Source organism: Canis lupus, chromosome 21 (genome assembly GCF_003254725.2).
Source record: "Canis lupus dingo isolate Sandy chromosome 21, ASM325472v2, whole genome shotgun sequence".
NCBI lineage: Eukaryota > Metazoa > Chordata > Mammalia > Carnivora > Canidae > Canis > Canis lupus.
The window spans coordinates 7,726,555-8,824,998 of NC_064263.1; the positions used below are offsets into that span (position 1 = coordinate 7,726,555).

Genomic DNA, 1,098,444 nt, shown 5'->3' on the forward strand with positions numbered 1-1,098,444 from the left:
AATTTCCCTTCCTGACATTTCATAGAAATGAAATCTTACAACATGTGGTCCTTTGTGTCTTCTTTTGCTTAGCATAACATTTCTGAGTTTCATCCATGTTGTCACATGGATCAGTACTTCATTCTATAATATGGATGTGCCACATTTGTGTATCTTTTCATCAGTTGAATGACATTTGGCTTGTTTTCACTTTCTGGCTTTTAGAAATAATGCTGCTGTGGACACTCACATATAACTTTTTGTGGATGCATGTTTTCATTTCTTGAGCTGAAATGTTCTTTATTTATCCTGGGTGCATGTACTTTGTTAGATATATGATTTGCAGATATTTTTTCCCATTCTGTGGGTTGTTTTTTTGCTTTCTTGATGTTATTATTTATATAACAAAAGTTTTTTTTTAATTTTGACTTAGTCCTGAGGATTGTTTAGTTCATCTTGTGTATAGTGTAATGTTTATATCAGTTGTGTAAGATGAGTGTTGTTATAATCATTTTATATGAAAAATAACTGTGACTGAGTCTAAATGAATTCCCCAAGACCAAACCAATATGCATGGAAACTGGGATTTATTTTTTTTATTATTTTTTTAAAAAGATTTATTTATTTATTTATGATAACATAGAGAGAGAGAGGCAGAGACACAGGAGGAGGGAGAAGCAGGCTCTATGCCGGGAGCCCGACGCGGGACTCGATCCTGGAATTCCAGGATCACACCCTGGGCCAAAGGCAGGCGCTAAACCGCTGAGCCGCTGAGCCACCCAGGGATCCCTGGAAACTGGGATTTAGATATAAACTTCAGACCAAGTCCAGACACAAATTTTACTTTATCACAAAGTCCATCTAGCATTTATACGATATGAAATCTCAGTGACATTTTAAGTTGGAATTTTATTTAAGGATATACTCATTTAATGAAATACTGTTTCATTAGCTATTTAGATCTGGGGAAAAAAAATCTTCTGGGGCTGGAGTTCATTAAAAAGACATGTATTATGAGATGAAAATACATATCAGAAAGCCAACTAGACTCTCTAGAGCAGGTTTAATGAGTCTCATAAACCACATTCCATTACATTTTATCTCTTAATTAAATGCTACATTAGCTATTAAAATACAGCATTTCTGCTGTATAGCTAGCAATATCACTAATATCAAAAGATAGTAAATAGATATCTTAAGCCAGCTACATCATGGCATCAAGTAGCTGATGTTTTCTGTGGGTGAAGAAAACTGAAATGGAGCATGAATGAATAATCGTTACCAGAAGGAAAAAGAAAAATAAGTGGGGAAGAAAAAAGTAATCATTCACTTTTGAAGGCAAATGATCTAAACAATACTTGTTTATGAAACTGTTGATCTGAAATGAAAGTCAAATGATCTGGCCATTTGGGAATACATTTTGTTGGAAAGTTTCAAAGTTCAGTACAAAGTATAGGAAATTGTTAGTGTGTGACTTCTGGGGAAGATGGCAGAGTAGGAGGATCCTAGGTTCACTTCGTCCTGTGGATATAGCTAGATAAAACTCAGAACAGTGTAAATAATCCAAGAAATGACCCAAAGGCTAGCAGAATAAACTCCACAACTAAATGTAGAGAAGAGGACACAATGAAGAAGGTAGGGAAGGCAGAGACACAGTTAGGAGCTATAGGGACTCATGGGACTATCCAAAGGAGGGAGGACCACCATCGCCATGGAGAGGGGAGAGAAATAAACCCCACACTGGGGAGCCTGCACAGGAAAGATCAATCTCCATAACATTTGGCTTTGAAAATCAAATTTTGTGAGTTCTTACAACCAGTGGGACTTAAAACCTAGAATTCTTAAAAATCAGTACCTTGGCTCTGGGAGGCCTGCTGAGCCGGGGAAAACTGAGTCCCTACCCTTAAAGAGACACAAAAAACAGCCCACAGAGATACAGCATCAAAGCAGCAGTTTGAAAGGTGTTTGGGGCATACCAGGAGAAAAGTTGTTTACTGATCTTGGAGCATGTCCTGGAGGGATAGAAATCACTGGGGAGCTCCTCCAGAAACAAAGGAACTGGCAGGAACTCTCCCTCCCACACCCCCCAGCATAAACATACAGCCACTCATAGGACTCAGAACATAATTTGCTAGAATTACCACCCTGCCCCCCACACTTTCACTGATCCACACCTCTGGGTACCTTGCCTCAGTCCCAGTGTTCAGGACCCCCTTATGCAGAGGAAGAACAGTGTTCAAAGCTTCTGAGCACCACTGCCCTGATGCCCCAACCCAATGCTTCAAAAAAATTTCTTCCCCCTTTTCTTTTTCTCCTTTTGGGATTCCTATATGACAAATATTATTACATTTGATAGTGTTGCTGAGTTCTTAAAGTATGTTCTCATTTTGCATAATTTTTTTCTCTCACCTGCTCAGTTGAGTTACTTTCCTTACTCTGTCCTCCAAGTCACTGATTTGGCTAGTCCACTATTTGTTCCATTTAGTGATTTTTTAAATTTCATTTATTGTTTTTTGTCTCTGATTGGTTCTTTTCTATCACATTCTTAAGGGTCCTACTGATGTCCTCTACACTTTTCTTAAGTTCAGAGAGTTTCTTCATGATTGTTATTTTAAATTCTCTATTGGCTATATTACTTATTTCCATTTCCCTTAGGTCTCTTGCTATGATTTGGTCCTATTCTTCCATTTGGGACATATTCCTCTGTCTCCTCATTTTGCCTAATTCTCTGTGTCTGTTTCTGTGTGTTAGGAAAGACAATTATGTCTCCTACACTTGAAAGCAATGGCCTTATTGAAGAAGTCTTGTCATGCTGTGCCATGCAGTGTTCTCTGTTCACCAGAATCTGGCACTTCAGAGGTGTCTCCTATGTTTGATGCATGTGCCCTACCATTGTAGTTGAGCTACTTTTTCTTTCAGTCCAGTAATTTGCAATGGCTCTATTTGCCTGTTGTGAGCCACATTGGGTCCCTACGGTGTTAGTGGGCCAGTTTGGGTCTACCTTGGGCTTGAGTTGAGTCAGACCAGGCATTTGCCAGAGACACAGTAATCCTACACCATAGGGCACTTAACCTGTGTTATCCCCCGAGAAGCTTTCATTATTGAGAAGGGCCTATAGTCAGACCAGTTCTCTTCTTCCAGCCTTCCTGATGGGGCTTCCATCTGACTGGTGTGTGTAAGGTTATTTTTTTCCTTTCTTCAAGACAGGAGTCAATTTAGAGAGGGGATGGCCACTATAGGGGATGCTGGCACACTGCCAGGCCTGTGGTACCACCATCTATGTACTCTGGCTAAGAGAGTATTGGAGAGGGTGGGCCTCCTGAAATATAGTAGAAATAATAGCAGTAAACTTCCCAAATCGGGGCGGGGGGGGGGGGGGGGAGAGAAAACAGAAATCCAGATCCAGGAGGCGTAAAGATTCTCCAACAAAATCAACCAAGGAGGGCCACACTAAGACATATAGTATTAAAGATGGCAAAAAAGTAGTTACAGAGAATTTTAAAAGAAAGCAGTCACATACAAGGGAAACTCCATAAGACTATAAGTGGATTTTTCATCAGAAACTTTGCAGGCTAGAAGGGAGTATCATGATAAATTCAAAGTGCTAAGAGGAAAAAAATCTTCAGCCAAGAATACTCTATCCAGCAAGGCTATCATTCAGAATAGAAGGAGAGTTAAATAGCTTCCCAAGCAAACAAAAGTTAAAAGAATTAGTGATCACTAAATCATCCCTACAAAAAAATGTTAAAGCAGTCTTTGAGTGGAAAGGAAAGACCATAAGCAAGAGTAGGGAAAGTGGGAAGCACAAAAGCAGTAAAAATAAGTATATCTGTAAAAATCAGTGAAGGAATTCACAAAATAAAAGGATGTAAAGTACACCATATACCTAAAACATAGGGAGGAGAGGAGTAAAGAATGGGTTCAAATTTAAGTGACCATCAACTTTAGATACACTGCTATATACAGAAGATATTATATCCAGACTGAATGGAAACCACAAAGCAAAAACCAGTAATAGACATGCAAAGAATAATGAGAAGAGATCCAAATATATCACTAAATAAAGCCAGCTACTCATGATAGAAGAGAGCAATAGAAGAAAGGAATGGAGAATAACTACAAAAACAATCATAAAACAAGTAACAAAATGTCAATAAATGCCTCTCATCTTAATTACTTTGAATATAAATGGCCTAAATGCTCCACTCAAAAGACTCATCTATATGCTGCCTATAAGAGATGAGACCCATCTCAGACCTAAAGATGCTTGCAGATTGAAAGTGAGGAAATGGAGAAACATTTATCACACACAAAGGATCTGAAAAGAAAGCCCGGGGATCCCTGGGTGGCGCAGCGGTTTGGCGCCTGCCTTTGGCCCAGGGCATGATCCTGGAGACCCGGGATCGAGTCCCGCATTGGGCTCCCGGTACATGGAGCCTGCTTCTCCCTCTGCCTGTGTCTCTGACTCTCTCTCGTCTCTCTCTGTGTGACTATCATAAATAAATAAATTAAAAAAAAAAAAAAAAAAAGAAAGCCGGGAGAGCAATGCTTATCTCAGACAAGATAATTTTTAAAACAAAGACTGTAAGAAGAGGCAAAGAAGAACACTATGTAATAATTCAAGGAACAATCCAACAAGAAGATATAAGAATGCAAATATTTATATACCCAACATCAGAGCACCCAAATACTTAAAGTAGTTGATAACAAATATAAAGGATGCAATCAATAACAATACAATAACAATAGGGGACATGAACACTCCATTTATATCAATGGATAGGCCATCCAAACCAAAAATCAACAAGGAAACCGTGCCTTTGAATATTGGTATGACATATTGGACCAGATGGATTTAACAGACATATTCAGAGTATTCCATCCTAAAAAATCAGAAACACATCTTTGTAATGTGCTCCTGGAACATTCTCCTAAATAGATAACATTTTAGGCCATAAAACTAGTCTCAACAAACTCAAAAATATCAAAGTCATACCACGCATCTTTTCTGACCACATGACTAGAAATCAACCACAAGAAAAAAATCTGTAAGGAGCACAAATACTTGGAGGTTAAATAACATACTACTAAACAATGAATGAATTAACCAAGAAATCAAAAGGAAAATTTAAAAGACACATGGAGACAAATGAAAATTAAAACACAACGATTCAAAATCTTTGGGATGCAGCAAATGCTGTTCTAAGAGCAAAGTTTATAACCATACAGGCCTACCACAAGAAGCAAGAAAAATCTTAAATAACCAACCTAAATTTCTACCTAAAGGTGCTAGAAAAAGAAGAATAAAAAAGCCCAAACCCAGCAGAAGGAAGGAAATAATAAATATCAGAACAGAAATAAATAATATAGAAAATTAAAAAACCAATAGAACAGATCAATGAAACTAGGAGCTGGTTCTTTGAGAAGATCAACATTGGTAAAACTTTAGCCAGACACATTTAAAAAAGAGAGAGAGGGCTCAAATAAATAAAATAAGAAATGAAAGAGGAATAATAACTGACACCATAGAGAGACAAAGGATTATGAGAGTATTATGAAAAATTATATGCTAACAAATTGGAAAACGTAGAAGAAATGAATAAATTCCTAGAAACATATAACCTAAAATTAAATCAGAAAGAAACAGAAAATTTGGGATCCCTGGGTGGCGCAGCGGTTTGGCGCCTGCCTTTGGCCCAGGGCGCGATCCTGGAGACCCGGGATCGAATCCCACATCGGGCTCCCGGTGCATGGAGCCTGCTTCTCCCTCTGCCTGTGTCTCTGCCTCTCTCTCTCTCTGTGACTATCATAAATAAATAAAAAATTAAAAAAAAAAAAAAAAGAAAGAAACAGAAAATTTGAACAGATCAATTACCAGCAATGAAATTGAATCAGTAATCAAAAAACTCCCAACAAGCTAAAGTTCAGGAACAGATGGCTTCATAGATTAATCCTACCAAATATTCAAGAAGAGCTAGTACCTATTCTTCTCAAACTGTTCCAAAACAGAAGAGGCAGAAAATCTTCCAAATTCATTCTATGAAGCCTGCATTACCCTGCTACTGAAACCAGAAAAAGACACTAAAAGAATAAAAGAAAGAGAGAGAACTACAGGTCAATATCTTTGATGAACTCTGATGCAAAGCTCTTCAACAAAATGCTAGCAAACTGAATCCAGCAATCTATTTTTAAAAATCATACACCATAATCAAGTAGATTTAGTCCCTGGATGCAGGAGTGGTTCAATTTTCATAAATCAATCAATGTGATACATCACATCAACAAGATAATATTGAAATCTGTATAATTATCTCAATAGATGCAGAAAAAAGCATTTAACAAAATATAACATCCATTTATGATTTAAAAAAAAATCCACAAGTGGGTTTAGAGGGAACATATTTCAATGTAATAAAGGTCATTTGTGAAAAACCCACAGTTAGCATCATACTCAATGATAAAAAACAGAGCTTTCCCCCCACTAATATCAGAAATAAGACAAGGATGTCTGCTCTCACCACTTTTATTCAACATAATACTGAAAGTCCTAGCTATAGCAATAGAACAAGAAAAATAAAGCCATCCAAATTGGTAAGGAAGAAAAAAAATGAAAGTAAAACATTCACTATTTGCAGATGACATAATATTATACAGAGAAAATTCTAAAGACATCACCAAAATCTACTAGAACTGATCAATGAAATAGGTAAGATCAAAGGATACAAGATCAATGTATAGAAATCTGTTGCATTTCTTTTTTATTATTTTTTTAAAAAAGATTTTATTTATTTATTCATGAGACACACACACACACACACACACAGAGAGAGAGAGAGAGAGGCAGAGACACAGGCAGAGGGAGAAGCAGGCTCCATGCAGGGAGCCTGATGTGGGACTGGATCCTGGGTCTCCAGGATCACGCCCTGGGCTGAAGGCGGCCGGGCTGCCCTCTGTTGCATTTCTATACATTGATAATGAAGCAACAGAAAAAGAAATTTAAAAAGCAATCCCATTTGTAATTGCACCCAAAATAATAAAATACCTAGAAATAAGTTTAACCAAGTAGGTGAAAGATCTATACTCTGCAAACTATAAGACACTGATGGAAGAAATTAAAGACAACACAAACAATGAAGAGATAATCTGTGCTCATGAATTGGAAGAACAAATATTGTTAAAATGTCTTTACTATCTAAAGCAATCTACGGATTTAAAGCAATCTCTATTAAATACCAAAGCATTTTTCATAGAAATGGGACAAACAATCCTAAAATTTGTGTGGTACTACAAAAGACTCCAAATAGCCCAAATAATCTTGAAAGAGAAAAATAAAGCTGGAGGTATCCAGATTTCAAGTAATACTATAAATCTGTAGTAGACAAAACAATATGGTTCTGGCACAAAAATAGACACATAGATCAATGTAATAGGGTAGAAAGCCCAGAAACAAACCCATGCTTCTATGGTCAATCATAGAATTCTTTGACAAAAGAAGCAAGAATATGCAATGGGAAAAAGATAGTCTCTTTAACAAATGGTATTGGGAACACTGGGAACATGCAAAAGAATGAAACTGAACCCCTTTCTTATACCATACACAAAAATAAACTCAAAATGGATTAAAGACCTAAATGTGAGTCCTGAAACCACAAAAATCCTAGAAGAGAGCACAGGCAGTAATTTCTCTGACATCAGCCATAGCAACATTTTCCTAGATATATCTCCTGAGCCAAGGGAAACAAAAGCAAACATAAGATATTGAGACTACATTAAAATAAAGTGCTTCAGCACAGCAAAGGAAACAGTCAACAAAACTAAAAGACAACCTACCGAATGGAAGAAAGTATTTACAAATGACATATCTGATAAATATATAAAGAACTTATACACTTAACATCAAAAAAGCATAATCCAATTAAAAAATGGGCAGAAGACATGAACAGAAATTTCTCCAAAGAAGACATACAGATGGCCATTAACACATAAAAAGAAACTCAACATCACTCATCATCAGAGAATTGCAAATTAAAACTACAATGAGTTATCACTTCACACTATTGAGAATGACTAAATTAAAAAAAAAAAACACACAAGAAACAGCAGATGTGTTCAAAGATATGGAGAAAAAGGAACTGTCTCACTGTTGGTGAGAATGCAAAGTGGTGCAGCCATTGTGGAAAACAGTATGGAAGGTTCTTCAAAAATTACATCTAGAACTATGCTATGATCCAGCAATCACACCACTGGATACTTACCCAAAAATACAAAAACACGGATTCAAAGAGATATGTGAACCCCGATGTTTATAGAAGCATTGTTTACAATAGCCAAACTATGGAAGCAGCCCAAGTGTCCATCGATTGATGAATAAAGAAGAGGTGGTATACTATGGAATATTATTGAGCTCTAAGAATGAAATCTTGCTGTTTGTAACAACATGGATGGAAGGTATTATGCTAAGTGAATTAAGTCAGTCAGAAAAAGACAAATACCATCTGATTCCAGTCATATGTGGAATTTAAGAAACACAACAAAGAAGCAAAATACCCAAACAAATCAACAAAGGGGAAAAATAGAGAGGTAAACTAAGAAATAGACTCTTAACTATAGGGAACAAGCCAGTGGTTACCAGGGGGTAGGTAGGGGGATGGGTGAAGTATGTGATGGGGATTAATGAATGCACTGGGTGATGTATGGAAGTGCTGAATCACTTTAGTGTACTCCTGAAGCATAAGAGTATTTGTTAACTATATTGGAATTAAAATAAACATAATATAATTTTTAAAAGATTTTATTTCTTTATTTGAAAGAGAGAGAATGTGCAAGAGAGCACAAGCAGGGGGAAGGGCAGAAGGAGAGGGAGAAGCAGGCTACCTGCTGACCAGGGAGCCCAAGGTGGGGCTCCATCTCTGGACCTGAGCCAAAGGCAGACACTTAATGACTGAACCACCCAGGTGCCCCCATAATAAATTTTTTTCAAAAGTTCAGTGCAAAGTACTGAGAAAAAATAAAAGAGAGACAGAGGAGTTCATAAGTGATAACTTTTCTTTGTTAGAGAAAATTCAACCACTAAACCCTTGTTTCCTGAATTAGAGGTGGACTGTAACTCAGCCTTCTTATGACTCATCCAAGAGATTAACTAGAATGAGAAATTGGCAAGGATGGAAGAAATGCACCAGGCAGGGTGTATTGACATTACAAATGTCTTAGCAAGGACGCTAAAGGAGAACTCTGCTTTGGGATTACTGTTTTAGTTCCGGCTATTTTAACCAAATACCAAAAACTGGGTGGCTTAAACAATAAGCATTTCTTTCTCACTGTTCTGAAAGCTGCAGTCCCCAAAAAAGATAACAGCAGGTTCAGTTCCTGATCAGGGCTCTTTTCCTGGTTTGCAGAACAGATGTCCTCTTGCTGTGTCTTCACCTCTTTTCTTTTCAGGACACAAATTCGATTCACCTACAGGACCTAATTGCCTCCCAAAGGCCTCATCTCCAAATTCTATCGCTCAAGGGATTAGGGCTTTAATTTATAAATCTGGAGGAGAGGCTAACATTCAGTTTACAGCACTTACTAGTACATGAATTGCATAATATAAGGACAGAGGACAAATTGATGTCTGCTGTCCCAGGACTGTGAGGAGCAACCTTGGGGTCGAGGGGGCTAGTAAAGATAAGGGCGGTTCCAAAAGGACTTTCATATGCTAAAGAAGACTTCTAGGATCCTGGAGGCTTTGCTATTGTCAAGCTAAAGTTGTTTTCCCTCCCTCTAGTAAAGCAATTAGCATTGACAGTTGGGGGCCACAGGTTATAAAGACATTTAATTTCATCTACATTTCCTTCTGCCTTTCTTTCCCATATCCAAATTACTAAAGAGGAATCTAGTGAGTTTCATGCAAGTATCCCAGAGCAGAGATGGACAAAAGATGTTTTGTTGTTGCTGTTTTAGTAGCAAACATCCAGATTTCCTAATAAACTCAGTCTCTCCCAGAATTACCACCCTGTATGTGGAATAAATGCTTAGGTCTTCACCTCTAGGACCTCAGAATATGACCTTATTTGGAAATAGGGCCATTAGGGAGCTAATCAAATTGAAATGAGATTATTAGGGTGGGTACTAATTCTATATGACTGTCTTTATAAAAAGGTCATCAGCAAGCAAGGAATGTCGAGGCAAGGAGAGTAGAATGTACCAGATTTCCCACCAAGTCCTCCGAAGAACCAGTCAATGCCTTAATTGCAGATTTCTTGGTCCAGAACTGTGAGACAAGGGATACCAGATATGTCACACACAGTTTGTGGCATTTTGCTATGGCAACCTTGGGAAACTAATACACAAACCAAGAAGAAACTATTGATTGATGCCTGAAAGTTCAAGGTCCAGAGAACACTGGATAAGCAGATTCAGAAGAAAAATTAGACACTGTATATTCCCAGAGAAGGAAGACAATCAACTTCAGTGGAGTCCCTGCCACCTACCAGGCACTTGGGTAAGTATGGCTTGACATGTTAGCTCATCTAATTCTCATTGCAGTACTAAAACATTGGTTTTGATCCATGTATGGGTGAAGAAATTAAAGTTCAGAGAGAACATCTGACCTTGTCCAAGGTCATACTAAGTTTTTTTAATTCCAAAAAATTATAATAGCTAATATTGAGCACTTCCTATGTCCAGGAGCTGCTATAAAGGCTTCACACGTATTAACTCATTCAATCTTCACAACAATCCTGTTGTGTAGCACCCATGAACATGAATTATTTCTCATTTTAGTCATTTTTAAGGTTTTTATTTTTATTTTATTTTTTTTAAGATTTTATTTATTTATTCATAATAGACATAGAGAGAGAGAGAAAGGCAGAGACACAGGCAGAGAGAGAAGCAGGCTCCTTGCTGGGAACCTACGTGGGACTCGATCCCGGGACTCTAGGATCACGCCCTGGGCCAAAGGCAGGCGCTAAACCACTGAACCACCCAGGGATCCCGCATTTTTAAGGTTTTTAAAAAACAATTATCTTCAAGGACTTGCCTCCATAGTTATCTTATAATTCTTTCTTGGATTAATTTATCTAAATGATACCTATGCTACTGTTACATTTTCCAGTTGGTTATTACAGGTAGAAATGAATTGTTGTAAATTATATAATACTGTGGTTAGAGTGTATGCTCTAAATCTATACTATCTGCAGTTCACCCCTTGCTCTGTGACCTTGGGCAAGATATTTAAATAAATAAATAAATAAATAAATAAATAAAATCTTTTTTCTTTTTTTTTAAGATTCTACTCATCCATTCATGAAAGACACACAAACACACACACACACACACACACAGAGGGAGAGACACAGGCAGAGGGAGAAGCAGGCTCCATGCAGGGAGCCTGACGTGGGACTCGATCCCCGGTCTCCAGGATCATGCCCTGGGCTGAAAGCAGGTGCTAAACTGCTGAACCACACATAAAATCAATCTTAAAAAAAAAGGAGGGGGGAATAAGCAAAATTTTGTGCTGCTTTAGATTTTTGCAGATTGCCGTAGCATATCTGCTTTGAACCAGTACAGACCAGAGATGACAAAATGGCTGTTCTCTAAAACACCAGATTTGACTTCTTTATGGTGTTAAAGAACACTGAGTTCAGCTTTAGGCAGGAAATGGAAGGGAGACACAGATAGAGAAATAAAGAGACATAAAAATGAAAGCCTAATAAATTCAATTTGAGTTCAGTAGCATCTAAAGTGATTGATAATATATACAACTTAATGACTTCTTACAACTATTAAAAGTGTTCCACAATCTGCATCTAGCAGTGTAGTGTTCTACATCTAGTCAAACATAGATAAGGGCAGGCTTTTTAATAAAACCATTTCAAGTTTTGCATTGACCAGGAGAAGAGCAGGAGGGCCAAATGTCCCATTGACGGAGGGAATGGTGTAGACAGTTCAGTCTTACTTGGAATCAGCAAATGAGATCTGGATTTCCAGCATTGATGCAGCTGCTTGTCAGCACTTGGTAAGACCACTAGAGCATGTGTAGAATCTGCATGAGCTAAGTACTTTCAGGAATATTTTCCTTTGTAGTTTTCCTTTATTTAAAGCTGATTCCTTTCATAAAGGAATACTGCTGAGACTGCACATTGTCCTTCCTCAAAAGGAGGCCTTATTTTACTCTTACACTTTATGGACCTGTTATAAGGATTAAATGAGGTAACTGTTTGCAAAGTTCTTAGCACAGTGGCTGGCAATGAAAAAAACAATAAATCTCATAATCATTCTATTTCTCTGGAAACCGAACCAAAACTTTTTTTTTTTTTAATTTTTATTTATGATAGTCACACAGAGAGAGAGAGAGGCAGAGACACAGGCAGAGGGAGAAGCAGGCTCCATGCACCGGGAGCCCGACGTGGGATTCGATCCCGGGTCTCCAGGATCGCGCCCTGGGCCAAAGGCAGGCGCCAAACCGCTGCGCCACCCAGGGATCCCGAACCAAAACTTTCTATGAGAAGGAACTCAAAGATGATTCTGTATTTGCAGCCAGTACCTTGTAGCTTCTTGGAGAAATGTGTCCTATTTCCCTGCCTTTCTAACTATGAGCTTTAAACCTTTTTTTTTTTTTTTTAAGACATTTATTTGGCTATGTCAAGGCCCTTAGGGATTTTCAAAGCTTGAATTTTCATACCTTATTTTCAAATATAAAACAGGGAATAATAAAAAAAAAAACATAGGAGACGGAAAGATATTTGAAACAGTATTTGACAGTTTGATCATCAAAAACAGCAATGTATTTGATTCATTCCTGACTTGGGAAAATAAATGCCATTTATTGATGTTAGTATAGACTTGTTCTCTAGAAAAATCACATAAAAATCTCAGAGCTCAACTCTGCAGGGAGCCACCCCACCATCTCAGTTCATCATTTCTGGAGAAGTTTGCAGTGCTGTCTCCTGAATGACAAATGTGAAAGAACAGATGGCATAAAAAGGAAGTTTCACAGAGTCATAAGAATAGTTCCTATTATTTTGAAACAGCCCTTCAAAAAGGACTGCAGCTACCTCAAATTATTATGTAATTGTAACCAAACTCTCTATGAAAAAAATGCGGTTATACTCCAACCAATTTTTTCATAGGATTTTAAAATAGCTCATACTAGAGGAATTTCAAAAAGAACAATAAAATGAGAATAGGAAAAATTTAATTGATATAGGAAAAAAAATTATTACCTATTCTTAGGCAACAGCATCGTTAATGTTATTAGTATAAAATTTTGTTCTAAATTTCCTGGAAGCAAGGGCAAAAAGGGAGCTTCATTTCAGGAAAAAAAAAAAAAAAAGATCCTTTGCAAGGCTGTTAGAACCAAAGAATGGAAGAATGAACAGAAGCCGCTGCTGATTGCACGGTTCTCTGGGCTGGACCTTCTCACCTGCTCACTCCTGGAAGGTCAAACCCAATCCCTGGGCACCCACTCACAACCAACCCCATACAACATGGCCAAAGACTAAAATAAAAAGGTGCATATAGCTGCTCAATGCAGTGTTCACCAACCAATTTGTTTTGTCTATTTAGTTGACAGGGTTTTTTTTGTTTATTTGGGGGGCTTAAGTGAATTGACCAACTCATTGATATGATCAGAACCATATAGTAATTTTGGCTGATACATCCGGTTGCATGTAACAGGGTCACAGCTTAACCAGCTAGTCTTATCCCCTCTCCATTAAAAAAAAAAGAAAAAGTTTTCACATGAAAAAGAACTTGGGGAGTGTGAGTTTGGCAGCCTCATGACAATGGAAATCAGCTCTTTCTACCTTTCCATTCCACCATCCTTCATATGTGGCTTGTTTCCTCATCTTTGAAAGATGGACACTTCACCCCTAGGTATGTGTCAATGTTCCAGGCAGGAAAAAGTGGAGAGAACAGAGTTAGGATAAAAGGCAAAAGATGCATTAATTTTGTAACAAGCTTTTCAAGAACCTTACATTCACCTGTGTCTCATCAGCCAGAACTTAGTCACATGCCCACTCCTAGAGGCAAGGAAGCCTGGAGAAATATTTCTGACTGGGCATCCTGACATCCCAAACAAAATGGAGTGTTTGTTGATAAGGAAGAAAAGAAAGGATATTGGGTGCATAATTAACGACAATTGTTACTTAAAGCCATACAGCTTTGACCTCAATACAAAAAGAAAAAAGAAAAAGGCACATCCATTTCCTTACTCTGAACACTTTCACTGAATTTCAGAAGGGTAGGATTTGTGTGTGTGTGCAGGAGATTTCTGAATCATACTATTTTAAATTTTAAAAGATTTTATTTATTTATTTGAGAGAAAGAAGGAGAGAGCATGAGCAGGGGGAGGGGTACAGAGAGAGGGAGAAGCAGACTCCCCACTGAGCAGGGAGCCTGACAGGAGGCTTGATCCTAAGACACTGGCATCATGACCTGAGCTGAAGGCAGATGCTTAATTGACTAAGCCACCTAGGAACTCCTAAATCTTTCATATTATTTTTAATAGGCTTTTTTTCTCCCTTAAGCACAGTTTTAGATTTATGGAAAAATTGAGATGAGAGCACAGAGTTTTTATATACTCCCTTATCCAATTTCCCCTTATGGCACACTTGTTACAATTAATGAAATAATGTTGATACTGTGTTACTAACTAAAGCGCATAGTTTATTCATATTTCTTTACTTTTACTTAATGTCTTTTCTGTTCTAGGATCCCACCCAGGACATTTAGGTGTCATGTCCCCTTAGGTTCCTCTTGGCTGTGAGTTTGTCAGACTTTGTTTTTGATTGACCTTCACAGTTTGGGGGAGTACTGCTACTCAAGTACTTCTTAGAATGCCCTGTGGGAATTTGCCTGGTATTTTCCTCATGGTTAAATTGTTACTCATTCTTGGAAGAAAAATGATAGAGGAAAATTGCCATTTTCATCACATAATATCAAGGGTGCATACTATCAACATGATTTATCACTGTTGATATTGACCTTGACAATGACTGAGGTAGTTTGTCAGGTTTTCCACGATGTTACTCTTTTTTTTTTTTTCCTCCCTTTTCTGATGGGGCTCGGTGCAACCCACACTTAAGGAGGGAGTTATGCCATCTTGAGGGTGGAGTATCTACATACATTATTTGAAATTCTTATGCAATTCTTATTTCTTTAATCATTTATTTATATCATTATGGATTAATGGATATTTATGCTGTACTTTGGATTTATAATCCAATATCACTTTATTATGTTGCCCAAACTCATTGAGAATTCTTTTGGTTGGCCCCTACGTCCCTTTGACACATCCCAACAACATAGTTGTTTGTTGCTTTGTTTGTCTATTTTGAGTACTTTCCTATTTTCTGATACTATAAAATGTTACAAGCTCATCTTATTTCCTGCTCGGAGTCTAGAGTCAGGCATTTCTCCAAGAAGGAAGGCAAGACTTTTAAGATAATTTCTCCCACTTTACAGCTGAGGTAATTGAGGCAGATTAGGTAGCTCACTGAAGTCTCCAGAGCTAACTGGTAATAGTATTAGTAAAAGAACCCCAGGCATTTTCTTCTAGACCGTGATTTTTATCTTTTTGTTTAAAAAATCTTATGAATCTCCATAGAAATTTCAAGTAAGCATAGATTTCTACAGACCTTTGTCTTTATCGTAGAACAAAACCCCAGATATATCCCTGAGAATTGTTAAGTTAACATTGAAACCTAGTGAATGGCACACTCTAAAAGAAAAGAAGAAATATTGTGGGAATATTGAAGACATGGGGGGAAATCCTTGCCTAATCCAGCGAGAAGTTGTCCTTTTTCAGTCCCTGCCCAAACAGGGTCTCTGTGGGCATCTGAGTAGTTCTGCCGTCCCTGATGGGAATGCAATCTCCACCGGCCTGCAGGGATCCTGAGACTCAAGTCAGAGGGGCTGGGGTCACCCTTCAGGAAGCTGACTCTCCATGTCAGCCTCGGGTCCTCCTATACTGGATTCTTAATCCTACAGGGAGCTTATGGAAACCCTTGAGTAGCTAACAAAAAAAAAAGTCTCAAGATAATTTAGGATGTTTGGGGCATAAATTTAGCATTTTGAATCAAGTTGGGGATTATTACAACAACAGTGTGAGACTGAAGCCCTCAGACATTTTGGAGGCACAGCACAGTGCCTGGAAAAGATATTAAAACTGCCACACTGGGGATATAAGCGTGAAGTGTGCTCTTTCCATGACGAAAACCCATTAATGTTCACATAGTATCACTTAGGGGAGAAAGCTTTTGTTAATCAAAATGGACTGGTGGGATTTATCATCCTAGACTCTTCTCCATTGATTTCTTTACTTAAAGAAATTCCCTAGTGTGCTGATCCAAAGTTCCCTCAAGGAACTCCCACTCTCCTATTTCAATTTAATTTCCTACCAGTAGTTTATTGCTGTACTAAATGTACCTTTTTTTTAAAAAAAGTTCATTTCATACAGATTTGGTTGCCCTCCTCAGTGTGCCGTTGGCCTGTTGCCTGCATCTTCAGAGACCCCACATGAAAAGTAGGATCAAATTACATGATAAATCACATCCATCATTGCTTGTACCAGGGTCTCTATTTTGCTTCCCTCCATAATTTCATCATACACAAAAAATCAGATATGTTAACATTCTTGACAAATGTTACAATTCCAGGAGGCGTATTCAAAGCTCGGAATATATGTAATAATTATCTGAGTCGTGTAGAATAAATATGCTCCGTTATGCCTTTTCCTCTGGGGGCATTCTGCGATGAACTTTGTTAAGTACTGGGGAGCATCTGTATTGATCAGAGTCCAGTCAAGACATAGAAACCATACCAGTTACATCTTATAGAATTTTATATAAAAGATGGTTAGCTAGGCATCAAGAATTGTTAACTAGGTAACGAAAAAGCCTGAAAGAGAACAATAAGGTATCACAGAGGTAGCATATACAGGAAGCAACCACCATCTTGGCTGGGGGATCAAAGGGAAGAGGTTGGAATTGATTATTAAAATTCAGAAGCTTGAGGAAGAGCTTCTGCAAAACTGTAACTTTGATCTCTGAGGGGAGGGCATCACTCTGCTGACCCTGGCATATCTGAACTTAGCACTTCTGAGAAGCGGGCACCGACTGACTGGTGCTAGAATCTGAGGTGGTATAATAAGCTGGCTCTGAGAGTGTTAGAAGAGCTGCTGCTTCTTTTTTTTTTTTTTTTTTTTTTTTAAAGATTTTATTTATTTATTCATGAGAGACACAGAGAGAGAGAGGCAGAGACACAGGCAGAGGGAGAAGCAGGCTCCATGCACTGGGAACCCGACGTGGGATTTGATCCCGGGTCTCCAGGATCACGCCCTGGGCCAAAGGCAGGCGCTAAACCGCTGCGCCACCCAGGGATCCCAGAAGAGCTGCTGCTTCTGGAAAAAACTGCCACTGCCAGGGACAAGAAGACATGTGGCCAGGAGATCCTGGCAGGAAGGGAAACCAGGCTGTGTAGAGTAGCAGTTACAAGTAATTGCCCTAAAGTCAGAATGATGGCTTGTGCATCCCCGCTCTGCCACTACTTAGCTCTGTGCAAGCTAGCATCAATGTTCCCATACATAAAAGGGGGCTAGCATATTAATAAATGTATAAAGTAATACATTATTTTATTTATTTTTAAAGATTTTGTTTTAAGGAACTTCTACACACAACATGGGGCTCAAACTCACAACCCTGAGATCAAGAGTCACACACACACTCTAGACTGAACCAGCCAAGCAACCCAATGTATGAGAGTTTAAATCAATGCTTCTCAATCCAGGGTGATTTTGTTTCCCAAGGAACACTCAGCAATGCCTGGAAATATTTTTGATTGTCATGACTTGGAAACGGTGCTCTGGCCTCTAGCAAATAGAGGCCAAGGATGCTGCTGGATATCCTACAATGCACAGGACAACAAAGAGTTATGTGACCTAAATAGTGAACAGTACTGAGGTTAGGACATCTTATTCTGATAAAAACAAAAAAACAGATATGTTCTAAGAACATGTGAAGAAACAGTAATTCAGAGGAGGAATGCTCAGTAAAGACTAGAGTAGTCTGAACACACTGTAGAGGAGGCCCTGGAAGGATAAAGACATTTGGCTCAATTAGTAGAGGAAGGAGGGCATTCCAAGCAGAGGAAGGACACAAGAGAATGTTTAATAGTGAGACTTTGTCTTATTTCAAAAAAAAATTTTTTTAAAGTAATCTCTACATCCAATGGAGGGCTCAAACTCACAATCCCGAGATCAAGAGCTGCATGCTCCACCGACTGAGCCAGCCAGGTGCCCCAAGACCTTGTCTCTTCTCTACCTTTATTACTAAGCTGTACATCCAAACCCTCACAGAGATGGTGTAAATCAGTGACTCAGAAAGAGAATGCCAAGTATGAGTCTCCATTCAGGTTGCTTTTCTACCAGAAATCTGGCACAACCACCTGTCACATTTAGGAGGAAGAAGATATCCTGGCAGGATATATCCCAGACTTATCTGTCATGTCAATCAGCATTTCACACAACCAACACTGTAGTCAGAAAAAGCTCAGATGATGATGCTGATGAGCTACACAGCAAATGCAACTACCTTTTCAGAGTGCTACCTTCTAGATCAATTTCTCTTCCAGACACTTCCTCAGTGGCCCTAACAGGAAGCCAGTCATTCTACCTAAACCATAGCTTGGCAAATTGGCTGGACTTTGGACTCCATACTTGAACTCATGCAAATATGCAGTCAGTATTTAAAAATTGTAGTCTTTTGTTTATTTTTGCTTTTGTTGCCTTTGCTTTTGGTGTCATGTCAAAAAAACGCATTGCCAAGACCAATGTCAAAGAGTTTATTCCCTATGTTTTCTTCTAGGAATTCTGTGTTTCAGGTCTTATTATGTTCAAGTCTTTAATCCACTTTGAGTTGATTTTATCTGCACCCCCATGTTCAGTGCAGCATTATTCACAATCGCCAAGATATGGTGTCCATCACTGAACAAATGGATAAAGATGATGCAACACACACACACACACACACACACACACACACACACACACACAATGGAATATTATCCGGCCATGAGAAGTCAATCCTGCCATTTGCAATAGCATGGATAGAATTTAAGGACATTATGCTAACTGAAACAGGTCAGACAGAGAAAGACAAATACCATGATATCAATTATATGAGGAATCTAAAAAAAGCTGAATTCAAAGAAATAGAGATTAGAATGGTGGTTACCAAAGGCTGGGGAGTGACGGAGAATAGGGAGAGTTTTGTCAAAGGCTTCCTGCTCTATAATGAATAAGTTCTGGTGATCTGACGTATAGAGTGGGGTCATTGTAGTTTATAATCCTGTATCATATACTTGAAAGTTCCTATAAGAGAAGATAGGCAATGTTAATATGTTGTCAGGCAGGTTTTTATAGAAGTCTATGTGAACACTTGCTTTGAAATTTGAACTGAAAAAAAAAAAAAAAGAAATTTGAACTGATGGGGTAATTTTCTGTACTACTCTCCTTTCCAGAAAAGCAATATTTGTAATATAAATCACTTTTTACCAGGCAATATCGATATTACCTAATGGGCTCAAGTGAAAAATAATGAACAGTTTCTTAGTTTCTTGTTATTCTGAGATTGAACATGTCCTTCTGGACAAAAGCATGCATGATGCTTATTAAAACTTTGTTTTCTTTTTCCTTTCACAAATACACCCATGTCATTTTCAAGGTCTCTGTGTTCTCCTGTGACCATTTAACTTTTTGTTGTCTTTCCATATATGCCTGTCTTCATATCAAAAAGGGAAGACTGGCCATTAGGGCCCAGATACCACTCCCATTGTCAGATTTATTCACTTCATGGAAAGGGAGAGGCCACAAATTTACCTCCTTCCAACATTTTCTTTCTGGGTACATAATTGTGATGTTTTTATAAAAAAAAATGGCAGAACTCCTTTGTATTTAATAGAGTACATGCTCTTCCCTAATCAGCAAAGAGAACCATTGAGTGGGTGACAATGTACCATACCATTTGCGCTCAGTTACCTCATTACTCTGTTTTAATTAGCCCTCTAATTACTTTCAGCTGTTGCTAATGAGCTTCAACTGTGGAAAGAAGCACACACACCTCCCCACCACCACCCCACCTCCCTAAGCATACTGAAAACTACAATTGCTAACCTCTTCAGGTCAAGGGAGAGGGTGTATTAGCAGGTTTATTAGCAGTAAAATTCATGGTGACTTTTCTCTTGTGGACACAGTTAATCATGTGGAACTTTTTTTTTTAAAGATTTTATTTATTCATTTATGAGAGACACAGAGAGAGAGACACACAGGCAGAGGGAGAAGTAGGCTCCATGCAGGGAGCATCACGTTGGACTCAATCCCAGGTCTCCAGGATCACGCCCTGGGCTGAAGGCGGCGCTAAACCGCTGAGCCACCTGGGCTGCCCTCATGTGGAACTTTTATCAAACTGATCACTCCACTCCCGAGTTTTAGCTTGGGTTTTCCATGAGTTTTCTCTATTTGTGGAATGGGAGGTCTCAGTCTCTAGCCTAAATGCAGGCTTAGTTTAATTTCATTCAGTTCACAAAGATCTGGAGAAGTTTCAGCTGAAAGATTAATTTTCCTCCCTGCTGAGCACCTCCAGGTCACACACTCAGAATGACTGTGTAGATTCTTTACAGACTTGGTAAAGCATAAAAGGAGCCATGAATAGTGTTTTCTGGAGTCAAAGTACCCCCTTTCCTTCCAATCTTTGGTTATTCACTTGGCATTTACTATCTGCTTTATCACATCACATAAAAATTTCTTGGTGTTTTATGGTTTATAGAATCCAAATCCAAACCCCTGGAATCTAGTATTACAGGCCCTACCAGGGTGGTTCCATTCCTCATCTTCCCTCAATTCCTACCAATGATGTAGGAATGAGTTAGGCAGGGAAAGATAAGGGAAAGGCCCCACAGTCAGGCTGCTACCCATCCTAAGAAAACAGAGATAAGACAGTAAAAACAGAAAAAATAAACCGGGCTCCCTAGCTCCAAAATTTAGGGAGTATCCCCCTTTAATGGCTACTACTAAGTAATCACAGAAACATGTCATTAAGGTGTTATCAATAGTCCCTGCTCAAACCGAGATGGCACAAGAATCTCAAGGCCATGGGCTCCATGACTAGGCTCACAGAAATCCCAGATGTAGAGAAATATTATGGAGGAGATATTAACCAGAGAAGGGAACACCTTGTTTGGGCTCATGATATTTACAAAAACATCTTGTTATTAGGATAGTTACAAGTCTGCCAAGTGTGTTCTAAATATCCACCCTGATAGTGACAAATTCACCAAGTTCCCTGGTCAGTTTCCTATAAAAGACCCTGCACTCCCTCAGTGCCCACCCTGCAGGACCCCCTCTTAATTCTGTGAGCTTTCTCTGTTTGTCTGCTTAATACACTTATATCACTTTGCTCACTTGTCTGTGACATTCGTTCTTTGACTCCGTGAGACAAGAACCAAGCTCTCCCCGTATCACTAACAGACACACACACACACACACACACACACTCCAAACATGAATACTATTGCTTCTTTTGGATCTTTGCTCCTGCTCGGGCTACTGCCTAGAGTTCCCCTTGCATTGCTGTATATGTGGATCTTTATCATCCTTCAGGGACACCTGCCACAAGGAAGCTGTAATGTGCCAGTAAATATTTCACAACCAGTTCCCCAGGAACACACACACACACACACACACACACAAGCAAGTAGGCAGGCAACCTGAATTGTGGCATTTACTTATTTCCATAGAGTAAATATTCCCACTATGGCCAGCTTCATTCTGTCAGTGTGATGTCATCGAAGAAGAGTTGGAAGAGAGGAGTAGAAGCACACAGTTCTAAATTATTCCTATCATCAGATACAATCAAGCAATCTCAAGAGTGTAGATAATGGTAAAAGAAAGTGAAATAATTAAGAAATGATAAGTCAAGTGTTTATTACCTTTATTTTCAGTATAGTGTAGCTGTAATTTTCTTTAACTTAATTTTTAATAAAGGCTGTATTTAACAACTGTAAAGTAAACAGTTGTCTCTTGTGGGCTGTTTTAAGCCCATACAGCACATCCCTGCATGGACACTACCATTACTTCCCTAGCCCACAGAAATCTCCCTCTCTCTGCACCTACCAGCTATAGAAATATTTTGACAATTCATTCAAGCAAACCTGTGTTGAGTACCTACTATGCATCAGGCATTCAAGTTCAGGGATTCAGGCAAGAAAGCGCCTAAGAAAATAACACAGTTTCAGGTATAATCAGTTCCACCAAGAGGATAGTGACTGGAGCTGAGTGGTACCATTTACAAGAAAGAGAGAGCCTAAAAGATAAGAAATCAGGAGGTGGGGCAGAGGAGCAGGGACTCAGGTTTAGATAAGTTGGGTTCAGATGCCCTGTCAGATATCCAATGAAGAGAGGCAATGAGACCATTTATAGAGTCTGTAATATTTAGAAGTCAGGTATTATAGGATGAATCATCTACTGCCCCCAGAAGTTTTATGTTGAAGTTTCCACCTCTAGCACCCAGAATGTGACTGTTTTTGGAGCTAGGGTCTTGAAAGACATGATTCCTTTAAAATGAGGTCATAAAATGAGTCATGAGAAAGTAAATTTCTCTTGTTTAAATCCCTGGGTCTGTGGTACTTTGTCATGGCAGCAAACTCATACACCAGGCAAAGACATTAGCCAGATTCCACCTGCCATGAACTTTTCACATATGTATATCTTCATTCCTCGCTCAACTCAAAGGTCTTTGAATGCAGAAACCATGTCCTCCCAGCATCTGTCACACAGTGGTGGATTCCCATGGTTGCCCTTGCAGGGCTTTCATTGGACCCAGTGGCAGCCAGAGGAGGCCCAGGACCCTTTATGTAAAGCCCAAAAGGAGCCAGAGCACCTTATCTTTGTTTTATACAAAGCAGAATCCGGTATTCACATCATCCCTGGGCAGTGAGCTGGTACTGTGGGAGCACCAGAGTACCTTTCATCTGCATTGCATTCCACACTCACCACCCTTTCCTCCAGTGAACAGGCTTGGCAGGCCCAAGAAGGATGATCACTACCATTCTGCAGCACAGCAAGCAAGCCCAGAGAGGGGCAGAGACCCTCTGAAGGCCAGGTTCTGAGCAGGGCCAGCGATTGAACTTGGGTTTCCTTGTCCCCTTGTCTGTTCAGGCTCCTAGGGAGTTCTTGGTACAAAGGCCAATTGCTCAAGGGAGCCATGGGACCCAAGAAAGTATCGAATTAAAAGTATCTTCAGGAGTGCAGGGCAAAGACTTCCCCAGAGAATGTACAGCACTTGAACCCAGAAAGAAAGAAAAAAAAAATCTTGGTACCAGAGTCAGGAGTAAACAAGCTTGTGTTATGCATTATTCAGAAAAGACATTCCTTATCATGACCCAGGGTGTCATTTTACTTTACATGGCTGGGAATTTATCATTTTAATAATAGCCTCTGGGATTCCAGAGGCAAGAACACTTTCCTCATTTGTAAATACAGCAACATTTCCTTTCTTCTAAAAAGGACCGAACTACAGACTTCGGGTACCAACAAGGAAATTCATATAATTTGCTCATACAGTCTTTTTCTCCAAGGACAAGCCTAGAAGATGTATTCTGACTTCCTTGTGACCTGCCACCACTCCTGGCACTCTGAGGGCTAGAGGCAGACTGACCTGTAGTGTGGGTTTTTTGGCACAAATTCCTTTTTCATCTTTCTCTTCCCACAGAATTGAATTCCTGCTCGGCTGGTGAACCTGCCGGTGCCCATGTGTGGTTCGGAGCAAGCCCTCCGAGCCTCTGTATTCCATTCTGCAGGGAGGACAGCCCGGCCTCCTAGAAGCCACAGTTGGAAGCGGCACACAAAACATTTGAAGAAAGGACTGAATGGCGCATTTGCTTTTCTTGTTTAGTTTTTACTTTCCTTTGTTTTTTAAAGCCACCGGAAGTTTGGTTTTATTTACTTGTGGTCAAAAACTTCCTAAAAACAAACAATTTGTAAACATTTTCTCTCTTCCCATCTATTACATGCTTCTGTGACATGCCATTTCTTTTTTTTCCGATTTTTTTATTGTTGCAAAATACACATAATATAAAATTTACCCTTAACCATTTTAAGTGGACAGTTCAGAGATATCACGTACATTCATATCGCCCGCTACCATCACCACCATCTACTACATATATGTATTTGTATACATCTTTGCATATATTTTTTTAAAGATTTTTAAAGAATTTTTATTCATTCATGAAAGACACAGAGAGAGAGGCAGAGACTCAGGCAGAGGGAGAAGCAGGCTCCCTGCGGGGAGCCCGATGTGGAGCTTGACCCCAGGATCCCAGAATCATGCCCTGAGCCAAAGGCAGATGCTCAACCACTGAGCCACCCAGGTGTCCCTACATCTCTAACTTTTTTTTAAGTAGCAAATGAGTCAATCAACAAGTCACATGGCTGCAGTCCACATGATGATTCACTTACTTCACAGGCAGAAGAGGAGGTGAAGGAGAAGGCTGTACTGTCACAGGGGAGCTGTCAGATAAGGGGAAGATGGGTCATTTCTCTGGGAGGCCTCTGGAAGTTCTTGGAGGAAGAGAGCATGAGTATGGGCAGGTCAGAAGTTGCGTTTGATTAAGAAGGGAATGCAGTTTGAGATACTAGAGAGGAACACCTTCAGAAGAAAATGTTGCTGTGGCCTGAGAGGAGGTAGCTAGAGAACAGAAGTGAAAGTCATAGAATGGAGGAAGTCATGTAGCAAGCCGAAAAGACAAAAATGCTGTCCTGCCTGTTTCAGGGGGGCTCATGGAGCTGTCCTACCCGGGCAGAGGAGTCCCTCCAGGGGGTCCAGACTCAAGGCTCTGTCAAAGTGCTAGTTCCATCCATTGGCTTATGGCTTGTCATCAGCAAACCATGCTCAGGTTGCTGATCCGGCTGAGTGGTGCTCAGCCGTCCTTGTGGCAGAGGTCTGGCGTGAGGCTTCAGGAAGATGCATGAATCTGAGCACTCTTGCTACAAGGGCTCAAGGCTGTAAAGAAGTCATGTTCACATGTAGTCAAAACACGTGCTCCACCATATCGTGATTCCTGTGACAGTATCAAGTGCACTCGAGGTGATTGGCTTAGTGTCTGTGAGGCCTCTGGCCAAATTTATCTCAGCCCTTGAGTAATACTTGGAACAATTTTAGGGTGAGGAAACAGGTCGAATACAAAGAGTATGTTGCTAGACACCTCCTGATTCACCCATAGAACACAGTCCTGTATATGCACAACTATAGCCTGAACAAGGCTCATGTGTTTTGAAATGCAATCTCTGATCTCAAAATTTAGGCCATGATAAAGGGTATGAAGGATTTATACAGAGTGGGAAGAAAGAGGCTAAGAGGAAACCTGACCTAGTCTGAGGAATCAGGGCTCTTTCTCAAAGGAAATGACACTTCAGCTGATATCTGAAGGATGATTAGGTGCTGAGTAGTAAAAGGGAGGGTGGAAAATATTCCAAAAAAAGGCCAAAGCACACACAAAGGTCCTGAGGTGAAAGAGAGAATAAAAATAAATTTGGGGCACTTAAAATGGCTAGTCTGGCTGGAATCTAATGATGCATATCTAAAGTGAATAATCTAGAAAGGCAGAGAGCTCTCAGAGCCCACTAGGGCATCTTCAGCTGTAAGTAACAACAGACCCTCAATCACTTTAGCAGAAGTCTTCAGGTAGAACAGAGGGTGTGACACAAACTTTAAGGTCGTAACAGGCCCAGAGACCTTTCATCCACATCATCCATATCAGCTTTCTTTCAGGACTGGTTCTCACCAAGTTTGCTACTGACAGCTCTGAGCTGTACTTACTCCTAGAAACAGTATCCAGAGGCAGAAATGAACTTCCCTTCTGGAGTCTCCTTCTTAGGAACAAGAAATCTTTCCCAGAAGCAGTTCTCCAACACACGCTCACATGCACGCAGGCATGCACGTACCCATGCACAGAGCAAATCTCTCCTTGCAAATGCTGAAACCTAATGGGGTCACATGATCACCCCTACACCAGACCCTGCCAAGGGAATGGGAATTGCCATATTTTACAGAATCACGATTTACCTTGGAGCTAGGAATGGGATCCCCTTCCCAGAAGTCAGGTCGAGAACTGGTAGACACAAGCAAAATTGAGGTTCTGCTAGCAAGAAATGAAGGTAAAATAAAGGAAAAATACCAGAAAGCCATTGGCAATATTTGCCATAGCTTTTAGGCCACAACAAAAACATGATTTTTAAGACAGAAGCTGTTTGTGTAAACAATCTCCAATCTCCTTCTCTTGGGGAAATACCCCAACCAGATGGCCCTAGGGCTCCAGTTTGTTTTAAAAACAAATGAGTTTGTTCTGGCTTAGGAGAATTGTATTTCTGGAAAATTATGGCAAAATGAAGGCAATCTTTAAAATGTTTCTACATTTGCAAAAATTTCCTTGAGTAGGCACCAACCCTACTATGTAGAATTTTTTTTTTTTTTTAGAGATTTTATTTATTCATGAGAGACACAGAGAGAGGCAGAGACAGGCAGAGGGAGAAGCAGGCTCCCTGTGGGGAACCTGAAGCAGGACTCTCACAGGACTCTGGGATCATGACCTGAGCCAAAGGCAGATGCTCAACCACTGAGCCCCCCAGGTGCCCCTACTATGTAGATTTTTATTGCTGTTTTAAAAAACTATTTTGTATAAGAGGTACAAATACTACAGTAAAATGCACTAATTTTAAGCATATAGCTTATTAAATTATTTCACATGTCAATGCCCATGTAACTACCATCTAGATCAAGATATAAACATTTTCAACACTATAAAATTCCATTGTCTGTCTCCTAGTTAATGCCCCGATTCTTGTAAGCAGTATCATTCTGACTGCTATAAGCTTTTTATTAATTTCATCTGTTTTTGAACTTCATATAAGTGGAATCCTATTGTATGCTCTTTTTTGTTTGGCTTGTTTCATTCAACATAGTGTTTGTGGGATTCATCCAACTTGCATGCAGTATCTCTGGTTTTTTCCTCACTATGCAGTATTCCATACAATAAATATACACAATTATCCTTTTTTCCTGATAATAGATGTTTGTATTATTTCCAGTTTGGGGAAAAAAACGAATGTCCTGGTTGCTCTACATCTTCATCAACAATGGAAACTCTCAGGTTTTTTGTTTTTGGTGTTTTATTTTTTTGATGTTATGTTTTGTTTCGTTTTAGTTTTAGTTATTGTGATAGATGTGTAGTTCTATCTTGTTGTGATTTTAATTTGCATTTCTCTGACAAGTCATGAAGCTGAGTTTCTTCTTTTCATGTTTATTAGCCATTTGGATACCCCTTCTATGAAGAGCTTAAGTCTTTGCCCATTTTTTATATTGAGGTGTTTGTCTTTTCCTTATTGATTTGTAGAAGTTCTTTATGTATTCGGGATATATAAATCTTTGGTTGGCTATCATTATTACAAAAACCTTCTCCCAGTAAATGGCTTGCCTGTTGCAGGACCATGAGGTGTGACTGTCAAGAAAGAATTCTTGAGATGTTTTATCATGCAACCTTGTAAGTTAATTTAAGTACATTGGGGACAGGACCTGTGGGCAGAAAGAACTGCAATTTTGCTGCATGAAGCTGGTAACTATATACTTAATGCTTAAGGCAGGTGGAAGAGGGGCATGCAAGTAGTATTCGATCATAACTGTCTGAATTTCTACTCATAAAATTACTTTCTCAGGATCTTTCCGATGCTTATCATTCAGCTTGATATTAGCTATGGATGAGATATACAGGCAACCATGAGACCCTTTAAGAATGTAGCAATCAGCACACATTTGATCTTTCTGGAAACTATGCAGGCTATAGGTCAGCCTTCTGGACTAAAGGTGAATGCTTTTTGGCTTCTATCCCTTGTCATGTCTTTTCACTTTAATAGTGTTTGAAGAAACAGAAGTTCTTCATTTTAATGAAGTGCCATGAATAAATATTTTCTTCTATGGTTAGGATTCATATGTATTATTTAAGAAAATTTTGTCTACTCCAAGATCATGAAATTGTTTTCTTCTAAAATTTTTATTGTTTTACCTTTAGAGTTTAAGACTATGGTCCATATGAAATTAATTTGGGGCAACAGTAAAAAGAATAGATCAAAGATTCAGAAACTTTTGTTTAAAGGACTACACTTTAACACATACTGAATTGCTGTAGGATCTTTGTTATAAAGTGACTATGTAAGAATAGTTTTGTTTTTGAACTGTCTCTTCTATTCTGTAGGTCTATTTGTCTATCCTCTCACCAATACATACCATGTTAACTATTATAACTTTATAATGAGCTTTGGAAGCTGGTAGGGAAGTCCTTTAGGTTTCTTTGTTCTTTTATTTTTCCAAAGCATTCTTGGCAATTCTGATCTCTGCATTTCCATAAATAGTTTATTTTCATTTCTTTTAAGTAGGCTCCATGGTCAAAGTGGGGCTTAAACTTACAACCCCAAGATCAAGAGTTGCACACTCTACCAATTAAGCCTAGGCACCACTCCATAAATACTTTGGAATCAACTTTTAAATTTTCTATAAAATAGCTGCTGAGATTTTGATGAGGTTGTGTTAAATCTAATAGATCAATTTGAAGATAATAACATCTTAACAATATTGAATCCTCTTACTGCTGATACTTTGGCACCATGGAAATATCCTGTTCCCCAACCAAAGTTCACCTACTGATTTTAGGAACCATTGCTGATGCTTGCCTGTATCAATTATCATAATGGAGGCTGGAAACTACTGTCTCTCCATTTTTTTTCTATTTTTTTTTAGAGAGGGAGAGAGAGAATCTTAAGCAGACTCTATGCCCTGCACAGAGCTCAAGATGAGGCTCAATCTTACAGCCCTGAGATCATGACATGAGCTGAAATCAAGAGTCAGTTGGTTAATCGACTGAGTCAGTCAGATACCTCAATTCCATTATTTCTTCTATATTCATTAACTTTATATCTGTAAATAAGATATAAAGTTAATGAATATCTTATCCCTCCCCCTTTTTTGAGGGAATCTCTCCACTGATTTAGAAATGGAATTTTCTCTCAGTATTGGTCAATAGTTTTCAGTTCAGTGGTATTGCATATCTTTCATTAGATTTGGTGATTTTCAATGCTATTGTAAATGCTATTTTCATTTTCCAGCCCTTCATTGCTGGTAAATAGAAAAACAATTAATTTTTCCTATGTTCAATGACTATGCTAAAAATTGCTCTTTAATTCTGATAACTTGTCTAATTGTATATTTACTTTGGATTTTTATAAAGAATTATTTCATCTGTGATAATGAAAGCTTTACTTTTTTCTTCATGATCTCTACACTATGTATTTCCCTTGCCTTATAGCACTGGCTGGGAGCCCCAGATCAATGCTGAATAGACAAACTGTCTTTTTCTCATTCTCATTGTGAAGGTGCACCTGTGACTCCTGAGTGATGGGAATATTTCAGAGAAACAGATGGTTTTCTAAAAAGAGGACAGGAATTGAAAACTGTAGCAAGGCAAGAGAGAATTCATGTTGGTTCAGGATGAATACAACTTCATGGAACCTCAGGGGTGACTGGGGCAAAGATGGGAAAGAAACTTTTGAGGCTTATTTTGAAAGGCTATATCTCTTTTGAAAGGTATGTTATTTTTAAGCCTCATAAGAGGACAGTTAGAAAGTATGGCTGTGGGTGTGGGATTGAGGAACGCTAAAAGACTGTGTTCAGTAAAGAAATTGATCAAAAGGGGAGGGACTTCTACAGGATGCAAGGATGAACTTTGTAAAAAAGGTTAAAAACCTCAAACAAACAATACATCACCAAAAGAAGGTGACAGAAAGATATAGAGAATTCCCATGGAGGGTCATACCGTCAGGCCATGCATTTTTCTCAGGATGTTTTGTGCACACACACACACACACACGCACACATTACAAATAGTGTTGATGCCTTTTAAATCCATTACCACTCAACAAATGAACCAAATTACTTTTGGAGATAGTGCATACATATGTACATCGAGGAAAGCATTTGTGACAAAGAACGAACTCCAGAAAGATCTGATCCTTCCCTCTTGAACTATATGTAACTGACAATGATAAAGGTTTATCACAATGAGGATCTGTTCTTCCTGTCTTATAAAATCAGGAAGGAAAATTTTATTTTTTTTCAAGATTTTATTTATTTGAGAGACAGAGAGAGAGAGAGAGAGAGAGCATGAGCAAGGTGAGGGGCAAAGGGAGGGAGTTGGGCAGGGAGCCCAATGTGGAGCTTGATCCAGGGACTCTAGGATCATGACCTGAGCTGAAGGCAGATGCTTAACCAACTGAGGCACCAGGCTCCCCAGGAAGGAAGATTTTTAATGGAGGAGGTTCTGTGGGCCTAATCAATAACTCCATCTCTTAATTAAATATGAGCCTGACCTATTGGCCAAAGAAACAGCTGCCACCCTTAAGGGACCTTTACTGAGCTGTCACTTAATTAAAGTGACCATCTATGCCCAGGTCTGTTGAGAGTGACACGAATGCCAATTTTTTCTATTTTTAATCTAGTAAGACCCTTGAAGTATTGAAATTCAATACAACTGTGAAAACTTTAAGACTACTCCTTTAAAAAGCAAAGCAAAACAAGTGAAATTAATTTTAATAACATGTTTCATTTAACCAGTATATTGAAAATATTATCATTTTAACATGTAATCAATGTATTTTATACTCTTATCTCATATAAGTCTTCAAAATCCAGTATTCTACATTTACATAAAGCACGTCTCAATTCAGAGTAGCCTCATCTCAATTTTTTAATAGCTACATGTGGTGAGTATTAGATAGTATAGTTTTAGGCTTAATTGGATATAAACATTTTTTGCCAGAATACTTCATAGATGGTGCTGTATTCTTTATATTTTATACTTCATATTGCATGACTGGGATGTCAGGGGCATCCCATGATTAGTGATGCAAACTTTATTGATTAATGGGCAATCATCATAATACTTCATTACAAAGATGTGTTTTCATGTTTACATTAGTAAGAAATCTGTGGGTTGATACTTCAGCACCATGCAAATATCCTGTTCCCTAACCAAATTTCACCTACTAATTTTCACAACTGGGTGATGCTAGCTAGTCTCTTTCAGTTATTATAATGGAGGCTGGAAACTGATTCTAATTTCATTGTTCCTTTTATATTCACTAACTTTATATCTATAAAGGAGTTTTATCCCTCCCCTCCTTTTATGAGAGTCCTTAGGGTTTATGGATTGTTTTTATCCTCTGTATTATGATTAGTTTTTTACATTAAAAGTACTCCAAATTTTGGCTCTTGCCAGCTCCTTTCTGTAAAGCAACTGGTAAATTTTTTTTTCACTTCTTTAGACACTTGCCTATATAATAGCTTCCCAAAAGAGTTCATAATCTGTGTTCAAGTAAAATACCAATTACATCTCAGAAGAGGAATATCTCACGATCTGTAACATGTGGCTACATCACAATTGTTCTTAAAAATGTTTATTTCTTATACTAACATTGGCAGGGATTATCTTTTACCCAGAAAGTAAAAATATATTCCATCCTCCTCTATCTAGATAGCAGGATGGTTATTTATTTATAAATAAAACAAGTGGTTTTGGTGCAAGAACAGACTATGACTGCCCATCTTCAACCCTCTACAGACATAGCTCTCCAGACAGGAGTTCCATCAACCCTTGTAATAAAGGAGATTATAATCTGTCAGTCATAAACTTGTGGCATTTTGTTTGTGTTTCCATACAGGTGATTTTTCACCCTCTTCTCAAGCTCATACATTCCTTCATGTTAATACTAAGAAACGTATTTCCTTCTGTTTTTAAAAAAGAAAATCGATCGGAGAAGGACAAACATTATATGGTCTCATTCATTCGGGGAATATAAAATATAGTGAAATGGATTAAAGGGGAAAGGAGAGAAAATGAGTGGGAAAAATCAGAGAGGGGGACAGAACATGAGAGACAACTAACTCTGGGAAACGAACAAGGGGTAGTGGAAGGGGAGTGGGTGGGGGGATGGGGTGACTGGGTGATGGGCACTGAGGGGGGCACTTGACAGGATGAGCACTGGATGTTATACTATATGTTGGCAAATCAAACTCCAATAAAAAATATACAAAAAATTAAAATTTAAAAAAAGAAAAAAAGAAAATTGGGCTGAATAATGATTCTCTCTTTCTTTTGATAAAATGTGAGGCTTTTCTTATATTAGCCACTGTCCTCATTCCACATCAGAATCATTTTTAATTTCCCAGATTCTCACCAGATGAGCATCTTTGGGAAGGTGCACATCCTTCCACGCCTCTGTGTTTCCTCAGGATAAACAATAGAATTAGTTGGATGATGAAGTGGTGATGGAGATGTCCGCACCTTGGGCAGGTGCCTGCCTGTGTCAGGTTGCATGGCAAAGAAATCCAGTTCAGTAATAATGTGCACAACGCACTCCCAGAACCTTCCTCTGACCTCCCAGCTTACTTTGCTCACATTGCTTACATTGCTATATCTAATTCAGCGGGAGCAGGGGGGGTTCTCTACAGCATCAGTTCACACTGTACAACATTTCTGCACGTGCAGTCTCAGTGTGGTGCTTCTACCATGGAAAGCTGGGCAGGAGGTACACTGGCCCTTGGGAAGGGTAAGTCTAAGCATTTTCTCTTTTTGACCACACTGTGGTCATTTCATCTCAAATGAAATAGAAGCATATTCTTCACTTGTTCCATCTGATGGCAGTTCAGATACAACTTCTTGTTATATTTCACTAACAACTGGTCAGAATTCTCAGAACCAGAGAAATTACAGAACATGCGAACATATAAGGAATCTAATTTATTATATTTTTAATCAGCACCCATCTTTGTTGAAAATGCAGATTTGGTTTGGAAGATAAAAGTATTTCCTCCTTCAGCATATCCTGGGCAATCCCCAAGATCCTGGGAACTGGACCATTTGTGGTTTTGCTTTGTTTGGGGATGCCCTGTGAGTAACATCAGTAGGTTCAGATCCTGTGGCATGCCATCAGACATGGCTGAGGCTGCACAGCACCAAGTGTGTGGCCATAGATTGCTACAGGATTACCTTCCGTGCAGCTTCCTGGAATGAGCACTTCCTTGAGACACTCAGAAGCAGCCAACTGGGTATAGACACCTGCTTTCAGTGGGACTTTGTTAAGTAATCCATCTGTCGAGGAGACTCCATTGCATCCACTTCACTCAGAAGCCTCTGCTGAGACAACTAGGCAGCGTCGTGGAAGCTTCCAGAAGGAAACGCACATGGATGAAGTCCATCTCTCTGGCTCATGTAGGTATCTGTAATTCATCTTGGGCAGACGAAAAAGAGAACTACATATCTTAAGATTATACTGACTGTAGATTTTCTTGCCCTGATCAGAATACGGTCAGAGTAAGTTTAAGGATTGTGACAATAGCTAGTGTGATATATTTGATTAGGCCTTTTTTGACCTTCACTGTTGTCCTTACCAACCTGCTCACAGAGTCCCTTAATTGAATATTAAGGGAAGGCCTCCATAGATCAGATGAGTGGGAAAGAGGTTACTCCTTGTATAAAGACTGCCAGCTCCAAACAAGTTTCTAAGAAACTTCTGATAACATCATAACCCTCCGTTCCACTAGTTTTATCTCTCCCTCACACACACAGAGTTTTTCCCAGAATTAAAGAGACTAGCTATTGTATCACTGCTATCAAAGGACTTAGTGGTCACAAAGACAAGCTTTAAAGTCATTAATGATCACACACATGGGGCCACTTTGCAGTTTCTTTCCCCCTTTTTTCCTGACCCCTCAGTCTCCAGCACAAATGATGGCCTGCTGCTGCATGGCAAACTCGAGGGTTCATTTTCCCTTTTTGTGGTAATTAAACCTGGCCTCCATTCACCTGTCAAACTTAACTTTGCTGCTCTTCCCAGGGCTCCATGTGTCCCATGATTTTGAGCATTGTCACGTCTTGGAGCTATAATACTTGGGGCCTGCAGAAATCAGCAAGCAGTATGGTGCCCAAGGGGCAATTCACTAGAGTGCTCCTGAATAATTACCTGGAGACGGGTCCTCCTCTAAGATGCCACTCATGCCAGAGATGCCTGCTCTGGAATCCATGCTGCAGGACAGCAGGCCCTGGAGGTGTTTGCTGTAGTCCATGTGGGGGGTTTGACATCCTTCTAACGCTTCTGAATTTTCAATAGGACATACCCTGAGGAGGTGAAAACTGATAGTGACAAGCTCCCAGATAACTCACTCAAGTGATGCTGGAAGGACGGGACCATAGTTCAGATTTCCCCTCCAGCAGCAATCTTAATATGCCGGGAGCTTCGAAGCAAATAATCTCTAAAGCAACAGTCCTCAATAGACTGTATTTACTGTATCATCTCACCCCAGCTGGGACACTAGTGCCTCCTGCTTATGGCAGGGGTGGTGAATATGATCATCACAAAACTGTGGAAATGACTTTAAGATGCCAAACTTCACAAATTTGGAGAGCTTTATCTGTCCCTTCAAGCACTGCATTTACTCCGACAGTATCTGACAGTAGCACTGCGTGCCTTCTATGGCTCTATAGAGAGAGAGGAGTAGAGCACAAATATTAGCTTTCCATCCCTCCTGAGGAGCAGGGCAGAAAAACATGTCCATGAGAGTGAGTATAATTTGGCCTTTTCCAGATCCAGCTATGTTTTTCAGTATCTGCGAGCTGATCATAATCAATCCTTGTGTATGTTCCATCTTCTTCCTATAAGTAACATAAACGTACGCTGTCTGAATGGGCATCATCTCACCAGGCTTTGAACTGTGGGGTCAGCAGGTAGCATTCCTTCAACCCCCTGACCTCACACCCCAAAGAGGAACGCATGGGGTCCAGAAGTCATGCTGCTCCAGAAGGCCCGTGTTGAAGGGGGCCCCACCAGAGAATGTAATTGACCACAGTTCTGGTGACAGTCATCCCACAGGTTCCTCCAGCAACAGCACTGTGCTCATCCCTGAAGCCGGTGAGGCAACCGAGCATGCAAGAGAATTTCCATTATATTCCCAGGCCACTCTGGCTTCCGTGATCGCAGCTCCCACTGTAGCAGGGGGAGCGTGGAAATGTCCTAGTGGAGCTCTGGAAACCTCAGAGCTCGATCATCATGGAATGATGCTTCCATGCAGAGTGGCCATCCATGGGTCTCAGAGTCAGTGTGTATGTATTAACGGTTAAAACTGCTCTGCTGCACACACAGAGGCCAGGTAGAACAGAGAAAGAGAGATGACAAAGTGCCTCTCAAGAGGGTCATACTCAATGCATATGTATTTTAAAAGATACGTGCGAATTGTCAGAGTCGTCTCTACGGTACAGAATACCAGCCGTGTTCCGAAGCTCTGTGTTCTTACAGTGGTGCCATAACTTTGTCTATGGATCAAACAATTTATTCTCTTCATTCCATTGCAAAAACTCTGCTTTGTCAGCTGGCATGATCTGCTTGAGCTCTAATATTTCATAGCTACCATGGGCCTATATATTCTTGATTCTGAAACATTTTCTTAGAGTGGGGGAACTTGCCTAAATTCTCAGGAAGCCCAAGGCTCAGAGGCTCTCCCACCACACAGCCATCTGTGGTAATGTACTCACCCTAAGGCTTGAGTTGTGGGTGATAACTTGTCTTGAAAATCAGCAGTGATATATTTGTTTAAAATTGGTCACCAAGTTCTCCTTTTATTTTGAACATGTGTGCTGCCTATTGAATATGAACCATGTAGCCTAGGTTCTTGTGTACGTTATTATCTTGGGGACCCTAAAACAGGTAGATACTTACCCTTCAAAACAACCTTCCATTATTCCATAGCAAAGCCTCACATTCATATTTCTTTGAGAAAACACATCGGAAGCACTGACCACTCAGTGTCTTTTCTTGAAAGCTAGTGTGTATGGTATTGTCTTTCCATGTGCCTTTTGAAAGAGCTGAGGGAGGAAAGGAGGGTAAGCCACTCCTCACACTGTAAGGATGGACAGCTGCTAGAAGACTTATTTATTTATTTAAATTATTTAAATTCATTTATATATTTATTTGTTTGTTTATAGCACAAGTGGGAAGGACCAAAGGAGAGGGAGAAAGGATCTCAAGTAGACTCCATGCTGGGCACAGAGCCCAACATGAGGCTTGACATGGGGCCCAATCTCACTGCCCTGAGATCAGGACCTGAATCAAAACCAAGAGTCAGACACTTAACCAACTGAGCCACCCAGGCACCTCTGGTATTTATTCTCATAAATTACACGCATTGGCCACAGATCTGATGACAAAGTGTTCCCATTCACCATGGTCACATGGTAGCCACATCTAAATGTCCATCCAATAACTCTCCATCTCACTGTTGTGTCACTCTCTGAAAGGACCCCCTCCTCCCCAGGCCTTGTGACACTCCCCTGCTGAGACCCCAGCAACATTTTTTTTTAAAGATTTTATTTATTTATTCATGAGAGAGAGAGAGGCAGAGGGAGAAGCAGGCTCCATGCACCGGGAGCCCGATGTGGGATTCGATCCCGGGCCCCAGCAACATCTTAACTTTTCTCCAGGAGCTGTGTTAAGAGTTACAGCAAAAATATATGTGAGCCTCCAAGTGATGAAAATTCACAAGGTGCTGATCATTTGATGAATCACCTGAGGACAAAGAACAGATCGAAAATTTCTCTGCACCCTTCCCCTCTTGCTCTTTACCACCATCATGATATCTTTACAATCTAAAACCAATGAGGTTGTGTTACTCTGCAGCAAGCAGTCTCACAGCATTCTTGCTTGTGTGAGGACAGCGGCTGTTCAACTTCTCTTGACAGTTGGAGCTGGGTCTAAACGTTCAGTCTCAGTTCTGCCAACAAGTCTGCAAACTCCCAATGGGTTCTGTAAAAGATAGTGTCTGGTTTGGAGAAAGGAATTCGTGATTATAGTCAACACTATGAAAATTTCACATAGGAATTCTCAGTTTCTTGAAGAAAGAAAATCTTGTACACCTCCGCATCATTACTCTTGGCTGCTTTAGACTCCCCACCACAGCACATGCTTGTTCTCAGGTCTCTGCACTTCAGATGCTTTGTCTGCACAGAGCACATCCCCAGAGTATTTCAGGAAGGCTGGCCAACCCTTGGCAGCTGGTGCTCCTATATGTTGCATCAGTCTGAGAAATTATCTGTGTGATTCATAGACTCCCTCTTTGTTCTGAGAACTCAGGGCTCTAGGGAAGCAAAAAATAAAATAAAATAGCCAGCAGCTGTGTCCCAACCAAATCCTGTTGGACATACACTTCCTAAACCCTGTCCATTAACATCATCTGCCATGTTCCTATAATCTGCGTTTCTAACTTCACTTCTATTGTAAGCATCGAAGCACTTTGTTCAAGATGGATGACAGCCATGTTGTGTTAACAGTACAGTGACTGGGTTTTTTTGGTTCTTTGTTTTTTTATTTTACTTTCAGTCATGGTACACCAATATTATAATTTACATACATACATTATATATTATATATCATATATATCAACACACATTATATATACATATTTGTAATATTAGAATTTTGAAATAACACATGTTTGGGTACAATTTCCGACTCTTAGCAGGCTTATCATTTTTATAGTTTTGTGCACCTAGGGGAGGGTTAGGGATGGCATTGGCAACTGTTTCCTCATTTTTATTATAGCTTTGTATACATTATATTTATATATTAACTATCACTATTGTATAGAAGACAGGAATATTTATCAAAAAAACATGTTTTCTTAAAAAAAGTATACATAACTAATTTTAAATATATTTTACTACTGATCTTCAAAAATAAAATATTTTCATGTACCTTGTGTGGTAAGTATAATCAGATGAGGTAAAAAAGTACAACAAACCAACCTCCCACCATACATTATTCAAACATCTAAGAATTGCTCCATTTTCACTCCCAAAATGTTTGCATCAGGTGCATCTGGGTGACTCAGTCGGTTAATCATCCGACTTCTGATTTCAGCTCAGGTCATGATCTCGGAGTTGTGAGATCAAGCCCTGTATCTGTGCTCAGCAGAGTCTACTTGAGATTCTCTCTTTCTGTCTCTCCCAAACCCTCTGCCAATCTCCCCACTCAAGCACTCTCTCTATTTCTCTCTCTAAAAAGAAATATATAGAATCTTTATTTTTTTAAGATACTTTATTTATTCATTCATGAGAGACACAGAGAGAGAGAGGCATAGACACAGACAGGGAGAAGCAGGCTCCCTGCAGGGAGCCCAATGCAGAACTTGATCCCAGACCCCAGGATCAGGCCCTGAGCCAAAGGCAGATGCTCCACTGAACCACCCATGGGTCCCCAATAAATATATAGAATTTTTAAAAAACACCTGCTTCAGATTGCTGGCTGGTGAGGTTCAGGAATCAATCAGGATGATGTAGTAGGATTATGAGGTGGGCATGCAGCCTCTAAAGTGAAGAGAAAAGAACTGGGCTTTTAGTTAGCACTATGAAGGCAAAAATGAAATATAAGTTGAGAAGGCACAGGGACACCTGGGTGGATCAGTCAGTTGGGCATCCAACTCTTGATTTTGGCTCAGGTCATGATCTCAGGGTCGTGAGATCAAGCTCTGTATCAGGCTATGTGCTTAGTGTGGAGTCTGCTTGAGATTCCCTGTCTGTCTCTCCTCCTTCCTGTCCCCCACACACATCCTCAAACAATAAATTAATAATTCTTAAAAAAAATTGAGAAGCACATCTCTCTTTCTAAAAACCAAGTTAGTTACTATATCTTTGTGAGTCTTGGCTAGGTTGTCAGGAAAGGACACTCCTACCATGGCCTGAGGAATAAGGAAGCATCTGAGCAATTTCAAGCCAGCAAATGAGATATCCCCAAATGAGATCGCCATCCCCATTCCCAGGGGTCTGTTTGGCTTCAGTTTTCTTTCTGAAGCCTTGAATCCTATTGGAGTTACACTGTGAGATCTAAAGATATAGCCCACACAAAAAGCTTCTTTCTTAAATACTGCAAGGGAGACCAACATTGCACTATCTGACCATTAATACAACTTAAGATCCGGATAACAAGGTCATTCTCTTAGTAAGTAGTTAATAGGTCATACTTTTGAAACTACTCTATTCATAAGAGTGCCTGGCAAACTTTAAAACCCAATATTTTTTTAATCAAAGGATGCTATGCTCATATGTTGACAGATTACCTCTGCATACTGTTGACAAAACATATTAATAAAAATTACTACTTCTCCCAAAAAATTAGATAAAAACAGTACTTAGGGTAGCAGAAATTGGTCTCTTGGGAGTTATTTTTATACTTCTCACAATAACCTCGTTGATGGAATTGGTGGATTTCTACATCAGGATCTATAGATCCAATGACTTTTATTCCAAAATCATGTCTAAAATTACTGATATGGAATGTTTTCTTGTGTTTTAAGTCTCATTCTCCCTTTTTTGGAACATTTCAATTTTTTAGTGGTATAGGAACGGGGTGGAGGGTACACGTTTGTATTGCCAGCTGTGGCCAGAATCATCAAAGATCAGTGGTGAGAACTTTTGAGTTTGACTTTGCAAAAATTTTATATTTAAAAAAAAAATCCAGCATGTTTTCTATATGGTAATTTATTTAATAATACTTCAATACTAGCAGTATGATATAAATCCATTTGCAGGTTAACCTTGCATGAATCAGAAAAATGTGTTTCCCTAACAGTGTCACTCATCCCAACAGCCCAACAGCAGAACTCCCCCACTACCCTGGCTCCACTTGGAAGAAGAATATTTTCAGAAGTTTGTCTGACTCTCAGCCTGATTCCCCTTTCCCCACTGGGCAGCATAGCTAATTGCTGGTTTATGCATCTCCTAGTGTTTGAAGGCAGCTGTTCTCATTAGTACTCACTTGCTGTGATGGGAGTCAGAGGCTACAGCTTCACCTCTGTGCTCAGGAGCTGGTAACGAAAGGAAGAAGTCACTCCACATTTCCAAAGGAGATATGTACCTTCTAGTACCATTTATAGGGCAGCAAAAAGCATTTTTCAGAATAGATAATGCTCGCAGAATTAAAGACCCAGGACACCACAATAGAACTCTGCACATCAGCTCTGTATCTAGAGAGAATAGAAACGTTCACCTGCTTTGTGGGCCTCCTCATTCACCAATGGCTTTAATTACCTTTATAATAATGATGACTCCAGATCTAGTCTCCCCAGCCAGGAACTCTCACCTGAGCTCCAGACAAGTCCATCTGTTGTCGACCAGCTCCAATGTCTCACACATGTTCATTATTCTGTCCCCAAAACCTGTGGCTTGCTGCTGCCCCCTCCTCTGCATCTTTCCCACCTGGTGTATCATTATATCATCCACCATCTGGAACCCACACTCAATGTGTGTCCATACTACTAAAATGTGAACAGCTTAATTAAATTGAATTTTTCTTTTAATTCATGGGGATGTCTGCTTTCTGTCAAGGGCCCAGGCAGAGTGATGCCATTTTCGTATGTGGCTTCCAAGGCCACTCTGTGCATGGATGCCCATGTACAGTCAACAAGGGCACAGAGAGTAGATTTGGCCTGCAGCTTGCAGTTTGCCAAGCCTCACTTGAGAATGTCAGGTCTATAAGATCAGGAGCCTTCCCTGTCTTATTCACTCTACATCTCCTGTATTTAAACATACTGACTTTTTTGGAGAAGAGAGAATCTTCATATTGTGTTCGAACTGAAATCTGCCAGGGGCACTCTTTATTTCAAGCAGGGTGCAGGGAGGAAAATCTTCACTAGAATCTGATGTTTCCTTGCTAATGGAAGAAACCACTCAGTATATATAAAATAGTGAGTTCATTAATAGTAGGCTTGGTGAGTGCATTTAAGGCTTGTGAGCAAAATCAATTTTTTTCAACAAATATATTCAACAATCTAAGTAAACAAATATTGTTCCTCTAAAATAAATGTTAAACATGTTTTGTAGTTATAACGAATACATGGTTAAGGTTTGTAGTCTTATGAAAGTAAATGAAATTTTTGTAATTAAATAACTAATTATCTTGGAGAACCAACAATTTGCTTTTCAATACCCTGGAGCTATTGGTGAGATGGAGAGATATATTTTAATCAAGAGAGAGATAACTAATACTTATTGGATGTCAGAAGGCATTAAAAAGGGAATATAATATTACAATATGGACAAAGGATTATGTAGGCCAATTTCCCTTCTAATCATAAATATTTCATATAAGTCATGAGCCAAAGAAGAAATCATAACAGAAATTAGAAAATATTTTACACTGAAAATTAACAGAATACAACATACCAAACTTGAGATGCAGCCAAATAGACTGAAAGACTTATCCTTTTCATGTGTATATCAGAAAAGAAGGAAAGCTGAAAAATTAAAGATCTAGGCATTCAATCAGCAAAATAAACCCAAAGAAATTTTAAAGGAGACAGTAAAATTTCTAATAAAACAGAAAGGTTCTTTGTAAAACTAATAGGACTGACGAATTCCTAATAAAATTCATAAAGTTAAAAGAGAGAAGTACAAAAGAAGGAAATCTTGTCATATTGCCAGTTCAGCATGGATGGGCTGTAAGGGTATTATGTGAGTCAGACAAAGACAAATAGCATATGATCTTCACCTGTATGTGAAATCTAAAAACAAACAAACAAACAAACCAAATTCATAGATACAAAGAATAGATTGGTGGTTGCCAGAGGCAGGGGCTGAGGGGTGAGCAAAATGGCTAAAGGAGGGGGGGTGCAAAAAATACAAACTTCCAGTCATAAAATAAATCATGGGGATATAATGTACAACATAGTGACTATAGCTAATAATACCACGTTGTATATCTCAAAGTTGCTAAGGAAGTAGATCTTATTACAAGTTCTCATCACACAAAAATATTTTGTGACTGTGTGTGATATTGGATGCTAACTAGACTTATTGTGGTGATTACTTCACAATATACACAAATATTGAAACTTTACACCTAAACTAATATAATGTTAGGTGTCAATTACATCTCAATTAAAAAGAGAGAGAAGGTACAAATAACTAATAATAGTAATAGAAAAGGACATTACTAAAAAAAAAAGAGAAAAAGACATTACTACAAATGCTGCAGGTATTAAAATATAATAAGATACTATGAATAATTTTAGGACAGTAAATTTGAAATTCTAGATGAAATAGACAAATTCCTAGAGAAATGCAATTTATCAAAACTGACAAGAAGTAAAACATTTGGATTGAGTGAAAACAATTTAACAAATTGAATCAGGTAGCAAAAACTTCCCATACAAAAAACCTCAAGCCTAGATGATTCCAGGTGCAAATTCTATTTAATACTTAAAGAGAGGGGCAGGGTAACAGAAAGAAAGGAGAGGAGGAGGAGGAAGAACAGAAGAAATGAGGAAGGAGAGAGTATAAAGATTGGAAAGAAATAAAATTGTTATTTGAAGATAATGCATATATTTATTGGAAATCTAAATGGAATCTACTGACATTGATAAAAGAATTTAGAAAGGTTGCCAAATTAAAAAAAAGAATCGATATATAAAAGTTAGCTACATTTCTACATGTTTGCAAGAAAATCTTAGAAAATGACATTTTAAAAAATATTAAATTTATAGTATGATCAGGGTGTTTGCAAACAACAGAACTGACTCCAGAGATAGAAGGGGGTTGGTGGTGGGGGTGGGGGTGCTCGTTTTCACACTAAGCTTCTAGGAACAAGAAGCAGATCACCTTACTGTCTCAGTGATGCTGGTTCTGATCTGAAACTCAACCATGTGCAGCCCTCTGATGCTCAGCGATTATGCCACAGCCCCCACCAGCCAGTCATTTCCCACATGAGCCCCTTCCTCAAGTTGTCCACTTCTCAATTAAAATCTCATGTAAGTGAGTCTGGTGGGTGGCCCAGGTCACATGTGCCTGTCCCAGGGGCAAAGGACACTGTGGAGCAAAATTTTCTGGGTTTCCCTACTTCAGAAATATGAAGCATCTTGAAAAAAAAAAAACAAAAACAAATTATGTTCAAAAACTTGCAGAGAAAAGAACAAATCTTACTGAAAGAAATGAGAACAAACCTAAATAAATTGAATAACCATAATGCAAAGACCCCATATTGTCAGATAGTAAGTTTTTCCACAAATTTATCTAGATTTTTGTAATTCCAAAGTCCTAACAAGATTTTTGTGGGGTTCAATAAGATGATGCTAATTTTTATGGAAATTGCTAAGAGCTCCAAATGGTCAAGAATAGTGTAGAGAATTTGGTCTACCAGAAATCCAGGCTAATTTTAAAGGTATAATATTTAAGGAAATGTGGTTTAGTGCAGGAAGAGATAAATAGATCAGTAAAACACAGTAGAGAACTCTTTAAAAAATCTATTAATATGTGGGCAGGGAAACATTGACACTGCAGAAGAGGCCCTGCAGGTTCACGAGTTAAGGTCAGTCTTTACAATAAATGGTGCTGAGACAATAAGATATTGATATGGATAAAAATGGAGTTGCATTCCTACCTTATTCCATACACAAAGTTGATTCCATGGGAAAGACAATATTTTAAAGGATATGGAAGGATTCTTTCAAGAGGTGAAAACAATAATAAAGGAAAAGTTTGATAAATTGGATATTAAATGAAGAACTTCTATTAAAAAAAAAAAGAAAACTATAACAAAAGACAAAAACCCACAAAACAACAACAGCAAAAAAATACACTGTAAAGAGAATACAAAGGCAAGCCACAGAAGGGGAAGAAGATATTTGTCTCACATAAAATCAATAGCATACCAGAATGCAGAACATATGGCAAACTCCTGCAAATCAATGAGAATAGATAAACAACAACCCAATAGAAGACTAGATCAAAATCCTCAATAGGTACTTTGCAAAAGATCCAAATGCACGATAAATGCTTACTTATCCTTCAACATATTAGTCATTAGGGAAATGCAAATTGAGGAGATAACATTGCATATCCTCCTAATTGCCAAAATTAAAATATTTTACATTACCAAATGATGGCCAGGAGAGGGACCATAAATTGGCACCACCACATTGAAAAACAACTGGATACTATTCAGTAAATCTGAAGATGCACATAACCTAAGAACCCACCGCTCCGCTCCTAGCCATATTCTCTAGCAAAATATGTGCATGTGTGCACCGAGATACATGGATGATCATGGCATAAAAGAGGACACGCAGTACGATTCCTTCATAATAGACTCAAAACAGACATAGTAGAATCAAAACAGGCAAAACTAAATAATGTTATTTAGGTTATACACATTGGTCACAAAATGACACAAGTAAAGAAATATTCATTACACAATTTAATATAGTGGTTAACTCTTTGAGTGGAGATGTTTGTGATAGAGAATGGCCAAGAGGACAGCTTCCAGGGTGTTGACAAAGTTTTTTTTCTTGACTAGAGTGGTAGTTACATGGATATTTGCCTTATAATTATAAGCCAGTTATGCATGTATACCTTATGCACTATTTTGTATGTGTTACATTTCACAACTGAAAGAGAAGCGGAGCTTGCAATATTTTCAATTTAAGCAATAAATTATTTTCTCTATAAAATATCATGGTGGGATGCCTGGTGGCTCAGCGTTGAGCATCTCCTTTGGCTCAGGTTGTGTTGTGATCCCAGGGTCCTGGAATCTACTTCTGCATCAGGCTCCCTTTTGGGAAGCCTGCTTCTCCTTCTGCCTATGTCTCTGCCTCTCTCTGTGTCTCTCATGAATAAATAAATAAAGTCTTTTAAAAAATCATGGTAACATAATTTCCTTTAATATATTTTTAAAAGATTTGATTTATTTATTCATGAGAGAGAGGGAGAGAGGCAGAGACACAGGCAGAGGGAGAAGTAGGCTCCACGCAGGCAGGGGGCCTGATGTGGGATCCGATCCCGAGACTCCAGGATCACGCCCTGGGCCAAAGGCAGGCGCTAAACCACTGAGCCACCCAGGGATCCCCATAATTTCCTTTAATATTTTTAAAGACTGATTCAAAGTTTAGGCTTATCATTCAATTCCACATATAGTATGTGCTCAGATTTGTAGAATAAATGCATAGACCATGCATACAATCCTTTTCAGTAAGAAGAATTGATGTCTTTTTTCTTCTAGAAATTTCCCTCCTGATTTTAAGTAGCACCTGAAGCCTCTTTGTGGCCTTGTAATAGTTGTTGAAAGTACTAGAAGTCAGATAAATTAATTTCATTTTTTTTAAGATTTATTTATTCATTCATTCAGAGAGAGCAAAGAGAGAGGCAGAGACACAGGTGGAGGGAGAAGCAGGCTCCACGCAGGGAGCCCGATGTGGGACTCGATCCCGGGTCTCCAGGATCACACCCCAACCTGCAGGCAGCGCTAAACTGCAGCGCCACCGGGGCTGCCCCTAATTTCATTTTCTTATAAAGAAGAAGAAAGTAGATTATGCAAGCATCTGACAGGTATGGATCAGGTCAGTTCCAAGCAAGATTCTGGAAAGAGTTGAAGGTGAGCACTCTTAACAAAACAGGATGAGAACATTTTCTTATGAAACTAAATCTAAACAAAGCTTTTTCTCCTCCTGAGTACCCAGCATGAACTTTTTTCCCCATTGTGATAAGAATTTTGTCATGGGCTGTCTCAAACAGCTTTAGGCTCAACTGTATCAACTACAAAAACCTTTAGAGTCTGCATAATTGGATTTATTTTCTGCCCCTTGTCAGTCTTCCTATTCTGATTTAAAACTCCTCATCCTGTTTTATAGTGCTTATTTGTGCTTTACCATTATACTACAGGTTTTCCCTATAAGACACCTCAAATCCTTAGTAAAACAAGACAAGGAAGAGAGAGGGAGGCAGGGGATATAAATCTGGAAGAGGAAACCTGAAGATAGGCTTCAGCATGCTTTCTTTAAGTAATAACTCATGGTGGACAAATCTAATGTCCTTTAACAAAGGAGTTAGGTTGAACCAACAGATGAGGGTAGGGGGCATAGGTACCTCTATTTGGGCAAGACCTAACATGAAGTGCCCTGATACCTTTCTGCACATCATGGAGAAATCTGTATGAATAGCAAAGCACCAGGGAGGAGCACCAGCACTCAGATTGCCATTAGGCCAAGAAGGTGACCCAGAGGAAGCTTCCAAGGAGCAGGGCTTATGCCCAGTCCCAGGTCCTGGCCCCAGGCTCAGTATCTCCATTAGTGGCTTGAGTAAAGATCTCAAAGGCATCCTCATGAAAGTGGCTAAAGCAATGTGTTATAATCTGGCCAAGGCATGGGCTGAGAGTGAAATCTACTGGCATCAAACTCTACCTCTGCCTACATACTAGCATGTCATCTTGGGCAAGCCACTGATGCGCCTTAGTTTCATAGCCTATAAAATGAAGATGTTAATAATACTTACCTTCAGGCTTGCTATGAAATTAAAGGCAGTCCACAAAGTACCTGGCACGGAGCAGACACTCAATAAATGTTAAATATTTTACTGTGTAATTAGGATCAGAAAAGATTAGGTGCTTCTGATCTTTTATTTTTTTTTAAATTTAATTTATTTATTCATGAGAGACACAGAAAGGGAGGCAGAGACACAGGCAGAGGGAGAAGCAGGCTCCCTCAGGGGAGCCCAATCTGGGACTCAATCCCAGATCCCGGGATCACCACCTGAGCTGAAAGTAGACACTCAACCACTGAGCTACCCAGGTGCCCCAAGATGAATCAGGTCTAACAAAATAACACGAGATGGTTTTATTTTATGATTTTGAATTTGGTCCAAACAACTAAAAAACAAATGACAAAAAATAAATTGCGGAAATCCAGGGAGGACAAGCTATGGCAATAGCTATCTCTACAAACCTGTCTGCACTGGACTGTGCGCATGCCTTTTAGCTAAAGCAGGTCCTATGAGGAAGCTGGGGGCTTTTAGCAAAAACACACTCTCCATATGTCATTGCGTGACCTTGCACCCTCCCAACAACATGAGCCTGCCATTTTTCTGCTCTAGCAGTCACTAGACAATGTGGCAATGTGCCAGTGGCAGAGCCCACAATCCTACACAGTAATTTACAGCCCCGGGGCCAACGAACAGGAATTATAGCATTTTTCCTAAATCCATCTCTTTACTGCATTGAGCCCATCTTAGGAAAATTCTGGCCCTCTTTAAAGAAGTAGAACTTATTCTTGGGGAGGCAAAGAGATATTTTAGATTCTTCTTTTACCCGGAAGATTAACGAAGCCCCCAATGCATAGAGAAAAGAATAAAAATAATCTGTTGAATTTCTTTCTTTATGCCTGCAGAGGCTGGGAAGGACGAGAGTTTCCCACGGTAGCCCCTTTCACCAGGTCTCAGGAGAACTAATCCATTCGTTCAACAGAATTTGGTGAGTAGCCACCGTGTATCAGGCACCACATTTGGAACATCAAAATAATACTCTTTTTGGCCTCGACTGGTCATGGCTCAATTTTGCCAGTGGCCATAGACATTCTTTAAAAAGTTACTGCTCACCTCTGAATTCTGGCTCAATTTCTCCAGCTCCTCTTCCCTTCATCCACTGTGCTATCACATGTTGGTTCACTGAAATTCCTCACCTGCTTGCCTTTTTTTTTTTAAAAAAAGATTTTATTTATTTATTCATGGGAGACAAAGAGAGAGGCAGAGACACAGGCAGAGGGAGAAGCAGGTCCCCGCGAGGAGCCCGATGCTGGACTCGATCTCAGGACCCCGGATCACACCCTGAGCCAAAGGCATCAGATGCTCAACGGCTGAGATACCCAGGTGTCCCCTCCCCACCTGTTTGTTTTTTAACTCCTTACCCACCCTCGTGTGATTGAGGCTGCATATCTGGTGGTTGCCTCTCCACCCGCAGGCTGCTGCACAGGCCACGCGAAGTGGGATCTGCCAGGGCACTTCACGTTAGGTCTTGTCCAAATAGGGGCCCCGCCCTGTGCCACCCAGGAAGGGTTTAGAAGGGGCACCTTGGGGGATGTCACCTTGCAAGGCCCTCCCGTCCCCTGCCCGTCCCACAGCCAGGCTGCCTCCCAGCCCTCCCAGGACCCCAAGTGCAGAGCAGCCGGTGTCTCTGAATTCCCCGGGGGAGGTAATCCATGCAAATGCGCAGTAATTTAACTGGGGGAGCGCTCAGGAGTCGGGGAGCTCCCCCAGCGCCCGCGGAGCCCGCGGTCCCAGTGGGCTCGGCCCGCTCCCGCCCCCGCCCGCAGCTGCGCCCCCCGCGCCCGCCTCCCCGCGGGGCTGCGAGCCGCGCCTCTGCCCCGCGCTCGGAGCCCTTCCCGGCCTCGCGCCCTGGTGCGGCTCCGGCGCCGTTACTCCGCGGCCTGGAGGGGGCCGCCCTGTGTCTACTAGGAGCAGCCGCCGAGGGGGCCCCGGGGCCGGCGGTGCAGCGTCCGCGTCGGCCCGGGCGGGACCCCGGGTCCCGGGATCGAGTCCCGCATGGGCTCCCCGCGGGGACCTGCTTCTCCCTCGGCCTGTGTCTCGGCCTCTCTGTGTCTCCCATGAATAAATAAATAAAATCTTAAGAAAAAAAGAGAGAGAGAGAAACTGCCGAGTGTGGCCAGAACTCCAAACTGAGGGTGAACACGGAAATTGGCCGCGCACCGCGTCCTTCGTGCTTATCATCCTCGAACCCAATTAGCTAAATACTTTGATCTTCATTTCGCGGCTAAGGAAACTATGAGACTCGGAAAATTAAAGAACTTAGCCCAGGCGCGGGCGGGTAAATGAGCAAGTCGAGGTCTCGGCCAGGCCCAGGTGCGTCTGGAGAGCCCGTGTACCTGCTGCACCGGCCGCCTGGGGGAGCCGGGCCGCTGCGGTCGCCTGCTGAGCCCAGGGGCTCCTCCCTCAGTGGGAGCACCCGACCTCACTGCCTCGGGATCATCAAATGCACAAGTGGATGTTCGCATGTGGACAACTCTGAAGCCCTGCAGCCTGAACTACACACGTGAGGTCAGAGAGGTTAGCCCCAGGGAATCTGCATGTGCCTTCGGAGGATGGAAATTGGGCCATAATGCAGAATTGAAAGGCAAGTTTGGGGCGCCCGGGTGGCTCAGTGGGTTAAGCGTCTGCCTCTGGCTCAGGTCATGATCTCAGGGTCCTGGGTCCTGCTCAGCAGGGAGTCTGCTTCTCCCTCTCCCTCTGCTGCACATCCCCCCCCCCCCCCCAGCACTCATGCTCTCTCTCTCTCAAATAAGTAAAAAATAAAAATAAAAAGGCAAGCTCCCCATAGAGTGGGCAAAGTGAGGGACACTGTGAAGGCTTGTACCTTCTTCCCAGCTGGTATGGATGTATCTCGCCATGAAGACTGGAAGTCTGTGACTCAGAGTCCTTCTTGCCTTAGCTTTTGGGATAAGCATTGAAGAAGTAGCTGGTGTGAGTGAGGCCTGAAGATGACCCTTTGGGACAGTGCCTTTTTTTCTTTCTGAGAAAGGGAGACAGAGGGCTCTGTAATCTGGAGAGAGGGCACTAGCAGCAGTGAAGGAGGAGCCTCCTCATGGGAGCCAGGAATCACAGAGGTCCAGGAGAATGGCCACTAGGATGAGGGCCTTCTGGGAGCAGCTATGGGAGGAGCAAAAGTAGGAGGAAACCCAGGAACCCCACTAGGGACTCCCAAAAGAGGACCTTTGAGACATAGCAGTGTCTGGGGCAAGGGCACAGGAGGGACTGAAGGGTCACCTTTGGATTGGACTGTCCAGCTTAACTATGCAGAGGAAATTCTACTTATTTGGGTTGGTTAGGACTCACTTGTATGTTTATTTGTTGGGGCAACTGGACTTTTCTTTTTCTTTTCTTTTTTTTTTTTTTTTAAGATTTTATTTTATTCATGAGAGATAAAGAGAGAGGGGTAGAGACACAGGTAGAGGGAGAAGTAGGCTCCTGCAGGGAGCCTGATGTGGGACTCGATCCAGGGACTCCAGAGTCATACCCTGGGCCGAAGGCAGGCGCTAAACCAGTGAGCCACCCAGGGATCCCTGGACTTTTCTTTTTAACCGTTCCAAGGTTCATGTTAGGTCTACACTTCATGTCCTCAACATGAACTAGGCTAACCTGATTTTTCTCATGAGGATAGGAGCCAGTTTGCATACAAGTGTAGGACACCAAAATGAAACAGCACCTCCATCTTTTCAAAACAATAGTAACCTTTTCTTTTTCCTTTTTTTACCTTATAACAAAGTCAGTGCATATTCATTGAAGAAAATTAGGAAATGCAGACAAGTAAAAAGAAGGAAAAAATATCCACTATTTGGTGACACAGAAATAGCACCCTAGTGGGATTTCTTGTGGAATTATTCTTCCACATGGTTTTCCACATATGTTTTCTAGAAATAAGATCATGCTAATCCTGCTGATTTATTATGTGCTTTTTATTCACTTGGTTAGGTTTTATAAAAATACTGATAATATTCATTTCCAACATCATTTTTGATGGTATAATGGTATTCCATAGTATTGATGTAACTTCATGATTCTTCTACTGGTTGAGTATTTACATAGTGGACAATTTAATGTTATAATTTGGAAGGCATATTTAAAATATATGTATCTAAAAATATAAAAAAATCCTAAAAATATCCATGTAAAAATTGCATTTTGACTACTATGAAAAAGATGATAAAAATTCTTCTAGTTCTTTAAATAAAAGGGGCACCTGAGTGGTGCAGGTGGTTAAGCATCTGACTCGGTTTTGGCTCAGGTCATGATCTTAGGGTCCTGAGATCAAGCCCAACATCTGGCTCCATGCTCAGCATGGAGTCTGCTTTAGACTCTCCACCTCACCTCTCCCTCTCCCTCCTGTGCTCTCTCTATCTCCAAAGTAAACAAATAAATAAATCTTTTTAAAAACTCTTGTGCTCATTCTAGTTATATCACTAGGACAAATACTTGGAAGGTAATTATTGGTTCAAGTTGCATGCACATTTCCTCCCCATTTTTTATTTTAAAAATATTCAAATGTATTAAAAAAACCCAAAGGAATAGAATAGTAAACAACATAACCTTCAACAAAATTTATTTCATTTGCTTTATCTCTTTCCATAAATTTATGGTTAAAAGTATTAAATACTATGTACATCATGACATTTCTCCCAACTACTCCAGCTTGTATCTCCTAAGAACAAAGGCATTAACTCCCTTAACCACAATACCATTATCACATCCAAAAACCTTAACATTGATTCAAAAACGTTATCTAAATTTCCCCAATCTTCCTCCAAGTAAACTTCCTGTTAGCTGTGTCCTCACTTCCAGAATTCAATGAAGAGCTGTATCTTAACCTTGGTAGGTCATGTTCTTTTAATCTCCTTTAATCTAGAATCATCCTTTTGCTTTTTATTTTCTTTCATGATGTATTAGACATCTATTTTTGTATAAGAAAATAAAAAATTGTTGTATAACCATAAAACTTAGTGTCTAAAAAAACTCTAAACATTTATTATGTACTTGCTGTTGGTAGGAATTCGAGAATGGCTTAGTTGTATAGTTTTGATTTGGGGTCTCTCATGAAGTAGTCAATAGTTCACCTGAGAATTCAGTTATCTGAAGGCTTGTTCAAGGCTGGAGTATCACTTCCAAGGTGGCTTACCCACATGGCTGACAAGATGGTTCCAGCTGCTGGCAGGAGAGTTCCTCACCAATAGACCACTCTGTAGGAGTATTTATATATGCTTCTCAGGCCATGATGATTAGCTTCCTCCAGAGCAACTGATATAGGAAGATACAAAGCAGAAGCCACAATATCCTTTATGATTTCACCTCAGAAGCCATACATAGTTAACTCTGCAAAACTCTAGTCAAGGTGGGAGGGGATTACACCAGGGCATGAGTACCAGGAGGCTATGATCATTGTGGAGCCATATTGGAAAGTAGCTACCACACTTGCCATTGACATTTTTGAAAAGGCCAGGCCAGTTGTCTTGTAGGATGCCCAGGTTCTGGGTTCTTCTGATTGTTTTCTACTGACTTGATACAAATAATTTGTATTTCCCATTGAATTATACCAAGAGATGCATACTGTCAGTTTGATCTATTATTGGTCATGCTAAATTTGGCCACTTAGTTCAAGTAGTCTAGTACATATACCAAGTCTTGGAATCACCATTATCACATGTTGAGGCCTGGGATGATTTCTCCAGAGAAAAACTGAAGGTTTTATTGTAGTTTATACTACCAGTCTTTTAGCAACAACAGCTATGTGTGTCTGTGTGTGTACACACATTTGATGTTGATACTGGTAGACATTCTGAACTGAAGAATGCAAACTCAGTAGGAAGGAGGTAAAGGGCATATAGAGGAATGAACTCCTTGAGGACAGAAACTGTCTTATTCTATGAGTTCTGACTGCTTGACACGATGTTGAACAAATAGGCATTTAACAAATATGTGTTGGATAAATGAAAGAACAAACCAGAAAAGGGAAGAAACCCAGAAGAGAGGCACTTTCTAATTTATAAAATGTAGACACCAAAATATTAATTTATACCAGGATAAATGAGTAAGTCCCTGGGAATCTCCTACCCTTCCATTCCCCTCTCCAGGTGGCCTTAAGAGCTTCCAGTCCTGTTGTCCTCAGGTCCTGCCACCATAAGGGCTCTGGGTCCTGACAGTCAAAATCTCCAGTCTCCTTGGTTCCTTAGAAAGCCTGCTACATTCCAAACCATGATGATAAACTGCTTGCATGACAATTTGAGCCTTGCTCATCCGCTTAGTCATTCTAGGAAGGAAGTGAAGTACAGTGTAATGACATTTTGCTGATGGCAAGGGCCATGGTAAATTGAATTGCCTGAGCTAATCTGAGGGCACTTCTGTGTAGCCTCTCACATTCAATTCCATCTTCACTTTGTTTCCTCTGTGCCATATTGATTCATGAGCCCTCCCTCTGACATGCATGAAACTGTAGTAATGTGTCCCCTGGTGAACAAATAATTAAAACAATGGGTCTCATTTTTTAACTGCCTTTTCTAATATAGAAAACGGGCTTGGAAAAGCACTAGGCACCAAGGAGGTAAATGTGCACCCCGCCCCCCAGCAAGTCTGCCTCAGTGAACACCCTGTTATCCAGCTAAGCCAGGACATAGCAGACGGTTAAAAAGAGAAGGAGGGAAGGAGCGGGACTTATTGAGAACCTCCTGTGGTTGGAAACATGCCAAGTACTGTCCCACAGGCAGCCAGGAAGTGTTGGGTGGGATTCTAAAGCTAGGTCTCTCTGCCACCAAGGCTGATGTCCTGAACACCAACACATCACTCCACTATGCCTTTCTTCTTAAGTTGAGGTAATGAGCCTTTCACGCACAACCTTTTTGCACTCATCTCCCACAGCTCCCCCTGCAGTAGATTATTCTTGTAAACAAACCATACACTTTAAAGTTTTGGAAAGGAATAAAATTAAAAAATTAAAAATCAAAATAAAAAAATTTAAAAGGGATGCTTGAGTGACTCAGGCAGTTGAGCATCCAACTTTTGATATTAGCTCAGGTTCCAATCTTAATGTTGTGCGTGCAAGCCCCACGTTGGGTGTGGAGTCCACTTAAAAATAAATAAACATATAAATAAAGTTATGAAAGGGTACATATCAAGATAATGAAATTAGGAGATCAAGGAGATAGCTGTACTCGCACATTCACAGCAGCCTATTCACACCAGCCAAGATATGGAAATAATTTAAATGTTTATTGATGGATTAATAGATAAAGAAAATGTTATACACACACACACACACACACACACACACACACACACAATAGGACATTATTTGGCCTGAAATAAAAGGGAAGTCCTGCCATCCAACATGGATGAACCTAGAGGACACTATGCTAGGTGAAATAAGCCAGACACAGAAAGACAAATACTGCATAATCTCACTTTTATGTGAAACATAAATAGTCAAACTCATAGAAATAGTGAGTAGATGGTGGTTGCCAGTGGTTAAGGGGAGGAGGAAATGGGACATGTTGGCCATAGGGTACATTTTCAGTTATACACAGTGAGTAAGTTCTGGAGACCTAACATCAGAAATGTGACTGTAATTAACAATCCTGTTTTACACACATGAAATTCTGAGAGGGTAGATCTTAATGGTTCTCACCATAGGAAAAGAAAAGAAAATTAGAAAAGAAAAGAAAAGAAAAGAAAAAAGAAAAGAAAAGAAAAGAAAAGAAAAGAAAAGAAAAGAAAAAAGGAAGGAAGAAAGGAGGAAAGAAAGAAGGAAGGAAGGAAGGAAAGAAAGAAAGAAAGAAAGAAAGAAAGAAAGAAAGAAAGAAAGAAAGAAAGAAAGACACCTGCCAGTTTCTCTCCTGAGGCAACACATTTATTAGTTCCTTGTCTCTTTTCAGAGACATTTTATGCATACAGTATTGAATGTTTATATTTAATCTTTATTTTATCATGTCCCTTTTCTTACGCAAATAGTAGTCTTTCATACCTGCTGTTCTGCAGCTTGTACTTGTGCTTTTCCTGAGTAATAGATATTGGAGATCCTTCCAACTCATTCTTTTGAGACTTCTCTTTTTTTTGGCGGGGGGGCACCATTGTGTTGCATTCCTAAAAGAGGAACTGCTAGATTACACATAGGTGTCTTTGTGAACATGAGTGATCTCCCTCGTTGTCCTCAACAGGGCTTGGACCAGCCTCCACCCTAACCAGCAAACCTGAAAGGGCTTGTTTCCAACTCTGTTGGCCACACAGTATCACATATATAATTTTAATCATTGACAATCTGATAGGCATAGAATCAAACTATGCATTCCAGGCTTCAGTGCCTTTTCTTTGCATTTCTGTCTGCTTCACACATCATCTTCCTTCTGACTGGTGACCTTCTATCTATCTAATTTGAGCACTGCCTGAAGGTGGTGTTTCTGGGGGGACATCTACCATTTCCACAAGCTTACAAAATGCTCTCACAGCACCTTGATCTTGCTCTGTTACTGTACTTTACACATTCTCTGTTCAGGTGTCTATGTCCCTGACCATGAATCTCTTCAGGACTGGAATTTTTGACTTACTCACCTTGGTCTCCTCAACCCCACCAGGCCTAATAAGTATGTACTCATTTAATGCATTTTTAAAATATTTTTATTTATTTATTCATAAGAGACACAGAAAGAGAGGCAGAGACACACGCAGAGGGAGAAGCAGGCTCCATGCAGGGAGCACGACGTGGGACTCGATCCTGGGACACTGGGATCACACCCTGAGCCAAAAGCAGACACTCAACCACTGAGCCACCCAGGCATCCCTCATTTAATGAATTTAAAAAATACTTTGGTTGCATATCAGTTGGTAACAAAATTAGCATACTAGATTTTTGCAATCTAAAGGAATGTCTCCTCTCTCACATACTTGCACCCTGGAACCTAAGTCAGTATACTTCTCTGCTTTACCATGGAGCACCCATCCCTTGCAGAGAGCAGGGAGATAATGACTAGGAAAAACTGTGGATTTGCTCATCAGACTGGACTCTGTAGTTCCTGGGGATAGTCTGGCTTTGACTTCTGAAAGCACGAGGGCCACGTTGGAGGAATAGTGAATTCCCTGCTATCATGTGTGCCAGGCTTCAAGGGAGCTCATCTCATCCAGGACTTAACTAGAAAGATGTTAAAGCTTTAATATTTCAGCCATTGAAAACTTGCCCTGATTTTCCATCCAAATTTGTGTTGCTAAAATAAAGGGTTATGTTATTGCCAGACAGAACAAGCCAGATTGCTTTTAAATGAAAGCATGGAGCTTGTTTGTACACTAAATATGAATTTTAGGTTCATGAGAACAACTCTTGACAACTCTGAAAAGGAAATGAATGTAAATGTATTACCAACTCTGCCCATTTTTTCATTTATGCAATGCATCTACCTCTGGCCCACCTCTCAGCTGGATTAAATGAAGAGGAATGATGATATATCACATCAACTTTCCTTAATTTCATTGTTTCTCATCATAAGCCATTTATATGAGAACTGACATTAATTAATTCAGCTTCATCTATCATGTAGTTCAACATTTAATCTAGTCCCACGTATCAGATAAGAATATAGTATTCTGAATTCTGGAGTTCTTACCTTGAGTGAAAAAAGGGGTCATAAATCTAAGACAGCACTGGTGTCTCTTCCTTTTGCTTGCTACTCCATCAATTACAGGTAGATACTTCTCCTGGAAAGTTCAGGAGAGAGAACCAACAAGATTGATGTGCTTAGACCTAACGCAGAGATACGTGACCAGTCTCTCAATGCCTAGTGACTCTCAAACTAAGAAGCCTTCTTTGAGGAATATCTACCAGAGATTCTAGAAATCTTCATTTTGAGTCAGCACTATCTCTAATATTTCTTCAGATTGTGTTGTGGGGTCCTGTTTTTTGATCCCCAGTCTAGACCAACATATTCTGATCATACAGTTTTGGAGAGCTAACTAAGAGGTCTGCAGCACTTTCTCAGTTACCCTGAATTATACCAACAGCTGACTGCCCTTTCCACAGTCTTCTTACCCAGAGTTCAGAACATGTGGCACTATGATATAGATCTGACCCTACCCTACACCCTGGTCAATGGTCACATTTAATGTGAACAGATAGGTCACCACCGTTCTAAAACTGGGGTCTGCTTTTCTCTTTATGGGTCCGTAGCTGTGGCCTTGTCACGGCCTCTGACTCAGGTAGATTGTACTCTGAAGGCTCTCCTTTGCTCTTGCTATCTCCCAAAGCTCCACCCTAGGGCCTGAGGTCAGTTCCCTGCACTCCAGGCTTTTGGCTAAGTCTCTGATCCCTGCTGCCAACCACATTCCAGTTTCCTTTCCTAGTCTGCCACCTGGGATGAGGATACCCTGTATCTCTGAGATTGTGGACACTAGCTGTTAGCCTTGACCTATACCTCTCACCATTTTCCCTGAATACCTGGTTCTAGGTGTTGGGTATACTTCTTCCCAATCTTATTAATGCAACAAACTATGTCTGCCTCACCCTGTCCCTCGTTAGCATCAGTAGCCTCAGAGAGTTCATCTAGACATTGTACCTTAATCTTCTTTTGCTGTGATTAAGCCATCTTTGTTCAGTGATATCATGATAGATAACAAGAGTTCTAGTTAGTGGTATGCTTAAAATTTTTTAATCTTTTTATTGTTTATTCCCCCAAATAAGACATGTTCAAGTTGGAAAGAAAAGACAATAAAAGATTAGATAAAGAAAAACAGGGATCCCTGGGTGGCGCAGCTGTTTGGCGCCTGCCTTTGGCCCAGGGCGCGATCCTGGAGACCCGGGATCGAATCCCACATCGGGCTCCCGGTGCATGGAGCCTGCTTCTCCCTCTGCCTGTGTCTCTGCCTCTCTCTCTCTCTGTAACTATCATAAATAAATAAAAATTAAAAAAAAAAAAAAAAGAAAAACATGGAGGGTCTTTCCCTACAGTCATAGTCCATTCCTTTTCCCAAAGGTAAAAATTAGGTGAACATATCTCCAGACCTTGTGTTATGTATATACAAATGATCAATGGATGAACATACATACATAGAAGTTGTAATATGGGGGGATCCTTAATCTTTTCACTTAACTTATGTAACAATCCATGTTAGTATATAGATCTACCTATGCTTTTGAACACCAGTAAAGTATCCCATAATTTTTTTAAAGATTTTATTTATTTATTCATGAGACACACACAGAATGAGAGAGAGAGAGAGAGAGAGAGAGAGAGAGAGAATGGGGCAGAGACATAGGAAGAGGGAGAAGCAGGCTCCATGCAGGGAGCCTGATGTGGGACTTGATCCTGGGACCACTGGGGAGAGAACCAGTGATCTGCCAAAGGCAGATGCTCAACCACTGAGCCACCCAAGTGTCCCAATATCCTGTAATTTCTATGTACTGCTTTCTATATAACCATGATTCTGTTGTCATACACTTAAACTGAATCCAATTTTTCAGCACTACAAATTAGGAGGTGTTATACATTATTACATCCAAAATATACAGATACTTCTACAGGTTAAATAGTTAGGTATACACATATAAAATTTTGATAAGCACTAAAAATTTATTTTACAAATATTTAATAAAAACTTACATTTCTGGGATGCCTGGGTGGCTCAGTGGTTGAGCATATGCCTTTGGCTCAGATCATGATCCTGGGGTCCTGGGATCGGGTCCCACATCGGGCTTCCCACAGGGAGCCTGCTTCTCCCTCTGCCTATGTCTCTGCCTCTCTCTGTGTGTCTCTCATTAATAAATAAATAAAATCTTTAAAAAAAAAAAACAAAAGTTGCATTTCTATAACAGTGAATAATAGTGTTTATGTCACCAATATTGAATATCTTCGATCTTTAATCTGTTTGCCAATTTAGTGAGTGAAAAATGATATCGATATCACATTGGCATTTAAAAATTTTTTTGGTTGAATATTTTTCAAATGTTTAACAGTCATTTATATTTCTTCCTCTGTTCATTATGTCTATTTGACCTTTTGTTTTTAAATTTTTATGTTATAAGTTTTTTAGAAACCATAATTTAGGTATTATTACTTTTTAAGGTGTTGCAAATATTCTCAGCTAATCTGTTGTTTTCTTTTTAGAATTTTATTCATAACATATTTTGCCACTTTACTTTCTCCAAGATGAAGAGATAGCTATGTAAGTACAATTTACTAAATATACCGTTGTTCCCTTACTGATTTGTAGTAACAGATTTTGTATTCTGAAAATATGTATGTGACTCTGTCTTTAGACTTGTTTCTGGCCCACTGATCTACTTACACATTACTGCAATGAGCTTTATGTGAACCCGAGATTAAACGGTTCAGGCTATATTAAGAGATATTAAGGTTACCCTTAATTTATATTTGTATCATCCTAATGAATACAAGTTTAGTGCTCTGTGAAAATTTTTAAAGGGTTTGAAAGTGGCTTTCCTTAACACTGGTCCTTTGGGATCCATACTAGCTTCAGTAGAGCATAAGGGCAAGAAATTATGTGAATCTAAAATTTGAGGACATCAGGGGTGTCTGGGTGGCTCAGTTGGTTAAGCCTCTGCCTTCGGCTCAGGTCAGGATTCTGGAGTCCTGAGATGAAGCCCTGCATCAGGCTCCCTGCTCAGCGAGGAGTCTGCTTCTCCCACTCCCTCTACTCCTCCCCTCTCTCTGTCACTTACTGTCTCAAACAAATAAATAAAATCTTTAATACTGTTTTTTAAAAGATTTTATTTATTTATTCATGAGAGACAGAAAGAGAGAGGGAGACAGAGACATAGGCAGAAGGAGAAGCAGGCTCCATGCAAAGTCCTACCTGATGTAGGACTTGATCCTGGGACTCCAGGATCACACCCTGAGCCAAAGGCAGACGTAAAATCTTTAAAATAATTAGCAATAAATGCGCCTTGGATAAACCTCATTGGCTACAATACTGCCACTGTGCAAAGCTAATCTTTAAAATAAAATAAAATTTGGGGCACCTGGGTGGCTCAGTGGTTGAACATCTGCCTTTGGCTCAGGTCCTGATCCCAGGGTCCTGGGATCAAGTTCCCCATCAGGCTCCCCACGGGAGCCTGCATCTCTTTCTGTCTATGTCTCTGCCTCTCCCTGTGTGTCTCTCATGAATAAATAAATAAAATCTTAAATAAATAAAATTTAAGAACAACTTAAAAAATTTATTCTCCAGTTTCTCTATAGGTTATTGAAATATCCTCAAGAGTTCCATTCATGCATTCATTCAGTTTATATATATTGCACACTTACTGTATACTATGTATACTGTTTTCAGCACAGAAAAGACAAAACTAGACACAGACCCTGTCCCCAAACAGTTTACAGCCTCGTTAGGGGACACAAATATAAACAAGTGTTGGTTTCAATGGTATGATGAAGGTAAATACAGGATAGAGTGGTGACCCAAAGTGAGGGTGAATGAGCTGAGGGGAGGGGAGTAGATACATATCTAGGTTTGAAAGGGTGAACACGAGCTCACCAGGGGGCAGAAGGCAGGCCAGGTGACCCAGCAGGGCCAGTATGGACACAGGCACAGGCCACTAGAGCACTGAGGTAATGGTGAGGGCTCCCATGGGCTGGAGGAGAGAGGAAGAGTGGGAATGGAGCAGCAGATGATGCTGTTGGAGAGAAAAATCATGAAGGGCTTTTGAACTTCAACAATGTAAAGAGACAAGAACTATTTGCATAGTAAGATGAAAGTACCATTTTTACATTTCGAAAAATGACTTTGGTTGCAGTGTGGAAAATAGAAGAAAGTGAAATTAGAAACATAGCGACATTCAAGAGGTTGTTGCAACATCTGGGCTATTGTGAGATGGATGGATGGATAGATGTAGTGATATATCTATGTGTAAAGTGATATATCTATATATGCAGTGGATCTATACATGTATCTGTAGATAGAATTGTTTACACACCATGTGATGGATTAAATAGCCATGTTGTTTTTCCTTCAAGTCACCTTAATAATGATTCATTATTAAAAAGGCAAAATAAGGGCACCTGGGTGGCTCAGTCAGTTAGGAGTTTGCCTTTGGCTCAGGTCATGATACCAGGGTCCTAGGATAGAGCCCCACATGGGGCTTCTGCTTGGCGGGGAGCCAGATTCTCCCCCTGCTTATGCTCTTTCTGTGCCAAATAAATAAATAAAATCTTTAAAAAATTAAAATAAAAAGGCAAAATAATAATCCATACTTACTCTGATAGCCTTTTAAGAGACTTTTATTTATAATGGGGTAAATAAGCCAACAGAGTATGTACATAAACAGAAAGTTGGGCAATATAAGTTGCTTACAAATAAATTCCTTGAAAGATTTTTTTTTGAGTCATTAAAATAAGGGAGACTTAATCTTGGGCTATGTTTTAAAGTCCATCTAACCTAATCTTCTCCCTGGCTAAAATTTTGAGAAGGGCTATCCATCCTAAAACATGATTTTAGGTTTAGTCAGTTCCAAGCGATGGCTTTAACTGGTGTGGGGTAACTGGTGAGGTAAACAGTCCTCTTCAAGGACTCCTGAAAGGGGCTCGAATCAGTTGGGAGACAGGGGGTGTTCCTCCACGTATAGAGCAGAGGTCTGGAAGGCATGAAGTTTGGAAAGAGTTCCTCTTTATTTATCCCAGGACACAACCCACGTCACTCTGCATTTCCTTATGGACAGAAAAAGAACATATGCATTTCCTATTTTAGAAATTTTCACCTTTGTCTTTATCCAAACTCATATTTTATATTCATTTAATATCAAGTTGATCAGTTAATATTTGGAGAGGGTCAAAAAACGCCTTTGATCTGATTATAACATGTAGAAGATCCTGCTGGAAAATTTTCAGTGATCCACAGGCAGGTATGACCTATCTCAAGACGCTGAAGCTCACAGAAAGAATGAGACTGGAAATTTGAGGTTAAATTGAATGGGAGAGGGTATGTCTGGTTCTTCGTCTTTCCCGATGATGGCTCTGTCATTTGTCATAGAATGTGGTTGTGATGGTGACAGCATGGAGGGGGGGGACTATGACAAATAGAATGAAATGTGGCAAGGGAAGAGAGCTTTGGGCATGTTTGCTTGTGCTGGTTTATCTTGCTCAAGTCTTAGGACATGAATAGTTTGCTGCCCCTATGAGGCCAAGAAGATCTATGAGGGTGGGTTCCCGTCTCAGGCATTCTTGCTGAGTCTGTCCCATGGTGTCTGACTCACTGTACTCACTTTTGACTGTTTTTCTCTCAAGGTTTGTCATCACCTGATGCTCACTTGTCTCCATCATGAAGCAATCCATCAATCTTTATCTGTTTATGCCTAAGCTTAATTAGAAACCAGGTGCCTGTGCAAAATAAAGAATTTGTCTAGGTACTGGTGATGTGCTGTCACTTGTTCTTCCTCAGCAGCACATACAAATCTGGGCTTCACCCACAGAGGAGCCCCACTGTGCACCCAGCACAGTGCCTGGGACACGTTTCTAGTAGGATCTAGGATCAGGGAAAGAAGTAGATCAGTATCTCAAAACATCAAGCCGAAGATACAGAAGATGGAAGAGACAAAGAAGGCTGCTGTAATTACACTAAAGTACATTCCTGGGACATCTAAGTTGACATGGTTTGATGTATGTGTGTGTGCAGGCAAGTGTGCATGTGTGCATGGAAGCAGTACAAGAGCCCAAAAGCTAATTATCAAACATTCTGAAAAGAACTAGAGGGAGCTTATTTTGTAAAGCCAAACACAACTCTAAATTATACCAGAGGTCTTGCTTTTAGAATTTTGGTTTAAGGGGAAAAAAATTAAGATTTTATGCTTCCTTTGACTTGTTCTCCTTAAATGCTTTGGAAGTCTTTAAAAACACTTTTAGAATGAGCTTGTCATGCCCTGGTCATGTGCAAGGCACACTATTGGCATCTCTGTATGAAATATAGAGGGTACCACAGACAGCAATAAAACAAATACATAATACAGCTCTAATATGAGGCAAAGGAAAGTAACACTAAGAGTGTGGGGGTGGAGTGTGGGGGGTGGGTCAGAGCAGAGAGAGGTCTCACAGCTTGAGGGAAATAGGTACGACCATGCATGGTCATGGTCTCTGGGATCATGACCCAGAGACAATTCCTCAAAACAGGAGGAATTATGTATGGTTGTGAACCTCAGGCTGGTGGTTTTGGCTTGATGCTTATCAGCTCTGCAGAAGGTCCCCAGAAAGCCTCTTGGCCCAAGTGAGGTTCATTAGGCTGGCTGCATTAAGCGAGAATTCCTACTGACAGTCTTGGTAATATCTCAGACGGGGGAAGTGAGGGAGAGTATTTGCCAGGTTTGGGGGCCTGGTTTTTAATAGTTTAAAGCAGTCTTTTATGATAGATAACTAATTTAGGTAATAGGTTTGTGCCATAGTAGTCTAGAATTAGCAATTCTTGAGACGTAAACTTGGCTAGTAATAAGCCATTTGGCCAGATGAGCAAAATCTATCATTCTCATAGCAGAGCTATTTGCCTAGATGGACAAACTCCTTGCTTTAAACCAGTTGATCAGAGTAAAAGGATTTCCTGAAGCACACAGTGAAATGAGATCTTGGCAAAAGCCTTATCTTCCTGGGCAAATATTTTCATAGAACTAATGATGAAGCTGTGTAGACGCAGGTAGACTCAGTTCTGTAGTTCACAGGTAAGCCAAGCACAGTTCTCTGATTGGCTCTTGGGATGGGGTGGAAGGTAATGGGACCTAAAGTCTGAAGGTGGGTTGTCCCAAGCCGTGGTGACTCAACTGGCATGTGGCAGAATGAACTTCTTATAACCTATTTGAAATCTGTACATTTTATCACTGTGATGTTCCTAGTTTTGACCATCTACTCTCTATTTTTATTGCTACCCCCAAGTAGCGTTTTCTCTATACTTTTCCTGGAATTAAAGTCTTTCAAATGGCCCCCTGCCCTCTGGGCTTTCTCTTCCATATATCCGACTGGAGCACCCAGATTCATTTTGTCAACATATACCTTGGGCCACATCACCCTCCCTTAACATGGCTCTTGAACTCCAGTAAGTGACCTCTGCTAGGTCTTCAGCTCCTGCACCGTCCTAGGTGGCCACAGGCACCTGTCATGCCTTTGGATCTCACCCTGAGGTCTGAGCACAGGCCTTCAGACATGGGTGCAGCCTCAGAGCTGGAGGACACTGTGGATAGGGCCTGGCCTCCAGCTTAAGAGGAAGGTGTGATTTGCAAAGGCACACTCTACTGAAGTCCATGAATGAGTCTAAAATAGAAATCAATGCATGATGCTTAGGGTTTAGTGCACTTCAGACTTCGCTTTATTTTTATTTTAAGATTTTATTTATTTAAGAGAAAGTGCACACAAGCAGGGCTGGGGGAGGGCTAGAAAGAGAGGGAGAAACAGGCTCCCCACTAAGCAGGGCCAAAAGTAAGACCCTGGACCCTGGGATTATGACCCGAGCCGAAGGCAGACACTTAACTGACTGAGCCACCCAGGCCCCCAGACCCCCCAAATTTTGTTTTCTTTAAAAGTGACTTTCTAAGCCTTGTGCTCAATGTATTTAAAACAACAACCTGGTTTCAAGAAACAGTGTGAAGCACATGAATTTTCTTTTAATCTTGCCTACCTTGGTTTCTTCCTCATTATATATGAAATTCTAGGGAGGCGATAGCTGCTTTGCTGACCAAGAACTTTGTGCCAGCTGCTCGACTACATGCAGTCATTCTGCGCTCCCTGGGACCAGTACGGTGGCTGTTAACCTCTGAGTGTCACAAATAGGGAGCCCGGGAGTCAGAGAATTAGACAAGGAGGCTAAGATCTGCTGGTAAGTGGCAGGTCGGTATTTAATTTCAGGTATGTTTGATCACCATGCCATGCTGCCTTTGGGAAGCTGAATTTGCAAACCCGAACTGCAGAGGATCCACGGCGCCTCCCCCTCACTCCATAGCAACTTGGCTCCTTCCCCAGGGGACCAGGTTGCTCACATTGGCCGGCTCTGGCGCCTTGGAGAGGCCTTCAGTTCACACCTCTTCTCCCACAGCACAGCGATATCACTAGCATTCCGCTAACACAGCTACCGGATACTGTTCCTCTCTCTTCCACCACCACCGCCGCCACCACCACCTTGGGCCACAAAGTGATGAACACCCTCTTGGGGTCAGGCTCAGCTAAGCACTCAACAAACATGACTACACTGAATGTTCACAGCGAGCCTCGAGGGTGTCGCGCTGGTGAGGCATCTAGAGGAGTATCTCAGTTTAAACCACTAATGGAGGGGAAGGGGCAAGACGGCGGAAGAGTAGGGTCCCCAAATCACCTGTCTCCACCAAATTACCTAGAAAACCTTCCAATTATCCTGAAAATCTATGAATTCGGCCTGAGAATTAAAGAGAGACCAGCTGGAATGCTACAGCGAGAAGAGTTTGCGATTCTATCAAGGTAGGAAGACGGGGAAAAAGAAATAAACAAAAGGCCTCCAAGGGGGAGGGGCCCCGCGAGGAGCCGGGCTGAGGCCGGGGCGAGTGTCCCCAGGACAGGAGAGCCCCGTCCCGGAGGAGCAGGAGCTGCACCGACCTTCCCGGGGGAAAGGGGCTCGCGGGGAGGTGGAGCAGGACCCAGGAGGGCGGGGATGCCCTCGGGCTCCCGGGGACACTGACAGGCACCTGCGCCCCGGGAGAGGCGCCCGAGCTCCCTAAGGGCTGCAGCGCGCACGGCGGGACCCGGAGCAGCTCGGGGGGCTCGGGGGCGGGCTCCGCGGAGGGGGCTGCGGGGCGGGAGCAGCTCGGGGGGCTCGGGGGCGGCTCCGCGGAGGGGGCTGCGGGGCGGGAGCAGCTCGGGGGGCTCGGGGGCGGCTCCGCGGAGGGGGCTGCGGGGCGGGAGCAGCTCGGGGGCGGCTCCGCGGAGGGGGCTGCGGGGCGGGAGCTCGGGGGGCTCGGGGGCGGCTCCGCGGAGGGGGCTGCGGGGCGGGAGCAGCTCGGGGGGCTCGGGGGCGGCTCCGCGGAGGGGGCTGCGGGGCGGGAGCAGCTCTGGGGGGCTCGGGGGCGGCTCCGCGGAGGGGGCGGCGGGGCAGGAGTGCGAATCCAACAGCGCAGGCTCCGGAGCACAGGGCTCCGGGACACAGCCCAGGATCCGGCCTCCCCCGGGACAGGCAGAGGCCGGGAGGGCCCAGGACAGCGAGGACGCTCCTGCCCCGAGCTGAGCAGATCAGCGTCCAGGCCCTGCAGACGGAGAGCTCCGGAGCTACTGCGGGGGCTGAATCCAGGTTTCCAGAGCTGCCCCGCCACTAGGGCTGTTGCTCCTGGGGCCTCACGGGGTAAACAACCCCCACTGAGCCCTGCACAGGCAGGGGCAGAGCAGCTCCCCCAACTGCTAACACCTGAAAATCAGCACAGCAGGTCCCTCCCCCAGAACACCAGCTAGACTGACTGACAACTTCCAGGGGAAGCCAAGGGACTTAAAGTACACAGAATCAGAAGATACTCCCCCGTGGTTCTTTTTTTTTTTTTTTTTTTTTTTTTTGGCTTTTTGATTTGTTTCCTTCCCCCACCCCCCTTTTTTCTCCTTTCTTTCTTTTTCTTTTCGTTTATTTCTTCCCTTTTTTTTCTCTTTCTCTTTTCTTTCCTTCTTTCTCTCCTCTCTTTTTCTCCTTTTCCCAATACAACTTGCTTTTGGCCACTCTGCACTGAGCAAAATGACTAGAAGGAAAACCTCACCTCAAAAGAAAGAATCAGAAACAGTCCTCTCTCCCACAGAGTTACAAAATCTGGATTACAATTCAATGTCAGAAAGCCAATTCAGAAGCACTATTATACAGCTACTGGAGGCTCTAGAAAAAAGCATGAAGGACTCAAGAGACTTCATGACTGCAGAATTTAGAGCTAATCAGGCAGAAATTAAAAATCAATTGAATGAGATGCAATCCAAACTAGAAGTCCTAACGACGAGGGTTAACGAGGTGGAAGAACGAGTGAGTGACATACAAGACAAGTTGATAGCAAAGAGGGAAACTGAGGAAAAAAGAGACAAACAATTAAAAGACAATGAACATAGATTAAGGGAAATAAACGACAGCCTGAGGAAGAAAAACCTACGTTTAGTTGGTGTTCCCGAGGGCGCCGAAAGGGACAGAGGGCCAGAATATGTATTTGAACAAATTCTAGCTGAAAACTTTCCTAATCTGGGAAGGGAAACAGGCATTCGGATCCAGGAAATAGAGAGATCCCCCCCTAAAATCATTAAAAACCGTTCAACACCTCAACATTTAATAGTGAAGCTTGCAAATTCCAAAGATAAAGAGAAGATCCTTAAAGCAGCAAGAGACAAGAAATCCCTGACTTTTATGGGGAGGAGTATTAGGGTAACAGCAGACCTCTCCACAGAGACCTGGCAGGCCAGAGAGGGCTGGCAGGATATATTCAGGGTCCTAAATGAGAAGAACATGCAACCAAGAATACTTTATCCAGCAAGGCTCTCATTCAAAATGGAAGGAGAGATAAAGAGCTTCCAAGACAGGCAGCAAGTGAAAGAATATGTGACCTCCAAACCAGCTCTGCAAGAAATTTTAAGGGGGACTCTTAAAATTCCCCTTTAAGAAGAAGTTCAGTGGAACAATCCACAAAAACAAGGACTGAATAGATATCATGATGACACTAAACTCATATCTCTCAATAGTAACTCTGAATGTGAATGGGCTTAATGACCCCATCAAAAGGCGCAGGGTTTCAGACTGGATAAAAAAGCAGGACCCATCTATTTGCTGTCTACAAGAGACTCATTTTAGACAGAAGGACACCTACAGCCTGAAAATAAAAGGTTGGAGAACCATTTACCATTCGAATGGTCCTCAAAAGAAAGCAGGGGTAGCCATCCTTATATCAGATAAACTAAAATTTACCCCAAAGACTGTAGTGAGAGATGAAGAGGGACACTATATCATACTTAAAGGATCTATTCAACAAGAGGACTTAACAATCCTCAATATATATGCCCCAAATGTGGGAGCTGCCAAATATATAAATCAATTATTAACCAAAGTGAAGAAATACTTAGATAATAATACACTTATACTTGGTGGCTTCAATCTAGCTCTTTCTATACTCGATAGGTCTTCTAAGCACAACATCTTCAAAGAAACGAGAGCTTTAAATGATACACTGGACCAGATGGATTTCACAGATATCTACAGAACTTTACATCCAAACTCAACTGAATACACATTCTTCTCAAGTGCACATGGAACTTTCTCCAGAATAGACCACATATTGGGTCACAAATCGGGTCTGAGCGATACCAAAAGATTGGGATCGTCCCCTGTATATTCTCAGACCATAATGCCTTGAAATTAGAACTAAATCACAACAAGAAGTTTGGAAGGACCTCAAACACGTGGAGGTTAAGGACCATCCTGCTCAAAGATGAAAGGGTCAACCAGGAAATTAAGGAAGAATTAAAAAGATTCATGGAAACTAATGAGAATGAAGATACAACCATCCAAAATCTTTGAGATGCAGCAAAAGCAGTCCTAAGAGGGAAATACATCGCAATACAAGCATCCATTCAAAAACTGGAAAGAACTCAAATACAAAAGCTAACCTTACACATAAAGGAGCTAGAGAAAAAACAGCAAATAGATCCTACACCCAAGAGAAGAAGGGAGTTAATAAAGATTCGAGCAGAACTCAACGAAATCGAGACCAGAAGAACTGTGGAACAGATCAACAGAACCAGGAGTTGGTTCTTTGAAAGAATTAATAAGATAGATAAACCATTAGCCAGCCTTATTAAAAAGAAGAGAGAGAAGACTCAAATTAATAAAATCATGAATGAGAAAGGAGAGATCACTACCAACACCAAGGAAATACAAACGATTTTAAAAACATATTATGAACAGCTATATGCCAATAAATTAGGCAATCTAGGAGAAATGGACGCATTCCTGGAAAGCCACAAACTACCAAAACTGGAACAGGAAGAAATAGAAAACCTTAACAGGCCAATAACCAGGGAAGAAATTGAAGCAGTCATCAAAAACCTCCCAAGACACAAGAGTCCAGGGCCAGATGGCTTCCCAGGGGAATTTTATCAAACGTTTAAAGAAGAAACCATACCTATACTCCTAAAGCTGTTTGGAAAGATAGAAAGAGATGGAGTACTTCCAAATTCGTTCTATGAGGCCAGCATCACCTTAATTCCAAAACCAGACAAAGACCCCACCAAAAAGGAGAATTACAGACCAATATCCCTGATGAACATGGATGCAAAAATTCTCAACAAGATACTGGCCAATAGGATCCAACAATACATTAAGAAAATTATTCACCATGACCAAGTAGGATTTATCCCTGGGACACAAGGCTGGTTCAACACCCGTAAAACAATCAATGTGATTCATCATATCAGCAAGAGAAAAACCAAGAACCATATGATCCTCTCATTAGATGCAGAGAAAGCATTTGACAAAATACAGCATCCATTTCTGATCAAAACTCTTCAGAGTGTAGGGATAGAGGGAACATTCCTCGACATCTTAAAAGCCATCTATGAAAAGCCCACAGCAAATATCATTCTCAATGGGGAAGCACTGGGAGCCTTTCCCCTAAGATCAGGAACAAGACAGGGATGTCCACTCTCACCACTGCTGTTCAACATAGTACTGGAAGTCCTAGCCTCCGCAATCAGACAACAAAAAGACATTAAAGGCATTCAAATTGGCAAAGAAGAAGTCAAACTCTCCCTCTTCGCCGATGACATGATACTCTACATAGAAAACCCAAAAGTCTCCACCCCAAGATTGCTAGAACTCATACAGCAATTCGGTAGCGTGGCAGGATACAAAATCAATGCCCAGAAATCAGTGGCATTTCTATACACTAACAATGAGACTGAAGAAAGAGAAATTAAGGAGTCAATCCCATTTACAATTGCACCCAAAAGCATAAGATACCTAGGAATAAACCTCACCAAAGATGTAAAGGATCTATACCCTCAAAACTATAGAACACTTCTGAAAGAAATTGAGGAAGACACAAAGAGATGGAAAAATATTCCATGCTCATGGATTGGCAGAATTAATATTGTGAAAATGTCAATGTTACCCAGGGCAATATACACGTTTAATGCAATCCCTATCAAAATACCATGGACTTTCTTCAGAGAGTTAGAACAAATTATTTTAAGATTTGTGTGGAATCAGAAAAGACCCCGAATAGCCAGGGGAATTTTAAAAAAGAAAACCATATCTGGGGGCATCACAATGCCAGATTTCAGGTTGTACTACAAAGCTGTGGTCATCAAGACAGTGTGGTACTGGCACAAAAACAGACACATAGATCAGTGGAACAGAATAGAGAATCCAGAAGTGGACCCTGAACTTTATGGGCAACTAATATTCGATAAAGGAGGAAAGACTATCCATTGGAAGAAAGACAGTCTCTTCAATAAATGGTGCTGGGAAAATTGGACATCCACATGCAGAAGAATGAAACTAGACCACTCTCTTGCACCATACACAAAGATAAACTCAAAATGGATGAAAGATCTAAATGTGAGACAAGATTCCATCAAAATCCTAGAGAAGAACACAGGCAACACCCTTTTTGAACTCGGCCATAGTAACTTCTTGCAAGATACATCCACGAAGGCAAAAGAAACAAAAGCAAAAATGAACTATTGGGACTTCATCAAGATAAGAAGCTTTTGCACAGCAAAGGATACAGTCAACAAAACTCAAAGACAACCTACAGAATGGGAGAAGATATTTGCAAATGACCTATCAGATAAAGGGCTAGTTTCCAAGATCTATAAAGAACTTCTTAAACTCAACACCAAAGAAACAAACAATCCAATCATGAAATGGGCAAAAGACATGAAGAGAAATCTTCACAAAGGAAGACATAGACATGGCCAACATGCATATGAGAAAATGCTCCGCATCCCTTGCCATCAGGGAAATACAAATCAAAACCACAATGAGATCCCACCTCACACCAGTGAGAATGGGGCAAATTAACAGGGCAGGAAACAACAAATGTTGGAGAGGATGCGGAGAAAAGGGAACCCTCTTACACTGTTGGTGGGAATGTGAACTGGTGCAGCCACTCTGGAAAACTATGTAGAGGTTCCTCAAAGAGTTAATAGACCTGCCCTACGACCCAGCAATTGCACTGTTGGGGATTTACCCCAAAGATACAAATGCAATGAAACGCCGGGACACCTGCACCCTGATGTTTATAGCAGCAATGGCCACGATAGCCAAACTGTGGAAGGAGCCTCGGTGTCCAACGAAAGATGAATGGATAAAGAAGATGTGGTTTATGTATACAATGGAATATTACTCAGCTATTAGAAATGACAAATACCCACCATTTGCTTCAACGTGGATGGAACTGGAGGGTATTATGCTGAGTGAAGTAAGTCCGTCGGAGAAGGACAAACATATGTTCTCATTCATTTGGGGAATATAAATAATAGTGAAAGGGAATATAAGGGAAGGGAGAAGAAATGTGTGGGAAATATCAGAAAGGGAGACAGAACGTAAAGACTGCTAACTCTGGGAAACGAACTAGGGGTGGTAGAAGGGGAGGAGGGCAGGGGGTGGGAGTAATGGGTGACGGGCACTGGGGGTTATTCTGTATGTTAGTAAATTGAACACCAATAAAAAATAAATTAAAAAAATAATACAAAATAAACCACTAATGGGTTGAATTCTTCCATTTTTCTTGCAAGCATTTGACTTCAAGTGCACAGAAGCTAATGGTGCTGCTTCTGGTTCTGACAGATCTTACATCTCAAAGTTTTCTTGATGCTTTCCCTTGTTTCCATGGATTTTCCCTAAACCAAGGCCCACCCTACCTTGGATAGCCTGATCTGGACACAATCATTAGTGGCTCCTTCTTTCATTTCCATAAGTATTTGGTCATTCTACCTAAACTGGCAGCTAAGGAAAAACAGCACATGTTTTGCAAGGCGGTAAGACACTGCAGCCTATAAACCACGCTGCTCGCAGAAAACCCTGCCCTGTGGACACCTTGGCAGCCTGCAAGCACATCATACTTGCTTCCTTCTCCTGGCCCAGGTGGGGCTTTGTTTGTGTGAGTGATGCTGGCTGTGTATGCTGAGTGGCCATCTCCACACCTGGTGGGTCACGCCAGCCCAGGAGGGGGCTGTAATTTTTCCACGCGGGATGAAGAAGAAAATGATGTGATAGCCATCCATACTAAGGAAGACAAATAGCCAAAGAAACATGGGAGTTCTCCCGCCCCACATCAAGATGGATTTCCCTGCCTTCCCTAGAATGCATTCATCAACAGTGGTGTACAGGCTCCATCTGTGGGGTGATGGAGCTACAGAACTTGATTTGGAAATTGTACTTTGGGCAAACATTAAGAAGGTTCTGTATTTTATACTTCCATGTGCAATTAGAAAAATGTGTTACTGTGCTACTGAAGAGCAATTTCTCCCTGATTAAGGGGTTCCAGGGAGGTAAGGGGTCCCTTAGAGATGCTCTGATTGGATAATAAATCAGAGTCAAAAATATTTTGAAGGACAAAAACTGCTTGCTTGGAGGCAATTGTGAATGGATACCAATATCAGCGTGCCTGTCAAGCAAATGCATACATTATGAAATATTTACACGATGGGGCTTACCACGATACAGACTATTTTCAGGAGTCACCTGCTACCTCATAATGGATGCATGGCTCATTGGTCTGGTCTTATACCAGCTCCTGGGGTATCGGGCAGATGTAGTTGTTCTGTTTTATAGATGGTGAAACTGAGACTTAGAGTCCCAAATTCTCCCATGTGAACTCAGGGTCAATCCATGTAGACATTTCAGCAAGTTACTTGAGCTTTTCTTCATCCATAAAATGTCTGTAACAGCATCTACCCTGTGGAAATAAAAAGGTGATGAGGAGTTCCAGCCCTCCCATGAGATCTGCCCTGCAGCAGATACTCGAGCAACTATTCTGTGGTCCCCCCATCCCCTCACGCCCCATCCTCCCCCACTGACCTTCTGTGGTAGAGACCAAAATGATCAGGAGTCTAGCAGGAAAACCTAGAAAATAAGAGTTTTCTCCTGGCTTTGAAGTCCCTCCCCCAGGATGGTGAGCTGCTCAGAGAGCAGGGACCACATGTGACTCTTGTCTGCGCGCCTCCTTCTCCAAACACAGGTAAGGCATCCCAGGAAGGAATGGCTGAGTGCAGTTGACTTGGCATGTGGCAGATCGACGCTGCCATCCCTCTGTCTGGCAGGCCTGTTGTTTGGCTGTGCACACTGGCCACCTGAAATAGGTCACTGGGAGGCCGCTTCATTTAGCCAGGCTCTCTGTTGACCTTGCTTCAGAGTGGGGTCAGCCATCATGTGCAGGTTGGCCTCATCCAAGAGCATTTCAGGGACTTGTTGATCTCTAACCTTGTGCTTTACTACTATAAGAAGTTACAGCGATGCCTTATAGGTACATTTCAGATCAGATTTCAGATTAAAATTTGTCACCATGAGATATCCCAAAGAGAAGAAACAGAGAATCATATTGTTATAGTCTTTTTCATTGCTGCAAATTGGAAAAACAAAGTATTGTTATTACTTAGTCTACCTTCAGAAAACAGAATGCATTTTTGAAAATTTTGTATTTAACCATTTGAACTTATTTGCTAAGGTAATTAGGCCTGGTCAATAGATCTTTTACATTTACTGTCCCTCTGCTGTGTCTATAAATAGGCACATATTTGTCAGGAAACCCTCTAAAATGCAGACCTTCAAATGTGCGTTATTTGTCACAGTAGTCCTCTTAAGACATCACATACTGGTTCCTACAACCCTCTGGTCCCAGCGATGTGTGGAAATTCCTTTTTTGGGATCTACCTTGGAAGTCAGTATATAAATTGCACAAGAAAATCAAGCTCAATTCCAGCCTTAGTTTTTAACTGTCTGCACTTTAGATTTGCTGGGGAGCTTTAAAATCCGAACAGGGGCACCTGGGTGGCTCAGTCGGTTAAAATCCAAACAGGGGCACCTGTCTTTGGCTTAGGTCATGATCTCAGGGTCCTGGGATTGAGCTCCTTCTCCGCTCTCGTGCAGCGGGGAGTCTGCTTCTACCTCTGCCTCTCCTCAACCCCTGCTCATGCTCTCTCTCTCTCTCTCTCTCTCAAATAAACATATAAAATCTTTTTTTTTTAATAAAAGAACAAGTATTTAAAAACAAAACAAAGTCAATGATTATCTCATCATAAAGCAATTAAGTAAGCATGGCTGGGCAGTCACAACTTTTTCTAACTTCTCAGAGGATGCTAATGTGCTGCAATGATTGAAAATTATGCCTCTTTTTTTAACAAACAGTTTTACACCCAGTTTCTCTTTGAATGATTTTTTCTGCATCCAAAACGTAAATCTGTCATCCAAAAGAGAGATGTGTGCCTTTGAAAATGTATACCAAAAAACAAAACAAAATAAAAACAACTGTTATAGTTTCCCAAAGCAATTCCCAAATTGTTTCTTATTATATCTTACTAGAATAAACATGTGCCTTTTTTGGGAACAATTTGGAAAAATACAAAGCTTGTCATTTGTTCATTCATTCTTCTATTAATGAGCATTGGGTTGCTAAGTTTCTGGTAACTGTAAATAAAGCTGCTATAAACATTTGTGTGCAGGTCTTTGTAGGGACATATGTTTTCATTTATTTTGCATGAATACCAAGGTAGAGAATAACTGAATCATAAGACCAATCATAGTAAAAAATAAAAGCTATATATAATAATGTATGTTTACAAGAAATGGTCAAATTGTTCCCAAAATTTAATTTTACACTCCATCCAGCAATGTATGAGAGTTTTAGGAGTTCTACTTCCTTGTTAACATTAGATACTTTCAGGCTTTTTGATTTTAGCCACTCTAAAAAGTATAGAATTTACTGTAATTATGGTTTAAATTTATATTTTCATGATGATACTGAACATTTTTTTGTTTTTATAGGCCATTCATGTGTCTTCTTTTGCAAAATGACCAAATCTTTTGCTCATTTTTTAGGTAAACGTTTTATTTTGAGATAATTGTAGATTCACATGCAGATGTAAGAAATAATACAGACATCCTGTATACCTCTTACCTTGTGTACCCCATGGTAGCATATTATAAAAGTATAGTACAACATCACAGCCAGCTACCAGCATTGCTACAGTCTTCCCATCACATTCAGATTTATCCACCTGTCCGTATATTCATTTATGTATGTGTATTAACTATACATGATTGTATAACACACATGGATTCCTGTATCCACCGTCATAGTCAAGACCCAGAACAATTCCATCATCACAAGGATACCTCATGTTGCTCTTTCATAACCATATCCACCTATCCTTAAACTCTGCAACCACTAATTTGTCTCCATTTATAAAGTTTGTCATTTAAAAAATGTTATAGAAATGGAATTATACAATATATAATCTTTTGGGATGACTTTTTTAACTCAGCATAATTCCCTGGAGATTCATCCAAATTGTTGCTTGTATCAATAGTTTGTTCCTTTTTTTGGTATGTGGTATTCCATAGCATGGATATACGACAGTTCATTTAACCATTTATCCACCAAAAGACATCTGGGTTGTTTACAGTTTTTCACTATTATGAATAAAGCTGAATGAATGATCATTTGTGTGCAGGTTTTTTGCTGGGTCATATGGTAATTGCATGGGTAGTTTATAAGGAACTGTAAACTGTTTTCCAGAGTGATGGTATCATTTTACATCCCCACTAGAACTGAGTTTTGAAAACTCTTCATTCATATATGTTCTGGATACTAGTTCTTTGTCAGATATGCGGTTTACAAATATTTTCTCTCTGTCTATAGTTTGCCTTTTTATCCTCTTAACAGTCTGTTACAGAGCAAAACTTTTTCATTTCAATGAGGTTCAATTAACCTATTTTTTGCTAGATTGTGCTTTTGTTGTTAAGTCTAAGAACTCTTTATTTCTCAAATACTTTCCACATCTCAAATATTTTCTACATCTCAAATATTTTCTATTTTTTTCTAAAAATAGAAACACATTATACATTTAAATCTGTAATTAATCATGATCTCAAGGTCGTGAGATCAAGCCCCACATCAGGCTCTGTGCTAAGTACGGAGTCAGCTTGGGATTCTCTCCTTCTTCCTATGTCCCTTTTGCCCCAACTCACACTCTCTAAATAAATAAATAAATAAATAATAAATAAATAAATAATTACACTGATTAATTTTCAACTGTAAAATTAACTGTATATTTCCAGGGTACCCCCTCCACCACTTTGGCCATGATGCAGAATCCTTTTTGTATAGTTTTGGAATCAATCTACTAATATATGATTCTAGATTTTTGCATCTTTGTTCATGGGTGACATAATTTTTATTTTTGTGTGTGTAATTCTTCTTTCTTTTAGATGACCTTGCAATGTTATAAGGAAGGGTTATGCTGATTTCACAAAATACATTGAAAAGTGTTTGTTCTTCCTCTTTTTTCTGAGTGTGTATAAAGCTAGTTCTAGTTCTTTCTTAAATGTTTGATAAAATTCACAAGTTAAATTTTGTGGGCCAGTGTTATCTTTGTGGGAAGATTTTTTTTTATTACAAATTCAAGTTCTTTAATAGATAGGGAGTGAGAAGGTAGAGGATGAATAGAGTTCCTGCATTATTGCAGCAAAATTGTCTATTTTGTCTATTTAAAATCAGGGCCTGTAGCTTACAGCCATTCCATATGAGCATATACATGGCCCAATGTCCGGGGCCATGTCTCCCTATCCCCTTTCATTCTGTTGCTTCCTAGATCATCACCAAAACCTATGGAAACAAGAAAAGATCCCAGTCAGCAAATTGTCAGAACTGGCAAAATCAGGTAACATCTGTGGGTCCAAACTGAAAAGAGCTTTTATTTCTTCAGTCCAAATTTATTGAGTCTCAGAGTTAAAAGACAGAAATAAGGGGAGCAGTGGGGGATAGCCCATTGCCTCAGAGTCAAGAGTGAAAGGCAAATCCCTACAGTTGGTGTCTGGAGAGAGGAGGCGGAGAGAATAGAAAGCAAACACAGGCCTGACCTGGTAACTCAGGCTCTGTGCAGAGTCAAGAAAATTGGCTGAAGCTCAGGGAGAAGCTTTAGGTCTCTTGTGTTTCCCCCTCAGACTGAGGTCTGAACTGGGAGGCTTCCCTGGTTGGGACTCTTCACACCCAGCAATGGGATCCCAATAGGCAGGAAAGCAGGGCTGGACCACCTACATTCCCAACAGCCTGTAGAGGACCTCCAGGGTTGAAGCAGATCCCAGGCCCTTCCCCAGGTTGCCACACTCAAAATGGTCTCAGTGGAGCCAAAAGCACTTGCCTGTTTAACAAGCTCCCCGGTGACAGCACCCAACCTAACTCCTCAAATGACAAGGGTAGGAAGAGCATCCAGAATAAAGCTAAGGGGTCGGTATTCCAGGCTCTCTGCTCTGAGAAGCAGCCGGCTGGCTGAGGTAACTTTTGTCTCTTCTTGGAACCTCCCAGGCACCCTATGTCCCCTACCCCACTTTGTTCCTGCCACACATGCCAAGGTGTGGGCTGGGGGCAGAAATGGGATGCTGCTGTCAGACAGACTTGAGTTCCGTGAACTCAGGAAATCATTTCGTGTCTTGAGTTTTAGTTTCTTACTATAAATAGAGATAAAGATACATTTTCAAAGAGTTCTGTAAGGATTAAATGAGATAATGTATATCAAGCACTTCCCCCAGTGCCCGGTACAAAGCAAACACCCAATAAATGTCAGCAGGTACTTACTATTCATTAACAGGAGGGCAGGCAACATGCCTTTGTTTCTCCTGCGGGACCCGGCCCACAGAGGAGTCAGTCATGTGCATGGAACAGAAGAAGGAAGCTAAATCTGTTGGTGCTAAATGCAGACCTGAGGCGCCTGCAAATACAAAGCCTGTGGGTGTACCTGCCCTTCGCCCACCTCCACACACCCTTTCCCCACTCGCTTCCCTCTACTTCCTGTCTTTGTGCAGCACCTCTTCTCTCCTTCAAGATTATCTTTTGTGTAGTAAGAATAATAATACAGTTAGCCATCACTGAGTGGCTAGCTGTAGGTCAGGCACTGTCCTCAGCTCTTCACCTGTGTTATCCCACCGAGTCCTCACAGTGGCATGCTCTGCCACTGTGAGGCATGACTGCTCAGTGGCAGTCACTGGCATGCTCTCCACGGTAAGGTGAGTCGACCGAGCAATACGGAGGTCAGGGGCCTGCCGCCAAGTCACACAGCTTGAACGTGGTGGAGAAGCCAGGCAGACTTCGTGCTCCAGATACCTGAGGAGTTTGTGTGTGTGTATGTGTGTATAGGGTGGCTGTGGTGGTGGTGCTGTGTGCAGTGTAAATGTGGTGGTGTGTGTGCGCATGTGTATGCATGTGTCAGGAGAGTCAATGAGGGACAGCACACAACTTGCCCTCTGCACCACGCCAGTGCCCTGTCACCCCTGCAGAGCCACCTAGCTCCCAGCACTACAAATTCCTATTGCCCTCTGGGGAAAACTGAGAAAGCAGCAAGGAGGCTGCAAAGCAGGAAGAGAGAACAGCTCATAAGGAGTCACTGACTTCTTCTGCCCCAAGCCTGTCTTCAATCTATCCCTTCCCGGATGATGTATACACCAAGCCCCGTGCACTGACAGTGTCTGCGAGGGCCGGTGCTGCACTCACTGCAACGTGGCCCCAGTACCTGTAGGCATCCCCTGGTCAGCCTGAACCAACGATGCCAACGGGCTTCCTTTCCACAGGATGAAGTTCCACAAGCTCCCTGCTGACTGTCATATGAACAGAACAGCGTAGCCAAGGGGGCTGCCTCATCTCACCCATGCAGCAGATCCCCTCCTACCATTTCATGAATCTTGTGCCCAGCTGGTGATGCAGACTAGAGACTGTCTACCTTGACAAGGTTCTGGGCATTAACAACAGGCAGAGCTTGGTTCTGAGGCCCAGGCCCGGCTGCCTTTAGAAGCATCCCGAAAGCAATGCCGAGGGTTCCAGAGGGCCGAGGCAATCTTCTTGTATTCCCTGCGGAAGTTCTGGTTCAGAAGCCCATAGACTATGGCATTAAGGCGGCTGTTAAAATAAGCCAGGAAGTAGCTAGTGACAAAGAGTCCCTCTGGGACCTGGGGAGCTATTTCTTCTGGGTTGATGGCCACAGCGAGGCCAATGCAGTTCAGCGGGGCCCAGCAGATAGCGAAGATTACGAACACCACGAACATGGTTAGAAAGCTCCGGATGTTGCTGGGCCTCAGGCGCAGCTTGGGCTCTGACTTGACCTTCTTGCGGGCCTGGAGCACCAGCAGCCAGATGCGCAGGTAACAGAAGGACACGACGGTGATGGGGAGGAGGAAGTGAATGACTACCACTGCCACTGTGTACTGGGCGCTGGCCGTCTGGATGAAGGTGCAGGAGTAGATGCGTGGGTCGTACTCCAGGGACCCCATGAAAAAGTTGGGCAACACGGCTGCCAGGGTAAGGAGCCAGATGAGGCAGATGTAGAGGGAAGTGTGCCAGCGCCGGCAGATCTGGTGGTAGGCCACGCTGCGGCAGATGTAGCAGTAGCGGTTAATGGCAATGGCAGTGATGTTGAAGACAGAGCCAATGACACTCAGGCCCATCACGAAGGCACTGGCCTTGCAGTGCACCTCCCCCAAGGCCCAGCCATCGTGGAAGATGGCCACGAGGGTTAGTGGGTACGGGTACAAGGCCACCATGAGGTCAGCCAATGCCAGACTCACCAAGAACAAATTACCTAGAGCAGATAATAGGGAGCAAAAGTCAGCAAGAGACCCCACAATTTCAAGTCTGTAGACTCTCCCACCCGTTATCCAGTTACCTTTACCCAGCTACTTAAACGTAACTATGGTACTGTTAGCATTGGGGTTGGAGACCTAGGAGCTTTCAGAGACTTGGAGTTCCAGGTGCATCTCAGGCTACTGGCTCTGTGACTCAGGCGCTCCAATGCTCCAAGCCTCACTCTTCTCATTTGTAGAATGGGAATAATGATTCCTACTTTATACCATAGCTGTGAGAATCAAATAATGGTGCAAAGTCCTTGGGGACACAAGCAGGCGTTCATAAGTGATAACTGTTTTCACAATAGGCAGATACTCTGGGCCTTTGAATCATTTAAGCCCCAGCAAAGACTCTAAGGGAGAAGAACCAGAAAATCAGGAAAGTGGATTCACTAGCACCCATCTTTGCCCATAATCTCACCTTCCTGCAAATCTCTCTTGCCAGTCTCCGTTTGTGCCTTCTCCCCCACTGGTCAACAGGCTACTTCTAAGTGTCCTTGATTCAATTTTCTGAATGTGAATTTCATTTTGCAGGTGGATAGAATAAAGGTTTCAGAGTAGGAACCACGTGTTCTGTAATTCCCCTGTCTGTCTAGTCGGGGCCTACACTCACAGCCACGCCGCCATGCCGCCACGTTGCCGTGCCACCATGTTGGCAGACACCTGGCCTGGTGGCATACTGTCCAGTCCTGAGGAGTCTCACAGCCTCCAGTGGCCTCCCTGCTTTGCCTGCACATTCTCCAGCTTTTTGAACTGCCTCCCTCCTCTGAATGGAGTGTTCTCTAGCCAGAGAGAGCCTCTGGAAACCACACCATCCATTGATCAATATGCTTCAGGCATGTTTGGGGCCAGAATTCTAGGGAAGAGACAGGGCTAAATCCAAAAGAACATATTTCTATTTCTAAAGCATTTGGATTCTAAAACAAACACTGACTCATGAATAAAGCACCAAGAATCTGAAGGCATGGCCAAAATCAAGCTCAGAGCACTAGAAGCTCTGTCCCTGATGCTACTCGTTTCATTCACCAAGTGTAACTGAGCTCCTACTACATGCTCCGAGCATCAGGCAGACGGAAAGGCTCCCAGGATGCAGCAATCAGAGAGGCCAGGCGGTGGTCTGGCTTTAAGGGGTTACAGAAGAAGGGAGGCTCAGAGCCACCAGGCTGGGGGGGCCCCCTGAGCCAGATGTTCAGGTGAGGTAGACTCCACAATAACAGTTATAAGCCTACAAGGTAGAGGAAGGGCTGCTCCCAGCCGTCCCCTGTTCCCACACACACTCATTTACCGCATCTCAAAGAAGATTCCACAGGATGCGCTCCGCGTGGGGGTGGGAACACGGAAGATCCACAGGCAGCCTTCCTGAAGGGCCCGTTTCAGCCTCAGAGGCTTGCAGTCGACCTCGCTCAGAACCAAGAGAAAAGAAGTCTGTCAGCGTCCTGGGACTTGTCAGGATCTACCTCCTCCTGCAGCAGAGCTCGGTGGGGGCCCAAGGCGGACTGGCTGGAACAGGAAGGACACCGTTGAACAGTTAGAGTACTAACAAGGTGGTGAGCTTACCTGTCTCGAGAGGCAGGCTGTGAAGCAGTCCTGTCTCAGGTTCAACTGCTAGCTTCCTTCCCGCTCAACGATTTTAGGGATCTATTTACTCGGTGGGGGTAAAGAAGCCCCCCCTCCCATTCTTTCCGCTTGGTACAGCCAGGCAAGAAAGGCACATCTGAGGGCCTGCTCGAGGTGTGGAGGGGGCCTCTTGCTTTTCCATTTACTTCCCAGTTCTATTTGCTACCTCCACTGGTGGCTGTCAGCCTCTGGCCCCACCAGGGCTCAAGGTGGTGACGTATTTCCTCACTTGAAGTTCCAGTTCTCAGCTGGATCAGGAGCTCCTGTCTCTTCCCAGAATTTTCAGTGGCTTTCTGACATTTGGAAGTGGTGCTGGAAGCTGGAATGACCCGGGTAGTCTCAGTTCTGCCACTCTGAAGTTGGGCACGTTTCTGAACTTCTTTCTCCATGACTGTTCTTTGATCAGTTCCCTCCTTTTCTTTGGGGACCCTCTTTCCTTTTCCTTACACGCATTCCACTTGGTTATTTCTGTGAGGAAAATCACTTCTCCCCAACATAGGAAGATGGGTCTCCTTGAGTAAGGGAGAGGCAGGGCTAGGTAGGGGGCCATGGAATCAGGTTAATAAAAAAAAAACTCCCAAAATGTGGAAATGAAAGGAAACCAGAGATAAATCAACCGGACCATCCTGTCCCAGGTGTCAGAGGTGGGGTCTTGTTATAACAGCTACTTGTGACCAACAAAGAATTACCGGACCCTAAAAAGGAAGTAAGCCATTGAAGGTGTCATCACTAGTCCTTCCTCAATGGTGATATCAATAGAGATATTAAAAGGATTTAGTTCCCTGGTTGGCTTTCAATAAAAGACCAACTCTATAAGCCCCCCATGGCAACCTGTCTGGATCCCCCTCACTCCTGAGAGCTTTTTCTGTATCCTCGCTTCATAAATTTCTATTGCTTTACTCACCTTCCTTTGTCTGAGAGATTCATTCTTCAACTCTGAGAGGCAAGAACCAAGCTCCTGCATCATCTACAGGGCCTCTGGGCTCCTGGTTGAGCAGCAAACAGGCTTTTAGCACTTGCAAGCACGTGCAGAGAGAGTCAAGGGCTGCTGGGAGCCGGTGCCAACTCAGCCAGCTGTTTCCCCCGAAAGCCAGTCAAGCTCCGCTGTGTTAATGTGGCTCATCCCCTAATCATGCCCCAGAGGCTGGCAAACAGCTTGTAAATAGTGGGAAGAACACATTCAACTCCGCGTAGAGAGTGATTCAATTACTCTCCCCTATTACTCCGGCTGTTCCTAAAAGGCTGAAATCAACCAGTTCCTGCTGTAGGTTCATCTGCCCAGACATCGTACTGTCTCCCAGATTTCTTGTCACCATTCCAAATTAGGCAAATAAAATTCTTGTTCTGTCCCCCATCTGCAAGAAGCCAGGTCCTATCTGGATGGTAGTCAAGGGAGAACTTGTTCTCTATCCATCTCTCCCCCAGACAGGTGAGAAATCCATCAGGAGGCGCACAACCCTGCTCATCCTCCTATGCACACGCTTCTGATGAATATTCATGTCACAAGTCCTGGCGTGACTTATTTCCATCTGCCTCCACCAGACAGGGTGGATTAGTGGAGACAGCCTTCAACAACAGGCCTTTGTTCACTAATATGGAATTCCCTCTTAACATTCATACACAGAGCACATCTCTCTCTCCACATGCAACCACCAGAATCCCCATCCCTCCCTCCTCACTTCCTCTTTCTTTTTTTCCAGGACATCTATTTCTTAACAAGGATCTGGTAACCCTGGAGGGTATAAGGGGTGTAGGGGGACGGGGACCCAGCAAGCCTTGAGTTATCTAGTCTTCATCCGATAGAATTCCAGAAGGTAAAGCCACCTCCATCCTTGCTCGTCCTCCCTGTGCCCTACCCTGCAGGCCCAGAAAAAGAGTTTATAGAATGTAAATTGTCCTTGGTCACTGAGCTAAAAGCCAGTGTAGAAATAGTCATGGAGTCATTTTCTCTACAAATATTTCTGAGTATCTACTAGGTACTAGCTCTGCCTTTGCCAGAGCCGAGGGAGGCATGGGGGGCACGAGAGACACACTCCCTCCCCTTCCAAAGCTAGAGGTCTCACAGGAGTCAATTAAACCAATAAAAACAAGACTTGCAAAGGTTACAACAAGGAATTCAACAGGTAAGCTATCATTGCTAATAGGTTTAAACTTCCTGTGCCTCAGGCCCTTCTTCCATCCTTTACCTATTCAAACATACAATACACTTCCTGAGTGCCTACCTATCTGGAGGGCACAATGATGGTCAAAGAGATGGCCCCTGCTGCTGAGATTGCAGCCAGGGGAAGTAGACAGAGAAATGGGCCCTCTGGTGTGCCAGAGAGCCAGGGGGTGGGGTGTGGGGGTGTGGGGGTGTGGGGGGGGTGTGGGGGGGTGTGGGGGGGGTGGGGGGGTGGGGGGGTGGGGGGGGGGCTGGGATAAGGGAACAGTGAGGAAGACCTAGGATGGTGTCAGAATGGAGACAGTGGCAGGAGATGGGGCTGGCCAGGCAAGAGAGTTCATCAAGGGGCTATACAAAATCCCAAAGACTCTGCTGGCCAGCAGCCTGCTTCCTTCCTAGAATGGCTGTTTTCCTCCAAAGGGATTTGGATGGGATGAGCCCAGGAAATAACTATTAACCCCCAAATGAAAGTGGAATATTTTCATTAGTTACCTTCTGGGGGAAAGCATTTGAAATCACTGAGCAGATCATTTGTTAAAAACTTGATTGCCTTACAAATAAATACTAAAACAGGGATCCCTGGGATCAGTGGTTTGGCGCCTGCCTTGGGCCCAGGGCGTGATCCTGGGGTCCCGGGTGGAGTCCTCCCCTGCAGGGAGCCTGCTTCTCCCTCTGTCTAGGTCTCTGCCTCTCTCTGTGTCTCTCATGAATAAATAAATAAAATCTTTGAGAAAAAGAAAATCTTAGAGAATGTGGATGAATCATATAAGGGCCAAGCTGAAATATAACTTTGCTTTAACTGAACATGAAAAGGCCTGCTAAGCAAGCTAACTGTGTAAAAAACACGATGGGAGTATTTCAACCACTTAAAAGAAGAGAATGTATTTAAAAGCATAAGCACCTATTTTTCTTAAAACTGAGATGCCTATTACAAATTATCCTTCCATAATCATTAACAGAGATCATTTTGAGACTCTTACAATATCATTTTATTATTTCAATTACACTTTATACTAACAACAAAACCATAATTGGTATAGCACTCTAAAGGTTTATAATGTGCCCTAAATAAATTGACTGAATTTTTTTCTCACAAGTACCCTATAGGGTGAATCCCATGTTTCCATTTCAAGAAACTGACACTCAGCTTACGTGAATTGCCTACGGCCATAACAGAGAAAGAGAAAGAAGAGAGACAGGAGGAAATCAGGGAAAAGAAATGTCAAGGGCAAAGGTGTAGAGTTTCTTAGTCATCCACCAAAGTGAGAAACAACAGGAAAGTGCACCCTTTAACCTGGCAGTTAGGAGGTCAGGAGTGGTATTAGCAAGGGCATGGTTCTGTCCAGCTGGAGGATAAGCTTGTGTACAGAAGGTTCTCTCCCCATCGGCTTTTCCCCATTGGCTTTGACTTCAAGAGAAGGAAAGAAATGGAATGGGACTTGCAAAAGGATATCCCTTTGATGGAGAGGTTGTACAGTCTTTTTTCTTTTTCTTTTCTCTTCCTGTCTTCTCAATGGGAGAGACTTTTATCTGGCATGTAAGAAGCACATAGTAATATTAGCTGTTGTTTATTACTGTTGCTTTTATATTATTTGTTGTGTAGAAAGAATGAGAAAGACTCTGAATGTTGGACTCCAATTCCCCAGGAGATAAGATAGGAGAAGTCACAGTGCTGGGAGGACAATGAAGAAGGCAGGATGTTGCCCTAGGGTGAAACCCCCCCAAGTGCCGAGGACTCTGCTTCTCAACTCCTTAAATTCTACTCTTTCAACAATAAGTATTTTAAATTGTAAGACCTTAGAGTAGCACTGGTATCTTCAGAGTTTTGACATATCATGCTAAATACAGACCCCCAATTTCTGAGTGAAAAAGGCAACCTAATACGAAAGTCTTCATGGCCCTGGGCTACTGAGAACTACGTGGGAGGAATTAAAGAGGATTATGAGCTTTCCTGATTGTTCAGCTAAAGACATAATCATGGGATTTAAAACATGCTCCTCTTTGCTTGGTGAGGAGATAAAGTATTCCAAGTAGAAGCCTGAAGTTGGAGAGCTTGAGCCACATCAGCAACGGAGTCCAAGTTAGCCCTGTTTGGTCTTTAGCTGATAACAAGCGCTCCAAACCCCCACAGGCTGAGCGGGTCAAAAGACACCTGTCACCAGGCGGCGTCTTCCCGAGCGGTAGGATAAAACTTAGATGAAGTGGGTACCATCTTACCCCATCACGCCTGGAGCACAGGGACTGTGGATCTAGTAAGTATTTCCTCCAAGCCTTCCAAGAGCCTTTGTCCAGAGCTGGTCTATTTATTCATCCCTTACACCCCTAGTCAACAAGTTGGGGGAGGAGGTGGACTCTGCGCCAATCTGACCCGAGACGCTGAACACCTGCTGGGCTGAAAACTCTCATCGGGAAGCCTGCAATGCAGTCACTGTTTCCAGGCAAAAGATGCAGAGTGAGCATCCCTGGGTGCCTGAAGAACTGGGCAGACTATGGCCGAGGACCTGCGTGTCCAGCAACCAAATCCTCCACATTTTCTTGGGAAATCCTAATGTCAAGTGTTTCACATCCTTTCTCTTACGGATCACCCAACTGCCCTAGCAGTCGCTTCACACCCACTCACTCACAGCACCTCCCCCATAGCCTCTAACTCAGATGCAGCACAAGAATCCATCATCAGACTCCGGCTCCTGAGCATTGCCTGGGAAATCAGCCCCTGAGCCCACAGGCCGGGAGCACCTGATGCTGTTGGGCTTTCCCCTCTGCTAACGGAGATTAATATTTTTTAATGATTTGTCCATTTATTTTTGAGAGACACAGAGAGAGAGAGAGGCAGAGACACAGGCAGAGGGAGGAGCAGGCTCCATGCAGGGAGCCCGACGTGGGACTCATCCTGGGTCTCCAGGATCATGCCCTGGGCTGAAGGCGGCGCCAAACTGCTAAGCCACCTGGGCTGCCCTAACAGAGATTAATTTGATCGATCTTACAGTAAGGACATGTTTCTCTCAGCTCTCTTCTGTGTGGCCAACTGTCTGGATGTCGAAGGTAATGGCAGGAGGCTCACCTACATGCAGCTCAAAGGTCGCACTCTCAGACCAGACCGGCAAGGGCCAAACTCCCAGAGGAAGCACAGAGGCACAATCCGGGAGAGGCCTGGCATAGCTGGAGACTGCTGGCCACACAGGAGCAAGTGGGGCAGGCCTCTCTGTGCAGAGGATCCAGTCAGCTTTCAAGGAGAAGAGTGAGGTGTACTGCGGGCTTTGGGTGCTGGAAGCAGTTCAGTTCCTCAAGAACCCTGTGGATGGGGGCACTTGGGTGGCTCAGTGGTTGAGTGTCTGCCTTTGGCTCAGGGTGTGATCTGGAGTCCTGGGATCCAGTCCCACAGCAGACTCCCTGCATGGAGGCTGCTTCTCCCTCTGCTGATGTCTCTGCCTTTCTCTGTGTGTCTCTCATGAATAAATAAACAAAATCTTTTGAAGAAGAAGAAGAAGAAGGAGGAGGAGGAGGAGGAGGAGGAGGAAGAAGAAGAGGAGGAGGAGGAGGGGGAGGAGGAAGAAGAAGAGGAAGAGGAGCAGGAAGAAGAAGAAGAAGAAGAAGGAAGAAGAAGAAGGAGAAGAAGAAGGAGGAGGAGAGGAGGAAGAAGAGGAGGAGGAGGAGGAAGACGAAGAAGAAGAAGAAAGAAGAAGAAGAAGAAGAAGAAGAAGAAGAGGAAGAAGAGAGGAGTAAGAAGAGGAGGAGGAGGAGCAAGGAAGAGAAGAAGAAAGAAGAGAGAAGAAGAAGAAGAGAAGGAAAGAGGAGAGTAGGAGGAGAGGAGTAAGGTAAGAGAGAAGAAAAAAGAAGAAGAGAAGAAGAAGAAGAAGAAGACGAAGAGAAGAAGAAGAAGCAAGAGAGAAAAGAAGAAGAGGAGAAGATAGAAGAAGAAGAAGAGAAGAAGAAGAAGAAGAAGACGAAGAAGAAGAAGAAGAAGAAGAAGAAGCCGCCTGCGGATGGCAGAGGCAGTGCTGGCATCTGTAACTGAGGCTGCCCTCCCCGTGATGTAACATTTATTCTGCCCCACTGCTTTCCTGCTTTCTATGATCAATTTGTCGCAACGGATTGGTATTTATTTCTTACTGTGAACTTGGCTCTGTGGACAGAAATGGAATAGAAGTCTCAGCTTTGGACAGATTCGCAGTCCCATAGGGAGAGAGAGAAATGAACAATAGCACAGTGAGGTGGGTGCTGCCCGGGGAGGGTGCGTGGAAGCCCCAGGAGGGAGATGGTCCCCACGCCCTATTTGGTCTTAATGAGCAAGGTCAACAACCACACGGGGGAGTTGGGGAAGGGGTCTGAAGGAGATGTTCACTGGCAGAAAAGAGGCAAGATGAGGCTGTGTATAGGAGTCCAATCCGGACTGTGTGGGTGTGGCAGTTGGTCAAAAGCAGGATAAGAGGAGGGAGACAAGGTTGTCCTGTTAGGCGGGTGAGTTATGGAGAAGGGCTATGTGAGTAGAGCTCTGGAGTCTGATGATGCTCTACAGACAGACAGCAGTCACTGATGGCAGTGACCCCCACCAGTGGGAACACCCATGGGAGGAGGGAGCAGGGACACCTGACTGGACACTATGGACATAGTTCATTCAAGATGTGGTGAGCATGTAAAGGGAGGCAGTGCCAGTAAGGAGGGCAGGAAAGGGGAATATTGGGAGATACTATAAGGCAAAAATCACAGGGACTTGGGGAATGAAGGAAGCAGGAATGATACCCAGGGATCAGGCATCTAAGAGAGGAGGAGAAGGAGATCCAAAAACTGGAGCATCAGGTCAGCCAAAGGAATGAAAGTTTCCAAGGAGGGAGTGAGCCTGAAGATCACACACTGCACAGAGGGACATTTTGGACGCCAGTCTCCAGATCTACCCCCCACTTCACCTCATACTAGCACAGCTCTCTCTCTCTCTCAAATAAATAAATAAAATCTTAAAAAAATATATATAATATCAAGGTACGATTTTTTTTTTAACACTGGAAGCTCTTGTGTATGTGTGTGCCTGTGTGTGTACCTGTGTGTGCATGCGTGTGTGTGTGGGGGGTGTGCGTGTGTGGGCTAAAGGGGAAGGTTCCAAAAAAGCAGGGAGAGGAAGTGATAACCGGAAAACACAGAGATTATTCTTGGCTGAGTCTAGACCAGGGCAAGCATGGTCATGCAGGCACAAGAAATATCTTCAGACCCTATCAAAAGAGCCCTAAATAGGACAGGTCCCCAGGAAGCACACACTAAAGAGTGAAATGCCTGGTCTTACACCTGGTTTTACCTTCCAAGTTGGGTCAATGCCCTGAATCTGTCTCCCACTTTCCCTCCATCCTGCCCTGTCTTTCTCTTGTGCCATCTCTGGAAAAGTCAACCCAACACATGCAGCAAGAGGAGCTGCAGATGGGACAATTAATCTAACCCCTTACTCTGCTGTCAGGATCACCCCTGTTGTGGATGACAAGAGGAACTGCATTTGTAATAGTCAAGTGATGGATGCTGTCGTCCGCTAAGAAAGGTGTATGATCTTAATATGGGCTGTGTGCCTTGGCTGTGGAACCTGTGAGTGTTCTCACTGCCACATTCCTATCTTCTTAATATGATGAACTAAGAAACCAGACTTAATTACAAAAAGGTCTGAGATGAGAGTTTCTTAAAGTCACTCTAAACTCTCAGTAGAGAGACTTGATTCCTAGTGGAATGAGGGTACATTCCAAGTGCTATTCGTTTTTAAGCACCTTTTGAAGTCTCACTCTGCCAAGGTTTAACGGAAGTCAATAGTTAGGATTTTTCATGACCGTTATCAATAAAGCCTGTGGTCAAATAAAAACTGGTTCAATTGCCATGACTGGAGCAGCCACCGATGTGTCAGGGATAATGTCACGTAGCTATGCTGTTAGATTTTGTTACTGGTTCTGGGCTGCAGCAGACTCAACAGGAGGCAGGAAGGATAGGACAGGAGATGTACCAGCGATTCAATGCTCATCACCCACCCGGGCCACGCTCCCCAAACAGCAAGGTTTCTGTGAGCCCCTTAGGAACACAGAAGAGGCCAGCCCTCCTGGGAATGGAGGAGGCGAGCGATGCCTGGGTGCCTCATGTAAAATGAAGCAGCACTCACCCCCTCCTCCATCGCCTCTCCAACAGCAAGCAGCCCAAATTACGGACCAGGGAACCACGGCCCACCCGGTTGGTTAGTCGGAGAGAGGAGTGGCCGGTGTCAGAACCTTGACGCCCGCGTCCTGCCTCCCTTCTGCCTCTCTGTGTAGGAGACACATATTTGAGGCTGCTGCAAAGGAACGATGCAATTAAAAGTATCAAATACAACTTTCCACTAACCGTAGGGCTTTTTCCTAATATATAAGCTTTTTAGTCAAAGGACATAACAATATCTTGAAAGGGGTGTTCCAGATGATACGAACCATCGCCACTGCAATGACTTGAGTTAGAAAGCTTATTTCTGCTTCATATATTGTTTCCCACATTATGAAAGAAGCTCATATATATTTTTTTGTTTGCCCTTTAGATACAAGCACTGGAGTCAGAGAGCCCCACAAAATATATATACCCCTTTACTACGACTGGCCTTTCTGAATGGTGTGGTGCTTTAGAAAAGCACAGTTGAACTACACACCTGGCTTTCTCCTGCTGTCTGTTCTCTATGATTCACTCTAATATTGGCGTTGTCCCTAAGGCTCAAACTAGGAAATTACAAATTGACAAACAGGGTATTTAGCTTCCCTTGGCTGAACCGGTCAGCATGCTCCAGTGACCCCTCAGGGTCAGAGTCCAGAGACTCCCTCCATCTGGTTTTGTTCCCTCACAGACCTGAGGAATGGAAAAGCTTCAGCTTATTTCATTTCAATGAGAGGGGCACGGAGAAGGAAAAATCACTTTTCTGGTTTGCAGCACCGTTTTTACCAAACCATTATTTTAATCTTCATTTAATGCCCTGAACTCCATCTTGAGAAAAGACCACCTTTTCCCAAAGCAATGTAGCTCCACCCAAAGCAGAGCCTGCGGATTTCTGCACCTGTACTCTCTCGGCTGGAAATGGGTCTTCAGGTGACCTGGAGATCAATTCGACACAAAACTCCCTGGAGGGCTTCAGGATCTCAGCACCCACGGGGGGGGGGGGGTGGGGGGGGTTAAAGATCCTGGGATTCCTGTGGCCAGGTAGGGTTCCACGTGCACCGCATAAGCTGGGGCGCCGCGCGGGTGACAGCGGCTTCCAGGCGCCCCCAGGGGGCGGGCGCCGCGCTGCAGAGCGCAGGACTCCCGCGGGCACAGGCGCGACAGGCGCCCCGGGGCGGCGCGGGGAGGCGGGCCAGAGCCGCACGTCGGGAAAGGCGGCAGCTGCCCCTAACTTCTGAGCCCAGGACCAAAGCCGGGGACGAGGTTCGGCAAAGGGAGCGGGGCGGCCGGGAAGGAGAGCGGGGCCGGCGGAGGGTCGGCCGGGCGCGGGCGGGCGCCCCCCCGCGTTCCGGGGCCTGCGGTTCCCGAGCACCGACAGGATGACCAGGAGGTTGCCCACGACGTCGGCCGCCGAGCGGACCACGAGCACCGCGGACAGCGCGGCCGGACGGTCCCGGGGGCCCGCGCCCCGCCCCGCCCCGCCCCCGCCAGCCCCGCCCCCGCCAGCCCCGCGCCCTGCCAGCCCCGCGCCCCGCCCGCCCGCCTCGCGGCTCCTGGACACCGAGCGGTTCCCGGCATCGCGACGGTCCCCGCCGTGCCCTGGGGGCGCCCCGGGGCGGGGGAGGGAGGAGGCGCCGAGAGGAGGCAACCAGGCGGGGGCGGAGCGCGGGGGGCTGCAGGCGCGGGAGGACGTGGGGTGCGGGCGCAGTCGGAGGGCTGCGGCGCTCCTCCCTCTCTCCCTCCCTCCCTCCCTCCTCGGCGGTGGCTGACCCAGGAGAGGCTACGACCCAAGACCGGCCCGTGGCTGGCTCAGCTCAGGCCTCAATTCCCGAGAGCACCTCCCGCACCCGAGATCCCAGAGCCGCTCCTCGCCTCACCCCCAGGAGAGGCTGTGCCCAGGAAGTGGCACCCAGGCGTGCCGACTGGAGAAGGTGCTGCGGTGGGGACCTGCCGACCTGTGCTTAGAAGGGCAAGGTTTGAGGCCCCTACGGGGGCTGTGCAGCTCCAAAGAGAACGTGGCCCCCCGGGGTATGGGAACAGATCCCAGGGCAAAGTAGGGCAGAGGAGAAGAGCAAGTCCTTGCTATTTATTTATCGAGCACTTGTTGATCTTGGGAGACACTGATGTCTCTGCTCTGTCCTCTTTATCCTGAAGACGTCTTTCGTTTTCTTAAGATTATTTATTTATTCATGAGAGACACAGAGAGAGGCAGAGGCAGAGGGAGAAGCAGGCTCCCTGCAGGGGAGCCAGATGTGGGACTCGATCCCAGATCATGATCCGAGCCAAAGGCAGATGCTCAACCACTGAGCCACCCAGGCATCCGTTAAAGATGTCTTTAAGCCAAGACACCTACTGATACATGAACATCTATTCAGATATAACAATCCTCAAATAGATGTGTAGTCAATACTGGTGGTAATTATAATGTGGTTTTGGAGGGCTTTGGAACAAAAAGAAGAGTAAAACGTGACTACTGGAAAGAAAGAACTAAGATGCTTTTTATTTAAACTGTTTGAGCACTTGCTCTGATTAAAGCAAAAGCTAACCTCTTCTGAGGGTGAATCTTATGCCAAGCAGTGTCCTAGCACCTTTCACATCAATAAAAACACTAAAATCGAAATGATTGACAATTTTAAATTTGAGGAAGAGGTGAAGCACCTGGATACATTGCTTTCATGAGAATGCAAAATGGTATAACCGCTTTAAAGAGCTGTTTGATAGTTTCTTACACCATCCTATGACCAGAATGGAGATAAATATGAAACACATGTCCACCAAAAAAAAGACTCATTGCCAGGATGTCTGGAGCAACTTTAATGATAGTAGCCTAAAACAGCCCAAATATCCATGAAGTAGTGGACAAATTGTGTACATTCATACATGGAATACCATTCAGCAATAAAAACTACTGATCTACACAACATGGATTAATCTCAAAAATACTGCATTGAACAAAAGAAGGTGGACACAAAAGAGAACATACTCTAGAGTTCATTTATATGAAGTCAAAAGGTGAGGAAAATTAGCTTATGGTGATTTATGCCTGTAAGGGTAAGGATTGACCAGGACAGAGGGCAAAATAAATTTCTGAGGTGCTATTTGTATGTTATCTTATGTAAATATAATATGTGTATTTTCTGTAAATTACACTCTCCCACTTCCATCCTATCCCAGCCCCCAAGAAGCAAAAACATAAAGGAAGAGTGCAGGGGAAAGGGAGGGGATGATTCAGGAGAAGGATGTGATTATTGGAGAACAAACTCCTTGAGAAATGAGCCCATCCCAAGCCCAAGGAAGGAATATTATTGTTAGCAAGGAGAGGCTACACCCCCAGGACCGAAAGGAAGCAGAAGTCAGGCACAAAGTCCAAAGAGTTTCTCGATTGGTGTGAGAAAATGAGGGAGCTGCCCCTGGCTGCTCTTGGCTCAAGGGGTTTGAGGCTACCTCATTAGCCAAGATTTGAGGGAAAGAATGTGGGAGGTTTGAAGACAGGAGAAGGTATAATATGTCATTTCAGAAAATAAGTACACTAACTAGGAGCCGTGGCAGATGTGTCAGGAGAGCCAATACCCCTGAGCAGCTTCAGATCATGGCTTTAAGTGAAGCCAGGCAGCCTCATGGGGTGGTTGTCAATCAGCAACTTGGATCTGCTCAGGACAGGTACTGGGGGTGGGGGGGGTGTCTTCAGCTGAGATTGGCGATTGTCGGCAAGGAGTAACAGAAGGAAGTGAAAGGCATGATGGGAAGGTCGACGCTAGGATCTACATTAAATGAAGGATGCTGAGAAAACAGGTGGAGGGTAGGGGTGAGCAGGCTGATGGGCTGTGAGACAGAGATGGGATCAAGGGATTGGAGGGGCTGAATTCAAAGAACTGTGGTGGGTGAACTTGAAAAAATAGGTTGTGATATTGAGAGAGTGGCTTGTTTGAAACTTGCCTGAGATTTCTTAGGAGTGCAGATTCTGTTGAAGTGAGGGCTCTCGGTGGGGTGATGTGGCTAGAGGAAGGCGAGGGAAAGTTCATTGGAAATGAGAAGGTCAAGGAACCGAGAAGCCCAAGCGTGGGTATCGTGGTGGTGAGAGAAAAGGGAAAGTGAGTCAGGGGGTGAATCCCAGGGAATGGAGAGAAATGACCAGCCAGTTGGTAAGAAAGGTGCAGGAAAAAGGAGAGACAGGGAGACAGCAGGATAGTGTGAATGTCACGGGCTGTTTTTTGTTTTGTTTTGTTTTGTTTTTAAGATTTTATTTATTTATTTGAGAAAGAGATTAAGAAACAACACAAGCAAAGGGAAGGGGCAGAGGGAGAGGGAGAAGCAGACTCCTCACTGAGCAGGGAGCCTGACTCAGGGCTTGGTCCAAGGATCTTGGGATCATGACCTGAGCCGAAGGCAGACGCTTAACTAACTGAGCCACCCAGGTGCCCCATCACGGGCTTTTTTCAAAGAAGGGATAACCATACTTTCCTTATTCTTACGTAGACACGTGTATCAAACATATAGTGGCACTTCTGTGGCTTTCAGCAGCCCTCATAACAGTAGGTGAGTTGAACACAAGATAAATTTCCCCAGTTCAGCACACCAATAATACACACACATTTGATTAATTGAGTATGAAACAGAGGAAGTGGCCCTGTGCTGCCCTGGGATGTGATCATGCTTATGTCCACAACAGTGTATCTCAGACCTTCGGGCCCTAGGAATTGGGGTGCTCTCTGCCTAAGAAGTCAGCATTATATCCTGGCACAGCAGACCAGACTGTGACTCAAAAGGGCAGGGAAATTGTACTGCAACTTTGGAAGACAGTTTTATGGTTTCTCACAAAACTAAGCACGCTTGATGATGATTGTCATATGATACAGCAATCACACTCCTTAGTATTTACCCAAAGGAGTTGAAAAATTATCTCCATACTAAAACCTACACATGGATGTTTATAGCAGCTTTATTCATAATTGCCCCAAATTGGAAGCAACCAAGATGTCCTTCAGTATATTAATGGGTAAATGAACTGTGGTGCATCTAGACAATGGAATATTATTCTTCACTAAAAAGAAATGATCTATCAAGCCACAAAAACACATGGAAGAACCTTAAGTACATATTCCTAAGTGAAAGAAGTCAACCTAAAAAGGCTACGTGCAATGTGATTCCAACTATATCACATTCAGGAAAAGGTAAAATTATGGAGAGAGTAAAAAGATCAGTGGTTGCTGGGGATTAGGGGAGACGGAGAAAGAGATGACTAGGCAGAGCACAGGGGAGGTTTAGGGCTGTGAAACAACTCTGTATGAGACTATAGTGGTGAACTGGTGTCACTATACATTTGTTCAAACTCCTACAACACCAATAGTGAACCCTGATGTAAACCATGGGCTTTGAGTAATGATGATGTGTCAATGTAACTTCATCAATTGCAACAAACATACCACTCTGGGGGAGTGGATATTGATAATGGGGGAGGTCATGCAGGTGCAGGTGAAGTATGGGAACTCTGTACTATCCCCTCAATTTTGCTGTGAACCTAAAACTGCTCTAAAGAGGGAAGGGGAAGATGCTCCAGGACTCATACAGCCTCAGCCAAAACAGAATCCACGCCACTATCAACAAGACCAACTAAAGCAAACCTAGAGAGGAAAGTCCTGATGGTGAAGAGATTGGAGCTAGGGTACCTACGGTGATGGGGGGGGGGGTGCCCCAATTTAAGAGACAAGTATCATATTGGAGAAACTGAGAAGACATCCCAGAAGGAGTGAACTCAGGGTGGAGAGGCTAGACTGGGCTGGAGAAGTGGGCAGGACCCGGTCCAGATAGGCACCAAAGCCAGGACTTGAGGCCTCTGGACTTGTCCCCGTGCGATGAAGTCTGTGAGGGTTTGTCAGACATCTGCACCCTGCGCTCTTTTGCAGGCTTCCCTTCCAATGCAGAGCCGATGTCTGCCACAGAAAGCAGTTCCCACGCTGACTCTTCAAGTGTAGAAGAGCGGTGATTGCTTCAGTGTTCCAGCCTGATGACCTCTTAACATGAGCGGATTCTTTCCACGATAGACAAAACTAACAGGCAACAGTGGCTGCCAACAGTGAAATAAAATGATATGGGAAGAAAAAAATCACACCCTGGAGAAGGAAGGGGGGAGAGACAAAAGAGGGAGATTCAAGATTCCTAGCTGTTTTCTCAACCGAATCAATCAATATCTGGAACACCTACGGAGAGTTCTTGTGTTACAAAAATGAGCAGGGCTGATGTCCCTACATCTGCCCCCAAGTCCAAATGCAAATCACATACGTTCACAGAAGCTCAGCTTCCCGCATCCAAACAATAGTACCTTTCAATCTGGATAGTACTTGAAACCTTTTCCAAACCACTTTACACAGGCCATCTCATGTCCCCTTACAACATCTCAGCAAGGCCCGGGAGGCAGGTACAATTGGTCCCCTGGAAAAGAGAGGAACAGGCCATCGGAGATAAGTCACTTGCCAAGGTTGGTGGCTGATGAGTGGCCAAATATGGGTCTGTAAACCTGCTGTCTAACAGAATCCATTTCTTCTATTGATGGCTTCTTTTATGATGGCTTTTACTCTCAGTATGAAATATACAAAGAATATAATTGAAATTTTCTGGAGGTCATCAGTTTGCAACCTGTCTTGCCCTTTTACTTATTTTTTGTTTTTAAAGATTTTATTTATTCATGAAAGACATAGAGAGAGAGAGAGGCAGAGACCTGGGCAGAGGGAGAAGCAGGCTCCCTGTGGGGAGCCCGATGCCAGACTCAATCCCAGGACTCTGGGATTACGACCTGAGCCAAAGGCAGACGTTCAACCACTGAGCCACCCAGGTGCCCCTGTCTTGCCCTTTTAATAATACTATAAATGATAATGATAGCAGCCGCAGCTAATAGGGAGTGTTTACAGTGTGCTAAGCACACGAGACATATTGGTTTCTCACTTAACTCTCACCATCTCTATGAGATGGATACTATCACTGTGCACTGTGAAGGGACTCAGAGAGGTTAAGAAATCTGCCTGAGGTTGCCCAGCTAGTGGATCTAGGAGCTAAAATTAGAACCTAGGTTGATTCCAGGACGGGGTACAGTCTCGTTCTGGCATCAGGGAATATTAAAACGTCTGGACTCTTTTCCACCTCAGGAGAAGGATGAGGAAGCTTGATGATGTTGGGCAGTTTGAACCCTGAGAGAAAATGGTTCTGTGGGTTTTGCAAAGATCTTATGTAGATCATTTAGAAGGTATACCACTGCCTCACATTGGGAAGCTGCCCTAATCTTTTTCAGAAGTGAAGAATAGTTTGGAAAGAGGCACATTGTAAAACAAAAGAGTAGAAACAAAACAAAACAAAACAAAAAACCCACCAACCATCTTCTAGGCAGTCTTCCTCCTGTTACCCAGCCCACGCCCATGCCGGAGACCAATAGGGGACCCATGACCTAGCAGGGCTGGACAGGGTCAGAGCCTCAAATTCTCTCCACTGCTAGTTGCATGATCTTTACCTTTCTGACTTTTTCATTCCCTTCAGGGGAAACCTCAGGGTGAGAGTTAGTGCCCTGGTTATTTCAGACTTGCATCTAATCTAACAGTTCAATGTTCAGCAGATTCCCTCAGAATCTGCTGAACGTCAGTGCAGTGCTTTTTTATTACTGTACGCTGTCCAGAATAGATTATTTAGGGCAAGAAACTTCCACACACATATATACACAGTTAAAATGGTTTGATTTTTTTGCTTTATTAGAAGTTTTTTGTTTACGGTTTATAGTTTACCAAAACAATATACTTTCCTAGTAAAGAAAGATCATTATAAACTGCAAATCATAAAGCAGAAAGATTCATGGGTAAGAGCTGAACCAATGTTGTGATGGTTTTAACTTTTTACAAAGGGAAATTTATTTGGGAATCCTAGTGCTTATTTTTAAAACCTGGGGACAGCGGGCCCCAGTGACAGGGAAATCAGACTGAAGACTGTGGAGGCCGAGAAAATTAAGGCCATTCCACCTCAAGTTTAGCATTAGCACAAGTACAGCCACCGTAGGCCCCTGGGAATAAGAGCTGAACTTTAGAAGAAAAACTGCAGAATGTCCTAGGCAGGGAATCCCATATCAGAAAGACAACAGAGCTCAGAGTGCCCTAGGCAGAGAAACCCCTATCAGATCTTAAGAAACTCCCCCACCCTTTCCCCCATATTGAAATGAAAAAAAAAAAAAAATTCCTCCACCCCTTCTGAAAATCCCCTAGACCAGCCCATAAAAAAAACAGCTGTAACCCACTTCGGGGTCCAAGTCCCTGCTCTGCTGTATGGAGTATACTTGGACCCAAGCTCGAGCTTGTAAATAAACCCTCGTGTGTTTGCATCAGTGTCGGCTCCTTGATGGTTTCTCGGATTCGCAATCTTGGGCACAAGAAGACAAGCTATTTGGGAAGTGAGGCTCTGGCCAGAACATTCTGGTCCAGGGGCCAGCATGGACCCCCTCCCCCAGGGCAGAGGGTACTACCAGATGGTCCTGGAGCCTCAGCTGGATGGGAGGTGGAATCAGCCTCCTGGCTCTCCGGAGCACGTTCATTACCAAAGCCTTCCCAGGGCCCTCTGAGATGCCGGTATCAGCTCAGGCCTCTTCCCCAGAGACCCGCTGTTAATCAGCCCAAAGGACCTCAGGCAATAATGTTGCATTTTTGTCTCTAAGGCCAATCAGTAATAAACTCAGCCTAGGACAGAATTTTGTTTGTTTGTTTGTTTATATTTTTTAGAGAAGGAGTAGGGAGAGGCAGAGGGAGAGGGAGAGCAAGAATCTTAAGCAGACAACCCAGCACAGAGCCCATTGTGGGGCTCGATCTTAACTCTGAGATCATGACCTGAGCTGAAATCAGGAGTTTATGGCTTGACCAACAGAGTCACCCAAGTGCCCCCAGGGCAGAATTTTAAACATGAGTGATTCATCTTAGGTTCTCCTTGTAGTTGCTTAACTATAGCTATTTTTTTTTTTTCCTTCTAGCGAGGTTAATTAGCTAGGACCTGGCCTGGCCTGGTCCTCAAACTAATGTCCACAGCCACGCTGAAGCTTCTTTATTGTAGATTTGAGTCTGTTTCTATGCTTGGAGGAGCAGTTCTTAATAATGCTATATGGGAATGTCTGTATCTTTGTCCCCAAAGCCACCCATCCTAGACAAGTTTTGTGAGTCATCAAAGAAGGTGTGGATTGAACATGGAAAGGCAGCTTGTTCATTGGGGCCTGCCATCACCTGTGCTGTCAAGCAGGAGGCGGAACTCCTCCCACCAATCAGTTGACCCCCTCAAATCCATCATTGAAGGCATGGATAGTTAGTTGTGCAAAATGGTCTATCCTCAGAGGAGACTGGACTCTTCATCCAGGCCCCAGAACATCACAGCAGTAGATGAGCACTTGGGTGAAGTTCCAGGGAATTCACTGCCTGCTATTACCATCCAACCCACGCCTGGTGGCCCGTCAGTCCCAGACTCCATTCCTGCACACAGGATCCTTCTGGAATCCAGGACCAAAATGAGGTTGCTTCTCTTATAGGGTCCCCAGACCTCCCATGGGCATTCCTCCTCTTTTTCCTTCTTCATGTTCCTTGGCCAGGCTTCATCTAATAAGAAGCGTTGTTTGTTGACCATATCTGGATAATGTGTTACCACTTACCTCTGCAAATCCTAAAAACAATCCTCTAAGGTAGATAAATTCATTATCGATGCTTTACAGTTGGGGGACAGGCATAGAGACATTACCTAACTTTCCCAAGGCCAGACAGTCAAGAGCTGGGTATTTCTGATTCCTTTTGACTGCGACTGTCTTCCTGGTAATAACACCTCTGAATATACAATGTGGTAGTTAACTCTGAAGCCAGATGACTAGATGTGTGACCCTGGGCAAGCTGCTTAAACTCCCTCATGTGCAAAATAGGGATAATAATGCTTAAATCACAAAGATGTTGTGAGGTATTAAATGGGAAGGAAGATAGTGCTTGACTCATAAGTTAGCACTTTTTTTATTGTTGTGTGTTCAGGGGCTTTCACATCTATATTTCATTTCATCCTCAAATGCAGAGACAGGAATGTTCTCATTTTATGCTGAGGTCCCTGGAAATGAGTTAGGCTGCCCAGGGCTTGACAGCCAGTGGGGAAGCCAGGGGCAAAACCAGATTTCCAGACCCCTCCACTGGACCTCCGCTGTGGGAGGATATAGGTGGCCCACCCTAAGTTCAAAAGCATCTTAGGTTTCAACCTTGTGAGACTGCCACGTGCCAGGCTCACAAGATAACTGACTCAGCAGAACAGGCTGGCTCCTGCATCAAATGTTCAGACCCACAGTCCACACGCATGAAAAAGTATAACTGGTAAAGTTATAAATGCCCTTTGCACATATAAAAATGTTTCTGGAATCCAAACGTTGGAGCAACCACTTCAGACACGTTGTTGTGGGTCTTACCTGGAGTGATCTGAGGCACTGAGAGTGAAAGAGCAAGCCTGTAGCCTCCACCAGACCTAAGGACAAGCTACAGCTCATGAGAACCCAGGTGCCCCTTCTACCCTGAAGAGAAGAGACATTCCAGTATAAAGCCTCTGCTGATCCGCCACCGTGCATCTGCTGGGCCCGGCCACGCAGCACCTGCCTCTGCCCTCAGTGAGCTCTTCTTGCTATAAAAGCCAATCCTCGGACCTAGATTTTCCATGACATTCCTTTATGGTCAAAAATATCATACCCTGTTGTCAGACCTTGGGTTCTTCCTGTTCTCAGTTGGTAACATGCAGTCAGTGCACTGTTGTCACCTTTGGTTGTTACCATTCTTTGTGGCACAGTTCAAGGTGACCCAATCTGGCTGCCTCCTTCTCTTCTCAGAACAAACATGAATATGACTACGGACGCACTGAGGAGCACTCTAGGTTTTGTTTCTGCTTTTGTTTTATGTCTTGTGTGTACGGAGCAGAGGATTGCATATATACTACATGGTGACATATTTTAAGGTCCCTTTAACTTTCTCCCTCTCTTTTCCTAAAGTTGCTTTCCCTTCAGTCACCACCCTGAATCTCTCTCTCTTTCTCTCCAGCCTTTTCTCTGTTTTGCCCCAATCTTTCTCTTCCTTTCCAGACTCTTCTGAGTCCCTCTCCTCAGCAAACACTCAGGGCTTCTTTTCTTGTCTGCTGTCCTCCAACTGGAGGAAGGGAATTCCCCTTCTTAGAAAGCAGTAAGAAAGATGTAGAAACCATATCAATTATTTTTTTTTTCTATCACTCAAATACTGTTTTGTGATGGGAAGGACAGGAAGAGGTTAAACCTATATTAAATACGCATGATATGAGCAGCCCGGGTGGCTCAGTGGTTTAGCACCGTCTTCAGCCCAGGGCCTGATCCTGGAGACTCAGGATTGAGTCCCACGTCAGGATCCTTGCATGGAGCCTGCTTCTCGCTCTGCCTCTCTCTATATATCTCTGCGTCTATCATGAATAAATAAATAAAATCTTTAAAAAATGAATAAATAAATAAAAAATGAATAAATACCCATGATATACCAGAGGTATTCTCATTTCATGGTCCAGTTAATATGTACCATCCATCCAGGTATATGGCAGCTCACCAAGACATAGGGTCCATTTCTTCAGGGAATGAAACCAGTTTTAACTGACCACACAATTATGGTACAGAAGGTACTTGCTAAATACTTGCTAAATATTTTAATTGGATGCCAAAGGTTGGAAGCATGAATAAAAATAAAAATACTGATGTCTGACTTGTCTTGAAAAGCTGGAGATTTGGTATTGCCTGGCCTGACACTAGTGAGCGTTAACTGTGGCTGCCTCTGCTGCCCACTCTGCAGGGCATCACCACCCTCTTCTGTGTTCTGGATACCAAAGTAAGTCCATTGTCATCTACCATCATGCTTCTACTATTTCCTTATGATAAATATAAAAATTAAATATCTCAAACATAGTTAAAAAGAGAATTAAGATGCCATGTGCTCCGTGCACCTACCCACTAGTCCCTGACCTCACCTGCTTGCTGCCTGTAAGTATTTGCCCACTCAAAGTAAGCCCACTTTACTGAGTAATTCTTTTCCAGCTCCCTTAGACACTTGTACCAACAGGGGGCATGTATCCCCCAATTCTCGATGGACTAGAATGAATGCAATAAATCCTACAGGAAGCCTGTTTGTTTATAGTCTTCTCTACTGCTCTTTCCCTTCCCATTCCCTGCTGTGGCCCAGAGGTACTCCCTCCCTGGTCCACAGACAAATCCTGGAGTGCCTTTTGGGGCTTCAGCTAGTCTTAAATCTTCTGAAATATCAATGGCTGTGAAAGTAGAGGAAGTATTTCAAAAACGCCCTAGTAGCACTGTTACCAGTAAACCATGGTAGAGAGTTCCCAATGGCTGGGTTTGTTATAAGCCAAGTCTAAGTTAGAAATGGACAGCCCAGAGTTCTGTGAATCAGCCAATTTAGTCCAGAAATTCATTTACAATTTTTTAAACCACTCGGTTTAGGCTCCCTTTCGCAAAAGAATAGGCCAAATTTTGGCAGTCTTGCCAAGGGCAGGGATTGAGGATGGGCATTAATACAGCAGAAAATGATATTATAAAATACCAATCCCGGGGTCCCCAGGTAGCTCAGTCAGTTAAGCAGCTGCCTTTAGCTTAGGTCATGATCCCAGGGTCCTGGGATTGAGTTCTGTGTCAGACTCCCAGCTCAATGGGGAGTCCGCTTCTCTCTCTCCCTGCTGCTTGTGCTGTTGCCTTCTTTGTCTCTCCCAAATAAATAAATAAATAAATAAATAAATAAATAACATCTTTAAAAAAAATTATCCATTCCAGATTTTCCAGTCCACCTAATCGTGTCTTTTGTCAGCAAAGACAATTTGGTAATTGGATAATCAAATGTGACCCAATTGTTAGGCCTCTGTAAATCTTTTCATATAAATACTTTTAAGGGTTCAGGAGAAAAAAATTATTGTCACGCCATCGGTCCAGGTCTTTTTTTGCTTTAGGAAATATGGTGGCTACCACTATATGGCTCCTTCCTCAGAGGCTGTGGTAAAGGTGTGATGCTAGGTCCAGGTCTTTTTTTGCTTTAGGGAATATGGTGGCTACCACTATATGGCTCCTTCCTCAGAGGCTGTGGTAAAGGTGTGATGCTAGGGCTGAGGAACTAAGGTACTACTCCTCAAGTGTCTTCACATGAGTGTCAACTTCACTTCTCATTACATCTACCTCCCTATATACTCCACTTCACCTTTATTTCATGCTTTTTTTTGGCTCCCTTCTAGTTTCTAATATATGTATATGTTCCCCCTGGTTAGACCAAAACAGCTTGAGGATGGACTACACCTTCTTGTTCCTCTTTTGGCTACCTTAGTGCCTGATTAGAATCAAACACACAGTAAGTGTTTAAATGGCTTCTAGAATGAGTGGAAACTTTTTTTTTCTGTTGAGTAGGAACTCTGAAACACCTTCCATCACTTTCCCCAACTTGTCTCCTCGCGATCCCTCACTGCTCCCTCCTCGACACTGAGAGAAGCTCTGAGTGGGAAGGAGACTTTGGAAGGAAGAAGCCAGAACCAAACCTGCCTCCTGTTTTTCCCACTTCTATTTCTGCTCATTTTATTCTGAGTCTAGAAGACACATAAAAACTATCTGTTCCCCCAAAACTGAGGAGGAAGACTTTTCCAAGGCAGTAGTTGGGGTAGATTTTTTTTTTTAATGAAAAAAATATTATTTTTTTCTTGGCTTATTTATTTATTTGAGAGAACAGGAATGAGCGGGGGGAGGGGCAGAAAAAGAAGCTGACCCCCTCACATCCCCCAGCTGAGCAGGGAGCATGATGTGGGACTCGATCCCAGGACCAGGAGATCATGACCTGAGCCAAAGGCAGACACTTAGCTGACTGAGCCACCCAGGTGCCTGGACGATTTTTTTCTATGAAGAGAGTGGAGCATGAATGAGCATCACTGCATCATTACTGCCCGGCTTGTGAGCTCACACCAGAATGACTGGCTGGAGGCCATGCCCCAGCATGCAGTGCACTGCTGACTATGCAGGGTGAACCCAGCTCTTTTGATGGATGTTTTCAAGTATCCTCACACCATACCTCAAAACAATGCATTGGCATCCTATCCTTAATGCTCAAAAATGAATTTACCATAGCCATCCCTAGACCCGCTGATTCTCTTTTGTCTCCTTCTAAGATCTCTCATATTCATCCAATTCTTTCCATTTGCTCCCACTACCTGATGGGATATAGGATGAGAACTGCAAGAGCCTTTGGGTATCATACCGCTCTCATCATTTTCCACATGGCAGCCTGCCTCCATTGCTTGCTTCCAACCCATTTTCCATACAGCAGCCTGGGCTCTATTTCCTTAACAAATCAGCTGACTCTCCATCTCAAAATGCCCCAGTGGTTCCCCTTCCCACTTAGAATAAAAACTCCAATGACTGCATGATCTGACCTCACATTTCCTACCAATGTTCCCTTCTCTCCGTTCATTGCAGCCTTGCAGGCCTCCTCCCCCAGAGAGTCTTTGCTCTCATGGATCCCTGTCTCTGAATCAGTGGCTACCCCCTTCCTAGGAGAGAAGCACCCCTCCACCTGTGAGCACCACCACACCACCCTGCTTCTTTTTCCTCCTGGCATTTAGTATCAACTGCAATTATCTATTCACTTATTTATTGACTTGTTTATCCGCTTTCTCCATGTGGGCAAGATATAAATAGCACACAGATTTCCAACTACATTGTTTTTTTGGGTAGATCCTCTCTTTTGGTGGAAGGATTCCTAAAAGGTGTAGTTGCATACATAAACTCTCTCCTCTGAATATTAACATCAGCAATCTCAGAGAAGTTCATTTTAGTCAGCACATTAAAGAATTATTGTTCACTTTTCTAGATATAACAATGGTATGATTGTTATGTATCTTAAGTCTTAACCTTTTAGAGATACATATTAAAATACTTAATATGAGGGGTGACTGGGTGGCTTAGTCGGTTAAGCATCTGACTCTTGGTTTCAGCTCAGGTCCCTCTGCTCTTCCCTACCCTGCCCCCACCCCTGTGTTCCCTCTCTCTGCCCTAAAAATAAATAAAATAATTTAAAAAATAAAATACTTAATATGAATGAAAAGATACAATATCTGAAAATTGCTTTAAAAGAATTTAGGGCAGGGCAATGGGGGGGAAATTGTAGAAGTGTTTATGAATAAATACCCACTTGTGGCTGCAAGTGGGTAATTATTAAAGTTGAATAATACATGGGAGTTCAGTATACTAGTCTTTCTACACCTGTACGTGTTTGAAATTTCCCATAATGAAAAGGAAGAAATAAAAAAGGTCTTACAGCATTTTCAGAGATGTGTCCTAGACATAAATTCTCTTTCATGTAGACAGACACACACTGTCTTCATTTCAGATCATGTCAACTCAAGCTCATCCTTGGGTTGGGCTATGGCCACCTCATTTTAGCAGCTGAAAAAGATCCATGACCTCCTCCCCTCACCCCACCCCCCCAAGAATGTTCACACATGAGAACGGGGAACTTGGATATGGTGTTCACGGATATGCTCCAGGCTCCCAGACCAACGCCTGGGGAAAAAAACATGCACTCAATAAACATGTAAACAAATTACCTATTTTGGTTCATGTCATCATCCTTTCTTCCAGGTCACTCAGACTACAACCGTAGGATTATCATTGCTGCTTTCTTCTCCACACTCCCTCTCACATGGGGATCCCTTCTGTCCATCCCCATTGCCAATGCCTTTCATCGCCATTTACCTCTACCCCTGCAACAACCCAGATAGGTCTCTTTATCCCAGCCTCCCCTCTATAGAGCATGTTTTACACACTACCAGAGAGTTCCTTCTAAAGCATTGTTGAAAATGTACTGAAATACTTGGCCTTTTATTAGTAATAAGCTTATTTTATATTTTCACAATGTCTTATAGATGGCAAAGCTCTTTCAGCTCTGTCATTTGATTTGATCCTCATGGCCTCTTGAGGCAGAAATTTTTCTCTTCATTTTACAGATGAAGAAACTGAGACTCAAAGACCAGAAGTTAAACAGCTATTAAGTAACAGCTTGAACAAGAAATCAGTGCTCTACAGAATAAAAGTTAATGGGAAGAAAGCAAACTACAGATTTAATGCAATCCCTGTCAGAATACCCAACAGCATTTCTCACAGAGCTAGAACAATTAATCCTGCAATTTGTATGGAACCACAAAAGACCTTGAATAGCTAAAGCAATCTTGAAAAAGAAGAACAAAACCAGATGCTTCATAATCCCAGATTTCAAGATATGCTACAAAGCTGTAGTAATCAAAACAGTATGGTATTGGCACAAAAATAGATACAGAGATCAATGGTACAGAATAGACAGCCCAGAAATAAACCCATACTTACATGGTCAATTTATCTTCAACAAAAGAGGCAAGAATATGCAATGGGAAAAGACAGTCTCTTCAACAAATAGTGTTGGGAAAACTGGACAGCTACATGAAAGAATGAAACTGGACTACTGTCTCATGCCATGCACAAAAATAAACTCAAAATGGATTAAGGACCTAAAAGTAAAACCTGAAACCATAAAAATCATAGAAGAGGGCACAGGAAGTAATTTCTCTGCTAATTGACTATAGCAACATTTTTCTAGATATGTCTCCTGAGACAAGGGAAACAAAAGTGAAAATAAACTATTGAGACCACTTTAAAAAAAAAAAAAAAAGGATTCTGCACAGAAAAGAAAACAATTAACAACACTAAAAGACAACCTACCAAATGGGAGAAGATATTTACAAATGACATAGGTGATAAAGGTTTAGTATTCAAAATATAAAAAGAACTTATACAACTCAACACTCAAAAAACAAACAATGCAATTAAAAAATGGGCAGAAGACATGAACAGACATTTCTCCAAAGAAGACATCCATATGGCCAATGGACATATGAACAGATGCTCAACATCACTCATCAGCAAGGAAATGCAAATAGAAGCCACGGTGAGATAGCACCTCACATCTGAGAATGGCTAAAATAAAAAAATACAAGAAATAACAGGTGTTGGCAAGGATGCAGAGAAAAAAGATCCCTGGCGCACTGTTTGTGGGGATGCAAACTGTTGCAGCCACTATGGAAAACAGTATGGAGCTTCCTCAAAAAATTAAAAAGAGAACTACCACATGATCCAGTAATTCCACTACTGGGAATTTAGCCAAAGAATATGAAAACACTAATTCAAAAAGATATTATGGATCCATATGTTTACTGCAGAATTATTTACAATAGCCAAGGTATGGAAGCAGCCCAAGTGTTTATCAATTGATCAGTGGATAAAGAAAAAATGATATATATATATAAAACAATGGAATATTATTCATCTATTAAAAGGAATGAGATCTTGCCATTTGCAACAATATGGATGGATCTAGAGAGTATAATGCTAAACAAAGTAAATTGTCAGAGAAGGACAAATACCATGTGATTTTAGTCATGTGTGGAATTTAAGAAACAAAACAAAGGGGGGAAGAAAGAGACACACCAAAACACAGACTCTTAACTGTAGAGGAAACAAACTGATGGTTACCAGAGAGGACGTGGGTAGGAGGATGGGTGGAACAGGTGACAGGGATTAAGAGGACACTTACAGTCCTGAGCACTGAGTAATCTATAGGATTGCTGAATTGTTATGAAGCCATGGGGTTGCAGCACTCTTTGGGTTAGTGACAGTATGATAGAATACCGTCAAAAGATTGTATATTGTCTGTTTGTAAAAATGCATGTTCAAAAGAGAAAAATAATCATCTAGTACTTTTTCTGTCAGTCGAGTACTGCCTGACTGCACTTCTACCTTATGTCACAGCACACTTTCCTAGACTCAGGAACATGGACTGTGCCCAACCACTCCCATGTAAGTCAAGAACATCCTTCCTACTAATTGAAAGCCACAAGACTAGGGACAGAGTCAGATTCATCTATATATACCCTCATTTAGAAACATATCCATATACGGTTCTTTCTAACCTAAATGGGGTGACATTTTCTTTTCTTTTTTCAGAGAGAGAGGGCATGTGAAAGTGGACATGGGAGCAGGAAGGTGCAGAGGAAGAGACTCTTATTTTTTTTTTTATAAAATCTTTTTTTTTAAATTTATTTATTTATTTATGATAGTCACAGAGAGAGAGAGAGAGAGACATAGGCAGAGGGAGAAGCAGGCTCCATGCACCGAGAGACCGATGTGGGACTCTATCCCGGGTCTCCAGGATCGCGCCCTGGGCCAAAGGCAGGCACTAAACCGCTGTGCCACCCAGGGATTCCGAGAGAGACTCTTAAGCAGGCTCCACACCCAGCACAGAACCCATCATGGCTCGATCCCATGACCCTGAGATCATGACCTGAGCTGAAACCAAGAGTCAGATGCTCATGATTGAACCACTCAGCTGCCCCTGGGGTCACATTTTAAACATTAGTCTTCAATTATGATGCAAACACCGTAAAGGCAGGAATTGTGCCTGAATTGCTCACTGCCACATTTCTTGCATTTATACCAGTGTTTGAAATAAAAGTGCTCTGTAAATATTTGCTCTATGAATAAAGTGACTCAGTTAGCTTATTTCTTGCTTATAATGTCTTAGAGATCTTTCCATGCCAGTATATGAATAGATCTATTGGATCCTTTTGAATGGCTATCTAGCATAACCAACACCCTATGGCATTTATATTCTTTCTAATTTTTCATATTTTAAACAGCATCATAATAATCATCTCCATTTATATAAAGTACACACATATGCTTGTAATTCTTATAGAAATAATTCCTAGACTTGGACTTTATGGGGTCAAAGGGCACATACTTTAAAAATCTTGAAATATAGGTACCTGGTCCTCCTAAAAGACTATATCAATTTGTAGTTCCAACACCAGAGTATGAGTGTCTATTTCTTTATTTTTTAAGATTTTATTTATTTATTCATGAAAGACAGAAAGACAGAGAGAGAGAGAGAGAGAGAGAGAGAGGCAGAGACACAGGCAGAGGAGAAACAGGCTCCGTTGCAGCAAGCCTGATATGGGACTTGATCCCGGGACTCCAGGATCATGCCCTGGGCCGGAGGCAGGCACTAAGCTGCTGAGCCACCCAGGGATCCCCGAAAGTGTCTATTTCTCTTTTGCCTTGCTAACCCTAAAAACTATTTATCTGTCTTACTTGGCCAAATGGATCTTAGTCCCCATCCCCCTTTTCAGGAGAAAGGGAAGACAGACAGAGGAAGGTGGGAAAAATACAAAAGAAAGGTGGCACGTAAAGGAAGTGAAAATGTGCCTGGCTGGGTCTTCCAGGGAAAAATGGACAAGAGGCATTTCATTTGTGTTTATAATTTTTATATGGATGGGGCACCTGGGATGCCTGGGTGGCTCGGTGGTTGAGCGTCTGCCTTCAGCTCAGGTCATGACCCTGGGGTCCTGGGATCAAGTACCGCATTGAGCTCCCACAGGAAGACTGCTTCTCCCTCTGCCTATGTCTCTGCCTCTCTCTGTGTCTCTCATGAATAAATAAATAAAAGCTTTAAAAAATAAATTTTATATGGTTAATGCTGAATCTAAAACATTTTTTGGGCCAATGGTGCTTTTCTCTGAAGTATTGTGGTAAGGTTGTCAGAACACAAGGAATTGCTGCCGGAAAAAAAAAAAAAAAGAAGGGAAATTATAATTTAATCTCCATTATATTGCAGGATTATCACCATATATATGAAGAACAAAATATTTGTCAAGGCATTTTTGCCTATGGTGTCATATATAATATTCACAAGAACTCTGTTGGCATGTTTCTCCATTATTATTGATTATCTGAAGTACAGAAAATTCAAGTGATTAACCCAACATCACTCAGTTAAAGGCAAAGACAAGACTTAACCTCCTTCTTCTGGCTCAGCCTGGTTCTCTTTCCTGTGGGGTTTGCATGGTTAGTCAACTGCCCTTGAGTCGAATTCACTGCATTGAAAGCACATCAGACACTTTTCAGTGATTCTGTCCCAACAAGACACCTTCAATATATCACTCAGAGCTGATCATGCTGACATTATGTTATGGCTCTTAAAAGGAGAAAATGGTTACTAAGAAAAGAGCTCCTCTCTGTGTTCTTGACTCAAATTTATCACATCTTAAAGGGCACAGAGCCTTTGGAATGATCATGAAGATTCTTGCATATGTGCAGAATCTGCATTTCCTGAGAGGCCTAAGAGTACAGTCATTAAGAGTAGTGACATCAAAGCCCAGATTTCTACAATAAGTGTGTTCCAGGCAATCTAAAATTTCTCTTAAATCCTTTCAAGTTTCCATCTATTGCCTACGCTTCTGCTTTTCTAGGAATTTGTTACAGTCACACACCATTTTTTAGGTACCCCAATCTGTTAGCTACCCATGGCTACCTAATGATTCAATCGAAGTCTTAAAATAGCAAACATTGATTATGTCACGGTTTCTGTGGGTCAGGAGTCCAGGGTGGTAAGCTGGGTGTCTCTGACTTGGGGTTTCTCACAAGCCAGCAGCAAAGATGCTGGCTGGGGCTGCAGTCATGTCAAGGTTCATGGGGGAAGACCTGCTTCCCAACTTGCTTGTTGACAGAACTTAGTTCTTTAGCTGTGGCCAAAGACAGCAGCTCCCTGCCACATGGTCCACCTGTGGAGCAGCCCACAACCTGGCAGTGTGCTTTCCCTCAAAGCAAGAGTCAGAGAGCAAGAAAGGGTGCCTAAGACAGAAGTTATAGCCTTTTTGGTACCTAATCTTGGAAATGACATCCCATAACTTTTTCCATATTCTTTTTTAATTAATGTATTTGAGAGAGAAAAGAGAGAGCACGAGAGCAGCAGTGAGGAGAGGGGGTGCTGAGGGAGAGGGACAGAATCTCAAGGAGACTGACTTGGGGCTCCATCTCATGACCCTGAGATCATGACCTGAGCAGAAACCAAGAGTTGGATGCCTAATCGCCTGAGCCACCCAGGCACTCCTTTCTCCATATTGTGTTTATTAGAAGTGAGTCACTAGGTGTAGGCCGCAGGCATGGGGAGGGATTACCCAAAGGCACAAATACCAGAAGGTGAACTCCCTGGGGGCTGTCTACCACAAATACCGTCTTACCACACACACCTTCCAGTCTCTCTTTCCTTTCTGTCTCCTGTCCTTCCTCCATCCCCTCCCTACTTCTTTCTACACTCACTGTGAGTCCACCAGGGCTCCCGAGGTACGCTGGGCTGGGCGCTGGGAATACAAAGCCCAAGAACACTGAAATCCCGGGCTAGTGGAGAAGAAAGGTCCAATAAGATAAAGGTTTCCCACAGTTCAGTCACTTACCCTTTGGCCATAATCATGGATTTCCTAAACCTTGTCTTAGTCCAGGTTTTAAGTCTATTTGCTTCTAAAACATGACCTCCGGGATCCCTGGGTGGCGCAGCGGTTTGGCGCCTGCCTTTGGCCCAGGGCGTGATCCTGGAGACCCGGAATCGAATCCCACATCGGGTTCTCCCTGCATGGAGCCTGCTTCTCCCTCTGCCTGTGTCTCTGCCTCTCTCTCTCTGTGACTATCATAAATAAATAAAAATTAAAAAAAAATTAAAACATGACCCCCTCGCAAGCCAGCTCTTACCCCTGGCTGCCCATTAGCAATGCATACTGGAGGCTATTCAGCCTGTTCTTCCCACCGCCCCGCCCCGCAGCTGCTTGTTGAATATCCCCAAGTGGTCCTCAGCTGGGGGGCGGCGGCTTCCCTGGGAGGAGACCACCCCCTCCACCCCCACCCCACCCCCACCCCACCCCACCCCGGGGGCCTTTAACCCTTCCTTAGCAAAAAGGGAGGACGGGCACTGAGGGGGGCACTGGATGGGATGAGCCCTGGGTGTTATACTATACGTTGGCAAATGAACTTCAATTAAAAAAAAAAAAAAGGCAGAGCGACTTTACTTCAGCGAAAAGGTAACTTCTTTCTTAAAAAGAGGTGGAGCATTATTGTGGGTACTTGTGACCCCCAGTGGCAGAGACGGGAAATGCATGCGGCGAGGTGTGGGGGGCGGGCTCTCCCCCAGGCCCCAGAGCCACGGCTCCCTCCAGGTACAGAGCAGCGCCGACGCGGAAAACGCACGACAGACAACGGGACAGACAGACGCCTGAGCATCTCACCCCACAGCCCGGGCAGTTTTGCTCGCACCTAAGCTCTCCGCACCTCCACCAGTGCAAAACGCTCCACGAGATACAAAGGCCCCTGCGGTCTCTGCGTCGTGTCCCTGGGATTCTGGTGCAGGACAAGGGAGGAGCCTCCAACTTCCCAAGGACCCCTGCTGGCTGAGAGGGCTCGTCTAGGTCCCGGGGCCTGCGGGAGGGTCCTAAGCTGCGGTAGCAGAGGCAAAATTGTTTTGAAGTATCGTTTTTTATTACAAACACTTCTGTGAATGCTGCATTCCGGTGTGCTAGTATCAACACGTTTAACGTGATATTCTACCCAAATCTCTGAATCAAATCAACTCTGTAGAAGGATACATGATTTTCACGCAGAGCACCTTAGCCAGTACCCCTGACCCCAGGGGTCCCCCCATGTGAAGGGCAGAGACCACGGTAACCACCATGGGGCGGGACTCGCTGCTCCCAATCCCAGCTCTCCTGTTTCCTGGGTGACCTTGGCGAATGAATTCACTGCTCTGAAACACCTGTCTTATTGGTAAAGCAGTTGTAACCTGGAAGCTCTGGAGAGCCTGAATTTCTGACTTCCGGGAAAGGTAACACCCTCGCCGTGTCTGTCTGTAGAGCGTTTTTGCGAGTTGCCAAGCATTTTTCCTTGTGCTACTTTATTTCCCTGGTGTAAGGGGAAGAGAGCCAGCTTTGGAAGCCGAAACCTCAGCATGCACCCAGCTCTGCCAGAGTGCACTTGGGCAAGCGACTTAACCTTTGAGCTCTGGAAGGCTCATGCAAGAAAGAGATGTGACTATGATGTTGCAGATTATTGGGATACTTAAGTATAATTATGATAAGGTAGGCTGTCCACAATACGTGGTAAGTCTCACTGGTGGTTGGAGGTGGCTGGAGGCCGCTGCGGTGGGTGGGTGAGCACACCGCTTCTGCATTCAGGCTGGCTGAGCTCCTTTTTTTTTCTTTTCAAAAAAAATTTTTTTTAAAGATTTTATTTGTTTATTCATGAGAGACACACACAGAGAGAGGCAGAGACACAGGCAGAGGGAGAAGCAGGCTCCATCCAGGGAGCCTGATGTGGGACTTGATCCCGGGTCTCCAGGATTAGGCCCTGAGTTGAAAGCAGCACTAAACCACTGAGCCACCAGGCTGCCCTCTTTTCAAATTTTTATTTAAATTCTAGTTAGTTAACATATAGTGTAACATTGGTTTCAGGCATATAATTTAGTGATTCATCACTTACATATAACACCCAGGACTCATCATAACAAGTGCCCTCCTTTAAAAAAAAAAAAAAAAAAAGATTTCTTTGACAGAGAGCATGAACAGGCATGTGAGTAGAGGGGAGGGGCAAAGGGAGAGGGAGAGAGAGAGAATCTTAAGCAGGCTCCATGCCCAGCAGAGCCTGACATGGGACTCAGTCTCACAACCCTGAGATCATGACCTGAGCCAAAAATCAAGAGTTGGATGCTTAACCAACTGAGCTATCCAGGAGCCCCATAACAAGTGCCCTCCTTAATACCCATCACCTATTTAGCCCATCCCCTGCCCATCTCCCCTCCAGCAGCTCTCAGTTTGTTCTCCGTAGTTGAATCTCTTATGGTTTGCTTCCCTCTCTCTTTTTTTCTCTTCCCATATGTTCATGTTTTGTTTCCTAAATTCCACATATGAGTTAGATCATATAGTATTTATCTTTCTCTGACTGACTTATTTTGCTCAGTGTAGTACACTCTAGCTCCACCCATGTCTTGCAGAAAGTAAGATCTCATTCTTTTTGATGGCTGAGTAATATTCCATTATATATGTATATATATAAATAATATTCATATATATATATATATCTCACATCTTCATCCTTTCATCTGTGAATGGACATTTGGGCCCTTCCCTTAGTTTGGCAGACTGGCTCAGCCCTTATTATCTAGGTGGTCTTGGGCAAGTTATTTAACATTTCCTCAATTTCCTCAACTGTCAAAGAAAGATGAATATAGAACCCTCTCAGAGGTTATGAAAATAAGATGACTTAATAGAAAATATGCTCACAGTAGTGACTAACTCACAGAAGATTAAGGGTTCCAGTAAGTATCTACGTATAGTTGACTGTCCTCTTCAGTTAGGGAAGTCAGAGAAGGTCCCTTCTATCACTATGACTTCTCTTCCTAAGTGGAAGATTGAGGATTTGAACCCAGATTATGACTCCAGATCTGGTCATCTTTTCACTGTGCTCCAGCAGGGTCTCCTGGGAGTAGGGGCTATGCACTTCATAGCAATTTATCCTCCACTAGAAGCCATGAATCCCTGGGGCCACCCATGGAGGCCAATGCCCACACTCTATTCCCAAATATAAATAGCAGTGATTCTCAAACTAATTTTTTCTATTTCATGAAATAATGCATTGTTGTTTCCCAGAGAGGTTGGAAAAAAGACAAAAACCCTGTGTCTAATGGAGTTTCTCTCTGGAACTAAAAAAATCTCTCAGTTACCTACAGATGCTATAGGGAACCAACATTGTTCTGATACCTGCTTGGATCCAACAGTTATAACATGTAAAAGCAGAAAAAGATCATGCGTTGTTTTCTCCAAATCAATATGGAAATTGAGGTCATGTAGGAATGTAAAGATCATGTTTCACTCTTCACTTTATTTCAGCTTCAGTGGAAGCAGATCACTCACTCACTTTAGAAATACCTTGTACTGGGCATAATTTTTTCTTAAGTGCCTGATATATATCTCAGCTTCCTTTGACTTTTTAATTTTTTTCATTCAACAAATTTTACTGAAGACCAAGAATGTGCCAGGGACTCCTTTAGGTGCTGGGAAATTACAGTAATAAATAAAAAGAGAAAAATCTCTGCCCTCACAAAGCTTACAGTTTAGTAGGAAGGTACATGAAGATTGCTAGGTATGAGCTGGGGTTACATAGGATGATCAGAGTTGCTTCACAGAGAAGGTGACATGGATCTAAGGAGGCAAGCCATGCAATATATGAGAGAAAAGCATTTCAGACAGAAGGAATGTCCAGTGCAAATGCTTTGGTGCAGAGTAAGAGGGTCAACCCAGTTGACCATTGGGTAAGAGTGGTAATGGGGTGGAAGGAACATGTATGCTGAATTGTGCAGGACCCTGTAGTCTACCATAAGGACTTTGACTTTCCCTCTGAGTGAGCTTGGGACTGTTGGGGGGTTTTGAACCAAGGAGAGACATGTTCTAAAAGGATCACTCTGGGGAGCCCGGTTGGCTCGGTTGGTTAAGCATCTGCTTTTGGCTCGGGTCATGATCACAGGGTTCTGGGATTGAGTCTGGCATTAGGCTCCCTGCTCAGGGGGTCGTCTAATTCTCCCTCTGCCCCTTCCGTCCCTCACACTCATGTTTTCTCTCTCTTTCCCTTGCAAAAGTAAATAAAATCTTTAAAAAAAAAAAAAAAAGGATCACTCTGACTACCTTGTGGGGAATAGGGATGATGGTGGGTTGGACCAGGATGATGGAGGTTAAAGAATAAGAAATCAAGGAGTCCAACAGGGAATTATGGAACTTTCCAGGGCTCAGCTAACCCTGGCCTCCTCTCCTTGAGGAGAGAGCCCTGTAGGGAGATGTCACTTAGATGACCCCTATCTCCTCCCTCAGTTCCACTGCCTTTACCCATTGACAGGTCCAACCCAGGCATCTTCTCTGAGCTCCCTCTCCATGTCTACATCCGGTTTCTCACCATCACCTTATAATTTTTTTTAAAGATTTATTTATTCATGATAGACAGAGAGAGAGAGAGAGGCAGAGACACAGGAGGAGGGGTAAGCAGGCCCATGCTGGGAGCCCGACGTGGGACTCGATCCTGGGACTCCAGGATCACGCCCCGGGCTAAAGGCAGACGCGAAACCGCTGAGCCACCCAGGGATCCCCTCACCATCACTTTAAACTTAACATGGCCTGCTGCACTGGACATGCACCACCCTCCCACCCTGTTGCTAAGCTGGACACTTGAAATTCATCTTGGATATTTCCCCTACTTTACTTCCATATTCGCTGAGCCCCAGACCTCAGAGCCATCCACTTCTCTCTACATCTTCTTGAAGCTAACGATGTGTTCCCACCAGCCTCCCAAATGGCTTAGTGCGCCTCTGCCTCTTGCCCCCATCTCTTATTTTCAAATCATAAGCTGCTTAAAATCCTTACATGCCTTTTCATTGCTTCTAGAGAAGTCCTTACAAAACAAAATTCCTCTCATACCCTTAAGTGTCCCATACATCTCCAGTCTCTTGCCATTCCTTCTCCATTTTTCTCTGCCTTCCAGATATATTAACCTTCTTCAGTTCCTTCCCACTTCAGGGCTTTTGCACATCATCTTTCTTTTGCCTAGAAGATGCTTTCATATCCTCTATACCTTCCACATCTTCCAGCTCTCAGGTCATGGAACTTTCCCAGTAAAACCTCCTATAAACCCCAGAAGTGGTCAGAGCTCTCTCCCCATGTGCTTACAACACCTTGGATTTCTCTTGCATGGCATTCTCACAATTGGAATAATTACTTATTTAAGTAGTTGTTTAATGCTTGTTCATATTATGTTCTATACCATGTCTGTCTTCTCACTGTGGTATCTCCAACATCAAGGGCAGTACAGGCAGCAACGAGGGGCTGTACTAAGTGGTACTGTCCATGGACGCAAGCAAGAGGCTCCTGCCTAGCATGTGCTCCTATCCTCTTCCAGTGATGCGTCTTCCCACAGGATAAGGAGTCTACAGGGCCAAAGGAGTTGTTTACCAAGACCACTCCCTCCTTCTAGATGCCCAGAATCCTGGAGTCATCTACCCCAATGGTCCAGGATTCGCTTCCATTACCTACATGCACCTCTTTTCTGAGTCTAGCCTCACAAGGAGGAATGATGCCATCAGGGTGAGCAGCCCTAGGCCTGGGGTGGGTGAAGCTCCATGTGCAGCTGGGACATGTAAACCAGAGCACCCACATGCCTGTGTGCAAGGATGCAGGGGGAAGAATCAAACTGGGGTGGAAAAAGAAGGTGTCAGGTCATGGGTGGGGCCCAGGGCCAGCCATCCTTCCACTGACACATTTGGGCACAGAACCTGGTCCCTCCCCTCTACCCCATTACCACTCTCACCTGATGGTCAACTGCTCACCCTCTCATTCTGCATCAGAGCATTTGCACTGTCTGAAATGCTTTTCTCTCAGATATTGCATGGCTTGCCTCCTTAGATCCATGTTCCCTTTTCCGTGAAGCAATTCTGATCACCCTATGTAACCCAGCTCACACCTAGCACTCTCCATGTACCTTCCTACCAACTAACCTGCCTTTCTAGGTCATCTTGAAAGTGAATTTGTCAAAGTGGGAAAACCCATTTTATGTACGACTTGCGACGTTGATTTATAATTGTTAAATATTTAGACACATGCTATACAGACCTCTATTTGCACTCTAACCCAGAACCTGATAATGAGTATTTATTCAATGAATAAATAAATAGATTGTATTCTTGGATCTATTTACCACATGGAGTGACTGGATGAAAAATATGTGGACAGTTCATGCAAATCTACCCGTTCAATTAGCGAATGCATTTTATTTACTTAAAGTGATGATCTAGCTGTCAAGTAAAGTCTGTCTGTCCATGAAGGGTGAGATATTTTTTTCTCAGGGGAGCTCTGACATGGATGCTTCCTTTCTACAATTCAATTCTGACAAGTAGGAGTAAACAAAATAGCTAACATTTATTGGGCATTTCTGTTCAGGACTTGTTTTAAGCTCTTTATGTGGATTAATTCAAATAATATTCACAATTCGAAGAAATAGGTACTGTTATCATTCTCATTTTACAGATGAGGAAATTGGGACTCAGAAAAGTTAAGTGACTTGCCCAAGGTCACACAGCTAATAAGTAGCAAAGCTAGAGGTGAGTCCTCAGGCAGTCTGTGCTCAGTATGTAGTGATGGTGTGTGCAGAAGCCCATGCCCTCCTGTGCCTCCCCTTTGCTATCAATCCCTGGGGCTCTTGAGTCAGAACCTGGATCTGAGGGTGTCAGGGCCACAGTCCCTCTTACTGAGCTACCTTTGCAATGGGTGAGAAATGATAAGGGATTAAATTTGGAGTTTTGTCAGCAGGACAACTAATCCCCTCACAGGGAAGCATTCTGCCCAATTTCTACATTGATTATCCCCTCTTATAGCTGCACAGGTATCTCCAACATCAAGGGCAGTACAGGCAGCAACGAGGGGCTGTACTAAGTGGTACTGTCCATGGACGCAAGCAAGAGGCTCATGCCTAGCATGTGCTCCTATCCTCTTCCAGTGATGCGTCTTCCCACAGGATAAGGAAGACTAAGACAAAGACCAACTCACTCTAAAAAAAGTTACTGGATTTTCATTTACTAATCATGACATCAAGGAGCCTTGCTGGGAAAATAAATCATAGCTTCTAAAAGGTGAATTTTTCACGTGCTGTAAAGTTAGTTCTATCCGTAAGAATACTGACCCTCTCTAAATGCTCTAGTTCCACCCCGGTAGATTTCTGTTGTTAAACTGGGAAAGCCCAGACCCCAAAGTAAAGGTAGATCCGCTTCCTACACCCAAGCCAGAGGATGGCCGGCAGCAGCTCCAGTGACCCCAGGGACAGGCTTAGTCAGGTCAGGATTGGGGGAGGGAGAGAACTAGCATGGGGGAAAGAGAGGGAAAGAAGGACTGGGCATAGACTCCAGGCTGTGGAGCTCCCAGAATGTTACATCTCCAAGGATATACTTTCAATAGATGCTCATGGTCTCCTCTGCATGGGAGGAAATTGGGGTCATTGCCAAGGTCAGGCTCAGTATCAGAATGATACACAGTCTCCCCAGGGGATATTCAGAAGCCATTAGAGGAATACAGAGTAGTTTCAGGAAGTGTGAGTGTTAATCAACAATTTAGATAAATATGTTTGCATGACAAATGTTTTTATTTCTGTGTTATTCTCTGCAGTATATTTCAAATAGCAAAAAATGAGAAACACCTTTTGAATTCTGTAACTTGCACTCAACTAATGTCAATTCTCTTTTCCTCTTTCACTCTCATCCTAATCTTCCACTTCCAAATTTACAAACCCATATTTCACATGGATGGTATGAAAATAAAGTGAGATAAAACATTTAACCCTTCAACACATTGCCATTTCCTAGTGATGACGATTGGGTGAAATGATGTCATGTAAAAGTTCCTAACACATGGTAAACGTTTAACACATTTGCTAAAACAGAACAAAACAAAACAAAACAAAACAAAACAAAAATGGTTGGAAGCTGACTTACTAAAAAAGACGACACTCTCCTTTCCAGGCTTCCACAGGTGGGTCCCAAATCAAACCAGAGTAGGTAAAAATAAACCAGACTGTAAACTTGGAATATCCCCAATGACTTCAAAGCAGGTAATGAAATCCAGGTTTTGGCATCCATTTTCCTAAAATAAAAACAGCACAGAGTTCTCAGAAGAGTAACTTCCAGTCCATAAAGAAATTGTCAGGGATCCCTGGGTGGCTCAGCGGTTTAGCACCTGCCTTTGGCCCAGGGCGCGATCCTGGAGTCCCAGGATCGAGTCTCACGTCGGGCTCCCGGCATGGAGCCTGCTTCTCCCTCCTCCTGTGTCTCTGCCTCTCTCTCTCTCTCTCTCTCTCTGTCTATCATGAATAAATAAATAAATATTAAAAAAAAAGAAAAAAATTGTCTACATTCTCACATGTCATTCAGAAGTCACATTTGACCTACACCAGCAAGCACTTTGAGTTTCCACACCTAGTGGTTGTTTCCATGACTGAATCTGATCTACTTCTTGGGACAGTCACCTTGCCTTTCCAGATTTGTTCTCAGATTTGTTGAGAAAGGAGGCATAATAAAACTATAATTTATTGAGAATTTAATATATGCTAGATCCATTCTAGGGGTCCTTCCATGAATACATCAAAGGTAATATAAGGGGGTAGATAACAGTATTATTTCAACTTTCTGGTACAAACCAAAGCTTATGAAGTTCTGGTTCAAAGTCATTTAGCTAGGAAGTAGTAGAGTGAAGTTTGACCTAGGCCATCTGACTCTTTCTAACTTGTAACAATTCTACCCCACAACCTTGAAATCACAAGAGCATCTCACCCTTTCTCACCATCATTATAAAGTACTAGCTAAGTCTCCTCATCCCTTCCCTTCATGTTTTTTTAAATATTGCTTTATTTTTCCATATTCATTTAAAATGTCAGGGATCCCTGGGTGGCGCAGCGGTTTGGCGCCTGCCTTTGGCCCAGGGCGCGATTCTGGAGACCCGGGATCGAATCCCACGTCGGGCTCCCGGTGCATGGAGCCTGCTTCTCCCTCTGCCTGTGTCTCTGCCTCTCTCTCTCTCTGTGTGACTATCATAAATAAATAAAAAAAATTAAAAAAAATAAATAAAATGTCCTTTTTCCTCACCATTGCCAATGCATTTTCTCCATCTTTTGTTATGACCTTGAACTTGAGATCATTTTATCAGTTCTGTGTCACAAATTGGTAAAGGTATTAGAGGTTAGAGGGCATAGAGCTATTGAGAAAGTTTCCAAAGTTGACTTGGTGATGTTCATTTCAAGCTTAAGGGGTCTTTTCAAGCTCTTGGCCTATCCATTATATCCAATGTTCTCTCCCAGGCCAAAAAGAAATTCCTCCTCTACTGTAAAGACCAGGGGATAAGGAGACATACTTGCATTGGGCCAGGAAACTGGTATTCCACTGGGACTTCTGTATCTCAGTTGCTTCAACTATGAAATAGGGATATTATAACAGTATCCAGAGACACCTGGGTGGCTCAGTGGTTGAGTATCTGCCTTTGGCTCTGATCACGATCCTGAGGTCCTGGGATTGAGTCCCACACCAGGCTTTCCACAGGGAGCCTGCTTCTCCCTCTATCTATGTCTCTGCATCTTTCTGTGTCTCTCATGAATAAATAAATAAGAGCCTTAAAAAAAAAAAGCACCCAACTCATAGGCTATAGTGAGGAGGAATGAAGCAATACATGGAAAGTACTCAAAACTGTGTCAGAAAGTCAACACATATTCTTAGTGACTCTTGCTATTTTATAGGTAGCTAAGTCTTTGGGGTAGCAACTATAGTGATGATCATTGCAGTTTACAGTTAGGCTCTTGCTTTGTTCAATCATCATCACAATCTGTGGGAATTAATTAAGTCTTTTATCTTCCCAGTCCAGACCCAAGGAGGCTAGGTGATGTGTAGGACTCATAGGTCTGCCCAGCCAGAGCCCACATGAGTCTCAGTGGTCCAACCGGGCACTGTTTTGTGTTTTAATGGGGTGAAAAACTGACAGCCATAGCTTTATAAAACCAAAACAAAACAAAACAAAACAAAACTATTCTCCTGTTGACAGAATCATTAAAGGCTAAAGGGGCCATTTGAATATTCCAGTTATATTCTTACTACATTCTATAGAAGAGATAATAGTCAAGATGGTATTCAGAAATCTGGGGATTCAAGGTTTGGGGCCATCTCTTGTGATTAAGTGCCAAAGATAAATAGAAGTATAATTTGTTTATTTATGAGAAATGTGAGTGGGATGCCTGTGTGGCTTAGTTGGTTAAGTATCTGTCTTCAGCTCAGGTCATGATCCTGGAGTCCTGGGATGGAGCTCCACATCTGGTTCCCTGCTCAGTGGGGAGTCTGTTCTCCCTCTGCCCCTCACCCCACACTCATGCTCTCTCTCACTCAAAATAAATAAATAAAATCTTGAAGAAGAAGAAGAAGAAGAAGAAGAAGAAGAAGAAGAAGAAGAAGAAGAAGAAGAAGAAGGAGAAGAAGAAGAAAAAGAAGAAGAAGGAGGAGGAGGAGGAGGAGAAATATGACCTACATGGGAGCACTCTTCCCTCCTGCTTTTTTTTTATGCTGTAAACCAGTATTTTCCAAAGCATATTCCTCAGCACATGAGTTTCAGAAGTGGTTAATAGTGTGTTTCTAAAAAAGGATTCCAAAAAATATTAAATAAATAAAAAAATAAAAAAGGATTCCCCTATCAAATGTATGTAGTGAACTTCAAGATGAGTTTTCTTTCAATAAAACTGGATTCCTGTAAAAATCTAAGGAGTGGACTGCTCTCCTCACACCACTGACGAGGCTGCTGCTTTACTCACACTAATGAAGACACGATTTTCCCAAGATTACATTTTTATTGGCTTCTCACGCACTTAAAATGTACAGATTATTGCTCAGTTGGGGTTACTTCTCCAGAACATTAACCTCACCAATTACTAGTCAATTTTCTCATCCTTTCTTCTCTTCCAGTTTCACTTTCTGAGGATTAGAAAAATAGATTTTTCGCTATGCGCGAATGGTAGCCTCAACTCTCCTCCCTAACCTTAGCCTTTGCCAAGTCTTCTGACGTCTTCAGGGCTTCACCAAATGTTGTGACCTTGACCTTTCTTACTTCATGACCATCCCTCTTCCTACCCTCATTCTCTGCATGAAGGCTACAAATGTTTATGGGCCTTGTTAAAATGCGACCTCATTCATTTCATTTCATTATTAAACACTGAGGACCTATCATGGGCTGGGCATTGTTACAGGATCTGATTGAAGGGATCAGTTAATGAATGGATTTACTCATCCCTGGGAGTTGGGAAGATCTGTTAAGCAATACATGACTAGGTATGCTTATCTTTTACGGAGAAAAGTGATCTATAAGTCAGGGGACTATTATAGTACTTACATGCTAGTCCCACGAAAAATGATATAAGCAATTTTCACTATAATACAAATCCTGATAATTTGCATTTGTATAGCACATTATTGGCACAACAATGTTGTCTCTTTGAGTAGCTTCATTTAAAGTTGTTTTGCTTTAATTATCTCTCACAGAGCAATCATAAACTGATTGTAAAACAATTTGCAAGTATGTGTGTTATCCATAAATGCTAAATAACAGTTAAATTATCAACACTACACAGTGGAATCTGACATTTCTCAGGATGATATTTTAATTGTTCATCCGATATACTGTCAACCCTGGAGCATTGACATCTGGATTAGGATAGATATGTGTGGGGGACAGGTGGGAGTGAGGAGTATATTTGTCTTAGAAGCATCCCAGAGGAAGGAGAAGCTTGTTTTACTGTAATTTTTTTTTCTGTATCTTACTATCTCTCAATAGACCGAATAAAGTTATTTCAAAAGCAAGCCAAAGTATTCATAAAACATGTGTGTGTGGGGCACCTGGGTGGCTCAGTTGGTTAAGTGTCTGTCTGGCTTTCACTCAGGTTGTGATCTCAGGGTCCTAAGATCTAGCCCCTCATTGGGCTCTGTGCTCAGCAGAGAGTCTGCTTCTGCCTCTCTCTCTGTCCCCACTCTCTTGCTCATGCTCACTCTCTCTCTTTCAAATAAATAAATAATCTTTTTAAAAAATTGCATGTGTTCATGGGCTGTTAGCATGAGTTCAAATATATAGGTGCTTTAAATATTAACAAATGTGTGGACACTGAATAGACATTCTGAGCACTGCATTGATCCTTCACTAATGTACTTTGTGCAAATCACTGTGAATGATATCTTGGAAACAGCATTGAATAAGCCTGTCATGATCCCTGAGCATCTATCAAATAAAGGAAGTTCCTGGTCATATTTACATAATCACCTTTCTCCTCCAGTGCTCTGGGTGTAATGTCAATTTTTTTCCAGTGCAGCAGCTAGGTTCAATACTCTCCGTCTCTACTCACTTTAAGTATAGTTGTTCTTTGGCTCCCTCATGGAGCCAGTGGGTTCACTTCCAACCCCTTACCTGATTCTCATAAGGACTGGTAGAGGAACAGGGCAGGAATCGTTATCAGTCTGGTTCTACAGATGAAGAGCCTGGGATTCAGAGTATCAGAGGCTTATGGAAAGTCACACAGTGACACATGAAAGGCAGGAACTGAACTGAAATTTCTAGAATCAAATTAGCAAAGGGTACTCAAAAATATGGGATATCTACAAACTGATATTCCCTATATCATATGTTTCATGAGGAAAACATTGTTGAATGAATGAATGAATGAATGAATGGGCAATCCTATGCTGACTTCCCTCTACTGACTTCTCAGACACTAGCTATTTTCAAAAAGAAAACCCCTGGGACATTTAATTTATCTGTGTTCTTAGCATCCTCCTCTTACCACCACCTACTACCACCCTCACCTCATCCTACTTCCTTTTCTATCCCATTCAAGCACAGGAAAGGAGCCTCTCCTTTGCCCCAGTACTTCCCCTAAAAGATGTGTCTCTGAGCAGACCCTGGGGCTAGGAGCGGGGCAGCCTTGACAATTTTAGCCACCATCCTGGGCCCTGCCATGCCTGTGAGCTGAAGTTCAAAATCCACTCACTTTTGGATTTATACTCTTATCTGGCCTAGGATCCAAAGTGAATAGAAATCAGGAGCCTTAAGATTAATTGCAGTCCTGGCAGAAAGAGATGTTACCTCTAGAACACTAACTAGAAGAGGAAAGTAATCATGTAAACATTACCAGGGGCTTCCTTTGTTGGATGGATGCTTGCTCAGTAGAGGCACCTGCTTAATGGCGAAGTGAATCGGCCGGGTCTCCTGAGGGCTTGTGTTCCTCCTTCCTGTGGACAGACCTCTGTATTGCAAAAGCCTATGGAGTGTAGGTAGGAGTGCATCACCTTAGCTGGCCTGGGATTTCCTAGAAGGCTGGATCCTCCTTGCACAGTGCCTGGCACACAAATGTTTATAGTCTCAAATGAGATTGAATCACCCTTGCCTGGAGCCTCAGTTTCCACACCTAAGACAAAGATGTTATACTAGAATAATGCCTAGAGGACTTCCAAAGAGGCAGCATGTCCTGGCTAGGGTAAGAATGGTGTTTCTGAAAAGGAACACAGGTTGGTTAAAATTTCATCTCCCCCTGCCCCCACACTCCCACCTACGTACTAGTTTTGTGATTTGGACCAATTTGTTTCACTTCTTTGAACCATCTATAAAAGGAAGGTTAGGCAAAAATACTCATCCATAGGGATCCCTGGGTGGCCCAGCGGTTTGGCACCTGCCTTTGGCCCAGGGCGCGATCCTGGAGACCCGGGATCGAATCCCACATCGGGTTCCCGGTGCATGGAGCCTGCTTCTCCCTCTGCCTGTGTCTCTGCCTTTCTCTCTCTCTCTCTCTGTGACTATCATAAATAAATTTAGGAATCAGGTAAAGCGAACACCTACTGAGTGCCAAACCTATGTGAGCAAGCTTGTAGTCCCTTGCCCTGGAAGCTTCAACACCTGCTGGGGAGGTAGCATGCTAAAATACATATACATTTAAAATCTTTTTTTTTAATTTTTTTTATTTATTTATGATAGTCACACAGAGAGAGAGAGAGAGGCAGAGACACAGGCAGAGGGAGAAGCAGGCTCCATGCACCGGGAGCCGACACGATACTGGAGACCCGGGATCGAATCCCACGTCGGGCTCCTGGTGCATGGAGCCTGCTTCTCCCTCTGCCTGTGTCTCTGCCTCTCTATCTCTCTGTGACCATCATAAAAAAAAAAAAAAAAAAAAAAAAAAAACTCATCCACAGCCCTGGGGTTGAAGGTTCAATAACATAAAGTGCTCAATAAATTTTTATTTAATGAATGATGCTTGGATAGTTCACAGGAAAAGCTTTCCACTTTAGTGGGGCTTGGCCAGAACTTCCCACACTGCCATTCTCCCCTAAAGTTGTCAAGCTCTGGAACCTAAAGGAAAGGACCCTCTTCCTTTGTTTCTGTTCTGGACCTGAGCAAGAATGATCTGGGCAGAAAGATCATGAAATTAGAGTCACTACAACATTAAGTGCTTTGTTTCCTCCAGGGCTTGGATCTCCGCTCCTGGGTGCAGTGGGGCCTGAGCCTGTCCTTATCTTTCCCCTTGGGCTGTTGACTCGGGGAGAGCAATCAAAGTCTATCTCCTATCTCAAGCCTGCCACATAAAAGATGTTTTAAAAATATTCATTGCAAAGAAATAACTCCTTCCTACTTAGGATTTGATTTCCTGTGTCTGCAGATTTGCAAACTAGGTATCTCTTTATTCAGGTGACCAGACCCTGGGAACCAGTTGGCTTTACTTACTAGTTCACACACTTAAAATGGGACTGAATTAAGTACAAACAATTGTGTAGTTGAAAAAATTCCATTTTGTAATGAGGCTACAAGGAGCTTGGTCTGTAGAAGGAATCAGAAAGGAGTCTTCCACATTTCTGCCTCAACCTAACCCCTCATGGAAGACCTCCATAATCTAACCTAACCCTTCCGGGTGTGGCACCCAGAAAAATTTAACAAAAATCCCCTACCCCTGGACAAGCAGAGCAGGACTAACTCCGTTTTGTGCTGCACCCGCCACCTCCTGTGTGACCCCCACATGACCTGCTTATTGCTTAAGGCGCTCCTCACCCTAGTCAAGCTGCTGAGCACATCCTTATGGGAAATCGGGAAATCGGCTCATAACAATGTAACCCCGCCTTGTGCCCGCCAAAACTGCGCGCCGATTCTGACCAGAGTGACAGGCCAGTTCAAATGGTCACTATAGGGAAAAATTGTAAATTCAATTGGCCACCTGCGTGTGGACCCACATGACTGTGCAACTTTCTGTGTGTGTTACAATCTCATTGGCCACGGGCCCTATAAGACTGCTATGTCTCTTAGCCTCGGGGTCCAAGTCCCTGCTCCGCTGTGTGGGTACACTTGGACCCAAGCTCGAGCTTGTAAATAAACCCTCGTGTGTATGCATCGGGGTCGGCTCCTTGGTGGTTTCTCGGATTCGCGATCTTGGGCACAACACCGAGGATGCCTGGGTTTGAGCTTCTGCCTTTAGCTCAGGTCGTGATCCTGGAGTCCTGGGATCGAGTTCCCCATCAGGCTTCCTGTAGGGAACCTGCTCCTTCCTCTGCCTGTGTCTCTGAATCTCTCTGTGTCTCTCATGAATAAATAAATAAAATCTTAAAAAAAAATTAACCCGCCCAGCATGGTGTTCCTCAAAGTCCCCTCTCTTTGTGTTTACGCAGTTGCTTGGCAAGCACATTCTGACCGTATAACTTCATTTATCTCAGTGGTTCCTCGATGCATTCATTGTGCTTGTCAGTCTAAATGATTTTATTTCATCTTGTCTGAAGCCTGCATTATAGTCACTATAGATTCATTTCTAATTCGGAACTGTCCCATTCCAGAAACTCTGATGACTCTGTGTTTATGAATTGTAAATACTATTTCCAATAAACTGATAATGAATTGCCAGGTCCCTTCAAATTTGTAAATAATGAGGATATTTCCCTAGCAACGGCCAATTACACTAGGCAGGAAAAGTCATTCTATCAGGAACACTTACCCTTCAACTTATTTCAATGTCAGAAAACCTCTTAATTCTGATTATTCCTCCAGTTCTGAGTCAGCCAAAGACCACAGAGAGCCTACGTAAATGGCTCAAATGGAAGAAGCGTAACAATAATTCTTAATGAGGAGACAGTCTGGCTCAGAAGCTTGGAAATCCAGAGACTGAGAGGTATCACCCTCTTTCTTCATTAATATATTCAGTGACCTTGGGCAAATCATTTTGTCTATAGAGGAATTCTTCACCTCTTAGTAAGAGAAGTCTGGCCACGTGAGACAAGGAGGAAGACGGGACACTAGTAGGTACCAGCTATTTATCACTTGTGATGGGCCACGCAATGTGCAGGATGATCTCATGTAATCCTCAGGATAAGCAAGAGGTAGTATGTTCCCTACTTTACAGATGAGGGAACTGAGGCTCAGAAAGGCTAGTTCACATAGCTTGTACAAGTAGGGGAAGCAGGATTTAGAAGACACAGGCCCGACTCTGATGTGAAACTACCTTAAATCTTGAATTTGCCTCTGTGCTGCTTCGAAGAGGCTGAAATGAAACGTCATTACGGTTTCATGTGAAAACTGGGAAATTTCACATCCAACACACGGAGTGATCAGTTCAGTTGCACCTGGTGGACAGCCTGCAGGGCTGGGGAGGGCTCTAGATTCCAACCCCCTAAATCTCACGGCACAGTCCTTCAGGAGCTGCCTCAAGGGCTTGAACTTGCCTTTGGGATGAGGGCGAAGATGTTGACCAAGCTGTGTTCTCCATCCTGACGGCAAATGCTCCGCGAGCACTTCTGATCTCCCTCCTTCTCTTAGGATCTGCTTTTCATTTGCATCAAATGCACATCAATTGCTCAGGGTGGCTGGGGCCCCACCACCTCCCTCTAGGACTCCTCTATTAGCCTCCTAAGGGGCCCCCTGCCTCCAGTCTCAGTCTCTGGAGCTGCTCGCCATGTAATGAACGGGTAAGTTTCCCCCTGAGGGCAATAAAGAGTAATCAAGAGATTTAAGCAGGGGGATTACATAATTAGATTTACAGTTTAGGAAAATTAAATGCTGAGGAGTTAATGCATAATGATCTTCCCCCTTCATCTCTAGCTACCATTTCCTTCAATCCATTCCCTGCCCTCTGGGCACATGGAGTATAGGATGTGCTCAGCTGATCCCTCTGCCTGGCAAGTCATCCTCCCCACGACCCCCCACCCCCATGAGGCCCGACCTGCTCACTGTGTAAAACTCGATAAAGTCTCTCTTCTACGAAGCAATTCCCACCTCACCACATGCCTGGGACTCTCCTAAACCAGCCCCACTAATGGCGCTCCTTGACCTGTATCCTTACATTGAAATAACTTCTTGTGGTCTGTGTCCCTTACCAGAGTGTGAACCTCTCAAACTCTCAAAGACGGGAGGTATCATTTATATTTGCATCTATAGCTCCCAGGGCAAAGCCAAGCAGTGGTGACTCCTAGATGTTAGTGGAATGGATAAATGGACCCTATAGCTCTGCCTCTTTGCTTTAGAATGTGAGTGGGTGAGGAAAATATACTGATAGTGGAGAACAAGAAGTTGTTGAATTTTTGGAGAAGGGTTTTTGTCACCTTAGACCTTAGATTCTTCTGCAAAAATGGGTAAAGGGAAGAATTTGATGTTTCCTAAGGACCTCACTTCTCTGACATTCTAGTTTCTTGGTTCTTTCGGGGCAAAGTTAGAAAATGGTGACTTAAAATATGAGAAGTGGGTGGTACTCAGGGAGGGGGGCCTCAGTGGCCTCCAGACTCCCTGTAGGCCTCCTGTCCTCCTGGGCCCAAGCAGGAGTTGGGGAAAGGAATGAGCATCTCCTGCGTGTTACTGAGCTCTGCCAAGGACTTCCCAGGGGAAGGATGAAGACATACTTGGCCTCAGAGAAGGCTCCAGGCAGCCACAGCCAGTCTCAACTCAATCAGTCACTCTCAACTCTCTTTGAGCGATTCTGGACTGCTGACTTGGAGAAGACCCAGAAGGGACTGCCAACTGTCCAGGGGCCTGAGAGCTGTTCAGAAGAGAGGCCATGACTGCTTCCGAATTTGGGGGGTCATCGTCCTCCTGCAGTGTTGGATGCTGTACTCCTCAATAAATGCTACATGAATGAGTGAATGAATGAATGACCATAAGCATTCTGCACCTCAGTCTTGAGGGAGCACGTGCACAGAGTCTGGTACTATGCACACATATTCTCTATCTTCTTTTTTCTCATTTTCAGTCCTTTCCTCCTCCCACTCCACACACCCAGTGAGTCTACTTAGAAAAGCATTAGTGAGGCTCACCCACTCACTCTTCATCCAAACATCCAAACAATCAAGACAGAAGTCTCCCAGATTGGACTGGAGGTTAGGGAATGGCATTTTGTAACCAGTTGGCTCTGGTTTTAGATTTGGTGGGAACCAGAAGGAGGGTCCAGGGCCAGCTTTATAAAAGCCAAGAACAAAAAAGAAAAGCTGGCTGTCTTCATAGCTGCTGTGGGTCTTGTGGGTCCTTGGATCAAGTTTGCTTCTCTTTCTTTTAGGTGAGGCCTTATAACAGACTAGCTGCAAACAAGAGGGTCAGGGTCTCTGGTAATAGAAGTGAGCCAGAGGGAGGGGAGCCAGAGAGTGGAGATTGGCTGACCCTGGTATTCTGAGGAAGGCCCATGCAGGAGGAAGGGTGAGCTAGGATGAGCCTGGAAGTACCCACAGGGCCCTGGGACTAGCCCCGGCGTGTGAACCCAGGCAGGGCAGTGCTTGTCAGTTTAGGCCTGCCATGTCCTGGACTCTGGGCTAGGCACTGAAGGGTGAAAGGGTCCTGGGGGAAGAGGGGGCGGGTGCTGTGGGTCCCGGAGGGGGCTTGCCATGAGCCAGGCCCCAGACTCACCTGCGCACCACTTCTCCTTGCAGATGCCCTGGTTCAAGGGCTGGAAGGCGGAGTGGAAGGAGGGAACCACCACCAGGGTGACTCGGCTGGAAGCTCTGGACGCCATCCTCCCGCCCACTGGCCCAGCCAACAAGCCCTTGAGGCTCCCTGTGCAGGATGTGTACAAGATTGGAGGTGACAGGGGTGGTTGGGGGTGGAGGGGGGACCATTCACCCCGGAATTAGGAAGTTAGGAATGACATCTTGTTCAAGTCCTGACTTGAATCCACAGCTTCTGAGCTAGGCAGCATTTCCAGCTTATGCAATAGGTAGATTTAATCCATTCAGTGCTTTAACCTTTTCTGCAGCTGGCTCTTTGTCCTTGATGTGGAGCCCAGGCACCTCCTGAGAAGTCAGTTCCCAAGGGGAGGTAGAGAGGTCTGTGGGACAACTCTGGACCATCTTCCCTTTGACAGGCATTGACACAGTGCCTGTTGGCCATGTGGAGACGGGTTTCCTGAAGCCCAGGATTGTGGTCACTTTTGCCCCCACAAACCTCACTACAGAGGTCAAGTCTGTGGAGATTCATCAGGAGGCCCTGCGCAGTGACATCGTGGGCTTCAATGTGAAGAATGCGCCCGTAAAGGACATTCGCCATGGATGTGTCATTGGAGACAGCAAGAATGACCCCTGCCCCCCAGCTGTCTAGCACAGGTAAGTGCACAGGAAGCCAGGAACCTTAAGAGCACTGCCTTGGTGGGAATACTTCTTAGGAATTAACCCTGACTTCTAAGGCCCCAAGTTCATGAAGATGTAATTCTAGATCACATGGGCCATGTTTTATACAATTCTGTCCTGCTCTCCTACCAGGTGATTATCCTGGTAGGATAATCATCCTGGGCAGATCCACGCTGGCTATACTCCAGTGCTGGACTGCCATACAGCTCACATCCCCTGCAAATTTGCTGAACTGAGGGAAAAGATTGACCAGCACTCAGGCAAGAAGCTAGAGCACAACTCCAACGCCCTGAAGTCTGGCGATGCAGCCATTGTGCAGATGGTCCCCAACAAAGTCATGTGTCTAGAGACCTTCTCGGAGTACCTACCTCTAGGTGAGCCAAGGATTGCTACTGACTCGCGGGAAGAAAGCCCTATCTCCTGGGTGAGGCACAGGCTAAGGAGCATTTTCTTCTGTACCACTTCCCAGAAACTTTATTCTTCCCTTGTCTAGGCCACTTTGCCATGCAGGCAAACGGTAACAATGAGACAAACAATGGCCATAAGAGTTATTAAGGTGGTGGAGAAGAAGTCGTCTATGGCTGGCAAGGTCACCAAGTCAGCAGTAAAGGCAGACAAGAAGTGAAGAATGCAGTTTCTTCAATCTTCCACTATAAAAATAAAATTCTATGTACTTACAAGATTAATAAAATGAATGTAGCTGCCTCGGTTACTTATTTTTTCCAAAGAGGTAAACAGGGAACCTCTAGGTACGCTAATGAACCATAATTTAAAGCCCTTTGGCTTCCAAGGGTTTACGCCCCAGGTTGTGAATGATTCAGGGTCCTCTAGCTCATTTTCAGTCAGAGCTCTATCCCATTTCCCTCAAAGTTGGTCTCTTCCAGACTGTCCTCCCTGTTAGATGCTGAATTGTTCTGGGATGTGAAAAATATACTCACAATGGCATAGGACAGGATTCTAGTAGGGCCAGTGGGTTAGTCCAACACAACTATATGTGTAGTTCCGGGTGCTAGGTGCGTTATCATCAAGACTCTAAGAGAGAACAGTCAATATCAAGATCTCTCAGCCAAGAGTGAAGTGGGAATTCAGCAGCTTACTTGCAAGCCTGGGCTCAAGCTGTTGCCCAACATGGTAGTCTAGGGCAGATTAATAATACTCCTGGAGAACGAGGAATGAACAAACAACTATTGCCTTTGCTCCTCAACTTTTATGTGAAACAGGATAACAGCTTATGGACCTTCAGCTAAATTCTATGCTCATTCTACATACACTAGGAGGCAGGTCCCCCAAGGTTTGCTGGTGGTGTGTTTTGTCCATTTATCAAGTACTTGGCACTTGCCATGTGCCAGATGCTCTTCTCACCCTATGGACTTAACCTTCTCAAGAGGTAGAGGCAAATATCAAGTGATGAATATTAAGTGAGCCAAGAGAATGGTAGAGGTAGGAAGAAGACCATGAAAAATATAATGCAGTAGAGGCTATCCCACAATCCAGGCAAGGGGGTAACTTGGAACAGGGATGTAATCATGGAGTTGAGTGGTCAGAAGTTGTGAATATTTTGAAGTTCCAAGAATCTTAACTGATGCATTTCTAAAGATCATATATGAGGTATATCAAGAAGTCAAAGCTGATACCTGGGTTTTAGGCCTGGGTTTTACTCCCCTTAAGTAATCAGGGGAGTCCTTGAAACAGGGAACCTGAATCCTTTGCCCATAAGCATCTACTGGGAGTTGCTAGGACAAGTGTATGGACCCTGTCTGCTGAAGGGAAATAATCAACTGCATGACTGAAATCAATTCTCTATTAGAAAAACTATTAGTCATAGAATGTGTCTGGGCCTGGGAGGACTATGGAGTCTTTTTAAAAATTTTAATTCCAGTATAGTTAACATACAGTGTTCTACTTCAGGTGTACAATATTATGATTCAACACTTACGTACATTACTCAGTGGTCACCACGATAAATGTGCCATCAATCTCCTTCACCTATCCCCCTGCCCCACCTTCCCTCTGGGAGCCATTGGTTTGTTCTCTATAGAGTCTGTTTCTTGGTTTGTCTTTCTTCTTGGTTTGTTTTGTTTCTTAAATTCTATATATGGAGTGAAATCATATGGTGTTTACCTTTTCTACTAGACTTACTTCACTTAGCATTAAACTCTAGATACAACCATGTTATTGCTAATGGCAAGATTTCATTCTTTTTTATGGCTGAAAACTCCCACTGTGTATATGTGTGTATGTATATATATCACATCTTCTTTATTTCTTCACCAATTGATGGACATTTGGGCTGCTTTCATAGTTTGGCTGTTGTAAATAATGCTGCAAGAAACAGGAGTGCGTGTATCTTTTTGAATTAGTGTTTTCATATTCTTTGGGTAGAAAACTAGTACTGGAATTACTGGATCATATGGTAATTCTATTAATTTTTTGAGAAATGTCCGTACTGTTTTCCACAGTGATTGCACCGGTTTGCATTCCCATCAATAGTGCATGAAGGTTCCTGCTTCTCCCATCCTCACAAACACTTGATGTTTCTTGTGTTTTTGATTTTAGCCATTCTGATAGGTGTGAGGTGATATCTCATTGTGGTTTTGATTTGCATTTTCCTGAGGATGAGTGATGTTGAGCATCTTTTCATGTGTCTGTTGACCATCTGGTTGTCTTTGAAGAAATATCTGTTCAGGCGTTTTTCCCATTTTTTATTTTTATTTTTTTATTTATTTTTATTTTTGTTTTTTTGTTTTTGCCCATTTTTTAATTGCATTATTTGTTTTTTGGTGTTGAGTTGTATAAGCTCTTTGTATATTTTGGATACTAACCCTTTATCAGACAAGTCATTTGCAGATATCTTCTCCCATTCCATAGGTTGTCTTTTAGTTTTGTTGATTGTTTCCTTTGCTGTGCAGAAGCTTCTTTTTTTCTTTTGCTACAGTCCCAATAGTTTATTTTTGCTTTTGTTTCCCTTGTCGCAGGAGACATACCTAAAAAAAAATTTTGCTATGGTCAAAGTCAGAGAAGTTACTACTTATGTCCTTTCTATGGTTTTAGGTGTCACATTTAGGTTTTTAACCCATTTTGAGTTCATTTTCATGTGTGGTATAAGAAAGTGATTCAGTTTCATTCTTTTGCATGTTGCTGTCCAGTTTTCCAAACACTATTTGTTGAGGAGACTTTTTCCTATTGCATATTCTTGTTTCCGTTGTGGAAGATTAATGAGCATATAAGCATGGGTTTATTTCTGAGTTTTCTATTCTGTTCTGTTGACCTATGTGTCTATTTTTGTGTCAGAACCATACTGTTTTTTGTAGTGTATCTTGAAATCGGGATTGTGATACCTCCTGTGTTGTTCTTTTCCAAGGTTGCTTTGGCTATTCAGAGTCTTTTGTTCCATATAAATTTTAGGATTCTTTGTTCCAGTTCTGTGAAAAATGTTGTTGGTATTTTGATAGGGGTTGCATTAAATCTGTAGACTGCTCTGGGTAGTATGGACATTTCAACTGTATTCATTCTTCTAATCCATGAGCATGGAATACCTTTCCATTTGTATCATTTTCAATTTCTTTAATGTTTTATAGTTTTCAGAGTACAGGTCTTTCACCTCCTTGGTTAAGCTTATTCCAAGGTATTTTATTATTTTTGTTGTAATTATAAATGGAATTCTTGTTGATTTCTCTTTCTGCTGCTTCATTATTAGTGTATAGAAATGCAGTGGGTTTCTATGTACTGCTTTTATATCCTGTGACCTTACTGAATTTATTGATCAGTCCTAGTAGTTTTTTAGTGGAGTCTTGAGGGTTTTCTATATACAGTATCATGTCATCTGCAAACAGTAAACTTTGTACCTCTTCCTGAGGAGTCCTTTCTGAAGCCACATTGGGAATATCACTTCCTGACCTTTCCTGATACTTCGATGTCAAAAATTTAGACTAGGAGTGCAATGGCTTCTTCTCACTGATAAGTAACATTACCGGTCCATGCCTGTCAAGCTGACTTCCTCTCAAGTGCAACCCCAGACCTAGCACAAACCTAGAAATAATAGCAGGATGGCATATCAGAGCTGTCACCACATCAGGCATCAAGAAACTCACCTGTCTGCAAGGCTGAGAAAGCTGTCAAGTTCCAGCTATTGTCAGCACAAATCAGCCTGACTTGGGATCTGGACCAAGCTTTGGAGCATCTCAAGCCTGTCAGTATCATCAAAGGCCACCCTGCCTGACTTGGGGAGGCAGGCATGTTCAGAAGCTGTGGTGGAGATAGAATGCAGATCGCCTGCCTATCATCCCCCACCTGCTCCTGCAACCTTGCAAAATGGTCACTCCTTTTTGTCCTCAGAATTCTATAAATCACAACCATAGCTTTGCTTAAAGTGACCAGGGAACTGGAGTTGTAACTTGCAGTATCTGGGTCCCTAGTAGGTACTCAATAAATATTTGTTGAATAGTGAATGGACGAATGTCTACCCTTCAAAGGGTAAATGCTTCTCGGCTCACCTGTTCAACCAGGAACATGCCTAGGTAATAGTTCATGCATTATATACATCAACTCGACTCATTTCACTGAAAAATCTGTACTAGGGGCACTCGAATGGCTCAGTGGTTGAGAGTCTGCCTTCAGCTCAGGGCATCATCCTGGGGTTCGGGGATCAAGTCCGGCATAGGGCTTCCCACAGGGAGCCTGCTTCTCCCCCTGCCTATGTCTCTTCCTCTCTCTGTGTGTCTCTCATGAATAAATAAAATCTTAAAAAAGTCTTTACTAAAATCCCTTAGGACAAACAACAAACTCTCTAGTGCTCACTGGAGATAAATAAGGTTGAGGCTTGCTGGAGGTTCCTGGTAATAGCCGTCCCACTCCCTACCCACACCACTTCCACCCCTGTGGGGGCTTCAGAGTTCTCTTTCAGACATGAAGTAACCACCTCTAGAATGTAGAATAAAACTATCCTACAGACCATAAATCCATCGGAACACATTGTGAAGCCCTTGGGCCCACTTTTCTGGGAGGTCTTGCTGCATGATGCAGTGTCACCACTCACTTCCGTAGAAATCCTGACTTGCATTGCTGGCAGCAACCTTTCTTTTTTCTTTCTTTCTCCCTTTCTTTCTTTCTCTCTTTCTTTTAAAGATTTTATTTAGGCTCACAGCCCACCCATTCCATAAGTGGTCTGTGAGTACATGAAGGTTGACACAGGGAGCTTACTGGGCCCAGTCACTCAGCACCGTGGGCTGTAGCTGGTAGCCCTGGATCCTGCAGAGTCACTGTGGATATCCTGCTTACCTCACCTACTAAGGCTGGGAGGATAGGGAGTCACTTATTTATTCGTTCATCTTGTCTTTTACCAGATATTCACTGACAACAAACATGGTTGAACTGGATGGAACAGTTAGTCCTGCCTGCCCAGATCTCGTAGTCAAGCAGGAGAAATCTATGATATGGCTAACCTCAGGAGGCTATGGAAAAACATAAGGAAGTAACAACAGAGCTTGGAGAATCCAAAACACTCCTTGGAAATACTAGCCTCCAAAAAAAAACAAAACAAAAAACAAAAAACATGTACAAAGGCCCAGAAAGGACAGGAGCCAGAAAGGCAGTATGGCAGGCATGCAGATTGGGAATGCCAAGATGGGCAGGCCTTGATGTGATGAGGGCAGTGAAGAGCCATAGAGTGCCCATCTGGATGCCTTTCTTCTAAGTGAGAAAAGCAGGCCTTGAGCTAACTCAGAAACTTAAATTGGGCCCTAATGCAAAACAAAAAACAAAAAACAAACAAACAAAAAACCCCACAGTGATTAGACATGACCTGATACTGCCATTCGCTGCTAGGTGGTCAAGGTACTCTGCTACTTTCATTAGTGCTCAGAGGACCTAGTAGTGAGGGCATCGTGTCATTGACATGGAAATAAATGATCAAGACTCTACCAGCCTGAGATGGTCTCTTCTGTGGGTAGAAGCTAAACTGAAATTCTAAAATGGCTGTATTGTCATTTGTCTGAACGCAATCCATTTTTTCTGGTTCTATTAAACCAAGGCCTAGATTCCAGAAACAGAAATCCATGCTGTCATTGCCCATTCATTTAAACAATTGCTATTTTTGCCTTGTAGGAAGATGCACCAGATCATTTTTACAGAGCTGTTTGCATTTGATGATGACAACACAATGCAACTGAGAGAAGTCACCCTGCGGGAAAATCTGTTTTCCTTCTGAAAAGAGAGATCTTGCCATATCAGACAAAACAAGCATGTCCAGCATTCAGAGACAGCAGTAGACTAAGACCCTCCAAGATAAATCTGCCTTCCTCCTGTTTACCTATAGGCCAATTGGGGGTTGGAAATATTTTCAGAGGAAAAACTTCATACCTTACTCACATTCCCATTTCCCATAATTAGCCAAGTCCTAATTATTCCCTGTATTGTCTCTGCCACATTAGCTTTGTGAGACAATGGTGTGTAAGACAATGGTGCATAACTCAAACACAGAGCCAATCTAAATGAGAAACTGGCAGAGGGCTCCCGGGACGATTGCATTATTCATGAAAAGACATCAGAACAATTGGAGGATAGCATTAGATTTTAAATCACAGCAGCAATTACAAGACAATTATCCAAAATGGTGTAATTGCCACAGCTATAGGGTGTGTGGCGGAACCTGCACAGCGTTTGTGCCACTTTCTTTTAATACCATGATGAAAACTGGTGTGTTCACTGTAAGGAAATTGTACAGAAGAAAACATTTGTGTTCTTCCCTCTATGCCACATAAAGCTAGCAACCAGGGCCCATTTCGGGGGGGTGGGGGGAGGGGGGGAAGGAGCCTGAGGCAACATTCTAGTTTTTTAGGATCCCCTGCCTAGCATACTCCAAAATATGCTGCCCTCAGGTACTTGACCTTAACCTTGTGTGAATTTCAATCCAAGCGAGGAAGCTGAATCCCACCTTTTCTAGATGATGGTCCTCAGCCAAAGATACCCCATACAAGGCAATGGGAGGTCACTTGTTCTGCAGGCAGCAAACTGTGGTCTACGTCCTATTCCAATACTTAGTGACAGCATAATTTAGTATTTACTATTATAAAAGGAGTTACTATGTACTGAGTGCATAAGACATGCAATATGCTTTTCATATCTTATTTCACTTAAACTCAGTGGGTCTTGGTTTTCTTTGTACTGTTAAGCATCTTCTTTTTATCAGACTCGGTTGGGTTGTATCAAGGACAAAGCAGCCCTGTCTTCTTGGAGCTTACTTCACGGATACAGTGTATTGTCTACAGGGGCAGCTGAACCAAATGCAATTGGTTTCATAACATTGTTTTCCTCTTCCCTAATCTCTCTTCTTTCCTTTCCCTTCCTTTTTTCTCTCCTTTCCTTCTCTGCTGGTCTTTGCTTTAGAATTCTGAGTCTTTTCAAATCAACTCAATGAACATTTCCTAAGCATCTATTAATTTGGCAATATCCAGCAATACCTAAAATGGGCCTATCTTTTGATATAAATTTTTCACGATTATATCTTAATTGCACAATATCCAGGCAAAAGATTACTAAGATATGTTCAACAATATGCACTGCAGTGTTGTTTGTGACAGTCCCAAACTGCAAAATATCCATCAATAAGGGGACTACTAAGTAAATTAGGGTGCTTCCATACAGCAAAATATTATGCAGCTGCTAAAAGAATGTACTGCTTACAGGAAGATGTCTAGGGTCTCCCAGGAAACGGAAAAGGCGAGTTTTAGAAGAGTGTATTGGCTGGGTCCCATATTTATATAATAAATTCCACACATTTACATTTCATTATAGAAAAAAAGCCTGAAATGATACACATGAAATTATTATATTTGGGATTATTATTATATATTATTATATATCTGGGAAGTATGTAGGGGATAAGAAAGATTTTAGCTTTGTCTTCTGATTTGAAACATATAGATTGCTTTTATCATTCAGATAAAAATATATTTGGCCAAACATTATTTTAGTCAAATAGTATTTTCTTTTTTTTAAAAGATTTTATTTTTAAGTAATCTCTACACCAGTGTTGGGCTCAAACTCACAACCCCAAAATCAAGAGTTGCATGCTCTACCAACCAAATATTATATTTTTAAAAGATTTTATTTATTCATGATAGACACAGAGAGAGAGAGAGAGAGAGAGGCAGAGACACAGGCAGAGAGAGAAGCAGGTTCCATGCAGGGAGCACGATGCAGGACTCAATCCCAGGACTCTAGGATCATGCTCTGGGCCAAAGGCAGGTGCCAAACCTCTAAGCCACTCAGGGATCCCCCAAATATTATTTTCTGAAGGTGTTTTTGGATGAGATTAACATTTAAATGGATAAGATTAACATTGAACTCAAAGTGGACTTTGAGTAAAATTGTCCTCCCTAATATGGGTGGGTCTCATCTAACAAGTTGAAGGCCTTAACAAAGACAGATCTCCCCAGAGCAAGAAGGAATTGTGTCAGCACACTACATTTGGACTTGAACAGAAACTCATCCCTGAGACTCCAGACCCCTGGCCTATCCTACCCCTACCTCATAAGGCTTTGGATCCACTAAACCTCCTGTGAGCTAGTTCCTTAAAATAAATCTCTCTCTCTCTCTCTCTCTCTCTCTCTCTCTATATATATATATATATATATATATATATATATATATCCTGTTGGCTCTGTTTTCTGGATAACCCTAATAGAAGGAGCAAGTGGGTTAGTGGTCTACTGACACTCTCAGCAAAGGGATGGTTCTTCCAGGCAGCTCCTAAAGCCACACAGGTGATTGGTAGGCACAACAAGGGATGACTCGGGGTGTTTTGGAGCTCCATAACTTCCTTCAGCCACCCTAAATAAACCTAAAAACTAAGAGGGTGCTGTGCTTTCTCAGCAAAAGCAGCTTCAAGAGAGTCCTCATAGGACAGAGACTGCCCTCTGAAGAGCAAGGTATGAAGTTCTGGAAAGCACCCAATCCTTGAGACCAGCAGGGAACTGGCCCTGGCTTCCAGGTCTTCCAAGCCTCTCATTCTCTAACACAAGATTTCCCTCCTAGTTAACAGGCCTACCACCCAGACATGTCTGGGGTGAAGCGGTCTTCCTTGATGCCAACCTCAGTAGATAAAGGATTCTCATTGTCTCCCCCATCAGCTCTCCAGGCTTGGAAACAACTCCATCTTCCTTGAACTCACCTACTTCTCTCAAATATTAAAAAAGCATTCAAACTTCAATATGATGACTTGTAAAAGCCTCCAAAATATCTAAATACACAGAGTGAAAGAATAGGGTTGGGATATAAAAATGATGTCAATACTGTGACTACAGCTGTGAAAAATTCTGCAAGTGAGCAACTGTATCATGTAAAGTAATAATGGAAAATAAAATAAATGGAATATAAAAGCAGAAATCACTAGGGTGCTAGAAGTATGGTGATTCTCCTCTTATTTAAAGCTTATTTGGGGGGCAGCCCGGGTGGCTCAGCGGTTTAGCACTGCCTTCAGCCCAGGACGTGATCCTGGAGACCCGGGATCGAGTCCAACGTCAGGCTCTCTGCAGGGAGCCTGCTTCTCACTCTGCCTGTGTCTCTGCCTCTCTCTCTCTCTCTCTCTCTGAGTGTGTGTGTGTCTCATGAATAAATAAATAAAATCTTTAAAAAAAATAAAGGTTATTTGGTATTGCTTTTGTTGCTTGTCAATCAAAAAAAGTCAGTCAAAATGGAAACATGGGCAAGTCCTTTTTTTCTGAGGAGAACAGGGTTGTTTCTCTCTACTGGGCTTCTTATGTCTAGGCCTCCTTGAACTAACACTAGAAGCATGTGGCAACACTGACACTATTTGCACCCCTAGAGGCATCTCATGTAACCACTACCCCAGCTCTGTAGGGTGGGTATTACAGATTAACACCAGTTTTCAAAATCCAAGTGTCAGCAAAGTTAGTTTTTCTTGGAATTAATTTCTCTTTCTTTCTTCTTTCTTTCTTTCTTTCTTTCTTTCTTTCTTTCTTTCTTTCTTTCTTTCTTCTTTCTTTCTTTCTTTCTTTTTCTTTCTTTATTTCTTCTTTCTTTCTTTCTTTCTTTCTTTCTTTCTTTCTTTCTTTCTTTCTTTCTTTCTTTCTTTCTTTCTTTCTTTCTTCTTTCTTTTTCTTTCTCTCTTAAAATAGTTTATTTATTTATTCATGAGAGACACAGAGAGAGAGGCAGAGGCATAGGCAGAGGGAGAAGCAGACTCCTTGTGGGGAGCCTGATGCAGGATTCGAGCCCAGGACCCTGGGATCATGACCTGAGTCAAAGGCAGATGCTCAACCACTGAGCCACCCAGGCGTCCCTCTCCTCGGGTTTCCAAGGGAAGATCTATTCCAACCCTCTCTCCTAGTTTCTGGTGGTTATGACAGGCCCTGTCTTTCCTTGGCCTGAGGGACTTCGCGTCAGTCTGTCTCCCTTGTGTGCGTGTTGTCTGTGTCTCTTTTCCTCTTTTTATAAAGACACAAGTTATATTGGATTAGGAACCAACCTAATCCAGTGTTACTTCATTTTAACTTGCTTATATCTGCAATGACCCTATTTCCAAATAAGGTCACTTTCACAGGCTCCCAAGGCTGGAACTTTTGTTTTTGTTTTTGTTTTTAAGATTTATTTGATCTATTAGAGACAGAGAGAGGTGGGGGTGGGGTGAGCAGGCAGGGAAGGACAGAGGAAGAGAGAGAGAGAGAGAGAGAGAGAGAGAGAGAGAGAGAGAGAGAGAGAGATCCCTGGGTGGCGCAGCGGTTTGGTGCCTGCCTTTGTCCCGGGACGCGATCCTGGAGACCCGGGATCGAGTCCCACGTTGGGCTCCTGGTGCGTGGAGCCTGCTCTCCCTCTGCCTGTGTCTCTGCCTCTCTCTCTCGCTCTCTGTGTGTGTGACTATCATAAATAAAATAAAAATAAAAATAAATTAAAAAAAGAGAGAGAGAGAGAGAGAGAGAGAGAATCTCAAGTAGACTCCCTGCTGAGTGCAGAGCCTGATGCAGGGCTTGATCCCTGGACCCAGGATTATGATCTGAGCCAAAATCAAGAGTCAGATGTTTAACTGGCTGAGCGACCCAGGCAATCCAAGGCTAGGACTTTAACATATCTTTTTAGGAAACATGATTCGACCCACAACAGAGGGAGTCAAATCCAGTCTCTCTGAAACAAAAACTATGCTTTGGGTGAAGCCCTTGGAAATCTTGATAGCACAATTAAAGTAGGGATTTTATAGGTACAAAATGAGGCAATAGATATTTGGGAAATCACTGCAATAGCCTGAAAATGCACACTGTATAATTGATGCATTAATAAAAAGCATCACAAGTACACTTGGAAATATTTAAATAAGCAATGCCTGAAATAATGTGAAAAATGGGTAATTCAAGTGCTGTAGATTGCAGCATATCTCCTGTGAATGCTGGGTTCATCAAAAAATGAATTCGGCTTTTCACTTTTAACTCTATGAGTACTAATTGGAGACTAAAAAGTATTGACAGCCTCTTCCTGTCAAAGAAAGTGAGTGTAATTTGTTGGTAGTTTGACATCATCTCCATTATATATAGGAATAATTTATTCATCCCCTGTGCCCCAGAACATAACATCAAATAATGTCACAGATTCACACACACACACACACAGTCACGCACACACACACAGTACAAAGGGAGCCACATGGACAGCTTAGTGTTCAGATGCAAGATTCAACTGTAATTTGTAAATTTTTCTCTCAAGTATCTTCCAGCTCTGACAATCATTTCCATGATTTAGATTCAATCACAGGATCCTGATTTTGGCTGAAAAATTAAAATTGCAAGAAATAGTTTAATTTGCTGACTATACGAACACTGATCTTCACTTTGCCCAAATTTAAAATCTATGCCACATGATGGGAAAATTAAATTTTCTCATTGTTAAAAATGATCAGAATAATTCAGCAGCATGCCTCCAGGTTACGGTTTCTCTAATTACCTTGTGTCCTGAATTCTTAATTAATTATATTCTGGGATGCGAAAAAGTCCCTTTGTGCTCAGAGCCCAAGCCTTTTCCTGTGCTAGGTGAATTATTTACACGGTAAATCTTATCATGGCCTTTCAGTTTTGTTCTTGAAGTTGTTGCCCTTTTGGTCATTTTAATCTCATTCTTCTCAGAGTCAATTTCCTACCATTTAGAACAAGTATGCCCACCGTTAGCCTTCCCACACACCTAGATCTCATCATCTGTCACTGAATTCCTTTGTGACCCAGTTAAATGCCATTTCTTTCTGGATCACAGAAATGATTCAGCCTTAAAATCTCTGCCTCAAGAGGTAGGACCTGGCATTGATCAGGGACTCGGCTTCATTAGGAGATGCCAGGACGAGAGGGATGATGAACCTCAGTAGCCATAGGTGGCTGCATCAAAGCCCCTCCCTCCTATCTGTGCAAAACACGTTTATTTTAACAAGGTGCTCAATAATGTGCCAGAGAGCATTGTCAGAAAGCGTGACTCCAGAGAACACCTGAGCTTGAACTCAAAGGATTTTTCTATTTTTATTAATAGTTTTAATCATTACTATCTGAACTGTTTCTCTAGTAGCCAGACGAGATGGGATCCCTGAAAATTCCCTTTCTGTACAGTGGAATCCAAATGAAAAGTATGAAAAATAATAATATGTGGCTGCCATTTGACTGCTTATTATTTGTCAGACAGTGTACTGAGCAGTTTGCATGCACCGCATCACTGTTTTCTTGCAACCTACCTATCTTACAGACTATGCAACCGAAGTACAGAGCGATTAAGCAACTCAGTTAAGTTCACACGGCTAGTATGTATCTGAGTCCAAGTCAAAAATCCAGCCGTGCTTCCAGACATTAATGTGAATTGCCTGGAGAACTTGTTAACATGAGGATTCTGACTCAGTGGTCTGGGATTCTGTATACCTACACGCTCTCTGGTGAGATCGCTGCTGCTGGTCTGTGGACCACAATTTGAGGAGCAAGGAGGTAGACCCTAACTACACATTATGTTTCCTTTCAATGGCTCTTCTTTGTTTTCAGCTGAAGAAAGTCCATATTAGAAATTCATGTTTTAAGGATTACTTTGAGTTTTTCTACAGCACAGAGATAAACAATTTCAAGGCTAAAATATGTGGAAGAATGATCATTCAGACATGACCCGTTGTTAGAAGACCCTCAGCATTTAATCTGTATAGAATCTGCTTATGGTTTTCTTGGTAACACCTAACTTTCCTGAACAATCTTGTTTAAATGTAGGACCTCAGAGCTGGACATTTAGTGTCTCATAGAGAATGAGTTTTTGGTGGTTCTACCAGCCAAAGGAAGGAAGGGAGGAAGGAAGGAAAGTACAGACAATTAAAGGAACATGAAAAAAATGTTCTAGAATTTTCTATTTTTAAACTCTTGTTCTTGCTCAGCTTGTTAGGCTGTCTTGGGATTTGTGCCAGTTTGTTCCAAGGTATTATTTATTGTTAGATATTTAGGCTGTTCCAAATCTTATTAAAAACAGTATGAAATAGGCATAATTGGCTAAAAATTAATTAGATTTTAACAAGTAAAGGAATGGACATAAGGGGTGCCTGGTTGGCTTAGTCAGCCGAGCATGTGACTCTTCATCTCAGGATCATGAGTTTAAGCCTGACACTGCATGAAAAATGGAAATTACTAATTGCTATGAGTCTGAAGAAACGGAGGAGGGGCCATTGGGAGAAATTCCAGAGGGATTCTGCAGGGACTGGCAGGTCTGATGCTATCCTCTGAAAGCCCTTCTTACCAGGTTGGCCCTTCCTCCTGTCTGGAATTGGAACTTTGGGAGGGGTTCCCACCACATCGGCATCATTTATGCTGAACCCCTGCATTTCTTCTGGGAGTCTGGAATTTTGGTACATCCCAGGCAGAGGCTTTAGGTGACACTAGTCTCCAATAAAGCCTTGGACGTTGAGTACCTAATGAGCTCCCCTGGTTGTTTCACGGCCATGAGTACAACCATATGCTGAGTCCAGAGTCCTAGGGAGTCATCAAAACTGGGAATTGGTGTTGGGGACCCCTGAGCCGGGCCCATAAAAAGAACTGACTTTTCACAGAGACCTCTTTCCAAGCTAGGAACTGACCCTTTTACTTTAAAGAACCAGTAAACAATAAAGATAGACAGCAAAAGGCTTTTATTTTCTTGTTTCCCCAACAGACCACTGCTATTTCTTAAGTGACATCTCTGGATTACTCTGTCATTTTTGAGGCATGGATAGAGATGTAAAGAAATTTTCTCTCTGTTAAGGGCGGCCACATGAAAGGCACAGACGTGAATGTTTTCCTGGTGCTCAACTCATGACCCTATTACTGTGTTGTGGGGTTGAAAGGCAGGAGACTTGGAACATTTTCAACACCTCTTTCCTCTCTGGAAATCCTTCTCACCGCAGTTACCAAATTCAGCAAAATGAGGGAGGATTATGAGGTCAAGGGGATTTAGCGGGAGACATCATTGATGACATTTTCAATCAAGAATATTCAGTGGAGGGCTGGTATTGTACAGGGAACCAAAGACAATGAAGACATGACTCTGCTTTCAAGTAGCTCATGGTCTGGTCGGGGAGCCAGAGGGATGCTGGAGTTGGCTCATACTGGCTTGCAAGAGTAACTGTTGGTTAGACTTTGTGAGCCTCTTTACGTTATCTTAGTAGGTTGAAATCAGCCACGATAGGAGTATTTATACCGTGAAAGTGGCCAAATGCACTAAATTGGTGCTCTCCTTCTTTTATCCGGTTGCTTAGCATTTACTTGCAGGATGACCTAGTGACCAGAGGATCTCCGTACACCTAGCTCTGCCAGCATAGTAAGGAGAAACTGAATGCCTAGCCAGGGCCTCCTCTGCAGAGTGGCTCCAGAATCCTGATGAGGGCTAGGCAGGCAGTTTTGCTGCAGGCACAGGCAAGGGTCCACTCCAGGGGTAGCCCAGAGGACTGGGGAGCTGAGGGGGCTTTTTGCTGCTGGGGCTCACCCAGGGTTGTTCTGCCAGCAGGCCTGGGCCTCCTTCACCAAGCAAGGCAGAGGGTGCCCCTCTCCTTTCGGAGTCCTTCCTGGTGTCAGGCTAACTTCTTGTAATGCCACTGTCTCTTCAAAATATCAATTTGTTCTCCACCCCAAGTTTTGTGTATATTTTGACTTTCACTCTGTATGGAGAATTTTCTAGAGCTTTTTGGAGGGAAACTCCAAAAAGCTGTGTTCCAAACTTTAGGATTTTTTATTTGTTTGAGTGTTTGTTTTGTTTTTGTTTGGGGAGACCAGTACTGGAGAAGCTGCCTAGAAGGCATGGGGAGGTGTGGAGGAGACATTTCCCCAGAGGTAGGGCGTGAAGGCCCTTATTTTTCCAAGCCTCCAGGACTGTGTTCATTCTCATCAGGCAAATCCCTACAGAGTATGTGCCCAGTAAGAAGCTATGTAGGATTCCAACACATGTGCACCAGAACCAATGGAAGTCTTTCTGGAGGTAAGAAATCTCTGAAGAAACCACCATCCCCCGCAAAAATATGACTGCTTAAGTACCACAGGAGCAATCAACTGAAGGCGAATAAAAGAAAAACACTTAAAAAGGATCAACACAATTGCTAGTTTCATTTCTTTTCTTTTTACTTGAAAACTTATTTTAACCATCAAATTTTGGCAATTATAAACCTGTACACTGTTGGTTTTTTTGTTTTGTTTTGTTTTTTTTGGCTGTCTTTTGTTGGTTTTTCTTTCATTTTTTTTCCTTTTCCTTTTTTCTTTTTCTTTCTTTCTTTCTTTCTTTCTTTCTTTCTTTCTTTTTTTTTTTTTTTTTTTTTTTTAGAAAAGAACACAAGACTGAATACAGCCAACAGCAATATATGCAGAAACAATCCATTTCTGTAAGGGACAAGATTCACTTCAAGTGTTAGCTTTCCCCTTTGCATAAGGTTTGGTGTGTGGTATGTGTGCAAGTTTAGGGGAGTTCGTGTGTGTGTGTGTGTGTGTGTGTGTGTGTGTAAAGAAATGACATACTTCATCCGAATTTGAAATGGCATAAAAATCAGGTACTTGGTAACTGGGAAAAATACACTTGTTTTAAAAAATGTTGATACAAACATTTTCTTGGAAACAGAGAAAGTTAAATGAAAACAGTAGAACCAAAGAAAGGTTACAGTACATTTTGAAATGATTAAAAAACATCATTTTCAAATCAAAAATCCTGTGTGTGTGTGTGTGTGTGTAGTTACCTCGAAAGTTTGCAGACCAACAGCATGAGTGACTTAGAATTATATTCGACTCCCTCCCTCCCAAATTAAAGCATCCTGATAGGCATCAAATACAGTATCTACAAAAGCCTGGAAAATTGAAACCATTATATACAATTTTATAAACATTTTAAACACCAAAACATACATCTTTTACAAACCAGCCTGTTTGTAACAGGTAAATTTACAAGACAATCTCTCTGATACAGTGCTTAAAAAGAACTGCTTCCATTTCCTGAACACATCTGTCACCTCCCGAAATGCAGTAGTACGGGCTTGGAAAGTTGTTAAGTAGTAGCAATTCAGGTATTTGTTTGCCGGAAGGGTGCTACGGTCCATACCAATGGATCCAAACACACTTCAAATGACTGTACGATTCTCTAGTGCATCTTCAACACTGGAAGAGACTAATTATGGCCTTTGTGTAATATCACATACTTGTAATTATTGCTTTTCATTATTACATGAGGAGAGAAAATCTGACTCTTTTCCTACCTCTTAGCCAGCTGGCTATGTATTAACTGATGCCAAACCCACAAATGGTGACTTTAAACTCTAGAATTATGCAACCAGAAGCTTAAAGCCTTTGTGGATTTCCACCAGAATAATGTGCAGTTGAATGTCACAAGACAAAAACCAAGCATAAACACGTAACTGCCTTCTCACAGACCACACAAAATGAGAACTCTGAAGCAGCACCTCTTCACATCTCCATTTCTTACGGTTTGAAACTAAAAACATAAAACATAAAAGCAATGTGTGTTGCACTGGGAGGGCACAAGTGTGAAGAAACCAGACAATTATCTGGGCAGCCCATGCAAAATGAACAATAGATCTTCCTGGATTTGCTCCCAGGGATGTGTTTTCTGGGTCTCACACGATTCTTTGTGGTAATCTCTTTTCTCAATTACCCTGACTTTGATTACATAGACACAGCATTGGTGGGGGCAGTGGGCAGGGTGTAGGGGTGAGTGGGGTGGGAAGTAAGTAGGAGTTGGCCAGTGGTGTATATATTTTACTCACTTCTTTTTCCAGGCTGTGCTAGTGATTCCCGGGGGCAGTTCCAGATAAGTTCTAGGAATGCATCATAAATGCCCTTTCCAGGCCTTCCAACTGATTGTCTGATAGGGTAAACCTCAAATGCATAGACTTGACCTGCTCTTCCTACTAAGTCTTCTACAACGGCATCTCACAAATGGGCAGGACATGAGTAAATGGCAAGCTGGCATGGAATGGAACTCAGCAGCAAAACGCTTGCAGAAGGAAGCAAATGAACACGTACTTTATTCATCTTTTACAACCCCATAGCTTCTGCTTACTACAGGACAAACACCAATGGTCCAGTCCAGCTACTCTCAACCTTACAAGACTGTGTGCAACATAGGTAAAGTGCCTGTAACAGGCTATGGAAAATGGCTCCCAGGAGGTAGCATGCACGATAGAAAAAAGGGCAAGACACTTATTGGCTTACATATTTTCCATGTGGTTCATCATGGCGGAGCGGGGAGGAACAAACACCAGAACTGGCAGTGGTGGGTTGGGGGGGTGCGCCGAAGGCTCGAGGAAAAAAAAAAAAAAAGAAAAAGAAAAACAAAACTGCATCCAGTAGGTAACATTATAATCAAAGTTTTGCTATAATTGATGCCTGGCCTGAGTTCCCTTCTGTAATTATCATTCCATCCTTATTTTAGAAAACATTCATTTGGTAAAAGCAGCATTTTGATAAATGTCCAAAGAAATGTGTGAATTCTGTAACTGCATCTTTCCTGGGGGTGGGGTGGGGTAGGAGGAGCTGCAAGGAAACATGAGATCCTAAGGATTCCAGAGAAATAATCTCCTCGAATTCTCTCTTCTAGCATATTTCAAGGCAGGAATGTGGGAGGTCAGAAGGTTCCAGCAGAAGCAGGCAGATACCATGTCCCAGGAAGTTAGGTGGTGAACAATGTTATAGAGAAAGAATACCGGTTAAATGATGGGTTCTAGTTTAGCTACTTCACTTTCTGCATGAGCTTGGGCAAGTCTCATCCCCTCTCTGGCCATGTTTCCTCTTTTATAAAAAACAGAGATTAGACAAGCAGACAGCTCTTTGGGTCAGCGGTCACCCCACCCAGTTCTATGCTGGCCTGACCACAAGCCGTCCTGTAACCTACAGGGAAAACTAGCTATCCCCCCAAAGTGAAAAGATACCATGTGTTCAAAGGTAATGAAAACATAACACATGCTTGTCCGGTATACATTTAGCTGCAGAGCTACTCTGCAGAAAATCAGGGAGAAGATCTGCTGAAGAAAGAGGTATTTTATCTAGGTCAGAGCAAAAAGAGTGGGCACAATTTTCTTGGGTGACTTCACAACAGCATTAGGATCTATTTATTCCTTCATTACCGTGTCACTCAGGCATTCTCCCTTGAGGAGATGCTGTGTAAGCAGTAGTGACTCATCGGCATTAATCTCGTTCTAATATTTCCTGGGGGCAAATGAATTGTTGGTTTTACTTTGATGGTTTTTATGTCATTGCATTATTAAAAGTGTAGCAGTGATTCTATTCTAGGCCATTAGTTCATCATTTTCTCCGTGACGCTTGCAAATGTGCTTCTTACCTAAGAAAAATACCAAAGACTTTATTCTCAAAAGCAGCCTCAGTGAAATTTCATTTATTTCAAGACCACAGTGCGGGTAATGCTTCCATGAGTAGGTCCAACCAAGAGACAGGGAGAGGAGAAAAGCTGAAAAATCTGTGAAGTGTATCCTCGACTCAGGAAGCTTGGGAATGAAAAGGAATTTTTTTTTTTTTTTTTTTTTTTTTACAATGAACTTCAGAACACTGACTCCTACAAAGAAGTGCCTGAACACAACTGAAGCAACTAAAAATATGTCTGAGTGGATGATACACAGATTCAGGACAGTACAATCAACACACCAATGCCATATGTCACCAGAAACCGTGGACACAGAGATTTGCTCATGAAGCAGATAGTGCAAATATGCATTTATTTACCATGGCCACTGTGCACGCAGCCATAATCTGATTGAAGCAGAAGAGGAAAGTCACTCAACTTAGTAACTTTAAGCTTTGAGTATTGGGGTTATCGTATCTCTGGCGGAATGATTCTCCTGTCAATTTTGGAAATTCAGGGCCAGAGCCCACATGTCAGAAGACAGGAGAACCCCGGGGTGTAATTAAACATTACACATCTTTCAAAGATGAGTTTAGTCCTGGAAAAACTATAACAAAATATTATTATTTTTTTAAAAAGCACAGTTTTGTTTTAAGTCAATATAAATGGCAGTACCTAAATAAAGTTAACTGAACCGGAGTAAAATATGGCATTTGGTGTTTCTCTAACATTGTAGAGATCAGAGAAATTGGAAGGTCTGCCTTGCTGGCAGTATTTTCAACACAGTCCACATCCTAAAACCTTCAGGTTAGCTTTCCTCAAGAGCAGCCTTATTGAGTGCAAGCACATTTATTTGTACATAGGCCCAAACACACAGACTATTATAATCTATACACGAGAACTACTCTACTTTCTTCTTTCTCAAACATAATTGCTTTTATAGTGATGATGCTACCAATTTAAAATAACACTTAGACTTTATCTGCATTATCAAGAATTGTGATTATCCAGCTGAAAACTTTGAAAGTCCATTTCCCTTTTTCCCACTGAATTTGAATTCTGTTTAAACCTCTAAATGAACAGTGTGCCCAAGTATGATTTTTTTACTCCTTTTCCTTCCTGATTCTCAGAACAAAGGCCAATTTCTACAGTCATATTAAAATTGTAGCTATAGCCAGGAATATTTACCGGAAAACACACATAAAAAAAAAAAAAAAAAAAAAACAGATAATCACATTCTTTCTAATGTCTGAACAATGCTAACCTTCCCCCAACCCACAAAAGCAAGCCCAAATATTCTCACATTCCTCTCCACTGATATCCTTCTCAAAGATCATAAAGCCCAGCTATATTATATTGGAGGCTTAACACAAACAAAAATAACTAAGCGTACGAACCATGTTACCCAAACCTAATTTTATAGCTGAAAACTGGACAGCTCATTAAAGAAAAATAGAATTGATTTTAAAGGCTTCAGCCCATTTTTTTGTTGATTTAAAAAAATTTCTCTTTTCTTTTGCCTAAGAGACTAACTTTTCCAACCATCATAACTACTATTTTCATCCCCCTCCCCCCATTGGCTCAAAATGACATGCAACAGTGCCTCTTTGCTCGTTGCCAGTTATGAATACTGCTGGCTCTGCCGCTGTAACCCTTCCGGGTCCCAATACTGCACAAAGCCACACGAGACGGGCTGTGTAACCAAGCAGGTGGAGTGTATTCCTTCGTCGACACTCAGTGCCCGGTCCTGGTCGTAAACGCAGGTACCTACTGCAAGGCTCTCTCTGTCACTTCTAAGAAACAATCGGAGCCTTTCCTTGTCACCCGGCTGGAGTGGAGCTTGCCCATGCGCGACGGCAGGACTTGTGAAGAAGTTCCTGGCGGCACGTCTGGTGTCCTTCGGGCCACCGACGGCGGAGACAGTCGCCAGCGCGGCCAGCCTCCGTCCCGCGGTTCAGCCAGACAGTGCCAAGCACCCCGGCAGGTGCGCCGTCTACACCTGGGTCTGGTGCTGAGTCTCGATGAAGGGAATGTGCAGGCTGGCGAGACTGAGCTCTCCCACGCTCTCGTAGTCACTCATGGCTGCTTCGGAATCGTCAAAGCCGCAGCTGGCCGACACATCCGAGGACGAGGTGCCTCTGGAATTGTGCAAGGACAGAGACACGCCGTCGGCGGGGCCCGCCGTCTCCGCGCCCTGGTTCAGGCTCACGGCAAAAGTACTAAACTCACAGGCGGCGGGCGGGCCCACCAAATCCGTGTCGTTGGGGAACGGGTGGGGGGGCAGGTACTGGCTGGGGTGGAACTGGGGCCGCCTCCTGCAGTCGGGGCTCAGCGTGCCAGCCAGCGACACGGGCTGGGAGGGTGGCAGGGCCTCGTACTGGTCCGGGAAGTCCTCCGGCAGCGGAGGCGGCAGCTGGTCCTGGGGCAGGAACTCCTCCTCGTGGGGCGGCGGGTACTCGCTGTCGATGTCATAGCCGCCCAGGTAGTAGTCGCTCTCCAGCTCCCGCGTGCTGCCCTGCGGCGCAGAGCCTCCCTCCTGGTTCTCGTAGTTGGGCACTTCCTCTATGTCCGACAGGCGGGCCCCGGGCATCCAGTCCGAGGTGTCCCAGTGGTAGGCTGTGGGAGAAGCGCCCCGATGTTAATTTCCTCCAGACTGGGGCTGGGGTGCGCTCGGAAAAGGGGTGGACAGGGACACAGCACCTGACATGCAATTAACATCCAAGAGGCCCTAAGGTGCCAGGGGCATGTGCATGCTCCTTACAGGGCTCTAGCAGGGACCAGCCATGCTCTGGCCCCTGGAGAATGAGGCGATGGCCACTCTGAGAGATAGATGGTGCCTGGCTGCTGCAGAGCCTCACACTCGGCCTTGCCGGGAGGGATGGCCAGCCCAGCCGGGGCATGCTGAGGAAACACAGTCCCAGCACCCCCTCCCCGCTATTTCCTCTTCCTTTCTGTGTGCTGGATGCAGAGCCAGGCTGGCAGCATGCTCCCAGAGAAGGGGCGGGGGTGTGGGCCATACTGTGGTCCACAGAAGGCAGGGCGATGCATTGCAAATGGATGAAGGACACGCACAGTGGGAAGGCTGGGGGAGGGATGCTGGTGGGACTTTCTCTTCCAATGCCAAGCATACAAGACACCTGGAACATGCAAAATTCAGATCAAAGAAACCCAGAAGGATGGAGAGAGAGGGACAGGGTAAGGGTGAGCTCAACAATTCAAAACATGTAAGTAAAATGTGATGCTGGGGTTGTGGCAGTCACCTCGGTTGTAGTTCTGTCCTTGGTCCATGATAGACACTGTTACAAATACAAAGTGAGACGTAAAGCTGATCATCTAAGCCAGGTGAAGAGGGTAACACAGAACATTTTAGATGACCTGAGAAGACATGCTCCTATTTCTTCTTGTTATTTGGAAAATAAAAAACAGATAAATCCCATCTATACCTGGCCCTAATTGTATTAAGTCACCACTAAGAGTTACCTGATGGAAATCAGATTATAGCTTTGAATGATTTCTTACACATTTCCAGCTTATAACAGGTGCTCAGTAGGTACATGTCGACATAAGAGTGAGTTTAGTAGTAATCTGGATTCCAACTGATTGGGTACTCTTCTCTTAGAGGGACTTTTATAAAAACGAGTACCCCATCGATTTAAAAACTTATGAGCTAATTTTTTTTTTTTCTCCAAAGTTTTAAAATGCATCCCAACCCCTAGAGAAACAGCCGGCATCCTCTAGGTGTCCAGCTGATTAAAAGCAACCCCAGATCAAAGTAACAAGGAAGCCATAGTTTCAAAAGGATAACCCCCTACACCAAAGAAATGTTATGGAAGAAAAAAGTAAATACCTTCATTCTCTATAGTGTCAACTACATTGTTGACAAGCTGAATGACAGTCACAATGGACGCTTGTGGCCAGGAAAAGAAGACAGGGGGAAGGGAAGGACAGTTTCTGGTTAGTCACGTATTTCAGATATAAGCCAACTTCTCTTCACAACAACGGCAACACCAAAGGCTCTGCATGCAAACACCCAAAGCCTCCCCAGTCTGTCCATTAAGGAGTGCTCCAATGAACGCTCTTATCTGGGGGGTCCTGGGGGTACTTGGAACAGAAGGGCAACAGCAGCCAATCTGGGGCCAGTCCTCTGAAAGGCACAATCAGCAGGGATTGCTAGATCATAAATTCACACCTCATGGCCCAGTGAAATCAATCTGGGAAGGCAGTGGCTCATCAAGCTCATGCTAATTTCTCATTAATAACTCCCAAAGGCCCTCAGGGGAAGACCTCACATTCCCACAGATAATTATTTGCTGGTCAGCCGTGCTGCTCCAAACCAAATGCCAGAGATGGGACGATCACCTTTGCAGGAGTGATGGCTTCACACTCACATGATGATGCCACTGACCACCTAGAACCACCCAAGGCCCAGCTTCCACCAGTAAAGCACAGACAGGAGTCATCAGCTGGCCTCTGAAATAGAATCTGGGAAGGAGAATTCTGTGCTCTCCATGGGTTGATTTAGCACCTGATAGCAGCAGATTGCGGAGAGGTTATAAAATGAATTTGTTGAAAATTCCTAACACCAACCACTTTGGTCAGGACGAACCCAGAAGGTTAAGCATGAAAGGCCAAATGTGTGAGCCTAAGGACACACAGAGCAGAGCCGGTACGAACAGTCAGCCAGGTATCATTGCCAGAGCTCTGCCTGGAGTGGAAACTTCCATTCTCCCGTGCATCCATATAAAATGCAAAGCAGTGACAGCCTTTGTTCTGTTTGGGGATGGGGGCAGGAGTAAGCATCATGGCAGACAGATGTGGAGGTATGCCCCTGACCAACCCATCCTCCAGAGCTGGTTCCTTAGCTCCGAAAATCCAGTCCAGCATTCAGATCCTCTCCATAAAGATAAGTTCACAAGAGGTAGTGGTAGCAGCTTTGGGGTGTCAATGAGGTCCATGAACCATATGGAATTGCATGCAACATTTTGGGTAAATGTGCGTTTTTCTAAGTTGCTGATCCATAGTCACAGTATTCATAGAGTCTCTGAAGCCCCAAACCCCAGATGATTATAAGGGGACTTCAACAGAATGACGATGCCGCTTCTAGGGGAAGGGGTTTCTATGGGAAGGAAGTCTTACCTCTAAATGAATTTCTAATGATGGGGAGGTTGGGTATACAGGGAAGAGATTACAGCAGTAAAATTAGAAAAAGGAAAGAAATCAGAATTTTCTAGAGAGTATCATTTGGGATGAGGTGGTTCCCTTATGAGAAAAATCAAAGAGGAGGCATTTTTGGAGGTCAGGGAACTTGATCCACCTCTGACACGGATCCCTGGCCTGCCCACAGCTGCAGCTCAGTAGGTGCTGCCACAGCACCCAACGATGGGGCCAGCCCAAATGCTGGTGAACACACTCCCAAGTCCACGATCAGGTCAAGAAACAGAACCGATCACATCACCCTCCTCCCACCCACTGACCGCCAGCACAGGAGGCAGAACCCAAGCAGGGGGACACATGTCCTGAGCGCTTACCATTGTCGTCGCCAGAATCCGACTGGAAGGAGCTCAGGGACTGAACCTCAGAGTTGCTGCCTTTATTACTGCCTGCAAAGCAGGTCACTTCTCCGGAATCATCAACCCCTTTGTCTTTGCGGACAACCGGAGAGAAAGCAGAAATGACACTGGTTACCTTGTGCGTATGTCTAGCCCTCCCGCCCTCAGGGTTCACTTCTCAGAGCTCTTTCATTTGCTTCGAGAAAATAATTTAGCTCCACAATGGAAAATTGATTGTGTCACTGGGGGCAAAGGTCTGTCAATCAAGTGATTTACATTATGGATTCGGAACCCTTAACCCGTGGTAAATGAGCTTCCAAAGAGCTGACAGCCGAAAGTAGCTGTTCCCTCCTCAAAGTGAGGCGACTAAGTGAAGAGTGAAGGCAGGATGAAGTGGCTGGGTTGCTCTTTGCCATTCAGAGTTAATTTAAATCATTTACATGAACCGACGTGGTGTCAACACCAGGTTAAATGAGATTACTTATAAAATAGGGGTATAAATATTTTATAGGCGAGAATGCCATTACATTCATCCCAACTTCCATCTCTGGGGAGAGAGTGGAGTTCTCAGCTTTGCCTTCTAGAGGGCAGCGTCACATCATTTTTGGGAGTGACAATGTTCTGCAAATCTGTGTGGCAGGAGGGCGGTCAGTGGTGTGGACGAGCTTTATCTACCCACTTCTTCCTTTTGGCTATGCAAGGACAGCCTGAGCAACATGCACTTGCGCATGAGCAAATGCATACACAGACACACACACACACTACAGGGATATTCTCTTCTTTGATGATCTAAAGGAAGCAATAAAAACAAGCCATATCTTGATGTTGTCAAGTGAAAAAATGAATCAGTCACTTAGAGATGGTCTGGCCAGCTAACTCTGCCTTGCTTAACAAAGAAGGAAATCCACTCAATAAAAGCACAACAATACTTCGGGGGAAATCAAGCTGTCACATTATGAAGTGAGTGGAGGAAAATGATCACCAGGAAAAGCTTCAAATCATCACATGACGTTATGGGGAGAAGAGACAGTGACTTGTGATTAAGGGCACGGTTGCTGCTGTTGGTGACTGGAAATCACTGCTTCTGCCACAGAGGGTGAGGTCAGTAACAGGCACTGTGGCTGCCCATCTGCTGTCGGATGCTGAAGCCACAGCGGAACGGTGAGTTGGATAAACCACTGATACAAGTGAAGCTGGATGCCGGAGAGGAATTCACCTCCCACTGGCCATACTGCCCCAAATAGGAAAATGTGTCTCAGCAAAGCACAAGGTGAAGGCCCGGCTTAGCCCTGAACGCTGGGAAGGAAACAACAAGTGACCCACTCCGGGTGGATGCAGTGCATCAAACTCCTTTCTTCATTTCATTTATTGTGCCCTCCATCACTAAATTAAAAAAAAAAATAGCCTGATAGCCGGAGGATCGGCAAGGCTTTTATAAAATCGAGCCATGCTGGTCATTTGACAGGGGATGTATTTATGGTGAAAATCCAAGTGCAAGGACTCACCATGTGAAAGTGGCACTAGAAAGACAGAGTCCACGGACAGCATGGTGGGGGCGGCCCCAGAAAAGAACAGAGGCCCTCCTCTGTCATCAGGTGTCCTCTCCCATTCAAACCCCGTCCCTCTTTCTGGCTAACGCCCCCAAGAGTAGTACTGGTAAGAGCACAGGCTGTGGATCCTGATGGGCCAGGTTCTAGTCCTCACCCCTCCTTTTGCTAGCTATGTGGTCTTGAGCCGCTTATTTCACCCATCTGCTCCTCCACTTGGGTGCCCACGTGGACAGCCATGAGGACTGAAGATCCAACATACAGCAGGGGCAGTTTTTTTACATTCTTCTGCTGCTTCCTCCCCAAATCTCTCTGTCCTTAACGTTTGCATTCTGGATTCTGTGCTGACTCACTGAAACACTCTTCAGATGACCAAAAAGCTTGTAGGTGTCAAGCACGGTATTTTTTTTTTTTTTTAAGCCTGTATCCTTCCCAACACTTTCACAGTGCACAACCCTGCTAACCTTATTAATGGTCTTGGCTTCTGCATAGCTGCCCTGTCCTCTTTTCCTGCTCTCTTGGTCTCCCTTTCTGGTCTCTCTCCCTCTGCCCACCTCCCACATGTAGGCATCTCCAAGTTCTTTCGGAGGTCCAGCTTGGCCATCCTTTCTTTGCTCTGCCTCCTTCAGTGAGCTCACCCCCCGCCCCCCGCCCCCAGAGAGTCAACCATTGTGCATGCAGATGATGTTCAAACTTTCCTCTCTAGCTTTACCTGTTTCCTGAAAAACAGAACCTGTCAGGGAATCCTCATGTGCCCTCTACACTCATCAAGCTGCTTCCTGCTTCGGGAAGGCCCTCGTCAATAGTTTCTTGCCAAAATCTTACTTATGCTTGAAGACACAGTAGGAATTTCTCCTTTCTCCACAAAGAGGCCCTTTACCTCCTCTGCTCAGATGCTTGCCAGCTCCATGTGAAAGCAGCCTCCTCTGACCCTCTACCCCAACATGTATCATAGTACTAAAGCCCCAGCCTTTGGGAACTCCTGCTACTAGGGGGATCTCTGCTGCTGAAATATAAAGCAGTATGGCCTGATGAAGTCACAGGTTATAACAGAGCTTGCCTTAGCTTCATCCTGACTGGTTTTAGGCAGGGGAAGCAATCACTGCTGCTCAATTAGATGTTCATGGAAGCTAGCTAACTGGTCTCTGCTCTCTTTGCTATTTGGGCCTTTTTGGTCTGTTCTCCAGGGATCAATCAGAGCCATCCTTTAAAAATGTAAATTCGATCCTGCGGCTCCTCTGCTTAAAAATCTGCATTGGGCGCCTGGGTGGCTCAGTGGTTGAGTGTCTGCCTTTGGCTCAGGTTGTGATCCCGGGGTCCTGGGATTGAGTCTGCATTGGGGTCCCCGCAGCGAACCTGCTTCTCCCTCTGCCTGTGTCTCTGCCTCTCTCTGTGTGTCTCTCATGAATAAATAAATAAAATCTTTAAAACAAACCTGCACTAATGTTGCCATTGAACTGCATTCACTTTCCCTCGTTGTTCACCAGTCTCCAACTACCTTGACCTCCAAGATGTCAGGGCCTTTCTCACCACAGGACCTTTGCACCTGTGGATCTTTCCTTTGGCTAGACTACTGCCGCATGAGGCCTAAAGGAGAGGGAAATACCACTATCTGGACTGGACTTTTCCTGTCTTCAGGTTCACCCTCTTGTTTCTTGGACTCTGCATTCCAGCCGAATAGAATGGCTTGTGTCTTCTGAGAGGCTCCTCCACCTTTCCACAGACCTTTAATCCACGGTCCAACTCAAATGTCCGTTTGCGCGTCTCAAGTCTTCACCCTAAGTCTAGAAACAGCTTCTTCCTCTGACCTTCTGGCATATGCTCTCCGTATATCCCTTATGTCGCTGCACTGTTTCAACTACCACCAGGGAGTGGTGTGCTTCTGTGAGGACACCGCGGGCTTTTAGAGTTGGCAGCTCTGGATCTCCCACCCTCTCTGCTGCCTGTTACTAGCTCTGGGACCTTGGACACCTGATCCATACTCTCTGAGCCTCATTTTCCCCACCTGTAAATGGGGACAAGAACCAGAGCAATTTTCCTGAACATTCAATGCCACAACACGTCACAACAAGTGCGCTGCCTGGTCGGGTTCTCGCTCCGTTCCCCGATGCCCTCCTGCTGCGCCAGCGCCCCCCCCGCCCCCCCCCCCCGGCCTCCCGGGGACCCTAGAGGAACAAGGGACCCCCTGCGGCCCCCTACTCACTGTCGGTTCCCGAGTCCCAGCCGTTCTTCCGGATGGAGTCGCAGTCGGAGCGGCAGGGCGACACGGCGGGCAGGTTGGGGGCCACACTGCACACGACCACGCCGCGCCTGGCCGTGAGGATGCGCGGGGACTCGGGGTGGAAGGTGGTCATCTCCTGGGGCTCGCCGCCCAGCCCGTCCACGATCTTGTCCAGGTTGCTGCGGGAGTCGCCCTGGAAGCAGGGCGTGTAGGCCATGGGGCGCACGGGCACCTGCGGGGGCCCCACCTCCTGGTAGACGTTGCGCGCGTCCCCGGCGGCGCGCAGGCTGCGGAACGGGACGCCGTTGCTCTTGTGCAGCAGGGCGGCCGTGGCGGGGTCCTGCACCAGCGTGATGTTGTTGCGCGAGTAGTTCTTGCGGAAGACCTTCTTGCGGAAGACCACGAAGAGGACCACCAGGACGAGGATGACCAGGAGGACCACGGCGATGCCGATGAGCTCCTCCTTGCCCACGTACGAGTGGCCGGCCTGGATGTTGGGCACCACCACGGGGCGCAGCCCGCAGTACTGGCCCACGTAGCCCGGCGTGCAGTTGCACACGAAGGAGCCGAACACGTTCACGCAGGAGCCCCCGTTCTCGCACTCCTCCCGCTCGCACTCGTTCACGTCCTCCTCACACCTTCGCGACAAAACACAGAGCCCGGCTCAGACTGCGGGTCCCGCGGCGGCCCGGGTCTGGGGCAGGGAGCCCAGGGAGGGCGCGCCAGGTGCGCAGGTGCGCAGGTGCGCCGGGTGCGCGCCTCGGGGGGGCGGGGGGCGCAGGGGCTGAGGGGCTGAGGGGCTCCTCCCAACCAACCCGATGGCTCTCACGTAGCCTGACCCCATCCAGGTGGGAGGAGGGCAAAGACCCGCAGAGGCGAGAGAAGGAGCCTCAAGGGAGCAAACGCGCTGTCGGAGAGGAACTGGTCTCCAGGTCTTCGGGGCCAGATGCATCTCAGAGTTTAAATTTTTACAATTTTAGAAACACCATCCAGTACGTGTCTTTCATGTTCCGTAACACACCCGCCCCACTGCTGGAACTGGCGGGGCCGAGGCCCCCATAAGCACATACATACACCAGTGCTTCTACAGTAAAGCATATGGATACTCACACTAAATGAGAGAAATAAAAACTAGAAATAGTCTCAGAGCCATTTTGGCTGGGTTTGCCACCAAATTGGTTTGCCGCTAACCTACCCTTAACCCTTTTAGTTCTCTGAGCTTTGGGGATTATGGAATTGCAGGGAAACAGCAGTGAACCTATATATACCTTGAATAGGGTTTCCCGAGGTAAGAAATCTTTGGTTCTGACATTTGCCTCCAACAGTTACTGTCATTTTTGGTCTCTCTGGGAACTGTGTGTGTGTGCGTGTGTCTGTGTGCACATGCATGAATGCATGACTGCAGGGTGGTTAACAGAGTAAGTGGGTAGGTGAGCTAGAGATCTAAATATCTTACAACAGATTCTGTGCTTACGATAAAAGTTAATACTAATGCAGATTATCAGGAAAGAATGATCAGAGCATTCTAATGAAAAATAATTAAATCAATTTTATTCTCCTCAAAGCAATCCATGGCTCACGTTGAGTATAATTATAAGGCAGGCATTTAAGTCTTATTCTTTCTTAGTTTAACATTATGTGAGAACATGGACCTTCCTTCTCCTTCACTTGTCTCTACTTCAGCAATTGCTCCGATGTGTTCATTTAAAGGCACGATCACTTATATCTTTGGTAATCCACCTTTTAAAATGTAGTCAAACGTCCCTAATTTGAACAGATTGAGGCCAGGTCATTCGGAAATTAGAATCACAGAGTATTTAAAAATAAATGCAGCTTTATTACTTTAAATTACATCCAACGATTCAAAGTCGGCTAAGTATTTCCTGGTAAAGTCCTCGGGAGATTTGCCTTAATGAATACATAAGACTGATCTGTAATTAGAATATCACTTGCTTGAGATTACATATATATACTTCTCAAATGATCAAGGATGGTTGGAAGTGGCGTTTCACTTAGAGCTTAAAACAGTCCCTTTCCATTTGACTAACACTTTAATTTCCCTCATTTCTTGGGGGGGAAAAGGGTTTGCAAAGGAAGGGTATGCTTGAGTTTCTCGGAATGATCGTAAAACGTTAGGCAGTAGAGTCCAGTTAATGACTTTTAGGGAAATGGGTGGTATGTCTGCCTCAGAATTATGCTGGAAATATTATGGGTCCTAGATGGATTTTATTTAAAAGAATTATTTTTTTAAACTACAGAACACATAGTAATTACATAAAAATCTGCAAATATACAGAAGTATAAAGGAAAAAAATGTAAGTTACCAATAACCCCATTACCCAGAGATAATCCCTGTTAACATTTAATTTGCCTGTCCTACTAGTGGTAAATCTTCTGACCCTATTAGTTGTTTACAGTTTTGCTTTCTTAGCAACAAGAAGCAGCAGATAGAAAGACTGTTGCACAATCTCAACTTACGTGACTCCAGTGAGCCCAGCTTTGCAATTACAGATGAAAGTGTTCCCGATGGGGTCGCAGGAGCCTCCATTCTGGCAGGGGTTTGGGAAGCAAGCTGTGATCTCCGACTCACAGTTTCTCCCGGTGAACTGTGAGAGACAGGTACACTGATAGCCTAGGGAGACAGAGGTCCTCATGAGCCACAGGTGCCACTGGCAATGCTCCGAGTGCAGGGACTCAGCCATCATGTGCCCTCCCGATTCCTGATTCCGAAGAGGATTATCAAGTTGGTTATTTTGAACTTGGGACCCATTTGCCACAAAGATGCCAAGTAATGGTTGGGGTCCCCTGTTAGTCCACAAAAATTCACTGAATTAACCACCTGCCTAAATGGGAGTGAGAATGGTGAGAGACACCCAAGAAATAGACCCCAAGAGCAGTGGTCAAGATGGGAGAAGATGCTTTCCTCAGCACACTGCTACAAAAAGGCAGGAAGTTTCCAGGGAAGAGCAGCATATCCCAGGTGCCATGCTGGTTCCTTTCCCGAACCCTCCCCCATCCTTGTGCCTTTTCTGCTTAGCTGAGAACCACATTTCCCACCTAGAGAGGAAGTGAGGGGAGGACAGGTAAAACTCAAATGAGCCTCAGTTTGACATATGCACAGGTAAATGGAAGAATCCCAGCCTTCACCCAGATCCCGTGTTTGGATCCTAATTTTCACATCTTTGTCAACTTGCTCTACCATGAACCCAGCATGAGGAAATAGGCAGGAGTATCTCTACTGCAGAGAATATTAAATATTGGAGTGGGTAAGATTCCAAAAGGACAATGGCATTATTTATCTCTCAGAGCTGGAAGGGATGAATAATTAGTAAGGATTTTCTTTTGCCCTACTTTAAAAGATTTTTAAATTCCTTTTTAAATTAAAGGTGTAAAGCACATAGTAAAGAGTCAGATAGTTCTCTAAGTCCTATTTTGTACAACATCAGCTCTACATCCCCTTGAACAGCAAAGCTGATCTTTGAACCACATGGATTTGAACTGCCCAGGGTCACTTATGCATGAATTTTTAAAAGTTTGGTACTATAAATATATTTTCTCTTCCTTATGGTTTTCTTAATAACATTTTCTTTTCTCTAGCTTTCTTTAAGAATACAGTATATCATATGTATAACATATACAATATATGTCAGTCGATGGTTTATCTTATTGGTAAGGCTTCTGGTCAAAGGTAGGCTCTATTAAGAGTTAAGTTTTAGAAAAAGTCAAAAGGTATACACAGATTTTCAACTGTGCCATGGGTCGGTGCCCCAACTCCCACTTCAAGGATCAACTGTCCTTATTGTTAATTCAACACCAAACTCCTCTTGACTAGGTTTCTCTGTGTATCGCTGTTTTGCCTGGTGTTCTGTATTTTCATAGCCTGCAGAAATCTTTCCTCTAAGGCTTTCTGATTACCCTGAGTGCCCTCTCGTCCTGCTGTGGAGCTGCTGTCCTGAGATCGCCCTCTCTGCTCTCCTGGGCTGGATCCCGTGTCTTTGGTATCCTCTGTCTTCCTTAACCTCTATTAGGATACACTCTACAGTAGCTTTCAGAGAAAGGGTTTACAGCTCAATGCTGTGAGATCCTGCATAGCTGGAGGTGTCTTTGCTTCACCCTCACCCCCATTCTGTAGGCTGTGTACAGAATTCTCAGCAATTCTTTCGAGGTGGCCCTTGAGAAATTTGAAGTCTTTTGGTTCCTAAAGTTTGTACATGATCTGTTTTTTTTTTTTCTTCTCCAACAATGTGGAGGATCTTCCCAATTTTCTGAGATTTCACCATGATATGCTTTAGTATGGTCTTATTTCAACCAGTACTGGGCTCCCTGGAAATTCTTGTCCTTTAATTTTCGGAAAACTTAATTATTTCATTGATGATTTCTATTCCTTTGTTTTCCTTGTTCTGTCTTTATGGATTTGTTTTCCTTGTTCTGTCTTTATGGAAGTTTTATGATTTAGATCTCCTAGACCTTCCTCTAGTTACTCTTCTTCTATTACATCTACAAGGGTTTTTTTCTGTACTTTCTGAGACATTCTCATCTTCTGAAACTTTGAGATTTTCATTTATGTTGTCATTTTCCAAGGGCTCCTTTTTTGTTCACTAAGGTTACATGTATGAGTGTCTAAATGATAGCAGCCTGCTCATGTTTTGTGGCTACAATATCTTCTCTTATCTCTCTGAGGATATTAATATTTTTATGAAGTTTTCTCCAAGTTGTTTTTTTCTCTGTTTCTTCATTTTGGTCTCTGTAATAGTGATTTTTATGTGTCATTTTGGCTAGGCTGTGATACCCAATTGTTGGACAAACACAGTCCAGATGATGCTGTGAGGAATTCTGCAGCAACGTAGAAATTTTGCCTGAGTTTCCAGCCTGATGGTCTGCTCTGTGATTTCAGACTCAAGACTATAAAATCAACTCTTACATGAATTTTGAGCCTGCTGGCCTGCCCCATATATAGCAGACTTGCTATCCCCACAATTGTATGAGTCAACTCCTTACAACCTGTCTGTCTGTCTGTCTATCATCCATCCATCCATCCATCCATCCATCCATCCATCCATCCTATTGGTTCTGTTTCTCTGGAGAAGCTTAATATATTCCTTATCTTCCAAATTAGAGGATTTCCTACCTTCTATGACAATCCTTCCTTATCAGCTCAGATTGCAGAGTGGAGTGGTAGGAAATTAGAAATCTAATAGGAAGCTCTGAGCACATGAGTGGGGTTTGTCAACTGTGATACTATTTCAGTACCACTGGGTTGGTAAATTTCCCCACTAATGACCCTTATCACCTGCCCAGAGGGAGAGTGATGGCCTGGTTTCTAACATTCAGGGGATCAAGTGGTGGTAGAGGAAGAATGGTTGTGGGTCTCAGCATCCAATGAACACATGAGATTTACTTCTACCCACCTCCCCACTGACTAAATGCAGGGCAGTGCCAGGTGCTCCCTGTCTTCTCACTTCTGCAACTCACCTGCAGGCTCTGCCAGGGTCTGAGAGGGGGAGTGGTTACTTGGCCATGCAGAGAGAAGTGGGAATCTAGGGTTCTGATTGCCTCTAGGACATTTTGACTAATTCTTATTTTAAGCCCTTCTCCCCATCTTTTCCGCTTTTAGAAGTGACTGATGCCTCCAGTTCCTAAGCTTTTCAGGTATTCAGTTTCAGATTTGTTTCTACTGGTCAACGTTTCAGCCTCTCAAAGCTCCACTTCTCTGTTCCTTAACAGCTGTCCATTTGCCTCCCACCTCCAACCTGTGTCAGTGTTGTCTCCTTCTCAATCCCCTCACTCTTATGGCTTATGGCTTATTAAAATGCCTTTACTCATGCAATAGTGAGATTGTGACAGCAAGCTGCTACCATTGCCCTGAAGTGACCAATGAGACTTTCCTCATTTCTAAGAGCTTTTGTAAATGCTGTAAATAACCATTCTCTTGTTTGAAGGGTTCTTGGGCTAGTCTCTGCTCCCCAGTGACTGATGCTGGGACTTCATAGATTGATTTTTTTTAAGTTTGTTTGTTTGTTTGTTTGTTTATTTATTTATTTATTTATTTATTTTAGTAATCTCTGCACCCAACATGGGGCTTGAACTCATGACCTCAGAGATCAAGAGTTGCATGCTCTTTCTAGTGAGCCAGCTAGGTGCTCCCTATAGATTTATTTCTACAGGCATAACATAGTTAAAAATCTATAGATTAAAATAGCGTATATGCTCATTTATGTTTACTCAACCCAAACGATAGAGATCTCTCAAGTCTAGGGGTACATTATGTCTGTGTGGGTGTTTATAGGTTCAGAGCAAGAAATTCACCTTCAGGAAGCAGGTACAGGAGGCAAGAGACATTCACAAAATGAGGGGACTATGTAGTCCCAGCCTCCCTGGCAACAAGAAACACAAAGGGCCAGAGATTGAGGCTCTGAGAGAGACCCAATGCTCTTGAATGCAACATCAATGAAACACCAGGGAACTAACTCTTAAGGAAAGACCATTGTTGATGTAAACTGTGTCCAAGGTGGCCAGCCTGATGTCTGTGGACAGGTTGTAGGAGTCTGAGGTATGCTTGCTTTAAATTATGCTGACTCGCCGTTGTTTTTTTTCCAATTTAGGAAGCTGCTTGCCTTAATGGAATTGAGTGGGATTGATGAAAGCAGTTAGAACTGGGAATAATGCTTCTTTGTGTCACCTAGCTAGTCCTTGGCCAGAATAGCATGCCATTTAGAGGTAGAGTAACTGGTGAGGATGAATTAGATTCCTTTCTTGACTACCTGGGGGGTGGGGGGGTAGGGGGTGGTGGTGGGGGTGGTGGAGGGGTGGCAACAACCATAGGACAGGACTTGAAAACACATCAATGACGAGGTAGGAGGAAAGTCCCCAAAGGGGGAATCTAAGGTAAGGTGGGTCAGAGCAGGTAAAATTCCTCCCTCACCAACTCCTATTTGGCAAGCTTCCGCAATTTCCCAAATAGAGTCATAGCAGAAGTAGTTGGGGGGAGGGGGAGCCATGGAAGGCCTGTCTGGAAATAAGGGACATTGAATTCCTATCATGGAAACTGGATTCTAACTGGATTCTAAGGTCATGGGTTTGATTTCTTTGATTTGATGTCTCGGTGCCTTGGAAAATCAGAATTTGAAATGAGGCAATGTCTCTAATGCACTATTTTACTCCCACACATCTCCTTCTGCATTTTGTCATTTTCATTATCTTTTGTGGGATTTCTAGTGTTACTGGATGCAGCTGCCAGCCTGACTGATTAACCTATTCACTGACTGAGTGCCTAAGCCATAGGCTGGAGCCAGCTCATAGGGTTGTAAGAATGGACTGTTAAACATTTGGGAATTTGGCAGGCCAGTTATTTTTTTTTTTAATTTCATTTATTTTATTTATTTTTTATTTTTTATTTTTTTGGCAGGCCAGTTATTAAACCACCAGGAGCCTGATGTCAGCCACGGTGGGAGTATTTGCATCATAGAAATCAACAAACATTACAAATAGGGGCTTTTATTTTTAGAGGGCTGGTTCCCAGCACACCCCTGGGAATACAGAGACAGAAGTACACCATCTATAAACACACAGGTGGCTACAAAAAATCACCATGATAGTAGGCAGAGGGTGTGGTGGGAACATACAGTGGGGACATTGGATCTAGGCTGGAGCAAACCATGGCTGCCTGAAAAGCTCTGTTCTACATCTGAGAAAACTGGCTCTCCATTTTGAAGATGATGACAATGACAATGACAGCAGCTATACTTTGTATGACATTTATTCTGTGCCAAAAGCAGTTCTAAGCACTTCTCACGTACTATAGCTCATCTCATTCTGAAAATAAGCCTGTGTCAGAGGTACTGTTGTTAGTCCCATTTTCTAGATGAGGAAACTAGGGTTCAGAAAGGCTGATTACTTATTCATGGTTGTGAAGCTACTGTGGGTCTGGCTCCAGAGTCCCTAAACTGTCCAAGATCATCCTGAACTGTATTTCTAACAACTATACTTCATTACACTCTTTCTGGATCCTCTGCTTATCAAAAACAGAAGGAAACTGTCTAGTATCTGCTCTGGTCTCAAACCCATGGGACAAAGGAGACAGAGAACACTTAGAAAAATGATTTCTTTTAGAACTTTAAATTTAGAGTAGTTATATTAACATGATGAGAGGAAAATTTTATTTTAAAGTGGTCATATCTGGGGATCCTTGGGTGGCTCAGTGGTTTAGTGCCTGCCTTCAGCCCAGGGCATGATCTTGGAGTCCCGGGATCTAGTCCCCCATCAGGCTCCCTGCATGGAGCTTGCTTCTCCCTCTGTCTGTGTCTCTGCCTCTCTCTCTCTCTCCCTCTCTCTCTCTCTCTGTGTCTCTCATGAATAAATAAATAAAAATCTTTAAAAAATTAAAAAAAATAAAGTGGTCAGATTTTTCTTTAAATGAAAGAAGAGAGATACCTATTCTTAGCTTCTATGAAAGAGGATTGCGGATCAAGAGTAACCTGTTATTGTGAGGTTTTATTTATGTTCTCATTATCCTGGCCTGGGCCCCATTACTGATAATTTTAGAATATCAATAAGTCTGCCATGGTGATACTAAGGGATCTAATGCTGTAGTGGTTTAAAATCACTCTGAGTCATTTTATGAAGGACCACAATAATCCTATGAAGGAAAAATGAAAAGCCCCATTAACATCTCAACTCCATGGTGGTGTTGGAGAGGTCAGTGGCTCCATCAAGAACTTATAACCGGTAAGTGATTGCATCTGAGCTTGAATCCAGACTTTCAGATCCTCAAACATTTCTACAAGATGGTATTGACATTGAAACTTGTCAGTGAGGGAACTTATCACTTGCTAGGAATGAGGAGGAGCTTGTATGTCGACTCCACCACACTCCAGGGAGCTAAGGAGATGAGAAGATGGACAACATCAGATACCCCTCTGGGAGCCAAATCATCATTAAATACTAAGATACTGGCATCATAAAGTTTTTGCTATTCCCAAGCATTACCATATGTTGGTATAGAACACAAATCAAGGAAAGAAAATTTCAAGAGATATCCAGGCATTACCATCTGACCACAAATAAAAATTTAACACTTTGTAAATGTGAAATAAAAACAAAAAGTAGTGGGAAATCTCCAAGTGTGATGAAAAACTGTAGGTTTTTTTCAGGATGAGGGAAGAAGATTAAATAAGGAAATTATTAGTAAGAACAACAGCTTAGGGGTGCCTGCGTGACTTAGTTGGTTAAGCAGTGGACACTCGGTTTGGGTTCAGGTCACGATTTCGGGGTTGTGAGATTGAGCACCCCATCAGATTGGAATCTGCTTCACATTCTTTTCTTTCTGCCCCTTATGCTTGTGCTCTCTCTCTCTCTCTCTCTAAAATAAATCTTTCAAAAAATTAAAAAAAAAAGAACAAAAGCTTATTATGCACTGGGAAAAATGCGAAGAACGTTCTGTGCATTTTCTCATTTAATTTGTGACAACGACCCTATGTTGTAAGTACAATTATTATAATTATTTTAGAAATAAGGGAACTGAGGTTTAAGTAGGATGGTTTGTCTAAAGTTACATAGTCAGTAAGTGGCAGACACCACTTAAAGCAGTTCCCAGGTTAAAACAAGACAATCATATTCTTAGCATTGAGATACATGTTAAAAAAATAATAATGTTACAGCCTTTCTCCCCTGGAATCATGGCACAGTGAGGAGTGTATTTTTAAGCCTGGCCTCAAAGCTGTGCTCTTGTTTACAATCCTTCTAGTTTTAGCAGATGCAGATGGCTTTGAAATCTGCACCCGGACGAACTTAAAATGCCCCCTCCTTCCCTCGTTCAAAGAATACTGCAAACCTATTAAATGCAAAAATAGAAACGGCTTGGGCAATTACAGAGTGAATTTGGGCTGCGTAGGCAAATAATCAAGATCATTTCTATCTTACTCCTTTGACTTATTAGTCTTTTTTCCAACCTCCTTCATCCAGGTAATGGCCTCAACCCTCGGTCCTGCTCTCCAGTGTAGGTGACATGATTCTGATCAGGTTTGGCTGCCTTGATAAGGAGACATCTGCCTGGTGCACAAAGGTGGAAGTAATGACAAATGTGAGCTGGCATTTGGGATCTGAAGTCAGCATCAACCACTATGCTTGCTGGATTATGGATTTCATTTAGAAACCCCGAGAGCGCACATGATCTGGGGAGGCAGCTGTGAGGTGTCAGTGAGGTCTTGGGTCCTTTTAAGTTCTGGCTGTTACCCACCAGCGGGATGTGATCACAGCCGAGCCGCCTGGCCTCCAGGAACCTCCCTATTTTTATCTGGTAATTGAACCTCACTAATACCCACTTCATAGAGGATAATAAGGCTTTTGGATTCATCAACCACAATGTAGCACACAAACATTAGGTGCTTTATTGTTGTAATTATTATAATTACTATGGGTTCTGAAATCAGCTTCATTTCTGTTGCCCATCAACCAAACAACTGAGAGCCATGGGAGTTTCTTACTCTGATTTCTAGGCTGAATATTGGGAAATCCTGAAAGGTCTAGTCTGTGTGAATCTCAATAAGTATGAGAAAACTGGTGGATGGATTATCACACGTGATGCTAATCACAAGTAGGGTGTACTTGGCTGTAGGTCATGGGCTCTGTCATTACTTCACATCTTTCACCATGCAGGGTGCATAATGACCTTTAAAGGTGAGACCTATAACTTTCCCTAGGATAGCTTACTCACATTTCATATATTGTATATTGGGCTGAGCCTCTAGCATTTTCTTTGAGGATCTGGAAACATGCAATGTGTTAACATTAGGCACACCTTAAATTCTCACTATCCAGCATGTTCTTTTTTTTTTTTTTTCCTATCCAGCATGTTCTTTTGTGTTTGCACAGAACTTGACTGCTTTAGGGTTTTGAGATTGTTGTTGTTTTTTTTTTTCTGTAGCAATATCTATATTATTAATGCTGTTACCATAGGGTTTTTTCCAAAGTACCAAAAATAAGGTACTTCCATATTTAGAAGACAGTCACCCAGAAAAAATAATTTTTTTCCCCATAAGCTGCAAAGCTCAGTCAAATTATATATTCAAAGAAGGGTGGCTGGCTGGCTCAGTCAGTAGAGCATGTGACCCTTGATTTCAAGCTTGTGAGTTTGAGCCCTACATTGGGTGACGAAATTACTTAAAATAGTTTTAAAAAATGATGTCCACAGTATATTCACTGGGGTCTGGCCCCTCCCTTCTCTGTCCCACTTTGCTCAGTGGGCCAGTGGGCTGAGCTCCTACAGGAACCCTGTTCAATTCTTTTAAGCCAGCTGTGAGGGGAGGAGGGACACACAAATGTAATCCGCTGGTCACAGAGACAGCAATGGGACCACAGAATTTACTTAAAGTTTGAAGGCCTGAGCTTATCTAGACCTTTACCATTTAGGGATGCAAAACACTCAGTAAAACATCACCCAAAGTATCTTGGGCAGCTTTGTGGCTGAAAATACTTCTATGCCCAACCATTGGCAACATCCAAGAACTTGTTACATGCAACTTATTAGAGGGAGTAAGTAGACACCATCATTTTTCTCTTAGGCGGGGAGAGCTCAGGGGGACCTCAACTCCTGACTGGGAACAAAGTTCAATCTTTACACTGGAACAGTGATGACAAATATAGGGCATGCACCTGACATTCACTTCCTGAACATCCAATGTCTGCTTAACCTCTCCTGAAAATCGCTGACTCACATCCCTGCAAATACTGAGTTTACTGGGCTTCCCAAATGTCCTGAGATGTGCATAGACCTACCTTGGAGGCTTGTTAAAAACAAAGATGTCTGAATTTCATGCTTGCAGATTCTGAGATTCCAATTTGTAGGTTTGGGTATTTTATTCCCCCTAGCCCCCCAAACTTTCACTGAGAGATTTTTCTTGGTATTAAGTTTAGGAATTTGTGATTACGATTCGGTGATCTAGCAGAAGGTTCCTTTGACATGGGCAGCGAGTGGTGGAGGCAAGTATAGAGATTCTCCTTTTCCCTTAACATTCAAGAGACTCTTCCATAACAAGGTTTCATTTTAATAAGGTCCTCAGGTGATGCAGATGCATACCAGAGATTGAAAACCACCATCTATGATATGTGAAGACAAAAAAAACACTAGTTTCCTTAGGCTTTGTGGCAGTTTAGAGACAGAGAAAGGCATCAGTAAACCACCTAGAGATCTTGTTAAAATACAGACTTGGATTCAGTGGGTTTGGGGTGGGATCTGAGTTGCAACATTTCTAACATTTGCAGTGATGCGGATGCTATTGTTTCCTGGAGTACACTTTAAGTAACAGGAGTTTCAAGAGCTCAGGTTGGAGGGGGTTCCATAAACCCAGATCAAACCCTGGCTTCCTCACTTCATTAGCTGTGTGATGCTGGGCTAGTTACTTAACCTCTCTGGCCTGTTTTTAATCTGTAAAATGGGGGTTGGGGAAGGGAAGACTGGTACTGATCCCAGAATATTATGAGAATTGTCACAGTGCATAAGCAATCACAAGGTAAGCACTTATCACAGTCCTGAGCACATAGCCTTACTCTTAGCATTTACCAAGTTTTCACTTTAAAAGTTAGGCTTCTGGTCTTATGCAAAGCTGACAGAATGACTATTTCTAGCATGGTGACTGCCTGGCTCACTGCATTGCTTTGTCAAATTATAGCTTTGCTTCAGCTAGGTTTTTCCAGTAATGGGCTTGAGCTGAGCAGGATAAGGCATGGGGACTGAGGACCCTGATCCAAATTGTGGGTGCTCAGTGGGCTGCTCCCTACCCACGGGGGCTAGATATCAGGGGTCAGAATGGGACGCGGCTGTTTCTTCTCCACGGTGGTTGCTATTTTCAGATCATGTTTACAAAATATATATAATTTCAAGGCTTTAACAAGAGAGAGCCTTCCCTCTGTGGTTGATTTACAGAGCCATATTTACACTCTCATTACAAGTTAGCATTCTGGGCTCTAACTCGCTTTGGGTTCGCATGGCTTGCTCTCGGGACAGCTAGAGTTATAACACTGGTCAAACCTGCTGACCGTGTCATTCCGAGCTAGCAGACACAGCCTCCTTGCCACTTCATACCAAGGGTCTGACTGAATTTGGAGGTGGTTAGAGCAGAATCCTGCCTCTTTGAAATAAAATACCTCTTGCTGTGGATTGCCTGCTTTAAAAACTCTGAATGCTCTGGAACAATGAGCTAGGAAAGCCGTTTGAGAGTGTCTCTGGGACCGCCAATGACCAATACTCCAGCAGTCCTCAGTGGTCGAGGGGGTGATGACACTAAAAGATGTGTTCTGGAATTTCAGAGCAACACAGAGCACAGTGCTCAAACAGCAGCAATATCTTCGGTCAATTACCTCTTGTCACCAGCATTCTCCTGTGCATCGGGTCGCATGGAAGCACCTCACTCTACTCTCTCTAGCCCTATTTGCCTCTTTGAATACTGCCTGCATCTTTGCCTTTGACCTGGGGAAGCAAGACTCCCTCTCTGTGATTAGACACCCCTGCAGCCAGAGGGCGTTGAATAGAGGCATGAATAGTCTTTCATTAATGACTGAGCCTTATGTTCTTTTTAAACCATTACTTACAACTTGGATGATTTTTTCCCTTTCTTTTAAATAACCTTACAATTAGCTGCATAATTTTACAGATAGGAGTTAAAGGCCAAATTATTGGTTGTTTCTTTTCTTGCTTTTATCCTGATACCCTTACTCTTTGGCACCGATTTTGAGAATTCTCAGAGAGGATACAGGGACCTAGCAAAAATTCCTCTTATGTTAACAGATAATAGTGGCAAGAAATTAGAATCCCTCTCCTACCTTTTTTTTTTTTTTTTTAGGAGCTGAGGTCTGAATCCTGATAGCCAGGAGCAGATAGATACCACCTCACACATCAGAGGAGGAGTTCTGTGCTTCTGATTTCCTAGGGGAGCAACAGAAACCCTCTTCTTAGATTTCTGGGTGGGTTGAGGAGTTTGGCAGCCCTGGGTTCAGTACTGTTGTGCATGAGACCCCCAGAGTGCCCCATCTGGATCATGCCCTGCGAGTTGCTGATGGAAGAACCACTGGGCCTTCTCAACTCAACAGAAACAGTAGGCTGGAGAGAAGAGACATGTATAGATGGAAGTGAGAAAAGATACTTTCTTTGTTCAGGAAAATGTGAGCCTCCAGGAACAAAGGAGACACTTGAACTGCTGGGAGGCTCTATCACCTCAGAAGAAAGAACACCTGTGGTGCATCCTAGTCTCCAAACTCAATCAGAGGGGTACCAGGGGCGCAGGAGACAAAGCAGAGTACCAGAGAGTATGCAATCTGTAGGCTAGGTTGGGCCTTTAGGGAGAAGAAAGCAGTCTTGAGGCCGTGTGAAAAGTATACAGCAGGTGGATCCTTAGTGCTGAAACTTGGTTAAACCAAATGAGATTAAAAAAAAAATAGAGGAAAATTGCTGTGCCGATAGGAGTCACACTCACTTAATGAACATACCTGCACTGAATACTTAGCTCATAGATTTCAGGCAATTAAAAAACATTCAAGTGCACATAGAAGAGCAAGATTCCCTGTCTTTTTCCTTAATACAGTGACGATAATGATGATTATTATTTTAAAGATAACCCATCGTGGAAGCCCATAGCTTTGCCAGCAAAAGCAATGTCCTGCCATCGTTAAAAGTATGTTACAATTTGCGGCTCCGTACCCAGCATTTGACATGGAGTGGTGTTCTATTTCAACCCAATTTAATTATATGCTCCTTTTATATATCGTGGATGGCTCACACTAGCAGAATTGTTTTGCCTGGTGAAAAACTGGCCATGACTTGTCATAATGGGCTGGTTTATAGAACCACTGAAGTATAGTTACTGCCCATCATTCGGGAATTATGGCACCATAACAACCCTTTATTTACATATACTGCTGAGACAGTAAAAACAGCAAATAGATTTCTTAAATCGAGACGGTAGAAATTTCCCCCCAGGGCACTTGGCCCTCATTGTGGCAGTAACATATGCAAGTCTAAATAACTTTGGTGTCTGTATTTCGGCAGTGCATCATTTTGTGGACAGTTTATAACATTCTAATAATAAAATGGACTCTAAATTTGGAGTTGGGCTTCACGAACATTAGATGGTAATGCGCACAGCAGAATCTCTAAGTGATTTGTGGGGAAGGTTTAAATTTGCTAATCACACTACTGCTGAGAGACTCTGCAAAGGGGCTCAAGTATGATCAGTGGTTGGGCTGTCGGAAGGCAGCAGAGCCTTCAACTAGCGGAGTGCCTGACCTAGTTTACATTAGCACAGACATGGCATCTGGGGGAAGTCAGAGACTTTTTTATTTTCAGACTCCCAGGACTTAGGTAATCCTGGCTTTTCCCTCAAACAATAGAAACCTTCTATTCCCTTCCCCCGCTTTTTCTGGCTTCCCCTGTTCTTTCTTTCTTCGTCATGATATATGTTTGGGGAAAGAGTTTACTGGCATAAATCATCATGCCCTCATTGACTGTTTATCTGTCCTGAGATTTCATGTAAATTGCCCTCCCTTTATTCCTGACTTTTGACCCATTTATAGAATTGTCATTATATTTATTTTTAATACATACATTGTAAGAGCATGCTTCAAAGCATCTCTATTATATTTCCATTCCTGGAGTGGTGGATTCAACTCTCCCCTCCCTTTAGCTTCTAGTGAAGTTACATGTCTATGTGACAAAGGATTGCATGGGGATATCATGATTGAGACTGCCACCAATCATTCTGCAGTGGCACAGGTGGCTCAAGAGAGTGGATACTTAAAAGGGGGTCCTATTCCCCCCGAAGGCCTGGAAGGGTGTGGAGTTAAAGGGGATGGGGCGGCCGTGATTGCATCTCTGGACTCCTGAAGTGCCCTGTGCCTGTGGGTTGCTGCAAAAGGATGGGTTAAGGGACACCTGGGTGCCTCAGCAGTTGAGTATCTGCCTTTGGCTCAGGGTGTGATCCTGGGGTCCTGGGATCAAGTCCCACATCAGGCTCCTCAAAGGGAGCCTGCTTCTCCCTCTGCCTATATTTCTGCCTCTCTCTCTGTGTTTCTCATGAGTAAATAAATAAAAATCTTAAAAAAAAAAAAAAGGATAGTTTAAATTGTAATTGTCAAGCTCCCGGGCCCCCCTAAAGGTAGTAGGAAGCTCGGCCAGCACCTGGGGTGAATGAATACTCCTCTCAGGGCAGCACCTGGGCTGATGAGGCCTGTAAAAGATCCAGCCCGTCTGCCTCCCACCCCGCCCCTGACCGGCAGGTGCCCGCGGCCACTCACCCCCGGAGGGCAGGCCGGAGCAGCTGCCCCCGTGCTGGCACGGGCTGCGCTCGCAGGCGTCGGGGTAGAGCACGCAGCCCAGCTTCAGCTCGGTCAGGCCCACCACCTCCGCGAAGCTGCTGCGCTTGTTCTGCAGAGGCAGCTCGTTGTTGTTCAGCACCACCGAGTCCAGGCAGCCCTGGAAGCCGCTCAGCACCTGCGTGACCCGCGTGTCGGTCAGGCTGCGGATGTTGTCGGCCTGCACCAGCGCCCCGAAGTAGATAGTACTTTCGGTGCTCAGGGTCTGGAAGTAGAGGGGCGCCCTGCGCCGCTCCACGTAGCTGTCGTCCAGGGACAGGCTCGTGAAATTGCGGTTGAGCTCCAGGAAGACAGAGTGCCAGCTCCCGTCGTTGACGGCGCGGCCCGAGATGCCCAAGATCCCCGGGCCGTTGCCACAGTCCAGCTGGAACCACAGCTTGCCGTCCACGATCTGTGTGGAGAAGGAGCACCGGAGCCTTTTCAGTATGCATCTGGCAACATATGCCTGGTCACCCTCTTCCCACCCTGTCCACAGGGAGGCCCTAGGATGGACCCATTTGCAAGTCTGGTGTGGTTTGCTCGCTCCCCATGGCAGGGCATGCAAAGGCATGCCTGAGATTTCACAAATCTCGTAATTGGTAACATATGCACAGCTGCCTGAATCCACAATTATACTTAAGAATGTTCCTATTCTCTGGATCTTTGCCCTTTGAAAGTTCACTGCCCTATCTTGTTTAGGGATCTCTTGATTCTCTGCACCCTTCTTAGTTATTATTACCACAGGAATGATTTCTGTGAACTTGATATTTATTCCCAAATATTTATTGAACATCTACTATGTGCTAAGCAGTGTTCTAGGTGCTATGGAGACCACTGTGAGCAAAAAGAGTTATTATCTCTGACCTCATGGGGCTTATGTTTTAGCAGGGGAGATTGCCATAAATCAAAAAATAAACAGAAATACAAATATACCCACAAGTAAGTCCGTGTGAATGTGCTATAGGGGAGAGAAAGAAGCCAGGTAGAAATAAAAGATATCCTACTTCCCAGCTTCATATATATTTAAGATTCTAAATCCCTTCTATATTAAACACTAGCATATTTTTAAAATGGTTCTTTAGGACTGCTGCTCATCACTCAGATTAAGATGATCTCACAAAGCCCTCAGGGCTTGGCCATTTGCTTAGAATGCAGCTATGTATCTTCAATGACATCTGACCCCCCAGAAGGATTTTTTGGTTAACTGTTCACGCCTCATAGATGCTCCCAGCCCCTCTTCTAGGGTCACTACAACAGAGACCTGCCTGCTGCTTTGATTGCAGTGGCGTAGGGAGGGCATCCAAGTCTGTTCCAGGAGGCTACCTAACCCCACGGGGACATTAAACTCAGAAAGTGTGTATTGTTGAGTGATGGTGGCTGGCCAAGAACTGCTGGCTAGGGACTGGTCCCCCATGGAGACCTGGATTCTACTGTTGCTGAGGAGATGTGCTGGCCTGTGGTCCACCCTCATCTGTATTTCTCAGAAATGCAAGGTGGCTTGAGGATCCAGGGAATGATGCTGGACCCTTGTCTTGCCAACAAACGGATCTTGGGCAGGACACGATTAACAGCCAGAGCCTGTGAAACGGAAGGTACTTTTCTGGTCTCTTTGTGTGACCCAGCAAAGGGATCTTGGGGAGGCCAACATTTGAGTCATGCAAGGGCAGCAGGCCTTCCTTTAAGATCTGCTGACATCAGGAGTCCTGTGCCAGAATCTGGGCAGAGAACACAAACTTGTGGAGAGAGGGAAGGGACCACAGATGTTCCAGATCTCTAAGAGCTAACGAGGTATGTCAGACAAATTCATAGAAACAGACAGACTCACTCTTTCCAAAACGTGTTTGATTTCGGACAGCCTGATAAGGATTTTCACGATATCACTCATTCTCATGAATGGGAGCATTTCTCTACCTCTGCCTCCGTATGTTGCACAGACAACTGATTCTTAGGGACTCCCATTTCTGCCTCTGTGGATTCTCTAGCACCTTCTCTTCCTGCATACAAAGTTTATGCCATGAAAGCACGTGTATAAGGAAGGCAGGGGGCTGCGTGAACAAGGCAGAGCCCTGGGGACATACAAATGAAGACTCTAACTCAGGCTTTGTCATGCCACACCCAGGTGACCTGAAGAGAACTGGTTAGCCTCTCTGGGCTTGGGATCCCTGATGCGGTGAGCAGAGATAACTGCTGTGGCTTATTTCACAAGGAGCCTGTGTCCGTTGCAGAATGGCTAGCTACCTCGTACATAGTACATGCATACTCCACTCTGAAATCCAAGTGTATAAATGTAAAACGACTGGAGGCAAATATTTATGTTGTTTTCTGAGAGCTTTCATATGGAATCTATGCTGTTGCCTTGGTCATTTTTTTGGTTCAACCAAATGGACTGAATGGATATCGCAAATCATACCAGTATATTTGCTCAGGAACAACTCCTGGGTAATATCCATATTTTTATTTCAATATAAGCAATAAAATGATCGAATGTGACTTTGGGGAGTTCCTTCCTCTGGCACAGTCCATCTGCTGTTATGCTCCGTGGCTACAGAGTGGTGTCCCCAGACTATCAAGGAAGATCTGGTGGCAAGGGTGCAATTCATCTGAGGTTTTATAAAATGATGTATTCAATTAATATATTACTCGGTCCATTCCCCTCTCCAACCCCACTCTCTACCTCTGGGGATAACAACCAAGTCACTAAAATCATCTGGGAGAACTGATGTAGCTCTAATGTACCCACTGACATCGCTGTTCTGTAACTAAGAAACATAAATTTATACCGGAATGACACTGAGTACAGGTTAAGTTTGCTTTTCTGTTGAGAAAAGTTAACAGCAGCAACCTGCTGAATGAAGAGGAAGCCTGGTGTCTAGACCATCCTTAGCCTTTGGAAAACAAAAGTGATTTGTATCCTCAAAATTCTAGGAGTTTGGAATTCTAAGTCTTGGTTAGATGACACACCACAGTGCTGATGTAAAAGGCAACTTTGCAAAAGTTAATCTTTTCCTATCTTGCATGCATATGATGCTGGGGAGACCAGAGAAGGCTTTGATGTCTGAGTCTGTTCACAATGGAAACTCGTGCTCTGATCATATTTATTTTTTCTCTGTCTCCAGAATAGGGTTGACTCAGTTTGAAAGGATTTCTCTTTTAAGGGGACAAAGCTTTCTCAAGTCAGAGGGCAAGCTATATTAATTGAAATTGTACTGTGCATGAAACTGTAAAAAATTAAAAAAAAAAAAAGTCCATAGCAAAGACCTGAAATGGTATTCTGGGTTGGGGGAGGCAGGTAGGCAATTTGTTCAATGAAATGCATAATTCACAGAGCATGGCTCCGATGTTACAAGATATTTAGGTTTTGTCTGAAATCAGTGATGCACTTTAACCTGGATCTTGAGTGGCTTGGGGCTCAGAAGACAAGATATCAGAGCTACAAGAATTCATCTTGTAGGAAAGTAGGATTTTGAGTGAAAAAGTATAAATGATGGCCCAAAGTCTTACTGCTTCAGATCCTTGGTGCGTGGTGCTAGCAAACGCACTAAAGCCCCAAAACTTGTAAGAGGGTTATTAAATATTCTTTGTAAAGGGAACTTTTTGAAAACCTGTTTTCAAGGCTGCCATCAATAGTTGTCTGGCTCAAAAAATATACCTTAGGGGTGCCTGGGTGGCTAATTTGGTTAAGCACCTGCCTTCAGCTTAGATCATGATCCCACGGTCTTGGGATGGAGCCCCGTGTTGGGCTCCCTGCTCAGCAAGGAGTAGGCTTCTCCCCCTCCCTTTGCCCTACCCCTTGCTCTTGTGCTCTCTCAAATAAATGAAATCATTAAAAAAAATGCCTTAAATGAATACATTATCATCCCAGTTCTCCAAACCTCTTCTTTTGATAAACACTTGTAGTACTCCTGACTGCTTGCTTCCTTCAGAGGGCCAGATCCACTGCTGACTAGTTATGTTGGGGCAAGCCCACAGATTCTCTCTGAACTTGTTTCCTCACAGGCAAAAAAGGGGGAACTCATATCTAGGCACAGGAGAGTGAGAGTAAAAATATATGCATGTATTTTATAAAGTACTTTGTAAACTTTTAGGTATTTTATTATCATCATATTGCAAATATTATAAGTTAACTCACTTCTCAGGGATACTCTTACACAGATCCTTGAATCTCAGGAGAGCTTCCTTGTTACTTTTCTATGTTGGAAAGATCCGGCCACTCCAAGTGGGCTGTTTTAAAAGCTAAATGAGCTTTCCCTGACCATCTTCTTTTTTATTCCTGGGGTTTTAAGTTAGCCATGTCTGAGAATCATCAAAACGAAGCCATGTGTCATCTATAACTTCCCCACAAAATGAAATAATGACATTTCTAGATTAACAAGCTGGGACTTTTTGTGCTTTCGCTAGGATATTGGGCCCAAAAGACCGATACAGGGAAAAAGTCATAAATCTCTCTCAGTGCTATGACGGGTTTCTTTCACAGGTTTGAGAAGAGCCACAGAAGCCATTCCACCATTTTTATTCTTGTGTTGGCTTCCAAAAAATTCAGAGTCATGGTTTGTGTTCAACTGACACAGCAACCCTTGGTCTAGATTTTTTAAGGATGATATTTGCTTTTCCCACTGCCTTGGTTGGGTCTCAACCTTTTATTTTCATCTTAGGGATGCTCTGATCTTATTGCACTTCGGTGTTTATGGTAAGCCTGGAATCTCTTCTGGAAGAAGATGGGGTACCAATGGTCGATAGAGGAATGAGCACCTTCACTGTTGCTAAGAAGCAATGGGGCTCCGTGTTCACAAGTATTTTCATTTCTTGAGGTCCCATGCAATTCTGCAACTGTCTTTGAGGGCTGCCCTTTACCCCTATAGATCATCTCAAGGACTTTTTAGAGAATGTACTCTAACTGGGAAAATATAAACAACCAAGAGGTGCAATTTAAACAAAGCATTTCAGTGTAGTCGTTGATAGTCGTTGAACCTGAGTACAAGGCACATACTGTACCTAAAGCCAATGAAATTAAATCTTGCATGAGGCTGGAAATGTTAAGCAAACAGATTCAAATCCCCTAAGTGGATATTCCTGGCGACTGTAGAAGAATATCTGCAGTAGTTCAGTACAGCTGTGTCCTGCTTTAGGCAAACTCAACATATGAAAAGCAAACTCAGCCCACAGACAGATTGGGGGTGATTATTCACATCACAAAGGGATTAATGGAAGGGTTCCTTCAAACAGCAACCAACCATCGTTTATTAGAACTCCATTTACAGAGATTCAATTTACACAACTTTCAGAAACACGTTTGTTTCGTGAAATACAATATACCTTAGGAGCTAGAGCTGCCTAAAAGCTTTAATTATTCCTCTTTTCCATCCCCAGGGACCTGCACATTTTAGACCTTTGCCAACGAAGTGTCAGATGACAAACTCCATTTTAGGCCCTGGCCATTCAGGTCCAGTGGTTTTGTTCGCTCTCAAATGTAATACTATAGAAGAGATCTGCTAAGTGGTTGCCTCATAAGGAAGTTCTGCAACCAGCAGTCCTGTTGGAGCTTGAAGGAGGAGCGGAAAATGGGTAACATTTACACCAAGTCCCTAGCAGCTACTAATCCTGAAGGGGCCTAGCACTTCCCCAGCAGTTACACAAAACCCCATCTCTCAGGGCGATTTAGGAAAGGATCTGCCAACCCAGGGCTGGTCGCCTCAGGGGCCAGGAGGTTATAAAGACAGGACTTTGGTCTTTGCATTTTTCTTCCTCCACCATGCATCTCTGATTTGAACTCACTGTTTGCTAAAAGTGTGCATCCCTTGCTTCTCTGGTTTTCTTTTAAAAACACTGCTCTCCTTCCCAGAGCTGAAATTATTCTCAGAATTGAATGAGGGCAAGTAGTGGGAGAGTCCCCATGAGAAGTTTAAACTCCAACTCCCCGCTTACTTCCTCTGGCCACCATGGAGCACCTGGCAGTACCAGAAGCAGGTAAGTAAAAGTCTATATGAAAGGGGAAGCCACAGGCATTTAATATCCTACACAATTTTCTCTCTCCAGGATTAAAGCCTGTGTCACCTAATCAACTTGGATGTGACCTATCAAACAATCAAAGGACAAAAGTTATAAAGGCTCACCATGATCCCAATTAAGCCCAGTGATAGAACCCTAGGAAGGAGAAAATTGCCAGCCATTTCCATTTGTATGGGCACTTCCTACTGATCAGACTGCATCTGCCTCTGAACACACTTCCAATGGGCTGGGACAGTAACCTCCTGAGAATAGCGTCAGATTAAATCTCTCTCCTTCTCCCTTCTCCTCCTGGACTGGAAGGCGTCCTTGGGTCGACAGATGCCCAGAATGTGGCTTTTGATGAAATGTAGCAGCAAGATGGAGGGCTGGGGGGAGATCACACAGAGTAGCAGCATGGAGTGAGAGAGACTGGAGTGAGAGAGATTGGAAGGCAGGTCTGGGCCTTGACGCTCATTAGCTGGACAACCTTGCATAACTACCTTAACCTCTCTGAATCTCTGTTCTCTCCTTGATCAGATAGGGATGATCGTTTATAATACATTTATTATAGTAACTTTGTAATTAAAAAATAAATGAGGTGCATAAAGCGGTTAGTGTTGTTGTTGGTTTCATGAAGGCATCCAAAGCCCTGAGCTGCATACAAATGCCAGACTTGCTGTCAAGGAAGTCTGGCTGCTTTGGAGCGTTCCTGAGGCTGGCAAGGATTTAATAATTGGGCTACTAAGGCCACGATAGGACACATGGAACCTCCTATAACTGAGATCTCCAACTTCCTCCCCAAGTAAGAACAGAGGTCACCCACAGAGGTCAGTGGGGATCAGCCCACGTGGGAGAAGAAGACACAGCCAATGTTTTTCAAGGACCACCCTTGCCGTGGAATTGATTAGGAAGTGCATTCTAATGAACCGTTGCATGATTACAGCTCAAAGGAGGGCAGCCCTTGAACCCACTCTAGAGAGACATGTCCCAATATCCAAAGAGCCAATTCTGAAGCCGAATGTATAAAAGGAAATGGGGTGTTGGCATACTTCCCGGGACTGCTGGTGTTCCTCTTTGCCCCCAAGCCAGTTTCTGGTCTTCTGAACTCAAAAGACAAAAAAGATTTCACTCCCCAATCCACGAGCCAAAATATTAACATGAGAACCGACTGCAGGAAAAGATAACCCATTTTAATTACCTTCAGAATTAGGCAGGGATTTGCTCTGGTGTACATTATAATCCCGTTGCTTTGCAGGGTCCGCAGACGCAGAGCTAGCCGAAAGTCTTCTTCTTTGCTATTTTCAGAAAGCCGGTATTTGATGTAACTGTTTCCAGCAAAGCTGAGAGAAGTGTGCCCTGAGAAGACCATTAGGAGAAGACATATATACTATGAACATCCAGAAACAGTCAGGGACACATGAATTCACCCAACAACCACCAAGCGAGTTGATTAAAGACTGTGGGAAGTTAACGAAAGCACTGAGGAAAAGCTGCTTTTGATGATAAACGGGTTCTTGCCACTTCAGGCCACACTTTTCATTCCAAAGTGAAAAGAAATATTAATGCATCAGATACCACAAAATCTCAACGGTCTCCTGCCAATGGGAACTTGGTACATTGTACTTGGTACATTGTATAATCTGAAGTTTCTTAGAGTCTCTATTCCCACTTTAGAATTAGCTCTGTTGAAAGATACGCCCTTCCTGTCCACCACCGGTCACTTACACACTCAAAAACTTTCCACTCCATGAAACAAAAGAAAGATAAAGCCATTTTTAAAGAGTACTCATCTCCCCCCAAGTATCTTAATGCCAAATAGCCAACTTATGTCGTCTGCACTAATGCCGAAAGCAGGACGTTTATGTCTTGTTCCCATGCCGTCATGACTCTACATTATGATCATGAATTTCAAGGCTTGCCTTTCCAGAATCCTCAGTGCTAGCCACATCGCCCAATTCTGAGTTCACCCTCTTTTGTACTGACTCCCAACTTTATGTTCCAACAAGCAAAATGATGCTGAAAAGCTGTCTCACTGGAGGAGGGGTGGGAAGTGTGAAAATATGTTAAATGGAGAAAAATCATGGACAATCAAAAGTTTTCTACATAGAAAAGAGAAGGGAGATGGGCAGAAAGTGACATCTCAAGTTAGGAGACTTGATGGCTTTGTGGTCACCCTCCACACCCACCTGCTGGACACACAGGGTGTGTGTGTGGGGGTAGGGGCAGCATAAGTATCTTTCAAATCTAAGTCCCAGGTGACTTCAAAGGCAAGTATGCCAGTGATCTCTTCACTTCATGGGCAGCTCTGTTCTTGAAATCATCTATGAAAGAGCTGTGGCTTCCATGTTTGACGACAGTGCTTCTCTTGGCAGAGGCTGAATTGCTAAGACCCAATGGTTAACAAAGTGTTTTGCATATAGTAGGCATAATCGTTTTGTATTCCCCCTGTAACTGCTATTATAATCACCACTTAAAAATATTTCTTGGATTCCAAAAAGGGTATCAGTGTACCTGTGTTTTAAATACATTCTCTACCCAAAAGAGAGTTCTACTGGTACCAAAAATGAATACTTCTAGAGTTTAGATGTGATAGGGAATATGTGAATCCAGCAAAGTACTGCAAATGAGAGAAGATCAGAAACAGGATCATTTGGATCGAAATGATGTAAATACGTTTCTTCCTTTTTCTTTTTTTCCCCTTAGGACACAGAGGTCCCTCTCCTTTGGGAACATCTCCAGTGGAGAGTCTGCTTACTTGGTGCTCTAGGCCGGCCTGACTCTATGGATGGTCAACTGGACTGGCCCAGCTGTACCTTCTGTTGAGCTCTGTTTTGTGGCTCTGGGATGTACAGCCCTCTGAGCATCAAAGGCCATGCCATGGATACTCTGACTTCTCTGCCTAACCAACAGCCTTCTATTTTCCAGTTTATACTCTTAACATCCATGGGACACGATTGAAAGCACATGTTGTGGTCTTCCTGTCATACAAGGAGTCCACGGCCATTGCATGTTTCCTCAGCAAAGGCTGAAGCTGTAATAAATCCCAAGAACATTTGAGAATGGATGTTAGCTGTGGTCCATTCTGAAGGTAAATGTTGCATGCAGACAGAAATGTCTCTGAGAAGAGCTAGGGCAATGCAATTTACTCAAGGGCAAGTGCTTCAGGAATATGAATTTAGACCCTCATAGTTCCACCCCACTCTGTACCTGAGCACTCGCCGAGCTTTCCTGGTGGACACTGGCAGAGATACGGTCTCCTGCTGGCTTCATAACCAACACATTGCATGTCCCCTGGACATGGCTTCTCCATGCAAGGATCATTGGACCCTGGGCACAGTCCTCCTGTGACAAAAGGGAACACACATGATCAGTACACAGGGAATCCCTTACATTGTAGGGTGCACTGTAATGGTTCAAGAGCTGGGCTCTGTAGGCTCTTGTGACAAAGAGGCCAACCAGAAGCAGGGACACCTGAATGGTCTTCACCTGGTGTGTGCACCCATCAGATGTCTCTGAGTCTGCCAAAAGCTCACCACCAGACTCAAGTAGGTTGGCTGAGAAGAATAAATAGAGCTCTTCCTCATAGGCTAAAATATACTAAGGTTGTAACTGGGCCAACTTTAACTGAAAAAAGAAAATCACCCTACACAGCCTCTGGTGCAGTGGGGTTCTGCATCCTGGTACCCACCTGAAGGCACTGCTCGAGTTTTCATTTGTCCTACACCCTCTTCTTGCCCTGAAAATCTTTGGGGGGGGTAGACTTCAGAAGATATTAGCTGTTGTTTTCAGAGGGGAAAGAAAAAAGATGCTTCTAAGGAAAAATGTGACTAATTCTAAATTGTGCAGGCACACTTTCCATTGTTTCCTAGTCCCTTCTGCTACCTGCTCTTGTATCGATTAGCTATAAATGTGCCCTACTGCCTATCAAAAACAGTCAAATTACCCTGGGCAAAGATAGGTTTTCTGGCTACCTGTTTGATGTTCACAGCACAGTGAGATGAAAGGTTAATCCCTCAGAAAGAAAATCCTAGAAAACAGATTAACTGATGAAGGCAAAATTCAGGACCTAAGTGAGTCATTTCAGAACTGTGGTGATGGCAAACGCGGGCCCACCAGCAGAAGCGCCCGTTTCAGAAATCTTGGGTAGTTCAAATGTGATTAGGCCACTTTCAATGTGGTGAGAGTCTGAGCAGTAAAAGGACTCTAGAAAAGGAGACACGACTGAAAAATTGCCCATGACTGAGTTAGTAGTGGCCTAAAGGCGCACCAACTCTGCAAACCAAGAACATGCGGACATCAGCAGGTTTTTTCCTGGGATGATCTGACCCATTACCATGCTCCCTTCCATCCTAACTCCTTCCTTATCATTAAGCATATTGTCCCATTACACAGTCATTTCTTTGTCCAGAAGAAAGCAGAAATTTAATGCTACTACATATAAACACTTAAAAACTGTAATCCTTGAGAAGAGCAATATAAGTAGCACCAGCAAACTCAGAATTTGTAAATCCTATTTTCCACCAGTTTAGAGCTCAGCCATAAAAGATACTCTTGGCAACAATCCAGCTTACAAAATCTTAGAAGATGAAGGGATTTTCAACTGAAAATTTGGAATGATCTCTACAAATGGTTCTAAAAGACGTAAGTGCCCCAGAATACATCTTCCTATTTTCGTCCTAAGAAATCTTTACTCCTACCATGTATTTATCAACATTTATGCAACTTAAAACAGCCATGCTGCCACCTTATGATCTGCTTCAAAGGGCTTCTGATAACCAGTTTTTAAATAAGTTTTGGTGTGTGCATTCTACAAAGAATTTTTCAGGGCCAAAGAGGTGATAAACCTGGACATATAAAGATGAAAGCAAACAATACCACCTCTTCCTCCTTCCCTCTAAGAGACAATGAGCAAATACATGAGGACAGTACAATAAGGTAACCACTTTGATAGAGGTACGTGAGCGCAACCAGAGAAGGGACAATTGTGTTTCCCGGGAGAATGTCAGAAGTCCTCACAAAAGAAGGGAGCATTTTAAATTCGGGCTTGAGTAACAAGGGGCTGTGTTTCATGGGAATGAGCCAGTCCTAGTGAGTGGCTCTATTGCTTGCATGTGTTAATGCTCATTCATGAAAAGTTGCCAGCTGACTTTTTCCTGTCTCCATGTGTGGCTTCATTTCAGTTTCAGATGGCCTGCACACTTCCTGTTTGCTCCTAAATGCAGATGCTCAAAAATGCAAATTCAGCCCAACGCTAACCTTGGCCATGTGAAGGTGGCCATGTGCATAAATGAATCACAAAACACATCCCACCAAATGGATGTAACTCTGAATTACCTGGGCATCACCTTCTCATCAGACACAGAAGCAGTAGTTTATATATTTAAGAAATCTGTTTCTTCCCATTCCATGGATATGTCTTTTTCCATGTCCTACTTTAGCCAGCCAAAGGATATCTTTCTTTAAATTTCTGTTTCTTTTTTTTTTTATATTTTATTTATTTATTTATTTTATTTTTGATAGTCACATAAAGAGAGAGAGAGAGGCACAGACATAGGCAGAGGGAGAAGCAGGCTCCATGCACCAGGAGCCCGACGTGGGATTCGATCCCGGGTCTCCAGTATCGTGCCCTGGGCCAAAGTCAGGCGCCAAACCGCTGCGCCACCCAGGGATCCCTAAATTTCTGTTTCCGAGACACAGCGACACACATCACCTTTCTACTCTAGTGCAAGGCTACACTGTTAAGAAACTGTGCATTGTCAAAAGTCCAGTTTAAAGGCCACTATTTCAAAGGGCTGGGAAAGAGGGCTAGATAATTTCAGACCCGTGACAGTAAAGCTATTTTCTCCTGCAGGAATTATGGCAAGATTAAAAAAAAATTGCTATAAGCATATATAATAAAAACTAAACAGTATTTCCGGTTAAAACAGCACTTGAGTACGTCTCCCTTTTATCCACATTCTTAACCTTTTCTCTTACCATCAGCCCTGCGCTAGTAGCTGGCATGTTTTTTACTCTGTCACCATCCCTCTTATCTTGGTTTAAAGCCAAAGCCACTCAGACCAGCAGCTGGGGTTCAAACTCACAGCTTTTTCTCTTTTCATCATGTTATAACCATAGAACCCATATAATTACATCCACTAAATTAATGGATTATGTTAAATTCAGTGCCCATTATGAAAAGTCTAGATGGAGGATATATAAAAAATTACATTAATGCAAGTATTATAATTTGTACATTCTAAAAGTAATAGTAATATGCCTATTGGATATATAATAAGTATATTTCTATTCATTCTAGCATCCATTGACTTTGATAGGTTCTTTTTCTTTCTTTTTATTTTTAATAGGCTTTTTAAGGCAAGGGGGACAGTTCTTGGCAAGTGATCTATCTCTTGATGCATGAAAAATCCTCTGGGGCCCCCCCTCACCAAGTCCCAGCCCGGCACCGCAACAGTGGTAAACATTCAGACTCCAGCTGCTCCTGTCAGCTCACTCTGCTCATGGTTTGGTCTGCTCTCCTGTGGCTCAAAAGAGCAGGAAGGCAGATGAGAGTCTGGAGGTCAGGGTAAAACGTAATGTCCTCCTTGGCTGGGGACAGATGTGAGCATGTGTGTAAAATGCAGTCTATTCAGAATAGGGATAGACTCTGCTACGAAAAACGGTTTCCCCAAATTAAATATTCCCCATGTATGTTACTGTAGTTCTTCCCTCCTTATCAATTAGGATAAGCTATTAGGTCCTTTCGGACATATATATTGTCAGAGGGACTTGACTTTTGGACGCCAACTCTGAACAATGTTGTGTGTCCCTTGACCTCAGATATACCCAGATGTTTGGGTCCCAGGGACACTTTTCTGGGGATAATAACCCTCTTTTCAGGAAAGCCCGAAATCCTCTAGCAACATAAAACCCAGTATGCTTTAAAGGGATGCAGTGGGGTTAACTTGTTTTTAGAAATCATGTTTATATCATCCCCCTTTCATGTAAGTATATACACCTATTATTGTAGGAGTCTTCAGTGCCTTATCATGGTAGTGGTTACGAGACAAGAGTGTCAGGTCCCACTGGCCTCTGGGAGGAAGTTTATCTTATTAACTATCATTAAATAATCCCGGTTTAATTAACTTGTGCTGTGATCAGTGACAGCTTGGTGGGGTGGAGGCTCTAGACCTACATGTCCTGCATCTCCAGGCATCCATCAATTTGGTGCCAGAATTAGCATGAAGGGAGAAGGGTCCCACTTTATCAAACCAACTGACACCATTTGTTGTGGCAGGACAGAAGGATCGGATGTTTTTAGCAAAAAAAAGAAGACAAAGTGGGCAGAGAGAGCTCTGTTCCCCATGCCCAGGTCCCCTCAAGAAGCCAGCACAGTGTGACAGGAAAGGATCTGCACTGCCAAGCAGCAGGCCTGAATCTTGGCTCTGACCAGCTATGCCACTTATTTACTGTGTGGCTCCAAACAGGTCACTTGACCTCTCTGAGTCTCGATATCCTTTTCTGAAAAGCAAGGATAATAATTGTCCAGAAACTTGTGAGGATTAAATGGGCTAATGTATGTGAAAGCAATTTTTAAAGGGAGAAACTTCAAGTAAAAACAAATTATTGCAGGATCTCAAAACTGGAGACACAAGTTTGACTCAACCACGTGGCAGAAACCTGAACTCAAGTGTAACCTTTCTCTTGCTGTCTTTTTTGGGTCAAATTCTTGATTTGCAAATTGATAGATGATATGAAACACTGTGTGCACAGGAGGTATGAGATAAGGCCTAGAGCTTTTTTATTAATAAGCGTCTCAGGCCACTGTAGGGTCAGCCCCTCGGCTACCTTGTCTCAAGCAGAGATATTTTTTTTTCTCTACTGCCTTGCTGCCAGGAGAAAGGTGCATGCAATGTGGCTATTCTCTTAGAGAAGGTTTCCACATTCTGAAGCGCTGCTCAGGTGGAAAAATAGGTCACTTTCTACAAAGCTGACAACATACAATTCACTGGAGCAGAAGCTTCAGAGCTTTGGAACCTGCACAGAAAAGAAAGGTGATCCTCTTGGGGTTTTTGGAGGGTCTCACTGCCATATTTATGGCTCTTGCCTGTCTCCCCCAGAATTCCCATAGCTACCGGGATTAAGTCTATGCCTTGAGCTAATATATCAGTATCTACCTGTGATTATTATCACCAACACTTTGAGCTGATTCAACCTCTTGATGCCTCATTATATTGTAGATCCAGTAACTAATGGTATATATCCTAACCCTAAATTCACACACTTTGCCAAGATGCCATGCCTTAGCAAATGCCACACAAGTCAATAAGCTTTCCTCTTAATTCTTGGCCCACGTAAAGGTTTAAAACATATTCTCCAGAGGTCTCTTGTATCTGAAGTGGTCTCTTCTGGTTCTCCTACAAGCACAGATTCATCTGGAATGGTGTTTGCGTGGCTCAGCTGTATTTTCTGAATGATTTCGCTGAAGGCTAAGCACAGTTTCATTGAAGACCTCCTCTCTGGGGCAATTGTGGGTGGGTGGAATAGATAAGGGAAGATCCACATGCTGAGAAGCTGATGTCACCACCAGGGTAGACCCCTCTAAACTTCTGGGATTTTGGAACTTGTGTGTACTGGAGATGAGGGATCTATAGGGATGTAGCTGTTATGAATGCAAAATGCAAACTCCCCAGTTTGTAGGGGGAAACTGGTTAAGATTCAGACTACACTGAAGGTTATTTGAAGCCACTGGAATGGGGACTATTGGCTTTCTTCTTTGAGAGTTAGCCTTAACGAGCCCCAGGCCGAGTGCACACCCAATCTCAGATTTTTCTCTGCTTTTAAAAAACTTTCAAAGCTAAGTTTTAACTGTCTTACTGCCTCGCAGAAGCCTTCACCATTTTATTTTATTGTGCTTATTAGAAGTGCATTACCATGACTGCCTATCACAGACTCCATTTACCTGTCCCACAGTATTCCTCCCCCGGACTATCCTGACTCCTTACCATTCTTGTCGTTCGTCGAGCACATGATGCTGGCTCATGCTCCATGAGGATGAGGGCCATGGCAGCCTCACTTACTACTATACTTCCAGTCCAGCATCCCACCCAGAGCCTGACTCAAGCAGAGATATTTTTTCAGCAGTCAATCACTGCTGAGGGAATGGGCAAAGGAAAGGGTACCCCATATTCTTGGGCCTTTCTCTTTGCTGCTCTCTCTGCTTATGATGCATCCCCTGCCTGGCAGAGACCCAATAGGACAAGCTTCACTGCTTCCAATGCCTTTCATGGACTCCTCCAATAGGACCGAAGACCCCTCCTTGGTGCTCTTCTGTGCCCTAACTGTATCACCTACAACTGTTTATAGCTTCTATTTGTTTGCAGCCAAGGACCAAAGGAACTCCTGCAGATTGCCTAAGAAAAGAGGATTCAAAGGGTCATAACAGCTGCACTTGAATATCTGGAGGGCAGCTTGTATAGGAGGAATTAGATCAGGTTCTGGGTGGTTCTCATGGATGGAGATGTGTGACATCACAAGGAGGTGGATTTGGGTGCACACAAAGGGAGAAGATTGTCCGGGCCCATCTTGTGAGGTTGGCTGAATTTCTGTGCCAGGGGTGGAGTGAACAGGATAGGATGTCTATCATGGGTGGGCAGTTGGATTGGGAACAGTCAAGTTCCTTTCAAACTTGTGCAGAAGCAGTAGGGCACCGTGCTTGGGACTGGCAGCTGAGAAGCATGGCACAGCCATTTACGTAGCTCTGTGACTTTGAGCAAGTCAACTGATCTTCCTGAGTTTTAGTTTCCTCAACTTTGGAGGAAAGTTAATGATACCCTTCCTTTATGGTGACTATGAGAGCCAAATGCAATTAGCTATGTTTGAAGAACAGAGCAGTCACTGATCATAGCTCAGTAAATGTTACTTTGTTGTCCCTGCTTCTTCCCTCCATGCCTTGGCTCTCATGCTTCTTGGTCTGGAGCACTGCCCTGATTCTAGGCATCCTTTCACATCTAGCTCAGTGGGCATCCCCTTCATAATGTGCTCCAGTGTTGCTTTCACCTCCCCAACATAATCTTGTGACAGCACTGTATCCCATGGGTGGGGGCAGGACTGCTGTTGCTCACACTCTACCTGGCTACTACCATGCTTCACCCATGGCTGATGCTCCTTTCACTTTATTTGGAGCTCTGGCTGTCACTACCATCAGCACTCTGGTCTTAAGACTCTGATGGTCTCCTAAACAGTCCATTCTCCTGGACAACTATCTCCCTTTTTTAAATATATATTTTTTAAGATTTTATTTATTTATTCATGAGAGGGGGTGTGTGGGGCAGAGACACAGGCAGAGGTAAAGCAGGCTCCATGCAGGGAGCCTGATGTGGGACTTGATCCCAGGTCTCTAGGATCAGGCCCTGGGCTGAAGGCGGTGCTAAACCACTGATCCACCCAGGCTGCCCTGTCTCCCTTTTGATAGATATTTCTATCAGACTTTTGAAAAGTCAATGAAATTTTAAAAAATGAGCAATCAGCACGGCCCTGTGGGCTGTTTCTGATGCTCTGTCCTCTTGCTTTCCTTATAGGAATGCAAGGGATCCATCATTCTCTGTGCATTTAAATTGGTGTCAGGCTTTAACTGAAGTGCTGATGTTCATTAAATGTGTAGTTTACCAGGAGTCATCTCATGACATCAGAACTTTGTATCTCTTAAAGTTATGTTCAAACATGATGCTCCATGGTGGCTGGAATTTAATGAGCCTATTTGGCACTAAAATTCAAGTCTGCTTTCATTTTGTCAAAGCAACTCAGCATTTTGGTTCAAGATGCTAATTTTGTTAATTGGGCCCAAAATCTGTGTGTGAGAGAAAGATGAGTTGGAAGTTGGGAGGAGCATATTGAGGCCAGATCTGTATAAATATTGCTACACAGTCCAGAATAGGCAGCTACTTCTATTTATCAACGTAATTATTCCACAGAGTGGTGGAAAGTCCATTTATTGTTATCTGCCAAGCTCCCAGGGTAAACCGAGGAGTAGTCAATACTGGTTGTGCATGTGCGTGCGTGTTTTAAGGGGGGCATTTATTGAATTCATTTACCTCTCCATCCAATAAATGAGAAAATGCCTAAAATGCCTAATGCTTTCCTTAACAGTTTCTCACTGTATTTTCATTAGAGGACACTTTAGAGGAAGTGGGAGCTATTTCTATTTCTAACGAAGAGCTTGCCCCTTGAACCTGCAGGAAATCTTTCTTATCTTATCTTGCTGTGAGATTTCTCCATGTTTGCTTTCCTGACCACCAGCAACACCCAGGGCTACTTGTATAGACTCCTAGGCTCCACTTGAAACCTTTTTTTTTTTAGATTTGAGTGTGGGGCTAGCAATGTGCATTTCTGGTAAGCCCCAAGTGTGCATGCTGGTGTCTGAGAGCCCCTCTGCTGTCCTGGGATGGTGCTGTGAGGCTACTGATCAGTCTGCTGGGGAAAATGAGGTGATCCAAGTATTCTTATAAGCATATAGCACTGGGCTAATGATTCACAGGAGACAGGAAAGACCCCTGTTCTTCAGATGGAGATAAAAGAGGAGCCCAAGAAAAGCCTTTTTTTGAATCTGCATGCCATTCTCTCCAGTTGTACCGTCTTGGGCAGGGCACCGAGTTGCCACATTTATCAAATGGAGATTATTGTACATCACCTGCTGAAGATGGAACTGGGCCAGATGACCTTTCCAAGTGTTTTTACTACTGAAATCCAGTATTTTATTCTACAGCTTAATTACAAGAGTGACTTGAAGGTTAGAAGAGGCTCTGAGATGAGCCTCAACTGACGTACAGCGTTCTTTGAGGAAACGTTCACTTTTCAAACCAATAAGGCCTCTTCATGGGATGCCCGAGGGTTGAATCACAAAAGCTTCCAGCATTCTGGGTTTACTGGGCATAGAAAGGTTTATGGGGACCAGAGAACGGAAGTCCTGGGCAAGGACACCACCTCAAAACTCCCTGCACTTAAAACATTAATGTCTCATGAAAAACCTCCCTCTCTCCATTAAAAATCACCCGTTAAAATTCCTCCTTATTTTTTTTTTAATTTTTATTTATTTATTCTCAAGAGACACAGAGGGAGAGGCAGAGACACAGGCAGAGGAGGAAGCAGGCTCCATGCAGTGAGCCTGATGTGGGACTCAATCCCAGGACTGGGATCATGCCCTGAGCTGAAGGCAGGCGCTCAACCACTGAGCCACCCAGGTGTCCATAAATTCCTTCTTTCTAGAAATTCTGCCTAGTCTCGGCTCCTCTCTCTCTTCTTGATGAGCTCGTACTCACACCTCAAGACCCCGGAGGTAGACAGTCTGTGGTGTAGAAATGTCACAGAGAGCTTCCCTCTGGCCATAGCGGGGATCCTGTCCTTCCTATTCTCTGGCATTTATTATAACATTGTTATTGCAAATACGTACTTGCAAGCTCACCAACCTCACAGTAGCCAGCTCCTAAGGGCAAGGACTGTGTCTTTTCCACCTTGAAACTTTAGTGCCTAGCACACTGCTGCCACCATAGATTTTTGCTGACTGACATGAGTTCTCGGAGCATGAGGATTAATTAGCTGGTTTAGTTTCTCCTGCAGGGTCTACCCTGTCCTGCAGTGAACCTCTTTTGAACCCTGCTGTGAATCACTGCATGAAGGCCCTCGCAGAGCTTTGGTGCATAAATCAGTTTGCCTACAAAGGAAATCTAGGTAGAGCCCGGACAGCTGGCATTCATAAATCCTGCATGTTGGTGGCATCTGCCAGAAATGCATCGCATCTAGCATGCATGCGTTGAGTTACCTTGGAGCTTATTTACATATTCAACAGGTCAGCTATGACAGTATCTATCTGATGGAAGCCTAGAATTCACTGGGGACCACAGGGTGAGTGACTGGCACTTTTCTGGGCTGCGTGGAGGCTGCCAGAATGTCTCTGGGAGGGATCTGTGATCTTATGAGCTCTCCTCTGAGGAGCTTCTTTTCCAAACTGCAACCAAGAACTTTCTATAGGGGGAAAGAGGCCAGAGGCTTGCCAGTCCCCAGTTACCTAAAGGGATGTTTTACAAATGGCCTCTCTTCCGGCTATGGCCCCTTTGTGCCAAGTTCATGCTGGCTAGAAAAACTCTGGGTGTAATTTTCTGAGAAGAGGGCAGTGAATTTATGGCTGCACATGTCAGAGAGGAAAGGAGGCAGAGAGCAATACTTCTCGCTGACCGCTGTGGGCCTGTGACTCTGGGCGGCTATGGCCTCTGACCAGGAAAGGTCAAGGTTTGGGGACTCTGGTTATATCAACAAACTTGAGCCATTCCATCTCCTCTGCTCTGAGGGCTGAATCCATCCCTTGGCTGAGCTCCTAGGTACGTGGCACATTTTTCACAGAAGCAAATCTGAATGCTTTTACCCTTGGCAATAGCTTCCTAACTTGTTGCCCTGCCTCTGGCCCAGCCCTGGCTACTCCATTCCCCTCTGCAGCCGGCACACTCTTTGTGAAAGCCAGAGCTGGTCCCGTCACTTCTTCACTTCACATCAGCCCACGGCTCCTCCTGCCTTCGGACAATTTCTACAATTTTCATCCCGGCTGAAGGCCCTTGTGTGAACCCTGGGCCTGCTCACAGATCTCATGTCATCACGCCCACCCTTCCAGGGACAGAACATCTCTCCCATTCCCCTGGTGTGGGCTTCCTTCCTGCCCTGAACCTTCCTCATACAAGCTGCTCCCTGGCCTGGAATGTTCTTCCTTTGCCTGTTCTCACATGTCTGATTCCTACCTATGCTTTATCCCAACCTGTCAAGTCCTCCTGCAGGATTTCGTACTTCCCCTAGCAATACTTAACGCGTGGGATCCTGCTGGCCTGCTGGTCTGTGCTGCTCAGTAAGCTATCTGCTCCATGGGAGTGGAGACTCAGCCTGTCCTGCTTCTCTCATGGTGACTTAGCGCATGGTAGGTGGCCAGTAAACATCTCCCTGAATGAGTGAATGGATGAATGCCTGTTTATCAAGAATGGCAGCCCAGTCTACTCAGATCGTGGGAAACGTGAGGGAACTCCAAACCACACTCACCGTTACAGGTGCAGCGCACATTCCTGTAGAAACGCGGGCACACGAAGCTTATGCGTGCCGTGCTATAGGTCATGAGTGCATGGGAATCCAGGGACAAGCCTTGCTCACAATGCTGCTCCTGGCAGTCCAGCCCCGAGCAGTTTTTCTCCAGGATGGCTGAGATGCGCATGATGTTCTCCAGATGTCTCCTGGCATTGGACAGCTTCTGGATCAGGTAGGCTGGCTTGTAGAACTCACTGCTGTGCATTTCCACAGCAAACAGCATGTCCAGCTGGTTGGTCCCCGCTACGGGCTGGATGCTAATGATGCGCAGGCTGTCCTGCTTCTGGGTGAGGACGGCGTTCCGCAGAGTGCGCCGGAAGCCATGCATGTGCAGCCCCACGAAGTCCTCGGGGGACACGTTCTCAAAGCGGATGGTGACAGTGTTCTGCAGCATCTCATGCACTAGCTGTTCCACATGCACCACCACATCGATGGGCACCTGGAAGCGTCCATCACTCACTGACACATTCAGGACATACTTGCCGCTGTCTAGACCCCCCAGGGCGATGATCTTCCCATCGTGACTGTTCACTTTGAATAAGCTTTTCTGCTCTGATTTCAAGGAAAATGTGAGCACATCATACATGTCTTGATCTGTGGCATGGATCTTCCCAATGACCCCACCAGGAAAATCGTCCTCCATGGTGACAATGTAAATTTCCAGGGGGATGGCCGTGGGCTTGTGAATACTTTCTTCAATGACCCGCACATGGATGTAGGAGTGAGAAACTTGCTGAGGTTTGCCTGAGTCTTTTGCCTGAAACAGCCAAGAGGGAGAAAGGCAAGGAACTAAGAAAAACCAGAATAATTTTAAAAACAACAAAACTCGGGTGGCCCAGGTGGCTCAGCGGTTTAGTGCCGCCTTCAGCCCAGGGCCTGATCCTGGAGACCCGTGATTGAGTCCCACGTGGGACTCCCTGCGTGGAGCCTGCTTCTCCCTCTGCCTGTGTCTCTGACTCTCCCTCTCTCTCTCTCTCTCATGAGTAAATAAATAAAATCTTAAAAAAAACACAAAAAACAAAAAACAAAACTCAGAGAGAGGACATTTATTCCTTTACTCATGTTTGCTCTTTCTCCATCTCGTCACTGCCCAGGAAAATACCGAAGGCGCGCACTGCAGTAAGAGGAATGATTTATCACCTTAGGGGTGCACATGTATACTCTGTTATGGACAATAAAATGTGTCCACACAATGTAGCCATTGGGGGTGAACAGGGAAGGACAGAGGGTGCTTTGAGATCCAACATGCCTGCAACACACTGGCCTGGTTTTCATTTTGAAACAGAAGCCACGGGGGAACCTCATGCATACAGTGGTATTCTCACCGGGAGGACCAATCTTTGTTCTTTTTGGATTCTTTACCTTTGATTGGGCCAGAGAACTCCTTTCTGTACATTCAAGAAATGACATTGGGTGTGAATTACACAATATTATGGTTTAGAATAAAAAAATGGGATGCAGAAGGGAAAAATAGGTAGCCTGAAAAACACTTTGTCTTCCTTCTATATACAGGAATTGATAGAAGCACCCCTCCGACAGCAGATCTTCACTGAACACCTGTCACGTGAAACATGGTGGTAGTTAGTGCTGTAGAGCTCCAGAGATGGGCAGATTCCCATGGACCGGGTCTGCACAGATGTCAGAGGATGGAGGGATGTGGTGGATGGACCTCGCAGGTCAAGTGTTCCCAAGGAGATATGCCCTTGTAGGTGGGAGAGTTAAAGCAGGGACTTGGGCATCAATCACATGGAGTTTGAATCTTGACTGCCATTCTCTGTGTGTCTAGCCTTGAGGACGTTACTTATCATTTCTGAACTTCAATTTGTGTGCCTTTAAACATGAGGATAATAGCAGAATCTACTTCACAGGGTTCTGGTGTTGTGCGGATGAAAAGACACAGTGGTTGCGAAGTGCCTAGCACAGGCCTGACTCCCGGAAGTACTTAGTGCATCTGAATTAATGTGATTAATCATGTGAACCAGAGCTGCTGAAAGGGAAAAGTCATGCAGGAACAGATAAGTTTAACAAATCAGGCTGAACTTGAAATCAAACTGTGGAAGGCCTCAAAGGACAGCAATGAGCATGGACTTCATAGGCCAGACAATGCCCGCTCATATGTCAGCGAGCAGAGGGGTGACAAAAGGGCATGAAGCCTCTGGATGGGAGGGGCACTGTTCAGTGGGCCTGTGGACTGAGCAGGACTGGAGAACCACATTTGCTCAAGGACCCTGAAATTCAAAATCAGAGCATGTGGGGCTGGAGTTCAGCCTACAGATCCCAAGTTTTCAGGCACTAGGGAGCCACAGAGGCTTTAGTTCAGGGCAGAAGTTGGCCCACCTTTTCTGTAGAGGGCTAGATAAGGAATAGTTTTAGGCTTTGGGGTTATAGGATCTCTATCAATAATCAACTATGTTTCCAGTGTGGGAGTAGCCAGAGCATACATAAATGAATGGATTAGGCTACGTTCCAACAAAATTTTGTGTATAGAAACAGGGTGAGGGCAAGATATGGTCCAGAGGCTACAGTTGGTGGAAGCCTGGTTTAGGGCACTGACAAAACCAAAGTGGAATGAGTAATCTGGGAGGGATACATCAGGGATACATAGGGATACATCAGGAAAGCATGAGGAGTCACCCAAGAGGCTCCTGCAACAGTGACTATATGAGGAGGTACAGAGTAAAGTGAGGCAAGGAAGGAAACGTGACTGATGCACACAGGGACCTTGTGAAGGCAGAAACTTAGCACTTGGTGTAGTTTAACTTTAGGGACATGCTCAGAGCCGAAAGCCATTAATTCGGAAGGTTTCATGGAGCAGAGTAAGCCATAGTTTATTCTAAGAAATAATGAACACAATGAAATGCTATCCAAACATAAATAATAATTATTGCTACCATTAGTAATGACTTAGGGTTGCCCTCTGTGGCATCTGCGAATCAAAAAGTCACTTAGTTTCACGGATGGGACCCAAATCTTGGTACAGGCAAAATTAATTCCTGAGAACTCATTTTCTGCTCTTAGCCACACCCTTTCCATACTTTGGCCTCTTTGTCCTATTTCATTTCACACAGGCCATTGATCTTGAGGAAGCTGACATGCTGGGAGGCCATGGCCATCTGAGTGCTTGGTCCCCTCCTGCCTCTCTGGGACAATTTACCAAGCAAAATTCTGCTTCAGAAGCAGAGGCCACGATATGCCTCAATCACATTAGGACAAAGACTGGGAGCTTTGGTGGGTGGAGTAATGTGGCAACTTCTACTCAGTATAAAGCAGCAAGCCTTGACCAGTTAGTGGTCTTGGAGGGTCAGTTAGAACCCCGGGAGTTTTTAGAATGCAGGTTTCAGCCCAGCTACTGTCTGGTTGGCACAGCCTACAGGATTGTCCCTCTGAACAATGACGCTTCCCTTCCTTCCTGTTCAATTTCACACAAAGAGGCCGCTTTTATTGGTGTGAAATTGAATTTGAGAGTAAAAGGGGGAACATTCCTGCACAGTAATGAATTCTGTTGACTTGCTCAACAAAGAAAACCCATCCAACAGGCACAGGCCAAAGGTGGCCTGATGCAGACAGAGGACGGGCTGTACCTGGACAGACGGGTCATACCTGGACACACAGCACGTACTCTGGAGACTCCGTGTGCTGGAAGACCACGGCTGATCGCAGGATCCCATGTGGGTCCAGCACGAACTCCTCTTCTTCGTTTCCCGACAAAATCGAGAAGGAGAAGGGAGGCCCATTGTGGAATGAGTCCCTGTCTGTCACCACCAGCTGCAAGATGCTGGTGCCTACTGGCTTATTTTCCTGCATAAAAGAGGATATTAAAAAGGAAGATAAAATTACACCTCTCTTCACATTGAAAAAAAAAAAAACCAAACAAACCATCATTACTGGCGAGAAAACAGGGCTTTGAGCAGAAGGGATTCCCTGTGATATTATCTTCTCTTCTGAAAATAGGCGGGTGTCTGCAAGCATCATGCTCTGCATCCTTGGCTGCCTCCCCTCCACTGCCCCTGAGACGCTGAGCTGCAGGTGGGAACATCAGGACCTCCCAGGGTGGCACCAGCTCCATCTTGTCCTTCATTTCCCTGAGATCACCTAAGCAGCTCTGGGGAAACAGGGTGCTCGCCAGCCTTTTGTGAGTAGGTCGGAAGGCCCCTCAAGGCCAAGAAAGCATCAACCTTTTGGGATGGGAAGGCACTTCATCACCCCCATCACAACACGATCATGCTGAGGCCCAACACTGACATGGTGTCACAAGATTGGACTTGCTCGGGGATGGGGTGGGGATTGGGGCATGTCCTGGCAACTTCCCAGCAAGTACACAAAGGCATATGCCGGGTGGGAAATGGGCCTTGACACCTCACCCCTCTGAACACGGTTCTGCCGGGTTTCTCGAGAAAAGAGCAAGGGGGGTAAACTATTCCTCAAACTGAAAATGAAGAGAAAGAAAATCCTTCAAGTCATCAGAATTTTTGGAAACCCTGATGTTATCATTCAAGCATCATGTTACAGAACCTCTCTGCCTTTTCCCCAAAATAGAGACACAAAGGCTCTTTGTCACCCCTTCTTGGGGCGAGGGTTCTCCTTAGTCCGATAACGCCAAATTAAATTCCTCTGTAGCTCAGGCATTGGTTTTCCTGCCCTGCTCTGTTTAGACTTCGGTATCACCACAGCTTGGGCCTGAAGTCAGTTTCATTAGTTCAGGCCTTCTGATGACATCGATTCAGCATTAAATAAGTTTGGGTCATGGAGATGGAGACCATGATACGCTGCAGTGTGGACAGGAGTCACGTACGGGACAGGCACACTCAAGCTTTCAGGGCTGAGTTAGTCTTATGAAAACCATGTGTTGGAATAAGGAGATTATCCTGGTTTGGAAAAAGCAAGGAATGTTCTCTGAAGGAGAAAGAGAAAAGGACCTTTAGGACCTCTCATTTTGTGCCTTCTCTCAAGTGGCCTTTTCTTTGTTTTTAGATTTTTATTTATTTATTCATGATTCAGGGAGAGAGAGAGAGAGAGAGAGAGAGAGAGAGGCAGAGACATAGGCAGAGGGAGAAGCAGGCTCCCTGTGGGAAGCCTGATGCAGGACTGGATCCCAGGACCCTGGGATCACACACTGAGCCAAAGGCAGATGCTCAACTCCCGAGCCACACAGGAGCCCCTCAAGTGGCCTTTTTGTCATCAAGAACTAGCCTCTGTTTCCCTCTGGCATTAGCCACAGCACTGCCTCAGCCCTGCACAGAATTTACTATTTCGCGGTGACAGCATACTCAGCACCACACAAAATAGAAGATTTATTGATTTGTTTGCTCACTTTATAAAGGCCATTTCCTCCACTGGAGAGAGAGGGAGACAGAGAGAGAGAGAGAAAGAAAGAAAGAGAGAGAGAGAGAGAGAGAGAGAGAGAGCCAGCCCCAGGGTTCACTATCTGAGAAGGAAGGGGGAGAGAGGACAGAGCCAGGCCCCAGGGTGACAGGAGCCACGGTCACTGCTCATGGCTGCGATTCTTGTTTCTCCTGTGGTGCATGTGGAAATGGTCTGTCAGACTGATTGATGGGTGTCATAAAACTGAATGTTCAGCAAGCAGAGCCCATTTTGTTTTGGGGTGAGCACACAGAGGCAAGGCGAGCAGCTCCACCCTGGGAGGCAGCCCAGGAGGAGGGCAGGGATCTTCAAGAAAGGGAAATGCGAGAAGGTGCAGGCCCTGGGGGCAGCTTGGGGAAGCCGGAGAGGGGAGGAGAAGGCACGACTGCTGGAAAGAGCATCAGAGAAGAGAGGAAGACCAAACTACCACTGGTGAAGGAATCAGATTTCGCTGACAAAGTGGGAGGCAAGAAGCAGAGGGCTGCTTGCTTTCTGAGTGAGCGCACCCCTCCTCCCTGCTCTCCTCCCAGTCCTCCTCTGGAGGTGGGGAGCCTGCTGCCAGACGTGGCCAGACGCAGTCTTGATGTTATTCCAAAGACGTCCCTCCAGACCTGGCTCACTCTCATCTTACCTTCTGCCCACAGAGCCTGCAGCCTCCGCGGGAGGCGATTCTGAGGCCAAACTGGATCAGGCAAGAACTGGGTCTCTGGACGAGCTGAGGCCCCCTCACAACACATATATCCATCCCCCTTTCCTCTGGCTCCTCCAGGCCCACAGTGGTCCCGGACTGGCTTCCCTGAACCTCCCAGAGTTGGGAAGTGGAGGCAGCTCCACCCCTAGCACCGAGCTCAAAAAGATGAAACATCTTTTGAATGAAAAAATGGATGAGAAGAAGAGTCATGCCCTCCTGAGAGCACAATATCAGTAGTAAAGCTACTCCATCCCGCAGCGTAATTCTAAGTAGCAGGTGGATTTAAAGTCCTAAACAAATTGCTTATGGAAGATTGATTTTAATGAGCAGCAACTCTTTCCTGATGCCCAATCTGTCTTGGAGAGATGAGACAGTCTGCAACAATCTCCCTCCGCTGCTGGGACAGCATGGAGAGGCTGAAAGGCAGCCTGTGGCTGGGGAGAAGACAGGGCACTTTCTGCAGAAGGCTGACCCGAGTTCAAATCCCGAGTGTGCCACCTTGGATGAGCTACTGAACCCCTCAGGCCCTTAGCTCCCTCACTGTGGAGCCGGGGCTGCCTCCCTCTCCCATGTCATTGGGCTGTGATGGGGACAAGCAGTACACGCAAAGTGCCCGACAGTAGAAAGAACCCAGTTGGCAACAGTGCTCACCAATACTTATCAGTCAGTTGCTGGGAAGAGTCAGGCTCTTTTATCAGGTATAAAGGAAAAAAAAGAGACGACATGATGAGTGAAACCAGAGAGAGGAGGAAGGCTGAGTGCATAAGGACTAGTGCCCGGCAGGCAAGATTTGCTCACCTGGATCACAGCAGTATAGTTAGCAGGGGTAAAGACTGGGCTGTTGTCGTTCACGTCTGAAATGTCAATGTTGACGGTGGCAGTCGACGACATCACAGGAATGCCACTGTCGACTGCCTGGACAAGCAGGGAGTATCCGGACACCTGCCAAAGCACAAAGGGCCGACAGTAAAGCACTTCCTCTCCCCTGCTCACACTCTGAGGACCTGCACACTCGGCTCGGCTTTGCGGGAGATCGGCCACCTTCACTCTTGGTTCTCTAGACCAGAGTTTCTCAGCCTTGGCACCCCTGACATGTGGGGCCCGAGGTGATTCTTGCCTGCTGGGGGCTGTCCTGTGCTTTTGTAGGATGTTTAGCTGCATATCTGGTCTCTACTCACTCGAAGCCAATATCACTTTCTGCTCATTCAGGACAACCCAAACTGTCCCCAAATGTCGCCAAGTCCCCTAGAGGGGCAAAACCATCCCTGGTCAGACCTACAGCTCTTGGCCTTCGTTCAAACACAACAGCTGTCACGCTGATCTTATTTATCAGTTCTGATACCTCAGGAGGAATGGGGATATACCACCCAGGGAGGCTTTTCTGCTTTTTAGCACCACTACTACGACATCTTTTCCCATATTTAATTTCACTTTGAAGACATATATTTTTAGTCAAAAAACACAATGCTCAACCTTGGCAGAGGAAGACTTTTCTGGATCATTCTTTCTGACCTAAATACCTTCAGATGATCCTTTTGTATCTGCTCCCCTAGGGCTAACACTGCTGATAAGACCAGGACCACAGGATCCCAATGCTGAAGGTACTTTCTTTTCTTTTCTTTCTTTCTTTCTTTCTTTCTTTCTTTCTTTCTTTCTTTCTTTCTTTCTTTCTTTCTTTCTTTCTTTCTTTCTTTCTTCTTTCTTCTTTCTTCTTTCTTTCTTTCTTTCTTTCTTTCTTTCTTTCTTTCTTTCTTTCTTTCTTCTTTCTCCTTCCTTCCTTCCTTCCTTCCTTCCTTCCTTCCTTCCTTCCTTCCTTCCTTCCTTCCTTCCTTTCTCTCTCTCTCTCTCTCTTTCTTTCTTTCTTTCTTTCTTCTTGATTTTATTTATTTATTTGAGTCCAAAAGAGCATGAACAGGAGGGGAAGGGCAAAGGGAGTGGAAGGAACAGATTCTCTGCTGAGCAGGGAGCCTGATGTGAGGCTTGATCCCGGGACCTTGGGATCACAAACTGAGCCAAAGGCAGACGCTTCACAGACTGAGCCACCCAGGTGTCCCCAGAAGGTACTTTCTTGCCTCCTTGCTCTAGGAAGGACCAAAATTCAAAGCATCCAGAAAGACACATCTTTTGCCTTTTCTTTAAAACACCCATAAGTAAGAAGTTGCCAGTACCTATTGGCAGAAACTTCTTTCTAAGGTTTAGCCCCTAATATGTCATGCTGCATTTCGGCCCATCCTATTTACTCTCATTAGTTGGGATGGAGAATCTTCCTACTTTTACTCAGGGAGCCTATACTGGATTCCAGTGAAGGGATGGTGTGGATAGGAGGGGAGCTGGCCTAAACTAGCTTACCCGTTCCCGGTCTAATTTCTTCTTAACCTTTACAAGTCCTAGGACAGGCTCCACAGCAAATTCGTTGTCCCGATCTCCGTTCACAATGGAAAAACGAATCTGTCCATTGGGCTGGCTATCTGCATCTTCCGCTACTAGCTTCATGGGACACAAGAAAAAAAAAAAAAAACAAAAAGAAACAAAAAAAACACAACAACAACAACACAAAACAAAAACACATGACATAAGAGATAGAGAAAAGATTTATTCTTAGGGCCCCAGGTCTTACAAATGGGCATAACTCTGACAATTGTCTTAGGTGCTATGCTCATGTGCTATGCTCATGATCATGCCTCTGTTGGAAGAGCTCATGGCTTGGCTGAAAGAGGCACCATTACTGGAGCTGCCACTTTCTTTCCATTTTTGTCTGTCTACAGCTTGATGACACTTATTACACATGATTTTCCTCATGTCTTGAGTCAGTGAGGATAGAGCCAAAGCTGATATGGATAGTTTGGTTATTTTTTTTCCCCAATTCTGCAAATAATGGTCTCCACCACTGAGTCAGACATTCTTTAAATCTATGCAGTTCCAGGTTAAGGAAGCCCAAGAAAATTCCTTTTCCCACATGGCAACCTCACTGGCCCACTGTTTACTGCTCCATTTTGGGGATATTGGGATTTCTATGTGTGCAAGTAGTCTAGTCACATCCAGGAAGGAGAGAGGGCCTGGGAAGTTCACCACTGGAGTGTAAAGAATGAACACCCATACCAGGGACTGCAGAAGCCAGAGAGGACAGATGGAAGGGACCTGTCCAGTAGGGGTGGTGATGATGGTTAAGAATGGGATTGATGATTTCCCAAATGTAATTTGTAAGTTTGAGAGAACTTATGTTCTCCTAACACAGGGCTTGTCCTTACTGGTATTAAAAAAACTTCCTTCCAGAAAGAGCTTCTCTAAGAGTGGCCAGTCTTAATCTTGCTCCCATATATAGCTGTCCGGCTCTGTGTGTGTGCATGCGTGCGTGTGTGCATGAGTGGGGTGGGGGGAGGATGGATTTATTTAATCTTAGTCACCCCATAACTTACTATCTAAGGTCAGAAACCAGTGAGAGCTGCCATTAGAAATGTATTTCATGGTCTGTTCTGTTTTCTTAAAAAACAAAAACAGACACTCCCAGGAAGAAAGTAATCATTGGTCACTTATACTTTGATATAAATGAATTTATTAGGCACTCCAATGTAGAAAAGGAGAAGGAGCAGCTGAAATATTGGTGACTGACTGGGGTTCTTGGGGACAAAAAGACCCTGAGAAGAAACAGTGTAATGAGAATTCAAGATAGATTTTGCTCACTTTTTCACTCTATTTATGACTATGAGCCTCGGACATCTGGACCTCCCACTGGTACCTACCAAAATGACAGAGTCTCCGACCAAGGCGTCTTCACTGATGACAGCACTGTAGACATCCTGGCTGAACCTGGGAGGGTTGTCATTCACATCCGTGAGGTTGATGCTGACAGTGGCCACAGCACTGAGAGCCGGCGTGCCCCCATCTTTGGCTTCCACCACCAGGTAAAACTTTTTGCATAATTCATAGTCCAGGCCCTCAGAGACAGAAATACCTCCTTTGAAGAAAAATGGGAAGTTTTTGATTTGATTAGGAAAAAAACTTTGGTCAGCAGTTCCATAATCATGGTAATATTTATAACATCATCTCTATCCAAGAATTTTAAATATTCAAGATTTTGTTTATTTAATGCCCCACGGAAAGCGTCTTAGAGTCTGACTAATGCTGTCAGTTAAAAAACACAGCCATCCATCAGACACAACACTGAAGAAATAAAGTCTTTGACTATTTCTGCAATAGTTTCTGAACATCTCTCAAGCAGCCTGAAACTCTCTGGCATCATTCATGCATACGCCGCTAGGGAGAAGCATCCCTAGTAAGTGTCTCCCTATGATCCCTTAATTGGACCCGGGCAGACAGAGAATAAGCTGAGATGTGTGGATGTGACTGCATGACCCCGCCCCTAGTCAGCAAGTGAATACCTGCAGACTTCACTGAATTCAATTAACGACTAACATGCCTCACCAAGTTATAATGTGCTTATCTCAAACTATTACAGCACGAAGAGGGCAAAGAGTTCAGACATCTCAAGGTACCGTGACCTAATGGAAAGGAAATACCTGGGATTAGTGGCCAAACAGTAAGTGTGAGTTTAGTGTCCACAACTATAGAGCAGAAGTAGTGTCCATGTCACAAAGCGATTTAATTTAAGGAAGTAGAACAAGTGACAGGCCCTGGCTGGGTGCCACCCCTAGGAAGGGCTCTGTGAGTGCTTTTCCTTCCCATTCTATCTCTTTCTGGTGAACTGACCCAATCTTGCACTCTGCAATTGGAAACTGGTCATCGTACTGCCTGTAGAGCAGTTCTCAAAGGAATTAACCTCTCTCCCAACTGGAAAACAATCTTTGGGACCAAGGTCAGGATGTCACATCCATTCACATCTGCAGACAGGCATCTTCCCTAGCTGCTAAAGCTGCCCTTCTACTTAAGGTGAGAAACCAAAGTCATGCCTGTAACAAGAGCTTCTTTCTCTCCATAATTAAGTTTTCTTAGCAATTACCCCTCTTAGCACTTTGTTTTGTATCCCAGTCTCGTTATCCAGTGCCAAAATTAAACAGCACTTAACCGTTTCCCCATGGTATTCATATACAATGGCCGTAACTAGACAGACTAAGTCTAACATGTATTTAAATGAGGGAAACCCCATACATTTTAATTCGAAGTAGTGACCTTAATAAATGGAGTTATTGGGCAGCCCCGGTGGCGCAGCGGTTTAGCGCCGCCTGCAGCTCAGGGTGTGATCCTGGAGTCCTGGGATGGAGTCCCATGTCGGGCTCCCTGCATGGAGCCTGCTTCTCCCTCTGCCTGTGTCTCTGCCTCTCTCTCTCTGTCTTTCATGAATAAATAAACAAAATCTTAAAAAAAATAAATAAACAGAGTTACTGCTGGGAGAATTTGCTAATGCAATTCTTCCATCAATGTTTCCCCCTTCCTAAACCTAAGGGCAGGAACTGTATCCTCTTCCTATTTTCACCATCCCCCACCCCAGCAGAGCAGTGCTCTATAGAGAGAAGAACATGTATTCCAAAATCAGGGAGATCTGGGCTCAAATCCTGGATCCCCCAGTGACTCTCAGTGGACATTGGAGACCTTACTTAACCTCTTCAAAGCTCTGTTTTTCTCATATGGAAAATGAGAAACATAACTAATGATTTAATAGGAAACTGGCATATTCATCATGTTAAAGAAATGTTGCAGATTATGATAGTTTCCTATTCATGTTTACTGAACTATCCAAAGGAGAATGGACCTCCTTTCCCACCTTACTCAATGAGTGCATTTTCCTTTTGTGATAAGGGAATTATGTCCAATGGACAGGAAGTGGAAGAGACTTACCTTTCTTATCTGAAAAATAGGCCTGCTTTGACATGACTATTCATGGGGGATTGGGTGAACAAATGAGACTACTCATGAAAGTGATTCAAAAATATTAATACAAACACTATGAAAAATGAAAAGGTGAATATGTTCACTCTTCAAAGAATGTCCAAACTTGCTTCTTGAATTACTCAAAGTGCCCCCAATAGTTAACTACCTAATGAAAAGAAAGTCCTAGGCTTTTCCTTCTGTTCTCTTGATTCATTTTTTGACCTGTTTTCCCTAAGCGATGCCACACTGGCCCTGAGTTTGCAAAGGGTGTGGTAAGACCTGACAGTGTTCTGACTGGCAGTTAGTGGGCAGGACCCAAATACAGTGCTGGTTCTGGCTGCCTGGGGTACTGAGTTGAGAAGGCCTGCATGTCACCGTGCATGCCACTTATCCTTGTCTGCTTTGGTAGGTGACAAGAGAGTGGCAGCCTGAGTGTGGATGGGGACAAGTGCACACTGATGTCTAAGAGCACTTCCACACCCATAAACACATGATCTAAATAAAACAACACAAAATGAAACAAAGCAAAAACAGAAAAGAGAGGGAAAGAAACAAATTATGCTCAGTATGCAAATATTACTTCCTGTCCCCATCAATGAACCACGTTACTGCTTTCAAGCTTTCCTCTGAGAAATCCAGGACCCCACATGGTGGTCAAGTATTTGCCCAATGAGCCCACAGCTGGGGGCTTAACACTTGGCAGGGGGCATCCACAGAAACAGAGTACCAGAAGGGACCCTTGGGTCTGCATGCAGGTCCTGCCATGAGAAGGTGTGCTTTCACTGGGAGAGGGGTAGGAGAGGAAAAAGAGCCCATTCAGAGGGTGGTTAGATGGTTAAGAGAAATATGAATTCTAAATAGGCTGCCATTTACCCACCTGTCTTTGGGTTGATTCTAAATCTCCCTTGTTCATTCCCAGATCGGATGAGATACGTAATCTCAGCATTTGTGCCGATATCTTTGCTGGTGGCAAAAACAGCAAGCACTTGGGTGCCAGGGGAGGTATCCTCAGGCACTGTCACCAGGTAGTCCCTCCGCTCAAATACAGGGGGGTTGTCATTAATGTCCAAGACAGTGATGGTGACGGTAGCAAGAGAGGACAGAGCCTGACCAGGGCTCTGGTCGGTGGCTTGGACACTGATGTTGTAGGAGGGCTGCTGCTCCCGGTCCAGTGGCTGCTCCAGGATAATGATGCCTGATGAGCTGTCGATGGAGAAGAACCCGTTGGCAGAGTCCGCCAGGGAGTACACCACCTTCCTGTTGATGCCTATGGGAGATGCAGGAACGTTAGCAGAAAGAGTGCAGCTTGATGCTCTGCACTCACTAGAATATTATAGCTCTGCTGACTTAGACAAAGGACAACAATGACAGAAGTCAACAGCTTTGGTCCTACTGAAAGTTTAATAAATATATGGTGGAATTAAGTGGTAAAGAAATGTAAAATATCGGCAACAAATATCATAAATAGTTGTGTATTCTTCATATATTAAGGAACCCCACGCATCTTTAAGAAAAACTCTAAGATGCTGATACATATGTGGGTAAAGATGTGCCACAGAAAGAGAAATACAATTTAATTCATTTCTTCAGTAAATGAGTATCTGCAATCTATCGGGCACTATTCTAGGTGCTAGAGATTTTAGCAACAGACAAGAGTCAAACATTTCTTTTGTTTTGTTTTTTAAAGATTGTATTTATTTATTCATGAGAGACCCAGAGAGAGAGGCAGAGACACAGGCAGAGGGAGAAGCTGGCTCCATGCAGGGAGCCCGATGTGGGACTCAATGCTGGCACTCCAGGATCACGACCTAAGCCGAATGCAGACGCTCAACCACTGAGCTACCCAGGCACCCCAAGGGTCAAACATTTTGTGAGGAATTTCTTACACTCTGTGGGAGTACATAAGAAATTAGCAACAAACAATCAGTCAAATAAATGGCACATTAGAGGGTAAAAAGGAAGAAAACTAAAGCCATAAAGGGGGGAATGGGGAGTGCTGGGGAGAGAGAGTTTGGGAGGTAGAGGGAAGGATGGTAACTTTAAGGTGGTCAGGGAAGGCCCAGACATTTGAAGAAAAACCCAAATGAGGGGAGGGACTGAATAGTGCAGATGTCTGGGGGGAGAACACTGCAGGAAGAGAGACAGGCAAGGACAGGGGTGGAAGTCCCTCGAGTGTATGTGAGAGCATCATCCATCATCAAGAAGGCTGCTGTGACTATGGTTGGGAAGAAGGGAGTAGAAGATGGCTCCGGGTGACAGCAGGTTGGGGAGCAGACTGTGTGGGGTTGTAGTGCTGAGGTGAGAAGCCAGCCAAGGGCCCTGAGACGGGCAGTCATGAGACGGAATTCAGATTTTTTTTTTAAGATTTTATTTATTTATTCATGAGAGATAGAAAGAGAGGCAGAGAGAGAGAGAGAGAGAGAGAGGCAGAGACAGGCAGAGGGAGAGGCAGGCTCCATGCAGGGAGCCGGACATGGGACTCAATCCCACGTCTCCTGGATCACACCCTGGGCTGAAGGCAGCGCTAAACCACTGAGCCACCCAGGCTGCCCGGGACTCAGATTTTTAACAGGATCACCCAGACTAATTGTAAGGGGTGAGAAGAACAGCAAGCGAGGAAGCAGAGACAGCTGGTCGACTCCCGCAGGAATGCAGGCATGTGACAGTGGTGACTTGCACAGGCGGTGGGCCCTGGGTGGTGAGAAGTGGTCGGTTCCGGCCTGTTCTGAACACGGAGGTGGTGAGAAAAGACTGTTTTCTGATGGTGGGGCTGGCAGGAGACGAGGTGTGAGAGAAAGAGAAGATCCCAGGATGATGCAACTTTTGGCCTGAGTGGCTGAAAAGTGGGAGCCGCCATCAGCTGGGATAGAGAGGGCTGCAGGAGGATGAGGATTTAGAGGACACACCCGGAGCCCCATTTTGGACAGATTAAATTCGAGATGGGCATTTTGTGTGTAAGTGGAGATTCAAGTAGGGAGCTGGGCAGGAGGCTGGAGATCCAAAGAGAGGTCCATGCTGGAGCTAGGGATGTGAGGGCTGCCAGCCATCAGGTGCCACACAGAGCCATGAGATGGGTGAGGCCATAAGGGAATGTAAAGAGGAAAAGAGCAATCTGACGGCCATGAGCCTCGAGCACTGCATCAAGGAAGGGAGAAGATCTACTCCGAGGGCGACCTCCCACTCTGTGATTTAAAGAAACGCATTCACTTAGCAAAGTAGCATTTTACCTTAATATACACAAAGCTAAAACCTATCAGCCAGGAAAATATCTACCAACAACCAACAAATTAGTGAACGATGATCAGATTGACTTCAGGTTCTGAAGACTGATTGAATGCCTCATCAGAGGATCTTAGCACTTCAAAATGGTTTATGCACCCCAAATTCAGCAGGTATTAAGATTTTTAAGAGGCAAAATGTAACAACGCTACAGGCTGATATAACATTATTTTGATCCTACATGCGCTCAATGAGTACAGTCATTAATCAAGGGTCTCTAGCTAGGACTGCCATCTGAAAATGCCTTTTGTGAATCATGGACTCCTTCCTAGAATGTAAGCTCTTAGAAGGGAGGGCCTCGCTCTGTGTTGTTTTCTATTATAACATCACACTATGGGGTCAGACATTTGGCAGTAATAAGAGTTAAACACTTTACTCTCTCAATGTGTAATTTCTCTTCAGCCAAAATTCCCAGCAAACCAATAAAATCATCTATCTGCAGGGAGTGACATAAATTGCATTATGTGGCTTTAACCAAAAGGTCAACACTGAGAGCTTGTTCTTGGTTCCATGCCAGAGAGTCCATTTTTTCCAAAGTTTCATCATTTACTTTTATTTCTCTTTCAAAACAACGGCCCTGTGATATATAAACATCAACTTCTGATTTTATTGGTACTGGGATTAAAAACAAGGTTTTCCTATTCCCTTGCTGCCCCTGGAAATAAGAGCAGAGGTTTTGGGGATGCTTTCTGGCTCTTTGTAGTATGGCTCCAAGATTAAATCCTTCCACAATTCCGGGGGGTGAATATGCACAGGATTGCAATAACCCTGCCTGGGTGCCAGAGCTGGTTGTGTGTGCCAGAAGCTGCCTTGGCTGATTAGAGGCTCTCAGGACACCTCTCAGAGTCACAAAAACAGATTTATGGAAACACATCAGCGACTGACATAAATATACCACACAGGTTTTCAAATCCCACACACTGCCTGCGAGTTTGACTTCCACCCCCAGCGTATGGAACACCACCCTTACTAACAATAAGATGGGGCAGGAAATTCATGTAGGGTCTTTCATCTGAGCATCTGCAGACAACAAGACCCCCTTCACTGATGCATAAACCAAGGACTGAGGGATTTGCCTGCTGCCACTAGCATTATTAGGTGAGCATGAGGGACAAAATCCTGTGTTCCCTAGGCCAATCCCCTTACGGATTTCCAGAGATCTGCCCCTGGACATGCTTCTTCTTTAGATCTGGAGATCATTTAGGAAGAAGGGAATTTATGACTCACTGTTCTGCAGCAGTGGTGCTCCGAACGAGCTGAGTGAGGAGAGGTAGGGGTTGGATCTGCACACTGCTGCTCTCTGTGGCAGCAAGGCCTGAAGGGAAGGTGCCTCTGCTGGCTGCCTGTGTTTCCTCCACTGGGACAGACGGCTGAAATCCAATCAAACCTATCACCTACGTTCCCAATCTGCGGCTTTCTTTTCCAGCCCTATTCAGAGGCATCCACTCTGCTCACATCCCCAAGCAGGAGATGCTGTGTTCTCTGAGCTTCCTGCTCAGCGGGCTGGCCCTGTTGTGGAGCACTGCGTTTACAAGGCTGACATTAATCAGCCACACAAAGACCATGGCTCCCCTCTGGGCAGATTCTGTTAATTTAAATTCGGTGACAGGGTTTTTCTGCTTTGCCACAGCAGAAAACCATCCCCTCCCCCCTCCAAGTTGCTGACCCCAACTCCCCCCACTTCCCATACATTCTGCTTCTGACAGTATCTTGGGCATTCACACCAGGAGGAACTGGGAGATTTATTGTTTCCTTCTCCTTTCTGTTACCAATCAGACTGATATGGAAGTGAGACCAGAAAAGGGGGAGGGAAAAAAAAAAACCTCAACAAACCTGCCAAATGGCATCACTTATGATTTGGTAGCTCTCAAGAAAAGAGCAGAATGTATTTTTGGAATGTATTAAAATTCCCCACTTAGACCCACTCGCAATGGATTTCAATAACTTCTAGAAATAAAGTCAGACAGGTAAATGCCAATTTAGAGCCAGTACTTCTGGTGTAGCACTTGGATCTTTGCTGTGTTACCAGGTGATGGGTGCTATCTTTGTTAAATGAATGCAAGTCGTGTCACTAAAATGGTAACTTCCTATCCAAGGGCGTATGATAAATGCCATCCCTCAAATCACCATCCCGTTGCTACGTACCCAGCAGAAAAGATGAACCCGAGTAGAAAACTTGCTTGCTAATTGGTCTAATGCTCTTACTCCATGTCACCATGTGTTATATTAAGGTGTAACAGTAATCCATCATTTTGTGTCTGTGTTTTTAAGTATGTAATTCTCTTCTCCAATTTGAGCCTAATTTAATGAGGACGGAGCTACTTAGCTTCTCAAAACGCTGAAATGACAGGCTACCAAGAGAAGTATGACTTTCACTGGAAGTCAAGTTTCTATAACTGTGGCAAATGGAGCAAGCAGGTCTTCAGAGGATTAAAATCAAGTAAAAAGAGAATGGTTGAAATCCTGATTTGCTCAAGGGAAGTAAGAGGTAGTGGCATTTTTGTGGGATGGAGTTGGAGGGAAGAAAGAGCACATAAAAATTCCCAGTATGGGAATGGTGTAAAACTGTGGGGTGGGGTGGCCAAAGGCACCTATATTCTCTTCCTTGGAAGGTTTCTGAATGGACGTTAGGTTCTCCTAATTCATCCAAATGGAAAGATGGATTTTTGGGGCATGGGGCATTTGAAAGCACAGTGAGTGCTTTGAAGACATGTGGTCCAGTTCTGGAAGACAGGAGACCTTGCCTCTGGCTCATGGTTTGGCCAAACTATACAAGTGTACTTGGACAGGTCACTTAACTTCTTCACTGGGTCACAAGTCTCTTCATTTTTGTTTTTTAAATATTTTATTTATTTATTCATGAGAGACACACAGAGAGAGGCAGAAGGCAGAGGGAGAAGCAGGCTCCTGGCAGGGAGCCTGATGCGGGACTCCATCCTAGGATCCCAGGATCACGACCCAAGCTGAAGGCACACTCTCAGCCACTGAGCCACCCAAGCACCCTTCAAGTCTCTTCATTTTAAAAATGACAGTTCAGGTCAGTTGAGGCCAAGATGATCTTCCAGACTGTGCTCCATTTCCAAATTAAACTGATAGAACTAGTTTCATTTGTATTTCCAAAAGATCATCCCCCACCCTCAAAGCGCTCATTAAGTTGCCAGGCTTTGGCAGACATGGGCTTCATCACCAACCAAGTCCAAATTAAGCCTAATCAAGATGAGCTATTGGAATCTTCTGGATGGGAAGAAAACAGCACAGCAATTCATACCATTCAGTTAAGTGTTCAGAGTTCACGCATACGGCTTATAGCAAGGCTTTATTAACTCAGTGAGAAATAATGCTCACTGCAGGATCATTCCCAAGGATCTAACCCAATGTCAGAAGAACTCAGCTCTATGTTTGAGATTGTTAGAGGTGTTAGAATCAGCACCAAAACCAAATGGTGAGAACAGTCAACGCGGCAAGTACGCTGAGATTTTTGTAAACTGGAAAAAATGTTTTCTGCCCTCCTCCTAACATCAAGCTCTCTAAGCTTCAGGAAACCACAAGAGCTCTTTTATGCGTACTCCGGGGTTTGATGTTGGCAGCTGCTATGACTGTCAGGCCAGGGCATTGTCTATGACATTAACCTTAACACCCTTCAGCAGTTGCACCGGTTCTGGCCTCTAGGTGGCACAGTTAAGATGGAATCTCTACTAAATACCTATCAACTGGCTTTTATAAAGAGATTTGAATTTATATGGAATACATATCTGGAGAATAAATGACCTGAAACAATCTCACCCATCAGACTCTAGGCACCCTCTGAATTTTGGTTTTCATCACTTATTTTTCTTTTTGATCAACTTTATTGCTATACTAAGATGTCATAATTTATGTATAGTCACAGGAACACATTTTAAGTATCCAGCTCATAAATTCTGACACATGTATACCCCCGTGGAACTGTGGCCCTCATTGGCATCTAGAACATTTCAATCATCCCTTACAGTACCTTCGTGTCCCATTTTGGTCCGTCCCCCGATCCCATGCCCCAGGCAATCTAATAACTTGGTTTTGAACCAACTCTTTTTCCTGCTTTCATTAATGCCTATTCATCAGTGCCAGAAATCCCACAAGTATATTTAGTTTTCACAGTCTTTATGACCGAGACTCGGTGACTACAGCATGCTCGTATTTAAGCTATAAGGATTATCCTTTGAAGAAAAATGATAAACAAAGCTTTGGTTCTTGAATACGTCATTGCATTCTTTTGTGACGGCCTTATCCTTAAAAGACAGTAGTTACTTTTGAGAAGTGCAGGATTCTGTCTTTCTCACAGGAGACACTGGACATGACCCTTCCATTCCATCTGGACTTGCCAAGTGCCACCTATTTTACTACTCGAGGCAGTGGGCTAAGGGGAGCCAAAGGAGACCATCTCTAAACCTAGGAGTTTAACAACTTGATGAGGAGGACAATTTAGAGTTTCCTGCGTGTCTTTCCTCAATTTCTGTCTCCCATCTGAATTGGAATGGCGGGCTCTTTTGATTCTGCCTTGGAGACATCACTAGATGTCTTGTGGCCAGGTCTCACCTAGACTGTTGCTGAGAGATTCCTGATGGCAAACTGCCTCACTTGTCATCCCCTGCTGGCCAAACCTAACCAGAGTTCAGCTCCTAAAACTGAGTCTACTTTGCCTCAGCTGCTGAAGATAGTCACTGATTGCTCACTCCCTATAGTCAGAAGTAGAGATGTCTGAGGATGCCTTTCCAATCCTGTGACCTCTGGTCCCAGCCCACCCTTTGAGCGTTATCTCCTACTCCACTGTCATCGTATGCTGTCTACTCTGGCTACTCCTGAAAACTCCATGAGCACTTACTCCTCTAGGGCTCTGCTCATGCTTGGATTTTTACTCAGAATGTTCTCTTCCCCTCCTTCCCTTGTCAAAATCCTACATATTCTCTGTAGGGTCTCCTCTGGACAGCTTCCTTAATTTCCCTAGTTTCTCCTTTCTCTGTGCTTCCTTAACAAAACTTGTACATTATCATTAGTTATGTACTCTCTCCCACTTGATTAATGTGGCTTTTAGACAGAGGGACAGTGTAATGTTATTTCTATAGCTCAGTGCTGAGTCCAGGACCCCACACAGAGTCAGAAAGCAACGAACATTGAATTGCAGGAGAAGCGATCAGCGGACCAGAGCAAGAGTATGAGCTAACACAGTGCATGTAGGTGACATGCACACTGCACATGCCTGTGTTAAAGAACTGAAGAACCCCAAAAGGGTGCGATTCGGAGAAGTTGGAAAGATTTAATATTGAAAATGTACATAAGGGGAGCCTAGGTGGCTCAGTTGGTTAAGTGTCTGACTCTTGATTTCAGTTCAGGACATGACCTCAGGGTCATGAGATCAAGGCCTGAGTTGGGCTTCATGCTCAGTGGAGAGTTGAGTCTACTTGAGATTCTCTCTCTCTCTTTCCCTCTGTCCCTCCTTTGTGCTCATGTGTGCACTCTCTCTCTAAAATAAGTAATAAATAAATAAATAAATAAATAAATAAAATCTTTAAAAATTTACATAAAACAAATACAAATATATAAAAAACTAATGCTAAATGGATAATTGCATTTGTGAATAAAATTGGTAACTACTCAATTTTCCCAGAATGAGGACTGGTTGAATAAGTTATGGTACATTCATATCACAGAATACTATATACATCACCATCACCATGTAAAAGAACACATACATAGCAACATAGAAATATGTTTGTGAGCTAGTGGAAAAATCAGGTTACAAAACAATATCTAGCCTATGAGTCCATTTTTGTAAAGAAAAAAGGTGGAAGAGACTTCATCAAAATAGCAACAATGGTTAGAATTGACTTTTCTTTTGGTCCATCTCTCTAGGGTTTTGTTTGTTTGTTTGTTTTAAGATTTTATTTATTTATTCATGAGAGGCACAGAGAGAGAGGCAGACACATAGGCAGAGGGAGAAGCACGCTCCCTGCAGGGAGTCCAATATGGGACTTAATCCCAGGACCCGGGATCATGACCTGAGCCAAAAGGCAGACGCTCAACCACTGAGCCACCCAGGCGCCTCTAGGTTTTATACAGTGGACACAGATCATGTTTCTAGTAAGTAAAAGAACTATTATAAAAATCATGTAATGGAAAATTTATTACCAATTTTGGAGAGCAGTCAAATTTCTGAGTTACTTTCCAGGCCAGTTTAATTCTCAACATATATGCCATTTGAAGTAATTGCAGAAAAGGATACTTATATGTTGCATAAACATTCTTTTTCTGGATATTTTCACTGCTCATTTTTTTTTTGTGTCCTGAAAGACATTGACTTTACTTAGGGAAAAAATTTTTTGTTAGGTCTCACAAAGTTATTTCAAGTGATACATTGTTTTGAACTATTTTGTATTCTTAAATTAAGCTGTAGAAGAAGATGGCTAGCTTCAAATCTCCTCTCATAGTCTGTGGGAGGCAAGTAAAATCCCATTACATCAAAAGAGCTCAAACTGACCGCTTTTTTTCTATCTTTAAAAGAGGCCTTCAGATGATATAAAATCAAAGAAAGTTGCCATTAGGAGGTCCATAGAATTGCAATTATTTTTCAAGTTACATTTTAAGTAGACTCTCTGATTATTTCTGTTTAAGTGTCTTTTACAAGTTTTCATTGAGTGATGACTAACCCTGGCACATTACCCCAGGCAAAATACCAACTTTGGGGTCAAGAATCTTGGAGATCTTTGAATAGTCAAAAAGGACAAAATGTAGCCCCAGTCATAGAATCAGGGAGATCCCGATAATTCCATTGACTTCCTGGGGACTCACCATTTGGGCTGGCACCAGCTCTGCTGGGTTGCACTGGCAACATGATTGTGAGGTTCTTAGAAAGAGAAAAATGAGGGGCCCCTTGTTTTAAAAAAGGTTGTGAAGTTCAGCATAGCCACAGCAGAGCATTAAAACATCATGAAGCCCTTCTAAGCAAGGGGTCTGTATACCTGCAAAGGCTGTATGTACTCCCATATAGCTGGCTGTGCTGGTGAGTGACACCATTTTCTTGATACCTCAAAGGCTGCAACCCATCTGGGCATAAACCTCCCTACCATTTATGACTTGGCACTTTGCTAAGCCTGGGACAGTCAAGTGTAATTCATCAAAGTGCTCAAAACTTCATCTTTATTGGTGCATAGAACTTCTACACTGGGTGACCAGTGATAACACTAAAAATATTTCCTAAGTGGGTCAATATGTACGACCACTGGATCAATCATTCATCTATCCAATGAATCACTTCCATCCAATAAATCCTCAGGCACTGAGGATGCACAGAAGAATCATAGCCCCTCAAAGTTTCCCATCTCTCAGGAGACAAGCATGGATATAGTTGATTATTGGAGAGTAACAGCCAAGGGACATTTCTCAGGGAAGAAAACAACTCAACTGATTCATGAAGGAAAGATAGGAGTTGTCGAGAGTACAAAGTATAGAAGTGATGAGAAGAAGGGGCATTTTGGGTGAAGTGAACACATGCGAAGTAAAGAATGATGATATTGGGTGCTTGGAGAAGGGCAAAATGGCTCAGAATTGCTAAACGAGAAGTTTAGAATGGCAGGAGCCAAAGCTGTCTATTTTCAGAACCGCTAGCCTATTACCAAAGCTGTTATACACAATTAGAGCTGGAGTAAATGAAAAGCTGGGTGTAGGTTAATGGGTGAATTAGCAGAGAGAAGGAGGGAGACCAGAGGAGTGAGATGAAGAGGCTGTCCCAGTGAGAAGCATTTCATAACATGTGAGAAGTTATTTAAAGAGCTCACCACAGATGATGGACAACATAATTGCATCTGTCAAGGAGGTGTCACAAGGTGAAATGACAGTGAGTAACCTGTGGCAAAGCTGATAGGCACACTCCACTGAGCCTCAACATACCCTGCAGAGATAGGAAGTCAAAGTGGGGTGGTCTGTGGTGTCTGCACAAAATGCCCAGGACTAGGTGGAAATTCCCCAGGACACCAGCACTCCCGTAAACCTGTCCTCATTGCTGCATGCTGGATGGGGACTGACCCACAGAGGAGCTCAACGGCCTGTTAACCAACCCTGTAGCATCCAGGAATGAAGCAGCATGGGAATGGGTGAGCATCCTCATTGGAATGAATCACACCACCACTCACAGTTAGAAATCAGAATTCCCTGCCCATAGATGGCAATTGCCAAAACCCTTCACTAAGATATTTCTTTCTGGAAGGAATTAGCTATTTCATTTGTTTTGACCCTGTACTTGGAAGAAACTGGATTGACTGATTGATTCATTCATTTTTGAGAGAGAATGGGCCTGCGAGTGGGGTGGCAGGAGAAGGAGAGAGAGAGAGAGAGAGAGAGAGAGAGAGAATCTAAAGTAGGCTCCATGCATAGGCTCTTGACTCAGGGCTTGATCTCATGATCCCATGACCCTGAGCTGAAATCAGGAGATGGATGTTTAACCTGACTGAGCCACCCAAGTGATGCTGGAAGAAATAGGATTTTAAAAACCATAATAATGATAACAATTCATATGTGTCAGATGCAAAGTCTTCTAAACCAGAAAAGGTATCACAGTCATTTTGAGGGGAAAAAAATGTATATCGAGTCCTATTCCAGGCTTTCCAAATCAGATTTTGGACGTGGAGCACTTGCTTATTTGTGTTTGTTTGTTTGTTTGTTTGTTTATTTATTTATTTATTTATTTTTGCCTGTTTATTTTTAAAAGCTCCCAAAGGGATTCTCATGGACAGCCAGGGAACTGGTTTGTCTGACTGTTATTTTTTCTCTATTCTTGGATCCTGGAATTTGGGAGGCGGTAGGTCCTAGGGCTCTAATCAACTGAAGGGATCCTAAAATCTTAGGTATAGAGGGTCATCTCATATTCCCAAATTAAGCTCTATGTGATATAAAGCACTCACATTCTCTCCAGTGGGCCTGGAGAAAGTAATTTTCAGTGTCTGAGGCTTCCTCCATGACATAGTCCAGACTCTGTGAGTGAAAGCCTCTGGCAAAAGGAACCTACATACACACCAGACATAATATTAGGGAGTTAACATGGAATATCTAATGTTGTTTTCTCAACAACTTGGCAGTTTAGCATACAGGTAGGGAGCAGGTATTGGGTGGTTGGTGCAGAAGCTGGTGTCCCAGGCCCTCCAAGAGCTCATTGTCTGGTGGGAAAACAAGGAATTCATATCTCCATTTCTCCAGGGAGGAGAATTTCTCCCTGAATTGGGGTTCAAAAGGGAGGAGGAACTTAGTTAAGGTTAGATAGTTAATAGAGGCTGGAACTGGAATGTTTAATCTGTCTCCTCCCAAAGCCACAGTATGATGTTGTTTCCCAAAGTGACAGGCCAATGTGACAAGGATGGGATGGGGTGCCACAGTCCACCATCTAGTCACAGGTGTGACTGCAGAAGGTATCCTGATGCTGGTGGGAGGTCAAGAATTCAGGGTTTAATGGGGCCATGGAGATCTTTGCTCAGGACCTCTTCCATTGACCAGATAGCTTGAAAGGAGCAACCTAATCTTTTTGAAGCTCGTTTTCTCCATCTGTGCTGAGAATATCAACAGCTCTTCTGCCATAGGAAGATTACAGGTGTCTGTTTTGGGATCTCTGGAGAAAGGCTTCAAACATGACATTAAAATTTTTGATATCTACTACAAAGAGTTTCAACCACAAATGCTCCAGAAATGGCTTATGTCTCACTGTCTTTAGAGGGATTATTTAATTTTTATGAACATTTTAATAGTCCCTCAGCTACCTTCAGAGATTTAATACTTTAGAGAATAACAGAGCTTTGGGGAAGAAAAAAAAACACATTAAAATCACTGACCTATGCAGCTTAGAGGTGACAAGCTCTAAGGCATTAGGAAAGACATAGAATAGATGGTCCTTAAGAGCAGACAGGTTGAATCAGAATTGAATCCCTCTTGGAACATCTTCTGGCAAAAATTACTAGAATATAGAAAAGAGCCTTGGACTGAGATGTCAGGATACCCTCCTTTTAGATCCTGCTCTGCCACTAAGAAAGTCATCTTGGATAGGACTCTATCTAGGGGCCTCAGTTTCCTCACCTGGAAAAAAAAGTTTTGGATTGGATTTTGTTTCAGGGCCTTTTCAGAGTGACATTCCAAGATCTTCTAGGGTATGATACACAGAAGTGGGCCTACTGCCCCAGGAGGAATCCAGGAAACCACAAGAATAGCAACAAGGAGCAGCCAATGTGCTAGCCATCACCACTCACCCTGCCATGTCGAAGCAGCCTGTTCCCAAATTGTCTGAACCACTCCTTCTTGAGGGAGGGCCCTGTTTTAATTGCCACTGACCTGCATCAGAGCGCTTTTTCCTCACAGAGTGGAGCCTGTGGGAGGATAATGACTATAGCAAGGGATTCTTAAGGATATGTGGACATAATTCCAAAGGCCACACACTTGCATTAATATGCTAGTTCTCTATTACTCCATGCCAAATTACCCCAGAACTTAGCATGAAGCAGCACATACTTAGTATGTCACAGTTTCTGTGGGGGCAGGAATCCAGGCGTGGCTTAGTTGGCTGGCTATGGCCCATGGTTTCTCATTTCCCTGTTGCGTGGGAATGCAGTTTTATCTGAAGGCTCAAACGGGGGTGGGTGGTCCACTTTCAAGCTCACTCATCTAGTTGCTAATAGAGACTCAGTCCCTTGTCATGTGGGCCTCTCATAGGCCTGCCTCAAATATCATAGCTCTCTTCACCAAGGTGAGTGATCCACAGGAGAGTGACAGAGTGCTGTACACTGAATTGTGTCCCTCTAAAACTCATATGCTGAAGACCTAATCCTGATGTGACTGTATTTGGAGATGGGGCTTATTTTTTAATTTTTTTTCTTTTCAAAGATTTTATTCATTCATTCATGAGAGACACACAGACAGAAAGAGAGGCAGAGACAAGGCAGAGGGAGAAGCAGGCTCCATGCAGGGAGCCCAAAGTGGGACTCAATCTCGGGACTCCAGGATCATGCCCTGGGCTGAAGGCAGGCGCTACACCCCTTACCCACCCAGGGATCTGAGATGGGGCTTTTAGGAGATATTAAGTTAAATGAGGTCATAAGGATGGGGTCCTAATCTAAGATTCATGGTCTATAAGAAGAGGAAAACAGAATATTGTTTCTCTCTCTACTGCACATACCAAGGAAATGCCATGTGAGCATGCAGTGAGATCCTTATAGATTGGTGTGAATGACACTCCCTTGGAGTTTGTCCCATAAAGATGCAGGAAACCACTAACCCAGAGTTCTCAGCATGCATTTCTGTCATGGTTCTAGTACCTAATCCATAACACTTTGCTGAGAACTTATCTCCTCTCTTCACTTTGCTTCCCAAGTCCCTTTTCATGGTTCTCAATAAGGGGCATATGCACAAAGCTAGGATGAGTCAGAAGAGATTAAAAAAAAAAAAAAACAACTGGAGAGATTCATTTAATGTAGTTTGGTCTGAAAGACCTCTGTTTAATAGCTCTCATGGGTTATTTTTATGAACATTACTCTCAGATAAATAATCTGCTCCTTCATAAGGAGCTATCCTCTCAGAGCAAATAATGCTTCAAGATACTGGGCCAGCCATTTATTTCCTCTGCCAAGACTGATACTTCGAAAACCCAAGTTTATTCTAGTATCTGCTCCATGAGAGCACAGCACAGTACAGAAGTCATGATACCAACTCCCTCATTAAATATTCAGAAAATAAACCCCCAACATGGACAGCAAGTTTACATTATCACAGTGAATGGCAGTGCAAAATTAAGAAATATGAGGGCTATGGAAATACAAACATTTGAGTAAAAATTGGAAAGTTCTCCCACAAGATCACTTTTCTCTATTTCCTGTTCTCTAATATGAGGTTAATATGAGGACCTAACTATTAACTTTAGAGTGAAAGGCATCATTCTGGAAGATGCTGAGAAACAATTTCTGTATTTTCTATTAATTCACTCTACCAATTGTACCCGCTCAGTAATGTAATGCCTGCAGAGCCCTCAGTGGGTGAGGCATTTATCCTCCTCATTTCTTGGTGACTTCCTCTCATGTTTCTTCTGGCACTTGGAGCAAACTCCTTGCACATTTTAATTATTATATGTCATGGTGTGGATTTCTTTGGGTTCATCTTGTTGGGGGTTTTCTGTGCCTCCTGGACCTGGATGTCTGTTTCTTTTCCTCAGTTATAGACATTTTCAGCTATTATTGCTTCAAATCAGTTTTCTACCCCTTTCTCTTTCTCTTCTCCTTTTGAGTCTCCTGTAATGCAAATGTTAGTATGCTTGATGTTGTCCCAGAGATTGCTTAAAACTATGCTCATTCTTTTAAAATTCTTTTTTTCTTTCTGTCTGTCCAGCTTGGGTATTTTCCATTACCCTGTCTTGTAGCTCACTGATCCGTTCATCATCCAATCTGCTGTTGATTCCTTCTAGAGTATTTTTCATTTCAGTTATTGTATCCTTCAACTATGATTGGTTCTTTTTTATATTTTCTATTTCTTTGTTAAAGTTCACACTGTCTTCATCCTTTCTGGACTCTTCAGTCCAGTGAGGATTTTTTGGCCACTATTTTGAACTCTTTATCAGGGTAGATTGCTTATCTGTTTCTTTTAATTCTGAATCTTTGTTTTATTTTTTCATTTGGAACATATTCTCTGCCATCTCATTTTGTCTTGTTCTTTGTTTTCTTTTTTTTTAAGATTTTATTTATGTATTTGAGAGAAACAACATGAGCTGAGGGAGGGGGGGAGATCAAGAAAGAGAGAGATGCAGACTCCCTGCTGATCAGGGAGTCCGATGCAGGGTGTGATCCTAGGACCCCAGGACCATGACTTGAGCAGAAGGCAGACACTTAACTGACTCAGGCATCCAGGTGCTCCTCTCTGTGTTTGTTTTTATGTTAGGTGGATCAGCTGTGTCTCCCACGCTTGAAGGAGTGGCCTTATGTAGAAGGCTCCTGCTGGTGCCCAGGACCAAGCACTCTAGGGATGTCCCCCTTGTGGGACTATATGGCTGGGCTGTGACAGCTGTGGGTGCACTGATATGGCTTGGCTAAGAGGTCCAGCCATGGCTTCTGCTACTGTGCTAGTGGGCAGGGCTGACCCCTCCCACCTGTCCCCTTCCCTCCCACCCCATTGGAGTCATGTTGGGTGGGTGTTAGACATGGACATGCCTCCTTCCTTTTAAATCCCAAAGCCACCACTCTAATTTTGGCCCTTATAGTCTTTTTCAATACCCTTCTGGAACTTTCCTCACCCTCATTTTAGAGCCTTTTATCAGATTAGCATTTCCTAAACCCAGAATTGATGAGTTCTTTTCTCAAAAGTGCTCAGTGGCTCTTTTCCACTTATTGGTTTAAGCACATAATCCCTGGCCTGTGTGAGCCACCACAGTCGGGCCCAGACTACTTTTCTCATCTCATTTACTTCTCAATATGCTGGATGACATGATACTCTCCCAATTATTGAGTCGGGTCCACATGTTCTCAGCTTCACAACTTTATCCTCATGGTTCCTGTCTTCCTACCTCTGCTTGTTGAAATCCTGTTTATTCTGGGAGCTCTGCCTTTTGTTAAAGGTATGTGTGTTCCTGACTCATGTTTTTCATTCCTGCAAATGACCTGAGGTCTGTCACTGCACATTCCTGATCTTTGAGAATCTTGTAGTTCCTTCTGTAGTGTCTTCTACCTAGCTACTCACTAAATTTCTTTTTTTTTTTCTCACTAAATTTCTGTTAAATTCAATGGAACATAATTATAACGCATGTTATGAACCCCTCAAGTTTCTCTGAAATTCCTAAAAGAAGTTCCAAACCTTGCAGGAAATTTTCATAGGAAAGGAATAAGTGAGTGGCTTATTAGAAGATTTCCTTGTTTTATGTCCCTGGTCCGTAAGAGGAAAAATATGTCCTCTTGCATCTCAAATATCTGGAAATTGCCCTCTCAATAAATCATGAGCTATAACATATTTTGCAGAGCACGTTTACATTTTATTTTCATATAACTTTGCCTAAAATGGTCACAGACCTTAGCTCTGATCTTCATCATTGCATATTTCCTTTGCTAGCTCAGAAAACCCTCAAAATTAGGAAGCTGGACACAAATCCCACCTATGAGAGGCAGACTAAGTAGTAAGATATTAACCCCAAAGACGTAGTACAACCAAAGGACCCCCAATCTTTCCTCAAAGTACTATATTTTTAAGCATGTTAGGTCAAAAAGTCATGTCATTAGCTTATGGGATTGAGGATGTTTCCATTTTACAGGAAGACTAAGACTTTAGTGCTAAAATCTAGATAGTTGCCATGCTATTTTTTAGAGCTTGTAAAATGGGTGTTGAAATTATCTTGCTCTTCTCTGTTTTTTTAAAAGACTTTACTTATTCATTCATGAGAAACACAGACAGAGAGGCAGAGACACAGGCAGAGGGAGAAGCAGGCTCCCTGTGGGGAGCCCAATGTGGGATTCAATCCTAGGACCCCAGGATCATGACCTGAGCCAAAGGATCAACGACTGAGCCACCCAGGCAGCTCTCCTTTGTTTTGATTTGGTTCCTAACTTAGGCAGTTACTCCAACATTAGTGTGGTTTTATTATGAATAATGAATTTTGCATAAAAGAGAGGTATTTGGCTAAAACCAGTAATATTTTCTCAAATTAGAAAATCAGGATATGAAAGATTAGCAAGTCCTTATATAAGCTTTGACTTCATGAAGTTATGGAATCAGATTTCACAGGAATATACCCATGTCTTTTCTCTGTAATTTATAATGGCTTAGTATATACTGTAGCCAAATAGTGATGAAATATAATTTATAACTTCAGGTAAAGGAATATGCTTAACAAAAGAAGTTTCATGAACCAAATAGCCCTCTCATTTACAAAAATGGAGTCCATGTTCTTTACTAGGATCAAAATCCAATTGAGGTAAATCTCAAGGGAATGAACACTGAGATGGATTTTTTTTTAGTAAAAAAAGCCAATCTCAAAAATACAAACTATATAATTTCTTTTAAATAATGTATATGAAATTACAGATATGGAGATTAGTGGATGTTGGGGGGTAGAGATTGGGAAGGAAGTGCCAGGAGGAGGTTGGTGTGGCTATGATGGGGTGGCAGGAGGGAGCTCTGTGATGGTGGTTACATGAAGTTGAACAAGTGATAAAATTGTATAGAACCACACACACACGCGCGCACAAACACCAAATTGGATACTGTATTTCAGTGACGCAAGATGTCCGCATTGGGAAAAAGTGCTAGGTGAAAGGTATATGTGACTTTCTGCAAAATTTTTTTTGCAACTACCTGTGTATCTATTATTCTTTCAAAATAAAAGTTTTTTTTTTTTTTTTTTTTTTTTAAATAAGCTCTTATCTTGTCCCAAAGGGGCCCAGGTGTCAGGCAGTAACATAAATAAGCGAGGTGGCTGGAAATAGGGTTGGTGAGTGCTAGCTGTTATCAAAAAGGCAGCTGCTACTTCTTCAGCTCCTGCCACTGTGGGAGTGTGTACCTGAAATTGCGGAGTTTTCTGAGGGCTGTTACTGTTTTTATAAAATGTCAGAAATTGAAATTTTGAATAAAAATTTGACCTTTATTGACAGCTAAGTCAAACTTTTTCAAACACTATAAAAGCCAAACTAAAGGGATCCCTGGGTGGCGCAGGGGTTTGGCGCCTGCCTTTGGCCCAGGGCGCGATCCTGGAGACCCGGGATCGAATCCCACATCGGGCTCCCGGTGCATGGAGCCTGCTTCTCCCTCTGCCTGTGTCTCTGCCTCTCTCTCTCTCTCTCTCTCTGTGACTACCATAAATAAACAAACATTAAAAAAAAAAAAAAAAAAAAAAAAAAAAAAAAAAAAAGCCAAACTAAAGATACAAGAGGGCTGGATTCAGTTTAATGATGCATGTGCAAACTTAGCTTCAGGCCAGAGGTTCAATTTGGCCCTGAGATGAACTGCCAACTGAACAACCTGGCAAACTCAGTATGCAGCTCACGTTCCTCTGTGGTCCCTTATGAAAGACCAAGAAATGGTACTCCTGAGAAAATAAGTGTTCTGATCGGGCCACTAATGAAAATGGTGTAGGCCATTTAGGTGTCTCTGACACCCAGGAATTCTGGAGGATGTTGGTTTGATGACAGCTTAAACTGATGTCTCAGCTGTTGGAATCCCCCTGCAAGCTCTGGCCAAGACCATCACGCTCACTTCCTGAGTATGGTGCCCGGTACATGGCTGGATTTCCTAGTTTGCATTTTTATGTGTTCATTTGTTCTTCCTTGCTAGTTTAGTTTTCTTTTTTATAGCTAAGTGAGTTGTATAAAAACTGAAAAGAAACCAGGATCTGATCTTATGCTATAGCTTTTCTGAGGCAGATACAATGGCCTGGGGACTGTACTTTATCTGAGCAGCACTCACAACCTCTGTGTCTTCTTGAAGCTCTGAACATAAACCTTTGGCTAATTAGTGAAAATGAACAGAAGCAGGTGCTGATGAGATCATTATTCTGGTTTTGGTCCTTTAAAGACTTTATCATCCCTGTCCAGCTAAAGGCCAAGTAGTCATTTCTTCTTCCCTAACTCCCAACCTGGACAGCTGACTCAGAAGTGAAAAGGAGGATGAGCTAACTGCATGTTCTTCACCACAAGCCACATCTGTGGGCCAGTAACATCCTGCCCACCCTCCATTGTCCACAACATGTGCACTAATTAGGCCCCTTCTGTTTTTAATCTCTGGTACACAGAACTGACCCCATTCCTTCATGAAGAAAGTGAGTAGAAAAATTTATATTTTAAAGAATTAGGATTTTAATTTAATTTAATTTAAATAAAAATTAATCTTAAATTTTCATCTATGGCTCAATTACACATCCTCAAATGTAAATTATTAAAAGATTTATTCAAATAATTTCTGTCCCCCACCCCCACCACCCTAAAGTCTGCTAATAGGAATCCAGAGAATGTTTTGTAATGCTCCTTTAAAAAAGAGTATTTGTACAAGACAGTGGTGGACAGAGCTCAGGGACATACATGAACCTGGGGGTTTCTAAGGCCTTGTTTCAAAAGAAACGTGAAATATAGTTACGAAGGAAAAAAAAAGTATCTGTAGGAATTCCATAGCTATAAATCAATAAATGAGTCTTTTCCTGCTCACCATTTTTTACCAAGTTTTATATAATATGCAGACTTCTAAAGGGTTGGTTCTCAGTCTGGAAAATTATGCAAATGAGGGAAAAGCAATAATTTAAAGCAGCCACTAATTTCTTGAAGGGGAAATATGCAGAGACCTTGGGCTCTACGTGTGTTTTCAACTAATTATCATGTATTTACTTTTCCATTAGTCCAATAATTTTTCTTTCAACTCAGAATTAAGCAATAAGATACTGAATTATATAAAGGTCTGTTTAGCATAGCAGACACACCCCATCATTCTCCAGTCCTCTGATTTACAGCTCTTAAAATGCACAACCAAGAGGCCGTCTATACGCCCTTTTGTATTTACATTCCATCATGCAGTCACCTCGATAACTTATGCATTCTCAAAAGGACTACCTAGCAATTAACTCCAGTCTTTTCTAACTCACCATCTCATTATGCAAAGTGGATTTGAACACAAAGTTTATTAGCAACTTTTAGTTCAAATTCCTTCTTATTTCCACCACCCTCACTCTGCCTAGTAACATCAGTATGTATGTGGCCAAGACTATGGAAAATGGCAGTTAAAAAAAAATTGACATTGGACTGGCAGCACATTTAGTAATTGTTCTTTGCACTATGGGGCACTACCATAAATCGAGATTGTCGTATTTCAGCTGGAGCATGTGCTGCAATTCTTTATAGAAATGGAAATTAATTCTCCCTGCTACACGACACAGGATTTTAACTATGCTCAGGAGGAATGGACAAGTAAAAAAGCTTTTATTTCTAAAGTTTAAAAAAGAACAAACAAACCCCAAACTCTTTATTAAAAGGGAAAGAAACTCATAGGATAGCTTCTTTAACCCTAGAAAGAGGAAGGAGGACACCTTGTGGAGTTCTCTCACACATGGAAGAGTGGAAGAGCTGACACATGGTTGTTGGTTTAATGTATGTGTTCTCATGGCTAAGGAACCAAGGTGGGCTGGTGAAACGAAAGGATAGGTAGTGTCTGAAGATATGTCAGGTGCAAGAAACATGGGGGCATCTCACCCATGCAATTGACTTACCAACGTCAGGATCCACGGCTTGAACTCTGGTCAACAGAGCCTTGGTGGCTGTGTTCTCATAGACACAGGTATTGTAGTGGTCGGAAGAAAACACAGGGGGATTATCATTCACGTCCTCCAGGATCAAATGGATGTCAGATTGGCAGAACCTGCCACCTCCGTCAGTGGCCCTGGCAATCAGGCTGTACATAGGGACCCTTTCTCGGTCCAAAAGAGCCAAGGTCTTTAACTCACCTGTGAAAATAAATGGTCTGGCTTTTCAAAAACCATCTTTCTTAGAGGAGCAGAGAATCAAGTATATAAAGAATCCCCAACACAGGAAGGGCCAATGACATTTGGCTCAAGTGTCTCATACTTTGAAAACCAGAGCAAATTCAATTTTAATTTCAGCGGGGAAAAGTTTATGGGATTCTGCATGCAATAACAAATGGACTGTGTAGGCTTTCAAATTAATTAATCCCACTATGATACCTTTGGTATCAGAATTTCCTTCTTTTATCACCTTGGAAATCTTCATATCCCTTGAAACCTCTTGAGAACTGCTCTGGAGACAAGCTATGTGTGTCTCTGGATTTCTGCTATATCTTCAGAAAAAGCATGGAGAATGGACAAGAATTCTTAATTCTCTAATGGTCAGTCATGTCAATATTCCACAAACCCAGAAGGGGCAGTCTTTCTGCTCAACATCTTTTCATCCCATCTTTTAGAGGAAAGCAATTAAAACAAGGCTGGCTTTAGCAGAACAAGGTCTGGAAGGATTCCTATTGTGTAGGGGTAAGCCTGACTTGCAGGGCTATGGAAGGGCCTATGGTTGCTGGGGGAGAATTCTGGTGGGGGAACATTTGAGGAGTTTGAATCAGCAGGAATTTAGCAAGGTAAAGAGGTAAGTTATGTCTGTATTTTAACCACCAGAACAGTTATACTGGTGCTGGGTGTCAGCGCCTGTGGAGATTTTGTGGTTGCTGTTCCAGTTTCAGTGGCAATAGGCACAGTGACAGATGTGAATAAATGCAATTTGGTGAAAAGCATGACTCATTAAATATTATCATTCTTAAATAAAATTAGTAGACATTGCTCGGACCAAGCCATCTATACTTCTGAAACATTTCCTTCTACGGCTTCCTTGCTGCAGCCAGTTCTCAAACATGGCTTGGACTATTTCATTCTCCTACTCAGAAACCTCCAGTGGTTTTTCAGTGGGGTGTTTAAGATCCTCCATGATCAGCCTACAGTTCTTTCTCCCACCACATTTCTCACAAATCATTCCATAGCTCTTCTCACCAGTGACAATGCTGTACACAGCACTCCTCAGCTGAGCTGTGCTCTCTGCTCATGCTGCCACCACAGCCTGCAGTGCCCCACTTTGGCTACTAGAATCCTGCCTCAGTTCAAATGTCAGCTCTTCTTTGAAACCATTTCCTCTTCCCCTTTTATTGGAATATTAGCTACTTTTTCCTCTGTGCCCACATATAACTCCCCTAATATCCTTCCTGGGCACTCATTTATTTCTGCCTTTTACTATTATACTATTATTATTATCATCATTAGCTTACTGTTCTGTCTCCTGCCCTGGCTGACAATATCTTGTGGGCATGGCTTGTTTTACTCATCATGCAGCCTACCACAAAAATCCCATAAAGTACTTTTATGTCTACTAGGTACTCAATGAATGTTAGTTTTTGAATAAATAATTGCTAGGCTTATATAGACAAGTAGGATATTTCTATGTGGCTAAGTGCTTCCCAGTAGGACCTAGCTGACACAGGGGAGGGGCAGGGAGGAGCCATCATCAGAGACTCAATAGTTAGTTATTATTCATGAGGACCAAACACAACATTGGAAATATGCAAATTATTCGATCTTTACATTTCATTTAAAAATTCAGTACACAACACCGAAATAATTTACCTCCATAAAAAAATGTCTTTTCCATTAGCTCTGGCCTTCAACAGGGACATCTGCCTTTAGCATACATAACCCTTGACCTTATAGATTTTGCCTGAATATATAAGCTAATCTGAGGGCTTATAATTGTGGAGAAACTAGGCAGGAATATTTAATAAAAACCAGACAAGTGTATTAATAAGCACTGGGAAGGAACACAAAAAGATTTCAAAAGAGAAAAACTCTCCTTACTATGCATTGCTGTCTGGTTTGCAACTTATATTTGTGATGTAACTCTATATTCTTTTATAAAGCAGATGCTTTAACTCACAGATATGAAAAACAGGAGAACCAAATAGACACTTCTAATTACTTGATGCTAATAAATTTAAGTAAAGTCAGGGGAAATTTTGTAAACCAAATACAGTTTGTGTGGTCCAGAGAACCCATCTTCAGACATCATGTACAACTAGTATTTCTTTGAATCCTAAAGAGCAGGGCATATATCAAGGATCTTGTACACTACCTACCCACTAGGTGATGAGACCATGTGAGAGTTTAACTTCTCTCACGGATTAACAATGGCATTTGCCCAAAAAATACATTCCACCTTACCACTTTCTGGATCTAGAAAAAATTCAGCGTTTCCAGATCCATAGAGTGAGTATCGAATATCTCCATTGGATCCAATGTCAGCATCCTTGGCACTGACTTTCAGGATGATTTTATTTGATGGAATGTCTTCGGGAAATAATGCTGTATATGCAACCTGGCAAAGGTAAAGAAAGGTAATTAAGTCCTTAGTATTTGTGAGGCTGATGCCACATTTCTCATTACAAATGATTTCTTTAAAATAGCATCCATGTAAAAAAAAAATAGCATTCATGTATTTTAGCTTTGGCTATTTTTCCCTTCACCACAGAACAGTCTTATGATAGATGATGACACATGGTATGTCTTTTGCCCTGCTTTACCTCCCAGCCAATCTCATTCATTCAACGAATACTGATTGAGTCCCTCTACATGGTAGGTACTACTTTGACGCCAGGAGTATAATGGTGAAGAAAACAGACAAAAGTCCCACCCCTGTGGAACCATGACACATATCACATGTTGACCATGATCCTCTTTTCTCTTAAGCATGACTGACTACTTGAAATATTTCCATTCTTAAAGAGTCACTACTCACATCTGGCATTAGTATGATGGATTAAATTCATTTGCAAGACTTTTTCAAGCTATAGAATACAAATATTGTCTTTTGGTCCACATGGTAAGGAAAAGGTAAATTAACAGTGATTTAATTTCAATAAGGGTGAAAATAAAATTTGATACTTGCACCTTTTACTGGCTATTATGTTTTGTATTGTGATGGACAAGCTACTCTGTGAGGAGCTCAGAGATCTGGGTTCATTACCAATATTGCCACTAAGCAGCTGTGTACACTTAGTAAACTTATGCTTATAAGTGGTCCATTTTTCTTTCATGAAATCAGTGATTTCGACAGAGTAAGTCCTAAGGCCCTGTATGATTCCTTAAACACTATTTAATTTTAAGACTTATGGTTTTGTTTTTGTTTTTTTTGGGGGGTGGGTGGGCAAAATTAGGTACCTGAACTTGCTACCTATGCTTTTTCCTATCCTCTTGCATCCAACTGGAGCTCACTAACTTAAGGAGTTAAGAGAAGAAAGTAGCCTGGCCCTTAGGCGAAAAATGAAATGGGTTTTGATTTAATTTTAGAAAGGCAGAGTAAAAAGCAGCAATACATCCGAGATATATCCGCAAATCTCACCTGATCGCACACTGGGTTATTGTCATTCACATCACTAACAGTCACTTCCACCATGGCCTGTGTGACAAAAAGCCCATCGGTGGCAGTGATATTGAGGAAGTAAATGTCTTGTTCTTCTCTATCTAAAGGTCTCTTCACATAGACCTTCCACTCACTCTGCACCAGGCCCAGGGCAAACCTTCCTCGGGGGTTCCCTCCTGTAGTGAAAAAAGCATTTTTGAAGATGTGCAATGAAAGGCTTTGATCTACACCTCCGGGGAGAAGCCTATGTGGGGTCACCCAGCTGCCCCTCTGACTGTATCATTTACAAAACTGAAAAAAAAATTGACAGTCACTTTCTTCTGATTCTCTTGCAACAAAGCATGATATTTATATGCTTGGCTTCTGAGGAACGTAAAACAGTAACTTTCCGAGAATAAAATGCACTTAGAGAAGCTGGAGATGATCTCTTGTTTAGTGCCCCTGAAGGACAATCAAATTCAAACTGTGAACAATCAATCCTCTTCCCGGGATGATACAATTGTCTTTCCACTTTGTCTCAAGAGAGGATGTAGTACACTATAGCTCTTGTTACCAAGACAATTTCATTAGCTGTTGATTATGCAATCAAGGGAAGGCAGTGAGTTCTATTAAGGAATCTTTTAATGATGGCTTTCTCATACAGCTGTGCTGGTCTTACACGCACTGGGGTTTGGGGGAGAAAAGTTTGCGTGACAGAAGAAGACCCATTAGTATTAAATAGCCCTAACGAGGGGTCATGAGAGGGAGCAGTTCAAAGATAATCACTGCAATTAGATGAAATTTATCAGAGAGAAGCCGGTGATAGCAGAGGAAAAGAAGAAGAGATGAAGTGGAACAGCTTTTTATGATATGAAACCACCGACAATGGTCCCAGCAATATTACTTGCCCATATCAGTACATTCCACCGAGACAAAAGCTATGAGGACAAGGTGGGAAGAGGAGCACAGAAGAAAGCTGCATTGACTTCATCCTGAAGAGGGAAACGATATCACCTCAGACATGGAGGAAGACTGGACAAGACAACTGGCAAGAAGCCCAGAATCTGGTTAGATCCTCATCGTTCCATTGGGCATTCAATAAGTATCTATCACCTGCTCTGGGGAAGGCACTATTCTAGGCAGTAGGGCTGCAGTAGCAGACAAAATTGACAAAAATCCCCACTCCCCCATGGTGGAGCTCACATTCTAGTGGGGAAGACCAACAATGAGCAAATGAATAAGGAAAGCCTACTGCATACTGTTGAAAAGATGGAGTCACCTCAACTTCCTAGAAGGAATCTTTAAAAGAGCATAAGGCAAAGACTCTGGTCCCACCAGAGGGATTGAGGGGGAAGTAGAGGAATTTTATTTTATTCTATTTATTTATTTTAATTTTTAAAAAGATTTTATTTATTTATTCATGACAGAGAAAGGCAGAGACACAGGCAGAGGGAGAAGCAGGTTCCATGAGGGGAGCCCAATGTGGGACCTGGTCCCAGGACTCCAGGATCACGACCTGAGCCAAAGGCAGACACTCAACCACTGAGTCACCCAGGCACCCCAGTAGAGAAATTTTAGTGCCAGTTTACACTTGCAATTCTAAGGCATGGGGGTGGGGCCGGTCCAGGGGTCTTCAAAGTCAGGGACAGTCATGGGATAAATGGACCCTAGTGGGCAGACAGTGAAGAAATGATGAGGGCTGCACATTTCTCTAGGGCAGTGGTCTTAGCTGGGAGTAGCCATGCATCACCCCCCACACTGGGACCTCTGTCAACATTTTGAGATATTTTTGAATGTCACATCACGGGGTGGGGGGGTGGTGGTGGTGGTGGTGCTCCTGGAGTCTCTTGGGTAGAGGCCAGAGATGTTGCCAGTCATCCTACAATGCACAACATGGCCAACAATACAAAGACTCACCCAGTCCCAGATGTCAACAGTGTGGAGGTTGAGAAACCTGCTCTGGTGAGACTCAGGGTCCTCCCTGGGATATCGTTTTCCTCCACCACTGGCTAGGATTCAATTATGCTTTAGTTGAATATTACTTTAGCATGCACAAATTTAACCTCTCCATTAAATGTTCTCAGTGCAGGCCCACCTCTTTTGTTAAATAAAATGATTAATGGTCCTTTGTTAAACTGCGGCAGCACAGCCAAGTTGTGTTACATCAAGAGCAAAAGTTAAATCTAATTAAAATCAGTTGGTGGTTGGCACTGCTAATAGTAACAGTAGCTTTAAGCTACTCTGTTCTCATTACTTTGGTAAAGTTGATGGGATGGTCCCTTTAAATCATCCATTGACAATTCAGAGACAAAGTATAAATAATTAAAGCTGAAAATTCAGCAACTCTTTACAATGGAAAAGTATCCCTCAGAATATATGAAAAGCTTTTTGTCTGAAACTGAATGCAAATAAATGTAAGTGATGTTTTACTCACTTTTCTTCCCTTCCCACTATTGCTCACGTCTTTTCTGCAGAAATATACATTTTAATGAAAAAGAAAGAAGGCATCAGATAAAGCACAAATGCATACAGAGTTTAAACAGAAAACACCATCAAGAAAACAGTTCTGTAAAGAAAAAAGAGAGGAGAGATGTAGAAGAGTGGCACTCCTAAGCACTGACACATATGCTCTCCTGTGGATCTTATTCTGCGGTGATTAATTAACTTTCCCACTAACGTACTTAAGCAGATTCTGTGTCCTGAGGGCATTCTAATTAATTCATTTTTCACTTTGAATAATGTAGTTTTTCTAAAGGGAAGCCACCTGACTACAAGTATTGATGGATTCTTTAAAATCTTTTGGCACTTTGCTTATGTTCCACCTTTGAATGTCACAACATCAAAATACTAGCTTTAAAACCCTTAGTTTTTAGGAAGCCTGCTCCTAAGCCACCAACCTTCCCACTTGTAGTTTAAAGCCAGTCACCCCCAGGAAGCTACCTCTGATCAGTGACACCAACATGAAACCCTCTGCCCCTTAGAGCAATGATGATATCGTTTTGTCCACTCTGGGTGATCTCATTTGTTGTCTATTTTGGCTTTTTCCACTGAACCACTACTTACTATTTGGAAAGATGAAAAGGGATCCAAGAAAACTGGTTCAGAATCACAACTTAAGATTTTTAGCAAAAGGTCAAACCCTGACCTTTAATTTGTTTTTAAGATTTTATTTATTAATTAATTAATTATTATTTATTTATAGACCACGTGGGTGGGGCAGAGAGAAAATCTCAAGCAGACTCATACTGAGCATGGAAGCTGATGTGGGGCTCGATCTCACCACCCTGGGAAAATGATCTGAGCTAAAATCAAGTCGGATGGTTAACTGACTGAGCCACCCAGGCACCCCCCTCCCATGCCCTTTAATTTGTATAGGTGTGTACATGTGCATACATAGGAGGACTTCTCACTACCAGGCAAAACTAGTAAGTGAAGCTTACTGGGATCAGTGATTTGTTTTTCTTACCAATATAAGAAATAGGAATGTAGTTAAAAATATATGCCCCTTCCTGCAAAAAAGCTGTTATATTAATTTCTTTAACTGAGATAGTTGGCTGGCCTCCTTTTTAAATAGTAAAGTGGCTCAAGGACTGGGTACCAATCTTGATAACCTGCCACAGGCAAACGAATGAACTCCAAACTAAGGCTGAGTTAGCAACAACCAACAACGGAAAAACTGTGCCGAGAGATCTTTTACTCAGCCCAGAGAGTTCATTACTCTCAACCCCCATCTCATTTCCCTTCTTCTCTCTGATTCTTACCCCCGGGCACTTCCCACCTTTCTTGAGAAAGCAGAGCACACAGAGTGAAAGCCAAGGTGGCTGACTTACCCGTAATATGGTAGCTCACTTGGCGATTAATGTCAGAAGTGTCTCTGTCCCAGGTGCTGAGGACGGCTACCACCTCGCCAGGAGGATCGCTCTCCTTCACATTCCCTCGGTAAACCTCGTGGGCAAAGACTGGTGCATTGTCATTTATATCCGTCACTTTGACAGATACCAAAGCCGTGGATGAAAGAGAAAAGGCCTCTCCGAGGTCGGAGGCCACCACAGAGAAGGTGAAGGTGGGATCTGTCTCGTGATCCAGGTCCTTTAAGGTACTGATCCAGCCTGTGTTGCTGTCAATATTAAAGGCTTCCATTACCTTTTCAGGCTGAGAATCCGAGTGCAGGGAGTAAGTGACTTGCCCATTGGCTCCCCAGTCCATGTCGATGGCTCTCACCTGTGTGAGTTTGGTGCCAATAGGCATCCCTTCCATTATGATTGTCTCATAGCTGGAAGTTTCAAAGACTGGCTTGTTGTCATTCAGGTCCAGTACCTTGATATCCACATCCACAGTAAACACAATGTCTACCTTGTCCAGGGGTATAGTGGCTGCTACTTTAAAGTGGAATGCTGGGCTGACTTCATGATCAAGGCGTTTGTCGAGCTTAACTGTACCTGTTTCCTGCTCTATAATGAAGACACTCCCTTTGTTATTTTCTGGCCGTTCCCCATTAACTGTGCTGAACCTGACATTTTGACTGGGCAAAATTCTCAGGGTGTCCAGAGTGCTCCCAATCGCTGTATCTTCTGAAACAGTAAAAGAATACTGAGACTGGGTGAATGAAGGCAAGAGTGTTTCAGGGGGCAAGACATGAATATAGACAGGAATGAGGGAGTGCTTTACTGGAATGCCCCCATCTACGGCTTTGACAAAGAAAGATAGCACTGTGTTTTTCAGCTGGTTAAAATTACCCTTAGTGACCATCCAGCCATTGTCAGGATCGATTTCAAGGAGGTCAGCCACTGAGACTGAGGCCTCACTATATAGAGAATAAGTAATCCTTGAATTTACTCCATCATCTGGATCCATGGCTTGAACCTGAGTGACCAAGTGGCCCCTTCCAACGTCTGCCCTGACACTGGCTCTGTATTCCACTGTCATAAACTGTGGAGCATTGTCATTCTCATCCACAACGATCACTCTCACAGTGCAAAAAGTCGTTCTCCCACCACCATCGAGGGCCCTCAAAAAAATACTAATGTCTCCCTCCAGAGGGTTTTCCCGGTCGAGCCTTTCTGTTGTGATGACTTGTCCATTGTTGTCTATGAGGAATCGATCCTTGGCAAAGTCATTGATGATGGCGTAGCTTATCTGCCCATATGCCCCAGGGTCCCCATCCGTGGCTCGAACATGAATTACTTTTGTCCCAGCAGCTGCATTCTCTCTCACCTCAGCTACATAGGTGCTTTGGGAAAAGGCAGGACTGTACAGGTTAGCCCCAAGTACCCTGATATGCACCTGTGCAGTGCTAGTGAACAACCCATCAGAGACTGATACATTGAGACTGTAAAGAGGCTCCATCCGTTGCTTCCGGTGGTTGGACAGGGTGATGATACCACTCTTGCTGTCCATCAAAAAGCTTGTTCGGTCATTCCCAGATAAAATGCTATATTCCAAGCGGTCAAAATCAGAGCTGTCTGCATCAGAGGCTTGAACGCAAGTTACAAAGTGGCCCCGGGGGGCTAATTCGCTCACATATGATTCATAAATGAGCTGATTAAAAATAGGAGGGTTGTCATTTATGTCCGAGATATAGATATGAACCAAGACCTCACTGCTCAGTGATGGGAAGCCATTATCTGTTGCTCTGATTTTCAAAATGCAGTGTTGCACTGATTCGTGGTCCAGCATCCGTGCTGTCAGGATTAAGCCACTTGCGCTGTCTATGTGAAAATAATCTGTGCTGTTATAAGTATCCTGGACAATCTGATAATGTACCAATTTATTATTTTCTGAGTCTGCATCAGTAGAGACAACTTGCAGAACAGGAGTCCCAATGAGAGATGCTTCTGATAATGTTGTATTGTATGTGGGTTGATCGAAAATAGGGGGATTGTCATTTACATCATTAACCAGCAAGTCAACGGTGACTTCAGCCCTGGCACCAGTAAGGGCATCACTGGCTCTTACTGTCAACTTGTAAACAGAGGCAATTTCATAATCCAAAGGACTAACGACTTTTAGGACCCCAGTGTCAAAGTCAATGTTAAACTGTTTATAAAGATCCCCATCTATAATGATATATATGATGCCTTGGCCTTCTGGACTGGTGGCATTGATGCTTAGAATGGGGGTGTCCATTCTTATGTCTTCATTGATGGATGCTGTATAAAAGGGCTTATCAAACACGGGCATTGCTTTGTTGACAATTGTGATGGGAAGTTCTACAGATGTGGATAAAGAGGGTTTTCCACCATCTTTGGCTAGGACGGTGACTCCATACTCAATGTTGGACAAGTCAGAGTTGAATGCTTCTTTTAAAATAACGTTCCCTGAATTAGGATTAATCTCAAAGTGGCCATAGTCATCCTGTAGGACGTAGGTCACTTCTCCATTTGCACCTTTATCTTTGTCAATGGCTGTCACCTGGTAAATCAGAGTGCCAGGCTCAGCATCAACCTGCACAGCAGCATAGTAAGGGAGGCCCACAAAGACTGGAGAATTGTCATTTATGTCTTCAATGTTAACCCTGACCACCACTCTAGCCACACGCAGATGGTCTAGCTCACGGCTAGCTTCCACCACCAGCTCATATAACTCTTGTTCTTCACGGTCAAAGGGGACTCCAGTGGTCTGAATTACCCCTGAGGTAGATTTTATCTTGAACTTATTTCCTGGGTTTAAGATGCTGTATTTTAAAGGCTCATTAAGGCGATTTCCAATGGCATTGACAATAGCGACTTTGGTTATGTTAGTGTTGTTCTCTGAGATTGAGGTCGAGTAAAAGCTTTGTGTAAAATGGAGGCCACTATCCATGGCTTCTTTAACCAGGATGGTGACCATGGACGTACTATAGAACTTTCCATCAGACACCTTAGCTATCAACATGTAGTGATCTTTGGAGAGGTTGTTGTTTTTTATGGTGAGTACTCCACTATTTGAGTCCATTAAAAAATGATCCAAGCTGCCTTCCATCAGGCTATATGTTAGTTCCGGGGGCACCTCGGAGTCAGGATCCGTGGCACTAACTTTCAGAACCTCCACTCCAACATAGGTAGGTAGAAGTAAGACAGTCTCAAACACTGCCTGAGTGAAAACAGGTGGGTTATCATTCACATCTGTTACCTCTATGTTGACTTCAACAGGACTCTCTGCAGTGAGCTGGGGGCTGCCACTGTCTCTCACATGCACATGAAAATGGAAATGGGCAATAGTTTCATGGTCCAAGTTGGCAATTGTTCTGATTGCACCTGTACTGGAGTCCACTGTGAAGAACTTCTTGGCTGTGGACTCCACAATTTGATAGACTAGCAGAGCATTCCGGTTGCTGTCAGCATCAGTGGCTCGAATGACCAGTGGGCTATTATCCAAGCTCCTGACAATGCTATTGACTGGGGCAGCCTCACTGAGGCTGCCCGAATATTGAGAAAAGAGAAAAACTGGGGCATTATCATTTTCATCAACAATCTGAATATTGACTGTGGCATTGGAAGCCATTCCTGCCATGTTAGTGGCCTGAACGATTAGCTGATAAGAGGAAGTACGCTCGTAATCCAAGGCCTTCCGGGTGGTGATGACTCCAGAATATGGATTTACAGTAAAGATCCCATCAATGTTTCCATCTTTGACTTCATAAATGAGGGTAGATTGACTGATGGCAGAGATGAGAATGACTGATGTTCCAATATCAACATTTTCATTTACTTCTGCTTGGTAGTCTTTGTGAGTGAACTTGGGGTGAGAATTATCAGACATGGTAACAGAAATGCGCACAATTGCGGTGGCAGACATTGGTGGGGAACCCTGATCCGTGACTTTTACTGACAGAACAAACTGACCCATTGTTGTCATGTCTGGCTCTTTGGAAACCGTGATGATGCCCAGGACCGGTTCAATCTTAAATGTGTTCCCAGTGTTCCCTACAACAGAGAGATAGATGGGGACAGGAGTTACACGTCCTCTTTTGAAGATTAATTCTTAATCGAAAGGCTACTGTACTGCAGCATGGCAAGCAGAAGGCAATTATTTGTATTTGTTCCATCTCACTCTGAAATAGAATGAAAGACTTCTCTTTTAGGGATATTCAAAAGCAACTGAAGTAAGTTTTTCAGTAAAATTGTGAATTTCAGGTCAGTATCCTCTTAAGCTGCATTCACAACAACACAGAATTGTGTACAATGCCACTGTTAAAATGGTCTTTTTACCTAAACCAGTGTCATATTCTGTGTTCTAGATTATAAAAAAGAAAGGAAGATGGTTGTAGGAGCTATTATACTGCAGCCCTTTGATTTCAGATTATCCCAGATAGACTTTGTTACATTTTACCCTATCAAAACAGACTTCATTCCAAATACTGCTTAGGTGAGGGGGTCTTGTTCTGGCCTGAAGAATTCTTCCCACGTCACTGTTTGCACCGTAAATTGTGAGGACATTTTCTGACCAACTTTGTGTTGTTCACTCCCTCACACCCCAAAAGAGACACATACATACAAAACTAGACATAAAACTAGAATAAAAATTATAAGGCAGTAATTCCAATCTGTAACCATTCCATTCAGAGTTTCCTGGTGAAGTAGTGAATTGCTGACTATCTGAACCAGACTTTAAACCAAAAACCTGACATATCACCCTTTTGAAATCAAGGAACTGGCACTCCACTTTGATGTATCTGGAATGGGAAGGGCTGCGAACAGCAAAAACCCAGGAGTTGAGAGCCTCGCCTCTGAAGCCTCTGAAACATGCAGTGGTGTGAAACCTGAGATTGCTGAGGATAAGCATAAGGGAGGAGTAAAGAATGGGGAACACAAGACTTGAGGAATGTAAAGAATCTGGCTGAAAAGTAGTGGACAGTGTGAAGCAGAGTCCTTCACCTAGTTAAATTAGCTTTTTGCTTCTCTCATCAGGTTTTTTGATACTCCACATGCTTGTGTGTCTAGATTCTTCAAAAACAAAATTAAAAATCTTGGTCATTCAGTTATCTCTGCATTTTTCTTTCTGTTTGAAGTACTGCAGTATGTCAGACACAGAGACGGTTTAAATGTCATTGTTAAGACAAGCTCCTGCACTGACAGGCACTTACATGTGTTTCCTGAAATATGCAGCAAATACAGCTGTATACGTACTTCTTATTACATACTTATTCAATAAACTTTTCTGTGCCTGAGAATATGTTCCTATAAAATCCGCTTATTTTTAAACAATTAACTTATTTTTTTAACTTATTTAAATATTTATTAATTTTTTTTAGAGAGTGAGAGTGTGATCAGGGGGGAGGGGCAGAGGGAGAGGGAGAGAGACTCCTCAAGCAGAGTTCTTGCTGAATGTAGAACTCAATGTGGCGCTTGATCCCAGGACCCTGAAATCATGATCTGAGCTGAAATCAAGAGTTGGCTGCTTAATCAACTGAGCCTCCCAGGTGCCCCAAGAATTAAGATAATAAAGAAGTAAAGAATTTGATTCCAGCCCCCAAATGTGAGTATTTAACAATGTCATCTTTGGTGTCGGCATGGTTTTTTTCCCTTGCCACCTGAACATGAGCCCTTTGTGAGGATTACATGAAGTTCAGTGATCTCATGAGCAAGCTTGCAAATGTTCAATAAATAATGGAATTGAGCTTGAGGCCTACATTTGAGTCACAGACCCTTCAAGGAGGCAGGAATCATTTTACATCAGTATCTCCGAGGAGGAAAATGTAGATTGTAGACATAATGCAACCCCAAATGTTTAATGCAACACAATCATGTTCCTCTGTGTTCCTTGCTGTGGAGTCCTGCTGTGGAGTCTCTGGCCAAGTCCTCCCTTGCTGTAAGCCCAGCACATTCCTTCATGCCCAGCAAGATTATACATGGCAAGGATGAAGGGGAGCCAGCTTCTGGTCTTGAGTAGAACTTCATAACCCTGCTGTCCCACAGCCACTCACCTGCTGTCACACGACTCTGGAGTGCTGTGCTTGTATATGAGGTCAAAGTGGGCTCTCTGCTTCTTTCCTGCTTCAACATACCACCTGCCCATTTTCTTAGAATCCACTTCCTGCTTATTCTCTCCTGCTAAACTTGAATCCTCGGAAACTAATGTCTGCTTGTTTCCTTGTTTCTTCAGCTTCTTGTAGACTTTTGGCAACTGAGCAAAAGCTGTGCTTATCTTATGTATCATTACTTATCTAGCACAAAGCACAGTTCTGGCACAAAGAAGGTGTTCAACAGTATGTATTAAATGATTGAGAGGAGAGATAGATTTAAAAAAAGACTTTTGGTTCTCTATATGCATCTTGGGATCCAATATGCCCCCATCATAACTCAATTCTTAGTCCTCATCTCTTGTGTTTCAGAGCCACTCATGAGGTGCTGTTGCACCAAACAGAAACTTGAACCAAATATAAGACCTGAAGCACTCAAAATCTGTCTCAGTTCTTTGGGCCCAAATAAAATTCAGTAGTTACTTCAGAAGCCAGGCAGGGGATAGGAATTCTATAGTCCACTAGTAAGCAGAGAAAATCTGCGGTTTGTAAGAGAACCTGCATAAAATGTACACTTTATACAACCACCTGTCATTTGCTTCAAAATGTTGCAGCATCTGGGTCTTCCTTCTCTCCTACCAGGATCTGGAAAGGAACTAGCTTGGCCAGGAGCAGTCCTGGTCTAGCAGAAGTCTGTCTGTCCATGAAGGAGCCCCATGACCACTTGTGACTTACTGCACACCCGCTAAAATCCTCAATAGCTTCTTATACATACAATCAAAGATTGTTTTTTGTCATTTCTAATAGCTGGGGGTTATTCTGTATGTTAGTAAATTGAACACCAATAAAAAATAAATTAAAAAAAAAGATTTTTTTTTGAGATACCAAGCATTCCTATAGGTTTCTGGAAATTCAAGTTTTCTATATAAAAGATATTTTAAGAAAATAACTTTTCTCTCTATTTTGAGTCAGTGGTTAAAGGAATGATGAAATCCCTTGTCTACCCATAGCACTGGGCTATAGTGTGTGCCTGTTGAAAGATAAGGAAAGTGGTCTTATCAGCAGGATGGGAAATGGCTCTCGTGTTACCCCTTGGAACCTCCAAATTGGTTTAGAAGTTATCTGCCTTTCTAGGAGAGTGTAAGTAATAGCCTTAATGACAAATGCAAAAAGCAAGTAGACAACATAGACAATGCTTAGAAAATGTTAAATAAAAAAAAACAGAAATAAAACTCCCTACCTACATGATCACAGTCACAGTGATATGAAACAATGTAGGTGCATGGATAAATACTGGGAAAGAAAAATATATATCAGATTAGGAAAAAAAAAACTGTAGAAAGAGTCTAAAGAGTTGTTGGATCAGGTGACACTTTCTGTGACGTTATTTAAATATCTGTGTTTTTAAAAAGAAGTTTCTCTACGTTATTTGTGGAACTGGAAGAACAAGGATTATATAATTAAATACTTAAAATGTCCTGCGGTAAAACAACAGATGCAAAATAGAATTTTAAAAGAAGTACCGGTCAGGCTTTAGATCAGAAGAAAATTCCATAAATATCTAGAAAAGAAACAGGTGAAGTTGCTTGGTGTGCCTGGCTGCTATGAACTAGTGTGTTTCACTTCTTTATCTTACTATGTTTTTGTATAGAGCTTAGATTCGACTCCTATAAAGTGTAGGTGCTTAATACAGGAAATAGTTTTAGATCATTCATTGCAGTGGCTTTTTAAAAAAAGAAGATTGCTGGCTTTTCTTTTACTAATATTTTTTAGTTCAAAACTGTCATTCTAGCATTCATATTTTAATTCAACCACTCACAAAAATGCTCCACATTTAAATCATGGGAAAGAAGCCTTTCCAGAGCTGGCATAAAAGGAGACAGCATTTGGCATTATGCATGACAGATATAATGTTGCAGAACATTTTGGAAATATGTGGCTTGAATATTCAAAAAAAGACAGAATTTGTAAAGGGAAAATATAGCAGATAAGGGCTATTTGTAATTTTGAGGTTCACAGTCCTATCCCTTGCTTGGACATTCATCTTTTCTGCTGAAAATGTTTTCTTCCTGTCCATCTTTCAACCATCAGTGAAGTATGGTCTTGCCTTAGAGATGTCAAAATTGATTTAAAAAATTTCACATTTAACAAAATATGAGCCTGTATATATTCATGTGTCTGGTGAAGTAGGCAGTTCCATATCTACCACCCACTCGGCTACTCTGAATCACCTCCAGTGAAGAGAATTTGTGCTAACTGTGGGATATAGACATTTTTGAAGCCCACAGCTCACCCACTAACAAATAAACAAAGACATGTAGGATTCAATTCATGGACTAGCCTGTGAGCCCTCAAGAGATGAGAGACTTTAATTATTTTATTGGGAGGCCATGGCTTGTTGACCCATCGGTAAAAGCCCCTGAGTTTACCACACATTTCTTCTCTCTCCTCCATTCCAGAAAATTCCAAGAACAGCACAATAAAAGGGAACTCCTTCCTCGTGGTCAGTGATGGAAAACATATTACCAGAATGCCAAGCATGTTGTATAACGTCATCACACAAACAGGGCAGTTGCTTGGCCAAACAATTCTTTTGGAGATGTTCCAGTAGCAGCTATGTGAATTTCACATGGCGATAAACACTACTGAGGGTCAAATGCCATGCATTAGGTTGCAATCTGCACAACAGCTCTCACCTGCTTCTATGGTATATATGAGTTCTGCATTTTCCCCTTTGTCTTTGTCCAGAGCCGTCACTTGCAGAACAGCTGATCCCAGAGCAGCCGATTCAAACACAGATGCTTCATACAGTGGGTTGGTAAAATAAGGACTGTGATCATTAGCATCTTCCACATTCACAATGACTCGGGCCAAGTTTCTTCGATAAGGAAACTCCTGATCTCTGACCTTTAGGCAAAATACAAGATCTTAAGTTGCAAGGAACTCACATGGCTATGTTTGTGGCAAATAGAAAATGAGGTAACTCACACAAAGTGCTTGATGCAGTCCCAGGCATGTGGTAGGTACTCAGTAAACGAGGTTACTATCGAGTGAGGGCACTAATTGTGAACAAATTGAGAGTCAGGGCCATGTCCATTTTATTGCTCAGGATTATGACCAGCCTATGTATGGTATGTGCTCGGTTTGTGTTCGTGGAGCTGCCTGCCTGAGCATCATGAACACAGCACTTTGCTCTGCACCACTGCCCACAGCCACTACCCCCTCATTTGTGTACATAGCTGCTAATGCAGTGGTGGATGGACGCTCTTCTGAAGGGGAAACTAAAACATTTAGTGAAAGAACTGATAAATGCAAAGCAGGCATTGCTTTCTATTCATTCATTCAGTAAACATTTACAGCCATCCTATTATTTGTTGAGTCCATGCTTCACTCTGGAGGTGCAAGTACTGATTCAGATTTGGTCCTTGCCCTCCAGATGCCAACAGGTGAGTATGGGATAGAGAAACAAGCAAATTAGGAGAAGGCCTGGTGGTGAGTGCCAAAACGGGAGTGAGTGGTAAGAAGCAGCTAACCTGGCACTCAGCTTCTTGGAAGAGCTAACAAAAGTAAGTAGAATTGGTAAAAGGGTGGTGTGGGCCGCATGTTGCAGGCAAGGAGAGCCACCAAAGGCAAAGGCCCAGGACTGGGGGAGAGAGCCCTTTTTAAGGGGAAGATGCCAAATCTTAGTTTCTAAAATGCCAGACCCCTTCTTATGACTTCACCAACCAAACTTGCCTGACTGCTTTCAAGTTTCCCCCGGTTTGCACATGCCAGAAGCTTGTAATCAATTCTTTAGCCCTCACCACATGATTTTTGCTATAATTTTATGTAGCGCTAATCAAATGTGTGCTTTGAGTTTGTTCAATTTCGGACTTCATAACTTCAGAGAGATGTGGAGAAATGAGAAAATAGACTGAGGAAAGCCATCAAAGGGAAAGAGCTTTTCAGAAGTAGAACCTAGAAGGAATGAGCAAAATTACTAAAATGGCTTAGCTTGGTGAAAGGCAGCATAAAGGACATGTTTGCTCTAAATAATCAATTACAGAAATGATAAATGATACAAGGTGACCAAACTGAATTTTGAGTCTTTTAAGAATGAACAGAAATGACTTGAATAGTGAGAATGGAGTTAGTCATTGGCATAAGGTTTCTGCCCCTAAATAAAACTCATGCAAAAGCAACACAGTGAATGTGCTTACTTTTCCTGCCTGTAGACTGGCCTGCACACCCAGGGACCAAGCAGAACTCTGTATTTTGGGATTATTGAGACTAGGTCTGTTTCAGTATGGGTGCTTTGTCTCTTTTGTATACTCAGCACCCAGAATGGTGCTTGGTACACAGTAGGTGCTGAAGAAGTATCTTAAATCAATGAGGGTGGATCTGATGGTTTCTAAGGATCCCCCTCCTCTTCCCACCCAGGGGGTCTCAGCTGGAAACTGCCAAGGGTATGGGAGCATGGCACTGGAGCTTGCTCTTTTTTTTTTTTTTTAAGATTTTATTTATTTATCCATGAGAGACACAGAGAGAGGCAGAGACATAGGCAGGAGAGAAGCAGGCTCCCTGTAGGGACCCTGATGCAGGACTCATCCCAGGACCCCAGGGTCACACCCTGAGCCAAAGGCAGACAATCATTGAGCCACCCAGGTGACCTGAACCTTGCTCTTTACCCAGGAGGGTTTTTGAACTAGAGAAGAAGGAAAAATAGCACTTAGTGGAACATCACTTTCAGCTGCAAGGAAACTGGTAGCATCTTACTGTGTTTTAAAGGCAATCAGTACACAAGATTTAGTCTGTGTCTTAAGGAAGTCGGGGGGTTGTTGAGCAGTGGCTGTGCAATTGCTCACAGGGTTCTTGGGTGGTCAAAGTGATGGGTTTTAGGCCATAAACTAATCAAGGGTGTTTCTTATTAATCCCTACTTCCCAATTATGTAAACTAGGAAAACTCCACTTTAAAATTAAAGCAACTTCCACATAATTTGGAGGTCCCACAAACCCAAGTTTGGACTGAACTAGCACTCTCTACAGGCTTCGGTGATCTGTTTTGCATGGCAGTATTTACTACTGGGTCCAGTGCCAGTGCCGTAAGTAATAAATAAGTTCTCTAAATGCTTCCAAGGGTTGAGCACTGCATAGATTGATCACCCTTGCAATTAACTTCTCAAGGAACTTCTTTTCAACTTTTCCACAGAATCTTCTGGATGCGAACCAATATCATCGCTTGGAAGATTTACCAAAACACGACCTGTTCCTCCCCTCCCAAGTCAGCCTGTCAGCAGGCACTGTCTGCAGAATTCACCTACTATTTCAGTTTGGCAAAAATATCGGGTCACTGAGGAACAATAGCAATTTTCCTTGTTGAAATAAAAAAGGCAGAAACAAAGGCGACCCTGCTGTGAGAAGACCAAATTTACTACTACTTACAAAATTTAAGTGCCCTATACTTCTGAAGACCAAGAAATGTGTCTTGAATGGTCACTGACTGTGTTAGGAGAGCAAATTAGCAGTCTGGTCCTACCATGATGTTGAGGATGTGCTTGTCCTGGGCCTCATGGTCCAGCCTCTCTGCAGTGTAGAGCACGCCGGTGCTGGGGTCGATCCGGAATTTCCTCATGCTGACAGAGTCAATGCTACTGTGGACAGTGTAGGTCAGCTTGTGCTTCTCGTCTCTATCTGTGGCTTCTATCTGCAATATCTCTGTATCTGGAAGCACGTCCTCAGAGATTGTGACATCGTAATTCAGCTGAGAGAATTCTGGGCCATTATCATTATTATCCAGCACTTTGATAAATACCTATAGTTAAAAGAAGACAAGAGTGATGACTAATGCCAATTCACTCATTGCTAATAAAGAGGCCCCCTCCCCCTCTCTTCCCTCCGCGTCCTTGGAGCCCAGCTTCTAGGAGCTATCTCAATATGTAGGAAGATCTCAAATGAAAACACTATAATTAGAAGCTGACAATAAACCAGTAGTTCACATTAGCAGGAACATAAACTATGAGCTAATCAATATTCTCACCATTAATTGAACAGCTGAGACAGCCCCCTGGGGGTGATAATTCCACAGGACTATTTGAGGCGCAATGTAAGAGATCACAAGGTGACCTTAGTTTGTTAAGTTTCTATTATCTTAAGTTCCCTTATGAGCTCCTTAAAGTGGATGCAACATGGAAGCAGTGACGGGGTGGGAAGAGTAACAAAGAGGCAGAGGAAGGGGAGGCAGGAACAGAGAGGTGACATCTTCAGAGCAATCAGAGCTCAACTGCAGGGTCCCCACACAGTGGCTCTCCCTCAGATGGGAGATGTCTAGTGAAGAACATGGTACTGGTGATAGCTAAAATATGAGGTTCTCAAGTTGTTTTATAAGGCATTTTCTTATACAAAAATTTGGGCAGATTATAAATAAATAATAGTAACCAAATAACTCAGTCATAGTTTAATGAACCCTCACATATTCAGAACTCAGCTTTGATGGTGATCAATTTATAGCTAATCTTGTTTTATATATGTAGTCATTCACCCCCATCTGCCCACACCTATTTTACTTTGAAGCACATCCCATAATTTCAGTATGTATCTCTAAAAGACAGGGACTCTTACAATAAACACACGCTACCATTATTGCACCCAAACAAAGAAAACAATAATTCCTTAATATTAAATATTCAGGGTGTTCATATTTCTGTAATTTTTTAGCATGCTATGTATTATAAAAAGAAACATATTTTAAAAAATCACGACATGCAAATAAGGTCTAAACATTACATTTTGTTGTTATATCCTTTAATTATTAAAGGATGTTGTTACATCCTTTTAATTCACAGGTTTTCCTTCTGTCTCCTTTTATTTCCTTGCAACTTTTATTTTGTAGCTGGTGGTGGTAAACAAACTGTTACCATTTTCTCTTTAGGTGCCACAGCCAGAATTTTGCTTGTTGCTTCCCCTCGGTTTTGTTCTCTATGTCGTTCTGTTCCCTGTATTTTTTATAAACTGGTAGTTTGAACTAGGAGACTTGATAAGATTCACATTAAATTTCCTTCTTTCTTCCTCTTTTTTTTTTTTTAACCAGAAAAAAAAAATTCTAATGGATGAGACAGTATATTTCCATCTGGATATAGATAATATCTAGTTCTCACTCTTGTTATGTAGTATTAGCAACCACTGATGATCATTACATAGATAACATTTATTCATTAAAAATGTAAAAATGGTAACATTTTAATTCTGATTTATTCCTCATTTGTTAGCTAGAAAAGTCCTAAAAAGAAACTTCTCTCTAATTTTTGGTTACTCTGGAAGACAATTTATTCTTATGACTTTACTAAAGTCATAATAAATACTTAATTCTTTCCTTTTGTTTACCATTTCAAAATAATGAGTTGGTTCTTCAGCTCCTCCTAAAGTGACCAATGGAGTATTTTTTTTTCCAAGCATTAGTATGAGATCATGAATTTCATCACAGCTGATATGTTTCTGTCCATTGTAGTTACTATACCTACTGATGCACAAATGGCCCTTCCTTGGCCAGTGGGAGTCTCTTCAAGTTGGCTTTTGAGATCTTTTGACATAATCCTAGTAGTCTTTGATAGCTTCTTTGCTTTCTAATAATTACTACTGGTGATTTTTTTCCAGGGTCACCTTGTACATTTTCTGACCCAGTCTTGTATTATCTATTTCTCTGTCCAAAAAGCATTGATTTCTTTTTATGTTAGAAATGGTGCTAGGAATGGTCATTGCTATTGGATTTGCTATTGTGTTTAATTTTTTTTCAGTGGAGAGAGTCAGCAAAGGTTTTTTTGTTCTTAGTAATCATTTCTGAGTTCACACTGACACTTCCAATTCAAAATTAGGGCATCATGGTCTTTACTTAATCTCAATCTTTTTATACCTATATCCCATGCTGAAACCCCACGCTGAAATTTCTCATGCTCAATAACATCATCACAATTATTCACTGTTCTATATGAAATACATGCACACAAGTCTCAGAATTACAATATAATATTGGTATTATAATTATATCACAACTCTGATCATCCAAAAGCAATTTAATATTATTTTTAGTTCTTTCAGTCCTCGAGATTTATCCCACTAGGGATATTCAGTCTCATAAGTATATTTAAAGTTTTTTTAAAAGATTTTATTTATTTATTCATGAGAATATACAGAGAGGAGAGAGAGAGAGAGGCAGAGACACAGGCAGAGGGAGAAGCAGGCTCCATGCAGGGAGCTCAACATGGGACTCGATCGCAGGTCTCCAGATCACACCCTGGGCTGAAGGTGGTGCTAAACCACTGAGCCACCTGGGCTGCCCCAGTATATGTAAAGTTACATTAGAGTTTTGTATGTAGATATGTAAGTTCATTTGCTTCTCTTTACTTACAAATTTTATTTAATTAATTTATTTATTTTTATTTTTAAAAGATTTTATTTATTTATTTATTCATGAGAGATACAGAGAGAGGCAGAGACATAGGCAGAGGGAGAAGCAGGCTCCCCGGGACCCTGGGATCACGCCCTGAGCCAAAGATAGATGCTCAAATGCTGAGGCACAAAGGTGTCCCTACTTACAAATTTTAAACTTGTTTTAATATTTAATTTTGTTTTACATTATATATAAAAGTACCATTTTCAAGTTTACAAAAAAAGTATGAGAGAAGGGTGAGAGGGCAGGGGCAGAGGGAGAGAGAATCTCAAGCAGACTCTGCACTGAGTGTGGAGCCTAATACTGGGCTCCATCTCATGACCCTGAGATCATGACCTCAGCCCAAACCAGGAGTTCAGTGCTTAACCAACTGTGCCACCCAGGTGCCACCAGGTAACGATTTTTTAAAGATTAATGTTATATTGTATCCATCTCTTTTTAAAAAATATTTTATTGATTTATTCATTAGAGACACAGAGAGAGAAAGGCAGAGACACAGGCAGAGGGAGAAGCAGGCTCCATGCAGGCAGCCCGATGTGGGACTCGATCCCATCCTGAACTGAAGGCAGATGCTTAGCTGCTGAGCCACCCTGGCATCTCCCACCTCTTTTGTTAATATAAGCATACTGTATACATTTTCCCCTGCCCCCTGATATGCCATGTCACTTAACAGCGTATCAATGATTCTCAGTTGAGGATGAGGGGATAAATATCCTAAGGGGATATTTAGCAATATCTGGAGATACTATTCATTGTCACAGCTGTGAGTTGGGGTATTCTTGGAATCTAATGGGTAGGGGGCAAGGATGCTGTTAAACATTCTACAATGCACAGGATTGTCTCTCAGTACAAAGAACTATCTGACCCAAAATGTCAATAGTGTCACTTGTTGAGAAACTCTGCATTATCATATTCTGAAGACCAATCCACAACAGTATAGAGATACTCTTCCAACGGGTAGATGGATTACAGTTAATTCAACCATTCCTCTCTTGATGTTCATGTAAGATGTTTCTAATTTTCACTCTTAGAAAGAATGTGCAAAGATGAACCTCGTGCTCATCTTTTTATATTTTTGCTACCATATATTTAGGTCCCTAGAATTGTGAGTTCTGGATCAAAGGATAAGTGCTTATATAGTTTTGTTAGTGATTTCCATATTCCTCTTCCCAAAAGTTTTATTAATTTGTATTCCTATAGCAATATATAAGAATGACTGTCTCTCACAGTTTTGCCAACAGAGTATGCACTCAAACTTTTGTATTTTTTGCCAATCTGATAGATAAAAAAATTTCAGTGTACTTGTAATTTGCCTTTCTCTTATTATGAGTAAGGATGAGCATCTTTTCATATGTTTAAGAGTCATTTGCATTTCTTTTTCTGTGAAAATTATTTATATCAGCTCATTCTTTTATGGATTAGATGGCCTTTTCCTTCTTTATTTTTGGAAGCATGGTGATAAAATTGCAAATATGTTTTCAATTTTGTCATTTAACTATTTTGCTATGGTGAGTTTTTTTTTTTTTTTTTGCCATGCAAAAGCTTTTATTTTTATTTTCATGGAATTGAATACATCAATCTTTTTGGTATTGTTTCTGGACCCTAAGTCAGAGTTTAGAACATTTTCTACACTTCCAGGTTATAGGTGAATACATTCACTCAATTTTTTAAAAAATAGCACTTACATGTTTCCTTTTCTTACATTTATATCTCTACTCCATTTAATGTTTCCTATATTATGTGAGGAATGGATCCAGTTTTATTTTTTCCACGTGGCTTTCCATTTATTTTAATACTACTTTTTATAAGACAATATATTCCCCACTGATTCAAGGGGCTACTTTTATTGTATGCTAAGTTTCCATATGCAAATTGTTTATTTCTAGATTTTTCTATTGTATTCCATTGGTTCGTCTTTTCATATGCCAACATAAAAATATTTTTTTTCATAAAAATATTTTAATTACAAAAGCATTACAACATGTCTTAATTAGAAAAGTCAGGCCTTTTCTTTGTTCTTTTTAAGGGTTTTCCAGGCTATGTTTGCTTGTTGTTCTTCAAAATGAACTTTATAATCAACTGCTATAGTACCTGACAAAAAATTGATAGCAATTTAAATTGCATTATGATAAAAGTATAGGTCAACCATAGGAGAACTGATCTTTTGTGATGGAGTCTTCCTATCCAAGGATATAGTTTGTCTTTTTTCATTTGTTTAGATCTACAGTTTCATTTTTCAGGGATTTTTTAGTTTTCCTCAAATAGGTTTTTTTTTTTTTTTTTTTTTTTTAAAGATTTATTTATTTACTTGACAGAGAGAGAGAGCAATGGGAGGGGCAGAGGGAGAGGGAGAAAATCTCCAGCCAACAGTACTTGTAAGTCATGCCTGAATGAAGCTCATCGAATACACATATTTTCTCTGTAAGGCACATCATGTCCTTCTTGCACTTGGGAACATGAGATTGCACGTCAGTACTTCATTTTGGGGTCTTTCAAACAGTGAGATTACCAACAAAGAACACAAAAATGCAAAAAAACCTAGCACTAAATGGATTGCAAAAAGGACACTTGTATATAGCATAAGACAAGAAGGCAGAGTGTCATCTTGTTAAATAGCAGCAGGGAAAATATTTTGCTGCTCTGTGCATGTCCAGAAATGACCACAAGGGTCTGAGAAGATTGATTTTGGGATTACAGATAAATTTCAGAGATCATCAATGTATAGCCAGCATCTAGCCCAGGGCTGGACACTTCGCAGGCACTCAATAAATGTCATAGTTAAGTATTTAGTATTTTGATAGACAAAGTTTAGACAGAGGTAATACCACATATTTGATTCTCTTCAGCCATGATTCAGGTAAAATGATGATTATAAAGAAGGTGATGACCATCATAATATTAATAGTGTAATTTAACAATAACAAAAATGACAACAAGAAAACTCTTAAACATAGTAGTAATAATAGTAGCAGCAACTAAATCAATGATTATGTATTTCTTTATATTTTTATAGTACTTAAAAAAAGTTTTTATTTTTGTGAGTTTTTTTGAATTTGGGGACCATATTAATTATTAAAAGCACCTGAGGGTGCCTGTGTGGCTCAGTCGGTTGTGTCCGACTCTTGATTTTGGCTGGTCGTGGGATTCAGCTCTCTGTCTGGCTCCAAGCTGGGCATGGAACCTGCTTGAGAGTCTCTCTCTGCCCCTCTGCTGCCATGCAAGCACTCTCTTGCACTAAAAAAGAAAAGAAAAGAAAAGAAAGGCACCCAAACTCATATCCAAAATGTGCAAACTCCAGGGAGTGCATGTTGAGGAATTAACATTTGTTTTACCTTTTTCTTTATAAATTTTATAATGCAAATTGCTTTATCTATTTGCATTGGCTAATACTTCTAGCACAATGTTAAATAGTAGTGAAGATGGTGACCTCCTTGTCTTATCACTGACTAATGAGAAAGCTTTTACCAATTCTCCATTACATAATATGCAGGCATTTGGCTGCATTCTAGAAAATTATTTACTTTTAAAAATAAATGTGGTCAGACCATGGCTCTTCTTATAAATAGCTGCACTGTCACTCACTTTGGTTGCACAGGTGCTTTTCAGAGGAAGAGAAAAGGGCAGTGTTATGACCTCTGTGCTAGGAAGACCTGCCCAAAGAGTGAGTCTCACATGGAAATAAGATTTGGCTGGAGTTTATGGTAAAAAAAAAAGGGAGGGCTGAGAAGTGTGCCTGTGAGTTTTAGGTATTGTTTTTCATCTTCATTGTATTTGGAAGGTCGTGCTAGATTCTTTGATTGCCAATTCTTTCCTTTAAAAAGTTCAAGTTAACTTAGTCAAGATGCTAAAATATTTGTGTTCACAGAAGCAGCTATATTAACGGGATAAAAAAAGCCTTTCCAGCCAGCAAGGCTGCCCTGACCTTCGGGAAGTTTCAAAGTTGATGTGCTCCTGAAAAGCTTGCCTCTTTCTGCTTGCTTTGTCTTGAGCCTAATCTACAGTCAGAACAAGTGTTTCTCTGTAAAAGACTTCCTTTTCCTCATTTGCTTTTTTATTTCCCACAGTTGGGGCCATTTGTGAGCTCCTGAACTAACAAACAAAGCAAAGTAACTCTCAAAGATGTTGTGCTCAAAATGGTAATTGAAAGGCCCAAAGAAGTACAATGGAATCAAAGCAGGAGGAAACCTGAATGTAGGAAGTCTCTTCAGAGCTGTATTCAATGCTGCCCACCACAAACACTTTGGGTTTTGCAGGCTCATCTAAGCTAAGTATGGGTAGATGCCAAGCTTGGCTTTACAAAGGCTCATGGAATGAACTGTCCATGGGGCGAGTTATAGAGTAAGGCCTCTGTCTTTTATTAGAACCAATTAAATCCTAAATTACTGAAACTGTGTTCTGCCTCTGTTGGCATTTCGAAACCAATACTTAAAACATTCTACATGATTTCAATAGTAATGCCCCCTGTATTCTCTCCAAGCTTACAAATTTTGTTTTTGAATATATAAGTAGAAAAATCATGTTGGTTTGTTTATTTAACAATTTATAAATCCACATCATATTCATTTCTTAAGCTTTATGGTCTCCAGGGTATCAATGGGAAAAATGAGAATATGAGAAGTTAAGGGGGGGGCGGTGCCCAAAGTTCCAATGGCAAGGCCAGTTTAAATTAGTTCATATAGAGCCTAACTCTACACTCATTCCATTCTACCATTTCCATGTGTACTTAAATTATATACACATTTATTATAAATGCACCTAACATGTATATGAACAGTTATGCATGCAAATATTATATGTCTTGCTATACAGAAATCCTAACTGACACAAGAGATAATTGATATGACCATTCTCATTCTGGGAACCTTAATCATAGGATCATTCTAAATAGAAAGTTCCCTGCTGCCTTTAAAATTGGAATCCATTTTCAAAAGCTGATTTACTTGTAAGTTGTTAGACAAAAATCAATGACATTCAGTGAAGTTTTATTGTCATTATTTTTTTACTAGAAAGTTTCACCTTAGAGTTGGCTTTCTGCCTTATTTGATCTCTATAGAATTGTACTACTTCTAGCCTTTTCCCAACGTAAATGTACAAGGAAGCTTGTGGCTACTTCCTTTTTCACCTACTAAGAGGGAGATGATGCTAAAGAAGACAAAGGAAGTATCTCTTGGGAGTTCCTGCATCCAGGGAATCATGGAGCAGCTTCGGCAAAAGTAATTCATTTAAAAAGTAATTCAATTTAAAGCAGGAGCAAGATGGAGAGAAAGGATAAGAAAAAGTCTAAATCCTCAAGATAAAGTCTGCATTTTGAGGAAGGAGACCAGCAAGGAACTCCCAACGCATTGCTTAGAGACAAAAGAAGAATGGAATCCTCAAGGCTGTGAAGAGCAAGGCTACCCTGAGGAATGCTGGTCCCAGACCTCTCAGCCCCCTTGAAAACACACTCTTTGGCAGAAAACCTCTGCGGCTAATTAACTCAATTAACTGCTTTTGTGGGGCTGAAGAAATTTGGAGTTTATCTGAAAGATTTTTAATCTAAGGTTTGGCTGTGGAGCATACAAATACAAGCTGATTTTCCTATATTTATAAATCAAAGCAAGACTTGAATAAGAAAAGCATATTAAAATCACCAAAGTACATGTCACAAGTCCCTGAATCAAACCAATGTAATTTTTAGATTATTATTTGGGCATGAATATCTCTGCTGTCTTTCATGAATAACTATGAAAGATGCACACACAATATTTTATAGTTATCAGGTTTATTATTCCAATTTAAGTTGAGGATGAGACTAATAATAAAAGCTGCATGTGTCCAGCACATCACACAACTCAAGATATCTCAAAAGATCTTATTTTAGGGGTGCCCGGGTGGCTCATTTGGTTAAGTGTCTGCCTTTGGCTCGGGTCACGATCCCAGGGTCCTGGGATGGAGCCCACCTTGGACTCCCTGGTGAGGAGTCTGCTTCTCCCACTTCTTCTGCCCCTCCCATTGCTTGTGCTCTCTCTCTCTCTCAAATAAATAAATAAAATGTTTTAAAAAGTAAAAAAAAAAAAAAGACCTGATTTTATTCTTATAACCCAAGAAGTATGGAAGGTATTATCCCCATTACATAGAAGAAATTGAGTCTCACAGAGACAGAGCCACCTGCAACTGGTTAAGTGCTGACTTAAACTTGGGTCACCTGATTCAAGGTCAGTGCTCCTTCCCTTAAAGCAAATGCTTCCCCTAATGAATCATATATTTTGTATATACAGATGTGTAAGGGAAACTTTCAGAGATAGCTGATTTTGAGAAGAAAAAAGTGGGTTTGGACCTCTTTACTTGTGTACACCTAGGGTGGTCACCCAACCAATCTGTGTGCTGGTTCCTCACCAGAAAAATGAGTATAATGATAATATTTGATTTAACTATTCACGGTAAGTTGCTGGGAATGAATGAAACTTAAGAAAGAAGCTTGGTTAAGTCTCACTATGCAAATATCAGGCATTATGTATTATTATATCTTTCCATCCATTGATCCTTTGGAAGAGCCATGCTCTAAATTTACTTACACTTGCTACGAAGACACAATAGCTCATATAGGTTTGATAGATACATGGGGAAAGTTGTTAAACCTTTTAATTTCTCATCCTTGGTAAAGTGTGTCCCTGTGGCCCATAAACTCATCAGGCTGAGCAGAGGCAATGAGGGGATGGGGTATTTTGCTCTCTCCTCTGCATGTATGGCTGGCTATGAGACATTCTAACAACCATAGGTGGCACTGTGTCCCCCAGGAAGCAATCTTAAAAAGCGTCCCCCGCTCATAAGTAGTAGAGCCAAGTGAGTTTCTCTTCCTGCCTTAGAATAGGTAACAAAGATTTGTCCTTGCTTTTGAGAGGTGGCACAGTGCAGTGGTTAAGAGAGCAGCCTCTGGAATCCAGATACCTACGTCTGAAACCTGATCTACTCAAGCTACGTAATCTTGTTTTGCCTCAATTTCCTTTTCTGTAAAATGAAGATGACAACAGTTTCCTACTTCTAACATAACAAATTACCACAAACTTGGTTTAAAACAACACCCGTTGTTATCTCCTGTTAACTCCTGTAAGTCAGAAGTTTGGGTACAGTGCGGCTTACTTGAGTTAAGAGTCTCATGAAATCAAAGTCAAGGGGTCCGCGGGGATGTGTTCCTTTCTAGAAGTCAGCTCCAGGCTCATTCAGGTTGTTAACCAAATTTAGTTCCTCGAGTTTGGAGGCTTGAGGTCTCTGTTTCCTTGCAGGCTGACAACTGGAAGCCCTTTCAATACCTAAAGGCTACCTGCATTTCTTGCCACATCACCTCCTCCATACCTGACCTAGCAATGATGTTTCAAATCATCTCACATTTGAAATCTCTGAAATCCCCTTTTGGTGCATCTCTTCCTACTTTAGCTGGAGAAAGTCATCTGCTTAAGTGTTCATTTAGTACATCGGAATCTTTAGAACTTGAAATCCACAGAACCTTTTTATATTCTGTACGCATGCTAGGGAATCTCTGTAAGGAAAAGGATATTTATTTGCCGCCAGATATTGTAGCTCTGAGGCACAAGAATCCTACAAGTTGGGACAACAGAATAAAAATGAAGATGAAGGAAGGGTTTTCATGTATACACAGAGATCCCTGAGGCTCTGATTTATTTGACATTTGTGAAGTAAAATTCAACATGTTGTTTCTGGCTGATTTGAAGCCCTTGTCATAGATGTTTTATGATTCCAAAGGAACAAAGTAGAGAAAAGTTCCCAAAGGAAAACTGAACAGGTGTTTTTGGGCTACAAAACATTTATTTAGTTATATGGCGAAGGGTATCTCTTTGATGGTGGAATCATTAAGTTGCCTAGGGTTATGGGGTGGAGCATGCTTTAGTGATTTCTAAGAGAAATCTAGAATGCTTTCTCTCTCTCTCTCTCTCTCTTTTTTTTTTTTTACCAAAACATCTTTTTGTAAAAATGTTCTTGATACTGAATGCTTTGACTAATTGAGAGAGCCGCTTCTGTCTTTATTGTCAGAGGAGCTGTGGCAAATGTGAGCAGAGGTCTGGATTGACAGAGGCTGGGGGCAGGGTAGTATTCAGGCCCAAACACAGACTTAAGGACGGAGTTTTCCTGGTGGTAGTAATGGTGACACACAAGTTTAGACTTTGGAAATAGTTAATTCTTACTTCTTGAGAAGCACCTGTGGAGACACAGAGTGACTTGGCAGTTTTAGACAAGAAAATCTCCTGCTACCTTTCATTAATCTACTTAGCTTTGGCCTTGCCAAAGGAAAACTCTAACTTCACCCCAATTCTCTAACTCTTCCCATAGGCTCTGGAGAAAAGTCTAAGGTGCATTCATCTGAACTAAAATCAGCCAAAGTAGGACTTGAACAATGTGTCCATTGTCTTATAATATATGCTTCCAAGTTAACTTTTTTTTTAAATGTGTGTACATCAGTCATCTGGTTTTAAAACTGACTCACTGTGACCCTAGGCATCTAGCATAGCTCTTATCACATGGTATGAAACCAAGAAATACTTGTGGAATACATGCTGTGAAATGGCTTCTCATCTGGTCCTAATGAAACTCTAAAAGAAGAGTTTCATGGACTTTTTTTTTTTCAGTTAATATGAATCAGTTGTGTGCTTTGAAGATCCAGCCTACCTGCCATGAAGGCCCTGCTGACTAAAAACTACTATTTGTTCACTCACCCTAAACACATTTATTTTGTATCTTAAAACATTCAGGGCACAATGAATTACCATTTAATCCAACTGTTATAAAATCCTGGAGAAAGGTATGGAAATGAGTATGGTTCCATGCTTTATTTGTATTTTACTCAAATATGTCTTGTGTTTTTAAACGGTGCTAAAATGTTGAGGTTGGCTATACTAAGAAATGGCCAGTTCTAAGAGTAGAATGAGCAATAAAGACTTAGCAATCTTTCAGTGGGTTGCTTTGTATGTCTTTGGGGCTTGCTTTTAGATTGTGTGAGTCCCATTGGATCTCAACCATGGTGTCCTTTCCAGGAGTCTGTATTTTAGTCTTGAATATCCTCTGAAGCAGTACAGACTTAAGTAGGGAGTCTATATAACTTATTGTTCCAACTGGGGCAATGTTAAGAGTGAATGGGATAACTATTAATAGTTACACCAGTGCAACAGGTGTAAATGGGACTCTGTCGGGTAATTAGGGCTGTATAGTTATCCTAGGAAAAGACATGGGTTGAAGGATCAGGACTCATCACATCTGGCTGCTTTGTCTCATGCACATCATGTTCTGGGTTTCAGTGTATTTGAATGAAAAGAAAAAGGTAGAGTAAGTCAAGGTAAGAAGTAAAGTAGAAACAAACGCTAATGTTTCTTTAAAATTTCACCATTTTATGATTATGAACAGCCTCAAAGGAGAAAGTCTTACTGTATTTTTGAAACCGTTTCAAACTAAGAGGCAGCACGTGAAACAATCTTCCTCCTTTTTAAAACTACATAGTTACAAGAGCTTACATCACCTCTCAAATCAACATTTGCTAACTTTAGGGTTGGCAACAATTTCGTCTTTGCTTCCGAAACACTGTGTTAAGTCATCTCAGGGCACATTTGGGCTGAGCAGGACAAAGAACCTTGATTGATTAGTGATGGCTTCTGGGGTCATGAGAACAGGAGAGAGAAGCAGGGAGAATGGAAGGGGGATGGGACATGCGTGTGTGCCAGTCCTCTCCAGTAACTAGCCTATGGCCTCTGGTGCTAAAATAGAAAACTAAAAAACTCTTCTTATATTTAGAGTAAATCTGCCCCCCTATTGATATCTAACACTGTGTTAGTCTCATCTAGAGATTTTTTCCCCCTCCTTGCTCTCAATGCCCTTTCATCAACACTCAAGAGAGTCCAAGCAATGGCCCTCACCCTTGGCTGCTTGTTAGAATCATATAGGATCTCTGTGGATGGGGCTGAGGGTTCAGTGGTTTTGATACCCTGGGGCCCATGATCAGGGGAATTCTACTGTGCAGCCAGGATGAAGGACCATTGGCATAGAGGCTAGTGTTAGAGATGGCAGCCAGGGCACCTAAATCAGTCTTTGTTCTTACTGAAGCCTGTGTGACCTTGGACATATCACTCATCTTACTTTGTTAAATGAATTTAGACTCTTAGGTGCCTCTAACTCTAACTCTCAGACTGACAAATGAAAGGTAAAGAATACACTGGTGCATTGACCCAGACAATATACACGTCCTCTCCTTTGTAAATTCAAGGAAAGTTGACTTTGTTGTCAAAAAGATAAATCTACAGCAACTGATCAAGAAGCAAACACGTATCAGTCTTCCATGCATGAATAGTCACAGCTAAGTGATACAACACCATTGACAGAATTCTTTTTCTAGGTTGTTCTCTTAAATGTTTTTTTTTTCTTTTTTTTAAAGGAGGAATCCATAAACATCATTTACTAGTTCCAATACATTCTTTGATCACTTGAGCCACTGATTAGCAGAATATTGGGCATTCTCACCATTTAGTAATTTGACCTCTTACCTGAGTCACAGCAACATTTGTCCCATCGGTAACTTCCACACTCATGTTATAGATGGATCTCTGTTCTGCATCCAAAGGTTTTGCAATGACAATGGTCCCAACACCTTTCTCTGCGTCAAAAGAGCTGTCAAAATTCCCCCCTGATGGTTTCACAAAAACAACATTCAATTAGCATATCTGAGAAGTTATTACATCTATTGAAGCATATAGCTTTAAAGAGAGCTCTTATATAGAAATATTTTTGACAGGTATCCCTATGGCTCAATTTTGTACATCTTAAATGGGACCTCTTTATTTCCAACTTAATTTATATTTCCAAACACAGCCTCTACAATGCCTTACAAATGTCACAGAAAATAATGTATTGCAAAGAAAATCCTCAGTACTAATGTTAGAGAAGTAAAGTATAAACTGACCCACTAAAATATTTAGAAAGCTAAATATGTCCTCCAATCCCTTATGGTTTTTCTGCTAAGAATTTGTAGACTTTTCTGCTTTTCTAACATAGATTCAATTCTAAGTAAACAAACAGTCCGATTAATAACAAAAATGTGTAGACACTCTTAAATCTATTCTAGGATTGATGGTAAACATTTGGTTGGTAAAGTTCAGATTCCCTCCCATAGATGTCAGAAATAAAAGTATGAATACTAGAAAATCAGAAAAAGCAAAAAAAAAAATTGAGTTTCATATAAAAAATTCTGTATCTGCAGTTGGGATATTTACAGACAAAAACTTTTTTTTTGCCATCTTGACAGTGTGAATTATTTTTTTGCCCAAAAAGGTAGCAAGTTTATGGCAGATTTACAAAATGAAATCAGGAAGAAGGTAGAAGAATACATCAGTTTATGTGACTTCAACTCATAAAGCAATCAGTATGAAAGTTTAGAAAACTTTCCTCCCCCTTCCATCAGACCAAGTATAGCCTACAATCTGTGAATAATGTACTAAGCCAATACGGGGCGTTTTGAAATTACTGTAGCTGTTTCCATCTCTGTGAACTAAAATGTAGTTTATGATCTTTCCTAACATGAATTTTTTTTTAAGAGAGAGAAAAGATAATGGTACAAGTGCTGGACTGATTTTAATTAAGTATCAGTACATGTTCACAAGCTCTATTTGTTTTAGTCTGAAATTCCATGATGTCAATTAATTCTGTTCTTGGATAGTAATTTTATTTAGCTACAGCACATAGGGCAATGCACTTATTTAATTTCATATTTTAGAAAAGACCTTGGCTTCTCTTACATTCAACTTACTTTGCATTTCATTTTGCTGATCAGTGAGCAATACTATTTACAATTTCTACAATATTACAATTACAAATAAGTGAATGACTTAAGGGAAAAGAGAATTTTACCTGAACTAGTAGAATTTGATGTACAGTGACAAAAAATAAATCATATGGTTTACATAAAAACAAACAAACCAAAAACCTGGTCATATATATTTCAAATACTTATTGCTTGCAGCTGTCATATACAGTTCAGATTATTTAATTGCTAGCGAGAACATAATTGCCCTTGACATTTAATTAAAGTTATGGAGATACGGGGGACCACAGAATTACTTGTAGATGATATATTTTTCAGAAATTTCATCTAAAAAGAGACTCATCTTCCAATTAATACCTTTAATTGATTTACTAAGGAGCAGTTAATGTGAAGTCCAAAAAACTCTTTTGAGGAGCAGGAGAAGGAGAAAGGGGAAGAAATCAGGCTTAACAGGGAAGCAAGCCCCATGTCATAGATCTCTTTCAAAGAGAGTGCTTCCTATTGATAACCACATGATATAAAACATAAGGCTGATTCAAGCATCTTGAATCACCAGCCTAATGAGCAAAGAAAAATCATTTGCTATCAACTGGTACATTCTGAAAAGAAATTTTGCCATGGAAAGTCTCTTTTTTTTAAAAGGTATTATTTATTTATTCATGAGAGACACAGAGAGGGAGGCAGAGACACAGGCAGAGGGAGAAGCAGGGTCCCTGCAGGGAGCCCTATGTGGGGCTTGATCCCAGGATCTCAGGATCATGACCTGAGCCAAAGGCAGATGCTCAACCACTGAGCTACCCAGATGCCCCACCATGGAAAGTTTCAAAGGAAGGACATAAAATATGTCAGACCTGTGTGCAAGGGAGGAGTAAAATGCCATTACCTGTGTTGCTTGGGTGGGTATTACTTCATATTTTAAATCACACTTAAAATCATTTTTTAGAATCTTTTCCTAACCAGATTGCTACTTTATTAAATATGAAATCACATTATTTTCGGAGGATGGGGGCAGGGTTAGGATATAGCAAAAGGTCATCTTTCAATGTCAATTATTTCTGAAGGTGGAGATTTGTAGGTCAAGGAAAAATGGAAATTATGCAAATTATGAAACTTTGGTTTGCTCCCATTTAAAGATGAATGAAAATGAAATTTAGAGAACATGCAAGCCAAGATTTCCAGTTTCAGTTCCTGTTTAAATGGGGAAATCCTATGTGGTCTCCCTCACTGCCCGACTTTTTCCTCAGGGCTCTGTGCTGAAATACATAATCATTTCATGGGCTCAATGGCATAAAATTTACATGTTTTACAAACGGCATATAGATTGTGCTTTCTTATTAATCATTTTTCTTTTTTAAAAGATTTTATTTATTTATTTTAGAAAATGCACAAGTGGGGGGAGGGGCAAGGGAGAGAGACAAGCAGGCTCCCCACTGAGCAGGAAGCTGGATCTTGACTTGAGCCAAAGGCAGAAGCTTAACCAACTGGGCCACTGAGGTGCCCTTATTAGTCACTTTTCCTATGAAAAAACATTTTTGGCTACTTTTATGGCTGTAATATTTTATAGCTCTCTCTTTTCCTGCCTCTGTGTGTGTGTGTGTGTGTGTGTATGTGTGTGTGTATCTCCCTCATCCACCATTACTGTTTCCAATACTCTGGACTAGAAACCTCTAAAGGGGTAGGGAGATAGGCAAATGGAAAGCAGATCAAGGGGAGCTTGAGAGACAGAGCCTGTGAAGTGTCTCTCAGTCCATCAATATGGCGAGCAGTCTCTGATAGTCACTTCCAGGGCATGTGCTCCTAGTTAAACCAAGATCATGTGAAACAAGTTTCTCAAAATCTTCCCTCAGTTTTAAAATGAATTTCTGACAAGGGACATGGAATCTAGACCAGCAGTTCACCATCAACCCTCACACAATTTAATAACCTACCACTTAGGCATCCCATTTCATAAACGACTCCATATCTCTCCCCCAGGGCTCATTTCTCAGGCTCCCTTTTAGCCTGAAAGGTGATTTCATTTCATAGGAAACCATGTCCAATTCATCTGGGGTGAGACTATCAAATGGAAGGAGTCCATTTTCACTAGCAGCATTCCATTTAAATAAGATGTGCTTCCTCAGAGCCAGTAACACAACATGCAAAGCCAGAGTGTGCTAGTGCAGCAGCGTTAGGCTAAACAAAAGGTGGGGACAGGGGAGGACACTGCCGAGCCGGTCTGAGTTTCAACAAAGTGGGAAATTAGAAAAGTCACAGCCTGAGCGTTGCTGCAGGGGTGTGCGGCAGAGATGGTTAAAAGCGAGGTTGTGAACAGCCCACATAACAGATAGTTCATGTCGGGGACATTGTTCTGTGACCATTTTTGGTCAAGACGGGTGTGATAGAGTAAACAAAGAGCAGAAGAGGAACGCTGGATTTCTAGTGGATTCTAAAGTTAAACATAACAAGTCAGAACGTCCTAGAAAGCTTCAAATATGGGACAAGAGTGAAAATACTTGAAGCCAGCAGCTACTGCTTGAATAAGCTGGGCAGCAGGGCACTAGATCATGATCTGGTCAACTCTTTCTTTAAAGAAGGGTACAAAGGATCACCATCTCTCCATAATGAGATCCAGTGGTGAGTAGCACACCACTTTCCCTTTAGAGAAGCTTGCAGGCCCCTCCCCTAGCATATGATTCTGTTCCATTCTGTGTGTAATTGTGAAAACACCAATCAAAATCTAGTAGTCACCAAGGGGGATGTGTTGTGTGAGAGGCTTCCAAAACACTAAAGCAGTTGAATCTCAATGAATTAAGGGAGTCGTTCACAAGCTGTTCATTCAAGTTCAGCATGTACATCAAACTTAAGGAAAAATGCTAAACACTGATCATGGTTTGATCATGAATAATTTTCTGTCTTGGAATGAAGCAAGCACAGTATGGGGCTGAAAAGGTTATTTACATGGAAGGCAGGAGATGCTGGGTAGAGGTCAGGAAACAGTGATAGGAAGGAAAATCCCTTCTAGAATCTGGTTTAAAATTCATTTTCTTAAAACAATTGATATTCAAAGTGTTGTTTAGGCCTTTAATTATTCCTTAAAACCTCTTCAGATGTGTTCCTATGGCCTGTATTGTTGCTATGGAGAAAAGGGAGGATTTTTTGGGATCAAATTAGGAACAGAGTACAAAAGAGGAGAAATGAAGAATTTGAGGTCAACGGAATGTCTTTGAGCAAATGCCACTCTAATGGATAAACAGGTGTGTCAGAAATGGTACGCAGACATGGCTTCTCTCAGGAGGGGTAGGTAAGAGTTTTTTGACAAAGAAACATGGCCACTTGATTAGAAAAGACTCAATCTGTAGTCAGAGAACAGGCCTCTGCTACTGCTATCAAAGAGTTTCCCTTGCCCATTTGATCCAACTCTAAGGGATGGCTCCACTTGGGGACAAGGTTCAAGGACAGGTTTAAGTTTATGTGACAGAAGCAGCCCTGAAGCCAAAGTCTGTAGGAACCTATGTCAAACTATGAGCCAAGGTGATCTTTATATACCTGCACCACAGAGAGGTATTTTGGCTAGAGCTGGACCTGTGGGCTAGCTTGTGCCATCAGAGAATTGTTTTCAAGGAAAACAAACAAAGATATTTTAAGTGCTTACTATATACAGGAAAACCATTTTCTTACCCTAAGTAACAGGCAAAAAGCTAGAAAAGTGGGTGGCAGCATCCGCCATCAAACTGTGGGTGACGAGGGATTGTTTGAAGTGTGTAATAATGGTGGTCTTTACAATACAAATATTTGCCATTGGGATAAAGATATGGGGAATGAACTGTGAACCAGATTGCACACATTAAAAAGAATGTAAATCAAGGAGCTGCTGGGTTGAATCACAGTCTCCTGAGAAGTGTGATGTTATGTGATAAAGCCACAAAGGATTATGGGCTATTTTTGTTGTCTTCATTTTCTTTCCCTTTTAACACAGAGAAGGAACATGCTGTGCATTGGGCTGTTTAAACACAGAACAGCTGAACTTTATTATGTTTCCTTTTAATTACAGCTTTCTTCACTGGGTTACAAGGAGCGCTTCTGTTTCTGGAAGCTGAAGAGGGTCTCACTACATAGTATTGTTAACAGTGGTCCCTTTGGAGGAACAGGAAAGTGACTGGCAGATCCGTGGAACGGGGGTCCAGATTCGGGAACAAGATCTTGTTTGCCACAGATTTTGTGAATTATACTGTAGGAGAAAAAGGAATGCAGTTAAATAAGAATCAGGTAGATCTGAAATATGGAAATGAGAAGAATATACTCCCAGGGGAAAAAGCATGCAGAAACACTATTTCTGCTTACTTAATGAGAATTCATTTGTTACGGCATCTGTAAACTGTAAGTGCTAAGTCCAGGATGCTGTATGCTCTGTAACCTGGAATGTCTGGATGGGTGTCTAAAAGCCATAGGTCTGTAAAGGAACCAAATCCTGACTCCCTTGGAAGAGTCACAGAGTATATACCCAAGCAAGACTGAACCTTAAACCTGAGATCTCGTTTTCAGAACCATACCGATGGTATATGCCAGCATTCAACGACAGTATACTGCCAAGTTTCTTAAGCATTGGGAAGTGCTGTTCCCTGCCTTTTCCCTTTGAGTTAGCTTGGCCAAGGAAGATGCTTAGTTACCAAAGGGAAGAGAGAGGAGAGTCTGGATGGCCAAGGATAAATAAGCAAGAAATCCTGAAAGTGAGAAGGAAACATCTGAATATGATAAGGAAAACAATAGGTTTTTAGAGAAGGGGAAAGACTGTCAGCAAACTGAAAAAAAAAATGACTGTTCAATTAGAAAGCATTCTCAAAAGGAGGATTGGATGGAAGGGGGATCATCTTGATCCTGAGAGCAACCCCAGCACCTGGGGAAAAGATTTAACTTCTGCGGTGAAACAGAGTCAGTGTTTCAAGATGTTGTTGGCTGGATTTGGGGATGGAAATAAAATCATGTTCTATTTGGGCATCGGGCCCAGTTAGTTCAATTTGCAGGAGAAGCTCAGCTAGATGTTACCAGATCTATGGTGAAATCTCTGTGATGGAAGCATCTAGACTAGAGGGACAACCCTGTAGGTCTTCATTAAGAGAACCGCTCTGTGCATTGGTGCATTAATACTGAGAGGATTAGGAAGAGTGCAGTGTTTAGAAACACGAAGATGGAAAAACATGAACACTGGTGCTATGTTTTTGATAATGATTCCTGTCTGTGTATTTGGAACAGCCTAAAGGGATTCCGTCCAGGGAGGGTTGTCATCTGTAAACTTCCCCTCTCCTCTTGCACTAATTCTCATTTTGTCAAAGGTGTTATGGTTGCTATGGCTGGGAATACAGTAGAAGGTCATGCTGACTTTGAGTTGGTCTCAAGAGGCATTAGTAGGGTTCATGCTTGGCTGCCTGGAGCATCTCCATTGGTCACCACTGTTTATTCCACTCACCCTGAAGCAATCAACAGAAACAAGGACAGGAAGAAGGAATGAGACTAAGACCTTGACCTTAAGGGTTAAGAATGGAGATTGGATCAACACAAATGAAAATACACAATACCACTAATAATGCTAATGTGAAAACATGCATGTAAGGTTACATGCAGCATTACCAGGCATGCTTATTTACACACAATCACACACACATACACACACATATGCTGAAATGCTGAGGAATTGCAAACTGACTTGGATACCTGGGTCAAATTGCTGGTCAGACTGAGTGTCAGAGAAAGATGTGCTTATAGGATTTTTGAAGTGGGGTACAAATGAGGGATTCCTGGGGCAGGTGGGGAAGGTAGTGGGATGTGCTGCAGGGCAGGAGGTGGCATGCCTGGATCACACAGGGGAGAGAAGCAGTGCTATTGGGTGTAGAGGAGCTTGCAAAGTGGAGTGCCAGGGGAGGGTGGAGATGAATTGGTGGCTGATGAGAGACAGCAAGTTCTCCCACTGCTCAGGAGAGCACATCAAGAGCCCTGCTGCCTGTTGGGTTTTGACTGCACTCTTCTCTGAGCTACTTACTAATTTATTTTTTAAAAGATTTATTTACTTATTTATTTATTTATTACAGAGAGAGAAAGAGAGAGGTAGAAAGAGAGAGAGAGAGAGAGCACGTGCCAGAGATCACAGGGAGTGGGTAGGGGCAGAGGGAGAAGAGAATCCTAAGTAGACTCGTGCTCTGTGCAGAGCCTGATGAGGAGCTTGATCCCACGAGCTAGAGATCACGACCTGAGCTGAAACCAAGAGTTGGATGCTTAACCGACTGAGTTATTCAGGCATCCCAGGGCTTTTTAAAAGAAATCACTATTGCACATGTCCCTGAAGGTCTGGAACCAGGACACACGTGGAAACTAAGACACATTTTCTAGGACTCTGCCTGGGAGCAGCAGTGAAGGAACCACTAGAGGTGACAAACAACTAGGTGATGCACACGTGCCACCCTCTGTTTCACTAAGAAAGGAGAAGCTGCATCAGATAAAAACTTAATGGGCTGAAAATTGAGAAGATACAGACTTGAAGATGTCTTTCATGGATCCAAAGAGGTTCCATTTCAAATGCTTAAGTGGAGACGAAGATGGAGTTGAAAGCTCGGAATGGAGGATGGTCATGTACAGGGATGGTTTGATTAACGCCCACTAAGTGAAACAAAGACATTCTACCGGCATTCCATAAAATGAAATATGCAGAAAACACTCCCATTCTGGGGGAGCTCAGAGGGCCTTCTACTGAGGTTTGATTGGAGGCCACAGGGCATTCTTCTCCTGTGCCTCATTACAACAGATGTGGAATGTTCTAAATGCTTTCTCCAGAACCAGCCATTCCCAGGAAGAGAGGTAGGTTCCTGCCCATCAGTGACTTATGGAAGGAAATGATTCCTGCAGACCAGGTCTCTGGATTCCTGGCCTCCCACAAAGAACCGTGGGAAGTCAGCTCCAGCTCAACCCAGTGTCAGATCCCGGGCTGGCACATTCTCCCCCCTCTCTTTGGAGCTACAAGTCTGTTTTGTTTCCTGGTCCTCGGCGCTTATTTGCCCTGCACCGCCTCTCCCAGCCTGTGTGTGGATTGGGGGAGGGGTCAGGAACGCTGTTTTGCCCTCTCCTTTTGCAGCCTGCCATGCTTGCTTGCTTTCTTTCAAGGAATTTAAAGGTTGGCTCCCAAGGTCTGTCCGGTATGCTTCCATCTGCTTTCTCTATTCTGTTCTTGTAGGAAGCTCTCACTGGCTATATATCTAGGTCCCATTTCCTGCCTTTACTTTTGTGGACAGCAGCCAGGGACCCTCTTGGTGGAGCTTTTTGGTCTATGAATGGCACTTACTGCTGCAAAAGAGAGGTGTGGGGATAAATTTTAATTTATTTTTCAATTGGAAAAGGCCCAGTTACATAACCCAGCCTATAAATGGTAAAAACAAAACAACAAAAGCCCATATACCTCAAAAGCCCCCCCCCCAAATTTTTAAAAAAATTAATCAGAGCAACCCCTCCCCCAAATCCAAACCCCATCAGACCTCAAACAAAAGAATCAGTGGATACGGGTAATGCAATAGTTGTTAAAGGCATGTATGAAATCTGTGGGCTGCACTTCAGCCTGTCACAGGCAGTTATGAAAGATGTAATTTAATTTGCTTAAAAAAAAAAAACCCGTAAAAGGCAGATTGGATAGCTGTATTTTAGCAAATGTGTTTGCGCTAAGGGTACCTTCTGTTGAACAGTTCTGCCCACAAGCTGTCTGTAGAATATAGAACATCTCTCGAGCATGCTTGCCACCTTGAAGCAGGGCAGTCGGGAGCAGAAAAAAAAAAAAAGAACAGAATGCAGAAAAAAGGTGAAGAAAAAGAGAGAAATGAAGGACAGCAAGTCTAGTACCATCAATACATTTAGAAATGAGATTAGCCAAGTGTGACAATAGAATTTAAATGACACACAGAAAGACATTAAGATTGCAGTAAATAACATACTATGGAAAATCCAGCCAGAGAGCACTTTCTGTTCAGCTTTAGCTACAGAGTTGGAACGAAAGCACAGGTCGATTATTCATTTTACTGGCTCTTTTGCATTCCAGCACTATACATCTTTTAATCTTAGCACTAATCGTTTAGTGGGTTGTTTTTTTTTGTTTGTTTTGTTTTTGTTTTTGTTTTTGTTTTTTAGCTAGTTACTCCAGTCAGCGATTACATTGCCCAATACTGCTCTGGAGGACTTGAACTTACCAACTATGTCAAACCACAGAGGGGTGTTAGCTGGCTGCACAGATACCACCCCCACAATCTCGGTGACTCTATCGCTTTCCATGACTGTGAAGTTATAAAACGGCTCGTCAAAAGTCAGCGGTATAGGTGAAGGGGGTGGTTTCTTAATCCATTCAATGTGGAGGCGGGCCGTGGAGGATTTCTGTGGGCGCCCGTTGTCCACTGCCTTTATCTACTCACACATGGAGAGAACATAGAAATAAGTCTTAGAGCTCAGATCCCTTTGGAAATTTGGGTCTGTCACTCACTCGTTGTTGGCCCAAGAATCCATCCTCATCACAGTGTCAGCAAAGGGAAGGGAGAGTGGAAATCTGAGGAGAATGTGCTCAGAAACTGGGGGAGACAACTAAGTCACGTGGAGGTCCCCTATCACAATCACTGGAAGGTGGTCTGAACCACCACAACTTTACAGGTATGGAAAGTGTGAAAACCAAAAGTTGCATTTAGCATTTTTAGAGTTTTATGGGCATGATTGATAGTTACAGAAGTAGGAATAGCTAATTTGATTCCTTATAAATCTCATGGTGATGCTTGACAGGGAATAAAGTATGCTGTGAATCCTTAAGTGAGAATGATGAGAGAATGTGTGTGGTCGTGTTGTGGACCTCCTTCCTTCTGCTTTACTCCAGGGAAAGCCCTGTATTCACTCAGAATCCCAGGAGGGTGATGGGATAGGTGTGGGAAAGATCTTGCTCTAACTCCTTGGAAGCCCTCAGTTATGCCAACTCTGAAGGGGTAAAGAACTCTCTTGGTGAAAGCACGGGCTTCTGGAGACAGTGGGATGGGGAGCAGGGTACTAATGACTCTTCTCTATGGTCTTATAAAAGAAGTGAAGAAAGTGGATCTCCTCATTCAGCTGTGCAGACCGACTGCTATGTTGTCCTGGACTTCAATGATGGTTCAAGTCCAACAAGCAAAAACCACTGACAAAAATTTTAAAAATCAGTATTAAAAAAAGGATTTCAAAATATCACATCTTAAAAAATTAACATTTATAGGTGCATGGCTAATCCTTATAGCCTTTAAAAACAGTGACAACTCATATCGCCCAAATGTTATGTGTTCATGGAGGACCACTTTGCCCCAGCAAATTTCTGAGATGGAAGACCCTGGAAGACACATGCCTTAGGTCAGGTTTTTTAGGTGCACAGCCTGAGGCAGAAATTTCAGTACAAAACATTTTGAGGGTCGGGGGAAGTGTTCTCAGGAGAAATGGACTGAATGAAGCAGGATGAATGGAGAAAGATGGTAAACAAGGGTATGGTCTCAGCTGAAGTTTAACCTCCTCCACCTGACCCCATGGGGAGTTCTGAATCCTCAATGGCACTCCTGGGTTGGAGCCATGGGGCGGGGGGGGGGGGGGGGGCAGCAAGGGGTTGGACTTTTGTGTCATTGGCTATGGGCTGTTGGGCTGGGTGGGGTGGGAGTGTGGAATCTCCTGAGTCAAGAAGTTCAGCCAAGGATGATTCTCCCCAGAAGGAGGCAGCTGTGAGCCCTTAGCCAATACTCACAGCAGTTGAGGTGTAGCTGCACCAGCCTGGTGAAGGGGATCTTGGTGGGGCACCAACAGTATCCACCATAGTCTATCCAGTCCTCAAAGACTCCCATTGTCAAGTCTCACATAACTATAGTAGCATGTATTACATCAGAGCTGCTAATGGTAGAAATAGGGCCAGTTTTTTATTATCTTCTTTTTTTTGCCCACTGTTCTGGATACGTTATTGAGTAGGGAAGAAATCCAAGTCCAGACCATAAGAATGAAAAGACAAATCAAGGGACTCAGACTATCCTTGAAAATAATACAGGACTGCCTGTATACAGCAGAGAAGGCTGCAAACTAAGAGAAGGACAGCAGATGGTGCTAACTCTTGACAGTTGTTGGGACCTAGGAAAGTGCCGCATTACCTGTAAGGATGAGCAATCCCCTTTCTTGCATAGGTGCTACTTTTCTAAAGTGGTGGTGGGGTGGGTGGTGGGAGCAGGCTGGCACTTTAGATGTGGGAATTTAAGTCTCTGTTTGAGATAGTGCTCATGTTTTTGTTTTTGTTTTTTAAAATTTTTCTAACCATGAAAAATGTATTTTTTACTTAAGTTTTCCCACTTTTGCGGCTTAGGCAGAATAATCATAGCTGAGATTTGTGTCTCACAATTTTCACAGCTAAATTCATGTCCTATCCTACTGTCAACAGTTACAAGAGTTGTTTTCTTTGGGAAGTCTTGGGGACACAGTGAGTGATATGTTGAGTGGTGGGTGTAATATATCACTCTGGTAATCTCCTACCCTCAGTTTCCACCTATGCTGAGCACCTTGAAATGATTTAAGGCTGCAGGAAGTGTGGCTGAGTATGTGATGAAGCAGGCTGTGTCCTGGGAACAAAGGAGGTTTGCTGATAGGACACAACCAAGGGAAATGGTATTATTATTTAAAAATGTCACTGAAACAGAAAGTAGCCTTCCACAGCTGTGTGGCTGCACCTGTTAGTCTAAAGATTTATTACTCAAACAAATATACATGAGTAAGAATATAACTCCCCCGACCATGAATGTTATTGAGGTTCAGGAAAATCTTACCGTTAGGATGTCATAACTCCCTGCTGTAAACTGCTTTCTGGAAGAAACCATGCCAGTTTTAGGGTCAATAAAAAACTTTCCATCATCATTTCCATCCACGATACTGTAGGAGATTTCTGCATTGGGGCCTTCATCTCTGTCAAACGCAAAAGCCCTATAAATGGGTTCTCCTCTCTTTTTTCGGTCACGTTCTGGCAGCTTGATCTGGTAAACCTTCTCAGGGAACTGGGGCTTATTGTCATTTTCATCCAAAACCTGAACCACCACCCAAATGGTGGATTGTTTGGGAGAGGAGCCGCCATCCGTCACAGTCACCTAGTTGGAAAGAGAAAGGATTTTCCAATCAGAATGTAGAAAAACTTTCCTTGCCACTCCTCCCTCTGCCTGCCCAACCAAAGGCCTGTTCTGTGCCCTAGGGCATCTCAACTTCTCTTATCCTGTAGTACTTGGTCAGTGCATGACTTTTCATAGTTCATCTGTAAGAGCAGGGAATGCCTTACACCCAGTAATGGAAACCATTGCTGAAAGGGTAGGAAGGAGGCAGAGCTCTCGTCGTGCTGTGGAGTGGAGAACGGGAGAAAAGAGGACTGACTTTACAAAAGTACCAGATTATATAAACTTAGTGGATGTTAAATGTGCCCCTCAGCAGACACACCAAAAAAATCCCCAATATAATCATTATTAAATGTTAACCAATGGGTATATCTTCTAATTCTTGGACAATGATGTCACCATCTAAATTCTTTCAGTATTCATTTTCTTTTCCATTTTTGTGTAAAATTTGTGAGTTTTACACTGCCACTGTACAGGGGCGGGGGGGCTGGACACTTCTTCCTGCGTGTCTGAGGTGCTATTCTTATGAGTGTCTGGGAAAACTGAGGGAGAGGACAGAAATGAAGAAGAAGTCTCTAAAGAATTTGCATGGCAGACACAAAGTCTTTGAGGCTTAGTGTGCATAATCTTCTTGGTCATAGTGATAATAATTACTATCATAGTAATACTTGTACACACAGATGGTGACACAGTTTACAACTCTTCCATCCATTGTATCATTCATTTTCCAAAACACTCTCTTTAGTATTTGGAGGTTTATTTGTTCCCATCTTAGAGTTGAGTAAACAGAGGCTCAGAGGTCCCCTTGTTACTAAGTGCTAAAGCCAGGTATTATTAAGTTTTTGGCAATTTTAATTTTCTGTGTGACCACAAATCTGGAAGAACCTATATTTCATCTTTAAATCATTACCTGGAATAAGACAGCTTATTACTACAAAATATGTGTTTGGAGGCTAGAAGGAACATAAAGACTTACTCGGCATCAATGGGAAAAAAAACAACAGTGAATTACAGCACCTGGTCATCCAGTTTTTCACCTAATAAAGCAACCAGACAGGCATCATGGAAACAAAGGCCAAAAATGTAGGACAACAAATTAAAGGCTTTTTGCAAAATGGAACTGCAATGTAGCTTAGTTTCTCTTAAAAGCTGCCTAGGAGAATGGCTTTAATAGACTTAAGATAAATTTTCATAGGAGTTCTTGCTTTCTTTGAGAAATCAATCAAGTTTCCTTCTAAAGTTATTCTCCCAATTGGTTTGTTACATTTCACAAAAGAAACACGTCGGAACCAGTATGTACCAGGCCTGGATTTTGACTCTTGAGATTTTCCCGGACATGCTGAGCTCTAAAGAGGCACGTTCTGCTGTTGCTGCCGAAGTAAAATGTTATACTCCCAGGTGAGTTGTGTTGACCAAAACACATTGATTTCTTGGCTGCTCCATTTCCCTGCCTCTCTTTTCTCCTTGAACAGCCTCTTTCTGAATCCAGACAACTCTCACTGTCTTCACTGTGAACATCACCTCCTCATCACTTCTCAATAAATGCCCTGTGGTGGGCTCTGAGATGGGGCTCTGGGGCTCCTTCTGGGCCAAGTGGATGCCAAAGAAAGGAGAAACTCTCTTGCCTGAGGTTCACCATTCACTAGAGGATCCTGCTGCTGTCAAAATGCTTTCTTTTGGAGTAGAGCTGGATTTACACACCAGTTCCTCCAGGTGTTCTGCTTACAGGCAGGGAGAGGTGGCAGCTGCACAGCCTCATGCCGTAGCCTCCAGGTGTGCTATGGGGAGCTGGGTCCCCCATGGCCTTACCTTACCCCAAGCACCCAGCCGTCTCTCTTTCTCAGGCCCCACGGGCATCCTCAGGTCCTCAAGCAAAAACTCTGCCATCTAGAGCTTTTGCACATCCCACCCTCTCTCCCTGGAGTGCCTTCCCGATCCCTTCACTTGGGTCTTGCCTACTCACCCTTTAAGTCCAACTGAAATGTCATTTATTCGGGGATGCTGCTCTAACCCCACAGACCGAGTGCCAGCCTCTGCATCATACCCCTCCTGAAGCACATACTTTAAATTACCCTATACTTTTCTTTTGCAGCACTTACTCTTGTGGAGATTAACTAAATATGTGATTCTTCATCTAAGCTGATAAGCTTGGAAGGGCAAAAACAGACTTTGCCTGGTTTGTTCACTGCTCTCTCTCCCGCGTCAAGCCATGCAGATAGAATATGCTCCACAAATGCTTATTTAATGAATTAGACTCTAATTCAGTTCTTACTTAGGCAACCTCCTTAACCAAAGCAGCCTTACCTTATAAAACCTGCATTGACCATTCGATGCCCTTTTTTACAAGAGCCCCACACTGCTTTTCCTGCCTTATGGCCTGTGACTCCTCTGTCTTTTCCGTGGCTTCCAGCACCACCTACAGCTGCTCATTTCCCAATGTGTACTCTTCTGCCCAAGCCTCATTCTCTATACCAAACCAGTACCTTCAACTATTTACCAGAAATCTATTCTCTGGACCTCTCATGACACAGACTGAAATCCTTACCTTCAAAACTCCCCCTTCTCCTATTTTGATTCTCTATGAAAGACATCCCCACCTACTCACACACTGGTCAGTCCCAGAACCCTTGGCATCCACCTAGAGTCTCTGCTCTAACTATCCACATCTGACCAAATCTGGGGACCAGCACGTGCACCTTCTCTGTCACACTGGCCCAGGACAGGCCTCCTCTGCATCTTGTTTGTTGCTATAGCAGCCCCTGGTCTCCCTGCTTCTGGCCTTCATCTGTGTTGTAAAGTGTTCTTTCTTCCTTAAAAATCTGATCATGGCACTGACCTTGTATAACACCCTTCTGGGGATCCTTGAGGACAAGAATCTGGCCAGACTTCTTTATCACTGTGTGTTATCCACCCCTTTCCAGCCTTTCCGCCCCGTTACACTGGGAGCCTGGGAGGTTCTGAGTATGTCACGTTCTTATACCTCCATTCCACCATACAGCTGTTGTCTCCAAGGAAGATCTTCTCTTGAGAATACACCTGACTCATAGAAGCTTCCAGACTCCCTCTAGACTCCTTCTGCAAAGTCATTCCTGCCTCCTGCTGATAGATGAAGGCACCCTCACCATGTTCCCATTCCACTGTGTGCATAACTACAGAACATGAATTATCTGTGTTTTTAAGTGTCTGTGTGGTTGTTAGTCTCCACTCACTCCTTCCAGGACAACCCTGGAGCAGGGATTGTCTCTTACTCATTATTGTGTTCTGGTACCTGGTACAGCCCTAAGTGTCAAATAAATGTTGTTAAATGAAATCAAGAATTAATTTACCCAAAACTGTTCCCTATGATAACAAATGGAGAGAATGTTCAGACCCTGAAAATCTCTGTTTCTTCATCTGTGAGAAATTAAGAGACTGATAACATACAATCCCCAAGTGCTTCTTCCTTTATGAATCTATTCATGGGGGTTGGCAGAGCTAGTACAATTTTAACCCTGCACTACGGGGTTCTTACCCACCTTACATCACAGAGAACACTATCAATCCCACGATTACTCATTTTGATTTTCTAGCCACTTTCAAAACTGCTACAATCTACTGAAGTGATCAATTCATGCATTTGGCCCTTTCAATACACTGTGAGCTACTAAGAAGTGGGGACCTTGACTTTTTGCTTTGCTGGAACCTAGTGTACTCTCAATAAATGCTTGCTGAACTGAACTACGTCATTTCTGACCTCCAAATCTCAATTTCCATTTTTATTTCTCTAGACCCACTCATGTGTCCAGCTATGTTTGTATCTGGAATATCAATCATTAATGATTCTATCAGATTTTTAGACTTCATACTTCATGTTGCCTTAGGCCTCAACCCATCAGCTGGAATTAGTCTCTATGGAAAAGGAGAAGCAGCCCTGGAGATCGAAGCAAAACTGACTGAGATAAATCCCCACTATCTCCTCCTCTGCATCATTTTTCATTAACGATGAATTAGATGTTGTGTAGAAACTATTCCTTCTTGCTGTGCCACAGTGTGACAAGCGAATACCGAGCTATCCTAACCTGGATTTTCTGTTTTCATCAATGATCAATAATCAGTGGTTTGGCAATTAATCAAAGGCCCGAAAGATTAATTTCTTTAGGTGCTTAAGGCCAGCACCAAACAAAAGGAACCACAACTAGAGCAGTGCCACTGAGAGTACAGTATAGCCCATTTCATTTTTCTGTGGTGCCTTTGGGGTCTGTGACTATCAGACAGAACCAGAGGAAATCTACATAACCCAGTGGATTATAAAGATGGAAACAGAAAGAAGAAAATGTTTGTAAGTCTATTCCTGTAAGATGCAAAACATTTTTAAGAAAAAAATGATGGACACTGAGAATTCTGGAGTTATGGCAGCTGGTAGAGGCCGTGCTTCTCACTCACTGCAATTTCCTGATGTATTTACATTTGGGGTCTCTCTCCCTGGAGTAGAATATAAGCATGGAGGCTGCCTGAGTGTGGAGACCTTGTGTCCTATACACAGTGATTATTAAGAATATCTGAAAATATATTAAATATTTCTAAAATGGAGAGTTCAATCTGGCATGCTCCTTAACCATTAACTCATCATAAATGGCAATTTCCAGGCCATTACACTTAGCGTTGTAAACCTCTCTTCAGGGATTACATATCCCCCTTCCTATACTTTATATTTATCCTTGACATTTGTATCATTATCAGACATATATTTAACTCATAATCTTATTTATTGCGTGTCTTCCCATTAGAATATAAGCTCCATAAAGCATTGGTTTTCATCTATTTTGTTCACAGATGTATTCCTGGCACCTACCACTGCAGATGCAGTAAGCATTCAACAAATGTTTGTTAAATAAATGAAATATTCATCCAGTGCCTTGTAGTTACAAAAGTCTTTTCAAGGCAAATTGGGAGATAAACCAACCAACTAACCAACAAAAAAACTGGATTCATACTAAATTCACCCTCCCTTCTCCCCCACCCCCGCCACCCCAAATCTTCTGTGATATTCTGGACCTGCAGTCATCTGGCCTCAGTTTAGATACTTTCAATAAGACACACTCACTGCCTTAGGAAACAGCCCATTTTCTGTTTGAGGGGTTCGATTTTTTCAAAACTCTTTTTAATACTGAACCTGAATCTTCCTGCCTGTCATTAGCCCAGACTGCCTGTCCACTTCCCATAGCCTGGTTTTACTTTTTGTGACTATAGAGAAAAAGTCAAATTCCTCTTGCACATTGTGCCAGTTAACTACTGCTGTGTGACCAAAACTAAGTGGCTTAAATAACCCATAATGCTTTTATTATCTCTCCTGGTTTTAGGGTAGAAGTTCTTATTTGGATCTCTCATACAATTTGCAGTCCCAGGTAGCTGGGTCTGCAGTCACTGGACATGTCTATTGGTTGACAGTTGGGACTGAGCCTTGCAGCATGGTGGCTAGGTTCTAAGAGCAAGCAGACTAAAGGACACAAAGTGGGAAGTGCCAGCTTCTTAAGGCCTGGGCCCAGAAATTGGCACAGCATCACTTGATCCACATTCTGTTGGCCCACAGTCCCAGAGTCCCAGATTTAAGCAGAGGGCTCATGAACCTCACCGCTAGCTGAAAGGAGGGTTAAGTAATTTGGTGGGTCATATTTTAAAACTGCTATACTCATAAAATCCTCCGGCTATTTCAGAATCCTCATTCCAGATTGAAAAACTAATTCATATAATCATCTCTCAGGTCATTCATTAATTACATATAACAGATTGCCATTCATAATACTGGTTGCCTCTTTCATGATGTTTTCTTTTTTTTTTTTTTAATTTTTATTTATTTATGATAGTCACAGAGAGAGAGAGGCAGAGACATAGGCAGAGGGAGAAGCAGGCTCCATGCACCGAGAGCCCGACGTGGGACTCGATCCCGGGTCTCCAGGATCGCGCCCTGGGCCAAAGGCAGGCGCCAAACCACTGCGCCACCCAGGGATCCCTGATGTTTTCTTTTATATATCAGCTTCCTTCTTAAAATACAATGGCTAGGACAAAACAATAAAACAACAGCGTATCAGACTTACTTAGGCCCCTGTGCAAACTACCTCCATCCACTGTTCAAGACAATCTCACTCTATTCAGTCTGTGCTCATGCGCAGTTGGGGTGGTAGCCCTGCCACACAGCTCTGTGAATGAATGAACTAAATCATTTCAGCCTTTTTCCTATGAAAAACAATAAAGTGTGTGGTTTCTTTTTGGGGACTGAAGAGCAGGATTTTATACTTGTTCCCATTACATTTTATCTTATTGGCTACCTATTCTAAGCTAGTGGATTAATCATAACAATGCCAGGTAACAGGTATCACCAGCTTACCCCACATCAATGACTCACTGTGAGAGGCACACCTCTTGCTGCTTCAATTCTTTCCTTTATTTCCTTTAATTGTTCAAACAATCGCATGAGATAGGTACTATTATGACACCACTTTGATAAAGAAATTACATTTAAGAACTTGTCCTAGGTCACAGTGCTCATAAATGGAAGAGCTTGTTGTAATCCTGTCAGGTTGGTTCTAAACCAGGGATGGGCAAACTAACCCATGAGACAAACCTGGCCACTGGCTTTTGTAAAGTTTTATTGGGATGCAGCCATGCCCACACATTAATATATTACCTAGAGCTGCTTTCCTGCTCTAAAGACACAGTCCAATGGTAGAGGCAGAGACTGTATGGGTCACAAAGCCTAAAATACTTACTACTTGGTTCTCTGCATAAAAAATTTGCCGACCTGTGCTGTAAACCTATGTTCTGGTTCCTCGTTTGTTACAATGTTATCACTTACAGCACAACTGCTTTGCTCGGTCCTTTGCGTGGTGATTTACGTTGTCACTATTTTTCACAGGAACCTGGTAGACATTGTCACTTCTATTCTACAGCTAGAGAGAGGCAGTGGGGCTCTTAAGTTAAGCAAGAAATTTTTGCAAGGCCACTCAGCCAGTAAGTGACAAAACACAGGTTCGCACCCAAGTCAATTTGGCGTCACAGCTCATGCTCTTTTCCCCACCCTGCACAGCCTATGTAGAAGCATCTGTTAACCATCTGTTCAAAACTCCCTCCCCAAACGTGGCTCTGGATCATCATCAAGCTTGGAGCGGTGTTTCTAGAATCAAGCTTTTCCCGTCCTTTGAAAATTGGGACCATCTTTGATGATCTCTACTCTTTTGCACCTTTCCTGTTCTCAGTTGCTTAAAAACTGCCACCAGGTCTTGGGTGGCAGCTGTGACTTCTTTCAGCTCTCTATCTTGAGACCCAAACTTCTTTAGCGCAGCTATATCTTCTCCTGCTATTTCCTTACACTTCTATATCATCAGTTCCCGCTCAAAATCTGCTCCCCACTTCTCTCTGATAAGGGAGCTGAGAGGCAGGAGGCAGGAGCTTCAGCTTCCTTGTTATCTCTTGTTTATCAGGTGCTCAGTGATTACTCCGTGCAGGCACTCTTCCAAGTACTTAACAGATACTAACCCATTTGTCCTCACATCAGTCCTGGGGGAGGGAAGACAGGGTGATTATCCCCATACTACAGGTTAGAAACAGGCAAGGAAAGGTGAAGTAAAGTGGGTTCGACCTGGTCCAGAGTCTGTGCCCCCAACCACCACCCTCTGCTGCCTGTCACCTAAGCGCTTGCCCCAACTAGTGGGTGTGACCACATTCTCCTTCCTCTGAACATCATTTGAACGTATCCTTCCACTGGCCTCTGCACATCCCAGCAAGGCATCAACAGTTTACTCTTTACACTGCAGGTGGGACATGGCCTCAGCACTTCTGAGATGGAGAGCTTTTACTACCAATCCATATGCCACTGTCGAGGCTGATCGCACTCTAAATACCACGTATCTTTGCATTCACACATGGCTGCCACATATTTTCTCCCTATCCTGGCAATGCCCCTTCTTCTTCCCAAGAACTCTGTGTCCTTACTCTGAGTCTCCCGATTTCTAGGAGCTATTTTTTGCACCTGATACTCTTCTAAGGCAGAAGACACTCAAAAGAGATATCTTTTTTCTCTCCTCCATCTCATAATCAAAAAGTCTCAGGAACCAGCTAATAGATTTGTGCAAGGAAGAAATTTAAAGATAAAGCCATTTAAACTAAGGCAGAACTTCCAACCACAAGTGACAAGTAAGTTTCAGATATCCTGTGATACTGAACCTCTGAACTCTTGTGTAGATGAGTGTGACCTCATATAGCTGGACCCCCAGGGCTGGTCATCTCTGGTTGGGGTTAGCTTTTCTCTTTAACTAAAAGTACTGTATAAATATTATCATCTTCTGTGTGTACCATAATGGGGCAAAGGTTGTGAAGCCCTGTAATAAATTACTAATAATGTTACCCTTCTCTTGGCTCTGATTACATTCTAAAGCAATATGCCTCAGAAGGTCACTGGATCCAAAGGATACACTCTCTACTTGTCGGATTTTAGATGCTGTGGCTGTTGACAATTCATTCCAGTGAAGATGTCTATCTATTCTCACTCTTTCCTCATGAGCCCAGTTGTGGATAGCGATGCTCTTATCATTTATGTCTTTATTCTTGGTCACCACACAGGTAGGCAAACAGATGAAGGGGACCCACTCTTGAGTATTTTCTTATCCCTATGACATTCTCATATGCCCTGAAGAACTTCAAAGTAAAGAAAAACTCCATTTCTTTACCCTTATACTCAGGAAAGCACAGAGTCACTAGGTATTGAGCTAACTCACAAGTAAGTGGGAATTTAGACATCATTCATGTTCATTCCATCTGCTTTACAGATGATGAAACAGGTCTAGACAGATGAGCTTCTCAGACCAACATCATATTACTGGCAATAATCTTAATCTTTCCAAGACATTGGCTCCAAAGCTCCAAGCTGCCTTTTGAGCTTCAAATGATGCCTAGTGTTCATGACTTCTCAGCTGTGTGATTTCAATACTGCGGAGGTTTTAATTTCAGTATTTTTCAGAATGCTAAACACTTTTAAAAATGAATAAATGTGTTTAGAGTAGATGTTATGTTTACTTTTTATCCTCAAATGTTTCAGAAACATTAAAAACCGAATCCTCTCAAGATAGCAAAGAAGTTGAAAACAATTTTATTTCCTCTTCACAAGTGGAGAAATGGAGAAATGACCTTCTCAAAGTATACTCAGGGGCTGATATTAACATGGGGGCTGGAATTCAGATCTGTCTGCTTGTGGGCTTGGACTGTACCATTGGGAAGACAAGTGCTTCCTGCCATTTCTGGAGAGAAAACTATGTACAAACACTAAATTAAAGGGTAGGTCTCAAAAGAGGAACAAGATAAAACCTTCTGAAACGTAAAAGCACTGAGCTAAAATTAACCTGTACTATCACCCATATTGCCCCCATGGAGGAAAGAAATAAAAAGCAAGCTTTAAACCACCTGCTCTTGGTTTTACTACACGTGATTTCTCTGATTTGACCTATCAGTTGGCATTAAGAAATAACTTGGGGATGGGTAGGTGTTCCAGTCACTTTCCATCATGCCTTGCCCATCCAGTCCTACTGTCTCTTAGGTACAGTCTAGGGACATATTCTCTGGACTGTGGAAGATTCATGTCCCTGCTCTTCCCAGCTTTCAGTAAGGTAGTTCAATGTTTTAGGAAGTATATACTTACTGGGTTGAATACCTTCGTGATATGGTTTGTTTTAGATGGGAAAAGTCTTCATTTGAAATAAGAAAAAGGAGGTAATGGGGAATGAAAGGAAACAAGGGAAGAAGGAAGAGAGAAGGAAACAGGAAAGGAGATAAAAGGAAGTACAGAGTGAGGTAGGTAAGAAAAGAAAGGAAGGACATAGGAAAGACATGCACATAGGTAACGTTTTGGGAAGAGGTGAATCTAGGAGGCATGGGGCAGCCTTCTGAAGAGAATGGGAAGTACTCCCTTCCATATAAGGAAGGCCATTCACAAAGGCATGGAAACAAGAAAATCTATTCACTAAGTGTCAGAATTAGCAATCTTTGGGGAACATATGATATTAATCTAATGAGAGTTCCCTTTAAACTATCTTCCAGAGGGATCCCTGGGTGGCGCAGCGGTTTGTCGCCTGCCTTTGGCCCAGGGCGCGATCCTGGAGACCCGGGATCGAGTCCCACGTCGGGCTCCCGGTGCATGGAGCCTGCTTCTCCCTCTGCCTGTGTCTCTGCCTCTCTCTCTCTCTGTGACTATCATAAATAAATAAATTAAAAAAAAAAAGATTTAAACTATCTTCCAGAAAATTCATTTGTCCTGAAACATTAAAAGCACAAACCAGAGGGGTGCTGTGATCCATGGAACCAAGGAGCCTATGTCTTTGGGCCACTGAATCATGCCTTTTGTTTTTGGGATCTTTGCCCAAAGATGGTACATTACTGGGGAGCCCTAAGATAAAAATATGCTCACGATCCACCCAGGGACCCCTTGTGAGCACTCACGGTCTGTCTTCTGCAGGGTGTGGATTCCCTCAAGCCTGTGAGCCACTGTAGGTGCTAGCCCACATTAGCACATAGTTGGTCCTCAATAAATATCTGCTGGTTGGAGGCATGTGAGAAGCTTGCATCTCAGGACAATGAAGGTACTTTTTCATTCCATGTTTCTACTTAGCAGTTTCTAAGTGGCAGCTTTTGAAGAAGGATCCTTGACCACTTTGGCAGTGGCTGCTAAGATTATAGCTTTGTCCAAATCTCTTCTTTGCACTTCAGGAAATAAAGTATTTCCCAGCCTGACATCTCTTAGAGCTTTTTTCCCTGCAGAGAGGTACACATCAGCTACTAATCTCATCACATTTCCATTTCCTTCCAGGCTCATCTGCTCATCATTTTCTATTCATAAAACTGGCTTGATTCTAATCTTCCCGATCAGCAGGAACTAAACACCTCCTCAAAGTTTCTTTAGAATGATGGTGATTACCACACATGTGCTAGCTCCCCCTTTCAAACAGATGGGTCCAATCTATGTGCTCACATGTGGGCCATTAAGAAAGTTCTGCTACGAACTAAGATATGACATCATATGAGCCCTAGGACTAAATCCCTCTGTACTATTTCATAATTCCCCTGACATCAAGGCCTCAGTCCATATACTATTCCATATTCCCCTCTCTGTGAAATAGAATCCACCAGGTATGAATTACAACATGAGGTGGATATTGGTAGCCTCCCCTCATTTCCCAGCACTGGACCTCACACTTTCTGTCACTTTTATCCCGGCAGACTCTCGTGCCTTTAGCTCCATTGGTAATTCAACATGGGTTTGTATGGCAACTCAGCAGGTCATATAGCACCTTATCTACCTAAAAATATGAATTTGAAATCTTTCAACTGAAAAAAATTAGGCCCAGGGGTATGGATGATAGCACAGACAGACTAAGGTAGACTTCATGAAAAAATTGGTGGCCCAGAGATAGGCTTTTCCTATGCCCATGCAGTGTAGTATAAAAATTTCTGCCAACATTTATAACTAGAAGGGTTTCATATAAAAATTCAAATTCCCAACTTCTCCTGAAGAATAAGAAGGACTGGCCCACCCCTGTCTATTGTGTTCATGATGCCTCAGCCATGTCAGTTGTCATTCATCAACAATATTGTGCAAAAGTTTTTCTTGGAATGGAGAAATACTTCTTGCCATCCATATTCTTATCAAAAATGGTTATAAAAGATAGCTGGAGAAGTTTGCATTTTCAAAGACAAATGGAAGAGAATATATTTCTTTTTGTAAGTGATGTACATTCCTGTAAGCTTCATATGTAAACACTTTGCCTGCTATAGCTCAGTCATTTATGATGCCAGAGTGTGCTCTGCAGTCTTTTGAGCTTGTAACCCTTGGTTCAAGGTCTTGGTAAAAATCTCTCTGTAATAATCAGAGATAAAACTGTGGCTTTTGGCAGAGACTGTTCAGGGCAAGCAGAGTTGCACATATATCATTCCTACTCCGGGTACTATGATTTTATAAGAATCAAAATAAGTTTCAAAAAAATTAAGGTATCTTTAGCCCTACAATCATCAAAACAACAAACGAATTTTCTTGAACAATTCTCTGGTTTTCCTCCCACATCTCATCAGTCATTAACGACACTGTTAGTTGTGAATCAGAAATAGGTGGCCTTCCTCAGGATGGAGGCAGCTCTGTGCCAGGATGTGCAGCTTGGTTACAAAGATTGTGAGCCCGATCCACTGCTCTGTGACCTCCCCAGCCAGGTGTCCCTGAGCAGGGCACAACCTGTATAATTCTAATGGCAGCCCCGAAAAGTCTACCTCTGAAGTGTCAGTTGTAGCTCTCAGTTCTTTCTTCTCTCTTCTTGGGGTCAAGCTCTCATTATCTCCTGCCCCCACTGTTGTACGGATCTTCAACCTGGATCCCTGCCTCTGGTCTTGTCTTATCTCAGTCTATTCTTCACAAGACCAGAGAATCTTCTAATATGAAATTCAGATGATGGCAATCCCCTGCTGAGAGGACTTCAGTGGTTGCCTAAAGTAAATCTTGTGAATTGTGTCATGGAGAACATCAACCCTGCAACATGTCTGCCTTAAAAGAGAGGGTTCAGGATCCCAGAAGTGCTAAATTACAAGACAAAGCCCACACCCTTCAGTATTAACCTGCAAGATTTTTTAGTATTGATAAGCCTGTTCACTGGGCTTCTCTCAGCCTCTAGTTTCTATCCAGTCTATACCCGAAGTCCTAATCACAATCAGGTCACTTAATTCAACACACATATACCAGTGCTGTATAGTGTGCAGGGTTTTAGACATTGGGTATGCGGTGGCAGGCAAGTTGGGCTACCTTCTCTAGGAAAGCTCACTTATTCTTCCAACATGGGACATGTACTTCAATGCCCTTTCACCTTTGATGGGGTTTCTTACTGCATAGAATCTTCTTTACTCCCTTATTCTTATAGTTCTTATAAAATCCTCTAATGCCAGATGCAAATGTCTGTTACTTTATGACAGCTTCTCAGACACCACCACGTTCAGAATCCTTCCTTTTTATGCTTCACTTGTCTTTATTCATATACTAACATCTCACTGATTACATACCTAATTATTATGTCTGTCCTCTTTAACACCCTTGCCTTGAACTAGCTTTAAGCTCCCTGGGGGTGAAGACAATGCCACATCAATCACTATATAGGCAGCACCAGGCACGATGTCCTGATACGCAACAAATGCTAACCTAACATCAGTTTCCTGAGGTTTTCACAAGAGGCATCAGGAATCCAGCTCTGAATTGGTGAAGGGATTATTTATCCTGCTTTGTTTTCGTGCTTCTAACAGCATGTTATTTTAATTTTGAGTCATAGTAAGGATCTTAGATTGCTAATAAATTAGGGTAAATTAGGTAGATATCCTGTTGGTTAGAAACAAACATTATTCATTATCCCATTAACAGAGCTATTAAAAATCCTGTGTACTCTTGTATTAATCACACAACAGGTAAGGTTTGTTCTTTGCACATAATAAAATTAAAATCCCTGGGGAAACATGTCTTAGGATACAGCTACTAAAAGAGAAAGATGGGTCATCTTGGATACTTAAAGTATCTTAATTACTTTCACAAGACAAAAGGGAGTATATGTAAGTTTTAAATAAAGATCAATTCAATAGACTTACATGGATTCAGAAAGGCAAACTTGAGGATGAACATAATGGTCAATATGAAATATTTAGGAAGCATTTATGATGCATCCATATTCAGCACATTTATCAGATATGTATTTATATTCATCCAGTTCTTGCCTTCCAGGAGAATGTAAACACATCCACTCAGTCTCAGATCTAACCTAGATTCCTCCTCAGAATTTATGCTCATTCCTATCAAACCCCCTGAGAACTATTAGTGAGTTCTCTGAGGGCAGGAACTTTCTTTCCATTCTCAGGACCTACAACAGGATGAATGAAAGCAATTGTAGGGAAAAGTAAACTGCCAAAGACACGAAAACTCAGATATGACAAACATTAGCAATGGAATAATTCCATACTGTATCCAGAAAAGGAAATGTATTATCACAAATATAAAATATAGATCCTGCCCATTAGATGAAAAACCTGGAACTGTTAACAATTTAGCAAGGAATTTAAAAAAACAAGGACATGGATGCTCTGGTACCCCTTTTGTTTATAAATTCTTGAATATTTGGATGACTGGTACAAAATAAAAAAGCTGAGTTTCCTTTTTAAGCATTTACATGTTTTGTGTTTTATTTTTTTTCTTAAAACCCTTCTCCTAGAGATAAGGGGAGAAAAAAATGCCAAATTATCTTTTGACCCTGAAATCAAATAGACTCAGAAATCCAATAACTTAAGACAATGAATAATCACCTGAAAGAATAATCAGAAAAAATAAAAGCCTGAAACTTGCACTCTGCTCCCAGTCAACACTCATCTATTTAAATTCCATTTAAAATGATTCTTCACTTTTTACTTTTTCAACATTGGAGGCAGAGGGCTTGGCAAGAACATTCTCATCATCATGCCCCAGAGGCAGCCCTCACCACCAAGCCTAACTAATGTAAAAACAGTGGCTGGTGAACTTTCTGCCCACGTCAAAAGCAAAATAGATTAAATGTGTTAAATCATGGAAGATAAATGAGAGTCACACTGCCCCAGGAGTCAATTAAAAATGTATAACTCAAGTTGTGCATCTGTAAACTCTAGAAATAGTCATTTTGCCCAGGCAAAAATATTGAAAAGTCGTTTGAAATTAAAGACCTTCCATAAGTACTCAGTTTCTCTGCTGGGTGAAAATATAATGCAGCCGTTTTTACAGATGACACTCTAGAATCTTGAATTTTTATTCTCAGAGTGTTATTATGATGACCAAACAGGACTCCCTACTATGTGTTACATTCACATAGGCCAGAGTCATGTCTGTATTTAACAGATATGCCCTCTCTGTTCATTTTATGGATCACGGCCTAACACTGCCAGGACAATTCTTCTCTCCTGTCTCCATCCCTCCCTTCTCTCTCTCTCTTTTCTTCCAAAACTTTCTTCTTAGAAGATCAGGCCCACAAGTACCTATGTGTGAAAGAGATTCCTGGAGGGCAGCACTGGAAAAAAGTGAGTAATGAATAATGAATATCTTTTTGTTAAGACTCTACTTAGTGGGCAGCTGAACTATTTTGACTTTATGGCAAAAGCTCTTGGATAGAAATATTCCCAAACCATGTTTCAGAATGTGTGAGAAGCAGCAGAGATTGCCAAGCTCTTGGCAAGATTTATCACCATAACGCGCACTCACTGAAGGTTGAGTTATTTGCTCCAATCATCCTGAAAAATTTCATTCCAGACTTTAACATGTAACTTTGTGAATGAGAATCTTTCTTTTCCTTCTGGCTTTGTCAAATATTACAATAGTCAACCAATGTAAGAAACAATAATTCACTAAAATATATGGAGAATATCCTAAGAAGCCTTCTCTGACAGTAAAAGGGATCAGCTTAAGCTTCCAGAGTAGATTTTTACCAGAATGAAAAACTCTGCAGAAAGCTTATGATAAAAATGACTTTTGAATAGACTTAAAGGAGGTGAGGATTTCTATTGATCATAAAGAGTTATTGGTTTCCATGCTCCAATGAATAGGCCCATTACCAAAACATATAGGCTCCCAGTCCTCCCCAGAAATCTCTAGAAATGATATAAACAAAAGATCACATGAGGCATCGTTGGCAGCAGCTAAAGGCTACCTGGCAATGACGTATGGCTGTTAAGAGGGAACAGATTCTGATCCTTTGGTTCTGAAATCCAATGGCCAGAGGCCCAGGACACACCACTGCACTCAGGTCAGCCTGAGTGTGGATGACCCATGCCCTCTTATAGCTAGCCCTGGCACACTTTGGATCTTCAGGCCAGCTCAAGTCTAAGTGCTCTTTTTCAGTGCTTTTGAGATTGTGGGTCTGCCATCAGGGTGATTTATTATTGAAAACTATAGGGTGACAGGGACCTCTCATATTCTGGGCCCCTAACCCATTTCAATAATAATATTGAGGCCATCTCATTCATGCCACGCCTTCAGAGCACTTTCATATCTGAGATCTCATTTGATTCTCCCAACAAATTGATGAGGGAAGTTGGTCAAGCAGAATTAATCCCATTTAATAGCTTATGTAAGGTCCAGCAAGGTCAAAAGCTTTTCTTAAAGTCACTCAGCTCGTGGGTGACTTTTGAGACCACAAAAGATGTAGCACTTTGTAAAATCCAGGCTAATGCTACCATGCCCTCAGAGACTCAGAGGGCATGAGTTCAAATTCACAGACACTCCTTGGAAAAATCAGCTAACAGTGAGGGAGTATCATGTCTTCATATAGAAAGTATTATATTGCTTATATCAGAGTACTTTGAATTCACTAGTCTCAATCTGAAATACATATTTTATGTTCAATAATTAATTTTTGGAGACCTGCAACGTGAAAGCACTGTGGGGGAGAGAGAGATGAACATGAGCAAAAACATGGTCTCTGCCCCTGCATGAGCTTGCCACCTAGAAGAGGTAACAGGCATGTTTACAAATAAGGAAGGGATAATGGAAGTGGGAAAAGCTCTGTATGTAGGCTGTGTACAAAAGTTCTCAGTCTAAAAATTCCTAATGGTATCATTGATGCAATGGTGCCTTGTTAAATGCTACCCAAGGGTCCTGGGGGACCCGGTGTTTTAAAGGAACGTCCTTTCCTTTTGGAAAATCAAAGTCCTGGTAAAGGAATTTGTATCATTGATTTCTCTTTTTAAAAGGTGATTATGAAATTCATCCTCAGAAAATGAAATGTTTTAAAATCTATCTGGAGTGATGTACTTATGTTGTTTTGGAGGGCTGCCCAAAGGATTTCTAAAGGTTTTGCTTATCCTTAAGACCCGTATTTCTCACAAAATACCATAGAAGAAAAGAACACATCTTTTTTTTTTTTTAATGGGTTTATAGGACACCAGGTTTATTTGCCACTTATTCTTAGCACCCCTGCCTCCTCCTACATCCCTGGGTCGATGTGAACAAGGGAATGCGTAGTTCTAGTTGTTTTTCTCAGCCTTCCTTAGAACCAAGGTGGATGCCTGCTTCTGGGCGACCTGACTCAGATGACAGCTGGACAGAAGAACGAGGGTCCTCAGCATTGTTCCACAGCTGAGCAATTCCTAACCCTGCCTGGCTCCTGGACTTCAGTTATGTGACTTATGTGAGCAATGCATATTCTGACTTTGAGTTTATTCTACCAAACTTCAGTAACTAATTCCACAAAATTTTAAAAAGCTGACTGAAATATACTGGGAATTCTGACTGCTTATGTTTAGTAATTCTGTGTAAAAATTAAACTCGCCAGGTAAATTCTTACCTAATGGCTAGGTCATCAACTTCTGTTATTCACATGACTATCTCTGCGTCCCTTTATGAATAAACCTTCATACACACATAGTGATGTAGATGTGTACATATCCTTTCTTGGGGGTTTAGGAAGAGGCTTCGGATGAGGTCTTTAACCTGCCTTTGGATTGCTGTAGGTAGAAATCAGGATCAAATTCCTTGCCTCTGACATCACCATGTTATAAAAGAACAAAATGCTCTTTGCTATTCTTTAGACCACCAGTACTGTGGCTACCCAGAGAGAAACCCTGTTTGGTATGAAAGGACCCCAGCTGAATGGAAATCAGAGACTAAAATCACAGGCTGGTATATCGTCTTTGTTACAGAATGCAATCAGTAGACCTCGAGGATTACTTGAAATTCCAATTTCTTCCCCCTCTGCTGACAGTACACTTCATCTTCTGCTTTTCCAAACATTTTGAATCGTGACTGAGAATCCGGTGAGGTATTACTGTTTCATTCTTCTGAAAGTTGCAATTAAATACCCTGTGAGTGGATGTCACTTTGCCATCTTTTTGGAAAGGTATAAGAGGAAAAAAATTAGCCATCAGAGGAAAAGAATTCATAGTTAAGGTTCTTTCTTCTTCCTTAACCACATTTTGTTGTCTCTTTATGGCAACAAAGGTCTGTAATCAGTGCCTGGTTCCAGCTTTCTAAAGACATCAATGAGATGGGCAGGGGTGGGAGGATCATATCTCCATTTTACACGTAGGAAAGGAGGAAAAACTAAAAGACCACCCTAGAAGTGACTGAAATTTCATCTGAGTGACAGATCTTTTAAATAGATGGGGCTCTATAGCTCAAATACTAGGAATCTTTCCTTTTCAAAAGGGTACGGTGTTGCCATATTTATGACTTTCTTCAGAAAGACAAAATTTTCTACAATATCAGTAGATATGAGGCCTGGGCACTTTCTGGAGAGGCCACTTTGTGTTTTGGCAGGACAATGCTAATAACCTCTGGCAGCGATTTGGAGACAAAGGTGAGAGTCTCTGAAAATGGACTGTTCTTTTAGCAGTCTTATGTGAGTCTGGCCAAACACCTAAAGGGTCAATTGGCATTATTTATATTCTATGACTTAACAATTCTGCCTCGAAACTCCATTCTTCTCCTCCCCTTCACTCTTCCACAGTGTAAAGGGGTTCTACTGAATCAATGGGAGTCACTTTCATGGCTATCTCACCGTGGTCTGGTGGCCCCTGGGTGAGGAATTATGGTGTGCTCTGTGGTGAATGCATGTGTGGGCATGGTGAGCACCTTGCCAGGCTGGGGTCATGAACGTCCCTATCTTGTTCATTTTCTGAAGCTGGAGGGCTGGGACCACCTTAGCTCAGGCTCTCTGCTGATGCTTCTCAAACAGTGGCTCCAGATGGAGACATGAAACATGGGAGCCACTACAGACAAGTCAGCGGCCAAAAATGATGAGGCTTCTCCCTGACCTGAAAGAGTAACTCGGTCCCTAGCTAGAGAACTGTGCAGAAGCTTAAGTGGGAATCACTCAGTACCTTCAAAAAGCCATGTCCATGACAGGGTAGAGAAAGGAGGACAATGCTTCTGGGTCATGTAGGCTTGTGCTCCATTGCGAATTTTCCCACTATGTCCAAGCTGCACCAACCTTCAGCAAATTATTTCAATTAAGCCTCAATATTCATAGTTGTTAAATGGGAATAGCAATATCGCCTCCCAGACAGTTTACTAGGATTAATGAAATATTATGTTCATTATTCAGCAAGCAGTTTTTAGAGTACCAACTACCTTCCTGGTAGGTACTGGAGACCCAAAGGAACAAAAGCCTCCATCTCTGCTCCCAGGAGCCTCCCTGCCCCTTGCTAAATGACTACTACCACAGCTTAATCCCACCCCTCCTCACCATATCACATAATTACCATTTCCTTTTGGTGGTGAGAACATTTAAGATTTAGTCTCTCAGCAACTTTCAAGTATATAATACACTGTTTCCAAAGAAGACACCCAAATGGCCAACAGGTGCATGGAAAGGTGTTCATAATCAAGATAATGCAAATCAGAACCAGAATGAGTTATCATCCCACACCTGTTGGAATGGCTACCCTCAAAAAGACAAGAGATAACAAGTGTTGGCAAGGGTATGGAGACAAAGGAATGCTTATACATTGCTGGTGGGAATGCAAATTGATGCAGCCAAGAACTGTGAGTCTAGTAGTTTATTTAAGTGTCTAAAACAGTATCTTGCATGTAACTGATGTTTAATATAAATGTAAGTTCACCTATTTATAAATAATAAATATAGGGGCACCCAGGTGGCTCTGTCAGTTAAGCATCTGACTATGCCTCAGGTCATGATCTCAAGGTCCTGGGATCAAGCCTGGCCTGGGGCTCCCCACTAGATGGGGAGTCCATTTCTCCTCCTTCTGCCCATCCCCTTGCTCTTGCTCACTCTCTCTCTCAAGTAAATAAATGAAATCTTTTTGAAACTTAATGTAAGTTTACTTTTTACTAATTTTCCTTTAAAAACATTCTAAAATTGTTTTAAACTTTTATTAATTATTTTTATAATTTCACTTTAAAATTGTTAACATGTCTATGGAAACAGAGCATTAACTACTATTGTTAATTTCTCTATCTATCTATCTATCATCTATCTATCATCTACCTGCCTCCATCCATATATCCTTCTAATCATTCATTCATGTGTCCACCAGCTTAACACATAACCTCTGGAATGAACAGGGGATTTAGTATTCAGTGGACCTCTGAGGTGGGTGGCTAAGAATTTGAGAGCAAAAGCTGTATATATAATGTTTTTGATGATACTGGCCTCATGGAATGGTCTTAATGCAAATGGCTTTGTCCTTATGAGATAGTGAAATCCTCTTCCAAGAAAGAACCTTGTGTGAACTGCAGTGATTGTTCTCAGAACTGCAATTCAATTTTACAATCATAAAAATGGCTATGATTAGCCCCCTAGTGACCTGAAAGTGTTAATACTACTTCGCAAAGTGTCAAGAAAACAATCTAGAGCACTGTGCTGGAAAAATCAGGCAGGTCTTTCAGCAGTAGGTGGGGTCAGACATGCATGCCTCGAGTCAGACATGACTTGCTCAGACTCCATGGGGATTCCCTAAATTATAGCATTCTAGAATCTTTGCCTGTTTATTCACACATTCCATCAATCACCAAGGTCTTTTAATTCCACCATCAAAATCTATCTCAAAGGTACCTCCACTTCTCTATTCTTCCCTTAGTTCAGATCCCATTCACTCACTTCTAGACCAGGGGAATAGCCTCCTGACTTGTCTCTTTTAATTTGGTCTTGCTCCGGCTGTAATCCATATAGTCCCCACTGCAGGCTCAGGGAGCATTTTGTAAAGCAAATGTGATCGTTCGCTTGCCAACATTTTCAGCATGATTGCCCAGCAAACCTGCACACTATGCCCACTCTTCCTCTGTGTTTTTGTACACATAGCTTATTCCTTCTTTCTGAACCTTATTCTTTTTTTTCTCCTTGCCTACCTGGCAAACATTTTTTATCTCACTTTTGAGTACTTATAATATTTCAAGGAAACAAGTGTGTTGCTTTAAAAAAAATAGTAGCCTTCATTTTTTTTTCCTATAGTAATGTTAAGTTTACAGAAAAGTTGAGAAATGTACAATTTTCACATATTTCCCCCTCCCAGTTTCTCCAATTATTTGTATCTTTTATTAATGTACGGCATTTGTTAAATATGATGCAACAATATTGGTATATTACTATTAACTAAGTCCGTAATTTCCATTAGAGTTCACATTTTGTGTTGTATATTTTATGGTTTGACAAATGAATAATGACGTGTCCACTGTTACAGTATTATATAGATTAGTCTCACTGACCTAAAAATTTCCTATGCTTTACCTACCCATCCCTCTCTTCCTCCCTGTGAGGGAGAAAAGGGTTCTACTGTCTGCAAAGTTTTGCCTTTTCTAGAATGTCATATAGTTGGAATCATACAGTGTATAGCCTCTTCAGATTGGCTCCTTTCACTTAGCAATGTACTTTCAAGTTTCCTCCATCTGTTTTTGTGAATTGATAGCTCATTTCTTTTTATAATATTCCATTGTCTGGATGTACTACAGTTTGTTTATCCATTCACCTATTGAAGGACATATTGATTGCTTCAAAGTTGGGGTGATTATGAATAAAGCTGCTGTACACATCCGTGTGCAGGTTTTTGTGTGGCCATAAATTTTCAATTCATTTGGGTAAATACTAAGAAGTAGGATCCTATGTTTAATTTTGTAAGAAACTTCCAATCTGTCTTCCCAAGTGGCTATACTATATTGCATTCCCACCAGCAACGAATGAGAGTTCCTGTTTCTCCACATCCTCACCAACAAACACTGGTGTCAATGTTCTGGATTTTGGTCATTCTGATAGGTATGTAGGGTGTATCCCATTGTTGTTTACCCTCCTCTTTCCCCTAGCTTCAGTGTTCTACCTTTGTGATGCCCTCAGAACTCTCCTATATCAAGTGTGGATGTTCCTGAACCATAACCTCTAAGACTACTATGGTTTTCAGAACTTTGTATGCAATGCAACGACCATTTCTGGGCTGAATGAATATTTTGTTAATCATAACACTGTCAACCAAGTTAGAAAATAATAAACTTAGATACAGCCTAGATGTTATTTTTGATAGGTAAATCCAGAGTGGACATCACGAATAACTACAACACCTCTGAATCTCAGTTTCAAACATAATTGTCAACTCCTGTGTGATTATCACCTCCTCCTTAGATGACCTCCTGCATACTCTGGCTCAAACAGCCCTGTTACTTATGAGCCTACAACCACTGGTCCTCTGCAAATGCTCCCTACCTGCCCTTCCTTACTCAGCTTGGATTCCCCTCCAACCCATTCAAGGGCTTTGCTCCTGTAATTTCCTCTTTCCCCTGAAGTACCGTTAAGTCCTTCCATACTGGATCATTTACTTGGAAACAAAAATATGCCTTCATGGTAGGCACCTTAAAAAACCCAAAAACAAACAGAAACCCTCCTTAACTCAAATTTTTTTGCTATTTTGCTGTCATTGCCTCATTTGCTCATTCTCCTTCAAAGCAAAACCCCTGAAAGAGTCAGTCTACTTGCTACCTCTACTTCCTAAGTCCCTTGCCCCTCCTCCTGCAATTTACCTGGGCTTTTGCCTCCACAGTTCCATGTTAAGAGATTTTATCAATGTCACCAATGCCCTACACTAGCCACAGTCAGAGGTCCATTCTGTCTTTATCTTTCTTGACTTCTCACCACTTCAGATACCTCCAACCACAGCTATTTTGAAACATTGTCTTCTCTAGGCTTCTAAGGCACCACTGCTTGGGTGTTCTCCTTCTGCTTTCACTACTTCCACCTCTGCAGTCTTATTGAGTTGTTGGACTGCCCAGGGGTGCCTGGGTGGCCCAGTCTGACTTCAGCTCTGGTCATGAACTCAAGGTCCTGAGACTGAGCCCTTGCATTGGGCTCCTTGCTCAGCAGGGAGTCTGCTTGTCCCTCCCCCTGCTCATGCTCTCTCTTTCTCTGTGTCTCTCTCTCAAATGAATAAATAAAATCTTAAAAAAAAAATGTTGGACCGCCCAAAGTTTTTAGCTTTTTCCTCTATTCTATCTATATACTTTGTCTCATGGCTTCAAAACTTATCCATGGAGTAATGACTCCCAGCTTTAGATTTCCAGCCTGGGATCCTTCTACAGAGTGCCAATTCCCAGTGTAAAATCCTTTAATGCCTTCCCATTACATTTGTAGTAAAATACAGAGTTTTTATAAACCATGTCTTATAAGGCCCCTACATAAGCTGCCAGTCCTCTACCATTTCCTCAACTCCACATTTGCTGATATCGTACCCATTTACTTGGTTCTGGCCACTCACAGTGGCTGTCTTCCTTCTCTGTCCCCTGAAACATACCAAGTTCAGTCTTGGTTGGGCTTTTGTACTTATCATTGCTGCAGCTTGTAAATATCCCCTATCTGCCTTCTTCTCATTTAGGTCTTAACTCAGGACCTCCATAGAGGGGCCATTTGCTAAAACAACTCCCCTGGTCACTCCACTACATTGTTGTTGTTATTGTTCTTCTTCTTCTTTTTTTTTAAATTTTATTTACTTATTTGAGACAGAGAGAGAGAGAGAGAGAGAGAGAGAGAGAGAGAGCATGTGCAGGAGGAGAGGCAGAGGGACAAGCAGACTTCCCACTGAGTGGGAAGCCCAACATAGGACTCTATCCCAGAACCCTGAGATCATGACCTGAGCCAAAGCCAAGTGCTTAACTGACTGAGCTACTCAGGGGCTCCTCCATCGTTCTACTTCTTAACGTTCTACTCCTGTTCATCTTATCCTTCTTCAACCCAAGCAACATGAAGACAGGCACTATGAGTCTCTCATCTCTGCTACACCCTCAGTGCCCAAAGAGTCCCTGGCATAGACTAGATGCACAAGCATATATATTCTGTGCCAGCTGACAGCATCTCATTTAACTGTTAAAGCACATTACTTAGCCTTCAGGGCTCAGTTCAAATGATTGATTTTTCTACCTTACTTCCCCAGACAAGGTCAGCCTCTGCTTCCTCTGGTGCTTTTATAGCATTTGGTGCAGACCTCTCTTTGAGCCCTCACATGCCCACTGTGATTTCTTGCTTGACTTGGCCCCATAGGAACTTGCTGCATCCCCAGGGTTTAATCCAGTGTCTAATACATATGAGGCTGTCAAATATGTGAAGGTTCCACTGATACGGCGACACCAAAGGGAACCTCAGAGTGTTTCTCTCTCCCCACCAGAGATTGTCCTTTTTCCAGAAGAGGCATGTCGACTCCCCTGCACAGGGTCCAGTTACTATGAGCTCTCACCACAATTAAACTAGTGACGTTTCCCCATGCATGAAAACATCAAATACTCATGGAGGGTTTGGAGGCTTGAAAATTTCACGCAGCTTCCGAAGGTGTCAATTTATCAGGAGGGGGTTACAGAATATGCTGGCTTATAAAGTAGTAGTGCTTATGAAACAGAAAAGAAAAGGACACTTACAAGTGTTACTCTGTTAATCAAATGCCAGCCTAAAGCAGCTATTGGATGCTGGAAAAACTTTCAAAAACTGACATAAAGAACATGGAGAAGCTTATTTACTCTTAACCATCTATGGTTTGATGAATCCTAATTTGTACCTCCTGCTTCAATTTCTTTCTTTTTTTTTTTTTAAGATTTTAAAAAATGTATTTATTTGAGAGAGACAGAGATGAGGGAGTATGAGCAGAGAGAGGGAGAAGCAGACTCCCTGCTGGTCAGAGAGCCTGATGTGGGGCTCGACTTCGGGACCCTGAGATCATGACCCGAGCCAAAGGCATAGGCCCAACTGACTGAGCCACCCAGGTGCCCCTAGCTTCAATTTCTTGCACATATTTCCCCTACATACATTCAAGGACCAAATGGGAAGTTTCACTTTTTTGGTTCCCTTGCCTCTAAAACGTAATGCATCAAACTCAACTCACTGGCTTGTGTCTCAAACCAAAACATGTGTGCTTAGTTCACCCAGGAGCCACCATGCTCTCGTTCGCCTAAGCTGATAGCAGTTGGTAGATTCTCCATTCTCCCTCTCATTCTGTCAGTTCTCCCTTCCAGGGAAGACTGCTATCCAGCCCTTCATTTGTTTCTGTGGCTCTCCCCTACACCTGATCTATGGTTTGATAAGTAAATAACAATCACCTATTTGGTGTTCAAGCTTCACATCTGGTCTTCACCTAGGATGTCACACACATGCTGCTAAAAAGCTCTATCATTTTGCAGCTAAGAAGCCATCACAACTACCACATTACATTATAGTTTTATCTCTGCTCCTTATTCAAATTGATTTCCTGAACTTTCAAACATGAGCCTGGGGCCAATAACCCCAGAATATGCCAAGTTTCCTTGAGTCTTCTTCCTGAACTTTCCAGAATACAATCATTTATCCATCTACTACTATCAAGCAGTCCACTTCTTCCAGGGACTCCAGGTCATATTCTAGCTCTGTCATTTGCACACAAAGCCTGTTGACATACAGCTTTGTTCCATTCTTCGCTACTCTTACGTTCCCACTGTCCCTGTCCTTTTCTGCACCTTTTGTCTCTCCTTCCTCTAGGCTCCAGTCCACTACCTACCCCTCCACAAATCTTCTGTTTTTTATATCTGGAACACTGCTCAGTTTCTCCCTGGGACTGACTTTCAACCATTTTAAATAATAAATTCAGTGGTTTTCTCCTCTGGGAAGCTGTCCTTCATCACCTTCCACCAGTCAAGCAAATCTGCTCTCTTTAATCCCTTGGATGGAACCTATCAAACTATCCTGGAAGGTTTATTTACTGTCCCTTTTTCCCTAACTAAATCATGAGCTGCTTTATTCCTCTTTGTATTTCTAGACACGTGGTCGACACTCAAAATCTGCTTACCGAATGAGTGAGTGAGTGAATGATGGACAAAAAGATACCTGTTCCAATCCCACCCTCCTTTCAGGAGTGTAGATTGAGTCATTTCACTTCTACAAACTCCTTCTCTGTGATTCAAATTCTATTTCAGTCTTTCAATAAATAGATTCCTATAGCATCCAGACATTCTCCGTGTAATTGAATTATATATTGTCTTTACTCGAATCTTGTTTCCACATTCCTGAAAGACAGGTCTCTTGCACCTTTCTGGCAATGCTGCCAGCACCTATCACAAGAAATAATTAGTAAATTGATGAATGGACTAACTGGGTGAAAAATAGATCCCTGGATGACAAAAATAAAACCAATGGAAAAAGTAAAATTGAATTCAGAAGACAGAATAATTCTGTGGAAGGCGACAGGAAAGTATAGGCAACTAGAATTTATGATCTATAACTTGTATACAAAACTCTGAACAATACAATTAAAGTCAACCATTCAACAACCATTAATTACGTGATTTTTATGTGCTGTCATTATGATAGGTACTGGCATCATGCCCTAATTTAATTTACTGAGGAGACAAAAATGCCACCCTTAAATTATATATATAAAAAAGTAAACCCCTATTCAACTATAGATATAAAAAGAAGATATAGACAAAGGAGCAACCAACTGGACTCTTGGAGGTCTTCATACTGTCTTTAAAGCTTTGTTCCCCTCAGAAGACTGAAACTAAGGGCTCACAGAAATCCTTGAGCCACCTGAGAGAGAGCAAGCCACTTTTGTTATACTAGATTGGAGATGATATGAAAGCCATTTGCTATGTGAAGGTTGCCAAGAAGTACGAGTGAATTTGGATCACTGGAATAATGCGGGACCTCCTGGTCTAAATGCACATATTGTAAAGCCAGCATCTTTGTGCTCTTTACTGACAAAAGAGCTTGGAACATCTGCAAGATTGATGTGAAAGATGGGTACTGCTGACCTATGCTTGAATTTATTAATGTGGGCAGTATTGACATCTGAGCTCCATTAACTCTTCATTATGGGAGGGGGGCTGTTCTTGCATTTGGGGATGTTTAGCAGCACTCCTAGCATCTAACTTCTAGATATCCATCCCCTCCAGGTTTCCCCCACCCTTCAGTATGGTGACAGCCAAAAAATGTCTCCTGACATTATCAAACATCAGGGGGGCAACACTGACTCTGGTTGAGAACCAGTGATCTATGCCATGCTTTGAAAATATTTCTAGGCTTGAGAACAACTGGAAAGCAAACTGTAAACCATCAATTAGTTTTCTCATACACACTTCCATATTCAATAAAAATATTTTTCCTCCCAATGACTTTGACTAGTAGTTTTATTTTTTTAACCTGGCTATTTATAGATAGATATGTCTTTTTCTTTTTAGATAGATAAGTCTTAATCACATTGTATATATGATTTTATCTCTGGTCTTTCATTTATCTTTTCTCCCAATAAATCCTCAATATTCAAAACTTCTCTTTTTTAAAGATTTTATTTATTTATTTTTAGAGAGGGAGAGTGCAAGTGGGGGAAGAGTAGAGTGGGAGGGGGCAGAGTCTCCAGCAGGCTTTGTGCTGAGTGCAGAGCCCTATGCAGGCTTAATCCCAGGACCCCAAGATCATGACTGAGCTGAAATCAAGAGTTGGTCGCCCAACCAAGTGAGCCACCCAGGAACCCCAAGACATCTCTTGATAATATGGATAACTTCTCTTCTAGTATTAGTTATGGTCAAACTTTGGTGTCCTCAAATCTAGACTCTGACAATCCCTAAAAAAGATTACCTGGGAATAAAAACTCTAGAACAGTGTAGTAACATGAACACACTCCCTGGAAAGTATCGGAGACCAAAAGGCTACTTCTTCTTCTTCTTTTTAAAGATTCTATTTATTTATTGATTTGAGAGAGAGAGAGAGAGAGAGAGAGAGAGAGACAGTGGGAGACAGCACAAGCCGGGGGTAGAGGGAGAAGCAGGCTCCTGGCTGAGCAGGGAGCCCCACGCGGGGCTTGATCCTAGTACCCAGAATCATGGCCCAAGCCAAAGGCAAATGCTTTACCAGCTGAGCCACCCAGGCACCCCACAAAGGCTACTTCTAATGAATTTCGATGTTCCTGTATAGTGGCATGGCAATGCTGTGACTAGGCAGCATGTTGTCTCAAAGGCTGAGAACTCTGAGAGACACAATAGATAACAGACAGACAGTGCAAGAATAAACACAGGAAGGACAAGGAAAAGGGCAGTGGGAGCAGCCTAAGTAAGGGTGATGGCGAGTGGCCACAGAATAGCAACAGGAGGCAGAGAGAAGCTAGAAGCTACAAGTGAGGCCAAAGACAGAAACATATAGGAAGTCTAGGATGTCACTTTAAAGACAAAGATCATCTCTTGGGTTGTGAGAAGACCAGAAAGAGCCCTTACACAAGGTGTACACTAGAGATTTTATTTTTTATTTTTATTTTTTAAAAGATTTTATTTATTCATTCATGAGAGAGAAAGAGGCAGAGACACAAGCAGAGGGAGAAGCAGGCTCCATGCAGGAAGCCCGACGTGGGACTCGATCCCAGGACCCCAGGATCACACCCTGGGCTGAAGGTGGTGCCAAACCGCTGAGCCACCTGGGCTGCCCTACACTAGATATTTTAAAGTCAGTCCCTGCTCCTCTGTCAGTGCCCTCTTGGCCCTTGGGGCTGTGCTGGCCTCCTGCCCAACCCACCACCTGTAACACCGGACATGGTGATGACACTTAATTCTAGGCCTCTGGTCTGTTTCACCAGGCAGAGACCGCATTTCCCATTTTCAGAATTTCCAGTTGCAAACCAATTAAAAATGAAGAGTTCTAGCTACCAGGGCTTCCTCTATAATCCACACCAGGCCTTTAAAAAACAACAACAACAACACTTATTACAACTCTAGCTAAATAATTATTTGTGTAACATTTATCTGATGACTATGATTAACATTTTGAGTTGAGCAGAATTTTAGTGAATGTTTTGTTTATTTATTTATTTATTTATTTATTTATTTATTTATTTATTTATGAGACATAGAGAACATGAGTAGGGGGAGGGGCAGAGGCAGGTTCTACACTGAGTAAGGAGCCTGATATAGGGCTCAATCCCAGGACCCTGAGATCATGACCTGAGCTAAGGTCAGACATTTAACCACTGAGCCACCCAGGAGCCCCTAGTGAGTGTTAGTATTATTGAGAGTTTAGAACCAGAGTGATTTAGACTTCCACTGAACAGATTTACTATTAAGATAAATTTGATAGTGTCCTGATATTTTAATCCCATCCTTATTTCTTTTCTACTATATTGGACAGTTTTTACTTTTCATGTTGAATCTGTCTGCCCACTGCTACCAAGTTGACATATTCCATTTATTATATATCCCAGTTGCTACATAATAACAAATGAGCTCATCATTTGAGAGGAAATGGCTTTAGACATTCTAGATTTCTTTAGCTGTTTTTGAATGTCATTTTCTATTATTTCAGAGTTTAACGATTCTTCTATTTTCAACCAGAATGACTTATCAGCTCTAATTTGGTGCTTCTGGCAACTCACTTGTTAAATTTTATCATATCATGTGTCAAGAGGTTATTCTGGGCATCTGAGTATATTCTTTCCACTGTCATTAAAAATATTTCAAATGTTAGGCATTCTGTCATTCTTTACTAATTATTCAAAGGGTAAATCAGCTGAAGATTTGTCTTTCTAACAATAAGTAACCCAAATGTCACCATTTCCTATTGATATAATTGCTCTGGATCTTTCCTCAGCAAATTCATATTTATGATGATTATATTGGGAAACTAGTATCGTCTTCAAATTGTGGTTGCTGACTATAAAATATGTTTCTAAGGAATAAACATACTTATAAGAAAATTAAACCACCTGTAACCCCTAATTTTTAGAAGTTAGATACCCTTAAAATCCTGGATATAGAAAAAAGAACTCTGAACTAGAACTTCCTACAATTTGTCAGAGCCTTTATGACAATTCTTTCCAATGTCAAGTTCTAGAAGCTTTATAGTAAGTTTGGTGAAGTGATTTAAAGCTCTAGATAGCAGAATTATTTTGGTAATTATTAATTTAAAAAATTTTAAAAAGAGAAATTTTTAAAAATTAAAAAAAACAAAAAAACAAACTGTCTACTTGTAGAGGGATAATGAAGAGATGGCAAATTTCTCCAGCATGGCAAGATGTTTGTCGCTATTGCAGTCTTGACTCAAGAGACAAATATGTTGAAAAGGAGTCTATATAAATCTATTACCCTAAAGATTAGAGCACAGAAAAGGAATCACTGTTTTGAAGAAAAAAAGAAAAGCTTTTTATAATCCTATATTAACATGCTACTTAGAAACCTCCCTACTACTTTTATTAGAAAAATAATAACCATATCTGAGGTAACAGATTGTATAAAGAAAATGGCCTTTAAGATACCTTTTACAACACTAGACTTCTATAGTTGTAGAATCAGTTAAAAAATTCTTTTTTTTCCTCCCTTTATCAGATAGCTTCAAAGTAGGCATTTAATTTGACACCATCACACTGGGAGCTATGTTTATAAAAAATGGATGCCTAGTGATAGGAAATCAAATTGAACACTATACTTTAATGGGAAACCTGAGTGGCTCAGTCAGTTAAGTATCTGATCGAGATTTCAGCTCAGGTCATGATCTTGGGGTCCTGGGATTGAGCCCTGCATAGGGCTCTGAGCTCAGTGGGGAGTCTGCTTGTTTCCCTCTCTTTCTGCCCCTCCACCCACTCCAGTGCATGTGCTCTCTCTTTTTCTCTAAAATAAATAAATAAATCTTTAAAAAATTGAAAACTAGACTTTAAGTAATTGGAGGATGGATTTTTCTGAGACTCAAATTTCAATGAAGAATATTTTCAGTTTGACTGTAGAACATTTTTTTTAAAGCTTTTACTTAATTATTCATGAGACACAGACACACACACACACACACAGAGAGAGAGAGAGAGAGAGAGAGGAGAGAGAGAGAGAGAGACAGGCAGAGGGAGAAGCAGGCTCCATGCAGGCAGGGAGCCTGACGTGGGACTCGATCCAAGGTCTCTAAGATCAGGCTAAACCGCTGAGCCACCCAGGCTGCCCGAATGTAGAACATGTTAATGGCTATGGACACAGGTGTTTGGTTCAGATGTAAGCTAATGTCAAATGTCTGTGGAGTTGAGTGGTTTTTCTGGCTAGACCTAGGCACTCTGCTCTCCACCAATAGATTGTCCTCTCTCAGGGACAACAGGCAGTGGGATGATGATCTCATATCTTTAACAAGGTTGTGAGATTGTATTTGACAATTTCCTATTACCCGCTGCAGATTTGCCTTATGATGGGATTTTATTAATTTCTTTTCTGATATTAGTCAATAGTGCTTAGGGTGTTATTTCCCACTCTTGTGTTTCTTCTTGTATTCATGTGAATGCTTTGGAACTACTCTTTAACTTTTTCCATTGCTGGGAGAAAAGTTCTAGCTGGCAAATGATCAGAATTGGAACATAAATCATAATGCAGTCAATCCTCAGTAACCCAAAGTGTACTAACCACAGCATAATTTTAATCACATCTTGAATTCCCCTTGCTCCTCTGGCTTTAGGCTCCTATTTAATGATGTGCAATTTAGGAACACAAAAAACCTTGCTAGATAAATCGGTGGCAAAACTCAAAGGCAAAATGTAAACAATGTTAGCAACAGCTGCTGTTATTTCTGCCACTTCCAGTGGGGTGATTAATCAAAAACTTAATACATATGTAATATTATGACTGTATTTTAACAATACTCAGGGCCAACTGATCTTTATCTTGAGACCACTTTAATTAAAATGGATCATATAAACTGGATAGCACCAAACTAGATTCAGCTAGATTGCTTGTCATAGTGGATTGTAAAAATGGCCCCAAAACTTTGTAGCTCTTTGTATCAAGAGGTGAATCCTATTTCCCAACCTTTTGCACTTGGGCTGGCTTGGTGTTCTACACTGAACGTTTGTGTCCTCCCAAATTCTTATGTTGAAATCTAACCCCCATGATGGTATTAGGAGGTGGGGCCTTTGGGGGGTCTTTAGGGCGGAGAGCTCATAAATGGGATTAGGGCCCTTATAAGAGCCCAGAGAACTAGTTGGCTCTATTGTGAAGGTACAACGAGAAGTTGGCTGTCTGAAACCTGGAAGATGGCTCTCAGCAGACCCCAACCATGCTGGCACCCTGATCTTGAACTTTATAACCAGTCTATGACACTTTGTTATAGCAGTTCAAACTAAGACATTTGGTGACTTGATTTAACCAATATAATGCAGTGGCAGTGACACTGTAAGTTATGATCCTGAGCCTCAAGATGCTTTGTGTTTTCTGTCCTTGCTACATTTAAATCCTGAGCTTAGTATGTGACCAAGCTCAAGGATGAAAGGCTATGTGGAAGAGAACTGAGCACTGAGCATCAAGCCCTCAGAAGCCTGTCAAGTGCTAGACATGCCAGTGAATCCATCCTAGCTCAACCAGCCTTCTCATCAGCTGGCCACTATCTGTGGAAAAAACTCAGTGGAGATCAAATGAAACAGCCCAGACAAGTAGAACAACCCAGGAATGCAAAACATCAGAAGCCAAGTTAACTTAGCCAAGCTAAGTTGGTTATTGTTCTAAGTCACTAAGTTTTGTTATAGGGAAATAGGTAATGGATGCAATTCTGTTTTACATTTTAAACCTTTGGTTCTCCAGGAGGAGCTCCTATCACAGTGACTCTTAATAAACACTTGCCATTGCCATGAGTATCCATTTGTATGTCATAAGACACAGCTGAGGCCAAAAACAAAACAGAACTTTAGGGAAATTCTTTGGGCAGTTGAGGTTTATACCTTTAATGTTGCAATTAATAGTTGTTTCAACTGAAAGTTTATTGGGTTCACTGATGACTTTATAAGTATATGTAAGTTAAAGTATTATTTCAGGGTCACCGGGGTGGTCACTTGTCTTAAGTAGCTGACTCTTGATTTCAGGCTCAGATTATGATCTCAGGGGTCCTCGGATCAAGCTCCATGCTTCAGGATTCTCTCTCTCTCTCTCTCTCTATATATATATATATATATCCCTTCCTTCCCAAAAAAACAAATAAATCTTTTTTAAAAAGCATTATTTCATTCCTTTACTGGGACAGTTTTTTAAAAAATCAGATTTACTGAGATATAATTTATATGCTATTGAGGTCACCTATTTCAAGGATGCAATGGAATGGTTTTTAGTATATTTACAGAGTTGTGTAATCATCAGAATTTAATTTTGAAAATTTTCATCCCCCAAAAGGGACTTAGCTTTTTACTTCATATTTTCCTGTAATTAACAGCTGATAAGATACTTTAATATCCCACTTCATATGTGATGATGTATTTCTTGTATTAGCAAAATAAGCCCATACTGCAACACATACAAGGTCTCGTTACAAGTAATGCCATGGCATTTAGAATCTTGGACTTTCACACAGAAATCCTAAGAGGACAACAAATGCAGAGTTTAAATATTTTCCCTGAAGAACTTATTTAGCAGATTTTGAGCTTGAAACCCTGGTAGAGTTTAATAATAATTCATTTTTATTCGACCCCAAAAAATTTAAGAAGATTTAGATGTCTATCAAGAGATCCTTTAAATTGCTGTTAAAGTGAAGAAGAGTTCAGCTCCAGAAGCTGGGGTGTGGAATCTAGAAATGGGAATGAAGAAAAAGGAGTACAGGAGTAGAATGGGGAAAGTGCTGCAGATTGTAAGAGTGTCTGGGACACTTCTGCTCCCCCCACTGCAGGCTGCAACCCTGCCAAACCACATGTCCTTCTTCACCAAATGTTTCACAGTCCAGCACCTTAAGACATGTTTTTAATGAAAATATATCTCCCAACTATATGGTAAGAAATAACAGGCAAATATATTCATTTTATGGACACTATCTCTATATAGTTCCCTGTGTACCCACTATTTCCTAGAGAAAAGGTTAATTGGAATACATTTTTCACGCATTTTAAATTGTAGGTTAAAACAACTACATTAGGGGCACCTGGGTGGCTCAGTCAGTTAAGCACCTGCCTTTGGCTCAGGTCATGATCCAGGGTTCTAAGATTGAGCCCCACATCATGCTCCCTGCTCAGAGGGGCATCTGCTTCTCCCTTTCTCTCTCTTCTCTTGCCACCCTTGCTTGTGTGTACCTGCGTGCCCCCTCTCTCTCAAATAAATAAATAAAATCTTTATAAACAACAACAACTACATTAGCAGTAAATTCTTGTTTCATATTCAGCGTATCAAGCTGTGAGCAAAAGAAGAGAACCAATCCTAAGGTTTCAAAGGTATTGAAGTGCTCCTAGGTCGATAAAAATGACTCCACCACAGCTTTTAGGGCCTAAGAGTCAGGCACTATGGTCAATAGTAAGAGGATACAGATGAAAATCAACCTCTATTCTACTCAAGAGATAGCCTCTGAAAGATCTCTGGAACATGGATGTACTTTACATTCTAGATGCCTACTTCTATATAAGTTCAGGCCACAAATGACATTAAGCCCCATGGGATTAAAAACTCAAGGGAGAGTAGTGCAGCAAGCAGTTATTGGCCACTTAAAATGTGCTACGGGAGACCTAAGGGTGAATCCCACTTCCATCACGATGGAATGACCTGACAGCATCGCACTCAGCTTTTCCCTAAACAGCTTTCCCTGAAACAGAGGGAGGGCAATGGAAAGTAAAGTCTTCCTTGGATTTTTTTTTCCACTCTGTCTGAAGCATCTGGAGATACATATATTATATATACTATACACATAATGATAGAAAGGTACAGAGACAAGAGCTGGGGGTATGAGCGTGCTAGGGATAATACTATGAGGAAATCTAGGTTAAGGGAAGCTACTGACACTTAGCACAGCAGTGAGTTTTAGAACAGATGGCTAAACTCCTCATGTAATAGAGGTAGTTGCAATGTAAACTCTGATATCCTGCTCCAAGAGTCTTTCCTAGGAAATAGTAAATAACTTGGAGGGCAGTGTTCTGAGAAGCACTTTTACAAAATATTCAGTGACAGGTGGATATGGCTGTGTAATAGGACAACTTCAATAAAAACCAAGAATGTAATGCTGTAAAAATATTTCCATGGGAAGCTGGAGTAACCTGATCCAGGTATATGGTGTTCTGGCAATCTGACTCGATCCAAGGATATAGCTCAAAGCACAGAGAAGAACCAAAGGCTAGCATTTCTTAACCATTCCTTTGGGAGTATCAACTTACCAGAGACACAGAGCAGGATATTCAAATTTAAGATGATTAGAATTACCTGCAGTACAACTGTTCTCTGACAAGACTCTAAGCATCAGGATTGGATACAGAGAAACTAATGTTCACTTAGAGAAGTTCATTCAGACACAAATATTTATTGAGCATCTACTATATATCAAACAGTAATCCAGAGGCTGTAAGATTCAGTAGAGAACAAATACAGACTTGGTTTCAGCCATTATTCAATTTATAATCTGTTGAGGATAGATATAGGAATAATACAAGTAAATTAAAAAGAAAAGATAATTTCAGGTGTGAAGTGTTATGAAGACACTTCCACTAAAGAGGAATAAAGAATGTGATTGCATTTTAAGAGTGATTGCTGACAGCTTTCAGGCCCTACCATACTTTCTTCTCCCTTCTGTTCCACATCCAGGCAGGATGATAAGAAAGCTCAATACTTCTGCCTTTGGTGCTGGCAAGAAGTTCAAATCTTGTTTGCCCGGCTGTGGGGCAGAAGAGGTCACTGCAGCTCCAACCACCCTATAACTCCAAACCAGTCTACTTTTCTACTTTCTCCAGACACTTTTGAACCAGCATATAAGCTTATCCTGCTCTCCCCAGAAAGTGCATTACTGGAGTAACAAACCCTTGGTAATATACCCTCTTGGTGTGTGTGTGGCGTCAAGAGTCGACACTCAAACCGAAGTTTAGATGGAAGGTCCAACTTGCCTCTGAGGAGTGATCACATTGCTAAAACAGGGCACAGTTTCAGGATATACAAACAGCAAGATTCTCTCTCTCTCTCAAATCCATCAATCAATCTTAAAAACAAAACAAAACACAGTAAGAACAGAAGCAAGGTCTCTTGGGGCTGGGCTGGATGCTTGTGGTCACAGAAAGTCACCAAGCCAAGCCTCCACATCTTGATAAAGAGGAAATGCAAAACTCTGTGGTCAGTTTGACAATCCACCAGGGCTCTCTAGCTGAATCCATTTTGGCACTTCCTAGTTTACCCCTTTCATTATAATATGAGTAAAAATATTTTGGTGAATGTCATGACTGGAAATTTTGTCCTGATGGAGGTCTCTCCCCGCCTGCAAGAGGTGAGAGCTGGGGGTCCCAGTGGGCCAAGTCTTGCTCACCTTCTGTCCCTATCACACAGGGCACAGAACCTGTCTATCCTCAGCACTGAAGAAATTACTGTAGAAGTGAACTAAAACCAATTTTAAGTTAAGAACAATGTAATAGCTAAAGCACAGGAGTAGAAGAAAAAGGTCTGTCATAAAACAGCTCGAAAACAAATCTTCCATATATGTTCATACATCATCTCATGCATCATTCACATTTTCCAGGCATTTTGAACACAGCGGCCTCAAACTTCGTTCTCTTGGTAGGTGGGTGACAGAGCCATTCCAGATAATTCTGACATTCTAATAACATAATCAGCCCCCTGATCTGTAGGAGGGTGAGTCATCAAGAGCTCCTGACAGACCTGTGAGATGAGATCAGACGGCTCACCTTTAGAAGTGCAGTGCATACACCCACAATTGTATGGATGTGCATTATCTGAAGTGCTGAACTAGGTTTCCCTGTTGGAAGGCAAATAGGTACATTTGACTATGGATACTGCTGCTCTTCCTAGTCCTCAAAACGCCCTTCTGCTTTTGCAAACTTTGAGCAAAAACACTTATTGACTATCCTAGGACTGTGCTTCGTTATGAAATGAAATATGCAGGGATTTTCGACTTTTTAAAAAAAAAAGATTTTATGTACTTGAGAGAGAGAGAGAGACAGAGAGAGAGAGACAGAGAGAGAGTTCAAGCATGAGTGGGGGGAAGGGTAGAGGAGCAGGACCCCCCCCCCCCTACTGAGCAAGGAGCGCGATGCGATGCAGGGCTCGATCCCAGGATGCCAGGATCATGCCTAAGTTGAAGGTAGATGCTCCACCCACTGAGCCACCCGGGCGCCCCAGGATTTTTGCCTTAAAGAAGAAGGAAACTAATAATAGTTGATATATTGCTATATGCGAGGCATTTTTCTATTCTCTCTACACATGCTTTCTACACAGCACTTACAACAAGCCAATGAGGTGGCTGTTATAATCCTCCACTTTACAGCTGAGGATACAGAAACTATCATAGAATATGAATTTGCTCTAGATCATTCAGCAAATATACAGCAGAATCTTGACTCAGACCCTAGTCAGCTTGAACTTATATCCAGGCTCTTTCCAGCTATAGCAATGGGCTTCTTCCAGTTAAGCAAATGTACCATCAGTTTCTCTTCTCTGTTAAAACATTAGACCACTGCTACAGTTACAAAAGGGAAACTTCCCTCTCTTCCTTCAATGAACCTTTCTCCAGATTCCATCTCTACATGACTGCGACTCAGTTGGGATGATGAGTTCTTCAGAAAAAGTGGCTGTGGTGAGTGAACTGTCTACATCTCAGGATCAAATCCCAAGTACACATGCAGTGAAGAAGAAAATTAAACCACCTGCACCCTAAGTCAAACTCATCTGTGCTCAAAACACTGCAGTTGCCAGAGTGGTCACAACATGCACAGTCAAGAACTTTATGGAAATGCGTAAAGCTAAAATACATGTAAATTTACAATAAAAAAGAAGGAAATCATCTCCTATATTTCTTTTTAGAAAATATTTATGAAAGTCTTGTTTTTGCACAAGGCAAGAGTAGATCAACCCTGAGGTCATATCTGATGGTGAACGAGAAGGGGCTAACTAAACAAGCGAGTAGCAGCTGGCATGATGGCCCTTCACTCCATCTAAAGGGAAGAAACATGATGAAATCAACCACACTTATGGTATCTCTCTAGGTCTGCTACTGAATACCAACTTTTGACAACTGTGGGAAATAACTACCCTTGTTCCTTCCCAAGGAACAAGTCTTCCCAAGTTCTGACCATGTTCCCATGTCTCTTTTATCTTAACTGAACTCCCACCTCTGATTGGGTAGCAATTCCCTTATGCCTGATCTGCCTCCCAACAGGCTGGCCCAATCCGTCTCTTTCTTATTCCAAAGACCCCTTCTACCAGATCAATTATCTTTGTATACAACTTGTATCATGTCATCACTCTGCTCAGAAACCATTCATTGCTCTGTACTTCCTCATGTGTCTCGTCAAAACTACTACACCTCAGTCTCCCCCTCCAATGCTCCAAATCCTACATCCCTTGGTAGGTAGGCTGCTTTTGTGATAGTTGGCCAAGGGTAGCATATCCATCCCTCTCTATGTCTGCAAATGGATCATGCATGTTCTCTTCTTTTACATTGCTCCTCCTCTTATCCAAAGCCTAGGCCAAGTTTCCTGTCTTCTATGAAGTCCTCCCTGAGAAATCCAGCCCTTAACTCTTATAGGACACACATATTGTTCCTCACAATTAGACATGTAACTTATGTACTACCCTACAGTTAATGACTGCTTCATGTATTGTTCTGGTGTGCCCCAAATGCTTTAGAGTAACCTTGAGTGTCATTACCATGTTTTATACCATGTTTTATAAGTTGTAAGCACTCACCTGTGTGTGTGTGTGTGTGTGTGTGTGTGTATGTATGCATGTATCTATAGTTATTTATTTATTGTATTAACCATGGGTTGTTAAACAAATCTCACACTAAATATTTGCACATTCTCACAAATGATGATTTACATAGATTTATAATCAATTTAGATATTCTCAGAGCATTTTATTGCATTTATTGATAAAGTAGATTTCTAAAAAGTAGGCACTAAACCTCAAATGAGATACAAGAAAAAGTTAAGGGTTTTGTCAGGAAATTCCAGAAGTTTTCTACTTTTAAAGAAGCAATAAAATAACCTAGGCCAAGGTTTCTAGAACAATTGGGAATTTCCCTTTATGGATGAATCATTCATTCATTCACTCATTCATTCAACTAAAGAGTTCCAGAATGCCTATGAGATACCAAGTACTTTGTCACGTATCAAGGATATTACTGGTATCAAAACTATCTGTGGACAGTTTCTATTAAGCCTAAAGGAAATGCAGTGTCATAGGAAAAAAATATGTAGAAACTCTCAGATATTCCAAAGCCTGGTAATAGCCAGATTAGGCTGAGGGACAGACATGGTTGTCCTGATAAAATATAAACTCATTCTAGCTCCATTTGACTTTGATTTCAACCTCTACCATGGGCACAACTTGATTGAAGTTGGTCAGAGCTATTTAACTAATTGTCATAGATATATTTTCTCTATTTCTCTCTCTCTCTCTCTCTCTCTTTTTTTTTTTTTTTTTTTTTTTGGTCTGTCAGGAAATTACAATGTGGATGGCTTGGAAGGTAGAGATTGGAAAGGCCAGTACATTGAGCCCCTGAATTTTAGTGTGGGAAGTAAGATTTCTCTGCTTTTTAATGAATTCTTGGACAACCCAATGGCTTTGCTCCAAAACTGTCCTGCTGGAATGGAGGATTATCTCACATGGGTCATTACACTTCCAAGCTTTAAGCCTCAGAATGAGCATTAAATTAAAATTCCCTGCACCTAGTAGGCAGAACATTGTGACACTTAAAAGATGTGAAAGCGCTAAATGAATTCTGAGCAATAATATTATCACCACCGCATATTTATTGAGTTCAACAGGGTGCTAAGTACTGTAGGGACAGATAATACAAGTGGCTGATACAAAAAAGCAACAGCAATACTCTTATAAGAACTCTCCCATTCATCTGCTTGAGGAACAGACAGTGTTACTAGACTTGTTAGAAATAGTCTCCTCTTTTCAAAAGTATCCTCAAGGTTCTCTATGCTTTTGTTTGATTTGAAAGTGGCCGATTTTCTACAGTTACCATTTATGAATGTGGCCAAGTCTCCCAATTTCAAAATTACCATAAGAATGCTGCAGGCATTATACACTGAAGAACTTCATCCCCTTGCAACTGGAAATTACAAGTGGAGTTTTCTGAGAAATCTTAAGTAAATTGGTTGCAAAATATGATATACATACCATTATGTTTTTTATTCATCGGGGGAATATGCAATTTCAAAATTAATAATACTACTCTTTTTAACTAGCCTTCTATTTTTCTGGGGGAAAAATGCACACTTTTGAATGCCAAAAGAATATTTAAATGATTTAGTCTAAAATTAAAGAGTGCAACTACTCAAAGTTGAGGCATGAAGCAAATTTCCCATTTTTAATGACTCTAGACCCAAATAGAGGAAGAGGTGAAGTACAATATATTCAGAATGTATGTGCAAGAACAAGTGTGCATGTGGGTGAGCACAAGGAACAACGTGGCATACACAAAAACTATTTGAATTTCAGAATCCTGACTTACTTCATTTAGATGCCAGCTGATCGGGGTTATAAGAAAAAAATTAAGCACTTTAGAGAAAATGGGTTATAAACTGTCATTGTTGAGTTTTAGTGTTCTGACAACTTTGAAAGTAACTATAACGTAATTTCCCAAGTTGGTAGCTAAAATAATGGAACATCTGGATGTCATTGAAATGTATGACAATCAAGGACAGAACAGAAAAGCAGTGGAACAATGCTTTCCCTTCGCTTCTAATTCTTTGTGGTTTTGAACTCTTGCTTCGAACCTCAATTGGGGCAATCAAGGGCAGCTCCCTTCTCAAAGATTCACCTTTCAATCCTGATCCTAGGAGTCCATCTCTCGTCCTACTTATTGCTTCTGGCAGCTGCACTTTTCACTGACTTGCCTTCTTCATCTGCTGTTGGACCTTATGCCTGAACACCTGTGTGAAGTAAGCAGCCCACAATGTCATGTAAAATGGTCAGAGTGCTGATGGCAACCTCGTATGCTGTGTCTGGCCTTTGGAAATGTAGGCATCTCCAGATAATGTCATTTATTAAGCAACCAGAGTCTAACTCATTCTGTCCTTCTGGGGACAAGTGACCCTATCATGGACAACATAATGAAGCTGAACTATATAGACAAATGAGCAAGATATATTTGTCTTCCCAACTGGCAGTCTCATATACAGTACCTCCCTGTACAGTTTCTGGACTCGCCTTGCCATTTGTCAGATGTCTAATGTTACATATTATGTAGCTGGAAATAGCTAGACATGAACCTTGTATTATAACTAAAGCTCCACCTGGATAAGAACTCACTGCAACTGAGTTAAGATTCACTTCCTGCCTCCTCTGTCTAACCACAACAAAGGAGGGGGGCAGGAATATTAGCCTGGATTAACTGAGAGTCTAATAAGTATCACCTCAGTGTCAGGAGGGAACCAAGAACAGTCACTAAGGACCATGTAATCTATGGTCTCACAACAGAGGCATATTCATTAATTATATATTTATTTGCATTTTTACCCTCAAAATGGGATATTTTGGTGAAGCACATTAGTTTTTCCTGCCCCCTCTTACCAAGTACTACATTTCAAAGTCGTCTGAAAGTGGAGTCTCCCTGAGTCCAGAGATGCCTTACCATTGGCGTGCACATAAGTCTTTCCAGAGTCCCTTTTATTGAACGGCTCCAAGTTTGGAACTGATGTGGTATGCCTAAGGGGCTGCCCTTCTTTCCACCAGGTCTGCAGACATATCTGATGGAAGTCGGCTTTTCAACATGGGATGGCATATGTGCCCTCTCAAAGACCTGTCAAGCCTTAGCTAGTTTGTTTTGGATACTTGCCCTCTTTTTATACCGCACTTTGTCACCAGTGGAGAATGCAGACAGCTATGCCAATTGTGAATTTTGCTTGTGCGCCCACATTTGGCGAATGTTTGCCCAGATCTTTAATTTGGGATCTAAACAGTCCATCATCCAGTAGATGATTTCCAACGTACTATTTAATGCTGAAATGTCATGATTCTGGGGGATTTACTTGGACTTTGGTGAAAAGATGCTTACAATGTTATCATCCTGCTTTCAATAGGAAAATGTTGTAAAGGTAGGATGTTAATCTGTAGTGGAAGAGAAGGAAGTGGTTCATATGTGTGGGTAAAGTGTTCACATGTCTACTATTCTATAATATTTAGGTTTCATGATGAAGCTTCTAATTTTCTAAATGACACGAATTAATACACAGTAGTCTTTTTTCAAGCATTTCAGAGATATTTATGTGAAGATTTTTTTACTTTGTATAATTTTTCCTTCAATAAGTGAATGCTCTGAGGTAGAACAGCACAACTCCAGCCAAAGGAAGGATTTCTGCTCATATTTCTCTGTAGTCTGGTCAAGTGCATGAAATAATCTGCTAAGTGACATTACAGTGTTTTCTTCTTCAGTTGATCTACAGGCAGAGGAAGGTAAGTGAATGCTTTCCTGAAAATGGACACCAAATCAACTTATAGAAATATGAATAGGGAAGCTAGGGGGCTGGGCTGTAGCTACACAGTCTTCCAGAAAAAGTGATGGACTGTCGTTCATTACTTAAGGTCATTAAAAAACAACCACAGACTGCTGTTTAATGTGATCTCATGTGAGCAAAAATGGAAATTGATAATAACACATGGAATACAGAAAAATGCCCACAATAAATTGAAAAGTGCAAAAAGGAGACTACAAAATAATACAGTGCTATACCAATCTTTCTGACAGATTTTATACATGATCATATGATATCCAGGATCATATACATAAGTCCAAAAAGTGCTCTGGAAGTTTGTATTCCAAAATGTAAAAAGGGACCATCATGGCATGAGTAAATTATGAGTGTGGAATTCTTATTTTGCATATCTTTAGGTCTCCCTATCTCTCTCTCTCTTCCTCTTTCTTAGTTTTACAGTGAATATGTATTATACATTACATGTTTCTGGTACATCATAGTTACATATTTGTAATTATTTTATCATGAGAAATAATTATATTTAAAAAATTCTACTATAGGCTCTATTTAATTTCTAAAAGAAGAGTTTTAAATAGACCCAATTTTCTTCCTTTCACTGAGATGTATATACACATGCTTTAAACCATTAGACATTGAGTTCATTCTTCCTTACATACTGATGTCCTTATGAAATGACAGGAACTTTTAAATGAGTTGCTCCTGGAAGCATCATTTCTATAGATGGGTAAATGGTTTTGTGTATGTATCAAAGCACACATCATGGGTCTGTCATGGCCTTGCACAGAGATTTGTAATTCTTCACTCCAAAGTGGGGCAAGCACATCCTGGCACTGCTGATAGAGATGGAACAACATCTCCTGCTGTAAAAACACTAAATAAAAATCCCATCCTATTCTCTAGCTGAAACCAATTGAGCACATCTCTAATTCCTGCATTCCACAAGAGTATCTGCCGTGGTCCTGTCCCTCTGCTGGAAAGATTACAATGTTGCCTTAAATTTAACTGCAGACTTTCTGACTTCACTTCCACCTAATGAGAAGAGATCTATGGCCCTCGAATGGTAAGGATGGGGAATGTAAAGGCGAGACTTTGCCAAACTTACCCTCAAGTGGCAGAGAGGCCATCCCCACACCAAGAAGAGAAAAATTCAGCCATTTATTTGGTAAGCCAAGGGATATCAGAAGTTGCTTTCACAGCATTCAGTTTAAAAATAAGACAAGAACAAAGGAAGCCCCTCTGTATATGGAGAAAGTTAGAAGACTTTCTGCTTTTCTAGCACACAGGGCTTGATAGGTCAGAAGCCCCTTGCTCTGTGTGAACTAGTTGCCTATTTTAGAATGTCTTCATAAAGCCTAAAAGGGATATTAATGAGTGGTCATACATTTTTAAAAATATTGAACTTTTAAAATTTTATTTGAAAGCAATATCCTAGAAATAGGGTTTATCTCAATAACATAACAGCAAAGTATACATTAGCACAGAGCTTAGCCCCACGCCCAATTTTAAGATTTATCAGCATCTTTAAAAGTGCATGCCAGGAATTATAACAGGGTAACTAATGAAAAATCTATGATCTTCCTTCTGAATTATGTATTTATGACTTACAGAGGATGATCGATTTCAGGTAGGTAAATGTGATTTAGGAACTTCTTTTAGGCTCCAAGCACACGGGGGTTGGTGGGGGAGGGGTCTCTGTAGGGACTGGAATGCAGTGGGGTGAAGCCCTTCCCCTTCCTGCATTCCAGATGGCACCCCGGGAGGCCTGCCAACCGCTTGCCTAGGCTTGGGCTTTCTGTGAATTTCTGGGCGGTACAGATCACTGTTACCTGGCAAGCATGGATGATCTAATTTGTGGGTTACCCATAGTCTTCATTTGGAAGTTCAACCCATTCCCAGAGAGGCTATGATGTCCAGGTATTGTTCTAGGTACTCATTGTACAAAGAGCAGTACTCCTCAGCTGCGGCCCTCCAGCCTATGATGGACCTTTACCTGAGGTAGGGCCAGGCAGGGAGGTGTGGAATTTCTGGAGAGCTCATCCTCAGTTTGCTAAGAGTTGAGGATGGCCTGAAGGAGGGGCAGGGCTTGAAATATCTAAGGGCAATGCATTTTGCTTATGGTATCTGTCACTGTGTGTTTTCTGGACTACTCATACCAGTATACTATTTCCTACACTGAAGGTGTTGACATCTGAATAAAACAGAAAAAGAAAAAATCCCAATTTGTGTTTAAATATTAAACTCACTCTGTTAACAGCTAAAGACTATTTAAAATCTGAAAATGGTTATAATTCTGGGGAAAATTTGGGAGTTAGTGACAACACTGCGTGGGCCTAGAGATACCTAACTGGAAAAAATCAGCTACCTGTCCCATGCTCATCTCAAGGATAATTACTTTATCAAGTCCTCGGGTCCTTGGGAATGATACAGCTCTCCCAGATGAGCTTGGATGCCTCAGTGTCCTCTCTGATTCTGACTCAGAAAGCCAAGGGCGACTGCAGATCCTTCAGGAGAGACTCAATGACCTCTTCACAGATGGGCCAGACCCATGGCTGACGGCTCATTCAACCTATCTTAGGAGAATTGAGCCAGTCCAACTTACTTGGTCACAATACATTTATTTATTTTTTTTAAGATCTTATTTATTTATTCATGAGAGACACAGAGAGAGTCAGAGACATAGGCAGTAGGAGAAGCAGGACCCTGAACCCAGGACCCCAGGATCACACCTTGAGCCAAAGGCAGACACTCAACCACTGAGCCACCCACGTGCTCTGGAAGGAAGGAATTAATGCTCTTTTGAAAGCTATGCTGGTACATTTACAGATGCCATCTCTTTACAGAACCATAAGTATATTCAACAACTATGAGACAAATTCAAAATACAATGCATTATATAATGCACTAGGGTTCTGAATTCTGCCATAAGAAGACCGCTTCAGGAATCACAAGGAAAAATGATAAGCTTCTAATCACAATAGCTAACATACATTGAACACTTAACATATGTAATACATATGCAACCCGCATATATGAGCCTGGATAAAGAACGGTGACACAGCTGGTGAGTAGAGGGGTCTGTCTCCAGATCCTATGCTTTAACTATCTCTATCTCTATTTGTGGTACAAAGGACATTGTTTTATAAGAGATGTTTTATTTCTAAGTTGGATTGAGTAACTGTAAGAATACATACAGCACTATAGCCCCAAACATGAAATAACCAAATTTATGGCAGGTTTTCTCAATTTCAAAGGAATTGATGTTATTTGCCCTAACATACCAACCTATTTTCCTTGGTTCTGACATCCAGGACTGCCCTGACTTACCTTCCCTACAGTGACCTGCATCCTGCTGCCGCTCTCAGCATTTCACTGAAACAGTCTTGCCACAAAATAGATGAGGTTGGTAGCCTCTGATCTGCCACACAAGCAAGTCACTTAGAAGGTCTTGAAACAACAGCTCACTTGAACAAAGCTATCTGCAGCAAGCAGGAAGCAAGCCAAAGTAGTTTTTCCTTTTTATTAATAGAGGCACTTGAGTTGGAATCTCATGTTCTGAACCTACTGTTATTATATTTTTATTTTCCCACAGACAGACTTAACGTGCTGAACTGGCTCATACACATCTGGCATTAGGCATGAGTCTGGATGATTTCTGAAGCACCCCAATGAAATCAGACTGGACAGATCATTCTGTGGCTCAGAGAGCGTACTACACAATATAAACTAGGAAAGCAACACAAGGGGAAAAGAGAGAAAAGCAGCTTCAGAAGCCCAAGGCAGAGGGTCAATTTATCATCACTGCACTAGGCGGGGGATGGGGGGAGTCAGCCTAGGCTCCTGGGATGTGTGACTCACAGTGGGGAGTCCTCATGATTTTCAGAGCCTGGCAAGGAATCTGGACCTCTTCTTTGAGAAGGGATAAGCCATGGATGTGACACCAGATCTGTGGGGTGAGACCTTCTCCTCAACCCCTTGCCCCTCCTCCCCCAAGACCCAATCAGCGCTTGCTCAGGAAGGAAGCAGCAGCATAGCACCATGTGCAAGGAACCATTCACAAGTGAAAACAAAAGCAGAGCCTCAGCTCCCTGCAGCCTGTGTGCCCAGCTCAACAAGCTGTGACCTGCCTGGAGCAGTGATCTGCCCGCCAGCACCACCAGCAAACAGACAGCAAAAGCCTGCTCATTTCCATTTCCAGGCAGGGTCACTGGATGGAAGGACCTTTCCAGGTCCAAGGGAACAGGTTTCATTTACTGTTGCTCTACTAATTAGTGTTCAGATTTAAGGAGGAAGAAAACAAACACAATCTTTCACAAACAAATAAATTAGAGGTGGCTATTTATAGAACCAAGAATTCATTCCAGACAACTCTCCCAGCGTATTTAAGTGACTGCAGATTATTAACTGGGAGGCTAACCAGGGACAAGCCAAGCTAGGAAGTAAAAAACTGCCAGGGGCAAACAAAGCAGGCATGACGCCCTCGAGACTCTATGTAATCCAAGGAGCCAAAGCAACACTTCCCTTCTTTGGTTTGGATGGAGACAGGGTGGCGGGAAGGTGGCTCTCAGCTGAGAGCCCAACCAAGTCCTCACATGCTGTCATTTCCAACCTCAATGGAGTCTCTTCCAGACACAGCCCTGGGCTCATTTCTTGTATTTCTACAGGTTCAAAAGGGCACAATGTGAAAAAAAAAATGTGGGACAAAGATGATGAGAAACAAAATGCATTTTACAATATATGTGAGAGGATTACAAATTATGAGGCAGTAAGAAACAAAATCTTCCCTCATATCAAACGTTGTAAAACAGGAGCTCATTGGCTTATCAATTTATTTTTAAAAGTGGAGGTGTCAACTTTAGTATAGGGAGATTTGACATATAAATCTGATTTTGGGTTTTTTTTTTGAAAAAAATAAAGACTTTCTGATGAAACTGGGTCCACCTACTGCCACATTTGCTACTGGCTGAGCCTCTTTGGAAGGGACAGGTGAGAGTGAGACCTGCCATATTTCCCCTTTCCACACCGAATATCCACGCTGTTCCTCTGAGTTACCAGCCCTGAGGCTATCTTGCAATTTCTGTTTTGAGCAACCTATCCCTGAGAATTAATATTTGCTTTGAAAAATTTGTGCGTGTCTGATTCAATATTTACTGATTGGTCAATTGGGAGGATAAAAGTGGTATATATGCAATTCACACTGCTGGAAAGAGCTCACAAAAGATCATTCTCAAGAGCTCACATCAGGGCCCCCTGGTGGCTCAATGGTTGAACATCTGTCTTTGGCTCAGGTCGTGATCCCAGGGTCCTGGGATCAAGTCCTGAGTCGGCTCCCTGCAGGGAATCTGCTTCTCCCTCTGCCTATGTCTCTGTCTCTCTCTCTGTGTTTCTCATGAAGAAAAAAAAATTGAAAAAAAAAAAAAAAAGAGCTCACACCAACCTGGACTGTCCTGCAGGACCTAGAATGGGATTCTTGCTCCTACCTCATATGCACATGTTCCCACACACAAGTACTCATGCATACACACCACTACCGCCACCATTACAATTACCACCACTACCATCATGATCACCTCGATCACCAGCACCACCAATACTCCTTAATAAACTGAAGTTGGAGTGCCAAAAGCCACCCCTGACTGACCTGCTTATGCCCTCTTGGGGCATTATCTGAAACATGAGAATGACACTGATTTAGAAAAATCTAAAGGGAAAGGCTTGTTCCTGAGCCAAGGGACAGGATTTCTGGGAAAGATGGGTTGGAAAATCCTCACTGTAGAGAGTGGAGGCAGCAGGCCCTCGGGAAAGTAGGCACTTGAGGGGGGCGTGGGAAGCAGTTAAAAATCAGTGTCCACCATGAGAGAGCCTTCTGTGAAGACTTTTAACTTGGGGAGACTTCTTACTTGTAGTTATGGAGTGTGGAACATGGAAATAACCATATTTAGGTGGAGGCTTTTTTTCCTGCTCTACTGTATTTGTAGTGCCCCATCTCTCAGTAAATAAAGTTGGATGTGTTTATACAGCCTTGTGAGGTGGCGGTATGAGGAGAAAGGGGCAGGGGTGGGCCAGTGAATGAAGTCTGCCTACTGCAGCAATATGCTTAGGAGGCCATAACAAACGACAACAGGCTGGATGGCTTACACAACGGAAATTTATTTTCTCACAATTCTGGAAACTAGAAATCTGAGGTCAAGGTGTTGACAGGGTTGGTTTCTTATGAGGCCTCTCTCCTTAGCTTGTCTTCTTTCTGTGTCTTCACATGATTTTCCCTCTGAATGGGTCTGCATCCAAATTTCCTTCTCTTACAAGGACACTAGTCCCACTGGCTTAGGGCCCACCCTAATGGCCTCACTTTAAATTAATTACCTCTTTTTTTTTTTTAAGTTGCTATTTATTTATTTATTTATTTATTTATTTATTTATTTATTTATGAGAGACACAGAAAGAGAGGCAGAGACATAGACAGAAGGAGAAGCAGGCTCCCTGTAGGGAGCCCATTGTGGGACTCAATCCCAGGACCCAGGAATCACAACCTGGGCCGAAGGCAGATGCTCAACCACTGAGCCACCCAGGCATCCCTAAATTAATTACCTTTTTAAAGATTCCAACTACAGTCACATCCTGCAGTCCTGGGGTTTAGGACTTTAACATATGACTTTCAACACATGCGATGCAGCCTGTAACACCTGGTCTTTTTTCCTGCTGGTGTTCAAGCTGGTGCACCCAATGAGGACACAGCATCCTCTCAGATGGACTCTGTCCTGGAGCATGGGGCAGTCAGTGCCGAGCGGGGCAAGCCCCTGTCCAGAGGAGTGGGCACTGAAGAGAAGCTGAGGGAGTAGTAAATGGATAACCAATGATGGATTCTAAAAGAAAACTTCCTCTCTTCATACACAAATATGCTGATGCTTGAGGGTGGGCTGATCTGACACCGGGGTACATCTGCTGTGAAACAAGAGTGGGAAAAGATGATTACATTGGCCATATTTCAATGTGCTACTGGATGTGTAGGACCATCCCATCCTATGAGGAGAGGAAGACGGATACTGGACATGACTGTGAAGTGATTGTGTGACCTTGGATCTCTCTTATCTCTTCTAAGTCTCAGTTTCTACATCTGTATAATGCAGGAGAAGCGTCTGGATGATATGAATGAAAAACAGCCCCTTGATAACAAGACAGCAGCTAACTATAATAGCTCACAAATAAACAGCAGGTTAGACTCCAATGACCTCATTCTGAGGGGTGGAGAAAAAAAATGTTCAGTGGACAAAACACACTAGCTCCGGTAACAGAAGCTTGGTGCCTCGCCCAATGCCAGGCCCAGAATCAGCATGCTATAAAGTGTTTAAGACGGGAAGAAAAATAATAGTGAATTTCTATTAACTTTGTCAAAGTTGGTACAACACAGGAAGAAACAGAAGTGAGGACCCACTCTTCATCTAAGGCCAGTGTCTGCTGCAAGTGCTGTTTTGGGGCATGGATCTACCATCTTTTTTGAAGGCCTTTTGGTACTTTCTGCAAAGTTTCTTAAAGGTGTCAGAGAGAAGAACCTAATGAGAAAAACTTCCACTTCTCTTGTAGTTAAATCATCAAACTACAGACTGCTTAATAGGTTGAAATAGGCCTGCAATTCTTCACCACCAGAAATTACCATCATTTCAAGAGCAGAGGCTTACCAAAGGAAGAAACTACTAAAGATGTGCACTCAACTGAAGAAATCAATTTGCATCCTAAGGCAAGAGGAAATGTTACAAAAACTTACCGAAGAACAGTATTTTTTTTTCTTAGAAAATAAGACTATAAAAAGGGATGAGAATTTCAAACAGGAAGAAAAAATTGTCACATGAGGTATACCTTACGGAGGACAATGGATGATATGCTAAAGGGACAGGGAGTAAGTAATTTAAATTCCTGTAGATCCAGTGTATCCCTCTGTAATGTATTTTGTTATTTATACCAACTGCGCTCTAAATTCTCGCCACGTTCTCTAGGATACTTCAAATTACACACACACACACACACACACACACACACACATATTTTCCTATCCTCTGTCTTTATGCTGGTTACTGGGCCTTATCTTTTTTTTTTTTTTTTGATTTGCAAATAAAATAACGCTCTCTGTTCTCTTTGGAAGACTTTTATCAGAACCATCCAGCCCCGAACAGAGAAGCATTTCAAAATCAAAAGGGAGGCAAATAATACTCTTTCAGCACACAATATAAAGATTCACACATAATTAAGCTGGAACTACAGGATTATTTAAGTGGATATATCTTTTGAGAATAACTGAACTGCTATAAGCTATTCAAAATACAAGGGCCAGGACTCAGAAAGAGGGAACTGACAAAGTGTTTGTTGCAGACAAGTGGGGAACGGAGGGGATGGAAAAGAGGGAGGGATAGACAAGGGTTGAGGGGTGTCTATGTGTGCCTGGCCTTCTGCACAGTTCATCAATGAGGCAGGGATCAATGACCCCTGTTTTATGGATAAGGAAAAGGGGGATCACTGTTAACTTGGCAAGGCAGATGGAAAGAGGCAGTGTGTCCCACTGTTTTGGTCTCCATGCCCAAGCATTTCATGGTGTGCTCAACCGCCATCCATCATTTCATCTTGGGGGGAAAAAGGCCTCTTAGAGTAGTCATTCATTCATGGGACACTTATTGAGTGCCCCCTGTTTACCAGGTACTAGAGTAGACACTGAATACAGAGAGAAGTGTGACACAGAGAACCGACGAAGGCTGCCAGCATTCACAGAACACTTGCTGTCTGACAGTGTCCCGAGCACTATTCACCTGTCATCTCATAACTCTTCACACCAAGCCTGTGTCAGGGATTGTTATTCCTCACCTTGCACACGTGGGAAACAGATCTAAGCCTTGTGGGCAACCCCGAAATACAATCTCAGGCCTGCCTGAATGTAACATCCCAGCTTTCCTATGCGGCTTCTAGTCACTGTCTGGGTAAATCAAGCTTCAGGCCCACGAGACATTTAGATCTAGCAGGTGAGAAAACAATCGATATAAGTGATTATAACGTTAGAAAGAATTAGTGCATTTATTCTCTTTTCACAGGAGTCTTACTCTGATAGTGAGGTCATCAAGGCTAAAGTCATAACCGCTAAGCTAAAGCATTAATTTGCTATTTAGTTTATGTGTCTGTTATCAACGTCCTGCGTCTGTTTGCCGGAATTAGGCTTTTACCTCTGCTACGATCGTAAAAAGCTATCAAGGAATGTATATAACTTTGAGGAAGTAGCTAAAAAGCCCATGTTTTTGCATTTTATGGTAACCGAAAAGAGGACCACTCCAATGTTTACACATAACAAACTTCAAATTAGACCAGAGTTAGCACTTAGAATTGACCAAAGAAGAATACATTGTCCTTGTGACTCTTTCCACAGTTTTTTGCTGCTCTTCTTTCTTCAGCAAATCCCTTAGATTCTGATAATGACAACTGTTCTCTTACAGTCAGAGATGGAAGGTGAATGCTTACAGACTGAAAACCCTTATATCCCTTACATGGTCAAGCTAAGTATCTTAATTCACTGTACAGAGTACCAGCAGTATACAATTACAGTGCCTTCTATCATGAGGAGAGCAAACTAGAAACACATCATTAATGGCCTCCTTCCTAGTTTCCAATTCGGAAGTGTACCTGCCAGGTCAGCCTCTAAATGGGTCCTTTCAAGAAGAGTCAATTTTGTTTATTGGGAAGGAGAGATATGAAATAGAGTCAGAAGGTTAATATGAGTTTAAGAGGAGCATAGGGTTATCTTGGCAATTAAAGGCTCTCCAGGAGGTTAATTACCAACACCCCCACTTAAAACTCACACAATGTATCAGCAGTTACAAAAATCTGTGTACATCAGAGCTCTCTCTTCTGTACTCTGAGTGATACTATTTTACTCAGTTTTTGGAGGACTGAGTTAAAGCACTATCCTTCCCATGAGCCATTAAGAAGAAAAGAAATGAATGTCATTAAAACTGTCACAGAGAAATTTTGTAGAAAAGAATAGTGTGACGAAGGACTGTACAATGTAGAAAGTGAGAGCCAGAGAGAAAAAGGGAGATGGAGAGAAAGGGAGATTGAGATAAGCTGGTGCCTGAAAACTCAGCCAAAGGGCGACTAAAAGAGAGTCCAAATCATGGGGATCCTGGGAGATGGGCAGAGCAAGGCTGGGCACTTGAGGGTGAGTCGGTACAGTTCTGCTGACCCTTGGTATTTAAAATCTCCACTCTGGAACCTCAGAAAAGTCAGCATGCTGCCTGTCAGCCAGAATCATATGGGGCTTGTATGAGACCATTCTCTTTGACCCACTGCTTTCACCCTGGTTGAAAGAAGTTTCAGGCCCAAGATGAGATCACTGCTGTCCGAGGTGCTAAGTCAGAAAACCAAAACTTGGATCGCTTTTGTGTTTCTGTAAATGCTCTATGTGACCAGAACTGAAGGCTATCTGGTCAGTCAATCCCCAAATGCCAAAGCCGACTCTGGGCTCTTTACTTACTTCTCTGTCATTTCTCACAAGGCTGGCTACGCAGCCCCAGCCAGGCAAGATAATTTTAAATTTTTCTCCTCTTTGCTCTTTACTCTCCACCCTGTGAAAACTTCCTGCCTTCCACCCCATTTTGCAGCTACTGAGTGGAGACAGTCAGCTTCATGAAGTTTGTTTCTATAACCTTAAGTGTCTTCTCTAGTTATTTATTTATTTTTTAACAACCTTTGTCCAAACCCATCATCATGTCTCACGTGGATGCCTCTAAAAGCCCCCTGGAGTCTCCCCACTTCCTGTGCCCTGCCTCAGCCACTTCTGCTCAGCTGAGTGGCCTACACTGGGAAGCATGTCATGTCACCCTGGCTTAATGGCTTTCCACAGCACTCATGAAAAAATGTGTCACTGTCATTATGGCCCTGTTTGCCTTCTGCAACTTCATTTCCTATCACCTTTACCCACTTCCACCTTTCAACCCTTCATCACCCTGGCCTGAGTAATCACACTAGCCTTGAGCAGAATCTTGACTTCATGTCACCAAATGTCACCTACTCAAAGATGCCTTCCTGACCAGTCTATAGGATGTTGCCTACCACCCCCATTTTTGGGCACTTAAAAGGGAAACTTATTAGAGTAGCCTCAGAGAGCTGGTATCTGAACTTATATCCTTTATTCATTTACTATGTGACCCCTGTCACTTCCTGTTTATACTGTATCTTGAGCACACAGGGCAGAACCTGGGATTCAGGCCCAGTCCAGTGGCTGCTGTCTGGGGCTCCTTTCTGCACGTCAGTTTGGAGCTTCTCTCTCTGGAGTGTGGAGATCAAGTCGAATGTTTAGGAGGCTTAGGTATTATGACACTATACAATTATAATTAAAACCACAGCAGCTACACTTTACTGAGCACTTGCTTAGTGCCAAGTACCAGACTGGATGTCATACACATATTTCTCCCCACAACTCTAAGAGTTTGCTAGCAGCTGTGCTCTACTACTTCCCTAGGCAGATTAATACCAGGTACTGAGAAATGCTGTTCCAGATCCATCTGTGTTACTCTAAAGGATAAAAGTATTCGGTCAGTATTTATACAAGTCTGTAAGGGATGCAAAACTGTTAAGGATTCTTCTGGGAAGCAAATTCAAATGCCTGGAAAACATGCTTCCCTATAGTCATATTCTGCATCGAACCCCCGCCACCTCCCCCTTGAAAACACCACCCTTTCCAGAGACATGGCAGTAAATGATTTCAGGCAGATTCCCCAGCTAATGAGACACCCTCCTTTTTCCCTGCTGGCAGGTAGCAGGTTCAACCATCTGAGAACACCACCTCCCTGGGAGTCCTGGACTCTGTTGCAAAGAAAAGGAGCACATAAATATAATATAAGGTGTTATTATTCTGGCAAATGTACTCTAATTCTGGACCAGATACAAACTGCAGCCCAATAGTATGATTTTGAAAAAAGAATTATAATAATTATTTTTTGGCAGCCTGGAGTCTTTCATCTTTATGAGATGATAGCAATGTTTTAAAAGGGTTATCACAGTGCTGCATGATAATAATAATAATCTTTTATTACATATAATGCTTTAAGAGTTTTAAAAGTACTTTGATATAAAATACAAGGATCGATCTTAATAGCAATCCTTTGAGGTATATGGAGTAGTAATTATTTGCCACATTTCACAGTAGGGGAAACTGAGGCCCAGAGAAATTAAACAGCTTTTATCCATTCAAGCCAATCATGGCAGGGTGACTCCAGGATCTATAGGCACCATTTCCTAGTCCTGTACTTGTTAAATAAATCGTTGTGAACAGGAGAGATTCGAAGTGTGAGTGTGTGTGTGGAGGACCTGTGGATTCCAGTAAGTGATTCTTAGGGACTAACAGGCCATTTTAGAAGAGTGGATGTGTGATAAAACCTTAACAAAGCCCTAACTTCCATTGTCATCTGTTCTGTATCAGACTGTCACACTTAAATCACAGTGCCATACATACTACCCAGACTTCAAGCTTCCCAATAAAGATACTGGTTATGTATAGAAAGAATGTTCCATGAAGCTCTTTCATATCTATTTTTTCATCTCTTGCCTTATGGTGTTTTTTTTTCCTCCAGAAATAACACTCTTACAGTTTATGTTGCTGCTGTTTCTGTCTTAATGAATTATAGGAGTACATTTTATGGTTTCAGAAACAGTCCTCTCAGGCAGTGAATCAACTAGCAGGCTTCTCTTCCTCAACCCTCTCCTCAGAAAAGAAATGAGAAGCAAGGCAACACACGTCTTCACAAATGATGTACTTTGCTCTGATCACAGCACTTTTGCTTTTTCTCTCTTCACATCGGAGGCCCTGGAGGTTCACAGGGCTCTGCTCCTGAACTTTCTTTTCTGATGATTGACAAAGGGGCCTGAAGTCCAGGCAGGGATATTGAAGCACCTTGCTTGTTTTCAGAGGGAGGCAAAGGCGGCTCTGCTACCTCTGGTCGGCACACTGGAGTGTGTTGGGAGGAATGCGCCAGAAGTCTCTACGTTCAGAACCAATCAGCCCCAGAGAGATATCTTCATTTTGGAATCCACTGTTCGAAGACATATAAGTCCCATTTTATGCTGAAGGTGAAAGGAGTTCAGTGAAATCAGCTTTAATGAGTGCCAGTTCCCTCTGCGCACTTACCTCTAGAAAATGTTCTGCCTGCTGTTCTCGATCCAATTTCCTTGAAGTTGTTGTGATCAAACCTGCGTAGAAATGAGAATAGTTGACTTTTGAATATCTGGGCAAGTAGCTTACTGAGCACGGAAGCAAATCCAGTTAAAGGAAGAGCAGAAATGATAGGGAACAGTAACAGTAACTCTCCGATTCCCAGTGACAATCAAGATGGTCTTGAATCATTCTTAAGACCAAATTCACAAAGAAAACCTGAAAAATTTGTTCCAGTTCTGCTTACCTCTGTGAGGTGCTATGATCACTTTGGGGATGTGAAAATTCACTAAAGGACCATTGTTTTCCTGGTAATAAGGACTTTCAATGATTCATTTGCACGTGACTGAAATGCTACAGTGAGAACTCCATTGAGGATTTCAGGTTGTTGGTGCCGATCAGAATCAGGCTATGAAACAGCACTTTCTTATTTAACTTTTTAATGCTGCTATAATTTTTTGTTAGCCTTGACAAAGAAGGTTACTTCTGTAATAGCTACTCGTCTGCATAATTATTTCAAACTTAGTAACTTATATACCGAAGACTTCACATTGTGACTTTATCATTTTGTTTTATGGGTTTACATCTTTACACAAAATAAGTTCCACATGGGAAATATCTCTGTATCTGTCCTTCGAATGGTGTTTTCCATAAATGAATCACCCCTTTGAGTATAAAGACAAAGACAATGAGAAGACACAACCTTCAAGGCTGCTCAGCTTATTATTTTTTTAAGATTTTATTTATTTATTTGAGAGAGAGAGATAGAGAGATAGAGATAGAGATAGAGATAGAGAGAGAGAAAGAAGCAGGCTCCACACAGGGAGCCCAATGTGGGACTTGATCCCGAGACTCCAGGATCATGCCCTGGGCTGAAGGCAGGTGCTAAACTGCTGAGCCGCCCAGGGATCCCCAGCTGCCCAGCTTTTGGACCAGTTTGTCTTTTGTAGGTTTTATTATTATTGTTGCTGTCAAGTGGCAACTAGGAGGTCAAATTTATATTCCATTTCTTGATGCTACACTGTCCCTGAAGACAAGAGACTATGGATTGGGCTGGTTTTGAGACCTGGGCTGTTGGATAGAAAAGGGCAGAGAAAATCACACAAATAGCTCACTCTCGATACTAGTGAGCTTATGTGAAGTATGGAAAAGGCATTTTACCAAGACCTGCTGAGGAACTCATGAGCTCCAGGTTTTGTTTTTAATATATGTGGTGGGTGGGAAGAAGTGGATTTTGGAGAAAGCCAGAAGAGGCCATAGGAGGTTAAATGGCCTTCAAAATAAAATCCTACTGGGGGTAATATGGCTCTTTACTAAATGGCCCCACTCCCATTCACTCTCATCTGTCCACATTCCCCTGGGAGGGAAATCTTTGTTCCCACTGCACAAATGATATTCCTCTCCATGGATTCTTGCTGGGACATGCCCCACACCCCACTGCTTCACATGTAGATGGTTCAAATTTAGATCTGATGTTAGAGAGGTGACCTGTCTTCCAGGGTTAGGTGCTCATTTGGTATGTCCCAACACAACCAGTATTGTTCTTTGCTCTATGCTATAATTCATTGTTCACAAGTTTGTATTTTCCTGCTAGACTGCTAGACAAGTTGACAGAGTTCCTTCATTGGAAGGGATCTGCCTTTTCATTCTGAAGCCCTGTTGCCCACCTGGCCATTGGCCTAAAACAAAGAATAGGAACTTCACTAATGCTCAATTGACAAACGTTGCTGTAGAAGAGATTATATATTCTAGTCATCATTTTTACAGCAGACTTTGAATATGTTTGTTCAGGCACGTATTGTTTGTGTGCCAGGAGAGTATTTTTAGGTGGACCAGGGGTGCATGCTTTTAGTATTACCTGGAAACCACTCACTGAGTTCTTCCATGTGAACGACACATAGCTAAGCACTCTTGGGATACAAAGATGAGCCACTGTCAGAGATTATGGAGAAAAAAATTATAATCAAGAGTTTCAAGTGGGAGAATCAGTAACTTCTCTTCTCTAGCTGCCCATCAGAACTCCCCAGGATCTCAAAAACTCAGATTCTGTGCCCCACTCATCCCTCATTTACTGCATCCAAGTCTCTTGGGATGATGCCTGAATCAGTTCTCCCTAAAATTCTAAGGAAGGCTCTACACAATTTCACTACCCTTAATTGACTCTCACTATGAATTTTTATTGACATTAACTTTTCTGTCCAGCCATAGCCAAGAAGGAAACACTTCCAGCTGCTTTAGCATCTGGATCAGTGTGTACAGAGGGTAGGGGGTGAATGAGGGGGAGATAGAGATGGTGTGAGTGCACTGGTGGCTGAGGTGATAAAGGAGGAATAAAGGGGGCACAGCTCTCTGATTTGTATTGAGTAAGGGTTGTTGTGGTCTCACCAGTGGGCGTCTAACACACAAATCCGATGCTTCATTTTCAGCCATTCTATCCGACAAGGTCACATGTCACGAAGGCACTTTCCCAATGAGAAATAACTGTCTTCTCAGAAAGGGAAAGGGGGCTTTCATGAACCTCACCACCTCTTCAGGGGGGCATCCTCTGTTAGAGGACACGATAGGAATGAGAAACACTTGTTATATGGAGGCTATAAATGGATGAAAGGACTGTCAGCCTTCACTCTGCGGGTTGCCTGCTGCTCTTCAAGGCACAAAAGATCAGGAGTCCCTGCCTTCTGTTTCCCTGAGGACACTTGTGTCATTTCGGGTCCTCCTCACTGGGTCATGCATCCATGGCCCATTGTGATGTGCTGTGCAAAGAGAAGAAGTCAGCTTCCTCTGCTGATCATTCTTAGGGTGATTTTGTTTTGTTTTGTTTTAAGGAAAGTTACTTATTTGCACAATGCTTACATGGAACTGAGAGAGCAGTGTGGCTACCCTGACATCTGCATCATCTGCATACCATCACCAGGATGTGTTTTTCACATATTTATCAGCCAACAGAGAAAGAGACAGCCTTCGTGAAAAGCCTAAAGCATACACAACAGCAAATCTAGAGCTGCGAGAAAGCCAAACAGTTTCTGTTCCTGGAAGAAAGGCAGGAAAACCTCTGTAGGTTTTAGTTCTCTATGTTTCCATTATCTTTATTTTAGATTAAAAAAAAATCTAAGTCAAAAGTGAAAATTGGCAGGAAATCAGATGAGGTAAGGTGGAGGACAGGGAATGCTGTTAGTGGGTACAAGGTTTCTTCTGGGGTGATGAAAATGCTCTAGAATTACAGATTGTAGTGATGGTTGCACATTTCCATACGTATTCTGAAAACCACTGAATTGTATACTTTAAATGGGTGAATGTCATTGCATATAAATTACATGTCAGTAAAGCTGTTTAAAAATCAGGGAGAGATCACAAACTCTGCCTTTTAGAGTGTAACAAGGCCCTCATGTTTGGAGAAGACAGACATTTAAAAATAAATGAATGAATGGATGGATAAGTTAGCATAGGAATCAGGCATGAAGAGGGGTTGGGATGAATAGCATAATCAGGTTTGTCCATGGGGAGTCAGGGACATAAAAATAATGAACGGAATGTTTGCGGGTTAAAGCCACAACTGGTAGTTATTTGTACTAAGAAATAATCCTTGTTATCAAGGACAAGACCAAGAAAGGGGCGAAAGCTCTCTTCTCCTAAAGAGATGCACTTGGATGAGCTCTGGTACTTAGCAGCGCTGTTTTTCAGTTATCCTCACAGTCCAGAGGAATTCATCAAAGCGGTCAATGCTGCATCTTCGTTTTTAACATCTCTGTTGTAGCTGAATGTGCCTGGGCCTTAGAAGAGGGAAGAAGATAAAACAGAGCACTCTCTCTCTCTCCTCAGCTCTTCTGATTCATCACCATGGAAGGCAACCCCATTGTGTAATCTCTGCAGGAGAGAGGCATGTACATCACACATGTAACTGTAGACCCACTGGGCACAGTAAATTGGGGACTGACATGATGAAATTGAATTTCAAAGATAAATCCTAGGCAAGCTTTTGAATGTGGTTTGGAGATATAAACAAACACATCATTTGATATAATTACATATGCAAACCTCCAATTTAGGAGGAGAACTATGCCAGTCCTAAGTGAATGATACTCACTAAAGTGAGGGGGAGACCATGTGGCTGGAACCATGCAATTATTTTAAAAACAACTAGTTTTGACTTTTTGTTGTGGAGACAGAGGACTCTCACAATCTCTCTGAGAAACAGCCCAAGCACAAAAATGTCACTGCCTGTTCCAAAGAGAACTCAGAGTGTTCTAAGTAGTTATGGTCAGAGAAGCCATACTTGTGAGATGACATCGTTCCCCAGCTCTTTCTCCCTGTGGGTGTCCTGGGTCGCAGCTGTGTAATCTAACTGCCATGACATTCACATTTTCTTTAAGTGCTACTTGAAGCAATGCAGGTCTTAGCCGCTTCCATGTAATTTTCCAGGACTGTTGGAAGCTGAGTTTAGTATTAAAAATGCAACTAGAATTATCAGCCCCGTGAGCTACAATTAGTACTTAGGCTGTCTTTCTCATCTTCATTTCCTCTGCTCTTCAGTTCTCCACGCCTACCCCCAGCTATCTGCTAGACCTCTCACTGTCCTTCCATATAGTTCACACATTGCTGCTCGGTGAAGGCTTCTCTGACTTTTCCAGCATGTTTGGTATAATCCATCTGAGGCTGGGATCCCCCTCTAGACCATAGTTTCAAGAAGGCAGAGATTTGGGATAGTTCGTTAGTTGACCTCAGGAATCTAGAATAGTACCTGTCATAGTTGTTAAACATACATACTACCATCACTGCACCCAATAAATGTCTCTGATTGCTAGTGAATTGTTCCTAATATGACACAAGTAAAAGGGTAAAAAGCAGATCTTATTCACCTCCTGTTCTTGACACTCAATGTAGAAGCTAGCACATTATAAGCAAAACTTGTTTGAATGAACCTTCTAGAACTCTCCATGCTGTTTTATACAGAGTGGCCATTATGGTCCCAAACCATGGGAGTTAAAGTTACCTGAATGCTCTCTTTCATTCTTTGAATAATTTCAAGGTTTCCCAATTTTTGGAATTCTCTTTCCTGCTAAAGTTGGAAGTGTTTAGGACAAATAGCGATAGCCTTTTATTTTACTTTTTATTTTTTTAGCTGCTGATTAAAAATTGTAAATCTTTAATGCTACACACAGGGGCTTCGTGTCTATTTCCATGGTCTTCCACATCCTGGTTTCTATCTCATTTGTAGAGAAAGGTAAGCAAATGATCATATTATAGTATCCCACATTGGTTCAGTCCTATGTGCTAGCCACTGTACTAAATAGTTCACATACATGCTCTCATTTAATCTCACAGTTATGAGAAAAAAGAACTATTCTGACTCCATTTATAGGAGCAAATTTAGTTTAATAACTTGTCCAAGGTCACCAACGACTGAATCACCATTCTTCTCAGGGACACTAACTTGGAAGCCTCTTCACTGTCTCCCTAGCAGATGAGTATGTGCAGTGGTGACAAAGCCACCTGCCTGGGAGCCAGGAGGCCTAGGTGCCAGTCTCAGCCCTCTTAGTTATTGGGTATGAGATTCTAGGCAATCACATATTTTCTCTAGGCTCCTGGTTCCTTACCTGGGAATGTCCTAAGTCTCTTTTCAGTATAAGGCATCTATAGTAATACAAAAACATTAAAAGGAGATCATTCTCTGATCTCTTTCTGAATCCACTTTCTTCTTGATGGACCTGAACCCAGCTGATCCGGATGTGAGTGAGTCACCCAGGCAGGAACAAGAGGTTTATATTTACCCGCAAAATCTGTATGTATTTTGTTCTTTTGTTTTTGTTTTTTAAGATTTATTTATTTATTTATTCATAGACACACACACACAGAGAGAGAGAGAGAGAGAGAGAGAGAGAGGCAGAGGGAGAGAGAGGCAGAGACACAGGCAGAGGGAGAAGCAGGCTCCATGCAGGGACCCAATGTGGGACTTGATCCCAGGTCTCCGGGATCACACCCTGGACTGAAGGCGGCACTAAACTGCTGAGCCACCAGGGCTGCCCCTGTATGTATTTTGAATATCATCCCCTTATTGTATATATAATTTGCAAATATCTTCTCTCATTTAGTAGATTGCTTTTTTGTTTTGTTGACGTTTTTCCTTCGCTGCTCAAAATCAACACTTCAGCATAAACGTATCTCGCAAAAGGAGGAAAAATAAAAACATAAAAACACCAGTTAACTATGAGCATGTGTTTTTAGGTGAAAAAAACCCCTCAGTTATTCTCATGTTTATTGTCTCTTCCCTAAGATTCCAACTTCTAGAACTTCTGTTTCCACCTTTCAATTCAAGCCCAGCAGGAAGCCTTGCAATGTTGCCTATGTATTTACATGTGGACATAAGCTGTGCGCTGAATTTGGAGAATGAAAGGGACACACAATAAGTACAAATTTCAGTGAAAATGCAAATTCAAATGCAAAGATTTTTGTAGGAAAAATTAAAGTTGGAGTGAAAACATCTATTAAGTTTGTTTTAAAGAAACAACCAGATGTGTTCTTAGACTAAACGATGTTTCTTTTTTTAAAAAAAGTTTATTTATTTGAGAGAGAGAGAGAGAGAGAGATTGGTGGGGAGAGGTAGAGGGAGAGCAAAAGAGAGCTCTCAAGCAGACTCCAGCTGAGCCCGGAGTCCAATGTGAGGCTCAGTTTCATGACCCTGAGATCATGATTTGAGCTGAAATCAAGAGTTGGGCACTTAAATGGCTGAGCCACCCAGGCTTCCCTAAACAACATTTCCTTAAAAAGAAAAGAACCACCAAAAATAAAAAATACACAAGAGCTAAAGCATCAGTCATAAAAAGGTTAATAAAAAAAGGGTCTGGAAATAGGCTTCCACTGACAAGCTTTTTAAGTAAGAGCTGCTTGATGAGGTGTAAAGATTTGGAGTTGCTTCATTGAGTATACAGTGCTACTGTTAAATTTTCTTAAGAAAATCTGACAGGGAAATCACTGATGGAGCTTTCATTTGCAACTCGAACTTTTCTTTATAAACAGTAACTTCTAAGATGCCAATAGAAGCTTTAAAACTATGTAAGTAAGGATGAGTCCTGAACCAAGTATGAAGACCCTGTGGGTTAAACATGGTTCATAGCTGTTGGTTTTCTGTAACAGATAAGTTTCATTTTCTTTCTTTGCAAGCCAGTGGATGGCATTTCTCAATTCTGCCTGAGCATAGGGGAAATCACAGGCAGGATTCTTCTCCCAGAAACTTCCCCCTTGGATACAGGATGCTGTAGCTGCTACAGGTAGCACAGGGGGGAAAGCCAGCTAGTGCAGGAAGTATCGATGCTGACACACACCCTTGTACCTTCACTTCAGGCCCTGTTGGCAGATGGAGTTGCCCACAGCCCAAAGGGAGAGTTCTGAGGCTCAGGCAAGCCCTGCCCCCTTGCTGTATCACTCATTACAGACAAGATCGATTAGGGCATCTAGGTCAAGGCAACTTGTCATCAAGGTGAAGAATAAGATAGTGGTCAACAAGGGAAGAATAATGAAGAAGATGTATGGTGGAGAATATTCCAAAGGACTCTTCTCTGAACAATTCTCTCCTATACCATGTGTTTGTACCTACACACCCACATATGCATGCACATACATACACACATGCACACATGTACACACACACACGCTTAGAACTAGAGATGCTGTGTAAGAGTCTACTTTTGCCAGAATACCTGGATACTTACGAGTCCCATCTGTTCTTCCCTGAGTTTCCTCATCACCAACTCTCATGGATCTCCCTCCTAATCTCACATAGCCCTCTGCCTTCCGGTTTGGCCTAGATGAAGAAGGATTTATGCACCTGAAGAAGTCTCTAGGGGAGTTAGCTAAACCTTGAATGCCATATTGGATTTCTTCAGAGAAATTAAGCTACAGATGGTGAACCAATATTAAGGATGTTGTATGAAATGATGCCATCTTTAGGTGCCATTAACATACCACTGATGTGTGCGCTCAGATGTGCAATATGGTGCACATCTCCCCCTTTCTCTTTCTGCCAAGATTTTTCTTTGCATAATTCTGAGTATTAGATGATCAAAGTAAGGAAGAAGTAGTGGCTGGAAATCTAAATTACATTATATAGATGGGTCTTAGTGATGACCTAGTCTGGGAAGCATCATGGTGTACTCATTAGCAGTGCACTAACCAGCACTCTGGCTTTGGCATTAGACTGTCTGGCTTTGGCTTTCAGCCCTGCCCCCAGGCAATTGCATGGCATTCAGCGTCGCTAAACATCAGCTTCCTTATTGGTAAAATGAGGCTTATTAAATCAAACAATTGATTTAAAATGCTTAGTTTGATTCCTGGCTCAATATTACATGCTCAAATAATGTTATTCCATTTTGGAGCTCAAGTAATGAGCTCCAAAAATCATGCCTGTTGTATCGTATGTGCTCAAAAGTCTAATTGTGTTTCCTTCCCATCTTAATATTTCTCCTCAAGTGTGTCTAAACATTTAGGCCACAAAAATTGTAAAATGTCTACTACTCTCCCTGTCACCTGACAGACAAGGAAACTGATGCCGACAGTTTAAGTAACTTGTGCAAAGACTTATCAGAAATCCTTCATCCTCTCATTGTTACATTTTATTGAGAAGATACTATATATATTTGCTGTTCAAAGTGTGGCATGGAGTGGCAGCATCGGGATTACCTAAGAGCTACTTGGAAGCACAAAACTGCAAGCTCCTCACAGACCCAGGTATCTGTATGGACACTGAGTTTTGAGAAGCCTGGCTCTAGACCATGGCTGGTTTTCATATTGGCTGTGCTTTGGAATCACGAGAGAAGCATTAACGTCTGCTGTTGCCAGGGTCTCACATCCAGTTCTGAATTACTTGGGATGGGCAGAGGTCAGAACACAGTGATTTCTAAAAAGCTCCAGGTGATTCCAATCTTTAGCCAAGGGTGGGAATCACTATATAGACAGATGTTATTGCTGGGTGATGGGGCTAAGGTAATTGATTTTTTTGGCTTATTCAAATTGTTCTAGTTTTCCCACAGTGAAAAATACTCCATTTTAAAATACAAAAGAATTTAAAGGCCAATGAAATGGGGCCCCTGGTACACAGTCACCTGTGTGTTCTCCATTAAATTCTACAAAGTTCTTTTTACAAAATATTTTACTTATTTATTTGAGAGACAGAGAGAGAGACAGAAGGTGCACATGAGTGGGGGAGGGTGGAGGGAGAAGGAGAAGCAGATTCCCCGCTGAGCAGGGAGCCACATGCAGGACTTGATTCCAGGACCCAGAGATCATGACCTGAGCTGAAGACAGATGCTTAACTGACTGAGCCACCCAGGAGCCCCTGAGTTCTACAAAGTTCTATTCTGAATCCACCCAGCAAAGGACTACACCCCATGGTTGCCAGGTTTATTCTGATTTTTAGATTGGACATATGCCTTGTATCTACCCCTAATATAATGGTTTATCTCAGCTACAGTCTGACTTCTTAGTTCTGGCAACTTTCTTGTACTGCATTATGCCTCTCTTGGCTCCACTGGCACTCAGGTAGCAGAGTTAACACCCACTCTGTGGTGATGCTATCTCTTCACCACAAAAGCATATCTGGACACAGGGCACATTGGTAAGAGACAAGAGGATACAACAATAAGCCTTCATGTTGGTCCCCACCGCATCCAGTGAGGGAGACAGATACATATGCACATAGTAATGATACATGGTATGATCTAATATATACCCTAGACAAGTCCAGGTGCCCCAACGAAGGAAAGATTAATGCTGACTCGTGCAACTGGAAAATTTAAGGGAATAAATTGGATGTTGAATTTGTACTGGGCCCTAGATGGTGAATAAGATTCCAACAAACAGAGAAGATGGAAAAAGTTAAAGTAGCAAATCTGTAGCTGGCATGAGACAGATTAATGAGAAAGATAAACCTGGTTTTAAATCCTGGCTCCCTTATTTCTTAGCTGTGTGACCAAGTACAAGTTATACAACTTCTCTGATCTAAGTTTTGTGGTCTCTGGAATGGGGATAGATCTAACTCCATCACAGGCTCTGGGTAGCAAACAGTACAGATGAAGTGCTTGGCATGTGCCTTGCACTTAGTAGCAGGGCTCTTTAAAAAATAGATGTACCATCTATAAAAAGCATTATCTTTTATTTTTATTAAAAGTCCTAACAGCACGGGGATGCTATTTATAATTACATTCAAGAGGGACACCTTATTGTTTTCAGATGGGTCACCTTCGACAATGTCTGAAAATTTAATAACCAAGTCCGTGAAAGTGGAAGTTTCCTTTTACTTATTCAAATGAACATGAAGTTCTTTAATTCCTACACACTCTAGAGGTGTGAAAACCACCACTGCATTCCCCTTAGAAACGATTTCACTGCAAATAATTTGTTTCTACATCTGTTTTCATGTGACAGATAAAATCAGAAGGTTGGAGAAAGTGCAAATTACTCAGAGGATGTGCAAAGTCTCGAAAACACATTTGTGCTTTGTAGGCATGCCATTCTCTAAGATCATCTTTGCTGTGTGATCTATACAAGGTCTTGAGTAGGAGCAATGTTTTGAAACTCAATTTTTAAAAATCTGGGGAAAAATATCGCTTGTTATGGAGAGCTTTGAATGTTATCAGAAGACTGACAAACCTCCCCCCTTTTTATATCACACGTTTTCCAGTTAATTTCCACATAATTCAATCCCTCCCTTTTGTCCTACATTTATATATACACTGTAAAACCTCATTATTTTTCATTCCACCTATCTGAGAATTTGTAATAGTTCTGGGGCTGGTTGAAGTTTACCTTTGTACTACCTAGGTAAATTAATAGGGTGGAAAGGTCCCAGGGGAATATTTAATGTACTTGAGACAAACCATTTGCAAAGCACTTTAATTTTAACAACCTCCATTTTGATGTTCTAATTGCAAATAGCCTATGTAACTATTCATTAGAGTCCGTCCAACCAGGTCTTTTGTCTGGCAACACTTTAATAGTTGCATTAACCTTATGTGTTTACTTGAAAGCAGTAAACGTGTGTTTCCTGAAATATTCTAGAATCTGCATTTTCAACTGCTGTAAAATCCTCCTCCACAAACGTCTGAATTAATGGAATTTCATGGTCTTTCTTTGGGAAGAAGTACCACCTCTTGCAAGAATGCTGAAATTTGTGCTTAATCATTTATGAATGCAGCAACTTTGTGCAAGTCTCTAAAAATGCGTGTCTCCCTTTCTTCCTTTGAAACACAGCAATGATGTAATGGGGGGAGCAATCACCCTTTCCTCACTGGGAGTAACACAATATTTCCCCCCCTTTATAAATGTAAGTGGAAATAAAGGAGGGGTTAGAATCTTTTAGAACTCCTTGGGAAAAACTGCTGTATCAAATCAGTGAAGAGTTGTATATTCATTACGGTCTTTAATAGAGGACTTTATAAAAAATTGCATTATAGCTTTATTGCTTTGTATGTTGTTTGCATGTTTGTCTCTTTCCATTGACTGTGACTCCCCACGGCAACTACATTTTTATTCATTTAATGTTCATTTAAAAGAATATAGGAATCTAGGCTAATCTTTGTATCTTCCATGCCTAGCAAAGTGCCCGGCATATGGATGGTGGTCAATATTAGTCTATTGGGTGAACAAACTATACTATTGAAAATGTGTATGAAAGCGTATGTGAGTGCATACACACATACTGCCACCCAAAGCAGGTGATGGTCCATATGTATGGCAACGATCACTCAGCATTTATATTATAGCTTATAAAAGCTCCCATGTCTTTTGGAAAAAGCTTCCAAATAAATTCAAATTGGAATTATGTGCTGTGATAATTATTATTTTGGGTTTTTAACACAAAATGTTACAAGTTCATAAAGCCATATTTTTTTGTATCATATGTCAGAGTCTGCAGTCTGTGTGGTTAATTGAGGTTAATGGGGGGAAATGGCAGTTTGCCAATGCTAATGAGTTTTTCTTGACTCCTTCTAATATGTATTTTATTTCTCTTTTGCCTTTACTTTTTTGTTTAACTAAATTATGTTATTTATCCAAGAACTTGTCATGTATAAGTAGGGTTGCTAACTGCCCGTCAGAGAGGGCTCAGCCCATGTTTCACTCCCCAAAGAACATTAAAATTGTGTATGTAGGGGTGAAAAACAGAAAGCAGGAGGTACACAGAACAGCCATCCTCTGACTTCTCTAGGTCCACAAGGCACTCCGCAGTCAATATCAAAATGCAGGACAAGTCAAAGGGCCTTGTAGGATCACACTTCTGGCTAGAATATGTGCTGCTAAAGTGAGCACACACACTTCCAGCTACAATCTGATGAATTGGGATGCCTGAGTGGCTCAGCGGTTGAGCGTCTGCCTTTGGCTCAGGATGTGATCCTGGGATCGGGGATCGAGTCCCACACTGGGCTCCTACTTGGAGCCTTCTTCTCCTCCCTCTGCCTGTGTCTCTGTCTCTGTGTCTCTCATGAATGAATATATAAAATCTTAAAAAAAAAGAATCTAATGAATTCATTCTTCCAAAATGCAACCAGTAATCTAGCAAGGAGTGTGCTAAGAGGGTACATCAGCTGTGTCTTATCAAAAGGGTGACTTAGGTGACAATTTTAGCTTCTTTTTTCAGAAAGAATCATGTAAAGACAAAGGTTGGGGGGAAAAATCACAGAACAGAAAATACTGGCTCTGTGGGATGGGGGTTGGTGTAGCTGGGGGGGAACAGGGACAGCCTTGAAGACCATCACAGGGAAGTCTGGGTGGCTCAGTGGTTGAGCGTCTGCCTTGGCTCAGGTCGTGATCCCAGGTCCTGGGATGGGGTCCCACATCAGGCTCCCTGCAGGGAGCCTGCTTCTCCCTCTGCCTCTGTCTCTGCCTCTCTGTGTCTCTAATGAATAAATAAATAAAATCTTCATGAAAAAAAAAAAAGACCACCACAGAATCTATCTCTAGATCCTGTTTATTCCATATGTATCCAGGGAAGTCAACATAAATACGTATCATTTATTGACAGCTGCATTACCAACTGGCCAGCTCTGTGGGACTCCTAAATTTGTGCCCTTAACTAGCATATTGTAAGTATTGGCTAGGTTTTCCTTTACTGGTTCCCTTAGCAGCGGTGGCAGAAGCTTGTTGAAGTTTTCTTCCTATTTCAGGGATGAGAAAGACACGGCTGACCCTGACTAACTGAAAATTAGGAACTGCAGCTGCTGGTGGGTATGCTGGGCACTTATATTCAGGTTCCTCTGTCTTTCCCTCCTCCTTTTCTTGTCATCCCAAAGTTGACCTCCAAGCCCTTCCACGAAGTCAGCAGAGGGGCCAGAAGCACATTTGCAAATGTTTCTTCTACATTTTTAGCAGTGTAGCATTGCCTCTTTGGGGCTAACAGCTTGTAATGGGCCGATACACAAGAGGGACCCACTTAAAAACCCATTGGTCAAATAAACATGCCACTCGGATCAAAAGAAAATGTCATCTTCTTTGTTGGCATTCTGAGAAATTCAGGATCTTCTGAACAAATGGCTGGGCATACAGAGTCTGAGAGCAGATTTTTAAACCATTCACAGCACTGTGTCAGTTCTTTCTCAGTGAAAATGAGCTCAGTTCTACTGTGGTTGTAATTAGTGGATAATTAGTACTTGTACATTTTGATGCTACATGTCATGGAACTGGTGCCTGGTTTAGCATCCATTCCACAACGTTATTTAATTTTGCTGCAATTTTAATTCTTTTGCATCACATTGGTGCTCTGACACTAGAAAACCTGGGGCTCAAGGTAGAGAGACTAGGTTTGAAATTACATTAATGGGTTTCATTTTTCCCGTGGAAAAAAAATTGTTGAAAGGCTTTGCATTAATGAGCCAGAGCAGTGGACAGGAGAGAGTACAAGATGCATTCCACAGTCTCAACAGCCATTCTGGGCTCTGGGTTTTTAATATGACGTGAAGCACATACAGTCTATTCCCACTGTTGACTTGGCACCGAGGTAAGTGCCTTCAGAGGAAGCTGGGAGTAACGGGGAGCAGGTAGTGAGTCTGTAGCTATAGCCAAGCCATTAAAGACTCAGGTAGAACCATGCAACAGGGTAACATAGAACCCAGAGAGATCTGCTTGGACTCCTCCTGGGAGTACAAGGAGAGCCTCCCAAAGATGGGGTCTCCTGGGCTGGAAAGAGAAGTCTGTCAGGTAGACAAGGAGGAGTAGGGCCTTCCACTGTATTCTGGTGGGACAGGGTACACAAATAGGCAAGAAGGACTACAGTGCTGTCCCAAAGTTACTTCAAGAGGCCTTAGGGGCAACTCTGAATTTTGTATTACTTACATCTTACCCCTAGGGACACAGCACTGCAAGGTGCTCTCTCATTAACATGGCAGTGGTTTTCATTTCTACGCGTCATATGACGGCACTGCAGATGCCAATGGCAAGAGTCTCCTTCCATTCCTGCAAGGCTCACGATACAGACACCAGCACTGCATTATAAGCAAGGACCTGAGCCTAACAAAGAGAAGGGGATGCAAGGAGAATGCCAGTCAGGTACCTCTGAACTAGAGCCTTTCCTCACCACTCCCTTCACTTCCTCTTGGGAACAACACTTTTGTATGGTGAGTACCATCCCAGTTTGCCAGAGTTTGTCCCGTTGTAGCACTGAAATCCTAGTTCTACATGTAACAGAAATCCTCAGTGTTGGGAAAAACAGGAAACTTGGTCACCCTTGTTTTAGACCGCAGCTGAATGCCACGTCTCTGGGACTAACTTATCAAACACATCTTCAAGGGTGGATGCAAGTGAGAACATTTGCTATCTTGCCCTGGCATCCACTTCCACTGGCAGATGGGTAAACCAAGGCACAGAGAGGGGCAGCGCCTTGTAAGATTCCACAGTGCTTAGCTCTGACTAGGTAATGCCCCTGCTCAAAAACACTTAGAACTGCTTTATGATTTCTTTTTGTCTTCTTCATGTAATCACACATTTCTAAACATTCCCCTCTGCTTCTTCCTGATGTAGCTAACAACTGATACCATTTTCTGATTATTCTCTATGTGGCCAAGGGTATGCTGAGCCCTTGACAGGCAACACTTCATTTAATCCTCCTCCAAATTATAAATTTCTGTTACTAGCTTGCTAAATACTATTGTCACTCCCATTTTTTTCGGATGGAAAAGATTGAGTCTTAGCAAGACCAGGAGAATCTGCTAAAGGTTATACAGTTAGTGAGAAAGATTTGAAACTCCATCAAGCTGATTCCAGAATCCTTATTCTTAATCACAAGGATACTAGACTCCTCTTCCTATTCAATTTGATCTTCTATTTCATTTAAAATTACTCCATCATTTAACCAAAATATTTGAAAAAGCACAGGAATGGTTTTCTCATTCTCCACATTTTATTCTATTTCTCATTGATTCTTTCATTCACCAGAAAAGTGTCTTCAGATAAGAGTCTTCACTTGCTTTCAGTTCCCAGTGGGTCTGGGGCTGCATCAAATCTTCCCACTGGAGAACTGCTTCAGAAAAATGCAAATTCATTGTGTGGACAGTGTTTTTGTCTTAAGCCCTTGAGCTATTGTGGGATCAATCCAATTAAATGTCAATGACCCACCATCGACTGAAAGAGATCCTAAAGGAATCCAAGTGCCATGCTTCTCTTAAAAGGTCTGCCAAGACCTTCACCATTTGGATTTACTAGTACTTCTCTGAGCTCTTCTGTTTTTGGTTATATCCTCCTCCAGCTGCCCTCTTGCTAATCTTTCTTTTGAAAATCTTCGTATTTAACAAATTCAATTTAATTCACCAAAGTATTGATATTTATCACCAGGTTCCAGCTACTCCACAATTTTTTCTGTTCCCTGAGCATGTAAAGATTACTTCTGCTTTAGACCTCTGTTCTCAGCCTTCTTTTGGCAGCATCCTTCTCCATGCACTCCACTTCCATATCTGTATGCCCGCTCCCTTCTTTATCATATAAACCTTGGTTCAAATATCCCTTCTTGAGGAGGAATCCACCCTGTTGGCAGGAAATTCCAGGAAGATAGATATCACTTCTACCATTCTTTATCACATAGACCTCGGTTCAGATATTCCCCTCTCTGGTCACCCTACTGAAAGTCTCTCCTTCCTGGTTTTTCTTCTGACCCTCTGTCTGAAATTGTCCTGTTTGCATACCTGTTCTCTTATCTATCATCTATCTCTTTCTGTAGAATGTAAGCCTTACAAATATAGGAGTGTCATATGTACTGCCCTACCCGCAGTACCTAGGAGCGTGCCCAGGACACAGTAGGTCATGTGCCTACTATGGAATGGAAAGAATGACTTTATGCAAAATACTTATAAACATTGTCAAAGTCCTCCTGTCCTTGCATTTAAATATTTAGCTTGCTTTCGGTTCTTTTATATTTTTCACAATGAATGTTTTCAGTATTGCTTTTGACTTGGCGACTAAAAGTCCCTCCATCTGGGAACCAGTCTAGAGGACAGTGGACAGAAGTCAAGGAAGATTCAGGTTTGTTTCTAAGCTTTCCTGCTTCCCATCTAAATGATCTTGAAAAGGTGACTCAAACTTCCTTGCCCATAAATTAGGAATACTCCTATCTGTCTCATAGGACCACTGTGCATATAAAATGATATACACACAAAGGTACCTGCCATGCAACAAGTATCCTCTCATGTCATTTTGAAGTATATTTCACTTTTATAATTTCACCTAATTACCTGTAACTATTAAAAATTAATTTGTTAATTTGAAAACAGAAACCTTGGGGGATCCCTGGGTGGCGCAGCGGTTTGGCGCCTGCCTTTGGCCCAGGGCGCGATCCTGGAGACCCGGGATCGAATGAATCCCACATCGCCCTCCCGGTGCATGGAGCCTGCTTCTCCCACTGCCTATGTCTCTGCCTCTCTCTCTCTTTCTCTCTCTCTCTCTCTCTCTGTGACTATCATAAATAAATAAAAATTAAAAAAAAATTAAAAAAAAAAAGAAAACAGAAACCTTGGAATACATGGAAGTTCAGGAAAGTCTTATAATTCTCTATGCTTTTTCTAAAACCCTGGAGCCTTTAAGGACAGGGGAGGTCAGGAGTTTGCTTGCATGGTAATGAACAGAGGTCAGCACCCTGCTGGCAGGAAATTCCAGGGAGATGGATGTCACTTCTACCATCGGACCAAAGAGGTTAGCATGAAGGTTAAGAGATCTAATCTTATTTCACTGAATTCAAATCTCAGAGTAGATTTCAATCTCTTGCAAATGGGATAATCAGAACAGCTCTTGGCTCCTCAGGGCAAGCATCTCTTGCCTCTGTATCTTTTCTGCTCAGTTGTATTCTTCCACACGTGGACAAATGAGGCTCTTTTTTGGCAAGTCAACTGGCAGAAGTTTCCAGCTATCTCTTTTCTTTTACCCTGTCCCTGTTTTGTGATAAGGCATTTGTGCCATTTGCTATGAAAGATGACATTTGAATGTAGTGGAGAAAGCTCCAGAGTCCAGAGAATGAGGCTCTGTCAGTCTGTCCCCTGAGATACTCTGTGGTCTTATGCAAGCCACACGACTACTCTGTGACTTAATGTCTGCCTCTGCACTAGGGATGGCAATACCTATCCAACCACATCGCCTATCCATTTATCATCGTCCATGGCTGCTCTACCACCATATCTTAGTAGCCTATTGAGTAAAACCCCAGTTTAACCTGATGTTCAGGGACTTCTGTGTCAGGCCTCAGACTTTTTCTAGCCTTACCTCTACTGTGCCCTGTGCCTGGACATACTGCTTTCACAGATACCAGCTGAGAGAATGAATGAAAATGAGGGCATCCAAGTAAGACAATTTTAAAAGAGCTATTTCCAATAAAAAGTAGTATTTTAACAAATATAGGATAATGATTAGAGTCTCTCATATTTCAGGTCTCTGTACAGAGATGTGAATAAAAAGGATGTGTAATGATAAACTCTCTAACTATTCCACAATTAGTCATGATTTGACTGGCATCTGCTTCTCAACCTTACCCATTTCAAAACCCGGTTTAAATTTCATCCCGTTTATTGATTCACTTGACAAAAAAGTATTGAATGCTTTCAGGCTGTGCACCAGGGATCATTACCTTCAGGAATTTTTCATGTGCAACCCTTTGGGTGTAATGCCCGCTGTTTTATGTGCCTGAGCGTGAAATGTCATCATGGCAATCATGTTGACCTCAGCCAGCTCTACATTAAGATGACCAGAATAAAATAGACTGGATTCCAGCCCAAGCTTTGCTATTTGCTTTCTTTCTTTTTTTTTTTTTTTAAAGATTTTATTTATTTATTCATGAGAGACACACAGAGAGAGGCAGAGACACAGGCAGAGGGAGTAGCAGGCTCCATGCAGGGAGCCCGATGTGGGACTCAATCCTGGATACCGGGATCACGCCCTGAGCCAAAGGCAGATGCTTAATGGCTGAGCACCTAGGCGTCCGTGCTGTTTGCTTTCCATGTGACATTAGACAGATTCTCTTTTCTTATCTCTTAGGTGGGGAAGAATACCAACCTTGCATAATCATTAGTAATATAAATTATGACCATGCATACAAAAGCATGTAGCATGAGGGTTGAAGCATCATAGAGGATGAGCCCTTGTGAATACCTCCCTTATCCTGGCCTTGGCTGGACCAAAACCAAAACCAATCCTAGTTGTAGTAGAGTCTTTATCTTGGTGAAATGCATTGTATTACAGCAAAGATAACAGTTATTGTAAGCCAGTACATGTATTTGCTGCTCACTGCTATACTGGCATTCCGTATTTCTTTCTTTCTGGCCCCTGTGGCCTCAATCTCAACCCTCATTGCCCCCTCTCCCTCTTTATTATACCCTGTAAGGAAACTCACAAAACTTTCTTCCTGTCAAGTGGTCTCAGGATGAAAACAGACAAGATCAGAACATCCAGACAGAGCATCCTCTACAGCTTTCTCACCAGTGAAAGTGAGAGGCTGAAGGCATCCTCCTAAAATACTCAATCAACCTAAAGGGAGAGATCATCTGTTTTCCTCCTGCAAAAACTTTAAATAAGGAATAATATGAGAGAAATGAATCTTGCTTTACTCCTCTAGGAATGGTTCTTAGCAGAGAACAATCAAATGAAATTTAAGTTCAATTTGACCCAAGTTCTCGTAACATAAACACACCTCAAATGGAGGGTGATGGGAACCTCATTACTTAGAATTGGACAAATAACCCAAGGCAGTATGATTATAACCTGGCAGCAGCAATGGTTTGTTCAGCAAACTGCCTGAACCTCTACTGGGAACATTTAACACCACTTGTATTTTGAAATCACAGGCTACATCTACAGGCAATAAAGACTGTTATCTCTCCGATTCATTGCAGTTGCACAAACACCCAGTTAATTCAGCTATAACACATCTGCCCAGAGAAATATTTACTTTTGGAGCCTCCCAGGTATGCTTTAAATTTCTCCTAATTGCTACCCATTGAGTTCCAAGTTTAAGTGCTGTTGAGTTGGACTCCAGGTCCTTATTCTGTACTGAGAAGTTCACCACTATACAAACGCAAAGACCACATTCTCGAATGACCTCACTGTGCTTCCTTTCTCTAACTGAACAGATGAGATTCTCTCTGAACCTAAGAAGATGAGTTTTTCTCACTGCTTACTTGGCTTCTTGGTACAGCAAATGGATGATAAGTGTTTCTCAAGGATCACAAAGAGAGTAACATTCATGCTTCCTGCTTGAGAATTATACTTCTTGACTACTCAAGCTGTAGGAAATAAATTCTCAGGTCACCTCTTTACATTGTGAGGGTAACAAGCATTCTTATACTATTAAAATGATAAGAAAACTTGAGTCAGAAGAAGACTAGTTTCAGAGGAGGAAAAAGGAATAAAACCCACCAGATCTCATTCCCAGCGGGAAGTGCTAATTATAAAGACGTCTCAATGAACATAACTTATTTATCCTTTCCTTTCCTAAACCCTTAATTATATATATTTTTTCAGATCCTTTTGTGCATTCAAGAAGCAAGGTAAAGTAACACAATTCAGAACCAAGAGGCAGGGTTGAGGTGCATAGGGGAGAAATTAGAGAGTAGTCACATATTGACTCTAGGCTCATAATGTTTTTGCCTAAGATACACACTTCCCTGTGCACCACAGCACACACCAGTAAATCTCTTCCTTTCTTTCCTCGTTCTAAATCTCAGAAGCTCACAGTTCTTAGGAGCACTGGTGTCAAGTGCTCTCTCCTTTACATCTCCAAGTTCCTCTCCAATTCTCCCATCATAGGCCATATCTTATCTGGACAACAAGAAGTGTTTCTATTGGTAAATGTAGAAGAGTCCAGGAGAAGTCAAGGGGTACCCTTCAGCCCCCTGGTTTCACAGCAATCTTCAGATTTGGGGCTACACCCATCCCAGATTCTTAAGAATTTTTTTTATCACAAGACTGGAGTCCAGATTAGGTTGAAAGATAATATATAGTGATCACATCATAGCTAAGAAAGTAAGGTGACAGTCCCAACACAAAGGACTAACATTACACCTTGTGAACATTTAGGCATCTTCTGGACAAAATACCAATTTAACTGAAACCTTGTAGAGAGGAAAAAACATGTCTCATCCTTCTTTTCATCTGGATACTTAGCAGTTCACGAACTTCCCTAACGCCATATTCTCACACAGAGTGGTTTCTATACTGTTCTTTTCATGCACAAAGTGCCGTAGGCAAATGTCTATCATAGCACTTACCACAGGGATTGTTACTGCTGACATACTTGTATGAACTTGACCATGAGTTCCTAATGACAAGGTGTATGTTCTCACTGTCTAATACAGTCCGGCCCATAGTCAATATGCAGTAAAAGTTTGTAGAATGAATACAAATAGTAGGTATTCATTAGTGTTTGCTTAACTGAACATAATTGAATACTCAACAGTAAAGATACAGATAAAAATGACACTTGGGAAAAGCTTTTCACGTTATGACTTGTTTGCTATTTACATAAAACTAAAGAAATAATCTAAAGCTGTTTACATAAAACTAAAGAAATAATCTAATTTCAGTTCAAGTCCTCTTTTAAATTAGTTTAGAAAATTAGCCTGACCTTCTGATCCTAAGGCCTAAATTAATCTAAAACCAAAGCTAAATCAAAGTAACGAATAGTTTTTAATAATAACCCCAGGCAAAATAAAAATTACTAACTCCTAGAGATAGAAAGGCCTCTAGAGCTCATCTCAGAATCAATATGAATACTTTTTCCTATATCTCTACCAGACAGTCAACCAATCTCTACCTGAATTATTCCCACAGCTTCATGACAAGTCATCTTCACTTCTGAATCTACAAAGGGACCATGCCTTCCTCTTTGTAGTGATTGAACTGCATATCCTTATAATGTTTTCTTCATTGGGCCCTCCAGCAAAACACAAGAAAATTTTCTCCTGTTCTACATACATCTCTTTGAATACTTAATGACAAACACTGGACCTCTCCTTTGTCTTTCAAGAATAATCCTTGTTCCAGTTCCTCACTTTGATTCAAGCCTTTCAGACCATGTTCCATGGTCATCCTATTCTTAACAAGCTCCCCAGTCTGTTTACCTGGTAGATCACAAAAAGGCAAAAATATAGGAAAACTGTGCTGGATGGCATTTCCTGTTTGTCTTTTAGGAATTTTAATTAGTATTGAGACCTGCCCTCATTCTTCTAGGTATGTCAGTCACTGGGGGCTAAACAACAATATGGTTGCCAGAGACTTTCCATCCATCAAAAATCACAGCTATTTAAAACAAAGGGCAATCTTAGCAGTATTTACTTGCTTCAAGGACTCCAATGTTTGGAAACATTGCATGATCCATTTCTGCTACAAAGATGCTTTTGTTAGATTTTTCCATCCAACACTGGGCAGGTTGTATGTAGACCACGTGGATGGGGAGCCTAAAAGGGTCTCTCAAATATAATAATGACACCAGGTCAGGTCAACAACCATGATTAGATGAATGATAAGTCTGGGCATAGGAGGGCACCCCTATATATTTTGTCCTGTTTGCTTTACAGTTAACCTTGCCAAACACCTCATTCATTAACTAATTCATTCCAAGAGTTACTAATAAGCCACTATTGCTATAAGCACTCTACTCAGATACAAAGGAATATAATGAGGAGCAAAACCGATACAATGCCTACCCTCACAGGAAATGAAATCTAGTAGGAAAGACACATATTAACCACATTAGCACACAAATACAGGATTGGAAACTAGTCAGTGCTTTGAAGGAAAACCAGTGAATGCATTAAGATGGATAAAAGAAGACCAAATTCCAGTTGGAGTGTACAGGGAAGGAAGGCCAGTTTGAGTAAGAGCCCTTAGAGGTGACGTCTGGAATATGGGCACAGTTGAGTTAACCTGAGTAGGGAGGAAACATCAGAGCCAGTAACCAGCATGTGGTAACAAGCTGGGGTGAGGTGGGGGTGGGGAGAGTTTGCTGAATCAGTGGAAATTAAAGGCCACTGTGGCTTCAGAAGAGTGAGCCAATGACTAATGGGTTGGGATGAAGCTGGACGGGTAGGCAGGGGCTTTGAATGCTGAGGTTAGGATTTTTTTAATACTTTACTTTTATAGCAATGGAAAGCTACTTAACAGTTTTTGAGAAAGAGAGTGGCGTGATTGATTATCAGCATGGGATCTGGAGGTTTCCTGATCCTTCCTGTCGTCTTATGAGTAAGCTCCGACTAGACACAGAGTGTTTCTGTGTCCAGACACTTTGTCCACCCTCACCTGTCTCGCTTTCCTGCCACAGGTGTGACCCATTTATAAAATGCTTTTTCTCTTTTGAAATTCAAGCCATTTCTTCTGCAGATGTTATCATGGTGTAAATAATCTAGTTCCCACTTTGCTACAGAAACTTCCAGGCGATGGAATTCAGGAAACTTGTGTCATGAAACACTGACTGGCCCCAATTCCCAGGCACTTGGGCACGCTGGCTCAAAAGGATATCTGATATGTCAACACAACTCATCCTCCTGAGCAAGGCAGTTCGGCTCATTAACAAAGCACTTCCTCCCAGAGGTAATTCGAGTATCCTCTAAAAGGATGTGATTTGCCATGTTTCATTAATAAAGAAACATGTAAGGCGTTTGCAGATCCATATCTAGAAAAGATTGCACCGAGTTTTTGTCTAATAGCACAGGGAGAGGCGCTAGTTTTGGTGGTGATCAGCGCCGAATCAAAAGAAATTTGTGAATGGGAAGTCTGCTTTTAAGGAATGGTTGCAGGATGGAATCAGTTATCTTAACCAAAAATGACTGAAACATCCCTATCACAAACATTTTCACTGAAGATAAACTGGAGACTGCCCATGCCTCAAAAGCATATTGATCAAATAGCAGATGCCAGGTCATTAAGAACAAAAGCCACCTCTAGGCAGTGCCAAAAATAATAATTAGAGCATTAATAAGAAGACTGACATGACTTCTATGTTATTTCCTTGTAACCAGAAAACACCACTATGGTGCCCATATGAAAAGAATTACGCCTTTTGCCAGCTGAGAGAACAGATACAGGAGGGTTAAATGGCTCCTCTATAGTCACGTGGCCAGATGGTGGTAAAACCAAGTCTAACTTCTGATCCATTTTCCATCTCTAGCCCAGGCTGCCTTTTTGAACGACAGTGATACCAGCTGCCTTGCAATTCATTTACATGTTCTTATATAATCTACATGCAAGGCTGGCATGATTATTCCCATTTTATGGTCCAGGAACAGAGTTAAATGGTTTGCCCCAAGGCCAGTAGCCAGTAAGTGACAGATCTTGCTTGTGTCCAAAGGACATCCTCTTAACATTGTCATATTGCCACCCAGCCTCTCTATAAGAGGGCTAACCATCTTATCCTCACCCAGAATGGGCAAATGGGTTATGTACTCATGGGGGACATAACAAAGACGGGTTAAGTACTGAGGGACTGGTGATCAATGGATCTAAAGTGTAAATTCTGTGTAAGACAGACTAGGTCTGGGAACAACAGGCACAAGAAGGGATGTGGTCAAAACTTGTCTATTCACGATAAACACTGAGCTGGTCTATATAGTTAAGAAGGGGACTACTGTGTGTTGAGCTCCCTGACACAATGTGCTTGCAGACTACAGGAAACAAATGTTTCATTTAATTTACACAACTGTACCATGTAGACTTTGTGGTCACCCATTCTAGAGGCTCAGCGACTATACAAGATCACAAAGCCAGAATGCTTTCAAGCTGGGATCTGTCTGTCTGAAATCGAACTCAAGCTCTGAAAGATGAAAGAAGGCGTTCGACAATAAGGCAAAGAAAGTATTACTTGAGATGGCAAGAGTCAACTTAGACTCTTTATCCCAGGGCACAGAATAGAATGAAACCATAAAAAAGCTGAAAAAGGATCTAGATTAATCATGGTTGTTGGTACTGTAAAAGGTGTCTTGGAAAGCAAAGGATGTTTTACAGGATGTTTTACAGATTATGTTTTACATAATCTTATAAATCGAAGTCAGTGAAGACAATTATGTTGGCATGTAGATAGCCTTTGGTGCAGATGTCTCATTGCCCTATCTGGTTTCCATCTTCCACATTTCACTCTAGCCAAGGGGACTCCTTCCCAAGCTGGGGAACATTTCAGGCTCCTTGGACACAACCTCCTCTGAAAGTTGACACTAGTGCCAGAGTAGTACTATGGAATGTAAAGTTTAGAAGGTGCTTTGAAGTCATGTGGTCCAACCCTCACATTCTATAGATAAAAGATTTAAAAAATAGGTCTCGTGTAAAGAAACCTACTTACTAATAAGCAATTTACACCACATCAGGTACAGGGCTAGGAGCTCAACACAAATATATTGTAAACCTCCCAATGATCCTTGAGGAAAGGACTTACTTTCCTTGTTGGAAAGCCATGTTCAGGAAAGTCAGATGACTTGATATTGTCACACAGCTTTTGCAGGCAGCAGAGTCCAGATTCAGACCCTCATTGTGTGAGTCCAAAGCCCCTGGTATTTTCCATCCTGACTGCAATCTCTGTTTCGACCCAGGAGGCCCAGACCACTTCCCGAGGCCAGTGTGAATAAGAACCACCTGGGTCACTATAAATATAGAGATTCCCAGGCCTGCACACAAAATCCCTGACATACTCAATCTTCTATGGGCAAGGACCATGTCTTTTTCTTCCTTCTGTCTTCCTGAGTATGTGGAAGGTACTAAGGATGTGCATTTGTAAAAGGCTTTGGTGTAACGGGCTTGAGAGCAATTCATTTAGGTCATGTTCAGCTAACCCCAATCTTAATACAGGTTACAATGAGGAAGTCCCAATTGGCAACTTTCTATAAGAACTCCAAGGGAGTTCTTTTAACTCTGTTGTCCTGCCACCCAGTCATGAAGACAAGCTGTGTTCCCAAACCAGAAGAGACAAAAAGGCAAAATACCAACCTAGCAATCAATGCAGGTCTCATGCTGCCCTGATGATCTTTCCTAATGGGGAGCCCGAGGCAGGCTCACGTCCCACTACCCTTCCCAGAGGCGGGTTCACTTCTATTTGCACAAGGAAAGCACACACATAACTACGCCACTATTGAAAAGGCCTTGGTGGCGAAAGTTGCTCATGATCCACTTTTATATGAGTGTCTGACATTTGGGCAGTAGAAAAAAAGAAATCAGTTCAAGCCAATGACATTTCTATGGGAAAGGCCCCAGCTCCACAAAAGAGCAAGTGAAAGTGGCAGTTAACCCTGTGGTCGCCTTATTGTTCCTTATTCATGACTGGGAACAGTAGGACCTTCTCAAGGAGCGCTCAGAGAAAGAGGGCTGCCACCTGTTGCTAGGGATGACATCACCGCCCTAGCAAGAGCCAACATTCTCTGGGCAGCTTGTGTGTATGTCGTTAATCAGCACTGGCTCCTCTGCAGGGCCCATTCACTAAGGTCTCAACTGTCAGCACTCCCGCTTCAAAATTCCAAAGGGATCTGCCAAAATGCCTGGCCTCCATCCTAAAGGGAGTTGGCCCACATTCAAATTTACCTTGGAGGGGAGGGGTGAGGGTGATGTGCTAATGTCCTCTTGGTTTTCTGTTTCCCTTGTGTTTGTTTACAAGGCTACTGGAGTTAAGTAGAGGGGGGGAAAGGGCAGAAGGGGTTGGAGGGAAGAGCAAGAAAGGCCCACCTCATCCCACGTGTTGGGAATAGGAAAGAGGTCAGATGGAACACTTCCTATTAACACAAGTGCTGCAGCCTGCTTCTCTCCACTACTTCTTCTTATTTTTTTTAAATTTAGATGTTGGAAAATTCCTCTAAGAATTAACTGCAAATAGCATAGCAGATTCAGATTTGCCACTGAGTGGAATCATAGATGTTAGGGTTATAAACAGAATCTTAGACATCACCCCCTCATCTTATAGGTGAGTGAGCTGAAGCCCAGAGATGTGTCTCGGTCCTGGTCCCATGTTGACAATAGCTTGCTGTTCACCATAGCTGGTCTCCTCTTCTTCCTGGGTACGGAGCTGGGCTAGCCATCTCAGCTTCCCTTGTAGCTGAGTATGGTCATGGAATATGTGCACATGGGATGTGTGCCACTTTCAGGCTGACCCTGGTAACCTCTGTGCCCTGGCTTCAGGCTCCTTCCCCTTCTGCAAACTTACTGCAGTCAATGATAAGGCTGGACTACTGCTCAGCTCTCCACCCCCCTCCCCTCCCCACCTCAGTGCTATGTCATGCTGCAATCTCTCACTTTAGCAGAATGGTTTATACCAGCAACCTGCCCCTTAAGGATGTATTTTGAATGGCCTTCAGATTCATCTTTAACTCTGGATTAGAAGTAATATACAGATAAATTAATCCACCAAGCCTTTTCTATTTCTTGCCAAATTAACATGTTTATCCATTACATCATCACTCACAGATGTTTTAGGCAGACCCCTCTCAATCTTGATGTTCTGGTTCACTCTTTTCACTATTTTCATAACTCACCTTTTTTTGGAGCCTCTTTTCAGCAGCTAGTTGCCAACAGGCAATGTTCTAAAACTTGCACCAAATGAGGCAGAGAAGGTTTTTTTTTTTTTTTTAAAGATATTATTTATTTATTCATGAGAGACACAGAGAGAACTAGAAGCAGAGACACAGGCAGAGGGAGAAGCAGGCTGCATGCAGGGAGCCCGACGTGGGACTTGATCCCGGGTCTCCAGGATCACACCCTCAGCTGAAGGTGGTGCTAAACCGCTGAGCTACCAGGGCTGCCCAGAAGATGTTTTAGAATATAGTGCTAAAAGGTCAAAGATAAGCTTGGAGTGCGAGTGATTTTGAAGTGGAAGGAAAGGAAGACCCAATTAGGGCAACCTGCATCCTCCCACCACACAAAATGCAGGCATCCTCATGAGATCGGGGCTATACAAGAGCACTAATGGGAGTTCTCAGGGCAGTGTGGTGGAGAAGAACAGGAGGGAGGGCCATAATGAGTCAGAAAGGAGAATATGTGCACACAGACCATCCCCCCAGAAGTGTGGAGCTCACACCAGGACATGGGGATAACAGAGCTCATGCTTGAGTGATCCTTAGTCTTTTTTCCATTTTTAGGGTTTTAGGGACCAACAACTGAGATGACACCACTCTTGCTACAATTCTGTTCAGGCTAGTTACAGAAACCCTTGAGTTCTCTCAGAGGTTCTTTAAGAAACACATCTAATGCAAACCCTAGCCTTCCCTATTTGGGGTATTTTCTTTCCTCTTTTTATTAATTAAAAAGAGAAACCTTGCTGTCAGTAGAACCCGATGAACATAACTACAGCTGGTACTTGTTAAATTTTCAAAAATCTGTTATTTTTACCGGAGTCATTCTTCTGTACTTGACAGCATCACGTTGTGAGATGCATCTGGTCAACCATTCCTCTCTGGCAATAGCACAACGGCGATGATGTGAGGTCAGGTATGGTGGGGCCATGGCATTCAAACCAAATGCCAACATGCATTCGTGGGAGGTTCAGAGGGAATCTTAATTTATTTCTGAGGCAAACAGAGACTCTTTAAAGCTCTTCTGTGTCACAGTATTAAAATGATTTTGACTGTAGAACATAATTGGATAAAAACGACCTAACAAGCTCTTGGAGGAGTTTGAGCACAAATCAGCATGGCAACTGTCATGGATGACAAATGAGACAAATGCGATTCCTTGCTGGGGATTTTAGGGTAGAAATTTCAGATAAAAAAGACGACCAAATGCAAACTGTTTCTTCTGCATTAAATCTAATACTGCAAACAAGATTCAGAACAAATAACCAATCCACCCCTGTTGGGGGTGAAGGTGGTAGGAGGAAAGATTGGGGAAAGAACACAAACTAAAGGAACAGGAATTAATAAAAATGCCCACTTCAAATGGCAAGCAATTGAGTAAACATTCAAATATTTGAATATTTTATGTAAGAAAGATATTTTCCTAAAGGCTCAAAAGTCCATCTCATGTTTAAAATTCTGGGATGGAAATATATATCAAATTGATTACATAGTTATGTTCTCTTTCATAAGCTACCTCGATCAATTGTCATTCTTTAGAGAAATAGAAATTATCTCTGAAAAACACATGCATGCATGTACATGTTGGTGGGAATAACACATTCATCAAGTGCAGGGAATGTATGAGATTTTTTTTTTAAGATTTTATTTTTTATTTGAGAGAGAGAGAGAGAGAGAGAGAGAGTGCATGAGTGGGAGGGGCACAGAGAGAGGAAGAGAAAATCTCCAGCAGACTTCAGGCTGAGTGAGGAACCTGATTGGGGGCTTGATCCCACCACCTGAGACCACGACCTGAGCCAAAATCAAGAGTCATATGCCCAAATGATGTGCAAGATGTTTTATTCTAATTCATTTTACAGAAAAATTTTAAAAATAAATTTAAAAGAGACTGGAGAGCCTAGTTAAGAAACAGGATGTCAATAACCAATCACATACGAAGATTCTGATTATGGTTGTCCGTGTCCTTCATCCATTTCACATACACTCAGTAGTGTCTCAAGAGGAAACAAAGGGAGGAGTCCAGTGGGTTTTGAAGGATGGTAAAGAGTTTGCCAAGCAGGAAAGGATATGCCCTGCTGAGCATGCATTTTATATAAAAGCCTAAAGATGAGAAAACAAGCATGTGCATATGGAAAACACAAGGCCAGACACGTGTGTGTGTGTGTGTGTGTGTGTGTGCGCTGATGAGGGGTGGGTTGATTAGAGGTATCAGGCTTGACAGGAGAAAAGGTAGAGGAGGGCACATTGGGATGGCTTTTTTTTTTTGTTGTTGTTGATACCCTAAGAAGTGTGATTTTGCCCTTTGGTAATGGAGAGACAAAGGTGATTTTAGAATCTGTAAGACATATGAGCTTATCTCTGTTTTCAAACAATAATTAGCAGCCACACAAAGCCTGGACTGAAGAGTTGAAAAAAAAAGTATAACTGAATTGGCCGATGTGGGCCTGCTTTAAGGCAGTGAGATGGCAATGAGTAAGGGAAAATAAACAGATGCATGAAGTGGGAGTGAGCATCTAACAGATGTAATGACTGGTTTGATGTGGGAAGTGGAAGACAGGACACTTGAGAAGGAGGAGATTTTTTTCTTTTAGTTTGACCAACTGAGTGGGTAGACGTGCTGTTTCTCAAAAAAGACCATTGAGTTTATATTGGTAAAAACTTTTGGATATGATGGATGTAAGATTTTACATGAAAAATCCAGAGGCAGTTAGATATTTTGGTCTCAAGCTCAGGAGAGAAGGCAGGGGTGATGGTGGTATATCTGGGAGTCCGTCAGACTACTCTCTTTGCAAGCTGCAGGTCTGTCACTTGTCTGCACTAACTCCTTTCATCTCATCCACTGCCCATAGAATCTGGTGCAGATTCCTTATCCAGGCCTTCAAAGGCCACTGTGGTCTAGTCTCAACCTCTTTTTCCAGTCTAACACCCCTCAACCTGAATCCTCAAGGCAAGTAAACCTCTCATCACTTCCTGAACACATCCTTAGGTATTGACTGCCACTTCCTCAGCTTAGCATTCCCTCCACTGGTTGAAGTCTGACCCATTAAAGGTTTCATCCCAAATTCCATCTTGGCCTTAAGTGTTCCTCCAAAAGCACCCCTCAATGATAAACAACCTCCTCCTCTGGGTTCCTGGGACATGGAGCTTACACCTCCAATGTCTTGCCACTTCCAGCATGTCCCATTCACCATCTTCATAAGTTACTGTCCTGTGCTGCACTGGGAGTTTATCTGGAGCAGGACCATCCTATAGGACATGCTCAGTAAAGGCAGGCTGAGTGGAAATGGCTATCTCCTTGGGCTTAGAGCATCTAATATCCTTGCTCCCATCCTGGGTACACAGTCTTGTCGTCACCTCGGAAGCTAAAAGCTTCAGGGCTGAACATTTGGGCCTGGTGCAGAACAGAGAACTCAGGGTGATGTGATGAAACATGACAAATGACTTAGTGAACTGACAAAATTGCACAGATTAGACTTTCCTTCTTTTCTGTGTCATCCGGCTTTTCTACTAGTCATGACCCCTCCTGCCAAGCCCAAGGATCAAGACTTTCTGAGGGCAGAGCACATGAAGAGAGGACATGTGTTTTCTTTGGCAACTTAATTGCCATATTTTTGTGTTTCTGTATTCATTACACTTTAAAAAGATTATTGCTACTTGCATGAAAACACAAGCATCTGCCACCATGACTATGGCTAAATTCAGGCTGCAACCCCAGCTGTCAACAGTTGATGATCTTTCCAGAACAACACAGCTCGACCTCTAATTATCAAGGAATTACTCTAGAAAGGAATCAGGTTAAACAGGAGTGGATGTCAAAGTAAAAGCAGCTTCTTTTTTGTGACTTCTCTCACCACCTGGGAGTTAGGGATGCAGAAACAAGTAGGGAGATGCACTCTATCCCCCTGACCGCTTGCCTGTAGTTTCTGCTGTTTGCAAAGCTGATACCACACTTGTCCCTGCTCCTGATAATGGCTTCTGGCGTAAGATGCCCTTCTCACTCCACGTTAGTTGACAAGACTCTAGCAACTTGGATTCAAAACGTCAATGTGAATAGATAGGTCCTTAGATTATGCTCATAAAACATAGCTCCTTCTATATTTATACTGGTCAGGCATGTTAATGTCATTCTAAAAAATTACAGTAGCATCACTAATAACATCAATACAGGGGTAAGAGAAACACAGATCATCCGCCTGGCTACCAAGGGAGCCACTTTTTTGTATAATAATCACCCACATTCACAGATGTGTGAAGCATGCAACTTACATCTGCTTGAAGATCTTTCTGCTGTCAAACAAAATACAAAGATTCTTTGTATATATCCATCTTATAATTCCTTTCTCACAATCTCCCACTGGATTATATGAATAGCCAGGCCTTATTTTAGTAAAAAATTAGATGCTGATTTATTGATCATTTATAAAAACGCCTCTCCCCCCTCTCTCCAGTTCTTTCTAAGACATTCGCTTTTTCAATTTCTAAAGACAAATGAGCTCCCCCCCACACCTGAATTTCTTGATGCTTCCAAACAGATTAGTGGAGATGGGAATATTTATTTGAGTGGACATGTGTCAACATGCTCTAAAAGCAAAAAGAAAAAAGAAAAAAAAAAGACACCAGTGCATCACAGGAGCATTGCCAACCATACACTTTAATGCCCATCCATTATGCATTGGAATCCATGTGTGAAACTGTCTTCATGACTCAAGGGGGTCGTTAGAGGCAGGATGTGGATGTTGGAATTGCATTCATTTCAAAGCTTCACCACATATGGTAGCAGCATTTCCCCTCAGAGCTGTGGGGCAGTTCTGGTCACATTATGGACCAGGACTAAGGTTCAAAGGACCTCACACCCATCTGTACCCCTAATGTAACATTTCATCAGATTTATTCCATGGATATTGCTTCGTACCCTTGACTCAGATGTAATTGTGTACTGAATGTGAACTTGGACAAGCTGTGTCTGAAAAGCTTACCATGTAGGCCTTCCCTGGAGAGCTACCCTCCTTCCCCTTATTCACCTCTGCCTCTTGTCCTAACTACAACCGGCTCCTCTTGGGTTCTCAGGTACTTCCAACACCACTCACTCAACACGCTTCTTCTTCTTTTTTTTTTTTTTTTTGGCTCAATCCCATGACTATTTCTGCTTAATTATCAACTACACACATAATGAAAGGTCCAGATTAAAAAACATATGTGGAGATAGAGAATTAGAATAACATTTTTGAAAAGATTAGCTTTTACCAGGTCTGTTCTTGCTACTCTTATTGCCACTGGACCTAAATGTGAAAGAAGCCCCATTGTGAAGACAGCTGTTGCTGTTTAAGACATAATCTAGAACAAGATGTATTTTATGTGCTTATGATTTTGGGGCAAATTTTAGGTGAAAGCTGTATGATGCAAGCTTTTCCCCCCAGGAGGTCAGTGATAGCTGACTTTATTTACCTTTGTCTCAATGCTGTGGAACACAGAGCAAGAAAGGGCTAAGACCACAGTTTAAGATTACAGTTTAAATCACAGCATGAGAGACCCAAACTTCGCATCCCCTATTCTTCTCTTGCATAACAGTAGCTCACAGTAATTACCATGACTCTCAAAAAATGTCCATGGGACACTTCTCTGTCACACTTAAAACAAGGGTTCATTAGCAAGTGGGATGCAGTCTGGTGCAAGCATGACTATTCTTGGCTGTAGGACCAGCTACCACTTTTGGACATCTTAGTGGACAGACCTCTGCTCTGAACCTCAAAAGGATAAGTTTTGATAATCTCATCACCCATTCCTACTGGCTACTTACACTGCTGCTCCGGCTCCTACCACCTGTAAGATGTCGAAGAAAATGAAATGCTCTGGGTATCTTTATTCATTCAGGGTTCTAATGTTAATTTAGGGGATCATCTCTTTCATGGATTTAAAAACACCTTTATAAACCCTGCCTCCCACCCCCACCCCAGCACCAATATTCATCTATTACAAATTAGCAATTTACTCTTAGGTTGGATGCTAAAACACATTGTAAAAATAAATAAAATAAATAAATAGCAGTAGAAATCCAATGAGTTATTTGGGTTTCTTATTACAGTATGCTATTCCTATGTGGAGCTCCCTACAGTTTCTCAGACAGAACAACAACAACAACAACAAAATCCCAAGAAACAAACAAACCAAAAACATCTTAAGTGGTGCACATCACTGCTACAAAATCTTTGCCTTATTTTCTCTTATATTTTTTCTGTATGCCGCCTGGAAAGTATAACCATATACTCAACGTGTGGCTGAGTGAAATCCCCCCAAAAAGGGCTTTATATCTTGGCAGCTACCTCTGATGTTTTTCCCACTAGTACGTTCCAGTTCCTCAGTTACTATGTAAGAGCAGCATATGTACAGGGCTGGTGTCCACACCCCCAGGAGGTCCAGTGTGAGATTTCTTGGCAGGTACTCCATCATCTCTCCTGCTTGGCTACTCCCTGCAGTGTGTCTTCATCACTGTCAATCAGCAGTCGTCACTCATATTTAGGGAACAAGGCCATCTTCTACCATTAGCTTCACACTTTTTTTCTGTTTTGCTCCTGACTTTACAATAGGGAGTCTGAACAGAGGCATCAAGCAGCCCTCCTGAGGTAGTATTTCTTCAGAATCCAATGTCCCCACTCTAACACTTGACTATTTGTCCTCTCAGAAACTTCCTGAATTTTTCATCAGCAAATTGGGGTAATTATGAGGAAACAATGAGGATAACCATGAGATAATATTTGTGAGCATTCTTAGGAAGAGAAAGCAAAAGCAGAATCCTTATTTGAAGCTCAAGGGTATGACTTTATAACAAAGAGTTGGGAAGGTTTTGCCATCAGCTATGTTGTCCAATGACCACACCCTCATTTGGCAGTAGAAACTCAACGTACAACACAATTGTGTGACAATGACAACTGGATGTATTATTACCTTCCCTGAGAGCTATTTTCCAATAGGGGTGGATAGCAGAAATGGACGGATTTGGGAGTCAGGCCCCACTTGGAGTTAACCTGAGCCCCTATCATGTGATCTTGGGTGAGCTAGTTCACCTTTGTGAATTTCAGTTTTCTCAACTGTTCTAAACAAGGGAGGGGAAAGCTAACCAGCCTTCCCTCCATGAGGGTTATGTAAGAATGCCTAGTTCATTTTAGTTTCTTCTTTCCATCAACTCCATCGTTGGATAGGTGGTATGAGAATCTCATTTCCTCTACCCCAGAACAGGAGTTCCAGTTGTATAGTGAAGGCTTGACAGGGAGAAAGGGAAGATGGCAGCATTGATGATGAACAGAAAGAAGAGAAGGATGATGACAGTAGCCAAGACAATGAAGACAACAGCTACTTTTAGCCCCTTTACCTACAAGGTGCTCACAGCTCATTTAACATAACAAGCTATAGACTCAGCTGAAGGAACAGGTCTAGCCAGCTGTCTCTCCAAAAGAGGGTTTATCTAATTCAGAAAATACAATGGGTCCTTGAGGAGTAACAATCATGTCTACTTTTAGAGAAGAACTTGAGAAAACATGTGGCACTGTGAAATTCTCAGGCCCTGTTTTACTTAGTACCAAGGCAATGCCTCTGGGAAGGCAGCAAGTCAAGACCACAAGATGGGGGAGCTACTGAACTGGATAAATGTGGGGCAAGGCAGTGGTCATTCAATTCAGTTTCCTTCCACTGTGTCTCTCTGATGGATGCCAAACAACATCTTCTGCTCTGCCTTTTGTTCCTGATTACAACCTTGTCTCATCCTGATGTCCATGCTGGAAATGATTATAAATCTAGCCTTCGCTGTCCAATATGCTGGCCACTATCCTCACGTGGCTACTGAGCATGCAAAATGTGGACAGTACAGTTGAGGAGTGGATTATTTATTTATTTATTTTAAAAGATTTTACTTATTTATTTAAAGTATTTATTTATTTATTTATAAAGATTTTATTCATTTATTCATGAAAGAGACACACACACAGAGAGGCAGAGACACAGGTAGAGGGAGAAGCAGGCTCCATGCAGGGAGCCTGACACGGGACTCGATCTGGGGTCTCCAGGATCACGCCCTGGGCCGAAGGCAGGCACTAAACCACTGAGCCACCCGGGCTACCCTAAAGATTTTATTTATTTGAGAGAAAGTGAGTAAGAGAGAACACAAGCAGGGGCAGAGAGAGAGGGAGAAGCCAACTCCCCACTGAGCAGGGAGCCCAACGTGGGGCTCCATCCCAGGACTCCGAGACCATGACCTGCATCAAAGGCTGAGCCACATAACAGAGTGAGGCACCCAGAAGCCCCTAGGGGTGGACTTTTAAATTCCACTCAATTTTAAATAGTTTCAACTTAAATTTAAAAACTTCCACTTAATTCTATTTTGGGTAAAACTTTTAAGTACCTTTGGAACAACTTGGATACATGAATCAGTTTTTCTTGACTATAAATTTTATGAAATCTAAGTAGAGAGCAAGTACTTCTGATGAAAATAGCACTGAAATTGAGATGTGCCGTTAGTGTAAAATGCACATTGAATTTTGAAGATTTAGCATGAAAAATAACATAAAACAACTCACTAGTCTTTATACGTTACTAGTATTTATACGTTACATATCAAAATTATGTTTTAATACATATTAAGTTTAAAAAATAATTATTACTTTATTATTAAATTAATTTTGTCTATTTACTTCTACGTTTTTAATGTAATTACTACAAAATTTTAAATTATATATACAGGGATCCCTGGGTGGCGCAGCGGTTTGGCGCCTGCCTTTGGCCCAGGGCGCAATCCCGGAGACCCGGGATCGAATCCCACATCGGGCTCCCGGTGCATGGAGCCTGCTTCTCCCTCTTCCTGTGTCTCTGCCTCTCTCTCTCTCTGTAACTATCATAAATAAATAAAAATTAAAAAAAATAAATTATATATACAGCTCATATTATATTTCTATTTGATAGCACTCGTCTATACACTCCAGAAATGGATATAAAATTTCAAATGTTGTCTGGCTGCTAAAAATGTGCTGGGAATATCATATTGTTTATGATGGATTTCTCAGGTCTAACAGCATACAAGCTTTGGAGCTAAGAGCTGAATTTGAATCTGCCTTCTACTAATTTAGATATCATCAGCCTATTTTTGCTGTCTGAGGTCTCCCTGAGCCCTGACGTAATATTTAAAAGTATTTGCTTTCCCTTTTATCTTTATACCATCTGAAACTTTGATAAATAGCTCCTCTACTATTTGATTCAATAACAAAATGCTATGAAATTTATCTGGGAAGGCTTCAAAGAAGACATGCGAATTCCACAGCACATTCCAACTTCCCGCTATCATTTTTAACAGTGAAGACGTCTCTTCTCACAGTCACATTAAAAGGGCCTTTCTGTACTATGGATGTTGATTTCACAGCCCTCAATATAAACCTCAAAGTCCAGAGCCTTTCTATGTGCCCACAGTGCATATAATATCAATGCTGCCTACTGAACTTTTACCATCAAGATTATTACTCAAAAACATTAAATGAATAAATTTACCCTGTCATGATTATCTTTATTCTGCAAAATTTATCAGGCATATAACTGGAGGCACTACAGAAGACCTATCTGGGGGGGGATGGCCAAGAAGGATCAGCCCAATTCAATCCTGGGGGTGGTAGTGGGTCTTCTAGGGATGCCACTGGAAAACAGACATGCCTCATACAAAGAGATCTGAAAAAGGCTTAACAATGTGACTTCCCTACAGAAATATAAGCTCTTGTTTCAACCCATCTTCTTTCCTATGGCATGGTCTTCTCTAACTTTATTCTTGGTGGTAGTCATCAAGCTTCCTTTTGTGCCATAGTTATTCTGTACCTTTATCCCTGTCCCACTACACACAGACACACACATACACTGCAATCTGTAAGCCAGGTGTTTAGGAGGAGGGAACATGTGGTAAAATAAGCAGTGAAGGAGGGGGCAGAGAAATAAATGGTAAATGATGGAACTCCAAGGGGCGAGTCTGAGTCAATCTGTTTTAGTTCCTCCATCTATAAAATGGAATCCAGGCTGATAAAGTCTTCCACCCAGGGATGCTGTTATTAATTGGCTAATTAATGACTATAACTCACTCTTAAAAATCCAAAGAATGCCATTAATGCTAAGTATTTCTTACACAGAAACCATTTAAAGTAATTAGCAAAACTATGATTGCTCTGAATTAAAGAAGTAAATTTAAACGTGAGAATCCATTATCAGGATGGCAAAAAAAGCAGAACTAATGGTGGTCTAAGCCATCATAGTGGGAATTTTATGTCAGTATCCGGTGGTTTGGTTGTGTCATTACATCAAAAAGATGGGCTATATGCAATGAGCACATGGCTTGGGTTATAAAGACAAATATGTAGGAAAAAATGCATGCATGCAAGGTGCAAAGAATAAAGTAAAAAAGAAGTCATCTGTATGTTGGAGGCTGATGGACCTAGCTCAGGGCAAGGAATACTTCTGAGCCATCAAGTCACTAGATCAGCAATAGACTGGATTTTAATGGAACAAAGGAAAATCATCAGCAGTTGGTTTTCTGTATATTACAGTTGAGACAAAGGGAAATTTGACACCCAAGCTCCATCTTCATACCACTGAATACTATAATTTTGTTTCTATACCGAAGATGATCTAGCAATCATAGCTCCCAGTAGAAACGTTTGTCAAAGGAAGCAGAGTAAATGGCTTGAATCAAATGTGAGATCAAGCAACTGAATTCCAGGGGCTCATAAAATCAAAATTCAGAGGTTTGTGGGCCTTTGTGGGCAAAGATATCAAGCACATCCCAGTCCCTCCTGAGCCCCCAAGAAATTCATTGATGGGCAGGACAGAATAGACTTAGTTCATCTAGTTTCTTAAGATTCTGTTAAGATGATTCACTCATCCATCTATTGATTCAGTATATATGAAATGATAACTAAGTGCGAGGTGTAATGCTGGGCAAAGTGAGGCTACCGTGCTGAATCTGATCTACTTTCAGGAAGTGTCCAGTCAAGCTTCAGAAAGGAAGTAAAAAAAAAAAAAAAGACATACAAACATAAATACTTTTGCACCCAGGACAATGTTCAATATCTTGTGGGCATTAAAAGAATGCTGAATAGCTGAATGTAAGGCAGAGAGAGGTAAATGCCATGTTCAAGGTAAACACTCTGGGAAGTCAGAGTCCAGAGAAGGCATTTCCCACTTAACATGTCAGGTGAGCCTGAATGAGCTAGAGTGGACAGGTTGAATGATGAGGGAAAAAAAATGCTTAGAGAAACAACAACAGAAATAACAACATTTATCATTGCTTATTTTGCTAAGAGGTTTGTACAACTATTATACTTTATCCTGACAACAACCCCATTTATAGATAAAGAAACAAATGCAGCAGAATTAAGCAATATATGCATGGACACCAGATGATAGAACTAATACTCCTTCATTGATCCCTTCCTTCATTGTTACTGAGTGTCTACAAAGTACTAGAAGTTGTTCTAGGTGGTGGATATAAATAGCTTAATGAAACCAATACTCTTGCTGCCCTTCCTCTGGACTGGAATTCTGAAGGAAATATATGATGAGTTCATTCTTTATCAGTATATCTCCTGAATTCTACAGAGGGTGTAACACCTGGAGTTCCCTATGTAAGTGGATTTCTGCCATCATTGGTAAAAAAGATATCCAAACTAATTTGAAAATATGCCACAGGAAAAGAAAGAAACAATGGCTTAAAATGGAATAATTTAGTAATTTATAAGCAATTTTAAACACAAAATCTCAAAAGGCTTAGAAATATTGCATTATCTCCATGAGATTTATGGAAAGCTTTGAGTAGTTGGTGGGCAATATGTGTGGGAGTTATTTTTCTACAGCCACGAAAGGCCTGCTTTAGAGACAGCACAAATAGTCTATTTCAGTGAAAAATAAAAAAGGAAAGTGGATATATTTAAAATTCACTGAAGACTTAATGCTAATTAGGCCCATACTTTGGCAGCCAAGAAGAGGATATGTAATTCGTTAGGTTTGTTCACAGCAAGAAGGAATAACAAGGAAGTGGACTTTCCAACCACTATATATAGAAACAGTGACCAATGTAATGATTTAAGATCTATTTTGAACCAGACCCCATCGCTTCTTAATATTGCCAGAGGCTGCCAATGGCTTTAGGAGAGGAGTTCTGGGTGTTCTCCAACACATTTATACTTTAGTGCATTTTTGCAAAGCAGAGATCTGATCTGATAGCTTTACTGAGCACTGATATATACAAAGCATCAATGGGTGGGAAGGTGACTGCATACGTGGCTTGGGACTCCTGCCTCATAGGAGCTTACCCATCAGCTTAGAGTGGTATTTAGGAAGTCAGCTACACCCCCACCTGCAATACCACAAGGCAGCAGATGAAGGCCACTGGAATGGCAGACGGGGCCATTGGGACACAGAAGCAGGTTCAATAAATTCTGGCTTGGGGATGAGAATAAGTTTCATGAAGGAGGAACAACTTAATAGGATCCTGAGAGACATACTCACACACCTACACCTTATTACAAATAGAGAAGGAGATTTTAAGTGGTCTTTGAGCCCAAATGTAGAATATAGCACAGGAAACCATGTAGGAGCCAGGGCCAGAAGAGGTCGTAGCACTTAAGGGAGAATTTCCCAACTCTTATATTTAAATGGGAGATTCAAAGCCCTTATACTAATACACATATACATGAGAGAAGAGCTATCACTTCCCAGCAAAGTGCCTTCAGATCCCCACCTGCATTTTTTCTTTTCTGTTTCTGAGGAGCAATGAAAGGGAAACTTTCATATGAAGAAGACAGGCTTTTGGGGAACCAAGAGAGAACAGGAGAAGCATGGTATTTGGAGGTTCTTTATTCCAGGTAAGCTACTCGTTTCTGAGTTTTAATCAAAGCCTTGTTCATAGCTCCGAGGGAATATAATGGGTTTTATTGGAAAAGGTGGGCCAGAGTTTCACATAAGTTTTTTTCTTCAAAGTGCCTTAGTAAATTCTTGAAAGCAAAATCAGCTTGATACCCTTACAAGCAGAGTGGAATTAACTATTTAAAAATTAAGTTAATTTGAATATCTGACCCCCTTAAGTAGATAGGTAAGTGTCTGTGTACGGATTACAGCTTTGATGAGAACCAAGCTCCTTTTGGCCTGGACCTGAGCATCCAGAGGTGGTGCCTGCTGCCCAGAGACAGAGTGGCCTTGGGAGCAGGGCTTTGCCATCAGGCCACACTGGCTTTGCCCTACAGGAACTTTGGAAATGTGGAGCATCAGGGAGGATAGAGAGCCTATGTTTAGTTGGTATGTGAGAGGGGTCACAATGCCACAGGACTGTTACAGTGGACACAGGGAGTCCACATGTTCAACAATGGGGGCTGGCCAGATAAGAGTGAGCTCCCTTACTTTCACAGTGTTTACAGTCCAGATAAGAAGAGAGACCACTAAAATGAATAGATTATGCAAATTATCACTTTCCATTTCTTTAAACCAAAGCATCCCCGGAATGTCTCATATGACATCTGTTCTCTCAGAAATGTAAGACTTCGATAGGAAAAAGCTGACAAGAACAGGTTGGGCATGGCCCAAGGGAGACAAATGCTGACCTGCTAGATGTTCTTTTCCCACACAAAACAGATGAGGTGAACAGACCAGAAGAGAGCCTGGGAGAGTGGGAGGTGTGCAGGGAGCCACCTATTCTCTCTGCAGAGGCATCTGCTCTCATCGTGGACATCATTTCAGAGTATTTAGTGTGCATCTTTTGACTTCAATGGCTGGGGTGGAACTCTGTGGAGTCGGGGGCACGTGGTTTGATTCTGAATGAAAACAACTGTCTCCACTCACATTAAAAGACACCATTCAGGGGTTCCTGGGTAGCTCAGCTGGCTAAACATCTGCCTTCAGCATTGGTCATGATCCCAGGGTCTGCTCAGCAGGGAGTCTGCTTCTATCTCTCCTCACTTGTGTTTTCTCTCATTCTCATTCTCTCTCTCACAAATAAATAAAATAAAATAAAATAAAATAAAATAAAATAAAATAGTAAAATAAAAATAAAAGACACCACTGAGTTTCTAGTCTAAAGCAATACACATCCCTGGATTAGAAGAGCAGTGGGCCTTTTTCACTCCACACTGAGGTGGGGCTCACACACCAGCAAAGCATATTCCACATTTTGCCTGTCTCTGAAGATGGGTGTATTCACCATGCCCGGTAGTTCTCTTGGGAGGAATCATCCTGCAGCACCAAGAACACTGTCCTGATTTACTTCAGCACAGCTGGTTTCCCAATTCTGTGTTACTTGTACATGTGTGCCCCCCTCCACGAGGCTATAAACTATTTCAGCAAGGTCTAGACCTGCTCAGGTTATTTCTCCTCACATTATCTAGCACGATGTACTTTCTTATGAAGATCAATCATAAGATTGATAATAATCAACTATTGGTTATTAAACAAGATGATGGAGCTATAGGAGATAAGTAGGGCTGCCAGCCCAACTTGCTAAGCATCTCCCCTAAGCCAAGGGAGGTCAGTCCAGGTCAGTCCCTTTCCTAAGCTGAAACCAACATCATGAACTGGGTTGGTTTATACTGGAAAGTTCCACAAAAGGAATGCCTATTCCAGAGACAGAGTTGGATTACTGATGAGGTTAAGGTACCTGGTATACCTAACTGACTACGTATCCCTCACTGGATGGTTAGTATTTTCCCCTACTAAGTTAAGTTCTATATATGAATTATTATCAAGTCTCACAATAGCACTTTAGGGTAATTATTTTCATACCACTTCCATGTCATATATGAGGAAGCTCAGAGTTTGAGAGGACAAGTAATGTTTCCTGGGCTCAGTCCTAGGGCTGATGAGCTGATGATGTCTGCTACCAGCTCATGAGAAACAACTGCTCTCATCTTTTCCCAGCTCCATGTTCAGTGATTTCCCTTTGGTAGCCTGAATGTGGCCATGGTGGGAGTATTTACACCATGGAAATCAGCAAGCACTACAAATCAGGGTTTTGAGTGTGTGTGTGTGTGTGTGTGTGTGTGTGAGAGAGAGAGAGAGAGAGAGAGAGAGAGAGAGAGAGAAAGAGAGAGAGAGAGAGAGAGGAGGGAGAGAGAGAGAGCCAGTTCTTACCAGTGCACATACTACCTAGGGCTATCTGATTTTTAAGTCTCTGTGCTAGTGAACCACTATTCCACAAATCGATTAAGTAATAGTACAAGGCCTTAGCAATAGCTCTCCACTGAAACAAGGACAATTGTGTAATGAGTACAAACAGAAGGACAGAGGTATGTGGGGAGCCCAGAAGAAAGAGCACTGATTATTAACTCTTGTCAGGAAGTTTTGGGCACACAGCACACAAACAGGTTATCTAGAAGACCCAAGCCAAAAGAAACTAGGCTCTCCTCTGGGCTGTTCGCAGAGCAGAAGGAATAGTTCATTAGTTTTCACCAGAGGCTAGAACAAATACCTTTCAAAATCATTCAGTGCCCCTTCTCTGTTTCCTAGCAGCCTTCTGATACCTGGGAGGAAGGACACCAGCTTCCTGCTCATTAGAAAGGTATATACTTGATTGTAATGACAGAAAATGACTTTTATCAGCTCCTTGTGCACCTGATCTCTCTTCAATGAACTAATAAAACTGCTCTTCTCCAAAAACAAAGATAATAATCTAGCAGTCTCCTTGGAAGGGCCTGACTTCCTCCTCATTTATGTGCTGCGGAAATGAAGGAAGAAGAAAGAAAGAAGAGGGAAAGCAAAGGAAAGGAGGAACATATATACAATGATACCAAGTGGGCGTTCAACAAATGCTTGCTGAATAAATGCAGTAAGATAATAAAGAACCCGTGATTTTAATTTGATCTCTAATCATCTAATATCTAGATCTCTGACATCAAGATGTATCTAAGACAGACCAACCTGGCTTTATTGGGACATTCCAAGGCCCATTCTCCATTTTTGGATATCCCTTGCATTATACAGCAATCTGGGTAGCCCTCTGAGATGAGCGTCTAGCAAAGCACTCAGCCAAAATGCCAATGCCTACCTTGTGGCTTTGGAGAGGATCTTTCCAAAAGACGGGTAATGGGTGTCCAAACTGGGAAGCTCCTGGCAACATGGCAAGGAGATAATTCTTCAACAACAGGTAAAAGAAAAGGGAAGTAAAGGAAGAAAATAGCCAATTTAAGAAGAGTTCTAGAACTCTGCATTAAACTTAGTAGTAGTTTCTGCCTCAATCAGGCCAGTACTGCAAAGTATGACCGGGGAACATTTGCAGAGAAAGCACAAGCAATTCTTTAAACCATAAACCCTCAGATGAGCATCAAAAGCTGATTTTTATGGCACTCTCTAGAGTCTTGCTTGCTATAAAACACTATCCTAAGGTATCTATAACTGTGGACTTCCATTTTAAGATTCACAACTTCACACAAGTTAATGAAAATCAATAGATCAAGCGATCCTATACTCTTTCTAATTAGTGAGAAATGCTGGTCTTCATCACAATCCAGAGTGAGACCTGTTTCATCATGTGTCCAGGCACTTTTCCACATATTGGATATGAAAGACAAATATCACCATTTATGCCTCACTGGGCAGGTACATGAAGCTGAATTATAAAGACAAATAGAGATGGAGAGACTCAGGACTGCCAAGTAAAAGGATGGGAGACAAAAGGGAGGAGAGCCATCATTCATTTCCAGAGGAAGTCATCCAGTGATGCTCACAGCATTCCTGGCAGATTCCTGTTGCTTCCCGACAGCTTCAGACAGTGGAGTTGCCATAGGTCTCATTTAAATGTGTATCTCCATACCTGCCATGAATCCCTGGCAGAAAGCATAGGATTTACCATTATTTGATGGGTCCTGGTTGTGGGACAACCAGACAGCTCCCCCAGGAAGCAGATCAAGATAAAGAGCGGTGTGTAGGAGGTTCCCTGGGGACCATGGTGGGATCAATAGTCATGGGGCTGTGACAGGAGTGGGATTAGGCAGATGGAGGAACAGAAATGTGACAGGAGCCTCTGCTGATCCAGTGAATGCTCTGGAGCTAAGATGACCCTGCAGAGTTGTTTGTTCTTGAGAGGAGTAAGCCTTTATATACCTTTGGATGGGGACCATCCCTGGGGACGATGAGGTGGCTCTCTTCAGCTAAAACTATTCCCAGGGCTGGAATCAATTTAGAGTCATCAGCTGCCAGCATTCCCAGAAGCAGGAGGAATGCTGTCTCAACCCTGAAGGGGAGGCACAGCGCACCACAGCATCGGCCAGAGGCTGTAGTTAAGAGGGATCAAAGATGTCACCCATGTGCCTTTTCTGGTTTTCAGTGGTGTCACTGGCTAGTTACCCTTCAAGTAGCCATCTTCATGTGTCTTCTTTGCAGAAAGTCACATTTCTCCAAACTAATATATGTCTACTTGATTTATCTGCTGTTTGTGACTCAGAAAGAATTCTCCTACCGCTTTATTACTCCACTTACCAGAATCTAATATGGCAGAACAAACCATCAGAATGAAGATAGAAATGCCTTCTCTGCCTCTAATATCCCCCCTGGTCTCTTGACCACTTTCCTCTTCCTGGGACATGGCCAGGTGAATTCTACTGTAATCTCAGATCAGGCCATTCCACACCTGGGAGGTGAAAGTAATCTCCTGAAATTCAGGTGTACTGGTGAAGTAAAGAGTGGGCATACTCTGTCCCAGGGAGAATGTATAGCATGGGAAATAAGTACATTATCATTTCATTTAGTAATTTCCTGTTCTGTACATTTAACAATAAGAAACCCTGTTCATGCTGGAGTGGTCTATTTCCCCCTCCAAACCTAAGACAAATGTCTATTTCCAGTGTTCCTTGTTTAGAAAGCCAGAAGAATTAGATCCAGAAATAGGATCGGGGAAATATAGCTCAATTGGCTGCTGGATGCTAATAAACCAAAGGGTTGTCTCCCCAACTCTACGATAAGCTTGCCAGAAGTACAAAATGTATTTTGCTGCTCCTGATGTCTCCAGACTCCCTAAGCAGAAGTTGCTCTTCATGCTGGACCCTCAATGTTGATGAACTGAAAAATGTTATAAGAATTTTGACCTCCTCTCTGAATGAGGAAACAATTTAGAAGAAAATATCCATGAAAAATTCAACTCCTTAGAAAAGCATATGTTGTATGAGTTTGAAATACTTTGTCATACTGATGTCAAGGCTTTTTCAATTTCCCAAGTAAGACAGGCTCTTTAGTCTAGCATGCAAGAACTCAGATGACCACAATTCACCCTGTTCATCTTATTTTAAGAAATGACCTCTTTGGAAGTCCATTCCTCAAATCTGCTATTGCTCTTAACATTCTCCTGGGTCCTGAGTTAAATTACATAACTACGTGATTCTTTTTAAATAAGATCTGTTATTTGTTCATAATTATTTACATATATTTTTTTTCTAACTCTAACAATTAGCATAAGCGCTCAGTAAATGTTTGCTGAATTTATTCTGTGGACAGTTTTTGAGGTAGATTAAAGCAAAAACTTCAGACAATGAACTAGCAAACCAGAAGGAGAATTAAAACATTAGGATCAAAGATAAGGAGATGCTGCAAAAATGCTAAATGGATGGTTCGACATAATTGCTTGAGTTTTGATTCTGCATCTAAGCCTCCCAGAAGCCAATAGGAAAAAGAAAATAGAAATTGTCCTAGTTCTTATCAGAAGGAAGAAAGCACAACAGATCTAACAAAGCCTATTCTTAGCATAATTCTGAAAGATAACTTTCAACAAGGGATTCTATAAGGAGAAATGCAATCAGCATTTCACAGGAACTACAATTGGAAATTGTATACACTGCTTCCAACAGTGCCTTTCAAAAAATGGTGATGGTCATGTTCTTTTATCTCTAATTTACTGCAAACCAACAGCTGGCAGATCAACAAATGTCATCAGTGTTGACAATCCTGGTTCTACACCCATATTTAAGTAAAAAATCCTTTTCTGAGATTATCCCCTTCCACTATCTTCAGGTCTTGAAACTTATCCTTTCTTCCACGCTCAGTTCAAAACTCATGCATGACTTCCACAAAACCTTCCCTCAGCATGCAGATTTTCATACCCTGCATCCATGTGATGGTTACATATAAGAGACTTGCCATTCTTGTCTAAATATTGCTTTTCGGTTGTTCCGTGTACTTTTCTCTTCAATTAGATGGTATATTAAGTATACCATCTTTAGTATGGTATATTAAAGATGGCTGTGATTATTTTTGCTACATTCCCCATTGGGAGGAGGAGCTATATTGTCCTCTCACGGAGTCTGAGCTGGCTTTAGTGATGCACTTACATGAAAACATATGGTGAAAATGACATTATGCCTGTTCCAGGCCTGATCTCTTGGACAACTGGCAACTTCTGTCTCGCCCTCTTGGAACTCAGATTGCCATTCCATGGGCAGCCTAAGCCACAGGAAAGGTCAAGTCAATAGTCTCAGTTGACCCCAGGCTTCTACCCATCTCAGTCAAGGACTAGGCATATGGTGAACATGTCCTGGCCTCTCTAGATCAGTTTATCTATCAACTGAACACCTAAGTGAGCTCCATCAACACTCATTCCCAGGTAAGTCCTGCCCAGATTCCTCACCAACAAAATTCTGATATTTAATGAAGTGTTAGTTGTTTTAAGCCACTTCATTTCAGGGGTGGTTTATTATGTAACAATTGATAGCAAATCATAATCATCCTGAGGCTGAAATCATGTATTCTACTTCATTTACTTCAATAAATCACCTTGGAGTCTCTACCATGTACCAGGCACTGTTGCAGGAGCTGGAGGTACAATAAAATGAATAAGAGAAGAATCTCTGCCCTTTTGAAGCTAACATTCCATTCTAGTGAGGAAGAAAATTGCTGAATATGAAAGCAGATAACATTACTTTTGTAAAACCCAAATTACCAGGAAGAGTGCTAACTACAGAAAGTGACTAATCAATGTTGCACTTCTGTGCTCATACAACACAGCAAACTGTGTCATTCTCAATTTTACCTAAAACAAAACAACAACAAAAAACTTAACTGAATCCATGTATGTGGAAGACTAAGTTACTAACAAGACAAGTCAGATAAGCCAGAGAAGTTTATAAACAACACATTTCTGGAACAATGGGTATAATGAAAGGATGTTTACCTGTTTCTCAATAGCAGTGTTTCTTTCCTGTGGAGTTCTAAAACTTTTATTAGGAAAAAGGGGGCAAAGCCCCAGGTTTTCAGAAATGTAGGTTATTCTCTAACCAGGGTAGAACGTATTGCTCCATAAAATGTCAACATCAAAACAATATAGAAAAAATAATTACAGACAGTGTTAGTGTTGTAAGCTGATAAGGACCAGATGGTCTTTTGTATTTATGGTTTTCCTTGTGCATACAAATGCTTTGGGGATCTAATTAGCCTTCTACAAAACTCAAACTGGGTAATTACTATCATTATCCCCTTTTCAAATAAATCTGAAGTCTAAACTGCAATTATGTTTTTTATCTTACATTTGGTATTCACACATTTTAAGAATTGTTCTTTGCCATCTCCTCAGAAAACTTCTTCACATGGACTGAAGTAAATAAAGTGCAGGAGGGTTATAAAAAAACATTAAAAAAAAATGGATCGCTCTGTTTGAGGAAAAGTGCTGACACCCACTGACGCGCTTTCTCAGGGAGAGTCCTGTTTCTGTCACATTTTCACTCCAATCAAGGAGAAAGTCCTTGTTCCCGAGACTTTATATTTGCACTTATGCTTTGCGCAGCAAAAGAGAAGAACTTCTACATGGAGGCATAGCCAGTCACACACATTAGAGAGAGGATTCTCTGCAAGATGCAATGTGGCAGTCATTTCAATTAATTTCCGACTCTGCCCCCAAAGTGCACTATCTGGGCTGGCGACGAGCTACAGAAAAGTAGCAGTGCACATAACAAGGCTGGAATGTCACCTTTATTGGATTTTTGGCCTCGGGACAGTCAAGTCACACGGTGACAACATCTCTGTACTGGAAGGTGAGGAGATGTAATCGTGTGCCAGTGAACTCATAATAGAGAATTCATCAAAATCTATCTCCAGTGAGAGGGCCGCGAGAAGGGGTGTTAGGAAGCAGTTGTTTTTATTTCAGGTGCAAGGCCAAGGATTAGAGGTGATCGAGGGATACGTGTGTCTTCCTTGACAGGACCAAACATGGACAGTGACAGGTGTCAGGAATCACCTCTTCTGCAACAGCTCCCAGTGAGGAGGGTCAAGAGCACTCAGAATGTCTGGCTGATATCTCAAAACGTAGCATCATGATTACTGGTCCAGAGGGCAAAATCCAAAAATAGTTGGCAGAGGGAAGAATCCAGATGATAAACTGAGGGTGAGGTGGGGTGCTTGGCACTGGGAAGGCACTTTACTATAGAGGGATAAATGTCAACGCAGGCTTCAGAGGTGGCCCCCCTGGGCTGCCTGACAGAAGGGTGGCTCTGAGGCTGCCACCTCCACCCTCCAGCCCAGAGACTGCCCTGGGCTCACCTGGCAGGCAGCAGCTCAGGCGCCCAGGCACTGACGAGGATGGCTGCAAGGTCAGCATTTTATCCTCCCTGATAGGATCACCATAACCTCACAGCTCACTGTAAAGAATCTCAGAGGCTTGCATTTATTCTTCTACTCATTCAACAAATATTTCCTAGGTATTGACTCAGTGCTATGCACTGTGTACGGTGATTTATGCAAGCTTGAGTGTCAATAAAACACTGGCCTTACAAACAGCATCATCTGGTTCCCACTGTAAAAGGCATTAGAGATCTGGTCCAGCACTGTGCCAGAGTCAGAGTGTACAGAGCGGTGCTGATGGCCTGGAAGGTGTGTGCACAGCAGTGGTGTGGTCTTGGCCTCTGGGGCTCCTGTGCCAGCCTGGCATGCTCACAACTGTGATCCTGGCTGGGATATTTGTAATGCACAAGACTGTGAGTTCAAGCAACTGCTTATAATAGCACCTTCACATTTGTACAGCAATGTTTACATTGTATCTACACCACCATCATCTCTCCTGTTGGAAGCATGGCAGGTATTGTCATTCTAATTTTACAGATGCACAAGACCAATCAGAGGCATTGAGGAACTTGCCCAAAGCCGTACAGCAAGTAAGAAGCCTAAGCAGGACGCACACACAGGTCTTTGCAGTCTAAACCAGACTTTCCAGACACTGCACTGTCTCATGGGGGCTTTTGCTGACGCCTCTGAACAGAAGGGTACCAAGAACAGAAGTTTGGGTGCCAAGGCAGCTTGCTGCAGGGTTTTTTGGCTGACTTAGGCTGCTTGACATCTCAAATATCCCTCCTGCTCTCAAGGTTGAAGGTCCAGAGCCCAGGAATCTGAGTCAAGGCCGGCCCAACCTATCTGCATTAATTAACCTGCAACCTGATACAGCAGAAAGAACAAAGAATTTCAGCTGGCAAACATAGGTTCCAGTCTCAGCCTGGCCCAGAAAAGCTTCACCAAGTACCTCTTAACTTCTCTGAGACTTGGCTTCCTCACAGGTAATCATACCTGAGGCTATGTAGCAATTGGTAGTAAATCATAAGCAACCTGCCACTGACATCATGTATTCTACTGCACTCACTGATTCCTACACCACCTCACTGGGCCACCATGACATTGGAATCGATAATACACAGGTGCAAAGCCTGGCACAAAGTAAGGGTTAGTTTTGTTCCTCACTCTATCAGACTCTCTGGTGGGTTTTGTTCTCCTCTGTAAAGGAAGAGGAGAGTGTTCCCACCATGAAAATTTCCCTGAAACTCTAGGCATCCAGAGAAAGCCTTGCTGTGGCTCACTGGCAGGGAAAAATCCAGAAGGAAGTGCCAGGCATGACATAGTCTGCTGCCTCCCCAGGAATGAGGTGAGAGAAGCCATGGCCTGGTGCTATCCAGACATGGTCAGCCAATTCTCAAAGAGGCAGTACTGCTTCATTGTGTGCCCCTTGTTTAAAGATGTGGATCAAAGGGGAAAATACTAGCAACTATCTCTGCAATATGATCAGTATTTCTTGCTGATTTAAATATAGTCTCAGTTCTCTGGTTAGAATGAAATCCAAATAACCTTCTAACATCTGCTTAGGAGACTGGGCTTCCTGCCTGCCAGGTGGTTGTGTGGGGCCCAGACAATAATTGAGATGACAGTCGGTTTTGCACCGGAGGTTTAAGTATCAAATTCTATCAGCTCTGTGTCCTGATGTGATGTACCCTGTCAACATGCTGGGCTTTGCTGATAACAACTAAAGGAGCAGGCTGGCCTTGCTCCTGCATGAGGGCATCTTTGAGTCGGGGTCCTCAGGAACCCAAAGGAAATCATGGTGCATGGTGAAGATGGGAAAGAGGATGAGGTCTATGGCCTGGGCAGATCTGGCAGGAACATTTTCTCTACCAGCATCTATGGCTGCCTCAGATCAGTTTCTGAGGTTTCACAAGGGCGGATCACAAAGGAAGACTCACAGGCCCCTGTGTCCTATCTATGCATCTCCTGACTTTCTATAGCTGTTCCAATTTGGGAAGACAGACATGTGGTCCCAGCTAGACCAGTGCCTTTCATAAGAATTCAGTCTTCCTCCAAGGACTCAGAGTGTGTTTTGTGATCTTGTTCAATCCAATGTACTTTAGATCTCAGTATCTTAGTAGTAATCAGTGTGTTGGAACACTTTTTCAGCCAATTTAACAGCTACCATCTTGTTTGTGCTTTAAAGTTGTATTAATACACTTCACTGCCAAAATTAATATAAATGATAGAGTAACCAAATAGTTCTAACTGGTATACAGAATGGTTAGAATGTGAAGGCTGGCTCCCCAAAAGTTATGTACAAATTCTACCTCTCAGAACCTGTCCAGGGGACCTTATTTGGGAAAAGAATCTTTGCAACTATAATCAAGTTGAGGATCTTGAGATGTGATCATCCTGGCTTATCTGGACCCTAAATCCAATGACCAGTGTCCTTATAAGGAAAAAGTAGAGGGAGATGTGAACCACAGAAGGAAAGGTCATCTGAGAATGGAGGCAGAGATCAGAGTGACACAGCCACAAGTCAAGGAAATCTGGCAACCACCAGAAGTTGAAGGAAGCAGGGGAGAATTCTCTGCTAGAGCCTTCAGAGAGAACATGGTCTTACTGCACCTTGATTTTAGACCTCTGGCCTTTAGAAGTGAGTAAATTTCTGGTGCTTTAAGCCATCAGATGTGTGATAATTTGTTATAGCAGTCCTTGAAAACTAATATAGTATGTTTATAACCTGTACATGTTTAATCTACATTTATGTCTCTATTTTCATCTATCTGTCTGTCTAGTATATGCATGTATTACGTGATGAATGTGTTGGTTTATCATATAGGATATCATATAGGATATCACTCTGGCTTGCATGAGGAGTAGAAAATGAGAGGTTGTGCCCCTCTGGCACATTCTACAGCTGTGGCTTACATGGGAGAAAGAACTAATTACATTGGGCCCTTAAAATAGGAACTTAGTAGAAAGAAAATAATATATGGCTATCTTTCATTTGGAAAGAATCCTTAAATACTAAACTAGCTGAGGCTACCTAAAAGAATTTGAACTAGCTATATTAATAAAATATACATTCAAATGCAAAGGTTCAGTATGCTCAATATTTAAAAAGAGATGTGGCATGAAACATAGAGTAATGGTTCATATAATCTATTTTGCAATTCCATGTCCTTATTTTATATCAGAATGAATTTAGAGTAAAACTTTCTTATATATTTCTAATCTATTCTATAAATAAAAATAAAACAGTCATATGGTTATAATTAATAATCACTGAGCATTTACTATGATTCTGGTTTCAGGAGAAACCATTTATGTATATATCTTGTTTACCAGTCCACTCTAGAAAACACACTTGTAAAGTGGTTAAGTGTGAGTAAAACCCACATAGCTCATAAGACAAAGTGGTATTTCTCAACAGCAACAGAATCTACCTGTAAATAAGCACCACTACTGGCTGGCAAAGAACTGAAGAGTATAATATATTCGGACACAGAAGTCCCCCCCCCCCCAACCCTCCACCTCTAAGGCCCTCAAACTCATGCTCCTTTCTGGTAGAGTAGATTCACACAACTCAGACGTTTCTGTTGCAGAGTTGCTTCTATACTCAGGTATATCATCAGGTACCATTTGTTGACATCAAATGGCTTCCAGCAGAGTGGGGAGACCAGGTGGATTAGGGAGGGAGAGGGAGAAAAAAGGGGAGCAGGAGGGGGAAAAAGAGAGAAGTGATATTGATTTAAAATTGTTTTAAATTCCACTTAATTAACATAGAGTTTTATATTTGTCTCAGGTGTACAATATAGTGTTAAACTTTCCCGTACATCACTTGGTGCTCATCAAGCAAGTGTGCTCCTTAGTCCCTATCCCCTATCTGTCCCATTCTCCACCCACCTCCCCTCTGGTCACCATCAGTTTGTTCTCTATAGTTAAGAGTCTGTTTCTTGGCTTGCCTCTCTCTCTCTCTTTTGTCCCTTTTCTTGTTTGTTTTGTTTCTTATATTCTACATATGACTGAAATCATATAGTATTTGTCTTCCTCTGACTTATTTTGCTTAGCATTATACTCTCTAACGCCATCTGTGTCATTGCAAATGGCAAGCTTTAATTCTATTTTATGGCTGAATAATATTCTGTTGTATGTGTGTGCATATGTGTATGTATATATACATATGTGTGTGTATTTTTGAGTGTGTGTGTGTATATACACCAAATATATATATATATATATATATTTGGAAATATATATATATTTGTCCATTCATCAGTTGATAAACACTTGGGCTGCTTCCATATCTTGGCAATTGTAAATAATGCAGCTATAAACATAGGGTTGCATATATTCCTTGGAATACTGTTTATGTCCTCTATGGGTAAAGGGTAGCATGATTGCTGGTTCATAGGGTAGCTCTCTCTTTTTTTTTTTAAGATTTTCTTTATTCATGAGAGACACACAGAGAGAGGCAGAGACACAGGCAGAGGGAGAAGCAGGCTCCATGCAGGGAGCCTGACTTGGGACTCGATCCTGGGTCACCAGGATCACGCCCTGGGCTGAAGGTGGCACTAAACCGCTGAGCCATCCAGGCTGCCCAGGTAGCTCTATTTTTACCTTTTTGAGGAACCTCCATATTGTTTTCCACAGTGTCTGTACAAGTTTTCATCCCCACAAACAGTGCACGAGTGTTCCTTTTTCTCCACATCCTCACCAACTCTTGGTGTTTGTTGTATTTTTAAAGATTTTAGCTATTCTGACAGGTGTAAGGTGATATCTCATTGTAGTTTTGATTTGTATCTCCCTGATGACAGGTGAAGTTGAGCATCTTTTCATGTGTCTTTTGGCCTTCTGTATGTCTTCTTTGGAGAAATATCTGTTCAGGTCTTCTACCCATTTTTAATTGGATTATTTGCTTTTTGGATGTTGAATTTTATAACTGGTTTATATATTTTGGATACTAACCCTCTATTGGATATGTCATCCGCAAATATCTTCTCCCATTTCATAGGCTGCCTTTTAGTTTTGTTGATCATTTGCTTCGATCTACAGAAGCTTTTTATTTTGATGTAGTCCCAAGAGTTTATTTTTGCTTTTATTTTCCTTGCCTCAGGAGATATAACTAGAGAAAAGCTGCCATGGCCAATGTCAAAAAGGTTACTGCCTAAGTTCTCTATGGTTTCAAGTTTCACATTTAGGTTTTTAATTCATTTTTAATTAAACCAAGAAGTGATACTGTTTTTTTCACAACCACACTGCAGAGCTATTTGCTGATAAGTACAGGATGCTGTGGTGCTCTCTGTACTGCAGGAAGAGGCATCCATCATTCTTTGTATTCATGATCCTTAGAGTAGAATTTATTAGATCAGAGCAATTAGGTTCATTTGTTCCCGAACACAAGGACAATGGGGGAAACATTAAAGACAATGTCAGAGAATTTCACTCTAGAGTAGCAGATACTAAATCTGAAGCTGTGATGGCATTGCTGTTATCTCTCCCCCTTACATGCATATGCTGATTCATATATTAGGAAAGGGCGAGAGGGTTGATTCCAAAAGAAAAGGGGACTTGATCAGGAAGGCACTCTGTGCCTCAAGCAATTAGCATAAATATATACTTATCATATTATAAAAACTAATTAATGAGATAATCTGAAGAAATGTAGGCACATTGGGAACAAAATATTGTGCTTGGGAGTACAAGATCTGCACCCTCTCAGCTAGATATGGCTCTAAGAGATTAATAATAAATCAATGAGGGACGCCTGGGTGGCTCAGTGGTTGAGCATCTGCCTTTAGCTCAGGCTGTGATCCTGGAGACCCAGGATCGAGTCCCACGTCGGGCTCCCTGCATGGAGCCTGCTTCTCTCTATGCCTGTGTCTCTGCCTCTCTCTCTCTCTGTGTCTCTCATGAATAAATAAATAAAATCTTTAAAAAAAAATGAATCAATGAGCAAGTATCATAGTTTGAAACATAGTAATGTCACTACCAGATCAATCATCATGGAGTTGCTTTATTATATCAGGTTGAACTTCTGGATGAAGGATTAAGGAGTATTGGAAACCAGGTATGCTGTACATAATTCGTTAAGTTTCACTTATTCTTTCATGAATATAATCCAGAAGGCAAAATTCACAGCAGAATGTCTTCATAACTTCTGAAAACTGTTACTGACACTGACATTTGCTGTGATGCATGCTCACAGGTTTCCAATTCACCTGCAAAGTCAATAGTGGGTCCAGGTGTGTACAAAGAGGTGGAAAAGCCAAACTTCAGAATTCACATTCACTAAGATTTACATACCACAGTGCAGAATATTGCCTTCCCTATTCATAAAATATGAACTCCATGAAGTCCAAACTTAGGACAAAGCAAAGTAAGTTTATTCAGTTCAATTAGAGGTAAAGAGAGAATCACAGAGATGTTATCAAGGCTCACAGTCACAATGGGGCATACTTGAGATCTTAGCACAGGCAAACTGACATGGAAACAAGAGTAAAGAATGATCAAGAACAAAAGTTCTAAGTTAGGATTCTGATTATTTTATCGCATTTAGGTCAAGGTCATGTTCAATAGATCATGAAAAGACACAGGAGTTCAGGGTTATGTATATACTTGCAATATTCATGCATATTTATTGTTCTTAGTATTTAATGTAGCTTAAATAATATGCAAATAGTCACCCTATCACCCAATCACATGAGTACCTCTCAACCTTTCAGAAAAGCATTTTAGTGATATCTGTTGCCAACTGCAGTCATTGAAATATGATGAGATTCATATTTTCACATGACTGTGATCTGTGCCACCAGATGTGCTAAACATAACATGGACTACATGGGTTTCCCAAATCTCAATCCTACCTGCCACCTGAAGGAGGAATGTGCAATATATTAAAGTAAAAAAAGTAAATAATCCAACAACAATGCAGCTTTTTCTTTCCAACATGTAGCTTTTGCTCAGAGTAACATTTATTTCTAGTTGCTTCATATACCTGACATGCTAGTTCATTTACATTAAAAACAAAAGCTCCTTGTACAATAAGGAGATATCATTATCCACACACATAATAGAGTCTGAATTATTTCCACAGTACAGAAAATATTTGGAAGCTCAGCAAGGTAAGATAAACTCCATTATTCACAGTTACCTTGCTCTTGTTTTCTTGGGAGATTTTCATAACCACATGGAGGTGACAAAATGCCTATAGCTCTTATAGCACTTAACAACATATGCTGATACCAGACTGTAAGTTACTTGGCTGCCCAGTGAAAATGAAAATTGTGTTGTTATTTGTCAAGCCCTGCTGAGAGGAAAGCATTGGTGGCTCCAGTGCCAATAATGACAGACATATCATCTAGTTCTTATTCTTTGCAATGATTCATTGCAAAAGTGAGAGAAAGTAACAATCTTTCTAGCAAGATATGAGGCAGGGTAGATGGCCTTTATTTTGTTGTTAGTAAAATGAATGTCTTTACTCTCTTCTCAGATGACAAGACAATAGATTTGGATGGGGCTTTAAGAAGAAAGGATACTCAAGAAATTTGGCATTTTGTCTTAAACCGGTATTCAGTGGAACATTGGTTGTTCAATCATTCATTCAATGCCTCACACCACCTACTCAACAGGCTGTCAGTTCCACCGGAGCAGAGCCTTTCTTTTCCTTTTCATGTATCTTGGTGCCCTATCTCTTTCTCACTTTGGTCCTAACTCTTCCGACATAACACCTGGCACTGAGTAAGGGTCTGCTGTAGTTGAACGAGAGATCCTTTGAATCTTGACGAAAATGGCCAGGCTGGAAAAATTGCTCTGAGAAGAAAATGTGAATGGCTTGGCACATGTTGAGTTTGCTGAGACAGCCAGATGTCCAAGTAGAGAGCCTAGATGGGACTGGCACTGAAGTCCCAGATGATACTGATATTTATAGCCAGATAACTTAATTTTACTCAGGAATGCTTATTAGGTCCTTTGAAGAATGAAAAGGATACAGCTGGATTGTCATCGTGGTTCTTTCTGATAGCAATAGGCTTATGAGCAACCCAGTTTGCACCCTTCACCTAAACAAAAGGAAGAGTTTCGAAGCCTGAAGTCCATCGGGTTCAAGCAGAGTCTTAGTGAATTCCAAATTGTGCTATCAATAGAAAGCCCAAGAGCTGTGTGAATCTTGCTGACTTTATTATTTTTTAATAAGTCATTGATTTCACCTTTATTTTGGATCTTTGTTTCTCAGAAACTAGTAAATGCCCAAGGATGTTTCTGAGAGCTGCTAAGACTCACTGCCCAATACTTAGGATGATCTAATTGTCTAAATTCTACCTGAACCTCTCAAGCCCTAGTTGTCTGTGATGCAATAAGTGCTTTAAGAAGATGTGATGACTGAAAGGAATGGTAATTTCTGAAGAACTCTGACAGGAATATGGATTATGGATAAAGTAATGACAAGCCTCTGATTTATAAAAAGAAGAGTCTCTGGTTATAACTTAGCTTCACCTTCTTCTGCTCAATCATGTATTATGACCAAAGTCAAAGGACGCCTTTGCATCTTTTAAGAACAAAGAGCCCTGTAAGAACCGCTTAACATCTGTCTCTTAGGCTTTGTTACTGAACACCCAATGACCCAATACACTTTTCCTAACGAAATTATAGCCACTTCATACTGAAATATTTATTTTGAGCTGTAAGACGGAACACTTTTCTCCAATGCTTTAATCTTCCTTTAACACAAAAGACTGTAAGTATTTAAGTCACTCCAGTTACATCAAAAGAGAATAATCAGTTTCTGTTCAGTACTAGCTGAGTTAAATAGCAGCTCTGTTTCCAGAAAGATAATAATGTCAAAAACTAGAGTGAAAACAGCAGGCATTCTGGGGAATTTAACTGTTGAACAAATGGCTGGAAGGTGCTTCAAAGTCAATTTAAATAAATTTTTAAAATTACACCCTGACTTTTTTTCTCTATATATAATTAAAACATAATGCTGAAGACTCATCAGACAGTGATTCCTGATATTTTAATAATAAAGTAGAATGCCCTCATCATATGGCTTACTATGAAATCCATGTAAAGCTCCTACAGACTAAACCAATTCCAGTAGAGAAATAATGGCAACATCCAGTAAAAGCCTAGTCCAATGAACTCTTCCATATGATAGGTTCCTCAATAGCAATGACATGAAAATGTCCTGCTGAAGGTTTTGTGCTAAACAGTCTCCTGGAGAAGTGAGTCTGAATGACAGGGAGAAGTCTAAGCATCACGGTAGGCTCACTCATGAGCAAACTTTGTGAGGGTCGAGGCACAGAGCTGTGGTACAAGGACTGCCCAAGAAGTGCTTACATTTGCTTGCTCACGCTGCCATAAAAGGACCACAGACTGGATGGCTTAAACAACAGAAACTTATTTTCTCACAGTTCTGGAGGCTGGAGGTCAAAGTGCTTCCATGGTCATTTTCTGGTGAGGACTCTCATCTTGACTTGCAGATGGCCATCTTCTTGCTGTGTCCTCATAGGGCCTTTCTTTAGTGCAAGCTCTCAGGGGCCTCCTCTTATAAGGGTATTAATCCTAGTACATCAAGGCTCTACCTTATGACCTCACTTAACTGAATTACCTTCTTAGAGGCCCCACCTCCACATTCTGTCACGTTGAAGAGGAGGGCATCAACATGATTTTTGGAAGGGCACAAACATCTAGTCCATAATGCTGCTCATCTCATCCCTGTTCTGTGTGGGGTGCCAGGTCCTCAGAGTGTGCATAACTGGCCCTGGCTGATGAGGGCCTGGGAAAGATCTCACCTGGCTTTCTGAGGTCCTGGAAAGCCCTGCACTCTACTCCCTGGAGATGAGTAGGACACAATTCAAGGATTAGAAAAAGAAACGTATGAGGAAAGATCAAAGGAACATGAATTGTGTAGCTGACAGAAGATGGAGATGACTACTAATTTTCATTACAGGAAGAGACACCTTGCACAAAATTCTGACCAGAAATTCTCTATGGCTATGGGGGACCAGCCAGAGGAAAACAGGAGTAAGCTACAAGACTGGTAGAGATTTAAATGAGATATATTGGTTAGACTCCTTGACAGTATAAGTTTGTTGCCTATCTGTGAGGATTACAAAGTAGGAAAATAGATCATAAAGGGGCACTTGGGTTCTCAGGAGGTAAAAGAAATAGACATGGGAGATATCTGAGTGGCTCAGTGGTTGAGTTGCCTTTGGCTCAGGTCGTGATCCTGGGGTCCTGGGATGGAGTCCCACATCAGCCTCCCTGCAGGGAGCCTGCTTGTCCCTCTGCCTCTCTCTCAGGGTCTCTCATGAATAAATAAATAAAATCTTAAAAAAAAAGAAATAGACAGGAGTCCAAAATGACAAGAAGAAATATTGGTAGGTCAGGAGCAAGACAGAGCCTGTTATGTCAGCTCTTATCTAGGACTCTGTTGTTTTGAAATGCTACCCATTTAAGACTTTACTTTTAAGATCTCTGCATTTCATCTGTCCCAGGCTGGGCAGGGCTTCCATGGTCAAGAAGATGGCTGTTTATAACACTGTATTCTAGCAAGCAGGGGACAGAGGGGCCTCAATTCCTTGGTAGAAGGAATAAAATGTTATGGGTATATCCTGATCATTACATGCTCTTGTACCCATCCTCGTTTCAGTCCGAGCTCTTTGAGAGAAGGAAGTCTGTTTAATGCCTATATTTACAGCACTCAGCACAGGACTCCATATATACAGACAAAGATAAATCTATCTTAATGTCTGGGAGTAAAAATAGTGACCCCTACAGGCAGAGGATGAACCCCACTGAACCCTGACATGTTCCATTTTACTCCATTTTTAACCTTGTGCTTTGAAGGTCTCTTTGGAAAAACACCATTGGAAAGGAGATCAGCAGATCAAACTCATATTTATTTAGTGCTATATTTCCTCTTTTACCCCCAAAGCTAATTAATAAACAGCAGGATGAGCAAAAAGCCTGATAGAACATGGTTTGCTGACAAATGTTTTCTTTAAAACGGGACACTGTTCATTGCCTTTCATCCTCGTGCCTAAATGAAACCTTTTGTTCTCCTCTCCCTATGTCAGTCTCCCGAATTTGAGCACACAGAGAGTGAATGACACCCTGTGGAATCTTTCAGTGTTCTATAGACTACGTTGGCCCTCCACTCAATCATTGACACTTATAGAATTCACAGAGGCATTATTCCAATTTTCAGGATGCTGGAAAATGAAGAATGCATTTTAAAGTCACTCTCTGAAAACATATTTGGCTTATCTTGGCTTGGAAAATATAACCATCACACTGATTATTATTTAGAAATACTCATAAGACAGAAAATGGCTGTCTGAGACCACATGGAGCCATGATTCTCTCATATCCAACATGGGAAAACTCTCTTTCACATTAAAAACTATTGACCCACAAGGGATTAAAAAGCCCTCAATCGAAGTTGTCTTGTGAGTAAAAAGTTCCTTTTGTTTGTGAAGCTACTTACATATAGAGCTGGAGACACTGAGTAAACCCATGAATGTGCCATAAAGTATCAGAGAAAGAAAGAAAATGAGCAGGAACATAAACAACTCATTTATTAAGTATACCCAGTAAATTGTAAAACAAAGGTTTCAGTTCATCACTATCAGTGAGTGAAGGCAGCAGGTGCAAAATAAAAACGCAGAGAAGATGAGCCAGTAAATGTATCATAAAACATGAGACACTTGTTCAGGGGCAGTGAAAGTAACTGTACCTACTTACCAGGCCAGTGCTGCTATGTGCTCTAAGACACGTGTTTCTCCAAAGAAAATCTGGGGGATAAGAGAGGCATTTGCTTTCTGACCTTAGGCCCTGAATAGGAATTAACCTCTGATTCCACATCCACAGTGAAATTTGAAAGAATAAATTCACAGGCCAGAAGGTGAAATCCTGTCAATGCTTCTTTGCCTCCTGCCTCTGAACTTGTAGCACACGGAGCTTCCCTCATGATACTGATCAGGGGTTGTGTTCTATTATAGCAATTTGTGTACAGTTTTGTGTATGTCTTGTTTACCTTCTCAACTTCTCCTCTCCTGTGTGCCCCTGTGTGGAACCTGGCTCCAAGGAGGCCTCAGTTAATGCCTTGCAGAACAGAAGTGACTGCCTCGCTTTCAGGAGCAGTCAAGACGAGTTTAATAATGCTTTTTGAAGCTGATTTTCAGAAGCTGATTATCTAGTTGTTGCCTCAGCTCATCCCCCAGCTACAGCTCCTTCTCCAGTAACTGGCCTGCCTCTTGGCCATTTTGCCTCTCATTAGCGCCTTTCATGAAAGTGTACTGGGAAGGAATAGAATGTGAAATTCAAATGACTGCCGATTTGACAGCAGGAAAAGGTAGATAATATGGAGTGACTCAAGATTTTTATATTATCTGTAGGTTTAAATTATCCATACCATACCTAGTCCTCATTAGCATGGATAGTCAAGGTCTTCCTAGAATGGTTATATTTACTACATGGTAGGTAATGCAGCAAACTATCCTACAAGTTTTCACAGATGTTCCATGTTGATGATCTTTCATAGGGAGTGGCTGAAGCAAAGAAAAATAGTCCAAATAGAATCCTAAAAACAGTAGCAGTAAATATAGACTTTCAAATGTCACCTATCACCCATAGCTATGCTAATCACCACTTATTCTGATTGACATATTTCCTCCCAAGAAACTACAAATGCTTTTATACATAATGCAGCTATTCTGGCCCAGTGAAGGGCCAGAAAATCAGCAGATTTTACTGATGGTGACACAGAGTCACAGGAAATCTGAATGGCTTCCGTAATGTCAAAAAAGAAGATGGAAGCTCCTGGTGCTCCCAAGTCATCAGCTGATTGGATAAGCGCCTACTGCCCCGAGCTCTGCTTTCTGCCTGTGTGTGATGTACTGCAGGAAAATACAATGGCAGGTTTTAATTTTTCAATGATGTTTTATTACAGCAAGTATTCCTATTTTGTGAAAGATCCAATGGGGGATTCAGAGATCCACTGAGGAGACTACCATAGTGACTCTGTGACAGAGAAGACCCAAGCCACACTGGCCATGCCTGTAATTCACAGCTAATCTGAATAGATCAGGAGAGAATATACAAAACTGAGTGACTCACTGTACGGTTGAGAGTGGTGGCAATGAATCCGTACTTTCTGTAAAGTGAACTTTGTCACTTTTAGAGGAAATAGCTGGCTCCTTCAGTGTGAGGGAAAGACTCCAGCTGACCTAGTTTGGTGCTGAAGACCTGAAGGAGGGAAATAAATTTCAAAATTCTCCACTTAATACCAATACCAACCAGGTTGCCGGCAATTTGGTGTTTAAACACTCTAGCCCTCAAGCTCATTGCTTTATATACGTGATCTGTAAGTAAGAATTACCAAAGAAGCTATGTGCTGGAAGGCTCATGCTTTCATTTATCTAACTCTATTGATCACCTGCCAGGCATTCAGCTAGATGCTGAGAATAGAGCATGAAGAAGCCGTATTTTCTAACTTCATGGAGCTAACCATCCAACAGGGAGAGCAAGAACATAAATTCCTGCTAGCAATCTGGGAGAACCTGTTAGAAGACTATCCAAGGCGTAATAGGGGGCTGAAGTCTGGAGGAAACACACACATGCGCGCACACACACACACACACACGGAGAAAAATCGCAAGAATTTGGTAATGTTTAATGTTGAGGGTAAGAAAAATTACATAAAGTGAGTTCAAGTTTTTGGCTTGATTGACAAAGGGATCTTTCCTGGGAGAAAACATGCTGTGGAAGGTTTAGTGAGGAAGATAACGGTTTCGGGTGTGGACAAACTGAATGTAAGGAGCTTACAGGACCTTGGGACATACGTGTCCAGGACACAGAGGGATCTGTGGTTCTGAAAGCTTAGTTAAGAGACAGTTGGTTTGGAAGTACATGTGGGTGTCATCAACACATCTGATACTTAAGCCATAAGAATGGATGCAACTGCTCAGCATCCGTAGGGAAATAAGATTAGAAGGCTGAGCATAATATCCTGGGAAAAACAACAGCAATGACATTTAAGACTAGGATGAGGAATTAGAACCCATGAAGGATACCAAGAAGGAGCTTCCAAAGAGGTGGGAGGGATGATTGGGCACCAAATGGGGAGAGAGTTCCAAAGTGGGAGTGGCCCACCATTGCCCAGTGCTCCAGGGTGGGCCACCATGCCACTGCACTCAGCAGGTGGGAAGGACCATGGTGACCCTGGCCATAATATGAGAGGGATGAAAGCTGAACAGAGGAGGGCTGATGAGTGAATAGGAAGAGAAGGGATAAGAGGCAATGAGAAAAGATTAGTGTTCCAATACCCGAGAGCACAACAGAATTACTCAGGGAGCTTGTTAAAAAATAAACCAGAAAAAAAAAAAAAAAAACCAGATATCTGAGCCACACTTGGAATCTTCTGAATCGAAACCTCCGAAGGGGAACCTAGGAATCCATATTTTATCAGGCTCCTCTGGTGATTCTGATGCGAAGGTTGGTTGGGAATAGACTATGCTTTCAAGACACTAAACAGAATGAGCGAGATGGAGTCTGAGTCTGATATAGGACAGGAGTGAGAAGCAGAGATCAGCACTTGAAACACAGGAGCTTATTTATAGGCTGGTGTTGGGTTAGAGGAAGGAGAGGTCATGCAGCCAGGAGGGAAGAGACCGATGATCCTGGGCATGTTAACTGCTTATCACATAGTAAGAACTCAATAAAATGCTAGTCCTTTCTCCTTTCATTTTCCCTTTAGGAGAATGAAATTTCCAGCACAGTTATGAGTAACTGAATTCTCTCACTGCGACCACATCTGGATTCCTTTCCAGTTACACTGATTAATAAAGAATGACCAGCTTATAGGGAAAGGTCTGTGTGCATGCTACAGATTAATTGGGTTTGCTGTAGAGTGCTGCAGTTTTAGTTGTATCTTATGTAAGGAAAGTTGTACATCCTTTCTCTTGTCACTAGTTAAGTCCTGAATGATTGAGAAGCCAAGCTGAGAGCAGAGTCTAAGTTTGACTAAATTATGAAAAGGAAACCTAATACACTTTTCTTTTCAAAAAGCCTCTGACAGGATCATTTCAAAAGACCTCTGCAGTGTAGTGTGTGTGTACACGCACGTGCGTGCATTCGCCCTTCCTTTAAAAAATTTTTTTTTAAAGGCTCACTCATTTATGATAGACAGAGAGAGGCAGAGACACAGGAGGAGGGAGAAGCAGGCTCCATGCCGGGAGCCTGACGTGGGACTCGATCCCAGGACTCCAGGATCCCGCCCCAGGCCAAAGGCAGGCAGCCAAACCGCTGAGCCACCCAGGGATCCCCTGTATTCACCCTTCTTATTTCAGAAGATCTGGCTGCTAAGTCACCACTTTAAATAATAGCTCCACATATATGACATCATAATAGTCTCCACAGCAACCGTGCATGATATTACAAACCTGTCTGGGATCAAATGGAAAAGATAAGCAAGAACACAAGAGTGGACATCTCCTAAGCAACAAATGCTCTTTTTCCATGGAAACACCGCCTTGTGGAAAAGAGATGGAAACACAGACAATAGACGTAGGTACACAATAGTTCCTAAATATAGCATTTCACTAAGCACTCTGTCAATTGCAATTTAAAGAACATTCAACCTGTGAGAATCATTGCTGGAAGAAAAGCTTCCCCTGGTTTAATGTTTCAAGAGAGGAGGGCAGAGGCATTTTTCTTGAAGTCAGTCATCACATATCATCATGGCTGCTCACAAAAGAGGGCAAATGTGAATGAAGCAAGATATTAGGAAGCTTTTGGGTTTGCTTCACTTTAAGAAACTGCCGAAGAACAGAAGCCAAACTTAATAAGCCAGATAAATTACGAATAGGTAATGAGCATTATAAAAATCCCTTTCTGAAGAGAACTGAGCTTGATTCCTTTGAAATAGTAAGCTCCCTAGTGAGCATATGGTAAAATTTACAATCTCAGAGTTACTTAAACCACAATTTTAGGGACTGTTTGCTAACCATGCCAATGACCCAGGTCACATACGCATCACTCAGAGAAGTCAAAGGCCCCACTGCTGATGGCCCACTACGTGCAGACGCTATGCTGTGCCCTGGCCATCCAACATCTGAACTATCTCAGTCAACGACCAGATGAGGAAGAGCATATGGTCCTGGGGGTCAAATGAAGAAATGGGGGCTGCAAAAAGAACATTCCCCAGGACACAGTAGGTGTAGGCTATGATTCAGACCCATTTCCTGACACCATAGCCCCTCACTCACTCTCTTCACTGGGCTCTGTCACCCTCCTGCACTTACAAAGCTATCCATAGTGCACCTCTTCCTATATTCCTTTCACAATTAATGTCAACTCATCCTTATATTGCCATCACCATATTTATCAATGCCATGCACATTTGGCTCTCAACATTATAATCACTGACTGATGCAGGAAGGGGAGACTGCAGGAGAACCTGTCCAGATAACTCATTTTACCGCTGAGGACACCAAAGGCCAAAGAGGATAAATTCTGTGCACAGAAATGAGACTTGAGTCGCAGGCTGGTCTGGCTCTCAAACCACAGCTTCTCCCCAGCCTGTACCCTCTGTGACCTAATCCTTGTTATTTATTGTAGATAAATTATTTTGCTAAGTGGCATTTCTATTCCTTCTGCCTTCCTCACTCTTCGCCCCTTTCAACTGTAAGTTCCTAGATATTTAAGAGCCATTTTCTATGATAAAAGTTTAAATCCCAGGGAACGGTTTCACAAAGGACTCCCTTCCACCCTGTTAACTGCTATCCAGGAGAGCTTCAGAGGAGGCAGCTGCCTCTTATCACCCCCTCATCCCCCCTTCCCATTCCTTGCTGATCTCAGAGTTGTACTTCTCAGGTCGTATTTTCGTATTTTTCTTCTCTGCAACAGAATCCGAGAAGCCAGTCACTTTGTATTTGCTCATTGAGGGTCACTGAAATCACTGTGTGTCTTCCTTACTAATCTTTATTTTATTTTTTACAAAGATTTTATTTCCTTATTTATTTGTGAGATAGAGAGAGAGAGAGGGAGAGGGAGGGAGAAAGAGAGAAAGCATGATCATGTGATGCGGGGGATGTGGGGAGGAGCAGAGGGAGAAGCAGATTCTATACTGAGCCCAGAGCTAACAGGGGGCTCGATCCCACAACCCTGAGATCATGACCTGAGCCAATATCACAAGTTGGATGCTTAACCTACTGAGCGACCCGGGTGCCCTTCCTTACCAATCTTTATATATAAAGAGGTTTCTCTCATTAATTTGTGAGGAGCACTGATTAATGTGAACATGAGTTCCACGCATATCAAAGAAGACCCCAATGATTCAACAACATTAAATTTTTTCTGAAGGCCTTTACAAAGTAAGACATCAGTGGATTATCTATCACTAATAAATGGGGATTTGTGGGCAGCCCTGGTGGCGCAGTGGTTTAGCGCCGCCTGCAGCTTGGGGTGTGATCCTGGAGACCTGGGATCGAGTCCCACGTCAGGCTTCCTGCATGGAGCCTGCTTCTCCCTCTGCCTGTGTCTCTGCTTCTCTCTCTCTCTCTGAATAAATAAGTAAATAAATCTTAAAAAATAAATAGGGATTTGTAAGCTGATTAAAATTTACAGGGTGCTTAAGTCTATGACTATTTCAACAATGTTGCAGCTTCATTAGTAAAATTTACTCATTTTCTTCTTGAGTATATGTTACTGGCTGAATTAAAAAGTGTAGTTGTATCACATCCTCTTACTAGGATGGAGAGTATTAGTGATGGGATGCCCTCCATACCAGAACAAGTACCATGCATAGTTCATGAGAAGTAAAATAAGCAACCTTAATAGGTGGCAGAGCCAATGGAGCAGAGTAGATCTGCCTTGACAGCCTTGTGACAGCTATCCCATTTCCTCCACACTCTCCCTAACGCTTTGGAGGGCTGGGGAGAAAACCGAAACCTCTTCACAATCATCCCAGGTCCTTGTGAAAACTCACTTCATTTCTCCATCAAGAGAAAATTCCAGAACTCTTCCCCATTTGCAAAGCTGCCATGTATGTGAAATTTCAGTGTCTTCTGGGATGAAATAATCAGCCCAATAAAGGACCGAAGCAAGTATGAAAAACAGAAGTCATTTGGCAAATAAACTCATTAAGAAAAGCCTAAGGTTCCTTTTTTTGAAGAATCAAAAAATTGGGATATGCCATGACAATGTCAAATTCCCTTTTCCTTGATCTAAAAACTTTTTGCTTAGTCAAAAAAAATGACACACATACATTCTTTTTTGGGGACCTCTCCAACATAAAAATTCCCAGCATGTTATTTTTCTAAATTCCCTAATAAACTCAGGGAATTAAGTCAGGCTACCAGATTAAATCCCAACTTTTGCAACTACTATCTCAATTGTCTTTCTTTAAAATGAATTCTAAAAATAAAATAAAATAAAATAAAATAAAATAAAATAAAATAAAATAAAAATAAATAAAAATGAATTCTCAATAATAATAACTTAGGCACATATAATTCCAGTGCCTTTTTTTCAGTTGTGGAGAACTACCTTAGATGAGTTCAATTCAGTCTTTGAGGCTGCTCCAGGGGCTATCATAAAAGGAGTTTTCCAGAGTAATACTTGACTGTTTTCCAAACCTCAGGCATCTTCCAGCTAATCCTCCATTAGGATGTCATTTGTTTGGTTTACTTCAAAGCTGACTACTTTTTTGCATTTTTCTGAAAACAAGGAGTTATCTGTGGAAATAATTTTGTCAGGTAATTTGGCAAGTCACTTACAATGCTCATCAATTTCCGTGCTTTAATTAAACCCAGGCAGTCCTTCTGCCCGATGTGATTCTCCTCTTTGGGTCACAATTCATCTCGGCCGTCAGCAGGACCCAATGTTTCAAAGTGACAGAGGAGAGGAATCACAGGCTTGTGGTTAGCTAAGTATGCTTCTGGATTTGGACAATACTGAGTATCCTGCTTTAAAACAAAACAAAACACCAAAAATAATTGAAGGACATAACTTGGTTTACTGGCTTAGGGGCTGACAATTTACCCACTCTACCTTGTCCCATAGAGCATCAAATGACCATAGCCAATGACAACACTGGGGAAAATAAAGAATCAGTATATTGTCTGAGTATATTTAGCTGCTAAATTTGACAGCAATATCTTTGCTCTCTGGACTATCGGTTTGCATTTTGTTGGGGGCTCCAGCTGACAATATGATTGTGGAGAGCTTCCAGAGGCTGGTTTTGCTGGCCTCAGGTGTCATTCTCAGCAATGACAGCCACTATCCTGAGGAGGGGGGGAGTTGAAAACGTGGATTAATGTCATCCAAGAAGAATGTCTCCAATGCTATGGAATCTGACAGCCCATGTGTAAGCTGGACAGCCTGTGGTTTCTCCACAGCGCCACTCCCTAAGGCATTGTCAGAAGACTAAGCCAATAAAGCTAGATAAACCCAGAAATGAAGATGCTGCATAGGCATAAAGTAAAAGTCACAAAAGCAAGCAGCTTCTGTGACTATGATATTACAGTATATTTAAGCAAAATGAGGTATGGGCAGCTAGCATGAAATCAATTTCATCCTCTTATCCTGGTGGCACCCACCAAATCTCCTCCTGCATTCTCAGGGCATGGCCCCACATCCACTGTTATGGGTTAAATTCTGTCCAGACACACACAAAAAAGTTGGAATTCCAACACCTAGTACTTTAAAATATGATCTTATTTAGAGGTAGGCTCTTTGCAGGGGTTATCTGGTTAAAATGAGGTCATCAGGGAATCCAATAAGACTGATGCTCTTCAAAAAGAGAGAAATTTGGATACAGAGACAGATATACATGGAGGAAAGACCATGTAAAGCAACAAAAAGGGAAGATGGCCAACTATACACCAAGGAGTGAGGCTTTGAACAGAGCCTTCCTCTCAGCCTTGCTGACTCCTTAGTTTTAGATTTCTAGCCTCCAGAACTACCAGACAATAAATTTCTGTTTAAAGCATCCAGTTTGTGGTACTTTTTATAGCAGTCTTAGCAAACTAAAACACCCACCAAGCCAGACATTGACATTTCCTCTCTCAAGCGCTCTCTCTCTTGCATGCACATGCTAACAAGGGGCTAATGATATAAGGAGAAAATTGTTACTTACAACAGAGTACCTGAGAGAGAGAGAGAGGAGAGAGAGAGAGAGAGAGAGAGAGAGAAAGATTTTTCAGACTGCATTCACTTCTCTCTACGTCATTTATCAGACTTCAGTTCAGACCACATCATCTCTTTTTTTTTTTTTTAAGATTTTATTTATTTATTTGAGAGACAGTGAGCAAAAGAACACAAGCCAGGAGAGAGGCAGATGGAGAAGCAGACTCCTGGCCAAGCAGGGAGCCCAATGTGGTGCTTGATCCCAGGACTCTGAGATTATGACCCAAGCCAAATCCTATGCTTAACAAACTGAGTCCCCCAGGAGCCCCCCACATCATCTTTCATGAGGATCACCACCACAGGCCAGCTGCTTGGCTGGCCTCAAATCTCAACATTTTCCAATTCTCCCTGTGGCCAAGGTGGTCTTTCTACAACCAAATCTGATTCTAAACCCTCAATGCATGCCTCCTGGCATCAGGATTGAGAAAGTGTGCTTAGCCTATACTCTGCATGCCACATCTTTCAGGATCTGACTCAGACTACCTCTCCTAGATGTTCAGCTGGTTAACTTTCTCTCCCTCAAATCCATGGTTCCAGCCTTACTGATTTCCTAAACCTGCCAGGCTCATCCATCTTCTTGTATTTGTTTATGTCCCTCTCTACAGGGAACACCCTTCCCCTTGTTCTTTACCTAATAAAATCCTGCCCAACTCCACCCAGGTGTCATCACTTCTAAGGACTTCTTTGAAAGCTTTCTCTGACCTCAGTTGGGCTTACTTCCTACCTGAAACTGTTGCCTAGCACCTGTGCATGGCTCTGTCAAAAGACTTACCACATTGCACGGTAATAGGGTCATGCTTATGAATGATTTAGGAGTAGGGGGCATGTCATGTTCACCTCTGTATCTCTGTTTATGTAGTAAAGTGCTGGGCACATAGTAAAAGCTTCATACATATCTGTTCCATATGGTAGAAAGTTTCAATACTTAAAAGCAGCTGATATGAATTCTGTAACACTCTAAATGTTACAATTCAAAAATAATCACAGTATCTTCCCCCACCACAATTTCATATGCTTTATAAAGCAGTAAAAAGGTGATTTATTATTTTTCCCTCATACAATATTGATATGGCATAGCCCCATTCTCTTACAGTATATATAACAAAAAACCTGAGTTCACATGTTTTCTGCTAATTCATCTGACTTAAGACTAATTAAGACCAATCTGATTTAAGTCAACTCAATGCAAATCTAACCAGCACATATGTACTGTGAGTCCTGCTGTATGTTGTAACACTGAGACATTGGAGGGGAGTGGGAGTGAGGTAGGCAGGTGGTATGGGGAAGATTAAAAATACTAAAATGAACAAGATAAGATCCTCATCTTTAGTAAGCACACAGATCACGGGGAAGGTGTACTTCCTTCTCTGCAATTTTTAATTAGGCTGGTACATGGAACTATGGAGGGCCAGCATGCCAGAAATGAATTGTGTTTGTGTTCTTTTCTAAGTTTTTAAGATGATGTTAGAGGTGAACACTGAGGCTTTCAACAGTGAGTAGTGAAAGATACTCAGACTTCCTGAGATAGCCTTGTTATGGGAGGTGCCTTGAATCCAAACTTGCTGGGAGGCCACTATTGGGGGGTGCTCGGTCAGTATCCCACAGATCACAGAACCATCCAGGAACATGGCCATAATTCTTTTGGAGGAAGCTTGTTCATACAGCAGAGACAGACATGTTTTTGCAGCCAAGTTTCTTACAGGGAGTATTGGGAAAGAACAGCCTAATTTCAGGCAGATATTTAAACTCTTTTTATTAACCTCTGTGGCTTCACTCTGAAACTAGTGGGGCTCAGATGAGAACTCTATGTGAACCCGCACTTGGGAAGCCCTCCCTCGTCTTTTAGCTGATTGTTCACTGCTTCTTCCTAAATCTCATGAAAACAGGTCATGCATAACTTCTGATGTGTGATGCTTCCACTTGAAGGTTGAAATATAAATACACACAGCATGCATGTTTCTTATCACAAAGAAAAAACTCAGATGTTTCTAGGAGTCAAGACTGAGGAAGTAGCAAGATGGATTCACAATAAAATCTCACTCAACAATGATCTCACCTCTGTCTCTCTGCTTGTGTAAACACTTGGTGTATACACTTTACCACCTCCAAAGAACTGCTCAGAAAGGAAGTTTTGGGAATACTGTCTATGACCAATAAACAATATTTAGTTCAAAAGATAACTGTATTAACATGAGACACCAGAGATCCCTGAGTGGCTCAGCGGGTTTAGCACCTGCCTTCTGCCTGGGGCATGATCCTGGAGTCCCAGGATCGGGTCCCACGTCGGGCTACCTGCATGGAGCCTGCTTCTCCCTCTGCCTCTGTCTCTGCCTCCCTTTCTCTCTGTCTCTCATGAATAAATAAATCAAATCTTTTAAAAAAAATATGAGACACCAATATCTCAGGAACTCTGTATACTTATGTTGTACCAAATTTTTTGAGGTGCTGGGAGAAACTAACCAGGGGCTAATTAAGGACATAATTATTACTTACAATGGAATACCTACTCAACAAGCCCCTTAAAGCCACGATTCTAATATCTCAATACATTAGAATTATGTGGGTTGTTAAAATGCAGATTCCTGGGCTACACACAACCCAGAACTACTGAGCCCAAATCTGATTTTTAAACAAGCATCCCAGGGGCTTCTGATACAGGGTCTTTTCAGATCAAGCTGTGAGAAACAACACTGAATATTCATTCAGGTTGACTCTTATTTTATGCTCATACAAATTTAATGACATTCTTATCATATGAACTCAGCAAGTCAAAGAACAGACTTTCAGAGTCACAAGATTCACAGAACAGCATAGATTAGAAGGATACACCTTTACAGTAAACAAAACAAAACAAAACCAAGTAGAGGAACAATCCTAATCATTAATGGTAAAAGAAAGAAAATGATCCCGAGCTAAATGTGCTGTGGAAACTGATGATGTTGTAGTGGCATCTGGAGGATTGAGCAGATCACACAGTGAAGCTTTTGCCAGAAGTCTTCGTGGGACACTTAATTTTCTCCATTTCCCCAAAATAATTTATCTGGTTGAATGAGCTTCAACATCTCAAGGAGGAGGATTTGGGAATGAAATACAAGCCTCAAGGATAAGCAAGAAGTGCTGGTGACTTAATCCACTGGGAAACACTTGTTTTTCAAAGATCTTAACACTAATTTTTCTTTTCTTGTGATATCTTGCATAAGACAAAGAGTTTTTCTGCTCTTTCCATTTCTTTTTGTTTGGATCCAATGCTTCCCCGATGAACCTATAGCATATAGGTTATATGCTATATATACCTATAGCATATAGCATATATATAAATGCATATAGCATTTACATGCATTCTCTGGTTGACTGGGAAGGAGGTGTTCGGATAGGGATAAAAGGCAGAGTTAAATTTTGGAACCAAATCCGGAAGTAGTTTTCAAGATAAAGCCTTGATTTAGGGATCCCTGGGTGGCGCAGCGGTTTGGCACCTGCCTTTGGCCCAGGGCGCGATCCTGGAGACCCGGGATCGAATCCCACGTCGGGCTCCCGGTGCATGGAGCCTGCTTCTCCCTCTGCCTGTGTCTCTGCCTCTCTCTCTCTCTCTCTCTCTGTGACTATCATAAATTAAGAAAAAAAAAAAAAAAGAAAAAAAAAAAAGAAGCTGCACTTTGAAAAATGCCTGGGGCATACAGGAGGGAGATTTATTTACTAACACAGCCTGTGCTGGAGGGGCAGGGACTTCTATGAGACTTGTCCAAGAACAAAGTTGCTGGCAGCACTTTTTCTCTCTCCACTCCTCCAGCTTTGGTACATGGCCTGTGCTGATACTCCTTACTTACCTTGCTGAATCACAGCCCTGCCCTTGTATTCTCCTGTGCACACACCTCCTCCAACCAAGCCTCAATTCCAGGTCTCCTGCCACAGCAAATCAGCTCAATACTGCTAATACCCTGAGACCTCCCTATTCTGTGTGCTTCTGCAGATCCACCTCCTCCATGACACTTTTGTCCAGAGCCCATCCAAAGTGGTACCACAACCCTGGCAGTGTGCAAGCAACCCTGACAGTGGCCAGCACCACTCCAAAGTGATTCTCACCTCACAGAAAGGGAAAGATAACCATGCATACAAGTCAGACTTTGGCCCCAGCAGCAGGCTAGGGCCAGAAAGCTGTCTGATTGTAGGTCCCACACACCCATGAAAGCTTCTCAGGGGATAAAATAGGGAAAGCCCCCTGCATTCAGAATTACTGTCACTGGCAAATACCTAGTCTGACTCCACTCAAGCCTAAGGTAGTCTGAGACTGGCAAAGTAAGAGCACAGGGACAAAACCCTGCCCACAACAGGGAAGAAGAGTCACTACAGATGACTAGATTGAAGGCAAAAGAACTCAGCCACAAAAACAGGGTGCATGCAACACACATAGGCGATATCTCTGAAGTGCCAGGTTCTGGTGAACAGGGGATACTGCACTGCAGGACACCAACGAACCTCTTCTTCGTAAGGATACTACTTTCAAGTACAGGAAACGTAGCAGACTTTCCTAACACACAGAAACACAGGGAGTTAACCCAAATGTGGAGAGAGAGGGATAAATCCCAAATGAAAGAATGGGACAAAATCACAGCAAGAGAGCTCAATGAAATACAGATAAGTAGATGCCTGATAGAGAACTTAATATAGTGGTCATAAAGGTACTCACTGGACTTGAGAAAAGAGTAAGGTATGAGTGAGATCGTTAACAGAGATAAAACACAGATAAAAAAAGAACCAATCAGAGATGAAAACGCAATAAATGAAATTAAAAATGTCGTAGATGGGATTAATGGTAGACAGGAAGAAGCAAAATGGATCAGTGATCTGGAGAAGAGAGTAATGGAAAGCAATCAAGATAACATGAGAGAAAAAAAAATCGAAGAATGAAAATAGACTTAGAGAACTCAGTGACTCCATCACTGATTTTACATTTACGTTTTATATTACATTTACATTATAGGGATCCCAGAAAGAGAAGAGAGAGAAAAGGGAGCAGAAATTTTATTTAAAGAAATAATAGCTGAAAACAACCTGAATCTGAGGAAGGAAACAAAGCCAGATGCAGGAGGTATAAAGAATCCCCAATAAAATCAATCTAAGATCCACACCAAGACAAATAGTAACTAAAATGGGAAAAAGTAGTGATAAAGAGAGAAGTATTTTTTTTTTTAGATTTTATTTATTTATTCATGACAGATACACAGAGACAGAGAGGCAGAGACATAGGCAGAGGGAGAAGCAGGCTCCCAGCAAGGAGCCCCATGTGGGACTCAAACCCAGGACCCCAGGATCATTCCCTGAGCCAAAGGCAGACACTCAACCACTGAGCCATGCCAAAGTTCCAAGAGAGAAATTTTAAAAGCATCAAGAGAAAGTAGTCACATACAAGAAAAAAACTTCATATGACCATCATCTTATTTTTTAGCAGAAACTTTGCAGGCCAGAAGAAAGTGGCATGATATATTCAAAGTGCTGAAATGTTAAAACTGCAACCAAGAATATTCTATCCAGCAAGACTATCATTCAGAATAGAAGGAGAGAAAAAAAAGTTTCTCTGATAATCAAAAGTTAAAGGAGTTCATGATGATAAACCAGGCCTACAAAAAATATTAAAAGGGACTCTAAGTAGAAAGGAAAGACCATAAGTAGGAATAAGAAAAGTAGGAAACACAAAGGCAGTAAAAAAAGAAAAAAAAAAGGCATATCTATAAATATCAATTAAAAGCTTCACAAAATAAAAGGACGTAAAGTATGACACCATACATCTGAGATGTGAGGAGGAAAGGAGTAAAAAATGGGTTCAAACTGAAGTGACAGTCATGTAATATAGACTGCTATATGCTGAAGATGTAATACATAAACCGAATGATAAGCACAAATCAAAAATCAGTAATTGAGGCACCTGGGTGGCTCAGATGGTTAAGTGTCTGCCTTCAGCTCAGGTCATGATCCCAGGGTCCTGGGATCAAGCTCCACATTGGTCTCCCTGCTCAGTGGGGAGGCTGCTTCTCCCTCTTCTTCTGCTGCTCCCCATGCTTGTGCTCTCCCACTCTCTCTTTCTCAAATAAACAAAATCTCTGGAAAAAAATAATTGATATGCAAAAAATTGCAAGAAAGCAATCCAAGTATATCACTAAACAAAACTAACTAATCTTGAGAGAAAAGAACAAGAGAAGAAAGGTCAGAGATGAACTACAAAAACAACCATAAAACAAGTAACATATGGCAATAAATACATACCTATCAACAATTATTTCAAATATAAAGAGATTAAATACTGCAATCAAAAGACACAGGGTGAAAGGATAGATAAAAAACAAAACCCATCTACATGCTGCCTACAAGACACTCATTTCAGACCTAAAGACACATGCAGATTGAAAGTGAAGGAATGGAAAAATATTTATCATGTAAATGAACATGAAAAGAAAGCTAAAGTAGCAATACTTCTATCAGATAAAATAGACTTTAAGACAAAAACCATAACATGACAAAGACAGACACTATATTATCATAAAAGGAAAGATCCAACAAAAAGATATATCAATTGAAGTATTTATGCAAACAACCTGGGAGCACCCAGATACATAAAATAATAACATCACAAAGGAAGTAATTGATAGTAATATAATAATAGTAGGGGACTTTAACACTCCACTTACATCAATGGATAGATAATCCAAACAGACAATCAATAAGGAAACAGTGGCTTTGAATGATACACTGGACCAGATGGATTTAACAGATACATTCAGAATATTCCATCCTAAAACAGCAGAATACAAACACATTCAAATGCACATGGAACATTCTCCAGAAGAGATTACACACTAGGCCACAAATCGTTTCAGCAAATTCAAAGAGGTCAAAGTCATATGATAATAATTTCTGGCCACAGCACTATGACACTAGAAATAAGCCACAGGAAAAAAATCTGGGGAAAACTCCACAAATGCACAGAGGTTAAATAACATGCTACCAAATATTGAATGGATCAATCATGAAATCAAAGAGGAAATCACAAAATACATGGAGACAAATTAAAATGAAAACACAACAGTTCAAAATCTTTGGAATGCAGCAAAAGTTCTAAGAGGGAAGTTTATAGTAGTACAGATATACCTCCAGAAGGAAGAAAAATCTTAAATAAACAACCTAATCTTAAACCCAGAGGAGCTAGGATAAGAACAATAAACAAAACACAAAAGAAGTAGAAGGAAGAACATAATAAAGATTAGAGCAAAAATAAATGATACAAAAACAAAACAAAACAAAACAAAAAAACAAAAAACAAACAACCCTCCCCCCCAATAAAACCAATAAAACAGGAAATGGTTCTTCAAAAAGATCAACAAAATTGAAAAACCTTTACCCAGATTCATAATAGACAAAGAGAGAGACAGAGACAGAAGATTCATATAAAATCAGAAATAAAAGAGGAGAAATAACAACTGGTATCAGAAATACAAAGGATTATAAGAGCATATTAGAAAAAAAATTATATGCCAGAACCCCTGGGTGGTTCAGTGGTTGAGAGTCTGCCTTTGGCTCAGGGCATGATCCCTGGTGTGGGTAGGGAGTCCTGCATTGGGCTTCCTATGGGAAGCCTACTTCTTCCTCTCCCTATGTCTCTGCCTCTCTCTCTCTGTGTCTCTCATGAATAAATAAAACCTTTAAAAATTATATGCCAACAAATTGTGCAATCTAGAAGAAATAGATAAATACCTAGACACATATAAACTTCTAAAATTGAATCAGGAAGAAACAGAAAACTTGAATAGACTGATTACCAGCAATGAAATTGAATCAGTAATTAAAAAGTCCTCTCAACAAAAGTCTAGTTGCCTTCACAGGAGAATTCTATCAAACATAATACTTATTCTTCTGAAACTATTTCAAAAAATTAGAAGAGGAAAAAAAGCTTTCAAATTCATTCTATGAGGCCAGCATTACCCTGATACCAAAACCAAAGACCCCACTATAAAGGAGAATTACAGACAAATATCTCTGGTGAACATAGATCCAAAAATCCTCAACAAAATATTAGCAAACTAGATCTAACTATACATTAAAAAAAATCATTCGCCACTATCCAGGGGAATTCATTCCTGAGATGCAAGGATGGTTCAAAATTTGCAAATCAAGCAACACCATACATCACATCAATGTGAGAAAGAATAAAAACCACACGATCATTTTAATAGATGTAGAAAAAGTATTCAACAAAGTACAACATCCATTCATGACAAAAACCCTTAACAAAGTAGATTTAGAGAGAACATATCTCAACATAATAAACCCATACATGAAAAACTCACATCTACTATCATACTCAATGGGGAAAATCTAAGCGTTTTTCCTTTAAGACCAGGAACAAGACAAGGATGTCCACTTCCACCAGTTTTATTCAACATAGCACTGGAAATCCTAGCCACAGCAATCAGACAACAAAAAGAAATAAAAGGCACTCATATTGGTAAGGAAAAAGCAAAACATTCACTATTTGCAGTTGACATGATACTATATACAGAAAACCCTAATGACTTCACCAAAAAACGATTAGAACTGATAAGTGAATTCCATAAGGATGCAGGATACAAAAATTAACATACAGAAATCCATTGCATCTCTGTATATTAATAATGAAGTAGCTGAAAGAGAAATTAAGAAAACAACTCCATTTACATTGCACTAAAAAGAATACCTAGAAATAAACTTAATCAATGTGGTGAAAGACTTGTACTCTGAGAATGAGAAAACACTGAGGAAAGAAACTGAAGATGACAGAAACAAATGGAAGGATACTCCATGCTCATGCACTGGAAGAACAAATACTGTTAAAATGAGCATACTACCTAAAGCAATCTAAAGATTTAATGCAATCTCTATCAAAATGCCAACAACATATTTTACAAAACTAGAACAAACAATCCTAAAATTTGTATGGTACCACGAAATACTTTGAATAGCCAAAGCAAATCTTGAAAAAGAAAAACAGAACTGGAGGTATCACAATCCCCGATTTCAAGTTATATTACAAAGCTATAGTAATCAAAACAGGTTGGTGCTAACACAAAAATACACACATAGATTAATGGGACAGATTAGAGAGCCTAGACATAAACCCACAATTATATGGTCAATTAATCTTTGACAAAGGAGGCAAGAATATGCAATAGTTTATTCAATGAATGGTGTTGGAAAAATTGAATGGGTATATGCAAAAAAAAAAGAAACTTGACCACTTTCTTACACCATACACAAAGACAAACACAAAATGGACTAAGGTACTAAATGTGGGACTGGAAACCATAAAAATCCTAAAGACAGCACAGGCAGTATTATCTCTGACATTAGCCATAACAACATCTTTCTTTATATGTCTCCTGAGGCAAAGAAAACAAAGGCAGGAATGAACTACTGGCACTATATTAAAATAAAAGGCTGCTGCACAGCAAAAGAAACAGCTAACAAAACTAAAAGACAACTTAGTGTGTAAGAGAAGATATCTGCAAATGACATATCCAATAAGCTTAGTCTCCAAAATACATAAAAAATTATGTAACTCAACACCCAGAAAATAAATAATCCAATTAAAAATGGGTACAATACAAAAACAGACCATTTCCCTAAAGAAGAAATAAAGATAGGCAGCAGACACTATAAAAAGGTTATCAACATCACTTGTCATCAGGGAAATGTATAATAAAACTACAATGAGATATAACCTCACATCTATTTCAATGGCTAAAATCAACAACACAAGAAACAAGTGTTGGTGAGGATACAGAGAAAACAGAACCTTTGTGCACTGATTGTGACAATGCAAACTGGTATAGCCACTGTGGGAAACAGTATGGAGGTTCCTCAAAAAATTAAAAACACAACTACAATATGATTTAGTAATTCCACAACTGCATCTTTAGCCAAAGAACATGAAACGCTAATTCAAAAACCCCTATGTTTATTGTAGCATTATTTACAATACCGAACAAATGGAAGCAGCCCAGGTGTCCATCAATTACATGAATAGATAAAGAAGTGGTATATATATTTTTACAATGGAATATTATTCAGCCATTAAAATGAATGAAATCTTGCCATTTGCAACAACATGAATGGATCTTGAAAATATTATGTGAAATAATCAGAGAAAGACAAATACCATATAATTTCACTCATATGTGGTATTTAGAAAACAAAACAAAAAAAGAACCAAAAACAGAGACAAACGGAACTCTCTACAATTTAGAGACTTTTAACTACAGGGAACAAACTCATGGTTACCAGAGAGGAGGTGGGTGTGGCAATGAATGAAGTTGGTGAAGGGAATTAAGAGTACACTTGATGAGCACTGAGTAATGTATGGAATTCCTGATTCACTATATTGTACCCCTGAGACTCCTATAACATTGTATGTTAATGACAATGGGTTTAAAATGAAAAACAAATAAGGAAATACAATTAACCTCCATATCAGGGGGGAAAAAGTGTCAAGACAATTTAGTGGGAACGTAACAGTCTCTTTAACAAATGGTTCTGGGGCAATTGGATCTCCACATGCAAATGAGTAAAGTTGGATCTCTACGCACACTATCTAAAAAAAACCCAGAAAGACTCAAGTGGAATTTTAGAATAAAATACAGGATTAAACCTTTGTGACCTTGGATGAGGTGAAGCCTCCTTACCTATGATACCAAAAGCACATGTGACAAAACAAAAAAGTTGAATTGGAGATCACAACTTTTGTTCTTCAAAGAACACAATCAAGGAAGTGAAAATATAACCTAGTGGTTAGGAGAAAACATCTGCAAATCATGTATCTGATAAAAAAAAAAAAAGCTTGTATGTGTGTATGTTTTATATTCTCTCTCCTTTTAAAAATATTTTATTTAAATTCAATTTGCCAACATATAGTATAACACCCAATATTCATCCCATCAAATGCCTTCCTTAGTGCCTGACACCCAGTTACCCAATCCTCTCACCCTTCCCCACTTCTGCAACCCTTTGTTCCCCAGAGTTAGGAGTCTCTTATGGTTTGTCTTCCTCTCTAATTTTTCCCTACTTAGTTCCCCTCCTTTCCCTTATACTCCTTTTCACTACTTCTTATATTCCACATATGAGTGAAACCATATGATAATTATCTTTCTCTGACTGTATCCAGAATATTCAAAGAGCTCTTATAATTCAATGATAAAATAACAAACAATGCAACTTAAAATGGCAAAGAATATAAATTGACATATTTCTCAGAAAGAAATACTTATGGTCAATGAGCACACCAAAGATCCTTCACATCATTAGCCATTAGGGAAAGGCAGATGAAAATCATAATGACATACCACTTCAAATTCAGTATGGCTAGAATCAAAATAAACTGATAATGACCAGTGTTGGTGACGATTAGGGGGAAACTGGAACTCTTCTCATACCCTTATTACAGGAATGTAAAATGGCATACCACCTTTGGAACACAGGGTAGCAATTACTCAAAACGTGTGAACACAGAGTAACCAGATGACCTCATCTACTCCTAGGAATATTCCTAAGAGATGTGAGAATACATGTTCACACAAAAAGTTGTACATGGACTACTCATTATAAAAAAAATGAAGAAACAACCCAAATGTCCATCTACTGATGAATGGATAAATACAGTATTCCATACAATGAAGTATTATTCTGCAATAAAAAGAAATTAAGGGCCCTTAAAAACATTTTGCTAACTGAGAAAAGCCAATCATAGAAATCATATATTGCATGGTTCCATTGATATGAAGTGTTCAGAGCAGGTCAAAGGAGAAAGATTTAGAAAGCAGATGTGTGGTTGCTGAAGACTAAGGGAATTTGAAGGAGATGGGGAAGGTTTATTTTGGGGGTGATGAAAATATTTTAAAACTGGTTGTGGTGACAGACGCACAACTCTGTGAGTACACTAAAAGTGATCAAATTGTACAATTTAAAAAACAAACAAGGCACATACTCCATCACTCATTTTATGCCCAAAGTAGCAATTATCAACTTCTCAGTAAAGGTGTCTGACTCTTCAATGAAGAAAGTTCTCAGGCAATCAGCTGCCTCATTTTTCTTGGCCACTTCCCAACTAGAGGCTGAAAGCTGGGTTTGAAGAGTAATCCCAAAGACTAAAGAGAGAGATAATTGGTGCATAATTAAATGTGTGTGTGTGTGTGTGTGTGTGTATGCACATGCACGCTCATTGGGTTTTAAAAAATGAATGCTGAAAAACAGTGATTAAAAGAAAAGTTGCAAGCATTTTTTCCTCATTGCTTTTAAAATCAATCCAAAGTTGGTTTAGAAGTTAACTGCAATATTTGTAAACTCAGTTCAATTTTTTACAGTTCATTTCTTTTGGACTCAATGTTTTCATCCTCAACAAAAGAATTTTGAAATGAACTCTTAGGTTTTCTTAAGCCCTGAACCTGATAGCTGGAAGGATTCCTGAATTCCACAAATTGGGATAACTGAATAGGTCAGAAGTACCACGTGACAATGACCTCGTCTCGTGAGTCCAAAGTCTTTTTTGCCCAAAGAAAGCCAGGAAACATTACTTAAAAACAAACAAAAAAACAAACAACCCTACACAACAAAAACCATTTAAGATGGATGGAGTAGAAAGGATGCACGCACAGACTCAGTTATATACTCCCAAAATGAGCTGCAGGAAATGGTTTTAGGATTGAAGAAGGTGATAGACTATGACTTTCATTTAAAAAAATGACTTTAATGACTCCAGATTTAGGAGACGTATTCAATGTGGTGAGTAAGGAGTCCTCGATGACCCCATCCTACCTCTTAAGCTTTATTACCTAGTCTCTTCCTCCCGACATCAGTATAGTAGATAGACATCCATGCTTAATGGGAATATCGCTATCCCTCACACATCTTCTCAACTTGGTGCCCATGCTCATACTATCACTCTCTCTGTAGAACCCCCTTGACTTCATCTTTACCTGTCAAAACCGCATCCATCAGCCCAGGTCCATTTTCAAAGCCATTACCTATCAGGAAGCATTTCCTGATTTCTCTAAGGACTGCCATCACTCCACCCTGGGAACTTCACTCAGCACTTTCTTTGCACACCTCTTATTTAATTTTGCATTACAGAAAGTATGTACTTAAACTGTCCCTTCACTAGCCAGGAAGTTAGCGAGCAGTTTGGTTCGGAGCAGACTCTCAGATATTTGTGAAATGGGAAAGAAGGCCATCAACTTCTCCCGCATGATCTGTGTCATTTCTCTTCAATGAATCTTTATCAATTCAGCTCCTCACATTAAGGCAGGTCTTCTGACAGAATTGCATCTAAATGCTGACTTTATTCAGATGAGAGAAGGCCCTGATCTCATTTCTTCCTGTTTTTCTTATCCTGCTGTGTCCATATTCCATTATTCCATATTACCCAGCAGCACTCAAAGCCCTGGTAGTCTCCAACTTTTTCCCATTCCTCTAATTGAGCAAAAATTCCATTGGTAAGACTATAAAATCACTTCTTGCCATTGTCATTTTTTTTTTAGGTGTGGACCCAGAGTCAATTTGAAAAATGGGGGCTTTTGTGCGGCTGGAGCAGGGAGATAAGTAACCAGTTGTCATTTTTATGGTTATTCTGGGACAAAGAAAATTAATGTTTATTATAAGATTGAAATGGTTTTGAACAGAAAATGTAATAAGCTAAACAAGGAAAGAAAGATGTGGAGATGCTCTCACTCTGGGTGAACTCTAAATCGACAAAAACAATAACACAGCTAATATTTTTTGAGTGTCCCCAATGGGCCTAGTACTGTGTTAAGTACTTTTGATATATTATCTTTTTAAATCTTTTAACAACGCTATTAAGTAGGCCTTATTGTTTTCCCCCATTTTGGAGATAAGGAAACTGAGCCACAAGAAAGTTAAGAAATATGCTGAAGTTCATGCAATGAGAGCAAATGTGCTCATCAAACTTTTTTACAGTCTTAGCTAATTCCTCAACCCTTCTCTGTTATGAGGTGACAGATATTTGACTTTTGGGGCCCCTTCACAATATTTTCTGAGTAACTTCTGTTGAGACCTTTGGAATGTAGTCCTCTCCCCCTCCAAATTATTCCTGCTCCAGGGGAATATATTAAAAAGCAGAAAGAAGGCAGTCCCTCAATCATCTTGTTTGGATGGTTACTACTTTTTCCTTGAATTAAGAAAAAAAACCTATTAAAGATCAGAAGCAAGAAAAAAAAAAGGAAAGAAAAAAGAAAAAAAAAAGGCCAGTAGAATAGGATATATTGGAGATTCAAAGTCAAAGAAAGGAAGTAAATGTGGTGTAATCCATTCTTAATTCTGGATTCTGAAATACTCTCCTGTCTCAATGTATTCAGACAAGAAGATCTCATGTGAAGAAGGCAGAGAACTGAAGCCCGCAACTATCTTTGCATATAATAAAAAAATAATATGATATACTTATAGAATTATAATAATTTTATCATATGTTATAGAAATAATAAAAATAAAATAACATTTTATTTGCTTATTCCCCCTTAAATATCCATTAGGGGCCTACTGTATGGCAGGCATTGGCAGTGAGCAAAATAAACATAGTCTGTCCCATGCAGAGTTTAGGATGGAGAAAACACTAAAGAAATACCTTTAATTTTGTAATTTCCATTATGGTAAGTGCTCTAAAGAAATCTAGGATGCTTTGAGATGATGAAGAGGGAAATCCTTTTCACCTGAGATGCCAAAGAACACTTCCAAGGGCAAGATACTTCTACTGAGATTTCATGGATAAAAAAGACGAATATCTAAAGGCTGTACTTTAAAAGGAAAAAAAATTTTAAAGACACTAAATAGACTTAAAAAAGAGAAGTTGGACCTAAATCCTGGTCTGCAATACAGAAATGATTGGACTTTAGAATATTTTTAAAGGAGCACAGCTTAGTACTTTTCAAACATATATTACAGCATAAATGTTACGAGAGTATTTTCAGAGATAGCACAAACTTGTTTTAAGGACTAGAGAGAACTCATTATAATTACTTTACAGAATCCCATTAGTATCTAAAACAAAATTTAAAAGGTAACATCCTCTGGAAAAATCTGTGTCTGACAAAAGGCTGTACACAGTCTAGCTGCTCAATAAATACTTCCTGAAAGGGTGCCTGAAACACCCCTTCTTATATGGTTTTTACTACTATCTTAGTGTAATAATTTAGTCAGCAAACTTTCATGCCAGTGTGTTCATAAATGACTGTTCAATCACAATTAAATCACCTCAAATTTTCACTTAACATTGACTTACTAGAGTTTATATTACATGAAGAAAAGAAATTCAAAAGGAATCTGCTTTAAAATTCTTTGTGCACTATTAATATGGAAAAATCAGCCTGGAATTTATTTCTAGAATTATTGACAGTTTCAAACTTAATAAATATTTCTTTGTTTCACTTACTAACACGAAGAGACAACTTTAGTCTGCCAATTTTAAGTAGTTCAATGTCAATTATCCAACGTCTTAACCTATAAACTGATAAAGGAAACAGCTTCCAGGTCTCTTTGTATAGCACAACTGAAAACAGTCTCACTACGAGACGATGTGCTTATATTATAGACACACACTCACACTCTATCTTTCTGGTGTGTCTTTTATTCACAAGATGAATAATATTTTATTTGCAGCCCTGATAATTGTTGGTTTTCACTTGTGCATCTGACGTCTAGTTTTTTTCTTTTTTTTTTTAATCCCCAAGCAAGCTTTGATATATTGTTTTGCCCACCACCTCATTCAGCTTTGACAGTACCTGAGCTATAATGAGCTTTTGGTACACTTGTTTTTCATGAATTCATAAAGCAAACCCAAATTTAGATTCAACCAGGGATTTGTGAAGTGCACATTTAAAACACAGTTTACAAACACATATGCATCACATCAAACATACACACACCCTCACTCACATAAAGCACATACATACAGCTACCTGCAAGTTCCAAACAGGTTTTAACCCCCATTTACACTAATTATTAACTAGACACTCTCCCACTCCCATTTTGTGCCTCTGGAAGTGCTTTCCTATTATCAAGGAATTATTTAAAAGTTTATTTCTGCTCTGGAAGAGGCAGAGAGACACCAGAGAGCAAGAGGTGTACGCAGTGCATTGGAGTTCTGAGTGTGAATGACCCACAGTTAATTATTCAGCAATCATGAATAGATATCAGCGAGAAAGAAAGGACCTCTTTGCTCAGTTGGTGTTCAAGGATACATCATTCAAAATGTATGCAAAACAAAACAGCTGTGTTCATAAACGGTGGCATTCATAAACCCGTAGACACAAAAATAAAAAAAAATCGGGAAGTATCTCCGGGAAAGGTTCCCATTTATCTTAATAGTCTCCCTTTCCTGCTCTGTGCCGTGAAGCCGGGCCGTGGCAACAGTTGGCTTCCCATCTTCCCACCAGGCTCCTGAGAAGGGGAGGTTCGCAGTGTTGCCTGCCTGGCTGGCTCTCCAAAGTTACTTCCACCCTCCCTGGCAGAGATGCTGTTCCCTAGGCATTGACTGCTGCACTAAAACACTGCCGGGCTGGATATGAGGCTTTTTTAATTGCTGAACTCAGGACTGTATTTTCGCAGAGAACATTATCTCACTACCAGGTTCTTTTTAATTCTCTGATTGTTACAGACATAATTACCTAGGAATACTAGCATGCAATCAGCGAGCCCATTCTAAAAGCTATATCCTGTTTCATTATGCTGTTGGAAGAGAGGGGATAGGCTGGAGAAGTTCTGAGGTATGATAAAAGGAGAAGAAACAGGCAGAAAATATGTAACCTGCAAATTCGCATATTTCACACCCAAGTGGAATTTTTCCATTTAGTTTTCTATTAAAAGCTGAGTAATTGCAATATGAAAGCGTGAACACAAGATTGAAAAGTAACAACTAACAGCATATCATTCCGTAAGGAGTAGAAAATGAAAAGTAAATTAACTGAGCGTTGGCAAGTATCAATATCCTGGTAATATAAAACCCATCAGAACCCATGTGTGTAATACTGCCTCACACAACTCACTGGAAATGGAAATAAAATGCATTAACTCAATGTTTGAAGATTTTAAGGTCAGGGAATTGGTATTTGTTCACAGCAAAAAGCCAGTCAAGATGACTCAGCTCTTTCAGATAGATGTAGAAATGTGTTACACTTATCACCCATGCATCATTATCTTGTGGTTCCTGCAGGGATCCCAGCTTTTAATTTCCTGAGCTCATCTTAAAACCTCAACCTCGACATTAGATGTCATGGTATTTCATTTTAGGGTGAAAAAAACAAGTGTTCAAAAATAGACCACACTCTGTTGACTTGACCAACATATCTTTTTTTTTTTAATTTTTATTTATTTATGATAGTCACACACACACACAGAGAGAGAGAGGCAGAGACACAGGCAGAGGGAGAAGCAGGCTCCATGCACCAGGAGCCCGACGTGGGGTTCGATCCCGGTTGACCAACATATCTAAGGAAATCTGGGTGGATATGAGAGATGTTGGTCCAAAGTCTTATCCGGAAATTGGACAGAGCTACAGAAAGTGAATGTATGAAGTCAAAGTATGAAGGGTGACCGAACACATACTCATGTTTAGGCATAGGTATAGAGAAAATTTGCCTCAAAAATGAATCAGCAACAGAGTAAACTGTTGCCTTTTCCACTTTCAAGGTAAATGAGAAACTGGTAATAACTTTTTTTACTAAATAAAGTAACTCACATGCAAAGACAAGATTATGATGATGTGCAGTACATAAACTACGAGGACAATTTTAATCACGTGGTATTCAAAAGGATTCTCAACATCTGAATTGTTGATCTTACAGCTAAATACATGTTTAAAATATAGTTCTGCCTTGTTAATTTGTTTTCAGACTGAACAGCAAAGCAATAATTATCCCTTCATATATACAAGAAATTCCTAAACATTTGTTTCAAAGCCGGTTTGAAAATAGTCGGGGGGAAACAGATAAAGGTCCTGAAGGAGACAAAATATTCTGTTACTAACCAAATGTCATATTAAATTTTCTCTAGAAGTTAATCTTTAAAATTGATGTTAATTGCTGCCATGTTTCTTTGACCAAATGGATAACAAGTAAGTCAGTTGCATGAGCTGGGGCAAATCATTGTCCCTGTCTTCCCGAGTCTCCCCTGGCAGCAGCCACCCTGCCCTGCTCACCAGGGCGGAGCACGAAGAGGTGAGAGAGTGCAAGGGGAAGAATGGGTTTCTGTGGGAAAAGATCTCGAGGCAAATTCCAGCGAGTACTTTCACTGATTACCAGTGAACAATCCCAACATCACAGAAAACTCACTTCTACCAAAAATATGAATGGGGTTCTCGACTGGAAATCTTTCCACCAAGAGATAAATAGAACATTATGACAGACTCTACAGGTGAAAATTAAGGACATCACTGGGATGTGATGGTTAGGAGTCACCTCTTCACTGCTAATGGTGGAGTGGCTTGGAACAGAAAGGATGAAGACACAGGAAGCTGCTAGAGCCGCTCTGTTGTATCAACATGGTGGGGTCATGCTTCCACTTTCCCTGCTTCACTGTCTAGCCGAGAAGGGGTGCCCACAGTGATCCAAATGATAAGAAATCACAGTGAGGTATGGATGGGTGCTCTCATCTCTGCTATTATCATCTTCAGCAAATGTTTGCTCATCGGTGAGCTGGAAAGAAGAGGTCAGAGGGCAGAAGCAGCCCAAAGCAGACCACCTCCCCTGCCTGCCAGAACTCCAAGCAATGCTCAGCTCCTGGAGGCCGGGTCTCTGACCTCAAGAAGTTTTCATTCTCCCGCAAGGACACGTGGGTCGCCCCCTGGTCCCTGGAAGGAGGAGGGATGATCGCACACTCCATGAGCTTGGAAAGCATGATATGGCTCCATCCCAGATGAGAACAGAGTTTTCTGCTTGGTAATTTTTTAAAAAAATAAAACCTCATTAGGCAACTCCTGGGATGGAAGTAGGAGGCACCCACAGCACAGTAACAGAAATTGTACAACTAGTTTGACGGTGAAAACACCATGATGCTTTCTGGTCTTTACAGAAGTCAGTAAACAGGACAGAGGGGAGGTCTGGGAATCAGTCACCAGTTGTTGACAGCCAAAAGAGGGGAGGAAGCAGAAGGCTCATCAGGTGACTAAACTCATTTGGCTTGTAAATGGGGAGAGAACGGGAGTTCTTGGTTAAAGGATGACACTCAGGGCTCACTGAATTTCCAGCCTGCCCCGCTCCAGCAGGCTTCGTTGGCTGGTCACCCATTCCAAAAGCTGACACTTGCAGGCAAGCTAGCGAAGGGGCCCTGGCAAGGAGCATTACACACTGATCACTGAACTAAGGGCCAGGACTGGGGACAGCCTTGGCCGCAGTCCAGGCCCTGTCACTTCACAGAGGTTGACTTTGGTAAGAATTATTCTTCCTAAATTTTTGTTTTTCTCATTTGCCAAAGGAGGACAACAGTAGTTATTTGGTTGCATTACTGTAAGGTTTAATTTTTGTGATGTGCACAGAGTACACAAAGTAACCTCTAAGTCATTTCAACTATCAGTGCACCATTTGTACCATTCAGAGGGGATGTGAATTGAATTCACATTTGAATTTGAATTTCCAAATCATACTCATCACCTCTCCCCTTATTCTTTGTCATGGCACCTTCTTTCCCTCAATATATACACTAATGTGTGTACTGAAGCACGTTTTTCCCAAATGATTACCTGTCTGTGCCTGTTCTGTTTCTTGCCTCTTTGCAGGGCCATGCCCACAACTGGTAAGAGTCAGTGATTGGCAAATACCGTGGGATGACACCCAAGGACCCCAGTCACCACATAGCCTACCCCAGCGGTGACAGAAGCACGGTAATGGGTCCTCCAGAATGGCCTCCTTTGTCGCACATGCTGCTGATTTATAACCCTGGCAGGAAGAGCTAGGATTGCTTTTGTCACTCAGATAAGAGTCAGTAAGTATTTGTCAAGTCCCTCTTGGCTATCAGACGAGGTGACATGTGGGAATTCAAAAGAAGACAAAATTCAGGCTTCTGCCTATTATAAAGTCCATGACTCAGATTCTGAGTGTGGGAGGCAGTTGGAGGGAGAACATACTAACGATGCTGGAGGCACGGGGGAAGGCTTCACAAGTTAGAGCTTTACACGCCAAGCATTTTTTTGGTGCTTTCCATACATATATACTTAAACTCATTTCCCTCTTCATAAACATCTCTTGGGAGGCACTACATTTACAGACGAGGATAATCAAGTTCATTGAAATGTTTAAATAACTTGTTCATGGGCACTCAGTTAGTAATAACAGTCCAGATGTGAACCCAGACCTGCCTAGCTCTGAATCCTCTGCTCCAACCATACCTTGCACCTCAGCCTTTCCTCAGCATGTCTGGAGAATGGGGGTGCCTTACCAGTGAGGGGTGTAGGAATGCAGAGTGAGATGATGTAAGATGGGTATATACATAGGGGCCGATTACCACAGAGCAGCGAATGCCAAAATGTCCCTCTTGGCACAGTGATGTGGTTATGAAGTACAGCCTGGTCTGGGTTGGGGGAAAGACTGTGGGGCTGCAGGCCACCTAGAGAAGATTATAAACTAACCACTTGTGAGAAGGACAATTCTTGTTTCATTGATTTCTTCATGATTCCCACCCCAGTGCAATAGATATAGAAGATATTGAAGTATAATTAAATATAATTAAGTTTAAAAGGTTTTTCTGTACTCCTCAGGCACAAAGTCATAATAAAAATGAAGAAAATAATCCTTAACCAGCAAATTGGTCCATATATATTAACACTACTTTTTTTTTAAAAAAAGATTTTATTTATTTATTCATGAGAGATACAGAGACACAGGCAGAGGGAGAAGTCTTCCCACAGGGAGCCTGATGTGGCACTCGATCTCAAGACCCTGGGATCACGACCTGAGCCAAAGGCAGATGCTTAACCACTGAGCCACCCAGGCGCCCCAACACAGCTTTTTTACACTGTATTTTTTTTGAACATTTTACTGTCTATTCAGCAGTGTTACTCTAGGAGATACACTCTGGTGGGAATATTGAAAACCCAACATTACAGCTGATAAAGGGCCGACTCGCAAGACAAAACAGAACCTCTGAGCATATACAAATACTGAGGGTCCTCAAGGAAATATGTATATGAAATCCATTTTATTATCAATGACAATTGCACTGACCTCCGCCACATAGGAAAATTCTGATGCATATCACGGCGTTTTAAGTTTAATAGTTGGGAGAGTACTTTAGATTGAGCATTAAGGAAGAAATGAAGTATGCATTTTAGTTTGTTTTTAGGAGGCAGAATATGAGAATCTAGTCCATGTGAAAACAGAGACCTTGGAATAGCAAAAAGTCCAGAAGAAAAAATGTATGTTGAAAGTATGAACTATGCCTCTTTTTGGTATGATATGTCCAATGCCAGTCATGCAAGTGCAATCTGATGAACTGCTCAAAGGCGTTCAATTTCACAAACACGTACTGTGTCCAAAGCTTGGTGTTAGTTGTGACAATCCAAAGATAAAGCAAGACCTGGGTGCTTGGAGAGATCAGTGAGACAGTAGCATACCCCAGTGAGGGCTCTGAGGGGAAAAATAAAGAGCTTTCAAACCAAATGTCTAATGATTTAAGTTCAGTCTATACCTCCAATAAGAAACATGCAACTTCTGAAATTCTGACTCCTTGTTGAAATTGAGGCACAGGTTTATCTCAAGGGGCTCTAATAAAAAGCAAAAGCCTTTTACTGAAATGACCAAAGAATTAACCTTGAGAACAGCAGATGAACACAGTTCATTATTCTCCTGTCATTTAGAGTTTGAAGAGTTGAGGGCTCTTGGCCTAATTCATTCATATACAATCTAGTCATTTGGAAGGAGGCAGAGTTACTATGGAAGTGTCCAGTCCTGCAAACGTTTTCCCAGGGCAGCATGTGACAAGCATATCGCTATGGCAGGGGCAGACTGGCGGCAGCAGCAGAACGCTGGAGAGAGCCAGAAATTCTCACTAATGCCTCGGAAGCACAGTGAAGCTTACCTTAACCTCGGGAATTACCGAGACAACACAAGCCACTGCAACATGACTTGTGTACATTTAGTCTGATTAGCAATGTTTGGGTTAATGATTTATCACCCCATCTCACAGTATGCACACTGAAAGTAATGAAGTCTTTGCAATATGAACTTTCCTTAGAGCACAAGGCTATTAAATCTTTGTTGAAAAGCATGTAGAACCTGCCAGGCTGATTACTTTTATTTTTTGGCTGATACCTGGCAGTGCCAACAAAATAAATGAAATTAAAATTCCCCGACACGTGGGTCTACTGCATCTTTTGTTCAAGGGTTCAGAAAGCTGGCTCTATATTCTTCCTTTTTAAAAAATAAACCCAACAATAAACAGCCACCATATTTTTCTACTAAGAAGCCGCTTTGGGGCTGGAATGGATTACAGTAGCTGTTTATCAACGAGAAAAACTGCTTGTGCGCCGTCTCTCCCTCTCTAAAATAAATAAATCTTAAAAAAAAAAAAAAGATAAAACAAAAACAAAAACAAAAAACTAGTGTGGCCGGGTGGCACAATGGGTTAAGCCTCTAACTACTCTTCATTTCGGCCCAGGTTATGATCTCAGGGTCATGAATCAAGCCCTGCATTGGGGTCGTGCTCAGTGCAAAGTCTGATTGAGATCCTCTTGTGGGACCCAGGAAATTTAACAAAAATCCCCTACCCCTGGACAAGCAGAGCAGGACTAACTCCATTTTGTGCGGCTCCCGTATGACCCCCACATGACCTGCTTATTGCTTAAGGCGCTCCCCACCCTAGTCCAGCCCCTGAGCACACCCTTATGGGAAACCCGCTCATAACAATGTAACCCCGCCTTGTGCCCACCAAAACTGCGTGAATTCCGACCAGAGTGATAGGCTAGTTCAAATGGTCACTATAGGGTAAATTGTGATTCAATTGGCCACCTGCGTGTGGACCCACATGACTGTGCAACTTTCTGTGTATGTTACAATCCCATTAGCCACTGGCCCCTATAAAGCTGCTACGCCTCTTAGCCTCGGGGTCCAAGTCCCTGCTCCGCTGTGTCCGGTACACTTGGACCCAAGCTCGAGCTTATAAATAAACCCTCGTGTGTTTGCATCCGGGTCGGCTCCTTGGTGGTTTCTCAGATTTCCAATCTTGGGCACAACACTCTCTTCCTCTCCCTCTGCCCCTCTGTTCATGCTCTCTCTTTCTTAAATAAATAAGTAAATCTTAAAAAAACAAGAGACAAACAGATGGTGGTTGAGCTCAATAGCAAGCCCTTTTCCAGAGCACTGAGTGGCAGCTCATCTGCATCTCTTTGATTTCCCACATGCTTTATCTACATTTGTATTCCTAAATATTATCACAGAAACATGCCATCAGCCCATGAGGCCTGACGGAGGTAGAATGGTGAATAGCACAGACTCAGAAGTCAAGTTGGTTGGGCTCAAATCCTGACACACCTCTCCTTTTCACCTCTTGTCACCTTGAACAAGTTAACTAGCTGACAGTGCCTATCTCATCTCATCTGCAAAACCAGGATAAGAGGGGAGGTGAGCATTAAATACAATAATACACATATGCACGAAGGACTGTGCCTCATACACAGCATGAACTCAGTAAATGTAAGCTATTACTCTTACTGAGGGAGTTGCAAAATCAAGTGTGTTCTAAACACCTGGCTGGAATCCTTTAGAAAAAAACAGTTGGTTTGCGTCTCTCCCCACATAAAACCTTCTGGCTTCTTGCTGCACTTATAATAAAACCCAAACCCCAATGTGCTCTGGCCTTCCTTCTCCTTCCCTCCTCGCCTCCTGTTTCAGCAGCTTTCATTCTGGTCCTTAACGTTGCTAGGTCTGCTCCACCCTCGGGGGCTTTGAATTTCTGTTCCCTCTACTGCAGTTCTGTGTTTCTGTTCTTGCCATGACCTGTTCCTTCTGACCATTCACATTTCAGCTAAAACCTCACTTCTGCTGTGGCCTTTCTCAGCCGCCTTTCCTAAGGTAGCCCATGATGTCCTTACCCAGTCTATCATTCTCTTTCCTTGCTGTCTATCCTATTTGTTTCCAGCACCTACGCCCCTCTGATATGCTCTCATTTTTTTTTTCTGTGTATTTGTCTATTGTCTTTCTATTCTTACATATATGTTCCATGAGGACAGAAACCTTGCTTGGCTTCCCTATTATGTCTTCTGCACCTACAAGACCTGCTTGCTCCGTGATTATTGAAGGCATGAATGAATGAGTGAACACAAGAGTTAATAGACCTCTCTAAGTGGTTCTTTGGGGTCTGCCTTAGATTGCCCTTATTCTACAAAGCCTTCTCCAATGGGTTCACTTAATCTGAACTCCTACTACACTCCCTATAAAAATATAAACATATTTGTCCAATTTCAGCTGTAGAAATAGGTCTTCTCCCTCCAGCTGGCTTTTACTCCCTTGAGAGAGGTAACCTTGACCACCCCAAATGCAGTGTAAGTCAGGAGGAATCAGAAGTTTATGCACTTAAGTTGGAAGAGAGGCTGCCTGGGCCTCACTAAGCGCCTACATTCTCTTATTTTAGGAATGATTCCAGTAACTCGGCAGATTCTGACAAGAAGAGATAGCTAAGAATAAGAGGTAAGGAAGACAGCAATAAAAAGAAAAGTGGGGCACCTGAGTGGCTCAGTTGGTTAAGCATCTAACTCTTAGATCTCGGCTTATGTCTTGATCTCAGGGTCATAAATAAGTTCAAGCCTTGCTTTGGACTCCACACTGGGTGTGGAGCCTACTTGAGAAAAGAAAATAAAACAAAAAAGAAAAGAAAAAAAGAAGAGTAGGCATAAGAACTTAAAGGTACAGGGACACCTGGGTGGTTGCGCATCTGCCTTTGACTCAGGGCATGATCCCAGGGTCCTGGGATCGAGTGCCACATCAGGCTCCCTATGGGGAGCCTGCTTCTCCCTCTGACTGTCTCTGCTTCTCTCTGTCTCTCATGAATAAATTAGTGAAATCTAAAAAAAAAAAAAAAAGAAGTCAAAGGCACAGTCATGTGTAGGGGAACAGCATTTCATGGTGAGTGCCAACACCCTACCCTATTAGCCTAAGGTGTCACGAAAGCTACTTCATTATAGCAAAGTGTGATCCTTGATGTGCTTGTTCATCAGGATTAGTTTTAAAAGGCCCAGGAAAATATCATATATCCTGGAAAAGTTTATAATCAAAGAAAGCTCTTTGAGGAATAAGCAATTAAAGGTATAGATTTCAGTTGTCCAGATATCCTCCCTTTGTGTGGGGCACCTCTTTCCTGGTGAGGCCAAATAAATAAGGCATTCTTATGTTGTATACTTAGCACAGAGCTGGATACATAATGTTTACTGAGAGAACTATTTATTTGGGAAACCAGCGTAGAATGTTACTTAATTTCTGCAATTAATAGTTCATGTTGCTAAGGGACAACAGTTTGGTCTAGTATTTACTACCATAGTGAGGGGGTGATGCTTAGTGATTGGAACTTCTGAACTTTATACTGTTTCTTCCTGGGATGCTGAGATCATTCCCTTGGGCAAGAAATTAACTCCCTGGATAGTAACATCAAGCAGGGAGGTGAGAAAGAGCCCAGGATCTATTCCTATCTCTAGATATGAAGCAGTCCAGAGGAGACATCTTATTCTTAGAAGGGTTTTTTTTTTTTTAAATTAAGATTGATTGATTGATTGATTGATTGATTTATGAGAGACAGAGAGGGAGAAGCAGGCTCCTTGAGGGAAGCCTGATGCAGGACTCGATCCCAGGACCCTGGGCTCACGACCTGAGCCAAGGGCAGACACTCAACCACGGAGCCAGGTGCCCCTTGAAAGCATCTTTTATGGCCAGCACATGCAGGATGGTATGGAGGAAAGAGCAGAGTTAGGAGTTCAAACCAGTGCAAGAGGAATGACATTTGTTGTATACTTTGTGCTAGGGACTGTGCTGAGGACTTTTTGATCCTTACCTCACCTAAAAATAGTTGTTAGGTCTTGTGTATCACCATCATCATCATTACCACACATAGAGGAAAAATGAGGATAGAGCCTAGTCTTGACTAAGGTTACCCAATGGTAAATATAGGAGCCAAGCTCTACTCTGACCGCCTAATTCCAAAGTCCCAGTACACCACAATACCTCATAAGGTCTGGCTTCTATTGGTCCTGCCTCTTTCTAGCTGGATGTCTTATGAATCACATAAACTTCCTGGGCCTCAGTGTTCTTAGCTGGAACGTGGAAATAAGTAGATCCATAGTCTCTCCTTCACAGAGATGTATGAAGCTCAAATGATGCCTTAAATCCCTGTGGAAACTTACACATGGTGCACAAAAGTAAGCTCTATAGATATCATTATGCAGATAATTTTTTAAAAGATTTTATTTATTTATTCATGATAGACACACAGAGAAAGAGAGAGGCAGAGACACAGGCAGAGGGATAAGCAGGCTCCACGCTGGGAGCCCGACGTGGGACTCGATCCCAGGACTCCAGGATCGTGCCCTGGGCCAAAGGCAGGCGCCAAACAGCTGAGCCACCCAGGGATCCCCTGCAGATGATTTTTTAAAAAGACTTATTTATTTATTTTAGGGAGGGTGCAAGCGGGCTGGGGGTGAGGGTGGTGGTGTGTTGGGCAGAGAGAGAGGGGGCTGGATCTCACAACCCTGAGACTGTGACCTGGGCCGAAACCAAGAGTCAGATGCTTAACCAACTGTGCTACCCAGATGTCCCATTATGCAGATGATTTCTGTGTGAACACCTACACAGCACGGAAAAAAACATGTTTTTCTGAAATGAAAGAAAACACATTTTGAAAAAGAAAATGCTATCTAGCTTTTATACCACAAGTTCACATGCTTATTTCCCCCCGATTCTTCAATATGGGTTTTCAAAGTTTTCTCCAATATAAGCTTCTAAGAAAAAGTTTTCCTTCAGAGATTGTTCTTTTATGAAACTCCAAATAAAATACAAAATTTTTATTTATTTATTTATTTATTTTTTAAAAAAGACTTGATTTATTTATTCATGAGAGACACAGAGAGGGAGAGAGAGAGGGGCAGAGACAGAGGGAGAAGCAGGCTCCATGCAGGGAGCCTGACGTGGGATCTTCAGGATCAGGCCTAGGTTGAAGCGCTAAACTGCTGAGCCACCCGGGTTGCCCAAAATACAAAATTTTTAAATGAATGAGCCCATTTTTATTCTCATGGGTTACTGATGCCTTCCCCCCCCCCCCCTTTTGCTCTACTATTTCAAACATTTTCCCAAAGGCCTTCCTCCATTTGATTCCTATCGGTCTGGCATGTTGGACCAAGTTAAAAACTCAAGACTAGTCATGCAACCCTGGGTCATTTAGTTTTGGATCCTGTTATCAATAATATATAATAGGATCTACATCAGATGAAAAGCTACATTTCTTTGAGTAAACATTTTCAGCAATCTCCCGGGAGGCAAGGAATATGCCAAACTCTGTACTCTTCTTTTCCACGCATCTAAGCATAAAAGGAAGATTGCTTGAGAAATAGTCCATGAGCTTCTAAGAACAAATAATCCATCCATGAAGGGGCCTCCAAAACACAAATGGTAGGGCTTGGCTAAAGCCATAAGGACCAGAATTTAAATCGTGGTACCGTCCCTTCAACACTAGTGCAAGTCTAGGATAAAGATTTAAACTCTGAGTCTCGGTTTCTTCAGCTGTAAAATGGAAATAATGATATCCTGTAAGTTTCCTGTTACTTGTAAGTGCTCAATAAAATGTTAACAAGAAAAAAGGGGGTATTTATTCACTTCAAAAAGATCTGATGGATCATCATGTAAAAGGCTATGGGTTAAGTTACAGCTCAAATTAGGTATACAACCCACCCCCCAGAGTCTATCAGAACACTACCCATAAGTGACCCAGTTATATGTGACATCAGACTAGTCTTCAAAAATAGAGCTAATTTATGAAAACCCTCTGGAAACTGTCAGTATATCCAAGAGGATGCAATGAGACAGGTTTGAGAAGAAAAAATGTTGAGGAGGTTGTAGGTGATAAGAGGGACAGAGAGAAGGAAGGAATAAAAAGTGAAGGGAACAAAATCCACACAAATGTCAAGGTTGGTCATTCAAGTGACAAAGGGGAGGAGTGGTGGGGAAAAAAACCTCAAAACATCTTAATAATACAGGGTGGGTGCCTGAGGAGGGAACCACATGGTAACTGTGATCAGGCTGACGATAACTCAGCTGGTCTGACTTGGGGGAAACTGGGCACCAGCAGTTCATGGTATTGTGACAGGCTCGATGAGTCCTGAAGCCCATTGTGGGTTGTTTTGTCAAACCTGTTTGATAATCATGACCACTAAGAAATTGGGAGGAAAGAAAGTTTGTTGTTCTTATAATTGGATACCAAAGAGCATGGTCTCTGACTCCACAGAATAGAGGAAAGAAGGTACATTCATTCTCACTGTACCAAGAGCTCATTCTCTTGTACTGTTCATGAGAAGGTCAACAGCACAATGGTTGTGTCTCTCATCAGAGAGGAAATGGGTGGTGGCCTGGTATGCTGAAGCACGGTATCTGCACACTGGTCAGAAGAGTGCTTGGTCAGAGAGCACTTCACCAAAGCATGGTGCCCACAACCTCCATCAGCCCCATGAGACACCTCCAAGATACTACAATCTGAACAGAATACTGTGTTGGTTTCTAAAACTATGTCTCAGAATTTAAATCGTGGTACTGTCCCTTCAACACTAGTGCAAGTCCCTGGAGTCCCTACTGATCTAACTGGACCCACAAATGCATCCTCTGTCAAAATTCTAGAGCTGCTGCTAGGGTTCCTTAGAAAGTGAGATTTGGAGGTGGAGGTGGGGGTGGGGTTAGAGATGGAGTTAGGTTCTTTAGGTCACTTGAGGGGGAAGGCCTCACAAACCGTGCACTGACCTAACATGGCCAAGCTTGCCCCATGAAGTTTGAAAGAAGAACATACTTGAAAATATAGTATATTTCTTATCAAAAAAGCGGTTGCTCTGTGGGAGCTGTTATTGAGAAGGATGACCTGAGAAACGCCACTCTCATAAGCCTTCTCACACCAACAAGTTCCCCACCAGCCTGACCCCCCAGTTTTTCCTGGGCTGCAAACACAAACACTGCTCAATGCTCTCTCTTTTTCTAGGCTAATCAATAAAATGTGAGTGTCAATTCCCCCTCCAGGCCCCAGGAATGTGGATCTCATGATAGTGGTGTGAGAGTCTAGGGAGTCGGACCAGCGCTGTTACTATATAATATTAGCAGCATTTGAAAATATGCCTGTATGTACATAAGGTGTTCGTCTCTGGGGTGAAGCTTCCTATGAATGAGGTCATATTTATTTATTCTTTCTAATGCCTGCTGCACTACCACTAAGTTCTTAAAATGTCCCCTAATGGGAAAGTATGTCCTGTACCTTGGAATCAGATGTGGGAATAAGCTTGCCTTTATAAAGGACTTAATTATAACTTCGTTATTTCAGTTACAAAGGTCTTGTTCTTTTCTTTCTTAGTTCACAAACCAACAAAAGAGAGACCAAATTCAACAACCATGGAAATCCTGGGCCAGGAAGTACTACTATAATGTTCGGGAAGAAAAGCAATTTGTGTTGTGGACAGAATGCATTTCTCTCCCATTATAACCACAGCCTGTTAAAAGTCTGTCAGGAAATAAATAAAACACTTTTTGTTCAGTTGCCCACATCCCTGTACTTAATTCAACAGATTCCAGCCTTCTCAGAAATGCAATCTAAGGTGAAGCCAAAGAGGACACACAGGCTGGGGAGTGGAAACTTCTCAGAGGAGCCCCACTGGGGATACTGGTTCATTACTTGCTTCACCAGAGACTCTGCCTCCACCACTCTCCTCTGAGCTCATGTGCTGTTAAAATCAGATTCAACCAAGAAGTTCATGTCCCTGTCAAGTACCATCCTTCCTGCCAAAGAGAAGCGTTCATCTTATAAGGGAATGGGGGAGTAAAATTAAAGAGCCCACATGGTTTATGCTAAGTACATGTGGACATTAAGATGATCCTTATTTCTAGCTCCAAAGAAAATAAATATATGAATGGTACTTTAATATGGATGCTTTTTCTAAGGCCATACTCTCTCTCTCTCTCTTTCTCTCTCTCTCTACACACACACACACACACACACACATTTTTTTTTTCTTCCTCTAAGCAATTCCCTTCACACCCGTTTAGAAGCACTACCAAAATAGAAAGCATTCTGAAGCATACTGTGGATTTTGGCAGCGAATATCAAGGGTGGGGGAAGGGGGGCTGGGTTTTACAGTAAAGCAATCTGGGTACTACTGCAAAATGCATAGGCAGTCTTTCAACTCAGAGGCTTTTCCTTATGAATAATCCATAAACACCAGTACACCCTAAGAGCCATCATGAGTTCAGATACTGTTATCTTTTTCACAACCATATTGTCGGTGCCCAGCACGGTGCCTGACCCACACTAAGTATTGAAAAGATGTGTTCAACACAAGCCTGGCACATTGACTGAGTGAAGGATGACTAAGGTGTGAGGGGAATTAGTACACAGGGTGAAAAATGGCCCTGGTTTCATGTTTTGAATGCCTAGGGAATAAGAAAAACTACTAAAGCATTCTCTTATGCAGATGTACAAGTGAAATGATTGGTTTCTAGAAGTTTCCACAGCGCACACCCACCCTCAGCTCCTTGACTCCTGCCTCTACACTCTTTCACTAGGACATATAGCACCGCTTAAAAGTAGGTGAAAGCAGAGGCAGGGAAAGGGACTTCCCCTCCTCTTGTTTTTGTTAAGGGTGTGGGTGAGACATAGAGTAGGGACCATGTGTTTCTGACACCATAACCTGCAAGTGGGAACACACATGACTAAAACTATGCTTTAAAAGAAAACCTGGCTATCATTTTCTGCTCCAGTAGGCTTTTCTGGCCAATCCAGGTAATCAAATCATATGCTATGTGTTCAAGGAGGAGATTAGTAAATACATTCTAAATATAATCTGCTCATAATCTTAGGACTCCTTTATTTTTTTTAAAGATATTATTTATTTATTCATGAGAGACACACACAGAGAGAGGTAGAGACATACATAGGCAGAGAGAGAAGTAGACTCCTCATGGGGATCCCAATGTGGGACTCAATCCCAGGACCCTGAGATCACAATCTGAGCAGAAGGCAACGCTCAACCAATAAGCCACCCAGGTGCCCCTTAGGACTCCTTTCAATGAAGTCTTGAGACCGGGTGTTAGTTCTTGCCATGGAGTCCTAAACCTTATGTTAGTTACCCTTCTAAGATGTGGCAGGTACACAAGGTCCCTGACTGGTGGCAGCTGCCACTAGGGAACTGAGAATCAGTGAACTGACTGTGAAGCACTCTCAGAGCTCCAGACAACCTAGACCCAGGGTCTTTACCCAGTAGGTGCTCCATAAACATTTGCTAAATAGCAAATTAATAAAATTAGACCACCTCACACCCATGAGGATGGCCACTATAAACAAACAAACAAACAAACAAAAACCCAGAAAATAATAACCTTTGACAAGGATGTAAAGAAATAGGACCCCTTGTGTACTGTTGGTGGGAATAGAAAATGGTACAGCTGTTATAGAAAACAGTATGGTAGTTCTCAAAAAAAAAAAAAAAAGAAAAGAAAAGAAAATAGAATTACCATATGATCCACCAGTCCCATTCCTGGGTATATACCTAAAATCACTGAAAGCAGAGTTTTTTTTTTTTTTTTAATTTTATTTATTTATGATAGTCACACAGAGAGAGAGAGAGGCAGAGACACAGGCAGAGGGAGAAGCAGGCTCCATGCACTGGGAGCCTGACGTGGGATTCGATCCCGGGTCTCCAGGATCGCACCCTGGGCCAAAGGCAGGCACCAAACCGCTGCGCCACCCAGGGATCCCTGAAAGCAGAGTTTTGAAGAGATATTTGTATATCCATGTTCATAGCAGCATTATTCCCGAGAACTGAAGGATGAAAGCAGCCCAAGTGTCAATACACACATGAATAGATAAACAAAATGTGGTATGCACATACAATGGAATATTATTCAGCCTTAAAAAGGAAGGAAATTCTGACTACGTTCTGACGCTACAACATGGATAAATTTTGAGTACTCGATGTTATGTTAAATAAGCCTGTCATGAAAAGATGAATGCTGTGTGATTCCATTTAAATGAGGTACCTAGAATAGTCAAATATATAGACAGAATGTAAAATAGTAGTTGCTGAGGACTGTGGGAGAAGGCAATCAAGACCTGCTTCGTGGGTATAAAGGCTCAGTTTTTCAAGATGAACAGAGTTCACTGGTGCCAAATGATGTGAATACACTTAACACTACTGAGCTATACACTTAAAAATGTTTAAGATGGTGACATTTACATTCCTGTATTTTTCCACAACTAAAAAAAAGGAAGTCCATAGAAACAAAAAAGATACCAATAACCCCTACAGACATATAATTCCTTAACATCAAATATCCATCGGTAGCCAAATGTTCAATTGTCCCATAAATGCAACACACGTTTTAAATATTGCCACTATTAAAAATGAGAACGATAAGTTTCCTGATCTGTTGCAGGCGATATTGTTGTCCAGAAAGAATCAGTAGCTAGACAAGTTTTAAAATGATACACGTTCCCTGACCGCAAGTCCATGAAGGATTTGAAGGCAGAGGCTGTGTCTTATTTACTCCGTGTCCCCAAAGCCTAAGAAACAATGCTGGATAAATGACCAGATGGTGCACTCTTCTTCGGTTTAACTACTGTTGAAACAAGACAAGTCCAAAGAAACAGAGAAAATGTTCATTTTCCTTTGCAACAATTCACAAGTCAGAAGCTAGAGGCCTGCTATTCTGACTGCGGCTAAAATGATAAAATTCTATGCCTTTTTAGGAGTAAAAATATTTTAAGCCCCTGTCACGAACTTTGTAAAATAGCTGGTATGCTTATAGTGTGGCAAAAATTGACTTGGTGTTCCTTCCAGTCTCTGCAATAGCGAAGCTGCATTAGGCATTTACAGAAACTTTCTGAGAAGATAACATTATAGGTGAAATAAGGAGATTAAGAGTGATGTCATTAGCTTGCTTACTGTCCTAGCCTCTCTGCTTCTGTCGTGTGATGCAGTTGTTTATGTTAAGCTAATGGATTCTTTGGATGGATAGAAACATATGAATATGTTCCACGGTGTTCTTGAATATTTCTAAAACCACCTCTCCTGGAATGTTCCTCTCTGATAGTGCTCCATTTATGGAAGGCCTGTACTGCAGAAACCAACCCAAAGCAGAAGCCCATTTGTGCAAGCACAAGGGCCTGTGACTAACCATAAATTATTCTGGCACTCATTTCAGACATGAGGGATATTGAACTTCAGCCTAAGAGGATCTGAGGTCACCTCAACAACATTTTCAAAGCCAGCAGGCCATCTCAAGTACTTAAGTGAGTTTTATTGTTTTGTTCCTACTGGCAGGTAAATTTACATTTGGCTTGGTAATAGAATTCTTTCAAAGGGTCCTGAATTTGAATTAGCATTTTGGAGATGCCACCATAAAACAGCATTTTAGCTTCTCCTCTTTTGTACTTGATTTAGAACACAGACAAAGGTCAGCTCAGGTAGGCTTGTGGTTGAATTATTTGTCTAGTAGTGGAAATGGTGTGGTGTCACTTGGATGGGATGGGGGCCCCCAAATGTGGGGCATCAATCAGGTGGAAGCAGTGCAGGTGATCAAAAATTTCACCTGAGGCAGAACAAAGGAGATAGAAATTTATTGAATACACTATAAGGGGACAGGATGAGGGACAGCAAAGCAGAGACTGTCAGCAAGGAGGCTGTTTTTAGGAGGAAGATGAGGAGGTATGGCCATGTATGGAATTTCCCCCTTTTTGGTACCTGTGCCTGGTATTAAGTAGCCCATTGGTCAGTTAGGGCCTCTGGATATTTTGAGGTGGGTTGCCTGATGGGCCTGTGTTCAGCCAGGGGTTCGCTGTGGACCTTCTCCACCTTCCATCGCTCAGGCCTGTTTCCCTAAAACAGGTTCTGTTGATTTATTCCCAATTTCTAGCTCATTCTCCCTTGCAACCAACTTACCACACTTAGGATCTGGGTCAAAATTCTATCTCCTCTGACCATAGAAATGGAGATGGAGAGAAGGACTGTCATTAAAAAGGTTAAGTAAAAGGGGCGCCTGGGTGGCTCAGTCAGTGAAGCATCTGCCTTTGGTTCAGATAATGATCTCAATGTCCTGAGATCCAGTCCCACATTGGGCTTTCTGCTCAGTGGAGAGTCTCTTTCTCCCTTTCCCTCTGCCCCTTCCACTGCTCATTCTCTCCAAATAAATAAATAAATAAATAAATAAATAAATAATAAAATCTAAAAAAATAAAAAAAAAAGATTTAGGAAAAGAACAAAGGGAAAAAGAAAAAATATTAAAATCTCTCTTTTTTTTTTAAATCTCAACCTCAGAATATCATGCCCAGCATATACTGAATGCGAGTAAGCTTGCATTGAATGCTCAATAGGCAAGTGCTTTTGAAACATTTGTACCTGACCAAGCTAGAAAATGAAGGTACAATCCAGAGGACTATTCTATGGATAAATAAACATTTGTTTTCAAGCACTCTTTTCTCTAACCACTTTACATAGTCAGCTGTGTGTAGTGTATCAGAGAAATAGCGATGGCCAGTTAAAATCTGAATTGGATTTTAAGATGAGAAATTGTACTTTTAGGAGCCTGACCACTTTCTTTCATACAACTTGTCAGATACTTAGCCATTTACAATCTGGCCTCTACCTACTTACACAGTTTTTCTCACTGACCCTCAACTGCCACTGAATACACTAGTGCACTGTCCCTCTGCACATTTGCATCTCTGTAGCTCAGCTCTTTGGCCAGGCCAGTCAGAGCCAATCTACTATATGTGCTCCTCTAAGGTTCACAGGTCAAGTTTAAACCTTCCTCCTAAGAAGCTTCTGCCTCTTTCTCACTTTGAATTAGTCTGTCCCTCCTCCATACTCTTAAAGTATATTGTTTATATCCTGATTATATCACTAATGGGTGAGTTCCTTGGACTAAAAGCAAATTCTCTATGTGGCGTCCTTCATGTCTGAAGCACTGGAATCACACATAGCACCTAAATTACAGGAGCCGCTTTAAGAATATATATGGAAATGATATTAACTGGCACCAAAACACTACAATGAAGGAAAAAGTGAGTTCCATAGGGAGAAAAGTTTGCTCCAACTTAAAAATCTCCTGGAATTTAATTTGGAATAAACAGGAGTGTCAAGGCATCCATTTATATTGGTCTGATGTAGCAGGCTAGTATTCCGTGTGTTTGCTGAAGGTACAAGATTGATTTCCTGTATTTAAACATCCTTTTTATGACAAACGGTGCCTGATATAGAAGTAGACAGCAGCCTCACAATATGAATAGCCTCAATTAGGCCTCAGTTATACGTGTCACATCTTTGTTACTGAGATCTGAGGGGAAGGAACACACACGGTTTATGTGACCAAAGAAAGAGAGAGCTGAGAGAGCACCAAAAGTCATCTGAAAAGGCAAGCTTACTTGAGTAAAGCAAATATGATCTATCCACTTTGCTGCAAGTGAGCAGGTTTAGGTTTAAGTAAGCAATACAAATAAATTAGGAGAAAATTGTGCCCAGATGGTACATGTTTGCACATGAGGAGAGGGTCGGGACTTGGTATCTGTAGAGTGGAACGTGCCATAATTCTTCATACCTGAACCAACTCATTTGGTGAAAATATATTGAGTGCCTATAAGCACCAGCTATCTGATGTTTGACAAAACATTCAATAGTCAAGGAGGAGTGCTCTAGGAAATGAATCTGTGGTGGGGACTGCCACTCTCCATGACTAACAGTAACAGAAAATCATGGCCACTTAGCCAGAAACCACATATATTTCTTAATCTCCTTCACAGCTGGGTATGGCTAGTTCAGGCAGGTGGAATGAAAATTTCAGGTCATCTCTAATGAAAAAAAAAAAAAGTCAAGCCATATATCCTGGAGTTCCTGTCTTTCCTTTTTCTGTGAGCTAGAAAATGGACATGCATAAGACTTTACTTCAACCATGAAGATAAAGAATATACCCAAGGATATGGTGGGTCATAAGATTAGAGTTCCTAGTTCATGATTTATTATATGGAATAGAACCATCCCATCTACCTGGACTGTCACCTCATACCTGTTACATTAAAGAGAGACAAATCCTCTGTCTTCCTTATGCCACCTCACTAGGGAGTTTCTTTGTTATGACAGCTTAATTTCTATCCTAACTAATATAATTCCTCATTAACTCCCTATTATAAAGTGCCCGAGAACTATTGGAGGGTGGTTGCATTTAGCCTCTCCATCTAGATTTAGAATGGGAACCCAGTTATGATCATATTTTATGGGAAATGCACCACATACTATTTGCTCTTCTGTAGATCTTTGTCTACCTTCACCCAAACTCATCCAGCTGCTGTCTAAAAAAAGAATAACTGATTTTTTCCCCATCCATCTGATGGGTACCAATGACTTGCTGAATGGTCTGAAATAAGTCTCTTAAACCTTTTCATCTGTGATGGAATATATACCCATTTTCCTCAATGAAGTGCTTTGTTAATTAATGTTGGTAGAGCAGAAAGTGTTCCAAAACAGGACTATTACTGTAAGCCTCCTTTACTCCAACTGCATAAGGAACACTGGAACTAATCACTCAGGAAGTAAAATCAGTAGGAAGTTGTCAGGAGGGTCAGCCTGTAATTAATCAGTGAGGTCACTGCCAATAACAATAGTACATGTGTAACTGGACTTAATGGATGTACCACACTAGCAAGTTACTGGAAAAAGAAAACATTTCCTCTCTGTCCTGGAACAGCATCTTGTTGCAAGAAGCAAATGAAAAATCTGTGAATCTTAATAACAGTTAAGACACTTCTTCTAAAATGACATAAATAAATAGCAACAGAGGCCATCCTTAGAAACATTCTATTCTAAAAATGGACTCAGGGTAAATAGTGAACAAAGGAAACTACTGTGGAAAATATGCATGTTCTCTAAGCCTCAAGTAGAAATCTACTGGAAAAGATAGGAACACAGAGATCCGTGGACCTAGATCGTCATCCTTTTGAGGATGAAGCAAAATGGGAAGCTGACTACCAAAAGTTCTAGAAGTCTTTAGGTGACTCAGAGAAGTAGTAAGGGACTTTACAACAGACTTTGAGTAAGTGGAGGGTTGTTAGTCACTGCTGCTGGCCAACCTTACTCCAATTCCACTGTTGGGGAAAAAAAAATTGTCCCTTATTGAGATGTGGCTTTAGATAGAGCTAGGTAAAAGCTTAAAATGGAAAGGGGATATTTGGCCTCTAGTTTAGGCCTATAAAAGAGCAAAAAGGCAAAGAAGTGGCAAGAAGTGCCAAGAGTTTCTTAAAGGAAGGAGAATTATCCCTCCTATGCCCTCTTCGGGGGTCAGAGCTTGCACTCCCAACTTCTCTGAAGCCTCCTCAGAAATGAGGAGTTCCGTTCTCCAGTACCATGATGTGATCTGGGTCAACAGACTCACCATTCTAAAAACATAATGGAGTAGTCAAAATCAGGTTTAATTTGGTAAGTTAAATATGTTACACTTTAGCATTTTTATTTTTTTAAGATTATTTATTTATTTATTAGAGACACAGAGACAGAGAGAGAGAGAGAGAGAGAGAGACAGGCAGAGGGAGAAGCAGGCTCCATGCAGGGAGTCCAATGCGGGACTCAATCTCGGGTCTCCAGGATCATGCCCTGGGCTAAACGCAGCGCTAAACCTCTAAGCCACCGGGGCTGCCTTACTTTAGCATTTTTAATATTGAAAATAAGATAAATAGCTAACCTGAATGGGAGGTGTTTTATTTAGCTTGTGTGACTACAAATAATTTTGCAACATTTATCAAAAGCCTCAAAAATGTGCATTTTTCTGACCTGCAAGTCTATTTCTGGAAATTTATTCTAAAGAGAAAATACAGATTAATTTACAAAGACGATGATCACAGCATCTTTTTAATAATAGCAAGAAATTAGGGGTTCCTGGGTGGCTCAGTCAGTTAAGTGTCTGACTCTTTATTTCAGCTCAGGTCATAATCTCAGGGTTATGAGATTGAGCTCCGTGTTGGGTTTCATGCACTGGGCATGGAGCCTGCTAATTTTCTTCCTCTCTTTTCCTCTGTCTTCCCTTGCTCTCACTGTCTTCCCCTCTCTAAAAAATAAATAAATAAAAAAATTAATAATAATAAAAATAAATTTAAAAAATAGTAAAAAACTTAAAACCAAACAAAAACAAAAACAAAAAGAACCACCCTGGTTCTTGTATACAACAGAAAAAGTAGTACTTGGGATCTACTATAATAAAATTATATGTATAACTAATTTAGTATAATTAAATATTTCACTCTCTGTGGATCAAGGTCTTGAGAATCCTAAATACAATTTAATGAATTCACTTGAATTTAAGAGGATTGTAAAAGTGAGCCTAATTTAACATCGAATAAAATGATACTTCGAAAATATCCTATTAGTATCCCATCTCTGGAAAACAGCGAAGTAAAGAAAAGAAAACCAAATGTAAGATTCTCACAGCTACTAATCCAGGAAAACATATAATAATAGAAAATCAGTTGTCGCTTAGTGCAGTTTACTTCTGCTGTACCTCTTATATTTGAAATTATTCTAAGACAAGGAAAACACCTTTCCCTTAATTACCTGGAGCCTCTGTTCAAAAAAATTCTCTAGTTACTATCATTCAGAAACACATTTGTATAAAAGTGATTCAGGGAGAGAAGTTGCTGAAATGCAGCCCATTTTTTAAAAGCATGGTATTTCAATGATTCAAAGTATGTTTCCAAAAGAAAGCATATAAAAATGTTGCTATTTTCAGACCCATTATTTTTAATTAACAGAAACTCATCTTAATGTACAATTAGTGGAGTTTAATAATCTCTGATTTGGGGACTTGGTTAAGTTCCAAAATTTTAAATTTACTGACAAAAAGAACTAGAAAGTAGTAACTATTATGCTGGCCATTATTCTTTCTTTCTTTTTTTCATTTAAAAAAAATCATTTCTAATTTATAGAAAAACTACAAGAAGAATATGAATAACTCTCATGTATCCTTCATTTAGAAACCCCATTCAAATTGGACTAGCTGTCCTAATTATTTCCTTTACAGTAAAAGGATCCAATCCAGGATCACATGTGGTACTTTGTGGTCAAGATTCCTTCATCTTCTTCCATCAGGAAGACATTCCTCGGTCCTCTTGACCTTTATAACCTTATCATTTTTGATGATGATGATTTTGATGATGCACGCTGGGCTTATTGCTACAGATATGTTCCTCCTCTCAAGTTTTTTTTACTGGACAGAACTAAGAAATGTCTGGAGAGATATACATACACACATCCTAGCATCTGTATTTATTTCCATTACTAACTATATACCCTGGAAATGTACTGATACCTGTCATTGCAACCCCACATCATCATCAGTCTATACGCCTCTTCTTTTCTTATTTGCAACATCTTCTCCTCTGACAGTAAAAAAGCAAAAACAAAAACAAAAGGAAACAAAAGAAACAACAAAACAGTCTTCCATTATGCACTTACTTATTTGTTCAATAACCTAATACGTCACCAATTTCATCTACCAACTTAACCAGCCACCAATTTTCTCAGCACCTTTCTCTTTCTATCTCTGATCCCCAAGGGTCATCTTGCTCAGGAAGCTTCCTTGAGTGAGCTCAGCCCCATCCGGTCAGCTCACTTCACATGGGCCTACTTGTTTTCAACGTAAATAGAAAGGAGGAAAAGAGGAAAGGAAGGAGGAGGGAGAGAGGGAAGAAGGAAGGGAGGAAGTGAGTGAGTGAAGAAGGAAAGTAGGAGGGAGAGAAGGAAGGAAGGAAGGAAGGAAGGAAGGAAGGAAGGAAGGAAGGAAGGAAGGAAGGAAGAAAGGAAGGAAGGAAGGAAAGAAAAACTGTAGCAGCAGGAATGCTGCATTTAATGGGGGAAGGAAAAGAAAAAAGAAGTTGAAGAGAAAAGAGGCAGCAGAGAATAATGACTAAGAGCTTGAGCTCTGGAATCAACCTTCCTGGGCTTGACTCTTGAATCTGCTACTTTTGAGCTATAAAAATGTGGGCAATTGCCTTTGCCTCTTTGAGCCTCTGTTTTCCCTTATCCTTAAAACACAAATCATGTACCTATTTTACAAGAATAATGTGTTATATATGTAAAGCATTTAGAACAGCATCTGGCACTTTTGTAAGAACGATTGAACACTAAATATTTTATTACTTATCTATAGAAGTTCATAATTTCTCTCCTTAAGGTAGTACTAAGAAAAGATGTCACACTGTGAGACAACCATTTTTAGACACAAATCAGTTCAACCAAGCTTCCTACCCTAAGATGTCCTGGCAAGAGTGCTGCTGATGGGAACCACAGAGAGAGAGTACAAAAGTAAATTTTCAGTCACCAGAATTTGAAACACTGGAAATGAAACTCATTATCCTATCCATCCCTAACTCCTTGTTCTCCAGCCTCTCATCTCTAGAATGTCCACGCCTTAAGAATAGAGTCTGGGTTATCTTGGTTATCAAAGATTTGCAAATATTAATTACTCTCCCAATAACTCCCTGTCAATGACTGCTATTACCGTTTCCATCATTTTCTTTCCTATGGGATGTTAGATAAGGTATTCTTTCAGCAGTTAGCATTGCTAAGATGGAAAAGCTCTACATAAATATGAAGGAGTATCATTTTAAATTATAAATCTCTAGCTCAAAAAATCTAAGTAAATTCCACAGACTGTTCACAACACAGCTCAAGGCAAAATACTGTCTTCCAGCTGAGATAATGACTTAATTTTCCAATCAGTCTTTTTTTTGTCCTCCAATCTACTGAAACTATTTCTCAGCATGTTTAAAAACTGAAGTGGTCCCTAAAAAATATTCTAATTTATAAACAGTTACCACACAAACCTTTGTGAGGCTCATGCTCTGTCAAAGAATCAAAATACCTGTGTTCCCACTCCTTGGTAACATTTCCCTTTTTAAAATTTTTTACCATCATCATCACCAAGCTGGCAGCCTGTTGAAAATCTGGTTCAGCTTCTGTTTCATATTCCTGGACAAAGCTGTTTCATAAAGCAACGGCTCCAGCATGGCCCCAGGATGGAATACTAACTCAGCATATGCTCTTACCTTTTGCTCTACAAAGGGGCTCAGGGGCTGCTACTGAGTGAATGTTTGTGTGCCCCCCAAAATTCACATGTTGAAAGCTACTCCCTCAGTGTGTTGGTGTTTAGTTTGGTTGGTGATTAGTTCATGTGGGCAGTCTCATGAAAGGGATTGGTGACTGAACAGGAAGAGATACTGGAGACACCTTGCCCTTTCTGCCACGTGAGGTCACAGCAAGAAGATGGCTGTCTAAGAGGAAATGGACTCTCATCAGACACTGAATCCACCAGCACCATGATCTTGGAACTCCTATATATTTTTTCCTGCAAACGGTGAGAAATAAATATCTGTTATTTATAAGTCACCCAGTTCATGATATTCCATTACAGCAGCCTGAGCAGACTAAGACAAGTGCATTCAGGTGATAAAATGATGAGGCAAAGAAGCCCCTAAATGTATGGCTTAGCCTTCAGAAGCAGACTTAGCTACACATCAAGTGCAAAAGAGGCTTTCCGTATCATAAAAACCACATCAATAAATCCCACAAATCACAGTTGAACCAATTTTTAAAAATGATCGAAAAATACAAAGATTGGATCTTTGCAGAATCCAAAGATCACCACTATGATCATCAATGTCATGAAAATAATGTAGCTGTGTCCTGAGAGGGAGAGGATGAAGCTGTGGCTAAAAGGCTGCTAAGGTGAATTGCATCACACATGATAAATATAATAGTGATAGCTATTATTTATGGAGACACAAAACTAACCAAGCCATATAATTTCCTTTAATATTCTCAGAACTACAGAAAGGCAGCTGGATTGCATCACAATTTTTTAGACAAGGAAAGGGAGAATCAAAGACTTTATAAAAATTGCCTGAGGCCGCCCAGATAGCACAAGACAGAGCTGGAATTCAAACACTTTTTTTTTAATCTAAGGGTGATCCTAATAAGAATTGCATTTTTTTTTTTTTTTTTTTTTTTTTTTTTTTGCCTGGTACCGGTAAGGACTTTGTCTAACCTCAATGTCTCCACTAAAATATTTCATCTACTGACTCTCTGGTTTTCAATATGTTGTTTGAAACCATATTCTGTAGGCAAGTAGTATCAGGTAAACCCAGTTCCAAAGTTCCTTCCAATGAAGGGAAGAAGGAGGGAGGGAGAAGGGACTCTTCAGATGCTGAACTGCCTGGGATTAAGATTTCCAACAAATGAGGCAGAGTATGGGCTTCAGATATGGCTGGTGACAGTGACAGTGAGGGTGTGGTCAGAGTTTGAACAGTACATGAGGTCCTTCTGGAGCTTTAGAGAATAGGACTGGGTAAACTGGGTAACTTTCCAAACCAAAGATCACTAGAGCTTCTGGCAAAAAGGGGTAAGGAAGGGAGAAAGACTCAGAAGACGACGAAGACGGCCCAAAAGATGTATCATTTACACTATGCATTTTTGCCAAAGATCTTAAAGGCAGGCAATTTGTCAGATGACTGTTGTCTTAGGCTGGTCACATCTGAGCTAATGTATTAGTATCTTAGTTTGAGAAGCTCCAGATAGATCTCTGTTTTCCTCTATGAAATCTGATTTCCTCACACTAGTCTAGAGCACAGCTTTGCACCAAATTTCTGCCTTCAGTCAACAGAAAAGAGGGAAACACAAAGAGAGGAGAAGGCTCTCTTGTAAAGCTCCCTGGACTTTCCCCCTGTTCTTCTTCATTGAAAGAGAAGAGTATCTCTATTCAAGGGGAATATTCCAAGCCCCCTTCATTAATGGGAAAATTCTATGTAATGCTAATTAGATCCACTAAATGCAAAGATATTTTCTTTTAGACAAGGGAGCCAGAATTAAATTTAATTTAATGTAATTGTAGGAGATGGGTGGTTTTTAAAAAAATATTCTGCAAAGTGCTAGTGTGATTTCACTGTAATAACAGTCTAATAAGGAAACCAATATTTACAGGAAATATATTAAGTGAGGCACAAAATTGTTAAAGTTAAAGAGTATTTAAAAGGTGCCTTGTCATATACAATATATTTTATCTCCACTGCTTTCTACAGTACCTACTGTGGCTATGTTTTGGATCTTGGTTTTGCTTTCATGCTCAATGGTCAAGAGGTCCATTTCAATGTTAAAACAATATTTAGAGAAATAAATTTTCCAACTACTGAATAGGCCTGTAATCTTTGCAACAGAAGACATGAAGGTGATTCAGAGCTTATATAATTCATTCCTTTTAAACAATGTGGAATTTAGGTTATCCTGAAGGATGTCATGTCATTCTATGTACCATCGTATTATTTCCTATTTACTAAGCTAAGAATAACACTTAGAGAACATATGTCTTTGTAGCCAACAGATTTCACCTGAAATCGAGCTGTGGGCAAATTACTAAATGTCACTGAGCCTCAATTTCTTCATTTAATAAATAATGGAAGTGGTAAATACTGATCTTTTAGGCATATGTATAAAGAGTTGCTAGATTTAGCAAACTAGAATATAGGATACTCAGTTAAACTTGAATATCAGATAAATAACAGATAATATGTGGGATAATATTACAGATTTTAATATTTGTATCCTATATTTTATCTGGCAACCCTAGTTGTATAGCTTAAGTTAAATAATTCTCATGAAGAAGGTACAATGGCAAATGAGAAGTTCAGTGCATCATCTCCCCGTTGGGAGACTTTATAGACTAGCTGGTGACATGAGAGAGCCATTCCTGAAACAAACATAGGATGGAAGTTAATTCCAAGCCCAAATCATAAATACAATGTGTGAGTGAGAATAAGGAAAAAATCAGATGGCCTGAATTGCCAGACAAAAAAAATCATAGAGAGATCTTGAATGGACTCCTAAAGGAATTGTTAAGAAGCAGTGAGAGTAAGGAGAGTGTTCTAGAGGAGAGACTATCTCAGTGTAAGCAACTGCCCCAGGGGGTAATGAGCCTGCCATCCTCAAGGGTCACAAGAGCAGACCAGTTGAGAGAAGGGGGCTCTTTAACAGGACATGGAGCTTCCCCAGAATGGGTGAGGGCAGATTATACAGGGTTTTGGATGCCAATGTAGGAAGCTGACTTGGTAGGTCTATAGGGCCATAATTCCCCTTCCTATAACGAGGAAGTGCCCCTCCTGGGATCTGGGGAATACTAGATAATGACTTGCATTTGGGCTGAAACAAATGCAGAGAAAGAAGAGCCAAGAACAGTTGCTGAGCAGAACTGAAATGGAGAACAAAGCCAAGAGCTGTCCAGCAACAATAATATGATGCAATCAGCTGTGAGGCCAAGACTAAGCATGTGGAAACAAGTCAGAAACTAGGAACCTCTAAGCAAACACGGGAAGATGGAATGGAGAGAAGAAGGTAATGGCTGGAAAAGTTCCCTGAGCTACTAAATTGTAGCTGTGAGGTTTTGATGGGCTCCCAAAGTTTAGCAGAGGGGCAAGACTGCCAAGGAATCCAAACGTGCTCAGATGAGGTAGCTGGGGCAGGAATTCAGCTATGAATCACCAAGAGAAGCCCAGCTTCCAACAGTAAAAATGAGAATGGCCAGAAGACATCAGTTCAAAGCCGTAAAGAACAGTACTCTGCAGATGGACGAGAAGTAGTCAACAGATAACTAGTGAGTACCCAATATGTGCAAGATAATGCTTCCGGCTTTGCAAAGAAGGCAAAGTAAGACATCAATGCCTTCAAAATGCTCCCGATAAAAAGGAGGAAGAATGAACACAAGATAGAAAACAATAAACAGCCAAATTCTGATAGGGCCAGGAGAGGGCATGAGCCACGGATGCACCCAAGGTGGGAAACTATCTTAACCAAGTTGAAGGTGAGGAGGAAACTGGAGAAAGGTTTTCTGAATTGGATCTTATAGATGGAGTAAAATCTTTAAAGGATTTTAATAGGTGCAGCTGGTGCTGGGAAAAGAGCATTTCAAACAAAGGTGACATCAAAAAGTCACGGTGGTATCAGGGGCTGAAATGGCACCTTGTGCCCAGGATATACTGAGGCATCTGAGTAAGGATGTTCTGGAATTGGCTGGAAAAACAAAACTAGAGGTAAAGAGAGAAGCAGAAACCTTAGTAAGAGAGATGAGTCACTATTCAGCCTGACCTAATCTTTTTCTTACCACAAGCAAGAAGCTTATATATATTTTTCCATGTTAACAAAAATAACAAAAACAAGATTACAACCCAGGCTGCTTTGAATGCCTTAAGCAATTCAAGCAGTTATTGGGCATATAATGCATCCTGAATAACTATGCTTATGTAATAGTCTAGTTTATGCCGAATTATTTGTTTACCCTAACTACCGTTGCATTTAAAGCTTATTAATTATATTGAAATATTCAGAGATCATATAATTACTGCTTTTTATAAACTTACGATGATTTTCAAAGAAGGCATCCAAAACTCTTTGCCATTTGAGGTACAGAGTTGTTACATAAGATGATACCATATAACCAGTCCCCAATATGTTTCCATAACAGGTGCTTATTGTAGGGGGATTACAGGAGGAATTTGCTTTTTTTTTTTTTTTAGGATTTTATTTATTTATTTGAGAGAGAGAGCACATGCATGCATATGCACAAGCAGTGGAGAGGGAGAAGCAGGCCGCCCATATCAAGCAGGGAGCCTCTGTTGGGCTCCAATCCCAGGACCCTGGGACCATGACCTGAGCAGAAGGCAGATGTTTAACCAACTGAGCCACCCAGGCACCCCTGTATGGGGGACTTTTCTGGAGCCATTGCTAAAATAGTCAGAATTCTGTAGCTATGACAAAGAGTAACTATATTATTTTTTTCTTGAAAATGGAACATAGATCTTTACTTAATTAATGCCAAGCAGTATTTGATTTTGGTCCTGAAATACTGCAGCTCTTCCAGTGACAGATTCCACATACTGAAGCACTCTGTCCCCAAATTTAATTATCTTAGGGCATAATCACACTCCATGATAGAATGTACCCTCTTATCCACAGCCTCTAGCAATTTGCTGAGATGGAAAGGTGGCTTGTTATTAAATACATCTCCAGAAAAAAAAGAGATTCCATGAATTCAATCAATAGTACATTGCAGTAGCTTACAGCCTTCAGATGCATCAGGCTCTACCCTGGGCACTAGCTATAATCCTCTGGTCATAATTTAAACCCATTTCTTTTGATTCTGTCCTCCTGTCACCATCCACCTCTCATATTTCTCTCATCCTTCAGCCTTGTCTTCTGTTTTATTCTCTCCTTCCCACCTTTTCCTAAGAATCTTCTGCTTCCTCATTCTGGAGTCATTTTCACTGATCTGTTCCTGACCTTTTCCAAATATTTCATTTGCTGTAGGGTCCTGACACAGCAATTTAATAAGAACAGAGCACTGATCTTTATGTTACACATTTGACTCCCAGATTAGTCTGGATTTTAGCTTGCAACACAATTAAATGGAGCTACAGATACTCATCGGGTTTTTAATAAAGAATTGTCTTAGGGAAGCCAGGGCTCAGAAATGTCCTTATAAGGTAAGAACTGCTTCAGTCACCAAGATAACTATTTTTATTTTCATCAGTTTTTCATGCCTTTCAACTCCTCTGTCAAAGCCACATACTTAATTACCTTTCCAGCATTGGTTTTTATGACATATTAGACGATTATGGTGAAAAATGTTACTTTGCCATGTACTTCTCTTCTAAAGAACATAAAGCTTCTCTCATAAGTGATCTAATGCATCCTTATAACACTCATCTGAGAGATGGAAGGTTTTATCACTCCTTATTTTATAAACAGGTAAAGTGGGGCCTAAGAAGATGACGTGATTAAGGTTTGACAGACTGCTAAAACAGGGGCAAGAACTGGGGAGTGTGTCCCAGGCTCTCTGTTGCCTAATGCAGCTGGCGAATGGCACTGTGTAATAACTCTCTCAAATTTGCAGTCCATTATCAAAATAGGAAATGCCATGTAATGGTTGCAGGCAACATCGCCTGGTGGAAAGCCCACGTGGTGTGTCATCTAAAGACAAGGGGTCACCATTTCTTAGATCTGTGACTTCCATCACTTACATTTTCTGGGTTTTTGATTTGCAAAATAGTCTTGATCACAATCTGTGACCCACAGGGTCCATCAGAGAGTACATATCAACACTTCCCAACTGGGTACAGAAGTTATCACTACGAATGGGCAAACCACCCTCAAACCCTTGAATTTTTAATGCACTGTATAATTATTTAAAGTTACTTAGCACACACAAAATCTGTTAATAAAGAGAACCAGGTAATTCTATGAATGCTATTCGTCATGTTGGTGACATAATCCTGTGAACAACTGCTACTAGTCGGTGTTGGTCAAATTACCATTTTCTTCTTTTTTCTTATCCTTGACATTTAATATGCAAATAGTTATTTGCTGGCAACTATTTTGGTATCTATTTGAGTCAACAGTTTCTTAGCCTGCACATAATTTTTGAATGCAAATCTTAGAGTTTACAAACTAGCTATTTGTCCCGTCACACCATGCCTACTACAAGTGTACCATCAGCATCTGTTGACTTATTTCTAATACATATATTACTTGTGAGTTTAATTTTCAGCATGTGTCTTCTAGGTCAGCTTTCCCACGAGATACAATTGAAGGAAATAAAACAATCCAAAAATCATATCACACAGAGAAAAAAACTATATATCACAAATAGGTCTGTGCTCTCTGTAAATGGCTAGTTATCTCCCAATATTCGGATGCCCTCTGAATTTCTTTGTTGAGCTTGAGGCAGCCTGCCTACGGGAATATTAATTTTTGTGCCACGATCCTAATTATTTTCTAAAGCGCCTTCTCTTTCTTGAGGAAGTCAAAAATTTTATTGTAATGAGTCTACTGCTTTTTTCTCTTTGTGGTGGTTATCAAAAGCAAAATCTAAGTTAGAGAACAAAAGCTTTTACATTTTTTTAGGCTGTTTTCTTTACCATGTGCAGAAAGGTATTCTTCTGTTTTTCTCCCTCTTCCATGTGACAAAGACTCAACTGACTGGAACTTTTGCCTTGAAGTTACTGCCAACTTTCAGAGGAGGTAGTCCTCAAAGTATGTAAACTTAGCGTGCTTTGCTCAAATCTGCAATTGTTAGCATTTGATCGCAGAGGCTAGAATTTGGATGGATTATCCCACTGGCATAAAAATGTTTCACAAACTACTTAACTGAAATAAAAACAGTGAATACATCCTTCTTGAGAACGAACACATGATCTATAACACAGAAATATGACCTCTCCTCTCCGGCTGAAGATTTATAAATTTACTTGTGATACAAACCACCTGTTTGTAAAAATGTCCCGAAGAATTCACCACAAGAGGCTATTTATCGACACAGGCAAGGTCATGATTCGGTTGAGACCAACGAGTAACTGAATCCCAAACAAGCAACTGTAAGGAGTTCCCAGTTACAGAGAAGTGGCTGCAGCTCTGTGAGGAAGCTGCCACCCCTGAGGAAAGCACTGCCTCCTTAGTCACCACCAAAGGACCTCGAGACCTTCCTTTAGAAATGACTCCTGATAATTTGCATGTGCTGCGGGATCTAATGTCAGGTCTAAGCAATTACCTACATTGGCAGAGATGGTACTTAGGATCAGCACACACTTTTAAAATCCCAATTAATAATTCATTTTATGACAGCTAATTATTAGACTCAAGTAATTAGTATGTAAACCTCAAACTAAGTATGACACATTTTAGCACAACCTAAAAGGCAAGATCTCTGTTTCTTTTAAGTATCTTTCTTTTATTCCAAACTGTAACTTTTCTTTTCTAGTCTCAAAAACCTGCTAATGGTCCTGAAGAAAAGCCTTCTTCCTTCTGCTTATTAACACATTTGAATGAAAAAAACAATTAATTCTTTAATTGTCTTTTAATTGCCTTGTTTAATTGCTGAGGAGGAGGAGGAGCTGGGTAGGAGATACTCTCAGGGAAGGAGAGAGGCAAGTAATGTTTATCCATGTTGGTTATAAAACTATACTACTGGGGCACCGGGGTGGCTCAGTGGTTGAACATCTGCCTTCGGGTTCAGGTCGTGATCCTGGGGTCCTGGGTTCGAGTCCCACATCAGGCTTTTTGCAGGGAGTCTGCTTCTCCCTCTGCCTATGTCTGCTTCTCTCTCTGTGTGTCTCACATGAATAAATAAAATCTTTAAAAATAAATAAATAAAACTACTATTTACAAGCAACAAGCAAGGCATTAGCATATGCTCTTAGCACTAGGTTGCAATAACAACTCTGTGGAGTAAAAATTATCAACCCCATTTTACAGATTGTAAACTGAGAACTGACAATGGAAGAGAACTGTTAATACTGCTAAAGAGAAAACCCCTCCACCCACACTCAAAAAAAAAAAATCTTTTGCAAGGTCTTTAGAAGGGCCTTTTGTATTTTATATTGAGATAATTAAGTTGTATGAGAGATGAGACACAAAAATAGTGTTAAATGTAAATTTGATTCATTTTAGGACATCTAATTACAGACTCACACACAATGTATCATTATTATTATTGTTTCTGTCACATCTTCTGCAATCAAATAAATTTATCATGTTGCTTGGGAAGTGAAGAAGAAACTGAAGGTTCTGGTTTGCCAGAAACTGGTTAGAACTTCCCTATATTATCTCGAGTAATCCTTCTATCACCTGTATTAGTCTTACATGTTATCCCTCCAAATTCATGAACTAGCTGAAAGATATTCATATGGAAAACAACAGGAGAATAATTAATAGATGAGAAAAATCAAGGTACAAAGATAGCAATGATAGACCAGTTTTGTTTTTGTTTTTTTTTAGATTTTATTTATTCATGAGACACAGAGAGAGAGAGAGAGGCAGAAACACAGGCAGAGGGAGAAGCAGGCTCCCTGACAGGAGCCCGATGTGGGACTCGATCCCGGGACCCCAGGATCATGCCCCAAGCTGAAGGCAGATGCTCAACTGCTGAGCCAGCTCTGAAGCCACCAGGTCGGAACCCCAGGGCAGGCCAGCCACTCCATTTCCTCCACGGGGACGGGATCTGGAGTTAATGACAGAAACGTTCAAAGCCTGCTGCCTTCTCTTCGAAGTGAAGATGACAAAGAGAGCATCACTTCCCCACAGCGGGCTGCTATAAGTTATAAGACCAAGAATATATATTGAATACTCAGCACAGTGCCTAAAATGAAGCAGCGCTCCACAAACACTAGCCATCGATGCCAAAAATAGTACACAATGCGCAGGACACAAAGAGGTATGTGCCAAAGACCCAGCGCATTTTCTATGAGCTCACTGTGATTTGGCTCAGTCTCAGACCCATTAAAGTAAGAGGGAAAAAAAGATCTGTTTCAAGATTTACAGGTTGTATTAGAAAAAAAACAAGTCAACCGTTGAGGAGAAATATAGCTGCTCCCCGCTCCTGTTAAGTAGACGGGTTAGGAACATTTCCTGCGGTGGGCATGCGAATCTCCTTTTTACTGACAAAGCAACAAAGCCCTGCAAAGTTAAACTCTGGGTTCAGAGGCACACATTAGGGGCTGAGCCTGCAAAGGACCCTTTGAGCCCACTGCCAGTATAAGACACAGTCCAGTGAGAGACTCAGGGCCATGCCATCATGGGAGCAGAAACTTCCGTCATCTCTGGCATGCCCATGAATGCATTTCAAATTCTCTTTGAAGTTTGAGGTAGGAATGCAGAGTCTGGGGTGGGATTTTTATTTCCTGTTCTGCTGTGAATACAGTGTCATCTCTGATATTTCTGTGCAACTTCGGTCATCTGAGATCATAACACTTGGAAGCAGGTGCGTCGAGCTGCTCTGTGACAGCAGGCCTCACCACTGGCGTGCTGTTGTCAACCCACATGGAGACATAAATCAAATTTCTCTTTCCTCCAAAGGCCCTTGGGATATTTCCAGGCACATCGGCCTTGTAAACAAACGTTTGCTCTTTTATTAAAATTGCCTTGAGAGGAATGTGGCAGTTATATGTCGTGGCTGACCGGAGAACTTCCATTGTAGATGATTTCAATTTTCTTTATTAGTTTTTTTAATTGACCGGTGTGTTAGTTTCCTAGGGCTGCTGTGACATAGTACCACAAACTTGGAGGCTTAAGACAACAGAAGTGTATTCTCTCAGGGATCTGAATTCCAATACCAAGGTGTTGGTAGGGTTGGTGTCCTTTGGAGGCTCTGAGGAAGAGCTTGTTCTGAGCCTCTCTCTTCACTTCCAGGGGTTGCTGGCAGCCCTTGGCATTCACTGGTTTGGCACGGCATTAATTTCAATCTCTGCCTCTGTCTTCACATGGCCTTTTTCTCTCTGGATGTTTCTATGTTTTCTCCTTTTCTGTCTCTCTTAAGAATATTCCATGGGACTTAAAGCCCACCCTAAATCCAGGATGATCTCATCTCAAAGTCCTTAATTTAATTATATCTGCAAAGACTCTATTTCCAAATAAAGTCACATTCATAGGTACTAGGATTATGACTTGGACAAATCTTTTTGGGGGCTATGATGCAACCCATTGCCGCCAGTGATGATTGTGGGTGTTGGTGTACACTTCCAACAAACAGAAAGAAGAGGGATGTTTCTAGGAATCCTGAAGAATTAGTCTCCCTGCCAGGATAAGGTGTAAGCTCTCCGGGAAACTTCTATTCACCACAAGTATAGTCACCCCTCGGGGGCCAGGGAGGAAAAGCAAAGTTGGCCACTCCTTCAGGGATCCCTCACAGTACATGTGTTTAAACATCAATGACCCCAGATAGTAATAGAGCAGCTGCTTCCCCCTGGTCTGCTGGTTATGAGAAACAGAGCCATTCTTTTTCGTCTTTGTAACTTTACTACCTGCATATGTCCTGGAACACAGTAATTAACACAGTTAAGCTACGAGGAAGATGGGGGAAAGTTAAAGGAATTGGAAGAGAAGACAGAAGATGAAACAACTTCAACTTGAATGATTCATTTTTGCCACAACCCAAGTTTTGGCATTTCTCATTTTTGACATTAATTCATTTCCAACAATCTGCCTTTTTTTTCACTACATTCTAGGCACTTTTACATGGCATCAGTTTCTTAATTAGGATAGCAAGACACTGCATGCTTATTGGTTAACTCATGAGAAAATCAAATGCTTAACTTATAAGTACTGAGAATTCAATGAATATTAGGGAAGACGAAGGGTTCTGTTGTCATGGTAACAGAATAGGCTGAACACAGACAACTCACTCATTCAGCAATTAGCTATTTCAATTACTAGTTAGCTAGTTAAAAGTACCTCAATGTATATGGTCATTTTAATTCTTTCATTTCTGTGAGATCTTCAGTTTTTAGATCTCTCTTGACATGTCAGCAGTTCTAATGATGCATTGCCACGTGCTATCATTCATTTAACTATATTATTAAGGTTGCAATATTGACAGATTTTTAAAAACCACGGCCAGATATTAATATTCTGCTCCAGTAGCACAGAGAGCCATACTCTTGAAGATATCCCTTGACATTTAGTGCGTGGATGAGAAAATGCTGAACTATCTGTAGTGCTTATTTCATTTTATTTTCATCGTCAGATGCTCAGGGTTATCATTTCATCCTGACTGACTTCAGGCTGAATCTCATTTCAGAATCTATCAGCTTTTGGCCCATAAAAATTACCCATGAAACTTGTTGATAGAACGATACAGTAACTTAAGTAAATAATATCCTTAAAATTGTAGACCTCCAGTATGATCATTCAATTGAAATTTTACACTGAATGGTGTCTTTGGGGGTGTGCTGTTTCACCATAAGCACACTGGGTATAGTAAGCCCCATAAGGCTAGGGGCTGTGTAACCTTCACACCCATCCATATGAAAATCCAGTGCCAGGGACACAAAAGACACTCAGCCAGCACTGGATGAACAAGGGAACTTATGGTCAGGTATGCCTGTTAGGGCTGTAAGAAACAAGCATCAATTTAAGGCTGAGATTTCAGGCTCTTTCCACCCCAAGTATATGATGGGCAATGCGCTGAAGTTCTCAGACATTTTCAGAACATGCAAAAATGTTCCATCTCTGAATATTTTCACACAGTCACCCAAGGAAAAAGCCAGGAGAAAAAGGGAAGAGAGTTGGTTAGAAAAAAGAAAGAAGATAAATGCGGAAGCAAGTTCCCATGTGGAAGGAGCAACAAAAGAAAAGTGAGATTTAGAGAAAGAAAACCAAGAACAAGAAAAGAAGAGCTAAGTACTAAAGGAGAAGAAGACAGAAATGGAAGCGAGATGAATGACAGTGACGGTGTACTCATCTGACACCCCTGGTATAAAAGACACAACAGTGAGTTTGCAACAGTATCAAGCATTTGAATTTCAAACGTGACATTTCACAGAATTTATCTTAAGTCTTGGTGAAAATTGGAAAGAGAAACAAGATGCTACTGAACGGTGGTGATATTCATTCTATGAAAGGGCAACTTTTATGTTCAGGCTCCGCAGGCTGAGCTGAGCTCCATTATAACAGCAAGGCAGCTGCTGATGGTTAGTTAGGTTTTGGGTAAAGATCCTATGGGCAGTGGCTGCCCCTTGTCACTGACTGTGAAAGCCACTGGCTAGCTGTGCCGGCTAGCTGTGCCTCTTCACCCTGATTGCCTGTGTTCCAGAACTGAGCAGCACAGGCTTGGAGGATGATGCCTTATCCTTAAGGAACAGCAGAGGGAATCCTTTGGGAGCTCCCTCCAACTACATCTAGCTTGGTTCATCCAGTTCCCTTTTATATGCTCTAGGTCATTATCTCTTTGCCCTCCTTTCAGTCTTCCCTTCTATGCTCTTTTGATAGAATCTGAAATATCCTAATTTTCTACCTACAGAGTTTCAGAAAGGGCTAAGAAGTTTGCTTTTTTAATCTCAGCACCTAGTACAGCCCTTGGCATAGAATAATTATAAATCAACAACCTTTGTTGAACACTCAGAGAATGAACGAATGAACAAATTAACGAGCTTCCAGGCTTCGACACTGAAATTATAACTTGCTGGTCATTTAGTTTCATTAGCTATTCAACAATGAGAATCTTGAGAAACCCTGAAAAATATGGTTCTGTGTGGTCAAACAGGGACCAAATAGATAGGGACTGTGCCTCTATGAATCAGTGACATTAAAATGCTATGCAGATCTTGCTCTTAGCAAATACTCCTTGAAAGCTAAGGATGCAAAAATAAGTTGTGTATCTATTTAATATACTAAATTACCTGCATATAAGTGTCAAAATCTTTCTTATACATTTTCTGCAAAATAGTCTAATGGGAGAAAGGAATGCTAGTGGTATAGATAAAATAAGATTTAGCCAAGGGTTGATGACTTGAATCTGGATGATGGGTAAACAGGAGTTCAATATACCATTCTTTTTCCTTTTGTATATGTTTGCCAAGTTTCATAATCAAAACTTTATGAAAATGTCCCAAGATAACATCACTAATTGCTATCTAACACCACGCTTAGGTTCTCACTCAGGTAGTCCAACATCAGACATTTATAGAGGGGTAATATATGCTGAAACTGTTCTACGTTCTGGCCCAAGGATGAGCAAGGATGAAGCCTGCCTAGAGGGAGCTTACAATCTAGAGAAGAGATACAATGCATGCATCCATGATTACGATTACATGGCAGAAGCTGAAAAGTGCTGCCAGGGAATACAGAGCTAATGAGTGAATTCAACTTAAATTGAATATTGTTTTAACTCTAGCCAACTATTGCAAATTCACTCTGTCCTTTACTCAGCAGCCAAACCCAGTTTTACTATATGATGGCAAAATACCTGATAAGGACCAACCACAGCACCTATCACCAATGGAAATGACAGATTTCAGATGCCTGGCTGTCAGCAACATTAAAGGAACATTTACAATCAGACAAAAGAGAGTGAGAGAATATCACAGGCTGCTGGGGAGGCCCATGGTGAGATGAAATGCTCAGTCATGGCGCCAGAAAACAGGAGCTGCTGGAAATCACTTTTCCAACCAATTATTGCAATGAACCACTGAGCTGGTAAAGGCTTGTGATTCCCACAGCATACACCAGGCTCCTGATGAATCAGCGAGCATTCTAGCCTTATTAAATATACAAAGTGATCAAATGAAAGGGGAGATTTTAATTGAGCAGGGATGTGTTCACAAATTTCTCAGGAAGACAACAACAAAGTTAACCATTTCTCTTAGGTTAACACAACAAGAACTGTGACAACAAAAGTTACATGAACAGCAGTGTGTTAGCCAGACTCCCCACCAGTATAGCAGGAAAATGGAGGTAATAGTGTTTTGGGGTCTCAAACTCCTATTTCTTTACTCTTCTTCCTGTGCTTGACATTCCCTCCCTCTTTAGTCAAAACAAGTGAGCATATAATGACGTCAATGCTATGTTAGGTATACTTTGACTAAAGGGTAAGTGTACTTGCATTGACTTTGCATTTTAACAGTAGTAGTTACATTTATTGAATGTTCTAAGAGCTTTGCCTTTGATATTACATTCCTCTTAACATATAAAAGTGCTATAAAATAGGTGTGCCTTTTATGTTCATTTTACAGAAAAGGAAACTGAGGCACATAGTTAAGTAACATAAAATAAGTTAAATAACACAAAATCATGGAGTAGTATGAAGCAGAGCTAAGATTATCCCCACTGATGACATCCCCTGCCCCCACTGCCTCCCGTTGCCCCTGACTGTACTGCATCCATTAGAAGCTTCTACTTTATTTGCAGAGGGTTTGCATCTCTGCTCAGTGAGCTTCAGCCATGTGACAACTGGTGGGGTAGACACCCTGGTGCGGGGGGAGACCTTTTAACTCTTGAAAATCAGGCTATATCCAGGATGCCGCCCAAAGCAAAACTACTTTAGTTTTCACGTGAAGAGGGTGGCACCACTAGTTCACAGTTTAGCAAGAGGAAGAGGAAAGAACATCAGAACACAGTGACCTGAGGGTTGACTGGCATCTAGGTGGAGATGCCCCTGAATGTCAGAGCACAGTGTAATTGTTTGGAAGTGTCCGGGATAACTTCATAGAGGAGACAATCTTTTGACAGAGTTTTGAAGGACAACTTGGAAACCAGCAGGTCAACAGGGTGAAAATGACATTCAAGCCAGGTGCAAGTGTAAAAAAATAGCTAACAAAACTAGAAAGCAGGCAGAGGCCAGAGAGCAAAGGTTCCCAGACACCCAAGAAGCACAAATGATATCTTGCTGGCAACGCAAGCTACTCAGATCTTTAAGAACTATGTTATAATCAGTCTGGCCACAACGATATAACCATCCTAAGATTTTGTGACAGCTTTGTGTATGTGGGCCTACTAGGGACACATTTTCTGTGCTTCACATGGCTGGCATTAATCCCAACTAAGCATCGTCACATACATCTTTGGCTCACTCTAAAGCATATGCACAATATAAAAATTGCTGCATAGTCCACTTCCTCAGAATTTGATGATGCTCTTCACTATGACTACTCCTTCTGGCAGGTCACCATCTAATTCATAGATCGGGAGTGGTGGTAATGTTAATTTGCATATTATGTATCAGTAATGTTTCAATTCTTCTTATCTGGGGCACCTGGATGCCTCAGTTGGTTCAGCCTCCAACTCTTGATTTCAGCTCATGTCATATCTCAGGGTCCTGGGATGGAACCCCATGTCAGGCTCCATACTCAGTGTAGTCTGCTTGAAGTTCTCTCTCTCTCTCCCTCCCTCTCCCTTGTCCCCTCCCTATCTCTAAAATAAATAAATAATCTTTAAAATGAAATAAAATAAATTCCTCTAATCTTGTGGGCGGCGTGAAACTAAATGAATTTGGAAATTACAAAATGTGTGTTGCTTGCCCCACTCTGCTGCTTCAGTACTAACTGGTTGATTCGCCTAAGGACAGATACTGTATTTATTTGTTCCTTGCCATATTCCCAGTGCCAATAATAGTGATAAATGGCCAAGTAGACATTTAATAATATTTTGTATTGACTGACTTGGCTGAATTTTAAGCTGTGTTTCAAAGTAGGTTAGATTGAGGGAAAGTCAGGCTCAAGAATTTCTTCAATTTCTCGGTTAAAATGAGTAATTTATCATGATGCCTATCCTTGTTCATATCTCTTGGCTGAAACTTAAAAAATACTGAGACTTCTATTACTGTTAATAACAGAAACAATGTATTTGGTTAATTCTTTAGTTTTTGAAGTTGGCTGACATTTGTTTTCAACCCATCATAAAATACTGGGGTGCCTGCTCAAAAACATTTACTGAGAGGAGGAGTGCATGAGCAAAACTTAGGAGACCACTATGTTAGTAAATCAAAATGATTACTTCCAGTCCTTCCTTCTGTCTCACAGATTTTCTGTTGCTTCTGTATAGCTAGTATTATGTACAGAGGATTATTCTTCAATTCAGAGAATAAAGTAAACTCCCAGAAACCCATCAGAAAATATTTTCTGAGCAATTACTCTGCAGATGACATTGGACTTGGGAGAGAAGGATATGGGTGGAAGACAGAGAGGCAGAACCTAGAAGAAACAAGAGGCGGAAGCCCCATTCTCCACCTCTTTCCATATATAGTTCAGGCATCAAAGCTGTTCATAGGAATTTTCTCATATTCTCAATTCTCATATTCTATATACAGTATAGCACTGGAGTGACTGAGAGAACAGGAAGTAAAATAAGAAATATATATTTATCTCCTATAAATATCTCCTCAGTCATATAAACACATTACATATGAATATAAATACCCAGGAACTAACTCACATATGTAAAAACTTACTGTTAGTTGGTAAAAGGCTGAAGAGTGATAATCAGAATTAAACAGAGCCAGGTAGGGACCAGTTGATACTGCTGGGGGGGTGGGGTGAAAGAATGCAGATAACAAGGCAGAAGGGTAGAAGGTGACAACGACCCTGGATAGGGGATTTAATGACCCAACCTAGTGAATGAATATAGACACTATGAAATCAGCATCCCCAAATACTCTTCACAGGCAAGAGACATTTAAAATTATCAAATGCTTAATGCTAATTGGCAACAAGTGTACTACTCCCTCTGAGAAAACAAAAGGACAAAGTTGTGGGAACTCTGAAAGACAAGATCTTTTATGGGGTTGGACAAAGTCCTATGTGGGCAGAAATATATCCCACTCTAAGATACTTTAAACTGCATGGATTTTGGTGGAAGTTTTATGACTATTAAACAAATAAATAACTGAATTTTCCTTCTGTAAATGCCATACTTTCTTTCAAAGAGTTCTTAGAACATTATTAATACATAAGGCAGATAACATTCTTAATAAAAATAAGGCAGATAAAAGTATCAGGATGGAAACAAACATGAAGTAGAAGGATCTGAAAAACTGTCAATACTGAAGGAGTATAGTTTTAAAAGTGTCAGCCACACTGTATACACAAAGGTACTGTAGTGACAAAAACCTCTGTGGAACCTAGAGAATTTTCCTTACAAGTGCCTCAGATAGGCTATTAAGTAACTGAAAGAGAAATTTTCTTTCCTACTGATATGTGCTGCCTAACTAGTCTTAAATCACCTTTAAGTATTCTGTCAAAAAAGTTGACAATATAAGAAGGTAGTGCATTGATAGGTATTCTTCCTTTTCTGAAAGCTTCTTTCAGAATTTTTAAAGCATGAAAACTTTTTACAGTGAATATTCTTATATTTCTACAAAAGGTTTTGTAAGACCAATCTGTGAGAGCAACAGAATAACAAACACACAAACTATATAAAACAAAGAAGATAAAATATATAATTCATTCACAAATGGACAAATAAACAGCAGCAAAGCCTCAACCAGAGGACACCTGGCACATATAAAGAACAAAAGTGATGTCTGACTGGTAGTAAAGCGACTTTTAGAAAGCTCAATGCCAAAACTGGGTAACAGAAATTTTTGTGATCATGCATAGCTGAGCTGTATTTTAAAACAAATTCCAGTATTCCAGAACCAGGGAATATACCCATCAAAAAATATAGGTTAGAGCAATTAAAGTAAGTAAGAAAACAAAGGAGTAAATTTTTGCAACCTTGGATTTGGCAATGGGTCCTCAGATATGACACCAATAAAGTGGGCAAAGGGCTTGGGTAAACATCTCTAAACAAGATAAACAAATAGGCAAGAAGCACAAGAGAAGATGCTCAATACCATTAGCCATTAAGCAAATGTAAATCAAAACTACAATGAGATGCCACTTAATACCCAGCTGGATGGCTAAAAACAAAAAGTCAGATAATAATAAGTATTGACAAAGGATGTGGAGAAATTGGCATTAACACACACTGCTGGTGGGAATGTGAAATGATGCAGCCATTATGGAAAAGAATAGGACATTCTTCAAAGAGTTCAATATAGAGTAACCATAGGACCTGAGCAATTCTACTGCTAGGTATATTCTTAAGAGAGTGAAAATATATATTCATGCAAAAACATATATAGTAGCATTGTTTGATAGTAGCATTGTTCATAATGGCCAGAACAATACAAATATTCATTCACTGATGAATGGCTACACAAAATATGGTATATGCCTATAATATCCAGCCAAAAAAGAAATGAAATGCTGGTACACATTACATTAATGAACCTTGAAAACATTATGCTCAGTGAAAGAAGTCCATCACAAAAGACCATATATGATATGATCTAACTTATATGAAATTTCCACAATACACAAATACACAGAGAAAGTAGGTCAGTTGTTGCTGAGAGGTGGGGGCACAAAGGGACAGGGGGGCAATAGCTACAACGTACAGGTTTCTTCTTGAAGTGATGTAAATGTTCTAAAACTGATTGCGGTGATAGTTGCATGACTCTGTGAATACACCAAAAACTCTGTACACAACAACAGAACTTCTTGGTTTTGTTAGGAAGATTAAGTAAGATGTATGGAAAGAACTGAGCATAACACCTAGCGTGTAATAGTATTCTCAGAGATTTCTTTAAATCATTGGTAGAAGCCATAAAATTGTGCTGGAAAATGATGCTGGTTCAGTGTTACTATGCACCAAAGACTACACACTGATATGTGTTTTAATACTCTCTGAAATCCTCTTTGACCCACATTAAATGGGGCTTGGAGGTGTGTGAAGGTGAAGGAATAGACACTGGAAGGTTTCCAAAAGTTAGCTCTTTGTCATCGAGGAGAGTAGTTTTCCAACCAGGTGCAAAGCAGCTATTTGGAAAGCCTCCTAAAAAATTCTTCTTTGGGTAATCAAAAATATAAAAACACCATACAGACAATTTTGTCCCTGTATTATTAATTACCTTTTGGGACAGAAATAAAACAAAACAAATTACCCCTGCTGAGTAGCGTGATAACCAGAGACGGCACCAGATGAGCTAAGCCTGTTTCATGCCAGAGACAAATAGGGCTTGCTCAGTGCCAGAGATAAATTGGAAAGGCTCATCTCCTACTAGAAATAACCCTCAAAATACAAAAGCAGGTCTAAGCACTCAGCAGCTTAGACACACACACACACACACACACACACACACACACACAAGCGTGCACGCATGCACATACAAATCCATCATACTGCATTCACACTTTGGCTTCTGAGAGACCATTTGAAATGTAATTTAATGCTGGTTGGTCAAGAGCTTATCTCCAGGAAAAAAAAATTCCCTCTTACCTAAACAAACACTTTCTGGAGTTATTAAAAATGAATTCCTATCAGTGGTTAGTAATTATGCTTCCTGAAAAACACCCTGACAACCAAGTGCCTCTGAAAATACACCCTTCTCTTCCAGAGATCCAAGTCTTATGCCTACCCTGCAAGCCCAGGCCTGTCTTAGAGAATGATAGCACTTTATGGGATGCTTCATATCTTAAAGAATTTCTCACAAGCCAGAGGCTGGCAGAAAATGCTTGATATGATAGCATGAGACATGTACCCTGGCCAAATAAAAGAAGCCATTCCAAATAAGGCCCATAAAATATGTGGTAAAAGCCTTCAGGCCTATGAAACTTCCACATTTTGTCAAAGGCAATCCTGGTGAATCTTCATCCCAAAATAAGTCAACCCTCAGGGAGAGAGGATAAGCTTTTTTTTTTTTTAATTTCCTGCCTTAAATTTAGAACATTTCTAGGTTCTTAACACATCAGAGGCCAAGATTTCAAGACCTCTTAAGGCATCATATGATTCTATTTTCTTCCCTTACAAAACAGGACAGCCTTATCAAAGCACAAGTTTTATCAGCTCCTCCACTGCTCAGGAATTTACAGAGGCTTCCTGCAGTCTGACTGAGGCAGAGAGTTGCAGACTTTCACCACACCGTGGTGGATTCAGGGTAGGTCCGACATCAACACTGGAGTTGATCAAGAATAAACCAATCCTATTGTGGCAAGTATAGGGCTGCAGAAGTAAGAGAGCTGGGGTTAAATGGAGAAAAATCCAGACTGACTTCTGGCTTAAGGGTTGGTTACAGCCCATAAGGCCCAAGCCAGGTAGTGAAGATGCAGACAGTCAAAGTGTGAATCCATGATGCCAACTTCAGTTGCTTTAAGGTCAGTACTCTGGACAGCAACTTGGGAAGGAAGTTAAACAGTTAAATGTAACAAATTTCCTTTTTTAATATTTAAATTCAATTAATTACCATAGAGTGTATTATTAGTTTCAGAGACAGATTTTAGTGATTCATCAGTTGCATATAAACCTAGTGCAAGAAACTTTCTTTGAATCTGTGCTATTTTGCAGGTAAATGACCTGGGCACACCAGGAAGCATAGAGGTAGAGGGGAGTCCTAGGAGGAAGAGGGACCCCACCATACCTCCCATTGCTTCTCATAATGGGTGGTAGTGGGGTGCAGTAAAGGTAGGGGCAAAATAAGGGGGAAGTTAAGGGAACTCACATAAGTGATAAAATATAAAGCCAAAGTACATAGAAAGTCACAATTTAATGAAAGGTGAGTGCTCTGATGGTGCCAAGCACCGGGCATTTGTGAATAATGATCTGTAATGGAGCTTATTAGCAACTATGTGACTTTTTGCTTCTCTTAATGGGGCTTAGAAGTCTAAAAGTAGCAGACAAAACTGTCAGCTTCAGTGAATCAGAGTTATAAATTGATAAATTGAACATAGAAACAGTGTGTTCATGAAATGATGGTACTATTCCTTGTGTTTCAGCACCTTGGAGAGCACCAGGCTCTGTGTCTGACCTCCATACTTTTGTTTTGCTTTTGGAATTAGACGGTGAGAACATGAATTACGCAGTAAATCACCAAAGCTCTTCACAGAGTAAGAAGGCATGTAAAAAGAGAGAGTGGACCCAAGGATTATGAGCATTCAGTTTCAGGGGTAGGACTGATGAGAACACACTAGCTTTGCCAGGTAAGTGAACTATAAAGAGTAGAGAAATGGTTTCGTTTGAAATGATGAACTTTTGATAACTACTCACGAAGATGCTGTAAGCCCTGAGAGTAATGGTGGGGGCAAGGATAGAGAAGATGACTATAAACTAGAGACAGAGTATACAATTGGTAAGAAAACATCTGTGAGACTGAGAGATAACAGCTAAAAAATAAAAAGCAGGAAATTTAGGGCAAAAGACTTGAGTACAAGTTACCTTCAATCCTCCTCCTCCACGTTATGCAGTATAGGAGAATAATCTCTATGTGAGAAGAGAAGTGAAGCCCTCTACAGTGAGCTGAGCTGCCTATAGCTAAACTCACAAAAACGAAAATAATTATAGCTAACATTTGTTTAGTATTGAATTGGTGTTGAATTAATCACTATGGATGCATTACCCCATTTAATCATTACTGTAACCCAGGATGGACAATATTATTATTAGTCTCATTTTTAAACAAGCAGACTGAGGCTTTCAGGGTTTGTGTTTAACTTGCCTGGTCACAAGCCAGTAGTAGCAGAACCAAGTTGTCCACACAAAGTGCAAACTCTTAACCAACAGGTTCTAGAAAAGGATGATAAAATGTAGGGTTTTAGGGGTGAGTGTAGCAATTTATGTGTGTTTGTGTGCTTTTGATTAAAAACATAAAATGTCATAAACTTCTCAAATGAATCTGTGAATATTGCTGACTCTGCCAATGGCTGAGCTGAGTTTCGCTCTGGACCAGTCTTGAGGAGGATGAGAGGCTGCCAGGATTAGTCAACACAGGCCACTGCTCTCCCTTTTTGCTCAGAACACAAGGCACAAAGGGGCAGCGATAAGGGAGCAGTCTCCCTGCTCCACTGGGCTCTGGGTGTTAGCTGAGAATGAACTGACCAGCAGGTGGCCTAGACATGCCTGAGTAAACAAAGCAATATAAGTGTTAAAGAAAAAAACAAATTTGTCCCAGGAGTTAAAGGTACACAAACTGTTATCCCAGACAGCACTTGGCTTAATAAAAAAGGAAAACATCTTCAAACAACCACATCTTCCCATTTCCATTTCAAGCTAATTTTATGGCATGCAGGTCAAGTTATTTCCAATGTAAAGTTGCACAAGAATATTATTCCTTAACTATAACCAAAGGAAACCTATTTTTTTTTTCATTTCACATAGCTACTTAAATTTTTAATGCTGCAGTACAATCCCTATTTCACTATGATAGTAACAATTGCAGAATCTCAAAATCATCTCATCAAGTCATTGTTTCCCAGGTAGAGAAAATGTGTCTGGGTTGGTGGTATCACTGCAAATTTTCAATCTAAAGAAACAACTAGTTCTAGAAATCATGGGAAAAAATAAAATGATTATTATTTTTAATCTCAGAGTTTTGTTATGAGCACAGGATTGAAAACATTCCTCTAGGGGCGCCTGGTGGCTCAGTCGGTTAAGCCTCTGCCTTGGGCTCGGGTCATGAACTCTGGGCCTTGGGATCAAACTCTGTGTCCAGCTCCCTGCTCAGGGGGAGTCTGCTTCTCCCTCTGCCTCTCCCTACCACTTATGCTCTCTCTATTAATAAATAAAATCTTCAGGGCAGCCCTGGTGGCGCAGTGGTTTGGTGCCACCTGCAGCCTGGGGTGTGATCCTGGAGACCCAGGATAGAGTCCCACATCGGTCTCCCTGCATGGAGCCTGCTTCTCCCTCTGCCTGTGTCTCTGCCTCTCTCTCTCTGTGTCTATGAATAAATAAATAAATAAAACCTTTAAAAAAATCTTTAAAAAGAAAAAAAAGAAAACATGCCAAAAAAAAAAAAAAAGAATATTAGGTATTCTCTTTCTAAGATACTAGTGAGTTAGCACAGTCAGGTGAATGAATAAAAAGATGCTCTCAGCTCTATAACCCCCAGTGGCATCATTCTCCAAAATTATGAATCTCTATGCGACAAACATGCCAAATCAGGAAGTTTAGAGATGTTTCACTCTTTCTCCAGTGACAGCTGTGGAAGTACACACAGCAAGCAAAGAGACTGGCAACAACACACCATAACACATAGAGCACATGGTTCCTCTTAAGGAAAGGGGACTTCTTTGCCTTGTAACCAGCACACAAGGGCCATAGGAAATATAAGGTCTGGCACAAAAACAGGGCTTAGGAGGACATCCTCCCGGACTTAGAGATTACACTTAGCGAAGGTGGAACTAGGGTTAGGGGGTAGCTGTTACAAGCACTGATATCATTCACTAAGTCAGGGGTCACTTCTTTCTGCTTGCACTGTACTGCCTCTTCTAACTACGAGTTGGAGATAGATAATGCTGTCAGGTCCTCCATTTCCTTTCTTTCCTGAACCAAATCCTATCACACCTTGCCTCTCACTATGATAAAGAAATCGTGGATTCTAGACTTTATGTCCTCAATGTCTCCATCAGTGTCCCTCGAGGGCTTAGATCTGCTCCTCAGGTGGCAATGAACCCAGCTTTATTCATTGTTTTGCACATAAACTTCTGGTTTTCAAGTGTAATATAAGCCTTCCCACATTCTAAAGCTAAACAGATGCATGGAAATGCCCACATCAGAGCCACATCAGAGTATTCCTGTTGTGAATTTCTTCTTTCTGGACGAATCAATCTCTTCAAATCTTTGAAGTTCTTTGAAGTTAGTACCTGTGTCTCATTCATCTTCCTAATTCACAAAGCTCTTGGCACAAAGTAGGAAGTCCACAAACATAATTATTACTTCAAGAAGAAAAGGTGGAAAACATCTGGCATATGAACAAGACTTTTGCTTATATTAACCTTTGACTTAAGTATATAGACATGATGCTTATAGTTGCAAAAGTACAATAGGAATGTTAATTTTTAGCTATAATACTATTAAAGGCCATAAAGTGGTAATAGTATCCCTTGAAGACTGTTTTCTTCATTTCTTCCTCGTTCTGTCTCCATCTTCTTTTATGCCCCTCCATGTTTCCAATTTCTTTTCTTCCTCAGTAAAGACTTATTAAGACATTGGTGGGGGGGGGAGGGGTGGGCACCTGGGTGACTCAGTCAAGTGTCTGCCTTTGGCTCAGATCATGATTTTGGGGTCCTGGGATCCAGCCCCACATTGGGCTTCCTGCTCCCTCCTCTTCTCCCTCTTACTCTGCCCCTCCCTACTCACTCTCATAAATAAATAAATAAATAAATAAATAAATAAATAAATAAATAAATAAAATCTTAAAAGACATTAAGAGTGTGTTAAGAACCATGTTAGATATTATTAAAAGAAAACAGTAGCCAGTGCAGCAAAATATCGACAAATCCTGAGACTTCAAGATTAAAGGTTTTACATTAAGTTATTAATCTTATAAAACAGCAAACCATGGACTTGAATCCAGAACCCATTAATCTAAAACCTGAGCTTATTTCACCATCTGATTCTGTCTCTCCCTCTCTCTCAACATGAAATGAAGCACATTCCTTATATTAACTGGCAATAGTAAATAAGGGTGCTATCCTTCATTCTCAAAACAGAAAATAGAGGGGGGCCTGGCTGGCTCAGTCAGTACAGTATGTGACTCTTAATCTGAGGGTTGTAAATTCAAGCCCCACGTTGGGTATAGAGATTACTTAAAATCTTTTTAAAAAGCAGAAAATGAAAATATTTTGGTTTGTCTCCATAAGAATCTTAAAGTGAACTAGTATTTACTAATATGATCCATAAACTTGATTTCTTCCTTTTGAGTATGTGCCTGGTTAAAAAAATTATTTAAAATTACTTCTTTTAATTAGTACAAATACATCACATTTTTTATGTTAAAGAAAGAGTGTTCCTTTAAGTGGTTTTGCCGTGATTTTCTAATGTAATTCAATAATTGCTTAGTGCTGAGGAGGCTGAAATTTTCATTTAAATTTTTATATTTAAATTTTTACATCACTAGCTGCAACCTCAGGGTACAGGCAATTTGTAATGTTAGCAATTCTTTAGATGCTGAATATTAAAATCTACTTTTGTATTTCAAGGGTTATTTCTAATTACATGCACAATTGCTGATCCATCTGCCTACTACATAGATGTCTGTAGTTATATATGCTTGAATAATTATTGAAAATTAAATAACATCATAAACAGTCAAATTAATTTCTCTGAGCATACCAAAGGCAGGAAGGCTGCACTTCGACAAAATGATTTGCTCTGAGAAACAAAAACAGGTTCATCTTATGTCACTAAATTTGTCACATTCTATTCTTACTTGAGTTTAAGAAAAAATTCTAAAATTTGAAACAATACCTGAGAAGTATTACTAAACAGCAACAAACTTTAGCTGCATGAGTAATTTAAAATTGTAGTCCAAAAATGCCTCACTGTCAAAACAACAAGCCCATAATGTGTTTCCTACAATAACATGGCCAAATGTAGCAGTTTCACTAAGAAATGGTCTCCTTGAGTGTTCCAACATAATATAAAATCATAAAGGGAAAATGGCTGGCCTGCCTTGTTTCTGCAATATCAGGCAGTCATTATAAATATGGTAAAATATGGGAGGCTGGACTGCAGGGTCTTTGAAAATTGTTTATCTAAATTACAGCAGAGGGATGAAGAAAAGTTTGTACTGAGAACACACACACACACACACACACACACACACACACACACACACCAGAAAGGACAAAACATACCTAGACAAGTTGCAGTAATCAAAAGGTCAGGTGGGAGAAAACCAAAGGAAAAGGTCTCCCTGTTTCAAATATGGATGGCAGGGGGGTAATGAGAGCCCATGTTTTAAAGGGTTGGCTGACAGCACAGTTTTCCTACAGTAGAGTGATTCAGAAAGTCTCAATGAACACAAATTTGAACCTTGTATTTCGACTACAGGGTCTTTCAGAGGGTGACTCCCAGACTGAACCCATACATTTCCTGAAACTGGCCTCCAATTGGTCTATAGAAACCACTGGGGCCCTGCCCCCAACAAATCAGATTAGAGGCGCAGACAGACGATAACAAATGGACAGGAAAACCTGCTTTGTCTGAGGTTTGGCCCTATCTGAGCCACGGAATTTAAGAATCTGGAGGCCAGGCCGTGTTCAAAGATTTGAGGCTAGTGCACTTCCCAGTGAGGGAAGGGGCAGAGGTCAGATCAAAGTGGTAGCTCAGTTAGGGGGAAAAGAGCAGAAAACAACTGCTGGTTCATGGAGCAGGTGACCAGTAATAAAGGAGGATGGGTAAGGACCTCAGCACTACAGAAGCAGCTTAGCCTGAATGTCAGTGAGGGAGGTCAGAGGGGCAAGCAGAGGTTACCAGCACCAAAAGGCACTCTCCAGCTCGGGCCAAAACAACTGTCTCCTGGATCATGTAGGGTCCTGGATACCCCAGTGGCTCACTGTCTTAGACTCACCATCATATCAAGCCATGTTTAAAACCTCATTTCAGGGATACTTCTGTGGCTCAGCGGCTGAGTGTCTGCCTTTGGCTTAGGACCCTGGGATCAAGTCCTGCATCGGGCTCCCTTCAAGAAGCCTGCTTCTCCCTCTGCCTGTGTCTCTGTCTCTTTCTCTGTGTCTCTCATGAATAAATAAAATCTTAAAAAAAAAAAAAACCAACACCTCATTTCAAATGTTTGCTAAAATCCTTTTCCATAGTGGCTTCTTAAGGGTACAACTCTACATCATAGAGACCTAAGACAGAATCTTGCTTCTCCATCTGCTTGGCTATGCAACCTTGGGCAAGTCAGTTGACTTCAGCTCACAATACACATACCACTTAACATTGTTGTGAGAATTAGAACAGATACTCTATGCAAAGTGTTTAGCACAGTGCCCAACACACGGCTCTTCCCCAGACATTTCATGCTCTCTTCCTCTTTATGCTGGGTCCCTCCCAGAACATCTTCTATCACATCTCCATTGGTTTATACACAACTATTCCCCAGCCCGCTGGAATCTGGGTTCATGGCTCCCCAACCCTGCAGTTCCCAGAACGCTGTCTTGTCAGAGTACTCATCACACCGTACTGTTTCTCCCCATCTAACTATGTGATATTCTGGACCTTGAGCTCCATAATGTCAGCAACCACATGTACCTTTTTGCTGGGCTAAGCACCAAATTTGGGAAGTGGCTGGCACATACTAAGTATCTAGTACATCTTCGCTGAATTATAAATGATTGAATGAGTTCAGGCTCTAGATCTTCCATGATCTCTCAGATCATGTTGAGTTCTCCTTTTTTCAATTAACTATTTTCCATGATAATATTTTATTTCTTAATTATACCCAGATTCATGGTATTGTTTATGCCCTGAATGTATATAAGTATACCACATACAAAATATTTTAAATTTTTTATTGCCTCAATGCTACCCCTTCCACACATAGCAGCAGGTCAATGAACCCTCAATGCATTAAATTAGGTTCATGATTTTTGGTGGATCAGTTAAACTTTGTGTATCTCAGTTCCCTTCTCTGTAACATGGGAAGGCTATGTTACATAAGCTCTGAATATCTTTGATTCTATGCCTGAACTAAAAGGAAAAATCAAGTATGTTTTACTACTCAACATGTTGATATACAGCACAGACCTACATGCACAATCTATCTTCTTATCATTTGCAATTAAGGCACCAATAAAATATCAAAAAGCAAGGACTCCCAAATTAAATCCCATACCCAAGGAAAGAACTGCATTTCAATATGGAAGGGCACTCATTTTTCTAAGCATCTATAAAGACCCAAATCTGCTTATGCCAAGGATAGTTTCAGCATGAAAGATATAAAGTAACATACTCACACACACAAAACCTACTTTTTTAAAAAAGAGAAATGTGGCAACCAGGTGAAAGGAACAAGGTAATTTCAAAAATCCTAGCTTTCTCTTGGCAGGGGATTTGGGTAATCGCTTGCCAATTGCTGGTTACTACTGCCAAGGACCAGGACTGCTGTGTTCAAAATTGCTGGCAATGGCCACCTATTGTTTGTGAATTTCTGTCTTAGCAGGGACTCTGCGGAGAGGCTACTCAGGTCAGCGGGGAAGCAGAATTGGCCAATACTCCCAGTGGTCATCACTGCTTAATGCAGAGAAGTCACAAGAGAACAACTTGAGACACCTATGAAAATTTCCCTGAAAAACTTCCTGACTCTTTAGCTAGCATGTATGTGTGTAGAAAGATAGATCTTCTGAAAAATAAATAAAAAAATAATATTAGTAATTATTCACTCTCATCACTGAACATTTACAAAATCACAGCTTGCAGTCTGCTGGCTTCTCTTGCTTGGCGGGCAGTCTATTCATTTAAGCAGGGTGGTAATACACTGCACAATAGCTCACACAACTAGATAAAAGGATCCATTGGGAAATTTTGGTTCGGTGAGCTCAAATATAAACACTTTGGCATCTCTTTTATGGCTTAATTCCCTAGTGTTATCCACTAAATACCATAGAAAATGAAAACAAAAATTGGCTTTTAATTCTTGAAGGTTTTTCCACTTTCTGGTCAAAAGGCAAAACAATCTCAAATCTCTGGAGTATATCTGAACTCTTGAATTTACAAGCTGTATGATTTGGGCACATTTATAAAACTCTCTAAGCTTCAGTGTCCTCATCTATAAAATGCAGCTAATCATAATACCCTTCTCTAGCTTGTTGGCATTAAACGAAATGAAAGCATATGTGTAAAGCGTTCCTATTACTAAAAAATGTTGGCTGTCATTTATCTCTCTGTCCATGGTGTATTGGACAGAAACACAGGCTCTGGAGGCACTGAAATCTGACCTTGAGTCCTGATCCTGATGTTTACTAACTCAGTGATTCTGGCAAGGTAGATTCCTGAGCATCATTTTCTTTAGTGATAAATTGGAAACAATAATACTAATATCACAAACTTTAGTGTGCTATTGTGAGTCTGAAATAACTGCTGTTAACTATGCTTGGCAAAGATTAACCAGAATATAAATTGCCATACCATTATCGTCACCATCATCAATCTGTATTTTCACTAAGTGCCCAAATCATAACATTCTCATATTATCTTCTTCTACCATTACCTGAGATCCACAACACAATCTTTCAACCTGCTGGAGCCACGTAACTGATGAAGAGAGAAGGTACTTCAATGACAGGCTGATGGTGAGTAAAAATAAAATCTTAACCTCTAATATAATAAAATCAAGTGATTTCTCTAAAATTAAAGCAGCAAAAAAACATTTTGAATGGGTTTCTTGGTTTGAAATATTCTTATATACAACTAGATCTCTGCGTGTACCAAAATATGGTTGATTGCATGTCCTAAATCAAAAATGTCCTGATAGGGGAACAATGCTTAAGGATAAGAAAAATGTGAATGAGTCTATGAGGAAGTGGGTATCCAATAATATCTACTACCTTTCCAAGATGAAAAGGCAATGATGACATTTTTAGGCATTTACAACTATTCTGCACATAAAAGAAGTATTCTCTAATGGGGTTTTCAGGAGTATACAGCATGAGAACCAGACAGTTAGCTTTATGATCTTGGCAGGCTAATTAGCCAGACTTTCCTTTTTAAGCAATTGACTTAATATACTACATGAAGAGAATATAAGCTTGATGCCAACACTCACTGGTCATTGCTGCCAATGCCAACTTCCCTCACTTCAGTAATAAATTCTAAATTCCATACACATGTAGCCAGTCTTACACTTTAAGAAAAGCTTTGGTTTAAATCATGCTTAAAATATTTTCCTTTTAGTAAAGAAATCTTTTTTCCTTCTCTTCTCTCCTTCCTTCCTAAGACAAAAACAAAAAGCTGTCTTTGAAAACATCTCTTACTAAGGTAATTCAAAAAAGTTACCTAAGTTTCCAGGGAAATTTAGGAAAGAATCTACACGCCATGTCTTGCGAACAAATTAATTTTAGGAATTATATGTAGCTTTGAAAATAAAGACCCTAAAAGCTAAAGTTATCACCATCAGATTCAGAGAGAAGACATGAACTTTTTCAAGTTTAAACAATATTGTCTTGGTAATTTCCTTTCTCTGTTCTTTTCCTCAGGGAAAAGTGAAAGATAATTCAAGAACTAGCAAGGCAGGCTAAGATTGTCCTTGTATTTAACCAGAAGAGCATTAGAAAACAACTGTAACAGAGAGAGTTCCATAAAATCTATATTCCCCAGGGTGGATGTTCTGTGGGGATGAATCTGTACCCAAATACCGCAACCAGCATTGATCAGAAAAGCCCCTGATGTGACAGAATAAAACAGATTTCATCTCCACTTTCCTGAGCAGCAAATCAAGGCTAAGTCACATGTCACTGATCCACAAGTGTTGGACATGGGATTAGATTCAGATATATCCAATATGTCTAAATAAAAAGCCTGTGATTCGAGCGGAATATGTATTGCCTCTCATAGCATGAGACTAATAAAGTATTTTCTAAGATCTGATCAAGAGCAAATATTCCATAAGTCAAGGACCTGAACACTGCCCTTAGATCTCAGCCACCAGGGCCTCTGCTCCCACAAGGCAGAAGATACCCCTGGCCCTCCTTCTGCTATGCCTCTCCTCACAAAACCTGGAGCCTGAGAAGCCAAGGAGATATGCCCAGTTGGTGTCTGCACATGCCCATCCATACACATTCTAAGGCTGAGATTCGAGACAGACCAAACACTAGTTCTAGACATTCTGGAATTCTCTGCCCAAATGACTACCTGGCCTGTTGCTAAGGCCTGAGTGAGTGTCTTTGCTGGATCCATTCCTTTAGGACAGATCATGCCTGTCCAGTGCTCAAGACTGAGGATTGGTTACGAGGAGCTGTTCACAGAGGGGTGGAGCATGGGGGAGTAGGAGACCAGAGCTTGGACACATGGCCTAGGGTGTGAGGGACACGTGCACATGGGAGTGAGCCGGGGGTGAGAAGAGAAGCTGGGCATGAGTAGGCGGGTAGGCTGGGCCTGCTCTCCCAGCTCCACCTCATGTGGTACTCACAGGACTCAGAGAACTCTAGTTTCAAATCTGGCCTTTCAGATTTGAATATTGATCAAATTGGAGGATGGAACACATTTTATTAACAAATTTTTTTAACTTGACTTATTACTTTTAAATATGTATACTTGTACGTGGCTCCTATTTGTTCTTGATCTCAGACCTGCAAATGCCAATGTCATAGGCATATTTCACTGGGCTGGTGCAAAGGATTGCTGCTTTTAGATTTGCACTAACACCCTATAACAATCACAGGATTTTGCATGAAAACAGTAATTGGCAGCATCTCTTGAAGGAAGAGATCTGGACATTCCAGTGCAGTATTCTGGACTCAGTCATCCTTTGGGATTAAATAGCTGCAGCCTTTTACACAGGGAGGGAATGTCCACTTGGCCACATTCAGTGGTTGAAGGTAAAACTTCCCTGGAACTGTATAGCCAATGTCCTGTTTTCCACACCCGGGCCCATTTCATTCCCTTACATTAGCTATCTGCCCATCTGCCCGTGTAGACTTCTGAGCACTGGACCCCTGATGTGAAGAAACCTTTAGGTATCAGCTGAATCACCTCATCTAACAGGATCATCTGGGGAAATTAATCTAATCGAACTGGTATTCTGAACAAGTCAGTGTCATTTGGCGTGACTGAAGATCTAACCCACGTCCTCACGATTCTCACACTTAAGACAAGAACATGCAGTAATCACTGGAATTGGAAGAGAAATCTCTTTAACTGTCTATCTTTTCAGTTCAAGGCATGCCAGACAAGCAGTTAGTGAAGGGAGTCCTTCCTGATTGTGCTCACAAGAAGAAAATTACCCCCTTAAAAGTCCTTGTTGAAAAATAATGAATCCAGCGGCACATGGGTGGCTCAGTTAGTTAAGAGCCTGCCTTGGGCTGAGGTCATGATCATGGGATCCTGGGATCAAGTCCCTCACGGGCTCCCCAAGGAGTCTGCTTCTCCCTCTCTCCCTCTGCCCCTCCTCCCCTTGTGCTCTCTTCCTCTCTCTCTCTCTCAAATAAAATCTTAAAAAAAAAGAAAGAAAAATAATGAATCCAAACAATGAGAATATCATTAGTACTCTCATGTCAAAACCTTAATCTTTAAAAGAAGGGCAATGCTATTTGTGCTTCACTGTGTACAATCATTTTTTAACCTTAATATTGAAAACTCTATAGTGACTCTAATTTCAGTTAAGATCAAAAAGTACTAGCATATGGTATATGAAAGCAAAATTAATTATGGCCTCAACATCCCTTCTTAGCTCCTTCTCTTCATCATGTATTAATCTTCTGGGTACTGTTGTACATGTTAAAATACAGCAAATGAATTGCTGTTAATATGCTGTTGCCAGGTTAAAGTACTAGAGAATGTGAAGATGTCAGAGAACAAATCCCAGAGAGGAATGAAACACTGTTTTCCTTAGCTTATGATTACCATACAAATAGACTCCTTCTGAATTTAAATTAAAATGACACACACAAAAAAACCTTTACATTCACTTATGCACAGTGACAAAGATGGAAGGGCAGACATTCTGCACACCATAGCTCCGGGGGTACTTTCACCACAGCTACGGTTTCACATGCAAAAACACAATCCAACAACACATTCTTCGCTTTGAAACTTGGAAAGTATCTTGTTGCACAACATTATAGCAGATGACATTTCTTGAATTAAAAGCAAAAATCTGTTATCTTCAACCACAGGGAAAAGTTATTATAAACAACGTATGGAAAAATCTAACAGGCACGTGGAAAGAGGAGTGGGGAAAAAATAACAATTTCTCTAAGTAGAGTTGTGAATGTTTCCAGGATTAAAAGCTTAATTTTGGAAATGTCTGGTCACATCCAACTATCATTTCTAATCTCAAGATGGAAAGGTTATTTTCTAACCAACAACATGTCCTGAGCTTGCTCTGAAATGACTTTGCTATATGGCTATGGAACTCCCATGCCTGAGCAGGGAACAGGCTATCTTTATAGAGAGGCTTGGCAAGCAAATTCCCAGAGCAACCCAAGACAGCACAGAAAAGCATGTGCCTGTGTATTTTGTGTACCTTTGTGTATACCTTGTATTTTCTCTCTCTGACCAACTTGCCAACATCTACACAATTTTTGAGATTGAGTTCCAGTTCATAACTTTACCTACTCCTTGGCCTCTTGGTTTAGAAGGTTAATATACAGCTTGTAGACAGAGTGAGTCAAATTTGGACATCATCGTTATCTCTGAAAACTCTGGCAAATTGATTCTTTCACTAGTTCACCCACCCATTCATGTATTCATTCAATGAATACTGGCTGAATTCCTACCACTAGCTGTCCCTGTTCAAGGCAGAATATACAATGGTCAACAAAAGACAAAAGCTCTGCCTTCATGGAGATTCTATTCTAGTGGGGGAAATAAAAAACGAGAAAAATAAACAGATTACATATATACTTTGTTAGCTAGTGATAAGTGCAAAAGAGTGAAAGAAAGCACCCAAGAACTAGGAATTACAATAGCATATGGGGGCAACCAGGAAAGGCTATGTTAGCTGGTGATACATGAGGAAGGCCCTGAAGGGAGCTAGCGATCCAGTCACGTGGGGATCAAGGGGAAGAGTGTTCCAGGCAGCAAAGCCAGCAGCAGCCATGGCCCAGAATGTGCCCCAATGCTCACATGACATAAGGGGGGTGATGAAGAATGAGATGTGAAGGGGGCAAAGAGGGAGAAGATTGGACCTGTCCCTGTTAAAAGTCTAGCTCTCACAATGTGACTTACTTCCTAAGTTGGGGGAGGCAGGTCAGATGGTGATAGGCACAGTCTGTCCTTGTCATATTTGATTGGAACTTATAACAGATGGATGGTTATTTATTTATTTATTTATTTATTTATTTATTTATTTACTTATTTATTTAAGATTTTATTTATTTATTCATGAGAGACACAGAGTGAGAGGCAGAGACACAGGCAGAGGGAGAAGCAGGCTCCATGCAGGGAGCCCGATGTGGGACTCGATCCCGGGACTCCAGGATCACACCCTGAGACAAAAGCAGATGCTCAACCACTGAGCCACCCAGGCGTCCCTCTATATTTATTTTTGAAAAGAAACCTAGTGTCTCCCCACCAACATCCTCTGAGAAATGTGTACATTTTAATGTTTAACTGGGCACTGTATACCCTGAAACAGAATCATCTGAGATTCTTCTCCCCACAAAAAGGTAACAATTAGCTTCACAAAGAGTACCTCCCCGAGTGCATCACAGGGTTGGCTTATAACTATTCTTGTCCTGACAAAGAACCTAGGATGTTGGAGAAATTAAAGCCATAAAGGGTAAGGAGCCATTTGTTCAGTATGAATCAACAAAAGTGAGATGGAATACCTCAGAAACTATACTGAAAGTCCACATTTAGTGAGTTGTGATGGACAGACCCTGCTTACCTTGAGATATGATGTGTTGTTACTGCTCTTGTATTTCCAGGACTGAGCGCAGTACCTGATATAGAATTTTCCATATGTGTTTGTTGAATTAATTAGTTTGTAATTAATACATAACACAAGGCACAATGTCATCAGCTCATTAAAGGCCAGAGAATGTTGAATTTATTGATGATTAGTTCATGATACAGACTGAATTCATAAGCACACAACACATTACTTAAAAAAATTTTGTTCTCAATATAAGGTTTACAGACATCTGACTCTACTTTTACTACCACCTTTTCCTTTATTTTAACTATCAATACTATGGTTGGCCTTCCTTAAAAATAAAGGATCTAAGGAGGATAGTTTCATAACCTAGATTTGTCCATTGCTTTTTATTCTGAGGTAGAAGATTCTAGTTCCAGAGAATTTTTCTAACAAGTTCCCTAGGTGGACTCTCATCTTGTGAAAGAAGTTATTCTAAGCCTATCACAGATAAAGTATGTGAGAGTTTTAATATTGTGAAGTATCACATAAATTACAATTATGACTGCAATTATTATTCTGACATCTATTAGCAAAGACCAACTCCCATATTTTTCCTGTTTATGAAAGTAGAAGGCGTTTTCCCAATAATTGCCTGCTTTCTCCCCCACATATCAAATCACATTAACATTAAATATAATAGGAGGACAGTGACAAGGTCACTGTGACATTGTTTTAACCATGGCCACATCTTTAACCATTTCTGTTCATGTAAAGTAAGACTTGGCCCAGAATTGATGCTGTAATATCTAAAGTGCTTTCATAACCTAGGATAAACTGATTTAAAAAGTGACTAATGACCCCTTAATTTGCCTTTATGAACACTTAGGAAATTTCTAGTACAGTGTGCATTCTGACAACTTGTAGACTATGTCAATATAAGATCTATATTAATTCCTCAGAGACAAGTAAATCCAGAGATGACATTTTGAAAACAGTTCAAATGTCAAATGGGAGTTTAAACAAAAGCAACTAGTTGAGAAAATTTCAGGCATATTTGGATTTCAGAAAGCTGTAAGCGCTTTTTTGTTACAAAAGGAATTCAGAAATCCCTGTGCAGTATCAATAAGTGACATACATTATCCAAGGCTTGCTCTTTCTTTCTTTCTTCTTTCTTTCTTTCTTTCTTTCTTTCTTTCTTTCTTTCTTTCTTTCTTCTTTCTTTCTCTTCCTTCCTTCCTTCCTTCCTTCCTTCCTTCCTTCCTTCCTTCCTTCCTTCCTTTCTTTCTTTTCTTTCTTTCTCTCTCTCTCTCTCTCTCTCTCTCTCTCTCCTTAGGGCATTCCCATGTGGAAAGCACTCTTTTCGGAATGAATAATAATTGTCTCATTCCCCACTGTACTCTGGTGTCTAACTTGGTACCTGGCACACAGTAAGTGCTCAATAAACCACACTAAATGCTGAATACATAAATGAGTAAATAGATGAGGAGTTGGTAACAACCGTTTTCCTACTTTGAAGGATCGTATTTTCTTTTAATACAAATACCAGCACTATACTATGCTATGCTATACTATACTATACTATACTATACTATACTATACTATGAATGGCCTTAAAAATTAACAAAACATTTATTTAGTTTTGCTTCCTTTTGCTGGAGGTAGCCTGGAAGGCACAAAAGTACCCCAGCAAAAAATAAATAAATAAAAGTCACTGCAGAGCCACCATCACTTTATTTGGTTAAGTCTAAGTAGACACAAAAAATGAAATTGTGCAATTGTAGAGAAAACCCTAGCAACTGTGACCTGTGTCTAAAAGGTTTGTTTTAGGACAAGGGGATGCCCAGTGAGAACACTGCTTTGAAGATACACCAACAATCTGAAGGGACACAAATGACTAGAACCCAAAAGGTTTTCTAATGGTCAATGATAAAACCTTCATAGCTTATACGAATTATGTAACAGGAATCTTATCAAAAGAAAGTTCACTTACTTTCTTATCGTCTATGATTAATTTCAAAGAAGTGGGCTTTTTAAAATAGTTTGTTTAGGGATCCCTGGGTGGCGCAGCGGTTTGGCGCCTGCCTTTGGCCCAGGGCATGATCCTGGAGACCCGGGATCGAATCCCACGTCGGGCTCCCGGTGCATGGAGCCTGCTTCTCCCTCTGCCTGTGTCTCTGCCTCTCTCTCTCTCTGTGACTATCATAAATAAATAAAAAAAAAATTAAAAAAAAAATAAAATAGTTTGTTTATAGCAATTTTCCCTTAAGAGAAATGGGTCAGAGCTGTATGATCGCCCCCCCCCCCCCGCGGGCGCACACACACACACACACACACACACACACACACAGTGTTTATACAGAAACAGCCTCTTCACCAATGCAAGCAGTACAGGAGAAGAGAAAACCAGCATGTGACCCCAGAAATGCCACAAAGCCTGGGGAAGGACGCTATGGCACTTTCCCCCTGTGGGAGGAGCCCTCAAGGTCACCCTTTAGAGCCTACTGGTTCTCAACCTACTTACTATTCTAATACCTTATTTATATGATGTCTCAGCAGATGAGAAGCAGCAAATTAGAAAGCAGAGCCCTGGAAGAGAGAGGCATACTGATAACAGAAGTGAGTGCTGGCAAGCTGAGTGCAAGTAAGGAGACCCAAACAGTACTACATTTGATGGCCCCAGAGAGTAATTAACAGTCCAAATGGAAACCCTAAATCCATGACAGGTGACATAATTTGCAGAGCCCAGTGCAAAATGAAAATGCCAAGCCCCTCATTCAAAAAAGTATTAAGAATTTCCAGACATGACAGCAGAGCATTAAACCAAGCATGTGGCCCTTCTGAGCACAGGTCCTATATGATTGCATAGGTAGCATGGCTGTGAAGCCAGACCAGCTTGTATCATCATGTTCAGCATGAGAGCCTGAGAAAGTGAAAGACACAGATAACAGGCTATGAAAAGCAGCACAGAAATATAGTTCTTTTTTAAAATTGTTGTTTTGGCCCTTAGAATGTTGAATTTCAGTTATCTGGGAAAACCACTTGTGTATAATTCCTCCATCTCAGGAGCTACCAGCTATCATTACAATTCCAACATGCGCCTTCAACGACCAGCTCAGGGTTCCCCCTCAACCCCAGTTTTTCCTTTGTTGAAGTGTTTTTGTCTGATAAACAGCCTGTTTGTTCTTTTGGGTCTGAGCAGTTTCCTATTTCCTCATGTTCCTCCCATGCCTATGCAAAGAATCCAAAATCCATAAAGGCTTATTAAATCAGAGAGAGATGAAAGCACAAAGTCATTCACTAGTCATTATAACCCAACAATGCATTAATGGATATCCACTGAAAACATGTCCACTATTTCTAAACATATGCATGTAAATATAAATCCACTGACTATATTTGATTAAGGTCTGATGGTGAGACTTTGGAGACTCTGACTATCAAAGCCCACTTTACACTGAAAGTCATTTCATTGGGCACTAAAACTACTTAAATACTAAAATTACAGAAATATGTCCAAATCTAGTTTCATAATAAACCATTTTAATAAATATCCCTATTTCCCGTGCATGAACATCATTTCTTCAAGAGGAAAGCATTTCTCACTATGACAGAAAACAATTTAACTAAGTAAAAAATGAACAATTTAGTATGTACATAGCAAAGATGAAGTATGTCTTTATAAAATGGGAGATTTTACAGAGAAGAGAAATTAACTTAAGTGGTAGGAGGTAAAATTGGATTTGTCTTGCTTAACTGCAATGGCACCATATTTAAAAATGGTGCATTGGCAAAGGCTCAGCACTGTCGGCCTGTAATTGTCTGTTTCTAATGTGATGGATTTATTTTACATCTCCTCGCTCATGTTCTCGGATGTTTTCCTTCCTAAAACAACCAATAAATATTATAACCATTTATTATTGCCAGAAAAAAGTCCCATAAAGAACCTTAATATTATTTACTTAATCTCTTCATTTTAAAGCTGTGTGACAATAGCAATAAATAACAGTTGATGGTGAAATGATTCTAGACTATGAGATCTTAAAGGGTAGGGTCCTTGTGTTATCAGTCCCGGACTCCCTCTGCTTAGCAGAGTGCCTGGTATACTATAGGCACTCATAAAACATAAATATGTAATATATATCTGAGACCTCCAACACATTTAATCAGACATACTCTTCATCAGTTTTCAAGAAAACAAATTCTGTTGAAAGGCAAGAATTTTGAGTGCATTTAATATTAACTATAATAGTTAATATTTATTGAACACTTTGTATAGACAAGACTAAGCTAAATACTTTATAAAATACATTAACCCATTTAATTCTCACAACTCATTATCTCCATTTTACTAAAGGGGAACCTGAACCACAAGAAGTTAAAAACGTGTCCATTGCCATATGGTTGGTATGTGAATAAGATGGGGCTCCCCTCCAAGAAGAAATCCATGCTTCTTATGGGTATACTGTGTGAATCTCACAGAGTGAATTCCTGGAGGACAGGTGGCTATCATGCACATCTTGTTCAATAGGCTAAGGATAAGCAGAGTTGTCTAAAAGACTATAATTCACTTTTCACAGAATTGTTGGCCAATTTTCCTGTGGAATCCTATAGATAAAATATAAAACAGTAAATATCTACCTAAGAACTATTAATAAAGAAAGACACGGCTTAATCCAAGCACATGCTGGAGACCACAAATATTTTTGGTCATGACCCACAGAATTTCATAAATGAAAGAGAAAAGGTAGTGGTCAACGTTCAAGCTAATGTAGATGAAAAATCCCAGAAATAACATGATTTATAATGACAAATAACCTTTCACTGATCTCTCCCCTAATTACCAAACCTACAGACCTCTTCCAGTTTTCAACCTTTGTGCATCAACCAGTATTAGAGAACATTTATTCTTTCTGTGCTTCTCCCCTGCTTGGCTTTCTACAGCAATAGTCTCTTATGGCTCCTTCCTTGCATAAAGAGAAACCCGTTTCAAGCTCTGACGGCAGTTATGTGTTATTACTACAAGGTATGTTCGAGCACTTAAAGGCAAAGAGCACAGCTAAGTTTCACTAATACCAGAGCCAGCCATCAGAAAGTCCTTAGGATCAAGCCTATCAGAGCTTGTCTGTCTGTCTGTCTGTCAGCTGTTTCATGCACACAGTCACTGTCTTAGTCCATTCAGGCTGTCATAACAAAATACCATGTTTATGAGGCTGGGTGGCTCATAAACAACAGAAATTTATTTCTCATAGCTCTGGAGTCTGGAAACCCAAGGTTAAGATGCCAGTAGATTTGATGTCTAGTGAAGGCCCACTTCCTTGGTTGAAGACTGCACCTTCTATCTGTGTCCTTAAATGGCAGAAAAGGGGAACAGTCTCCCTGGAGTCTCTTTTACAAGGGTGTTCAGTCTATTGCTGAGGGGTGGCTCCACCCTTATGATGTAATTATTTCCCAAAGCCTCACCTTCAAATAGCATTGCCTTGGTGATTTGATTTTAACATATGAATTTTGGAGAGAGATCAGCATTCCCCTAGAGTCCTCAGTTTTATAGCTCCTCAAGTTCGCCACAGCCAGAGATTACTTCTGAATCCCAGCAACAAATTCTTGGAAGAGAGAATATCGATCCTAGTATCAAGGAAAGAAGGGTTGAGGGTTAACACTCAGAAAAAAAATGCGATAATCTTTTAGGTTGGTCAGATATTTCTAAAGTTATTTACAACAAAGTATCTTCCCTGAGAGGACTCTTCACTTCTCACATTCTCAGGGTCACCAAATCCTGGGTAATTATTTCTACATAGTCTTTCTCATTAGTAATCCTATTCCTTTTCTATAGTGCCATGGTCCTTGATAGACTCCAGGACTTAGTCAGAGGTAGAGATGGTCTCAGGACCTTCCACAGCAAATAAATATCCTTTCTCATACCAACTCCCCATCAGTGCTAGGTTGAAATGGATGCAAAGTGTGGGCATAGTACGGAAGGCTGTTATAATCAATTAGTGATGTCTGTGATGGGGAAAAACAGTGTCAGCACGTGAGTCAGATGTTGATGCTTTTGACTCAGGTTCTGATTCTTTGTTGACAGATGAGGATTCTGAGGCCTACAGAAATAAGGTAAACTTGCTCTAAGAGAAGTTAGTGGCAGTGGTCGGGCAAAAATCTGGATAACACAACTACTACTACTAGTGCTCTTTCCAAGGCATCTTGCTATTTTATTCTTGGGAAGTAGACATATCTAAAATAGAGAGAGGGGCTTCTAGGAGCCTAAGAGAGCCCCAACACAGTCCACTTTTCAGCCACAACCTAGTCACATATATGGAAGTCAGCAGGGCAGAGGGACACAGTCTCACAAGATGAAAACTTAATTGATAGGTAAAGTGTTATATTTATTTGTAGTTTGATATCACCAACTGCCTAAGGCCTTAACCATACAGTGTGGATGCTGATTTAGCTAAAGCATTCTACCCATAAAAACATCGTCATTTAACATTTATTGAGAGTTTACTACATGCTGAGTACTTTTTAAGCTACTTTACACATATTAACTCATTTAATCTTGGTGGCAAGCCAATTCATTAGTTACTATCATTACTCCCATTTTCACAGAACAAGAAACTGAAGCTCAGAGAGGTTATGTAAAGGGCCCAGTATCATGTAGCTAAGGAGTGGTCAAGTTGGGATTCATATGCAAAGACATCTGATTCTAATGTCCAAGCTCTTGAGCATTACTCCACTTGGTTTCTCTCCTTTCCAGTGTTATTGTGAAGCCTAACTATGACTACACGTAGCAAAGTGCTTAAAAAACATTTGTCAGTTTGTTACAACATGACATGACTGCCGAGATGCCTGGGTGGCTCAGTGGTTGAGTGTCTGCTTTTGGCTCAGGTCGTGATCCCAGGGTCCTAGCATCGAATCCCACAGCAGGCTTCCCGGAGGGAGCCTGCTTCTCCCTCTGCCTATGTCTCTGCCTCCTTCTCTGTGTCTCTCATGAATAAATAAATAAAATCTTAAAAAAAAAAAACATGACATGACTGCCATCAATAACTTACTACATGTTGGTTTTGGAATTTTGTTAGAGTTCCATGTGCTTTCCTAGAATAATCTACCTCTGGCTGAATAAAACTTATAGATTTCTGAAACACATATATCTTTTTGTAAGAATGTCAAGAAGCTAGGAACAGAGTCATACAAAGATGACAGAAAATCACAAGACCAGAATATAAAGTGGTAACAAAACTGGACTTTGGCTCTCAAGGTTAATGATGAGACTACATTTCACCTGGTAGTAACTTCTCATGTAGAAACTTTCAGTACTTTGAAGGAACTGTGCTTCCAGAGAATCAGCTTTAAAAGACTAAGAAATGACAAAATTAACAAGACTCATGAGATCCGGATTTATGAGGGACACTGAGTGCCAGTCAAGAGTAACTTCCATGTGGCCCCACAGGCCCCAAGGAGTATGAGAGCACCATCAGAGGATGATCTTCCAGAAGTTCTGAAATACTCAGAGTGATGTAATGTCACACCAGTTTCTCATCAAAACCCCTAGCCCTTTCAGAACTACCAAATAAATAAACTTAAGTAGAACATAAGTACTGCAAAATAAACTAAAAACAAACTATTTAACTAATGCCAGGTTTGACTAGCATAAAAATTGCTAGAAGTTTTAATATTTGGTCTAGTCATCAGAGCACTGAACTAGGAATCTGTGACCCTTACCTCTCCGCACTTCCCTCACCCCTTTATGAGAGCTCAATCTTCTCATCTGTACCCTGAGACTACACCTTATAGTAGTTTCCTAGGGCTGCTGTAACAAAGTACCACAAACTGGATGGCTTTAAACAACAGAAGTTTATTCACCCATAGCTCTGGAAGCCAGAAGTCCAAAATTAGGGTGTAGGCAGGGTCATGCTCCCTCTGAGGACTCTAGGCCTTCTAGGATCCTTCCTTATCTTTTCCTAGTTTCCAGTGGTTGCTGGCAGTCCTTGTCATTACTTGGTTTGTGATGTCATTACTCCTATGTCTCCAACTTCACATGGCTGTCTTCTGTGTTTGTGTCTCTGTGTCTAGATTTTCCTCTCCTAATATGGATGCTAGTTACTGAATTAGAGTCCACCCTAATCCAGTATTACCGAATTTTAACTTGATTGTATCTGCAAAGACCCTCTTTCCAAATAAGATCACATTCATGAGCACAGGGGAATTAGGATTTCAACATCTTTTTAGGGTGGGGAGGACACAATTCAACCTGTAAGACACCTGTTTTGAAGTGTGCACCTAATCATCTGAAAGATTTCCCAGATCCAAAGTTCTAGGCTCATTAAAGTGTTTATTGAATTTGCTCCCATTTTTCAAATTAGATAGCCTTTGTCTTTAGCCCTATGGATCATTAATCAGACAAACCCTAGTTTTGCACCGACCAGCTGGGTGACCCTGGCAAGTTGCCCATGAGTCCAGGGCTCCAGTTTCTTAAGCTAAGGGAGATGATACCAGCATGGCTGGGGGCACAGAGCAGACCTGTGCTTTTGGGGAAGGTTCCTCTTCTCACCTTCCTGTCACATATCTGGGAGAGAAAGGCACACACCCAGGCCGTATCCAGGAGTCTCCCTAACGATGGTGGCGAAGAATGTAGAGAAGCAAGCAGCGGTTTCAATTAAAATTCACTGTTTCTTTCAGAACAGAAGAAAGTAATAAACCAATGCAGTAAATTAGTGCTGTGGAATTAATGCCCAGATAGACGAAATAAAAGAGAAATTTATGACCTTAATCAATCTCTTAAAAAATATATACATATATACAACTCCATCATCTGCTTTATTTACACCCTCCCAAATAATTCTCAGTAATTTTCAGCAGCAGCTTTGCCAGCAGCTGCTGGCTGTGTATCTAGGAGCGCCACCCCTCCTCCATGCCCCTTCCTGGTGGGTTAGCAGGACAGGGAGCGACATGGAAGACTGACCACCAGCCCCACTGAATGACCAACACCTCATCCCTTGGGAGGCACTTCTGAGCCTCTTACACAACTGGTGGGTCCCGAGCCAGGCAGCAGCATCATTCTCTTCCCTCCAGGACTGCCTGCTCAGTCCTCTGTCCCTTTTACCAAACTTCCCCATTCCTGATTGTCATTCAGTTTTATAAAATCCTTTTTCCATGTAACAGTTGTATTAACTCAAAGATCTGAATCTCATAAATGGGTGAAACAGATACCAACTAGTAATCCTGTCCATTGAAACTTGACTTAATTTGGCAGGGGCAGGGGCAGGTCAATGATTTCCTTCATATTATTAATGGGGCATCAGTTTTCACTTCACTAAGTCTTTCCAATCCTATGTTGTATCTAAAGATGGAGATCTGGGACACTAGTCGAAGTCCTCACAAATCTACCAGTCGGGTGGGGCTTGTGAATGAACACTGCATACTTACAACAGATGCCAAAGACCTCAGAGAGCCTTCATCTAGGTACAGGACTACAGAATCCTCAGTGGAAGTCAAAAGGATTTTTTTTCCTTTTCATCTACCTTTATTTCAAGGAAAGAACAATCCCCATATTTATCCATCAGAAGGCTGACATTAAGCAGAAATAGGATTTGGAGCTGTAAAAGTATTTTAAGGGAATAAACCCTGGGAACCTCAAATAATTTCTTCATGCTATCTTCTGAAAAACGCTGTTCAAAACTGACTCTAACGAAAATTCTGTTACAGCCAAATCCTCTCCAAATAATGAGCAGAGAAAAAGATAACTGTATCCACATTTATTATGTTTGAAGATTTGTTATTATTTTGTTCTTTTCCTAATGGATTTGATTTCAAGCATTCAGAGAGCCTTTAAAAAACAAAGAACTCAGAGTCAGAGGGCAGCTCTAGATTTCTTTCCATTTTTATTTCGTTGTATTATTAATGATACATATGCATGCATATATATATATATATGTAGATATAGGTATAGATGTACACACTTTTTTTTAAGGTTAACAAATCCATCACACCTTCAAACCCAGTCATTCATTTTGTACAGGATGCTTTGGTAAGGGCCATATGGAAAAGAATCCTACAAAATATTCCATACTCATTCATCAGTTCTCAACCCCCAGGAGACATTCAACAATGCCAGGAGGTATTTTGACTGTCACAACTATTGTCCTACTCAATAATGCATAGGACAGCCCCCACCTTGAGACTTGTCCAATCCAAAATGTTGACAGCACTGAGGTTGAGAAACTCTGAAATTAGCACTTACGATCTTAACCAGCACACAGACAAAATCAAGCCACAGGAAGAAGAGCCAGAGTCCACCACAGGAAAGAGCATGTTCTCCCTTGTGATGGACAGCCCTGACCAAGCCCTCTGCACCCTCATAATCCCCAACCCCCATCCTTCCAGCCCATAGTTGTGAGTTGATCAAATGGGGAAACCCGCAGCCTCCCAGGGAACATAATGACAGTGTAGGAAAGTTCCCTTTGTCCTTGTTCATTTGGAGCACATTCACAGAGATGCAAAGGTCACTGCTGAATTTAAATAACCCCCCTGTGATAAATCTGCATGAGCCCGATTTGTTCTACTGGACTTGTTGGATTAAATGAACACAATTTAATGTTCTATAGGACAAGGCCTCCTTTCATGGCTGAAAGAAGGAGCGAGGGTGATTTACAGTTTCATACATACTCATTCGCTACATTATCTGCTTTGTGCCTGTACTTATGAATATCAACTCATCATCTAGCGGCCATTTCTACCCATTCAGGAGAATTTAGCTTTCCATTAGGAAGGAATAAGGAATAAGAGACGGTAACAAGAGATTGGCACAGCATTCAAGCTGAAGAAAAAGCACCAATATTTGTACCCTTGCCCCTCACCTTGTGTTTTTTTCTTTTTAATCTCTGGTTTTATACACAAAACAAGGTTTCCTTCTGGTTTCCAGGAAAAGGTAGTTTCCTAAGCAGATTACCAACAAACAGGGCCATGCATAAAGATAAGGATTAGGTTACTTAAGATACTAAATTATTTTTGAGTACCACTATCTTATGAACTAACCCTTTTTTATAATGACATACTAATATCCAGTGTTTGTTTATTCATTAAAGTAGGTCTGACCTCCACTTAGGAAGAAGTTCTGCTTCATTCCATATAATTGGAAACAATACAATTGCATTCAAACATTATATAACGCAGATTTTTATTAACCACAAGTCTTACGAATCAGTGATATTTTCTTCATGGATGATTAAAGAGAGTGGATTTTCATTTCTCTCCACTTCATAAAATACAAAGTATAAGCCAGGTTATGAGAGCTGATTTGGGGGGTGGGTAAAGAGACTACTTGGAATGCATAGTCACACCTCAAAATTCCAGCAATGTGAGGCAAGAGTGAATGGATAAATTATAAGGTGGGCTACCTTGTCCTCAGGTAAATCTCTCAGCACAGTGTTACCTCCCTCTTTTGTTTCGTTTGGGTACTGAAGTCTAGAGCCTTCTAAGTTCTCCAGGAAAGCAACATCAGCTTCCCTTGAGAACTTGTCGGAAATGCTCCACCTCAGGAATCTGTAGCCTAACAAGATAGCCAAGTGATTATTATCATGTTGAAGTGTGGTTTAGACTTTTCCTTCTGTTACCTTTCCTGGTTTTTTACCCACTATGTCTTATACCATACACCAAAAGACATGCTGATAGTATTTGGAGTTGATTAAAAAACAGAGGATGTTCAGTATTTTAATAAGCTATCCCTCCCATTTAAATAGGGAAAAAATGTCTAAATCCAAAGATACCAATGGCTGAGGGTAGAATTTGAGGTACCTCTGCAGCAGACACACTTATGAAGAGGAACTCTTCCTCTCTACCCACGTGGTGGGCAGGGTAGCTAGTCTACCCACACATAAAGCATATTGCGGTCAGGTTTATCCCAAGATGTTCACAGAAAGTCAAAGGGAGTTCAGCTTTCTCACCACTCAAACACAGATGGAGATGCCAGTGACCAAAGCATGGACCAAAAGGAGACATATGTCACACTGCAGGGAGGAATTCAGAAAGCCTTATGCCCTAGATAATCGATCAGCAGAAGATCTGGAAAAAGCAAGGATCACCTTCATAGACAGGGGCTCTCAGTGCAGCGTATGCTAATCCTGGTTGTATGCTGAGCAGAGGCAAAGGAAAACAGAAAGGGATCTTTTTATTTATGTTTTTTTTCCCTCCAAAAGTATTAAGTTGGCCTCCCAAAAGAAAGATATATAACCCAAGGCTTTTAAAAATCCAAATATTGGGACGCCTGGGTGGATCAGCGATTGAGCGCCTGCCTTTGGCCCAGGGTGTGATCCTGGAGTGCCAGGATCGAGTCCCACATCAGGCTCCCTGCATGGAGCCTGATTCTTCCTCTGCCTGTGTCTCTGCCTTTCTCTGTATCTCTCATGAATAAATAAATAAAATCTTAAAAAAATATTTAAAAAAATGAATAAATAAAAATAAAAATCCAAATATCACCAAAGAGAGAGATATATACATATTTGTTACTTCTAATGTCTTACAACACTCCAGACATTTATGAGTCTTTTAAAATTCTCTTTCTAATGGTATAATGCCTCTCAAACTAGCTTAAGTAGCAGCAGATGGGCTTTCAAGGTCAGTTTAACTTGTTTATATTCCCAAGGTAGTTTTCTGGCTCGCTCTCTCGCTCTCTCTCTGCAGATGGACCCATTCTTCCGGGCCCACTTCAGATCTGAGAAGTCCTTGCCCCAGGCCCCCTCTGACATGTTACCCTTTCCACAGAGTTTGACCATTTATTTCTTATAAACTGCCTTACATTCTTTGCTAAAGTACATTGTATGTGTGATGGTCCCATTTTTCCCATGAGAATAAATTCCCTGAATGCAGAAACCATCTCATGCCTCTGTTATATCTGCCATCTTGCAATACCTGAGGTCTAAGACAGCAGTAGACAATAGTGCACAACACACTTTCTAAGCCTGAATGGAAGGTTCCAGTGCTATACAATATGTAATGAGGAAAAACATTGCTGCCTTTCTGCCTTTCAAGTATGCCTTCCTCAAAAGACAGTGGAATTGTGAAGTACCGTATGTGCCACTTACATAAACTTTATTCTAGTGGGGAATATAGGATGATTAATAATAGTAACAACAACAGCTAAAATCTAGTGAGTGAATGCTTGTACTGGGCTAAGTGGTTTCCATACTATAGATAGAACTAAAATAAACATTCTAAAACCCTAGAGGAACTACTCACACCTGTTCCCCAATTGAGACTGGATAACTAGTTAATGGCCACCTTGGATTTTGTTACAAGGGCTAGAAGCAAGCATTTGCATTCCTGTTCACCCAAAGAGGCAAGTGGACACCAGCCTGTTGGGTGTCTCCAGCTCAGAACACTTTGGTAGGGCTCTGGTTACTTATGAGCTGAGGCATACATACACAAAGAAACTGCACTGGATTGAATTCAACTGCTTAGCATGGGTTCTCTGTGCAGGTCAGAAAGGACCTCAGAGTGGTACAGCTTTTGTTTTTACTCTTAAGCCACAAAAATTACTGAGTTTTTAGTAGAAATTACTGTGGTTTTAGGTCTGGTAGGGAAAAAATAGCATTTTGGGTAGAGAATGCTATTCAGTAGAGAAATCTCTCCCCTTTCTTGGGTCTGGGACATCCGTTATCTTCCGCAAGCTGTGGAACATAAGTATTGACATTATTTGACTATGCATTAAAAATCATTAAATCTTATTTATCATGTATCACATTGCCAAGGCAAAACAAAACTATAAATTTCAACTCGACCACAAAGGAAGGAATGAAAGGTCAGTTTACTAGAGTCTACATCCAGTTGAAAAAATCTAAAGCAAAGATCTTTAATAAGTATATTGGTTGGATGCATCTCCCACTTCATTAATAAAGAATGTTACATTAACATAACTATTTCAGACAAATGGTTTTAGAAAGACAGGAAGAAATGCTAAAGCGTGAAGTGTCTCTGTAGAGAGTTTTGAGAGCTGACTACAGACTGTTCATTGGCAGCGTTATACTCAGAGCAACGTGCTTCACAAGAATTACACCAGGCTTGCGGTTCTGTGAATCTTAACAGAAATAAGTATAGTGGTAACATGATTCTTCCAGAGCTTTGTAGTTTACCAACAACTTTCAAACACATTACAACTTTCTGTCTTCATAAATAAACCTCCTATGTAGTAAGCAGTATCATTTTCATTTTACAGATAAGAACCTGAGGTCTAAGGAGAATGAATGATGTGTCCATAAGCAGAGGTAAGGAAGTCAAGATGGGGTACCACCTTTTATTGCATTTTCAATATTTCAGGCACTATGCTAAGCATTTCACATAGGACTCCTATTTTTCTTGCAACAATCCTTGCTCTGTAATAGATATTAGTCACTTTGTTAATTTCATGTACCTTTGGGTCCCAGGAAGGCTTGGGACCCATATCGTACGTTTGTAACTGTTACTAGATTTTGTTTGGAAACTAGTAGGCACAATAATAAATGTTCAGTGAGTGAATAAGTGAACAAACAAAATCTAGTGTTTTCTTATCATGTGCTTGAGAATTACAAAGTAATGCTATGTATTTCTTTTAGACAATTAGAAAAGTTAGTCTAAAATGTCATTCCTGGCACAAATGTTTTTTTAAAATCTATGGCAAGGACAGAGAAATTATAAATCTAATTAAGGCTATTATTATGCATGATAGGCTAAATTGTGATAATACAAGAGTCTCTGAAAATTCATGCCAACTTCTAAAATCTGCATAAAATACAGCTTCAGTTACATGAGTCTCTATGTTCTTCTTTGCATGTAACGTACAGCCTACATTCTTCACATCCAACCCAAATTCTTCCATGTGACTTTATTCTGAAAATCTTTTCAATGGTCAGAAGAGGAAGAGAAGAATTTGAAACTGCCTTTCTGCAGTGTCTTTTAACTTCTCAAAAAGAGGGTGGTGGGCTCACTATGAATGACTCAAGTAGCAATGGAATTAGAAGGAAGGCAGAAGGTGATGGGTGGGGTTCACATTCCACAAGGGCTGTGAAACGTGAAGACATCTGTGCCCTCTACGTTTTTATTGTGACATTTTTCTTGTCTTTATCCTCTCTCTCCTTCAACTTTCTGAAGTATCAGAGTTCATTTCTCTGCCACCATATTCCACAGAGCCCTTGGCTATAGTGAGAAAGTGAATCAGGAGGGGCTTTCGACCCAGCTCAGGTCCTTGAGCAGTTTATCCAACTTAACACAGCTCTGAAAGGTTGAGCTAGTCTCCAAATCCCCAAGTTTTCTCTTTCAAGTTCCAGCAGGCTTCAATATGACCTTGATAGTGGATGGCCACTCTTTGTATAATAATGGAATGCAAGTCAATTCCTGATTCAACACTCTTAAAATGTGAGAGTCCCCCTAACAAGAGGACTAACATACTTATAATTGGAGAAAATCAATTATTTCCTAAAACTTGGCATCCTTTCCAAATTATGTTCATGGGAATCTGACATTTATAAAATACATGGGGTCAGCTGTATGTTTCCTCTTTAACAAACATCGACAAAAGAAATAACTATCAACTCTATTAGGAAACCTGAGTATGTCCACACCAGCAAACATCAACTAGTCTAGCTTTTGACACTGTCAATTCACTTGCCCAGGGTGAAACAGCAATGCCATCTTTTTTGCATTCTTCTAAATTCCAATTAATTCAAACAAACTCTATCTGCCACAATTCTCACTGAGGGTTTGACTCTCTTTTTCAGATTAAACAAGGCAAATCACAAGAAAGCAAGAAAACTCTGAGACCTTCCCAAGTATATGTAATTGTCTCAGAATGCATTCCTCCAAATTTGATACCTGCCCTGCCTGAGCCTTAGCCAACAAATTGTAGGGCCAATTTCTAGAAATTTTTTTAAGCAAAAGACCCAAAAACTTAAAGGTGGTACATTTTATGTAAAAATTGAGACACTGGAAGTTCTTCGAAATATTGACACTACACTCACGGGTACTACAAGAATCATAAAAAATCTGGGGCTTAAATTTAAGGCTTACAGGAGATCATTTACAACAAGCTAGATGAAAGTCAAGCGAAGGAGAAACTCCTAGAAGTAAAGGAGTCACAAAGCCAGCTTATCCGCAGAACCCAGCCTAGGCCAGTTTTTTTCCCTCCCAAGAAAGACAAAGGGGACAGTTGGCCTTCTGAGTGGCTTGGGAACCACTTTTATTATTATGAGGAAAGCAAATCTGAAGCTTTTTGTGAAAGCCTCTAATTTCTATTAGATCACTTCACCTTGGTTCAGCTGAAGTTAAAACACACCAACCAGAATATACCAAGTAGAATGGTCACCTTTTCAGAAACTACCCACAGAAAAAAGAAGAATGTTGTTCTCTACATCATAAAGTAAATCAGGGGAAAGATAAAATGATCTAAATAAACAAGTGTCAGGCTGATGGGTTTAAAAGCTGGGCAACCAATGGAAAAAAGTCATATGAGCATTCCCTTACCTGTTTTGGTATTGATGGCAAAAAAATTCTGGGGATTCCCACTTGTAATCCTGTATGTCAGTTTCTCATTGGAACTGGAGTCAGGATCCTCAGCTTGGATCTGAATGACAGATACATCCTTTGGAGAGTTTTCCATGACAACAGGATAATAAATAGGTTCTGAGGTCAGGGGGGCATTGTCATTCACATCTTCAATTTCAATGTAGACCTCAATAGTAGAATAAAGCGGAACAACGCCCCGATCTGTGGCATACACGGTCAGCCAGTATGAACCCGTTGTCTCTCGATCAAGAATGTCTGCAGTAGAGATGACTCCTAAAAGAAAAGCAGAGAGACCGCTACAGCAAAACATTAAGTAAATTGTCCCCAATTCAGGGGGGCCTCGCTAAATAATCTTGGCATATAAAAAAATCCTTAATGTAGGACTCAAATAAGATGTTTCTTTTTATGTAAGAAAATTATTTTCTGCAAAACCATACTAAGTAGCTGTCCTACCATTTGAGAAATATAATAACATTCACAAAGACTATTTGAATTTGGAGGAAGGGATATCTCAATACATATGCACGTACACACACACACACACATAGACACACACACACAAACAGAGAGAAGACAATAGGGAGCAATGGTAAGAGAGTAGGCCAGAGGTCAAAATACTTCCAGAGATGCATGGGAAGTCAGGGCACTATCAGGTCAGTATCTCCATTTGACCTTGATATTGAGTTCATTGCTTATGCAACCGAAAGCTCTCCCAGGGTAAATTATTTTATTTGTTCATTCACAAAAATGAAAAAGACCTTTCAAATGTTCTTTTGCCAGTTAGGATGGAAAATATTTTGTATGCAAAGATGTAATAAGCTTCCTTCACATCGTTTCCCTGAAAATCCAATGTCACAGTTATTCCAAAAGAATGAGAGAAGCAGCCAGACCGATACACTTTCTGAATGATCTTTACCATGTAACGAACCCTATAGAGGGCTCTAAATAAATTCTGAGTATCTGAGAGATACTCATGGACAATTATTTTAAATTAGGAGCAGAAAAATGTCCAATCTCCTCCCTTCAACTTTCCCGTTTCAGGGTAGAAACAAGTGCCAACCAGGAAATCAGGTGTCTGTCAGAAAAGCCAGAGAGAAAACACAGTGCTCTATCTTCACAGCACTCACCCAAAACACTGGGTTACAGAAACTTGCTACAGGAGCTCTTAAGCACTTTCACTGGGGTGGGAAAACTTGGGCTTAGCTTATAAAATCTCTTATAGTAGTCAGGATACTTGTGGAAAGCATGCAATTTGTGTAAATCTTTATTTTTACTTTTATTTTTTTTAAAGATGTTATTTATTTATTCATGAGAGGCACAGAGAGAGAGAGGCAGAGACATAGGGAGAGGGAGAAGCAGGCTCTATGCAGGGAACCTGTTGCAGGGAACCTGATGCAGGACTCAATCCCAGGACTCCAGGATCATGCTCTGGGCCAAAGGCAGATGCTCAACTGTTGAGCCACCCAGATGTCCCTGTGTAAATTTTTATACCTGAAAAGACAGCCATGGAAAAAATCAAGAAATAGTTTTCCAATTCTGGATTGAATCCTCTAGCCTCTGAATTCCCATCAGACTTTAGACTGTATTAGGCATATAGTTTGGCCTACAGACCCTATATAAGCAAAATGCCAAGTATAGCAATTGGAACAGAGGAGGGTATCTGTCCAGAAATAGGTCAGAATACTCAAAGTTGCCTAAAACTCAGAATGGCTAATCTTCTAAGGGAAGGAACCTAAGTGATGGTGAAGTTCTAACTCCAAAGTTAACCAGCAAAGAACCCTGCATAGGGTTATGCAATGGAACAAAAGATAACTTTTTTTTAAGACTTTATTTTTAAATAATCTCCACACCCAACATGGGACTTGAACTTACATCCTAAGATCAGGAGTCACATGCTTTACCGATTGAACCACCTAGGCACCCTGACAAAAGATAATCTTAAATATTCTCAATGGAATATGTAAAACATATTGGATTTCTTGTAGATTCATGGGTGTTACCTAGAAGTCAAAATAGAGATGCCAATATGGCATCAGAAGAATAGACAGCAAATAACAGGGTAGGAAGAAAACAGGAAGAGCAAAATACAGTGATTATAAACATACTGCTATGTGTCCATTGACTAAATGAGTAACACACATCCTTATAAACTGGACTGAGATAGAGCAGAATGTCAACATGGCACTAAGGTCTGGAGACATTGGAGGGCCAGAGACCTGGCCAAATGTGAGCAAAGGACTCAGGTCTACCACAGACACCATGGCAAGTTTCCTGGAATACTCACAGCAGTAAAAGCCCTAAGCCGCCATGCAGATACAAGTGACACTGAACCCGGGGGAATTAGAGCTCTTCAAGTTAGAGGACAGTCAAGTGCCATGAAACAAAGCAGTTTCTGGAATGGAGACAAAAAGTAGGCTGGTAGGATCTGGGATGCAGTGTATGGGTTACAAAAAATGCTCTAGAGATGCTGAGAAGCACATCTTGCATGAGACCTATCAATTCAACTCACAAGCATCCACTGGCCCCTGTGCTAGACATTGGAGGAATAGTAGTAACAGAGAAGATCTCTATCTTCAAGGGACTCATAGTCTTGCTGAGAAGACAGATCTCTCATGAGAAGATCTGCTCTGAGGGGAAAACTGCATAGCCAACAGCCAGGTTTCATCTGGGTTGGACTGATATACTAGGAAGGGCAAAAAAACCTAGCAGAAGAGGGTGGGAGGCAAGTAGAATAGTATTTACTGAGCATTTATAATGTGCTGTGAGGTTGCAACCTAACTCCTCTATAATATGAGCTTTATAATTCTCTTCTATGGATGAGCCATTAAGTCTCAAATGTGAGTAGGTAACTTTCCAAAAGTCGCATGGCTAATTGTAGAACTGAAGTCAGCCTGCCTCAATGCTCCAATTTCAAACCTAGACAGTATTACTTGGACAAGGTGTTTAAACCAAGCTAGCCTAGTTTTACTACCCATATCTCAGTGTTGTGGTGATCATGTAATTAAATGTATGTTAAGAGCTTAGCAAAATACTTGCAATGTAGTAGATGCTGAGTATGTTATACTGGTGTGAATCTAAGGCAACACCAAAAAGCCTTGTCAAGAGTAATCACACTCTAAAGCAAGGGACAATTTGAAGAGGAGAGAAGTTTTATATGGACTCATGTGTTGGATTTTTTTCTTTTCTCTGGTTGTGTGGCACTCTTGCATATATAGCCTTTGTGACTTGCTCATGACATACCTTTATGTGAAAATATCTGGGCTATTCAGGAAACAGTAAAATAAGTCCACTAAAAAGAGGACATAACACAACAAGCAACAAAATCAAAGAAGCTGGGTCAGCTTTGCTTATGCTTTGCCTGAACACCTACCACGCACGCACTTGTTGCACTCACATGCACTCATAAGCACATGTGCACATGTGCATATTCACATACATACATACACATACGGATTTGAAGAATTGCTTTGTGATCCCTGGAAATCACTTAATTCCTTTTTCTTGCACCTGTCAAACTGGAAGATGGTATATTACAGGCTTTGGACATTAAATGATTCTGAGAAGTCCTTGGATGAAAGGCATCCACTAATGCCAATTAAAATATATGAGTGGAATATTCTACTTTATTTTTAAATAAAGGATCAGACATGTCCCTAGAAATTAGAATTCTTTCTCATTAAAATAAAATGTCTATGGCTATATTTACTCACTATCTAGAAGTGCAAATGAGTATCTTGGAACATAGTGTTCAGATATCAGTCTCATGGTCCAAAACTGTGAGGACAAAATGAAAGAATGTGTTAAAAATTACTTTTAAGATTCATCCAAGGATCCATATTAATCAGATTAATACAACCAATGCCCAAGGACAGCATTTCCTCACATCCTACTATGCTCTCATAGCTAATTATGACCTATATGGTCATAACTAAAAATGTAAACACACATGACCTTTTCTATTAAACAAAAACTCACTTTTGAGGTTGACCAAAGATTTCCAAAACCACGTCGTGAGCCCTTAGTTTTGTGACAACTGTCACACATTACTTTTTAAAACTGAAGGTGTATCTGACAAATGGTAAACTACACATATATAAAATAAACAATGCAGTCGGTTTTGTTACCCATGAAACCACTACCACAATCAGGATAGCAAACATAATCATAATCCCCAAAAGTATTCTCCTTCCCATTTTTAATCCCAATTAAAAATGCTCCCTACTCCAAGGCAACCCAGATTAGCTGTCACAACAGATCAATTTCCATTTTCTAGAATTTTACAGAAATGGAATCATGCAGTATGTACTCTTTTTGAATGGCTTCTTTCACACAGAATATATTATTTTAAGATTCATCTATGTTGAGATATATATCTGTATCTATATCTATATATATCAATGCATCACTTCGTTTAATTTTTGAGTAGTATTCCATTGTATATTTGTTTCAACCATTGACTTGATAGGCATTTCAGTTTTTAGATATTACAAATAAAACTGCTAAGAACCTTCAGATGCAAGTTTTATGCATAAGTACTTTCATTAGTCTTGAGTAATCACCTAGGAGTAGAACGGCTATATTACATGGCAAATATATGAGTTTACCATTTTACATTCCCACTAGCAGTCAATATAGGACATTCCAGTTGCTGTATATCCTCAGTTGTGTCATACCTCGCATGATCAGTTGCCTTAGACATTCTAATGCTATGTAGTGGTAGCCTGTAGTTTTAATTTGCATCCTCCTGATGATGTTGAACATCTTTAAAAGTGCTTACTTTCAATCTGCACTTCTTGTTTGGATAAATGTTCAGACTGTTTATTCATTCTTCTGACTGAGGTTTGTTTTCTTATTACTAAAATTTAAGAGTTCTTTATATATGGCTAAAAGTCCTTTATCAGATATATGATTTGTAAGTTTTTTTTGTCCAGGCTGCACCTAGTCTTTTCATTCTCTTAATTATAGCCTTTGGAAGAACAGAAATTTTTAATTTTAATGATAAATAATTTTTAAATTTTTCTTTTACAGATCATGCTTTTTGTGCATCTAAGAAATCATTGCCAAATCCAAGGTCACAAAGGTTTTCTCCTACATTTTCTTCTACAATTTAAAAGTCTTAGGTCTTCTATTTATATCTATGATCAATTTAGAATTAATGCTTATACATGGTGCAATATGGGTCGAGGTTTTTTCTTTTTTTGTAGGTAGGTATTCATGGTTCCCACTTGTTGAAAAGATGATCTTTTGTCCACTGAACTGCTTTTTCATCTTTGTCAAAAATCAATTGATCATGTATGTATGAGTCTAATTCTGGATTCTTTATTTTGTTCCATCGATCTATTTTGCTATGTTTGCATCAATATCACATTGTCTTATTTAATGTAGCTTCATAGTAAGTCTTGAAATTAGGAAGCATAACTTTCAATTTTGCTCTTGTTTTTCAGACTATTCCAGTCTATTTGTGATCCTATTCCAGATCCTTTGTGCTTCCATATGAAATGGAAATCATCTTAGAGTTCATATAAAATTTAGGAAAATCTATTAGCATTTTAACAGGGATTATGTTAACTCTATAGATCATTTTGGAAAGAACTGACATCTTAACAACTTTGGGTCCATTGATCCACGACAATGGTGTATCTCTCCATTTATTTGTGTCTTCTTTTATTTCTCTAAATAACGTTATTTATAGTTCTAGTATACAGGTCTTGCACATGTTTCATCAAATTTATCCCTAGACATTTCATGTTTTTTATTGCTATTGTAATGATGTTATTATTTTAATTTTAATTTCAATTGTTTGTTGTTCATATATAAAATATGATTGATTTTTTAAATGTTGATTTTATATACTGCAGCCTTGTTAAACTCACTTATTAGTTGTAATGGGTTTTTTATAAATTCCATAGAGTTTTCTACATATATGACCATATCATCTCCAAATAGGAACAGTTTCACAACCCTTGTCATCACAACCAACACCTCCATATTTATCACTATTTAATCATGGTGTGCCTGGTACTATGACAGGTATAATAAATGCATTCTTCATTAACATCTCTAAACCCTTTCATTCATTCAGCAAGTATTTATTAGTACCAAGACTCATGAAGTTGCTATTTTTATCTCCTTATTAGAGATAAGGAAGCAGGTTTAGGTTAAGTAACTTGCCAGTGGTCACTCAGCCAATAAATAGAAAATCCAGTTCTAAAAACTTGGTCTGTCAAACTTGAGACCAGTTGTTAATCAAAATATTATATTGTCTTCTTAATCCATATAGATATCAAATCCACATAGTATTTCATGTCCAAAGATTTTTCCCCTTCTGATAGAGTTATTAACTGAGCAAACAATATTAAGGTAATATTAGACTTTTCTAGTTGACTCCTCCATATTGGTTGTAAAAAAATCATTAAAAAGGTTCTTCTTAGTCTATCCTTATAGAATATTTAAAAAATATTACTTTATTAAAAAATAACAGTATTGATTCTCTGCAAAGAGAGTCTGTTTTGTGTATAAGGATATGCATATTTTTAGTCCATTAGCTAACATAGTTCTGGAGCATTGATCTCCAGAAAGGAGCCTCCTTCCATCTGCCCATTATAGAAAATAGGCCTAGAAGTAGAGTCTCTGTCTGGTTGCTTAATTGCTATACAGTCTCACTGCCTACAACAGTGTCTGGCATATACTAGGCACACAAGAAATATGTGTTCATAAAAGCATTTAGTTCCTAACATCGAATCAGCAGTAAATTAGTTTACCTACTGATGAGATAGGTCAGCCTTACTTGATCAGACCCAAAAGGGACCTCAAAGACCACTAAGTATTACCGACCACTAATGAAAACAGCCTTCCCACAACATCTCTGACCTGAACACCCAGCCTCTGCTTGAAATCTGGTGACAGGGCTCTCACTATTTACTAGGGAGTTTCAGGTAATACGAAGTTCTTCCCACTGAGGCAAAAGTCCCATCTCTTTCTAGTTTTGAATGCTCTTCCTATCTGCACCCCTGCTCACATCCCAGAATAATACAGATCAAGTCTGCAAACCACCTGTGGTAGGTCTTCATAAGATATCAGAAGATGACACCCTCATTCCAGGGTGTTTCCTCTCCAGTCTAAGAATTCTGTCCTCACAATATCACATAGGCTTCTAGTCCTTTCTTCCTCCCCATCTCTGCCTCTGAATCAAGAAGACACGAAGCTCTGTCCATTCACAAATGTGCACTGAGTGGGGGTAGAAATGGGTGATTAATAATAAATCTTATTCAAAAGATAAACTATCCACAGTGAGCTTTTAGCATGTTCCAGGTAGTACAGCTCAGTGGAAAGGACTCAGGTAAAATATCCCAGATGGGGACACATCTTATCCCTCACATTTTCATCTACCATGGAAACGCTTCAAGTATACGCAACTGAGATGCTCAAATTTTATGCTGATATTTATGAAAATGTCATTTAATAAAGTCTTTAAAATGCAGTTGAGGGCACCTGGGTGGCTCAGTCAGTTAAGCATTTGACTCTTGATTTTGGCTCAGGTCATGATCTCAGGGTCCTGAGATCGAACCTGGTGCCAGGCTCTGTACTCAGCAGGGAGTCTGCTTGACTTTTCCCTCTCCTTCTGCTTCTCTCCCCCCATGCACACACTTCCCTCTTTTAAATAAATAAAAACATAAAATCTTTAAACAAATACAGCTGGGATTTTTAAATGATTTTTTGTTTTTGAGATATGTTTATAATTTTTTTTCTTCTCCTCTTTCATCATTATTTGCTGTATAATAAAGGTAGCAGAGGACTGGAATTCTTTGGGCATCTTAATATTTAGTTGTATGGGCAGATGCGCAAACAGTAATTAATTGCTACAGAACCACGTACAGCTTAAACTAGAATTAGACCCGCATGAAGTGCATTTAGCTGTAATTGTTCCTTTTTAGACACAAATATTAGAAAAAAATATGTGTATATTGTTCTCATTGAATAAGTTCTCAATACTTGATATGAAAGGAAAAACTGTGTGTAGTTGTTCATAATCAGGTGACCATTATATGCTGAGTTGCTCATCAGCCGCATCTCCATATGCCACATCCTAGGTCTCAAATGACATCTAACCCCAAAAGAATGACACCCCAACACCTCCAGTAGCTCTACAAACAGCCGTCAACTGGTTCAGGGAATGCTTTGGGGCAGTGAGCTTATCACATGATGAAAATTCCCTCACCAAAGTAAATAATACAGATTCTGAGACAGGTCAAAAAAATAAATAAATAACAACAACAACAACAACAAAACACCACACACACACACACACACACACACACACACAAACAGACAAAACAACTTAAAAAAAAAACACCTCTGAGTGGCTTAGTCAGTTAAGGGAGTGACTGTTGGTTTCAGCTCAGGTCATGATCTTGAGGTCCTGGGATCAAGCCCTGGGATGAGCCCCACATCCAGTTCTGCTCTCAGGGGGTAGTCTGCTTGAGGATTCTTTCTCCCTCTCCCTTTGCCCCTCCCCCAACTTGTGCTCTTTCTCTCTCTCTAAAATAAATAAATAAATCTTAAAAGAAAAACACAACCTTGGGAACCCTGGGTGGCGCAGCGGTTTAGCGCCTGCCTTTGGCCCAGGGCGCGATCCTGGAGACCCGGGATCGAGTCCCACATCAGGCTCCCGGTGCATGGAGCCTGCTTTTCCCTCTGCCTATGTCTCTGCCTCTCTCTCTCTCTCTCTCTCTCTCTCTGTGACTATCATAAATAAATAAAAATTAAAAAAAAAAAAAAAACACAACCTTGATAGCATATTCATTGTAGATGCCCTCAATGAGGTCTATTTGTGCATATATGTTTAATTATGACTTTTAATTAGTCAAAATATTAACTGCCAATTCTCAGTGCATTGGACACTTTTGTTAAGTTTTTATTTTGCAGTAATGATTGATTCACAGGAAGGTTAAAAAAAAATGTACAGGGAGTTCTCAGGCACCCTTCAGCTAACCTCCCCTGTTGTTAGCATCTAAGGGCATTTTTAAATTGCTTATTCCTTCAAGAATCAAACTCTTACTGGAGTTATTTCTGAGAACACATGGAATTCCTTCATGGGATCCATAACCACTTTTATCCAACCCCTGCTTGCTGGCAGCAGGATCACAGAGATACTATTTTTCTTTCTGTTCCTATTCATCCCTGGACTTGTATAAGGCTCTTAATGCCTTAACAGGGATCATTGTTCTGAGCAGAGGGTGGTAATAATTAAGGAAGAATGGGGATTTTATCCTCATAGGCCCAGCCAGGGTCACTCAATGCACTACTGTGGTTATATCTATAATTGCTACCAGTCTAAAATATACATACAACCCCGATGAGCTGAAATGGGATGAGGCAAGATGAACAGAGAAATTGTGAGCGGAGAGAATCTTAACTTAGATGCTTAAAATGCTTAGAATTTTAGTGTGAACATATTACATATACATATATTTTATGTACCCTCTATATCACATACTTGATATATAATATATTTAAACACACACTTTAATGTACTTTTTAAATTGGTGATTTTAAGTGAATCGCCCAGCTAATCAAGTGGCAAAGTCAGGCCTGGAATCTAGAGCACTGAATAGGAGTCACACACTCTTTTCATTACAGAAGTTGCCTGCTGATCTATCCACATGTGTCCATTATCATGAAAAAGAAGGCAATTCCATGCCCCTGTGCTCCTTGCAGTGGGTTGGTATCAGCTCTTTGGTAATAGGAAATTCAATAGTTCCATTCCTTTCCTCAATTTCTAAAAGTTACTGCAATGTATTATTCAGAATCCATTTTTATGTCTTCTCAGAAGATTCTCCGATGTTGGACTGGTTTGAGACCAGGCGAATTGGAGGACCGAGCATTCCTTGAAAGTCCATCATTCCTCTGCCTTTGTGTACATCTGCACATGCATGATGCTTCTTTGTCCTCTGCCTCCACATATAGACCTCTCTGTTCTTCACCTTTTCAAGGAGGTTTCAGATTCAGAGAAAACCCTCTCATTCAGAGGGCTAGGGCTGGGACTCACCCCTTCTGCCTCTTCCTTAGCACCTTTTTTTTTTTTTTTTTTTTTTTGTCCCTTTATCTTAGGGAACATTATAAATGCTGAGTAAGTAAATGAAGGATAGCAGATGTCTGGCAGATGCAGGCAAGTTGGGGATATCTGGCTCTTCATAGACAAGAACTCTGAAAAATACCCACATTACAGAAACAACAACAAACAAAACCTAAGTCAACTAGATTTTCACTACCCTGTAATCAGTGGGCAAAATAAAATGAATTTGTCATTGATTTTAGACTTCTCTAATATATATGCAGAATTGATAGTCAACTGGCTCTGAAATTCAAAGCCTCATCTGCAAATTATCCTATTTAAAAGACAAATTTTCTTAGAACTTACATCTGGTTTGGGGTTGTCCCTTTGCTACCTAGCATGCACATGGTGTCATATTAATATCCTCAAGAGTTGAAGCAAAAACAAAGCTTGATGAAGACATCAGTTGATGTTATCATGCACTTAAATGCGGCACTGCTCCCAGGTATACACTGTGGGCAGTCAGATTCAAAGCCTCAGGCTCCCAGATAAAACCCAAGCAAGGCGCTCCCTCTCTGTGGGCTCTAGTCCTTGGATTCACATGCAGCCTGGACACTTTTGTTCTACTTTGTTCCCTCCTCTTCATGCCGACTCCTATTGATTAGAGATCTTTCATCTTTGCAAGAGGAGAAGAAAAACTCACAACACAGTTGTTGGGAACAATTATGTCCTGAAATACAAGCTGCCTTCACTCCTCATTCTTTCCCAAGACTTGGAAGCTGGAGAGCTAAGATTAAGGCAAAGGGCTTAATTCAAGCTGACAGCTCTCCTGGTCTGTTTGGAATTCAAGAATTCTAAAACTTAGCTGCAAGCTTGAAAGCCTCCCTGGCTATGAAGTTCTGGAGGCTCAGTAAACATACATGTGGTCCTTGATTTTTTTTTTTTTTAGGCAAACACTTTGGGACCAGTTTTTAATAGATTAAAAAATGTATACCTGTTCTCTCTTTACAGTAATTCTAGTCTGGGTAGCAGGCACCAGGCACTAGCAGACTGAAAATAGGAAGCAGAAAGAGGACCAAGCTGTGAGTAACACATCATCTGGCATTCGGTTTTATTTTGTTTTGTTTTTTCCTTTCCTATAATCCAGATTATTCCCAGCCTCAAACCCTTTCTGCGGTCTGTGCTAATTGGCATAACCAACATGCACAGGGCAATGATCTAGAGCCTCACGGCTGACTAGAACAGAAGTTTGAAATCTAAAGCAGTGGCAAAATGCTCTCAGACAACCCAGGAAAGTGAAAAAGAAATTTTGGTAAGTGTCTGAACACATGGAGGTTATTACATTTATGTGAAGGGTGGCAATTAGCCAGGTTCTATTTCTTTAGAAGAAGAAGGAAGCACAAACTTCAGTACAAAGGATTTTGATTAGATACCTAGAACTATTTTCTGATAACAATGGTAGGCAAACAAAGGAATTGGTATCTGAGGGGAAGTGAAATTATTTTTTGTTCCTATGTTTCAGTGATGTATGATAGGTAGGTAGGTAGATGGATAGATGGATCCAGAGGAGCGGGGGAGGCAGGAAGTGAAGCAGGAAAGAAGGGAGGAAGAAGGAAGAAGCAGGAAGAGAGGAAGGAAGGAAGGATCTTTGGCCTAGCAGGAAGTTTGGGAGCATTCACATTTGGTAACTAGGTAAAGCTTTGTTTTAAAAAATGCTTAAGACTTCATTATAGAAGAAATTAGGTAATATAAATGAATTTTTAAAAATTTCCCCTCATTTGCTCATGGCCTAGAGATAATAACTGTTAATATCCTTGGTGCATTGCCTTTGTTCTATATTCTTGTCACCTTAAAGCAGTATATTTTCCTGTCATTGAAAATCCTCACTGACCACTGCTTACTGAACTTCTTTCCACATCAATAGCTGAAGTTCCATGTGATTGCTTTTTAATGACCATGTAGCAGTAATGCCCACTTGCCACTAGGCCACAAACACAAGAAAATCTACATTCCCTATGTGCAAGAATTTCCTCGGTTCCATCATTGTTGCATACCCTAGTATACACTAGATGCTCAAAAAATATTTATTGAAATGCCCTTATGAAGTTAATCCTTTACTCAATGAGACCCCACTGGTTAGGTCATTAATTGGGTCATATTTTGTTTTTCACCATTATAATTCATGCATTGATGAGTAACCTTGTAACTACATCTTTTTTCAACACTTTTTAGGATAAACTCCTAAAAGTAGAGTTGATGGGACAAAGCATATATATCATTTTAAAGCATTTGAATCAACTATCTTCCAGAAAGTTTCTACCAATTATATGCCTACCAGCAGTTTCTGATACACATCTTGTAAAGATTTAATCTTGTATTATTGTTGAGAAGAATAAAAAAATAAAAAAAACACAACACTACAATTTTCCATCTATGGAAATAACAGTAGACCTCATATATAAAACTCTTTAAACAATTCCCCATTGTTGTTTAATCATTTGACTCACGACAAAATGCCATGTTTTTGTGGTAAGACAAAACATTGCTGACAGAGAAGTAGTGCTGAAAATTTTGTTGAAAAGACAGACTGTATAGAAGGCATAACTTTAATTAAATTAAAATTTGTCCACAAAATCAAACTCTTCTGTCTTGAACAGTGCTGTGGGATTTTTCAATGAAATGTCAGACCATAACCCTTAGCTCTTCAAGTAAGAACATTTTCAGGTGAATGTGCTGTCAGATATTGGTCATACTTTAATCTAATATTTAGGCTTATTTACTACTGACTGTAACCCAGCACAGAGTATTTGGGATCTTTGAGAAGACTAGCTATCATGAGTCTTTTTAAAAAAAAAAAAAAAAAGATTTTATTTATTTATTTCAGAGAGAGATAGAGACAAAGTATAAGCAGGGGGGAGGAAGCAGAGGGAGAAACAAACTCCCCGCTGAGCAGGGACCCCAAAAGGGGGCTCCATCCCAGGACCCAGAGATCATGACCTGAGCCGAAAGCAGACCCTTAACTGACTGAACCACCCAGGCACCCCTGTGAGTCTTCATTTAGATTGGAAATTTGAGTTTTGTTTGGAAAAAGCTTTTTACCTTCAAAAAACAGGACTTCAAGAAAGACTCCCTACATCAACATAACTGGAATAAGAGCTTTGGAGTGTGTGTGCACCCCCAGGGACCCACAAAAGTTCATACGTTTACTCTGTAAGTAATGTAGGATGGTACAAAGTCCACTTTTTAAAATGGGACTGATCCACTGGAATGTCTGCTTTTATGCTAAAACTTTGTGAACATTTTCCTTTGGGGAGAACTTCTTTTCCACATCGAAGAGAACACTTTCTTTTTCTTTTGATTTCTCCCACATCAGAATATAAAAACTGAGTAAAGAGGCATCCACTCAGACAGAAATCGCATACCTACTACCCCAGAAGGAGCACCAGCCTTCAGAACCTCCTAATAAAATAATGAAAGCATAAAGCTCACTTATTCTTTTCTCAAGTGAATGCACTCTTGACTTTCACAGCTGATTTGATGTTTACCAAGAAAATATTTTTACTGAGGTTGCACAGATAACTGCACATCTGATCCCAAAATAGCTGAATTTATTCCCTTGGCAAAAACACATTCTAGGTGATAAAAGAGAAACACACACAAAGGAAGATGGATCTGGGTCTAAGTTTAGTATTATTGTTGTTTTTCCTCTTTGGGAGCTACAAACCCATACTTGCATTTATTATGACAAGTTTATAAAAGCTTATCATGGGAAAAGCACCCTACAGAACTTCTGTTCTCTTTCACCCTTTCAGGTTAAATCTCACAAAATTGCTTTTTCCTTTGACTAGTGTTGTCAAAATCACACAGACAATGCCATACTTAGGTAATTAAGTTAGGTTGATTAGGTTATAGAGACTATACATAAGCATTAGAGCACATGAATGAAATCCTTGAAACCACCTTACCTTTCTCCACAATGGAAACAATAAACTCTTTGCTTTCCCATTTAAAACCAAATAAGCGACTACAATAGGGTAAAGAAACCGGGGCCCAGAAGGAGGAAAGTGTATGGTTTTCTCTAATTGAGTTTCTCCCTTTCTCATCTTCTATAGATATCTTGGATTGTCTTCCAATTTTCATTCGCAGTTCATCCTATTAAATGGTTCTAACCTCTGACACACACACACACTACCCTGTATTCATCTTCTATTCGTAATTGAGATGAAATGTGCCCACTCGCTCTGTGGACAGAACCAGAGGCACTGACAAGACACAGACAAATACTAACTCACTCTCTCAGCCCAAGCTTTGACAAGAAAACAAAAGACAAATCCTCATCTAGTTACAGCCCTGAAATTCAGTGCGCGTAGGCACAAGGCTGGCATTTTTGGTAAATTTGGAGCTGTTGACTAGCACCGAGACAGTAAAAGAGGAAGGGAAAAACCATCGTGAGACTGTTTTGTTGCACTTTCATGCTGCAGATAGGAGAGAGCTTTTTTAGAATGTCTCTGTTTAAACGGGCTTAGGAATTCTAAGCTGTGCAAATGGAAATACAGGTAAATGTTAGTTTTAGAACAAATGATTGAGATTTGCGAATAAATTGCGATGTGGTTTCCTCAAGACGGAGATGAAAAATTGGCATGATTTTGGTGAGAACCCTGAGACATGGCCCATAATGTGAAGCAAGTAATAGACATTAGAATCAGAAATGATTATTTTAGGAACTCTAAAAAAAAAAAAAAGGCACTCATAACATGGTATCTGTATTACTGTTGAAATTTAAGATAATGTGAAAATTATAATATATCAGCATACTGTTTTAAAAATGTGTGTGAATGGCTGAATGAAGAATTCTGTTGGTAGGTATAGACAGTATACATACACTATTGATCTTGATCAGTATCCAGTATCTAAAGGAAAGTTGTTTTGCTACCAAAAATGTATGAGACTCGTGTCCAGAAGGTATTACTCAACACAAAGAGTTCTAGCTTAAACTTAGGATAGCTTCTTGGATACTATGATAAACTAGGATCAAAGAGAAAAGAGGGAATGTGTCCAGAAAGGACAGCTCCTGGGTTCTCATGGGATATGGCTATATCCACCCTTCTTCCTTTTATGCATCTACACTTCAGAGTCCAACAGAGATGAAATTCCAGGCACCTATGGAAGGTTGCAAGAGAAAGGAACAACAAAGGAGGGGCAGTATTAAAAGAAAATGGAAAGGGCAGCCCAGGTGGCCCAGCGGTTTGGCACCGCCTTCAGCCCAGGGTGTGATCCTGGGGACCTGGGACTGAGTCCCACGTCGGGCTCCCTGTGGGGAGCCTGCTTCTCCCTCTACCTGTGCCTCTCTCTCTGTGTGTGTCTCATGAATAAATAAATGAAATCTTTAAAAAAAAATTAAAGAAAATGGAGGCATAGCCTAGAGTTTCAAGGGATCATGCCAGACTGTAGGTTGCATGGGGAATTCTTGATTGAAGAATCAGTTCTGACCAGCTGCCTGCTCAAAATCTTAGGCATGCTCTACAGCCACAGAAGTATTTCTGAGGAATGGGTTTCATCATTAGTGATCTTGATGATGGGGGGGGGGTGGTTAAAGCTTATTTCCCCGACTAGACTGTAATATCCCCCAACGCAGAGAGGATCCTGCCTGCCTTACTCAACAGACCCCAGCACCTACAGAACACATGACAGCTTGTACACATAGTACATGAACAATAAATATTTGTTCAATGAGTGCATGGTGTTTCTACCTCCAATGGAGTTTTGATGACTGTGCAGGAAGAGCCCAGCTGAGAATTATTATAATTTGTTATATCCATTAACAGTGTCCAACATGTGGCAAGGAGTTAAAAAACCAAAAAAAAAAAAAAAGTACCTAGTTAGCCCCGGGAGAGTGGAAACAGGAAAAGCTGCTAAAAGCAGAGTTTAATTAAAATAGCAGGAGGCCCAGCTGAGAAAATCTAAGCTTCTCACCAACTGGTACAATATTCACATAACCCATAAGCTGCAGTAGATGTAGATCTGTAACCTCACCCCACTGCAGGAACAGCCCAGGGAAGGTAGTGATATACGCCAGCAGCACACTGGCACTTTCAGCTTTGGCTCCTCAAAAATGCATCTGCTGCACAAACAGGAGCTGGGACCAGAGATATAAACAGATACCCAAAGTCATGAATCAGTGTAATGTCTGCTCAGTCTCCAGCAGAAAGTCTCAGCAAGTCCAAGAACAATTGCAGAAGGAGCACCAGACAGAGTCAGTCTCTGCAGAAAAACCTGGCCTGAAACAATCAAATGGGTGCTCCAGCACCCAGAGTCGGTTCAAACGAGGTAGCAGGTGAACCTGGACATCTCCACTTCACACCCGTGGCCATCTCCATGATGTGTCCACTCCTCTCTCCACCCTCATCTCCTTCCATTTCCTGTCTCACTCACTACCTGAATACTCCAGACACCCCAAAATTGCTCTATGTTGTTCCCTCTGCCTGGAATAACCATGCTTCCCCACCTCTAAGACACAATATGAGCACTTCCTGCTTTATGAAACCATCAACCTCTCAAACAGATGTGGCCACCATTTCACATTCTATTTATATCTACCATTATTATGGCACTTAACATACTATTTTGCAGTTTTCTTTAAATGTTTGACACCTGGGCAGCCCCAGTGGCCCAGCGGTTTAGCGCCGCCTTCGGCCTGCGGGTATGATCCCAGAGACCCGGGATCAAGTCCCACGTCGGGCTCCCTGCATGGAGCCTGCTTCTCTCTCTGCCTGTGTCTCTGCCTCTCTCTCTCTTTCTGTGTCTCATGAATAAATAAATAAAATCTTAAAAAAAAAATAAATGTTTTGACACCTCTGTGTCTTTTACAATTTTTTTTTTAAAAAGTAAACTCTATACCCAACATGGGGCTTGAACTCACAACCCCAAGATCAAGAGTTGCATGCTCTACCAACTGAGCCAGCTAGGTTCTCCTCTGTGTCTTAAAGGGGGTCAATGTCTTATGCATCTTCTGTGCTTTCTGTCACTGACACACATAATATACACATAATCACTCAGTAAATGTGTATTGGATGAAAGAGAAACATTCCTGACCTGCAGACCTTCACAGAAATGTCCTGCCAGGAACAGGTAAATCCTTTTAAGTGAGAGAGAGGGGAAGGTGAAGGGAGAAGGAGTAAGAGAATCCCAAGCAGGATCCATGCTCAGCCCAGAGCCCTATGTGGGGCTCGATCCCACAACCCTAAAGATCACAATCTGAGCCCAAATCAAGAGTTGGACGCTAAGCCATCCGGGTGCCCCCAGGTAAATCTTGTCAGAAAGATGGCAGAGCCCAGCAGGGTAGCTATCCTTGCACTAAAGAAATTAAAGCAAGGAAGAAAAGGCAAAAATATAGTATATTTATTCCTAGCCAGTTAAAGTAATACTTTAAAGACATAGCCAACATATGACTTTAAAATCAGCCATAAAAATGCTTTCTTTTATTGGATAGAGCTAATCAGCCATTTGTATGATTTCCTGCAGAGAACCAATATTAGGCTCCTAAGTAACAGTTGTTCACAACCAATAGACCTCTGGAATACCTTACTTCTGTTTCTATTATCAGAGTCGAGCCTCGAGCAGAGAACAGAAAGGTTTCAAATGCCCCTTAAACAAATAGGCATAGTCACTGGGAAGCATCCAAAAGAGATGGATGGGGGAAAAAAATCACAAAAATAAGTGAGCACTCTTCACTCCATGCCTGGGTCTGAGCACTGACCTCCCAAGAAGTCTGGCTCGTTCATGGAATCTGTGTGGCTCTCTGGCCCTCACACGGTATTTTTCATGGCATAAGTTGGCTTTTGTGTATGATCTGGACCTGACAGCTATGGCTGTTTCAAAATGAAAAACTACAACTATTTAGCTTCCATTACATAATAATTCACAATCTCCGATGGAAATGTTCAAGTCACTTAGGACTCTGATTTGGAACAACGTATCTGTTTTAATTCAGATGACAGCAGTAATTCATTTGGACAACATGATTCATATAATGTGCTTCTCCTTCACCATAACCTCTGCTATTAGGAAATGACACCGTTTCATGGGGCCATCTCAAAAGAGTAAGAAGTAAATCCTTTTACATATATGAGTACTATAATTTATCCAGTGCACAGAATTTTTATTCCTACAGGAAGAGAAAGAACAAGTGTGCATTATTTTTTAAATTATAGTTAGTAGAGATCACCGAGTAAGATGTAAAATCAATTTAATAGGTCTGACCTGTGTATTTTTTTAAATGAAATGCAACAGAATAGGAAAATCGGAATGGGTTGTATGCCATAAGGATAAAAGGTGCTTTGTAAGACCAGTGTGTGAGAAAATGAGAGAGAGAGAGAACAGTGTGATATGATACAAAATGTATTTCTCACTGAGGATCATGGCCAAAAAAGGTGTGAAAGAGCTGATGAACTGAGGAAGCACAGTGAATTCAGGTGAAAAATCTTAATTTCATCTCTGACATTTATTAGTGTTGTGCCCTTGCGCAAGTAACAACTTCTCCATCTGTTTTCCTTACCTATGAAATAGGGATAGCATCTCATAAATTTACTTGAGGTTTAAAGAATATCATGTGTTTAATTCACCTATTATAATGATAATATAGGGAATACTAATTGTTTACTGTTGAAATGCTTTAGCACAGTGCCAGGTACATAACAAGAGCTCACTAAATGTTAGCAATTATTGCTGTTAATGTTATTGTTTTAAAATTGTTACTATTGTTTTATAAGGCAATATGAATATTATAATCAGGAATCTTCCTAAATATAAGAACCAAATACTATTTTCCAAGTCCTAACTAAGACATACAGGCATAACTAAGCAAAGGAGATTGGAACTTGTTTGTGGTTGCCACACATTCTGATTCAAACTTCCTGATATTCAGCTGAGAATTTAATCAGGATTTCACCAGATGATCTTTTTCTTTTTTAAGATTTTATTTATTTACTTACTTACTTACTTACTTATTTGAGAGAGAGAGAGAGAGTGCGCGTGATCAAGAGAGGGAACATGAGCTGGGGAAGGGCAGAGGGAGAGGCAGAAACAGGCTTCCCACTGAGTGGGGAGCCAGATGCTGGGCTGGATTCGGGACCCTGGAGTTATGACCCAAGCTGGAAAGCAGCCTCCTAGTGGCCTAAGCACCAAGCACCCCTCACCAGCTGATCTTAAGCTCACTTCTCAGGCTAAAGCAAAAAAAGGAAGAGTTGGTGTATAAGGTGAGAACAATAATAGCTACTTTTTATTGAGTGCTTATTACACTGTACTTAAGGCACTGTATTAAATCTATTTTAAAGATGAAGAAACAGGTTTGAAGTTTGTGTGACTTTTTCATGATCACATTATTAGTCAGCAATAGAATCAGGCTTTGCTTTTCTGTCCACTTGGCATGTCTTGAGAACCTTAACAGAGTAAGTATATCATGATCATTAAATGTAAGCAACCATCTGTGGCAGGCCTCAACTTTGAGTATTCCTTTGGTCTGGGTTGAAGGCTCAATCCCCCATGAGCTCCCTACCTCCCAAGCCTTTCTGCTCTACCAGTAGGCAGTGGAGACTACTAAGTTCTTTTTCAGAGCCAGCCTGTATATTTGCCAGCCTGCACACTGACTCCCTGAAACAGCACAGATTACGTATTGAGCTTCTTCTAGTCCACATGTCCTAACATAATGAATGGATTTATCTCTTTCCTACCTTTTCCTTTTTGTAGTCAATATTCTTTTTTTATATAAATTTATTTTTTATTGGTGTTCAATTTGTCAACATATAGAATAACACCCAGTGCTCATCCTGTAGTCAATATTCTGAGTTGTCTTTGGACCTCACTTTCATGAGATGGCTCTTACCCAATGCTTTCCATATTGTTCACATTCTCCTAGATGGTACTCAGTCTGAAAATGTCCCTTAATGGATTATCCCTGATGCATGTGGCCTGCTCAGACAGGGTATTGGGAAACCAGTTCATTTAAAATCCATACTTGTCTATCACTGTCCTCAGAGTGCATCAGCCTTCTTGGAAACAAACTACTTCACACTCTGCTTCATCTCTAGGTTTTGTTCACTAAAACATCAAGGTATTTTCTCCAATGCACTGCTGGGCTATCTTTCCATCCTGCATTTCTATAATCACATGATTGTACCTCAATTAAAGTTTTAATGTTATCCCTGTAATACTTCTTGCCTTGCCTTTGGTTCAGCTTCCCAGCCTAGAGAGGTCACTTCAATTCTTAATTCTGCCTTCCATAAAATTAGCTATTATTCTCAGGAGTCTATCCCATGAAAATGTAAAAAGTATGTGGTTACATTAGACTATAATAAGTTGATAGACTATGAGAGACAAATGGAAAAATATATATACATACAAATGCATACATTTTTGCTTCTCGCATTAAATTGTAACTCCTCGAGTTCATGAACACCACATCCTTCTCCTTTTAGTACACTATGTGGGCACAGAGGTCACCATATTCATTTTGACTGAATGATTATTAATTTGCACATGTCAAAATTCACTGCTAGAACTGATGATAAGCCAAGAGGCAGGAGAGGAAATAAAACACCACACATCTGAAGTACAGGTTCAAAGGCAACGGCTGGTACATGTTGCATCCCTGAACCCAATCAATCACGGAGTTGACAGAAAATAGAAATTCACAGTAGAAAAGAGCCCAAAAGAAACACAAAGAACAGAAAAAGAGACCAGAAGAAAATACATATGTGCACATGCATACAAGCACACATGCATGCTCTCACACATACAACTGACTGGTGACATTCTTTCCAGTATTTACCAGAAGGCTTTCACACATGAATCCTACCATTTAATGGCATTATATCCTTGACTTTGTATTACTATTAATAGACAGCCTATTAGCACATTGCTATTTACGGGCTTCCACAAGGCAACATGATTTCCCAGTAGTATATTACCATTAATTGGTAAAAGGCACTCTAGGAATACCAGTCTAAGACAATAGCTCAGCCACAATTAATACAGAATTGCATTTGCTGACCTAGACGACAAAGCAGAGTGTGCCTGGGAAATTCTCTGCAATATTTTATATCCTGAACTAATTAAAGATCACATTCCCCATACAGCCAGAAAGCAAACATGAGAAATACCCCCAGCTGAAGACTTTCTACTTTGATGGTTACTATAATGAGTTCAGTCCCAAAGGTACAAGACAATAGAAAGCAGCTTCTGTCTCAAGGTTGTGGAATGAAGCCCTGGCTCCCCCTCCTTTTGAAGCACTCCCTTTTTGTGCAGTATCAGCCCCATCCAAAGGCCACAGTCCAATTTGTAAAGGGAATATTGGGGGGGAGGGGGGGTGAAACTGATTTCATCTTAGTCTGCTAAATTTCTTTAACAGATTTAATGTTGACAAAGATTAAGAATAGCATATCATCACTGCCAGACCGAATGCTGAATGAATTTCATTTATTAACTTGGGAGAGTCTTCCCTCATCTAAAGCAGACAGCAGACTAAAAATGTTTTTACTATATGATTAAAGTATCTTTACACAGGCAGCCCTAGGCACCCCAAGTTATTGCTCTATTGCCTAGAGGTAAATTAAGGTGATACTTTTCCTTTTCCCCATCTCTAATAGGATTGTACATTCTGCTGCTGGCAAAACCGATTACACTATTACCCATTGCAAAAACCTCATTCCTGAATGCTGATGTGTGTTCTGTCACATTTGGCTTGAAAAAATTACCTCTTACTACTTTGTTCTGTTAAGGGGAAAACTTGGAGGTAGGATATTTTCAGGGAGAGAGAGAGACAGAGACAGAGAAACATAAAGGAAAAATGTACAGTAGGCACTGAATGTGAGCTAACAGATGTCACTATTTTGAAACATTTCATTATATTTTTCCTCCAAATTTTTTTTTTTACCATCAGCCTAATCATGTTGGCCAGCATTTTAGAGAATCAATGCTGTCCTAACAGATACAGGCATTTTTAAAATCTCCAACACAAATATGTTCCTAGGAGAACACAAATACCTTATAGATAATACGATACCTCAAATTAAATTATATAAGAGCTTGATCTAAAGTCAAAATCTTTGGGAATTGATCCTTCAAGGAAAAAATAAAGATGTAATGTGTTGGATGAGTGTTAATTAGCATTTTAATGTCCATAAGACTTTTAAATTCCAGACAACAAATATGTATTGAGCATTTATTACATTATGGGTACTTTCTCAGTCTGGAATATGAAAAGCCCAAAGAGGCTTAAAAGCACTTTGAATTTTACAACACTATTTACCCTATTATGGCATATTAGTTAGTACAGTCCCAATCTAACATCAAACATTTCTATATCTTTTGGCCACCTGACACTCTAATGTGAAGGGAATGGATACTCTGCATTAATACTCCCAAGTCTCAGATGGTTTTATAGGCTCTTCTAGTTCCATGCTATCACTTTTCTGAGAGAAGATATTTCCTATGTATCCTCTTCTAACACAAGTTAGCTACCTTTCTAAATTTCTCAAGATTTAATATTTCAAAGGATGGTCATTTCCAACAAAGCAATCAAGGCTTTGCTAGTAGTGTACAAGATGACTCGAGATGACATGAAGGGGGTGCGAAGGTGGCTTAGTCGGTTAAGTGACCAACTCTTGGTTTCAGCTCAGTTCCTGATCTCAGGGTCACAAGATGGAGCCCCAAGTCAAGTCAGGCTCTATGCTCAGCAGGGAGTCAGCTTGAGATTCTCTCTCCCTCTCTCTCTCCCCCACTCTCTCTCTCTCAAATAAATAAATACGTCTTAAAAAAAGATTATATGGAGAACAACAAAGCCAGGTTCAGGTGCAACGGCTGGGCAGTCCGCTAGACTCACTAATTTTATAAATCCTTTGCTTCCATGAAGCATTTCAAACAAAGCCAGGTGATTAAAAGCAGATTCTCAGCAAAATTAGAAACTGCTCAATCAGGAACCCTCAAAATAGTTCTTGAATAATCAAAACTGCTGATATTAAATCCATGAAAACTAAAAGTATATATACTCTGCTGGATATCATTTAGCAAGATTTCATTCAGTTATAATGTAAAATTAACACCTGAATAGTAAATACAGTTGCACTTTATATAACATGATAAAATATATGGTCCTGAGCTACCACTCCAAAAATGAACTTAAATGATTGAGTCTCCTCACACCATTTGGGGACCTTCCCAATTCCTTTCAGGCCTCTCCACAGCAGAATTTGTAACTCTATCCATGAGACCTCCAAACTAAATTCTGCATCACTAATACAGTGCTCACAGACTCCACAGCAATTTTCCCTGTGAACATATCTATTCAAGGTCACAGTTTAGATAGCAATCACTTCTGTGTGTCAAGAAGACAATGAGTCTTCAACAAATATTTGCTAACTGAATGATACCAAAATAGCACAAAAAGAATAGCATAGGTGACTGCTACTCTATAAACATGGGAAATTTAATGTTATTTTTAAAAGGCTAGAGAGCAAGATCTTTGAGGGCAGAAGCAGGTCCGTCCTTTCCTATTGCATAGCTGTGCTCCCAGGGCTTGGCAGACTGCTCCCCACCCGACAAAGGCTGTGGAATGCACTTACAATTATTAAAAGGGATCTTAAAATCAGATTCTCTTGTCCAAATGTGTGTTTTACCTATAGAATAGTCTTCTTTATAGGCATACCGCTTGTATTCAAAATTACAAGTCATTCAAAGCTGCATCAAACTGCAGAGCAGGAAGGAGAGAAGGAAACTTAAACAACAACAAAAACCTTTATTTCACCTTTTGCTTTTAAGTAAGACCTTTCAAAAATGACCACAAACTAGATTCCTTTATATAGTATCCTTGTCCTATTGATCGATGGTTTCTGACCAATTTAAGCTGTATCACCTCAATAATTACCAGATGATGTCATATCATAAAATCTGGAGACAGACTTAGGTCAAGGTCTGACGCTGTCATTAACCAGCTGTGTGACCTCCAGCCGACGACTAAATTTCTCAGGAGCCTCCTCAATTTCCGGCTTCCTCAATTTTCGTCTTCATAAAATTGAAAGGAGAATGGCACCCACATCACACGGGAGTTCAGAGAAAAATGTATGTGCAAAAGCTATAGCCGCTTTAATTTTTATTTGTGTAAAATTTTCCATGCTATGATAAAAACTTTTTTCCAACCCAAACTCCGCACTAGGCACTCTCCTAGTGGTATTTAAAATGCATGAACATAACATGAACTTGAACCCTCTCTGTAAAAATAACCCTCCCGATACAGATTCATTTATGTAACAAAAATGCTCTCAGACGTCAGTGCCAGGCAGCAGAGAGCCTGTTGCGGTCCCTTTTCTGATGCAGAGGAAAGGCTGACGGGTGGAGGGGTTCTGTGCAGAAACTAAGCTCACCGCTGTGGCAAAATGCAAAGAAATACAGTTCATTATGAAAGAAGCCTAGGGATCTATGGGAACAAGTACAAGAAAGACCCAAATTAGGCTATAGAATTCTAGATGAAGTCTAGGCAAATGCTACTGAATCCTGCCACCACAGTGAGGTTCAGCGCAGAACATGGACAAACCAAGTGAGGCGGCTGAGCACCGGGGGGCCTGTGGTGTGCTAAGTGTTTCAATAGTTGCTGTGAAGGGTATGGAATATGGAGTCAATGTGAATCATTTTAATGATTATCACCATGAATGTCTGGCAGAATCTTGAGCGCTTCCCAGCTCTGGAGCATTGTTGCCTTCAGTGCTCTCTGAAGACTCTCTCCAACAGCCCAGGAGGGTCTCTTCAAATTCAACTCTCAGAATTTAAGAGACTGAATCCCATAAAGTTGTCTGCAAGTCTCATACCTTTGGTCCACACACAGTGTTCCTTCCTTTCTTCCTTCCTTCCAGCCAGGAATTAGCAAGTGTCTACCGTGTACCCACCACTGTCTGAAGCAGCACTCCAGTGTGAGTAAAACAGAGGCCCTGCCCTCGGGGGTGACAGCCGAAGAGAACTCAGAGCTTCTGTTAGAGGAGGCAGTTAGCTAGGTTCTAACAGGATGCCTGGAGGCCCGGCAGTGGGAAGCCCTGGCCAACTGTGAAGAAGTTAGAGGCCTGTCCTGGCAGTGCACCACAACCAAAACACAAGAAACCAGATGGAAGCAGAGAGGCCCAAGATGGCTGACAAAGTGGCCAAAGTTCACATTATTCCTTCACCATACTACATTAGCATACTAAAATCTCCTCCTTAAGGGTGCCATGACAGGAAACCCTTGACCAAATACAGAAACAACAGTCGTTAACCTTACTTCCAAGAAATGCCTGCCTGAAGTGATGAATATCCCACTTCCTTGTTAACACCAGTCAATAAAAGATAGAAACTCAAACCCTAGGGGGTGCATCTCTCCCTTGCATTCATCTGCTTTCACAGCTCAAGAGTGTATTTTCCTTCTAATACTTGCCTACTTGTGCTACTCACCCACCATGTGGTATCTGTCCTTGAATTCTTTCTCCTGAGGAAACCAAGAGCCTCTGGCGACATCTTTGGACTGGGCTGGGTGGAGGCCTCACAGCCCAAAGTCTCCCCAGTCTGCCCAGCAACACCATTACAGGTATATGGCAATGATGTGTGTCATCATGACCATGGAAGTGTGTTCCTCGAGAAAGGGATGCACAAAGTGAGGCACACTGTGAACTCTGACTTGTGTAGGTGTCGCAGAAGCTCTCCCAGAGGAAAAACATGTGATCTGGGTTCATGAAATGAATAAGATCACCAAGTAGGAGAGGGGGCAGCAGGAGAAGAGGTTTTGCAAGAAGCAGTAGAAAGGATGGCATATTTGTAATGGAGAGAACCCATGTTACAAAGTGGGCAGGCAGCGGCACAGGTGAAATGGAGAGGCAGGAAGCAGAATGCAAAGGTCTACAAGGCTACACTGCATCCATGCAACAAAATTTACTAACTATCGTGTGCCAGACACTGAGGATAGATTCATTAGCAAAATCTCGATTCAGCCCAAATATTCTTTAAGCAGAAGGCTACGTATGCTGTATGATCCGCTGGCTTTTGTTAACTATCCACTTGGTAGACAGGGCAGCTGACAGAATGGTTATATGTTGGCAGAGTGACCCTAATCCAAACCTTCACCAATACTCTGCACAATAGATTTAATCAATCTATGATCTCCAAATTTTTCAAAGAAAATTGTCAGTGCTTATATTTTGGATGGATGGACACCAAATAAAATGGATATCTAATGAAGATTTATGGATTACCAAAATAAACACCAAAAAACTTGTAAATGTCTCTTGAACTCTGATTGAAACCAGCTAATTTGGGTTCAAATAGCTAAACTCTCATGACCAAATCACCTCTGGCTCATGTGGCTTACACTACAAAGAACTCTGTTAAATTATTCCATCAAAAAATGGAAAACTGTATACTGTGTGCCGAGTTTCATTACTCTCTCAGAACCTTCTAGTGGGTGTTATATCTCAGAAGTTCTTGGGGTTGGATGGGCATCCTCTCCAATATGAGGCTGAAATCCACTATACCAGTTACAGGGAGATTATTTTCATGATGACTAAGAGAGGCAAGTCTGTGAGTCCGTGATACAGTGGCATCAAGAAAGTGCCACAGGCAGAAACAGCAAACTTCCCTGCTCTGAAAACTTTTCAGATGTCTGAGGAAACAACTTTCAAGACTGATCAATGGTTTGCTTTATGCTTGTCTCCTGCACACAGGTAAACTACAGATAATACATTTCTCAGCTACTTTAGAGAATCAATGGAAATCATAGTGAGAAATATCTTCAATTGTTTTGAGCCGAATCAGCCAATAGTTTGTTGAAGATCTCATTGTGTACAAATTGTCGCAGCTGTCTGATCTCACTGAAACAGGCATTTGGGAGAAGATGCACACTGAGCCAAGACACGGGGATACTAGCCCCAGCTCTGTTACCAATTACGTGTGTGACCCAAGATAACTCCCCTCAAAAAGAGCCTCAGCCACCGCATCCTTTCATGAAGAAGAATGTCCTCTGGCCTGCCTACCTTGCTGGGTTGCTAGGAAAATCAAATGAGATAGGTTTACAAAAGCACTTTGGAAAGTATAATTTGCCAGACAAATACAATAATTTATTATTAAACGGAAGATGCTACCTGTCCTTGAGGAGGTTATGGATCAGTAGAAAAAATACTAGATGACGGATTTTTTTTTTCATTGAAACACAGCACAGATTTCTTTTTAACCTGAGAACTTTAGACATCAAAAATCCATCTCCTGAGCCAGCTTCCATGTTTCCCTGAAATGATGCTCAGTGGTCTCATTATTTAAGCATAATAATTTATGTATTAGGGTTATTACTGTATTAGAATTACCCGGCCCTGTGGTCCATTGCGGAGTAGATTTGGGAATCTGAAATACAGAGTTTTTAAATACAGAAATTGTATTTTCACATGTTCTTTTAAGACTTCCGGAGTCAGGACAGCTTCACATAAATACATTAAGTGTTTCCCAATAATGCTAGAATAGAAAATAGAGGATAGAGGCAAAGAACACAGGCTCTGCAGTAGGAGTGGGTGGCTTTAAATCCCAATTACTAATTATGGGAAACACTGGGCAAGTCACTTACTTTCTTTAATCCCCAATTTCTTCATCTGTATAACATGTATGACATGAAAACCTCTCATCTTACAAGATTATTGAGGAAAAAATTAAATGAGAAAATCTATGGAAAGCAGCCACCATGGTGCTTGGCACACTAATAGTAAGAACAGGGTAGTAGGGGCAGTATACTCAAGACAGTGCAACAGATGCTGTGGGGGACACTGAAGTCACTCAGACATTGTTAATATATGTGATATGTTTATAAGGACAATTCATGGAGTGTCTACTGTGAGCCAAATGCATTATCTCTCAGTAGAAGATACTAACCACGTTGCTACTAAAACAAATTTAGCATCAGAGAATTGAAACAAATTGTAGCTGATCACAGAGCCACTGAGTGCTGGAATGAAGACTGGTCCCCAGGTCTGTGTGGCTCTTATTCCTTTCACTAGGCCAGTGCCCCAGTCTACTGCTGATTCAGGCTCAGCCTCTGAAAACCCCAGACTTCCTGGTATCTTTACTTCCCATGTGGTAAGTTCCCAGCAGCACCAAGACTAGGAAGTCTGAAGGATCTACCCCTAGTCCCATTCCTGCCATTTTTCTTCAGCATGTTTGCGGGGTCTTTTTGCTTCTCTTCCTGTTTCCTTAAGTATATGCATTGGGACGCATCCACTCTATGCTTACATTGTATTAGTTGCCCCAGGTTCGATGAAGATGCATTTTCCATGGCCCCTGTACCCTAAGAAATAAAAATCTTGCTGGGGACACACATAAAACTAACAATGCGTTTTAAGTATTATAATAAAGATGATCGCAAACACTATGATAGAGGAGGGAGCCAAGTTCTCTCGGGTTGTGGCTTGGAAGTGACATGCTTGTGGGTGGAAGGACAATGCAATCAGAATGGAAGTTACCATTTGAGAATTCAAGGAACAGTAAGGAGCTTGGGTGTGTGAAGAAATAAAAGATTGGGAAGAAGCTCACCTAAGAGACCTTAACTCTAGATGGAGTTCCCTCTGGGCCAGGGGATCTCTCAGGGCTTGAGGCAGGAAACTACACACCCTCAGTAAAGTGCCAGGACCGTATCTATAGCGTAGAATAAGGGCAATAGCCAAAGGGCGGGAGCTCTGGGCACAAACAGGAAAATTCTCCTGGGGACCTAGTGCAAGCAGACTCCCACAAGCCAGGGCAGAAGTGACCGAGCCAGAGAAGAAATTCTAGGCATTCAAGCGGGGATTGGAGGGGCCATAACCAGAATTGGTGCATACAGTGTTAAGACATCTCCAACCAAGGTCAAAGCCATCTATGAGAAATGTCTAGAGATGTCTAGAGATCAAAGCAGAAAAATAAATTTCACCTTGGAGAATGACAAGTCATCTGAAATCTACTGAAGGTTAAGGGACGGAAGAATCTCTGAATATTTTGCAAAACTTAAAGAAAACAAAGCCAAACAAAACAAAAACTCTGTAATTCCCCTTATTTTCACCCCTGACTTTTATTTAGTCTCATTTGTTTTTGCCAGCAGTAAAATCCACAGAACATCTTGATGATGACTGCCTCAGGGAGGAGGGAACCAGCATTTGTTCTGTGTCTACTGTGTGCCAAGAATTTTAAATGTTTTATTTCATTTAGTTCTTGCAAATCACTCAGTGACACTCAGAGAAGTTAAATAACTTACCCAAGGTCACAAAGCTCAGTCTTAACCACTGTGGCTGCAGGGTTATTACAGGACCTAGAGGGTGGGACTATGTAGTAATAATACATAATTATTGCATAATGCATAATTATTGCAGGGTGGGTTGGTCTTCACCATGAACTCCAAGGGACAGGAATGCATCTTGTCAACCTTCATGTCCTCCACACCACAGATTCCAAGCTCTGACATTGTCATTACCACTGTCATAACAGCAGTAATAATAAAGCTAGCATTTATTAAGCATATCTACTATCACTGTTTTAGATTCTTTACATCCTATCTCTAAACCTGATTACAACTTGGCTAAGTGCTATGGTGTCCATTTTAGAGGTGTGGAAGTTGGAGCTTAGAGAGGTGAAGGCATGGCCCAGAAGTCACACCACAACAAAAACCTAAGTCGGGATTCAAACCAAAGTCTGCCAGCACATGCCCAGGTGGGCATGTGCACACACAGTTAATGAATACATTGAAAAGAATTGATTTTAACCAAATTGAAGCTGTGATATGCTACAAAGGAGGAAAATCTGTGGTGTGCATAAGTGTGTTCAAAAGCACATAAAGCCAGCAAATTGCAGGGGCTAGAGACCCACAGCCCCCTATTACTACATAAGAACACTCTGAGTACCACTCGCACGCGCTGCCCCATCAAATTTCTCTGGCACTTAGACCACGTGGGAGGCACTATACAGGCGCCATGGATACAAAAACAAGGAAAGAATTGTTCTGCTCAGGTGTTCAAGTGTTCACCTATGTGTGATTCAATTTGTATAGATACCCACCAAGGGGCAACAAGCACAGGCCTGTGAAGACCTGAAATTGGGCTTGATTATCTGTTTGTATCATTACTGGAGAGTAATCTCTACATGATCCTCTTAAGAACTGGTGATGATATTCACAGGCTGTCTGGCAGAAAAGAATTATTCTGGGGAACGAGATAAGTTTGCAATACAACTCTCAATGTGAATTACTCTTGGAAAAAAAGAACTTAGCACACTTCTCTAGTGTTACCCTGCTACTTCTCCCAGAAATGAGACAAAAATGCCAACGAGCAAAAAAATTCCTACACATGAGGCACAACTTCAGGCCTCTCTACTTGTACGAATGCCACCCTCTTTGTTTGGAATGCCTTTTCCTTCCCTTGTCTGCCTGGAGAATTTTTAATTATCATTTAAATCCCAGTTCTGGTGTCACCTCTTCCAGGAAGCCTTCCTCGACTCCAGCTTGAGTATGGTTTTTCAACCTCGGCACTATTGACATCCTGGGCCACATAATTCTTTGTGGTGAAAGGTAAGACAGTTCTACACATTGTAGTGTTGCTGGCATCAGTGCTCTATAGCCACTGGGCTGCCAATAGCACCTGGCCAGTTGGCAAGAATAAAAGATGTCTCCAGATATAGCCAAATGTTGAGGCAGGGACAACCATAACCAGTTGAGAACCACTGAGCTAGTCTATTGTTGGGCTACTTCTGTATCTTGGTTACACTGGCCCAGCCTTAGATCTAAGTAGAGCAATAAATTCTTTTTTAAAACTCTTTAAAAATATTTTTTAAGTAATCTCTATACCCAACATGGGGCTCAAGTTTACAATCCCAAGATCAAAAGTCACAAATGCTCTACCAACTGAGCCAGCCAGGTGCCCCTTGAAAAATAAATTCTTGAAGGAACTTTCTTAGTTCCATCTTTCTCTGCTAATATAAGTGAAGGTTAAAATCTAAAAAGCAGAATTTGTACAGTGAGTGATCCACTCTGGCAAACTGAAGGCCCTGTACCATATTATTTACAACCTTCTTCACAGAAAGGAACAATGCCTAAGGACAAGAGAACAATTAATTATAAAGACCTCTGTTCAAGCTGTATAACCCTGATCTTAAGTTTTCTTATCTAAAATGTGGAGCTACTTTTGGCTTTCTCACAAGGTTTCTGGATTAAGTGAAATATACACATCGCGCTGCCTACCAAGAATCCCTTTCTCCTTCCACCAGCAGGTTAGGAATGGGTTAATGTGTGAGAAAATGCTTGGTTAAATTATAAGTGCTCAACAGCTGTAAAGTGTTACTCTTGGATTTTTAAAAATCAGTAATAAAAATTGAGCTTTCTTTTCTGAATTCAAGCAAATTAAAAAAAAAATCCCTGTGAGGATGATTTGAATTAGAAATAATAATCACAGTATAAAGAACACTTCACAGTTTATAAAGGCCTTTCACACAGGTGATACTTTTCAGTGCTCCCCACTGCTCAGGGCAGTGTTATCTGAAAGGCAAAGAGTCAGCCTATGGGACAGAAGAATCTCCCCATGTTCCCAGAGCTGGAAAGTAGAACTCAAATCCAGTTTGCAATAACAGACCTCTTTCCAATGAACACTGAAGTAATGTTTTAAACACAGAACAAAGAGCCATTCAGCCCAGGCTTTCTGAAATTTGAATTACATTCCTATATGCAAAACTAGGTAGACAGCGGAGACCATTAGAACTGATTATGTCGACGGCTATCATCATTAGTTGCATATAAGCCAGCATTAAGGATTTGAAGACATGAAAAAGAGCTATTTCTTTTGTCAAAAGCAATTATAATTAATTCTCAAAAAATGTATATGTTCAACCCAAATCAGATGAAGGAATAAACCAAGGGGAGAGATGGGCTTTTTCCAGTTTTGCATGCAAAAACTCTTAATTAAACCCAGACATGCAAAAGTAGTTTCAGAAGAAAGGTTAATGAAATGGGGTAGGGAGGGAGAACGTCTCCAGAGAACCTTGCAGACTTTAGTTTTCTGGGCCAGCTCTTTTGTTGCTCTCAGGATAATATAAAAAATCTACAAAATACATTTCTCTTTTTGGAATCAAGAATGGAATACCCTCCAGCACACTGCAAAGAGAGCTGTGGTGTATAATGTATGCTCCAGCACTCTGACCAGCCCTGAGGAAGAGGAGCCAAGCTCTGGACACAGAGTACTCAACCTCAGGCAGACACTAATATAGTTTTTTTTTTTTTAATATAGTTTGGTTTAGAGTGATGGTGTCCTCTTAGCACCTGGTGCATGTTACAACTTTAGAAGGCATTGAAGAAAGAAGGAAAATCTCAAGAAGTGAAGATGCTCATGTGTTTAACCTAAGCATAATTATTCAAGACTAACTCTTCTCTAAGCTCCATGACAAAAGAAAATTATACCTGATGGTACCAAGTTCACTGGAATCCAAGATCAAGGACAAGCCTAACTGTCCATATGATCTCATCACAACCCAGTGGGTGAAGGGTGGGGCTCAAAGATTGGTACAATTAGAGACTGAAATACATTATAAACCACATTCCACCCAAGTGGAAAGAATACATAGTGATCTGGGAATAGGCCTCTTGGAGTGGGGTCCTGACCCTGTTACCATTCATTCATTCATTCATTCATTCATCAAATATACACTATATCTTCTGACTATCCAAGCCGTGCCAAGTATTGCATGAAACCTGGGGACTAAAATGAGAAGCAAGAGTGGTTCCTACTCTCATGGAGCTTATAATCTAGAAGGGGCAATGGCCATTCACATTATCAAATACAAAATTTCAAGTAGTGAAGTAAAGGAATATGGGTCTATAAGAAATCATGACAGTAGAAGCAAAAAGCAGCTACCATCACCATTTACAGAGAGCATACTAAGTGCCTGACATGGTTCTATGCATTTAAATCATTTGATTCTTCCAACTTAATGAAGGAACATACTACCGCACCTTATTTTAATGGAGAAGGTATTAATTTTCCTCATTTGATGAAACAACTATACTCTTAGTGTCACACTTTAGTGCTGAGGAAGTACAGACAGAGGTTAATTTGTCCAAGGGTCCAGAGGTGATAAATGGTGGAGCTAAGGTCCAAACTCAGAAAGATGGAGGTCAGAGCCTATACTTTTAATCTCCAAGTCAACATATTACAAAAACTCCAAATCCAGGCTGAGTCATAGAAGGCTTTTCTGAGGAGGGAGCAAAGATTGAGTATGAGTCCATCAAAAGAGAGAAGAGCACAGTGTTAATTTGCGGGAACAGAGTGGTTCAAGGTGGAGGAGGGAAAGTGATCAAAGGAAAGGAGGTCCCTGAGCTCGGGGGTAGAGTGAGGGGATGCAGGGATACAGGGCTGGGGTAGCTGCAGGAGCAGAACATTTGGGTCTTTATTTTACAGCAATGAAAGGCTTGTAGGTAGCACTAATATGATTTGTGACGTAAGAACTTCTCAGGCTGTGGTGTGGAACCAGAGAGGTTCAGAGGGCATATGAAAACAAGCTAGATATAATGCAATTGTCTAGGATCTAAGCCAGTGATTCTCAGAGTGTGGTCTCTGAACCAGCAGCATGACTGAGCCCAGAGAGGTTCTTATAAATTCAAATTCTTGGGATTTACTGCAAACTTACTGAATCAGAAACTTCGGGGATGTATTAGTTATCTATAAAAAAATACCAGAAACTTAGCAGCTTAATACAGTTAACAAAACTATATTCATTGTTTTGTAGTTCCTATGCCTCAGGAGTCTTGGCACTGCTGGGGGGGGGTCCCCTGCTCAGGGTCTTATAAGGTTGTAGACAAGGTGCTGGACAGGGTGTGTTCTCATCTGGAGGCTCAAGTGGGGGAAAATCTGCCTCCAAGCTCACTGAATTTGTTAGAATTATTTACTTATGACTGTAGAACTGAGGGCCCCAGCTTCTAATTAGCTATTATCTGGGGGCTGCTCTTAGGTCCTTCATGCCATCTGCAGCTCCTACAAACTACCCATAGATCTTTGGCACATGAGTTTGCTCAACATGGCTGCTTTCTTCATCAGGCCAGCAGAGTCTCTGGAGCAAATCCGTTAGCAGGACAGATTACCTGTTATATAATGTATCATAATTGTGGGAGTGACACTCCATGACCTTTGCCATATTCTACTGGTTAGAAGCAAGTAAATCACAGATCCCTTGCACAAAGGGAGAGGATTATATCAAGGTATGAACACAAGGAAGCAAGGATTGTGGGGAACCACCTTCGAGTCAATCCACACAGACCTTGTAGTCTATCTTTTAAGTCTAAGTCTTCCAGACAATTGTATACCCAAGATTAAGAACCACCAGTCCAGACTATGGATTTGAGAGACATTTAGAAGACAAGATCAATAGAACACGGAGCTATAATGGCTATATTACATTATGCAGATTGTCAGTATGGTTATGAACATGGGCTTTGGAGCCACTAAGATCCAGGTTCAAGTCTCTGCCACTTTCTAGATTGTGTGACCTTGGGTAATTATTGAACCTCACACAGCTTCAGCTTCTTTATGTGTATATGGCGCTCCCATGGAAACTACTTCAATGTTAACATGTCTGGATGTGCTATAACAGTAGGCTACTGTTATAAACATCTGTGGGATTCAGTTTATTATGCAAAATGGGATTAGATGGTCTAATATGAATGACTCTTGATTCAAGAATTCAAATATTATAGTTAAAAAAAATCTTGCTTTTGAGAAGGGTGTATTTTTTCTCTGATACCTAGAAAAGTAATGGCAACACTGAGATTATGAGTTGCTTTTTTTGTTGTTTAGTTGTTATGTTTTTAGTGTCCTGTAGTACTGGAAGTGAGCCACCACCAGCCTCCTTTCATTTGCTAGAAAAATATCCTCCATATGGAACTTTCTGAATGGTTGGAATACCCTCCAGGGCCTCAGTAACTATACTTGCCTCCTTTGAAATACAAAATATGAAACAGATTAAACTGAATCATTAGAAATACCCTAAGGGTAGTTTCTAAACAATTATTAAGTGGGGATCCCAATATATGGAAACTTATGTTTTTGGCACTTCTCACACAATATGGTAATTGTGGACTTACTTTTCTCTCTTCCTCACTAGAATAAAAACTCCTCGGAGGCATGGACCCTATCTTACTGTCCTGGGTAAGGGAAGGAGAAGCTTCCTCTGGAAAGAGGCTATACCTCTTTTATTCCCCACTCTTCTCTCTCCTCTGTTCTCTCTTGTCCCCTTCCTCTTCTCCAAACAAGGTTATACTCTCCAACATTTGGGAAGAGCTCTGCACTTAACAGAACACCTGCCAGGAGAAATCAGAAGGGAGCTGGACACTGGGGCAAGATCTTGGTAGAATATACAGCTAAACTAATATCAAACCCTCCTCTGGTTCTCTATGATCTTCAAGGCAAAGGTCAGGGTTCATCTTTGTGTCAAGAAAGTTTATCTAGGAAAATCAAAGGCAAAACAAAGATATAGAGAATAGGGATGAAGATACAACAGAGGAAGACATGATGAAACTTCTGGAGGATACCAAGCTTACAGTTACTGGTTGTAGAGTCCAGGTCATGTTATTTGGGTAGGGCAAAGAGGAAAGCAAAGTATGTGGGATTTTTGTTGTTGTTGTTGCACTTGATTACAGAACTGGGCGCAAAGAAAGTGCATAAGAAATGCTTATAGAATAAATGAATGAATGAAATAAAATTCTTTATTATTTCCCCTGTACTTTGTAATGTGATCTCCCATTACTGACTACTAAGATAGGAGAAGGACATGGCTCCCCAAACTGGCAGACTCATGTGTAAAAAAAAAAGCACAGCAAAATGTCCCTTGGAAACAGGCACTGCCATCTGCCTAGGTTGGAAAGTATAATTTAGTAAAGAAACAGGCAGAACACGTAGTTCAGAGAATGTTAATACACAGTCAATAAAGTAACTAACCAATCCGTAGTAACAGCCCCCCAAAGGACAATTCTGGAGTGTTTTATTCTGAGAGCAAATTAAAGCAAAACAAAGATGAGTCTTCCAAAAAAACAGCAGACTCTCCTCTATTTCACATATGAGTCCTTAGAGAAATTCATGGAAATTATCCATATCATTCCCATATCTCCTACCTACATTGTACAGTACCAACCTAAAAACCCCTTTGTTCAAGTACAGCTACAGTGTATGAAATTGGGGCTAAAAGCTTTACCTTTTCTAGTCCCTGCATGCAGAATATGTTCAAACTTAACTATTCATGAGCAGTATGAATCTAAGAACAGATCCAGGGTTTTGATAAGGTTGCAATTAGCCAGTTATGCAATCAGAAGGCCTTTCATCAATTCATTAATGATTATTTTAAAACAGTACAATTCTTAGGGTACATAAAAATGGTATTTTATTCGTCATAATTGAGAACTATTTCTGTGCCTTTCTGGTTTGCTCCAGCAGCTGACAAGAAGTCCCACAGGGCCCGTGGTTGTTTAGCACATATGAATTTGTGTGCTTATGTGTGTGTGGGGGGATGGCAGGATGGGGACAAATATTTTCATTCACATAATACATGCATGACCATAGAATTAGCTGTTCAGACTGCTAATTTGGTGTTTAGGCTTTTTCATTTCTGCGCAATTTGTTGGATTTGGTGTCCTCATTAAGATGATTAAAATAAGCCAGTCTATCAATATGTGGTCCAATTAGTTCAAATGTCTAACTACAGCTTTAGTTTGGTCCTTTTCTGTCTCTAGGGCAGCATTACTTTGGAGATCTATTTTTCTGGACTTTTCTCAGGACACTTGGGATGCTCCAGTCTCCCGTATGTCTTCCAAAATGAAATCACCCAATGAGCAGATGGGGTAGAGGTAAGGCAAGTCAATTTTGTCAGTCTCCAAATTTATTTAATAACTACTACATGCTATAGTTTTTAGAGAGTAAGTAATGAGCACACATACAAGCCAACACAGGATTCCAAGGAGTTAAAATGCCCTGTTTTCATTACACTATTGACTTCCCATGACACCTGTAAGTTTATTTTTAATTTGAAAAATTGTTTTATTTGAAGTCAATTGAGATTAAAAATGATCTGTTTTTTTCCATAGAGGGGTGCACATATACACTTACTTCTATATTCTTTAACTTGTATATCTGGTTTTTCAAAAATTGCACATGAAATAAACCATTAGGACGTATAAATATATATGTGAACAGTCACTCATTCCCTTTCTATGCACATCCATTGCCAAAGACATTTCTCAAAAATTACTTGTCCAATTAACTTCTTTATGAACAAATAAATTCTGTTCACCTATAGACAAGCTACAGTTACAGTCTAGCAACCCGGGTGTCTGATTTCAGAATATTATTAATGGTGGTTATTAGCTGGAGAAGCAATGTAGAAGTGAACATATAGGATGAAATTTACAGTTATTGCTCTGCAAAGAGATAGCATGAATGACTCAGTCTTCTAATAGAACTTACATCCAATATGCTGTAGGGTTTAGATTAAATGATTTGATTTTTTTTCTGTAGTTCAATAATTTACATAAGATAAAATGGATGCATTTTTATTATCAGCTTCTATCTCCAACATTTTAAATCATTGTTTTTCCTTCTCTAAGGTTGCCTAAGGAAGGCTATACCCCATTGTTCTCAAGCAATTTTCCTTTGCTTCCAGGTCTATTTCTGTGTGAGTTGCATGCAATCCTTGTATTTATGCACCCAGTGTGAACAGGCACCCTTATCAACATCCTTTGAGCAATATATTCCAGAGGTTTCTCTTTTCCTTATACAGGTCACATACTAGTGAAACTTCCAGACATTGGCAAATGCTGCCCAATCTGAGCAATTACTTTGTGATAACAGTTCTAGCATAAGTAAAAAAAGAAAAGAAAGAAAGAAAGAAAGGAAAAAATAAACTAAAACAAAGGAAAGAATAAAACCTGTAAGGGGAAAAATATCACAATGGAAGTTGTGAAGTAACAAGAATTCATTTTATAATTTACGTAGCCTAGGCCTAAGGCCAGTTTGGGGGCTCTATGTCAAGAAGGCATACCTTGGGACAAAAGATAATCTTTTAGAAAATTCATGCAGTTATTCACATTCAAAGAAGTGAAGGAACTCTATGTGGCCCCTGACCACTTATCTGTCTTACAAGGTAATTATTAGGATCATTAGCACTGATTATGACATGTGGCATACCACCCTCCTCTTAGTGCATAGCATTAATCGTGGTCTTAACTGGGCAGATCCGTTGGGAACAGCATCATAGCGACAGACAGTGGAAACCCAAGTTCTATGATTGAGCAGACAAATCAGTTAATAACCATGAGAGTCAGATTCCTTATTCCTTATCCATTTAACAAATAAATAAGCATTTACTGAGTTCCTTCCCTGTGTCAGATACCATGCAAGGGTCTAGGTTCTCCTAGAAGAAAACTTCCTATCAGATTATGAGTTGGTGAGAAAAGAAGCTGTATCTTCCACACATATCACTGCACCTCTACAGGCATGATGTGTTTGACACAGAAAAGGTGTGTAATGGGCTTGAATGGAAGAAAGGAAACAAATATTGTGGAAGAAAATATAAGTAAGCATTAAAGATAAATGAGATAGGATTCATACCCAAACAGACCTCACAGGCTAACAGACAGTGAGACCAAAAAATAAATGTCAGAACACAACTTTGTTTACAAGTAATAAAGGAAAATAAAGGATAGAAGCATTTGTGGCAGGAAGTGGGGAAAGATTAAGAAGGAGCTGGGTTCTGATGCACATACAGAAAATGTCTAGACAAAGGTACTCCTCCCACATGATGCCCAGAAGTCATTAAAATACCATATTTTCTGTACACTGTAGTTCATGTAGCTTGTCTAAGCATCAGCACTGAGTGGCGGTTATTTCTGAGATATGAGTTTTACCAAATGCCATGCTAGCATCTCCCAGTTCACTTACTTGGCCATCCCCATGACCTGGTTATACCAGTGTAATTCAAAGCACCAGAGACTATCTGTGACTCCTTTCGTATTGTACATGCAGTAATTCTTCTTTTCCTTCTCCCCCACCATTTTATGATGACAACTGCTCTTTGTGACTGCTTCAGAGACTATTGGTCAGCTGGATTCTGTTGGCTCACAGCAAAGGAATTATAAATCCAAGAAACCTAGAGGAAACTCTCCTTCTCTCTCTCTCAGACCTAGGAAGGCTGTGCCTTCTACCAGGAATGCAGTCTCAGCAACGGAGCCTGATAAGAAGTTCAGGAAGGAGCCAGCAAAAGAAGAACTGGCTGCTGTGGCCTGTCTCAGGAGGGCAAAAGGAGAGGTCTTAGAGATTTCCATACCTGGCTGCCAGAACCGCAGAGCAGGAAGGAATCTGGAACAGAAGCTCCAGCTGAGAAAAGAGAATGCATTTGGTTGGAGCAAGTTAAATACTTGATACAGACTTTGTAATGGAGACCAGAAGGACAGTGATGGGCTGTAAAATCAGAAAGACCTGTTGTTTTTTTTTTTAAGATTTTATTTATTTATTCATGAAAGACACACATAGAGGCAGAGACATAGGCAGGGGGATAAATAGATTCCCTACAGGAAGCCCTGATGCAGAAGTTGATCCCAGGACCCAGGATCGTGCCCTGAGCCAAAAGCAGACACTCAACCACTGAGCCCCCCAGATGCCCCAAGACCTGGGTTTAAGTCTAGATTCTGTTCTTATTTGCTACATAACTTTGGGGAGCTACTTAATCTCTGTAAGGCTAGGTTTCAGTCAGCTATAAAATGGGGAAACACAGAAGAACCTGCTTAATTGTGTTGTCCTAAGGATTAGAAGGGATTACAGTAGTATGTTTTCAGCAGATTACTTGTCATAGGGTAAGGACCCAAAAGTTGCCAACAGCTCTGCTATTATAATTAAATGTGTAATATCCACTATAAGAATTTTAATGCACAGAAATACACTCATAGGTGGAAAAGATTTGCCCTCTGTAATATGTTGGAAATTATGAAAAATGGAAAACAATCCAAATGTTCACTAACAAAATTAGGGTTTATGGTACTGTTACTGTTTTAAAATGAATGAGATCTATCTATATGCATGGCTGTGGCAGATGTCCAAATGTATAATTAAATAAAAAGACCAAGTTCATGACAGATGTTGGCAAGGATAAGGAGAAAGGGGAACCCTCTCACACTGTTGGTAGGAATGCAAGCTGGTACAGTCACTCTGGAAAACAGTATGGAGGTTCCTCAAAATAGTTGAAAATAGAGCTACCCTATGACTCAGCAATTGCACTACTGGGTATTTGCCCCAAATATACAAATGACGTGATCCGAAGGGGCACCCTGCACCCCAATGTTCATAGCAGCAATGCCCACAATAGTCAAACTATGGAAAGAGCCTAGATAGTCATCGACAGATGAATGGATAAAGAAGATGTGATATGTATATATATATATATACATATATTACTCCACCATCAAAAAAATGAAATCTTGTCATTTTCAACAATGTGGATGAAACTAGAGGCAGTTATGCTAAGCAAAATTAGTCAATCAGAGAAAGTTTATCCTATGCTTTCACTCATAGGCAAATTTAAGAAACAAAACACAGGAGCCTAGGGGAAGGGAGAGAAAAACAAAACATGATGAAATCAGAGAGAGAGATAAACCATAAAGAGACTCTACCATAGGAAACAAACTGAGGGTTGCTGGAGGGGAGGGGCATGGGGTAACTGGATGCTGTGCATTAAGGAGGACACATGATGTAATGAACACCAGGTATTATATGCAACTAACTGATGAACCACTGAACTTTACCTCTGATACCAACTGTACGTTAATTAATTGCTTTTAAATTTAAAAAATGACCAAGTTGAACAATACTCGTAGTATCATCCCATTCCTAAGTAAAATTCATTTTTAAAAATCTGAAAAATATAAGCCTCAAGTAATTAAAAGTTGCTATCTCTGTGGAACAAAAGACAGTAAAGATTATGCTCTGTGTTTGTTAACAAATTATTTGTAATAATAATTTTCACAATTATTTTCACAAGGCAGATTTTGAGACGGCTGCACTTTTTCTTCACAGTTTACTCCCCAACAGTCCAATTCCTACATGGTGTTCCATGGGGCACTAGAATCCAATGTCTGGTGTTTTTGTTTTTGTTTTTGCTTCCTAATATGCAATTTAAGGCCTCATGTGCTCTGAAATCTCACAAAGGAGAGAAATCAAGAAGGTGCAGTAATAGAGAGAGCAACAGCTGCAAGCATGAGACACTTATATTTTAGATGTTTACTCAATTCACTTCATTAGTCAATTTGATCCTTAAGATCCTGAGAAATTATCAGAATTAAGATGACATTACTCTGTAGTTGTCTAGAATAATACCAAGTGAACAAGCCAAAATCTACCTTCAGTTAGAAATGCTCTTCAAAAAATTTTCTAAATAATATAAACTGGATTTATGAACAAATGCCTTAAAATAGGTAAATACTATTCCCTTGAATGTATAAGCTTCCTATAACCTCACAGGTTATACTCTGATTGGTGCTTTTTGTTTTTATTTTTGTTTTTTTATAGCTTTGGGATTTGATTCTATTTTTTAAAAAGATTTTGTTGATTTATTCTTGAGAGACACACAGAGAAAGGCAAAGACACAGGCAGAGGGAGAAGCAGGCTCCCTGCGGGGAGCCCAATGGGGGACTCAATCCCAGAACCCTGGGATTACAACCTGAGCCAAAGGCAGATGCTCAACCACTGAGCCACTCAGGTGCCTATGGGATTTGATTTCTAAAGCAATTAATGCAAAGCTAAAAGCATCACTAGGATCCCAATATTATAATACAAACAGGTAAGTAGTCTACACAAACATAATTTTTCAAACTATATGTAATTTAAATATCATCAGTGCCCAGATATTTTATTTAGATGAGCAAGGAGTGGAAACAGCATGACTCCAGTTTAACTGATTGGAATTATTTAGTACTTTCTTTGCAATGCATTCACAGACATCAATTTAACAAATGCTAAAATGAAGCAAAGATTACATTGACAATCCAGGTCTGCCTTACTGATCATTAGTTCAGCTTCATATACATAAGGTACTCTTATAAACTCCTATGTGTGCAACAGTGTCTTGTCACCAATCTGAGTGAACAAAAGGGACTGGATATAAGAGCAGTTTAGCAGCTTCCCTAAGCTTCACTCAACAACAAATGTGTTCAGGAACTGCTTAAATATCTTCTCTTAGCGCCTCATCCAGAAAGTCATAATTTCACTCCATATGGTTTATTTATTTGTATGTTTTGGTTATGCAGCGTTCAATGGAACTATTTTATTAAAGTCAAAATCAACAACAGGCTGACTCCCCTTGTGTTTATAACTAAGCACTTACATTCACTTATAGTCACAATAAAATGTGCATTGCTTCACTTTACATGACCCTGGAGCCTTTGTGATCTCCCACGAAAATCTGCCTACATCACAGAATGCTACTCAAAGGGAATGCATGTTGGATTAGGTGCCTTTTGCTGGTAACCTTTGTAGAAAGTAGAAAATCTGTTTCAGGTGAACTAAGCAGGGGCACAGACTAGAAATTCAGTAGTTCCTCTTGCCCTTCACCTTGTAGGTTGCCTTCAAACAACAACAACAAAAACAACTCGCCAGTGCAGTTTTGGTAGTTGGAGTCCTTTGATGCAAATGCTTTTCTTAATTCCAAAGCAAACATTCTAGTATTGGTTTGTTTCATACTTCAAGGTATGCAAAGGCATTTGCTGCCAAAATATATCAACTCTTTAAACTTCCTTTAAAATTCATGTTTCTGGCATGGTTTTTCCTATTCACCATATTGGTAAGGGAAGAATTCCTACCTTAGGATCATGAGCATGATTGGTACACAACACTCAATACTGGATGGATGAGATAAATAATATTTCATTAGTCACATAAACTCATCCTCCCAAGAGAGGAGGATAGTGCATGTCACGTAGAGCCAAGTGGGGCTCGCACTTGGGGACACAAGGAACAGCTGTGGATGGCAGGCCTTGTAGTAACAAGAGAGTAGAGTGCCCCATTTCTCACGGCACAATGAGATTGGCTTATTTGAACAATTCTGGGGGCTGACAGGGATAAGCAGGAACTGTGCCTGGTCCCTTTGATAAGGGGAGAATGTTTGACCAGGGGACCTTATCTGCATGAACAGAGTGGGATGGGAACTAAAGTTAGGCCATTCAAGGTGTTCCTGGTTTTACCAAATGTTATGAGTGCAGCACAAAATACTGAGCCTCAGTTGTAGGCCTTACACCTGAAGCCTAAACACATAAATATGCTAAAGGAGAGTGAATGAATGAATGAATGAATGCATTGAAAGTGGGACCATTCTGAAATGTTGGAGTATACTATGACCTTCGCCAAGACACTGAATATCCTAGCTATACTGCAGAAATTTATAAAACCTATAAAATGGGAATTGTAGTATCTTTTCCATTTATCTCAGGAGTTTGAGGGAATAAAATCATTAACATATCTGAGTAACATCCTAATTTTGTCAAAAGACCGGAAAGGCCCTCCACTGACTACCTGTCATCCTTTATACCCATCTCCCTCATATGTCAGACACACTGGCCTTCTTTCAATAGCTGGCTTCGCAGCCTCCATGCGTGAGCAACATAAGTAAGTAAGATACACTCTTCATATACTTCCAAAGCATCCCCAATTTTGCCTACAATTCAAGCTGAAATTGTTTCTTTGATGTCTGTCTCTTAAATGCCTGGCACACAGTATGTGTTCAACAAATGTCTGGGGGGTGGAATATGTGAAAAGAATGTGATAACATTTGCAAAAGCACACTCAGAAGTTAAAAGCACTACACACAATTGGAAAAACATGACTTTTGCCTCCAACTGTGGGGAAAACCCACTATACCCTTTCTCCACCCTGTCTCCCCTCTCTCAGCCTTACAGCTGTGGGGGCTTCAGCCTTGCAGAGGGGGAAGTTCACAGACATCCCCATGAATCCTCAGCTAGTATATGGTAATGCACCAGATTTACAGGCTACCTCCTAGGCAAAGAGGTTAGGTTTAATGGTGTAGGCAATAATAGGTAGTCAGCAGGACCAGCTGAGCCAAAAGACAACAGTCGTAGAACTAGAAGAAGGAGATGAATACCAAGCCGCATGCTGAACTTGAACCTACAGAATTTGGCTGGCACCTGCTTAAATAAGAAATTGTAGTAAGATTTTTTTTTTTTTAAAGAGAATAAAGGACTCCAGTATGTCGAGTCTGGGTAACTGGGAAAAAGATGTTGTCATCTGTAGAAACTTTAGAGTCAAGAGTAAAGTTGGTTCTAGAGAGAGCCCAGGTGATGGTTACCAGCTCAAAATGCTCTCTTTGAATAAGCATCTTGAATACATAAATATCTTGAATAGTATTTTCCAGGACTAAGAAAGAATTTTTAAAATGTTAGCCTGGCCTCACATAGCCAGTGTTTAACCTATAGCTAGTTGCCTTAAATAACTTTTCTACACTACAATTTTTCCCCAAGGACGCATCAGGAAAGTAATGTGCCTTGCTATCTTATTCATAGGTGTATGAGCCCTTCTGGCTTCTGTACTAATGGCTATTACCGGCTAGTATTACTGACTTCTAACGAGCCACATGGTTTCACAGGCCCATGCCACGCTGCCATTCTGACAGACCTCCCAGAGCACGCTCTTGTAAGTTACCCAAGGTCAGGGCCGATTGCGACTCCCATACCCTGAGCTGTCTAACTGACCTCATGTTCTAATACAGACATAGAAAAACTCAGTGAACCTTGAATGGATTCAACTTCCACATTTTCTGGGCATCTGCTCTGGGGTCTGGCGCCAGCTGTGGTAAGTTGAAGAGCTCCAAAGCTAAATAATACATTTTCTGCCTTTAGGAAGCCCTCATCCAAGCCCAAACAGATAATAAAAGAAAGAGGTACCCTAACACACATTAAGTACTAGAGGAGATGTAGATTTAAGGAGTGAGAAAACAGTTGATTCCAGTGAGATAATAAATAAGCTCAGGGAAAGAACATTTAAACTGAAGTAGAACATTTAAAGTTCTATCTTTATCTATCTAAAGACGTATCTAGAAGAGCAAGTGCTTACAAAAGGATGGGTACAAGAATTACTCAGAAAAGAAAGGAGAGGCACACTCTGCTCTGGGGCTTAGGTTGCAGATCTCATTTATGCCTTTTTATTCAATGCCCTGAACTAAAAGTCTGACAGTTTATATTTTTAGAATGTTGCATTTGCCACTACATAAAGCAAGGACAAAAATACACTTCACAACAGAAACCTCCAAATAGTGAAATCTACAATGTCATCTGCTATACGGAACAAATAGTTTCAAGTTACCATAGAAATCCCTACTCTCTTCTGTGGGAAAGTATTTTAAATAAAGCTGTCAGTCTCAATTAAAAATAATAAACGAAAGACCAATTATGGTCCCATTGGATTCACTAATAAAGTTCATCAATGAACTTCCCATCAGGTATTCAGAAACAAAAAGGTAGCATATGGAGGAATTTTCAGTGCAATTAAAGTACACCATTTACATTGTACACTACCACCTTTGGCTGCTGGCAGTCTGAACAAAACTAAACAACCAGTTACACAAAAGGCCTCAAGTGGTGATCAAGGTGGCAGAAGGAATAAACAAGTAAGGAGAAGGTCACAACAAATACACTTGAAATGGCTAATTTCCTACAACCATCCAGAATGAATTTAATTACTTTTTAGCCCCTCCGTACCACTCTTAAACTCAATCCTCCAATGTGAAATACTTAGAACTCAGAATAATGGCACATTTTAGCAATGTGAGTTTTACTTCTCTATACACCAAGCTCTTTTTTTTTCCCCTTAAGATTTATGTATTTGAGGCGGGGGGTAGAGAGAGAGCAAGAGCGAGCATCTGAGCAGGAGGGGCAGAGGGAGAGGGAGAGAGAATCTCAGACAGACTCAGCGCTAAGTGTGGAGCCCGATGTGGGGCTCAATCTCATAACTCTGACATCATGACCTGATCAAGATTCCGATGCTTAACCAACCATGCCACCCAGGTGCCTCACCCCGAGCTCTTTGGTGTCCTAGTTTATAAAGCTTACGGGCTTCATGAAGGCAGGGGTTAGGTTTTCATTCTCACAGAGCTCAGCCCCGACCACACAGCCCACTCAATGTGCTTTGAGAGTCTGTTTGTTTGTTTGTTTATTTATTTATTTATTTATTTATTTATTTATTTTTAAGATTTTATTTATTCATGAGACACACACACACACAGAGAGAGAGAGAGAGAGAGAGAGAGGCAGAGACACAGGCAGAGGGAGAAGCAAGCTCCATGCAGGGAGCCCGATGTGGGACTTGATCCCGAGACTCCAGGATCATGCCTTGGACTGAAGGCGGTGCTAAACCGCTGAGCCACCCAGGGATCCCCGAGTCTGTGTATTTAAATGTCTTCTGTGCCACTCAAAGGGAATCATCTACTCTTCACTTTCTGCAATATTTATGTTACTGCCTTGTTTTGTGCCTTCTGCATGCATATAGGTATGGAGTGTGTGGTATATGCGCTGCTCTGCTGATAAGTTTCATAAAATTTCAAACCCTTATTCTGCCTGCATAGTAATAGATAGTCTCTGGAGCACTCAGGCAGACTTGACTTTTATGTAATTTTTCTTATGACCCGACTGTACTCAGACGGCTTCGATGAATGGTTCTGAAATGGGGTTTACACAAATGAGAGATATCATCAATCTGACAGACATTGCCATATGATCAATTGCTTGCAGCTGAACTGGTCAGGTGACTTCAACAAAAAGATGGTGATCTAGCCAACATAAAAGAGGCTAAAGGCACCCCCTTGCTACCTGTCTTCCCAGGCATACTCTCAGTACTTTGTAGACACCTTTTTACTGCCCAGTTGTCCAGTCCAAGAACCCTCTCTCCTCCCCCACACTTGCATGCCTGTGTATACACATACTCACTAACTTGCTGTTGGCGGCCTGGTGCCTCCATTCGACATGTGAACCTTGAAAGGCAGTAGATTTCTCTCACTTGAATTGTCTCATAAATCACTTAACCTTCCTCCTTTACTCCACATTAACCTTTGGTCTTTAATTTCTTCCTTTTCACTTGATTTTATGACCTGCTCTCTCAATAGAAGCTCTTTATAAAGATTTGTATGGACATGACTCCCTAAAAAGAAATTTCACTTTATATTTGACTATGATGATTCTAGCTCCTAACTTTAGATTTTAAACCACATGTTTCAAATACACTGGCATTAAGTAAACTAATGATAATTAAAACTTTTAAGAATTTGGAGTATTCCCATGTACTTTGTGTTATGCTAAGTACTTTGTTTCCTTGTTTTGCTTCCTCTGGTCAACAAGTGACTGCGGAAAAACTAACAAAGAATGTCAGTTATTTTGAAAAGTTAGAAACGAAAAACTGTAAGGCTTTGTCTCTGTGTGGGCATATAGCCAGCTTTTCACACGTATAAATGCAGGTTCTCTCTGAGCTCTTTCACCACCCCCCTGACTCTGGGCTCCTCACAAAGAAAAGAGTCCAGAGGGGCATCCTAGGGTATGTCTATGTCTATTGTTCATCAGTGACCCAAAGGCAAAAAAATAGACAGCCCACACAAAATAGCCATCAGAGTGCTACTGGTATATGGAGTTCTCTGGCAGGAGATGAACAAAATGGCTTGGGAGAGGTCACTAAAAACATCACGAGGATAAAAAAGATACAGAGAATCTTCGAATCTCCATAGAGACAGGAGTATCCCAGAAACTGGAGGAGAGACACAATCCCCACATTCAAGGACCTTGCCATGAAGATGGTGACATATACCCATACAAAAATAGCCTTTAATCAAGACACACAACGCTCAGACTCAAAACAGCCATCTATTTCTAGTGGGGGATGGGAAGTGGAAAATGATTTAAGACCAGCAAACATCCAGGAAGGGCAATGTTCCTAGTGTAGGTCATATGAATGCCGTGACTGCTTGTACTTTTCTAAGGAGAACCAACAGAATAGAATCACTGAGGAACAATACACGATAAAGACAACAAAGCACCTTTTTAGGCAAGCCCAGCATTTTTCCCATCTTCCAGCTTCTTAACTAAATCTTTTGTCACCAGCCTATGAGCATTCTGATATCTTTTGGCACTACCTAAATTGAAAGAAACACTCTTCTCTTTACATCTTCAGTTGATAACTCTCTGCTTAGAACTCAGGTTTTGGCTTTTTTAAAAATATTTTATTTATTTATTCATGAGAACACACAGAGAGGATTGAGAGAGAGAGGCAGAGGGAGAAGCAGGCTCCATGCAGGGAGCCCGACGTGGGACTCGATTCCGGGTCTCCAGGATCACGACCTGGGCTGAAGGCGGCACTAAACCGCTGAGCCACCCGGGCTGCCCAGGTTTTGGCTTTAATTTTGATTTTTGCCTCAGAAAGCCTTCCTAGGGTCCCTGGTTTACAGCAGTCATCCAGTGTCTCCTCTTCCCACAGAGACACTCATCACACATCCTGACCCCATGTCCAAGGCCTCTGGCCCCAGCCACACCACTCCAAGCATCTGCAGGGCAGGGCTGACACCTATACCCTAATCACCTCCGTGCTTCCAGCACACAGAGCATTTTCGCTCATAAGTTCCAACCAATTAAGGTAGAATCTAAGCCATTCTACTACTTTCAAACCCAGAATCAGTTGGGCTATAGTGGCTCATGGCTTTCATGGGAACAATCTATCCTTCATTATTCTTGTTACTTTACATATACTCTTTTTAGGGAACATGTTTGTATATCTCCTCTATCAGTATCTCCCCCACTAACAAACTTCTGATAAAGAAACATGTCCACTGGCACAACTTCATTAGCTGAGAGATTATAGTAGCCTATTAACTGGCCTAAGAGCCCTCCTGATGCAAGATGATACTGCAGTTGTGTGGAAACAATGAAGACTGACCTCAGGGCTGAGGGTTTTTTTTTTTTTTTTAAGATTTTATTTATTTATTTGAGATTGTGCACAAATGGGAGGAGTGGCAAAGGGAGAGGAAGAAGCAGACCCTCTGCTGAGCAAGGAGCTGGACAAAGGGCTCAACCCCAGAACCCTGAGATCATGATCTGAGCCAAAAGCAGATATTTAACCAATTGAGCCACACCGGTGCCCCTCAGGGCAGGGTTCACAAGAGACCATTGGAGCAGTCCAGGAGTACCTCTTTCAGCCCACAGGAAAAGGCTGTTCCTTTATCTTCTGACAATCCAACATTCTCCAGTTTGACTTACCATCACCTAACAATAAGGTACCTGTGCAATGTTGGGGATCCTCAGCCTCACAAGCATGCTGGCAGAAGTGCCCTTAAGTGTTAGCAGGTGACACAAAATCCTAGAGATGTCTAAGGAGGCTTCTTCTTTATTTTTTTTTTAAGATTTTATTTATTTATTCATGAGAGACACAAGAGAGAGGCAGAGGGAGAAGCAGGCTCCATGCAGCAAGCCTGATGTAGGACTCGATCCCAGGACTTCAGGATCACGCAACGCCCTGGGCCAAAGGCAGGCACTAAACCGCTGAGCCACCCAGGGATCCTCCAAGGCCTCTTCTTTAATAGTCTTTCTATACAAAAGGCCCATGAAGGGCCCACATCACTTTAGATTAGGATAGCAGAAATGGCATATATTCTTTATCTACGTGGACAAAACATTCCGAATTTCTTGCCAGACCCTACGTTCATCTAATATTGCCTCTGGGAGGGGGCTTGCTGACCAAATCCCTCTTAATCTCCTGTATGAGGCATAAAATACATGTTTACTGGGAGTCTGGCTTCAGGAGTTCGTCCTCAACCTCAGACAAAACCAATGAGAGGCACTTGGAGATGCAGTAATAACATGTAAAATATGAGCTGTTCCGCTTGTATCAATGCCTGAGATGAAGGAATCAAAGATGTGCTTATTAAATGTTCGGGTGATGTTCAATTAGGTGGTGTTCCAATAGTACAAACAAATGGAAAAAAGTTCAGAGTTACTGTAATCTACTAAGAAAGGACTCCAGTGGGAAAAAAAGTAGACTGCAAAAGATACACAGAATAAGATGGTGGCTGGCTGTTCCCTGTCTCTTTTTCTGTTCTCTATCTTTCCCATACCGACCCTCCTCCTCTCCACACCCTCCCTCTCATACACACACCACTGAGATTAGTGCTAATTCCAATTAAGTTAACAAACATTTACTGAGTACCTGCTCTATGGTAAGTACTGTGCCAATTAAGTATACAAACATGAAGAACATAGTCTCTGACTCTAAGAAGCTTAGAAGCCTAATTAGGGAGATAGATACACACACTAAGAGTCACAAGTGAGGGACAAAGTGTGCAGATGTTGATGTGCATGGGGACTCGGGAAAACAAAGGCGACACTGAGGATCAGGGACGACTGTCCCCAGGAATTTACAGTGAAGTTCTTATAGGATAAGTGGGGTCTGTCAAATAGTGAGAAGACAGAAGAAAGGGGCACCTGGGTGGCTCAGTGGTTTAGGGTCTACTTTCAGCTCTGGGCATGATCCTGGGATGCTGGGATCAAGTCCCGCATCAGGCTCCCCGCAGGGAGCCTGCTTCTCCCTCTGCCTGTGTCTCTGCCTCTCTTTCTGTATCTCTCATGGATAAATACATAAAAATTATTTTTAAAAAAGACAGAAGAAAATTCCAAACATGCTAAAGACCAAACTGAAGTCACTGAAAAGTGAAAGAGGGAGTGGCCTTCTCAAAACCACAAAATATGGCCTGTAGAGTCAGGGAGCTGGGTAGGCGTGCGGTGGGTGGGTGCGTCGGGGGGGAGCTTAGAGAATGGCAGACCTCCAAAGCCAAATGAAGTTGCTGATCATCATCTAGCCTCATCAGAAAAATATACTGTAGATATTCAGAAACGTGTAGATATACAGAAAAATATACTGTAGATATTCAGAAACATATCTTGAATTATTAGCTTGGCCAGAAACAATCTGGGAGTCTACCGGGGCCAGATAGTTTTTACAGTGAAAAAAATATGTTCTATTTTTTTTCTTTTTTTTCAATATGTTCTATTGCCTTCGGAAATACCCCGACTCTTGCCAGTATCTTCAAATTGCCTGGTGGTTATCATCAGGTAGAACAAACTAGGTCCTGTGAATCCACCAATGAGATCAAACCCATCATGACTGGTAGAAAATATTCCAAATGAAGCTAGGGAGATCAAGTTACCAAACTGCCATCAGCAAAGGGGTGGTCAGTGCAGGGAAGGGTAGGAGGAGTGGATAATCACTTTTTAGCCCTGGTGGAAGGAAAATGGTTCATTTACATTTCAGAGCAATAAAGAAATGGAAAGAAATAAGATAACATGCCCTATGTACTGCTCATTTAGCTTAAGAGCTCCAACTTCGGATATAACTGAAAGTCATATGCAGACGTTCCACCCCATTTCCCTCCATACATCACTACCATGGATTTCTCATCTCAATGCATGCTTACTGATATATTTACTACATTTGAATATCTACAAAAATAACATAATATAATTTCTGTATGTTTTAAATATTATTCAAGTGAAATACATAAAATACAAAAAGCGGGCTCTTTTGAAGCCTTTTTCTCTTAACACGTTTTTTTTGAGATTTGTACTGATAAATGTAGCTTTGGTTTATTCATTTCACAAATATAGAGTATCCAACTACATGAATATACTATACTATGCTTATCCATTCTTGCAGAGATGGACTTGTAAGATGTTTCCAGCTCCTTTGCCATGAGAAGCAACACTAAAAAACTTGCATACACTTCCCAGAAGAGTTCTCTCCAGGATTGATTAGCCTAAGTGCATTCTCTTCTCTCCTTTAGGAGATCTTGGTCCATTGTTCTCCAATGCTGAAATAACAGACAGTCTCCGCAACAGTGCATGAGTTTCTTTACAGCCTCCAAACACTTGAAGGGAGCCAAATTTAATTTCTGCCAACCATAAAGGTGTGAAATAGTTCTTATAGCTTTAATTGTTTCCCCAATTACTACTAAAGGTGAGCATCTTCTCACATTTACTATACATTTTGGTTTACTGTTCTATAAAATTGCTCGTCAAGACGTTTGCCAATTTTTCTATTGGACTGGGTTTTTTTTTTTTTTTGTAGAATTTCTTTTTACAAGTTGATACTGATCCTTTGCTAAAAAAAAAAATAGAAAACAAATTACTGCTATGTACTAAGGCTTTTTTTTAAAGATTTTATTTATTTATTCATGAGAGATAGAGAGAGAGAGAGGCAGAGGGAGAAGCAGGCTCCATGCTTCTCACATCGAGAAGCCCGATGTGGGACTCGATCCCGGGACCCCAGGATCACGCTCTGGACTGAAGGCAGGCGCCAAACTGCTGAGCTACCCAGGGATCCCCTACTAAGGCTTTTAAACTGCTCATACCACCTTGACCAAATAAAACACACCTAATGGATTAAAGCTAAGAAAGGAATAAACATAAGCTAAAAGACTTAGGCCTCAAAGATGTTCATCAAAGATGTTCATCAAAGCATTGTTTATAATAACAAATATGACACGCCGTATACTTAAATAATAGCTCTAAAAAGGAAAAAAATATGAAATCCTCCAACAGAAAAAAGGGACTGCCATACCCGTCAAGTAGACTCCTCTACAGACATTAAAACCAGCATGTATAGAAGACGTTTAATGTATAGAAAAATGTTAAAAATATATTAAGTGAAAAAAAAAGCAGGCTGCAAAATATTCTTAAGGAAAAATATGACAGTAAGTGAAGTTATGCTAGTTTATAGGATTATATTTTCTTCTTTTTATTACTATGTTTTTTTCTAGAATTTCTATAAAGTATATAAAATACTTTTTAAAAAGCTATGCATAGAAACACAATGGAGATTCCTTCAGAATTAGGCTATCAGGATGAAAGTTAATCTAAGAGGTAGAATTTTGGAAAGCATCAGATTGCAAGGGGCATTGAGAGCTACAAGACTGGTGTGCGTGTGTATGCAGGACCCGTGTTCCCAAGGCCAGATATTTCAGCCAAACCCACAGAAAATGATCACTCTTGGATCACTGCTGTCTCACCTAATGGAAAATAATAACCTGAGAAGTTCTGTGGGTTCCATACACAGCAGGGCTGGGTGTTTCCCAAAGGGTTTACAATCTAAGCAAGACAGATGAGACAATTAAGACAAACAGACAAGGAATGGGAAAAGCAATTTGTACCCCAGTCATGGAGTAGGCATATGGTTTGTAGGTCTATGCTGACATTTTAGGACAGTTTAAGGAGAGTCAAGACAGATTTAGGTGGAAAATATAGCCAGCACTGAACTCTGATGGCTAGAAAATGAACATATTTTATGTCGCTGATGGTAGAAGACACCAACTGAGAACAAGACAACTGATTTTAAAATACCCTCATCCCAAAGTCTGATGGTCTAGATCACTGGTATAGTTGCTTTTAGTTTATAAAGTATTTGCTTATCATTATCCATATTTTTCAAAGGATAAAGGTCAAGTGTGGAACAGAAGAGAGAGAATATCCTTCAGAGTCAGACAGAGCTTAGGGAAGTGTGGGCACAATCCTCAGTCCCCTCACCCTCAATTTCCTGCTTATCAACGTGGCAAGACGACACAACCTGAACCCTGCAAGGCTGCCGGACCTTTAGAGATAGTAAAAATAACCACAATGTGTGGCATGTGGGAGGCCCTCAATAAATGGGAAATATTAATCCCGGAAATACAGTTTATTCTGCATCCAGAACTGGAGCATCCTTAGGTAATATGCCCCACATATTTAATTGTTGCAGTGTGTAAAATGAATGAAACTCTAAAAGCTTTGGTTAAAAGCTCACTAACAGGGGCGCCTGAGTGGCTCAGTCAGAGCTTCTGGCTCTTGATTTCAGCTCAGGTCATGATCTCAGGGTTCTGGGATCAGGCCCCAGGTCAGGCTCTGCATTGGGCTCCTCTGTATGAGGATTCTCTCTCTCTGTCTCTGTGTCTCTGTCTCTCTCCCTTCTTCCCCTTCTGCCCCTCACCCCAAATAAAAATAAATAAATCTTTAAAAGAAAGCTTGCTAACAGCACCATTTGTTTTCAAGCTTTACTTTTTCTATTTATAGTGTATTTTTCATCTTAACTAATCACAAAGGAGAGGAATTTAAAAGATACTTTATAAAAAGGAGTCACCCATAGTCAAAGGCAAAACTACTACCTCCTCCTGTTTCTCGTTCATGTAAAATATACAATTAATATTTTAATCTAGCTCCTAAAATAGTATCCAACCATTTCTCCTGTTCTGCCAAGAAGAGACAGATGGTGCATCAGCTTATAAATCAGCCCCCAAAATTCTTGAAGGCAAATAAGTGCTTTATAAATCAGGGTTTTAAAAAGGGCTCATTTTTATAACAGTTATTACTTTGAAGCAATCTTTCCCTAATTATCTTTATAAACATTAAACAGGGCTAATTTATGAGTTCCTGAACAATTTTGGGTTTTTCAATGAAACAATCAAGATCCCACATGTCTCCCTTTTCTCTTTTAATCATCACTAACATATACAATGACCTTGATCAGTCCTCTGGTCCGTTAAGCTCTGACCCTAATAGACAATGAAACCATGCTGAGAAATTACTATTCAGCGTTAAAACCCAGAATATATTTGAAAATGACTTTGGAATGACAAGACACCTTGGTAGTTTGGCTGTGGCCTTACATCCAGGAAAAAGAAATGATCGGGGAGAAAAAAATGATATGTAAAGATTGGCACAAAGCCTCTAATACCCCTCACAACCTCCAAAACGTTTTTGTCTTTGTGCTGACCTTTCAGAAGGAAAGGAGAGGATGATTATGCTATACCTCTATTGAATATACTGAGAGCCAGTGCATTACAGATACTGTAAGAAAGGGTACATGGACAGAACTTTCTAAGATTTCTATCAAGTTTATAAAGCACCAAATTGGACCAACCGTATTCAAACTTGGTGCATTTAAGAAGATATGTACTGTTTTCTACTTAGAAAAATCAAATTTCTTTAACAAGGCACAATGGCATGGAGAGTTACTTTACATAGTGACTTGTCTGTTATTAACAGGGCTACAATCCCTGATATATCTGCAGTTCTAAAATCCCCAAAGCTCTGAAAACTCATTTAACTGCAAAACCTGGTCCAACTAGAAACCATTTAATGATTAAACTCAACCTAGCCCAATGTGAAGCTATTATACTCAGCCCACCAGAGTGCCTCTCCATATGTTTTGCCACTGAAATATTAAAGTATTTGATTACAAGCTACTGCCCTAGACCCTGCTGAGGACATCATGCATATGTTACAGTATATGCTTCCTCCCTATTGCATTTTAAAAATTGTGAAGTACTCTGAATCCTGACCCCAAGGGTTTTGATACAAGACAATGAGCCTGTGTTAACATCTGTATATTCTTTTCTAGGGAAAGAGAACGAACTTAATCTTTTAGTCCTAGGGTTGGAGAAAGTGGGATTTCAGGCAAATGTTCAAAAATGCTGATGTCGTTGCCTCCAGATTAGAGGGCTAGGTGGAAAGGTTGGTTTTACCAACTCATTAAGTGAATGGCTCATTTGGGGCACATGACACACTTATGATGAAATAAATTACGTACCAGCCAAGGGAATAAGGGCATTAAGGATGGGTGAGTGGGTTGTCATGAGTTTGCATCTTTATGTAGAGTAGGGACTGAAGTTAGGATCATGACTCTTCTGAATAAGCCAAGGAAGGGGAGGATTAATGGAAAAAACGAGATAATCATTAAAGTCTCCAGTGTGCATGGGTGTGTCTGTGTATGTTTTCATGAAAGAGAAGCATCATACTATGAGTTAGCCTATACATGTCAAAAGACATTAAGGAAGAAATTAAAGACATGGCACTTTGGCCAGGCCAAGTGGACAGGCACACAGGGATACCGTGAGAGATGCTGGGTGGAGAAGTGATCGATTTGAATCATGGCTTCAGAACTAAGAGATAAGACTCTAAAAACAGATCCAGTAACATTTTCTTCACATTTATATATACCCCTCAGTTTCAGCTTTTTGATTGATTGTTTTCCATTTTCTTTTCTCACCCTCTAGCTTACCTGTATAATTGATAACAGTATAATCATCCTGTACATGCATATAGATAGTATCTACAATTTAACAAATACTTTCATAACATGACTTTTTTTTTAAGATTTTATTTATTCATGAGAGACATAGAGAGAGGCAGAGACACAGGCAGAGGGAGAAGCAGGCTCCATGCAGGGAGCCCGACGTGGGACTCAATCCCAGGTCTCCAGGATCAGGCCCTGGGCTGAAGGCAGCGCTAAACCGCTGAGCCACCCGGGCTGCCCAACATGACTTTTTTTTTTTGAGACAACAGTGTTCTAAGAACAGAACATTGACATATTATTATCCATAAAAAAAGAAATTTAGAGCCAAAAACTTAGTTCAAATCATGGTTTGATGATTCCTCCCTTAGATAAGTTAATTACGCTAGTAAAGCCTCAGTTTTGTCATCTGGAAGATGAAAACAATAATAACTGCTGTACAGATTTGCTAAGAGAATTAAATGAGGTGATACACATGAAAGTGCCTCCCAACACTTGCTGACGGTAAAGCCCTATAACTAGCACTTGTGACCATGGTGATCAGCGATCACATGGTTTACTCTTAGGAATTATCTCCAATACTTTCCTCTCCCACCAAGCCACAATCTATTTCTGAAAACAGTGCTTTATAACATGGCCAGAATCAGTACTAGGATGCCTCAATTCAATTTTCACTTTAAAAATAATTCTGATAATTGCATTGGCTTACTATGAACTTCCTGGCATAAAGTAAACTGTATTCTAGCAAGACACTCCACATTTAAAATGCAATTCCATTAACTTGCAATTAGTAGTTTTCACACGTATCGGAAAAATAAATTGATTTAGCACCTTTCTCCTGTCCACAGTAATACTGAAGATTTTTTTCCCTTGCTGTTATTGTACTCTGGCTGCAAATATTAGTTACCCTAACTGCGTATCACGTAAATCAAATAAATGCCTCCCCCCGATACTCTACCCCCCTTAATCACATCGGCAGCTGCTCCAGTATGTCTCAATGGCCATCCACTGGAACTCATTAAGAAAGCATTATGTATAGAAAATTAAAATGCAAGGTCTATGATCTGCAGACAAAAAGATGACAAAGCTTATCAAATGTATGCTTTGGCCTTCTCATTAGCTCTCAGGGTTTAAATGGCATTGTCCTCTCAAACAGGTCCCAGAGCATTTTTATTTGTTATGAGTAGAACAAAGTCAGACGAGCTTTCTATGCTAGAGATATTTCAACATCCCAAAGAAATAACTTTAAACAGAAATTGGAGCCTGAGATTAAGGCTTAGGGTATTTTTTTTTTCAATTTTTATTTATTTATGATAGTCACACAGAGAGAGAGAGAGAGGCAGAGACAAAGGCAGAGGGAGAAGCAGGCTCCATGCACCGGGAGCCCGACGTGGGATTCGATCCCGGGTCTCCAGGATCGTGCCCTGGGCCAAAGGCAGGCGCTAAACCGCTGCGCCACTCAGGGATCCCGGCTTAGGGTATTCTAAGAGCTGTTCAGAAGCATTCATTTTTTTCTATTAGTCTTTTCAATGTTTTTTCCACAACAATCTGATTCATCCACTTTAGCATTATTGGTCAAGCCATGATCATCAGATGCAGTGGTATTCTTTCTATGAGAAATAGTCCCCACATGGGCCTTTTAAGAGGTTCTACATGTACTTCTCCCGGGGCATCCCTGCCATCCATGATAGCTGTTCTCTGAGCTTCCCCCCTGGGTGAAAGTATTCCTGTTAATGGGAGCAGAATGTAGGCTTGGGGGCAGTCCCAAATCATCCTATATGAGAAAAAACTGGGGTAGTTGAAGATACTGACCTGGGAAATTAAAATCGGTGGGAACAGGACATCTTCCTCAGATATTTCAGGGTGGTAACTTCAACCAAGGATAAGACTCACTCTTCAGGGACCCAGAAGAACCTCTATGCAAGGATCAATAATTATAATACACAATGAGGCAGGCTTTGGCTTACTTTTAGAGAAAGCACTTGTGACAGAGCTGTGTGCCATTTAGATAACCACCACTTGCAGGGAGTGTTCAAGGATTAATTCCTCCACCTCATGGGACTAGGTAATTTTTAACTGCCCTTCCAATTACACCCTTTTAACTATTGGGTGTTATTTTTCATTAAAGCACTAGTCATCCTTTACACTTTTTTTGGAAGATTTTATTTATTATTTATTTCAGAGAGCGAGCATGAGCAGGCAGAGGGAGAAGGACAAGCACACTCCTTGCCAAGCATGGAGCCTGACGCAAGGCTTGATCTCAGGACCCTGAGATCATGACCCAAGCCTAAGGCAGACACTTAACCAACTGAGCCACCCAGGCACCCACTTTATACTTCTAACTGGAAACTGGAAGGTGACTGTTGTCTCCACATACCCAGTATCTAACACAGTGGGTAACATGCTTGTGAAACTAGTGGCCCTGCTTTAGTGAGCACTCCCTATGTGCTAAGTATGTGACATTCACTGTGTCACAACACTCACGTAGTTTCACCAAAACCCTGGTACATATTATCTCTTTTTTTACAAGTTATGAACAAGGGCCACAGTCCAAAGTCACACAGACAGGAAGGGGCTGAGAACTACAATTCCAGCCCCTGTTTTTCTAACTGGAAAGTCCTGGAGTCCTGGAAAGTCCTGGAGCAAACCCCAGTACAGATATAACTACAAATTGCCTATGTAAGAGTAACCTGGGGTGCTTGCAGGAAACACAGATCCTAGACATTACCTAGAAAAGTTGATGGAGTGAGTCTCTGTGGGACCCACACATATTTTAACAAAATCTGAGTCAATTCTGACACTAATAAAAATAACTACTATTTTTAACACATTAATTGCCAGTTACTACCCTAAGTACTTTATTATTATTTTTAAATATTATTTATTTTTTTAAAGATTTATTTATTTATTTATGATAGAGAGAGAGAGAGAGAGAGGCAGAGACACAGGAGGAGGGAGAAGCAGGCTCCACGCCCATGCCGGGAGCCTGACGTGGGACTCGATCCCGGGACTCCAGGGACTCCAGGATCGTGCCCTGGGCCAAAGGCAGGTGCTAAACCGCTGAGCCACCCAGGGATCCCCTACCCTAAGTACTTTACATGAGACGTTTCATTTATCTTTATAGGAACTCTATGAGTAGCTTCTAGTATTATCCCCATTTTAAAGATAAGGAACCTAAGTTTGGAGGGGTTCGGAGTCTTCTGCAAGGTTACATAATGCTGTCAGCTAGCAGAGCTGGAAATTGTGCACAGGCCATTTTGTTCCAAAACCAAGACTCTCTCTTTATTTTTTTTTTTTTTAAGATTTACTTATTTTAGAAAGAGAGCAAGTGATAAGAGGGAGGGTCAGAGGGAGAGGAGAAGAGAAAAATATTGAGCAGACTTCCTGCTGAGTGTGGAGCCTGACCTGAGATGATGACCTGAGCTGATACCAAGAATTAGACACTCAACAGACTGAGCCACCCAGGCACCCCTAGAACCAGAACTCTTAACCACTGTGCTACATTACCTATTTAAGAGACTATATTGAGCAAATAGGACATAAATTTAGTCAGTCTTACACAATTGTTAAGGATCTTTTAAGTGCTGGCACAGTTGTGAAGCTTCCCAAAATACTCATGAAAAATAAACTTCTTACCCTACCATGTTCCTGAAAAGCACACTGAAACACACTCTCTCACCCCACAAACCAGCAAGGATGGGGCCTGTCCATGTAGGCCATAGAATTCGTGGAGCTTGGTGCTCAGCACAGTTCTCAGTCCACAGCAGACACCAACATGTGCTTATAGAGGGAAAAAATAATGGGCATAAAAGGTGCCAAATGGACAAAAGATCTGGCTGCCGGATAGTACTATTTCTTTCTGAGACAAAGAGAACAAGAAGTGCTGGAAGTTCTCTTGGCCAAGGAAAAAGACAAATACTCTTTTAACCTCTCATAATTTGTCACAGTATCAATTCCTAAAGCACAATTCTTTCTTCTTTCAGCTTTACTGAGCTATAACTGCAATGTAGCATTGTGGAAGTTTAAGGAATACAACCTGATGATTTGATAGATGTTATATATTATGAAATGATCACCATGATAAGGTTAGTTAACATGTGCCTACTTTATATATTTACCTGTGTGTGTGTGTGTGGGGGGGGGGTGACAGGTTTTCAGATCTACTCTCTTAGCACCTTTTCAAGTACACAATATAGTATTGCTAACTATAGTCACTGTGCAGTCCCTTAGATCCTCAAAACTTCTTGATTTTTAAAACCAGAAGTTTGTACTCTTTGGCCAACATCTCCCCATTTACCCCACCAGCCCCTGGCAACCACCAACCTCCTCTCTGTCTCTCTGAGTTTGGTTTTTCTTAGATTCCATATATAGATGAGATTGTACAGTATTTGTTTTCCTATGTTTGATTTCACTGAGCAAAATGCCCTTAAGGTCTATCCGCATTATTGCCATTGGCAGTGATTTCCTTCCTTTTTATGGATAAATAATATTCCATTGTGTATATGTATTTTCTGTATATATACATTTTCTCTATCTGTCGGCTCTTTCCAATCAACAGACACTGAGGTGGTTTCCATGTCTTGGCTATAAAACACAATTCCTAATGAAACGCGTTAATAAAGGAGAATCGGTCAGTGCATTAGCATGTTAACACTTGAAAACTAATGAATAATTCAGATTGTGAACTCTCCAGCATGAGCAAAGGCAGGACTGGCACAATGTTCACTAAATATCTTGGGTTTTCTCAATGAAGGAAAAGGAAGGAAGCTCTGCTTTGTGGGGGTTCTATAAGTGGGTTGTCTTCCCTTTGTTATTGTATTCACTTTACTTTCACCTTCCCTGCCGATTCTAAACACAGAAGGATGAGTCTGCCTTAACACTCCAGATAAAATCTCCCTAAAGCTGCGATGAGCTGGCATTTTGTTTATAAGCCAAGGGAAAAAGATTAACTAAGAAAACATATACAGTATAAAAATACTCACTATACAGAGTATGAGATTCTGGTCCTAAGATTCCCAGTGATACAGCAAGGAGCTTTCCTGAGCCCCAAATCCCTTTGAGGGCACAGTGCCTCAGTCCCAAAGGGTAAAGGTATCATCAAGGCTTCCCCTTCTCTTTTTGCCGGCCAGGTTGATTTGTGGCTACCACCATGTCACTAAGGATTAGTTTATGTCACAATATTTATTGAGCCCCATGCCAGGCACAGGAAACAAGTGAAGAGTCAAGATCCATTCCTTGTCCTTGTGGACTTTTCAAACTAGAAGGGGATTTAAATATATAAACAAGCATTCACTGCACCATAAATGATCAGTACTGTGAGAGAGGGAGAGGGGAAGCCACTCAGAGAAGACGCCTTCCACACTCATCACTGCCCTTGTCAGACTTCAGAGTTCAAACTTCAAAGGCTTCCATAACCTGGCCCTGGGCCCTGACTCAGCCCACCTCTTTCACTGCACCCCTGCCCACCAGCCACTCATTTTGCACTAAAACAGCCAACCTTTTCTTTCTTTCTTTTTTTTTTCTTTCCAACTTTGGCTCTTCACCCTCACACCACACGTGTCCTTTGCTTGGAGTTCTCTCTTCCATCTCATCTTATGGATGGCTTTTTTCCATCAGGTGTCAAGGTGATGCCAGCTCATTCATGAGCCGGTTTCTAACCACTCTGAGGAAAGTTCTCCATCACCATGCCCGCCATGCTTTTCACTTCATCATAATGTGCTTGTTTTTCTTTTTAAAGATTTTATTTACTTGAGGAAGAGAGAGAGAGAGAGAGAGAGAACACGTGCGAGAGATAGAGCATGAATATGGGGAAGAGCAGAGGAGGAGGGAGAGAGACAGGAACTCTAGAAGACTCCTTGTGAGTGCAGGGACCAACACGGGGCTCAATCCCACAATGCTGAGATCATGACCTGAGCCAAAACCAAGAATGGGATGCTCAACTGATCAAGCTACCCAGGTGCCCCATAATGTTTTTGTTTTTTAATGGTGTTCTGCATTTTGTCAAAAAAATTATAAATGTGTTTACACTATTTCTTATAAATGTGTTTACTCTGATTTTATAAATATGTTTAATCTGATTTTGCCTATCATTACTTCTAGACCATTAACTCGGTGACTATGAGGAGTATATGTGATTCAGTTTTATCACATAACCAGGCTTTGTGGGGAGCAGAAGAAAGTGTGCTAGGCAGCAGGGACACGTGGATGAAGCTCCTCTCTCTGTCCTCTCGTCTCATAGGCAAATGCAAAGAAAACCTTCCAAGGAGCCAGGAAGGGTGAGGCAAGTAAGGATCTGCCCCAGGTGCAAAACTGAAGAGGAGCCAAAAAACAGAAAAAATCAACAACAAAACAAAAACCATAATCTAGACAGAAATATCATATTGCAATATTTAAACATTTTTTTGCAATCCATGATAAAAGATCAAATTTTAACTAAAAATAGGGTCAGTCTTGCTGGTTTCTCCTTTAGCCACAGGCTCTTATATGGCTAACACACTACGGCCCTTCAAACATTTCCCCGGTTCATACAGCTCAGAACAAAAAGGATCTCCTATTTGGTTTCTGGATGACTTCACAGCGAATCTGCAGGGCCGTGGTGATGGTTTATTAGGAGAGGAGTACCCTTCCCTACTTACAGAGAAACATCTTATATCATAAGGCTCCCTCATAAGGCTCCCTATTATATGTCTGCAACATAACAATACTTTAGCTAGATGACACTTGTAACATTCATCTAATGTGCGTAGAGGTACTGGGTGCATGCATTGTGTGTGTAGGAACAAGAACGTTTCTGCAGGGTAGAAAGGTCACTGCCTTTCAGCATGATCCTAAATTCCATCTATTTGTCTTACCAGCCATGGTGGCTTTAGGCTGGTAGCAAGCTCTGTATCGCTGGGCCACATGCATGTACAAATATACTTTCTAATGCTGTTTTCAGAAAAGTTTTCAATTGCATATGAACGCGCTCTTGCTTGCAAAAATACTACCACTGAAAGAGTGAAATCCAATGCAATGCACACTGTCACAGATAAGGGAGCGGCACTCCCGGTCCATTCATTTGTGGGATTCTGACAGCTGTGTAATTAGTCCAACCCTCTGCCTGCCGGTGGGTTAGAGCCGGACCTGTGTGGAACATGACAATGCAGGGATCACTGCTATGCTTCAGCAGAGATCTGATTTCCCAAATGGCATCTCCCTTTGAAAAACATCACTCATTCACTAGAAAATAAAAACACATCAACAAGCTGCCAGGGACCAGGCGAGAGCTTAATTATCTGCCCTCTCTTTAATATGTGGATTCAATATTTATGCTTCCGTTTCTCCAACCTCTGATAGAGATACAGAATCTATTTCCCAGGACTCATTTTTACAGAGCATTGCTAAAATTAAGCTGTGCCCAAATATCCAAAGCAGGCATCACTGGAGGAAGAAAAGAAGACAGAGAACAGCTGCTTTTTAAAACTGGCTAATAAATAGGACTCTGGCAGCAATAAACCCTGGGCTAAAGACAAAACAAAGAAAAACATATTTTTTCTTTGCCTTGCACCAACCCATAGCTCCTCTTGCTCAATATTACACTTTGAAGGGGCTCCAGGCATGCAGACAAGGCATGCAAAGTTAAAGATCAACCAGCATTTGAAGCAACGGCAAAAACACGTCATGCCCTGCAATAGCTAGATTCCCATTCTTGATCCCGAGGGAAGCATGGGTTTGATGTTTGGCCAGATAGAGGCATGGTGACATCAAACCACTGTTGGCTGTTCCCACGATGAAGTCAGTAAGGCAACAGCTCTTCCCTCCAAGGAGCAGTAAGTGAACGAAGCTACATCTGCTCAAATTTGAACAGGTTTGACCAAAATCATCCATATAGTAGTTTATATTCATTCAATCATCAGATACTTCTGAACACCGCCTCTGCTTCAGGCATAGACTGTGAAGTGAGAGAAAGTTTCAAAGAACGTGAGGAGCTTACTTAATGGAACCTGACAATAGCCCAGAACATAGGCAAGCACAGAGGATTACTACCATAATAGGGATGACCAGAATAGTCTTAGGCTCAGAGACACATTCAGATTTAACCAAGCTGCAAAGCTAGCATGAGGCTGAGTCAGGCATGGAAAGCTGCTCCTCCCTTTCCATCATTCCATGCTTTTCTGCCCCGTGAGCAATACAGGAGCAGCTGTCAGGCCCATTGGAAGGCCCCAGGGCAAGGGGATGCACATAGCCCTCCAGGTGTCTGAAATGGCTCCAGCAGGCTCTCCAAAGTTTGAATATCTATCCTACAGGCTCATAAGCACCCAGCCTTCCTGGGCTGTGCTTTCGCACAATTCTCATACTGCTGAAGGACCACACACACATCAGCAGTCCAGGCTGCAGGGAGGGTCAAAGGATTATAACACAGGACTATCTGCATTTCAAAGTTGTCAGCAGATGCCTTTTGGATATGGGAAAACAGAATAGACCATCTTGACACATTATAAGAGGCAGATGCAAATTTTGTCTAAATTTACATTTTGCAAACCATAATCAAGTGCCGTGTGTTTGAGCCCCGGAAGGCAGGTACAGTGCTGGCTGGTGAATCTTGTTGAACGAAGGCTCCAAGCTAAACCCTGGAATCAAAGCAAGGAATCTCCTGCTCCTGACGGCACTGGGCACAGCTCTGTCTCACAGCCTGCTCAGGCTCAAGACCATGCAAAATGGTGCTGCCTCTTGTCATTTCTCTCAGCAGTCTATCACACACTCTAAAAGCCTACCATGTAAAACATCTTTATAGAAGCCAGTGCAAAGCCATCCATCCTTAAAATGACAGTCACGATGGCCCACAGCACTTTGGAAACCTAGCAGGTGAGGGACTATATATGAAGAAAAAAGGTCACTCCACTATGGCTGGGGAGGAGGATGGCAGAAACAAGGAGTGCATGTAACAGCATTGGGTTTCTCAAAATTTCATGACAAACTACAGGAAACAAGTGGGACCCTCATTCTTAAACAAACATTCTTCCCTGCTGGGTAAATGGCAGAGAAAAATATATGTTTATGGGTCTGGAAATGTAAAGAACGTGTTTCCATGGAAAATGGAGCTATATAAACCTAGGTATACAGGGGTGAAGAGTACAAGTAAATGTCAGAACCTAGGAGTGAGGGGAACGCTGCTTCTAAATATAGATTAATGGGCATTAGAGCATTTATTATTTATCAGTTGGCCCTACATGGTTCTACCTACTGCTTCAAGTCCCCAGGGGAAAAAATACAATAAAATTCCATTAGTTAAAATATTTAAAAACAACTGAGCTAGAATATGACGGTCTCATCATAGTGCTGCTTACTTACTACAGAAGAAAAAAAATGGAAACCACCTAATAATAGGTGCTGTGTTGGAAAAAACTTAGAGCTTTTCTTCTGGCCCTCAGTAGGAGGCTCTGAAGAGGAAGATGGTGCTTTTTATCTCAGCTACTAGCCAGGTGAGAGACAGGTGGACTGTTGGTTTACTTCTGACCCAGTGGTCTAAGACATTTCAGTTGTTCATTTTAATGTATCATTACATTAAATAGTCTTATTCTGGGAGATTAGACTGATTTGGATAAGGCAATTTTAGATGAACTTTTTTTAAGTCAAGAGATCCACTGATATTCACTAATAAGCTTTTCTACCCATTTCTCTGGGCAACCTTGGTGGGCCAGGGTCCTCTTTACAAAGCAGCTCACAGGCAGCTACCAGAAAGCTCTCCAGAGTGCTCACAACTGTGAAGATGGACTATGAACTTCTCAGATCTCGTGTGTCTAAGCCACACCAGATCACACACGCTACCCTCTCATCTGAAACAGTGATATTTCCTCTTGACCTGTTTGTATGTATCATCATAATACCTGCTTCCTACCTCTCCCAGCTCTCAGAGCTGGCCTTCCCTGACCAGTTACAGAGGTTGTTCATAGATCCAAAGGGGAAAGGAGCTCAGGGAAGGAGGCCTCTCTGCTAATGGAGGTTCTTTCTGGTCTTCATTATAGGACCTGCAGGCTCTGTTGTCTTCTATAACATGTTTTATATTCCATCTGCCTCCCATTGCTAGATGTGCTGCTTGGGATTGCCTTGTTCCTGAATCCTTCTCTGCTCAGGAAGCAGATGGCAGTTCTGTTGTGGCCCTACCTCCCAGCAAAACACTCAGAACCATCCTCTTTACTCAGAAGTATATGTCAAACAAAACACTGTAACAAGCTGCATCCATTTAGGTATAAGATAGTGTCATACTGCTGTTTGCCATCACACACACACACAAACACACACACACACACACAAACACACACACATACACACACAGATAAAAGCACCTACATATATGTCCAGCAGTGGAGACTGGCAAATGAATTATTGTGCATCCATACAACAGAGTAGTATTTAGTCATTCAAAAAATTGTTTAGAGGCATTTATTAGTAGACAAAGCATTCACAATTTTTTAAAAAAAGATTTTGTCATTTATTTGACAGAGAGAGAGAAAGCACAAGCAAAGGAAGCAGTAGGTAGAGGAAGAAGAAGAAGCAGGCTCCCCTCCAAGCAGGGAGCCTGATGCAAGGCTCGGTCCCAGGGTCCCAGGATTACGACCTGAGCCAAAGGCAGACGCTTAACTGACTAAGCCACTCGGGTGCCTCAAACATTCACAAATTTAAGTACAATAATAGTTACAAACAATAAGGATAGTATAATTCCATCTTTAGAAAATTTATATATGCATTCACAAAGACAGACATGAAAAGCTATGTACATCAAGATATTAACCACAGTTAGCTCTGAATGGTGTCACTAGGGACTTCATTTTATTCCCACTTTGCTTATCTATATTTTATAATTTATCTACATTGTTCTTTCATTGCTTTTATACTAAGAAAAAATTGAAAGTTTTTTGGTGTTTTTGTTTTCTTTGTCTTTTTAACTGTTATTAGGGGAAGAAATGATAAGGTGTTTGAGGGTGAAAAAGTTGGAAATTACTGGTTTTGACCAGTTATATCATACATGTGGCAGTAGGTCATAGGTTAGTTATTATTTCATGTGCTAATAGGTCTGCTTCCCCAGTGAACCTATAAATTCTAAAAGTAATATGATTATTATAAACAGTAGCTAATTAGTTCTGAATATTTACCATGAGCCAGGTACTATTCAGGTGTTTGATATGCTAGATTTACTTATTCCTCACCATGACCCTATGAAATTGATACTGTTATTTGCACTTTTATAGGTGTAGACACCAAGTGGTCAGGTAACTTGCTCAAAGTTTCTCAGTTAAGGGGAGCCCCAGTCGCCCAGCGGTTTAGCACTGCCTTCAGCCTAGGGTGTGATCTTGGAGACTGGGGATCGAGTCCCATGTCGGGCTCCCTGCATGGAGCCTGCTTCTCCTTCTGCCTGTGTCTCTGCCTCTCTCTCTCTCTCTCTCTCTCTCTCTGTTGTCTGTCATGAATAAATAAATAAAATATTTTTAAAAAGTTTCTCAGTTAAGTAGTAGAGCCAAGTTTCTAGTCTAAGTCCTTCAGAAATCACAATATCACATAGAACTGAAAAGCAAAAATCTCATCTGCAGATTCTCAGGACTCAAGGGTCCAAGCTACACCAGACTACTCATGGAGCTTTCTCTCCCATCTGAAATACCTTCTATATTATTTCTATTTATTTCTGTCACACAAAACTGAATCAGAGCACAATATTCTTCAAGAAGCTTTTCCATATTTGTAAGTGAAAAACAGGCATTGACACCTATTTACTAATACTAAATAATGGTAATAGAAGTTAATAAATAAGTTTGTTGAGTAGTTATCTGGGTAAGAGTTTATATCTTATAATGCTGCTCTATTATTTATTCTATCATGCACGTAAGGACTCTGAGAGGTTAAGTAACTTCAAGACCCCAGAATAAAGAGTAGATGAGATTTAGGTCATGTTAAATCTCACTCAAGAGTTCATGTTTTCTACTGCCATTCAAGCAACAGAATTCCTGCTGAGTAGTGGCCCAGTGACAAGGACCATATTCACCAAATGGTATTCTTTCCTCCCAAAAACATGTCATACAATCAAGCTAGCAGAAGCAGACAATTTTCAATGTTTTCCTTGCCTCCTTGATTTGATTTCCCAGATCACTACCTACAGGAAGCCTGCTTGAGTCTGGAAGACATCAGCCCATGAATTAACAGCATAACTACCGCATGATATCAGCCGACACAGCACAGTAGTGAACAGGTGTCCTGCTAGAACCAGATTAATGAAGTGACTGCAGCAGGAGCTTGTCAGAGCCACAATTTCTGGGAACAGAGAAAGTCATCATGCTGAAATTGCAGGGCTTGGATAAACTGAAGCTATACTCGGAATAATTTTGATTCTCCAGGACTAGTTTCAAAATATCCTCCAATTTTAAAACACAAATGCTATAATCTTCACATTCACAAAAATGAAGAAAACATTTGAACACCATCCTAGTGTCAAGGATATTCAGAGATATTCCCCCAAAGGGCTCATTCTCCTTTAATGGTTAGTCTACAGCCATCCCACCCTGTCTATGCCCAATGTCTGCTGACCCCAAAGGCTGTGGATTCTTGGATGCAGAGGCACATAGGAATTGGTGCTCTGTAAGAGCATGGGCTCTGGCATTAAACAAAGCTGACAACTGTGGAAACTTAGTCAGATTTTCCTAAACTTCCAAAGTCTTATTTTCTCAATCATATATGAGGCAATTCATGGAACGGGAAGGATTAAAATGTGACATATATTAAGTAGGCCTTAGCATATGGAGATGTTGAGATTACTATTATTATCTGTTTCCTACTAAAGACATGCACAATTATATATTTTAAATACACTCTATTTTAAATTTATCTGGCTCTCAAAGATCAGTCCAATGTTCATCTAATAAGTCTCAATCTTGAAAAAAAAAACAACCCATATCCACATACCTTCAAGGTTCCAAAACACAGAAAGTCAACCCAAGGATCTACCCTATATAAAATTAAATTTTATCCTGATAAGGTTAAATTTGGTTTCTGGGTGCCTTCCTGTTGACTTTCATTAAATCATGGAGACTTTCATCAGTTGTGTTCCCTCCGCATTAAGCAAACTTGACACTGGAGCTGAATAAAACAGAAATGTCAAAGAAATCTAAATGTTGTGTGCCTAAATGTCTTACCAAGTAATTCACAGAGGCTGGCCTAATTCCAGATGATGCTGTTGGGATTAAATGAGAACTGATTACATTATACTCCTGGAAGGACGGGCAGACATTTTCCTGTGAATCGTCTTTGCATGGACCTGCATAGTTCAGAGTAGTAGCCACTAGTCACGTATGCTACTGAGTTCTTGAAATGGACCTACTATGAATTGAGGTATGTTTTAAGTTCAAAATATGCCCTGGACTTTGAAAAAATATGTCATGTATCTTACTAATAACTTTTATACTTCAGATATAATGGGTTAATAAAATATATTACCAAAATTATTTTCACCTGGGTTTTTTTTTGTCCTTTTTACTAGAAGATTTAAAATTACATATGTGGTTTACATTATATATATATTGGATAGTGCCAATTTTGACTATGAGGTTTAAATGAGATACAGTCATACCATATCCTTCAATGGGTATTTGGTGGTTTCACATGTTACTTAGACAGTTAATAGGGGGTTACAAAAAATGCAGGGATAGGCAATAAAATAATGTCTTGGCCAAGAGAGTCCCTCAATAAATATTAGCTATTTATACATATAGTTTTGATCATATTGAATATGGTTAGTAAAAACTTAAGTATAAAGAAAGTAAGCTTCTTTAGTTCAGGACTTCTCAGAGCTACTACTCTATGTTTCTGTGGAATCTGATTCTCAAAGATTAGCAGTCATTGTTTCTCAGACTCATTTGTCACATTATTTTCATTTAGTTAGTTATTTGGTTAGTTAATTGAGCCACTCGTAGAACTATTTATTTTCTCCAGAAATTTTGAGAATGGCTCTTAATTTGGAATCTGGAGAGGTACAAAAAAAGGAGTCTTCCATTCAGGACCAGAGAACTTGGAATATGACTAACACAACAAAAAGACCTAAAGAATAGGGCGACCATTGGCCTGGCCTAATCTACACTGTACATAATACATAATGGTACATGATCAATATTTAACTTACAACATTAGGTTTTACTAATGAACATATAAAAAGCAGCATTTGAGCAATAATGTTTCTTACCATAACCTATTCACTGAATCCAGGCCTCAGAATATCTTTTGGATAATTTTTTAATATTCAAATCCTCTCAATGCAGATTCATTCTGGGAGAGAAGAAGAGGAGCTAATTGGCTATGAGGTGAGTGGTAGTGGGTAGGCAGAGATCAATAACAAAAATAGTGATTATCGGTTTAGAGTTGCCATGATTATTTTTACAGACAGTTAATCGTCTTGTCCTTCTTTTAGTCATTTCTGTCAAAGAATTAATATGTCCTTGTTCCATTTAGCTCTAACCTGAATCACAGTATCCAAGGTCATGAGAGCACTGTCCCTATGCATATGTGTTCCCATCACAGACTTCTGCAATCCTTCTGTGCTTTTCAGAAAATCTCTCCTCTGCCATATTCTTTACCAACTACCACTCCTAAGGTACAGATCAACCCCTCCTAAATGGCAAAGGTATTTGAGATGCTCTTCATAATGGCAAAGGACTTCTAGTCATCTCTAACCACTTATTGGTCCTGGATGCCAGGATCTTTCCTTATAGGTGTCTGAGGTCACTGCAAATCCATGTTTTTCCAGTCAGACTGATACTCTTTATCTCTGTGAACAGTCACACACTATCACTTGCATACATTTTGGCATTAGTTCCAACATGAAATAAAGACTAGAATGAATCCAGAAGAAGACCACATCATTACAAGAACTCCTCAGCAGACAGCATTTCTAGATGGAATGTTTCATTAGCTGCGAGTGTAGCTACTGTCTGATTTTTAAACTCCCATTAGTAAAAGCAAACTCCCATACTCAGAGCAGCCAATATGCTAGAAGAACTACATCTTCTTAATGGGTTGTCCTACTCCTCTCTCTCCTGTCCTTACATCTCCCTCTACGCCTCTCTTCCTCTGTCTCCCTTCCCCTGTGGATGTCAGTTTACCTATCCTTGTATACGTAAAGAAAATTTTAGAGAAAGCAGTGCTATAAAGAACCAGAGTTATTTGAAAAAGTGTTTAAAAAGAGATCCACTCAAAAACATCCATTGCACATTTTTAGGCATGTATTTGTGGCTAGGCATGGTCCCAGATTAGGGACAGAAAATGCAAATACACAGCGATCATGGTCTAAAAACTGGTTTTGTTGCAAAAAAAGTTAATGTAGCCCACAACTAAATTTTTTCTTCCCTATAGTTTTTCAGTTCCTGCCTCTATTCATTAATTCGGTGGCCAACTATTCACTTTCCCTCTCTTTCAGATGATGTATGCTACCAAGAAAAATAAAGGGAAAATGCGTTACTAAATTTCAGAGAAACATCTACGTGCATGTAGCAACATCCAAGTACTGCCGTGCTAACATAACTAATGTTCACTTCCCCTCATTCAAAAAGGTTTGCTTCTTCGTCTTTTAATGTCGTTCATAAATTTGGTCTCCAGGGACTGCTGGCTGCTGTTAATTACGCATATCAAGTCCCGCTGTGCCAGAGGAAACTTAATTATTCTAATTTTCAAGGTCACAGACATATCCAAAGGTGCTAGTTTGACAGTCCAAAGAATAACGCTAGCTCAAGGGAATTAGAGACAGGACGTGTTATGGAAGGCTGGTTACAACCTCATCCACGAAGCTGCGCTGAGCATTCACTACCTTCCCAACCTGAATTAAATTGCCTAGGACAAGCTCCCCTGGAGTGACTGGACAATGAACCTGGCCATAAACAGGAAACACTCTTTCCTCACATTCGGGGAGGGCAACTCTCTTTCTCAATGTTCCTCAAAGCTGCAGCTTCTTCCTGATATGCAAGTGCTGACAAAGGCTCTTTCAAAACTACTTAAACCTCCCTGCTTATCCACTGAGGTTTCACTCATGAGAACAGGAAGGAGAAAAAGTAAGAAAGAAAGTGCTTTGTAGAATTTTAAATAATAGCTGTTCTACAATTGCTGCAAAAACTATTTGCAGGGTAAATTTCAGGAGACTGACCAGCAGGGATCATACAGGATTTTCGATATTGCAAGTAAAATGGGCCATACTAAAGGACAAGTTTCTAAACAATGAAAACCTACCTCATTAATAATATTTCGAGAACAGAACCTAAAAAAGGTATATTATCAGTTTATCATAACCACAAAGGCAAAGGATATTTTAAGTTCCTAAAATCATTACCTAAGAGGTAAGAAGTAGAGTTTGGGATTTCATGGCTTCTGGAATATGACTTCTGATTCACAGGAAGAAGACATAATTCCAAATTCCCGTGTCTGACTCTGGGCACAAGACTTACCTCTTTCCTCCTTAGTTTTTAAATCTTGCAGCTGCTAATTATTTCCAGCCGTGTACAATTCCTAAGGCATATATGGGAACCAGTGGCTGTGATACTATGTCTCCTTCAGGATCTCTATGTAGCTCATTCATAATGATCTTCCAGGAAGTCTCCTAGTAGAACTGCATCCATAAATCCCTCCACATACACACCCTCCCAAACACACACACAGCCACAAGGAAGCCAATCTCTGAATAGGAATACAATTTGAGACATGGGTCTCAAGCCTTCAAGAAGCTATGCAAGCTGTCCTTAAAGAAAATGTCATTCAGCTTTCCAATTTCAAAAGTTTAAAGATGCAATTAGAATGTTTAAATAGTAAACATCCTAATAACATTTTGAAGGAGTATGTTTTAAAAACAAGGCTTCAAGGGACACCTGGGTGACTCAGTCAGTTAAGGCATCCAACTATTAATAGGCTCAGGTCATGATCTCAAGGTAGTGAGATTAGGCCCTGAGTCGGGCTCCATGCTGGGCACAAAGCCTGTTTAAGATTCTCTCTCTCCCTTCTCCCACTGCCCCCCATACACATGAGCACCCCACCCCACCCCACTCCGCTCAAAAAAAGCAAAAAAAAAAACAAACCCACAGACAACCAAACAAAAACCCCAAGTCCTCAAGATGCTTAGCAGACCTTCAGCGAGCCTGCTAATGCTGAGTACATCAGGTCAGGCAGGCAGTGTGCAGACAGTTTGTCTCAGTCCCTTAGTGTTGGGGCAGCATTTGCCTCTGGCTATGGAGGTAGTTACAAGTGGGTAAGACAAGCATGGGGAAGGAAGCTGGTCTCCAAATAGTGGTCCGAAAGCAAGTTTTCAGGACACAGACTTTGGTGTACCACCAGGTCAGAGCCAGATTTGGGAGGAAGAAGGCCAGTGCCCAGGATATCTTCACAAGAAGAAAGCAACCCATACTATGAAAGACAAGACCACTAGAACTTTCAACAGAGTTAACAAAAGTACAGAGGTTTTAGCAAACCTAAGGGAGGAAAAAAACCTACCTATCATTCTTGGATCGTTTATGTAAAATCTTGTTTGGGATTCTAGAGGATAAATGACCTTTCACAGCTCTTTCCTCTGTCAAAACTCTAATTTTCCAATTTGGAGAAAAGCTCTCATTCAGCCTATGGTGGAAGACTGTAAAAACTGTATTTAAATTTCAGCTCCATTGCTATGGAGCTGTTGAAGATTTCCGTAAGTTACGGGGTTTCTCTATGCTCTAGTTTCCTCATCTGAACTTTCCTCCACACTGGTTTTCATAAAGACATATTTTTCCATAAACAAACTCCTGGCCTCTCTCCAACACCTGACTCATTCCATTCAGCTCCCGGAGGGGTAATTCATTGGCTTACTACATTTGGGGAGAGTAACTCGGCATGCTCTATTCAGCTCTACATTTCTTCCTTTTGGGACTGAGCTACCCATAGTGAAGCCTATTTTGACTGCCTGACCCAGAGCTCAGATGTGGCTGGGGTCTAGGGAGAGGTGAGGAGGCTCCTACTGATGTAATTGGTGTGTACATCTGTCTGATTCTAGGATTCAACCTTTACAAGCTCATTTGGCTCTGACACCTGCCAACTTAGCATCTCTACAATGAAGATGATGTTTTGGCTTCCATGTTTGCTCTTTTGCTTTATTTCTCAAATTGTTCAGAACTCATGCTGAGGGGAATGATGCTCTTTGTGGATCTCCCTCAGGCACCTTCAACAATCTGCAAAATAGGGGGCGCCTAGGTGGTTCAGTTGGTTAAGTGGCTGCTTTCAGCTAGGTCATGATCCCAGGGTCCTGGAATCGAGTCCTGAACCAGGCTCCCTGCTCAGCGGGGGGCCTGTTTCTCTCTCTGCCTCTGCGTCCCCTGCTTGTGCTCTCTCTCTCTCTCTCTTTCTCTCAAATAAATAAAATATTTTAAAAAATATTCAAAATAGGGACCAGGATGTTGCAATGATAAATGAGGAGGCACATGAAGCGCCTAGCACTAGGTCCCTATCCAATGTAAAACGTCACTAAATGTTGGCTGAATGGAATCTTGTACTCCCTTGCCATTGAACTGGTGACCTGAGTGGGTCCAGCACCAATGTGCCAGCCAGCCACACACATATCCAGGTTCAAGACAGAGGCTGGCACCTGAGCAGCTCCATGCTGCCCCTGGAAACTACCCGGGTAGGAACATCTGTGAGCCTTGTAGTACATTTTGGAGTAACACCATAAAAAACTTAGCAGAATTCAGAGATCAGTGGCTCTAAACTGGGCTTAGTGACAAGTCAAACCCCCGAGACTCCGAATGCAAAAGAGCAGAGAGAAAAGAAGTGTGAAAGCACAGTCCTGTTCTGCCAGCACACTTTCAGCAGGCAACAAGGACAATGAATTAATGAAGGTGGAGGGAGTCCAGACCTAACCAAAACTCCAGCTGTGGTTAGATGAATTTATCACAAAGAACATTTCTTGTTGGAATTGGAATCCTGAGCAAATACCTTTGCTAAAAACTGATTCATGCCCTACTCTTAGAAGTATGGGGACTGTTGAGAATTGTACTCTGCCTGCAAATGTGTTCTTTGCTGTCCAGGCCTAGCCAACTGCAGATTTTGTATCTTAAAAAATAATAAGGATGACAATCAATTCTTAATATATAAAGTAGCTGTGCCCACAATTCTAATTTAATAACAGAACAAGCTCAGGACTTATGCATAATGTCATATATTTATCTGCCCACAGAAAATCGAAAACTTCTTAAATAAAAATACACATAAATCCAGGTGTCATCATGAAAATAAAAGAGAGGGAAGGAAAAGAACCTTGGCAAGAACAAGACTGACCATCTGGCCCTCTAAACGTAGGTAGGTTATGACAGCTAACATTTACTAAATGTTTTTTTCTTTGCCATATATTGTCCTAAGCAGTTTCATAGATTAATTTACTTAATCCTCACAGCAACCCTAGAAGGTAAGTGCTACTTTTATTCACAGTTTACAATTAAAGGAATTGGCCACAGAAAAGCAAAAAAAGATTTGTCCAAGGTCATACAACACAGTGGCTAAACCAGGAGTCGACCCTGGGCCATGTGATCCCCGAATGACTTCATCTGGCTCCCTCCCACAAGCCCTCTCCCAGCTCTAGAATGTACCTTTACAGGGGCACCTGGATGGCTCAGTCAGTTAACCGTCTGCCTTCAGCTCAGGTCATGATCCCAGGGGCCTTGGGTTGAGCCCCAGGTCGAGCCCCACGTCGAGCCCCACATCGGGCTTCCCACTGTCGGGCTCCCAGCTCTACAGGGGAAACTGCTTCTCCCTCTCATCTGCCTGCCATTCCCTCTGCTTGTGCTCTCTGTGTGTCAAAAAAAAAAAAATAAATAAACTCTTTAAAATAAAAGAATGTACCTTTACAGCTTCAAGTTGATGTGAATCTATTCCTGAATCCTGCCTTCCAGTCCCTGGGTGTACAAGATTTTAGCAAGTATCCACTATTTGGCAAAGGTAAAACTACTCTAGAGAGGCCTGAATATCCTCCCCTCCTACTGCTCATGGGATTAGCCTTGGACAAAAGAAGCCATTCTGGTTCTTTTCTTTCTGCTTTTGCTCCAGAAACATCTCTACATCCCGACTAGTGGTCCTGGCTCATGGCAGGAGATGGACGTACTTACATGAAGACACTTGTTCTGGCAACATTCAGAGGGAAGTCTCACCCAGATTCACCAAAACAAGTGCACTTCTGCCACTTTCCAAACAGGACGAGGGAAACTTCTTCCTGTGTCAGACTCTCTTCGTGACTCTCATATATACATGTGTTACCTTGCTTCGTACAATTACTGTATTTTAGAATGCGGTGAATCAAGTTTGCATTACAACACCATTGAGCTGTTTCTGGGCATTTAGTGAGCCAGACTGGCACCACCTTTATTTTGTCATCTAATCTCTACTTCCAAGTAGATATTCTTGTCTTCACTTTAGAGAAAAGAAAATTTGCACAAAAAGAGGTTAAATAGCTTCCCCTATGATAACTCAGGGTGTGAATAGTGGAGGAGCAAGAATATTAGTCCAAAGCAGCATAATTCTGAAACGTGTGCTTGAAACCACTACCTACACATATATGTATGTATATATATGTATCTATCTATCTGTGTATCTATCAAGAATGTGGGATGTGTGTGTATGTGTGTGTGCCAGTTAGAGTATATTTTGGTAACAATTATTAGGTCACATTCAATGTTTCCTGACTACCAAATTTATTTTGCAGTATGCCAAGCTCTGCAGATTGAGAGAATTTTAGACAGGGTAGTCAACTTCAGAAAGCTTGCTATCCAGGTGATTTTAAGAGATAGAAAACATTGACAGTCCTAAGACATAAGATTGTAAACCCAGATAGATCAGTTTAAGGGACCATGCTGCAGATATTTACTTTGATGACTACGTAGAACTACTTGGAACTATGTAAAAAAACTGCATACGAAAAATATATATGCAGGGCACGTGGGTGGCTCAGTCAGTTAAATGTTTGCCTTTGGTTCAGGTTGTGATCCCAGGGTCCTGGGATAGAGTCCTATGTGGGGCTCCCTGCTCCACAGGGAGTCTGCTTCTCCCTCTCCCTCTTCCCAACCCCGTGCTTGCTTGTGCTCTCTCTCTCAAATAAATAAATAAAATCTTTAAAAAAGAAAAATATATATGCTAATCTACAATGATACAAAAACACCAGGAGGCTGAACACCAGAAGATAGGAGGCAAAGAAAAATAGCTTTTGTGTCAGGATGAGATTATGAATACAGCCGATGGACATATGGCTACTTTTATAGTTTTATACATAAGATTATTACAAAAGGGGATCCCTGGGTGGCGCAGCGGTCTAGTGCCTGCCTTTGGCCCAGGGCGCGATCCTGGAGTCCCGGGATCGAGTCCTGCATCGGGCTCCCGGCATGGAGCCTGCTTCTCCCTCTGCCTGTGTCTCTGCCTCTCTCTCTCTCTCTGTGACTATCATGAATAAATAAATAAAATCTTAAAAAAAAGATTATTACAAAAGCCTGCTATATTCAAGGAAATCAGTCTATTATTTTTTTGTAAATGAAAACAAAAGAATTGTGTAAAGGAGCTAGTTAGCCCAAAAATACCTATTTTGTAATTTCTGGCTTTGGTATTTTGATCAGGAAGCTTGTTCTAACCTGATATTTGTTATGGAAACCTAAATATCAAACTTGCTAGAATTAGGGCTGAAAGAGTATAAAAGAAATTTAGAGAAGGGCTCAGGGAGGAGTTGTTGGGCAAGCTCAGCAGAGAAGACCCTGAGCATGGGCTCTGGAGTCCACAAATGCTTCTGCCACTTCCTGACCCAGGGATGCTGGGGCAGTTACCCAACATCTCTGACCCGGCTTCAATTTTCTCATCTGCAAAGTAGGTATAGTAGCACATCACAGGGGGAAGTTTTGAGATTATGAATACAAGCACTCGGTATTATTCCTGACACGTCAGTTATTATTTTAACACTGACTTTGACTTTCTGTATTTTTTTTCTTCTAACCTGATCTTAACTTGTTGGGCTGGGGATCAGTGTTTTCAGGTCAACAAAATGTTGCATGTACATATGACTGCACAGGTGAATTCCCCAAAGAGGATGATTAGGGTATTCATAAGGAGGAATGATTAGCAAACAAATGAATTAGAAGTTCAATTTACACTTCAATTGTGAACCACATAATTTGTTAGCATCAGACCTTTTGCTCTAACAGTAGGTTTCGAAAGGAGAAAATACTGATTAACCTGAGGTCATTACTACAAAACACCAAACCATGAAATTCCACCTCCAGTTGTGAAAATCATTCCCAGTATCCTTAACACTCTCGTCTTGAAAAGTCTAATGACAGAAAAAGACCCAACAAACAATCACAAAAGACCCAAGGAAAAAAAAACAAGTTTTTTTTTTCTATTTTTTTTAAAAATAGAAAAGGAAGTTTGTTTTTTTTTTCTCCAGAAGTATGAATAAACACCTTTTGGTGACACTATAGGCAATTTTCCTTGTTGAAGATAATACGTGCCTACACACACACATCTCCCACACATGGATGCATAGAAAAAAACATGAGGCCATTCTCAATCTGAAATATCATCATAATCACTTATGGATAGATTTAAACATACTCCTGTGCCCTGTCCCAGAGGTCCAAAGACTACATAGGACTCAGAATTTCTGTGAAATTTTAAGTAGATATTCAGAGGATTCCAACTAAGGATCAGCCAGGTTGGATCATTACTGATCCATGTGGGAGGTCTTCCTTTACTCAGTGAATAAGGAGCTTCAGCCACCCAGACAGTGGATAAAAGATTTGTTTTCCCTCCCTAAAAGGAACCAGTTGGGAACTCTTCTGGGAGGATAATGTACATCAGTGGCTCTCAACTTGAATTTTACTAGCATCTCCTGCAAAGTTCTGAAAAACACAGCCATCCAGGCCCCATCCCCAGTAATTCTGACCCCAATGCTCTGGGATGGTGTCCTGAGCATCGATACTGTTGAAAAGACAAAAGTAGTTCTTTTTTTTTCAGATTTTATTTATTTATTCATGAGAGACACACAGAGAGAGGCAGAGACATAGGCAGAGGGAGAAGCAGGCTCCCTGCAGGGAGCCTGGTGCAGGACTCAATCCCAGGACCCCAGGATCATGCCCTGAGCCAAAGGCAGATGCTCAACCACTGAGCCACCCTGGCATCCCAGAAGAAAGTAATTCTAAAATGCAGCCACGTTTGAGAGATACTGACATAATATAGTGTATTAGTTTACTAGAGCTGCTAAAACAAAGTATCACAGATTGGCTTCCACAATACATTTTATTTTCTCCCAGTTCTGGAACCTGGGAAGTCCAAGATCAAGGTGTCAGCACAGTTGGTTTCTCTTCTCTTCTCTTCTCTTCTCTTCTCTTCTCTTCTCTTCTCTTCTCTTCTCTTCTCTTCTCTTCTTTCTTTTCTCTTTTCTTTTTTTTCTTCTCTTTTCTTTTCTTTTTTTCTTTTTTCTTTTCTTTTTTTCTTCTCTTTTCTTTTTTTTCTTTTCTTTTCTTTCTTTCTTTTCTCTTTTCTTTTACAGCTGTTTTGTTTTGAAGTCTTTCTCCTTTATTTGTAGATGGCCATCTTCCCCCATCTTCACAATGTCTTCTCTTTATGTATGTCTGAGTCTAGATTTCCTCTTTTTATAAAGACACTAGTCAGTTCAGTTTGTTCTAGGGACCATCTCAAAGGCCCCTTTTAATCTAACTAACTGCAAAGACCTTATCTCCCAATTAGTTACATTCTGAGATACTAGAGGTTAGGACTTCAACATATGAATGGGGTTGTGTGTGGTGGGGGTAAGCAGAACTCAGCCCATAACAGTCTGTGACTTTTGAAATTATATACTGTGCCATCAATGTGACAGAACCTTTTCCTTCTAAGAGAGAATCCACTGAAAGTGTGCAGTCATTACATTTCAATTATTAGTTTCTGCTCATTTCCAGTCAATATATCTTTGAGAAAAAGGAAAGGGTTTGTTCAATGACAGCTGCCACAGTCAGATATACAGAGCATTCTTCTCTGACCCCTGTAAAACTATGTCATCCATTCTTAAAAATCGGTGAGATTCTAAGAAATAACAAAAAACATATTTTGCATCATTTTTCCAATAATATTCATTAATATCATTGAAGTATTTTTCTTCTTGGACCTTGGAAGACATTTCCCCCCTATATCTGAGATGGACTCTAACGATCACTATGTTTCATTCTTTCTTCTCATGACAAACCTTTTACTTCGTTTATTTCTCAAATTTCAATATAGTACTCATACTGTACAGGACACTGGTTCAATAATTTTTGCAAAGAGATGAACTCCATTGTAAGCTCCATATTTTACACATAGAGCTATGAATGCAGGTAAGGAATCAACTAACTGTTTGGTAAAAAAAATTAAAAAAAAAAACCTGTCAGACTTTGAATCAGAAGTTCAAGTCCTACCTCTGTCACTTTTAAGTTACATGATACATAGGAAATTGTGTCTTTAAGAAAAAGCAATGTGGGGATCTTGGGTGGTTCAGTTTCAGGTTCTTGGTTTCTGCTTAGGTCAGGATCTCAGCAGGTAGTCTGCTTGAGATTTTCTCCCTCTCTCTCTCTCTGCCTTTCCCCCTTGCACACACACACACACACACACACACACACACTCTTCTCTCTCTAATAAAGTAAATAAAAGGTAAAGTATTTTTTTAAAGCTACATTTCCTCATGTATGAAATCAATGACTTTACTGAGGTATGTTAAGTGTTATGAGGAAACATGGAAATTAGATACTAACACATGGTCATTTTGTAAAATAGAATAGACAATTCCCAACTACTTCCTTTTCTCCTTCTGCTCATTCTTCTTACACCACCAACATCAGTATGACACTCTGGGACAAGGGATTAAAAGTCAGGAGCTCACTGGGAGATAGCCATCTGCCCACATACAATGGATTGATTTTTACAAAAGCCCTTCTGGAAATATCTCAAAATGTGATATTTTAGAATGAAAATAAAATACATGCTTCCTGCTAGACTGGCCTTGGTGGCTTGAAATATTAACTGGACTAGTCTCCTGTGTAAGAGACTGCATGGCTATTCATCTTTGGTTTTCAACTTCTGTTCTCAGGCCCAAGTCAAGGGCTTAAATCATAAACTGGCAACAGTTCAAAAGACTCCAGGAGAACCTGAACATTTCTATAAAAACAAAATAAAAAAAAGCATGCTGTGTTAAGTTGTTAGAACAAAACACATATGCCAGGAATTTTCTCAGTAGCTCTACAAACACTTGACCATACAGTGCACGTAGCATGCACTTGGGGACTTTCGGCTACTGACATCCCATCCCTGCTTCCCAACAGCTGTGCCAAATTAGGAAAGCTTATTTTTAGAAACAATAAACTAGAAAGAACCTCTCCTCTGTCAAAAGACTGGTTTGCTCACTTGGTCTGCCTCTCACTTATGAAGGAGATTTCAGAATTATACCTCTAGGTTTGAAAACACAAATCTGTGCAAACATACAAGACATGAAAACATTTCTTAACTAAACCTTTTAAACAGTAATGTTTAAATTACAAGAAAATTACAAGAAAACCAAAACGGACACAAAAGAGGAATCAAATCCTGGCAGGTCAATCAATAGCCAGCCCCTTATTTATCTTTGCACGTCGCTATAGAGTTTTCAAAAGGCATTTTCATTTCATTTCACAATTTCATTTGTGATTAGAAATATTTTTTAAAAATAGAAAAGGAAGTGTTTTTTTTTCTCCATCTTTTAAAAGATGCCAAGGCTCAGTGAGGTTAAGAGCCTCAGTTCAAGTATCTCAGCTAATAGGTAGCATTCAGGAGAAACTGAACCTCAGGACTTTTAAAGATGCAGCTTCGGTATCTTTTTACTATACAAGACACGGACAGTTGCCTGACAAGCTTCATCAGAGAAGAGGGATGCAGCCTGCTCTTTAGTTCCATGTTGTGAAAATATGGCCTCCTCCAGTACCAGAGCAGCAGGCAGATAAAAACATATTCAGGCACATCACATGCAGGCAGATGTACAGAGTGAAGATGCCTGACCACAGAAAGATCTGTTTCTCTTTGCCATCAGCTTTGAAGGAAACTCCATGCATCTCTGCCCGACTGCTGCTTGGTAAAGTACATTATCTCTATTTGCCAAGTAAATTTTAAGTTTCTTCAAGACATCGAGAGTATAGCTGTATTGGTCTAATTTATTTACTATTTTGGCTGGCATTTCATATAGCAATCTGAATATCAGATATGTGAAAATATGTTTCCTAGGTTTTGCATCTAAAAAAAAAAAAAAGCTAATCACTCATTTCAGTATATCAATACCTTACAGAATGTCTGATTAAAGAGGTACATTTATGGACTTTCAAAACATCTCACTTGTAAAGTAACCCCTGGGTTATGAATGTGCCTGTAGAAGGTGGGAAGTTGGAGGTCAAGTAAATTTCTGAGGGCTCTTTCTACAGCTTGGTCAAGTTTTGTATCCATATCCTGGAAATTGATGAGGTCATAGAAAAGCTATTTCCCAAGGAGTTTCCCTGTCTCTACTGTCTGGCTCTAGAATTATTTGGTCATTACTATTTATACTTCGAATCCTGACCCAGGTCCACTTGAGTCTATGTGATGGTCAAGGGACAGAGAGAGATAAACACTGTTTCATGGCAGTTTAGACACAGACATCCCTAATTGGCATGAGATGCCACTTTTAGTTTTAAATTGGTAGGACAGACAGTAGATTCTCCAGCTTCTCATTGGGAGGAATGAAATGAATCAAGCAGTGGAAGACTGATATTAAAGGCCGACACCCACCGTGGAGCCCCAATTGGTCATATTCACCCCTCCTGATGTGGGGGTCAGCAACAATTCAGTCAATGCTAAAATGCTTTAAGAAGTGTTTATCATCTTTCAGACACAATTTACAGCTTTTGATTATTCATTTTTCATTACTATGGAAAGCAAGATTAAATTGTTTCAGAAGCAACTGCTTATATTAATCTTTCAAACACATGCTCCATGTAAAACCCTCTCTCAGGAAAATGGATATAATTCCTGCTGCCAAAACAGCCATACATAAAAGTAAACCAACACTAAATAAAAATAGTTCTAGAGTCCAAAATGTAGTGGAAAAACAGGAGCAGAGAGTGAGAGAAAAGACACAAAGTAGATGGTGGCAGGGTGCATGGGGGTAGGGAGGAATGGTTGCCAGTTCATTTATTAGACCCATCAAATTTATTCTACGAACATTTTAATTTCAAAAGTAATTTAAATTAGCTCTTTATTTAACTGTGAAATTAGATTACTTCTCTGTTTAACATGCGATACATTTAGGAACTTAATAAAAGACAAGTAGTGAAGTAGGAGTCACGCCACATCTTTGAATCCATACAAATTGCATCTTCGCACTGTGAGAGATTGGAAATAAATACCTCACCTGACACAACCAGAGCCTGAGACCCAGAAAGGTGAAGGGACTTTCTGAGGTGCAGAAAGGGTTGTATCACACAGCTAAATAGTGGCAGAGCCAGAACTAGGACCAACTTACAGAGCAAGCCTATTTCCAAGCCTATACCACTCAGGTTAACACATTGTTGGATAGTTTGGGGTTTGAAAGCCCAACTATTACTATACTGTGGTAAAATATTGCTTTCCTTCTGATTTTCTCTCCTTATTAAAAGTCTCCCTCCTACTGACTCCCAAGACACTGATGGCATTCTCCTGTGTCTCTCTGTCCCTAGCTTCATCAGCGCACACCTCCACCACTGACTACTAATGTAATAGAAGCACTCCAACATTCTGGTCTCTTTCTTCTCTACATGCTGAAGGCTGTTATTATGAATACCACACACTGCCTGAGTGTTTTTTATTGTAGTCACAGAAGCATACTCCACCTGTGCAAGGCAAGCTGGATGGGCCAGCACCAGGGCCCCTGAAAGCTGTTCTCAATCAATGATGGTCTGAGAGTTGTGGACATGGGTTCCAGGTTCCTTGGCTCTCAGGTGAGATAAATCTGAGGTCGCAGCAAACTAATTTCCAAAGCTCCCTCCATGGCCCACAGGGGTGTTACTGGCTTCATAACACAATCTCTATTGACTTACTTCTCTTCCTGACCTCATGTCCTTACCCCTTCTTAATGTTTCCCAGGATCACCCTCTAATAAATGATTTGCATTCAAATCCTTGCCTCCAATTTTGCCTCTAGGGGAACCCATGACATGACATTATCTAAGTACCATGCTGCACATCTCCAATTCTGCACTTTGACTGGGGCCATTCTCTCCATCCAGAACTTATCCTTCAGCATATCCACTCTTATCAGTGTTACACACCCTTCAAGGCTCAAGGTCAGGCTCAATGCTACCAATACTCCTAAGACATTCACCCAGGAAGAACTCCACCAAACCTAGAAACGTGTAACTTTCAACAGTACACTACAGCATGTCTCATATGAAAATGTTTACATGTATATTTACTTTGACTACAATCCAGTGACTAAATTATGAGCTCCCGGAGGGCAGACACCCTGTCATCTCTGTTCTCACCTCCAACAGAGCAAATGTGCTTCCATGTGGTAAGCATTCATTAATTGTCTGCTGAACAAAGGTGAACTTTAGAAATGTCCCTAAATAAAACCATGTGTTTATTATTGAAAGATTCTTCCTTATGGAGGTTATTTTCTTATCTTACAAGGAGCTCTGGTTTTAACATTTTTGGAATGAATACGCATAATAAGGTAGAATAGATGAGAAAAAAATGCTAAAATGCTCTCAGTTCTCTTAGTTTTGGATTGGAGGCACTGGAGCCTGCTTGTTACAAAGAATTCTTTAAAAATCACACTTATATCACTGGACAAATCATTTAGACAGAAAATCAATAAGGAAGCACTGGCCTTAAAGAACATGTTAGATGAAATGGACTTAAAAATATTTACAGAATATTCTATCCGAAAGCCACAGAATACAGATTCTTCTCAAGCTCACTTGGAAAATTTCCAGGATGGATCATATATTAGGCAACAAAACAAGTCTTACATTTAAGAGTACTGAAATCATATCAAGCATCTCCTCTGACCAAAATGGTATGAAACTAGAAACAAATTACACCAAGAAAATTGGAAAATTCACAGATAGGTAGGGGTTAAACAATATGCTACTGAACAACCATTGGTTCAAAGAATAAATCAAAAGATAAATTTTAAAAAATACCTTGAGGAAAATAAAAATTGAAATTTATGAGATGCAGCAAAAGCAGTTCTAAGAGGGAGGTACATAGAGATCCATGCCTAGAAACAAGGGAAGTCTTAAATAAACAGCCTAACCTCATACTCCAAGGGGCTAGGAAAGGAAGAAAAAATAAAGCCCAAAGTTAATACAAGGAAGAAAATAACAAAGATTACAGCAGAAATAAATGAAATACAGACAAAAACAAAACAAAACAAAAAAGATTAATGAAACTAAGAGCTGGTTCTTTGGAAAGATAAGATGGACAAAACTCTAGCTAGACTCACCAAGAAAAAAAGAGAGGACTCAAGTAAATAAAATTAAAACTGAAAGAGGAGATGTTATAATTGGTACCACAGAAATACAAAAAAGGATTGTAGGAGACTACTATGAAAAATTATATGCCAACAAATTGGATAATCTAGAAGATATTAATAAATTCCTAGAGACATATAACCTATCAAGACTGAATCATGATGAAACAGAAAATCTGAACAGACCAGTTACTGGTAATGGGATTGAATCAGTAATCCAAAACCTCCCAATAAACGAAAGTCCAGGAACAGACAGCTTCACTGGTAAATTCTACCAAACATTTAAATAATTATTAATACCAACCCTTCTCAAACTCTTCCAAAAAAAGAGAAGATTGGGAAGTCTTCCAAACTCATTTTACAACAGCAGCATTACTCTGATAACAAATTCAAACAAGGATGCTACAAGAAAAGAAAATTACAGGCCAGTATCCCTGATGAACATAGATTTTACAAAATCCTCAAATGAATGCAAATTCCATTCAACAATACATTAAAAGGATCATTCATCAAGATCAACTGAGACTCATTCCAACAATGCAAATATGATTTATATCTGAAAATCATTAAATGCAATACATGATATCAAAAAAATTGAAGGATATAAATCATATTATCATCTCAATAGATGCATAAAAAGCATTTGTCAAAAATCAACACAATTTATAATAAAAACTCTCAACAAAGCAGGTGTACAGGGAATGTATCCCAACATAATAAAGGCCATATATGAGAAGCTTATAGCTAACAACATATTCAATGGTAAAATGTCGAAAGCTGTTCCCCCAAGATCAGGAACAAGAGATGGATACCCACTGTTGCCACTTTTATTAAACTTAGTACTAGAAGTCCTAGCCAGAGCAATTAGGCAAGAAAAAGAAATAAAAAGCACCCAAATTGAAAAGGAAGCAGTAAAGCTGACATTATTTGCAGATGACATGATACTATATATGTAAACCCTAAATTCCAAAACCTGTTGGAACTAATAGACAAATTCAGTAACACTGTATGATACAAAATCAACATACACAAAATTCTGTTGCACTGCTGTACACCAACTAATAGAACTAACAGAAAGAGAAAATCACAAAACAATCTCGCTTATAATTTCATCAAAAAGAATAACATATCTAGGAAATGTAACCAAGGAGGTAGAAAATCTGTATGTTGAAAACTATAAGATAGTAGAGAAATTAATTGAAGACACAAATAAATTCTATATTCACAGAGTATAAGAATTAATATCATTAAAATGTCCATACTGCCCAAAGTAATGAAAGATTCAATGAGATCCTTATCTAAATTCCTTTTTTTTTCCACATACATAAAACAAATAATCTTAAAATTTGTATGGAATCACAAAAGACCCAGAATAGCCAAAGTAATCTTGAGAAAGAAGAATAAAGCTGAAAGCATCATACCTCCTGATTTCAAACTGTATCACAAAGCTGTTGTAATTAAAACAGCATGGTACTGGCCTAAGAATAGGCATATAGATCAATGAAACAGAACAAAGAGCCCAGATCTAAAACCACACATATATGGTTAATAAACTTATGACAAATGAGCCAATAATATACCACAGTGAAAGGAGAGGCTCTTCAGTAAACCGTGTTAGGAAAATTTAGCAGCCACATGCAAAAGAATGAAACTGGCCGATTATTTTATACCACACATGAAAATGAACTCAAACTGGATTAAAAACTTGAATGTGGGCAGCCCAGGTGGCTCAGTGGTTTAGCACCACCTTCAGCCCTGGGCGCGATCCTGGAGACCGGGGATCGAGTCCCACGTCAGGCTCCCTACATGGAGCCTGCTTCTCCCTCTGCCTGTGTCTCTGCCTCTCTCTCTCTTCCTGTGTCTCTCATGAATAAATAAAATCTTAAAAAAAAAAAAAAACACTTGAATATAAGACCTATAAGTACCTTGACATAGGTTTTGGTGATGGATTTTTTTTAATATGACACCAAAACCAAAATCAACAAAAGCTAAACTAAGCAAGTGAGACCACATCAAACTAAAAAGCCTCTGCACAGTGGAAGAAACCATCAACAAAATTAAAAGGCAGCTTAATGAATGGGAGAAAATATTGTCTGATAAGGAGGTAATATCCAAAATATATAAATAACTCATATAACTCAATAGCAAAAGAAGACAATCCCATTTAAAAATGGACAGACCATGTCGGGCTCCCTGCAAGGAGCCTGCTTCTCCCTCTGCCTGTGCCTCTGCCCTTCTCTCTCTGTATCTTTCATGAATAAATAAATAAAAAATCTTAAAAAAAAAAAAAAACAGTTGGGATGCCTGGGTAGCTCAGTGATTTAGTGTCTGCCTTCAGCTCAGGGCATGATCCCGGGATCTGGGATCAAGTCCCACATCGGGCTCCCTCTGAGGAGCCTGCTTCTTCCTCTGCCTATGTCTCTCCCTCTCTCTTTCTGTGTCGCTCATGAATAAATAAATAAATAAATAAATAAATAAATAAATAAATAAATAATAAAAATAAGGATGAGCAGATCTGAATAGACAGTTTTTTCCCAAAGAATACATAGAGATGGATGAACAAGTACATGAAAAGATGCTCCACATTATTAATCATTAGGGAAATGCAAATAAAAACGATATTGAAAGATCACTTCACACCGGTCAGCATGGTGACATTTCTCCACACTGGTGAAGATGTGGAGAAAAGGGAACCCTAGTGCAATATTGGTGGTAATGTAAGAGCAGCTATACAGGGAAACAGTATAGAGGGTCCTCCAAATTTTAAAAATAGAACTACTACATGATCCAGCAATTCGACTGGTGGGTATTTATCTGAAAAAAATGAAAACACTAACTCAAAAAGATATATGCACCCTCATGTTCATCGCAGCCTTATTTCCAATAGCTATGATAGAGAAACAATCTAAGTGTCCATTAATGGATGAATGGGTTAATAAATTGTGACATATCTGTATAATGGAATATTACTCAGTCATAAAAAATGAACTCTTGCCATTAGTGACAACATGGTTGGGCCTGGAGGGCATTATGATAAATGATGTAAGTCAGACAGAGGAAGACAAATATTATATGATATTTCATATATGGAACCTAAAAATAACTAAATAACTAAATAATGAAGATAATAGATATAGAGAGTAGAGTGGTGGTTACCAGAGGCAGGAGGTAGGGAGTGGGAGAAATAAATGAACTCTTTCTGGTTTTGTTTTTTAAGTTGAAATAAATTGACTTATTCTTTTTTAAAAAATAATTACATCATGTATGCAGAATCTGGCATGTTATAGGAATCTCATGAGTATTAGCTACATCCTGAGTTGCCAACTGAGACTCACTTGAGACCTTTGTCTATGTCCCTCCATAACGTGATTTTTCCAACTTGCCAATGGTCCACCCAATTCCCAACTATCATTTGTCTGAGATAATTTTCCAGAGATGTGCAAGAAGAAAAGGGGAGAAGAAAAGCATGCAGGGGGATTTATTCCCAGGGCATCTGGATAGAGATCATATCTCCTCCTACATTCATATCATGCAGACTCCATTTAGATACAAAGGAGTAGTATTTCTGGGGAGAAATGCAGCCTAAACCAAAAGAGTTTTATGTTTTGTTACTTTGAGACTTTTTGTTAATGTTAGTGCAACAAAGGCGTAGGTGAAGGAATCTAGAAATCAGAGAATCTAATTACACAGCATGAAATTGATGTTGAGATTCTTTTAAAAAATTTTTTATTTATTTTGGAAAGAGAGAGGCCAAGTGGGAGGAGGAGCAGGGGGAGAAGGCGAGAAAGAATCTTCAAACAGCTGACCATGGAGCCCAGTGCGGGTGCTGGATCCCCAGACCCCGAGATCACAACCTGAGCTGAAATCAAGAGTTGGCTGCTTAACTGACTGAGCCACTCAGGTGCCCCTGATATGGAGATTCTTGATGCTAAAACCAAAAAAGGCTTCCCACAGTCAGCCACATGCCAACACAAGGACTTCTGCCTCTATCTGTGCTTTCCTCATATACACAACCTTAGCTGATTTGGGTCTCTTGATTTCCTGAAGTTGGTATGACTGTGCACCCACCAGCTTGGTTATGGATCTGGCATTTTAGCCAGTTTCCTCGGTACTACAATCTACTGGCTTATACCAGAAACGTGCATGCAGGTCCTCAATAGTTCCTCAGTCCTGTTACCACAAACTTGGCAGTCCAAATTTATCTCAGGGAAAAGCACCACCTAATCCAGAGTGATAAAATGCCCTAAATGAAAACATTAGGACAACTTGCCCCTGTCAGTTTCTGCACTTCTTTCTACTCCAACTGTGTGATCCTGAGTCAGGATATGATTTTTGCATCACAGCAATAACATCCCAGCTAGTCTCAAGTCCTCACTTTGTACTTTTAAACTAAAACTGTCTTTCAGCTATAAAATTTAAAAATTCAAACAACACGTAAAAGTATGAAGAATGCAACACAATCGCCTATATTTGAGAGATAGAGAATGGCCATGCTTGCAAAAACATGAATATACTTACTGCCACAGAGCTGTACGCTTAAAAATAGTGAAATGATAAATTTAATGTTATGTATATTTTACTATAATAAAAAAAATCACCTAGGACACAACCACCCAAAGATACCCACTGTTTTCATTTGGGTTTAGATCCTTTCTGGATGACTGAATGAAGGCACAGGCCTCTCCATGTAGACATATATTTTTAACATGAGATCACACTAACATTATATTTTATATTTTCCAAATCATTTCAGCACTCTCTTGATGACCTATGTTGATAAATAACACTATTTTAAATGGATAGATACTATTAAATTATATAGATGTATCATTTTTTAACCAAGCCCTTGTTATCAGATATTTAGGTTGTTAGTTTTAAACCACTGTTTCTGCATAATTTTCTAAAATTAGAATTGCCAGGCCAAAGGCAGGCATATTTTTACGTTTTCAACATAGATTGCCAGATTACAATCATAATTCCCCTTTTAAAAAAGAAAACCTCGGGCAGCCCCAGGTGGCTCAGCGGTTTAGCGCCACCTTCAGCCCAGGGTGTGATCCTGGAGACCCAGAATCGAGTCCAACGTCAGGCTCCCTGCATGGAGCCTGCTTCTCCCTCTGCCTGTGTCTCTGCCTGTCTCTCTCTCTGTGTCTCTCATGAATAAATAAATAAAATCTTAAAAATAAATAAATAAAAAAGAAAACCTCCCCCCTCCTGTACATCATCACCTGATTACTCTCCCTTAGCCCTGGTCTAAAAGCCTGTCTGTGTGTCTGTCACATTCTCTCTTATACTCACACCAATTAAAGCCAGCCTGAAACCCCCATCCTTCCCCCAGTCAAGTCCTGAGGCTTAAATTCCACATCCTGGCATTCAGGACCATCCATGATCAGGTTTCAACTACTTTGCCAGTTTACCTCTCCTTTCTTGCATTCAGGCGGCACACAGCAGGGCTAAGCTGGATCACTCCCAATGTTCCCATTAAGACCCGAAATTCCCTGCTTCTGTTTGTGCCCTTCCTTCCTGGAATACTCTCACCCACCACTGACACCTGTCGAAAATGTGTTCCTTTTTCACAGCTGAGCTCAAAGTGGATTTGTTCCTGCCTTTTTCCATGCTCTATCACCGTAACAGCTAACCTTCACCAAAGTGCACTGTCCAGCGGTGAGCGAATCTCACTGAGATAATCCCTCTTCCATCTAGATGAGGAATATGAAGCCTGGAGAGGTAACACAACTTGCCCAAGGTCACACAGTCAATAAGAGGGGGAGCTGGATTTAAATTCAGTCCTTCTGCCTCCAGTTAATCACTAAGCACTTCACAACTAGGCAAGACTTCAACCTGGCTTTAAGTTTTCTCACTGCTCAAATGAGTGAAGGTAGGCATGCCTGGTTGGCTCAGAGGGTTCAGCTTCTACCTTTGGCTCTGGTGTGATCCCCTCAGGGCTCCCTGCTCAGCAGGGAGTCAGCTTCTCCCTTGCCCTCTGCCCACCCTACCCCCTCATATTCTCTCTCTCAAAGAAATAAAATTCTTTAAAAAAATGAGTAAAAGTAGGTCAAATAACCCTGAATGTATTTTTAACTCTAATATACTATGAGATTTTAAGAGTTTCTTCAATATTTCATGCATCTGAGTTCAAGTCCTTTGCGTCCTTCAAAATAAGGATGAGAGTTTATTTGCTGCCCACTTAGAACATTACTTAAACAAATAAGATTTGGTCCTCTAAGTTCACTGGAGACAGAATGAAAAATCACAACATACTGAATAAATGCCATTGCTATTATGACTTCTCAGGGATCAGTCCAGTGACAAAAATGGCAGCATAAATATTAACAAAAAATGCCAAGATAGGACTTTGAAAATAGCATTGGGAAATTAGTGTCATGAAACTACTTTTCATGCAAAAATGGAGTTTCCAAAGGCTTCCATAGCCAGAGCAGAAATATGCCGGCTCTTGACTTTTTTTTTTTTTCATTTGAAGGTTGCTGTGTTCAGGAAGCAAAGCAACACAGAACAGGAACCTGAATATCAAAGTGGATCTGTCAGAAATTGGGAACTCAGAGGCCAAAATGGAACAGATGGGCCTCAAAGCTGGCTCAGGGCAACAAGCCAGAAGCTTCTCTTGATGGGACCTTGCTCCAGGATGTGAGAAGCAAATGTTCATCTTTGCCCATAAGAAGAGTGGTGCCTGATGCCAGCCCAGTCACTCAAGTGACTAGGACCCAGGCTATGGAGAGCCAGGTCCTTGAAGTTAGACTAAGCTGACAGGCCATGTCTGAACTCCAAAAGGTGGGAACTCTCTCCTTCAGGAGGGATGCTTGTCAAAGCTGAGATAACTTGAATATTAAAGAGAGGATAAAGAGCCCCTCAGAACCGTGACTAGTTAGGGTATGTCACAGGTGAGTGAAACATCATCAGGTTGCTTTAATTTATGCATTTATATGTTAGTATTCGGGGAACGACTGGACTGCAAATCTGGGAATACTGGACCGTGAGGTCAAAAATGATGTTTTATTTAACTTCAAATCCCCAGCATGTACCATAGTACTAGACTCAGAGTAGATTATGAAAATACAAATTAAATACAAAGGGAGAGTGGCTCAGTAGGTTAAGCATCTGCCTTCAGCTCCAATCATGATCCCAGGTTCTCTTGATTGGGCCCCACAGCAGGGAATCTGCTTTTCCCTCTCCCTGTACCTGCCATTCCCCCTGCTTATGCTCTCTTTCTCTCTCTCTCTCTCTCTCTCTGTTGAATAAATGAATAAAATCTTTAAAAAAAAATATGAAGGGAGAGAAAGTCCTAAAGAATAAAATCCTTAAGAGCTGAGTTTTCACCTTTGGTTGTTTCTTGTAATTCTTAAAGATTCATATATTTATTTTAGAGGGAGGGGGCAGAAGGAGAGAAAGAATCTCAAGCAGACTCCCCCTGAGCATGGAGCCCGACTCACAACCGTGAGATCGTGACATGAGTCAAAATCAAGGGTTGGATGCTTAACCAACGGAGCCCCCCAGGCGCTCCTGTTTCTTATGATTCTAGTATCACTTAGTATCAGTCACAATACAGACAATGGGGAAGAGCCACCACTGTGGCACTGATTTAGAAATCATTTGGGCCACCCATTAATAAAAACAACAACAGCTTCATTTAATGAATAATACTCAGCAATATGCAAAGTAATGTATAAACTGCCAGAAGCACATTATGTTTATACAATCCCCAAAACAACTCTGAAAAGTAGATGTTACATATCCATGGGATACAGAAGCAAACAGAGTCCCAGGGCATCAAGCAGCTTGTATTACACAGCTAGTGCGTAATGAAGGCTGATTTTAAGTAGAAATCTACCTGGTTCTAGAACCAGTGCTATGAACTAGCATCAACGTCTCCAGAATGGGACAAAGTCCCTAGAATGGCAGAATCAGGAAAGATTCACAATAACTAAACCTACTACAGTAATCAGTTTGCAATGTATAAATATAGAATCATTATGTTGTACACCTAATACTAATATAATGTTATATGTCAGTTATACCTCAAGAAAAAGAAGCAGGAGCTGGAGGAGGAGGTGGATGGGATTCCAAGTCCTTGAATCTTATTCAAGGTTTTTCCACATTGCATCATGATCACGGGTATCTGGAGGGGTCATACAAGCTGCTATAGAAATAGGGCAAACTGAGGGTTCTTCAGACTAGCTGCTGATGAAGATTACATTCACGACTTGTTCACTGCAAAGAGTAGAAAGAACTGCCAAAGATGTGAGCCCTTATTATATTTTGGCTGTCAGCAGAAATGATGTAAACAGACATGTACAGGGGGCACCTGGGTGGCTCAGCCGGTTAAGCATCTGCCTTCAGCTCAGGTTATGATTCCGGGGTCCTGGAATCGAGCCCTCTGGTAGATTCCCTGCTCTGTGGGGAGCCTGCTTCTCCTTCTGCCTTTGCTGCTTTCCCCGCTTGTGCGCTCTCTCTCTCTCTCTCTGTCAAATAAATAAATAAACTCTCTAAAAAAATAAAAACAAAACAAAACCCCACAGACATGTACATAAAATTCTAAGAGAGCTATGGTCCTCTGTGGTCTTCAATGCTAAACATCACATTTGTGATGCACTGCCAGTGAGGACCACAAGCTCCCCCAGCAAGGTAATTCCACTGCCCTGTACCTTACTCTTCTGGACTATAAGATCTCTAAGTGCTGGACTCACCAGCTTCCATTAATCCATCATGATGAGATACTCTAAGACCAACAATGCCTCTCCTCTGAAGTTCAGCCTTCTCAACCCAAGATAATGGCTCCCCTTAAGAAGTAGCTTTTCGGGGGTGCCTGGGTGGCTCAGTGGTAGAGTGTCTGCCTTTGGCTCAGGTCATGATCCTGGGGTCCTGGGATCAAGTCCTGCATCGAGCTTCCCATGGGGAACCTGCTCCTCCCTCTGCTTATGTCTCTGCCTCTCTCTGTCTCATGAAAAAATAAATAAAATCTTAAAAAAAAAAAAAAAAGGTAGCTTTTCACTGCCGCTTGAAAGTAGCTTAGCCTTCCTGAAGGTCTCCAAGGATGCTGAGGGTTGGGCCTTCTCTGGCCAACCTCCTGACCCCAAACAAGCAGGGCCCAGTAGTAACATTATATTCCTCATGTTCGAAAGCAACCAGAAAGAGAGCTTTAAAAAATAATTAAAAAGAAAAAACAAAACAGAAAAGCTTCATTCACAAAGCTGTTTGATGGACCATTATTTCCAACAACAGGAAATACTTAGAAAACAACATGAAAGTCCACCAGGGACCTTGAAGTTCCAACATACAACTTAAGGGTGACATGCCCATGTGACACAGTATTATGCAGACTGTAAACATAGTTATAAAGCACTTATTGTCACTGGAAAGTGTTACTTTATTAGGTCACCCAACAAAAACACAAGGCATGGAAGTGAACCATCAGTGCGATCTTAAAGACACTCACAGAGAAAAGACAGAAAGAGAATACTCAAAAGTGAATGCCTATGCCGCATGATGAGCTATCATTTTCAACTTCTTCTCTATCTTCGCACTTCTTTAAGAGCTTCCCAGTTTTCTATAATTGGCAAGCAGTCCTTCCAAAGCTAGAAAAACAATGCATAACTTAGGGAATTCAGCACTAGGTCAGCAACAATGAAAGGACAGGAGTTTTATTTAGACATTTTTTGGTACAGAAATGTGAGAAATCCTTATTCCTCTTTGAAGATCCTACCAAGGCCAAGGTTCTGCTGAGCATTTACCAGCTTACTCTGTGGCAGTGTAAGATAGGGAAAAGATGCCTAGTGGTTAGTTTCTGCCTCTGCGTCAGAATCAAAGCCTTCACAAACTCCCTAGACACTTTGCAGATCATTCATAGTTTAACCTGGAGTAAGAGAAATGGCAAGGGTACTTACAAAATATTCTTGTGGCAGGCTGCCTGGGTGGCTTAGTAGTTAAGCAGTCGCCTTCAACTTAAGTCATGATCCCAAAGTCGTGGGATCGAGCCTTACTTTGGTCTCTCTGCTCAGCGAGGAATCTGCTTCCCCCTCTCTTCCTCTCCTTCCCCCTCAGCCCCTCCCCCTGCTCATGCTTTCTCTAGCTCCCTCTCTCTCCCTCAAATAAATAAATGAAATCCTTAAAAAATAAGGTATGCTTGTGGCAATTTCTGTAGTATAAACTGTATCCCCAGCAAACAAGCTATTCAGGAACATTTTTCTCCAAACATTTCACAGAATACTTCATGAAATACTCAAAAGCTTTAAATACATTTATATGTAACTCACATCTAGTTTAAAAAGCTATTTAAATTAACAAAGTGATATGTTAAACTTTTTAAAAATTGTTTTAAGAAGCCACAGGCTACAATGTCAACATTGAACAAGCTCACTGCTAATAACTAGGAATGTAGGTAATCAGCACAACAGAAGTCCTGACAAAGTGTCCAGCCCCAGCACAGTCTCTGGATACTATAAAAAAAAAAAAAAAAAAAAAAAAAAAAAAAAAAAAAAAAAAAAAAAAAAAAAAAAAAAAAGCTCTGTACCTGTATTCACCCACCACCTGTCCTCCTTAGGTGTGTGATGGTTAACTTTGTATGACAATTTGGCTAAGCTACAGTGGGTCAGCTGTCTAGTCAAACACCAGTCTAAATGTTGCTGTGAAGGTATTTTTTTATATGTGATAAACATATGTGTGGGGACCTCATTCAATGGTTGAAGGCCTTATACGCAAAATCTGAGGTTTCCCCACGGAGGTGTTTTCTTCAAGCCCGAGACATAGAAACCCTGTCTGAGTTTCTAGCCTGCTGCCCCGCGGTAGAATTTGGATTCAAGACAGCAACATCAACTCTTAACCTGAATCTCTAGCCTGCTGCGGGCATGCTTTATGAATTTCAGACTTGCCAGCCCTGCATTCATGTGAGCCAATTCCTTAAGGCAGATATCTCTTTGAGGCACCTGGGTGGCTCCATCGGTTAGCATCCATCTGATTCTTGGTTTCAACTTAGATCATGATCTCAGGGTTGTAAGACTGCATCCTGCATCAGATGTGCTCTGTGGGAAGTCTGCTTGAGACTCTCTCCTTCTTCCCCTCCCTCCTTGCCTCTAAAAATAAATAGATATTAAAAAATGAGTATTTCTTTATCTCTTGCTCAGTGGGAATGGGATATATATATATATATATATATATATATATATATATATCCCATTAGTTCTGTTTCTCTAGATTTCTCTAGAGAATCCTGTCTAATATAGGAAGAGTGACCATATTTCTTAGTAGCTCGATGCGGTCCTGCTTTACACCTGTTGTTTCATGTAATTAAGAGCCACCTCTTTCCCTCTGAAATGTGTCCTGGTTGGGATGATTAATTACATGATCACTTTACATGCAGAATTAAAGACAGATTTATGGTATTCCAAGGTAATGAGCTCCTTTCACTTACAATGCTGTTTTTCAAACTTCTGGGGAGACACACAATAAGAAATATATTTCATGTTACAAACAAAACTGATCTTAATATGTGCAATGCCACAGGCTGTTTTATATTTTTTAATGTGTCATTTCAAATGCTCTCTGCAACCCACTAATTTCATAGCATGATCCATGAATAATTGAGTTTGAAAAGCACTGACTTAGGGGAGTCCAGAGCTTACTGGCCTGCAGTGTCCATTCCTGTCTCAGGACAGGACACCGTGGGGACAGGGTGGGGGAAGGGAAAGGCATGTGGATCAGAGAGTTCACTCTGTACTCCATGCAATATGATTTCTCTTAAATGTCAATGAGCCAATAGCAAACCTAAAGACATCGTACAGGAGTATGGTTCTAGAGTGTATTCTGCAGCGCATCACCCATTTCCTAGGACTCCTTCACAGAGAGAAGAGGGAGAATGAGCAATACTAGCATCCCACTGGGTTGCGTTGCCTCTAGTTTCACTCTCTGCCAGTCACTTATTTCCCTGGCAGGAGGACCCATAAAATCCAGATCTGATCACTGGCCACCCAGTAAACATCTGCTGACCACCTGCACCAGGCACAGGCAAGGCACAGCTTCCCCTGCTACTGAGTCCCTGCAGTGCTCAGCTGTGAAGAGAATAAACTCCAAATCCCGCATTAGTATTGCAGGCTCCATATAGCCCAGCGACAGGCTCCATCTGGCCCAGCATCAGCCTCCTTTGCAGCCTTCTCCTCTCTCTCACTCATCACCCTAGCATGCCCAATGCTCATCCACGCGCCTGTGCCCTCACTCCCTAACTGCCTGCCTAGTGCCTCTGGCCAGCACTCTCCCCTTCCACCCCCACATGTCCTGCTGAGGTCCTCCGCGTCAAAGCCACACTCAAATCCCATTCCCTTCCCAGGGTCTTCCAGATGCTGTCAGGCACTGGAGGGATCCCAGAGCTTCAGGTTGGGATTTGGTGCAAGCCAAAGGGGCCCAAGTTTGATAACAAGCACTTTTCCATCAAAAGTTGTTCTTCCTGGGAGATGCCTGGGTGGCTCAGGTGGTTGAGTCTCCAACTCTTGATTTCAGCTCAGGTCATGATCTTAGGGCTGTAGGGTCAAGCCCTGCAACCGGCTCCACACTAGGCATGAAACCTGCTTAGGATTCTCTCTCTCCCTCTCCTTCTGCTCTCTCTCTCTCTCTCCAAAAACAAACAAACAAAACAAACAAACAAACAAAGTTGTTCTTACTGAGCAAGTGATGGAAGGCCAGGGTAGCACAAGCAAGAAACAGTGGGCAGGAATAGGACTGGCAGTGGCGAAGAGGGGGAAGAAGATTGCACTGTCGAGTTTGGGAATGAATGGGCTGGTACTCAAACAAGGAGGAACTATCACTGTGAAAAGAGGCTACGAAAGAAAACTAGGTGGCTCTCCTGATGGCACAATCAAATCTGACCGGAGAGCCCAAGGAAAACATGACATAAAGGTTTGTGACAGGTGGGCAAGGAGCACAGACAGCTCAAGGCCCTCCGTGTCTGGTAGATCTGCTTTCAAAACTTTGACCTGTCACACTTGCTAGGGGACTGAGATGAAGGTCAATTCACCCTCTGTACTCAGTATCTTCATATGTTAAACAGAGACGACGAAACAGCAGCCATCAAAAAAGGGAAGCAGGAAGCTGCCTGCCATGATGCTTGTGGGGGCTTGGCTCACTGTGGGCCCTCTGCCTGGGGGCTCAGTGAACATGTTCCTTCTCATCTGTTTCACTCCCCCTCCCCTTACAAATGGAAGCCTCAGCTCCAAAAGAACAAAAACATAAGAGATGGCCAAGAGAAAAAGGAAATACATCTTCAGTGTTTTGAGGTAGACTGTCACTCAATAAAATGCAAAATATATTTTTAACCAAAAGACAGTGTTTCAGAAAGCTTCCTCTTCAAGTCTGTTTAGAGACAAAAATCTCAGATCTCCAAAAGTTGCTGATGCAAATTCCATAAACTCATGTAAGCACACAATTGCTCAATTACCATACACATGGTCACTTGCCAACAAAACAGGAGGAAGCTAAAAAAATAATGCAGATGCCTTACACAGGCTTAGACTGCTCCAGCGACAGACTGGAAGGGGCTCACTAGAGAATTACCCAACAAATTGAAACTTATTAATATAGGACCAGATATTTTTTCTAATTGATTTTGTAGAGCCGAGTGATTGCAAACTGAGTCATATCTTCCTATCTAAAATATAGAAAATAAAATGCGTTTTTTTAAATGGCTGGGCTCTCAGCAATGAAACTATTAAATAGCAAGCCATGAAAATTAATACGATTACATTCAAAATGATATTCAAATTACCACACAGGAAGTGAACTTTGACAAACATAAACCGAAGAATTATTCTTCAAGATATATTCAGATAAAATCAGCTTATCCAAACCGCAAAGAATATTTTGTTTGTTCTTTTGAAAGACACATTTCTATTGAATTATGCAATATCAACAGGCAGGAAAATGATCTGAGACAGGAAAACATCAGTTAATGGAAAATGAGAAAGTTAATAAACGAAGTCAAACTGGGTATTTTATGAGCACTGCTAAAATACAATTCATAGAAGTAAAATACCATCGTTATGACTGAGCATAATAAAACCGATTACTTGTCTTAAAGGCTATGTGTGATAGAAATCATTTAAATCAATTGAGTTACTGTTTCTCAGCAATTTGATAAAAAGAAAAAATAGTGTAATTGGAAATCAAGTGGTCCTTTGGGAACACAGAAACAAGCCAGCTGGGTTTGTAAGTGCACTTTAATGTTTGTGTATTTTTCCCTTGTTTAAAAAAAGGAAAGACAGGAAAGATTTACTGAGTCAAGCTGCCAAAGTCCTGGAATTTGTAGAATTTAAATTATTAGTAAGGATTTAGTTATGATAGTTTTCTCTACCCCCATGCCCCATCAAAGATCAGAAAGACTGATCAGAGCCTATTCTAGCCATGTCTTCTGGAACTGCTGAATCCTCCAGGAACCAGAACTTGGATGCAAAATCCTACTCGATAGGAAACTGGGCGAGAGATAGGAACAGGGGCTCCGTGATATGTCCCTGACCTGACGCTGGGCATAGCTACCCACATGCAATCTTGTCAGCCTTTGCTAACATTGCATCCTTTTTGAGTGGTCACAAAAAGTTCAAACATTTTTGAGAGAGCAGCAAATATAAGGTATGGACTTATCGATAAGACACCTTCTTTTTTCAATGAATATTTATCAGCCAAATTATCCTAATAAATATTGAGCACTAGCAATATTCAAAGGCAGGATTTGGCAAACTCTTTGTCAAAGGCCAAATAATAAGTATTTTAGGTTTTGTGATTCACATTGTTTCTGTGGAAACTACTCCCCTCTGCCCTTCTATGGCAAAAGCTGTGTTGCATTAAAACTTTACATCATCAGGCGGCCAGCCTGCAGATTGGATTTTACCCACGCCTGCACTTACAACCAACTGCAGAAACCAGAGTGGGCTTAATAGCTAAATGAACCTTCCATGTTTCTCCTGCCTCGGACACCCTTAAGGGAATGATCTTTCATGTAAACCAAGTTTCCCTCTTCCTTAAAGACTCTAAGAGGCCAGTATCCCTTGAGCTAACATGGGATTTTGTTTGGTCATTTAGCCAGAGGGATGGCATGAGGTCTTTCAAATAAATTAAAAAGAGTACAACTAAAATGGACTCACTAGCTCCAGATTGTCACTTACCTCATTTAAAACTGATCAGGGGTCCTGGCTTTAGGGACGGGTACACAGTTGGAGACAAACAAGTATACAACAGTAACACCAATCACAAATACAGTTATTGAAAAGGCAAAAAATGAAAATTCACAATGCCTCCATTTGTTTGATAATCCAAACATGAAGATATATACTATCCCAACCCACTGAAGAATTAAAGAAATTCAAGGTCTAAAAGAAATAAAATATAACTCCTCCTATCTCTGCTTTCTATCTTATAATCTTCATGGAGATCTACAGTGTTTCCCAGTACCAGACCCTCTGCTTCAGGCATTCTTATAATGGGATTAACAAAAACTGGGGCCTCATAAATTTCCTGGATCTTTGTAGGTCAATATAAATGTCCATCACCTGCAACCTATTACAAGGTTGGCCTGGAAGTCAGGTCTATTTAGAAATGCGAAAGACCCTTAAACTTTTAAGAATGCTATGCAAGGATGAAAATAACACCTGAGCACACCACCGAGAAATGTAAGAAAATTTAACAGCATTGAAAACGTGAAATTTTCAGGAAAGCTGTTTTATAATTAGAATGCTGACATAAGGAAAATAAAACCCAGAGGTCACAAAAAGGGTTCTGGCTTCCAAAGGAATTTCCATAGAGAGCACTAATAATTTAAGATAGAATATAAATTGGAGTTAGGGGAACAAGAAGCCTACACTCGAGGGCTTTCCTTCATTCAGTGAATCTGCCAGGAGTCTGGCGAGAAAGGCCAGAGTCTCTTCTGAAAACCCCTTTGCTTTGTTGGTAATTTTTAAAAAGTGGATTAATGTTTGGCCCACAGGTCCAGATCTTATAAAAACATTTTTCTCTCCAGGCCCAGGAATGTTCTAAAAACTACAAAAAATAATTAATATATTTATTAAAAAACAGCTTTTTTGAAACCAGAACTTTCATTCAGAAAAAGAATCCAACCAAATTCCCTAAGCAAACTGCATCATGCATCTGTCCTGGCAGACAGGGATGAGCACTCTTGGTTGGAGAGCTCCCCGGGGCAGTAGGGTCAATGAGCACTTCACATGGGTCCTAGAAACCTTCCCGCACAGTGATCACGGCTGTGACTTGCTTGAAGTTGTGTTTTTGCCAAAGGTGCTCAAAGCGTTCTGATGACTTGGCACCTGGGCTCACATGTGGAGAGCCATGGTGAGGACTGCAGCAAGGCACAGAGGCTAAGGGACTCCTGGTGATATTAAGACTAAAAGGTCTGTTTTCTCTTTTTGAGGGAAGGGAAGGTTGTCAGTTCATTGCTGTCTTTGTAATTCTTCCTAAGTATTATTTTTCAAATCAATTTCTCCTCTAGCCTAGTAAAAGCTGGCTCCTTTGGGCTATGAGATGACCATTGCATATAATACATTTGCTAAGTGATGGATATATGAAGTGATACGGAAAAATACCTCGGTTATCCAGTAGGAGGGAATTTTCTGGACACATGAATTATTCTCTTTTATATGTCAAAGTTTATTTAGAAGTGTTCTGATTGGTGCTGAAATCAGATTTGAAGAGAATTGAGATACTATACATACAAACAGCTCATTTTGATCACGAGGCAGGTGATGTGCTTAAGCTAGGACCCCAGTCAGGGACTGTGTGAAACGAGGCCACACTTCCCACTTCAGAATCCCCATGCAATCAGTATTCACCATGCACCTACCTGCCAAACCTGCTATTGTTTCCTCTCTTAAATTAAAAAAAAAAAAAAAAGTTCTTACTTAGGTTTAAGGACAGCTATTTCCTAAAAATCCACTGAGAACATAAATGGAGTTATACGCCATTATCACTAAAATCATTCTATTAATTTACTTGTTTTTTAAATTAATTTTGTTTTTAAATATTCTGTTAGTCGATTCTTCTCATTCAGGAGTAATTTAACGGGCACCGGAGTGGCTCAGTCGGTTAAGCTGCTGACTGGATTTCAGCTCAGGTCATAATCTCAGAGTCCTGGGATCTCCACACTCAGCAGGGAAATCTGCTAAGGATTTTCTTTCTCCCTCTGCCCTGCTTGCCTGTTCTCTCTCTCTCTCTCTCTCTCTCTCTCTCTAAAAAAAAAAAGTAAATACAACTTTTAAAAAAGAGTGATTTAAGTCTCAGTTACGTGATAACCCCATCTATACAACTTCACTCAAGCTATTGGTCTGACAAGCACGTTCTCCCTATGTACCTCTTCCCCTTCTGGTGAATTCCTATACACCTGTCAAATCACTTCAGATATCACTTCCTCTCTAAAGATGTCCCTGGTTAACACATTCCCTCAGGAAAGTTAACCATGACCTCTTATATGTTAATTGTTTACCTTATGCATTTCTGAGGCTACCCTCACTCACCAAACTTTTGTATTTCATTGCACTGATTACTTTATTGTAGGAGTGCCGCTGTTGGTTTATCTGTCTTCCTACTTCATGGAGCATTCTAGGAGCACAGAGTCCATTTCTTCACATTTTAGTATCCCCAGAATCAGCATAGTATCGAAAAGGTATACATTATATAAGTATTTTTAGGATGAATTTGAGAATGTGCAATTCAAAATTGAATTCCTAAAATGAGTTTAATTATCTAGTGAGAAACACAATCTTGTTATCAACTGACAGTGAACTCTTCCCCACAGCTGTGATTTAGAAAAAAATTTTCATAACGTGTTAACATTTTTAAAGGAGAAATTGAATGACAACAAAATTACGATGGATTCTTAAGAATTACCAAAACAGCAGGTCATACAAAAGCAATAATGACTAGAAGGTCATTTCTAAACCTATGGAATCGAACAATTGCCTCGATCTTCTTTTTACCCTCCCCATTCCTTTGTGGCAGCCCCAAGACTGTTCTGCATGGCTGGTATTTTCCAGGGCACACATCCAAGCTGCCTTGGCCAAGTTCCTCAGAACACTGCCTAACCTCCAGCATCTGTCCTGGTATCATCTTCTGCTCCAACTGAAGGTCAGACACATCAATCTTTCTCAGCAGGATGTGGACAGATCTGCACCTGTGAAGGATGTTGGGGGAGCCGCCAAGAGAGAATCTTCTTATTTTCTGGGTGTTTGCCCTCTGAACTGGGACCTAATAGCAAGGTATTTCCCAGGTGAATCCACACCTCACTAAAATCTCATCCATTGGGAAAATTTCTGGGGGAGTTGCTAAAATATGAACTTCTTTCTAGGGACCGGAAAAACTCTTTATGTGAACTGTTTATGTCTCAAGCCAAGGCAGCGCTGTGTAGTAGATAAAGTACTATCAAAGTTTATGGGGCCCTCTGGGTGGCTCAGTCAGTTAAGCACCTGCCTTCAGCTCAGATCATGATCTCAGGGTCCTCGGATGGAACCCACACTGAGCTCCCTGGTCAGTGGGGAGTCTGCTTCTCCCTCACTTTATTTGTGCTCTCAAATAAATAAATAAATAAATAAATAAATAAATAAATAAAATCTTTAAAAAGAAAAAGCTCTAACAAAGTTCAGAAATAATCTGATCCAGGTGGCTTTGATCTTTTTACATATCCTTAAGAAAAGACAGCATATCCACTTTCCCAATTAGAGAAAAATGTATAAGAAACACTAATTTGAATGTCATATAAATTAATTATCATTAATGCTAACATGGAAAGCCTAAAAAATATGGCTTCAAGGAATCCTGTTTGTGTAGAGATGGTCTGCTCTAAATTTTAAAGAACAGCATTGAAAGTGAAGCAAAAACTCAATACTAGAAGATGAGTACATTTACCCATATACCCTCTACCAGAGTGGCAGAGGCTATAAAAGAACGTATTTCAGAGGCCAGTTTGGACCTTGCAAAAGCCAATGGTACCAGGGAAGCCCCCAAAGTTACTACCGGACATCAGATGCTTTGAACCATCTTCTGGCACATGGACTTATGCCTGGTGATAATTTTGTTCATTTGTGACAATGGATGTGTTCTTGTTTTCAACTATGACAGCATCTTCCTAAATCATGGCCATTGATATTTGAAGCATGGAGGTAGAATATGTCTAGTGAGATTTCATTCTCCTGAAACTGTGGCCAACATGAGATAAATAAAATATAATTCTGCTCATTTGGTGGTGCAAGGGGACAGATTAACTAATGTCTTGGGGCATGTGTTCCCACTCCAAGAATTCTGACTCTATACCCATTCTGCTTTGGACATGCCAAGAACACACAACCGCCCAGGAATATAGTATCCAAGGCATATAACAAACCAAGAGGCTGATCAATCTGTGGAATGCCATCGGCACTGATTGCTGAATAAATTAGATCAAATGAGAACGCATTCTAAATTGTGCAACGGCAGAATTATTCTAGGCTTAAAACTCACAAAGAGAACAAGTTAAACAGGCACCACAGTTATTCATGCTGAAATTGGCAGAAGAATCTATTTTTTTTCCCCCAGCACATCAGGAAAAAAAAAAAAAAAGTTTTGTATTTTTCAACTGGGAATGTTCTGAAGCAAAGATGTCACTGAAAAAATATTAAAATACAAGCCAAATTTATCTAAGTAAGTGTATTCTTTGGATATTTTTAAAGCTCAGTTGCGAGAGGATAGTGTGTTTAGTTCTCCTGCTGAGAAAATTGTGCTTTTATTATAAGCAGCTTTGTCAAGCATGTTTCCAAGAAAGAAAATCATCTAAGCCCATGTGTTGTATTTCTCATAGGCCAAGAGGTAGCAGAGAAATATGAAACTGATGTAATGCTTTTAAAAAGCAAAATTAGAAAAGACAACCTAAAGTTAAAATAAGATTCTATGAAAGTAACTGCATTTAATTTTGCAATGGAAAGCCACCAGTACCAGGGCTTGACAAAAGGGAAATCATCTAGAAGGTCTAACTTTCTTATTCTTCTTCTTTTTTTTTAAGACTGTACTTATTATATTTGTTTGAGAAAAGTGTCTGCATGTAGGAAAGGAGCAGGGGAAAGGGAAAGACTCCTCGCTGAGTACAGAGCCTGAAGCCCGACTCAGGGAACCCACGATCCTGAGATCATGACCTGAGCCAAAATCAAGAGTTACACATTTAACTTACTGAGCCACCCAGGTGCCCCTAGAAGGTCCAACTTTCTAATCAACTTCAGGTATCCTGTATTGGCCAAATCCCCAAGCCCAAGGAGTCTCCCCTTAAACATCAAACTCTCACTCGTTCACTAGTTTCTGAGGCAGTCTTGGTTTCCTGAGAGGTCTAAGTTCCCTGCTCATGAATTGAGGGCATGGGGAATGATGATCTCTCCCAGCTTGTTCTTTCCTGAATTTTGTGGTAAGCAAAATAACTCAACACAAAGCCTAAGGATAAGACAAAGAGAAATGATGAAGATAGGCAATGGTATTCCAGCACACAGAACAGGAAGGAATCTTAACAAGTGAGCATCACTAACTGAGCAGTCACTCATCAAAGAAGCATACACACAAGGACATTCTCAGATCTTCTCCCACAAAATGCAAGGCAGGAAGAGAAGGCAGGTGTGGTGTAATCTGTTTCTATAATGACAGGTGAAAGGAAAATGGATGCCAACATCACCAGCACAGACACACAGATCCCACGGTGACAGGGAGACTGGACCAAGAAAAAGGCATCTCCTTCATAAGAGGCCCTAGTGAGTCCAGCCACACCTTCGCCTCCATCTACTAAGAACATTTATTTAGTCTTCAACACATTTAAGACTCTCAGGTCAGAAACTGTCCTCCATTGGCTGTCAACATAAAGGGAAACGATATTCTTGGCAACAAGTCCAATGATCATATAGAAAATTGTCTTAAACTTTCAACTTTGTGATGTTCAGCAAACCCACCCCATACTATTTTTCTTTTTGCTAAACACCTACTATGTTCTTATACAAACGGTAACCATTTTACCATTACAGTCCATACATGAAAGAAAGATATTTCTCTCCCTTCTTGTACAGATGAGGACAGGCCATCATGCTCACTGACTGGCCTGCTGCCCCAACAAATGTGTTTTCAAACACAAAAGGGCTCCTTTGTTGACATTACAAATTGCATACATTCCCACTGGGACAGTTGGACTCTTACTCTGTTAAGAAAACACAGGAAGATGAAACAGATTTTGAATTTTACTAGTCCCTATTATAGCCAAGTATAATAAGAAACAAAGAGAAATGCATTTATGTGGGAATCCTTACTCAGTTACTGAGTCCCCAGACAATGGCTGGTACTTATATGGATCTAAGAATCCCATGTCAACAATCTCCAGTCCTCTATGAGTCCAAGGACAATACGTTCAATACACTACCCTACCCTCTGCTACTTCTCTAGGTAAATTCTCATATGAGAAACGAACATGTAGAGGCTAAGACATCCATTCACTCTGCCTGCAGAGAGGGGCAAAAACTCCACACAGCACCAGCATAGCTTGGGTCTTTATAACTCTGGAAAACACGGGAAATTTGGGGAAAGGCCAGACAAGAGCTATGAAAATGATGAAAGCATGGGAAGGTAAGAGAAAAGGCTGAAGAATAAGGATTAATTAGCTTGAGGAAGAAAAGGCAGTGGGGAACTTAATATTCTTCTTGATATACAGCAAAAGCTATCACATAGAATATGATCACCATGATTCACTATTCCACTGAGAACAAAAAGAGAGGAAACAGCATTATGGAAAGGCATGACGAATCCAGATTCAATATAAGATAAATCTTTCATTCTAAGAATTGGAGGCATTAAAACTTGGAGGCAGCTTACGGGTTGTGGAGACTTCTCTTTCCAGCAGGGCCCACTCATATTCTTTTGGCTCCTCTTGCCCAATCAAATGCCACCTTCGCCAAGAACCCCTTCATTCTTTCGACACTGGATAGAACCAATATTTCTCAAATTTTAGTGAGCCTCAGTGTCACCTGAAGAACTATCAAAATACAGATTCCTGGGTCCCAGCCCAGAAGAGGTTCCCGTGGGGCCCGGGAAATTGCATTTCCAGTAAGCGGTGTGTTTTGCAGACACATCTTCAGAAGCAATGGCCTACACACAATCACTCCCTACTTACTCTTACTTCGTAAAAATGCATCTGTACTTCTCAGGGCGTTTGTCACTGTTCCTATCCATAGAATTTTATGTACTTTCCTACTAGACTTTGTTTGGTCTGATTCAACTTTGATGTCTCTACAGTGCCTAGCACAATGCCAGTAACACACAGAGCTTAAGAAAGACCATATTGTACATGTTCCTTCAAAAGTGGGTCATTACAACTTGCCTGCACGTTTTCATTGCCTTTATCATTTCTCCGTGTATTTCTTTATCCTGTTTCCTTGCCTAGGCGACTCCACAGCTTTAAGACCTGCTGATGTGCTGATGTATCATGTGAAATTGTCACATATACCAACTGTACCTAACATTCGAAACTAAGGCAAAAAAAAAAAAAAATGAGTGCAATGTATGAAAATTTCCTTCCCATAAGGTTGATTTTTCCTCATTAGAGTAGAGTTTTGGCTTATGTCCCCAAGACTATATTCCAAGAAAATGGCAGGAAAAGAGCCATATTTTTTATTTATTGTTTATTTTGCCTGATTCTGGCAGGGAGGCCAGAGAGGTCAATGAGCAAATAAGGACCTGGCATGTCTGAAATCACACTGGGTGAAGCTGAAGTCTGGGCCAGAAACGGATCTGGAAAATTATTCAGTAAAACTCACCCCTCGTTCCCATCAGCTACCATGCTTACTTATTGGCTAAGGACTAAAAGCAAGAAAAAACAGAATAATACACACAATAGCAGAAACAAAGACCCCCTAATGAAAAAGAAAATGGGGGGGGGGTATTTCTTGGGCTCCAGGTTAATTCAAGGCGACTCAACAAAGTTAAATATCAGATTGTATGCCTGGCTCTGGGACATCATCATCCCTCAGATGCCTAAAAGCATGGTAAGAGCTCCACTCTCCCTCCAGACTAGTCCCCGAGGGACACACACACACACACACACACACCATTAAAAAAAAAATCAAGTACAGCAAACTTATAAACGGCTAGATAATTCGATTTGCATGCAGGTGACGAAGCCAGGTCAGTCAGTCAACAGTACAGAGGATTTCTGGAATCCACATCAGTACATGTGACGATTGAAAAAAGAAATCACTGACTACTTTCCACAGAGCATGTACGATCCTAGCCCGAGAGAGATCCTCAAGAAAAAGAAATCTAAAAAGTGGGACCTTTCAGAAATGATCATTCCTCACTTCTTCACCCTTGTGTATTCCATGTGATTTTTTTTCTTTTCCTAGAATCAAACAATGCATGCTCTTTGTTACCTCTTCTTACAACTGAGTAGATAAACCAACGCTCCAGTAAAATTTAGCAGTCAGAAAGATTATGCCCATTCCACTACACCCCATTCAGAAAAATTAAAGATCTGTTATCCCAACCACCAGTTTAAAATGCTGTCTGAGGGCAGCCCCAGTGGTGCAGCGGCTTAGCGCCGCCTGCAGCCCAGGGTGTGATCCTGGAGTCCCACGTCAGGCTCTCTGCATAGTGCCTGCTTCTCCCTCCGCTTGTGTCTCTTTCTCTCTCTCTCTCTCTCTCTCTCTCTCTCTCTGCATCTCAATAAATAAATAAATAAATAAATAAATAAATAAATAAATAAAAATAAAATCCTGTCTGAGGATGGCAAAACACAAAAGAAAATACAAAATACAAGTACACTTCATCTAGAAACTACAACAAGGAGCGCCTCTAAGCTGTAAGCACTACCCAGCAATCACACTGGCTCATAACTGTGAAATATGGTCATTATCTTACGGAACTGATCTAATTTTGTACTCAATGCCCTAAAATAAAGGGTTTCTTTTGAATACCAAATACAAGGACTGGAACCAAAAAAAAAGATAATAATTTGACAGCACTTTAAAGCACAGCTTACTTTCCTCCCTCCTGACATACTAAGTAGCAACAACTGACAACTACTTCATGGGCTGAATGAGTGAAAGAAAATGCATTTGTTGAGCTGAGGAAAAGCCACAGATAAACTGTAGTGGAGGATTGATATTAGCTCATTAGAGGGCTTAATACGCAGGGCATAAACAGCATATTTAACAACAAAAAAAACTACAAAGGTAGTAGAAGGCAGCTGGGATAACACAGGATGAAATGCTTTTCTTCGACACAAAGGAGAAAAAATATGCTTATCTCTTTAAGTGTCAGTGTTCAGACTGTAGTGATGTATGTAATTTATATACATATGTATATATCTGAAAACCTCGTTAATTCAGGTTAATAAAGAAAGCGAATATACTGTAGTGACATTTACTAACATCCATGCAAAAAATCATGAATAAGAATTATATATAACATTTGGTTAGATGAATTTAATTTGAAATACCACAAGAAGAAAGCCCAGAGAAGATGCAGAATCTTTTCTCATGAGACTTATTTGCAGTGCAGGAAATAAAAACAACACTTCTACACATAATGTTTAATTCATTAACAGTTGACAGGATTATTAAAGAAAAATATTTAAAGATGAGCATAATTTTAAAACGGAATTCAGCTGAAAATCATTCCATTTTATTTTCTCATCAAAGAGAGCCCTTCGCCTAATCCCATAATTTGAAAGAATGGAATTAAGGCCACTCTCTCATTTACTTGAATCATTAATGCCTTCCGAAGCAGCACAATTCCATAATTTCCACTGGAGTTAATGTGCTTGCTAATCCTCTCATTTTCTCAACATCTCCACTTAGACAGTCACACATTCCGTATTTGATCCATGCTTCTAAACACTTTTCCTGCTCTCCTAGACTAGGATCCACTAATCACTGAGAGAGACATCATGCCACCTGCAAACCTGGAACCCAGTCTTGGTAGACAAAAGACAAAATCTGAGTGGGTATAACAGGGTAGGGAGAAGGTGGAGGGCTGGCCCTTGGTGAGCAGCTCCTATGAGTCCTGCCCTGGGCAAAGGTCTTCCATGCACTTGTTCAATTCACTGTCATCTCCCAACTCAGGCTGTGATTATTACTCCCATATTTGTAGTTAGAGGACTAAGACTCAGAGAGCCTATTCAACTGGCCAGAGTCAAAATAACTACACAGAAAAGAAGCGGAGTTCAAGCCTGAAGCTGTCCCACTACTTGGGACTGAACTGCGTCTGCAAAATTCTTCTGTTGAAGTCCTAATCGCCAGTGGGACTGTATTTGGAGGTGGAGCCTCTAAGGAGGTAATTACGATTAAATGAGATGATTAGGGTGGGGCTCTGTTCTAATAGTGCTGGTGTCAAAATGAGATGTGAGAGCTCAATCTCTCCCCCCCGCAACCCCCTCTCTGCTCAGAAGAAAGGTAATGTGAGGACTAAGCAACAATCTACAAGCCAGGAAGAGAACTCTCACCAAAAACTCAATCCTGCTGAAACCTTAATCTTGACTTTCCAGCCTTCAGAACTATGAGGGAATGTCTGTTGTTTAAGCCCAATAATCAGTGACACTTCCTTATGGTGGCCCATGCTCACTAAGACAACCGTTTTAAAGCTCTTCGCCACTACCCTGCCTCATGGGTTAAAAAGGTTCATTCCTCCTTGATTTCTGCAGCAACAGCCTCCTTCTGATCCTCCTGGTCTTTCATTGTCTCCTTATTAGCTGCATCCATAGGAATAAAATGTATGATTCTGCAGGAGGCTCATCATAATGTAACAGGAATTAATGTCCTCTTATTATAAAGGACCCTACAAGCCTCTGCTTAACAGTCAGCAACAACTGGAATTAATTCGTGTCAGATGAACATCAAGAAAAATCCATTTATGACCTCGAAGTCATGAAATTTAGCATAATTACACATGCTCTTGTTTGGGTAATTTTTTTCTCCTCATTAAATTAGGTGCCTACATTAGATTTCAATCTGATCAGTCCTGACTTGTTATAGGTCTCTAATCAAGGGCATTTCCTCTCAAATCAACCAAGGATTATGCAGGCAAACTACACCAAACACAGGAATGAAAGCTAAGGTACGAGCCCTGAAAAACTTTAAAGATAACACACTGCTGATCATCTCAGAGAAATCTATTCTTAATATTTATTTATGGTTTAACTCAATAAATATTTATTGAGTACCTACTACGTGCTAGGCAGGGCTCTAGATGCTGTGGAGACATACTAAGTAAGAATGTGTGATGTGTTACTAATCAATCTCCATCTCCTTTTCTTTCTCAAACATATCACCTATCTCTCTTCCTCTCTCGCAATGTCTCCTAAATAATTTTTCTATAAAATAAAATCACGTTTTAAGTCTGAGCAGAGACAGTACCCATGAGACTGGTTACTGGCAGCCAGAATAATTTTCAATTTCCAAAAATTTAGCCTTCCATAACCTCTTTCTCTGCTTGTCTCCATGAGTCAAGCCTTCTAAGATATGAAAAGATACTTAATTTTAAGATTATATTTATTTACTTGAGAGAGAGTGAGTGAGAGTGCATAAGCAGGAGGAGGAGCAGAGGGACAGTCAGACTCTTCATTGAGCAAGGAGCCTGACATGGGGGCTCGATCCATGTTTCTTGGATCATAACCCAAGGGAAAGGCAGATGTTTAACCCATTGAGCCACCCAGGCACCCCTATTAATAGAAACTTTAAATCATATGACCATATGATGAAGACCCAGAGGTCTCTTCCAGCCATGCAAGGTGTTCAGGTAAAAGACATAAGGCTGCAGAAATCTGCTGATGCCTATATGGATGCATCCATGTAATACACATTTGGCTAGCTCAGCCATTTACATTCTGGAGGCCCCTGGAACCCCCACATTGGGGAACTACTCTGCTGTGCTATTTCTGGTTCCTGGAAAGGGACTGACATCAAACTGGTCTTCCAGGCCAGGCTCACACACAGCACATACTTGGAAGGACTCCACATAAGTTATCTTTCTCTTTGGAAACAATTCTGGAAGTCCGAGGCAGTCTGTATAGCTTTCCAGCCAGCAAATTAATCAGGTTCATGAAGCAAGGAAATCAGATTATGTTTGGGGAAATGAAATGCTATGCCCACACTTACTCTATTGTCAGAGGTAGGAGGGTACTTATTTGAGAAAGGGTACAATTAGTTACAAAGGAATTTTTAAGAATCCCTTAGGTGCTAAAAATACAATTAGAAAGGAAGTATATAAACTGCTACTAAAATATACTTCTGTCAGGGACTGGGATAACACAAGGAACCAGGGATAAAATAGTTCCAGTTTTCTAGACTACTAACTCCTAAAATGGTTTATTTCTCAAGGAGCAAGAGAGTCTCCATAGAAATATTAAGACAAGGTCATTCTATAGTTATAGAATGTATGGCTCAAATGGTAAGAGAATCCCTTTAAAATTCTACTGCTGCCAGATCCAGATTACAAACCAAAAATGGAGATTGTAGCAGGGACTAGGAAGGACATAAAAGCAGCTCTACGTAAATCAAGCAACATGTACTCTGAACCAAGGGAACGAACCTTACTTTTTTTTAGCTTTTACAATAACAAGACATATTTCAAATTTCAAGAATATTTCTTGAAATATTCAAAGTTTCGAAATGTTTGTATGTTTAACTTGGAAACTGGGAAAAGTATCAAACAAAAAAAGACCAAACTGTCACTGACCAGAGAGAATTTAAAATCTCTGCAAATCACCTAAGGATAAAACATTTCTAGCCACTCCCATTCCTTACTCTCTCCACCCCTCAAACATATACTTTTCTAAAAGTTCTCCAATTGATGAGTGGATCTTAACGTATAAATGGGAGCCTCATTCTGGTGCCATCCTTAGATACCACTCAAAGGAATATTTGGTGAGCTCATGTTGTATAGCAAGTTCTTGCCAAATAATAAACCTCTTTGGTTGGATAAGGTCTTGAGAGAGGCTGGCCACAATGTATTTCATGTTATAACAGGTACTGTGCCAACAATGTGCCAGGTGCACCCTTTGCTTCTCTTGAGCATCTTGGGAAGGCATCAGGAAAGCACCCACCATAAGGAAGATAGATATACACACACAAGGAAAACAGATGCAACCCCTATGCCTGTCCGTCAAACAGGAAGGCTCTGCTTAGAGAGATATGGCCACAAAGAAAAACACAAAGGAGCAGTAAAAAAAGAGATGTCTTGGAGCAACTGCAAGTCAGCTAGCTTCATGTATCTGCCATATTGGGTTCTGATGGCATGACCCACACACAATGGGGTCAGGCTTTGAATAAACACAGACGGAAGACTTCCAACATCCACCGAGCACTCGGTGAGAAACAGTGCTGAGGGTTTAACAAAGATGGATCATCTACTCTGAGTTATCCAGGGTAGTTTACGTGGGATTACATTCTCTCGGCTCTGTTATTCTTCCTCTTGCCTGACAGAATTAATCACTCCTTCTTCTGGGCCTCCCATACCCAGTCATACATTCCACCAGTGTAGCACCTGTCACAGGGTATTTTATTATAGACACATCTGTCTTTTGAGTTTCAAAGCTCCTTAAAAAGCAGGAACCATGTCCTTTTAATACATGTACTCTGGATGGTAGCACAGGGACTGGCATAGAACAGAAAAGATGATCATTATTTGTTGACTGAAGAAGGGAATGAATAAATTCACAGATGCAAGTTTTAATACCTTTGCTCATTTTTCTTTATAATATAAAATCCTTAACACACCTATTTTCCACAGCTCCTCAATACAAACTTTTCCCTCCATCTGGAGCAGACTGATCAGAACCTGCAAATTCCTACCTCTAGGCTTCAAACAACCCTGTGGCCCTGATCTAGAGCACCCTTATGAATGAGGTTTTCCCCCTGCAAATGGAAACACTGAATTTCAAAGTCTAGTTCAAATCTCATTCCTTATACTCTATCTTCCTAGACTATACCCCCTACTTTCATCTCTAAACTCCTACTGTACTTATGGTCTGTAATATCCACATGACAATCACATGTTGTGATGCTTTGTATTCAGCTTGCTTTTTCTAGAAGTCTTCTCTACGTTCATTCCAAAGGGTGACCCTCCTTTTTATGAAAGAGAGAGTAAGACTGGTTCTGGGAAACACAGTACATCAGGGAGAAACCTAGGAATGCATCAATTTGAAAAGACACTCAGGGTAGAAATTTAGAGATTGGGTAAAACAAAAAGAAGAAACAAAACCTCAAATAAAACATCAATGTAATGAGCCATCTTGCTCAGCTACCACAGTCTTTTCCTATTTTTGCCAGTACTGCTTTCTTTGTTCCCAATCATCACCATTTCTTGTCTTTCTTCAGAGACAGAATAGTGGGAAGAGCTCAGGGTCTGGAGCAAGCCAGCTGAAACCACACTATTACCAATTAATAGCTATATGACTGAGCTAGTTGCCTAACTAATGAGAGTACCAGGAGAAGGCATAATGCTCTTTTCTTCAATCTGCTAATCATTTTTTTTTAATTGACAAATTCCTTAATGTTGAAATATCTGCTAGGAGAAATCCTGCTTGAACATACTGGGCTTTTTTTTTTTTTTTCTGATTATGCTGTTGGATTTAATCATTAATATTTTGTTTAGGATTTTCACATTTATATTAACAAGTGGGAATTGCCGTAGTTTTCTTATCCTGTGCTTGTTTAGTTTCAGTGAAAAAGGATAACCTTATAAAACACATTGTGGGGCACACCTGGGCAGCTCAGTCAGTTAAGCATCCAACTCTTTTAAAAAGATTTTATTTATTTATTCATGAGAAACACAGAGAGAGAAGCAGAGACGTAGGCAGAGGGAGAAGCAGGCTCCCCATGGGGAGTCTGATGTGGAACTAGATCCCAGGACCCCTGGATCATGCTCAACCACTGAGCCACCCAGACATCCCAGCATCAGCTGACATCAGCTCAGGTCATGCTCTCAGGGTCCTGAGATCAAGCCCTGCATCAGACTCTGGTCTCAGCAGGGAGTCTACTTGAGATTTTCTCTCTCCTCCTTTGCCCCTCCCCTCCTTGCAGCATGCACACTTTCACTCTTTCTCTCTCCAAAAAAAGCAAATTGTATACTTTGCTTTACTTCCCTTCCCCTCTCTGTTCATTTCCTGGAAAACTGCATAAAATATGATTCATGTACATCTTGAAAGTCAGGTAAACTTGCATGTAAAACATGGATCTGGTAACTTGTTAATGAAAGAGGCAAGTTTGGACATGGGAAGAGAGTGGAAAAGTTTTGACTTCGATTCTACTTCCTTATGTTCCTCCCACCCTAACTTGCTTCAAGATTTTCTCTCACTGTCTTTGGCTTCCTGTAATTTGAATACGACATGTGTAGGTGTAGGTTTTTGGTATTTTGTTTCTTTGTTTAGTTGATTGGTTGGTTTGGTTCTAATTTGGTATTTAACCTGCTTGTTATCCTCTGAGTTTCCCAGATCTGTGGTTTTGTGTCTGTCATTAATTTTAGAAATCTCTCAACCATTATTACTTCAAATACTTCTGTCCTTTTTTTTTTTTTTTCTCCTTCTGTTAAAAGATATATCTTTTATACTGTCTCACAGTTTTTGGAATTGTCTTTTTCTTTTCCAGTTTCTTTTTCTCTTTACATTCCAGTTTTAGAAGTTGTATTGATTTATTTTTAGTTCAGTGATTCCTCTTTCTTGTCTATGTTGCATCTACCCGAGTCTATCAAAGGTATTCTTTATTTCTGTTACTGCCTTTTTTTTAAGATTTTACTTATTTATTCATGAGAGAGAGAGAGAGAGGCAGAGACACAGGCAGAGGGAGAAGCAGGCTCCATGCAGGGAGCCCGACATGGGACTCAATCCCAGAACTCCAGGATCATGCCAAACCGCTGAACCACCCAGGCTGCCCTGTTACTGCCCTTTTTATAATCATTTCCTTTTGATTCTTCCTTAGAGTTTCTACCTCTCTGCTTATATTATACATATGAGCTTGCATGTTGCCTATTTTTTCATTAGAACCTTTAACATATTGACCATAACTATTTTAAATTCTCTGATCATTGGAGAATCTGAGTCTGGTTCTGATGACTGCTCTGTCTCTTCAAACTCTGTGCGCGCGCGTGTGTGTGGTGTGTGTGCGATTTTATTTTCTTGCCTTTTCATATGCCTTGTAATTTCTTTTTTTTTTAAGATTTTGTTTATTTATTTATGAAAGACACAGAAAGAGAGAGACAGACAGACAGGGGGGCAGAGAGACAGGCAGAGGGAGAAGCAGGCTCCATGCAGGGAGCCTGACGTGGGACTTGATTCCGGGTCTCCAGGATCACGGGCTAAAGGCAGCGCTAAACTGCTGAGCCACCCAGGCTGCCCTGCCTTGTAATTTCTTACTGAAAGCCAGACACATTGTATAGGATCAGAGGTACTGAAGTAAATAGGCACCTTTAGTATGAGAATTTATATTAACTTGGCTGGGAGATGAGCTGCATTTAATGTTTGGTGTGACGACTGGTTCCTAAGGCTTCAAATTCCTATAGTGGGCTTCTTTGTTCCTCCTCTTTTGGCTTTGGGGCTTCCTTTTCTTCTGTTTCTCAGAGACAGTCTGTGTTGTGCAGTTTTTCAGCTGCACTCCAATATTATTATCATTGGAGGCTTGTTAATGTGATGGAACAGTGTGGGGGATGGGTGTTCTCAAATCCTCTATTTTTTTAAGATTTATTTTATTTTTTATTTATTCATGATAGATAGAGAGAGAGAGAGAAGCAGAGACACAGGCAGAGGAAGAAGCAGGCTCCATGCTGGGAGCCCGACATGGGACTTGATCCCGGGACTCCAGGATCATGCCCTGGGCCACAGGCAGGTGCTAAACCACTGAGCCACCCAGGGATCCCCTCAAATCCTCTAATTAAGTCCTAGTCTTAGTGGCCTATGTCTCAGGGTATGACTTTCAGAAATGTTTTTGTTCCTCTCTAGGAGCAGAACTTTATTTCTATCCTGCTCCCCCACCAGTAACACTTTCTGGCTATGATATTCCCAATGTATTTCCTTGAAAGTCTCTCCCCTGTTGACCATAGCTTCTATTTATTGGCTTTCCCCTTAGATAAGAGAGGGAGGCTGGGGGCTGAATTCTATTCCCACAGCTGTGCTAAGGTTTCAGAATTGCCCTCTGGAGAAGTGAAGAACTTCACTTCTTTCTTCACCCTGGAGATGAGGTATTTATTGGGAAGAAAAACCTGAGAAGGTTCCATGACTAAGGACATGAGAGTTTTCTTGGATCCTCTCCCTGAACACCTGGTGGGATTCCAGGCACAACACTTGTGAAAGTGTAGTGACTCATTCAGACCATGACCCTCAAGAGCTTTTCAATCTCCCACTTGTCTGCATTCAGCCTCCAGCAATTTGTCAAAATCACCATTAAAAATTTCTACCCAGTGATGGCATCGGGTACTTTTTGTGCCAGGTAACCAGATCTCAAGAATATAAGTTTATCCTGTTTCTCCAGGGTTTTTTGTTGTTGTAGTGTTGGGAGTAACAACTTTGAACCTCTTTACATGTCAGACCTAGAGCTCTATCAGGTTTTCTATTTCTTCTTGGGTCAATTTTAGTAATCTATATATTTTCAAGAATTTTGCCCATTTCATTTAGATATAAGGAATTCTATGGAGGGGCACCTGCATGGCTGAATCGGTTAAGTGTCCAACTCTTGATTTCAGCTTAGGTCATGATCTCAGGGTTGTGAGATGGAACCCCATGTTGGACTCCATGCATGGAGCCTGCTTAAGATTCTCTCTCTTGGGGATCCCTGGGTGGCTCAGCGGTTTAGCGCCTGCCTTTGGCCCAGGGCGTGATCCTGGAGTCCCAGGATCAAGTCCCGCATTGGGCTCGCAACACAGATCCTGCTTCTCCCTCTGTCTGTGTCTCTGCCTCTCTGTCTCTCTGTGCCTCTCATGAATAAATAAATAAAAAATCTTAAAAAAAAATTCTATCTCCCTCTTCCCTTCCCCTCCCTAAAAATAAGTTTTAAAAATTCTATAGTTTCACTGAACAAATTAAAAGGCATGGCTTCAATTACCTATTTGCTTTTACTATATTTAACTTACCAAGTACCTTTTAATATTTTCTTCTTAATACTCACTACAAGCCTGGAACGCAGGGATTATAACCTCCAATTTTAAAAGAAAACTGAAAACCAGAGAAGACATGGTTCAAAATCAGAACTATTATATTAAACGGTACTTTCAAACTGATATATATAATCAATTAAAGTAATCACTTAAGTAATCAACATTTCTTAATGAGAGAATGGAATAGACATTGAAGCATTATTTAAAGGTTAGTTTTTGTTATGAATTGAATTGTGATCCCTGAAAATGGTATGGGAGCTAGTTGAGGGTATCCCCCACTGAGCACCTCAGAATGTGACTTTATTTGGATTTAATGTCATTACAGAGGTAGTCAGGTTAAATTTAAGTTATTAAGGTGAGCCTTAATCTAATATAACTGTTATCCTTATAAACAAGGGAAATCTGACACAGGGGCAGATAAGCATAGAGGGAAGATGATGAGAAGACATGAGGGAGAAGACTGCCATGAATTGGAATGATGCATCTATAAGTCATAAATCACCAGAAGCTAGGTGGAGGCAAGGAAAGAATCTCTCCTGGAGTCAACAGAGAGAACATGGCCCAGGCCAACCTTGATTTCAAACTTCTGACCTCCAGAACCATGAGACAATAAATTTCTGTTATTTTAAGCCACCCAGTTTTTGGTAGACTGTTACAGCAGCCCCAGGAAATGAATACAGTATTGTTTTGTGAAAGCCTCTGTGGAGTGGGTGTAGGTGTGTATTCTTGAGTCACAATGTAAACTTAATTCCTACTGCGGATGGCTGTCAAGAGCAGTCTGAGAAACATGTTCCATAGCACAGGCAAATCTACTGCCATTTAAATCTATTCTCACGATCTCCTTAAGACAGGAGGCAAGCAAAACAAAATACTGTTGGAAAAGAGAAAAGAGGTGGAGTGTTTGCACGGTGGGGGATGGAAGGTGGTTCCTGAACAAAATGAGCTTTTTCTGGGAAGATGGGTGGAGAGAGCGGCACAATTAGAGTAGCTGGTGATCCTGGTGATCGGGCAATGCACAGTGTGAGACTGACTGGTGTCTCTGGCAAGAGAAAACAAAAATAGCCCTTTTGGGGCAGGTATTTGGGGGAAAAGGTTTTAGCCAATCCACTTGCATATAAGTAAGATGATTTAACCCAGCCCAAGCTTCAAAAGAAACTATGTGAGGCATGTTATTGATATTGGGAACTCCATCCAGACAGGGAGAAAATCAGGGTAATGAAAAAGAAGACCTTGAGGAAGCCCTGTGCTGTTGACAGCAGACTGAAGAAGATTGCTTAATATTCTTACACAATTAAACTAATTCCCTTTAAGCTTCCTTCACATACCATAAACAAGATCTCCCCATCCCTTGAAAAATTAACTTTTAACATCTGCCCAAATCCCAAAAATCCCAGTTAATTTTTTCCTTTAACAGAAGCCAAACCAAAAAGCACTTTGTTAGCAGTTTTAGTCTTGTTCTTGTAATGCGTATCATGACACAAGTTTAGTGGCACAAAATCCTTGTCACATAGGATCATACCATATCATTAAGACAAACTGCATTATTATCAAGTATCATTTATTTGTAAACATGTATAGCCAATAAAGGTGTGGAAGGGACAACAGAAGGAAACCTAATGACTTCTTCTGTTACTAAGAACAGAATATTGAGATGAGGAATGTCAGCATGATTTACTCATGCTGCTGCTTGTCATCTAAGCACAGGACTCCCAGAGTCCCCTAGTTGTTCATTCTGGGCTAGGAGAGGGGGCCAATTCATACCACACCTCGATTCCCAGTACACACTGACAATAAACCACTCCATCTTCTATCCCTACATGTGAATTGGCTCTCCTCTTGACAGGTTGAATGAAAATAAGCGTTTGGATTATTAAATTCTGCCCTTTGGCCTGTATAAAATACCTGTATTTGAGATAGCAAATCAGCAGAGCAAGTAGGGTGACAAGGGTTTAGATAAGTGAACAAACCACTCCAACACTTTACTCAGTAGCTCCAATGTCTCCAGTTCCTCAGAAATAAAGTAGATTTGTGATCATACTCATGTCACAGAGTTTTTGAGAATTAAATGAGATGGTAACGTATAATGCCTGGCTCATGGATGTGCTCTGTTCCCCTCGGATGTATTACATGCAACTCCAATTTAAACTTATCGCTGTATGTGAGGGAATCCAGCATCCCTTTCTTCTATAAACATTGACTGTGTCTCCAATGTGCTGGGGACTGACTACGTGTCAGGGTAGGATGGCTGTTGGGGAAGGGAGACAGGGAATGATACAAAGGTGAAAAAGCTAGCTTCTCTGGGCTGCCCAGGCATGACACCTAAAGGGACTGACACCCAGGGAATTATATACTACAGTACAGTTGGTTAAATATTACAACTGAAGGAGAAAAAAGAAGTAAAGGATGCCTAGGGAAAAAAAAAAAAGGATGCCTAGGACCAGAGCAAGTGACACTGAATCTAGGTCATAAGGATGCAAGTAAAGAGGAAAAAGAAAGCATGAATAAAGGAGCATTTTGTAGGACAGCAAGAAATGTGTTGAAGCAGAAATCCAGGACTGTTAGCAAACAATGGTAAGGCCTGGGTCTACTTGCATATGGTATTGCTTTCTCAACACTAAATGAACACAAAACTGTCCATATATACAAGAGAACTGACAGTCAGACAGGCTGCAATGTTCCAAAAAATTCACTGAGACCCACAGTGTGATAGGCGGGACTTGCTTGCTAATGTCAATGCTACCAATGGTTCAAGAGTATCTTTGAACTCTAAGTATTATTTAAAAAAAAAAAAAGACAAAAAAGAAGTTGGTAAAGGATAAAAAGGGGATGTATCTAAAGAAATTATAGCAAAAAAGTATTTAGTACAATGGACAATATTTTTATTAATAGCATTAAACTAAAAAAAATTGTTATTTATACCACTGTCCACTGGTTTTAGAAAAAAATTTGGGCTTCAGTCATTCATCCAGCAAATATTCAATATCTACCATGTGCCAGGCAGCACCCTCCTAGCCAATGAGTGTGCCAGAAAAACAAAACACAAACATCTGTGCCCTAATAGGAATTGAATTCTAGAAATATATTTATTGTGTTTTAATTTTAAAAACTGAGGAAAAGTAGAAAACTACCAAAAAAATTTGTATGCCTTTCAAAGTTTCCAATAGCCAAATAAATAAAGAGTCCTATAGCCTACATCTGAATAGGTAGGCACAAATACTACATGGCATATATATTAAAGAACAAAACTTTTTTTTTTTCCTATTAATTACAGATTGTCCAAGAACAAAAGGACTGTCAATCGAATCTGGACAAAAAAGTTTTCTGCTATAATTCCTTTAACATGCAGATCATTCAGTAAAAGTTTAAGTTTCTACAATCTGTTGGTGATTTAACCATATTGTCATGCCTCCCAAATGAATCTTACCTGTCAATGCTATTCTTTCATCGAGTGACTTATTGGGTATCTCCTCAGTCCAATACTATGGGGGTTTCTAGGAATGGAAGGGAGGAAAATACATAGCTCACACCCTTAACAAGATTATCACTTTTTTAAGGTGGAAGATGAGATGGAAAATAAAACATACACATCTGAATTCTTGAAATACTGGATAACAAGTCAGTAGCATATAAAATTCATGTGTTAGTGCTGATGGAAAGTGGAATCCCCCCAACTAGAAGTGAAGAAACGCTCTTCTGCCACTTAGGAAAACAACTGCTTCCAAGCAGAGTTCTTCGATGCTATTCTGTTTAATGATGCTTCTGACTACAACAGGCCAGTAGATTAGGCCTTGGAAAAATACTGCACTCTTTGTAATTAATTAACCCATTAATTACACTGTCAATTATTGTGGATCAGAAGTAAATTCAACATTATTTTTAACACTTATTATTTCTGAAATCAAAATGGCAAGTCATCCAATCTCCTCCCCTCAGTGATCAAAGCCAAGCACAAGCTGTGCTTATCCCGACCAAGATGTCGGTCATTGATCTATGATGCCTCACCCCTAAAAGGCTTGGGGATGCGGGTATTACTGGTGATGAGAACATATGGTTTGGGTGGTTTGGCAGGCGAAATCCTGGCAGAAGAGTCTCAAAGCATCAGCAGATGCTGCCATAGCACAGACATCCAAATGGTGGCATAATTGCTGCTGCTGCTTTGATGCCACATGTTTCACTGTGATGACAGCAATGCCTTTTCCCTGAGAGGCCGGTGGCAAAACAGAACCCCTCCCCGATTCGCACAGACCAATACACATGAGCATGAATACACATAAACACACACACACACACACACACAGCATGCCTGCATGTGCAATTAGGTACACATCAAATCAGGTAAGCTCTGCCTTCTAGAAATCTCATCAGTCTCTAATGGTGTAACACTGCTGGAAAGGGAGTAGCAACTGCAGCACTATTTTGTTCTTTACTTATACAGCTCTGATATGTAGGTCCCGCCTAGAAAACAGGAAGTCACCACCATCCTTCCACCAAACTCACAGTCAAAGAAAAGATGGCCTGTTAGCAACTGAGAGATGGGATCAGGGCCCCCTGGTCTCCCTGGTAGCCTTTGGCACTCCTAGGTCCCAAAAGCTCTTTTCACAAATTGCTCCAGATTCATCCTCATCAATCAGACTCATTCTATTGGTCAGCAGATATTTATTGGTCACCCTCTATGGGTTAGAAGAGGAGAAGGCTTCAGGAGTCAGAACCTCAAAGCAGCTTTGAAGTGCTCCAGAGCACACTCCTTCCATATCTAACAAATCCCTTTCATCTTCATTCCATCCTTGGACAATCTGGCCCAATACTGAGCCTGGAAATGTAATACTGAGCAAGACAGATGTGGCCCTGACTCTAGTAAAGGAGTTAGCCAGAGAAGCTGGCCAACACTGTGCAGCGGGCATCATGGTACAGTGAGGCATAGGCTAGTGTATGCATGGCAGGGGGTAGAGAGGGAGCACACAGACTCCCAAAGATAAACGGTAGTTACCCAGCTGACTAGACAGAAACAGAGCCAAGGCAGAGAAAAGAGTGTTAGAGTCAGACAGAAATCTGTTCTGGTTCCTCAAATGCTCTAAGCCTTAGTTTTCTGTTTCTTAAATGGGAAAATAAGAATACTCCATGAGAAAATGTGAGTAAAGAACTTAGGACTTAATACGGATAGTCACCATTGCCATTACTACTGTTATTATTATTGATAACAACAATAATAGCAACATCTGCAGATGCTTAGAAGTAAAAAAAAAATATGGAACATTCTGGAAAATTAACATGGATCAATTTGGCTGGACTATAATGTGTGTGTGTGCGTGTGTGAGAGAGAGACAGAGAGAAGGAAAGGAAGAGCTGGAGAAAGGGGTAGGGGAGAGAAGAGTGGGATTATCTGGTGGTAGAGGTCTGAGTTGCTTCCAACTTGAGTATGACATTGAAAGCCAATGGAATGAACACTGCTGGGCATTCCAAGGAACCATCCCCACTCCACTGGACAGCCATGTGACTTCCGTGTGTTGTGTATTCCTCGTCTAGGCAGAGTGTACTAGCACACCTGTCCTGCCAATCTCAAAGACTGTTGATGTTAAGGGATCCCATTGCTAACCCTGAGGTGCCAAGGAAAACAACTCCAGAAACGACAGGTACAAGTATAAGAAAAGGCAACCCTGTCATGCTAATTTAGATAAATCTCCAAGTTGGAGTGAGTAAAGGAGCTAAAAGCACAAAACTGCCGAGCTGTCTGTTTTGAATGTCAAACATTTCCATAATCTACATTTGTCATTAACTGAATGAGAAGTAGACAAATTAATGAGCTGATAGAACACAGATCTGAACTACATATAAATAATAAGAACTTCCAGGTAAGCATTCACATTGTCCTCCACTGAAACTAAGTTTCTCTGAAGAATCAAGAAGAGAAAATAATACCCTCAGATCTTTCACAGAGCCCAGATCCAGAAACCAAGATGTTCAGAACAAGAGCTATAGGCCTTGGGGCCATAGCTTATGGGTGATGGACACTGATTTCACTTTTCAGTCAAAATAGAAATCAGGGGAAAAAAAAATAGAAATGAGGAGAATGAGAGGCCACACAACCTGGGAATAACTAGAGTATAATAACTTCTGGGGGACAGAAGTGTTGGGAACTTACATTCATTTGCAAGGCTACAGGAACACATGGGACTTTCCACAGTCTATCCCCTTGGAGTAGAGTCTGGAGTCTGACTATGTGTGAGTCAACCATTACCAAGGGAGGTGGAGGGGTTGAGAACTGCTTGGTAGAGTTGGAAAGGCATAAGATTTTTGTCTCACGTAGACAAACCCAGACTTCAAATCTGTTGGGTTCCATCTCTTTCTAGAAATGCAGTCTTAGGCCAATTACTTAGACCCTGGAGTTCTTTCTGAATATTAAGTGAATCATATGTCTGTGTAAAATGCTTAGTAAAGGGTTTCATCAGGCCATTACAAAGATCAAAAAACAACCAAAAGTTAGCTTCAACAGCTCCCTAGTGCATACAAGCTGAAGTCTAAACTCTAACCTCACATTCAAGACTTTCTATGCCAGATTCTGGCCCGAACCTAGAAGCTACAGGATTTAAGTACTTCCACAGCACTAACTATGCTTTTTGATGGCCATGCCTTCAACAGCCTAGCTCTGTTCTACCCCCTCACAAGCTTCCTTCATCCAGTTAGTCTTCCTGGCTCCTACCCATTCTTTTTTTTTTTTTTTTTTTCTACCCATTCTTTAACATACTGCTTTGTTCTCACCTGCTGGCAGAAGCCAACTTAGAATATCCTTCACTTCTCCTTTTGAAGTACAATAAGTCCTCCCCAGGTAAGAACGAGGTCTCCTTTGCAAGGTTTTGACTCTCCTGGGTCTTAAAAAAGGGGACTGTGCCAAATGGGTGGTTCAAATCAAGGCTCAGGAAATCTCAGGACACAGGGAGGAAATACTGATTCTAGTGGATGACCCATAAGCAGAAGCATTCAAGCCATTAGTGAAGAAGGCCTGAGAAGCAGTGGTGAGCCGTCCCCGGGGCTTCCTGATGCACCTGACAAATGGTGCCCATTCCAAAGGTGAAAAAGAGAAGGTTTGAACTTGGCTCCCAGAGAGGGCCTCGGCTGACGCTTGGTACACTCTCTGCTGACTCTGCTTCTTACTTTGAGGGCTAGTCTAGATCCAGCGCCATCACTGCAGGCCCCAGACCCTTTCTCGCTCTTCCCTGCTCAAGCCCTAACTCTCTTTCTCTACAAGCTCAAAGAGCCTCGGCTAGTCTTAGGAGGACTGAGGGGGAAGGAAAGCTCCTAGATCTTCATCCAGCCTCCTTTCAAACTATTTTCATGGCATAAACTCTAGGGCCAGCTTTTCAGAGACCTTCATTTTTTATTCTCAGGAGCCTTTTCTTCTCCCAACAAAACTTAGCTCTTAAGATCAAAAACTTTGCTTTTAAAACTGTCATTTTTGATGTGCACTTCCAAAAGCCTATTTTGGAAGTTAAAAAAAAAATTGCGTTTTTTTCCTTTGCTTTCTTTGCTTTTCTATGGACATACCTCCTGCTTCCTCTGTTCCCTGCCTAGAATGCCCCTAATTTTCCACAAGGCAATGTGAAGACCACCAGCTGGTCAGAAAGACCATATGTTAGACAGAGTAAAAAAGAAAAACTCAAAAGTTTAATATCTCAGGGTGTTACACTGCTGTAATCCCATTGTATTTAAGAGAATAAGCACTGGAAACAAACAGACCTGACATTTACTCTGGCACTTACTAATATGTGATCATTGGCATTTAAATTCTCTGTGCTGATTTCATCATGAGGAAAAGGGAAAAGTAATAGTCACTTCTAACTGCTACTGTGAGGAGTAAATTATTACAAAATGCTTCACCAAGCCTGTCACATCCATAACACCCAATAAATAGTAGTTTTTATTACATACCATGCATTTAACAATTGAACATGTTCTGCCTTGAGGTATATCTAATATCATGAATCTTTATTATTTAAATATATTTTTATTTCACTTCGTTGCATGTAAGCCTGTTCTTCTAAGCTAGACATTAAGTTCATCCACTATTTTCTCATTTGTAAAACAAGAATAGGAATAACGTGCTTTGTGAAGCTGTAAGCATTACTGGGGCTGGTCATGAGTGTTCAGTCCATCTCAGGGCAGGGGACAGTAGCCATTACTGCTCTATCCCTTAGAGCAAAACCCAAGTGCTTAAGAAACACATCTATGAGCGTGGATCCATGCAAAGTAAGTGGCAGGCCTAAGAGATACTGTCAGGACCTCCACCTGGTGATTTGGCCATCTCAGAATGCTTTGGATGACTTCCTGCTACATCTCTGGGTCTGAGGGTCTTTTCTGGAACTAATTGAGGTCATCGTGCTCACACCATAGCAGACTCAGTGTGCCAGGCAATTAACTAACTGTTAGCTGCAGCCCCTAACAAATGACTGAATGAACATGGCACCTCAATACCTCAACTCCCTCGCCCTTTGAACACAATAATTCTGAAATATGTTTTATATCATCTCCCAGACTTCTCTTCAGAATCAGCCCTAGTTATTCACTGTGGTCAATGGCTAATAATGTCCTTTGCTGGCTGCCTCCCTTTCTTGCATTTCTTCTCTCTCCCCACCAGCACTCTTTGCTTCCCTCAAATAACCTCCCTGACTTCAAATTCTGGGAACCCCATGCTAAGACAGTAGGGACTCCTATGTGTATTGGCCCACTGTTCACAGAGCTTCCACAGGATAGTCCCACACCTCTCTCTGAGTATAGTGATGCTACTGAGGGGGGCAGTTTAGTGCAAAGAGCCTAAGAGTTAATGACAGAAGATCTAGATTTGGTCTTGGCTTTTACTTAACTAGTTGCATGATCTTTGTGCTATGGATTGACTGTATCCTCCCAAAATTCATACACTGACACCCTAATCCCCAATGGGATGGCATCTGGAGATGGACTTTGGGAGATAATTAGGTCATGAGGGTGGAGCACCCATGATGGGAATTGGTGGTAGTAGTATGAAACACAGGAGAAAGCTTGCTTCCTCTCTCTCATCTTCCTCCACCCTGCCACACGAGAACACACTGAGAAGACAAACCAGAAAGAGGGCTCTCACCAGAACCTGATCATACTGGCACCTTGATCTCAGATTTCCAACTTTCCGAATGGTGAGAAAATAAATTTATCTTGTGTAAGCCACTGAGCCCACAGTATTTTGTTATGAGAACCCAAACTAAGGCACCTTGAGACAAGTTTTCAACCCTCTGAATCTTAATTTTCTTATCTATAAAAATGGGACTAATGAGAACATCTGTGCCACAGTGCTAATCTGAGAATAAAATGAAAACTTTCAGTGTGTTACTATGCATTTGCTGAGCATTGCAGGGAATAGAAAGTTGAACAGATAAGAATCTTGCCCTTAAGAGGCTCCAGGATAGTGTAGGATAAAAGATTCATAAATAAAAAAAGAAAAAATACAATACAAAGCCAAAGCAGAAAATGCATTTAAAAAAGGCACAGATAAAATATAAAATACAAAGAAAGTCCAGTTCAGGGAAAAGGACATAACCTTCAACAAGTTTGCCATTGGTTCAAACAAGGTAAACAAACATGTAGACTGCCCAAATAGCGTTCCTGTTATAAAGAATTTCTTAGCACTTTCTGGGCAGCTATGCTCTGAACCCCCAAACTATTCTGGATATATTTCTATTACAGGACTTTCTTCATTGCTTTGCATTCATTTGTTTGGAAAACCATGTTCCAAAGGAAATTAATAAGCTTCTTCAGGTCAGGACCACTAGGTCCTATTATTTTACATATATATATATATATATTTTACAGATCCTCCCACCAGGAAACTTATCACAATAGCTGGTACCCAATAATTAGCCCTAAATAAATGCTGCTGAAACATGAACCTAATTCTATATCTTGCCATATCTGAAATATATGACTTCATAACAATTAAGAAATAAAAGCTAGTCCCATATTCATTTTTCTGAATACTGCTTCCCCATCATTTTCTCTTCCAGGAAATATCTTTAACAGAGGCACAGAGCACTATAAAGCAAATGGACAGTAAGTATTACCTTCCACTCCCCTCGGTGACGGTCAGGAGACCAGGAGGCAACTTCCCTGAAGCGTGTATTAATATGACCTGACCAAGTGTTGGGGGGGTAGGCGCAGTACATGATCCAGCAGCTACAAGGTGAGAGCACAGTTCCCTCTAAGAACTGGTATTTCCTTTACTTTCAAAAAAAAAAAAACAGATAAATAATTGTGACACATCCACAAAACCATGCTGAAATCATAAAAATTTCATTACTTTATCAGCTTGGATCCAAAGCATCAAAAACTGTAGCCAGTGCTAATCTATTTCTCTCTGCTTCTAAAAGCTGCCTCAAATAGCCTGGCAAAAAGCCCAAAAATGAAAATTAGTTGTTCAGATTAATTCCCTTCACCAGAAAAGATCTTTGTACTGTATTTAAAACAAGGACAGCATACCATGGTTCTTTATTGACAGGACAATTACTCTAAGAAGACAGAACTTAATGTAAGCTGGTAGCTCCCGAAGCTCCTTAATGAGGAAAAATCAAGAGATAATATATTGATCCAATGAAACTAAGATAATCTGCATGAAGAAATCTGTGTTCTCTCTAGCATCGCATCCACTGTAGTTCCTCCTTTATGCTACTCCTTTTCAGAAGCTTCATCTGAGGGGCACCCAGGCGGCTCAGTCGGATAAATGTCTCCCTTCAGCTCAGGTCATGATCTCAGGGTCCTGGGATCGAGCTCCATGTCAGGCTCCCTCCTCAGCTTGTCCCTCTCCCTCTACCTCCTCCCGTCTGCTCATGCTCTGTTTTCTCTCTCTCTCTCTCTCAAATAAATAAATAAAATCTTTTTTTTTTTTTTTTTAAGAAGTTCCATCTGGTGTGTCAGAGGCTCATCACAAGCCATTTGTACATTATCTTCCCATCTTCACCTTGGCCTTCCTCCTGTATTTTTAATCTAAATAAAAGGTCCATGCATAGCAGGACAAGCAAATGTGAAGAAACATTATTAGTTCCTTCCTAATCACCTTTCCACCACCCCCCGCTACCCCAACATAGACACACCAATTGGTTGTGCCTGTGAATTCTCCTTCCTTATACCTTGGAAATCAATTCCTTCACCCTTGCTCCAGCCCCTTCTGTCTGGATTTCCCACAACTAGTCTTCCTGACTGCAGTCCATGCATATATGGCTTTGGGCTTATTTTCTAAAAGGCAGCTCTGATCATGTCACTCTCTGCTTAAAAATCATTCAATGGCTACCAACACCATTCAGCATTAAAATCGAAGACTCCTACCCTTCCTCACTTTAAAGCTCTAGTTCTGCTGAATACTCATCTTCCCAGCTTGCTCAGTCTCCTTAATCCTTGCAAATGCTCATTGGTTGGTAATGAGCCTCACCTACCATGTGAAGCTAAAACTTAGTTCCTGGTTGGGACTTGGCTTCAACAGAACCTTCTTGGAGAAATGATGCTCTGACACCCCTCCCTTCCCTCCTCCCTCCCCCCACCACACACAGTTTGCATGTGTGCATACACATACACACACCAGCTCCCACACCCCAGGCATTGTTGGCTGACAGCATACATCACACTACATTATAATTCCACTTTGAGTCACAGGTTTCCATAACAAGACTGTATCCTCTCCCACTGTCTTTGGATCTGCTGAATCTGACATGGTTTCTGCCACTCAGTGAGCACTCAGGAAATGCTTGTTGAAAAAGAAAATGAATGAATGAATGAATGAATGAATGAATGAATGAATTTTCCATTCTGTGATGGAATGCACTGGTTCCAGAGTAGGTTCCTGATCTAACACCAAGGCTGTAATGGAAACAGTTTAATCCACCGAACACAAGGAAACCTCCCAAACATGAGACAGCTCTCCCTTCAAATTGGTTACCAAGTGGCTCACAATTTATTTACTGTTTCACGAATCTCCTCCTTTTTCTCTCTCAAGTTCAAACTACCTCAGAGCAGTGACTGCTATTCACTCATTCAACAAATATCTCATGAATACTAGTAATGTGCCAGTCAATAATTATAACTGACACTTTTCCAGTACTTACCGTGCACGCACTGGGTTGACGCAAGCTCCAGGATGTTTTTGGTGTTGAGGTAGGTAATCAGCTATAGACCAGAGACACAAACAACCTCACACCACATGGGAAATATTCCACCTAAGCATTCATTCACTATCGTCTCCAACACTTGTTCAGTGTTCTCTTTGCTCAAAGTCTTTTAGGTGTATCATGGCATTTTCCTGAGAAATAAATCCCTATTTTATCAAAGGAGAAACTGAGATACAGAGACATCAATTAACTTTCCCAAATCCCACAGCAGAGAAGTGGCAGAGCCAAGATTTTGATCCAGGTAGCTGACCCCACAGCCCCCTCCCCCCTTTTTAAAGTTTTTATTTAAATTCCAGTTAGTTACCATAGAGTGTGATACTAGTTTCAGCTGCACAATAGAGTGATTCAACACTTCCATACAACACCCAGTGCAGAGCTCCTTTTGTTAAGCACTAAACAAAACCATCTTCTTGCTCATTGCCTCAAAATAATGAGCATATTTATCTCTGAGCGGTAGCAGTAAGAATGAGTTTTCTTTTCTCACTTTCAAATTTTCCTTTTTTTTATTTATTCATGTTTTCTAGTTTTTCCACATCGAGGCATACGATCTTGAACATAATTTATAACAACGAAAAATTTGGCTGACCGTGCAGTGAAAACAGTTGCTATGTTATAGAGAAAATGTGCAGAGAGATAATAAAATGCTAATGCGAGGAGCTGTGTGAACTCAGCATGAGCTCGCTTCCGGACTCTCCACTGATGGGACACTCAGGGATATGAACCCACTCCCCGTGCTGCCAGCTATCCCAGCTACAGCCACAGCCACCACTGATGCTATCATGATTTAAATGCTTACAAGATCTCTTCATGAATTTAGAAGGAGATGTGACCAAGAATAAATAGGAAGCCCTGGCTGTTGGGGCTGTTTTCTTGGGAGGAATCTACAGCGTGATTTCCAAGTGAAAACATTCAGGTTCGAGCTCTAAGGCAGCACTAGGACCAGGCGCTAGGTGTACCCCACGCTGTGCTGTGCAGCCTGGAACTGGGAGTTCCTCTCTCTCTGCTCTGTCTTCTGGGTGTCTGAGAAATCTGGGTCACTCAATCACATGGCTGACCCACATTTACAGAAACCCAGCCTTCCCATCCTATTAGAGAAACAGCAGCTCCGTGGAAGCAAGCTTTATGAATAACTAAATTTACAGATAAGTCCGTTTTAATTAGCTAGAGAAGAGGACCACCTCCCCCCATTCTTTCTTCCAGACAAAGCCAACGCTGGTTTTTCTACATCAGCACATCTGTAAACAGCTCCCGGTCTCTTCCACTGTGCTGATTAGCCCACTTTAAATTCCTTTTGAATATCATTAATTTGCTTTCCTCACTTAAAAAAAAATCTATACATCAGAAGGGCATTGCTTTTGAAGCCTCAATTTTCGAGGGATGACGGGCAGTGGGCAATGTCCCAGATGCCTGGCACTCCAGCTTCTGCATGTGCTTAAATTTGGCTCTCTTCAGATTTTTACAATGAATCACCACATCAAGGGGTGGCGGCGCCAGGAGGAATAGTTTAAACCAGTTGTGAGTTGAAATTCTTTGCTGCAGTTTCATGGTCAGAATTCTGAGACACCTATATTCCTACTACCCTCTTTCCTTTTTCTAGGAATGAACTCCCTGAGAAATAGGATTTTGTCACTTAAATGTGCTATAGTAATTCCTCCTCTTTTTGGTAGCAACCCTCTACTTGTTTCCTCCCTGATGCATGAGAGATACAGGTAAAGTATCGGGGCCATCCATTTAGCAATAACAGGAGGAGGGAGCATTCAGTTAAGAAGTGAGGGATGGCCAGTTAGAGGCTTTTCAAGATTTTTACAAGGAAATACCCATCTCTATACCCTTCCCAAAAATAAGTGGTGCAAAGGTGTCCATCTCCCACTTCCCATCACATAAAGAGAGAGGCTGGCATTAATGACTCCTCACACTTGTATCTGTACATTTTCCTATGGGGAGGGGAAACCTCTCTGTAAAATGCATGTGCATTTCTTTGTCAGGCTGTCATGACTCCTGGACAGTCTCTTACAATCTGAGTGTTCCAGATGAACTACCCAAAACAAATTTCTGATTCAAATCTGTATCTTTGGATCAACAGGAAAAGTGAGAGCTTGCCCAAATTAATCTTACTTTTCTTCTTTTTAAAAATTTTATTTTCCCTTCTCTTTTTTTCTTTCCTCTTTAAAGATGTGTTTGCTAAACTGGCAGATTGGGGGAATTCTGTAGATCTAGTAGAGCTGGCTGTCAGCAAGGCATTTGACAAAATCTCTCATGAGATCCCAGAGGACAAGACAAGGAAAATGTGGGCTGAATGACAAGCCAGGGAAAGGGGGCTTAAAACTGATTGAATTTCAGTACACACAAGGCAGTGTCAACCTGGAGAGAAGTCTCCAGTGGCTTGCCTCAGGGCTCTGAATTCAGTCTTGTATCTGTCAACATTTTTCCTAATGACTGGGATTAGGTCATGGACATCTCACCAAATTTTTACATGACTCAAAACCAGGAGGGACAACAAACATGCTGGATGACAAAGTTAGGCGCAAGATGACTTCAATAGGCTAAGATGGTAATTCTCATAGTGTGGTTGTTGTGTACATCAACCGTATCTGAATCATCTGATTTAAAGTGAATCTTCTGGTTTAAAATGCAAATGCCAAAAAAAAAAAAAAAAAAAAAAAAAAAAAAAAATAAAATGCAAATGCCTGCCCCCCCCCCCCCCACCCCACCAACACACACCTGCTGACTCATGGCAGACCACTCTAAGAAACACTGAACCAGAACAGTCACTGAAAACAGTAGATCTGGGCCTGTAATTTGGTGTGTCCATTGAACATCCTTCTGGAAACGTACACAAAAAAGGCCATCAAACTATGGCTATCTGGAGAATAGCAAAACCTGAAGAAGGAAAAAAACCTCCAGAAAGTACTTTGTTGCTGTTGTGGCTGTTGTTTTAGAAAGGGAAAGACCAAGGAGTAGCTCTTGAAATAAATTTAAGCTGGAGTTTGACAGGCATCTGAGTGGTGGCAGAAGGACGAAAGCCAAGTGACACTCTGGAGGGACGTGGCAGTTCCTTTCTGGGTTTCCATCGTGAGGCAGCTCATAATGGGCCTCCTTCTAAACAAAAGGTGCCCTTCTAGGAGAAAGCACCTGAGCAGGTAACTACAGGAGCTTTGTCACTTTAATACCAACCAGATTTACCAAGTGAAAATTGAAGAAAATACAGAAAAAAATACAATGTAAATATTGCTTATTCCTGAAAATGATACTCTAGCTAACCCTCCACTGAGTTGCAGTGATTTTTATATTTTCAATAGCAGTTCTGAAATCCACTTGTAAGGGCCAGTTTAAGCCTCATGCAACTTTTAAACTTGAAGACATTAAAAATACATGTGAAACCATGTTTTTTTACTATTAAATAACTGGAACTTGATATTAAAATCTGGAATCAAAGGAAAACCCAGCTCTTGCCCCTTAATACAAGGCGTTTTGGTGAAGTCTCCAGTCTCCTAACATAATTTGCAATTTGATTTAAGCCAAAGAGGTCAATTTTCTCTTTGATATCCTCGCATTTATCTGGCCCTCTGAAGGTAACTAATACTACAATGAAGAAGCAACAAAAACTCATAAAGCATAAAGTCTGCTGAAGGGACACAAACTCCAATGTTTGAGAAAAAGATAGCATCTCATGTTTCCTTCCGTTTTTAATGCTTGGTACTCTCATTTTCCCATAATGAACATTCGATGTTTCAAAAGTATTTCCCTTAATGAAAAAAAAATGGAATGGGATACTTAAAATAGGAGATTAATCCATAAATTTCCCAGACTGTCACTAGGATTCACCAAAAGAAATTTTAAAATGAAAAAAAATATATAGTTCATCAATTAATTATCCCTCAGCTAGCTGCCTATCTGCTTGAGCAAAAATATATGAGTTTACATCTTAAAAGTCAGATCAAAGGTGCTTTAGAAAATTAACATCTTTCTTTTATTACAAAAGGGAAGATAAATCAAAATGCAGTTTTATTCTTGAAACTCACCTCCTGGATTTATGATAACATAAAAGAAATCCCAGTCCCTAAGATCCTACCTTCTCTTTTAACATTGGGGTAATTGAATCATGTTGCATTCCGTTCTTTACTACGGCTATACTCTACGCTTACAAAAAGCAAATACAGAAGACACGAAATAGACCGGTGGTTGCCAGGTGCTGGGGAGAATGGGGAATAGGGAGCTGGGTACTCAAGGGAGGAAGTAGTTGTGTGGTACTACATTCACAGTTTTGAATGTACAACATTGTGAATGTACAACTCTAAAGGTACTAAATGCCACTGAACTTGGCACCTTAAAATGATTAATTTTGTGTTATGTGAATTTCACTTCCACAAAACAAAAAACAAAAATAGGCATATTCCAAGGTTTCCCTAAGTACAACATCCCATCAGCAGCTCATTGACAGCGAAAAGTCAGCTAAGGGCATGAGGGCATGTGGTAGGACTCTGTTATGGCACCCACTCGTGAAAATGTGACCCTATGTCTTTCCCAACTCATAGGCAAATCCTAGCTGCTAAACCAAAGACTGAAGCACTGCCAAGAGGTTCTCCCTTCAAAAGAGAGTTGGCCTAGGGGTGAAAGGATCTGGGTTTGGCCTCGGCATTATGAAGGGAGCTAAATATGCTGTGTATCCTTGTCTCTGAAGTGGGGACAATTATTCCTCACAGGGTGGCTGTGAAGATCACATGGGCAGTCCCTCACATGATGGAGCATACACAACATGATGTCCTTTGGGGTGTTCAAGAAAGAAGAAAGGAAACAACTGTATAAACCACAGCTGGAGGATCAAGCAGACAGCCAAGTCTGACTGGAGGAAGATGACAGGGACATACAGAACCGATTGAGGACCACAAAACACTGAGGGCCACAGAGAAGTGGAATGTTCACATACCAGCTCCAAACTGTTCACTCTAGGCATTAGCAAGATACACCATAAGTAAGAAAGGTTAACCACAAATTGGGATTTTGAAGATGAGATCCTCTATGTGACAGGTGCATATGCACTTTTGTTTTAAAATTTAACATTTCCTATATATGATCCCTGTTATAAAAGTTAACACCACTTATTTTGAGAACAAGACCTCACCTGTAACTAGCCTCCTTAAACACACATATGCATGCGCACACATACACTCAAGAGTCTGATTAAACGATGGAATTCCAACCCAACAATATCATCAAGTGATGGCACTATCCATCTTGTTGTCTCTCACAGTTACTTCCTCTAAATAATCTTGCAGTTAATGACCTAATCAATCCCTTTGAGCTGGCCTTCAACTTCATCTAACCTCACAGCCCCACTCTAGGACATTAATCTTCCAGAACCTGGTTTGAGTCTCCTTGAGTTTCTTCCTTATATGGATAGAACTAAGAAGCTCACATTCTTACACTCCAAAGACTCTTTTCTAGTAATTTTAGCATTTCTGAAATAGTAACAAATAGAAAGTTTGAACCTAAATGAAAAAAATCTTGATTTTTTTTCTTTAGTACTTAGGATATTTTTGATCATATTTGTGAAGATTCTGGCCCTGAATATGAACAGATGTGGACACCAAAGCCAAGAGCTTACCTGCAAATCTTTCTATTATTTATTCATAAGAGTCTCCCAGCTATCAGAAAATAAACAGTCCCAGTCCAAAGTTTCAGGCGTTTTTCTCATCTACAGTCAAGCAAAGTGATTTTGACAAGGCAAAGATAGAATAATCCCCCTTGGTCTGGATTACCACCAAAGAGTCTTAGAATTGCCTGATATATACAGAAGAGATGATTTCCTGCTGGTGGGGACAATTTTCTTGGCCCCATCCAACAGGGTAACTCCATCAAAAGTTGTGTGTGTTACCTGTCAGAAGAAAAATGAAGCCATGGCTCAGCAAATACAGAAATGTTAGATAAATGAATGCATTTGTGTTTACACTTATGAAAGTCTGACGGTAAAGGGCAGGTGCTACTGATCATCAGTAATGCCCATTAAATTCCTTTTGGAGTGAGGAAGCTGAAATAAATATATAAGGAATAGAAACACTGTGCTCTATGCTATATATAAAATAACTCATTTAGTATGAATTAATTGGTTGTGGATCAAGCTTTAAAACTATGGTTTCTCAAGGAGAAAGAGTATTTCTTCATGAACAAGAAGACTGAATGAAAGAGAAGATCAAATATTATTTTTTGCAATTTATTTGAGAGAGAGTGCAAGCAGGGGGAGGGACAGAGGGAGAGGAAAAGGAGAGAGAGAATCCCAGTTGAGTGTGGAACCCAATGCAAGGCTCACAACCCTGAGATCATGACCCTGAGATCATGAGCTGAGCCAAAATCAAGAATCAGATGCTGACTGAGCTACCCAGGCACCCCGAAATGAGACAATTTCTAAAGAAGTCAGAAAATTCTTGTCTACAGAAAGCATATGGATGGGAGGGCAATAGAAAGGTCACAAGACCAAAGACCTAACTTGGAAAAACACTAAAGTACTTTTGCAAAGATAAATCAAAAAGGGCAGTGCATATAAAATAGAAGTTGAAGGACCTGAAGATTAATATATTAACAACATCTCTAAGAGAGGAGTTCTTAAAGAAGAAATTCGAGGTTCTTGGCACATTGAAAATAACATGAACACCTTATATAGAAAACTGTTGCTGGAAATGAACCCAAAGTTCCAAATGGGATCTGGGAAGCAGCACCTGCTGAAGCTGCCTGGTGAGCTGAACTTATCAGTAATAGGCTTATCGGACTTTATTGAAAGATAGAAGTGAAGAAAGTTAATAAAAAAAAAATTATGTTGAGGACTAAGTCCATCAGAAAAGCAGCCTAAGAATTGGCCCAGAGAGCTTTAAACACACTGTAAAAGAACGAGCCAGGTGACAAGAAAGCACTGGAGGGGCGCCTGGGTGGCTCAGTAGGTTAATCTGACTCTTGGTTTTGGCTCAGGTTATTATCTCATGGGTTGTGAGATCGAGCTCTGGCATCAGACTCTGAGCTCAGCAGGGAGTCTGCTTGGGGATTCTCTCCCTCTGTCCCTCTCCCAAGCGTGCATGTGCTCTCCCCCTCTCCCTCTCTCTAAAATAAATAAGTAGGGCAGCCCTGGTGGCTTAACGGTTTAGTGCCGCCTTCAGCCCAGGACCTGATCCTGGAGACCCGGGATCAAGTCCCACATCGGGATCCCTGCATGGAGCCTGCTTCTCCCTCTGCCTGTGTCTCTGCCTCTCTCTCTCTCTCTCTCTCTCTTTCTCTCTCTCATGAATAAATAAATAAAATCTTTTAAAACAATAAAATAAAATAAAATAAAATAAAATAAAATAAAATAAAAAGTAAATCTCTCTTTTTAAAGAAAGCACTGGAAATCTGAAATGACTGCATGTATAAGAAAGTGATAGGCAGCTCCACGAACATTTTGTTGACTCTGTTAGGAAGAAAGAAGCCATAAGCTACTTACTATGGAGTCAATGAGATGAATAGAAAATGATTGAAAACCAAATATATTTTAAAATGTAAGCTATTATCATTATTTTTGCCATTTCCTTAAATGGCTGGGGAAAAAAATAAACCCCAAACTCCAGTATTTGACTAAAGCTCCTCATAGATCATCTGTATCTTAATTTCCTTTGTCTACATATACATTATTCAAAGCTTTGAACCACAGAAGAAAAAAGAAGGTAATGGAACAAATCTCCACATGCTCAGAGGTGAAGCTGATGGCCAGGAAACATATCTCCATCTAACCTGACCTCCAGAAAGGAATGAAACAGAAACAGAGAGTAGCATTTGAATATACACAGCCCAGCTTCTCCTTCTCTTTCTCTTTTCAAAAGTACCTACTCAGCAGTGATCATATGCCAAGCTCTGACCAGGAAAGGCACAGGACACAATGGTGCATATTTATTTAGAGAAATACATCCTGCCTTCAAGGAGCTTACGATCAAGCAGAAGGAATAAGACAAATATGCTGCTAACACTGAACAAAAATAGAGTATTGCCAGGGTGTGACTAGCAAGGCCTATACACCCATATCTCAGGCACACACAGCAATTCTAACAAAACCAGCTGCTCTCATACAGAGAGTTAGAAGCACCAGTTGGAGAGTTTGGTAGCATAAATGTCAACTGGAAAAGTTCTATCATTTGCTCTTTGAGCAGCTGAACAAAATATCAATACAGACAGCATAGTCTGAATATGATTTAAAATAACTGGGCAACAGTTTTTATTTCCCAGGTATATGTGGAGCACAGCTGAATTTTTAAAAATCATCCTGTATAAATAAGCAAGGAAGTTTAACCACCAGGAATAACTCTTGTTCCCGGACAAATATTCCTGAAAGAAAAATTATTCAGACTTGGAAGACAAATTGCTCAAATTGCTAGTCCTAAGAAATCACACATTCATAAACACAAGAGGTAGTATGATATGTAGGAAAGATGAGGTATTTGGTCAAGTCCCTAAACCCCGGGTGCCCCAGTTTTCTTACTTACAAAGTGTGAAGAGGATAGATCACTCACAGGGTGCCTGTGACAGTAAAATAAGATGATGCATGCAACATCTTAAAATTTTTAACCATTATATGTTCTCTTCAGGTTGCTGTTGCACGGTCATAAGCATCTCTTCCTGCATGTGAGCTCTTGCTGGGTTTCATCCATTTTCTCATATTCAGACAGTAGAGAATGCACAGGTTTGAAATTTTGAAGCCTCAATGTTCTGAAGCCTTTAGAGCTGCTTCCAATTGAAAGTCATTTTTAATGTTCACTGAAAGGAATTTACACTGTATTTATGGCCTGGACATAATCATTACCTTCCAATAAAAATGACTCATTAAATAAAAAGCAATTTTCACCCATGAGCTCTTAGGATATATTTGCTTACTTACGGAAATCCAATAGCCCTTGCTCAATAATTTCTGCATTTCTCAGTACAATTATTTGGGGTTCATATGTCTATTCAGGATTCACCAAGTCAGAGTAACTCAGAAACACTAAAAGAAAACAGTAACAGCAAACACCCAAGTGAACAAAACCACACTTGACTATCCAAAATGGGAGATTCTAGGATCCATCTGAGAGAGAGAGAAAACTTCTCATCTTTATTTACCTTCTGGTGAGAAGCCAAAACACAGAAAGGCTAGTGATTCCAACCTCTTTATTAAGAATCCCATGTGCCAACTGGGAATATTTCCCTGCAACAGAGAGAAATCTTGAAAGCAACAGGCCATCTACCCAAACCTGGTTACCAAGCTCTGCATGTAAAGTTAGCATTCGAGGTCCCCCGAATGATGAACTCTTTGCCCAAGAACCAACACCATATTCCTGTTTTTCATATGGGCTGCTTTCCCACTTGTAGCTGTCTGCCTGAAAACAAAACTGCTTGAAACAGTATTATACAAAGCAGACAATTTAATTTTACAAAAGGCTGGAAATTTGACCTCACAGCTGGAGAAACTGCATTGTTTTGAATGAACAAAAGAATGCAGAAGCCTCTCTTTCACACCCACCCCTATCTAAGTGGTCTGGCCAGTCAATCCCAGCAAAGAATTTCCAATATCCCAGAGTTCACATGCGGAAGCCAGCGTACCAGAGGGCATCACTTCATTCAACACACCCCGGCCCAGGAGCCACAGGGAGATGGTTTGTATTTGTTCATGTTTTTAATAGCTCCCTAATATTTTATAATGGCAATGCTACTGTTTCTCATTTTAGTGTCTAATGTTTTAATGTTGGTTTTATTTATCTTCCCCAAAACAACACAATAATTGCAGAGTAGAAAAACCACTTTGGGAAAAGGAGTGTTTGTATATACTAATGATTTAATTTAAAGAGTTCTGTGACTAAAAACTGAGGATGAGGGATTAAAAAAAAAGTGTTTTCATCTTTGCTTCAAATGTTAGGTATGATGTTTTTAGGTCAGTAGAAAACAGAATGTAAAAGATTAAGTTGTAAAACTCCATAAAGGATGATCATCTAAAAACTTCCCATGTATGAAATGCACACAGAGTCAACTATAACATCAGCCATTCTAGTAAAAGGTGATGATGTTTCTTACAGCCAAGCCAGTAACCATACCTCTTGGCAATAAATATGGTTAACGATGACAACCCAAAACATCAAAAACATCTCCTGAATTGTGAAGACAGCTCTGAGCAAAACAGTACTCATGCTTACAAGTCCTGAATCCAAGGCTCCCTGATGAGCTGTAGGGCCATGGAAAAGTCACTCTTCTCAGGAAGTCTCATCTTCCTCATTTGTCAACTCAGAGCAGTGGGCTAACTGTGCTCCAAAGAATCATTAAAGAGTTTTTATTTTTTAAAAAATGTATTTACTTAAGAGAGCAGAAGGGGCAGACAGAGAGGGAAAGAGAATCTCAAGCAGACTTCACACTGAGCATGAAACCCCAACTCAGGACTGATCTCATTATCCTGAGAGGAAACCAAGAGTCAGATGCTTAACTGACTGGACCACCCAGGTGCCTGCCCCAAAGAGTTTTTAAAAATCCAGTTCAAGGCCTCACGCAGCCACTCAGAAGTGCGTGTGCACATGTGTCCACCTGTGGGAGGGATCAGGTGGGGAAGGATCCTCCTCAAGGTGATCTTCATCTTCAACACCTAAGGGAAGCCATGGCTCTCCAAGTTCTATCAGTGAAGACACATGACAGCAAATCATCAGGGAGGCATTCCATTTGGTATCTAAGAGAGATGATAATGTGATTTCCTGGCAGGAGGATTGTTAATTGAAAGATCTGACAACAAACTGATTTATAGACCCATGCAGCATTATATCTTGTCTTCTGTATGGATTCTTCAGAAAGTAAACCTGGCATTTTAGACCTCATTCAATCACATAAGCAGCCCAAGAATCATGGATTGCTTAACTACGTATAACCAGATCTGACTCCCAAACCCACCCCTCCCTGCTTCCTAAAAATCTTTCATATTGTTTCTGGAACTCAAGGTGTTTTTTGAAAACACCACACAAAGTTTTTGAAAATATCTGGAAAGTGAATTTAATTTTCCATGTAGACAAGGTTCACAGTATTCTGCAGAAATGGTGATGGTATGAATGGTACTGGAGACCAACATGAATGAGATTGTTACACAAATTGATGCACAAAATAAACTGGAGAAATCTGAGCAAAAAGTTGACACTGGCCTATTTTGTATCCTCAGGTTGGCTTAGTGGGAGCTCCAGCTTGTGCTGTATCAGCTATAAAGAATATGAATCTTCCTGAGAACTCAAGAAATATGAACCTTAGGTGACATCAGTATAAAAGTGCCAAACCTAGCCTCTTTTAAAGAAAAACTTAAGTGGCTAGTCCCAGGTAAAATCCAGGGGGAAAGTCATCCAAGTACAGTCTATAGTTGTTTACAAAAAATAAGAAGAGGAGAAAAAAAAAAAAAAGAAGAGGAGAATCTTAACTTTTGCTCTTGGATATAACGCAAGGTACTGTATAGAAGGTGTGTAAAATCAGTATGGAAGTTCAACATTGCTTTTCTTGCTCAATGATTTTGAAGAAATTGAGTCTTTCCAGTGTGATATTTCTCTTTCTTTTCTAAACTACATTCCTATGTCCACCTAGGGCATGCCTCTATGTATTGGCTACTACTACATATTGGCTACTACTCAAAGTATTGAGACCTTTCTTTAAATTACATACAACTGAAAATGCCAGGGTTTAGCATGGATCACGAGTGCAGCACTACATAATTCCTTGCAATTTGTCATAATTGGTAAAGAAGCAAATATGTACTGCATGCAAACATTATAGCCTCTTTCTCTTAGTTTAAATAACTCCAAGGTAATGAGACTTCTAAAAGAAAATCCAGTTCAATTATAATTTTAGCAGAAAGTATATTAATTTATTGTAACTCCTTGAAAATACCTGAATGCTTTATCATCCCCATCAGAATGGAAGTCCTCTGAGTAAGGGACCAACCTCCATGTCAGCAGCTAGGACACAGCAGACACTCAATCCAATAGATTTAAAGACAATAAAATCAATGATAATAAAAATACAATTGCTACAAAACCATACTCAGAAAAACAGGACTCCATAAGGAAGATGGGAAATAAGTATAATTAATAAGAGAGGGGGCAGTAAAAAAGTTGTTCCTCTTATGAGGTAGGTGTGCTGGAGTTAAAGGACATCTAGATGGGGTACATCTACAGTAAGCCTTTTGATTAACTGGAAAATACTTTTAAACAGGATACTTCAGCATTTAACAAATCTGCACTTATAATAATTGTCTCTCATATTATATTCTCCCTACAGTTAGTTCATAGTGGTTTTGTTAATTACCTGAGTATGTCTGTGGCAATCAACCAAGTTTGCTCCCCATTTTTATTGCCTTCTCACATTGAAATAACCAGCTTACAAATCTAAAAGTCCTTCAGGACATTATCAAAAGGTCGTCCTCTTAGGATGCCTTCTTTGGAATCCACTATCATCTGTTACACTTTCTTTCTCCCTTACTTGCATTACTTTTCTGCTTAGCACTTAACTCCACCTGACACACATTATACTTATCTTTTTTTTTCTTTTTTTTTTTCTTTTTTTTTTTTTCATTATACTTATCTTGACTATTATCTACTTCCCCGTTCGAATATTACAAAGAAAAGGACTTCTGTCCATTTGGTTCACTGGTCTAATTCAGTGCCTAGAACAATGCTTGGCACAGAGTTGGTGCTCAACTAATATAATAAATATGATATAACATATAACATATCATATAAATTATGTATAACACATATACTACTGTAGTTATTTTATATTATAAATTGTATTATATATGGTGCGTTTGTTATATTGAATACATTTACGTAGTCTACATTATATGTTACATAATATAATGTACAATGCCTATTATAATGATTGTATATTCCAGATATTCCCTTTCAGCTCCTAACAACAGAGGCACATGAGGAAATGGGCTGCACAGAGTGGGGTGGAGTGGCATTTTTCTGGGAGATCCCAGATGTGCAGACCCCAAGAGCAACGTAGGGTCAGGACAAGAGCCAGGCTGCAGAATAAGACAATATGAGTCGAAGCCTTGGCTCTGTTACTTACTAGCTCTGTGCAATTGGGCAAGTTATTTAACCTCTCTAAACTTCAGTTCCAGCAGTCATAAATCTGGGATAATAACACTACCTGCCTCATAAGTTTAATGCGAAGATTGAGTGAGCTCAAGTACGAGAAACACCCTGCAGAGCATCTAGCAGAGAGCAGACCCTCCTTGAGTGCTGAGAGTGGGGATGCTGCTGAGGAGGAGGATAACGAAGGTGATTATTACTCTGTGACAAGGAATCAAGATGGGGAAGTCAGTTCAGCAGACAAAACTCTCAGAAGACCCTCCCCCCTTCCAGCTCCTCTACCTCCCTTTGCATTTCCAGCCCATGAGTTCATGCACACGCATTTGATAAAACAGCACTCAGATGTCACATGCTCACAAGAAAGGAGAGAGACTAAAAAGACATTTTGCCCACATCAATCGAAGAATACAAAGTGCTGGCACTCTTCCCTTGTAGTTCTAAGGGCCAGGGAAACAGGAATCACAATGCCTTGACAAATCAGAGCCTTTGGGAAATGTGTCATTTTGCGTAGCTGAGTTCTCTAAGTGTTTGAGCATCTGCCCAGGTAGGCATTACAATTGCATAGGTTGAGTTTTGCTTCTTTAGCTTTTGTGGTTTGGGTGAAAAATCTTTCCCAGATACTCACCTTCCGTGCCCAAATCCAGTTTGTGCGGTGCCAAGATTTGCTCAGCCCTGCCCATTTCACCAGGCCTCAACCTGTCCCCTACCTTCCCAACAGGAATGCCTGCTACTACAACAGAAAAATGTGGGCTTCCCCCCCAAACCCTGAGCACTGCCAGGTAAAAGAGAACATGCCAACAAAGCACTGGTTTCTTCCAGTTGTCCAGTCACAACAAGCGCAACACAGAAGAGTTGAGGACTTAATGCCCGGGTGGGCAAAGCTGCTCAGTAAGAGGTCAAGAATGGGAAAGGGCCAACGGGGGAACTGCTTATCCTCCCCTCCAGGTCGAGTAGTCTAAGATGTAGCATTTCTAGTGGCCTCCCTGGAGACACAGGGAGCCTGAGAAACACACTGGGTTTTGTCGTGAAGCTGTAACCAATTTAATAATGTATCAATTTATATTTGGTCTCCCTTCCTTCAGGCTTGGCTTCCTTTTCCCTCCACCTTCACCCGAGCTCCCCTGGGATCACACCCTTAATAAAACATTAGCCTGCACTGTAACTTTCGCCCCAGGGTCTGTTTTCTAGGGAGCTGGGCCTCTCCAATGATTGGGGCTCTTCTGTAATGATCAGTTATTATACCGCGTGGTAATGAAGCGATGGGCTCCCTCTGGGTTATAGCCCTTAAGGAGACACTTAGGGCTGTTTATCCAGAGAGTGTCTGAAGTGTAGTGATTAAGAGCTTAGACCCAGTGCTGGCCTGCCTCATTTAAATCCTAGCTCTAGCAGGGCTATAAGATCTTGGTCAGTCATTTAAAATCTAGCTTTTGTTTCCTCATCCAGAAGATGTGGATAGGAAGAGTACCACCTCATGGAATCCTTGTGAAAAGCAAATGAGTTAATACTTATTTAATGTCTGGCATTTAACAAACACACAATGTGGGTTAGCTACCTATTTCTCTCGCTGTCCGATTACAGACAGGGTAACAGGGTTACTTCTCACTGTCGTTATTAAGCCTTTTCTCTACAGCAATATCTCTGCTTTGCAATTTCTAAAATACTGTATGACAGGGATCAGGAAGTATAGCTTATTAGAATTATGTGCAAAGTAAAAGTAAGTAAGGTCTGGGCAAAAAACAAGAGTTCAGAGATGTTAGCGCAAATTCTTTTTAAAGGCTATTTACAAGGCTTCCAACAGCAATTTTTTGCTTACATCCTAATTCTTGAATGTACCCTACCAAATTAGGAAGTTCCCAATTAGCAAGGTATTACTACTATACATTATGCAGCTGTGCTGTATCACTGTGGAATATAGAATCCTAACTTAGCATTAACACCCTGAAGTATGTACACTATCCTACTTAAGAAACACAAGAATTTAGTGACCATAAATGGAATTCTCACCCACTCCAATCGTGATTATTCGCCCTTTGGGGGAACAGTATAGATAGGACTACACCTGCATGTTTTGCAACTATAACAATGTTTTTCTGAAATTGTTATCCAAAACTAAATCACTGTGTTTTCATTTCCAAGCTCGTTCGGTTTAACCATGTGGTGAACATTCCTCTAGAAGTATCCTCAAGGGGTGAGAGAGAAATATATCAACTCTACCCAGGTCTGGGGAGAGATGTGTGATCTGCATGAAGGTGGGCATGGACTTTCCGGAGAAGACTTTAACATTATGTTTCATCTCCATGACCTCAATCAGGATCTCAGGGCCTTATCCTGGCTGATATGATATCCCAAGTATAGAATTCCCTGTCAAAACTAACCTCAAGTCAATGTGGAGTTTTAATAATTTCAGGACTTTATCAGGTTCCAGTCAATGAAATCAGAAACATCCTATCAATGCCAGCAGCCCATGGGGAGGTAAATTGCTGTGAGGTGTGCTACTGATATATACATTAGAATAGCAATAAATTAGATTATCTATATAAATTTTATTATTTTTTCTATATAAATTTTAATATTAATGTGGACATGATGGTTCAACGAAAACCCTCAAGATTTAGGGGAAATCCCCAAGTCATGATTTTAGGGTACAGATAAGGAGTCTAAATAAAAGAACTCTGACAGTTACTAGCACAGCTCTCGAAGGCCCTTTTAATTTGTTTCCGGATCCTGGTGTATCTTATCATTGAATTCTCAAATGGGTGCTATAAAAGAGAGTGGGTCCAAGGAACAGTGCAATTCTCTCACCAGGCAATTGCTCCAAAAAGGCAGTGAGCTCAAGACACTAAACATCTTGACCTTGCAGATTTCCTAGTCATCAAGTGCTGCTTTGGATACAGAACTTCCAAAGCACCTCCTTGAGATACTTGGACACACTAGGGAGCTGAACCCACTCACATGCAGCCTTGATCTTCTATCCTATGGTTCAAAAATACCAGAGTGGGATAAAGATCTTAAACCTGGTGCAAGTGTCACTGGCACCAACCTCAAATCAGGACTAGCCTTTGTGGTCTGGTCCAGCTCAGTCATTCCCTACATTGACCTTGAAGCCCTTCTCTCAGAAAAAAAAAAAAATGTTCATTTACTAGCATTGGTAGGCAGATGCTAATTTAACATGAAGCTATCATACTCAAAGCTTCCAAGCCCCAGGGAGGACCCTAGCAATGTTCACGTGGTTATACATTTTTATACATTTTTTGCAAAAGTAATATATTTCAACCACAATAATTTAAAACTTCTTTCTCTTTCCCCTCCAACTTCTCCTCTATTACATTTTGCATCATCAGATAGGATGGCTGCAGGCATAAGGCAGAATTGAGTTAAGGACATGTTTAGTTTGCATTCAGTAGCATATATTTATGTGGTTCCCCATCAATTCCAGTTATAGACAAATTGTTGTTAGCTGTCCCAGAGCAGAGATGGCTTCCAAAAACACTCCTACTGCCTACTGGACCGAGAGACCCAACATTGTGGCATGGACACGAAAGCCTAGAACTTATGTTAGTATATGAACATATTCCATGAATGGTCACAATAATGATGACAATTATGGCCAGGGGGAGGAGAAACAGAGCTCAAATGTACAGAGCCAGAAGCTACTTTATGGAAAACTTCCCAATTATTAGATATGTACACTTGTAACTGGAAGACTTGGTTTTTGCCTCCAGAGTCAAAATGAATGTTCTCTCCTGAAATGTAGCATACTAATTATAAACATACCATGACTTTTTTCCTTTTGTTGATTAGATTCCTCAAAATGGAAATTACTGGACTCTTTGTCTAAAGAGTACAGACAAGTAGCAGTATTAGCAGAAAATATATCTGTTATAGCTCATATGAAAAAAAAAATTCAAGAGTTTTGTTTTTTTTTTTTTTTCAAATTTGACACCAATGTAGAAAATTTACACAGCATTAACAATAACAAGTCACAACCATGGAGTGACATGCCTAAACTCCCAATAATAAAAAACACATTCTGGGATGCCTGGGTGGCTCAGTGGCTGAGCATCTGCCTTTGGCTCAGGGCATGATCCTAGGGTCCTGGAATCGAGTCCTGCATCGGGCTCCCCACAGGGAGCCTGCTTCTCCCTCTGTGTCTCTGCCTCTCTCTGTGTCTCTCATGAATAAATAAATAACATCTTTAAAACTAAACTAAACTAAACTAAAATAAAATAAAAGTCAATCCACCAGCAGTGAAGGAAAATGAAATAATCTTTCTATACTTTCTATAGAAACAATTACACGGGCAGCCCGGGTGGCCCAGCGGTTTAGCGCCGCCTTCGGCCCGGGGCCAGATCCTGGAGATCGGGGATGGAGTCCCACGTTGGGCTCCCTGAATGGAGCCTGCTTCTCCCTCTGCCTGTGTCTCTGCCTCTCTCCCTCTCTCTGTGTGTCTCATGAATAAATAAAATCTTAAAAAAAAATAAACAATTACAAAATTGTTATCCCCTGAAGAGGCAATCAAACCAAAAATGCAACAGAAAGATGTAGGGGAAACAAAGTATTAGAGAGGTATGTCAGGAATTTAATCAACAAAATATATTATTTTTCTAAATTTTGTGATATTTGTGGTGTTTGCTGACGTTTAAACTGGAGAGTTGCTGTGATTTCTATCCTCGGTTCAAATAAATACAGTAATTTTGTAGTCATAAATTTTTACACTTTTCTTCAAAGCAGACACCCAAAATGATACAAAGTATGTACTTCAAGCCTCACAAAACCTGGATCTGTTTCTGGGCTTAGACATTTCGTGACAATTAAGCCTGGCTTATATATCATCATCAACTCACTTTAATGCTCTGGTTATCTCTCATACTGTCTTGTCTCCAATTGGAATTTGTAAAAATCATCCCACAATGCCAAAGGGTGATGCTGAGGCCACAATAAACATGATGAATGACAAGCACAAGGCACTCACTTACTTTGTGTCACTTATGCATCACACAGTTTGCAATTACATGCTTTTCTGTCTCTACTACTAGCCCTTGACTTAATCATCTGTGCATCCTTTTTAGTGCAAAGTACTCTGCCTAAAGGGAATCAGTGAACTGCAAATGTGGGTATGAGGGGGAAAAGAGGTGGCAAGAAAAAAGGAAGAAGGGAAAAGGAGGGAGAAGACTCAGACTTTTAAGGAAGCAAGTGGAAAAAACATGAAAATTGTTTAATCTGTATTTTATAAATCTTGGGGATAAATCACAAAGGCTTTATGTTTTCACCATAATATCTTTTAGTGTGTGTGTGTGTGTGTGTGTGTGTGTGTGTGAAAGAGAGAGAGAAAGACCTCAATTTTTTAGCTTAATTCCTTCAACTTTTATTCACTTTTTGACTCAAGACATTTCATATTCAATGTTATTTTAGCTCAGTATTACTCTCACCAACATACTGCTTTTTAAAAGCAACTAGAATATTAACTATGTTATGCAAATGAAAATGTGAATTTAATCACAGAGTGGCCCAAGAGGAGCCACTAAATCCTCCAACATCCAAAGAGAAAATTGGAGACTCCTATTATATTCAATAATTCGTATACCAGTGCCCAGAATTTAATATAAATTGAACTGAATCCTACACACAACTCTTTGTAGATTCTGTCTGTCGATAAGACATGCTTTCATAAAAAAAAGACAGGCTTTCATAAAAACCAGCAAGCTAAAAATACAGACTACAGCCCATTTTCATTTTCATTTCATTTTCTTTTCAATGATACATTGTGAATGTTGTGGCATCACATAAATATTTATCAAACTCTATAATTCTTCCAAATGTAATGGTAAATGAAAGTATCCTTCAAAGTGCACACAAAACACCTGCAAAAAAACATTTTTTAGAACACTGAAATGAGATGCAAGCTACCAGAAATCAGAACCAGTAACAGATGAAGTAATCATTTGATAGTCTTTGTAACCTCTGCTTATGAGGCTTCTTAGGTGTTACTCTCTGTTAACCTAAGAAATAAAAACAATTCAGCATCACGTCACACTGGGATCCCTGAAATGAAGAGCCAGGCAAACCCCTGAAAATTTTCCTCATTGATAAAAAAGGAAGACTGATTTCAAAGGAAAGAACCACACAAGTTTTCAGATGGTTGGCTTGCTACACTATTTGTCTTCCTCTTCATGGTGGTCATTATTTTTATCATTTACTAGTCATACAGAGGATAAAAGCAGCTCAAACTTGAGACACAACCCCGACATAATTACAGATTGAGACCAACAATCCTCTATCAAAACCTAAATTGCCTTCAGCCAATAGTTAAGAAAGGGTCAAGAAGAAGGCACCTGCTGAAAAGAATCATAAAAAAAATGCTGTTCATTATTTTCCAGAAGCTTCTAATCCTCTCTCCCACCTGGCTTACATGATAACTGCTAAGTTCATCTGAATGTTGTGCAGTGTTCAGGGCTCCTCTGGGAAACATTATTTTTCCCTTAAAAATTATGATCAAAAGTCTAGAGCTAAGGTTAAAAATCCATAGCCAAGAAAAGTTTCTGCTGTCACTTGATCATAACTTCATTCCTCTGGTCCCAAGTGGAAATTTTAAGGGCAAGCTTGGGCCAAAATTCAATACGCCTCTTTTGACTTAGATAGGTGGAGGTAAAAATATCACCTTGAAAAAAGAACGAGGATGGAGAACGCCTTTTAGTCTGGAATTGTCAGGAATTGCACCAAAGCCACCAAATAACATCCGTCTTACTTCTCAGCTTGTCAAAGAGGAGTTAACATGCAAGTTTGGGGAAAAGAGGCTGGAATGACTGACAGCCAGCCATAAAACAAAATAGGATTTCTGAAATCTCGAAGAAAAGTAAGCTTATGTATTATTATGTTATATAAAGAAATATGCTACTACAGGAATTACCCACCCCTTTAAATACCTGTGCAAGGACTAACAATTTCTGCAATGACAGAAAGCTCATTTTTCTCACAATACCAATTTTCCTATTCCTAGTTTTCATTCACCCCCTCTTGACTATCTGAGGATTAGAGACTACAGGTAAGAGTATTAGACTCAGCACTGGCACTAGTAAACAACTCTTTAGTTGAACTAACTCAATAAAAACTACTCAGTTGTAGAACTTTATTCTTTCCTTGGCCACCAGCTGAAATGTGTCCTTCTCCCTGTAGAAGACCAAGGTACAGCATCACAACATTTGAGAGCTTGAGAGATCCTAGTACCAGACCATCCAGCCAAATCCCTCTTCTTCCCATGTCTGGTGGGAGAGGGTCTTCAGCAAAGCAAAAATTTTCTTCTCATTGTAGACAGGACAAGGGAAGTATAAACTAAGTGGGGACACAGAATCTTTTGGTTTCACTTTCTTTTCTTGCAAAATGAGAGTAGTGGATAATTACTATCTGTCTACTCTTTCTCCGGGCCTCCAGTGAAATGTGCCGACACACAGGGCAGCCCTGCAGAAATTGGAGTTAATAGGATTTGCAGGAAAACATCACCCTCAGAAAGATTTTTAAACTTAAAATCTGTTTTAGAAATATTTACATAAAAAATATTTTATCAGTCAGGGTCCTAACAGAGAACAGATGGCATACTCCCAACTGGGTAATTGAGAAGCACTTAATAAACAGATTATTTACAAAGGTGTGGACAAGAATTAGAGAAAATGATGCAGAATTCCAGGGTTGGCAACAGCAGGGAGCTGTTTCTACCCCTAAGAGAATACGGCCAGACCACAGTAACCAGTATGGAAAGAATCAAAGGGATAAATACCCTGACCTAATTCTCCTCTTCTCTACATTCCCAGTGGCAGAACCAACAGGTGTCAGGGAGCAAAGGAGCTGACAGGCCAAGAACTCAGGACCTGGACACAAAGCAGAGAGAAAGGTGGAAAATAGATCTGGAGAGGTAAATGGGAGACAGCTAGTTCAGATACTGAACACAATTATAAAGTTAAATTTATTTATTTTTGGAATAGTATATACACTAAAAATAATAATTACCTTTACAGTGTTTGGTAAGTGTGAGATGCCTCCTTGGGGTGTCTCTGTGAACCCACATGTACTTTCAGTCTCCTAAGCCTCTACTGATTCCATCAAAACATTTGGAATAGAGAAAGCATTCTATGCTCGTGTATGTTAGAGAAATGCTGGCTGCAGCTTCAGCTTAAAGAAAGATAAATATAAATGGATCCTATGCCAGGCTATATTAAGATGCAGTGATTATTCACTCCTCTCCATTCCTCTATAAGAGAAATACTCTCTGCCCCATTCCAATGTTGAGCTTTGTCCCTATGGCCTGCTTTGGCTAATGGAATGTTCTGAGCAGAGGTTTTAAGAGGCACCACAAACTTCCATCAGCCCTCCTGAGCTCCTGACCTCTACCCTGAGAACAACATCATGCCCCAGACAGTGGGCCCTCCTTCAGCCTGGGTCCTGGAATGGGAAGGCCAGTGGGGCAGGCTATAATTCAATCCACAGATGCTGCTTCAACTGTTACCCAGACCTGGGAGCAGGAAGAAATACTGTCCTTTCCCATAAGCCACTGAGATTTTGTGGTTGTTTGTTATGCAGAAATAATACACATGCTTAACAAAGTTACTATGGCATGCTAGGGTGGCAAAGAGGGGGTCCCAGGAGATTTGGAGTCCACCGCACTCAGTTCCAGTCCCAGCCTGACAACTCCCAGATGCGTGACCCTGAATGAACAAGCCTCGTGAAACCCTACCTTGCTGGATTCCTGTGACAATTAGAAACAGCACCCACAAAGCACCTAGCACAATGCCTGGCACATAATACATACTTGGTAAACGAAAGAGATTTTATAATTAACAGTAATTGACAGCAAAAATATATTCTCAATGATCAATGATGAATGTGCTGAACTAGAAACTGTTTATCCCGATTAAAAGATTTCTTTAGCTTCAGGTAAATAAAATAATGAAATCATTGCTCCAGTTTGCAGCTTACAAAAGAATCTAATAGAAAATCACAGTTTAAAAAAATACAATGTGCTCTTTCTAAACCTTCTGAAACTTCTGAGTAGTCAAGAATATGAATTCCTGTTGTGTCAAAGAATAAGAATGCATTCTTTGTGAAGGAAAAATGATTAAATTGCATCTTCCAGACTAGCAATTTAAATTGTGATCAAATCCACTGTAGCTGGGGGCCTCCCAGTTAATCCATTTACTGTGAACATTATTAAACATTTATTAAATGCTTTTGCATGGTAAAAAAAAATTCAAAGGTATGGTTTTGTTCACTGAGTACCCCTCAAAAAAAAAAAAATCAAGAACATAAAACTACTAAATGGATCAACTACTCCCAGCATATGCAGTTTCACAAAACAGGAGCACCACAATTACTGAAGCACAGAAATAGATTTTTGATCCATTGGGAAGGCATTCAGAAAACTATCACCACTAATGAATAATAGAAGATTTATTTGGATTGTAAAACTTGACTAAAAAAGAAATTTATCTAAAATATGAGCTCAATTTCCTGCCTTTCAAAAGAATAAGGAAAAGGACTTTACAGAAAAGATATAATGTGGTAGACATTCTCTAAGGAACCCAAGGAAATTCAGGCTGGTGTTTCCAAGCCACATATAGAAGGAATGCTTGGAGAGCTTAAATGAAGATCCCCCAGGGGTCCCTACCCCACACCTAGTGACTCAGAGTCTTTAGGGAAAGGGCCCAGGCTGCTGCATTTGTTAACAAACTCTCCAGCTGATTCATGTGCTCTCCTAAGTTTGAGAACCACTAGACAATGCAAGTCATTAAATAACCTTTGGCAGCTGACTTAAATGTTCTTAAAAGACAAAAACCCACACAAGTTTAGCCCATTCTATGCCAAAAGACCAAATGAAGACAACAGAGTCTGGCCTTGAGATTCAGTAACAGCTGCAGGGCTAAATAGCCATTCATTCTGCCAGCAGGTCAAGCCATGATTTTTAGCACTTGGAGGCAAAGAGCTGACGGATGCTTCCACAGTAACACAAACCCAATAGCACCATGGTGATGGCTTCTCCTGTTGGACATACATTTGCCAAAATTCTCCTCAACCCCAGCAACCTCCTGGCACAAGTCCTGGCAATCATTCCTCATCAGTTTCCTGGGCTTGAAAATTAAAATACATAGAAGGTGCGATGGAAGGAACTACAATGGTTAAGGATATTACTATGTGGAAATTCTAAACTTCATAAAAAATTTCAACATCCAATCCTATAACGTATCTATTCCTATAATATAGAAAAACATAGTTTTGCTTTCTAAGAGAAGGTAAAAACGGCATTAAAGGGGGTAAAAAGTTACTACCATAGTTTTAAAAAGCCTCTAGGGAAGTAAATCAGAATGTGTGGTGAATGCAAAGAAAGGGTAACCAAGTTAGGACCACCGAGGAAACGGGCGGGGGTGGGGGGTGGGGCATGGTGCTGGTTCTAGATACATCTATGTCCTCCAGTGGGTGTGTAACCTCACAGAACTCACTTAGCTACGCTAACGTAAAGGAGTTAATGTTTATCAGAAAGAGCATTTTAAGTCACAAAGCAATGTCAAAATGTAAGTAGTGTTATTATCATCCATGGCAAAATTTATTTTGTATGGTCCAGAATCTAACACAGCAAAGTCAGAGCAGTGAGTGGTTTTGTCTTTTTTTTTTTTTTAAACAGAAGTCTAGAATTATAAAGGAAGCTGTATCATCAGATGAAACTATACACACATTTTTTCTGAAATCACACCCAAGATGAGAACAAAATAATACGGTACAAATAAGGAAAATGTAGGCCACTCTCACCAAATTGCTCCTGCTCTTCCCTGCACCAAGCTACACCAACATAAAACTTCCAAAAACAGTAACTCAACGTGGATGATGATGCAGTCATCTAGATAGCAGTGGTTAATGATTCCACCAGACACCTTTCTGTTTGACCCACCTTACCCACATCTGCCTGGGTCCCAAGGATAAACTCCTGTCACTGGAGAGCCACAAACAAGAGATTAGGAGGAAAAAGAAAAGGTGACAAATGGCCAGTGCCATCAGTTATGAACCCAGGGCTGTAAGGACTTTGAAAACTGTTTAACACTTACTGCCTAACAGATTTTAGATTAACACCAGATTCAAGTGTATCTAGGAACATGAGGAAGCCCAAAAGTGTCTTTAGATGGGAGACAAAATAGTACACTGCAGTTACTTAGAGCTGAGTTTGAAATGAGGCTCCAAGTTATCTATCTGCTCTCCTTATCAGTTCATGAGTTGATGATTATTAGTTGTACTTCATGGAGCAATTGGAAGTAGTGGTGTCCACGTTAAGTACTCCATGAGGTCATTAGCAGTATAGCAAAGTGTTAGCACAGAGTAGAAACTCAGTAAGATAATTCCCTTCTCATTTTGTATTTCAAAGATGAAAAGATATTCCAGTTGAATGAAAAATGATATATAATAAAATAGAATATGTGGCTAAATCAGAGTCTCATTTTCCTGACATTTATCTTTTCCTTTATTATGGCTACGGAGACCAATTGTACAATTTACACTGGCCATAATTAGAGTCTCTGCATATAAATAAATATTACAATTTAAATTTGATGGTACATACAGCTTTGTAACTTCTATCCAGTATTCAATACAATTTCTCAAGGACTTTTTCTACCACTATATTACCACTCTCCCACCACCTGTTTTGATTATCATTATCATTACTGGGAACAAAGCACCCTGTGAGTGTTGCAGGAAATGAGTTAATGTATATAAAGGTACCCTGAAAACTGTGAAGACCTAATATTACCATTTACTTGAGAATAGAGAAGACATAGCCTCAGTCTTGAGATGACTACAATTTATAGAAAACACACAGTGCTAATCAAGAAACACACACACGCACACACATGCACATGCCCATTTAAAGATAAATAACAACAATAACAGGAAAGAAAAATATGTGTGTGTACCTGGATCTATGATGAAAACTAAATAAGAAGGTGGGGGACAGTGAAAATATTGGCGCAATTTTGCCCCATATTTTAAAATCTTTCTACGAAACAATCAATTCTTATAAATAAAATCATAAAATCAGGTTTTTATGAGTAAAATCCACAACATGCTCCCTCCAGCCTCTCATGAAAACATTTGTAGAAGCATACTGCCATATATTCATTGAGTATCTACAGTGCAAATCCCTGTCGTTCAAAGGCCAGATGTGCCTGTGAAACATGAAAGGCCAAGCAATTGCTATAAAGCCACTTCAGCAAAGCTTTACTAGAAAGGGAAAGATTGGTGTATAAGACCCATTTGAAAATCCATTTCACACTTCTAATTTAAAGCCAATTCAAATGTAATTTACTTTATCAGGGCCCTTAATTTAGTGAAGGTCAGAAGTGCAATCAACAGAGGTGACAATTATGCTTATCAAAAGATAACCTGGTAATAGTGCTGAACAAGAAAAAGAGAGAACAGGGCTCCCATGGAAAACCGGAGTTAGAACCACTGTATAAACACATCTTCTTACAAACCAATGCAATCTGAGATCAAGCTTTCACTTGAGTCATCTATGCACCAAATGCAAACTCACTCGTCCTTCTATTTCAGTGTGAGAAGGTTCCTTTTCTTCTCCAATGTTACAATTCATGACACTTGAACAACACCTCCGGCACAAACTAGTGAACTTACCACTCTCGTCATCTATGTTGAACCTTCCGAGACCACTGCCATCCCTGATGGAGTACTGGATCTCTCCATCCCTGCCAGAGTCCTCATCTTGGGCAGTCACCTGCAGTACACTTGTTCCGATGCGTGAGTTTTCTTTTACGGATCCAACAACAGCAAAGTCTGGGAAATAGGGAGTATGGAGGTTTTCGTTGACATCTACCACCTCCACCTCCACAAAGGAAACAGATGACAGAGAGACTGGTCGCCCTTTGTCTTTGGCCCGAACCGTGAGGTTATAGAACTGCTGCTTTTCATAGTCCAGCTCTTTGCTCAAGCGAATGGCACCACTTGCTTTATCAATTTCAAATCTCCCATTATAGTCATTGACCAAAGAATAGCGCACTTGACCGCCTAGCCCAAGATCTGGATCATGCGTCTCCAGCCAAGCAATGACCGTGCCAACAGGGAGATCTTCAAGAACCTTCACACTATAGCTACTGGGAATGAAAGCTGGGGAACAATCATTGACATCATCCAAAAAAACCTTAAGGGTAACAACTGAAAACAGCTGCTGGCCACTTTCTGCCTTGTCTCTGGCTTCTATTTTTAAAGAGTAGTTTGCTTTAGATTCCCGGTCCAATTGGTCAGCTACATAAACAATTCCAGTTGAGCTGTTGATAGCAAACTGCTGTGTATCCGTCAAGACTGAGTAAGTCACTTCACCATTAGAACCCAAGTCTTTGTCTCTGGCTTCCACTTGAATAATCTCAGTACCAATACTTGAACTTTCGAGAATGTTAACTGAATAACTGTCTTGGAGAAAAACTGGGCTGTTGTCATTAGCATCCTCCACATTGATGGTCAGCAACCTCCATGAAGATTTTTGTGGATCACCTAAGTCATAGATGGTGATATTAAGGAGATAGAGGTCCGTGTGCTCTCGGTCCATAGGCAGAAGGACTTTAAGCTGCCCCGTCTCCATATCTATATTAAAGCAACTATCCGTATTCCCATCAGATATTGTAAACAGCACCTTACCATTGAAGCCAGTGTCAGCATCATAAGCTTTAATCTTCAGGATGTTAGCACCAACAGGCAGATTCTCCTTCACAGCCACATCAGAAGGAAAAGACTTGTCAAAATGTGGCCCTTGCCTGTTAACTGAATAAAAGTCGAGAAATCCATCTTCCAGGCTCAGTTTCCCATTTGCTTTTGCCTTAATGAGTAGTTTCTCTGCCAGCTTTTGAGCCACACGAGTTTCTCTGCAACTGAAGCTCTTTGAAGACACCTTCCCATGTAGGACTGAAATGTTAACAGACATGGGGTCCGCAAAATTCTCTCCATCCGTTGCTGTAATCCTGAGGGCAAAATTACCATTTTTGATGCCGGAATTCATCAGTGACTTTTTAAGCTGTAAAACACCAGAGTCTGGGTTTAAATAAAAGAAACCAAGTTCGTTTCCAGAGATGATTTTGTACTTTACAAGTTCAAGTTCATCAATATCAATTGCTGAGACAGCTGTGATGTGACCCCCAACTGGAAAGTCATATGAAATAACTCCCTGGCAAGCCACTTTCTCAAAGAGAGGGCTGTTGTCATTGACATTTCCTATTCGAATAGTCACATTCACTTCACTTTCATGGCGGTATGGTGAACCCCAGTCGGAGGCTCTTACAATGAACCTGTAAATTTCTGGGGAGGATTCAAAATCCAATTCTTCAGTTGTGCTAATAACACCTGTAAACTGGTTAATGGCAAATGGCAACAAATTCAGACTGGCAATACTGTAGGTGATGTACCCATTTTCTCCTTTATCCTTATCAGAAGCTGAAACCATGAGAACATTTGTGCCCACCGGGACACTTTCATTCACAAAAACATCATAGAGTGGCTGCTGAAATTCTGGGGTGTGGTCATTCGCATCTTCTATGCCAACGGTGACTTGTGCTTTTAAATCTCCTTCCTTGTTTGTCACTCCCAGTTTATAAACTTCCTTCTTAATTGTATTCAGTGGCTGTGCTGTGACAATCAGACCTGACCTAGGATTAATTTTGAAGTACTGTGCATCCTCACCAGGAGATAATTTGTATTCCACATCTAGCGGTTCAGGACTTAATTTTACTATAGCAACTACGACACCAGGAGGGGAAAATTCACTAATGCTCACATCATACATTTCTTTTTCAAATCTAACTGGGACAGTATCTCTTTGGGGGTTGGCAATGTGGACTATTTTTGCTGCTGAAAATTTCTGAGGTGACCCCTTGTCTTTTGCTTGAAGGGTGAGATTGTAGCCGTAAGGAAAGCTCTCCCAGTCGACCCTCTTTCTCTCTTTAATCTTGTACTCATTCATCCACTTGCCTTCCTTAGCCAGGAAGAACTGATCTAAAGGATCTCCAGCCACAATGGAAATAGACTCAATCTCTCCATTGGCACCCTCATCTAGGTCATCGACTGTCACCACTGCATATGTCGGCTCTTTGTCCAGCGAGAAAGGAACGTGAGTGACCACATGGATAGTTGGGGCATGCTCATTTACACGTTCAATGTGAACATAAAGCTTCGCAGTACTGCTCACTCCATTGTTTCCATAGAGTTTCATCCCCCGGTCCACAGCCAAAATTTCCAGATCGTACCTGTTCTTTTCATCATAATTTAACCGCCCACTTAAAGAGATGACACCACTTGTCGGGTGAACTGAAAAGAGGTCAACTTTGTTTTTAAAGTAATAGTAGAATTCTCCATTGGAGCCGATATCGGCATCTGTTGCTGTCACCTGGGCAACACTAGTCCTTAAAGGTGTGCTTTCTGCTATTGTCACAGAGTAGGTTGTGGGTGAAAACAAAGGTCGCAGATCATTCATATCTAAAACCTGTATGTTCACTTTGGTCCATGCTTCCAGATCCTCTCCTCTGACCGAACCTTTTACTATCAATAAATAATTGTCCTGAATCTCCCGATTTAATATGGCTGAATTGCCACCTTTAGTTCTTATTCTGAGGAAGCAGAAATCTGCAATGATGACTTCCTCCGCTTTGAAGAAGCCTTCCTCATCTCCAGATACAATTCTGTATTTGACATCCCAGGACAGATCTATCAAGGTGATGCCCATTCTACCCTGGCTGTGGACGTAGGTCCTTGCTGCTGAGTTCTCACACACGGTAGCATTGTACACGGGGTGCGTAAAGTGGAAGCCCAGGGGCCTGGTCCCCGGCAGCCCCTGGGACACTGTGGCCAAAAGCTTGAGAAGCAGGAGGATGAGGCAAGAAGGGGGAGGCCGTGTACCCACACAGTATCCCATAGTTATATCCATCGTATCATACCTCCATCCTGGAAGGGAGGGAGAAAGAGAGAGAAAAGATAAATTAACCCACAGGAAAGCGGGAGAAGGTGTAGGAACTCACGGTGATGAAACAGTGCTTTTTAAAAACTTCATTATAAAATCTTCTTACCAAAATATCAATACAAGAAAGAAAAATTACAGACCTCACCAAACTAGATAGCAAGGAGTTCAAAATCATTAGGATTTAACCTCGTTTGGGTCTTTTAAATGACACTTTCAGGGACACCTGAGTGGCTCAGCGGTTGAGTGTCTGCCTTTGGCTCAGGTCCCGATCCCGGGGTCCTGGGATCGAGTCCCACATTGGGCTCCCAGCAGGGAGCCTGCTTCTCCCTCTGCCTGTGTCCCTGCCTCTCTCTGTGTCTCTCATGAACAGATAAATAAATATTCTTAAAAGAATAAAATAAAATAAAATCACACTTGTATACTGCTGGTAGAATAGTTCATTGTTACAAGATTTCTTGCATTCTGAAAGTCAATTTAGAAATATGTACTAGAAGCTTTAAAAAAAATGCTTCTACCTTTCACTTAGAACTACCTTCTAGGCAATTATCCAGTGGAAGCAATTAGACAAGTGTACACATAAGGTACAGTTTAAAAGACAAAAGAATTGAAAAGACACCAGCTGCTTATCAATAGAGAACCAAATAATTTGTGGTGCATTGGTAGAGTGAAATACTATGCAACCATTAAACATAATTATTTTTATAATGTACATGTGGTAAGAAGTAATGCTGAATGGAAAAAAGATCATAAAACAGTATGTGTGGTTATGATTGTATTATTACTTGAACATCTAAAAACACAACTCCAATTTTACACTTTAAATGGATTAACTGTGTTGTGGGATCTGGGGGATTATTTGCATTTTCTAATATTTTCCCATTTAACATTGTTCATCAATGGTTATAGAATTATCTTTAGAACTATGAACTTTTAAAGAAATGCTTATAAGGCATTATCTTTTGTTGTGCTGACTTTAAAACTGATCATGATTTATACAGAATTCAATACCAAGAGAGAGAATAAAGAAAGCATCACGGAACAAAACAGACCATACAGTCCCTAAGGAGCTGCACAATCTAAGGAAGATCCATGATGGACCGTGCTACCCAGAACAAGGGAGGTAAGAAAGATTTTGTGCTAGGAAAATTTAAAGAATTATAAGAGATTTATTTCTTAAAACTAATTTTAAAAATTGCTTCCAATTAGGTTCATCAGTCACTATTAAATTTTCATAGTCACTAAAACTCTATGACTACATAGATGAAGAGATAAAAACACTTCCTATTTTAACTAATAAAGTCTGTTAGATATTTAAAATAGACGGTGGACAAAGCGCTCCTTAACAAGGAATGGCTAAGTTTATTTACACACTGTGAGAGCTCAGATTTTTAAAATCCCCCAATTTAGTAATTCTTTTACCAAGACAGCTGCTGCAGGACATTCACATTCCCCAGAATGTGAGGATAAGAGGGGATGGGAAATGAATCCTTTTGCACTCTCTGACTTAGGCACTGTGTCAGGCATTTCCCCGTTGTTATATGTAATCCGAATTACAACCCCAGGCAACAGGTTCAGTTTTACCCAACTATATGTCAGAAAACTGGAAGTTAGAGAAGTTAACCTAGGTGGTGGCAGCAGTGACCCAACCAATGATTTCCAGCTCGTAAGTAACAGAGCAGGATCCCAAACCCTGGCATGCTTTCCCCCATCAAACCATCACTGTCTCTAAATTATCTATAACCAAGAATTCAGGCCCCCGAGAAGCACATATGACACAATTTAATTCTGTTGAACTTGTCACCATTTATCATTGATGGAAAAGCATAAAACCCACCTAGCATCTCCATGTGGTTATCTTCTTTCAGGTTTTAAACTAGTTCCAATTACTGGCTATCAGCTGAAAAACCTCCTTCAAAAGTTTAGCATCTTAAATATTATCAATTGTTTTTGCCATTTATAAAACACTCTCATACCCACGGTTGGCAAGGCACATGTCAGTAGATGAGAATATCCAACTTCATTTTCCTAGTAGCAGAGTATGAATTAGAACCCAAGCCTCTCCACACCCCACAAGGCTTTCTCATGCCTTTTTTTTTTCCAACTCTGCCTTACAGAAGACTCTAAAGCCAATTTCTGGGCCTGCATTCGCTTGGTTCCAACTGAGAATGAAATATGCCTTTCTGCTGTCATCTGTTGAAGCAACTTAGGGAACCGTGTAACAAGTAGAAAGAGTACAGTTTAATATAGGGATTTCTTAAGCAGAATAGACAGTACAAATGAAAAGAAGAAAGAGGAGATAACTTTTTATAAAAGGAAAGAAGTTAATTTCACATGCTATTGCTTTGGCTGTCTGTCCTTAGGAAGTGGCTCGCACGCTAAGTGTGCGAAGCAATAACTTGGATGTGGTAGGCTCAAATCTCCTGCCCAGGACAAGAAAGAGCCCCATGGGACCAGGGCAGTTAGAGCTGCCTCTTCGAGGAGCACACTTGGCTAACACGCAGGAGTAAGACAACCTCTTGAGGGAGCACAGATATAAACCAGGAGAAGCTTCATTAATACCTCATATAACTCAATAGACTCTTTTATGTCATCATTGGAGAATGCTGCAAAGTAGAGGTATTTTTCGGTTCACTATGAACATAATGGAATGCTCTTATAGGGAATGACCAAAGGCCATGTATAGTCTCTCAAAGTAGAAAACTGGGGTTACTCCCGGCATCTCCAGGGAAATACAGGTTCTACCTCATTTCCCACTGGCTCTTCTATGCCAAAGGCAAAAAGCCTATAAGCATGGTTTTGCTGATACACTGCCCACGGAGTCTGGACTCCGTGGTCTTTGGGGAAGGAAACATCCCTGATGGTAAATTCAGTTCAGATGAACTTTTCTTAGTCCATCTCCCATCCCCATTTTAAAGCCTGACTGCAGAGAGGAGCTGCATCTGTGCATCAATCCATTAATAGCACCCAGTACCACACATACCATGCAGGAGGCACACAGTATATCAAGATACTAATGTAACCTAACCGGAAGTCCAGTGGCCTTTAAATGCTCGGTTTCCAAACCCCAGAAAATACACACATCTCACTCCAGGAAACAGAACCAAGACATTATATGAACTCAAAGAAGCCTTAAAGATCATCTGGTTTGATTTCCTGAGTTTATAGATGAGGACATTGAGACCCATAAAGATAAAGAGACTCACTAATACCAGGTCTCAGGACTCCCAGAGTCAGAGCTGATACCAAATGGAAACGTGTGTCAGCTGAATTAGTTTTTCTCTGAGTTATGTAACAATTTTAGGGCTGTGGTTTATCATCACTTTGCAGGGATCTTTGTCTTCTGACACCTTGTTAATCCCCAAGTGCTACTACCTCTTCTAAGTAGTTAACTGTAAACAAACATTTAAGTGCCCTGGGGGATAGTTACTTCTACAAACCCTTCCAGTGAATCCTTCAAAGCACAGAATGCTGTCATTTTATGAAAAAAACAAAAACAAAAACAGCATTCAATTGAACTATTTGAAAGTCAGTACTTTTCCAGACCAAGTTTTTCTTTCAGCAAGATACACTGCTGCAATTTTTGTAAAAAAAACAAAAAACAAACAAACTTTTTTATTCTTATAAACCATAATCTTATTCTCATAAAACAGAATTTTTTCTTATAAAATAGGATAAGTGGTCCTACATGCAAGAAGAAAGCACCACAAACTACACCAAAATGGAAATAGTATTATTGTGTACAGAAATCTGGACTTAACACCAAAAATCTGAGCAGGACTAAGCTTGTCAGCTTCAGTTATTGAGACCAAAATATGTCATCAGGTTTCAGCATCTTTATTTTGGAAAGAAGAGAAAAGTCCTATCTGGCGCCAATTAATTGAAAAACCTGTAGCTTTCTCCATTGATGTAGAAAATAAATGAGTGCTAAAAGTGAGGAATTCTGTAAAATTCTGCAAAGTAAACACTAGAATAAGATTTTGGCTTCTTTCTTTAGCACGCTAAGACAACTGTTAAGCTGTTTTTAAAAAAAAGTACGCTTTTCCACACTGAAGCCAAACTATTTGTGAAGCCAATATGATAGTTATAGTATTTTAGATGCTCTGTACATTGATTTATTCTATTGCTTCTGGATTATTTTAAACAAACCACTTAGTTCCCAACCTTAGAGCCTATTTTCTACGACTTAGTAACATAATCAATATTTTTTGATATAATCTCCAAAGAAATCATCAAGCCATCATTCTTGGAGACATTTATTTTTCAGAGCAGTTGGATGTGCCTCCCCCATCCTGCCCTGTGAGCTCTGAGAGAGTGGATCTTAGCTTGAGACTCAGAAGAGCATGCAGATTTTTCTTTCCAGGGATGAATAAATATAGGTGACCTCAGGGGCAGCTCACAGCTCTTGCAAAGGCCACCTCTCTGGGAGTGCCTGGACTCAAAAGAGTGCCTCTGTTTGCTTGGGTAACCTGGGGAAGCTGTTTTCTGCCATCACTAAACTGGCCTTCTTAAATCACTGGGATTTCTGAACACTAGAAAAGGCATCTCACAAGAACATTCTATTTTCACTCCATCTCTTCTTATCTTGTATATTTTGAAAGGGTCTTACTGGCAGACAGAGACGGTGCTTGGGAAATGTGCTATAATAGGCTGTGAAACGAAGAACAAAGTCATTCTCTGAAAGGCCTCCCCTTCTCTGGCATCCTTAATGAAGATGACTTGTGTTAGAAGCTGTGCAAGGCAACTGAGTCAGAAACACACACACCAGATGTATGCGCAGTGATTCCAGGACACGTGCTCTGCACCTGACTGCCTGGGTTTGAATCCCAGCTCCACAATTCCTTAGCTGTGTTATACTGGAAAAGTTATTTAACCTCTCTCTGCCTCCGTGTTCTCTCCTCTCAAATGGGAATGATAGTGCCAACCAAGGAAGATTTGATGTAATAAATATTAAGCATTTAAAACAGTAGCACGTCACATGCTAAGTATATGATTGTTAGCTACTAATATCATTTAAAAAGGCAGTTTTTAGTGAAGACAAAATCAGCAAGTCACAAGATAGGGATGTGTTTTACGACCTCCTCTGATACTTCTTTTTCTAATAGAAAAAGGCACATCAAAGGTAAAGGAAAAGATGTCTTATCTTTACTGGAAGCAAATGTTTATTACAGTAGACCCAAAGGTCAGAGAAACCAGACTTGAACCCAGGCTTTGTCGCTTATTGGCTGGGTGACATTGGGATAATACTTAAACCTTTTTAAGTCTCAGCTTAGGGATTAGAAGAGCTCCCACTGTCATGTAACAGGCTTATGAGTGTGTCTGGGACACAGTAAACATTCCATAAATATTAACTGACATTACAGTTATTAAGGCATTCAGAAGAAGGGATACAAGATGGAAAACAAAAGAAAACCGGGCTAAGGATAAAAGGTTAAGAGGTAGACCATCCCTGGGTATTCTAGCCCTAATACAGAAGCCATCCTTTCACAGACCCCAGACGCCCACCTTGGATTGGGATCAGTGTGAGAGAAGGTATGTGCTTAATGGCATGGGTCGAGGGCTGTTGTCACAGCTCTGTAGCCTAGTTCAATGTCTGCATGTATACTTTACAACTCAGGAAACTATAGCTTCATTAGGGAGCTACTCCTCAGACCTGGCATTTAATTCCTGAGGAGTTCTAGCAGGATTTCTCCTTGCTGTGATGAGTCCCAGAACAGCCAGATACTGCTAAGCCCCATCTTCCAGAGCAGCCAATTCTGATACTGCTCAAATTACCATCCTCATGGCACTACTTTATGTTCTGGGTTCTTGCTCCTGAAATCAGTTATAGACTGTCTGTATGACACATTTGGGAATAAAGTTTTACTCTCTGGCTGTCGCTAATGGCTGCCTGAAGAGAAGAAAAAATGTTTACTCTGTAGTTTTCTTAATACAAACCATTGTAGCTAGAGAGTGCAGAGGATAATATACTAGGCATTCAGGTCACAAATAATTCATGCCATGCCATTATTCAGATTATATCATGATATACTGAACCTGGACCATGTAAACTCACTGAGTTTTACAGTGGAAAGGATCATAAAATTGTCTAGTCCAACACCCTAGTTTTAAAGTGGAGGGAGCACATCGGGAAAGGTTAAGTGATTTGGACAGGGTCACACAGCTTGCCGGTAAAAAAGCTAAAATTGGAGCTAAGGTCTCTCCTGTGAATGTGACTCACTGCTACTGCCTCCTTTAAGAATACAGGTCTCTACTTGTTCATCTGTAGAAATTGCACTCACCTTCTTAGATTTAACTAAACCAGTACCTACTCTATGATTCCATCCCAGAGATTCTCGATTCTCATTCAAAGGTGAGCTCCAGTTCTTGTCTGTCTTTCTTTCTTTCTTTCTTTCTTTCTTTCTTTCTTTCTTTCTTTCTTCTTTTTTTCTTTCTTTCGATTTTTAGGATTTTTATTTCTTTGAGAGAGACAGAGAGAATGTGAGCCAGGGAGGAGCCGAGGGAGGAGAGAATCTCAAGCAGACTCTGCACTGACTGCAGAGGCCCATGCGGGGCTCTATCTCAAGACTCTGAGATCATGAACTGAGCCAAAATCGAGTCAGTGGCTCAACCAAATGAGGTACCCAGGCACCCCCAAAGTGAGCTCCAGTTCTAAAGCTGTGATGTTTAAGCTTTATTGAATACCAGAATCATGGTAGGGCTAAGCTCCACCTCAGAGTTTCTAGATCACTAGGTGGAGAATTTATAATTCTAGCAAGTCCCCAGGAGATGCAGGGCCTGGCACAACCATACTCTGAAAACTAGTGCTCTGAACTTGTCTATATTTTATCTGTATGTACCTCTCAGATAGCACATTCTTCCTTGTATTAAAGTTACTTATGTGTGTTTTTAAATTACACACTGGACAATAATCTCCCTTCTTTCTTCTTCTTATAGTTTTTATCTAACAAAGTGCTTGGAAACGGCAAATATTTGGTGAATGTTTATGGAATAAAATTGGTCTGGTCAGCATACACTGTAACTCTACAACATGCTCCAGGGAGAAGATCTAAATGAATCATTAGACTAATCAGGAATGACGATTATAAAACTTACAGACCCTGGGTAAATAGCTAGTCCAGCATTTCCCAAACTGTGTCCTATGACACATCACGTTATGACCTATGAATAGGTGTGCATCTATTTTAGGAAATGCAGGTTGAACAAAGGTGAACAGATTTGTTAATTTAGAACTTCGTGGAGTCTTCTGTATGCACCAAAATAAACGTTCCCCCTCTCTCATCCTTAGTCATCTCTAATAATTTATCCCACTTTGCTGTCTCCTTGTGAAAGCACAGTATCTGTTGTTTATCTACAGTGGCAAAAATAAAGTTCCCTGACACACGGTCAGAATTCAGTGAATACCTGTTGCACACACAAATATACTACACAAACTGTGATTCTAAGCACAGTTCCTAAAATCTATTTTATTATTAATTTACTCCCCATCCCCCATGCCCCCACAACAGGCACCTACAGGAGAAGAAAGGGTATTTTCTAGAATACAATTGGGGAGACATTGACTGAATCCAAGCTAGACACTGTGGCCCAGACAGGTCCAACAGCTGCCTGGAAAGCTTCAGAGGTGGGATGTAATCCCAGGATTCTTCAAATGAGTTCATTATTCTTCCTACACCATATCACTGGGTATGGCTTCCCATTTCAACTAAGCTGGGAGTTATCCTTGAAGAAATGGCTTCAATACTTGTTATATAAACACATCTCCATGTTCCAACTTAAGAATGAGATAACTGGGTGCCTGGGTGGCTCAGTTGGTTAAGCATCTGTCTTCAACTCAGGTCATGATCCCAGGGTCCTGGGATCAAGCTCCACATTGGGCTCTTTGCTCAGCAGAGTGTCTGCTTCTCCCTCTCCCTCTGCCACTCTGCCTGCTTGTGTTCTCTCCGTCTCTCTGTCAAATAAGTAAAATCTTAAAAAAAAATAGTTTGGTTCTTAAAAAAAAAAAAAAAAAAAAGAATGAGACAACTGTTCCATAGTTGGCTACGCTCTTCTCTTTTCTCATTAAAAAGAAAAACAAACAGGGGCGCCTGGCTTAGTCAGTGAAGTGCACAACTCTTGATCTTGGGGTCGTGAGTTCTAGTTGGGTGTACATATAACTTAAAAATAAAATCTTGGGCAGCCTGGGTGGCTCAGCGGTTTGGTGCCACCTTCGGCCCAGGGTCTGATCCTGGAGACCCAGGATCGAGTCCCACGTTGGGCTCCCTGCATGCAGCCTGCTTCTTCTTCTGCCTGTGTCTCTGCCTCTCTCTGTGTGTGTGTCTCTCATGAGTAAAGAAATAAAATCTTTAAAAAATAAGTAAATAAAATCTTTAAAAAAGAACAGAATTTTCAAAGACTATAAATGGCAAAGACTGGCACGAGGGGAAGAACTTTATTAATGCTAAGTAATCATCCACATAGTCTCATAGTTTTTGTTATCTATTTTCACTAAAGTGAGTGGTATAAAGCAGTTTGCCAAATCCAAAGTATCCTTGAGATGCAAAACCTAAAACCAAATTCATATACACTCCTCCCTGGAAAATCCTACTTCTCTGCTTGAGCCCCACGTCTAAGCAGAGCTTTATAAGCAAAAAGAGTATTTCATTGACCAGAATATGATTATCACCCTCTGCCAGTCTACACAAGGACAAAAATCCCAAACCAAAGCCTCCAGTTGGTTCTGCCAACCAGCCAAGCAGACCATTACCCAAACCCAATCTTTTTATTTACTATAATATACGGTTAATTCTCATTTTTTTTCCAGTGGTGCAAATCTTTCTATTGTCTAAAAGTGTCTCTCAGGAGAAAAGTCAATCAGCATGAAGCAAGTGTAATTCAAGGTGGCTCTGAGAAAAATGGAAGATTCAGCCACACAGCGGCAGTGTTATGAATACCCTCCTTTATTTTCTCCCCAGGTGCTAGAAATATTTCCATACAACACTGGTTAATGTCAAGTATCATTTCATCAGTAAATGCTTCAAATTCAGGGGTAATTCAACCAGAGGCTATCAGGAGGAAAGATTATCATGTTGTTCAAGCCTTTTAAAAAATCATTTCTCCCTCTGGAGAAAGAAATTCGTCACAGGGTAAAAGAAAAAAAAATGTATGAAGAGGATATAATTTGCTCCTATGCTTGGCTGTCTAAGAAAATGTTCCAGAAAAATGCATGATTTCAATTTTTCTCTGGTGGGTCTTGCTGACAGAAACCAAAGGGTAAATACATTAGTATTCACTTATACTCAAGATTTCTTTAAAAAAGAAGAATAGCAAGGGGAAAAAAAAAACCCAATATTTTCCAAATAACAGCATTTACTATGGAATAACCGCCTGAGAGAGAAAAGAATCCAGTTTCAAATGGAACAATGTCTTTAAACAGTGTTCATTCCAAGGGTTAGGGAGACAGAATGCAGGTGAGGGAACAAGCTGCCCTCTGCTTGCTATATTCTGATACAATCCACATTCACTACCATGCTAAGTCCCTGCGGTCCGTCCACTTTCCAAAAGTTGACATCCTTTTCACCATCCCAATGGCCATTGTCCTTTAAAAGTGATTTTCCTTCAAGGAAAAGTATATAGTAAAATCAGGAATCAGGAAAGCAGAATGAGGCGGAGCTTCCCTCAGCACATCCTTTTCCTGCCCTGGTGAGTGGTGGTAATGTCAGGGCAAGACGGAAGTCAACACATCTGTGAAAGGGCTGTGGCAGGAGGCGACGGACCCAGAGCCCCAATCTAATAGGGGAAAGGAAGTATCAGGTTTCCCTTTTCCAAAAGATCTGAACTGCCAAAGGAAGATGTGATAAATGACAGAACATTCTCAAGACTGCAGATGACTTTTGGGAGAATATAATTCAATTCCAAATGTCTCCAAGGGTACACACGGGATCAGGTCTTACTCTGGACCAAGTAGCCCACAAGCTCCAGACGGCAGTTCCAGAAACGTAGGTGTGTTTGGCTAAATGTTTCCCCAGAAGGGAAAGCAGCAGCACCAAGCCCTGTATACTGTTCACAGTATAGAACCACAAAATGAATCTAATGAGAAAAGAGATACACGCTCAACACGGTACAACAGGCTAATGCTAATATGTCACCTCACGGAGGCTGGGGAATGGCAGATAAGACTGGGGGACAAAGAATACAAGGAATATGTGTGCAAGAAATAAGGAAACAATATATCAGGAAATTGGTGAGAATTGAAAAAAAAGTATCTCAAGACAGCAATCCTGATAAACTCAAAAAGGAGAAGAGATAACAAAACAGCTTGACATATGAAAGAGGAACACGCTAGGGAGAGAGGTAGAAATTACATTATAGGAAGAGGCAAGTCAGGAATGCCTGGGTGGCACAGTGGTTGAGCGTCTGCCTTCCACTCAGGGCATGATCCTGGGTTCCTGGGATCGAGACCCACACCAGGCTCCCTGCATGGAGCCTGCTTCTCCTTCTGCCTAGTCTCTGCCTCTCTCTGTGTGTCTCTCATGAATAAATAAAGTCTTAAAAAAAAAAAAGGAAGAAGCAAAGAAGATTATTTGGGACTAGGCAACAATAAGCGTTGCCAGGATTTTAAAGAGCTCACATGTGGGTCAGGAAATGCTGTCTGGAAGTTTGCTGACAGTCCAGAAATCTTGTCAGTCACGTCTCCTCACATTGCCATTGCTGACAACTGTGTCTTAGCAAACAAGGCAAAAATGCAAATCTGGCTCCTTCAGCTCTCCCACACTCCCCATTAAGCCTATTTATTATTGACTGATGGGTTTATGCCGACGTGGCCTGTATTAGTACCCCGTGCTAATGAGACCAGGGTCACAGGTTCAATCCCACAGGGGGCTACACACAGGTCTACGCCTGAGAACAGGTCAACAAGAATAGGTGAGCATCAACTACTCTCCATCTCGACTACAAAGTCAAAACTACAGAATCAGGCATCGGTGGAGTCCCGATGTTCACTTAAGAAAACATATCTCTTCAGAGGGGCAAGACATCTGGAGACATTTCTGAGGATACAGAATGAAGGAGTGATCAAAGAACCTCTGAGAACCTGGTTAGCAATTCTCAGCATAACCAATCTGAGCCCTACTACTGGATCCAGGACAGGCTGATTCTCCCAAAGCAGCCATAAATGGATTAAGTGAGAGATCACTCAGTGCATCATAGCTGGCCTGACAAGAGCTGTGCCTTCTAGAGGTGCTGCCACACAGAAAAGGCAAAGGCCGAGGGCAAAGCCTATCTGTGGAGAATACCTGCTAAGCACACACAGACAAGGCTGATCACGTGAGCTCCGCCTAAGAGATACTGAAGTACTTTCTGCGTCTCTGTGAATACTACTACACACTGCAATTTTGAAAGAATTAGGAGCCAGTGTGGTGGGTGTGCCTAATGAGGTGGCTTCCTGAGATACTCCCTCACCCCCCTTCCTGGAATCCTGATACTGTTTTTGAAACTGAAAGCCAGACATGAGAAAGGCAGTCAAATGTACTAGGTTCAAAAAGAAAATGAATATATAAGAACCCAGTGAGATCAGCTCCAGGGCTGATCCAAAAATGGGGGTGGAGTAGATCAAAGTTCATGGCCAATGGGGAAAAGGAAGGTGTCTCCAAGGTCTAGGCACTGGTTGCCTGTGAAGAGATGACAGTAACCCTATAGCATCAACCTCTTGGCCAGCCTTACACATCACTCTTGCACCTCCATAGCATTCTCCTACAACCACCCAGTCACATACTTAAAGCCTGAGCATCTCCTACCCCTCCTGGCTCACTGCAACATCTTCCCTGGCTTTCAGGATTGCAAAGACCAAAACTGTCAACATGCTTGAGAAAGGTCTGACGAATTTGGCCCTGACTTCTTCCCTATCATCTCTAACCACTCAGCTTTCCAGTCACACTGGCCTTTGTTCGGTTCCTGATAGACCACCTCCCGCCTCAGCCTCAGGTGGTTTTTTCATGTTGTTACACCTGAGTTCTGCTCTCTTCCCATTCTTGGTTTCCCATCATGGAAACAATATGCACATGGTCAGTAACCCCAATTTCTATATCCTTATACCCCTATCCTAAGGGAACATTTCTCTGGTGCTCAAGGTGAGCTGTGGCCTCTTGTTAGATGTCCTTACAGCACCCAGGACCTTTCCTTCGTACCCTTTTACCACTAAATTATATTTTAGCAAGACTATTTCATTACTATCTGCTATCCCAATTTGACTGTAAACTATCTGAAGGAAGGAATTATCTCCGATGGTCACCATCATTCCACACCTGCTTGGCACATAGTAAGTGCTCAAGAAGAATTTGCTGCTGGATGCACTATAAATGTCTTATGAAACCCCAAGAAAATGTAGAATTAAAGCAGTGATTCCCAACTGTCCTCAATAGAGGACATATGGCAAGGTCTGCAGATAATTCTGTGTTATCACAATAAGGAGAGGGTGGCTACCGGCATCCAGAGGGTACAAGCTGGTAGGATGCTGGCAAACATCATACAAGGCACAAGACAGCCTCCCAAGCAAAGACTTTTCTAGTCTAAAAGATTGATAGTGATGAGGTGGCACCTAGATTACAGGAATTAGAGCAATTACTTTGAGAAGGGTAGGCCAAGTATATAAAAAGAAATGACTCCCAAGGAGCATGGTTCACAGCAGAGACACGACACAGAATTCCTCTGCTGCCACTGAGATGGTCCCCAGATAAGCCCCAGGGAGATCAGCTGTGGGTATCTGGTGCTAAGAATTGGGCTCCCCTCTGCTAGGGCTGGGAGGGCTCCTGTCCCCACAATATGAATCTGGCTGCATTCTGAGCTCCTGATCCACAATACAGAATGAAGAAACCTTCACCTTTCAGTGGTAGAGCCATGTGACCTGATTTCTCCAAGAAGTATTCACGTGTGGCAAGGCAATCAGTCACCCTGACAGCCAGAATCCCTGCTTGCTCCCAAGGACTAATGTTCTTCACTTTTCCACCACCCTGACTTGGATCTCACTCTTTACGGAAGCATTTATTCTGCCAACAAAATCAAGACCCTGCAAGATTGATCTTTACAGGTCAATAGAGGGCCACCTCTCTAGAGGTTTACATAATTTTCTCTGCTTGGCTACTAAGACCACAGCCTCCCAAGTATTCAAACAGCCTCACCTTTCCATGCATGGCTCTGGGGGAATCATCTGTAACATGGTGTACAAGACAGGCCTATCATACCCTACCATGGATCGAGAGACCAAGCACAACTCCCACAGTTTTGCAAGCTACAAGAACCTAAACAGATATTTAAACGCCTCTTAATATCAACAGCTGCTGGAAAGTAAATGTGATTTTTACTCCAACAAGCCTTAAACCAAATCCTCTCATTCCACGTAAACAGTTTTCTCTAGTCCACCCCTGAGTATATGTAGTTAAGAACCAAGTATACTTTGCCACTAATTATGTATTACAAATAAATAGTTTACACAGCATATGTAAACTGTGAAAGGGGGAAGCAGCCATTCTGAGCATCCACAGCAGATGTTTAGGGACAGCTGTACAGGGAAGCTGACAAGAATGTAGATGAAATTTATTTTAAAGTCCCACAAGGGTGAAAGAAGGTTTGTTTAACCTTTACCAAACCATTCCACCTAAGGGGTTCAGATCTGCATTTTCCTTCAAGAACAGATTTCTATTGCTGTGTTTAACATGCTTCTCCCACATCCTTTTTTTTTAACTAAAGAAAGAGGCCCTAGTGGTTTGACCATTATGAGCAAATGTCATTTCATCATTTCCAATGTCAGCACAGAAGTCTGCTTTTCGGTGTCCACGTGCTATTAGTAAATGCTAACAGACAAAAATAAACATTATTCACAAAGAATGTAGCAACAGAAAAGTCTGTATACCAAGCACTTTGAGTTCTGAGCTTGAAGAATCCACTAGGCTACACTACTGTTTTCAAGAAGTTCTATCTTCCACATCAAAAAGAAAACTCTGGTGGGCATATGGGTGGCTCACTCGGGTAAGCACCTGCCTTCAGGTCAGATCATGATTCCAGGGTCCTGGGATCCAGCCCCAAGTTCACAAGTCAGGCTTTCTGTTCAGGAGGGAGTCTGCTTCTCCCTCTCCCTCTGCCCTTCCCCTTGTTCATGGTGTCTCTCTCCCCTTTGCTTTTGCTTGCTTGCTTGCTTGCTTGCTTAAATAAATAAATAAATAAATAAATAAGAAAGATGCTAGTTCTTGGCCTGATGAGAGTAGCAATACCATCCTTCCATTTCTTCTGTGTTTTTAGGTGAAAGAACAGATGATATGTTAGATTAAATATCCCTAACCAGAATTTTAGGCATTGACCTACCCTTTGCCTCCTATGTAATTTGCAAGGTCAAATATAGTCTTTCAATAAATACTTGTTGAATTGGGAAATAGAAATAATAGGCAATGCAGAATGAGTGCTCACCCCATTGCTGGATCTTGTGCATTGCTATTATCTCAGCTTACTTGAAGGTTAGTGTTTCCAGAGTTAGGGATAATAAGACCAAGGAATTTCAGAAGTAGTTCAGCAGCCTTGCCATGAAGGGTGGAACTATGGTGCTCAGAACTCAGTATGCATCCCACGGGCTTTTAGTAGGGCCAGGATGAGAACACAAGCTCCATATCAAAAGAAACAGTTGAAATACTATTGTATTTTAAAATAAGTTTCTGGAAGTATACAGAGAATGCTTAGGAAGCAGTCAGAAAATGTTATTTAGTAGTTTAAGATTATTTGGCTTTTCAACCAAATAGTTACCAGTTATTTTATTTTATTTTATTTTATTAAAGATTTATTTATTTGAGAGAAAGGGGAAAAAATGTGAGCAGGGGAGGGGCAGTGGGAGAGGAACAGAGAGAATCACAAGCAGATTCCCCACTGAGTGCAGAGCCAGATGCAGGGCTTGATTCCAGGACCCTGAGATCATGATCTGAGCTAAAACCAAGGGTCAGATGCCCAACCAACTGAGCCACCCAGGCACCCCTGGTTATTTGAATTTATAAAAAATGGCCAAAAGAAATCAGCTCTGGTCTAGATCATCATAATCCCTCCACTAAGTAAAGTCAGGCAAATGAATAAATTATTTACATAGTTCTGCCCTTCACAGTTCAGGTACAGATTTTATAGAATATAAATAATTCAACACATATCAGTCCTCTTTTGAAACTTATGTCTATCTCGTTTTGGAGATTTTGGAATGACCTTCTTGCTCTAGCTACTTCTTCCTTCTTCATTGATTCAACTTAATTTCAGTTCTAAATAATTTTTTCTCTACCACATAGTCACAATTCATGTGGCACAGCGTGTCCACTGGATTCTGCACTAGGATCACCTGAAATCTATTAGCCTACAGTTGGAAAACAATGTGAATATACTTAATATACTACTGAACTGTACACTTAAAACTGGATAAAATGGTAAATTCTGCTTTACATGTTATTTATCACATTTTTTTAAAATTAGCCTTCTTCAAAGTCAGGAATTTTGTGTTTTTTTTCACTCCAGATTTATATGCTGGCATACAATGCAGAATATTTGAGATTTTCAGCGAAAGTACAATTTTTTTTGGAAAGGGAGAGGGGTGGTTATCCCAGACTTCATAATTGTGAACAATTACCTTACTCGGGCCCCAGGAAATACAGTAACTCTAATACATCACTTCTGTCCATCACCAATTGATTTCAAAACTCCCCTGCCTGTCAAGCAAACCATAACCATCTACTTAAACCTAAATAAAAACTTCAAGGAGTGAAACCTTCCATTTCAAGTCATTTGGGAATTTTGCATATATTCAGTGTATGAGGGGGGAGGAAGACATTCGGGGACTTTTTGCCCTTTTTTTTTTTTTTTTTTTTTAAACAAAACTAGGATGTAAGATCACCAGAAGATGGATCCAGTACATAGGGTGGGAGGAAATGGGCTAAGGACAACTCTCAGAGATATTCAAAGTAAGCCAATGACAGAGATGGCTTTGTGTCTAATGCTCCCGCTGTGGCATCATCAGAATTTTACTGTAGTAAGTGCTTCTCCTTTCTAATATATGCAGAGTTCATCAAGATCCTGGCACACAGTCCCTTCAGGATAAGAATTTCCACAGGTCTAATCAATGGTGAACATACAGGGCAGTCCCTCCAGCCTGACATCCCCTCACATAAGCCTAATTTAATTGTGACCAATTCTTATCTGAGTCAGCTCTTCACTGACAGAAGAGCCGTTGCTCTGAACAGGTTTCACAAATGCTCGCCTGGGGCGGTTTCAAAGTCTTTCCATAATGGAAGCTGCTATCTTTTCTCCTCAAGGTGGTGTTTTCATATTCTACCAGGGAAAGAATTATAAGCTGGAGATGAATGGCATTATTTGAACATAGGCTGTGCCCTCCTAACTCACAGAAAGAATCATGCCTTTGTCAAACAGCACTTTCTGGAATCCCTCTATGGATGACTGAAATTAAAAAAAAAAAAATGAAGAAAGAAAGAAAATCATTGGCAACAGAGTCATTGGCAAATCAGGGTCTCTTATGTGGGGGTGTAAAATGAATCCTGCTAAAAGTGGGCTGACAAAGTCAATATGGCATCAGTGAGACAGTTCTCACAATCTACCAAATATAATGGCGTTACTTCCTTTAAGTTGTGATTCTCCTGTCAGCAGGATGTCACCCTAGACTAGAAGAAAAAGCAATACATAAATCCTGGAATACTGGTCCACTACTTTGCTTAGAACTCAACTTTCAACCTTATGATCTCTTACCAATTGTCATCTACTTAACTGAGATGAAAATTAAAAAGTTTTTCTCCCTTTTCACTGTTTTTGAGGGAAAAGGCCTTTGGGAAAAGCATTAATGCTTTGTAGCTCAAATGTAAGAAATACACCTAGGGAGCACTCCGACATCCTGTCCTGTCTTCAAAAATGTCTTGCTGCCTCAATGGAGAAAAAAATACCATTACATTCAGACATATATTTATGAGGTAGAAGTGGGGACGGTGATAATCTGAACACAATTAAAGTTGTAAAGAAACTTTCATGGCTTTCATCTTTGATACTTTACGGTGAGAATCTGGAGGATTCGGATTATGTTCTAGGACTTGTGACTTTAAACTCCCCACCAGAGAAGAGGATTTAGAGAGAAAACACAGCCATATAAAGGGGAGGAGGAGAGGTGCAGAGTGACAGTCTAACACTGAGCACTCACTACACCTTCTCCTGGTCACAGGCCAAAGTGCCAGCTGATGCATTACTTGATGGCTTAACTCTTTAAATAGTATTTCAATGATTCAGGTAAGTCGACTGTTACGGTTAATAGAAAGTTAACACTGCTTATGTGATTTAATGAGAATCTAAAACACAGAGAAATCACTATTACAGTAAGTACTTGTGACTTGAAAAAGAATGCAGCTCAAATCACTGGTGCCAAAGTCCAAAAACCCCTGACATGTTTCCATGTTGAATGATTTTCTATCAGCTATCTGACCTCTACAGACCTCCCAGCTATTTATAATTTAAGTATCTGGCCTTCAATTCTGTTTATTTTCAGCTTGGTTTCCAGTTATCATACCATAAAAATATTATTCTTGAGTTTGGGGCATGACCTAGGAACCATTAATTAAAAAACCAACAAAATTCCCATTTTTTAACAATGAAATAGTTTTAAGCCTCACTGTTACTAAGTGCAGTGCAGTGCAGTGCAGTTGCACAACAGTGCAGCAACTCAAGTCACTTCAACAACATTTGTAAAACACCTAGCAGGGACAAACTTCAAGGAAAAAAAGGAACAGAACATGGCACATGCTACAGAGTGAGGATAGAATACGTTAGTGGAATGGGGTGCTAATTGCCATGTGGGTATAGGAAACCAGAGAAACATCATGGAAGAGAAAGTGTTTAATAATATCTTACCGGGTGCCTGGTAAATACCAGGCATTGTGATCATAAATGCCTTACATATATTATTTTATTTAATTCTTACAATAAATTCATGAAGCATCACTCTGTCCATTTTGCAGATGAGGAAACTGAGGCTTCAAGAGTTCGGGGTTCTTGCTCATGTTCTCACTCACTTACGACAGCTGTAATCTTTGCCTGACTTCACTGCCCAGGCTCTCACCCATCACGATATTATATACTCATTTGAGTGGGTCACAGTAGGCAGAAAAAATTCTAATGACTGATTGGAATCTTTTTCGGTCCCAATTCCAGAGGGAAGAAAGAAAGAAAAAACAGAGATGTGGGAAAGTATGAGCCACTGCCTCAGTGACCCAGGTTAGCCAGACTTGGGAGGAAAGCAAGGATACAACGAGGAAAGAAGCACAGAAAGCTTCAAAGGTAGGTCTCTGGACCTTAAATACCAGCCTGAAGACCATGAACTTTAACTCTGAGGTAGTTCTGGAACCTACTCCCTGCTATGTTTTGTTGACCATGGAAACCTTATGATGGATGAGCCACTCCAGAAAAATTACAGCTTTGTAGCTAACGTTTATGGGATATAATTGAAGGAATGGATAGATAAGAAGGAAGGAGGTCTGATAAGGCACAGCAAACTAGGAAAAACCATCTAAAGAAAACATAATGGCCTTTAGTTAATTCCTTCCCCCCTTTAGTATTTTCTATATACATTATTATTTAATGTATTATTTTTCCATTTATCAATTCCCCCTTCTTATATTTCAATACTATCTTTATTCAGCAAATTTTTAAAAAGATTGAGTCTGAAAAACTCAATCTTCTATCTAAAGGACAGAAAACTCCATTTTTTAAAAAAGTACAGTTAAAATTCAGTTTTTCATTCACTTGGTTTTCATTGTACTATGAATTTTACAAAGCCCCAAAAAAAGAAAGTTCGTCTCTCACTACTGGATATCTCAGCCCATGGTCAAGGCAAAGAAATGAGGATGTAGTTTCTAAGGCCACTTTGGCTTAAAAGGCCATCAGCTGCTTCTAAAGCCCTATGACAGAGACTTTAATAAGGAGGGGTTTACTGCTAAAATAACACTCTGCACCTGCCCTGGGAGGGGGAGCAATGTCCACTGCTTTTTTTTTTTTTTTTTTTTTTTTTACCATTTTCTGTATTTCATAGGCCTCTGCCACAAGCTTTTATTTAGTTAAACAAACTATGATATATGACCTGCCTGAAAAGAAAATATTTATTCAGATCAGAGAAGGACTTTTAATATCTTAGAGAGGATTCAGTGGAACTCTCATTTAGAAAAAAAGGGAAGAGAGAAAACATACCTCATGTGCACTGCATTTCATTATTCATTCAACCATAGATAATGCTTAACTGTGCAACAGGAGTGCTAAATAATGTTAAATTACTCATGATCTGCAATATCTAGAGATAGGCTGAAAATTTATCTCAAATAGCACTCCTAAGTATACATTTTATTTGACATGATAAAGTATTTTATTATAGGTTTTATTTTCTTAATATCTATTTACACAACTGTGTATAGAGTTCAGTAACAACATGTGAGAAGCTGTAAATGTAGTTGTAGATGTTTTACACACACACACACACACACACACACACACACACACACTGTATTCCTAGCAGTCCCACTAACAAGAAATCCCTTCCTTTACTACATTACCATAATTTGCAAACTAAAGTCAATGGAAACTCATTAAAATACTTCACATTATTCAATATTTGCTATGTTTATCAGATATTTAAAGTCTTCCTTCCAAAAGTGCTAACGTTTTTAATAATAAAACAATTACACATTTGGAGGCATAACAGCAACATTCAAATGAATATTACTCAAATAAATAACAATGAAGCAATAAAATATTCCATTTATTTGCATATTTTTGTCTATTATCCAATGTCATGTCCTTACACTTTGCCATAAACCCCAGAAAGCAGTGGTGCTAAAGAAACTGGGTTTGGAAAATAACAGTGAGTTGTACCCCTGCTTGCCTTGCAACCCTGGACAATATGTTTCAACTCTCATTTGTTTATTTTTGCTTTTATTGTCTTTGTTTTTAGAGCCTGGCCCAAAACCAATCACCAAGACCAATGTCAAGCTTATTGCCTATGTTTTCTACATCAAACTATAAAGCTTCTGCACAGCAAAGAAAACCATCAACAAAATTAAAAGGCAACCTACAGAATGAAAGAAAATATTTGCAAATCATATACATGATAAGGGGTTAATAACCGAAATATATAAGAATTCCTAAAACTCAATAGAAAAATAATCAGATGAGAAAACATCTAACCTAATAAACATTTTTCCAAAGAAGACATACAGCTGCCCAACAAGCACATAAAAAGATGTTCAACATCACTAATCAACAGGAAAATGCAACTCAAAATCACAATGAAATACCTGTTAGAAGGGCTATCCTCAAAAAGACAAGACATAACAAGTGTTGGCAAGGATGTGAAGGAAAAAGGATCCTTGTGCACTGCTGGTGGTAACAAAAATTGGATGGAAAACAGTAAGGTGGTTCTTCAAAAAATTAAAAATAGAAATACTATCTAATCTGGCAATTCTGAAAATGAAACACTAATTCAAAAAGATATGTTCACTATTTCATTATCATGATGGCCAATATATGGAAACAATCTAAGTGTCCACTGATGAATGAATAGATAAAGAAGATGTGATACATGCACACACTATGGAATACCACTCAGCCATAAAAAAGAATGACATCTTGCCATTTGTGACAACATGCATGGACTCTGAGGGAATTATACTAAGTGAAATGCGTCAGACAGGGAAAGTCAGATACCACATATGTGGAATGTAAAGAATAAAACAAATGAACAGATAAACTGAAATGAAACTCATAGGTACAAAGAACAGAATGGCAGTTGCTAGAGCAGAGGAAGGATGGGGATTGGGCAAAACACTGAAGGAGGATTAAGAGATAGAAACTTTCAATCATAAAATCAGTCACGGGAATATAATATATAGCATGATGACTACAGTAAAAAATACTCTAGTGCATACATTAAAGTTGCCAAGAGAGGAAATCCTAAAAGTTCTCATCACAAGAAAAAAAAAAAAGAATTGTAATCGTATGGTGTCTGATGGAACTAGATTTGTGATCATTTCACAGTATATACAAATTTCAAATCATTATGCTGTACACATGAAACGAATACAATGTTACATGGCAATCATACCTCAATTTAAAAAAAGTTTTTTCTACTCTTTGATCTTGTTCCTCTTCACCTACCTCATGGAGCTATTATAAAATCATGTATCTGAAAACACCCTAAAATTCAATGCATAAACTGTCCCACATTGTACCGATAAGGAAGCCAAGGACAAGAGAAATGTCTTGCCCAGAGTCAAAAGCCAGAGGGCAACAGAGCCAAGATAGCTGGGCTGATTCCCCTACAGGCACACTCACAATTGTCAGGGCATCAATAAAGCACAGAAGGAGAGTGCAGCTCCTATGAATTCACACTAAATTCTGCAATCATACAATCTAGAAATACTTATTTTAACTTCAAAATACATGGAGTCATGAGATTTGTGAAAAATAGCATCTAATTGCACTTTACAGACAGGAAGTATACCATGATCTTTCCATGCTTAGGGCAACTTGAAGGTCTCAAATGTTCGTTAGGAAAATAATTCAGGTCTTCTTTTTCCTTCAGTTCTCTTTCCTCTACACTGTAACTGCTTTGGGGTTTGTCTGTTAGTTCTCTTCTCATGCTGAAAATTTCAACCTTTGCTCCAAAACATTAAAAGTACAAATCTATTTTAATGTGTGACTTTCAAAACATGCCTGATATCTAGCAACTGTGAAAAATATGTTCAAAGGAAGCTAAAGTTTATTAAATACAGGTGAGAACTGCCTATAAAATCACCAAGTTTCTATCTTACCCAGCAGTTGACTACTGCAGAAGCTGTCAAGGTTCTTACTTGCTGATAGGTAAGGATCACAAAGGCTTGAAAAAAAAAAAAAACTAACAACTAGAACAGGAAAGGTTTTTGTTTTTTATGGTTTTTGTTGTTGTTGCTGTTTATTTGTTTTTTGGGTTTTTTTGTGTTTTCATTTTTTTTGACATTCAACAGTAGTCTCCCTTTTGCAACCTGTTCAGAACTCCTTGCATGAAGCTCCCAGGCTGTTACAAAAGAGCAGGATGCTTGTGCAACCATTACCCTCTGTTTACTGTCTCAGACAGAAACAAAGAAAGATAGGTGGTGCCCAGCAACAGAAGCGCAGCTGGAAGAATTCAGTCGGCCCCCAACTTTCAGAGGCTGGAGTTAAAACATGTTAGCAAACAAGCAGTTTTCCACCCTCAGCAACTCCCTGGATCCTCAGGGCTCAGAGGGCTTGAAGTTTTAACTGTCGAGATGGTGTTAGGTACAAATAATTCTTAAGAACATCTGAAAGCAGAAAGTGAAAAGACTAGTACCCATTCAGAAATTGCCTGCAAAGATCCATTTCCCATAGTTCTCCAAGGTCTAGTTTTCAGAAATGCAAGCTCTGGAGCAAATGAGATAGTCACAGGCCTTTGTGGTAGATAGCTGAGAATGCATCAGTCTGGATGAATGCTCTAGTGCCTGTCCCTAAATAACCCTTCATCTCCCCAAATGGGAGATGGAGGGAGACTTTTGACAATCCATCTGGAATTCTAGCATTTTAATTTGAGCTGGTGCCAAAGCAGTACAGAAGCACTCTGAGTTCCAACAGGGATACTGATACCTCAACTCGACTGTCACAGGTAGATTTGGAGCAGAGTTCAGGGATGATCTGTGACCACCGCCAAACCCCTCTTCAGTGTCTTCTATGCACCCAGCAGGATGCTAGCTGGTCAGTGAGGGGTAAACAAAAGTATACAATGGGAGCTTTGCCCTAGAAACCTTAATTCACCACACCCTCCTTTATAGCACAGAAAACACAATTCAAATTTCCCTTCTAACGTTGTTTCCTGAAAATGGATTTATCATGTCAAACGCTTCAGGGGTCAATGAGTCAAGAGAAATATTTTACTGACATGAGAAGAAACTTGACCTGTATCAAAAAGATGTCCAAAAAAGCTTCACAACGCACTTGTATGTTTCATAACTTCTCCCTCTGCACAGGGATTTCCAGCTTCTTCTCCATAGCAACTCTCCGAAGCTGGCATTATTTCTCATTTTAAGGTGGGGAAACTGAGGCTCAGGAGACATTAAATGAGTTGGGGGCAAATCAATGAGCCCATAGGGCTCTGAGCAAGGTTTAGCATCCCAGGTTTTTGCCTCACAATGGCCACACTTATTATAGACACCAAAAACATAAAATAAAATAAATAATCTCCACTATGTTTCAAGACAGAAAAGACAAGCGTTAATTCATGAAGAAGGTTATGTTCTCTCCAACAGACTTTAGTTTATGTCATAATTGGTTTAGTGGAAATTTAATCTTGGGAAATTTCTCTTAAGAAAATTTGTGATGTACCGCACACCTGTATGTGCAGAATCTGTTCCATTCTGACAAAGGCAAGGTGACACTTACGGTTTTCTCCAGCTCACCAGTGACCTCTAGGATGACTATGTCTATCACATCCTCATATCCTTTTCTGTTCCCTTTCATGGATCTAAAGGTATCATCTCAAGGCAAAAGGGACTCAAAATATATAAAAATATCACAAGTGATCAACTACCTTTTGAAGTTCACCATCCAAAGATCTGGTTTCTGTTTTTTTAAGAAAAACTTGCTGAAGCTAATTTCCTGCTGCATGGATTTCTCCCTGACACCATGACTTCTACAAGCAATCCTCTAAGCCATTCATCTATGTATGTTCCCTAAGCCACATGGGCACTCACACTATTTGTACATATTTTCCATGAATTCTGCTGGCTTCCCATTTTGCATCCTCAACAATGCATCTACTTATGGTGGAATTCACTTCCACATGAAAGGAAATATAAATTCTGCGATCCAGCCTAACTTCAGGTCTCTGCTGTGCTCCACTCAACTTTCTCCTTTGTCTTAAAGTGCTTCCTCTATCAAGCATCTTCTGTCATCAGGGCTATTCTTTTGCACTGTTTGAAAAGGAACTGATTCATATGACTGACTTGTTATCTCTTGCTAATCACTAAACCCATGTACAAAAATATGCCTTGATGGATTTAAAATAGGGACAGGAGATAGTGTACAGCTTCATGAGATCTCCATGGGGCAATGGCTTCAGGGGATTCCAGCACTTGGTGGGTGATTTGGATCCCAACTCCACTCTGAATTGTTCTCCAGATCTTGGGCCACTAGGAGTTCACTTTGGTTTCCAGGTGACTTTTGTATCTTATTTTCTTCCCCCAAATAGCCCAGTTTTAGGACTTCAGAGTTAAATTAGAAGTCTCCCTGGAGTCATACATAAATCAGGGATCTAAAAAACAAACAAAAGTTTAAAAAACAAAGACTCTAAAAATGCTAGGAAAAAATACTTTAGGGCATTTCTATCATCTTGGCAGGGAGGAGTCCTCCTTAAAGATGACACAATACTTAGAAGCCATAAAGAAAAAAAGCTAACATATTTGACCACATAAAATTAAAAATTTCTGAGCAACAGAAGATGCTATAAACAAAATTAAGACTAACAACAGACCAGGAAGAACTCTTACTTACCACTAAAAGGAAAACAACTACTTCAGAAAAAAAAAACAAAAAACAAAAAAAAACACCCAACCCTAAAAAAAAGATGTACCAGGAAAACATAAATTTAACTAAGAATCTATTTTTGTTTATAAAATTGGCAAAAATGAAACAGGCTCATATTCCTCAGTGCTGATGAAGGTGAGGGAAACTGGGCACACTCAAACACTGCTGGTAGAAGAATAATTTGAGATGATAGTTTTGGAGGATAATTGCACAGCCCTTATTAAAATTTTAAATGGGACATAGTTTTTGACCCTGAAATTTCATTTCTTTGACTCTCCCAGAAATACTTTCAAAATATTTCCATTTTTTTAAGATTTATTTATTTACTTATTTTTAGAGAGAGAGAGAGAAGAGAGAAGATGAGCAGGAGGGGCAGATGGAGGGAGAGAGAATCTCAAGTGTGTGCTGAGCATGGAACCCAACACAGGGCTTGATCTTACAACCCTGAGATCATGACCTGAGTCAAAAACAAGAGTTTGACACAACCTACTGAGCCACTCAGGTGCCCCTCATTATACTTTTTACATTATTCATAATAGTGACCAAGTGAAGACAGTCTAAAAGTTTTTCAGTAAAGAAGAGGTAGCTGACTTTCAGTGAGTCCATCCAGTGAATATCAGGTACCCATTAAGAAGAATAAAAAAACTTTCCTTTTACCAAAAAGGAAAGATTTTTTTTTAAGATTTTATTTATTTATTCATGAGAGACACAGAGAAAGGCAGAGACATAGGCAGAAGGAGAAGCAGGCTCCCTGCAGGGAGCCCGATGCAGGACTTGATCTCCGAACCGGGATCACGCCCTGAGCCAAAGGCAGACCTTTAACTGCTGAGTCACCAAGGTGTCCCAGGGAAAGATTTTTTTAAAGCAACTAGGATTTGTTATTTAAAATACATACACACAGGGGCACCTCAGTGGCTCAGTGGTTGAGCATCTGCCTTTGGCTCAGGTCCTGATCCCCGGGTCCTGGGATCAAGTCCTGCATTGGGCTCCCCACAGGGAGCCTGCTTCTCCCTCTGCCTACAGTTTCTGCCTCTCTCTCTCTCTCTCTGTGTCTCTCATGAATACGTAAATAAAATTTTTAAAAAATATGTACATACATACATCTTCATGGTAGAAAAAAAAAGATCTGGAAAATTATGTACTCAAAAGTAAGCCAAAAGAGGGGTTTGAATGAGGTAAGAGAGAGATTTTACATTTTATTTTCTATTTTCTGTTCTTTGAAGAATAAAGAATTCTTTGAAAAACTATTTGAAGAATAAAGAATTGTCATTTATTACCTGGTGATTTAAACAATCTTCTAAAGCATGAAAACAGGTGCTGGTTCTGTACCACCCTACTGAACTGTCCTTTGTCATGTTAAGTGCTGTCACCAGGTGGACAACTGCCCAGGTCATGGTGTACGATGTCCTCACTTCTCTCTGCCATACAGTTCAACACTTGTCTTCACTGAATCCACTTTTAAAAGATGGGTAAAGCCAAAAAAGCAGATGGTTACAGATGTTTTACAGCTGCAAAGCTGGGCCTACACATAGTTGAGCTAAGTTACTAAGTCAGTAGTCCTGTTCTAAATTCAGCATGTCTGTGAAATACATGGTGGTCCTGTGGCCAGTACACTTGACTCAACAGGGAAAAAGAAGATGAGGAGTAGGAAGTGAGTTTGTGAACAGGTGGCTCTTACAGAAGCTACAGCCCTAGATGGGAAGACTCGGTGCAAGTTCTTGATTTTTCACTTAGTAGCCAGATGACTGAATAATTTCTGCTCAACTTCTCTGAGTCTCAACAGTTAAAATGAAATACATAAAATCCCAAAGGGGTATAAGGATTATGATAAATGTGATGAAGAATGTGAATGCCTTTGCAGTAGACAAAGCATTACTCTTTTTTTGTGTGTAATTCAAGGATAATTAACATACAGTAATATTAGCCTCAGGTGTACTATATAGTGATTCAACATTTCTATTTACTCAGTGCTTATCAGGATAAATGTACTCTTAATTCCCATCACCTATTTCACCTATTTCACCATCCCCCACCCACCTCTCTTCTGGTAACCACCAATTTGTTCTCTGTAATTGAGTCTTGTTTTTTTTTTTTTTTTTTTTGGGGGGGGGTGTCTCTTTTTTCTTTGTTTTGTTTCTTAAATTCCATATCTTAGTGAAATCAGTTGGTATTTGTCTTTCTTTGGCTGATTTGTATCACTTAGCATAATACTATAGGATGTTACTCTTATCTCTTCCACATATCCCAACTGGAGATCCTTTTCAGAGAGACATGATGCTCTTTAAAAAGGCAAATACCCCTGCTGAAGTTCAGCACCAACTGACAACCTAATGTCCATCACTTTAATCAACTAGCTGAGTTGGGTTTTGTGTCCAGAGTGGAGAAGCTGCTGGGAGGGGGGAGTGGCATTTTGCAGCAGGAGGGCATGCCTGAGTGGGTTAGAGGAGTTCAAAGCACTTAATCTCTGGGCAGAACTGAGAAGAAAGGGAGAGGGAACAATGCACCTAAATCCGAGATGGAGAGACAGAAAGAACAACTAGAGGTCATGGGACACTGAAATCATGAAAAGATTGAAAATCACAGCCTTCCTGGTACCGCCCTGTCCTCCTGTGGGAAAGAAGAAAAGAAAGGTAGAGACGGGGACCCATAGAAGCTCCCACCTCTTCTCTCCCCATTTTTACTATCTGTTAGGGGCCAGCACAATAACCCAAGAATTCCCAGATTATCCTGAAACTGCACGACCCACACTGAAAGCAACACCCCGATTTTAGGAGTCAAAGAGACCAAACAGACCCACTGTGGGGTTTTTTTGGTGAAAACATTCAGATTAGGTTTTAAGGACTAAGACTTCCTCGAAGTCACTGCTAAATAGCTAGTAAAGTAGCTGGCAAAGCTGGTGACTAGGACGCACTGCTCTGGGCTAAGAGCACCACTGTTGTCTCCCTATCCTGAGCACGTGGGAGTTTGTGACAGCTGAGAATCACTCAAGGGCTGTGTGCTGTGCAACGGCAGAGACGTGTCTAACCCACCTTCTGATTATCTTGGGAAAAGCCACTTGTCATTTTCTGACAAAGAATTTTCTTAAATTGCCGAATAATTTCCTTTTACTAGGAAAAAAAAAATATTTTGCAGGCTGCCATACACTATATTGCTTGGTTTCTGACTTTTCTGAAACATTCTTCCCCAAAAGAAGAATCCATCAGGGTCTGACTACTCCAAGAAATTTCACATTGCCCTGGTCTTGCAAACACAATGTGACCTACTTCTGTCCATTCCCTGCTTCCCTCTGCTTGAACTATAAAGAAACTTGAATGCTCTTATTCTATGGTTTTGACTCCTGGCTCTGCAAGTAGAAAAAATACTAACAAAAGGAAATCTTCCATTCAGTCTAGGTGTCTTTTAATAGGAAGCCTACAGAAGTCTTATTTTTTTTCCTTTTTATGCAGAAAATAAAAAGTCAGTAGCAAGCTGCATGATAAGCAAAAGCAACTCCGTATCTTTTCATAAATATTATTGGAAAGCTATCTGCACTGCACAAGGGATATCTAAAATTTTGGTTATGCCTATTTCACCTTGAACAATGACTGAGCAAAGGAAAGTGAACTTCAGGTTTGCTTTTCAAATGCAGTATCAGGATAAGAAAGCATCTACTTTGTACTGGGCTATTCCATGCTGATTCTATGAAAGCTTTGGTCCACAAAAATATTACAGAATTATTCAACTTTGACTCATGAATCCAGGTATTAATTGAGTCAATATAGGTGGCTATTTCTAAGTGAGTTTTGGGAGTAAATAAGCCAATAGGAAATAAAGTCCCAGTTTCTGATGAAGTAAGGGTAGGGGTAGAAGGTGGGGCTGGATAGGGCAGAAATTGAGTATGGAAAAGGGGAGAGAGTAGGGATGGGGATGGGTGGGCTCTCACCTTGATGACTACAGACTATGCAAGGAGAACATACCAGGGCCTGTGCCTGGTCTTGAAAGTTTGGGTCAAGAAAAACAGGCTTCATGCTTATTTGTTTAGATGCCTTTGGTGAGCACCCAGCCATCATCAAACATGGTCCAACATCACATCTATTATATCCGCCACCAACTATAACCATCCTGATACATGTGATGAAGGGAAGAGAAACCATTCTGAGGCCAAGGATGGAGACTGGGGCAGAACAACTCGCTGGTTCCAACATTTACTACTTTGCCCATCATACCAAATAAATAATACAGACATTAAGCATGTTCAATTCACATGAAGGAGGACTGGAAGGATTGGGATCAGCCATTTCCCCTGGCATTTACTTCCTCTAATTTGGAAGGCAGTTTGCATAAAACCTAACCTGGCGTCTACAATATTGTGGTTATTTTTGCCTACACAGTAATCATTATCCTGCTTAAATAATTGATAGACTATGCCCAACCCCAGGGAATGATAATTGTTGTCCTCCTTTGCAGCAAGGATGTGATTTGGTTTAGGCCAATGAAACTAGCAGACATATGGATGAAGGAGGAAAGGGTATGACATTTTCTGTTTTTCAGATATTAAGCAGCAGAAAGCATGGGTCTTCCCTCTGCTTTGCTTTTTCCTGCCTTGAAGGAGGATGTGATATCTGGAATACAGCAGCCACTTTGCAACCACATTGGGGGAAAGTTGAGGAAAATCTACAACAATCCCAGAAACATTAGCCTTAATATTACTACTGAGGTCCTGAACAAAAGCCAGCAACCTTTCATCTCTCTGGACTATTGTTAAATTAGAATGATAAGCAGATGTTGTAGCTGGGTTTTCTGTTACTTGCTGCCTAATGCATTTCTAAACAATACAAACATTTTCTATTTTCTTACAAAATGAGGCATTAGATAAAATATATTTACATATAAATAAAGAGGAAAAGAACTCTAATAGCCAAAGTGAAAAAGAGAAGTCAAGGAATACCAGAGATTTAAGAATGTGAGCGTTCCAATAATTTAAACCTTGTTTATGTGACAAGTGCCAATCTCTTTCTTCTGTTTTCTTTTTTTTTTTTTAATATTTTATTTATTTATTTAGGATAGTCACAGAGAGAGAGAGAGAGAGGCAGAGACACAGGCAGAGGGAGAAGCAGGCTCCATGCACCGGGAGCCTGACGTGGGATTTGATCCTAGGTCTCCAGGATCGCGCCCTGGGCCAAAGGCAGGCGCCAAACCGCTGCGCCACCCAGGGATCCCTTTCTTCTGTTTTCAATCATAGCCAGCAAAGTAAGATAATTTCTTGAGAGCAGAGGCATTAATTAAGAAGTTTAGGGACTCCTGAGTGGCTCAGTGGTTGAGTGTCTGCCTTTGGCTCAGGTCATGACCCGGGGTCTTGGGATCAAGTCCTGCATCGGGCTCCCTACAGGGAGCCTGTTTCTCCCTCTGCATCTCTCTCAGTGTCTCTCATGAATAAATAAAAAAAAAAAAAAATCTTAAAAAAAAAGAAATTTAGTTCATGTTCATATCCAAATCATTTATCACAAAGGCTATCAATAAAAGACCTCTGTTTTCCAGGAAGATAAAAAATACATACATTTTATGTTAATGCAGTTAACTCCAAGAAATAATTATAGTATCATTTATAAAGTACTTACTATGTACCTGACAAGGGTGTTTTAAATCATGCCTCATTCCACTCAAGCTAGCCTTATGGGGTAGGTTTAACTAGTCAGTTTTCTCAGATGGGCAGATGGGGAAACTGAGGCATAGAAGCTAAATTACTTGTCCTACATCACATAGTTAATTATGATGGACCCTGTGTGACCCCTGTGCTCAGTGATCACATAATATTATGTTGCCTATTCAGTAAGTTCTGTTCTGTTTTAAACTATTTTGCCAGGGGACCTGGATGGCTCAGTCAGGTTAAGCAGCTGGCTCTTGATTTTGGCTTAGGTCATGATCTCAGGGTCCTAGGATAGAGCCCCAAGTCTGGCTCTGCGCTCAGTTGGGGGGGGTGTCTGCTGGAGCATTCTCTCTCGCCCTCTCTTTCTACCCTTCCCCCCACTCACTCTCATGCTCTCTCTCCCTCTCTCTCTCCTTCTGAAATAAAAATAAACCTTTAAAAATGTTTAAATAAATAAATAAACTATTTTGCTAACAATGGATATAGCTTAGGAGCCAGACCTTAAGTTACAACAGCTTAGGCATGCACAAGAGAAACATACACAAGCCCAAAATGAAGAAGGACCCTTAATCTTTGTCCCTCAAGTTGCTGCAGACATGCCATAGTCCTGCCTTCCAAAAGCACCATTTTAGCCGCACATGTCAAATGAGAGCTAAGATAAGGAGTTACCTGGCAGAATGAGAAAAATGTCTTCCTTCAATTAAAGCACAAGTAAAAAAGAGAAAGAAAAAAGGAAGAAGAAGAAAAGGAATCCTATCCATTCAGTACACCTAGGGAGTCATTGATAATAGGGCCCAGGCTTCTAACTTAATAGCAGCCATCAACCTGAGAGCCTTCCACCTTTTCTCAGCAAAAATTTCTTTCATGCAGCTTTAGCCACAGGGAGCAGAATATTTTCACTGTTTGTGCTACTAGAAGCCAGAGAAGTGTCTTCAGGTCCCTACAACTGTTTGGAGCTGTCAAGGCTGGCAGACAAATCAAAAAGGATCAAGTCAAGCCTGTCATAACTGCACCTTAATGACTTCACAAGGTGTAGGACTCTCACCTGCCCCAAATGTCAAACAACAATCCCCAGAGAATGTTCAGATTCCAGAGATACCTCCCTAGAGCCTTGACATAATTTATCTAACATGCTTGAAATGGGCTTTAAATGTTATCAGATTAAAGGTCTTGGTTCCTAAAATATCTCTGCGAGAATCATCTTCAAATTCCTGGTGGCAGTCTTCAGGTACAGCCTCCATCTAACCTACTGGAGATCCAGCCTGCAGGACTGTCGGAGATAATTGGTCTTTCCTTCAGAGGATCTTTAGATCCATTATAATCATCACGCCATGGGTTAGAGGCCACCGTTCATGTACTGTTATGGCACTTTGTTATGTGACATTCACGTGGTTTCCTTGGGCCTGACGACAAGGCCTACATTTAGCCTGAGTTGGCACTTCAGCAATTAAGATTTCTAATGACTGTACAAAAATTTTCACAGCCTTTTCACAGCCCTATAATCTCAGAGGTCCAGTCGCTTGAACAAAAATGGTAATCTGGTTTTCGGTATCTTGGATGAAAGGGAGCAGAAACTCAACTGTGGGTTTACTAAAAAGTTTCCCACACAGAACACTCAAAATGAAAAGAAGGTTGTATTTAGATTTAGTCTGATGCTAATGCCTGTGACCAGGGTCACCCCTGGAGCTTATTATCACAATTCCACATACAGCCACAGCCCCATGCCGTGGTGGCTGTCCACACAGAACCCTGAAGTCTGCAGAGAACACACACCGCCCCACAGCCACCTTCTCAAATGTGGCATCAGGTGTTTCAGGTGTTTAAGAAGACGAAGTTAAACCTCTGTGGAGGGCTTGCTCACCTTTTTTTTTTTTTTTTTTTTTTTCAGGAAAATTATCTGCTTTCCAGGACTAGTATTTTTCATATGATATCTGTCTACTTGTATCACTTTAATTATGCCACTGTAACCTCTGCAGCATAATACATTTATGATCTAGAAGCCAGTCCCAAAAACAATAAAAAAATTTTTTTAAATAAGATAATTCCATTCTCTTCTCTCTTTGAAGACACATCTATTTAAAGACAATACTAGCAAATACTCCTTAATAAAAAAATTTCCTATCTCTGGTGATTTGGGTTTCATACATGAAACCTTTAAGTATTATTGCCTAGCAAAGTGAGAGAACAAATCAAAATGTACTACATGCTGCATTCAACCTCTCTGGCAATGTCTATTATAAAAAAGAAAGAAAAAAGGTCTAAGGATAATACAATGAAATAAGTACCACTTTAAAAAATAATAAACAGGGGCACCTAGGTAGCTTAGTGATTGAGAGTCTTCAGCTCAGGTCGTGGTCCCGGGGTCCTGGGGTCGATTTCCACATTCATCTCCCCAGGAGGAGCCTGCTTCTGCCTCTGTATATGTCTCTGCCTCTCTCTGTGTGTCTCTCATGAATAAATAAATAAAATCTTTAAAATAATAATAATAATAATAAATAACACATCAATGTGGGTTCAGAAAACAGGCTTAACCTTTAGTGCTATCCCACAACCCAAATATATAACTCAAAGTCCAGTCCCAAACTGATAAACCTGAAAAGGCTCATTTTTTCTTTCAGCCTTTAGTAGGAGAATGTGTGGGCCAGCATTTTCTAAACTGTTAGTTCCATAAATGTCAACATGTATTTCTTGGATAAGAGGAGTTCTGGCATTAAATAAACTGGGGAGGGATGCATCCCATACTTCAAAAGTGCCTCAGACCTCTGCTGGGAAAGACTAATTCCCGCCTGCCTTGACATAGTCTCCCAAATGTGTTTTAAATAAAAATCCCCAATTCCCACCTCCCTCAATTGTGATTCAATGAATGAGTGGAGGTCCGGATACTGTGATTATGATGCCGGATTTGGAAACCACTGCTAAAACCCATGTTGGAGATTCACAAGGCAGATCAGAGAATGAAAGATTATGGGGGATCCCTGGGTGGCTCAGAGGTTTAGCGCCTGCCTTTGGCCCAGGGCGCGATCCTGGAGTCCCAGGATCGAGTCCCACATCAGGCTCCCAGCATGGAGCCTGCTTCTCCCTCCTCCTGTGTCTCTGCCCCTCTCTCTCTCTATGTCTATCATAAATAAATAAATCTTTAAAAAAAAAAAAAAAGAAAATTAAAGATTATGGAAAGTCACACATTAAAAATCCTGCTTCCTTCCTTTGGCCCGGATGTTTGCCAAACTCACTTGACATGGAAACTCCTCCTCTCCTGCCACTTTGTTCACCTTCCCCATAACTGTCAACATTCTCCCATGGAAGAAAGTTCAGAAAACACTAATATAAGTAAATCCAGTGTTTTCATGACCCTGTATCCTCAAAATCTCATATATAAATATATATATATGTATTTTATATATATATATTTAACTAGAAATGGTGACACTAGCAAACACATTTAGAGTAGAAATTTACTGCAAAAGGACTTTCTGGATATATACTGGGTGGTTCATATTCAGACCTCAGTTTCCTTATCCCCTATCTCATATACCTGCAGTACTATGCCAAAAAAAAAAAAAAAAAAAAAAGACTTTCAGAAGAAAATTTCCACAATACATCCAAATTCTCATTTTATAAGCCCTTAAGGGTAGGGATCATTTCTTATTTATTTTTGTATCAGCAACACTTTGCACAGGGTATGAAATGAATCAATGTTTGTTGCTGCAGCTGTTAAAATGAAGATTCACACTATTACACTTACTGAACACAAGAAGGGATTAAAGCAGTTTACAAAGACTTTTTTAAACAGCATGAGTTAAAGCACAAATGATTCATCATTGCTTAAAATTTCAGTCAGCAAAAAAAAAAAAAATGTTTAAGGTCCACAACTTTGTACTTTTCCCATCATTTCATGTCATCTGTTGAACATGCATTGTTCACCACTTGCCACGTTTGACCCATTCCAAATTATTACCCAATTATACCCTATCAAGGAAGGTGGAAGGAAAACTAACATATACCCCAGGGAAGGTTTTTTTGATAGTCTATCCCTTATTTGTGAAATACGCCGATTACATGGGGGCAAGATCCTGTTTTCCTTGTTCTATACTTTTCCTAGAGGTGTCCAGTAATCATTCAGAGTACATCCTGTTTTAGACAATGTGTATGTGTATTTATAAGCAATTGACCAAAGTTCTCCCACTAGAACAAAGGTCCCAAGAGAGGAAGAGGTTCATTTTGTTGACTGATAATGCAGCAGCTCCAGTTGTAAGAGAGTACTGGCATAGAGCTCTACAAATCACAGGGATCATTTGCAGTAGATGAGTGAATTAAGGAATGGCATGATCCCATGCACTTGCTGGGAATGAGGTTGCATTTACTTCCTTGGACTGTTTTCACCATAGTCCTCTTTTCCTGTCTAATCAAGATTTGAAACCACCAGATCCCCCCAACATTGTCCCCAGACATTGAGCCTTCATTGAGACTTACAAGAGCTTGTATTCATTCAGGAAAGACCTGTGCATTTGGTCACTGGTGTTGAATACCTCTATGAAAAATAATAGTTCTACTCTATGGATCTCTCAACTTCAAGAAAGTACAATGTCTTCGTTCTCTGAGCAAAGGAATTTCTCTCCATAAGCTGAACCTTTTTCTCAAGAAGCTTGTCTATCAGGAGTCTGAGGAGCAAAGGGGAAATAGGTAATTATGGCTAAAATAAACAACTTGAAAAAAAAAGAGGACTCTTCTCTTAGAATTATATACATTCTAAAATACAAATCTCACAGGATTAAAACTCTTTCCATGTCTTCATCTGTTCATATATCCCTTATTTTACAAATACACTATCATTGTTCAAGACAACACTCATAATTTTAGAGCTGCAAAAGTGAGAGAATGCTTGTAAATGACCAAGTGAAAGGAAGAGAAAGAGGGGAGTAGGGAAAGGAAGAATGGAGGCACAAAAGGCCATGTCAGAATTCCCAAGGAAATGCTAACTTTTCTTCTGCAACCTCAGAAAGAAGACTGCTTCCTCTCTTACCAGCAAGTCACTACAGGATGAGACATGAAGGCTGCCATGCTACCCCTCTAGATTTCGGTTTGCCCATTTCTAGAAATCAATGCCTGAAATGGTGACCCCTCTATACTATAGGATGTTATAAGAGTTGGGCTTTGCAAAGTATTTTCAAGGTAAAGGCAAACAATTGTTATTTAAAAACAAACAAAGAAAACAAAACATTCTAATGATGGCGCATAACTTGGAATAACTCTTTCCCTCCAGTCACTTCAGGCCAACTTTCATCACAGGCTGGAGATTTTGTACTAAATAAATGCAAACAGAAAAGTAAGGACTCTTAGAATCAAGGCACCATATTTTAAAGCTCAAAGAGGCTGAGGTCACTTAGGGAAAAGGAACCACTCAAAAGAAGTCCATTAAGAATAGTGATTGCACCTAAAGGTCAGTCTCCTGACTCTGGCCAGAACTCTTTCTTCCAGCACATCCCATACACAGCATATAATTCTAGAAGTATGAAGACAGGAAAAGATTTGAAAAAGTTGTGATTACTAAAAAAGTATAAGACATCACTAGTTGGACTCGAGCATACATTTACTGACAACCACAAAGAAGCCACCGACACTCATAATAGACTTCACTCCAACTCAGAGAAGAGAGCTTGATATTCAGCAATACCAGAGAGCATAACTTTATTTATTGCTCAACAATTAAACAAAGACTCTCTAGTATCAAAATACCCTCATCACCAGCCCAACCTCTTTCTGTGGGGTTATTTTAGCCAGCACACCAGGCAACCTTCCTTTCTGATGCTAATACCTTTCCAACAACCAAATCCTTTGGTTTTTAAGCTTAATAGCCTAAGGTCACTGAGCTGTAGCAGGCTAAATGAAAGAGCCTACATTTAAAAAATTAAATAAATAACCATGATATTCCTTAAAACAAAAGAATACAACCAAAGGAAAGGAAGAGTTTACCTGAATCTGTGTCCCCCATATGGAGGAAGAAGAGGGAAACATTTTGAATTTGTAAGCTCTTAGTTTTCTTAATCCATCTATCCTTCCTTCCATCCACCCTTTCTTCTTTCCTTCTTTTCTTCCTACCCACCTGCCTACCTTCAGGATCATCAATCCTGATGTCTGAGTTCCTCAACTGCTACCTTCTTGGTAACACAGCTCTATCTTCTTTGTGTCCTAGGATTACATGGAATGATGACTGGTTAATTCCTTCTTTATTCAAATTAAACCCTGGGTCTCCCTTTTCTCAGAGTGGCTCCAAAGTGAAAAAAGACTGAAATTGAGAAATCATCGCCTGAGAGCTCCAATAAGGCTATTAAATAGTCTACTCCACTCAGCACACAGCAGCATATCGGTCCCATTTACTAACCCCTAACCAGATCAATGATCAAAAAGTTGACTGAAATAGAATGATTCCAAAGAGTGATGTAATCACTTCCCCCCTCAACACAAAGAGAACAAGGGTACCACGCAATTCTAGATGCAATTTACTTTGTACGCACTTTTTTTTTTTCTGCATAATTTTGTAGAGACATTAGAAAACAGATCAACAATTTGGTTATGTAATTTGCCAACACTAACCAAAGCAGTTAATTGTGAAGTACTCAAGATGTAAACCATCTCCAATTCAACTTGCTAAGCATGGATAGCTGGGGCATATTTTTGGCATGACATTAAGAAGGCCATTGTGAAGAGAAAAACAGACATTTAGAAGAGTTTTGTTTTTAATCAAAGCAACTAATAAATATGTATTTTGTATATGTTTCTTCAAAAACCAACAGTTCTGTTGCTGCCAACAAGCATGTTATCTTATGATGCAGACTGTCTGAGAACTGAAACCTCACTCTTTTTCAGCTAAATGAGGCCTCTGTACTTACTGAGCTCCAAGTGGAGTGTTTACACTTTCTAAGTAATCTCTTCCTTCTATCCACTTCTATATTCCTAAATCTGCTCTGTTCAAAAGAAAGGCAATCTTTCAGCCCAGCATTGTGTATTCACTTTTTACTCAGAAACCCTTTTTCCACCATCATGTATAAACTGGAAACCCCTTAGGAAATCTTTTAATCATTTCATCCTCTTTGCATGGTATATGATAAGGGATTTAAAATAAAGCATTCATTTGAGATCAATATATTATGAAAGATATTATCATAAAGTTCATTTAATACAATTTTAATAATTTTCATTATGTGTGAAGACAAATTTCAGCCTTTTCCATTTAATAAGTAATATATGCTATCTAATTTACTTTAGATTTATAAGAAAAAAGATCTGCCTATAATTTAAATTTCAAAGTAACATTATACATACTACAAAGGTGTAGTAATCCAAACAGTGTGGCACTGGTCAGATAGAGACACAAAGACCAATAGAACAGAATAGAAAACCCAGAAATTAATTAACAACTATATGACCAATTACTCTTCAACAAAGTAAGAAAAAATATCCAGTGGGAAAAAGTGTCTTCAACAAATGGTACCATACACACAAAGAAATTCAAAATGGATTAAAGACCTAAATGTGAGACAGGAAACCATTAAAATCCTAGAAGAGAACACAGGCAGTAATTGCTTTGAAATCAACCTTAGCAAATTTTTTCTAGGAATGTCTCCTGAGGTAAGAGAAACAAAAGTAAAAATAAACTACTGGGACTCCATCAAAACAAAAAGCTTCTGTACAGTGAAAGAAACAACCGACAAAACTAAAAGGCAATCTACTAAATGAGAAGAAATATTTGCAAATGACATATCAAATGAAGGGTTAGTATCCAAAACATAAAGAACTTATACATCTCAATACCCCCCGAAAAACAATTAATCCTCTTAAAATTGTCAGAAGACATGAACAGACATCCCTCAGAAGAAGAAATACAGATGGCCAGCAGATACATAAAAGATGTTCAACATCACTCATCATCAGGGGAATGCAAATCAAAACCACAATAAGATATCACCTCATCTGTCAAAATGGCTAAAATCAACAACACTTAAAAACAACAGGTGTTGGTGAGGATGTGGAGAAAAACGAACCCTAGGGCATTCTTCTTGGGAATGCAAACTGGTGCAGCCTCTCTGGAAAACACTATGGAGGTTCATCAGGAAGTTAAAAATAGAGCTACCCTACAATCTAGGAATTGCACTACTGGGTGTTTATTCAAAGAACACAAAAATACTAATTAAAAAGGATAAATGCACCCTTGTGTTTATTGTACCATTATATACAATACCCAAGATATGGAAGCAGCCCAGGTGTCTATTGACAGATGAATGGACAAAGAAGATGTCTATTAATATTATATATTATATATTTATAATTAATAATAATAATAATAATAAATATTATATATATATAATTCAGCCAAAAAAGAAAAATCTTGCCATTTGCAATGACATGGATGGAGCTAAGAACACAATGTTAAGCTAAATAAGTCAATCAGAGAAAGACAAATAACCATACGACGTTATTCATATGTGGAATTTAAGAAAGAAAATAAATGACAAGGGGAAAAAAGAGAGAGAGACAAACCAAGAAACAGTAAATTGATAGCAAATTGATGGTTACCAGTGGGAGGGAGAATGGGTGAAACACGTGCTGGGGATTAGGAGTGCATTTGTTGTGATGAGCACTGGGTGATATGTGGAATTGTTGAATCACCATATTTATACCCAAAACTAATATAGCAATGTAAAAAAATAATATAAAAAGAAATACAACTAGTACTAAAAATATAGTTGTAAGAAATATTCCTGAAATAAACAAAAAAATGAAACTACATAATAAAAGAGCATACCACATGCTTCATATGAGAATATTGATCTAGAAAAGCCTATTTCAATACCTATTTTGACAAAATTACGGGTCTTTACAGAACAAGAAAAAAATTTCAGGAAGGAGATAGTTAGGCAGGAACAGAAATGAATTATAAACAAAAGAAAATTAGGCTATCATTAGGCTCTTTGACAGCAATGCTTCATTACAGATCAAAATGGAGTATTGTGTTTAAGACAGTCAATGAAAAAAAATGTTGACCAAGGAGTTAATAACTCACAGAAATTACTTTCAAGTATAAAGTTCACAGATAAAGTCCTATGTTAACTCAGGAAATACTGTTACAATGAAATCTTTTTTTTTCTTTTTAAAGATTTTATGTATGTATGTATGTATGTATGTATGTATGTATGTATTTGACAGAGAGTGTGTGCACATGAGAGTCAGCAGGAGAGGAGCAGGGTGAGAGGGACAAGCAGACTCCCGACTGGTGCTCAGTGGAGCCCATCTCTGGGCTGGATCTCACAACCATGACCTGAGCGAAAACCAAGAGTCAGACTCTTTAACCTATTGAGCCACCCAGGCACCCTTACAATGAGATCTTACTCCAAATCTATTATAGAATGAGTTTCAGACAACCAAGATAAATAGAGACAACATTAAGGGCTTGTGTGAGCATAAAACATTGTTACTTATACAGCTAAAATTAAATGAGGTTTAAAAGAGACAGAATAAGATATACAGTATGCAACTACTATATATTCAAACAATGCAGACAAAGGACAAGTATAAAATAGTTTGGGAACATCATAAGCAAAATTTTAAAAAATTAATTATTCTTAGTAAATATTTTGGTGGTAGTAGTATTGTTATTATTGTGTGTAATCTAAGAGAAAGTGATTAATCATAAAAAATAAAATAACATTATATTAGATTTTAGGATCAAGCACATACAAACATATACCTTGAGGTTTAGCTGATTACTCAATTAATTAAGTGATTAATCATATGAACATATAACTTGAGGTTTAGCTACACAATATTGTGTAAAAAATAAGCAAACTAATTTTGTGATCTGATAGGTGAAATATTTGCATCATATGCTTAAAAGATTTTTGGGAGGGTAATTTTCATGGTTTCAATTTCTTTCTCTTTTTTTTTGGTTTCAGGTTTCTATTTGTGCACACATCTTGACAAATAAACTATACAGAGTACAATTTTTATTCTCAGTAAATGAAGACCCAGTAGATGGAATAAATACTGTGTTTCATATTTTTAGCAACTGATATGTGATATAAGAACCCTGATCAATTTAGCTTTAGGATCTATCTGCCCAAGACAATCTTAAGGTTATTAGCAGGACTTTCATTTTCATGCTTCTTGTCAACATATTTGTATTATTTCTTCTCTTCAACCAGAAGTCCACTAAGGGTATAAATGAAACTATGTATGTGAATGAGTATACATGGGCTGCACTAACAAAATCCCATAGGCTGGATGGCTTGAACAACAGAAATTTATTTCTCAGGGTTCTAGAGGATGGGAAGTTCAAGATCAAAGTGCTGGTTGTTTCCCCTCATAGTGAGAACTCTTTTCTGGGCCTGCAGACCGCTACCAGCTTTTCAATGTGTCCTCACATCAGGGGAAAGAGAGCTTTGGAGTCTCTTCCTCTTTTCACAAGGACACCAGCCCTGTCTTTGATAGAGCTCCATCTTTATGAGTTCATTTAACTTCCACCAATCTTTTCGCAGGCCCTATCTCCACAAATAGTCACATTGAGGGTTAGAACCTCAACATATGAATTTGGGAGTACACAGTCCCTAACTACATGTTTAAGAATAAACATGGGTTTGGGGTGCTTGGTAGCTCAGTCAGGGAAGCATCTGACTCTTGATTTTGGCTCAGGCCATGATCTCATGGTGGTGAGATTGAGCCCTGAGAGGGGTTCTGTGCTGGGCATGGAGTCTGCTTGAGATTCTCTCTCTCCCTCTAACTCAGCCCTTCCCCCGCTTCCATCTATTGAAAAAAAAAAAGAATAAACATGGGTTAAGTATAATAATGCTCAAGGCAACAGCCAAGTGAATAAGTTCGAAGCATGATCATACGACCTTCTCTAACTACCTCAATGTGCCCAGGAAGCTTTCAAATGGCTGCATTTTAAAGGAAAAAGTTCTAGTGAAGGAGCTAGAAAGGAAATTCATTTTACAACTTGGAACAAAAGCTCTGGCCATGTGGCTTGACAGATAACACAGCTAGAAGCCAGCAGGGGACCCTAGGACGGCTCCGCCCAAATTCAACTCCAAACTCCTGCTCAATCATGTTCAATTCTCTGGAGGACTTATGCAGTGTTCTAAAGGGCAAAGTGAGGGGTGAAACAAACATTATCCCAGCAGGGAGTGGCACGAGGATACCCAGAACAGCATCAGGTGGTAACTGCTTTGGCCAAAAGTCAGAACCCTGAAGAGAATCAAAAACAAAAACTCAAACTCCAATTCCCAGGCCCACCATAAGCAGACTCTAAGAACAAACAAACTTGACTGTATACACCACCTCTCTATCACTTCTGAAGACTAAAATCTCCTTTCCCTTCTACCAAACCAGACCAACATTCTTCCTTGTTTCATACAATGAGGAGTCAGTGAGTTTTTTGGCAAATGTAAAAATGATCACATTTGGATTCATTTGATAATGTTTTATACCAAAAAAGTATGACACCATCTCCATGGGTTTTTTTTTTTTTTTTTTATTTAAAACAAATTTTTTAAGTGAACTTCACATCATACCTGGGGATTGAAGTCACAACCTAAAGATCAAGAGTCACATGGCCTCCTGACTAGCTAGGCAGGTACCCCACCATAGCCATATTTTAATCTGAACCTTAGAATCTGTTAAAAATTATATATCCAATAACTTTAATTATTAATTAGCCAAGACAACAAAATTCTTATTTCTAGAGTTCAACCAAGTATCTAATCATTCACAGTAGTCTTCAGTTTTGAGAATGTCATAAAACTTTCCCTAAGGTTTTGAGGTTTGAGAAATGATTATTCCAAGGCATTCCTATAGAGGCACTAGAAAAAAAATGCAAAGTAGGACAAAGCATGCTAAGTTGACAACATTCACAGAAAACAATCCTAGGATACACTAACTGTTCTCTGCACCTTGCCACCAAGAATTTTATGATGCCAAAATCCATTACAGCCAGTTCTGCTGTAACAAAACATACTTGTTCCTAAAAACCTCTATGCTATGCAAATCATGCAATAAAAACCATAGGGTTTTTATTTATGCAAAACATGTGGTTAGGGGTAAGGCACCCCAAAAGGATACCAATGATGTTTTTTTAAAAAGCAGGATCTTAATAAAAATGGTAGCAGTTTTATACAGGTTAAATAGTTAAAATATACAATCAAAACTACTATCAGTATGGCACTTTTATCTCATTAAAAACCTAGAGTTTGACTAGAATTGGGTGCAGAAAGGGATGCATCTTGTATGGTATGAGGGTAATCTGATATTAAACACAAAGCTATAACACCAAATGTGCATAGGTGTAGCTCATAATACACAGATAAATTAAGTCTACAGGTGACTGGGATGCATACACATGTGCATTTTAGGTAGTCTTAAGTGCCTTTCAGCTGGCTGCACTTTTCTGCATTCATCTAATGCTTCTCTAGAAAGAAATGGCACATAAGCAAATGCACCATTTGCTTTATGTTTGGTTTCTAATATGTATATTACATACATTAACATATAATAAAAATTCTCATTTTCAAAACAAGTATTACAGCAGAACTGACTCTGAGAGTTGATTAAATGTGTAAAAGAAATAAAGACTAAAATTCAGAGGTCAGAAATCTAGGAATGATTTAAGGATCATCTACTCTAATTCAAGTCTTTATACTGCAGATAATATTAAGATATTAGTATCTTGTTTTAATGTTCTTTTTAAAAAATATACTCTTTTTATTAATGAAGTATAGTTGACAGTGTATTAGTTTCATGTGAATAATACAGTGATTAGACAATTTATACATTACACATTACTCACCATGAGAAGTATAGTTACTTTCTGTCACCATACAATAATATAATATTATTGTTATGTTCCCTATGCTGTATTTTTCATCCCTGTGACTTGCTTATTTTATAAATGGAAGTTTGGATCTCTTAGCCCCCTTCACCTATTTCATCCATCCCTCAATCCTCCCTCCTTCTGGCAACCACCTGTTTGTTCTCTGCATTTATGAGTCTGTTTCTGGGTTTTTTTGTGCATGTTTATTTTGTTTTGTTTTTTATTTTTTATTTATTTTTTGTTTTTTGTTTTTTTGTTTTTGTTTTTGTTTTGTATTGTTTTTTAGATTCCACATAAAAGGGGCACCTGGGTGGCTCAATTGGTTAAGTGTCCAACTCTTGATTTTGGTGCAGGTCATGATCTTGGGTTGGTGGGATCAAGCCCCACATCAGGCTCTGCGTTCAGTGTGGAATCTGCTTGAGATTGTCTCTCTCCCTCTCAATCCTTCTAAAATAAATAAATAAAACCAAAAAAAGGACTCCACATATAAGTAATATCATATGGTATTTGTCTTTAACTATCTGACTTACTTAATTTACTATAATATTTTCTAGGTCTATTCACGTTGTCACAAATGGCAAGATCTCATCTCTTTTTATGGCTGCATAATATTCCATTGTATACAATATTATATTATCTTTATCCATTCATCTATCAACAGACATTTGGGTTGATTCTGTGTCTTGGTTATTGTAAATAATGCTGCAAAAAATACAGGGGTGCTGAACTCTCTTTTTTAAAGGTCTTGTTCCTGAGGCACCTGGGTGGCTTAGTTGGTTAAGTGGCTGCCTTTGGCTCAGGTCATGATTCCGGATCCTGGGATCGAGCCCCACATCAGGCTCCTCTGTTCAGTGAGGAGCCTGCTTCTCCCTCTCCCTCTGCTGTTCCACCTACTGGTGCTCTCTAGCTCTTTCTTTCAAATAAATAAATAGAATCTTTAAAAAAACTAAAAATTTTAAAAAGAAAAAAAAATCTTGCTCCTATAGCTTAGGGACCAATAATTTTTCAAGACTCCATCCAAGGTAGCAGGAGAGAAGCTTTCATAGGAAAAACAAACTCTTAGGATCACAGACCAATTCCAGATCCATGAATACAGTCCCTCATCTGATATGTAATATCAGCCTGGGTGTCTTAAGAGTTGTTTAGGAGGCACATAATAATTGATATCCAAGAAGCACATTCCTACTGGTTCAAGTGGGAAAATAAACCCAACTCAAAAACATACATGTGAGAAGACAATGTTTTCAATTCCTTGAGTTCTTTCCATAATATCATTTTGAGATTCATAAGAGAGTCATGGGACTGGGGTGCAAAGTAATTTCTAAGAATGTTGTGATTAGTAGCACTGCTACAGGACTATTCGTCTGGGTAGTGGAAAATGAGTAGAGGATCCTACTAGCCTTTTTAAGGATGATTAATTTACTTTCAGAGTTTTGAAAACATCTGCAAAAGAAGCCCTTCCTTTCAAAAGAAGCCCTGTTTTTCTCAATATACAAGTAGGAAGCAGAGAAGTCAGAAGTGCCTCTTTCCAATTTCAACTAAAGAGGAAGAGGAAAAGATTTTGTAGTCTTACTCAGTGTGGCCTGTTAGTTCTACTTGGAAAACATTTCAGTAATTAACATTCAGTGACTACTACTACTGAACACCTACCAAGTACCGGGTATGGATACAGAGTTCAGAACAAACTCCCTGGGGGTGGCACCTACAACTTGCATTATTTAAATACTTCACAGGCGAGTACTTTGAACACCCCCTGGTTGACAGTCACTGATTTAACACATGAAAAGGTATCCTATTTTATGAAGGGATTCTAAAATTGACATTTTAGAAAGTTTTTAAAGTTGGAAGAGAAGAAAAACTGCAGATGAAGAAGTATCTGGTGTGTTTTTCTTTGTACTAAGAAGGAGATGTGTAGGATAAAAATGGGAGGGAAAATTTTTTAATTCTCCCTGAGTATATGCTCATCTGAATTATCACCTAGTGATTTTGAAAGGAATGTAAAGCTATCCTACTGCATAAAGAAACAAGAGGGACTTAATGACAGACACTGGATAGAAGGGGATAGGGGTGAGGGATAACTGTGGAAGAAAAACAGACCCTAAAATCTAGGCCCTACTCTACCTCAGTAAGAACCTTTGAGTCAGAGTCAAAGAAATAAAGCTTCTTCCCTTCATAGATACCATCTTTCCTCAAGATCCACTCAATGTCTAATCACTGAAAAAAATCCCCAGCTTGTTTTGTTAATAGCACTAGGTTGTATAAGCAGATGCATCCATATGTCCTTTTGCAAGAAACCTTTCCCACAGCTCTTTGACCCAAATTTTATAAAGTCATAAATAAAATTAGCTGACTTAAATTGGATATCCAAACATACACCTTTCTTTCATTTATGGCTCATGAGACGGATTGATAAACAGAACCGGATAGCAACACACCACATGCCCTAAACAGCAGCCATAAAGGAAAAATACCATTAAAAAAAAGGACCTTCCATCTCCAATAAAATACCTCCTACACTCCTACCAAAGAGTCTTCATAAATTACCACCACTTAAGAAAATAAGGTATAATCATTTTTTTTTCAATAAAGTTCAGCTGGTTTCCAACTGTATAAGCTCCATAGTGATGTACAATCTGTTTTTGAAATTATGCTTCTTAATCAAAGATAAGTTTTTTTCCCAGAGATAACAGGCAATTGATATTGTAGTTTCAATTACTTCAAGTAGGTAAATTTAAAAACATAAACTTAAGGTCTACATACTTTCTGGGGGCGCCTGAGTGGCTCAGTCGGTTGAGTGTTCAACTGCTGATTTCAGCTTAGATCATGATCTCAGGATCCTTGGATCAAGTCCTGCAATAGGCTCTGCCATCAACAGGGAATCTGTTTGAGATTTTCTTTCTCCCTCTCCCTCTGCCCCTCCCTCCCTCTCTAAAATAAAATAATCTTTTTAAAAATTCTATATACTTTTATGTAGTCCTTATTACTAAGATTCCTTTGCCTGTATTTCAGTCAGAATTCTGAACAAATGCAGAAAATTTCCTCTAACCACACATAAAACAAGAGGCATAAATGGTTATTTATATTTACCAATATGTATTTATCCATTCTAGAGTAACAGACTAATAAATGTAAATGTTACTATTCATCTAAATAGTCTCAAACTTTCCTTACTCTGATTACTCAAATGCACAATAATTTTTAATTGGTAAAAATGCAATCTGCTGAGTTAAAATCTTATCTTGCTTGGGATGATTTCAAAACTCTTTCAAAGTTTACAGAAACCAATGAAAATATGGACCACATATATAACACATCTTTTCATTGGTAAATGAAAAGTTTTAAATGAAAAGAAGAAAGCAACATGGAATTAAAAGTTGGGTGTTTTTTTCCCCCTCAACACATGTAAATAGACATCCCATCAATAACCAAAGATTGCCAAAATTATTTTCCCTCATTCAAAAAATCAGAGAGATCTAATAGGATAAGCTACAGAAGTCCAGCAAAAACTCTCATTCCAATCTTCTCTCAAGAGCCAATTAGTTGAAGACCTTAGAAATAAAACAATGTGCCAATTCTTTGCAGCCGCAGATTGCAGAAGCCCTTACCTTTTAGTCAGAATAAGTGACAGATAACCAGCATAGTAAACTCAGCAGGCATGCCTGCAATGCACATTTCTCAGGGGACTCCTCTGCAGCCCCCAAAGAACTGTGCATAAAACCCCAGCCTGCCTTCTCCATCCTTCACTGTCTGAGATGCTCGCTACCACGGTAACAAGAGAGGGCAGAAGGAAGCAGCAATCCTAGTTTCTTAAAAAACCTTTGTCCTAGAAAAAGAGGGGAAAAGAGCAAGGAGTGGAAAGAGGGAAGTAGAGGGGAGAGGAACAGAATAATTACTTTCAGGAAGGTGAAGTGGTGTTTTCCATAAAATAAATGCACAGTAACCAGCTTTTAAAGTTTGAATGGCTCTGTGTGCAAAGATCCTGAAAGAATCTGGCCCCTACTTCTGCCTCTTGAGAGAAGAAAAGTGTGTGTGTGTGTATGTGTGTGAAAGAGAGAGAGACAGAGAGAGACAGAGAGAGAGACAGACAGAGATAGATTGTGGGGGGAAGTGGAACAGGAGAAGGAGAGCCAGAGAGTCAATGCACCAACAGGGAAAGGAAGAGAAGGGAAGGGAAAAGGAGGGGAGGTGGCTGGAGGGATAAGAGGGAGGTGGAGGGGTGTGGGGGAGAGCGCTAGTATGTGACCCACATATGGAATGAGCATTAGAACAATGAGGACAGGACAGCCAAACCAGTGCACTCTGGGGCAGCAGTTTTCAAAACAAGGCTTCACAGCTTTGCAGGAAAGGGGGTGTGGGGAAACATAACACAAAACAAGCTAATTGAAATAAGCAACTGGATACAAAACGAGCTGTCCAAATCACCAGCAACTGGGACATTGTGGGCTCCTGGATTTAATTTTTATGCAGCTTGTGGGTTTTTCCCCCTCCTTCCTAGAAAGCCTCTTGTCCCAGGGGTTTAGAATTCCAGAGGACCCAATTAACACCATACTTGGCTAGCTCCCTGGTATGATCAATATGAAATAAGCTTCCTTTTAGCATCTCCATAAAATAAAACAGCCAGGAAACTGGGTCTGCTGCTTTTTTATTTCCTCTGTAGAGTGACAGCCAAACTGGGGAGGCTAGGGGTGACAGGAGCCACACGTGGATCAGACACGAAGTGAGCACCGAGAAAGCATGATGACTCTGTTGAACATATTTTAAAACCTTAAGTATATAATAGAGTTTTGAAGTCGATGAAATCATCTCTCCTGTATCCTCAGGTCTCTGATGGCCAGCAGGCTGTTTCTCCTGTGAAACAAGAGACTCTAATGATTGCTGGGTTCTTCATAATTTTAATGTTCTGGAATTTAGTTCACTCATACATATTTTAGAGAATCTTGTCTGGTAAACCCGACTTGGTTTCCCCCAATAATTTTCATAGCAAGTCTTTCTTAAAAATGGTCTCTGTAGTTCAGATTTCATTTTATTATCAAACAACTGGGTTTTCCCCCCAAAGTCCAGAAATAAAACAATATTAAAAATGACATTACTAGATTTAATTATTTCATTTAAAAAAAGAAGAGAATCATTATTAAGTGCGGTTTCAACCCCCAGCAGCTCTGTATTTAACAATATCTTCTTTCTAGTCCAACTAATTTAATTTTTTATTTCAAACCATTTCGACATTCTGTCCTTTGCTTACTCTGGAAACAAATTCAACCAACTTGTGAAAGAAAGAGATAGTAGTAAAACTTTCCAAAAATACACACACTGAACAAACTGTGAAAGTCAGGAGACAAGAGGGCAACTTCAAAATGAGTGCCTTGTTTCTTGTGTCGTAACTCCAAACTTCTGATTTCAGAAATGCATGACCAGAAAAATAAAAGGTCCATGATAAATTCACGGCTGAAATAGCCACATTTACAGCTAGTAAAACAAACAAACAAACAAACAAACAGAGAAAAGAAGAAAGAAAGAGAATTCCTCTAATAAAACTACTAAAGATCACATTTCCATAAGAATAAGCTCAATTTGAACTGTTCATAGAAAAAGAGATCGTTAATTCCCATGTGTTACAAAAGGGCTTAAAGAGTTAAATCACAGAATATGAAAACCTGTGTTTAAATAATTTATAGGCAATGACACAGGCTGAGGAGGGAAATAAAATTAATAAGTGATAGGAATGAGGGGCTGTCAACACCAACTCCAGATTTCATGCTCCTTGGCTTGATCCTGTATTTTATTTAACACAGATTTCTGCATATGAATAATTGGACTCTTCTTGTGAGGTCTAGTACTTTAAAATCTAAGACTAAAGAACCTTGGGCTGTTAGGGTATCTGAGAGATATAATACAGGGCCGTGAGCTGGTGGCCTTGCTGGGGGTGGGCAGTTTGCAAGTATGACCCTTGTTTACAGCTGCAACTTGCATGACAGTCTAAGCAGTGTTGCTTCCAATTGTCCCAAAGGGTGATCCTCTGCACAATGATCTTTTTAGATGTAGCAAAATTCAATCTCAGACTGCTTACAAGGATGCTTTCCATTTGCATTTACTTTGGCTTTATTTTATTGTAATTTTGCCTCACCAGGTACTGAGCCAAATCAAACAAGGGGAAACTTTTGAAATACTCTATTCCAGCTTCCGCTTGATGTTGTTTTCTACTCTGCTGTTTTGAAATGGGAGCCAGCAGGTAAATGGGTTGTGTTGTCTCATAAGGGGCTGCCTCAGGCAAAATATTCCCATTAAGTAGGACATTCCAGGTATTGTGGGGTATGAAGGTTATACCATTTGGAAAGCTCTTTTTTTTAAAAAAAAAAAAAAGAGCATAAAATTATGAATTGAAAACTAAATAGAGAGCTTGGAAGAAGACTCTTGAGAATGAAAGGGTCTGAAACAAGCTTCAATAACTTCACAGTGAATATACCTGCTATCAATGCCCTCCTTAATAGCACCTCAAGGGTGGGAAGAGCCAGGTCTTGGGGAAAGCTGGCACTTCCTTCTGCCTACGTAGTGGAGCTGTACCTTTTCTTATTGGTTTCGATAAGAGAAGAGAGTGCTTTGGGAGCTAAAAATGTAGTCTGAATATTCAAAATAATAACATCAAAGGGAAGTCTCCTCAAGGTTTTATTGTCTTAGCAAGGTGACTATGCATGTGCAGAGACAAGATATGAGGGAATTAATGAATCCATTAATTTAGAGAAGCATAAGGTCTCTAAAAGAAAGGAGAGCTTGGGGTTTTTCTAAAAATAATTTCAAGTTTGCAAAAAACAGGTGAAAAACTAGTTCAGGGACACCTGGGTAACTCAGGGGTTAAGCATATGCCTTTGGCTCAGAGCAGGATCCCAGGTCTGGGGATCAAGTCCTGCATAGGCTCCCTGAGAGGAGCCTGCTTCTCTCTCTGCCTGTCTCTAACTCTCTCTGTGTGTCTCTCATGAACAAATAAATAAAATCTTAAAAAAAAAAAAAAAACTAGTTCAAAGAGTTTGCATATACTTTTCACCCAGCTTTTCCAGATGTTGACATCTTATGCAACCATATACCAACTCCAGGAAATTAACATTGATGCTATACTATTAACTAATAAACAGACTATGCAGTTTGTGCCAATTATCACAGGTATGTCCTTTTGCTAGACCAGAATCTAGTTCAAGAACCCATACTGCATTTAGTTGTCACGCCTCCTTAGTCTCCTGTAGTTTGTGACATTTCCTCAATTTTCCTTTGTCTTTCATGACCTTGTTATTGGAGAGTACTAACTAGTTATTTTGTAGAATGGCTCTCAATTTGGGTGTATTGATGTCTTCTCATGATTAATTCAGGATGTGCATTTTCGGGACGGATATCATAGAAGTGATGTTCTCTTTTCTCCTGCATCGTATTCAAGAAGTATATGATATTGATGTGTCCCATTACTGCTGATACTAACTTTGATCATTTGGTTAAAGCGATAGATGCTAGGTTTCTCCAATATACAATTACTATTTTCGCTTTTTAACCTATACATTCCTTGTGGGGACTATTATTAATAAATTTTGGGACCATGCAAATATACTTCCTCTTTTTTTAAGATTATTTATTTATTTATTCATGACAGACAGAGAGAAAGGCAGAGGGAGAAGCAGGTTCCACACAAAGAACCCGATATGGTACTCGATCCCAGGACAACGGGATCACACCCTGAGCCAAAGGCTGACACTCAACTGCTGAGCCACCCAGGTGTCCCAAATATACGGTTTCTTATCATACTTTCACCCACTAATTTTAGTACCTTGATGATTCTTGCCTCTGACAATTACTGCTGTGCTGTTTGCTAAATGCTGATTTTTCTATTTCCATTATTCTTTCTACACTTACTCATTTGCATGGTACTGTAAGAAGGAATTGTCCCTTCTAGAATAGGGACTTTCAAAAGAAAAAAATTCTAAAAATTGAATTGCTCTTAAATCAACACAGTTGCTTTAAGTATAAAATAGCACCTCTCTGGGTTAACAGATTTTTTGATGATGCGAAAATTCTGAACCCTTCTCTTTCAACATTCTGGTGGCATTTCAAGATTCTTCAGGAACTCCACTGCAGTAAAGAAGAGAGCACAATGAATGGCAGGTCAGAGAAAAACCATCAGTTCCTCTTTCCAACTATGGCTTATAATGAGAGAACTTTGAAACAAACGGATAGCTTTTCTTACAAATGTCTATTATGCAAACTTAGCCAATATGTACCATTTATGTCTTTTTTTCTGGTCCAGGATTAAATTCAGCAACCCGCACTGCATTTAGTTGTCATGCCTAGGTTGATCTGACCCATTGAAAGGATCAGTATGATACACCTGCCCTGACAAAAGAACCGATAGGATGGCCATTCCTGACACTGCCTATCTGCTAATCAGCTCTCCCTGCACTTGTGACCTCCATGTCCTTGCTTCATCTGGGCCCTGCCTCACCACACTCTCAGGTCAATGGAAGTCTCAGACCGAGGACATCCTCTTCACTTTCACTCTTCAAATAATATCCTCCCAGTTAGAACAGGATAGACTTCATCTTGCCCCCTATAGTGTGTCCTGATCACAGGCAGGGCCCAGATCCTAGCCATCTTTGCCCCTTCATGTCTACAAACAGCAGGGGCAACTGATCTAACATACTACCTAGAGACTGAAATTTCAGTCATGCAAAGTACACAAGTAAAAATAAACAAACCAGGGACGCCTGGGTGGCTCAGCGGTTGAGCATCTGCCTTCGGCTCAGGGTATGATCCCACGGTCTCAGGATCGAGTCCCACATCGGGCTCCCTGCATGGAGTCTGCTTCTCCCTCTGTCTATGTCTCTGCCTGCCTCTCTGTCTGTGTCTCTCATGAATAAATAAGTAAAATCTTAAAAAAAATTTTTTTAAATAAATTCTACCAAGAGGAAAATCTGAGAGCAAAGAGTAAATATTCACTCTAGAAAGAGATGACAACACCGTCACCAAGATCAGGGCACATTTTCACCAGGTGCACAAGTCCTCGTCAATCCTTTCTCCCTGCATCTGTAAAGCAGAAGGAAAAGCCTTGAGGTTTGGGCCTCTATCACACTCTGCTGGAAAGGGTAAGAAGGGGACTAAGAAGAAAAACATGGGTTCCATCACTTTCCAGAGAAGTCATCATAAGTGACATCCCAACCCAGGAGGAATCCTGATTTATTATGCAGGAAGAAAGCTGGAGCCCAACAAAGAAGCTACCTGGACCCCTTCTGAGCACTGAGTGTACTGAGGCACACTCCTTGAGCAGAAGACCAGAAAACTACCAGGAGAGGATTATAATGAAGGGAAAAAGTCTTAAAGACTTTTTAATCTTAGAGAAAAAGATTAGAGTGGCTGGAAAACCACATCACACAGCTCCCTTACTTCCCAGGTGAATGCTCTACAAACACCCTTTATTTTTTTTTTTTTTTAAATTTTTATTTATTTATGATAGTCACACACAGAGAGAGCGAGAGAGGCAGAGACATAGGCAGAGGGAGAAGCAGGCTCCATACACCGGGAGCCTGACGTGGGATTCGATCCCGGGTCTCCAGGATCGCGCCCTGAGCCAAAGGCAGGCGCTAAACCGCTGCGCCACCCAGGGATCCCTACAAACACCCTTTAAAATCACTAGAACACCAAACAGAGTATACCATCATATCCCATGGGCTTTTGATTGAAATCTTTACTTAACCATACAAATGCTAAAAAGACTATATTTATTATTTATTATTGGAATCTGATACCTTCTAAATTACACTTCAACAGGCCATCAACATTTACTCAAGGTTTGCACACCAGGTTTGAAATTTTCAGCCAAAATGAAATGATTGTGTGAATCCAACCCACTCTTGTTAATATACTATTGTTCCTCTGCCTATCCGACCCAAATATAAATATTTCATAAAGGAAAAAAAAATAGAAAGGTAGTATAGTACCTAAGCTCTATTACCAGAATTTTGAGTTAAACAATAAATTTATTATTTTTAAATTTATTTTGATGGACAGATTTTCAAAGACCATCTAGGCTCTTTCTGCAAGAGCAAAATACCAAGGCAATGCCTACCACTTGGTTCAATGTATAGGACTCAATTCTTCAAATTCTAAAGTGATCAGGACTATATTAGTCCCTTAAAGTTTAAATATCCAGATAGCCCTTATTTTTTAAAAAGATTGATTGATTGATTGATTGATTTGAGAGAGAGGGAAAGAGAATTGGGGGAGGGGCAGAAGGAAAGAATCCTAAAGAACACTCCTTGCTGAGAGCAGAGCCTGATGTAGGGCTCCATCTCAGATCTCAGGACCCATGAGATCATGACCTGACCCAAAACCAAGAGTCAGACACTTAACCGACTGAGCCTCCCAGGCATCTCCAGATGGTACTTATTTTTAGTTACTCACAAGACATAACCACAAGGGCTGATACAAGAGCTTTAGATCTTCATTCTGACAAACAGGTAAAAAAAAATAAAAACTAAAAGCTAAAAATTAAAAAACTAACAGATCAATTCTAATTTAAAAATCTATTTTTACCTCCAAATTTATAAATTCCTCAGTAAACTGACTTCCACTTAAAGGGGTTTCCTCATCTGTGCATTAAGAATCAGCATAAATTTAAAATTATACAGGTGCTCTCAATCCTCCTCATTAGTTCACTTTGACCAAGCATCCATGGACACATCACACTATGGTAGAAGCTAAACTTCTTTTTTTTTTTTTCTTAAAGATTTTTATTTATTTATTCATGAGAGATACAGAGAAAGAGAGAGAAGCAGAGACACAGGCAGAGGCAGAAGCAGGCTCCATGAAGGGAGCATGATGTGGGACTCGATCCCAGGACTCCAGGATCATGCCCTGGGACAAAGGCAGGCACTAAACCGCTGAGCCACCCAGGGATCCCTAAACTTCTTTGATCCAAACCTCAAACACTCTAATGAGGCTAGAATGCACCTCTGTGACTCACACCCTATATAGCTCTACCAACCTATTTTTCCATGAGCACGTACTCTGTTCATTAGGCACTAAAATAGAAGATGACAAAGCCCGAATCTGTGCTTATTCCCATAGTTATTATTAAGTAAATACCATTTTGGTGAATAAAATTAAACTAAACCCACATACATGAAATGACTTCTTTCCCTTCCCTGAAATCTTATTAACATAACACTGCCGGAAAATTAATCAACACTAACAATTGTTAAATGATTAATAAAAACAGTGATTATAATAATAAATCCAACTTGAGACTATTTCTCATTCAAAGTAGGTCTATGAATTCTGTTTGGATTTTCCTGCCAGCCTAAAAAAAAAAATGTTTATAAATGTAGAGACTGTTTGTAAATCCAGTGCCTTCTATGCTACTAGAGAGGTTAGATAATATTCCACAAAGGGGTGATTTCTACCAATTGGTTTTAGCAATTTTTTCTTCTTTTCCCTAAATTAAACTTAATATACACATAAATGGTGCCAAGACTGAAAGGAAAAAAAAAACTTAGGAAATAAAATAACCTTTTCAATAACAAGCTTAACATGAGAAAAGGCTAGGTAGATAATTATAATTTACATCTACACAATAAACTGCTAGAGTTTTTCAGCTGACTAAATGCTACTCTAGTTCATTATGTGGCTATGCTTACATTTTTTATTTTTATTTTTTTTTTATTTTTTATTTTTATTTTTTTTTAATTTTTTTTATTTATTTATGATAGTCACAGAGAGAGAGAGAGAGAGGCAGAGACACAGGCAGAGGGAGAAGCAGGCTCCATGCACCGAGAGCCCGACGTGGGATTCGATCCCGGGTCTCCAGGATCGCGCCCTGGGCCAAAGGCAGGAGCTAAACCGCTGCGCCACCCAGGGATCCCTGTGGCTATGCTTACAGACAAAGGCCATTTCTTTCTTAGAATTTCAGTTTCTGTGACATAAAACCACCAGGAGATTTAAATATTATCCAGCAATATTTTAAAACTTCACAGAAAAATACTTTCATCTTTTGCTAGGCAGTTTGTACCACTTATGCTAATAATGATCACCAGTGAAAAACAAGGCAACCATATTTTCTTATAGTGAGAGGCCTATTGTATGTAAGTATATATGTGTCTGTGTATGTGCGTGTGCATGTCCATCCCCAAAGCAGAGACTAGAGAAGTTCACTCACACATTTTATTAGGATGTGCCAATGGAATTCTAAGAGGTTCCACAGAGTGGGCTGTACACTGAATGCTTCAGTACTTCTTTGTGCTCTATGGAAAGAGGTAAGGCATTTTGTGGATTCTTGTACTTACAGCCTAACCTAAAATACATGTTGCACATGCAACATACTATGAGGCACACATTTATGACATCTGACATTTTAATCATTGTGATACCCTGGTCCCCTATAACTGTAACACATTATAAGCTCACTCTAGCATACATATACAATAATAGTAGCTTAACTATCTGTTGTGAGTCCCAAGGCTGAGGAAACACTGAAGACTGGCGCTGGACTCAGCATCCAGCAAAGCTAGTTCTGCACCCCTTACCCCATTGCCCATCTCTAGTCTACAAAGAAGAGGGTGGTTAAAGTAAGGATGATTGGGGCAGCCCAGGTGGCTCAGCGGTTTAGCCCCTGCCTTCGGCCCAGGGCCTGATCCTGGAGACCCAGGATCGAGTCCCGCGTTGGGCTCCCTGCCATGGAGCCTGCTTCTCCCTCTGCCTGCATCTCTGACTCTCTCTCTCATGAATAAATAAATAAATAAATAAAATATTAAAAAAAAAAGGATGATTGGTTGGCATTCTGTGCCCAATTCTGCTCCCTTCTTATGGGTGAGGAAGCAGATTCTACAGGGGGAGGGAGAGAGTTCTTCACCCAGCCACCTCCAGTCATGTGAGCAGGGCCCTCTGCACTCACTACACTCAAGTGGTTGGAACCCCAGGATTTCCCAGTCACATGCTTACCAACTACAGTATTCTTTCTCCCTGTGCCATCTACCCATACTCTTTCCTTAACAAGCTGTTCTTCTTCCCTAAGGAGCAGTCAGCAGTCCTTGAGGAAATAAGAAACTCTCTTCTCTCTCAAATGTAGTTCATATATCTGAGCTGGCCAGCTAACTTGATGGAGATAAACAGCTGAGAAAGACAAAGGCATTCAAGAAGCCCAACCTTGACTTCAGGCTACCAGCGACCAAAAGCACAGGAGGGGAGGGTTAAGGCCTCCATGATTCAGGAAGAACTCATTTTCTGTGTGGCTCTACTGAGAAAAACTCCACGAAAGGTCACGGGCACAAAGCCGAATGTGGCCAAAGAGAAACATCATCTGGCCACCATTATCTTCAAGGAAGCAGAAGAACTGAAGCCCAGAGAGAGAAGAAAACGCTATAAAAAACTGTGAAGAGCTCATTTTTTAATAATAAAAACATGTGCTTGTCCAGAAACACAAATCAGGTAAAAAAGAAATGGAATGTCTTTCATGTATTACACGAATACATACTAAGCCTTTCTATGGGTCAGTCACTGTTCTGGGTGCAAGTAACCCAGTAGTGGAACACAAACAAGATCCCTGCTCTTAGAGAGCAGACATTTAGTAGCAAAAGAAAAAAGCAAATAAGAGATAGTTTCATATAGCTATGCATGCTATGAAACAACATAGTTGACAAGGTGATAAAGAGAAGTTTGGATAAAGAGAAGGCTCTATTTTATTTTATTTTATTTTATTTTATTTTATTTTATATTTTATTTTATTTTTAAAGATTTATTTATTTATTTGACAGAGCAGAAAAGAGAGAGAGAAAAAGCAAGGGGAGGATGAGAGCAAGAGAGAGAATCTCAAGGAGACTCCACACTGAACAAGCAGCCTGATGAGGAGCTCAATCCCATGACCTTGAGATCATGACCTAAGCTAAAATCAAGAGCTTAACTCACTGAGCCACCCAGGTGCCTTGAGAAGGCTCTATTTTAGGTAAGAGAGTCAGAGTAATTAAATTCAAAGAGTTTGGAAGAAGTAGTCTAGACAGAGGGCACAGCAATTGTCCACCATTTGTCCACAATTGTCCACAGCAATTGTCCACCATTACAGCTGGCCTGCACTCCTGTAAACTCTCATCAAGCTCCTACTCTTTACAAAAGTGAACAAGACAAATCCTCTGCCTTCAAAGTTCCCACATATAGTGGGGAGCACTACTGACCCAGTAACACAGCAAGTGCACACCTAAACTCCCACACAAACACCAATGGGAAGAGTCCATGACAATTTCTAAAAAAATATCTTTGGACTTGGGTGTGGACTTGATTGAAAAGTTGGATTTGCTGCAAGAGAAACAACATTCTGGGCATAGGACATAAAATGTGCAGGGAATATGAAAATGTATGACAAGTGTCTGAACCACATTTGTACTGTGTAGAAATCACCCATAACATTTCAGCACTTAATTGTATGGATTTGTTTCATGTTTTCCTCCACTGTTAGAACGTTCATTCATTGGCCACAGGAAACTTAGTCTCTTTGAATTTGAATCTTGAGCTTCTTGCACAAGGCCTAGCACAAGGAGTCAGTTAATATCGTTGAATGAATGGGATGAGTAGAAAGACAGGTTAATGACAGTCTGTGAAGGTTGGAATGGCCCAGGCTACAGAGTTGGACATCTTTCTGTAGGTATGGGGTCCATTAAAGGCTTTACAATTCACAAGAAACCTTAAGGATGGCAAAAATGAACTTAACCTGCCCCTGAACCCAGAAGCCTTCCCATATAAAGCCTATACTGGTAGAGCTGACAGCTGCTGCTGATGTTGTTTCAATGAAGATGTGGCTTTTTGTTTCCTTCACTGAAGAGACATATATTAATTATAGTGCTTTTTAAGACATGAAACATGGTTTTAAAAGCTTGATAATCACTTCTGCTTAAAGGTTTCCTGCTGTGATTGTCAAATATAAGTCTTCACCCATTCCTTGTTACCCACACCCTGCCATTACCTCGTTTCCACACTGAATCAGTCAATACATATGTATCTATTGTCTTCTTCCTCTGTGCACAGCAAGGAGCATCATGTGAGATCACATATTCTTTATACATCAGGATCATAAAGTAGCCTTTGAAAAGGGCAAAAAAGTTTATGGCATTGTGTCCCTACTATACTTTATTATCTAGTCCAACTCTTTCCCAATTCATCTTAAAAATCTAGCTCAATCCAGGTACCTAGGCTGGCTTCTAAATGAACTCAGATAGTAACTCTGGTTTCCTGACTTCAGGTCATCAGGGGACCACAGTTTGTCCTTCTTGGACATTTCCAAGGATGCCTAACACAAGTATTCAAACACTTCCAAGACTCAATGGATTCTCTCAGATTAATTAACCCATTCTATACCCCACTCTCATTTCTATCTGTGTACCCAAGTACCTCTCCAATCTTTACTCCCTTTTTAGGCTTCAGTCATATGTCAGGGCAATATGTTCATGGAAGCTTGAAAGCCACCTAGAGGGCTGGCCCCCTACAGTGTAGCTCTGTTCACTAGCAGGAACTTTGGCATTGCCACAGAAATAACACAGATGTGGCCACACATCTTCAAGCACACAAGACAGTAAGATTAGATAAGCGTCTTAATATTAACAAAAATGGAGCAGAGACAGTGGAAGCCCAACTGATGAAATAGATTCATTCTTTTAAAAGATCCATCCCACCTACAGAAAAGAATAAATTCAGATCCAAAGTGGACACTCTAAGTTGCCAATCTCACTCACCCTGAGAAACCCAAAGCACTCCATTTTGTTGGAATTGAAAAATTTTAATCATATATGGATTTGGGGTTGTCATGCAATATGAGGTTGTCTGACCTAGAAAAAGAAAGTTAGAAGAGGTAACTTAAACACTCTCTTTAATAGTCTAATGGGTTATCATGAGGAAGATAACAAAAAGTAGTTGTCCAGCTCAAAGTTGTTGAACCAAAAATGAAATCATCAGAAAAAGCATGAGACTTCAACAAATATGGCAAATGTCCCCTACACTATGCTATTTTTAATCCACATTACTTGCTAATGATCTAATATCACCTCATTTTATAAAATACTAGTTTGAAAATCAAAAAGTTAAGTCACATAAAAGAGACATCACTATACACAGAGAAACCAGAAACCCATCAAGAGAGAAGGAAATAATTGCTCTCTAAAGGAAGGGGACCCACGGGAAAGAACTATATATTCTAAGTAAACTAACAAATGAAGAACTTCTTCAGCAGTTCTATAGCTTTCCATTTACTACGCACAGTCATTTACTTAAGCAGAATGCATTTATCTCTCCAAGACAGAAAACCATAATTTAATTAGAGTTAAAATGAAGAATTTAAAGATTCGCTACATTATTAGATCCTTTTGAAAGAGTTAAACGTTTCCATGCTCAGATCTCCTCTTTTCCTGTGCTTCAAGATAAGTGTTGGGAGATTTATGTGCCATGAATTTCCAATTACCCATCTCCACCAGCTGGGCTGTCAATCACCACTTGTCTTATCCTGGATGTCTTCACCACCCCCATTTCCTTGTTGTGCACACAAAAACAAGCTTATTCTTCCAAAAAGAGCTTACCACCAGGCAGGCATATGCTCATTTTTTTATGTCCAGCTTTTGCTGGACAGAATTTCTAACTCAAATTACTGCCATCCCATCGTCCCAACATATTCAAATAAAGCAAGTGTTGCCACAGATTGTGAACAATTTAAGATTTCAAAAGAAAATTTACATCATGCATCTTTCCAGAGTCCACTGAAGCAGAATTGATGAGCTCTCAAGAGCAATCCACCTCCCTCCTTTGACATCTGGAAGCAGGTGGAAGAATTCTAAATGATAACTACACTCAAACACCAGGAGAACACAGAAAACAGTATGTTTGCAAATGCACGCTTATATACCAGTTGTGATATTGGAAGGAAAAAAATAATGGTAGACACTCTCTACTGCTCTTGGCTATGTTTTTTTTTTCTCCCCAGAGAACGGACATTTAAAAAGTAACATATCAAAGACTCCTAAAAAGAATCTAAGAGGTCTCATAGTCAGTATTGACATTAAATATCTAAAGAATAAATGACGATTGTTATTCATTGGTCAGGATTGTAGTGATGAGTCTTGAAGGTACACATTCATTTCTTGTGATTGTGTCCAAAGCATATACCTCTTTAGTTGACAAACACGGAGTACTTACTATGTAAAAGGTTCTATATTAGATGTTAAGGGGGGTAAAAAATAATACAAAGCCTCTCCTGTACAAAGTTTATAGAAATATGTACATAAAGACTTTCAATAAAAGAAAAAACTATCATCAAAATGTCAGCAAAACATTATGAGAATTCAGAGGAGGCAAAATCTTGCATCTGAATGAAGGACAGGAATTCAAGGAGAGCTTCTTGGAGGAGGATTTATCACTGATGAACTACATCCAGTCAACTACTATGCCAATGCTGTGGACCATCTAGCATTTGGTTGCTCCTTATACTTTGCTTCTCTTGTTTCTAGAGAATAGGGTAGAAGCAAGAAAACTAGAATCAATCTCCAATTTTGTTGTCACTTTGAAGTCTAGGTAATTGTGATGCATATAGAGTCTTTAATTACTAAACAAACAAACAAACAAAAAAACTAGGGGTAACAATACTCACAGCTCTGGGTCAAAGAGTGAACTAAATACTTAGCACAGGAAACGCATTCAAATTCAGAAAAGAAGTCAGTCTTTCTTTTCAGGTTCTGAGCCTGGAAAATGCTATGACATTGGGACTGCCACTACTCAGGGCAACATGTGCAACGGAGCCATTCCTTCATGCACCATCCTAACAAACAGGGAGGTCAGTGACAAGATGGAAAACTTCTGAGATCACCTCCATTTCATTCTGAGTTTTGAAATATCCATTAAATATTTCATCCATTTACTTCACTGATTGTTGAAGGTCTATGAAACACATGGGCTATGACATTTGGACCAGACATGCACTCAGCCACTAGCAGGTTCTTGAACTTGCTTTCCACTCCTAGGTCGTAAGATAGATTATAGTCCCCAGCATTCCTAGTGCTGTGGTGATACTCATGGTCCAAGAGCTATGGTTGACCTTCATGCTAGATATTTAACTACCATGATAATCAATGTTTAGTGGACCCTCCCTATGGGTACAAAATGCTATGGGTACAGTCTAATTTAACCATTATATAATCCTTAAACACATGTATTATTCCACCATTTTTAGGGGTAGAAACCAAGCCAGAATAACATTAAGTAAGTTGCTAAGGCCACACACTTGATAAGTATAAAAGTCAGGATTTTAATCAACTTCATTCCAAATCCAAAGCCTATGGTCTTAACCACATGCTCTTAGCCACAACTCTCTACTATTTCCCAAAGACTACATGGGAATTAGAGATGGTATTATGACTTTTTGATTCAAAGGACACTTTCAAATTGTGGGTGTAGAACCAGACAAAAATATCTCAACTATACTTCTGCACTATAAGTTTGTCCCTGACGACTGAACCAGGAGAAAGTACTAACGTGGCCTCCTCCTTCCCTTCCACTCCTTCTTTCCTATCCCCACTATTTGGGTTCTTTAAATTATCTAAAGTGATTCTAATGTGTATCCAAGATAGTAATTACTGGGTTAAAAGAAAAAAAGTCAAGGGTTTGAGGCCCCTTCATTACAGTCAGCATAACACCTGGCTTCCTCTGATGCTTTTGTGGAACTCATTAATATATATCCCTGCTGACAATGGATTGGTCTCTTAAGAGAACAACTTTCCATCTGTAATCGAAACTTTAAACAGTAAGGAGGGAAAAAGAATAGAGGTAAAACTTTTCAGAAAACTGAAATGTATTTCTAACCAAAACTTCAACATAAAATAACTGATCATAATGGGAGGCTTCTTTTTCCAACAGAGAGGAGGTATTTTCTTGACTTCACATCTTGAATTCAGTGAAAGAACTGTTTTTAGATATTCCTCAGCACAGGACAGCAAACATGCAACACTACTGCCCACTGCTGAACTCTCTGCCCCAGCCCACAGTGGCCCCACTAATCCAGCACAACCTCCTGGCCAAGCCTGAATGCAGCCTTAGAAACTCCTAACATAGGTGCTCCTCACAGCCGCGGAACCAAGTTTGTGTATGAATTGAACAGTATTTTCCATCCCTGTGCAAGCCTACACACATCTCCAGGTAAAGAATTTTATAACCCTGCCTCATACCCACTAGTTTCACCTAGTAGAGTTTATGCCAAGTAGTAAATGCTCAGTAAATGTGAGTTGAATGAATAAATGAAACAGCAACATGGGAAATGCATTTTACAGAAAATCTCCAGTTCTCTGAATGTTCTTTTCTCTGCAAACTGAGATTTCAGGTTTGCTTCTAACAAGGTGATCAGAAAGACCTTGAGAGAAGAAATCAGGCCTATGGCCACTGAAAAAAGCAAGCAAAATACACTATGAGAGATCAATAGGGATTGATAGAGATTATGCAAACTCTACTAAATATTTAAACTTAGAAGAAAGAAACAGACAGGAGTACATGTCTGGAATTATCATCATGATCACCACCTGACTCCAGGCTCTGCATTTTATTTGTTTATATTCCATTTTCCCAAAACTGAGGGGTAGGGGATAAGGTAGAGGATTTGTATGACTTAAAAAACTTCATATAATCCAGCAAGATGATATGAAATAGGACAAAATAAGAAAGAAGAGGCAAAATTAAACTAAGTTCTACTTCTTTGTGCTAGAAGAAGACAGCAACATAGAATCAGCCCTTGATTGCTATAACTTCTTCTGCCTGAGATCTAGTCATATCTCAAAGTGTAATTCTCATGCTACTTCCCAATGAATGCTCCACCTAATGTATATTCTTATGGAGGTTCACAATTAATTCCACGATAGTGGATATGGAAATCGCTTATGGATACCATATCATCAAATTTTCTCCTTACAACCCCTTAGCACAACAGCAGTAAGTACCTAATATTTGTTCAACAAGTGTCATGGACTGAATGTTGTATTTCCTCAAATTCATACCCTGGGTGTGGCCATATTTAGAGATGGAGCCTGTAAGGAAGTCATTAACATTAAATGAGATCTACTGATCCAGTAGAATTAGTGCTCTCTTATAAGAAGGGACACTAGAGAACTCACAACTCTTTCTGCTCAGCCCTCTATCCCCTCCATGTATACTCATCAAGGAAAGGCTATGTGAGAACAAAAGGAGAGGTAGCCATCTGCAAGGAAGGAAATGGCTCTCACCAGAAACTGATTTACCTCAAACCTTCATCTTGACTTCTAGCCACCAGACCTGTGAGAAAATTAATTTCTGTTGTCTATCGTATTCTGTTGTGATGGCAAAGCTTAAGACAGCAAGAAATTGATGAAGTTAATAATGTGGTAGAAAACCACTTCATTGGAAATCTGGATCTCCATCCAACTATGTACCTGGAGGTAAGTGTATTATAGCCCAGTACCTCATTTCCTCCTCCTTAACATGGACAAGAGAGAACATCCTTTACTCTAGTGACACTACAAGAATCAGAGACCCTCTGAAGGATTAAACAGCTAAGAATGCAGGGCTGTGTGGCATTATTGCTATAAACACTGCTAGAATCCTTTCCCATGTGTGGTCTCCAGGGGCCATGACCACCTGAATGGCTCCCAATCCTCTTCTTGAGGCCTCTATCTCTACCCTCACAGACATTTTTTTTCCAAGAAGAAATATAAGTGGTTTTAACAAGGTTCCTCATTTTTCCACATTTTATTGAGAAATATTTGACATATCACTTTATAAATGTAAGACACATACCATGAAGATTTGATTTACATTTATTGTGAAACTATAACAAGAGGTTCAAGTAACATCCATCCTCTCACCTATAAAAAATTAAATAAAAAGAAATATAATAAAGAAATACATACAAGAAATAAAAATAAAAGTAAGAAGAAAAAAAAAAAAAGAAAGACATGTTTTCCTGTGATAAGAACTCACAGGATTTACTCTCTTAACAACTTCCCTATATATAGCTTACAGCCGTGTTAACTATAGTCATCATGTTGTTCATTACATCTCTTGCATTTATTTATTATATAAGTAGAATTTTGTACCTTTCAACCACCTCCCTCCAAATCTCCTTCCTCCCACTCCCCACCCCTGGTTAGTAGCCAGTCTGATCTTTTTTTCTAATGAGTTTGGTCTTTTTCTTTTTTAGATTCTACATATAAGTAAGATCATACAGTATTGTCTTTGTATGACTTATTTCACTTAGCATAATGCCTTTGGGGTCTATCTATATTACCACAAAGGGTAGATTTCCTTTTTTATGGCTGAATAGTGTTCCTCTGTGTGTGTGTGTGTGTGTGTGTGTGTGCGAGCATGCATGTGTTTCACTCTGTTGATGGTTTCCTTTGTTGTGCAGAAGTTTATTAGTTTGATGTAGTCCCATGTGCATACTTCTTATTTTGTTGCTTGTGCTTTAGGTGTCATATCCAAAAAAAAAAAAAATTATCAAGACCTATGTCAAGCTTATTCCTTGACATTCTTCTAAAAGTTTCATGGTTTCAGGTATTATATTTAAATCATTAATCCATTTTGAGTTAATTTCTGTGAGTGGTGTAATATACTGTTCCAGTTTCATTCTTTTTCATGTGAATATCCAATATCATAGCAATATTTATTAAAGAGACTGTCTTTTCTCCATGTTTTCTTTGATTTTTCTTGCCTTTCTTGTCAAAATTAGTTGACCTTCTGGGCTCTCCATTCTGTTCCATTGGTCTATCTGTCCTTTTTTATGCCACTATCATACTTTTTTGATGACTAATGCTTTATAATATAGCCTGGAACAGGAAGGGTAATGCCCCCTACTTTGTTTTTCTTTCTCATGATTTCTTTGGCTGTTCAGGGCCTTTTGTGGTTCCATGTAAATTTTAGGAGTGTTCTTCCTTCTTCTGTAAAAACTGCCATTGGAATCTTAATAGGGATTGCACTGAATCTACAGATAGCTTTTGGTAGTACTGACACTATAACAATATCACTTCTTCAAATCCATATACAAAGGATATCCTACATTTATATGAGTTTTCTTGGATTTTTTCATCATTGTCTTATATATTCCAGAATAAATATCTTTCACTTCTTTAGTTTAATTTATTCCTGATTTTTTTTTGATGCTCCTGTAAATAGTATGAAGGTCTGTCTTTTTTTATAAGATTTTATTTATTTACTCATGAGAGACACAGAGAGAGAGACAGAGACATAGACAGAGGGAGAAATAAGCAACCTGCAGGGATCCTGATGCAGGACTCGATCCCAGGACCCTGGAATCAGGACCTGAGCCAAAGGATGGTGGTTGATGCTCAACCACTGAGCCACCCAGGTGCCTCTAAGTTCTTTATTTCTGTTTCAGAAAATTCATTGTTGATGTATAGAGAAACTACTGATTTTTGTTATGTTAATTTTGTACCCTATTCAATTCATTGAATAGATTTAACAGGTTTTTTTGGTTGAGTCTTTTAAGATTTTCTCTATGTAAAGTCATGCCATCTACAAATAAAGACAATTTTACTTCTTCCTTTCCAGTTCTGATACCTTTTACTGCTTTTTCTTATCTAATTGCTCTAGCTAGGACTTCCAGTACTATGCTGAATAGGAATAGTGAGAATGAGTACCCTGTCTTGCTCCTGATCTTAGAGGAAAGCTTTCAACCTTTCAACAGTGAGTATGATGTTAGCTGTAGGTTTGTCATATGTGCCTTTTATTATGTTGAGATATATCCTTTCTATACATAATTTGTTGAGTTTAATCATAAATGGATGTTGACTTTTATCAAATGTTTTTTTTTCAGTATCTATTGGGATAATCATATGATTCATTCTATTAATGTAATGTATCATATTGATTGATTTATGTATGTTGAGCCAACTTTGCATTCCAGAATAAATCTCATTTACCCACAGTGAATGATCCTTTTAATGTGCTGAATTTGGTCTGCCAGTATTTTATTGAGAAATTTGTATCTCTACTCATCAGGAATTTTAGCCTGAATTTTCTTTTATACTAATATCTTTTTCTGATTTTTTTGAGATAGGTTCTTTCTTATTTTATTTTTTTTACATTTTTAAAATTTAAATTCAATTTGCCAACATATAGTATAACACTCAGCACTCATCCCATCAAGTGCCCTTTTTGATTTTATCAGGATACTGCTAGCTTTGGAAAATGAGTTTGGGAGTGCTTCCTTCTCTCTGATTCTTTTTGAAGAGTTTGAGAAGGAGTAATGTTAATTCTTCAAATGTTTGGTAACATTTATCAATGAACCCTTCTGGTCCTGGGCTTTGATTCAATGGGATATTTTAATTACTGACTCATTCTCCTTACTAGTAAATACTAGTAATTTATCTAATCATATTTTTTAGTTCTTTCTGATTTAATCTTGATAGTTGTATGTTTTTAAGAATTTTTCCATTTCTTCTAGGTTGTCTAGTTTGTTGTCATATAGTTGTTCACAGTAGCCTCTTACAATCTTTTGAATTTCTGTAGTATCAGTTGTAATGTCTCATTTTCATTTATAATTTTGCTGATTTGAGCCCCTTTTCCTTTTATTTTGGTTAGCCTAGCTAACAGTTTGTCAAATTTGTTTATTCTTTCAAAGAACCAACTCTTAGTTTGATTAATCTTTTAAACTGTCTTTCTTTTCTGTATGTTATTTGTTTCTGCTCTAATCTACACTATTTTCTTTCTTCTGCTAACTTTGGGCTCAGTTTATTCTTCCTTTTCTAGTTCCTAAGGCATATAGTTAGGTCATTTATTTGGAATTTTTCATTGCTTCTTAACGTAGGCACTTACTACCATGAGCTTTCCCCTGAAAACTACCTTTGCTGCATCCCATAGGTTTTTGTATGTTATATTTACATTTTTGTTTGTCTCAAGAAACACTTTTATTCACTTCTTTGATCCATGGGTTGTTCAGAAGAATATTGTTTAACTTCCATGTGTTGGTGAATTTTCTAGTTTTCTTCTTGTTATTGATTTTTAGTTTTATTCCATTGCAGTCAGGGAAGACACTTGATATGATTTCAATCTTTTAAATTTGCTAAAACTTGTTTTGTGGTCTAACATATGACATCCTAGAAAATATTCTATGTGCACTTGAGAAGAATGTGTATTCTGCTGCTAGATAGAATGTTATGTATATGTATGTTAGGTTCATTTGGTCTATAGTGTTGTTAAAATCCACTGTTTCCTTACTGATTTGTTGTCTGGATTATCTATCCATTGCTGAGAGTGGGGTATTAAAGTTCTAAATTATTATTACTGTTTATTTCTCTTTTTAAAGTTTTTGCTTTTAATATTTAGGTGTTCTGATACTGGGTGCATAAGCATTACAAATGCTATATCTTCTTGATATATTGACCCCTATTATCAGTATATAATAACCTTTGTCTCTTTTTACCATGTTTAGTTTAAAGTCTATTTTGTCTGATATAAGTATAGCTACCCCTGCTTTTCTTTGGTTACCATTTGTTTGAAATGTCTTTTTCCATCCCTTAACTCTCAGTTTATGTGTGTCTTTAAGGCTAAAGTGAGTCTCTTGTAAGCAGGATATTGTTGGAATATAATATGTTTATGTTTAAAGTGATTATTGACAGGTAAGAATTTACTGTTGCCATTGTGTTAATTTTTTTCTGGTTGTTCTATGGATTCATTATTCTTTCTTATCCTGCTATATTTTTGTGTGTTTTGATGTCTTTGGTATCATTATGCTTTGAGTTCTTTATATGCTCTTTTGTGTAATTATTACAAAATTTTCCCTTCTGTGAAAGCTATGGGACTTACATAAAACATCTTGAACTTATTTTAAACTGGTAACTTCAAAAAATAAAAAATAAAAAAATAATAAAATAAACTGGTAACTTCAAGAAAATTCATAAACTTTACACTTTTACTTCTCCTCTTCCTCACATTTTGGGTTGCTGCTGTTAAAATTTACATGTTTTCACTTTGTGTATCTAATAACAGATTATTGTAGTTATGATTATTTTTGCTACATTGTTTTTTTAATTTTTGAACTAGAGTTGTACATAAATTATACACCACTATTGCCATATTGCAGAATCTAACTCTGACTATACATTTAACATTACCATTGAAATTTGCACTACTTTTAAAATATTTTTATGATGTTAGCTAGTGCTCTTTTACTTCCACTAAAAGAATTCCCTTTAGTGTGTCTTCTAAGGCAGATCTAGTGGTAATGAACTTCCTCAGCTTCTGTTTGCTTGGGAGTCTTTATTCCTCCTTCATTTCTGAAGGACAGCTTCACTATGTGTTGAATTCTTATTTGACAGTTACTTTCTTTATTTTCAATGTGTCATCCCATTCTCTCCTGGCCTGAAAAGTTTCTGCTGAGAAATCTAAAAGTAGTTTTATGGAGGTTCCCTTGTATATGACTTCTCTCTTTGTTCTTGCTGTTCTTAAAAATCTTTGTCTTTGACTTTTGATGACTGAATTATAATGTGTCTTGGTGCAGCCCTATTTGGGCTCAATCTATTTGGCATCCTTTGGGCTGCATAGAAATGGATGTCCATTTCTCTCCCCAAACTCAGAAGGTTTTCAACCATTTATTGCTTTACATGAAATTTCTGTCCCTCTTCTTCCTCTTTTTTGGCATTTCCCATAATGCAAACATTGTTTCTTTTCATTGTGTACCATAATTCTAGAGGCTTTTTTTTTTTTTTTTGCTTTTTTGCATTTTTTTTCCTTTTTGTTCTGCTGAGTGTAATGAGTTCCTCTAAGGATTATTCTAATGCCTTATCCTGCAGGTCACCAATTCTTTTTCTACATAGTTGAGTCTACCTTTGAAACTATTGCATTCTTCAGTTCGTTTACTATATTTTTCAGCACTAGGATTTCTGTTTTAGTGTTTCTTTACCTGATGGTTGCTGTTTCCTTGTCAAACTTTTTTGTTTTGTTCATGCATTGTTTTCCTCATTTCATTTGGTTATCTGTGTTTTCTTGTAGTTCATTAAACTTCCTTTAGCGGATTATTTTGAATTATTTGTCTTATCTCCATTTCTTTAGGGTCAGCTATTAGAGCTTTATTAGTTTCCTTTGGTGGAGTCATATTTACCTAATTTTTGTGATCATTGATTCCTCATGTTTATATCTGTGCATATGAGTAATCGGACTCCTCTTTGAGATTTTACAGGTTTGCTTTTTTCACCAGTCAACTTAGTTTGGGTTTCTCAGTGTCTGTTGGTAACGTCCCTAGACAGGTGGAAAATGTTACTAGGGTCTATTTAGGGTGAAGCAACTGTTTAAACTCTAAGGATGGAGTTGGAGGAGTGCACATTTGGCTGAGAACAGCTGGTTGAATGGGCCTTCTGGATTGGTCCCTAACTAAGTGAGGCTGTAGGATGGGCTCTGCAGTAGGATGCATTCTCTGGTCAGGCTTACTAGATGGTCAGAAATGGGTACTATATTCAGTAATAGTTGGGTCTGTGAATTAGCTTCCCTGCCCTGGTAGGCAACATGATGGAACCCAGAGCCACATAGCTCACTGTTTGGAAGCCCCATCAGGCCAGAGTGTGCTGTTAACTCCCAGAATCAGGTGAGGCCACTGATTTTGCTTTGTAGGTAAGGAAAGCCATGAGTTTTGCTCTAGGTTCAAGTGCCACTGTATGCAGAGTTATGAATGGGCAGCTTCCCATGGGCTCTGGTTAGGTTCTCTGCTCAGACAGGCTTAACGCTATCTTCGGCAATGAGTCAGGCTACCAATTAGATTCCCTGCCTGGATGCAGTGGGAGAAGCTGCTCTAAAGCCAGTCAAGGTTATTGTTGTCCTAATTAAAGCCAATCCAGACCCCAAATTCCTTATCTGAACAGGATCACTGGCTTTGCTTTGCAAACTATTGACTCTGCCTGCCCTTCTCTGGGCTTAAGCACTGCCAGGCTGCACAGCTTCCGAGAGTTGTCATCAGCTCTCTTGGTCAGATGGAGCTGGAAGACACTCTCCACAGAGGATAGGGCTACGTCTCAGCCTCTCTGCCTGAGAGGGGAATGGAGGGGCCACTTCAGGCTATTCTCAATTTCCCAAACTGCTTCTCTAGTGGGAAGAGGATGGGATCTATCCACAGTTATGGCTAGAATAACAGGAATGAATCCCCTTGCTTGGGCACAGCACAGGGACACACACCATGCCTGGTATGAGCTTGGCTCTGGGGGTTATCAGTTCTGTCCACCCACCTCTTTGCTGGATCATCACCAGGCCACACAGCCTCCAGTTGTCACCAGCCTTTCTGGTGGAAGAGGAGGCTGGAAGAAGGGGCTGGAAGAAACTCTCCAGAGGGGGTAGAACTGATTCAGCTCCTTGTCTGGGGGCAGACAAATCAGGATGTAGGGCTGCCAAACTTATTCAAGGATCAGGATCAGGAAGATCTGCACTCCACCAAGTTTCTTGGTCAGAGTGAGCCTCCAGCTTGGTTCTGCAAGTGAGCAAAACCACTGGTTGGGATTACTATTTGGGTATTTCAGGTATAAACCCCACTGGCCAAGATCCATGTGCTGATTGTTGTAAGCATTCCCCCACTGCTTGCCCCGCCCTCATCCCATCCTTTCCTTGTCACAATCAGATTCCCAGTAGTTCTTCCTAAAGATTCCCCTGCAATCGCCATGGTACAAGATCAGAGTAGTGGCTCCCACAAAGCAAACCTAGTGCTAGAGGGCAGGGGATGGTTGTCCCCTAGGGTTTTCTTTTACCACAGGAGGAGCCAGAGGTTCAGGGGACATTTCTTGGCATGGTGCTGCACTGGCCTGGTGGAGGGGCAATGTGGTCAATGTGAAGCTGCTTCTCTTACCTCCTAATGAAGTCTGTCTGGGTGGTTGTGGTACAGGGGCTCCTTTAGCTTCACTCCCATGCTCTAGGATTCTCTCAGTGGTATCATGTTCCTGAATAGTTATTCGTTGTTCTTGAGATGGAGAATAAAGTCAGGAACAATGTATTTCATCATTCTGGTGATATCACTCTCTGGCCATTATTTTTTAAGTGCTCAATTAAGAAAACTGATAGCTAATATATTAAGTAAAAGGGTTTATACTGTATATTCAAATTTGATAAGGAAAGAATCATTTATGCAACATTTTTGTCTCCACTTCAAAATGATAACAGTGGTTACCATATTACCAGGGTCAAGTGGTGATGGGGATAATTACGATCTGCTCTATATTCTTTGAATTTTCAACAAATAATTGAATTACTTTTGAATTGAGAGAAAGGAAAAAGAACATAGGGTAAAGGTTGTTAACTTTCCCAGAGAAGAGACTGATGTCATGCCCAATAACTTCCCAGTTGCTCCCTCCCTCCTGTCAGAATAGAGAAGAGAGTGGGCCATGGTGAAAGAGGAAGCCCTCACCCCTCCTCCACAGCCAGCCCTACCTTCCTCTCTGCTTTCCATGCTCATTCTCTCCAGAAAACCAAAAAGGTCCTATGAAATTATCTGTCACAGTTCCCAAATTGCTCTTATTCCATCAGTTCAGGTCACTGGAAGCTGATTTTACCCAGAAGTGTTCAGGATGTCCCAACTCTATTGCTCTGGCCTTCTTAAAATACCTTGATTTCAGATTTCAGAAGGAAATGCACCCCCCCCACACACACACACACATACTGTGCACAAAGCATGCATCTAACCCACTGCCAGGCATATAGAAGGGTCTCAATAGATGTCAGTTCTCTTCCATCCTACTGCCCACTTCCTGCTACTTACATGTCCCTTTTAAATAAAAGTGTCATCTCAGGTACATAGATATTTGCCATATGTAGTATAAAATAAAACCTTATACACACATCCACACAGATATGCACAGACATAAACTGGACTTACTTGATAAACACTGTGGCATTACCATTCTGTGTTTTAAAACTATGCACGCTAATTTTCTAGAGGACAGAAGGCAAGTGTCACACAAATTAAGTATCCTCACAGACAAAAGCAGCTGTCTCACCTCACTTAACATCCCCACGGTCATGTTTAACAGCCCTAGCTTTAAAACTACCACTGGAGGTATGTTTAAATTTCAGGGAAAATACAGTTCTGGACATCTGGATTAATTAAAAATAATCTGTCTCTCCCTAAGGATAATATTGATAAACCCATATAATATAGTCACACACTTATGCTAAAGATACACATTTGGCATATTTTTTAAATTATTCTTCTGTTTATTACTAATCTAGGAATATGTTTAACCAACAAGCTGTGCCTTGATTACAGGCCATTGTTATGCATTAATAAATACACTTGCTTGGATTTCACATCCATGGTTAAATTCTGCCTTGTAGTAAATAAGAGGGATTAAAAATTGGACCAAACTGTCCCATGACAGCATCCACACAGAGTATTACTTATAGAAATTGATCAATTTGTTTCAGGGAATAAACTGCAAATAAAAGCAAACCACGATCCTTCTAACTGTCCTTATATACTCTAGAAAAAAATAATTGCAAATTTCCCATTGTATTCTCTCTCCTAGGCTGAATCTTTTTTTTTTTTTTTTTTTAAGATTTTATTTATTCATTCATGAGAGAGGCAGGGACAGAGGCAGAGAGAGGCCTATGTCCACCTGTAGGGAACCTGACACGGGACTCGATCCAAGGACCCCGGGATCACTCTCTGAGCCAAAGGAAGATGCTCAACCACTGGGCCACCCAGGTGTCCCCCTAGGCTGAATCTTAAAGTGCAAATAGAGTTTACCATGAAGCACTGAAGGAAAATTTGACAGGAGAGTGGGCAGGCCATGCAAAGGTCCAGAGTGAAGAAGAGAACAACATGGTGGAGAACTCTCTTGCCTTCTTCATGGCTGCAGCACACATGGTAAGAGAAGTGCTGCACATTCTCTAAAATCCATTTCAGCTCTGAAATCCTCTGATAATGGTGATCATAATACACTGGGGTTTTCTTTGTGGCTCAGATCTAGGGAAGCAGAAGTAAGTTTTGACCCTCAAAGCAGAATATGCATCCATTTAAACCAAATTTCCTTGTCCAGACAAAATATAGCACCCCCTACATTCCTGTCCAGGAAAGACAGAAACTCTAGGTTCCTTTTTCCATCTGAGTTTCTAACTAGCTAATGTTCCTCCCCTCCCCAGCCTGAAGCACAGGGCTGGGTGCCAAAGCTGAGGGTACAGATTGGATACTGTCCTAACCCTTGAGGAGGGGGTACATACTACCCTCACCCTGCCCCCTCTCCATCCTCCTGGCTGGAACTGATTTCTCCAGTGCAAGCATGAGGCCTCCATAAAAACACAGGTGTACCTACCTGGTAAGAAAGGAAAGATACCCTCAGTGAACATCTGAAGAGTCAATCCCTCCAACAGAGCAGAGTGAAAGTCTGAAGAGTCAATCCCTCCTGACTTTTCCACCTACTAACCTTTGAACTTGATGTATTACATAAGCCTTTAAACTTTAGGGTCTTCATGTCCAAAATGGGGAAAATACCTATCTCCCTTGTGTGTGTGTGTGTGTGTGTGTGTGTGTGTGCACGCAAGAGAAAAAGACAGACAGAGACAGAAAGATAATAAAAAGCATTTCGCCAAGCATAACCCAGAGTAAATAAATGCTCAGTAAATGTTAGATATTTTTGCTCTGGTCCCTTAAAAAGACAGCTAAGAGGCATGCAGCTTCTCATATATCTTTGCAAGCCAAATCTTTCAAATGAGTGCTTATAATGTCACTACAGTAATTATGTGAAAATTCTCTGATTAGTTACACAAGAGACATCACACTGTTGTTCCGAGGTGGCTGGTGTGCGGCTGAAGAAAGCCATATAAACTATGGCTACATCCATCCCTTCTGCTGGTAAGCTTGGAATATCTCTCATTAAATACTAACATCACAGGAAACTGAACTTTTGGGCCACAAAAAGGCAGATTTTGCTGGAAAGCATTCATTCATTTGTTCATGTACTGATGGCTTCTTATAAGTCAAGCACCATTAAGGAGCTAGTGATACAGGATCAGACAAACAACAGATGATAATCTTTGCCCCCAAGGGGTTTCCATTCTAGTAGGGGTAAAATGAAAAGAAATGGAGATAATAACGAAAAATATAGGATAATAAGGAGTATGAAAAGAAGGCAGTAAAAGGTGACTGGCAGCACTGCGGCAGGTGACAATTTTCAATAGACCATTCAGCTAAGTCATCACTGAGAAAGCCACACTTAAATAAATATATGAAGGAGGTAAGGGAGTGAGAATGTGAAGAAGAGCAACCAGGCTGGTGTTGCAAACAGCACTCCAGTGGGAACAGGATGGTTCGCTCAAGAAACAAGGATAAGGGCAGTGTGGTGAGAGTCAACGAGCTGGAGAACAATAGAGTGGGAGAAAAACAAGGGACCAGATTCTGTAGAGTTTTTGTGAAGTTAGGTAGGGAGCCCTTGGTGTACAATCGGACTAATGTTTAGCAATATTAGTGAATGGGGTGTTAAAAAGAGACCACAACACAGAAATGTTAAAGCAAGGAAACCAGTTAATTATATTTGTAATATGTTGTAATTATATATAATTAACTATAATATAATTAGGAATTTGCAACATATTGTAGTATGTCTATGTCATGGAGATTCTGAGCTAGAAGAATAGTGGTGCGACCATCGAGATGAGACAAGGAAGACGGTAGGAGAAGCAAGTGTGTGGGGTAAAGAATGGGAGACTTATCCCAGGCACCTGAAGATTTAGATATCCTATAAAGATTCCATTTAAATGCTGAATAAACCACTGAGTAGGTGAGTCTGGAGCATGAGGGGGAGTCAGGCCGGAGCTCTACATTTAGGATGCAGAGATGGCATTAAAAGCCATGTGATAGGGGCGCCTGGGTGGCTCAGTTGGTTGGGCATCTGCCTCTGGCTCAGGTCACGGATCCCAGGGTCCTGGTATACAGCCCCGCATCGGGCTTCCTCACCCTCTCCCTGTTGATCCCTCTGCTTATGCTCACTCTCTCTCTGTCAAATAAATAGATAAAATCTTAAAAAAAAAAAAAAAAAGGCCATGTGACTAGAAGGGATTACTATGTGAGTGAGTCTTGTTTTAGAAGAGGTTAGAGAACTGATCTTAGGGCACTCCTATGCTCAGTGAGAAGGGGGCCAGGAGACACCAGCCAAGAAGGCTGAGAAGGACCATGGAGAGAGTACTGGAAAGGAAAACTGGCATGTCCTTTAATGAAAAATGTGTCTTACGGAAGAGGGAAGGAATGATCAGTGGTGTCAAATGCTGCTGACAGCTCGAACAAAGAGGGCTGAGCTCTGACCAATGACTGTGGCAACAAGGGTCATTGACGACACAGCCAAGAATAGTTCCAGTGGAGTGATGAGGACAAAACTCTGACTGGCTCAGAGCTAGGAGAATCTGGATGGAAAGAAAGTGAGGGAAATGAGGATAAGCAACTCTTTCAAGGAGTTTTACTGAAAAGAGGAGCATCAAACACTGCATCAAACGAAGCAGTGTCTGCTGGGAGATGTGAAATCAAATAAAGGATGTTTCTTAACGATGAGAGGGATTAAAACACACATGCATGCCATTAGGAAGTAATAGAAAGCAATGAATGATGCAAGAAAGAGACAGTGCAACAGGAGTTTCCGCTCAGAATCGAGAGAGCCAGAAATGGGGCCCCATACCTGAACCTGGAACAGACACAGTAAGAGGCAAGGAAAATGGACTTTACCCATGGAGATAAGCATAGGAGTCGGACCTGCAGGATTAGCCCTTCAGACACTGGAAGTTTCCAGACCACCAGCCAACATGTGTCACTAAAAGCACCAAAGAGATCATTTAGAGAATACAGGTTCCTGGGTGGACCCCAGAAGGGTTACAGATGATTGCACAGCCCTGCACCTCTGCTGGGGCCTGCCCTAACCCTCTGGCCTCTGAGCCCTGCCAGCAGGCCTGAGGCTAACAGCATATTATTGTTCAGGCTCCAGCAGTTCTGAGGTGGGGGTGTCAGCACATTCACAAGGCACAGAAAAGGAGGTAGGAACATAGTACACTAACTACCCTTAGCCAAAGTGCTAACCTGGTGTGGTCCAACAAACCTGGAAAATGAAAAATGCAAATATTCAGTTTATGATACTCATTCCCTAGGAACATTTTTTTCAAGAATTCATAGGCACATGATAGACACTATAGATTTGTTTCAGTTTAAACAAGGTTCTGGTCTTCAAGAGACTTCAAATTTGACAGGTAGAGAAGGGAAGGCAAGCAAGATAGGCAAACATGCCGATTTATAATATGGTAAACAAGCAGAGTGATAAAAATGAATGCATGAAAACACAGAATGCATGAATTCACTCACTTCTTTATGCGCTGCCTTGTTCCAAGAAAGACTTAAGATGAGGAAATGCATATATAAGGCAGCCCATAGAGCTAAAGGACAGGAGATGCAAGAAGCAGACCTGGAAACTGATCAGCTCTAGGCTCGCGTGGGATGCCCCAATTACTCTGAGCCCCTGTGTCCTCATCTCTGAAAGAGGAGACAGAACCAGAGGATCTCAGGGCCTCTACCTCAATACTTCTTTGACTTTGTGATTCACTTTATTTCCCAAAAGGCATTTCTCAGCCTAATGGTGACTTCTGTTTTATAAATGTGTGCCTCCAGGGATACCTGGGTGGCTCATTGGTTGATCATCTGCCTTTGGCTCAGGGCGTGATCCCGAGTCCTGCATTCGAGTCCTGCATCAGGCTCCCCACAGGGAGCCTGCTTCTCCCTCTACCTATGTCTCTGCCTCTCTCTGTGTGTCTCATAAATAAATAAATAAAAATCTTAAAAAAACAACAAAAACAAAGAAACACGCTTCCATGCACATGTCTCTATCATAGACCACTCATTGGCTCTGCAGCATCTCTCCGCCTGCCAAATTGGCTTCACAATCAGGCCACTTTAACAAATGCCCCCAATTCCACTGCCCCCCCGGCGCAGGTGGAACTTCGGAGCCAACGGACTCTTTCCAAGCCAGCACCAAAATGCTCAAGAAGCTGAGAGTGGTGACAGTCAATGGTCACAAAAACCAGCAGCTTAAAAAACTCAATTTAACCAGGCAACTCATGGAGAGCCCGGCTTGCTTCTTAAATAAATATCATGGCTGCCAGTAGGAAGATTAAAAGAAAGATGGCATGAGGGTTGCTTAGCAAGGAGCACAAGTATTTGCTAGGGCAAGGAGATATTTTGGCCAATTTTTTTTTTTAAATGTGAAATAGGAGATCTGGCAGGTTTGGGATTTGCCTAGTATTTCTGCACACAATTCTGCTTCTTGACAGAGGCATTTCTGATTCAAACAGCGAGAGGAAACCCAGGTCCAAAATAAGAACTAACTATGCCTACACTACACCATATTATACTATACACTGAGTAGAAAAAGTACAGTTATAAAGGACCCTCAGTGTTTCTGAACAAGTTTCTCAACCACACTATACATTTACTACCTTAGATATCCCAGCAGGTTTTCACTCTAAACCACCTAAGTATGTAGATTTTTAAATACCACTTAAGTGATCTTCTCCCCAAAGAATTAAATTACCATTTATAGCCTATTTCTCTATTAAAAATTAATGAATTTACTAGCTCCTAGGATGGAGGCCTTCATTTGTTTTATAATGAAAAAAGCTTTGATCTGCAATTCTCCAAGGCTGTGATTGTTTTTATTCTTCAGTTCTTCTCATTAAAAATAAATACCTCCATTCTCTAAGATACACCTGCAAAGCACTTAAAACACCCATTTGAACAATAGGAAACCTATTTTCGTCTCCCCGCAAAAGAATCTAACTGTTTAAAGTGCTTCTGCAGTAGGAAAAGCACTTTTCTTCACCACCCAGGCACCATTCTGGGTGGTGAAGGACCAAAATTGAAGGTTTGCAACTAATCAGTATTTACAGAGCAAGCTCAAAGGGCAACTTTGTAAAGCCGAAGATCTGAGCTGTAATCAGAATTCTTCACATATTGTCTTTTGCTCAAGAGGGAGTAACAAGCCAACTTGAAGTCACAGCCTGATTCATTGAATACTTCAGGCTACACCCCCTAATGCAGTCCAAACCACCAGGAGAGGCTTCTCTAGAACAGATGCCACAAGCCTAAATAGCAAAAGGCAAATGAGCTCTAAGTGCATAACCAAAAAATGGCTTATTTTTTCTCCTGTGCTATTACTATAGTAAAATGCTCATAACCAGATCCTAAGTGTTTTATATATTATGAGGACAAGGGAATAGGAAAGCTTTTCTAAATGAACTAGCTTTCATAGACTGTTGCTAATTCAAGTGTGGTCATTCAGGAAAACAGCTACCCCAAAACAATTTCTATATTTGAATAACATGACCCATTCCACTCCAGTAACTATTTGCTGATTACACAAAGGACGCCATGAGCAAATGGAGTAATAAGTTCCCTCTGTGTGTCTAAGGGAAGGTTTCTCAAACCTATTTCCAGGATCTGGGCACTCACATTCATTACTCACCGCTAGATTATCCAGGCTTCTGCGACATGAGATTTAGAATAATCAAAAACCCTGAGCTGATCCTGTCACTGGCAGTGATTGCCTGCCTAGAAGTCAATAAAACAGACTTGAACCCTGAATTTTCCAATCCACAGACACCGCATACTGAATCTCTGTAATAAATCAGCTGCTGGAATGACAAAGCATCACCAGCAATGTGTATCTCCACTGCCAAAACTGAGGAGAGTTTCCCATTAGGAACCGTCTCTGATCTAAAGCCCTGAGCCAACAGCAAAGGGAAGCAGTCAATCTCTGGGGAGAGAAGGGGAGTCACGCTGTTGTTAAGCAGCAATTTTTGCCAACACTCTCATCTTGGGGAAGAGCATTAGGAGTGGCACTCAAGAGTGCTGCCAAGCTGTTTACCCACTGCCTGCCATCCTGCCCACCATACCCATGATCCTCTGAGGTGGGACAGGGAAGCAGGGTGGAACATTCCAAAACAAAATATACAATCCCCCAAATAAGTTACGCTGCCATTTCCCTCCTCTACTGCCTCAATTAAACACAAATAGAAAAATACGCAAGAGATTAAAAAGATTTTTTTTCTTAATTTTGGCACTGAATTATAAATATGCAAATGACTCCTCTAGGAGACAAAACACTGACATGCACAACAGAACCAGATATGATCCTACTGCCAAGATGACTGCTTTTCCCCAAGCATAAAAGAAATCATTTCAAATTTGGCTAAGCTAGATAATTTCGTTAAAACAGAGGAGACCTAACTGCCCGTCCCCAGATGTCACACAGATGATCAGCCACTTGAGTAGGTACCTCAAATGAGCTACATGGGAGCTGCAAGAAGGCGGTGATCCTCTGGACAGAACATGGTCAGCACTTCTCAATCTGCAATGTGTGTTACTTCTACTCAATATCCTAACTCCTTCACATCCCACCACACATAAAAACTTGGGCAGCATTGTCAATTAATTTCCATTCTAGAATGCCTAACCATTTGGCAAAATAATAATAATAATAATAATAATAATAATAATAATAATAATGTTATTATTATTATAACATGGTGATGTTAACAGATAACAGCCTACCCTTAGTAAAAGGCTGCACATGCATATAAGTGTGTGCGTAATCAGAAAAACAGACTCATGAGTTTTCAAAAGTTGTAATCTTAGCTGTGCACATACAACTCAAGCAGAGCCCACAGAGCTGTCTTAAACACTCTATACTCTTCCATTCCCACCCTATTAAAATTGGAAGACATCAGCCTCTGACTTCACCAGGCAACCTCAACTCTCCTGAACACTCCCTAATTCTTGTCCCAGAGATACCCACTAATTTGATGAGAGTCTACTGCCTTCCTGCTTCTGCTCCCTCCCATTCCCACTGCATAAAGAAACTAGGAAGATAATACCTCTAATGCTATTCTCCTAATATAAAATTCTATCAACCATGGGCTATGAGCATCTAACTCTAATCTAGACGAAATCTCCTGTTTTCTGATGTCCCCGATGTGAGTAATACTATCTTTGGCTATATTTCAGCAGTTCAATTCCACTCAGATGATATTTATAGAGGTTTTTCCATGTGCCAGCACTGCACTCCATCTGGGGAAGCAAAGGAGCATTAGCCAGTTGCAGCCATCTGTGGAGAAGACTGACCTGCATGCATTCTTAGGAAAATAGCTGAGGTGCCATGCTGAAAGCATATGCAAAGAGCTAAGGGGTAGAGTAATGAAGTCCTCCTACCTCTCAGCCTCTGTAAAACTCATCTAAAAAAGTCCAAGCCAGGTTTGTTCAAACACAGCATGGCCCAGGACTAACAACTGGAAACACTACGCAGAATCCTAGGGTAAGATAGGCCCATTCCAAAAGCCTGGCTACCTTCCCATCTTAGCCATACCCAGTCCTGAGCTACAGGAAGGATTTTTTCAGGCTCAAACTCTCATAACATGATATTCGCATCCTTCCCCTTACCTTTGTTACCTGAAAGTCCAAGAGACAGAATCTTAAGAGGTGGTGCAAAGGCCCATGAGCAGCAACATCACTGCCTATTCATTCATTGCCTCCTCTGCACAACTGGTGTCGGACCCCAACCTCCTTTTCCAACATTATTTCCAGTTTTTACTATTGTGCACCCCACGGTCCATCCAAAAGGAATCACTTCTGGAATCACAGAGGCTTTATGTCTTTCCATATCACTGATATACTGCATCCACTGCTGTGATGCCTCCTCGCCTTTTCTATCCTTCAAAGCCAGCTCAAATGCCACATCCTCTACCATCCTCCAGGAGTTATCCTGTACCTAACTTTCCTACTTACGTATTTATCTATCCACCACATTCTATTAAAAACCTATCCCGTGCTGTGCTGTGGTTTGTACTAGGGAGTTAGAATGAATAGAATTTGCTCCAAGCCCTGAGGGCACTCCCAGAGACATGCAAGTATAGAGATGCATTACAATAGGGTGAGAGATCTCATAAAGTCCCAAAAAACCTTTTGTGTCCCAAGACACAAAAGAAAGAATATCAGCTGCTTGGATGGGTCAGTAAAGGCTTCTATGAAGAGGTCTTATCACCCCTTCTAGTCTTTAAATTACTTTAAGGCAAGGTCTGTATCTAGTCCTTGCTCCTCCAGGTGCCCAATAAACAGGCTGAGATAAAGGAATAAAGGTATAGATGAATGAATGACATAATCAAATTCATCCGTGGCTCTCACTTTAGGCAGGCCATTTTAAGAAATACTTCCAGAAAGCACCAGGATTCCAATCTCCATGAGATGGGGTAGAAGTACATCACTTAGCTGTTCCTGAATGGAAGGTTAGACCAGAAGCTTATTCAAGCGAATAGGCCATCATTAACTATAGAAGCTGCAAAAGAAACGGGATTCAACTCTTTTGGGCATTCACTGAACTGCTAGCTAAAAAGTCTGTGAAACCCAAACCATGAAAACTAATGAGTAGAGAATCTAGGAGGTGTTACAGAGCCAGTGTCCTGATAGAACCAGGCTTACCTGTCACAGTACCGAGGATGCTTTAGAAAATGATTTAAGGTTTAATACTTGAGGTGGCAGTTTCATGTCAAAAATTTTGACTGATGAACTTTATAATACTCCAAACTACATGTCAAGTAGAAAACCTGACTGCCTCTCAACTCAGGAGCAAAGCTTGCCACCAATAAGTAAGTCTCAGATTTGATTCTGCTTTAACAGGAATAAAATGGTAGGTGGTACGATCTTTCCTGCGGCAATAACACCATGATGGTTTCCCAGAGACCTGGTGTAGGTTGCAGACAGAGCACTGAACTGGGATTTGCACACAAGTAGGATTCTGAAGACCGTGTTCCAGTACCAGCCTTGTATCTTAATTTTTATGAGTATGGTGAAATCATTCAAACTCTATACCTTAGTTTTCTCATCTATAAAACACAAATAGGCATGTTGACCTGAAAGGCTTATTTTGTAGAAGTTAAGTCAGATTGTAAATTTCAAGTAAACACAATGGGTAAAAGCCAGAGCTGGTTACTGAAATCCCATCTGATGCTGAGATTACCTACATTCATAGCAAAAGTTGATGTTGAACAAGGATTAGTTTATATTTTATAAACTGCCTCATTCGAGTAGGCCAAACAGAATTACTATTCCTGTTCTACAAATGAAGAAACAGAGTAAGAAGCTGAGTTCTACTGGTTCTATCTTCAAAATGCCTCTTTGCAGCACTTTACATGGTAAATTCTCAAGCCTCACAGATATAATACCCATCGCCACCAAGTCCAGCCCCTAATCAATCCACAGTAGGAGAATTTCAGGAGATTCCCAAGAGTTCTCTGCTCTGCTCTCCATACCTCCCCCTGACTCTGGTCTTCCTCACTACCAATTAACTTTCCCAAGACTACAACATTGCCTTGCTCAATATCCACAGGGATGCACATGAGTTTAAGTCAAATTCCACAGTTTTCTTTGCCATCCCATTCTTTACAAGTAAGATAAATGACATCTTTACTGTTTTCAATATTCCTTTCATCAGTTCCTGTTTTTCCCATTCCCGCCATCCATACGTTGACAATTTTATCTATTATTCTCTAGATCTTACCCATGTTTCAAGACTCTATTCATGTTTTACAGCCTCCAAAAAGCCACTATACATACAGCTCCTGGGAAATCAAGTCTTCTATTCCTCACACTCCCCCTAGACACTGTCAAAAGTTTTGTCTTTGCACTTACCAAAGTTCACGCTGCATCCTGTCTGTGACATTTTCTCTTATATGAGACTGAAAAATAATTCTGTGGACGAGAAGCCATGCTTTGTCATCTCGGATTTATCTGAAGTTCTTTTTGTTGTGCTTTACAAACACTAAGCATTTAGTACCTGTTTGTTGAAGCTACAGAACTGAACTTACTTGTCCTTCAACTATTTATCCCACAAATATTTACTGGATACCTTGTATGAGCCAGGGACAGTCAGGCTCTGGAGACACAACACTAACGAAACTAACATTCATCATCTCTATTATCTATTGGAGATTACAATAAAGAAATAAAGTAAGTAAACTATTTAGTATATCTGATGGTGATGAAGATCACTTTATACCCAAAGAAAATAAAATAGAAACCAGATCGGAGACATGTGTAGCTCCAGGGCAAAGACAAGGTTTCAATTTTAGAGCCCTAGTGAGAAAAACTGCTAAGACAGAACTGGTGATACAAGGTAACAATCATTTGCAGAGTACCAGCCATGTACAAAAATATCATTAGGCACTGTTAAATACTGAAATCTAAACAAGATATGCTTCCTATCTTTGAAGATTCTTCAAGTCTCAGAATAGAGAAGGTAGGAGCAACAATGACTAATACACGGCAGGAGACAAAAAGTCCTGCCAAAGAGACTTAAAATCTCCCATCAGACGAGAGACATCAGGAAGGGCTTCAAGGAGCTGATGACATTTGAAACATACCTGAAAGAAGGGGCACAGTTTCTACAGGTCAGAGGGTGGGGAGGAGGATTTGTACAGTAGGATCCTTGAATATAAAGACGCTAGTTTAAATTCTAGGAAAAGAAATAATCCAGACATGCAACATCTTCTCTCAGGTCTCAGGACTCTCCACTATGTGAGTCTCCTGTTCTCACACAGTGGCCCAGTGAGAATTTAGAGTGTCTGTCTGCCTAACTCCAGAAGAGGCTTCATTTCTCATTTCTTGATTCATTTACCTTTGATTGAGCACTTGCCACAGAGCAGTTACTGTGCTGGGCACTGAGAAAAAGTCACTTAGGAGTTATGCCTTTGGAAGATAGGCATCCCAACCAGTAGTTCATGGAAGATTCCCAGGTGGGGGGATCCTTGAATCCATTTGCATATGTTGTTTAACTAGAAATGTTTTCTTGATTGTAAAATACACATAGCCTTGTGGAAACTTGGAAAACATAAAAAACTATAATATGAAGAAAATATAAAATAATCCTACCACCCAAAGAGCTTCTACAATTTTAAGATTATTTCCTTCCAGTACTTTTTTCTTTTTTTTATAAGGAATCTCTACTCCCAAGGTGTGGCTTGAACTCACAATCTCAAGTTAAAGGGTCACAACTGAGCTAGTCAGGCAGCCCTCCTGCCAGTGATATTTTACAATCTCTCTCTTCTCTTCCTTATGAAATATAATAAACACTAAAATGTATGAATGAAAACAGAAAACATATCTACATGTGTTTGTGCTTCATATGCTTTTTATTTAATATTACAGATCTTCTGTTATCAAAAATATATGAAAATATAAACCTAATGTCTATGCAATATTGCATAGTATTTACTAAGCCATTTCTCTACTATTGGATACTTAAGTTACCTCAAATACAGTATTTGTGCTATGACAAATAGTTGCAATGAGCATATCCATACATAAATATTTGTTTGTTTTGTTAAAAGAAACCCTTAGAAGTGGAATCATTAGGTCAAAGAGAACATGCATATTTTAAAGAGGCTTGAGTTTTGAAGAACAAATAGAAGTAAAGTAATAGGAAAAGAGAGGGTACTGCTGGCACAAGGAATAGCATGAATGAAGATTCATGTACATGGGACAGCATGCTTCCAGGAACTTCAAGCAATTTGGTGAGGCTACATCCAAGGGGGCTGTATGTTGGGTTGAAGGCGTGGCTGAAATGAGATGAAGCTCAAGAGATGGACAAGAACCAAATCATAAACATAAATAGTCTCGGGAGCTGAGTTGCAGGGATTTGACTCCATCGTGGAGCTAGTGATGAGAAACTCTGAAATATTTTAAGGAAAAGAGGAACATGATCATATTTGTGATTTAGAGACGCCGCCCTTATACAAGTGACAGATGGGCATACATCGAAGCAGAAAAGATGCCCTTGAGAGCTACTCTAATAATCCAGGAGTGAAGGAAGAATGGTTTGTGACAGTCATGTACAAAAAGAGATATGAACAAGGGATATTAAATTGCTTAAATGTACAAAATATGGTGACTGATTTCAAGGACAGGGAAGTACCCCTGTCAGGGAGAACTATAGTCCATCCTTCCCATTTGAATTGGACTGATGTAAGTTCCACAGGGAATCTATACATCCTTCATATCCAATATGCTCTTCAGGTTCTTCCTCAAAAAGGTCAACACTTACAGTATTCGCACTTACTTCTGACAGATGATATGTCCTTAGTACCATAAAGTTTTGTCTCTAAATGCACCTACATTTGCCCTTTGTGTACCTATGATGGGCATGATGGCCTCAGCAGCGGGCTAGTGGAGAGGTTGAGCCACACACAGGGACAAGTCACACCAAGCACAGGAGGTGGGTGGGCCCTCATGGGTCCTGAGGCAAACCTGTATGCCCTAAGGTCATCTTATGCATGGTATAAAGGGCTTATAATGTCTTCTGTAAAAGATGCAGTAGTATGATTTTAAATGGCATTACTTTTCTTTGGACTCACCTCTGTGCTACTCATGCTAGGATTTCATCTATCTGGTACATGCATTTCCCAGTTCAGACCTATCGTTTTCCTTTCTTCTTCTCCTGGCATTCTTGGGGTTCTTATTTTTTTTTTCTTGGGGTTCTTAGAATCCAACAGTACCCACCACAGAGGACAGAAAGCCAACCATGATGGAAAAACACAGGAATAAACAGAGCACACTTAATCAACAAACACTATATTTATCATACTCGAAATAGACTGTCTCTTGAGATGGGCTGGTCTGCAGAAAATGCCCCTCGCTCTATCTCCTATCTTTTCTAATTTGCACTTGTGGCTGGGGAGACCCAACCTGAATCACTGCATGTTGCAAATTAACTTTGTACAAATAGGATTTAAAACTAAGAGCTGAGTCACACTTTGTTTTTATTCTTCCATCTATTTTCACAGTTGCTTATAATCTGCTTACATAGGGAAAATATGTATTTAAAGATAGGTAGATAAATGTTATGGAGTATATACATATGAGCGTATATGTATATATACACACATCCATGTACTTCATGAAGAACATATAGAGAATATATATATATATATATATATATATATATATATATATAATATTATCCACCCACTACAGCTTCCAGCTTCCATGAATCAGATGATGTATTTCTAGATTTAGCAATCAAAAAAACATGACCCTTAAAATTGAATATGGGAAATCTAAAGAGACCTAACAAATTCTAAATGTGTAGATCATTTAAATATATGCTGACCTTAATATGCAACCTATCAGGGTTATAGTAAAACACAAACATGAAGAATATAGTCAAAACATTTAATGACTGTCCCAACATTTTTTTACAGGGAGCAAATTCCAGTGGAATATCCCAAACAAAGTTGCTCTTTAATTCAGTAGTTGGTCAATTAATCAAAAAAGGTGAATTAAAGTAAAAAATAATGCTTTAAGCATTTAATTTTAACATAAAATACATAAACAATATATATTCACCAATCATCTGGCAAGTGTCAATGCCTATTTCAACTCTTATATCTGGTACACATAGGTCATTCCCTATGATCCCAGTTAGGCATTCTTTATTTTTTTTATTTTTTAAAAAGATTTTATTTATTTATTCATGAGAGACACAGAGAGAAGGCAGAGACATAAGCAGAGGGAGAAGCAGGCTCCTCGCAGGGAGCTCAATGCAGAACTCGATTCCGGAACTCCAGGATCACACCCTGAGCCAAAGGCAGGCGCTCAACCGCTAAGCCACACAGGCATTCCAGGCATTCTTTAATGTAAATTAAACTTACACAGCAACTTCTCGATTTATAATTTTTTCCCTTCTCATACAGTTATCTCACCTGCCTAATTTCACAGAAATATTTTGGAAACTATATTTTTCCCAGCATTTCACTTAGTTTCCCAGAAACAGCTATCTTTACACAGACATATAATACTAATTTACATAATATTTAATTAAAACATTTTTTTAAAGTTTTTTTATTTATTTATGGTAGTCACACAGAGAGAGAGAGAAAGAGAGGCAGAGACATAGGCAGAGGGAGAAGCAGGCTCCATGCACCGGGAGCCCGATGTGGGATTCGATCCTGGGTCTCCAGGATCATGCCCTGGGCCAAAGGCAGGCGCTAAACCGCTGCGCCACCCAGGGATCCCTAATTAAAACATTTAAGTCCAACTGGTATCAGGAAGTTTGAGGACAACTAAAATTTATTCTTATAAGCACCTAACAGCCAGTGGGAGCAGAACTATGTGGACACACCAAACAGTAAGCTAGCTGCAGATATTCAATGGGTCATGAGCATCAGTCTGTTCCATAGTGGGAATGGACTGTCTGTGAACCCAGAAAGGAACTTAGCTGGGTTATAGTTAAGAAAGTTTTGACCACAAATAGAAATTATTTAATAACAAATAGGGCTGTCCTCAGAGACCAATTAGTTAGTAGTTATGGCTACAACGTTATATAATAAAGCAACCAAATCCAATAACATACAATAATAAGCATTTTATTCTCATCTCATGATTACCCAAGTCAGCTTTGATCAAGACAGGTGAGTGAGCACCCCTGGTTCAAGCTGTGGGTCAACTAAGCTTGATTCCTCAATGCAGACTTGGCTGGGTGGATCTGCTCTACACATACCTTTTCATGCACTGAGGCACCAAGAGGAAGTAGCTATTCAAGGGGAAGTTCTGCTCAAGGCAATGGCAAAGTATAAGACACCACATAAGCCCCTTCTTGATACATCATGAACACTAATATCCTACTGGCCAAAGGAAGTCACATGACCATGCCAGTCTTCAAGGACAGGTAGCAGACACCATCAACCCTGAGGTCAAAACAAGTCATACGGCCAAGTCTGAGATCCCAGAGTGAGAAAATACACTTCCGTGGAGATGAGGGAAACAAGTGAATATTTTCAGCAATAATCTGGTCTATCACACAGACCAAAATGAAATGCTGACTTATGGCCCTGAATATGTTAAAATTCTGTTAAAACTGATTTTCAAAGTCACTTTCAGCTCTTTCTATGATGTTACAAGTTTGTGACTACTCTGATAAAAATGTACTGCTAGATTAATTGATGATGTTGATAGAAATAAAAATGAATTATGCTTCAGATATTGTTTTGTTAAACAGTCTGAGTTTAAAGAAAAACATTTTTGTTCAGGACTAGTTGCTCATGCAGATTTGAACACACAGAACTACAATTTAGCAGAAAAAATATTCCATCATATGACTGCAAAGTAGTTTCCTTTTCACACTCATAAACTGATTTACTAAGATATGGGGTTCTTTTTGAAAACACTGCTACTTTGTATGTATCACATATATAACATAATAAATATATGAAAAACTATGCACTCTTAAATTTAGTTCAAATTTTAATCATGAAAATATTCTAAAGATGAGAAACCCAATCCAACTCCTTCATTTTACAAATTAGGAAGGTTACATTAAGAAATTCTTAAAATACTGTGATTAATAAGCATAAATGTACATAAATCTCAATTTTAAAAGTCATTATCATCAAAATGAACATTTAGAGATATTTCTTACTTTATACAGCATGTGTGCTCCTGAAAAGTAAAGTAATCAATTACTAGATAAATATTAAATTGGTAGCACAGACATGTTGTCTTCCAAAGTGAGGAAAAAGCAGTGATTTGGGATACAAGATAAAGGCAGAACTCAAGTTGGACTTTGGAGGAAAAACAGGTTTTGATCAAGTGAAGAAGAATAAGGAAATACATTCTGGAAAAGCTGGTGAAAGGGAGTCATAACTAAATATCATGGAAAGAAACAGCATGGTATGTTTGTCAATCAACTGAACCAGAGATGAACAGGAAGACCTGTAGGCATTTACAAAAAAAAAAAAAAAAAAAAAAAAAAAAGACTGAATACAAAGACTGGAGTCAATTACATCAGCATTTGAAACCCAGACACAGGAGTTTGATTTGATACGGTGAGAAAGTTAAATGTTGAGGGGTGCCTGAGTGAGTGTCTGGCTCTTGGTTTCCACTCAGGTCATAATCTGAGGGTCCTGGGATCAATCCTTGCATCAGGCTCTGCACTTGGCAGAGAGTCTGCTTAAGATTCTCTCTCTCCCTCTGCCCCTCCCCCCACTCATGCTTGCTTGCTCTTTCTAAAATAGATAAATAAATCGTTAAACAAAAAGTTAAATGTTGAAAGTGGCTGAAAAGTAAGAAGTTTCATGGATGGACTGCTAAAAAAGAAAGGAAGAAGGCAAGTCTTGGGGATGGCGATGGCTCTAATGCAATATGAGACAAGGAGAGGAGGGTCTGGTCTAGGATTATAGCACCCTTCATGGACAGATGGAGACATCAAAAGGCTCCTGCTTGCAGGGTGGCACCCAGAAGACTGGAACAGCAAGGACTTAGGAATCATGGCCCATCCTGCAGCACAATTTCCCTCGTCTTTTTGTTGTGTTTATGTGTCTTGCATTAAATACCTGACATATACACTAAGATATGCAAGTAACTATCACATGTGCATGTAAATGGGCCACGTTTTAAAGATGTCGCTTAACAATCCCCATTTACAAAGTCGCTGTTCTTTCATAGGGATCGAAGGGCTTCCAACAGCTGTGAAAAGCTCCTTATATTAAACACTCATAAAAGCAAATAGCACAGAAAGATAAACATATAAGAAAGGCCAGACAAATGTGGGTACTCACAGGGTCATAGGAAAGGTCAAGAATTCAGTGTTCTGTTTTCCTCCGGGTTTAAAGAAATGAGTAAAACTAGGCTGTTACAATGATATTAAAATCAATATACTATATAGTTTTGTCCCTAAAGTGGTAAAGAAAGCACAGAAATCTAATGAAATAACAAAAACCTTTTCACTAAGTGTAAAATATTTTTAAAAATTATATGCCCACTCTTAGCCAAAATATTTTCTAGAAGAACAAGTCCTGTATAGTTTAATTATTTAAGAGTGCTCTATAACAGACATATCATAGTCAAAGAAGATGAGATTTGAAAATAAACCTGAAGCGGTCAAGTAAATTCATGTTTCTAAAGTGCTCAAAAATCTGGGTTTCTAACTTTACACCTAATATCTATAATCTATTTAATTGCAATTACTTGCAATACTATTTAATTTCTTAGAAAACTCTTTGTATCAATAATTCAAAATCAAACATCAGTGACCCTCCAAGTTATTACAAAATTTTAATTGAAGACCAAATCCAAGGTTTTGCATTATTATTATAGTCATAAAAAGAGCTGCTTTGTGAAATAACAGAAAATACATACATTGGTCTCTGATACTGGTCCCTGGCACAGAGCTCCTATAACCCTTCTAATTTCCTAAGTGATCAGAACACTAAGAATATCTTTGATTCTTTGGCCCTGGTTCCTAATGCAGAACTCCTAAATCCCTCATAATTTCCTGGGTGATAGGGTGCCATTTGTTCTAATGAGGCAAATCATGGTAGGTTTCTGGATGGCTTCTGGCTGGTCACCAGAGAAACCAAGCCACGATAAGAAGCTTGAAATTTACCACCCCATGCCCCCATCCTCCAGGAAGGGGAGAAGAATCAGAGACTCAGATAATAATTCATCATGCCTATGTGATGAAGCCTCCATAAAAATCCCCAACGCATTGGGTTTGGAGAACTTCCAGCTTGATGAACACACAGAAGTGCTGGGAAGATGGTGTACCCAGAGAGGGCACGGAAGCTCCACATCCCTTCTCACAACTCTGCCTAGGCATCCCTTCATCTGGATGTTCATCTGTATCCTTTATGTCCTTTATTACATAATTAACCAGTAAACATAAGTACATAGTTCCCTGAGATCTCTGAGTCATCCTAACAAATTACTGAACACAAGAAGGGGGTCATTGGAACCCTGATTTATAGCCAATAGGTCAGAAGTTCAGGTGACACCCTGAGACTTCTAACTGGCATCTAAAGAGTTGACTGTCTTGTGGGACTGAGTCCTTTGACCTATATGAATTGAACTGTAGGACACCCAGCTGGTGTCGGAGAATTACTTGATGTGTGGAAAACCCAAACATCAGGTGTCAGAAGTGAAGGGAGGTAGCCATGTGAGAGTAAAGGAAAACACGGAGAATGTTTTTTTTTTCCAACTTGTGCTTATTTTCCAAAAAAGAAAGACAAATTTTAATTATGCTCAACCATTTCTCTCTCTATAATCATGATCTAGATTATGCATGTGAAGAAAGGATATTAAAAGAAACGTGGAATTTCAAGAATTTTAGTGCCCAAGAAAGATAATAGGAGTACAACTGATTAAAGTAATAATGAAAGTTTTAGAAATACTGAGACTTGATTTTTTAATAAGGAAGCTGAGAAATACCATCATAATTTTCATTAAATTTTTGATAACAGTAGACATTTCATTATGGGCTATAAAAACCAATGTGTCGAGCTGTGCACTAACTTGCAACCCGCTGATAGCAGACCCCTCATAAAGTCAGTTTATTATACCAGAAATGTTCTAATAAACATAATCATATTCTACAAATCAAGCAACTTTGTGTGCTAACTTCCGTCAGCTCAGAAGAATAATAATGCAAACGAGGGAATGAAGGCATTGTTTTTTGCCCTCTTTAAAATAACAGGGTCCGAATGACTCAAAGCTCCATGCAAGAATTTACTTAATCCTCAGAAATCTATTCTGGTTACAGACCTTTATAGTCTTCCCCTAATTTTGTCCTACAGGCCTTTCTGTTCTTCCTCCTCCACCATCTTCTAGACCCTCTGACTTTCTTTTCATTTTACACAGAGGCTCCATAATAACTTCATTTGCTGGCTTTTAAATTATTTTGATAAAGTGTATGATATTATACAGTTATTACAACGAGGACTGCAAGAAACATTAGCCGATCGATATCACCATCTCCTATTAAATGGCGATTCAGTGTGTTGGTAATTTCCTTTCATTGCACTTCAAATCCTAAAATACTCAAGATCTTTTTTTATTATGTCTTCTACAATCCCTACTGGCTCAGAATGTTACAGAATCTGGAAGGTGGGGCGGGGATGAACTGGGAGGGAAATGAAGATCTTAATAGGACTGCTACAAAGATGTCGAAGAAATTTTATTTTTCCCCAAAAGCTGATATGATTTTAAAGGCAGAAGAAACAAGCTCTCTATAAACACACAAAATACAGTAATATAAAATAACAACATAAAATACATGAGGTAGATGTAGGTCATATATAATTTAGGAAAACGTACCACTGGACATCAGATTCATGATTTCACATATACTATTGTTGGGGATGGGATTTATTGAAGTAAAACAGAAGATCAATTAAAAAAAAATATATATATATATATTATATGATAAGGGGTGGTGCAGGGGTACCAAGCAATAGCATGTTAATAGAAGGTGAGGTGTGAAAATCTGATGAACCCGTAGGGGTGGGCTTCCCCCTGGTTTCCCTGTGACAAACACAACACCATTCAAGGTGTGGATCAGATCTCTGTCTGCCAGCCATACAACAGGTTTGCAGATGAATAGTTTATTTGGCTCACCAGATTTTACTTTTACAAAAGGTTTATCTAGTAGGCTTCCTTGGCAATCCTTTCCTTACTTAATAAGGTTGTCCAAGGTCACAGATGACAACAAAAGTAAAAGAGGTCTGGGGATTACCCTTTCACATTTCAGTCATTTGGAGCACATTTTCCCTGGGTTATCCAACCCCACAGGACATGTGCTCCTCAAATAACTTGTCTTCCATGCAGCTCCCCCTCTTCATTCCCTCCCATCCCCTCCCTCTACCCTACATGTGATCTCAGGCATACACCCTTTAAACACCCACTGTATTGGGCTTCTTCCTTTCTTTTGGCCCCAATTAGATTCTGCCTCTTATGCTGGCTATTTTCATATTTATTAATTAAGAGCTCCTTGAACACATGATCCATGTCTCAATCACCTTTCCAATCACTATCACCACCACTACTCAGTAACTCATAAAATGTCACACACAGATTAGGAACTCAGAAAGCAGTTTATTCATGCCATGGGAATGCAAAGTCTATGCTGGAAGTGAATCCTTAACCAGAAAACTGGCACAGACTGACCTGTAGATTGCTATGTCACTTGGTGATCTGCAACCAGGTGGGACTCCCATAGAACCAGGGCACAATGAACAATAGCAACCTCCCTGCCAATTTTCCCTCTGATTCCTTTTTGATGGCTTCACTGCTCCTTTGCATCATCACCTGCACATCTGACACATGCAGGAATTCAGAACATCAATAAAAGAGCCCTCTGATGAAGAAGCCACAGATTTTTCCTTCTGCAACCCCAGAGAAGTAAGGTGGAGGACAGTGATTACTTGGGAGAGCTGATCCAAATTCTCATATGGCCATATAATGAAAAAGATGCAGTCTCATGGTAAATTACTCCCAACCCAAGAGAAGTGGAAGGAATCAGTATACACTTCTTCCAGAAGTTGTCATTCATGGGCTAAAAAATGGGACAAAAGCTTTGTAACATAAAGAAAATCTACTTCCAAAATGGGTGCCTAGAGGAAGACAAAGAAAGCCAAGTTACTTTAGAAAGATTAATGGGACCTGGCAAAATAGTTTATTCAGATGAATGGGGCAAAGCAAATCATTCAGTCCAGCACATCAAAGGGAATTGTTACGTCTCTCTTTAAAGGAAAAATCAAAAGAGCTACAAAAAAAAGAGGCAAATACTGTCAGCTCGTGTTTATTGAGCAGCTACTATGTGCCTAGCACTGTTCTGTGCACTGAGCGTACAGCAGTGAATACAACAGATGGTCTCCTTGCCCCCAAGGACAGGAAGTTGTTGTGATGAAAGAGAGCAGAATATACACATGATCATTTAAAGTATTGAAATGTATGTAAAGAAAATAAATAGGACCATCCTAAGGATAAGAAGAGGAGGCATCAGTAGAGACAAAGGTCATGGGGTAGGACATTTGGAAGGTTTAAGGTACAGAGAGAGGACCAGTGTGTCACAATAAGCAAAGGGAAAGTGGAGGGAGATGAAATCAGAGAAAGAGACAGGGACCAGGTCACAGGAAACCTTGAGGCAATGGAAAGGAGTTTAAAGTTTAGACTGGCATCAACAGGAAGTCCCTGGAAGGCTTTAAGTAAGATAGTGATGTGACCTGATAGGTACTCTGGCTCAGTCCAGGAGAGAGATACAGATAGGCTGAACAAGGGTTGTCACAACAGAGATAGTGAGAAGTGGTTAGGTTTGGGATAAATTTTGGAAGTAAAACAGACGGGACTTGCTAATGAGTAAGATATGGGAAATGAAGAGAAGAGATAAATTAAGGATGACTCCTAGCATTTTAGCCTGACAGACTGGTGGATGGTGGTGCCATTCACGGAGATTGGAAAGACAAGTGAAAGTAGGTTTCAGGATGGTGACAGAGAGAACATTAGTTCTCCTTACACATGTGTGTATATGATACCCCTGAGATATCCAATTGGAGGCCAATTGGGCATATAAACTTAAGAGTAATTAACCTATAAATGGTATGAAAATCAATGGACTAAACAACATCAGTAGGGGTAAGGAAAGAGAATGTAGACAAAGAGAGAGAATCCAAGTTCAAGCCCTGAGATATCCTCAATATTTACAGGCGGGTAGGAGTGTCAATAAAGAACAGAATATGGCCTCCGAATGGCCAGTAAGGTGGGAGGAAAAGTAACTTAAGACCAGAAATCAAAGTGTTTCAAGATGAAGGAAGTGGTCACCTATTCCAAATGCTGCTGAGAAATCTCACCTCTGGCAGCTTAGAATCAACAAGATGTCATCAATCACCTAGAGAGAAAGAGCCTTCATGGAGGAAAAGGTGGTCACAGCCAAAGTAGTAAATGAACACCTTAATCCTCAGATGGCTCCACCATCAATTATTTCTAAAGTATCCAAACCAATAACTTAAAGTATGTACAAAGAAGTGGACTTTGACAGATAGCAAGAAAACTGAAGTCTCTGGTGGTGCTAGAGGATGTAGGATAGAACAGTTCCTAAGGTCTCAGTTCCCTGCAAGGCTGCCAATGGGAGGGGGAAGACAGGGCCAGGAAGTACACTGGAGTCAAGAGAACAGAATTCGTGGGGTTTCTTTTTCTGAAAATCATCTTCTCCATCACTGATATGACGATACTCAACACTAAGTACCCTTTATCTACACATGAATTAGGAAGAAGGTGGGTAAATCTTTCATTACCCAAGAGTGCTGGGTGCTCTCAACAGGCACAGTACTGCTATCCTTCCTTTTGCCATCACTTCTAACAAAAATTCCACTCAATCTAGTTTCCATCATATGACTTCAAGCCACAGGCTCTTACAACATATAACCAAAAATTAATGGAAGAGCAACAAGTTCTGTTTGTTTAAATGACATGACCCCAATTCATGTTTTCATGGGATGTGGATAAAATCAAGAAAACGAAAATACATCAACAGGATAATTTCCACTCTCATCTGAATATTCTGTGAAAAGAACTAGTAGGAGTCTTATCCAGTATACACCTGCCTACAGATCCGAACATAGACCAAAATGATTTGAATTCAGGGCACCTTGGCATGGAAGGGGGTTAAATGGCTAGGCAAAAGAATGTTTCTCATTCATTAAGACCACACAACTCTCTGCTCCTGCAGCCCTTCTGGAATCTGTCAACATTGCGAGTCATATCGTAACGATAAGGAAATGTTTTTAACTTAACTTATGACCTTCAGTCTAATGAATCCTCTAATTCTACCAGTTCAAACTGTTGAATAATTCAACAAACACTGTTCTGACCCAAGGCAATTTAAGATATGGTGGTATTTTTGCTGTGAGATGAAGAGGAAAAAAGAGCTGATTCTGCTTCCCGTTCCAGCTCATCATGTTAAAAACACCTGAATACAACAATCATTTTTAATTTTTCCCATGCAGAGTTGAAGGCTGAAGTGGAAAAAAATAATGGTTTCAAACCACAGTCTCTCTTTACTGTAACCAAAATCTCCCTTAAAAATATCTTCTCTTTCTCCTCCACTCCCCCCCTTCCTTAAAAGGAAGAAAATTGTAAGTTGGAACACTATTCACCAAGGGGTATAGTTTGTGCATGTTTCTAAATGCCAGAAGTTTCTGAAGCCAAGGGTAACTTATATTTTAGTCAATTCTCTATGAATGCCTGGGGAAATATGTAAAACATTAATCAGGGTAACCGCAATTGCATACTTACCATCTGAATGGAAAAGAAATACACACAGAAGAGTGACCAGAGATTAAAATTGAGTTAGTGATGGATCTGAAAGTTCAATTAGCTGCTATGCAAAGAACCAAAGTTTTAAAAAGGGGAGAGAGGATTGTGAAATCATAGTCTCAAGGAAAATCATTTTTACTTTTTAAAAAATCAAGGAAAGGAATTCTACACGAATCTCTTTTAAAATTAGCAGATCTGTTCAAATTATTTCAAGTTAAGTGGTATGATACATTGAAAAGATCAATATTTAGGGAGGAGTAAGATACTTAGGTTCTAGTCCATTCTCTTTATCACTAACTAGACAAATGGCCTTAACTTGCATAGTGGAAAGAGAGCACAAGCATTGGCACCAGACAGCTCTAAATTTAAAACTCATCTATGCCTAGTGCTATGTTTCCCTGACCAAGCTCTTCAACCTCTCTGAATATCAGTTTCCTCACACATGAAATGGGGATAATAGCTATCACTCAGGGCTAGGATTAAATAAGTTAATGATCTGAAAGTGATTAGCACAGAGCTTGTACCAGGATTTCTTTCTCTTCCCTTTCTTTCTCTGAACTGATTACTGTGTGTGTGTGTGTGTGTGTGTGTGTGTGTGTGTGTGTGTGTGTGTTGTTGTTGTTGTTGTTTTTTTTTAATGAGGTATTTAGGGCAGAAAATAAAATTCCCTTTACACTGTAAAAGCCTCTAATGGTAGTAATGTACACTGAAGGAAGAAGCTCAAAATTTCTAATCATCTAAGCGACTGCATAAAGTGCTACCTCATCAAATCGGAAGACCCAGCTTCCCAGATCCTAATAAATTAATGCTTATATATGTCATTCTGCAAAGGGCATATACTCATGCAGTTCCATATGGGATTATTATAGACTCAGATTACTCAAGAATTCCAGGAATAAAAAGGGAATATCTCCAAATAAGTAATGTTAAGCAATGGTTTCTGTTGAGAAGTATCAGAATTAAACATGACTTTTTTTTTTTTTACTTTCTTTTAATATACTTTAGGTAAAACTATGTTTTAGCCACTCAATGAGAAGATATAAAAAACAGACAGCAGGTCAGAGGTCTAACTGGTAGATCTATTTCTTTAGGATTATTTCGTATCACCATCACTGCTTTTTTTCCCAGACGTTCAAACACTTTGGTTGTTCATTCCTAAAAGCAAAGGTTACCAAGATGCCACTCTCAGCCCAAGGACACTCTCCAAACTCTATGCACCTTCTGAGGTCCCCTCCAGCTCTGTGTTCTTATTCTCCTGTTCTCAGTCGTAATGAGTCCACCATTTGTTTTGATACTTTAGGTTAACTCATCAGAACTAATTAACCCATCAGAGTTCTGGTAGGAGATTTCAGCATTTATGTAGAAATTCTTCACAAACATGAAGGAATGTCCCTACAGTAATTTCTTTTTCCTCTTGAGAAGTATAGGTGCATAAAAAAAAAGAATTTGTTTTCTGTCCCATTTCTTCCTTCCTAAATAAAATGTAATATGATAAACTCACAGATGCCAAGTGTATTACTTTTCCAGTAAATGTTTTTGATAAATGAGTTGGTATAAAGAGTTGGCATGGCGGGAATGTAGAGAGCAGTGGTGGGTGCCATGCATGGCAGTATCAGGGAGGCAGCCTTTTGATGCTCTTCCACATTGGAGTAGGGCAGTGGTAAAGTCTAAAGTTCTCCCAGTAGATTTATATCAGCACAGGGCAGCACGCAGACACATGCTAAATGCAACTCTGTAGGTGATGTGCCAGCATTAACAGAGAATTATGAGCATGAATCACAGTCCCTATGAAAATCATCAGGTAAAATCAAGAAGAGATATTCAAGAAGTGTACTCAAATTTTCAAATGGTGTTTCCATAAACTGGCAAAGAACCACTCAACAAATAGAGGATACATTCTATGAAGTACAAATGAAGTGAGTCTTTGAGAACAATTCCTGCTATCCCAGAGGGTGGGCAAAAATGTCTTTTTCAGCCACAACCACCAGACAGAGCTGAAGTTGTTGGAGTGGAAAGAGACATGCATTTATTTCTCCAAGGCAAAAAGTTGTACTATATTCCCTAATATAAAATATACCCACTACAGTTAATAAAGAAATGAAAGCACCCTAGATTGTACTTAATTTTCTGACACAGACAGTGATAAAAGCTGAAAAGTACCTATCAACCAAGGCCACACAGCTCAATATGCCTCCCTAATGACATTTTAACAAGGAGGATTTGTACGTGTCAAACAGGGAATAAATAGCATTTTGGTTCTGAAGACACTTCTTTAGCTCCTGCCCATACTAAAGAGAAAATACAGTTTCAAGGATATTTGGACATAATTCTTCATTGTGAGGCCAGGTTCCCAAACTGGAGAATGAAATAAACAGCATGAATTGTTCAGGGAGCTACTTTGATGAGTTTTGAAAAGAAATGTAGCTTATTTATTACCCCTTTCTCTTAATGAAAAACTAGTCGGTTATTTCTTTAAAAGAGACATTTAGAATCTGAGATAAATCTCCTTCCAAGTTAAAGATTTGGAGGAGAATATTACAAACTGTATCTTATGTTTAATAATAAAAACTAGTTATTGAAACCATAATTTCAGCTGGGACAACTGCTAAAGTGAATCCCAGAAAACCAGAAGAATTGATGGAGAGGAAGGGGAAGGAAGGAGGGAGGGAGGGAACCTCCTGCCCTGCCCCCAACCTTAGCCACTCCCAGGGAAGTGTTCCCCAAAGGTAGTGCTCCCCTGGCCTTCTCTGATAAGTCTCAGTACCAGGTTGTAATGTTTACTCTTCTGTCTTCCCCATGACAGTTGGGCCCTATGAAGGCAGAGTAAAAGGCCCACCCCATTCAGCATTTTATGTGCAATGCCCAATACAGTGCCTGGCTCTCAGTTTACATGGGAGAGGACATGAGAGCACAAGGCAGAGTTGCTTCTTTTTTTAAAAGATTTTATTTATTCATGAGAGACACACAGAGAGAGGCAGAGACACAGGCAGAGGGAGAAGCAGGCTCCCTGTGGGGAGCCCGATGCAGAACTCGATCCCAGTACCTGGGGTCATGACCTGAGCCGAAGGCAGACGCTCAACCATTGAGCCACCCAGGAGCCCCAGAATTGTTTCTTTTTCATCTCTAACAGTTTTGGGTGTTAGCCTGGTGGAGCAGAAAGCAGTAAGTTTTCTATCTTTTAAGTAAATACAGGGTTTCAGCTCCAGGACAACCCACAACTTGCTGAACCATCTCTGACTCTTGAGTGGTTGTCTTTACTCACACACTGTGGGTCCCCAAGTAGGGACCCCAAGACAAAAACCTCCAGGGAGCGGTGGTAATTTCTAGACTCTTGGCTTGGCAATTGTTTTGTTTTGTTTCCCGGGTCTCCCACTTTTTTTTCTTTACTGAATGCCAAAAAAGGTCCCTATAAAATATTCACAGAATTAAGTCCTGACAATCTAAAAGGTGGGCACTGAAATAAATAAATAAATAAATAAATAAATAAATAAATAATAAATAAATAAATAAATAAATAAATAAATAAATAAATAAATGGTGGGCACTGAGTACCACTGACTCTGAATCCCCTTTACTCAAGGAGACACAGGTTTCAAACGCAAGCTGAAATAAACACATTAATCTCTGAATAATAACAGTATGGAAAGATGTCTGATCTCTCTCCATAACTGCCCTTAAGATGCCAGCACGTAGCCTAGTGACAGCCACACTGAGTGCCAGGACCACCACCAGGAGTCGGGAATGAAAGGGAGAGAATTGCATAACTCTGAAGAAGCATGGCTACTGTCTTCCTTAAGTCTTTGCCTTTCTAACACGAAGTCAGAAAAGATAAGTATAAAATGCAAACATAAGCAATATTCAAGCTTCATGTGTTTATATCAAAAAAGGAGAAAATGAAAAAATATTTCCATTGTCATAGCAACCTGGATTCACCCACAGTAAGTGTATGGTATGTGATAGTGGTCATGCTGAATTACTAGTTAAGCTCCTTCTAAATGCACAGTTTGTTCTAAAGGGCAAGGGGCAGAGAGGACTTTAATGCCCTTAAAACAACACAAGATTAGTTTCTACAGTTTAACCATTTCAATACACATTTCACTTATGCTACAGTTAACCATTTTCCTCTTTTATTCATATTCATATTTCCTCTTTATTCATATTAATGCATTAAGCCCCACTATCCTGAAACATGTACAATAAGAAAACAAGGCTTAGAAATAACCACCATATGATCGGCATTTCTACTTCTGGATATTTATACAAAGAAAATAAAACAGTAACTCCAAAAGATATATGCATCCCTGTGTTCACTGCAGCGTAATTTATAATAGCCAAGATAGGAAGTGATTTAAGTGTCTTTCAAGAGATAACTAACTGGATAGGGGCACCTGGGTGGCACAGTCAGGTAAGTGTCCAACTCTTGGTTTCAGCTCAGGTCATGATCTCAGGGTTGTAAGATGGAGCCCCACATTGGGCTTCCCACTCACCATGGAGTCTGATAGAGATTCTCTTCCTCCCTCTCTCTCTGCCCCTCCCACTCAGACTCAACCTCTCTCTCTTTCTCAAATAAGTAATTCTTAAAAAAAGAGACGGAGATGACTAGATAAAGAAGATATGTGTATATATATATATATATATATATATATATATATATATGTATATATATGCAATGGAGTATTACTCAGCCATGAAAAAAAAACAAAATAGATGGACCTTGAGGATAAATAAAATAAGTTAGACAGGGAAATACAGATACCATATTATTTCTTTAAAAAAAAAAAAAACAAAGAAAGAGACAAAACAAAACCAGACTTATAGATACAGAGAACAGCCTGGTGATTGACAGAGAAAGGGATTATTGGGGAGTGGGCAATGTGGGTGAAGGGGATCAAGAGTATAAACTTCTAGCTACAAAATAAGTAAGCCATGGAGATGCAATGCATAGCACAGGGAATATAGACAATAATATTACACTAACTTAGTATGGTGACAGATGGTAACTAAAATTATGGTGATCATTTCACAATATATATAAATATCACATCACTGTGTTGCACACTGGAAACTAATGTAATACTGTAGGTCAATTATATTTCAGTTAAAAAAACAAGGCTCAAAATATAAGTCTCAAGTTGTTCTATATTCAAATAAGAGTAAATATCAACATTATTATAATATCCCTTGGCTTGTCATGAGACAGGCAAAATATCAAGGTAGCCTGGTTTCTATTATTTATCATTTCTATAATTAAATTAGCCAAAGTCAACAAAATGAGACCTAGAATACATAAGGTAGAGAGGCATAATGGTGAAATTTAAATGAGGCTATAGGCTTGGCAGTGATTGGTCAGTAGCTCACATCCAACTCTGTGCCTCTAGCACTTAACACTCTGCTGTTCGGTTTCTCCATCTGTGAAATGGAGGTTCTGATACCTGCCCTGTCACACTTCCTCCTAGCACAATGTCCAGTGCTACACACAATGTCCACAGTGGTTGTTCAGTATATGTCTGCTTTTTTTCATCCTAAAAGCTAGTATCAAATGCAAACCCTGCTCTTAGGGGCCTCAGAAATGTCACTATAAAAGTCAAGATGAAAAAACAAAAACAAAAACAAAACAAAATGGGGGGTGGGGTGAATGGGTGACGGGTACTGAGGGGGGCACTTGACGGGATGAGCACTGGGTGTTATTCTGTATGTTGGTAAATTGAACACCAATAAAAAATAAATTTATTATAAAAAAAGATGAAAAAAAAAGAAAGAAGATTAAAAGCAACAGGATATGATGAATGCCAACAGATGACACACTGGGGAAATGCTGCATGATTTGTTCACTTTCAAGCATTTAGAATTAAAATGAAAATTATAAAAAGCATATATATATATATATATATATATATATATACTTATATTCAAATACCACATTTATCACACAACATTTTAGAATGTGTGGAAGTTTATTTAGCAGATCCAATCTTCACAACTTGTGCAGACATGAGGAAGGAAATTTTCAAGGACAACTAAACAGTTTTTTGCAAACCCTTAAAATCTTTATATGCAGTGAAACAGTTTTTGCCACCACAATACTGATGATATGAAATATTTTTCAAGAAATCAATTTTATATATATATGAAACATTCCAGACTCTTACATGACCCAAAAACCCTGAGGAAGACCAAGTTCAATGAATTGAAAAAGAAAACGATGGGCAGAACCTGGAGAAGCATGGGGCACAGGGAACCTGGTTGAGTTAACACCGGGATGCTCCACCACATGAATGGTCAGGCCCCTCAGCACTGCACTGGTAACACTGGGTACAAGGCCATCAAGGATTCCCAAGTGCATGTGATCAATATTCTATTTATTACAACAAACAATGTGGGCCATAGTAATCAACTACAAAGGAGGGAGAATTAAGAAGGAAGAGTAAGATAAAAGATATCTCTCCAGGGGTACAAGGACCAGAAGACGAATACTTGCATTTCAGTAGCTACTCTGACCACAGCAACTGTCTCCATTTCTCTCTACTTCTATTATTCTGTTCTTTGTGGAGCAGAACTGGCATTCATCCTTCAGAAGCATTTACAATCACCTGCATTTTGGCCAGGTGCTACAGCTTCAGAGACATAGCTTTTGCCACCCCAATGCTTTTTCTGGGGGCGTTTTCTCATTCTGGTCCTATCACAGTCCCATGTGAAATCATCTCATTTTCTCAAGAAGGGTATGTACTAAATTCCCGAATAATTATAAAAAATAAAACTTGTTTCAATTCTTGCACTAAATTATCTAGAATATATCATGCTCTGCCCTTCAAAGGACCTGCAAAAATTCCACTGGATGCGTTAAAAGATTTTTCTGATTTCTTGAGACCCTGGATGGATCATTAAAGGGTCCAATGACCTTCCCTAAGCTCTGACAAGGGCCATGCCAAGAATGCCTTTCAGGTATCTCATAACCATTCAAGGACTGGATTCTCCAAATTCTGAGCTAAGGCTTCATCAGCTGATGGAAAGAACTTGATATGTCAGGCAACTCCTTTGAACCCAAGTAAAAGTGGGTGTATACATGTTCTTCCTTTCCAGTACTAAAAAGATTCATTGAAACTATTTCTTGATACCTATTTTCAGGAAAATATAAGAAAAGGAAAGACAAGGAATTCTGAAGGCTATTAAAACCACCCATGAGCAGTTATTACCAAGTGAAGGCAGCTAAAGAGGTCTTCTATTTTATGATCTGTTCAATAGTAGAATTTCCAATTAAACGTTCCTTCTCAGAAAGGTTCTTATCACTATTCCATCATTTCAGATGCCTCTGGTAAGCAAAAGCTAATCTAATACAGTGGCTTTCGTCCAAGATTCTTTAGGTCACATGGAAGCAAATTAATACTTGAGTCATTCACACTTCTGGAGACTGAGGCATTAAACCTTTTTTTTTTTAATTAAAAAAAAAGTAAAGAAAAAAGTCAATATATATGCAAAAGAAGCAATATAGTAATAAGAAAACCTGGGATTCAGGGGGAAAAGGAATCTGGATATTAATTAGATGGATATTAGATGTAATTGGATATTAATTAGAAGGCACTAATTGAAGAATCTTTAATAAAAGGAATGGCTAAAATGTCTCAGCATCTAGCCAGCAGGAGTAGGTCAAAGAACTAATGGTTTGGAGATTCTATGTACAATTGCACTTAATTTCTGTTGTGGCATTTTTCTGCTTTTAGAAAGAAATATCTTGAGGAATCAGGTATTAATATTCAAGTTACATAGCCACCAAGGGGTTGGAATAACACAAACGTTTGGAAGCTACAAGGCTCTTAGGTTATATGTTGCACTGAACTAAGTCCAATTGGTGGCTATAACTTGGATGTGCTATTCTGAGCTGGGCTAAAGTGTCATGTAGTAAGATTCTAAGATACATTCCAACAAATAAGAAAATAGCCAAAATAAAAGACAAAAAGTGAGAGCAAACAACAGCTTAGAGAACAATTCTAAACCCTTGTAGGAATGAGGTCATTTTTATACCCAAAATATAGAGAGGAATCCAGGTTTTTCTTCATTGAGGCTACAAACATACAGGTCTGTCACACACTCCAAATACCCAGAAGTCTGAGACCCCACGTTGGGGAGAGTTGCTTTAAGGTATCTTTAAACTGGGCATACTCCTCCTTACCTTTCCTATTTAATGATATGAACCCATTAAATGGCTTTCTTGCTTGGATGAATTCCTCCTTACATTCTGAAATTCCTCCCATGAAGAAACTCAAATAATTTTGCCTCTGAAAATACTATCTTTTCAAAAATCCCCTGAGTACAGGGATTTGAGATGATTTATGGAAACAACACTCATCTGAAGTAGTACATTGTCATAGCATTTTTTAATATGAGTAATGATACAGCTCTTTCTCTTTCAGTAACTCTGCCCTATAATAAACTATCACCACACTACCCACAGATAATGATATAACAATTTTTCCCAGCTATTCATACTACTTAATATGGGCAGACAAAAACCGAATAGGATACCTACTACTTAAGTTATTTTGCTGTCTATTTGATGTCCTACATGTTGGCATACTCCGCTTGCAATTCTCAAATCTTCTCTACTCTTCTGTTAGAGGATATTCTAATGTCTACTTTAACTTATCAAAGAACAGACCATCTATTGCATCTACCCCCTTGGGTACCACCTAAGATGGAAACTACGCTGTCTCAACTTCAGTACAGGTAAGGGACCAGGTGATATATTAGCTTTAGCTACTTATTACAGATACATCAAATAGCCTTCTTGGTCTAGATGTTGGTTCCTGAATGAGTTTACAGCCTATTTCCTGGATAACACACCTGGATAAGAGCTTGCTACACTGATACATATACCCACAGGGCCTTGAAGACCCTAAAAGAACTATTGAAAGTGGGAGTTTACAAAGATTTTTTCTTTAATTATCAGCAAAATTCAACTAAAGGAGGTAAGTCTAGCTATTTTTATGCCATCTGTTCCAATTTCATGCCCTACCACTTCTAAAACCAAATGAGAAAGCTGATAAGGATTCCTGCTCTTCTTTTTCCCTGTAGGGCAAAATTTCCAAAGCCCTGAGTCTTTTTTTTTTTTTTTTTTTTTTTGTATATGACTCCTGGAAGATGAACAGGAGTCTGAGTTCAAGCACATAAATGAATATTCTAAACACACACACACACACACACACACACACCAAAGCTGCTAAATCTGGAACATTCTTAACAGGAAACAAAACTGATGAAAGAGGGGTAGCAAGGAAAAAGGCTATAGCCAAAGGCTGCATCTGCCTAAGAAACCGGGTCACACTGACAGGTTTTATAAAATGGGTGCTTAGAATTCTGCATGACAGCTGTACAAAGCTCTTCAGCTTCACTTTCCTGCCTCAAAAATAGCAGAGGCTCAGGGTATAATAGATCCCATCCCCGATAAGTAAAACTGTCTTATCCTTGAAAGACTTGAGGGCAAACTGCATTCCCACCTTAAAAACATCCTGACCACATCTTCTGCTCTCCATTTCTTACATGAAAAATAGCCCAAGGAAGAGGAGATGAAAGCATGCTGAAAACCTTCTTCTTTAAAGACTGGGCAGGCCATTTAGGTCTCCTCCAGCATTTAGGAGAGCTCAGTCCATTAGTTTTCAATGATAGGTCTGTTCCTTTGCAATTTATTTCAATTCAACAAAATTTCAAGTAATTTAGATACTATAAGATTATGTACAAGTTATCATATGTAGAGAAAGATTTCAGTTCTTTCTGAAGTGCTGAGTTTTGAACACCAAATACACCTATACTACCACTCCAAGGTAAACGTCTTTTTGTGTCATCTACTGTATATAAAGGTAAGACTAGGAATATGGCCTACAGTCCTCTTTTTATAGCTTGTAATATTCATTATATTGCCATTAGTTGTGGTCTCTTTAGAAATTTCAACCCATTTTCTATTTATTACCCATTGAACAACTAGCTTTGATTATAAATGTGGCCAGTGTAGGCACCACCCATATTATTGCCATCTTTAAGTGTCAAAGGGGAGAATTTCCTCTTCATTAATTAACATACCCTTCTGTTGTTCATTTAAATTGCATTTTTCCGCTTTAAATGTCAAGAGTCTAAATCTTATGCAGCAGCAGAAAGTTCAGAAGATTTCCATATTGTATTTCCTGTCCTTCTCTTTTCTTACTTTCTGAAAACTACTTGAACAATTCTGTTCTCTACTTCTCTTAAACAAATAATATTTGGAATCGTGAGTCATAAGAATTAAAAGATTCATTTTACAGTTGCAGAAGCATGCTCAGAGGGCTGAAGTTGCTTGCCCAAGATTACACAGCCAAGGGGGAGTCAGGTCCGGTTTTGAAAGGTGGCCACAGTTCTTTTCTGCCCAACATCACTCAACCACCACCACCTCATAAAACACACACACACACTCACACACACACACACACTCACACACACATACACACACATCCCAACTACATTCCTCCTTTCTCACCTAATTCTCCTAATACCCTTATTTTCCTGTCACCCAAACCCTAATCCTCCTCCCCTACACCTCATCAGTGCTTCAACTGTTGGTTTTTTCTCCAAATCTGCTTGGTCTCTGGTCCCATCTCCATCCCACCTGCTCTAGGTCCATGACCCCCATCCTTACCCACCTGCCTCTTCTGTATGTTTCCTTCTGCCCCCATGTCTTTTTAATCCACAGTTCACACTGTACTACCTCCAGATAACTCTACAGTAATCACAGTTCTCATGATGCCAAAATGCTTGCATTTTTTCAATGAAGCTCCACTGCCTAATGAATGAAATCCAAGCTCCCTCTCTGACATCCAGGACTCTTCAAAATCTGGCTCCATTTTTTTCCCCTACTGCCATCCTTCACACAACCAATACTAATGAAATCATGCACAGTCCCCTGCCAGTCACCTCTGTGTTCCCCAGTCCTGGGCCTCTCCTCATGCTGCTGTGCCCAGCTGGAACAGCCCTTCCTGGCACAGCCAAGACTGGAGCTAATTCAAATGATCACTCCTGTGATCCTGCAAGCCAGGGTGAAATCTCCCTTGTCCGAATTTCATAGTATTTTGATCCCTTACAGTTCTTGCCATAGTATACCTGGTGTTTTCATTTCTTCAATACATGACTTACTTCCTCTCCCAATCAAGAAAGCAGTGAGTCAGTGATTGTATCACTGTGGGTCCATCTCAGACTTAACACAACATCAGGCACACAGCAAGCACTCACATAGATTGCTCCAGTGAATGCATTTGGGATCCCAGAGGCTGCCTTCCCCTGTTAGAGCATATATATTCCTGCAGTCAAGCACAGACGTAACACACATCAGCCAGGAATAGAGGCAGAAGAGCAAGAAAACACTTTGTCATCCTAGGGTAATCCAAATAATAAAAAAAAATACATTAAAATAGAAAAGGTTGGGGATCCCTGGGTGGCTCAGGAGTTGAGCGCCTGCCTTCAGCCCAGGGTGTGATCCTGGAGACCCAGGATCAAGTCCCACATCAGGCTCCTGCAGGGAGCCTACTTCTCCCTCTGCCTGTGTCTCTGCCTCTCTCTCCCTCTGTGTCTCTCATGAATAAATAAATAAAATATTAAAAATAAAATAAAATAGAAAAGGTATTGGGCTATATCTTGGGGGGGAGGGGCATGGAGAGGGCTGGCTTTAATGTTCCTGGTTCCACAATTTCCAAGCAAGATGGAGGTAGATCATAGGAGGTGTTCTGGGTGAAAACTGATTATATAATGGGCCCCTTTGACCAGGAAACCATGATATACAAACAGCGAAGCCACTCAACAGATACCTTTAGCCCATGGAAAAATAAAATGCTCAATCATAATTAGGTTATATTGTTCATTAAAATATAGTTCCAGCTGCACCCAAAGCAAGCCTGAAAGGAGCTGAATCTCAGCATTCAGCAATGATTTAGAGGGGGGAAATGGGGCTCTATAATTTGTGAGTTTTCAATCACACATCAATCTGATTTCACTTCCATGTGTCTCTCCTCAGTTGTCTCTATCCCTGCACACACCCATCCTTCAAAGCCTAGACAGGAGGGTAGAAGGTTACAGTCCTAAGGAGAGTTACAGTCCTTAGAAGAGGTTGTAGGTTTCATTTTCTTGTTGTTATTTTTTAAAGGGAATTTTTTTCCTTCCTAAAATTTAAAAAGAGATGGAAAACCCATTAGGTAATTAGGACCAACTCAAGAGACCAATTCAAGACTGTTCCCTACAGTTCACTCTCCAGAAATTTTCCAGTCCACTTCCCTGGGGAAATGTTAAAGTTGCCCCTCCTATAGCTATTTTCAAATGCAGCCTGAAAATGCCTGGTACCACTGCAAAGCTTTAAATGTACACTTTATAACAAGACCTGAGCTGCAATCGCAAGCACTATGAAAACCAGTATCTCTGCTTTTTGCAAGGGGGCAAAACAGTCCTACGCACGTCAGGTTTCTATGCATTTCCGAGTTAGCTTCACCTTAGCTGTTCTCCCCAGCAAGCCTCAACCTGTGGAATAGTTAGTATTGTCAGTCTCAGAAGTTACAACTTTTCAGCTTGGGCACAAGATTTTCATGAATCTCTCTCCATCATCAAAATGGCAAAAGCAAGCTACCAACTTCTAGAATTCTCAATCAGTAAAGTAGACTAGCAAACTTACCAACTTAGGACCTGTAGCTAGTGTTGCAAGGAATCCAAATTGTCCGAAGGCTGACTATATGATTTACAGCTTAATTACAGTCAAGAGTATAGCACTGGGATCATGGCAGATCTGGGTTCCAATCCTGCTTCACAATTTATTGACTTTATAATACCAGACAAATTAAGTGATGTCTCTAAATCTGTTTCTCCACCATAAAACAGGCAAAATAATACCTAGTTCAGAGAATTCTGATGATCGTGGCACAATACATGTAAAAGTGCTTTGCACAGAGCATCCTGGGGTCCACAAGAAATCCACAGTAAATGTTAATGGTAATATATGCACTTAAATTACTATTAGCCTGAATAGAACCACAGTACCTTGCATTTAGAAAAGACCTAATTTACTCATGTCAAATTATGCCCAGGTTGTTGTTTTTTTGCTTGTGTGTGTGTTTTTTTTTTTTTATTTTGCACTGAGTTTTCTTATTCTTCATTCCTTTTTCTTTATCTCCTCATTTGTTTATAATATTAACAACCTTAAATGTAGACATCTTTTATCTTATGACCCCAAATGCTTTATATAAAGCTTCCAAAGAGTGATTTAATATCTTGCTCATTTGTAAATGCCTTGACTATAAATTCCAAAAATTTAAAGGATTCCCTCTGAGCTAAGGGATACCATAAGAATTTTAACGGTATTTGTGAATTAAATGTACACTCTCCCTAGCAAGTGCTCTGCTCCATAAAAGATCTGCTGTGACAGCAAATGGATGCCAAAGCTTTTCAAAGTAGAATGGGAAAAGGTGAAACAAAACTATCAACATTTAGCTGTGTCTTTTAGGCTCAACAACAAAATGTATCCATTATCACGCATCAATATTCAGAAGAGAATGATAGATTACTGTATTTTTTAGATCAGTGTTTGACAACAGTATTTGCATCAGAGCTCAAATACTTTCTATTTTTACTTGATTTTCTCTGCTGTAATGGGGTAGATGTCATCTCTACATTTTAATTACTTGGACAATGCATGTTTCTCTGGTTTTATCCACTCCTGGTATCTTTGTCATGGTAGAGGCCTTGCTTCTAATTGGTGACACTGTGAAATATATACGGCAGCAAAATTTCACCTTTACATAGTCTTAGAGGAAGTTCACTCATACTTTCCCCTCTTTTCACATGTTGAACATCCATTGTGTCTCAGATGCCTAACTCATAGTCATAAAATTCTAAAAGGTAAGTGCTATTATTATCATCTGTTTACAGAGAAGGGCATTAAGGCACAGAAATGTTAAGCAAATTCCCAATCTCCCAGGAGTTGGCGTATTACAAGGCCAGACTCAACCCAGGGCAGCATGTATTTAATTACTGCACTAAATGTCCTCCTTAATATCCAACGTGCCCACAATAGCTCCTCTTGACTGATAAACATGTAAAAACCTGATTGTTTCGGCCAGCCTGCCTTCCTTTTCTTCCTTTCTTCCTTTCTTCTCCTTCCTTCAAAATGTGTTTTAATTAAGCCCCTACTTTATGGAAGGAACTGTGCTAGACAGTAGGAATCCACTAATGAAAAAGACAAACATTGTATCTGCCCACAAGGTGTTTATAAAGCTAATGAGAAATTTTTATTTTAAAAAATCCTAAAATTAAAAATTATCCAAATAATTAAATAAAATTTACCAAAGAACACCCTAAAATTAAAAATGATGTAAGGATTTAGTTAAGTAGAGTCAGGATCATGGCTACAATCCCTTGGAGGACCCTGTGAAAGGAGACAGCGAGGGACCCATCCTGGTCTGGAGGACGAGAAAACAAGAGATCTCCAATGTTGTTGATGGGGCTTTGGCCAGGGTTAACTATAGCCATGGCACCTATAAATGCAAAAGGGGCCATAGCTTTGTGTCTATAACATGTGGATTCTTGAGTCTTGCCCAGTGATATTGTGCAGCCAACTGCTTATTTTTCTAATAATACAAGATAGTTGCCAATAAAGTTTTCAAATGCCAACCTTCCTTCCACCTCTCCCTGGTTCTCTGCATATGCCAAGAAACTGGGTAAGTTCCTACAAAATTTCAATACAGTAACATGTCATAAAATGCTTCCCTTAGCCCCAGAATCTCAAGCAGTTCTCTGCCTTCTAGCCTGGCATCTAATACTGGTTTCGAGTTTGCCTAAGGCTCCTCTTTGCATAATAGCTTAAATTTTTTTACATATGAATTTTTAAATATAGGAATGCCTTATTTTTCTCAAATGCTCAGTGGCAAGGGTTAATATTTCCAGCCATCAGGAACTTAATTGTTTGAAATTTCTCTTTCTGCATTTTGTCCTTAAATATCTTTCTAAAATGCATTGATATAATGTTTTATCTTAGTAGCAATCTGGCAAATAAAATAAAACTCAGACTCTTGGATCCTTCTGTGAGATTTCTCAGGATATCAACATTTCTTTAATCTTGCCTCATTGCCCACAATTGGATGTGAAGACTAGGTCCCTTGGTGTGGACAGTGCAGTATAGCTTTAAGAGATGACAGAGAAGGCAGAGTCACTGGATTTGTATTTTGCCTGTACTTTCCATCTCTTGCTAAGAAGCTTGGTATACCAGGGGCTGTTGGGTGGCTCAGTTGGTTAAGAATTTGACGTCAGCTCAGGTCATGATCTCGAATCCTGGGATTGAGCCCCACATAGAGCTCCCCATTCGGCAGGGAGTTTGCTCATCCCTCTCCCTCTGCCCCTCTCCAGCTCATGCTCTCTCTCTCTCTCTCAAATAAATAAAATATTCAAAAAAAAGAAAAGAAAACAAAACAAAAGAAAAACAAAAGAGGAAGAAGAAGCGTGATATACCAGATAGAAAGGACAAGGTGATAATGTAAGAACTCTTATTAACCCAAAGCCTACAACAGTATAGAGCCCTTCCCTCCGCCCCCCCCCCCCCCCCCCCGCAACTGGAGAAGCTTCGTTTTTATCTTTTTCAAATCTGCAGCTTCCATGGAGGATTTTAATGTCAAGATAGGATGTCATTGCTTTAAAGGTTAAAGAATTACTAATACCTGATTTGAATTAGTTCAAGTATCCAACCCAAATGAATTAAATCTGAGAGTGACCTAGGAATTTGCAATGTGATCTTTTCAGTCCAAATTTCATCAATAGCAGAAGACAGGGAATCTGGGGCACCTGGGTGGCTCTGTAGGTTAAGTGTCTGCCTTTGGCTCAGGTCATGATCTTGGTGTCTTGGGATTGAGCTCCTTATTGGGCTCCTGCTGAGCAAGAAGCTTGCTTCTCCTTCTCTCTCTGCTACTGCTCCTGCTTGTGCACTCTCTCTCTCTCTCTCTCATAAATAAATAAATAAATAAATAAATAAATAAATAAATAAATAAATAAATAAATAAATAAATAAAATCTTAAAAAAAAAAAAAACTAGTAGAAGAAGACTGGGAATCTTTTCTAAATCTCTTCCAACTTGAGATTCTATAATTCAGTGAATCTCCTGTCAGCCTGGACCACTACCTTGGACATCTCCACAGTAAACAAATTCTTCACAAAGGCTGACTTTCTTAAGACTTGCCTCTTAAAAAAGAACTGGGAGGAAAAATATGGGTAAATCATGGTCACAATTTGGTCTAAGAACAGAATTACTTTGCATTAAAAGAAACCTCAGTTACTGTGAAGTAATAGTCTCTATAAATCCCAAGTACTGAATAATTATCCTTAAGCTTTCCAGTTGGTTTCCTTTCAAAAGAGCCAATAAATATGTCCTAGGTGCCCTTGGCAAATGAGTCCCATTCCAAGGAGGAAAAACTCAGAGCAGAAAGCAAGGAAATAAGCAGGAAGTACCAATAAGAATAAAGGAAAATGCTGTCAGCTGTGAAGTTAGTATTTTGCATGACATATTTAAATATACCAAGGAAAAGACAGATCAGCTAACAAGACCACCTGAAAAAAGAGTAAGGGCCAAATCTAAATTGCTTTAGTAGGAGTCAGGGAAACAGATGCTGTCCAGGGGATACATAGGAATACAGCCCTATTCTCCTGTGATGGACCATTTTTGCTCCCTGGGAGTGCATGTATCACCCAGATCCACTCGGCAACAGGGTACAGGGAGAACTAGTTTCAACACTGCAACACGAAACTTGGCCAAACTTGTGATGGTCCTGCCCAGAGCCTCCTCACACTGCCTACAGAGAAGAAAAGAAACACTGCAAGGCTGCTCCCAGGTTCCTGCAAAACACTGCTTGATTCAGGCAAACAGGCACCAGTGGAAGAAAAGGCAATAATTACAGAAGGAGCTGGAGGTACTTAGGCTTGACGGCTGATCTCAGAGTGACTGTCAAGTCCCTGGAAAAAGCAACATGCATTATTGTTTACGCCTCCCTACCTGAAGTTCTATAGGACAGGAGGGCAGAAGGGGGCTGGGGAAGAGATGTCTTGCCAGCGGATTCATGGTGTAGATTTCAGAGAGAATTACTATAGATTGCTCCTGGAGGAAGGTTTGCCAGCATTTACTTGCTTCTTCTTTGCCAAGTAAGTGGCCTAAGTCAAGAGGACCTAGGAATCTGTATATTACAGTTCCCCTGATCCTAAGGCACAGCCAGGTTTGGGAACCACAGCTTAGGAAACAGCTTTCACCTTAGCCCATGACTGTTAGAGACTAAAGTGGGGAGAGTCGAGAAACATCAGCAGGAAGAAAAGGAAATGATACACAGTCCCGATGCAGTGCTTGTGGCCAAGTAAATTCGTTGAGGTGTTCAGGTGGCATGCTTTAGAGGAAGACTGTTCTATCCTTGAGGTCACTTCAAAGAAGAGCCACCCATAAGCACAGGAGTCTTGAAAAATAGTCATAACATGCCATTCTATGCCATGCTGCCATTTGGTTATGTGATTTGAGGGCAACACAGTTGGCTAGTATGATTGAGATGGTCACCACAGCAGCTGAACCTACACAATTTCAGTCTGATTCCATTTCACTTACCCAACACTGACACAGATACACAATTAGTAGGGAGAGCTCTTGGTGCCAAGGGTTGTACAAAAAAAAATGGTCTGTGGCAAAGCTGTTACATTTATTTTCTTTATCTCCCCCCACACACACATACACTCCCACCGGCAAACTTGGTTCTTGTCTCCCTGGGGCCTCTCCAGAAGCTCCACCCAGCCAAGTGGCTTCTAATCCATTTACACATTTGATCAGGCCGTGGGGCCTTAGCGCCTTGATATTTCATAAAGCATAACTGTTGAAATTGGAATAATATATAACCCCAGATAAATGAATCGCATTTTTAAAAGTAACCGGTGAGTTATTGTGTGGAATTATAAATTTTGTTAGAGGAAAATAGGAGACACATACAGTTTTCAAAGTAAACCAATAGTATTTCAACACATCAGTTTGTTCATAAGGTCTTTCTAGGTCACAGATAATTCGAAAGTGGATAAAAGCTAATCAGATCTTGTCTATTAGCTATCCTTCCCAAAAAACATAAGTTTCATGAGGGCAGAACTGTGCGTGTCTTCGTCTCTCACTGTTTCAAAAGGGCAGGCAAACAGTAGGCACTCATTTCTTATTTATTCAATAAATAAATGAAAAAAGAAGTAATTTACAATTACTATATATAATTTGTGGGCCTTAACCCAGCAGATTTATCTTTTTAAAGTTAGATTTCTCCTTCAATTAATACTAAAATAAATATGAATTCCTCAAGCACATTACTGGAGAAGTAAGAGATAAGGAAAATAGAGGTTAGGAAAAATAGCTGGTTGTGGAAAATCTACAATCAGATCATCAGGAGGTAATTTTAGTTCAACAATTTCATCAACTAATTTTCATTGTTTTTAAGAACTAAGCATCTGCTTTTCCGTCTAAATGTAACATTCTAAATGTTCCTAAAGAAATTAAGACAAATCACTGGATGAATTCAATTAGTGAAACATGACACACACCACAGCTGTTAAAGGAAAACTGTAATCTCCAACATACTTGGGGGTTCCGTTCCTTATTGTGGGTGCAGCTGTCAGCAAGTTTTGAGCCTCACTCAAGTTCAGGATGCTCACCTGCACCTGCGTTAGAAGCCGGAGATGAGGAAGCTTACATGAGACTATATCCATGCAGTACTTAGCAAAGTACTGGCTCCCAATGAACACTGATGCTTACTGCTATAAAGAACTTGAAATATATTTCATTTGGGTTTTTTAGATTGTAGTTTAAAGGGAATTTTTCTAGATGTGTGTGTTTACTAAAACTGTCTCAAGAAAACACCACATGTACTGTAGAAATTGAGTGATTCACATAAACATGGCTATCTTTATCACATCACTTTGTTTGATTTGACTTTCTGTAGCAACATTGTGAAAGTTAATGTCACTTTGCTAAACTCGTGCAAAAGACACACTTATGCCTGTAAATTCTGTTTGCAAACTCTGTTGAGAAATGACAGTTACTCCCAGAGCTGTTCCTGTCCTCCTCCTGCCTCATCCTCACAGAGAAACATGTAAGCAATGGCTCTGAATCACCAGAGTGGAAATTGGTTCAGAGACTCTCTCCTCAAGCTTCAATTGTTTTGTTCTTTCAAAGCACTGTCCCTTCAGAATCAGCCACTTCTCACATGTAAGAGTTTAGCAGTCTGGAGTTCTTCAGAAGTCAGCTCTATTAATTACAGACATCCTCAAATGCAGTTTTTCTTTCTTTTTCCCTTTTGATGTATTAAACTGGCTGTCAGAAATTAAATTAATTCAGAAAGAAATGACTGAATATCTCCAAATTAAATCAACTGTTAAAAACTGCCTAGAATATGATTTTTGTTGCTAATACTAGATTTACCAGCCTACAAAGTTGACTTCCCTGTTATTTAAGAGGACAATGGGCATTAATATTGTATAAATGCATAGGCCTTGCCAGAAAAAGGATCATATAACTGGTTTATATTATAATAAAAAATGCTTAGATGTTAAAAATAGAAAACCATCCCTTCAGTGTTCATATACAAAGCCTTCTCTGTAAACAGGAAAAAAAAACAAATGTTTTAGTATTCATCTATAAAACAAGAATTTAAAATGTTATACGACTGGTTTATATTAAAACCAAAAACACTCAGATACTAAAAATAGAGTTTATGTATCAGTCTGTATCCCAAAAAGGTAAGAAATGAACGTATCAGGAACCAGGAATTTAGAATGTCTATAGCAGAGAAAACAATGAACTTTTTCATGAAAATAATGATAACAAAACTTCATTTCCTAAGATTTCCGTGTTCAGAAAATTTTAGGAGCAGAAGAGATCACAGATACCAACTCCCAACTCATCTATCATTCTGCAGGCAATATAAAATGTAACCCTGCAAGACAGATGAGAATCTATTCTATTCTGTATCAGGATTATAGATTTGCAACTGGGTAATAATCTGTTGCAATTTGCAAGGGTGGCAAGTCATTATGTAATGAATATTAAAAGCTCTTCCTGGTTGTAAAGTCTCTCCAGCCCTCTCCAATGACTCCCCTGCAAGGCAAGAGCTTCCATCAAATCGAGGAGAGCTGGCTGCTAATGCCCTAGGTTTTTATAAGGTGTTTGCACTGCTTTTAAATCTGTTTCATCATAATGACACTGTCTTTTGATGCTTCACTCTTCTCGCATATGAAGCTGAAGGAGGGAAGATGAAGTTCTTTGTTACTGTTGATTCGAGTATCCATCTTTTCCAGTACTCTCAGTCTACACAGACAAAAGCCAAAAAACCTCTTAAAAGAAGGTGATTTATGAACTTGTAAACCCAAGAAGTCAATCAATATGTAATGAAGTAAAGAGAAAAAGAAAGAAAAGCAGGCAGGTGTGACGGAACGCTTGGTCGATGGCAATTACTGACATGCCTGGATTGAAAGCATTCAGTTCACTTACTAAGACCTCCAATTCTGATAAACACTGATTGATGAGTGAGAGACACATTTCAGATTGCATGCACCCTCTCTGCGCGTTCACTTCCAAGTCACAGGTGGTGGGTCTGTACTTACAAACACTGGCTGCCTCCTTACAATCTCCCATTCCCCCTTCAGCTCATCATTTTTATCTAAATTACTCCCTACCAGTTCATCCAAGGTGATAATGTTTGTTTCCAAAGTGACACAGCCGTCAAAATGTTTCCATATTTCACAAGCAAAATGCAGGTACTTTTACTTACTTTTAAGCCACAAAGAAGTCTTTCAGAATGCCCACTACAACTTTAAAATACAGCCTTAGATGCTGAAAATGCTGAAGTGTTTAAATCTAGAGGGCCAACTGGTGATGGAGCATAGTATTCGGATTTAAAAAACTGGACTCTGCCCCTCACTCGGTCCCTGATTAGCTATGTTGATCCTGGACAATTCATTCTCCCGCTCTCTGAACCTCAGTTCATCTGTAAAAAAGAGATTAAATCAGATTTACTCTGAAGTTTCCTCCAGCCCTAACACCTGGTGAGTCGTGGATCTTTTCAGGATCATTAATGTAGTTACATTACTGAAATTGATTCTGCCCCTTAGAAACTGTTTATCTACTATAGGTTATTTAAATACCAAACCATATGCCTCACCAAAATGTATGTGGCAACGTCACTGTCATGCAGTAAGGTTTGAGACCTTACATCTGACGGCCAAGCAGTTGTTTCTCTTTTACCAATATCTATTATTTCCCACAATGACAATATAAACAAACAAAGTTGGACCAGGGTTTTTAAAAAATAGTTTAAACTTGTTTTTAATGTTTCAGTTCTCAAAATACTGATGGATGTCACACACTTTTCTGCACACTTAGTCGAAAGGTAAATTTGTATATATTCCAGCAAAACAGATAGGGTATCCAGAACATCTGACAGCTATCCTAATAATCTTTCTCCAACATCCATTACCTTTCACATTTACATCTTTCCTTTGACAATTTCAAACTGGAGGGAAAATATGCAGAGGGCAATGCTATCTGCGTGAGATATGAAATCTAGCGTGAGATGTGTTGATTCAAATACAAAAAATGATATACTCTTCCAATTTATTTTCTCTGATTTTTCAACTGATACATGAGCGTATAAGATATAGATCAAGCCGTTCCTGAAAAAAAAAAAAAAAAGGAAAACTTCAAAGACAAAGACCAATTTAAAACTTTGTCTTCTTTTCTGTAGGTAAAAGAATATGATTGCATATGAAGGAGAGAGGAAAGGAAGGAGGGATTGGAGCAATGGCAAGATAATCCTTTTGAAGCACGAATCATCTATGGTGAAGCCATTTTAACCACTTGTTCTAAACTTTTCTTAAATTTTCATTTGGGGCGGTGCCTGGGTGGCCCAGTGGTTGAGCATTGTCTTCAGCTCAGGTCGTGATCCTGGGGTCCTGAGATTGAGTCCCACATCAGCCTTCCTGCTTCTCCCTCTGCCTCTGTCTCTGTCTCTCTCTGTGTGTCTCTCATGAATAAATAAATAAAATCTTAAAAAATGTTATTCTTATTTCATCTATTAAAGTTCATCATCTATATGAGCTTGAATTTTTTAACGGAAAGGGATCCAGTTTGTTTTTGGAAGAATCTGAAATCAGAAGCATGAATAAAAAAAGACAGGAGAGTCCAAATATTTTATGACAGACAAGCTTCCTCAAAGACGTCAGCCACAATAAAAACTGTAAGTTACCAGCAACACCTCACAACTAGCAATTGGTAGAGAGGAAGACTGACTCTCTCTTGCATAGGAGAAACCGGGAAACGACACCCTTCTGATTTGGAATGGACAGTCACAGAAGTTCAAGTTACCAACAGAGAGGAACCCTATATGTCTGCAATCTTGCTTCTGCCAGGTAGAAAAAAATGAGGAAAGAGAGAGTGAAAAACGTGTGAATTGCAGTCACAGAAAGATGTATGTCACACCTGGCAAGGGCAGAGCAAACAAAAATGAGCAAGCATTAGTGGCCCTGAAAAAATCAAAAAGAGAAGACAAGGTTTCAAGGCTCAGCTAGGTAGCACAGGTTAAGGCAGGTGGAGGATTAGGTCTTTTCTGTTGTGGCAAGAGCTTTCTCCTCTCCTGCCATTATCTCGTGTGACTTCAAGGTCCAAACTCTGCTAACCTATCCCACAGACTCACCTCAATTCCAGACAGCACTGCCTTCAACTCTACTTCAGAGTCTAATTCTACAGCTACAGCCTAGGTCTCTGTCATTCCATGGAATTGTCCCATCTCTGAAATCACTAAGAAATGCCAACATCTCCAATAATTTCCCATCTTCTCCAACACCCTAGTGTCTCTCTCTAAACCTGTCCTTCATCGTCACTGAGACTTCATGTGATACCTAGATCACTCTCGGTTTCATTCTCTCATACACCTGGTTTTTCTTAACAGTCCCATTCATGGGGCATCTTAAATTCTATCACTCTCTGTCCTTTCCGACCCCCAGGACCCATATCTCTGGCCAATCTGCAATTCTGAATCACCCCTCCGTCTGCTGGCTTCCTGCGGTTCCCGGGCTTCTGTGGACCATAGGAGAGTTCTACATACATGCACAGGATGAAATACATCCACTGAGAGATGGGCTTCGACCGCAGCAGGGCCCTCAGTGCTGCCTGGCAAACTTGCTATTTATCTTTGGCACGTCCCGCCTCATTGCCTACCCTAAGCCTTCACTGACTTCCTAAAGATCCTACTTTGTCCACCATCTTTTCACTCTAGCCCAGCTTCCAACTTCCCCAAGGGAATAGAGGCCAGCCTCCGGGATCTCCCTTACTTGCCTTCCTCTGAATGGAGCCATCCTCACACACTCCTGTCTTGGAAAGACTTCCCCTTTTTTTCTTAGGGGACTATGTGTCTGCAGGCCAGGTTTCTGTTTCTACTGGCCCTTTCCTCTCTGCCTAAAAAGATATTTATTTTCCTCTTATCCTCATTAAAATAAAACAAAACAAACCTCCCCAAACCCAACTACCCAAACTTCTCCTTAGGCATCATGTCAGCCCCAACCCCTTCCTTTCCCTCATTGCCAAACTCTTTGCAAGAGTATTCAAAATTTGTTGCCACCACCTCTTCCCTCGCGTAAGCCCACTGCCATCTGGCAGGATTCCCCTCCACTGCTCTGTTCGACAGTCAGCATCACATCCTCATGGCCAAATCCAATGGCCTTTTACAGCAGCCGTCTACTCCTGCATCCAAAATTGCTCCGCCAACAGTGGGCGAGAGTGACTCATGCCTCCATTCTTGAAAATCTAATTCTTGGGCTTTGGGGACACTCTCCTCCTTTGGGTGTTCCACGACTGCTCAGATGGCTCTTTCTCTGGTTCCTTCTCTTCTCAATTCTTAAAGCTGCATGATTATCACCCTAGAGCAGGGGTTGCAAACCATAGCTGGCCTATGGGCCAAATGGGGCCAGTTGCATGTTTTAATAAATAAAATTTTGTTGAAACATACCTGAACCCCATTCATTTACATATCTCCTATGGCTATTTCCAAGCTATCAAGGCAGAGTTGAGTGAGTAATTATAACAGAGATGGTATGCCCTACACAGCCTCAAATACTTGCCATCTGGTCCTTTCCATAAAACATATGCCAGTTCCTCTCTAGACAGTCTACACAGTGACACCCAAAGTGTGGTCCCAGACCAGCAGCATTGACATTACTTGGGAATGTGTTAGAAATGTAGTCCTTGAGCTCCACCTGAAGCCTAACAAATGAGAAAAAAGAGGGAAGCATAGGAATCTAGGTTTTACAAACCTTCCAAATGATTGATGCTCAAATGCGGTTTAAGAACCACTGGTCCAGGGGTGCCTGAGTGGCTCAGTCAGGTAAGTTGGTTTTGGTTCAGGTCATGATCTCATGGGTCTTCAGCTCAAGGCCCGCATTGGGCTCTGTACTCAGCAGGCTGTCTGCTTGAAGATTCTCTCCCTCTGCCCTTCAACCTACTTGCATGCATGCTCTCTCTCTCCTTCTCAAAAAAATAAATAAACCTTTAAAAAAAGAAAAAAGAACCACTGGGCCACATGATGACACTGGACAATCTCCAGGGCTTCAAGTAGCACCCATGCATGTGATGGTGACTCTTGAATTAAGCTCTATTGTGCTCTAAATTAGTATTTTCAACTACTGGATTATTTCCAACCAGAGGCTCCATCCTCCTCATTCAATAAATGCCTTCTCAACACCCTCTATAGGATAAGCTACAATCTATGCAGGAGTCAAGGTTCCAGATAAAAATGTGTCTTATGCAATATTTGGAACATAACTTATACTAAAGAATTGTTTATTGTTTATCTGAAAATCAGATTTCACTGGAGATCTGTATTTTTATTTACTCAACCTAGCAACACTATGCAGGCCATAAAGTGAACATGAAAGAGTTTTTACCCAAAAGTAGCACAGAATTCATTCAGAGAGCCAATGATATAAACACAGTGCAAAACAATATGATAACCTCAAAATCTCACATTTCAAAAATCTCTCTCTCCTCTTCCCATGTCAGTTAACAGCTGCAAGGTCTTTTGGGGCTACACTATTTCAAAAGCCTCTTCTAAATACCCAGAAATGGGGATTCTGACCCTGGAGTGGAGGGAAAAGTTGTAAGGCAGAGAGGAACATTCTAATCAAGTGTGTATATGAGAAACAGATTGCAAAATGAGTCACAATGGAATGATAAGAAAGACATTAAATATACTTAGATGCTCATTTCTCTAAACTTTGATCTTTATCTACTATTATATATAATGAGCAATAAGTAATATAGTTGAAGTTTACTATTTTAAGGTAGGCTAATAAAAATTGGGTCCATTTTTTAAAAAATGATACCCCGTGAAAAGTTCATGGTTTGGAATCTGGATCTAAAATTAAAGTCCTTGGCTTATGGGTCGAGACCACAAACCAAAGCACAGAGGCTCATCTGGTAGCATTTTACCCCATTAACAAGCCAAGGATCCAGGAAGAACTCTTCCACATTGGGTTTGTGAACTCTGATGACAACAGTGAGAGGAAAGCATTCTATTAACCAGCGTCCTTTGTAACAAGAAAGTAGATTTTTAAAACAATGAACTGGGGAGGATGCAAAATGTCTGACCTACCAATTAAAAAAAGAATTCTGACAGTGTTCTAATTAGGGAAAAAAAGACAATTTCTTAAAACATAGAACAAGGCTTTAAAAAAAAAAAAAATCCAAACTGCCAGCAAAGAACATTTCCATCTCACTCTGAGCAAACTCGTTTTTAAAACTTTCTCCAAAAGTTCCAAAAGAAAACTTACTGCTACTCTAGTTCACACGTGCTTGACACAGACCATGGAATCAGCTGTGGTAATAAAAACAATGACAGCAGAGACAATGACATTCAGACTCCCTCTCATTTTTAGCTAATACATACTCTTCCACTTTGTCTCCTCTTCTCATCTTGATCAATACTGGTTGATTTCAATTCAACAAGTCCTACACTCCACATCTGGCTTAGGTGGAAAAAGGAAGATAACAGAGAAGAGGTAGCTGCCAGGCACCAAGATAATCTGCAAAACTAAACATACAACTATCCCGATTTTAAATTCCCAAGGTTGTTTTAGTAAATCCAAATTTGCAACTCGTAAATTACATTTGTTTCTTTACTCAAGTATAACTTGTAGGGCTTCTTTTTTTTTTTCAAGATTTTATTTATTTATTCATGAGAGACACAGAGAGAAAGAGAGGCAGAGACACAGGCAGAGGGAGGAGCAGGCTCCATGCAGGGAGCCCCATATTGGACTCAATCCCCGGTCTCCAGGATCATGCCCTGGGCTGAAGGCAGCGCTAAACCGCTGAGCCACCGTGGCTGCCCCAACTTGTAAGGCTTCTTGAAGTGAGAAGATCTCATCGCAATTTTTTTTTTTTTGATTTTTTTCGCAATTTTGTTTTTAAAAAACACACCACTGAAAAGGACACATCCTGCTTTTCAAAACATGTCTACTAAATAAAATAGCATTACCTTCTACCTGTTCCTTGAATAAATAAGAATTTCCATGATAGGTCAGAAGCATCAAGCTGAGGACCTTGACTCTTCAAGTAGTAAATTACTGAGTAACAAGCCACCCCGAGCTCCTGTGCCAGGATGGCACAGCATCGACCTCGGAAACTCCTGCTTTCACAGAAGTGACCGGAAGACTCAGGTGAGTTCAGAGAGGGCATTGCCATGTGCAAACCAGCAGAACACACCCACTGCAGGAATACCACTTTCTACTCTGTAGTGGTTACCAGTGGGCCTCACCTCATTCCCATACCTTAAATTCCCTGAGGTCAAGAACTGTGTTTATTTATCTCCTAGACTCACAGGATAACAGGGTCTTCGTGAATATTTATGAGCCCGTAAAGAACAGGTTGAGAGGTGGGGAACCACACAGGAAAGGTGGTTCTAAGCCTTCACTTCAAAGTTCCACTTTACTTTACTGGCCCTTCAAAAAATATTGCTCCACTGATCAAAATCATAAGGACTAATGCCTCTCTCAGCACAAATCAAGATAACCTGTCATTATCAGATGTCTGAGCAGTCCTTCACGCCAGTAGGCAGTCAGATAAGGCACTCCTACTCAGGTGCTGGTTTATAAAAAGCCAAAGTAGCATCTTTTAAAAAGATTTTTATTTGATTCAATACCTTAATCCAGAGACATTTTCTTAATCCTTGAAAGGAGTCTAATCTCATTCTAGAATTCTCAGTATTAAAACACAAAGTTGCTCAAATTCCCCCTTCTATCAATGCCATCATTTCAATTCTTAATGTGTGGAATGAATGTTCTTCTCCACAGTTCATAAGACTTTATGCCAAGTGTAAGGTGTGTTTTCTTTTAGCTAGTACTTATTTTAGCCAAAATCACAGAACAAACTCAGTATCTAAACAGCATTGTATCTGCAGATGTGTAAAGAAAATCCACTGTACTGAAATAGTCACTAAAGGAATAATTACTCAGTGAGTTAACTGTTTAAATATGGCCAGTTGCTCAAACTGCAAAAAGCTCATTCGTAACTGCAATTATAAAATAAATGATTATATTTATAACCACATTAAAAAATACCTAGCTGACTAGTGAGTTAAAAAAAAAATCCCTTAACCAAGCAAATAAAACACCAGCAATAATCTGTACTCATTAAAAGTAGTTGGTTCTTACCAAATTGAAATCAGTTTCCTCCACCTTCAGTAACTACTTACTTTTAACACAGCTGTGAAATCAGATGAAATCAAATTTGAATTGCAGACAATTAATTTTAAAATAAGTACTACCTGAACACTTAGCAGCATAGACCCTACATCTTCCATGAAATAGCTGCAAGAATTTGTCACAGATGCAAGTGAATAAAACATCTATCTAAAAATACAGTATTTAGCAATGATAAAAATATTTGAGACAGCAAGGGAAACACATCACAAATGAGCTTTTTCAACACGTCTTGGCATACAAACAAGTGTATCTTGCAAACAGGAGTACCAAGTCTCCTGAGGTCCCAATAATGCCAGTGCTGAGAAGCAGAAGGGAGAAGCAAGGAGGTCCCTAAAATGAAGACATCTACTGAGGCGGAGCTGTTCAGCTCGGCAGCCTCAGAATAGCAGGTTCAAAGCCAAGAAAGAGTTAAACACCTAGGCTAGCTCTGTAATGAATGCTTAGTAAGTTTGGCCAACGAATATCAAGTAGAACCAGGGCTAGAGCAACTGCTAAAGGGATGACCTCCTTGAATCTTATTTGCATAGCAATGAGATGTCACAAAGGCATTAAGTCTGAAACTGCAATGCTGTTTCTAATCCATGCTTTATTTTGTTGTGACATTAAGCAAACTGCTTTTTAAAGTAAAACAGAAATGATTCCAGCAATTCAGGCATGGGGGAGGGCGCAGGGAAGGGGGAACAAGTATAGATTATAAAATAGACTGGAAAGTAGCTATGCAAAGAGCTACTAAGTCATTCTAGGAGCAAAATCAGCTGGGGGAAAAAAAAGCAGTAGAATAATAACTTTCAAGGATATTTCCAAAGTAGCGGCAGGTAAGTAAGTTGCTGGCTTTTGTCAACTAATATGTGTTACTTGGGCCAATAATAATGTTGTCTGCTCACAACAGACAAAACATCAATAAAATGAGGCAAACTCTCCCAAAGTGTATCTGTTACACCCTCAGGCTGTTGCCTATAATGATGCGAAAGCCTTCAGTTACAATTTGGCATTTGTTTTTGTTTTGTCTTATTTTGTTTTCAAAAATTGAGCTTGCAAGTATTATTACCATTAGCGGAGACTAAGGGATTTTTTTTTCCTTAAAAGGAATGTTGAGGAATGCAACTTCTTTTTAATATACGGGATTAAATTACACATACAGCTAAGGCTGCAATGAGAATAGCAAGAAAATGGCATTGAAATCAAGCTTTTGTGTTAAAGCAGCTACAAAATGAAAAGGCATTCAACAGAATCATGAATACTCAAGCTCTACCTATATATTTTTTAAAAGGATACTACTTCTAAGCTTCAAATACCCTAAGTTCATTTCTCTCCCAGAGTCTTACACATCAAATCCAAACCCAGTCACAGTGCAATTAATTGAAAACAAAATAAAATAAAACAAAACAAAACAAAAAAAACTCCTCTATGACGCCTTGAACATGCAACTTACCCAGTTACGGTTGTTTCCCTGCAGTAATTACCAAGGAACATAGAGATTTTTACTATTTCTGTCAAAGGATAGGCAAAATGAAGTTCAGGCTGCCCGTTACTCAAATCTCTAAACCACCTTTCCGAAGGCATAAAAAATAACTCTCTCATTTTGTGATTTTTGACAGAATCTCAAGTTATTCAACAGATCATATGAATCTACTTAGGACAATGAAATTAATATTTCAGTAAGTCTTCTTCCATGAAACAGGAAGCCTTTTAGTAATGACCTTGGACCAGATAATAGGAAAGGCAAGAAAAGGAGGGTCCGAAGCCAGAGGGTAATTGTGATTCAAAGACTCTTTTATGCAAATAAGTCCCCTAATCATGCTAATGCAATTTTCTACATTTTATCTTCCATCTTTTTATTTACATTCAGCTGAGAAGCCAAAATCAGAAAATAGCAGATTTCCGGCTTCTTGATCCAACCTGTCCTGTGCAAGCACAGTCCTGGAATGCTGCGAGACAGTCACTGGGAATATGACACCCCACTCCCAGAAGTAACAGGACAGAACTCAGAACATCCCGGCTATCCTGAAGTTAGTTCCAGCAGATGGTAAACGACTCAGGCAGGGTGCAATAATCCACACTGACTGGGCACCCGTAAACATTTCCATTTCCTTTTGTTACCAGACTAGCCTGGAAGGGAAAAGTCATTTCCAAGAGGGAGCATCCATACCTGTTGCCCTGACTCTCTGGACCCACTCAATTTGCTTCCTGCTGACCTGGGTGCACATTCAAGTTTTAGGAAATGAAACCATATTTGCCCTGTACTGGCAGGGGTCTTCAGGGGGCAATATGGTCTAGAGAAGCTTCCAGCAGGATCATTATGGGGTCACTGTAATTATGAGTAAGGCTAGAGACAGGCCAGGAACTCAGAACTCCACTAAGGAGAGAAAGAGGTATTGGGCCAGCAGAGGTGTGAAGAAGAACACAGGCTGCAAAGTTAGACAAAGCCAAGTTAGAATCCAGACTCTGATACCTCCTAAACCATGTCACCTTGGGCAAGTCGTTTACCAATTCTGTGCCTCAATTTCTTCACCTGTAGAGTAGAGATAATAATACTTGCCTCAGAATTTTGGGTGTACAAATGAGATAATATATGTAAATCTCTTTTTTAAAAGATTTTATTTACTTATTCATGAGAGACACAGTGAGGCAGAAACATAGGCAGAGGGAGAAGCAGGCCCCCTGCAAGGATGTGTACTGGATCCCAAAACCCCAAGATCACGACCCCAGAGCCGAAGGCAGACATTCAACCACTAAGCCATCTAGGCACCCTGTAAGCCTCTCATCAACGTTAGTTGTTATTAACAAAAACAAAAATGCATAAAGAAATTGTAATAAACAAACCCAATTTACTGTTACTAACATTATCAACAGTTTCCTTTTAATAGTCTATCAATTTAATGCCTACTGACCAGCAGGAAGTTTGAGAGTGTTCTGTTTTTCAGGATTCTTTATTCACATTTTCCTTTTTTCAAGTTTCTCCCATAAACTTGATTATCTATATAGTAAAACTGGGAAATAAAACAGTCCGTTGTAGTTAACCTTATGCATAGTATTTGTCATGTTGTCCTCATTATTATCTAAACGATGCAGGCCAGTATGGCTCTGTGCCTGCTTCTCAAATTTGGATTAACAGCAGTTCATCAATAGTCCTCAAGGTGCCTGAATAAACAGGATGAAATCATGGGGAGTTTTAGCACCATCCCCATCTCTAATGGCCCTGACCATGGCAAACGAGTATGCAATCTAAAAAAAAAAAAAAAAAAAAAAAAAAAAACTACACTTGCTATAGAAACAAAACTTCAAAATAGGTGTCCAGTCTTTCTTCCAACCCAATTGCCACCTCTGATTTTCTCTACTTGGAAATTCTAAAGATGTCCCAGAGGAGGGCATCCCAGGGTGGCTCTGCAGTTTAGCACCTGCCTTCGGTCCAGGGCGTGATCCTGGAGTCCCGGGATCAAGTCCCACATTGGAGCCTGCTTCTCCCTCTGCCTGTGTCTCTGCCTCTCTCTCTCTTTCTCTGTGTGTCTCTCATGAATAAATAAAATCTTTAAAAAAAAAAAAAAAAAAAGATGTCCCAGAGGATGTACTTGGAGCAACTTTTAGTTGTGTCAATTTTAATTAAAGATTTTTGGGGAAAAAAATTTAAGTACACTGATAACTAAGTAATTTAAAATATTACTTCACGTTTAAATAAACACATTACCAATAGACTGTGTTACATAAAGCTTTACAAAAAATAGCCCTCAAAGAAATCTGACTGAGACCCATGGCCTGTCTTTGTGGCCCACCACCAAGTTCTGAGAGCATGAGACCATCATCCTCTTTTGGTACAGGGATTTGTGTGGCTACACTTGAGCAGCCCTGGTTGTAGATGAGAGAGTTGTTAACTCCAACTCCATAGCCATAGATTTTGTATACAGTGTGTACAAAATCAAACCAGAGCACAAGGGCTCTCTTGAAAGAAAAGTAGTTTATATGCAATCAAGAGGTTGACTTTGTCACAAACGTTGATGCAAAAAATGTTTCCAGCAACCTCCACACCCTGTCCATTAGCGGATGAATTCCTACATCATCCTTCAGAGGTGACCCAGCCTTCCTACACGGAGCAGGAACTGCCAGCTCGTCCCCACACCACGTCACAGTGTCACCCTCTGCTGGTAGCCGGCACGGCCCATGGATTGAGGGGCTGCCTGCTAGGCATGTGTCCTCTGAGCAGCACTGCTTCTGTGGGGAGGACTCGGAGGCAGCCTGTGGCACCCGGCTCAGGCCCTGCTGGCAGGTGGACCGGGTGTTCTGCAGTGGGTGCGGGTGGGCCCAGGGGCTCTTGAGGATCCCCCACAGCGCCAGGAGAGTACCGCCACCATTAAACAGCTTCTCTTTCCTCCTTTCAAAACAAAACAAAACAAAATCCTAGTCCTGTCAATTAAGGTCCATGACCTTGGTTCAATTCCTAACCGTATCTTTGTTACCGAGGAATTAATAATGCTAACACCCACCTGCTGGAACACAGGGGATGCTGAGACAAAAGTATATATACTAAGAGCCTGATGCAGTAGATGCTCAATAAATCTTAGCCATTTTCTTCTCCTTCTGCCATTCCCCCTTTCCTACTACTGGTTATTTAGGATCTCAGAACATAATAATGCTTGGAACTCCAACAGCCATCACCTGTAACTTCTCTTAAAGATGCTAAATCAGGGGTGCCTGAGTGGAACAATCAATTCAGCATCCGACTCTTGGTTTCAGCTCAGGTCATGATCTCAGGGTTGTGAGATGGAGCCCCAGGACAGGCTTAGTACTCAGTGTGAAGTCTACTTGAGTCTCTCCCTCCCTTTCTCTCTGCCCCTCCCACTCAAGCTCTCATTCTCAAATCTAAAAAAAAAAAAAAAACCACACACACACACAAAACAAAAACTAAAAAAATTAAAAATAATTAAAAATAAAAGATGCTAAGTGAATCTAACATCTCATTCTTTATCCATTCGGCAAATATTCATTAAGCATCTATTTTTTTGACAGGCAGGGTCTATGAGGTAAAGGGCTCAGGAGGCAAGAAAGGGTGTGAGAATACACCATTCCCAGTCATCACTTCACAGATGAAGTGTTTCCCATGACAGCAAATGGCTGAAGAAGCCTTCTCAGTTGGGGGAAGGAGAAGCAATGACAAAACATGCTGGTATCCCAGGTAATTCCAGCATAGTTTAATGTTCTCACCAGCGTTCACTAGGACACCAGGGTCCCAATTCAGTTCCCATCAGGGATATTAATAATAACCAAAAGCTATTCGTGAGGCAAAGGAAAAGAAATGAAAGGCCCCCAGACCCAAACAAAGAAGGATTCCAGCAGCAAAGTGCCACCAAGAAGAAACTGCGGGAACTTGGTCACCAGCGATTCATCTCTGCAGCCTGACCATTTACTCTCTTTCCAGTTCAGTGGTAATAGCGCTCACACCATTTAGACTCAGCACTCAGACTGCTCCAGCCTGCCCGGAAATCTGCATGGAAGCCAAGGATCAAAATGCCTTTTCATCTAAAGAACTGTGAATTAACTCTCTGCCTTTTTAATTACTCTCAATTACTTTCCCACTATTTATAAGGATTTTTTTTTTGCATAACAAAATCCAACTCTAATCAATATATGCAGTATATCCCAGCTGATTAGTATAATTCTTGCTCCACCATGATGCTGGAGTTATGCCAGCCTTACCTAGCACACAATTAAATGTCTGGTAATGCCTGCTGCTACCCAGCAGGCCTCATGAGTTAATAGGGAAAAAACGGGATTCACATTTGCCTTTACCAGCCCTTAAGTGCCCTCTCTCTCTCTCTCATCTGCTTGTAGACACGTACAAAGTGTGCCTAGAGAAATAAGGGCCTGGAATAATCACACAAACCTAAAAGACACAGGGACATAAGAAAAAAAATCTCCAAAGTCTAACTTGTCATCTCATTTCAGTAAATCCTTCCAGAAATAAGGTATCACTCTTCACACTTTCTATTCCAATACTGACCTGTGAGATCACATTCTAAGTACAGAAAAGATTCAGATATCTAGACCCACCTAAAGCCAATATTATGAATTATGTTCAGTGTACCTTCAAGCCAATTTTCAATAAACACAAATCACTTAATAAGAAATTAAGAGCATTACACACTTCTCATGCTCCCATGGATTTGGTGTTAATGAGATTTTGTTTGTTAAGCTCACAGAATGACAAAGTGTCTAAAAGACAGACACTGCCTTTTCCAATTTCCATTCATTCAAGAAATAGTTATTGAGCACTTTTTGTAGTAAGTCATTCCCAATATACACACCTGTTCACACACTGATCTTACCAGCCCGCCCCTCAAATAATGCTTTATTGCAGTGTAATTAAAAAAAAATAACAAAATAAAACTAAGTATTTGGAATTTTACAAGACTTACATTTTAATCTATTCTATTACTATCAGCCAGGTAATTTCATACATTTGTCTATACACACTATGTGTCTGACACTGTAAATCCAATGCTTTACAGCAAGATTCTCTTGCCCACAAAGGTCAGAACTGAGTAAGCAGTACCTGTAGGATTCCCTCCATGTCTCAGTGGCCACTGGAAAGGTGTGTTAATTGTAGGTTAGTATAACAATAGTTCTAGCACACATGTTTACAAATGATTTGGTTTTTAAATGTAAATTAGAAAGACTCCAAAGATCCTTGTAATAACAGCATCCTTATGTACAAAGGTATTTATTCCTTGCTTTTTGGAGTCAGAAATGACTCCGCACTGAAGTGTGCTCCCACCTCCCACTATTTTACCTTTGACTTAATCTTAAGTGAACCTTAATCTTCACACATATGTACCATCAGGTACAAATTCCTTTATCAGAACTTCCTTGAAAACAAAGCAGTGCTACTGAAAGGTACCCAGGTATTTGGATGTGTCTATGATGCCTTTTTGGTGAACTTGCCACACTCCTTGAAAACTTATGGAAAGAGCCACAGCTTTGACAGATCAGCGAATCAAGAACCTGGGTGTCTATGCCTGGAGATCTTTCCTCAGACTAGAAAATGTGGACCTCAAATATACTCTATCCTACCCACACCGGAATCATAATACAGCCCCCATACCTCAGGGATATTTTTCAGTATTTGGTCACAGATGTTCCACTGTGAAGGTCAATGATACACTATTCAAGTTGAACATAAACAAATATGGTCATTCAGTTTTAAATATTAAACACTAGTAAGATCCAACAATAATAAGAGTGGAGGATTAAAGATTAATGGTCTAAAGGAGGAAAGACAGACTAGCAAAGGTGATTTCATTACAAGGCAGATGGTATTAAGCGCCACAAAAGTAATACAAACTGTGGTGGGGATCTGAATGCAGAAATGTGGAAAAGCAATGCAGGAGGTAAGGTCTATCTACAGGAGGTAAGGTGTAAGCAAACCTGCAGGATGGCGTAGGGCTTCAGGTGATTACAGGGGTTGAGCAGGGTGGACACATATGTCAACAAGAACCAAGGAGACAAAAAGTAGGAGGGGGCACTGCAGGACGTAAGAAGCTCCAAGTGACAAGGACACTTCTCTGGACATTCCCAAGACTGGGAATAGGAGCGATCCTTATTTAGTATCCTTACAAAAGAGCTGACATTGTCAGAGCTGTCATTCTGGGTGGGACTGGCTGAGTCCAATGCCCAGAAACTCTTCAGTTTTCCCATTTCCGTAACCCCTCCATAAATGAGGTGGACTCTTGTATCCTAATTCTAGTTCCACTCCCGTCTTGCTCACCGGCTTCCCTTCTGACGCTTCCCCTCAAAGAAATGCTGAAGGAAGAGGTCACACTCCAACTTTCAGACCGTCACGTCACCTATTTGAAATAAAATATATTTCCCATGTGTGTACACTCTTGCCTCTCTCTAAGAAATCTGATATACAAAAATTCAAAGTTAAAAAGCGACAAATTAAGGGAAAACAAAATATTCTTTAGAAGAGAATGAGCCCCCAGGATCTGCTTAAATAGTGATTTTTCCCTAATTGAATGCACTTAAAGTGTGATTTGCTTTGAAAAATGTGATTTACCTTCATGTTTAAAAATGTATCTATTGTATAAGAGCAATCTAGGCTTATTCGCTTTGATTATTATAATAACCAGTGATGAGCCGTATGAAAATGGCAATCTCATAAAATACCTGTATCTCTCTCCCTCTCTTTGAAGAGGAAGTATAATATGTTATTAATCCTACCTATTTAACAGAAATATAGAGGGTATAAATCGAACAGACTGTGTGCACTGCTGAATAAAACTTGGGAATAAAGTGACAAATGTCAATAATGACACATACAAACTCAACACTTCTAAAGTCAAAGAAGATTATTTAATTATTGGATAATTCAGGGAAATCTAGGAAATTGATCTGGCAATATAATATGTTTTCATCTCACATTTCCCAATCAATTGCCTGCATTGCATAACTCCCTCATTGCAGTAGTTGTCTTCTGAATGTAAATGAGGTATGAAGGTCTCATCGTTAATCCAGGCACTTGCAAGCAGATGAGGTCACTTCAACTGAATAAAAGATTGCTTGTGTCATCTCTCTGACTTAGGGCACACATGCCTTCTGTCCTTTTCTGAGCCTACCTGGGTAAACATCATCCGGTTGAAAAAGCTAACTTCTTCTTAAGGGTCAGTCATCACATTTGTTTAATATGCTTTCATGCAGAATCAGTCCAAGGTCATTAGAGAACTCAGTACAGTTTTGCCAACAAGGGCATGGATCTGAAAAACTAACTCAGGCCCTCAGAAAGATTAGCAGTGTGATATCTTAGTTCACCCAGACTCTGAATGATCCGATACGTCTACACGAATGATGGAAAGGTAGATTATTTTAGACGGCTCCCAGGTAAGGAAACATACTTATGAAGATGAGGAATTAAGAAATCTTATAAAACTAGCTGTTTGCATTAATACCTTTACAAGAGACAGCTAAAATTTAAATTGTAAACAGGTAGTGACAAATCCTCAAGGATTTGGTGAGTGATGTTTCTCGCATCTTCACTTGTCAACATTCCCTATTTATTTCTTTACTAACTGTGGCACTTTTGAGCATTTATAATCATAAAATGCAGTTCAAAAAGAAATCTATCCCACAACCAGTATATTTAAAAAGAAAAGATTCTCTCAATCTCTTATATGATTGGAAACTTTTCCATGCCAACAACCTGAGGTAAAAAGGATTTATAGCACTAACCTATGGACCATAAAACTGAAAAGGAAACTGAGAAATTGGGATCCCTGGGTGGCGCAGCGGTTTGGCGCCTGCCTTTGGCCCAGGGCGCGATCCTGGAGACCCGGGATCGAATCCCACATCGGGCTCCCGGTGCATGGAGCCTGCTTCTCCCTCTGCCTGTGTCTCTGCCTCTCTCTCTCACTGTGTGCCTATCATAAATAAAAAAAAAAAAAAAAAAAAAAAAAAATTAAAAAAAAAAAAAAAAAGGAAACTGAGAAATTCAGGTTTCAGATCAATACAATATAGGCCTAATAGTTACGAAGAAGAAATTAACCTCACAAATTAGTTTTAAACTCCTAGAGCAAAAATTCCACTATTATTAGTTTCACATCCCCATCCTTGTTTTTCAGAGGTACAAAGCCCTGCCTAATGTTTTGATGACACTTCATAATGTTAGAAAATATCATGGGCTCACTCCATGGCCATCAATAAGAGCAAAATCATCCTAAGCAGTTGCAAAGTTAAAAAAAAAAAAAAAAAGCACACATCACTGAAGTCAAGAAGCACAAAATGGCAAATGATCAAGTTCCAACAGCTAAAAAGATCCAAGACATTATGAGCTTTTAATGAGTGAAACATGCCATGAGAAAGAGACCTTCTGTCAATAAATCCAGATCCTGGTTCACTAATTAAACCATCTAATACAGTGTCTGAATATGTAGACACCAGACTTCAACATTTCGTAATTATATTCAATTCCAGGCATATTTTTCCATTTAATTGACATTCTGAAATGCCTTTACAGTCCTATCAGATAGGTACCAAATTCTCAAAGGGGATGACTACACACTTCTGAATTCTGATTTATCTGATTGAAATTGTTATTCTGAAACTTTTCTTTGAAATGTGGAAAAGATCCATACCCCACTTCGTCCATCACTCTAGCAATGTTAAGGTCATCTATCTGCATCTGGTCCACTTTGCTGTGTACATTTCTTGCCAGTGGGGCTCTCTGCAGCCAGGCCAATCTCATGAAAGCATAGCTATGAACCGCTGCCTAGCATGGAACCATGACCAGAAAAGTCACACAACATACTGCTCAACCAATCACAGCACCGACTGCCATCATTTAGCCACCACTTAGAGCCAAACACAGAATTTCAAACTACACCCTTAGAAACAGACTTTAGATGTTCAAAATATTTTTTCTGATGATCAATATATTAACCATAGACTTAAAAAATCAACAAAATGTCATTTGTAATAGATGGTCTAGGTTTCAAAAAAGACCAACCTACCCTTCTACCACTCGTTCCAAGATTAAGTCTCATTCTGCTTTAGAAGAACATGTGCGCATGCACACGCATGCATGCAGTGTTTCTCTGATAGAAACAAATGACACTTATACTATCATTAAGCATATTTGTCACTAGGTTTAATCTGCATTACTGGCATGCTTTCAGATGTTTACAAGTGTTAAGTAATATTCAATGATATTTAGAAGCATTAATAATTTGGGGTTTATTTCAAAATGTGAAACGTACTCGCTGCTCCAACCTGCTCACTTTTTAACCTTTCACAGTACTGAAAGGCTATAATTTTTATCAGATTGTTTGAAATTTAATTTAATTGAAGTCCTGAAGTTACAATTAAACTTCCAGTTTCATATCTGTGCCTCATTCAACAGCTGGGCTTATCTCTGACATCACAAAAATGAAAAGAAATAAAGAATAAATGAAATATTTTTTGCACCTGCTCTGCAAAGTATAAATATCAGCAAGTCATGGTGAACATCCAAGGTGGAAGTTTGAGCCTTTCCACGCACATTCTGGAAGCCAGCATTACCATGTATAGTATCTACTTGACTTTTTTTTAATGTTATAATAAAGCAAGCAACAGACACGAATGCTAAATTCCCAAAGGACAGAACACCTCCGAGTTCCCTGTGCCAAAGCTAATTCATAACTAAGCCACAGAGGAACACAGGGAAATAAGAATATGCCAAGTACATCAGCCTGTAGGAATAAAGTTTCTTCTTAGCATGTGGCAGAATGATGTTTGCCAAACTCGGTAGGTTCCTCCAACCTCCAACATTAAAAGGTGCTGTGATTTTTTTTTAATTTTTTATTTATTTATTATGAGAGACACAGAGAGAGAGAGGCAGAGACAGAGGCAGAGGGAGAAGCAGGCTCCATGCAGAGAGCCCGATGTGGGACTCGATCCTGGGTCTCCAGGATCACGGCCTGGGCCAGAAGGCAGACGCTCAACCGCTGAGCCAGCCAGGCGTCCTGGTGCTGTGATTTTTTTTTCTCCTTAGATGTACACATCTTTAGCCTCAACTGGACTATAAGCTCCTTGAGAACATGATTCATTTTTCTATGCAACACATCTCTTGTAACCCCTATACATAGAAAGAGAATTGAGCAAATATTGATGGGTTATATTGAATTCATTTCCTGAATTCAGAAGTACATAAAAACAGACTCCTGGACCACCTATGATTACTATCTGGAGAAGGAACTGAGGCAAAGTCTAGTAAAAGGGAAGATAAACTGACATTAGGTGACAGAAGGTATGTTAACCACTGGCAAACTGAGAACCAAAAAATGCAGGAGGATGAGAGCCCTGAGCCTCAGGGTCACCTCCTTCAGGGCCAGGCTGGCTCAACTCCCTACAGATGCCCAGGGGCTACCTTCACAGCAGAAGAATACAGAGTACAACTCCACCAGATTTTCAGGCAAATTCACTGAGGTCTGGGAGCTTTGGCCAAGACTCAAAACTCCATACCTGATGCACAACCTTTGTAGTGAGTGGTGCTTCTCTGACCTGGCTATCTAACGAAATCTGCTGGGAGGCTTTAAAAGATCCTGGTGCCTGGATCCTTCCCTAGAGAATCTCCTTTAAATGGTCTGGATACAACTTGTGCATCAGTTGTTTTAAAAGCTTCTGGGTGATTCTAAAGTGCGGTCAAGGCTGAGAACTGCTTTCAGATCACTTCTGGGAGCCTTGGGTGGTGTGAGAAGCCTCAAGGAGTTAACAGTGAATAATAACATATAGTGCCATAAACAATCCATTAAATTTTATGAAAACAGCAAAAATGAAGGATTCTTTAAAGGGTCTACTAAAGAGTAATTTAATTACATCGGTAGTTTTTAGATACTGTCAATGGCCAATTAAGAAATCCCAGAATCACTGATATAACCACTAGAAAGCTAGGGTGTGTATATGTCGGGGAGGAAGTGGGAGCATTGGAAGGCACCTGCAGATAGACTCCCAGACACCATTAAAGCACCTAAGAGTCCTCTTTAAAGTTGGAGGTGGAGGAACCACAAAAGAAGAATGAAGAAAAGGGCCTGAATAAATTCTGGTATCTTCCCAAAATACTGAATAACATTTCAAGGGCCTATTTGGCCTGTTCTGTGAATATGTTCTTCCAGAAAAAGAGCCCTGTCCTAAAGAAATGAAAGAATTAATTCCATTGTATCTTGCTCATATAAAGTTTCACTAAGAATTACTAAACAGGATTATATTTACTTTATATTCCTCCTAAAAGTTTACCTCTGTTCCTATTAATCTCTCCCTCGTCCTCGAGGATCCTGTTCGGTGACACTCTTTTGCCAATTAACAAAAATGGCCATGTGCTGATTTCCAGTCTGCACACGTGTAGCTCCCATCTTCCCAACAGAATAGTAAGCACACAGAAGCAAAGGATATACGTTAACTTTTACAAAGGCTCTATCTGAATCCTGCCCACTGCCTTGCAAAGGGAGGTGGGCTGAGTAAATAGCACTGAAAAGAAATTTAAAAGAAACTAATTTTTTTAAAAAAGATTTTATTTATTTATTCATGAAAGACACAGAGAGAGGCAGAGACACAGGCAGAGGGAGAAGCAGGCTCCCTATGGGGAGCCCGATGCAGGACTTGATCCCAGGACCCGGGGATCAGGACCTGAGCCGAAGGCAGACGCTCAACCTCAACCACGGAGCCACCCAGGTTTCCCAAAAAAAGAATTTTTTAAAGAGATAAAAAAAACAAAGAAGAATCAAATAGGAAAAAGAAAAAAGAAAAGTGAAGCTTTTCTTAAATAAAAATAAAGGAAATGACTTTTAATTCCATGTGACTTTATAGAATAAACAAAGGGGTAAAATTTAATACATACAAGGGCAAGAGTTAATTAAACAAATTTCCTTTATTAAACAGAGGCTAAAATCGTCGTCTTGAAAGCCGGAAAGTTCAAGTCAAGCCTCTCAAGGTCCCTTGCACAACTTTTCTGCCCCAGACAAGGCCACACTCTCATAAAACATCATCTAAAGGAGGACAACCCTTCCCATTCTCAAATTTTCATCGCTTCTGCTTAATATGAATATGTCTCAATCCTAGAGGAGGCTAAAATTAAGACTCACCTGGGAGTGCCATTCCAATCCAGAGCTAGGAGAATGGTCATTTGTCACTGTTACGTGTAACTGACAGACTATTTTGGTTGACCAGAAACTGGCTGGAAGCCACTAGACAAGTGTCAAATATGTTCTCAATAAATTCAATCTGTGGCATTAAGCTGAATCTTTTCATTTTTGTTTCTTTAAGGAAAGGTCAGCTGTCCTAAAATTAGTCTTAGAAAGAAATTGGGGGGGGAAAGGAGGCAATGTAAACAAAGAAAGAGAAGAGCTTATTAGAGGAGTAGATACTCCTCAACTGACAGAAAATCAGTGCATTTGAGAAGCCTGTAGAATCCAGTTGGCCAAAATACAGAAAAGATATCTGCTCTCAAGGTGAGTCCCAGGAAGTCACCTAAGCCTCAAGTTATCTATTTTGTGCCTATTAGGCTGCAGGCACAGTGGTCAACCTCAACAGGACAAATTTATAAAACACAGACCCTGGGCAGCCCGGGTGGCTCAGCGGTTTAGCGCCGCCTTCAGTCCAGGGGGTGATCCTGGAGCCTGCTTCTCCCTCTGCCTGTGTCTCTGCCTCTGTGTGTCTCTCATGAATAAATAAATAAAATCTTAAAAAAAAAAAAAAAAAAAACCACAGACCCAACCCCCACAACTGGGTAGAAGGATTCTCAAAATGACATATTCAACAACTACAGACTGAAAACTATTTCAGAAAATTCTATCTGTAAACAAGGCAATATACACACAGGGGTTGCATTTCTGCCTTTAACATCTATGGAAATCAGGGGCTCTCTTCTCTGCAGGAAGGAATTAGGCAGAAGGCATGGCCCTCCTCTAGGTCTGTCAGGTCCCTTTCTTTGAAATTTCCATTCCTCCCTGGTGTTCGTCACAATCAGCAAAGACAAGGGTTCATCAATAGTCCTTCCCCAGCAATCAAAGGCAATCAATCGGAATGGCCCGGCCCACCTGATCCCATCAGATGATCCCCACTCCATGCTCCTCCTGCCCAAGGAAAAAGCCTGAGAATGGAAACCAAACACCCCCCAATATTGTTCCTTCTCGCTCCAGAGGAAAAAGCCCACCCACTAGTTAACTGGACAGATGTGGGGTATCATTGAATGCCACACCCAACTCCACAAAAGGTAAGATAAAACCGCCATGCTCCTATTTGCATTATGAGCTATAAATACAGCATAACCACACAACAGCCACTGGGAGCACTCCTTGGTCCAGCTGGTAATGACTAAATATCCTCTCCTCTCTGGTAATCGCCTACTTCTTTCTATTTGACATAATTCATCAGCCAGATTACAGCAGGTCATTCTGCAACATATGAAGAAAGCAAGGATAACATAACCTGACACATCAAAATGTTCTTCTGCGAGCAGCCTGAAGAGCTGCTTTACAAAAAGCTGTGAGCTGGCAAAATAACCATATAGCATACAGGTCAGTGGGCATCCACTCTGCTTATTGCTACTCATTTCATTTTTGAGTAGCTCAGCACAAGTGTAATTGCTAGTTAACAGATAGACTGGGTCTGACTATTTAAAAAAGAAAAACAAAAAAAAAACTCCCAAAATGACTCTGCCAGGAACCCAAATAAAAATAAGAAAAAAAGAAAAGAAAAACAGGGTGAGGAGCTGATAGCCAGTCAATGGTCATCAAACACTGGCTGTGAAAATCCTGCAGCTACAAGAGGTGGAGCCAGCCCAGCAGCGACTGATTTCTGATCTCTGAGCCAGCAGCCTTTCATGTGGAGTTTTCTGTGTGGTTAAGATATGAAGACATTATAGCTGGATAGTTCTGGGAACTTTCGCATCCCAGTGCACTGTGCATGGATACTGGCCCCAGCGCCATTCATTGCCCAAGTTCCAAAAAGGCAAAAAGGCAACCAAACGGATTCATGATTAAATATCAGCATTCGGCCTAATTCTTAGAGAAAACTTTTCTCCTTGTAAAGTGTTAAAAACCCTCCTCCCACTCCAACCCTCTTAGGGGGAAAAAAAAAAAAGCACATCAAAGCGCTAAAGTTATTATGCATTTTTTTTGTCTTTGTCTCTTGGCGCCCTGGTTTTCTTGGCTGTTCTTTATTCTCTCACTGCTCAACTGCTCCAATTTAGGAATGAGAACTAAAAAGAAGAGGAGGAGGAGGAGGAGGAGGAGGAGGAGGAAGAGGAAGAAGAAGAAGAAGAAGAAAGAAGAAGAAGAAGAAGAAGAAGAAGAAGAAGAAGAAGAAGAAGAAGAAGAAGAAGAAGGAAAGAAAGAAAAAAAAAGAAAGGAAGCAAAGCAGGAGCAGTTGGCTCTGTGCAATTGCCAGGATGCGGAATCTCCATCTCTCTCCCTCCTCCTTTCTCCTCCATCCACTCCCTTCCTCGCTTTCTCAGATTCAAATCTTCACGTCACAACCCAGAACAGCATCCAAGCGTTCAATAAACGCTAAGACAAGTTCAGGGCCTGAAGGCAGAGGCAAAATCCGGGCTCTCCCGGTCGGCAGGACAAGGGGGCACCCGCAGCCCTCGATTCCTGGATGGCGGGCTTCCCAGGGCCACCACCTGGACTTGCCGCCTGCAGCCCAGGCAAAGTCGTCTGCGGTCTTTCTGGCCGGTTCTCCGTCTCCGCGTCTATTTTCACCCGGGGGGGCGCAGTCGGAGAATCTGATCCTAGCAACAAAGCCAGACGCACAAACCCACCGCGAGGAACTGGTCTGCCCGCTCCCCCGCCCCTTCCCTCCCACCGCCCGCGACTCGCCTTTGAAAAGACAAGCGTTGGGGCCAGAAAATTAATACGTCCGAAGCCAGCGGAGAAAAGCGACGGAATACCAAGTGGCCAGGAGTGGTCTGGGTCTCGCTGTCTGTTCCGGGGGTATCTTTTTAGACGAGGCCCCGCGGCGGAGAACCGGGCGGCGGAGCCGGGGAGGGGGCGTCCCACGGCCCGCGCAGACAGCTCGCCCCCGCCCCGCCCCGGCCCGCCCCGCCCCCGCCCCCGTCTGGCCGCGGCCCCGGCGAGTGGGGGGAGGCTCGCGCGGGCCTGTCTGACACTTGTAAATGCAAGTGGGATCCAACTTGGAAAACAAACGCGCCGGAGCCTGGGGGCGGGGAGGAGCGGGAGGAGGGCAGAGCGGGAGAAAAGACTCTTCCATCATTCGCGCGGTCCGCGCTCCCCCGTCCCCCCCCCCGCCCCGCCCGGGCTGCTGCAGGTTCCCCGAACCCGAAGCCGAGTCGGGGGGGCGCGGGGCGGCGGGGGGTCGGGGCGGGCCGAGGCGGGCCGAGGCCGCACCGCCGCCGCCGCCGGCCGCCCACGCTGCGGGCCGCAGGCGCCTCTCCCGGCCCGGAGCGCGTCGCAGCCCCCGAGGCCCCCTCGCCCGGCCGCCGCGGGCTCGCGCTGTCCTCCCAGCCTTCCAGGGACCCCGCCGCTGCCTACGTGGCCCCGTGATCCCGCGGAGCTGCCGCCGCAGGACGCCGCCGCCCGCAGCACGCACACCCGGGGCGCCCCCGGCCCCGTCGCAGGCTACCCGGGGCTCCCTCCGCTCGCCGCCCGACTCCCGCCGCCGCCGCCCCAGCCCCCAGCGCGCCGCCGCCCACCACCGCGGAGCCGGGCAAAGTGCACAATAAAAGTTGCTCCCCGCGAGGCCTGAGCCAGGTCAATGTTTAACCACCTCGGAGAGCGCGCGCGGCGAAAGTCAGCGGGCCGGGGGAGGGAGGACTGGACCACGGCACCGCTAAAAATCCCCGGGCTCGGCGCGTCGCGCACGCCCGAGGGCCGGATGCACTTTAGCTCAGCGACCCCCACTGGCGGGACCCGGCGCGCAGGGCGCGCGGCGCGGCCACGGTCCCCGCTGGCTCCGCTGCCTCCTGGCCCCGGCCCTGCACCCACACTCGTCCTGGCTGGGGGAGGGGGGCACCCGCACCCGCCCGGGAAGGGCCCCCGGCGCGACGCTGGCGCGCCCTCGCGTTCCCGCCTCCCGACCCCGAGAAGGAGGCAGCGCACCCCCGGAGCGGCCAGACCCGCGCTGCTTTCTTTCCCAAGACGAGCAACCTTCACGCGTGCCAGCCCGCGCGCCAAAAATCCTGCACCCTCCCCAGGCGCTGCTAGCCTCTCCCTGGGAAGGCAGCAGGGAAAATCCTCCCTCCCCGCCGCTCTGTTCAAAGCCGTCGCCCCGGTCCGAGAGCCGCTGCCTCTCAGAACATTTCAGCCCGCCCATGACCCCCGCAAGCCGGACTCACGCGTGGAGCTGACCTGCGGACAGTCCCGAAAGCCCTTTCCCTCCCCGGCGAAAGCGGAGTCTGGGTGCCCTGCTCCGCCCTGCGCTGCGCCTCGCCAAGCAACCACCCAACTTGCGCCTCCAGGTCACCCAAGTGCATCCATCGGCATCTGCACATCCCCGTTGCGCCCGACAGGCTCCGGCCACCGGACACACTAGCCGCCTGGATCCCCTCATCCACCTGCCACCGGCGGCCAGGGCTTGGGGGCCCAGGGAGAGGTGCACGGATCCGCCGGCCCCCTCGCGGCCCTCCCCGAATCCTCCGCCTCAAAGTTGGCCAACTCTCCATGCCAACCTGCCGGCTCCTGCCGCAGGACCGAGCCTCTCTTCCCTCCTGGCGGCGGCGGCTCGGAGCCGTGCCGAGGCGGGAACTTTACAAGGTGAAAAGTTTCCCCACGCGCTCCGCCGGCTCTCGCCTCCCGGAGCCCACGTCGCCCCCCATCTGCACCCAGCAGCTGCAGCTGCGCTCCTGAGGCGCGCTTCAGCCGGTGCACCGGGCAGCCAAATAATCACGCTAAAATCCCCACGCACCCTTGCCTTCGCCGGCGATCCACGGCTCCACCGGGCGCTGCCTCCGTGGTCTTCCTCTCCCAGCGCTCCAGCCCAGGACGAGCCGGCCGCCCGGCCACCCGGCCACCCGGCCGCCGCCGCCGCAGTGCCCGCGGCGCGCTCTCCGGGACTGGAGCCGCGGGCAGAGGCGCTCGGCGTCCGGAGGCTCGCAGGCGAAGGAGGGGAGCCGGGAGGAGGAGAGCGGCAGCGGGAGGAGGCGGACGGGGCGCGAGATCCCAAGCCGCAGCCCAGAGCACAGCGCAGCCTGCCGGGAGCAGCGCCGGCTCTCGTGCCTGCTCGGTGCCGCCGCCGCCGCCGCCGCCGCTACTGCTCGCCGCCTCGCTGCTCGCAGCTCCCCATCACAGCTGACGCCGACGCGCGGCCGAGCCCCTCTCCCGCGGCCCCCTCTCGCTCTCCTCTCGCTGTCTCCTCCTCCCAACCCGCGAGTGAAAAGGGCGAGGGGGAGAGGAGCCTCGGCGTCCCGGCCGACTCGCGATCTCGGAGCGCCGCGCGGGGGGAGAGGGGGCGGGCGGGGGTGGGGGGGGAGGCGCGGCGAGCTGGAGGGCGCTCCCGGCGCCGGGCGGGGAAGCTGGACTAATTTTAGAGCTCGAGTCTTCCCCCCGCAGCCTCCCGGGGCTCGAGGATAACACCGCGCGCTCCCTGCCTCGCCTGGAGCGCGGTGCCGGCTCCAGCGGGCGTGCGCACAGCGCTTGCAGTCGGCGGGGCACCGCCGCCCGGCGCAGGGACCCGGCTGGCGTACCTCCCCGAGGACAGGTGGGGAAACTGAGGCACGTCGAGGTTAAGATGGCTTCTCCAAGGTCCCAAGGTTGGTTTGTAGCGTGAAGACTAAATCATCAACCGTTGTGCCTGGATTCCAAATGTGCTTCCCAGACAGGGCTCCTACGTGCTGCTTTGAACAGTTTTGAATCCTGGGGTCATCTGATTCCCAGTGGAGAAGGGGGTAGTAACTAAAAAGGCAACGGGGTGCATTCTCTTCCCTCCTTCTCTGATCCCAAATGGTTTTAACGTTTTTGTCAAAGGGGAGGTGAGGTACTCTGAAGAGAACGAATTATTCTTCTGGGGCTTGAGTTGCAACTCCAACCTGTCAGAAGCCCGTTCCAGTAACTTCTGAGCCCGCACCCCCTCCTAGTACTCGCAGACCACACCCACACGTCCACACACTGAGGCAGCGGAGCCTACCCTGGCCCCTGCGCTCTGTGTATCCTCGCACTTCTGCCTTTCTTCCCCAGAAAGCTGAGAGGCAGCCTTAGCACCCGCCTCCCGCTCCCCACCTACTCCCACACGCACAGCAACGCACATCTGTCCCTTAAAGCAGCACACAAGCAGCCGTGTGGCCTCAGATGCTCTCTCCCAGGCGGTTTCGCCCCCACTCTTTCATTGGCACCTGGCGCGAGGCGCGCTGGGCCTGCAGATCTATTCTCCAGAAGAAATCCTTACTATTTTTGAACCATGAAATTCTTTCTGGGGAGCAAAGGGGAAGTTGTTACTGGAGGGCTTTGTGCTCAGTCATTAGAGCAAGCCCTTTGAAGAGCCAATTGAGTCTGTTTGTCCTTCCAGCTCCCAGCCTGGGGCCTCTGCCCTGATGCCACCACACCAGCCCCCCCCCCCCCCCCCCCCCACACACACACACACAGGTAGAGAGTTCCCCTTGAAAGCCTCCAGCAGCCTCGCTGCCTAGGCTGTTCCATAAAGCACCGGCATGCTCTGGTCACTCTGCCCAGAGAGTTTAATGTGAATACTAAGGAACGCTGACAGCTCCCCATACATCAGCTAATTCCGAGGTAATGGGCATGATGTAACCTCCGGCTTCATTGTCACAGAAAGCCAGAAGATGGGTCTCCAGTGAGGGAAACCACGTCAGGGCTGGCAAGACCTAACCTGCCCTCTAAAATGTTAACATTTGAATAATTTTATTCTGATTTTATTTTTAAATCAGCATCTTCCTAAGGCATTGAAAACTTTAGTATCATGTAAATATGTCTCTGGCATGGCATTTTCCTTTCTACAACGGAATGCAGCTGTGTATCAGAGATTTTAATGAATCAATGTATTTCCCCCCTGAGTGCTTCTGTGGAAGTACTGAGACAAGTTGGCTCCTGAAACCGGGCATTTTGGGTAGAGTCAGCTGGTGGTTGTTTGGCCAGTGGGATGCTCAAGAAAAGAGCACTGGCAATAAGACAGGGCATCTTCCACCTCCTGCCTGGGAAGACTGCCAGGTTGTGTGTAGGTGTGGCCCGCTGCTGGTGATGCTCCTGGATTCCAGCTCCTCAGAATGTTCTCTTATGCCTAGGAGGCACCTTACAGAAAAGTATAGAAATCTGTCTAAATTTCATCCTCCTTATCCCAAGGCAGTACATTTATAATAAAGTAAACAGTCTTTACTCCCAGGGCAGACATAAGCCCTTATAGCCAGTGGGTAAGAGATTTCCTGCAAGGATGACAGAGTGGTTTATCTAGTGGGACATCCCTCTGGTCTTTTAAGACCTCCATAGTACTTACTACTCACTTAATACTGATTGTATTAGAAGACCATTTTCCTTCCTTAAAAAATACCTACTGTGTGCTAGTCCTGAGGTGGGCACAGACTTGATAATACAGTGCTTCATGACAGAGGAGAATCTCTTTATCATATTTATATTTCTATCCCCAGTTCCCTTCACAAGGCCTGAGACACTCAATGAATATTAGTAAAACCTAAATATTACAAGAATGAACAGATAATGAAAGCTTAAGACTCTTCTGCTAGGCCCACTGAATATGATAGATAGGACATTGAAGTCCTTATAGGAAAGGAGCTCAGCAAAGAAAAACAAAGGAGTTCAGCAAAGGAATCTGTGAAAAAATAATGCTACTTTCTATATCACATCTCCCATGTACCATTTCAAATCCTCTGAGCCTACCTGTATATTTTAGACACTGCAAGAGCAATCAGTTCTAAGCTGGATCCAGCCAGCTTCGCACAGATCCATTCTGACAGTGCCTTGCTCTGGGCCTCTTACATCTCTCCTCCCACCCAGAGACTTCTTGGTTGAAATTTCTGTGTACACGAAAACCCAGAAAGAATGAGAGATTAAACACCCCATGGTAAATCTTTGCCCAATGGGAGATAGGGGCCCATGAATAAATTCTCCCCTTTTTATCCTCTGACAAAGGACCCTGAAATGTGTAAGCCAGAGCTCCTTAGGTGGTTTGCTGAAATAAGCAGCCAGCTCATCACCTAAAACAGTGTCCAGCTTGATAATACATCCTCATACTGGTTCTTCATCCTTTGCTTGCTCAATCCCTGGGATCACACTCCCCAGTAAAATATGTTCAGTAAGTCCTTGTATCAGGCAGTCTCTACTTTCTGGAAATCCCAGGCTAAACATCTGCTTGCTGCCAATCCAAAATATTTATATCAAGGAATAGTGAAATGATTTTTCAAAATGCCCTCTAGCAGCACACATACACACACGCAGCACACACACACGCAGCACACACACACACACACACACAGGCTCCTCTTTGTGATCACTTATATCCTGCCCAGATTTGTTCTTATTAATCCCAGTCATTTTGTTTTTGTGTTCATGAAATCAATGATCTGGGAAGTAATTGTCTAGAGTGATATTTGAGGCAGTGCCTACTTTATTGTTAAAATTCCACAAACATTCAATAATGGTTTCCTTTAGGGAAGAGTTTGTTACCATAGTGGGCTATTGGTGATAGTGGTAGAATTTCCTTACCTGGAAGTATTTAAGCAAAGGATAGGTGCTTATTAACTTGGGATAGGACTAGTTCTGTCACGAAGCTCTGGTAATACAATTTTTTGAAAACATAAAGTCAAGTTATATCATAACAGGTTTAAGCGGTCATTAAATGAGCCGGCTCTGGACAGAGGGAGGCTGAGTTAGAATTCTCATTTTCCACCCTTACCCAGTATTATCTGGGATAAGTTACTTTCCCTAAGTCTTGGTTCCTTATATGTAATATAGGGCCTATAATGTTATCTATCTGGTAAGATTATCATAATAAATGAGATCATTCATAAAACCATGTGTCCAAAAGATAGTAAACACCCAACACCTTTCAATTATTATCATTCTTTTAGAGACAAATCATAAAGCAACTTTTTTTTTATATCTTCTCAGCTTAAGGTCAGTGCTAGAAGTCAGAACAAAGTTCAGACTCTGCCACTATCACTTCCATGCTAAAATTTTATGATTCTAACCCCAGGTCTGATATGACATCTTCTTATCCACAAAGTTGCAGGGCAGACTTTTGTTTAAATACAGCAAAATGATGATATTCAGTATCATGCAATCCATTATATGTATTATATATAGTGGGTAGGAACATTTATTTATCCTTTTTTTTTGCTCTTTATTAATAAACCTCCTTAGATTTCCAATTCACCTTTTGCAAAGTGACATTGTATAATTAAGATGCATATACCATATACTTCATATATGACTATGCTTGTAACTTAAATGTTTTCATAGGAAAATGTTTCCTCATTTGACTTGCTCATTCTTCCTCATTATAAAACATGGGAGAATGCAAAAGATACCCTGGATACACTTTATCCCAGTGGCTCTTAATATTTGTGTGGTCATAAACCTCTCTGATGACACTTATGGAACCTCTTATTAAAAATACACATACACACACACACGTATGTTTTTGCATTTGTGTCAGTAGGTTCCAAGTCCCTGTGAGGTCCTCTCCATAGAATCCAGATTAAGGAAAACTTTGTGCATGAAAATATTTAGCCCAGAACTCAGAACTCAGGTTCTGTTTCTTCAAGTTTTTACTTCCTGTGTTAACATTGCTTTTTCAAAATCTGCTATTTAAAGGAAGAAATATATAGAACCTCAGGGGTGAGGGGTATAAATTATACCTGAAATGAATCAGATAATTCCAAATTTGCTCTTAAAAATTCACTCTTAAAGCAAGTATTTGTAGGCAAGGCCATCTTTGTTGGGGACCCAATGTATACAACCTGAAGTTCTCTGAAATTAACTTCCACTTAGACTACAAAACTTATTAAAAGATAAGTAATTAAAAACAACAGTAACTAAATTAAAACAACAATAACTGCAGATTTTTTTATTACTTAGATAAAAATGATCTATTACAACGGAATATTTTATTACTGATGTTTTTTAGAATTGCAGGTGTATAATAGAAAAAGTATATAAAAAAGCAGACTGATTTTTCTTTTTAAATTTTCTTTTTTTTAATTCTCTACAGGTAATGCTTCCAGCCAACCAATTACCTGTACACCATTCAGACTTCTTCTACTGCTCTACCATTGGAATGCACACCACTGATTATACCTGCAGGGGCCTTCTTTGCCCCTTAACTCCCAAGGCTGATCAATCCCAATCCCTCTTATTTTGAAACAACAACCAAATATGCTTGGACAGACCTAACTACTTGATTTTCACCAAATAAAACTATCTTGCCAACTGTACTCATCCTTGGGAAAATTTATTTTTATACCCCAATCTTTGGGGTATAAAAATATGACTCTCCTATCTTTGGCTACACAAAGATTAATAATAAATGTAATTTCAGACACTCATTTTCAATATATATATCTATATATTTTAAAGATTTTACTTATTTACTCATGAGAGACACAGAGAGAGGCAGAGACATAGGCAGAGGGAGAAGCAGGCTCCTTGCAGGGAGCCCTATGTGGGACTTGATCCCAGAACCCTGGGATCACGACCTGAGCTGAAGGCAGATGCTCAACCACTGAGCCACCCAGGTGCCCCTACATCTATATTTTTAACACAATTCTATATTCCTTTTTTTTTTTTTAAAAATATTTTATTCATTTATTTGAGAGTAAGAGAGAGAGCACAAGAGAGAGAATACCAGCAGTGGGGAGAGGCAGAGGGAGAGAGAGAAGCCAACTCCCCACTGATCAGGGAGCACAACACAGGGCTCTATCCTAGGACCCTGGGAACACTAGAACCATAGGCAGACACTGAACTCACTCAGCCACCCAGGGACCCCTAACACAATTCTATATTCTTTAGGCTAATCCTTTTTTCCTTCTTCATTTATTCATATACTCATTCAAAAAATACCTTCAAATAGCTATATAGCTGGCTTTCTGCTAAGTGCTGGGGATACAATGCTTAGCAAAATCTTATAAGATATCTGCCTTCTTGGATCTGTCGACCAGTGGAGAAGTTACTATTTATCAGATGATCATATAAAGAAACATAACAGAAAGAAGGCCTACAAGTGAATGCTTCGCTTGTTTGATGATCACCACCACCTCAGAAAGGAGGACTTTTCATTCTCTCTATATACAGTGTATTTATAAACTATACTAAGCTAAAGTTCAACAGTAACCATGGCCGATATGTAAACAGGATATTTAATGCTATATCAGACACATATTTTGACATAATCTTATAAATGACAAATGCCATCAAATACTAAGGTATTCATAGTTCCAGGATCTCACGTCAACATCTTCACCAAACGTTTTTATCTACCATTTTGACTTCTCATGAAACCTTCTTTCCCTCAAGTATCCTGAGATGAAACTTTAGAGTTTTTATTCAAAAGCATTGCTTTTAAAATTATTTATAAATCTAGGGTACTTAATATCTTCCCCTATATTTCAGTACAATATGTAAGTTATGAATGAAAAATGCTTATGTGGGCTTATCTGGATAGAACACAATTTATAACATATTTCTGTGGGAAAAGCATTCTGTTTGACACAACTGGCTTACAGATTTTTATAACATTACTTATTTGTAAATTAGGACATTGTTTTACCAATCAAAGGGAAAGTTGCTATATAATATAAAAGTGAGGTAATCGTTTATTGTAAGTTCCATCCAATCTTAGAAAAGTAGAACTTAATCTGCCTCGCTTTTTTTTTTAAGATTTATTTATTTATTCATGAGAGACACAGACTGAGAGAGACACAGAGACACAGGCAGAGGGAGAAGCAGCTTCTCGCAGGGAGCCTGATGTGGTACTTGATCCTAGATCCTGGGATCATGACCTGAGCCAAAGGCAGGCGCCCAACTGCTGAGCCACCCCTCACTGTCTTTTAATTTACCTACATGTCACAGCTGTTTATAACTTCAGCATTATTCCCCTAGTATACCTTCAAAAACTCGTCTTGGCACAGAATGGAGAATTTTGTGTACTTGCTAAAAGGAAGAAATACATGGTCTTCTATTTTATTCATTGACTAATGCAGAAAGAAAAGTTAGAAATAAATCTGTTTAAACTAAGGAGTCCCAAAACCAAAGGAAAAAGCCTTTCTGAAAGATTGGTGAACAAATTTTAGCAAATGATTTTTTTTAACCTATCTTAATTGAACTAGCAAAGTATTATTAAAAATAAATGTTGGCATATTGCCCTAAATTAAGGAACACAGAACCCCTCCTTTGCGTTTTGAATTCATGAAAAGGTCTATTTACTCTTATTTTTTTAATACTTTCGCTAAACAAGCTAGTACCTATTCCATTTCACCAGGCCACATGGTAGCCGTGAATGTGAGTGTAGTCTTTCAAAAATGAGCTGCATGGGACTATCTGCATAACAAAAATGCTACTGTGAACCAGCACCTTGCTGCCCAGAGCTGTTGTCAAAGGAGTTGGAAGAACTTCATCTATTTTAATACCTGATAACTTTGTTCACCCGAAAATAACTACTCCTCAAATACAGTTGCTTTTCAGTAACGTGAAAAAGCTACTGATTATGAGGAAGTAGCAGGTTCAAGGAGTTGATAATAGGATTCAGTTTTTTTTTTTTTTTCATTTCAAAATCTGCCAGCCTAAATTCAGACCAGATTTGTGATGATTAAAAGTTCTTTTCCTTTGGCTCCGATTCAGGAGTCAATTTGAAACAAGCTACTTCTTCAGTACATTTTCCACTGAGCAGATTGAGTCACTATATAGTATCTATATAATTGCTGAATCGACAGCAATGCGTTCCTACGCTGAAAACCTACTGTGCGCAGAGGGGTAGATGACCTCTGGTCTCCCTGGAGTTTCTGTGTTCCCAATGGCACCCAGTCTTTACTTCTGTGGTATCACTTCTCATGCTGCCTCATCCTCATCTTCATCTGGTTGTGACTGTCTCTTCAGCAGACTGGGAGCCCCTTTAAGGATAAAGACTGGTCTTTATCTCTGTATCACCAAGATAAGCATCACACAGTGGATGCTCAACAAAACACTTGCTTGTTAAATGAACAAATATATATACTACTAATATTAGTAGTGGTTTGGATTTTCGAGAGATGGGAGAAAATGTAATTGCCATAGGAAGCCTCACATTGCTTTCATCCTCCTGAGAGAGAGAGAGAGTGTGTGAGAGAGAGAGAGAGAAAGAGATGACTAATTCAGTTGTTCCCAAAATGTGGTCCCTTGGACCAGCAGCATTTACATCAAATGGGAACTTGTTAAAAATGCACATTCCAGGATGCCTAGGTGGCTTAGTTGGTTAAGCGTCTGACTTCAGCTCAGGTCATGATCTTATGGTCCTAGGATCAAGCCCTGCATCCTGTATCTGGTTCCGCGCTCAGCAGAATTTATTTGTCCCTCTGCCCCTACCGCCCACCCCCCCCCCCCGCCCCTGGCTCCTTCTCTCTATCAAATAAATACAATCTTTAAAAATCCACATTCCCAGGCTCTATACTAGACCTAGTGAACGAGAAATTCTGGAGGTGGAGCCCAGCAATTTGAATTTTAACAAACTCTATTGGGGAGTCTGATGCTTGCTAATATTTGAGAACCACTAAACTAGATCTTCCTCACTCGTTTTTAATCTTCAAAATGTTAGTTCTAATATAGTTAACACACAGTGTTATATTAGTATAAAAGTATACCTGAAGGTGTACTTTTAAAAAAGATAATATTTTAATTCAGGAGTATAGATTTTCCTTACTCTTAACATATACACATGTCCTCACAGTTCAGAGTAAGCCCTTGAAGAAGGCTGGTTTTGTCCACACCCCCACCCCACCCCGGGTCCTAACTCAACCTTTAAATCGGTGTTCAGGATGTATTCAGTTAGCTCAATTTGGCAAAAACTCCAAATTATCCTCCTTTGCTTCTCACAGGGAGGTATTTGGGCTTGAATTGCCAGGTAATTGCTTCAATTAACCAATTCATTTTGCTTAGGTAAGCACAGCTGGTGGTAAAACCATCCACAGTATCCTAAAAGTGTTCTAGCTTATTCCCCTTTGGTTGAAGCCAACCAGAGACCTGCCAGGGAGGGGAAATTAACCACATGGGGAAGGAAGAGAATGGGTCTCTATATCTACTTTGCCTTCTCACAGGTTTCTTTTCTAAACCCTGGTTCATAGGATCTCATGCCACCGACATCTGGGCATGTAATAGAAGGAAGTGCTTTCCTGTGCAATAAGAATACACTGTGGGTGCATTTGCCCATCGTTAGAATCACACACATAGGAAAAGTGGGCAGCTTCTCCTGCCTGTTGCCTCAGCAGCTTTGATTCTCCTGTCAACATTAAGGACAGTAGTGCAAGGATGTGAACTGGAACTTAAGTCTGTTCACCGTGCGTATACTCTTGCCATTACAGTCACAGAGGCACACAATTTCTCAAAACCTTAGACATGAATTTTGAGGCAAGTGATTACAAGTAATTCTTTTGGTTTTAAGAAGTAATCAGATCAGGGATGCTTGGGTGGCTCAGCGGTTTGGCACTTGCCTTTGGCCCAGGGCGTGATCCTGGAGTCGCGGGATCAAGTCCCATGTCGAGTCCCGTGTCAGGCTCCCTGCATGGAGCCTGCTTCTCCCTCTACCTGTGTCTCTGCCTCTCTCTGTGTCTTTCATGAATAAATAAATAAAATCTTTAAAAAAAAAAAGAAGTAATCAGATTAGGGCACCTCCAAGAATGAAAGAATGCTTAAGGAGTTACATGGAAAGTATTTTCATTTTCTTCAAGTTGTACCTAAAACCAGTCACCTTTTTTTTGGGGGGGGGGGGTTTTAAGCTGTGCTACAGGTATTACTTTCCCTGAGATATTTGAAACCTTGTGCCAATAACTTTTTATTTGCCTTTAAGACAAAATTGACTTGCTTGATAGAACCTTCTATCCTTGTGAGTTGGAAGGCTTAGATGAAGGAATGTCTGCAGAAAATTTCATTTCTTAGTACATATTTCTGAGCTTGTTTGGGAGTGACAGTAATGGCATTACAAGGTATTGGAGCGCTGCTCCCAGAAGCTAGGAGAGAGGCCAGAGCAGTGTGAAAATCTCCTGCAAATCTGGCGAGCATCCTCCAGCTCCTGAAGGTAGTAGCACAGAGTGTTTTTTATTAGTGGTCATAGTCAAGGAAGCCCGCCCAGTCTGGATATTGACAACTAACATTTAGAGGTCACATCATAATTGTGTAGTTTTTCAGTTTTCGTTTTTTGTTTTTAGCAGAGGGCAGAGTGTTTTATTTTAAAATTCTGAGTAAGGGGTACCTGGGTGGCTCAGTAGTTGAGTGTCTGCCTTTGGCTCAGGGTCATGATCCCGGGGTCATGGGATTGAGTCCCTCATCAGGCTTTCCACAGGGAACCTGCTTCTCCCTCTGCCTATATCTCTGCCTCTTTCTGTGTGTCTCTCATAAATGAATAAAATAAAATCTTAAAAAAAAAAAAAACCTCTGAGTAAACATGCATGCTTTAGTCCATTATGGTCCAGGTATTTGGAAGCCATAGAGAATTCAGGAAACATTAAGTGTTAATTACTGTAAATGTGAGTGTTATAGGAGGGGGTCTGTAACAATATTCTAAAATAATATTCAAGAAGAACCAAGATAGAAAAAGACAACTACATTTTTTCATTTCTTAGCCCATTTATTGACTTGTGCAAACAGAAATGCATTCCATAAACCCTTCTGAGTGTCTATTATGTTCCAGAAGCAGAGGGCATAAAGGTTAACAGGACATAGTTCCTGCCACAAAGAGCTTGCATTCTGCTCCAGTTGTATCTAGTCCCCTTCACTGTGCCCAAGAACACAAGTCAGCAGTAATCAAATGCAGTGTAATACTTAACACTTGCTTTCTTTCCAGGGGGCTTTCCCTGTCAGAGTATCTCGAGGTCCCTAATTTGCTTTTATTGTTCAAAGAAAAGGGAATCGTTTTTGTTTTGTTTTGTTTTTAACTGAACAACTAACTGAAAAGCATTTCCAGAGCAGCTATTAGGATCTCAGGTGTGTGTCTCTGTTTCACATGGTGGAGGCCTCAGACTCCTTCCTGAACAATCTTCAGGAGATTGTTCTCGGTGGTATTTCTTTTTTCCCTTGGAGCAACGGGATTCCTCTGGGAATAGAAACAGCTGCTGCTGAGCGACTGCTCAGCACAAATCATTCTCTTGCCCCCAAAGGGTTAGAAATGGCCCTCCTGAGAATGGACTTGGGCGCTTTTAATTTGTTGTGGTGACATATGCCAATGCAGGAAGGAGACATCTCTTCCCTATCGCCCCTCTAAGGCAGCGCAGATTTAGCCAGATTCATTAGCATTTCCCTAACAATTGATTGACTTGGAAGAAACAGTAGTATTTAGTCTGAATGATCCTCCCTTCTTGAGTATAAGAAGAGTATCACTGGTTTTGCATTAACAAAAGTTGATAAATAACCATCTTTTCTAAACATTGCTTTTCATGGTGCCAGTCCCTTACTTGGCCTGGCATTCCATCATGTCTCTGTTGAAGTCATTGAGAAACTGTATCATCAGCAGTAATCTTGCAGCAAAATCTGCCATAGTTCTTGAAAGGAGTCAGCTTGAAATCTTGGCCAGGATCCTTGAACTCTAGTCCAGCCTCAAGGCTGATGTGACTTTGCATTTGTCTCACTTTTGTCTCTGACCCTGCATGCTATCTTCCAACAGTGTCACTCTCTGCACTGCAAGAGGGACACAAAAGGACCCTCTTGAAAGGAAAGGATGAGGAGGCAAAGAAAGAGAAAAGGGATAGGATATTTTACAGTACTGAGTATGAGAGTTAGCCCTTTTTTGTTCTAAATCAATAGCCTCATATATATGTATGTGTATATATATGTATATGTATATGAAATATATGTCATCTAGCCAGTGTAACCTAAAATACTTAGTTGCATTAACCATTCAACTGATAATCTTATATGCCAGATATACTGTTTGTTTTGCTTGCTTCTGGCCATGTTCCTTGCTCTCAGTAGAAAGAGAGTTGAGTCGTAGAGAAATAGGAATATAATAAAGACTGGGAATGATAAGGAACATTATTTAACTGCCTAAAGAGTAGGGCACATAATGAGAAATTTGTAATTTCTGGGAAATGAGAAATTATTGCATGCTGAGATAGTCAGAATGCTTCATTGAAGAGGTACAACTTTTGCTGAATCCTAAAGGGCTGGAGGGGACCCAGAGAGGTGGGCAGGATGAATTGGTAATTTCCAATGACATATATAAAGGCAGTAAGATCGAGGACAGAAATGCATAAGCCCTGTTCCAGGGATAGTGAAAATATTGGGCTAGAGTTTTTCTGTGGTAGATAACATGAAGATCAGATTTTAACAGACCTGGGACAGTAGGCAAGGGAGTCTGAACATTATCTTAAAGCAGCTGAGAAATACCAAGGACTTTTTTTAGTTGAGAAGTGACAGATGAAGATAGTGTTTTGGGTACTTTTGGTGGTGATATATGATCTGCTTTGAAACAGGAAGACAGGGAAATCAGTAAGAGTGGCTGAGAGGGCAGGACTTGGGATCTGATAGATCTGGGTTCCAGTCTCTGCCCACCCCATCCCCCCATTTCCTAGCATGTGCAAGTCACTTAACCTCTCTGAGCTCTAAGGTTGGATAATATTATCTATTTTCTTCATACATCCAGCAAAAACTATTGAGACCTACTCTTCCAGGTACTGTTTTAGGCACTGGGGATATAAGCATGAACATAACAAATTCAGCTCCAGTGCGCCATGGAAGTAAAAGAATCCAAAGGATTAAATGAGGTAATGTATATACAATCCATGGCATATCATAGGTACTCAAAAAATGGTGACTAGAAAGTCCACTGTAGCAATAATTGGTTATGAGATAGAAAAATTCCAACAATGTGCTCTTCCAGAACAATTATTTGCCAGAGAATAAGCACCAGTAAACATTTAAGGCTATGGGTTCCATTCCCACTGGCTTCTTCTCAGGGAAGCACCTGTCCTTTGGTTCCAGTTGGGCTAGACTTCAATAACTTGTACGTTTCCCACCTGCATGGACATACCCTGCTTATTATAGATTCACTCAGTCAGACCCTGGTGATCCAGGAACGGCTCCCCCTTCCCTGTTGCCTGGGCTCTGGAGTCAGCCATAGCTCTTTTCCTTAGCCCAAAGCAAAAAGCTTTTTCTTCCTTCAGCCACTCCCATCACCTCCTGCTTTCCACCTAATGATGAGAACTGGAACTATCTGCTCAACATCTCTTTGCTCAGGCCCACTCTACTCAAGCAAAATGTGTCCTTGAAGGATTTGCTCATGATCTGAGCACCTACAGTTTTTGTCACCAGATGGTTGACCAAGAGAACAAACTATGTTTGGTGTCTTTAATATTCTCTAAAGCAATGCCAAGCAAAGCACTGAAATACATGTTATTTTTATTATACATTAGCAACTCTATAATTTGACGTGGAGTCTGCTGCCAGTTCATTATTCAACAGTATTTACTGACTATCCATTATAGGAAGAACGTTGTGCTAGATGTTAGGGTTGCAAGTCTGGAGCTAGGCTCCATACTCTTCAATGTTATATCTCAGAGGAAATATCGCTAGACTGGGAAGCAGAAAACAAGAGTTCTAGTCTTGGCTCTGACACATGATACTGAACAACACATTTAAATTCAATGTGAAATCAGAACAATGTAAAAACAGTTAATATTCATTGAATTACTATACATTTGGCAATGTACTAGGTGCTTTACATATATTATTTTATTCTCTCAACGAAGTTCACATATCACTATTTTCCTTTTTATGTGAGTGGAGCGAGGCTTGGAATGCCCTCCACCCCACAACCACTGGTAGAAAAACCAAAGTGGAAGCTACATCTTTCTTAATCCAGAGCTCGAAGGCTTACCCTCCATTTCCCAAGTTATTTATTGTAAACAGCTAATTAGTTAATATCTGTTAAAGAACGTTGGAGTTCATAACAAATGTAGAGGGTGCTCTTTTTTTTCCCCCACTGTAAAACCTTTGAAATAAAGGTGAAATAAAGGTGAAATAAAGGGTTGTATCTGATTCAGGTATCACTCATGCTTAGCATGAATGAGTAGGTGATCAAACAGTATTTGCTGGAGAAAACACTTGTATACTTGGGCTTGCTACCTTATTCCTAGCCCTGCTGCCATACCAAATTTATCTCCATGTCCACAGAACTGCCCCAAATGTTGCTATTTACAGAATGGGGATTTGATACTATTTATGCATTGAAATGAAGTGCCCCTAGCTCTAAAATTCTGTTTTAGATTACTTCACAATTTTGAGTACATTCATATTATATATATATATATATATATATATATATATATATATATATATATATAAACAGTCATACCTGGGAATTTCTACCCTTTTAAGCTAAGAATCCATCCTACATATTGTCATGACCGCAGTATGAAGACAGTGCAAAAATGCCAAGGGAGAACCAGGCAAACAGTGCTCATTCAGGGAAAATAAAGAAAGGCATCCCAGAGTGGTTATTTTTAGGAGGATTTCGAAGGAAAGAAATGGCAGGTGGCTGTGAATGCCCTACTAGGATATGATACATCAAAACCTCGCCTCTGGTTTTCTACTCCCCTGCCCTCAGTCTCCTAACATTGCAAAACTAACAATAAAATATTTCTTTTAAACATTTATTGGGGTTTCCTCTATATCTTGTCTTGTGGTTTAAGTAGTCATAAAGTAGCAAACATAGAGTAGACCAGGCCTTATAGCAGACACCTCTTGTGTACCACTTGAGATCTGCCTGTTTCTTTTTCTGCTGACACTCTGCCCCAGCTCCCACGATTTCATGCACACCAAATCTGACCAGGTCTTGCCTCACACAAGTGACCAGACACTCCACCCGATGTCCGTGTGTGTGCAACACTGAAGTGCAGGAGAATTAACACTCTGTGTTGTGAATCTTTGTCCAGTGATGACGGGACCAGCTTGATAATACATTTTGTGTGGTCTCTCCTTTCTTCCCTGCATCTCTCTCCCTGTCCTCCTCCTCATCCCCTGACTCTTGCTTTCTTGAGTTGTGTTTCCAATAAATTAATAGCACACACACCCCCTGCCACAGGCTTTCCTTTCTGGGGGACATAGGTTATGGCAAACACTGAGAATGGAAGGTTAACATCTTAGCAGTCGATATCCTTAAAACGAGGCCTTTATTTTTTGACTCATGGATAACAAATGTGATAACCAGAAATATAAAAGTGAAAAAAGTATCAATTCATTTGTTGGACCAGCTTACAGACATAAAAATCATGTTCCTCAGGAATATTTAATAAAAATGACCTGGGTTAATGCCCACAATATTAAAGATGAATAAAAGTAATGCATCTATTCTCTGTGATCTAATTTTACATAAAATATGTATTTATGTATATGTAAGAATGGCATGAAAAAACCCTGCCAACATGTTAACTATGATTATCCCCAGGTGGTGGTATTATGGATGGTCTTTATTCTTTTTTTATGTCTTTCTGGAATTTTCCCAATTGTCTATGATCATGCTTTACTTTTAAAATTAGAGGAAAAAATTACAGTTATTAGAAGTGAACAAAAAAAAGTGAACATAAAGAGTCATTTATTCCTTCTTTAAAAATTTTTTCTCCATAAAAGCAAATGTGTGTTTCTGCCTGTTAAAGCACGGTGGCATCCAGGTCCTTGTCTTTTTCACAGATCAAGAGTTGGTATGGTTTAAGCTATAATTCAATTGCCAACGGAAGTCCAGAAAGGGCTTCACACTTCAGGTTTGTGGAAGCTGCCATGGCAGTGAGGCTGAGTACACATTTACTAGTGGGAGGATGATATTAGTGACAATAATGATGGGGGCAGAGTACCAAGTAAGTCCTGACAGCATAAAGATGTTGTCAGAGCTCAGAAGTGGACCTGACCCCAAAGCCTAGATTTAATCTCCATTTCTACAAGGCATCCTGGCAGCCCTTAACATCATCCTCAATTGGTGATGATTGCTAAAGAGAAATAAGTACAGAGACAGTTTTGTATCCTTAGCATCATAATTGTTTTACATACAGGGAAAGTAGGTGACTGTCTATGTAGGGCAGTGAGAAGATTATGCCTGTGAGACTGTCTATGTAGGGAGTGAGAAGTCTATTGCAGATGCCTGAAATTCCTCAGTGTGATGGATTAAGTAATATCCACCACCAGGTTAGGTAAAGTCCCTCAGTGTATTCCTGAGAAAATATTATACCATTATTTGTCCTTATCATCTTATATTAAATGTTGGATTTTTACTTCTTTGACAACAAATTAACAGCAGATTGAAAGAACAAGGAGTAAAGAAAGGAGAAAGTTTGGCATCAGACACTTTAGAGAAGCAAGTTATTGCCTACTACTATAAAGGAAGTAGTGTGGATAGCTAATATCTATCCATCTACCTACCTACCTACCTGCTTACCTACCTAGCTACCTATCTAATCTCCATCCATCCATCAAGCATAACTTCAGTTCTATTTGACTGCAAAAGTCATATGGTAAATTGCCCCCAGTTCATCACCTTTTACATATTTTTCCCCCTTGCCATGTGACTTTATAGTTGTTCCCTCTAAGCTTGGAGCTCCAAGCCATAAGTCTTGCTTGGACCAAAGGTACATAAAGAGAAGTAAACCCTTGGTTATTTCCATTTGTTCCATGCCACTGTCATAAGGAGAGCAGATCCCAACAAGCCCATTGATCCAACGAGGATGAGAGATACTTGAAACAGAGCCTCCCCAGGTGAATGCAGACTAGATTAGCTGACCCCCATGTGACCTGCAGATGCATAATCAAGAGTGAGTGATTCCTATTTTAAACCACCAATTCTGGGGTGACCAATCACAGAGCAATAGCTGATATAAAGCTATTTGAGTTTCTACACTCTAAGTTCATTGTAGGATAGCTCAAATAACTTTGAACATCTGTGGACAGGAACTATCCTTTCTCCAGCAAAATGTCCAGCACAGAGTATATGACTGGCAATGTTTATTGAATGAATGATTCTTTGCAATATGTCTCAACCTCCCTTTTCAGCCTTGACTCTATGTTATGGGTTAAATTGGATCTCCCCCTAAAAAAGAGATGTTGAAATCCTAACCCCCTAGTACTTCAGAATGTAAACTTATTTAGATACAGGGTCTTTACAATAGTGATCAAGTTAAAAAAAAATCATTAGGATAGATTGTAACCCAATATGACTGATGTCCTTAATAAAAGGTGGAATTTGGATACAGAGACAGGCATACAAAGAGGGAGATGATGTAAAGATACAAGGAAGAAAATGTCCATGTGACTGGGATGCAGGAACTACACAGTACGGAACACCGGGGTTATCTGCAGCCACTGGAAGTTAGGCTGATGCATGAGACAGCCACCCTTAGAGACTACAGAATGTTGCCCTGGTAACTCCTTGATTCCAGACTTGTAGCCTTCAGCACTGTGAGAGGAGGCATTTCTGTTGTTGTGGGCCACCTGGTTTTTGGTACTTTATCACGACAGTCACAAGAAACCAATATGCTTCACTGCTCTGCTGCCCACTCTCTACTTCAGCCACACCATGCTATGCCACTCCCTGCCAGTTTACTCCTCTCTGCCCTTATCCATACAATTCCTCTGTTGGGGAATTCTCTCCTTTCTCTTCTTCAACTACTTAACTTCTTATTCAACTTTCAGAACTCAATAGAAAGCTCGTCTCCTCTGAAAAGCCTGGTCCAAATACCACAGAGAGTGCATTTCTGGCTCTACTCTGTTCTCGTTTTTCCTTGCTTCACAGCTCTCCTAAGGTATGTGTCACATTGTAGTTAATGACCTGTTTGGATGCCTCCCCTCTTCACACACACACACACACACACACACACACACACACACATATACACACACCAAAACTATAAACTCCTGGGAGACAGGAACTATGTATTATTTCTCTCTCCTTACATTTTCCTTTTCTATTATGGCTCCTGGGTAGTATAGGCCTTTGGTAGATATCTGTTGACAGACCATAGAGGTTTAAAGGATGAGGATTTCCTTTGAGAATTAAAAACCTGAGAGGTGGCCAGAGGGACACTGTTGTTGTGGGGAGAGAGCCGTCCACAGGGCTGGCAAAGTGGACTGCTCAGGAGGATAGAGAGTGGCTACTTAAGCTCCTTCTCAAGGAGAGTCCAACTCTCCCCACAGCAAAAGTGTGAGTTAAAGTGCACTTCTGGTTCTATCTACACACTAGAAGTTCCTAATGGAAAGGAAAAGAACAAAGACAGCTGAAAGCCTCCTTCTCACCACCCCACTCAGAGCCCTCAGATTGGAGAGCGAAGATCTTGTGGGGTCATTGAAGTCAAGAAGACCTGGGTTGGAATTTCCTTCATACCAATTGTGTGACTTCTCTAAGCTTGTGTTTATTTCTTTTAAAGCCTGTGTTTATAAATAATAAAGATGGAGATGAGAAGGTGCTTCCTACTTCATAAGGCAGTTGTGCAGAACATATGTTACACACAACCTGAAAAAGCCTGGTGCATGGTAGGCATTCTTAAATGCCAGCTTTCCTGCTTTAGGCCTACTCAATTCGTAATTCGACCCAGAATGGGAATATTGCCTCTGTTGCAACACAGGCAAGTGATTAGAACATTCTGATCTTCAGAGCACACTGGCTTATTCTGTGATAATCACAGTAAAATATATGAAAGTGATTAAAGACAGAAGAAAATGGTGCAAACCCTACAACTCTGAGGAATTAAAGTCAAGTTCAACCCTTTATATAATTTTATAGATGAAAACCTTATAGAAATCAGGGTGAAAATGACAGTGGACAGACCCTTAACCCAAGCAATGAAAGGGGGTCTCTTTTTGTAATGATGGATGTATAACTCTTGGTTATATTTATCAGGGCTCACAGCTTTTTAACTGTTGGATAAAAATCATAGTATGGTACCTGGATTCAGGAAAGAATATAAATAATATATTTATAAATGCCAACAATTTTGTGGTCTCATTTCATACCTGTCACCTCACATTAGGAAATACATCTTTCTATACGTATTTAAACACAATAACCTTCCTTTCGTCTTTAGAACTATTTCAATTTCCATTATTAAAACATGTTCAGAGGCAAATTCTTGTTCTTAAAAATTGCAGTTCCTGAAAACCCTCTCCAAACTGAGCAAGATTATTTCCATAGTGCCTGGTTCCTCCATGTATGCATTTATTTTTATTTATTTGAGGAGATATTCTGGCAGCCAAACAGATTTGGCAACAGGTTGGCAGGTATGCCAGGGGCTAGACACAGCTGTTGGGTTAGCCTCTACTCAGAACAGCTACTCCAAAAACACCACCTAGATGGCAACTCTTCTCAGGCTCAAAGAGGGAGTAGAGACAAACAGAGCTTTGCCTTACAGTGAATACAAATATATTTAGAATATATTTACCCCTAGAGGATTAAGTTTTACTGTGTGTAAAAAAGAGAATGTGAGGTTTAGTGCCGTTCCTAACCAAGTTCTCCTATTAAATTCTTTAAATTACATATGAGAAAAATAAAATTAAAGAAAAGCAATATAAATAACCAAATTGTAGAGCACATATAATAAACACCTCTAAATCAGAAAGGCTCATAAAAATAATATTTTGAAGCTTTTACTAATAATATTAATAGAAAAACACTTAAAAATTAATATACCCTGTGCTGCCCTTTTTCCCTCTAGGAAGCTGAAAATGCTTCACGGGTGTTCTCAGCCAACCTTTAACATGTGCTATGGGTTTCAGGCAGCACACACTTTCTCTCTCCTGATTTGTGAATGGGTAGACCAGACCACAGAGAGGTTAGGGAAGTCTCCCGATTACTAACCCTGAATCATAGGTTTAGGATTATACTTTTCTGAATTCTTTTACACAGTACATCTCACTTTATGCTAGCCCAGATGATCTGGCTTTAGCCTTCCCACACTGCCTTCTCCCATCCCAGAGCCAGGAGGCTTCCTTTATAAGTCTGGTGTATACGCCTCCCTTCCAATTATGAAGTCACTTGACTCTTCTCCCAAAATCTGCCCTCAGGCAGAAACCAGCTCAGATTAGGGAGGTTTTGTGCAATCTTTTTCCTCCCACAAACTCCTGTCTAACAATCAGACATTCCTTCAAGGTACTAACTCAGATGGAATAAAGCTAGTTGAAAAATGCAAACACCAAACACGAGAGTCAGAGCCAACTACTTTTAAGCCTCAAGACAATCCTGTAAGGTAGGCATTATTTTCTCCTTGAATGGAGTCATGCATGTCTGCATTGATGCATCAATCACTTCTGCAGGAGCTGTGCTCATTATTGGGAATACAAAGATAAAAGAACTTATATCAGGGTAATGTTGTAAATTGTGCAAACACTACCTTCTTTCTCCCCCAGATAGAAAGAAAAACACGTAATGAGAAATTTTAAGACAGATTTGTGCTTTAAAACAAGATAAGTGGCAGGGCATCTGGATGGCTCAGTCAGTTAAGCTCCAACTCTTGGTTTTGACTCAGGTCATGATCTCAGGGTCATGAGATCGAGCCCAATGTCAGGTTCTACAGTCAGTGTGGTCTGCTAGTTTGCTTAGGATTCTTTCCCACTCTCTCTCTCTCCTCCTGTGCTCCTCCTTCCTGCTTAGTCTCTCTCTCTCTAAAATAAATAAATACGATATTTTAAAATAATAAATAAAACAAGGTAAGTCTCTCCAGAGATGAGAAATGACATGTGAAAAGGAAAGCTAAGGAGAACAAAGCTAAGAGGATGCCCTGTTGGCCTCCCAGCCTCCAGGTCAGAAATAGGCAGGGTCAGCCAGGAGTCCAGTTTTTGCAGGACAGCTGGAGTGAAAATGTTTCTCAAAGTGGTGAAGACCTGAGCCAGCCTCACTGCTTGAAATCAGTGGCAGGGGTGCATCTCCCACTGATGAAATAAAATGGAAAAGATTTGTCACCTGTCTGCTAGGCTGGAATTTATATGCAGCTACAGAGCTATGAAAGCTGAAAGACATTGTCCCAGCCTCAAGACTAAGAATGGAGTCAAGCTGGCCACTAGTCCTGCAAGAGATTGAGCAAAAGCAAAATCAAGGTTTTGACAAGGAGAGGTGGGAAGCAGAAGAGAGAAGAGAAGGGAGAAGGAACAAGAAAGGGAATAGAAGGAGAGGGAGAAAGAGAGGGAAAGAATTACAGAAACATCTCTCCTGAGATTAATCTGCAACTCCAGTTCTAAAATACATTTAAAATAAACAGAACAAATAACAAGGATATCTACAAAGTCCACAAATGGAGGAAGGATTTACCACAGAATAAACAGGAGTAATAGAAGAATTTGAATAAAGGTTATATAATAAATATGTTCGTTGTTTTTAAAGGAGCAAATGAAAAAAATATCCCCAATATGAAGAAAAGACCAGGAAGATATTTTTATTTTTTAAAAAAAATTTAAAAAAAATTATTCATACTTGAGAGAGACAGAGAGACAGAGAGAGGCAGAGATACAGGCAGATGGAGAAGCAGGTTCCATGCAGGGAGCCCGACATGGGACTCAATCCCAGGACCCCAGGATCACGCCCTGGGCTGAAGGAAGGCAGGCGCTAAACCACTAACCCACCCAGGTGTCCCCAGGAAGATATTTTTAAAACACAATAGAAATAAAACAAAAATAAGTGGATGTGAAAATAATTTACAGCAAATATCGTACCTTCTAATAAAACAGTAGGGCATTCTTTTAAAAATATGGGATAGAAAAAAAAGATGCCACTATGGAGTGAGTAGCCAGTAAGGGTATACCATCTGTATGCACTTTTGAAATGTGTAAAAATATTTTAGGTATATATACATCTATAGTAAAACTATAAAGAAAAATCAAGAACTTACATACACAAAATTCAGAATACTAGTTTATTTCTTGTGAGAGATGGGAATAACAATGGGAAAGGCTATAACAGAAGGTTTAAAAGGCTTATGTTTTAAAAAGATTGGGACACCTGGGTGGCTCAGTGGTTGAGCATCTGCCTTTGGCTCAGGGCGTGATCCCAGGGTCCTGGGATCAAGTTCTGCATCGGGCTCCCCTCAGGGAGCCTGCTTCTCCCTCTGCCTATGTCTCTGCCACTCTCTCTGTGTCTCTTATGAATAAATAAATGAAATCTTTTTAAAAATAACAATAAAAATAAAGATTTATTTAAGAGAGAGAGAGCACAAGTGGGAGGGGTAGAGGGAGAGGGAGAGAAAATCTCAAGATGACTCCACACTGAGTGCTGAGCCCAATGCAGGGCTCAATCCCATGATCCTGAGATCATGAACCAAGAATCAGATGCTTAACCGACTGTACCACCCAGGTGCCTGTCTTATTTTTTTTTCCAACCAGATTATTTAATACATGAGTACCAATAAATTATACCTGTATACAATGTACACCTTGTAATATTCTTTTGTATGTATGACATTCCTAATAATAAGTGAATAAAAGAAAAGACGAAGGAAGATAGAGGATAGATCACAAAGCTCCAAAATATTCTAATAGAGGGGCACCTGGCTGGGTCAGTTGATACAGCATGTGACCCTTGATCTCAGAGTCATGAGTTCGAGTTTTGTGAGGGTGTAGCAATTGCCTAAAAATAAAATCCTAAAAAATATATATATATATGTCTAATAGAAATTTCAGAAAAAGGGACTGGAGAGAATGGAAGGAAACTGCCTGTGTTCTGTGACCCCAAGTTATCAATTCCTGTGGTGTAATGGAATGGAGCCAGAGAGGAAAGGAGCACCTGGAGCTGTGCCTTACAGGGAGTATTTGGAGACATGATGGGGAGAAATTTTCTGTAACAGAAACATGACAGGAGCCCTCAGATTTGAAGTATACTTTAAGTGATATATACCCAGATGAACTACCATTTAAGAATACAAGCAAAAAAGAGATATGTCCAAATATGAGAAGACTAGACTATGGGTTTATTACTACCAGACTCTCATTGAAAGGACACCCCAGAAAGAAGAAAAATGAAACTAGAGGGAAGAAACGAAAAGGCAGAAACACTGGTCAATACAGACTTTGGTAAAATGTTGGGAAATTAATAAGTTTTAATATTACTGATTTTGTTATTTTTTATATCAAAATGAAGACTCTAGGTAACTACAATAAGAAAAGTGAGCAGTGGCGAGATGAGAGATCTTCAGTAAATAGTTACAACATAAAAATTACTTAGGTCCTCAAGTTCTTTGGGAGACAGAAATACTAAGACATTTTTAGAAGTATTTAGAAATAGATGTTAAAATTTTGAGGGTAGACAATAAAGAATAAAAGGCTAAGGTATAGCTTCCACACCATCCACACCAACAGAGGAACTTTTAAAAGGATGTAGAGGAGCAATGGGTGGCTCAATTAGTAGAGCTTCTGACTCTCGATTTTGACTCAGTGATGATCTTGGAGTCATGGGATCCAGCTCCACATTGGGCTCACGGCTGGGTGCAGAGTCTGCTTGAAATTGTCTCTCTCCCTCTGCCCCATTCCCTGCTCGCACACACACACTTTCTCTCTCTCTAAATAAACAAATAAATAAAATCTTTAAAAAATAATAGAAGGAGGTAGAAAATGTATCACTTCAAACAAAAGGCAGAATAGTTAAACAATAAGAACAACAAAGGAAAAACAGGGTGAATGAAAATTATAAAAACTGGAAGATATAAGAATAATTTCAATTATATCAAGAATCATGGTAAATATAAATGTATAAAGTTCCAACTGTCTACTGCAAATGAGAAATTTAATGTATCAAAAAATAAATTCCTGATCTTCATTGCACCACTCCTACTCCCACCTCAAACCTAGACCTAAAGTATTCTTCAGCTTATTGATGGCAACTCCATCCCTCCAGTGGCTCAGTCCAAACCTTGAAATCGTCTTTGATTCCTTCTTGTATCCCATATCCCATATCCAGCAATCCTTTGGACTCTACCTTAAAAACATTTCAAATATGTGATTACTTTTCATTCTTTCACTGTTACCACCCTGGGACAAGCTACCATCATTTGTTGCCTGGATTATTTCAATAGTCTCCTAATTGGCCTCTTGTTTCCAATTTGGCCATTCTTCCTCTCACACTGAGCTTCAGGCTCTTTCTCTCTTAGTCTTTCTTGCAAAATCAGGCATGGGGATCCTTTAAAATGTAATTCAGATCATGTACTTTCTGAGCTGAAAGCCTTCAATGGTCATTTCCTCACTTTGAGTAAATGCTAAGATTCCTAGAATGGCCTAAATGACCCTACATGGTCTGACTCTAGTGATTTCCTCTGCCTCACTTAATGCTTTCCACCTTCCTATTAGTTTCCTATTGCTGCTCTAACAAATTATCACAAATTTCGTGGCTTCAACAATACACATTATTTTATAGTTCTAGAGGTCTAAGGTCTTCCTTGGCTAAAATTACAGCATAGGCAGGGCCACCTTCCTCTAGAGGGTCTAGAGTCCATCCTTTGCCTTTTCCAGCTTCTAAGGCTGCCCATATATCTTGAATCATGTCCTTCCACATCTCCTTAACTCTCCTGTCTCTCTTTCTCCCTTTTAAGGATGCTTATTTTTATACTGGGCCTAGCCAGCTAATCCAGAATAATCTCCCAATCTCAAAGTAACTTAATCACATCTGCAAAATCACTTTTGCTATGTAAGGTGACATACTTACAGGTTCCTGGGACTAGAATATGGATTAGGAGTCCATGATTCTGCCTCCTACACTCACCATGCTCCCACCATGTGGACTTTTTACTGTTCCTCAGGTGCTCTGGCCATGATCCTACCTCATCACTTCTGGCTGTTCCCTCCACGCAGGATGCTTTCCTGTGAAATATCCTGGGGCTCACTCACTCAACTCCTTTAGTCTTTGTTCAATTGCTCCTTGTCCTCAAGGCCTTCCCTAATGACCCTATTTAAAATTATATCTCCATAGTACTCCAAAATCCCTATTTTCCTGATTTTCTTCCTATAGCATTTGCCATCTTTAAAAATAATAGAATTAATTATAATGTGCTGTCTCCTCCCACTTAAGGCAGGAAGATTTGTCTGCTTTATTCACTGGTGTATCTTTGGCGCCTAGAATGATACCTTGTTCCTGCTGGGTGCTGAGTAATTATTTGTTGAATGAGTGACTAAATGAGTAGATGGATGGACAAATGTATGGAAGGTCATATGGATGGATATATACACATATATACATTATATACATTATGTTATATGACATTATGTAATATACAAACACATGCATAGATGAGGCGGAATAAAGTTTTTAAGATGAGATTGGAAACCCTAATACCTGGGTTCAAATCCCAAATCTATAACTTGCTAAGGGTGTGAGTTTAGCCAAGTTAATTACCTTTTCAATCACTCAGGTCCTTCATGTATAAATTGGGAGTAATAATAATATCCAACTTGTAGTTTTCTTGTGTGGATTAATAAAGGTGACAGTATTTGGCTGTTTATTATTAAAATAGTAATAAGTCTGATTGAAGGGAAGAAAACATGGTCCTTACCCTCCAGGAACCTGTCCAGAGCAGTAGTCCTCTGACGGTGGGAACAGATGTTTATTAATATTTTTTATCTAAAGAAGGACATGCATCAGGCTGTCATAGTTGCTGTGTGGACTCTCCCTGGGCTCAGTTGAGAGTGTGCTGTGGGAAGAGTGGTAGTTCTACAACCTGTAAGGAGGGGTTCTTTCCTTCTTATTTACTGTCCCCTCTATTACTGTGTCCACTGACATAGTGGGTGTCCACTGAGTGGATTTATAACTGTCTAACCCTCACAAAGTGGAGAAATGGCTTAAAAAGATCCATTCAAAGAAAGAATGAAGATAATACTAATAGCAGAAACATAAGTGTATAGCAAGAAATGGCAAGGCAGACATTTCTCTTGTCCAGCCACATTAGGAGGTAAAAACAATGCCAAACTAATCTGATCTGTTGAGAAGCCACATAAAAATATATCAAGATGACAATTTGAAATATTTATTTCCACTCTCTTAATGATGAACTTTGCCCCAAATTCACATTGTGTCCTAAACTATTAGCAAATTGGTAATCTGAAGACATTACAATTATCAAGATATTGAGCACATCATTAAAATTTCTTAGAGTTTTATATTTTCTGTGTGATTTTATAATATACATTATACATCAGAAAAATACTACTGCAACTGATTTTCTAAAGATTTTATTTCAGAGAATGAGATCGAGCACATAGGGGAGAGGGACAAAGGGAGAGGGAGAGAGAATTTCAAGCAAAGTCCCCACTGAGCATGGAGCCTGACCTAGGGCTCAATCTCAAGACCCCAAGATCATGACCTGAGCTGAAATCAAGAGTCAATTTTTACCAACTGAGCCACCCTGGCACTCCTGCAAATAGTTTATAAATACATACATATATATATAAATATATATATATGATTGTATATGTTTTATAAATACATGTGTTTATATATGTATTATATATTGTATATACATATTATACATATATAAATCTTATATATGATATATATATATCTACATATATTTATATTCATACATAGAACACATTCTATCTACATCAAAACATGTCTTACTGATAGGGACACTAGTATCAAATAAATATGTACATCACGCAGGGGAGGAGATGCTTACAGTGCATTCTGATGGGGCACCTGACAGGAGAGCATAGAGACATAGAGAGCTTCTTTGAGGTGGAGATAATCCAGCCTAGAGGAAATCAGGGCTGAAGGCTGAAGGCTGAAGGCTGAAGGGCAGGTAGTTTTTAGTTAAGCACGGAGTGGGTGGCAGGGCATTCCAGACAGAAGGAGCAAAGACAGCAAGGACGTGGCAGACTTAGAGAACTGTAGGTGAAACAGGAGGTTAATGGTGAATCTGAGAGGGTGAATGAGATCCAGATCCACAGTGCAAATACATAGTTGAACAGGGATTTTGAATCAGGCCTTCTGGTATCAAATTTCCAGTATTTCCCTTGGGAAGCAGTAAGATGCACAGGCTAAACAAAGAAAAAAAACAAAACACAGGCTTTGGAATCAGATAGACTGAGGGTTTTTTTTTTTTTTTTTTATGGTGAAAAAAAATTAGATTTAGAGTCGGCTGGACTCAGTTTAAATGATCCCAATTTTGTTGGCAACATCCAAAGCATCATAGTCAGGAGCCAGTCGAACATATGCTTTCTTCTCACCATCAGGCCTGATCAAGGTGTTGACCTTGGCCACATCAATGTCATAGAGCTTCTTCACAGCCTGTTTGATCTGGTGCTTATTGGCCTTGACATCCACAATGAACACAAGTGTGTTGTTGTCTTCTATTTTCTTCATGGCTGACTCAGTAGTTAAGGGGAACCTGATGATGGCATAGTGATCAAGCTTGTTTGTCCTGGGGGCACTCTTTCAAGGACATTTGGGCTGCCTTCGGAGACGCAGGGTCTTGGGTCCTCGGAATGTAGGTGACGTGCGGATCTTCTTTTTTTTTGTGACTGTGCACGCCTTTCGGCACTGCTTTCTTAGCTTTCAAAGCCTTTGCTTTGGCTCGCCTTTGGGAGGGGCAGGGGCTTCCTTCTTCGCCTTCGGTGCCATCTTCGTGAAAGGGCCAGACTGAGGTTTGAATCCAAACAATGTCACTTGCTTTGTGATCTTGACTAAGATGTTTCTCTTTTATAATCATGGATCCCTAGTCTGCAAATGATAATAATAGCTATCAGTTAGGATCACTTGGAGGTTCATCTGAGATGGCATGTTCTACTTAAAGCAGTAGCTGGCCTATGACGAATAGGCCAGCTCAGTTACTGCTTTAAGGTAAGGATTTTCTAGGCAAGAGTAATATAGGGGCAGCATCGGTCTGGAGCTACCACAGGCAGCCTGCAAACTGCACGGCCAGAGAGGGCAGGTTTTGCTTGCACATTTTTCACTGAACCTCGAATGGCAATAGAAGGAAGGCTTCCATACTGTGAAGCCGACTGAGCAAATGGAGGGACAAGGAGGAGACCTTTAATATGAGTTGTGCTGGAATGGAACCAAATGAAGAGGTGAGAGAGGCTCAGAGAAACTCCCTGTGGAAAGTACTTATGAAAGGAGCATTCTGAGCAGGAGAAAAGGAATCACCCTTCCCTTTGGAAGAAACATCTAGTATAAACTGCTGCCACACTCCATAGTCAGAGCTTGCATGGGGCTGGGGACAGGGATAGGCAAGGTTTGCCACTGGTTTGCTCCAACTGCATGTCTTCAGCAATGCTCTGAGGAAGGTAGGGAAGCACAAGTAGGATCTTCAATGAAGCAATGCCTGAAAGAATTTCTATGAGCAAGTGAAGAAAAGGGAACAAAAAGCAGGAGAAGTAGAGCTCTGTGTGTGCATGCATGCATATGTAGGTGTACAGAAGATGATATTTTATTTTTATGTTTTGAATAATTCATTAAAAGAGAATTCACTCATTTTATCTCAGGAAAACCTAATCCAAGAGAATGACATTAAAATAAGAATAGGAGGCAGAGTTCTCAACTTTATGGGATACTCCATGGCGTGTTGTAACTCAGTCACACCAACTGTCACAGTCTCCTTGTGTCACTGTTTTTTAATCCACATGGCTGTTTTGACCATAGCATTGGCAGCTCTAGAGGGCACAGGCTAAAAGACATAGGAAACATGTACCAGCCTGGATTCACTTTGAATCCTTACATGCAACCTTCAGGCTCTCTTTCTTCTATATGTGTATCTGGTGACACAGCAATTAGACTAGCAATTAGACTGTGGCAGCTCTTGTCACAGCTGTGGAGTGGGCACATTTCAAGGCAGTACTTCATCTCTTCTAGGTAGTGAGATGATTAGACTTGGCTTCTCCCCAACTCTGCTCTCACCACAGGAACACCCATCTTCTTTGTTGGGGGAAGAAATCTGCTCCAGCTACTGGACAATTTTCACTTTTGTGGAGAGTACAGATCATCATGTGGTGTGATGGAAAGAGTCCTTTTCATTCTTGATCTTCCAATTACTGGTAATTTGGTTTGGGGCAAGTAACTTCTCTGAATCTGAAATATCTCATCTACAAATGAAGAGATAATATTAATTTCAAAAGATGGTTACAAAGATTGAATAAAATAATTTGGTGCCTTGCATATAACTACCAATGCAACAAATGATAATTTCTTTATTTAATGAAAAGTTACTGAATTCCCCATCAAGGCTTTCTCCACGTGGTAAGAAGAGGACTCTAGATCTGAACTGTCCTCTCTGCTAGTGATCCCATAGACAAGAGGGTAATCTCCTCCCTCAGTATCAATAACAATTTCCAGAGAACACGGATCAGCTCTGTTTTGGCCACATGTACACCCCTGGACCATGACAATGTCCCGAGTGATGGGATACTTTGACATCCTATGTCACTTGACCTCTCCTAAGTGGGCAGGTAGAGAGATAAAAATAGCAATAATGCAGTGGTGCCTATTACTCCAGTATAAATGCCATAAAGTGGTAGAGAGGTGAGAGATTCACAGTGGAAGTTCTGCAATGCCACACACAATTTTTAATGAGAGTCTTGACTTCTCAATCTGTCAGGTTCTTCCCATTCCTTTAGTTCCACAATTATAAAACAACTGGCCATTTGTTCTAAATATACATCAAGTAGAAATAGCATTATATATTTAACATTTATATAACATTTATATAAACATTATATATTTAGCAATTATATAACATCAATGTTTAGTATTAAGAAAAATGAATGAAGAAACATAATAAGGAAAAGTAAATTATTGGTAATAACATTCTCTAGATGACCATTAGACGAGAACCTGAGAAACACTCGACATATCTACTGGGCTTTGAGAAATCTAACTGCATAAAATCCTGGAAAATCTGCTACCTGGATACCACTAGTGGGCTAAATATCAATTTCTAATTTCTATGATATGGAGACTCCTGGAGAAGTCTGGATGAAACAACAAGAAAGAAGTCAGAGAAGAGAAAACAGCTAGGGAATATGGACTGTCATAAAGTTATAAGATATACAGTAAAAATGTAATGTGGGAAGACACCAGGTGGTACAGAGCTGACATCAAATTTTCATAGCCAACATGTGTAACAATAATAAGATAGCAACATCTCTATAGTGTGTATTGTGTATTGTTCTAAGCATTCTATATATCATTTAACCCTTTTAAGAGTCCTGTGAGGTAAGGATGTGATATTGATCTCAGTTTGACACCAATTAGAGGTAACAAAAATAATGAGAGTGTGAAAGGCCACTTATTAAAATAAATAACAGTTTCCCTGGTGAGTTGCAACCTTCCTTTACTTATAGAAATGTCAGTTTGACACTATCTTCATCTAGTACTGCAATTATTTTAAAACACTGTCACCAATTTATTTTATGTAAAAATTGTATGTGAGAAATATAGTGCTATTACACTAGGAGAGATCTTCTGGATTTCTCAGAGCATTAATAGGACTCACAACCCCTGGTGTCACTTCTAGAGATTTTGCTTGTTACTTTTGGCCTTGTAAAATGAACAAATTTGTATCTTTGTTGCTATAGAGTATAATGCATTTGATTTATAAGGTTGCCACGTTAGGAAATAAAGCACTTTCTATAATTAACACTCTCATTAGAATGCATTTCTTACTTTTGAAGTTAATGGCAGAGATAACACTTAGGAGAATTAATAAAGGATTGTCCAGAGACAGATCATAGACATGATCAAAGCATCAGATGTGATAAAGAATGTCAACTGAGCATCAAGGAAACATGATAGGTTTAAGTACTGTTTAGCTTTACCTCTAGTTATTTCTATAATGTACAGTGTTCTTTGCTTCATGTATCATTCTTTTAGGAAACTATGGTGATAAGCTACTGCATTGTTCATTCCTCATAGCAACCTGTTGAGCCAGGTAGCTATTTTACTCCTTGGATTTGAGAAACAGAATCAGTGAGGCCAAAGCATTTAACACATATTAGTTACAGGTTAAAAGGTAGACTTCAAATCTTCTGAATTTGGTATTTTTTAATTCTTTGAGCCAACTGATCATCTTTAAAATCATGTATTTGTTTTGTTTCATATATTTTCAAGATAATTTTTAAAAACCTTTAAAATGAAGGAGAAAAGAATCACCCATAAACCCATTATTCTGTATTTTATTTCCTGATTCTAATCACTCCCTAGTCACTGTCTATATGCATATATATTTTACATAAAGGTAACACAAGTGTACCAGATAGTCTCAGGCTTCAGGAATTACTTTTACTTTTAATACTCAGATTCCAATAGTTGGAGTTTTCATCTGTTGTAGGAAGGGCTGTGTGTTGTTAAGGTCTCCTCAAAAGTTTCCATGTATCCCAAAGAATGCTTAGTGTTTTAAAAATCCCATTCTGCTACAGAAGTGGCCTAGACCCAGTGATGTGCTGGCTTCACAACTGGCTCTCCAAGAAAAAAAAATAGTATATAAATAAATATAAATTTATCATTAACTTTACTGATATAAAAGATGTGTAACACAATTTACCATTATAATAAAATATACATTAGTTTTCACAGTACTTCCATGTAGCAATTGATTCTTACAGAATGATTTCACTGATATTTGCAGAACTTTTGTGCCCATAGAAAGCATGGTTGCAACCTATAAAAAAGTGTGGCTCTGACAAATGCTGGTTGATATTTTGGTTTACATAAAGAAATACAGGGATCCCTGGGTGGCGCAGTGGTTTAGCGCCTGCCTTTGGCCCAGGGCGCAATCCTGGAGACCCTGGATCGAATCCCATGTCGGGCTCCCGGTGCATGGAGCCTGCTTCTCCCTCTGCCTGTGTCTCTGCCTCTCTCTCTCTCTCTCTCTCTGTGTGACTATCATAAATAAATAAAAATTAAAAAAAAAAAAGAAATACAGCAAAAATGAAACAATGAAAACATGTCAGAGCTTTATTCATTCGGTCCTCAGGAGCATTTTGTGCTATTCACAATGTAATAGCTACAGACATGACCCAATTTTAAGTATATCTGGATTTTTAACATTTTCTGTATCACTTTCTTACATCTAGAAAGTCAACAAAATAATAAATCAAGCCCTGTTTTGTAGCACTTGCCCATTTCCATGGCTTGTAAAAGCTATCAACATGACATCATCAAACATAGAGTTCAGAAGACTTATGCAGTAGCATTCTTTTGTACAATATCTCTACCCTCCTGATACCAGAGATGTAAGTAGGGGCATCTGGGTGGGACATTCGGTTAAGCATCTGACACTTGGTTTCTGCTCAGGTCATGATCCCAGTATCCTGGGATCAAGCCCCACATGGGGCTCCATGCTCAGCAGAGTCTGCTTGAGATTTTCTCTCTCTCTCTGTCCCTGACCCTCACGCTCTCTAAAAATAAACAAACCTTAAAGAAAAAGAGAGATAAGTAACTTGAAGAGCAAAAGTGATAGTACAATATAATAAAAGTGGTTTTGTATATTTCTTACCTTCATTTTTAGTAAAATGTATTTAATTGTAAGATTACATAATGGATTTTTAATAATGTCTGCACTTAACAATGATCTCACAAAATCCATGAAAATTTAACAACTGGGTCTTAGAAGCTGTCATGAGCTGCCTTCAGCACACTATTTCCTAGGCCACATTTTTGTTCAGGTTCCAGCATCTTAGAAAGACCCTCCCCTTCACTGCTACTCATAGGGGAAGGGGGGAGGGTAGGCTCAGGAGATTTTTCAAAAAGGAAAGGCAATCCATAGAGATGCACCTCTACATAAAGGCAAACTCATTATTATGCAGAGCAGTTAAGTTCCACATATTTTCCTATTTCAGAGAAGGATTTTTACTCCACTCAATGTTACCAAAAGGGCCACCAAAAAATTTCCTTCCAAACAAAGAAATCATCTTCTCCAAAAACAAACTCTAGGTTCTATCTCTGAAGGTAGACCCTTCTTGTAATTTTCTAAATAGATCTTTCTCTCTTAAAACCAGGATTATTTTTAAAAATATGCAAGTCTACTCTATGTTCTAATGGGCTCAGTCATATTATAAATATCTACAACATAAATACCTACAATATCTACAACATATACATGTTGTAAATATGTTAATCTTACTATAAATGTTATATACAACTGTATTTTACATAATGTTTGCTTTTGTGCTTTTCCAACATAATATATTGTAAACATTTTCCTATTGTGTTTGTAGTTTCCATTTTACTGGCTGCATATAATAGAATATTTCCTATTGATTACAGTATTTTTTAAGTTTATTTACTCGTTTAACAAAAAATTATGGAGAACCTATATGAGGTGTTTTGGTACTGGAAAATGATCAGTGATGCATGATGTTCCCCCTTTATGCAACACACAGTCTAGTTGGGGAGAGAAACATTGCACCAAACACACAAATTGGGATAAAAGCTGAGTGAAAAGGTCAGCATATGATCGGAAGGATTAACAGAGGCAGGACCATATAGGGTCTTTTTTTTTTTTTTTTTTTTTTTTTTTATATTTTATTGGTGTTCAATTTACTAACATACAGAATAACACCCAGTGCCCGTCACCCATTCACTCCCACCCCCCGCCCTCCTCCCCTTCTACCACCCCTAGTTCGTTTCCCAGAGTTAGCAGTCTTTACGTTCTGTCTCCCTTTCTGATATTTCCCACACATTTCTTCTCCCTTCCCTTATATTCCCTTTCACTATTATTTATATTCCCCAAATGAATGAGAACATATAATGTTTGTCCTTCTCCGACTGACTTACTTCACTCAGCATAATACCCTCCAGTTCCATCCACGTTGAAGCAAATGGTGGGTATTTGTCATTTCTAATAGCTGAGTAATATTCCATTGTATACATAAACCACATCTTCTTTATCCATTCATCTTTCGTTGGACACCGAGGCTCCTTCCACAGTTTGGCTATCGTGGCCATTGCTGCTAGAAACATCGGGGTGCAGGTGTCCCGGCGTTTCATTGCATTTGTATCTTTGGGGTAAATCCCCAACAGTGCAATTGCTGGGTCGTAGGGCAGGTCTATTTTTAACTGTTTGAGGAACCTCCACACAGTTTTCCAGAGTGGCTGCACCAGTTCACATTCCCACCAACAGTGTAAGAGGGTTCCCTTTTCTCCGCATCCTCTCCAACATTTGTGGTTTCCTGCCTTGTTAATTTTCCCCATTCTCACTGGTGTGAGGTGGTATCTCATTGTAGTTTTGATTTGTATTTCCCTGATGGCAAGTGATGCAGAGCATTTTCTCATATGCATGTTGGCCATGTCTATGTCTTCCTCTGTGAGATTTCTGTTCATGTCTTTTGCCCATTTCATGATTGGATTGTTTGTTTCTTTGGTGTTGAGTTTAATAAGTTCTTTATAGATCTTGGAAACTAGCCCTTTATCTGATATGTCATTTGCAAATATCTTCTCCCATTCTGTAGGTTGTCTTTGAGTTTTGTTGACTGTATCCTTTGCTGTGCAAAAGCTTCTTATCTTGATGAAGTCCCAATAGTTCATTTTTGCTTTTGTTTCTTTTGCCTTCGTGGATGTATCTTGCAAGAAGTTACTATGGCCGAGTTCAAAAAGGGTGTTGCCTGTGTTCTTCTCTAGGATTTTGATGGAATCTTGTCTCACATTTAGATCTTTCATCCATTTTGAGTTTATCTTTGTGTATGGTGAAAGAGAGTGGTCTAGTTTCATTCTTCTGCATGTGGATGTCCAATTTTCCCAGCACCATTTATTGAAGAGACTGTCTTTCTTCCAATGGATAGTCTTTCCTCCTTTATCGAATATTAGTTGCCCATAAAGTTCAGGGTCCACTTCTGGATTCTCTATTCTGTTCCACTGATCTATGTGTCTGTTTTTGTGCCAGTACCACACTGTCTTGATGACCACAGCTTTGTAGTACAACCTGAAATCTGGCATTGTGATGCCCCCAGATATGGTTTTCTTTTTTAAAATTCCCCTGGCTATTCGGGGTCTTTTCTGATTCCACACAAATCTTAAAATAATTTGTTCTAACTCTCTGAAGAAAGTCCATGGTATTTTGATAGGGATTGCATTAAACGTGTATATTGCCCTGGGTAACATTGACATTTTTACAATATTAATTCTGCCAATCCATGAGCATGGAATATTTTTCCATCTCTTTGTGTCTTCCTCAATTTCTTTCAGAAGTGTTCTATAGTTTTGAGGGTATAGATCCTTTACATCTTTGGTGAGGTTTATTCCTAGGTATCTTATGCTTTTGGGTGCAATTGTAAATGGGATTGACTCCTTAATTTCTCTTTCTTCAGTCTCATTGTTAGTGTATAGAAATGCCACTGACTTCTGGGCATTGATTTTGTATCCTGCCACGCTATCGAATTGCTGTATGAGTTCTAGCAATCTTGGGGTGGAGACTTTTGGGTTTTCTATGTAGAGTATCATGTCATCGGCGAAGAGGGAGAGTTTGACTTCTTCTTTGCCAATTTGAATGCCTTTAATGTCTTTTTGTTGTCTGATTGCTGAGGCTAGGACTTCCAGTACTATGTTGAATAGCAGTGGTGAGAGTGGACATCCCTGTCTTGTTCCTGATCTTAGGGGAAAGGCTCCCAGTGCTTCCCCATTGAGAATGATATTTGCTGTGGGCTTTTCATAGATAGCTTTTAAGATGTCGAGGAATGTTCCCTCTATCCCTACACTCTGAAGAGTTTTGATCAGGAATGGATGCTGTATTTTGTCAAATGCTTTCTCTGCATCCAATGAGAGGATCATATGGTTCTTGGTTTTTCTCTTGCTGATATGATGAATCACATTGATTGTTTTACGGGTGTTGAACCAGCCTTGTGTCCCAGGGATAAATCCTACTTGGTCATGGTGAATAATTTTCTTAATGAACTGTTGGATCCTATTGGCCAGTATCTTGTTGAGAATTTTTGCATCCATGTTCATCAGGGATATTGGTCTGTAATTCTCCTTTTTGGCGGGGTCTTTGTCTGGCTTTGGAATTAAGGTGATGCTGGCTTCATAGAACGAATTTGGAAGTACTCCATCTCTTTCTATCTTTCCAAACAGCTTTAGGAGAATAGGTATGATTTCTTCTTTAAACGTTTGATAAAATTCTCCTGGGAAGCCATCTGGCCCTGGACTCTTGTGTCTTGGGAGGTTTTTGATGACTGCTTCAATTTCCTCCCTGGTTATTGGCCTGTTCAGGTTTTCTATTTCTTCCTGTTCCAGTTTTGGTAGTTTGTGGCTTTCCAGGAATGCGTCCATTTCTTCTAGATTGCCTAATTTATTGGCGTATAGCTGTTCATAATATGTTTTTAAAATCGTTTGTATTTCCTTGGTGTTGGTAGTGATCTCTCCTTTCTCATTCATGATTTTATTAATTTGAGTCTTCTCTCTCTTCTTTTTAATAAGGCTGGCTAATGGTTTATCTATCTTATTAATTCTTTCAAAGAACCAACTCCTGGTTCTGTTGATCTGTTCCACAGTTCTTCTGGTCTCGATTTCGTTGAGTTCTGCTCGAATCTTTATTAACTCCCTTCTTCTCTTGGGTGTAGGATCTATTTGCTGTTTTTTCTCTAGCTCCTTTATGTGTAAGGTTAGCTTTTGTATTTGAGTTCTTTCCAGTTTTTGAATGGATGCTTGTATTGCGATGTATTTCCCCCTTAGGACTGCTTTTGCTGCATCCCAAAGATTTTGAACGGTTGTATCTTCATTCTCATTAGTTTCCATGAATCTTTTTAATTCTTCCTTAATTTCCTGGTTGACCCTTTTATCTTTTAGCAGGATGGTCCTTAACCTCCATGTGTTTGAGGTCCTTCCAAACTTCTTGTTGTGATTTAGTTCTAATTTCAAGGCATTATGGTCCGAGAATATGCAGGGGACAATCCCAATCTTTTGGTATCGGTTCAGACCTGATTTGTGACCCAATATGTGGTCTATTCTGGAGAAAGTTCCATGTGCGCTTGAGAAGAATGTGTATTCAGTTGAGTTTGGATGTAAAGTTCTGTAGATATCTGTGAAATCTATCTGGTCCAGTGTATCATTTAAAGCTCTCGTTTCTTTGGAGATGTTTTGCTTAGAAGACCTATCGAGTATAGAAAGAGCTAGATTGAAGTCACCAAGTATAAGTGTATTATTATCTAAGTATTTCTTCACTTTGGTTAATAATTGATTTATATATTTGGCAGCTCCCACATTCGGAGCATATATATTGAGGATTGTTAAGTCCTCTTGTTGAATAGATCCTTTAAGTATGATATAGTGTCCCTCTTCATCTCTCACTACAGTCTTTGGGGTAAATTTTAGTTTATCTGATATAAGGATGGCTACCCCTGCTTTCTTTTGAGGACCATTCGAATGGTAAATGGTTCTCCAACCTTTTATTTTCAGGCTGTAGGTGTCCTTCTGTCTAAAATGAGTCTCTTGTAGACAGCAAATAGATGGGTCCTGCTTTTTTATCCAGTCTGAAACCCTGCGCCTTTTGATGGGGTCATTAAGCCCGTTCACATTCAGAGTTACTATTGAGAGATATGAGTTTAGTGTCATCATGGTATCTATTCAGTCTTTGTTTTTGTGGACTGTTCCACTGAACTTCTTCTTAAAGGGGAATTTTAAGAGGCCCCCTTAAAATTTCTTGCAGAGCTGGTTTGGAGGTCACATATTCTTTTAGTTGCTGCCTGTCTTGGAAGCTCTTTATCTCTCCTTCCATTTTGAATGAGAGCCTTGCTGGATAAAGTATTCTTGGTTGCATGTTCTTCTCATTTAGGACCTTGAATATATCCTGCCAGCCCTTTCTGGCCTGCCAGGTCTCTGTGGAGAGGTCTGCTGTTACCCTAATACTCCTCCCCATAAAAGTCAGGGATTTCTTGTCTCTTGCTGCTTTAAGGATCTTCTCTTTATCTTTGGAATTTGCAAGCTTCACAATTAAATGTCGAGGTGTTGAACGGTTTTTATTGATTTTAGGGGGGGATCTCTCTATTTCCTGGATCTGAATGCCTGTTTCCCTTCCCAGATTAGGAAAGTTTTCAGCTAGAATTTGTTCAAATACATATTCTGGCCCTCTGTCCCTTTCGGCGCCCTCGGGAACCCCAATTAAACGTAGGTTTTTCTTCCTCAGGCTGTCGTTTATTTCCCTTAATCTATCTTCATGGTCTTTTAATTGTTTGTCTCTTTTTTCCTCAGTTTCCCTCTTTGCTATCAACTTGTCTTCTAGGTCACTCACTCGTTCTTCCACCTCGTTAACCCTCGTCGTTAGGACTTCTAGTTTGGATTGCATCTCATTCAATTGATTTTTAATTTCTGCCTGATTAGCTCTAAATTCTGCAGTCATGAAGTCTCTTGAGTCCTTTATACTTTTTTCTAGAGCCACCAGTAGCTGTATAATAGTGCTTCTGAATTGGCTTTCTGACATTGAATTGTAATCCAGATTTTGTAACTCTGTGGGAGAGAGGACTGTTTCTGATTCTTTCTTTTGAGGTGAGGTTTTCCTTCTAGTCATTTTGCTCAGTGCAGAGTGGCCAAAAGCAAGTTGTATTGGGAAAAAGAGAAAAAGAGAGGAGAGAAAGAAGGAAAGAAAAGAGAAAGAGAAAAAAAAGGGAAGAGAAAAAAAAACGAAAGAAAAAAAAAAAGAAAAAGAGAAAGAAAAAGAAAGGAGAAAAAAAAGGGGGGGTGGGGGAAGGAAACAAATCAAAAAGCAAAACAAAACAAAACAAAACAAAAAAAAAAAGAACCACGGGGGAGTATCTTCTGATTCTGTGTACTTTAAGTCCCTTGGCTTCTCCTGGAAGTTGTCAGTCTAGCTGGTGTTCTGGGGGAGGGGCCTGTTGTGCTGATTTTCAGGTGTTAGCAGTTGGGGGAGCTGCTGTGCCCCTGCCTGGTGCAGGGCTCAGTGGGGGTTGTTTACCCTGTGAGGCCGCAGGAGGAACAGCCTCAGTGGCGGGGCCGCTCTGGAAACCTGGATTCAGCTCCCGCAGTAGCTCCGGAGCTCTCCGTCTGCAGGGCCTGGAGGCTCCGGGGCGGGGCCGCTGATCTGCTCAGCTGGGGCAGGAGCGTCCTCGCTGTCCTGGGCCCTCCCGGCCTCTGCCTGTCCCGGGGGAGGCGGGATCCTGGGCTGTATCCCGGCGCCCTGTGCTCCGGAGCCTGCGCTGTTGGATTCGCGCTCCCGGGCCGCAGCCCCCTCCGCGGAGCCGCCGCCCGAGCCCCTCCGAGCTGCTCCTGGAACCGCGCAGCGCCCTCTGCACGGAGCCTCTTCCTCTGCCCGAGCCCCTCCGAGCTGCTCCTGGAACCGCGCAGGCCCCTCCGCACGGAGCCTCTTCCTCTGCCCGAGCCCCTCCGAGCTGCTCCCGGGGCCGCGCAGCCCCCTCCGCGGAGCCGCCGCCCGAGCCCCTCCAGCTGCTCCGGGTCCCGCCGGGTCCCGCCGTGAGCGCTGCAGCCCTTAGGGAGCTCGGCGCACTCTCCTGGGCGCGCAGTTGCTGTTACTGTCCCAGGGAGCCCGAGGGCATCCCCGCCCTCCTGGGTCCTGCTCCACCTCCCCGCGAGCCCCTTTCCGCCCGGGAAGGTCGGTGCAGCTCCTGCTCCTCCGGGACGGGGCTCTCCTGTCCTGGGGACACTCGCCCCGGCCTCAGCCCGGCTCCTCGCGGGGCCCCTCCCCCTTGGAGGCCTTTGTTCCTTTATTTCTTTTTCCCCGTCTTCCTACCTTGATAGATGCGCGAACTCTTCTCACTGTAGCATTCCAGCTGGTCTCTCTTTAAATCTCAGGCCGAATTCATAGATTTTAAGGATAATTTGAAGGTTTTCTAGGTAGTTTGGTGGAGATAGGTGATTTGGAGACCCTACTCTTCCGCCATCTTGCCCCTCCCCCATATAGGGTCTTGTAGGCAATTTTAAGAAGATTAGATTTTATTCTGAGTGTAATAGGAAGCTTTTGAAGGTTCTAAGTCAGGGTGTATGGAATTCAGTTTTTATTTTTAATAGCTCTGTATGGCTGTTATTTGGAGAATGGACTGGATGGGGCAAGGACAAAAGTGAAAGGATCACTTTGAAGGTTGGGAAGACACTGGTGCTTTGAACCAGGGTGTTTTCTGTGATGACAGAGGTATGTGGAGACATCTGAGATGTCCTTTGGTGTGGAGGTGATTTGATAGAGTGGTCTGAGACATTAGGTGGATGAAACCATTCCTAGTTCAAAAAGGAGAGGAGTTGAGGTGCTCACTGCAGGGACTGGCAGGTACCTGGCCTTGGAGGATCAAGGCTTCAGAGTTTTTTTTTTTTTTTTTAATTTATTTAAATATATTCAGTACTTCAAAGTGTGGTAAAGTGAGATTAATCTCTGCATATTTTCTGATGACTAACATAAAAAGTAAATTTAAAGAAAGCAAATTAAAGAATCAATCTGATAGGCCACAAAATACATGAGAAACGAAAGAGTCTTGGAAACTACTAGAAGGAAGAAAGAAGAAAAATTCAGTTACTGTCAAGTCACAAAGAACCTTTGGAAATACGTTACGAAATTCTTCAAGGACTACCTAGTTATTGGCATAAAATGATTAGAAGCTTATAAGTTTCATGTATGTGATTTTCCCCTCTACTTATTAAAAATGGCTTTTGCTTAAACCATGAAACAGGCTAGGGGTTAAACAGTGTCACAAATGTGGAAAAACCTGGTTACAAGTGATTTAGCTTATATTGAAGTTAGATCTTAGATGATCTGAGTTATGAGGCCTCTGAATAAGTTATGAAGATACTTTGTTTCCTTTCTAAAAATAAAAGTCCTTTTTGCAATGTGACACCTCAAATATGGATAAACTTGATTTAGTTACTGTGTGGTTACTGGTGCTTCTAATCTGATCTGTATACTCTGGGCTCCAGAATCCTGACTGTGATGGTCATTTAGGTCCTACAAATGCAGTCTTCCCTTTACTAAGATCTTGAAATGTTCCTTATGAGGAACTTCAGGAGGGCATCCAATATGTATGCTTAAGTAGACAGATGTCAACAAACTACACATAATAGCAGGGAGGAATATCTTTGGAAAAGTTACGTGGCCTCTCCCAGCCTTGGTTTCCTTATGTGAATTGTAGAGAAAACAATATTTAATATATAGGGTTGCTTGAGGTTTAAAAGAGATCCTGTTTATACAGTGTTTCTCACTGTGCTTGGCATAGACTAAACCTTTAATAACTAGTAACTATTACATACTTTATTTACTAAAGTCAGTGTTGTCATTCTGTTATCTCGAGTCTTCCCCAAGAAGGTTTGTTAAAATACCTATTTTTTGTGCTTTACTACATTTTTATCTTCTTGTTGCTTTATTTCATAGTGTGCTTATCTTGTATTCAGAATTTCTCTCACACAAATTGCTGCCAGGTAATCATTTAACTGAATCTCTACTACAGGTTGCAGGGTGTTACAAAGGACCGTTCCTGCCTCAGTTTTGGCTGAGGCTGCAAATCAGCAGGTGCAAGCAGATCCATTATATTCCTATAATGGAGGGAAGTACCAGGTCACCTGTTCGGGATTCACAAAAGAGTTGTCAAACTCTAGTTATGTAGCTTGGAATTAACACCAACCTTTAGAGGAAAGAAAAGGGAGCAGTTAGAGAATGTACATGGAAAAGTTGTTCAGCACTGAGCCATTTTCTCTTATATCTATCCATACTCATCCCCACTATACCCACACTCACCCCAAGTTGAGTGAAAGTTGCTTCAAGGAAACCTAGAAAGGCCTACAGCTATGATGCTATCATTGGTCACTTGTGTTCACAGCAGAGTGAGGAGAGGAAGCTGTGTTAGTTTGCTCAGTTTGAGCAAAAGGATGAGTGAGGATTGCTTGATGAGCAGATGTGGGCCAGTAAGAGACAAAATCCACAGAGCTGTTTGAAATGACTTTAAGAAGAGTGATGTGTCCTCAAAAGGGAGAGTCTGTACAGCATAGATCACTAAGATGGGAGGATTTTTAAAGAAACAGGTAGATGACACATTATTTCAGTTGTGGTAATTGAAGTAAAAGATCCCAGCAATGACAATGCAAAGAATCCAGGAAAAATTCCTAAACTTCTGCCAAGCCCAAAGAGACTAAGTTTTAGATTTGCAACAAGTCCAGAGGAAACCAAAATATATTGGTAATGTCAGAAAGTAACACCTTTCCTGCTCCTTACCTTTTTTCTCTCCCTTGGCTTTTGACTTGGAAGAGCATGTGTAGCCTAGGGCTGGTAGAAAAGAGGTGGGAAAGTAAGAAGTAGCTCACTTCATTGTTGGAAGAGGTTATTAAGAGGATATATCCACCAGTTGCCTTGGGTTGGCCCAGGCAGCTGGAGGCTCCTCCTCCCTCCCTTGTTCCTGGAATGTATGCTCCATCCATCATTCCACAATTGGAGCCATTCTGAAGGACTTGAGACAGTCATGCACTGTTGAGCTGCCTGGATGTGGTACCTGGCTGAACCTCATTAAGGTCTTTATGTAAACTTTTAAGATTCTGGCTGGCAGGTGTTGAGACCAACTCATCTTGCAGTTGCCCAGGACAAGGCTCCTAAGTAAGTTCTCTTGATTATGAAACCTGTAACCTATCAGTCTGGAGTGGCCTGCCTCTTTTTTTGGTGTCTTCTTGCCCTATATGTACAGAGACTGCTTGGTTTTCAGTTTCAATCCAGAACTCCCTAGGTTGTGAAACAACACCTATCCTCCTGAATGAGGAGAAGTTTTCACTTTGGATGACATTATTATACTGAAATAGACATGTTAATTAGTGAAACAAGACTATTTTTTTAACTGCTAGTACCCAGTGTATGTAATATGTATGCATGTATGTATGTATGTATGTACATATCATTTAAGGAGGAGTGAACAAGTATGGAGACTGCCATCTAATGGCAGGAGAAGAACCAACCCCACAGAATGGGTTATTGAAGGCCGAGCAGGGGCTCCTTCATTGCCTCTGAGTTCAGTCAATCCTACTGGTTACATTTGCACCTGGTACTATGCCAAGTGTTTGAATAATATTTGCTACCATTTTTTTTTTTGAGCAACTACCATATACCAGACACATTAGGTTCCATCTGCTTCCAATACACTTTTCCTGACCTATTCTACTTGTCGTATTCTTTATTACACATTCTATTCTCATCAAAGTAAGATTCCTTTATTTTTTGCTCCCATATATCCCTGGAATTCCCCAATCTAGCACTTTTTAAAAATTTTTGAATGATTCTTTATTTAATTGTCTGTCTTCTCCAATAGACTATGTGTGAGGATAGGTCTTCCTGGTATGGTGACTGACAATAAGGTATTTTCAGAATTATCTAAATTAATTGTCATCATAATCTAAGGCATTATTTTGTAAGTAAGGAATGTGAAGTTCATAGGTAATAATGTGCCCATTTCCAATCAGCTGGTCGGTGGTGAAGTTAGATTGTAAACCTTGGGTTGGAGTTAGTCTCTCTAACTCCAAGGAGTTTGAGAATTTATATGGTCCATTGTCCTCTGACAGAAACAAATTGACGTCTAAACAACTCTTGGCATTGAAAAACCCAAAATTTTAAACAACAAAAAGAAAATGATAATGAAGGGTTCTACCCATGAATTGTACCATGCTACCTAAAACTGTAACATAGAAGCCCAGTAGCATCTTTTTAAAAATTCCAGTGTATTGACAATTAAATGTAAATTCAATTAAGTTGTTGGTCATATTGTTTGTTTACTACCTCTTTATTAAAGAGCTATATGTTTTAATGTTTTGAACATTTTAAGTCAATAAATAGAATATACATTCATTCCTCACCCTAATTAAAAAATCTAACAAAATCCCCTGGGGCTTTTTTCTTTATCAGTGTGGATATCAAAGCGAAACAGCAGAGTGAAAGAAAAGGAAATGCTGCTGCAAGATTTTCTCTTCTAAATTTTCATGATTAAACACTGTAAAGGAAACCCACACTGAAATAGAAAATTGTTTAGACTTAATTCAATAAAGAACTCATTTTCCCAGTGCCATTCATGTTCCAGCTACTGTGCTGGGTGCCAGGAGACAGAAAGGTAAGTAATTTGTGAATTCTGCCCTCAAGAAGTTTATAGTTTGGTAAAGATAACAAAAAATGAAGTGTTGCAGAAAGAGAAAATAAAATGTTCAGAAAGAAAAGGGGACAAAAAAAGGAGAGGAGGAAGTTATAAAAGAAACAGAACAAAACTTCCCAGAGTTGGGGTGCCTGGGTGGCTCAGTTAGGTGACTCTTGATTTCAGCTCAGGTCATGATCTCATAGTCATGAGATCAAGACACATATGGGGTTCAATGCTGCATGTGGAGCCTGCTTACGATTCTCTCTCTCCCTCTGCCCCTCTCCCTGCCACTTTTTGTGCTCTCTGCTTTCTCAAATAAATAAAGTCTTAAAAAAAAAAAAAAAATAGACGGCAGCCTGGGTGGCTGAGCGGTTTAGCGTTGCCTTCAGCCCAGGGCGTGATCCTGGAGACCTGGGATGAGTCCCACGTCGGGCTCCCTGCATGGAGCCTGCTTCTCCCTCTGGCTGTCTCTGCCCCTCTGCCTGTCTCTATGAATAAATAAACAAAATTAAAAAAAAAACTATAAATGACCATTTTTGTAACTGTAACACCTAACACTATGTGCTGAATGACACACGGTAGATGCTTGGTAAATGGAGGTAAGGTAATTAGTTAAGGGAGTCAATGAATTGTGAATGATTAAGAAATTATTAATTTTTTAAAAAATAATCTTATTTATTTGAGAGAGAGAGAAATAGTGAAAGAGGGCACGAATGGGGATGGGTGGGAGAGGGAAAAGTAGGCTCCCTGCTCAGCAGGGGCCCAATCTCAGGACCCTGGGAATCATGACCTGAGCTGAAGGGAGACGCTTAACCAACCAAGCCACCCAGGTGCCCAATTAATAAATTATTTGAGAGCATGCACATGATTGCTTAAGGAGATATGGAAAAGAAAGTCATGGCTTGACATGCAAAATATATCAATATACATATGACAAATCTGTCATAAGATGCAAATATGTCTCGGAGTGTCAAAACTATAGGACAAAGTCATTATTAGGTTTGTGTTCCATGAGGCTTAGTAAATACAGAAGTATGATGAACTACTTGTCTCTGGTCTTTGTACTCACATCATTTCAAATACTAATTGAGAGAGGTTTAAGGTAAAGCGACCATGCTGAGAAGTCCAGATTTAGTATCCGAGACACAAAAATAAAACAAAACAGAACCAAACAGAACTGAATTCTAGGAATAGGCAGTCAATTAGATTTTTTGCTGCCTTCTCATGATCATGGCTACCTGAGGGTTTCCTGGACATAAGACAAGACAAGCAGTATTGTTCTTTGCATTTCTACTTTCCTAGCTATAGGTTTTGCAGTTTGGAGAAAAGAGTACTGAGTTTCATAACTTTAACTAGGTCTTTGTGAAGCTGGAAACACATCTATCTGTTTACTGTCATATTCCCATGTCTATACAGTACATGGCTCAGAGTAGGTGCTTTACTGATACTTTTCTGGGGGGAGGGAGGAAGCAATTCCTAAAGTTCTGACTAAGTCACTTCAAAAGTGATCTCAGTGTTCTCTGAGCAAAGTGATATTGGAAAAAGGCCATTCAACTATAGATAGTGGTACTTGGTTCATATCCCTCCTACCACTTGGGCCCAGATTTGATTTTTTTGCCCCAGAAGAATCTCAGTAGTACAAAATAATAGGGCACTAAACCCTGGCATATTTTGAATTCTATGCATCTGTTAAGAGTTAAATGACTTTTGGGGCTTGGGTGGCTCAGTTGGTTAAGCACTTGCCTTTGGCTCAGGTCATGATCTCAGGGTCCTGGAATCAAGCCCTGCATTGTGCTCCTTGCTCAGCAGGGAGTCTGCTTCTCTCTCTCCCTCTGCTCCCCGCCCCCCCCCCGTTCATGTTGGTTCTCTCTCTCTCTCAAATAAATAAATAAAATTCTAAAAAAAAAAAAAAAAAGGTTAAATGTCTTTGGGTCAACCATGCCAAAGTGTTTACTCCTATTGAATTTATAATTATTTCTTGTCTTTTTCTACCTGGGTGTATTTTAAACCATATCTTCCTCATTTTGTGCTTAAGAATTTTGTGAATCAAAATATTTTATAGTATTCCTATTCTATTTTGGGAGGAGGATCTTTTCCACTAAAAAATTTAGGCATGATTTGCACATAATAAAGTTTGCTATTTTTATGGTACAGTTCTGCAAGTTTTGACAAATTTATGTGACCACTACTACAATCATGATAAAGAAAAGTTTTATTGCTCCAAAATATTCCCCAGAACAGTTTTGTAAACAACCAGTCTCCCACTCCTGGCAACCACTGCTCTGGTTTTCTGTCTCTATGGTTTTGCAAGGATGTCATTTCAATGAAATCATTCAGGTTTTTGACTATGGCTTCTTCCTTTCAGCAGAATGCATTGGGGATTCAGTTATAGTATGTTGCATGTATCAGGTGTTTGTTCCTTGTCATTGCTACTATTCCATCATACAGATATATTACCATCAGGTTTATCTATTCCTCAGTTGAGAGACACTTGTGCTGTTTCTAGAGTTTGGCAATTACAGATAAAACTGCTAAAAATGTTTTTGACTATCTTTTTTTTTTTTTTTTAACCTAAGCTTTTAACTACTTGGAGAAATATCTGGGATTTCTAAATTACTTGGTAAGTGTATATTGATTTTATAAGGAATTACCGAAGTGTTTCCAAAAACTAGCTGTACTATTTTGCCTTACTTCCTGCAATGTATGAGAGTTCCAGGTGCTTTTAAGATTGTATTTATTTATTCATGAGAGACATATAGAGGCAGAGACATAGACAGAGGGAGAAGCAGGTGCCCTGCAGGGAGCCTGATTCAGGTCTCATCCCAGGACCCCTGGATCATGCCTGAGCCAAAGACAGAGGCTCAAACTCTGAGGTACCCAGACGTCCCCAGTTGCTCTCCATCCTGTCAGCACTTGGCACTGTCAGAATTCTTTTTAATTAGATTTGATTTTTAATAGATATATAGTTGTATCTTACTGTGGTTTTACTTTGCTTTTCTCTAGTGACTACTGATATTATGCATCTTTACATATATTTATTTGAAGTCTTTATATCTTCTTTGATGGAATGTCTATTCAAATATCTCCCCCATTTATTATTGAATTTTGAGAGTTCTTTATATAATTTGGATATGTTCTTTGTTTGAAATGTGATTTGCAAACATTTTCTCCTTTTTCTGTGGTTTGTCTTTTCATTCTCCCGATATTGTCTTTTGAAGAATAAATGTTCTTAATTTTGATGAAGTCCAGTTTATCAAATGTTTTCTGTTATGGGTTGTGCTTAGAGTGTTATATGTAAGAAATTAACGTTTAACTTAAGAATGCAAAGATTTTCCTTTGTATTTTTAGAAATTTTGTGATTTTAGGTTTGACATTTAGGCTATGATCTGTTTTGAATTAATTTCTGTAGAGTGAGAAGTATGGATTGAGGTTCATTTAAAAAATAACCCATTTTTTATCCAACTTTTCCCCATTGTTATACAGTTGTCTCAGCACCATTTGTTGAAACGACTTTCCTTTCTCCACTGAATTGCCTTTGCATCTTCATAAAAAACTAATACTATGTGTGTGCTTCTATTTCTGGACTCTTCAGACTGTCTTAACTTCTATAGTATGATATTGTAAATTATAAGAGTATATATTTGGTTATCTAGATGACTAAAATATATTTCTCGTATGTATTTGATTTTCCTCCAGAGTTCTTGGCTCACAGCTCCCCAGATCCTTGGTGTTGAGAAAGATAAAGGTTTCTTTTGCTATGTTAATGAGGTGGCTTTTGGAATGCCCCTAGATCACCTGAGGATGGGGGCTAGTCACCAGAGGAACCAACTATAAGATTTCAAGAGTTAGAATTTCCAGTCCCACTCCACAGACCTTAAGGGCAGAGGGCCTGGTGGTTCAATCAATTGCCAATGGCCAAGTATTTAATCTATTGTGCCTGTGCAATGAAAGTTTCATAAAAGCCCCAAAGGCCTGGGTTTGGAGATCTCCTGGGTTGGTGAACTAGGGAGGTACTGGAGAGAATCACACCGGGAGAGGGCAAGGGAGCCCCTTGCCCCACATCTTGCCCTAAGCATCTCTTCCACCTAACTGTTCTTGAGTTACAGCCCTCTGTAATCAACTAGTGAAAGTAAAACATAAGTGTTCCTCTGATACTTCTAGTAAGTAAATTTTTTTTTTTGAGTTGTGTGAACCCCTCTATTAAGTGAAGCAAACTTGAGGAGGGAGTCTTGGGAATCTCTTATTTATAGGCAGTTGGCCAGAAGTATAGGGAACAACCCAGACTTGGGACTGGTATATGAAGTGCATTTGTCAGGCAGTCTTGAAGGAAAGACCCCTCCACTTGTGAGGTCTGATGCTATCTCTGGGTAGACAGTGTCAGAACTGAGTTCAATGTAGGATGCTCAGCTTCTGTCAGCACACTGCTTGTTACATGTGTGGGGCTCCTGACATCCACACTGGAATTGGTACTGGAACCTAAAGACAGAGTTTGATATGATGTTTGGAAATCAGGTAATGTAAAACTTCCAACAGAGTTGGAAAAATTGTCAAAATTGCTTTGACTATTCTAGTTGCTTTACCTATCTATATAAATTTTAGAATGAGTTTGCCAATTTCTGAAAAAAAAAAAAAAACTTTCTGAGATTTCACCTAGGATTATGTTTGAATCTATAGATCAGTTTGGAGAGAAGTGACATAACAATTTCAAACCTTCCATTCTGCAAACTGGTTTATTTCTCCATTTACTTAGATCTTCTTTGATTTCTTTCTTTCTTTTTTTTTTTAAACGATTTTACTTATTTATTTATGAGAGACACAGAGAGAAAGAGAGGCAGAGACACAGGCAGAGGGAGAAGCAGGCTCCTCACAGGGAGCCTGATGTTGGACTCGATCCCAGGTCTCCAGGATCATGCCTTGGGCCGAAGGCAGGCGCCAAACCGCTGAGCCACCAGGGATCCCCTTTGATCTCTTTCGTCAATGTTTTGTAATCTTCAGCATAGAGATCTTCCACTTACTTTATAAGACTTGTACGTCAATATTTCATTTTTTGGAAGCTGTTGAAAATGATGCTTCAGGGGCACCTGGGGCTCAGGGGTTGAGCATCTTCCTTCAGTTCAGGTCATGATCTCGGGGTCCTGGGAATGAGTCCTGCATTGGGCTCCCCACAGGAGCTGCCTCCTTCTGCCTATGTCTCTGCCTCTCTGTCTCTCATGAATAAATCAATAAAATCTTTAAAAAAATGGTGCTTTAAAAAATTTAAATTTGATTATTCACTGCTAGAATATAGAAATGATTAAATTTTTTATTGACATTGTTTTCTTCAACCTTGCTCACTAATTAATAGCTTTTTAAAAAAATTATTTGAGATTTTCTACATAGACAATCATGTCATTTGCAAGAAGAGATAATTTTATGTCTTCCTTTCCAACACATATGCCTTTTATTTCTTTTTCTTGAATCTCTATTATATTTTCCTCTTTTATTTAGCCTATGGTTCTAGCTTGTCAAGAACTTTAGAATCAAGAAATTGTCACTTTGTTTTTTCACTGTTGATCAAAAAGTTCACCAATTCCTCATCTTAGTTTTTAATTTTAAAGTATGGAACCAGATAGGTTTTGTAAAACACACAGAACAAAACTACTTATTAGGAGAAATTCTGAACATATATAGATGTTGAAAAACAGGTCGATGAACACACTGTATCTATCACAGAGCTTCAAAAGTTTTCAACTCATGGCCAATCTTACCTCATTTGTATCTTCACTAACTCCCTTTTTGTGACCTACCCCTGGGTTATTTCCAGTTATATCCAAATAACATACTATTTTTAGACAGAGATTTGAGAACTCCTCCACTATACTGTAAGTTGTTGAAAGTTGGGAACGGTGTCTTATTCATAATTTTGTGAACACAGCATAGCTCAGCATCTTGCAGATACAATATATGTTCAAAAATTTTTGTTTAACTAAATTTTTATGGGATCTCTCACTTCAGTATAGTTCTAGAAACCCTTTCTTTCTTTGTGTTTTGAAAATCAGTCTACCTTACTTTGAGGGCCCTTTCTATATTTAGTTGTTCATACAATCTTGTATTTGAAACTATTTTATTTAACACACATGACAAAATATAGGAATGCATATGTAAATATTAGAGCATAGTAATGCAGTGTATACTCAACACCAACTTAAGAACCAGAATTTTACTATATCACTGAAGTTGCTGTTTTTCCTTCAAATTCTGTGTTCTTGATCTCTTTTCTGTATGTAATCTCTATTGTGAATTTTATTATTTACATTTTAAATATGTATACATGTAAATATATCCTTTTTCTTTTTAAAGATTTTATTTATTTATCCATGAAAGGCACAAAGAGAGAGGCAGAGAACTAGGCAGAGGGAGAAGCAGGCTCCCTGTGCGGAGCCCAGTGCAAGACTTGATCCCAGGACCCCGGGATCACAATCTGAGCCAACTGAGCCATCCAAGTGCTCCTAAAAACATCCTTAGAAAGGGTTTTGTTTAGTTTTGCTCATTTTTGAGGCTTACAAAAATGCTATCATGTTGTAGTTATATTTTTTACATTATCATTCGTTAATTAATTAGAGCATTCAGTTTATATTTTATGTAATTTTTAGGATGATTTGATTTGAATATACCATCTTTCTATTTGTCCAATCTGTTCTTTGTTCCTTTTTTCCTGCTTTTCCTGACTTCTTTTGGATTAATTGAACATTTTTTGGATTATTTTTCACTTCCACTTGGTTTTTCAGTTAACTCACCTTTATAAAGTTTTTGGGGATTACTCTAGGTTTACAATATATACAATATATCTTTAACTCATAATAGTGTACCTGCACATAATATTATATTAATTCATATGGAGTATATGAACCTTAAAGCAATTTCTTTCCTCTCACTCTGTGCTATTGTTGGTTCTCATATGCTACAAACCATTCAATATATATTGTACATACATCTTGGTTCTCATATGCTACAAACCATTCAATATATATTGTTACTTCTTATGCCTTAGACAGTACATATATTCATTATTTTATATATATTTATATTTATTCTCATTTTTATCATTTCTCATGCTTTAGATTTCTCCATACCATCTTCATTTAAAATTACTGCCATCCAAATCTGTTGGCAATATTTTGTTTTGTTTTTCTGAAAAAGTATTTGTTTTGCCTATCCTTTTTGAAGGATAACTTTGCTGAGTTGAATTGAATTCTGAACTGACAGATTCTTGCTTTTGGCACTTTTATTGCAATGTACTATCTCCTTCTAGGTCACAGTATTTCTGATGAGAAGTCTGCCCTTCTCATTCTATAACTCCAATTACATATATGTTAGACCATTTGATTTTGTACCGTAGCTCTTTGATGCTCTGTTCTGATTCTCTCTCTTTCATCTTTGTCTTTAAGTTTGGTTAATTTTAATTGACCTATCCCGAAGTTCATACGCAGTCTACTGGTATGTTTGTTCAAAGAATTATCTCTGATATCAAGTTTTTATTTATCCAGCTCTTTTTCTCTTGGTATTATTAGTTCCCTTTGCTTGACTTTTGACCCTTGTTGTTTCTTAAAATATTTTGGCTAGACTTACTTCTGCAGTTTGTATTGCTTTGACTAATACAATATAATATCCCACATTTTATTCAGCAGCTCAAATCCCCATCTCTAGCTTTGCCTAAAATGAGCCAGCATCTAACTCAGTATTCACTCCCCAGCCTACTGTGTTTGTTTTTATTTAAACACTTGCATTTGAAATAACTCCATCAATAATTATCCTTTATGTAGACTTAACTTCACTCTAGAAAGTGGTTAAGTAGTTAACCAGTCACAACAGCAAGCCTCATTTCTCTCCTTTCTATCTTCTATTTCCTCATTTCTCTTCCTTACTATCTTCAAGGATAGTAAGAAAGATAAGTAGATCACAACACAGTGATCTACTCTTTGCCCTCAAACTAAATGTGCTTCAGAGAACTTCATAAGGTACAGATTAAGATTTTTCTTTCTGCTTTGGTCTCCTGACAATGACTTTATGAGCCAGAATTAGAGTATGCACAGGAAGGCATTAATACTTGGGCCATAATATGCATAAGAACAAATTTAGTGAGAGATTCAGTGTTTACACTCTTAATATCAATTGTCTGGGAATATATTTTATGATAACAGAAATACAGGTTAAGAATAAGAAGTTATGAGAAGAATTAAATAAAGAAACCCTTATTTTCTCTATGCTCTGAGTTTCATTTTCCCTAGGGAAATATTGATTCAAAGCAGCCATGAAGTGCATAGAATTCTTTTCCCTTGATAGCTATACAATTAGGAGAAAACATGGTCTGTGCTCTCTAGGAGATTAGAATTTAACAAAGATTAGTAGCCCAACCAATACCAATGAATGCATCAATAAACACATGGTAGAAAACACATATAAATAAGTAAAATACCCAGATGAATATAACTTAGTATCAAGAAATGGCTGGATCAGAATAGGCTAGGAAAAGACAGTTCAAGAATGATAGCCTCATCAAAAGGAGAATGGTCATGAATAAACATTTCCTTATTCAGAAGTATGTTTTTACAAGTCTGTATCTTTCCTGATGCACACTTGTCAAAGTATTGTATTAGATGCTACTGATGCCCTACTAAGACACCTTCCACTAAGTCAATGCATCAGGCTTCTAGCTGTTGAGTGTTGTTTGCAAAAGGCTCACAACTTCCCCTCTTTTGGAGAACTGTCTGAACTTCATGATCTCAAAGAGTGATTCCACAAAAAAGTAGCATTAACCTCACTGGGACACTTGCTACAAATGCAAATTCTCAGACTCTAGTCCAGAACTACTGAATTAGACTGAATTAGATACCCTATGTGTGGGGCCCAGAAATAAGTGTTCCATAGAACTCTATGTGATTCTGATTCTGAGTGAAGTTTGGGAACTACTACTGTCCAAGTTGATGGGGACCATCTTGTCTTGGGGGGTTAGGCAGGACCTCGACAGCTCCACGGCTGATGAATGACTGATATAGAGACAAAAGGCCAAACTCCTTGCCTCTGGGGTGGGAAGAAGGGGTAGGCAATTCTGTGGTTATGATTTGTATTCTAGAGAATGAATCATCAAACCATGGCTTTGGGGGCCAAATCTGGCCCACTGAATGCTTCTGTAAATAGAGTTTTATTGGTACAAAGCCAGACTCATCTATTTTATTGTCTGTGGCTGCTCTTGTGCTATAATGGCAAAGCTGAGTAGTTATGAGAGGCTATCTTGCCCTTTACAGAAAATCCTGCCAAGTTTTGTTCTATAGTCTCACCTAACAGTAATATACCAGGCCAACGCTAGGCTTCACTTGATACCATGTCCTTGGTTCTCTCTCTCCCATTCTGCTTCCTTCTGTGCCTTCTAGATTGCATCCAAATCTCTGTCTCAGGCTCTGCTTTTTGATAAGGGGAACTGTCAAGTATATTCAGATGCTTCCTTATTTTTTTTTTACTATTTTTCTCCATTTGTATTGGTTTTAAGGGAGTAGTGATATTTTCCAGACTGATGTGTCAACATTGTTCAACAGGCAGTCCCTCCTAAATGGTCTTTTGGATCAGACATAGAACTCAGAAAAGGATGGCATGTCTTGTCTCTGCAAACCCAACTTTTTTCCTACCACTTCTCTAACAGTGTCAGCAGCTGCCTAGAATTGTCTTTGTTACCCTGATTTAAGGGTGATATGTTATTATTTATTTATATTTATCATTTATAGAGCACCAAAAGCTTCTGTGACACATCTCACCCCATAATATCTGATTTTGCAGATGCCAAGGACCTCTAAAAATACAAGTGAAGTAAGACAAAAATATGTACTCTGACCACCAGTAATGATAAAGTGTGGGCAAGAGTTAGGTGAGGACATTCTTGTAATTCATGAAGCTAAAAATAAGATAGAGAAAATATTTTGTCTGTAGTTTGCTAAACGTCCTACTGAAGGAATTAAGCTTTATGTAAATATTATCCAGTCCTGCAATCTTCTTTCTGAGTTGTTTACCTTCTTAATAATGGAATAGCACCAGAATCTTTCTAATATAGTGATGTCTTCATTGTGCTATACTTGCAGCTGATGCTTAGAAAATATTCATGTTTTATAATGCAGTATGTTTTAAAATATTTTCTTACAGATAAGCCAAAGGAAGTAGGACTAACAGACAAAATGAAAAATATAATTAGTATCCAGAGCTGAAATAGCAGCAGAAGTCATTTTCTGGAAGGATAAAGTGCTGAAATGAGAAGAAAGAGGTATTAATGAAATAAGATCAGGCATGATGAGGTTGTACTTTATTGCCTGAGGATTTGGGGTAAAGAATGAATGGGCTGTTCTTGTCTGTGTGTAGAGATAGTTGATCATTTCATAAAGTCTGAAAGGTGTATCTTAGGACATAGGAAAAAATAGTTTCTCTACATCTTTTCTTTGAAACAGCTATTTTCAGGTCAGAGGACCACTGTAGGATTTTCAAATGAATGTTTTCATGTGGTTCATAGGAAGGTGCTATATGTATGGGATAAGAATGATTTCTTTATCAGAATAGGAATTTTATGAGATGAAGTTTAATTTAGAATGTCATTTATTAATGAATTTCAGTAAACTACTTAACATCCAAGGCACTTTTACCAAAGTTCTTTTCAGCTTTCCATTGATTAAAAATCATTGTTGAATACTATATTTGACTCTTGAACAATGTATGGGTTAGAAGTGCCAACCCCCCTTGCAGTTGAAAATCCATGTATAACTTTTGACTCCCAAAACTTAGCTACTAATAGCTACCATTGACTAAAAGCCTTACCAGTAATATAAACAATTAACATATATTTTGTATATGTCTTATATACAGTATTCTTATAATAAAGTAAACTAGAGAAAAGAAAATATCATAAAGAAAATCATAAGAAAAAAACGCATTTACAGTACCTCATTTACCGGGGGGAAAAAATCCATGCATAAGTGGACTTGCACAATGCAAAGCCATGTTGTTCAAAGGCCAGTTGTAATAAACAGTGAAGCACTCAAGACTTAGAGTTGCATACTTATATACAACCCTTAGATTTTAATATAGAAATTTAAATCTTACAATGATGAGTATAATGGAGTAATAGATAATAAAACATTTCACATTTGTGTACGGTTTTAAAATTCTTTCAAAGTACTTTCATGCTTTAATTTTATTTTACCCTCACAATGGTATTGCAAAGAAGAATAGGTACTTAATTATTAACTTAATAGTCATGCTTAAAAAAAGCTTCATTTAAAAATTAATGTTTAATAAATATACAGCAGAGTCCTAAATAGGAGCATGTACTTTGGACAAACGCAGAAAAGATCTGGGTTCAAATATCAGCTCCACTCTTACTAGCTCTGTAACACTGATTATGTTATTTGACATATCTGAATTTCATCTTTAATATAGATTACGATGGTATTGAATATCACCTAAGGTTATATATGTAAGTACCCGGCAGAGAGTAAATGTTCAGTGTATTGTGGTTCTTTTTCTACTTACCCTCAGCTTTATGCCTCCAAAATTTGAAAAATAATAGAAAGCAACTTCCAGGTTAAACATCATGTACAATGGATAGTTGATGACTAGAACAGAAGAAACGCTATCTGAACCCAGCCCTTCCTCCAAAATAGTGTCATAAACCCAGGGTGAGTTCATTTCTAAGGTATGTCTAAATTTAGCTCTAAAAGGAAACCTCATGAGTTACTTCATGTTCACTACAGACAAATGAAAGCATATACATTTACAGACAGAAAGAAACCTTTTCTTAGAATTAAGTTAAATGGGATGGCTTTCTGTCGTGCCTTTTAAAAGTGATATTTGCAAGCACAGTGGACACTGGCTACAGCTGTACAAAAACAGCAGAAATACTGATGAGAAAGTTTTCATATTGACCCTTTGTAAAGGCTCAGGGTAAAACCTTGTATCAACAATCAGTAAAGGCATTTCTACAGAGAACTGAGATCATTTGGTCTGAGTACATTTCTTCTTGGTGGTTTAGCTGAAAATGCAGCAAGCTTGGAACCTATAGGAGAAGGAGTATGTAGCATGCCCATTAGACTGTCTTTTTCAAATATCAGATGTCTGAGGCCAGCTGTTGGCAGGTGCTGGCTCACAGACAATTCATGATCGAACTACTTAACAACCAGTCACAGTACAGCTATTCCATGATATTGGCTAATATGAAACTCATGCTTTAGACACTAGACATGAGGGAGGCAGAGCTGTCATTACGTTATAAAACATTAGAACTTTACTTATATTTTTGCTAAGTCAGAGGGACAACCCATAGAGGCTTCAGAAGTAGGAGTATTTTTAGGTGGGGATGGTATTTTCCTTACAAAAGAGCTCTGACATTTCTCAAGTGTTTGCAGGAAATCCTGTGGTTGCATTCTTCAAGTCCTGTGCCTTATAATGCATAAGGGCAAGTATCATCTTGTCTGAGGTGAGGTGACTTTCCTGCCTGCAGTTAGCAACATAGGCATTCCTAGAACTTCCATTCTTTGATTCCCTGGATCAGAGTTGTTTACAGTAGTATACACTACATAACCTATGAAACAACCTAATCATGATTCTACTTCAGCATGTTGCTTCTGCCATTTCTTCTGGTTTAATCCATTACAGATTAAATTGTCAATAATCTTGTTTCATGTTACAAAATCCTATTTTGGATGTGTGTTTCCAAAGACTCAGCTGGTTTCTCTGATATCAATAGATGCTTTCAAGGACTTTGGCCCAGTCATGTGGAGTGGACTGGATTGTGGAGAAAAAATTATTTAACATTATTTATGTTGTTCTTACAAATATTTCCATGTATTTTTATGGTTCTTCTTTAAGAGACCATAATTCTAAGATTTGGAGAACAGAATGTGCCTTAGAGTTTCACATGTTTGACTCATCAATGGAGTGATGTCTGTGCAGGTGGTGTTTGCTTGGGAGATTAAACTGATGTTGGTACAATATTTGCTCACTGATTCTTAAGATTACTAACAATGTTGCAGCTTCTCTGTGCTATGCCTTTGACACCCACAGCAAAGGGGGATTATGGCAATAACACATGAGCTTAATTTTCAATCCACTGTTGCACCTGGACTCTTAGTTATGCAGTATTTCTTTATCATTATTTGTCTTTTGTAAGAGAAAATTTCCCAGACATGGAAATATATCATATTCTCCTGGGTCTCATCATAGTATCACAATTTGGCAGTGATAGCCTCCATCTTTATTGTATTTTATATTACAAAAAAAGAAACCCTAACTTCTGAAATGTTCAAAGTGAAAAATGGAGCTCGTCCTCATCTCAACACTATTCCCTTGGGGGTAACCCAAGGAAACACTTTGTGTGCTTAGTCCCAACAATTTAAACGTCCATCACAAACAGAATATGTTCATAAATATATTGGCTCAAAAGGTTACACAAAGATTTTGTGCTGGGAACAATGGCAGCTATTGAGAAAAGTATTTTTAAATGTGCAGGTCTGATTTTTAAGCTGTGACTAAAAGTCAATAAAATAAATAAAATAAAAATGACATTAAAACCCTCCTTTAGAAGAACATGAAGTATGTCTATTCCAACAACTCTCTATTTCAGAACCAACCAGTAAGGAGATTGAGAAGTAATCTTATTCTCTGTTGTTCCAGGATCACTCAATCAGGCACAAGTAGATACAGACTTCCAGGTGTGAAACAGAGACTTTTATGCCTCAAAAGCTTAGAGGAGAGGTCTGTGGTCCCAATGAAGAATACCTTCAGCAATAAGTTTGCATGAATGAAACATCTGCATATTTTTATTTACTCTGTAAACACTGCCGTTGGGACTGATGTTCACTTAATAACACCATCACACAAGTGAGCCAATGCCATCTAGCCCTGTTCTGTGCTTCTACAACACATCTCCATTTTTCTCAGGGGAGGACCACCAGAACCCCTGCAGTACAGAGTTAATGCAGAGGGGTGTGCACGAAAGTCTGAGTTAACCAATGCAAATGCAAGCCTTCTTCTAAATCCTTCAAGATTGAGTGCAGAAGCTGACTTGACCAAGGAGCTTTCCATGATCCCTCAAACCTGGGTTAACTGCTTCTGCTCCATTTCGTTGGTATTCAGTGCACATGGAACATTCTATCATAAGTGAAGGTTCCTTGAATTTCTAAATGGTAAGCCCTTTGATGGTAGGGGTTGGCCTTATTCATAATTGTCTCTCTATGTACTAGTATATTTCCTCACACACAGTAGTTTCCCCATTAGTGTTTATTGAATGAATGAATGAATGAATGAATGAATACATCAAGGCATGGATAAATGTTTACTAAGTTCTCCATCCCCTTAAAGGCTTCTAAGCTCCAGCTTCAAAGTCTTATTAACTGCCACACTAGTTGGTTAACATACTTAAGAAAGCTAGCCTGCTCTTTTCTGAGGCATGGCTCAGTTGTCACCACTTGCATGATTCTTAGAGAGGGGAGCTATTTTTTTTTTTTTTTGAGCTATGCACTGTGTTGAACCAGGGCCTGATAACTCTGACATTCTTCTTAACAAGTACAGTTAGGAGTTTGGGGTGTGCGTGTGTGTGTCTCCTGTTTGAGTAGCCTAAAATTCTATCCCAAGAACTAAATGCCCTCCTAACAGGCAATCCCATCAAGGCAGTGCCGGCTACAAACACACCTGCTAATTGCCTCCAGGGCACTGGCAGGCACCCCTGCATCAGGCGCAGGGCAGAGACAGCCCTGGAATGCTTGAGTTCCACTTCTTCTGGAGTTGGGCAGGTGTCCTGCCCTTGAGACCCCCGGTCTGAGAGTAATGCTCTTGAGGGAATTACAACATTTTCCACAACTGAGCTGTAGTCTGGTTTCTTGTCTTATTTCTTCACACATCTCCACAGCCCTTGAAGGCAGGATTATATCCGGTTCACTGTTGTGTTACAGCTCCTCGTACACTAACAGAGTACAAGAAATAAGGCAGAAATAATTATTTCTGCTCTGTGGGGAAGGTTTCTCAGGTATTCAAGTTGGATGTTATATCAGGAAGAACAGGAAGCCCAGAATGTGTTTTTGGTCCTTTCCCTCCACAACTGAGTGGAGAGAGAAAATTAAAGCAAGTAGTTTCACCATGTATGTATTAGAGAGGTGAGCCCTATGTTCCTGCATTACACAGACCCATCCAGTAGAACCTGAAGTACAGCCAGGCACAGAATTAATAGAACAGGTAATAGAGACCATCCTGAAGTCGTCAATTTCTGGAATTAGTTTTAAGAACCATGCAAAGAGGGGCAGGGGAAGGTATCACATGAGAATTAGTGAAGTAAATGAACAGTGTGGAAAAGAAGAAAGCAAGAACAGGTTGGACGACGTTAGCTTAGTCACTCCTGCCTATGAACTGAAAGAATTTCTGAAGAGAAACTAGAAGCGAACAAGAAAGTTCATTCATTCATTCATTCATTCAACCACTCTCTGCCAGGACACGAATCAGGCTTAGGAGATATAAACAACAAACACACACAGCCCCTGCCTTCACGGAGCCAACTGTCTGGTCTCAGGCCACCAGGGCCTGGTTTTTAGGTATGTCCTGCACCCCGCCGGCGGGCACCCGGCCGTCCTCGCCCTGGCTCGCGCAGCCTCCTGCCCCGAGCGCCCGCGAACCCCCCCGGGAGAGGCCGCCCGCGTGGCCGGGGCCGTGGCCGCGGCGCTTCCCCTCCGCGCGGCCACCCTCGGCCTCCGTGGTAACCCGCCCGCCTCCCCGGGGCGTCGCGCGGCGTCCAGCCTCCCCGCACGGAGGTCAGAGGTCGGAGGTCAGAGGTCGGCGGCCGGCTGGGGCCTGCCCAGTCCCACACGTGGCCTGGGCCACAGAAGAGCCCGCCAGCCCACATCCGTACGTGGCAGGTTACTAAGTAAGGGACGGACTTACCAGGCTGCGGGAGGGAAGCGGCAAGACGAGGGCCCGCTGCACCGGCCCCGAGTCAGGGTTTTCTAGGAGGCCGCATCCGGGTTGAGGCACGCGGCCGCCCGCGGTCTCGGCCGCACAGGACCAGCGCGGGGCTGTGCCCCGGAAAGCGGCTCCGGCTGGGGGACCTGCGAGCGGAACAGCCCTGCGAAGCCGGGGCAGGCGGCCAAGGGCGGCAGCGCGCGGAACCTCGACGCCGGCTCCTGTTTCCGGGCCGGCCGCCGCCGGGCCTCGCCGGAACCCCCGCTCCCGGCGCCCCAACCGGACACGGCAAAGGAGCGCGAGTAACGCTGCGCCTCGCTTCAAGGTAGTCACGTGGACGGAAGCCGAGGCACGGAAGGCTTTGCAGAGGAGGTCCGAGTTCAGACGGGAGTTCTCGAGGGCCACGACGGCCGGAGAGTTCCGGGGAGAGGCCTGGAAGCGTAGACACAGCGCAGCCCCCCTCACACGGCAGGTAACAGCCGTCGTGCTGTGCGGAACGGCGCCCGAGGGCTTCGGTGCCGGGGAACGCAGAGGGCGAGACCGCCGCGGGGATGAGGCGCGAGCGAGCCGGGCCGCCACCGCGTGCGCCGCCGTCCCCGGACCGAAGCCAGGCAGCGCTGGGAGCCTCCAGGACCCGCGGGCGGAAGCGGGTGGAGGGCAGCCGCCAGAGAAGAGCGCGCTCAGCAGTCGGTGAGCGATCCAGAGGGGGGCCGGGGGGGGGGGGTTACACCGGGGAGGAGGTCCTAGGCACGGAATACGGGGCGTCTTCTGGGAAACATTCGGGAGGTCCAGTTGGAATTGGTGATTCATTCCAACGTGGCGAGCGGTGGGAAATGGAGAAACGGGGATGCCTTTAGCCGGTTCACCGGGCAGCTAGCTATCGGCCTGAAAGAAGATGGAAAGTACGGGTTTGTGGTGGTTGAGTTGCTGAGTTTGACGTTCCCGGTGGATACGTGCGTGTAATACTAGTAGGAAGATAAAATGCAGATGTGAATTTGTATTTATCATCAGTGTATACTTTGAAATCATGAGAAGAACCTCATTTTAGATTGTTTAATATGCACATTTAAGTGTTTAAATGTATAGATATCCATATTAAATATGCTATAAAATGACTTTATGTAATGTGAAGGTATTTATGTATTAATATAGCTATAAATTTATATTTAAGCTACTTTGCTGATCGAGCATAGTTTAGAAGGTAGTTGCACTGTATTTTATTTATTATTTTTTTTTAAATTTTTATTTATTTATGATAGTCACACACAGAGAGAGAGAGAGGGGCAGAGACACAGGCAGAGGGAGAAGCAGGCTCCATGCACCGGGAGCCCGACGTGGGATTCGATCCCGGGTCTCCAGGATCGCGCCCTGGGCCAAAGGCAGGCGCCAAACCGCCGCGCCACCCAGGGATCCCTGCACTGTATTTTAAAAAAACAGTGATGCGACATGACCATTAGCACTCATGCCTTACTCCCAGTATGGTCAAGAGTGAATGATTGGGTTTAGTGACTTTGGACCTAATGCTTATTAACTCTTTCTCTAGTATACAAAATCTCAACTTTTCAGGACCAGAAAGTTGTCTGTGAAACTCAAAGCTATCCAACCTTTTAGTTTCTGGGTACAGTGAAGAAATGCATTGTGTTTGAAAATTAGAATTGTAACCATCCCTGAGTGATCGAATGAATCCCTTTTAATTTACCAGATTATTTTGTAGGAACAGTCTCAAAAAAAAAAAAAAAAAAGAATCAATAATCTCAACGGGCATTTTAGTTCTTTGACATAAAAGAGAATTTAACATCCTATTTTAACACTATTAGCCAAGCAGTATGCAAATCAGCAATGTTCTGGTCTGTGCTAACACTTCGTTAACACTTCATTAAGAGAAGTCAGCTCCTGGTACTTGAGGTTGTGCCAGAGATGGAATATTTCTTTTGCCTTAAAACCACAGATATTTCACCAAAACCCCAGAGCTTCTTGGAATATCTATCTATTTATCTAATCTATCATTGTAATTCAAAAAAACTTAGGGCTTCTCCTAACATCCCTAAACCAATGGAGGATTAAATGTCCCCAGAGTTTCCTTTTAAAGATTAACTTCAGATCCAAATTAAACTGGTTCCACTTGAGGATGATTATCTTGATAGGTGACCCTTGAGGTGGTGTGGCTATGAAATAGTCTAGGATGGGGTACGGTTTGTTCCATTCGACCATGTTTTTATTTACTCAGTATTTATTAATCTGACTGTGTTCTTATCACCTTGTAAGGCTTTGTGGCAAGAAGATAGGTTTCAGCCTCTATCCTTGAGGAATTCATTGATTAGTTGGGGAAACGATGTAAATATTTATCTTACAATATAATGTGTTAAATTTCAAAATGGAATTGTGAACAGCATGATATGGGACCTCTGCCCATAGACCTCTGTTGACACAGAAGAGCCAGTATTTGGTTTGAACTCTTAAAGGTGATTAAGAATTTTCCATAGGAAGAAATGCATGTGTGTGTATTTTGGATTAATAGTGGTGGTGTTGGAACAGGGTTTGATAAAACCCAAATGTGTCCCGAATTACAAGAGGGCGTGGTATATTGAAAAGATAAGTGCTGTTGGAGTATAGCATATTTGGCCAGAGAAATAGGCCGTCCTTGGTAATTTTAACAGGAGAGTTGGACCTCAACAAATTTTAACTCCTGGAGTCCCATTGGAAGGCCTTGGGGAATTTCCAATACATGAAGCTATATAATTTACTGAGCAATATCTTAAGCTGTAATGGATCTCTGAGTCTGAAATATCTGGGATCTGGGATCTGAGACTGACTGTTGGAACTCCATAATGAAACCCAAAGGAGGTCCCCAGTTTTTACTTTAGTAACTTGAATTTCCAGGATTAAATGTGTAGATGGATGATCAATTGCTCATGACTTTTAGGCTCATGTTTGTCTCAATCCAGACTTTGTTTTTCCTCTGGTATGGGACTGTGATGCCACCGAGAAAGAACAGGCAGAATGAAAAGATGCTCAACATCACTCACCATCAAGGAAATGCAAATCAAAACTACAGCAAATCAATTCACACCTGTCAGAATGACTAAAATCAAAAACACGAGAAACAAGTGTTAGAGAGAATGTGGAGAAAAAGGAACCCTCATGCACTGTTGATAGAATTGGTTCAGCCACTATGAAAAACCGTATGGAGCTTCCTCAAAAAGTTAAAAATGAACTACCCTGTGATGCAGTAATCACACTACTGAGTGTTTACTCAAAAAATACAAAAACACTACTTCAAAAGGATACATGCACCCCTATGCCTATTGCAGCATCATTTACAATAGCCAACATATGGAAGCAGTCCAATTGTCCATCAACAAATGAATGGATAAAGAAGATGTGATATAATATACAATGGAATATTATGTAGCCATTAAAAAACAATCTTGCCATTACATGGATATAAATGGAGCTAGAGAATAATGCTAAGTAAAGTAAGTCAGCCAGAGAAAGACAAATACCATATGATTTCCCTCACATGTGGAATTTAAGAAACAAAACAAACAAGGGGGGAAAAGGGGGAGAGAGAGATTGAGGGAGACAAGAACCAAAAACTAGATTCTTGACTATAAAGAGCAAACTGATGGTTATCTCATGGAAGTGAGTGGGGGGATGAACATAGTAGATGAAGGAGAATAAGAGTGCACCTTAGTGCTGAGTAATATATGGAATTGTTGAATCACTATATTGTACGTGTGGAATTAATATAACACTATGTTAACTATATTGGGATTAAAATAAACAATAAAAGTAAAAAAAAATAAACACAAGAGAAAAAAAAAGATAAGCTTTGTTTTGGCTATGTCTTGCAGTGATGAGCACTTTTCTCTAGCAAAAGGTAATGTATTAAGCATTTGCACAGTGTATGGCTTATAGACAGTGCTAAATAATTGATAGATAATTAAAATAAAGATGAATAGGATCACAGAAAGTCTACTGTCCCAAATTGAGTTATTTACAATCCTTTCTGTTGTCTCTAGCTGACCTGTTTCATTGTGAACAATGAGGAAAGTTGTATCAGCTCCATGGGTCCCCGTGTTTCTAATCCAGTTACTAGCATTGAAGATCAGGGCTACCGTATGGCCACACTGCTCACTGCCCAACTCCAGGGAACTCTCCAATGGTCACCAACAGGAATGGTTCTTCCTGGAGACTCATCATATGGTAACCCTATAAACTGTTCAGCATGAGGTAGATACTGCTTAAAGCCAATGTAGTTTTGATAAGTCCTTCTGGACTGGGGTTCAGCTGTGCTGTCTGGCTTTTCCTGTCTTAGGGAAAAAACAAAGATGTAGTGTTAGGTCTTCTTTGGTTCCATGCAAATTTTAAGATTGATTGTTCTAGTTCTGTGAAAAATGTTGCTATTTTGAAAAATATTTTTGCATTAAATCTGTATGTTGCTTTGGGTAGTATGGACATTTTAACAATATTTGTTCTTCCAGTCCATGACCATGAATATCTTTCCACTTGTTTGTGTTGTCTCCAGTATCATTCTTTTTTCAATATCTTTCATTAGTGTTTTAGTTTTCAGAGTACATGTCTTTCACTTCTTTGATCAACAAACAATACTAAGTTTGTTCTTAAGTATTTTATTATCTTTGGTGCAATTATAGATGGAATTGTTCACTTAATTTCTCTTCTTGTTGCTTCACTATTATTATAAAAATGTGTGGCATTTTTATATATCAATTCTATATCCTGAAACCTTATTGAATGCATTTATCAGTTCTAGTAGTTTTTTGTTGGGCTCTTTTGAGTTTTTTCTCTATAGTATCATGTCATCTACAAATAGTGAAATTTTTGCTTTTTTTTTTTTAAGATTTATGTATTTATTTGAGATAGAGACAGAGCAGAGGGAAAGGCAGAGGGAGAAGATGAGAGAGAGAAGCACACTCCCCACTGAGCATGGTGCTGAACATGGGGCTTGATTTCACAGCCCTGAGATCATGACCTGAGCTGAAATAAAAAGTTGGACTCTTAGCCAACTGAGCCATCTAGATGCCCTGAAAGTTTTACTTCTTTCTTACTAATTTGGATACCTTTTATTCCTTCCTTTTGTCTGATTGTTGTGGTTAGGACCTTTATTTCTTTTTTTTTTTTTTTTTTTTTTTAAACTTTTTTTTTTATATTTTTTATTTATTTATGACAGTCACACAGAGAGAGAGAGAGGCAGAGACACAGGCAGAGGGAAAAGCAGGCTCCATGCACCAGGAGCCCGACGTGGGATTCGATCCCAGGTCTCCAGGATCGCGCCCTGGGCCAAAGGCAGGCGCTAAACCGCTGCGCCACCCAGGGATCCCACCTTTATTTCTATATTAAATAACAGTGTTGAGAATGGACATCCCTGTGTTGTTTCTGACCTTAACGTCTCTCAGTTTTCAGTACTGAGTATGATGTTAGTTGTTGGATTTTCATTTATGGCCTTTAAAATGTTGAGGCCTACTTTGTTTAGGGCTTTTATCATGAATGGATGTTGTAGGCCAGATACATCTTCTGTATCTACTGATGTGGCTTTTATCCCTTCCTTTAAAAAAAAAAAGTTATTTATTTATTTATTGCATGTGAGCAGTGGGGAGGGACAGAGAAAGAGAAAGAGAGAATCTCAAGCAGACTTCCTACTGAGTATGGAGCCCAAAGTAGGAGTCAATCCCATGACCCTGAGATCATGACCTGAGCTGAAATTAAGAGTCAGATGCTTAACTGACTGAGCCACCTAGGCACCCCTTTTGTTAATGATATATCACATTAATTGACTTCCAGATATTGAACCATACTCGTATCCCAGGATAAATCCCACTTGATCACGGTAAATGATTTTTTAAATGTAGAGTTGGATTTAGTTTACTAATATTGTGTTGAGGATTTTTACATCTATGTTCATCAGAGATACTGGCCTATAGTTCTCTTTTTTTGTAATGTCTTTATCTGGTTTAGATATCAGGGTAATGCTGGCTTCATAGAATGAATTTGGAAGATTTCCTTCATTTTCTATTTTTTGGAATAGTTTGAGAAGAATAGGTATTAACTGTTCTTTAAATGTTTGGTAACATTCACCTGGGAAGCCATCTGGTCCTGGACTTTTGTTGAAGAGTTTTTTGATTACTGATTCAATTTCATTGCTGATAATCTGTTTGATTTTTTTTTCTTCCTGATTCATTTTGAGAGGTTATATGTCTCTAGGAATCTATCCATTTCCTCTAGGTTGCCCAATTTGTTGGCATATCATTTTTCATAATATTCTCTTATAATCCTTAGTATTTCTGTGGTACTGGTTGTTCTCCTTTTTCATTCCTGATTTTGTTCGTATAAGTCTACCTCCCCCCACCCCCTTTCTCTTTCTTTCATTTTTTTTTCCTGAGGAGTCTAGCTAAAGGTTTATTGATTTTGTTGCTCTTTTCAAAGAACCAGCACCTGATTTTATTGATCTGTTCTATTGTTTTATTAGTTTCTCTTTTATTTCTCCTCTAATATTTATTTTTTCCTTCCTCCCACTGCTTTTGTTGTTCTTTTTCTATCTCCTTTTTTTTTTTAAGATTTTATTTATTTATTCATGAGAGACACAGAGAGGCAGAGATATAGGCAGAGGGAGAAGCAGGCTCTCCACAGGGAGCTTGATGTGGGACTTGATCCCAGGACCCGGGATCACGCCCTAAGCTGAAGGCAGAGGTCAATTGCTGAGCCACCCAGGCATCCCATCTTTATCTATTTCCTTTAGATGTAAGATTAGGTTGTTTATTTGAGATTTTTCTTGCTTCTTGAGATAGGCCTATATTGTTATAAACTTTGCTCTTAGAACAGCTTTTGCTGTAACCCAAAGATTTTGGACCATTGTGTTTTCATTTTCACTGGTCTCCATGCATTTTTTTGATTTTGTCTTTTATTTCATGATTGGCCTATTCAGTGTTTAGTAACATGTAATTTAATCTCCATGTATTTGTGTGCCTTCCAGTTTGTTTTCTTGTGGTTGACTTCTAGTTTCATAGCTTTGTGGTCTGAAAAGATGCACAGTATGGCTTCAGTCTTTTTTAATTTGTTGAGACTTGTTTTGTGGCCTAATATGTAGTCTGTTTTGGTGAATATTCCTTGTGCACTTGAAAAGGATGCATATTCTGCTGGTTTAAGATGGAATGTTTAAATACATCTGTTAAATCCATCTAGTCCAATGTGTCATTCAAAGCCACTGTTTCCTTATTGATTGTCTGCATGATTTATTCATTGATGTAAATGGGGTGTTAAAATCCCTACTATTATTGTATGACTATCAATTAATTCCTTTATATTTGTTATTAGCTGCTTTATTTTTTTGGGTGCTCCCAAATTGTTGTCTTCTTGTTGAATTGTACCATTTATGATTACATAATGTCCTTCTTTGTCCCTTGTTGTAGTCTTTGTAATAAGGCCTATTTCGTCTGATATAAGAATTGCTACTCTGGCTTTCTTTTCACTTCCATTTGCATGATAAATGTCTTTCTCTTCACTTTCAGTCTGCATGTGTGTTTAGGTCTGAAATAAGTCTCTTGTAGGCAGCATATAGATAGGTCTTTTTTTTTTTTTTAATCCATTCTGTCACCCTATGTCTTTTTATTGTAGCATTTAGTATATATAAGTCCTTATTGCCATTTCGTTACTTGTTTTATGGTTGTTTTGTATTTCTTCTCTGTTCTCTTCTTCCCTTCTTCTTTTTCTCATGATTAATTTACTTTCTTTAGTGAAATACTTGGATTCCTTACTCTACTTCTTGCATATCTTAATGATTTTTGATTTGTTGTTACCAGTCAGTTTATTTGTAGCATCTGCATATAGCAGTCTACATAAAGTTCATGGTTACTTAGTTTTGAACTTATTCTTTATTCCTGTCCCCTCCACCATTCAGATATTTGCTATCATCTTTTACATCCTTTGACTTTGTGCTTTTCTTGAATAATTTTTACAGATATACTTACTTTTTTCTTTTGTGCTTCCTATTTTTTTTCACTTGATTGTGGTTTTGTTTTCCACTCACAGAGTCCCCCTTAATATTTGTTGTAGGGCTGATTTAGTGGTCATGAAGTCTTTAACTCTTTTTTTTCCTATAAAGCTCTTTAAATCTCCTTCTATTCCAAATGATAGCCTTGCTTGATAGAGTGTTCTTGTCTGCAGATTTTTCTTTTCAGGACTTTAAGGATGCCATGCTACTCCCTTCTAGCTTGCAAGGTTTCTGCTGAAAAATCAGCCAATAGGCTTATGGAGTTTCCTTTGTATGTGACTGCCTTCTTTTCTCTTGCTGCCTTTCAAATTCTTGCTTTATCATATTTTTTTGTCATTTATTTATTTATTTATTTAAATTGAATATACCATAAGGGAGTGTCAGGAGGGACAGCAAACAAGAGACTGCCTTGAAGTAGTGCCATTTTAATTACTCTGTGCTTGGTATGAACCTCCCTGCATTGAATTTGTTGGGGGTTGTCTGTGACTCTTAAATCTGGGTCTCTGTTTCCTGTCCTAGATTTGGGAAGTTTTCAGCTATTATTTCTTCAAATATATTTTCCATTTCTTTTTCTCTTCTCCTCCTGGGACCCATATAATGAAAATGTTACTATGCTTGATGGTGTTGTGGGTTCTCCAAGAAACACTTAGAGCACTTTTTTTTCTCTTACCTCTTCAACTTGATTGGTTTCCATTAACTTTCTCCTCCAGGTTCCTGATATGTTCCTCTGTTTCCTGTAGTCTACATTTATTCCATGTATTGTATTTTTTATTTCATTTTATTGAAATAGAGATATATATATAGAGAGAGAGATAGATATATATCTATAGATATAGATATCTTTATTTCATTATATTGAGATAAAGATATAGATATCTATATTGAGAAAAAGATATATATAGTTAGATATCTATATCTTTATCTCTATCTATCTATCTATCTATCTATCTATCTATCTATCTTTATAAGGATCTCACTGATGTTCTTCACCCTTTTCTGAAGTCCAGGAAATTAAATTCATGGTTGGGCATATTACTTACGTCTGTTTTGCTTAGATCTCCTCCTGTGATTTTGTCCATTTCTTTCATTTGTGAAATGTTTCTCTTCTCCTCATTTTGTCTATGTCTATTTCTTTGTTAAGAAAGTCAGCTACCAAAAAAAAAAAAAAAAAGAAAGAAAGAAAGAAAAGAAAGTCAGCTACATCTTCTGTATTTGAGAGTAGTGGCTTTATGAAGAAGAGGCCCTGCAGTGCCTTGCAGTACAGTGTTCCCTATTCACTAAAACCTGGCACTTCATTAGAGTCTCCTAGGTGTGTTGCTTGTGTCCTGCTGTTGTATTTGAGTCATTTTTTCTTTCAGTCCAGATGTCTTCACTGACTCTCTGCCTGTTGTGGGCTGGGCTTGCTCTGTGGTGTTAGTGAAGCCCAGGTAGGCCAGCTCTGAGGGGTTCTGACCCACAGGAGGGCTTGGAGGCAGGGCAGTGATGTTAGCAAAATTTGCACTGAGCCACTACTCCTAGGTTGGGTTTCTGAGAGATGCTATGGCTTGGGTCACAGAATTTGGCAGCTCCAGTCATGTGTACAGTGGTTGGGCAGGATGTTTGGGAACATGGCAGTAGCAAAATCTGTGCTCATCCCAGGGCCAAGGCCATCAGGCTTGAGGTGGGAGGGTTCTCGGGAGAATGCATGGGTGGGGTGCACTGCCAGCAGGTCAGGTAGCAAGTGTAGTGCTGCCTCCTGCAGGTGGCTCAGTACAGAGTGCTGGGGGAGGAGAATGGTGCTCTCTAATTAGTTCCTTTGTTCTGGGAGAAGTCCTCCAACATGCTCCAAAATCATCATAAACAGATCTCCCTCCCATTTGTTCCAGGTATGCAAACTGTCCCTTTTATGTTGTCTCTCCATGGGCTGCTATCTCTTTAAGGGTGGGGACCCAGCTATCATTTACCATCTTGGCTCACCACATGCTAAGTCAGCTGACTTTTAAAAGTCCAGGCTCCTTGTTCCCCTTGTTAGACAAACTCATGGAATTCAGCCGCTCTGTTTTCAAAGCCAGGTGCTATGGGGATTCATCTTCACTGGGCAATCTCCTTGGTACAAGGGACCATTTTCTTCCTTTCTCTGTGCTTGCAGGTCTCTCCTTCTGTGGGCAGCTCCTGACCTCTGTTTCTATCTTTCCTAATCTCTCAGATGTGGCTTCTTCTCTAGACGTAATTGTGGAGTTTGTTCTGCCAGTCTTTGGATTGCTCTCCAATTTATTTACACGGATATGAGTGATAATCTAGTTGTAAATACGGGTTTCTGGTGAGCTTAATGTCCTCCTATTCCACCACCTTCCCAAGATCCTCTCCGAAGTTTTGTGTTTCAATGAACTATGAACTAAAAGTGGGGAAAATAACCTCGTAGTTCTGCTCTCAATGTTGGGGGCTTCATTAGAAATATACAATTGATAAATTTGCTAGTTTGAAAATTGTCTCCCATATAATACTAACCTACCATCTGTGGCTAGTGGATGTATTTTGGTGATACATTGGCAAGACAGTTGGTTTCACAGCAAGAATGTTCCCTTGTTCTTAGTAAAATAAAGTTTCTGTCACACATGACTTCAGATATCCTAATTTCTAGAATAAAACCCAGCATTTCCAAAGAAGTTTTTGGCAATTGCTTGAAGAAGGTTAAATTAAGCATAAATACAAGGTTAATATTTGTTTCCTTTGATAAAACTGCAAAGAAATTAAAGCTCTAGACTTCTGACACTACCTTTTAGGATATTTGCAGAAAAATCATTATACTAGTGTAGGTAGAAATTTTTTGTGCTTTTATCTACATAGTGTTTTTAGGATATTTATGCGTGATAAAAATATGAGTTTTGATTTCTGCTAAGTAAGAATTTCAGAAGGAGTAGGTTACTTATTTACTCGAAATCTTTGTTTTATTGTTAAAATCAGGATATAATTGATTCATCTCATGTAGGGGTTGAGTAGCAGCTTATACATAGAATGACTATAAGGAGCACTGTGAATATTGTAGTGGCACAGAAATGCTTATTATCAATAATAAGCAGTGAGGTATTCCACTGAAGAAGTTGAAGGCAAGACATTGTCACATTGTTTTCTCAGGATTTTAAAAACTTTGGCTTTCTTGTGCATGTGACATTTTCAATTGTGTTGGAGAGAATAGGAGCTCTAAATGTAGTACTTTGTTGTCTGAGGAATTCTTGATAGAGACAGACTTCATATGAAGTCTAAATTGTGTCACTCACTGTCTGAGTTTTAGCATTAAGATCTTTAGAAGATAATTTGTTTATTCTTAATGTAACCTCAGGCTGAATTCTCTTAGGTTATCATAGAAGAAATGTCACCTGAAAGTGGAAAATATCCCTGAGATTGCTTTAGGCTTGAGCACATTTTTCTTGTCAAAAAATTAAGTCCAGTCTTGAAGGTTACTGGTATTTGCATATATACTCCATTCTTTTGGGTTCGCAGGGACTAAAGGACTAGTGACTAAAAGTGGGAGGAAAGGAGATTATTCTTATGATAAAAAAGGTTGAGAATATATTCCAAGACCAAATATAGTAAAGATCTCTGTGTTTCTGCTTGACATATCCCTGAGTCTCTGCAAAGAAAGATCATAAGCTTTTGGCTATGTGGACAGGATCCCAAAACAGTTGCTTATATTCAATCCTTTCATCATTTCCTCTCCAAATATCCATTTATTTTAAGGAATGGGTACTTTTAAATTATATGTGAGGTTACATAAGAAGTAACTTTTTAAGTAATATATGAAAATATAGAGCTTCCTTGAGTTATGGTGGGGTTATATCCCAATAAGCCCATCATAAGCTGAAAATATCATAAGTTAAACATACATTTAATACACTTAACCTATCGAACAGCACAGCTTCACATAGCTTAACTTAAATGTGCTCAGAGTACTCATATTATTTTGCTTTTGGGCAAAATCATCTAACACAAAGTCTGCTTTATCATAAAGTGTTGACCATCTCACGTAATGTATTGAATAGCATATTGATAGTGGAAAACAGAATGACTGAATGGGTACAGAACAGTTATAAGTATAGTATATTAGTTGTTTACCCTTTTGGTCACAGGAGTGATTGGGAGCTGCAGCTTGCTGCCACTGCCCAGCATTGAGAGAGGATTGTCCCACATAGCGCTGGACTGGGAAAATATCAAAAGTCAAAATTAGGGCTATGGTTTCTACTGAATGTGTATCACTTTGCATCATTGTAAAGTCTAAAAATTTTGAAGTCAAACCATATTGACTTGGAGGCTGTCCATATTGCAAAGGGCAAATTAACAATATTTTATTTATATAGTGTGTTTTTGTGTGCTTTCCATGTGGAAATTAGAAAGGCAACATTCACAGTAAATTCATTTGACTTAACAGTATTCTTTCACTCATGAATAGCAGCCTTGGTATACATTCTGTACTCTTGGTACAGAAGAGTTCATATTTCAGATAATTAGAAAGAATAGGGCGAGAGAACAGAGCCTGGAGAGCCACTGAGAGGATGTGTGACTCAAAGCCCACCCTTTACCTCCAAAACAGAGGGAAAAGGGTTGGTTTGCATTTTGTAATTAAAGTGTGGGCCTTGCTAATGCTCCCATGAGTGCTGGAGTCCAAGACATCTTGATGAAGATCAGAAATCAAGTTACCCTAGAGGAATTTTGTTTTTGTTTTTAAGCAGATGTTTACAGGGCTGCAATCTTTATTAAGTAACAGCACCAGGGAAATGTTACAGACAGGAATGCTTCCTGTCTATCACAGTTTAGAGTGACTTGGCAAAGGATTATTAATGATTTGGAAAATTCCAGAACTAAGTTTGATGTCAGAATGTTAGGAACACTTTATGCTAAGGCCAGAAAGGTGACTTTGTACCTCTGAGGGTAGTCAATTACTCAACCAAACCACAGATGTTTTATTCAAGACACTACCCTAGGCCTTTAGAGGGGCACATAAAAAATTATAACATACAATCTCTGTTCCAAAAGAGCTTGCATTTATTTGCAGAAAAATTCAGAGATGTATGAAAAATTAATGGGATAAGGCAGTATATGTAAAGTGCCCAGTGAAAGTTACAGAAAGTAAAGGTTAAAGGGAAGAATATGTATGAGTTAGGGTTCTTTGATTCAGATCAACAATACTGCTCTCAACAACTTGAACAAATGAGAATTTATTTGAAGACTTTTAGGAACTCATAGACTTGCCAGAAGTCTTGAGAGTCTGGCTTGAAGGCCTTAGGAGACAGGCATGAGGAGCTGTCCAAAAGATCTGTGGTGCCATAGATCCTGGGTCTGGAAGAAATTTTAAGTGTTAGGTCATTCCAAGTTGTGGATTATTTGACAGATTTTTAATATTCTATCATAGATGTAGAGGTGATGTTTATGGTATACTTGGGATAATGCATAAATTTTTCTGCTTGCAATGAACGATAAATGCATGAGGAAAAGGATCAGTTAGCAAAGTAAGTGGGAACCAGATTATGGAGTGCTTTGCTAAAATTATCTTACTGGCAGTGAAGAACACTTTGTAATGTTTAGCAAGAGTATAGCATGGTAATAATAGCAATGTTTTAACTCTGTTCTTTATAGTGGTGAGATTTCAAAGAAAATAGTCACTCCCTTCCTTACTCCTGAGGCTTTTGAATTCAGCATATGGGTGGTCTGTTTCTGAACTGCTTCCTTTCTTTACAGCATTCTGTATCATGCCTTTCCTAGGACAGTGTTTCTCAAAAGAGCAACCAAAGGCTACCTGCATCAGGAATGACTTGGATGAGGGTATGCCTGGGTGGCTCAGCAGTTGAGTGCCTGCCTTCAACCTGGGCATGATCCTGGAGTCCCAGGGTCGAGTCCTGCATCGGGCTCCCTGCATGGAACCTGCCTCTCTCTCTGCCTGTGTTTCTGCCTCTCTCTCTGTGTTTCTTATAAATAAATAAATAAAATCTTAAAAAAAAAATAAATGACGGGAGGGATTCCTCAATGGCTCTGCCAGTTAAGCAGATAAGGTATACACTCTAAGCACTCTTGGTTTGGCTCTGGTCATAATCTCCTGTTCATTCTCTCTCTCTCTCTCTCTCTTTCTTTCTCTCTCTCTCAAGTAAATAAATCCTAAAAGGAAAAAAAAAGAAATGACTGGGGAGATTTGTTAAAATGCATATTCTTTGGGCCCTATTGAATTAGAATATTGGGGGCTGGGGACAAGAACCTGCATTTTCAGCAGGTTACCTGAGTGATTCCTCTGTGGACTGAGGTTCAAGAACCACTGACCTGAGGAGTGTTTAAATGGACAGATAGGCTTGGGAGCAAGGGAAGATCCTTCCTTCCTGCCTTTCCTTCTCCTTCATGTCCTCACTTTTTCCCCAGCTCCCGTTATTCTGTATGTTTTACTCCCCTTCCATCTTCTCCCTCTCTCTTTTAAGAAACACTCCACTCACTGAGCAGTTCACTGTGTGAAGACTAAATGCCTTTCTGAACACTGAAGACTTAAAAACATACCTGAGGAGCTTAAAATATATGTCTGTTCAAAATAGGCATTGGCAAGAAATCAGTTCTATCTCAGGGTGAGCCTTTTATGGAAAAGATGTTTAGAGTTTGCTTTAAGTAAGGCTTTGATTTGCAAGTGTGGTAGGGTTTGAATAAGGAAGATCTAAGGATTTTCAGCTGTTGATAAAGGGACAGCAGCTGGTGAAACCAAATTGTAGGCATCAGGGTTCGAATCTCCTCCATATCAATTCAGAACATCAGTGAGAGTGTAGGGCCAGGCACTGATGCTTGGGTAGATTCTCTCTTCCTTTATCCACTGCTCTTGTTTGAGATAGCATAAAGAGAAACAACATTTATGTAGCATACTTAAAGCTTTGTAAATATCATGTCATTGATTATTTATAGGAATTCAGTTACTAGAACAATATCTAGCACAAGTAGGTTTTGAGTGGATATTATTGATTCACTAAATGAAACATTTAGTAAATGCTGGGCAATGTTCTAGACACTGAGATGCAACACTGAAGAAAAAAAGAAAGAATCTCTCCCTCATGTGACTTATATTCTAGTGTTGCATGTTATTTTATATCAACTTTTTTAGGTAGATAATATATTTCCCACTTTACAGGTGAGAAATTGAAGCTTGGACACATAAATTCGTTAGATGTCAGACAGCTAGGAATCTGTAAGGTTTAGCTGTAGGAAATGGATTCCCATGCCTGTTTGACTTCCAAACTCATATTTTCTATGACATTATTATAGCTTCGGGTAGATTTTTTTTTAAATAAAAAACTATCTTCCTTCCTCTGGATATGTTGGTGATCTTCTGAAATTGAAGTGAATTTCCTAGAGAATAGCCTTTATGCAATAAGATGCTAAAGAGAGCTGAGAAGCCCCCAAACAATGCATTGCCCCAGTTCCTTGCCCACTGTGCAGAAATCAGAAGACTTCAGTTAAGCTCCTGTAAACTGACTCTAGAATGGAAACCTTAGATGCTGTTTGGAAATGTCCTATCACATATCTAACACATACTATGACTTCTGATACTTCAGCCTATTACTTTTGGGGAGGGTGTTGTTCCCCTGCCAAGAAAGCAGTGTGTCAGATGCTCCATGTTGATAGTCTTGCACCTTGGTGAAGTAGTTGAAGGTTACCCACTGTGCCTCTCACCTCTGTATGGCTTCCTGTTTCCTTCCTGTCCTGCTGCTCCTTTTCTCTGTGGGTCCTGTGTGCTGACATTCTCAGGGCCTGCTGACATAGCTGAAAATGATCTAAAAAAAATGACTGTGTAAGAGATGTAATACCTTCCTCTTCCAAGAAGAGGTGATCAACTAAATACCATTTGTTTGGTCCAATTATCCACTTAAACACTACAAATTTGGGTACTATGTACTATCTGTTACTTATTAACTGCCCAGTAGCCTTGGACATCTCACTTTCTCTCTCAGGGATTCCAGTTTCTTCACCTGGTAAAATGATATGTTTATTATCAGGATACAATGAGATCATATGTGGAAAGCACTGTGCACATTCCCCAGCACATAGTACCTCCTCATTACCTGTTCTTTATTATTATTTTTATTTTCACAATACTTAGAGGTTGATGATACCTCCATGTTACAGATAAAATATAATGACTATCATATATTAGGTGCAATCTTTTATTTGATTTTTATAGCAAGCTTGCAGGGAAGTACCATTATCAATTCCCACTTTTACAAAGAGGAACTGGGTTGTATTTGGGGTCACTCAGCTGAATAAGTAGTGGAACTGGGATTCATGCTTATTTCTTTTTTTTTTTTTTTTATTTCTGATAAACTCCTGAGACTTCATTCTTTCCACTATGACAAGCTGCCTGTAAGGAATGATTGCCACTTCAAAATTGCACTCAGCCTTCTTAAAATACTTCTGTTCTTCAAACGAAATACCTCATGTCAGTTCTAAATCTGTAATACTTGGGGAATTAGGGTCTCATCCCATGTAATGCTACAGTGTGCTCTCTGCACTGCTAAAACCTCAGACACAAGGGTTTTCACCCTCGAGGCATCTGCTGGTGGGCGGCTGATTCTTATGCCATCTATGAGGTACTATGAGAACACTCTAGATGAAGGATGCTTGTAAATGCAAGCTAGTGTTTCTTCACATGACATATTTGTTGCTACTACTGAGTATTTTAGTTCATTACACTTCTTCCAAATAATTAGAGAAAATGTGCGCATTATAGAATGTATGTATTTCAACCCCTGAGCTGGCACGTTACAAGCTTTCAGTTACTAACATGTGAATTTTAACTATTGTCCCTGTCAGAAGTAACTGATGGCAGAATGAAAATTGTGGAATATAACTTCAGCATTCAAATGTGAATGGATAGGGCCAAAGGAAATGTTTCTGATTGGAAACTGGACCCTTGCCAGCTCTTGAGTTCTGAGGGAGATCTGAGACCTGAGGAGAAATAGCCAAGTTATAAAATATGATTTCCTTTTGCTTTCACTTTGTTTCTTCAAATGTAACATTCCCATGTAGTCTGTAGCTATGTTTGATCACAACAAAGCTAGGTTAGATATAGCTTCTGAAGCACTCAAAATATTTTGCTAAGTAACCTAGAGAGTTCATTTTCACTTCAGTATGAACACAATCCAGATCACTTAGAAGTAATTACTAAGCTTTTTCTCTTATTCAAGATTTGTTCCAGTTCTTGACAATTTTCACAAATATTTAGCAAAATGAAAAAAAATGAAGGACAATGTAGTATATTTTCCATGAAGCTAAATCCATTTAATTCTAAGTGCTGATCTTCTATTTTGAGATTCAAGCATCACAACTTTTTTGTGTTGCCATGTCCCTTTTATTATGAAATGGTGGTAATAGTGACTGAAGTTTCTACATTTAATGTTTTTGGCAATATCTGAGGTTGCTAGCTCTATTTCTGTTTGCCAATTTTTTATTTGTTTTTAATTTACTGACCTGTGCAGTGTAAGCCTGGAACCACTGGTGTGATAGAAAAAGCATAGGCTTTGAAATTAGAAGCCCCTGAATTTCCTTCCTTGCTAAGTTTACTAGAAGCCAGATGAACTGGGCCATTATTGGTGCTCCTAGAATCTCAACTTCCCGATTTGTAACGTAAAAGAGCAGGGTTGTTGAAAGGATTCAATGTGATAGAATATACAAAATGTCTAGCTCACAATCCTACTTAATAAACAATCATTTTTCCTCATTATTTCTTCTAGAGCACAATTCACAAGGAGAGGAAGAGTGTGACCATTGTTTGAGATGTGGGAGAGAAGCAGATAAGGGAGACAAATGACAAAATAGAGAATGGGGGCAGCCCCGGTGTCTCAGCATTTTAGCGCCGCCTTCAGCCCAGGGCGGGATCCTGGAGACCGGACCCCTGCATGGAGGCTGCTTCTCCCGCTGCCTGTGTCACTGCCTCTCTCTATGTGTGTCTCATGAATAAATAAATAAAATCTTAAAAAAAAAAAATAGAGAATGGTGGTCCTAAAGGCAGGACATGTTTGAGGTAAGCCTTTCTGTTCTTTATAACATTTTCTTATATTGAGGAAGTTCTTGGAGGGCAGTGATTTATCTTGCTGTCTTTGATTCCCCAGCATCTGGCACAGGGCAGGCTCAGAGAGGCTCTGCTACAAGTGGTATGACCTGGGAAGTGGACTCTGATTTGACTATTTGCATGCAGGAAGTTTATTGGGGTGCATTTGTCAGCTTAATGGCTGCAGGGGGAGTGAAGAAAGAAGGGCCAGGCAGAGATCTCTGCCACCACTATGGGAGTTTTGGAGCTGAGATACCCTGCAGTTGTCTTTTTTTTTTTTTTTTTTAATTTTTATTTATTTATGATAGTCACAGAGAGAGAGAGAGAGAGGCAGAGACATAGTCAGAGGGAGAAGCAGGCTCCATGCACCGGGAGCCCGATGTGGGATTCGATCCCGGGTCTCCAGGATCGTGCCCTGGGCCAAAGGCAGGCGCCAAACCGCTGCGCTACCCAGGGATCCCCACCCTGCAGTTGTCTTAAATTGGGGCAAGGTGTTTGGGCTTTTTTACTCCCTGCCTTGATCAATCATACATGAGAGTTGAAATGGGGAAGGGTGCATGACTTGGGAGAGGTCCCTTTCTTCAGCTGAGGGAAATCTCAGGTGGAGTTTTAGCTGCAAGCTCTCAGTTGCTGTTATGGATAAAATTGTGTCCCTCCAGAAATTGTTGATGTCCTAACCCCTGATACTGTGGATGTGACCTTATTATGAAATAGGGTCTTCACAGAGTATCAAAATGATCAAGTTAAGATGTGATTATTAGGGTGGATCCTAATCCAATAAGACTGTGTCCTTATAAAAAGGGGGATATTTTGACACAGACATAGACATGTGTAAAGAGAAGGCAATGTGAAGGCCCAGTGAGATTGCCATCTGCAAACCAATAAATGCCTGGGGCTACCAGAAGCTAGGTGAGAAGCTAGGGCCAGATTTTTCCGTTACAGCCCTCAGGAGGAACTTGTCTGTACACACCTTGGTTTTGAATTTCCAGGCTTCAGAACTTTGAGATCATACATTTCTATTACTTATAAGCTGCCCAGTTTGTGTACTTTGTTACAGCAGTCCTGGGAGACAAATAAATGAGTTGCCAATGCTCTAACAGCAGGACGGTGTGTGCCTGAGTTCTGAAGGGGGGTTGGGGGTGGTGGTGGTGGTGGTGGTGGTTATGGCATAGCACAGTGTTACTAACAGAACTCCATGATGTTTGTGGGGTGAAGGAGCCTTCATGTTTTAGCTTTGACCAATGTAGGGTCATGTTTCTCCCTGAAAGAATTCTACTAACTAGATAATGGACTGGTCTTTCCATCCAATTATATCCTCACACCTCAATACAATGAAATGCCCAGTCCTATAAGGCTAACTGTATCTAGAAACTGACAAAGGGACCTGCACGTGCTTAGAAAACACTCTGAATCTGAGGTGCCCTAGCAACCAGGTATATTTATGGAGTTGGGTCTCAAGGTGGGCTCAAACCGTTCTGGGGCTTATTACCGCTCTTGCATTGTCAGCTTGATGAGCCTGTTTAAGGAAATGAGATTTTAAAATATAACAACAGTCCTGGCTATGGAGAAGGAAGGAGGTATCAAAAAGTGACAATGAATTTTTATATCACAATATGGCTCAGAGTAAATGCTAATTTACTGAGCTGAGCAGTTCCGTCAGGATTAAAGAGAAATGGGCATGAGATTCACATAATTTTAGATTGATGTTTGCTGGTACTCTATGTGTTTCTGTATTACCTTTGGATATTGTCCAGCCTATCAGAGGCTGGGACTCTTTCTTACTCATTTCTGTAGTCTCAGCACCAAGCAGGATGAACAATTCTGGGAACTGAATACGTGTTTAGAGCTGCGGAGTCTATGAAATCGGCCTGTGTAATCCCCTGTCTTCTTCCTGCAAGTTGTGAGTGTTAGCCATATTCTTCTTCCATCAGTAGAACAGTAGGAGCAGAGAAATCCATGATCTCACTCATGCCAACAACCAAACTGTCATCAGAGTTTGCATTGCAAAATCTCTATTTCTGGTCAGAGGCAGGAAGAAAACAATCTGCTTTCTACTGAACTCCAGGTAAGTACTCAGGGCTTGAGGTTGAAAAAATGATTGTTGAATGGATATTGAAAGCATAAGTAAAGCCCTTCAGTCCTTACAAGTCTTTGTGTTTGGATTGTATATGATAAGTTTACGTCCATTATGGAAACCACACAGCTTATTGCAGAAAGGCCCCAGGCTCCATCCTTGCCTGAAAATCAATACTGAAGAATCATGATAAGCATGTAGTAGGTGCTCAGTAAATATCTTTGGCATGAAATTCCATGCTGCAAAACAGAAACAGGTTCCTACAGAGTCTATGAAAGTCTCCAATGAAACTTCTTTCAGGAGAGGACAGCCATCTCTTAGATGGTGCACTTCTCAGCTTGCCTGCCTGCCTGCCTGCCTGCGTCCCTCCCTTCCATCCATCCTTCCTTCCTTCCTTCCTTCCTTCCTTCCTTCCTTCCTTCCTTCCTTCCTCTGCTCTGTCTCTTTTTTGGTGAGCTCCCCACTCACTTCCCTGCTCTTTCACTTCTAATTTCTTCTTAGAAATCCAGAAATTCTTGGAATTTATTTGCAATGGAAGGAGGGGGCAGATGGTAGGGGTGATTGTGAGAGCCCAGTATCCCCTGCTTCAGGTGTGAAGAGTCTGAAGGTACCTCACACCACACAGTTCCCCTGATGTATTAGGCAGAAGCTGCTTCCAGTGGGACCTTGTCAGAGATCCCACCTTTGCTGGCCCTCTTTCTCTCCCCATTTTGTTACTCCCATTACCTTGCTAGTATTCAGGGGACACTGTCTTCATAATAAATTACTCAAACAAGGTGCGCCTGGGTGGCTCAGTTGGTTGAGTGTCTGCCTTTGGCTCAGGTCATGATCTCGGGGTCTTGGGATTGAGTCCTCATCGGGCTCCCTGTTCAGCGAGGCATCTGCTTCTTCCTCTATCTCTGCTTGTCTCCCCTGCTCATGCATAATCTTATAAGTCAATCAGTCAATCAATCCATCCATCCATCCTTAAAAAATAAATTATTCATACATGAATTCTCATCTCAGGGAAACCTAACTTAGGCTTTTCACATTATGAGGGGAGAAAAGCCTACTCTCTTGATTGAGGTCCATCTCTAAAACCTGCTCCATTTCTCTGCTCCCTTTCAAAGCAGAACTTCTCAAAGGAATCATGTAGTGCCTCTCCTTCTTCTCCATTTCTTTCCTCAGACTATTTTTTTTTTCCTCAGACTATTTTAATTAGGCTTCTTTACCAAACACTCCATAGAAACTGTTCTTTTCAGTATCACCAGTGACCTCTATCTGGCCAAATTCAATAGCTACCTCCTGTTCTCATTTTATAGGAATTCTCAGCAGTATATAACTCTTCTGACCCTTCTTATAGAGACACTCTCTTTTCTTGGCTTTCCTGATATCACAGTCCTAATTTTCTTTGTACCTCATAGGTCATTCCTTCCTAACCTTTGAACTTATTCCCTCTTCTCTGTTTGGCCTATTATATGTTGAAATACCTCATGGCTTAGATCTTAGACCACTTCTTTTATCTATTTATGCTTCTCCCTGTATGTGCTAAAAATTTGTGCCTCTCGCCCCAATTTCTCCATTGAATTTTAACTTCTATGCCCAACTGTCTATTAGACATCACCACTAGTATATATTTAATTAATGCATCTCAAACTATAACATCCAAGAGATAACTATCGTTTCTGTATGCCAACAACTTAATGAAAACTCGTGTTTCTTACCTACTCCTCCCAGTCTTGGTAAATATATCACTTTCCACTGTACTGCTTAAACTAGAGACAGAGCAGTTGTCCTCCATTTCTCTGCTCTGCCCTCTGTAGCACATCTAATTGATGAGACAGTCTCACTGACTATGCCCCTACACGATGTTCTTTATCTGAACTTCTCATCATCTCTGTTGCCACTACCAGTCCTAACTATCCTCTTTTATCATCTGGACTACTGAATTGATCAACTATCTGGTCCCTTACTTTCTGTCTACTCTTCTCCCCACCAGCCTAAACCATTCTTCAAACACATGAGATCACACCATTTACTTGCTTATAACTCTTCATGGCTTCTTTTTGCACTGAGGATGAAATCTAAAATCCTTGTTACAATTTACAATCCATGCTTACAGTTCCTATTCTTCCCTTTTCTTAAATTTGTCCATTTTAGACTTCTGTCTTTCCTAGCACATAACAGGCCTTAGAGTTTTGTGCTTGTGGTTTTCCTTCTGCCTACAGTACTTTGGTCCTAGGTCTTCATTTTTGCATGAGATGGATTTTTTTTTTTTTGTAGCTCAACTCAATTCCTATTCTTTTTTAAAATTTCTATTTTTCCAACTTTATTGAGGCAAAATTGACAAACATAATTTTTTGTATTTAAGGTGTACAATATGATGACTTTATATGCATATTCACTGTGGTGATTATCAAGATCAAGACAATACATTCATTATCTCACATGGTTACTCTTTTGCTGTTGTTATGTTTGTTTGTTTTTGTTGTTTATGGTAAGAACACTTAAGATCTATTCCTTTCAGCAGTTTTCAAATATACAACACAGTATTTATTTACTGTAGTCAGCATGTTGTACATTAGGGCCTCAGAATTTATTCTTATAACTGGAAGTTTGTAACTTTTATTTATTTTCTTTTTTAAAAAAGAATTTACTTATTTATTCATGAGAGACACAGAGAGAGAGGCAGAGACACAGGCAGAGAGAGAAGCAGGCTCCATGCAGGCAGCCCGATGTGGAACCCAATCCCAGGACTCCGGGATCACACCCCGAGCCAAAGGCAGACACTCAACCGCCAAGCCACCCAGGCGACCCAGTTTGTAGCTTTTAACCTGCGTTTCCAATTTCTCTATCTCCTGAGCCCCTCACAACTACCTGTCTATTTACTGTCTCTATGAAACTGGCTTTTTTTTTTTTTCCTTTGGTAGATTCCACATATATGCGATACCGTGTAGTATTTATCTTTCTTTGTCTGGCTTATCTCACTTAGCATAATGCCCTCCACTTTTACCCATGTTGTTGCAAGTGTTAGAATTTCCTTTTTTCCTGTGGCTAAATAATATTCCATTTTACCCATTCTTTTATCCATTTTTTTCTTTATCCACTCATCTGTCAAAGGGCACTAAGGTTGTTTCCATATTTTGGCTATTATGACTAATGCTGCAATAAACATGGAAGTGCGGATAATCTCCTTGGGATACTGATTTCATTTCCTTCAGATATATACCCAGGAGTGGGATTGCTAGATTATATGGTTGTTCTATTTTTAATTTTTTAAAGAATCATCATAGGGATCCCTGGGTGGCGCAGCGGTTTGGCGCCTGCCTTTGGCCCAGGGCGCGATCCTGGAGACCCAGGATCGAATCCCACATCCGGCTTCCGGTGCATGGAGCCTGCTTCTCCCTCTGCCTATGTCTCTGCCTCTCTCTCTCTCTCTCTGTGACTATCATAAATAAATAAATAAAAATTAAAAAAAATATTAAAAAAAAAAAAAAAAGAATCATCATATTGTTTTTCCGTAATGACTGTAACAATTTACATTCCCAGCAGCAGTGTGTAAGGGTACCTCATTCCCTACATCCTTGTCAACATTGGCTATTGCTTGTCTTTTTTATGATAGCTATAATGATAGGTGTGAATTAATATCTTATGTGGTTTTGATTTGGATTTCCCTGATAATTAGTGATGTTGAACACCTCTTCATATACCTATTGGCTATCTATATGTCTTCTTTGAGAAAATGTCTGTTTGGGTTCTTTGCCCACTTAAAATGGATTATGTGCAGGGTGCTTGGGTGGTTCAGTCAGTTGAGTGTCTGTCTTCAGCTCAGGTCTTGATCTTGGGGCCCTGGAATGGAACCCCATGCTGAGCGAGATGTCTGCTTCTCTGTCTCCCTCTCTCTTCTCCTTGCCCCACTTGTGCTCGCTCTCTCTCAAATACAAAAATATATATTAAAAAATAAAATGGATTATTTGCTTTTTTCCTATTGAGTTGTATGAGTTCTTTTTTTAAGAGGAAGGGAGAGACAAACAGGGGGAGAAAGAATCTTAAGCAGGCCCCATGCCTGATGGGGGGCTAGACTTGGGGTTTCATCACAACCTGAGATGAAATGAAGAGTCAGATGCTTCACAACTAAGCCACTCAGGTATCTCTGAGTTCTTTTTTTTAATTAAGTTTTTATTTAAATACCACTTAGTTAACAAGCATACAGTATAATATTAGTTTCAGGTATAGAATTCACTGATTGAACACTTCTATATAACACACTCGGTGCTCATCACAACAAGCATTTTTAATTCTCCTAATCCCCATGATTTGTTTAGCTCATCCCACCCCCAGTAACCATCAGTTTGTTCTCTCTAGTTAAGAGTCTATTTCTTGTTTGTCTCTCTTTTTTTCTTCTATGTTCTTTTCTTTTGTTTTTTTAAATTCCACATATGAATGTAATCATATATACTTGTCTTTCTTTGATTGACTTATTTTGCTTAGTATTATACTCTCTAGCTCTATCCATATCATTGCAAATGGCGAAATTTCATTCTTTTATGGATGAATAATATTCCATTATATATATATCACCTCTTTGATGGTAGTATTTTTGATTTGGTAGTATTGACATTTTATCTATATTAACTCTTCCAATCCAAGAATACAAGATAAACTTCTATTTACTTGTGTCTTCAGTTTCTTTCCTCAGTGTCTTACAGTTCTTAGGGTATGAGTCTTTTACCTCTATGGTTAAATTATTCATAAGTATTTTATTATTTTTGATGGTATTGTAAATGTGACTACTTTTCTGAATTTCTCTTTCAGATAGTTCATTGTTAGTCTATAGAAACATAATTGATTTTTGTATGTTAATTTCACATCCTGCAACTTTATTGAATTATTAGTTCTAATGGGTTTTATTTGGGGGTGGAGTCTTTAGGGCTTCCTGTATGGGATCATATCATCTGAAAATAGATAATTTTATTTTTTTCCTTCCAATTTGGATGCCTTTTATTTCTTTTCTTTGTGCAATTTCTGTGTTTAGAACTTCCAGTACTCTGTTGAAGAGAAGTGGCAAGAGTGGGCATCCTTGTCTATTTCTGATCTTAGAGGAAAGATTTTTAACTTCTCACCAGAGAGTATGATGTTAACTATGGGACTGTCGTATATGGTTTCCATTATGGTGAGGAATGTTCCTTCTATAACTAATTTGTTGATAGCTTTTATCATGAAAAAATGTTCAATGTAGTCAAATGCTTTTTTTTTTTTTGGTCAAATGCATCTAAATCATGATCATATGATTTTTATCCTTGATTTTGTTAATGTGGCAAATCACATTTATTGATTTGCATATGTTGAACCACCCTTGAATCCCACTTGATCATGATGTATTATCCTTCTAATATGCTCTTGAAGCTCTTGCATTTGGTTTCTTAGCATTTTGTTGAGGATTTTTACAAATATGTTTATTAGGGATATTGGCTTGTGATTTTCTTTTCTTCTAGTATTCTTGTCTGATTTTGTTATAAAGGTAATGCTGATCTCATAAAAAGAGCATGGAAGTATTCCTTCCTCTTTAATTTTTTGAGAGAGGATTAGTGTTAATTCTCCTTTAAATGTTTGGTAGAATTCATCAGTGAAGGCATCTGGCCCTGGATTTTTATTTGTTGGGAGAGTTTTGATTACTGGTTCAATCTTCTTGCTAGTTATTGATCTGTTCAGATTTTCTATTACTTCATGATTCAATCTTGTTAGATTGTATGTCCCTAGGAAATTATCCACTTCTTTAAATTAGGTAATTTTTTGGCATTAATTTTTTACAGTGGTATCTTATAACCCTTTGTGTTTCTGTGGTATCAGTTGTAATGTCTCCTCTTTTGCTTATAATTTTATTAATTTGATTCATCTTTATTTATTTCTTAGTCTACCTAAAAGTGTATCATATTTGTTTATCTTTAATAAAAACCTGGGTGGCTCAGTTGGTTAAGGATCCAGTTCTTGGTTTCAGCTCAGGTCATGATATCTGGGTTGTGAGATCAAGCCTGGGATTTCTCTCCCTCACCCTGCCCTACCTCTGTCTCTCTCAAATAAATACATCTTTTAAAAAACAAGCAAACTTATTTTCCTTGATCTTTTCTATTGTATTTCTAGTCTTTATTTAATTTGTTTCTCCTCTAATCTTAAATTTTTCCCCTTTTGTTAACTTTGGTCTTAGTTTGTTTTTTCTAGCTCTTTGAGGTGTAAAATTAGATTATCTGAGATTCTTTTTTCTTAATGTAAGCATTTATTACTGTAAATTTTCATTTTAGAACTACTTTTGCTTCACTCCATAAATTTTAGTATGGGGCTTCCATTTTTGTCTGTCTCAAGTTATTTTTGATGTCCCTTATGATTTCTTTTTAGGCCCATTGTTGTTCGGAAGCATGCTGTTTGATTTCCACATTATTTGCAATCTTTCTAGCTTTCTTTCTGTTATTGATTTCTAATGCTGTTATTGATTTCTAATTTCTAATGCTACAGTGCGGTCACAAAGAATGCTTGATGTGAATTCGGTCTTCATAAAATTAAGACTTGTTTTGTGACCTGGAGAATGTTTTGGGTGTGCTTGAGAAGAGTGTGTATTTTGCTACTATTGGTTGGGATGTTCTCTATGTCTGTTAGGTCCACTTGGTTTATGTATTATTCAAGTCTTCTCTTCCCTTGTTGATTTTTCTGTCTGGACACTACCTATTGTTGAAAATGTGGTGTTGAAGTCCCCTACTATTACTGCATTGCTATTTCTGCCTTCAGATCTGTTTAATATCTTAAGGTGCTATGATATTGGATGTGTATATACTTATATTTGTTATATACACTCGATGGATTGACCACATTGTCATTATATAGTAAAATTTGTCTCCTGTTACAGCTTTTGAATTAAAGCCTGTTTTGTCTGATATAACTGTAACTATGCATGCTCTCTTTTGGTTTCTATTTGAACAAAATATATTTTTCCATCTCTTCACTTTCAGCCTATAAATATCCTTAAAGCTTAAGCAAGTCTTTTGTAGGCAGCATATAGTTAGGTCTTTTATTTTTATTTTTTATTTTAACCATTAAACTATTCTATGTCTTTTAATTGGAGATTTTAAATAATTTATATTTAAGGTAGTTACTGGTAGTAAGTACTTACTATCACCATTTTATTAATTGTTTTCTGATTGTTTGTAGTTCCTTTGATCTTTTCTTCCTCTTTAGCTATCTTTTTTTTTTAAAGATTTTATTTATTTATTCATGAGAGACACAGAGAGAGAGAGAGAGACAGAGACAGAGACACTGGCAGAGAGAGAGAGAAGCAGGCTCCATGCAGGGAGTCTGGCATGGGATTCGATCCTGGGACTCCAGAATCACACCCTGAGCCGAAGGCAGGTGCTTAACCACTGAGCCACCCAGGGATCCCCTCTTTAGCTATCTTTATATATTGATGATTTTGTTTTCATTAGTGGTCTGCTTTTATTCTTTTTTCTTTTTTTGTTTGTGTATCTAATATAGACTTCATAGGTATCATAAGGCTTTAGTAGTATATATATACATTTTAAATATTTTATTCATTTGTTCATGATAGACACACACACACACACACACACACACACACACACACAGAGGGGCAAAGACACAGGCAGAGGGAGAAGCAGGATTCATGCAGGGAGCCCAACGTGGGACTGGATCCCGAGTCTCCAGGATCACGCCCTGGGCCAACGGCAGGCGCCAAACCGCTGAGCCACCCAGGGATTCCTTTAGTAGTATATTTTATAGTCATGAGCTATTTTAAGCTGATAACAGCTTAACTTCAAGTACATTCAAAAGTTCTATGCATTTATTTTCCCCACTCCCCACATTTATGTTGCTGGTGTCACAATTTAAGTCTTTTAATATTGTATGTCCATAAACAAAATATAGCAGTTTTAGTTTTTTTAGCCAGTGTCATTTAACTTATATGCTAGAGTTCCAAGTGTTTTTTTACACATCATCATTGCAGTACTCTAGAGTATTTTGAATTTCACTATTTACCTTTACCAGCGAATTTTGTACTTTCATATGTTTTATCTTAATAATTACCATCCTTTCATTTCAGCTTAAAGAAATTTTAGTATTTCTTGTCAAGCAGGTCCAGTAGCAATTAATTTCCTCAACTTTGTCTTGGAAAGTCATTTTTCCTCTTTTGTTTTTAAAGAACAACCTTGCTGGGTAGAGTATTGTAGGTTGGCAGGTTTTTCTTTGAGCATTTTGAGTATATTTTCCTACTCTCTCAGCCTGTAAGATTTCCACTACGTAATCTGCAGATAGCCTTACTGGGGTTCCTTTGTACACAAGAAGTTGTTTTTCCTCTTACTGCTTTCAAAATTGTCTTAGTCTTTGATTTTTTAGTTTAATTATGATGTATCTCAGCGAAGATCTCTTTGGGTTGAATAGTTTTGGGGAATTGCTGAACTTCCTGTATCTAGAAGGCTGTATCTCTCCCCAGTTTATTTAAAGTAAGTTTTCTGTCCTTTTCTCCCTCTTCTCCATCTGGGACTTCCATTATGCAAATATAATTTGTTTTGATAGTGTCCCATAATCCATAAAGGCTTTCTTCACTCTTTTTCTTTCTTATTTCCTTTTCCTCCTCTGACTGGGCAATTTCAAGATATCTTTCTTCAAGTTTGCAGAGATTTTCTTCTGTTTGATTGAGTCTACTGTTGAAGCTCTCTATTGCATTTTTAGTTTCATTTATTAAATTCCTCATGTCCAGAATTTCTGTTTAGTTCTTTTAAATAGTTTTTCTTTATTTTGAAATTTTGGCTTTGTTCATACATTGTTTTCCTGAGTTCATTGAATTGTCTATCTGTATTCTCTTGAATCTCACTGAGCTTCCCACCTGGGAACTGGGGTCTCTGTCTTTGGGGCTTTCTGCAGTGACTCAGGCTCTGGGGGAAAGCTGCAGTACTAGTGTGGACCCTAGAATGCAGTGTAGTGGTGGCTTAGGCCTATAGCAGTGTGCAGAGCAGCAGCAACTTGGCCCTAGTGATATTGGCCAGAGCCTTAACTCAGGACTCAAATGGTGAGGCCCAGAGCAGCAGCAGCACAGGACATTGATGCTGGGCCAAGCATCAACTCAGGTCCCAGGAAAGTGAACACAAAACTGGAATAGCACACCTCAGTGAGAGTGGGTTAATGCCACAACTTAAGACCCAGTGAATTGGGCACAGAGCACCAGCAAAGCAGCATAGTCCTTATGACAGAGGTTCAAAGCAGCAGCCATGGGGTGGGGTACAAGGCAATGGCAGCTTTACCTGGTGATGATGTGTCAAAGCTGTAATTCAGAAAGCATGGTAGGGCACTGAACTGCAGCAGTGCAGCCTGGTGATGCTGTGTCAAAGCCGTGACTTAGGACCCAGGAGGTAGTCATAGAATAGTAGCAGAATGGCCCCAACATTGGCCCATTGAAGCCTTATGTCAGGACTCAGAGGACGGGGCAGAGCAGTGGCAGCTTGGACCTAGTTTTGGCAGGTTAAAGCCTTGACCTAGAATTCAAAAAGTAGGCTGCTGAGCAGTGGCAGTTCTGGTCCTGTAGATAGTGAGGTATTATGGTGTTCTGATTTGGTAAGTGGTTCACTATAGCAACCAGAGTCTCTGAGAGTAGGTTTCACTGTAGCTATAACTCCATCCCTGAGAGGAGGACCCCCGGTGGCTCCATCAGCTAGATCTGCATTGGTGAAAACTGTGGGGCTCCTCAGTAGCAAAGGCTACAAGTTACAAGTGTTCACAGTGGTGATGTGGCTTGTTGTGTTTCTCCTGTTCTCCTTTTCCTTTTGGGGTTAAGTCTTCCAGAGGAAATCCTTCTGGGCACTGGGCTGCTCTGGACTCAGGGCTGGGGTGATACAGATAAAATGTTTTCTATGCTTGTCTGTGCAGCCATCTTTAGTTTTTGAGCTTTGCAGGATTTCTGTTGCTGCTTCATTGTAGTCCAGAGCTTTCTCAAAGCTACTTTTGTCAGTTTGTGGTTTATTTATTGTTGTGTTTTGTTTTGTTTTGTTTTGTTTTTGTAGGGGAGACAAGAATTGGGGCCTCCTAGCCCATCATCTTGCTGATGTTTTTTCAGAACTAGATCTTCTCAGACCTGACCCAAATAGGTGTGGGAAACATTGACCTCAGTAAAATATCTCTAGATTGAGAGACAGCTGAGGGACACATGAGCACTACATCCAAGCAACTTCCATCAACAGTCTAAAGAGTTGAGAGACATTCTAGTCAACTTAGAATGAACTTCTGATTTCATTCTGAAACTCAGAGATTGGTTTCTATTATATGGAGTTCTCTAAACTGTGATCTCTTCAAGTCAGCTTGAGACTAGACTCCATTCTATTGTCAAATGGATCTGTTAATCATTTTTTTTGTTAATCATTTTTTAAAGATTAATTGATTGATTGATTTAAGAGAGAGAGAGAGAAAGAGTGTGAGGGAGGGGCAGAGGGAGAAAGAGTCTCTAGCAGATTCTTTGCTGAGCACAGAGCCTGACCTGAGGCTCGATCTCACAACCCTTAGATCACAACCTGTGCCAAAATGGATCCTCAACTAATTGTACCACTCAGGTACCCCTAAATCTGTTATAATTTCTTGTGAGGTTCTGGAGAGCAGGAACTATACGTCACTTACTTGGACAACTGGCATACCTTTTGGCATCTCTTCATAAGATACTCAACAAATGTTTGCTTAATGATGTAATGGTCAGTGAGGATTGTACCTTACTATTAGCTTTGAAATTTAGGCAACTTTCAAAATCACTCTGAGCCTAGTTTTCTTTATGCCTACCAGATAGGACTTTAGTAAAGAGCAATTAAGAGAGTGAATATGAAAGCCCAAAGCAAATGCATGCTTGATACACAGGAGGCATTACAGGTTTCTTTATTTTTTCTCTTCCTTCGTCCGTCTCTCTTATCAATCCCCCCTTCCTACTATAGATTTACCTATGATGGCAAGCCCAACACTAAGCACAGTCCCTATATTCTTTTTGTCTTTCTTTATTCCTCCCTCAAATTCTCTCTTCTTTCTCAACTTTTTCTCTCTTAGCCTCTTTCTTTATTATGTCTTCTCTCCCTTTTCTATCCTTCCCTTCTATTCAACATTCAGCCCAACCTGTACTTTTCTCTTCTGTCTTTCTTAAAGTTTACCATGAATATCTAGTCTCTCTAGCCTACCAAAAAGTCATTAATGAAGGGTTCTCTTTAGTCACACTAAATACTTGTTCTCAAACTGTCTGCAGAAAAAAGACCCTCTATGGAGCTTGCTTTCTGCTCCCTATTGAGACAAAAGAGCTTCCCAAGCCCATGCAACCCAAGTGCTGAAATATTAATAGGAAAAGACAGCAAGTCAAGGGCATGGCAGTTTGGGTGCGAGATCAGCAGGTCTTCTGGAGTTCTCTTCTGTGTGGAGCCTGCGGGAGAGCTGACATTCAGCCTGCCTCCACACGGAGATGCAGATGGCTGCAAAGCTTATTTCAGTGAGCATACAAGGAAGGGGGTGGGAGAGACTGGCAGAACAGAGCCACAATTCCTATCCATGGCATCAAGATGCCAAGATCTGAGGACAATTAAAAATGGATAACTTGAGGGAAACTCATAGGGAGACAGTTTGAGCCTTATTAAAATGCATTGAAAACTTTTTTTAAAGGAGGAAAAAATATTCTGATTTGTTTTTGAGTTTTAAAAAATAAACATCCCTCAAGATTGGCCTCTTCTAAATAGGGTTGGGAGGGGTATGACTATGTAAAAATAAATCCAGTCGGACCTCCCACAGTATTTTCCTTAAAAAAAAATGCCAATAAATTTGTAATACTGCCAAGTTCCAAAAGAACAGATTGAAATACCCAAGATTAAATATTCAATTTTTTTCCCCATTGAAGTGGCATTTTAATTTCCTTCCCTGGAATACCCTGGTTGGAGGGAGAGAGAGTCACTGTCTTTAGATATTTCTTGTTTTCATTTTCTTTTGAGTGGTGGGTTCTAGTTGAAAGAGGTATAAATACTTATGTAGATTATTTAGAAATCACTTTGGGATTCCCCAGTAGAATCCCCAAATGGGGAGAACGTCCGTATGTGAAGATGACAAAACTATTAGCTAAAGTAATTTATTATTTTCTGATAATGCATTCAGGGCCAGGCAAAGCCCATCTACTCAGTTTAATTGATACTTTATAAATGAGACTTGCATTTATAAAAATATGCTATTCTTTTATTGTTGGACCTTTCTTCACTTTATAAAGTTCACTAGCTCATCTTCATAGTATAGTGCTTAAAAGCTTAAGCTTTAGATCTAGATTTCATTTTGGGTCCTATGCCATCCATCACTTACTGTTGAGTGACTCTGGGAAAATTACTTCATTGCTTTGAGCCTTGGCATATTCATCCATAGGATTGGGATGTTAATACTTGCCCTTTGAGGTCTTTGTGAGAATGACAAGAGACTCAGCTTATAAAGCATTGAGCACAGTGTCTGGCACATATGCGAGGAGTCAGTATTTGTTAACTAGTATCATTTCTGTTGCCTGAAGAGTTTTTATTGCACTGACACAATAACTTCTCATGTTTTCATAGCACTTTGCAAATTTCAAAGTATTTCCACTTACATTATGTCATGCATCCTGTGAAGATACTAGGGTAAAAATAACGTAACCCTATTTAACATATTATATTTAGGCTTCCCAGAGTCATCCAGTTAGAAAGCATTGGGTCAGTATTTGAACCTGAGTGCTTTTTGAGCCCATTGCTACATCTATGAAATATTAAAATACATTTAGAATTTAGTGAGTCCTTATAATATTTCAGGCACTGTTCTAAGTGATTTTACATGAATAAGCTCATTTGATTCTCACAATGTAATGATTTAGGTACTATTAATTTCCTGTTTTACAGATGAGAAAACTGATGTTTGAACATTAACATCTGGTCTCTTAGCATAAAAGCTAGCTTTTAGGTAAAGACACTCAGACTACCTTACATATGCTTGAATTTTCAGCTGTGTAATCTTGGATAAAATCACTGAATATCTCTATATTCTTGTCTGAAATTGGGAATAATTTAAGCCCACTTCCTAGAGTTGTGAGGATAAAATAAAATATTTGAGTGTCCTTTGGAAAAGTAATATTCATGTATTAATTATTATAATATGGTAAAAAGTCATTTATGTGGATATGTGTAGCTGAAATAACCACCAATGATCTGGGTATAATTATTTTTTAGTTTCTAAAATGTTGTGTGGCAATATGTAGACACAGATAAGGGAAAGGAGCTCAGTAGGAGCACGTCAGCCTAATCATCATAATTATAAGAACTATGGTTTCTTCAAGAAATGGACTAAACTAGCAATTTTTCACAGCTCAGATAAGCTGATTTTCTAAACCTGAATTATCTACAGCCAAATCTGTGTTGGTGCTGGTTCTTCCAGCTTATAGTTTCTGAACTGGGGTGGCCAGTGAATTCCAGACAATAACCTTTGGATTAGAAGTTAAATCTAAATTCATGGAAGGCTTTTTAATATTTGTGCAGATAGCCTGTTTGGACTTTGCAACTCCAATTGATTTTGGCTGTTCATTCTTCACCTCGAAGTTTACTTAATATAATTGTTTGAGGAATGGTGACTGAGTCAACATCTGTGTGGACAGACCTAGGAGCCTCTTCACCAGTGTTGCTTACCTTAGTATTAAAAAAAAAATCAATGCTAAATTGAAAGACAAGACAATGAGACACTGTACTGTCTTCTTGAAGCAGGTTTCCAGACTCATAGGATATCATGTCTTCCTAAGTGGAATATCATTGGTAAACCCTGGATATGGGAGCACCCAATAATGACAGTTCTCACTCGTCTCCCTTTGTCTGTATTCCCCTCACAGCCTAGCACAGAGCAGTACAAATGGGAGGGGCTTGAGGATGTGATGCTAACTTCCCATTACCCCAGTGTGAGGGAGTGGAATGGCCAAAGCTCTGCAACCTGGCACCTTGGTGGGACTCCTGACTTTAGCACATATTGACATTGCAGACTTGAGTAAGTTCTTCAAGCTTCCTGACACTGTTTTCTTCATCTGTAAAATTAGTTAATTAGGTTAATATTAGATGCAGTTTTGGATTGAGGATAATGAAGATGATATACATAAAAGTGAATATACTATATAAAATAATATAATCATTACTTTTTCTGTGAGTTCTTAACCATTTACCCTCTTCTCTCACAATATGAAGTTCTAAATCAGAGGCTTTCAGGCAAAGGGTCATGGGAGGTGGGGTGTTTCTTAAACGTGAGGTGCTTTATACTCATTGTTTTGTTTTGTCCTCATATAGTTCTGTGTGATAGATATGCTATTATTGTCACTTTCCAAATAAGAAAATGAGTCCACAGAGAGGTTAAGTCACATGTCTAAAATGCTCCATTTAGTAGGTAAAATATTCAGAATTTGAATCCCGTGTTCTTTATTGAATAAAATACTGGATTTGGAGCCAAGTGACTTTTGTTTAAATAAGTAGGGCAGGGGCACCTGGATGGCTCAGTGTTTGAGCATCTGCCTTTGGCTAGGTCATGATCCCAGTTTGATCTCAGGGGTCCTGGGATCAAGTTCTGTGTAGGGCTCCCTGTAGGGAACCTGCTTCTCTCCCTGCCTATGTCTCTGCCTCTCTTTCTGTGTGTCTCATGAATAAATAAATACAATCTTTAAAAATAAATAAATAAAATAAAATAAAGGGACGCCTGGATGGCTCAGCGGTTGAGCATCTGCCTTTTGCTTAGGGCGTGATCCCAGAGTCCCAAGATTGAGTCCCACGTCGGCCTCCCTGCATGGAGCCTGCTTCTCCCTCTGCCTGTGTCTCTGCCTCTCTCTCTCTGTGTCTCTCATGAATAAATAAATAAAATCTTAAAAAAAAAATCAGTAGGGCTAATAATGTTAACTATGCCTTTATCATATACCAGGTCAGTGCTAAGCAATTTTAGGAACCAACTTGTTACATCTGCAATAACATAATGCTCCTTTTACAGGTGAGTAAACTGTGAGGTTACCTGGCCTGGTTCAGGTCAGCAAGTAAGCAGCAGTCAGGATTTGGCCTGAGGCAACCTAGTTTCAGAATCTCAGTTCTCTTTTCTGTGCGGTATTATTTGGAGCTAGATTCACCTTTGCCACTCTCAAGCATGACACTTCTCTGCTCTGGGCCTCAGCTTGTTAATTGATAAAATGAGGAAGTCGTTTAGATAAACCATAAAATCCCTTCCATAGTCTATGCAATAGAGTGAATCAATGTTGTCATAATAAAAATCACATAAGGGCATGTCCTGCAGGTCAGATCCATCCTCACCACTGAATCATGATGTGGGACTGCTCGGTTAGTAATAAGGACTGTGTGCCTTTTCCTGTTTTTGTGAGCTGTTGACATGGAGCTGAGGTTTATTGGATTCCGGAGAAATATGTTACCTCTACAGTAGGACTTTTCTGTCCTCTGAGGTGATTCCTCATTCTTCTGGTAATTTTCTTCCCAAACTTGAACTTTCTCTCTCTCGAGTCAGAATCAAAATATATGTGGCAAAGGCATGGGTTATGATAAGGTTGTGATAGTCCCCAGGAATGGCCTCATTTTAGCTTAGAACAAATGAAGTTTCCTCAGTTACTTTGGTTTCCTTTTTTCCATTGGAGGACTAGCCCTGCAGAATGCCAGTTGAAAACTTCTAAGCTGAATATCAGGTACAGTCTTTATTCTCTGGTGTTTTGATTTCAGTCTCCTCTCGTAGAAATTCAATTAATGCATTTTCAAAACAGTACAAGGAAAACTCAGCCATGGAATATGTAGGGAATTCCCAGTGAGGGATTTCTGCTTCTCTACGAAGGACCCATTCTCTCTCACTTAATTCTGTTTATAGAACAGACCCTTTGGAGAATATAGTGAAAGCTACACACCATTTTCCTAGCAAAAAGCACATTCCCATACACACAGAATTTCACATAGAGATTCAGGAGTTCACAAGCACCTCAAACTTGTCCATGGTCAATTGTTCCAGCTAGTTACCCTCTTCTCTAGGGCATCGATTTCTTTTTTGGTTCTTTCTTTCAGCCTCTTTTTCCCTCATTCATTTTCTTGACTCTTTTTCTCACCACTGAGTGCAGTAATAGCATCTCAGATGTGGAAGGGACTTCAAAGTCAATGGATTGGCTCCTCACTAGTTTCAAATGACCAACCAGCTCAGATCATACCTCTCCAGTGATAAGGAATTCACCCCATACTGGTGACTACTCATTAAATTTTAAAAATGAATTAATAACTACATAATTCAATTAGAAGCGTTCACATTTTCTTGAGCAGAATTCCACTTGCCTGTGTAGTGGATGCTGTTGGGCCCAGTCTAGATCCCTTTTACCTCACTCCCCACACTCATTTTCCCTAGCTGCTGTGAGGGTTGGCTGGTTACCATTTGTAGCTGTTCTCTCCCTAGAGAAGTACCATTGGCTAAATGTAAGCTGCAATTGGCTGTGTGCTCCCCTGCACACCTACTGCAAACTGTAGACAGATAGACTGGCAAAGATGTTTGAGAGGCTGGGCCACTTGCCTCAGGGTAGGATTGCTTCTGTGGTGCAGTTTGTGTTTCAGAATGTGCTTATGGAATCAGATCCATAAGCTGTGATTACATTCTTGCTTAGCAATTGTCCTATTCCTGTCCCTGCTGTTCCCTTGCTCTTTTCTTAAGAGCACTCCTATTTTTGCTCTTGGGCTCTGCTTCTGGACCTGAGGTAGTTTGTATTGCAAATGGTCCTGGGATGGGATTCTGGAGTTGATTCCCTCACTGGTTGGATGGCAATGAGGACCCCTGTCACTAGTGATAAGTGAGGTCTTGATAGTCTCTGCCATCAGTAGCAGTGCACTTGCTAAGACATTCACCTAAGTTGAACTGGGGTTGGGATAGATGTGGAAAAGTTGTTTTACCTGGTGCATTGTATTGGGCATTTAAGATGTGCAGGGAAAAATTAATCCAAAGACTTTGGAATTAGGTAGCTGTTCTTACCATCATCAGTTTACTCAGAAAATGATAGTCTCAGATGTAGCTATCAATAGTTTAAAGCTAAGTGAGAAGCAGGGAATTTTGTTGGAAGTTTTAAAAAAGAACAGAACCTTATCTCCAATAGCTAGAGGAGAAGCACAGCTGAAGGTCAGGAATAAAACTTACTCAGGAGAGGGAAGAACTTCTTAGAGGCCTGAAATCTCAGCTGAGGCAAGTCTTCTATGCCAAAATCATAGCCCTCATAAGGAATGAGTGACGCTGTGAGACGTAGGATGGGGATCGCTGGTAAGATGCGCTTAAGAACCCAGAATTGCCAGATTCCCTGGAACTCTCTGAGCTGGCAGAAGTAGCTTCTAGAGACAGAGTGCTACCAACCTTGCCCCCTTGCTTGAAGACTGAGAGGTTTCAAAGGAGGCAGGAGCTTTACAAGACAACTTGGGATCTGTCCTATCTCCTCTGGTCCCAGATGCATACTTAAGGTCAAATTGCAGTGGAACTTAACCATCCTACTGAGACAGAACAGGAATGTGTCCAATAATAGCTGCAGAACTGGTATACATGTACTGGCAGGAACTGGAGAGTATCTGTGAGTGAACTGATACTAGATCATGGGGAGTAGAATATAAAACTAGATAAGAGGGAGTATCTGTATTGGGGGCAATCTCTTGTGACATAGGATTTAGTACCTTGGCAAGGACCCGGAGTGCTGGGATGGCTTGCAAAATCTTGGAAATAAACAGTACATGACTATGGCATCCACAGCTTTTCCCTCATGCTATACTATCCAGAAGATTACAGCTTAGAGGAGTAATGAAAATAAGTTCCTGCTGTCACAGCTCAAGTACCAGCTTTGAGAAGACACCATGCAAAGATGGAGTGCTACCAGTATATACCTTAAACCATAAAGCATTATAAGATATTATGTTCCCAGTTGGTAGCATATATGGGCCTGAGAATCAAAGAGTAGAAGTAGAAATAGGTACCATTCATTTTGATTCCTCGTAAGCCACTTATGGAATTTTTGCAAACCTTTTCTGTAAAATTAGGCTCTGTGGGTATAGAGGTCGTAGGTTGCAGAGGGTATTGTTGCTACCAGGAGACATAGTAAGAATACTACTAACCTAAAATTATGGCTGCCATGTGGTCATCTTGGGATCCTCAAGCTAGTTGACCATCAGCCAAAGAAAGGAGTCACTATAGTGGCAGAGGTATTTAACCCTGATTATCATGAAGTGGTAGGATTGCTCATACATAACGAAGGCAAGGAACATATTTCTCCTTGCCTTCCTCATACTTCTAACATAGAGATAATCCACTTAAGCATCTCTTGCACTTTCATGCCCACTTGTATGAACTTCTAACATATTCCTCATACTTCTAACATAGAGATAATCCACTTAAGCATCTCTTGTACTTTCATGCCCACTTGTAATTTCAAATTGACACATAGAGCAACCATTGTCTAATAAGAGCATAGACCTCTAGGGATGAGAATTTGTGGTAATCCATCACACAAGCCACTTAGACTAGAAATATGGCCCAAGGAGAAGGAAATCTAACACATACATTAGAAGTTAGGGATGATGAGTATCAGTTATGCCTAAGCAGCGGTGGCAGTAGCAGGGGATATAGTTCATCCTAATTCACTATCTTCCTATAAGTTCTCCAAGAAATTGAGACATGTGAGAATTCTAGAAGCCATACTCAGAAGGAGTGAAGTTATGTAGGAAACAAATGGATCTAAGTGCTATAAGCAGTAAACTGAAGTGGATGCTGTTGGGGCCTTGCCCAGATGTTTTGAATCAACAAGGGTGCCCATAACCCATCCACTGGGAGTGTTAGCTGGAAATAGATCACAGCTATCCCCTTCTTTGGAGAATTGCTTTAGACTAACATGGAACACTTCACCTTGGAGGCTATCCCTCCTTTTCTCTTTTGGGGCAAAGGTCTGACTGGCATAGTCATACAAAGGCCATCCTACTTGCTACAAGGTGGGGCTAAGTTTGTAGTGCAATTTTTTCTCCAGAACTTCCCTGTGACAATGAAGCTAGTCTCTAGATGAGACCATTTGGCTTTTCTCCCTTCACTCACCTCTTCTCCTGAGAACACTTCCTGAATGAATCACTTGAAAATTTAGGGAACTCTAACACACCCAATAGCTTTCATTCCTTATTTCTTTTGTGTCCATGGTTCTTTGTACAACACAATGGCTGAAAGATAAGGGAAAAGAATAAAGCATGTTATGGTAATGACAAACTAAGTTCTGTCTTTTCAGTTTTACATACTCCAAAACTTAGGCCTCTTGACACCCACTTCAAAGTTAATTTTCTCACTAGTCTCTGAGGACAATCCTGGATTAATTCCAGGATGGTTTAAAGAGGGATAGCTAAGAAACTGCTAGAGTATGTCATCACATTTCATATTTTGAAGGTTTCTTTCTATTAGGCATTGTTCTGCTCTGACCACTTAGAATGGTTACTGTTATCCCAGTCTCATTGCCCATACTTGAGTTCCTGCTTTGCTGTCCTTCCTGGTAGTGAAGTTCTTAAAAGACTTTGCCTCTTCATAGTTAAACTCTACTACGATTTATAGTTTTGGCCCAGAGGGAGGTTTATATGACTTGGAAGGACTGGGGAAAGATTAGAAGGGCTGGGGTTGGATTTCAGAACACACTGATGTTGAGGAGTAAAAGGGAAGCCACTACCTTTGGTCTCAGCTGCCAGCATCGTGGAAGTGGGTGATTATCAGGTGTTTGCCAGAAAGCATTTGGAAATATGCTGTACTGTCCATGCCCCTATGCCTGCACATAGCTGAATACAATGACTTCATTTCTTATGTTTTATAAATCTTGTACAAGTAAAGGAAATCTACTGAGAGGGAGGTCACAGGATATGATAAATGGAAGTGGACACCACAGCCTTTCTCAAGAATGCTGAGTTGGACGCTTAGCTGGATAATCTGTAGGGAGGAATGTGCAAGCTCCAAAACAGAGTTCAAATGATTGACTTTGATAAGGACATGCCAAAATCTGGGACATAGGCATTCATGGACACTTTATTGCTAAGTCTCTCAAAGCAGCTAAAAACAAAAGTCAGAGACAGAGATGCACCTGCTAAGGAGGACATCATCTTGTGTACTTCTATTGCTGATGCTGCATCCCATTTCATCTCATCACACTTGGCTCCAGCAGTATTGCTTCTCTCTGTTGCATTCAGCACTGGCATCGCCTTCACAGAGATCCAGATACAAGGTATTATCAATCACAACAATAATGCTGGGTACTAGGTATAGGCAGGGCTAATGGCAAGTGGCTCCCATATTTCCAGTGGTTTGCACTAAGCCTGTCATTTAGAAAGTGCAACAGTATGGTCTGTTAAACAAATGAAAGACTATTTAATCCAACTACCCACACCTTGTAGAGGCAGCTCATTCCACTGAGGGTTCTAATTAGTCACAGGGATACTCTAAGTAGTGATGTAAGCTTTTGTGGATTGTGACTATGCAGTTAGGGAACATTGAATTGGGAACTCCAAGGAGCCACTTGGACGGCTCTCAGTCTATCTTGCTTGAAAAAATAATGAATTCTAGGTAACTGCGTACATTCCAAACAAATAAATAGCTTGAGCGACTGTCTAGGCTCTAAGGAAGAAAATGTCCTTTGGGAATACTGAAAGGCTAGACTAAGTGCTCTTCATGATACTCCAAAAAGAGTGGAAGCTAAACCTAGAGGATCCTTGGACTATTTCTACATTTAACAGAGGATAAGCAAACAAATCCTTTTCACATATTTGTAGGGTCACAGAATTTCAGAGTCAAAAGGAATCTTGGAGGCTATCTGGCTGAGCTCTTATCTGGTAACTAAATTCCTTTTTTTGTAAGTTTCAAAAAAAAATGTGAATGTCCAGGAGCTATTTGAGTCCCTCCATGGACAGAGAGCTCATTGCCTTCCTACTCATTTTATTTCCTTTTTAAATTTATTTGAATCTAACATCTCCCCTATAGTCACCAGTGTTTCAATTTATTACTCCATGGAGTTTCCAATGCCCTCACCTCTATTTCTCCCCCTTCTTATATCTTAGCTAAAGAAAACCTGTTTTTCAGTCCACATTAATCCTCCCTTGGCAGGGTCCCATGCAATTACAAATGATAAAATCAAAATAGGGTACCAGGGTTATTTGACACCTATGCCTGAGTCCTCAGCATTGCATTATAGTGTTGGACAAACATGCACATATGTGTACTCACACAAATGCAGTTGCATATCTTTGTGTCAAGTCAGTGCTCGTACTTAAATCTTGGTTCCCAGAAACATCCTTCACATGAACCTTACAGAGCAGAAGTAGTTGTTTTTTTTTTTTTTTTTTTTTTTTTTTTAAAGAATACTCAAACCCTGAGGGCTGCTTATGTGGCATTTTACCTTCCTTGTAGACTCTTTAGCTAGACCATGAGCCTTGGTGAGTGTTGAATAAAACTTCCTTATTTTACTGAAAGGGAATGTAAGGACCATAGTTAGCCAAGATTATCTCAGCTACTTAGCTGAAGAGTAAGGCCTTAACCTCAGGTCTCCAAAATCTTGCTTGCATGAGCAGCAGTGCCTAGCTCAGTGAGGGTGAGGGGCAAATCACACATACTGAAAAATTGAAAGACTAATTGTTTTTGAAAGGTGTGTAATTTGGCTTTTAATCTTATTTTGAAACCTAAACTAATATATCACTGTAATTTCTTGTTGTTCTTTTGATTCAGCAACTCGTGTCATTCACAGCTATCTCTGAGAATACAAATCACTGCCAAACAAGAGAGCAGAGGTAGAGGAGTAGATGGAGGGGGGGATCCCTGCTACTAAGTGAAGACAACATGGACCCCAGTCAGAGCATACTTCCTTTGTAACAAAGAGGCCAGATCCCCCAAGATCTCAGGAAGTCAGAAGGTGGCAGTGATAAGGGTCATGCATGTCTGGATGCAAATCCTACTTCTACAACTTTCTAACTATGTGTCCCTGGATGAATTTCATACTCCTGCTGGGCCTTATTTTCCTTAGCAGTCACATGGGATTTTGTAAGGATAATGGGAAGCCTATACATAAAAGTACTTTGGTAACTGGGACATAATAAATTCTCAATAGATATCATACCTTATTATTAACAGCTTATTTTATCCCTTGTTCTTTTTCCATAAAGTAATATATTCAATTCAATATATTCAAGTAAATATTCAATATATTTCTGTAGGATTAATGTATAAAATTAACAAGATCTTGTTTTTACAAGAGAAGAAAGCGATATCTTTCATTCTACCCTGATAATCAGGGGAAGTAGGCTTCTAGGATCAGGAGTAGGGAAGACACATTTATCTAGACCAGAGTTTGGTAAACCATTGCCCACTGACCAAATCCAGCTCACTGCCTGTTTTTGTAAATAAAGTTTTATTGGAACACTGCTACTTTTATTTGTTTCCATATTGTCTAAGGCAGTTTTTGCACTACAGTGAGAGTTCAGTAGTTGCTACAAAGACCATATAGCCATCGAAGCCTAAAGTATTTACTATCTGACCCTTTACAGAAAAAGTTTTCTGGCCCTTGATCTAAACAGATAGAAACCAGTTGAATGCATGACAGAGTTCTCAGAATGCCCACATCTATGGGCTAAGGCGTGTGAAGGACAAAAAAGAAACAGGGCAATTGGGCTCCAGAGTTTAGTGGAGCAATTGTAACTTTAAGTCAGGAGAATTGGGTGATAGTCTCAACCTCACAAAGTCCTTAGCTGAATGACCTTGAGTAATCATTTCGTTCCTCTAGGTCTTCATTATCTGCAAAATGAAGGAGTTGGATTAAGTCAGCTCTATGGACACTTTGTCACTAACATTCTACAATTCTTTGGAACTTGAGGCTAGGGCATTATCTGTTTAGGGTGTAGGAAAGTCTGGGAAGGGATCCTGGATTGATACTGGGATGGACTTGACTTCAGGAAGAATTAAAAAATACTCTTACTTCCCCCAAAAGTGGAAGTGAATGAAACTTTATTAAAACTCTCCAGATTTCTAAGGGGAATAAAGAGGCTGCATTTTATGAAGCTATTTTTGGCTTTTGTCAACTAAAATAACCCCAGGTTTCAGATATAAGAGCCAAGCACTACTAAAAGCATTAGAGAAAATTCTTTTCTACAGAGCACTGCTAACATGAGATTGGGGCAACAGAGCAGTTAGGTTGAAGAGTTTAAAAAGCTTATTAGAAGGTTGCTCAGAAGTAGATTTAAATATTTTTTTAAAAATTATATATATAATATTAAATTTACATATATATTTTATATTTCAATATATCATTACCCAGTATCTAGGCTGATACTTAGTAGTAGTTGAATAAATACCTTCAAATGAATAAATAAAACCCATTGGCACTTCGGCAATATACTACTTACTATTTTATTTAATTAAATTAATTCATTAACTTTTAAAAAGACTTTATTTATTCATTCACAAGAAACACACAGAGAGAGGCAGAGACATAGGCAGAGGGAGGAGAAGCAGGCTCCATGCAGGGAACCCGATGCAGGACTCGATTCTGGGGCTCCAGGATCACGCCCTGAGCCAAAGGCAGACGCTTAATTACTGAGCCACCCAGACATCCCACTACTTACTATTTTAATTCAATAAATATTCTGTGGCTATTATTTGGATCATTGGGTCCTTTTTTTAACTTTACAGAGAGTAATGAGTTACTTTTAGCACTCCTGATGTTATTATTAACGTTCCTGAGATGAAATCTAGAAAGGGAATCCCAGAATCAGAATTTTAGAGCTAACAGGGACTGGATGAAACCCTTTGCTCTCAGTTGTATTCTTTCTTAGGCTCTTATCCAAAGTTGCAGAGCTAGTGTAAGGCAGTGAGGAGTAAAACTTATTCTTTAGATTTCTAATCCAATGTTTTTTCCTAAACAGTACCTCAGCTTATATTTTAGAATTTTATAATGAAATTCTAATATCCCATCCTTGATGGGAAGGATTTTGGTGTTCTAGTTAATAGTAATATGCTTCATTTATTCTTTCATTTACTTCTTCAACAAGTATTTATTAAACACTAATTTATTTATTGCAATGTGCTATGCTCTCCATGCAGGGAATGGAATGAGATATGGCCCCTTTCCTGAACTCACGGGTCTCCTGCAAGAAGATTTCCCTGCACCTTTTCTGCTGTATTGCAGGCTCACCTTCATCACTGTACCTCCCATATTAAATTAGGATGTCCTATTGACAGTCTGTCTCTCCCATTAGTCTGTAAGATGCTTGAGGGCAGAGGCCATGTCTTACTAATCACTGGACATATTCTGTCCCTTCTCACCCAAGATGCATTAACCTGGTCTCATGATATATTTGAAGGAGAAAGTGAATAATATATAGCTTTCTGGTCTAACATATATGTTATGAAATAAATATTTATGTCCCTTCCCAAATTCATATGTTGAAGATCTAACCCCCAATGCCATGGTATTTATTTGGAGAGGGGGCCACTGGGAGTTAGGGTTAGATGAGCTGATGAGGATGAGACCTGATCTGATAGGATTAGTGGTCTTCTAAGGAGAGACACCAGAGAGCTTGCTCTTTCTCTCATATAGCACCAAGGAAAGGCCATGTGAGGACAGTAAGGTGACCTTCTAGAAGTCACAAAGAATGTCTGTACCAGAACCTGACCATATCGGCACCCTGATCTCAGACTTCCAGCTTCTACAACTGTGAAATTTATTTTCTCACAGTTTAAGATAAATAAGCCACCCTACCTTTGCTATTTTGTTTTGCTAGCCTGAACTAACAAAATATTTTTAAACTTATACCTGTATTGAAAATCACAAACTCTTTCACAAAATTACAGCATTCAAAACTTTGTAGTCTGGGATCCCTGGGTGGCGCAGCGGTTTGGTGCCTGCCTTTGGCCCAGGGCGTGATCCTGGAGACCCGGGATCGAATCCCACTTCGGGCTCCCGGTGCATGGAGCCTGCTTCTCCCTCTGCCTATGTCTCTGCCTCTCTCTTTCTCTCTGTGACTATCATAAATAAATAAAAATTTTTTAAAAATTAAAAAAAAAAAACTTTGTAGTCTTTCTGGATTTGTTGTGAACTTTCCTACTGGAGCAAAGCATCTCTAGTTAGTTAAGATTGACAGTTAATAAAATGTCCACTAAGTAGACTCTTCTCCTTGGGTATGAATCATGACTGTATTAGTTTCTTATAGCTGCCATAACAAAGTACCACAAAACAGGTTACTTAAGCTAACAGAAACCTGATCTCTCACAATTCTAGAGGCCAGACGTCTGAAATCAAGGTGTTAATTGGACTATGCTCCCTCTGTTGCTTCTGTGGGATGAACCTTCTTTGCCTCTTCTAGCTTCTAGCGTCTTCAGGGACATAATTCCAATCTCTGTCTCCAGCTTCACATAGTGGTCTTCTCTCTGTGTGTCTCTTTCCTCTGTGCATGTCTGTCTCTGTCTCTTCTCTTGTCATAAGGATTCCAGTTATACTGGATTAGGGCCCCCCCCCCCTTAATGATCTCAGGTTAACTTGATTGTATCTGCAAAGACTCTATTTACAAAGAAGATCACTTTCACAGATATCAGGGGTTAGGAGTTCAACACATATTTTGGGGGGTTCACAATTCAACCTATAACAATGACCTGTTCTAAAATTGTATTTTTTTCTCTTCCTTGCAATAATAGCATCAACTTCTACCATTTGGGACCATGCATTACATGTCAGTCATGGTACAAGACATTTAATGATTTCATTTTATCTTCTCAATAGGATTGAGAGGTAGAAAGTGTTAGCATTGTAAACAGCTGTGAAACTGAGACTCAGGGAGGTTCATACCAGGTCTTATACTAAATGGTGGAGTGGGATTTAACTCAGATTTCACTTATAGGAAAGTTCATGTGCTTAACCACAATGCAAGTATTTCTTTTTTTTTATACTTAGGAGCCTATTAGCTATTCTGGGATTCCCTGTATCTTAAAACTTCAGAAACTCTTTGCCTAATGTCTGCATTAAGCATTGTTCTATCATATATTCAGCTGCAAGGTAACCGGGGCCAGACACATAGGTCTATATATATTGTGGCCTGGTTAGGTTTGCTAAGACTGTTTCACCCCTTCTTTAGTTGACTCATCTGTCAATTTCCCTTTTCTTCTTTCCCTTTGTCCTGGTAGTCCATGTCATCCCTAAAGCCATTTCTAAATGCTAGGTGTGGTCCCAAAGAGAAACTCTTATGATTCTTGTATATGCTCTGTTATACCAATGTTAGCCTGAAGTCAGTTTCTGTATTGAGAGAGTCTGACATTCATACTGCTGTGTTCAGTCACTGAATCTTCAAAGTGACGTCAGACACGAGTTCAGTCAGTTTGTCCTGGATTTGGAACCCCAGCATTCTTCTGGCTTCCTCATCACTTTGCCTCAGCCAGAAGCACATCCATGTACCAGCCCCGCTTAGTTCTGCATGGATTTTCCCAAGGTGCTTGGAAAAGTCATCAAATTATTTGCAATTGTATTTCTACAGTTTTCAGCTGTTTGAGAAATTCCAGATTGATTTTCACCCGAGCAATGCAGCCTCAATCCTAATAAGGTTCAAGCACTGAAAAAGTACAGCGATGAACCATTGATTAAGTTGACACTGCAATATATTTTCCCTGCCCCTGGTAGACTGAACTGGCTGCTTTCACTGCTTACACTTGCATTCGTTAAATGTTCCAGGCTTTTGTCTTTTTGAATCTTCTTATCTAAAAATGAGAGATGGCTCAGTGCTTGGTTGCTCTGTCTGGATATTTGTGAGTACCTCTTTCCAGGGGTGTGAAAATGAAAGCTGAGGAAATTAAGGGAAGTGCACAGGGAATTCACCAATCTAAAAACCTAGTGTCCTGCCCTGCTACTATGCACAATCCCAGTTTTAGAGCTGAAAAAGAGGACTAGTTGGAAAATGAACATGTCCACAGGGAAATAACAGAGCAGGAATGTGTGCTACTGAGTGTCAAGTTTAGAGCACAAATGGCCTTTCCACATAGATAAGTGTCCCTAGACAGTGGCAGATCTGCAGCAAACATAAATCATTAAGATATACAACATCAGATTTTCTTCCCTTCATCCTAATGCACTCTTTCCCAGCTTCTTTGGAATGATGTTCTCCATATTGAACCAGTCTTAAAACTTACTGCTATGTGATCTTTGCAAAGAGCTTAACTTATCTCAGCTTTAATATCCTCATCTCTAAAATGGGTATATTACAGGTACTGCTCTTATACAACATTGTCATGATCAAATAAGCTAAAGGAAAGAGTGAGCCTTGTATACAGTAAGCGTTCAATAAATTAATAATAATGAAGCAAAATTTCCATTTGAGGCAGATAAATGCACTTTGAAAATCAACCTATTTTGGTAAAGATTTTTTTTTTATCATTACACTGGTATTTAAATTGGTTGATTAAAAAAGTGGTGTGGTTCGTTCCTACAATGAGAACAGGTAGGAGAGAGCAGCCTGACAATCAGAGAGATCCCCCAATGAAGTAGACAGCAGGACTCAACAGTGTCACAGCAATGAATCTCTGCATTAGCAGTGGCTGGATGAAAGTAAATGGCTAGAGAGGAGGCATATTGTTCATTAGCTGCATACCCTTGGCTGCTCTGCCTCAGCAAAGGCATCCTCCCTGCTCTTATTTCTTCAGAATGATTTCTAGTTGCATAACAGTTGTTCTAGTATGGCAAACATTAGGTCTTTCAAGTCTAATGTAGATGAATTTTAACCATATGCATAGAGTAAATATATATATATACATGTATACATATATATTATCTTCTATAAATATTTATGGAGAGCATATAAATGATTCACACACAATCCCTCACATCCTAGGAGAAGAATAGAGAGATGCACTGTTTTCTGACCTGACCCTTTCAACCCCATCAGAATGCAAATCATCTAACCCTGGACATGTAATTGCTCAAACAGCACAGGTCCTAGGGAGCTGATTCTTATGTGGGGCATAGTCACATTCTAGACACTTTCATCAGTCTACTCCTTTACCAATAGTCCCCTAGACATTTCCTACCAGCTCTGTGCCTGCCTCCAGATTATTCTGAGAAATCACAGCAGACATGTGTGTGCATTTTAAAACATAGAGGTATTGCTAGGGGAAGCTTGAGTCAGACTCTTGATAAAGGTGTTACCTTAAAAGGTGGGGGCAGAAAGAGGTCTTTCAAGCAGCACTGTCCAAGAGAACTTTCTGTGAGGATGGAAATGTTCTGTATCTGTGCTGTCCATATAGTGGCTACTGTGAGACTATTGGCCACTGAAATGTAGCAAGTGGGAAGGAAATATTGAATCTTTAATTAGATGCTAACTGGTTTAAATGTAAACAGATATTTGTGGCTAGAGGCTTCTGTACTGGAAAGCACACTTTAAACAATAAGCAGCCCAATCTGCTTTTAAGAAGATGAACAGGAAGTGGGTGGAGAAGATTAGATGGATTGGGGTGGGAGGAGCAGGGAAGAAGCTGGCAACAGGTTAAATCTTATTTTCCCTTCTGACTAGAATACTCCATCTCTAAATACTCTAGTTTTGGTAGCATGAGGAAAAATGGAATACTTAAAGATAACATCAATTTCTCAGTCATTTGCTCAGAGTTTTCATGTGCCATTTTATATCTTTATTATGCAAGAAACTAAGGATGAAGAAATAAGATTTAAAAAGCAACATGCTTTTGCCCATAAAGTGTGTATATTTAGAATGTCAGGCACATTGCAGATTACAATTATATAGTGTATGGTACAGGAAGGCTGTGAGGAATAATGAAGGTATTATTACATTTTCTTTGAGAAGTAAACCAATTCTAATTGGTATTAACAATTTAAAATCACAATGATCTTGAAGAAATACAAAAATATGACTCTGGAACTAAAATGCTTTTTAAAAAATAAAATGATAATCAAATACTAATAATCGTTTCTGTTTTCCAACTCTTTGTTCATTCTTCTGACCTGTGTTGTCTTTGTTGCCCTGACTGTCTGGCTAAGGTCAGCTGGAATGAAAAGCCCTTGCTTTATGACACAGACCTGGTCTCAGAAGCCTGGGATGTCTGGGATGAGATAAGTCACCCAGGAGTGCTTTCTTTGGGTAGTCTCTGGACCGTCACCACATTGCTATTATTTATAGACCAAACAAATATATAGGAGTGAATACAGCTATGTATTCAGGCTGCCCTCTTTAAGATAAATCAGAATTCCATGTATTTACAAGTATATTGCCCTTCAATGACTGCTTCCTGGCGACAACAGTCCTACCACTACTGTGAGCCACAGTGATATATCATTTTTCTTTTCTGATGGGTGATTTTTTCCTAAGTCAAAGAGCCTCCCTTATTTTCTCCCTTCCTATCTTATTTTTATCCCCTAGTAGTTATTGAGTGCTTGGTGTTTGCCATGCATGATGTAAAGTGTTAGAGATGTAACACTAAATAAAATTAAGCCTTAATTTCTTCATTTGCAGAGTGGGCAGTATTTTCTATCGGTTAGGATTAAGGCTTTGAGGTTGGTGGACTCATCATTAACTACCTGTGTGATCCCGAGAAAGCTTGTTCATCCCTTTATGCTTTAGTTTTTTCTGCCATAAAATGAAGGTGGGGAAGCATGTTCTTTAAAGGGTCACTCTGATAATTAAGGAGATAATACATGTAAAACACTCAGCACTTTATCATGGTAGGTTCCCAGTAAGTGCTAGTGTATGCTACCGTGGTTATTACTATGATTAATGCCCCAGATTTTTTCTCCTGATATTACATTAATTAGACCAAACTTTGTGAAAGTTTACATGTGTTCCACAGTTTTGTTTCAGTTCACCATATTTTCATACTTCTGTTATAGCACTTTAGAGGTTATGTGTTTGTTACTATTTATATTTCCAATTTTCCAAGTAGTCAACTGTGCTACTCGAAGGCAGGCCCCTTAAATCATTCGTCTTTGTTCAGTGACACAACACTGGCCCGTAAGGTCAGTGCTTAAGAGGTATTTTGAATATTCCTTGCTAGTTTCAATAATATTACAATGAATTAGGAGATACATGTTTATAAACTAATGAAACTTCTCTCTCATTGGATGTGAGATGCGCAGTGGAGACATACAACTATCTCTCATCCTTCCTGTGAGACATGCCCCCATCCAATGCTGCTAGCCTCTGCATAGATAAGTTAGAATAATTTAGAAGTTCAGTACACATGTTCAGTCTCTCCTTCCAAACTCACCAATCAGGTGAGTCACCTTACTTGCCTGGTGTGAAAGAAACTGGGGAGAGAAGCCAGGACTAACATGTTAATGAAGCTACTTTGACACAGAAAGTAATATCAGAATTGGGGAAAACCATTTACTTCCAACAGGAGTGATTGGATTATCCATTTCAGAGATAATAAATCTTGAAGAGTTTGAGAACTTGCCTAAGCTGGAAAATGGCAGGTGTAGAATGTGAACTTAAGACTGAGAATCCAGGTCTGAACTACTGTAGGGAAGGACTGTACTATATCCATCTTTGCATTAGCAACTCCTTCAATCATAGGCCGAATACTCGTCAAAATGTCTGCTCTGTGCCAGGCACTTTTATAACATACAAAATACTCGCAGAACAAGGAACAGTCTCTGGCGTTTTGTCAAGGTGGAGTAGACTCATTCCTCCCAGGTCCTTCTTACGGCTAAAAACCATGGCTATAACATAACAAACAAGGTCAGGAAGACTCTCAAAGTGGAAAGAAGGTAGACTACCTAGGGACATTAGGACTTGAGGAACGGCATTATGGTAAGTTCCCTGGGTTTCCTTTGAGCCTCCAGCATATTCTCAACAGAGTGCTGCAGAAGTTTCCATCTCAGAACTACCAAGAAGCACAGCCAAAAATCTCCAAGCAAGGCCTCTTCCCCTTAGCCAAAGGACCAGAAAAAGGGTAGGCTAATAGTAGGAAATCCTTTTGGCAATAACCACCTTATTCCCATCAAACACCAACAGAGAAACCATTCTATTCCTTCCCCACAGTGTCAGGCTGCTAGAGAGGAGCTGATCTTTCATTTTATCTCTCAGCCCCTTCCCTGTGGAAGCAGATATTGTGCACCAGTTTCCCACTGGCTGATATCAACTGGGTGGAGCAGAGACCTTCTCCCATTTCCTACTTGGCAGAAGCAGGTGGCAGTAGTCAGATGGACTGAGGGAGCAGCTGGACTTCCATCCCCCACCCAACAGAACCAGGCAGGACTCTGGTTCTCTCACCAGATTGGTGTCATTGGATCTTTTGCTAAGCTGAACCCTCACGCCTTATATGGCATCAGTGACACTGAATAGGATGGTGCAAGTTGAGGATAGTAAGGACTTCATTCTCCCGTATTCCCCACCCCATGTCAGTGGGACCCACTGGGGACCTGAGCCTCTACCTTCACTCTGCAGCAACAAAGTATGAGTTGATTCTCTGCTTACCCCTACTTGATGACAATAGGGCCCAAATTTTAACTCCCACTTGGAGACAATAAGTAATTTGACTATTAGTGTATCATTTTTAAAGGAAAGAAGTCAGCAGAGACTAAGGGGGGAGCTGAAAGTCCACTCTACCAGACTGTTATGAGGCATTGTGAGTCAGTGCCCCTCTTTTGCTGGATAGTGTTGGTGGGACCCATTTGGTCCTCATGCCACACTTTAATAGAGGGACTGAGTACCAAAGGAAAAAAAAGATCAAATAGGAACCAGAGTCCTATAATATTCAATATGTCAGAATAAAATAGAAAATCATGTGTCATACCAAGAACCAGGAAAATCACAGCATGAATGAGAAAAGACACTCAACAGATACCAATACCAAGATGAATCAGATGTCAGAATTACCTGAGAAGTATTTTATTTTATTTATTTATTTTTTTAGAGAGAGAGAATGCACATGTGAGTGGGGGTGGCAGAGGGAGAGGGAGAAAGAATCTTAAGCAGGCTCCATGCTCAAGATGGGGCCTGATTGATGTGAGGCCCAGTCTCAGGACCCTTGTATCATGACCTGAGCTGAAATCAGGAGTCAGATGCTTAACTGACTGAGCCACCCAGGTACCCTACCTGACAAGTATTTTAAAGTAGCAATAAAAAATGCTTCAACAAATGAATAAACAAACAGCACAAACAGAGAACAAATTGGTGGTTGCCAGAGGGAAGGGAGATAGGAAGATGGGCAGAAAGGGAGAGGGGAGTGGGAGTTACAGGCTTCTAGTTATGGAATGAATAAGTCATGGAAACGAAAGTATAGCACAAGGAATATAGTAATTGGTCCTATAGTAGTGTGTGGTGGCAGACAGTAGCTACACTTGTGGTGAGCACAATATAACATATAGAGTTGTCGAACCATTATGTTGTATACCTGAAATGAATGTATCATTATGTGCCAACCATACTTCAATTAAGAAAGTCTCAACAATTATCTTGAAGTATATTAAGAAAATAGATCTCAGCAAATATATAAGAAATAGATCTTGTAAAAGAGCCAAATAGAAATTAAAAAGCTGAAAATGCAACAACTGAAATTTTATTTTATTTTTTATTTTATTTTCTTCTTCTTATTTTTTATAACAAATTAAAAAAAAATCACTGGATGGGCTCAGAAAGTCGAATGGAGATGACAGAACAGAATTAGTGAACTTAAAGATAGATGAATAGAATTTACCTAATCTGAAGACAGAAAGTAGACTGAGTGAAAATTAGTAGTCTCAGGGAAACTGTGGTGTAATGACAAAACTGCTAACAGCCATGTCATGGAGTTCCAGCTGAAGAAAGAGTGGTATTAAAGAAGTAGTTAAAGAAATAATGGATGAAAATTCTCCAAGCTTGACAAAAGACAAAAACTTGTAAGTTCAAGGTTAGCAACCCTCAAATAGGATAAACCCAAAGAAAGCTATGCAAAGACACATTATAATTTAACTTCTAAAAATAAAGACAAAAATTGAAATCAGCAGAAAGAAATTCTGCATTCATTATTTAAAAGGGAACACCAATTAGAATGACAGTAGATTACTCCTCTGGAGCCATAAATGCCAAGAACAAAGAAGTGCAACAGTTTCCAAGTACTAAAAGGAAAGAACTGTCAAGTGTGAGTTCTGTATTCAGTGAAAATATCCTCCAGAAAGGAAGGGGAAAGAAAGACATTTTGGAATGAAGGAAAACAATTTGTTGCTAGAAAACCTGTCTTTGAAGAATGGTTACGGGAAGTCTCTTAACAGAAAGAAAATGATAGCAGAAGAAAGGTAGAAGCTTCAGAAAGAAAAAAAAAGAAACACATCAGAATGGGTACAGATAGACAAAAATATATATAATAGACTATCTCCATGAGATTTTCTTAAATACTATTTGATTATTGAAACAAAAATTATAAACATCTGTTCTGGTTCTCAATGTATGCAGAGGAAATACTTAAAACAATTATATTTAACAAGGAGGAAATGCTAAGAGACTTCTATGAAAATAGATTTCTATGTGTCACTTGAAGTGGTAAAATGTGAATACCAGTAGACCAAGAGAAATTACGTATGTGAATTGTAATACCTAAAATAGCCAATAGGAAAACTCAACCAGGTGATATACTCAAAAACACTAAAAATGAAAAAACAAAACAAAACCCAAAGTACTAAAAATGAATCAAGATAGAATCCTAAAAAAAAAGTTTGAATAACCCATAGGACATAGAAAATGGAAACAGGAATGAGGAATGGAAAAAACAAACATAACAAAGTAAAAAATGGTAGACTAAAACTCTGCCATATTAGTAATGAACGTGAATAGTTTAAACTTAATTCAATTAATAGACAAAAATTGCCAGAGTGGATAAAGAAACATGACCCAATAATACACTGCCCGCAGGAAATTCACTTCAAATATAATAACAGGTAAGTTAAAAGAGAAAGATGGAAAAGTTACACCATGCAAACATTGATTAAGAAACGAAAAGCGGGATCAATAGTAATATTGGATAGACTTTAGAGAAAAGAAACAATCTCTGCCCTCAGAGAGCTTAACAATTTACATGTTATTTGAATGTTACATTTCAATTTTAAGTTTAATTTTTTAACAGATTTTATTTATTTGAGAGAGCATGAGCAGGGCTGGGGGTATGGCTCTGGGAGAGGGAGAAACAGACTCCCCACTGAGCAGGGAGCCTGACTCAGGGCTCCATTCCAGGACTCTGGGATCATGACCTGAGCCAAAGGCAAGCACTTAACTGACTGAGCCACCCAGGCATCCCATACGTTTTCCATACTTAGAAGGAAATATAATAACTGCCTCCAAAGACAGATCATGGGGTTACAGAATATAATTAAGCAGTGATTTCCAAGTTAATATCTTTTCAAATATAATCAGCCCACAGTATTTACTTCTAATGCGTATGGAGCATTCTGCTGTGTGCTTTTGGGTGATGCAGCTGCTAGGGAAATTCCAAGTAAAATGCTGTGTAATGGGATTTTGAACAATTTCTGAGGTATAGGGAAGGGAAATTCTGAGTGGCAAACCCTTTCAGGTGATTTATTAAAACATAGATGAACAAGACAGATATGGTCCCTCCTCTCATAGAAATTAGGGTGAGGTTGATTAGGCAGTGATGTACTTTCAGGGTTGGGAAGTAGGATAATTGGTTAGGTCAGATTCAGGGGCATTAGGAAAGGGATTGGTTAGGGATTGCCTACTGCCTTGATTTTGTCTCTTGCTAAATTCATAGTGAAAATAAACTATATTTAATGATGGAATTCTTTTCTAGTAACTGCTCAATCTTGGTAACAGTGATTCTTTAGTGATATGTTAAATATTATCCTATATATTAGTAAAATAAAACTATTTTTTTCCTGTACTGTAGTTACAACTGTGTAAAAAATATTCATGTATAAGGACAAATGGAAATCAGACCTACAAAAATAACTGATCTCCTAGGGTGATGGGGTTGAGGGTGATTTTTGATTCCTTCTAAGTGACCTCTATTAATATAATGTGATTTTTGGAATAAGTAGAAATCAGCAGGAAGTGGGTATGCTGAACTCAGAGGAGGAATAGAAGGCTCCATGTAAATAGTTGAGATATGAAGACAAGAGGGAGAGCAGAGACCCTTTCCTCACAGGAGCGTGGACTCCTGGGTGATGCCTAATGGGGGATGTGGCTCTAATTGGTAGACCTATTTTTTTTTCTTTTAAAGATTTTATTTCTAACTAATCTCTACCCCCAATGTGGAGCTCGAATTTTCAAACTGGAGATCAAGACTTACATGTTTTACTGACTGAGCCAGTAAGGCACACTTGGTAGTGCCTATTGTTGGCTAATGATCACACTTTAGAAGCTGCTTTCTGATGCTGCATGTACATTGGTCTTTTACTCCATTTATCAAAAGAACAGATATAGTATCAAAGATGCTTCATATTTGTATTTTTCCATGCATTTTTATTTCATTATTAATCTTTATGAAAACACTGTGAGGCATGAGAGGAGTTATGTCTACATTTGACAGATAGGTAGACTGAGGCAAAGACTCCACCACTTAGTACCTTTGGATCCTTTGGTAATAAATCTCTGTACCTTAGGTTCCTCATCCATAAAGTAGTAATGATGATACTACTTAAATCATAAAGGAACTTCTGTTATTAAAGAAATTACATATAAATTAGTTTGAACAGAGTCTGGCACATGGTAAGGACTCAACAAATGTTATCAATTATTATTTAATAATAATTATTATTATATAACCAAACTTCCAGTGTTTATAATCCACCAGTGCAGTTGGGATTATAGCCCTGTTTTCCAGCTTTCCTACATCCTATACTTCTTAAAAAAGTATCATGGTGGAAAAGAAAAAATGTGAACTTTGTAGTTGAGGAAAAGTCCTTATTCCAGGGGCACCTGGATGGCTTAGTCAGTTAAGTGTCCAAATCTTGGTTTTGGCTCAGGTCATGATCTTGAGGTTGTGTGATTGAGCCCTGAGTTGGGCTCCAGGCTTGGTGGGGAGTCTACTTAGGATTCTCTCTGTCCCTTTTCCTCTGTCCCTCTCATACCACTCTTTTGCTCTCTCAAAATAAATAAATCAATCTTTAAAAAAATCCTTATTTCAAGCACTGTTTTTCACTCAGCAGTGAGCGATTGGAAAATTCTATAAATCTTAGTTTCCTTGTATTTAAAATGAAGACAGTGATGATAATATGAAAGGCTTCAGTCTTAGCCTAGGTTCTTTAAAATACAGAGTCTGGGTAAAGGATTAGTTGCTGTGTTTTATTTGGGAGCTGTCATCTCAGGGCATTAAGAGTGAAAAAGGAAGAGTAGCAGGTAAGAAAAAGAATTTATGTAACAGGACACAGTACTCTGTCAGGCACAACAGCATGATCTGCAGAGATGCAGCCAGTCCCTTGGCAGGTGCACTAGTTTGGCCTTGCAGAATTTCTCCAGACAAATAACAGTGTGCTTCCAGACTGACCATCAGTGGGAAGAAGGGAGAGGGAATATATCTGCTGGTTCCCTTCTGTATCCTGTCTGCAATTGGTCACAATTTCTCCTACAGGGAATTAACTTTGGCAGCCACTCAGAAAGTCAGATGTCATATGCTGTTGCATGGCAATTTATTGGAGTTTGGAAGTAGAAGTGATGGGAATAGTTAGCAACTACAGGAATGAGGCTCATCACCTTGTGGAAGCAGAACCTCCCAGATCTGCATGCTTGTTCTAGCAGTACCAGGTGACAACAAAGGAACCTGGAGACCAGGGATCTGAGGAGATCCATAAGATGTGCCTATTATATCCTCAGAGGTTAAAACAGAACATAGAGCTTATCTTAGTTTGAGTTGCCACAACAGAATAGCAATAGACTGGGTGGTTCATAAACTAAGCAAGCCTATTTTTCACCATTTTGGAGGCTGAGAAGTCCAAGATCAAGTGTCTGATAGATTTGTTATTTAGTGAGGGTCTGCATCCTAGTTCATAGATGTATATCTTCTTGCTGTGTGCTCACATGGCAGGAGAGTCAAGGGAGCTTTCTGGGGTCTCTAAATAGGCATGAATTTCATTCATGAAGCCTCAATCTTGTGACATACTTTCATCCAACAGTCCCACCTCCTATTGTATCTCCAACATATGAATTGGAGATTGGATTCTAACATATGACTTTGGCGGGGACACATACAGTATATAGCTGTGCTATATTAATATTAGTTATTACATGTGGCCTCCATGTCTTGAATAGTGGTAGCAACAGAGAGAGATGCTGTATGGAACTCTAGAAGGCACTTGTATCATCACATGTATCATCTATTCTGAGACACATCATCATCTACCAATGTGCATCCAGAAACAAGGCCATTCCAGTGTTTATGTGTGCATACTTTATTTCCTTAGCAGGGGCACCTAGTGGTCTGGCATAAAAAGAACAGTAGCTGGTAGCTAGTATTAGCATAAAATTTTTCTAGTATTTTTTTAAATGCTTATAAATTTAGAAGCTTCTATCTCCTATAGTACAGATTATATTTCCTATGATAGCCACACCAACATATATCTTATCCCAGATGATCTACTTATAACTAATATGCCTGACATTAATATGCTTCTGTAAGGATGTTGAGTCTATGTTCCCACCCTCTTAAAACTGGGGGGATCTTTGTAACTGTCTCAGCCAATAGAATGCAACAGAAGTGATGATGCCTGTTTTCCAAGACTGGGTCATAAAAGGCAAAAATATCATCCCCATAGCTCTCTTTGGGACATGCACCTTGAGAGCATAAGCTAACATTAAGAAGTCCAGTTTCCTAGTAGCTACCTGCTGGAAAGCTTATGCAGAGAAACCAGAGAGGGAATGGGAGTGCTAGAGACAGAGACAAGGAGAGAGAGGGAAAGGAAATGAAGAAGGGAGAGAGGGATGGAGAGGAAGAGAGACGCCCAAGTTTCTGTAGCTGTTTCAGCCTCAGCTGTGGGGTTCCTCCAGCCCAGGTACCAGAAATGTGAATGAAGTTTTTGAGAGGACCCCAGCCCCAACAACCATCTGACTGCACCAGATTCCCACCGCATAGAAACCTTGAGTGAAAAGAAATGATTATTGTTTTAAGCTGCTAAGTTTTGGAGTGATTTGTTCTCAGCTAAGAAACTGGAACACCTGTGGAGCCCTCTCCTTAAAAGGCTGTCATGATCGTTCTTTTAAGTGTTGCCTTGTCTTTCATTTTATTTAAAACTTTTAACCCTAATCATTTTGTTAATAAAATATTTATTGAGTGTCTACTCACTGCCCAAATGATCTAGTTGCAAGACATACAGAGTGAGCAGTAACAGTCCCTGCCTTCATGAGGTTTAGAGCTCAGTTGGGAGGAAGGCTATCTGCATACAAAGAAGAACAAGGCCTGGGACTAAGATGCCAGCTAATGTGTGATGCAGAGATGCCATACAGTTTTTTAAAAGTATTCTCCATTTGGAGAAAAGCAAAACGTTTTTGAACTATCATTGGCTGATTTACTTTAAATTAATGAAGCTTAAGATTCAGCGCTCTTCACTTTCAAAGGCCTGGTTGCAATCACCTGGTTGCAATACACCTTGAAGCCAGAGACTATTACTGCTCACTCTGTACCTCTCGCAACCAGATCAGTTTTGAGCAATGAGTAGGCACTCAATAAATATTTTACTTATTAACAAAATGATTAGGGTTAAAAGTTTTAAACAAAATGAAAGACAAGGCAACACTTAAAACAACTGTCTTGACAGCCTTCTAATCAAAGCTGGAGCTCTACAGGTGTTCTAGTTTTTATACTAAATATAGGAGAATTTTGAAAAGTAGGATATTTTAACTAAAATTGCTTATATCCTTTTAGATGCTTTACCAAAATTGTTTCTGTTCCAACTTCCACACCATCTTTCTTCCCCTCTTGTCCAGTGATGTTGGAGAGGCCATGACATTTTTGGTATCTGGTTCAGAGGAGGTTAAGTTGAGGGTATTTTTGGTTTGAATTTAGTGGGTCTTATATATGTGGTTCATTCAATTCAACATATTCAGTTAATTCTCTGTAAAGCTAAGTTATTGTTAGTCACACTGGTGTGGGAACAGTTCTCAGGAATACTCCTGCTGTCACATGCTGATTCAACTGGTGTCATGAAACCAAAGCTCAGAACTATAGGCCATCTCGTGGTAAGAGCACATCCCATATACCCAGTATCCACCTCTGGAAGTACATGGGAAGTGGAAAAGAAGCAAGGATTAATATGCATGGAACCAGGGGCTACTCTGTGGAAAATTCTTCTAAACATGAGCCATTTGAAATTATAAATTAGGGATCCTGTTTTCACTTACACCTGGTCAAGAGAAGGCCTCTCCTACTGGAAAGGTTCTTAATAATGCAGTATATACAATTTTAAACATAAATAACTAAAAGCTGACGAATAGCTCAAGCATTACAAAATCCAGAAAAAAATAGCATGATAGTTTTGTTATTTAAAATCAAATCATTTGTTATTTATCAAATCATCAGGAAATTAAAATCTTTTGCCAGTGTTTTCATATGATTCACTTCTCTTCATTAATTGGATTATCAACCAGCCCAGAAGTCTATTTATTGCTGCTATTCAAAATTCATCTCTTTCTCTTAATAAATTATTGCCTTGGGTATGATCTGAAAAAAATAAATTTTCAGGTTTCTTCTCTGTGTCAAAACAGTTTCTATTGATTTCAGTGCTTATCTTGTTTGCTTTCCTTTTATATTTCATTAACTTTTAATTTGATTTTCTCCATCCTTAATAGGTGAATATAAAAAACAAAGAAAATATGCTTCCATGTTGACCAAACTGTGTATAATTTCTCACTTACTTTAAATTTGTAATGATGGTGATTATTTTTCTCATTGTAAATTGTCACTTTTGTAGCTATTAAAGGAGGGCGTCCAAATGGTGGAAGCTTCAGGCCTCATACACCTCAATTCATTCCTGTCTAGATGTTGGGAAGAGGAGAATGGGCCTGTTAAAGCTTGCCTTCTTTTGGGAATTCTGTCCTAATACCCCATGTCTTAATTAAGCACCCCCTTGATTTCCAGATTGCCCTGTGCTAATCTTGAGAGCTTACCACCTTGAACAAGATGCATAGTTTTTCTTCTAAAGCTAACAAAAACTCTGTGAAGTAGCATGATAATCAGTTATATGTGTTAGCTTGGCTAGGCTTTGGTGCCCAATCGTTTGGGCAGATACTAATCTAGATGTTACTGTGAAGGTATTTTGTAGATAGGCTTTTCATCTACTATCAGTTAATTTTAAGTAAAGGAGATTATCCTCAATAATGTACGTGAAACTCATTCAATCAATTGAATGTTTTAAGAGCAAAAATAGGGTTTCCTGGAGGTGAAGGAATTCTGCCCCAAGAGAGTAACTAGAAATTCTACCTGGTTTTCCAGCCACTGCCTTTGCCTGCAGATTTAGGACTTGTGGGCTCCCACAGTTGTGTGAGCCTAATCATTAAAATAAATCTCTCTCTCTCATTCTCTCAACACACACCCACATCCATGCCCTCCCCACTTCCTTCATCTTCTTATCCTATTGGTTGTGTTTCTCTGGAGTACCCTGACTGGGAAAGGTAGTAATTATCATTATTTTATGGAAACTAAACAAGGTTAGCAAGTAACTGATTTCAGGACACACAGCTCATACGTGGCAAACCAGGTCTGTAGACAGACCGTGCTCTTTCTACTCTGCAGCTCTTTTTTGGAGTTAGGAAATCTTTCTAGTTAAACTCGTTTCATTGAGTTGCATGATATTAGGATTTGGTATCCATCTTCCCTCAGTCTTTTTCCTTGTATGTCAACTGTGGTAACAATGGATCTTGACCTATATACATCATAGGATTGTTTTAAGGTTCGATGGAAAGGCATAGGTGAAAGCAAAACAATCACGCAGATATAATTCATTGTTAAGTAAAAGTTAGCTTCATAACTTTTCCCAAAGAATGGGTCAGGCTTTCTTTTTCCTGAGGTATTAGTTTCTTCCTCTTCCTCTTGCCACCTGTTTCTCTCACCTCATACTCCATATCCTTTTCAGTGGTAATTATCCTAAAACCCTTGTACTCCCATAAACTGTATTTTATTTAATCATCAGAGCACATTTGGTTAGATAAGTATTATACCCACTTCACAGATGAGGAATTGACATGTAGAGTTGCCCAAAGTAATGTGGCCAGATAACAAAAGAGCTGGAACATTCTTTCACTATATCAAAGTGAAAGGAAAAAAAATGCTATAAAAATTTAATCAATTTGAACCCTGAGACCATTGCCATAAAAAATGAATCTCTTACTTTGCAGGAAGAAATGTCTTTAATTCAGGTCCCCTTCCTGCCCTAAAGGGAGCAAATTATAATTTTAGTGATTAAGCTTTTAGAGTCAGTATTTCCATTGGAAGACTCTATGTCTGATTCACCTGCCAGTACAAAACTGAATCTATCAAGCATTTGGTGCCCAGCTGGCTGAAGAAGATTAAACTTGGGAAGTATTTAAATAAATTTTAAATAATTCATAATTTGCCTCCCTCCGAATAGTAAGGCCTGTCTTGTGCAAGTGGAAGTAGTGGTAACATCTTCAATAGAAGGCTGAGTGAGTTATGAAGGGAAGAATGTCTGGAATCTGATTTCCTATATAGATTGTGGCAAACAAGAGGAATTGATATCTTTCCTTTATAAATCTGTAAACCACCCTTACAAACTAATTTAAAATTAAAGTACCCAGGGACTGCAGTTTATATTGAGACTAGAATTTGGTTGTCATATTTTGAGGGGGAATATTGACAAACCAGAGCAGTTTAGGATTGTGAAGAGACTGTTAAGGAGAAACAGTTGATGAGCTGGGGATACTTAGCCTGATGAAGAGATACAGAAAACAAGAAACTACTTTTCATTATTTGAAGGGTCAGTGTTTAGCTCCAGAAGACTGATGGGTAAAGTATAAATGGGAGTAGATAAAAATCCTTGGTAACAAGGAGCACTGTCCAAACCTGGAACCAGATTGGTTTGTGGGTCTGGTCTTCATGGTGCTAAAGGGGGTGACCAGGATGGTGACCAGTAATGCTGATGTCTAAATTCTTACTTTAGTGTATGGGGTGTTGGACTGCACAAAATTTAGAGTTTCTTCTATTACTAATACTCAAGGATAAAATGTTAATAAGAATACTCTTTCCATTAAAAATAAGCGCTGACTTGCATCTGTTCAGATAAAAAATCATACCTTACTCATTTGATTTGTCTTAAGAATTGGTACATATTGAAGGTCTTTTATTCATCTCTACAAATCTTCATTCATTCATTCATTTTAGAGAGAAAGAGACCAAGAATGGGGTGGGGAGGGACAGAGGGAGAGGGAGAGAGAGAGAAAATCTTAAGCAGGCTCCATGCTCAGCCTGGAGCCCAACTCAGGGCTGGATCTCCCAACCCTGAGATCATGACCTGAGCCACAATCAAGAGTTGGCCTCTTAACTGAGTCACCCCAACTGAGGCACCCAACAAATTTTATTTCTAAGTCTCAGATTCTTTATATATGGAATGGGATAAATATGATGCCTACTTCGTGAGGCTATTATGAAGGTTGGTTTCAGAAGATGCACATAAAGTCTGGAGTGCCTAGCATGTAATAATTTCCCAATGACTATTAATCACTATTATTGTTTTTGTTGTTACTGTATGTAAATTCATTCTACCTTATGACCTTGTGAGGTTGATGATGACATCCACATTTTAGAAATAAGGCATCAGAGACCTAGGTCAAATAAATTGCTTGAGTTCCCATTGTTGGAAAGATGTGGCAATGGAAGTCAAATCCATGTCCTGCTCACACCAAAGCAATAACAGTTTCCTTAGTATTCTATGTGGCTGTAGAGCACTCTCTTGCTTTCACAGACATTTACTATGAAAATGTCTTTGTTGTTTCACTTTGATGTTTAATCATTCTGCATTCCACCAGAAGCAAAAGTGTGGCTTTGTTGTTACATACACACACACACATCCCACCCATACATACAGCCTCAGTGACGAGAGTGGAAACTCTAGGCATCATTGTGACTTTATTATTTGAAACATCATTTACTGATGGCTCCAGCAAAGCTTTTGATCATGCCAAGCTGTGTGGCTCAATGAAATCTATGTATAGAATCCTATCTAGCTGCAGAAAGATTGCATCAGAGAAGGCTGAATGATTCAATTGCTGTTATTCTAAAGCCAGCATTCTGGGGAGAGCATTAGCATTCACCAACTTCAAAAGAGTCGCTAGAATGGAAATTGACCCTGTCTTGTAATATAAACAGGTCAGCTGTTTGAGAGTTTTCAAAGACAGTTATGATGTAATAGCCTATATACAGTACTCACAGTCTAATCTGTTTTAAGCTTCTCCTCTGGCATTTCTCTTTCCCAGGGATGAAATAAAAGGAAAAGTGAATACAGATAAAGAAGAGGGCTCATCCTTTTTGCCATTTAAGAAACAGCCTATTGTCCAGCCTCCATAGGGATGTGGCATGGCTGGTAAATTCAATATTTACATCACTGGGGCTGTTTTCTCAGAGACTTTCTTTTCATATGAGATGTTATCATCTTGTGATTTATGATCTGTTTATCTTTGCTGGCAATTTTTCTAAAGTTTTCATTGTTCTTAAATGTACATGACACCAGGCAAATAGCTAATACTGATCAAATCAGCTGTAGGTGCAGTAGACATTTTAAATAAGAACACAATTAAATGCCCTACGACCCAGCAATTGCACTGTTGGGGATTTACCCCAAAGATACAAATGCAATGAAACGCCGGGACACCTGCACCCCGATGTTTCTAGCAGCAATGGCCACGATAGCCAAACTGTGGAAGGAGCCTCGGTGTCCAATGAAAGATGAATGGATAAACAAGATGTGGTTTATGTATACAATGGAATATTACTCAGCTATTAGAAATGACAAATACCCACCATTTGCTTCAACGTGGATGGAACTGGAGGGTATTATGCTGAGTGAAGTAAGTCAGTCGGAGAAGGACAAACATTATATGTTCTCATTCATTTGGGGAATATAAATAATAGTGAAAGGGAAAATAAGGGAAGGGAGAAGAAATGTGTGGGAAATATCAGAAAGGGAGACAGAACATAAAGACTGCTAACTCTGGGAAACGAACTAGGGGTGGTAGAAGGGGAGGAGGGCGGGGGGTGGGAGTGAATGGGTGACGGGCACTGGGTGTTATTCTGTATGTTAGTAAATTGAACACCAATAAAAAAAAAAAAAAAAAAAAAAAAAAAAAAAAGAACACAATTAAATGGAAACCTGAATTCTAGCCAGCAGGATGTTAACAATAATATAGTACACTGGGGTGCCCTGCATTATTGATCCTGTGGTGTCTCTATAAGCAACAACTCACAGTGCATTTGCCACAAAAAGATGTATGTGTTTCAATAGAGCCATCTCCCACTCATTGTCGTGCATTGCAGGGGGACTTGAGACAATCCATTCAAATGTAAAATATGAGTCGGAATGAAATTATGTATATATTTTTATCTAGGTTTTCCTTTCCCTTCAAATTTGTGGATCTCACTGGTTTCTTGACAATCTCTCTACCCCGCCCCCATCCTACAACAATTACGGGTGAGCAGAAAAATTAAAGAGTGAAGAATTAATTTGCACCAAAAAAAAATATAAAATCACAGTTTTTCTCAAAATGACTTTTTCTAAAATTGAAGATGAAAAGCCACCAAGAAATTGCAGTTGGCAAAAATGCAGACTGATGTAATGCATCTCTATTTAAGGAATTAATGTTGAACATATATATATAATATCATGTGTGTTTTACCCCGACCAGTCTTTTCTGGGGCATGTTTGATCTGTAAGACTCAGACCAAATGTCACATATCATTCAGAAACAGGTTAAGAGGTCTGTGATTCATATCATATCAAATCATATCATATCATATCATATCAAAAGGCTGGTGAATTTTTTATATGGCTGGAGACTTTTGAATTCTGCCTTCATAATTGACATGTAGATTTCTAAAGTTTTTTTTTTTCCATAAACACTTATTTCATAATGGATAATGTGCAAACGTTAACATTTTGGGAAAAATCTCTCAATGTATGGGTTTAAAAACAAAAGTTAAATGGAGACATAGTACTTTAGTATATGCATTTTTCTAATATATGATTTATTGTATATATAAGAAGTGGCATTTGTCAGCAAGCATCATCTTCCAAATTAACTGCTCATAAGCCATCCTATAGTCAGTGGGCCTAGAGCATTTTGTGGCCGCTAAGTTTGGTAACCACTCCCCTTTCTTTTAGAATCCCCTCCATTCCTCCAGTCATAACCCTGCCACACACTTAGGTGTGCTATGTCATTCCTGTATTACAATGTCATGTACCCCCTTTCCTCTTACAACTCCGTTCTCTCAAAGATGTGGCAGCATAAAAAAGTAGAAAGAGCTATTGAATGAGAAATACCAAATCCTGAATCCCAGCTCTGTTATTTCCTGTTTGATTTTGTCCAATTTCTTATCTCCTTTGAATTTTGGGTTTCTCATCTGTATATAAGTATTTCACAGACTTGTGAATATTTTTTTTTATTTTTTTCAGACTTGTGAATATTAAATGAAATAATGTGTGTAAAGTACCTAGTACAGTGCCTCATGTGTAGATGTTGGTCTACAAATATTAGTTTGCTTTTTCCCTGCACAGAAAAGATAAAAGAGATGGAAGGGATCACTTAAGGTTTTGCTTTCCCAGGCATGAGTCATTTGCATTTTAAAAGGGAGCCCTTGCTGACCCAAAGAAATAAGATATCGATGCTGGAATTTTAGTGAGTTGAGCAGGCTGGTGTGAGAGTTATTTTTAAATAGAGACTTCCCAGTTCTATTAAATCTTGCAGTGAGGATACCGAGTCCATCCATGTCTCTTTTAACACAGAAATAAGAACATCATCCTAAAATTGCATTAAATAAGGCCTCTTATATGCTCAATGATCCCAATTTTAGGAAATTAAAGATCATTATTATTTGATTAAATTTAATTAAAAAGAACCCACCACCTCAGAGCCCCTGGGCTTCTATGAAGAGAATATGAGTGCAATGATTAAATTAAATCACAACCAATAAAGATTCTCATCAGAAAAGAAAATGGGAGGAATTATCTGATTGAGAACCCCGAGTCAGTTAAATGCTTTGAGTGTTTCATAAGTCATTGAAATTTACTTGTGCCAAAATGGAGAATAGACTACTTAGCAAATGCTACTTATTCCTTCATCCATCCATTCATTCATTCTATACATCAGCCCTCTTGTCTGAGTAGACAGTGTGTTGGACATCTTGTGAGAAATACAAGGATAAATGAGATGCATTTCCTGCCTCCCTACCCCAAACTTGGGGCAAGACATACTCCAAAATGAATATAATCCACAGAATTGAGATGCCAAAAAATATATCCGTTTCAACCTGAAAAGACTTTTTGAAATGTTGGTATTGAATCTAGGCCTCAAAGTTGAGATAATTCAGCAAAAGTCCATCACCCAGTTTTTAGTAGATCCTTACCATATGTCAGGAGCTATCCTAAGTACTGGAGATACAGTTTCAGATGGAATGGGATTGTATTCCAGCTCTGCTGTTTTCTAGTTGTGAGCCATAGTAAAACTTAGTATTTCAAATGTTTAGTTCCTTAACTCAGATCAAGTAAGCTTTGACCTCATCAGTGAATGTTGAATAAAACAATGCACATAATGATAATTATGTGTTCAATAAAAGTTAGCTATTGTTACAACATTCCATTGACCTCCTCTTTCCCATTGTTTTTCTCTAAACTTTCCTATCTCTGGCTGTCAGTTTCAGTCTCATTAAGCAAAAGTTTAATTAATAAAATCCAAGCAAAAACACTGGTAGCTTTTCAGCATCTCTTGAGAAATTCTAAATAAACACTTTGCTTTTGTATTCGAGGTGTTTCATGCTCTGTTTCTAAACCTCTTGCCCTGGGTAATGTCTAAAACTTGAATAAACTAGATCCCAGGATATTGTTAGAATGTGCCCTGGACTCTGTTGCCTTTGTGTCTTTACTCATCACTGAGGGAAGGAGCTTTGCTTTTCTTTTGATTAGTGTTCCTATTTTCTGAAATAGTATTCAAGACCCAACTGAAAAGTCACCTCCTCTGTTAAGCCCTCCCTGATTCTCCTGGCTCATGACCTTTGAATATAGTGTTGATCATGTCAAGACACTACTTAAGAATTTTGCTGGCTTTTCATTCCCTCATAAACCAAGGCTAAACATTTTAGCATGACATGCCCTTACTAATTAAGTCATCTACATGATTTTTCACACGTATTATATATTTTTTTGCCTTAAAAAAAAGATTATTTATTTATTTGTTCATGAGAGACACAAAGAAAGAGGCGAGCCATAGACAGAGGGAGAAGTAGGCTTCTTGCAGGGAACCCAATGTGGGACTCAATTCCCAGACCAGGACCACACCCTGAGCCGAAGGCAGATGCTCACTACTGAGCCAACCAGGAGTCCCCTTTTGTGCCTTTCTTATGCTATGTTGTCTACATGGAATGTCCTGCACTGCCTTACAGTCTTTGGCCTTAATGCCCATATCTGGAAGCTAGTCTGGATGTTCCATATCTGGAAGCTAGTCTGGAGATTAATCTGTCCATCCTGTAGGTTGCTTTACCACCCCATTTTCATTCTATTACAATCTTCAGCAACATCTCAGCTCATAGAGTTTGCCATATGTTCATACTTCCTTAAAAGAGTATGAATTCCTTAGGACACAAACTAATCTTTACCAATCATTAAATGCCCCATTTGTATCACAATGCCTGAACACATGGTAGGGCTTAATAAATATTAAATGAATGGTATAAAGAGCATAGACTGTCCTAGGGACAGAATAGTGATTCTTGATTTGGTGCTTAGTTTGCTGGTTTCATGGAATGGCTCATTTGGAGTTCTATGCTTCATTTTGGTGTTACAAGCATGTAGAAGGAATTCCTCTTGGGATTTTTTTCGTCTCAGAATTAGGGCTCTTGTTAGGATACTTACATAAGTTGTTTTGCTTGCAATGGCTTTAAACCAAGAGACCTCCAGGGAGCCATGGGGTGGCTGACACCAGTTTATCTGACTGGTTCTTCTGAGGACAATGAGCACTGGAAAGCACTTTAATAACTAAGCAGATTCTTGGGTTTGGCTCAGTGCCAGACTTCAGTTCTACCTCTAGACTTAGTCATTGCTTTTGTGAGGAATGAATGGTGGTATATCTGGCATCAGGCCTGGCACTTTGTAGTTTCTCAGTAAAAATGAGATTGATTTTTCTTTCCTTCAACTCAACAAGTTTAGGACCATTTAATATAAGATATCATTAAAGAAATAACCTCCCTCTCCCAAAATCTAAATGAAATCCTGAAACACAGTGATATGCACTGATGCCATAGGTCAGAGTCATCTCTGGGAGCTTATGCATGCTCTATCCCATATCTCCTGAAGGCATCTTCTCAAGGACAAAAACTGGCTTGCACTTAGGCTTCTGAGTAGTGTCACTCAAACCATCAGGCAGTCATAGCTTGGTGCCTTTGGTTTCTTGGATAAATTCTAAAGATTTTATTTATTTATTTATTTATTTCAGACATGGGAGGAAGGGCAGATGTAAAGAATCTCAAGCAGACTCCCTACTGAATATTGAGCATGACCTGGGGCTCAGTATCATGACTCTGAGATCATGACCTGAGCTGAAACTGAGAGTCAGATACTTAACTGGCTGAGCCACACAGGGGCCCTCTTGGATAAATTTTAGATTGTAGCAAACTTCCTCCTTAAGGATGTGTGGTAGTCTTTAGTGTTTGCTAACCAGCTGCCCTGCTCTGTTGTTTGGGCATTTGAATTCAGGGCTTGAGGTGGGAAGATGGTCTAACAGCATTTCTATCCTTTCTATCTGCTCCATAATACTTTGTTGAGAGGGAGGATGGGAATAATGACAGAAAGGGAGTCATGGAAAAATATAGTAATATTAATGACACAATAAGAGATAAAGCTACAATTATAGCCTAGACTAGAACATGCTCTTTGTTTTGGTAGCACTAATCCTAAAACAGGGAATGAAATTCAGATCATTTTCCATGTAGTGAGCTCCTCATTAATGGTGCTATGCAAATAAGGGCCAGATAATTACTTTTGGAGGAGAAATACAAAACTTCATATTGAGTTTCCTCACAGCTATGAGATTCTGTATTTTCATGAAAAGATCTCATGTCCTATGAGGCTCTGTATCTCCAGACATCACTAAGACCACAAGTGTGATAAGCACTTTAGAGTTCCAGGTGATATCATTGAGCTGTCCAAGGGTCTGCAAAATCTATTGCCCCTAGTATGTTCCTGTAGTCATTATCTTGGCTATGGAAATCAATTAGAATCTTAGAATCCACTTACCTATCTGTGCTAGTCTTTCCTTTTTCTGCTGAATTGGGTAAAAGAACTAAACATTCTGGGCTCAGAAAAGGACCTTAAGGAAACCAAACAGTCTGTTTCTTCTTTTTTACCTCCCTGGCAGGTTTTGGTTGATGAGGGTATGAGGTGGAGGATGCAGAGAAGGCTCTGGTTCCTGAGAAAGAGTGAAGATTGTAAAGATCCTAGTGTCCTCCGAATTTTAATCTTTAAAGCTGTCTGCATTGAAGTAGTTAATGAAAACTAGGATGGGAACATAGGGAGATTAGAGTTATTTTGGAATTGACAATAGATGTGTTTTTTTCAAAACACAGTTTTCCTGGTAATCCTGAAAGGATTTGAGCATTGATGTAGAAAGAAAACAGGTACTCTCACTGTAGGCAGAGCTTTAAAAATTGCAAGGAAAACGTTAGAGATATTTGATCAAATAACATAAGGTCCTTTCTAAAAAGAAAACTAAAAAGTTTCAGTTCTGACTAATCTGATCCTGTGATATACCCATGCCAGTTCATAATGGGTGATATTGCTGAAGGTGTGGACTCTTGAGGAAAGCAAACAAATACCTAACTCTTAAACAGCAGAGAGGGACATCTTGCAGAACTTGCAGTCCCAAGGGGGCAGGCAAAGTTGCCCTCAGAAGTCGTCCCTTCTAATCATAAAATCTCTAAGTGAATTTGCAATCACTCCATTACCTATCTAAAGATAAACAATATTTACAAGATACAGTACCAAGAATGATATAAATGATAGTGTATCCCATCAGTGAAGGAAGTAAAATACTTTATTTTTTTTAAATTTTTATTTATTTATGATAGAGAGAGAGAGAGAGAGAGAGAGGCAGAGGGAGAAGCAGACTACATGCACCGGGAGCCCGATGTGGGACTCTATCCCGGGTCTCCAGGATCGCGCCCTGGGCCAAAGGCAGGCGCCAAACCACTGCGCCACCCAGGGATCCCGGAAGTAAAATACTTTAAATGTCTCTTTTTAGTAATAGCTTTACTGAGATATAATTTGCATACCATGAAATCCCTTTAACGTGTATGATTCAGTGTTTCTTGGTATATTTGCAAAGTTGTACAACCATCAGCACTATCTAATTTTAGGATATTTTCATTTCCCCCCACCTCAAGAAGCACATACCTATTTGCAGTCACTCCTCATTTCCCTAGCCCTTAGCACCAATGAATCTACTTTCTCTGTGGACTTATTCTGGATATCTCTCATAAATGATGTCATATAATATATGTCTTTCAGGTCTGGCTTTATATGCTAATTGAAAAATTAGCGTAAAGATTTCAAAATTCATCAATGTTGTTGCATGTATGGTACATTTTCATTTTATATGGAAAATATTCTGTTGTATGGATATAACCACATTAAAAAATCATCAGTTGCAAATATTTGGGTCCACCAATTTTTGGCTGTTTGAATAGTGCTGCTATGAACATTTATGTACAGGCTTTTGTGTGAACATATGTTTTTAATTCTCTTGGGTATATACCTAGGAGTGGAATTACTGGGTCACATGACTCTGTTTAACCTCTTGAGGAACTGACAAACCATTTTCCAAAGTGGCTGTGCCATTTTACATAACATCTTTTTAATCTCCAGTGTAGAAGAAGAAGTTTATTCTGTCCTGGAGACCATGTTGTCACTGTAGGTATATTTTTGAAAAATCCATCACATTTTGAGGATATTAGATCTTACCATCCTGGCTTTCTTCCTTCTGTCTTGCCAAGGTCCCCCTCATGAAAATTTTTAGGAATTTTGATTATAAAGAGAAAATGTCCATGCCAAAGCATGAGAGAAGGCCTTAGGGAACTGCATGCCACTTGACCTTGAAATTATTTCCCATACTCTTTCTCCACTGGACATCACTGATTCCCTTTATCATATTTATCATATTTCACATAATGAAGTACTACCTAACTTCAATAGCAATAAACACATATGACAACTGACCATCTACTTTGTGCTATGTACTGTATTTACTCCTGGAGAGTAACAATTTGGATAAAACCACCATTTAATGGTTTCATAATTGCTCATATGTGCTGATAAATGCATCAATTGAGATGCCTTTTTTTCAAAGGCATAATGGTGTAAAGCAGAGTTTTTAAATTTCAGCAATATTGGCACTTTGGGTCTGATAATTCTCTGTTGTGAGCGCCTGTCCTATGCATTATAGGATGTTTATCAGCATTTGGGCCTCTACTTACTAGATGTCAATAGTACCCTCCCTTCGTGTTGTAATATCCTAAGTATCTCCAGACAAATACTCTCTTGAAGACAAAACTGGACCTGGGTGAGAATCACTGGTCTAAAGGTGAGAGTATAGACTTAGATTTCAGAACTTTGGCAAGGTTAATCAAATATTTCTGTTCCTTATCTTTAAAAAAAAGGAGGAATAATAGCTACCTTTTAGGGTTGTTGTATGGATTAAATAATATAATGTATATAAAACCCCCTAGTAAGGAGCCTGGCACACTGCTATCCTCTAGTGTGATGGTGATAATACAAGAAACTCATTTTGAAGATATTGGAGAGGATGGCTCTGTTTTTTTTTTCTCCTCTAATTTTCCACTTCCTTTAAACTTGAACTTTACAAAGTTAGAGGAGGAGAAGTCAAAAGGAATAAACAAGTGGAATTTGCTTCAATATCCTTGTGTGAAGGAATGGCTGGAATGCTGGATACTTATATACCTGGACAACTATTCATTCATGTGTTCACTCATCCATTATCTGTTCACTGGAAACATTTACTGAGTGTCTACTGTTATTTCTTTTCTGCCTTTCTGCTCTCCAGTCCCTTGGATCAGTTCTTGACTGTCCCATGCTCTTTCATATCTCAAGGCTTTTCCCTCCTGGCTTTACTCTTCCCAGGGCACTCATGCTACATCACTCCTATTCCTTGTTGAGATCTCAGTTCAAATTTAGCTTTTTCAGAGCTATGTTTGCTGACAATCCCCACATGTACTCCATCACAGCTGAAAGGAGAGCCCAGAGCCTTAGGCACTCAAAGCCCCTGAATTATTTTATTAGATTAGTACCTGTTGATACCACTAAATTGTAAGCCCTGTCAAGGTAGCAGTTGTATCTATTTTTCTCACCATGCTTCAGCACTGTGCCAAGCACATCATGAGTAGTACATATTTTCAGATGAAGTGTCTGCTGACTGAACGAATGAACACATTTTGGGCATGGTTCAGGTTTCTTCTGGCTGTTCTTTAGGTGTTCAGAAAAATGCTAGACTAATGATGACTCTGCCCTCTCAGGAATGATGAGCATTGGCTCAGCAGGTTGCCTCAGGTTGATGAGTGAGCCTCTTCTGATCATAGGAGAGAGGGTGAGATGGCAGTGAGAGGGTAGACAGGAAGGCCTAGCCTTCTGCTAAAGTTAGGCCTGCAAGCATCTTTGAACAGAATTTGCTGTCTCCACCATCAAGTGCTTCAACAACTTTGGCTATGGAATAAAAATTATTCCTTTGCTCCCCATCTGACACATGCACTTTTTGTTTTCCCATTTGCAGCTAAAATCCTTTATCACCTTCTGGTTTTTTTTGCTGTAGGATGTGGTGATTTTTAATTCTTGAGCATATTTTTAAAAAGATTTTATTTATTTATTCACGAGAGACACACAGAGAGAGGCAGAGACATAGGCAGAGGGAGAAGCAGGCTCTCTGTGGGGAGCCCGATGCAGGACTTAATCCCAGGATCCTGGAATCACACCCTGAGCTGAAGGCAGATGCTCAATCACTGAGCCACCCAGGCCTCCCTGGAGAATACTTTTTTTATGCGAAAACAACTTTCCCTGGGCTGGTCACAGGTTAGGTTAGTCTTTGTGTTGCCTTCTTAGTAAAGGCGTGATTGGTGGGATGGGGTGGGAAGCGATGGCCAAATATGTTTTTAATGTACATAGAATTTGTTCTCTAAGTCTATAAAAGCAAATTTAAAATATGCATATTTGTTATACAGCCCTTGGGCTGTGGAGAAGATTGGAATTTAAAAAAATAAATGAGGGGGTCCCTGGGTGACTCAGCAGTTTAGCGCCTGCCTTTGCCTGGGGCATGATCCTGGAGTCCTGGGATCAAGTCCCATATCGGGCTCCCTGAATGGAACCTGCTTCTCCCTCTGCCTGTGCCTCTGCCTCTGTGTGTGTATGTGTGTGTGTGTGTGTGTGTGTGTATGTATCTCTCACGAATAAATAAATAAATAAAGTATTTTAAAAAATAAAAAATAATAAAAATAGAAAAAATAAATGAAAGCAGGAAATCTTTATCTGGGCTTGCAGTGGGCACAGTGAAATTTTGACCACTTGTTCTCCTATGAATCCTTGCCTTGCTCTGCATGGGCTGAGAGTTGCTGCTGATTTGTGGCAGTGACACTTTTGGGTTCACTAAAAGAGAGGTGTCTAGCTTGTTTCTCTGGTGAATATGAAGCAAGGCCTCGTTCCCATTATCCCTGCTGCCCACCAGCTCTGAAAATACATCTTGTTGCACTGGGCTGGAGGCCAGTGGTGCAACATAATGCAGTACATTGTAAAACTAAAGACTGAAACTCAGTGTGAATATTTATTTGTCATTTTGGAAAGCTACTCCTTTTTGTGTGTGTCAGAGATTGGAAACAATGACCGAAGTCTAGCCTAGAGTGGGGCAGTGAGGAGGAAGAGGTGTGATGGAGAGATAGGGGATGTATGTATGCCGCCATCCATCGCCTTGATTGCTGATGCAATTCGGATGAATGGGTCTGTTTCCCACCTCTTTCCCAGAGACCAGTGACTGGAAGGTGAAGGTAACTAGAAGTGACTCTCCAAGGCCACTTTCAGCACTATGTATTAGAGGTATCATCTGTGGATGAGATTTTCATTTCTCTGTTTATAGCAACCTGGCATTAGATTTGTTTTGTTATTCACAACAGTTGTTTGTACAGTGGTCTCAATAATTAAACCAAAATGTCACTACATCCATATGCTTTTCCATATCCTATTTCCTTGTGAAAGGTTTATCCCATAGGAAGTATCTCAGTTTCAGTCAGGTTCTGCTTTGCTTTGGGGAAAAAAAGACACACAAAAAAACACAACCTGTCTTTTGAAATGTTTCACATAAACTGTAGAACAATTAAAATTATTTGTATACAACGACGACACAGAAGTAATGGGATGATTAAAATATTCTTAATGAGTTTGCATTTTCCAATTGTTTGACTTGATACAGCAATACATATTTATGATTTTAATTATTGTTTTGGCCTCAGAAAATGTCTGTTTTTTTAAAGATCAGCAGGGTTCATGAGAGAGTTGATATGTTGACTTGTTGACTTCTTGATTCTTTCCTTAGACTATTAACAATTAGAATAACATACTGTAATTAGGAAATAATTTAACAAATTTATTTATACACATTATGGGCTTTAGAAAATTATAATGCTAAGGTCCCTTCTTTTTTCTTTTTTAAGTAATCTTTAAACCCACAGAATCTGGTAAGTGTAGTACAATCCATGTAGCATTAGAAGCAGTTAATTTGTATATGGGGGAAGAGTCTTATCTGCCTCCCCGTCTCTCTTTATCTCATTCTCATCTTGGTAGATGAGAAGGGGCTCCAAGAAGTGAAGGCTAATCCTACCATTTGTGCCCTGGCACCTGTTTCCTCCCAGAGACTCAATTAATCCATTATTCCCTGACTTGTTTTTGCAACTTCTGCCTCTCCTATTCTCTTAGTAAAAAACTCCTGTCCCTCCATGAGTATAAAACAAAAATCATAAGAAAATCCTTCTTTTACCTTATTTTGCTAATTCTCTTTTGTCCTGTCTCTTTTCCTTCACTTCTAAGTTGTCTTTCCCTTCTTCATTTATTCCTTAACCTGCAACAATCTGCCTGTCATTTCTGTTCTCCATGGAAAAGTCCCCCCCCCCACATTCCCCCAGGGCAGAGTGGTCTCCATCCAAGGGAGCCTTCTCAGTCTTTATGTTACTGCTTTCTGTGGCAACAATTCTTGTTGAAACCTTAAAGCTCTTTGTGTTTATGAAACCACATCTTCCTGGTTTCTCTTCTTTCCTGTATTTCCTTTCTTCCACTCAGCCTAAATTACGGTGTTCCCCAGGATTCTCATTTATGGCTTCTTCTCTTTTCCCATTTATGTATATTTCATAAATGATTTAATCAGGCTAAAATTTACTCTTGCTGTGATAGCATGACTGGGAGTGCAAATGTTTGGAAGGAAGAATGTAACATTTGGAGTCAAATCCATCTGTCTTTGTATTTTGGTTCTACCCTCTCCAGGGCTAGTAGTAGATTTATCAAACTTTACTGTAATAACTCCCAGCATCTTTTGTCCACAATGTTCTCTTGAAATCTAGTCATGCGTAGCTGTCATTGGAAATTTCCAGGAGGCTGACCCACAGGCATGTAAACTAATCATATATGAACCAATACTTGGTTCTTGGTCCGGCTCCACCTTTAGCTCTTTTTTTAAATTCTGTTTCCCTTCTCTTAATGAAGGGTATCAGATGTTTAGGAACTATGTTGTCTATTCCATATTTCCCTCCTTTTTGCTAATTTTATATGATAGTAATGTTTCTATTCCTTTCCATCTTTATCTCTACTTTAGGCCGTCTTCACCACTTTAGGTCCAGCCTCATTAACCAACCCTGGATTATTAACTTGATGTAGCATTATCTTTTTATGAATTTTGTTATTGTTTTGGCCTCAGAAAATGTCTGTTTTTTAAAGATCAGCATGGTTCATGAGAGATTTGATATGTTGACTTGTAGACTTCTTGATTCTTTCCTTAGACTATTAGCAATTAGAATAACATGCTGTGGTTAGGAAATAATTTAACAAATTTATTTATACACATTATGGGCTTTAGAAAATTATAATGCTAAGGTCTCTTCTTTTTTCCTTTTTAAGTAGTCTTTAAGCCCACAGGGAGGGCCTGATATTCACAAAGGTCTACCTGTTACATTCTAAGTTTTCCTTCAGTCTATTCTCTACAAATTTAACAAAATAGCATTTCTAAAGTACACATCCTTCAAAATATATCACTTACTTTGTGGAAACAATTTAAGTTCCTTAGAAAGAGCATAACATTGTTCATGAATAGTCTTTGCCTTTTTCTATAGCCATTCCTTAACTGATGCATGATGGTGCTCATCTATATTGAAGTCCATCTGTTTCCAAGAATTTCCATACTTTCTTTCATCTTTGTGGCTTTACACTGAAATCTACTTCTATCTACTTCTATAAGGAATGTCCTCTGATTCATTTTTCACCTGTGTAATACCTGCCTGTATTTCAAACTTCATTTGCTTTGTGGAAATGTGAAATTCTGTACCCTCAATACAAAACAGGTTGATGGGTCCTCAAATAGTTAAATGTGAAATTACCACATGACCCAGCAATTCCACTCCTACATATATATCCATAAGAATTGAAAATTGGGACTTAAACAGGTACCTTTACAGGAAGGAATGCTCATTGTAGCATTATTCATAGTAACAGAAGGGTGGAAGCAACCCAAGTGTCCATTCAACAGATGAATAAACAACTAAACTGGCATATCCATACAATGGAACATTATTCAGCCATAAAAAGGAATGAATTTGAGTACATGCTGCAGCATGGATGAACCTTAAAAACATTGTACTAAGTGAAATGAACTAGTCACAGAAGGACAAATGTTGTATGTATATTTCTAGATATAAAATATCTAGAATAAGCAAATTCATAGAGATAGAAAGTAGATCCAAATTTACTACAGACTTAGGGGAAATGGGAAGTTTTTGCTTAATGGGTACAATATTTCTGTTCATGGTGATGACATAATTTAGGAAGTAGATAATTGTTGGTGATTGTTGAACAAAAATGTGGTTGCATTAATACCTCTTAATTTCACTGTTTCCTAGAAATTCTCATTCATTGCTAGTGGGAATGCAAGATGGTATAACTACTTTGGAACACAGTTTAGCAGTTTCTTACAAAAGTTTCTTTCTTACCATATGATCCAACAGTTGTATTCCTTGACTCAAATGAAGAGTTGAAAACTTATGTCCACACAAATGTTAATTGTGGATTTATTAATAATTGCCCAAACCCAAAAGCAACCAAAATATTCTACAAAAGGCAAATGGATTAACAAACTGTTGTACATCCAGCCAATGGAATATGATGTATCACTGAAAAGAAATGAGTTATCCAGTCATGAAAACACATGGAAGAACTTTCAGTGTGTATTACTAAGTGAAAGAAGCAATCTGAAAAGCTTGTGTACTTCATGAATCCAACCATATAACATTCTGGAAAAGATAAAATTATGGACAGAGTAGAAGAATCAGTGATTTCCAGGGGCCATGGAGGAGCGTGTGATGAATAGGTGGAGGTCAGAGAATTTTTAGGACAGTGAAACTACTGTGTATGATACTATAATACTGGATACATCTCATTATATATTTGTCAAAACCTATATAATATACAATGCAAAGAGTAAACCCAAATGTAAACTATGGACTTTGGGTGATAGATTCATCACCTGTAACAAATATAACTCTCTTGTTCTTGATTTTGATAGAGGGAAAAGTTTTTATATGTGGGGGGCAGGGAGTATGTGGGAAATCTCTGTATTTTCTGTTCATTATTGCCCTGAAGCTAAAACAGCTCCAAAAAACGAAGTCTGTTAAAAAATCATTTCCTCCCTTCAGCTTCTACCCTCTGCCTTTAGATTAGCTTTTCCTCTCCAACAGGAACCTTTACTGTTTTCTGCCAGCCCAGTGAGACAAACCAGAAAACCCCCTGCTACTACTTTCCTACCTTACTGGTTTATCTTACTCTCCTGTTCATTATGCAAACATCTTAGAAGTGTGAGTCTCTGAGTTCCTTGGCTTCACTTCCTCCTATCCCTTTGAATCCTCAGTCATCAACAGTGTGGCTTCCATTCTTCCTATCCTGACAGTGAAGTCAACAATGACTTCATGTTAGATTTAGTGGGCATATTTTGTTTCTTATCTTACCTGATCTTTTGTCAGAATTGGCGCTTTGTACTAATCTTCTTAGAACTGCCTTTGCCTTGGTATTTTGCTACTTTTTCTCCCCCCCAACTCATTGGTTCTTCCTTTGCAGGATCCTTAAAAATTCTTTTCGGTGTCCCTCCAATGTCCCATCACCCAAGGCTCTGTCTATAACCCACCTTCTTTCATACTACATATTTCACCCACAATAGCGACAACTTGAATATGGTTTTTAAGGAATCATTATATACAAATTGTTCTCAAGTCTACACCTTTGCCCCTAATTTCTCCTCTCAGTATAAGACTCCAGCTTCCTCCTCATGATGGACTTTTCCATCTGGAGGCTCTGTATTTACTATGAACTCAACATGTGTAAACCGATTTCAATTTCTGCTTCTCCCATGCAGCCTGTTCACCTGCCTCTAGTTACTATCTCCTAACATCTCAGCATCATTCTGGCTCATAAGCTAGTTGTGAGGGCTTCAGTGAGTCAGTATGTGAATGTGTTTAGCACAGGTCCTGGCAAATATTTAAATCTAAACAAATGTATGCTATTATTACTATTTTTATTCTTATCTCAGTGAGAGGTATCACTGAACCATGTACCCAAGCCAAGATATTAAAAGTCATCTCCAAATCTTACCATCTGCCCCAAGCCCCTCCTTCTCCTCCATAACCAACTAACTTCAAGATCTTGTCTTTGCTTATCCAGGATGCATCCCCATCACTACTTGCATAATGAGTTATGTTCTAGCAGGACTCAGATATTTGTTGCCTTAAAAATTCCCTCTCTCCTTTTTTCTTGTGTAGTCCCCTATGCCTGGAATGATCTTCCTTTTTCTCTTTACTGCTTCATTTTCTATTGATTTTTCAGTTCAGCATCATTTCCCTCAGGGAATCTTCATTGCCTCTCAATCTTTTGTATGATTTGGATGCCTGTTCTCTGGTTTAACATAGGGTCTTCTGCTTTCCTGTAGCACACACAGCCTTCCACCCTGGACTGTGAATTTCAACAACTATGTCTCATTCATGTTTGTTTTCCTTTCACTCAGCAGAGTACCTGGCATATATTGTGTATTCAGTAAATATTCGTTTAATTAAACTAAACTATTGATTCAACTTAGACATTGAGTGATAACCTCTAAACCTTATGCTGTATCTCCTCATGTGTTTTGGGTTCCAACTCTTTTGAGTTATAGAACTGTAGAAAAATCCTCATTACAGGGATCCCTGGGTGGCGCAGCGGTTTAGCGCCTGGCTTTGGCCCAGGGCGCGATCCTGGAGACCCGGAATCGAATCCCACATCGGGCTCCTGGTGCATGGAGCCTGCTTCTCCCTCTGCCTGTGTCTCCGCCTCTCTCTCTCTCTCTCTCTCTCTCTGTGACTATCATAAATAAATAAGAAATTAAAAAAACAAAACAAAACAAAACAAAAATCCTCATTACATGTTCATGTTAGAGTCCACGTGTATTTTGACAATAAGGAAAAGACCTTTTCAGATGTGATATTCCCATTTTGAACTTGATGATCGAAGCATCAAAGCGTGTGTTTAACCTGGTGTAAAGTTTGGCAGGTTCTAGAAGAAAGTACCTAGAATGCATATATTCATTTAGTAGTAAATACTACTGGCTGTGGCCTCTTTACAAAAAGTATTTTGCAATTTTTCCCTAATCACAATTATAGTAAAGCTCAATATGATAATACTAGAAAATGTGGAGATTTACAAAGAAAACAAAATCAGCCATAATTCTACCACCAAAGATAACTACTGTTCATGTTTGGTGTTTGATCTCTCAGGATTTCCCAGAGTTTTTCTTTATAAAAATATTATGATTTAACAACTGTTTGAAGCTTATTTTGTTTTTCTCTTAGCAATGTAAGAAAAACATTTTTGCATTTGGCTTTAATGCTATTTTTAGTTTTCTACTTGGTATTTTATTATATGGATATTATCCTTTACTATTAAATATTAAAGTCATTTCCAAAAATTGTAATGAAAAATTTTAAAACATAAAAATTTTTATTATATTATCTGTATGGATATTATTTGTGTGATAGCATGCTTATATACATATACATACATACATATACACACACACACACATACTTATATACATATACATTTGTTTGGAGTTTAACCATACAAAAACACTTTAGAATGTTCTCTTGTTTATGTGGATGTGTTGCTTGGAATACTGACCAAAAAAAGGGACACAATGATTTCATGTTTTCCAGTGCTGTAGCTGAGATGAAAATAATACTTTTTTTTTTTTTTTTTTTTTTTTTTGCAGATTTTTAGTGCTCATTTGCAAGTGATTCATTTAGGTAGGATTGGTAAGACTTCTGACTTTATGGCTCTTAAAGTTTTATCCATAAAATGGAGGTAATAATAGTTGCTTCTGCCCTTGTGGAAGATAAGAAAGTATCCTAAAGCACTGAGAAGATTGATGCCACATATAGTTTTCATGGCTATTATTTTCTGAGTTTTTCTCATTGTTCTTCTTTATTGTGATTTTGTTTGGTATTATTATGCTCCCCTCCAGCATCACCAACCCACATACACACACACACACACACACACACGGCAACATTTTGTGCTATACAGAAACACATAATAATAAATATATTTCTAAATTGCATTTCAAAATGAGCTAATGTTTCAAAGTAAAACTTAAAATATGGGAAGTCTCTGAAGTGGACGAAAGATGAAACGGATAACTTAAATGAGATGTGGCCACCGCAGGGGACATTCCACTTCATACAAATCCCAGAAATCTCAATGAAATCACTACATAATTTACACATGTTCATAAATAATCCATCTCAACCTTTTTCTTTAAGAATCCACTTTTCAAGTGCGTAAACTAAGCAATCCTGGTGACCCACCTCCAGCATGAGATGAGGGAAATATATTTCAAGTTCAAAAAATGACTTCATGGGTTGTGGTTAATGGAATATTTGCCAATTTCTTTATTGAGGCCAAAGGGACATTAGAAAATGCACACCCTTTGATCATTTATTAATGCACCATACTCTGTGCCTATTCAAATAATTTTAGCATTCAGGATTTGGCTTATGATAGTGGAAGAAGCTTGAGAGAATGGCTGAACTCTATTTTGAAAAATGCTTTTACCATCCTGGCTGAACCGTGCTACATAATCCTAGCCCTTGCTATAATTAGACACAGGTATCACTATTACAATTCCAGTTTTATTAGTGGGATAAAAAGTAGCAGAGAAGATAAAGGGTAATGTTTTGTTCCTTGAATGATTCAGAGTCTGCATAAGGAGAGGGAATACTAGGGCCTGATGCAGAATCCTAGCCATCCCACCATCCTGCATTCCAAGCTTCAGAAGTAACTTCAAGTATTAAAGAACACAGATTTCCCTCCATTGATGGATGAGGGTCTTGCCTCAGCCAAGAAAGGAGCCTCACATGTGCCTGAAAACTGGGGATTAGCCCTGTGGTGACCAGACATGCTCGTCCCTATCTTCCATGTGAGTTATTCCATGGGTGAAGAGATCATTCATCATCACTAAAAACACAGTTCACTTTAGTCTTCCAAAACACACGATTGGTCTCCCAAATGTGCACATCTGGAAATCTTATCTAGGCCTGCATAATGACCAGTGTTTAAGCATAATCTGTGTGTAAGTGAATTCAGCTGAGAGGGAGTTTGCCTTTCAGCTTTTGCTGTCTGAAGACTTGGCACTATTGAGCTCTCTTCCGTTTTATTGTCTGGACAAGAAAATTAATAGGAGCTGGACAAGAGGCTCTAAACTGATGATTTTACAAAGAATATGACTGTACCTTTTGCCATAAAATTGTATACAGTGTATAGTACCACTGGATAGCTCAGCAGGTTTCAAGGCTGTGAGTCAGCTTTTGTGGTCCTTCAGACTAAGATGTCTTCTGATTTTAGGGATGCATGTTCATGTGGAAGGGTGGCTATTGCATGAGGGCCCAGAATTTGTGTTCTTTGTGTATGGTGAGCAAAGAGTTTTCTAGCTGTCTTGTGTAGATTATTTCAATCCCTGCAAAGTCTTGAGAGTGGCATTATTGGCCAGATTTATAGATGACAAACCTGATATCCAAAAGGTGAAGTGACATGCATAGGAAGTCACTTGGTATGACAGAGATTGAAACCCACTTCTTTAACTTCATGAACTTTCCTTACAGTTTCTTTCACAAACAGTGTCTCTAGAACTCAAGACTCCATCGGTAGGCATTTGTTGACATTTTTCTTCTGTTAAACTGCTGGAAAAAAATGATTAGAAGGCCATCTCTGCCAGTGGAGAGAACTGGTATGTATGGACAGACCAACATGGAAATCTGTGAGGGGCCACATCTGGCTTGCTAGTAGGAGGAGCTGAGGAGCCAAACTGAAGGAATCACTTTCCTTGCCTTCCTCTTGAGTTCTAGGAGACTTCCGCGTGGACAGATATTGGTGGCCTTATTTTGTTTGAAGCAGTGCTGTGGGTGGTTACCATCACAAGTCCCTTTCTAACCAGAGCTTCTTATAATCTTTTCTGTGGTTTGCAGAGGTCCTAGGTCTTTATTGGAAGCTCAGAGTCCCTGAATAAAGGCAGGTTTAAATGGAAAGAAATAACACTTCTGGAGAGAGTCCTGCTCTTTCTTGCTGTCTCTGCACCTTTTAGAAAACTGAGAATGTTTTAGTGTTATCAGAATGTTACTCAGCATATTGCTTTAGTTGAGAGCTTGGGCTCTACTACAATCAGGCAGATCTGAGTTTAATGTGTGGCTCTGTTGTGTCTTAAGTGCTATGACTGTGGCAAGTTGTTTAACCTCCTGGAGCTTGTTCCTTTACCTATAAAATGGAGACATTCATGATTCCTTACCTTACAGGATTATTTTGAAGGTCAAATAAGAGAGTGATGGTAAAGCAGTTATCACAGTGTCTGGCAATGTTGATGTTGATTGTTATTGTTTTTAAATACAAATCCAAGTGGTTCCAGAAAATGTTTATGAAAATATTAAGCAAAAAACCAGAATCTTGTGCTTACTGTTGTTGGAACTATATAAAAATATGAATGACTACAAATGGAAGCAGAATAGCTCAACCGTTTAGAACTTGGCCTTTAGAGTCTGATAGGCCTGGGTTTAAAACTTGAACCAAGTTATCTTTGTGTGAGCTGGGGATTTTCTTCCCTTACCAGTCTAAGCCTCACTTTTCCTATGTATAAAGTGGAGTTAATTATAGTTCAGGTATCCTCAGGATTCTCTAAGTATTAAATGAGATAGGTCCTAGGAAGTTCTTAGTACATTGCCCGACACAACAGGGGGGCAATACACATTAAATACTGCAAGGTAATAAATATATTTGTGCCAGTGCAATGAGATTATCAGCATTTTAATTTAAATAAAATTTCTAAAATACTATATTTACACATATCATTTCAGTATAAATATGGGAACCCTTACACAGAAACAATGCAATTCAAGTCTGCCCTTAGAATTAGGATTCAAAATGTTATTTATGATTTCAATATTTACAGCCTCTGACTCTTGTCATCATTTTTAGTAGATATGGCCTGAAAATATTCAAGGAAGTCTACCTTGTGACAACCCAGACTGAAGATGACAAATCAAAGGAAGCAAAAAGAGGAAATGAATTATTCTTTGTACATATGGAAACATGATTGGTGTTTGGGAGTATACTTTTCCAGATGAGGAAGTTGAATTATAATGAGAACCTCATTCAGTTCCCTGTGGGAAGAGGGATGACAGGGCCATCCTTGTGAATGGAAAAGTGAAGGAAGCAGGGTGATGATCCCAGTAATGTCATCACTATTGGTTAGGCCCGCTGAGGTCCCATGAGATGCATGTGCTTCTCTGTGTCCAGCCTGTCACGTGGAATCTGTGTCAGAGCCAGGAGTGACCTTAGCAAACACCTTGTCAACCCTTCTCATTTACAGAGTGGTGAAGTGAATTGCCACTTTGTGTAGCTGATAAGTGGAGTTACCACTGCTTAAACTGTCTCTCACGGATCCTCATCCAGTTCTCTGCCCACGCCGCAGAGGCTTCCCTGCTCTAGGCAGGTTTGACAAAATTGCCATATGGAGGGAAGCACAATCAATAAAGAAATTAAGATAGTGTGAGAACCTGGGACATTTCCTTAATTTCTCTGAATTTCAGTTGCCTCAACTGCCCTGGGATGAAAGGATTGCATTAGAGAAGTCTCTATATAGCATCAGCTATAAAACAATAAAATTGAACAAACGTTGAGTGCTTACCACAGGCCGGCTTTTAACTGTAACTGCTATTTTATATAAGCATCTCATTTAATCTTCACAAACTCTACAAAATAGATACTATCATTATTCCCATATTATAGATATTATAACCAACGCTTAAAGAAGTAAAATCAATTTTCCAGAATCATATAGTTAGAAGGTAGGGTTCTCAGGGGTTCTGACTTCAAATTCCACATTCCCAATTCCTGTGCAGTTCTTCCTCCCTCATCTGTACTCCACACACGCAAGCCACCCCTATCATGACCAACTTCACATAAAAGTATTTTGACAATCAAAATTATAACGGCATTGCTTTATGGTGGGGGCTTTTTCAGTATGTCTCATATAGTCAAGACAGGATGGGCAATGTCTCTAATAACTAACCAGAAAATTCACCCTGGTTGTTTGGGTTTGTCATGTAGTTCTTAATGACTAGATAATGACTCTAGATGAATGGAGAAGAGAAGACTCCCAAATTAAGGAGCATACTAGCAAGGGATGTTTCCCCTTTCAAAAAGGAGAAAAAGGAAAATAAGGCACTAGTGTTTGTGAAGTACTAAGCACTTTGTCATTAGATTTTGCATAATTCTCTCAATTAAATCTTACAATAACCAATGAAGGTACATACAACTGATGTGTTTCACAGATAAGTTCACTTAAACCCAGAGAAGTGAAGTAACCTGTCCAAGGTCATATGACAAAGTAAATATTGGAGTACATGTTAAGATTTAAACTTAAGCCTGTTGGTCACCAAAGTCCATGCTTCTCCTGTATCTCACTACCTTTCTGACATGTTTATTTTTTCCTTTTTACCTCTCTTAAACACATTGAGACTAACACTCCCCAATGTACACACACACCTCTCCCCCCACGTACACACCCTGCCTGCCAGCTTTCCTTTACCGCCCCTCCCGCTCCCATTCTCTTTCACATCGGGCAGGTCTTCTGCTTTTTCGCCATGACAGTTAGAGTGATGCTTAGGAATTGATGGAGCAGAGAGACACCACATGCTGGTGGAGGTTCTGAATCACTGCACTCATGCACTACATCATTTATTCATCTGTGCTGATCTGTAGACTAGGTATGCATAGACAGAAAGCAGTGACTCCTTCTAATAAAACCCAGATGAGCTTGCAGAGCATACTCCGGGCCACTGGGCATTTAAATTCTGAGGCAGGCATCAAGGCTTCCCTTTGAACAGGAGCTGCATCTGAGCCCTGGGGAAATTATATGAAGACACTGAGTTCACTTGGAAGACTGTGGTGTTCCCAGGAGGTAAATAGGAGCTTCTCCATCAGAGTCCAGGGCTTATTCTGAGGCCCACCCTCTGGCCTCAGATAATCAGACTGAGAAAGAAAGACCTGGCTTATAATTTGCATTGAGATATATGGATTTTTGTATGCTGCTATCATTCATTCCTTCAACAAGTATTGAAACTGTACTGTATGAAGACACTGTGTCAGGTGCTGAGCTTATACCAGTGAACCAGGCACAAATCCTGGACTTGTATACAGAGCTCACAGTTGAGATGCAGTGATTCACTACCTTTTCATCTCTGTGACTCATGTGATGGACAATCTTATGCATAACTCTGATTGCCATTGCTCCACCCTTTTGTGTAATTAGAGTTACTCCAGTATGTTACCACAGTCTGGGCAAGGAAGAATGGCAAATTGGTGCATGTGGTCCTTGTGTTAGCAGCCAGCTTCTTTCCTACACCTCACAGTGCAGTCACTCAGGCTACTTGACTGTCTTTCCTGCTGTAGCCAATTCGATCAACTTACTATGTCTGTCCTCTGAAGCAGAGTCAGAGTTCTCTTTCCTGGAAGCTCAGACACTGTTCAGATACAGCTTGATATTCATAACCTTAAAGAGAAGCCATGTGGTATAACAGAAGTACCCAAGCTTTCGAATCAGATGTATTTGGTAAGCATCCTGGTCCTGCCACATATTAGCAGGTGATGAGGGACAATTTTTTAGCCACAGAGTCTCTATTACCTCCTCTATAGGAGGTGATAACAATTCTGCCCCTGAGGTTTTCTGGGAGAATGAAATGAGATAAATTATATAAATATTTGTTCCTCAACCTCAAGGAATTACTTAGTTTTATATCACTTCTTTTACTACCTAGGAAAGCATATTTAGAAATATGTGACTCTTGGTATAAAAATCCTGAACCAGGCCCAGTTTACTCTCCATCCTCAGGTATAAACAGTGTATTGTACACATCCAACCCTGTCTACCAGACTAGGAATTCTTGAGGGCTGAAGTCATGGACAGTTGGTTCTTGTATCTCTCGAGCCTAGTTCAGTTCCGGCCTGCCATGTTGAGCCACTTAATAAATGTTTGTTAAATTAAAGGGTATCTCAATCTCAGAATACCATTGCTATATGCCAAGTACTTCAATGACTTTATTTTTATGAAGACATTTGAATCTCTTCACCATCAGATTAGATCTTATCTCTTGAGTCCCTTTCATTTTCAGAGCTGTTATTTTTAAAAAATAATAATTTAGAAAGACTTTGTTTTAAGAATGCCTTTTAAAACTTCCTGACTGTCTTGGGTTATAGCCATTTGATTATAAGCTAAAAGTGATACTATGAAATCTTGCAGCTTGCTGGGAAAACCCATAAGACTAATACTTGATTATAAAATCAAGTTTGCCACAATTGGAACAGAGCTTATGTCAGCAGAGTATCTTTAATGAGAAGGTGATTTTAACAGAAATGCCTGTTTTATTTTGTTTATTCAAGGTCTGAGTGTATGATTGTTTCTTCATGCCTCATTCAGTCACATTAAACTTACTGTAAAGCATCTTATTCAAACACATTATTTTTTTTTCTTATTTAATGAATTCCAAGTGCCAGGAAATAAGCACCATTCTATTATTCCTATTTTAGGGATAAGAAAACTGAGGCTGTGATTAAATGAGTATAAGTCAAAGAAAAGACCATGAATCAATATAACATTATTTAGGATGGACTAGGGAAAAGGCCCGGGTAAATAAGTGAAAAATCTGAATATCTAGTATGAAAATATGGCATTATTATTTCCAATGACATACATATGTTCTGCATTGTAAATTATTTGATAATAAAAGGGATTTAAAATTAATTTGTTTTTTATACAGCACTGTTCCTACGAGAGCAGTCATTAAAATCATAATATATGTAGATAAGGTAAATTCCTGAGTTTTGCCCCATATCAAAGAACTTAAGAATAGGAGACAAATAATGGATTAATAATTGTAACAGATATTGAAATAATTGTGAAGGTTATTATGGCCAGACACTAAGGATTACATGACTTCAGCTTTGGTCTATCCTTTCTTCCTTGATATAAAGTCTCTGAAGGAAGTCCATGTACAAATAAATTAAAGCAGGGCACACTATTATTACTCAGGACTTTGGTCCAATATGTTCGGCTGGACCATAAGGATGGCTGTTTCTTTCCTAAGCTATTTAAGATTAAGTAGCCCAGAAAGAAAACAATGCAAGACTTGTTCTTGTTACTTTCCCCAAAGCCCTAACCAGAGCTTTCTATCTTTCTCATTAGTGGGAGGAAAGAACATCCAAAATAATTAGGCAGGCACAGGAAGTGGTGCTAGAGACAAACCAAGAGGGTTAGCATCCCCAGCATCCAGAGCTGAACTGGTCTGGGCTCATTCCCTCACTCTTGCAGCATTCAGGAGGATGAGATGATGATGAGAGGGAAGGAAGAATGGGGAGAGAGAGAAAGACAAAGAGTGGGGGGGAGGAAGTGAGGGTGAGGGGAAAGAGTGGGAAAGATGGAGGGAGAGGGGGTGAGGGATAAAGAGACATGGGGGAAGGGAGAGGAGGAGAGAGAGAATAACAGTAAGAACAAGTAAACCCTGGATATCCTTCCCACTCAGATATAATGGAAGAAATGAAGAAGACAATGAGGTCAAATAAGAACAAGGATCATTAATTCTAAGTGACTCCACTCAATGACTTGGTGCCAAAAAAAATGTCATAAAACCTTATGTAACAACAGTGAGTCTCTTTCCTTTTGGGATGCAATTAATGGAAGTCCTAGAATCCCCCCTGAAGGCCACTTCTAGAACCATTTACATACATTTTCTCACCAGTTATATAGTGGTTACTATTATTAAACCCACTTTACAGATCTGTAAACTGAGTTTCAAAGGATTTAGGAAATTTACTAAATTAACCACGTTAGTAAACCAGGGATATTCTTACACAAGTCTGTCTGACTCTTAAACTTTCAAAACCAGATCTGGCAATAGTTTCAACTATTCATTTTATGACCTCCAACAAACCAGACAAATAAGTAGTTGTTGAGTGAATAAATTCCCAGATGAAGCTATCTGGTTTTCTAGCCTCATGACACTTGATCTGTTTTTTTTGTTTTGTTTTGTTTTGTTTTGTTTAGGATTGCTATCAGGATTAAATGAAATAGTTAAATGATGAGTTAATAGATAAAAATATAATAGGACTCTTAAACAGATGAAAGAAATTTTTATTCAGTTAGAAAAAAGATCTGGAATTTTTTTTTTTCTTTAAACCATAAACTTTTGAGATAGATATCAGGAGCAAGTGTTTTTTTTACTGTCTAATGAGAAGTAAGACTGGACATTCCTCTTTGAGTTGACTATGACCACTCTGACATTCTTTTATTTTTTAGATTTATTTATTTGGGAAAGAGAGAGAGTAAGGGGGGGGGGAGGTGCAGAGAGAGAGGGAGAGAAGCAGGGCTCCCTGTTGAGCAGAGTCCTGCAGGGGGCTCTATCTCACAAACCTGAAATCCCAGTCTGAACCCTGAGCTGAAAACAAGAGTTTGGTGCTTAACCAACTGAGCCATCCAGGCACCCCCAAACTCTTACATTCTTATGTTAATGTACAAATAGGTGATTTAAAGTGCTTGCTGGCATTTAGTTCCTTAGAGAAATATAAAAATTCTTTCTCTTTATTTTAGGCACATGATTATTTTACCTGCCTGTTTTCTTTACTAAGCACAAAGATCCCAATTGAAAGATGAATAGTCACACACTCAAAATAAGTAAAGAGTTGGTGAATTTTTGCTTCCTCTGTAAATAGTAATTTACTCAGCACTTACTTGGCAAACAAAAGATGAGATTCCCAAGTGACGCATTACAGAACTGATCAGGAAGTCAGGTTGATCTCAAGCAAACCTTATTATGGAACCTCAGTGAGGTCCTTGGTAAGGGTCAGTCAGAGTTGGCTTACTTTGAACCCCTTCAGTAAGACTCAGTGCCTTTTGAAATTGCTAGCTTCTCTGTAGTGTTTAAATTATGACTGAATTTGGAGAGATGTGACACAATTGTTCAAAAATACAGCTTCATCAAGGCTTATCTAGATAATTAAACCCAGGAGTCTAAACATATATTCTATATGTTAGTCTTAACATCCCCTCCCTTTCTATAGGGCAATACTCCACTCTTTTCTCCACCGACCACATGTAATCCCAATAAATAATATTGTATTTTCCATGCCTCACTTTCTCTAAGTAAAACCAAGAAGAATTTGATCTTAACAAAGATTTCCTCTCTTTTCACTTGCCACACTTCTGTCTCTTGAAAAAAAAAAACGTATTTTATCTTCACTTTTTTCTTGTCTTCTGCTCTATTAGACACCTCCGTTTTCACAACTGAACTCCGAGAAAACACAGAAAAATTAACACATTTTATTTGGATCCAGCTGATAACAACGCCAACAAAATTCAACCTAAGGTGCTAATCTGCTCTTCTCTCCTTTTTAAAATCAGTGTCATTATTCATCTATGTCACCCAAGGTGGGAGCACCACCTCTGAGAGCACATTTAGTCTGCAGACTTGATAAGAGAACTTTATAACTTGCAATCCCAATTCCCATATTTTATTCATGATTTTGATACTCCTAGTCATTATTTCAGTAACCTTCCATTCAAGGCAGCAGGTTAATGTATATGATAAATTTGTCTGCTAATGGCTGTACCAAATTGAGTGGCATGGCTGGAGGCAGCCTCTGGCAAACAATATTAGGCTCTTCTTGGTTAGAGATACAATTGTATATACAGCCTAATTCAAAGGACTTAAATTTAACCAAGTTACATTTCTAAAATGTGAATTGTAAGGATCAGAATTAAGCTCCCTTTAAACATTGTAGTTCATAACCTTGCTTTTGCAGCATTTTAGATGGATAGATATGAATTCATTTAATTGAGATAACTGGAGGATTCTTACATATATAACGTTGAGCTGTAATCACTGGGCTGGAAGACCTATATTAGACTCTATTATACTAGTAATTATCTGTGTGACCTTAATTAATTTAATTAATTTCCTTGGGTCTTAGTTTCCAGATAATGGTTTGCATACTTTGATAAGAGACACTCAACAAGTACTGCTGAGTGAATGTGCCAAGAGTTTAAAACCACCAATACAACCAAACTTCTATTTGGCAATGATCTAAACTTGTAGGTTCTTTCTTGTCTGTTACGTCTATTCCTGTTCTCATTCTTTTTCTTCAGACCACCATTATTTCTCTCCAAGATTATGTTAGCTGTTACCTGTTTTCCTGTTTGGGATCTTGCCCTTCTAGTAGTATCATCTTCACAATGTTATGAGGGTGATCTTTCTGAAACACACTTTCACACTTCAGGTTTCTTCCCCCTGGAAGTTTATGTTTGAATATTTGGATGTTTTATGACTGAATGTTTATGTTCCCCACAAATTCATATGTTGAAATCCTAACCCCAAGGTGATGATATTTGGAGCTAGAGCCTCTGGGAGGTGATTAGGTCATGAGGATGGAGCCTGCATGAATAGAATTAGCACTCTTATAAAAGTGATTCCAGAGAATTTCCTTGCCCCTTCTTCCATGTGAGGGCACAGGGGGAAGATGCTCATCTCTGAAACAGGAAGTGAGGCCTCACTGCACACCAAATCTGTGGGTGTCTTCATCTTGGAGTTCTTGGCTTATAAAACTATGAGAAATAAATGCTTGTTGTTTAAGTCCCCCAGTCTCTGGTAGTTTTGTTACAACACCTCGAACAGACTAAGGTGGTTTCTCTGTTGTTCCTACAATCAGGTGTAGGCCTTTTGCCCCCTCTTAGAATTGGCCCCAGTTTGATTCTTTTCCTTACTACTGTCTTGAACGCTCTGATCTTCCACAGTGTTTTAGAAGTTTTTCCACTTCTAGGTCTTTGCATTTGACATTCCTTGTCCTGAGAACAGTAGTCTCTCCTCCCTGACACACTGACTCTTCCTGCTCATCCTTCAGAGCATGCCTTGCGATTTGCTTTCTCTAAGAGGCCTTTGCTGGCATCCTCAATTCAGCATTCCTGTGACACTCTGTTCCTCATCTATATCAGCAGATCTTAAATTGCAGTAAACAGGCTATTCTCTTGTCTATAGTTGTCCCTAGACTAAGTTTGTTCTAAGAGACAGAAGCTACATCTGCTTTGACCACTGTCAAATCACCAGTGCCTGGCAAAGTGCCAGGGACATTGTATATGTTAGTTGAATGGATTAGAACATGGAGGTGAATTTACTATACATTGTTTTCAATTTTGTACCCCTATCTGATGAGAAATGTGTTTATACATACAAAGAAAACAAGAAATAAGAAAGAGAGAAAGGAGAAACATGTAAATAATAAGAGATGGAAACGAATGATTTCTTTTCTTACTAATTACCATGCAGACACACTAAGCTAAAAATGGTTTGCCCTTGATTATCTTCACATACCTTAAATTGTATTAATAGGCTGTCTGGAGTGCCACATGAATAGTATTATGCTCTCCTGGGCAAAAAAAAAAATAGTCAATTTCTACTAATGAACTAGCTGTGGGATATTAGCATCTGTGGAGAAAAATATTTAGAAAAGAAATAAAGCAGAAATTAAACCAAAACTTAATCTTTTTTTGTGTAGTATGTTCAGAGAAGAAACTCAAAAACAATAGTTTCAGGTAACATCTGTATTTTACTAGGTTCATTACATGGTATAGAAATCCATGTGACCATGGGTACGGAGGGATGCTTATATTTCACTACTATGAACTATGTTTTCTTCTCCATAGATATTTCTGGGATATTTGGTTCTCTGGAATAATATTTTGAAGGTAGAGCCAAAAAGATTGGCTTATTAATTGAATGTGGGAGCCAGAGAAAGAAATCAGTCAAAGATGCCTCTAAGTTCTGGCCTGAGCAAATGGACAGATGGCATTGCTAACAACAGGGAGAGAGAAGGCTGAAGATAAAATAGATTTTGGGGAGAAGATCAGAGATTCAGCCGCAGTTATGTTAAGTTTGACATTTTTATTGATATATGCAAGGGAGATGTTGAATAGGCAGGGGATAGGTGAGTCTGGACTTTAGGAAAGAAGCTTGTGCCATGATTATAGTGTTTGTGGATGCTTGAGATTCACTGGCATGCAGATAGTGCATAGAGCTCTGAGATTAGGTCAGTTACTAGAGGAATGAGAGCAAATAGAGAGGGGGAGAGGAGTAAAGACTGATCTACACCTGGAGCACTCCAATGATAAAGGCTGGTGAGAAAGGAGATTGAGAAGGAGACACCAGTGAGGAAGAAGGAACACCAGGAGAGAGTGGTGTCCAGGAAGTAAGGTGAGGGAAGTGTATCACAGAGAAGAAAGTGATCAATTGTGTCTAATACTGTTGGTAAATCTGTAAGATGAGGACTGAGAATTGACCACCTGAGATGGAAACATGGAGGTCATTGGTTACTTTGAGAATAATGGAAGATGACAGAGCAAGATCTTGACTGGGTTTAAGAGAGATTGGGAGGAAAGGGATTGTAGACTGAAAGTGTAGGCAACTCTCTGTAATCAGAGATATATATGATAAATATAGAATATCATATGTTTAAAGGAGTTTCTGACCCAATTCTTAAGGATCTTTTTTCTGGGTTTTTAGATATTAAAAATTCCTTGGAACTAGAGTCACTTTACCTTCAATGAAAAGAAAATTTTCCTAGTAACAAAAATATAATATACATGAGCGATAGTGAGGAAGCATATGGACTTTAATGATTGTTAAGATTCCCACGACCCACCTACAAGCTTGCTGGCTATAGAGATCTTATTTAAGATAGGATCGTCCATGAACATATAGACAGAAGAAAATATCAGTGTCTCCATGAAGACTGTAGGTCTCTCATTTCCCCAGTCTAGTTCCACTGAAATCTGATAACTGTTCTGTCAGTTCAACTCTTTTAATGACTTAGCCGTCCTAGAGAAGACAATATGGACTGTTACAGGAATGGAAAAATGCTGTAAGTTTTCATTAGTTCTTGTAACAGTTCTTAAATAGGCACATGACTGTATTAATCAGTTCCCTGTGCCACAATGACAAAGTTTAACGATTTTCTTTGACTCAGGGCTGGGCCTTCATTCTTAGATTATTTCGATAGGTATCATTCCCTATAATAGACACTATTATAACTCTAATAGTGAAAAATCTTGCCCAGAGTGAAAAATCTGGAATTAGTCTGCAGCCCCTCATTTCCACTGTATGATGTTCTTGGAAATAAACTGAACATATGAGTACCTCTGTGAGTATTAACTATGGTTTCTCCCCTACATATGTCCAGTTTGTATAATGGACTATCCTGTTATTTGCTCCTATTCCAGTAAAGAAACTTGGTCTCCTCATTCTCAAGAAAAGGGTCTATGCAAGGAAATAGAATAAGTCCCTTTTCTTCCCGCAGGTATTCCCACCCTATTCAAATGCCAGAACAGCTAAAGATAGTTCTGTTGAAGACTTTATTAAATGAATTAATTCATCTTTCTTAGGTCTCTTTTATCATTGAGTTCATAATCAATAATTCATCTTTCTTAGGTCTCTTTTATCATTGAGTTCATAATCAACAAAGCCTAGGTACATATTTATGTAAGAATAGAATATACTAGGGGCTGTGATAGAGTTAGACTGTGAAAATTCTCTGGGAGCATAGAATAGATAACAATGTGCTGTTAGACACTTGAATTAGATATTAAAGCAAGACTGGTGCACCACTAGTGGGAATGCAAACTGGTACAGCCACTCTGGAGAATAGTTTGGAGGTTCCTCAAAATGTTAAAAATAGAACTACCCTACAACCCAGCCAATTGCACTACTAGGTATTTACCCAAAGGTTATACAAATACAGATTTGAAGGGATACATGCAGTTTGGCATTTACAGCAGCATTATCAATAGCTGAACTTGGGACACCTGAGTGGCTCAGTGGTTGAGTGCCTGCCTTTGGCTCAGGGTGTGATCCTGGAGTTCCGGGATTGAGTCCCACATTGGGCTCCCTACTTCTCCCTCTGCCTATGTCTCTGCCTCTCTCTCTGTATGTCTCTCTTGAATAAATAAATAAAATCTTAAAAAAAACCAATAACCAAACTATGGAGAGAACCCAAATGTCCATTGACTGATGAATGGATAAAGAAGTTGTGGTATATGTACAGAATGGAATATTATTCAGCCATCAAAAAGAATGAAATTTTGCCATTTTAAATAACATGGATGGAGCTAGGGTGTATTATGATAAATGAAATAAGTCAGAGAAATAGAAATGCCATAAGATCTTACTTATTTACAATTTAAGTAAGAAAACAGATGAACATATGGGAAGGGGAAAAGAAAAAAAAAGGAGAGAGAGAAACAAGCTATACATGACTCAACAGTAGAGAACAAACTAAGGGTTGATCTTAGTTTGGAAGTGGAAAGTGAGTGGGGGAAGAGCTAGATAGATGGGGGGAGGGCTAGATAGGTGATGGGTATTAAGGAGAGCACTTATTATGATGAACACTGAGTGTTGTATGTAAGTGGTGAATCACTGAATTCTACTCCAGAAACCAATATTGCACTGTATATTAACTAACTAAATTTTAAATAAGTAATAAAAATAAAGATATTAAAGCAAGATTGGTAATTGATCAGGTGGACAAGAGGCACAGGGACACATCTGGCAAAGAATCAGCAGCCAACATGAGCAAAGACTTTGAGTTGGAGACAAGCATATGTGCTTGTGCTTGAGCAATGTAAAATGTCCAGTGTGGCTGGAACGCTGGGTGCATAAAATGACTGTGTACAGTAGTAACATGAGAGCCATATCTGGTTGAGACTTGTGTTGTCACTTCATAAAATCTTTTATCCTCAGTTAACTATTTTAGTCATTTGTTTAGTAAGAGACTAAACAATTTGGAGCATCAATAGGTAAGGAAGATAGAATTCCTAATTACTATAGGTCAGGGAGGATGAGAAGGCAAGACCGTACTTGGTATATTCAATGAGCATGACAGTCAGCCTCTGGTGCTCTCTCTTGCTATCAGGCTTCCACATCCCAGTGTTGCCTGCATGCCTTTTTGACCAAACTACATGTATAATTTAAATAGGAAGAGTGACAGGTAACCTCTTCTTAACTCCTTAGCTCAGTTCCAATGGAAGTAACTCCCAATATGGTATCATGTCTGCCCACAGACTATCTAGCTTTAACTCTGCCTGGGTAGTTTCCCTCATACTAGGATCTACCATTTCTCTGAGCTGGCTGTGTCCTTCACACTCACATAGCATATCTCCTCTCCTTTGTAGTCAGAGAGCAAGTGTGAATAGAGTTCCAAGGCTGTGAAAATCTTGATTCAATGTCCTTCGTATGACCTAGGGCAAAACTGTACAAACTTCTACTGTATTTTCCAATTTTTTCTCTTGTTCCAATGTCTGATCTTCTTTTACTAAAACTTTATTTTTGTTATTAATAAATTATGTTTTAAAAGAGTCTGATAAAAACTAGTAATACATGAGAGAAGGTTCTCCTTTGCCTGTATTTCCAGAGAATATTTTATTTTAAAAATATTTTTTAGCTTTCTGGGAAATGAGTCAGGCAATGTGACTAACTTGGAATGTAGCTTTTATCTCTGGTTTAAAATTCATAATATAATTAGGTCATGGTTTCCTATGTTGATATTTGCTCCACGGTAATTCTGATAGCTGATAGTTTAATTGAATTTTCATGTGTTTGAAACAGATGCTATAAGCTAACTCTTCCATCAAAGTGGAAATGTTAGTCATGCAAATTTAGAAGAGAGAGTTCCTTCATTGTTCATGCCTACACTTCCAGATATAGCAGATTTAACAATTAACTCATTTAGCCACAAACATTGACAATAATCGTAGGAGTTGTATTTAATTATAAGTGGCCACCAAAAGAGATATTTCAGAAAAAATGAAAGCCAAGAGTGTAGGGTAAACTACTTTTAAAAATTGTTTTCCATTAGCAAAGATAGAGAATGAAACTGACTATGCTTTTCACTATCCTATACACTTTTCAAAAAATTTCAATATGCCAAAAATTATTTTGCTCTTTCTCCTGATTAGTGTCAAAGCATACTGGGTATATTTTTGGTTTAATGACTGAAATTTTGGGGGGGACAGATGCACACATCAAGAGGATCTAAAATAACATTACCATGAGTTCTATTATAATATACAAAACACCTAGAATTTATAGTAATTACACACAAACTTATAAATAATGGAAGAGACTTAATCACGTTGACCTTGCTCAATCATAAATAACAAGGCTGCCTTAAACGCACTCTAATTGCCCCCTCATTATACAGAACTTTTCTAATCCTTTCCAGTTATGGGAACCTGTGTAACAAGCTACAGTGTTCCTTTGGGTTGTTGGATTTCTTTTTGAGAAATTATTCTCCAGTTCTGCCTTTTTCCTTACACGCCCCCTCCTCCAGTTCTTTGCACATTATTTCCCACTGTGATCTCTACCTTACTGATGTGATTCTCCATGTGTCCTTCACAGGATCTCTGCAGGTCTTGCCTACCCATGTGGAGATTTAGCCAGTGCTCTCCTCCTTTAAACAATGGCACACACAGAAGTGCAAGATTTCGTATTGAAGTTGCTACTGCTGTGTAGGCAATTATGTGAATGATTTTTCTCCCCAATGTTGTTAAGTAATGTGTTTTGAGAAAGAGGATCTATCGCTTATGTGAGGATGAAATCTACTTAAAAAAAATAAAGGTACATGTGTTTGGGGGATATAACATATTATGAAAAAGGTATAGCAAAGTCTTATTCTTTTTTTTTAGAGATTTTATTTATTCATCAGAGAGAGAGAGAGAGAGAGAGAAGGAGGGAGAGAGAGAGAGAAAGGCAGAGACACAGGCAGAGGGAGAAGCAGGCTCTATGCAGGGAGCCCGACGTGGGACTCCATCCCAGGTCTCCAGGATCACGCCCTGGACTGAAGGTGGCACTAAACTGCTGAGCCACTTGGGCTGCCCACAAAGTCCTATTCTATTAAAAAAATATATACAATAAGAGGAATAAACATGTGAAGAAAGAGCAAAATAAAAAAAAAATGTGGGTAGCACAAGGGGTATTCTGGAGCTTCCAGTCAAGCACTTGGAAGATGTGGCCAGAATATGCTAGATGGGGAAATTTATTTTCTTAAAATTATATATGTAAAGTCTACAGGTATACATACCTATCCACACGTTTATATAAGTGTGCGTGTGTGAAACAAACCGTGGACATTCAAAAATATTTACATTACATTCAAAAATTAACAGTGAGTATTTTTTGGAGGGATGTGAAATAATAGTTTTTTTTACTGTTAACCCTGGCAACTGGTGTGAAGTGACTTAACACTGTGTATATATTTGGTTCCTGCAACATCTACATTAGAAGTCAGAAACTTTGCTCTGATCTCCATGCCTATGCTCTGAGGGAGAAGTCACTAAGAACTAATCACCAAACTACCATTTGTTTTCTGCATGCAGCACACTACAGAATGAATGGTAAAGAAAGCAATGGCACAATTATCATAAAAGATTGCTGTTCTTGTGTTAATGGTTAGTATTTTTCATCCATGTGACTTGGGCATGAATAAATAATGGACACAGATATATTGTTTTCCACTCCCTATGACTTTGTTGTGAGCTTGCCATTCTTATCAGTGGAACAAATTGATAAGTGCCTGGAACACAGGCTGGGAAATGAACAATGTGAGCTGGGTCCACATTAGTTTTGCCTGTTATTCCTGCCAGCTGCTAAGGTTTGTCCTGTAAAGATTCCCTGGGCTAGCTACTAGCCACTGAACAAATATTTCTGGTTAGCAGCAAAATTCATCAATAAGCAAATGGAAAACAAATCAGCTTAGCAATAAAGTTGAAAAATAAGCACAGCCTCATAGAGAAAGCCTGCAAGGTGACTTTACAGTGAGAGTGATAGCAAAATTGCTGGGATGTGACTCGAATTTACACTGCAAATGGCTGTCATGGGCCATACCACAGAATGCCAAATGATGGTGATATGATTGCTGTGCAAAAACATATTTGTGCTTTCCAGCTGCAGACAGGAATGCCAAGAGCTTTCTAAGAGTAGAAACTCCAGGTACTTAGTCATGTGATATTTCAGGGTATAGAGTGTTCTTGTCCTTTGTGAACTCACACCATATAAACAGAGAGCAAACATCATCTTATTTCCAGTTGGTTGCCCTGGGCAAATATTTGATGAAGATGATGAAAAAGATGTATTTTGCATACTTTCTATTTGCCGGGCACTGTGTTTAACACTCCTAGTACACCTTGTTTACTGACCAGAGATACCTGTGAGCTCTTTGTCATTTACTCAGTTGTCTCATTGTCTTAGGACTAACTTTCCGTCATAGATACATGCTTTATTCTTATTATTTGATTGATAGGCCTGACCTTCTGAATCTCCTTGGTTCTTATGTTGCACATGATTTCCCTGTCCTGTACTTAATATTCTCAAGGTATTTATAATAATAATGCCAGGAAAGACTTTAAAATGCTTTTTTTGTGATATGCCCAACAGGCCAAAGGCAGGCACTATCCTTCACTATCCTTCTCTCTGTCTCTCATCCATCTATCACCAGTGCCCTTCAGCCAAAGACCACAGGAACACCAGAAGTTGAACAAGTTGAGTTTATTTCTAGTTCCAAAAAGGGAGAACACATGAGAACATGTGAAGGGAACTGTAGGGTGTCTCAATACCAGGGTGTTAGAAAAAACTTAAAGGATTTAGGATCCAATTGAGAGATTTGGGGAAAGGACCAAGGAAGCAGGAATTTCTGTTAAATTGAATGCTGTCAAAAAGAAGGGGCAATTTTATGATCAAGTATCTCATTAAATCTTATCTTTGGGGAGTGGAGATTAGAGCCAGGATAAAGCTGTCATTGGTTAAAAAAAAAAAAAAAAAGTAGCAGTTACTCATTTTAGCCAAAGGAAGTGGTGGTAAGGGGGACTTTTAGCATTTTATAGGCAGCACAGTGACCTTGATTTTGTCTGTTCTTAGTGAGTTTGCTTTGTCTTACTTTATCATGATCTCAGAGCAACTTTGTTTGAAGATAGTATTCTGTGAGATTTTTTATGTCCAACAGAATAGCATAGCTTAACTATGAGTACCAGGCCAGCTTCCAAATGTGAAGGAGAATTTCTTTTTATTATTTTTCTACCAATCATCTATCGGTGCTTTCTTAAGAATCACAACCCTATAGGATAGGTATTAAAAATATCTCCGTTTTACAAATGATGAACCTGAGAAACAGAAGTATCATGTTCAAAGTCTTAATGCTAATAAATAAAGATCTGGGGTTCAAACTCAGGCAGTCTGACTCTATAGTCCATTCTGTTTATCATTATACAATATTGGTTGACAATGAACCAATCTATTAAATAGTCTGTCCTTCCATCACAAATCACATTGATCTTTTTATAATGGTCTTTTACACTGTTGCTTCAGGGAAGGAATGATAGATTATTGAACTAGTTAGGAAGAGAACATGCTGTCATGACAGCTTGATGAGAAAAGATTTTTGTAAAGGAGAGATTTAAGCAAATCCAAATTTCATCCTGAGGATAGCCACCTAATTTGCCCATGCTTTGATCTGAATGGGGTAAACAACTTGGAGGTGAACAACAGAGATCTGGAGACACAATTGTACCAGCCTGTGCTACCTAGCCTCTGGGAGGAGGAATGTCTGAGAACAGGGAAACAAATACAATTGTTCTGGCCAGGAGGAAGAAAGAAAAAGAAAGTAAAGACCAATATCCCTGATGAACACAGATGCAAAAATTCTCAACAAGATACTAGCCAGTAGGATCCAACAGTACATTAAGAAGATTATTCACCATGACCAAGTGGGATTTATCCCCGGGATGCAAGGATGGTTCAACACTCATAAAGCAATCAATGTGATAGATCATATCAACAAGAGAAAAACAAGAACCATATGATCCTCTGAATAGATCCAGAGAAAGCATTTGACAAAATACAGCATCCATTCCTGATCAAAACTCTTCAGAGTGTAGGGATAGAGGGCACATTCCTCAGCATCTTAAAATCCATCTACAAAAAGCCCACAGCAAATATCATCCTCAATGGGGAACACTGGGAGCCTTTCCCATAAGATCAGGAACATGACAGGGATGTCCACTCTCACCAGTGCTATTCAACATAGTACTAAAAGTCCTAGACTCAGCAATCAGGCAATAAAAGGAAATCAAAGGCATTCAAATTGGCAAAGAAGAAGTCAAACTCTCCCTCTTTGCAGATGACATGATACTGTACGTAGAAAACCCAAAAGACTCCACCCCAAGACTGCTAGAACTCATATAGCAATTCGGCAGTGTGGCAGGATACACAATCAATGCCCAGAAATCAGTGGCATTTCTATACACTAACAATGAGACTGAAGAAAGAGAAATTAAGGAATCAATCCTATTTACAATTGCACCCAAAAGCATAGGTGCACCTAGGAATAAACCTAACCAAAGAGGTAAAGGATCTATACCCTAAAAACTACAGAACCCTTCCTACAGAAATTGAGGAAGACACAAAGAGATGGAAAAACATTCCATGCTCATGGATTGGAAGAGTTAATAATGTGAAAATGTCAGTGTTACCCAGGGCAGTTTACACATTTAACGCAATCCCTATCAAAATACCATGGACTTTCTTCAGAGAGTTGGAACAAATCATCTTAAGATTTGTGTGGAATCAGAAAAGACCCCGAATAGCCAGGGGAATATTAAAAAAGAAAACCAGAGCTGGGGGCATCAGAATGCCAGATTTCAGGTTGTACTACAAAGCTGTGGTCATCAAGACAGTGTGGTACTGGCACAAAAACAGACACAGAGATCAATGGAACAGAATAGAGGATCCAGAAGTGGACCCTCAACTCTATTGTCAACTAATATTTGACAAAGCAGGAAAGACTCTCCACTGGAAAATAACAGAGTCTCTTCAATAAATGGTGCCGGGAAAATTGGACAGCCACATGCAGAGGAATGAAACTAGACCATTCTCTTACACCAGACACAAAGATAAACTCAAAATGGATGAAAGATCTAAATGTGAGACAAGAATCCATCCAAATCCTAGAGGAGAACACAAGCAACACCCTTTTTGAACTTGGCCACAGCAACTTCTTGCAAGATATATCCGTGAAGGCAAGGGAAACCAAAGCAAAAATGAATTATTGGGACTTCATCAAGAAAAAAAGCTTCTGCACAGCAAAAGAAACAGTCAACAAAACTAAAAGATAACCTACATAATGGGAGAAGATATTTGCAAATGACCTATCAGATAAAGGGCTAGTATCCAAGATCGATAAATACCTTATTAAACTCAACAGCAAAGAAACAAACAATCCAATCATGAAATGGGCAAAAGACATGAACAGAAATTTCACAGAGGAAGACATAGACATGGCCAACGAGCACATGAGAAAATGCTCCACATCACTGGCCATCAGGGAAATACAAATCAAAACCGCACTGAGATACCACCTCACACCAGTGAGAATGGGGAAAATTATCAAGGCAGGAAACAACAAATGTTGGAGAGGATGTGGAGAAAGGGGAACCCTCTTGCACTGTTGGTGGGAATGTGAACTGGTGCAGCCACTCTGGAAAACTGTGTGGAGGTTTCTCAAAGAGTTAAAAATAGATCTGCCCTACAACCCAGCAGTTGCACTGCTAGGGATTTACCCCAAAGATACAGATGCAGTGAAACGCCGGGACACCTGCACCCCAATGTTTACAGCACCAATGTCCACAATAGCCAAACTGTGGAAGGAGCCTCGGTGTCCATCGAAAGATGAATGGATAAAGATGATGTGGTCTATGTATACGATGGAATGTTACTCAGCCATTAGAACTGACAAATACACACCATTTGCTTCAACATGGATGGAACTGGAGGGTATTATGTGAGTGAAATAAGTCAATTGGAGAAGGACAAACATTATATGGTCTCATTCATTTGGGGAATATAAAAATTAATGAAGGGGAATAAAGGGGAAAGGAGAGAAAATGAGTGAAAGTATCAGTGAGGGAGACAGAACATGAGAGACTCCTAACTCTGGGAAATGAACAAGGGGTAGTGGAAGGGGAAGTGGGCAGGGGGTTGGGGTGACTGGGTGACGGGCACTGAGGGGGGCACTTGGCACGATGAGCATGGGGTGTTATGCTATATGTTGGCAAATTGAACTCCAATAAAAAAAAAAAAAAGAAAGTAAAGAGCATGAAGCAGGGGAGGAGGAAGGAGAAAGGATGGGACTTGGAATGAGGAAAAGGGAAGCAGGTACTGCCTTCGCTAGGGAGCAAGTGAGTCCCGAGAGTGCAGAAGCAGGGCAAGAAGAGAGGTGGCCAGAATACATTTGTGCACTGTTACTGCTTTGGCCCTTGGAGGTGTTTGCCTAATAGGGCCTGATGGCTGTGCTTTTATATAAGGTTTTTCCTTCTGGAACCATGAGCCTGTTTACATTGTTGGGGCAGAGAGGAGGGAGAACATAGAAAGAGGAACAGAGAGAATCCTGAAAGTCCTGCTAGAGGCTAACAGCAGGAGAGAAAAATATTACATTTATGATCTGCCCTCAACCCTAATCTAAAAACCAAAATAGAGAAAAGCCTCAAACATTCAGTTTATCAAATCAGACAAAATAGAAAGCCAAAACAGTTAAAAAACAACCAGAATCCTAATTAAATAGAAGTGACATACAGCATATTTTGATAATAATTTTGGCTTTAATTTATTTTATTTTTCCTTTTTCTTTCCGTCATTCATCACATACGTATAAAGACTCTACTGGTTTTAGGCACAGTGCCAGGTATGGGGACACAATGATGAATGAGACAATCAGGATCTCTGCAGGTCACAAAGTAGGCCCCAGACACTAGGTCATAGACAAGAAACCTCAGAATCTTAAATGTATTCTGAGAGCATACATGAATTTGAGTTGTAATGTGTTAGATTTCCACAAACGAAGCTGCTGCATGGTAGCTTTCTTATCTATTTGGAAGAAAAGTAAGTTGAATTTTGAATTGCTGTATTTCCATACTGGGTCATTTATATGTCTTGCATCCTAGGGAAACAGACAAAAGGTGGGCTCTCTATGGTTTACCTAGTATCTTTGATGATGAGGTAGATTGAATTTACATGTTCTCATCGTTCTCTACCTTTGCTTCCTGCCTCCTTTTTATGATGTAGGAGCTGAAATCTCAGGTGAGTCAATGCTTGATCAGGTGCCTTATGGAGTGCAGTTGCTCAATAAATGAAAATAGGTATTATCAAGGTAAAGCAACCTCTGAACCCAAGTGAATAGCACTTCCTAAGTGCTGCATATCAGTGTTCACTCTCTTCTTCCTTTTGAACTCCCCCTGAGGGAGGATGGGTTAGCTGACAGGTCCCAACCTTCCCCACCTGAATTGAGTTTTCTAAATAGTAAAGAAATTCCCCCAAGCCTCCAGAAATGGCCAATAAGTCCAACCACAAAAGAGTATTCAGGGATTTTGTTTCTCAAGCTAAAGAAAGTGGGGGGGGGGGGATCTCTCTGATACTATCACTCTTTCAGCTTTAATTTCTCATTAGAGAGATATTTCAAAAGTCTGAAGAAATCTTTCAATAGCCTGACATTTTGTGAATATAAGCTATTGTGCTGCTAAAGTGTCTGTTCGTGTCAGAAAACACAAGGTATGGGTGCACTTGTCCTGTTGATCCACTTTAGATATCTTTCACTGTCTCTAAAAAACTTTCTTTAGAGACCCTTCCCTTCCCAGTGGAGTTGACAGCAGTTAGGCTTAAAGTTAGCTCACTTTCTGATAAAAATGAGTCATCTAGTTCAGTTTTATTTTTTGTCCTTTCTAAGTTGACAGAAGATTGGCATATGGGAAATGCTAAAGACACCACCTCCTGGAGGTGGACTGAAATTTCTGAGAAAAACTCGCAGTGAACCAAGACTAAAATCCCAATCAAAAATGTACTGCAACAGAAACAGAGGAACAAGAACAAAAACAAATCCCAATTAAAAAAATTAAAACCTCAATAAACGACAATTTATTGCCTACCTCAGGCAAAAATTTTCATGAAATTGTAAATGCAGTCTACATCATAAATGTACGTGTGCTTTAAAATACAGGGATCAAAAAAAATACAGAGATCAGGGTATGTTCTTACAATGCCCGAGACTACAACTGGAAAATGTATGGACAGTGAGGGTAGCAAAATTGTGGGAAATCAACAATTTATCAGACATTCGTGCAAGTAACATCTGTGGCTCCATTTGAAGTTAGCAAAGAAATGGACTTCTATATTTGTTTTTATTGGATTTTAATGGGCAATCATCTTTTGATGAGCAAGAGAGGGTGAGAATGAGACATTATTTAATTGTCACTAGATTCCACAGGGGACAATGTGGTGTCATTTTTTTTCTGCCTGTACTTACACCAGCTGGCATCTCATCTGATCAAAATTCCAAACAATATGGTTTCAAATCAAGTTATATGTATTATAAATGACCTAAGGAGAATGTGAAATGGCCTCATGAATAGGATCCTGTAATATATAGATCCAAGACTTTTTGGCTAAGGAGTTGCTTACTTCCAAATATTAAATGGGATCCTACCAGTCTTCATGATCTCTTTGAAGTTATTTAATGAATCATGTGCATTATCTCAGCCTTCCACATTAGGTATTGAATACTTTGTGGGTTTGTTAATAGCTATATTTGTAGTTGTTAGAATGATGCCTGGTGCATAGTTGGTGCTTAGTAGCTATTAGAAAACAAGAGTAAATGAACAAATGAGTAAAGGAATACACAGATTTGAAAGGTTTTTAGTCTTTGAATTCCTCATTTGAGTGCAGATGGAGCCATATCTTTTTGCTTTTAAAAGATTTTTTTATTTATTTGAGAAAGAGGGTGTGAGCTCATGAGCAGGGGGAGGAGCAGAGGGAGAGGGAGAAGCAGACTCTCTCCTGAGTGCAAATCCCAACATGGGGCTTGATCCAAGGACCCCGAGATCATGATCTGAGCCAAATGTCAGTCACTTAACCAACTGAGCCACCCAGGAGCCCCTGAATGGACCCATATCTTGAGCAGATATGAGCTAACTTTTTTTCATATGCTGTGAAATGAGATAATACCATAGTTTCTGGTACACAGCAGGTACTGCATAAAGGCCAGCTCTTTTTCCCAACACATACCTTGGTTGTGGTGGTTTGAAGTTTGAAGAGGGCAGGATTAATTATGTTTGACTGTCTTGTTTCAGGTTTATATCTGTGTTTGTCAAATATAAATGATGAGCTCCAAGCATATATGAGGAATCTGAAACTCTGGAATGTGGCCTGATGGCCTTGAGTGATAGAAGAGCAAAGAGGGTTGCTATAAAGAAAGTGGGATGGTACCAAAACTAAACTTTACCAAACCCATAGTTCTCCATACAATGTGCCTGAATTGCCAATATTCCCTCCTATTCAGGAATTCTGACTTAGTAAACTACCTTGGTTAGAACTTCCAGTAAGTGATGTCAAGATTTCTTGGATAATAATGTTTAAATTTCTATTTCTGACTTTACAAACTGTGCAGAAACTAACTTGAAAAGAATTAAAGACCTAAATATAAGACTTAAAACTATAAAAATCTTAGAGAAAAATAGGAAAAAGCTTCACGACAGTGAGTTTAACAAGGATTTCTTGGATATGACCTTAAAAGCACAGACAGTGAAACAAGAACAGAAATAGATAAAGTGGACCACACCAAAATTTCTTTTTGTAGTAGGTCTAAATTCCACCAAGGAATGTTCTTTCCTATGTGAGGCTGAAGAATAGCTGGAGTTTCTGCCTAGTTAAGGTGGGTAGGTTTACTTTCAAATTGTCTCTTTTGTTAAAGGCACAACGGAAAATAAATCAGGAACACTTGTTCTCACGAAGTCTTAGAGTTCAATGAAATAATTTCCTCTAAGCACCACATGGTTGGAGTATCATGGCCTTTTTTGTTTTTGCTTGTTTTGAGATGTTTGTTTTGGTTTTGGTTTCTGGCAACAGAAACTCATTCTAGCTAATTGAGACAGAATGAAAATTTATGAGTTGTCTCACAGAACCAAAGGGACATTTGAGGAGCCACAGTGGAAAAGGTTTGTAAACAAGAAAGCTCTTGGGAAATCAGGTAGCAGGAGCTAATCACAGTCTCATCAGATAACACTGTAGGATGAGTCAGGTCCAGCCACCTTTTCAAGTCCTTTTTCTTCACATTCAGTGTCTTATTGGCCAAGCTTGAATCATGAACCTTCTCTTCAAGAAAGAAATAATAACTTTATTTAAGATTCACCAAGACTGCATAGAGTCAAAAAGCCAATTCTACCAAATAAAATAGGTCTGCTCGTTCCAGGGAAAGGAAGCATGCTATGCAGCAAACACAATAAACATGCAAACAAACAAACAAATAAACAATCAATCCAAGAGTCCATGTATTGTGACTTTATTGTTTTCACCATCCCATTCATGAGGGGAGACTGAGGTTTAAGAATTTGGTTTAAAAGGAACTTCTGCTGAAGTCACCATTTCTCCACCTGCTTTGTATTTCCATGCTAAACTCCTTGAGCCATTCTGCAACACTCAAGGCTGTTGGAGTTAAGAAAGAGCTAGTTTCTCATTAAATAATGGTCATTTAACTTAATTATGTTTGACTGTCTTGTTTCAGGTTTATAGCTGTATTTGTCAAATATAAATGATGGGGAATCTGAAACTCTGGAATGTAGTCTGATGGCATCAGATCTCGCTGTCTCTCCTTGAGCTAAAGTCTTAATTGTAATTTCTACAGGAAAATAAATATGGTTTTTCAAAGACTCTTTATCCTGTTTATTGCTCTGCTGTTCTCCTCGTTCATGCTTCAAATATCAATAAGTGGTAGCATAGTTTTGCAATCCCCGGTGGAGCCTGTGGATTGTTATCCTATCAATATTTGTAACCAGCCCATCTGTGAACAGAATCACACTAACAGCTCACATATTCATAGTATATTTTCACAGATGCTTTCTTGATTAATTTTCATCAACAGTGTGGGAAGATATAGATTTATCATTCCCATTTTACAGATGGGGAAAATGAGCCTCAAATTGGCCATATCCTCAACCAAAAAAACAAAAACAAAAGCAAAAACAGGATAAGTCAAGTAAACTGTAAGGCCACCAGGTCTTCTGACTCCAAGTTGTAATAGGAAGCACTTGGAAAGGTTAGGATCAGTTTTTCTACTGCTTTATTATTATTTTTTAACAATTTCTGATAACATGTAGCATTAAATTGGGTATAAAGATGGTACTTTTCAATGTAAAAAGCAAAATATTTTCTTCTTTAACAGTGTTTGTTTCATTCACTGTTTTCTTCATTTTTCATATATCTTGCTTTGCTTTTAGTTAATTGCTCTCTCAACTCCAGCTGATATTTACATTCACTCATGTTTTTTAAGGACTGGAAGGTATAACAATATCTATATTTGTATAGCCCCTTGTTTTTTTTTTGTTTTGTTTTGTTTTTTTTTTATAAATGACATTGCTCTATATCAGCTCACCTGATTTGTCTGGGTTTCTTAACATTCCTGTGAAGTAGCTATTATTCTTTTTTCCCAGATGAGAAAACAGAGACTTGGAGAGCTTAAGTTTCTACTTTACCTTCACATAGTGAGACCTGGAACAAATCATGTAACTGAGATTTGAATTTAGATGTTGTTAAACTCTACACTGTTCATTATCTATTGCTCATATGACCTCTCACCAAAATGATGACCTGTCATCAAAATGAAAGACATGACATACCAGAAACCGCAGGCTTTGTGGGCGCACTCACCTGTCCCCAGCTGTCTACTGGTCAGGATATTTCCTTATTGGGAAGTTATTCAGCTGTGTATCAGCAATCATGAATGGAAGACAATATTTCTGTGCTCCCAAACAATATTATTGCCTAGATGTTTCTTAAATGTAATATTTCCTTAGTCTAATTTTATAATGGAACAGTGTTTTATGCCATGAAAATATGCAGTCTAACATTTTTATAGCACTTGATTTGATGCAGATTTACTTTGTTGAGGACTTTCTGCAAATGGAATGACAGCTCCAGAATAAAAGAATTCTCTAGTGCTTGTAGTAGTCAAACTATGGATAGATAACCATGTAGTGATGTTATAGAAGGGAATAATGTTTTATGTCTAGAGTTAAGTTTGATTAGACTAAAGGGCACTTCCATAAGCTTTACTGAGGTTCTCTTTGCCTGGTTTCATACAGATTAGAAAAAAGGACAAACTGTAAAGTTCTGATACCTGAATATATTAGGCATATATATTGGTATATGACTACCATGATTGCAAACAACAAATAAATAAACCACAGAAGCCATATTGTTTATGCACCTAGATTTTCTGAAGCATTAACTCTTTCACAAAGCTTTCCTTTCATAAAACCAAATTCTTCTTAACTTTTTTCTGGATAAGCAGACAGAGATGGCTTCCTGAATGTGCAATCTGTGCAGTTTCACTGGACACCATGCTCATGGGGCCCTGTGCTTGGTTTAATGCTCTTCTATCACCATCCTAAAGTTTCTTAGTAATTTTATTCTTGACCTTGTAATTGTAGGTGAAGTCCAATGGGACAATAGAGCATGTAGATGTGCAGAGGAACTATACACAATAATGCACATCCATGGTCCCTTGCTGACCCAATTGATATAGTGTTTGTAATGTCTTATAAAGCACAGAATTCTGGTGCACCCACCATCTGTGGGAGCTGAGTGAGTCTCATAGCAAATACAAGACAAATGTGTTATATCTGTGACTAAGGAAGCAGGGTCACTGACAACCTTGAAAGGCCACCTTGGGACACCCTTTGAACCTGAACTTGCTTTGAAAGTAGAAGGCAATAATGTCCTAAGAAACATAAATGACAAAGAAATGCTATCATATCCTTTCTTACTCATATTACTTCCTTATATTGGCCAGCCACTTACACTGAAAATGATGATATGAAAGGAAAGGAAAGATAGGGTGACCCAGAGTGACTTTTCCTTTTGGTTCTTCCTTACTCACCAATAAACTGAAGATAGCGTGTTGACAGAATGTATCAAGAAGTGAAATAAAAGTAGTTGAGTTTGTTTTGCACAGTGTTTCCATTGTAATATGCATACTTACCTAAGCTATAAAAAACATTTATGAGATTTTATACTTCTGCATCTGAATTAAATACTCATATTAACATCAAAAGATGCGCAATACAAAGATGATTGGCAAAATTCAAGATAATAAAATAAAAACTTAATTCTTAGAATGACATTCAATATCAAATTAAAAAAACCACCATGGCAAATTGAGACAGAGACCATAGAAAAAGGTAAAGGTTTATATTTTAGTATCTTTAATAGAACTTTTTTCCCTGCTTTTTGAACAAGAATTCCCTTATTTTCATTTTGAAGAGTCCTGTTAATTATGTAATCAGTCCTGTGGTTAGAATATATTTTTCAGTCTTGATTGGAGTTAGGTATATCTATGTGTCTGAATCCCAGTGAGTAGAATTTTTTTATTTTTTTTAAATTTATTTTTATTTATTATATTATTTATTTTTTTGGAGTTCGATTTGCCAACATATAGCATATCAACCAGTGCTCATCCCACCAAGTGCCCCCCTCAGTGCCCGTCACCCAGTCACTCCATCCCCCTGTTCACCTCCCTTTCCAATACCCCTTGTTCATTTCCCAGAGTTAGGAGTCTCTCATGTTCTGTCTCCCTCACTGATACTTTCACTCATTTTCTCTCCTTTCCCCTTTATTCCCCTTCATTAATTTTTATATTCCCCAAATGAATGAGACCATATAATGTTTGTCCTTCTCCAATTGACTTATTTCACTCACATAATACCCTCCAGCTCCATCCATGTTGAAGCAAATGGTGGGTTTGTCAGTTCTAATGGCTGAGTAACATTCCATCGTATACATAGACCACATCATCTTTATCCATTCATCTTTCGATGGACACCGAGGCTCCTTCCACAGTTTGGCTATTGTGGACATTGGTGCTGTAAACATTGGGGTGCAGGTGTCCCGGCGTTTCACTGCATCTGTATCTTTGGGGTAAATCCCTAGCAGTGCAACTGCTGGGTTGTAGGGCAGATCTATTTTTAACTCTTTGAGAAACCTCCACACAGTTTTCCAGAGTGGCTGCACCAGTTCACATTCCCACCAACAGTGCAAGAGGGTTCCCCTTTCTCCACATCCTCTCCAACATTTGTTGTTTCCTGCCTTGATAATTTTCCCCATTCTCACTGGTGTGAGGTGGTATCTCAGTGCGGTTTTGATTTGTATTTCCCTGATGGCCAGTGATGTGGAGCATTTTCTCATGTGCTCGTTGGCCATGTCTATGTCTTCCTCTGTGAAATTTCTGTTCATGTCTTTTGCCCATTTCATGATTGGATTGTTTGTTTCTTTGCTGTTGAGTTTAATAAGGTATTTATCGATCTTGGATACTAGCCCTTTATCTGATAGGTCATTTGCAAATATCTTCTCCCATTATGTAGGTTATCTTTTAGTTTTGTTGACTGTTTCTTTTGCTGTGCAGAAGCTTTTTTTCTTGATGAAGTCCCAATAATTCATTTTTGCTTTGGTTTCCCTTGCCTTCACGGATATATCTTGCAAGAAGTTGCTGTGGCCAAGTTCAAAAAGGGTGTTGCTTGTGTTCTCCTCTAGGATTTGGATGGATTCTTGTCTCACATTTAGATCTTTCATCCATTTTGAGTTTATCTTTGTGTCTGGTGTAAGAGAATGGTCTAGTTTCATTCCTCTGCATGTGGCTGTCCAATTTTCCCGGCACCATTTATTGAAGAGACTCTGTTATTTTCCAGTGGAGAGTCTTTCCTGCTTTGTCAAATATTAGTTGACAATAGAGTTGAGGGTCCACTTCTGGATCCTCTATTCTGTTCCATTGATCTCTGTGTCTGTTTTTGTGCCAGTACCACACTGTCTTGATGACCACAGCTTTGTAGTACAACCTGAAATCTGGCATTCTGATGCCCCCAGCTCTGGTTTTCTTTTTTAATATTCCCCTGGCTATTCGGGGTCTTTTCTGATTCCACACAAATCTTAAGATGATTTGTTCCAACTCTCTGAAGAAAGTCCATGGTATTTTGATAGGGATTGCGTTAAATGTGTAAACTGCCCTGGGTAACACTGACATTTTCACATTATTAACTCTTCCAATCCATGAGCATGGAATGTTTTTCCATCTCTTTGTGTCTTCCTCAATTTCTGTAGGAAGGGTTCTGTAGTTTTTAGGGTATAGATCCTTTACCTCTTTGGTTAGGTTTATTCCTAGGTGCACCTATGCTTTTGGGTGCAATTGTAAATAGGATTGATTCCTTAATTTCTCTTTCTTCAGTCTCATTGTTAGTGTATAGAAATGCCACTGATTTCTGGGCATTGATTGTGTATCCTGCCACACTGCCGAATTGCTATATGAGTTCTAGCAGTCTTGGGGTGGAGTCTTTTGGGTTTTCTACGTACAGTATCATGTCATCTGCAAAGAGGGAGAGTTTGACTTCTTCTTTGCCAATTTGAATGCCTTTGATTTCCTTTTATTGCCTGATTGCTGAGTCTAGGACTTTTAGTACTATGTTGAATAGCACTGGTGAGAGTGGACATCCCTGTCATGTTCCTGATCTTATGGGAAAGGCTCCCAGTGTTCCCCATTGAGGATGATATTTGCTGTGGGCTTTTTGTAGATGGATTTTAAGATGCTGAGGAATGTGCCCTCTATCCCTACACTCTGAAGAGTTTTGATCAGGAATGGATGCTGTATTTTGTCAAATGCTTTCTCTGGATCTATTCAGAGGATCATATGGTTCTTGTTTTTCTCTTGTTGATATGATCTATCACATTGATTGCTTTATGAGTGTTGAACCATCCTTGCATCCCGGGGATAAATCCCACTTGGTCATGGTGAATAATCTTCTTAATGTACTGTTGGATCCTATTGGCTAGTATCTTGTTGAGAATTTTTGCATCTGTGTTCATCAGGGATATTAGTCTATAATTCTCCTTTTTGGTGGAGTCTTTGTCTGGTTTTGGAATAAAGGTGATGCTGGCTTCATAGAACGAGTTTGGAAGTATTCCATCTATTTCTATCTTTGGAACAGCTTTTGTAGAATAGGTATTGTTTCTTCTATAAACGTTTGATAGAATTCCCCTAGGAAGCCATCTGGCCCTGGACTTTTGTGTCTTGGGAGGTTTTTGATGACTGCTTCAATTTCCTCCCTGGTTATCAGCCATTCAGGTTTTCTATTTCTTCCTGTTCCAGTTTTGGTAGTTTGTGGTTTTCCAGAAATGTGTACATTTCTTTGAGATTGCCTAATTTATTGGCATATAGCTGCTCATAATATGTTTTTAAAATCGTTTGTATTTCCTTGGTGTTGGTGGTGATCTCTCCTTTTTCATTCACAATTTATTAATTTGAGTCTTTTCTCTTTTGTTTTTAATGAGGCTGGCTAATGGTTTATCTATCTTATGAAAATGCTTTCAAAGAACCAACTCCTGGTTTTGCTGACCTGTTCCACAGGGCCCCTGGTCTCTATTTCATTGAGTTCTGCTCAAATCTTTATTTACTCTCTTCTTCTGCTGGGTGTAGGTTTTATTTTCTGTTCTTTCTTCAGTTCTTTTAGGTGCAATGTTAGCTTTTGTATTTGAGTTCTTTCCAGTTTTTTGATGGATGCTTGTATTGTGATGTATTTCCCCCTCAGGACTGCTTTTGCCATACTCCAAAGATTTTGAATGGTTGTATCTTCATTCTCATTAGTTTCCACGAATCTTTTAAATTCTTCTCTAATTTCCTGGTTGACCCTTTCGTCTTTTAGCAGGATGGTCTTTAACCTCCATGTGTTTGAATTTCTTCCAAATTTATTCTTGTGATTGAGTTCTAGGTTCAAAGCATTATGGTCTGAAAACATGTAGGGGACAATCCCAATCTTCTGCTATCAGTTAAGACCTGATTTGTGACCCAGTATGTGGTCTATTCTGGAGAAAGTTCTATGTGCACTTGAGAAGAATGTGTATTCAGTTACCTTTGGATGTAAAGTTCTATAAATATCTGTGAAATCCATCTGGTCCAGAGTATCATTTAAAGTTCTTGTTTCTTTGGAGATGTTGTGCTTAGAAGATTTGCCAATTACAGAAGGTGCCATGTTCAAGTCTCCCAGTATAAGTGTATTATTATCTAAGTATGTCTTAATTTGGTTTAATTGATTGATATACTTGGCAGTTCCCACATTAGGGGCATAAATATTCATGAATGTTAGGTCCTCTTGTTGGCTAGATCCTTTAAGAATGATACAGTGTCCCTCTTCATTTCTTACTACAGTCTTTGGGATAGACTTTAATTTATCTGATATGAGGATGGCTACCCCTGCTTTCTTTTGGGGGCCATTTGAATGGCAAATGGTTCTGCAACCTTTTATTTTTCAGGCTGTAGGTGTCCTTAGGTCTAAAATGAATCTCTTGTAGACAGCAAATAGATGGGTCTTGCTTTTTTTATCCAGTCTGAAACCATGCACCTTTTGATGGGATCATTAAGCCATTCATGTTCAGAGTTACTATTCAAAGATATGAATTTAGTGTCATCATAATACTTATTCAGTCCCTGTTTTTTGGATTGTTTCCTTAGACTTCCTCTTTCTTTTACAGAGTCCCCCTTAATATTTCTTGCGGAGCTGGTTTGGTGGTCACATATTCTTTCAGTGTCTGCCTATGTTGGAAGCTCTTTATCTCTCCTTCTATTCTGAATGAAAGCCTTGCTGGATAGAGTATTCTTGGCTGCATGTTCTTCTCATTTAGGACCCTCAGTATATCCTTCCAGCCCTTTCTGGCCTGCCAGGTGTCTGTGGAGAGGTCTGCTGTTAACCTAATACTTCTCCCCATAAAGGTTAGGGATTTCTTGTCTCTTGCTGCTTTAAGGATCTTCTCTTTATCTTTAGAATTTGCAAGTTTCACTATTAAATGTCAGGGTGTTGAATGGTTTTTATTGATTTTAGGGGGGGATCTTTCTATCTCTTGGATCTGAATGCCTGTTTCCCTCCCCAATTTAGGGAAGTTCTCCGCTATGATTTATTCATATACACTTTCTGGTCCTCTGTCCCTTTCGGCGCCCTCTGGAACCCCAATTAAATGTAGATTTTTCCTTCTGAGGCTGTCATTTATTTCCCTTAACCTTTCCTCATGGTCTATTTATTGTTTTTCTCTTTTTTCCTCAGCTTCCTTCCTTGCCATCAACTGTCTTGTATGTCACTCACTCATTCATCTACCTCATTAACCCTCGTCGTTAGGACCTCCAGTTAGGATTGCATCTCATTTGATTCATTTTTAATTTTGCCCTCGGGATCCCTGGGTGGCGCAGCAGTTTGGCGCCTGCTTTTGGCCCAGGGCGTGATCCTGAAGACACGGGATCGAATCACACATCGGGCTCCCAGTGCCTGGAGCCTGCTTCTCCCTCTGCCTGTGTCTCTGCCTCTCTTTTTCTCTGTGTGTGTGACTATCATAAATAAATAAAAATTAAAAAAAAAACTAAATTTTGCTGATTAGATCTAAATTCTGCAGTCATGAAGTCTCTTGATTCCTTTAAGCTTTTTTCCAGAGCCACCAGTAGCTTTATAATTGTGCTAATGAATTGGCTTTCTGACATCGAATTGTAATCCAAATTCTGTAACTCTGTGGGCGAGAGTACTGTTTCTGATTCTTTCTTTTTTCTTTTTTTCTGATTCTTTCTTTTGTGGTGAATTCTTCCTTCTAGTCATTTTGCTCAGTGCAGAGTGGCTAAAAACAGGTTGTACTTAAAAAAAACAAAACAAAACAAAAAAACAAAAAAAAAAACAGGTTGTACTTGATAGATGCGAGAAATCTTGTCTCCGTAGTGTTTCTGCTGTTCTCTCTTTAAATCTCAGGCCAAATTCGTAGGTTTTCAAGATGATTTGAAAGTTATCTAGGTAAGTTGGTGGGGACAGGTGACTACTCTTCCGCCATCTTGCCCCGCCTCTGCAAATAGAATTTAAAAAGGAGATGTGTGCCATTTCCAGGTTCATAAAACTTCTGCACATGAAACATTAATTTCCTCTAATGGCATATCAAAGTCTGAGGAGACCTAGGAAAGCATGTATTGAAGATGATAAGGCCTCTATTTGTCCGGATTCCTAAATGGCCCTGTGGTACCAAGTCTTTCAACTGATATGAAAACTCTTTGGACTGTAGACATAGCATACATGAATAATAAACATATCTATTTGTATTTTAGTCTGTGTATAATTCTGGGTCTATGAATTGGCTTATAGTAACCATCTGACATATAATGCTCTTGGCTTTCTCTAAACTCTTACACCATTTCTTTTGCTCCTACAGTAAAGTTGATAAATACAATATAAAATCTTCTATGGTTACTTGATTTTTATATTTCTCTTCTCTCTAAATTGGCTTAGGGCTAGAGACTGTCTTTACAGTCTTTTGGTATTCCTTTGGTATTCACCATTCCTGTTCATCCCAACCTAACATTATGCCTGTCTACTATATTGATGACATCAAGTTAATCTGACTTGCTAAGTAGAAAGTGGCAAGCAGTATGAATTCCCTTGTAAGGAGCCAGAGAGTAGAAAGTAAACTTCATATAATCTTTCAGAGATCTGCACAATGATAAAGTAGTCGGGGGCAAATCAAGACATCTTTTTAAAGATAAAGTTATTGGTCCCTCACTTTCAACCATTAGGAATGAGTTATAGAAGCTCTATATAGTTAATTTACAGTATTATATTAGTTTCAGGTATACAATACAGAAACTCCAGTATAGTTAATTTACAGTGTTATATTAGTTTCAGGTATACAATACAGCAGTTCTATACATTATACAAGTGCTCATCCTGATAAATGTACTCTTAATTCCCTTCATCTATTTTGCCCATCCTCCCCGTATCTCCCCTCTGATACCCATGAGTTTGTTCTCTGTAGGTAAAAATCTGTTTTTTGGTTTATCTCTTTTTCTTTTGTTCATTTGTTTTGTTCTTAAATTCCACATATGAGTGAAATCACGTAGTATTTGTCTTTCTTTGACTTATTTTGCTTAGCATTATACTTTCTAGCTCCATCCATGTTGCAAATGGCAAGATTTCATTTTTTATTATGGCTGAGTCAAATTCCATTGTGTGTGTGTGTGTATGTGTGTGTATTTACCATGTCTTTATGCATCTAATGGTGGATACTTGTGATGCTTCCATAGTTTGGCTATTGTAAATAATAGTGCAATAAACACAGGGGTGACTATGTCTTTTTGAATTAGTCTTTTCATATTCCTTGGTTGAATAATCAATAGTCGAATTACTAGCTCATATGGTACTTCTTCTTTAACATTTTGAGGAACCTCTATACTATTTTCCACAGTGGCTGCACCATTCCCATTCCCACCAACAGTATACCAGTGTTCTTTTTTCTCTGCATCCTCACCAACACTTGTTTCTTATGTTTTTTATTTTAGCCATTTTGACAGTTGTGAGGTGACATCTCTTTGTGGTTTTGATTTGTATTTCCCTGGTGATGAATGATTGTGAACTTCTTTTCACTTGTCTGTTGATCAGCAGTATGTCTTCTTCAGAGAAATGTCTGTTGATGTCCTCTGCCCATTTTTAATTGGATTATTTGTTTTTGGGTGTTGAGTTGTATAAGTTCTTTAGATATTTTGGATACTATAAACTTCTATTAGCTATGTCACTTGCAAATATTTTCTCTCATTCAGGAAGTTGTCTTTTAGATTTGATAAATCTTTCCCTTTTATTTTGATGTAGTCCCAATACTTTATTCTTGCTTTTGTTTCCCTTCCCTCAGAGGACATATCTAGAAAAATATTGCTATAGTTGATGTCACAGAAACTACTGTGTATGCTGTCTCCTAGGATTTTTATGATTTTAGATCTCACATTTGGGTCTTGTTCTTTTTCAGGATTGGTTTGGCTATTTTGGGGTCTTTTTTGGTTCCATACAAATTTTGGGATTGTTTGTTCTAGTTCTGTGAAAAATGTTGTTGCAATTTTGATAGCGATTGCATTTTAATCTGTAGATTGCTTTGGGCACTAGGGACATTTTCATATTATTATTTTTTATCCATTCCATGACCATGGAAAGACTTTCCATTTGTTGGTGTTGCTTTTAATTTCTTTCATCACTGTTTTATAGTTTACAGACTATAGGTCTTTCATCTCCTTGGTTAAGTTTATTAGTAAATATTTTATTATTTTTGTTACAATTGTAAATGGGATTGTTTTCTTAATTTATTTTTCTGCTAATTGATTATTGGTGTCTAGAAATGCAACAGATTTCTATATGTTGATTTTGTACCCTGTGACCTTACCAAATTCATTTATCAGTTCTAGTTTTTTGGTGGACTCTTTAGGGTTTTCTATATATAGTATCATGTCATCTACAAATAATGAATGTTTTACTTTTTCCTTACCAATTTGGATGCCTTATATTTCTTTTTGTTGTCTGATCCTGTAGCTAAGACTTCCAGTACTAGGTGGAGTAAAACTGGTGAGAGTGGACAATTTTGTCTTATTCTTGACCTTAGGGGAAAGACTCTCAGTTTTTCACCATTGAATATGGTATTAGCTTTTTCATATATGGCCTTTATTATGCTCAGGCATGTTCTTTCTAAACTTACTTTGTTGACAGCTTTTATCATGAATGGATTTGGTACTTGGTCAAATGCTTTATTTGTATCTACTGAAATGACCACATGGTTTGTATCCTTTTTCTTGTTGATGTAATATATCATGTTGATTCATTTGTGAATATTGAACCATGCTTGCATCCCAGAAATAAATCCCACTTCACTGTGGTGAATGATTTTTTAAATATATTGTTGGATTTGGTTTGCTAATATTTTGTTGACAATTTTTACAACTGTGTTCATCAGGGATATTGGCCTGTAATTTCCCCCTGTTTTTGGAGTGTCCTTATCTGGTTTCAGTATCACAGTAATACTGGCCTTATAGAATGAATTCTGATGCTTTGCTCTCTCTTCTATTTTCTGGAATAGTTTGAGAAGAATAGGTATTAACTCTTCCTTAAGTGTTTGGCAGAATTCACTTGTGAAGCTGTCTGGTCCTGAGCTTTTGTTTGTTGGAAGTTTTTTGGTTACTGATTTATTTTATTACTGGTAATCCATCTGTTCAAATTTTCTGTTTTTCATAATTTAGTTGTGTGATGTTAAATGTTTCTAGGAATTTATCCATTTCTTCTAGGTTGTCCAATTTGTTGTCATATAATTTTTCATAATATTTTCTTATAATCCTTTATATTTCTGTGGTGTCAGTTGTTATTTCTCTTTTTTCATTTCTGATTTTATTTTATTCCTCCCCCTCTTTTTATGATTCTAACTAAAAGCTTATCAGTTTTGTTGATCTTTTCAAAAAACCAGTTCCTGGTTTCAATGATCTGTTCTATTGTGGGTTTTTTTTTTTTTTTAATTTTGTTTTTAGTTTCTAGTCTGTTTATTTCTGCTCTAATCTTTATTATTTTCTATCCACTCCTGGTTTAGGGTTTTGTTTATTCTTTTTCTCAAGAAGGCATAAAATTAGATGTATATTTGAGTATTTTCTTGTTTCTTGAGGTAGGCCTATATCAATATAAACTCTGTTAGAACTACTTTTGCTGCATCCCAAAGCTTTTGAACCATTGTATTTACATTTTCATGTGTTTTCATGTATCTTTGATTTCTTGGTTGACCCATTCATTATTCAGTAGCATATTATTTAACCTCTGTGTATTTGTACATTTCCTGATTTTTGTGTTTGTGGCTAATTTTTAGTTCATAGCTTTGTGATCAGAAAAGATGCATGGTGTGATTTTTATCTTTTTAACATATTGAGACTTATTTTGTGGCCTAATATGTAATCTTGTCTGGAGAATGTTCCATGTGCTCTTCAGAAAAATCTGTGTTGTGATGTTTTAGGATGGAATATTTTAAATATATCTGTTAAATCCATCTGGTCCAGTGTGTCATTCAAAGCCCCAGTTTCCTTGTTGATTTTCTGTTTGCATGATCTATCCATTGATCTAAGTGGGATATTAAAGTCCCCTATTATTATTATATTACTATCAATTGGTACCTTAATGTTTATTATTAGATGCTTTATACATTTGGGTACTCCCGTGTTGGTTGGGTAAATATTTACCGTTAGTATATCTTCGTGTTGGATTATTCCCTTTTTGATTGATAAAATGTCCTTCTTGGTCTCTTGTTACAGTCTGTTTCAAAGTCTAGTTTGTATAAGTATTGCTACTCTGGCTTTCATTTCACATCTATTTGCATAATAATTACTTTTTCATCCCTTCACTTTCAATTTGCTCTTGTCTTTTGGTCTGTAATGGGTCTCTTATAGGCAGCATGTAAATTTTTACCCATTCTGTCACCTTATCTTTTGATTGGAGCATTTGTACATTTATGAAAGCAGTTATTGATACTTATGTCCTTATTGACAGTTTGTTACTTGTTTTATGATAGTTTTGTAGTTCTTTTCTGTTCTGCTCTCCTCTTATAGTGTGTTGGGCTTTCTTTAGTGGCATACTTAGATTCCTTTCTCTTTATTGTTTGCATATCTGCTCTTGGTTTTTGATTTGTGGATACCATTAGGTTTGTATATAACAGCTTCTGCATTTAGCAGTCTATATTAAGTTGATGGTTGCTTATGTTTGAACCTATTCTTTATTCTTCTTCCCCTAAAATTTTAGGTTACAGTATCGAACTTTACATCCTTTTGTGAGTCTTTTGACTGATTTTTATAGATACACTGCTTTTGTGTTTCCTACTTTTCTTACTCCTACTTATGATCCACTTAATTTTCACTCCGAGTCCCATAACTTTTTTATTTCTGGAAAATTATTTATCTCTTCATTTGTTCTGACTGATAACCTTTCTGGATAGACTATTCTTAGCTGCAAGTTTTTTTTTCCTTTTACCACTTTGAATGTATCATGTCACTCTCTTCTGTCCTGCAAAGTTTCTTCTGAAAAATTGTCTTATAGGCGGAGTTTCCCCTGTATGTAACTGTTTTCTTTCTCTTGTTGCTTTAAAATTCTCTTTATCACTAGATTTGCGATTTTAATTACTATGTGTCTTAGTGTGGACCTCCTTAGATTGATTTTGTTAGAGGATCTCTGTGTCTCCTGGATCTAGATTTCTGTTCCTTTCCCAGATTCAAGAAATTTTCAGCTATTATTTCTTCAAATAAATTTTCTGTCCTCCGTCGTCTCTCTTCTCTTGTCCTATGATGTGAATGTTGTTATGCTTAATGGTGTTGCTGAGTTCCCCAAGTCTGCTTTCATTTATTATTAATTTTTTCTCTCTTCTCTTCAGACCGACTGTTTTCCATTACTCTGTCTCCAGGTCACTGATCTATTCTTTTGCTTCCTCTAGTCTAACACTTATTCTATCTAGTGTATTTTAAATTTGATTTATTGAGTTCTTAATCCCTGATTAGTTCTTTTTATGTGTTCTATCTCTTTGTTAAGAATCTCAATGAGTTCCTCTACTCTTTTTTCAAGTCCAGTAACTATCTTTACGACCATTACTTACTTACTTACTTACTTTATCTATTTACTTATTTATTTATTTACTTACTTACCTACTTACTAATTTATTTTTTATGACCATTACTTTAAATCTCTACTGGGCATGTTACTTATTTCCATTTTATTTAGCTCTCTTGCTCTAATATGGTCCTGTTTTTTCATTTGGGACTTTGTTTTCTGTTTACTCATTCTGTCTCACTCTCTGTATTTGTTTCTATTTGTTAGAAAAGTCACTTACGTCTCTTGCTCTTGAAACTAGTGGCCTTATGAAGAGGAGGTCCTGTAGTGCCCAACAGTGCAATGTCCTCTCTTCACCAAAACCTGACACTTTAGGGGAATCTTCTATGTGTGTTACATGTGCACTGCTGTTGTGACTGAGCCACTTCTACCTTAAGTCTAGTCATCTGCAATGGCAATCTTTGTCTGCTGTGGGCAATATTTGGTCTCTGTGTTGTCAGTGGGTCAGTCTGGGGCCTCCTTGGGCTTGAATCAGACCAAGTATCTGCAGGACAGTACTGCAGAAATGTGTGGGTGGGGCATGCTGCTTCAATAATGTCTGAGGTAGAGGGAGGAGACCAAGCAGCAGCTGGTTGGAGGGGTGGATCCACAGAAGCATGCAGGGGTATGCTTGGTATTAGGAAGCTTTGTGTGGGATGGGACCTGAAGCTGAGGACCTGGCTGGGGTAGGAGGGCATGTCTACAGGAGAACATGGGGGTCGAAGGGGTAGGGGATGTTGGCACTGTGTTGGTTCCCATAGGTGTCCATGTGTTTAGGCTCGTGGGGAAGAGGAAGGAAATGGCACCTGACAGCTCCTTTATTCCTAGAGAAGTCTCTAGGACGACTTCTGCCCCTCTAGCATGAGAGCTCTGAGATTAATAAACAAATCTCCCTGCTGTATTCCCCATATATTTTTTAAAAAGCTGTTTCTATGCTGTATCTCTGTGAGGCTGGTTTTGTGCTATTTCTTTAAGGGCATTGACTCAGTTTCCTATAGCACTTCCCACTTTCCTAAGAGTCTGCTGATTTTTAAAGTTCCAGGTTGTAAGCCCTTTGGGTTGTAAGAACTCAGGAAATTCAGCCCTGCTGGTTTTCAAAACCAAATGTTATGGGGATTCATTGTCCTCATGAAGGTTCCCTGGTGTGAGAGTGTGTTTCTCTCCTCTCCATTCCTGCAGCATTTCTTACTCCCAGGGACAATCCTGGTGGTCCATTTAGCCTCCATGTGGCCTCTTCTCTACGTTTAGTTTTGGAGAGTTTGTTCTGCCAGTCTTTGGGTCATTTTCTGTTTTTTTTTTTTTTTGTTGTTGTTGTTGTTATTTTTTTACATTGATGTGGCTGTTACCTAAGTGTATCCATGGGGCAATGTGAGCTTAGGGTCCTTCTATGCCACCATCTTCCCCAGAAGTCTCAAGCTTATAGCATTTTTGGATTTTAGAAACTGCATGTGCCATACTTGAAAAAACTGATCTAACCCATTTATGAAGTGACTCAGAAGGCTGTCAGTTTTGAGTCAGACCCAGAGCAACAAATAGCTTTCTATCAAGGTAAGAGCAGTTCTGCCTTTTGGACCGTAAGACCGGGTATATCCAATGGTGCTAAAGGTGTCAGCCTTAGGTAATAAAGCTGAGTGGAATCTCTGGCAAGGCCGGAGTGGAAAGTCATAGCATGTACTGCTGAGTTTTTGAGCAAGGTCATGTTATCTATGACAAAAACTGGTCACTGATCAAAATGTGACTCGTGCTATGCTATTAGGTCTTAATAGAGACTAAGTGCTTGATCCCCAGATGTTAAGCGGCCATATAACTGGAGTTGTCTGTTAAAAGTATTGTCAGAACAAGTCATGAGTTTGGGTAAGTAAAGTGGCAATCCATTATATGGAAGAAATGATAATTACTGCTTTGGCCTAAGCAGGTCTGGAAGGTGTGGTAATTTATGTGAATAGGAACACAAAATCCCAAATTACCTACATCTGTTGCACTGACATTTCTCCCTCAGTTTACACCTATAGCCTGGTAGGCTCTCTATGGCCTGAAGGAAAAGTAAAAAATCTGGGCTTACACATTCATTATTCCTTGCTCTGTGCAATAAAGTTGTCTTTGTTCCAGGAGTTAGGTCTTCTGCCTATGTCCATGAAACAGCAGCAGTAGCAGGCAAATCGAATACCAGATCCAATAACATATATATATGTAATATGTGTATCTTTATCTACATATTTGCAAATATGTGTAATGAATATTTATACATTTGCATATGTATATACACAGACATGATTACCTCTAAACTATAGTCTCACGAGTAATAATTTCCATTGTTTTAGCCCTATTTTCCTTATTTTTACTATTGACATATTATTTGCAATCAGGAATAAAGCAGTAAGTGTAATTTTTTTTAAAATTTTTATTTATTTATGATAGTCACACAGAGAGAGAGAGGCAGAGACACAGGCAGAGAGAGAAGCAGGCTCCATGCCGGGAGCCCGACGTGGGATTCGATCCCGGGTCTCCAGGATCATGCCCTGGGCCAAAGACAGGCACCAAACTGCTGCGCCACCCAGGGATCCCAATTTTAAAATTAAAAAAGTCCAAAACAAAACTTGGACCTGATTAATAAATAATTTAGCTTAATATGTTTGGTATAAGCTAAAAATAGAGTGCTTTGCCCCCAACTCAGAGGTGAAAGACAATGGCGAAGGGAAATTCTCTTAGTGGGCAGAGCTTTGAAGTTATCTGGCCATCAACTTTCTGTTGACAGAAGGTAAGGATAATACTATACCTATTCCTGGGAAATATAAAATGACTGAGCTAGTTGGTCAGCCCTCTGAGAAGAGCAATATAGGAAGATCAGAGTCAAGCAGGTCTAGGGAAAAGGTGAGTGGGTGGACCTATAAGAATGGACACAGAATATGTGAATCTTTGTGTTTTATGAAAATACCCAGTGGAGATTGTGGCAGGCAGATTCTAAGGTGGTTCTAGTGATATATGTTTCCTGTTATCCGTGTCCTGTGTAGTCCTCTTCTCTTTACTGTGGGTTGGCCTGGCTACTGCAGCTAGCCAATATATTGTGTCAAAGATGATGCAGTGTCACTTCCAGATTGTCATGTAAGAAAAATACTTCCAAATTGCTAGCAGTTTCTATCTTGCAGTTTCAATGAAACTAACCACCATAGTGGGAAGGCCCATGCACCAGGAACTGAATGCAGTCTCTAACGAACAGCCAGCCAACAAGGAATCAAGACCTTCAGTGTGACAACTGCAAGGTATTGAGTCCTATCAACAACCACTAGAACTTGAAAGCAGATCCTTCCCTATTTGTGGCTTCAGATAAGATTCTTGCCCTGGTAGACACTTTGTTGCAGAGGACCCCTATGTGACACAGAGGACCCATATAAGCAGTGTCCAGATACCTAACTTACAGAAGTGGAAATAACAAATGTGTATCATTTCAAATTGCTAAGTTTTGGGATAATTTATTATGTAGCAATCAATTACCAAGATAGAAATATATATCACATAGGAAGCATTGAAAAAACAGGTGGATAGTATGACTTTTCTTGATAATGCCAGCCAGTTTCTGTTCTCAACCACCTGCAATTCATAGTGGGTCAGTGACAGAGTAGTCAGGGTGGCACAGATGGAGAATATGCATGAGGTCAACAGTATGGGCTCACCCACCCCACAGCTGACCTGACTGCTACTGGTGCTTGATGTCTGATTTGTCACAGCAAAGGCAAAGCTAAGTCTTCAATATGGTGCTGTCTCTAACAGAGGCCAAATGGCTACCCAAGCCATCTGAGCTGAGAGTGCTGAATTACATACCCTGCCTTGCATCCAAAGTTCTTAAGTCAAAGATTACAAGCAATTTCTATGAAACTTAGCTGATAGCAATACTAATTACTAAGTATGCCTCCTTCTTATTATATTCATCCTTTGTTCCCTGAAACTTTGCTATTAAGATGTTTGGCCTCTTGACTTTTACTGACAGATTGGCCCTATAATTGGAATCATTTTCCTAAAGGTGTCACGGAATGTCTATTCCTTTAATTTAATTAAGCAACTATGAAATCCCAGAAACTCTTAATTATGGAGGAGTACAAATACAACTATTTAGATATCTAAAGGCTATCTATGTAATTCTAGAGCTGATAATAGATGATAGGAGTCTGGTTCTTCACTGTATCCATAAGTCATATTGCTTTCACACTCAATTTATTCATCATCAATTCCCATTGACATAGGCACTATACAAAACATACATCAAAATGGGACCTTGCTCTCAAGGACCTACCTTGGTAGCACTTAGAACCTATATCAAATAAATTGCTGGTATCATTTTCCATATCATCTAGGTCCTAAGGCTATGTTCTTTATTTTTATTTCTTTATACTTATTAACAAGGAAAAGAGATGCCTCAAATTCTTTTAGGAATAGAGTATTAACAATTAATTAATACATATTATTCACAAAACATTGTTTGAGATACATTAAACATGAAATCTTCCCTCAAGAAAATTTTAGGCAAGCCAATAATCTGGTACAATAGAAGACAAGATGAAGTTAACTCTGTTAGAATCTTTACCCAGAGGCTCTAGAAAGACAGAAAATGACAGAGGAATTAGAGAACCATAGAAAATTAAAACCATCTTGACATCTAGAGAGCATCTTGACTAGTAGTGCCTGTATTTTCACTGCCAATGATGTGCTTTATTGTATTTTTTTCTTTGCCTCAGCTCACATTTTGAAAAAAAAAAAAAAAAAAAAAAAACTTGCCCATCAGGAAAAGTTACAAGTGATAAATGAATGCAGTATTGTTCTTTGGCAATCAAATATTACAGGTTAAGCAAAACTTGTTTGTAGGACGGGGGAATGTTTGATATCCAGGGAGAAGTAGACATGAAGTCATGAGAGGGAGAGAGAGAAGGGGTAATTAAGGAGATAAGGCCTCTCAGGAAATGAGAGGGATTCTATACCATAGTTAGAGGTGGTACAGTGAAGATCTCTGGTAGGTGGTCTTTTGGGAAAAATGAGAAGAAGGTGGAAAGAGGGAAGCACGTTGTCAGAGTAAGGATGACAAAGTGGTAAGGATGTGAGTTAGGGAAGGTGTACCTTCTAAAGTACGGAGAGGGAAGCTGAGGAGATTAGAGTCTGATGACCACCATCTCCTCAGGCTGGAGGCAATTCTGTGTGAGAAAATGAAGGAAGAAATGTGTAAGCTAGGGGCTCAAAACAAGTGGACAAGGCCTTAGGAAGCCAATTGAGAGCACTTGGTACAAGAGCATTCAGAGAAAAGGGATCAGTGGAACCCATTAGGAGTCCAACAGAAGTGGGATATTATTATTCTGGAGTCAATCCACTGAGTACTTTGGTATTGTTGATAGCTCTGAGCATTCTGGGAGCAAGACTGGAAGATCAACTGGCTGGGGTCTGGGGAAGGAGCAGTTGCTGAATGCTAAAAGCATAAAAGAATCTTTTATGATGGGAAATATTTGGGAAATATTGATGGGAAATATTTGCAGTAAATGGGTGTTCTGGGGGCCCAGGCAAGTTCTGGAGAGGCACAGTGTGGGAAGAGAGTTGATAGAATGGGATACAGGGAAGTGACAAGAAATAGGAATTCATTATGATGTGGAGATTGGGTTCAGAAAGTAGAAGTAGAATAATAGGATGTTTGGGGTATTTATAGCAGATCATTTCCTGTTTCATAGGGGCATGAAGTACAGGAGATCTCTGAAGTTTAGCAGGTTCATCAATTGTGAGACTAGGGTAGTTTCAAAAGGATAATTTACAGAGACATTGAAGTTGCCCAGGTCACTGGTAAGATAGATAAATGGACATCTCTCTTCTACTACAGAGTGATCTTATGCAAATACTCTTAAGCCAGAGTCCTGATTGTACCATAGGCCAGGCTGTGACTTCAGATTAAAGGTCTTTTTTCCCCTTGCTTGCTTTGCTTTCCTTTTTTCCCCTTTTCTCTTCTTTTCTTTTCTTTCTTTCTGTTTTTAAAAAATATTTTATTTTTTAATAGGTTTAAAATTTCAGAGAAATTGAAAAGATGATACTGAGTTTTCATATACTCACATCAAATTCCCTCTATTGTTAACATCTTACATTAGTATGTTACATTTGTCACAATTCTCTACTGATTATGATACCTCATTATTAATTAAAATTCATACTTTTTCATATTTTCTTAGTTTGCATCCTGTGTCTTTTTTTTTTTCCATTTGAGGGTTCTATACAGGATACCACATTGTATTTAATTCTGTTTCTTTAGGTTCCTCTTGGCTGTGACAGTTTCTTTGACTTTCCTTGTTTTTAATAACCCTGACATTTATGGAGGCTACTGGTCAGATATTTTGTACACTATTCCACTATTGGGGTTTCTCTGATGTTGTTGTTTTTTTTTTTTTTCATGATTAGAGTGGGGATATGGGCTTTGCAAGGAAGACCACAGACATTAAGTGCCATTCTCAACACATCATATCAAGGATATATGCTATCAGTATGCTCTACATCTGTCAGTGTTGATCCTGACCACCATGCTGAGCTAGTGCTTTTTGGGTTTCTACTCTGTAAATTTCTTCTTCCCCGCCTTTCCATACTGAACTCTTTGGAAGGAAGTAACTATGTTCAGCTCACTCTTACGGAATAGGAGTTATGATCTACTTCTACAAAGGCAAGTATCTACATAAATTATTTGGAATTCTTCTATACAGGGAGATGTGTCTATTTTTCCCACTTATGTATTTATTAATTTACATGGACTCATGGATATTTATTTTTACTTTGAGTTATAATCCAGTGCTACTTTGTTTATTGTTTCGCTCAAATTGTTTCAGGTTGGGCCATTAAAAGTTCTTTCACTTGCCTCCTGTGTCCCTTTGACCTACATCCATCATTTTCCATATGTTTGTTTGTTGTTTGTTTTGAGCACTTCCTTTCTTTCTCACACCACATTTTGCTACTGGTTCACCTAGTATATTTCCTACCCCAATCCTTTCTCCAAGGAGCCGTGGTTCCCTTTATTGAGGAATGGTATTAGAAACCAAGATCTGTGTGTCAGTACTTGTTACTGAAGATCAAAATTACGACTGGTGTGTGTATGGACTTTCATGTATTAACTGGATCCTGTATTATTTTACTACCTTAACTTCACTGATCCTCTCAGTTACTCCCTTGGTTCAGCTTCACTGCCCTTCTTGTCATTATTGGAAGTCCCTATGCTTTCTCCAGCCACAGTGATGTGTACACTGTTCTGTATACTAAATCTTATTGCCTTGCTTTGCTCCTTAACTATCTTTGCTTTGTTAATTCCTACTTACTCTTTAAATATCCCCTTTTCTGGGAGTTCTTCCAGAACACCCATTTCGACCCAACTGCACTAAGGCCCCTCAGAATACGCTTTTATAAGTCCCTGCATTTTCACCATGATTTTGCAATTATACATCAATTTGTGTATAGTGTCTGCTTAAATCAGTAAGCTATAAGAGACTGTCTGTGTTCTCATCATTATATTCAGTGTTGAGCACACTGTATAGCATATGGTAAGTATACTCTAAATGGTTGAAAATGAATGGAGCACTGGAAGGGCTATGCTGTGGAAGAGAGCTAGAGAAAATTATTTATTTATTTATTTATCTGACAGAACAATAGAATCCATAGTTAAATAAGGGCAACCTTTATTTCAAAACAAATACATTTCTTATTGCAAATTATATCTACCTTAGAAATGGTCCTTATGGAGTAGTGAACACCTTTTCACTGTAAAGATCTACGTAGAAAATTATATTTCATTAATGCATGCAAAGGGACTTACTATATTGATGTAGAATGTTGAACTGAGGCATCACTATGTTCTCTTTCAACAGTGTGGTATGGGGGAATGTAACAAAATAAATGAGTCAAATAGATCTGATTGTATCTTCCCTCTACTACTTTCTTGCTCTGTGACCTTGGGCAAGTGCCTTATCTTTGCTCACCCTTAGATTTCTCACTTGTAAAATGGGGCTAGTGACATTACTTATAGTCAGGTTAAAATGAAGACTAAATTACATAATGTGTATGAAATGTATAGCACAAGTGCTTCCCAAAGGCAGATGTTCAATTAGTAGTAGCCATTATTATGAAACATATAGAAACTAGTAAGTAGCACAGAAATTTGGAGACAGGTACATGTGGTTTTTAATTTCTACTGTTATTTGCTCCCTATCTCATTTTAGCCAAGTTATCTATACTCTCAAGCTTCAGTTTCCTTAGCTGTAAAGTAAACATACTATTATTTTGAAAGGTTCTTTACAGGAAGAAGTATAAACACAGACTGAACCTGTCCCTGAACTCAAAGTGTGCTCATGTGGGCCAGATGACTTGGATGTCCTTGAAGGGTGTGACCAAGGAACATAGGTGTTTGTTGGTGACCTCTGCCGTGTTTAGTGTGACATGCAAATTGAGCATGAGAAATGAATGATTTGAAGCAAGAGAGAGGATATATTTTAGAGATTGAACAGGGGCAGAAAGATACTCATCTCTCTGATTCTCAGGAGATAAATATCTTAGATGAGGAAGTATTTCGGGAGAAGAAAGAGGTATTAATTAGTGATGGTAATAATATTTTGGTGTGGTGTAACTTTTACTTTTTATTTCCCAAGAAATAGTCCATAAAATCTATATTATTCACTAATTCTTTTGAATTTGGAGTTTCTTTTTTCTTTAGAAGGAACACACTGGCCCACCTAGAAGCGGCTCCTCGCGCTCCTTCTGGAACCTCTGTCAGGTTCCGCCTCCTCGCCTCCACTCTAGCCTCCACCATGTCCATCAGGGTGACCCAGAAGTCCTACAAGGTGTCCACCTCCAGCCCCTGGGCCTTCAGCAGCCGCTCCTACACAAGCGGGCCAGCTCGCACATCAGCTCCTCCGCCTTCTCCCGGGTGGGCGGCAGCGGCAGCAGCTTCCGGGGTGGCCTGAACAGCAGCATGAGTGTGGTCGGGAGCTACGGCAGCCCGGGGCCGTCTCAGTGAACCAGAGCCTGCTGAGCCCCCTGAAGCTGGAGGTGGACCCCAACATCCAGGCAGTGCGCACCCAGGAGAAGGAGCAGATCAAGGGCCTCAAACAACAAGTTTGCCTCCTTCATCGACAAGGTCAGACACCTGGAGCAGCAGAACAAAATCCTGGAGACCAAGTGGGGCCTCCTGCAGGAGCAGAAAATTGCTGGAAGCAACATAGACAACATGTTTGAGAGCTACATCAACAACCTCCGGAGGCAGCTGGACACCCCGGGGCAGGAGAAGCTGAAGCTGGAAGTGGAGCTTGGCAACCTACAGGGGGGCTCGTGGAGGACTTCAAAAATAAATACGAGGATGAGATCAAATTGCGTGGAGACATGGAGAATGAATTTGTCCTCATCAAGAAGGATGTGGATGAAGCTTACATGAACAAGATAGAACTGGAGTCCCGCCTGGAAGGGCTGACCGTCGAGATCAAGTCCTCAGGGCAGCTGTATGAAGAGGAGACCCATGAGCTGCAGTCCCAGATCTCGACCCGTCCGCGGTGCTGTCCACCGGCAACAGCCGCTCCCTGGACCTTGGACGGCGTCATCGCTGAGGTCAAGGCCCAGTACGAGGACATCGCCAACCGCCAACCGCAGCCGGGCAGAGGCCGAGACCATGCACCAGATCAAGTACGAGGAGCTGCAGACCTTGGCTGGGAAGCACGGGGATGACCTCCGCCGCACGAAGACTGAGATTTCCGAGATGAACCGGAGCATCAGCCGCCTCCAGGCTGAGATCGAGACCCTCAAAAACCAGAGGGCTGCCCTGGAGGCCGCCATCGCCGACGCCCAGCAGTGCGGGGAGCTGGCCGTCAAGGACGCCAATGCCAAGGTGGCCGAGCCGGAGGCCTCCCTGCAGCGGGACAAGCAGGTCATGGCCCGGCAGCTGCGCGAGTACCGGGAGCTCCTGAGCGTCAGGCTGGCCCTGGACATCGAGATCGCCACCGACTGCAAGCTGCTGGAGGGCAAGAAGAGCCGGCTGGAGTCTGGGATGCAGAACATGAGCATCCATACGAAGACCACCAGCGGCTACTCCGGTGGCCTGAACTTGGCCTACGGGGGCCTCACAAGCCCCGGCCCCAACTAGGCCAGAGCTCCTTCCAGTCCAGCTTTGGCCCTGGCGGTTCCTTCAGCCGCAGCAGCTCCTCCAAGGCTGTGGTTCTGAAGAAGATCGAGACTCAAGATGGGAAGCTGGTGTCTGAGTCGTCTGACGTCCTGCCCAAGTGAACAGCCACCGCGGGCCCTCTCAGCCTCCTTGCTCTTGTAGCCCCATGAAGCCTTTGGGGGAAGGAGCTGTGCAGGGGAGCCTTGCGTGCAATAGACCCACCTAAGGCTCAGCCCTGGTCCCCAACCTACCCTTAGGGGGAGTCTACTGCCGTGGGTACCCCTTCTTGGTCATGCCCCCAACCGAAAGCCAATTCAAATGTCTTTTCCCAAATAAAGCTGCTGCCAGTCCCCCCGCCCCCCGGGGGCAAAAAAAAGAAGGAACACACTGGTGAATCTGCCCTTGAGGTGGACCCAAAGTAAGGGAAGAGATTGTCTGGGGCCTGGTCGAATCCAGATTGCTCTAATTCCTTCTCCTTCCCCTTCTAATCTTTAGTTCTGAGATTCTAATGTTTGTTCTGGTGTATTTATTACTGTGAGAATAGAACAAAATAGAGATCTGGAAAAATCACTAAAATATAAATTGATAAATATATGAAAATAAATTATTCTCCTTTAGTACTTACATGAAACCCAGAAAATTCAGAGCCATAAAATACTGATATATCAAAGTAAAACATTCTAGCTACTTCCTTACTGAACCATGTCTTGTGTTATCAGCTTCCTCAACCACCTCCCTAACATCAGACTCTCATGAGGGCAGGGTAGTGCCATTCATTTAATCAATCAACAAATATTGACGAGGTGACTGTTACATGGCAGGAACAAATCTAGTGGGATACAAGGATGAGCAAGATTTACAGAATGTTGATTGAATTTCTATTCAGTGTTTGCTGATGGTGGTAAATGGAGGAAACAGGCAACAACTGAACAAACGAACAAAATAAGTTAGATTACTAATCATCACTCTGGCTTGTACATTATGTATTTCCTAGTACAATGTGTGGCATATAGTAGGTACTCAATAATTATCTGCAACTAAAATGTATAAATGCATATTTGCAAACTCATTTCCTCTGAACTTGATACTCTGCTTTTTCCATCTGATAATAAACTTGAGCTATTGCATTTTTTCACAAACATGCATTTTAACAATGGTTTTTTGGTTAATGCTGGACCAGAAGGAATGACTGAAATGGAGCATTGGTAAAATCAGTGGAAAGTATTTTGGAGATCAAAAGCTATGAGTCACTTTTTAGCTTACATTTACTATGGCATCTTCTCCTTTTGAACTCAATGCCCATTTTTTCAAGCAGATGAGGTAATACAGTATTAGTAATAAGTGAAAGGAATTATAAGCTTATTTTATGCTAGTTAATTCTGAATTGTTTGAACATCACTCAGGTCATTATTTAATCTAACACAAGCTTGCTGAAGATTAATTCAACTATGTAGACAACTCAGTCAGATGAATTATTTGCTTAAATGCTTGCTAAGTAAGATTGTAAAAATAAAACCTTAAGGGACCTCTTGAAGAGATCAGATATTTTATAAGGACTTAAGATTCTTGATAAAAAATTGTAATTCTTTGTAAATTCCTCACGGGCTCAAATAATAACTATTTTCTAAGACTTTAACTCAATGTAATAGTGTATAGTGCTAAACAGTAGACAGGGGAAACAAATGGTTTATAAAATATATATCTCGTTATCACTTCCTTTGTACCGTAATTTAGTTGCTTGATTTTTGTAAAAACAATAGTTGTGTATAAAAGATGTCTATAAAAGACTACATTTTGAGGGAGGAGGGAATAAAGCCTGTGTGGCATATGAGACTAGGGATCAGGTATTATCAGCAATTCCAACTACAAGCTATGTTGGTTTGGGTGAGTGAAAAAGTGATTTACCTTCTCTGACTCTACATTCCAAAGCTGTAAAATATGAAGTTTGGAAAGGGTGGTGCATAATTTCCTTCTAGTTCTAGTATTAGATGATCTTTTGATACATGTTTTAGTATTTTAATTGGGGAACTAGGAAAGAGCCATTTCTTTAATATAGAAGTAAGAATTTCTAATAAATTAAACACAATATGATATTACTCATTGTGTGTCCTGTATCAACTGTACTTAAAATATTCTGACCTAATTTAAGCTTTTTCCTCCTAAAATGATATACATGCAATTTGTCTTCTGGCTATTAAATACCAATTTTAGTTAGAGACTTCTCATTTTTAAATTCTTATGAATTAATTATCATTCTCTTAATAAATTATTGGAAAGTAATGACTCAGAAATATAAAAACAGGCCTAAAGTATTCACATAAATTTTCTAGGTTAGCATTTCCCAAAATTGCACAGGATGAGATTTTTGTTGCTGGCCATGAAGGAGAAACTGATATGGGACTTGACATTCCACTGTAAACAATTAGAAACATTGGGTGAAATCCATGAAATAATTGTGTTCAGCCATTGGACAAGAAAGTGGTTTTGCATGCTGTGACTCCTAAAAGAGAGGTGATTGGTTTGGCTTTCTGCCTGGGGACACTTTAGAAGACATGGCTTCGGGAGGGAGAAGTCAGGCACAGCATGCATGGTGTCTTGTGGAGCTGTGAAATGAAAACTTTACTGGATGGACTTAATAAAAGATTAGACTTTAGAGAAGAAAATATTGCTGAACCTGGAAGTCAGTAACAACAACAACAACAACAAATCTGAAAGATAGCATAGAGAGAAAAAATTAAAAAATTTAAAAGAGACTCAGTAATCTGGTAGACAATACCAAGGCATTTAACTTTGCCAATATGTAATTGAAATTCAGGGAGAAAAGTGTAGAAAAGAAGATTAGAGAAAAACAGTTGAAGATATTTCCATATTTGTTGAAAGTTATAAACACACAAATCCAAAAGTTTTGATGGACTACCAGCAGGATATACACCAGAAACCCAAAGACAACTTATGTAGAGGAAAAGAAAAGGTAAGAATGTCTTTACACTACCCTTCCAAAACAAAGGAAGACAAAAAACCATAGAAAGATATTTTTAAAGCTATTAAAGAAAAACAACTTCAACCTAGAAATCTATATCTGATGAAACTATATTTCAAAAATGAGGACAAAATAAAAAAAAATTTCAGACACCGAGACACCGAGACTTAGAGAATCCACTGTTGGCAGAACTGCACTATTAAAAAAAAAAAAAAAAAAAAAAACTAAAGGAAGTTCTTCAGACAGATGGAAAAATAATACCAGATGGAAACATAGATGTATAGAAAAAAAGGCAACAGAAATATTAAATATTAGGGATTCTTCTTTTTCTTAAAAAGATAATTCACTGTTTACTACCAAAAACACCAGTATATCATACGGTTTGTAACATGAACAAAAATAAAATATATGACAACATATAACACAAAGAACAGCAAGATGAGGAGGTGAACATTTTAACATTATATGTGAAGTGGCATAAATTTGATAAGCTAAGGATGTAAATAAACTCTGGGACGCCCACTAAAAAAAGACATATATAGCTAATAAATGAACAGCAGAGATAAGATGGAATCACAAAAGTGTTCATTTAATCCAAAAGAAGACAGAACAGGAAAAGAAAGGAAAAAAAGAAAAAAAATAGAAGAGATAAATAGAAAATAATAGATTGAAATCAATCATATTGATAATTATATTAACGATATGTCATGTAAATATAACATTTGAAAGCAGAGATTATCAGACTGCATAAAAAGCTCATCTACATGTAAGAACTTAAATATGAATTCATACATGGCTTAAAAGTAAATAAAAGTGATCGAAGGAAAGTAGGAATAGCCATATTAGTATTAGACAAAGTATTCTCCAAAATAGAGAATATTACCCATGATAATGTAGGAATTTTCATAATGATTTAGAGGTTAAATCATTATGCAGACCTAACAAATTTCAATACACCCAATATTAGAGCTTCAAAATATGTGATGCAAAAATGGACAGAGCTGAAAGTAGAAATAAGTTAAAGCTAACATCTATTTTATTTATTTATTTATTTATTTATTTATTTATTTATTTATTTATTTATTCATTTATTTATTTAAGTCCGTAAGTCCGAGAGAGAGAGAGGCAGAGAGGCAGAGACACAGGCAGAGGGAGAAGCAGGCTCCATGTAGGGAGCCCATAGTGGGACTTGATCCCACCTCCCCAGGATCAGGCCCTGGGCTGAAGGTGGCACTAAACCGCTGAGCCACCCGGGCTGCCCAAGCTAACATTGTATTTAAAGATTTCAAAATCCTCTCTCAGAAACTGATAAATTGAAAGTAGAGGTACACTAAGGGTGAATATTGACTGTAACTATTATCCGACATAACTTGGTAGTTATAGAATACTCTATCTAGTGAGAATGGAATATGTAATCTGGGTGATTGTGTGAAAAATGGTCACCAATATACTATATGCTAGTCCGTAAGATAGAGATAGACTATATGCTGGTCTCTAAAACAGGTCTCAATTAAATTTAAAACATTTGAATCTTAGAGTCTGCTTTCTCACCAAAATGAATTAAATGAGAAATCAGTAACAATACATGATAAAACTGAATAATTAGCAATTAAACAACATACAACTCTAAAACTGAAAAATACTGTCTACGCCAATTTTTGGTAAAAATATGAAGCAACTAGAACACTCATGTATGTAAAATGTAAAGGTGTGTGAAATGGTTCAACCCAGTTTGGAAAAAAAATTGACAATTTCTTTGAAGTGAAACATACCTAGTATATGACTCAGTAATTCTACTCCCTGTTATTTACTCAAGAAAGTGAAAGCATATGTCTATACAAATTTTTAATAAGGTTTTATTTATTTATGTGAGAGGGAGAGTGCACAGTTCAGCAGGTAGGTACAGAGGAAGAAGAAGCAGACTCCTTGCTGGGTGTGAAGCCTGAGGTGGGGCTTGTTTCCAGGACTCTGAGATCAGTATCTGAATCTAAGTCAGATACTCAATGGACTAAGCTACCCAGGTGCCCCTCTACACAAAATCTTATACACAATTATGCAGAGGCTTTATTAATAATAATCTAAAATGCAAACAGTGTAAATGTCTATTTAGAGGTGAATGGATAAACGAATTCTGGTATATTCGTATGATGAAATACTAAATACTATTCAGCAGCAAAGTAGGAATTATCCACCAGTACATATAAAATCATGACTGAATCTTGGTTTCCTTTACAAGGAATTCTAGAAAAGGGAAATCTAATCAGTAGTTGCCTGAAGTTGTCATTCTTTCAGAGACTGAGAGTAGAGAAACACAAGACAAATTTTTTAGGTGATATAAATATTCTGTCTTTATTATAGTGGTGCTTACACATGAATGCATATATTTGTCAGAACTAATCAAACTTTATACTTTAAATAGCTATTTTTTATTGTATAAGGGATGTTTATTCCTCAATACCTTTGATTTGAAAAAGAGACTTGAAAAAAAGTTTTAAGGGAGGTTTCCATTTGTGACCTAAGGAGAATAATTTTGTGACTAAATATATTGAGGAACTTTCAATTTTAACAAATGGGAATTTTTTTCTATAAGAGTTCTTAGAGTCTTTAGTAGACCTTTTTAATTTAAAATCTCCAAGACACTGTCATGTTTTTAGCCATTCCCCAACTGTTAAATGGAGCATCTTCCTAGAATAATTTTCTCTGCAATGTATATTTGAAAAATACTTCCCTATATTAATTACCCATTCTGTGAAAGTGTTATGTGAAGTAATTTTTTTCTTATCATTCCCCAGTTTCATGTTAATGACAAAGACTTTTTTTTTTTCCAATAATGGGCAAGAATTGAGAAGGGATTATTGGGAAGAGATGTTGTAGTTTATGGATAAAAGTACTGTGGTACATCCGGACAATGGAAAATTATTCTGTGTTAAAAAGTAATGAACTATTGAATCATTAAAGACTTGGAGGAAACTAAAATTTATATCACTAAGTGAAAAACCAATATGAAAAGGCTATATGCTTTTCACCATGACATATGCCATATGCCAACCATAGGACATATGACATTCGACATTCCAAATGTCGAAACTGTGGAAACAGTAAAAAGATTGGTGGTTGCCAGGGACTGAGGAGAGGGAAGGGATGCATAGGTGGAGCATGGAATAATTTTAGCGCTGTAAAATACTCTATGACACTTCGATATACATTTGTCCAAATCCATAGAATGTACAACACTAAGAGTGAATCTTGAGGAAAACTAAAGACTTCGAGTTATTAGGATGTCAACTATAAGTTGTTACAAACAATAGTTGCAACAAATGTACCACCCTGGTTGGGGATATCGATAATGAGGGAGGCTATTAGAGCAGGAGGTATGTGAGAAAACTCTGTACTTTCCTCTTAATTTTGTTGTGAACCTAAAGCTGCTCTAAACAAGTAGGATCTTTAAATAGAAAGGAGAGATGTTATAAGCATTTAGAAAAGGAAGTGATGATTATGATTAGACTTTGTGGGTTCACCAAGAATAAATCACCCATGGTAGAATCATTTCCTTCTTTGGTGGGTGGGTGTATATATGATACATGTTTGGATTTCATTATGTCAGAGTTTCCTAGACTCTAGATGCAAAGGGTCAGTGTTTATCTGAAGGATATTTCTAGAGGATAGGACTCTTCCTTCAACCTTTTGTGTGTGTATATATGTGTGTGTATAGTTTTTGTTTGTTTTTTACATTTTAAACAATGCCATGTTGTTTTTTAAATGAGTTCTTGCATTCTTTAAAAATATTTATTTATTTTAAAAATATTTTAAACAATGACATGCCATTCAATTAATGATCATAATTTTATGTAGTTCAAAATTGAGAAAAATATTAGTTAAAATATTTGATTTTAGAATTGCCATCTATAAAGAATTCAAGCAACTGAAATAATAGATAAATGTTTGGAAGAAATAAAGATAAATAGATAAATGTAAATTTATGTCACTGGTTTCACAATAAAATAGTTGTTTTTTTTTAATAGTTGTTCTAGTAAAATGTGATATGTAAAAGGATTTAAGAATCTTAAGGTGATTGTAAATGGAATATATATTAACCATTGAGGAGCATCTTGGTGGCTCAGTGGTTGAACATCTGCCTTTGTCTCGGGTCATGATTCAGGGTCCTGGGATCGAGTCCTACATCAGGCTCCCCACAGAGAGTCTGCTTCTCCCTCTGCCCATGTCTCTGCCTCTCTCTGTGTGTCTCTCATGAATAAAATAAAATAAAATAAAATAAAATAAAATAAAATAAAATAATAAAATGATTAATCATGACATGCCTCACCAAAACATAAAAATTAATAATAATAATTATAGTTTATTGAATGTCTACTATGTGCCAGGCATAGATTGTTAGAAACTATGCATGCATTTATTTGTAAATCTCATGTCTATCTTTAATTTGTAAGTGTAATTTTTGCCATTTTGTAAATTTAAATTTTAAGCTTAGAGAGGTTAAGCAACTTGCTCAAATAGCTAGTAAGAGTTGAAACCAGATCATAGATCTCACATCCATCTTTCACAATATCCATTGTCTCTTTCCGTTTCTGCATTGTTTGTATCTTAGGATGCACTAAGGTGGAAAGAAATAACTAACATAAAGAATGTTAAAGACACATTTTAATTTATGCTATTCTGAGTTCATTTGGGGTTTTCCCTTTGAGAAACACCAAAGTTTAAGAGGAAAACTGAAGTACTTTTAGAGTACAGTTATTCATATGGAGAAGAGATTTGAATTCATTTTACATGAGGAACAGTCAGAAGAACTGAGGATTTTTGACTGGACAGCTGTGGATCTGTTGGCCTATGATAGTTGTCTTCAACATTTGAAGAAATATTGTTTGAAAGAGGGGTTACATTTTTCCTTGTGACTCTACAAAGAAGAACTAGGACTAATAAACGAGAGTTAGAATTTTCCAATAGAGCTGTCAGGTGTACTGAGATCTCTGAATGGTGGTGAGGTGTCTAGCATTGAAAGTATTCAAGTAGACGATAGTTAATCACTTACTTGGATATCAGCGTAGAACCACTGGAGTCTCAGCTGACTTTTAAAAGTTCCTTTTAATATTTGGAGTTTAATTTTATAGAAACAGCAGTAAATTAACTGAGTGGAAGCTAGAATGCATTTCTTAAAAAGTAATTTTGTTGAATACCTTCATTATGAAACTAGATTAAAACAGAAACAAGAAACAACACACCTGCAAGTTAAAAGCTGGCAGGCAGCTGTTGGTAAAGAGAGAACAGGATTTATGTATTGTCCCATCCACTATTGTAAATACTTGACAAACAATAATTATTTACTTTTGGACAAAGACCCCTTGTGTGTATTTTCAGCACTCTTTAAGGAGCTGACTGCAAAATGTTTTCATCTCCATCTCCAGTTTGAGTCTTTGAGTCTTGGCAAAGGAAGAAGCCAGGGAAACCTTTATTCTATAGAAGGTGAATGTTCTTGGCTGTGATGGAAGTAACTCGGCAGTTACAGGGGCCTCATTCTTTCCATCTCACACATTGAAAAGACCTCCCAGGAGAGCTGCCAAGATATCTGGAGTTCCTGTGGCCTCTGCAAGGAGCACTCAGGACACTTTGTTGAAGGCGTGGCTCGCCTTCATACAGTACTTGCAAAAAATAAGATGCATCCTGCACGCCCCCCCCCCCCACATACCCTCAAATCTTCCAGTTTTCTTTATTGATTTATTACATTAGTCATCTGTAATAATAGCCATCTGTCTAAAAGCATCTCAAAGATCTCCTTTTTGAATTTTATACTCTTGCTATTCAGAGTGTGGTCTGTGGGCCAACATCAGCATCAGCATCACTGGAAGCTAGTTAGAAATGCAGGTTCTTGGGCCTCAACCAGGCCCACTCAACCAGAATCCCTATTTTAATGAAATTCCTGTGATTTGTATGCACATTAAAATTTGAGAAGCACTATTTTAGACTACTTGTAAATGATCTTACACATTGTATAAACGTACTGTATGGTTTATTACTTTCTCTTATTGGTCTAATTGTACTTTTTAATGCTTCAAGATGTATCACTTAGTTTGAGGATAATGAGCTTTCTGGAATTATTACCTAAACTAGAATTTTCAACTCATCCTTTACTCTTAAGTCTCATAACCCCTGACTGACCATTAGGTATAGAACTTTCAATCCTACCTCCAGATTGTCTCTCTTCCACCAACCATACAGACCTGGATCAAGCTCCATCAGCTCAGTCTGGACTGTAATTATGGCCTTTCTGCTTCTGGTTTCTCTCAGTTCTGATTCATTCTCCAAACTATGGGAAAAGGTAATTTTTACTGAAAACATCATTCTAGGACAGTGTCCTAACTTATCAGTGTGATTTCACATTCTTCTCTATTAAGTTCTCCAGTAACCTCTTAGCTTCTTCTGTTGTCTCATTCCTACCAAACACCTTAATTCTAGCCATCAACTACTACTGGCCATTTGTGCATTTCTTTTTTCTTGAAAGCTCATCCTCAGGTTTCTTCCTCCTCTTTTTTTCCCTAGACTCATCATAAAAATAAAATCTTGCACTTATCATAAAAACAAGCCCCCCCCCCAACCCCAGGAAGAATGGATTGTTTCTTCCTCAGTTAATGTAACACAGTTTATGTGTATGTGTTGTTATGTACCAGTGTTACTTATTTTCTTGTCTCCATACACTGCTAGGTAGATTATGAGTGTCTTTAAGGCAGTAATAAGGGAGACATTAGTTTAAAGGAGTAGGTTCTGGAGTGAAAAATGTCAAATTCCATTCTCTCCTTACTACTGCATGACCCTAGATGAGTTATCCCTCTCTTCAGTTTCCTTCTTATAATTACATGTGTATTGAATGGATTTTGTAGGCATTAAAATAAAATATGAAAGTGTTAATTTTCATGATGTTTGGTTCATAATAAAAACTTTGTTCTATAAGGAAATGGTTCATTGGGTGGTAATCAAGAAAGGATAAGGATTTAACCATGGAAGTGATGTGAATCTAAATTCTAGAGTTAGAAGGCAAAAGTGGATGTTCATCATGGGAAGAAGAAAGAAGCCCCCAAATTAGAACTATGATATAGGTTTAGAGGGTTCACAGTGACATGGCTTATTGCTGAGTTCCCTGGCCTAGAGTTTCTGAGGACTAACTCCCATGGCCTCAAAAGGGTAGGCACAGATGATGCAGAGCTAAAGAAGAAACCATGTCCCTATAAAGTGACCTGTGGTCACCCATATAAAGTGTGGGGCCATACTTTCCATTTTGTTTTTACTGTCTTTCCTATGACATCCAGCATTTTGTGGATCTATGTGAAGTCTTTCCTTCCTTCCTTCCTTCCTTCCTTCCTTCCTTCCTTCCTTCCTTCCTTCCTTCCTTCCTTCCTTCCTTCCTTCCTCTTTCTCTTTCTTCCTGCCCTCTGTCTTTCCTCCTCCTGCTCCTCTTTTTTTTTTTTTTTTTGTTTTCATTCTCCCTCCTGAAAATGTCAAAAATATAGAGCAGAATTAATTTAGGGACAATGAATATTTGTTCAATATACACTCAATTAAAACCAACAGACAGAACACACACAGTTGGAGACAATTGCCTGTCATTATCAGCACAGAGATTTGAACTAATATCCTAGAAAGGAAAGAGTGGCCTGACACTTTTTTATGAGTCAGATGCAGTGATACTGATTGAAGAAGACACTGTTAAATTGGAGACATAATCCATATAATAAAAAAACAAATCTTAATTCCTAACATGTGTCCTGAGAAGACTTTAGTCTTGAAGTACCTATTTATTATTATTATTATTATTATTATTATTATTATTATTATATGACATGTTCTTATTCATTTTAAAGAAAAGTAGGAAGTGGAAAGAGGTACATTTCTTGGCTTCAAGCCTAGGTACCTAGGACAGCAGGATTTGATAATGGAAGAGCAGAGAACTCCAGGCTTAGACTTTTTTTTTTTTAAGATTTTTATTTATTTATTCATGATAGAGAGAGACTGAGACACAGGCAGAGGGAGAAGCAGGCTCCATGCAGGGAGTCTGACGTGGGACTCGATCCCAGGACTCCAGGATCACGCCCTGGGCCAAAGGCAGGCACTTAAACCACTGAGCCACCCAGGCTGCCCTCAGGCTTAGATTTTTAATCTATCTGGAGCCCAGTAGCAGACTGAGCCCACTAACAGGCTGGTCCTAGCCATGTACCAGGTTGGTTTCATAGGTATACAGCCATATTTGAATTAATGTACATTAATTTTAGCTATACCTGACTATATATACTGTTTTACAGAGTAGGGCAGTATAGTATGGGATTAAGTGGAAATTTTTGCAAGAAAAAAGATGAGTATGAGGCCAACCTATGCCAAAGGAAGAGTGGTATTGACTGAATCACAGGAGAACTCAGTGCTGTGAGTGTGTGATGAACATAGGCAGTAAACAGTTATATGAGACATGGTGCTATTGGGCAGATGACAACATGAGTAAATAATGTGGTAGCTGTGGATGTTTTTATATAAATTTTTATGCTAGAGTAGTGACCAGATTGTATATTTTGTTTAGACGTGTAACATTGTTTTGAGTCTTTTGTTTCTTTCAAGTATGACTCACAATTCTAGGATTTAAGTGTGATGAAAAAAAGTAAGTGAATAAGTCATGCAAAAGTGTTGTTATTGCTTTTTGTTTTTTAATTAAATTTGAAAGAAATGAGAAAAATTGAATTCTTATTGCATGGCTACTATGTGCCGGGCTGTGCTAGGTATTTTGCCTATGTTTTTTCATTAAATCCTCAAAATCCTTAAGGTAGGGATTAATATTTCCATTTTGCAGATAAGGAAACCAAAGTTTCAAGGGATTCAATAATTTTTTTCAGGATCACAAAGCAAGTGAAGATAAGATTTAAATCCAAATATTTGGCCTTCCTTGTGATTATACATGTTTGCTTTATCTTGTCACCCCTTTAGATGGAAACAATAAACATAACATTGTCTGATTGAAATATACATATATTCTATTTGTTTCTAAAACTCTTACATTATAGGACTCAGAATCTCACGATATCCTAAAACAGATATAGGCCTGGACTCTGTTAAGATCCTCACTACTGTGTGACTTTAAACAAATACTGTTGACCCTTAAGTGACTCAGTTTCCTAATCTGTAAAATTAAAGTATTTGGACCATTTGCTTTTAGTAACTCTTTTAAGCACTAATCTCTGTATCCACACAAAGCTTAAGAAGTCCTATTTTATATTCTCTTTGGGTACCAAAGGGGAAAAAAAGAATATAGAGAATTGAGTGTTATCAGTGAAAATCTTTAGGGCACAGGTTCATGACTTAATTGGGTTCAAACTAGCCAGGTTTAGTTGGAGTACCATGTGCTTCATGGTGGGTGAGCAGGAATGGAGCAAGTTTCATTAAAAATAACTATAGCTGGGACACTGTTGGCCTGGTAAAGCAGAAAAAGTATGAGGTTTGGAATAACAGATCCCTGAGTTGAATCATGACTTGATAAATTACTAGTTACATAGCTTGAACATCATTCTGAGCCTCAGTTTCCTCCTCTGTAACTTGGGAGTAATTGTGATACTTTTGGATAAAGTGAGATAATGGAAACTAATCACCTAGCATATGACACAGAACATGGTTTTTGGGGATCCCTGGGTGGCTCAGTGGTTTAGTGCCTGCCTTTGGCCCAGGTCATGATCTTGGAGTCCTGGGATCGAGTCCTGCGTCTGGCTCCCTGCATGGATCCTGCTTCTCACTCTGCCTGTGTCTCTGCCTCTCTCTGTGTGTCTCTCATGAATAAATAAATAAAATCTTTAAAAAAAAAGAACATGGTTCTTAAGTACAGTTGGTACTCAAGTCCTAGCTTCCTTCTCTTCTGTCTTAAGTGGCTGACTTACACAAACTTTATAGAATGACAAGCTGAGCCATGTTGGTACAAAGTTCTTCATATGACATTTCTGTATTATTAAACATTTATAGGAAGACCATAATTGCAGAAGAGTCTAGACTGACTCCATTTCCCACTTCCTGTTCCAGAAGAATCCCTTTCCCTGGTCCTTTTATTTTCTAACAGTCCTTCAGTAATCCCTTTTACATTTTTGAGGAAGGTTTGATGTGTGCAGATTTGGAGGCCTGGCCACACACCATGGATGTTTGATTTTCCCTCTCCCTCCTTCTCTCACGAGCTCTCATGAGGGAGCCTTAATCCAGGCTGTTGCCAGGTGATGAGATCTCCACATTCCTTCCAGCAGCTGCTATTTATGGATGGTGTCTGATGGTGTTTTAACACCTGGTTCAATATTTACCTGTGAGGGTTTCACTTTATTCTCTGACCTGATTCATAGAATGGAGCTGTCCAGAAAATGATACCTTGGGGATTGTTATTAAGTATCCCCAAAGCTGACCACTCAGTGTTCACCCATCTTTCCAGAAAGATTTTTCCAGGTAGCAGGTTCTGACATGAAATCTGTTGCTATCTTTTTTTTTTTAATTTTTTTTTTTGACTCTTGAAGCTGTGAACACTGGGAACAGGATGAATTAATTATTTTTTTAAGATTTTATTTATTCATGAGAGACACAGAAAGAGAGAGGCAGAGACATAGGCAGAGGGAGAAGCAGGCTCCATGCAGGGAACCTAATGCAGGACTCAATCCTGGTACCCTAGGATCACGCCCTGAGCCAAAGGCAGATGTGCTCAACTGCTGAGCCAGCCAGGCGTCTCATGATGAATTAATTAGAAGAAGCACATCTCAAGTTTTGGGGTAACTAAAAGTTAGAACAAAGGGGAAAAAGTGACTTATTTGTCTTCACTTTGTTATCTTATGAGTGAAAAGAAGAAATAAAACTCTTGATTCTTAAATTTTTCCTCAGTTACAGTGCTTACTTGCAAAGTCATATGTATAGCACCTAGCAATAAATAGTTTTCAGATCCATTATTTCATTCCACCAACCCCATGTGCTAGCACAAGGCTAGTGATATTTGAAGATGGAAAATGGAGACCTAGAGCAGTTAGATAACATGTCAAGCCATTTCCAAAACTCTGTTTAATGAGATGAAGATTAGTTAGACAAAATAAAACATTTGTAGAAAGAAGCACGCATGACCACTTAACAACAAGATATTATGATGGGACTGTTATCATTAACCTACTTTGTAGATGAAAAAACATAGCTAACAGTCATGTCTTGATTTGCCCAATTATATCAATACTTTATTGAGTGATGGACAGGATGTATTAGAAAATATTATAGTAAGAACTATGTCCCACAGTTGGGAGCATGAACATGTGGGTTCAGATAAGCCTGTGTTTGAAACTTTGTTCTAGTCTGGGCAGGCAACTTTACCCTTCTGGTTGTTATCCTGGTTGCTAAATATTCTGCACCTCAGTTTCCTAATTTTTAAAATGGGATTGAATAATGTCTCTTTAGCACCACTGTAAGAATTGAAGTCAATAGCATGCCTACCATACGGTAGAGAACTCAGCATTGGCTCCCACACTGGAAGAGTTTGTTGTCAATGTTTGCAATTCCAGGAAGGTGCTCACACCATTGTGGTTTGTCTCAATTTTTGGCTGGGCCCCTGGGAATTGAGTAAAGAGAAGAACTGGCTTGAAGCAAACTATCTCTGCACGTACATAGTCCTGGCTCGCTGGCCAGGTCTACGTCCTATGTAATTACAATGACATCTCAATATGTTCTCATGTCTCAAGGAGTCTTGCTTGTATCACATTTGTATTTGAAAGTTACAGCTCCGGAACCATAAATGCTGAACAGTCTCCAGGTAACTTGATGCCATGTGGAGCAAAGAGCTCCCCTTCAAAATGCTGCCAGGAAGATTCACTTTTTATAGCACTTTTTATAGGAATTCTCGTGGAGGAGAATTCTCAGGAGAAGAATTTGGCCTCTTGGTTTGAAGCACATCTGGTTCTTTGAGTTGTCAAAGAGCAAGTAGTCCATAACAATTGAGAGAATGAGGTAAATGTGAAATTGGAGCTAGACAAAGTCAGGAGAAATTAAAATTGCAGACAGCTTTGTTTATCTTTCAAAACATCCTGCTGGTTCATAAATTAGATGGAGATTTTTCAAATTAATCAAAGATGAAAAACCAGTGGACTCCCAATGGAGCTATGTTGATGTAATTAATTCAGAGGCTACTTACTAATTTGTGGATTTTGTAGGATTCTTGCTTTCCCCACTCACACCCAATTGTCTACCTTTTGGTTAGCTTTCTGCCTAACCATGTCTGCTGTAATATGTGAGTAGAGAAGCAAAAGGGATCCAATAAGTTAACTATGAGTGGAATCTAATATCTTAGTTAGTTAGGCATTTAAGAAATGTTTAGTATATGAAGGAAATCTGCTACTTATGAAGGAGTTCTGAGCTAATTGAGTTCTGGAGTTGCCATGGATTTTGTTGATCCATTTTATTCTCACTCTCTATGTAGGTAGTTGATTGAGCCATCAGAAGTCACACTTAGAGGTTTTCTTATGGGCTTCAGCAGTTCTTCATATTTCTACCTTAGGCTGTGTGTTAGAGAAAATACTCAGATTTGTATTTTGTGAAAATGCAATTGTAACCAAACCAGTAAAGATATCCAATAATCCTAGTCAGAAGAAACATTTGTCTTCTGTGAACTCTTCAGAAATAGAATTTGTGTGCTCCCCTCTGGCAATTATCACATGCCTTGCATTGTACTGCTTTGTATACACAGTCCCATCTCCCCCACTAGACTGCAACACAGTCACCTTGGGGGCATCCTTCTACTCATCTTTGTAATCTCCAGAGCAATAAAATAAAACTATAATGCCAACCAAATTTGTAATTTATAGTTATATATATATATATATATATATAGTTTTATAGTTTTCTAGAAGCCACATTAATTAAAATAAAACCAGATGAAACTAGTCTTAATAACATACTAACTTAAGCTAATACTCCAAATTATTATCACTTTTATATGTAAATGATATAAGAAATTATTAAAGATATTTTACATTTTTTAAAATATGAAGTATTCAATATCTCATATGTATTTTATACTTGTGGTATATTTCAATTTAGACAAGCCAGATTTCAAGGGCTCAATAGCCACATGTGGCTCATGTGGTTAGTTTCTACCATATTGGATAGCCTGACTTTAGAACGCTGTACTATGAGAGGTTATAAAGTGCTCTACTACCAGACTGCAGATGATGTGGGTTTCAAATCCAGCTCTACTGATCTCTAAGCTTCAACTTCTTCATTTTTGAGAGTAATATTAATAATGAGAACAATACCTAGCACATGGTAGGTATTCAAAAGGCATTTATTTGTTAAATGAATCAAAATATTTTTCATAGGGGATTGTTTGAGCCTTGAATGAAATAATGCATGTAAAGCCCTTAGCACAGTGTGTGGCACTTGGAATCTCTTCAATAAAAATTAGCTATTTCTGTTATTAAGATAGTGTCTAGACATGAGAACATACTCAATAGACTTCTTCCTCTTATGTCTGCTAGCCAAACTTTTATCCATTCTTTGTACATATACCATAATGGATCTTCTCTGTGAAGCCTTCATCTAATCCCAGCCAAATCCATATGAATCTATTCTTCCTTTGTCTTTTTGCAGAACTTGATTCATTTTTTATAAAATTCCTTATCACATTAGAATTTAAGTACTTTTATGTTTTCATTTTCCTATAGATTATAAGGACTCACATGCTGGGGCATTGTCTATTTATATAGGTATCACCCATTATGCCTCACAAATGAACTGGACATGGTAAGTGCTAATTATATGTTTAATGTATAAAAAATGAACAAATTTACTTTTCTGTTACATAAGAGGTTGAGATGTCTCTCAGAAGAAAGCTTGTTAGATTATTTTTCTGGTCTGAACTGTTCTTAGAAATAAAAAATATGGTGTCAGCTTTGAGTTTCCTCTTAAACATTTTATTGAGCTGATGAAGATTTCCTGAGATATTAAAACTCATAATTGGTTTTAATAGGACAATTATGGGCCCTGAGGAGAAGATAAAGTGTCTATGATTGCCAGGTGATGGAAATTTTTAAAAAGACACTGAAACTAATATAACCAACACATCTTAACTGAAGATAGTAAGTTCCTTTTTCTTTGTGGGTCACAGCTGTACAGGGCACCAACTAAGTCATGAAGCGTATTTAGTTACCCAGGACTTAAACTTAAATAAACTTCAAGTCTGCAGCTGCCAATCACAGAACATTCTTAGTATTGGTCAGCACAGAGCTGTCACATGAGGTTTCTTTTTGTTCCTAGGGTTTGGTCCTTAGAGGCACATCTGCATTCGCCCCAACAAGAAACTTCTCTCTGAGGCTAAAGTTCATTCCTTACCTTATATCAGATAAGGTGCAAGTGAGGTTAAGTCAGAATCACTGGTATTAGGCCATCAGTTTTAAGTATGGTAAGATTGTGTAGATTTAATTTTTGTTTTTTTCTTGTGGTTCATTATGCCTGTCCTTGACTTTCATTCACATCTTCTTAGTTTTTTGGTACAGATTAAGCAAAGGTAAATAGTTAATTCAGTGAACAACTGTTTACTTATTCCACTGAAGTTGGTATCACTGTGTCAGGTACTGGGGCATATACATAAACAAGTGGCCCTCCTTCTCATGTTAGACCAGAAAGATGGGCAAACACACAATCCTAAGACTGCTATAAAGGCAGCGTTAGAAGTTTGTACAGATTGTTATAGGAGAATAGAGTAATGACAATTAATACTTGTTATGTATTAGATAAATGGTAAAGCAGAAAAATCATACGACTCTATTTCTTCTTGGCCAAGTAACCCTAAGTAGGTGAATTAACCCATCTAAGCTTTGATTTCTTCAACTGCAAAATGGGGACAATTAAAGTATTTGTCTCTGAATGGAGTTGACAGGGACCATATGAAGGATCACCAAGCACTAAGAGGACTAGATTTATAGGCTGATGCATACAGAACACCTGGCACAGTGGTTATGTTGGATAAATATTTGCTATTGCTGCTCTTATCTAATAGTGAGATGATCCTGAAGTGTATAATGTACCTATATTTTTGGTAATTGTACAGACTGTGATAGAATTTTACTTTAGTAAAATTTAGATCCAAGGTATTTTAGTGACAGTATGAAAATATGCAATTTTTAAAAAAAAATCAGGACTTTCTAATTCATTTCAAAGCTGTATGGAAGGCAAATTCAGAAACTTATACTCTGTCAATATAAAGAGGCATTATAAAGCCAAAATAATTTTTTTGAAGATTTTATTTATTTATTCATGAGAGACACAGAGAGAGAGAAAGAGAGAGAGAGATATGCAGAGACACAGGCAGAGACAGAAGCAGGCTCCATGCAAGAAGCCCGATGTGGGACTCAATCTCAAGATTCCAGGATTATGCCCTGGGTTGAAGGCAGAGCCACGCCAAAATAATTTAAATCTTGAGATGTTGGTAAAAGAATAGATAGATCGATGAATAGAATAAACAATTCAGAGGCAACTTTATTTTATAGAGCAGCTTTATATATGATAAAGGAGGCATCACAAATTAATAAGGAACAGACTATGTAATAAGTTGTGTTGGAAAATTAGCTGTTTTGAAAAGAAAATTAACATATACTCCCTTTTCAAAGCCTATGGAAAATTGCAATCCCTATGGATTAACATTTAAATATTAAATCCATGCACAGATAACAAATATAACCTAATACTTACTCTTTGGTTAGAGAGATGACTTCCCATTGCCCTTAGATGAAAGTCTTAAATTTTTAATTCAGCTTGAGAGACTCTTTGGTCTCTGCCTAATTCTCCATTGTTACTCAGAATCACTCTCCCTCCACACTCTGTGTTTCTTCTCTAAGGGAGTTCTTTCAGTTCTCTGAATATGCTGTGCTCTGTCCTACCTACTTGACTTGACTTTGTTTTTACCTTATCTGGATGCTCTGTTTCTCCTCTCCACAGTCATCTCCATCCCTCAACCTTAAACGTTGCTTAGTAAGTCAGTTTAACCTTCATTTCTTATGCGTTATATAATGTTAAACACCTTTTCTGTAGGATTGTATGGCATTCTGCAATTTTCCTTTCATAACATCCTCACACATATAACTGCAAGTTAGTGTCTGTCACCCCAGTGCACCATAGCTTATGTAACAGCAGAGCCTATATCTGTCTGGCTTATTGCTGTTACCTCAGTTATCTGATCATTGCTTGACACACTCAGAAACTATTAGACCAAGTGAAGAAATCAAGGGAAATACAGATTTGATTAGATAAAATTAAAACAAAACAAAACCCTTTTGTGCTGTTATAAACCATTGCAGAAGCTAAATGATTTCAAAATGGTGAAATAAAGAACTTTCTACTTTTTTCCTCTACTATAAATTGCACCCAAAATAAGAACTAAAAACAACACAAATATCATCTTTAGTGGAACTCTATCTGTGGCACAGAGGAAAATTAGGGGTGAATGCCTACAGACTGTGGCACCAATGGGAGGGAAATCCTCTGATTTACCCCACAAACTTCTGTAAGGCCCTGGAATTAGAGCAACCAAACACAAGTTAAGGAGAAAGTGTGTGGGTGTTTGTGGATGTGTGTCTAGGAACACATTGTTGGAAATAAGATCTGCTTGAAAGCCTCTTTAAAGAGTAATTAGGTCCCAAGATGTTCACTCCCTAGCCAGAATAAGCTAGTGATTATAGTGGAATGGAACCAGAGAGGCTGGAGAGAATGGCAGGCATGGAGAAATGGGGAGCTGGAACCTGGGTTAGCAAATAGTTGGATTAATGCAAGTCTTGTTTTTGAGCAGCACCCAGTTTCAGAGCTTAGTAGCCAGGCTGATATTTCTCAGGAAGGTTGAGAGGAAACTTCCCTGGGAAAACTGGCACTTCTACAGAGAAAAGACCAGCAAACCCTTGGCTATCCTCATTGAGAAGGGAGCTGGCCACCAGATCACCGCACACCAACATACACCACTTGACATGCTTTGCTTTACATCCTCTCACAGGATATCCAGTTAGCATTTTTGTGTCCTGCTGAGAAAAACATAGGCTGGCAAGGCATTTGAGGAAGTCTCTAACATGAAATAAGAAGATTAAGATAGTAAATAAATGAATGAGTAAAGGAAGGTTTGGAGTAATTTGGAAAATTTAGGAAGAATAAAATATTAAAAACCAATGAAAATTGCCACTAATATTTGAAAAGTCATGAAAATATATTGCATTCGTGAAAGAAAACCAAGATGCTATAAAAAAAGATGACTTAAAAAACGAAAACAACCCCTAGAAATTAAAAATTTTATATTTTAAATTAGCATTTTAAATTAAAATGAACTACCATTCATTTAGTCAACAAATACATATTGAGTGCTTATATTCCAGTTGGCAGAAGCAGATCATAAGAAAATACATATATAGGTAAAATGTAGATACCATCAGCTAGGTGATAAGTGCTTTGGAGAAGTAAGATAAGGAAGAAAGCCCTGGGAATGAGGGGCTGCTCTTTTATAAAGAGTAGTCAGAAAAGTCCTTACTGCTCAGGTTTTGCAAAGATATGTGATTATTTGTCAATAGTCTGCTAAGTTGAAGGTTCTTCACTTTTGCCTTTCACATGTCACCCAGAGCCATCAATGGGGACCAGAGCTATGGCTATAATATTAGAATGGATACTTATTTCAAGTTTCTTTAATGAAGGTATGTGCATGGTCCAATACTGCAAATCTCATTAACCTGATCAACATAACGTCATTTCACTACTTGATCATCTTACCACTGCACAGATGGTAAACTGGAGAGAGAGGTGAAATGGGTTTTCTAGCCCCCAAGGGAATAGGGTCAAAGCAACACAAAACCTCTGTTTTTCATGGACATTTTCTTTTTCTTCAAGCCTAGAGGCTAATCACTAAAAACAGAAATCAAATTAAGAAATTAAGGTGAGCTATTGTAGAGTAATTAGTGTTTAAAACTCTTAGATCTTACAGCACCGAAGAATCAGTTTGTCCTAGTGGCTGGCTATAAGAATCAGGAAAATGACCTTCAGTGGATTATAAACTTCCTTTAAATCATAAGTTTTGTCTATACAATTCATTTGAATTTTGCATTCTACTCCACATTATTTCTATGCTTTTTTTAAAAAAGATTTTATTTATTTATTCATGAGAGACACAGAGAGAGACAGAGAACATAGGCAGAGGGCTTCCCTGTGGAGAGCCTGATGTAGGACTCAATCCCAGGACCCCGGGATCATGACCTGAGCCAAAGGCAGACACTCAACCACTGAGCCAGCCAGGTGCCCCTACGTCTGTGCTTAAAATGGAAAAGTTATATTTAAAACTACTTTCTATTAAGTAAAATTTATGTATTATTTTTGTTTCCTGGCTCCCTATGTGCATACTCCCTTATATGCTGCAAAGCTACCAAAGCACATTTGTATTAGATTGGATCAAAGAGATGGCATAGACAAGCAGAATAATTGAGGAGAAAGTCCAATGAAGGCATTCTTATTTTTTTGAAGGCATTATTTTAAACCAGGACAGGCAGAGTTAAGAAAAACAAGCCCACTACAGTGGGTTGAATGGTATCCCCAAAATACTGCATTCCAATTCCCAGGACTGAAAACTGCCTTAAATAGCAGAAGAGTGAATATTACTTTGTAAGGTAACAAATGTGGTTAAGGATGTTGAGATGAGAATGTTATCTGTATCTTCACAAGTATCTTTATATGAAAGAGATAGTGGAGGGTAACATAGACATGAGAGGAAGAGGCAATGTGAGGGTGAAAGCAAGGCTTGGAGTGCTAGGTTTTAAGCCAAGGAATGTAGACAGCCATCTAATGCTCAAAAAGGCAAAGAATCTGTTTTCCCTTATAGCCTCTGGAGTGTAACCTTGCTGATATCTTGATTTCAGACTCTAGCCTCTGAAACTGTGAGAAAATACATTTCTGTTGTTTTAAGCCCAATTTTGTGATAATATTGGGGCACCTACAAGAATGCAACATAGCACCTTTGTGCTAGCAATCATGGGAAGCTATTAGCACCACTAGGTCTGGAGTGTCAGTGGAAGGAGTGACTACCAGCAACTGGAGAGAGCTGTAGCTGTAGCTCTGGTTATAGCCCTAGCAGGGAGACCCTAAACAAGTGCTGTGAGTAGAGGAATATTCTCAACAGGAAGGGAGCCAGGAGTGTGAATACCGTGGCCTCTGCTTCCCTCTGTCTTCTTATCTTACTTCTGTGATTCCTGTTAAATCCAGGTGGAAGCTTGGCGGCAGGGCAGTCTGGTTGATACCATTCCTAGAAATCAGCCTCCCCTGGAGAGAGAAGAGTATAACAAGATGGACAAGGGTGAACAGAGAGTATCCAACATAAATATCTGTACTCTAGGTTGGTCACTTCAGGATGACAAAAAGATTATCGGCTCAAGAGTCAGAAGACTTGGATTCTAGTCATAGCTTATGTCATTAGCTATGGGTGCACTTAGTTATTTCTGAGTTTCATTTTTTAATCTATCAAAAAATATTTGCCTTAAAACTTTAGAAGACTTTAGAAACTAAGACCTAGCAGGAGAAGAGGATTTAGGTGTGCCACTTGACTGAGCAGGTCAAAATAAGGATGCCCCCTCACATGTTTTAGTGCTTGTGATGATTTTTGAGGCTGTATAGAAGAACCTACTGTTACACATTGAGAGAAGTGGGAAATGCTCCCAAGTATGAGGTGACAGAAAACAAACAAACAAACAACTCCCTTCCTGGACTGGGGGCTCTCATCTTCGGAAATACTGTGTGGCTTTCTGTGTCCTACTGTGCTGGTTTCTATGTTTCCTGCCCCATCCTCCACCCCTACTTCACCCAGGCCTCAAAAAATCAAGTCAAAAGTCCATTTCTGAGGTATGCCTTTCATGACTACCTAAAGTAGACCAAATCTTAGCATTTTTTTGGCCACTTGTGCGCTTTATACATTTCGGTATTATTTCACTGTATTTGTTACTAAAATACATGTTTGACTCTGTCCTTTGACAGTAAGCTCCTTGAGGGCAAGGAAAGTGTTGTCTTTATCTTTGATTCTTAGCACAGTTCTTGGTTCCAAGTGGATCTTTAGTATTATTTGTCAAATGAATGAATGGAATAGCAAAAAGTCCCTGAAATTTTCTAAGGGGATGACTTCTTCTGAATCTAGATATATCCAACTATTTATATTATGTGCTTAGATTCACTCTAGAATTCAAAAACAGGTCAGTCAAAACTTATCAATTCAGGCTGGCTCTTGACTGTCCCAGTGTTTTCCACCTACCAAAATGTTCCCATGGCATTTTGGACAAGTATCAGTGCAGAATATATCACAGTGCATAAAACCGTCTTCTTTGTGTAAGTGTTCCCAACTATACTGGGAGCCCCTGAGGATGGAAAGCCTGTCTTGCTGTATTCCTAGCACATACCACAATGTCTGACACAGAATAGATAATCAATTAAAATTTATTAAAGTTAACTGAATGTCTACATAATTGAAGTTAATTTTATTATATATTTGACTATTGCCACAGCATGTAAGAGAAACGGCTAGATGGATTTTTACCAGTTTTTGACACTATGTAATTCTGTGATGTGAATTTAAAAAGACATGCAGCAGGCAGCCCAGGTGGCTCAGTGGTTTAGCGCCACCTTCAGCCCAGGGCGTGATCCTGGAGGCCCAGGGTTGAGTCCCTTCTCCCTCTGCCTGTGTTTCTGCCTCTCTCTCTCTCTCTCTATCTCTCTTTCTGTGTCTTTCATAAATAAATAAATAAAATCTTTAAAAAAATAAAAAGATATGTAGCATATGCAAGATTTATTTTTGGAGGAGTCCTAGGAAGAAACTCAAAGAGTCATTATACTGGAGTGGTTGAAACTGAGGAGCACAGAAGAGTCCATAGGATTTTGGATGCCTGAGAGACATGGCATATGCATGAGAAAACATATAGTGCTTTCAAACAGACCCCCAAAGTGAAAATCACTAGGGTAGATGCTTTCAATAGTCAGCGTTGATTTGTGTTGAGTGGCTTCTCAGTTTGGGCATCTCTGTGTTGCTTGCTCCAGGGTGACTAGCCATAGGGACTTCTAACAGAAGATAATGAGTCCTTCTAGCAACAGGAGACAGCCAACTAATCTTTATGATGGCAAGTGCTTTACAAGAACCTTCTTATACATTAGTCTATTTGTTCCTCCCAATAATTCTGTTAGGAATTTATTTAATCCTTAATTTATATGAGGAAGCCAAGGCCCAGAAAGTGACTTGTCTAAGCTCACAGAACTAATGTATAGTCAACTAGAATGCATGCCAACATTTTCTAATGACAAAGATTATTTCATTAAATTAACACTCCTTTCCCCAATGAAAGTTGCTAAAGAATGTCAGTCTTCCAGTGGATTCAGTTCTGATGGGTCAGGGTCTTCCTTCTCCCTCCTATTGATAGATATAAATGTTAATGAGTAAGAAGCCAAGGTAACCTGTGGCTTACTCTCCTGCATGATGTAGCCCTTGTCTCTTAGCAAGTTTTAATTTTGTTTTATGATTGGGAGTAAAGACACAGAAATGTAGAGAAACTTCTGAGATGAATGAAGCTCAAAAAGCAGTTTTCTGAATGTAGCTAACTCCTTACAATTTTTTTTCTCTTACCATATCTGCATTAAACAATGAACAGAAACTAGACTGAGCTGGGCAGGGGAGACTCAGAAGTTTAATGACAGGTGCTAGAAGTAATGGGGGTCTATTACATACTGTCAGGCAGTGTGTCTCTACCTTCAGCTTCTTGTCAGGCTTGGACATTAATCAGTTGCCTCCTGGTTATGAGTCTCTCTGACATGGCGACTGTCATTCAGTCTCATTTGCCACCAATTACTTTCCCCTTCCTCCTGCCAAATATAGTTGGAGTGACAGTAAGTGATTTCAAATGATAAGTTTTGATTAATCCATTGTGGTGTGGTTGAAAGAGGAATGAACTGATAGGAAAAGGTGATCAGTAAGCAGTCTGAGAAGATTAGAAGGACATCTAGGCAGTTTGGGTCTCTGCTAAGTGAAAAACCTGAGTATTTTGTCACTTCCAAAAGTGACTTTGGAAAAAAATATTTATCTCTTTGAGTCTCAATTTCTTCTGAGTAAAATTATAGCACTTGCCATGTAGCATTGTGAGAATTCAGTGCCTGACAATGTGACATTTAGCATCTGTAAGTGCTCATTAATAGTGGCTTTTAACAAACTACAGTCTCAACATTGGCTGCACCTTAGAATTATCTGAGGAGTTTTTAAAAAATCCCAGTGCCCATGCCATACCCCAAGCCAATCAAATATGAATCTCTGGTGTTGGGTATCAACAATTTTTAAAGTCCCCCTTGGTGATTCTAGTGTATGACTATGGACTACCGTTAAAATATATTTTAGCCCATAAAATTTCATCTTGTGCAGACTCTGGTTAAAAATGAATAATGGAATGAAGTTAAATGCTGTTTAAGTTCAGTCACATGCCAGGTGCCTTTCATAATATTCCCATTTTATGGGTGAGCAAACTGAGGGGTTTCAAGGGTTTAGAGTAGTATATGACAGAGCTGGAATTCTGATGCAGGGACTCCAAATTTCCATAAATACAGTTTCCTCTACACTTAGGCCCCATACTTTCTAAGCTAGTCTGGTGGTCTGGTGCTTGAATTTAGTTCAGTATCTGCTTTTCTTGTTAAGTTCTGGAATAAGCCCTGCAAGAAGAAACCAGGTAAGTGATATGAAGTTTTAATTGCTCTTTCCCCATTATCACACAGCTAAAGGAGATTATAGCTGATAGAGTTTAGTTACCTGACTGAGAGGAGGCCTGGGAACCAGATGTGCATAGAGATTCTGTTCTTATTGCCTGTTAATCAGGTGGTTTTAGGAAAGTCACATATCTTCTCTAAGACTTCCATCCTCATCTGTCAAAAGGCAATATAGACTATGTCCAAACAAAAACTTGCACATGGATGTTTATTAGTAGCTTTATTCATAACTGCCAAAACTTGGAAGCAACTAAGCTATCCTTTAGTAGGTGAATGGATAAATAAACTGTGATACATTCAGACAATGGAATATCATTTTTCCCTGAAAAAAAGAACTATCAATCCATGAAAAGACATGGAGGAAACTTAAATGCATATTACCAAGCAAAATAACTAATGTGAAAAGACTACATACTATATGATTCCAATGATGTGACATGTGGGAAAAGCAAAACTGTAAAGATGTAAAAAGATCAGTTGTCCCCAGGGGTTGAGAAGGGGAAGGAATGATTCTGCAGAGCACAGAGGGTTTTAGGGCAGTGAAACTATTCTGTATGGTATTATAGTGGTACATGTTATTATACATTTATTCAAACCCATAGAATGTACAAAAACAAAGGTGAAAATTTATATAAACTGTGGATTTTGAGGATACTTATGATGTGTCAGTGTAGGTTCATCAACTGTAGCAGATTTACCACTCTGGTGGAAGATGTTGATAATAGGGAAGCAATGCGTGTGTGGAAGCAGAAAATATATGGGAAATCTCTGTGTCTTCTGTTTAATATTGCTGTGAACCCAAAACTATTCTAAAGAATAAAGTCTATTAAAGAAAAAAGGCAACAGACTTGAAAATTCTGATTATTTCTTCCTTATTTTTGAAGGTAAAATTAGGGAAATGTATTGAAATCTCATGCAGGACTCCTTCTAACCTCTTATATTCTTTCCCTAAAAAATTCAAGGCAAGCCAGACATAAACCAAGGAGGAGTCTTTTCTCATCATCATGGGCTAGGTTAGGTGTCCAAGGCCACAGAATAAAAAGTATATTGGGAGGAAGAAGAGTAGTAGCCAGTGTTGGGGACCTGCAAATTCTCCACTATGGAGCTTCCCAACCAGTGACCTAGAAGAGTGACAAGTATAGAAAGATCTTGACTTTGTTCTTGAGGTAGCCATGAAGGGCCTAGGATAGCCAGAGCCATAGACTGTCCTCTCTGGCCTGCAGAGCCTAGTCCATATCCCTGAGTCATGGGATACTATCACACTCTTTGTGGGGTAGGATAAGAAGAAGACATGATAATCACTGGTTTTGTCTGTCTTGTCTTCTCACTCACCTCCACTGAAGTCTGTTCTGGTAGTTAGGCATTATGGAGGCTCCAGGGAGAATATTTACCACAGCACTCTGTTGTCAGTTCTAGCCACAGGATCTTGGTACACTGAGGTGGCTTAGCAGTAACCTTAGGAGCCACAGAAGATCCACTGAGGGCTGAATTACTGATCGTGGACCCCCTGTGCTGGGTGATAATGGCACTGCCCAGGTACCTTAGTCCAGGCCCAGATTTGCAAAGAATGCTGTGAAAGATGGTAGCTTTTATAGTTGCAGTGATGGTTTTATGCTTAAAAGTTTTTATTACTTTACAAGGAAGGACGAAGAATTGGCCACTGGAGTCTGCCCTTCTAAAGGAAAAACAGCAAATTTTTGATAGATTTCGCTACATTGAAAAATAATTCTGAGACATTAAATCAACTGTACTAGAAGTTAGACTGAGAACCAAGTCTCAGTTCTAGCATGAATAAAGAGCTTAAAAGCTGAGCTTCTTTACTTTGTCTTAAAAAAATTCTTATAATAAACATGGAAAGGAGAGAAATCTGAATGTTTACAACAAGTTTGGCTGGTGACTGACATTACAGGTAAGCCTCAGCCCTCAGAAGACTCAAGCAAAATCAACATCAAGTATTTGCAAGCAAAATATCCCTTAAACTCTTCTATGGGAAATACTTCATATCGCTTACCTGGTTTCTTCTTGCAGGGCTTATTCCAGAACTTAACAAGAAAAGCAGATACTGAACTAAATTCAAGCACCAGACCGCCAGACCTGCTTAGAAAGTATGGGGCCTAAGTGTAGAGGAAACTGTATTTATGGAAATTTGGAGTTCCTGCATCAGAATTCCAGCTCTGTCATATACTACTCTAAACCCTTGAAACCCCTCAGTTTGCTCACCCATAAAATGGGAATATTATGAAAGGCACCTGGCATGTGACTGAACTTAAACAGCATTTAACTTCATTCCATTATTCATTTTTAACCAGAGTCTGCACAAGATGAAAGTAAGGACAAAGCTCCCTAAGATTCTGCTCTACAAGGGTTGTCCCCTGTGCAGCACTACCCTCAAATGTCAATACGGAATGTCAGAACATCAACTACTAGATTTGGCTGTCTGTCCACACAACCTGGAAACACAAGTGGATCACATCCAAGTTGACCTGCTTCCCCTGAATTTACTTTGAAGATCCAGAATAACAGTGGGATGTTTCTGTCTCTCTCTCCCAAGTATTCTTTTGTCTCTTTTAGTATCATTCTGTTAAGGGACTATACAGTGATTCAGTTTGAAATCTGATAGGTTGTAATTGTTAGTATAATAAACTAGAGTTTTAGAATATAATATGAGGGGCACCTCGGTGGCTCAGTCGTTAAGATGTCATGATCCCAAGGTCTTGGGATCCAGCTCCTCAGGGGGCTCCCTGCTCAGTGGGAGTCTGCTTCTCCCTCTCCCTCTGTCATTCTCCTGCTTGTGCTTTCTCTCTATCCCTCCCTTTCTCTCTGTCAAATAAATAAATAAATAAAGTCTTTAAATAAATATAATATAATATGAATCTTATAGATTAATTGATTTCATTTTATTCAATTCACAGACAATATAGTTAGAGTATTTTTGTTGTCATTAACTAAAATGAGCCAGATACATATACACAGTATCTGTATTCTTGTTTACCATGTCCCCATAAGAACAAGTATCATAAGAATTTTACATGAAGTTTCACCAGGAGAAACATTTCAAATTCAAGGTTTATTTCTATATAACAAGGGCTCATTACCCTGTGGCTATAATATTGATATTATTTCCTTTATAACTTTGGTTTATAAAGAAGCCAAGAAGTTTTCAATAAAAGACATAAACCTACATTTCTGAAGTTACTTTTGTTTCGCACTGGTTATGTGCATGAGAAATTAATTATCCAGTATTACTAAGCTATTGTGGAAATTAGTAGATAAAAAGTACATTGTAGAATTCCACACTGTTGTCTGCTTTTTAATGATCTAATCCCTTTTTGTAGTTACAATGAACGTGCAGCCCAGAGAAGTGCTAACTTTCTTAGCAAGGTAGGAAGTCCATGCCAGGGGTGGAAAGATATCCCAGGTTTTCTGAATCCTGATACTGTTCTTTTTCATGTAAATGATGGTCTTTATTCTCAATCTGTTGAGGTAACTGCTAGTCATGAAATATATCCTGTACTTAATTATTAGCAACTAGAAAATTAACTCAACTCACAGTGGATATCTATACATTTCTATAATTGGAAGATTCAGCATCAATTACTGTGTTGAAGTCTTTTGTAGAGTACCAGCCTGTCAGGTCACCTAAATAATTCTATTACATTTACAGATTACTAGTCACTGTATCATTTGGTTTATGTGGGGGTTATATGGTTAATATGTGGTGTGAGTTGGGAAGGAAATATTTAAGTCAATGCTTATTTGTTCCCAAGCTTTGGACATTGAGTGATAATTGAAACTTGAACTGGAAGGCTTATAGAATATTTAATTTTAGGATTTGGGAACTTACAATAAAGTCATTTTGTTTTTACAGCTAAATGTGTCTGCAAGGTCAGTGATTGTTACTTAGAGCTGCAATTTCTGATAATCCTTATGGTTTGGCAGGGAATTCATTCCAGAGTACATACCCATGCATATCTTCAGAAGGAAATAGCCTGGCATGGATTTCTGTATGTATGATGTGTGGCCAGGGACCTGGATTACTTTAGTGAGTGTATGGAGGCTGAATGACTATTATATTTCCTATTATATATACATGGTCACTGTTCATCAAATACATTGCAGTGCATCAAAAATGACAGGGCCTTTGTGCTGAAGTGCAGTGGGGGCTTTATATGGAAAAGTCTTATGAAGGAACCTGAAGGAAGTCAGTAACAGGAGTAGGAATTGATAGAATGGGATTGGATTAGGAAAACCTGGAAAGTACTGATGTTAAAAAAAAAAAACAAAAAAAGACCTTGGAGTCTTGCTAGTGGATGATAAATTAGATATGGATTTGTAAGGGGCAAGCAAAATAAGCTCATGCTGTTGTTGGCAATGGGGAGTAAGTCAAGAACCACAGTATTTGAGATATAACTCTCATATCTTTTTTTAAAAAACAATTATTCTTATCCTACTATTCCCTTTTCCTTAATTTATGGAGACCACCTACCCTGGATTTTTCTGTAGTGTTAGAAATATTGCTAGTTTTTTTGGGGGGAAAGGCTGACAGAGTGTGGGATTTTATTTCTGGGGCATCTCATTCCACAGCTTTTACATATAGCATTTAATGAGGTAAAAATGACTTCACAGTTAACAAAAATGAAATAAAAGAAAGCAGATCCATCTTTTCTGAAGTAAGTAATTTCATTTCCCTACTAATTAGATGTGAAGAAATAACCTTATTCTGGGTAAGAAAAGACCAACTTCTGTAGAAGAGTCAACATGAGCCCACCAGCATTTCACATAAGTCTGAGTGCCAGTTGGCAATAGAGGAGATTTAGGATTTTGTGTTTGTGGCCAATACCAAAGGGTGTGTAAATGGTTGACCTAGAGCTCTTGCTTGTCTTAAAGAATTAGTGACTGGATTTAGAAAGTTGAGAGCACAAATTTGATTTGACTAAAAAGATCCAGGTAATTCCTTTGTCAGCTGTACACTGACATCCACAGATTGTTTATGATAATGGACTGCATAGAAACAATTATTTATTTGGCCCTTTGTAGTTTATATATGTACAATAATAAATATAGAAATTGTTCTCCAAAGTCTAAAATATTGCTATATTTAAGTGTAGAATTCTGAACAAAGTTTCTATAGGAGGGTGAAAGATAATGAAGCAATTACATACTGAATATGTCTTTAAGGATTTCTATTTATTCAAGAAAAGTGACCACAGAGATCTAGTTTTAGATAATTTAAATGCAATAGAGCCCCCAAAAATCTGTTGGTAGGAAAATCACTATTGTAGTAAAATAACTTTTCTTCTCCTTCATTGCTGTATTTTTTTTAAGATTTTATTTATTTGTTCATGAGAGACACAAAGAAAGAGAGAGGCAGAGAGAGAAGCAGGTTCCATGCAGGGAGCCCAATGTGGGACTCGATTTTGGGACTCCAGGATTATGCCTGGGCCAAGGGCTGGTGCTAAACCGCTTATTTGTCTGAGGATCCAGGGATCCCCATCCTTCATTGCTGTATTTTATGGCATACTTGCATTGCATTCATTTATCGCTCTATTTGTTGAGTGTTTATGATGGTGATGTACTAGACACTATAGTGAATATAGAAAAGTATAAAACCTGTTGTTTTGTTTTGTTTTGTTGTTTTGTTTTTTTGTTTTTTTGTTTTTTTTTACTCTGGAAGAAAAAAGAATGGTAAAGTGATGTGCTGACCAGTGTAAATTGCTAGTGTTTATTAAACACTTTGATTGTAGCAAGTTATTTACAGTTATATTCAAGTTATATTCAGTTTCTTCATCTATAAATGGAATAGCAGTGTCTGCAAAAAAAAAGATTTTTCCTGCAATTAATTTTATGATGTGTCTATATGCTCATACAGTGCCTCATACCTAGTAAGCGCTCCATAAATTTAAATTCTCTTCTCTCTTTTAAATAATACTATGGATAGCACATGGTGATTGTTAAAAGTCCTCAGAAGGGAAAGATTTGAAGGTAATGAAATAGAAATGCTTTTGCTAAAGATACTTTAAGAGAAAGACAAACTCAATATTATACATTTTTTGGAATAGATCTTTAAAACAAGAGAGTCCCCCAGTAAGTAGACATTGACACTTTCTCCCGTAGATAAACCAATGCAGCTTTGTAACAAAAAAGGGCAAATGTGGAGAGTGTAGTATAGTGACTAAAGGCCTATGCTTTGGCCTTAGAAAGAACTGGGTTCTTACCTGGCTCCATCTATTATTTTCTTTGTGATCTCAGGAAAGTTACATAAACTCTAAGCATCAGTTACCTCACCTGTTAAGTGGGATAATGGTACCTACCTCAGTGGGAGAAGTAAAACAATTGATTACGTAGAAAGTGCTCAGAACACAGCCTGACGGTCACTGTATAAGCATTAGTTTATGTTAACATCTCTGAACTCAGAATGCACCTTACAATCAATAACATGTTCAGTTCAATTAGCTGGAGTATCTTAGAAAACAGAGCCTGAAATCAAAATTATATATTTTCTTTTGGGTAGGGAAGCGGTGAGAGGTGTAGATTGCAGTCCCAAAGAGTGAGAGAGAAAAGAAAGTGAGTCAGGAAAGGAGAGAAGTAAAAAGCAAAAATAGGGGATCCATTACCATGCTGGCTATAATTTCACGAAACACCCAGACAGTTCTAGGTCAGAAAGGATGTGACTGGAAAAACCTTATGGAACCACTGCATCTCACATTTTGGTATGTATGGGGGAATGGTGAACAATTTCCTTCCTCTCTCTTGTTTTTTCACTGGTCAAAGTTTGGTTTAATTCCCCCCATTCCTGAGGTTTGTTATCTGATGTCTCCCCTGGGGAAAAGAGAGCTTACAGGGGTCTGGGTGGATTGGACCTGAGTGCTGGAGCTATGGAGGTCACACCATAGTGAACATGATAGAGGCCATGCTGAAGCTGGATGTTTGCATATTGGAAAACTGATTCACTTTCTAGGCTGTGTGCCCCACTAGGCTTAGGTGGTCACATCTGTATAACCAGGCAACTGCTGGAGATGTCGCTGGACCTGGAAGCAGGACAAGCAGCCTAGGCTTGGGAGGCAGGTGAGACTGAGCATATCTGATGAAGAATACAACTGGGTCCAAGAAAAAGACACATGCATTAATTTACGGCATTTTATGTTCAGTTAAATACCAAATATTAGCACCAACTTCCTTGGGTTGTTTTAAGGACTAAATGAACTTAACATAGAGTTGGTACATAGCAAGTTCTCATTCAGTTTCATGTTAGCAATATTTTAGCTCTTATTCTTAGAAAGTTAGGGTGACAAAAAAGGTTAAGGTAAGGTGATAGAAAGAAAAATGAAGCTGTAAGACTGATGCAAAAGAACCCTGACAGGAAGGTAAAGGTGGCCTACTTATTCTTGAACTTCATTGTCTTTATTTCCTACCCTGGGTATAGTCAGTTTTTCAAGCCTGTCTCAGCAGGCTTATTATTATTATTATTATTATTATTATTATTATTATTATCTTCTTTTAAACCAATGATACTTTAATTTTAATTTTAGGGGGGAAAGGCAATTTTCTTCAGTTAGTATATCCCCACTTAATTATGTGAAAATTATTTGAATAATTTTGACTCACAATCTTTTTCAGCAAGTGTCTATTTGCTCAATGTACCAAGCTGTGTAGATGACATGAAAAACGGTGAAAGAGACTAGCAATTTTTCATAGTAAATTCCCAAGAATGTCCACCTGCAAATTGATTTTAACTTCATGCTACTCAGTTTAGGAGCATGCTTCATTGAAACTCAGCATGAACCTGAAGAACTTCTTTTGGAAGAGAATGGCCCTTGATGAGCCATGCATTTTTCAGTGTCTGGAGGTTAAACTGGTTTTAATTTTATGTAGTTCCATGGTTGTATTCTAGTTTTCAATGTAGTCCTGAGTTTCAGAGCTCATTAATGTCTTTCATTGCTTTTGCTTTACAACTGAATCAAATCTCCACAAATTAGATGTTCATACTATCCAATGATAGGATTCCTCTTCTCAATTTACATAAACCCATAATCACAGGGCATCAAAGAGATCTGTGATCTATAGAAATGCCTGATACTAAAGACCTTTGTGTGTATAATGTTTTTCCAGATTCTTTTCAAGCCATTTTATGGATAATATGGTATATCTTTAATTTAGGGAGCATACAACATATGCTGATGAGATACCTCTTGTGTAGACTGAATATTAAGAACTAGGGATAAGCACTTCCAGGTTTTGCTATACATACAAGCTTAAGTATACGTCAAATCATTTTGCAAAGGACATGTAATTCTTTATGCACGTACATTTCAAAATATCATTCCATGGCTGCAAAGCAAAAACTCTAAATCTTGAACTCAATCCATTTGGAAAACTCAACTACTATGTAGTCTTCTTTACCATGCATGTGCCAAATAATCTATAATTGTAACTTTCCCTTTATCATCAATTGTCAGGGTTTGTATGTGTGTGTGTGTGTGTGTGAAATGATATTTAATTCAAGCTTAATGCCAAAATAACACACAGATCCCAATTAGAAGCAGGATACAATAAAAAATTTATAGAGGAGTCAAAGCAGAATTCAAGTGACTGAAGATGCTGCTGACAGGTAGAGAATTTTGCTTCATCCTCCTGTTGGGTAAGACTATCCTTGACTGCACTGCTGACTTACCTTTTCTTTGAAATTATACTGAACTCCTCTTCAAAATATGTAAATTATATATCCTGGGTGGAAAGAAATAAGAGGGCAGCCTGGGTGGCTCAGCGGGTTAGCGCTGCCTTTGGCCCAGAGCCTGATCCTAGGGACCTGGGATCAAGTTCCACATTAGGCTCCCTGCATAGAGCCTGCTTCTCCCTCTGCCTGTGTCTCTGCCTCTCTCTCTCTCTGTGTGTGTCTCTCATGAATAAATAAGTAAAAATCGTGAAAGAAAGAAAGAAAGAAAGAAAGAAAGAAAGAAAGAAAGAAAGAGAAAGAAGAGGACTGTTGGTCATTGCTCTTATATTACAATCTTTCAACAATCCCCTATTTCCTTTAGGGTAAAAGACAAACTCTGTATCTAGGTACTATGGACCAAATTTTGTCCCCCCCTAACTCACAATGTGAAGGTATTTGAAGATAAGATTTTTAAGATAGTTAAATCTTTAAGATTAAATAAATAAAATTAAATACAGGCACAAGGATGGGGCCTTGTAAGAAGAAACACCATAGCTCCTTCAAAATAAAACCTACAATGCCAACACTTTGATCTCAGGTTTCTATCTTCCATTTCTGAGAAGAAATGAAAATGTGTTGTTTAAGTCACCAAAGTCTATGGTATTATGTATGTGTATATGTATTATGTATGTGTATGGCAGCCTGAGCTGGCTCAAACAAGTTTGTACTGTACAGGATCTGGCTATCTCTGTAGGTTTTCTTTTCTTTTTCTCTTCTTTCTCTTTCTTTCTTTCTTTCTTTCTTTCTTTCTTTCTTTCTTTCTTTCTATTTTTTAAAGAGGGGAGGGAGAGAGAGGGATCATGGGGTAAAGGGCACAGGGAAAGAGGTAAGTAGACTCCTCACCCCAAGGAGTGCAGAGGCCAATGCAGGCTCCATCTCATGACCCTGAGATCATGACCTGAGCCAAAATCAAGAGTTGGATGCTTAACCAACTAAGCCACCCATCTCTGTAGTTTTTCAAACTTATCCTCTTTCTTTTGCCCATTCACCCCAAACCACACTCCTTGGTAGCCAGATTCACCCACGCCCTTCCTTTACTATTCAGCTAATTTTCACTTATTATGAAAGGCACACCTGAAATGGAATTTGGAATAGAAGCTCTGCCTACCACTCCAGGTGGAGTTCTAGTGTCTTGCCTCTGTGTTCTTTTAGAACTTGTACATAAATAAGAGCCATTTTAACACAATTCTACAATTTGTGACTCATTGTACTGACCCTGAAGGCAAAAATTTCATTCTCACGTTATTTAAATTTCTGAAACTTAGGGAAGAATGGGTTAATGGTTAAGGTTTAAGACTTCAGAGTTAGCATCTAGATCTTTTGCTTATTAACTTGGGCAAATTACTCAACTTTTTTAGTTTCTTTATCTGTAAAAAATTAAAAAAAAAATTGTGACTGGAGGGCATGTTACAATACAAATGGCTGGGCCACATTAGGATTTCAGATTTGGTAGATCTAAGTGAGTGGGGTACAGGAATTACGTTTCTAATATGTACCCAGGCTGTGAGAATCATGATGATTTGAGATTCATGACAAAGTGATTCATATATTCATTATACACATATTTATTAAATATCTTTGAGTTGTGGATTGGCATTAGAGATACAGGAGTGATTAAGTCAAAGTTTCTTTCTTCAGAGACCTTAAAAATCTCTGTTGGAAGTAGATGTAAAGTAATAAATTAATAATAAAACCAATAAGAATACTTCAATGTGAGAGTGATAGAGAGCTTTTTGAGGAGTCCTTAATTAGATTTTGGTGAGGAAAGGCTTGTCTTGAGTAGGGGATATTTAAGACCTGTGGATAGGAAGGAGTCTGTCTACTGTGTTTGAGAGTGTGGAAAAGAGGTTCATAGAGGGGAAAGCAAGTATAAAGTCTCAGAGGCAGGGCGGAGCCTGGGTTTTTCAAGAAGCACTAAGAAATCCTATTTGGCTTCAGGATAGAATTTACAAAGGAAGGATAGAATGTACAAAGGGAGATAAAGTGAGATAGGCAGGAGCCAGACCACCTAGTTAGTGTCTTACAGACTATACAGTGTTTGGATTCTATTCAGAGTACGACATGTTTAAGCAGAAGAGGAGAGTCATCTACTTTGTTTGAAAAGATGATTGGCTGCTATGTGAAAGGCTATAGTGGGTAAGAATAACAGTCGTCATCAGACTTTGCCAAAGTTCAGGGAAGAAATACATATGAAGAGCACTGGACAAGATTTGAGGAGTTTGAAAGCAGAGCTCGTAGGACTGGGTGATGGATTAGGTGTGGTGATTAGGGGAAGAGTCAATAGAAATTAGATTTTCAATAAAAGAATTATAGATTATTGAAATGCTTTCAAAAATGTCTATTGGTTCCATCCTGACATTTAGTTTATTAAAAATAGTAAGTCATCATGGATAGCATATTTATTTATTTATTTCCTAGATAGGAAACTGCTGACTTAAGCTGCCAAGATATTTCAGGCCTTGTATGAGAAAGTGGGCATACATCAGGAACACTCATGATGAGCTCATTAGAGGAGGTTCTGATGGAATTTGGAATGAACACACTGCTACCCTGAATTCTTTATTGTGCTGCAAATCAAAGCTCCAGTAGTAAGGACAATGAGTCATCTGGAAAAGAAAGGGAGATGAGCAGTGGCACCAGTTTTTTTCTCCTTCCTAATCTTTATATCTTCTCTATATAAGCCCTGGTTTCTAGTCCTCTTAAAATTTCCTTTTTGAACTTAAACACAATAGTAATTTAAAAAATAGGTAGAAACTAACATGTTCAACAATAGGAGATTGGTTAAACACATTTTGATACATGAAAATGGAATACTTAAAGCTAGATGCTGTTTGACATATGACCTAAGGCATTTTCTCTTGGCTCTTATCTGCCCCTGCCCTTCCTCCATGACTACTGTGCCTTCAGGTTGAGCTTATGGCCCCTTTGAAGAAAACAGAGACATAAGAAGTCATTGCTTTAAGATTCAAACAATTCTATTTTAAAATTAGTAGCTAGATTTTCAACTCAGGCAGAATTTTATATATGAAGAACCAATGCCTATAAGGTTGACTATCCAGAAATCAAAGAAAAACTGAGGGGATAATGTGATATAAAGGAGATTTCTGTCACCTATTAAAGGGAAATTTGCCACCTATTAAAGAGAATTGTGGGTGACTAGAATAAAGCCAAAGAGAGAAGATTAGGTCAAAAATAGAGAAGCAAATGTTATGGCTTTTTTTTTTTTTTTCTTTTTCCTTTGTAGTTGAATCCTTATGGTGGAGGGGGAAACATCCTTAAATTGGGGGAATTCAAAGAATATCAGGGCTGGTATCCTAAAGCCTTTGGCATAATCTGGGAAGGATGAAAATTTCTCAGAGGCATTTCCAGCTCATCACAGTCCTTTTCCAACATGCCATCAGAATGATAAAATGAGTATGGGAGGTGCCGAGGCATGTGGGGCTGAGAGACTCTCACAGTGTCATGAATACTCTATCGTGAAGTAGAATAAACAGCTGAGAATTCTCAAGCTTTTTAAGTAGAGTGTAGTTACGGTAAGACCAATGGTATTTAAGAATTTGGGATTTAGGACTGGAAAGGTACAATGATGTGATTAAGAGCAGAGCTAAGGGCAAGCTCTGCAGTCACTAGCAGTGAGTCATAATACAACTCCCAAAAGGTGAGATGGTATAAGCCATACTCAGACAGATACCAGTGAAGGGCAGCTAGTGACTAGTCAGCCTAAGCTGTGCTCTAGGGAATGAATACTGCAGGCATCTGAAAGACATCAAAAAGCCCAGATGCCTTTCATGTAATGCTACCAGAATGTCATCATTGCATTGAGACACCTTCCTGGGAAGGAGAAACCCAAGAAAGGTGGGAGAAACGCTGAGAGACAAAGGAATTACCTGGAAGTGAATGTTTTAGGTAGGAAGATAGCAGTACTTACACTTCACACATTTAATGTGTAATCTTCAGTGGGAATGAGAGCTCAACAATGCAAAGGGATAATGGAAACTAAAAGAAGTCTCTCTCTCTCTCTCTCTCTCTTTTTTTTTTTTTTTAAGTGGCAGTGCTGGATTAGAAGTCTTCTGATACGCATGGCTATATTTAAGATTTTTGTACATTTGTGCAAACCTTTAATCCAGCTACATTTATACTATGTAATCATTTATAAATTACTGGAACAGAACACTTACTGATACAAAACACTTTACATTGTTAAAGTTTAAAATGAAAAGAAGGCCACAGAATGCTATTTATAATGTGAAAAATTTGTGTAAAAAAAGAGCACAAAAATGTTATACATCAAAACTTAAATTATTACCTGTGGGTGATGGAATTATGAGTAATTTTTCCTTTTCCTTTTGATTCTCTTAGTTTCCTCCATATTTACAAAATGGTTTTTAAAATCAACTTTATGGATATACAACTTACATAATGAAGTGCAGAGATTTTAGGTACACAGTTTATAATCAGTTTTGACAAACTTTTTTTTTTTTAAGATTTTATTCATGAGAGAGGCAGAGACAGGCAGAAGCAGAAGCAGTCTCCCTGTGGGGAGCCCAATACAAGACTCAATCTCAGGACCCCAGGATCATGCCCTGAGCCAAAGGCAGATGCTCAACTATGGAGCCACACAGGCGTTACAGTTCTGACAAACTTATGTACCTGTGAAAACATCACTCCTATCAATAGCCTAGATATTCACCTGTGTTCTTTTATAAGTTCTCCTCTGCCCCAAGAAAATACAGGTCTGATTTTTAGCACTATAAACTTTATAGAATTTGTGTTTGGCTTCTTTGGGTGAATAATGTTTATAAAGTTTACTCAGGATGTTTTGTTTACCAGAAATTTATTTTTTAAAAATTTGTAACATTCAGTTATTTGAATATATCATAGTTTGTTTATGCATTCACCTATCAAAGGATATTTGGATTGTTTCTAGCTTTTTAATTACTTTCTTTTTAATTAGTTTAAACATTACAATATAAAATCTTAAATTATTGCAGTGCCCTTAGAAATTTACATTGAAACACTCCACTCTTTGGGGCACCTGGATGGCTCAGTGGTTGAGCATCTGCCTTTGGCTCAGGGTATGATCCCGGGATCTTGGGATCGAGTCCTGTATCAGGCTCCCCACAGGGAGTCTGCTTCTCCCTCTGCCTATGTCTCTGTCTCTCTCTCTCTGTGTCTCTCATGAATGAATAAATAAAATCCTTTAAAAAAAAAGGAACACTTCACTCTTCAAAAATCTTATTTCATAAGTGTATAAATCTTATAAAAGTTTAATTCCACTTACCCTATCCTTTATTCTATTGTTTCCATATACTTTAATTCTTCATACATTAAAAGACATGTAGTACAATGTTATTTTTGTTTCAGTCATTTGCCTTTTAAATAAATTAAAATAAGAAAAATGCTAATCTTTCATTTCAGCACAAATTACTCTTGTCTAAGTTCTTCTTTCCTTTATGTAGATCAGTTTCCAACCTCTGTCATTTTCTTTCAGCCCCCCAAAAATTCCTTTGGCAGTTTTTATGGTACAGATATGTTGGCAATACATTCTTTCAACTTTCATTCATCTGAAAATGTCTTTGTTTTATCCTTACTTTCATGGGATATGTTCACTGGACATATAATTCTGAGTGGACTATCCCTCCCTCTGTTCCTTCTCCCCTTCTGCAAATTTGTTCTTTAAAGGTGTCACTCCTTTGTCTTCTGACATGCATTATTTCTAGTCCATCATCACTATTTTTTTCCCTCTTGTATATAGTGTGCCATTTGTCTCTGGAGGGCTTTTAAGAGTTTTCTCTTTATCTTTGATTTTCAGTGGTATAACTGTGATGTGAATATCACTGGAAATTAGATAAACTTGTTGAATCTTTACATTGATATTTTTTTACCAAATTTGGGGAAAATTAGACCACAACTCCTTTAAATATTTTTTTTCTGCCTCCTTTCTCTTTCTTTGTACTATGGAATTCTAATTACATATATGTCAACTCCTTGATGTCCTACAGATCAGTAAGGCTCTTTTTTCTATATTGTCTCTTTTTCAGTCAGAGTGATTAATTTCTATGAATATGTTGTTAAGTTTATTGACTCTTCCTACTGCTACTTCCAATAATTTATTAATGTCAAGCAGTGAAAATTTAAACATTTTAGAAATCATGATTTTTAGCATTAGTATGTCTATTCAGCTTTCAAAAAATAATTTCTATTTCTTGGCTGAGATTTCCCTATCCAGTCTCTTATAAAGACCATCTTTTTGTTTTAATCCTTTAACATATTTAATTGCTACTTTAAAGTCATTGTCTATTAATTATAACATCTGGGATATTTCTTAGTCTTTCTTTTGGTTGATATTTTCCTTGATTATAGATCACATTTTCCTTCATCTTTGCAAGGATGGATTTTTTTTTTTTTAAATTGTATGCTGGACATCATGGATAATAAATTGTGCAGAGTTTGGATATTTTGCCTTCCTTATTTTTCATTTATTTTTTAAAAATTTTATTTATTTGACAGAGGAAGAGAAAGCACAAGCAGGGGTAGCAGCAGAAGGAGAGGGAGAAGCAGACTCCCCACTGAGCAGCAGGGAGCCCAGCATGGTACTTGATCCCAGGACTCTGGGATCATGACCCAAGCCAAAGGTAGGCGTTTAACCCACCATGCCAGCCAGGTGGGTTAACCCACCCCTACTGTCTTCCTTAAAAAAACATTGAGTTTTGTTCTGACAGGAAACTGATTACTAGAAGGTTTCCTTTTTCCTATTGAAGCTCTCTTTAGTGTTTTTTTGGGCAGGTCTAGAGTAGCTTTACACTAAAATGTGGTTCTTATTCCTGAGGTGTGGCCATTCTGGTATTTCAGCTCTGACTGAAACTTTCCTGAAATATATCCATAGCACTATTGACCTTATAGCAGCCACTCTTTGATAAGCTTACAGAGTCTTATGTTGAACATGTGCAGCCTGAATATGTCATTGTCCGGGGATCTATAGCAATGCTCTGCCCTCTACCTCTACCCAACCATTCTAAATTCTGTTGCCTCTTACTGCACAGCTTCTTCCTCTGTGCTTTGTACTGTGGCTTCCAGGTTATTCAGGGGCCCTGCGCTCTTGAACTTTACCTACTCAGTTCTGAGCAACCAACTGGGCTGTGCTTGGGCTCTACTTCTTTGTGCTATGGTTGGGAAATTTTATCTATCCAGACGGAAAACAGTGTAGATCACGAGGCTTACCTCTTGTTTCCCTTCCCTCAAGAATTGAAGTACTGTGTTGTTCATTATCCAGTGCCTAAAAATAGCAGCCTTTTGTATTTTGTCCAGTTTTTGTTTGTTCATAGCAGGGAGGTAAGTCTGATACTAGTTAAGCCAATATAGCTGGCAGGGGGAATCCTTCAAGTAAGCACTACTGTTGATGATAGGAATTCACATAAACACTAACTCACTTCATGTGCTACTTTGTTGTATGTTAGCCTTGAGTGAAAAAAATTATAAGTTCAAGGATCTGGGTCTATGGCACATAGCGCTCAGAAATATTTGTAACCAACTAAATGAAGTTGTTCATAGTTGAAATAAATTATATTTCCAAATTCAGATCTTTTCTCTTTTATATCCACATTACACAGTTTTCTTCATTCTGTGACAGATTTTTGCATGTACATTTGAGATCAAGCCAGGAAATGGTCAAGATGTTTTGTCACCTATCACAGGAAAACTTAACTGCCAACCTATATGAACTAACTAATCCTTTCCTCACCCCCTCTTGCCCTTTCCCTTTAATTATATTTTTCGTCACATGTGTTTATTTTTCTTTTGATCTACCTTTAATATAAATCACTGGAAACACACTGGTATAGAATTTGCTTTATATCTCCTTGCTTTATATACTCTAGTCTATCTTCACCAACCACTAGATCAAGCATATTACTAAAGAAATTTTAACGCTTCTAAATCAGTTTTCAAATCAACTGTAAAATATATTTCCTTCTGACAAGTTATTTGATGGATACATCTAGTTAAGCCTCTAAAACAGATCTAGAAGAGCAGTGCCTGAAAAAAAAAGAAAAATATCTGTTTATTTTTAATGTTAAATCAAGTAAGTCTATGCAGTGGACTTTTAAGTCATACATAGGATAACGATTTGTCATTTTATTGGCTTGTTTCTTTTGAAAATATACAAAGAGTTTTGTTCTTTTTGAACATAGTATTTATTATTTCATATTAAAGTACTTTGTATCTTTGCCCATAAACCTCTTGGCAAGAAAGCATTGAAAACCATAAGTTATGAATTACTAATATTCATTTTTTTAAAAAAACTAATAGAACTCTTGCCTCTGATTTCATAGCATACTGTTTAATCTGGTGTCCCCCCCTTCTCTGTTTCTAAAAGATAAATGATTCAACAGTCCACCAACTAACAAGCCAGCAAAACTTTCTGTCCTGAAATGTTCTTGGAAAAAAATCTATTCATGTTACACTGACTCAGCACTGCACACCGATCATTCAGCTTCATGACTAAATTTTTCTCTCATACATACATTTAAACACTTCCTATTTTCAGTCATATCAAATTTTAAATGGTGCTTGAACCTTCTGATTCTGTAAGGTACAGTGGAAAGTGCACTGAACATGGATTCAGATAAACCTGATTTGATTCTTGGCTTCATTACTTGCAAGCTGAATAGTCTCTGAAAGACACATTCCTCACTTGTAACATTCAAGTCATACTTTATCATTCATATATACCTTGTAGGTAGGTACCTTGCAGGATTTATGAGCCAAAGTAGGAACTCTTAGTAAGTGTGTAGTATTTGTAATTTGCTATAAATCCTAGTCACTTAACTGTTAGGAAATCTGGAAATAATGGATTCTTTATTCACCAGATTTGATTTATAAAACAATTAAGATTTTTTTTGTAATTCATCTCGAGAAGAGAGCCCACACCACCCTTTAGGCATCTGGAGCCAGTAGACTATCCCATATTAATCAAGTCACGTGGGAGCATATGTTATTTATGCCTAACCTGATAATAGATGTTTCTCAAAGGAAAAAAGCTTTGCAAAAAGTTTAATTTCATTATCCTCTGCCATAGATCTCATTTAAAGTTCATGTCTTACTAGGCTTTTGTTAATCAATTTTTAAAGTTAGAGCATGGGCTCTGCAGCCAAAAAGAACTGAGTAAAACTTCTGAATTTTCTAGTTACTACTCATGACATTGCTCAGGTCAACATATGCTTTATGAGTTTCATCTTTCTTACTCATTATATGAGAATAACAATGCTTACCTTTCAAGTAGTCTGTCACGATTAAATGTGATAGCCTATGTAAAGATGTAAGTTTGGTTGTCATCAAATTATTTACTCCTTTTACATTTTTCCATTTGGAAATGGAATATGCTGCTGATATAAGCTGCTGAATAACGACTTCAAAAATCTACTGAATTTTAGAAGATAAACAGTCTTATGACCAAAAATAGTTATCTTGTACATTGGCCACTTGTTTTGGCCTAACAATCTACAGATTTTCTGAATCTCAATTTTACATCAAAGAATATTAGCATGAAAACATACATGTGATCAAAATTGTATGGATAGAATAATTTTAAACCATTTGGCATTTTTTTTAGTGTTATTAAAAGGAATACTAATGCTTTCATTGACAAAATTGTGAAGCCCAACATGGTTTCTACACCCAGTTTGGTCACAAACCTGGGATAATCCATGTCATACCTAGATCTTTACTCATGTATCAAGATGACACTTTGTGATATGAATGACATTAGAAATTCAATGTTTTTGAATCAATAACACAGAGAGACTGAAAAGAACTGGATGGATATTAGGGCAACATACTTCTCATTAGGTTAATAATTTAAATAATAAACTTAAAGGATGATAATAAATATCTTGGTAAATGTACAGATTTGAGATTATTGTGTGCCTTTTTTGGAATTCCAAAGGACCAAACTATATCTGTTGTTAAACATTCTAAAAGGAAGTGAATTTTTGCATGGGAAATGAGGATTTAGGAGCCAGCTTTTGTGATGCAATAAGAGAAAAAAGGTGTTTTTTTTTCTTTCCCTGAGGCTGAGAGATAGTTTGGTCTTGATACTGAGTCAGAGGAATGACCTGAGCCTTTCTGGCAATGGGGATGGGAAACTGCACTTTGCTACAGGGAGGCACCCATGGTGGGGCAGGGAGGTGGCCCTTTAAGGAACAGTGGGGTTGTCTGGAATCATGCAGCTCATTGTAAATAATTCTGTGCCTTACTTGCTACTCTTCCTTTATTCCTGGACCATCCATTAATCTTCAATAAGAGTTACAGGATGATCTTGCGTATTTTGTGAGAGTAAGGGGAAGGGCATGTTCTATAGCTGGAATAACATAATAAAGGAATAGCTTTGTCACCTCTCCTGAGCTGTAGTGACAGGTATGGTAAACAACAAGGACAACTGTGTACATGCAGCAGTGACACCTCAGTGGTTGTTGGCAATAAAGGTAATCAATGGTGTCCAGCAAGAAGGGGAAAAGATCTGGGTCAAAGAACACAGGGAAATTTTTCTAAAGACGGTGTCCTGGAAAACCCTTTGACAAACTTGTACACATATTCAAGGGTCTAATTACAAGCAAGGAAAGCAGCGAAAGCTCTTAGTTTTGGAACTTAAATCATACATTGACAAAATATAATTAATTCATAGACTATTTTGAATGAACATTTTAACATTTATAGAAAGAATTAAGAACTCAAATAATTCAGTTACAGACATTTTTATATTAATCTTGGAAGTGATGTATTTTAAGTAAGGTTATAAAGAGATTTGTAATACCTTGCCATTAGGAAAAAGAAATGATTTTCCAGATTAGGAAATTGCATAAAAAGTTGGAGTGGGAAGAAGAGATGGAAGAAATGGAATTATAAGACTTTTATTTCTATACAGGGATCATGGGAACTATAGGGAAAGGAAATTCCAGAGTAGTTCTTTTGTGAAGGTCATAGAAGACAGTTTGCAAAGGTGTTTGATCTAAAGAGAAAGTACATGCTTGAAGCTTTTGAACTGCATAATTAATATCACTTATAAAAAGCAAAATTTGTTCATTCTCCCTTAAACAGTTTATGTTCCAGCCCATGTGATAGTATTTCTCCAGCAAATATGTACTGCTTCATTTGGCCAATATTGATTATTTTCCTCTCTTTCCAAAAGAGCTTGAAATGAATATTTTTGTTAGAACTTTTGTATGTGCTAAGACCTCAGGATGTTATCCACCTTTTACTTCTAGGGTTTAACATTAAACCAGCAGAGAATTCCAAAGGCAACTTAAAGTTGCATATTGTTCCTTAAGAAAATACCTCACTAGGTTAAGCCTTTTATTTATATTGGCTCTCTTCTGGGTGTAGAAACTCGAATGACTGAAGATATATGTAAAATTTTAGCTCTGGAAGTTATCTTAGATGTCATCTTGTCTGATCCTCTTAACCAGAAATGTTTTCTGCATTATCGCTAATGTTTCTCTTGTTAAATGTTCTACTTCTTATTACTAATAAGTAATATATTCCATCTGGAACAGCTTTAGTAAAATATGACTTTCATAGGCACTAAAGGTTATGGACTTTTTGAAGTTTAAGCTATTAACCTTCAAATTACCCACAGAGAAAGCTCTCACCAAATTTACCAACATTTTGTACCTTTCAGAGACTCAGCAGTTTCTTCTGAACAACTATGAACCTCTCCCCTTTTTCATGGAGGTTAAACCTCCAAACTTCTAAGATCACTGCCAGCTTAAATGTTTTCTGGTTAAAAAGAAACTGAGGCACTAAGAACATTAAGTAATGTGCTCTAATCACACAGCTAATAAGTGGCCTAGCTATACTTTTAACACAAACTCCTATATTACTTTCCAGTCCTGTCATAACAAATTACACAAACCTAGTGGCTTAAAACACCATTAATTATCTGCCTTAGGTCAGGAATCCAAACATTCAGGCTCTGTTGAACTAAAAATTAAGTTATCTACAGAGCTTAACTTTCTAGAGGGTTTATGGGAGAATTGGTTTCCTTGCCTTTTCCAGTTTCTAGAGACTACCTGCATTCCTTGACTTGTGGCCCCCTTTTTCCATCTTCAAAGCTAGCAACCCAGCATCTCTCTTATCCTTTCTGGGCACATCACTTTCTGTCTGCATCTCAGAAAAGTTCTGTTTTTAATAACCCATGTAAGTTAGATTGGGCCCACGACAAACTCAAAGTTCATAATCTGATCTGCAAAGTCCCTTTTGCCATGTAAGATAATATATTTGCAAGTTCCTAGGATAAGGATATAAACATTTGCTGGGCATTATTCTGCATACCACTCCCTCTTTTTTATTCTATTTCCATAAACTTACTGTTAGGCCACATAATAGTTTAGCTGCATAAATTTTTGTATTAGATCTAGCATCTAATCTATTCCTAAAAATGTGAACACTCAATAAAAACTTTTACCAGATTAATAAATATACTAAAATACCAGAATTTGGAGGTGTTGCACTGCACACAAATGGATTAATAATGATTGATTCAAGAGGTAATTGTTTGTAGCATCATTCTGGATTCTTAAATTGGGAGATAAAGGTTAATCAGTTTTCTCAGGGGAGCAGAGATGCTTCCTTGGTGTGCAGTTGAAGCAGCAAGATGTGCTCTTGCTGTATAGTCCTGGCTAATTAGTGGGCAGCACTGCTAATGCATTTATTATTGGAAGTATTGTGGATGCAACTGATCTCTGCTTTAAGGGTGATTCCTTTTGTCTGGAATCCTGGGAAAAGAGCATTCAGAAGCTTCAATATGCTAAAAATCTCAAACAGAAAGCATTGATGAAGCTTTCCTTATGATAGGATTTTTTGTTGTTGCTTTTTATTCTTTGTTTTGTTTCTTTGGCCTGGTTCAAGTGGAAACTGGGTATAAGCAATTAGTCAGGATGCCAGAAAGTAAGACCCTTATGGATGCACGTTAATTGGAGTCAGTGAGAATACTGCAGGAATGCTTCCCTGAATTAAAGTCTTGGCATTATCTAGCAAAAGGGGGAAAAAATTAAAGCCTGACAATTTGGTAAAATGTAATGAATTGTGGTATTAGGCCCAGCTGGGTGGAGGTCAGGGGAGGAAGCCTGGAGGAGGACATCGATGAGCAAATATGGGTTACCTTACACAGTACTAAGACCAGTCATGCTGAGCCCAGAAGTTGGGGTTGGAGCCAGTGGGCTCTGTCGGAATTGCTGTGAGCAACTGTAATCGGTACTAAACCAAATTTTAGACAAAGAGTAAGATTAGATCAAAGATCATTCAGGGTACATAACAAAATAATACCTTGACTAGGATTTGGCACCTTTATGTGACTAAGAAATCCTGTTTGAACAGAGAGTGAAAGGTGGCACAGTGCCTTTGGCAGGATTTCAAAATGTCCAATGTTTCTCTTTGGCTTGCCTCAAGTCTCCGGGTGACAGGTACCTATAGACATTACACAAACCAAAACAGGCAGCTGAGAAAGGCAGGCAAACTACAAAGGGAAGACGAGTGCCTTTAACAAAAAACCAAAGGTGTAAATTTGAGCTTCCCAAAACAGAGACAAACATATGCATTTCTCGGTGGCACTGAAAAATAACAGGGAACATAACAGCAATGTCACTTCAAATTACTTACCGCTTGTGTTAGAGGAGGCAAATGTTTTATTAATAAACAGGCAGTTAGAGCACTATTTGTTCCCAACTATCAGTCTGGGAGGGCAGGGGAGGCCAAGCTGAAACCTCTGACAAGAGAAATGATTTACCGATTTAGTGTGACTGACAGACCTGGTGATGAAAGAGGACTTTTCTGTGTAGCATCAGGGAGCAGCTGAAGGGAAGTGGTCACAGAGCTCCCACTTTAGCAGGAGGAAAACTTCTCACAGGAGCAAGACCCTGACCTAAATGATTAGGATGGACTGGTGGTGGAGGTTTGGGAGTTGGAGGAGAGGGAAAAGGTGATATAGAGAGAAAGGCAGGAAGGGAGAAGGGAGGGAAAGAGAGATACATATTGCTTTATTTGGTACAGAGTATAATTTAGGACCTGCATACTCATCTATCACAAGCTGGCTAATAACTAATCAATGATTGCAAAGCCCTTGGAAGGTAGTAAGTAGTAAGTTTTATATAAAAGCTAAATAACGAAAATGCTAGGATTTGGCTCAAGATTGCAGCCAAATCTAGACTGCCAGCAGAAAACTAGAGAGGTTATTTGTTCAGAGGATTTGGGGTCACTCCAGGACCTTCTCTGTAAACCACAACTGGAATGCCCACATATGTGGCTGGGGGTGGTGTTGGGTGGTGGTAGGGGATCAAGTGCTGTTTAACTGTGCTGTATTAGGGGTATTGCACTCCATGGAGCACTCCTGACTCTTCTGGATTCTTTGCCACTGCATTAAAACTGGCCTACTGCAGGGACAAGCTCACATGACCCATTGGTATGAATGAAACTTCCTGATTAGAGGCTGCACTAAATGTGATTCATCAGTGTGGAGCTGTCATAACAAAGTCATTGTAAAGACATCCAGCATTTACCCCCAACAGAAACGCTACCTCCTTCAAATGGCTTTGTTTTCCTATGGATACCTGCCCCACCTTCCCCTAGAAACAAGACCTCATAGTCTGGTAATTCTTCACCCTGTGACAGCTCTTTGAAGAGTAAAACTTATCATACTTTCTGATTCCCTAAACTCCTTTTGCCATTTTAGGATCTTTGGTATTTCTTCACCTACTGTTGTTGCTGTACTTGTTTTGTTTATTTTTTAGAAAGAGAGAAATAGCTCCTCCCATTTAGGAAATTTAATTACCAGGGTATTAATCTGTCAATTTTAGGCTGCTCAACTACTTCTTACTGCAAAAACAGCTGTAGCCAACAATATTGCAATAATGTATTCTTAAACAAACAGCAATGGCTCTGGAATGTATGCACATAAATATTAATTAGGAAGAGAAACAAGACAGCAATGAAACAGTTTCTATTAATTATTTTGGCTCATTTTCAAATTTGTTACAGTTTATCTGACTTTTTTGGAAGCTCTCAGAACAATCTGTCTTAGCCTATTTATGCAGTGAAGGTGTCTGAAAAGCAGTGACTAAATTTAGTGGAAAGTCCTCCTGAGAAGGAAATTTTTTCTTCTTTGCTAATCTAGACTCGTGATGAAGACAGAGAGAGTTATTTTGATTTTCCCTGGTTTGGCCAGATGGTTCTCGTGGACAAGCTGTCAGGGGATTCCCAGGACTTCTTGGCTCTAATTGGGCCTGTTTCCCAACAATTGTTGACTCAAACTTCCCAGAGTTTTGTGGTGCTGAAGAGCTCAGATCATTCCCATTGGCAAGAAAGAAAAAGGTGCACCAATTTCTTGGTCATTCCAGTGGATTTTCCTGGGAATATCCATTATTTGCAGAACAGTCAACACCCAGAAGCAGAACCTGAAGTTCTTTGAATACCCGATAGGTGCCCAGAGTTAATTTTTGTCAGGTTGTTTGGCAAAATTCTAACAAGTTTGATTATCTTTCTATTTTTTCCCAATTTGTTTATTTATTTACTTATTTTAGTCCATGAAAGATTAAAAGTAAGATATAAAGAAAGTAAATACAGTGCAACTGCCAGAGATATGTAGTTAGTAGCAGGAAGTGACGGCTGACACAAGGTTAAAAGAGATTAAAATGACCAGACACAGCAAGTCTAAAAGTCAATGTAAAACAACTGAGAATATAGAGATAGAAACTTCCATATCCCCTTCACTTGCAAAGACTTCACCCTAAAGTATCTTTATTGTTAACTACCAACCTGTATCATCAAGAATAGAACCAATTTAATTCACAATAGAACTGTAAATGGACAATGAACAAGTGAAAAAATGTTTAACCACAGGTAATTGAGAAATGCAAATGAAACATGAAAGCAATATTATTTATCTGTCAAATTGGCAAAGATTTAAAAACCAGGTGATGTCTGGTGTTGCCAAAGGGATAAGAAAGTAAGCTGTCTTGGGTGGAGACATAAATTGGTACAACTTTTTAATGGATACTTTGACAGTGCATATAAAAAGCTTTAAAAATTTGTACCTCTTTTGGCCCAGCATTTCTAAGTATAAGAATTTATCCCAAGGAAAACATTAATGTTTTATGTGTGTTCATAAAGAGTTTAGCTAAGATACATGTTATTGCTGTTTCAGCATCCATTTTGTTTGGTCAAGTGGCTTTGGGGGGAGCTTAAACTGACATTACTAGCTTATACCCTAGCCCACAGAGTCATGGGCAAATGTAAGCTCCTGATATGACTGCCCCAAGAGCCCTTTTGATCATCAGCCTCTCCCACCTCCCAGGGCCTCTCCTTGAGTAACACTTAGGTAAGCTCCCTTGGAGCTTAACAAAACCCTGCTCTTTTGGATTTGTGTTTACCAATTCAGACCTTAGCCTGGGAACCTGGACACTTAATTCAAGCATGGACTCTAATAAAGTCAGGCACCCCAGATCCTGCCTCTCTCTCTGCCTGTACCCTTCCTCAGTCATTTAATATGGCCACTGAGGCATGCCATGTGCTTCTTTCAGTATCTATGAATGATAATCTTCTCTGTTTCAATGTCTGTATGGTCTTTTGTTGAAGCAGTCTCACCCCCCAGGACCATGTACTCCACTTAACAATTGTTAATCTAACAAAGTAATAACATAGATTTTAAGTTCAAATATTGTTAGTAGAGAAATTTTAGTTGCAAAAGAAAAAAAGCTGTGATATTCTAAAAGCAAATTATGACCTAGCCAAGAAAAATAATACAACGTAGTCACTAAATATGATGTAGAAACTATTTGTTGATATGAAAGATATTTTTGAAAAATTAAGTGAAAAAAACCAAGCAGGTTAAAAAATTACTAGCATATCTTCATTTTTTTTGTTTAAAAACACACAGAAAAAGAAAAATGTATGTCAAAACATGGCTAATAATCTTTCAATACTAGATTGTGGTTGGCTTTTACATTTCTTTTTTTTTAATAATTTTTTTTATTTACTTGAGTTCAATTTGCCAACATATAGCATATAACCCAGTGCTCATCCGGTCAAGTGCCCCCCTCAGTACCCATCACCTAGTCACCCCAATCCCCAACCCACCTCTCCTTCCACTGCCCCTTGTTCATTTCCCAGAGTTAGGAGTCTCTCATGTTCTATCACCCTCACTGATATTTCCCACTCATTTTCTCTCCTTCCCCTTTATTCCCTTTCACTATTTTTTATATTCCCTAAATGAATGAGACCATATAATGTTTGTCCTTCTCCGATTGACTGACTTCACTCAGCAGAATACCCTCCAGTTCCATCCACACTGAAGCAAATGGTGGGTATTTGTCGTTTCTGATGGCTGAGGAATATTCCATTGTATACATAGACCACAGCTTCTTTATCCATTCATCTTTCGATGGACACCGAGACTCCTCCCACAGTTTGGCTATTATGGACATTGCTGCTATAAACATTGGGGTGCAGGTGTCCCAGCATTTCACTGCATCTGTATCTTTGGGGTAAATCCCCAGCAGTGCAATTACTGGGTCATAGAATAGTTATTTTTAACCCTTTGAGGAACCTCCACACAGTTTTCCAGAGTGGCTGCAAGAGTTCACATTCCCACCAACAGTGCAAGAGGGTTCCCCTTTCTCCGCATCCTCTCCAACATTTGTTGTTTCCCGTCTTGTTAATTTTCCCCATTCTCACTGGTGGAAGGTGGTATCTCAGCGTGGTTTTGATTTGTATTTCCCTGATGGCAAGTGATGCGGAGCATTTTCTCATGTGATTGTTGGCCATGTCTATGTCTTCCTCTGTGAGATTTCTGTTCATGTCTTTTGCCCATTTCATGATTGGATTGTTTGTTTCTTTGCTGTTGAGCTTAATAAGTTATTTATCGATCTTGGATACTAGCCCTTTATCTGATAGGTCATTTGCAAATATCTTCTCCTATTCTGTAGATTATCTTTTAGTTTTGTTGACTGTCTCTTTTGCTGTGCAGAAACTTTTAATCTTGATGAAGTCCCAATAATTCATTTTTGCTTTTGTTTCCCTTGTCTTCATAGATGTATCTTGCAAGAAGTTGCTGTGGCCAAGTTCAAAAAGGGTGTTGCCTGTGTTCTCCTCTAGGATTTGGATGGATTTTTGTCTCACATTTAGATATTTTATCCATTTTGAATTTATCTTTGTGTCTGGTGTAAGAGAATGGCCTAGTTTCATTCTTCTGCATCTGGCTGTCCAATTTTCCAGCACCATTTATTGAAGAAACTGCCCTTTTTCCAGTGGAGAGTCTTTCCTGCTTTGTCGAATATTAGTTGATCATAGAGTTGAGGGCCAATTTCTGGGTTCTCTATTCTATCCATTGATCTATGTGTCTGTTTTTGTGCCAGTACCACACTGCCTTGATGATCACATCTTTGTAGTACAACCTGAAATCTGGCATTGTGATGTCCCCAGCTCTGGTTTTCTTTTTCAATATTCCCCTGGCTATTCGGGGTCTTTTCTGATTCCACACAAATCTTAAGATGATTTGTTCCAGCTCTCTGAAGAAACTCCATGGCATTTTGATAGGGTTTGCACTGAACGTGTAGATTGCCCTGGGTAGCATTGACATTTTCACAATATTAATTCTTCCAATCCATGAGCATGGAATGTTTTTCCATCTCTTTGTGTCTTCCTCAATTTCTTTCAGAAGGGTTCTGTCATTTTTAGGGTATAGATCCTTTACCTCTTTGGTTAGGTTTATTCCTAGGTGCACCTATGCTTTTGGGTGCAATTGTAAATAGGATTGATTCCTTAATTTCTCTTTCTTCAGTCTCATTGTTAGTGTATAGAAATGCCACTGATTTCTGGGCATTGATTTTGTATCCTGCCACACTGCCGAATTGCTATATGAGTTCTAGCAATCTTGGGGTGGAGTCTTTTGGGTTTACTATGTAGAGTATCATGTCATCTGCAAAGAGGGAGAGTTTGACTTCTTCTTTGCCAATTTGAATGCCTTTTATTTCTTTTTGTTGCCTGATTGCTGAGGCTAGGACTTCTAGTACTATGTTGAATAGCAGTGGTGAGAGTGGACATCCCTGTCGTGTTCCTGTTCTTAGGGGAAAGGCTCCCAGTGTTTCCCCATTGAGAATGATGTTTGTTGTGGGCTTTTTGTAGATGGCTTTTAAGATGCTGAGGATTGTTTCCTCTATCCCTACACTCTAAAGAATTTTGATCAAGAATGGATGCTGTATTTTGTCAAATGCTTTCTCTGGATCTATTGAGAAGATCATATGGTTCTTGTTTTTTCACTTGTTGATATGATCTATCACATTGATTGTTTTACGAATGTTGAACCAGCCTTGCATCCCAGGGATAAATCTCACTTGGTCATGGTGAATAATCTTCTTAATGTACTGTTGATTCCTACTGGTTAGTATCTTGTTGAGAATTTTTGCATATGTGTTCATCAGGGATATTGGTCTATAATTCTCTTTTGGTGGGGTCTTTGTCTGGTTTTGGAATTAAGGTAATGCTGACCTCATAGAACGAGTTTGGAAGTATACCATTCCTTTCTAACTTTTGGAATAGCTTTCATAGAATAGGTACTGTTTCTTCTTTAAACGTTTGATAGAATTCCCCTGGGAAGCCATCTGGCCCTGGATATTTGTATCTTGGGAGGTTTTTGATGACTTCTTCAATTTCCTCCCTGGTTATCATCCTGTTCAGGTTTTCTATTTATTCCTGTTCCAGTTTTGGTAGTTTGTGGCTTTCCAGAAAAAGTGTCCATTTCTTCTAGATTGCCTAATTTATTGGCATATAGTTGCTCATAATATGTTTTTAAAATCATTTGTATTTCCTTGGTATTGGTGGTGATCTCCTTTTTCATTCATGATTTTATTAATTAGAGTCTTTTCTCTTTTGTTTTTAATATGGCTGGCCAATTGTTTATCTATCTTATGAATTCTTTCAAAGAACCAACTCCTGGTTTTGTTGATCTGTTCTATAGTTCTTCTGGTCTCTATTTCATTGAGTTCTGCTCAAATCTTTATTGACTCTCTTCTTCTGCTGGGTGTAGGTTTTATTTGCTGTTTTTTCTCCAGTTCCTTTAGGTGCAAGGTTAGCTTGGGTATTTGAGTTTTTTTCCAGTTTTTTAAAGGATGCTTGTATTGCAATGTATTTCCCTCTCAGGACTGCTTTTGATGTATCCCAAAGATTTTGAATGGTTGCATCTTCATTCTCATTAGTTTCCATGAATCTTTATAATTCGTCTTTAATTTCCTGGTTGATCCTTTCATTTTTTAGCAGGACGGTCTTTAACCTCCATGTGTTTGAATTTCTTCCAAATTTATTCTTGTGATTGAGTTCTAGGTTCAAAACATTATGGTCTGAAACCATGCAGGGGACAATCCCAATCTTCTGCTATGGGTTAAGACCTGATTTGTGATTCAGTATGTGGTCTATTCTGGAGAAAGTTCCATGTGCACTTGAGAAGAATGTGTATTCATTTGCATTTGGATGTAAAGTTCTGTAAATATCTGTGAAATCCATCTGGTCCAGTGTATCATTTAAAGCTCTTGTTTCTTTGGAGATGTTGTGCTTAGAAGATCTGTCTTTTGCAGAAAGTGCCATGTTGAAGTCTCCTAGTATAAGTGTATTGTTATCTAAGTATGTCTTAACTGTGGTTATTAATTGATATACTTGGCAGTTCCCACATTAGGGGCATAAATATTCATGAATGTTAGGCCCTCTTGTTGGATAGATCCTTTAAGTATGATATAGCGTCCCTCTTCATCACTTACTATAGTCTTTGGGATAAACTTTAATTTATCTGATCTGAGGATGGCTACCCTGCTTTTTTTTGAGGACCATTTGAATGGTAAATTGTTCTCCAACCTTTTATTTTCAGGCTGTAGGTGTCCTTAGGTCAAAAAATGAGTCTCTTGTAGACAGCAAATAGATGGGTCTTGCTTTTTTATCCAGTCTGTAACCCTGCGCCTTTTGATGGGATTATTAAGCCCATTCACATTCAGAGTTACTTTTGTAAGATATGAATTTAGTGTCATCATAATACGTGCCCAGTCCCTGTCTTTGTGGATTATTTCTTTGGATTTCCTCTTTCTTTTACAGAGTCCCCCTTAATATTTCTTGCAGAGCTGGTTTGGTGGTCACATATTCTTTCAGTGTCTGCCTATCTTGGAAGCTCTTTATCTCTCCTTCTATTCTGAATGAGAGCCTTGCTGGATAGAGTATTCTTGGCTGCATGTTCTTCTCATTTAGGACCCTGAATATATCCTGCCAGTCCTTTCTGGCCTGCCAGGTCTCTTTGGAGAGGTCTGCTGTTAATCTAATATTTCTCCCCATATAAGTTAGGGATCTCTTGTCTCTTGCTGCTTTATGGATTTTCTCTTTATCTTTGGAATTTGCAAGTGTCACTATTAAATGTCCAGGTGTTGAACGGTTTTTATTGATTTTAGGGGGGAATCTCTCTATCTCCTGGATCTGAATGCCTGTTTCCCTCCTCAAGTTAGGGAAGTTCTCGGCTATGATTTGTTCAAATACACTTCCTGGTCCTCTGTCCCTTTCGGCACCCTCTAGAACCCCCATTAAGCATAGATTTTTTCCTTCTGAGGCTGTCATTTATTTGACAGCCTTAACCTTTCTTCATGGTCTTTTAATTGTTTTTCTCTTTTTTCCTCAGCTTCCTTCCTTTCCATCAACTTGTCTTCTATATTACTCACTCTTTCTTCTACCTCATCAACCCTCATTGTTAGGACCTCCAGTTTGGATTACATCTTATTTAATTGATTTTTAATTTCAGCCTGATTAGATCTAAATTCTGCAGTCATGAAGTCTCTTGAATCCCTTATGCTTTTTTTTTTTTTCCAGAGCCACCAGTAGCTTTATAATTGTGCTAATGAATTGGCTTTCTGACATCGAATTGTAATCCAAATTCTGTAACTCTGTGGGAGAGAGTACTGTTTCTGATTCTTTCTTTTGTGGTGAGTTTTTCTTTCTAGTCATTTTGCTCAGTGCAGAGTGGCTAAAAACAAATTGTACTGGAAAAAGGAAGAAAAAAGAAAGAAAAAGGAAAAAAAACAAAGAAAAAAACCCCCAAAACCAAAAACCAAACCAAACCAAAACAAAAGACAAGGAGAGGTATCCTTTGGTTCTATATACTGTGAATCTCTCGACTTCCCCTGGAGCTTTCCAGTGCTGCTTGGTCCAGAACCTGCTCTTCCCCTTTCCTTCCAGCTGTCTTCTGGGGGAGGGGCCTGCTGTGGTGATTCTCAGATGTGTGCACCTGGGGGAGCTGCACCGCCCCCTGCCGGGTGCACGGCTCAGTGGGAGCTGTTTATCCTGTGAGGCCCCTGTTCCCTGGTGGCCCTGCTCCATCCCAGGCACAGTGTGACACGGGGAGGAACAACCCCAGTGGCGGCAGCCAGCTCTGGAGCCCTGGAGTCAGCTCCTGCAGTAACTAAAGAGCTCTCCGTCTGCAGGGCCTGGAGGCTCCGGGGCGGGCCGCTGATTGCTCAGCTTGGGGCCACCGGGGGGCAGGAGCGTCCTTGCTGTCCTGGGCACCCCTGGCTTCTGCCTGTCCCGGGGGGAGGCCAGATCCTGGGCCGTGTTCCCAGCGCCCTGTGCTCCCGGGCCTGCACCGCTGGAATCCTGCTCCCAGCCGCACAGCCCCCTCCGCGGAGCCCCCGCCCGAGCCCCTCCGAGCTGCTCCGGGTCCCGCCGTGTGCGCTGCAGCCCTTCCGGGAGCTCCTCGCGCTCTCCCCAGGGCGCAGGTGTCTGTTAGTGTCCCAGGGAGCCTGAGGGCATCCCCGCCCTCCTTGGGTCCTGCTCTAACTCCCTTGCGAGCCCCTTTCTGCCCGGAAAGATTGGTGAAGCTCCTGCTTCTCCAGGACGGGGCTCTCCTGTCCTGGGGACACTCGCCCCGGCCTTAGCCCGGCTCCTCGCGGGGCCCCTCCCCATTGGGTGCTTTTTTATTTCTTTATTTTTTTTCCATCTTCCTACCTTGATAGAAGCCCGAACTCTTCTCTCTGTAGCGTTCCAGCTGTTCTCTCTTTAAATCTCAGGCCGAATTCGTAGGTTTTCAGGATGATTTGAAAGTTACTGTCCCCAAGTAAGTTGGTGGGGACAGGTGACTTGGGGACCCTACTCTTCCACCATCTTGCTCCACCCACTGGCTTTTACATTTCTTATACTCATCTTTATTTTTTCCTTTTTAACAAAACCACATATTACTTATGCACTGGCATGGAATAAATGTTTAAAAATGACAAATATTGTTCAAGAAATTCTATATACTTTCTAAGGAAAGCATTAAAGAGATACATTGCAATTTATATGAACATATTCTTAAAAGAATAGGAAAGAGTATAACACATTTTAGAATTATTTCCTTTTTACAAGTTGCTCATTTATTCATTTATCTGTTTTTCTAGTATTATTTTCTCACTACCTACTAGGGGTCAGGAACTGAATATACAACAGTGAACAAAAAAATATGTTCCTTTCTGGGGATGTAATTTACAGTGTAGTGATTACAGTTCATACTATTGTGTTATATACTTGCAAGTTGCTAAGAGAGTACATCTTAAAGTTTGTCACTGCAAAAAAGAAATAATAATTATATTAAAAAAAGAAATAATAATTATGTGACATGATGAAGGTGCTAACTAATGCTATGGTGATAATTGTTTTGCAACATACAGGTGTATCAAATCAACAAGTTGTACACCTTAAAGTTACACAGTTTTACATGTCAATACCATGTCAATAAAGCTGTGCAGAGGGGAAAGTAGACCCCTGCCTTAATGTAACTTCCAGTCTACTTGGGGATATGGACAACACTACAATTAAACATACAAATAAAAAATGGCAACTGTGATAATATAAACAAGAGAGCCACAAGGCCCATCAGAGAGAATTAGGATGGGTGCAGAGGGCCTGTGGAAGGAGTGGCCCAGGGAGCATGATGGGCTGAGAAAAGGCCTCTGTGGTTGGTGTAGCAGATTAGGTGGCTGTTATGCAGGGTATGGTTCAAGGGGTGGCATGGGCAACGGGTGTGCAGGGTCTGGAAGTCCATTCTAAATTTTACCTTAATCCTTCCAGTGGAAAGGTTTGGACACTTGGAGGCATAGATATGAAAGATTTGCCTTTTGAAGAGATCATTCAGACTCTTGTGGAGGACTCAATGGATGCAGATATACAAATTAGAATGTTATAAAAAAAAATAAAGGAAACAGGGATAGAAGAGGAGGTTGCCTTGAAACATGGTGGTGGGAATGGAGAAACATTATTCCAAAAGTGAATTATATGATATGAGGCCTAGGAAGAGTGGGATCAAAGATGACTCCTGTTTTGTTTGTATCATGACTGGCAGGATGATGGTGCCAAGCCAGGTAGTAAGAAACAGTAGCTGGCAGCCATCAGATCTGGTAATGATCCAATTTTGGACATGTTAGTTCAATATGTATTTGAGATACCAAGGAGGAAATGCCAAATGATAGGTAATAATCTAGTGGGGAATTGAGAGAAAAGGAAAGCGTCACAGAACTTTTACAAGTCTGGCTCTTCACGGTCACCTGCTCATGTGCCAAAAGTCTGTGCTAGTTTTTATTTTATTTTTCTCAAAATAACTCCTTCCATAGAGTTCACATCCTTTGAACGGGCCTTGGCAGTATACTATGAAAGTAGGTTTGTCACACATGACCTGAAGTTTAGTTAAATGCAAGTGTTGGGATTCATATTGGTCACCATCATGGGAAGTCATACTGAGACCTGTATTTGGTTGTTTCAGTTTGTGTTGGTATTACAATTTCCTTTGAAAGCATGCGGTTTATTTGTATACTTTCCTCATTTCCTGAATGATTCCCAGCACTGGGCTGTTATTGCAATATATAGTTGGTAAAAGCTTGCTTAGTAAATAAATTAATAGATAACTGGCTGAATAAATATATGAACTCAATCTATTTTCTTCAGTACTTATTTGCACTTGTAGGTGTTACTGGCATATCTGATAAATGTGACAAGGACCTGGAATTCTTGGCTGGTTCCAACCACTGCCTTGCTGCCTTGCTCGGTTCTTACACACAGATCTGGTAAACACATACTCCATTGTGAGCTAGAGTTCAGGCTCTAAGCCTTAGCTGGGCTGGGCCAGAGGAATTCTCTTGTTCCACCAGCATGAAAATAGTTTGAAGGTTTGTGTGTCCTTTAATTTTCTTCAGGCTATAGTTATGGGAAAGTGCTGGAGAGGGGCATGAGCATTGATTCACTTCTGTGGAGTGAAAACGGGCACAACTGACAGCGAGAGATTTTGTAAATGAAAAATAAGTAACGTGAACAGTAAATTCACATACATAAAAAGAAGCATCTATAAATATACAAAAATGCCCCAACTTACTTGATTAAAACAATATTTTTCCTATCACATTTATAACAATTAAAAGATTGATATTATTTAGTACTGACAAGGGAATGAGACAGTGATCAATTTAGCAGCAATGTATGTACTGTTGGATCCAGCTGTATCCCTTCTAGATATTTGTCATCTTCCTGATAATCATAATATTTTTGAGCTCTGACCATAGACCAGGTACTACTTTATACTCTTAGGTACCATTTGTTTCTCACAAAACTCTATAAGCTAATTTATATTGTTACCCACTCTGTAAAAATGAGAAAATTGAATCATAGGTTAAATATTTGTCCAAGGCCAACACTGATAATGAGCTACAGAAATCAGATTCACATCCAGGCAGTTTGGCTCTAGAGCTACTTATGTGTACCTGTCTTTATTATCTTCCTGTACAAAAAAGTAAGAGTGTCCTGGTGTTGAAGAGTTCAGATACTCCGAAGTCTCCCCCACTGCCCCTTCTGTCTAATAATAGAGCCATCCATGATCAGAATAGTACCATCACCCCCATTTCACTGGACTGATAAGTGGGATTCAGATTCTGCCTGAGTGTAGAAACTTTGACACTTAATAGTGTCCTTCCCAATCTACCTGACACCTGACATTGTTCTGTGTGAGTCTCCAGGGTACCTGGAACTCTTCTGTACACCTTTATCAAATGCTGTTCCTATATTGGGTGGTTGGGTTTCCAGAGTGAGAAGATAGGCTGAGACTGGATCCTGGAAGTTTTTTAAAAAGAGGCTATGTCATTTTTACTACTGAGTACTAGGAGTACTATTACAGAGTACTGTTTATTCTGTAATAGCAATAATGATGATAATGATGATGATGATGGTAATACTACCAACAAAAATGACAGCCAAATGAGTTCTAGCGAGGCACTATCTTAAGAACTCTTTAAGGGCAGCCCGGGTGGCTCAGCGGTTTAGCGCCGCCTATGGCCCAGGGCCTGATCCTGGATACCAGGGGTCAAGTCCGGTGTCGGACTCCCTACATGGAGCCTGCTTCTCCCTCTGCCTGTGTCTCTGCCTCTCTCTCTCACCGTCTCTCATGAATAAATAAATAAAATCTTTTTTAAAAAAAAGAACATATATATAACATATATGAGCTTATATATATAAGCTTAATTAATCCTCACAAAAGCCCCACAATATAGTACTAATATTATCTCCATTTTGCAGAGAAGGAGACTGAGAAGTACAGTGACATTACTTGACCTATGCTATATTTGAGAGCCCAAGTGTCAAGGTGTATTCAGCACAAAAGCTAATAAAGGCTTGAACTAGTTTGGGAATGAGGTGAAGGGGAGAGGGACAGATATGGGCAACATCATGGAAATAACACCTGTAAGGATTTAGTAACTAACAAAATATGGGTGACAGGCAGGGGCAGTTACCAACTCTTCTTGGGCTTTTAAACCTAGGGGACTGGAAGGATAATAGTGATTTATATTTATAAACTAATCTCTACCAGCTAGTTGTGTTGGTACCTTTGAATTTGTGGGAGTGTACCAACTACTTTCTCTAGGAAGGGCATAATATGCCAGTCATTTGATTACTGAAAGGCTCAAAATGAATTTATTCTTAGGCTGGGAGAGAATTCATTCAAAATTAGTCCAAATAATTTTCAGAGAGAAAATACCAGGCTATCTATTTTAATACTAGGATCAAAAGGAAGGAATCTGATGTTTATTGAAAGTCTGTAACATTAGATAAATTAATTTATAGTATTTACTTACCTTAATAGGAATTATTTTCCTGTTATCATATATAGATGAGAGAAGCACTTTGCTCATGGTCACACAGTTGGTAAATGACAGAACCATCTTTTACTATAATTTCAGTGCATTTCAGACCACCAAAGAGCCTAACATTGATTTTTTTCTACCTTTTTCTTCTGTATTTTTTTAAAAATAAGATTTCTTAAAGATTGAGCACTCTCCCCTGTTCCTTTAGCAATCGTGTTCTTGTCCAGTGGTCTCACTCTAACACAGATCAAACATTTATGAATTTTCTGGTCTGTGACTCATATAACTCTTATCATTGGACCTTGCACAGTCTAGTAGTGCTTGCCTCTGAGGCATTTCAGCTTATTTACTACGTTTAGGCTTTACTCCTAGAAAAATAACATAAAATAGCTTACCTTTGGTGTCCTTGTTTCTGTCCATCTCTTCCTTTTCTTTGACCATGCCCATCATTTCCCTGATGCCTTTCAGATGCTTAGATATCTGCACTCAATGCAAATCAGTTTTATTTATTTTTTTGTTTGTGGTTTTTGTTTTGTTTTGTTTTCTCCATTAAACTCATTTATCTTGTGTGCCATTTTCTCAGAACCTAGAGATCTGAATAGCTAATTTGGTAATGAAATTTGATGAATTTTTTCTTTTCTTAATAAAAATTGCCCATATTACTCATGGTTCTCCAGACAAATAGAACAAAAGGGATGAGTGTATATGTGTGTGTTTGTCTTTATATATAATTATATATATATATATATATATATATATATATAATTAAATAAAATATATTTATAAATCTCTATAAAGAGATATGTTCTAAGGAATTGGCTCATGAAATTATGGAGCCTGGAAAGTCCAAATCCGCAGTATTGGCTGGCAGCCTAGAAATCCAGCAGAGACAGTGGTGCAGTTCTAGTCTGAAGGATTGTAGGTAAAGACCCAGGACAACCAATGGTGCAGATGAAATCTGAAGACAGCCTGCTTGTGAATTCCCTCTTGTTCAGAGACAGGTCTTTTTGTTCTATTCAGGCCTTTAACTGATTGGTTGGGGACCACCCACATTACGGATAGCAGTCTGTTTGCTCAAAGTTTACTGATTCAGATGTTAATCTCATCCAAAAATATCCTCCAAGTTGACTAATAATAGTACCATTATATTCTTTACCAGATATTTCTGGATAATGCATTTTAATACTATAATTGCTGACCAATTGGCAAGTTTATAGAGGGATTTTTGAGTAAGGAGTATTCTACAACCCCCTTCCCACTCATCTACTGTATAACTTAACTGCCTTTGCTTCTATTTTATGAGAATTAGTTGTTTGAAGGATATTTCTAAAGCATCTGTAATCTAAGGGTGTCATTTATTTTATTCTTTTTTTTTAAAAAAAGATTTTGTTTATTTTAGAGATATGGAGCACAAGCAGGGAGAGGGGCAGAGGGAGAGAATCTCAAGAAGACTCCCCAATAAGCACAGAGCCTGCTGGACATGGGGTTCGACATGGGACTCAATCTCAAAATCCTGAGATTATGACCTGAGCTGAAACCAAGAGTCTGATGCTTAACTGACTGAGCCATCCAGGAACCTCCGTTTATTTTATTCTCAAAAGAGGGTTTGTATAGACCATTGCCAAGTTCACATGAATCTTAGTTCAGCAAACATGTGAGATGCATAGGCTGCTGATCCTGAAGACAGAGGGTAGTTTTCTATTTACTTCCTTGTTTATTTCCTTAATCCCCGTAACTGATTGCTATCATAGTGTAGGCCACAATCTATCTTTCTTTAATGTCTCTCTGGTATCCCTAGAGCTTGGAAATGTTTGCCTGCATCAAACGTGCCACTTTTGTGACTGGGCTGATAAAGAATACATCACAGCAGCAGCCTCTAGGTACATACATAGAGAAAATATATAAACAAATAGGAGGAGAAAAATACCAACTTGCAATTGTTATCTAGTGTTATCCTCCACTTTATTCTGTAGAACCAAATTAGACACCTGCATGATATTTTGGCTGCAGTCTTCTTTTTGGTTCAGAAGCCTCTTGGACATCCACTTCTCTATGAGACCAAGTGGCATGACCTGACTCCTGAGGTGCTCTTCCCCAGTTTACAGATGCTTGCTGCTGCTGCTACTGTCAGAGGTTTCAGCATTTTTACTTATACCAGTAAGAGATTTAGGAAATGCAGGTATTTGGGGGAAAGATGCTAAATGGATATTTAATAGAGTTACAAGATTTGATAATTAGGAGAATGTCCTAGGAGAGAAGTCTAAACTTATATGCCTATGTGGAACCGGAATGGTGAGTGTAAATGTATAGCAAGGAAGCGAATTAGAGAGCTATGCTTCCTCTAATACAAGCAGCTGCTACTCAGAACATCTAGAGAGGAATGAGAGCCAGGATGGATAGTTCTCTCGATTTACATGTGATCTGTTCAGATGGAATGGTAGGTAGAAGGATCAATGGCATATAAAAATAAAATGAGGATATGTTATTAAAATACTAGATTTTTCTAAGAGAAAACTGAAGATTCCTAGTTTATTCCATTCACCAAAAAATTATAGATACCAGAATATCATTATTAATTAAATTACAATTAATTAATTATTAGGGTTTAAAATTCATGAGAGGACTAGGAATTATTATAATTGAAGATTTATCTGACACTGTGGGAAAAAATTTCCTGAGAACTCTGTCAGCAGAGAACCAGAAAGCATGAAGAAAATGATGGATATTTGACTACTAAACAACCCTTGCTTAGAAGCACCATCTCAGACAAAAATATACCATTAAGAAATTTATGGAATTATGGTAAACTATTTTTAACAGATAGTAACAGGAGAAAAAAAGGTTAATATATCTTAATTATATGTATTTACAAGTATTCGACCTAAAGAAAAACACTTTTATTTATTTTTTATTTTTTTATAAGATTTCATTTATTTATTCATGAGAGACACACACACACACAGAGGCAGAGACACAGCAGAGGGAGAAGCAGACTCCATTCAGGGAGCCCAATATGGGACTTGATCCCAGGACTCTGGGATCATGCCCTGAACTGAAGGCAAATGCTCAACCACTGAGCTTAACACTTTACAGGTGTCCCAAGAAAAACACTTTTTAGAATGATGGGCAAGATATACATAAGCAGCTCACAAAAAATGGAAAAAAAGATGCTTAGGTTCATGAGTAATAAAAGTTGCAAATTAAAATGAGATATGATTATTCATCAACCACATTGGAAATACTTTAAAGTGATTAAGTAGAAGTCTGAAGTAGTGGGAAATTAAAACTCCTGTATATTGCTGGTGAGAAATGAAACTGGGAAAAAATTCTGGAAGGCAATTTGGCAAAGTGTTCTAAAGGCTTTAACCCAAGAATTTTACTTTTAAGAATATACTCTAATATGCATATATGTATATGTATATTTTTTCATATTCCAGTATATCTATTTATATTCTAATTTAATACTACATCTATTCATATTCCAATATAATATTATGTATGTGTTTTCATATTCCAATGTTTCTCTGTTCTCTTTCTTCCTCACTAGAATATAAGCTCCACAAAGTCAAGGGGCTCTGTCTGTTTAATTGCCTGTGCTTTTACTTGAGCCTAGGAAATTGCCTGTCATTTAGTACATGATCAATAAATATTTATTGGGATATTATTATTTTTTAATATATACAAAAGACCTTGGCATCTTAGAGCATGTCTAAAGGAGAATGACTAAGATGTTGAGGAATTTGAAATTAAATGATGAAAAAGTAGGAGGAAAGAACTGTTAGAGGAATAGCCAGCAAAGGCTTTGATAATGGTCTTCAAACATTGGAAGAATATCATGTGGAAGAGTGATTTGACTCATTCTATGCATAAATAGACCAATAGATGGAGTTTATAGAAAGGCAATGTGGGGACTCTATTTAACGAAGTACTTTTACACAACTAGAGCTGTCCAAAATGGAACTGACTACTTTGAGAAGAGGCAATTCCCCATGGCTAAAAATATTCTAGCATAAATACTTACAGAAAGATCCATAATGCAGAGTAAGACCTTGACTTGATAACTGCAAATTTCCTCTGCTTAGAAAACTCACCTCCACTTCCTCCCCAACATCACCTTCTACACCCTTCTTCTTTCAGCTAGCTACTCCTACTTACTTTTCAGATGTCACACTAAATGTTACCACTCTCTGGAATTGTTCTCCAGCTAGTCATCCCAACATAGTTGTTTGTTTATGCCTCTTAGATTTATCTCACTTTTCCTACATGTAAATTTCCTTTTGTCAGACTGTCCTAGACTTGGTTACAATATGGAGGCAAAGACTAGTTCTGTCCTAACTTTTTATATCTGGTGTCTAGTCCAGCGCTTTGTCACAGAGTAACATCAAATTAATCTTAGCAAGGTATGTACAAATGTTAAAATAACTTTACATTTCATTACTTTGGGAACCAGGAATCATTAAATCAGAGGGACACATCTATTTTCTTCCTTATTTTTATTCATGATTCTGTTCACTTTGTTGGTGCATTGGCCTAAGTATGCCAATAGTCATCCCAGTCATCCTAGATGGATCCATTGAATCATTACTTGCATTTCAGTCCATCTCTAGATGTTGACCTAAATCATTTACTAGGGAGATTATATAAAGTTTGGTAAAATTCTCTGGGGGGTCAGCATGCTCAGCTTTGATGCAAGGCTTTCTCACATAACACTCAATTTATGGATAGTAGTAGCTCTTTTGTTTATCCAAATTGGAGTTTATTTTACTTTTTTTATTATTAATGTAAAATATAGTTATCATAAAAAATTCAGATAAAACACAAAATGTGAAGGAAAGAAGTAAAGTCACCCATAATCTACTTGGAGATTACCTCTGTTAACATTTTGGTATATATCTTTGTAGACTTTAAAAAAAATAAGCATTTTATGATCAAGTACTATCATAATACAGAAACTATTTTATAACATACTTTTCCATTTGATATATTGAGAAATCGTCTCCATGTCCATAAGTTTATTTTTACACTATTCTTTTATTATGCCTATGTAGCTTTCCAGAATATGAATATGCCATCATTTACTTAAATTATTTTCTATTTTAGCATATTTAGATTATTTCTATTTTTCACACTTACAGAGCAATGATACAATAAACATTCATGGTTGTATATCTACTTACATGTACTCAGTTAATGCATTTGTGTAAATTTGAATATAAAACCTTAGGATTATTGGATCACAAGAAACCTATAGTATTTTAGCTTTTGGTATATATTGTCAGGTTGCACTATACAAAGTATGTATTCATTTTCACAGGTCCAGTTAGCATAATGCTATTGATGTGATTGACCAGCTTGGTATTGTGTTATTTATTAAGATAATATAGTTCCCTTTAACCTAAATGATAGGAAATAAGAAAGTTGATATAGCCCTAAGGCCAGTAGTTAACATATACTGTTACTCTTGCATGTGAAGGAAAATTGTTTCCGATAGTTTTTAAAAACTGATGGGGATGCGGAAAAATGCATTCATGAAGTTGAAAGTTACATATCAGATATAAAAGGCTGTGTTGATTTATTCATTGAAAATTTCACATCCAAAAACACACCTATAATTGGCATCATCTCTTGAGGAAAGCCTCCAGCCTTCCCTTAGTTGGATGTACGTAGGTGTATGAACTGGCTTAGATCTGGAAACTGTTACATAGGCTCTGAGTCCTCACTACTAAGAGTGAAATTAGGTTTCTAATCCACCAGACCTCTACGTGTCAAGCTATATCTCAGTGGACTGCTTATCTATTTTGTTTCTAGGAAACCTGTGATCAATTAACCATTGCTGCAGATCCCTTGGGGTCAGAACATCTGATCACCGCTTTCTTTCATCTTGTGATAATTGCACTCATCTTCATTCTGAGAATTAAGTGCCACTGTCTGGTTTGCTGCTCTAGCATCCCAGTACTTCCTTTGAAGTGAGGGACTGTCCAGTGTGACAGGCTCCACCATTTTCTCGTCTATGGAAGGCAACTACATAGAGCTCTTCCAGAAAACTAGCACTCCTCCCACCCCCACACACAAACAATATCTTTCATAATAAGAAAAAGGACTTCTGGATCATCCAGTGAGATATAGTTTGCAGAATGGATGGCACAGAACTGATTCATCCCATTGCTCCCCTTTCCTTGAAGCTTCAGTCTTTGTTCTGAAATGGGCCTGGGATTTTGTTTTAATCACACGTGAGATGACAGGCATGAGAAAACTGCCTTGAAGGATGATTTATTACTCACAGTTACGAAGAGGAAGAGACATATCATGCTATGTAGGGACCCATGAGACAGGAGACAGAAAGAGTAAAGGAGAAGCATGATACAGAGCCTTCATTGCCTTCATGGTGTGTGTTGGGGGGGATCCTTTGTGCATATAAAAATGATTCAAACATATTTCAGAGCTCTCAGCCTTTCAGAGTCCTACTTTTCCCTAATCAGTATATAAGAGGTCTGGTGGAAGTCAACTCTCAGTTGGAATGCTACCCAGGTGCCCCTGGACAGTACTGGCATTTTGATCTCATTAACTATAGACCACCTAGCAATTGATCAATACTAATCCTATACCTTTGAGCCAATGTTTGGGGAATGGATATCTCTCAGGGTATTGGGGCTACTCATGACTTTAGTTTGTCTGTCATTTAATGAACTTAGAATCTACTACCATAATACAAACTCCAGGTGTTGTTTGTGACACAGAGTAGCGTGGTTCTAGAAGTCTTTCTGATTAGGGGCTATCTTATCCCATAGAAGGGCATGTATTTCTAAGTGTGGACTCTATTGGGATTCAGTTCTTAAATATAGACCTGGAGGTGATAATGGATGCTGTGGGGAGGTTCCTTCAGAAAAATTGGCTTTGGTTGGTGAGCCACTGTCCCAGCTTTCATGATTGAACCGTTTTTTTTCAGGGAGGTAAGGTTCCTTCATGGTGTATGCTCAGGGGGATCCCTTGTGCAAATAAAAATGATTCAAACATATTTCAGAGCTCTCAGCCTCTCAGCATCTTAGAGTCCTACTTTTCTCTAATCAGTATATAAGAGGTCTCGTGGAAGTCAGCTCTCAGTTGGAATGCTATTTTGCACCTCTTACAATTAGGCCCTGGATTATCAGTCATAGCTGCCCTGTGTCCACATATAGCAGGAGAAGAAATCCTTCTGTGATACCATAAGCTTTATGATCTTCCTCACTGTATTTTAGTTGTATAGCTTTCAATTTTTCTCAAATTAATCCTTTAGCTGTCTAGGGCCATAAGCAGAAGTAAGGTGACTCTAATTTCTGTGATTAGCATAGCAACTAGGTTAGAGGCCTGTTGATAGCCCAAAACCTTGCCCTCTATTTGCATTTCATCCCACACCACCAATGAAGATAATATGAGTAATTTTCTTGCCCCAGTATTGTGTATCCTTCAAATCCAGTTGCCCCAACTGAAGGTGGTAGATGTTCTCCACAGTTATAGAAGTAACCCAATACCCAAATACCATATTTTTGATCTATTTCATCGGATCCTGATCTCAATGACTATACCAGTGAGGATCCTAAGAGGAAATAAATGGCACCCTAAATTAGCACCCTAAAATAATACCTTTTTTAAGATTTTATTTATTTATTCATAGAGATGCAGAGAGAGAGAGAGAGGCAGAGACACAGACAGAGGGAGAGGCAGAGGGAGAGCAGGCTCCAGGCAGAGAGCCTGACGTGGGACTCGATCCCGGGTCTCCAGGATCACGCCCTGGGCTGAAGGCGGTGCTAAACCGCTGCACCACCGAGGCTGCCCCTAAAATAATATCTTAAGATAAATTACCTAAAATTTAATTTGAGAAGAATTTGATAAAGAGACTACTAATAAAGATATGGGCAGTGTGGGGAAATGACAAGGGGTAAAGCAGTTCACAGAGCTAGTAATAGTGAAGGCCATTACTATCTCCAAGGCTGAAGGGGTGCAGGGAGGGAATGATTGGCAGAGCCAGGAGACAGAGAGCTCTGTGGAGAGAGGACTGTTGAGCTTAACTGTCTGGGACCTTTGGTTCAGGGACATAGCTGACTGCCAGGACTACTAAGGACAGGAAAATATATATCCTATCTCATCTTCATCCCTAGCTTTGATCTCCTCCTATAGGTGTTCCTTGTGTGCTAAACTTAACATGAAGGAAGAGGAGTTCAGTGATGTGGCCCTTACAAGTCAGCCTTCTGGAGCACAGGGGAATTTTCTTGGGTGGAATGTGGATACGGAAGTGTTCAGTTTGTGCCTTGTGGTATATTACAGCTTGATTTGGGCTGGACTTGCTTTCTAAAAGGATTAAATTTAGGACCTGACTCCAGAAATCTATCCATTCGGTGCTGTCACCTAGTGAGAGACTGGAGGGATAGGAAATAGAGCCAGCTCCTGGTGGCAAGTATGTATAAGACAATCCCTGGTATGTTGAGGCATTTGGTCTATGTTCTCAAATTTAGGACAGTTTTAGTCACTATGGCAGGAGCTAGCAAATTGCCAAGTGCCAGATAGTAAATATTTTCGATTTTGCAGGTTATGTGGTCTTTATCATAATTACTTAACTCTCCTCAGAGATAAAAGCAGCATAGACAACCCCTAAACAAATGGATGTGCCTGGGTTCCTATAAAACCTTATTTATAAAAGTAGGTTAAGAACAGGATTCAGGGATCCTTGGGTGGCTCAGCGGTTTGGCGCCTGCCTTTGGCCCAGGGCGCGATCCTGGAGACCCGGGACGAATCCCACGTCGGGCTCCCGGTGCATGGAGCCTGCTTCTCCCTCTGCCTGTGTCTCTGCCTCTCTCTCTCTCTCTCTCTCTCTCTCTCTCTCTCTTTGTGTGTGACTATCATAAATAAAAATAAAATAAAATAAAATAAAATAAAATAAAATAAAATAAAATAAAATAAAATAAAAAATAAATAAAGAACAGGATTCAGGAAAAAAAAAAAAAACAGGATTCAGATGACCCTACTGTGCAAAAGCTGAATCAAAAACAGGAAATTGAATAGAAAGGGCAGTTATATAGACTAGGCCAATCCAGCAGTAACTGGCGAATACTATGAGCATTAGTTAGCAATTTTGTGCTCAGGATTTACCTTCAGGCAAACTGATTTACAGCAGTGAATCTATAACTACGAGATTAATTTCAGACACCCCTGGCTGGAGTGTTGATCCTGCTAAAATACTGTTTTTTTTCCAGTTAAATTTGGTTCAGGAACCTAGTGGGACCAAGGTTACAGGTAGCAGACGCTCTCACTTTTGAGACAGATGAAATCAGCTAACCTGTTCCAATGGACTTCTAAGGTACCTGCATGAACGAGCCTCTCTTTCCTATAAGATCCTCCCCTGGACATTCTTGTAGGCCTTATCTGTTACTCTGAATTTCATCCCCTTGTTTTTTCCTTGGTGTCAGAACAGATCTACATTCATCCTGTGCAGTGGGCCTACTCTCCAGATTCTACCTTTTCCCCATTTGGCCAATTCTAGTTTGACAAGATATAGATTAAGATTGCTTGCATTCCCAGCTAGTATTTTTATGTATTTTTCATTTACTTTACATATAAAACTTTGGTTGTATTTTATTGGTTATTTTTTGAAATTGAGTTTGACTTGGTGCATATAGCTTTAAGCCATTAAAAGGTTTAATTGAAGATTCAGGAATGTAATCCATTTGGTTCTCTAGATTTATTAGCCCCTGAATCACCACAGCAGAAACCGGAACATTGAAGAGTCCTTGTCCAGATTTTAAGTTACTTCATTGTGGTTTCAACATAGAAAAGGCACAGTTCAGAGCTTTTAGCTCCAGATTCAAATACTTGACAGAGAGTTTTGGATTCCTTCCAAAAGTTCTGACACTTTAAAAAAGTTATGCACTTTTCTTTTATAGTAGTGGGAATGGATTTCCATGCGTGTAATAACCTTCCCTCAGTCCCTCACCTATCAACCTTTCTGACCAAGGGTGTGCAGTTGAGCAAATAGGGGTTGGCTTGAGAGTGTGGCCATGGGGCAGAGCTGTGCTAACTGGCCCATGCAGGATTATGTTGAAGAATTAAGCTTTGTTTTCACCTTGTTAATTGGACTAAGCAGAATTGTGAGTTGGCCTGAAGTGATCTCTAAAACAGATCTGCTCACCACACGTTTAGTTAGCGGCTGTTTGCCATTTATAAGGCAGGATGTGAAAACCAGCAGCAGTGACTGCTAAGTCAACCCTTCTGGAGGGGATCCAGAGCAGCTGGAAGGGAGCATAGACTAAGGGTGGAGGTTCTGTTAGATTTTTCTCAAGACGCCAAGTGGGGTTATGGCTTCACATAGTTCCTACCACCATGGAAGAGTGAGCAGAGTAGCAGGAGGCCTGAGGTTGGGCAGGATTATAAATTGGAGAGTTCTTGATGTGGGAATAAGAAATCAGGATTCTAGTCTCAGCTCTGCCTTTAATTGCTATGTAAGGGAGGTCTAATCACTCAGCCTTTTCTGGGAGTTGGTTTCCTTATCTGTAAAGAAGGAATAATTAGTCCTGCCCTATCTCTCTCAAAGAGATGATGAGTACCAAATGAGAACATTAATGAATGTGAAAGAACTTCAAAATAGTATAAAGCACAAGAGAAAGACATTATTATCATGGCTGCTAATAAAATTGATGGACTCACTAGCATCACAATGCTTTCTGTATCAAACATAAACTCCTCCCCCAGGCTTCCAAGTCCTTTTCTGAACTAGACTTCACTTTATGAGGCACTGTTACAAATCTCTTGCCTGGACTTTGTTCCAACTAAGCTAGTCTCACAATATTTCTTTCCACAACACAGTTTGCTCCTCCCTATCTATATGTTTTCATGTATTTTGTTTCTGGTTTCATCCCAACTCTTTTTTTCACCTCCCCTCACAGCGTCATTCTGTCTCTTAAAGCAAGTTCCAGAAAGACACCCCACTCAGATCTCTTCTCACTCGAAATAATCCTTGGAAGATCCCATATACTTCCGGGGCATTAACACCATCTGTCTGCTGATAAATTCTTCTCATTTTAGTTGATGACAACACCATTCTCTAACTGGAAGTTAGACAAGATGCATTCTTTCCCTTCTTCTGCATCCTTTCCCTCATATTCCACATTTACTTATCCCTCTGGTCCTGTACCATCTGTCTCCTGAATCTCTGTAGCATTGCTGCTGCCTTACTTTGGATCCCAATCTCTGATAAGTTGGATTATTGTCACAGTTTACTGATTAGAGCCACTGATTCCAGTCTGTTACCCTGACAATATATCTTCTACTCTTCTGCCAAAGAAGTTTCTAAAACACAAATCTGATTATGCCATTTCCCTGCTTCAGATACTTCAATGACTCATACTTTTCAGAACTAAGTTCAAATGTAGCATGGTAGTACACACATCTCATGTTCTTGCTCCTACCTAACCTTCTCCCCACTGGGTATAAGTCTTTTTAGGTCTTGAAATCATCTAAGAATATGAGGGAAAATAAAATTTTATAGGTAAAGATTTGCAAACAATTAACCATTTGTTCCTGGAGCTCAACCTTGCCACCCTTATGAATCACCACATTCAAAGTCTCCAACCTCACTCCTTGCTGTCTCCCCACATAGACACTTGGCTCCAGGCACAGAGGTTCCCAATGATATGTGGCTTTTTCATGCCTCTGTACCTTCATATTTTGTATCCCCTCTGCCAGGAATTCCCTTCTTACCATCTTTGTTCAGCTGAAGATCACTTGTCCCTCAACTTAGTTCAAATATTTCTATTTCTAGGACATCTTCTCTATTTGGTTTATTTATTCCTGCTTTGTGGTTCCAGAGTAGCCTGAGTAGTCTTGCATCCCACTTGTCCTCAACAGAATTTTGATCTGTTGCATTTTTACTTGCTAGATTATTTTACTTGCTAGGTAAAGATCTTGTCTTAATTAATGTATTTCCAGCTAACAGCATATTACCTGCCATATAAGAAGCACTCAAAAAAAAAATAAGAAGCACTCAGTAAAATATCTGTTGAATGGCATTGAATTGTTTCTATCTAATATACTCTCCTCCCTCTCTTTAACTAGCGTGCACCTTATAGGTCCCTTAAGAGTAACCACAAAGACAATCTCTTTATATAATCTTGCTTCATTATCCCCATCATTTAATGATCTTCTCTTTGAATTTCTTTATTGCTAGTGCTTGGTTTTAGCATTGCATATTAATTTAGAGGTTATTTTGAAATATATCATCCTAAACTATTTTAAGTAGAAGATGCTGTGTAAGGTAGAACTAAGTTCAAATGTAGAATAAGGAGTCAGAAGACCTTATTCTAGTTTTAGCTCTGCTCTGAGCTAAATGTGTAGCCCTAGGCAAAATATTGACTTTTCCCTCCCTTGGTTTATGTTTTCTTATTTTTAAAATGAGGGGTCTATATAATCTGTAAGATAGCTTCCTGTTAAGAGGCTATATGCCACTAATGTCTTTAATTTTTTACATATCATATTTATATACTTCAGCTTTCCAATTACACTGTAGTTCCTGCATGCAAGGGATATTTTGTGTTGCAGTCCCTTTTTTGTCTATGGATCACTAACTACACATCTATAGATACATCAAATGAGCAATTAGTAACTCTAAGCATCACCCTGAGAGATTGTGAAAGCATGATATAACAGAGTTAATAAAATCATTTTTTGCAATTTCAAATCTCTAGATTACTCAGGAGTTGTATGTTGTTAATGTATCTCATGTATACATCCCTTTACCAGTACTTTCCTTGAGAAGGAAGGCCAAATTTGAATCTTCAAACCTTCTTTTTGAAGTAGGAATTTCCTCCCATCTTGGGAAAAGATGTATTCTGATTCAAAGTGGAAAAAAGAGCTTTAGGAGACTCTTAAAGACCTTCAAAGGAATTTTTGGAATCTAAATTATGCCAAGAAAATTTAGCAAAAATAAATCAGAAAATATATGATTTTTTTCTTGCTAATCTAAAGGAAAATCTGCTGCTTTTCAGAGTATAATTTAAGATTTCACCAGACTATGAATTTTTGGCTGATGGTCAGAGACATTTTTATTATTTCAAAGAAAGGCAAAAGGTTAGTAGTCTGGGTAATATGCAGTGACATTCATTATATCATACTGGCTTTTTTTTTTTTTTAAAACAACTCTGTTTGTCCAAGATAAGTATTCTTCATCTTCTTTCATCTCAGGTTTTGAAAATCAGCAGCACCCTCCCTCAGTAGTGACCATGTGTATAGAGGACTCAACCATGGGTTGTAGAGGTCAAAAGAGTTCCAGTTGAAGCAATTCTGTATAGCTGAATAGTAGATCCTCAGCACCAAACCCTGTTTTGCAAAGAATAAATCAAGTCTTTCCTTGACTAATTTAGACTGACTGTTGAAACTGTAACAGCCACTAAATACTTAATTCACCTCAATCAGCTGTTTCTTTTCTGTTGGCCAATGTGGGTGGGAAATGACCTTGATTTTCTGATTAAAGGAGTCAAAATTATACTAACCACACATTTATCATAGATTTGCATTCATAATTATTTTTATATCTCTACCAAGAGTATTTGGAGCATTTGATTTACTTAAAGCAGATCAATTTTTAACCCTCCTCTGCTCTATATAACACAATTATTCTGTAATGATTATTATTTTCTGTAGTACCTAGTACACTACACCATGAGTTCCTTGAAGTCAAGTACATGTCTTACTTATCTTTGAATCTCTAGGGCTACTGTTTTGCCTGAATTTTAGTAGATTTCCAGGAAATGTTTATGAATTGAATGAATGAAAGATTGGATAGATCATCATCTGTAGCATGGCCAAGATTGATTACTAAGTGACTTTTAGCATGCTAGAGATTATATACCACATTAGATAGAAGTCTGCATTTACTTTGGTATGCCTAGATAATGCCTACAAAATTCTTTAAAGGTGTTATGTAGGATTCTACTAGTGGAAACCTGTGGACTTGATAGGTTCTTACGTTTCAGCGTCAGGTCTGATCTCTCCAAGTCTTTTGAAACTATAGCTCCTGGCATTTCAAGTGCTCTCTCTATAGGCCCAAAGTGAGTCAGATGCCCAAACTGTCACAGCTAATTTGCCCTTACTATCAAAATTCTGTGCTGGGTATCAGAATCACACAAGCGTGTCTCTTACCCTCTAATTGTTACTCAACTTTCATATTTCACACTCATTCTGCAAGCACTGAAGTGCAAATTTAGTAAATAGGGAGTAAAAATACACTACTACATTATGCTTCAGTTTTCCATACCATATCATTTGCTGCATAGAGATTCTCAGTGAAGATGCCAGACTGAGTACCACCATTTAAAGAAGGTAAGTGCTCTGTCACTCTGAGGGTAATCCATTTTAAAATGAGCTTTCTTCTAGGACTCCTGTTTATCCATTGATACAAAAATAAGCAAGAATTTAGGCCATCTTAAAAAGTAACTCCATTGACAGTTTTACAACTCTAGTATGAAAAACAGATTTATATAAATACATAATATCTTAATATGCCTCCCAAATGATACTTTTCCCCACCCTATGAGCATAAGTGTATTCATAAGTTCAATTAGTAATATCCCAAGTAATATCAGGCCTTGAGAGACAAGCAATGTGGCATTTTATAATACACTTTAAAAATTCTTCAGAGTGGCCCAGTCTTCAAGATGAAATCAGGCTGCTGGTAGGGGAATATGGTCTTTGGGATTTCCCACAGTGTGGGATGCAGAGGGCCATTCTCCTTCTTGATGAGTCCCCTGACAGTTCAGAACTCTACATTTGAGGCTTGGTCAGATGAAGATGTACCAGAAGAAATTTCATTGACCTAGAATAGTTATTTTGTGTTCTTTTTCTTTTTCTTTTTAACATTTGTTGGGTTTTATTAGTATTTATTTGCCTGGCACCATGTTAGGCACCCTTGCATGAATTATGTAATTGACTTTAACTCTCTCAATCAACCTATGAAATGGCTTTTATTTCTCTTCCTTTATACATGAGGCAACTGTGGTGTTCAGATAATTAGCCAGTATTTAAAATTAGATTTTCTTATTATTTTATGTATGGTATACTTTCTACAATACAATAGCAAAGACAGTGGTCACTACTTCAAACATAAGTTGTAACCAAATTGACCATTTTTCTGTTTGTCAAGCTTGCCATGCATTCTCATGCTCCTAGATTCACAAAGGTTATTCTTGGAGATCACTATTTCCTTTCTCTATGCCAAACAAAATTCTCCCTACTGGAGCCCTCATAAAGGTTTTTACCACCTCTGGGAAGCCTGTGATTTCCCCTAGCACCTGGGACTTCTACCATTATAGCACTGATTACACTTGCTTATTATACTGCCCAAAGCTATAAACCTTGTGAAACAGGGTGGAGCCCATTAGCAGCACTAGCATTATGCCTGGAGCCTAATGGGTGCTCAACATATAACTATTAATTGACTGTTGTTGAATCTGATTGTAATTCCTTTGCTTTTTCTTCAAAACCCCAATGGTTATCTTTGGAATGTGGGACTGGGAGGTAGGTGGGAGGAAGCACACTTTTCTTTGCATGCCTTTGGTATAAATAACTTAACCATGTTCATACATTAACTTATAAATAAAAGCAACAAGTATTAAAAGGAAAAACAAAAACTCTGCTATATGATTATGAAAGGGTGTACTTTTTTCCCCCACAGTCTTTCTCCAAATTCTTTTTATGTATTGGCAAACCAAAAACTCTCAACAGAATAATCAGTGGATCTATTGGTGGTGAAATATTGTTACAGAGGCAAGTGTATACCATTTGTCTAATTTAGTCACCCTGGCTGTGAACCATAGTCTGCTGCTACTGAACACAGTGCAGAAGGCCAAAACTAGGTGGGAAAATTTCTGATATGCAAGACTTATGAAATAGTCAATGCAAATATATTTGGTAGGTTTATAGGAAAACTTTAATTTTCTCACATATACGTTACACATCATTAATCACTTGGAGCTTGAAGAAAATGAAGATATTTTGGCTGAATGGTAATAGGATAGTCTCTTTTGATAAGAAAACAATATAAATGTACTAGATATGAATCAGCCCCAATAAATAATCCAGGAGATTTTTTTAAGGTAGGAAAAAGAAAGCTTTTCAAGGCTATAAATATATAAAGGAACAGATTTCTAGAGAAGATATTGAACTAAATGTGAGGCAAACCCCATTAAAGGAAGATTAAATTAAAAGCTCAGAAAAACTTGACAGTGCCCTTGTTTGGGGGGAAAATATAGAGACTCTCAATTGGAAATGGAATATATAGTAGTTGATCATAAATATAATCTGTTAATAAGGAGCACAAATTAAAGTTATTTTAATCCATCAAATGACTATTAAGTGTTCTTTCTAGGAATGGAGCCCTTTCCTAAGAACTGCAAGGACGTATAGAATATAAGGCTGAGTGCTTTCCTTATGGGAATTTACAATTTAGAATGGTAGAAATGATAAAATGAGTATTGAAATAATCACAGTAACCCTAAAATTAGAATTAACATCTGAGGGATACATACAACAACTTAAAAAGTAGAAGAGGAAAACTTCATACAATAGAGTTGATGAGAGACTATTCATCCCAAGTGGTGTGGTGTTAGGGATCTGTAGTGAAGCAGGAAACATTCTAGGAACAAGGAATAAACAGGAGCATATAGGCTTGAGGTAGAAGGTATGGAGTGAAAGGAATAGTATGGTCTACTCTGGCTATAGCATAGGATACATGTAGAAAACTGGTCAGAATAAAACTTGAGTACCTAGGTTTGGATGAACTTACCTGCCAATGGGCATAAGGGAGGCAATGTAGAACTTGAAAAGAGCAAAGTACTGGGACTCAGAAGTCCTGGACTCAGGTTCTACTTCAACATTTTGACCCAATATTTGCCCCTCAGGATGCACTAAAATAACTGTTTTGCTTTTCACAGAACTGAGAGTTGGTGTGAGGAGCCAACGAGGTAAGACTTTGTAAAGTATGAAGAAACACACCTGTAAAAAAATCATCATTCCCATTGTAGTGAGGTCCCAGCTTGAGAAACTAAGCTGTGTTCCTCATCCAGAATTCGTTCCTCACTCAGAATTCATCCATGCCTTTATTGCCATATTTTTATTCCAGAAATATATTTCCATGAATGCCTAAAGATTTATCTGTAAAAGAACACGTTCTAAAGGAAGAGAGATTTGAAGAATGAAAGGCACTATGGGTTAGTGGTTAAGAGTATAAACTCCGAAGTCAGACCTGGAATTGAACCTTGACTCCTTAGCCCCGATAAGATATACAACTTCTCTAAGTGATTGAGATAATGATTGATGTAATGAATGTAAAGTGCTTGATAGAGTGCCTGGAAACTACCACAAGTTTAACAAGTTATGAATATTATTATTATTATAATTATTTCTATGCCTGATTTAAAGTAAGTGGGCCAGCATCAGGGTACAGAGCTATTGGTCAGTTGTGTTTTCTGGTATCACAGCTCCACAGAGTCATGCCTGAGACCTAGGGAAAGATGTGATAATAGTACAATGGGTAAAAATTGAAATAGTGAATTCGTGAGGTGTGGGGAGCACAAGGGAATACAGGGTCATAGCCCACATAACAGATTGTTGAGACACTTGAAGATGAAGTCCATTGGAGCCCATAGATCATGTCACCTGATGGTCAGAGCCACTGATCACACACGCCACATTTGGAACAAGGAAAATGTCATGGCTGCAGGTGGCTCCTACAGCAGCATCACTTCAAGGGTCCAGAAGAGAAGGGAGGAAAGTGGTGGAAGGCAGTGTATTGCTGAGGGTAGAACTTGAGGGGTGATGTGAAAGCACCTCTTTGGTAACACTGACAACTCTAAAGAGGAATTTGAGGAAGCTAGAGGAGGAGGCCAATTAAGTATTATTTAGTTATTGTTTTGTGCTTCTTTTCTCCTTGCACCTCTTCTCCCATGCCCCCAAACTGGCGTGATGTAATGCTGGTTGTACTGAGATGAGGAGGAACACAACTATGCTTAGAAAGACAGGAGCAGGCAGTGGAATGGGTTAAGAGAGAGGCTGGAGTTCTCTGATTCTCTCAATACTTCACGCTCTTCTCTCCACCCCAGAGGGTAGGCAAGACTGTCCTTTACCAGAAGGAACGAAAATGTTAGAGTTGCTATGTCTATTTCTCTAACAGAAATGAGAAAAAAATTAACTCACCGAACCCTTATGCTCATATTAGACACTGACTTCTCAATTTCATTTCTCATATCAAAGGGCAAGAATACTAATTAAGATTGACCACAAACTATTAATCATTTTTAATTGGGGCTGGATAATGTTATCTGGTGGTGCAGTAGATGAGTGTTTGGTTTGTTGCATTGTACAGCAGTTAAAAGCTTTAGACAACTTGTTATTTTAGCTTCTTAATAACATGTTGCTCTTTCACCGTTTACTTTAATATTTAGCAGCACAGGCTTTGGGGGCATATGTAGCATTATTCCAATGCACCCCTTGATTCCTCGCCCCCTCATTTTCCTGAGGTAGTTATAAAATAGGTTTTCATTTCAACCTGTAGGTGACTTTGAAGACATATTGCCATATGGTGCTAAAAACATTATAATACATCACCGCTTGTTTGCCAGATGTTGTTCTACTCTGCTAGGCAGTGATTCAGATGCTCTGTGATGATTTTGCAAAATGAATCTTGCTAAATTGGAGAGTTTTACTTGTCACATCCCATCTCATTATTATTGGCTGGGTATTCGAAACATACAAGAAAAACACAGTTTGAAATGAATCTATTAGATATGCAAATAGCAGTATTTCCTGTTGCCCAGGTGCCTGGCAGTCTTGCATATGACAGCATCCCCGTTGCACAAAGTGGGAAATGGGGTCACAGGATGCTGACTCCACAGGATGACTTTGATGTAGATGGGCATTGCTAAAGTTTTATTCAAGGCAGTGGGATTTCAAGCTGCTCTCTATGTTGCGCAAGCAGAGACAGGCCTAACTTTTCTCTAGGTTGAATACCCAGCTGCTTACATAGCATGATTTGAGAAGGACCAGGGAGGCCCCATATTTTCTCCTTATGCATTTTAACCATTATTGATTTAGTATTTGAAGTCAGGAGGCTTACTCTAGAATTTCTCTTTTAAATAGTCATATATTATGGCATATTATTAAATAGTCATATATTGAGACATATTATGACTATTTAAAAGGGTTGGGGCAGAGTTTGTAGTATAAGGGGTTGAACTCAATTACCTACCTTTGGTCACCTTTATCCTATATCCATCTTCAACCTGGTATCCTTAGTACCTGCCAAGCACTCAGTGAATATTCATTGAATGAATAAATGAATGAGCTATGAACAAAATGAACAAAATAACATGACTAGCCTCCGTATAGGAAAAGCTGGGGGAGAATATATGTAACACTGGAAAGATGCTGGGGATGGGAGGATAGTAAAATGACAAGTCAACTTACATGCCCTGAAGTGCCAGGACATGTTTTTGCAGAAAGACTTTATTTCTGGACCTCATCTCCATAGAGTTATTGAGTGCAGCTTTATGGCTGAGACATACACTCCCAGTGCTGTGCACAGTGTAGCTGATTCCTTGTTGGCATGGGCCTTTCAGCCCTTAGCGATTGAGAAGGCTTTCTCCACAGTGCTCTGTATTGGTTGTGATATAGCACCAGTTTTTCACCCAGCCCGGGTCAAACTCCAATCTGTCTGGTTCCACTGTCATTGATAGAGCTGCCAATCTAGCAGACAGCAGATCCATCACTGGCTTTCTGTCAGATGCTTGCTGTCATGTGTTTTGGCAGCTGGACCACAGGACTTTTCCTGGCAAAATACCAGATTCTTATAAAAATGCCTTTAACAGGGATAACCCTTGGACCTAGAATACATTTGAAATCATTATAGCAGGCTACAGATTCACAGTCAGACTTTGGTATTCACACCACAGTGGAAAAATTCAGACAGTGATGGATTTCTGATAGTCCAGAATAAAACTTAATTCAGGACAAAAAGGCAAAGCCAAGAGAAAGACTATTCCTCCAGAGGTGATGGCTTCAGTGAATAGCAAGAAGATTACAGAACAAAATTCAAATTTTCACTGTGTGATTCAAACTATGGTGAGAAAATACTAAAGTGTTATATTATAGGGGCTGTAAATTGTAAAGTTTGAAATTGCTGATGGACTAAACAAGTAATTCGATTTCTTTCACTTCACTTTGGAAGGAAATGGGCAAAATTTCCTATCGACAAGTGTGTAATATATACTTGCTAAGGTAATAGCTACTTGGGCTTTAACTATGTGCTAAGCATATGGACATTTCATTTCTCATGTCTTTTGATTCTCATTATACTCCTATGAGGTTGGTGTTATTGTGCCCATTTTCCAGATAATGAACCAGGCTTGGAGATGACAAGTGATTTGGCGTAAGGGGCTTAAGAGTAAACTTACATTTTAGAACTGGCTCTATCCTGTGTCCCATCCACTGTGTTCAACTGCTTTGCTAGGCCTGTGGAAGTGTAGGAAATACAGTGGTGCCTTCTCAGATCCCCTTCCACTGGACTGCATACGCACCCTACCCCTAGCAGCTGTGTTACCTGCTAATGGCTTGCAACTGTCCCATCCCCTTGTCCTGCTGCCTTGCCCAGCATTACTCATCCCTCCCCAGCCTTGTGGCTCATGACAGATTGGTACTTCAAGGCAGGCAACCCTGTGCTACGGTTTTTGCTCTAGAAAGCCTTAGCTCTATGAATACAGCCAAGAACATATTGCTCTGTGACCACTTTCCACTTCATATACCACTCTCTTCCCTCCTTCGCAGGTCCATCCTTAAGAGCACTCTGTCAATAAATCACATCCACCTAAATGCCCATCTCAGCCTCTGCTTCTAGGCAACCTGACCGAGGGAGAGTTTCTTCCTCCAAGAAGCATGCAATATTAATGTAAGGAAGAACTTTGAAAATAGCCAGTGCTATTCAAAGATGGAATAAATTGTTTGGGTCAAAATTGAGTTCCCTCTTTCAAGAAGTATACAATATAGACTGGATATAAAGATCATTTGGGCAGAGAGTTGTATAGGGATTTCAGGCATGAACTTGGAGGAGGCACTAGGTAAACTTTAACTTCAAGATTCAATGATGTCATGAACTGAAACTTGTTAACAGTATTTTTTTTTTTTTTGCATATAGTGCCTTATATTTTCTTTAAAAAGTGGTATTGCCTGATGGTAAGGAATATGGATGCTATAGCCTGACTTCCTGGGATCAAAGCCTACCTCTAATATTTATTTGTAGTAGAATCTGGGGCAAGTTTCTTAACAACTCTGTACCTTTGTTTCCTTATCAGGAAAATGAAGAAATACTAATTCAAGGTTTGCCGTGAGAATTTTTTTTTATTATTATTATTTTAATTTTTATTTATGATAGTCACACAGAGAGAGAGAGAGAGGCAGAGACACAGGCAGAGGGAGAAGCAGGCTCCATGCACCGGGAGCCCGATGTAGGATTCGATCCCGGGTCTCCAGGATCGCACCCTGGGCCAAAGGCAGGCGCTAAACCGCTGCGCCACCCAGGGATCCCTGCTGTGAGAATTAAATTAGTTGGTAACATGTGAAATGCTTAGAATAGTATCTGGCATATAACAAGTGCTCAATAAATTTTAACTATTGTTGTGTATCTCTCTATATATATGACACAGCTCACTGAAGCTTGTTATATTGAACAACAAATATGTTTATTTTGCACTGTAAGTAGTTTCTTTCTCTTTCCCACTGTATTATAAACTCAGCAATTAGAAGGAGTTTTGTCTTTTTAAAAATTGCAATAAAATTCACATACCATTAAATTCATTTCTTGCAAATATACACTTCTGTGGCTTTTGATATATTCACAAACTTATGCAACTCCCACTGCTATGTAATTCCATAACATCCCCCCCACAACACACAAAAGAAACCCACACCCATTAATAATCCTTTTGCATTTTTCCTCCTTCTAGCGCTAATCTACGTTCTAGGTCTATGGATTTGACTATTCTGGATATTTCATGTAAACAGAATGATATAAAATGTGGCCCCCCCTTTTTTAATGTGGCCCTTTTTGACAGACTTCTTGCTCTTAGCATAATATTTTCAAAGTTCCTCCATACTGTGACATATATAAGTATTTCATTTCTTCTTTTTTAGTACTTCATTCCTTTTAATGGCTAAATAATATTCCACATTTTGTTTATCTATTCATCAGTTGGTGAACCTTTCTCCCCTCACTTTTTGGCTAATAGGAATAATGCTAATAAGAATGTTTGGGTATATGTTTTTATGTAAATATGTTTTCATTTCTTTTGAGCATATACCCAGGAGTGGCATTTCTGGGTCATATGATAACTCTATGTTTAACTATTTTGAGAAACTGCTGAACTTTTCCAAAATGGCTAGATCATTGTACGTTCCAACCATTGATCAATGAAGTTTCCAATCTCTCCACATTCTTGCCAATACTTTTTATTGTCCACCTTTTTGATTATAGTTATCCTAGTGGGTATGAAGTGGTATGAATCTCATTAAGATTTTGACTTTCAGGGCAGCCTGGGTGGCTCAGCAGTTTAGCTCTACCTTCAGCCCAGGGCGTTATCCTGGAGACCCGGGATCGAGTCCCACGTCAGGCTCCCTGCATGGAACCTGCTTCTCCCTCTGCCTGTGTCTCTGCCTCTCTCTCCCTCTCTCTGTTTCTCTCATGAATAAATAAATAAAATCTTTAAAAAAATTTTTTTTGACTTTCATTTCTGTGATGATTAATAATGTCGAGAATATCTTCACATGCTATTGACTATTTGTACATCTTCTATGGAGAAATGTCTATTCAAATCCTTTGTTCATTTTTAATTAAGTTATCTTTCATTTTATTAGTGAATCATAATAGTTCATTATATATTTGAATATTAGGTCTTATCAGATATATGATTCCCAAATACTTCCTCCCATTCTTTTTGGTTGCCTGTTATTTTTACAGTAGAGTTCTTTGAAAAACAAGTTTTTAACTCCAATGAAATCAACTTTATTTATTCTATGTTTTTATGTAATATGTTATGCTAGTAGTTTAGGTATTATATCTAAGAAACCATTGACAATCCAAAGTCATAAAGATTTATGTAGTCTTCTAACTTGTAGACTATGTAGTCTTCTAACTTGTCTCTTTTGATTTAGAATCCCTGATGAAAAGCATGATGTCTGGAATCTAGTAGATTCTCAAAATACGTTGGTCAAATTAGTAGCAGGATGCATTAGAATGCCTGGATAGACTGTGTGGACATAGGTTGCAGTATTTTAGTATTTCTGCATTTCCACCTAGCATCTGGCATTGTGTTGGTGGTGCTTAAAGTTTCTTCAATGCTTGGTTATTGAAATCAATAAGTTTTATGATATTCTCACTGCAAACTTGATATTGAGGCAAGAAAGGTACTATTAGCTCCATTTGATAGATGATAAACCTGAGAACCGGAGATTAAGAGTTATTCAAGACCATTCAACTAGTGACAGAGCTCTATTGCTTCTTCAGGCCTTCCTTTTCAACTCAAATGTGTAGGCTCCTTTTCCTAGGCTTAGCAGTCACCATAGTTTCTTGGCTATTTTTTTCTTCAGTCACATTTTTGTGACTTTCCTTGTGACTTCTGAGTGAATACCTAGCCCTATGTGCATTAAGTACACTGAAACTGACAAATATTAAGAAAAATAATCTCCAAAGCATTTTTGTCCTTATCCTTCATGCTCTCTTCTCTTTGTCTTTGGCAATATTTGCTTCATTCCTTTTTCTCTTTGTTGACAAACTTGACTTAAGACCTGTAAAGCCTGTTCTCTGAGCACCATCTGCATTCTGTTGCCTGTGCCACAGTTCACCAGTCAGTTACTATGTGTGATGCTCTAGATTGTTATTCAGTGATTTTGAACTTGTAGTTCTTTGCTACTTAATTTAATTGTAAGGTTCTTGAGCACAGGGATTATATCTTATGTGTCTCTTACATCTCTCCATAGTTGCAGGCAAAATTTTTCCATTCTTTTGAGATTTCTACTTTATTTGTTTTATACTTCCATCTTGTTTGTCTATGCATTTACTGAATTTTGTTCAGTTTATCCACCACCTTCTCCAGGAAGCTTTTGCCTCATGCTGCCTTTTTCTTCTGATTGCACATAACTGCCGGTTTGAATAGCTCATGTGTCATTTATATCACACTGCCTTGTGTCATGGATATTTATGGTCATGTCTTATTTCTCTTACTACTCCTACTAAATTGTAAGGTTCTTTATAGGAGCCATTATTTATTATCCAAATTTTTGCTTTTCCATTCCCAAAAACAAGATCACTGACTTGCTTATACAAGGGCTGAACACAAATATGTGTTTCCTGAGGATCCTTAAAATTATGGGAAATGGATAGGATGTGGAATTATAAGACCTAAACTGAATTTTCCCAGCAAGTTATTTCTTTCTTTTTTTTTTTTTTTTTTAAGCAAGTTACTTCTTAATGGACCTCAGACTCCTCTTCTGTAACAAACCCTAGCTCAAATCAGATTTGGGAGGTTTAAGTAACAAAATACATTGGAGAGCATAATGCAAAATTTATTACTACTAGTATTGGTTGTTCTTGTCACCATTCTGAAATAACAGACAAGACTTGAGTTTGTCACCAATAAGCATATATTACTTTGAAGCATTTGGTTCCTACCTACAAACTCAGTACCAGATGCTGGAAATCAGATGAAAGAAAAGAAAACAGTTTTAGGAGGTTTCCAGGCATAGATTCAGTGCTCAAACATGTGTGTTTTGATGCTAGACAGTTTGCTTTTTCTTTAGACTATTTTCTAGGCTTAACCAGGTTTGTGCCTTTTTATATAATTCAATTTGCAAGTCTGCCACTTACTTAATTGTTCTATTGTTGACCAATATAGTACAGCAAGTGAGAAGGAAAATGTGTCTATATGCAATACAGTTTCTAGCTCACTGTTGGAGCTCAATGAATGTTAATATTAGATACTTAAAATAGAGTGGCTTCTATTATAAAGAGAAAAATTTTAACAAAAGTCAGGCATTCTCTCTTCTTGTTAACATACAGACACCATTATTAAAGAATTGCTACAAAAATGAGTTCACTGCGTTGAATGTTCTCTGTGAAGAGAGAACACACTTTAAAATGTTGGATGGTGTACTCAGCACAGAGCTTCACTGACAATGTTAAGGAGTGAATTTCCGCTCAGTTCATCATCCATATTAAAAATGAAACTAATAGGTGCTCAGAACTCTCCTAGGAGTTATAAGGGCAAGCCTAATAACTGATCTTCCATTGAGCACAAATGTAAGAATAGAAAACAAAATTGCATTTGATTATTATTTTTTTAACCCATTAAATAAGAGTGGAATGGATCCAGGGTGACCTATCAGCCATTTTGTGGTAGATGACTTTTTTCCTAGGCTGTGCTTCCAGGATGTTCTTTCTGTGATCCTGATAGGTGATCACCATAGATACCTTTGAGCTTCTTTTTTTTTTTTTTTTTTTAAGATTTTATTTATTTATTTGAGAGAGAGAGAGAGAGAGAGCGCATACAGAGGAGGAGGGAGAACCAAACTCCCTGCTGAGCAGAGAGCCTGACCTGGGGTGCTCAATCCCAGGACCCCAGGATCAAGACCTGAGCCAAAGGCAGACACTTAACTGACTGAGCCACCTAGGCACCCCTGAGTTTCTTTATATATTACCATATCTAGGGCCTTTCACTGAAGAATAAGAGAGGGACAGACATGTAATGATCAGAAGTGTATCAAAGATGCTTCACTTAAACAGGAAATCAGGGGCACCTGGGTGGCTCAATCAATTAAGCATCTACCTTCTGCTCAGGTCATGATCTCCAAGTCCTGGAATGGAGCCCCAACATTGGGCTTTCTGCTCAGCAGGGAGTCTGCTTCTCTATCTCTCTTTTTTCTCTCTGCCCCTCCCACCACTCATTCTCTCAAATAAAATAAAATCTTTAAAAGCATAAATTAAAAAAAAAACAGGAAATCAAGTGAATGTAGTTAGTTCTAGCACTACAATATCCCAAGCAGATAATTTGATGGATGAATTTGATAAAACACAATGATATATTTATATATCTCATGTGTATATTAGGAATTAAGAAGCCTACTTCTTAGTGATTATTTTGAAGACCTCAGGTCAAATCTAGAATATTCTGAGGGCTACCAGATGTAAATGAAATTTTCTCTAGTAAAGGATATGACATTCCTTCTTTCAGGCCTTCATTCATAAGCATTTCTAAAATATCTGCTAGGTACCAAGTACTTGGGCTGCAGAAATGATGCTCTCCCTTTATAAAAGAATTCATAGCCTTTAATTTTTTTTAAGGATTTTATTTATTTATTTATGAGAGACACAGAGAGAGAGAGGCAGAGACACAGGCAGAGGGAGAAGCAGGCTCCTTGCAGGGAGCACAATGTGGGACTCAATCCTGGAACTCCAGGATCACCCGCTGGGCCGAAGGCGGCGCTAAACCACTGAGCCACTCAGGGATCCCCTTCATAGCCTCTGATTAACAAACAAAGGAAATGGTCACTATTCTCCAGGTCACTATCGCACAATGTAGGGCAGAATGCATGTGGAAAATTCGTAAGAGAGGAAACAACTAAATGGTGTAATTTGAAGGGTGACTAGAAATCCAAACAAAAGTTTTCTTAACCTTTTTGGTACAAAGATCTCCCTGAGTCTCTAATAAAATATAAGGTTAATTATATCTACTATAAAATAGCACATGAGAATTTACACATAAAAATTTGAATATAATTTCAGGGAAACTTTTAAATTTTTTGGTGACACCAAAGTTAGGTGCTTATACAGTAGGTAACTAGATAAAACATGTGTAGTATGGAATACTTTCTTCAAGGTAGGCTGTGTGAGCAAATTAGGACTTGAATGTAGGGAGCAAAAGAAAGCACAAAATGAGATAATATGTATTCTTGGTGAAATTCTAAGAGGAGTATTACATTGTTAACAAAAGATGATCTAATGGGGTAGAGGGTATGAAGACAGGGATTCTGGCTGGGTCAACCTGCTTAGAGCTGGGGGATAAGCTTGGTGTGTGTGTGTCCTAATTATCTGTCCTGAGTTGGAGGTTCATGTTGGGAAGTATTGAAGTGCAAGGTTAATGGGTAGTGATGAATTTGAGAGCCACTGGTGGCCTTTGAACAGGGACTACTTACAGAATTAAAAAAACAAAACCAAAGTTGTATAATATTTGGGCTGATTTTGATCCAAACTCCTAGCATGCCAATACTTATGGCAAGTGGTCATTTACTTTATGCTTTAGTGAACACATTAGTGGGGAATCACAATGGAATATGCAAACTATTCCACTGTTGAATGGCTTTAACTGCTAAAAATTACTTTGTCATATGAAGATTAATCTATTTTTTTAAAGTTCACCTTCCCATCCCATGTAGATCATCATGATTTTGTTCTCTGGAACACAAAATAAACTAATCCTTTTTTCACTTGATAGTCCTTCAAGTGATTAAAAATAACCATTATATCCCCTTTAAATTATCTCCTTAAGGGCTACGTATCTTCAGACTTCAATCTGATAAATATGATGTTTTAAGATTAGATTGGCAAACATGTAGGTTGAGTTGGAGTAGGAGGGGGAAAATCAAAATTGGGGATACTAGTTGGAATGGTATTGTAATAATTATGGTTAGAGAGAACTAGAAAGAAAATGAAGAATAAAGTGAAGTCTTGGATGGAAGAATTATAGTACTGGGTGACAAATGGCTATAGGAGATGGAGGAGAGATGCAATCCAAAAGTATCTCAAAGAATTCTGGCCAGGGACACTGGAAAAGTAATTGTTATAGCCAACAGTTTTCAGGGGTTAGGTTTGGGGTTTTTCTACTTAATGAGAGGTGTTGAGGTGCAATGATTAAGAGCATGAGCTCTAGTAGCAGGATGAGTGGGCAGGTTCCAATTCTGGATTCATACATATGTGATACTAGGCAAATTACTCAACATATTTATATCTTGATTTCATTATCTATAGAATGTAAATATTATAATATATATAAAGGTTTTAGTTTGACTGGCAGAGAAGAAGCCCTAAATAGCAATAGGTTATTAATACTTGATTGTTTTAGTTGGAGATGGGTGTAGTCCAAGTCAAGAATTTTATTTATTTTTTATTTATTCATTTCAGAGAGAGAGAGAGAGCATGAGAGGGGGTTGGGAAGGATGGCAGGGGGAAAGGAGAAGCAGATTTGCCACAGAGGAGGGAGCTTGACCCAGGGCTTGATCACAGGACCTCATGATTGTGACCCGAGTTGAAGATAGATGCTTAACTGACTGAGCCACCTAGGCATTCCAAGTCAAGAACTTTAAAACAAACTATCTGAGAAGGGAACAATAGGACCTGTATCATGTTAGGGTAGGAATAGACACAACCTATTGAAATAAGGTTAGAATACACAAAAGAGCAGAGTCAGCTCTGAGGTCAGAAGCACTGGAGATCAGACTATGGAAATATAGGCAACTTGACATTTTTTCAAGACACATGGCAGAAGGAGGTCAGGTTTAAGAAGGCATTCTCCAGCCAGGCAAGTAGGCCCTACCTTTTACTTTATTTTTTTATTTTTATTTTTATTTTTTTAAAGATTTTATTTATTTATTCATGAGACACACACACACACACACAGAGAGAGAGAGAGAGAGAGAGGCAGAGACTTAGGTAGAGGGAGAAGCAGGCTCCATGCAGAGAACCTGATGTGGGACTCAATCCCAGGACTCCAGGTTCATACCCTGAGCTGAAGGCAGATGCTTAACCATTGAGTGACCCAGGCATCCCAGGCTCTACATTGTAAATACTTATTTCTCTGTCCACTGTTTTTCTTCACCTAACGCTGGCTCATGGATTAATCCTTATATATACAGATTACCTATTTCTCTAGAGTGAGGTGGCTAAGAAGGTCACCTGGTTGAGGATGTCAAACTCTAGGCAATGGGCAAACATGCAAGTAGAGGTATTTTATGAGCACTTAGAACTTAGCTGGAGATGTAGCTAGTAGCATATAAAGGTCAGTTTATGGGTGTTGATGGATGCTTGAGGATGGTTGAGCTCACTATGTATTAATGCATTCAGATGTTGACATCTCCCAGGGATTCTCTCTGTTTTCGTGTCTGCCCATCCTGAAATAATCTTTCCCCATCCTTGGAAATTGTAAGATGATTGATTTATAGCCAAAGTTGTTAAAGTACATGCAGGTTATGACAGAGTGATACAGATGGTTTTGATCAGAGGCAAGTCAGTTACCTTTCTGAGCTTGTTCCTTCATTTGTAAAATGAGAATTAATAATAACACTTTGTAGAGTTGTATGAATCACATAAGATGGCATTTATACAGTTTCCTTGTATAGCACCTGGCACTTGGAGGTCACCAAATAAATATTAGTTCAAGTGGATGATGACTATCATCAGTTATTTATTGAATCTCATCCTGTGAAAATATATATGGAGAAATCTATGGCAGAGAAGCTATTTGCTGGGTCTAATTAACTTATTTTTTAACATGATTTTTATTTAGTTCATCTAATTCTCACCTGAAAGTTTCTGGAAACCAGGCAAATGTCACTAGAGGTTTTTTTTTTTTTTTTTAACTGCCCTTGGCTCCAAATACTTGGCCAGAAAAATCATTCCATATGTTTATTCACCTTGAGAAGCTGAGTTTGTTGTATCCAATTTCCCTGTTTACTCTTCCCATGCTAATGTTGCTGAGCATGTACAAATATCATTCTTTATCATTCCAAGTAGGTCTTGGGCTTAATTATGGATTATGAGAAATGAGCTGAATGTTTGAGCACTTTGGAGCCTGGTGAGACCGATTTGTTCAGAATGTTGTTAAAGGCATTTCATTCCTCTGGAAAAAAAAAATAAGTGTGTTGCAGCTCACTTGTGATTCATGAAAGATGAAGTGTGGCTGAAGTCAAATGATGGGTCCCAGACCTTGCCCACTCAAACTGATTCATTAGGACCTGTGTCAACTTCCCCCAAGAGGCACACATATACTCAGATGCTCAGCAGATCGAGAGGACATATGTGACCTCCCAAGAGAAGTCAGCACTCCTCCAAGTCAGCTGAGGAACAACGAAGTTATGTGAGTTGATTAGCAGCCATTTCCTTGCTTCATCTTTCTGTGCACCCCAGAGACTGTGCTTATTAGGAGCTTCTCTGCCCTACAGGGGGATTATGGCAGTGTGGAAAAGTTGCACTTTGCAGATAATTAAAAATAAGCTGGCTTAAGTTAATATCTAGCTTCCTTCCTGAATGGGGGAACCGAGGAAAACCAAGAAGTTAGGGGAAATATGCAATCATGTGAGGAAAACCAAATTTATGAATTAATTATAAAAATTCCAAATTTATAAAATAAGAGGTTACAGCTTCTAATGGGACAAATGGTGCTTTTAATTAGAGCAAGAGAAAGTTCAAATTCACTCAGTCTTTCATGCATCAAATATTCCTTGAGCTCTCTTATGTACTAAGAACTGTGCTAGCCATAGAGGATTAAATGATGAACAAGGTACAGACTTTACTAGGCTACAAAAGGCTCACAGTCTAGCACGAGAGACAGACTTGTGGACAAAAAATTACAACACAGGCTGAAGGATGCTGCCAACAGAGGGGAACACAGGGGCATGAAATACTGGAGGGGAGAGAGTTCAGTTGTTTGGAGGACTCTATAGACTGTGTAAGGGCTCAGAGTGTAATGCAGAAATTTCCAGAAAGGGCGCTAGAGGAGGCAGCAGCTAGTTGGTTTGTTTGAAGTTTTCCTTGTTAAAGTCTTTGGCCACATACAATTTTCAAGTTATGGTGTAAGTGGCCCTCAGAAGCTTCCTCCAGATCAACTAAACCAAGCACAAGGCACATAAGAACCGTGAGTCTTTTATCATCAACAATGAATGCAGATAACATAGAATCCTGAAGTCCTTTCTGTCTCAGCAATACATGTTTTACTAGATCAGGATCAATGCTTCATCTCCCCATTCTATTCCCATGCAGTCCTCAGCAACCTTGCTCCTCAATGATGATGCCTGGGAGAGGATACAGAAGCCTGGGATGATCAATAGTCCTTGCTAAACAAAAGGATAGCCTTGATTAGAGACTAATGCTGATGTTTCATACCTGCATTTGGCTCTAGCTTCTGAGACATGTGGTCACATAAGCAATACAGCATAAATAGAAACAGTGCTCAAGACGAGGTATAGAGTAAAGTTTCATCCTGCTTCACTGCAGTCCACAGTAGTGGACTGGGGCAAGCTTTAGAGCAATTATGAAGAATGTCAGGTCCATGGACACTGGAGATGGGCTCAGGGAAATCATGTATATCAGAGGATGAAATCCAAAATTAACATAAAAAAGACACTGGCAGAGAGGCATATAACTCTGCTACAGGACTATAGAGATAATTGAGATACTTAACTGTTTTGCTGATCATTCCAGGAATATCTGAGGTAGTGTCCTATAATTGGCCCTACCTATTAGGCAGGTCACAAACTTGAGAACAGTATGTTATGGCTTAGATGGGTCAAAGAGGCCAAAAATGATAGTTATGATTCCTCAAAATGTGAGGTCTGGGAACCCACAGTTTATAAATTTCCAAGATATTCCATTTCCAAAATATTTTTGTGCATTGATTTTCACTTTTGCTTTAGAGGTACACTACTCAAAATTAACCAGCTTTGACGAATTTGGGGTAAAATGTCATGAAGTTTGCTACTTAATTTAAATGGTTCAATTTAAATATATATAGCTGAGCCTCCGTACTTGAAATTTTGCCTACTGGTTAAGTTATTTGTAACCCTAAGACCAATATTCATGGTGATTTCATGGTCATTTGCAGACATGTGCCAAGTGATGAAAAATTTGTATCTCCTGAAATACATGTGCTCAGCTGAGATCAACAAGGCGTCTCTCCACCTTCTTATGTCAGCTCTTATTTTGTAAATAATTGTCATTTTTGCCATTCGTTTAGTGCCACATTTTAAAAATATTTTTTGTGCTTAATGTTGGTCCACTTTAAAATGGCCTCCATGCACTTGATGGGATGAGCACTGGGTGTTATACTATATGTTGGCAAATCGAACTCCAATAAAAAAATATACAAAAAAATGGCCCCCATGCATAGTATTGAAGTGCTGTCTAGTGTGCCTGAGTGCAAGAAGCCTGTGATGTTCCTTATGGAGAAAATACCTATGTTAGATGAACTTTGTTTCAGCATGAGTTATAGTGCTTCTAGCTCTGAGTTCACTGTCACTGAATTTACAACACTATCAAGTAAGGTGACTTTAAACAGAAATACAAATGAAACAAAGTTCTATATTGATTTGTTGATAAAAATTTGACCAGAGGCTCGCAGGAACCTAATCCTGTATTTCCCCTTAGAATGATGGCTCAGTATTCATTAATTTAGTGTTTGCAGTGACATTATAGAACACATTTACATCATGTATCATAAATTGACTGTACATGGACAAAAATATGTTTGTATGCATATACATACACACACACGTACACAAACACACTCATATGCAAATACATAAAGCCAAAGCAAGTGAGCACAAATGTAACATTAGCAATTAGTGGCTCTAGATACTGGATATGTGAGTATTCATTGTACTGTACTTACAAAAAATATTTTGATTTAATTTGGAAAACTTAAAAAAATGCTAAGGACAAAAGATATTATTTTGAGGTTTTTGTGATGGATGTAAACTTTTGGAGATAAAGAATTTCACAGATTCTCAGAAGTACAGAAATGGAGGCCTTGTGAGATCTCAGTGATGAGCTGTTAGTGGTCTGGACTCAGCATTACCTTAACCTCTCTGTGTAATCTAGGGCAGTCAGCTGCCTCTCTGGGCCTTTATTTCCTCAAAGATGAGATTAAATTGCTTTTGGAATCTCCTTAAGCTCACTATTCTGTCATTTTAAGTGAGCCCCAGACAGGCTAAAATACCAGAATAATTTATATAGTTAGCAGAGAGTTAGTCATAGGATCCAGTGCGTTGCTAATTATGTGATACTAAAGTATGGGGTTAAAAACAAAGTGCCCATTAAAATGAAAGAACAATAATGTGATTGGCCAATACTCAGGGAATGGAATTCCTCTGTACAAAGTCTAACATATTAAAAAAAAAACAAAAACCTTCAATTAATATGGGAAGCATTTAGTGACAAGATTATCTTGTCACTTGAGCAGTTTCAATCTGTTTCCATTTCTGTTTAAGTCAAAAAGGACTTATTATATTATTCATTTGGAAAAATGTGTCTTATATCCATAGCCTTTTCTTTAAGTGTCTTGAAGGCACCATTGTGTAATAGAAAGAACACAGAGTTTGGAATATGTGAAACCTGAATTCAAATTCTGGTTTCTCCAACTTCCTATTTCTATGATCTTGGCAGAATTGTGTGTCTTCTTTGAGGCACTGTTTCTTTATCTGTAAAAATGTTGATAATATTTTCCCTGCAAGGAGATGTTTATATGAGATAATTAAAAATTCTGGCAAGAAGAGGTGTTCAAAACTGTTAGTTTTCTTTTTTTTCAGCCCATAATTAACCATATTTTTTTTTCTAGAAAGACTTATAATGGGGGTGCTTGCATGGCTCAGTAGGTTGAGCATCTGATTCTGGGCTTTGGTTCAAATCATAATCTCATGGTCCTGAGATCAAGTCCCATGTTGGGCTTTGTGCTCAGAGGGTAGTCTGCTTGAAGATTCTCTCCCTCAGTCCCTTCCTCCTCTCACTCTTGTAGTCTCTCTCTCTCTAAAATGAATAAATAAATAAATCTAAAAAAAAAAATGCAGTCTTTGGAGACAGACTTTCTGAGTTCAAATCCTTGCTCTGCTATTTATCAGCTGGCTGCTTAGAGCAAGTTATTTAGCCTCTTTGTGCCTCATTTTATTTGTCTGTAAAAATAAGGGTAATAGTAATAGTACTTACCTCATAGAGCTGCTGTAGGGATTGAATTGTTAATAATTATACAGTACTTAGAACAATGGGAGGCATATTAGTACCTGTTTTTATTATTTCTAAGAATGGTAAGAAATCTTATCTATGCTAATAAAGGAAGCAAAATTTTAGAGTAATAAAGAGTCCCAAATTGTATAAGGCTATCCATGAAGCTAACTGTAAAGGTAGACTTGATTTTGTTCTTTTAAACTGATAGCAGAATAGTCATAAAATCCTTAAATTCAGTGGCTTAATTGAATTGTACTGTAGTGTAAAGATTGTATTGTATTTAAGACCTTTATCCTTAGTTTCAACTCTTGGAATATATCCCTAGTTCTAGGGATATCGAAGATCTTCTCCTGGTGGAGTTGCTGAAATGTGTACTTCAAGAAGTAGTAATGACTACTTCTGTTGAGCAGTTCCTAGGTGTGTGCTCTGAGATTTAACTCTACTCGTTAGTTTGTTTTCATGGATGCTTAGAAGACACAAGGCTGCTGGATAAGAGACAAAGAACTTTTTCTTACCCATGGTGCAACAAGCATCATAAGCATCAGCATGTGGGCAGTTCTCCCTGCCCTCCCCCTGTCCTTTGAGTCCCACCAGGACAATGTGATAAGGGCCCACATGGGCTGTGAATAGATTCAGATTTCATTACAGCCAAGGACCACCAAATTTGGGGAACTCACCATTTTGTAGCTAAAAGTGAACAGTGTGCTCTTAATCCCAGAAGGAGACATTTTTTTTTTTTCATTTTTCACAGTTGCTCACTGCAAAACAACTCTGAGAAATGCTTGAGTAAAGAGCGTTTAGATTTTGCCTTCTTAGTACACCCAGCTTATGGCAGATTGCCTTTCCCAATATTAGGTTCTAGGACCAATGCCAAACACCTTAATTGGGGCATTTTTTACTGGTAGAATACTATATAGCTAATATTCCATGTACATTTTATTCCTTTTGGCTTTGTAAGGCTTCATGGAGAATTTAGCATGGTTGCCTCGGGGCAGTATTACAGATGGGTCCATTTTGTTTGTGTACCCCATATTCCTATGGAAATCACTTTTCCTTAAGCAATCCCCCACATTCAGGACTTACACTGTTTAATGGTTCTAGCCTGATCTTTAACTGCTTTCTTGATTTGCCCCTATGCTATGTTCTAGCCCATTGCTTTCTGCCTTTTTACTCTGAAATAAGACCACTTATTCTGCAGCTAATCTCTTAGAGTCCTTCTGTTTTATATGCCTGAGGAATAAAATTGGCATTAAAATATGCTAATAGGAAGGTATAGATGGGTGACTCACCAAGGAAAATAAAACCTTATTTTAAGAGAGACCTTTTGAAGACAAGCTACTTTAACCTAAAGAATAACCTGAATGGTAGGAATTTGGGATTTCAAGAATATATATACAATTCTGTATGCTTCCTTTGTACATGGTCAGCCATGGGTCTGAGGGATAAATTTAGTTTTGATCTTATATGAAGCATTGATTTTGTGTTCTCTGAACAGGAAAAAGAATATTTTGAAGTATGGATTTAAATGCCATTTTCTTTTTACTCCCTATTGTCCACAAGTTTATGAGATATGGTTTTTGATCTTAGTGAAAGCTAAGAGTGGTCATGACTAACTCTTTACAAGTCTATATAATATCAGGAGTTGCTCTCCTGTTAATAAGCAAACCATTACCAAAGCCATACTTTTTAATGGAGGTGCTACCGAGGGACTTCACATTAGAACATGGAAAATGAAGCTGTATTTAGGCTGCAAAGCAGCCATTCCGTGACCTAACGTTTCTATTGGCACCTGCATTTTGGGTCTGTAATGTTTTCCTAACTGTGCATTCAAGACCCAAGTGATTTAAAAAGAATTGACTGTGTTCATAAAAACAGGAAACTGTAAACCAGCATAAATGTCAGTTTTTATGTTGATATTTACATTTATCCCATGGAGAGACTGAATTGTTTAGTAATATGATTCAATATTTGGGGTCAAATATTTTGGTAACATTTATAGATCAATAAATTAGACACATTCTATCTTAAATGACCAGAAAGAGCTTAGTTTCCCAAAGTGAGGCAAACTTAAAATTTCAGCAGGGAGTGTTCCCTGCAGAATTGTTAATTGCACTGATGCTATAATAGTATTACATTTTAACTACAACTGTGTTAGATTTTCAAGCATCTCAGAGGTTATAAACTAGTCATTAAAATTCATTCCTGTTGGCAATTTGGTCTGCAGAGCCTTTACCCGGAAAAGCACACATCTAATATTTATGTGATTTCCATTTTAACACAACTATTTGAATTACTTGCAATACTGTGTAGCCTTTGTAATGTGCTTCCTTTCTTATCCCTCTCACGTGAGCTCTTACTGTATTAACCTGTTAAGTATGAGATTCCCTGCATTAGAAAACTGGTTTGCCCCCTGTGATTTCTCCTAGCTAGAGCCCACATGATGAAGGCATGTTGCCCAACATGATAGTGAGAAAGCCATTTTTACACCGTGCACATGAGGGAAACATGTAGGGGAAGATACAAGCTGTGTGTACTTCCTCGAAAGTAAATATTAGATAGAAGTCTGGTATTCTATATTTCTCGCTCTCTAAAACATAAGTCAGGCAGTCACCAGGGAGTTGGCTTAAAGAATGTCAGTTTGCACTTCCCAAGACATTGGTTTGTCTTTCTTTTCTGATCCATCTTGGTTTTCTTTCCTTGAATGTGACTTATTGTTTCTACCTGGTCTAATAGTTTTATCCTCACTTGTTTCCCCCAAGAGTGGATGCAGCTAACAGGAGGACCCATACATGTGTCCTACTTCCTCTTCTTCCTAAGGATCTCACTCAGGGCCTAGCAGTTAGCAGATGCATCATAATGTGTTATATGTTAAATTTAAGGATTTAGCTCTAGGCAGGCCTTGACACTTTAATTTTGGTCTATTTGATTAAGTGGGATCCAGTGGAAATAAATATTTATGGATTACTTATTGGGTAAAGAAACTATTAAGTATCATAAAAGCTGAGAAAATGTGATGTGGTTTCCTATCAAATAACAAATAGTAGGGTGGGAGAGAAGAAAATTAAGAGAAATAAGAAGAGAAATAAGATGTGCCACTTAAAAGTTATAAGCTAAACTAATGAGTTTAAAAGGATCACACCCAATTTATATCACATGGAATAGATTCATGGAAGATTTGATTTATGACTTCTAAAATGGGTGGGAGACACAAGTAGAAATCACTTGGACTAAGTTTGTATAAACGGTTTTTGATCAAGAGAGTGATATGATGACACGTTAGGAAGGCATGTTATGTTAGGGAGGACATGTTTAGGATGGTGTGTTAATTTGGATGTAGTATAATGATAGATTTAAGGAAAGATGAATTAGAATGCAACATTTCTAGAAGAGAGGGGAGAGATTATGAAGCCCTTTTTATAGTTTAAATGCAAGTAGATGATGGTGTCCTAAACTTAATGTGGGCAACTGGAATGTTTAGAATGGAGCAACTTTTTTTTTTAAGATTTATTTATTTGTTTGTTTGTTTATTTATTTATTCATGAGAGACACACAGAGAGAGGTAGAGACAAGGCAGAGGGAGAAGCAGGCTCCCCACAGGAAGCCCGATACAGGACTCCATTGCAGGTCCCGGGATCACTCCCTGAGCCAAAGGCAGACTGTCAACCACTGACTCACCCAGCTCTCCCATGCAATTTTTGAAGATATTGTGGAAGCAGAATTAGTAGGACTTGACAAGGAGGGGAATTGCATCTGCCTCTGATTTTGAGCCTGCATGACATGAAAAAAAGTTAGTGACATTAACAGGAATAGGGAAGTCAGGATGATGAGTGCCATAGAGAGGTAAGGGGAGAAAGATAGTAACATTGGATGTTGGTGTTTTTAGGTGTTTGGACACTGAAATCTCTCCAGTCTGGTAAGTAGGGAACTATTATAAATTAGGGCAGATGTGGCTAAAAAAGAGGATGCCATTAGCCCGATAGACAAGGAATCCTATTAGTTGCCAGCTCTGTGACTTAGGGCAGGTTATTATACGACTGCCTCTGATCTTCATTTTCCTTGCCAGTATAAGAGAGAACTGGCTTCATAAAAGAAAGCAGGATGCAACCCAGCAACCATGGCAGATAGGGAGTGATCTGGAACCTGTTGAGAGATTTCTCATGGGCCAAGGGAATTTGCCCTGGATTCTCTATTCACTTTGGATGAATGCTGTTATGTCACTATGGTCCCTCCCCAAACTTGGAGATTTGTAAACACTGTGATCATCAAGGCTACCCAACCTGATGCTCACAGGTGCCACCAGGGCCTTTGCTTGTGAATCATGAGTACACAGTAGACATAGTGAAGAGGAGACCTCTATCAGATGCATGCTGTCAACTTTCCAAAAGCCTACTTCCATTTAAAAAAAGGTACAAGTGACTCCATTCCTTTTTTTTCCCTTTTTTCCCTCCCTTCTGATAAAAAAATAAAACACCCTTATAATTTTAAAGGGGGAAGATGAAGAAACTACAGATTATCTTCCCTGATTTTGTGAGAACTTCCTCAGTGTAGGAGTTGAGTCTTCAGTTCCCCTTTTGAGCACCTACATCATAACCTAACAACATTTGATTAGGTAGAGTTATGTTGCTAACATTCAGTTAACCTCAAAATATAGATATAAAATGGTAAAAGTGTTGCTTAGCAGATTCATCTGCATTTGATGAAAAAATTTGACTTTCAGCTTGGAATATTTTCTTATATAGTTAGATATGTATAAGTTTGGTATTTGCAGCTGGGACTATTTCCCTACTCGTTTTCAGCTCATTTTGTTTCTCATTAACCTTTATAAATATTCTAGTCAGAAATATCCGTTTATTTAGGATTCAGTGCTTTCTTAGCCAGAGAATGAAATGATGCTTTAATGTTGCTGTTATTTTTCTCTATCATCCTGAGAGAACCACAGAGAAAGGTATGCTTGGAAATGGAGTTTGGGGTTATGGATACCTAGAATTCCAGCTCTGTTATTTATTTCCTGTGTGACCTAAGGCAAATTATTATCCAGCCTTCCTTGAGTTTGGTTTCTTCATTGGTATGATGGCAGTGTCTGTTGTTTAGAGTATTGTGGGATAATCAAGCAAGATAATGGTGACATTTGTCTTAAGATCTTTAAGCACAGGCATTCTAGAATTACGTTCCATGGATCCAAATCCTCTTTATATTCTGGTCAAGATATTTTACTTCTCTAAATTCCTTTCCTCATCCATAATATGAGAATTATAGTAGCATCTACCTTATAAGCTTCTTGTGATGATAAATGAGCAAATCTGTGAAAAACAGAGTAACTGGATAATATAAACGTGCAGTAAATATTAGCTATTTCAATGACCACATAGCAGGTGCTCAATAAATGGAAGCTTCTCTCATTTTCCTTCGCCATGTAGGCCCTTATATAACATTTCAGAGTTTCTCTTGCTATGTTGAGCAAAACAATTCTTAGAATATTGGAGAAAACACCTTATATCTACAAAACAGAGGAACATTTGCTGACTTAGCCAGTTCCAACCTTTGCTATGAAGCTTGGAATTGCCAAGGTAAAGGACAGTCTCCTTTCTTTAGAATAGTTACTAATAATACAGTCTTCTAGTTATTGATATTACAAACTACCTTGCCTATCCCCTATCACTGTTCCAGCTTCAGACACATTTTGAAAAACCTTCTGGGTATTATCTTCTTTTGTCCTTTGCCTTACTTCTCTCTCTTTTTTTAAAGGGTTGTATTTATTTAAAGAGAGTGCACATGCATGCACGTGCATGTGAGCAGTGTGAGGGAAAGGGAGAGGGAGAATCCCAAGCTGACTCTACTCTGAGCTCAGAGCTGACACAGGAGTCATCATCCCACAACCTGAGAATGTGACCTGAGCCCAAATCAAGAGTTGGACACTCAGCCGACTGAGCCACTCAGGCGCCCCAAGAACAAACTTTGAAATTGAAAACTGATTACACACCCTAGAAAGGCATGTACCTCTGGCCCACCCAGCAGCCCATGGAAAGCAAGAACTTGCTGCCAGAGATTCATTCTTTAAAGCCTTCGACACTTCTAGTGGCACACTGAATACCCTAACTGGTGTACACAGAGAGAGGTTTTACTTCTCTCTTTCTTATGAGGACATTTCTCAAGGTCCTCAAGACACTGATTTCTCTTATGGCAACTTTAAAACTTTTAGGTTTCTGTAGACCACATTTTCATTGGGTTAAAAAGCACTTTGGCTGGAAATGGCAGCAGAATTTAAAGTCAAATAAATAAATAACCAGTTCTTCAGTTTCTTAAATTCTCCCTAAAAAAGATATGATATTTATTAGGTAGGAAATAACAAAATGATCTACAATTTTCCAGAATTCAAATCATAGAGGAATGATCAGAGGCCCTTGCACTGCTCAGGAAGAGCTATTCCACATTTATTTATTCATTTGCTCAATCTCTCACTGTACAGCTAGTGAATACCTAATATAGGCAGGTTATTATTAGAGCAGTAATAATATACCAGCAACAGCTATTGTTATGGGCTGAATTATGTTCCCCCCCAAATTCATATGTGGAAGCCTTAACTGCCAGTGCTTCAGAATGTGACTGTATTTGGAGATGAAGCCTCTAAAGAGATAATTAACTTAAAATGAGGTTGTTAGTATGGGCCGTAATCCAACCTAACTGGGGTCCTTATAAGAAGGGAAACTTTGGAAATGAAGAGAGACACCAGGGGTATACAGGCAAAGAGGAAAGACCATGTGAGGACACAGTGAGAAGCTGGCCGTCTACAAGCTAAGGAGAGAGGCCTCAGGAAAAATTATACTTTCAGATACCTTGAATCTGGGTTTCTAGCTTCCAAAACCATGATAAAATAAATTTCTGTTGTTTAGGCCACCTAGTCTGTGGTATTTTATTATAGCATCCCAAGCAAACTAATACAGTAATATTTTATGTTTATATTGTATTTATACTTCTAAAATTTTCACATTGTTTTCACATACATAGTATAGCATATTATGCCAAACATATCGTCTTTGAAGCCAGACCTCCTGGATTTTAATCTACCACCTGCTTAACCTCAAGCAAGTTACCTAACCTCCCTGGTAAGGTTTCTTCATCTAAAAAATGATTACAATACCTACGCCACAGGATTGATAGCTAGATTAAAGGAGTTAATGTTTGTAAATTACTTATCAGTGCTTGGCACATAGTAAGCTCTAAATAGGTATTCCTCAAATTAATAAAATAAAATGTATGCCATAGTTTGTTTTATTCCTCTTAAATCTTATGAGCTGAAGGGAGAAAAGGAAAGGGATAACATTTGTTGAGCCTTTATTATGCAGTAGACAATGTGGTGACAATTTCACTCACATTTGCACATGTGAGATTAAATTACTGCCTATGTTTACATACTGTGAAGACATTGGGACATTTGCATACTGCTAAGGCATTGGCTTGAGACATTCTTCTATTTTGAATCTAAATCTATTTTCCTTTCTTCTATTCATCATTGCACCTGTGTACCAGAACAATAATGATACCCAAATAAAATGAAAAAGATAGTCATCAAGTTGGGTATTGTATCGGTCAGAGTTCAAAACCAGTATTGTACACAAACATACACACACAACTTATCACTCTTTGTATATAGATATATAGTAAATCTATCTATCTATCTATCTATCTATCTATCTATCTATCATCTATCTATTTATCTGTCATCTAATTCATATTATGCAACTAATTTGGGAGAAATTTGAAATCCATAGGGCAGTCAGGAAGGGAAGATTATGAATAGACTTGAGGTTCATGAACACAAGCTGGAGTTTGTTATCCACAGGAGTGTCTATTGCTCTCTCTCAGAAAGCGAAGCAGTCTTTTAAAGGGCTTCCAACTGATTGAGGCCCACCAAGATAATCTACTTTAAAGTCAAATGATTAGAGACTTTAATTACATCAGTAAAACATTTTCACAGCAGACCTAGAGTTCTAGAGTTCTGATTAAATAATCGGAAGAAGATGTATGTATGCTACTTTCCATTCTTTGACTCTTCTGAAAAAATTTCTCTTGTAGCTCACTCTATCTAGAAACATACTAGAAGGGGGGATTTGGGGAACATAGGTTAGCTTGGTCAACTCAACACACCTCAAAGCAATTGCTATTAATTAAAGAAAAGAGACTATAATTCACTGTGTGTAGAACAGTGAAATATTTTTAAATGAATTTCTTTTTAACTCTCACAAAATCCTTGAACTATTATGACCATTTTCTGAATAAGAAAACAAAGGCTCTGATGGTTTAAATAACTAGCCCAAGTCACACATCAAGCTAGTGACTAAAATTAAAAGTCAGAGCTGACTCTGAACACTATTATGTTTAAGGACAATAGAAAATAACCTAAAACTACCGTAATTTCTGAGGGAGCTTTAGGGTGGAGGAGAAATCACTCCCGGTTGGGCCATGTCAGCTGAGTTGTATTTTTAGCAGGTAAAAAACATGAATTAGCCTAGTAGAATCTACATTTTTTAGCCCCTTCATGAAGACCTGATTGTAGTCTCTTAAGATTTTCTTTTGGGGATAGCTGTGCATTTACAGGAAATTGGGAATTACTATTTGCAAGAGTGTGTGTGTGTGTGTGTGTGTATGCACACATTTGTGTGTGATATACTACACTAAGAAAGACATCTCTTAGTTTTATATTTTGGATAACTTCTTCATGAGTTAAATATGACCTTTTCAGAGTTCTGTGGCAGATCGTGTGATACTTGAAGTGATGTTATTTATGAAATTAAAATGGGCATATTTAAATATTTGTTGATGACTGAACCACTTGTATATTGGTAAGTAGACTCACTGCCATTATAATAATTTTTATTATTTTGTACTTTACTATGTGCCAAGAACTCTGTGTAAAGCCTTTGCATACCACACTTCAGTTAAGCCTCATAATAGCCCTCTGAAGTTTGTTGTATCCCCATCTACCTAATGAAGACCTGAAGGGTTAGGAAGAATCAGCAGCCTGCTCCAGGTATTCTACCTTGTGTGTAGAGTTCAAGTGTGAACCAGATCTGGCTAACTCTAAATCCCAGACGCCTAGTAACTAATGAAGTAAAATCTCCACACTTAAACTGAGTTTAAGTGATACTCCGTTTATTAAAGTTATAAAGCTGTTTTACTCTTTCTAAAAACATGATGCAAAGATTTAAAAAGAAAGTTTTTATAAAATTATTGTATTGATTTCAAGTCAATCAAGTAAAGTATTACAAATGAATGATCCTTAATCTTTTGCAATATTCTTTCAAAGTCCTAAATAACTGGTACAGTGCTTAACATAGATCATTTGATTTCATTACATTCTCACAGTTTTTTAAAAAATCTTTTTGCAAAAGATTTTATTTATTTATTCATGAGAGACAGAGAGAGAAAGAGGCAGAGACTCAGGCAGAAGGAGAAGCAGACTCTCTGCAGGAGCCTGATGTGGGACTTGATCCCAGATCCCAGGATCACATCCTGAGTCGAAGGCAGATGCTCAACTGCTGAGCTACCCAGGCATCCCAAATTCTCACAGTTTTGATTTATTTCTCACAATATTTCACTCAGGGAAGTATCATGATTTACATTTTATTTTTTAAAGTTTCTGTATATTCAATTTTTAATTTTAATTCCAGTATAGTTAACATACAGTGTTATAAACAAGATGTAGTATATACAATGGTGTGTTCAGCCATAAAAAGGAATCAAATCTTGTCATTTGCAATGACATTGATGGAGGTAAAGAATATAATGCTAAGTGAAATAAGTCAGTAAGAGAAAGACAAATACCATATGATTTCACTGATATATGGAATTTAAGAAACAACAAAAACAATGAGCAAAGGAAAAGAGAGAGAGAGAGAGAGAGAAACCAAGAAACAGACTCTCTATAGAGAATAAATTGATGATTACCAGAAGGGAGGTGAGTGGGGAGGTGGATAAAATAGGTAATGGGAATTGAGGAGTGAACTTGTTGTGATGAGTTCTGGTCCCATTCTCTACTTATTGTTCATTATCAATTCTAATTCTGTAAGAATCTCTTCAAATGCCCATTTGTTGACACACAGAAAAATAATATGGGGGAATATTCCATTGGCATAACATCATTTGACTGCAGGTACAAATGCCATTAACTTTGATGGTAAGAATCTGACTTTCTTTACCATCAGGGTAGCCTATCATGTAGGCTAGTGTCTACAAACACATTTTGTTTGAACACATTTGGTAGAGTCTTGTTTTAGTTCTATAGTTAAAAAGTAACCATTTGTCAAATTCAGCATAATTCTACACTTTCACAATGGCTGCATAATAATATATGAAAATACTAAGGGAGGCTGGCCTTCTTTGAGAAAATTAGGGCTGTACAATTTGTATGTGCTTATGGAATTCCAGCATATCACATCTCAGTGATAGGCTACAATGACTATAATAAGCCATGGAAAATTCAGTCCAAATTTCAAAATGGGATTCTAGTTAACAATAGAAGTTTAAAGGTTACTCTAATTAATGAATGTGCTTGCAGTATATTAAGTGTATTCATTTACATTTAGTCATATATTATGAAGCATTTAAATCATTTTAAACATGCACTAGGAAACCACATCCGTTGTACTTAATAGCTGAAGACTATATTTTTACATGGAGAGTACAATTTATATCAGAACCGCCTGTTGTGGAGTTCACCATGAGTTCTTTGGATATTAATAGTTTGAACACATAGTTCTAAAAACCTAATACCCTTGGAGAAAAATCACAATTTGGTTTCAGTGAGAATAAGGTAACTTCATGAAACACAGAAAGAAAGAAAAGGAAGGAAGGAAGTAAAGAAAAGAAAAGTATGTCAATCAGTAAGAAATAATACTGATGCTGAACAATTCAGACCAGCTTTTAGACATATTTTCATGGAAATGTGCTTTTTTTTTTTTAAATCAGCATGTGTTTCCATCCACACAAAGTAATGTTAATCCAAGGTCTCTCTCACAGTGTGTTTTCCCTCTTTTTAAGAAAAGGTATGTATTAAAATATTACCTTCTAAAGTAACAAAGAACGAAAAGACAAACAGCAGCACACTCTGTAAGTAACCTTATTGACAAAATGGATGCACACTTTGGTGCAGTCGCAAAGGAACACACACACACACACACACACACACACACACACGCCCTCATGAGACTGTCTCTATTTAGGTTCAGATGTTACTTTTCTATGAGAAAATGCAGGTAAAGCATTTATTAGCTCTTTAAAAAGCCTTTACTCATGTAAACAAATTGACAGGAAAAGCCCAGAACAAGCACCCTGAATGATATGGTTTTACTATTAGCAATGATGCATTAAACAATGTCTGTGTTACTTCTGGTAGAAGGGGAGGGAGGGGAAGAGAGGTGAGGGGGTGAATGGAGAAGAGGAAGGAGGAGAGAAAAAGAAGGGACCCACACCTTCATTTAAATTCCAGTCTACATCTTAAAATAGAATTGGACCTAGTCCTGACATAAGTATCAGGAGATTATCTCGGAATCTGGCTTTAATTAATGGACTCAGATATAGCTGAATTGAGTGAAAGCAACTGATTTTGTGGGCTGTTTATTACCTAAACTGTGCTGCACTGAAATGAGAGTGGTCAGAAAGGAATGGCCCAGCCAGGAATACCAATGCTGCCATAGTCCACCTTTCACTCTGACTATTCAAATGAAATGTGCAGGAAGGAGTATCAAGATGATCCTTATGCCTATAATACATGATCCATTAATTATGCATAATATTCTCCACGAAGCAGTCACACCTTCTATAACTAGGAAAATGAAACAAAGCAGGTGAGAAAATGTGTCTGTATTTGGGGCATCATTCTGGAATCTAGTTTCATGACAGTTTATGTTTTAATCTTTTGTTTGCTTGTTCAAAATTCATAGAAGGAAGAAGGGAAATAAAGCATGCAGTAGGACTGCTCCGTGAAAACCCATTTCTCCTTCCTCCTCCACTTGCAATATGAGCTGCATCCCATTTTAAGTAGCACTAAAATATGTTGAGAGTCTACTGTTGACAAGGCAGCGTGCTACCTGAGTGACATGTACCAAGATGGTTGACACATACGTAGGCTCTGCAAGAGCATTGGGTATGAAATCAAGCCTCAGATTTGAGTTCCTGATTCTATGACTAGCTTCATCACTGAAAGTGACTTACTTGATTTTCTTGAGCCTCAGTTTCCTCTGTAAAACAGAGTTGTAGTAATAGTTGACATTTATATCATCTCTGACATTGTCATAATCCCTTATATAATAGTAAATGTCCTGAAAGCAAATATATGTAAAGAGATTTTATAAACTTTAAAGGGATAGATAAGGTTATTCATCATCATTAGTATTTTATTTATTTATTTTCTTTATTTTTTTGAGAGAGAGTATGAGAAAGAAGGACAGGAAAGAGGGAAGTAGGCTCCCTGCTCAGCAGGGAGCCCCACCTGGGTCTTGATACCAGGACCCCAAGATCATGACTTGAGCTGAAGGCAGAAGCTTCACCAACTGAGCTACCCAGTGCCCCGTCATCATTAGTATTTTAAAGCCATATTTATTTCCTCTCACATGTTATTGACAAGTTGCTCCTCTGTTAGTCAGCTCTTTCTGGACTTCTCAAGTCTGTAGAAAAATGGTACTGAGCTAAGAATGCAAAACCTAGAAATTATTCTTTCTGGAAGTCTCACTAACTTGCTAGATAATTCTCTCTCACTTAGATGATCTTATATTGCTTATGATGATTACCAGTTGGTGTTGCTTTTGGCTTAAACAAGAAAAAACTGTGGTGATAAAAAGAACCCTCCTATTGGCATCCAAATCTAAACTCATAAGTCTACTCTAATTTAATGTGTGGTATTGGAATAATGACTTCCTCGGATAACAGTCCCATAGTGACTATGGAGAGAGAAGGTTATTGAGTAACCCAGCACCTAATACAGAACATATGAATTTTATGTTGGCTGTATTAAGTACTTATTTTTTTCACAGTAGTTAATAAGCTAGTAAAAACCATAGGCAATCTTTTGAAGCACTGAACACTCTGCCTAAAAGTTTAGATTTCCTGGTATGAGAGACCCTTGTAGACCAATAGCTGGACTGATGGCATCTGTTTTGGCAGTTACTTTGGTCATTTAACAAAAAGAGGGCATTGGATGATTCACTATAATGGTTAAGAAACTGGACTTTGGAAGCAGACAGACCTGGGTTCAAGGCCAATTCAGGCACTTCATAGCTATGCAATTACTTTTAGCCTTAATTTGCTATAATAATACTTCTAAGACTTCTTGAGAGGATAAAATGTAATAATGCATAAAAAAGGCACTGGCAAGATCAGTCATCAATTCTAAAATTGTATTTTGGTTACCTATTGCTGTATAACAAATTATCTCAAAATTTAATGGCTTAAAACAATAAACATTTAGAGCAAAAATTCAGGAATAGCTTGCCTGGGTGGTTCTGGCTTGGGTCACTAATGAGGTTGAAGTTATGATGTTGGACAGGGTTGCAGAAGTCTGAAGACTTGACTGGGCTAGAAAATCCAATTCCAAGGTGGCTCACTCACATGGCTATTGGCATGAGGCCTTAGTTCTTTGCTGGCTGTTGGCATGAAGCCTTAGTTCTTTGTTGGCTGTTGGCATGAGGCCTTAGTTCTTTGCTGTGTATAGGCAGAAGGCCTTAATTCTTTGCCACATAGACCTCCCCATAGGGCAGCTCGAGTATCCTTACAACATGGCAACTGGCTTCTTCCAAAGCAAGTGATCCAGAAGAGAATGAGATGTTAGCCCACAATGTCTTTTATGACCTGGTTTTGAAAGTCACACTCCACCATTTCCATGATATCCAGTCATCCCCACTCAAAGTGGAGGAAGAGGGTTACATAAGAGTGAGAATGCTATGAGGCAGAGCTCATTGGAGGTCATCTTTGAGATGGGCTAACACATTTAGGAAAAGTGAGAACCTATCTTGTGTAGTGTATTCAGAATGTTTTTGAAGCAGAATGTCCCTTAACTCAAAATGCTAAATGGGAGTCTGAGGGCTAATGTGTGTGATAATATAAAGAGAGGCTCAAAGAAAAATTCAGGGGGAAAAACACTTTTCATAAGTACTGATGGAGGTAGACTTTCATAATTCTTTGATTCTAAATTTAACACTTAGGTAAAAGTTTCTAATTCTCTTTGGGTAGCTGAGGTCATGACCTAAATAATAAGGTTTTCCTGGCCTGAAAAGCAATAGTTCCTAAAAGATCCAAAAAGCGATAATTTTTAAAAAATTCCTTTCAACCTGGAAAAAAAGAATTGCTACTTTTAAACAAATATCCTTATCAGTTGAGTCAGTTCACCCATGCTCTGTTGATGCTGAATCGTACATGAGAGGGTCTACAGCTTGTCCACAAGTCTTTTACCTAGAGGTATACTAAGGTATCTTCCTTATCAACTCTGATGGGATTTTTCTCTCTTCAATTTTTATAATGAGTTTTTATAGTATTTTATTTTGAATCATGGTGGATGACAAAAATTAGTAAGAGAGCCAATGGCCTCAAGCAGTTCTACTGTGACAAGTATGAGAAATCAAATGTAACATAAATGGTGTTTCTCTCCAATTCATCAGCCCAATAACTAAATGCTCATACATTCAGTCTTCTATGGATGGACAATGGCAGTAAGCTTGGAGGAGTACAGAATGCAGGCTTCAACTCACCATTTTCCAGCTTTGAGATCTTGAACAAATTACTAACCTCTTTGCACCTAATTTTTTTCTTATCTTTACAGTGTACGTCATAATAGTATTTATCTGTTAGGGCTTTGTAAGGTTTAAATAGGTTAACATAGGTAAAGCATTTAGAACAGTGTCTGGCATATGCTATTCATTATGTATTAATTATTATTATTATTATTATTATTATTATCTGACTAGAAAGCATATGTATGCATTTATATTCATACCTCTCTCTCTCTCTCTGTATTTTTTTAAATATGTAGTTGAGATGAAATTTTGGCCTTTTAGCCAATTCCTTAGGTAAGATTTACACTCTTAATCTTAATAAGGGTCACTAGAGAGAAAATTTCATTCATTCATTCACTCTCTGCTTGCTTAGCACATCTATTTTAAGTCTCTGCTATGGTCTAGAAATTGTGAACAGGAAAGTTCTGGGATAAAATCACACACACACACACACACACACACACATACCTGGAAATTTATATAAGGAGATTAATATCCAGTAAAAGAGATAAGCATATGAATAAATAACTCTAAACCAGTCTACATACCACAGTGTGACAGGGGTAATAAAGAAGCAGAAAATGCAATGGTTGTGTGAAATAGAAAGCAGTTGTATCCCAAATAGGATGGTTGGGATAATCACCATAGAGAAGGATGAATTTAAACTGGGCCTTAAAAATGGGTTGATTCAGACAGAAAATGTCTATAAAGGGAGAAGGGCACTTCTAATAGAGGGGATAGTATGAAAATCTTATGGCAGAGAGAAACAGCCCACTATCTGAAGTGAGTGGGGATGTGTTAGTATTCCTGGAACATGGCCCTGAAGACCAAGAGTGGCATCAGAGTAAGTGAATGGATGCTGAGAGCTCTGGACATTCGTTGATAGAAGTCCAGCACTATTCATGTTTCTTAGCAATGTTTGATGATATATTAGCTCCTTTTCTCAAAGTCATTTATTTAGTTGTTTGAGCAATTTGTTAGTTCTGGAAAATTGGGAAAACTCTTTGAGAAAAGCCACAAAAAAAACCCTGTGAAACCAGTATGACCATCTATTAGGGTAGTACTTGGGAGCCAATTTACAGAAAGTAAATATGTGTCTTTCTTTGGGATTTAGTTTATCAGAATTGGTGCCAGAGAGCTCAAAGGACTCATGTGTGCAAGAATGATAGGCTTATTTGGAGTGGGAAGCTGATGGCCCCCAATCACTTATAGTGTTCTCTAAAAGGAGTGCCAGAGTCAGTAGAAGGATAGAAGGGAGGGAGTATATGAAACAGTTTTGAGCACAGGCTTTGGAGATGGGCCTCATTATGGATCAAGTCTATCACTTGCTATCTGTGTCATTTTAAACAAAATAGTTCTTCTCTTCTTTAAAAGTATCCATCTGGAAAGTTATAATAACCAAGGCCTCTTTATTGTATTACTCTGAGGATTTATAGATATCATTGGTGTAAAGTGCTTAGTACGTGGCACACAGAAAGTGCTCAGTAACTGAGGAATATAATTATTGATGTTATTGTTGATGCTGTGTTATTGCTGTTACTCTCAAATGTTCAAGATGGAGAGAGAGCTATGTCCCACACTGAAAGCATTGGTTGAGAGTGAGGTATTTGAACTGTCATCATGTAGGATATCTTTTTTTTTTAAGATTTTATTTATTTATTCATGAGAGACACACAGAGAGAGAAAGGCAGAGACACAGGCAGAGGGAGAAGCAGGCTCCATGCAGGGAACCCGATGTGGGACTCGATCCTGGATCCCGGGATCACACCCTGAGCCAAAGGCAGACGCTCAACCACGGAGCCACCCAGGCATCCCCAGGATATCTTTCTATTCAAAGTCTGCCTCCCCCATTTTTCTATAAATGGACAATGAGGACTAATTTGGAGGGCCAGCAGGTCATCCACCTTTGTGCTATAAGGACAGCCTTTTTGTCTAAGGGAAGATTATTTTCTTTGAGAGTGCATCTCTGGGTGTGGTAGCTGTGAGTGAGACGGGAGGGATCTCTGTCCAACGAGTCAGAAAAGCTGAATGAACCCTGGTGTTTCATGGAGTAAGAGATGCTGTTCAAATTCTGTTGCTTGTATTGTCTTCTTAGAGCTTCTGAAGGAAATCCAAAAATGAATTAATGTACATCCTCTGTGCTTCCACAGAGCTCATAGCAATATCAAGTACTATGTAAGAGCAAAGACTCAAGATATTTCTATGCCTCAATTTTCCCATCTACAAAATGCTGAATTTTTATATAGCTTAACTGAATATATATATATATATATATATATATATATATATATATATGTATATATGTCATAACATCCCAAATGGGATGGTTGGGATAGTCACCATAGAGTCACTATATATATATATATATATATATATATATAAAACATATATATGTTATGACTTTATATATATATAAAACATATATATGTTATTACTTTATATATATATTATATATATATATATATAATATATATATTAAGCTCTTATTACAGTGCCTGGAACATGTGTTCTGGAAGTGTTAGCTGTTTTGCTGAATGATCATCCCAATGTACAGTAATTGCGGGCTTGATTATATCCACTGTTAGACTCTAAGCTGATGTATTTTGAAGCATGTATCAAAAACAAGGGTTTACATCCATAGGGAAATTGCAGGAAAGTGGAAACTCATGAAGTAGTAGAGGGTTCATCATCCCTCAAAAAGGAGAAGCATTTCCTATCCTGAAAGTGGCCTGCAGCAACCAAAGAAGGATGGAGCTGGACATGCGTTAACTCTAAGCAACACTCAAGGCCTGATGTGAGCCTTTGCATCACTGAGTCTATGCCAGAAGCATCAGGGGTGTCCAGGCCAGAGCCGGTCAGAGCAGGAAGACTGTACTGGGTAAGTCCTGACACGGAAAAGTGGGACTGGGCAGAGAGTTCCGGCTGAAAGCTCAGGAAATGAAGGTACTGAGAAGGGAAGTAGAATACTGAAAACACTTTATCCACCTCTCTGTATCCCATCCAGCCAGTTCATAACTGCAGCAACAGATGTATGATGCCTTAAGGTACCACACTTTATAAGCCATTGAGGTGTTTGAAAATTATTTTTGGCCTAATAGCTGTATGTATTCGAGATTCCAGGAAGTCTGAGTCAAAGTAGCTCCTGAGAAATGCAGGGTTTGGAAATGTTATATCTTCTGGGAAAGGTTTCATTATTTAGTGTCAACCTCATTATTAGGTCCAGGGTCATCGCAAAACTGCATTTCAGTTTTGCCCTTTTAATCTGCAGAGCTGACACTTAAGCAAGGTCACTGTAGCCACCCAAGCACTATTAAGTTGGATTTAAACTTGGATCTTTTTTCTTACATTTCGACATGTGATCAGAAAGCTAAGGGATTATATATTCTGTATTGTACCAGAAAGTATTTATATCAAACCCACATTTTTAACTCTGTCTTCCTTTTACTTACAT

The 1,098,444-nt window shown here is 40.2% G+C and overlaps 3 protein-coding genes, 2 long non-coding RNA genes and 2 pseudogenes across 9 annotated transcripts; 5 read left to right on the forward strand and 2 right to left on the reverse strand.

Annotated features, from left to right (window-relative positions):
* The first annotated feature begins 48,340 nt into the window (after nt 1–48,340).
* LOC112642017 (uncharacterized) lies at nt 48,341–61,822 on the forward strand. The gene is made up of 3 exons (XR_003124985.3): nt 48,341–48,978; nt 58,569–58,626; nt 61,701–61,822. It is a non-coding gene; the product is annotated as an uncharacterized LOC112642017 (long non-coding RNA).
* A 16,525-nt stretch (nt 61,823–78,347) lies between these two features.
* On the reverse strand, nt 78,348–98,809 carry MTNR1B (melatonin receptor 1B). Its single transcript, XM_049098653.1, is given in 4 exon segments — nt 78,348–78,414; nt 78,416–79,217; nt 90,512–90,644; nt 98,615–98,809. Coding segments are annotated over 4 exon segments (1,197 nt in total).
* Nucleotides 98,810–129,540: 30,731 nt separating this feature from the next.
* Nucleotides 129,541–130,903, forward strand: LOC112641926 (elongation factor 1-alpha 2-like). The gene is made up of 4 exons (XM_049098654.1): nt 129,541–129,736; nt 130,017–130,243; nt 130,427–130,656; nt 130,789–130,903. The coding sequence occupies exons 1-4, from the start codon at nt 129,541–129,543 to the stop codon at nt 130,901–130,903; spliced, it is 768 nt and encodes a 255-aa protein (XP_048954611.1).
* A 14,953-nt stretch (nt 130,904–145,856) lies between these two features.
* Nucleotides 145,857–792,571, reverse strand: FAT3 (FAT atypical cadherin 3). 5 transcript variants are annotated; one of them, XM_025419329.3, is made up of 28 exons: nt 792,453–792,571; nt 646,709–650,017; nt 489,859–490,173; nt 328,734–328,795; nt 272,879–273,193; nt 270,269–270,479; nt 260,797–260,936; nt 247,367–247,642; nt 244,548–244,758; nt 235,742–239,815; nt 231,912–232,108; nt 230,735–230,888; nt 228,236–228,469; nt 207,608–207,997; nt 204,645–204,859; nt 203,254–203,391; nt 201,703–201,846; nt 198,453–198,650; nt 194,811–195,609; nt 183,963–184,097; nt 181,954–182,111; nt 174,714–175,182; nt 160,911–161,064; nt 158,415–159,070; nt 154,644–154,757; nt 152,963–153,022; nt 152,376–152,411; nt 145,857–151,731 (listed from the first exon to the last, which is right to left on the reverse strand). In XM_025419329.3, exons 2-28 carry the CDS (start codon nt 649,998–650,000, stop codon nt 151,109–151,111), a joined length of 13,770 nt encoding a protein of 4,589 aa, XP_025275114.3. In that variant the 5' UTR covers nt 650,001–650,017; nt 792,453–792,571; the 3' UTR covers nt 145,857–151,108. The 5 variants fall into 5 exon arrangements, 4 of the variants coding, with proteins under 4 accessions (XP_025275114.3, XP_025275116.3, XP_035559592.1 ...); XM_025419331.3 differs by lacking the exons at nt 152,376–152,411; nt 152,963–153,022; XM_035703699.2 differs by lacking the exons at nt 145,857–151,731; nt 152,376–152,411; nt 152,963–153,022; ... (17 more) ...; nt 247,367–247,642; nt 260,797–260,936 and adding an exon at nt 266,034–266,277.
* Nucleotides 631,496–640,848, forward strand: LOC112642020 (AP-3 complex subunit sigma-1-like; annotated as a pseudogene).
* Nucleotides 792,572–871,017: 78,446 nt separating the features above from the next.
* Nucleotides 871,018–897,954, forward strand: LOC125752137 (uncharacterized). The gene is made up of 3 exons (XR_007404611.1): nt 871,018–872,752; nt 886,638–886,789; nt 896,888–897,954. It is a non-coding gene; the product is annotated as an uncharacterized LOC125752137 (long non-coding RNA).
* An 85,153-nt stretch (nt 897,955–983,107) lies between these two features.
* LOC112642021 (keratin, type II cytoskeletal 8-like) lies at nt 983,108–986,646 on the forward strand (annotated as a pseudogene).
* Nucleotides 986,647–1,098,444: the final 111,798 nt, after the last annotated feature.

Excerpts from the sequence above, each read along its gene's own strand:
- LOC112641926 (XM_049098654.1), top strand. The coding sequence starts at position 129,541 with ATGAGCCAGGCCCCAGACTCACCTGCGCACCACTTCTCCTTGCAGATG. Across the intron at positions 130,244-130,426 it reads ATGACCCCTGCCCCCCAGCT|GATAATCATCCTGGGCAGAT; the intron begins GTCTAGCACAGG and ends TTATCCTGGTAG. Across the intron at positions 130,657-130,788 it reads GAGTACCTACCTCTAGGTGA|GCAAACGGTAACAATGAGAC; the intron begins GCCAAGGATTGC and ends TTTGCCATGCAG.
- FAT3 (XM_025419329.3), bottom strand. The coding sequence starts at position 650,000 with ATGGATATAACTATGGGATACTGTGTGGGTACACGGCCTCCCCCTTCT. Across the intron at positions 204,860-207,607 it reads TAGAATCAACCCAAAGACAG|GAGGTATTTCTGTCTCTGAG; the intron begins GTGGGTAAATGG and ends TTTTCTTCAAAG. Across the intron at positions 151,732-152,375 it reads AGGACAGAACTACAACCGAG|CCTACCACTGGGACACCTCG; the intron begins GTGACTGCCACA and ends CTTCTCCCACAG.